At 36.1% G+C, this 1150380-nt stretch overlaps 6 protein-coding genes and 1 pseudogene across 19 annotated transcripts; 3 read left to right on the plus strand and 4 right to left on the minus strand.

The window, feature by feature from the left end:
* Nucleotides 1–17105: 17105 nt before the first annotated feature.
* Nucleotides 17106–615883, minus strand: OtopLa (proton channel otopetrin-like a). 11 transcript variants are annotated; one of them, XM_081752530.1, is made up of 16 exons: nucleotides 615672–615882; nucleotides 531671–531925; nucleotides 368654–368841; nucleotides 345665–345768; nucleotides 164027–164141; nucleotides 143109–143255; nucleotides 138269–138331; nucleotides 113738–113903; nucleotides 94835–94995; nucleotides 91101–91266; nucleotides 86568–86693; nucleotides 76131–76323; nucleotides 68636–68893; nucleotides 37557–37737; nucleotides 32548–32721; nucleotides 17106–20902 (listed from the first exon to the last, which is right to left on the minus strand). In XM_081752530.1, the coding sequence occupies exons 3-16, from the start codon at nucleotides 368816–368818 to the stop codon at nucleotides 20768–20770; spliced, it is 2154 nt and encodes a 717-aa protein (XP_081608656.1). In that variant the 5' UTR covers nucleotides 368819–368841; nucleotides 531671–531925; nucleotides 615672–615882; the 3' UTR covers nucleotides 17106–20767. The 11 variants fall into 11 exon arrangements, with proteins under 11 accessions (XP_081608656.1, XP_081608660.1, XP_081608659.1 ...); XM_081752534.1 differs by lacking the exon at nucleotides 531671–531925 and having other exon boundaries at nucleotides 76131–76320; nucleotides 86568–86669; nucleotides 615672–615883; XM_081752533.1 differs by lacking the exon at nucleotides 531671–531925 and having other exon boundaries at nucleotides 86568–86669.
* LOC145681114 (insulin-like growth factor 2 mRNA-binding protein 1) lies at nucleotides 105183–106893 on the plus strand. The gene has a single exon (XM_081752527.1). It carries the CDS (start codon nucleotides 105198–105200, stop codon nucleotides 106011–106013), a length of 816 nt encoding a protein of 271 aa, XP_081608653.1. The 5' UTR covers nucleotides 105183–105197; the 3' UTR covers nucleotides 106014–106893.
* On the plus strand, nucleotides 106325–108231 carry LOC145681115 (uncharacterized). The gene is made up of 2 exons (XM_081752528.1): nucleotides 106325–106891; nucleotides 107750–108231. The coding sequence occupies exons 1-2, from the start codon at nucleotides 106325–106327 to the stop codon at nucleotides 107945–107947; spliced, it is 765 nt and encodes a 254-aa protein (XP_081608654.1). The 3' UTR covers nucleotides 107948–108231.
* Nucleotides 478340–492367, minus strand: LOC145682275 (uncharacterized). The gene is made up of 2 exons (XM_081753854.1): nucleotides 489464–492367; nucleotides 478340–478735 (listed from the first exon to the last, which is right to left on the minus strand). Exons 1-2 carry the CDS (start codon nucleotides 492365–492367, stop codon nucleotides 478340–478342), a joined length of 3300 nt encoding a protein of 1099 aa, XP_081609980.1.
* Nucleotides 615884–682840: 66957 nt separating the features above from the next.
* LOC145681119 (proton channel OtopLc-like) lies at nucleotides 682841–1025324 on the minus strand. 4 transcript variants are annotated; one of them, XM_081752540.1, is made up of 9 exons: nucleotides 1024906–1025323; nucleotides 726232–726390; nucleotides 719488–719631; nucleotides 712099–712213; nucleotides 705946–706048; nucleotides 703302–703466; nucleotides 695581–695741; nucleotides 690608–690797; nucleotides 682841–688349 (listed from the first exon to the last, which is right to left on the minus strand). In XM_081752540.1, the coding sequence occupies exons 1-9, from the start codon at nucleotides 1025178–1025180 to the stop codon at nucleotides 687358–687360; spliced, it is 2304 nt and encodes a 767-aa protein (XP_081608666.1). In that variant the 5' UTR covers nucleotides 1025181–1025323; the 3' UTR covers nucleotides 682841–687357. The 4 variants fall into 4 exon arrangements, with proteins under 4 accessions (XP_081608666.1, XP_081608669.1, XP_081608667.1 ...); XM_081752543.1 differs by lacking the exon at nucleotides 1024906–1025323 and adding an exon at nucleotides 762726–762854; XM_081752541.1 differs by lacking the exon at nucleotides 726232–726390 and having other exon boundaries at nucleotides 1024906–1025324.
* A 73793-nt stretch (nucleotides 1025325–1099117) lies between these two features.
* LOC145681761 (uncharacterized) lies at nucleotides 1099118–1110137 on the plus strand. The gene is made up of 3 exons (XM_081753374.1): nucleotides 1099118–1099241; nucleotides 1101368–1101517; nucleotides 1106581–1110137. The coding sequence occupies exons 1-3, from the start codon at nucleotides 1099184–1099186 to the stop codon at nucleotides 1106862–1106864; spliced, it is 492 nt and encodes a 163-aa protein (XP_081609500.1). The 5' UTR covers nucleotides 1099118–1099183; the 3' UTR covers nucleotides 1106865–1110137.
* A 12660-nt stretch (nucleotides 1110138–1122797) lies between these two features.
* Nucleotides 1122798–1124174, minus strand: LOC145681762 (lysozyme C, milk isozyme pseudogene; annotated as a pseudogene).
* Nucleotides 1124175–1150380: the final 26206 nt, after the last annotated feature.

The following is a 1150380-nucleotide window of genomic DNA, read 5'->3' on the forward strand; positions in this document are numbered from 1 at the left end:
AAGTTCACGCGTTTGCTGCTTCTAGTATACAATCGCTTAGAAAAAGAAGCTTCAAATGCATTAAATGTGGGAGATGAATTTAGAACACCTAATTGGCGTATGCCTAGCACATCTTGTGCTCTTATGGTATCTGAAACAATATGTACCTAAAGGATGTACCTAGAAGATGACAGATATATGTCCCAAGTGATGATATAAAAACAAATGACCGTTAGAGTGCGAAAATGAGCCAGGTATATATAAGAAATTCATGTGGAACAATTAAAAATCCAATGATGTCTAAAATGGTCAAAGCTTACCTGCCAGTGCTGATGTGGAACGTAGTTTCTCAGAGTACAAACACATGTTAGGAAGTGATCGATCCCATCTTGTACACAAGAGTATAAAAGCACTGAGGACTGAAAAGTATAGCATTAGAATGTATGGAGGAAAAATTGAAAACCTACCTATTACAAAGCAATTAATAGATGCTATGCAGAATGCCTGGAGAGAGTATAAAGATTATTTAGAAGAGTGCAGATCCAAAAAGGTCACAGTGGCAAAGATTTCCAGAGAAGAAAGTGCGTTAAGAAATGCGAAACAAGAAGCTATATCAAAGGACGTTTCAAACAGTGAACGTCTCTAAAGAAATTAAATAAAATGGACGACACGGTACAGAAGGAGACGGAAGTAGCTACTAGACTGATGAAAGATTCTCAGATAAGATTATCTTCTGCGCTATCAGAAAAGGACATGGCTGAGGTCAATGTTGTCCAGACAATGATCCAGACGGCATCCTTGAAGATGAATGAACTACAGAAAATTTAAGACGAGCAGAACAAAGAGAAACGGAAGATGGCAAATAAGCATCTTCAGGCACTGAAGAAGATGAAAGTGTAACTGATACTTTTACTGTTGCATATATTTCCTTAGATGCACTAAGTTCTGTGTGCAATTGTGTATTTAGATACTTAACAAACCACCACACTCAGTAGTAAGTTTTAGATACTTAACAGAAAACCTCTTTGTATCATGTGTTTTGTGATTATTTTATAAATTTTGTATAAATTTTTACAACTTACGTATATTATTTGAAAAAAAAAGAAAGAATTAACATAGAAATGATAGGATCTTGCAAGTGATGAAATTATTCACATCTTGGGGATATATATACTTAGAAACACTGATTTTCTGATGCAGATCCTTTTTACACTTTCCTTATGGTCGTTGCTTAGTACTGGTGAGCTACGTGCAAAAACACTGACACTCATATAAAATTTTACAACGAGATAATTACCCATTTAGTTATATTTAAAGTAGAATATATGTTCATATAGCAATTGGTGTAATTTCCATGTGATTTTTTTTTATTTCTAACTATTGGATAATTGAAATGTTCCTATTTTACAGCTTCACGAAATCTCCTTCTAGTTTTTCGTCGTGATTTTCGATATTTTTTTCATTAGCATTGGAAAACCTGGAATACACAACCACTCACTAGGTTACACACAGGTTTGTTGCTTATCCAATACCAATTTGTATAGCCGCAAATAGAGAGAAATCATGTGTGTCATCTATCAGCACAGGATACAGCAAATCGTAGTTAGGTAGTTTGATAAAGATTATCTAGTTGTGTACGAATACTGCACAGTCAAGAAAATTTGCACGGTAGCACGGATTTTCTAGGATAGCAGTTTTCCCTCCGTTGCATGAGCAGCGCCAGAAAACCCGTCTGTAGCCAGAACCTACGTTTTTCTCTCTGTGTAGATTTAAGTATTTGTGTCCTTATCTTCTCCTTAACGTGTTACGGAATACCTGAGTTGTCGTTCGAAAGGCTTCCTTATTCACTTTCACGCAATTCTTTGTCCGGTACCGACGATGCGAGACATGTACCCTCATTATTCCCCACAATGAGTTGTCTGGTGTTGTGAGGTCCGGGCTTTGTGGGGGCAATTTCAATGAGGATAGAGAAGTTGAACGCTCAATTCAGTGGTCCGAACAATCCCAAATTGTTAATTAAGAAAATGCGCACCTGAAAAGCAAAATAGGATGGAGTCCAGTCCTGCTGTAGCCACACACGATTCATAATTCCTTTTTTTTTTTCTTTTGTACCTATGCAACATATACAAATAAGAATGCCCATTCATGTATTCGCCCAAAAAATATACAGCAGTTTAAATAAGTATATCATCCCGGCTTATATCATGTGTTTCGTTCAAACTCACGCACATAATGAGAGTTTTCCTTAGACAAGAAAACCACATTTTAGTTGTGTTAATTGTGATATTTCGCACGTTTATCTGATAGTAACACACCTGAACGAGACGCACCATTTGGAAATTGTGTCGACAGAGCACGACAGGCTGCAACATGCTGTCCTGTCATAGTTAAATGATTCACAAACATAGGTTTAAGCGCTTTCTTACCCAAATATGTTTTAATATTATCATGCATTGTTGGATGCGATATATTCGGTTCAGGTGCTCTTTTGCGAAGCAACCTAGTTGGAGACATCGCAGTTCACTGAGCGACGGCAGCATGTATTCCCTCACGCCTCTTCTTAGGTCCATCACACGGCATGTCTTTGACACATCCTGTAGCAACGAACTATCCACCCAATCAAGTAGCGTTGCTTTATGAGATGGGTCCTTACCAAAGGGATCTCTAAAGGCAGTTGTAATGTGTCATTGTCTGCTCTGTGTGTGGTCATTTGTGAACTCACACACATGCCAATAACTTTTTCTCAACTGTGCAAGTCCAACCACATCTCATCCATGACTTCATAACTGAAATATTCCATGTTAGCAAGAATCCAGACGTAACAGTAAGTGCTTAAAAGGAGAGATATCTAGCAGTGCTATCTGTGACCATGCAAGCAGCTTTATCAATATCGCAACTTAAATTATAATTGCATCATTCCTCAAACCTAAGGATGGAAGTACTTCCTGGATACTCTGTACACAAGGGTAGTTAACACTTACATTTGTCTGAAAATAATCAGTATAAATCTACATTCTAATATTATTCAGTGACATTATAGCGCATTACTGGCAAATGTGTTGTCACTATATTAAAATACGTAACAAGAAAATACACTTGATATTACAGTGAAACTTATTGTAATTTGTTGTTATTATTGATTACTATTATTTATTAATCATTACTTTTATTACCAATTGTTATTATTTGATACCATGTTTTGTATTACGCTATACTAAACTTTAACTGCAATATAAGTACTTTTGCCACCCAATAATTGAAGCCTGACTGAAAATCCTTGCGGTGAATCCGTAACATAATTAACTTTGTTCTAATATTGCAATACTTATAACGCATCATAATATCAAGGTTCTATAACATGCACTATTTTACTTTATTTACAGGTGCCGAATCTGAGCCATCAAATAGTACATCATTACCAAGGAAATATGAAAATGCAACTGTGCCACATTTTGAGTCATTGGTGAGGACGAAGGAGATCAAACCAACAAATCCTGTTCTAAAACCACGGAATGTTATCCGGAGAAGAGGATCTTCGAAATACAAAACTGGTTTTCGACTTCGGAGACATGATGGTCCAGGAATGTCGTCGTGGGTTCCTTTTGTCCCTGTATTGCCATCGAGTAGAACAACAAATTTTACAAATCCCAGTGGAAGTAGTTTAAGTGCATTGTCAAAATCCCAACAAACTTCTTCAACAAACGATACATTTAAACTTCCACCACCACCATTTTATCCAACTAAATGGCCCAATCACAGGTACGAGGATAAGGAACAATCCCCTATTGTGATCAATAACCAAGTTCTAACATCTCAGACTGATAAACCGCAACAAAGCAATACATTAAAGAATCACGTAGCACCACGCCAAATTTTGCCTCAGCATCAAATACCAGATGTGACACTACAGACCCAAATCCCAAACGACCAATCTCATCAACATAATTCATTCCAACCTCAAATACCGCACCAACTTTCAGATGTACTTACACCTCCAGCTAATGTGCCTCTTTCTCAACCGACTCTACCACCAGAAGCACCTCCTATATTTTTCACAACATCAGTACCACCTTTATCATTAACAACAGCAGCGCCACCTCTAATTCCAATAACTCCTGCAGCGCCACCAATATCTATTACATCAGCATTACCACCAGTATCTATTACATCAGCATTGCCGCCAATATCCATTACGTCAGCAGCACCAAAAATATCAATACCTACAGCAGCTGCACCACCTGTATCAGTCGCAACAGTAGTACCACCAATAGGGATTGGAGTAGGAATACCTTCAATACCGATTACGTCAGGAAGTCCACCATTAGCCATTTCTCCAATAAATCAAAAGCGTGTCATTCATCATCATCATCATCCAATCGTTGTTCCGGTTCAACCTGTACCAATTGCAACTCAAAAACCTCCAGTTATAATTGTACAAAGCCAACCCAAAAGAATAGAAGTTGTTCAATCTCATTCTAAGGTGCTTCAGAATAATAATCAACAGCAACATCATCAACATCAACAGATACAACAGCAACAAAACCAACAACATCATCAAATACATCAACCACAGCACCAACATCAACAAATACAACAGGAATCTCATCAAATACATCAGCAACAGCACCAACATCCTCAAATACACAAGCAACATCATCAACATGAACATTTCAATCATCACAACTTCAATCATAGTGTCCATGGACACGCACATGGACCAACTGCACGAGAACACACTGCGGAAGAATCGGCCATGTTCTTTTACAGAAATATGCTCCCGCTTCTAGCAAACAGACCCAACTTTCCTATCCGAAGAATACCCGTAGTGACAGTTCCAGTTCCAGTGCCAGTACCGGTCCCAGTGTTCAATCCGTTAAGAGCAAAGCTTGCATCAATGGCTCTTGCATCTGCTATGCAGCAGTCAGCTCTCCAATACGTTCCAATTCGCCCTGTTTTGATGCCTGCAATGTCATCAGTTCATGCTAACAAAGTCCCCATGGTACCAGTAATGATGTCCAGTTTATTTTCGCCGTATAGGGATCTTGATGTTCACGAATCATCTCAACAAAAATATTACGTATTGGCTCCAAATAAAGCTAGTGATGAAGACTTGGATTATTCTTCCACTGACAATGAAGAAATCTTAATTCGAACTAGTGCCACCAAAATGCCGATTGCACATACAAGACGCAAGAAGAAGAAAAACAAGAAAACAAAGAAGTCAATAGCTAGTTTATTAATCCTGGACGATGATGACAAAGACGAGGACTGATTACTTTGTTAAATATTTCAATTTACTTTTTATGTATTGAGAACAATTCAATTTCAATAAAAATGTTATCCATAATATTAATTATGTTCTTTAATATATCAGCATAAACATGATATATACTCGTATTCTCAAGCCATTGATTAAAAAATATATTTAATTTTATCAAGTCTTCTTAAGTAAAAGTTTAAGCTACGCTAACTCTCATTTTTTTGTATTTTAGAGAATACGGAAATTTATCAAGTTGATGGAAACACCTGGAGTTGCAAACACGCCAGGTTTCGGAGTCAGGAAGACTCGGCAGTTTCGGACTGTCGTTGTTGGTGTTTTAAGGAAAACACCATACTATGCGAGAAGCAGTAAAACTGCACTGTGCAATGAACTGAGCAGACAGTGATAGTATAAAATGGCGACGTTTCTGATTTCTAAAGAGAATAAACTGTTGACGTTTGGTTATGTAATGCGAGCGTGACGAAAGTTGCAAGTGAGTTTGCTGAGTCCAAGATGATGACAACCTGCTGAAGTTAACGTCAAAACTGCATCGGAGAAGAAGAACAGTAGTCGGAAGGAATCTATAAATAACAGGTCCCGTCGAGCGGTTGTCACTTAGAACTGTAGTGCAACTGCGGTGGAGCTAACAGAGGAACTCAATCAGTAAGACGGAGCTCCTCCGTGGCTAAGCGATAAGCGTACGCGCCTTTGGCGTGGAAGACCCGGGTTCGATTCCCGGCGGGAGCTCATGTGGTTCGGATTCCACGTTAATCAGTAGGTCCACGTCTCATATAGTCAATCAGTAAGGCTTACAGCCTGTGTTGATAGTCATACTCGGCTACGAGTTACCACTAACAGCACAAGATGTGCTAGGTATGTGCCATTGAGGTGTCCCAGCTACTTTTTAGGTACCCGACACTTGGCACATACGATATTCATGTGCTAAGTATGTACTTCAGCTACCTATAGTTTTAGGTACGTGTTACACCTAATTGATATTTGCAACTATGTACCACAAAATATAGCATTTATATACCTGGCTCAGTTTCGCACTCTAACGGTCATTTGATTTATTTTGTCACTTGGGACATATATCTGTCATGTTCTAGGTACGTCCTTTAGGTACATATTGTTTCAGATATTTTAACAGCACAAGATGTGCTAAGCATTCGCCATTTTGGTGTTCTAAATTCATCTCCCACATTTGATGCATTTGTTGCTTCTTTTTCTAAGCGATTGTGTTCTGGAAGCAATAAACGCATCAACTTTATCAAATGGCAACTGTCGCCGATCATTCAAAAGTGAATATGAAAGAACCATGAAATAAAGTCAATAGACATTTGTCAATTTATTATAAAATTAGTTGGCGAGCAGATTTTATCTGATCCCAAACGGTTGTAGTCGAATATATGCGGTTAAAGGAGCACTCTGATTAGCCGAATGCAAAAGATCTCAATAAGTTATCCCTCTACAAGCAACGTTCTCTTTATCGCCTCTGTGGCCAAGTCGGAAGAGCACGCGGTTAGTAATTCAAAGGTTGGTGTTTCGCACTCATCCTAGGATAGCACTGCATTTTCTTTTACTTACTTAAAGTATTGTTTAGATTCACCTTAATGTGAACACATTACGCATATAGGCGATTTAACATATTTTGGGGAAGTTATTTTTGGCTCATTAACGCTTACGGCATGGGGAACATACCTAGAACATACTAGGCACGTTCCCCCAGGTACATGTCAGGCATGTGCCTAAGGATGGATAAACTGTGACAAGTGGCTACCACTTGAGATCCATGTGATTTCTTTCTCAGAAGTATATAAGACACATACTGGACACATTCTCATGTACCTGAGGGAACATGATAGGCATATGCCTGCTATGTAATTGTGCTGTTAGGGACGTGACATAGAATACGAGGTCAGGTTGCAAGGGCGAAAACGCTGGAAAGGAATCATAAAGATTTAACAAGACGCAAATGTTGCGACGAACATTGAACATAAATTACTCATAAGTAGAAGCGTGTGATATGATCGGTTAAATCATCTTCACCTTACTTCAAATCATGGACTGTGTGTGTCGGACGCCCAAAGTAGCATATGATCCGCAGTCTCCACTCAACCGCGAAATAGGACTCTGTGATATTTTGGTTTTCAGTGGGTCATATAGTCGCGTTTACTAGTCTCTCCACTATCGCTATTTTAGGGGACATCCTATGATTCAGACGTTGTTTCCAAACAACAATATAATATTCGGGATGATAATTCGGATTCATACATCTTAAGCTGTTACGGTTTGGTTAGAGGAACATCAGGGTGAAATTGAGTATCTTCCCTGGCCATTCCAATCCCCTGGCCTGAACATAATTGAACATTTATGGATCCATTTTGAAGACACGATTCCGGAGCAGATTTCCATATTTATCCTCTCTCACGGAACTAAGTGATACTCTGCATACGGAACGGTGTAGTATTGCATTAATTACCATTCGCAACGTCAATGACCTCATTACACATCACGTTACAACTGTTCTGAGGGCGAAAGTGGTCCAAACGCCGTATTAATCTGATAAGTTGCATTATAAGGAATTTGGCTATGGGTATATAATTAGGAGTACTCACCAACTACCTCTATAAAAATTGTTTCGGATGTATAGCAGGATTCTGAAATTTGGATATTTGTATAGGGCACATATTAGTTCCTAAGTGAAGTCTTGACCTGACTACGACGGTAGGTCCCATAGTTTTTGAGCTATGGACCTTTAAAGTTCATTTTTTTATGTTATCGGCAGCCTGTAACTGGAAAAGGAAGTATTTGTGCACCCAGGTTGTTCTATACTTTTTGTCTTATCTTAGTGTCAGGAATTAGCTCCCAAATGTTGTTGGTGTTGTTTTGAAAAACCCTGTATATTCTGTACATTGTATGTTTATGAATGGTTTCTTTGACGAAAAAAAAAGACACTATAAATATTTTATAGAAGGAAAACATCTCTATTGTCATATAATGAAGTAAAGTTGTGCAAATTTCCAAGTACGAATGTGAGAAAAAATTACGATTTAAAAAATGCTTGCATTATATTTATGCAAAGCCGCAATAGTTGTCGTTTCATAAATCTTTTGCTTCAAATTGACGTAGTAGGCTATACAAACATAGCATGCGAATTTCATGGTTTGGTGAAGTCACGCAGGTAAACCTTTCACGCATAGGGTGAAAATGAAAGTGTTTACTACGTGGCTTGCTTTCCATGTCGTTAATTCTTTTCATTTCTTAAAAAAAAGGAGGATCTCAGAACAAGACTGCAAATTAAAACGACCAACATCATCTGGGCTTGTCTAAGATAATTAAAGTTTCAACTGCTGTTCAAAGCATGCCCAGAAGTTCATTTAAATTATTCAAACTTCACTTAAATTCTTCAAACTTCACTTCAATTCTTCAAACTTCATTTAAATTCTTCAAACTTCACTTAATTTTTTCAAATTTCATTTATATTCTTCAAACTTCATTCATATTTTTCAAACTTCATTTGTATTCTTCAAATTTCATTTAAATTCTTCAAACGTCATTTAAATTCTTCAAACTTCATTTAAATTCTTCAAACTTCACTTAAATTTTTCAAATTTCATTTATATTCTTCAAACTTTATTTATATTTTTCAAACTTCATTTATATTCTTCAAATTTCATTTAAATTCTTGGAACTTCACTTAAATTCTTCAAACTTTACTTAAATTCTTCAAACTTCGCACATAACATAAATAAAAATATTTTTAACGTTATGGTGCATCATCTTTACTGTCTACATAACATATTTACATGCGGAACTATTTCTATTTACGGTACTTTAAAATGAATTGCAATTTACTGATTTGATTTTACTTGCTACTTCTTCAAATATATTTTCCAGATACTTCCCTTACGTCATGAAAATTAAATTTTGTTATATCGTTTTAATATTTAATAATAAAATTTCATTTAAGTGATACTACGGTTGAACTTGGTTATAGCAAACATTGGTTTCTGAGACAGCTCTTCTGCTGTGTCAAATATTCAATGGGACTAAGTAATTCCTCATAAGGTAAGTGATTTTATAGCATGATTACCACAACATTCACAGATGCATCAAAGTTGTATGTAACGTATCTCTTTTCTTTCAGTTGAACGTTCCACGATTATGCCCTTTAGGCTAAGGGTGATGGTAATTAAAGCAAGCGAATGATAATGGAAGAATTGGTGAAATGAGAAGGAAACAAGAGTACCACAAGAAAACCCACGGACACAATGTTGTCCACCGCAAACTTATTTATCCGGGGATCAAACCAGGGACCCTGTGCACCAGCTGTAAGCACTCTATTACTGAGCCACGATGGCCCCTAAGGCGTTTATTCCGAAGTTGGCCGTCTACTTTCGACACGTTTTTTCGCTGTTATCTCCTTCCCACACTTTCTGCAATTTGTTATTAGGTTCATTAATCCGTGCTCTTCACAAACTTTTAAAAGATTTTGCTCGTTATCAACGTATTGCTTCATAAATGTTAAAACTGTTAGTTCATTGCCCTTGTACATTCGCCATGTTGATAACATAAATGCTCGTTTCTTTCTCACAATGCAACTGTTCGGTTAGATTGCGCCAAGTAGTTCCCTCCGCTCACCGTATAGTCCCATGTTTATAACCGCTTATATATAACAAATAAACAGATTTTTCGAGACTCTTATATATTATCAAGTACACAAACGATCACATTATCCATATCTTCCCTGTAAATTTTAAAAATTTGGTGGAAACGGACGCCCAACTTTGGAACTTGTATCTCTAATAAACGAGTGATAGAGTGGCCGAATACGTAACCATTTCCAACATTCGATGTCAGATACTGATATCATGTGTCACGATTACAAGACACTACTTCTTCTTCTTCTTCTTTTTTTTTTAAAGTTCCTTTGGTGTCGTTAAAAACAAAGTTAACAAGATGTCCTTTCTTAACTTGATGTGCCCTCTTTTCTGGTCCTTAAAACTGATCCGGGAGAAGTTGGAAAATGGAGTTTATATATCTATATCAGGGGCGTCATTTAGGGGGGACAGGGAGGGGCAATTGCCCCCTGAGTTTGAGATTTATATAAATTTTACCAATAGAATAGTAGTAAATCAGTGAAAAACGCTAAAATTTACTTATATCAAGGGGTCTTGCCCCCTCCAAGCAAAATTTGAAATGACGCTCCTGATATAGTATATATATAAACTATCTCGGCTTCAATGCCATCTGAGCTTCATAATGTAGATGAAGATGATTTCCAGATTTCATTTTGTATTTTTATTTGATTGCCGGGGATTGCTTCCATAATAATATTGAACTTGGACAACTTTATTCACAAATTTACACATAAAAATAACAGAAGGAATTTTAATGTGATTCTATTATGAAGTCATCTACCTACGTTATACAGGATGATTTTTTAAAACTCACGGATTTCATTTGGATCTAGAATTTGTAACTGAAGTCCGATTTTCATGTGGTTTGTGGCAAATGATCAAGGAAGGATGGAAGATTTATGGGATTATGTTTACTGGTTTAAAATCATCCGGAATAATATTGACCACGCCTCAAGAAAAACAGCAAGTACTCGCCAGTGTACCTTACAACTGGAGTGAGGTTTTGGAGCTTTGAAGCGAACTTGCAGAATACAAATTAAGTGTTAGTGAGAATACAAACTACGTGTTTGTGGTAACACCCATACATCCAGGGACGTAGTGTCCATTGAGGTTATAAGGCTTAGCCTATCCGTTTATTTATACATCAGCCTGAAATCTTGCTTTTGGACATTGATACAATTAATTTTATTAAAATGGATTTATTTTATGATGCGCTGTTTAAACATCACGCGAGAATAGATTGAAGCTTCTGCAAGAACGCATTGTAGGCTATGAGCCGCTAGCCTTCCGGTTTTCTCGTGTAATCTTCAGAATGGGGCGGTGACAATCGCCTTCCCGTCACCCTCAGCAGACGAAAACCATGAGCAATACACAAATTCAACACGATGCAACGAACGTGGGCGAATGTTGACGAAAGGCTAGCCTTCGGGTGTTGGGGAAACAAAAGCGACAAGACACGGTCTTGTAAGAAAGTGTAAAACAGAGAGACTATGAAAAATTTAGGAGCTCGCATTCAGTAACAAGTTCTGAGAAAGAGAAAAAGAGAGAGAGAGAGGGAGAGATTTAAAATCTTACTATGAATAGTACTAATACATTAGGGATCTAATTGCGTAGTGGTTTCCGCTATCGCAGCGTAAAATTTGCATTTTAGTTGGCGATAATTGACATAGCAATTATAAATGCTTGTTGCATTTTTTGCGTTGCGTTGCGACCCGCAAGTTTTGCGAAGGGCGGTATGAATGAGGCCTCAGATGAGATATAGTGTCTTTTGTTGTACTAGATTTTTCTGTTAAAAGTTCCTCTAAAACTAGCTTTTTCTATATATATATTAAAAAAAGCATAAATTGACTGTGAGCTGCAGCACTACTGTTTTCCATTAGTATGCTGATAGGTGTTGTTGTGGGTGAAGTTCTTAAGTGTGTCTATGATTTGGAGAATTTAATATTAAGATAGTCCTATATCCGTTTTTATTTGTTTCTTTGAAATAGTAATACAGTGTATGTGGGATGTGCGAATATCGTGTATATAAGGAAACCGTATATGTAAGGGAAATATGAAGCAGAACTACTCTTATACTTTTTCTTGCATTGTATGAAAAATCTATTGCATGAATTAGCATTTTTCTGTTAAACATTACAGCCAGGTCCGTAGTCAGAACACTAAGACGTGATCGTTTAAATAAGGGCGGTATAGTTTTTTTTTTTGGGGGGGGGGCGCAACTTGAATTCACTTTACACTCATATATACATACAACAAACAATTGCAAGTTTCAGGGGACTGGGCCCCTCCTAGCCACCCTCTAGCTACGAATCTAATTTCAGCCTACCTATTTCTAAACTTCACGCTACGTCACTGCATACATCACATGTTGAATAGCTGTAGCCGGTTTCTTGCGACAAACGACAAAGAGATTTCTTCCACAACACCCGCCTGTAAGATCCGATGCTTCCCTGTCTCACTCAGAAGCGATCCTATTTCTTCAAATTTATTCACTAGCGGCTATATTATATTTCTGTCTAGGACAGAACGTGTGATAAATTTGTTTCTAAATGCCCTTTGCGTAGCAACAACAGATTCCGTTCTTCAAAAACGTTCAACGATAAACTCATGCTGCTCCAGCGAGTGCACTTTTCTCTTTGTGTCCTGATCATACCCACACAGTAGCACATAACTGTTCGCACAATTTCCAACACAACGGCCCAGATTCTTGTTTCTTATTGGCCTTGGCGAGGTTGCCATCTATCGAAGAAAACTCACATCTGCATTCCGCACCGCAGCTCATTCCAATTGTAAGGTACACTGGCGAAAATTTGCTGTTTTTCTTGAGGCGTGGTCGATATTATCCCGGATGATCTTAAACTAGTAAACATAATCCCATAAATCTCCCATCCTTCTTTGATCATTTGCCACAAATCGCATGAAAATCGGACTTCAGATATAAATTTTAGACCCAAATGAAATCCGTGAGTTTTAAAAGAATCACCCTGTAGTTTAACGATTAAAATTATGAGATTAATAATACGTACTACAAAACGTACAAATTTGGTATGTTTAAATGAAAGGAGATGAAATATTACAGTTATAAATTCTATTGACCTGAAACACTAATTAACGTGCCCGCAATCCATATTGTAAAAGTTTAGTTGCCATTAAGAGGTTTTTCAGTATGCATATATGAACGATTTTCCAAAAATAGGAGGACCGCGGTGAATCAGTGGTAGAAAGTTCACCGCTGGTGCATGGGGTCCTTGGTTCGATCCCAGCTCGCATCAAGTGAACTTTGTGAACGACAAATACTGTGTGCGTGGGTTTTCTCGGAGTTCTCCCACTTTCTTAATTCCACCATTTCTTTCATTTCTCATCATCACCGTCTCCTTTAGCCTAGCCGGCATAACCATGGGACGTAAAGCTTAATACATTTCATTTTTATTTATTTATTTATGTATTTTTTTTTTCAAAAATAGGGAACTAATTGAGCTGATTTTCTGAGAAAAAAGTGTTTGAGAAAATATACATTTCTTATTTTGATGCATGTTCACATGGTAAGTGTATTTTGGTGATCAGTAGAGATCAAAAACCATTATTCATTCTTTTATATATATTGTGCATTCTTCGGGGCTGATTATACTTGGCATGGAGTTGGTAATCAATGGCATGGAAAAGGAACTAGTGGCATATAGTTGATCCTCAACATAGAACAATGAACTTCGAATACATATTCATGTTCAGAAGACTTACAAAACTTAAGAAAGGAAATTAAATGTGAAAAATTGATTAAACAATTAGTTTTGAAGCTGGGTCACTAATTTGAAAAAAACAAAAATGTGAATCACAACGATTATGTCTATCCCCACACTATATGTAAATAACAAATTTTATAAAAAGATGTTCTATGTGACGCTTTAAAAAAAATTCAAACTTTTTTTTTTTTTTTTTTTTGCATGACTGAAAAAGAAACTTCAGAAATTTCTTCATATTTCCACGATTGTTTAGTTTTCTGACGCTACAACTGGTCAAAATAGAAATTTTCTTATGACTAAGTTTTACTTTTTGGTTTGCAAGAGTTTATAAAAGGGATGTGTTTCAACCTTTTCCAGTCAGAGGCAGGGGCGGACCCAGGGGGAGCGATGGGGGAGATCCCCCCCATCAGAAGAGGAAATTTTCTTATTTTTTATATATATAAATAAAACCCATCCCAAAGTTTGGAGCCCTTAAAAGTAGCAGTATGACAACCCACCGCCCCCCCCCCAGAAGTCGGTCCTGGATCCGCCCCTGGTCAGAGGGCATTGTTTCTTCCAGTGCAACCGAAACTTTGGTCTAATCAGAAAGAAGATTTTACAAAAGGAGATTATTAATAATCCAGAGCCTTATCTAACTGCAATGGTGTTGCGGAGGGAAAATCGACCAATTTTGAAATTGTTGTGAAAGCAGACCGTTTGAAAGACTGGGATCCTTTTCTGAACAGTTTCTTTAAAAAAAAAAAAAAAAAAAAAACTCAAAAACGAATATTCCCTTTATTTTAATAAAATACTGTATGTTATCATCAAATCTTACACAATGGTGCGTTACTGTGTTCTAAAACTTATTTATTGGGATGGTGGTTTATTTATTGTTGATATATTCGTGGGATTAGAAATTTGGGAGCAACTGGATTGCGCACACTCTAGATCCAAAATTGCGCACAAATCTCTGTTGGTCTTTTTGAACACAAATTTTTGTCCAACTTTGCCACAAATAGCTTTAAAATCTGAGCGCAAACAAGGTTTTCCTTCAGACTATGATAGAAACAGAAATTAGAAATAAAATGAAAATTATATTGAGGCTTAATTAAATAGATTGATCAGTTAATACAAGTCAAGGTATCTCCAAAACCAAGTTTTCATATTTACAACCTACATGCTAAAATTTTCCTGGTTGCAATTTTAAGCCTACAATTTTCAGAAATTTAATCAATTCTCTTTGTCTCATATTCTGAATATGTATCACCTTTAAGCACCTCATACTGTTTCAGTATGAAGTTATGTCTCCTCAAATCTTTCTTTCTTTGTGTATTGACATCCCTTTTCGCAATTGATCTTAATTTAAATTTTGTTTCTGATTGTATTTACAACAAAGATGAAATCACTTGATAAATATCTGGACTCGGTGAATAGAATTGTTCATTGCAATGTTTATGAAATGTTTTCGCCCCATTCGTTATTCGAGGAGCTACTGAGGGTTCTTAAACCCATATTCTAGGTGGAAACTTGAATAAAACTAAGCAAACAATTATGATGACATTCTCAATATTATTATTATTAAAAATAATAATATGGTAGGCATACTTCCCACTATTAGCCAAGGACGATAATCTTAGCTTCTTGATTTGCAAATAGAAACTTTTCTCCATCATGACTGAATTCATCTTCTGTTTCAACAGTTTGCTCAACAACCTCTGTAATACTTCTCGAACGAACTGGTGTGTGTGTGTGTGTGTGTGTGTGTGTTTCGAATACAGTACATAGCTTCTTTACACTTCTTCATATCCTTATATGTTAATTTCTCTGCATTTTCTAAATTAGAGTTGTCAATGAAGTCACACAGATATACAAACATAACAAAAGAGAAAATATTTTCCATCTGACAACATTATTTAATTTTTTTGTGCGCAATCCTGTACATTATGACAACTTGTCAACGGCTTATCAGATAAAACTGATAAAACCGGAAAAGTGTGCGAGCATTTTCATTGCAGCCAGAGATTTTTGCAAAATAAGATCTACACTTTACTCCGAAGTGAATCAATTTAAAGTTAATGATGTTAAAAATTTGTATCGCTTTTTAAAGCGGGACGATATTGATTTTATCGAATAATTTCACAATCTTCGTAAGTTTCAATTTCAATGCATTTTGAGAAATAAAGATAAGTTTCTGAAACTTGAATATGGCTTTCAATTATCTGTTCTGTACTACAAAAGTGTTCTGCGTAGAAGAAGACACATGAACATACTGTACATTTGTATGTATTAATCATTAATATACAAGTATAATACATTGTTATTGAGAAATTACGTTTTGCAAAGGATATATCTTCTATGCGGTTCGTTGTCAAGCCAGTAATCTTTATTTTACTCACAACATACAGTATTATTGACAATTTTCGTTTTGCGTTTACTCGAAACATAGTTTTCTCCTAGGTACCATTTTTACCTGCTTCAATTACTGTCAACATCGGGAGAAAACTCAATTAACATATTTTACGGGCTATAAGACGCTACAGACTATGACACGCACCTTAATTTTTAAGCAATTTTAAAACAAAAGAATACCGTAACATTGTGCATCCCGCAAGCTTGTTAATCTCCGCAACTCAGGTTCGTCTCATCGGTGCACTGCTGCTGCCAGTTGAATCCAATGTTGCCAGATAAAGATAGGTTTCCCGTGGCATTGAATATGTGGCCATTTTTAAGACTGGCGGGAATTTAAAATCAAACACTAGATATTTTTATATTAATTTCGAGTATAAGGCGCACCTGAATTTTGGAGGCAATTTTTCGAAGTAAAAAGTGCGTCTTAGAGTGCGTAAAATACGGCTGCAACATTAAGCGTGTTGCTGAAGCGACATAAGAGTTCATCACCTCCCATGCGTCATTAACAATCTTTTGTCCGCTACGGCGGACGGAGGAAGGAAGAGATACATGGTGATTCAGCAATACAGCGTTGACAACATATGGCAGGAGAGACAACGTATTTTCTTAAATTTCGTCTTCTTTTAACTCTGCACCAAAAATGTACTCTTAAAATTAATTTATTTGTTTTCAGTGTTAAGTGTTTTCTCATAATTTTAAGAATAAATTTTAGGTACAGAGTTAAAAGTAGATGAAATATAAGATAATGTAGGAAATATTCACTTACCTCAAAACTAAGAAGAAAGCCTGAAGAAGTCCACAGGATAATAGGTGGATGAAATATACTTGGTTCATTGAAGATTAACGCTATTAAAGTAACAAAGCTTTCATTTTATTTCATGAAAGTATTTTCCATCATTACTATTCAAAACTAACAAATTGCACTGTATATTAAGAAAATTCTATTAAATTTAGCACCATCATCCAGTTTTCCGTACTAGTTCTTTTAATTAATTTTAGGAAAATAGACGTTAAATCTGGCAACAACGAAACCAATTTTGTTCTGCGCAGCTACCGAATTAAGTATTGGTATATAGTAAATAAAATTACTATGCATTTTATATGAATATTTTTATTTATTTTATTTATATATATATAATTTATTAGACATTTATTTTATTTCTCCACAAATATTTGAAACACTTTGTACAAAAGTAATCAAAGAAACTGGAAGTTCTAAAAATTTCATTTATAAAACATGAAAAAGGTTTATCATTTTATATCAAATTTGTGGTTGGTCATTTATTTGTTGTGCACAGGACAGAGGTAACATTCTAGTGGTTTAGAACACAAGATAAAGTACCAATTTTTGTTGTGCAATTTTTTTTTCTTTTCTTATTTTGTCCTGCCCTAAACATGATTCTTGACCCTTTTTTTTCTTCCAGTCCCTTTCAACAATGGTTGACCTATAACCTAGCAGACAGACATACACAACAACAATCATTTGCTTCACAATAATAATAATAATAATAATCATTTCTTTCTTTTATTGGTCACATTATGTAATTTTATATTTGAAGTTCTCAAATAATACTCTCTAAAAAGAAATGAAAAAAAAAAAATACAAGTTCGGACAAAATACTTTTTTTATATATATAAATACATTGTCTTCTCCAACTATACACTAGTAAATACAAATCTCTCTCAGAAGAAATTTTGCCTAATTTCTTTGGAGGGGAAGGGAAGGGGCAAAAAAAAGAAAAATAAAAAACAAGTGTTCTTCAGAGCAACACTGATATACAGATATAATAGCATTAAGTATCAAATATCTTTTCAGACATTCTTTGATTTCTTTCAGGCAGTATTATGTATATATATATAATATATATATATAATGGCAGCTGAGTCTATATGAAGAAAAGTTTTATTTAAACACTATAATATATCCATTTAAAGTACATTGACAAATTTACAGATTATTTTCTTTTAAAAACTATTTTGGTGTGCTTATTTTGGTCACTAGAGTTGGTACAAGCACACTTATTTCATTTTATAAAAGTTAAAAAATTATAAACTAAAATATACATATATAAATCAATAATATCTGCCATGTTGTCTTTTCTTCTATTGGAAAACTAACTAAGTTATAATGTATAGTGTATATGAAACCTTGTCCTAGGATGATAATGATAGGAAATGTACCAAAAAAAAAAAAAAAAAAAAAAAAATGATGTGATATACCGTACAATCATTGAAGAAAACGAATTTAAAATATTCGTTACGTAATTGACATCAAACTGAGATTCATTTAAAACTGTCTTTTCTACAATATCATTCTTTTTCAGACCCCTTGTACATTCTTTCCACAGCATTTTATCAATATGCTATCACAGAGATTTCGAAAGAAGAAACTCTTATCTTAGAAAATTTCTACAAATTGCAAGGGCTCTTAAAACTAGAAATAATTTTATACATAAATTTGTGCATGAATGTCTAGAAAACAAATCAAAACAGAAAAACAACACAATTTATTACGCTAAATACAAGAAAAAAAGATTCTGTGTCGTACTTCAGTCTTGGATATCACTTTCCTTAAAGCAAACATTAAAAATTTGTTTTGTAACCGTACTTAGCCATTTCGTTCTTGCTGTTGCAGCAAATATTTTGTATTAAATAATTTTGTGTGTTTTGAAAGCATTGATGTAACAGGTGCACGTAGTCAACAGAAGGTATATCATCTCTAACTGGTAGTGCTCAAAGGATGTGTCATCTGCATTTATGCTGATAGATTTTTGGTCCTATTGAAAACTCTAAAGTATTCTCTGAACTATGGTTATATTTTACCTATTATTGTAAGAACGAAATCATTTTTCTACATTCCCATATCTCCCCGACGAATTGTGATTAAAACTAGGTATGACTTTATGTAACAGAGTACTATTTTGAAAGTGAAATAAAAATCTAATAAAATTTTCCAATTGCTTTTTCAGATGCAGACAGATAAAAATAAATTTCCAAAGAAGATATTTTGTAATAATAACTCTCCCTCTTGACTAATAGATACGACACTAAAAACATCTTACAAATTCTATTGTAAATAAAATAACACTATCGCTTACACAAAACTGAAGTAGTTTTACTAGCAAAAATATTTACGACTCAAAATGAAAAAGAAAAAGAAAAAGAAAACTTGAAATCTAATTAAAAAAAAAAACAGTCAGTCTTAAAATTATCTACAAAACCAGAAGTAATCACAAAAATGAATTATATCTAAAAGAAGAGAAATCTGCCTTGCAGTTTACGATGTTCTGCTGAGTAAATGCTTTGTTTCTGTAAGATATATTTTTGCATTGAACAAATTGACATATACGTTCTTCAGAACAGCTACTTGATTTTGTAGCATTGCATCTGTATATCAGGCACAAATTATTCAGTTTGGCTTTTGGGCAAAATTTCAAAACAGTATTTTTTAAAGATTTTTTTTGCACACAGCACTCTGATTACTTACGTTTCCTTAAACACTGTCCATTGTACTAAAGAAGATAAAATTTGTAAGTATATTGTCACTAAAAAAAAGATATACAATATATAATATAGATAGCAAGATTTATATATGTATTTGTTGATATTTCTCCTTATGAAAAAATGCTGTACAATTTTTGGTCCTGGATGTTAAAAGTTCCTACAGCGTACCTAAACGCAATATCAACGTACAAAACTTGAACTTCAAAGACTATACATGGACAATTAGAAAAATCTCCAAATATTAAAATTATGCAAAATATATGTACAAATGAAGGTGACATAATGGTAACATACAATCTCGGTGACGTATCTTTATATACTTTTATAATATCATGTAACAGGTAATGGCACCAAAATAGCTTTCTACACATGTTGAGGTGCATACATTTGTTGGCTTTTGTGGGAGGTACTGAAACATACACGTATGATACACATTACACGTGACAATTTTCCTGCACACATGTTCACTGTATTTTAAATACTTACATATGTATATTTATTTTGTTTTATTGGGATGAAATGTGTATAGATATACTTATTTTAAAAGGTCAGCTTTAGAGATATAAAGTGAACATTTGTAGCAATCGGAACTATTTCTCTATTAAAAGTGAACACTGTACTGGTATGGTAATTCTTCTTTTAAAAAAAAATAATAGTAATTACATTTTATACGAGCTGAGTTTGAAAGACAATGGAAACGTTTTAGAAGCACAACCTATACAATTTATTCGGAACTTGAGCTCACATCATCAAATTTTCAACAGCTTTACATACATTGAAAGATAAAAGATTCAAACAATTTCCATCTTTTTATTATTATTATTAGTATTATTATTATATTCTGTTTTAAACAAAACTTTTGATAACATTCACTGAGTGTACTCACGACGCATGCAGGAATAATCAAGATTCTCTGAGTATTCTTTCTTTTACTGCTTTGCCAGTGGATTGACTTTCATTTGAGTATCCATTCAGTTCCAGCACCAACACATCAGCGCCTTGCTATTAACGTGTCTGAACTTACCTCATAGCATCCCAAAACTCTTCCACTGTACTTCGAGAGTGTAATGTGTCTTGTTTTAGTAAGTCATTGTTCACATGCAAAGCACCCTTTGTACGATGTTGTGAGAATTTTTTTTTTTTTGTCACATTAAAGCATTATAACAATATTTTTTAAATCTTGTTCGTTTTCTTTCCATTTATGGCTCAGGGCAGCAACATGCGTTCGGGAGCCAAGCAACTGGACATTGTCTTCATTCCAGTCGAGCCTTGTAGCTTGTTTTCCAAATCTCAGCAAATGTCACTGCAGAATGGAATCGGTGGAAGATGCAGAGAGGTAAGGTGACTCTCTGAACAATGGCCCAGGCCAAGAATCCATAGAGGTCAAGCTGCATAGAAGAAGCAAACTTTTTTTAACCACAATGTTGTAATTCTTTCTCTTTGCTTAGGTTCTGGTAAGTATCTTGGAAGATAACTTTTACCCTTATCTAATTCCAAACTCTATTAACTTAATTTATTACATCATTTGTAGTATAGTCGCTACAACCTTTGGTCGGCTGTAACGCCAAAAGTTTAGTGCAATCAGCAACAAAAGTTTACTCTTGCAAAAAAGACATTAAAGAAAATACATACTTTTTTTTTTTTTTTTTTTCTACCGTTAGAAGGTTCTTAAAGTATAGACAACTCGTTTACATGTTAAAAAAATTAACAGTAAATTTTTACCTATTTAAAATGGATCTTGTACTCTTTGAGATTCACTTCCTCAGTGTTGGAATGAGACTACATGGCTACGGAACATTACAGAATACTGGCATATGCCTCTATTTAGAATGTTGGTTCCTAGAGTAGATACTGTGTAAACAGATCATGGAGAATCGAAAATTAGATCAAGATGGATTAGAACTTATGGATTCTCGTATGTTCTCTCATGTAGTGGAATATCTTTTCTCTTATTATGTTTTCTTCTCTACAGACACGTCAAACGAATGGTGTATTTTAAAGTCTACTATAAACGAGAACAATTGCTGTAAATTTATTTTCAATTATAAAATGTCTTAACGACTGATAAAGTTTGTGGGAAAGGGCACAGATTTAGAATATGGAAGTACGTTTAGGATACTACGAATAAAATTAAGAAAACTTATTTCTAAAAGCGCCACATCTCTAAGAGATAAAGTAGAAACCAAATAATTAATGTAAGCGTCATTATCATGTAATCCACCTTAAGAAGCAATTATACACAATATAAACTCCCTAACATACAGATTGACAAACTGTCGGCACAAGGAAAACTGTCAAAGTATCCGATTTTTTAAAAGAAAAATCTTTTAGAATAATGTTAATTCTATTTGTACATTTACTTTTCTTATTTCCACTCTTGATAATAAAAGTGCACCATATTAATGTCTACAATATTACAAAAGAAGGTGGGGGGGGGGGAACTAGCTTTTGGAAATTTTCAATCCGGATCATCAGTATATAGGTCAGATCATTTTTATATTCCTATCAACTTAAAAAAAATAGGGTTCAGCATATATTCTAAACAACTGTTAAACAGTAATCCTGTTCTCTTATGCAATGTCATGATGCTTATATTATTGAATCAAAAATTTTCCAGAATTATTTAAGGTTAATATCTGATTATGAACAAGATGAGTACATTTGTTTTCTCTTTTTCTTTTTCTATATCTCTGTTTCCTAGTTTCATTAATTAGAAATATTTAAAGGGAAACGTAAATATTTCATTCACTCTAATGTTTGCCATTCTGAAATATTTCATCACTGTTTTCGCTTTGCATTTAGGTCCTTTTGAAGCTGAGGGACGAAGAGCAGCATAGTGTCAAAGATAATGCGCTCCCACCACAAATCGATTCGATCCGTTACACCAAGGGCGGGAACGCTATCTATCAGGAGAAAGCTTTTTGTTGCTGACTGTAAACTGCAAAGCTACGGTAAAAGACAACACTTATACAGATTAAGCTTAGGAAAAAAGATTATACAAGAACTATATACTACTATTACTACTGTTACTGCAATGCTTACATGGTGAGCAAGCATTGAACACACTAAACATAAGCGAAAAGAAACAAAAGCACAAACAAATTTTTAACGTTTTGATCAATGAATACATTTTAATGTTTCACAAAAGTCACTTTAAAAAAAAAAAAAAGAAGAAGAAGAAGAAGAAGAAACAAGTACTACATAAATTCACTGCCTGAATACGTCTACTGACTGTATTTTTAATTTCTTTCTTTTGTTTAATTCTAGTTTGAGTATTTTATTTCCAGGTCGCTATCTATTACACAGGGTGTTTCGCAATGTATACACATCATTCGACGAGAGCAATTCTAATTCGAAAAATACTCACTTACAGAATGGCCGCTAAGAATAAGTTGCAGCTCTTGGTCGTTTTATAACTAAAATTTTAAAGTACAATAAACATAAAGACGCGAGTATATTTATGGCAAGAATTTTTATCTTTGAATTATTATTATTATTATTATTTGCAATAAGTCCTCAAGGAACTATACAAAGTACTTATAGGATATTGTTTGCTTCCTTTTGTGCTTATATTTCTTCAATTCTTTTCTCTCTTCATACCAAACTATTCTGGTCTTTTCTTTCGGTTGCACCTTTTGGTCCACTTGTGATTTACTAATTTTAGAACTAAAGATTTTCCTGTTTTTGATGTCTTCTCGTGTGATTCCTGGTAACTTTAGATTGTTTCTGATTTCGCCAATCCATTCCATGGTGTATATCTCTGCTTTACTCCTATTTTCATAGAATTCAACTATTCGTTTTGTGAGCCTATCCGAATTCGTTCTTTTGATTTGTTCATAAAACTTTAATCTGCGTTTCCTAATACTACCATAGATGTACTGTTTGATTTCTTGTTTCCTCCTGATTGTGTGTTGTGAGTCTTTGAGTTTTGTGCCTAAGAGGTTTTTTTTTTTTTTTCGTGGTTTTCTATTCCTTTTTCTCAATGTTTTCCATGTCTGATTTTCTGTTCAAGATTCATGCTTCTGTATTATTATTATTATTATTATTATTATTATTATTATAGTTGTAATTAATTTACTTTCCTATGTAATTCACTCGTATGCTAATACTGGCAATGTAATATAACTCGGACTTAGCATACTGTATTCAACGGAAGTTCATTGCATTTATTTTCAGCACCACTTTGTAGATGGTTTATTAAGTTTTAAAAGTTCAGCTTCCTCCCATTTACGAATCTAAGATATTTTCTCTATCTGATTTAGCGGATTCCTGTTTTTGCGGGTTATTCCTAGTGTATGTCTCACTTTATATCATAATACAGACATAATACACACACCGGTGGGCCGTGGTGGCTCAGTGGTAGAGCGTTCACCTCTGGTGCATGAGGTCCCTGGTTCGATCTCAGCTCGATAAGTGAACTTTGTGTGTGGAGACAAACATTGTGTGCGTGGGTTTCTCGGGGTTCTTCCGCTTCCTCACGCTTTCTTCATTCCACCATTTTATTTATTTCTCACCATCACCGTCTCTTTTAGCCTCGCCGGCATAACCGTGGGACGTAAAACTTAAAAGATTTCATTTCAATATACACACTATAATTTTTCCCTTAAGACATTGATATTTTACTTTTAATATGAAATGCTCTTTCTAAATACATAACTAACTAACTAAAACTAACTAACTCTAAGGCCTATAGAACCCAGAGGTTCAAGGCCGTACTCACAAAATTCTCCATTGACTCCTGTCCTTAGCCAACTGGATCAAGTTTCTACTTTGTATTTCTGTGAGATCCATCTTAATATTGTCTTCCTATCTACACCTAGGTCTGCTAATGGTCGTTTTCCGATTGGATTTCCAATCAAAACTTTGAAAGCGTTCCTACTTTCTTCCATTCTGGCTGCATGACCTGCCTAGCTGAACCTCTTGGACTTGGTGACTAACAATGTTTGGTAAACGATATAAATTATGCAGTCCCCATTTCCGTTTCTCTTGAGTCCGAATATTCGTCTCAGGCTTTTATTCTCAAAAATTTTCAGCCTGCATTCTTTTCTTGGAGTAAGTCTAAATGCATAACCATTTTTGGGGGCTGTGGTGGCTCAGTGGTAGAGCGTTCACCTCTGGTGCTTGGGTTCTGGGTTCGATCCCAGCCCCCGCCAAGTAAACTTTGTGATGGACAAACACCGTGTACGTGGGTTTCCTCGTTGGGTTCTCCCGTTTCCTCCCACTTTCTTCATTCCACCATTTCATTCATTACTCATCATCACCGTCTCCTTTAGCCTAACCGGCATAACCGTGGGACGTAAAACTCAAAGATTTCATTTCATTCCTTTTTTTAAAAAAAATCATCTCAGGCAGAATAGGTATTCATTTCTTTCGTTCTGTACTTTAGCAATTCACATAGCTAGTCGCCTAGTCTTTCATCATGTTTATTCGTCTATGAATTTCTTCTCAGAAAAGCTTTGTGTGTGTTTACCTCTGAGGAAGAACGACATCGATTTCAACTAAAGTTGATATTAAAGCAATTGATAGCTCATTTGGAAAGCCTAAAAATTTAGTTAAAATGATCAAGACGAACATTCATCGACTTCAATCAAAATTAACATTAAAATCATTGATAGTCCTTTTGGAAGGTGCCAATTTAGTTGAAATGTCAAACTAATAGTCAAAACTCACAAGAACTTTTATTTCTCAGGAATGACTTGCTAAATTTTCATCAAAATTAGTTTAACGTTCGTAAATGATTTGCGTAAAACGATTTACCTGTTGTTATGTATGGTTGAGAAACAAGGTTACTGACTCTGAGGGAAGAACATATACTGAAACTATTTGAAAACAAGATCCTCAGATGAATAATTCAGATCCAAGAGAAACGGGAATGGGGAATAGCGGAAACTTCATAACGAGGAACTACGTAATATATACGATTTACCAAACACAGTTAGGGTCATCAAATCTAGGAGGCTGAGGTGGGCAGGTCATGTAGCCAGAATGGAAGAAAATAGGAACGCTTTCGAAGTCTTAACTGGAAGACCAATCGAAAAACGACCATTAGGAAGACCTAGACGCAGATGGAAGGACAATATTAAGATGGATCTCGCAGAAATAGGAATACAGAATAGAAACTGGATCCAGTTGGCTAAGGATAGAAGTCAGTGGAGAGCTTTTGTGAACGCGACATTGACCCTCCGGGTTCCATAGGCCATAGAGTTAGACAGATGGTTTATTTATGTGGTCTGCCAAAATTGATTAAGGTAAAGTTTCGATTTGACCAAGGCTCAATACTATAGTCGATATTAACAATAATTTTTGGCAATGGTTGCCAAAGTTGTATTAAAACTGACTGAAAACAGAGCATTTATCTGTGTTCCCAAATTTAATCGAGATCGTTCGAGATCAAAGGTCAGGAAAGAAATATCTCAAAACTGACCTGAAAATATAAACGACTATACTTAAGGTCTTTGATGCTTTAGTAAGGCACGAAAGCTAGGATTAGTCAACAAACAAGAAATCTATTCAAAGTTGAAAGGACAAAATAAAGGAATTGCTTGACTTACTTAAGCTAGTACATTAAAGACATTGATATCCTAATTGTGTAGATATATCGAAATTTATCATTTATTGGTCACACCCAATATCGAACAAACGAACTATTGATTGATTTGTGGACATAAAATCTTTCTTTGTGTATATATAGAAGTTACCATTATTTTGTAAGGACATTTTCTTACTTTAGTTATGTAAACATGTATAGTAGACTTAAAGGAACGAAGAATATAGAAATCAAGAAAGGACAGTATTCTAGCAATGACATATCGAAGTCTGGGAATTCGTATAATGTTTTATTCCTTCACATTCTATTATTTTTCTTCCGTACTATTTAAGGATTATCTTGTTATATAACTTATCTCAATGTTTCTTTTTATGGTAATAAATCAGAGAGATCTCCTTCCTGATAATTATCTAAGCTGTGTGACGTCAAGAGACTGGTGACACAAGGCTTTTCGTCAACATCATCATAACGCTGTAATGGATTGGTCTTTAAAATCGAGGGGACTCCGAAAGAAAGTTCAGTTAATCGGAATACGCGGTACAGTCAGTTTAGATTCCGTTAGTCGAGATTATTCATTCTATATGTCGAAGTAACCTCTAACACGATCAGTTAAACGAACGAAGGATAGCCAGAGAATTAACACACACTCGAGTCTGAGATATAGCCACTTTTAGGCTAAAACACAGACTCCAGGAATTCTGCACGCCAACGACGGAATAAGGAAAATTCTGGATCAGGAAGGAGATTGACGAGGAGCTCAGCTGCAGGATGGAGCGTCACCAGGTGCCCCTAAACCCTGTATTCGAATCATTGTAATCACCCACCCCTACCCCGCCTAACCTCTTTCTCTGTATATACTTTTAAGATTTTATCGTCTCCATTTAATTTCATCTTGTGACCTATTGCTACATGATGTCAGACAAGCGCCGCTCGAATTCACGGTACCTTTTTGAGATAGATCTCAACATTGTCTCTGTGGCATCGCAGCTATTCTGAGTTATATTTTCGGCGATAGCAATTGTAAAACTTGCATGATCTGCCTATTTATATAAACAGGAAATACATACATGTTAAAGTATAAACACTTATACACATAAAAAATACTAATAATGAATTACTATGTGTTTGTTCATAGAAGTAGCAATGGTTTTATGTTTTACGACATATTTTACGTTTAATATTTTTCGAAAACGGTAAAGTAACTTTATACTTAGGTAGTGATGCGTCTACGACATTTTAGTGTTTACGACTCAACACCTTTCTTCCATACGTTTTCCCGACATAACATTTAATATAGCTGACTGTAACAATCGGTCAGGCCTTTCTTTCTCTAATATTCCATTTTGTTTCTTTCCTGTTTAGTCTCCGTCGACGAGATTCTCGAGGCATGAAAACTAAGTATGTACATTTGATACATTTGGTTTATTTTGTTTTTAACAAAAATACAAGTATCTTATATTTTTATTTTTATATGGCCATGTTTGAACTCTTTTAAATATATAGCTAAATACATTTTTGCAAAATAAATGTATTTTGTACAAAAGAATCTATTGATAAATTTGTCGTGTAAACTGCGTGACACCCTGCATAAAAATACATAAAATATAATATTACTAGAACGTACATAATATTTATTAAGTATACGAAATCTAAGTCACTCAAAATCGTCATTATTATGAATATGAATAATTTTACTTTCGTTAATAAGTTATCTTCCAGTTACTTCCAGAACTTACCTTAAATACTAACACTGGGTAAGATCTCTATTTGCTGGTCTTCACGCCATCAAATGTACCAGTTGGGGCTTAAATACACTACACTATTTCTACATACTCAAAAGTACTACATATTACATATATTATATATTATACATATTATCTACATCACACTACAAATTAATTTTACTCAAATCAAAGATTATATGAGGATTTTAAACCCAAATCCCTCATGAATTTCCTGCACAAATTAGTTGTACTTCTTCCAAGACTTATGAATTTCATGTTTTACAAAACTTTCTTAAACTTAGCATGCTAACACACTCAGGAATTTTAATAATCACCGAACGTTTTACTTCAAATTCTAATTCCTGAAAAATCCTTAGGTTATCAAGTTTTCGGCCCCTGTCTGGAGCCTTGTTCACAGAGAATAAAATTAAAAAAAAAAAAAGTATGGGAAATAAAAGCATCAAGGAAATACATCACGTTCTGGATGCTTTGAAAGAATGAATAATCTTTCTGTTTCAGTTTTGGACCCATGTAAATTCCTGAGTCTATAATATTGTGTCATGCCACTGAATATTGTTCATTGCAGATTTAGCATTACACATACGAGAGCTGGAAAGAAATAAGTGGCAACACTGTTTTATCCCCGCGCAGGGATTTTTGTTCGAGCTGCTGTTGGCAACACATTTAGAAGGTGAGTGGAGCTATACAACGCGGGTGGCGGTGCTAGTGTAGGTGCTGCAGTGACAGTAGTGGAGTGTGTTGAAGGTAGGTTGTCAAATCACACCGCTCTAAAGGTGATGTTTTCCAAGGTAGAACAACGTGCATGGATAAAGATCGAAGTGGCTCGTGGAAAAAACGCCAGGGAATATCACTGTGGACTACGTGAAGCATGCTGTAATGACGCACTGCCGTATCGGACTGTGGCACGTTGAGTTGCAACGTTTTGTTCACGGCTGATGGTGTCCAACAGGAACCAGGTGTAGGTCGACATGGGGTCGAAAACCGAGTCACTGAATTGATTTGATCTTTGCTGCATGTGGACTGCCAGGAAATTGGCTAACAAGGTAGGAACATCCCACACTACACTGTTGAATGTGTTGCACAATGTCTTTGTTTACTTAAAAACTGCATCCCGCTGGGTACCGCACCACCTTACAACGTCCAAAAATGGCACAGATACGCCCTCAATAGTGATCATTAGGCAGGTTACAGACGGAAACGACACGTGTTTCAGGCCAGAATCATCACACTTGACGAAACATGGGCGCGTTCTTATAAGCCAGCAGTTAAGCGCCACTCAAATCAATGGTGCCACCTATCATCTCCCTGATCCAAGAAGCTGCGTCAGGAACCTGAGAATGTGAAGGTAATTCTGGTAGTGGTGTACGATGTACGTGGTGTCATATTACAGCACGCAGTTCCTCCGGACCAGACCGTAAATGCAGTGTACTACCCCATGTTTCTGGAACATCTTTGTCCTATAATTATTCTATCAAGCCTTGTTTCCATTTTGTACTATTACACAATAACACACTGAGCAATGCTACGTGATAATATGTATAAAAAAACACAATCACGTGTTTTTACATATTATCACATAGCCTTGCTCAATGTGTTATCTTTGTCCTGCGTTGCGCAGGAAACCCAACTGCATAAGGGATCCTATTGTTTTGCATGACAACACTTGTTGTAACAATGCAGTTGCTGTGAGGGAAGGTGTTTGCACGATAGAGGTGGGAGGTTCTAGAGCACCCACCCTATTCATTGGACATGAGTCCATGTGACTTTCATCTGTTCCCTAAGATGAAATAACCACTGCGAGGGATGCATTTCTGCACCAGAGATACCATACTTCGAGCTATAGGGCGCTTTCATGTAGACATCCACAAAGAGGGCACCGCTGCTGGTATCCTGCGACTTCCCCACATCTGGTAACTGATACAACATGCTGCAGAGGACTACGTTAAAGGCCTGTAGAAGTCTCATGATTGTACAATAAATGTTAACGAAAGATTTATATGTTACCACTTATTTCTTTCCAGCCCTCGTAACTTAAAAATAAAATCTGGCCAAAGTAAACAAATTAAACTTAATAACAAAGCAAACGAAATAAGAGCTTTTTTCTTAATTGTCTGTGCTCAAAAAGCCCCTTCTGGCATCGTACAAAGTAGTATATCGTGTGGCACAGTGCCAGAAATGTCACACAATAGCTAAGGAATTGATTTTGCCGGCAGCATTTGATATGATCTCACTTATGGTCTGTTGATAAATAACTGAAAAGTGTATCTGATACAACAATTAGTTCTAGAATACGTGTCCAGCAACTTAGGGGGAAGAAATCTGCAGTTCAAATAGATGAGCAACTGATAGTTACAGAGATGCGACCTTGATCAACTACATGAGATCCATTGCCGAAAATAATAAATTCTCTAAAGATCTTTTGTTTCGTGAAAACATCTCACTTGGATCAACAGCAACCGAATTGTTCGAGATTGTGGATAAGTTCATGGAAGAAAATCAACTGGACTGGACAAAATGTATAGGAATATGCATAAATAGTGTCCGCCGCTTCATGTGAGGATGTTACCAAGGATTATAAACTCTCATAAGTAGAGAAGACCTGAGGCACTCTGGACCAACTAGATTATACACAGAGTATCCCTTGCTCCAAGAATCTCAGTAGTGACTAAAACGATATACTGTCGATAATATAATAATAATAATAGTTGTGAACTACATGGAAAGTCAACCCAAAAACTCCTTTTTTTTTTTTTTTTTTCAAAAATGTGTGCTAATGTAAGAGCGGAACGTACTTCCCTCCTGTATTATTACAGGTGACGTTAGTTGTCTCGCGGCAATGTAATTTTCCGTGTTTTTGAATTGAGAGAGGAACTATACACGTATCTTGTAGATGAAAGTCATCCTAATGCTGAAAATTTCATCGACTGTGCATTTCTTTAGAGGTTGGCTCATCTTTCTGATACTTTTGAAAAACTAAATGTTTCGATTGTGTCTTTACAAGGAAATTAAACACATTCTGCAGTTGTCAGAAGCGTCAGGCTTCAAAAAGGAAGCTACTGCTTGGAAAGAGGATCATTGAAGACAGGAATATTGGTGACTGCTTTCTAACATTAAGCAAGTTGTTAGAAGAAACAAGTGTACAGCTAAATTAAGAATTAAATATGTGTTTACGGAGCACTTGACACACTTCAACCATACCAGAAGAAGAACAACTTACTAGTCTTTCTTTCTTCAAACAACACATTGGAAAGAAAATTTCTTTCCGCAGCGTTGTCTGAATTTGGAGTTCCGTAAATAACGAATATCTGGAATTGAGTAAGGAGGCCCTGCGAGTCCTCCTTCCTTTTTGTAAACTTCCTACTTGTGTGAAACTGGATTTTCAGCCATGGCAGTGATCGAGCCCAAATATAGGTCAAGAATAAATCTCTAGAAAGAGATGCGTCTTGCTATTTCGGAATATGTACCGAGATCCAATACATTGGGTGACTCCAAATAAGCTCATACATCCCATTGGCATTGCTGAATATTGAAATATACCGGTTTTTAATATTATTTGTTTTCTTTCTGCCTGTATTTCTAAATTTTAGCATGGATATTTTACTTATCACAAGGAATTGATACCGACTAATAATATTAAAAAGGAATAGAATGTAAATCTTCTGTATTAACAATACATATTTTTATGACGAATAATAAATGAAACAGCTTACCCTGGTGATTGCCTTTCGTTTAGGAACGCATGTATTTTTTGTTGGCATATTTCACTTTTGGCAAGGGAGACGTGTTCAGATTTTGACGGTTGAGGGACTCCCGACAGCAAAAAGTTTGAAAATACTTTGGTCATCATATATCCCGTTTGTATTTAGTACAGATAATTCATGTATTAACGACTCTAACCATGTTTTTCCTTTGAAAAAATTACTAAAGATTAAAATAATTAGTATTTTATAAATCTTGGTTCAACAGTCCTTAGGAAAGCAGATTCAACCAACTGGCTCGTGGTACTCATACCTTTGGGGTGATGTGTGGTCAGTACATCGATTTCTCTCGCTGTTAATGTTAAGACCTATGTACTGAAGTTGTTATTTCTTTCTTTGAAGTAGCTCCCCAGTTTTCCTCACAATGCTAGATAGACTCCGCAAGACTAAGAGTACGAATGGTACTTCATCTTTCTACTGACAAGATTCAGCACTGATTGACTTTGCTGATCTCATGAGAAGTGGTGTCCCAGTGAGGTAGTCATAGGCGGAGCTGGGGGGGCATAGGGGGCATTGCCCCCCCCCAACTTTTTGACAAAAAATAAAAATGCCACCTATAAGATCCTTCAATTCTCATCTGTATTTACCGTGCCTCCCAGCAGGCAAAAGGTCTGCCCCAAGGAGGCAATTTCTAACTCCGCCCATGGCGGTAGGACGTTGGCATAATTAGTGTTTTATTCACTTTTGGTTACATATAGTGGACTTTCAATATCATTTGTTGTTTAGATAATAAAATATGAGGAAGGAGAAGTGTACGTAACTAACATTAAAAAATATGGTACATCACTAATATTTAACCTTCTACACACAGGAAAATAAAATGTCCTTATCATAATTCTACTATAATTTATTAAATCAAACCACAAAGACTACCCTGCTACATTTTACTGCTAAACGGATAGTCTACGCTACACTAAACTGTATTTTGTTTCCTACACACTAGGGAAGAAAGAGGGCTTAAAGAAAGGTTCTTTGTAGCTCACCTGGACTGGATTTGCTTCCACTTTCTGTGTCTCAAATGTGTAAATCACCCACATAGTTAAGTTACAAATGAGCAAAAACGTAACTATTTGACGCCCAGGCTTGCTGCGGTCCTGTTCAGGGAGATGAACCCGACGACGAGAGACATCAGCGATAAACAACAACTGCAGCACCACCTACAGGAAAAAATAGGAATTCATTTTATCTATAAGGAAATAAAATAAAAATAAAATAAATAGAGTTGGTTTTGTTTGAGTTCAACATCCCTCTTCAGCTCCAAGGCTATCTGAGACCCATATCTATAGCTTAACATGAGATCTCAATCGTATGAGTCTCCACTGGGAAGTGAAATTGTGTATCCCACCACAAGAACGAAATAAATACATCCCAAAGACTACAAACTATGTGCACCACATGTACAAATGCACATCTACACATGTGTACGTGTCTCACACCTTCACTTGCACATGTATGAAGATTCGAACACCTGTAGAACTGTACGTGTGCTATACGTAAAACTGCACTCTGTATATGTGCAACATTCGTGCTACGCATGTGTACGTAAACAGACAGCTTCGTAAATGTGTAACACCCGTATTAATCCGCATGTACAGCCATCCACAAAAGTTCTTTTCGTTTCGAAAATTTTATTTTGGGGATGACAGTGATATAGCTGGAACGTACAGAAAATTACATTCTTTTTAATTTACTAAAACTATACTCAAATTGTCCTTCCCTTCTGAAGTAATTTACGAAACTAATTTTATCAAAATGAAAGAACTTTTATCGCTAACTGTACATGTGAACTGTTTTTGCACGAAATATGCATTCGTGCTGTACACGTATGTGCTGTGTGAGATAAAGTATATATCATTTTATTACAAATATCAAAAAAGTACCAACGTGCAAAATAATTTTCCTGATTTTCCAGAAAATATGCAAACTTCATCTCATATGCGAAAAGTTGACATACACTTTTCCTCAAATATACCCACAAGACTTTGAAGGACAGAAAGAACTTGTAGTATTACTTATTGCCTTATTTTATTTTTACTACATTGAGATACATCGATAAATTACACGTAATAATACCAATTATGTCCAATAATGTCCATCAATTTTACAACTAGATTGTAGCAGTAGCCAAACCAATCTAGAAAAAGGATAAGCTACAAGATGGTAGCCACGATATATATATCCATTTATGGATCGTGGTCAAAGCTCAGAAGAACAAGAGAAATGCTTCAAATGGGACGATACATGTAGTATAATATCTATATACAAGAAATGCATATAAAAGAAATTCTTCTTTCTTTAACCACAGTATCAATTTTATCACAGATATCTATCGAGGACAGGTTTCTCGAAAACCTTGAGTATTTTTTTTTTCTTTCACCCTTATGCAACACCAGGGTTTACGAAGGACGGAACCTACTATTCACATGAATTCCAAATCACCACTAGAGTTTGTTTCCTCTTCTTTCACTTAACATAAGCTTTCATACGATACTCAATTTGAACCCCTTTCTATTTCAACATTTTGAGTTTGACCCCTTCTGGGACCCTGCGAGAGACCCTGGAACATTTTTTTCTACTTTGAATCATTATACTTTTGAAATAATGACATATCCGTGTTTTTGTTTCTACACCTATTCCATCGTTTCAGATACATAGACAGTGGCCATAGACTTTGCAATAAAGATTGTGTTGATATTTTGACCCACAGCTATTTTGTACAGACCTATCGTAAAGAGTCGCGATTTGATTTATCTTCTTTCAGTTAACACCAACTTTCATACGATATTCAAGTTGACCCCCCTTTCCATTTAAAAATTTTCAGTTGGACCCCGTCTGGGACCCTGCGGGGGACCCTGAGACAATTTATTTTACTTTGATACGTTAAAACTTTTGAAATGATGAAATACATGTTTTTCTGTTTTCATATCTGTCTCACCGTTTCAGATTTTTCGGGGTTGCAACGGACTTTAAGACACGCTCAAAGGTGCTAATAAAAATGAGTAACGTACTGCCCTCAAGCTAAATGCTTGAAACCTCCTCAATTTTGGTAACCGGTTTTGATCTTACTTTGACCCAAGCTTTCAGGAAATATATACATCATCCCCACTTTGTGGGTTCAGGTTCAAGTACATCCCGTGTTAGTGAAGGAACGAATTCTTATGAATGTTGTAGTACTCAGTTGTGAATATAAGTTAAAAATAATTGGGCACAATTACGGATTATACGTTTCCACTTATTTTATTTATTTATTTTATTAAATTTTTGACATTGGTGTAGCGATTATATAGTTAAAGCTGTGAAGATGTCAGCCATACCGAGTTTTCCACTTCTTGATATAGAACAAGACAGATTACAATCTTGTTTAGAAAGATTTGAACACATGTGTATAGCAGCACAAATCTCGGAAAAGAGGAAATTTTCAACTTTGTTTATGGTCATGCGAACAGCTGCTTATGAAGAGGTATGTAGTTACTGGCCTGAGTCTCCAGCGAGTAAATCTTAAGGATATCAAAACAAAAAAAATCAATGAAAGAGCATCATGCTACAAAAAAATAATATCATTTCTGTGCGAAATCGATTCCACTCTAATAGGCAGAAAAAATTTCAATCTATTCCATCATTCGTCCTTGAACTCACAAAAAAAAAAAAAAAAAAAAAACCCTCAGCGATTTGTGACTTTACTTGCTGTTTGGAGGACATACTACGGGACCAGTTTGTTTTCGGGATTGACAACGAAGCAATCAGACGGAAATTTTATATACTTTAAACTTTACTTTTCAGAAATCAATCGAAATAACACAAACAATGGGTAACACAGAGAAGCCATTACAGATGTTTAAGTCATTCTCACAATCTGACTTCAATGCTAAGAAAACAATCAGCTATCAAATAAAATGGAGAATAAAAGACAACTTGCAGTAACATCAGCTACAAAAGCGACTGTGATAATTCGTTGTAAATTTTGCGGGGGACGCCATTGGAAAGGCTGTTGTCCAGCTTGAGGAAAACGATATATGAAGTGCAATCGAAGGAATCATTTTGCACGAGTTTGTCAATATGACAATTTTCCTTCATCCAAGAATCAACAATAGGCACCGGTTCCAATCATGGAGGCAATTCAGCAGAATTCTAATTTCGATCAACAACATACAGAGGAATGAAACACCATGGCAAAGTTGTTAACTTTAAATACGCTGTCTATGGAGGAAATATATAATGAAAAAGTAAACGAAGATGAAGTTGAAGATATTTCACCTGCCGGTGTTTTTGGAGAATTAGAAAGGACTAGACGCTTTTAATGTTTCATGTGGATAGCGGAAATGGTAGTTAAATCTGTAATTTTAGTAGAAATGATATTTGTTATTAACTCATTATGACTATGAAATAATTTATCAGATTGATGTGAAATTTGATTAGATTATTTTGGGTTGTCCAAGTAGCTTCTTGTTGTAATTAGAATTAGGTTCTAGATCTCCTATTATCTTAGTGTGCTGTATGAATTATTAATTGCTCACTAGAGGTCAAGTCTATTTTTGTAAAGGGGGAGAATGCTGGGAATAAGGCTGTAAGGTTACGGACATGTAATGTAACGGAATAATACCTATGCATTAAATGTGTTGCTAGGTTAGATTCAGTGAAAACAATCATGTTGGGATTAGGACACAATGGGACTCTTATGTTCTTTCGTGTAGTAGAATCTCTATCTACCACTATGTTGATACAGGCCCGTAGCCAGCCCAAAAATGTAGGGGGGGCTGAAGTTAGAGGGGCGATCCAACCATATGATAGTTCATCACCATATTATAGTTCTTTTGCAAGCCTACTGTAAAACTTTTAGGGGACCAACAAAAGTTATGGGGGGCGGCCCTCCTAGACCCCCCCCCCCAAATACGGGCCTCTGTTATGCTTATAAGAGGATTAATTACCTCCCAATTAGAACAGAAACCTTATTGTGGTATTTGAAAATAGAGAGTAATAAATACCTCTTAAGTAAATAGTGTGTTTATGTTTGGTTTGTACGGATGCTTATGCTTAAGCCTAACTCTGAGTGAAGGAACGTACTCTTATGAATGTGGAGGTACTCATTTGTAAATCTAAGTTAAGAATAATTGGGTACAGTTACAGATTATACGTTCCCATTCACTTTTGATTAAGTTTTTAACACATTCTCCTAATTATAAGCGGAGGATTTTATTCTCAAATACTTTCAGTCTACGTTCTTCCCTCAGAGTAAGTGACCATGTTTCATAACCATACAGCACAACAGTCATGATTATCGTTTTATATATCTTAAGTTTCAAATTCCTATTTTGAGGACAGTTTAGAGCCATTTCAATTAATATATTCATATATTTACTTACTCTCTTTCCGTCGGGAATCGAATACTGGTCTCCCACGCCAAAATCGCGTACGCTAACCGGTTGGCCACTAGAGAGCTCGAATGTCTCTATAATAATCCATGAAGATCGTAATATATATGTATAATGTTTGAAATATTAGGTTAGGTTGATTTTATGGGTAAGATACAGAATATTTATTTTATTTAAATAAGAAAGTAAGCATTTTAAGTGAGTCGTCCAGTTCTAAAATGGCTCTTGTCAATTTACAGAAAATCCCAGAAAACTGAGAGGAAAACTCTATGATCAATGCGTTTTATAAAACTGGAGATATTTGAGGAGGTTTTTCACATGAACACACTGAAGTATTCCCAGTTCTACAAAACCTGCAAATCCTATTCTTTCTTTAGACTTGATATCCTAACAATGTTTGGTAAACGGTAAAAATTATGCAGTTCTTCTTTACAAGGTCCACGTTTCATAAAGACGCTAAACTCAAAATCAAATCGAATCAAATGTAGAAACATTCATTTGTTTATCGTATTTTCATAATGAGTATTGCCATGAAGTAAGTTCTTAACTTGAGAACCAGTATATATTAACCAATCTGAGTTTTTAAATATTTCAACACAAATATTATGTACAAAGTCACTTACCTGAACGACAGATAGAATGCCGGTGATCATTACCAGAAGATTGGGTTCTTTTGTCAATGCAGCCAAGGCTCCTGATATAACACTGAACACAGCATATACGAAGAGACCAAATGCAGATACTCTCAACAATATGTCGTTCAAATCACTCTGTTCTTCTGAATGGAACTTGAGGCTTTGTACTCTGCAAACAAACAATCGAATAAATTAATTATTACAACATTATAGTTCTATATAATATGTAAAACGTTTTCAGCTGATAGATAATTTAACTCGCTCTATTTATTTATTTGTTAAAAAAAAAGTACCCAAATGTAAAAGAAATTCGAATTATCTTTTTAGCAAGGCCAGCCAACTTTAGTTTCTAGATCGAACACTAGATTATTATTATTATTATTATATTATATTATATTATTATTATTATTATTATTATTATTACAGGGTGTATACTAAAATCCCAAAATGCAATTTCGTGAACTTTTCTTTGCCAAATCATAAAATTTCAAAACATTCAAAAACTAATAATATTACATTATTCAAATTCTTTAGCACTTCTCTATGTTATTTCTACTTTCAAAGGCTGTTTCCTGGAGCGATAAAAACTTAGTGTCTTCTCACAGTTAAATAAACTGGTTAGATGCGTAGATGGTCTCGGCAATGATGCGAATTGCATCGCCACTGCTGAATGATGCCAGCTGGAGGACAATCTCAAGAGCGAATTTGGGTGCAAATTAGGCTGAATTTTCATGCATGTGATAGGACGTCCTTTGCTTGCGATTTGGTAGCGTCTAAAGCCGACCATACACATTTTTGGGGTTTAATTTTTTTTAAAGTTTTATAGAACAAAATTTTCCAGTCTCTACTAGTACAGATAAAAAATAATCTGACCCAAAAGCTAAATTTCGTAATTTTTTCTTGACTTTCATGACCGTTTTCTGATTTTGTGATTCTTTTTATGACTTTCGTGATCTTTTGTGACCGATAGACACTCCATCATATTATTATTATTATTATTATTATTATTATTATTATTATTATTATTATTATTATTATTATTATTATTATTATTATTATTATTATTATTATTTAAATTGCAAATATATCTTCAGTGATTTTTATATTAAGGGAGATGTACTACCATGAGCAAAATAAATGACGCGTCTCTTTATTTTGAAGTTTTTTGAAAATATCTCCGTTTTCTTTATATGTTCGAAATTTCGGAAGGTTTCCCCAGCAGGACAGGTTAATAACAAACCCGTTTTTAATATTTGTGTTAGATATTAGCTTAAAATATAGAAATTAGAAGCAAAAAACATTAAATCGACAGAAATCTCGAGAATTACCAACTCTGCTAAAGTGGGAAATTTTCAAGAACACGAGGGAATTCTGCATTTCAACACGAAGCAGCGACATCTATGTCATTGAGAGAAATGTGGATTAAATCTACAAACTAAACTTTTAACGAATATTTCTAGTATGTCTTATTTATGCATTATCTGCAAACTCCAAATATATGAATATATGCTAAGTATTAACATAAAGATAGAGCAAATAGTGGAAATTATCTATGGAAAAGGACGAATTGGTAGGACGATCGTAATGAAATATCGTCTTTACCGGAACAGGCTCAGTTCACGTAAAAAAAACAAATAGCTCAGTTAGTTAAAGCAACGAGTCTGTATGCTGAAGGTAGCGGGTTCGATCCCGTGGAAATGCCGTTATCATTTTTATCACTACACTACGGTTATTTTTTTTTATTTTTTTATTTGGGAAAGAATCAAATTGTAACGTATGTGTAAAACTCATGACGATACCAAAAAAAGAAAAAATGCTGTTGTCGCACTTGTATTAGCGTCCCTAATTTTGTTTGCAAACAGTTTCGTAATTATTTCCCCTGTGCTCACTGCTCACCATATGCTCGCTGGCGCATAACGAATGTTTCCCAGTAAATGTTAATTCTAATTTGGAGAATTTTATAAAGTTTCACAATATTTCTCACTAGATAGTCTTCTATCTACGTGTTTGGATATTTTGATAACAGATTTCCCTATTAAATGTTTAATTTTCCCTAGATGTTTAATTACGGAAAAGTTTTACAATGTATTTGTATTGAATTGAAATTGTTTTGAATTTACTACATAAGGTAAGTAGACCGAAGGAGGAGAACTCAAGTAATTGATATTCTACGTAAAAGCAACCTATTGTAGAATGATGATGCTTCTTACCTTCAGCACATAATCTTTACGTTAGAGAGTCAGACAGAGAAAAATCCTGGTTTTTCCTCCTCTATGACCACCCATCTTAAACCTCTACATATCATTGTTCGTCTCACAAAATTTCGGTGCTCCAAAAACATTCAAATAATAATAATAATAATAATAATAATAATAATAATAATAATAATAATAATAATAATAATAATAATAATAATAATCCTGAATATGCCATCCTTACATAATGTAGGATATCTTAGTTTCCTAGTTTAAATCTTAAATATCTTAGTTTAAAATGCTTTCTTTAGTACTTATTTGAGCAACCATGTAGGAGTTGGTACGACTTTTTATTTTGCCCCTCTCATTTCAGTAGCCTTCCAACAGAAAGTAATTTTTGATAAGCAGAACAGACAAAATTAATAAGAAATATATTTACAGCATCCTCTCCCCTTTCATGATTGGAATATCACGTAATATTTTTTTATTCTACGAAAGATGGCCCTGTGCGGTTAGGGGTAGGTAACTAAAAAAATACCTAATATATAGCACCCCTTGATTGTAATATTACCGCTTCTTTATTTGTACGAGGGAGCCCCTACACAATCAAGGGTGACAAAAAGAATAGGAAGAGCGTCTATTGATTCCAGTGGTGGATCCAGCACGAACTCCTGGGGGAGGGGAGGGGAAGTGAAACATTCTTTTGATGATGTGAAGCTGTCACAAATTACCACTTAACTAAACTAAACAATAGTGGGGGGAACCGGAACCCAGTCAGTTTAAATTGATGTAAAAGTTTAATTTTTGGCTTCATATTAAAGTTTTGGTTTCAAATGAGAATTTCAGTCCAAGTGGTCAATGATCAAATCTCGTGGGGCTCTTCAGTGTAGGCTAATACGGCCCCCTTATGAGAAAAGGCAAAATTATTAACATGTTTATAACTTTCGAATTTTTCGTCTATTTTAAAGAAATATTTTGCTTCGTATTAAAGTGTTGGTTCCAAATGACAAATTCAGTCCGAGTGGACAATGATCAAATCTAAGGGGGGGTCTTCAGTATAGGGGGCTACGGCTCCCTTATGGGAAAAGGCAAAAATATGAAAATGCTCATAGCTTCCGAATTTTCCGTCTATTTTAAAGAAATTATTGGCTTCATATTAAAGTCTTGGCTTCAAATGACAATTTCAGTCCGTGTGGACAATGATCAAATCTCGGAGGGCTCTTCGGTGTAGGGGTTTCGGCTTCTTTATGGGACAAGATTCACGTAGTTGATATTGCAAAATTGTTTTGTATATATAAGTGGAAACTTGGGGCCGCGGTGGCTCAGTGGTAGAGCGTTCACCTCTGGTGCTAGGGGTCTCGGGTTCAAACCCTGCTCCCGCCATGTGAACTTTGTGGTGGATAAACACCAGGTGCGTGGGTTTTCTCGGGGTTCTCCCGTTTCCTCCCACTTTTTTATTTCATTCATGACTCATTATCACCGTCTCCTTTAGCCTAACCGGCATAACCGTGGGACGTAAAACTCAAAATTTCATTTTCATTTCATAAGTGGAAACTTGCACCATTTGGTTAATTTTACCTCTTATGTTTTGCAGATTCATATTCCAAGCAATAGTTACTTCGCAGAGCTAAAAGAAGGCACTTACTAGTTTCATTAAAATGAAATGTCTTTTATGAGAGGAGCAGACGAACGAACAGGCACCCAAACGTTGGTTGAGTCGTACGGTTGAAACTCGTTAAGCTCGCTTCAAATTATTATTATTATTATTATTATTATTATTATTATTATTATTAATAATAATAATAATAATAATAATAATAATAATAATAATAATAATAATAATAATAAAGCATTGCAGGGACCTTTGGTGCAGGGGGTCCGTGGCTCGATTCCACTTCGTGCCAAGTGAAATTTGAGGTGGACAAATACCGTGTGCATGGGTATGTGTTTTCTTGAGATTTTCCATTTTCCTCCCACTTTCTTCATTTCACCATTTCATTCATCATCATTCTCCCTTAGCGTAGGTGCATAATCGACCAACGTTAAACTAGATATTGCAATTTCAATAATAATAATAATAATAATTAATTCAACTGAAAGGACTGTAATTTATGTGGACAGCAATTATCATAAATATGCAACCATTATAAAAACAATGCTTTGAGTAGAAAGATAATCCTTCCCAAGTGTTAACGAATGCGCACGAGATAAGACATGTCTCGAGAAAGAGACAAGACGCGCTTTGTGACATCCAAGATAATACGAGGCAAATGTTTTGGACACGAGATAGCTTGTAAAATGTCTCGTCTTGTCTGGAATGTCTCGAAAACAAAAGTCTAAGTTTTAAAATTATTTTTCAAGATCTATTCTCTCAGAAGTAGTTCTCTGCCTTAAAATTAATAACGACATTTGTGATTTAAAAAAAGATAAACAATGCCTAAAGTTAATAGTTAACTTTTCGAAAAGAAGCTTCATTAAGGGTGAACCTGAAAGATGTCCACAAACTTCGGGAGGTGATTCGTGACATCAAAAGAAGACAAATGGTCCTCTTGCAGTTTTCGAATTCAGCTTCGTTGTCGAGATACAGGGTTGCCAACTGGTCGTGTTTGAGAAACTCATTGGGAATAAATTCAAGTCCAAGAATAAACTACTACTCATATATTTTTCAGGTCAATTGACTTATACCATGTTGTAAGGTCAAATATTTATTTATGAAGTGTGTACAAAATTCGCCAGGGTCTTTTCTGAGAAAATCGTCGAGAAAAAGTCACCTCCAAGAATAAACTACCCCTCGTAAATTTTTCTAAAAGAAATATCTGATACTGCAATATAGGGTTGTTAATTAAATATTGATTAATGAAAAATAAACAAAATTGTTAAAACCATTTTTGAGAAAATAGCGTTTTTCGATTTTCGGCTGTTTGTAAACCACACTTATTTTAGGTGGTAGGAAAAAATGGAAAAGCTCCTGTAAGAATACTAAGTAAACCCTAAGTTTAAAATTTGGTGTAGATAAGTTGAACGGTATGGCCTCTAGGCGAGTGCATATAAAAGTGTGCCGAACGGACGGACCGGAAGGACGGGTGTCGAAAAGTCACATTTTCGGTATGTAGACGCCATGAAACATGTAAATCCGTTGAAATCTGAATTTGATATTATTTTCACAATCACTATATTTTCTTCTCTCTTTTGTCGCTCGAAAAAGAAAAGCCTGAGTTTACCACAAAAAGCTAAGGAGTTTCTCAAAAAATATTCAATTACAGGGCCACCGCACTAAACTTTTTCAATTCAATTTCTTAACTGTGTTAGGCCGCAGTTGTTACTGAAGTGTGTATTTGGATAATACGAATAAAATTATCGTATTATTCAAATACATCGAATGTCAGATTATCGAATAAAAAACTTAAATTGAAGAAAATCCATACTACAAAACTAACTCACACTTTGAGCACATTTTCATTAGACATATAATAGACCAATTAATGCAATCATTGTTTATGAAATATGAAAAAAATCAAATGAGTCACTTTGGGAAAGTCGTTCAAAAAAAACACGTCAGGAGTAACCTACCTCTTGTGAATTGTTTCGAACAATGAGTTAAGATATACTTTTGGTTATTAATGAAATATTTATTTGCAAAATTTGAACAAAATCGCCTGTCGTTCGAGAAAATTGTCGGGGAAAAAACCTTGACCCCAAAAATAAACTATCTGTTGTAATTGTTTTTCATAGAAATGACTTATACTAAAATATAGGGTTATTAATGAAATACTTATTTATGAATTATCAATAAAATTGTCCGAGTAATTTTTGAGAAAATCGTGAGGGAAAAATAACTCCCCGAATAAACTATCTCTTGAGGATTCTTTCAGGGTAAGCGAGTTATTCCATATTACTAGGTTTTTAATGAAATATTTATTTCTGAGTACGAACAAAATTGCTTGACTTATTTTTGAGAAAACCGTGGAGGAAAAACACCCACAAGAGTAAACTACCCCTCGCATATTTTTTCAGGACAAACGAGTTTTGCCATATTGTTCGGTTATTAACGAAATATTTATTTTTGAAACATGAATAAACTCTTTTGAGTCGTTTTTGAGAAAATCGCCCAGACAACACTCCACCAAGAATAAACTACCCCTCGCATTTTTTTAGGACAAACGAGTTATGCCATATTGATAAGTTATTAATGAAATATGAACGAAAACATTTGAGTCCATTTTGAGAAAATCACTGAGAAAAAACTCACCCCCTTAGTATAAACTACCCCTTGTAGATTTTTCTCAGATAAATGCCTTATACCACAAAATAGGGTTGCTAATTAAATATTGATTTATAAAAAAAGAAAGAAAACAAGATCGGTAGAGCCAGTTATGAGAAAATATCTTTTTTTTATTTTCATCGTACAGGAAACTACCCTTGTTTTCGGAGTAGGAGAGAAATAAAAAAAATATATAGGAAATACTATGAAAATCTTAAACTAAAATTTGGTGCAGATAAGTTAAACGGTATGGCTTCTAGGCGAGTGCACAGAAAAGTGTAGCGAACGGACGGACGAACTGATGGACATGTATCGAAAAATAACTTTTTCGGTGTTAGGGGCTATAATACGTGTAAATTCGTTGAAATCTCAAATTTGATTTTTTTTTCGAACACCATACTTTCTTCTCTCATTTGTCACTTCAAAGTAAAAGGAACTCAGAACTACAGATAAGAGACACCTACTTTTACACATAGACATTTATTGATTTAAAACTGTTTTAGTTTGTGTCATTTCACTTCCAATTGAAAGGTTTTACAATGATTAACGGCATACCAATGACGAGACGGAAGTTTTAAAGGAAGTAAATGCATTCAGAAGTCTAGACTGCATTACAGCCTGTTTTTATTTCTGCAATTGTTAACAGCTGTCCAAACGCTACATGAAATAATTTTTGGTTGACGTCATTGTATTACTATTTTAGTATTGTTCTCTTCAGACTTGGTTGAAGTTTTGTCTTAACGGTTATACATTTTTTCTTTCTTATTTCATCGTTACACACAAGAACAAAATGTTTTGGTGAGTGGATAGATTCGAACCTACGAACATTGAGTTTATATTCTTCCAACACTTTACCAATGGGCCAAGCTTTGTCTTCACGTTAACGCCCGGTTACAGGGTTTACTACGATTTAAATAAAATGGCTGGCTGTTATAATTCCCTGCTCACATATTTCGATAAATAATTTTCATTGCTTCGTAGATACACATTTTAGGAGAGTGAATTTTGGTGTATATAATAATTTCATGCCAGGTAAAAGCTAGATAAGTTTTGATAAAATGTTTCATATGTAGTTCTCAATAATATGCTTGCTGTTCGGAGTGAAGTTCCAAGGTTCAGCATTGCCTAGCAGTTTTTGCTATTAATATCCCTTCTAACAATATTGGCAGTGGACAAAGTTAGCCCGTGTTGAAGCTTTTTGCTCCTAATTTAGTTATTTTACTTATTTAAGGAATATATTGAAAATTGTCAGTAGGCACGTATGCAGTAATTTATTTCGGGAGAAGTCCGACTTCAATATTAGGATAAATTATAATAAAATTTAAAAGATAATCCTTAAATTTAGGCTAAATTTACAGAGAAGTTGGGATTTCAGAGGGGAGTACGGACCACCTGGACCCACCCCTAAATGCGTCCTTGTTTGTCAGTAACGTTTCCTCATTTTGAAACCCTCAAAAACTTTGGATATATAAAGGAAAACGAGTTATTTTAGATAAAATATCACTTCAGAAGACGCGACAGTTTTATTGCACATGGTGGTATCCCAAGTTCACAAGGGCAAGAATTCATTAATTTTGATTCTCTGTCATTGTGCTCTATCGAAAGATTAGGTTTGTAACATATTACTCCTACGAACAAGCATGACTCGCAGATGGGAATACTGAACACAACTCCAGAGAAATGCATGCTGAACTTACGTTTATAGCTACGCTTTGGTGATTTGCCCTCAAGGTCAATCGAGTGGTAATTCAGTTCCCTCTCTGTTCTTAAGCCATGTTCGTATTACTTCGAACAGTTTTGATAATGAAAAGCATGCCTCTTAATATAACAGACTTCTTTCGCGTAAGAAATCGAAACTCAGTTGGTCAGAGCAACTAGTCTGTAAGAATTAGGTTGTTAGTTAGTTAGGAGCCCAGTACGAGTAAGGGTTTTTATTACTATTGTTTTTATCTTTTTTATGTGAGGAAAAATCAAATTGTGACATCGCGATATCAAATGTATTTGATTAGGTAGCTTTGTCTTAGCTAAACTTTAAACATCAGTAACCGTCGAAATTATTTCACCAACTGATCACTTACTGAACATTTCAAACACGTCAAACCAGTGGCATAACATGAAGGTTAACCTCTCCTCCGCAGTCCTTAGTTATGCGTCCGTACTTTCAAGGGCGGACTAAGGGCCGGGCGACTGCCCGGGACGCCAGAGAAAGAGGGGCACCAAAACGAGCCTCAAAAAGTAAATTTTATAATGTGCTTTCTACTGACGTTTTTGGTTTATATTCTTGTAAAGTAGTGGCAATTATATGATCTTTTTCCATTTCACTATGGAAGAAGAGAGTTTCATAGTACTAAGGGGGCTGTATCGAAAAATTGAGAGATGGCATGTAGAATAAAGAAAGTTAAATAATAATAATAATAATAATAATAATAATAATAATAAATATGAATATCTTTGGAGAGCCGAAATTATGTGAGACGAACAATGATATGTAGAGGTTTAAGATGGGTGGTCATAGAGGAGGAAAAACCAGGATTTTTCTCTCTCTGACTCTCTAACGTTAAGATTATGTGCTGAAGGTAAGAAGCATCATCATTCTACAATAGGTTGCTTTTACGTAGAATATCTATTACTTGAGCTCCCCTCCTTCGGGCAACTTTGCTTATGTAGTAAATTCTAAACAATTTCAATTTAAGACAAATATTTATAGAGAAAATTAAACATTTAATAGGGAAATCTGTTATCAAAATATCCAAACACGTAGATAGAAGACTATGTAGTGAGAAACATTGTGAAACTATAAAATTCTCCAAATTAGAATTAACATTTACTGGAAAACATTCGTTATGCATCAGTGAGCACAGGGAAAATAATTACGAATCTGTTTGCAAACAAAAATTAGAGACACTAATGCAAATGCGACGATATTTTTTTTTCTTTTTTTCTTTTTTTTTCTTTTTTTTTTTTTTTGGTATCGTCATGAGTTTTACACATATGTTACAATTTGATTCTTTCCCAAATAAAAAATAAATAAAATAACCTTAGTGATAAAAATGACAACAGTACTTCCAAGGCATTCGAACCGTCTACCTTCGGTATACAAACTTGTTGCTTTACGTAACTGAGCTATTTGCTCTCTTACGTAAGCTGAACCTGTTCTACAGTAAAGACGATTTTTCATTACGATTGGGCTAACAATTCGTCTTTTTCCATAGGTAATTTCCACTATTTGCACTATCTATACGTTAATACTTAGCATAGATTCATATATTTGGAGTTCGCTGATAATGCATATAATAAGACATACTAGAAATATTTCGTTAAAATTTTCGTTTGTAGATCTAATCCACGCTTCTCTCAATGACATAGATGTCGCTGCTTCGTGTTGAACTGCAGAATTCCCTCGCGTTCTTGCAAATTTCCCACTTTAGCAGAGGTGGTAATTCTCGAGATTTCTGTCGATTTAATGTTTTTTGCTTCTAATTTCTTTATTTTAAGCTAATATCTAACATAAATATTAAAAACGGGTTTGTTATTAACCTGTCCTGCTGGGGAAACCTTCCGAAATTTCGAACATATAAAGAAAACGGAGATATTTTCAAAAAACTTCAAAATAAAGAGACGCGTCATTTATTTTGCTCATGGTAGTACCCGGTTAGAATCAAAACCTTCTTTAAAGTCTTTTTGCAAGTAGGCAATTTTTTTAAAAGTTTACATAACTTCCTCTTAACAACCTGTGAACTTCATGACTGAATGACGCGCGTAAAGTAGGGAAACCTCACAATGTATCTTCTAAAGTAAGGATTTTTTTTTTTTTTTTGATACAAACATATAATTTCCGTTCGCTTCTGTTCAGTTCCTGGTTCTTTCGTTCGCGGTGATAGCGAATCTAGATGGTTTTCAGATCCATAATATACAGCAAACTATATGGAGATCAGTGCAAAATAGAAAATAGTGACCGTCTGTAACCTGTGTCTAGTGAAGCAAATATGTTCAGTTAGTTGGCGAAACTGTTGCCAATATGACAGTGTCTGATGAAGCCAATATGTTCAGTTAGTTGGCGAAACTGTAGCCAATATGACAGTGTCTGATGAAGCCAATATGCTCAGTTAGTTGGCGAAACTGTAGCCAATATGACAGTGTCTGATGAAGCCAATATGTTCAGTTTGTTGGCGAAACTATCATACAGTTATTACTTTTTTAACGTAAATGTTGCTCTGTTCAGTGATTTCTTTTCATGGACCAGTTAGTTGAAGCAAAGAAGGAAGATGATACCTTGCATTCGCAAGTACATTACGAAAAAGCCGTAAGAGTAAAGTTTGAAGGATTTTCAAGAAATCATTCAGATTGTGAAAGCAATAATTTTCTTAGTTTATCAACCGATGATAAGTTAACCATATATGCTTTGTTCAATAATTCATGGTACACTACAACAAATAAAACATTCCATAGAAACATGACGAACAGTAGCATTTCTTACCAGAGACTATAATGAACGAAACGAAACCCAACTTTTGAGGCACTGCTAGCCCGTAGATTTTCGGATGTCTTCACAGTAACGCTCAGATCCCCAATAAAAGTTTAACAGTATTTGACTTGACAACCTTGTCCCAAAAACTTTTTTTTTTTATTTGGCATAGTACAAGCAGCTGTTAATAATGCCTTTCTGTGTTTTAATAGAGGTTTCTTGATAGGATGTGAAGATCTGAAGGAATTAAGGTTGACATACGATTCTTACACAACAGCAAGTTTCAAGAACATTGAAAACATCTCAAGAAAGCAACAAGAACTGACAAAAGAACAAGGAGCAAACAAAACTGAAAACAGCACAGAAGAAAGTCTAACAAGACAAGAAAGAACATGGGTACAGCGAATTCTAGGTGATTCGAATCCGAAGAATAGCGTGATAGTCTCTTAATTTTTATATACGTTTTGCTCAAAAGTACATTTTTTATGCTATGGTACCTTCTTTTCTGGTATATGCTTTATTTTATGAAATATGCTTTAGCAGTATTACTAAAGAAAACAATACGTCTTAAACTAAGATCAATATGTGCATTGAATATTTTAACTTGTGGCTGAAACACTGTTCTAAATGTACATGTTCCAACAGAAGACAAGATGGGCGATATAAAGCAGTTTTTACGAAAAAGTGGAACGAGTATTTGATCAACTCCTGCAGTACCATATGAAAATTCTATTAGGGAATTTCAATGCGAAGGTAGGGCAAAAACATAGGTTTTGAAACCGATTATAGGGAATGAAAGTCTGCACAAGAAAGTAATGACAACGGGATTAGACTTGTGAATGTTGCAACATCAAAAACCTTGTAATATGCCATTACAGTCTAATGATATTATGTTCTTAACAGGAGGGTGCTCGAAATTTTTTGCACCGACTGTATCTGACGTTTAACAAAAAATTTCTGGCTGTTCATATAATTCGTAATTTTGTTCGTTATTTTATTTCAAATTAACATGAAAAAACTAAAAAATTCATTAGGAATTATAGTTTTGGGAATCAATATCTTTATTTATATTTTAAATTAGTTATAAGTGTTGCATATGTATATGTAAATGGATTATTACAATTCTTACGGTGTCAGTGCTATCTGAAAATATAGATCCACTATTGGACGGAACTTTCCAGATCAAATAACCAATCTAAAAGTTGACAGAATTTTCAGGACCACCCTTCACCTCTCTTTTAGATACCTAGGTCCTTCTAAAATCTAGTTTGATCCAGATTTTACCAAATTTTATTCGTTTCAAAGTCCCACCGCCAAAATGCTTAGTTTTGATTGGCTGATAAACCCATGCTATGATATTAGGGCGCAATTATTCCATTCCATGCCTGAAATTGTGGTCGACGACATTAGTTTTTTTTGCTTCGTAAATGGACTGATTCCTGCAGTGGTAAACATCAAAATTCAGGTAATATTTGGATTTTATTAACATGAAAAGTCACTGGAAGTCTCAAGGAGCCATAAACTATTAAATTTTTCGAACAACACTGGTTTAAAAAACTGAGAATAGTAAGTGCAAGATACTGACGCCATGATTTCATCTGCCGATCGATATGGACAGGATTCAGAAGTATTGTGATTTCCGTTTTCTTCCTAAATCCGGTTCAGAAGATCAGTGTTTCCCCTTATATTTTCACCTCCAATTTTCCTGATAATTGAGGGTTACAAGACCTGTCCATATATAGATTTGTTTATGTAGGTAGCGAGTGATTTTTTTTTAAATTACATACATGGCGGTATTCAATTTTGTTGTAGTTAGGATAGTAACCATAATGCACTTGTAATTTTACAGTGAGGGCTCCTATCTGACTCCCAACTTGGGAGTACGGCTTCCAGCGGGATGAGTTGAACATTTAGTTTGTTTCCGGGTTCCTGCCCCTTCAGGGCAGGGGTCCTATTGTTAGCTAATACTTCGATATGTCCCCTCGGGGGCATTGATTAAACAGTTAAGAATGTGATTCAGTGAATACAGGGCCAGTTGGCCCTGTTCCTTTCTTCCCCTTTTCCTTTCGAGCCGATTTAACATGGTAAAATATGAATGTTTTCTGTATATATTTATTAGTATAACATGTATTAATGTAGTGTGTAGTATGAATGTGGCATGTATGTGTTCGTAATGTAGAAACATGTTCTAGTACTAGTAATTGTGGTAGTTAAGTGATGAAAGAGTGTGTGAGATAATTAAATATGGACAGTGTAGTATTTACTATGCGATATTTTTATTATTCCGTCATTAAGTGAACTCATACACAATATTCAAAAGTGAACGTAATATAGTATAATAATTCCGTGTACAAGGTCACATTCAGTTGTTCAAGGGTTGATTATATCGTCGCTAGCCCTAGTGTCAAAAGTCAGTACTAACCGCCATTCTTCTGTCGAGGTACTTAGTGATTTAGTTTTCATGAAATTGACCTTTCTTTCCGAAATAAAACCTAGAAGGTATAATTCACAGCCCATATGAATGTACAGTTAGGTCAAGTGACCCAAAATTAATATATTCTGAAAGTTTCAACATTCTGCATAGTCTAGAAATCGAAATATTTAAATAAATAAACTATACGTAAATCTTTAACAGAAGTCGGGCGATATGATGCTAGTTCTTCGCTTTGGAATTATATTAGATGTTCATTTTTCTTCGTGGCTGCAGCAGTTCATTGTTACTGCAAAATTTTATAAACATTAAATATTATCGCGGATAATTCTATTTTCAGTGAACATACGTAGGATTTTTTTTTCGTTCTTAATAAAGCTACCGAGTATTACATAGTATGGTGTGTGGGATGAAAGAGTCTTGGGTTCGAGTGAGGTTGTCGTGCGGTGATCGGAATGGGAAATGTTTGTAGTGACTATAGATTTTAAAGTGTTATGATGAAATGTGTAAATAGGCTGGGCGTAGATAGAGGAAACAGGGTGTTTGTAGAATATAGCGTCGTGGCAAATGAATATTAATGTGAATATGAATATAAAGTGTATGAATATTGTAGTAAATGAATATAGAATATAGGACACCCATATAGTTAAATGTATAGTAGCCCAGTGAATACTTCGCCGCGTGTTGATATATATATATATTGAATAGATACGTGTAGCTACAAACATCTCGGGTTCTGACCCCTGCACCATGATATCACGCAGACCGGAGGGCGATATATAGTCGGACTATGGTAATACTTTGTAGTTTAATGTGTTATAATAATAATCAACCATAGTAATACCATCTGATAGAAGGGGTAGCATCATATAATCGTTGACTAGACATATTGAATAATAAATTATGAAAAGACAATAGTAGTTATACAACAGGGCTGTAGTGAATCATATCTTCTGGTCGGAGTTTTAAAATAGAATATCCTGCTCCGTGAGATTTTTTTTTCCTTCACGTTACCTACTCGGGCTAGCTTACAATGTTCATGGAGGCGACAGCTCTGACAGGGTTACAGAATCAAAACAATTAATTATTGAAATTTATTATCGCGTACCCGGATGTCGACCCCTAGTCCCTTTAAGTATTTTCATTTCTTTTCTTAGTTTAATTAGACGAGGGAAATTAACGACATCCCAGACTGTGGCGTGTCTGCGCAGGGTAGCTATCGGTGATGTTTTGGTAATTGAAATCACCGATCCGAAATTCAGTTTATTTAATTTTTTTTTTATTTTGGCAAATCACTAATCAGGGATATCTTAGCTATTACTCTAGTTTCATTACTGTCCTAGAACCTCCTTAGTTCTTCTGAGGGGTCGAATGTTTTTTTTTTCTTACTTAGAGATTTCAAAACTGGGGACGCAGTTACCCGTCCCTTCCCCCTCTCCTTTTATCCTGCTGGTCTGGGCCGGATACGGGGATCGGATTTCAATCTTACAAGCAAATTCTTGTGGGATTGGGATCTGATGGACACAGAACTTGCATCCTTGGCAGCAGGAACTCCCTCTTAGTTTACGTATTTAAGTAAACCACCCTCTTTCGGCATATGTGAATATTTTGGCTATGAGTTGTTATATATTTAAATTCGATCACTCTTCTGTGTAGTGAGTAGTACTTTAATCTTTCTCCTTTCGTTGGCGCCGCTTTCTCTCTCTTGTCTCTTTCTTCCTTCTTACTTCGAGATTTATATTTTTTTTAAAATTTTCAACCTTCCCCCCCCCCGATTTTGAACTTGTCGCTTACGATTTATTTAACGTACAACTCTGATCTGAAATTACCAGCTGAGACGTTGCAAGACACGATTCATGGATAAAGTAGATAGTGATTGGGTCCTCCATCACATTTTGACCTATCGCCGAAATGAACAAAGACTTCGTAGTTGACGACACTTAAATTACGTTTTTTCACCGTCGTCCCTTTTAAGTTTTTTTTTAATCCATTGGTCACTTTCCTTTCTGTTTTGGTTTTCGATTACCTTGTAGTTGATCTGGGCCCAGAAATTGTATTTTAGGTTATCTAGTTATATCTTTAGAAATGCTCTGTGTTACGTGCCTGCCTTCCAAAGTTTTTTTTTTCCTCCATGATTTAAGCACGATTTGAATATATAAAAGTGAAAAATTTTATAGATGCGCGGTATCAGGTAGAAAAGCGATTTTCTTTTTCATATGTAATGTCGGAAGTCATTTGTTTTGGGACAATGTTTGCAACCTTGTAAAAAATTTTATTATTGGGGTGATTAATTTAAATGTGTGCGCATTTATTGAATATAAATATATATATATAGAGAGAGAGAAATGAATACGTCGAAATGTATATGTACTTAATATGTGAATATGATTTTAAAGTAAAAGTATAATATTAAATGTATTATGAATATATGTAAGAGCGCTCGTGTCTGTCCCCCTAAACGTGTATTGGTTGCTATAGTTTACTAGTAAGTTCTCCGACGAATGTAAGAATGTAGATTTTGTTAAGAATACCGCCGTGCACTCAAGTAATTTTCCTTTTCTGTTGAATAAATGTAAATGATACCTTATGTAATTATGTAATGGCATGTATTGGAAAGTAACGGCAGGTCTAAACGTAACTCACATCATAACGCATATTATCCTTGAACTACCAACCCAAAAACCATTGTGGAAAGTGCACCTTGAATCCTTCTCACCTTCATATGTATCCTGTGACTTGACCAGTTTTTTTTTTTTTTTTATCCTCAATTTGAACCTTTATACTCCGTACACCTGCGGGAGATCGTTTTTAAAAATCCGAATTATATACACATATATACGAAAGTGATCTAAAGGAAAGGTCTCATGACGTGTCCCAGTGTTGAATAAATAACTTAAAACTATCCAATTAATAAGTTTGGAAATGGACCGTCTAAGAGGAGAAACGTCCTCTAGCGATAGTGATTTTTCGAAATCCCTGGATGGGTATAAAGCGTCGCAGTGTGCGATTGCAGATATAAACTGTTAAAAGTTATAAACCAAGTATAGACGATGAATGGTTTTGTAAACCAATAGATATATATATATCTAGAGAGAGAGATATATATATAAACACGAACGAAGTTAAATGGAGCGAAATGTTCTGGACACTACGAGTAGTGCGTGATTTGTGATTTGAACGCTCAAAATTATTAATATTTTATTACCTAATGTGAGGTAGAGACTCATATAAGTTCTGATACACCAAAAAGTTTTTTTTTCTTTTCTTTCCTTTTTGTCAATTTTTTTTTTTTCAAGTGAAATAAGTGTCTTTTTGCGTATGTCGCAAATCATAATTTGTTTTAGCATGCCTAAGATATGATACATGTAAATAATTTTTTTTCTCTTTCTATTTGTCAAGATGATTGGACATATAAAAAATTACTAAAATATAACACTATGTACTCTATTGATATATAACCAAGAACTTGTGCTTTTAATATTTTCTTCATAATTATTTGTTTGTCTTTTCTTTTCACTATGGATGTAATAAATTATTTGTATCTTTGTAGTTAGTTGGTTTCCTTTAAACATATATACACTGTCCTGAGTGAGTGAGCGTGTGAATGCATGATAGATTTAATATAAGTAATTTTAGTGATATCATTTGTTGTATTAACATCTATAATATATGTGTTGTGTTTTAATATATGTGTTAAGGTAAATAACCTAGGTCATGAAGGACCGCTACTAATGGTTTGAATCGGCTCTAGGAGTGAAACAAAAATAGCAGGATGAGCCTAAATACGACATCTTTCTTCCAGGAAGTTGAAATTCTTATTGATACGATACATAAATTTATATTGAGTTTATAAGTCTGATTTTTTTTTTTTTTTTCCTCTTGGCTAATTCATATGTGTGGTCGATCCTAGAGAACAGAGTTCAGATGCTGGATGGTTATCAATCACCGGTTGGAATAACAGTACAAAGAATGATTTCATCTTTCTCGTTTCCAGGTCTAGGTCTGGGCAATCCCCCGGTCGTGGTGCCTGGAGCTAGGTCTGGGTGGTATAAGGGAACATGTGTCTATTCCGAAGCATTCCAAAATTGAGTAGTCATTAATAACATTTAGAATGATTCATCTTTCAACGACTTTCCCGACCTCTTACTATATTTCCGGAATTATCCAGTAATCTGTTTCTCATTAAAATACCCTATCTCTTTTCTTTCTTCTTTTCCTACCTCCTTCTTTTACCCTTCTACTTTCTTTTCTTTCTTTCCTATTTCTGAATGAAAGAAAACGGAGTCATGACAGAGTAGTCGCTATTTGCACGGTCAATAAGTTGTTTCGATGAGTTTTCTTCGGGAGTCCGATATGGAGTAATTAACGATAACAAGAAAGTTTATTGAAATTTACTGTATTGGAAAATAATCATGACTTCAATTAGTAGATGATGTTTCGTAAATCGTCCTCGTTAAAGAGAATTAATTTTAGCGACTTCTCTCCTCTACATTAGCTCTTTTCTTCGTTTACTTTCAATATTGGCTAACCGTGACAGGATCTGTTGCCCTGGAAACGGCGGTTTCTATGGCATCGGACTAACGTTTTTCTTTCAATATTGGCGACCGTTGACATCGGACAGTTACCATGGAAACAATTGTTTTCCCTGGTAACGAATCTGAAATTATTTATTAAACACTGTTTAGGATCGAGCACATATTGACTTGGCCACAAAAGGTGCATAATTAAAAAGTTATAGTGGGATTAAATAATTATAGTCATTGGCTGTTCTGCTATCTTTGTCTCTCTCTGTAGAAAGGGGGAAATGAAGGAATTTGCTAAAGTGACTTCTTAAATTTGAAAATGCTGGAAGTTGACCCAAGGAGGGAATTAGATAGGAGTCCCTTAATTTATGAATAGTACCTGATTAATAAGTATTGTTAGTTTATAAGGATATAATTGCATGTGTTTATATTGTGTCTTTTTATATGGAAACTATGGCAACTAATAGGGAAGTAGTATCACACGAGAACGCGGAAGTCTCATGTACACAATGTACTTTAGAAAGTAGTGAGAAAAGAGCTCGCGTCTCTCGTAGGCTAGTGAGGTGTCACGAATGTGGGCTGAAATGGATACATTTCAAATGTATTAATTTAGAGGATACTGCTAAAAATGCAGAAAAGGTCCGGGCTGGTGAAATAGTTAAATACTGCAAAGAATGTGAGGGGAAGCTCCACCAGTCGCGTGAACCCATGAGTTTATCCTCTGAGAGAGAAGAGGAACATCCCGATTCAGACGGTGAGCGAGGGTATAGTACCCCGAAGAACCGAGGCCAAATATCTCCAGTGGAGATATCTGACCTCGATGATGATGAAAGAGATGGGGATCCAAGTGGTGATAAAACCAAAGAAAAGCAAGGGAAGACTGTGTCATCTAATAATGACGCTCTCCTCCTTTCATTGCAACAAATGTTACAAAAAATAGATGAAAAAATAGATAATAATAGCCGAGAAATGAGACGCGAAATGAATGAAAATAGCCTGGAAATGAGACGCGAAATGAATGAAAATAGCCTGGAAATGAGACGCGAAATGAATAAGAATAGCCGGGAAATGAATGAAAAAATAGATGCCTCGAACCGAGAAACCGAATCTCGATTCGAAGTATTAACTCACAAAATAGACAATATATGTGTAGACTTCGTTTCCTCAATAAACAAATTGAGGGAGCAAACGTCTACTGAAATTGATTTGGTCAGATGCGAGGCTCAACAGTCCATAAAGCAACTTCAGCAGGAGACTGAAAGTAAATTAGATCATGTAAATTCTGAAATTGAACAAATGGATACTAAATTGTATAAAATCAACAATAAATTAGAAACACAGCAGGCCGAAATTGATAGTTTAAAGTCAACCTTGTCAGACCTATCATTGGAAACCAAACTGGAAGTAACTGACCAGAAAATTTCGAAAATTCAAAACGAGATAGCAAATATTCAAAAAGAAATGACAAAATCTAGTCGCGAAAAATCAGAGGTAACCTATCCTTTCCCCGGTAGCGATTCCTCAGAAATATTACCTGCTATAACAACTACCCGTGGCGCAGGAAAAGAAAATTTAACGTCAGTTGATGCACGGGATATTGCGACGCACTACCCCATGCATCGGTCAGAACCAAAGTCGTGGTTCAATTCCAATAGTGTGCCGAATCAGTCGAGTGTTGTGACGACTACGGTCACTAGCGTGAGTGCTCCCTCCTTACATGGAGGTATACAATCACATAGCGTGTTGCCGGGAAGAGGAGATGGGTGCCATTCTGAGTCGTTGTTCATGGGTGCGATTGGTCCGGGGATGGAGCCCAACATATTCAATACGACCAACAAAATCCCTTTCTCTTACATGGGTAATTATAATACCGCTACTACGTCGTCGGTGGTAAATCCGGTGACGACTCCGATTGTGCAGGATAATATGTTAATTCCCAGTAACTATTCCCCTGCTTATGTTAGTATGGGTTCCAAGGTTTCGCTGAGGGACATCGAACGTTTTCCCACTTTTGACGGGAATATTACCAATGGACAGCCTCGTGTTTTTCTGCGTAGATTGCAGCAGTGTTTAGAAATGTATCGGCTGACCGATAGAGAACGTTTACAAATAGTTGAAAAACTTTTAATTACAGCATCAGGCGCATGGTTTGCTTCTATTAAATATAGAATTCATACGTTTGATGATTTTCTGATCCTTTTTAAGGAAGAATACTGCAACGAACATATAGAGAGGCTTCAGAAACGCAACCTCCAATCTTTAAGATATGATCGGGCCAAGTATGGGTCCCTTTTGGACTATGCTTGGAAGATCATCGAACTGTACTATCAGATCGCGGAAAATCCATCGCAAGCCGAACTAGTAGACATCATAGTGAACGCTCTTCCACCAGATGAGTCGCGGGCTATTGCTTCTCACTTGTGCCAAACGGTGCGAGAAGTTACGTCACGCCTAGCTGCCCTGTGTGGGAAAGGAACTGGAGGCCCACCAAAGAGGTATTTCGCCCGACAAGCAAAAGTTGTGAAACCCGTGAAAAGCAAGGCAACGGCAAGTTGCCAAACGGACTTTCTGAGTTACACCCAAGCTGGATCTCGCTATCCGAGTGGGAGTGGCTCAGAAAGCAATCAATATAACGGTCGACGTCTGTTCCGTAACCGACCGATGTTTAACAATCGCCGGGGTTATCGCCCCTATGACCGCACAATGGGGGAATCGAACCCGAATAGGGACGATAATAGGAGGAACTTTAACGGGGCGTACCGGAGAAGAGAAAACGGTACTTGTCAAAACGGCAATGTTAACAATAACTGTGCAAGTAGATCTCAGAATTCTGCCCCTTCGCAAATACCAACTAATGGCGGAAATGGAATTCTAGCCACTCGAGGGATTGATAGTCGCGAGACCGCTGTCAAATCGACAAACTAATTCCGCAACTACCTGGTGAAATGAGGAAGGATAGTTATATGAGTTGTCTCTTTCAATATCTCAGCTGGAACTCCTGTCAGTTCTGTTCCTTTGCGAACATTTTGAGCAGAAAAATTATTGAAAAATTGCGCTGTATTACACAATCTAAAAGGTGAAAGTATCGGAACTCACAATTTCCAAAATCTTAAGCTTTTCAACTGTACTGAGGACAAAAAACGGGAACTTCTATCTCAATACCCAAAGTGAATGTTACACTGTCTCATTTGAGTGCATGAGTGTATGAGTGAGTAGTTAGTTTATTAGTATTAATACATGTTAATTCTATTCAACAAAATTTTGTTATTCAAACAAAATTTTTTTTAACGACGCCGGGGAACTGTAATATGCCATTACAGTCTAATGATATTATGTTCTTAACAGGAGGGTGCTCGAAATTTTTTGCACCGACTGTATCTGACGTTTAACAAAAAATTTCTGGCTGTTCATATAATTCGTAATTTTGTTCGTTATTTTATTTCAAATTAACATGAAAAAACTAAAAAATTCATTAGGAATTATAGTTTTGGGAATCAATATCTTTATTTATATTTTAAATTAGTTATAAGTGTTGCATATGTATATGTAAATGGATTATTACAATTCTTACGGTGTCAGTGCTATCTGAAAATATAGATCCACTATTGGACGGAACTTTCCAGATCAAATAACCAATCTAAAAGTTGACAGAATTTTCAGGACCACCCTTCACCTCTCTTTTAGATACCTAGGTCCTTCTAAAATCTAGTTTGATCCAGATTTTACCAAATTTTATTCGTTTCAAAGTCCCACCGCCAAAATGCTTAGTTTTGATTGGCTGATAAACCCATGCTATGATATTAGGGCGCAATTATTCCATTCCATGCCTGAAATTGTGGTCGACGACATTAGTTTTTTTTGCTTCGTAAATGGACTGATTCCTGCAGTGGTAAACATCAAAATTCAGGTAATATTTGGATTTTATTAACATGAAAAGTCACTGGAAGTCTCAAGGAGCCATAAACTATTAAATTTTTCGAACAACACTGGTTTAAAAAACTGAGAATAGTAAGTGCAAGATACTGACGCCATGATTTCATCTGCCGATCGATATGGACAGGATTCAGAAGTATTGTGATTTCCGTTTTCTTCCTAAATCCGGTTCAGAAGATCAGTGTTTCCCCTTATATTTTCACCTCCAATTTTCCTGATAATTGAGGGTTACAAGACCTGTCCATATATAGATTTGTTTATGTAGGTAGCGAGTGATTTTTTTTTAAATTACATACATGGCGGTATTCAATTTTGTTGTAGTTAGGATAGTAACCATAATGCACTTGTAATTTTACAGTGAGGGCTCCTATCTGACTCCCAACTTGGGAGTACGGCTTCCAGCGGGATGAGTTGAACATTTAGTTTGTTTCCGGGTTCCTGCCCCTTCAGGGCAGGGGTCCTATTGTTAGCTAATACTTCGATATGTCCCCTCGGGGGCATTGATTAAACAGTTAAGAATGTGATTCAGTGAATACAGGGCCAGTTGGCCCTGTTCCTTTCTTCCCCTTTTCCTTTCGAGCCGATTTAACATGGTAAAATATGAATGTTTTCTGTATATATTTATTAGTATAACATGTATTAATGTAGTGTGTAGTATGAATGTGGCATGTATGTGTTCGTAATGTAGAAACATGTTCTAGTACTAGTAATTGTGGTAGTTAAGTGATGAAAGAGTGTGTGAGATAATTAAATATGGACAGTGTAGTATTTACTATGCGATATTTTTATTATTCCGTCATTAAGTGAACTCATACACAATATTCAAAAGTGAACGTAATATAGTATAATAATTCCGTGTACAAGGTCACATTCAGTTGTTCAAGGGTTGATTATATCGTCGCTAGCCCTAGTGTCAAAAGTCAGTACTAACCGCCATTCTTCTGTCGAGGTACTTAGTGATTTAGTTTTCATGAAATTGACCTTTCTTTCCGAAATAAAACCTAGAAGGTATAATTCACAGCCCATATGAATGTACAGTTAGGTCAAGTGACCCAAAATTAATATATTCTGAAAGTTTCAACATTCTGCATAGTCTAGAAATCGAAATATTTAAATAAATAAACTATACGTAAATCTTTAACAGAAGTCGGGCGATATGATGCTAGTTCTTCGCTTTGGAATTATATTAGATGTTCATTTTTCTTCGTGGCTGCAGCAGTTCATTGTTACTGCAAAATTTTATAAACATTAAATATTATCGCGGATAATTCTATTTTCAGTGAACATACGTAGGATTTTTTTTTTCGTTCTTAATAAAGCTACCGAGTATTACATAGTATTGTGTGTGGGATGAAAGAGTCTTGGGTTCGAGTGAGGTTGTCGTGCGGTGATCGGAATGGGAAATGTTTGTAGTGACTATAGATTTTAAAGTGTTATGATGAAATGTGTAAATAGGCTGGGCGTAGATAGAGGAAACAGGGTGTTTGTAGAATATAGCGTCGTGGCAAATGAATATTAATGTGAATATGAATATAAAGTGTATGAATATTGTAGTAAATGAATATAGAATATAGGACACCCATATAGTTAAATGTATAGTAGCCCAGTGAATACTTGGCCGCGTGTTGATATATATATATATATATTGAATAGATACGTGTAGCTACAAACATCTCGGGTTCTGACCCCTGCACCATGATATCACGCGGACCGGAGGGCGATATATAGTCGGACTATGGTAATACTTTGTAGTTTAATGTGTTATAATAATAATCAACCATAGTAATACCATCTGATAGAAGGGGTAGCATCATATAATCGTTGACTAGACATATTGAATAATAAATTATGAAAAGACAATAGTAGTTATACAACAGGGCTGTAGTGAATCATATCTTCTGGTCGGAGTTTTAAAATAGAATATCCTGCTCCGTGAGATTTTTTTTTTCCTTCACGTTACCTACTCGGGCTAGCTTACAATGTTCATGGAGGCGACAGCTCTGACAGGGTTACAGAATCAAAACAATTAATTATTGAAATTTATTATCGCGTACCCGGATGTCGACCCCTAGTCCCTTTAAGTATTTTCATTTCTTTTCTTAGTTTAATTAGACGAGGGAAATTAACGACATCCCAGACTGTGGCGTGTCTGCGCAGGGTAGCTATCGGTGATGTTTTGGTAATTGAAATCACCGATCCGAAATTCAGTTTATTTAATTTTTTTTTTATTTTGGCAAATCACTAATCAGGGATATCTTAGCTATTACTCTAGTTTCATTACTGTCCTAGAACCTCCTTAGTTCTTCTGAGGGGTCGAATGTTTTTTTTTCTTACTTAGAGATTTCAAAACTGGGGACGCAGTTACCCGTCCCTTCCCCCTCTCCTTTTATCCTGCTGGTCTGGGCCGGATACGGGGATCGGATTTCAATCTTACAAGCAAATTCTTGTGGGATTGGGATCTGATGGACACAGAACTTGCATCCTTGGCAGCAGGAACTCCCTCTTAGTTTACGTATTTAAGTAAACCACCCTCTTTCGACATATGTGAATATTTTGGCTATGAGTTGTTATATATTTAAATTCGATCACTCTTCTGTGTAGTGAGTAGTACTTTAATCTTTCTCCTTTCGTTGGCGCCGCTTTCTCTCTCTTGTCTCTTTCTTCCTTCTTACTTCGAGATTTATATTTTTTTTTAAATTTTCAACCTTCCCCCCCCCCCGATTTTGAACTTGTCGCTTACGATTTATTTAACGTACAACTCTGATCTGAAATTACCAGCTGAGACGTTGCAAGACACGATTCATGGATAAAGTAGATAGTGATTGGGTCCTCCATCACATTTTGACCTATCGCCGAAATGAACAAAGACTTCGTAGTTGACGACACTTAAATTACGTTTTTTCACCGTCGTCCCTTTTAAGTTTTTTTTTAATCCATTGGTCACTTTCCTTTCTGTTTTGGTTTTCGATTACCTTGTAGTTGATCTGGGCCCAGAAATTGTATTTTAGGTTATCTAGTTATATCTTTAGAAATGCTCTGTGTTACGTGCCTGCCTTCCAAAGTTTTTTTTTTCCTCCATGATTTAAGCACAATTTGAATATATAAAAGTGAAAAATTTTATAGATGCGCGGTATCAGGTAGAAAAGCGATTTTCTTTTTCATATGTAATGTCGGAAGTCATTTGTTTTGGGACAATGTTTGCAACCTTGTAAAAAATTTTATTATTGGGGTGATTAATTTAAATGTGTGCGCATTTATTGAATATAAATATATATATATAGAGAGAGAGAAATGAATACGTCGAAATGTATATGTACTTAATATGTGAATATGATTTTAAAGTAAAAGTATAATATTAAATGTATTATGAATATATGTAAGAGCGCTCGTGTCTGTCCCCCTAAACGTGTATTGGTTGCTATAGTTTACTAGTAAGTTCTCCGACGAATGTAAGAATGTAGATTTTGTTAAGAATACCGCCGTGCACTCAAGTAATTTTCCTTTTCTGTTGAATAAATGTAAATGATACCTTATGTAATTATGTAATGGCATGTATTGGAAAGTAACGGCAGGTCTAAACGTAACTCACATCATAACGCATATTATCCTTGAACTACCAACCCAAAAACCATTGTGGAAAGTGCACCTTGAATCCTTCTCACCTTCATATGTATCCTGTGACTTGACCAGTTTTTTTTTTTTTTATCCTCAATTTGAACCTTTATACTCCGTACACCTGCGGGAGATCGTTTTTAAAAATCCGAATTATATACACATATATACGAAAGTGATCTAAAGGAAAGGTCTCATGACGTGTCCCAGTGTTGAATAAATAACTTAAAACTATCCAATTAATAAGTTTGGAAATGGACCGTCTAAGAGGAGAAACGTCCTCTAGCGATAGTGATTTTTCGAAATCCCTGGATGGGTATAAAGCGTCGCAGTGTGCGATTGCAGATATAAACTGTTAAAAGTTATAAACCAAGTATAGACGATGAATGGTTTTGTAAACCAATAGATATATATATATCTAGAGAGAGATATATATATATAAACACGAACGAAGTTAAATGGAGCGAAATGTTCTGGACACTACGAGTAGTGCGTGATTTGTGATTTGAACGCTCAAAATTATTAATATTTTATTACCTAATGTGAGGTAGAGACTCATATAAGTTCTGATACACCAAAAAGTTTTTTTTTCTTTTCTTTCCTTTTTGTCAATTTTTTTTTTTCAAGTGAAATAAGTGTCTTTTTGCGTATGTCGCAAATCATAATTTGTTTTAGCATGCCTAAGATATGATACATGTAAATAATTTTTTTTCTCTTTCTATTTGTCAAGATGATTGGACATATAAAAAATTACTAAAATATAACACTATGTACTCTATTGATATATAACCAAGAACTTGTGCTTTTAATATTTTCTTCATAATTATTTGTTTGTCTTTTCTTTTCACTATGGATGTAATAAATTATTTGTATCTTTGTAGTTAGTTGGTTTCCTTTAAACATATATACACTGTCCTGAGTGAGTGAGCGTGTGAATGCATGATAGATTTAATATAAGTAATTTTAGTGATATCATTTGTTGTATTAACATCTATAATATATGTGTTGTGTTTTAATATATGTGTTAAGGTAAATAACCTAGGTCATGAAGGACCGCTACTAATGGTTTGAATCGGCTCTAGGAGTGAAACAAAAATAGCAGGATGAGCCTAAATACGACATCTTTCTTCCAGGAAGTTGAAATTCTTATTGATACGATACATAAATTTATATTGAGTTTATAAGTCTGATTTTTTTTTTTTTTTTCCTCTTGGCTAATTCATATGTGTGGTCGATCCTAGAGAACAGAGTTCAGATGCTGGATGGTTATCAATCACCGGTTGGAATAACAGTACAAAGAATGATTTCATCTTTCTCGTTTCCAGGTCTAGGTCTGGGCAATCCCCCGGTCGTGGTGCCTGGAGCTAGGTCTGGGTGGTATAAGGGAACATGTGTCTATTCCGAAGCATTCCAAAATTGAGTAGTCATTAATAACATTTAGAATGATTCATCTTTCAACGACTTTCCCGACCTCTTACTATATTTCCGGAATTATCCAGTAATCTGTTTCTCATTAAAATACCCTATCTCTTTTCTTTCTTCTTTTCCTACCTCCTTCTTTTACCCTTCTACTTTCTTTTCTTTCTTTCCTATTTCTGAATGAAAGAAAACGGAGTCATGACAGAGTAGTCGCTATTTGCACGGTCAATAAGTTGTTTCGATGAGTTTTCTTCGGGAGTCCGATATGGAGTAATTAACGATAACAAGAAAGTTTATTGAAATTTACTGTATTGGAAAATAATCATGACTTCAATTAGTAGATGATGTTTCGTAAATCGTCCTCGTTAAAGAGAATTAATTTTAGCGACTTCTCTCCTCTACATTAGCTCTTTTCTTCGTTTACTTTCAATATTGGCTAACCGTGACAGGATCTGTTGCCCTGGAAACGGCGGTTTCTATGGCATCGGACTAACGTTTTCTTTCAACCTTATCGTGAACAGTACAAAATTCCCACATCGCGACATTCATGAATATACTTGGACCTCACCAGATGTAAAAACACATAATCAAACTGATCACCAAGAGAGAACAGTTTAGCATAATTGATGTTTCGCCGTTCAGAGGAGCTGACTGTAACACTGATCACTAGCAGGTAGCAGCGAAACTAAGAGAGAGATTATCGTTGAATAAAGAAAATATTTTACATGTGAAAACGGAGAAATTTAGTCTAAAAATATCAGAGGAGAGCCAGTCGAGGGGGGAATACCAGATTGAAATGTCGAATAGTGTTTTAGAAGGTTCGGAGTGCACTAGTGTTGAGGATACTTGGGTCGAAATTAGGGATAGCATTAAAATTTCAGCAAAAAAAAAAAAAAAAAAAGGCACGCGGAAATACATAGGAACAAACCATGGTTCGACTATGAATTTACTTAACTAGCAGAGCAGAGAAAACAGACATAAAATCCTGAGACGAATATTCGTACCCAAGAGGAACGGGAATGGGAATGACGGAAACTTCATGTAGCCAGAATAAAAGAAAGTAGGAACACTTTGGAAGTTTTAACTGAAAATCCAACCCGAAAATTAGGAAGACCTACGGGCAGATAGGAGAACAATATCGAGATGGATCTCGCAGAGATAGGAATCCAAAGTACAAACTGGATCCAGTTGGCTAAAGATAGAAGTCAGTGGAGAGCTTTTGTGAACGCGGCATTCAACCTCTGGGTGCCACAGGCCATAGAATTAGTTAGTTAATTAGTTAGTTATAAACTTCTGTGCCTCATTTCTAAACACATAGGCAATCATTTGCATTAGTATTCGTTCCAAATAACGACTATACTGATCTGACAAAGCCTACAATTTTGACACGAATTCCTTGAACTGTTTCAGAGAAAAAGTATAAATTTGCAGTTCCTTTTCATTGTGTATAATGCAGGTTGTATGAAACACAGTTAGAAGTCAAAATTAGCATCGTTGGTATATATTTCCAAAGTACCACACTTCTTGCTGTAATAATATCCGTGATTCGAACATTCTTGTTCCTCACGTACATATCCCCTTTAAATCTCCAGCATGATCGCACTCTTGCAACTATATGATTAATTTGCTCCCTTTCGTTGTCGCAAACCAGGGTTAAATTCCCAGTGACATGTACTTGGTCCAGATCAATCGTAAAATGTAATATGACAACTCACAAAGTCTTGAACATTTGATTCGAGATTCCATGTATAATTAATACAGACTTATTGCTAAAAATGAACTTCAAACAGCAGATAATGCTGATTTCCTTAAGTAAGATAAACAAAATATTCCCTTAACTACTAACTTAATTACTTAATAAACAAGATTCAATGGAATTCCGTTTTACAAGTATTAGAATAGTATTTACGTACTGCAGATTTGATTTTTTTCGATTCTATTAATTTTGTAGATTAACAAAGTAAGAAGAAAAACATTTCTAACAGCACATGACTCACAGAGTTGTTAATTTTCAATCTCAGAAGGAATATATTAATAGTAAATGATGCATCAAACAACAAAATATATTGTAGTGAATAAATATCTTGTATGTTGAGTAATGATAAGTATTAGTATACTAAAAGCGAAGCTCTAGTTTATTAAGTTATTGTTTTCATAATAAATAGATCCATTTAATACAATATTTTTCAGTATTCCTACATTGATATATTAATTATGTTTATTGTATAATCTGAACGCTAGATAATAAGGATTTTAATAAATAAGTTTATTCATCAAAAGTATTACTATAATATTAATGAATGTTATCCAGCGCATAGGTAGCCAGTGTATAGTTTCACGAACTAGGACCATACCAACTCACTTCCCATATAAACTCACAAACTCACTAGGACCATACAAACTTACGAGTCCAACCCCGTTCTCATTACTTTCCTTATGCAGACTTTCATTCCCTATAATCGGTTTCAAAACCTATGTTTTTGCCCTACCTTCGCATTGAAATTCCCTAATAGAATTTTCATATGGTACCGCAGGAGTTGATCAAATACCCGTTCCACTTTTTCGTAAAAACTGCTTTATATCGCCCATCTTGTCTTCTGTTGGAACATGTACATTTAGAACAGTGTTTCAGCCACAAGTTAAAATATTCAATGCACATAATGATCTTAGTTTAAGACGTATTTAGTAGTAATACTGCTAAAGTATATTTCATAAAATAAAGCATATACCAGAAAAGAAGGTACCATAGCATAAAAAATGTACTTTTGAGCAAAACGTATATAAAAATTAAGAGACTATCACGCTATTATTCGGATTCGAATCACCTAGAATTCGCTGTACCCATGTTCTTTCTTGTCTTGTTAGACTTTCTTCTGTGCTGTTTTCAGTTTTGTTTGCTCCTTGTTCTTTTGTCAGTTCTTGTTGCTCTCTTGAGATGTTTTCAATCAATGTTCTTGAAACTTGCTGTTGTGTAAGAATCGTATGTCAACCTTAATTCCTTCAGATCTTCACTTCCTATCAAGAAACCTTTATTAAAACACAGAAAGGCGTTATTAACAGCTGTTTGAGTTAGTATAACCGAACTCTAACTTTCCTCTTCTTATCCAGCTAACTTAACCTTCCCCGTTTCGAAGAATTAAACTTGGAACTCTCACATAAAAGGAGAAAACGCTAGTTATTCATCTACAAGGATTTATACAGATTACCTGGTTAATGGTATATTAGGTCTTTCAATCGTTATGGCACAGAGTAATTATAGCAGAAAAATGTCCCTCAATAAGTTACAGTAGTATATTGGGTCTTCCAATCGCTATGGTACAGAGTAAGTACAATAGAAAAATGTCCTTCCTTAATTTCTTCGTACAAAAGTTAAACGTGTACTGAGGTTGATTCATTTATATTGAGCAGAAGTCGATGTGCAACTCATCTCCATGAGATTACCACGAGGCAAGCAGCAGTGTCTCAATAGTCACGTAGTAGAGCAGTGTAGTCGAGCATAGTCTGGTGGTGCCAAAACTGAACAGATTCTGGGACGAGTTCATTGCAACACTTTGTGACGCTAAGTTCACGGTGTTGCAGAAATGTATTAAGTGCATAATGTTCATGTAGGCCGTGCCACTGTGAATCGTATTATTCGGAGATATGCGGCACAGAGTTCTGGCCCCTCCACACTAATGCGAGCAGCTAGAACCGTTTCCCAAAAAGGTTCATAATTGTGGACGGTTTCTCGTACAGGGTCAATGTGTCTCCGAAAGATGGAGCGAAATGTCACGCTGCGTACTATGAGAATCATGTCCTAACTGAAATGTATTAGCATGAAATCCCAGCATTGCACGGACAAGACTTAGGTTGAACTGCACTAAGTCAAAGCACAGCGAAAACATTGCTGGAATTCTATCGCCGTAAGGAACAAGAAATTCCTGTCAAGAGTCTAGGTGCAGGAAAGACTACTATGCTTTCAGACTCCTAAAGCGGCACTTGTCCCATCGTCGAGTCCGCACCATCAATGGTCTGTGGAAAGCCTGTAAAGAGGAACGGAATGCAATACCCCACGGTACAGCTACAACGCAGTTTCCTGCTATGGAAACTCCGATGCTGGGTAAACATTCAGTAGAGGTGGACACAACCAATGGTGAAAATATGGCATTTTTAAGATAAGTCGCACACTCAAATTCGGCTCAATGTAAGTGAATCAACCTCAGTAATGGCAGTAACTTTCCATTCTTACCTAATGAAGCCTATGAAAATGGCGATGATACTAAGCACCATGACAGCACAATGAGAGACGTCGGCCAAGTAAATGGCGAGTCGTCTAAGGTCTGGATGGCGAATGAGAACGAAAAACAGAATGAGACAAATGAGAGAGCCCACCAATAGCAGTAGTCCAAAGAATAATCCTTTGCTGGCTCCTACACAATCCACACGGCTATGGACATGATGAGACACAACGCTCAAGTGTTCGGTTACTTCCTCTTCGGTCACATATCTGGAAAGAAAAAGTGACAATTAGGTAGTACGTAGAAATAACATCTTAGTATACGTCTAATCAAATACTTAGTCATCTTACACTTGGTATATCTATAATCACGTACTTTGTCATCTTACATAGAAATAACACCTAGATAAATATATCTAATCAAATACTGTGTCATCTTACATATAAATAGCATCTTGGTATATCTATAATCATATACTTTTGTCATCTTACATAAAAATAACACCTTGGTATATCTCTAATCAAATACTTTTATCATCTTACATAGAAATAACACCTTAGAACACCTCTAATCAAAGTCTTAGACAAAAATATATAAGCAAACAAGTAAAAATTTCGAACTATGGAAATGCTGTTTTGATTTGGGATAAGTACTTCCTTCGTAGTTCACTCAACTCAACTTCAGGGTTTAGTTAACTTCAATCTTCAGCTTTGCAGTAATTTTACTCATCTTAACCTCAGTATTTCTAGCCTTCATCCAAACTCAATGCGCTGAAATTACTCACATGAATATCAGGTGTATAAGCTTAAGTCCGCCGTTTGCTCATAGATGGCGTTCGTGTGCGTTTGAAGCTACCATGGCATGCCATACCCAGGGGTGTAGCCATGGGGGGGCCCATCGGGGCCTGGCCCCCCCAAATGACTTCCTGGCCCCCCCAAATGACCAGCTTTTAAAACATCATTGTAAGATTACCTCGCTTCAGTCACTTGAAAATAACAAAGTTTGCATATAATTGATCATTTACGGTAAAACAGTATGGGAAAATACTATTTTACTATACCAATCGAAAAATTGTATGGTATTTCCTCCTTATACCAGTCGGAAAACAGTATGGTTTATTATTTTTTTTTACAGCAGATCACACAGTTTACTGCGATATATATCTGACACTTTGAAAACAAATGTTTCAAAAATTTACTGTAATTACTACCATAAAACAATGGTACTAAACTGATTTCTAAGTAGGCCTGCATTACATTTTTTATATGCTGTAACTAGTATTTAAAAAAAAAACATATTTATATCAGATGAAAAATTTGGTGAAAAACAACGTTTTTCGGTATGGATTTCAATTAATCGGTAATTTTCAATTATTTTTACATGTCACCATCCCCCTTAAGAGTAATAATGGGGACTGAATTTAGATTTAAACGGCATCAGAAGTGGTACTTTTCGTATCAGCCACTCCGAAAACTATGATTCAACATTAATATTGGTCATTTTCGATCATTTTTGTATATCTCCCCCTTCTCTTCAAAGTGCACATTCAAAGTAAAGCTATAAAAAACATTCCAGGCCCGAAACTCATCTACGTTGAAAAGTTAATCGAAATCAGTCGGGTGGCTCAAGAGTTGTTACAAATGTAGTAATTTCATTATATATATATATATATATATATATATATATATATATATATTACAGAGTGAATGGTAACTACGTGGACAAATTTGGGCGGGTGATAGTTCATCTAACAAGAAACAAAAAAAAAGTCGTAGTGAACATGGGAAATTCCGTCCCGTTTAGGACTGACAGAGTGTCGAAAGCAATACATCATAGAGAGTGCGGTTAAAAATGTCACTTAGAAAATCATACCTACTCTGTTGAAAAATGCATGTTTGGAAACACAGCTATGCGTGCGCACGGAATTCCCCAAAGGAACGGAGGGATTCCCGGATATGCTGTAAAGGAAAGAAGTGTCACATGTTGTTAATCCCGTGCGCACACGTAGCTGCGTTTTTAAATATGGATTTTTCAATAGAGTAGGTATGACTTTCTAAGTGACGTTTTTAACCGCACTCTCCACGATGTATTGTTTTTAAGCTGTTGGCCACTGAAGTACATGTTCCCATGCTTTCAACACTCTGTCATTCCTAAACGGAACGGAATTTCCCCCATGTTTACTAGGACATCTTTGCTTTTTTAAAGATATAATATCACCCGTCCAAGTTCGTCCACGTAGTTACCGTTCACCCTGTATATATAGATAGATAAATAAATAATTACATTATTTCGGAAAGTTTCGAACTATAGCCTATATAAATTGAATCATACAGAAGTTATTCGAAGACGCACTAGACACCAGCATGACTGGTGAAGAACTCTGTGTGTATCACAATACAATAAAACTCGGTTTTGCGGCTATCGCAGCATTGCATTTACGTCACACGATTTTCTGGAGTTAGTTATTAGTGATCGTAACCACCGCTTTAAAATTCCTTCGCGTTCCCACTTGTATCGCTATTTCTGAGAATATTATTTAAAACTTCTGATTCGAATCATTACCCACTCTTTCCTTCGAAGAAGTTTCTCATGTGAAACAGAAGAAACTTTTTTTTTCTTGAAACATTTTTTGACGGAACAATGCACGATTTGCAGACCTAAAGATATTAAAAACCTAATTCGTCGGATATTATTGTCGTACTACTTTATTATTATTATTTTTGGATTTGAATATTTCTGAAGAAATCGAGTTTATTCGCATTCTCGCACTTTTTTTTTTTTTTTTTTTTTTTTTTAAGAATTTGTATAGTGATAAACTGAAGTCCGAAGTGCAAAGAAGATGCTCGAAAGCTTGTTTACAAACGAGATGTCCCTGCTCCTTCACGTGCGCAGCCACTTCGAATCTGTGGTCGACGAGGAACAGAACTCTGCATCGTTAACACTGGCGAACTTCAAATGCACGAAGCACCCTGTATCTCGGAAGAAGAGGTCGATGTTATTTCTTTAAATCCTGTTTTAACTGCATCTTCCGCAGTACTTTCTTCTTGCCAATCACCAGTGACCTAAAATGATGGGTGCGACCTCCTTGGTTAATTAAACAACCTTATGGGGATAAAAGATTATTACGAGTCTACCATTTTCTAATACTTTGATTTGTTGGCGAAAAACGCTATAAATATATTCACAATAATATAAGCATTTTCTAATAAAAAGTTCTACCATTAAAAATAGTTTTTTATTGTAATAACCCTTAAAATAATCAAAATAATGAAAAAATAAAGATCAAAAAGTGTTACGTAACAAAGGGGTGGGGTTCGGCCTTGCGTTACGAAGTGTGACAAGCAGGAGGGTGGGGTAAAATTGGTCAAAAATAGCGTTACGTAATATGTGGACGGCCCCTAGAACAGGAAATAAGACATACAGTACTGGCACAATTATTATGGATTTTTGGAAAAAACATAATTTTTCTACAAAAACGACATTTAAGTAAACAAATAATAATGCAAATCAATTTTATTCACAAATAGTGAGTACGTCAATAGTAAACAACTATTTTAATATTTAGTTTGTTCACCCTTTGCATTAACAAGTGCTTTAACACGTCTGGGAGTTCCAGTGATCAACTTCCTGCACAATTCCCTGATTCTACCTGAATGAATACATACTTTGATAAGACGTTGTATGAGCTCTGCTTTGGTCGTTACGGGAACTTCATGTATTTCATCTTTCAATACAGACCATAAACTCTCAATCGGATTCATATCCGGGGAATTTCCAGGCCATGAGAGCACTTCTACACCATTTTCTTCAAACCAGGTCTTCACTGACCTTGCCGTATGACACGGGGCAGAGTCCTGTTGAAAAATCCAAGGTCTATCGTCAAACCAGTCCCTTGTTTGAGGTAGCAAACGTCTTTGTAGTACTTCTTTGTACTTATACTGGTCCATGGTGCCATCAACAATCTCCAAACGAATTGTTCCATGCACAGAAATGGATCCCCAGACCATGAGCTTCTGAGGGAATTTTACAGTCTTCTTTAACCATTCCGGTGTAAATTGCTCACCTGATCGCCTTCTTACAGTCTGCACACGGTCGTTAAGCACTGCAACGATAGACTCGTCACAGAACACAATCTGCAACAATATAGGCCACAAAATAAGGCGTTGAACAGCTGATGAAAGTGATGGGAGCAATTGAATAACGAGTAAGCTTAATGACGTGAAAGTCTGCAAGGCTTAAAATTGGAAGTTAAGTTTAATATTTTGCATAATTTTAATTATTTGTGTTATTAACGTTTTTACATGAATATTTTAAACTCTTTCCTTCTCCCCTTGCTCAGATGTCCAGTCAACGTGAGCCTCTGCCCAGGCCTTGCGAGCCTGTTTCATCTTATCAGTAAGGCGAGGCTTTTTTCTGGGACGATATGCTTTTAGTCCACCTTCCAATAGTCTCTTATTTACTGTTCTGCGAGCAATGGTAGTGCCCTCTGCTTCAAGTTAGTTGGAAATCATTCTGCAAGATGCTCTTCTGTTGTTAATTGCCATTTTAATTATTTTTCTGTCCATTCTCGGTGTTGTTTTCTTAGGTCTACCACATTTTCCAACCCTATTTGATGCCAAACTGTGGCCATATTCCAATTTCTTCTTGATATTACTGACGGTTTGAGTTGAAACTTTAAGTTTCTTCCCTATTTCTTTCTGTTTTAAGGTGGTTTCTTTCAATAAAACACTAATCTGTCCAACTTTGCGAGAACTCAAATCACGAACTTTGCCCATGTCTGCTCAATTGCATAAACACATTAGAAAATCTGGGAAAAAAAGTTGGTATTAAACTTGAATGCACAAGCACACAAAACTAAAGTGATAACATGCAAATGGCAGGCGGACAATGCAATAAACACACATTTCTCCACGGAAATGCCAGACTATTACTGAGCTCTGTCCAGAGAATGCAGTGATTGTGTCAGGGTTGTCAGACATTTTCTCTCTGTATTGCCAGACACTCCCGTATAAGACTGTAAAACCAACCTAAAATAACTAATAAATATTTGTTTGCTACTGGTGTGGTAAAGTAAATAAAATATTAGTTAATAAAATTGTTTGCAAGACATTTTTGCACAAAAGTTTTGTCTTTATCAAAAATCCATAATAATTGTGCCAGTACTGTAGATGTTAATAAAATAATTATGTTCTTTTAGTCACGAATAATAAATAATTATTTTTGTCAGGAAATCTTAAAGAAAATAAGTGAAATTTCAAAGAAAATTAGCCTTATGTAGATAGGTTCTGCGTACAAGGGCTTAAACTAGTTATGCAAAAGGTATATTCCGGGTTCGGTAAGGAATTTGGTCCGGGACAGTGATTGTTGGTTAAACATAATAAAACTACCTGGAATATAATTTATGCACAAAAAGCAAATAATAATAATAATAATAATAATAATAATAATAAGAAGAAGAAGAAGAAGAAGAAGAAGAAGAAGACGAAGAAGCTGGAAACCAAAATTTGCCGGTTTTTTCATGCCTCAAAAACACTAGCTGCAACATAATTTCTTTTGGCTTTGTAGCTGGACCCCCCTCAAAAACGACGGGCCCCCCCTACATAAACCTGCTGGCTACACCCCTGGCCATACCTGTTGTTTGTATGAGTTGGACATCTGGCAACACGAATCAGTGCACATCGTCAGTAAGAAATCGGCTGCCGAATCACATCGAAAGCTTGTGGAGGTCTATGGTGACAGTGCTGTGTCGGAAACAACGTGCCGAGATTGGGTTCGGCGGTTCAAAGACGACAATTTTGACCTAAGCGATAAGAAGCGTGAAAATCGGTCCCGGAAATTTAAAGATCATCAATTGCAGGCTCTTTTGAACGAGGACGATATCCAACTGGAAACAAAATGTTTGCCGAGCAGTTGAGTGTTACTCAAACAGCCATTTCCATGCGTCTATGTGCCATGGGAAAGGTTCAAAAGATCGGAAAATGGGTGCCGCAGGAATTGACCGATTGGCAGCTGAAGAGACGTCAAAACACATGCGAAATCTTGCTCGCAGACAAAAAGAAAGTCGTTTCTGTATCGGATTGCGACGAGCTATGAAAAGTGGTTATATTTCGGGAATCCTAACTAAACGTAAGAAATCATGGGTTGAACCCGGCTAATCCTCAACTTCTTCCTCGAGACCAAATCGCTTCGGACGCAAGACGATGCTGTGTGTTTAGTGGAATCAGCAGGGTATCGTCTACTTTGAGCTGTTCATACCTGGTGAAACTGTCAATGCCCACAGCTATAACCAACAACTGATCAAATTGCACCATGCTCTGTGTGAAAAAGGACGGAGTATCAACAAAGACTAGATAAGCTGATTTTTCTCCACGACAACGCCTCATCGCACATGTCAACAGTGGTCCAAAACTACTTGGAGATACTAAACTGGGAGGTGCTACCCCATCCCGTTTATTTGCCAGACCTGGCGCCTTCCAATTACCATCTGTTTGCGTCGATGTGCCTCGCTGAGCAGCACTTTGATTCGTATGCAGATGTCCGCAAATGGCTTGATGAGTGGTTTGCCTCGAAAGAGAAGGACTTTGTTTTGCGTGGTGTCCACAAATTGCTCGAGGTGGGCAAAATGTGTAGCTAGCGAGGGCAAGTACTTTGAATAAATTTCTTTTTGCTTTCTATGAACAAAACATGTAATTTTCTGACTACAAAACGGCGGATTTAAGCTTATACACCTAGTAATCACAGATAATAGTCTCGAAATATTGCAGAACGCGTCTAGAACTGAAATTTGGCATCTATAACGCCTTTGATTGAAATCTTGTAGCATTAATTTTGAATAAACATTTTCCATGTTATACAGGCATATATTTAAAAATTGATTTCTTCTCAGATTAGTAAAAAGACTATCTTAAATTGAAAAACCATTCAGAACCATGAAACACCAATCTCTACACAGCATGGTGAACGTTTGAGTATCCTATATAGTGTATTTACAGAACTTAAGTGTTTTTAATATTTGAAAAAAGGAAGAAAGGTAAAACAAAGTCTAAGAAGTACAATTTTCGATCCGATATAATTTCGAAACAGTTTTAAATTTCAAAGAAAGAGAAAATTCGGTATCATTACGCATTTTTAGTTAAAGAAAATGATACACCTTACCTATATTTGAGTTTGGTATCGTCTGAATTGTCTACCTGATAAATTTAAACCAAGCAAGTTACTTAAGACAGTTATTTTCAACGATTTTACAAGTCACATTTATGTTTGAAGTTTTTCAAGTTTCTCACGCAAATAAACTGTAAACTATCTACGTTTCATTAAAAATTAATAATACCTTATGCTTCGTCTTCACTACTCTGCTTTAAGACTGATTTCTCTAAAAGTGATAAAGAAAATATTAAAATATTCTTATATAATCCAGATAGTCTCCAGCTAAAATATACGTACTACCTGCCTTTGAATAAGTTAAGGATAAGTATTTATACAAGTAAAATTTAACCTGCAACTTACTTAGGGTTCCAACCGATGTGTGACCACATCACATAAACGACAGCGGCTCCAATAAGGCTGTATTCTATGATGAAAGGAAACAGGTATGGAGCTGAATCCTGAACAATGTTTCCCATGATATTGACTCGTCCACATGTATAATTGTTGGCTACAAGACCAGGAGCTCCAGTATCCAGAAATGAAGAGTTGCCTACTAATGAAAGCAAGAAAAATCCATTTTAATTCATTTCCAGATGGATTTTGCAACTTTTTCCTTTGGTATGGCAACCATGAGACAAAAAGAAAATAAATAAGAACTAGTCACAGCCACAAAAACAAAAGTAAATTTTAAAATCTCGATAACACAATTTAAAGTAAACTAGTTTTCTAATTTATGAAATCATGCAAGTAGTATTGCACAAAAATGTACAAAATTATCTGCACTATAAATATGACTTTGTATTGTGTTCTATAATAAACTAAATGTTGCCAATATAATTATTTAACTAAATACAACACATTTACCTTTTTATACTAAAAAGCTTTACATGAATCAAAATGTCACCAAGCTAAGTGACATAGTCATAACAATTATAAAGATGCAAATATGCATAAAGCTTTACAATTATTTAGTACAAGTAATTATCAAACTGTACATTGAAACATGTCGCGACAACACAAGGAAGCTATTGTAGTCTTTTATGTGTAACATCTTGCATATTTACAACTCAAGCTTATTAGTAAAAGCTGTCTTAAAAGCTTGTTGCAGAGCATATTTTCTTCAAACAAAAGCAAATAATGTTTTACAATTTAATATTAAAAAAAAAAAAAAAGCATTTTCAATACATCACTATTTCATTAGTTCAGAAAGTTACTGCTAAACTTAAAAGAAAGCATGCGTTTAGTAAGGTATACAAGCAATAACTGTATTTTTTAAATTGTAATAAATCGTCATAATCGCTAATCTGTGTAACATACGTTCATTTTAAACTTTCAACTACAAATTATGTAATACTTCAGAGTATTAAATGCTACTTTATTTAAGTTTTAAAAATTGAACCGAGAATGTTACATTTGAATGTTTGATTTAAGTTTGGTGAATAAAACATTTAATAAATTATGATTATTCAGTATTTCTTTCGTTTGGTGCTATAAGCATTATAATGATTTAAGTTTTACTGATAATTATATATTTATATACAATACCTGAGTTATAACAATCATGGTTTTGTGTTAAATTATACACAACATCATTTCTTAAAGGGTTTGTCACTAGCTCTTATCGTTCTATACAATTGTATATTAAATAAGTATTTAATAAGAAGTAAATTGAATAATTAATGAAAGCATTCGTTAGCATTTCACATAATAGTGTAATGATTAGACGTCAGATTTTTATGCAAATGAATATTTTGTTTGCGTATATGCATCTCTGGTAAACTTCGTAAACCAATAATACAGCTCAAATTTGAAGTTTTATAGTGCATATAAATGCACATTTCAAAGGTTAGAGCATATGTTAGTGCTTAAAAGCATATTCTATAAGTTTTTATTTCAGATGTATACTTATAACATGTAATAAATCCTGTTTTAGTTTGTATTTTCAATGCATTTACATGTCTGTGGCTTTATGCATGGGAGAATGGAAGAATGTCTAGTTTGTGGAAGACCAATAAAGTTAGCAACCGATCAAAAGAGACGCTTACAATTGCCAAGGTGTTAAGAGAAATCTGATAATGATAAAGGCATTGTAATATCGTTCGACATCAATTCAGAAACAACAAACGCGAGAAATGCTCCTCAGTGAATGCTTAGCTCTAGTTGATGAAGTTCGGCAGGAGCTCCAGTCAGTTCCTGGTAAATTCGGGCGCTCTGTGGAAAATAAATTGACAGATGTTATTGCCAGAAACTTCGACTACAAAACAGCTGAAACCATGGGAAAATATCTTCAAGATTAAATTTCAACTTGTCAGAAAATAAAGATACTAAATTTGCTCCTCTCTACAAATATTGCCAGTAACATCTAGTGATGTTAACAGTTCATCTTCTGGCCACAAATGTCACAAACTGACACCAAAAGATGATAAAGACAAGCACCCTGTGATATACCGTATGGTTAAGTACGGAAAGGAGTAAATCCTTAAAAACTTTTTTTTAAATAGTGGAAACGTGTAGAAAAGTGAGGCTTGTTCGTGTAAAGCAAATGTACTCTAAAATAGAAATGTGAAGAAAAATTAGAGATTCTCATATCACTGTGTTTATTTTAATATAAAAAAATCGAGTAGCTTTTAAAAAGTTAGGTGTATATAAACTGTAACTGTCACCAAAATAAATTCTGAAAGTTACCTTTCTGAAGTCCCTGAAAGGTGAGGTACACTTTTCATGTTATATTTTAACCACAAAACTTTGTCAGAACTTTGATGTATGTTTGAAAATGCTCTCTTTTATTGCATTATTTGTGCATATTAAGTGCATAAAAATCCGATGTCTAGTAGTGGTAGAAGTGGACGCATATCAACAGTTGAAAGGGCTCACTTTGATGCACCCATAAATGAAGAAAAATCAGATACGCTTTTGATGGTCGGCTTCCATCATTCTCAGTGCGTTGTAGAAAAACAAAGCCTAACGCTGCTTTATTGTTAACATGATGAAATTTCTTGCATTTGTAGAAAAGTGGCGAATATGTACAAAGAAGAGGAAATATAACTTGTTCTTTACAAGTATGTACTTTGGGTAAGTATAACTTTAGAATTTCTCAAATCGAAGATAATGATTCCATAATCAAGTAGTAACTTATAGCATCATGAAATAAAAGTGAACCAACTAATATTAGTATCAGGATAGTATGTTTATATCAGCAACTTTATTACATAAGCTTGCTTCAAATTTTGACGTGTGAAAAATATTAAGGTTATATATATAAAAGTTCTTTTATACAGAAAACTAAATATTACATGTTGCATACTCAAAAGATGTCCAACCCGCAAACATGTTCATATACGCTAGTAGTTGTAACTTACAAGATTTATTACGTAACTGTGAATTGACTTAAAGCATGTATTACTTAAGTCTGGAAGTACTTGTGCTTAATGAAGCAGTGGAAATTTTTACACAACGCACTGAGGATGAAAAAAAAAAAGATTGACTGAATGAAATATATTGGATCTTCAATCAGGGACCCAAAAATTTTTAAACGGCCCCTAAATCGAGTTTTCGTATTTTCTACGGAATAAGTATATTTAACTGAGTTAAGAGAGAGTTTGGGTTTGGCTACACTATATGTAGTTCTCCAGATATAAGGCGTACAAGAAAATTTTTGATTGAATGAAATATATTGGATCTTCGATCAGGAATCACAAAATTTTTGAACGGCCCCTGAATCGAGTTTTCGTATTTTCTACGGAATAAGCACATCATACTGAGTTAAGTGATAGTTTGGATTTGGCTACATTGAGTGTAGTTCTCCAGATATAAGGCGTACAAGAATTTTTTTTTTCATTGAAATATATTGGATCTTTTGATCCAAAAAAAAAATCGATTTCGATACGGTAAGCATCACCAGGTCAGTATTTTCAGCTTTTCGCCTAGTTTTGAAAAACAATCGGAGCAAGAAATCGAAACTAGTACCACAGTTCAAATTCAATTTGAATTTCACGCTAATTCTACTAAATAGTAAAAGCAAACAGTTTTTCCAAATTGATGAAAAGAAACTAACAAAATAGTATCATATCAAAAATCCATAAAAGTTACACGCCTTTTTGATAGTTTTTAAAATACTTTCTCTTTATAGATTGAAAGATACAGATTTAGTCAACGCATTAACAGCAACAAAAACTAATAAAAGTAATAAGCTAAAAATGATTGACTAGAAATGAATTGTATTTTTCTCTATTATAACAACTCCTTTTATAACATCAAAACAAAATTACCGCGTACATATTTCAATGTAAATCGGTTGTGATACCATACTACCAAACTTACTCTTTAATTCATAACAGTGCCTATAAAAAGTTTAAGTTCGTACAATGCAAGTCATTTTAAAAGAGAACTAGATTATTGAATGCAGTTTTAAAAATTTTCTCTCAATGAAACTCAAACAGAAATGAGATTATATCATGGGCGCCCGAAGGGGAGGGCAGAATGGGGCTCGGGCCCCCCTCTGGCTCTCGAAAATATATACGTAATATAGCAACCCACGTATATTAAATACCAGAAATACCAGATGTAATATAGCAACCATGGAGATGGGCCCCTCTCTAGAAAATTTTCTTCGGGCGTCCCTGGAATATAACAAAAGGATATATTGCCAAGAAAGGATATATATGAGGTATTCTGACAAAGAACATCCGATCACTGCATTAGTAAGAAGAGCCTACGATTGGATGAATTCCTAATTACGCTTTTTATTCTAATTTGAGGATGCTAAATCAAAAATAAATAAATAAATAAATAAATAAACTTATCCATCCATGGCATCACGAGAAAAATTACCTTAAATTTGAAGTACCGCTTATGTCAATAATAAAAGGGGATACGCTTGGATACATTTCTAATTACGCTTTTTATTCTAATTTGAGGATGCTAAATAAAAAAAACAAGTAAATTATCCATCCATGGCGTCACGAGAAAAATGACCTCAAATTTGGAGTTTTTGAAATATCCCTTAAGTTAATAGTAAAACTGCTCACGCTTTGATACATTTCTAATTATATCTTGCTTTTATGCTAATTATTTATACGTTTTATTAAGAAAAAATTGTCTGCATATGATTACCCTTCTCATGACACGATTTAAATTTCCTGATACATCCTTTCATAAGGTGATTTTTAAAACAGTTGAACGCTGTACCGCGCATGATGTTATTTAAACGGCTCTAACTCTATTATTTGTTAATATTTTTTAACGAAATAGAAAGCAAATGTTCAAAACCACTACGGGAATTATATTATATTGCATAGAAAGAAAGAATACTTTATTATTTATTTTAGAATTTAAAATGAATTTGAAATTTTTTCATCAAGAGAAAATATTTCTGATATCCAGTTGATGTAAACTTGATAAAACTGTTCTTTCTCATTAAAATGTTCGTTTTTTTGTGTGATTATGGCCCCGATCTCTTATATATTAGATTATGTTACAAATTAATGCATCTCTCGACGAAGTGGTATTAAAAGATACAACTTCATTTCCGGTATACATGGCTATGTGATACATATTTCCGTCGCTGTGAACTTCATTGTATAATTTCAGCCCAAAATATTTTATATTTTCTGGGGAAATACTGTCGAAACACAACACGGTCTCTCAAAGACACAATGACTCAATAACCAAGCTTTTTTAAATAGAACATTTTCAAATCTTTTTCAAATACAACAGCATTAACAGGTGACCTTGAACTTTTTATCAGCACTGTATATTAATAAATTTTAAAATATTTTTAACAAGGAAGTTTTTTCTAATTTACATGACAAATAATGTAGTATTAAGTGTTTCATAATTTAATTGACAATTTAAATTATTAATTTACAGAACAAGTATTAATTAAATTTTAAAAAATTAACTTGAAATGAACTTTCAATATTTTTTATTCATTTCGAAACGTAAATTCTTCACTCACCTAGTTTCTTGATTCCTGGTATAATTGAAAGAAAACCAAAATACTTGCACCACATGTACCTATTATAATACTATACATGTACAGAAAGAAAGTACGTTAAAACTATTGTGTTTTTATATAAATATGATAATATCTTAAAGAAAAACAAATACTTATTTTGCACTTAAAAGCATCGTTATTTATTCACTCGGAAAGCACAGTGCAAATTCACGAAACGAAACAAAGGTAACACAATTAATCATTCCTGAATACATGTATAGTTATCAAAAACACAATGAACTGTTAAATATTGTAACACAAAATTACATTTACTGTACAAATATCTTCTATCCCTTCATCACAAATGCACACATTGCTATATAAATTTATGAATATGGATACGATCAACGTTTGTAGTAAATAAGCATGCACGTTTAATAACATTAACCATGCAACGATGAAGTACTACATCTTACAATAATTAGTACTATCAGTTGTAATGGTTTTATTTTACACACACAAAAAAAGAGCTGCCACTCACTTCTGTATCATCTTAATCACCTTTTCATTTACACATTATGTACTCTCAAAATTATCAACATCTTTGGAAATGGAAAATTCAAATGCGAATAATATTTGTCGAATATTTTAGGTTAGATCTTTTTAGATGAAACTAATATCTCAAAAATCAAAAGGACATACATTGTTTTATGTTTTGCAATAATGCGTTTACTTTCTTACAGTTAAGATGGTTTTGCACAGGGTCAGCAAAATCGATATCCACCTCTTTTCTCAAAGATAACACTTTGACTATACATTTCTGAAAGTTAAAAAGGACGTAGCTTTTTCAAACAAACTCAATAGATTCTAGTTCCAAATTACGGTATGCATAAAAAACAAAGACTTTCAGACATTAGAAGTAATTTCAGAAATAGCATGTCCGTTTGACCATCCGTCTATCGACAAGTATTAGAGAAAAAAAAACTGTAGGAGTAACGAGAGTTTTTTAATAATTTATGTGGATTCAGTATTCTAAAAATAGACTCTAAATCTGTATCTATTCTTCTATTGAGACCGGAAATAGTAGATTCAGGTTACAGTATTCGCTAAGCTCACTTTTTCTTTAAAAAAAAAAAAAAAAAAAAAAAAAACAATAATTTCAAGAAAAATGAAGAACACTAAAACTTTAAAAAGAGACCCAGATAGCTTCTCCAAGATGCTATTATGTGAACTTTCGTACAGTGTTTAATTTGGGTGCCCAACAACTATGAAGTTGTAAGCTGTATATAAGATATATCACAACCGTAAAAAGGAGTTTTCAATAGTGGAGAACACCGACTTCAGGAATGAGAGGGTCTGTGGCTGTTCTGGGAAGCGGACTGAGTAGCGCAGTAGTTAACGCATCGGCACTCTATGTCGCGCTCTTTGTGTGCTAAACAATTCACGCCTACAGAGGATCTAATGAGTAAAAATTCAGTTGTTTCCTCCTATTATTAATACACAAGGTGTTACAAACATTTGTAATAATATTTTGGGAATAGATTTCTCATATCAAAATAAGAAAAAAATGCACCAGAGGTTGGAAGTGCATAGTTTGTAGTTGTAGGATGCCGAAAACATGAAAAAATGAACTTTAAGGATCCATAGTTCCACTACTATAGGATGGATCGTAGTCGGGTCAAGACATCACTGAAGAACTAGTATGTGAACTATCCAAATATACATCTTTCAGAACCTCCGGTACTTGCATAATTAGTTTTAGAGAGGCTGTTTGGGAGCACTTGATCACTCTCTACTTACCTTTCTAAAAATTGGTGTGCAAGTACTGGAGCATTCTTAAACATAAGTATTTGGATACTTCACATACCAGTTTCTCAGTGATGCCTTGACCTGACTACGATAGGTCTCATAGTAGTGGAGCTATGAACTTTTAAATTCACTTGTTTCACGTTTCCGGCACCGTATAACTCCGAAACTAACCACTTTTGAGCACAGATCCATATGAACTTTTTTTTTCTTATTTTGGTGTCAGGAATCTGTTTCCAAAATACTGAGACTGTAACACCCTGTATATACAAAGTGTATATGGATTCAGCGTCTTAAGAATAAGCTTTATCTCTAGTCTTACTTCTTTATTGAAAGCTTAGGAAGTAGCCCTGAACCCACACAGCCCCTTACGTGTATTATACGTACATATTAGGTAGATAGAGCTACTAATACGTACATATTAGGTAGATACGTAGATTTGTTACGTATAATATCTATATATTTAAAATCGGTGTCAGTCATTTCCCAAGGTATAGACAGTCATAAATAAAATATACGGATATTATTCGTAACAAATATACATTCATTAGATGGTGTGCATTTCAACTAGTTTGCGCATGCGTCAAGGTTGAGGCGCCAATGCTTGTTATAGCCTGTTGTTTGTCGTATTATTGCACTAAGTTCCTATCACATAAGAACAATAGATGGTAGCACTGCTACTCATGTAAATGTGGTCAGACAATTGGCAGGCTTACAAAACTATTCTCGTGACCAATTATAGAAAACATAACGCGTTATTCGTTACTTAATATGAATGCCGAATATAGATACTGCATAAAGCTTTGGTCATAGCATACAATTAAAAAAAATGCAAATTCTCCCTGTCAGTTACTAATTATTTCTAATATGCTCGTAAGACAATGTCGTTGGTGTTGAAATTGCATATAAATGATCTATAGTGGTAATCATTTTGTACGGTTTTAACTCTTTTTGTTGTGTACTACATTTTGATGGGATTTTCACCGTGCAAATGTTAACTTTTGCACTTGCACTATATTAAAAATGGAACAGAAACTGGGTAACTGACGATAAATCTGAACCTGTCACCTCCAAAACGTAGCGATAGCGCAAAATTTCTAACATATAAATTGCGTTGAAAATACAAACTATATATACCTATTTTATACGTATAATCACGAAGACGGACATCTAAACTACTAATATAATGTACGTAACTCATACCAAACCTATACAGATAATATACGTATACAACGGCTAGATGTTACGTACATTATACATATGATATACGTATATGTGCTGGGTGTGAAAGTTCTGTTTTCAACATTGAATCCTTGTGTTTTGAACGGGTATCGCAGTCTCACAACGTGAAACGAACTTTACTTGTGTGAAATATATATATATAGGTGCAGGGACGTACGGAAGGGGGGGGACACGGGGGTCCGGACCCCCCCCCCGAAATTTCGACTTTTTAAAAATTTAGCCTAATTTTAGGGGCAATTTTAGCAATTTTAATATAAAATAGCTTCATATTTAGTTTGAACCCCCCCCCGAAATAAATTCCTGGGTACGCTACTGTATAGGTGTATACTGCTAAATTGTAAAAGGTGACTGTACATATCATCATACCATTCTTTAACCATCACAGAAATCAAGTATCAATCTTACAAAAACAAAGCACTAGGAAGTCCCAAGCTCGAACGGCAAAATTATAATAACTTGTTTAGAGTTAAAAACTAGAATGCATATTATTCACTACAATTTCATTATGAATTAAGCCAATATTAATCTTCAGCGCATGATCGAATGGTAAATAATTAAGTTAAATTATTTATTTATTTAAACTGTAATTATGATAATTTACTTGAACTAACCTTGGCAAACGTCCGTCATACAGTAAATGCCGAAATTTTCAACTGAAGAAACCATTGTTGCAGACGTTTTTGTTTTGACACTTCGGTACCTGAACGATGGATGCTATGTGAAGTGGTAAATTCGCTGTTCACGTTTTAAGAAAAAGCCGCTAAGTAAAAAAGGAGTTCCATTTAAAATTTCAGCAGTTATTATATGACAGACTGAGAAAGATGAGAATTCCCAATGAAAATTTTAGTAATTGTAATATGAAAAACTGAGAATGATAACAGTTTTCACTGAAAATTTCGGCAATTTATATATGGCGGAAGTATACCAAGATTAATTCAAGTGAATAATTGTAATCATCCGTTGGTTTACCTACTTAAGTTCTGCCTACAATAGTTACACAAATTTTCATACCGATATTCTAATAAATAATATGTACAGAAAAATGACTGACTTTGATGATGTAGTTAAAATTAAAGTTTTATACCGTCATGACACTGTTAATAATTTGTATTTTTAGTGTTACTTTGTTAACTACAAGAATAAATATTTACGTCTAATGCATAACAGAAAAAAATCTGACCCAAAATATAAGGAATATAATGTTACTTACAAAAGTAAATACTTAAATCTGATAGGTAATGAGAGATTTTTTTTTCCTTTAAATTAGATTTAGATAAATATTGTATTGCTTACTTACTATATACAAATTTATTTTTATTTCTTTCGAAAAATATTTATCAATAAGGTCCTTAAAAAATAATTTCATAATGGAAAATTCCTCCAAAATTAAAATATGTGGATCAAATGTACCTGTGTATTACTACATATATTTCTCGTAGTTTTACAGTACTATTGGGACAAACAGGAAAAAAAAGCACTACATTTATTTATTTGAAGGAAGCTAATCAATAATTCTTAAGAAGGAAATTAGGAAAAGTCAAATACACTAAAAGGAAATAAAAAAATAATATCTGATACGAAGTAAATACAGTACTACAGTAACAAAACATAATTCAATGATCCACACGATACAAACTTGATTTCCTAAGTTTGTAAGAACTACACGGCAAAGAACTCCACTTGTTGTGAAGTGAGTAGCACCTCTCTAAACACAAAATGTCAAGGAAGAAAGGTATAAGAAAACCTCTATACAATGTCTAGGATTGACTCTACGTGATAGAGAGAAAGCATGCATATAAAAAGGCATCACCCACCCTGGGTGAGGTTTTGAGAATCTGGTTCCAAAAGCGGGACAGGGGTGGTGGTAGTAGAAGCTTCTGAAATTCCCATCCTCATACCAAGAAGGCGCATGCCCTCTACCGGTAGACCGGAAGAAATAGCTACAATTAGTGCAGAAACAAATCACTAGGGAGTCAGTGGATGAAAACAGGCTCCACCGATGTAGTTAACAGATATAGTTTTTTTCTTTTCTCTCTCTTTTATTCTTTGTTACTTTTTTTTCACAAATGGTTAGTTATAGTTGCACATTTTTGGATACAAGCAAGTGTTGGAATACTTTTCTATGAAATTTAATAAGTAATCAATCTTTTTACATTATATATATATATATATATATACCTAGGTATATAAAAAGTCGATTTAAAATTTTTCATTATCAGATCTCTTTTTATTACTCATGGAAGAATTACTGAATAATCTAAGTAAGAAGTACTTACAGTGGTAAAATAATTCTAGAATAAGCTTTTGTACAAGTAATTTGCTATTGGTGTTTTAAATAATGAAATGAAAGTGTAATTATAAAGTTAACTAATCATTTCTCCTCATAAGTTTTTTTTTTTTTTTTTTTTTTTGAAACACAAGAATTGTATTAACGGAACTGTATCACAGACTTTTTACCAGTAAGCAGAATCCCTTTTCTTATTTAAGTTTTAATTCTTTCGTAGTGAAAACTTGTACCAATGTTTATTGTACCATACAATAAATAAAAGTTAAATAAATGTAGAAGTCTACTACAAAAGAAAAAAAAATCAATTTTGTGACAAAAATCTCAAAACAAGAATCCAAATCTAAAAATATTCTATTTATCATTATTTAATAATAAATACGATAAGTTTTCAGTAAATTTATTCTGCTCACATAATTGGTTATTGTATTCTGAGGTAACATAATCAGAATTTTACTTTAGAGATTTAGACAAGTGCAATTCTATAATCTTTATGATTTTGTATCTCATATATGACCGTAAAATTCCATATATACTCTCTATCCCTCTTGGATTTTGTGGGGAAGTAAATAAAATAATTTGTTATAAAACATAAATATGCGTGCACCCTTAGGGCCGTTATCCATAAAACTTTTAACGTTAGTTTTATTTATGAAAGGTAAACGAAATCTTTACAGTTTTTCCTTTTTATTTATTTAAGAGACAACCTTTTTCTTTTTTTTTTTCATGGGAAAATATAAGTGTAATTCTTTCAAACAAAATTAAGTTTAAAATTTGTCCACTGCACTCTAAGCCTTGGCAGGAAGGAGCAATTAAACATTAATTAACCATTTTCTCTACAAGTAGGATGATTTTGTTGAAATTTATGCTCCCTTGAACTTACTAAAAAAAAAAAAAATCTTTAAGGTATTTTTGAAAAGGAAAAACATATAATTTTAATTGGTAATCGATTACAATAATGTATCGCAATGTAAAACACAACAAACCACGTTAATCTTTATATTGTACTGCCAAATAATGTAAAATTTACTTATTGTCTTATTACCCGGGCAACTTTTACCAATAATTATCGAACGAACATATTAGCAAAAATCAAAGTAAATGCTTACAGTACAATCCCACGGCTAAGTTTCAAACACTTTCATTTCATTGTTTTATGTCACAAGTAAAAAGAACAAAAGTATTATTCTGTTAGTCCGATTATCATTCAATTTTACTTTTACAAGGTGAGAGCCTGTAGTCAGCCACTGTTTCAACTGATATTCACTAGGGGTCTCCATTGATTTCTAAGTGTGGGAACATATATGATCGAAGAACTGACGAATACAAACAAGAACTCTGTAAAAAAAATTACTTGTATATACATTTTTAATATTAGGTTATTCTACTTTTTTTTTTTTTTTTTTTTTTTTTACTTGTTTCTCAACAAATACTAATTGGATTAAGAGCTACTATATATTACAACTTAAGCATTTTTTTTCAAGTTTTCATATGTACAAAGCACAACACAGCAAAAAGCAAGGGTATTTGACACTTAATATTTTGTCCGTACCTTATTAAAGCTTATGGAGCTTCATAACATTGCAGTTTATTTACATTACTAACAAAGCTATCGATTAATTCGAATCATTATTCAGACATTATTGTGTAAAAGACTTATGTACACGTAATAACTATATACGTTACAAAAACGCAAATATTCAAATATATTTGATACTGTCTTTAAACTTGATATTTATTAACAAAGTTAAGTATGTGCTAATTACACATCTTAAATAATGAATTTTATTATGCAGGGCTAGCATAAATGATTCATTTTGAAAAGGCTATAGTTTCAAAAGTATTACAAGTACGCACATGAAAGATATATATGGAGAGAACTACAAATCTCATCAAGTTCAGACACCTCTACAAATGTTCAATATGTGCTCCTTTGGTGACACGACACAAGTCCAAATGATACTCGAGCTCATTAAATATATTTTGTATCATAGTCCTGTCAATTGTCTGCACTGCAGTACTGATGCGTTCTTTGAGCTCGACTAAGGATTACGGTAGTGAGGCTACGTAAACAAGGTCCTTAACGTAGCCCCACAGGAAGAAGTCACAGGGCGCTAAAATCAGGAGATCTAAGAGGCAAGGTGCTTTTTCCTTTACACAAGCAACCAGTGTCCTTGAATTACCGATAGCACCGCAAAATGTTTTGTTTACATGGCGGCTCTTTTCCATACTCTCTTCTGAAAGTGCGTTGCACGGCTATAATAGACGAACATCTGACATATTCAAGCATACAAAAACTTTTTACTTGCTTTCCCTCCATTTTCGACAGGTACTAACCTCGTACTGCCACACTGCACACTGCCACACCCGATCGGAAAAATAATGGACTCGTGCTGCCACAGTACAAACTTAGTGAGTTTGTAGTTCTTTAGATCTATTTTGTAGACCTTTCATGTGTATACCTGTAATACTTTTGAAAATATAGCCTTTTCAAAACGAATAAATCATTTACGCTAACCCTGTATTTGATGAAATTCATTACTCATCGCAAAAAAAAAAAAAAAAAAAAAAAAAAAAAAAAAAAAAAATGAGTATCCATCGATACATATTTTACATAATGTATCGTAATGTAAAGTAGAGCAAAACATGTTAATCTTTTTATATTGTATTGCCAAATAATGTAAAATTTACTTACAGTATCTGAGCAACTTTTACCAACAATTACCAAACGAAGATATTATCAATACACTGAAGTTAAATACTTATGTAACTATAAATATGACTTTCTTTTCTCAAATAACATTTATACCAGTAAATATAATATGATCAGAGAATTTCTAACGACAATAATTTTGAAATTGCGAAAATAACATTTAAGAACATTTTTCTATAATGTTACGAAAACATGTATTTATGTGAATTATTCGAAATCACATTCAGAGCTATATATTCACTACGAGGTTACTGGGAGATTGTACTGTTTAAACGGAATATCCAATTCTGCATGTAATTCTTACTATCCAAGAATAACTATCTTTCCGTACAAGAACCATTATCAAATAATTAAGATGCTCGAAAAAAAGATGTAACTAATCTAAGAAGTGTCTTTGTGATGTGACTATGCCTGTAAGTGTCTTCTGAATTTTCTGCAAAGTCTATGAACTTAATTAGCAGGGAAAATTATGAGATAACGGTTTTTAAAAAAAAAACTGTCTAACGATAGAGACATATGATACATGGAAAAGTACTTCTACGTCCGTTATATTTCATACGAAAGTTTTGATACAGTTCTTCTATTTTGTTATCTACCATATTTGCCGGTGTATAATACACTTTTCCCTTTGAAAAGAAGAACAAAAATGGAATGTGTGTTCTATGCTGATACAGAGATTTTGATTATTTCAATTCCGATAAGAATTTCCGATTCCGTGCGATTTGGTAGGGAAGGTTTTCCTTGTTTCCTTATGATGCACAACAGCATTCCGGTTACGCACATTTCAGTGATTCAGAAAATTTTACCGTTTCATACTACCGATTCTCTTTATCTATAGCATTCCAGTTACACACATTTAAGTGATTCAGTAAAGTCTATATTTTCACACTATCGATTCTCTTTATCTACCATTTCATAGTGCGTATGCTTTACTTTGGACACACATGCGCTATTCCCAGACACTCTTGTAATTCTACGTTTAGTTAAGCATTGTTAACTCCGCATATATATTTCTTGCTAAAAATATCATATTGTAATTGAATTTAAAATCTTTATACTCTAAAGTCAAAATATTTCTTTCTTAGGATTTATCACAGAAAATGGCGTGTGTTTTATGCACCTGCAAATATGGTATTTACTATTGACTAGTATTTATAGAAGTACGAACGTGTATTGTTCCATATTAATGGTTAGACATAAAATAACATTTGTGAAATCTGGATTCATAAACCTAAGTTTTATATTACAAAGAATGAGTAAAGTTCTACGTTGTTAGTTGTGAAAATCGTATGATTCAGTTTTCTTTTCTTGTAACTATAATTAGTTTTCTCCAAATGACATATATCTTACCAAGAATCATGTAATCTTCTGATACACCATCCCCTCTCTTCAATCGATATGTGGTAATTTCTTTAAGGCTCTCCAGCACCAGAGTACGAATCCATACACACAGGTTGGTTGCTACAATGTGCATCAGTCCAAAGCGAGCTACTACCTTGAACTTGTGGATATTCAACTATAAGACAGAAGAAAATGTCTCTGTTATATATGGCAAAATGTACAACATTACTCCAGAATTTTAAATTTAAGCCTTGTTACCAAAAATTAAATGTTAAGATATAAGAGTTTCCGAGTAGTCAGGAGTGAGCTTAACAAACGGCTCCGGTATGCAATTTAGATTCAGTATGTGGACTGCGAAACTTTACAGGCAATACGACAATAAAGGTAAAAAAAAAAAAAATAAAATAAAAAATAAATAAATAAAATAAAAAATAAATAAATAAATAAATAAATAAATAAATAAAAATATTATCATGCAACTTATTAAGAGTGATCGGTGAAAGTTTATAGAAAAAGGGAAAGTATATGGTATTTATTGATCTAGAGATGTCTTTTGACCGCGTGAATTGGGAATTGTTGCTGGAAGTCCTAAAGAAAGGTGGGTTGGAATGCAAAGATCGAAGATGAACCAACAAGTAAATGTTAGAATAGGACAGGATATGACAGAAGGGAGTGCAACTGAAAGGAGAGTTCGACGGAGATGCTCTCTCTCGCCTACATTATTTAATACCTATCTAGAAGAGATCGTGAAAAAGGGCCTTCAAAATGAAGACAACCTTTCAGTAGGAGGTAGAATAATTAGGTGCATATGGTTTGTAGATGATGTGGCGCTTGTTGCAGAAGCTGAAGAGAAAATTAATAAGATGTTAGAAAGTTTGAGGAAGGGCTGTGAGAAAATAAATGTTAGAAAGACAAAAGCCACGGTGATTGGAACGAAGGGGTCGGTGTCAAATATAGAAGTAGGAGGGGAGAAGACACAACAGGAGACTAGTTTTCGATACCTGGGTAGTATTATTAGTAATGATAAGAGATATGAACGTGAAATAAAAGCAAGGATAGGAATGGCGAATGAAGCTTTCAGAAGGAAGAAAATACTTTTTTGTGGGACCTTGGATAAAGGGTTGAGAAAAAGACTTACAAAATGCTTCGTGTGGAGTGTTGGGCTGTATGAGTCAGAAACACTGACATTACGCAAAAATGATTATAAACGACTGGAAGGTTTCGAAATGTAGGTGTGCAGAAGAATCGAAAGAATTAGCTGGGTGGAGCGGAAAACGAATGAGAGTGTTAGAAATGATGGGAGAGAAAAGAACAATTTTAGATATTATTAAGAAGAGAAGCTGGTTGGGATATTGGCTAAGAAGGAACTGTGTCATGAGGGACGTACTAGAGGTTATGGTGGCAGGAAAGAGGAGGGTGCGAAGGATACTACAATTAATGAACGATATCAAAACAAAAAAATCGTAACGTGAAGACGAAGAGATTAGCGGAAGATCGTGGAACATGGAAGCTTCTCAGTTGAAGCACGTAACCTGCTAATAATGGCAGAATACCGATATCCAATATATTCTTTAAGAAAAAAAGAAAGGTATTCCAAAGTCTAAACATATTTATTTTCCTTACACGTTCAAAAATAGAATTCAGTACTTAATGAAAAATTTGAGCTTGATGATTTATACATAAGTCATCCTTCAATTGATAAAAATGCAGAAAGATATTATATCCTTTCTGTTAGTATAATTTTAATTTAATTTTACTTCTACAGTTGAGAGCCTGTAGTCAACCACTTTTTCAACTGATATTCACTAGGTGGGGGGGGGGGGGGGTAATCTTAAGCAGTAGTTATTCTGAAGGCAGACACGGATAGTCCAAGCACAACAGTGAATTATAATACAAGCCATATGGTCTTGTTGTGAGAACACCGACAGCAAGAGTGAAACGGTATATAGATGTTCACGGAATTGATTGGGTAGCGAAATGGTAAACACATAGGCACGGTATGCCAAAGGTCCTGGATTCGAGTCCCGTTCCAGTCATGCACTTTTTCACTCTATATATCATTGAATTCACACCTATAGAAGAATTGGTGTGTTAAAAATCAGTTGTTCCTTCCATACGTTATTGTAATGATAATACAACTGTAAGAGGTGTTCTAAAAGTGGACACTGGATTGTCCAAGCACAACAGGGAGTTGTGGTAGTACAAACCATGTGGTCTGAGTGGAGGAACACCGACAGCAAGAGTGAGAGGGAACGGACTGGGCAGCGTAATGGTTAACGTATCGGTATGGTACGTCGAAGGTCCGGGGTTCGAGTTCCAGTCCAGTCATGCACTTTTTCACACTATGTATCAAGTAACAGTCATTGTCAGGGATACTCCCACAGGATTTTACCAAGAACAGGTAAGAGACTGATTCCATGAGAGGGTGACCAACAAGCGAACACAATTGGGGAACACATACACACATTTTGATGCGTACATAGTATGTCTTGATATGTGCTTCCAAGAATATCCAAGGGAAGGCATACATTTCGAAAATCCAAGGGAAGGCAACTACCCCCTTGCCTGCCGCTGTGGGTGGCCACGTTTATTGTTCGGTGATAAATAAATCTATAAATAGATTTTTAAAAGAAGATGAAGTAATTCATAGCAATTTATATTAAATATATAAAATAATAAAAAGATATTGAGTAAAAGTAATGATAATGAGTGAGAAAATGCACAACTGGACCGGGACTCATATTACCTTTAATGTACCGTGCCGATACGTTAACCATCACGCTATCCAATCCGTTCCCTCAACAGTCATACATTTCCTCACTCTTGAAATCGGTGTTCATTCACTCAGATCAGATGGTTTGTACTACAACTTCCTGTTGTTCTTGGACAATCCTGTGCTCACTTTCTGAACACCTCTGACAGTTGTAATATACTTTATGTGAATGAACTCTGAGTGAATGAACATCGACTTCAAGAGTGAGGTAATGTATCCTTGTCCAGGAGCAGATTGGGTAGCATAATGGTTAATACACAACCATCAGAAGTGTTCAGGAAGTGGACACAGAATTGTCCCAGCACACGAAGAAGTTGTGGTGCTAATCATGTGATCTGAGTGAATGAACACCGACTTTATTACTTTCTTTTAAAATCATGTTATTCATCACAGGTATTCTACCATTATTGGCAAATCAGTTACTGCAAACTGAGAAACTCCCATGCATCACGGTTTTCAGCTAACCTCTTTGTCTTCACGTAACAACTTTCCATCCACTGCAACCTCTTTGGCCCTCCTCTCTTTTCTTCAGCCACTTAAATTCTGCCACGTCCTTCGTGATACAGTTCCTTCTAAACCATAGTCCCAATCACTTTTTCTACCTTAATTTAATTGTATGTAATATTGTTCTTTCCATCTTTACTATTCAAAATGATTTCTCCTTTCGTTTTCAGTTCGACTCAGCTAATTTTCTTCATTTCAGAAACCTCTAGGCTTTTGAAACTACCTTTTCTTAATGTCCATATGTATGTCCCATATAGTATAATATTCCACAGAAAACATTTTGAGTAATTTTCTAAACTCTTTATTCAAGGACAAAAGAGAGATTTTTTCTCTTAAATGCTTTATTTATAAAAGAATGTTTAAAAAAAATGTTTCAGAATGACTTCAAAATTAGAATTTATAATCTCACTCAATTACTGGAAATGACAGTTAAAAAACAACGAAAAACATCTTGAAATATATTTACCCGTGAGTTCATGAATATAAAGTACATCTGCATGAAGGTGAAGATCATTTGAAGAACTGGGTTTACTCCTCGAAGAATTTGATAGCAAGGTGATGTCAGAGGAATTTCAAAGAATGCACCAAATTCCAGTCCATTGTAAATCATGGTCCCCAAACCAAATGCTGGAAGAAAATAAAGTTAAGGAAATATAGTATTAACAATATAAAGTACAGGACAAAAATAAAAAACCAAAATCGTCATTAAAACTAATGATGATTTATTTATGTATTTATAAAGTAGAAAATAAATGCATACATTCAATTGACTGTGTAAGTCACTTACTATTCTTTCCTTTTTGATATTCAAATTTTTTTTCCTGAACTGAGTTCAGTTTTAGAAAAAAAGAACTCAGTTGAACCCAGATGTTTCATTATGTGTTTGTTTCAATGAGTAAACTGAATAAGAGAACAAAATTAAATTCCTTGATACTCATAGCTGGAAAAATTAATGAGACTTTCAACGGATTATAATTTTAAAAATAATGTACAGAAAAATAATTGAATAAATTTAAAATCAATATAAGGAAAAAAGAAACTTTTAAAAGATAAAATTAATAGATTACAAATAACATTAAAAGTGGTAATTTTTGCTATTATGCAACGGAAATTGTCTTTGAGTCCAGGGCTGGATTTACCATATGTGCAACACGTACAGTACATTTGCATCGGGCGGAAAGTTTCGAGGGGCGCCAAAATTTGTTATAACTATATTATTTAAAATAAATATTTCTTGTTGAAAACAGACTTCATGATGATGGTAGTTAAATTTAAGCTGACTATCTATTTGAATACTACATTCGTAAATCATGTTTTGGTCGCATTAGTTTAAGGTCACATGGGCAGTGCTAAACCAACCAAATGGTCAAACAAAGCCCAGCATGAATTGCTTGATTGTTCTAAAATACAAGAACTCAATTCACGAACAGTAGCGAATACCTATTCCATTTAGTTAGTTATTACATTTTTTTATATATAAAAACTAGTCTATTCTTTGTCATAAACAAGTTCCTTATTATTGAAGGTGGAAACAAGTTTTTTTTTAAAAAAAAAAATATAACAGATATAGAAGGAAAATCAAGAAATAAAGATAAAAAGAGTTAGTTGCACTTGAATTGCAAACTGATATATTGAAATTGAAGCTCGATATTAAATTCTATAAAAAGGAATACCATCTTTCCTTTGCATGTGTGTTTGCTTTATCTTTCACTAACATAGTAGATTATTATTTAAAGAAAAAAACAGAAACAACGAGATTGTATTTATGGTGTTTAGAGCTTTCTGAGTGCGAGTGCCTTTCCCCTACCCTTCGTTGTTCATGATGGAGTAGCATACTTAAAAACGTGGCTTTTAAGATTTGTTCTTTCTGGAGAAAGGGGGCGGTAAATGATGGCAAACATGGGATGGCGAATTGCTTAGGGTCACCCATGCTTGAGTGTAAAAGTTAAAGGACAAAATTAAGGATATAGGAAAACTAATCGATTATTATGAAAACTTACCGTTTTAAAACAAAACTCATAATTAATAAAACTAGAAGGAAAACGTCATAAACCTGACATAAAAATTCAAACAAATTGACATATTTTTAAATATACTTTTTTGTGTACCTGTTAGTTCTACGAGGAATATATAAAAGTTATACCAAACACTAGATATATTTAATAATCTTCAATAATGCTATTTTATCATTACAAAATCCATGAATGACCCAGACTTCAAGGCAAGAAGAGACCAGTCTGGGAACAAGGGCTTGCGTTAATTAACTTCTGTCGCGAACTACCCGTGAAGTTTCTGAAATAAGCCACAAAAAAGTCTCTGCAGAATATCCAGAACATAGTTCTCGAAAAAAAAAAAAATGAGGATTAAGTTCTTAAACACTACCAATTTTTCTAACGGTTATACATTAAAAATTAATTCCTGCCAAGTAAACGTTTAAAAAAATTAACTTATTAATGTAATTGTTAATTCTTAACAGATTAATTACAAGCCTGCTGATACTACAACCTATGAAGAGCTATGATTAATCAGATAACGTACGTTTGTTACGACTTTCAAAGTCATAATTTCTGCCTTTCTAGACCAAACTTCGCTAATTCAAGTATATTTTGCACTTTTTTTTTTCGTCGAAGATTAAAACATACGAATAACATTATTGAAGAGAAGAGTAGAAGAGTAAGTCAGGCTCTCTTGTGCCCCCTGAATTTTAAAACGGTAGGGCCTACACCTTAGCTTTCTTCATACAACAAATATCTTCAGAAATACTTCCAATATAATCAAAAGTCTTGACAGTATTTTAATGTGTAAATAGCAAATATTGTTACATGTGTGTTGTGTGGATGTTATTTTTCGACTATGATATATTTCGCTAACCTCTCTACTTGCTTATTCATGTAGTCCTATTGACCGGATTACTTACTAAACTGTTGTTTAAGTCATGTTTTTCCTCTTAGGTTCGGGATAAAGAATAACTTTAGCCAGTGGCGTAAGCAGAAGCTCATAAAAAGGGGAGTTTCAAGCTCCTAACAACATATAATTTCAGATGTTTCTATACATATCGTAATATGACAAATGCTTATTTTACATCATATCATGTTCAAGGGAGAAGTTGAAGTCCCGACTCCCCTAGCATACGCCACTGACTTCTGCACTTAAGGTCGAAATTAGGTAGATTAGTATACTTTTTTAAAATATTTTTTTTTACAATACTTATATAAAAGAGCAAATATTATTACCTGTATGGTATGTGAGGTGTGAGGATGTTATTTTTCTACTGTATTTCGCTAATCTCCCTCTTTGCTTATTCATATAGTCCTATTCTCCAGATTACTTCTTGAATCCCTGCTTATTCATGGTTTTCGTCTTCTGTTCGGAATAACTTCAGCATTTAAGTACTTGACATTTTTTCTTCTAAGAATTGATAAACTGAGGGAAGAAGGCATTACAATCTACTTAATTTTGATCTTAAGTGCTGAAGTGGTATACCTTTTTCCTTCTAAGAATTGATAAACTGAGGGAAGAAGGCATTACAATCTACTTAATTTTGATATTAAGTACTGAATTGGTATACCTTTTTCCTTCTAAGAATTGATAAACTGAGGGAAGAAGGCATTACAATCTACTTAATTTTGATCTGAAGTACTGAAGTGGTATACCTTTTTCCTTCTAAGAATTGATAAACTGAGGGAAGAAGGCATTACAATCTACTTAATTTTAATCTTAAGTACTGAAGTGGTATACCTTTTTCCTTCTAAGAATTGATAAACTGAGGGAAGAAGGCATTACAATCTACTTAATTTTGATCTTAAGTACTGAAGTGGTATACCTTTTTCCTTCTAAGAACTGATAAATTGAGGGAAGAAGGCATTACAATCTACTTAATTTTGATCTTAAGTACTGAAGTGGTATACCTTTTTCCTTCTAAGAACTGATAAACTGAGGGAAGAAGGCATTACAATCTACTTAATTTTGATCTTAAGTACTGAAGTGGTATACCTTTTTCCTTCTAAGAACTGATAAACTGAGGGAAGAAGGCATTACAATCTACTTAATTTTGATCTTAAGTACTGAAGTGGTATACCTTTTTCCTTCTAAGAATTGATAAAATGAGGGAAGAAGGCATTACAATCTACTTAATTTTGATCTTAAGTACTGAAGTGGTATACCTTTTTCCTTCTAAGAATTGATAAAATGAGGGAAGAAGGCATTACAATCTATTTAATTTTGATCTTAAGTACTGAAGTGGTATACCTTTTTCCTTCTAAGAATTGATAAACTGAGGGAAGAAGGCATTACAATCTACTTAATTTTGATCTTAAGTGCTGAAGTGTTATATCTTTTTCCTTCTAAGAATTGATAAACTGAGGGAAGAAGGCATTACAATCTACTTAATTTTGATCTTAAGTACTGAAGTTGTATACTTTTTCCTTCTAAGAATTGATAAAATGAGGGAAGAAGGCATTACAATCTACTTAATTTTGATCTTAAGTACTGAAGTGGTATACCTTTTTCCTTCTAAGAATTGATAAACTGAGGGAAGAAGGCATTACAATCTACTTAATTTTGATCTTAAGTAGTGAAGTGGTATACCTTTTTCCTTCTAAGAATTGATAAACTGAGGGAAGAAGGCATTACAATCTACTTAATTTTGATCTTAAGTACTGAAGTGGTATACCTTTTTCCTTCTAAGAATTGATAAACTGAGAGAAGAAGGCATTACAATCTACTTAATTTTGATCTGAAGTACTGAAGTGGTACCTTTTTCCTTCTAAGAATTGATAAACTGAGGGAAGAAGGCATTACAATCTACTTAATTTTGATCTTGAGTACTGAAGTGGTATACCTTTTTCCTTCTAAGAATTGATAAAATGAGGGAAGAAGGCATTATAATCTACTTAATTTTGATATTAAGTACTGAAGTGGTATACCTTTTTCCTTCTAAGAATTGATAAACTGAGGGAAGAAGGCATTACAATCTACTTAATTTTGATCTTAAGTACTGAAGTGGTATACCTTTTTCCTTCTAAGAATTGATAAAATGAGGGAAGAAGGCATTACAATCTACTTAATTTTGATCTTAAGTACTGAAGTGGTATAACTTTTTCCTTCTAAGAATTGATAAACTGAGGGAAGAAGGCATTACAATCTACTTAATTTTGATCTTAAGTAGTGAAGTGGTATACCTTTTTCCTTCTAAGAATTGATAAACTGAGGGAAGAAGGCATTACAATCTACTTAATTTTGATATTAAGTACTGAAGTGGTATACCTTTTTCCTTCTAAGAATTGATAAAATGAGGGAAGAAGGCATTACAATCTACTTAATTTTGATATTAAGTACTGAAGTGGTATTCCTTTTTCCTTCTAAGAATTGATAAACTGAGGGAAGAAGGCATTACAATCTACTTAATTTTGATCTTAAGTACTGAAGTGGTATACCTTTTTCCTTCTAAGAATTGATAAACTGAGGGAAGAAGGCATTACAATCTACTTAATTTTGATCTTAAGTACTGAAGTGGTATACCTTTTTCCTTCTAAGAATTGATAAACTGAGGGAAGAAGGCATTACAATCTACTTAATTTTGATCTTAAGTGCTGAAGTGGTATACCTGTTTTCCTTCTTCTAAGAATTGATAAACTGAGGGAAGAAGGCACACTAATCTACTTAATTTTGACTTTAAGTGCTGAAATTATCCTTTTTCAGGAACACAAAAGGAAATAGGCAGCGGTTCAAGAAGTAATCCGGAAAATATGATTATATGGGTAAGCAAACGCAAAGTTTGCAAAATATAGTAGAAAAATAACATCCCATGACTCACCATACAGGTAACAATATTTGTTCTTTTTAACTCGAAGATTAAAAGAAAAAAGAAAAAAAGTTTATTTTGAATTCAATGAGCTCAATTATTTCTGCGAATTCTACTGCGTGAAGTCGTAGTTACTATATGAGATTTTGTGTTCAAGACAATAATTCGAAGCATGAATTTACATGGGAATACATGAAATATTCAAGAAGCTACGCGAGAAAATTTTGAAATAAAACCTGGCAAGGTTTAACACTAGGAATTGGCGTAGTTAAAACTTTCATTGGGATGTCACAATGTGGAGAGAAAGACCACGCCCCGTCTAATCTTGGACTCTTCTGCTCCAGCGCGCCAAAGCGTGTTGCCTTGGAAACGATCGCCATCTTTATCCCAACTCCCATCTACAGGCGCAGCCATATTGATCCATTCCGGAAGTATACAACTGGGCGGGAAATGACGTATGGTCGTGTATCCAGAAAAAAAAAGAAAAACGTACGCATCTCAATCTCACGGGAACAAACAGGGACAATCGTGCAAGTTTGAATGAAAAAGAAGTCTTTATATTTGTCACAAAAGTCATAGAGAATACAAAGCAGAACAGATTTGCATATATTCTTTATGGATGTTCCAAATCTCAGTTGAGTCTATTTTCATAGATTTAAATATCTCAAGAGACCGACATCAACGTTGGTTATGCAGAATTTTCTTTGCAAGTGTTATTTGTCACACGTCACCTGCATTTTTTTTCTTTTTTGTTCTATTTTCACTCGAGCATGCACCTTTGTCATTTTAGTTTTAAATCGTTTTATAATATCCTATTTATTTATTTATTTATTTATTTATTTTAGCGTTGTTCATTAGTCAGTTTATGGCAGTGGTTCTCAATCTAATTCCTATCACGACCCCTATTTTATCACATCCTCTTGCCAGAGACCCCCTTATAATTTCTGATTTGTAATAAGCTTTAGTGGGACTTTTAACATACCTATTGCGGAGATCTCACGATATCCATCTATTTCTATAATAGTAGAATCCATTTCTTGTATATAGTGGATTCAGTAACTTCCTTAAAAGCGAACGGATTAAAACCAAATTTGGTCAATTCGTTCATATTACAAATATCGAATCCTATCCGTCATACTGTTTGAAAATGAATACCATTAGCCGGATTGGTTTTTCTTCCATAATAAACATTAAAACAAAGACAAAAAATTTCGTATCAGTTGAAAATAACTTGATCATGTGCGTTAGGAATACTGAACCGGACATTGCTGCACTAGTGAAATCACACCATACTTAGGTATCTCATTAGCTTTCAATTTTAATTGTATTTCAACATGCAGATTTTGTTGCATTTTTCAGCAGTGATAATTATTCGTATTTCTTTAGTGAGTTCCAGAGTCGTGATGCACAGAGTAACCTAAGTAAATTTAATTGTTTGTAATTTCAGTGACCTGCTAGCAGTCGTCTTTATAGGATCAATATTGGAGATGGGTGGGCTTGCATTTCTAGTAACAGAAAGTAAACTGAATGCAGGAATATCCATGATCCTTATTTTATTTTATTTTATTATTTTTATTTATTTATTTATTTATTTATTTATTTATTTTGACTGGAAGAGTGAGGTATACATGTGGAACAGTCTTGAAAATATTTCTCTCTATTTTTCGGCGTTGATGATTCATGAGTCCAAGCTTTCCATTTAAATTAAAATTGACCTTTAGAAAGGCTTGCTAAAACGTCCTTTTTTGAAATTCTTTTTTCCTAACATTACACTTTTTAAATCTGAGTATAAAAACTACTGTTATCGCAGATACTCTTTTACACTTCACATTCGGGGGGCGCGGTGGCTCAGTAGTAGAGCGTTCACCTACGGTGCTTGGGGTCTCTGGTTCGATCCCAGCTCGCACCGTGTAGACTTTGTGGTGGACAAACACCGTGCTCGTGAGTTTTCTCGGGGTTCTCCCGTTTCCTCCCACTTTCTTCATTCCACCGTTTCATTCATTTCTCATAATCACCATCTCCTTTAGCCTAACCGGCATAACCCTGGGACGTAAAACTCAAATATTTCATTTCATTTTTCATTTTACACTTCACATTTACTTCTTTACAGAATAGTGCTTGAGTTTGGTGAGATACTTTTGTGTATGACTGCCATCCTGACACTAAATTTAAGTTTATACTAAGTCTATACCTGGGAAATAAAGCAATCTTAATCCAACTAAGTTTGTTGATTGTGTCATAGATTTATGATTTTCGAAATGTTATTTTTGAAGTGTATTGACATCATAGTAATTTTTATTTATATTAATTTAAAAATATTGCATCCCGGCTGCAATTACGCCACAACTCTAATTTTGAAGTTGTGATATATATTAGCGTTTGGAAGTTTAAAAATGTTATTAAAAACCAGAGTTTACTGTATGATTCACAGAAACGTTCGCTTTTTCTCTATATATAAAGCAATTGTAGATGGCAACACATTTTTTACGTGTTAGTAGTTACCAAACTGAGCAGCCAAGTTCAAGGTCGTCACTTCAACAACTATTGGCTATACTAAGGAGCTTTTTTTTTTTTTTTTTTTTATGATAATTACATAAAATCGTGTAACAACCACAAGAAGAGATACTTCAAATCGACGGCGTCAACTTTCCAAAATGTATGTGGGTGCATATCAATGGCGGGGTGTTATGTTTCCAGAGGAGTCACAATTTTTTTTTTTTTATTATTATTATTTATTTATTTTCTTTTAGTTAAAATGAACACTGTCATAAAGAGCTGTGCTGTGATAAAATAAAATATACCGGTACTATAAGGATAAGTTGGAGCTGCCCTAGCTCAATCAGTAACACGACTTACTTAAACGCAAGAGAAAATGATTCAAACCCGGATACAAGGTTGAAGATAAGTTACTGAGATGAATATTCTCAACATATGTAATCGTAACATTAAGAGTATACTTCAAACAACTTACATGATGCACAATTATTGCAAGAGGCAATGGTATTATTAACACGTTGCTAAAAGAAAAAAACGCATCCATACAAATTATAATGAAAAAAATGCTTCATAAAAACAAATAATTTTAATGGTATTATAGAAAGAACTGTGCAAGGATTATGTTGCGAACATAAACTACAAAATGACTGACTTGAGTATGTTGCTTGATTGCCTTTGCACAAACACATTTGAAACAAACAATAATGTTTTAGAGGTTAGAAATTTTAACTTCCTTGTTAATGTTTTAATTGCTAATTATATTTTTCATATTGGAAAGTGAGAAATATTTTATTTTCTTTCTATCAAACTAAAAATCTTGTGGGTGCGCCGCATCCACAAAATTATTTGTGTCGGTGCTGGAGCCCCGGAGCAGCCACGTAGGCGGCGCACATGCCTCAAATATGACTTCCAAATACTAAAGAGTTTTCATGACTTAGAATAATAAAAGTAGGATACTGTTTTTATTATTATTATTATTATTATTATTATATTTATTTACATATTTTTATATGTTTGTGGCGTTATTGGAGCCGAGGTGAGATACAGTCAATTAACAATTTAAAACTCTTCTTACAATTGAACCAATCTATAAAGTCTGATGAAAACAAGTGAGAGAATATGCTGATGATGGAAATATAGGACATACTCAATCGTTGGTGTGCTCTGAAAATAATGTAAACGTGTAAACATATTTTATAAAAATAAAATAGCTTTTTCCGAAGAAGAACTATAAGATACAGAGACTTTGAATTAATCCTTATACATCGAGGAAGTTATTTTTTTTTTTTTTTTTTTTTCAAAGTAAAGGGAAGTTGAGATACTCAGTACTCTATAACTTTTCCACGCCATAAACTTTCCTGCTGTCAACTTAACTAATGAATAATAAAACCACGGAACTATTCACGAAACCAGATTTGTGGGGAAGCTTACCCGTATTATTTATTTCTATTTTAATAGGTAATAAAATGAAGAATTTCTTTGTGCCTTTACGTGACAAATTACTATAGTAGAATATATTTGTTTACTTGGTTCAGTGAATAAGCTATTTAGACAATTTATGAATGATTCGTGGAAAATGTCAAGAGTTCATCACGTGTTTGCGTCCATAATATGGTAATAATACTAACTATATGTTATACTCGCTTAGCTGAAAAAATCAAAAATCAAATTGACTAAAGTATCTAGGATAGGCATCACAGATTTTATCTTCCATCCGTACTGGGCACTCTCACATTTAAGTAATTATAATTTTGGAAAGTCAAAATAAGCTGAAATGCGACTGCGACTTCCAAACAGATGGTTCGACTACAGTAATTGTGTCAACTGTGAAATTTCTTCCTTGGCCTCCCCGTTCCCCGCATGCATATATATCAACCTGGGACTTCGTTATAATATACAAGTCGCCAATGATATATGATCTGCGAAAAGATACTGTATCAGCCGATCTCGACATGCTATAACATGTATGGTAGGAACTTTGACTACTGTAATGAAACCATGAACTGAGAATTTAAAAAATCATTTTTTCATAAAAATTATAATGGCAATTTGGTAGGTGAAGATGGAACTAAGTTTTCTGTAATATTTTAACTTTTGGATACATGCATTACATTATTTTTAAAACTCACAAGGACAGTACTTGTAATCAAAAAATCGTTGGAAGCAGAAGCAAAATAGTCAAGAATCACCTGTAGTCAAATAACATTGCTTGTCAGTAGTAATTAACAATTCGGATAAAATCACGAAAAAAATGAAAGCAAACCTCAGGGTAAATTAAAATTCAAAAATACTTATTTTTACATCATTAGAGAACAACAATATTTTGTCAGAAAATGTAATTAGGACTTTCCTAAGATTTTGTAAATTTTTATATTGGCTTTTGGCGAAGTTAAAAGGAAAAATAATTAAAGTAAACAAGGACAATAGTCCATATAAAATGACCAAGTTTGCAACTAAAAAATCATTCCGGATTCTGCATTCTGGGTCCTGTATCTAGAATCGCAATGGAACGGTCTATACAAAATTACAAATGCCGCAAGAAAGACCATTGTCCGGCCTAGACCAAGCGAAGTATGCAATAAGGGGCATGCCGGTCAATATCCCAGAACCACGAGTGGACCAAGTTGGAAATGGCTGGAGCTCAAATAACAAGATAGTGGTAGCAAACATTCCCACACACATAAGGTTCGAAGATCTTGAGCCACTCCTTGCACCATTTGGGTCAGTACAAAACTGTGAGAAGCTGAACTCTCGGGATGGCGCTACGCAAACTGTGCAAGTTAGTTACGAAACTCAGGAACAAGCACAACAGGCTGTAAATCAACTAAATGGTTATGAATTCGAAGGCAGTTCCTTAAAAGTAGAATTTGCAATGGACAGACGAAATAGAACTCGTGGATCTAGAACTGGCATGCCTTTCTCAGGGATCCCCGGCACCTCCCGCCAGACTGACTTTCCTCTGCGGATTTTGGTGCAGAGTGATATGGTTGGTGCCATAATTGGTCGGCAGGGAAGCACAATCCGTCAAATCACTCAACAAACTAGAGCACGTGTTGATGTCCATCGAAAAGACAACGTAGGTTCCCTAGAAAAGGCTATTACAATTTATGGTAATCCAGAAAATTGCAGTAATGCGTGTAAACGAATATTAGAAGTAATGCAGCAGGAAGCTAATAATACAAATAAAGGAGAAATAACGTTAAAGATCCTTGCTCACAATAACCTGATCGGACGAATAATCGGAAAAGGAGGAAACACAATAAAGCGAATAATGAACGACATAGATACCAAAATTACGGTTTCAAGTATCAGTGATATAAACAGCTGTAATGAAACCATGAACTGAGAATTTAAAAAGTCATTTTTTCATAAAAATTATAATGGCAATTTGGTAGGTGAAGATGGAACTAAGTTTTCTGTAATATTTTAACTTTTAGATACATGCATCACATTATTTTTAAAACTCACAAGGACAGTACTTGTAATCTAGAAATCGTTGGAAGCAGAAGCAAAATAGTCAAGAATCACCTGTAGTCAAATAATATTGCTTGTCAGTAGTAATTAACAATTCGGATAAAATCACGAAAAGTTAAAAAATAAATAAATAAATATAAAAAACTAATGCAATTTCTTTTGTCATTATGCAACTGCAAAGAAATGTCACTGCAGGAGGCCAGTTCCTTCTCCAGCACAATGCAGTCCACCAGCATGGGCACATCCTTCTTCGAGATGGTCCAGTTCCAGATGCTACGTCCAGCCTCTACAAGGGTCATCTTCCAGACGTTCCTGTACCAGCATTGGCCTGCCCGCTTCTGTTTCTCCAGCGTCTCTCACATGCAGATCCAGCCATCTTTCTCCAGAGCCAGAACACCTAATGGTCAACTAGTCCTTGCACTTATGCCGAGCTTCTACGTCAGCTGTTCCAGAATCACCACCACAACAGCCAGCATCTCCTCCCGTTCCTGTTTCACCACGGATACATCGTCACTTTCATCATTCAGCAGCACCTTGGCTCCAGTTGTTGTTGAAATGTTCCAGTGCCACAGCTACCCCATCATCATAAAGGTCCAGGGTTCGATTCCAGAACTCGGAAAACCAATCACCGCAGCTTTAGCTCGCCTCCAGTCCACACGACGGACACCGAGACGCCAAGCTGTTTTTCATCCGTCATCAAGGGTCCTTGGTTTGGCCAGGACATCGTTAATTCGCAGCTCCCAGCAAAAGGTGACGCCCAGATGCCACACCAAATGCGTAGCTGCTCATCATCCTTCACTACGGTCCCGAGTACATATCAAGAAGAGGACCATCTATAGGAACCTTCATCGGTTGCCTACTGTCAGTCGCAGCTCTCAGCGTCTGCATTTACAGAGGCCCAGTTGCAGTTCACATCATCTACCATTTCATTCAGTCTTCACTTCGATTTCTGTGGAGTGACTAGGGACATTCTTCGTTTATCAATGGCCACGATAAGGACAATTAGAAGACCCTGTTTTTCACCTCCCAGTGTTCTGAAGTGAGACCACAATCATTCAAGTGGACATTATGTTCACCCCCCAGTGTTTTTCACAGTGTTTAGTGTTTGTCAATTTATTCAATGTTTATTCGAACTGAGAATTTAAAAACTAATGACATACGCTAAAGGTACTGTTCAGGAATTTTTCTTCCAGTTGGTGGGGTAATGTAATGAAACCATGAACTGAGAATTTAAAAAATCATTTTTTCATAAAAATTATAATGGCAATTTGGTAGGTGAAGATGGAACTAAGTTTTCTGTAATATTTTAACTTTTGGATACATGCATTACATTATTTTTAAAACTCACAAGGACAGTACTTGTAATCAAAAAATCGTTGGAAGCAGAAGCAAAATAGTCAAGAATCACCTGTAGTCAAATAACATTGCTTGTCAGTAGTAATTAACAATTCGGATAAAATCACGAAAAAAATGAAAGCAAACCTCAGGGTAAATTAAAATTCAAAAATACTTATTTTTACATCATTAGAGAACAACAATATTTTGTCAGAAAATGTAATTAGGACTTTCCTAAGATTTTGTAAATTTTTATATTAGCTTTTGGCGAAGTTAAAAGGAAAAATAATTAAAGTAAACAAGGACAATAGTCCATATAAAATGACCAAGTTTGCAAGTAAAAAATCATTCTGCATTCTGCATTCTGGGTCCTGTATCCAGAATCGCAATGGAATGGTCTATACGAAAATACAAATGCCGCAAGAAAGACCATTGTCCGGTCAAGACCAAGCGAATTATGCAATGAGGTAAAGTATGACTACAGGGAATTTTAACTGTCTATTTTGCATGTGGCATGAAATTAGGAGGTCTCTGAAAGTGACAGGCAGATTTGAATGTTTAAATATTTAGCTTATTTCCGTTTGGTTAAGCATTGAGTAAAATTATAATGATCTGTTATACAATTAATCTGACATACTAATCTGATAATCTGTATTCAGTACTCTTGGATGTTCACTGTTAAATAATTTATATTGTTACAAAAATTTCCACTATACTACCATTGTAAGTCAGTTGTTTCATTAATAAAATGTTGTCATTTTATGACAATAAGAGATTGCAACCATTAGTTTAATTGCACTTTTAATTTGATTTAAGAATTTACTGTCCCGTTAGTTTATGATATGACAATTTATTTTGATTTTTATTTCTTTAATATTTTAATTTTTTGACTTATGGTACACTACAAACATACTGCATGTTGAGTGACAAAGAGGGTTATCTGGAACATCTTTGATGTGGTGAGACAACAATTTTTGAGTACCTTCTTCCATTGAAATCACTTTTATGTATTTGGCTGTCTCTAAACGTGTGTTATAAATGTTTCTATTCGGACGGGTCATTTGTAATAACTCTGTATATTGGGTTTTAGGAAGTAAAAGCTTATTTCAACTTGTATTTAAATTGAAAAAACCATACCTTTGAATTGGATTCAACTTCTTTAATACGAAAACCTAGTAAACCTATTCGCTTCTAATGCCACGTACTACATTCAATACTTGAACCTACTAAAAGAAATTCAACTGAATTAGAATCCAGCACAAAAAAAAAAAAAACTCATTATAATTGGAAATGGTTTCCCATTAGAATTTCACGTAACCATATCGAAAGGCTTTTCATCTATTCAAATAAACAGTAATTCAATGCCAAGGTTACGCATTTTCTTTTAGAAAACAGAATTTTTGAGCAGATATAGAAAAAAATCAACTTATATTGAAGTTCATTTGACAACTTGGAAATGTTCCAACAGGATTGTTCATGTTTCTTAAAAAAAAACCTCCATTTCTTGACATTTTCCTGCTGAGAAGATTCCCTTTTCTCTTTCTGTCTACCTACAACACCATCTCCTGAAACACAAATGAAGATATAAAAGAAACACGAAATTGCTTCTTTCCCGTGTCGATAAACCATAACGTAAACGTACGTCTTGTGCTTGGTCGAAGGTTAAGATTGCTGTTCAGCTCGCAACTCGGAGGAATTTACAAGGGAAATTCTCCCTTTTGTTTTTCGCAGTGATGGCGACAAAAACAACCAAGAACAAACATACCAAGAGGAAAAGTATTCGGAATAAAAAGCATTAAAATGAGAGAAAAAAAAAACAGGGGAGAAAATGGGGTAAAAGATAGTCAATAAAAAACAAAGCGTGTCCAATAAGAAGATAGACGAGAGTTTCAACAAAGATAATAATTTATAGAACATTTGTTTTTCGCAACTACAACAGAAAAGTTTAAAAACAATAACGGTGAAACTTTAAACAGGAAAAAAAAGTTACGAATTACAATGGATCAAGAGTTGGGTGAACAAACGTATTGATTTTCGCAGTTCAATACTGTTTTTCAAAAAGCTGTTCTGCGTGTTGCAAATACACCTAGAAAATCGAGAAATGTCCTTAAAAAAGAAAAAAAAAAAGTCCTGATTTAACTTATTATCAATACTGTCAACTTATTTGCAATACTTTTAATAAATAAGGAATGTAAATAAAGGAATATTTTGTTCTTTATTTACAACAATTCGAATCACAGGCACCCTTTCACTGAATGACCAACTGTTGTGATTTTCAACATTTCTCAAAATGTTATTGTTAGGAAAGGAAAACAATCAAAAACCCAAACAACAATCAACAATCATTGCCTGTTATGCTGTATGGTTGCGAAACATGGACGCTTACTCTGAGGGAAGAACGCAGACTCAAACTATTTGAGAATAAAATCCTAAGACGAATATTCGGACCCAAGAAGAAAGGGAATTGGGAATGGCAGAAATTTCATACCGAGGAACTGCATAATTTATACAGTTTACCAAATATTGTTAGGGTCATCAAGTCTAAAGGACAGGCCATGTAGTCAGAATGAAAGAAAGCAGGAACGCTTTCAAAGCTTTTAGTTTAAATCCAATCGGAAAACGACCATTAGGAAGACCTAAGCGCAGATGGGAGGATAATATTAAGATAGAACTTGCAGATATTGGAGCACAAAGTAGAAACTGGATCCAGTTCTGTCAAGACAGAAGTCAATGGAGAGCTTTTGTGAACGCGACATTGAACTTCCGAGTTTCATAACCCATACTGATAGTTAGTTAATTAGTTTGCAAGATAATGGATAAATAATCGTAAACCCTTTGACTACCATTTTTTTTTTAATGTGAACCTTCTTTTATATGTACGACTCCTTTAATGTTGGATATTCCTGACATCTATACAGAGTTTTGGAAACTAAACACAGTCTCCTGGTCACATCTGACCCGATGAGAGAACAACATGTATTTTTTTTTTTTTTTTTCAAAATTTTCTAAAAACAAATTCCCAACGATGTTTGAATTATTCGCATGGGACATATGTTTCTCGTTGGTAGTCAACGGGTTAAGGCGAACCGCATTTTTATGTTTCATTAAACTTTTATGCTTCAACATACTTAAAATTTGTTTTTCATTAAAGTGACTTCTTTATGTTACTCCACCAAATTGTTTTAAATTGTTTCATCAATCTTGTACTTGTCATTCATGAAAGTATTTGGAGTTGTGTTGAATTCCTTCAATATGTTTGTTGAGTATCTCTTTTTAAATAATAATTATTAACTTCAGGAAAACGTTAATTGATATAAGGACATGCATAGTGCCGACACAGTAATCTACCATTTACTAGTGTTCTACTTTTCGCTTGTCAGAATCCGGTCACCCTAATCAAAAAGTACATACAACATGCAGGGCCATGCCGTGGGGGGGGGGAGGGGCGAGCGAGGCGACGGGCCCGGGCGCCGAAGTAAGGGGGGCGAAAATTCAGGAGAAAGAGGAAAAAGATAGGAAAAATTACTTGGAATATGTGTATAGGGGCGCCGTTGTATACTCGCCCCGGGCGCTGATTTTCCACGGCACGGCACTGATAACATGTAAAAACTATGATGCCCTACTGCGGATTTTTTAAAGCAGATCTCTAAGTTCTTTATTTAAAACAGAATCAACCTCTCATTGTTTATTTTGTTACGACTGAAATTAATGTTTGACAAATTTGTATTATATAGTTTTGTTTTCAATAGCAATTTGAGAACTTTTTTTTTTTATTTCGAAAATTTGATTGTCTAAGCCCTAATTATAATGGACGATTACACTGGAAATCAAATGCTTGTTCATCATAATATTTTATATGCATAGTTAAGGTTCGTATGTATCCTGTATATACGGGATTGTCCCTTATTACGAGTTTGAGTCTTGGCGTCTCGACAAATTTTTACTGGAACACAGAATTGTCCCGTAATTAGACTTGCAAACTTTTGAAATGGAAATAGCGGACACCTTCCTGGAGTACGTATACTCTTAAGATTGTGACATCATCTCTGGTTGAAAATATAAACAACATGAAAGAGGTTACTTCACATAAAATTGAGCGATTCGGAGTTAGAATTTGCTAACTTTAGTTACTTTTGAAGCACTTATTAAACTATCGGCACATGTAATTTTTGTAGCGTACCATCACTAATACATCGTATTTAAAACAGAAAGGCAAATATAATTAGCAATATAATTAAGCTATGACATGCACAAAATATACTTAGAAATAAGTTGAACTAGTAAGAGTATACGTACTCCGTCCGGTTTTGAGATCGTACCGGACATTGGACAAGGAGGTCAAAAATTGAACTGTCCGGTAAAATACCGGACGGTTGGCAACCCTACCCGTAATCTGTGAACTTGTTTTTTGAGTGGGTCCAAAAAACTTGGCTATGAGCAAAAGATGAAAGCAGGCTATGAGCAGGTTTCCTTTATCTTCCCAATGTATTTTGTAAGGAGCGACAATGTTATAACAACTCAATCAAATTCAAGAGAGAAAAATTTAAAAATTTGTCCAAGTACCGGTACAAGTTGAATACACGAGTATATTAAGAGCATAATTTACACATTAAAAAAGTTTCTTTTACTCATTGTTTACAGCAATTCTACTCTTCAGAAATATGCTTTCAGCAATGAAACTCTCTCAGGAATGAAAGAAATAAGATATAAAGAAACTGCAAGGATTATTCTCTGATTTTATTGATTCGATTTCTTGCTGCACAAAAAGTTTCAATATTGAACTGCTGAATTTCAGTGAATTATTGTAATAATATTGTCGCCCCTTACAAAACACTGTGTATGTATGGAGTGTGGTGTTGCAAAGATATTGGACATGTATTCTAGAAGAAAAAACTGACTGCAAAGTTTCGAAATATTGTGTTATAGACAAATGTTAGAAGATTAAGAGGCCTTATCACTGCGAAATTAAAATACCGCTAATTTTACAATAATTATGTGATATTTTCAAATAGATAAAAGATAACTGAAATGTGAAACAAGAATGCCCTTGACAATATTATTTTACATGTGGTACCGTTATTACGAGTCACTTAGTAGCTTCCCGTTTGCAGCCACTTAGAAACGCGAAAATAAATTACGATTTTCAAAACGGCTGGAAATCGAAAGCAGATGAGTCGTGATAACGGTAAAATGATATTGTCTAGGGCGCTCTTGTTCTATATTTCAATTATCTTTTATCTATTTGAAGATATCACATAATTTCTATAAAATTAGCGGTATTTTAATTTCGCCGTGATGCGGCCTCTTAATGTTTGATAAGGTATCAAAGAAAGAAAATAAAGGAAAGAAAAGAAAAGATGAAGAGTATACTGAACAACATCTCAAAGGAAGAGAGAGCTCCATCGTGGCTAAGCGGTTAGCATAGGTGCCTTTGGCGTGGGAGACACGGGTTCAATTCCCGTCAGGAGCTCACGTGGTTCGGACTTCAGTTAAGCTGTAGGCCCACGACTCATATAGTGTCGCTGCTGAAAGCGACCCTAAACTCAAAATCAGTCAAAAAGAAAAAATAGAATGATTGGACACATTATGGAACATGAAGGCTATGGAAGAATGGCAGAAGGAAACATAAGCAAAGGTCAGGATTGAAATATACGGACAAAGTAATGAAGGATATAAGGAAGAAAACCTGTTTTTAAAAAAAATATACAACTTTGCCTCAGGATAGGGAAGTATAGAAAGCATCGACAAAACAGGCAACTCTGGCTCAGGATAAGGAAGAATGGAAAGCATCGACAAAATAGACAACTCTGGCTCAGGATAAGGAAGTATGGAAAGCATCGAAAAAACAGACAACTCTGGCTCAGGATAAGGAAGAATGGAAAGCATCGACAAAATAGACAACTCTGGTTCAGGATAAGAAAATATGGAAAGCATTGACAAAATAGAAACTCTGGCTCAGGATAAGGAAGAATGGAAAGCATCGACAAAATAGACAACTCTGGCTCAGGATAAGGAAGTATGGAAAGCATCGAAAAAACAGACAACTCTGGCTCAGGATAAGGAAATATGGAAAGCATTGACAAAATAGAAACTCTGGCTCAGGATAAGGAAGTATGGAAAACATCGACAAAATAGACAACTCTGGCTCAGGATAGGGAAGTACGGAAAACATCGACAAAACAGACAACTCTGGCTCAGTATGGAAAGTATTGAGAGATTGCTGATTCTAGAAGAACAACACAAATCAGAAATATGACTTACCAATGGCGCCAATTCGCAGGAAAAAACTGCCATGGCTCTGTTCATTCTCTGTAATTTTACTCTTCTTGGGCTTCACCTCTTTGGCAGTGAGTTTCTCTTGTGTTGGGCTTCCCCCATCATTCAGGTTCACATCTTTCCCCGTTTTTCGAATGTTTCGAAGAACGTTCTGAAATTCAAAATAGATTCATTAGGTTTTAGACAAAAAAAGAAAAAGACACTTGTCACACAAATAACAATAATATTAAATACTTTGCTGAATACCATGCAATAGTTTCAGAGTGGTGTTTGTCGATTCATGCGTTACATTATGAGCTGTGTTTTATAGGTTGACCCTTATATATGACCTATTACATATACTCTGGTTCATAAGTTTTGGGATTAAGGTACAATTTTTCTTTCTTTTTATACTGAAAATGGGAACAATTTGTCGCTAAACTCAGGAATATGTGATTCCAAGTTCTTTACGGTCCTTGCAAGTCTCTTCTAAATTATTGGTTAGAGACTTTTGGATTCTACGATTGGTATCAAATCTTGCCAGCACACACAAATCCCGATAGTATGGGTGTATAAGACTGCGACATTTTTTCCCATCAAAACTTGGCTAATCGTGAAAAAAAAAAATCACGACCAACTCATGTTTTAGCCATTGAACTGTGTGAGAATACACAGTATATTTTTTATCAATTTCATGCTTACATAGAGTTTTCGTGATAGTTCTAATAATTTTTTTGATGCATTCATTAGGTACACTTGCACTCTATTTTTATAATGTCCTATAAGATTCTTCTAATAGAACTGAACAAAAGACTGGCGAAAGTTCACAAGACTTCGTTGTTAAATTAAGCATACGAAGTGAATCCAAATTGACTAATGACCCAAAAACCTTTGCTTATGTGCACTCATAATGGCTCAATTTTCGAAAGCACAAAAAAAGCTAAATTCTAAATTTAAGCATTTGTCCCGATGTAAATTCTAAGAGCGCTTATAAATAGCAGAAGCAGTATTATTCTTGTATTCTTTATTCTGCTATTTAGTATTCTTCCGATTACTTCTTTCGCTTGATTTATCAAAGATAGTCTTTGTTCGTTTTTTATTTAAAATATTTGTTTCGTCGTTTTTGACTTCAGTAGTTCCTTCTCTCTCTCTCTCTCTCTCTCTCTCTCTCTCTCTGTAGTTATTCTTTTTTTGAAAAGAAAAAGATCAATCAGACGGCCGACTGGTCTGTTTCTATTATCTTCTTCTTCAATTTGTTACTCTGACAACTTCCATCTTCTTCATATAATATTCTCTAACTTAGTTCAATCCACTCTCTTAAGCTGAAGTTCTGTTATTCTTTCCCTTCATATCTTCTTTCTTGATTGTAGTTAAAATATGCTTCTTTCAGTATTTAACGTTTCTTAACTTGTTCATCTTTTACACATTTCTCATTATCTTACAATGGTTCGTATGACCTCGAATGTAGCAATCTTAATTTAACTCATTTTCCGAAGCCACACAATGATAAAATTTTGTACAGCGACATACGTCGAGCGGCAATACAATATTCAATTGTTGCTTTCTTTTATATTCTCGCTAACACTCTTGCTTTCGGTGCGAGCTGTCCCGGGTTCGATTCCCGATGGGGGCACCCGGTCGAAAAAGTGTAAAAAGCCTTTACAGGCCAGTCATCCTGAATGAGGTTTTCCTCATTTACACCAGACAAATGCCGGGGTGGTACCTAACTTATAGGTCCCAGGCCGATTCCTTCCTTCCCTTTCCCCGGATTGAGTGCTCGCCGAGGGACGTCATCCCTCAGAAATGACGGGCTAAATGGCTATAGATGCCGAAAGCCCAGAAATCTAAATCCTTTATATACTTCTATATATTTATTTGATTTTGAAGGTAAATCTTTTGTTTTATTTTCAAGATCAATATCACATTTTTCGTTATACAACCAGTGTTACTCGCTAGTGAAGCGGGATTATCTAGTACACATGGATTAACATTCGCAAGTTCGCATAATTTTTCAGATTTTTACGATTTTCTATAACGTTTGAAAAAAAAATAAAGTGTGTTTAAAAAAATATCAAGAACAGAAGCTGAGATGGCTAGGACATATAGAACGAAGAAACGATGATCATGTGGAAAAGAGAAGTGGAAAAATGGAAGTAACAGGAAAAAGAAGATGAGGAAGACCCAAGATGGGGAGGAAGACAAGATGCAAGATGATCTGTGGGAGAGGGAATGGAGAATGGAAGACACCCAGGATAAAATAGAATGAAAGAAAAGAATTAAAGACAGGAACGCCGACTCCATGTAAGCATAGGAAAAGGCAGAGACAAAGGATAAGAAGAAAAAGAACGTATGTATTCGCAGATATTCAACAGCCACCTCAACAATAACGCGCAGATTTCCTGTATTTGATAGAACTGTCCTACAGATGTCACTAGTGAAAATGTAACTATACAATTATGAATATGGGCGAATGTGAAAACAATCTTCACTCCTTTCATCCAGATTACATCAATTACCTAGTAGAAAGATCCCTCACTAATGCAGTAACCATAACGAAGACTTGATTTGAATTATAAGTCCGAGTTTTGATATATATACAGGAAATGCACTGTAACAGAACGCTATAAAGTAATGATTTTAAATCAATATTTTTACTCTTATTTCTTCTTCTCTAAATTTGTTTCTTCTGTCAATTCTTCCATGCTTGATTCATTTATTTATTTGTAATTCGCTTCTTAATTGCTTCTTCTCTATTTTTTCCTATTTTCCCTCTTCCTATCTTCTCTTTTGTGTTTGATTCATTCTTTAACTTCTCAATTTATTAAATAAACTTTTTGGATATCCTACAATGTAGTTTCCCATATTCCAGATTCTTCTCAATCTTTCTCAAAAATGTTCGGACAGTTAAATTCTGCAGAATAATATAGTTAGACCTCGATTACTCAATTATATATAGTTATCGAGTATATTACTCGATTATATTCTCGATTATATATAGTTATCGAGTATATTACTCAATTATATTCTCGATTATATATAGTTATCGAGTATATTACTCGATTATATTCTCGATTATATATAGTTATCGAGTATATTACTCGATTATATTTTCGATTATATATAGTTATCGGTTATATTACTCGATTATTCGATTACTCGATTATATATAGTTATCGATTATATTACTCGATTATTCGATTACTCGATTATATATAGTTAGACCTCGATTATTTGAACCTCGATAACTTGAATTTTAAAAGTTTCAAAATCATATTTTAAAATGTCTGTAACTCAAACTTTTGTATTTATATCCGAGAACCTGTACGAGTCGAAGTTTACCTGCATAATTCGAATTTCTGTTGATGTGACCTCGATAACTCAAAGGTATAGCTCTATGCTTTTACGTAATTGTCATTGTGGCTGGTCCTGTCATTGTTGCTAATGTGTAATGTTTAGTCATGTCTAGTATATTATTTTTACTATTCATCTCATTTAAGGAACCTTCACATTTTCGAGTTATACAGGTTGAATGAATAAAACTTCGAGTTATATGGAGGTCATATAGCCATTTTTCATGAGGAACACAGATCCTCGGTATCTCGAATTTTTGTTGTAACCACCTTGAGTACTCAAACTCGATAACTCGAAATTTTATCTATTCCCTATCTAATCCCACTATATATATATATATATATATATATATATATATATATATATATATATATATATATATATATATATATATATATATATATATATATATCCAATATGATTGGCTTTGTTCTTTAATTACTATTACATTTTTTCCATCTTGAGGTCAATTCTATGAAATTATTGATTCTTGGACATCATTTCCCAATATCCTATATGTATCTAGTTTCTCTGTGATTTTGGTAAAAGGAAAGAAAAAGAAAAAGAGAGAGAGAGAGAGAGAGAGAGGATTGCTACTGCTTATCCCTCGAAATTGCAATCTGGTGCCCTCCGATTGATCTTGATTTGTGAAGGCACCAAAGAACGAGAACTTTGGAGCCATGAAGCTAATAGAGTATCATTATCTTTGCGCAGCTGAGACAGAGTTTCCAGAGGATCACGCTAGAACTTCCACAAAACTTGGGAGACTGTGATTAGCGAAGCGGAAATTAACGAAAGAAATAAGTATTTAATTTTTTTTTTTAATTTTTCATATAAAGTTCGTTTATCGTTCGACTTGAGTTTGAAGCTCATTTATTTAAATTCGAATATATATATATATATATATATATATATATATATATATATATATATATATATATATATATATATATATATATATATATATAAAATGTTGAAAGTAATATAAAGCATAGAAATCTTCCTGTCGAAATTAGATTCTAAGATCCTCAATATTAGCTTTTGACCAAATCTGCGTATTGAAATTTGATTTCAGTTTATAAAAACCAAATTTTAGATGAATTTTTATCTTGCGGTAAGTACAATTCAACGATTGTGTTTAGTTATTTCGTCCTTTGTCTAAGAATGGAACTGTAATATATACATGTAACTTCCTCCTTGTTCACTCTGGATTTTTCTGACCAGAGTATACATTTCTTTATTAAAAATAAATTATTTCGTAACAGTTTCCATAACGTAACGTTGTCTTCATCAGACGTTAATATGTATGTTCATATTAATGTAGGTAATAGAAATATCATAATATTAAATTGTTGTTATTCATTGATGCTTATTATATGATTTTAAATTTGTATTATGTAACAATACGATCTTATTTTTTTATTGTTTGATATCACGTATGTAAGTAAGTAGGATGTAGAATTGGTTGGAAAGCTATTCCGTATGTTCGGATGAAATGTTACAATTTAAAGATGTTAAAATACCATTAAGTAATTGCTTGATTGCAAACATAGTTTTAGATATTGATACTCCACTTTCAATATTATTATTATTATTTTTCAGAAAATAATAATATTTCACTTCTCCAACAGAACAACAATCTCCACTGGGATTCTGAAGTTCAAGATTGCTCGTCCACATGGTCATTGTTGGTGGGCTCCGATTTACCCGACCTCAGTTTCAGGGCTAAACAATCCACATGGGAAGAACCTATCATACAATCAAATTTTTCATTTTTACTACAGTCTTCCGACAACCCAAAAGACAAGGCCAGACTAGACTGATCGCTGTATCGTCCATTGAGGCAGGTGCTTGGCTCAAAGCTCTGCCCTCACGTCCTCTAGGCCTTCACCTGAATGATGATTTTTTTAGAATAGCAATTGTGTTAAGACTGGGAGCAGATATTTGCGAACCCCATAAATGCCAAGCGTGCAAAATTCCTGTTGACAAAAAAGGACTACATGGTCTCTCCTGCATAAAAAGCACAGGTAGACATCCTCGACACTCGAGCTGCAACATCATTGTGAGAGCACTCATCTCCGCAGGTGTACCGGCAATAAGGGAGCCAAATGGCTGTAGTAGAAAAGATGGAAAAAGACCAGATGGGATGTCCTTAATTCCTTGGAAGAAAGGTAAAGCCTTAATTTGGGACTTCACATGCACAGACACTTTTGCACCTTCCAACCTTCCTTTCTCTTCAATCCAGGCGGGCAATGCAGCAGGTCGGAAAGAGATAGAGAAAAGAAGAAAATACAACAATCTTGTGGAAAAATATCAATTCGTACCAGTTGCAGTTGAATCCGGTGGCTCGTGGGGAAGGGAAGGCCTAAACTTCATAAAGGAAGTAGGAAAACGCATCACACAGTTATCCGGTGATGAAAGAGCAACCAGCTTCCTAATCCAAAGAATAAGCATGGCGGTGTAGAGAGCTAATGTAGCTTCAATACTAGGAACCATACCTCCTGGTAAAGCACTGGAGGAGATTTTCTTACTTTAAAAACAAGAGTAATGTGTCCATATTGTTGTATACTAATTATTTTTCATTGTTATTCATTATTGTTTCAACTGCAACAATGTAATTTTAATTTACAACTCATGTATTTGGATGAAAGATATTTACTGAATTGAGGATAAACTATGTTAAATTCAGAAAATTATATATTTTAATTTCACTAGTTCAGTATTTTATGTTACATTGTATTATTGTAAACAATATCAAGTAATTTTTGACATTATGGCCTTAGTATATGATGGAAATATACATAATAAATTTTGTTTTGGTTCAGTCATAGGTGTGCTTCTTCTTTTAATTACACAGCAAAATGAAAGCAACAGACTGAAGCCATAGGTGTGCAATCAAACCTATATCACAACCATTGCGGTCAACCTCATAACCATTATTAGCACGTTGGTAGATTATAATTTACGATCTTATTATAATTTACCGTTTCATTTATTTTTTTTTAATATTTATATTATAACTGTTTCTATCGATATATATATATATCTGTATATAATCACTATTATTATCATTTTCTCTTTCTTTTTTCTGATTCCCAAATATCAATTAATTTCCTAATTTCCGTGAATTTTTATTCTTCAATTATTTCTAATAACCTATCTCATAATTCATGAATTTGAATTCCATTTGTCCAATTCATTAATCTTCCACTTTTTTCTCTACGTCATCCTTATGTTGTTTTATTCTTTCTTTAAGATTTTTTTTTGTTTCTCCAACATATATCATGTTACATTTCTTACAATTCACTTCATACACTACTCCTTCATCATCTTCTTTTATGTCCCTCTTCTCATTTCTCATTCTCTTAATCACTTCTAGGATTCTTCTTCCTCCTTTTCTGTATGTGTTCACACTTCCATTTTCTTAATAAGTTCTTTAGTGTCTCTGTCTTTTCTCCAATGCTCTCTATTCCATGCCATTTTCTCTTCTCTTCCTTTGTCTCTTTTCTCTGTCTTTTCTTTCTGTCCTCTTTGATTCTACTTTTTATTTATAGTCTTTATGTTATAACCATTTTTCTCTAGAAGATTATGAAACTTTTCTAGGTCTTCTTTCTTTTTCTCTTCTTCACTATTTATATCTTCTATTTTATAGATATGTATTGGAGAAAAGGGAAAAAAAGCTTAAAGAAAGAATAAAACAACATAAAGATGACGTAAGACTTAAAAGAGAAAATAACGCGATATATAAACATATAAAAGAAACAGTATATGATATAAATTGGGAAGGTGTACAAAGTTTAGAAAAAGAGAATAGAACATTAATAAGAAAATGGAAAGAAGCGAGATGGATTAAGAGAGAAAAAAGAGAAAGATTAATGAATTGGACAAATGGAACATACATATTAACGTCTGAGGAAGACAACGTTACGTTATGGAAACTGTTACGAAATAATTTATTTTTAATAAAGAAATGCATACTCTGATCAGAAAAATAATTATTATTTATGTAATATACATCTTAAACTTTAGTGCCAATAATGATATTAATTCTTGACTTATGAAGTAACCAGAAGTTGTCCTCAAAGGCATTATGGTTGCTTATATGCAGTTTGCATCAACCGTTAGAATAGAAACAGCAGTATTACCATGGCAGTATAGGTCACTATTTTGACTTTGTAAACATTCTTCACGTTTCCTTTATTTCTTAATTATTTTTTTTTATTATTTTTATTTTCGAATTCAATGTAACTTAAGTGTAAAGCGTAAGATTTTTCAATAAATATATCCTGTCTAACTAATTAACTCTATGGCCTATGGAACCGGGAGGTTCAATGCCGCATTCACGAAAGCTCTCCATTGACTTCTATCCTTAGCCAACTGGATCCAGTTTCTACTTTGTATCCCTATTTCTGGTAAATCCATCTTAATACTGTCCTCCCATCTACGCTTAGGTCTTCCTAATATCGTTTCCTAATTGGACTTCCAGTTAAAACTTCGAAAGCGTTCCTATTTTTCCATTCTGTTTACTTGACCTGCCCACCTAATCTTCTAGACTTGATGACCCTTACAATATTTGGTAAACGGTATAAATCATGTAGTTCCTCGTTATGAAGTTTACGCCATTCCCAATTCTCATTCTTCTTGAGTCGGAATATTCGTCTCAGGAACTTGGTCTCAAATACTTTCACTCTGCGTTCTTGTCGCAATCAAGCAATCATGTTTCGCAACCATACAACACAAGCATGATTATCGTTTTATATATTTTAAGCTTCAAATTCCTCGACAGAATTCGCGACGACAAAAGATTCTGAACTGAATAATAGCATGAATTCCCTGCTTTCAGTCGACATTTAATTTCTTCGTGCATATAGTTTTGGTCTGTCAATATTGACTCTAGATTTTTGAAAGCACCCAATTTATCGAGAGTATTATTTGATATCTTAACGTATCCATAATTTGCAGTATTACGTTCCCGATGAACTTCCATGTATTTAGTTTTCTCTAAACCTGTGTGTTTCGACAAATGGTTCGGAGAGTGGACACTTACAAAATCAAACATTCGCCATCTGGAGAAATGCAACGAAAGCATGGAAATATGTAGCGAGTTCAGTGCACAAGTCAATTTGGACATATTTCTGAAACTTTTTTCAGAGCTTAAAAGATTCATGTCCAGATAATATAAATAACTCCAAGGTAATAAAAAAAATGGTCTTAGCTTTTCCATGTAAGTTACTTAAGAATCTTCATCCCGGCGAAATTAAAATACCGCTAATTTTACAGTAATTATGTGATATCTTCAAATAGATATAAGATAATTGAAATATAAAACAAGAGCGCTCTAGACAATATTATTTTGCGTGAGGTACCGTTATCACAAGTCACCTAGTGGCTTTCCGTTTTCAGCTGTTTAGAAACGCGAAAATAAATGCCGATTTTCAAAATGGCTCGAAATCGAAAGCAGATAGGTGAGTCGTGATAACGGTTTCTTCTGTAAAATAATATTGTCTAGGGTGCTCTTGTTCCACGTTTAGCTTATCTTTTATCTAGTTGAAGATATCACATAATTATTGTAAAATTAGCGGTATTTTAATTTTGCCGGGATGAAGACTCTTAAGCGTACCGTACAAATTTTAAGTGTGCCTAAAAAGTCATGAAATATTTGTTTTATTTTTTTTCATACAGATCGTAGCACATTCGGGAGTGTTGAGTTAGGTGGGCAAAACCCTCAGCATTGCAGCGCATCCTCGCTCAGTCTGCTCCAAGCATTGGTGGCGCCAGGATCGCTGAGTTAGTGCACCTCTGTTTTGAGACCACGTTATTGCGAATACTTTCGAATAACGTTGGGCGAACAAGTTCTGCACAAAATTCGATAAAAACGCTGCAAAAAAAAAAAAAAAAAAAAAAAACTCATGAACTATTGCAGGAAAGGGTCATCAGCGTGCGAGAAGACTTCGCCGCTACCTGGCTGCTGCATTACGACAATGCACCGTCACACATCTCTGCGCACCCTTGAGTTCCTGGTGAAGCATAAGGTAACAACGCTGCTGCAGACACCCTACAGTCCCGACCTCGCTTCAGCCGACTTTCTTTTGTTCTTCATTTTTCCCACAATTTTTACAATTAGATTTGATTTCCTTCTGTACTCCCCACTGAACGATCCATGTATGCTAGGGACCTTTGGCAAAGATAGGAAAAATAATTATATAGATCAGAAATATGTCATGTGGAACCGTTACTATTATGAAAATTAAAGGCATTGAAGCGGTGATGGGCGGACAAAAAATTACAGGTGGAGGGAATGGGTTATTTGCCAGAATTTCTGGAAAGAAAGATTTCGAAGAAAACCGAAGGACATTGAGGCTTATCAATTCTTTCCAACTGAATGTACGTAGAAAAAAAACTCAGGGTCGTAAAATTCGATGTGCAACTAAATCCAACAATTTCCCTGATTTTCACCATTTTGCTTTTATTTATTTACAAGGGCTGGATAAAAATAACGGCAACGTACATGGCTTCATGCACGCAAGAACATCTGCTACATTACTTCAATGAGATCGTCTCCTATCTCTATCACCTTCTACCACAAGTAAGGAAGGCGCAGTACACTGTTAGCGCGTCAAGCTTTAGACCGCCATATGGCATGGAAGATGGTTTACTTTGTGTCGTAGTGCTTCCCGTGAAGTGGTTCTTTCATTTCGGCGAAAAGATTGTCATAAAGTCCCTGAAAACATAGTTGTGCACTGTGCTCATGTGCCACTTCAATCTTGATACACCTCGCTTCCACTTTCCCCCTTTATTTTACGGCGCTGCTCCTTTTGACTAAATAACACACAGTCGTTATCACTCGCCATACTTCATCCCCTCACATTTTCTTATCAGTTGCGGAAATTTTGTAGTGCTAAGGCAGAGTCTTCTGACGTGATGACAATGTTGTCACTACTTTAAATCCAACCTATGTATTTTTGTTAAATTTTGCTATCCAGTGTTGCCATTGCTTTTAACCCAACCTATGTATTTTTGTTAAATTTTGCTATCCAGTGTTGCCACTACTTTTAATCCAACCTATGATTTTTTGTTAAATTTTGCTATCCAGTGTTGACATTACTTTTAACCCAACCGTATTTTTTGTTAAATTTGCTATCCAGTGTTGACATTACTTTTAACCCAACCTATGTATTTTTTGCTAAATTTTGCTATCCAGTGTTGCCACTACTTTTAATCCAACCTATGATTTTTTTGTTAAATTTTGCTATCCAGTGTTGCCACTACTTTTAATCCAACCTATGTAATTTTGTTAAATTTTGCTATTTAATTTCCTTAGATTAGGGAAAGTTCCCTCAATCTTTGAGCACTGCTCTTATCGTTGCGACACATAGGAATCATAAAACTCTATAGTAGCAGTAAAAACATTCCAGATATGTTGAATAGGGGTACATAATTAAAATTTGAATTAAAACCATTTCCGCGGCAATTCTTTCCTAGTACGATAATTAATTTGTTTTATTCTTCCTGCAACAACAAATACCATTTTTGACAGATCAGTTATGAATGAGATATTCCCTGCAACATTTGTTACATCAATATCATTATTAATGTAAACCTTCCTAAACAACTACAATGCATGCGTTATCAGATGAAAATCGTATCACTCTATCAACAATACATGGTAATAATTTAGATGAAAAATGATAAATTACTCTTAAATACATTCATCATGCATTGCATAAAATAAATATTAATCATACAAAGAACGACTGTGAAATTATAACGCACATAACAGATACATATATGTATGTGTTTCATGCCATGACAAACAAAAGCCTCTAAAACTTCTACAATCAATAACAGGATAAACAAAATTACAAAAGCATTTATGAAAACATACAGCTGCCAAGCAACTTACCTTTATATTTTCTGTTTTAAGAGGTTAAACACTACACATAATGAGGTACAAATTCGGTAACTTACATTTCTAGAAGCATTACTAGCATTTAACTATTTCTTGTTAGATGTTTTTCATAAGTGAAGACAACAGGGGAAAGTAAGTGGTATGCTAGTACCACTTGTATATATATATATATATATATATTAGCTATATGTAGGATGTTTCAAACAACACGACAACGTTTGGGAGGTGATTCCTGACACCAAGATAAGACGAAAAGTGTAGATCAACCTGGGTGCACAAATGCTTCCTTTCGGAGTTATAGGCTGCCGAAAACATGAAGAAATGAACTTTTAAAAGGCTATAGCTCCAATACTATAGGATCTAACGTAGTCGGATCAAGATTTCACTTAGGAACGAATATGTGCACTATCCAGAAATACATGTTTCAGAATCCTAAGGTACTCATGCAACAATTTTTATACAGGCAGTTTGAATACGTGCATATAATTTGAAGCAGTCACCAACTCTCTCTATAAAAATTGTTGCATGAGTACCTTAGGATTCTGAAACATGTATTTCTGGACAGTCCACATATTAGTTCCTAAGTGAAGTTTTGATCCGACTACGGTAGGTCCCATTGTATTGGAGCTATGGACCTTTATTTTATTTTATTTTATTTATTTATTTTTTTCATGCAGCCTGCAACTCTGAAAGGAAGTATTTGTGCACCCAAGTTGGTCTATACTTTCCGTCTTATCTTGGTGTCAGGAATCACTACCCAAACATTGTTGGTGTTGTTTCGAAACACCCTATATATATAGGGTGTTTCGAAACATCAACAATGTTTGGGAGGTGATTCCTGTTTGAGGGTGTTTTGAAACGTATTTCTGGATAGTGCACATATATATAGGTATGTGTGTGTGTGTGTTATATGATATATTGAGTGGAATCTAGATAAATATGGAATTATTGGACTCACAATTGGTAACAGGTATTGTTTGATTTGTTTAGAAAAGATTGCTAAGAAGAGCATGAATGGTTAGTAACAAGATATTGATTGGAGAGAGATTGATCAGAAAAGATTATGATAAAGATATAGCACGGTTTGGTGATTGGAGTAATATTGAGAGGTATAGCCATGTTAGTGTATTTGTGGATATTAACTGTGTTGTAGTAGGCACAGATTAAAAATAAAAGAGGTATAGAAGAATTCAGTTGTGTGTATTCCCAAGACTATTAACATTTACAGTTACTTATCGTCTTTTCGGGTGCAGAATAAAATCCGTTCAATACTACATAGACGTAGTGGCTTTGTAGTATTGGATTGCCCCCCCCCCCCCCTCAGAGCTTGCACCCCTACCAATAAAAATTTCTGACTGCGCGCCTGTTGAACTGTGTGGCATCTAGACGAGTGTACATACTAGTGGTGAGCACAAAAACCGATTTTTTTGGTTTTCGGTTTTTACAAAAACCGAAACAGGCTTTTGAAAATTTTCAAAAAAAAACGGTTTCGGTTTTCTCCAAAACCGTTTTCGGTTTTCTTCAAAACCGGTTCGTTTTTCACCGAAACCGGTTCGGTTTTCCACCGGACCCGGTTTCGGTTTCTTCAAAACCGGTTCCGGTTATTTCCAAAATTTGTTCTATTTCTGACCAGAATAGTGTTTCGCTGTTCTCCGGAAACCGAATCTGTTTCCACATAAATAGATTTATGTGTCTTCCGAAAGTTTTCCCCGAAACCAGTTTCGGTGAAAACCGAACCAGTTTTGAAGAAAACCGAAACCGGTTTTGGTGAAAAACCGAACCGGTTTTGGAGAAAACCGAAATGTCGGTTTTTCGGGTCTCGGTTTTGTCCGTCCCTAGTACATATATCACGACGAACGAACAGAGATATTCAAAAATCATTTTTTCGATATGTAGGAACCATGTAATATGTAAATTTATTGAAATCAGAATTCGTCTTTTTTTTTTCTTCAAGATCACCATAGTTTCTTCTCTCCTATCGTCGCTATCGAAAGAAAGTAAAAACGCTAAGAGATAACGAGAATAAAATTTTTCATATGTACAATATTCAGCGCCCCCAAAACGGATTCCATTACTTCTATCCTTCTGTTCAACCTGGAAATAGTCAAAAATCTACAGTTTTCAGCGCCCCCAAAACGGATTCCATTACTTCTATCCTTCTATTCAACCTGGAAGTAGTCCAAATCTACAGTTTTCAGCGCCCCCAAAACGGATTCCATTACTTCTAAGCTTCTATTCAACCTGGAAATAGTCCAAATCTACAGTTTTCAGCGCCCCCAAAACGGATTCCATTACTTCTATCCTTCTATTCAACCTGGAAATAGTCAAAATCTACAGTTTTCAGCGCCCCCAAAACGGATTCCTTTACTTCTATCCTTCTATTCAACCTGGAAATAGTCGAAATCTACAGTTCTCAGCGCCCCAAAACGGATTCCATTACTTCTATCCTTCTATTCAACCTGGAAATAGTCCAAATCTACAGTTTCCGTTTCCAACACTGACCGGCATAGAGTAAAAAATGGTAGTATACGTGTACTGAGAAATGTTTCTCTTGTAGCTTCAGCGTTCCAAGAATGTTTCTATCTCCTCACCTCATTACACTTAAAAAAAGAAAGAAAATAAAAAAGAAAGAAACCAGACCACGTGCACAAAAAAAAACATAATCCCTCATTTATTTTGCTTTTTGTACAAGTACCAGTATGCTTAAGGAAGATCTCCACAACTTTATACAATTTGTTTAAGTCGTTACGCGTATAATATTTTGCCTGTTACATGAGAGCCTATCAGAGTATAATGATAACGCGCTATTCACTAGTACAGTGGTTCTCAACCTTTTTTTGACCAACAACACACTTCCAGGACATCGCGACACACTTGTATGGTATTTTTTTTATCATAAATAATAATATAATAACATTTATTATTATAGTGAAACCAATTAATTTTTATAATTACTCTATATAACACTGAGAATTGTTGCTACCGCTGGAGACGTTGACTGGTACAGTCTATCTCGATTTTCATTAATTATTATTAAATTCTTCATGATTTTTTAATTCTAAAATTTTACAACACACCTTAGGGGGTCTGCCTGACACTCCAGTGTGTTGCAACACATCGGTTGAGAACCACTGCACTAGTGTGTCAAACCAGTATGTAAATTAGGTTATTGATATTGGGATATTGGGAATCAACTGGATACAACGGGCTACAGATGCAATAATTCAAAATGAGATATGACACCTCACCCCACACACGCACACTATCTGACGATAGTAATAAATAAGAAATATATATTAAGTCAGTAACTTAGAAATAATAAGTTAAATATAGGGTCTATATCGCCCGAGATTCCTTTATCTAATGTGTTTGGGTATAGGATCGAAAATATTTTACATTTTATAGTGACAATTATAACCAATAACTTAGTTAAGCTGGGCGACAGTGAAACCTAAAGAACATTATATATATATATATATATATATATATATATATATATATATATATATATATATATATATATATATATACAGGGTGTCTCAAAAGTCCCTTGACATAGGATTACTCTATTATTATCGGAGTTACAAAAAATGTAAGAGGGGAAACCGTCTTCAAATATGATGTTTTTAATCTAAAGTGAAGGATTTTTTTTTTTAATCGGACGAGTCGTTTGGGCTGTAAACTCTCTATGTCCCCAATGTTAAATGAAAATGCAACGTTGCCATTTACCTTGACCCACACCCTGTTTTTTTCTCTTACATTTTGTTGTAACTCTGATAATAAGAGTTACTCCTATGTCAGGGGACTTTTGAGACACCCTATATATATATTATGGTAGCTTCAGTAAACCTATAAATAAAGAAGTCGAAAGTGAATAGTTCACATTTCATTTCGGTATATTGCTTACAGATTAAAACTACATGAAATGACACACACACACAAAATTTGCATTTGACAATACAGTGAAACTATTTATTACTACATGGTTCGAGGGATCACAAGCATCCGCGACAGGTGTGGTTCAGTCAGATTCTTTGGGATATCAAAATGGGATTGAAGGTGAAATCCTCCTCATCTCCCTGGTAACTGTTACCCTCTGTCAAACTTAATTAACTGGAACATATTTTCGTAGTTTTGTGCTAATACAGTGTAACGCGGTGAACCATCTCTGTTTTACTGGCTCCTAATGCGTATATTTTGCGCTTATTAAGTATTCACAAAACGAATATCGCACTTTTGTGCAGCCTATAAATTTGCGTGTAGTGTGTTTAGAATTGTAAACAACTACTCTACCTTTAGGAGAAGTAAGAATCAATTTACGTAGATGCGAAGGGTGCGTGTTACTCAAGTTTTTAGAATACCATTTTTTATTTCAGTATAGATACGACAAAGTTTCACAACGAATAGAGAAAATCCTGGACGAACACTTTCTAAAAATGAGTTCCAATTATGCTCTTGATGAAATGTAGCACGGAAAATCAGATTCTAATTTTAGTAACACAGTTGCAATCATGAAGTATTCATAAAACATTTTTGTGTTATGAATTTCCCAATGGAGTGTGTAGAATTGTAAGCCATCTGTTCAGTATTTTTACATTTATGAGAGCAATAACCGTCTATTTAACAATGGAGATTAATCGATCCACAGAACAGAGAGAAAATATACTAGTACTGTGGTTGACACTATTTTTGTTATCGCAATAACAAGTTGACGTCAGAGGTGAATTAAATTCAATGATTTAATATTTTTAGACTTCCAAATTATGACCTGTATAACAAGTTTATAGAACGACCCTGTTTGTCCTGCCGTTTCAGCAAACCATTTCTTGATACGGTATTTCATACCATCTATAATTACGTGGGAATCTACTATTATAACCGGAAGTAGAAAATCATACAATTTCCGGTTTTAGTAGAGGGGCAAGAACAGAAGGATGCTATTCTTGGGATGCCCAATTCATCTATCTATCTATCTATCTATCTATCTATCTATCTATCTATCTATCTATCTATCTATCTATATCTATATCTATCTATATATATCTATATCTATATATATATATATATCTATATATATCTATATCTCTCTCTCTCTCTCTCTCTCTCTCTCTATATATATATATATATATATATATATATATATATATATATATATATATTAAATCAACTTCTCGCTTTCTCCTGTTGTTTTCGTTCTGCTAATTATCAACACGCTGGTGTTGCACAGAAAGGAGACGAGATGAGAAACAAGGTTTTCTGCTTCGTCTCGTAAATTTTGTAAGAATCTAGTCTCGTCTCTTTTCTCGAATAAGTCTCGTCTCAACTCTAATAACTCTTTCTTGTCTCGCATCGATTCTCGAATAACTCTCGTCTCGTTTGGATTTTTGAATAAGTTCTCCTTGTTTCGTCTCGTCTCATTTCTCGAATAATTCTTTCTTGTCTAGTCTCATCTAGATTCTCGATAACTCTCTCTCGCCTCGTTTCAATTCTCGAATAACTCTTTCTTGTCTCGTCTCGATTTCGAATTACTCCTCATCTCGTCTTGATTCTTGAATAACTCTTTCTCATTATGTCTCCATTCTCGAATAATTCTTTCTTGTCTAGTCTTATCTCGATTCTCGAATAACTCTTTCTTGTCTCGTCTCGATTCTCCAATAACTCTTTCTCGTCTCGATTCTCAAATAACTCTTGCTCGTGTGTCTTCGATTCTTGAATAACTCTTTCTTGTCTCGTCTTGATTATCGAATAACTCTTTCTCGTCTCGTTTCAATTCTTGAATAACTCTTTCTTTTCTCGTCTCGGTTGTCGAATAACTCTTTTTCGTCTCGATTCTTGAATAACTCTCTCTCGTCTCGTCTCCATTCTCGAATAATTCTTTTCTGTCTAGTCTTATCTCGATTTTCGAATTACTCTTTCTCATCTCATTTCAATTCTCAAATAACTCTTTCTTGTTTCATCTCGATTCTCGAATAACTTTCTCATCTCGATTCTCAAATAACTCTTTTTCGTGTGTCTTCGATTCTCGAATAACTCTTTCTTGTCTCGTCTCGATTCTTGAATAACTCTTTCTCGTCTCGATTCTTGAATAACTCTTTCTCGTCTCGATTCTCAAATAACTCTTTCTCCTGTGTACTCCATTCTCGAATAACTCTTTCTTGTCTCGTCTCGATTCTCGAATAACTCTTTCTTGTCTCGTCCTAATTCTTGAATAACTCTCGTATCATCACCATTGTCGAATAATTCTTTCTTGTCTAATCTTACCTCGATTCACGAATAACTCTTTCTTGTCTCGTCTCGTCTTGATTTTCAAATAACTCTTTCTCGTCTCATCTAAATTCTCGAAAAGCTTTTCTCATCTTCTTTTGTAAGTTCATATACAAAATTTATGAAGTGATTTTTTTTTGCTTAATTTCACCAAAAAAAAGTTATTATAATCCTTCCGTGTCCCGAGAGGTCAACGAAGAGTGAGATATAGAAACATTTAAACCATAACTATTATTAGAGTATAATATGTAATGACTTGCATATGTATAAATATTGATAAATGCTCTTCATCATGTTCCTACGATCACTTCATCAATGTATAGTGTTTATGCTATGAGCCAAGTAACACTAAAATAGTGTTTACAATCTAAGACTTGGAGAAACTATTGTTGTGCACGAGGTTCGATAAATATCTCGTCTCGTCTCAAAAATGAGACGAGAATTTTCATGTCGCTAATCTCGTCTCGAATTTTTGAAAAAGTACTTCTCGTCTCATTTTTCGAGACGAGACTATACATTTTTTGCTTCGTGGTCAGCACTGCAACAGATTGACAGTTGGACGACTACTACGTAGTTCTCTAAAACTATCTATGCACAGGGGCGCATCCATGGCGGTGGTCGACCGGGTCAAGACTTCCCCAAACTCGACAGACATTTCACACTTCTTTTTTAAAGGAAACTACTGTACAGGGTGGTCCAAAAGTAGGTATACAGTCTCATATTGATCGGCCCATGGCATTTTATATAATTTTACTTATTGTTATCCATACAAGTTTAGTTTATTTGTTTTTCATTTCTTTACATTGAACTTGGAATAGAATGAAACAAATAAACTCATCTTAGTAAACTAAAATGTCATATTTCATCAATACAGGGCTGTATACCTACTTTTGGGCCACTCTGTATAGTTGCTCTAGAAGATAAAAGGTTGATGTACATACTGTATATCTGTACTCTTTCTTTTCCTATAAAAACAATATTTAGTTTTATTGTTTCTGCTGAGAATATACGTGATGGTACTTTAAAATTATACGAGGGCCATTCGGAAAGTAATCTCGGGTTAATAAAGAAACACCGAAGTAAATACGAAGAATTTATTATATACATATGAAAACTACTTCTTTGCTCTAATTCTCAACATAGTTTCCATAAGCATTCAGCACTTATCATATACCTTAGAAATTCCATCAGCATAAAAATCTCCCGCCTTTGCCTTGAGCCAACCTATGACCGCATCTTTCCGCTCCTTATCATCACTAAAGCGGAAATTTGTGGAAATTCATCGGAAAGCTCCGAGATTATGAAACGTCGATTTTTACGAACTTTTCCATCAATTTTCTGAACCTGTTGATCAGTGACCACTGATGGCCAATGCCACTTCTCTCTTCGTCATGAATGTTGGTCCACTTTTAAATGAACGAACCCCTTCACAAACAACTCCTTCACTCATCCACACTTGATCCACACGATCGAGACTTCCTCAAACTGTGCCAACCTGTGACAAAGGCCCGATGAATAACTACTGCCGAATATTCAAAAGTTAGAAAACCTATAACAGTTCGCACCTCACACTTGGCGGGATTTTCGATTGCAGCACACATTTTAAGAGGCTACACAAGTGAAACTAGGACCAGACAATCTTCACTTCAATACAGTATAACACAGACTGATCTACCGCGCATGTCTGTGCAAAGGTGGAATCGCTGACCAGGGACGTACGCAGGGGGTGGGTCCTGGGGTCCGGACTCCCCCCCCCGAAATCCGGACTTTTTTGTAAATTTAGTCTGATTTTAGGGACAATTTTATAATTTTTAATATAATTTAGATTGAAATTGTGTTTGGACCCCCCGAAAAGCTTTGGACGCCTGCCGAAATAAATTCCTGCGTACGTCCCTGTCGCTGGCTCTACTACTTCACGCTCAGTGACCAATCGGAAGTTATTTTTCGAACGCGCCTCGTATATCGTTTTATCGAGTGAAGAATAATAATAGCTCAATACTACTTAGACAAAGTGACTATTACTGGTGAACCTCACAAACTTCGAACCCATCGACATTAATTTCTGAGTGCACACCTGCCATAGCATAATTTGGAATTCTAAAAGTACATAATAATCAGCTAATCTTCGGTAAATTACTACTATAGGAGACACTCTCTTAGAAAACAAATTTTAGTTATAAAAACATCAAAATCATTGCCAGTAATGCTTGTTGATTTGACCAAGTAATATGTGATTGCAATGAAGTACACCATTCAGAAATGAGAGAGTTGTGTTTGCGTGACAATGGAACATTTGAACAGAGCTCATTGGTTTTAGGTTATCGCTTCAAGTTGCTAGGAAATTCAATTGGCTGCTTGGCAAAATCGAATTCAACACGGAAATGGCTGTTTCATTTGATTACTCCGTTTCCGTACTCAACGGAAAAGACAGCTAACAAATCTAGATTGAAGAAAATACCGCGAAGGACTTCATTCATATGGGCTATATATAGATCGATTAGATGAATAAATCCTGACAAAGATGGAAATGGAAGATACACTTTCCGCAACGATAATAATAATAATAATAATAATAATAATAATAATAATAATAATAATAATAATAATAATAATAATAATAATAATAAGATTGACAGGTCTTAGAAAGAAACAAATTGTTATAGAGAAGAGGTGTTTTGTTTTGTTTGTGTAGTTTAGCATTCCTTTTCAGACGAAGGCTACATGAGACGTGGACCTACGTACAGTTTAAAGTGGAATCCGAAGTACCGTAACGCGTTCAAATTTCAATGTCCTCTCACCGGGAATCGAGCTCGGAACCACATACGCCGAAGGCAAGAGTCATGGCTACTAGACCAGCAGAAAATGACATAAATAATGTGACATGAATGATGTATTACGTTGTAAGATGTTTTCGACTCTAATATCTTTACTAAAACCGGAAGGTTACAAATACGATAGCACTTCCGGTTTCAACTGAGAAAATATCACGCTATATAGCCTACACTAAACTCTGCATATGATATACAGTTCTTATTGATGCGTAATAAAAAAATATGCAATCCTATTTAGGAAATCATCCGTATCCCTTTTTCACATAATATGAAGTGTTAACGTGAAATAAAAGCAAGGATAGGAATGGCGAAAGAAGCCTTTAGGAGGAAGAAAATACTGTTTTGTGGGACCTTGAATGAAGAGTTGAGAAAATGACTAATAAAATGCTTCGTGTAGAATATTGTACTGTATGGATCAGAGACATGGACATTACACGAAAGTGATTAAAAACGACGAATGGAAACTTTCGAAATGTAGGTGCTGAGAAGAATGGAGAAAATTAGCTGAGTCGGGCGGAAAATGAATGAGAGTGTGTTAGAAATGATGTGGGACGTTTTAGATATTATTAAGAGGCCTTATCACTGCGAAATTAAAATACCGCCAATTTTACAGTAATTATGCGATATCTTCAACTAGATAAGATATAATCAAAAAGTGAAACAAGAGCTCCCTAGACAATATTATTTTACACGAGATATTGTTATCACGACTTACTTATCTCCTTTCGATTTCCAGCCATTTCGAAAATCGGCATTTATTTTCGCGTTTCTAAATGGCTGCCAATCGAAAGCTACTAGAGGACTCGTGATAACGGTACTTCATGCAAAATAATATTGTCTAGCGCTCTCTTGTTCCAGATTTCGATTATCTTTTATTTACTTGAAGATATCACATAATTACTGTAAAATTAGCGGTATTTAATTTCGCAGTGATAAGACCTCTTAAGAAGAAGAAAAGAAACTGCATTAGAATTGGCTAAGAAGGAACTGTGTCATAAGGGACGCGCTACAGGATATGGTGGCAGGAAAAAGAGGTAGAAGGCGAAGGATACTACAGTTGATGAACGGTATTGAAACAGAAAAATCGTATGTGAAGAGAAAGAGCTTAGCAGAAGACCGTGGAGCATGGAAGATTCTCAGTTGCAGCAACAGACTTGCCAATAATAGCAGAATACCTATGATAATACTGATGATGGTTAATTACGTGTCGTAATCAGCAAGATAGCTATCTACCAACTGCGAGACCCGACTTCAACCCCCCCCTGAAAAATGGAACTATATTCTCGTTCTACCCTTCTTCGAATGTGGCCCAGGAGTTTTTTTTTTTTCGGCCTCTGTGAACCGGGTGCGTGAAGAAACTTGAGGCTAAAGCGACTGTAGCGAAATGCTAATTAAATCACCTCCCAATGAAGCGAAGTCAAGTAGATACAAAACCTAATGTCCACTTTGCAGTGTTGCCAACAGATGGGCTCAGAAAATACCTAAATATCGCACAGACTTTAGCCAAGAAGGGCTAACTTTTCTAAAATTGTAGCTAAAGTTATACGAGTATCTAACAGAATTTTATAATAAAGCAAGGGAAATATGACACCATTTTACTTTTAATTTACTGTAATATCGTTCCTGCACTGAGGCAAAAAGAAAAAAAAACTAATTTTTAGTCTAGAAAATCCAGAGAGGTCAAATTTATCAGAATTCTGAATCTGTATCTGTATAATATTTTCTGTGCCAGGCTACGTACAGGTATGCTGCTTAGCCAGGACCAATCTGTACAGTAGAAATAGAAGAAAATAATGTGTCTTCCTCGGCACGTGCAGAATACAGATAATCATGACTATAACTTTGATAAACGTTATCTGGTTTTGTACGGATATTACACCATTCCATTCTTATGTGCGATTTAGATGTTGCTTCTTGATTGGATATAAACATGCAGGGAAGAGAATTGAGTAGCAACACTTAGAAAAGTTTTACAAAACACTCGTACAAAGATAAGTACTATGTATGCAACATTTAGGCTGGCTGACATTGCTTCAGCGTAATCCCGACTTCCCAATGGCTTAGTGGCTAGTACACTTGTGCCTTCGGTGCTCGTGGTCCAAGGTTCAATTCCCCGTGTACGAGCAAAAGGATTAATTTCACATAATTCACTTTCATTAAGCATCTGTCTCCTTTAGACTAAACGTGAAACGTTAAACTTTAAAAAATAATAATTTGAGTTTCGAATGCAGAACAAAAAACCTGCACTAACCCAGATTGCAGTTCTCCTGCTGTAGCAGAAGCGGAACCAGGGGAGTCTGAATCTACGGATTTTTCCATCTAAATTCGCCCAGTTTTTCTCTCCGCGTGGTAGTCTCAAATCAAATACTTTCATCTTTAACCCGTACTTACAATTATTTACAACGCGCGTGGAGTCTCTGTTTCGATCCCAGTTCTTACCAAGTGGGCTTTGTTGTGAACAAAGACAGAGTGTGTGCGGTTTCCCCGGGTTCTCCCGTTTCCTCACATTTTCTTCATTCCAACGTTTATCATCAATCTTATCATTGCAATTTCCCTTCACCTCGGTGCATAATCATGGTATGTTAAACTCCAAGAAGGAAAGAAAAACTGTTTCATGTTTCCTTAAGTGTGCCTTCGGACGGCAGCTCCACGAATCGTACCGAATTCTCCCGATGCATAACACCTGAGACAAAACAGTTCTATGATTGATGTAGAGCAGACTTCTCTATAGATTCCTTGAAAGCAAGACCGTGTGGTGACAAGCAGTTTATACTGTGACAGTTGATGCACGAAATCTATGCACTCGCAAACTGTGCAGGTTGTGGTTCGGATCTCACATAAATAGATTCCGTCCTTTATTACCTTCGTGTTGAATAAGGGTATAACACATAAAACTCAAAAACAATCAAACTTTAAAAAAAAAACGTATCCTTGTTGCGTCAGTTCTGTATATCTTAAATTGTACTGAAAATAATTACTTTCAAGTAATATATAAAAGTATAATTTCCGTAGCGCTTAACTGGTTAGGAGATGACAAAGAAATTACATAATAAGCCAAGTGAATGTATTTACTGCGAAATATCGTTCTTAACTAACGAAAGGCTAATTTTAATAGCTACTAATTCTACTCCAATTCTAAGTGGTTTTTACTTCATTCTATCGCAAAGTAACCATACGAAACTTACTTTTTTTTAAAAAAAAAAAAAAGTGTAACTATCATTTTTTTTTAAATTTTACAATACTGTCTACAAAATCACTAAATCAAGCGTAATAAAATAACTAGCAGAAAGCTCGCGAAATATTTTCTTTTGTCAGTGCAGTACTTTAGTTGAAACTAACTTCTACATTTCGCAACTAAGTCATAAAATTGTCTTCGGTGGAAATTTCATGTTTTATTATTGATTGATTTTAAGAGGAAGCAGGAGGATACTGTTAGTATGGGCTAAGAACTTCCATTTAACATGGATCATAAACACTCTTTCTTTATACTGTACCGGGTGTATGAAAAGTCAGGGCCATTTTAAGAGTAAAGATACGGAAAATCGAAAAACAGAAAAACAATAAACACGTTACTAGAGACATCTGCCACCTCCATTTCCAACATTTAGCACAGCCACACTGTGTTCACTAGAGAGCGCACAAGTATATGTTCTGGTTCCTCAAAACCTCGGCTTCAACTAACGAAATGTTTACCTCGATTCCATCATCCACTCCCCAGTGTTGTCATAGTATGCATTAGTTATGAAACTACCCTCGTATAATTAATTACAATTTTACCCATCCATCGATACAGTTGTATTAAAGTATATGTAATTTACCTTGAATCATTGTACTATTAAAAAAAACTTCACAGACCCCAGATATATTGTACACCGTATAACTCCACAGCTCTTAGCCCATACGATACAATCCACTCTTGATCCCTCTTAAGAAGTGTACACTAGTCAATGTGTGTTAAGATAGCAATTGGCCATTTACAGATTTGAAACTTCTTTCGGTGTTAGTGATTTCAAAGCAAGGTAATGATCACCATGCATTATTTCAAATACAAAGAGAGAGCTGTGTTTTTGGTTGAGGCCTAGGAAATATAGAATTTCTTCTAGCAACAAGCACAAGCAGTGATTGCAGATCCTGATATTTTACTTTTTTTTCGGGGAGATACATATTTCCTTTATCTCTTACCTGTTCTGGATCTGTTTGAAGTTTTCTATCCATGTATTTGTGCTTGCGTGGATATGCCTCCTGCTGCGAAATCAAATAGGTTTATTCCACAGGCGACACATGTACACAGTTTGCCAGCAAAAAAGTTCATATTTTCCCCACCTTTTGTATCCTCTTTTGTCAACAAATTCGAAATGAATAGACCAATTCGAGAATTCGAGTACAATGTACTGACGAAGAATTCAAGTAATTATTATTTTCTTTTTAAAAAATCTTGATGTTAAAGTAGTATGAATAAATGTGTCGATAAGGAGTTCTGACGTTGAAGTGTATTTCAACTAAGTAGCCACGAGATGGAGCATGGATGAAAAAATAGTAGTTATAACTGTATGGTTATAAGTATTCATTTGTCAAAATGTATCCCAATAGAGAATCTAGGTAATGGAATTACAATTGACGAGATATACAGTAACAAACAGATGTTCAAATAGATTTACAAGCTTTGAAAAAGTTCGATCAAGTACTAGTATCTAGGTAACGAGATTACTCTTGATTAGGTATATCTAGGGACAAATGAGTATGGATTAAGTACTCATGTGTGTTGAAATGATTCTCATTGAAGTATCTTACTGTTAGTAACGAGATCTTTGATGAAAAATATGTAGGAGCAAATGGGTGTCATGAAGTATTCATGCACTGAATAAGTCTTAATCAAGTATCTAGGTAATAAAATTTCTCTTGAAGTATATCTAGGAACAACTGGATGTCTATGAAGTATTCATGTATGCTGAAATAAGTCTCAATGAAGTATCTAGGTAATACTATTTCTTTTTGACGAGTTTATCTAGGAACAAAGTGGTGTAGATGAAGTATGCATGTCTTGAAATGAGTCTCAATGAAGTATCTAGGTAATTTTCTTGATGAATTTATCTAGGAACAAAGTGGTGTCGATGAAGTATGCATGTGTTGAAATCAGTCTCAATGAAGTATCTAGGTATTTTTTGATGAATTTATCTAGGAACAAAGTGGTGTCGATGAAGTATGCATGTCTTGAAATGAGTCTCAATGAAGTATCTAGGTAATAGAATTTATCTTGATGAAGTATATCTGGGAACAATAGTTTTCCATGAAATATTCATGCACTGACATACGTCTCAGGTAATGGGATTACTCTTGATAAAGACTGTATGACAAAAGTCTTAATCAAGTACCTAGGTAATAAAATTTCTCTTGAAGTATATCTAGGAACAATTGAGTGTCTATGAAGTATTCATGTATACTGAAATCAGTCTGAATGAAGTATCTAGGTAATGGGATTTATCTTGATGAAATATATATAGGAATAATAGATTTCAATGTAGTATTCATGCATTGAAACAACTCTCGATCAAGTATCTAGGTAAAAATGGTAATTCTTGATAAAGTACATGTAGGAAGAAATTGCTGTCCATGAGTACTTATTTGTTGAAATAAGTCTCAGTCAAGTATCTAGGTAATGGAATTACTAGTGACAAGGTATATCTAGAAATAAATGAGTGTTGATGAAGTACTCATGTATGTTGAAATGAGTCTCTATGAAATATACAAGTAATGAGATTTCTCTTGATGAAGAATAAGTGTTCATGAAATATTCATGTGTTGATATTCCATGAAGAATGTATTTCATGAAAGGCATTTCTATAAATATATGATGATTCAATATTCATGTGGCAAAATGGGTTTAGAATAAATATACCCACGTGATCAAATATTTGTATCGAAGCATTCACGTGAAGCGTAGATAACAAAGTTTTCTTTAAGTTAACCAAAATTCGTATTCAAATTGGTGCCATTATTTCGAGATTTTTTGACATGTCGGTGGTGTATGAAGATTCTTGCTGCCGACTGTACTTTAGCATTACTATCTCTTTTTTTTTCTTCAGACGAAATAAATAAGAAGAAAACAAAATAAAACCCAAAACAAGATAACAAACAATGTTGCTGGCAGCCTTTGATAACATTAGAACATTAAATAAAAGTACAAATTGAAAATTAAATTCAAAGAAAGAACAAATATACATAGTTCTAGAGTGTGAGTCAACAAAATGCCTGAGTGATTAGAAACATCCGATAAACCTATAACATATTAGTAGTTAAAGGATTATTACGATACACATGCGCAAGAAATTGTACTATATTTTCCATTGCATATTGACACTACTATACGTAGATAGTAAGTTGAATAAGGAAAATGTAATTACACACTGTGTGTATTTTGAAATTTCATCTAACAAACGGTTTCTAAAGAGCCTGGTTCTTCGGTTATTTAGAAACACATAACTTCTATCTAACCATTTGATATAATTGATCTTATTGAAAATTTAAGCGGAAATCTTTTATCAGATGTTGCTGATGCCATAAACGTGGACTGCAATCTAAATACTGTTCATTTCAACTTTGGAACTATCTGTAGCTTGAATATAAATACATACTGACCAAAGCTTATTATTATTAATATACGTTACAGTTTTGGTAATATACTTTGATCAGATTTTAATTTAGTTAAATTACCTGTATATATGGATTCCGATATTTCCCAAGCCAAATTCCCATCTTGAAAAGGGTTCTAGAAATGTTCCACGAACGATGGATGTTCTGACTAAGAACTGAACCCATTTAACCTATTGTACTTTATACATGATAATACTGATTACTTGATCATTACGTTGGTTCGGGTGGAAAGTATTGAAGAATCAATGTGATATTTCCCTCGGTGAAATACCCTTGTCATAAGCTATCAAAGTATTGATGAAGAATCAATGTGATATTTCCCTCGATGAAATACCCTTGCCATAAGCTATCAAAGTATTGATGAAGAATCAATGTGATATTTCCCTCGATGAAATACCCTTGTCATAAGCTATCAAAGTATTTATGAAGAATAAATGTGATATTTCCCTCGATCAAATACCCTTGTCATAAGCTATCTTTCAAAAACTATCCATGAGATACAGTATCTTTCAATGAAGCATCCATACTATATAGAATTTCAATGAAGTAAACAAATGATAAAGTATCTTTCAATGATGTGTCCATGTGATAAGGAATCTTTCAATGATGTATCCAAGTGATAAAGTACTTTTCAATTATGTATCTAAGTGATAAAGTACTTTTCAATGAACTACTCATGTGATAAAAGTATCTTTGAGTGAATTCCTGATGACGATAAACTGTATGATGATGAAATATCCATACACGAAAATGAATCATCATGAAGCATCTACGTAATAATATTATTCTTGAGGAAGTATATCTAAGAAGAAATAGATGACCTACCTATCCATATGATATAAAATATCTTTCAACGATGCATTCAGGTGATAAATTTATATTTCAATGAAGTATTCATATGATTAAGTACTTTTCGCTAAACTACCCATGTGATAAAATATCTTTCAATGATGTACCCATGTAATAAAGTATTTTTCAATGAACTATTCATGTGATAAAGTATCTTTCAATTAATTATAAACTTACATAACTGTATGATGATGAAGTACCATTGTGCGAAAATGAGTCATCATGAAGAATTTATGTAATGCTATCCTTCAGGAAATATATCTAAGAACAAATTAATATCCTACGTACCCATGTGATAAAATGTCTTTCAACGATGCACTCGTGTGATAAATTTATCCTTCAATGAAGTATTCATGTGATAAAGTACTTTTCAATAAAGTACACATGTGATAAAGTATATTTCAATGAAGTATCCATGTGATAAAGTATCTTTCAATGAACTAGCTATGTAATAAAATATGTTTCAATAAAGTACCAATGCAATAAAATATCACTAGAAGAAGCACTCATGTAATGGAAGGTGTTTCGATATGTGTCATTTCACTAAGTAATTATTGATAAAGCATCTATGAAATGAAGATATCTCGATGTAATATTAATACTATAAAATATTTCTCGGTGAAGAATATATATACAAATAAATGACTGAAGGTGAAGAATTCGCGTAATGAATTATTTCTCGATGATGATAATGATATATGTTTCCAAGTATTCACAGTGAAAAATTTCTCGGTGAAGAGTATGAATTGGTGTGCATGTAATAGTGAAGCGTCCACGTGGTGAAATGTGAGTTAAAAATTATTAATATGAAAATTATCTCTTACTGATGTGTGTGTATGTGCCAGTGTAGCAGCAATATGAAAAAGTTTTTTGTTTAAGAAGCGATGTAATGAGATGTGTCTCGCTGGCATATTCGTATGGTGGCATTTGTATCAATGAAGTATACATGAAATAAACAATATCTACAGTATATGATCATCCATGTGATAACAAAATATTCACGTCTTTCAACAAATAAATAACATGAATAAATATATATCCATGAAGTACTTTTGTCATGGTATTTAGTTCGATGGTGTATCCAAGTGATGAAATATATTGTAATGAAGTATCTATTTGAAGAAATACCTGAATAGTGTTCATATGATGAAGTATGTAAATAAAGTATTTATATAATGAATTGTAAAAATAACAAAAGGACATAAAATAAGAGATTAGGGATGATCTACAAAGAATTGCTTCAGCGATCTTATTGCTCATTGATATTAACATCTTGTTTAGTAATATATGTTTCTAATCTCTCGAGTTGTTTTACTCACCCAGTTTCTTTTAAATAACAAAACTTTAATATATAACCAAAAAAAGAACATGCAGAACATGTAAAAAACATTTAAAGCACATCAAAGTGAACTAACATAATAATCGTTTCAACATTACCACTAAGAAATTCGACAAGATGATCAACCTTAAAAAGAAAGAAAGAAAAAAAGTAGTAAAAACATTTGAAGATTCTGGTACTTACCTGGAAAATGTTGGCTCTATTTCGAGCCCCTTGTGCGGCTTTCTTCTTCTTTTTCTTTTCTGTTTTTTGGTTATTTTCGCGAAGTAAATAGCAGAACACGTACAACAGGAACAAGATACTTGCTCCGTAGAGGTATGTGAAGAATCCCTGAAAATATACAAGAAAAGAATTCAATAACAATGTAGTCTACTCAAAAAAATAGTAACAGCAACATCGTACAAATTTAACGTTGCTAATTTCAGTTTAAAATTCTTATTGTGTGTAAAAATTTAATATGTGTTCGCTAATTTCTGTACAGTTTTTTTTTTTTTTAATGTAAATATTTCATAGTGCTCGCTAACTTCAATCGTAATAAAATTAGTTACGGAGATTTGGAGAACACTAGTAGAACTTTCAAGCTCCCCTTTCCTTCTTTAGGAGTCGAATCTCGGAAATTTCTGTCTAATATGCAATATGGGTATAAAGAGATTATTTCTGCAAAATTTAAATATTTTACTTTTAATAGTTTCAGAGATCTCATAACGAGTGAATCATTGAGCGAATTAATAAATTTAGTCTTATAGGTCTGAAGGTTAGATCAAGATCATTGGTGCTTGACTCAATTCCATTATTATTGGCTAGAAGCATTGTCGAATTTAAAGCACAATGTTTCTCAAATTTTCCAATCTTTCGGGGAAAAAGAAAAAAAATTCTGGAAGTTTTACACCAGTAGGTATTATATATCCTTGTTCTTACGATTCATGGCATGTTAATAATTTGACAAGAATTACTGTGCGTTTGACTGTGATTTGATATGTCTTAATTTCTAATAGTAAACAGTTACGCTGATAGGTATCGCCACCTACGCTGCCTTTCTGTCTGATATCAATAGATGTCACTAGCATGCAGATATTTTCCCGATTTAAAACTATTGCAATATCTCCTCATATTTGCAAACAACATCACGTGCTTCAGCACAAGGATCACCAAGCATCAGCCGACGGATACCATCTCCGATGAAATATAACGAGAACATGGAGAAATAAGAGGACACGAAATGTCACGAAGAGGAACCCTACAACCCCTCCACAGGCCCCGCCTCCAAAACTGGCTATAAAAGAGGACGTACAGAGGCAGGAGACATTAGTTACCAACAAACCACATCCTACCTACTTCTCCAATATGCTCTCAGCGGGAGAGACTCCCTAACGTAACCTCATATCAGCACTGCTTCGGACAAGAGGTTCGTTACCAATCTCCGCGATGCACTGGGCAAGAGATAGGTCTACTATTACACCTCTGCGCTGCTTCCGGCAAGAGGCCTTTTACCAATCTTCGCGCTGCATTTGGCAGAGGATATTATCCCACTTCTGCACTGGATTGGGCAAGAGGTTCCTAACCAACAACCATAAGACCTCCGCGCTGCTCTGGGTAGGAAGTGCAACTTACAGAGGAAAAACATTAGAGATATTACTTATTTTTAACTCCGTGTACAAAACTGATAGAAACTTCTATAATAAATAAGGTGAGTGAAAAACAGATGTGTCACTTCTCTACCACGTATTATTACACTATTATGACGACTTATTTGCAACATAAAAACTATACTGTTTCAATTGAATTATTTCAAGATAAGACAAGGGCTTTAAACCTATCTAGGTTTGATCATTACTATTTCTGTATTTTTATTATCTTAAACTGTATTGTTTCACTTTGGTTATTTCAAAATGGATAGTGACGATCAGTGGCGTATGTAGGGGGCTTCCGGGCTTAAGTCCCCCCCCCCGAAATCTTACTATAGTAAAGTATATGAAATATCTCGCAGATTTTTCACATTTTGAGGCAAAGTCCCCCCGAAAGTTAGCAAAGCCCCACCGAAACAAAATCGTAAATACGTCACTGGTGACGATACTGAACCATGAAAGTGCTTTACTATTTCCTATTAGGACAAGGATTGAAACCATTTTAAGATTTGACCATTAATATTTGTGCAATGTTAGTTGGTGAGTAAATTCGAAAGAAAAACAATGTTAAATGTAAGCAATTACAACTTTTAATTAAGCATGATTTTGAACCAAATAGTGTACAACGGGCCCGAAGGCTTGAGAGGAACTAACTAATTTTTAATAAAAGTCTTATAAGCAAATGTAATCGGTGAAGAGGTAACTCGAAAACGTGATTTTGATTCATAACAACCACCCATCTTTATTTAATCTGCTTCAGGTGCGGAACCACTTTTTTTTGGGGGGGAGAGGTCGAAAGGAAGGGGGGTCTAATACGTCTACGTAGTATTATACCTGTGTTATTCTGGACCCGAAAAGATGATAAGTAATTGTTAATTACTACTACCTATATTCTCAGAACATCCAATAGAACTAATTATTTTTATAAGGAAAGGAATGATACAGATGAGGTGTAAAATAAAATCTTTACACTACATTAACCATTTCTCTTTTAAATAAGTGTAGTTACTTGAAGAAACTGTACAAATGTTAGTCGGTTTGAGAGGGCGCAGTGGTTCAATGGTAGAGCGTTCACCTCCGGTACTTGGGGTCCCTGGTTCGATCCCAGCTCGCGCCGTGTGGACTTTGTGGACGACGAACACCGTGCTTGTGGGTTTTCTCGGGATTTTTCCGTTTCCTGCCACTTTCTTCATTCCACCATTTTATTCATTTCTCATCAGCACCGTCTCCTTTAGCCTAACCGGCATAACCGTGGAACGTAAAACTTTTCAGATTTCATTTCAAATGTTAGTCGGTTACAAAGTTATGAGAAGACTCTGGACCCGGTAAACCCCCTCCCCGTGAGTACGCCTCTGATCTGCTCTAGAAACCATAAAAATTTCATACCTGAATCCCTTATATTAAAGGATATTTATGAACGTCCTGAAAATGATGCATCTTTAAATGAATAGCACATTATAACGTTAAACTAGGTATTGTATTTTAAATCGCTGTCCTGTAAAATCTAGAAATCAAGATCGGCTCCTTCACCGACGTTGTGTTCCTACAAGGTGAATGAAATAACTAAGCAATCACTTTTAAATTATTTGGTTTTTGATTTCATTTCTTTCGTTATATTTCATGTTGTCTCTTTCATTATTTCTTTCTTTACATTTTGTATTCTCGTACACTTTTATTACGAACATCTTTCTTTATCGAGAACTCCTCACTATCAGAATGTCATCTATTTCCAAAGTTTATCTTCCGCAACTTTTTTTTTTCTTTTTAAATGACAAAGATCCATGTATCACTGAATCTCATTTTAACACCCATTCTGTTTGTCATTGTAATCCCTAACACTTATCCTCTATTCCCTCTTTATCCCTTCTGTCTACTGGAATCTTAGATTGTCTGGCTCCGTCGTGGGTCACCAAAGGGACCTTTCCCATAGAATTTATCGCTGAAAGCGAGTGCTGTGTAAATCACCAACTAGCTTAGGATATCAAATCGTAATGATAGTAGACTTAAAGATACAAGTTTCTTCTCCAAGAGAAGAAAGAAAGAAAGAAAAACTTTTGTTTTAAGAGAAGACTGCACTCAAAGAGCTAGGAAGGTCGTGAGAAAACAAGAGATAACAACAACAAACGTTTCCATTTCTACTTCTTAATTACTAAAAACCGAACTTTTTTATTCATTCACATCAAAATGTGTTCTTGCTATATTTCTTTAAGAGCCTGACATACTAAAAATAGTTCAAATTTTTTCTTTTGCTTGTTTATCATAACTGAAAGGAGATAATGAAATGCAACGTACGATAATCATAATGTTATTCCACAACAGAAAATATGAACTGGAGGGAATTTTCAGTGTTGCCATCCATAGAAATTTCAATGTTGCCATAATAACATTTCCCCCTAAATTTAAATTGAGGTAGCGACTAGAGGAACAACTCAACTGCATTTAATTACGTATCACGTTGTTTTGGAATTCTGTGAACTACTTTTTTTAAATAAATATTATTATTTAATTTTAATACATGCATATTAAAACTATTTTGTTTATTATAAAGTAAATACAACTATCATTTAAAAAGTAGTTCACTGAATACCAAAACAACATGATACGTAATCAAATGAAGTTGAGTTCGTTCCTGTAGTCGCTGCCATAACTTAGATTTTCGGGGAAATATTCTGAAAACACTATAATTTCTATGGATGGCAACACTGAAAATTGTTCATATTTTCTGCTGTTGAATAACATTATCTATGATTGTGGTAAGTAGCATTTCATTATCTCCTATCACTTATCAAAAACAAGCAAAAGAAAAATGGTAAATTTTGTATTATTTTTAGTATTTTAGGCTCTTAAGGGGCTTGAATAATTTGTTTCTGATTGATTTATAATGGGGACTATTTTATTAATTTCTTCTTTAAAATGAACGGGAAATACATATATTGTTTTGATTAGACTGGTTATTTCCATAGTTCTATTTAAATTTCTCTTTAATTCGAGTAAATTAAATTGCGTGACATAATTTTAATATGCATAATCTAATTTAATTTAAATAATATTAGATTGGTGTGAACGAAATATCTGCACCAAGTTCGTAATTTTCAAAGTCCAAGAGAATGAAAACAATATCTCATCATCAGCATGGATATTCTGCAATTATTGGCAGGTTACTTGCCGCAACTGAGAAGCTTCCATGCTCCACGACCTTCCACTAAGCTCTTTGTCTTCAAGTACAATTTTTCTGTTTTGATATCGCACTATTTGTAGTCTTCTTCGTCCCCTCCCTCTCTTTCCTGCCACCATACCCTCTAGCACGCCCCTCATAATATAGTTCCCCTTCTTAGCCAATGTCCCAAATAAGTTTCTTTCTCTTCCTAATAATATCTAGCTAATCAAAATAATTGTCGCCTGACCAGGATAACAGTACCAATTTGGGCTGGAGCGTCAGTGATGTGTTTACCGCAGTTACTGGTCGCTCGCGATGGCAGAGGAGAGAGGATTGTCTCACTGCTGCAATGTATCCAATCGTTTTCTAAAATTGCAGTTTAGAGCAGCGTTTCGCAACCTTTTTCAACTTGCGGCACACTACGGGTGTAACTTGAATTATCGCGGCACACTCATTATTATTATTATTTGCAAATATAAAATAGCATGGTAATTTTTTTTCTGTGATTGCTGATATTCTCGCAGAGATGAAAGCTCGATCACTGGTTTTCCCCTATGCTAATTCACTATGTTTATTTTTTTATTCTAGTTTTAAAATAGAAAACAATTGCAATGAAATATAGGACTCAGATTTTTAAAAATACGCTTTCTTTTTCGAAAACTGTATCCAACCTTTCACAAAGAACGAAGATCACTAAATAACGAACGAACAAACAAATGTCTTGTACTTTTAACTTTGCTGTTTTAACCAAAACCGGTGCATATTATTGCAATCACACAGCTTGCGGTCCGTCGAAACACAGCTGTTGAACAAAGTGCTGTTCTGTCATTTACGTGCGAATGAGTGTTCTACGAACGTTCACTTAACGCGTACCGTACAAACGCTTCCATTTCTCGGTGTTAGTATGACTCTCAATTGAAGCGTAACATAGTAGCTAACCGTGGAAATGTGTACGAGCCGAAATACTGTCTGCTACACAGTAATAAATGTAGAATAATATATTACAATTACAGTAATTTTTCCATGGTAGAAATTCATAGTAAAGTGAAATACAAAAATATACATTTTTCCCTATTTCTTCCAATTTGGTTGCTATAGAATTAATAATTTTGTTTCGATTTCCTCCCGGTACACCAGCAGTCCAGGCACACCGGTTGGGAAACGTTGGTTTAGAGAAATGTGCGATAGCTTGTAAATGTAAGTTTAAATCAAGTTAAGGTTAAAGTTAAAGCTTAAAAAAATATATACGGTACCTAAAAGTAAACTCATAACACTGATCTCGTTTCAGAACAACACGTGCAAAGTAATTCTCTATAGGAAGACATATTCAATAATCGTGTATTTAAGAACAGACAGTTCACTAGCCTGCTACATAACACCTATCCACTACAGACGTGTTCCAGCAAAGATTTTCTAAATATGAGTGCAAAGGTTGTAATTAGTTGGTTTCAGTGGTCGAAGTGAGACGGTATGCGGTGGTATGCCATACCGCCTCTGGTTTTTCAGTGATCAAGACATACAGTCACTGGAGAGTAGATGTTAAATATCTTTAATAAATACATTTTTATACATAGGAATTGAGAAATAAGTCTGTACGTAAAAAAATTTTACTTCTTACGTAGAAATACAGTAATTTCTAAGTTGACAACACCGACATTTTAATCTTTTTCCTATCTGTTATTTCTAAAATGAAGTGTCTTCAAAGAACTTCTTCTAGTTTATATCTTGATGTGCCATATTCAATTGTTTATTTCGTATGTATGTGTATTGTATGTCTTCTTGTCTTAGTTCATATAGGGTATTAAAAAAAGTGTCGAGTTTTTGAGCATGGCGGATTTAGGGGTTGTCTGCTGTGTAGGCGGATCTTCCGGGGGTTTCGAATACCTCTCATTCAAGTGGGGGATCCGGGAGTTTTCCCGCAGGAAATTGTTAATATAAAAACTCGGTTTCTGAGAATTTCCGTGTATAATTCTCTATAATACAACGTAAGGGAATATATATTTTTTTCAAGAAAGTTGTTGGCGAGAGATCAAGGTCTCACCATGTCCTCCCTGTAACTAAAAAGAAGCTCTCCCATGGTTTTAAATCATTATGTAAACAGAAATCTTTTAGGCAACATGCCCTCACTTATTTCACTGCAGTTAGATAGCCGGTGTGTAGAGTCAAAATCGTTATAAAACATACCCCCCCTGCCTTTTTTTCCACTTCGAACACTGGTTGGTTTTATTTATTTGTAACATGAATATACCCAACATATTTTTTACCTGTTTAGGAAAAAAAAATATCGTCATACTGTTCTATAAAGAAAATAATCAGACGCTTCACAAATTGTAATACACGCAAATTATTTACAAAATTACTATCTTAAACCAAAAATAGACTACTCCAAATCAAGGATGGAAATGAGGAGGAACGCGAGGGGATGACGTCTCCTTAGCACGATGAAATTGCCGAAAACAAGGAAGAATATCAGTAGTTGTTAACAAAAAATGGGAAACTTGGACGGTGATCTTGATCTTATTTGGTTATTGTTTATTCTATAACCAAAGCTGTCGCTTTAGTCGGCCATCCACGAAAGTTCGCTTGCGCTTACCCAGATCAGTCCATATCTATTAAATGATCATCACTGTAGTTCTGGAATTTCATTTCCATCCCTGCTCCAAACAACAGAACTAGGTACCCCTATTAGTCTCAACTACAGACATAAACGTTCAACTTAAAGAGGCCTCGAAGTACAGATATGTGAGATAAAAGGTGTATGAGTGCACAGTATTTAGCAGATACCTTACCTACAGCCAATGCTGAAAATGATATTCTTTCATTTCGGTACACACGGTTTTACCATGTTCTTAGCAAGCTTACGGAACACTGAAGTCGTAGGCCTATATTGCAGATGGCAATAGTGACGTAATTCGTCAACTCTTGTAAGGTATGTGAATTCTGCCTGTAAACTTTGTTTCAGATAACCCTACAAGAAGAGATCAGGACTATTGAGATCTGGGGATCTGGTAAGCCATAGTTCTTTAAAAATAATCCTATCGCCCAAAAAAAAAACATTTCCTCAATACAGAAGTGGTTGAATTCACTGTATGGAAAGTTAAAACATATTGTTGTAATCTCCCTCTCCTTGCTCTCTTCTCCTTCCTCATACGCATTCATTCACATCCATTCGCTACAAAGTATACATATAAGACAACAATGAACAACAATGAAACAAATAATAAAGTTTTAAACAAAATTGAGTAATGTTTTAATTGAGTTGACTTGATTTTGAGTTTAACGTCCCTTTCAGCAGCGAGGCTATATGAGACGAGACCTACTGATTAACATGGAATCCGAACCACATGAGCTCCCGCCGGGAATCGAACCTGGGTCTCCCACGCCAAAGGCGGTACCAATGTTTTAATTGAATGTATCTCGGAGCCAGCTTTAGTTTGAACGCACTGTATATACATAGGTAAGTATAGATCGGAATCTTTCAAATTTAACGTCCCACGATTATGCCCTTTATACTAAGGGAGACGGATTATGAAGGCAAATGAATGACGATGGAAGAATCGGTGGAATGAGAATGGGAGAGGAAACGGGAGTACCCAGAGGAAACTCACCGATACGATGTTGTCCACCACAAACTTACTTGGCCGGGGATTGAATCAGGGACTCCTATGCACCAGTGATAAGTGTTGTTCCACTGAGTCACCGTGCTCCCATACATACGTAAATGAATGCAATGTTAGGTTGAATTGTTTCTTTGTTCTTTTTATTTTCAAAGTAAGACAGTATGACAGTCAGAGTTGCTCCTTAAAAAAAAAAAAAAAAAAAAAAAAATGATGTTCTTTATTTAGAACCGGTAACCATAAGAAGTATTTCCTGAAATTATGAACATTACCCGTAAATGTTCATATTTATTAAACCACAGGTGCAAGTAAGAAATCACTAAACCATAAGAATTAATTAAACAGTGTTTGAGCTGAATTTACAATATTCTGATAGGTAATGAGCGCTTCCGGCACAGATATCATTCGTGCAAACATTTGAACTTTTCGTTATGCAAACAGAGCTCAAAAGTTAACCAACGAGTTACGTTCATATTTTTCATCTAACGTTCTTTTCCAAAAGCTTAAAATCGATTCCCATAGAAGCACGGACAGTTTTATCTTTTTTTTTCTTCTTTTCTCTTTTTCGTCCGCTGTTCCATTCAACCCGTTTCTAGCTAGACTCCAACAGTAGATGGTTCTGCTGAGGCAGAAACAGGGAAGAAAATTGCGTTCGTTCTTCATCGGTCCCTTTGTGCGTGAAATGCTACATCAGCAGACGGGATGACAAAAAAATGATTCAGTACGAACGAACGATACTAAAGGAAAATGAACCCAAAGACGCTCGACTGTGGGAGAAAAGGATGGACGTGAAATAATAACATTGATACTGTTTTTGACAACTGTTAATTACATAGTTTCTCAGTCAGCAATGCAACACGCAATGTCTATTTCATCTTGTTTCCCATTCAAGATTGCATGCACCGTACAAATACGTAAATGTATCAATTAAAGAGTCCCCACAACGGCTTACTTGTGCGAGCCGAATAGGGCGTTTAGAGCACAACGGAATCAAGTTCAGTTACCAACGTTGTGAGAAAGAGGGGCATCTTTCAGTTTAAGTTCCCACGAGTATGCCCTTTAGGCTAAGAGAGACGAGGATTAAGATAAGCGAATGATGATGGAGAATGTGAGAGGAAACGGGAGTGCCCCGAGAAAACTCACGGACACGATGTTGTCCACCACAAATTTACTTCACCAGACATCGAACCTGAGACCCCAAGCACCAGAGGTAAGGGCTCTAGCACAAAACCACCATGCCCCCTAGTATTTCATTTTTAAAGAGAAGCAAGTAACACTAAGTTAAGCAAAACAGTATAAGGCCTAAAAAACACAAAAGGTGGAAAAAGAAGTACAAAAAGTAACTTTTGAAGACAGAACTGTAATAGATAATGTTTATGTCAAACGCACAAAACTACCTTAACAGCACAATTACGTAGCAGGCATATGCCTATCGCGTTCCCTCAGGTATATGGGAATGTGCCCAGTATGTGCCTTATGTACCTATGAGAGGGAAATCACATGGATAGCAAGTGATAGTCACAGTCTATGTTCACCCCTAGGCACATGCCTGACATGTATCTGGGGAACCTGCCTAGTATGTTCTAGGCATGTTCTTGACAAAAGCGAATATCGTCCACAGCACTTTAGGTACACACCAGTCACGTACAGAGCATTGTTTGGGCTGTTTAGTACATGCTATTTATGTGCCTAGTATGTGCCTTATGTACCTCAAGTGCCTGAAAGGAATATACCTGGCCCTTGTAATTAACTGATCACATATGTATGAAAGATTCATCTTAATTTTTATTCATCAGTTATGTCATCTCTTTCTTCCAAATTCACTTCCCAAATTTGATGCATTTGTTGCTTCTAGTACACAATCGCTTAGAAGAAGGAAGTTAAATGAAATCTTTAAGGTTTCAGTCCCATGGTTATACTGGCTAGGTTAACGGAGACGGTGATGATGAGAAATGAATGAAATGGTTGAATGAATAAAGTGGGAGGAAACGGGAGAACCCCGAGAAAACCCACGCACACGGTGTTTGTCCACCACAAAGTGGTAGAAAATGAATATGGAAAAGACGAAAGTGATATTCATGTACAACAATATTCTAAGAAACTTTAACATAGAAGTTGAATTTTTTAGAATTTGGATACTTTCATAAACCTGAGCCAGAAGATATTCCCGGATCGTAAGATGAAAGAAGAAACTATAATTCAGTGTATTAATAAGGAACAATTTCAAATTCGAAAGTAAAATGACAATGTGTCTAAAGTGTAAAATTTGTTTTTTAACATGTGAATCGATGTAAATATCAGCAAAGTTGAAAGAGAGAAACGTATACACTACGAATCCCCCAACAAAAACAGGAAAAAAAAATAATAATAATAATAATTACATGGATCAGAAAGACGACAGGAATGTGACGAATACCATTACGAAAATAAGAATACTGAAGTAGCAATGGGTCAGACATATTGTTATAATTGGAGGACAAAAGCAATGCTTGACTGATACCAAGAAACAAGAAGAAAAATGAAATTGATATGAAATCTTTCAGTTTAACGTCCCGCGACTACGACCTTTTAGGTTGAGGGAGACGAATGATTAAGGCAAGTGAATGATGATAGAAGAATTGGTGGAATGAGAAATGGGAGGAAATGCGAGTATCCTGAGAGAACCCATGGACACGATGTTGTCCACCACAAGCTTACTATACTATGGTCAGACATACCACAAACACCATACACCAGAGGTGAGCCAGCGTATCCCCCCATAAGAAACAAAGAGGGACCTAGGCAACGGCGCCAAGCCCTGGGGGAACCAAGGGGGCCGGCTCCCCCGAAAGCTCATGTGGGCCCTCTGATTGTACTTGTAAATTTACAATATTTGGCATAATTTGAATGGAATTTGTCTTAAAATTCTTATATATTGTAAAACTTTGTGTAATTTCGTCTCATATAAGGAAGAGGTAGAGCAGTTAATAAAAAGAGTGTTTGGAATTGACTCCCACTACCAGTTTTTATTATAAAAATCCACTATATAAGAGTATTTGTACAAAATACTATACAATTTGTACTCTATTTTAAAGGATAAGTAAAAGGTAGTCTTTGACCGTAAGGTCGCAGACAGGATCTCCAACAGAGCCCCGAAGCAGGCAAAGTGGAGTGGAATTAGATTCCCAAAGCTCCGAAGCAAGCAGTGGGTAGGTTAGATGGCCAACAGAGCCCCGAAGCAGGCAAAGTGGCTGAGGTTTGGATTCCCAGACAGAGCCCCGAAGCAGACAAAGCCAGGAGAAAGGATAGGCGTAGTCCCGTAGCAGACTAGAGGCCCTGGGATAGATTACTCCTAAAGTCCCGAAGCAGACAGTAGGAGGGTCACCAGAAAACTGGTACTGAGCTGGATTCTTCTGCTCAATTTATAGCGTCCCTTGGGTGGCGGTGGCGCTTCTGCTTCGATTTTGTCTTCTGCTCCGTGGGAGGGACTAAACGTCGTCTGCAGGTGATTGCAGGTCCTCCTGGTGGAAGTTCCTCTTAATGAAACACGTGGTGGTGTTTATAAACACTTGAGGAGTGTATTTGTTTACAAACAACTTCACATGGGATATTACAATATGCTTTCTGCATCTGAATGCCCCTCTTCCCAAATTTACAGAGAAATCGGCGCCCTTGGACCAAGGATAAATTTCCATACAAGCTGCCGCGAATAATCACTGAAGAAAGTGGAAAAAGCTGCCGAAGATAGCTAGATAGTAGATAGATAGATAGTAGATAGATAGATAGTAGATAGATAGATAGTAGAGAAAAGAAGAATTGAAGAGACCTTCTATGTATGCGTTCGCGTGTGTAACTATCTCAATGGTTCTCAACCTTATTCCTATCACGACCCCTATTTTATCACATCCTCTTGCCAGCGATCCGCTTATAATTTCTGGTTTGTAATAAGCTTCTGTGGGATTTTTAATATAACTATTGCGGAGATCTCACGATATCTATCTATTTCTATAACAGTAGAATCCATTTCTTGTATGTAGTGGATACAGTGGCTTTCCTAAAAGTGAATGGATTAAAACCAAATTCGGTCAGTACATTCATATTACAAATATCGAATCCGATCCGTCACATTATTTCAAAATGAATACCATTGGCCGGATTGTTTTCTCTTTCATGGTAAACATTAAAACAAAGACAAGAAATCGCTTATCTGTTGAAAATTACTTGATCATATGTGTTACGAATATCGAACCGGACATTGCCGCACTACTGAAGTCACACCATGCTTAGGTATCTCATTAGCTTTCACTTTTAATTGTATTTCAATATGAAGTTTTGTTGCATTTGTATTTTTCTGGTATTTCAATATGCAGTTCTCATTAGTTTCATATTATACCTCTTTCATTTAAGTTGATTTTTAAGTAACTCTGCGCCTGTTGAAGATGTTTAGTAGTCCCCTTTTTTGTTGTTCTTAACAGTACGTATAAAATGAAAATATGCCTATCAGAACAAAATTCAAAATAATATTTAAGAATATTTTTCGCTATTAGATTCTAACTATATTTCTCTTCCGCTCTTCGCGACCCCTCTAGGGGCAGCGACACCCAAGTTGAGAGTCCCTGAATTGGCTAATGCTTGTTTTTGTTTATCATGTGCATGAATTTACGTAGGATTAGAAACGCATTACTGAGTGAAGTAACATAGTTTTCAGTTTAATATTGTGTAACACATATTAATGGTAGTGAAATGCGATGTTGATACAGTAAGTGATGGTTGTATGTGAAAGTTATCTTTGGAAAAGGATGCAGATGAAATTTACGGAACACCCTGCACCTATAGCGCTATTTATGGATGATTTGTACCCAATCATTTATACAAAATTGTGACCCAAGCCTTATTTACTTCCTTAAAAAATGAATGAAGATTATATGCCACTCTAATGTGCGATGATATTACACATAAATTCCCAGCGGACCCTGCGCGCGATGCACATTTCGTTTTTAATATTTCAGTAAATCAATAAAGCCACAATAATTAACTTGTTTACTACATTAAAACTAATATTTACCAATGAGCACATCATTTAACAAATATTACTACAGCAATTTTGAAAAAAGAGAACGTTCATTACCCATGAGCTAAATTGGGAAAGCAAAATCCACATTTGTCAATAAACGCCAATGCAATTTCAAGAGTAAACATATTCGCCTTTGAGGAGAGAAATTTAATTCAGTGATAATAATATTATTATTTAGAAATATGACACAGTAAATAGGATTCAAACACATCAGCTGCACTTTTTTGAATATTAAAAAAAAAAAAAAAAAAAAAAGTTCAGAATGCTTCAAGAGCATTGCCAGATCAAACTTAAAAAGAATTATTTTTTCTTATTAACTTCAACAGGATTTATACCAATTGTTCTATGTACTTTATTATTATACTCATTAAACAATTCTTGTAACATATCTATCCATTTGTAATTTCCTTGAGTATTAAACTTTTTCCACATGTTTTGTTTGAAGTTCTGTTAAAACGTTCTACGATATGTTATTTTACGAAGACAACAAACATTACACATATATTTAGCAGATATGCAAAATATTGTAACGTATAAAATAATTAGAAATATAAATTATGTTGTATTGATATTTTTTCACGATATGCATATTGTGTTCCGTAGAAACAAAGAAAGGTCCTAAAATTCTGAAAGCAATAACAATTAAAAAAAAAAAGTTGCTCGTGTTTAACATGTAAACAGATTTAAGAGATAATCAACATGTAAAACGGCTGTTTAAAGAATATGAAATTAATCATTATAGTGCTCAAACTTGAAAAATTCGCAAAATATCATCTCTCTATAACTTGCGGTTCCCAAGATATGGCTCCTTAAATCTCCCAAAATTCGAACTTTTTTCCCTAATATCTGGAGAACGGTGTCCAGTTGGAAAGCAGCCATCGGTTACTATCTGGTACCAAAATGTTCACCATCCTCTTAGGTATGGACCAACACTAATATCATCTCTCTATGACTTACGGTTCCCGAGATATGGCTCCTAAAATTCTCCTGAAATCGGAACTTTTTTGGCCAATATCTCGGGAATGGTAAGAGGGATGCAAAAAGTTTTCTTACTGTCTCAGATAGTTTTTGGTGCTCTATCGAATAGAGGGTTCAAAACTGAAGAATTCGCAAATAACAAACAGACATAGAGAATTCAGGGTGACGTGCAGTTTCTCATGCTGCAATTTCACACGGTGTTCACTATCGAGCAATTTCACACGGTCCTGTTTATCGGATTAATCATTTTGCAGGTGTCGTGCACTTTCACATGGCCCACCTGTCAATTACTTGATTCATCCTGAAAACGCTTTCACTATAGGAGGAGGGAGGACACAGAAGAAATGTCAACTAAGTAAGAACCGAGAAAGATCAAACACAAGTTAAATATACACGAACAATTGCAATTAATACTAGAGGAGGAAAGCTTAGGAGGTGTTTCACTTTTAGGAAAAGAATAATGAAAATAACAGGAAATTAAACTAATTAAGAACAAGAGAGAACAAAAGATAAACAAACAAATGTTATAGAAAAGGAGAGAAAATAATAACATAAACAATATGAAATTGAAATAAATAAGGAAAATAATAACAAAAATCATCGCAATTGAAACATGAAAACAACAAAAAAAAAAACAAAGAAAAGGAACAATCAATAATTGTAATCATTAGAAATAGAAGATAAAACAATCAGAAATTAAAATAAATAAATAATAAAATAAGCAGCACATCAAAGAATTCAGTCAGGAAGTTCAGAAAACGAACAAAGAAATGTGCCCGCCCAAAGCATACAAAAACGTTGTAATTTGTAAAACACTAAAAATTAGCTCCATACTCCAAGGCGGTTTGAAGATGAACCTTGTTGTTTTATTATTTTCCGAGTGAACAACACAACTTTAAGGTGGAACTTTCATACTTCTGTACCTCGTCAATTCATTTTGTACAATTCGTAGTTCATTATTCTCGCTTTTGGACATGGGCAGGAGCAGGTTCGAGCGAGTTTCTTTTAATTCGACTCGACTCCTAACAGACATCTTTGAGCTCGACTCGAGAACTCGGTTCGAAAAATTTACTCAACTCGACCCGAATGCAGGTCAAGTTTCGAGTCGAGTTGTGCCAAATCCTGTGTGCAGTTTCAAGCACTCCTTTCAAGTATTCAACATAGACAATAAATTATTATCAATGAAATCACTACTGCTACAACTTATTATTATTATTATTATTATTATTATTATTATTATTATTATTATTATTATTATTATTATTATTATTATTATTATTATTATTATTATTATTATTATTATTATAACACATATAAACAGGAAAGACAGGAGGTTTATATCTGAATACCAAAACTAGTTGACTGCAGATCTCGTGAAGTCTACGAGGCAAGGACATCGTTCGCGAATTTCTTGGTTTGAGTTCCGGAGGAGCAAGTATTCGGTCTCGAGCCAAAAATTGTTAAAAGTTACAGAGGTCGGGCAAACATGTTCAAAACTGCTCGGTCCGGGTTTAGGGTTGCCAACGGCTCGAGCGGCTCCGGTCACAGCTCATTCACTATCGAGCCGAACTGAGAAGTTAGCCGAGCTTACAACTCATCCAACCGAGCTGGCTCGAGCCCTCAGTTCAGTTGAGCCGAACCCAGTCGATGGCCCACGTGAGCCGCACCGAGCGGATGGACTCGTTTCAATCCAGCCTGCTCAAACCATCGGCTGAATTGAGCCGAGCCGATGGTTCATCCCAACTGAGTCAACTCGAGTTGTTCACTCAGGTGAACCGAGGAGAGCCGGTTGAGCTATCCGGCTTAAATATCGCTATCCGGGTTGAACTTCTGCTTGGGCTCAACAATTCGACCGTGTAGATCTCAGCTTTGATGGTAAGAACTACAGTATATACTTATATTGGTGCTCACAACATTTGAGGCTGTCTCTATGTAAAAATTTATTGTAGTCTCGTTATCGCGACGAGACGAGTTGCGCAAGTGTCCTCTCTCGTGAGCAACACTGAAAGTATTCGACATTACTGATTTAAGTCTCATAGTTTCATTTCCAGTCTAATCAGGTCATGATTTCAAAACGAGTTAAAATGAGCTGAGCGAGCGAGCTATTTATCAAACTCGACTCGAAGAAATTACCTTTGACTCAACTCGACTTGAATTCGAGTCGAGCTTTAGCTTGACTCGTGCCCATTCCTTAAGCTCAGCTTCTCAAGCATTTATTTCAAGTCCACGCCATTTCCTAGTTTCTCAAGGACTAATTGCAATCTATGGTCAATATGGATGTAAGCTGATTTTCTTCGCTTCTCCGGATTGCAATATTTAAGCCCTGTTTCGCAACAGCATGAAAACTAGACATCGCATCTGTGTTTAGTACACTCGCAAGCTTCAAGATACGTCGTGTACTCTTAGATATACTGGTTTAACTTATCATCACGCCGACCCTCCACTGGATTGCTTGTTCTGTGTCTTTGGCCATTGCAGTTCTATATTTCTCTGAATGTTTGGAATGTCCATCTATTATTCAATGAAATAATCGTTTAACTCGCCGATTTTCTGGCCAAACGGACTGTCCTCCATGACGGTGAGCCAACCTTCATCGATCCTGCTTGATATTAATGCTAAGGCACTACACATACGAACATGATGGCGTACACCTTCATTGTGGAGGCATTCTTCGGCGAGACCTATACTATGAACCTTCCGACGGATGCTCTGGTTGAAATGGTAATGGCAGCCAGAAACCTGTGAATTAGAAAACACCACAAGCAATGCATTGGTTGCAGCAAGCTCAAAATCCACTTTCAGCACTCGAGATTCGTTCTGGCCAGACCAAATTTTAAGAAATGTAAACAGTTCCTTGTATATTCGCTCTATTTTATCTGGCATCAATGTATACGCGACTGTTATAACCAATGTCTTATCATGTGTGGTTCCTACATATCTGCATGTAGGGTGTACAATTGGTAAAAATACTTGAAGCTAGTATTAATTCAATTGTTCGTATTTATTTTAACTTGTGTTTGCTCTGTTTCTGTTCTTACTTAGTTGACATTTGTTCTATCCTCCCACCCCCTACAGTGAAAGCGGTTTCAGGATGAATCACATGATTGACAGGTGGACCGTGTGAAAATGCACCACACCTGCAGAATGATTAATCCGATAAGGAAGACAGTGCGAAATTACTCGATAGTGAGCACCGTGTGAAACTGCACCGTGCGAAATTGCACGGAATCGAATTCAGTAACGATTTTTTTTTAAAAGTTCATTGAAAAAGATTTTTGCAGTAATATCGTAAACAAAGAAAATATATATACAGGATGTCCAAATGTCCCTGTTAAGTTGGGACCGTAAAGCACATTGGTGATGCGATTAATACCATATTGACATTTGCCGTCCTAAATTCGGTTTTACATGCAAATTCCATTGCTAGAGATTATAAGGCGAAACGAGAAAAGGTGAACAGTGCAGGAATTCCTTCTGTTCCGAGAAAGTTCTGAAACTACTGGCATTACTGCAGACATGATACATAATCTCCTTCGTCACAGGCAACCTTGTATTTATACATGATCAATTGATTCCAAACAATCCTATGCAATATACTTTCAAAGAATCCTTCCATTACTTTTTCTTTTTTTTTTTTTTTTTTTTTTTGAGTATGTGTGTGTGTGATTAAGTATAACTTTGTTCCTGTGAATTGCAGTAGGGCGTCGAAAATCCGAATTCGTCAGCCATGATGGTAGGATTCGTGGGTCAAAATTTTTATGGTGGGACAAAGTTCGCCAGTCCACCACTGCCCTGTGATCATTAATTCTAAGTTTTGAATTCCAATTCATTACATTTTACCTTCTTTTCCAATGAAACTTCTTTCCAGTCTCTCAGTATCCTTCTGTTGAACATTTTAATTGCATTTATATTTGCTCAAAAGTGCTACCAATAAGTGAAAGTTATTGTAAGGCGAAAGGGGAATTCCCGTTTTGCCTTACGATAACAAATCATTAAGTACCAACTTTTGATTGACGTCTCCTGTGAATAAGAATCATAAGGCAAAACGGGAAAAGTCAAACAGTGAAGACACGAACAGAAGGTGAGGGAGTTTTGAATATCACATTCTTTTCTGATGAGGCATGGTTTCATTTCTGTGGCTTTGTGAACATCCAGAATACAAGATTTTGGACTAAATATAACCGTAAGTGTTTCACGAACAATCTCTTCATGATCCGAAGGTTTGGTGACAAGATACAAGTAAACGGCAGAGTTCCTTCCAACTGCATATGCTGTGGAGTCAGAGTTTTATGCTCCCATTCTTAGCAAATAAGACGGAAAGAACACGGAGTACTGTAGACGGAAATCTGGTGTTGATAAAAAGACAATCGTGAGAGCCAAATGATATCCACTCTTTTGTATATACACTGCTCGCCGATATATGATACACTGCTCATTTTTCTGTATCACATCCCTCTGCCCTCTTTATGTCTATCGTTTCTCCGACAGAAAAAAAAACGTGCTCCTACGTTACATAATCGGCCAATTGGAAATTATTGAAACAGAGGAATAGTGGCGGAGATGGAACGTTTAATACATATCAAGAAAATATTTCTCGCTATTTCTAACCGTTTCCTCTCTCCCTTTTTTTGTGTATGTCCGTCCGTCTGTCTGTCTGACTGTCTCTCTCTTGCAAACACACACTGTGTCTCTCAATATCTCTCCATCTGTTTCTGTCTGTTTGTGTGTCCGTCTCTCTTTCTCTCTCTCTCTCTGTCTCTCTCTTTTTCTCTTTCTTTCTCTGTCTGTCTCTCTCCCTCTTTCTTTCTCTGTTTGTTTATCAGTCTCTCGCTATCTTTCTCTATGAGAGTTTATGTTCACAACAGAATTTGTAAAATTTAACACTTCCGGGTTGAATCAGTGGAAAAAGGACGAGGATAAAGATCTATTTTCGGGACGCTGAATCTACAGCAAAAAGGACAATTTCTCGCTATATCTTACTGTTTTATATCCTGAAACTTATCGGACGTCAGGAACGCACCCACAGAGGATAGATCCACCGCGTCTGGACGCCTCCCTCCCAAACTTGGTAACTCAACATATAATTGATCACTTTCTTAATAAAACTATACTTGTCTAGCAGAGAAATGATTGATATAGCATAATGATTGATATAGCATAATGATTGATATAGCATAAAGATTGATATAGCATAATGATTGATACAGCATAAAGATTGATATAGCATAATGATTGATATAGCATAAAGATTGATATAGCATAAAGATTGATATAGCATAATGATTGATATAGCATAATGATTGATACAGCATAAAGATTGATATAGCATAATGACTGATATAGCATAAAGATTTTGGTCTTACATTTCATCTATATTTTTTTCTTTTCCTATAAAAACAATCTAGTTCTATCATTTTTGGTGAGAATATAAGTGGTAATACTTGACAATTATTTATTGTCTTTCGGATGTAGAATAGCACCGGTTCAACACCATAGATGTGGTGTCTTGTAATATCGGAATCCCCCCCCCCAAATTTTGGACCCCCCAATAAAAAATTTTGGGTGCATGCCTGTCAGATATACATGTATATTGTAAAGCTCTGCTTAGGTAGAGTAAATTACACTCGAAGGTTGTCTTCTTCCACTACCAAATTTTAGTACAAAATCTTCCTTTTATAAACGGTATGATACAAAATCACTATAATGTGAAAACAGTCGTCTAATAACTGGGTAAAGAAAGGTATCCCAAACCACGAGCAGCCTAAGGAAGGATCTGAAACTAAGTGGAGTGCATTTAGGATCCTCAATGCTCCACACAGGCAGATACGGGTTAGAAAGCCACAAAGAACGCAAGCTCGGTGCCTGACGTTAAGAGTCTTCATCCCGGCGAAATTAAAATACCGCTAATTTTACAGTAATTATGTGATATCTTCAAATAGATAAAAGATAATTGAAATATGGAACAAGAGCGCCCTAGACAATATTATTTTGCGTGAGGTACCGTTATCACAAGTCACCTAGCGGCTTTCCGTTTTCAGCTGTTTAGAAACGCGAAAATAAATGCCGATTTTCAAAATGGCTAGAAATCGAAAGCAGATAAGTGAGTCGTGATAACGGTTTCTCATGTAAAATAATATTGTCTAGGGCGCTCTTGTTCCACATTTCGATTATCTTTTATCTATTTGAAGATATCACATAATTACTATAAAATTAGCGGTATTTTAATTTCGCCAGGATGAAGACTCTTAAGGAATCCCACAGAATTCTGAGCAAACTAAGTGGGCACGATAAGAGGCTTAGAGCTCCGAGCAAGCTAAAGGGTTTGAGTTAGGTTCTTCTCAGAGCTCTAGGCAAGCTAAGCGAGTGGATTTGACTAGCCAGAGACTAATGCCAAGTATGGAGGTTATCCTGGTTTTATAGCCGTGATAGTGTGGCGGTGGCGCTCCTGTCGTTTGTCACTGTAGTGGTTCGTACTAGGACACACATGGTGTTGTTTATAAACACAAACAGGTGTTGATTGATTGTAAACAGGGTCACGTGCGGGATATTACAATCTAGTCCTTCTAGTCCTTCAATATGATTTCCCATGCTTACCAGTAGTTTGAACTTAGAAAACATGTCTATCTAGAAGTTAAACCACCCTAGTGCTATACAGAAGAAGCGTGACTTACCTCGTAATAATGAAGAGGCACGTTGTGGGTTACGACCTCCGATATGACATAGGCTATGCAGATTACTACTAGCAGTTTCGCGTAGATAAAACTCATAATAATGAACAACGACGTCCTGAAAAGAGAACAAAAGAAATCATAAACAAAGGAACGAAACATCACCAACAAAATTTTCAAAAAATTTACATTTAATTTCATTTAATTTATTTTTTAATTTGTAAATTTAAGAAAGAGAAACGTCATATGAAATCTAGGCATACGTTTCATATTTTCACATACTTTGTTCATCTTCAACCAACTCCATCGATTGGTATAGGTCTCATCAGTGGCGTATTTAGGATTTTGTTTCGGAGTGGGCTACGCACAACACGGGGAAACAGGGAGCCAATTGCCCACCTGAGTTTCAGAATTAAATATATATTTTAATTTATGCTTAAATTGAAGTTTTAATGGCAACAATTGCAGACTGGTCAATCTTATGCGATGTGAAACACTAAAAATTAGCAGTGAAGCCAAATAATATAGCAGAATCTCTATGAAATTTGTTTCTCCGATAACTAGAAGCAATCTTAGTAACGTAATACTGTCATCCGTGCACATGAATGTATAAAGCGGCCCATACACGTACACACTTGCATGACCAACATGCATGAAATATTTGTTTCATCATGCACGTAGATTTTTTTTTTTTTTTTTGCCCACACACGCACCAACATGCTGTCCGACTTACTAGAAGTAGTATGAGAAATGTGGAGGACGGGGACCGAGAAGAGTCGAATGGCAAGAGAATATGATTGCTACCAACAAGTAGTAACCATCGAGGTCTGTTAATTCTACATGTCTGTACACAGAATTAACTTCTGTGGAGATGACTCATCAGGTTCTTCATCACTGCTATGTTCATATAGGTTGCTTGTGTTCAGTGGTGTAATTAGGGGGGCTTCCGGGCTAAAGCCCCCCAAATCTTACTTACTAAAGTAAAGTATATGGAATATCTTGCAGAATGTTCACATTTTCAGGCAAAGCCCCCCCCCCCGAAAATTAGCAAAGCCCTCCCCCCGAAACAAAATCGTAAATACGCCACTGCTTGTGTTTATACGTGTTTCTTCCTGATCATCGTAGTACCACACGGGTGTAGCCGCGGGGGGAGTGCGTCGGGGCCAGTACCCCCCAAATGATCAGCTTTTAAAACATCATCGTAAGATTACCTCACTCCAGTCATTTAAAAATGAAAAAAGTTTACATATAATTAATAATTTACGGTAATCCAGGCATGTGCAAGTTGGAACAGGGAGTGGACCAACCACAAAGAACTTAGTGGCGTCGAGGGCCCTACGAGACAATGTACAACATTTTCACAAGAATCGAATAGCCATATTCAACTTAAAAAATCGTTCGTCGTACGCTAATAACATAGGAACTTAAAAACTATTATAAAACGGTAACCAAAATATTTGATTTACTAAAGAAAAGCAGAAAAAAGCTATTTATTTACCATTTTACTAAAACAATTGACCAGTCTGTCAATGTTCGGTGGTACACTCTACACTGGATGTTCCAACGCCGAGGATATTTTCGAGGGGGACTAAAGAGCTCAGTGGGCCGGTGGCGATCCGAGGGCTGGTTGTTGCCTAAGGGTGGTTTAATGAATTATTATTTCTCATCTTTGTTCTAGTGCAGTCATTTCCAACTGACTGATCTATGGCGTAGGAGGTTGGTTTTATAATCTAAGAAAAGTAGAGAGGTATATAGTTTATAGAAAGAAAGGCGAGGGGAAGGGCGCCGATTTCTCTGTAAATTTGGGGGGGGGGAGCATTCAAATGCAGAAGGTATATATAAGAGGATTTTAAGACATATTGCATTCACATTATACCAAATATTGTATATTCATAAATACAATAGGAGCCCACATGAGCTTTGAGGGCCCCGGGCCCCCCAGGATCGGCGCCCTTGGCGAGGGGATGAAATAGGATAGCAAGTATTGGCAGTGTTACGTACAGTATCACAGATCCATGAGAAGTATACCTGGGAAAACCATTCATTATGCTACCGATATTCTTATTTGCACTGGCAACATTGTCGCTTACCAACATCACATTTCCTGCCCACTTGCTTCTCTCAAACGGAGCAGAAAGCAGCAAACTATGACGTAACAGATAATTTAGTTGGAAATGATTGGTCCAGTGACTAGCGTTTGAGCTTTTATTGATAATGATGGGCACAAAAACAGGTTTTTATGGTTTTTAACCTTTAGACACCCCCTGACGCAACTGCTTCCGTCAAGGTTTTAAACATTAATAGCTCAGGCGTTAATTAAGTTAGGAAGATAATTTTTGTATCAATGTATTCCTGAAGGATGAAGCTTTCCGTCGATATGCATTTTATGTATGTGGGGTGGGGGTACCACGGCGGAGGGGGGAATAAAGTTTTTGTTTTTCCGTTTTTTTCGTCAGGTTTTTCTGGATATTCCCCTCCGTTGGAGGTACACTCCTAAAAGTTGGTATGCGGAGCAGTGAAATAGTCCATTACATGATAATACCCAGTACGTGTACTTGTTGCTTATATGGGGAAGAAGGAAGAGGGCAAAGTTGGCCAATTTTTTTGAGTCTCAGTTGTTTGACGCAAATTTCATTTATTTTCTTTCGTCATGCATTTCTTCTTCTTCTTCTTCTTCTTCTTCTTCTTCAACGAATACGGCGAAAATGGCCCAAATGTTACCTCGTTGCTATCTGTGTTCCATAAACTTTCCAATGATGTATCAATTATGATTCTGTGATAATTAGGCGGGTCACCAAGATCCCCAACGTGAGAGCCTACGATTTCGTTCAAATCACTGATGGGCGTTCAGGTATGTACGCAGGATTTTATTTCGGGAGGGGTCTAAAGCGTTTCGGGGCGTCCAAATACAATTTGAAGCTACATTATATGAAAATTTCTAAAATTGCCTCTAAAAGTAGACTACATTTACAAAAAATAAAAGGTTGGGATTTCGGGAGGGGTCCGGACCCCAGGAACCACCCCCTGCGTACGCCCCTGGGCGTAGTAGAAAGATTAAAGCAGTTTGGCTTTCTGCCATAACCGGACTCGTTTTATTATTATTATTATTATTATTATTTAAAAAAGTAGCGGTTAGAATGAAAAATCGAATTGCTTTTGAAGGAAACTGGAATATCAGTTTTCGGTTTTTCAACAAAACCAGTTACCAGTTTTTATTTAAAGAAAAAGGAAAAAGAAAAAACATTTTGACCATCCATACTGCATGAGGGCCCCGAGTTCGATTCTCAGTAGGAGAGTATACCTATAGCGTAGCGAACGCACCACAGGACTTTCAAATCTCACTTTAAAACTGTAGATTCCATTGTATTTTGTCTCGCTGTTGACGAAGTAAATACAAATCAATTAACAAATAACTTAAGTTTTACGTGGTATATGTGTCTTGACCCGATGTACGCAAGTATTAATCGTAGTTAACTTTCCTTCTTTATGGTCCGTGCTTTAAAGTCTGCAGATTTTTTTTCCTGACTCGGAGGAAAATCAACTAGGGATACTGTAACAAAAGTAATTAACTCTTTGTATGTAAGGTGATGAAAATACATGGAGAGAAGTGTCCCCAGGAGTGTATACTTTCGTCATTCACCGTTATGTTTGATGTAAAGGCTAGCTTACTGATGGCTGTAATCCGAGTAGCCGGAAACTCTCTGCTCGCTCTTTCCTCACTCAGGAAAATGTCCAAATATTTGCAGAGGCACAAACACACACACACAAAGCAACGTAAAGTGTCGCTTCAACAGGAAAAAAAGTCTACGTGTCTGTTTACATGTTGCCTGTCTTGCAATAAGGTGCTAATTTTATACTGGCAACTTTTACATCATGTAAGCTATATAATATAATATAATAGTCAACCATTGTCAATCCACTGCTGGATGAAGGTCTCCCCAACTTTCAGTTACAGCCACCTATCTTGGGCAACTGGCATCCACGTTACACCACAGTGCTTCTTGATTTCGTTATACCACCTATTAGGAAGTTTGCTTTCGTAAAGGGTATCCCATAAGGAAAGCAACTTTTAAAATTCCCGCCATTTCTGTTCTAGTAAGTTGGCAGCACTGAACGTTACACGATTATCATCTGTTGTCTTTCAAGTTAGTAGTCACGGAACGCCGAGTAGCACACGATCGTCATCTGTTTTCTGTGCGGATAGGATTGGAGCGCTTTACGTCGGAACAGCGTGTTGTTATAATGAAAACTTATTACAAGAGTGAAGCGCTCCATTTCTACTCGCACAGAAAACAGATGACGATCATGCGCTATTCGGCGTTCCGTGACTACTAACCATAAAGACAACAGATGATAATCGTGTAACATTCAGTGCTGCCAACTTACTAGAACAGAAATGGCGGGAATTTTAAAAGTTGCATTCTTTATGGGATACCCTTTCTATCATTCTTTTTTCAATATTTCCACCCTACTGATACTTCAATGCCATTATTTTCCTGGTAGTATCCGTACACGTCGTAATAATAAATAACTCTATATAATTATATGATACATATACAGGGTGTTTCAAAAGAACACTGACAACGTTTGAGAGGTGATTCCTGACACCAAGATAAGACGAATAGTATAGACCAACCTTGGTGCACAAATGCTTCCTTTCGGAGTTACAGACTACCGAAAACATGAAAAAATGAATTTTAAAGGTTCATAGCTCCAATACTATGGGATCTACCGTAATCGTACCAAGGCTTCACTTAGGAATTAATATGTGCGCTATCCCAAAACACTTGTTTCCGAATCCTAAGGTACGTACGCAACATGTTTTATAGAGGGAGTTTGGCTACGGACATATAATTTGAAATACTTCCCTACTACCTCTATAAAAATTATTGCGGAGGTACCGCAGAATTCTGAAACATGGATATTTGGATAGGGCACATAATAGTTCCTAATTGAAGCCTTGATCCGACTACGGTAGGTCCCATAGTTTTGGAACTATAGACCTTTAAAGTTCGTTTTTTCATGTTTTGGCAGCCTATAACTCCGAAAGGAAGCATTTGTGCACCCAGGTTGGTCTGTACTTTTTGTCTTATCTTGGTGTCAGGAATCACCTCCCAAACGTTGTCGGTGTTGTTTTGAAAAACCCTGTATATATTATATCAAGTGAGTAAGTTATTTTGAGTGTTGGTTATTTGAAGTTTACCGTTTCTTCTGAACAGCAAGGCTATATGAGACGTAGGTCTACACTTTACGATGGAATCCGAACCACGATGGTGGGCAGGGCCGGATTAAGGGGAGGTTTAGGGGGGGCTATTGCCCCAGGTCTCCAGGTGCAAATGGCCCTCCAACTCTGATCAAAATCTCAACTGGCTATCTAAAAAGAATCACGAAGATACAATCATCATCATCATCATCATCATCATCATAAAATAAAATACAACCAAAAATATAATACATTCCCTTAAGAGTCTTCATCCCGGCGAAATTAAAATACCGCTAATTATGTGATATCTTCAAATAGATAAAAGATAATCGAAATGTGGAACAAGAGCACTTTAGACAATATTATTTTACATGAGAAACCGTTATCACGACTCACTTATCTGCTTTCGATTTCGAGCCATTTTGAAAATCGGCATTTATTTTCGCGTTTCTAAACAGCTGAAAACGGAAAGCCACTAGGTGACTTGTGATAACGGCACTTCACGCAAAATAATATTGTCTAGGGCGCTCTTGTTCCACATTTCAATTATCTTTTATCTATTTGAAGATATCACATAATTACTGTAAAATTAGCGGTATTTTAATTTCGCCGGGATGAACACTCTTAACTTTCATAGTGTACTTTCACAGAAATGTATTAGGTGAAGTCAGCAGGGGCGATATATTTTTGCTAGTCCCGAGCCTCCAGATGGGTTAATCCAGCCTTAATGGTGTGTGTACGGTAGCTTAGAGGTATAACATTCACCTCTGGTGTATGGAGTCCTTGGTTCGATCCCTGGCCACGTAAGCTTATGGTGAACAACATCGTGTCCGTGCATTTTTCTCTGGGTAGTACCGCTTACTGCCGCATTTTCATTTCACAAATTCTTCCATCATCATTTACTTTGCCTTAATCATCGTCACACTTAACCTAAATGGCACAATCGTGGGATGTTAAACTGAAAGATTATTTTTTTTTCAAACTATTGTAATGCTTATAATGTTCTCCCTCCGGGAATCGAGCCTGGGAACCTTCACATCATCATGTATTCTACTCACTGGCGTCTCTGGCATGTAAAATTTGGGGGGGACATCGAAGAAAGTGGTTAAAAAGGCGCTACCTAGCCAATTTATTATTATCTTCGATTCCATTTGTTACCTTTCTGCTTACCTTCACGGATCACCTAAGGTATATCAAGAACTCTGATATTTCTATAATCGTTCCACAGCCCGAATAATATATTCCAAATAAATATGATTATTATTATTATTTATTTATTTGTTTGTTATTCTGTCGTTAGTAAATAAATTAAATTAGAATGAAATATTGAATATTTTGTACTTCAAAATATTGGGAGGGGGACGCGACCCCCTCGTCCCCCCGCCAGAGACGCCTATGGTTCTACTTACTAAACCAACGGGGGTAGCTAGAGAAGCTATGTGATAGGTACGGTGATATCTTTATGGCTATCCACGTGACAGAATTTTCGTGACGAAATATAATACGAAACAACTCTTCGGACAAAAATAAAAAGATACATTTTTGAGACGAGATATTTCTTCATTTTCGTGATGAAATATGAGACGGAAGAGTCTCATAATTTGTCTCGTAGGCATTTCTGATAACGTTAACCTTCATTGTACGTACACTACTTAGTAAAAATCCTACTTCTATAGAAATCGTATCGACGGATTTCATGTGCTCCGTGTACCGTTTATTCTATCCCAAGTATTTCACTACGGCTGTATCTGTGAATGTAAAGGACATGTGCTTTTCTCTTTCCCATAGAACATAAACAGAGGATTCACATCACGTTCCCAGACCCACATATTAAACGTCACTCTAAACGGAGCAGACAGAACGCGTTTCAATTTGTATGCATCAACCATACACAGTTAAGGTCCTTGCGCGGATATTGTGTTTAGATTGCAACCACAAGTTTCCATTCCACACATTTTAAATTAGGTGTTCTTGCTGTTGTGAAATACCATAAGAACAGTATCTGTTCCTCACTCTTAGTACTACACAACTTACATACTGAAAGTCATTTAATATGATTCTTTTTTAAAAGCCGTGAAATCGTAAATTTTCTGAGGGTCAAAAAGTATACGTCAATATGCATTATATAGTCTAACCTAAATATCGACGCCCTTTTTCCTCATTAACTGCCAATTTATCCAGCCACAATATAGGCAGATGCAATACTGAAGTTTAGAGAATCTGATGGTTGAAGTTTAGAGAATCTGATTTTTTTTTTTTTTTTTAAAGCGTGTTTATTAGCAAGGGCGCCGATTTCTCTGTAAATTTGGGAGGGCCCATTCAGGGGCAGAAGGTATATATATGAGGATTTTAAAGACAAATTGCATTCAGATTATGCCAAATATTGTATATTCATAAATATAATAGGGGGCCCCCACGGCCCCCCAGGATCGGCGCCCTTGTCCCTTAGCATGTTCATCTCATAGTTGAGAGATATCGGTTACGAATTTCGAATGTGGAGATACTGAGTCACGATTTCCGAATATTTCTATATTCTTCTATGCAAAAGTTGAAAAAAATGAAATTTTTAAGTTTAACATTCCACAATTATGCTCGTGCGGCTAAGGAAGACGGATGATTAAGGCAAGTGATTGATGATGGAAGAATTGGTGGAATGAGAATGTGGAAGGAACGGGAGGACTCCCCCCCCAAAAAAAAACCACAGACACGATGCTGTCCACCAGAAACTTACTTGGACGGGGACAGAACTAGGGACACCACGCACCAGAGTTATGCTCTTAACCACTGAGCTGCCGTGCCTTCTGCAAAAGTTGAGATTTACATAACGTTTTCTTGATTCACAAGCTCGGTCTATCTAGAACTTCGATAATAAATTTGTCTTCTTTCACTCTGTATTTTCCCGCTTACGTGGTTCAACATTTTTTATAATTCGCGTCCGCATTGCTCGATCCCAAACATAATCCTCTAGTAACCCCTTTTATTCTAGGTTCGTAGTCACGTAATCAGTCCATCTTCTTTTTAGTCTTCCTATTTTACCTTCTACTTCCATCTTACCCACTCTCTTGCCAACAAAATCATCAACCAATTTCTTCTCTTAGCACTGTAATCTTCTTTCGGTGGATAAATATTCTATTAGCACTGTAATCTTCTTGAAAATGAAATGAAATCTTTGAGTTTTATGTCCCACGGTTATGCCGGTTAGGCTAAAGGAGACGGTGATGATGAGTAATGAATGAAATGGTGGAATGAAGAAAGTAGGAGGAAACAGGAGAACCCCGAGAAAAACCACGCACACGGTGTTTGTCCACCACAAAGTTCACTTGGCGGGGGCTGGGATCGAACCCGGGATCCCAAGAACCAGAGGCGAACGCTCTACCACTGAGCCACCGCAGCCCCTGTAATCTTTTTCCGGTGGATAAATGTTCTATCATGTTAAATGAACTTCTTAAGAAAGGGAAGATCTTTTTCGGTCCACTTGAAAAGTAGCATGTTTTTTCGTGGCTAAATAGCTGAGGAACATATTTTCTGTTGTAAGGTCAGGGTTCGATTTCCTGTGGTTGTGCTTGGCTCGTATATAAACCAGAATAATACTGCTTTAAGTAGAAGGTATCGTATAATATAACAACTGTGCTGAAAACGAAAATTACATTCCAACTAACTAAAAATTTATTTTCGAATCAAACTTGGCACAGAGCACTACACCCGCTATACGAGTTATAATGTTACTCAAATACTTGCAATTTTGAAACTGGCAAACGTTCTCAATGAAGAGAAAAAAATGATATCTCAGATCTCGAAATGGTATGGCCGGCCAAACGGCTTTCTGTTGATTGATGTATGGTCATCAAATCGGCTACGATAGCCCTCGCTTTCCGACCGAAAATTGCGGTAATTTCCTAATTCGATTAATTTTGTTGTTTTCATGTGCCTTGTGAGCAGCATAGCCGTCTAGTAGATCTACAATTTAAAGTAGTAATTAAACATCTGTACTAGGTTGGATGTGCTTCCACCGCGAAAAAATCGGGGCCTTGTGTACGAAATACGCATGCACTAGCAATTAAACCAGCAAGGATGATCTTAATTCAAATATTCAAGTTCTCTTCCAACTGCTTTTTGATCTTAAGAGACCTAATCACTGCGAAATTAAAATGCCGCTAATTTTACAGTAATTATGTAATATCTTCAAATAGATGAAAGATAATCAAAATGTGGAACAAGAGCGCCCTAGACAATATTTTGCATGAGGTACCGTTATCACGAGTCACCTAGTAACTTTCCGTTTGCAGCAATTTAGAAACGCGAAAATAAATGCCGATTATCTAAATGGCTGGAAATCGAAAACAGAAACGTGAGTCGTGATAAAGATATCTCATGTAAAATAATATTGTCTAGGGAGCTCATATGCCACATTTTAATTATCTATTATCTATTTGAAGATATCACATAATTACTGTAAAATTAGCGGTATTTTAATTTCGCCGTGATGGGGCCTCTTAACACCAAAAATCCTATCCTCTCATTATGCGAGTCTGTAATAGACAACACCAAATCCATTGGTCTTCCAGTTGGTTTTTGTTACGTTCCCTTCCACACTCACATTCTACCAATATTTAATAATCATTCAAACTTTCATTAGTCATTTGTCTTCTTAAGTCTACAAGGCATATGAGTGGGACGTAAAATCAGAAAGTAATTGAGAACAGAATCCTGAGGCAAATATTCGGACGGGAATGGGGAATGGCGAAAACTTCATAACGAGGCACTGCATAATTTATACTGTTTACCTAGCATTGTTGGAAAAACTGTAAAAACTTCCTCAGATCAGCCAACCTGAGTGAGGTTTCCCTCATTCACTCCAGACAAATGCCGGGATGGTATCCAACATATAGATCCCGAGCCGCTTCCTTCCTTCCCTTTACTCGAATAGTATGATCACCGAGGGACATCATCCCTCATGCTTGACGGGCTAACATGGTCAAGAATGCCAAAAGCCCGGATTCTAAATCCTAACATTGTTGGAGTCATTAAATCTAAGAGGTTCAGTTGAGCTGTTCATGCAGCCAGAATGGAAGAAAATAGGAACGTTTTCAATCGCAAATGAGGGAACAATATTAATTGCAACTCGCATAAATAAGAACACAAAGTAGAAACTGGATCCAATTGATTAAAGACAGAAGTCAATGGAGAGATTTCCGGCACGCGGCACTGGAACTCCGGGTGCTATAGGCCATAGACTTAGATAGTTAGTTACCTGATCGATCTCGGTCATATTTTCTATATGGATGAGGTTCGGCCCTGGAATGTTTTTTATCATTTTACTTTGATGGTGCAACTTAGGGGAGAGGGGGTATATATATATATATATATATATATATATATATATATATATATACAAATGATCGAAAATGACCGATATCTTAGAGCGCTTCAGTAATATGCATAGTATAAACTGACTGACTAACTGAACATATTACTTTTTCTTATTTTAACCCTTTCTGGATCTTGGGTTTTTGGGGTATTTTTTTTTAGACTTTCAGTTAAGCAGCTACTGCATCGTCGTTATTTATCCTAGGACCATGGTTTATACTTCATTCTCTTCAGAATAGAGCAGGCTTTCAAATGGTACCACTTATATGTCCATACCATATACCAGGAGAGGGAAAAAGTGAGGTTAAAGGGAAATTTTCGGAGGAAAAACATTTTTTTTCATACTTTGGGCCCCTCTGGAACGGCCCTGTGTGAACGTAGAGATCTCAAAAAAAAAAAATCTGACAAATACGACTCGGTTGACTGAATGTGTGTGCCAAATTTCAAGCTTCTATCTTGAATAGTAAAGGCGGGACGCAATGTACCATGAAACACCCGTATAGTACAAATTGTACCATAAGATCCCGAAAAGGTTGATCCAGCGAAGCGTATAATTGACACTAGTTTCATATAAAAGTTAGTTGAATATGATGTGAAACATTATGTGGTAACTGAATACCAAAAGTATGAGTTACTCTATACATAGCATTAGAGCCAGAAACTTAAGTAACTTACAACTTTGTTACCAAGATGACAACAGATAGTTTAATGTAACCCTTATGAAGGAATTTCTAACATCGCTTCGCTTGACTCATCTTCAATGTTGCTGATGCTGAGTTATCTTCAGACTCTAAGCTTCTGTAAGGAACGACAAAGTAACTTCCAGAGGATGACACGAGCGCATGACGTGTCACGAATAAAAAAAAAAGAAAAGAAAAGAAACAAAAAATGAACCTCTTAAGATTATAATGTAAGTTTTCTTACTTGTGACAAGCATCTGCTCAAGCTATTAGCTACAATGTCACTTCCTCCAGATCCCTTCCTTCAAGCTACATAATCTTCTCCCTCCGTTAAAAACAGCTACACTTTGTTTTGCTTTACTCAATCCCTAAGAGTTTCTACAGAAATTCCCTCTGAAGTGGAGCGAAAAATTCCCGTTCTCTGAAGAAAATTCCCATCCAGTTTCGATGTCAAAAAAGCCTCACAGTTTTCACAATATAAACCTTAAACTGTTGAGACATTGGCAGTATTTTTTTGCTGAAAATAGGGATGGACTTTTTCGAAAAACTTGTTTCCCGATTTTCGGAAAATTCATTTTTTTTATTTTTTCGACAAAAATTTTCGTTTCTTTTTATTTTTATTGTTCTAAAACCTTTTAGTTTAAAAAAAAATGTGTTTCGTAAAAAATTCGTTTTTGGAAAAGAAAATTTTCGTTTTCATTTTCGAAAAACTCATTTTTCGATATAGTATTTCTGAAAACAAAAGGTGGTCATTCCTATCACACACACAGAAAAAAATTATAGTTTGAAAAGCACAGGGTAATGAGTTCAAAAGAAAACAAACGCAACATAAAGAGTCATTCGGGGTAGGGGTATTTGTTTTTATACTTTCGTCCGTTTGTCTGACTGCTCTTGTACCCTTGTAGTAAAATCAAATTGGTAGCAATCTACTATAATTTCTGGCTTCAATTTTTGACCTCCGTAAAGCTAAAACGGTAATAAAGATACTAAAAAGTACTTTTTGGATCATGAATTAGCATCTCAGGAATAGATTCAACACCAATCCTTAATTTTTAAAATTAAAACCGGAAGTTGTAGAAATCTACTGGTTACGGATGTGCACGAGACAAGATTTGTGGTTGTCTCGTCTCGAAAATAGTAGAACCTCACGACCTTCTACACCCGAAAGCTGGAATGTTAGCGGTACTTTACGTAATAATGATGTTCTAACATGGTTCTTTAATGGATGTTGTCAGACGGTTTGGTAGGTCATTAGGGGTTGATGACATGGATTTGGAAAGTTGTTATATTTCTGTTTTTAGTTGTGCTGACATGGAAAGGTCATGTACTCTTTTTCGAGTGTGCATACGTGTCTGTAGAGACTTTATACTGGGTATTTTTAAAAATAATAATAATGGAAATTTGAATTTGTTCGATTTGAATTAAAGCTGGTGATACGTCATTCTGTATCACGTACTTTCGTAGTAGTGATTAAATTAATATTTGAGTCCCACCTGTTAGGCTAAAGGAGATGGTGATTATTTTATTTGTTAAAAATAAGAAGTTCAGAACACTTATAATGTGTGATACGCACTGGGATCGAACCCGGGACCTTTAGCATCAGAGATGAATGCTGCATTGCACGGGGATTGAATATGGTACCCTTAGCACAAGAGATGAATGCTGTATTGTACGGAGATTGAACATGGGACCCTTAGTAACAGTGGTGAATGCTGCATTGTACTGTGAATAAACCTGGTACCCTTAACACCAGAAATGAATGTTGTATTTTATGGGAATTGAATATGGGACCCTTAGCAACAGAGGTGAATGTTGTATTTTATGGGAATTGAATATGGGACCCTTAACACCAGAAATGAACGTTGCATTGTACGGGGATTGAATATGGGACCCTTAGTAACAGTGGTGAATGCTGCATTGTACTGTGAATAAACCTGGTACCCTTAACACCAGAAATGAACGTTGCATTGTACGGGGATTGAATATGGGACCCTTAGTAACAGTGGTGAATGCTGCATTGTACTGTGAATAAACCTGGTACCCTTAACACCAGAAATGAACGTTGCATTGTACGGGGATTGAATATGGGACCCTTAGCAACAGTGGTGAATGCTGTATTGTACTGAAAATGAGCCTGGTACCCTTAGCACAAGAGATGAATGTTGCATTGTACGGGGAATGAATATGGGACCCTTAGCACCAGAGATGAATGCTGTATTGTACGGGGACTGAACCCGGGACTCCCCCAAACACCAATGGTGAATGCTGTATTGTACTGAGAATTATTGCAATTCTCACATGTAAATTGGCGAGAAAAAAAAAACATGGGAAATACGAAATGTGTGTATGATTGAATGCTTTATTTATTTTGTTAATATTCATTATTTTTATTCCTTATAGTTAACTTCGTGTTTACAGCCAAGTTTGAAATACGGAGCGAGTGAATTGTTCTTCCGTCTCTGAGAGAAGGCTGTCTTAGAATGAATAGAGTTTTATTTTTGTAAAATGCCATTATTTCCGGGTCGTTGCCTTACACGATTTCTCCAGGCATCCGTTAGAACTATGGCTTGTGACACGCATGTATAGAGTGTCATTGCATTTTCTAATTTTATTTCCGCTTGTACTGGAATAACCTTAGACACTTTCTCCCTTGTTTGTTGGAACTTTGACTGATGACATACTGAAATATTTTTCCATTAACGATGATTGTCACTGCGATACCTATCTGCAGTGATGAAGAAGACAGACAGAAATTTCATGTTTCTTCCTCTTTAGAAGATGTATTTTTGTGGCAATATCTGATTTTGGCAGAATATCTAATATCTGATGAACATGTAAGCATTTTCCTTAATTAGATGAAAACCGTACATTGCCTGTCCTGAATGTTGATCGATCGATACCCTGTCTGAATGAGATTTCTCCAGCGGTTGACGAACTTGAAAATAAGAAATTTTTAGATGTCTTACCGTAACACTGAATAAACGATGTTAGCGGATATGATGACCTTATTTATTTATTTATAATTAATGAAATCGGGCTGAAAACCCGATGAAAACATGATGCTTGGGGGAGGGACATAATGAAATCCTTATATATATATATAGTATTGAAATAAAGTTTGTTATTATTGTTTTTACACCGTTTCATAGTGTGTGTGTGTGTTGATTTTTTTTGTGTGTTGAACTTTTTTGTGACTGATTTAACAGAACGAACTCTGATTTTTTAAGGTGAGAACTTTTTTAAATGACATGTATTATTCACTTGATTATAATAATGAGTTTTTGAATAATTATTGAAAAACTACACGATTTGCTTCTGAGAAACATTATCCGGGAAATAAACCTACGACCATTTTGTAATCATGCAAGAGGATAAGCTTTGCGATATACTGAAAACGCTTGAAATGTAATTGCGATTTTCGATTACTAAAGTTATTATTATTATTATTATTATTATTATTATTATTATTATTATTTACGGATCGTATCTTTTTTATTATTTCGTATGCTAAAGCATACTCCTAAGAACACTTGCAGTGTGATTATTTTATTCGTTCGTGTTATTTTATTTCATTCATTCTTTCGCGTAGCAAATTCAACTTATTTATTGGATTGTATGCGAAGCAAGCTCAGAACACTTGTAGTGCGATTATTTTATTCGTTCGTGTTATTTTATTTTATTGGTTCATTTGCGTAGCAAATTAAACTTATTTATTGGATTGTATGCTAAGCAAGCGCAGAACATATTAAAAATGTGAACCTACAAATAAAAGACGGACCATTTACTTGTAGAGTTTTATTTGCTTAATTATAGGATGCTTAATTACAATATGTTTGATTCATTTGTTACGATTTTTTTTTAACTGTTATACCGAGCACTTTAAATCAGTTATACCTAATATATATATATATATATGCACGTTGTACAGATGGGACTTGAACTGTTTAAGTAAGCTCATTTGCCAATAGATGGCATACTACTACGCTTTGGTAACACAACTGATAATCTTTTTAGGAACGCAAATGTTTGAACTAAGACTAGTATTTGCAGAAAGAAATGTTTTAGTCTTGGGGGGAGCGCTTTTCCCCAACATTATCGTGTTTTAATAGTAAATATTACTGAATGTTAGTTATTTTGCGTGGGATGTACCCACATAGCGCAAACAATAGCTTTAATGTCAAGAAAGAAAATTTACGGAAACCCCTAAATACATTGGTTATTGAACACTGTCTTTTGACTTGAAAACCTGTTGTATATTCGCAAAGCAAAAGGAAAATTACGTAGCTATAACTGATGGGACCCATTAGTTATAGGCGATCCTAGATTTTAGCAGTATTATCTTATAGCAAAAAGAGAATTATGTACGACTATTTGTAGTATATTTTTACAAGTAACGGGGGCCCTTTCCCCATAGTTATGGGTTCCTCTAGATTTTAGCAGTATTGTATTATAATGAAGCGAATTGAAAATGATGTCCCTCCAACTAAGTGGCTTTTGCCTCCCAGATAGAGCCCATGTCCCTCAACGAGCGGCTTTTGCCTGTCATATAGATTGCCTAAATTTACCAGTATTATAGCAAAAGAGAATTACGTACGACTATTTGTAGTATATTTTTACAAGTAACGGGGGGGCCCTTCCCCTCTTAGTTATGGGTTCCTCTAGATTTAAACAGTATTGTATTACAAGGAAATTATGTAGTCCTATTTGCAGTATAACTGGCGGGTCCCAGTCACAGGATTACTTAGAAATTTTTGAGTCCCACGGTTATGACGGTTAGGTTAAAGGAGACGGTGATTATTTTATTTGTCGAACAATATGTGAGAGAATAAAAGATATTCTCCTAATAAATTAGTCGGAGCAACTTATTTTACGGATCGATTTCTATTAATTTAACCTCTCGTAATGAATTACTCGAACACTTATAGTGTGAACCTACAAATAATTTCGAAAATATTTTAAAAATTGCGAACTTGCAAAATAAATCGTTTGCTGTGCAAACTCGTTGTTAAAAATAAGGTGTTTGAACTAAATATGGGAGCTAAAATAAGCTCTTAAAAGTATATAGGAAGTGGGAGGAAACGGGAAAACCACCGAGAAATTTTCATATGTACGATATTTGTCCACCACAATTTATAAAAAAAATAAATCCAAACAATGTTTGTCATGAAAATGTTGAAATATTTGGTATTGAACCCGGGACCCCCAAACACCAAAGGTGAACGCTCTACCACCGAGCCACCGCGGCCCCCAGGTTTACTTAGATTTTAACAATATATTACATTATAGCAAAAGGAAAATTACGTAGCTATAACTGGCGGGGCCCATTAGTTATAGGTGATCCTAGATTTTAGCAGTATTATATTATAGCAAAAAAGAGAATTATGTGGAGCTGTTTTTACCGGTTCCCCATTAGTTAGTTCTTACAATTGTGGGTTTTTCTGAATAGGTAATAACATAATGATGATGATAATTATGTTCAACTGAAGGGTCATATGTGTTGGTGGGCCCCCCTTAGGGATTTGTAATATAATGAACGTTTGGTGGTTTACTGATAGAAGAAGAATCAACTATGCCCTCACAAATTATGTTTTATTAACAGAACACAACTGCGAGAAGGGTACTTATTTAATGCTATCAGTAGTATTTAATGGCTAAAAAAGAAATATATATCATACTGTACCTTTTAAAATATAAATATATATTCAGGACTAATAATAAATACGTCAACACGGCACACGGCTTATACTAAACTAAAGTTAATTTAAAAGTTCTCCGACAGATGTCATTGTTAGTGGTGGGAGGGGGAGAACACTTGATAGAACATGATATAACATGTATTTGATGTGTACGCTTATCATTTTTTCTTACGTCGGCGTGCGTTAAAGATCACAGAGAAAGCTTTCCTGATTATTTAACCTATTTTAATAGTATTAAATAAAGTATACAGGATTACCAGTATATTTATTGAGACCTGTTTTATTACAGATATTGAAGCTGTGCTAAGCGTTGTGGTGCTAGCAATTAATTAAAAAGTACCGACTATCCCAGCTGAGATTTCTTCTTTTTCTTTTTTGTGGATTGTGAACGGAGAACTAAGCCTTGAAACGTATGTATTTCTTATGGTTATTATTATGATTTTTTTTTAAAAAAAGAAAGAAATTATATGGTTTTTAATTGTACTTGCCTTGTATTTAACCAATATTAATGAACAAAGAGAGACTCTTTCTCTCTCTCTCTCTCTCTCTCTCTGTGTGTGTGTGTGTGTGTGGATATTTTTAATAGAATAGTTTATAATTTAATATAGGTGAATATATTTACTGATTTTTTCATAAAGTAACTTGATTGATTTCTATTTACATATCAATGATTAACTAAAGATGATTATTTTTTCTTTTATATGATATTATTATGTGAGCGTTGCTTAAAACATGTATTTATTTGATCTTTTTTTTTATTAAAGTGGTGTTGATTACTCAAAATAGTTTTTTCTTTGTTTTTTTTAGATGGATTTCTTCTGCCCAACTGAAGAATTTAACATGATTGATGAGATCTACCTGCAAGAGGTTTTGCGCGGTCTCAACGAGTACACTAGGGTTTTTAGTACGTGGAAAGCCATCATGGAATTAAGCAGACTTGGCCATAGGGGAACCGTGAGATGCGAAGCCTTATTGCGGACCCTTCGTGTCTTTGAAGGTAATGATATACTACTTGTCCAGCACTGTGTAAGCAGTGCTGACGTATTGGATTTGTTTGTGTACGGTTTTTTCCGTAGTAAAGAATCATATGAATTGGCTCTAGATAAAGTTATGTATTTATTAGCTTGTGGGGAAGGTCAGGTAGATAGGATAAATGATACAGAGTTATCTGAGTTTTTTGATTTTGGCTCGCGATTTGTTTTGGAACCATGCTTAATCCCATCTGAAAATAATAATAATGCCATAGTCATGACCCCTCAAGAAACACATAACTTGAGTTCTAATAATTTATATTTGTTATCAAATGAAGATTTAGCTTTCCTAAATGATAAAGCAGATGGGATTGGCAATCTAAATTCCGTTGAATTACCAATTGAAGAAGAAATGAGGAGATTGGTTGAAAATGCGGACAATGCTGTGGTTATACCCACGCAACAGGTCCAGGGAGAAAATCCTGTATACAATACAACTCAATATTGTGTACAGGATAATCATGACTATGGGAACCAATTGATTTTTTCTCCTCAGCCTGGACTGTCATCTGCTAGTGTCCCACCAATGGTTGGACATGGCAACATAAATAAGAATAGTGCAAGTAGTACTACTGGTAGTCATAATAGTGGTAGTACAAGTGGTAGTAGTAGTGATAATAATAATGGCGGGGATAATCAAAGAAATAGTAATTTCGAAGTTGTAAGACAAAGCAGACAAAGGTTTCGTAAGTTTCATCTTACGGGCCATGAAATTGTCGTTAGACCTGTGGGTGATGAAAGGAATATTAATAACCCAGAGGCCTATATCGAAAGTTTAATTGATTTTGCGTTGGAACATGTGATCTCCAATGCACGCCCCATGGACTACATTGGTTTATACGTTGAAAGTAGTAATAGTACTAATAACAAACCAGTGTATGTGCCGTTTAGAAGAAAGGACAATTTCACTGCTAGAACAGTCCTCACTTCAATCGAACGAGTACTAAATTCGAATGAAGTGTTCCTTTTAGGGGAAGAAGTATTGTTTCGATTCCATATAGCTGAGAATTTGCACGGACAAGGAAGACCTAAGGCAATGAGTGCTGTCCAAAAATACTGCAAATACCAAGATTACTTGGAAAAGCGATTAATTCGCATTGAAAATAAGAATATGTACTGCCTCCCCATGGCCATAATATATGAAATAACAAAACATACCGCAAGTAGTCAAGTTTTATGTAATTTAAAAACAAGAGACTATAATAATTGGATTTTTAAAGCAGAAGTTCTCTGCGAAATGGCAGGAGTTAACGTTCAAAGTAAGCAAGGTTGTGACATCTCTGATCTGGACCTCTTTCAAGCATATTTGAAAGGGGAATATCAAATTGTTGTTTATGAGGAGGTTGAAAAGAATAATCGGGAATATATAGTACTTTACCCAGGAGAACACGCAGAAAATAAGATTTTTATCCTATATCAAAGAGGTAACACTATTGGTCATTTTGAACCCATTCGTAATATTACAAGTTTTCTCAAGGCACGGAAGTATTGTTATTATTGTTTGGAAGGTTATGATGAAAGGTCACGTGCACACAAGTGTAAAACTCGTTGTACTTTTTGCGAACATACTCACGAACGGGACTATACTGCAAACAGGATTAAATGTAATGCATGCAATAGAGAGTTTGCTGAGGGTATTTGTTTTGACAGCCATCTGACATGTAATAAAGCGGCTAAATCCGTATGTGATAATGTAAAGCTCTGCATCGATTGTGGTATCATCTTTGATAAGAGGGGGCGAAAATCTGAACACATGTGTGGTGAACATTTTTGTTCAACATGCCGCGCGTATGTTGATACAAATCATACATGTTTTGTTCAGAAACAGCAACCTGTTCATACGAAAAGGTTTATGTACATCACCTATGATGTAGAGACGATGTTGAAGGCGCCGAATGAGCGCGGTGAAAGGGAACATGAAGTTGTACTGGTGTGTTGTCATCATGTATGTCACGTCTGTATACGAAAAGGTATTGATGAGCCTTGTAAAACGTGCGGTGACAATATTGGAAATCGTTCGTTTTCTTTTAAGACAATGACGGATTTTATTAACCACGTGTTAGTAGAACGTCCTGTCTTTCAGAAAATCCTGTCGATCGCTCATAATGCATCCAGATATGATGGTCTCTTCTGTCTTAGAACTCTAATAGATGACCAGCATATTGTACCTAGTGTTCTTATTCAGGGTCAAAAGATTTTTAATATTAACATAGGTAACCGTATCTTTTTTCGCGACTTTTTCCTCTATATTGGTGCTAAATTATCCAAATTACCGAAAACGTTAGGCCTTAGTCAAAATTTAAAGAAAGGAGATTTCCCATATTTGTTTAATACTGAAGAGAATCAAAATTATGTCGGTCCCTACCCTCCGCTTAAGTACTATGACCCTGAGGGACGAAGCACAGAAGAAAGAAAACAATTGGAAGCCTGGCACCAAGAACGTGCGGAAAGTGGCGAGGAGTTTAACCTGCAGAAGGATATGTTGGCTTATTGTAAAAATGATGTTAGAATTCTAACAGAAGCGGTCATCAAATTTAGCGATATTATTGAAGAGAAAACGGAGGGTTTGCAATGTTTCATAACATCATCAACCATTGCAAGTCTTGCAATGCGTACATATCGTACCTTGCACTTACCGGAAAATACTATTCCTATCATTCCCGCGTTGGGATTTCATCATAAGACCAAGTATAGTACAAAAGCTATGCAATGGCTTATGTATATGGAAGACCAATTAGGGATAGAAATCCAGCATGCTAGGAGAGGTGGGGAAAAGTATATTGGTAGGTACAAGGTCGATGGATGGCACGAAGGACTCAACGCTGCCTTCGAGTATTACGGATGTTTTTTCCATGCCTGCCGCCATTGTTTTCCCTTTAACCGTGACGCGGTTTTGCACGATGCACAAGACTCGTACAATACGATGGAAAAACGATATGAGCAAACCATGCGCCGCCGTAAGTACCTGAAAAGTATAGGTGTAAACCTATATGAAATATGGGAATGTTCTTGGGATAATAAGATAAAGACGGACAAGGAAGTGCAAAAGTTTGTTAAAGAACGTTGTACTAATCTACCTGATTTTCTTATTCCTAAGAACTGTTACAACGGTGGTCGCACGGAGGTCTTTCGTTCTTACGTCAATTGTACGAGTGATGAGCGTATATCTTATGCCGATGTAACTAGCCTTTACCCATGGGTAATGGCACGTAAACCTATGCCGGTTAAATCACCTAAGATTCACACGGGACCGGACTTTCCAGATGTGGAAAGTATTCACGGTGTAGTCAAATGCACAATTGTCCCTGCAAAGGACCTCTATTTTCCGATCTTACCATACGTTGCGGGAGGTCGATTACTTTTCGGCCTTTGCCGCACATGTATGGAAGAAGAAAACACTAATGAATGTACTCATAGTGATGCTGAGTGTGCTCTCACAGGAACATTTTGCACTCCAGAGTTACACCTTGCTCTTAAAAAAGGTTACAAAATAATCGATATACATGAGATATGGGAATTTGAACTCTTAGATCCTGAAGAGGGGAATTCAGGTGGACTGTTCGGGAGCTATGTGAATTCCTTCCTTCAGATGAAACAGGAAGCCTCTGGTTTTCCTGCTTACTGTACCACTGAAGAAGACAAACATAAATATATCGAAGAATATTATGCCCATGAAGGCATACGATTAAATTATGATAATATTAGGACGAACCCTGGATTGAGGCAATGTGCAAAACTATACCTCAATTCATTGTATGGAAAGTGGGGGCAGCGCACAGATATGTTACAGAGTATAATTGTTAGTGATGAGGTTACATTTCTTAGGTATTTAACTACGGCAAGGTATGAAATTCAAAGTGTGGTACCAATTGATGATGACCATCTCATTGTCACATACAGAGACATTGAAAACGAAAACGTACCGTTAGCGTTTTCTAATGTGATACTAGCCGCATTTATTACTTCGTGGGCTAGACTTAGACTTTACGAACTACTGACGACTGTAGGACCTGACAGAGCAATTTACTGTGACACTGACAGTATCATGTATCTACAGAAAAAAGATGAGGAACCCTTGTTACCGCTCGGAAACTATTTGGGAGATCTTACAAATGAAATTCCTGAAGGTTGGGAATTTACAACCTTTATAGGTCTTGGCTGTAAAAACTACGCAATGCGGCTAACAAATGCCCAAGGGGATGTTCGCGATATATTCAAAATTAGGGGGATAACACTAAACGATAGAACCTCTCAAAAAATTAACTTTGAGAGTTTCTATAAATTAGTGTCTGGACAATTAGAGTCCACAGTAATAGAAAACCCAAACAGTATCGTTCGTAGACCAGGGTTCCGTATCTTTAGCTGTAGAGAAACAAAGACACACCGTGAGGTCAACAAAAAACGAAAACGTATTGACGAACCTGACGTAACTGACGATGAACCAGTACAAAAACGTGCAAGTGTACCTTACGGTTATAGACCCACGAATGAATGAATGTGAGTTGTATGAATGTCTCTTTTTTTAAACCGGCTCGTATGCACAGCATAACCGTTCTTAAAAATATTTAATTTATTCCTAATTTATTTTAATTTATTCATAATTTATTTTAATTTCATATACCAGTAATTTTTTTTCATTTCAAGCTTTAATTTTATATCCCAGTGATTTTTTTCATTTCAAGCTTTAATCTTATATCCCAGTGATTTTTTTCATTTCAAGCTTTAATCTTATATCCCAGTGATTTTTTTCATTTCAAGCTTTAATCTTATATCCCAGTGATTTTTTTTTATCCGTTTCATTAGTATGTATACTCCGAACAATCAACGATTGTGAAAATATTAAAATTCACATGTTCGAAAATATGTGAATGTATGAGTGTGAGTGTGTATATAAAGCAGTCTCTATTGTATGCATTCATTTGATTACAAGATGTTAAAGTTTCAACATCCCTCTACTATTTTAATTGCTGGTCCTTCAAGGGCTGGTAAAACTTGTTTTGTAAATCGGTTACTTAATGAATGTGATAAAATGTTTAGTATAAAATTTAATGATATTGTTTGGTGTTACGGCGCAGTAATACCAAAATTAGATGCAAATGCAAAAATACGTTTTGTAGAGGGGATACCTGACATGAATAATTTTGAAATTAAAGAAAATTCATTATTAATACTTGATGATTTAATGTCGGAAACTAATGGCGATGTTGCTAATTTATTTACAAAGTATGCACATCATAAAAAGTTAACTGTAATATTTATTATTCAAAATTTATTTTCAAAAGGAAAACATGCACGTGATATTAGTTTAAATGCACATTATATTATAGTATTTAAAAATCCACGTGATAAATTACAAATACAATATTTAGCAAGGCAGATTATGCCTCGGTATAGTAAAGAAGTCGTGAGTGTGTTCGAAGAAGTAACACGGGAGCCTCACACTTATTTATTATTTGACTTGACACAAAAAACAAACGATGCATTGCGAATACGTACAAATATTTTTCCGAATGAAATAATGCATGTGTACGCTAACGTAAAAGACATGCATACAGAAATTTTTGTTTAGTCTACATCAAGATGTTGAAGGTGAAACAACACTACAGCACGCTCCGTGCTCTGTGCAAATGCAAAAATGCAAAACGAAAACAAATTTTACAAAATGCTTCAGGGGATTTAATAAGAACAATATCTCAAGTAGCTAAAAACACAATAAAAGGAAACATTCCTTTAAATTCTCGTCAGAAGCAACGTTTACGTAGACATAAAAAGATCTTACGTGCTCTATCTCAGCAGCGTACTGCATTGAATAAAAAGAAGAAGTTGTTATTACAAAAAGGTGGTGCGCTTTTACCGTTAATCTTGGGACCACTTCTTGCAGCAGTAGGAAGTAGTATTTTCAGTCGTTAAATATGTCAGAATTACGTAAAATGATTTTAGTTCCTGAAAATGCTGTACATGAAATTCAATCAAATCTTAAATCCATAGATTCACATCAGTCACGTTTAGATGAAGAAATGAATAATATCTTAAAACGCCGTGATCTTAGTGTACAACAAAAGTGGAAATTATATCAACAAGCTTTGCATCGTTATTTACAGTATACATCTTCTTCTTCTTCACATAAGCCTATTACTTTACCTATCATTCAAGAAGAAGAAGAAAAAGAAAAATTATCATCAAGTTCCAAACAAGATAGCAATACTTCTATTTTACCATTTGTATCAGACATTTTACAATCAGTACCGAAAACACTTCGTAGGAAAACAGATCTATTATTAAAACAGTTGACAAGTTCTGATAAAATTCAGTGGGATAAGTCTGGCATTGTACGTATTCAAGGAAAAACAATACCAGGTTCAAATATTATAGATTTAGTAAATGATGTTGTTCGTACAAGGAAATATTCAAGAAATCCTTTAGGTATTCATGAATTTAAAAATTTATTAGAAGATCTTAATGTTCCTAAAGAATTTATTGGTACACCTATTAGCACACCAGCATCAAAAGTAAATAGTAGTAGTAGTAGTAGTAGTAGACAACGTATTCGTAAAGTAAAAAAATCTACTAGTCCTGCAGTAGTTGCTAATTTATTTAAACAGTGGAAAGAATATAGTATGTAAAAATGACAAAATTATCAAAAATATATTATGATTATTCAAATCCTGATTCTTTATCAAGTATACAAACATTACAACGCAAAACAAAGTTATCTAAAAAGAAAATTAAAAATTGGTTAGCTTCTCAAGATGCTTATACATTACATGCACCAGCTCGTAAAGTTTTTGAACGTAAAAAGTATTATGTTAGTGCACCAAATGAAACATTACAAATGGATTTAGCAGATATGCAAAATATTGCAAAGTATAATAATAATTATAAATATATATTATGTTGTATTGATATTTTTTCACGTTACGCATATTGTGTTCCGTTAAAAACAAAGAAAGGTCCTGAAATGGTAAAAGCAATAACAAAAATTTTTAAAAATTTCAAGTTACCCGTGTTTAACGTACAAACAGATTTAGGCGGTGAATTTTATAATCGTCATGTAAAACAATTGTTTAAAGAATATGAAATTAATCATTATAGTGTTCATTCTGAAATTAAATGCGCGTTAGCAGAACGTTTTATACGCACATTAAAAGAAAGATTGTATCGTTATTTTACTGCAAAGAATACTTATCGTTATATTAATGTATTAGATCAAATTGTAAAAAATTATAATCATTCATACCATTCAAGTATTAAAATGGCACCTGCACAAGTAAATGATTCCAATGTGAATCAAGTGTGGAAAACATTATACGGAAATAAAAATAATAAAAAGAATATAACATGTAAATTTAATGAGGGTGATTATGTACGTGTTAGTAAGTATAAACATGTATTAGAAAAAGGATATTTACCTAAATGGTCACAAGAAATATTTATTGTTGACAAATGTATTAAGGCAGATCCTGTCACTTACAAATTAAAAGATTGGAACGGTGAAGAAATTAAAGGAATATTTTATGCACAAGAATTACAAAAAGTAATTATAAATTCAAAGAAAACATATCTCATTGAAAAAGTATTAAAACGTAAAAAAGGGTGGATGTATGTAAAATGGTTGGGATATCCATCAAGTATGAATTCGTGGATTAGATCAGATTCTATTCAGTCTGCAAAATGAATTCGAACTTTACACATGACTTTTACGTTACTCTTCCTTCAAATGCAAGTAGCAATCTTTTTGAGAATAATACTACATCATCATTTCGAGTTAAATTGGCACAACCTATTGATTTAAGTGATGGGGAATGGGGTGTTGCATTAACACAAATTAATATTCCGTGGAGTTTTTACAATGTTGGTGAAAATGAGAAAATTATAATTACTAGTGTTATCGATGATAAAGTTGAACGCTACCATGTTCCAATAACACCGGGATATTATTCATCAATTGAATCAATTCTACAATTAATTCCTGAAAATGTTCGTATGTTACACTATTTACAAAATAAAAATCAAGTTGTTATTAAACATTCTTTAAAATTAGAAGATCAATGTATGATTGGTGTTACACCAGGTTTACAACAGCTTTTTGGATTTATTAATGAAAATACGCTTGATGTTAAAAATGTTATATACACAAAAGTTAAAAATGTTGATTTAATATTAGCACGTGGAAAATTTCCATGTGATTTAGATTATAATATTCCCAATACAATTAATGTTTGCATTGATATTGTAAAACAACAACAAAATATAGGTCCATTAGTTCGAAAACTTAGTGTATATAATGTACAACACGGTCATGTAAAATCTTTTGTATTTCACACACCACATTATGTTAAAGTTGAAAAGAAATATTTTGATACAATAGAAGTAAACTTAAAAGATGAACACGGGTTAAAATTACCATTTCGTTTTGGAACTTCAAACCTAACACTTCACTTTAAACGAAAATGATTTCTGAAAGTATTGATGATAGTTTTTACATTACATTAGTTTCAAATGCTAGTGCTGATGTATATCCTACAAATAGTCCAACACATTTTATTAATCAATTAAAAAATAATATTCGTTTATCAGAATCCGATTGGTATGTAGGATTAAGTGAAGTACATATTCCATTAACATGTTATAATGTTACCGCGGGTGAAAACGTTATATGGTACAAATTTAAAAATGCAGAACCTATGAAAAGTAAAATTCTTGTTGGATATTATCCATCCATTCATCATTTACTAGAAGAATTAAACGCAATATCGAGTTTTATAAGATTTAGTTTTTCAAATGTTGTACATGTTGAATGTGATGAACATGTAGAATCAGTTACATTGTCGCCTACATTAGCTTTACAATTAGGTTTTTCTGAAAAATCAGATCTTGTAAAAGAATCTCACGGATTCAAACAACCATACATAGATATCGGATATCCACATCAAATTTTTATTTATACAGATATTATACTATATCAATTTTTAGGTGATACAAAAGCACCATTATTACGTATAGCAACAATCTCTGATATAAATATGGAAAAGTTCAAACAATTACATTTGAAGATATTCATTATATGCCACTTGCAAAATTTTGTTTTAATACAATTGAAATACTATTAAAAGATCATGCAGGACGAAATTTGCCATTTCGTTCTGGGACACTGACCGTAACACTACATTTTAAACGCTCTCCGGCTCTTCTAAATAATAATAATAATAATAAAAAAATGAGAGCAAGACGTGTTACTTATCATCGTGGGCGCGGAATACCATATTTTTCAGGACCTGTATATCAAAGGGGATATGGTATAGGTAGTTTCTTTAAAGGATTATTTCGTTTTGCTTTACCATTTCTTAAACAAGGTGCAAAAACTGTAGGACGTCAAGCATTACAAACCGGTATGCAAGTTGCGGGTGATGTATTAGAAAATCGACCATTTAAAGAATCGGTTCGTGCACGTGTAAAAGAAGCTGGTAATAGTTTAAAGACAAAAGCAATTAATAAAGTTGGGCAGTTGCTAACTGGTAACGGCAAGAGACGGTCACGCAAGAGGAAAGCTCCTGCAATTGTAAAGTTTGGACCACCAACAAAACGTAAACATATACAGGACATCTTTTCATAATGGCGTTCCTAAATTCAAATAGTTTTGAATGTTGTACCAATGAATTTGATTTCTTTTCTATACCAATGACACAAACAGCTATTGAAGCAACTACAAATGCTGAATATCGTCCTATTTCCACATTAACCTCAGAAGGACCTATTGAATTTGTTATTCCGGGAGAAACAGGTGAATTTATTCATCCTGCATATCTATATCTTTATGTACGTTGTAAAATTACTAAAGCTGATGGTACAACTTTAGCTGACGATGATGTTGTCGCACCCGTAAATAATTTCTTACATTCTTTATTTAGTCAAATTGATATTTCGTTAAATGATAAATTAATTAGTTCTTCATCAGGATCTTATCCTTATCGTGCATACATTGAAACATTATTAAATTATTCTCATGATGCTTCTCAAACACATTTAGCATGTGCCATGTGGCATAAAGATACTGCAAAAAATTTTAATAAATTAGATAATACAAATGCTGGTTTTCAAAAACGTGCTAATATGGTGAAAAATAGTAAATCTTTTGAAATGTATGGACGTCTTCATACGGATATTGTAAGTTTAGATCGTATGCTTCCTAACAAAGTAAGTTTGCGTGTAAAACTACATCGTAGTAAAGATAATTTTTGCTTAATGTCTGCTGAAAATACAAGTTATAAAGTTGCACTTGAGGAAATTATTCTTCATGTACATCGTATTGATGTAGCTGCAGATTTAGCTATGCAATTAAATACACGAATGGGTTCGGAAACAGCCAAGTTACCTCTGACGAGAGTGGAAACAAGATCTTATACTATACCTGCACAAGTAAAGTCCTACAGCCTTGATAATCTTTTCCTGGGTAATGTTCCTAAAGGCCTGATTATTGGTTTCATCTCCTGAATTTCGAAACTTTAACGTTAACAAACTGCAATTACAAGTCGGTTCAAAATCATTTCCTCCCAACCCCCTCACACCTGATTTTAATAATAATTTATACCTTCTAAGTTACTATACTTTGATTTCAGGTACTGGTATATATTATCAAAATTATTCACATACTGTTACTCTTGATGAGTATCCAAACGGATATGCTCTGTATGCATTTATTCTATCTCCAACAGGAACTTTAGATGATAACACGTGGGATGTAGTACGCGATTCCCCTGTAAATTTAAAAGTATCATTTTCAGAAACTTTAACTGAACCTGTTACATGCATTGTGTACGCAGAATTCGATTCTTTAGCACAAGTAGACAAAGACAGAAATATTTATACTGATAACACCTTCTAATTTATTTAGTTGAGTACAATGCGGCTTGTTGTTCACTTCTCGGCGTATCATGATAACGAAGATAAATCCTGACGTTCCCTTTTTTCAAAATTGGGTTTTTAAACCACCATTTCCTTTAAATAACTTATCTGAGCCAATCATAAGCACAAACAAATATCTAGGTGAGAATGTGTATGGCATTACCTGGCACGAAGGGGATGTAGAATATTCACATCTTAAGGAAATTCTTCAAACATATTGTTCAAATACTACAACCATATACACATACGGAATAAATAGAAAGTGTTTTCTTCAAGAAATTCTTCAAAGAGAAGTTACAAATTTGGAAGAAATAAACTGTCCAAAGTATACTGCATTAAGTTTTCACGTTCATCGGTGTGCACATAATAAGCATCGTTTCGGACAATATAGATGTACTGTTCATGAAGCATTACTGTATAGTGAATATGTGAAAGTGTATGATTATGTGTTACATGTGAATAACAGTGATAATTACATACCTACTACAATTAAAAATAATCTTTATCATGTATAGTGATGAATTATTAAAAGTGTTACTAACTGATAAAGTGACTGGTGCAAGTGTTACTGGAATTTACCCTATTGACAAACTTCCTGTAACGGTAAAACCTCCTGCAGCACTTGTGATTAATCTTGATACATCTGATTCTGCTGGTTCCCACTGGGTTGCAGTGTACATCAATAAGAAAAAACATGGATACTACTTTGATAGTCTTGCTATGGACATTCCCAAGGAAATAAAAAACTTTCTGTCGAAAAATACTAAAATGTACTTTACAAATATTCAACAATATCAACATGATAATTCTGTGTTATGTGGTTATTTTGTCTTATATTTTCTGCATCATATTATTCGCACTCAATCATTTGAAAAGTGTTTAAAATTGTTTAACAAGAAAATTTTGAAAAAGAATGATGCTATTGTTTATAAACATGTAAACAAATTTTTAAAAAGAAAACACAAATAATTTTTTTATTTTTTTTATTTATTTATTTATTTTTTTTTAAATTTACATTTTTTAATTTACAATAAATTTTTTTTAAACTTACACCCATGCATTTTATTTACAATTCCTCATTACAATCTTGATAATGCATTAGTTAATGCTGTTGATCTTTCATATTTCCACCAATAATTCAACTGTTGTGCATTACGATATGCACATCCTGATTTCTTTACAATACTTGTGTGAAAAGAACAATAATCATTAAATGTATTTCCACATAATTCATTTAATGAAGGACAATGTTTTGTTTCTAAATCAATGACATTATCTAATGCAAATATTCTTTTAATCCAAAGAGATTTCTCTAAACCTTTACAATAAAAGGTTGAATTCTTTGCGCATAATTGATATACAAGGTTTCGTATACATGATACAGTATATCCAGTTTTGCTATTCCATTTCAATCCATGCAAATTTAATGTTAACCAGTCAATTTGTTTTTGACATCCTAGTGATAATAAATTATATTCAACTGGTGATTTTACCAAGCAATGGAAATTTACTGTATCATCGCATGCAGTTAAACAAAACTCACGAATAATAAATTCGTTATCAGACATTTTAAAACCTTGAATATCAATAATATACTGATTTACACATGGTGAAATTTCATTTGTATGAAAAATAAAAAACGGAATTATCTGTCCAACAAATTCTGTATTTTGTAAAAGATCACAAGTTTTATGCATAAAGCATCGAAATGAGATTTCACTATGTTCTTGTTCAAACACTTCAAAGAGTTCACTAAGAGTTTTGTCAAGAGATAAATACTTCACTGCAAATGATCCAGTATTATGAAAATGTCTACATTCATGAGGAAGATGTAACTTGCATTCCACGCATTCCATTGGATTATTGTTGTGTAAGTATACTTTTATAGTTTTTAATACACAGTTCACATTAATGTTTTCACCATTACATAACACACATGAAACACTAGCACTATTCGAATACATTTTTTCAATCTGAAATATTCGCTTTCCGTTTGTCTTTTCTTATGAAGATCTCTAGTAATTCCGGTAAATAGTCTGTATCACTTAATAATTCCACATAGGCGTCATAAAATTTTTCTCTTGTTAATAGTCCGATAATATGCGTGTTTGCGTACAAATAAAACACATCATCTTCAACACTAGGACTTGCTATAATACTCCAAGCACGGATTTCCAATAATTCTGGACGCGTCGTCATACAATCATGATCAAAATCATGATTAGATCCTGTCGTACAACCCTCACATATTAGTGTCTCATTAAAATTCCATTTTTCAATAGCCTTCTTTATACATTCACGATCCACTTTTTCACTATTACAAGAACAATCTAAAGCCCAAAATCGTGATGTTCTTGATAATACAATTGGAGATGCTGGCGGTGTTGGTGAAACTGTTAGCGCTGGTGAATCTATTGCATCAAAATCAAATTCTTCATCTGACGATGATTCGTATATTTCTGTTTCAGCATCAGATATTGCTTCAATATTGCTATTGCAAAGATCCTTCTTCTCATACGACTGCATGATGTATCTTTATATATTTTGTCTCTTATAACCTGTATTTAAAGTATTTTCATAACCGCAAGGTAATCACGTGTTCGGCATTCCCAACCTTAAAGTTATTTTTATTAGTTTGTCCCCAATTTGTAATGCTTATCTCCCACGTCCGCAATCTTCCTTTTGTTCACCTACCGCGGCGCCAAAGTTATTTCTATTAGTCTGGCGGTATTCTGTAATGGTTACCAAACGTGTCAGCAATCTTCCTTTGTATTAAAATTCAAGTTTTAGCAACGCCGTGCAAGCACACATCATCACTCCTACCCAACCGGGTTTCCAAAAGCGCGGGAAAAGTTCAGTTCATGTCTTAAATTCATCAGCAAAAGACGTACGAAAACCACGCTCTGTATATGTACCATCATAGTGTATCATACCGTACACGAGGTTTTACCACGCTCACCGAGTATATTCACACAGTGTTCGAGTAATAATTACAAAAGAATAAAAAATACGATTCAACAAATTAAAAAAAGTCCCGCATGAATAAATATTTCCCTCCCATCATACAGTATTCAGCTCCAATAATAAGGGTCCCGAGTTCGATCCCCGTACAATACAGCATTCATCTCTTGTGCTAAGGGTACCAGGCTCATTTTCAGTACAATACATTGTTCACCAATAGTGTTAAGGGTCCCGGGTTCGATCCCAGTGCGTATCACACATTATAAGTGTTCTGAGCTTCTTATTTTTAACAAATAAAATAATCACCATCTCCTTTAGCCTAACAGGTGGGACTCAAATATTAATTTAATCACTACTACGAAAGTACGTGATACAGAATGACGTATCACCAGCTTTAATTCAAATCGAACAAATTCAAATTTCCATTATTATTATTTTTAAAAATACCCAGTATAAAGTCTCTACAGACACGTATACACACTCGAAAAAGAGTACATGATCTTTCCATGTCAGCACAACTAAAAACAGAAATATAACAACTTTCCAAATCCATGTCATCAACCCCTAATGACCTACCAAACCGTCTGACAACATCCATTAAAGAACCATGTTAGAACATCATTATTACGTAAAGTACCGCTAACATTCCAGCTTTCGGGTGTAGAAGGTCGTCAGGTTCTACTGAAAATGTGCTGTAAAAGTGATGTCTCGACTTGAAAACTATATATTTTTCTATTGGCAGAGCCGTGTCTCGACTCAAATTTTGTCAGGAAAATCCTGTCTCGACTCGTCTCGTGCGCATCCCTACTACTGGTTTCAAAATAGGGTAAGGTCTGAAGTAGGACCTATCTTTGGGACGCTAAATTTCTATTTTAAAAAATCTCACTGTCTGTCACAGGTTTTGTTATGTTGTCTATCGGCAGATGGGCGTACATATTCGTTCTATAAGACCTTCCATACTTATTAGTGATGATGCCAGATTTAATTTCTTAAGGGGCAGTAAGCAGAAGCACTGTAGTCGAGGGTACGCTCGGTGCCGTTAGAGTATACTTGCTGCTTCAGGGAGTGCAGTATTTTTATTTTATTTATATTTGTTAACTTGTTTGTTTAATTGGGTCATGACACCAATGATAAAATATCATATTTTCTCCTTTCCTTATCCTGTTCTTAGCCGATGTTCAAGCATCATGTGAATTTTTTTTTTTTTTTTTTTTTTTTTTTTACTATTCTGCGATCACAAAAGAGATTAGGTAAACAGGATTAGAATTTGGTGCCTTTTTCAGCATCGAGCTACGTGACACCTCTACCTACAGTTTGACGTGGAATCCGAACTACGTGAGTTTCCGCGGGGAATCGAACTCCCGCGCCGAAGACGCAAACGCTAACCATATAGTCATGGGAAAAGATCACAAAAAAGAGAGAAGAAAGGAGATGAAGTGAAAAGAAAAATGGAAAGATTATGTGTACTCTTTCTTTGTACAAGTTTGTGTTGTTTTGATCAGTGAAAAACAGTAGGAAAGATTTGTTCTTCTGTTGTTTTGATCAGTAGGAAAGCTTTGTTCTTCTGTTGTTTTGATCAGTAGGAAAGCTTTGTTCTTCTGTTGTTTTGATCAGTAGGAAAGCTTTGTACTTCTGTTGTTTTGATCAGTAGGAAAGCTTTGTTGTTCTGTTGTTTTGATCAGTAGGAAAGCTTTGTTGTTCTGTTGTTTTGATCAGTAGGAAAGCTTTGTTGTTCTGTTGTTTTGATCAGTAGGAAAGCTTTGTTCTTCTGTTGTTTTGATCAGTAGGAAAGCTTTGTTCTTCTGTTGTTTTGATCAGTAGGAAAGCTTTGTCTTTTTCGTTTTTATAAAAAGTTTCGTGTTTCAAAAAAAATCGTTTTTTGAAAAGAAAAGTTTCGTTTTTCATTTTTGAAAAATTCATATTTCTTGTGATAATCATATTTCCGTTGTATTCCTCAGCAAAACATTCTTAATTCCTTCTGGTACATCGAAAGCAGGGGCGGATCCAGGACCGACTTCCTGGGGGGCGGTGGTTTGTCATACGCTACTTTTAAGGGCTCCAAACTCTGGGAGTTGTTTTATTTATATATATAAAATAAGAAAGTTTCCTCTTCTGAGGGGGCGATCGCCCCGATCGCCCCCCTTGCATCCGCCCCTGATTGGAAGCGATTTCTTCTGTCCCTTCTCGCAGTGGGTTGCTCTCCTTCTGCGTCCTTACACTCATTTATGTTATTAATTGAGTGTTTTTTCTAAGGAGTATAGTCAAGAAAATAGCATAAAATGCTATTAGACTATACGTAAAACAGTATCGCTGCCTTTATAGTTTAAGGGAATTATTAAGACATCCATTTTACATTATCGTTTTGAAAATGTCACAAAAATGCATATACTCTGTGAAAATTTTAGGACTACAGCACTAAGCAGAGACACTGGGGGGGAGCTACTTTTTTTAATCCCAAAAATAGTCGTTTTATGTTACTTCACGTGGCCCCGCACGGCGTAGTTGCTAAGGCTCTCGTCTTCGGTAGGAGCGGTCCCGGTTGCAATTTTGTGTGGGTACACTTGGTCGAAAAAAAGTGTAAAAGCTGAATCAGGGTTTTCTTATTCACACCAGGTAAATGTCGGGATGGTAACTAACATATAGGTCCCAGGCCGCTTCCTTCCTTTCCTTTTCCCGGATAGTGTGATCGCCGGAAGACATCATCTCTCGTACGTGATTGGCTCACATGGCCATAGACGCCGAAAAGATCAGAAATCTAATTCCTAATCCTATATTACTTCACCTAGATTTTAATACAATATGTGTCGTATGGCCAGACGATGCCATCGGGAGAAGCCCAACCCTTTACCCCCCCCCCTGTAGCATTGTCACTAATGCTGATACATAACCCAGCTTGGAAATCTAATATACGTGTCTAATAGACAGAACGTGGCTCAGATATAAAGCGTTTACCTCTAAAACGAGATCTTTCGCTCCAGCACGTTTGAGTTGAGCAGTACATTACGTCCGTGGGTTTTGAATACCATTTTCTCATTTCCTCCAAACTGTTCAAATTACAATCTAAAATAAATAAATATTATTATGATATGATGACCTATAAATTGAAAAGTAGAATACTGTGTGTGTTTGTAGCAAAACTAATTTCTCTTCGTAAACTTTGAATGAAAAGTATTGTATTTAAATTGAATGAAAAGTAATTTCTAGTTTTATATCCGACGCTTATACTTCTCAGGCTAAATCAGGCAAATGATTCATGAATTTCAATGATAGTGAAAGCATTGGTGGAATGAGAATGTGTGAGGAAATGAGAAAGTTGAGAGAAAAATACCTACGAACACGATGTTCTCCACCATACACTCAGATGGGCGGAGATCAAACCAGGGATCCATCATATCAAAGGTGAACTCGTTTCCCTTGAGCCACTGTGCCCTCTAAAACCTTGTAATTCATCTATGCAAACAACTTGCTTGAGTACGTTTTTAACATTCATATTAATATATTTTAAAGAAGGCAGTTACATTGCAAATACAGTGTTTTACTTCTGTAACTCTTGAAAAATTCAATTTCTTTTATTGCGACAGCTTACATAGGTCTACGAACGCAAACAAGAAGTCATCACACCGAAAAAAAAAAAACTGTAGGTGGCGTACTTAAAAAGATAGGTTACATGCGTAATTCCTGTAGTTTTTGGACTTAACGTACAGCAGACTTATAACTGAAAACGCATGTTTTATAATACTTTCTGTATAAGCGTTCCATCTATACGTACTTTCCGTATGAAACAATGTGGGCGGTCAGGATCTCACATACAAATGGACGTATATAACATAGAGCTGACGAAGGCAACGTAAGTATATGCATGTGATATACGGAAAACTGCTACATGTCAGACATTCTGCAACGGCATGATGTAACATCTATGGGCAGTGCCTATATAGCATACGGATAACGCATGCTCCGTACTGATTTCTATAGTAAGCAAGAGGATACCGTACATTTGTACAATATACCGCTGTCCGGAGAACGGATTTTTCTCTGTGCAGTATGGAGATTGAGTACAACTTACAATAGGTTAACAAAATACACAATAGATTTGAATATCAATGTTAACAGCGTAAGTCAATTCAAGACAGTTCTTTGTAATGTAATAAAAAATAATTGTAGATGAAAGAACATTAATGATATTCCAACCACATTATAACTATAAGTGTATTATAATATGAATGTATGAATGTGTTATAGTTGCTTAATACATGTAACGGACACTGTAATTGGGTTATGTAGCCCGTTGTGTCTAGAAATAAATAAATAAATAAATAAATAAATTAGTTGAGGAATGTTAATTTAAAAGATATTTTGAGAACTCGCAGGAAGAAACCTCCTTTTCTTAAGCTTCTTTGGTATCTTTCTGATATATTATTATGATTATTATTATTCAGAAAATTCCCTCGTCTCCAAAACAGGAGGGAAAATTCCCTTCAAATACCACTATTTTCCCTGTGCTCCACTGGAGTAGACGCTATTGATTCCAGGCTGCACCCTCCACGAGCTTCGTTGCCAGCTAACATTACCCTCCCCCTTCCTCCCATCTCCAGCAACAGAACACGGGTTGTTCCCAAAACCACCAGAGCTCTGGGCCACACGATGCTCCAGCATTAGAAGCCGACAAATGAAAAAGCTAAAAGCATTTATAAAAAACACCTCCTAGAAGCAATTCCGATGCATCTTTTCTCGTAAGCGTAACTTCTCATATTATTAAGTAAACAAATGCTAAGCATTGGTTAATGTTTATTTAAGAGATTGCGGGTTGCATCATTTAAGGCTATTTATATACCATACAAAGTAAACAGATTTCATAAAGTTGATCGAAGATTATAGGATTTGCTAACATTGATAACTTGTATCGGAAACTGCCTGTTGGAAGTTTATGGCATAAAAGCATTAACTCAAATACTTAACGATCAAATTGCATTTTTTTTTTCTGAAAACAATCATTCGATTCTCGGATAGAGTTCATGAACAGTGAGGAATGCCATGGCCACACTCTCCTATGTATATTAGCCAGTGGCGGATCCAGGAGAGGGCGATCGCCCCTCCCAGAAGAGGAAACTTTCTTATTATATATACGCCCCCTCCTAGAAGAGGAAACTTTCTTATTATATATATAAAACCCATCCCAGAGTTTGGACCTCTTAAAGATAGCTCTAAGTAGCAGTATTCCAACCCACCGCCCCCCCCAGAAGTCCGTCCTGGATCCGCCCCTGACATTAGCACATTAAAAATATATAAAATTAAGGTGCTGCTTATATACACGAGAGGTAAGAAATGTAATCCGGAAAAATAGCCAAATTTACTTGATACATGTGTGCTGTGACTCATAAGATATTTTGTGTGGCGTATTGTGCTCTGGTGGGTATCATTTTGCACATCACGCAAAAGCGATGGAAAAAGAGACGGTTGGCATCGGAAATGTGCGTCCGAAGAGTGGAGAGAACTTGTTGGAATCGAATGAAAAAGGAATGGAAGAAGTGTTAGAAAGAGGGGAGAAAATAACTTTAGATGTTTATTAAAAGTAGAAAAAAAAATTGGGTCTCTCGTTGAAAAAAAAAATGAAATAAAATATTTCAGTTTAACGTTCTACGATTATGTCCTTTAGGCTAAGAGACACAGATGTTTAAGCCAAGTGAATAATCATGGAAGAACTGGTGGAATGCCATTACAAGCTTGCTTGCTCGAGGATCGAACCAAGGACACCACACACCAGAGGAAAGTGACCTACCACTTTAAAAAAAAAAAATCTTCCTGACTTATTTTTCTATTTCCACCACTGCTCAGGACTACTAGACTTGACGGGGACACAAACACAGAAACATCGAGGTCAGTTAAAATTCCGCCTTTGCTACTACAGAGGAACTCGAACCCCCAATGGGTTTCACTTCATGATCATCAGCCTAACGCCTAAGACCGCTCGGCTACATCCATCGGCTACCACTGAGCTACCGATTGGTCAGTTTGATGCTGTTACTTCCTTTCACTTTCAACAGAATTTTCGCCTAACAAGACTGTACTAAAGCTAAAGTAATATGATCCCACACAGGTTTGGTGTTCTTATTTCATTATTATTATTATTATTATTATTATTATTATTATTATTATTATTATTATTATTATTATTATTATTATTGAAATGAAATGAAATCTTTGAGTTTTATGCCACGGTTATGCCGGTTAGGCTAAAGGAGACGGTGATGATGAGTAATGAATGAAATGGTGGAATGAAGAAAGTGGGAGGAAACGGGAGAGCTCCGAGAAAATCCACGAACACGGTGTTTGTCCACCACAAAGTTCACTTGGCGAGGGCTGCGATCGAACCCGGGACCCCAAGCACCAGAGGTGAACGCTCTACCACTGAGCCACCGCGGCCCCTCTATTATTATTATTATTATTATTATTATTATTATTATTATTATTATTATTATTACTATTGAAATAAAGTGAGGAAAAGGAGTCAAAAAGGTTTTAAAAAGTGCAAAAAAAAAAAAAAAAGATGATGATTACATTAAGAAAAGGTGCTTGCATTGAAAAAAAGGGAAAAAGATGCAAACAAACCACAGGAGTATGTATTTAAAGTTTTCTTTCCACGACAAACTAATTTGGTCTTTTAATAGTGAAAAAATATATATTAAAGTACAGCACCTAAAATTCCCAGGTCTAATTATAATGTATAATTATTACAAACAATTATGTTCATTAGTAATAAACATAATAGTCACAACTTGTTTTACTAAAGCACACAATACTATCTAACTTGTTTTGCAATGTCCAAAATGTAATTAAAAACTGAATACATATTAATACATTTTCTAAAGGGAGATGAGATACAATGTTTTTCACTTTTTTGAAAAAACAAAAAATATAATGTACTGTTTCAAACTTGAATATACAGTAGATACTTATTAATAACAACGAACGCGGACGGGCTCCGAATTTAGTGCACCCCCGAGACATAGCTTCCTGGTTCGAATCTGCATAATGACCTGCGGTGCTTGGCAGCGGAAGCCCACAAATCACACAGGATTGATTTATGGCGGGAAAGGCTACAGAAGCAAACACAGCCGGTGCGGACTTCGATTACCTAACGATAAAAGGACAATTTTGACAAGTCACGAATGGAAACACAAAAGACAAAAATAACGCAAATGTTAATTTTGTGATGAACTTATTACGAGAGAAAGTTTATATAAATGTTTTTTTGCTTTTTTTTTTTTTTTTTTTTTGCTTTTTTTTCGCTAAGTCGTGAGACACGTCTAGTTGAAGAAAGAGATTTATATCTACAGATTTAGCCATAGTTAATTCATCGCTGGATGAAGGTCTTTTCTACTCTTTTCCATAGTCATCTATCTGGAGCTACTCTTTCCACAGTCATCTATCTGGAGCTACTCTTTTCCACAGTCATCTATCTGGAGCTACTCTTTCCACAGTCATCTATCTGGAGCTACTCTTTCCACAGTCATCTATCTGCAGCTACTCTTTCCACAGTCATCTATCTGGAGCTACTCTTTTCCACAGTCATCTATCTGCAGCTACTCTTTCCACAGTCATCTATCTGGAGCTACTCTTTTCCACAGTCATCTATCTGCAGCTACTCTTTTCCACAGTCATCTATCTGGAGCTACTCTTTCCACAGTCATCTATCTGGAGCTACTCTTTCCACAGTCATCTATCTGCAGCTACTCTTTCCACAGTCATCTATCTGGAGCTACTCTTTTCCACAGTCATCTATCTGCAGCTACTCTTTCCACAGTCATCTATCTGGAGCTACTCTTTTCCACAGTCATCTATCTGCAGCTACTCTTTCCACAGTCATCTATCTGGAGCAACTCTTTTCCACAGTCATCTATCTGGAGCTACTCTTTCCACAGTCATCTATGTGGAGCTACTCTTTCCACAGTCATCTATGTGGAGCTACTCTTTTCCACAGTCATCTATCTGGAGCTATTCTTTCCACAGTCTTCTATCTGGAGCTACTCTTTTCCACAGTCATCTATCTGGAGCTACTCTTTTCCACAGTCATCCATCTGGAGCAATCCACCATATCCAAAAATCATAATAAAACTTACTGATGCGCTCAAAAATATAATACCACCCTTACGAAAACAAGATTTTCGACTGTTAGAGTTTTATTTTTTATTTATTGAAAAAAAAAATAATTACATATTATCAAAGAACAAGTCATTTTACATAACAAAAACATTGTTTTGAATTAGGTTTGATGGAATCCCGGACTTAAAGCTTTTGAACTGTTTACTTTTGGATAATTTACCAAAAATGAACATGAAGTCTTGTCTTCTTAGATGCATTCATACGTTTATTTTGAACAAATAATATTCAATTCCTCTTTTAAAAAGTATGACAGAAACAAAAATCAGCTTGGCTTCTATGAAAATTTTCTTTTGTTCAAGTAATGTCGTGATAACAGAGATTTTATACCTCTGGAAAATCTGTAAAAATACACGTTTCCACTAATTTTCTTGTTTTGCATATTTTTTCATGTTTTTCGCGCTTTGTTAATATTTTGTGGGCCCAACGTTTGCGTTGTACAGCGCTCTTACACGTTCTGGTATTGACCGTACCAAATTCCTGAAAAGGTCCTTTTTGGTCCTGAAGCTTTCTCAAATTTCAGCAATCGCTAATTTTACAGAAATTATGTGATATCTTCAAATAGATAAAAGATAATCGAAAAGTGGATCAAGACCTCCCTAGACGATGTTATTTAGCATGAGGTAGCGTTATCACGAATCACCTAGTAGCTTTGCGTTTGCAGTTATTTAGAAACGCGAAAATAAATGCCGATTTTCTAAATGGCTGGAAATCGAAAGCAGATAAGTGAGTCTTGATAACGGTATCTCGCGCAAAATAATATTGTCTAAGGTGGTCTTGTTCCACTTTTCGATTATCTTTTTTCTATTTGAAGATATCATGTAATTACTATAAAATTAGCGGTATTTTAATTTCGCAGTGATGAGGCCTCTTAAGTCCATCACGTATGTGGGATGACGTTCATCGGCGAACACACTATCTGGGGAAGGGGAAGGAGAAAGGAAGAAAGAAATGGGAGAGGAAGAGGCCTGACATCTGTATGTTGGGTACTATCCCGTGAAACCGTTGACTTAGCATTTACAAATCATTGTGTCACTTGCAAAAGAAATACTCAGATGGAGAACCTATCGATGCCGTAACAGCAAATATTTAATAATAATATAAATAATTAAAATAGGAAAAGAAAATAAATAAATGTAAATAAAGAATAAAGAATATATCTCCCAAATGATAGACTACATTTCATATGACTATGGAAAAGAATTATGATTTGGAATCTATCCGGTTTTTACGTTTCATTATCGATGGTTGTTGCTATGGCCCTCAAATATAAGTAAAAGTTCCTTCGACGAGTATAAATGAATATTCTTCCCTGGACCACTACCCTTTTTCCAATGTGGGCTCAAGATGTATGTAATAGTTATCAAGATGAATGTCACAAAGTGGTAATATCGAAATAATTTAAAATTTCGGACTAATTTAGAATTTCGAATGAGTAATAGTATAGCCGGAATCTACTCATGGCTGAGAAAATACGCATGGGCGCCAACCATGTATCAGCTTTCCTGTTATGCTGATTCTCTACGTGTAAATTACATATGCATATTTGTCACACACTGAAGAAGCGTAGTAGTCCATAAGACTGGGGAAGAAAGAAAGTAAGTAGCTAACGAACACAACACTGAATCACCCAATAACTAAACATGATCAACTGTAAAGAAGTGTCACGCAACGGAATTCTCGCTTGATTTTCATAGGAACACAATATGGAAATAAGTTCTTCCAGGTTCTTGCCAAGGACAGCATTCCCCCATCCCATGGAGACTTCAATCCATTTATACTGATTTAATCTATACCCATTTATCGTAGCATCATAAGACCTAAATATAAAGTTTACTGTATTTTAATATTATGATTTAAATTCGTATAGTTTATAGTAAACAACAACAACAATAATAATACCGGGTTCAGAGTAGGATTATTTTAATGGTCGTAGATTGTCGTGATATAATTTAACATATGCTTACATAGAACGTCATATGTCCACGCAACAAACCTGAACATAGTTTTCCAATGTTTTCTCAAAACTTCCTTGGATTTTCTTTTTAGGTACAACTTTTGTATATACATTTTCAGTAGCATTCGTAATAAATATCAAGCACAGTTTCATTGTTTACAGTTAGTTAATATTTACTTTGATCTATATTTAAATCACAAGATTACACACACTGTACATGCAACTAACACATATCCATGCAAGTTATAAATATTTAACCTAAGAAAAATAGTAATTGGTGCCTATGAGGAGTTTCAATTACAACTACATATAAGAAATAGCTAATTATTTTTTCATTTCTTTTTTTTTAAAAATTGTAAATAGCTCGTGGACTCCCTAGGGTCCCTCCGTGAGCTACAGATATATACTGGAATACACCTGTTCGCAATATGCTTATTCTTGTATACCTGTATGTATAAACAATCTAATATATTATTTAACTTATGACAGGTGCATTAATTCCCAGTTTAGCCAGCTAGTATCAGTTCCTGAAGGGAACATTATATCAGGCTACACTTACATTCAAACCGAACAAACGTTATGATGATGTACATGACGATGAAATACATTTATGGACATGATAACATACTAAATTACTATTAAAACACAAGAAACCAGAAACTCCCTATATGCACCAATCACCAACATGCACACATTCACTCACTCAGATATACATGCACAATCAATTGCAGAAATTTAAACTAACCTACTAAGTGTTGGCATGCCAATGTACTAGAATAATAATTCGGAAACTGTGCTGAAACTAGGTCAATCTATACCATGATATTTAATATTTTTGCTTGTTGCCCAATGCTTACTTGAATCTTCAAATTTCAATTTTGAATTAGCAGCCGAAGCTTGTGAGGGGAGACAGGGAGACATAAAATTCTCAAATTACTGAAATTTAAAGGCTACATCATGGTTAATAACGCTGAATTTAATTGCACATAATATTAGGGAGTAAATCTACGTAATGCCCAAACTAATGGCTAAGCTGCCCATGGCAGTGTACTCAAAGTTTAGCTACGAGCCATACTTTGCTTTCTATTTCACTTTCGAAATTATACAAGCACCGGGATTAGTCAGTACTTATTACGGTTCAGTAACACTTATTATTCTAGTTGTTACCTTATATCAGTTGTATCTGGAAAGTAAATCTTGATTTTTACCCAAATTGTTAACTGGCTTATAAATAAAGGACACGCCCCCTTCATTCAAACTTCATCAAAGTACCTCGAATACATCCGCGTTCTCCTGAGCAACACATGATGACTATTTTCATGTCAAAATAGTCCCATGGTCCACTCAAGATTTTTCAATGGTTTCTATTTGCAAAAAGGTATTAAATTACGTAACAATTAATTTAGACGATTTACACAAATTTTTGTAGATATTAGCCCAAAACAATTTTATTCTGTTTCATATGCATGCAAACAAATTTTTACCTACGCTGTAATCTTTATGACGCTTCAACCTTGGCATTACATTTTAAAGCAACCAACAGATGCCGACACACGCACGATTTAAACAGAATAGTTGCGATATTTGCTGCATATCAATAAATGATTAAATGCTTACACTAGATTTAATGAAAATTTTGTAACAATCGATCAGTTATTGCTCCAAAAATAATATTTAATCTGCACTTTGTCCTATTCCTGTTAATAATCTCACAAAACGAGTACCTAATATTGTTTGATTTCTTTAAAATTTAACAAAATACAAATGTGTTTGTCTTCATTCTTTTCGAACTCTTATTTTCTGTTGTTGAGATTGCAGCCCCGTGAATATTATTTATGAATTTATCATTATGTCATTAATTTGCCCCCTGTCCATTTTAAATTCTAAATATACTCTTTCATAATAATTCTAATGTGCAGCTTCATGTAGAGTATGGTAATTTAGTTATTATTGGTCTAAATATATATTAAACGCATTATATTTTCATAACCGCAATTGAAAATACTAATTACAATGGTTACCTGAATGGCATAATCTACTTTTGAAAGGTACCATTTAAACACAGACTGGTACAAGTATAGAATGAACGCTCCACTTAAATGCATTTGAAACTGTAATTTGAAATTACTGTTTCAATTTCCCCCCAGCTGGTAAAAAAAATATTTCGAGAGAATATTTTTTTTATTTAGCCTTTTTATGCTTTTTAACAGATTTTAAGTTCCTTCGCTTCACATGACTTTCCCTTACTCCTTGATCAACCCTCATAGTTTAAAATTAATTTAAATTTTCACAAGATTTAAAGAATCATTCTGTATCGTTTAGTTACTGTTGTTCTTGTTCCACTTAGTGCCAAATTGAACTTTATGTTATTTTTGTTAATCATATTTCTAATGGAATTTGTTATTTATTCATTTTTTTTATTATAGCAGTAGTTAGCACAACAGTGATTATGTTTTATGAATGATGAATACACATATATATAAAGATTCAATACAATGACAAAAAATCAAATAGCTTGAGCAACCATGCTCATTAAACCACTGCAGGATCCTATCAACTGCAGGCTAAAGTGAAATTTCTAAGAATACCCGCGAAAGTTAGGAAATTAATATTCTAACTTCACTTATTCACTTATTAATTAATAATTATTACACTAGTAATGAAAAATTGGTAAGAATGAAATAATCACTGCGCACTTCTATTATGAAGCAAAATGAACAGCAACTATTAAATACCGTATACAATGTTACAGACAATAATATAGTCCAGAAAGTTATTTGTATCTCACACTCTATGTATATATTTTAAAATTAAATAACGGAAGACAATAAGCATTGTTGAATACACTTTAACAAAAGTTACTCAAATTGCAAGGGAAAACAACGAAGCAATGCAAGAAAGGAACCAAAATTTAACACATTTGTTATTCTTCCTCTTCCGGATAATCTTTTAAAAGAGCCTTTCTTTTCTTTTCACTGCAATTGAACAGTTTAATATTTGAGAAATTTTGTGCTCGAACCTCTCTTCCTATTAAGTCTTTTAATTCTACGTTATTTTTATTAATCTTTGTGATAATATACGGGCCGAGGTATGTCAACATATACTTGTGCGTTAAGCGTTTGGAAGCGTCCGACAATGGATGCGTTTTTACCATAACTAAATTTCCACGTTCCAAAACAATCTCTGATGGGGACTTGCCTTGTGCCTTTCTGTTATTTCTGTTTCCTAATTTGGGGACAACCTCGATATAACGTTTGTCGTTTTTAATATCTCTTAGTTCATCTAGCCACGGGAAGTTATCTTTGTGTTGCTCTGCAGCGGAATAAGAGATGAAAAGCTCTGCAGGTGTTTTCCCAAGTGCACTATGGTAACTATAATTTAAAAGATCTTGCGTTGGTTTCACCACATCCTTCCATTTAGCGTGGTTGTTATTGCAACATAACCTTATAATTCTATTCAATTCTCGGTGAGTTCTCTCCAATATCCCATTCGCTTTTGGGTTGTAGGGCGTTGTAGTGACGTGTATTATTTTATGTGCCTCACAGTATTTACGCCAGAGACTAGACAAAAATTGGGGACCTTTGTCCGAGAGTATAAATTTCGGGTACGGGAACGTATAAAAATAATTCTTTTCCAGTACGCGAATTATTTCTTTCGTAGCTGACGTTCGAAGCGGGAAGTAACATACAAAACGACTATATACGTCTATTACTGACAAAATGAAATAAAATCCATAGCTGCATGGCAGCATACCCACAATATCCACACAAATCTTTTGGTGTGGCTTGTCAGCTTCTATTTTATAGGTTTCCCGTTTTACAATCCGATTTGAATATTTTGTCTTTGCACAAATTTCACAATCGCTTATAAAATCTTTGAAGCTTTTTCTCTGGTTCTTCCAATAAAATAATTGTTTGGCAAATTTCACACATTTGTCCACCCCGAAATGCCCTTTATTGTGTATGATAGTTACAAACTTTTGTACCAAAGTTTGAGGCAACACCAAAACCCAATGTTCATCCTGAGAGTTCCGGACGAATAGAATGTCATCAACTACTTTAATATTATTACCTGCATTATTCGCTAATTTCTGTTTTAGCTGATTGCAGAGTTCATCATTACCTTGCTCTCTCAGTGTTTCTTCTCTATCTAACGGGAAATCATCTGCACTGGTTACAAAATAAATACATTTTTCACCAGCGTCACTGGTATCATTAGGAACATTACGACTTAATATGTCGGCAATACTATTGTCAGTTCCTTTAATGTGGACAAATGTTATGTCAAATCTTTGCAGCTTCAATAACAATCTGGTTGTCCTCGGATCCAAATTCTGTAACGTGAACGCATAGGTAACAGCGTTATTATCACAGTGAACAACTATTTTTCGCCCTAAGATGTAGTAGTCAAAATATTCACACAAATAAACTACCGCCAACAACTCCATTTGGAAAATGGAGTACGAAAATTCGTAGGGTTTTAGACGCCTACCGGCATATCCTATCACACGGATCTCTTCCGGAGTATCCCCGTACTGCGCTAAATATCCTGCTATAGCCCCAACCGACATAGCAGCGTCTGAGAAGATATGGAAGTCTTTTTTTGAAGTCCGGCTGGCTTAATGCCGGTGGACTACTGAGCATTTCTTTCAATTGATGGAAAAGCTCAATGTGTTGATGTTCCATTTTGAATTTACGATCCTTCTTCAGGAGGTCATAGAGAGGACCTGTCAGGCTGGAGAAGTGAGGGATGAACTTTTTCCTCCACGCTAAAATTCCTAAGAAGGAACGAAGTCTCTTCTTAGTTGTTGGAATTTGGAATTGTCGGATGGCTTGGTTATGCTTGGGGTTAGCTTTAATCTCTAATCCATTGACAATATGCCCAAGAAATAAAATTTCAGATTGCACAAACTGGCACTTCTTGAAATTTAAGGAAAAGTTGGCACTCTGAAATATTTTGAAGACTGTTTCTAAATGCTGAAAATGATCCTCGATTGAGTTACTAAAACACATAAGATCATCTAGGTATACTATTACGAAATTCCTAGTCTCGAGCCCAAAATACGAATTCATAACATTCTGAAATACTGCCGGAGATGATTTTAATCCCATCGGGAGTTTTAATAGCACATATTGGCGTCCTAAATAAACAAAACTTGTGCATGATACTGAATCTTCATGCAACTTTACACCGTAATATCCCATAGTTGCATCAACTGAAGAAAATACTTTACTATGGGATATGCGGGTTAAGATTTCATTTATAGGCTCTACTTGAATACGGGGAGTGATGACCTTTTGGTTCAACAACCGTAGGTCGATTACTGGACGTACCCCTCCCGAAGCTTTTCTAACACAATGGATTGGATTTCTATAAGGGCTTGGTTGTTCTCTTGCAATTCCCAGTTTGATCCACTTGTCAATTTCTTTTTCAAACTCAGCCTGCATCGATTGAGGGATGGGATATAATTTCCCTACTACCGGATTATTATCAGTAAGTTGGATCTTATATGGTTCACACTTTATTTCACGAGGATATTCACAAAAGAGATGCCGGTACTTTAACAGTAGTTTCAACAGTTGATCACTAATATTACTATCTAAGTCGTTCCTGTCTTCAATATAATTTCTAATCTCTTCTTCGGAGATAGGATTATAATCACTTGTCCCCAGATCTTCTATTGATTTTTTATATTCACCGGAAACTTCATCTTTGATTTGGATTAACAAAACACTTGGATAATTAATATCTAGGGAAACCTTGTCACCGTAATTATTCCTCAAATAGAGTTTTCTATTTTCACCATCAAGGTGAACTCCAAATTTAGCGAAAAATGGTGAACCTAAAAGAAAATCTGATTTCATATCTTTGATTACGAATACTGGAACATCAAATAGGTTTCCCTGTATATTAATCGTCAGTGTTTGCATTCCCTTAATGACAAACCTATCTTGACCTGCAAAAGCACTTAGACTCAAATTAGGAACAGGCTTCAATTTTGCCGAGGGATGATAGTCTTGTATTCGCTTCCAAACGTTATAATTTAGCAAAGAAATTTCTGCTCCCGTGTCCAAGATTACACGAATGGGAATTCCACCCACCTCACAAACAACTGATGGTGAGGGATAGGATTCAAAATTTCTATCTTCGTATTCGGGATCCTCTTTTAGCACGAAATATGTACGGAATTTCAAAGGGTATTCCAAATTAGAGTTGACCGAAATAAATTCTTTAACTACTGTTTCCGAATCGTTTTCATCTATTTCTTGTGGGGAGAGAGGTTCACCGGTGCAATCGTCGATATCCCCACTTACGGACGACTGCACCGCGAGTTTTCCGAACCCTGGCTCTGATTTGCTTCTGTGCTAGCAGAACCCTGACTAGGGCCAGTAGAACTAGCTACCACAGGAGAAGGGTTATTGGTAGAAGAAGAATAACTCTGGCTGGTTTGATTATGCCATGGAGGCATACCAGGGTAACCGTAGCTGAAATACGGTAAAGGCATACCGAATCTCGGGTACATAGGAGGAATAGGTAACCCATTATACAGGGGCATAGGCATCCTAAAATCATTGTTATTTGCACTATTCTTAGCCGAATTAAAATTTTGATTATTTGCCACATTGGAATTTTGCCTAAATCTATTTCCATTTCGGTTATTATTAAATCTCTTATTACCATTATTGTTACCGTTGCGGCTGTTAAAATATTTACGGTTATTTCCCCTACAAATATCGCTACTATTTTGAGTGTTATTTACGCTACTATTATTTCGCGTAGTTTTAGTCTCTTCATATTTTCGTTCCTCCTGATTGTCCCTATTCTTGAAAGAATTCGGTGGAACTACATTATTAGTTTTACTCTGCGTAATTTGTTCTGCTTTTGCCTGACGGATAGCGAGTTTTCTGTTACTACCATTTCGATTGCTAGATGTTTCTAGCCGATCACCAGGCTTGCAATCAACCTTGGCGAGTCTCAGCGTGAGATCTCTGACGGTAGTGATCGGTCCTAGTTTAAGTATGCGGCTTTCCTCCGCTGGTAGACATTCCATTATAAGATCTACGAGCTCCTGCTCACATGGGTTAGAGACTGTGGAATGGTATTTTTCGGTAACAAACCAGGCAAAGTCTACCAGAGACGGAAATCTCAATTTATCGTATTTCAAACCATACAATGCTCTTTTCTGAACTTCTTCAAGATGGGAGGATATGTATTGGCGCCTGAAACGACGAACAAATTCATTGAAAGTTTTAACCTTATGTGAAATATTACGGTACCACGATCTAGCGGATCCATCGAGACACCGTCTTGCTATATAAAGCCTATCTCGCTCGTTTAGATCATATAACTCCATTGTCTCAGTGAGGTCCTCCAGAAATATCCGTGCTGTCCCCTGGGACAGAACGCCACTGAAACGGGGAAAATCACGCAGATCGCGGAAGTACGAACCCCGACGATGCTTTCTATGATCGAACGAGACTGACTTTTTCCCATGCCACTTCCTATCTTGGTGTGAGGTATCAGACTCCTCACTGCACGAGCTACTCGATGTTGCGGTAACCGTACTACTGCCATTTGCACTTGTTTCATTGCGGGCAAACTTAAGTCTCTTTCTCCCGTGGTGTACTCTATTGCCCTTCTCTTCATCCGAAAATCTCAATCTTTTCCGCCGACTGACTGGGGTTGAGTGCCTAACACCCTCATTTGTACGCCTGTTACTATGGTGAGAGTGGGTATGGGCTTTACTACTTGTTTCTGAATCATTACCTCGATCGGAATCATCCCAGTTCTTAGTTACACTCTGATCAATTGCACTTGTGGTTGGAGTATTCTCGCAAGCAATTGCTTGCGTCAATCCTTCAACAACAGCATGCATTTGATTTACGTTTTCCCGAATGTAGGCAATATTTCTTGCCTCGGTATTGCAGATTTCCTGCACACCAGTAAGCTTTTGTGCGAATTCTTCAGTGTTCTTCGAAACTAGATCTCCCTGTTTGTCTAATCTCACACTGAGAGAATCGCACTTCTGTGTAATATCTTGTAGTTTTCTTTCTAAATCTGTATCAGTTTCCTTCAGTTTCCGAATTTCACCTTCCAATTGACCCATTACTTTACTAGTCTCTCCGTTTACATAAATCTTAACCGTGTCTACCTCAACAGATAAATTTTCCATTCCCTCATTTATCTTAGCAATGTCCTTAGCAAATTTATCATCAAGGTTATCTACTCTTTCGTTAACCTCACCTAGCCCATGTTCACATCTCTGTTCTACACTAACCAATTTTTCAGTCAATATGTTAATATCTGATTTCAACTTGTCTTGCAATTCATTAATATTAACTATAACGTAACGTTCAATCTTTTCTACCTTGTCACATTGTTTTTGCAATCTGATTGAGAAATCATTTTTCAACGTTTCTACGTCTTGCCGAATATTTGTTTCTAACTGTCCTAATTTACTGTCTTGTTCTGTAAACTTAACATTTAACTTATATTCTATGTTATCTGAATTTTCCTTAAGTTTTTCTTCTAACTGTTCGGAAAACTTAGCATTTAACTTATGTTCTAAATTTTCTGAATTTTCTTTAAGTTTTTCTTCCAATTTACACTCTAGGTGACAACTAACAGTATTCGAAAATTTTTCCCATGCTTCTTGCTGTTTGGCCATCATATCAGCCATTAGCTTTATGAGTGCCTCATTCCCCGTCGATAACTCTTCTTGAGCAACAGGCACAGTTACCATTGCACTCCCGGCACCTGTTGCCGCAGATGTCGTGGCAGTCAAGTCAACACTGTCACCCATTCTTGTACTATCAAGGGTTACCAAAGGTGAACTACCAATATTATTACTACTTGCAGCACCAAACTGAAAATTCGCTGCACCCCTATTCTCACTATTTTCCAAACTGTCACCGCCATTGAACTTGTGTTTGCAATCAGGACAGCTCCATGGCTGTGTATCCTGTCTTAATACTCTTATTTGTGTGCGAGTTAGATTCAAACAGCTCACATGATACCATCGAGAGCAGGAACCACAGTTCACTGACTCGGCATGCTGTTCGTCACATTTCACTTCACAACATGCGTGAATCTCAGCTTCACGTCCACTTTCTTTTATAAAGTTAACCAGCATATTCGACTTTTTAACCACTGACTCATGCATACACTACCATGTACAGCCAGCCATCAGCCAGACACGCAGCCTTCTCCCCTACAACTATTCACATAAAACAGTATGATGTTTACTTATGTAGCCATTAAATTATTAATAGTCTCCCTTCTCCATTATTTCAGTAATCAAATTATTGTCTCCATGTGATAGACGAAGTACTGTACCAAAACATCATAAAAGAAAATAAACGATAAATAAACAAATGCAAGAAAAGAAACTAAACAAATAATATACAACTTTTTTTTTCTTTTTTTTTAAAGTTAGGCAAATGAAACAACAATCAGAAGATTCATTAAATTAAAGAAATCCTGTGACTGAGTCGCCATTGAAACCGTTGACTTAGCATTTACAAATCATTGTGTCACTTGCAAAAGAAATACTCAGGTGGAGAACCTATCGATGCCGTAACAGCAAATATTTAATAATAATATAAATAATTAAAATAGGAAAAGAAAATAAATAAATGTAAATAAAGAATAAAGAATATATCTCCCAAATGATAGACTACATTTCATATGACTATGGAAAAGAATTATGATTTGGAATCGATCCGGTTTTTACGTTTCATTATCGATGGTTGTTGCTATGGCCCTCAAATATAAGTAAAAGTTCCTTCGACGAGTATAAATGAATATTCTTCCCTGGACCACTACCCTTTTTCCAATGTGGGCTCAAGATGTATGTACTAGTTATCAAGATGAATGTCACAAAGTGGTAATATCGAAATAATTTAAAATTTCGGACTAATTTAGAATTTCGAATGAGTAATAGTATAGCCGGAATCTACTCATGGCTGAGAAAATACGCATGGGCGCCAACCATGTATCAGCTTTCCTGTTATGCTGATTCTCTACGTGTAAATTACATATGCATATTTGTCACACACTGAAGAAGCGTAGTAGTCCATAAGACTGGGGAAGAAAGAAAGTAAGTAGCTAACGAACACAACACTGAATCACCCAATAACTAAACATGATCAACTGTAAAGAAGTGTCACGCAACGGAATTCTCGCTTGATTTTCATAGGAACACAATATGGAAATAAGTTCTTCCAGGTTCTTGCCAAGGACAGCATTCCCCCATCCCATGGAGACTTCAATCCATTTATACTGATTTAATCTATACCCATTTATCGTAGCATCATAAGACCTAAATATAAAGTTTACTGTATTTTAATATTATGATTTAAATTCGTATAGTTTATAGTAAACAACAACAACAATAATAATACCGGGTTCAGAGTAGGATTATTTTAATGGTCGTAGATTGTCGTGATATAATTTAACATATGCTTACATAGAACGTCATATGTCCACGCAACAAACCTGAACATAGTTTTCCAATGTTTTCTCAAAACTTCCTTGGATTTTCTTTTTAGGTACAACTTTTGTATATACATTTTCAGTAGCATTCGTAATAAATATCAAGCACAGTTTCATTGTTTACAGTTAGTTAATATTTACTTTGATCTATATTTAAATCACAAGATTACACACACTGTACATGCAACTAACACATATCCATGCAAGTTATAAATATTTAACCTAAGAAAAATAGTAATTGGTGCCTATGAGGAGTTTCAATTACAACTACATATAAGAAATAGCTAATTATTTTTTCATTTCTTTTTTTTTAAAAATTGTAAATAGCTCGTGGACTCCCTAGGGTCCCTCCGTGAGCTACAGATATATACTGGAATACACCTGTTCGCAATATGCTTATTCTTGTATACCTGTATGTATAAACAATCTAATATATTATTTAACTTATGACAGGTGCATTAATTCCCAGTTTAGCCAGCTAGTATCAGTTCCTGAAGGGAACATTATATCAGGCTACACTTACATTCAAACCGAACAAACGTTATGATGATGTACATGACGATGAAATACATTTATGGACATGATAACATACTAAATTACTATTAAAACACAAGAAACCAGAAACTCCCTATATGCACCAATCACCAACATGCACACATTCACTCACTCAGATATACATGCACAATCAATTGCAGAAATTTAAACTAACCTACTAAGTGTTGGCATGCCAATGTACTAGAATAATAATTCGGAAACTGTGCTGAAACTAGGTCAATCTATACCATGATATTTAATATTTTTGCTTGTTGCCCAATGCTTACTTGAATCTTCAAATTTCAATTTTGAATTAGCAGCCGAAGCTTGTGAGGGGAGACAGGGAGACATAAAATTCTCAAATTACTGAAATTTAAAGGCTACATCATGGTTAATAACGCTGAATTTAATTGCACATAATATTAGGGAGTAAATCTACGTAATGCCCAAACTAATGGCTAAGCTGCCCATGGCAGTGTACTCAAAGTTTAGCTACGAGCCATACTTTGCTTTCTATTTCACTTTCGAAATTATACAAGCACCGGGATTAGTCAGTACTTATTACGGTTCAGTAACACTTATTATTCTAGTTGTTACCTTATATCAGTTGTATCTGGAAAGTAAATCTTGATTTTTACCCAAATTGTTAACTGGCTTATAAATAAAGGACACGCCCCCTTCATTCAAACTTCATCAAAGTACCTCGAATACATCCGCGTTCTCCTGAGCAACACATGATGACTATTTTCATGTCAAAATAGTCCCATGGTCCACTCAAGATTTTTCAATGGTTTCTATTTGCAAAAAGGTATTAAATTACGTAACAATTAATTTAGACGATTTACACAAATTTTTGTAGATATTAGCCCAAAACAATTTTATTCTGTTTCATATGCATGCAAACAAATTTTTACCTACGCTGTAATCTTTATGACGCTTCAACCTTGGCATTACATTTTAAAGCAACCAACAGATGCCGACACACGCACGATTTAAACAGAATAGTTGCGATATTTGCTGCATATCAATAAATGATTAAATGCTTACACTAGATTTAATGAAAATTTTGTAACAATCGATCAGTTATTGCTCCAAAAATAATATTTAATCTGCACTTTGTCCTATTCCTGTTAATAATCTCACAAAACGAGTACCTAATATTGTTTGATTTCTTTAAAATTTAACAAAATACAAATGTGTTTGTCTTCATTCTTTTCGAACTCTTATTTTCTGTTGTTGAGATTGCAGCCCCGTGAATATTATTTATGAATTTATCATTATGTCATTAATTTGCCCCCTGTCCATTTTAAATTCTAAATATACTCTTTCATAATAATTCTAATGTGCAGCTTCATGTAGAGTATGGTAATTTAGTTATTATTGGCCTAAATGTATATTAAACGCATTATATTTTCATAACCGCAATTGAAAATACTAATTACAATGGTTACCTGAATGGCATAATCTACTTTTGAAAGGTACCATTTAAACACAGACTGGTACAAGTATAGAATGAACGCTCCACTTAAATGCATTTGAAACTGTAATTTGAAATTACTGTTTCACCCGGCATCCGCTTAGTGTGAATGAAAAAAAAAACAACAGAAAAAGTTCAATCATGATGGCTAGCATGAAAAAGTTGTTACACCTTTTCGACTGAGTTTGCTACCGGAAATCGAACCCGAGACCATTTATCAATCACAGATTATGATTTTTTTCATCCCGCCTCATAATACTTGCTGAATCAACATAAATTATTAATAGGGCTAAGTATTAAGGGAATTTTGAAAATATATAATTGTTTTTTTTAAATAAATTATTTGTCTCGACCAAAGTTTTTTTCTTCTTTCTTTGGTCCTCTCTTCAAAAATTGCCTATCACTGATCTATAATATGAGGAAGTTGTGTTTAAGATGAAGCAATGTAGTAAAGAAAAGCCTCTCTGTGATGCGAAAGATGGCAACACAGCAATCGATATTACACGTAGATTTGAAATGTTTACTAATTTGAAATATATATATATATATATATATATATATATATATATATATATATATATATATATATATATATATATATATATATATATATATATATATATATATATATATATATTGAGTTCGCGTTAAAATATTAAATAATACTTTTGATAAAGTGAATACTTTCAAATATTTAGGATCAATATTAACAGACGAAAATCATATTCACGAAGAAATTAAATGTCGACTAAAAGCAGGGAATTCGTGTTACTATTCGGTTCAAAATCTCTTGTCGTCGCGAATTCTGTCGAGGAATTTGAAGCTTAAAATATATAAAACGATAATCATGCCTGTTGTTCTGTATGGTTGCGAAACATGGTCGCTTACTCTGAGGGAAGAACATAGACTGAAAGTATTTGAGAACAGGATCCTGAGAAGAATATTCGGACCCAAGAGGAACGAGAATGGGGAATGGCGGAAGCTTCATAACGAGGAACTACATAGTTTATACGGTTTACCAAACATTGTTAGGGTCGTCAAGTCTAGGAGGCTTAGGGGGGCAGGTCATGTAGCTAGAATGGAAGAGAGTAGAAACGCTTTCAAAGTCTTGACTGGTAGACCCATAGGAAAACGACCATTAGGAAGACCTAGGCGCAGATGGGAGGATAATATTAAGATGGATCTCGCAGAGATAGGAATACAAAGTAGAAACTGGATCCAATTAGCTAAGAATAGAAGTCAGTGGAGAGCTTTTGTGAACGCGGCACTGAACCTCCGGGTTCCATAGGCCATAGAGTTAGTTAGTTAGTTATATATTAAGTTCGTAACACTGTTGATCTAGAGTGGAGGAATATGTCAAAGAAATTCCCCCTATCAATATTTATATTGTACGAAAACTTCAGTGATTTTTATCAATTAGTTGAAATGTTAACAAGGATATTTCAAGATACATAATCCGCCCTCTATAGAAAAAGCGTATCCCGTCTAGATGTCTGCTGAGCTCGCGGGCCAGACTCGGGCTTACAAAGCATATACCATCTCGGGCCCAGGCCGTGCTCGGGCTGTAAATTTTTAAATATACGACCATATTTCTCGTGCCATTTTGGGCATAACTTGTAAATATACTGCAGAACGATATTTATTGGACCGTTCTTTCTGGAGAATTTTTAAAGCACAACTGCAAAATTAAACCTCTAACTGCTGTGAATAAAAATACAATTTTGTGCTAATAATTAAATTGCTGTAATTCGGGCTCATTTGATTGTGACACGAGCTCGGACCTAAGTGCTAAACCATATTTCGGACTCGGGTCGGGCCTCACATTATAAATTCACGGATCGGACCGGGCTTGTGCTAAAATTTCCGGCCCTTGCAGACCCCTAGTCCCGACTACTCAGTTAATTGGTAAGTATACAGAGTGTTCTGGTAATAAACTAACAAACTTGGTATGCGTGTTCAGGACCTTGATTTAAGAAAGAGGTTTATTTGTGATTTAGGCTTGTAATGCTTAATTAAGGGAATGAGGTCAATTTAAGTTAATCAGTGGAATTGATCATCGGATGGCTATAAGGTTGGCTACACTGAATAAACAAATAGATAAATTTGCATACCTGCCTAGGACTTTAGTATAGTATAAAACTGACTTTGGTCCGAAACACATAATTATTAAGACGGGGTCTATGTAACGTAATTAGTGGAATTGTTGGTAGGATGGCTACACTGAATAAACAATCGACTAATCTGCATACCTGTTCAGGGCTTCAGTATAAGATAAAAGCTTATCTGCGACTTAGGTCGGAAGTACCTAATTTCGGAAATGGACTCAATTTAAGGTAACCACCGTAGGACAAATCCCTCTAATTATCTTAAATTGACCCCACTTCCATTTCCGAAATAAGTCTCATATAAATCTTTCTCTTCTATTGAAGTCCTAAACTCATATGCGAAGTTTGTCGGTTTATTCCCCGAACACCCTGTATATATCTACTAACTAACTGCATTGCCGGGATATATATACAGGGTGGACCATGCATTTTGAAACACCCTTGTATTTTCTCAAGTAATTGATATAATTCGTTGAAATTCTGTACAATGAAATACCATGGTATGGGAAAATTCTTTGAATACTCTTCTGCAATACTACCAGACCAACAGTGTTACGAACCCAGCATAAAGTTATATTTTTTCAACTACGTCAAATTATTACGTACCTTAAATCTACATCTTAAACGAAAAGTTACAGTAGACCCTATCACAATTATTACGTATATTGCTCTCAATCGGGTCGGGTAGGGTCAGATAGGGTCGGGTCAATCGGATCAGCTCGGGTCGGGTCACTCGGGTCAGTCAATTCGGATCACGGATCGGGTCGGTCTTCAACCCGACCCGACCCGTTGAGAGCACTACGTGTTTAATGCTAAAACTAAGGACGCTACAGTATTACCAACATTCAAAATTTAAAGGCCTCTACAAGAGTAATAATGCAATATGAGACGAATGGAGAAACGCACACTCAAAGTACCTTAATGTTCAATACCATGATGTTAAAATGACGTATTTTAAACTAATAGGAGCAAAGTTACAAGGGCTGAAAATTGGACTTCTATCAAAAAGCTTTATTCGAAAATCTTCTTGGATAAATAGCGTCTTTAGAATGAATCAAACTTCCGAATGATATCATTCATCTATAAAAACGATTCACTTAGTGGCGTACGCAAGGAGGGTTTCGGGGTTCAACCCCCCTATTGAGCAACCATATTTTTTTTTAAAAAAATGCAATATTTCAGTTTAATGCCCCAGAATTAAGCTCTTTTAGGCTCAGGGAGATGGCGAGTAAGATAAGTGAATGACGATGGAAAAATTGGTGGAATGAGAAAGTGGGAGGAAACGAAAGTACCCCGAGAAAATCCACGGACACGATGTTGTCCACCACAAACTTAGTTGGCAGGGGATCGGACCAAGGACCCCAAAGCAGAACAGCTAAGCACTCTACCACTGAGTCATCATGCTCCCTATACTAATACCAAGAAATATATACGAAACTCACGCTTGTTCTGAAAGAAAACGAAATTAAATCCTTGAAGCCCCATCTTGATGAAATTCTGCGTACGCCACTGGATTTTTTACTTTGGGAAACTGTTCCCAAACTTTCCTAGAGGTTTATTTTTAAGTTTGGGCACCTCTAATGGGGACCAGATTCAGTTAGCTACACGAAAGGTTAAGGGCCGATCCTGGGGACTGGGGTAGCGCAAGTACTGGAAATGCTCATGTGGGCCAGTTGTATTTTATGAATATCTATTTTATATGTATTTTTTATTGTTATACTGTATATTTTTTATGAATATATGGCATAATTTGAATTCAATTTGTCTTAAAAATCCTCATATCTGCATGCCTTCTTAGACCCTTATCTGCAACCAAACACACATCTGAATGTCCCCCCCCCCCCCCGCAAAGTTACAGAGAAATCGACGCCCTTTCGAAAGGTACGTCGAAAACTTCGGTTGGACAAATCTTGTCGCTCGTGCCGTTTTGATGGTTAAAACTGTAAGGTGAGGGCAAAATCGAAATTAAAGTTTAAATTCTAGGAGGTGAAGTGTCCCATCTTGCTTCCACATAGCACCGCCCGTGATGCTCAGCAAGTCATCTTTATAATGATCTGATTGAATGTTAACATCGTGTTTTCCCGCTTTCTGTGTGTGGCAAGAAAGAAGAATGGTGTGCAGTGAAACATATTAGAAAAACAATTTTGTTGTAAAACTTGTGTTTCAAATTGTTACTTCATAACGCTCTAATTTACTTGGTTCTTAATTTTGTTCCTTGCTCTTGGTTCTTTTATTATTAAATCCAGCAACAAAAAGAAAGAAAAAGGAACAAAGACGCGTTACTCGCCTACTGTGCAGATGAGCGTCATATAATATAATTTCCTCCTCAGCAAATCTATTCAGGACTCGCTTCCCGTCTTCATCTTCTGTCTCTGGAATTGTTCTCATCCGTCTCCACCGCATCCTCCTCAAACTACTGCTTAAGCAATTAGTTCCTTCCCTTTTGGTCAATTCGCTCTGATTGTTAATCCTCATTCAGTTTTAGAAACGACTGTTCCCACCACCATTTACGTCTTTTTTTTATTTCTTTTTTAATAGTAAATGAAATGTTTTATTCATTTGTTTCAAAATGGTACAGCAAGAGACAAATTATAGATTTTTTTTTTTTAACGTTTCATATAACACCTGTGTCCGTTTTTCATTACCTGCACTAAAAGTGTTTCTTAATGATATTTTTATTTGAGATTTCTCTGTCTTTCTCTAACAATTATCACATAGATAAAACAAAGATATTAAAATTGTAATTTATCTCTGTCCTAGAATTTGTTTCTTAATTGGATTATACAGTGAACGAAACGGATTATATTTCCAGCTTTGTTTTAAAGGTAAAATTTTAAATATTTCTTTCTTTCTTTGTTAAATTTAATAATAATAATAATAATAATAATAATAATAATAATAAAGATATGGAATATAAAACTGTTCCCAAGACCTGTGGTATTAAACTACTTATTTTCTCTAACGATAATTTCCATTCAAGCGTGTACCTCGAGATTTAAGCTACCCCTTAAGGGTCTTCACTACAGCGACATTAAACTACCGCTAGGTCAATTGAGGTAAAGGTATCACATGCAAAATCGTATTGTCTAGTTCACTACGTTTCTACTTTTCGAATATTTTTATTTGTTTTGAAGATATTACAGAAAAACTCTAAAATTAGCGTTAGTTTAATTACGCTCTAGTGAAGACCCTTAATTCAAATTATAAGTGGTATTCAACATTTCATTCCGCGTACCCGTAACGATACTTTCCATTCAAGCGTGTATCCCAGATGTAAGCTATCCTTAATTCAAATTATAGGTCAGTGTTATTCAATGTTTTCATTTCGCGTACTCCTAATAATACTTTTCCATTTAGTCGTGTACCCCCAGATTTAAACTATCTGCAGTTCAAATTATAAGGCAGTCGTATTCAACCTTTTCATTCCGCGTACCCCTACCGATACGTTTCCAATCAAGCGTGTACCTCCAGCTTTAGACAATCTTTAATTCAAATTATAGGTAAATAGTATTCAACCTTTTCACACCGCGTGTCCCTAACGATACTTTTCCATTCAACAATGTATCCCTAGATTTAAGCTATCCTTAATTCAAATTATAAGTCATTGATATTAATCTTTTAATTTTGCGTACCATTAACGATACGTTTCCATTCAAGCATGTGCTTTTAGATTTCAGTTATCCTTAATTCAAATTATAGGTTAGTGGTATTCAACCTTTTCATTCCGCGTACCCATAACGATACTTTCAATAGTAGCCCCAGGTTTCTGCTATCCTTAATTCAAGTTATACGTAATGGCGTTTAAATTTAAATATAGAATTTATTACTTATTTATTAAATAACGTAGTTTTACTATAAATTGGAGCATCATGGAAATTTCATAGAACTATGACAGAGTGGGTACGGAGTACTAGGTGTAAGCACCCATCATTGCTCGGGTCTTAATTCAGAACCTGGATAGAAAAAGGAGGATGTCGTTAATAAATCCCCCCTATAACTATTCTATTCTCTGGGCGTTTATCCTATGATGTTATGTAACCCAGCATTGCAAGGAGAAAATTTTGGTTGCATACAGGCAAGGCGTTCATAGAATAAACAGAAAAGAAACTTAACTTTTGACTAGTCCCTGAGTCGAAAATTTGAAAAACCGGCTTCGTACTCGATAAGATTTGGTGAAGATCTGCCTATGTACAAAATCTGGTGACTGAGTGACTCTTTTCTATGTGAATAGCTTATGACGGACATAGGAAGACAAATATACACAGACTCACACACATTATTATTATTATTATTTAAAATAATGTATTATTTATAAAATTTTAAGTATTCCTGAGATGTTATTTTGTGGCCTAGATTGAATACCATTCCAATAAATTATTAAAAATATATATACCATGTCCTATATACAGTGTGTCCGGAAGAAAACATGATAAGAAATTTGAATAATTCGAGAACCAATAGCGATAGGATCTTCCGGTTTTGTTTTTCGAAGAGATAAGAATAGCATTTTATATCCAGCAGAAATAATTCACTTAACTCATCTTAGTAGACCTCTACGTGTGCCCCTTTTGTTGCTCAGCAAAGATCAAGGTGGTACTGAACCTCCCTTTAGGGGTTGTCCAAGATTTGAGGTGTCATGGATCCACAAGCATCAATATTTCTTTGTCTTAGATCATCCAAATCTTAAACTTGTGTCTGGTACACAAACATCTATACGTACACCCAAAGAAAAAGTTCAGGAGTCAAGACGTGCAATCTCGGGGGCCATTGAATGGGACCTTCCCTTCTATTCCAATTGAAGTGAACGGAGCTTTTCCCCCATTTTCTTTCTTCTTCAATATAGAGCCATTTTCCAGAAATTATTTGTGCCATCTAACAATGTAACGACGGTCTGGTAGTTCCTGCCCGTATTGTTGTCTAAAACGTGTCTATACGGTTACAGGGGACCAAAAACCGTACTTGAATTCTGCGAACCAAAAACGGCACTCCATTTTCTGACGGGCAGTAAACGACGTCATTTTATTCAGAGTAATGCGCATGTATGTAGCCTTGTTGCGTTCAATCGTCCACTGGGCGTAAAATTAAATTCTTTCTTCTTTCCGGAAAACAAAACTGGACGACTCTGTCACTTTTGATTCTCGAGTTACTCTATTTCCGATAATAACATTGCCAATTTTTAAGAAGTTTTGTTTAACAAAATTCCTTTACACATTTATGCTATCCGCGTGTCCGTCCGTCCGGAAGATTAAATTTCTCAAGAACTATTTGACGTTGATGGAGTTCGTATTTAAAATAGAAGTGGTTCTGACGTTGATCACTATAAAGTTAAAACGGTAACAGATAACGAAAAACTGTTGATAAAACGCCCCGTAAATATACAGGGTGTGGCACGTAAAACTGTCCCGTCGTAATATTCTGGTATATTGTGTTTTTGGCAACACTTAAATAATCTATCTTCCTACCAAGAGATGGCGTGTCGAGGTCGGGTCGACTTACGTGACCTGCAGCAGGACGGTGCAACATGCCACACATCAGCTGCATCATTGTCCCTTGTGCATGAGATGTTTACACCAGAGAGGACAATCAGCAAAGGCTTGTGGCCTCCTCGGTCACCAGACTTGTCCACGTGTGACTTTTACTTATGGGGACTGTTAAAGGGAAGAGTATACGAAACAAATCCACACACAATTGAGGAACTCAAGACCAGGATCCAGGATGTCACCAATAGCATTACAACACAAGAACTGACAAGGGTATTTGGTCTAGGAATTAATTCGTGCGGTTGGACAAGAGATGGCGCAACGAACGGAGCGTCCCACAGTTCCGTGTATCCACACATGTGTTGCAAACCCCTGTCATCGCGTATCGTTCGTAGTATAGGGCAGTGGATTAAAGCGTCAACAACACCAGTTTGTAGTTAAGTGAACATGGCGCAATTTGTGCCTGATAAAGTGTTTTTGCGGGGTGTCCTGCTGCATTACTTTAACATGCAGAAAAGTGCGACTGAAAGTCATCGTATTTTGGTGGAAGTGTATGGTGACCATGCTCTAGCTGAGCGAACGTGTCAGAAGTGGTTTGCACGGTTTAGAAGTGGTGATTTCGGCTTGGCAGACCAAGAGCGAACTGGACAGCCAAAAAAATTTCAAGACGAAGAATTGACAGCATTGCTCGAGCAGGATTCGTGTCAAACGCAGGAACAACTTGCAGCAGCATTAGGCGTTGATCAAACAACAGTCTCCAAACGCTTGAAAGCCATGGGAATGATTCAAAAGATGTCACATTGGGTTCCACATGAATTGAAAGACAGAGACGTTGAAAGACGAAAAACCATTTGCGAATTGCTGCTTCAACGACAGAGCAGAAAGGGGTTTCTGCATCGAATTATTACGGGTGATGAGAAGTGGATCCATTACGAGAACCCTAAACGAAAAAAGGCCTGGGTGAAACCAGGTGAACCAGGTCCATCACAACCAAAACGAGATATTCACTGTGCAAAGGTTATGCTGTGCATATAGTGGGATATGAAAGGTGTGGTGTACTATGAGCTGCTGCAACCGGGTGAAACTATGAATGGAGAACGTTATCGACGACAATTAATGCGTTTGAAGCAAGCTCTGGCCAGAACACGACCAGAATGGGAGAACAGACATGATAAACTTATTGTTCAACATGATAACGCTCGCCCACATGTCGCAAAACCGGTCAAAACCTATTTAGAAAATGTCGGATGGGAAGTTTTACCCCACCCGCCGTATTCACCAGACGTTGCTCCTTCGGACTACTACTTGTTCGATTGCATGAACAACGATTTGATTGGACAGCGGTTTACTTCTTCAGAAGATATCGAAACATGGGTCTCTGACTGGATCGCTTCCAAGGATGAGGACTTCTTTCGCCACGGAATCCGTACATTGCCTGACAGATGGGCGAAAATGGTGGCTAGCGATGGACAATATTTTTCTTAAGGTATTTATGTATTTTGTGTTTGTACTACAGCTTCAATGTGTGCGTACCAACCGCACGAATTAATTTTTAGACCAAATATATATGAATCTCCTCAATCGTGCTCACATGTATGTTGAAGTGGGCGGAGGACACTTTCAGCACCTGCTGTGAAGGTGAGTAGTCATATTCAATACATTACATTTCATTTATGTGTTGTAGTTAATCATATTCAATACATTACGTTTCATTTATGTGTTGTAGTTAATCATATTCAATATATTACATTTCATTTTATGTGTTCACTGTACGGGCCGGTTTTACGTGCCGCACCCTGTATAATCGGAATCGGAAGGCACCACCTGGCAACCAGGGTAACATCACCTGAAAGCCATGTAGAGAACAGCCAACTCGAGCTAATGGAGGGTAGAAATTGGATCGGTGCTGCGCGCGTGGGGATCTCGATTGATTTGTATCTTTGAATCCCGTCATTTGTCTACGTTGAGCCCCTACTGGCTTCTTTCTACACCTATAGATATACCACATTGACTTGACACCTAGTCTTCCGTTCCAAGCGCTGCCATCGGCTGAAGGAATTCCACTCCCATGGCTGCAAGACTCTCTTGCTTAACAACAGCTGAACCCTTATTCGCTCAATGTGTGGGTGTTTCGAGAGTGAGAGTTTAGTTCGCATTTTTGCCACGGATCAAGACATTTTGGCAGCATCATAGTATTCTGTTCAGTCTGCAGTCCGCAACTCATAACCATTTCAGCTTCAAAGAGTACGAGTCGTAGGCCCCACATAGTTGCCCACGCCATTCTATCGTACCTTACAAAAGCGTCACGAGCGCCGCCGGCAACATCGCCTGCTGGTGACACGCAGTTTAGTCATGTTATTTCTGTGGACTTTCCGCCGTCACCAACTCACACAATTTGAAAGTCTTGAAAGTGTTTCAGTGCTATCTCCCAGTGTGAGTGCTATATCCTTTGCAGTCAGTCACTCTCTTCGAATCAATCGAGATCCCCACGCGCTCACCACCGGTCCTCCTACTACCCTCAATCAGCTCGAACCCAACCTGGCTCCCAAGTTTCGTTGTCCTGGTTGCCAGGTGGTACCTTCCGATCGAAAAGTGATAGAAACCCAGTATAACTTCTTTCAATGTTGATCTCGATCTTAAAATAAATACTATCTTCTCTCTTAACTCTCTATTAAAACCGGAAGTGGCAGAAATTAACCACGTCCGGTTTTAACGTTGATCGCAACAGACTAGTAGGTAGTGAAAAGCAGTTTTCTGCAATCAATTTAGCGTCCCAGCAACATATTCTATCTCAACCCTATTCTCGCTACTAAAACCGGAAGTAGAAATCTGTTATCATTTCTGGTTTCAATATTACGCCAAGAAATATTACGTCATTTAAACCAAACTCCTTCACGTGATGTACATGTGAGACTTGCTTGTTTGGTAAAAAAAAAAAAAAGTAATTAATATTGCTTTAGTTAGTAAATTTGCAACAATACGGATGTCCACCCATTTGTCGGCTGGTTTTCTTCCCTCATATACTTCACAAATAACATCAAAGAAGATTATTCAATTAACTTAGTTGTTGCATGACATGTGCTCAAAATAACTTAATCCTGCAATTATCCAATTATGTTCTCTATTCCCACTTCCTAGTCTATTTTTACAGCCTTTTATTATGCTCTATTTGGATAAAGGGCCATGGCAAGGAGTTCAGTAATTGGAAGATCTTAATGGACGTAAAATATAAAAGAATGCAAAAAGATTTTTTTGCCAAATATCTTCTCTTATTTTTACATGGAGACAATATAGAATCTCAAGTTAATGTATTCTGGAGGCAACTTGACTAATTTAGCCGAGTTATTTGCTGAATAATCTACGAAATTAAAAAAAAAATATATATATATATATATTTTATATATGACGACAATATACTGTTAGTTTGTACTAATCTCGTAACTCGGCATATATTACACACACACACACACAAATGAAATGAAATCTTTGAGTTTTACGTCCCACGGTCATGCCGGTTAGGCTAAAGGAGACGGTGATGATGAGTAATGAATGAAATGGTGGAATGAAGAAAGTGGGAGGAAACGGGAGAACCCCGAGAAAACCCACGCACACGGTATTTGTCCACCACAAAGTTCACTTGGCGGGGGCTGGGATCGAACCCGGGACCCCAAGCACCAGAGGTGTACGCTCTACCACTGAGCCACCGCGGTCCCACACATACACATATATATACATACATATATATACATACATATATGTATATATATATATATATATATAGTGGCGGATCCAGGATATGATCAAGGGAGGGGCTAAACCATAATTTGCCGTTTTATCCAGTGAAAACAGAATTGAAGCCCATTTTATCCAGTGTAAACCTGAGCACTAAGGGGGGGGGGGGCTATAGCCCCGTAGCCCCACTTGGATCCGCCCTTGTATATTATATATATATATATATAGGGTGTTTCAGATAAAACGTCCAGTGCTTATAAATCCGAAACGGCTGACAATAAAGAGATGAAACAAAAACTGAGATAGGAAAATGGCATAGGGCACATCACATGGTGTTGGTATGGTGACCCCCAGGGCCCTCCTTCAAGGGGGCGTAGGAGCCAACTTCAAATTTTCAAATAGGAACACGTATTGAATCATACCTCATTCAATAGTACTTGAAAAACGAAACAACTTTTGTAGGGAACAATTTTCGATTTGGGCCACCGTTTTTAAATGGCCGCAAAAAGTGGGTCCTATACCAGATAAAACGTCCAGTGCTTATAAATCCGAAATGGCTGAGAATAAAAAGATGAAACAAAAACTGAGATAGGAAAATGGCATAGGGCACATCACATGGTGTTGTTGTGGAGACCTCCAGAGCCCTCCTTCAAGGGGGCCCAGGGGCCAACTTCAAATTTTCAAATAGGAACACGTATTGAATCATACCTCATTCAATAGTACTTGAAAAACGAAACAACTTTTGTAGGAAACAATTTCCGATTTGGGCCACCGTTTTCATAACGTCTGCAAAAAGTGGGTCCTGTATCAGATAAAACGTCCAGTGCTTATAGGTCTAAATCAGAAACGGCTGAGGATAGAGAGATGAAACAAAAACTGAGATAGAAACGATGATAACGCATATCAAGTGGTGTTGTTGTGGTGACCCTCAAGAAACTCCGTGAAGGGGACCCAGGTGCCAACTTCAAACTGATACAGGACTTTTTGCGGCCATTTTGAAAACGGTGGCCCAAATCGAAAATTGTTTCCTACAAAAATTGTTTCGTATTTCAAGGACTATTGAATGAGGTATGATTCAATATATGTTTCCATTTGAAAATTTGAAGTTGGCCCCTGAGCCCCCTTGAAGGAGGGCCCTGTGGGTCACCATGACAAGAGCATGTGATGCGCCCTATGACATTTTCCTATCTCACTTTTTGTTTCATCTTTTTATTCTCAGCCATTTCGGATTTATAAGCACTGGACGTTTTATCTGATATAGGACCCACTTTTTGCGGCCATTTAAAAACGGTGGCCCAAATCGAAAATTGTTTCCTACAAAAGTTGTTTCGTTTTTCAAGTACTATTGAATGAGGTATGATTAAATACATGTTCCTATTTGAAAATTTGAAGTTGGCCCCTGGGCCCCCTTGAAGGAGGGCCCTGGGGGTCACCACAACAACACCATGTGATGCGCCCTATGACATTTTCCTATCTCACTTTTTGTTTCATCTTTTTATTCTCAGCCGTTTCGGATTTATAAGCACTGGACGATTTATCTGAAACACCCTGTATATATACAGGGTGACCGCGTGACTATGTTACAAAATTTAAGGGATGATTCCTGACACGGAAACAAGAAAAAAAGTTCAAATAAACTTTTGTCCAACGTACATAATTTCGGAGCTACAAGGTGCCGAAAGTGTGGGAAACTGACATTCAAAGCTCTATAGCACGACTATGGTGAATGATAGAGCTAATGCGGCATGGTCAAATCAAAGACACCGAAGCTGCTGTATTCAAAAATGCTTAGGTCGAGATCGTGCAATTCGTGCACAAGGGATTCCCCAAAGGAGCGTAGGGATTCCCGGATAATCTGTCAAGAAAGATGGGTCGAAAAGGATACGGATGAATAGCTGTCCCAACTGCTAGCAATAATGCGTCTGTACTAAGTCGATATCTCGCACAAGCACAAAATGGCGAACAGTTTTATAGTGCCATGTGTGGTTGCATAACGCGCACTAAATAAGAATGGGAAACATGAAAGGAAAATGTGAATAATTTAGTACAAATGTTAAATATATGATATTACACTGTCCTATCATTGAACATACGCATTTAATAAAAGGCAATAGTCATGAAACGTTCTAAAATGTTGTAAAAGGATCACACTATTAGTCTTTCTTCCATGTATTGTTGTCATTGAAAACAAATAAACAAAACTGAGCGAAACAACCATAATGCAAAAGAGGTTGTTTCCTAAAAACAAAAGTCACAAGAATGGGAATAATGTCTTCAATCAACATTTTACAGCAGGATTGAATGCAGCCAAGAACATCATCAATTACCTGTAAACGAGACAAATCTCCCAATTATCCTACAATAGGTGATGGACATGGCGTCCCTCTACTTCAACACAGGCGTTACAGCGTCGCAGTAAGATCTGACGCATCCGCTGTAACAACCCAGGATCTGTTCTTATAGTATCACAGACAGCGAGTATTCGTGCTAAGTTCTTCTCCGTTGTCTATAGACGTTTCATAGACAAGTGTTTTGACATGACCCCACAAGAAAAAATTAAGTGGATGCAAATCTGGGGAACGTGCATGCCAATTAGAAGGACCGCCTCTTCCAATCCATCTGTCATGAAACGTTTGATTCAAATACTCTCGAGCACTAGCTGAAAAGTGGGCTGGGGCGCCATCATGTTGAAACCACATCCGTTGACGAACACCGAGAGGGACATCCTCTAATAACTCTGGAAGTATGTCTCGCAGGAATCTCGTATACACTGGTGCAGTTAATCGTGGTGGTAGTAAATATGGACCTATTATCTGATCACTGATAATACCCGCCCACATATTTATGGCGAATCGGTCTTGGTGGCCCCTTTCCACAATTGCATAAGGATTTTCGTCTGCCCATACATGACTATTGTGACTATTAAATATCCCGTCTTTCGTAAAACAAGCTTCGTCTGTGAAAATCAGGTAGGAAGCAAACTGTGGATCAATTACAGAGCGTTGGAGAAACCACTCTCAAAACCGAACGCGAGGTTGAAAGTCAGTTGGACGTAAGGCCTGAACCCTCTGCGGGTGATAGGGGTGTAACTGTTGCTCGTGTACTACTTTCCAAACAGTATCTTGTGCTACTCCCCTTTCACGTGCTACTTTCCGGGTACTTACTGTTGGGTCTTGGGTGAAACGGTCAAGCACTTGTTCTTCAAAGTTCGGAGTACTTGTGGTTCTTCGTCTTCCTTGGTCGTAGTATTGAGGTTGTAAATTCCCCGTGTCTCGTAAGCGTTGAAAAAGTCTGGCAAACATAGTATGGGCTGGATGTCTTCTTTCTGGATACTTCAGTCGATATAACCTATTAGCTTGTCGACTGTTGCCATTTGCTTGACCGTATACAAATATCATGTGCGCAAGTTCTGCTATCGAATACTCCATTTGATCTCACATTCGAACAAGCAAAGCACAAACTGCACTAAGGAACTCGTACGCTACGAACAAAACCACATGAAGAATGACCTTCCACCTTCCACAACACCTTCTAGTAGGGTTGTCTTTTACTTTCCTTACCTTCGATTGTTTTCTACGACAGAAGGAAGAACAAATGCTTGTGATCGAACCTGCAAACTGTGGTGTACTTCAGGTGATAGCACCGTCTGTGAAAACAAAATATCTTCTAAACGATAACAATACGACATGTTAAGCATTCTAGACAAAATCTCGGAATTAGTCCTTCAAAACATCGGAAGCAGCGACTAAAACAAACGTCCTGATAAATTGTTTTTCCTTGTTCTTTTTCAATGTTCGGGTAACGCACATTACGGCTAATGATAAGAAACGGATATTTTACTGTTGTTCTCTGGCAGTGGTCAAATTAACATGGGATGGCGGAAAAATCCCCCTCTCGTAAAAAGTATCCTCGGCTCGTATCATCAAATGAAATAAAGTTTCTGCCTGGAAGAAAGCACCCATATACCCCGGTTTTTCCCCTTAGTTTTACTTGCTTTCAATGACAAAACTACATGAAAGAAAACAATGATAGTGTGATGTTTGTACAACATTTTAGTACGTTTCATGATTATTCCCTTCATTAAACGCGTCTGTACGTACAATGAACAGGATAGTGTACTATCATGTATTTACCATTTGTACTAAATTATTCACATTTTCCTTCCATATTTTCCCCACTCTTATTTAGTGCGCGTTATGCAACCACATATGGCACGTATAAAAGTGTTCGCCATTTTGTGCTTGTGCGAGATATCGACTTAGTACAGACGCATTATTGCTAGCTGTTGGGACAGCTATTCATCCGTATCCTTTTCGACCCATCTTTCTTGACAGATTATCCGGGAATCCCTACGCTCCTTTGGGGAATCCCTTGTGCACGAATTGCACGATCTCGACCTAAGCATTTTTGAATACAGCAGCTTCGGTGTCTTTGACGTGACCATGCCGCATTAGCTCTATCATTCACCATAGTCGAGCTATAGAGCTTTGAATGTCAGTTTCCCACGCTTTCGGCACCTTGTAGCTCCGAAATTATGTACGTTGGACAAAAGTTTATTTGAACTTTTTTCCTTGTTTCCGTGTCAGGAATCATCCCTTAAATTTTGTAACATAGTCACGCGGTCACCCTGTATATATTTGAAACACAAAGATGAACATTGTAGGTATCAAATTTAACAGTGATATTTTGAAGTTTGAAAACCGACAAGAAATAGTCAGAGTATTTTTTTTTAACAGTAAGGATATTTTGTTTTATCTGAACTCGGAATGTAATCACAGAAAAATACATACAGGGTGTCCCAAAAGTAGGTATACATTCCCATACTGATAGACTCATGACATTTTTTATATTATTTATCCATACAGATAATAATTTAGTTTCTTTATTTGTTTGTTCTTAATGTTCTTGTAATTACGCCTTAAGCTTGGAGCACACTGAAGCAAGTAAACACATTAACTTAGTAAACTTAAATGTCATACTTGATCAATTCAGAGCCGTATATCTACTTTCGGGCCATCCTATATATATACACACACCGTCTTCCATGCATGCCCGTAGCCAGCCCAAAAATGTAGGGGGACCCCGGCTGAAGTTAGGGGGGCCCGATCCAAACATATGATAGTTCATCACCGTATTATAGTTCATTTGCAAGCCTACCGTGAAAATTTTAGGAGGGCCAGAAAAAATTTAGGGGGGGGCGGCCCCCTAGATCCCCCTGGATACGGGCATGCTTCCATGATCGAAAATCTTTCGGCAGCATCCTCAACTGGCAACCACTCCTCATTATATACTAATTAATTAAAAATGTTTTAAAGTGAAAAGCTTAATGATTTGCATAGCTCGTTTTCTGAGCCAAAAAAGGCAAAATTAACCTTTATATTCGACTCTGTTTTTTTTTTTTTTTTTTTTAATTCATCGTCAATAGGAAATTACTTGATGATCTGTGTCTTGTATCAATATTACATATGTTATGAACTATAAAACAACAGAGGCAGTAAAAGACAATAGGGACGTACTATTGTAGGTTTTCTTATCATAGGGTAGTGGTCTACTTGCAAAATCCTTATTTATTATTTTGCAAGATAACCACATACAAAAAATAAGTCTGTTATATTTTTATTCATTGGAACGTTGCAAATACATGAAAATATTGACAGAGTTTGCAACACTGTTCAAAGTTATGTAAGTGCAAGAACTTATAACTGTTGTATTATTAAGGAACAAAGGTAAGATATCAATCGTTAAAAGAAGTACCAATATTTTTTTATATCTCCGGAATGCATTGATATGTCAAATTGCTGTAAACGGATTATGAACGTCTATTAAACATCCACGTTACTGCATGTGATACTTAGCATAGGAGGTTTTTCGAAATAAAGCCATGTCATAAAAGTTAAATTTTCAATCTCTTGTAATTTTGTGTCGAGTTGGATTAAAATGTCCCGTCGAATGTTCTATGAGACGTGGAACTACGTGTAATCTAAGATCCAAACCACATGAGCTCCCGCCGGGAAACGAACCCGAGACTCACCGTCTTGTAAGTTTGCTCCTATTCGTTTGAAATACGTCATATTATGATCATACTATTCGAGACTAAGGAAGTTTGGATGTGCGTTGCCCTATCCTTCTCACATGCCTCGTTACTATTGCAAAGACCTTCAACATTAGAATGTTTGCGATACTGTAACGTTCTAGGTTTTATAGTTATAATAAACGTGGTACTGTAAGTTTCCAGAATATAATAAATGTGGTATTGTAAGTTTCCAGGATATAATAAATGTAGTATTGTAAATTTCAATGATATAGTAAATGTGGTATTGTAAGTTTCCATGATATAATAAACGTGGTATTGTAAGTTTCCATGATATAAATGATGTATTGTAAGTTTCCAAGATATAATAAATGTAGTATTGCAGGTTACTATGATATAATAAATGTGGTATTATAATTTTCCAGGATATAATAAACGTGGTATGCCTATTGTAAGTTTCCTGTAAATTTCAATGATATAGTAAATGTGGTATTGTAAGTTTCAATGATATAATAAATGTAGTATTGTAAGTTTCCAAGATATAATAAATGTGGTACTGTAAGTTTCCATGATATAATAAATGTGGTACTCTACGTTTCCATGATACAATAAATGTGCTATTGCACGTTTCCATGATATAATAAATGTGGTCGTGTAAATTTCCAAGATATAATAAGCTGATGCAGTGCCATTGGAAAGAAACAAAACTCTATGATGGGTTGACATCACTGTTAATTTCGTGGTATTACAGTTTTGTATTGTAGACGAATTCAATGTTTCTAATGTTACGACGAGGAACAATTTAGAAACAAGTAACAGTGTCACATGTACACCACATGAAGGAGTTTAGTTTGTATGACGTGATATTTTATCAATTAATATTGAAACCGGCAATAGAAGTATATTTCTATCATTTTCAGTATTAGTAAAGATACTAGCACGGAGATGGAGTATATTCTTGGGATTGCAGAACGTTACGCCGTCCCCGTACCTATCTTTGCTCATTGTAATTTCTAGGAGATGGAGGAACGCCACATATATTTTCTAGAAGTGGGGGAACGACGTTGTTTCGCGTTCCCCCACTTTTACCCCTGTTCGGAGAATATAAACAAGAACAAACACAATAGGCTATAAACTTAACAATACATGTTTTCACATCTTACGGTAAATATATAAATAAACAACCTGTTTCCGTAGAATAAAAATATTATTGGCAACGAATGACATATTTCTGAGCATCACAAAAATTAGTATTTTCTCATTTTTCTCGGAAACTACGCATGAGAATGTACCTTCAGACATCTCATTCTACTTAGATTGATGTTATCTATCGATTGAAATATGTCTTACATTTTAAAGAAAATTAAAGTGTAAGACTTAATCATAGTTTAGGGCTATACCTCAATAAACATACCGTATGTTATTGTCTTGCTAAGGCCATAATGAAAACCTTAGAAAGAATATTATAACGTATAGTATAGAAGCGGTACACGGGGTTTTCTCTCACCTTTTTTTTAATTATAAAAGTTTTTATACAGTTTATACACTGAATTACAAATAAGTAATGCCTCTTAATAATACTTTCTCTATAACTTGGACCCACAGCAGCGCAGTAGTAGGTCCGGCACTATGGCTTATTGGCCCCTGCCTCAGAACCTATGGTCCCTGCCCAGAATCAATGAAATAGGAGTACCTAGGACCAATCCTCTAAAGTTTGGTAGGGATACCTTGGCCCACGCTCTAAATTTTGGCAGAGGTACCTACCACCACCCCTTAAATTCTGGAAATTGCCAAATTTAAAAATTAGGTGTCGTAGCATAAGACCGGGCTATGTATTTATATTTTGGAGTCTACCTCGTTATATTAAAAAGTTGGTAAAAATGTAAATGTCGGCGGTTTTGAGGCTTTATTACCTTATATGATTTTATGGACGTGTACAGGAGTCCACTTTCTTTCATGGGACATGTGTACATTAATGTATCCTTCTTAAAATTTGGGAGGGGTACCTAGGACTACCCCTTAAATTTGGGAATTGTCAAAAAAAACAGAGTTGGTGTATACCATTATAAATTTGGGTGGTCCTGGTCGTTACTTTCTATGGGTACAAAATTGATTGTTCATCATACTATTATTTACACAGTACTACTTTCACTCCCTGTGTATTAAAAATCCAAACCGGGAAGAAATCTGAAATCATCATTGCCTTCACTATGCTTGATAACTTAATAGCAATCGCTTTTACGTCATATTTTAGATTTCATCTCAGAAAATGAAACGGTATTTCAGAGTCCATATCCACTTAAACAATGTACTAGCGAGTTTATGATATCCAGCTTTCAAAGTCATATGCAGGAAATAATAATAATAATATAAATTAATAAATAAAATAGATTTGTTACGAACTAGAGTGAGTATTAAGAGCCTCACATACTAAAAATAATACAAAATTTACCATTTTTATTTTGCTTGTTTTTCATAAATGAAAGGAGATAATGAAATGCAACTTACCACAATCATTCATAATGTTATTCTACAACAAGAAATATGAATTTAAAGAATTATAAGTGTTGCCATCCATACAAGTTACAGTGTTGTCAGAATAACATTTCCCCCAAAATCTAAGTTAAGGTAGAGATTAGAGGAACAAACTTAACTGCATTTGATTACGTATCATGTTGTTTTTGGAATACAGTGAACTACTCTTCAAGTAACATTAATATTTAATTTTAATAACTGTATGTTAAAACTATTTTGTGTATTACAAACTAAATACGACTATTATTTACAAAGTAGTTCACAGGATTCCAAGACAACATGATACATAATCAAATACAGTTAAGTTTGTTCGTCTAGTCTCTGCTTTAACTTAGATTTTGGGGACAATGTTATTCTGTCAATACTGTAATTTCTATGGATGGCAACACTGAAAATTCTTGAGGTTCATATTTTCTGTTGTAGAATAACATTATCTATGATTGTAGTAAGTTGCATTTCATTATCTCCCTTCACTTAAGCAAAAGAAACATGATAAATTCTGTATTATTTTTAGTATTTAGGCTCTTATACCTAATATACAAAATACAAACGAATGATAAACTAGCTTTGCGAATATTGTAGTAGTTACTGCGATTATCATCCAAGAAAAAACCTGGAGAGGAGACTGTCTCTCCCTGGGCAACTACGCAAGTTACGCCTATTCTACACAATATAGGCTACCTTTATTAGCAAGGGCACCGATTTCTCTGTAAATTGGGGAAGGGGGCATTTAGATGCAAAAGGTATATATATGAGGATTTTAAGACAAAATACATTCAAATTATGCCAAATATTGTATATTCATAAATACAATAGGGGACCCACAAAATCTTTGGGGGATCCCGGCCCCCCCCTCAGGATCGGCGCCCTTGTACCTTGTTCTTTCGTTTTTCAGCTAAAATGCTAGAATTAAAAAAATGTTACATGATATCCCCTCTCAATCTTTTCTAAACTAAACCATTTGTTCCCCTTCCTCAACATCTAGTTTATTTACCTTTTGACAGGCAGTTCCTTCTTGGCTTCAACTTCAGCTTCCATCTCCTTATTGGTGACATTATTCTTCTCTGGAGTGACATCACTTCCTCCGTGAGCTCTGGACACCGGAAGCGTCGCCATGTCCGATTCCTTCCCTCGTTCCAATTCTACTGTTGCCACTTTAACCTCCCCGCCCCCGACCATGGTGATGATGTCGCAGAACACAGGAAAGCAGGAGGGTGCTGTGTGGACTGCACCCCACGCTCTGGGTGCGCGACACTACACACACACACACACACTCTTTCAATGTCAGTTATCTCTGTACTCGGTCAACAACACTCGGCTGCTTGCTTTAGTTGCTAGCTTCTTTCTCTACAAAGAAGTTGGCGGGCATTAATTTTGCCTCATGGCACGCTTGAATTTCGCGAAAACAAAATACTGCTGCTTAGCGCACAAATTCACACAACTCATCTAACAAGGGCTATTCAGTGGAAAACGACCCTGCAAAAACTCATCTGTTATTTTTATCTACGATCTTTTGTCTTCTATTGTTTGTGAATTCTATTCTCTGTTAGTACGCGTTGCTTACAACATTGCATTGCATCCACACCAAATTACTCTATATATCTTCAGTGTTGCCAAATATTTATAAAAATAACCAAAATGGATTATTTTTCGAAGTACGTAAATATTAACGAGAGAAGTGGAAAAATTTGAAACTTGTCTGGTTAAAGTTTAATCACTTTAAGTTTGCAGTCTTCAGCGCAAGAACTGAAAACGGATGATACAATGCTAATTGTATTTCAAACTTGCATATAAGCACGTCGATTTCCCGGGTAGTGTCAAATGACTGTATATAGAATATAGACCCGGATCTATTATTAGGGTTGGATGAAAGAGCCAGTGAAGGCTATAATTGCCAGTATAATGGCTTGATTTATAGTCGATAAAAGTTATTTTTAGCGTCATTGATCTTCATCTGCATAATAATGTATAATATGAAAATCAAGCCGCAATATTGTTTTCCCTTTCAATGGAAGAGGTTATCTATCCATTTAAAAAGAAAATTATTAAAATTTACGTTTCGTAGTCGGGATGGTTGCCGACGGGTCGTAAAGTATTGCGGTTGCGCTGTCGATTTTCTGAGGCTTTTTTCTCAGTCAAAAACAAAGTGAAAAATCAAAATTCTTGTTTGCAATCAAGAGTTTAGAACTTCAAAATTATTGTTTTGCAATTAAGAGTTTAGAACTTCAAAATTATTGTTTTGCAATTAAGAGTTTAGAACTTCAAAATTATTGTTTTGTAATCAAGAGTTTAGAACTTCAAAATTATTGTTTTGCAATCAAGAGTTTAGAACTTCAAAATTATTGTTTTGCAATCAAGAGTTTAGAACTTCAAAATTATTGTTTTGTAATCAAGAGTTTAGAACTTCAAAATTATTGTTTTGCAATCAAGAGTTTAGAACTTCAAAATTATTGATTTGCAATCAAGAGTTTAGAACTTCAAAATTATTGTTTAAAACTTCAATCCCATGGCAAGTCATTGTCAACTCTGTTACTACTTTTATTTGTAAGAAAAGGATTTACCGTTTGTGTCTCAATCATTCCTGATGGAAAAAAAAATGAAGTATCTAATAAAGTAAAGGTCAACCTCGTCCCTCTTTCAGAAGATACTATGAAGGTCCAAGGGCTGCATATGGAGGTAAGGCTTTGTATGTCTTTGATCTCGGCCCTTATAGAGGTAATCCAGTGATCACTACGCTCTTCCTACTTTACATAAGGTTGGGCAAAAGAGAAATGTCTCTCGCATCTACCGGCTATCGAACCCGGACCGCCCAGGTGATAGGTAGACACCGTACCGATTATGCTGTCACGACCTTTTTAAACAAACTATCTGGAGAATTTTATTAATAAACTAGCAGAACTAGAAGACTTAGCTCTGATAAGGGCTGTCTCGAAGGGTGGTGCCCATTTTCCTTTATTAAACAGATGCCCATAAAAATATTTTAAACGTGTTACATATCATAAACAAATTTGAAAATTTGGAAAGAAGAAGAAAATACTGAATTTGGAGCAATAATACCCAGAGCCAAAATGGCTTTCCTCTTTTACGTTGAAAAAGAATAATGATATGGAACAGGGCCGTAAGTTGTAAGGGGCAGGAGGGGCAACTGTAACACATTTAAGCTTCCCGCCGTTCGAGGGGGACCCACTTCAATACAAAACATTCTTACTCCATATGGTATGATACGAACTTGAATGTATAAATGAAGCATGGAATACGTTCGCCACATACCAAATATACAAATGAAACAAAACTCTCATGAGTGAAGCAAAAATTTGATTTTGGCCCATTCCAAGCAAAATTTAGGGCCCTCAGAATTAAAATATATTTCTAAAAGCTTTGTGTCAAATATTGTCTTGTGAATTTATCAAGGCTTTAAATTGTGAAATGAAATAAATTTTTTAGTTTTACGGCCCACGGAGTTTGTTCACCATAAAGTCCACACGGCACGAGCTGGGATCGAACCAGGGACCCCAAGCACCAGAGGTGAACGCCCTACCACTGAGCCACCGCGCTCCCCAGGCTTTAAATTGTGTCAAATATTGTCCCCTCATGGAATTTAACTTCTGAAGCATGGAATGACTTAATCAGGCAATTCCAAAATAAATAAATAAATAAAATAATTTAAACTGCTGCTGCCCCATCATTATCTGAACAAAAGATATTTTCCTAAGATGAAGCATAAATATAATCCGTGCAAACAGTAGCGTACGCAGGAATTTATTTCGGGGGAGGGTCCAAACTCAATATGAGGGTATTTCATATTAAAATTTCTACAGTTGTTCCTAAAATTAGGCTAAATTTACAAAATTGTCGAAATTTCAGGGGAGAACCCCTGCGTACGTCCCTGCGAGCAAAACTTCAATGGAAAAGCAAGGACCTTTGAAGTACTAAAGTGCCTATTAAGCTTTTAAATTGTAGAAGGACCAAATTTCATATTTCATGCCATTTCTTTTCCTGAGGGACCCGAATATTAACGTCTGTCCTTACAGGAAAAGATTAAAGTTACGGCGTTGATATGGAGTTAGACTTGAAAATTTCCGGAACATAAGTTTCTCCATCATATAGTTTTCTGCTGAACCAGGGGCGGATCTAGAAAGTTAAAACTGGGAGTGAGGCAGCCAGAACCCAGACTATGACAGGTATGTTATAGGTTTACCATTTTTCATGGTTCCTGCAAAAGTTTCCAAACTAACTCTTTCCTTATGTATATCATGACTAGGTTGGACGTTGGCATTGTGGACCTCAAATATTGTTTTACATATTGCATAACAGAAAACTGCAACTGAAACTATCAAAAATTTTAGAATAAAGGATAAAGGGTAACGTTTAGTATAAACTTTCAAAAATATATATAATAGCTTCAACTATCTTTGTCATAGACAGTGGCGTATTTACGGGGGGCTTCCGGGCTTAAGCCCCCCCGAAATCTTACTTACTATAGTAAAGTATATGAAATATCTTGCAGAATTTTCACATTTTCAGGCAACCCCCCCTAAACAAAATCGTAAATACGCCACCGGTCATAGTAAACAGGAGCCTAGGCCCCCCGACCCTGAGCTGGATCGCCACTGTGCTGAGCACAGGATTCGTTACACTGTAATAGTTAGACTGGTCAACAGTGAAAATGCTTCGGAGATAAAAGTAATCAATTCTTACTAATTTTAGGGTGCTAATAACAAATATGAAATTAGTTTTTGAAGATTGGTTCGGGTTTCAAAGAAATACGTTATCCTTGGATGTACGTGCTCCGGTGGGCAAATTAAGGGTTCGTGACAACATGAGTTATCTGCTTTATTTCAATGAGCTTCCATTGTTTAACAGTTTGCTATCCCCAGGGACATATGCAGGAGGGGGGTCCTGCAGGTCTTGACCCTTCGAAATTCCGACTTTTTTTTTTTTTTTTTTTTGTAAATTTAGTCTAATTTCTAAATTTCTAATAAGAGAATGACATATGAACCACGATACTCGGATAAACAAAAAATTCAAGAATCTAAAAGTGTCAACTCTACATAACACATATTTCTGTCGATTACACTTAAACTCGAACCAATTCGGCATTTTTATTGTCATTTTTGTATTAAGCATCCTTATTTGCACAAGAAAATGTAACTTTCTTTTCCGAAGCATGAAAAAAGTTATAATTTGTTGTCCAGTGTTATTAGTACTATACATTTGGCAACAATGACACTAGCGTGCATTACTAAGGATTTTATTTGCTGATTGATATATACAGCCAATTTTCTTTCGATGATAGCATAATGTGTACGAGTGCGACAATCCAGTCTTTTTCTCTCTTTTGTTATTAGCACACCCGTGTCTCTTCCCTACTTCCTTTCCATTTCTCTGTGTGCATATGTGTTAACTAACTGGTCGTAGAAAAGGCACATAAAATGCATGCAACGACTCACATGAAACCATGTAGATTGCTTTCGAACACGCTCCACGCTCATACAGTACGGTCTTATGTGTACACAGAGTGATACCGCATCACACACACATCAGTGACTTGGTAATACGTACCACAAGAAATGACTCTCGAGGTAATTACCAAAACGACATCATCTATTAAGATGTTCTCCCTTCTTCGCTAAAATGGTTTCAAGTCCCGTTTGGCTTGACTTCAAAACGTCTTACAATGCTTTTATTTACAGTGGCGTAGTCATAGGGGATCAAGGAGATCGAGCCACACTACTGAGATTAAGACTCTTACCGAAGTTTTTTCTTTCTTTTTTTTAAATTTTAGTGAATGACAAAGGAAACTTGGAACATAAAAGCAGTATGAAGTGATCTAAATAGCATCCGCAAAATACTAACGGTTCAAAGGTGTGGATTTGTATGGCAGACAATCGAAAACGTTGAGACGTCTGTTCAAATACTTTTAAGGTTGGTGTAAAGGGACAAGCATTGGCGCTAGATGTCCCTACAGTCTCGTATCTCTCACATGTATTTTTTACCTTTCACGAAAATTTACAATTTCTCTTACAAATTTCAACCTAGAGACAAATTTTTAGAGAAGGAACTTCACAATCTATGCAAGGGAACAATCCATGCCGATCTTTTTATTTAGAATTTTCTTTATTGTTGAAATGGCTTGAATGTTGAAATGGATATCCAAATCTTTAACAATGTAACTGTTTCAACAATGAAGAAAATTCTAAATATAAAATCGGCACGGATTGTTCCCTTGGATAGATTATGAAGTTCCTTCTCTAAAAATTTGAAGTCTCTAGGCTGAAATTTATAAAAGAAATTGTAAATTTTCGTAAAAGGTAAAAAATACATGGGAGAGATACGAAGACTGTAGTGACATCTATCGGCAAAACTTGTCCCTTTACATTAATCTTAAGATTATCATAAATGTTAAATTGAATAGGAAGAATTATAAATTTTGAGATGTTGAATTATGAAGTTCCTTCTCTAAAAAAATTTGAAGTCTCTAGGTTGAAATTTATAAGAGAAATTGTGAGTTTTCGTGAAAAGTAAAAAAAATATATGAGAGAGATACGAAGACTGTAATGACATCTAGCGGCGAAACTTGTCCCTTTAAACTAACCTTAATGATAGTTTATACATGTACTGACTTTCATCTCCATAATATGAAGAACTTCTGAGGTACTATATATTGGAATAAATTTTCTCCTCTTTGCCCTCCTTCCTTCCCCTTAGAGTACACATTTAAAAATCTAAATAGCCAAGTGCTCTTCGATGTACTGTAGTTTGTTTCTTGAACCAGAGTGCAGTTCGTATATAAAGAATGGTTTTTCTATGTGTGGTCTACGCTAGTGCATAAGTCATCATCCGAGGGTTCATGCGAAAAACAACCCCAATATTTAAATGGCGTACCAGAACCCCTCATTTTAAACAATTGACAGTCGTTTGTCAACTCCACGTGGACTCTTGGTTGCCACAGTTATACCGCTAATTTTACAGTAATTATGTGATATCTTCAAATAGATAAAAGATAATCGAAATGTGGAACAAGAGCGCCCTAGACAATATTATCTTAGGTGAGATACTGTTATCACGTCTCATTTATCTGCTTTCGATTTCCAGCCATTTTGAAAATCGGCATATAATTTCGCGTTTCAATAAGGCTGAAAACGGAAAGACACTGGGTGACTTGTGATAACGGTACCTCACGCAAAATAATATTGTCTATGGCGCTCTTGTTCCACATTTCAATTATCTTTTATCTGCTTGAAGATATCACATAATTACTGTAAAATTTGCGCTATTTTAATTTCGCCGGGTAGTGCTCGATTTCCCGTTTTCCCAAACCAGCTTCCTTGTTTTACATTGCCTGGCATCTGTTTCGTATTAGTCATAGTACTGGGAAGAAAGAACAGGCATAGTGGGTATTGCAACCCCGCTCAAAATAGAGAACGAAGGGAGGAAGGGATACTTTTGTAAAATTCAGCATGAGAACTTGAAAATCATTTGCCGAACTGCACTTATCTTGAGTAAACACACCATAGAATTACACCATGTCAGTACTGCGGATTTGTATACAGGACAAAGATTCAGCTTCAAATTAAGAAAATTAAATTGTATGATATGAATTGTACAAACCGAGCCCTAATCACTGGTCTAATTGGCTAGCGTACGCGCCTTTAGTGTGCGCAGTTCCAGGTTCAATTCCTGGTATGAGGATATTGAATGCATTGCGATAGTGCAGATTCTACCTTCAAGTATAGATCCACGTCTCATATAGCTTCGCTGCCGAAACAGGACGCGAAACTTCACAACACCAACAATAAGGATCATATAAGATCGCTGTTCAACATTCTTCAGTGATTGGGCACACCTGATTGATATCTATGGATATGCGGGCGCCATCTGATAATTTCACCAGCTTAACCGGAGCAACAAATAATAATAATAATAATAATAATAATAACAATAATAATAATAATAATAATAATAATAATAATAATAATAATAATGTAATGAACTTATTCGCTTAACCTTACGTTATCATCATCAAAAAATATAGAGGGTGTTAGAAAAATGTTCACAATATATTTTGGAAATAGATTCCCCACATCAAAATAAAACTTCATGGTCGGAAGTGCACAGTTTTGTAGTAATAGGGTGCCAAAAACGTGAAAAAAAAAAAAAGAACTTTAAAGGTCCATAGTTCCACTACTATAGGACCGATCGTAGTCGGGTCAAGACATCACTCAGAGACTGGTATGTGAACTATCCAAATATCCAACTTTCAGAACCTCCGGTAATTGCACAATCGTTTTTAGAGAGGTTGTTTAGGAGTACTTGATCTCCCTGTATCTACCTCTAAAAATTGGTACAAGTACTGGAACATTCTTAAACATGGATATTTGGATAGTTCACATACCAGTTTTTTCAGTGATGACATGACCCGACTAAGGTAGATCCCACAGTAATGGAACTATGGACCTTTAAAATTCACTTATTTTACGTCTTCGGTATCCTATAACTCCGAAACTTCCACTTTTGAGCACAGGTTCATATAAACTTTTTTTTTTTTAATGTGAGGAATGGGCTGATGGGCTCCTGTTCCCAAAATACTGAGACACATTTTTGTAACACTCATGAGAGAGAATTTGCATTAGAATCAGATACAGACACGTAAGTCAGTACTTGATTGCGAAAGAATTTTGCTTTTTGAGATGATTTTAGTTCTACTGAACCAATATTGATTTACTAATACTTGTCACAAGGTACAAAAAATACTGATAAAATTACTTGAACTTAGAAATTACTGAGGAAACTATTTAACTTAGATATGCAAGAACATATTTTCTTGAAATATAGATAATGTCAAAAAAAGTTAAACTAACTTCGGAGGGCGCCAGGAATGTATGTCATGAGCACTACATGGACTTAGGTGCTATAAGTTATCTGAGTACTTCAAATGTATTTTTTTTTTTTTTTACGCTTTTCGTATTGTGTTTAACGTACAGTAGAACACTCCTCACAAAGCATTTTATGAGGTTTTTTTCTCAATTCTTTATTGAAGGTCCCACAAAATAGACTTTTCTTCTTCCTAAAGGCTTCTTTCACCACCCTATCTTCTATTTCACGTTCGCAGTTCATGGACGCTACGCAGAAATGATGAAAAACGACTGGAAGCTATCGAAATGTGGGTATGGAGAAGAAAGGAGAGAATTAACTGGGTCGAGAGGAAAACGAATGAGAAAGTGGTAGAAATGGCGGGGAAGAAAAGAGTAATTTTTGATGTTGTTGAAAAAAGGAAGAGAAATTGGTTCAGACATTGGCTAACTAAGAAGAAACTGTATTATGAGGGACGTCCTAGAGAGTATGGTGCCAGGAAAAAGAAGGTGGGGGCAGAGGCTACAATTGATGAACGGTATAAAGACGAAGAGGTCAGCTGAGCATCGTGCTATATGGAACCTTCTCTGCTGTAGCAAGCGACTTGCCAATAAATGCAGAATACCTATGATGATGGTGGTGATGATTTGTATTTTGAATGATCTGTATTTTGATGTAGATTAGAAACAACAAAATAGTCAACAAGAGGGTTCGATATTTTGTTTGGATTTATAGCAAACCGTAGTGGAAGACGCTGGTTCGAAATATTTATTTGTTTCCTTTTCGTTTCATCCGAAAACTCTTCTACTAAGCAAAGACATCCTTAGCAGACGCCTTGCTGACAAGAGGAGGGAATAAGAAGGCAGAGAGGAAAGAGGGGGGAAGGAGCCTGTTGAAGAAGTGGTGAAAAACAGAACAGTCCGTCCATTGTTTATCTTCGAAGGAGAGGGTTAAGTGTAGACACACACTTCTTATCTGACAGCAAAATAAACTGAAGACTAGAATTGCATCGCACTGGATCAATTGGAATCTGTAGTGTCATCACTCGAGCCTTTATAACTTGATGCACACCAAAGAAAGAAAAATGATAAGATACTCCAAAACTCAACTGTTTAGTAATCATATTGTGTTTGGAGTTATAATCAAAAGATTCTATGTAAGGTTCTCTTTATTTGAAAAAGAAAACTGTGCACCACTTGAAACAGAGGTTATCCACTATATACATATGAAGATTTCTTTCAACAACAAATGAATCGCCCTTTTGTTTAATGTTTGGTTCACTGGCCACCAAAGACGGTTTACCAATGAAAGAAATCTTAATTTTAGAACATTACACTCACACACACACACACACAAACAAACAAAAACGGAAGTGTAAAATGTCAATTAATTTTTTGCGATATGTTACCGTTAAGGTGGATCACCACCCGGAAGTCAGTACATATTTTAGCTCATTTCCTTAACTACTGCGCAATGAAACGTTACACATTATAAATATTGTACTATAGAATAAAGTTAAGTTTCAGCTACAACACAAGACACTAATTCGTTAGGTTGTGTCTTCTGATATCGAAAAAGGTAACAAATAAAATAAAATATTTGATTCGTTTTACAATGAGCACACAAGATGGCACTTGCTGTTAGATCTTACTAGAAGTACTCAACTTTATGAAATGATTATTTGAATGTGTAAAGTACTTTAAAGTAACGATCTTATTACAAAATGTACATATTGCTTGACCGTTTTTCGTGTTATGTTTCACATTTTATTTAATTATTAATTTATATTTAAGGAAATAGATTTTGAGAAGAAACTTGCGCAGAACGCCATAATGCGTTGTTGCCAAATTTGTACGTTTACTTCCTGGATTCTAGCATTGCAGTTCGAGAAGCGGGACTTAGCTGTGAATTGCAGTAAGGGTCGAAAACTAATTTCTCCAGTAAGTAAATATTCTGGTACCAGTAAATACTCGACACTACAACGCCGCACCATTCAAACAGTGTTTAACACAGCAACGAGAACACCTACCTAGTGATCCACCTTAATAAATTAGTGTATATGTTTTATCTATCTCATAAAAAATTTAATTAATTTACTTTTGTGAGAATCAGTGCCAACTTCAACCGGAAGGAATATATTTTAATAAAACATTTTCAACATTTCTCAACCATTTAGTATTTAGTTTAGTTGGACTGGAACATACCAGAACGTCGTTCCTCGAAACATGTGTCTTAGATATTTTGCAATTCAATAACAAACTGGCTCGTTGATCGTGTGCGTTATAGATGTTCCGGTAGTTTAATTTTTAGCTGAATCAATGTATTTTTGTAAAAACTAAAATAATATTTTACTAAATGTTAACGTACTAAAACGTACAGTGTGGACTTGAGCCGCTCCACGCCATCTGTTAGCGACTGACGGAACTACATGCAACCTAGCGACGAACGCCTGGTCAATGTGACGCGTCGCTCGACGTACCTGGAGCTTTATAGACTTAATGGCCGCCATGTTTTTTATTCACGTGACTCCCCAGTTTGCCTCACGACACTAAGTGGACGACGAAAATTGGGGAAGGGCTGGCCGAGAATCGAACCCGGGACCACGTGGACAAGAATCCAACGCTCTAACCACTGGACTACGTACTACGATCATATTAATTAACTGGTTGTAGTGTCTAGTGTAACTGCACCGGGAGAGCACATGATCCCTATATGTTACTTAACAGACTTTAGATTTCTGGTACGATTAAAGTACCATGTGCTTGTCGAGAATAATAAGAGGGAAATTGACTGAAGATGCTCATAAAATTTATTTCTGCACAAAAAGGTCTGATCAGAGCCGGATTAAGGGGGCTTAGGGTGGGTTGTAGCCCCCGGACCTCGAGGTGTAGAGGGGCCTCTACTCTTATCAAAATCTCAACTGGCTATCTAAAAAAAAAAAAAAAAAAAAAAAAAAAGAATCAAGATACAACCATCATCATAAAATAAAATATGATCAAAAATATGAAACATATCCCCTTAACTTTTCTACTGTACTTTCACAGTTTCCCGGCGGGAGCTCATGTGGTTCGGATTCCACGTTAATCAGTAGGTCCACGTCTCATATAGCCTCGCTGCTGAACGGGACGTAAAACTCAACATCAATCAATCAATGTACTTTCACAGAAAAATATTAGACGAAGTCAGTAGGGGCCCCATATTTTTTTTTCAGCTCTGGGCCTCCAGATAGGTTAATCCTCCTGGTTCTGATTAATATGGAACAACGTACCTAAGACTCAGCTCAATATTCATCTTCTGTCCCTTAAATAAGAGTTTAGAAAAAGACTCATAAAGTGATTCGTGTGGAGTATTGTACTGTATGGGGCAGAGACATGAACATTATGCAAAAATTATATTTTTTTTTTAAATGGAAGTTTTCGAAATGTGGATGTAGAGAAGAAACATTGTTTTTTTAAAAAAGAGAAACTGGTTGGGACATTGGCGAAGAAGAAACTGTATCATGAGCAGGAGCGGATTAAGGGCAGAGCCAATCCCTTTCTTTAATACTAAAATATAGCAATCAACTTATTTCATTATACGCTTCAGATCCATGCTAATTTCTTTACCTCGTTCGCTGCGCTCATGGTATCGCTCGAGTTCAAGTCTTCTACCACCAGCGTCTTCACGATACTTATTTTGTGAGGGAGTGGACTATTTTGGGTCTCTATTACAAAACCAAATTACTAGCTTGTGGTGACAATTCCTTTCAAATATCTCTTGTCTTTCCTACTGTACTTTCACAGTTTCCCGGCGGGAGCTCATGTGGTTCGGATTCCACGTTAATCAATAGGTCCACGTCTCATATAGCCTCGCTGCTGAACGGGACGTAAAACTCAACATCAATCAATCAATGTACTTTCACAGAAAAATATTAGACGAAGTCAGAAGAGCAAATCTAGGAGGTTTTCCAAACGTCCTTAAGATTAAAACGTTCCTATTCAAATCAATTTGGGCTCTCTGAGATACAACACAGTTCTCGGTGTTTCGATAAGCCTATAAGACTGTGGAAAGCAGCAAAGAAAATTCATGTCCTGGAATTATTCGTAACGTAGGGCCTTTAAATAGTCGGCCCCAAAAGCCTTAATCCGCCCCTGATCATGAGAAACGTTCTAGAGGGTATGGTGACAGAGAAGAAAGCGAGGTGGCGAAGAGGCTTACAATTGATGGACAAGATCAAAACAAAAAAAAAAAAAAAAAAAAAAAAAAATCGCACATGAAGACCAAGAGGTTAGCGGAAGACCATGGAGCATGGAAGCTTTTTTTCAGATGCGGCAAGTGACCTGCCAATAATGGCAGAATACCTATGATGATGATGATGATGACACCGTGGGGACTGAGCGAGTACTTTTACTTTCAGACAGTGAATGTACAAAATTCATGAAATAGGATTGATGATACGGAGGTCTCATCTCTGGTGTGAGGGGCACCTGATTCGATGACATACCAAGTTCGTGGAGGACAATATTCATTGGTTTTCTTGGAGTTCTCCCCTTTCCTCCCATATACCCATTCCACCAATTCTCTTATTATCATTCATTTCTGATAATCATTTGTCTTCTTAAGCCAGGGACGCGAAACCCACAGATTTAATTTCATTTCAAACGCTCTAAAATTTCAAATGGTTAATAATGTAAATAAATCATGTCCTGGCAAGCTTCACTCATGCACTAGGCTGAAGTCAATAAACTTACAATAGCTTCATTAAAATTATGTATATTAATTCAGAGAAAAATAAAATAAAGTTTTTCTACGTCCGAGAAAGCTAACAAATGCATATGAAACATGGTTCCCGAAATTTCGATGAGAAAATCTTACTTTATTATGCGGAGAAAATATATATGGACAGGGGAAAATATAAGTGATTATTAGAGGAAAGTGCATGGGATCTGGCGCCATTGACAATTTCTAGCGAAGAGGAGCTCAGATGGTTGCTATGGATACAGCCGGGTAAAAGAAAAGCCGCCTGAGACAAGGAACCAAGCTGACAAATGGACTATTGCTCTGTCTTGCATTTTGTTTTACACAATGACTATGATTAATAAGTTAATTGAAAAGCAGATTAGCAAACAATCAAATTAGTACTCTAACATCTAATTAAAGCATTGCGAAGGAATTCAGTCTGGTTTACAATTTTCTACAATGTGTTTCAACAAAATTGCACACAAAAAGTTTTTAAGAAATCTGTTATGTATTAGAGAGGTTGTTCACCGAAAACCAACAATCATCATCAATCATAAATATTCCTCAATCATTATTGGTAGGCCACTTGCCATGAAACTTACATACACCATGGTCCTTAGCTAATCTCTTTTGTCTTAGTGCAGCCATTTTCTATTTTAATTCCGTCCCTTATAGCTTCTTTCACCTCTCCCTCTTTTATCTTCCACCATACATCCTACCACATCTTCACGATACAATTCCTTCTCAGCTAATGTCTCAACGAGTTTCTCTTCCTATTTGCTATTACATCTAACATTACTCTTTTCTCTGCAACTATTCCCAACACTTACACATTCCAATACTTCCTCTACACTGTTTTTTTTTTTTTTTTTTTTTTTAATTCACTGAATTCTACAGTTTACCCAACCAATCCGACAGAAATATAAACACAGTAGCTTCTACGACAGTTAAAAACCGCCGTTTTCTTTAGTGAAACTCAAACCCACGATCCAAAGCTGAACGCCCGAGATCACTCTGATATATTGCCATTGACACTGAGGCACTGTATCAATCACATCAGTGCTAGAGTTACTTGAGTTCTAATATAACTCTTCAAGCTGGGCTCATGGGTGCTGTGCGTGTCATTGGTACACATCGATTCCTGAAAGGAAAACCTTGAAATTTGAACGCATTACGTTTGTTCGGATTCCACCTTAACTATTACGTGCATATCTCACATAGCTTCGATGCTGAAGGTACATATCCTTTATCATAGGCAACCAACATTTCTTTGGTACTATGTTGGTTGCAGAGAAGCTAGGGATTGATATTAGGTAGCCAACGTTAAAAGTAACCGTTATCCGTATATAGTCAATCCGTGATGTTAACGGATTGATTTCATTAATGAACTCGGCCGAAGCGCCGTAGATGTATATTGCAAAAAAAAAAAAAAAAAAAAAAAAAATCGAATACTCCCTTTCGTTATTTATCATGGCGAGTAAATCTCATAAATCGAAGTGTCTTTGGACCATTGGACCCTTTCAAACTTTCGACCCCTGCCAAGAAAAAAAAAATGGTGCGCGTCTGGTGGAGGGCCTATACTAACAAAAAGTGGGTATTGTAATATAGAACAGAAGAAAATTATTTGAGGGACCTATATTGTTGAAGAGAGAGATAAAGAGAGAACAGCAGTGACGTAGTCATAAAGAGGTTACCCATTTGCTGGGAGGCTCGGGTTCGAATATCGATGGAGCGACCATTTTCTCATATTCTACCCTCGTTGTGACGCGCTTCTGAGTGTACCACGCCTTTAAAAAAGTAAGTGCCTGGGACAATCTGGAGGTAATGGAGACCGAATAATTGTGTTCATTACATCACCCCCTGTACATCGGAGTCATAGAAAAGTAGACATTTCACCCCACCCCAGCTTTTGAGTCACCTATAGCTGTTCAGAGAGGGGGCAGTCGTAGTATGGTTCTATATTTTAAATTATTAGGAGCCCACAAGTGGGACAAATCGTTCGTTACTCCACCTAGTAACTATTCAACGAAAGCGATTTCTGTTATCTTGGCCGAGCTCGCTAATGGAATCAATCCGTTAAATACCTTCACGGATACGAGTGACTAACCATAGACTATTCCGTTTAAAATCTAACATTTAGCAGCTTATATGCAACCTGCAGAGCAGCAAAGAAAAGTTGGTTGCCTATGATACAAGGATACTAGCTTTACATAATACAATTATCTCGGCTGAGTTCGATAATAGAGTCAATCCATTAATACCTTGACGAGCAACGGTGACTTTAACTATGGTTATCCATATCCCATACATGAATGATGTAAGTTACGTGTGATTCTCTTTACTGTCTTAACTAAAGTGTGTTGATGAGTGTACTAATCACAAACATCATACATTGAGTGTTGGAATAAAAAGCAGAATTACATTATTTGAGGTAGCTATACCACTGCAAAGGAACCATACGAATAAGTATTAGAAATAAGAAATAAGAAAGTTATTGGAAAGAACGTCAATCTGATATTTGTGAACCGGGAAGAGAAATGTTTGATTAAGATAAAAGGCTACAGCCTGATAACTTACATTCACACAGAGAATACAGTATCGCTATTGTACGTAAAGGAGCGCAATGTAAAGTATACGAAATTGAGAGGTTAAGTTTTCTTTTTTAGAAAATGGAATCTTTCACTTTTACGTTCGACGATAATACTGTGTAGTCTAAAGTAGACGAATGACTAGTGGCGTATTTAGGGGGGGGCTTCCGGGCTTAAGCCCCCCGAAATCTTACTATAGTCAAGTATATCAAATATTTTGCAGAATTTTCACATTTTCAGGCAAAGCCCCCCCCAAATGTTAGCAAAGCCCCTCCCGAAACAAAATCCTAAATACGCCACTGCGAATGACTAATGAATGTAACTGATTATGCAGGGGCGGATCCAGCCCGGGGCTTAGGCCCCCTATTTTTCTGAGTAATAAAAATAATTTAAGCTCTTATTTATATATTCTTAAAATTTATAGTAAACTTATGATATACAGTACTATCATACTCTGGGTTCTGGCTGGTTCGACAGTTTTTTTTACCTTCTAGATCCACCACTGTGATTTTGAAATAATTGGTGGAATGATCATGTGGAGGGAAGTGGGGAAACCTCGAGAAAGCCAAATGGGCATGATATTGTCCTCGATCACAAGCTCACATGCCCTGTCATCGAATCAAGGACTCGTCGCAGCAAAGCTGAATGCTCTACCGCTGAGCTACCGTGCACCTTCTTCTGAAAAAGTCTTTTAAACTGATTTCAGCCTAAGAATTTCAATATTCTACAGTTGATATTCATTTTTTTCAACCTTGTTTTTTGGTGCATGGGTCCCTTGTTTTATTTCATAAAGAGCAAAAATCTTGTATTTCTTGTTGTCAATTAAGAATTAGGGATGGCCAGAACCGGTTCCCGGTAGAACTGGTTTTCGGGTCTAAACGGAGCCGGTTCTAGAAGATCCGGTTCCGGAACCGGTTCTTCGGATCCAGGTCTGGACCCATGTTTCGGATCCAGGTCTGGAACCGGTTCCTAAGATCCGGTTCTGGAACCAGGTTTTCAGATCCAGATCCGGAACCGGCTCCAGAACCGGTTCCGAAAACCGGATCTCCGAGAACCGGATCTTTGTGTGGCCATCCCTATTAAGAATGAGGATTTGATCATGTTTCGATGTAATGGCCGTCTAGAAATGTTTGATGACGCTACTGTTTCCGGTATTGGCTTTACATTGCCTCCGAGATTCCATTAATTATTCAACTCTTGAACAACTGACTGATTTTCCGCTTAACGGCCCTTTTCAGAGCACAGGCTATGTAGGATCTGGACCTACAGGAAGTGACCCCGCGTAGCGTAGTCGCTAATACTCTCACCTTTGGTGGAAGCGGTCCAGAGTTCAACTCCCGGTGAGGACACTCGGTCGAAAAAGTGTAAAAGCTTTTCAGACCAGTCATCCTGACAGGTTTTGGTCATTCCTTTCTTTCTCCTCAATTCCCAGGCACTGGGCAGGGTGGCTCAGTGATAAGGCACATACCTTTGGTGCATGGGTCCCTGATTCGGTCTCAGCCAAGTAAGTTTGTGACGGATAACGTCGTATCAGTGGGTTTTCTAGGAGTGCTCCCTTTTCCTCCCACATTCTCGTCCCACAAATTTTTCTGTCATTATTCACTTGCCTTAAACATGGGTCTCATTTAGCCTAACAGGCATAATCGTGGGACGTTAAACTGAAAGATTTTTCTAATTCCTACGGTAGTTTGACTGCCGAGGGACGTCATCCCTTCTCATACGTGACGGGTTAGCATGTCCATAGATGTCGAAAGCCCAGAAATCTAATTCCTAATCCTAATCCTAGTGATGGGCTAACATGGCTATAGATGTCGAAAGCCCAGAAATCTAATTCCTAATCCTAATCCTAATGACGGGCTAACATGGCCATAGATGCCGAAAGCCCAAAAATCTAATTCTTAATCCTAATCCTAGTGATGGCGTAACATGGTCATAGATGCCGAAAGCCCAGAAATCTAATTCCTAATCCTAATGACGGGCTAACATGGCTATAGATGTCGAAAGCCCAAAAATCTAATTCCTAATCCTAATCCTAATGACGGGCTAACATGGCCATAGATGCCGAAAGCCCAGAAATCTAATTCCTAATCCTAATCCAAGTGACAGGCTAACATGGTCATAGCTGCCGAAAGCCCAGAAATCTAATTCCTAATCCTAATTCCAGTGACAGGCTAACATGGTCATAGCTCCGAAAGCCCAGAAATCTAATTCCTAATCCTAATCCTAGTGAGGGGTTAACATGGCCATAGATGCCGAAAGCCCAGAAATCTAATTCCTAATCCTAGTCCTAGTGAGGGGGCTAACATGGCCATAGATGCCAAAAGCCCAGAAATCTAATTTCTAATCCTAATCCAAGTAACGGGCTAACATGGCTATAGATGCCGAAAGCCCAGAAATTTAATTCCTAATCCTAATCCTAGTAACGGGCTAACATGGCCATAGATGCCGAAAGCCCAGAAATCTAATTCCTAATCCTAATGAGTGGTCCTACAGCCACTCAACCTGAGCCTTCCTCTTTCACGATCAAGGTTGCTCAATTCTTCCCATGCAATCTAAAATCACTATTAATTGTAGTATACCCGGCTAACTCAAATGGTGAAATAATAGTTCTGGAACATAAAGTTAAAAAAGAAAAATGTGAGGAGGATTATGAATATTCTTAAGAAACCCCCTCCTCAATGACGTGTACGATGGGAAGTTTCGCGATTAAACCTTCCTTAAGCAAGATATTATGGAAAATAAACATTTACTATCAGTGGCGTATTTAGGGGGGGATTCCGGGCTTAAGCCCCCCCCCCCGGATGCAGAATTTTCACATTTTCAGGGAAAGCCTCCCCCCTGAAACAAAATCGTAAATACGCCACTGCTTACTATACTGTATTAATTTTGCATATAAACACCTGAGACCATATGCAGTTGGAAGCTTAATTTTTTTTTCCTCTTGACGAATTTCTGCGTATGCCACTGTGTGAAACAGCTTAATTTTCCCCCTTAATTAAATCAACCATTAATAAGTAAAACCTCTGGGATGTAGAGCAACCAAAATCCGATAAATTTTAGTTAACTATCGTAAAAGTCACGTAACAAAAGAAAAAGTACTTATGATATCCATACAAAAAAGAAAGAAAGAGAAAGGAAACTCTTTTCTAAGATTAAGGCTCATTCTTTCAACTTCGTAAATCATAGTTCGTTATTTTGCTATAAGTGCGATATGGCGGAAGGCTTTTTTTTTTGGAGGGGGAGGGGGGATCTAGTAGCAGCCCCAGAGATTTCACTAATGAAACGCAAAGTTAAAAACTTCACAAGCGCACAAATAAGAAAAAAGAAATTAGCTAGCCCTGCTGCTCTAGTGACTAGCGCGCGCACCTTTGGTGTACGGAGTCCATGGTTCAATTCCCAGTGATAGAGCCTTGAAATTAAAACGTGTTACGGTGGTCCTAGGGTAAATAGAGATGTCTCAGGAAATTTTTTACCTGAGATCATGGTGTTTTGCGGTAATTTGGGGCATTGTGGGAATTCTTGAGGAAATTTCTCCAGCCCTTAGTATTCAAAGTAGAAACTTGAAATTTGGCATACACATTCAGTATACCAAGTAATATGTATCAGATTATTTTGAGATCTCTACGTTCACACAGGGCCGTTCCAGAGGGTCCCAAAGTGTGAAAAAAATCCCCCGAAATTTTTCTTTTGACATCATTTTTCCCTCTCCTGGTATATGGTATGAGCATGCAAATGGTACCATTTGAAAGCCAGCTCCATTCTGAAGAGCATGAGGTATGAACCATGATCCTAGGATAAATAGTGACGATGCAGTAGCTGCTTGACTGAAAGTCTTAAAAAATACCCCAAAAAAATCGGATCCCGTAAGGGTTAAACTGTAGGTCCATGTCTCAAATAGCCTTAGTGCTGTAACGGGATGCAAAACCTCAAACAGCTAATAAAATTTCTTCATTCTTACTACAAGAACCGTTGCAACAAACAAGGTCTAAACTGTTTGTGTGTTTCTTGTGGCTGAGTGAGCGCTTACCCCCGGCGCGTGGGGTCCAAAGTTCGATCCCCGACCAAGTAAATTTGTGGTGGACAACATCGTGTCGGTAAGTTTTCTAGAAGTACTCATGTTGCCTCCTGCACTCTCATTCTACCAATTCATCCATCATCATTCACTCGTCTAGATCACCCGTCTCCCTTAGTCTAACGAGCATAATGTCAAATTTTTCGTGAAATTTATGTATCAAAACGTATTACTGTTTTCTCTTATCCCAATATATGATTTTGCTGCTTATTTCTTCCCTTGAGTACTACAGTACTTATTAAGAACCGTTCAATGTTTTAGTTTACATAATTTAACTATTATAATTTTTAATTTACATGTATGTATTACGGGTAGTTTGAATGGGATTTCTCGGGTTCTCCCACAGCCTTGTGGGTAAAGCGTTCACTTTGTATGCACATGGTCACATGTTCATATCCAGCTTCGTGCACAATAATTCGGTAACAAACCCGAATACACGTTTAAATCCCACTTGAATAGTAGGTTTTGATCTTTTATGACCTCGATGCTACACAAGGATGCGAAACAATAAATTAAACGAATCAAAGGTAGTACCAGGACTCTACAAAGGTGACACTCACTTAAAGTGAAAAGGGTCATCAATTCGAGTCCCGGATAGAAACCGTGGTGGCTCAGTGGTAGAGCGTTCACCTCTGCTGCATGGGGTCCTTGGTTCTATCCCAGCTCGTGCCAAGTGAGCCTTGTGATGGACAAACATCGTGTGCGTGTGTTTTCTCGAAGTTTTTTCCGTTTCCTCCCACTTTCTTCATTCCACCATTTCATTCATTTCTCATCAGCACCGTCTCCTTTAGTCTAGCCGGCATAAGCGTGGGACGTAAAACTTTAAAAATTTCATTTTTTCGAGTCCCGGATAAGGTCATGTCCGTAGGTTTCTTTAGAGTTCTCCGTTATCTTGTCGTTTTGTTTCTCCTACACAATCTTTCATATTCGTTTACTTACATTTATCTTATTTAGCCTACACGGTGCAACTGTGAGCAGTATTCAAATTAAACTTCCGGGCGAGAGGGGGTTGCTTATATAATGTCAATATATATACAAGAGGAAAATATTTATCTCAGGCACGTATATTATGTTATTCTATGATACGAACCGGGTAGGGGTATATTAAGCTCATTTCAGGACACGTACGTATCCTTAGTATAGTAAATCTTTATTTTTTTTCCATACCGTAATATTTTGTTGAAGAAAGGTTAAAAAAATTAAAACCTCCCGTCCCCTTGCAGACGCCATTGGGTGCTGGCTGGACCCCACTGTTTATCTCTTTTACGTAACATAAATCAAAAGCTCCAGTCCCGGGATTTAATCCTGACTGGGGTACAGCAATTTCTTCTTCAACACAAGAGGTAATATTCCCCAGCTTCCAAGTCTGGAATTAGGACGTGTATAAGGCTGTTTACAGGCTACTTTTTTCAAAAGAACATGCCAATCTAATGTTGTGTTTATAGAATTAAATGTGGTATAGCTTAGTATTAAAAAATTTGACTACGCAGCACGTAAAGGATGCTACTATTATAGAAACCAATTCTCTATAACACATAAGATAATTATGATTTATGAAATATATTCCTTCATCTAAGGTTCAAGAATAACTGATATAAAAATCGAGCACACAAGATACTCTAAAGAAAAATATATCACCATGGTTATGAATCACAGACACTAACACCATTCTTCACTAAAATTTCGTAAACCAATTGATTTGCGATAATTTAAAAAGCTGAATAACTCGAATTACACTCGTATAACAGAATAGTTAAAAGCGCAGGATATGTTTTTTCTGTACATGAATCGAGAGCTGAAGTACTGATCACCTGAAGCGCGAGCGAGCACTACAACATAATCACAACGCGCCTTTTTGTTGAACTGTTTTGTTGTGTTTCCGAGAGCTAAGCAGCAGCTTTTGTTTTGCTAGTGCAACGAACGAAGAGAAGACGAAGAAACTTCCAACCTTCTTTGCGTACGAAGACGAGGGATGCTGTTGAAATTGGAGACCGCTTCCTGTGGCACAGGACTTCACTACGAAGACTGCCAAACTCTTTCATGACCGCCCGACCCGGGCTCAGTGTTTCCAACTCGCCACGGTAAAAAGTACCTATGCGTTGATTACGTTTCTTCCTGTAGCTATCATCACAACCACGAACTACCCACCCTTTCCCCCGCTCATCTCTCTGTCCTGACGGCTTCTGGAACACGTGTGTTATATGATACTACTTGATCGATATGTTGAATGGCTGCACGTGACAGTATATAATGCTTTGTGAGATGAATTGTATGGGAGATGTGGTAAAAAATCCGCGGTTATAGGATTCGTAGACCAACCAGCATCTTTTATCTCATTTTTCAATAGAGTAAAGTCTGCTTTCTCACGTATACAAATGCAAAAAAAAAAAAAAAAAAGCTGTCTGTGCTTTATATACACTCATTAGCGGGGCGGCGATTAGGGGGGCAAGAGAGGGCAGTTGCCCTCCATTTTTTTGAAGTGTCCCCTTAATGTATATAGTTTCATTTGGAAATGTAAAGTTTTTATGTGTATTACTGATTCATAGAAAAAAATGGTGCCATATAATATTTGCTGTTGCGTGAGTACGTATTGGTTACTTGTCTTCCCGTGAAGTTAAGAAAGATACAGGAATTGCGTTTTAATTGCAATTCAAAGCAATTAATATTGCAATTGCTTATTTTTATAAATGTTGTAGTATATGCTGTTAGTATTTACTATCTTTCATTTTCTAAGGGTAATAGCATACATTTAATGGCATGTGTGGAATTAAAAATATAAGTTGCTCATTAGTCCCCAGTTTCAAAATAACTTCTACAAAGCAAGTCTCATTATTCATTACTATAATTAATATTATCCTTTCTATTTATTTGCTTTGCATATTTATTATTAAATAATTCGATCACACAATTTTCCGGACAGAATTTTAAGATATTCATGAGCAAGAAATAAAATCTCTTCTTACGCTTTCGTTGCTTTAGAGTACAATGAGCTAGTATCTGCTTGCGTTGCTCTTGTCAATTTACTTAATAAAATATGAAATACGATATAAGGTATTTTAACTGAAAAAGATAGTATCCTATTAGTTATACAAACTTTCGGCAAACAAAGTGTTAGAAACAACCTGGAAAACTAACATTGATATACAAATATTCAGATCATGTCTTGCTCCCCCCACTTTTAATGTCCAATTGCCGCCACTGCTCATTAGAATACATTCTCATGTATATGTGGATCAGAGGCGTCATTTACGGGTCAGTGACAATTGTATATAATATACTAATAAAAAAGTATAATTTTCTTTATACCGATGTAGAGTTTGCATTCCCTCTTCCAAAGAAAAGACACTACTGGTGTGAATGTGGGAAAAATTTGTCGGAAGAGAAACAGTTTTTCATACATAGCCTCTAAATCATATATATTTTATGTCTCACCTGGATAGTTTACGCGGTTTTTTTTTTTAAAGGTTATTCACAGACGGAGAAAATGAACAACACTGGTAGATTAATTATTCAGACAGCTTTAGAGAGACGATAAGAGAGAAAGTAGTATGCTAGTTGTGTAGTCGTGAGCAGGAAAAATTGGATTTTCAACGAATTTATACGTTTTATTACAACTATGCATATGCTGAAAAAGCTACTTCTTTTATATCTGTTCGGCTGTCTGTCCTTTCCAATATACGTATGTACAGTCGCCTAGAGATTTTACCATTTAACATACCTGAGGGGCCGCGGTGGCTCAGTGGTAGAGCGTTCACCTCTGGTGCTTGGGGTCCCGGTTCGATCCCAGCCCCCGCCAAATTAACTTTGTGGTGGACAAACACCGTGTGCGTGGGTTTTCTCGGGGTTCTCCCGTTTCCTCCACTTTCTTCATTCCACCATTTTATTCATTACTCATCATCACTGTCTCCTTTAGCCTAACCGGCATAAGCGTGGGACGTAAAACTCAAAGATTTCATTTCATTTTTTTTCAATACCCGAAGTACAGTTTAAACTCAAGGTTTTTTAAATAAAATTTTCAAGCAGTGTTTTTGGAATTTTCATCCAACCTTCAAAAATAAGAGTAATATACTACTTGAGCACCAAATTTCACTCAGACCTGGTAAACAGTTACCGAGAAATAAAGTACCAAATGCAAGGCGAGCCGAGCCACCAAATATATCGATTTCTATTCCTTAAAATATGGACTGCCTGCCAACAAAATTCTGTTCAGGTCCGTCCAGTAGTTACCGAGAAATAAAGTACCACATACAAGGCTAGCCGAGACGAGCTGAGCATGTCAATGGCCGGCTAGGCCACCAAATATAGCAATTTTTATTCCCTAGACAGTGTTCTATATGCCCCCCCCCCCCACCAAAAAAAAATGGTTCTCATCCGGTCTGTAGTTAAGCGAGAAATAAAGCACACATAAGGTAAGCCAAATCGAGCCATACTTGTCCTTGGTCGAACCCGATTACCAAATATAGCAATTTTGACCCAATTGACTATGTGCTATTTACCCACCAAATTTGATTTGGATTCGTCCAATAGTTATTGAAAAATAAAGTATTAAATACAAAGCGAGTCGATCCTGTTCCTAGCCCAGCCCAGCCATCAAATGTAGCAATTTTTATTGCATTGACCATGGCCAATTTGGCTACCAAATTTGGCTCAGATCTGGTCAGTAGTAATCGAGAAATAAAGTACCACATACAAGACGAGTCAAACCTGAAAGTCTCATAAAAATGATGTTTCGTCTCGAAAAGCATATATGTTTCTATTGGAAAAGCTCTGTCTCGTTCTGTATCTCGTCTCGAAAATTCTGTCTTGTCTCATCTCATGCGCAACCTTAACTCCTATTTGTTATAATTACCAATGTGAAATACTGGATTTGCCAGGTTGTAGCTACGTAAAAGGTATCCAGTTAGCATTACTTCATAGTTGAGGAAAGGGAGTTACGTGCTGTGGTTATCTTTAACCAGAACAAAATATCTACTGTATGTACACAGAAGAAATGGGAAAATGTTTACTTTCAAGCATTTTTCATGTTGCGAAAATTTCATTTTTAATGTTAGTTTCACATCATGATTTGGCGGTTTTATAATTTTCCATTAAACTGTACGGAATAGTTTTCCGGTGATTATTCCACCGTGAAGTGTGCAGTTCCTAATCTGACCACTCCAATATCCTTCTCAAGTATCCCTAAAAAATATTAGATTTAATTGAATCGTTTCAACTTTATAGAAGGAATTATTCTTTCGATGATTATTCCTCCGTTACGTGTGTGGCTTCAAACTTGACACCCCTTTGCCTTTCTCTCATTAGTCAGTATTCCCGTACAAAATTAAGCGATGTTTGATTGAGCCCTGCAAATGTCATGCCTGCAGAACAATTTTACGAGAGTTGGGAAAGTAGGAATGCGCACGAGACAAGATTTGTGGCTGTCTCGTCTCGAAAATGCGCTGTAAAAGTGATGTCTCGACTCGAAAAATGTATATTTCTTTATTGGAAGAGCCGTGACTCGACTCGAATTTTGTCAGGAAAATCCTGTCTAGACTCGTCTCGTGCGCATCCCTATGGGTAAGAATGGAGCAATAGTAGCAAACGCTCATTTCGCAACAACTAAGGCAAACACTATTTAACAAAACCTGAGAAAAATATTTGATAATTTCTTACGTCTAGCCCCTTTAGTAATATAATTACTGGCAAAGTTATGTCTCACTTTCTACACGAGAACACTCAGGCCTGGATTACCGCCTAGCTGAATATTTGCCTGCACTTTCCTTGTAAAGTGTTTCAGAATTAATTTATTTATTGCACTAGAAATTTCCCATGTGAAGAAATAATTTATAGATTATAATATCCCTTTTCTTTATCAAGTAGTCTTGCGTGTGAACATGTATAGAACAATGAGAATTTGTATAGGGTCATTTAGGGAGATACCGACACTCAAGAGATTTCGACACTTTTAAGGTTTTGGCAAAGCTAGTGATCACACACGCACGCGAGAAGAAACATTCAGTACGTGGAAGGTTAAGTGTCGGTTCTCAGTGACAAATTGCATACGCAGAGAAGTTAATTTTGCCTGTTGCAACGGATGAAGAAGTCTCTGAAAATAGGTACATAACGCTCTATTTAAGAAAAAATATCCATGTTATAAGTTTCAGTAAATCAAAAACAAGGTATAGCGGTAATATATGTTGATGAAGAAAGGCAAAGGATTGGTACCGTATAATGATAGATTACACCTTCTGTATGCATGTGTCAGACACACACATTGCTTGTTACAGTGACAATTTGTGCCAGCTTTTGTTAATCAATGCATTTAGGGGATAAATCGACAGTGACTTTAGGGAGCTTTTGACATGTAGTTCCTTTGTTAAAAGGAAAGTCATTAGACGGAAGGACGCCGTCTCGTTCATCTTAGTGTATACATCATAAGTTTAAGTTACATAATAAACACGCTTTCTCACCTTCTGGGTCATTTAGTCCGGTATAAGTCTAATGGCAAAGTACCTTTGGTTTTAGATTAGTACAGTACATGTATCAAAGATCCTGATATATATTAAAGAAAGCCTCTAATGCTTCCAGTACACAGTACTCAAATTTGTCAATCCTTAATGTATCTTTCTTCCGCAGTTTGAAAAACAATTTCAACTTATCTTACTACAACTTTGTTCGTAGGAACCCTGGTGAAATGTTGTGAAAGAAGACTACGAGAAAGTCAGTTTCAGTTGAAAGAAATCAGCCTCTGTTGGATTCTTCGCATATGGATTCCGAAAATGATTGCGTTACATTGTGATTTTCAATTATTGATTATTGTAGTTAGCAAATACAGAAAGCAATATGTTAGAAAACAGATGCAAAATAAAGTTCGTCTTTAACAAGCTTACATTGTTTCAGTGTTCCTCTTGTATTTCAACTCAGGTTGTAATGAATAGCAGCAAAGTTTGCAAATAAGCCATACATAGATAGTAGCAACCTTAGGTCTAGTATTTCACCGTGTTTTATGTTTCTTATACTCCAAAGATGTGAAGGTTTTCATTGTTTATATAGTGTCGACATCTCCCATAGTAAGTGTCGATTTCTCCCGCAAGATCTCCAAAAGCCACTAAGCCACAGCAGTCCGTTTATGTATTCTTGTAATTTGAAATACTACATTTCAGAAGATGATTTTGTGTTTCCTAGCTAGAGCAAGGATTACTGTAGATATATATATAAAACCTTTTGCAGAATTAAATTGTCATAACTTTCAGAGTAGTATCGACTTGTTTCTTGTGTCGAAATGTCCCTAAATGATCCTAGTCGCTAGTACTATCCATGAGACGAGAAAAGACTAGAAATAAGATTATCTCGTTTCGTTCCGTAGAAGTTTGTAGAAATCTTTTCACGCTTCTCAAAAAAAAAAAAAAAAAAAATCTGGTTTTGTTTTGTAGGTTTATATACAAAATTAACGCCTTGATTTTTTCTTAATTTCATATAGAAGTTATCACAGGGGCGTAAATAAGGGCCCCGCAGACCCCGCATTGCGGGGGACCCAAGCCATTATGGGGCCCCCAAATCCTGAAGTTGGACGTGGAGAAGGGGCCCCACTCGACGCTGTCTGCGGGGGAGGGGGTCTCCAAGCCTTTAATTACGCCACTGAGTTATCATAATCCTTCTGCGTCACGAGAAGTCCTCGAAAGTTGTTATATAATAATACTTAAACCATATTTATTATTGAGGTGTATTGTGTAATGACTTATATACAGTACTATTTAACATTGGTAAATTGTCTTCATTATGTCCATACGATCATATTATCAATTTATAGTTTATGCTATGAATCGTGTATCAGTAAAACCGTGTTCGAGATCGAAGATTTGGGTGGACTTGTGTTTCTACAAGACTCGACAAATTTCTCGTCTCCTTTTTGAGACGCAAACCGAGACGACACAAGAAATTTCTAGTATGGCAGGAAACATTAGCAGTCGTGACTGAGTGCTGGGTTTAAAAAAGAACAATTTTATCATTGCTACGTAGAAGAGTTTAAAAATCTCGAAACAAAATATTTAAAAAAAATCGTCGTATATTAAAATAATAGCACCTTCAAAAGCGATAAGTAGAAATATATTCGAAATGAGATTACACAATTTTCTTTTTTTTTTCTGGGGAGAGGGAGCAGTTCATTGGCGTCTCTGGCATGTAAAATCTGGGGGGGGGGACATCAAAGGAAATGATCTAACTGCTAGTATCTCAGTGGCATTTTAGATTGTGTCACTTCAAAATATTGGGGGGGACGCGTCCCCCCCGTCCCCCCCGCCAGAGACGCCCATGGAGCAGTTTCAGAAGTATAATCTAGGGAGCAAAGGTTTGTTCTTCCGGCACTGAGGACATTATCTATTAGATTATCCACACAGATGCTGAGGAATCAATATCCAAAGTTATGTGCTGAACTCGTGTTTAAACACTAGAGCGCTTATGTTTGGTGCGTGGGACAGCTGGTTCGATTCCAAGCAAAGTAAGTTTCTGGTGGAAAACATCGTGTTGTTTGGTTTTCTCAAGGTACTCCCGTTTCCTCCCACTTTCTCATTCCACCAATTCTTCCATCATCATTCCGTTGTCATAATCATAGTCTCCTTTAGTATAAAGGGCATAATCGTGGGAGCTTAAACTGAAATATTTCATTTCATTTTTTTCGAAAAGTAGAAATATATTCGAAATTAGATTACACAATTTCTTTCTTTGGGGAGGAAGGGGAGAAAGTGGTTTCAGAAGTATAATCTAGGGCGCAAGGATGTGTTAAGTCAGTTCTGAGGACAATATCTATTAGATCTAGACCACGTAGATGCCAAGGAATCAAGATCGAAAGTTATGCACTGAACTCGTGTTTAAACACATCAAAAACATAAACGCAACTTTCGGTAACATATAAGCACTATAAGTGAATGTGTTAAGAAGAAATAAACTCTAAAAAAACATTAAAAAGGATCATGTACTAGAAGTTTCAAATTCGTCCGGTAGATGTCACCCACTGCAGGATGCTTACTGGCGCCATAAAACGGTGAAACCCATAACCTTTGTTTATATAGGGTCTAGTAATAATGGGATATAAATATTAGGAATGGCCAGAACCGGTTCTAGAAGATCCGGTTCCAGATCAGGGTTTTCGAATCCAGGTCTGGAATCGGTTCCTAAGATCCGGTTCTAGAACCGAGTTTTCGGATCCAGGTCTGGAACCGGTTCCTAAGATCCGGTTCTGGAACCGGTTCTGAAAACCGGATCTCCAAGAACCGATTTCTCGAGGAACCGGAACTTTGTGGGCATCCCTAATGAACAGTTGAAGTCGCCGTTACCAGTGAAGATGTTAACGGATTGGCTCTATTAACGATCTTGACCGAAATAATCACTCTAGCTATCTATTGCAAGAAACTGAATTGAAAATTTTGCTTTCGTTCAAGAGTTACTTGTGGACTAAAGGATGGACATAATTCGCCGTTAACCGTTAAGATATTAATGGATTAACTCTATTAATGAACTCGGAAGTATAATCACTCTAGCTATTTATTGAAGAATTCACTTCTGTTTAAGAGTTATCGTTTGAAGTAGAGGACAGACGGATGGAGGTACTAACTGTACACTATAGAATGTTCGGAAAGTCTCTATACACCTGATTCGTACATATTCAAGGTCAGTTGAATTTAGGAATCACAACAAACACTTCAAGGTCATCTGGCCGGCTAGATTGCACAGAGAAACTCCACGCAAGGCGGTAACAAAGCAGTGTTGCAAACTTTCGCATAAAACATTTCTCTTTGTGGTTTTGAACACGTCACGAATCAGTTGTATACAGACTTTCCGAATACCCTAGATTATAAGTCCCACTTGCATGACCTTAATAATTTATCATAATGCTTATGTGAAATAAGTACATAAAAAAGCAAAAGTAAGGTTGCCTCTCTTTCGGGACGACCATGAAGCTCTAAGGGCTATTTACGGATCTTCATTGACTTTGACACTTATGGAGTTGACTTCCCCAGGTTGCTCCAGGTATCCTTCAAAGGGACTGGGTGACCTCACAGCCGAAATGGAACGACGGGGTAGAAACCAGGACGCCCAGGTGGTAGGCAGACGGCTTACTGACCTCCCTACCGCTGTCCTCGAAATAAATAGAACTAATGAGAAATAATAATAAAACTGTCCTTAATGAAATACTTCAAAACAAATAGAGGACCTAAATATCGATAAAGTATATGTAATATCGAATTATAGCTGAATTCATAGTTATTGATGGTTGGTTATAAGTTTGACGTCTCTTTCAACACCAAAGCTATATCAAACGTGGACCCACAGCGTAACGTGTGATCCAAACTACATGTGTTTCCATCGGAAATCGAAACCCTGTTTCCCTCACTAAAGGTGTACGCTCACCATACAGCCACGAGAAGCTTGTAACCACATTCATGTAGAAACTAGATATCACCACAGGACAGTATTTTTAACACATTCGCCGCCACCCTACGCTTGCTCCTGAGACCAAAGAAAATTTTCTGCCCCCATATTTGAGGAGTGTATTTCCAAAACATGTTAACCCCATTTGGTAGAATTCTTCAGAAAGAGCAAAAAACTATAGGTTTTTACATTCAAATACTATTGCAAGTGATATTTCAAACAAAATTTACCACAGAAAATAATGTGGTTTGACAAAACAACAACAATAATAATAATAATAATAATAATAATAATAATAATAATAATAATAATAATAATAATAATAATAATAATAATAATAATAATAATAATGATTACAAAATTTAATGTAAGAGGTATCATAATATACTCTTCCATATTCAATTCAAAATCGAACATTTTTGGATTTAGCATGTTTTGGAAATATACTTCTCATTTCTTTGTAGCACTTATGTATAAGGAAAAAAAACGTTAAAAAATGTTACAAAACACACAACATTATAGTTTTATATTGGCAGTCAATATGTCTCAGGTTTTAGTACTAATAGCGTCGTAAAGAGAAAAAAAAACTTATTGCGCTATGGCATCAAGACTACTTTCAATACAGACTTCTCTTAAATTTATCTGTCGTGCACACTTTCTTTTTAACGTTTACCATACTTCAACTACGATTTGTTTATTATACAATATACATGGAAATTTCAAGCTTTTGGTCCGGGTCGCTGTGTCTTGCGTAAATGCAGGCCTGATATTACTAATTCTATTTTCTTTATTTGATTTTTTAAATATATTGACTGTATTGCCATGTCCTCTGATATTGGAAGCATCCCTTATTTGTAAATAAAAGCACGTGTTTCGGCACAAAAAGCAGCAGACGAATACCGTCACACTGATGGAACACGAAGAGGACACGAAAAGATACGAGGAGGACCCCTGTAACCCCTCCTCAGGCTGCAGCTTCAAAGACTAACTATAAAAATGTACACCTCGAGACAGAAGACATCAGTTGTTAACTGATCATATCTTATCTCACTCTCCAAGCTGCAACGGGCAGAAGAGACTTTTCTAACCTTATCTTTGGGCTGCAACGGGCAAGAGGTATCCTCACCTATCTCCGAACTGCAACGGGCAGAAGACTAACCCCACTTGTGAGGTGCAACGGGCAAGAGGTACTCTCAACTATCTCCGAGCTGCAACGGGCACAAGATATTAATCCTACCTCTGAGCTGAAACGGGCAAGAGGTTCCTTTGGAACCAGTTGCAACGGGCAAGGTCGTTTTAAGCTCAAACTTCCAAGCTGCAACGGGCAGGAGGTTCAATTATAGAGGAAAGTATTTCTTCAGAGATTTACTTATTTGTAATCTTGTGCAGAAACTGAATACACACATTTTATTGTAAAAAGGTGAGGGAAAACCCTTGTACCGTTACTCTATCAAATATTACAATACTGAAATATTAATCCAAGGTCAGAGAGAAGCTAGATGAACAATGGTTGTTGCAGAATTGACCTACAGATGGCGTTAATATAGACACAAAACAATAACGGTTCCCAATTGGGGTTGTGAACTGCGGAAAAGTACATATTCTTCAAAGCCTAGCTGTTCCAATATTCTTATAAGTATAATAAAATATATAACCAGAATTTTCTCAGGATAATACTATGTATTTCAAAAGTATAGCGGATTTTACAGTGCTGCCATCTATACTACAATTCATTAATTGTTGAATCCTGCACATTAGAGTGCAAATATGATTTGTGCCTCTGGTTATCTGTGCTAGAATAAAGTTAAAAGAGAAACCTGAATTTTTCCTTTTAAAGTTCTCTCTTCTTTATATACATTAAGTGCGCGCAAAATCCCTAGTCAGCCAGAAAAAAAAAAGAATATCTCACTTTTTCTTGGGTTTTATACACTTGAGAAAATTTATTTATATTCTCCTGCCAGAAGTTCCTGGAGAGAAAAGAATTTTAAACAAGAATTCTGATTCATGTTTTCTTTATCTTCTGTGAGGAAAAGAGAAAAAGCTCTTCCTTGTTCTATACAACTTGAACTTCCTCTGCTGAATTGCATTGGTTGCCAAGGCACTTGTCTCTCCATCTTATTTACGTCTAACTGGCAGAATGAATAAGACCATCCATCCAACGGCGGAAAAAAATAAGAATAAAGAACAACTCAATTACTTTCACTGTAAGACAAAAATAATTTAAGTTAAGTCATCAAACTTATTGTTTTCATATGAACTAGAAATTGTTGCCAGTTAGCATTTATAACAATGTATGGAATGTATAGAAAATTTGGAATGTATAGAAACAAAATTTGGAATGTATAGACACTATAACTTTATATTTGTAAAATAAAGTTATAATTTGCTTAGGGTAGGTTTTCTCAAGCCATATCATATCACGATCCCCTCTGATAACATCCTCTTGCTAGCGATTCTCATAAGTTATTTCTGATTTGTGCCATAAGCTTTTTGATTATTGGTGCCTATTGTTTCTTAAGCCTAGTGAAATTGCACTGGCCTGAGGTTACACACTAGCCTTCTATAAGCATTGATTATCGCTGCGTATCTCCTCTGAAACCTAGTGAAATCACACAAGGCACAAGTTTTACATTAGCCTTCCTTAAGAACTGATTATTGCTATTTATCTCTTCTAAAACCTAGTAAAATCACACAAGGCACAAGTTTCACATTAGCCTTCCATAAGAACTGATTATTGCCGCGTATCTCTTCTGAAACCTAGTGAAATCACACAAGGCACAAGTTTTACATTAGCCTTCCATAAGAACTGATTATTGCTGCTTATCTCTTCTAAAACCTAGTGAAATCACACAAGACACAAGTTTCACATTAGCCTTACATAAGAACCGATTACTGTCGCGTATCTCTTCTAAAACCTAGTGAAATCACACAAGGCACAAGTTTTACATTATCCTTCCATAAGAACTGATTATTGCTGCTTACCTCTTCTAAAACCTAGTGAAATCACTCAAGGCACAAGTTTCACATTAGCCTTCCGTAAGAACTAATTATTGCTGTTTATCTCTTCTGAATCCTAGTGAAATCACACTAAAACTCAGGTTTGAGATTAGCCTTCTATAAGCAATGGTTATTGCTGTCTATCGTCTCTGAAGTCTAGTGAAATCGTACCATGCCCAGGAACCAAATGTGGCCAAAATATGACAATCTCTCGAATTTTTGATTGGTCTAACGCCTCCACGTGACCGAGTAGTTGCCAGTGGATGTGACTGTGCAATTTTAGACATTAGTCTGAGGATTTTAAGGTAAAAAAAAAAAATATGGTGGGCTCGAGTCCCATTTCGGAAATGGATGTTCTTAATTATCCAGAATATATAAGGAAACCGATAGAACGAGAAAATAAGTAAATCATGAGACTAAGAAAACTGAGTATTAAAAGGAAGAGAGGCAAGGTGGCTCAGTGGTAGAGCCTTTACCTCTAGAGTGTGGGGTCGTTGGTTCGACCGGCAGCTAAGTAAGTTTGTGGTGGATAACATCGTGTCCCTGAGTATTTTCTGGGTGCTCCAGTTTCCTCCTACATTCTAATTTTACAAATTCTTTCATCATCATTCATTGGCTTTAATTATCCGTCTACCTTAGCCTAACGGGCATAATTGTGGGACGTTAAATATTTTAAAAACAAGAGCGAGATAAGAAAAATATCAGAATATCTTCATCTAAAATTGAAGCTAGGAATTTTAATTTTTTTCATTTCATTTTGAGTTTAGCGTTCTGTTCAGCAGCGAGGCTATTTGAGACGTGGACCTGCAGCTTAACCTGAGGTCCGAACCACATGAACTGCCAGGAATTGAATCCTGGTCTCTCACATCAAAGGCGCTTACCTAACCGCTTAACCACGAGAGAGCTCGAATCTAAGAATTCATGCATCAAAGAATGTATAGGCCTAGACAAAGATGCCCATCCCAAGGTACTTGTCCTATTACTGAAACACCTTCTACATTGCATCATCCATTAAACATTAAAAAGAAAAAAATGCAACTGTTGTGATCGGATTATCTTAGGCGGCTACTAAAAAGATGATAGATGGACCAGACGCCCACTTTGACATCATTATCTGATGTAATCTTTAATCCGATTTCAACTATTATTCTTTCATTTTCTGAACGTCAGACTCGGAAGAAGCAATCTAAGAACCAGAAATTGGTTTCAATTCTTAAAATTGGCTTTGGATATACTATATATAATAATTAAAACTTGTTGTCGGTTATTTGTTTTACATTAGTATCTTTTCCCTTACATTTTTTCCACGAAATTTTTTTTTTTTTTTTTACATATACTGTTGTCTTCCTCACTTTTCAAAGGAAAGAAGTCAATGAGTGTTTCTTGACCCACATTTTTAAAGGTATAATAACCGATTTTTTATGTCAGTTGCATACCTTTCATCAAGCACAGAAAGTTTTAGACCAGTAGCTATCTTAATTGTCATTTGCAAAAAATTATGAACATATTATATATAATTGAGTACTAAACCACGTAATCCTTGTCTCTCAAAATATAAACATGGGTTCTTGAAAAAAAAAAACAGACCCACTTCTACAAATCATTTATTTATTTTATTATTTTTATTTATTTATTTATTTATTTTTGCAAAGGAACTAGACAGAGGAGACCAAGTTGATGTGATATATACAGATTTGTAGAAAGCTTTCGACTTACAAGCTAGTTGACATGCTATTTTACTGAGGAACTTAGCATTTATGAGTTTCTCTGAAATATCCTTAACAATTTTGACTTCCTACTTACGTAATCGTAAACAATCTGTAGTTTACAAAAGCTTTATTTCTGGAAACTGAAATATAGTACCAGACGTTCCACAAGGCTACAACTTTGGACCTTTACTATTCCTTGTAATTATTAATGGTATAACTGGAAATATTGACGATTCTCATACGTTATTATTTGCAGATAATCTGAAACTACATGCTCGAATAAAGCCAATTAGTGACTGCATACAATTGCAAATGGATTTACAAAGTGTGAAGACATGGTGTAACATCGATACATTTACGTCAGAATAAAAGTTGTGACTATTTTATTGATGGGATAAATCTTCATATATACTAAATGATTAAGGATTTAGGACTAATATTTGACTCAAAGCTGTCATTAACTCGTATTGAAAACATCATGAGTAGTGTGTACAAAAATCTTGGCTTCACTTATTATTGTAGTAAGAAATTTCATAGTCAATCGACCTCAACTAGAATATTCTTGTGGGAGCACAGTGACAGTGGTACAGCGCTAAACACTGGTGCGTGAGGTCCCTGATTCGATCCTGGGCCAGCTAAGTTTGTGGTAGACAACATCGTGTCTCTGGGTTTTCTCGGACACTTCCGTTTCCTCCCACATTTCATTCCGCCAGTTCTTCCATCACTTGTCTTAATCATCCGTCTCCTTTAGACTAATTCGTGGGATGTTAAACTGAAATATTTAAGGTTAGTTTAAAGTGACATGTTTTGCCGATAGATGTCACTACAGTCTTCGTATATATATATATATATATATATATATATATATATATATATATATATATCATGTATATTTTTCCCTTTCACGAAAATTCACGATTTTTCTTACAAATTTCAACCTAGAGATTTCGAAATTTTCGAGAAGGAACTTCATAACTTATAAAAGGGAACAATCTGTGCCAATTTTTTATTTAGAATTTTCTTCATTGTTGAAATGCCTTGTTTGTTGAAAGGGATATCCAAACCTTTAACAATATAACTCTTTCAACAATGAAGAAGATTCAAAATAAGAAATCGACACGGATTGTTGCCTTCGATAGGTTATGAAGTTCCTTCTCCAAAAATTTGAAGTCTCTAGGCTGAAATTTGTAAGAGAAATTGTAAATTTTTGTGAAAGGTAACAAAATACATGAGAGAGATACGAAGACTGTAGTGACATCTATTGCCAAAACTTGTCCCTTTACACCAACCTTAATTTATTTTACAGAATATGCTTCCGTTATTTAGAACACAAATACTGAAAATATTGCAAAACGATAGAAAGTGTTCAGTGCAAGTTTTTAAAATTATTAACGTACAAGAAACCACATCTATATCCTGGATACATAATATCACACGTAGAACTAACAAGTAATTGCAATATTTTATCATTGAAAGAAAGAAAAATTCTCCAGGACTTAGTATATCTTCGTAAAATCGTAAACAATAATATCGATTGTATTGAGTTAAATTCCAATATAGTATTGTATGTTCCAACATCCAAAACTACAATTAGCAATAACAATATATTTTATTGCATGCACTGACATGCTACATATATCTATATGGCGAATAAGTGCTTACTACAATAATATAAAATCAATAGATCGAGATATTGATATATTTGAAATGAGTAAAAATTATTTTAGAAGAAGTGTATGCAAAGTGATGATTGGAGTCCAGTAAATAAATTAATACTGCATGTAAAAGTAAGTGCATGTAAAATTTTCCTTGTATGGACTATTATAAGGTCAGAAACATGGACATTGCGCAAGAATGATGAAAAACGACAGGAAGTTTTCGAAATGTGGGTGTGGAGAAAAATGGAGAGAATTAGCTTGGTCGAGCGAAATGAGAGTGTGTTAGAAATGGTGAGGGAGAAAAGAGCAATTTTAGATAGTATTAAGAAGAGGAAGAGAAATTGATTAGGACATTGGCAAAGAAGGAAATGTATCATGGGGGACGTACTACAGGGTATGGTGACAGCAAAGAGAGGGAAGGGGTGAAGGATACTACAACTTATGAATGATATCAAAACACAAAAATCGTACGTGAAGACGAAGAGGTTAGTGTAAGACCGTAGCGCATAGAAGCTTCTCAGCTGCGGCAAATGACCTGCCAAAAATGCAAAATACCTATTATTATTATTATTATTATTATTATTATTATTATTATTATTATTATTATTATTATTATTATTATTATTATTATATTAATCTTCATTATATGTATCGCTGTAGTTTGGAGTTAATCCAGTTGTGTTATAGCAAAATTGATATAAAGCTCAGAATATAAATCCTGCAAAAAAAAGTTTTATTAAGTAACTCTCAGAACTTTTAAAATTTTAGCTGTTGATTGGAATAAACTTTTGGTAATTTGTAAAATGCATAATGCCTTCCGTCCAGAATATTAAAGAATATGAAACTAAGAAGCTATGAAGGTCCAAAGATTCCTTAAATTGTCTATCACCCACAAATGTTCGTTTTTAGTCCAGCGCTCCTTTAGAAACGAGAACTACCCACGTTGAGAAGCACTGTTACAAGATTCTGTATAAAACTCCCAAGGACTCTCTAATTTTTTGCGACACCTTTTAGACGAAAGCCCTCTTCTGCTTGAATCGGTTCATTTACTATTCGTCCCTGAACACCCTATATATGTATCGCTGATCTAAACTGGTGGAAGATTTAGTGCTGTCTGCTCCATATACATTTCAATATGTCCGTATGTATGAGTCTTATTTCGTGTAGAGACCGAGGGAGAGTTCAGATATTCAAAGGCTGAGAATGAACACAAGAAGGCAGAAGAGAATCTTCACAAGTAGAGATAAAAAGAAAATGAAATCCCAAAGAAAACGACCTTACGAGCTCTGTGTGTGTGATGTATCGGATTCTACGGTTTTCTCTTTCTTTACCCTTTCCTTTGAGTTTTTTTTTTTTTTTCCTAAACCTCCGAAGACCTTATTCACTTCGGGGATTCTATCTTCTCTTCCATTCGCTCTGGACTTTGTCTTTCTCTCTCCAGTTTATGTGATAAAAAAAAGTCCCTAGTTTAAAAACTAGGTATTCACTTAGGGATATAAAACCGGGAACTGATGAACTGATTTCCGTATATATCTAGTGTGTGTGAAGGAAATATACGAACTATTCAGAAATCTTGAGAAAGTGTATGGTTCGGCTAAAACATATAAGCTGTGTACTTTACAAAATGTTGAAAGAATTTGTAATTATCAAGAAGATGGTAAAGTTTGTGAAGGAGTGTCTCGCTAAAATAAGCATGAATGAATATGCAAACAGGAAGAAAACTCTCTGGTTCTTAATGAGTTTAAATCCTGAAGCAACGGGACGCGCTTTATTGCCATTTCTTTTCTTTTTCTTTCTTTTTTTTTTCCTGTAATAATTTCATTTTAAAACACGTGATTAAGAAATTCAAAGACAGTAATAACAGAAGATTTGCACTGACTGAGTTGAACTATTGCTAATATACAGGGTTCGGCATACTCTTTTTGAATTGGGTTCACCTCTGGTGCTTGGGGTCCCGGGTTCGATCCCAGCCCCCGCCAAGTAAACTTTCTGCTGGACAAACACCGTATGCGTGGGTTTTCTCGGGGTTCTCCCGTTTCCTCCCACTTTCTTCATTCCACCATTTCATTCATTACTCATCATCACCATCTCCTTTAGCCTAACCGGCATAACCGTGGGACATAAAGACTCAAATATTTCATTTCATTTCATTTTTTTTTTTTTTTTTGAGTTGGCCACCGTGTACGCTGAATGCGCAGATGGCGCTTGAATCATCTATTCTTGAGTAGCACTAGCTATGCCACTTTAGTTGTGAAGATGGCGTGAAGTGCTGAACAAAGATACTGGAACTCATTAGGATGGCGCTCACGAGTTCGGAACTCACGCTCACTCGACCTCACACACGAGTTCCCAATCAAGATGTGAGCGTAAGGTCGAGTGAACGTGATGTCTGATTGATGTCAGTGCGAAGTAGAATGAGCGAGATGGCGATGTCTGGTTGATATTGTCAGTGAGAAATCGAATGAGCGTAATGTCTGATTGATGTTGTCAGTGTAAAGTTGAATGAACGTAATGTCTGATTGGTTTCGTGCGAAGTCCAATGAGCGTGATGTCTGATCGATGTTCTAAATATGAAGTCGAATGAGTATGACGTCTGATCGATGTTCTAAATATGAAGTCAAATGAGCATGATGTCTGACTAAAGTTATAAGAGTGAAGTCGAATGAGCGTGATGTCTGATCGATGTTGTAAATTTGAAGTCGAATGAGAGTGATGTCTGACTAATAAGTGCGAAGTCAAGTGAGCGTGATGTCAGACTGATATCAGTGTGAAGTCAAATGAGTGTGATGTCTGATTGGTGTAAGCGTGATGTCAGGAGAGCATAATGACAAAATGATGTGACGTGTTTGTAAGATTGAGTAACTGTGATGTTGGATTGATTTGAAAGTGATGTTGAGTCAGCACACATGTTACTATTGAATAGCTAAATATTTAATATTCAACTTACAGTAACAGACTGTAGAATTTCATTTGATATATCACCCTATTTGCTTCAACACTCAATGATACTAGTCCTAATTTAACTTCTTACGGTTCTGCCGTTTAGGCAGACCTCCCGTAAGACTGATAAATTAAGTCATATAAAGTATTATGCTCTATGAAGCAAAAAAATGGACAGTACGCGAAAACAATGAAAAAAGCCTAGAGTCTTTCAAGTTGTAGATGTAAAGAAGAACGGAGAATATTAACTGGATCGAACGGAAAATGGTTGAGGCATGTTAGAAATAGAGAAGAGAAAAAATAGATTTGAAAACAAAAGGAGAAAGGGGTTTGAATATTTGCTGAGAAAGAAATACATCATAAGGGACGATATAGAAGATATGAGCTCTCTCATGGCTACGTGGATAGCGTACGCGCCTTTTATGTGGGAGACTCGAATTCGATCCGTGGCAGGAGTTCGTGTTGTTTAGATCTCATGTTAAGCTGTAGATTTATGTGTCATACAGCTTCGCTGCTGAAACGGGTACTAAACTCTGAAATAGAAGATATGGTAGAAGGAGAAAGAGGGAGGAGCGTCGCAACATTAACACAAAGAGATTAATTGATGATAGTTAAAGTAAGGAAGTTTCTCAATTTGCGGCACACGACTTGCCAATAATGCCCAAATACTAAGGGCGTAGGATGCATGGAAGGGTGGAATCGCCGCTTCCCATGAGTAAATAGTAGTGCAGTACAGCTCCTCTAAGCAAAAACCCACTCTACGCCACTGAAAAGTATCATAATAATTTTTGTTTGTGATCTTTGATTATTTTACATAAACATTATGTTACTAGTTAAAATATTCTTTACTTAATAACGATAATAAGAAAAACAAGTAGCAGTGAAACATGTACAACACGTGAAAAAGTTTGGTTTGCATGGCGTGATATTTTCTCAATATTGAAACCGAAAATGGTACTGGATTTCTATCACTTCCGGTTTTAATAGAGAGAAGGATGGAGATTAAATGTATTACAATACTCATTCATATTTACAAACGACACTACCTGCTCCTCAACAAAAATCACCAAGCAACCGACCGATGCCGTCTCCGAAGAAATACGAAGAGGACACGATGAGTCACGAAGAGGACCCCTTCAACCCCTTTGCAGGTTTCGCCTCCTGAACAAGCTATAAAAGAGCATGTCAACAGGCAAAAGACATCAGTTCCAGCTGATCACTTCTACCTTTCTCTCCAAGCTGCTCTGGGCAGGAGAGACTCCGTAACCTTACCTCTGTTCTGCTACAGGCAAGAGGTTCCTATCTAATCTCCGCGCTGCGTTCACTGAGATGAGCAGTGACACTTCCGATGCCGTTTAAATCACAATTCGAAGCTTTATATCCAAAATGAAACGTACTCTCCCCGTGCGAAGATTATTATTATTATTAGTCTGTTACTATAATAATAATAACTGCAAAATTCTGTTACTCTTTGTTTCGATGGTATAAACGATAATTCTTAAGTATTTCTTATGTAAATATGTAATTATTATTGTTCCAGGTGTCTGAGTGTTAGTACGCGTGCTTCTTATGTAAAATCCCGGGTTCGAAACCGAACGAAAGCATTGTAGCTCGTGTCTCATTATGGTGAAGTATTCGTTTGCTTAATATTCTGATTTCGTTGCTTGTAATTCCTGTTATTTAAAAGGGGAAAAATAATAAGATGTTATGATGGTATTAACTTAAGTTCCTTTTCTCAAAATGCATAAGTTAAATTCCCATTAATTACAGAATTGGGTTGTAAAATAATTAAATTAAATGGTGAAAGAAAGTGTTTTAATTACGCCTTTGCTTGTTTGTTGGTGGTAGAACGATATGTTTGAGTTGGTTATACCAGTTCTCAAGTTTGAGAAAATGTATTTTCTCCCTTACATAGATATAAATAGGCGTAATATCTCTTGTGTGGTCGTTTTGGAATCTCGGCTCTTATCTCCTTCGGGTTTCCCCCAATTTCAACTTTTCTCCTTTTCCCTAACCAAAAGATGAACTGAACTCCCTGTACGTGCCTGGAATTTCTCTCTCCAGCATTTTCCAGCTCCAGAGACGGTTCTAAACAATTCTCATCTTACACTTCATCACTAACCCTGTTTCTGCTTACCTTTCGCCCATTTCTACTTCTTTCGAACTTTCTATATTTTTTCTCCTTCTTTCTTCATACCTTCTCACATTTTAGTTCTTTTTCTTTTCTTTTCAGTTTTTTTTTTTTTTAAATAATATACCAGACAGCTGAACCCGGCCACGTAAGAGCCAATAGCGTTGCGATATAAAGTCACATGTCAGCATCGTAGAGTAGCAGCGTTACCATAACAGGACTAAATTCTCTAAAACTTCCTTTAGAAAGGAGAGTGATTGGATACACATTTACGTCATACCTGACAATTCAAAGTGCCATACGCACTATATTTCTTCTTTGTAGGTGAAATATACAAAAGGCAATATTAAAATAAACAAGACAGATAATGCTAGAAAGTATGTAATAATGTGGTCAGGGTTTTGAAGTCGTTATTTTCAGCTGAAAGATAAAAATAAAACACAATGAAGTTGTCACTTCATATTATTGAACGGAAAATAGGAAGGTAAAATAAAATTTGCACCGTTTTTCCTTGTTTGTAGGTAAAAACTAAAAGGTAATATTAAAAAGAGTTGATTAGATATTCAGTTTAGCGTCTCTTCCAGTAGAAAGTCTACATGAGACGTGAACCTACAGCTTAATGTGGAATTCGAACCACATGAGCTCCCGCCAGAAATTGAACTCTGGTCTCCCACGCCAAAGGTGCGTATGCTACCCGCTTATCCATGATGAAAGAGCTCAATAATATGTAATAGTGTGGTAAAGAGTTAGAGTTGCTCCCGAAATGAGACGAGGCGACGCTTTGAGACCCCCTTCAATTCTTGTCTCAAAGGTAACCATAGTAAGAGTTTAGGAAACGATATTTTCAACTGAAAAAAACTTACGATCAAATTGTTATATCAAATTATTGACATGGAAATAGAGAAGTGAAGTACTGCATTGTACTGTACTGTGTTAGATTGTATTGTATTGATAGATAAAAAAAAAAAAAATACGTGGATCAGAAAGATGGCAGAAGTAACGGATATTAATATAAAGATAAAGCCATGGAAGATGAAGAGGATCGGACATAGTGCAAGGAGAAAATGATAATCAGTGATCAAAAGCAATACTTCACTGAATACCAAGATACAAAAAGTTTGGTTGTGATTGCGTTACTGTGGTTATTTCCTAGTGAATATCCTCATAGGCGAGACGAAATCAAGAATATATTGCGGTGTAGCGTTGCAGAGAAATGCTCAATACAGATCATCATCATCATCATCATCATAGGTATTCTGCCATTATTGGCAAGTCTCTTGCTGCAACTGAGATGAAAAAGATGAAGAGAAACAGTTCGGGTTCAGGAGAGGTAAGAGCACAAGAGATACTATTGGACTATATAAGGGTGATCCGTGAAAGGTTTATAGAAAACCGGAAAGAGGTGTATGGTGCATTTATTGATCTAGAAAATGCTTGTTTTACGCTGTGAATTGGAAATTGCTGTTGACAGTTCAGAAGAAGGTTGGATTGAAATGGAAAGGTCGAAACTCATAAGAAACTTATATATGAATCAGAAAGTAAGTGTTGGAATAGGGGAGGAAATGAAAGAGAAGAGTGCACTTGGAAGAGAAGTTTCACAGGGATGCTGTCTAGAGGAGATAGTGAAAAAGAGCCAACATAATGAAGACGACATTTCGGTAGGGGGTAGAATGACCAGATGTATACGGTTTGCTGATGATATGGCACTATAGATGGTTATGTAAAAAAAAAAAAATGTACAGACGTTCATCCTGCAGTCGATTGACAATAGTTGACTTTGAAAGAAGAAATGGTGATAAGTGTGCAACTCAGAGAAGAAGCGACCTAGGTAATATCCTGATAAGAGTCAGTGTGACGAAGTCACGAATTGGTGAAGTCTCCCCCAGCATTCAATTGAGAACCAAGAATACATTCCTAGGATGCTCTTTGATGCGATTAAGGATAAATACTTCAAAATGCAACGTAAACAGGATTGAGAATCTGAACTGAATTGGTTTCCCGTAATATGCAAGCTAGCGCTCTTTTGTCTCTGCGACGATGAAGTTCCGGATTCCTTAAGGCGTAGAAACTTAAAATTAGGTTATACTTACCTACCCAGAATAACTGTCTTTTTTTTTAATTTTCTTTTTTATTAATGCTAGTTCAGTATCATCCCTTTCTTCTTATTTTTTCCCCCTCATGAATAAGACAGGAAATCACTTCTTGAAAAAAGTTATTTCCACCATTTTACTGTCCCGATGATTCCTTGTTACTCTGTGGCTATTTCTGAGTTGTTTCATCCTTCCACGAAATCGATCTCCGTTGTTGTGTGATAGCTTTTAGATAGCCGGGTGCTAGGGTTGTCAGTTTCCCCACTCACGTTGATTAGATAGAGTGTTACATCCATAACAACATTAAGGGGGGGTGGAGGCAGAGGTAGCTGAAATTACTATTGTGACCAGAATAGAATATCTCCAGTGAGTTCCAGGAGTCACAACAATTGATTTCCTCTGGCGAGATTGGCAAATATACGTGAGTGCCATTTTGCGGAAGAAGCTATTGAATCTCGGCGGTAATTTATAACTACTTAAGAAGAGGGATACACAATTGATCTTGAATTTGTTAATTATGAACAGTTTCGTTTTGAACTACTTGTCTTGCCTGAATATTCTATCCAAATTTAGCTTCTAGCTCACGTATTAAGTCTCTTCATCCCGGCGAAATTAAAATACCGCTAATTTTACAGTAATTATGTGATATCTTCAAATAGATAAAAGATAATTGAAACATGGAACAACAGCGCCCTAGACAATATTATTTTGCGTGAGGTACCGTTATCACAAGTCACCTAGTGGCTTTGCGTTTTTAGCTGTTTAGAAACGCGAAAATTAATGCCGATTTTCAAAATGGCTCGAAATCGAAAGCAGATAAGTGAGTCGTGATAACGGTTTCTCATGTAAAGTAATATTGTCTAGGGCGCTCTTGTTCCACATTTCGATTATATTTTATCTACTTGAAGATATCACATAATTACTGTAAAATTAGCAGTATTTTAATTTCGCCGGGATGAAGACACAATATTTTAACTACAGAACATCTAGATGGAAAATAGTTGTTTCAAGAGCAATGTATTGACTCTAAATAGTTTAGAGAACTGTCCTACAGATGACATTAGGATAAAAGCAAAAGAATAAGCTCAACTTAGTTGGTACACAGTTTTGAAAATGTATGTGTGGAGAAGAATAGATTTAATTTTCAGTTTAGCGATTCTTTCAGCAGCAAGACTACATGAGACGTGGATTTACAGCTTAACGTGAAATCCAGACCAATGAGATTCAGCCAGGAATTGTACCCGGGTCTCCCACGCCAAAGGCACGTGCGCTAACTGCTTAGCTACGAGGACATACGGGAGAAGAACGGAGAGAATTAGCTGAGCGAAAAACGAATGGATCAGGTGTCAGAAATAGTTAGAGAGAAAATAAGAATTTTAGATGTAATTGAAACAAGGAAGAAAAACTGGTTGGAACAATGAATAAGAAGAAACTGTATCATGAAGGACATGATAGAAGATAACAGGGAAGAAAAAGAGGGAGAGGCGAAAGGGATTGCAGTTGATAGATGATGATAAAACAGAAAACCACTACATAAAAACGAGGAAATTAGTTGATGACTGTGGAGCATGAGAGCTTCTCAATGGCGCCAAGTGTCTTCCCAACAATGAGAGAATACCTATGATGACGAATACCTATGATTGCAAAATTTAGAGTAGTATTATCATGTTTCTTGTCTCATCTCAAATTAAAAAAAAAAAAAAAAAAAATCACTTCTTATCCCATTTGTAACAGTAAGTGGGAGTAGTTCAGTACGATTGTTGGTCTTTTTAAGGGGAATCTGTTTGTTCTAAACTAAAGTTCTGAACAAATGAGCGGTTCGGGGCAAGACAATAGTGACATGTTCTAACTTTCGAGTTCAACACGTTGGCACATAACAAACAAGCCTCACCTGCCATCTGCAGTTACATTTCTGAAATTAAACTACCTACATGTTGTTCTGTGGTTCGATCCCAACCCGTTCCACCGAATAGTTACCCACTTTCATCGGAAGTGACGCTAACCATTGTTTTTTTCCCGTGCAGCTCAAATGTAGAAGTAGTGATTTCATTTTCAGTTGTGTTCACGCTTTCAAGAAAGGATTAAAAAAAAAAAAAAAAAAAAAAACCTTGATAGACTAGTTGTGACTTATAAACACGAACATTTTAATAGAATCAAAGATGCAGCTTATACGTGCATGCGACTTTTAGACACGAGAATACAGTATTACTACTAGTAAACTGATAACACAGTCTTTTTTTTTGGGGGGGGGGTCAAAAGATCCACTATATTTCAGGCAAAAATTTTTGAAATTTTCTTGTAGGCCTTATATCTGGAGAACTACATACAGTGTAGCTAAACCAAAACTATCACTTAACTCTATGATGTAGTTATTCTGAAGAAAAAAAAAAACTCGATTTAGGGCCCGTTCAAATATTTTGTGGTCCTTGAACCAAAAACTAATTATTGGCCAAGATCGCAATCTCTTGATCCATTTTTTTTTTTTTTTTTTTTTTGATCATTCCTAAAATTCTTCTTATTCACGTATTCTACTTTTACTGCCTGTTACATACAGAAATTTATAATATCAGGTAACCTAAAAGTATTGTCACATTTAAGCAAGAGATGGCGTTAGTGTCCCAAATCTCAGGATATATGAGTCGCAGCGGGTCAGACTTAACGTCATTTGACAGCTGACAGTTGAAGCTAGCAGATGTGCAAATAGAGCTTGAATTGTTGTAGACAACGTCAGACAGTTGAAGCTAGCAGAGGTGCAAATAGGGTTTGAATTGTTATAGTCGAACGTAAGATACTGTGAAGTGAATATGAGTGAACTTCCCACAAAACTGCACTACATTTTACAATTTTATTTCGATAAAGACGAAAATGCTGTGCAGTTTCATGAAAAAAAAAATGTGCTGCTTAAGGACAAGATACGGTATCAAGATTAACAGCTAAAAGATACTTCAGTCGATTCTGTTCTGGAAATTTCGATATCGAAGATGTTGCTCACAGTGGGCAAGCAATCAGAGCAAAACTGCATAGTATTCTGGCAGAAGTCGAGTAAGTGCAACTGTAAGCATTTGTTAAAAAGTGTTTAAACCATTTAGAGAAAGTTGGCTACTAAAAAAACTCGACGTTTGTGTCATATATTCTGATTCAAAAACATATCCTCGATCAAATATCTTCCTTCAAAACTTGGCTGAAACGTAATAAACTCGAACCATTTCTGAAGCGGTTGATCACGAACGATGAAAAGTAGATAACTTACGACAACAATGTGCTGCTTGGAGCGAAGAGAAGCTCAACAATGTGTGTAATAGCCCACAGGAATATTATGCTGTGCGTTTCGTGAAATTGGAAGGACATCGTCCATCACGACCTGTTGCCATCACGCAGGACAGAACGATAGACTCGGGCCTATACTGTTGACAATTAGTGAATAACTAAGCAAGTCGACAGAAACGGCCGCAACTGGTCAACTACGCTAACAACGCTAGACTGCATGTATCGAGTAACTTAGCAAATCGACAGAAACAGCCGGAACTGGTCAACTACGCTAACAACGCTAGATTGCATATATCGAGTAACTTAGCAAATCGACAGAAACGACCGCAACTCGTCAACTACGCTAACAACGCTAGACTGAATACATCGAATAACTTAGCAAATCGATAGAAAAGGCCGCAACTGGTCAACTACGCTAACAACGCTAAACTGTATACATCGAGTAACTTAGCAAACCCACAGAAACGGCCGCAACTGGTCAACTACGCTAACAACGCTAGACTGAATACATAGAATAACTTAGCAAATCGACAGAAAAGGCCGCAACTGGTCAACTACGCTAACAACGCTAAACTGTATGCATCGAGTAATTTAGCAAACCCACAGGAACGGCCGCAACTGGTCAACTACGCTAGCAACGCTAGACTGAATACATAGAATAACTTAGCAAACCCACAGAAACGGCCGCAACTGGTGAACTACGCTAACAACACTAGACTGCATGCATCTTCAAAAACCCGTTAGAAATACACAGAACTTGGCTGGAAGGTTAACCACGTACGGCCAGCACCTGACATCATCAGACTTTATATTTTATTTCAGTCTCTCCATAACTCTATGACTGGTATTTAGTTTCTAAAGAGACATACCATCTTCTTAACTTTAACTTACTTTTTAGTCAACTTGTCTAGTAGACTTTAGACAGCCTGATACTTTATTTTTTTTTTTTTAATGTAAACCTAAAATTAGTTTATTTCTAATTCACAGTCTAACAATATGAAGTGTAAGTGACAGAACATTAAGGTAGTCACACTTTCAAGAAAATTAACATTTTTTTTTCTCTTATAAAATCCATTTAAAAAAGAGAACAATTCACATTTCGCAAAGTGTTCGTAAACTATTTACAACGTTTGCGTAAAGAATGGTTTATTCTTTCTTTTTTTGGGGGGGGGGGGAGGGGAGGAGGGGACTGTTGTTTCCACATAGGTATTATAATATCATTCCGGGGGCCGCGGTGGCTCAGTGGTAGAGCGTTCACCTCTGGTTCTAGGGGTATCGGGTTCAAACCCTGCTCCCGCCAAGTGAACTTCGTGGTGGACAAACACCGTGTGCGTGGGTTTTCTCGGGGTTCTCCCGTTTCCTCCCACTTTCTTCATTCCACCATTTCATTCATTACTCATTATCACCGTCTCCTTTAGCCTAACCGGCATAACCGTGGGACGTAAAACCCAAAATTTCATTTCATTTCATTATAATATCATTCCATTTAACCAACTTAACAGAGAATTTCTTACAAAAGCATATCATACTTTTTCAGCTTTTCTTTTAAAGTGTAAAATAGGAGCAAACAGCCACACCTAATAATATCTCAATACATATTGTTTATTGCATTCTACAAAAGATATACAGTACTTAAGAGCCTGATATACTAAAAGTAATACAAAATTTACCATTTTTCTTTTGCTTGTTTTCCATAAGTGAAAGGGGATAACGAAATGCGACTTACCACAATCATAGATAATGCTATTCTACAATAGAAAATATGAATCTGAAGAACTTTCAGCGTTGCCATCCATAGAAATTACAGTGTTTCCAGAATATTTCCCCGAAAATCTAAGTTAAAACCGCGACTAGAGGAACGAACTCAACTGCATTTGATTACGTAGCATGTTGTCTTGGAATCCTGTGAACTTCTTTTTAAATAATAATTATATTTAGTTTGTAATAAACAAAATAGTTTTAACATACACATATTAAAATGAAATAATAATGCTATGTATAAAGTGTTCACAGGATACGAAAACAAGATGATACGTAATCAAATGTAGTTGAGTTCGTTCCTCTAGTCGCTGCCTTAACTTAGATTTTAGGGGAAAATGTTATTCTGGCAACACTGAAAATTCTTCAAATTCATATTTTATGTTGTAGAATAACATTATCTATGATCGTAGTAAGTAACATTTCATTATCTCCTTTCACTTATGAGAAACAAGCAAGAGAAAAATGGTAAATTTTGTATTATTTTTAGTATGTCAGGCTCTTAACGTAGCATACTGTCTATACACAGTACGAACATAGGAAATCCCTATCATATTATTTCTCGGAATATTGGAATATCACTGTAACAATACATCCTAGTATTGCAATCTACAATGATTAACGCCTGAAGCACTGATGTAATTGGAATTTATAAACGGATGCAACATTGCATTTATATCTATTTACAACAGTCTGTCTAAAATAAATAATTTCTTCCTACTATCTTCTGTATTTAAACACGAGCTCTTAACATAAAGGCTTTATAATGGTATTTTAGGCTTGTAATTAAGCCGTTAAAAATTTACGATTAAACTAATAAATTAAAATTGGGTTAATCTTTAATTTAATTAATTAAATTTTGCAGGAGTTGAGTTTTAACTAATGCAAAAATTTTAATTAAAAATAATTACAAAATTTTAATCATTTTGTATTTAATTAAAAATACATGATTAAAAAATAATAGAAGTTTTTTCTTCATCTAAAATCATATGATATGGGTATTCTGTACGATTTTTTTTGTCTTTGAGTGACTTTATTTCAAAAACTTCACGAGCAGTTAAAACTGAATTAACGGAGAACTCTTTTCCTAAAGCAGCCCCAAATTGTTTTGAAGGTTGGAATATGCAAGGGTGCCCACAAGGGGGGGGGGCTATGACGCAAACCGCGTCATTGAAATATTTGGGGGGGTTAAAAATCTATATAAATATGTTTGAAGGGGTGTAAAAATTAATCGAAAAGACTGTTTTTTTTTTTTACATGGAAGAACACCTACGGATAGACAATTGAGGGGGGTGCGTCATGGACATGAGGGGGGGGGCACCACTGGAATATGGACTCATACAAAATGTAAGAATTGCTTTCTTTGTAGAATAAAGAAGGACTACAACTCATTAGTGGATTTTTTACGCTGAATAGTGTATGTCCAGCTCAAGAGCTCCAATTACCATTCATTGTTTCTGGATTTCTAGACTGAAGTCCGTTATATTCTCAATTCAAGAACCAGGAGTGGCAAGGTGGCTCTGGTCTTGTGTATAGGGTCCCTGGTTCGATCTCCGGTCACATAAGTTTGTGGTAGACAACTTCGTGTCCGTGGATTTTGTCGGGATATTCCCGTTTCCTCCCATATTCTCATTCCACTAATTCTTCCATCATCATTTATTTGCCTTACTCATCGTCTCCTTTAGCCTAAAGAACAAAATTGTGGGACGTTAATGGTTTTCACTACAGCGAAATTAAACTACCGCCAATTTTAGAGTTTTTCTGTAATATCTTCAAAACAACCAAAAATATTCGAAAAGCAGAAACGTAGTGAACTAGACAGTACGATTTTGCATGTGATAACCGTTTTCACAACTCATCTATCTGCTTTCGATTTGCAACTATAGATAGATTCAGCATTTTTTTTTGTGGGTTCTGTAAATAGCGGCATACCAAAAGCAGACAGGTGAATTGTGGTAAAGGTATCACATGCTAAATAGTATTGTCTAGTTCACTACGTTTCTGCTTTTCGAATATTTTTTATTTGTTTTAAAGATATTACAGAAAACCTCTCTAAAATTAGCGGTAGTTTAATTTCGCTGTAGTGAAGACCTTAAAGGGAAATATTTCATTTAATTTCAATTTTCAATTCAAGAAGCTCCGAGTTGCCTCACGATGATCGATAGTCAACAAAAAAATGTGATCTTTTTTTTAATTATTATTATTATTAAGAATTAAACCTGAGACCCTGCACAAAGCCGCTAGTCATCTTGAAAGAATATTTTTCTAAAGGAACATTTTTCATAAATGCCCAAAGTCCTTAAATCATGTCCAAATCTAAAGTGAACATAATAAAAATCTGGAAAGCTGCAGCAATTTGACGATGCTTTAGTTGCACAATCAAATTAGAGCAGTATTAGGTAATAATTTGTTTATTGTTTGAGAGGAAGGGGTGTGCAGACAGTTGTGCTTCCTTTTCCGTAAGGTAGATAACCGTAAGGTGTGATAACTAGAGATTTATTATTGGGTGCTCACATAAAGAGACCATGATGCAGAATGCCATGGGATACCAGGAACCATAAAAGTTCACAGGGAGGCCAAAAAAATTAAGAATTAAACTTGGTTACCATAATTTATATGGTAACATAGTGTAAAAAATCCAGCCGGTAATCTAACCGGAAGGAGGAGGGAGTACTATTGAAAATTTGTAGAATGAGATATTTACTTTCGTAGGACATATAAACGAAGAATTTAGGGGCATGCGTCACGAGCCTTGTAGAGGAGGCTAGATACCGCAAGGTAGACAAATACCTACAAAAGGGCAAGGGAAAAATATTTTTTTTTAAAAAAAGAAGAAGTTTCATTCCCATCAGAAATGGATGAACCATATTCCTTTTCCATAGCCAATGACGTAATGTACAAACGAGATTCTGAATGATGTACTAAAACTAACATCACAAGTTTCTCTTCAACGGAAACTGTTAAAATGGTTCAAAGAAGCCTCTTATTTAGCCAGGCTTATTCAGCTGGTCCCTAAGGGAAGCCCGCGGTGCATTTTCCCTTCTTTTCTTTTCTTTTCTTTTTCTTTTTTTTTAATTCCTTGCCTTTTATCCAAATTTTTGGTAAAAGCTCGCAAGATCAACTTTCTGCTCTGCAGAGAGAACTGCACGTAGCACCACCAAGCGGCAACTCGCTGAACTGCCACGTGCGGGATTTTTTGGGTCCAGCAGAAGAGGGCGTGGCTGTTGCATCTCTTAGCAACCGTAGGAGCTTGATGTCGCGTTGCGTAGCAACACGTTTCCCGGGCTTGCGATCTCGATATTGATCTGGCATTGAGAGAAAACGAGAAAAGCCTATTAGTTGTATGTGCGTTATGTGTGTGTGTTCTATACTTATAACTACCTCAAAATTTATAATTTCCCTTCCCCTCACCCTTTCTTTTTATGTTCAAGTTAACGAACTAGCTGCTTTCTATGCTAATCGGTTCATTAGACAAAAATCGCTTAAACACATTAATACTGTCAATGACAGTAAATTTCTGAAGGTAACTAGACGTATTTTTCCTACTGATTTATTCGTTATTGGTAGTGCATTTTAAAAAATGGTTTATTACAGTTGGAAATATTTTTCTGTATACAATATTCAACATTAATCAAATAAATTTCACCGCCTGCACTTCGGTTTCCCTTGAGCAAGTTGATTAAGTGAACCGGAAAAAAAAGTATTACGTACTATTTAACCAGCCTGATACTTTGTTCACTTATTTAAGTACAACAAATTGTATGTCCATTAGGGGTGCACCCACGGGGGGATCCAACGTGTTCAGACCCCTTCCAAAAAAATATTCCGAACTCGACATAAAATTCTACTTGCTTAACGAGGAAATGATTGATGTAACATAAAAAATTGATCTTACATTTTATCTGTACTCTTTTTCTAGTGTTGTAAGGGAAACACCATGGCTCACTGGTAGAGTGCTTACCTCTGGTGTGCGAGGTCCATGGTTCAATGCCCGGTCAAGTAAGTTTGTGGTGGACAACATCCTCTCCGTGGGGGTTTTCTCGGGATTACTCTCGTTTCCTCCCACAGTCTCATTCCATCAATTCATCCATTATCATTCACTTGCCTTAATCATCCGTTTCCCTTAGCTCAACGGGTATAATCGTAGGGTGTTAAATTGAAAGATTTCATTTCATTTAAAAAGAGTTTTTTTTTGTCGTGTTGTCTTGTAAATGAAAATAGAACGTTTATGCCCTGATTTTTTTTTTTTTTTTTAAATTTCATCTGTAAGTTAGAATCGTTCCGCGTCAGGAGAAGTCCTCGATGAGTATAAAATATTTAAGCCATATTTGTACTATGTTGTGTAAATTGGACTATGTTCTGTAATGACTTGCAGGGGTGCCCACAGAGGGGGGGCTATGACGCAAAGTGGGTCATTGAAATATTTGGGGGGGGGTAAAAATCTATATAAATATGTTTGAGGGGTGTAAAAATTAATCGAAAAGAAAATTTTTTCATGGAAGAACACCTACGGATAGACAATTGGGAGGGGGTGCGTTATGGACATAAGGGGAGGTGGGCACCACTGATGACTTGTGTATCTTTAAACGTTGATAAATGCTCCTCCGTATGCTCGTATAATAGCTTTATCAATTTATACTCTTTATCATGTAACATTAAAATGTGGAATCATGTATCATAAATCATAATAAATGGACGATTAACCATGTTATTGGAATGTGTTATGTAATGGTTTGCATATCTTTAAAACGTCGACACCGTAGCCGAAACGATGTAATAACCTTTTCAGGTCAACCAACATGAGGGAGGTTTTCCTGGATTTTCCTCATTCACACCAGCCGATTGTTGGGATGGTACCCAACATACAGGTACCAGGCCTTCCTATCCCTTTCTCCGGATAGTGTGTTCGCCGAGAGACGTCATTCCTCGAGAGTGACAGGCTTAAGAGTCTTCATCCCGGCGAAATTAAAATACCGCTAATTTTACAGTAATTATGTGATATCTTCAAATAGATAAAACATAATTGAAATATGGAACAAGAGCGCCCTAGACAATATTATTTTGCGTGAGGTACCGTTATCACAAGTCACCTAGTAACTTTCCGTTTTCAGCTGTTTAGAAACGCGAAAATAAATTCCGATTTTCAAAATGGCTCGAAATCGAAAGCAGATAAGTGAGTCGTGATAACGGTTTCTCATGTAAAATAATATTGTCTAGGGCGCTCTTGTTCCACATTTCGATTATCTTTTATCTATTTGAAGGTATCACATAATTTCTGTAAAATTAGCGGTATTTTAATTTCGCCGGGATGAAGACACTTAAGGGCATACTCATATATGCAGGTAATGTTCAAAAATATGTATTATAATCTAACTTTCAACACATTAATGTATATTGAAGACTTTTAAAATTACAAATAAAAAGGAAAAGGCTGAAGTTTCATAAACAAATTCACTTTCAACAAAGTGAAATTTAAAAATGAAAGTAAAAATGATAAAATACAAAAACAAAATAAGACACTTATACAGGTGAAAAGCCAAAACCAGGGGTTTTTAAACTAAACAAATAGTAAACAAAGGATCAGTTTTTTGGTCAGTCATTTTAGCAGTCAGTCAGTCAGTCATTTTGACAGTCGCTCCGTCAGTCATTTTGGCAGTCACTCGGTCAATCATTTTGGCAGTCAGTCGGTCAGTCATTTTGACAGTCGGCCCGTCAGTCATTTTGGCAGTCACTCGGTCAATCATTTTGGCAGTCAGTCGGTCAGTCATTTTGACAGTCGGTCCGTCAGTCATTTTGGCTCATTTTGGTAGTCAGTCGGTCAGTCATTTTGACAGTCGGTCCGTCAGTCATTTTGGCAGTCACTCGGTCAATCATTTTGGCAGTCAGTTGGTCAGTCATTTTGACAATCAGTAGGTCAGTCATTTTGACAGTCGGTCCATCAGTTATTTTGGCAGTCAGTCGGTCAGTCATTTTGGCAGTCAGTTGGTCAGTCATTTTGGCAGTCGGTTGGTCAGTCATTTCGGCAGTCAGTTGGTCAGTCATTTTGGCAGTCGGTTGGTCAGTCATTTCGGTAGTCAGTTGGTCAGTCATTTTGGCAGTTAGTTGGTCAGTCATTTTGGTAGTCGGTCCGTCAGTTATTTTGGCAGTCAGTCGGTCAGTCATTTTGACAGTCAGTTGGTCAGTCAGAACAGCGTAGTTAGTCGACCACTAGAATTGGAACCTGGTCAGGATGGACCTCAGCCTATGCAATCAATTTATCCTGTAAGTACTTTCATTAATTATGCTAAAGAGGCGACACATGAGAAGTTCAGTGCATAGAGGTCTTCCTCTATGACAGGCTTAATTTGTTATAAATTATAATTCCTATAATTATTATTATGTAACCTTCAATTCTATGTAACCTTCAATTCTATGTAACTTATTTCAATCATAATCAAAATGCATCTGAATTAGTATTTGTTCATTTTAACCGAGGACACTAGAACCGTTCAATAAATCTATGCACATCTAATTATAACAAATAATAAGCAATATCCTATAATCATTATTCAAATTAGTAACAAATCTCTTTATTTTAAAGGTACGAAACCTCAGCCTTTTCCTTTTTATTTTTAATTTTAAAAGTTTTTAATACACATTGATGTGTTGAAGGTATAGTAGACGCTCTACAGTAGGATTTCTGAAATCGCTGAAAAACATATTCCGTTATCTTTAATTAGGAGCTAAAACACGGACTCTTACACCTCTAACTTAATCGAATTCTTACATTGGCCCCTTTTCCTCTTTACGGGAGAAATGTTCGCAAACGCCGAAACAAAGTTTCACTTATTTTAAAGGACGAGTTTATATTATATACTGTGGGACTCTATTCTTGCGGAAAGTTGAATCTCCCCTTACTTCCCCACCCTCAGAATACGTTTTTGAAAAATCTTTTCTTATCTCTTGTTTCAAACACAAAATGAATGTGTCCAAATTTTTACGTTTCTAGCTGTAGTAATGAGAATTGGGGATTTCAAGATTGGAGGGCAGATCATTAACAAGAATGGGTATGGCAGATGATACGGTTATTATAGTTAGAACCGAAAAAGGGCTACAGGAGATGATTGACAAAATAGTTGACACTGGGAAACTATATGGAATGGAAATCAACATCGAAAAATCAGAAGTCGTTGGCGTGAGAGACATGGGTTCGGTTCCCAGCTGGAAGTTCATATGCTTCGGATTCCACGTTAATAAATAGGTCCCGTCTCATATAGCATCGCTGCTGAAAGGTTCGTTAAAATGAAAATCAACTCAAAGCAAATCGGAAATCATTTGAATATTCCGTGGAAACGAGCTCTTACGGGTCAGAGTAGAAGAAAGAGAATTTGAAGAGGTCGATCATTTCAAATATCTGGGAAGTATTTTGTCGAGAGATGCTTACTGTACCAAAGAGATCGATGCCATAGCCAAAGAAGCATTCAACAACGAAATATCACTCTTAACTAGCAGGCTTAATATTGGAGTAAAGAAGAGGTTGGTTAAGTGCTATACAGGGTGGCCCAAAAGTAGGTATACACCCTTGCATTGATAAAGTATAACATTCTAGCTTATAGGTTTATTTGCTTCGGCTGGTCCGAGCTTAAGATATAAGTAAAAACACATTAAGAACAAATAATAAAGAAACTAAGTCTACCTGAAGGATAACAATAATAAACTATATAAAAAGCAGTGAGTGATTAGTACGGGACTGTATATCTAGTTTTGGGCCACCCTGTATATGAAGTATTGGACTGTATGGCTCAGAGACTTGGACATTAAGGAAGTTAGAGGAGAAATATTTTGAGATTTTCGAAATGTAGTGTTAGAGGAAAATGGAGAAAATAAAACGTACAGAGAGAGTAACAAATAAAGATGTTTTGAAACGGATAGGAGAGAAGAGAACGCTTCTAGACAGCATCCTTTCTAGAAAGGCCAACTGGATTGAACACATCTTGTGAAGAAATTGTCTTCTTCATACTACCATAGAAAGAAAGATGGGAGGAAAGTGAGGAAGAGGGAGAAGAAGAACACAAGTGATCAAGTGCATGTTCCTAAAAAAAAAAAATGATCAAATTATAAACTCCGTTTTCTGTTCAATGTAACGCACCGTCACTCTAGTTTGGTGGTCTTGTTTCTTGGATCGCATCAATGAAAGACATTCGTAACAGCACAGAAATAAAAATTAAACGAAACAGAAAGAGATATGAAGGGGTTTCTACAAGACCCTTAAAGTTGAAGAAGAACACAGCAAGTCTTCTCTGCTGTAACCTCGGGGGACCTTGTTTACTGGTCGTTAATTTGTTTTGGGACCTATGTGATAAACAAGCCGTTGTCAGTATAGTACAGTGTAGGGTACAATGTTTTCCGTATATATACATTGAAAAAACTTAGCGATTTCAGTTTATAGTTGTACGTTAAAATATTTTTATATAACGATATACTGGATATTTTTATTTTATTTTTCCTTCTTCCTTTCCTCCTCCTCGTCATTCAAAGTTTCGAACTATTTCCAGTAATGTCAGTTTCTCAGCATACAGTTAGATACCCTTTAAGTCAGACACTCTATATAATGTTATTATTTATTTGTTTACCAACGCCAGAAGAACCCTGGGGCCGCGGTGGCACAGTGGTAAAGCCTTTACCTCTAGTGCATGAGGTTCTTGATTCAACGCCAGCTGGTGTCAAGTGAGCTTTGTGGTGGACAAACACCGTGTAAGTGCGTTTTCTCGGGGTTTTCCCGTTTCCTTCAATTTTCTTCATTCCATCAGTTCATTCATTTTTCTCATCATCACCATCTCCTTTAGTGTAGCCGGCATAACCGTGGGACTTAACCGGCGTAAAACTTAAAAATTTCATTTCATTTTCATTTACCAAAATATCCCTGGTACTCGTTTGCTGTGATGTAAACCCAAATCTTATGTTTCAACTTTCATGTTTATACATACCACTACTAGAGATCCGAGAGTATTGTAATAAGACAGAATAAGGTTGAAAGACAGTATTAACTCATTTCCAGATGTGCTAGCTCATGACTGTTGATTATGTCATTGGTAGAGATGTGAGAGTTTTGCATGTGACACAACTCAGAATACGGATGCAAGAAAGCAATAACCCACTTCCAGTCGCAAAAGAAAATAGTACATTATCAATAAATCTGCCAGATACTATTAGTAAAGATATGACAGTTTTTGCACGTCATTAACAAATTGTATACAGTAGTAAGATAGTATTAATTCGTTTTCAACAGCGAATGTAGATAACCCATCACCGGTGATTCTGTCGCTGGAAGAATATTGCGAGAGATTTGCACTTGATACAAGGAAAGCAAGAATACGATTGCAATACAGTATTAATTCATTTCTGGTTGCGAATGGAGATAGTCCATTATCGGTGATTTTGTCACTAGATATGCAACATGTTAAAGAAGTGAAAAAAAAAAGAAAAAAGAAAGAAAGAAAGAAAAAAGAAAGAAAGAAAAAGAAACAGAATCTTTCAGTTTAACGTCCCGCGATTATGCCCTTTAAGGGTGGCAATGATTAGAACAAATGAATGATGACGGAAGGATGGGTGGAATGAGGAAGTGTGAGGAAACGGGAGTACCCACCCAAGAAAACCCACGGACATGATGTTGTCCACCACAAACTTATTTCGCTGAGGATCAAACCAGGGACCCCACACACCAGAGGCAAGTACCACTGAGTTTCCGTGTCCCCCTGAACAAGTCCAAATACAGCTCAAGACAGTATAAACTCATTTCCAGTTCGATGGAGTATCGATTTGTAAGTAACATCTCTGTGATTTCTTTTAGTGGCTTCGTTACGAAGAAATAGCATTTACATTACCTGGTCAGGTAGTCCAATACCAAATATCTTGTCATTGTTAGTTAAACTTTGAATCACGTACACCGGAGCCGTGAAAGAAGATAAGTAGGCTACTCACGGAGAACCTAATTTCATGAAAACACTTCATTAATCATGTTCACAAATGAAGAGAACATGTCGACTCAACGATAGAGAGTTCATTTCTGGTGGAAAGGACTAAAGCCTGTGACAAACATCTTGGCATTTCAGCCGAACGAATAAAACGTAAGCCCTGGCGCGACGTTGCCAAGTGGTAAAGGGGTGTGGCTATAGCAAAGTAGACAAAACAACAGCGCGATCAGGTGACAGGGGATCGACGTGGATGTGTACAATATAAACGTGACAATACCGCTGACTTCTCATTTGCTAACAGCATTTAAAGGGAACTTGGAGCGCCGCCTTCAAATGCCAAGATGTTTGTCATGCCGTTTTGTTCGATCCAGGCCACGCGCTTCTGGAATATAACATGATGTAGTTATTTCCTAGCTCATTCCACAAATTCTTCTAGTCAATTTTTCTCTTTCGTCATTCTGCTTCTTTAGCATAAAAAGCATTACCACGGAATATTAAGGCTGCAGACTACTAAATATTTTTGAAAAACTAATAATTTTTCTTTTGCCCGTTTCTCGTAAGTGGAAAGAGGTAGTAAAATGTAACTTACCGCAATAATAGATAATGTTATTCTACACCTGAAAATACAAATCGCAAGAATTTTCAGTGTTGCCATCCATAGAAATTACAGTGTGACCAGAATTTGAATTACTCAAAAATCTAGGTAAAGGCAGCGACTAGAAAAGTGAATTCAACGGTAATTGATGACTTATCATGCTGTCTATCCTTCTTGTTTACTACTTTTTAAATAATGTTTCTATTTATTTTGTAATGACTTATTTATTTTGTAAGAATTTATGTAAGGTTTATAAAATAAATAGAAATATTATTTAATAAATAGTAAACAAGAAGGATAGACAGTATGATAAGTCATCAATTACCGTTGAGTTTATTTTTCTAGTCACTGCCTTTACCTAGATTTTTGAGTAATTCAAATTCTGGTCACACTGTTATTTCTATGGATGGTAACACTGAAAATTCTTTCGATTCGTATTTTCGGGTGTAGAATAGCATTATCTATTATTGTGGTAAGTTACATTTTACTACCTCTTTCCAGTTACGAAAAACGGGCAAAAGAAAAATTATTAGTTTTTCAAAAATATTTAGTAGTCTGCCCCCTTAATGATTGACCTCACTTTGGTTTGGCGCGCAATTTTTTTTTAAAAGTGAAATATAAATCTTACATGCAAAATCAGTGGCTCTCAACCTCGCTTAGCTAGCGCCCAATTTGTAAAGCATGTCTACATTATCATCCATCAACCCGGAAGAAAACGTATTTGGAGAAGTACATGCGTTAGTGATCCGAGCACGTTGGAAAAGCGTTCTGTGGAACTTGGAATTGCAAAAACCACAATGTGGCTCCACGTGAAAATGGATTTAGGCCTGCACCCATTCCGGCCAATGGCCATTAATGAACTAGGCGAGGATAACTTGAACTACTCGACAGGAAGCATGCAGGAATTTGTTGGAGTTCTTTCCCACCAATCCTGCTCGGAAATGCGTTCTTTTCTCTGAAGAACGTGCTTTTTATCGGTCTTCTCGGAATAGGAACGTCTTCATATGGGCAAAGGAAAACTATTTTTATGAAGAAATTGAGAACAATCCTTCGCACTTCATGCTTGGGTGGGAATGACTGAACAATATATCTTTAGTCCACACTTTTTTGAGGGAAGGTTCTGTGATCCAGGTTACTTATCTGGAGATGTTTAACTCACTGACTTCTTCCACAGCTGCATAATCTGGACATCAACAACACGGTTGTTTACTAACACTATGGAGCTCCCGCCCACTTCTCACTTGCTGTTCGTGAACACCCGCACGCACTTATTCATCAGCCCTTATCCTTGGCCGCCTCGAAATCCGGACCTTACGACACCAGACAATACCCTGCGAGGTATCATCAAATCGCACGCCAGAAAGAAGCGGTGCGTGGACAATGATGCTCTACGGGCCAGCTTGTGATGCTGCAGCGGGGACGCGGCAGAAGTCCTAAACGGCATTAGACCTAAAATGCACAAGTCCTAAAAATTATTTCGCGGCACAAGTCCTAAATGGCAGAAGTCCTAAAGTGCAGAAGTCCTAAAATGCAGAAGTCCTAAAGTGCAGAAGTCCTAAAAGGCAGAAGTCCTAAAAGGCAGAAGTCCTAAAAATCATACCGAGGCAGAAGTCCTAAAGTGCAGAAGTCCTAAAATGCAGAAGTCCTAAAAATCTCTTGTGGCGCTACCATCGCGTCCGTAAGAAGAATACTGTCAATCTGTTAGTCAAGTTTTAGATATACTGTTTCATATTACAGAGCCTTAGTTCTTACAAGTTATTTGTATAAATACATATTCTATCGTTCTGAAATAATAAATAAATAAATAAATAAATAAATAAATAAATGAAGCCTATTGTCCTTTCTTACTCTTTCCATGATATATTTCTATGTTGACAAAATTTTAACTTTCTACCAAATGTGATTTCCAGATCTTTCATAATGTCTGTTTTTCTCTATTTCCACACCATTGACTTCATATTAGTAACATAATATTGTGTTTTAGTTATGTACGTCATAAATTTTGCTTTCCTTGTGTTGTTTTGAAGTAAATTATTTTTACACATATATTTCTTGTATAGAAGTCTTTCTGTAGCAAATAATTGTCATATTCGTAATTAACTACTCCTGGGATACGGCTGTTTCGGTGTAGGACGTTTTGGTGCAGGGCGTTTCAGTGTACGGATTGCTCGGTGTAAGGACGTTTAGGTGTGAGGCTTGTTCGGTGTAAAAGTTCTAATGTTTACACCGAAACGTCCACTCTTCAAAATGAAAATGATTCGTTAGGGAGAAATAAATTCACGAAGTAGAATATATAAATTAATAAATAAAATAAAAATTAAATGTTTCTGTAATTGGCAAGGGTTACTTATTTATAGTGAGTCCCCTCGCTTCACTCTATGTCAGAACTTCTTATATCCTCAAATGTTATAATTATTAATTGATTGGGAAAACGTTTTACGGTAATGATATATAGTAAAAAAGTGTGTGATGCATAAACATTGTGTACACCACACACACCTTATTACGGCAATAACTGTGCACAAATCGCAAAATGCTGCACAATCTTTGAAATAAAATTTTCAAACACAGATGTTTTTTCTTCCAATAACCGCTTTTATATCATGCATACGCAATAAGATTAGCAAATCTAGGAAAAGAAAACTGATTATGAATCAGTGATGAGATCTTAATTATATTATTACGGAGATGTAAATTCATGTTATAGTTGTAGAGAAGGACAGTGTCAGAAAAATGTCTCAAGAAAATTTTTAACGGCCTAAAGAACACAAGAGGCTGAATCCTACCAGTTGTTCCTGCAGAAATTGTTTCTATTATGAGTTACTCTTTTGTTCTTAAAATAGGTCAAAGTTGAATTGTGACCACTCCACGAAACTAATAACAGAATGGACTTTGCATTAGACGCTTGAAGAAAAATCTCTTGGAACCATGATCTCACAAGACTTGATGTTAATTTTTCCGGATTTGATGTTTTTACAAGGACATCTTCAAATATAAAGAGGTTGTGTTGGACTATAAGACCAAATGTTCCATTGTTTTCCTACAAAACAATTAAAAGTGGTGATAACAAAACACTATTTGCAGAAATTGAAGGCTGTATGATGTAGCTACGAGTCATGGAATTTACTGACTGTACCACCCTTTCTACTGTTTGTGTCCCTGTAAACACTAGAGTACGTCCCGTCTGCATTTAAAAATTAAACCTATTGATCAGAGTTATAAATATTTAATTTTCCAATATGTGTTGCTTCACATTCGCGACAAGTGCATTGGCATTGGCTTCTAGCTTTTTGGCTATAGATTTAATCAAACGTTCTGTTAAAATAAGTACAAAAAGGGGTTTCAAATCAGTCTGCACCTTCTCTCAGTAGCCCCTGCCAATTATAATTGTTCTTGGCTAAATGCAGAACATTTCAAACCAGAAGACTTTGTAATTGTAATCATCATATTGGATCCGCCAATTTGAATTTTGTAATTTCAACGTCAGGTTCTGAATCACCTGTCCTAAAACCTCCTTGACATTAAGTTGGTCGTATCATTTAATCTTCTATTTTAATGATTGCTTTCTGTTTATGCTTGGAGGCCACCTCTAACGTTCAAAGAGTGGTTTCTACCCTTAAAACCGCACCATTGCCAAAAATAAAATTAAAAAAAAAAGTGACGATTATTTTTTGATATTCTACAAGTATGCAAAGTTTCATTCAAATCAGTAAATTACACTTCCATAAGTCTCGTTGTTAGTGCTGTTCAAATGGAAAAAATAAGTTAATTGGCGGATATGAAGTCAGAACAAAGAAAAAATACGCCGGTGTTACGAAGAGACTGAACAACGTTTGTGAAAATTACAAATCTGACGATGTGATTACAGTCTTAAAAGGAATTGTGTACAATTTTAGATTCTTAGTTAAGTGATTCTATGTAATTATATTTTTTTCAACAAAATTCCTTTGAGTTGAGATGAGTTGATTCTGAGTTTAACGTCCCGTTCAGGAGTGAGGCTATATGAGACGTCCACATACTGATTAACGTGGAATCTTTATGTGTACAGTTGGTATTTAATGTTCACTCGTGAAATGTCTAGTGAGCTTTTGTCCTAATTAAGTAAACTTTGGTGGATTTTTGTCCTACTCTTAATAAAATACGCTCCGCACAGTATATATTGCAATTCTGAATGTTTGCTTGGTTTCAGAAGTCTGGTAAAATATGCTTTTTAAACATTTTTTTATTATTTATTTATTTTTGTTTTAGGAATTTGTCTTGGGATTCTCGTATCTCCATTCGAAAGAAACGAATTTCTTAACAAATTATGTAATTAATTCTTAGAATGAAATAGGTTGTATTATGTAATTCGTGTATAAGTGCAGAACAGATAGTGATAATAACGATCTTAGTAGTACAAATATAGCTGTTACTGTTGGAATTAGATACGTTCGTAACATTATTGCCAACTAGTTGCTGCATCGTCCCAATTTCGTGTAGTGGTGGCGAATTTCAGAACTAAAGCAAGTGAATGATAAAGGCACAAGTCCTAAACGGCAGAAGTCCTAAAAGGCACAAGTCCTAAAGTGCAGAAGTCCTAAAATGCAGAAGTCCTAAAGTGCAGAAGTCCTAAAGTGCAGAAGTCCTAAAATGCAGAAGTCCTAAAGTGCAGAAGTCCTAAAATGCAGAAGTCCTAAAGTGCAGAAGTCCTAAAATTTAGGTCTAGTGCCCATATTTTTAGGACTTCTGCATTTTAGGACTTCTGCACTTTAGGACTTCTGGATGTCACCCGCTGCAGCTACTAAAGCGAATGAGTAGAAGGACATGGAGGCGTCTCAATTTGTGCAGGGATAATGGAAGTCCACATACGGATATTTTTATACAAATAACTGCAAAAATTATTAATTTAACGACGAAATAAGTGCAGTTCTAAAGGAAGTTTTTGGTCACCCTGTATAAATACATATATAAAATTTTATCGATATCATTTACCTCAAGAACCGCCACTGGTTGGATATAAGTTCAATGACTAACTCGTTGCCAACCGCTTTACGATTCCGGAGTTTTATCTTATACTGAAGATGTGATATTTCAGATGAAGCTAATTTTGAAATATATTAAGAATCAGACAATATACCGCCCCTATCATCATTTTGCTTTTTGAAATAGCTTATCTTAGGTTTTCAAGACGCATTATTCATTAGAAAATTAATACAGCCTGCCTTTTATATAAGCAATTCATTTAAAAACCCTTTTGTCTGCGATGCCTGCTGCTTTTAATCTTTCGCCAGACGATCTCACTTATTTGTCGGTTCCCTTTCATTGTATGAAATAATTTGATTGGCGTAAATCCAGTTTCATCTCCCCTTAGAACGCTAATTGGATTGCGCATCCAATTCAACTAGAATCAATGTTGTCAACTTACAACAAGAAACACTAACTCAATCACAATAACAATGAAACGGAAAAGAAAGAGAAAAAAAACTATGTAGTCAGGTTAAGTATCTCTCGGACCTGTAATTCATCCTGATAAGTTACTCTTCTTAAAAAGCGCTTGAATATAATAATAATAATAATAATAATAATAATAATAATAATAATAATAATAATAATAATAATAATAATAATAATAGACGTCCTTATCGGGTATGAAACGATAGCAAATTAAAAGCAACTGTGATTTAGTTGGATCGGAACGCTGTTCCAGAAAATATTTCTCTTAAGATATTCTTCAGTTCAGTGCCGCGGGAGATTCCTTTCAATATGCAGATTTTTCCGAAACTTCCCTAATTAAAATTACTAATATCACAGTGTTGTCTCGCATTCAAATGTTTTTAAGTGTTGTTCCAAGATCATCCCGACTATATCTGGAAATGCCCGAGAATACTCGGGTGTTTAATTTTAACGAAAATATAAAATCCGAGTATACTCGTGTTAATTTCTATTTATCCGTGTGTTATACCCGTTTACACAGCGATTATACTCGTTTAACTATGTTTCTGCTACATAGTGCTGTTGAAGTTGTTGTTTATGTGTCTTCCCGGTAGATGTCACTGTAATTTTCTACTCAGCAATCCAGTTTGTTTTCAACTGTAGCGAAAGTTGTGATAAAGCAGATTCTGATGTATGTTTTCTTTCATGTTTCTTGACGGTATTCCTCTTGTAAATGAAATGAAATCTTTAAGTTTTACGTCCCACGCTTATGCCGGTTAGGCTAAAGGAAACGGTGATAATGAGAAATGAATGAAATGGCGGAATGAAGAAAGTGGGAGGAAACGGGAAAATCCCGAGAAAACCCACGCACACGGTATTTGTTCATAACAAAGCTCACTTGGCGCGAGCTAGGATCGAACCAAGGACCCCATGCACCAGAGCTGAACGCTCTGCCACTGAGCCACCGAGCTTTGTGTTTATTTTGAAAATTCAAATGCATTTCCTTGCTTATTTTAACAAGTTCTATACGTAATAATGGTCCCTTTGAGACCACAAGTATACTCGGGATTTTACTTTAAGGGCTTTTCAGATGCATGAATCTCATTGTTCACCATTTATAATGTACTTAAGTGATTATTTGAATTGAGTAATAAAACATACATTAAAATACAAATAACTTTCTGTTTAAAATTTATATAAGAGATTAATCAAAAATAAAACAAAGACTCGAGTTCGATTCTCAACTTGAGCTCCTGTGGTTCGGTTTCTATGCTAAACTCTAGGTCCACGTCTTATATAGCCTCGTTGTTGCACGGGGCGCTAAACCTAAATTTAATCTAATACAAAAAATAAAGAAATTAAATTAAATTAAAATTTTAATGTGACGTCCCTCATATTTGTATTAAGACCTTTATGCTAAAGGAAGTGGACAATTAATGAAATCGCTTGATTATGAAGTAAAATGAAAATTAAGCAAGAAGGGGGATGAGCTTCTAGAAAACCCAGGAACTCGATGCTAGGCAGTACAAACTCACATGACCTGTGACCTCACTAGAGGTAGATAGCCTATCACTGAGATGTTGAACATTCGCTACTACCTTATTCGAAAATTCACACCGATGCACCTGTGTTGGATCCAAATCATATGTATTCATGATCACAAATGACGGTCCTGCGAAAAAATTCCCCCGATGCTACGAAATCCCCCCCCCTCCTTCCTGGATCATATCTCCGATAGAATTTAACATGGATAACCAGTATTTTTTACAGTAGTACGTTTCAACCCTCTTGAATTAAAAATCTTCCCGAGGAAAAACTTTTGGAATCACCACTGACCATACATGTCAGTATCAGGAATTGAGCCAGCGTTCAGGAGCAGATTAAGGGTTTTGGGGCCCTGGTGCCGACTATTTAAAGAGGGCCCTACGTTACGAATAAATCCAGGGTATAAAATTTTCTTTGCTGCCTTCCACAGTTTCATAGGCTTATCGAAACACCGAGAACTATGCTGTAATATTTTAATGTGCTCCAAGTTTAGTTTAATTATATTCCTTATAAACAGTTAAATGCTCATATACTGCAGTGTAACACATAAATGCTAAATACAAGTCAAATGGTCACCAGTCCGTGTAAAAACAATAATAGAGTAACGAAGATGAGGGAAACCTCCTAGATTCGCTCTAAGTAATGACAGAGATATTTGAAAGGAATTGTCACCACAAGCTGATAATTTGGTTTGTAATAAAGGCTCAAAATAGCTCCTTCCGTCATAAAATAAGTATCATGAAGACGCTGCTGGAAGAGCACTTAACTCTAGTGATACCATGAGCGTAGCAAGAGGGAAAAAATTAGCATGGGTCTGAAGCCTATAATATAATAAGTTGATTGTTATATTTTAGTATTAAAGAGAGGAACTTTTGGATGCCCCCTAAGCCTGGGGCCCTGGAGCCTGGGCTCCATTGGCTCCGCCCTTAATCCGCTCCTGCCAGCGTTTATCGCATTACGAGGTATCTCAAAAGCAAAAAAGAAATAAGCTGAACGTATCACTATCGAAGGAGCGAACTGTATTTTGAATCGTAGCTATAATATTCACAGATTTGTTGATAACAGACCAACTCTCGTTGCCATGGTAACGATAGCAATAATAATATATTTATAGGCTGCAACGATGTGAAAGATAGCAACAATTTGTTGTGCTTAAATAAAAATATTTTTTTGTCTTGAATACGGAGAGAGTGTAAAATTGTGATAGTTGGCACCACTAGTAATGTAAGCACTCAAACCACTACTATTTGAAGATGAACACGCTACCTGCCATGTGCTGCCATCTCTGCGACATTCCTCTAACTACGACTGCAGGTAGGATAGAACTGCTGCCAAGGCAACCAGCAGTTCCAGAGAGAGAGAGAGAAAGGCGCATACGAGTGGACACGTGCTCCCAGTTAAAATGTTTCCGTTGCTATAGCAACAGTGAACGCATGTATGTTATGTTTGTCTATATGAGTAACATCTCTAAATGAGCTCTGCGGTGTTGCCTAACTACGTTGCATCAAGGGGTATAACCATAAAACCGCTCCAGTTCTAGGGGTTGATTTTACGGTTAATAAGAAGAGAAATCTACGGAAAATATTAGTAGCATTAGATCTATAATTATTGTTTGAGGGAACTTCTTATATGCTGTAACAAAAGCTCAAAGATGTGTTAAAATCTCCGGTATATAATCTTAAACAAACCAAAATAATCCTCCTATTTTTGATTGGACAAGGAGCTGGAGATTGACTTTGATTTTGAAATCTATACGAAATGAAATTTTTCAGTTTAACGTCTCACGTTTTAGGCTAAGGAAGACAGATGATTAAGAGGCCTCATTCCGGCGAAATTAAAATACCGCTAATTTTACAGTAATTATGTGATATCTTCAAATAGATAAAAGATAATCGAAATGTGGAACAAGTGCGCCATTGACAATCTCATTTTACATGAGATACCGCTATCATGAGTCACTTATCTGATTTCGATTTTCAGCCATTTAGAAACGCGAAAATAAATGCCGATTTTCTAAATGGCTGGAAATCGAAAGCAGATAAGCGAGTCATGATAACGGTATCTCATGTAAAATGATATTGTCTAGCAAGCTCTTGTTCGACATTTCAATTATCTTTTATCTATTTGAAGATATCGCATAATTACTGTAAAATTAGCGGTATTTTAATTTCGCCGGGATGAGGCCTCTTAAGGCAATTCAATGATGATGGAAGAATTAGTGGGATGAGAGTGTAGGAGGAATCGGGGCACCCCAAGGAAACCCTTGGACACGATGTTGTCCAACACAAACTTACCTAGCCGGGGATTGAACCAGGGACCCCACACACCTGAGGTAAACTCTACCACTTGAAATTTGTATGATGAAAAAGGCGTTGAAACGTAAAGACACAATTCGTTTCACAGTGCTAAAGCCACGATCGGCCTCCAAATCTATGGGTATTCAATGCTAAAACCGGAACTGAAAAACGAACCACTTCCGGTATCAATACAGGAGGTAAGAGTAAAGATGGATCCTATTCTTGGAACTTTAAACATATACCAAGAAACAATTTCGCGCTCTACCGAAACTCAATATTGAAACTGGAAGTTGATAATCTGTCAACTTCCAGATTTAATTATTACAGAAAATTAGAACGGCCTTGGAATCTAATCTTGGGAGATGCTGAGTTCATACCCAAATAACATTCCTTGCTATTTCTTAGCGTTTTTGCTCTCATACCCAGTGGTCGAAATGAGACGGCATGGTCGAAGTGAGACGGCAGTATGCCATACCACCTCTGGTTTTTTAAGTGATGAAGGCATACCGCCTCTGGTTTTTAAGTGATCAAGACATATCGTCACGGGAGAGTAGAGGGAAAATACCATTAGTAAATCCATTTTAAACACTAATTGACGAATAGCTTTGCACGTAAAAAGAGTTTATTTTTTATGTAGAAATAATTTCTAAGCTGGCAACATCGACATCTTTTTTCTTACCTTTTTTTTTTTCAAAAAATGTGGTGTCTTCAAAGAAGTTCATCTAGTTTATATTTTTTGATGTGCCATATTGAATTGTTTCTTTCGTATGTATCTCTCTCTCTGTGTGTGTGTGTGTGTGTCTTCTTGTCTTAATTCATATAAATCGTGTTTTGAGCATGAGCAGATTTAGGGGATGTCTGATGTGGGAGCGATTCTACCAGGGGTTTGGAATACCCTTCAGTCGAATAGGGGTGTCCGGGAGCTTTCCCGTTGGAAATTGTTAAGGTTGGTTTAAAGGGACAAGTTTTGCCCATAGATGGCACTACAGTCTTCGTATATCTCCCATGTATATTTTATCTTTCACGAAAATTCACGATTTCTCTTACAAATTTCAACCTACAGACTTCAAATGTTTAGAAAAGGAACTTCATAATCTATCGAAGGCAATAATCCGTGCCGATATTTTATTTAGAATTTTCTTCATTGTTGAAATGGCTTGATTGTTGAAATGGACATCCAAACCTTTAACAATCGAACTGTTTCAACAATGAAGGAAATTCTAAATAAAAAATCGGCAGGGACTGTTCTCTTTAATCGGTTATGAAGTTCCTTCTCTAAAAATTTGAAGTCGGTAGGTTGAAATTTATAAAAGAAATAATAAATTTTCAGGAAAAGTAAAAAATGTATGGGAGAGATACAAAGACTGTAGTGCCATCTATGGGCAAAACTTGTCCCTTTAAACCAATCTTAATATAAAAACTCGATTTTTAGCATTTTCGTGTATAATTCTCTGTAATACAACAGAAGGGGATTTTTTTTTTTTTTTTTAGAAAGTTGTTAGCGAGGAATCAAAGTGGCGAGGAATCAAGACTCCCCCCCCCCGTAACTAACAGAAGCTCTTCACTGGTTTTCAGTCATTATAGAAATAGAAATGCAATATTTTAGGCAACATACCCTCATTGTAATTCAACATTTAGATAGCCTGTATGTCGAGTCAAAATCGTAATAAAACATACCACCTCTGCTGTTTTTCTACTTCAAACACTGCTCATACCTGTCCGACAATAAACGTACAATGATATTTCATTAGTGTATAGTGGCGAGAAAAGCTTCATGGAAATATACTCAGCATGGGGGGGGGGAGAAGTGGTGAAAAATATTAATAAAGATTAGTTATAAATGTTACCTTTACTCATTTCCAAATTGACTTTCTTCTCAAAACTTAAAAAAAAAAAAAAAAAAAAAAACGAAAAGGAAAAGGAAAGGAAACGGATGATTCTAGAGTGGTTTAAACATTCTGTCCCCGTATGCAGTAAAAATTATCGAAATGAACTTGGTTTGATTAGATTTCATTTTATTTCAAGAGTTTATCCAGGTGAATCGTGAAGCTTTCTCGTCCTACCACCGAATACAAACATTTATATTTCAATGAAAAGAACATTTTCACAAGTAAACTGAACACATAACAAGTATTTGTTTATTCTTCCTCTTGTAGATAGTTCTAAAAAGGGCAAAATGGAAAGTGTACATCATCAAACAAATTATTTTCCTTCCGTGGACGATCTTGGAAGTCTAAAATGTATAACAATAATACTGTTATTCTATATTTTTGATTCCAGGGTGCGAAATCATAGCAGTTGATGTGCTGGAGCGTAGTGTTGTAAACGGCTCGAGCGTCACGGCTCAGTCACCGAGCCGAGCCAACAGCTCACCTAACCGAGCGGCGCCGATGGCTCACCCCAACCGAGCCGGCTCAAGCCGATGGCTCACCTGAGCCGAGCCGAACTAAATCGATGGCTCATCGCAACCGAGCCGGCTCGAGCCGATAGCTTACCTGAGCCGAGCCGAACAGAGCCAATGGCTCACCTGAGCCGAGTCGATGACTCAGGTGAATTGAGCCGAGCCGAACCGGTTGATATCACTACTGGGGCGGGGGGAACAGGAGTGTGAAGAAAAACTTCACATTGGAATGTTTTGACATAGAGAATTCAACACCTCCTTGCCATATTTCTTAATCCGCTGAACTTTCCACTTCAATATCACCGTTCTCTTTTCTCTTTCCAGTTCTTCTATTGTTTCCCACTCTATTTCATATACGAAAAATGGTACAATGTAAAGACTGAAGAACGCTGCAACAGAACACTAAATAATACGGACAAGATCGTGAAAGAAGACGTGAGAAAGAAAATGGTAAATAATGGAAAGAAGGAAAGTTTCACGAAATTGATGAATAAGGGAGCAGATTACCACAGATGGGTTTCCAAACACGCCGGAATAAGAAATTAAACTTAGACTAGTGATGGACTGTAGAAATATTATTTTTTTTTTAACCGTTAGAAGAACAGTTAAAGAGGACTGCAGAAGAAATAAAAAAAAGTACAAGAAAGTAGACGCGTGAAAAACACATTAGAGGTTAAGAGTATGCAAGAACTGGCAGATAGAAAAGAAAAAAAAAACAGTTTTGATCAATGTAGATGTGAAGGTAATGTTTCCTAGCATTGAGAGAGAGTATGTCTTAAAGTCAGAGGAAGAGGAAATGAAAGAGAAAGTGAGAGAGAGAGAGAGTGAAAGTGAAAAAAGCAGAAAGTGATAAACCCACTAAAGTTAATTTGGAAGAATAGTATATATACCATTGGTGAAAAAGTGGTAAAAATAAAAGAAGGGCTAGGCATAGGGTCGAGATTGAGTCCAGTACTTGCGAAATTCGTAATGAATAAAAGACAACAAAAAGTGAAAGAAACAGAACAGAATCTTATAATGTTTTGTAGATGTGTATATGATTGTCTGGGAATATGGAAAGGGCTAGGATACTACTGCAAAAATTTATTACGAGAACTGATGAGGACGAAAAAGGAATAAAGTTAAAACAGAAATAGAAGAGGAGAATAAGATAAATTTTATGGATATGACTATATAGAAAGATGGGAGAAAGTTAAAGGTAAGGTGATACAAGGAGTGTTCTGCGGGGATATATTGTCATAAAGTAGTGACGTAGGGACCACAAGGCACTTTATAAGTAACAAGAGAAGAAGGATAAAAATGAGTAAACGCATTTGCAACCTACTTTAAATCAGTGTATACAGACGGAGCACCACTGCTAGTTGAAACAGATGATTCGACATTAGTTGAAATGTATGAAAAAATTGATATGTTGCAAATAGCGGTAACAGAAGTGGACGAGATTCGAATGGCAATCAGAAAACTAAAATCAAAGTGTTCGATAGGTATCGATGATGTACCATCATATGTAATAAAAGGTTATGAAGAGAGTTTCTTATTACCTTTACACATGCTATTTAACCTAATACTCCAAACCAGCACGTTTCCAGCAAAATGGAAACTTACAAAAGTTTGCCCTATTCCTAAAAATAATGACAGCAAAGAAATTCAAAATTATAGGCCGGTTTGTATTCTAAACTCATTTGCAAAGATATTTGAAAGCATAATTTATAAGCGCATTGAAAATCACATTAAACCAGTAATATCGGATTATCAACATGGATTCGTTCCTGGCAGATCCACCGTAACAAATCTCGCTGTCTTCACTGACCATCTAGTTGATACATTGGAGAGTAATAATCAAATAGATGTAGTTTATACAGATATTGCGAAAGCATTTGATAAGGTAAACCACACGTTGTTAGTGAATAAACTTAAATTTCTCAACTTTTCTGATCAGTTAATTGCTCTTATGAACTCATATTTGATGGACAGAAAACAATATGTGGTTTATAAATCCTGTAGATCATTTGAATATATTCAATTTTCTGGAGTCCCACAAGGATCTAATTTAGGGCCGTTACTTTTTATAATATTCATTAATGACCTTCCTAATTGTATTAAAACATCACATAAACTACTCTATGCAGACGATTTAAAATTATATAGAAGAATTACAACAGCACAGGACTGTGTCAGTTTGCAGGAGGATCTAGACAGAGTAAATGAATGGTGCAAGAACAACTTGTTAAATATAAATTCAGATAAATGCAAAACCGTGTCCTTCACTAAGAAACGGGATGTTGTTAAATTTCGATATAAGATAGATGGTAAAGAATTAAAGGGGGAACAAATTATCAAAGATTTGGGTGTAATATATGATAACAAACTATCGTTTGAGCATCATATAAATCAAATTGTAAATGACGCAAACAAAAATCTTGGATTTATTTTGAGAATGGGAAGGGAATTTAATAAGTCGAATGTTTTACTGAAATTATATTTTTCATTTGTTAGATCAAAATTAGAATATGCGTCTATTATATGGAACCCCCACACGAAGAAAGACTCTATTAGAATAGAAAGAGTTCAAAATAAATTTCTGCGGTTTCTGGTGTACAAGAGAACAGGCATCTTCCCCACATATGAAAATAGTACTTCTCTTAATGAAAATTTTAACACAATGTCTCTCAATCACAGAAGAGTGTTAAATGACATGATATTCTTGTACAAAATATTAAATAACAAATTAAATAGTAAGGATTTGGTCTCTGCCTTTCATCTCAGGGTACCCAATGGAAACATACGTGTGAGCAATGGAAATTTCTTTTATTCTAAGAAATCTCGAACAAATGCAACAACACAGTCACCAACGTGGAGGATGGGTGCAGTCTACAACAAACTGAGTAAATGTAAAAAAGTTCTGGATATACACAGTATGAGTCAGAATAGATTTCGCAAATATATTATAGATATTCTATGTAACTCTGGTATGAACACTGTAATTGGGTAGAATAACCTGTTGTGTTCTTCGTCTTAAATAAATAAATAAATAAATAGTTGCGACAAAAGAAGGAAAAAGGGCATGGAAGTATGACCAAATGATAATAGAAAACGGATACAAGAGATAGGACTTAAGAAAAGAGAGAAGAGACAGAAAGGAAGAAAAAGGAGAAAGAAGAGGAAGAAAAAGGAGAAAGAGGAGGAAGAAAGAAAAAATGTTTCGAAATTAATAGATTAAGTGACAAAACAGAGACTCTTAACACTTTGCTGAAGTAAGGAGAAGTTAAAGCACATAGAAAAGGAGGAAGCAGGATATTGCGAATAGAAAGAGGAACGAAAACGCAATAAAGACAGATAAGGAAGAACTAATAATGAGAATAAATTGTACAGAATGGAATATGAAATACACAGGAGAAATAGGAAAAAGACTGGAAGAAATAATAAGGCAATACGAACGCGACGTTAGATTAAGAAAAAGAGAATAATGCGATACATATGCACGCCAAACGGAGGCCGCGGTGGCTCAGTAATAAAGCGTTCACCTCTGGTGCATGGGGTTCTTGGTTCGGTCCCATCTTGCGCCAAGTGACCTTTGTGGTGGACAAACATCGTGTGCGTGGGTTTTCTCGGGGTTCTCCCATTTCCTCCGTTTCTTCATTCCACCATTTCTTTCATTTCTTATCATCACCATCTCCTTTAGCCTAGCCGGCATAACCGTTGGACGTAAAACTTAAAGATTTCATTTCATACGCACGCCAAAGAAACAGGACATGAAATAGATTGTGAAAAAATGTCGGAGAGAGAAAAGAGATGTGTTATAGAGAATGGTGTGCTGGACCGAAAGGAAAAGGAATGAAGACATGCTAAAGGAAGCTAATGAAGGACGACAGATCATGAAGATAATAGGAAAAAGGAGAAGCAACATGCTTGGCCATCTTATTCGGCACTCCGATTGGATCACCGTGTTGATAGAGGGAAAAGCAGAAGGGAAACCCGGAAGAGAAGGATCAAGGATAGAATAACTAGATGCAGTTATGAACAAGATACCTTATCAAGGTATAAAATAGCTCTTCCAAGGGAGAGAAAATTTTTTAAACTTCCATGCTGCCCACCAACTTATGGTTAAGATGAGAAAGAAAAAGACTGGGTATGTACTTCAGTGCTTATGAAAATTCAGCTTTTAAATAGAGAAATAGGCAATTTCTATAATATACAATTAGACGATTCTTTATGTAGTAAATGCCCAACGCAAGGATTTGCTTAAGTTGGAGGCGTGAAACCGACAAGTAATTTTCTCTCATTAAAAGTAATTGAAACGTAATTTGAAAATTTCGCTTCTAAGGGAAAAACAGGGCCAATTTCTACACAAAAAAATCAAACTTCCGGTTTTATCAAACCTTATTCTTTCTAGTATATAAACACTTCAGCTAGTAACTATAACCTATTTCCTAGAAATAACTATGAGAACTTTATTGGCAACAATGTTCTTTAGCATACATTATCAATAGCTGTTTCATATTCAGTGTAAGTAAGTAATTGGTTTAGAAACACGACAAGGATGAGGATATACTTCGTGCAGGGCCGGATTAAGATGGGGGCTTAGGGGACTGTAGCCCCGGGCTTTCAGGTAAATAGGGTACTCCACTCTGATCAAAATTTCAACTGGCTGTCTAAAAAGAAAAGAAAAGAAATGAAATTTTTGAGTTTTACGTCCCACGTTCATGCCGGTTAGGCTAAAAGAGACGGTGATGGTGAGTAATGAATGAAATGGTGGAATGAAGAAAGTGGGAGGAAACGGGAGAACCCTAAGGAAACCCACGCACATGGTGTTTGTCCACCACAAAGTTTACTTGGTGGGGAGCTGGGATCGAACCCGGGACCCCAAGAACCAGAGGTGAACGCTCTACCACTGAGCTACCGCGGCCCCCATGTTTAAAAAGAATCATATAAGATACAATCATCATAAGATAAAATATGACCAAAAAATATTAAACAAATTTCTTCATTTGTTACATTTATCGTCTTAATAAATTAGCATAAATCAGTATTAAAAAAGATCGAATATATTGCATGAGAATCGCGATTCATATTTTCTCGTTGAATAGAAGTGTTCTGCAGTCTCATGTAATTATAGAATATCCAGTCCCAAACCAGCAGAAAAATTCAGTCACTGCGTAGATGCACAATAGGTTATGGTCCTTTTATGGCAATAAGTTCCGTCTGTTTGTAAACTCTGTATGCCTGAAGTCGGGTAATATTTTTGACCACAATAATAGGCGGTTTACTTCAAATACATTTGTGCGGAGACCAGTTCTGTTGATTTCCAAGATGTGATAGAGGACTTCACTAGGTCGAAAGCAGGGAAAATACATTTTTGATGTACTCATTTTTTTTTATTTATTACATTTCTATAATAGGGTGATTGTGTGTGTGTGTGTTTTTTATGCATTTATGAAGTTCCATTAGATATAATATCATCTAATTCATGACATGATTGATTTCGTAGAACTACGTGTATTCCCTTCACTTTCCTAGTGTATTTTCACAGAAATGTATTAGGCGAAGTCAGCAGGGCTACATACTTTTCTAGCCCCGGGCCTCCAGATCCGTTAATCCGGCCCTGACTTTGTGTAATGAAAATAACATAACTAACCAAACTGGAAAAATACATACATGAAATAAATTAATATTATGATAATTATTATTACTACTTTATTTTAAATGTAACATTTCTATTACATATTGGCAAGGCTAAGTTAATGATTTTTGTTAACCCTCGCAGGACCAAGGGGGGGTTACAAAGTGCCACTGTTTCGAAATTAAACATTTTAGTCCTGAATATATGTGACCTCATACTCAATAATTTTATTTTGTGTCAACAAGTTTATAAAATATTTATTTCCACTTGACAAAACTTTCTCTTCTGTTTCCTTTGTGAACAATAACAGTTCAAAAATGTTATCTCAAAATGTGCTGAGGGCTTGGTCCTGCGAGGGTTAAATTAGATTAAGCTTAGTTATGTGATTCGATTAGGATTGATTAGGGGGTTAGATTAAACTTCACACGTTTCCTTCTACCAGAGGTATTATCCACAGCGAATGCACAATACCTTTAGAAAGGAATATGATCTGCATAATCGAAGCACAGTTCGGTAGTTCTCATTTTACCTGAATAGGTATCGGAATGAAATTCGATGTCAATAAACTCTACAATCTATGGAAAGTTAGTGTATAATGTTAATTTTAACCATAAAATAAACGTGTGATTATTCCATCTCCATGCTTTACTAGTAATATACAAAGTGTATACGCTTATTTATATGAATTTTAACTTAGACATTTCTCTTTGAAGTCTTGTAAACACGCAAAAATATGTTGTTACAATTCCGGTTTTCCTGAGGAACTGGAACTTGAAATCACGTCACCGTTCGGAACCGGAACTAAAATCGGAACGTAAATATACGTTACGTTGAGCTTGTAGGTACGGGATGCGAAGGGGCTAGTATTAGGGGTTGCCAAGGAAACCTGAATGAAAATGGTCATCAATATTTGAACTGTGTACACACGCTGTCGCTTTCGCATAAATCACTAAGTAAATACAGAAACTCAAAATATCTCATATGACATATGGTAGTCTCTGATGATTTGTGGTTTATTCTATGACAATGTTTTAAAATTAAAACAAATTTGATTCTTTTTTTTATTTTTATTTCAAAGAGAACTATTTTGTTCTCGCCTGTCATAAACACATAAAACTAATTAACAGTTATTTTTTCATTTAGTTCATTTCATTTATATTTCAAATGTTAAATATTCATTATTTTAATCCTTACGGTTTTCAATATAAAGGAATATCAGTACATCTATATAACATATATACATACATACATTATTTTAATAGCTTATTTGAAAATAATAAAAACCGGGAATTTACATATGTGACTATGAAATTGAATTCAATAAATCATAAATTATGTTCATTACAAATTCACTTCTTATCAAAATATACTACTTTCAGTTTTCATTGAAATATGCATAATGACAAACGTTAGTTCGAAAAACGGAGCTGAGTCACAGCCACTGGGTATCAGATTGAAATTCTGACCGGTTCCAGTCCTTTCAAACCTTAAAAGTGTTCAGTATCTGTGCCATGTTAATATATTTTAGTCCATTGATTTATAACTTACTTTTCTATTTTCTTTGGAATGAACAGGAAGTTTAATGACGTAATTTTACCTATTTTTTCTTCCAAGTTTAGCTCCTTGCTTTTGCAAAATATCTATATATTAAAATGCTAGGTTTATATATTTGTGGACGTTTATATATTTGTGGCCAATCCTTTCGACAGTGAATTCTCGAGAACCATAGCTTCTAGAAAGATGCCGTTTTCATTGATCGATTGCAAATTTTGTGTACATTGTTCAGTTCTAATTGGATATTTCAAAATCATGACCCTTATTTCTTTATTACATTTTTAGTGGTACACTGGAAGTGTTGAAATTTTACAAGATAAAGCATCATATCCTACAAGTTATACTTTCCAACACTACATAGTTTTATATAGGGGTTGTATACTTCTTAGGCGTTTGTTTCATGGTCAAATCATAATGAAAAACAAAGGATATCCATTTCTCTAGTCTAAAATGAATCTTTATTGTTTAGAGTGTTTTCCCCAATGAACATCATATATCATTATAATTAATTGTGTGTGTAATATATTTGCTTATTCTTCAGAGAAAGAAGAAAGAAAACAATGGTCATACATGAATTAGAAACTCCAATAGGAAGTGGGCACAAATCTTGCAAACGGTATGAGACATTGAAAAAAAATACACGAAAAAGTCTCCTCTTTATGGTATCCTTTGCCGATTTTTTAAAATCAAGACGTTTTTCACTTGTGTCTCTAAAGGGACATGTCAGATGTTGTGAGGTATGACAAGGAGATTCATGCTCATATGTGAATGATGCGCTGTGTAGAGATTGCAGGTTCAGTTAGTATTATGTAAAAATGTAATATTACTTAAAAAACATTTAAATATTAAGTATTAAAAATATATTAAAGTATTCCAGTTTATTTAAAAGAAAACGAAAATTATTCCCCAGGATAGCTCAGTGGTAGAGCGCATGGCGTCCCTGGTTCGACCCCCAACCAAGTAAGTTTGTGGTGGACAACATCGTGTCCGTAGGTATTTTCTTGGGGTATACTCCCGTTTCCTCCCACATTCTCATTCCACATCAATTCTTCCAGCATCATTCACTTGCCGTCGCTCCTTAGCCTAAAAAGCATAAACGCGGGACGTTAAACTGTCAGATTTTATTTCAAAATTGGCATACTTTATAAGGGTTAAAAAAAATGATTTTCTCGAAAAGTACACGTGAAGATTTATATGTTACATGAAATTTTGCCTTGAATATGTTATTTTCTTTTGCTGAATCCCATATATTGTTTCATATATGTTTCATGTTTGTACAGTAATTAGTGAAACAAAAGTTTTAATTGTTAGCCATAATTTAGGGCTATATAGGCCATACTGTGTAATGTCTCCTTACCAGTATCATAATGAAAACTTGAATAGTATACACTTGTTTCAGTTGCATTTATTTATTTCAGAAAACAACAGGCAAATACCTAATTACAGTTTCCCATCATAGTATAAAATACACATATGATAACGTAATAATACGATAGCAAAATACTTTAAAATACATATAGCACGATATTCAGTTCATTTATTTAGAATAAAATTCTGTCTATAACTAAAAAGGTATAGGTGCCTTTGTCACATCTTATTATACAATAAACATATTTTTCTGACAAGCGATACATCCAATGCATTAGTGAGAGATGGAATATGCCATTGTGGGGTCTCGTTGCTCTATATGCGACGTGGAGTTTGATTTCCGACAATAAATATTCTGAATCTACTGTACTATGAGTTATTTTACTTAAGAAAGATAAAATGAAATGAGTTCTCCTACTTTCAAATGATTGTAATCCATATTTGCTTCGAAGATCTTCGTACTTCTCAAATTTCGGATATATTCCTGTTTCTTTAGTGCACAAATTTATTTTGAATATTTTGATTTTGTTTATATATTTCTTACTATTAGAACCAGGGGTAAAAGTGAGGGGGAGCGCAGGGGGACGCCGTCCACCACCTCCAAAAAATATTATGGCGTTCTCCCAGTTCCTAAAAAATTACAATGGGCAACGACAGGCGGGGAACGGCGTGACGTCATGCCGTTACCTACCGTCCCCCTACCTTTTCAGATCCACTTTAACCCCTGATTAGAACCCTATATTATCGCTGCATATTCCACCTCAGACTTGACTAATTGGGGCCGCGGTGGCTCAGTGGTAGAGCGTTCACCTCTGGTGCTTGGGGTCCCGGGTTCGATCCCAGCCCCCACCAAGTGAACTTTGTGCTGGACAAACACCGTGTGCGTGGGTTTTCTCGGGGTTCTCCCGTTTCCTCCCACTTTCTTCATTCATTACACATCATCATCGTCTCCTTTAGCCTAACCGACATAAAAGTGGGACGTAAAACTCACAGATTTCAATATTTCAGACTTGACATACGCAATGTATAGTGTTTTGAGGACATTGGTGTAAGAAAAATCACTTCCCAATCTTATCACAAAGCCAAAGTTCCTAAAGGCATCACCACTACTCTTTTGGCATGAATATCGAATGATAGGTTTGACTGTAGAGTGACTCCAAGATCAGTTATATAATCCACTCTCTCAATTGGCGTTTGACTAATAGTGTACGCATTACGTACATAGTTCGTTTTCCTGGTGTATGATACTACTTTGCATTTTTTTTTTTTTTTAAATATTTTGTAGCATCTTGTTTGGTTCACACCATTGGAAAATAGAATTCATGTCGCTTTTCAAAGAAACAGCGTCTAATAACGTGGAGATACTGTGATAGATTTTTAGATCGTCAGCAAACAATAGTTTGTGGGAGGAGGTTATTACAGGTGATAAATCGTAAATAAATACTATAAATAATAGAGGTCCTAAGTTCGATCCCTGAGGCACACCAGAGTCTACGACATATTCCTTAGTCAAAATATTCATGTATCGAACGCGGTGTTTTTTCGCTGCCAAAGATAGGACACTGTAAGTTGTTGAAGGTTTTGTGAGAAATTGAATGTCACGAGTTTGCTGAGAGGTACACATCATGATTAACAGATGGCGTGGTTATCGTACAAAGTCAATTTTTTGAATTACAACTCCATTTTGTTGTCAACTACGCATGAGGTTTTTCATTTATCCATATCATTTTGTTTGGCCGAGTAAGATCTATAGGTAGATATAGGAACATCTCTAAATTACTATCTAACGATGTAGAATATTCTACAATAACAATTTGCCTCTTCCCCAAGGCAATACATTACTGTAGTATTATTAGAAAACGCAAGTTATGCGAATTTTGTAGATGCCGGTAACAGTCTCCTTCGAAATATGTGAAAGGAATGACATTTGAGAAACCATTTAATGAAACAGAAGCCTGTACCCCACTACGTGAATCATGTATCGAATTCTAATGATTTATACGAACAATACATCCTGTTATTTCCACACAGAAGGGTTGTATACAGGCATTGCAACTTAACAGTCCATTTAGAATTCAGATCATACGGAGCGAGAACTGCAAAACTGAAGCAAATTGCCTCCATTTCACCAGCGGCCATGGCTATGAATTGATCTAGTGTCGCAGTGGGACAGTAAGTTACCCAGTTGTGTTTCTAAATGGAATTCTTGAAGTAACAAAGTTCTGTTGAAGAGGGAGCTAAGAATACACATTTTTTGTTCAATAGCCTTCAAAATAAATTCTATAACCTTACAAACATTTAACCGGAAAAAAATGTACAAAAACGATACGTGTACACTTCTGTTCATAAATACCCAGAAACCTTTTCAGAAACTAAGTTCCAAAAAGTGAGCCTAGTCCATCACAATTCCCGTAGATCTGTAGAGAGGAAATTGCATTTTCCCTCAGTTCTTTATATAGACACTAGCTGCAAGACGTACACCCTTATGCGCTTTCCTACTTTAGCTCATAATACCATACAGCCTGCAACCTTTCTACACATAAAACGCTCCTTAAGAAACTGAAATACTAAAAATAATACAAAATTTACTATTTTTCTTTTGCCCGCTTTCATAAGTGAAAGGAGATAATGAAATGCAACTTACCACAATCATAGATAATGTTATTTTACAACAGAAAGTATGAACCTGAAGAATTTCCAGTGTTGCCATCCATAGAAATTACACTGTTGCCAGAGTAACATTCCCCCAAAAAACCTACGTTAAGGCAGCGACTAGAGGAACGAACTCAGTAGATAATTTTCAAAGAAGTAGTTTAACCAATCAGAGAGCGAGACGAGGCATTTCCGAGTCGAGACAATGCTGTTTATTGATTAATGAAAGGGATGTTTGCTATTTATGAGTGTTTTTTATGTTATTTATTGAGTGAAAATATGTGTTCAATGACAATTTATGGCTGTGAAAGTTAAAATTCGTAGAAAATACAATTTGACTGAAGGTTATCTTGAAAAATAAAACTTTATTGTTGTTTTTGATACGTTCTTTCATCATTTATTATTGCCAATATGTGAAACGATGTTGGAAAAAATCCTTGACACCTGAATTCTTAGAAATTACAATTTGCTCAAGGTTTTTGAGAGTTGATGCAAGGCCAAGTAAAGCTTTATTATTGGCTATATACGAATTCTTTGATGAATTCTTTAAAGATTTATCTATCTTTGTTGGAGGATATACTTGTGATTCTGTGTAGGTATTTATGACCGTCCTTCACCCGAAAGGAGCCGTGAAAAAAATTAGGATTGACCGTTAGATACAACCATCAGATTTAATTACAGAGTGGCCTTCACATAGATACCAGAGTACCCCTCAAAAAGATTTTTGGAACACAATTGTGCAATTTAGTTAGTGTTAAAAAAGAAACTGTTAGGGATTATTGTATACTTTTTAGAGAGCTTTGTGAAGATTGCATCCTAGGAATGTGAATGTCCTTCAAGAAATTTTTTACTCCCTTACAGAAAAAAAGAGAAAATAAAACCCAAAGTTGACATTGAACTTGGAAAAGCTTTATGTATTGTTCCCCTTTTACGTAACAGTTAGGTTGTTACATGAATTTGTTTTCCTCAAGTTTTTGTAAAGATTGTATTGAAACGAAACATTCATTCTTTTAATGGTTAAGACCGCTGGAAAAAGAAAGAGAGGCGCCGGATCCCATATTGAACGCAAAGGTGGAAGGGCGGGGGGACTGAGTTGCCCAAACTTGTTTTGGCGGGAAGACCTGTTTATAAAATTGGTAAGAAGAGAAACGAACATTTTATTATTGAACAAGTATTCCGTTCAGAGTTGATCTCTGTTTCTTTGAGTTGGTGATTCTTGGCTGATTGATATTATTTGTGTGATATTACTCGTTGTGATTGTTTTTGTATGAAACATTGCTGGTGATATATTCATTACGCCTGTGATTAGTTCATCATTAAGGTAAGAATATTTATTATTTTTATGCATTTGAAATGTGGACATAGGGAGGGAATCAGTTCTCTTAGCAGACATATCTTTGAATCAACGAGTATTTGTTTATATGTTTTAGAGGGAACAATACTTGATTGTACGGGTGGAGACACGGGTTTGATACCAGAGGGAACTCATATGATATCCTTGATGTTTAATGGAATGAAATTGCTATGACTTGGAAATCGTTTGAAGTAAATGGTAGTGGATATAATGAATGCAAAAACAAAATGAAGTTGATCAGTTTAACGTCCCACAATTATGTCAGTTAGACTAACATATTAGATTAGATTAGATTATAAATTGCAGTTAATGAAAGCGGGATGAATTCCGAGAAAAATTAGACATAATGTTGTTCAACATAACTTTGTACTAACAGAAATTGAACCCGGGACCAGAGTAAACGTTTTATCACTGACTTACCGTACCACTTTTAGCAGTAGTAAACACACTTATCAATTGTAGGTATTGGTGTTTGAACTCTTGTATTGGAAATATAAATGATAGAATCATATCTTAACAGATTTTTTCAATGTAAATACGGACTTCTATAAGAGTAAAGTACTATTATGAGACGAATATATGTTTGAATTTTTGGGTTATTACAATCCATTGAGATGTGAAAAGTATTTGGAAATGATAAAAGATTAAAAAATGGAATTAATTATGTTAATTTTATTCATTTTATGCTAAAATATACGTGAATTACAAGCATTTTTGTGTTCCTATAGACCAGGCTCTTCTAACCATATAGAAGGTATACTTTCTCTTTTGAGAGACTCAGGTAATCCTCTAAGTTTGTGAATGAAATAGGTATAAGGGTTTGTTTACGTCCATAGAAAAAGAAGAAGAAAATAGTAGCAAAACTCGTGAATGAACCAGTCCTCCCTTTCCCCCCTAGAACATCCTTTTCCGGGCTACGAAACTATCAATGAATGAGACAAGTCTAACTGCTTTGGGTAACATACTTGTTTTTGTTAACATTTTTTTTCTTTTTCCTTCCTGGCCGGAATTCCCTTGAATGACAAGTGATGTTTTTATGACGGTCGGCCGTAAAAGGGAAGACTTTTCTGTTTTGACTGAATAAAATGGAAACAGTATTCATTCATTCATTGGAATCTTTTTTATTTTTTAAAAAATTAGGCTAGAAAGATTAAATATTCATGAAAGAGATAGGATAAAATGGTCTATACGCATTTTAGGGGCGTAGAAAGACATTTTTACGGTGGGGTGACTGGTATATTTGTATCTTACATACATGTAAATGATATTTACTAGTTTTACGTCGCAAGAATACACATGTTGAGCTATTTTATCGTAGTTTTTTTTTATGATGAGTGAAATGGTGGAATGAGAAACGGGAGGAGAACGATATCAAGACAAGTTTGTAGCATATTTTGTATGAACTTTTGATATGAATCCATTATTTGAGGGTATTTGATTACGTTTTTGGTTTATGATCATATATATTGTTTGTATATGTGTATATATCTATATATGTACGTGCCCACAACTGTTTATATGTATATATGTTTATATGTAGGCATCTATTTACAAGTATATCTGCCTGTTGCTTGTTTGTGCGTTGATAGACATCCGTTTCTTTGTTTCTCTTTCTCTCACTCTCTCTTTCTTTCTTTTCATGTTTGTATGTATGTGTGTGGCTGTTTGTGTGTGTGTGTGTGTGTGTGTGTGTGTGTGTGTGTGTGTGTGTGTGTGTGTGTGTGTGTGTATGTATGTATGTGTCTCATGCTGCATTATCATGCTTGTACAAATGCATGCCTTTGTAGGTCTTGGTAGACTTCCCTTTGTGTTTCCTGCTGTAGTATTGTGGCTTTGCCTATGTATGAGGTATGTGTGGTGCGGCATTGCCGTGCATGTACATAGGTTACCTCTGTAGGCCTTGGTAGCCTTCCGTTTTGTGTTTCCTGATGTATTATTGAGACAATCTGTGTGTAGGTGATGTGTGTGGTGGAGCATTGCCGTGCATGTACATAGGTTTGCCTCTGTAGGTCTTGGTAGGCTTCCCTTTGTGTTTCCTGCTGTAGTATTGTGGCTTTGCCTATGTATGAGGTATGTGTGGTGCGGCATTGCCGTGCATGTACATAGGTTGCCTCTGTTTGCCTTGCTAGGCTTTTGTTTTGTGTTTGATGTTGTATTATTGAGACATTCCGTGTGTAGGTGATGTGTGTGGTGGAGCTTTGCCGTGCATGTACATAGGTTTACCTCTGTAGGCATTGGTAGGTTTCCCTTTGTGTTTCCTGCCGTATTATTGCTGTTTGCTTATGTATGTGATGTGTGTGGTGGAGCATTGTCATGCATGTACATAGGTTTGCCTCTGTAGGCCTTGGTAGGCTTCCGTTTTGTGTTTCCTGATGTATTATTGCTGTTTTCCCTATGTATGTGATGTGTGTGGTGGAGCATTGCCTCTGTAGGCCTTGGTAGGATTCCCTTTTGTGTTTGCTGCTGTATTATTGATGTTTTGCCTATGTAGGTGATGTGTGTGGTGGAGCATTGCCGTGCATGTACATAGGTTTGCCTCTGTAGGTTTTGGTAGGCTTCTGTTTTGTGTTTCATGCCGTATTATTGCTACTTGCCTATGTATGTGTGTACATATGCGTGTTTGTATGTGTGTTTGCACATTGTAGCTTTCCGTATGTATGACTTTGTATGATGTGCTGCGTTGTATGCATCTATATGTATGTGTGGATGTGTATTGTAGCTTTTTGTATGTATGACTTTGTATGATGTGCTGCGTTGTATGCATCTGTATGTATGTGTGGATGTGTATTGTAGCTTTTTGTATGTATGACTTTGTACGATTGTGGTGTTGCACTGTTTTGTGTCATGCATTGGTACACATGATTTTATATATGATATTGTCTTGTTTGTATTATACCTATACACAATTTCAATTTTAATATCATTTGAATATAAAAAACACTTTGTCACTTACCTAATGGCTTTTGCATAAACATATTTGCTTGCACAAGTAGGAAACTGTCTTAGATGTGAATACGTAATCATTAATATCCGGTTGCGGCAACGCGGGTGGCCGGTAGCGGAAAACGCGGCGCGGCGCGGGCTACGCGAACGGACCCCGACGCGAATGCGAAGACAAACATTATATTGTAACGTGTGCGGATAGGTACGTGTTACGCGAAGATCAGTAATGCTTAGACAACATATGGTATCTATACACACCGCTCCCGTACGCAAGAGATCCATAGTAGTTTTTTATATAGGTACGATATGTAATATTTGTTGTTTTTGTACGCAACACATTCAGTAAATGATAATACAGGCTAGATTTGTGTAAGTCACTATTCAGGTGTACGTGTACATTTTCCCGCCAAGCACAAATTTGATCATTTTTTTGCGCGAAGGTTACCAGTACGTGACATGCTTGCGCAGTAGGTGCATTACATGATAGCTAGTAGTCAATGATAAGATGACCGTGTACATTTCCCGCCATGCACAAAATTGTTTATTTTTCTGCGCGACGGCTACCAGTGCATGATATGGATGCGCAGTAGATACATTACATGTTAGCTAGTAGCCAATGTTAATATGCCCAAGTATATTTTCCCCCCACGCACAAATTATAGTATTCTTTATGCGCAAAAGCTAAATATGATTAAGTTAGATGTGCAAAAGATATAGTTACGTATTATGCAGTACTAAGAAAAGAGTGCTAACAGAGTTGAGTGCAAACTACAAACTTTTACGGGAACTTATAATAAAATGTTGGAAGTATCTATCATGATAGCCGAAATGTTAAATTTCCTTTGTTAAGATTAGAACATTGTTTTTCCAATGTCCTGGCGTCCCTATGTTGATTTTCACTGTACTGTTTAAATATTCTTATTCCTAATGTCCAAACGGACATGTTCACTTTTCCCTTTTATTCATTTTATGTTTTTCCAATGTCCTGGCGTCCCTATGGTGATTTTCACTATACTGTTTAAATATTCTTATTTGTAATGTCCAGACGGACATGTTCACTTTTCTCTTTTCTTCATTTTATGTTTTTCCAATGTCCTGGCGTCCCTATGGTGATTTTTACTATACTGTTTAAATATTCTTATTTGTAATGTCCAGACGGACATGTTCACTTTTCTCTTTTCTTCATTTTATGTTTTTCCAATGTCCTGGCGTCCCTATGTTGATTTTCACTGTACTGTTTAAATATTCTTATTCCTAATGTCCAAACGGACATGTTCACTTTTCCCTTTTATTCATTTTATGTTTTTCCAATGTCCTGGCGTCCCTATGGTGATTTTCACTATACTGTTTAAATATTCTTATTTGTAATGTCCAGACGGACATGTTCACTTTTCTCTTTTCTTCATTTTATGTTTTTCCAATGTCCTGGCGTCCCTATGTTGATTTTCACTATACTGTTTAAATATTCTTATTCCTAATGTCCAAACGGACATGTTCACTTTTCCCTTTTATTCATTTTATGTTTTTCCAATGTCCTGGCGTCCCTATGGTGATTTTCACTATACTGTTTAAATATTTTTATTTGTAATGTCCAGACGGACATGTTCACTTTTCTCTTTTCTTCATTTTATGTTTTTCCAATGTCCTGGCGTCCCTATGGTGATTTTTACTATACTGTTTAAATATTCTTATTTGTAATGTCCAGACGGACATGTTCACTTTTCTCTTTTCTTCATTTTATGTTTTTCCAATGTCCTGGCGTCCCTATGTTGATTTTCACTGTACTGTTTAAATATTCTTATTCCTAATGTCCAAACGGACATGTTCACTTTTCCCTTTTATTCATTTTATGTTTTTCCAATGTCCTGGCGTCCCTATGGTGATTTTCACTATACTGTTTAAATATTCTTATTCTTGATGTCCAGGCGGACATGTTCACTTTTATCTTTTCATCATTTTTGTTCTTTTCTAACTTTTGGAGTTTCTATAATGATTTCAACATATTATTTTAATATTTTCACTAACATTCAAGAAAGATGTCTATGTAATGCAACCCTTATAATTACACCGTAGGATACATGACTTTCATTTCCCCTCCCACAACTTATTTACTCTCTCGTTTCCTTTAGAAACTTGTTCTTATTTAAATTCTCCTAATAAATTAGTCGGAACACTTTGTGTGAACTGATGAATAATTGTTTTCCTTTCCCACTCAGTCGGCATTCCTTTGATATTCCCTCCCACTCAGTTGGCATGGCTTTGATTTCCTCTCCCACTCAGGCGGCTTAACTTTGAATTCCCCTCCCACTCAGTCGGCATTTCTTTGATTTCCTCTCCCACTGTAGGCGGCACTCCTTTGATTTCCTCTCCTACTGTAGGCGGCATGGCTTTGATTTCCTCCCCTTTCATATCTTTTACCTAACGTTTGCAGTGCAAGCTCCAAGAAAAATTGCAAAACATGTTGAAACTTGTTTTCTAACACTTTATATTTGTGTGACGTCATACTTTGTATTGTATATATACCGTATTGTAGTACAATTATAATCATTTGAATGCTGACGAGGATACCTGCATGACGTAATTTATTACATCTTCAAATTTAAATTTATTGTATATTATCAGTCAAGATAAAAATTGAACATAAGAAGAAATTATTGTGTTAAGGAAAACAAAACAAGACAAACAAATAGATATATTGAAGTTCCATTGACTGTATTAACAGACATACAGAAACATCAAATTATTATTATTATTATATTTATATTAAGAAGAAACTCAATTCCTGATTACAGATGGAGTTCTTCAACTTGGAGTTTAACGTCGTCGATGAAACCCTCTTCCAGGAAGAGTTGAAGGGGTTGGATAATGCTGAAAGAGTCCTGGCGGCTTGGCAGAAAATTGTGCAATTACAAAAGGATGGTCATAGAGGGAGTGAAAGGTGTGAGTATTTGCTTTCATTATTACATCAGTATTTTGCTTCTGATGAACACACAGTTTTGAATACATGTCTTTCCTCTGCAGATGTGTTAGATCTTTTTTCTGCAGGATTTTTCAGAGGGGAGAACATGTATCATTTAGCGCACGAGAGGTTTATTCATTATTTTAATAGGGGAGAAGGACAACTTGATAGAGTAAATGATAGAGAGGTATCTGAATTTTATCAGTATGGCTCGCGTTTTGTTTTGGCCCAACGTAATGTTCTAGCATCATCATGTAATAATTCCATAGTCAATAGCCCTCAAGGAAATTCAAACTTGGGTAATATGATAGATGAAAGAATGATTGTTGATGATGCTGAACAACAAGAATATAATCAAAATTCCGTTGATAATAATGATGATTATATGGAGATACTGGGAAAGTTTTTAGAAGAAGAGTTGGGTATCGATGCAGTTTCATCTGCTCAAATAACCCAAGGGACAACTCCTGTAAACAATGTTCATCCAGATGTGCAATGTTCACGGGATACTATTGGCTATGGATCAGTATCTCCACAAGCAGGACCATCTCACGGAAATGTGTCGCATAGGCGCGACCAAGTTGGTCACAAACAATTTAAAAAATCAGATGATGGTAACTTCGAAATCGTAAGAGACAGCACAAAAGATTTCACGAATTTTAATCTTCGTGGAAGAGAAATCGCTGTTCGTCCAACCGGTGAAAACAATATTGAAAATCCGGAAGGATATATTAAGAAATTAGTTACCTTTGCGTTAGACGAGGTTCTCGCTGACGCCCGAGCAGAGGATTACGTTGGTCTCTGTATCGATAGCTCGAACAGTAGAAACAAAAAACCAGCGTATATTCCTTGGAGAAGAAAGAGCGATTTAAGTGCTGAAGTCATTTTAACTTCATTGGAAAATATACTAAATTCCAATGAAGAATTTTTGCTCGGAAAGGAACTCCAATTTCGATTTCATATAGTTAAAAACGTAAGCGGGCAAGGTATTAGGAATGATTGTAATGCCGCCCGTTACGAAGACATGGAAAAAGTGCTTCACCGTCACATTGTCTATATTAACGGCTCTGATATGCTCTGTCTGCCAAAGAGTATTGTCTGGTATTTGGAGAAATATGAAGGAAGTAAATTTACAGTGTATAATTTGAAAAAAGATAATGATAAACTTTGGAAAAGTAAAGCAGAGCGACTTTGTAGTGATGCAAATGTTAATGTTAAAGCAAAGAATGGTTGCGATCTAAGCGATGTTGATACCTTTCAGAAATATTTTTCAGGGAAGTATCAAATTGTTGTTTATATAAGAGATGAATCCGTTAATGAGCGTAAATATAAGGTACTTGTCCCTGGAACTCCTGCACCGAAACAAATGTATATTTATTATGAAAGAGGTAATACAGTTGGCCATTTCGCACCAATTAAGTGCATTACATCGTTTTTACAAAATAGAAAGTACTGCACTAAATGTTTGGAAGCATACAATGAACAAATACGTAAACACAAGTGTGAATTGCGGTGTTCGGATTGTAAAAAGCAGCATTACCAAAACCCCACATTAAGAAAAATCAAGTGTGATGCATGTAATAGAAAGTTTCCTGAGGGTGAATGTTTTAATAATCATTTGGCACGTAATAAAGCTGGCTTTAGTGAGTGTCATTATGTAAAGGTTTGTCCCGATTGTGATCGTATGACTGACAGTAGACTTCGAAAAGTTGCACATAAGTGTGGTGAACATTTTTGTGCCACGTGTAAGGTTCACGTTGAACCTAATCATCAATGCTTTGTGCAAAAATTGAAGCCTACACATATCAAAAGGTTTATGTACATTGCATATGATATAGAAACGATGTTAATGCCGGAAAATGAGAATGGTGAAAGGAAACATGAAGTCGCCCTGATTTGTAGCAGACATACATGTTCACACTGTATAAGTAAATCTCTGGATGATCCCTGCAACTTTTGCGGTGATAAAAATGGAAATCGATCGTTTTCTTTTAAAACAATGGATGACTTCATTAAACACGTGTTAATGGCGCGTCCAGTGTTTCAACGCATAGTAATTTTGGCTCATAATTCTGGGCGTTTTGATGGTATCTTCTGCTTAAGAAATCTAATTGAGAAGCAATATATTATTCCTGATGTTCTGATACAGGGTCAAAAAATATTTTGTATGAATATTGCAAATAGATTCTTCTTCCGTGACACTTATTTGTTCATTGGTTGCAAATTAAGTAAACTACCGAAAACGTTAGGTCTATCTGGAAATTTGAAAAAGGGAGATTTCCCATATTTATTTAACACTTTGGAAAATCAAAATTATGTAGGTCCGGTTCCCGCTATTGAATATTTTGATCCTGATTCGCGATCCACGGAAGAGAGACAACAATTAATCGCCTGGCACCAAGAACGTGCTGCAAGTGGCGAGGAGTATGATCTCCAAAAGGAAATGTTGGCTTACTGTGAAAATGATGTTAGAATTCTTACAGAAGCTATCATCAAATTTAGTAACATCATAGAAGAGAAGACGAATGGTCTCCAATGTTTTATTGCTTGTTCCACGGTTGCAGGGTTAAGTATGAAAACGTACCGTACTCTGTACTTACCGGAGAATACCATTGCTGTAATTCCACCAAAGGGATTTCAACATAATGAGCGACAAAGTGCAAAAGCACTCTTGTGGTTAAAATATGTTGAGCATCAAGTTGGTAGGAATATCCAGTACTGTGGTACTGGTCCGGAGGTACGCTTCGGTAAATACAGGGTTGATGGATATGATCCAAGTACAAAAACAGTGTATGAATTTTATGGATGCAATTTCCACGGGTGTGTTTCATGTATTCCTTATAACCGTGATGAAATTATTCACGGCTCTCAGGATCCTTGCGATACGTATGCAAGACGGTACGAACAAACCATGAGACGCCGAGAATACATTCAAAATCTTGGTGTAAAGTTACATGAGATCTGGGAATGTACTTGGGACAATAAGGTGAAGACAGATAAAGATTTACAAAAGTTCATTAAAGAACATTGTACTCATCTAGCGGATCCTATTGTTCCAAGAATGGCATATCAAGGTGGACGTACTGAAGTCTTCAGATCATACGTTAATTGCAAGGATAATGAGACCATTCAATATTATGATATTACATCTCTGTATCCATGGGTAATGGCACGTAGACCAATGCCGATTGGAATGCCTAAGATTCACAGGGGGCCGGATTTTCCAGAAGTGGAAAATACTCATGGCTTAGTGAAATGCACCATTATGCCTCCTAAAAACATGTATTTTCCTATTCTCCCATATGTGGCAGGTGGACGCTTACTTTTTGGCTTGTGCCGGACATGTATGGAAGAAGAGGGAAATGAAGTTGTAGGGGAATGTACACATGAGGGAATGCAGCGTGCAATAACAAGTACATTTTGTACTCCAGAGCTACACCTTGCTCTTAAAAAAGGTTATAAGATCATCGATATTCACGAAATTTGGGAGTTCGAACTCATGGACCCAGAAGAAGGGAATTCAGGTGGTCTGTTCGGGAATTACGTGAACTCCTTTCTTCAAATGAAACAGGAAGCCTCAGGTTTTCCTGCTTCTTGCAAAACCGAAGAAGACAAAAAGAAATACATCGATGAATATTATGCCCATGAAGGCATTAAATTAAATTATGATAATATAAGGAAGAACCCGGGATTGCGCGCTACAGCGAAATTATACCTTAATTCGCTGTATGGGAAATGGGGTCAACGCCCGGACACGATGAAGTGTACAATCCTCAACAACTCAGAAGAGTTTCTTAGATACCTTTCATCGGCAAGATATGAAGTTCATTCAGTGATTCCAGTCGGTGATAGGCATTTACTAATGAACTACAAGGACTTGGAAAATGATAACACCCCGTTAGGATTTTCCAATGTCGTCTTGGCAGCATTTATTACTTCGTGGGCCAGACTTAAACTTTATGACCTTTTGACTGCTGTAGGACCTGAACGAGCACTTTACTGTGATACGGACAGTATTATGTTTTTACAACGGAAAGATGAGGAACCCGTGTTACAGTTGGGTAATTATCTTGGGGATTTAACAGATGAAGTAGATGAAGGGTGGGAATTTATCACTCTGATTGCTCTTGGCCCCAAAAATTATTGTATGCGGCTTAGAAATGCTGCAGGGGAATTTCGGCACATTTACAAAATTCGGGGGATAACACTGAACCATAGAACCTCTGAAAAAATTAATTTTGAGAGCTTCTATGCGTTAGTGCGAGAAGAAATTGATTCTGTAATAATAGAAAATCCTACAAGTATTATCCGCAAACGTGGGTTCCAAATCTTTTCAAGACGTGAGACCAAAACACACCGTATGGTTAACAAAAAACGTAAACGTATTGATGACGAAGACGATATTCTTTTACATGACGTACAAAAGACTAGGACATTACCATACGGTTACCAAGAGACTTAACGTTTGACCCACGAACGCCAAATGCATATCTTTGACGGTTCGCTTCATATTGAAGCTCGTTGTGAAATAATTGCTATGCAAACTCTTTGTTAAAATTCATATTGAAACTCTATTTATTTATTTATTTATTTATTTATTTATTTATTTATTGACTCTTATTGATTGTGATTATATTAAGAACATGCTTTAATATTCTAGTCATTTTAAATATTCTAGTCATTTTAAATAGTTAGTCATTTTTAATATTCTAGTCATTTTAAATAGTTAGTCATTTTAAATAGTCTAGTCATTTTTAATTTTGTTGAGTGAGAGTGTGTATGCGAATGTATAAAAAGGTGAGCTTTCTATTCCATGCATTCATTTGATAACGAGATGTTAAAGTTTAATCATCCCTCTACGATTTTAATTGCTGGTCCTTCAAGGGCTGGTAAAACTTGTTTTGTAAATCGATTACTTAACGAACGTGAACATATGTTTACTACAACATTTCGTGAAATTGTATGGTGTTACGGTGCAGTAATACCACACTTGGATTCTCATGCAAATATTCGTTTCGTAGAGGGAATTCCAGATATGAATACTTTTCACATTGAAGAAAATTCATTATTAATATTAGATGATTTAATGTCTGAAACCAATGGTGATGTCGCAAATTTATTTACAAAATATGCACATCATAAAAAATTAACTGTAATATTTATAGTACAAAATTTGTTTCCAAAAGGAAAATATGCACGTGATATTAGTTTAAATGCACATTATATTATAGTATTTAAAAATCCACGTGATAAATTACAAATTCAATATTTAGCTAGACAAATCATGCCACGACAAAGTAAACATATCGTTGATGTATTTGATGAAGTTACACGTTCACCTCATACTTATTTATTATTTGATTTAACACAGAAAACAAATGATGCATTAAGAATTCGTACAAACATATTTCCCGATGAAACAATGTACGTGTACACAAGCGTAAAAGACGATGAAATCATAGTGTATGTTTAGTTGTTATCAAGATGTTGAAGGTGAAACAACACTTTAGCACACTCCGTGCTCTGTGTAAATGCAAAGCGGCAAAACGTAAACATATTTTGAAAAATGCGTCAGGTGATTTAATACGAACCATTTCACAAGTTGCTAAAAATACAATAAAAGGGAACATTCCTTTAAATTCTCGTCAGAAGCAACGATTACGTAGACATAAAAAGATCTTGCGAGTTCTTTCTCAACAACGAACAGCATTAAACAAGAAAAGGAAGATATTACTTCAGAAAGGCGGTGCGTTCTTACCAATGTTACTAGGTCCAATTCTAGGAGCTGTAGCAAGTAGTATTTTTGGAAGATAAAAATCATGTCAGGCTTACGTAAAATGATTTTAGTTCCTGAGAATGCAATGCATCAATTTCAATCAAATGCTAAGTCTATAGATACACATCAATCGCGATTAGATGAAGAAATGAGTAATATTTTACAACGTCGTGATCTTAGTGTTGAAGAAAAATGGAAAATGTACCAGCAAGCATTACATCAATATTTACAATATTCATCTACACAAAAACCTGTTACATTACCTATTGTTGAAAAAGAAATTCAAGGATCAACATCATCTGAAGAAAAGAATCATTCTATTTTACCCGTTGTATCGGACATTTTACAATCAGTACCGAAAACACATCGAAGGAAAACAGATCTATTAATTAAGCAATTAATAAATTCGAATAAAATAGATTGGGATCAATCAGGAACAGTAAAGATACATGGAAAACAAATTCCAGGTTCAAATATTATAGATTTAGTGAATGATGTTGTTCGTATGCGAAAATATTCAAGACAACCAGTAGGAATTCAAGAGTTTAAAATTTTGTTAGAAGAACTTAATGTTCCTAAAGAATTTATTTCTACTCCTGTGAGTACACCAAAAGTTATTAGTAGTAAAATTCGTAAAACAGATTTTTTAAAAGGTTGGAAAGAATATAAAATGTAATAAAAAATGACAAAGTTATCAAAAATATATTATGATTATTCAAATCCTGCTTCTTTATCTAGTATTAAAACATTGCAACGTAAAACTAAATTATCACAAAAGAAAATAAAAAAATGGTTAGCATCACAAGATGCGTATACATTGCATGCACCAGCACGAAAAGTTTTCGAGCGAAAGAAATATTATGTTAGTGCACCGAATGAAACATTACAAATGGATTTAGCAGATATGCAAAATATTGCTAAGTATAATAATAATTATAAATATATTTTATGTTGTATTGATATTTTCTCACGGTATGCGTATTGCGTTCCATTAAAAACAAAAAAGGGTCCTGAAATGGTTAAAGCAATCACAAAAATTTTTAAACAGTTAAAATTACCCGTGTTTCATGTACAAACAGATTTAGGCGGTGAATTTTATAATCAACATGTAAAACGTTTATTTCAAGAAAATGAAATTAATCATTATAGCGTGCATTCGGAAATTAAATGTGCATTAGCAGAACGTTTTATACGAACATTAAAAGAAAGATTGTATCGATACTTTACAGCAAAGAATACCTATCGTTATATTGATGTTCTCGATAAAATTGTACATAACTATAATCATACGTATCACAGAAGTATTAAAATGGCACCTGCAGAAGTAAATGATTCTAACATTAATCAAGTATGGAACACGTTATATGGAACATCAACCGCGAAAAAGAAATTAACATGTAAATTTCATCCGGGTGATTATGTACGTGTCAGTAAATATAAACACAAGTTAGAAAAAGGATATTTACCAAAATGGTCGCAAGAAATATTTGTTGTAGATCGATGTATTAAATCAAATCCAGTAACTTATAAATTAAAAGATTGGAATGGTGATGAAATTAAAGGAATATTTTATGCACAAGAATTACAAAAAGTAATAATTAATTCAAATAAAAATTATTTAATTGAAAAAGTACTTAAACGAAAAAAGGGATGGATTTATGTAAAGTGGTTAGGATATCCGTCAAGTATGAATTCATGGATTAAAGCAAAATCTGTTCAGTCTTCAACATGAATTCAACATTTAAACACGACTTTTACGTTACTCTTCCTTCAAACGCAAGTAGTAAACTTTTTGATAATACAACAGCATCGTATAGAGTAAAACTTGCACAACCTATTGATTTAAGGGATGGTGAATGGGGTGTTGCATTAACACAAATCAATATTCCTTGGAGTTTTTATAATGTAGGTGAAAACGAAAAAATTACCATAAATACTGTAATTGATGGTAAACATGAACGTCACGAAATTAATATCATACCAGGATATTATTCTTCTATAAAAAGTATTTTAGATATGTTACCTGAAAATGTACGTATGATAAGATATCATAAAAATAAAAATCAAGTATTTATATCACATATTTTAAAATCATCCGATCAATGTATGATTGGTATTACAAAAGGATTACAACACATTTTAGGTTTTATTAATGAACATTCAACAGATTTTTCTCCTGTTGTATACTTAAAACCACCAAACACACAAGAAAGAATACTACCACGTGGAAAATTCCCGTGCAATTTAGATTATAATATTCCAACTGAAGTAAATGTTTGTGTTGATGTTGTAAAGCAACAACAAGACATTGGACCTTTACTTCGAAAACTGAATGTTTATGATGAAGAGCATGCACGCATCAAATGTTTTCTATTTCACACACCACACTATGTTAAAGTAGAGAAAAAGTATTTTGACACGATAGAAGTAAACTTAAAAGATGAACACGGGCAAAAACTACCATTTCAATTTGGAACTTCAAACTTAACACTACACTTTAAGCAAAAATGATTTCTGATAGTATTGATGATAGTTTTTACATTACACTCGTTTCAAATGCTAGTACTGATGTATATCCAAAAAATAGTCCGTCACATTTTATTAATCAATTAAATAATACTATTCGCTTATCTGAATCCGATTGGTGTGTTGGTTTAAGTGAAATACACATTCCGCTAACATGTCATAATGTTATCGATGGTGAAAATGTTGTTTGGTTTACATTAAAAGATGGGGAACCTCAGAAAAGTAAAATTACACCGGGATATTATTCAACCGTGTACCATTTAATCGAAGAATTAAATAAAGTTTCCAAATTCATAAGATTTAATGTGTCAAATACAGTATTCGTAGAATGTGATCAACGTGTTAAATCACTTACATTGTCACCAACATTGTCTTTACAATTAGGATTTCCTGAAAATAAAGATCTTGTTTTACATAAACGTGGATTTAAACAACCTTACGTTGATATTGGTTATCCACATCAAATTTTTGTGTATAGTGATATTGTACAATATCAATATTTAGGTGATACCAAGGCACCATTATTACGTATTGCAACAATTTGCAATGTGAAATACGGAAAAGTGCAAACAATTACATTTCAAGATATTCATTATTTACCAGTTTCAAAATTTTGTTTTAACAATATCGAAGTACTACTAAAGGACCATGCAGGGCGAAATTTGCCATTTCGTTCTGGGACATTGACGGTAACACTTCATTTTAAACGCGCTGCTCCTAAATAAAAGAAATGAAATCTAGACGTATATGTTATCAACGTGGTCGTGGAATACCTTATTTTTCAGGACCAGTTTATCAACGTGGACATGGTATCGGTAGTTTCTTTAAAGGTTTAGCACGTATTGCATTACCATTCCTTAAACAAGGTGCCAAAGCATTAGGTCGCCAAGCATTACAAACAGGTATACAAGTTGCAGGCGATGTATTAGAAAATCGTCCAATAAAAGAATCCGTTCGCGCACGTGTAAAAGAGGCTGGTGAAACATTAAAGACAAAAGCTGTTAATAAAGTTGGTCAGTTACTATCTGGTAGCGGTAAGAGACGGCCACGAAAACGTAAAGCTCCTGTAATACGAATTGGACCACCAATCAAACGTAAACGTTCTCGTACTGTTAAACGTAAAACAAAAAGAAGGAAGACTAAAGATATATTTTCATAATGGCTTTACTTAATTCAAATAGCCATGAGTGTTGTACTTCAGAATTTGACTTATTTTCCGTTCCAATGACACAAACTGCGATAGAAGCAACCTCTCATGTGGAATATCGTCCTATTTCTACACTAACTTCAGAAGGACCTATTGAATTTGTTATTCCTGGTGAAACAGGTGAATTTATTCATCCTGCTTATCTTTATCTTTATGTACGTTGTAAAATTACAAAATCAAATGGCAATAATTTAGATGCAAACGATGTAGTTGCACCAGTAAATAACTTTTTACATTCATTATTTAGTCAAGTTGATATTTCATTAAATGATAAATTAATTAGTTCATCATCTGGATCTTATCCTTATCGCGCATATATTGAAACCTTGTTAAATTATTCAAATGATGCTTCGCAAACACATCTTACATCTTCTTTATGGTACAAAGATACCGCAAAACAATTTAATTCATTAGATGAAACAAATACAGGGTTTAATAAACGTGCTGCTTTTGTTAAGAATAGTACACCATTTGAAATGTATGGACGTATTCATGTTGATATTGCAAGTTTAGGTCGTGTGCTTCCAAACAAAGTTGGTCTTCGTATTAAATTACACCGAACAAAAGATATGTTTTGTTTAATGCATGCTCCAAATACATCTTATAAAGTAGTGCTTCAAGAAGTTACGATGTATGCACGACGTGTTGACACATCTGCACATGTTGGTATGGAAATAAATTCAGGTATGGTGCATGAAACGGCCAAATTACCTCTTACAAGAGTTGAAACTCGATCATATACAATACCTCAGCAAGTAAATTCATACAATCTTGATAATCTGTTCCTTGGAAATGTACCTAAAGCAATCGTTATCGGATTTGTCTCTAACGCAGCCTTTAATGGGAAATCAGAAATTAATCCTTTTGAATTCCAAAACTTTAACGTTAACAAGTTGCAACTACAAGTTGGTTCAAAATCATTTCCTCCCAACCCCCTCACCCCTGATTTTTCAAATAATTTATACGTTCTAAGTTACCAGACTCTGTTCTCCGGTACAGGAATATTTTATAAAGATGATGGCCATACTGTTACCTATGATGAATATCCGCATGGATACACTCTTTATGCATTTATTCTATCCCCTACTGCTACATTGGATGATACTACGTGGGATGTTGTGCGCGATGCTCCCGTTAATTTAAAAGTATCATTCAAAGAGTCATTAACACAACCAATCACTTGTATTTTGTATGCTCAATTTGACTCACTCATACAAATAGATAAAGATAGAAATGTATATAGTGATAATTCATTTTAAATTTAAATCAGTTGAGTAGCATGAGGGTTGTTGTTCACTTCTCCGCTTACCGTGGAGAGGATGACGATGAACTTATTGTTAAAGAGTTAGCAATAGCTAATCCAGATATACCATTCATACAAAGCTGGATATTTAAACCTCCGTGCGCTAATACTGAACTGTGTGAAACAATAATAGAAGCAAACAAATACTTGTGTGATAATTTTTATGGAATCCAATGGCATGAAGGAGATGTCGAATACTCACACCTTAAAGAAATTCTTCGCAAATATTGTACAAATATTTCATCTGTTTACACTTTCGGCAAAGCTCGTCAGGACTTTCTGCAGGAAATTCTTCAACGTGATATTATCAATCTCGAGGATTTGGACTGTCCACGGTACACATCTCTAGGATTTCATGTGTCAAAGTGTGCACATTATAATCATCGCTTTGGACATTACAAGTGCAGTGTGCATGAAGCTTTATTATACAGTGAATATGTAAAAGTGTATGACTATGTTTTGTTTGTGAACAATACCAGTGATAAATATATTCCTACTCCGTTAAAGAAATAAACAAAAATCATGTATACAGATGAAATTTTAAAAGTGCTTCTCAGTGATAAACAAACTGGATCATATGTGAATGGAATTTATTCCATTGATACAATTCCACAAACAGTGCAAACTCCTGTTGGACTAATCATTAATCTTGATACATCAGATTCCACAGGAAGTCATTGGGTTGGACTATACATAAACAAAAATCATGAAGGATTTTATTTCGATAGTTTACGAATGCCTGTGCCAAAAGAAATTCATTCATTCTTATGTAAAAATAGTAAAGTTTATTATGTAAATAGTCAACCATACCAAGACGAAGAATCTGTGCTGTGTGGATATTTCGTGTTATTTTTCATGTATCATATAGTACGCAATAATTCATTTGAAAAAACTTTAAGTTTATTTCATAAGACAAAATTAAAAAAGAATGATAAAATTGTATATAACCACGTAAATAAATTTTTAAAAAGAAAACAAAATATTTATCTGAAATAATAATTTTATTGTTTGTATATATTATGTACATAAATATATAAAAATCAAAAAAAAAGATTTTTTTAAAAAATAAAAGTTTCAAATTTTACTTCTTGTGTTTCATTTCACAAACATAAAAATATATAAAAAAGTAAAGTTACATCATTGAAAATGTGTTAGTTAATGCTGTTGATCGTTGGAACTTCCACCAAAAATTAAGTTGTTGGGCATTTCGATATGCACAACCTGATTTTTTCTCAAGTTGTATATTTTGTTCATGAAAAGAACAATATTCATTCATAACATTTGCACATAATTCATTTAATGGTGGGCATTGTTTTGATTCAAGATCAATAACATTATCTAACAAAAATAATTTCTTAATCCAAATGGATTTCTCTGCACCTTTACAATAAAAGGTAGCATCTTGCAAACATAATTGATATACAAGGTTACGTATATGTGATACAGTATATCCGTTTTTATTATTCCAAGTTAGTCCATGTAAGTTTGATGTTAACCAATCAACTTGTTTCTGACATCCTAAAGATAATTGATTGTATTCAATCGGAGATTTTACTAAACAATGGAAATTTACTGTATCATCACATGCAATTAAACAAAATTCACGAATAATAAATTCATTATTTGAAATCTTAAAACCTTGTATGTCGATAATGTATTCATTAACACATGGTGAAATTTCATGTTTACGATTCAACAAAAACGGAATTATTTGTCCTACAAATTCCATGTTGTTTAAACATTCTCGCGTTTTTCGTATAAAGTTTATACTTGAGATTTCACTATGATGTTCTTCAAACACTTCAAACAAATCAATAAGAGTTATTTCATTGGATAAATGCTGTACAGCAAAAGTTCCAGTATCATGAAGAAGCAAACACCGGTGTTGAAGATTCAACGTGCATTGTTCACAGGAAATAATATTTAAACGTAAGTATACATTTATAGTTTTTAAAATACACAGTTCGCTAATATTATTGTCACTACAAGATACACAAATATAATCACCACCACCACTAATATGAGAATACATGTTTTTAACACTGTCACTTCAGTTTGCATACACACACGCACAATCACTTTGCAAAGCCTTTCTTTTTGTCTTTGCTTTTAAAAATTTTAACTAACTCACTCAAAAAATTAGGATCCTTTTCTTCAATTAAGTCAAAAAAGGTTTCATAAAAGAGTTCTTGTGTAAATATGCCGATAATATGCGTTCTCGCATATATATAAAATAAGTCCTCTACTTCAACATCCAGCAAAGATTTCAAGGCGCGATCTTCTAGTTCCTCTGGACTCAAAAACAAACAGTCATGCCCCATTTGATTAGCCAATGCTTCTGCGCATCCACCACAAATTAATATTCTATCAGTGTCCCAATTAAGAATTGCATCTATTACACAATCACGATCCACTTTCTGACTGGAACATGTACAGTTAAAACTCCAAAATCTGGAACTGGATCGGCTTAACAGTGAAGGTGATGCAGGTGGCGTTGGCGACACCGTTGGAGATGGTGTCTCTGGTTCCTCCAATTCGCCTTCTTCATCCGAAGATGATGAATAAATTTCATCATCCGAAGATGATATATAAACTACTTCAATAGAGTCCGGGGAATCCTGCCTGTTGTCGGTCTTTAACTTCTTAGTTCCCGCAGGAGGCGATGATAATGTCTCCTCGTCGTCGAGTTCGCTAAAAACTAACTTGCGAACGGGAGCCATAGCGTAATACATAAAACACTCTCCTGAAACTCTGTATTTAAGCGTTTACGTCACAACAAAATGGCGTCCTAACAACATCAAGTTCATACAAGTCTCCCTATCACGTGATCATTAAAAATCTTGGATTTTTTCCCATGCGTACGTGACTAATCAAGGTCGAACTACTTCTCTAAATACAATAGAAAACTTTTAACGCGCACCTGTGTTCTACCTCTCCCCCAAACAATATACGCTTTTCTTAGAAATTCCAAAACATCTATTGTATACAAATATTGTCAAGGACAAGCGACATTCCTGTCCACAATAAAAACTTTTAACGCACACCTGTGTTCTACCTCTTCCCCCCAAACAAACAAAAGCTTTTCTTCGAAATTCCAAAACAAACCTCTGCGTACGTGACTAATCAAGGTCAAACTACTTTTCTGTCACAATAGAAAATGTTATAAACAATATACGCTTCTCTCACCCCCACCCACCACATTCTTCAACTACTTCTCTGTCAACAATAATCGTTTAAAAGATTACATGTACACACATCTGCGACATCCATTGTTCCCACCTGCGTACGTAAACCCTCAAGGATAAACCACATTCCTCTTAACAAAAGACCTATTGCCAACACTCACCCTAATTTGCATAACAAAGAACTACTTCTTTGAAAATTATCTACTGAACTCAACTCATTTGATTACGTATCATGTCGTCTTGGAATTCTGTGAACTACTTTTTAAATAACATTATTATTTAATTTTAATAACTGTATGTTAAAACTATTTTGTTTATTATTTACGAAATACAACTATTATTTAAAAAAGTAGTTTACAGGATTACAAGGCAACATGATACATAATCAAATGCAGTTTGAGTTCGTTCCTCTAGTCGCTGTCTTAACTCAGATTTTGGTGGAAATCTTATTCTGGCAACACTGAAAATTCTTCAGGTTCATATCTATGTAGAATAACATTATGGGTGTGCTAAGTTGCATTTCAGTATCTCCATTTACTTATGAATAAACAAGCAAAAGAAAAATGGTAAATTTCGTATTATTTTTAGTATGTTAGGATCTTAAAACTTGCAAATATATCTGGCCAGAGAAAAGGTATTGTCTTTACGGCCTGTCAATGCTCGGATGAGAATGGAACTCTTGTTAAATAATATATATACATATGGACGGTAGCCGAGCGTGTTGAGGCACTCAATCTTCCTAAAGAATTTGTAAACCTTGAAGAATGAGGATTCGAAAGTTGTTCTCATATGCTTTTTAAATTTATTTTTTTAAAGATGAAGATATGATGAAAAAGTTAAAAGTGTAATATATTTGTTATACATGTAAATTCCAAATTTAATGCTTTGGTGTTAAAATTGGTGTTTATTTCCTATATTCTATTTTTTTACACTATTCAAATGACACTGCTATTTGATTTTTTAAAATAACTGAAGAAACCATCAAAATATTTTAAAAATAGCACTTGATATTAGCTATAAGATTCGTTCAATCTTACCTTATGAAATTCTATAATATGTTATTTACATAACCTATACCTATTTGAGATTCTCAACTATAATGCGTGATAAGCAAAATTAGCGATTCAATTTAATTTTATTTATTTATTTTTACTAATGCTGAACCTAAGACGACCGTCCTGAAGGCCACAGTTTGAAAAACGCTAACATTGACAACAGATTATATAGTTACAGTTAAAAATATCTTGTTGTTCAAGTGTTATGTTTCCAAGTTTGACTGAAACAAACTTCTGGATAACAACGAAATAAAGCGATATTACAAGGGACGATGAGAAACTAAGATTAGAAGACTGATATTTCTGGTGTTTCGACTGTTATAGAGGAATGAAGAATGTGCGATAATTTTAATACATGGAGTTGGCAACTGTGCAGAGTTTCAGGCACGTACGGGGCTAGTTGTATGTAAACACAAATGGCTACACATTCGGAAAACTGGTCTCACAAAGAAGTCCGCTCAGCTATTTGATTTCTGTGGGCGAAATATGTAACAATTGCGCGAAGTAATCAGGAGGAAACGACCAGAACTTCTCACCGAGGGGTGTCGTCTTCCTTCACGACAACGCGCGCCCGCATACACCCCAGAAAATCCCCAGAAAATAAAAAAAAAAAATTTGAACGGATAATGCACTAGATGTTGTATTAGTACATATATCTGTGTGATTTGAGATCCTTTGGTGAATTACTGACTGAAATATCGTGGCCAGCATTTTTAACAATGGGGTGCTTACAACAATGGAAATAGTTAGAAAATCAAAATTTTGCACGGATAATGCACTAGAACTTGTACTAGTACATACGTCTGCGTTATTTGACATCCATTGATGAATTAGTGACTGAGATATCGTGTTCCGCGTTTTCAACAATGAATGGTTGTAACAATAGAAATAATGACTAAATCAAAATTTTGCATAGATAATGCACTAGATAATGTTGAGCTACGATAATGTTCCAAGTTTGGTTTTATTATTCCTTTAAATAAAGTAGTTATTGTGTTTCAATTCTTTTTTATTATTATTATTATTTTTTAATATACTTCTATTGGCCGAGGGTTGCGCCATCTGATGGCTCAGCTTCAAACTACTTAGAGGTAGGGAAGAACCTTGTTGTTGGGACATCATCGACTACCCTCCTTACAGTCCGGGCCTCAATTTAAGCGACTTTCACCTCTTCCGAAACTTAAAGGAGCGCCTAGAAGACCATTTCTTCGCTTCAAACGAGGAGGTGAAACACTTCGTGACAATATGGCTGAACACGCAGGACAGGATTTTTAGCAGGAGGGAATCTTCATACTCATTCCACGATGCGACAAGTGCCTCAACCAATACGGACAGTATGTCGAAAAATAACCTAATGTAGTATGTATGTACTATCTGTTGGCTGTGCTGGTTGTATGAAACATATACACGTTTCACTGCAGACTTTGTAACCTTAGTTTCGGATCACCCTATGCACCGTTTTCGATAGATTATAAGATTATTACTTATAACAGATTATTATAGTCTGTTAGTGCTTTCCCATTCGTGAATTTTATTTGAAGAATTTTGTAATCGATTTTCCATTTTATGAATTTCAATAGGAATGACTCGCATTGCTTTTGTTATTCTGGACTATTATTCTGTGTGATTCTTATCGGTATTCCATTATTTCTGTCAATCAGAGTTATCACTTTTCCATTATCGCTTTTTAATAGAAGTAACTCCTTCATCCTTGTTAATTCAGGGTGTTTACTAAAATTCCAAACTGAAATTTCATGACTTTCTCGTGATCTTTTCTTTCCCAAATCATAAAATGTAGTAACATTCCTACGAGCGAATTTCGGTGCGAATTTGGCCGAATTTTCATGCATGCGGTAGGAGAGTGCTTTACGTGCGATTTGGTAGGTCTAAAGCCGGCCATGTACTTCTTTTTTTGGTGGTGAATTTTGACGTTTTATGGAACAAAATTTTCCGTCTATACTTATATTTGTGGAGATTTTTTTTAAAAAAAATCATGACCCAAAAGCTAAATTTGGTGATTTTTCTTGAATTTCGTGACTGTTTTCTGATTTCGTGACGTTTTTATGACTTACGTGACCGATAGACACCTTGTAATTGTGAATTTTGCTTGAAATAACTTTTTACCGTTTTTCATTAGCGAATATTAAAGGAAATTACATTCTTAAATATTTTCTATAATGACATTGCTAGGGCTATATAATTCAGACAGTATTGTAAGATTAAATTCGTAATTCTGCCAAAGTATCACTGTTAAATTACATCGGTTGAACTGTAATTTAACGATGTTGCATTGGCAGCGTGATTTGCCAGTGACTCCCAAGATCAATCTCACCAGACTACAGAAAAAAAGCCACATTACACAGATAAGATTTCGATATTTATAAATTTTCAATAGTACTCACTTAGCATTCTTCGGAAAATACCCCATCGAGTAATCGCACGACGTCTGGTAGGTGACAGGCCGATGGGCAGGCGAAGTGTGGGACCCATAGCCGTCAGGATTGAGCTATAGGAAAGAGAAAAATACATTTATAAATTAACATTTCTTAAATCGACCTGTAATAAAGCAAGTTAGAAGAAGTAAATACATCTTCGAGGACTATTTATGGAAAAGAAATAATATCTAAAACACTTAACAAGTACAAAGATATAGCTAAATGTATAGCAAAAAAATTAGCATCAAATGTGAGTATCAACAGTATCAACACTCAGGATTGCCATATTGAACGTATATAATAGCATGCACTTGGCATCTGTCATTTTCATAGAGAAAGATCTTCCTTCTCATTAGAGAGATATTGATATCTACGAGGCTGTTTCTAAAAGTGTCTTGCCTGACACTGAAACAGAGTTGCCAACCTCAGAGAACAAAATTACCGATTTTTGCCTTTAAAATTATCGTATATTACAAACAAATTATCGCATTTCATTATGCACGTGTAATAATAATAATAATAATAATAATAATAATAATAATAATAATAATAATAATAATAATAATAATAATAATCTTATCTAGTAAACTTCAGTTTCGAACTCCAAATCGGCATCACTTCCTTATCATTTTTTAAAGTACTTATTAACACCATTCTGAACAATAACAATGTTTCCATCCCCTCGTAAAAGTAATTGACTTTAAAGAATGGATGAAGGGTTGTCATTTGCCATTTCTCAAATTGTTATTGATTTATTTTAGTAGGAATAAGTGTTAAAAATCTCCGCGTGTGTGTGTTTTATAATTATTTAATGCACATCTACAATTTATTTGCATATTCAAAAACTGCAAAAAAAAAGTTTGCGTTCTAAAATTATCATATATTCACCTATTATCGCTTAGGCATTATTCTTTATATCATTATTTCTTAAATTATCGTGTATCACGATAAATTATTGTATGGTTGGCAAATATGCACTGAAATATCGCGTTATTGGTAATAAGTTGTTTATGGCATATATTGCCTGCTATGGGAGAAATAATGTATTAAACGGCGTGCCAAACATCTTGGCATTTGAAGGCGACGCTCCAAGTTCCCTTTAAATCCTGCTAGCAAATGAGAGGCTAGCGGTATTGTCACGTTTATTTTGTACACATTCACTTCTATCCCCTGATCGCGCTATAGTTTGTCTGCATAACCATAGCCACACCCCTTTACCACTTGACAACGTCGCGCCAGAGCTTGCGTTTTATTCGTTTAGCTGAAATGCCAAGATGTTTGTCATAGGCTTTAGTTTCAACCGTCTAGTTGCAGTCATTAGAGAAAAATGAAATGAAATCTTTAAGCTTAACGTCCCACGGTTATGCCGGTTAGGCTAAAGGAGACGGTGAGAATGAGAAATGAGTGAAATGGTGGAATGAAGAAAGTGGGAGAACCCCGAGAAAACCCACAAGCACGGTTTTTGTCCACCACAAAGTCCAGACGGCGCGAGCTGGGATCGAACCAGGGACTCCAAGCACCGGAGGTGAACGCTCTACCACTGAGCCACCGCGCCCCCCTTGCAGTCATTAGAATCAGTTGCTATCGCATAGTGTACGACAATACTACAATCTACATATTCTTGTTGCCAAGGCTGCAGTAAAAGACAGTGCCTTCAAGGAGATTTAAACTTCCAATAACCCAGTGGCAGGCCCGTATCCAGGGGGGTCTAGGAGGGCCGCCCCCCTAAATTTTTGCTGGCCCCCTAAAAGTTTTACAGTAGGCTTGCAAAAGAACTATAATATGGTGATGAACTATAATAATGGTTGGATCGGCCCCCCCTAACTTCAGCCGGGCCCCCCTACATTTTTGGGCCGATATTTCAATATCAGGCCGGAATTTTTTTGAAGTACCCTCGTATAAAGTCTAGCAAACTTTAACATTAACAAGGTAGGGCTATTATTTTAATATTTTAATATTATTTTTTTCTTTACATGTTGCTAGAATATCTTATTCTTACTGTTTCTTAATGTATAGTCGATAGTTAAAGTGGATGTCTTCATTATGCTAGGATGACATACACATTAGTGTAAACGTATCACTTTATCCTAGCGTTTAAAAGGGCAGTGGCGGAGCGTTTCAAAGAGCAGTGGCGGATATAGAAGGCAAAAACTGGGGGAAGGACAGCCAGAACCCAGAGTATGATAGATACATGATGAGTTCACTATAACCTTTCATAAAATATATAAATATTAACTTAAAATCTTTTTTGACACTCAGAAAATGGGTGGCTTAGGACCCCCGTCCTCGGGCTAGATACGCCACTGTAAAAGAACTGGAAATTTTTAAATATTTTACAGCTAAAATAATTTTAATACGAAAAAAATAGTTTAGTGAGTTTACAACCATATTTTCAACTATGTTTCAAGATATATTTTGTTTTATCTTTGAAATACGCGTAAATTTGCAAGAATAATTGTTTCCGTAACAGATTTATATATACTGAATTAGCATCCACTTTTTAAAAATATAAATTTAATGTATTTTTTCCCCTTTCAAAAGCTATATTCTCCCGGTTGTTTAGTATGGTACGGTTTGATTTGAGTTTAGCCTCTCTTTCAGCAGCAAGGCTATTCGAGACGTGTAATTCGAACTGCATGAGCTCTGACTGGGAATCAAATCCGGAGTTCCTGCATCAAGAGCGCGTATGCGAACTATATAACCATAAGGGAACTCATATTATTTTAGTCGTACGTAGAAAATCTTAATATTTGGAATTTAAAAAACTATCTCATGTTACTAGATCTTGTTTGGTTCAACTCCTGCAATATTTTCTACCTAGGTATTATAACAGTTTTGCCTACTATCTACTATAATTAAATAATAAAGTAATCGCTAATCAAAGCAGACTAATTTTATTGTAAAACTAATATTTTGAGACAGATAGTGTCTGATGAAGCCACGTTTTTGGCTGAAGACAGGGATATTCAAGTTCGTGCTTTTCAAAGAACTCTACTATGTTTTATAGCATAAAATTGTCTAATAGTTAGATCAGATTAAATTAAGCAATAACAGTGCCGTAGCGTGAGGGGGGGCGAGCGGGGCGACGGTTCCGGATGCCGAAGTAAGTGGCCGCAAAATTTCGGGAGGAAAAAGAAAAGAAGGAAAGAAAAAAAGAAGAAAAATTACTTGGAATATTTTAGATCAACAGTAGTATTTTTCAATTAATATTTAATTTGACCAGGGTTAGAAAATGCATGTGCAGACATATATAAAATAGAAGGAAACAAAGTAATAAAAAAAAATGTTCAAAATCATGGAAAAACAGGGTTTATGTTTGAAAATTTTCTTACGCTTTGCTCCAATCATGGTGGCGCTTCACGGCTGGTCTGTCGACCTCACTCATATGTATGGAAGCGCCGTCCTATACTCTCGCCCCGGGCACTTATTTTCCACGGCACGGTATTAAATGCTAGATTCACCTCTTGAAAGAATTCTGTACTGTCTTCGAGCACAGAATTGTTTCAGATTAGGTAAATGCTGAATTCATGTCTTGGAAGAACTATGTAGGGCTATTGCCTTCGAGCACAATATTGAAAAATGGAATGAAATCTTTGAGTTTTACGTCCCACGGTTATGCCGGTTAGGCTAAAAGAGACGGTGATGATGAGTAATGAATGAAATGGTGGAATGAAGAAAGTGGGAGGAAACGGGAGAACCTCGAGAAAACCCACGCACACGGTGTTTGTCCACCACAAAGTTCACTTGGCGGGGGAGCACAATATTATCTAATAATCGAATCAGATTAGGGAGAATGCTGGATTCACTTTTTGAAAGAACTCTGTATTGCATTCGAGAGTAAAATTGTCAATAATGGGATCAGATTAGGGTAAATGTCGGATTCACCTCTTAGAAGAACACTAACTGCCTTCGGGAGCCGCGATGAATCAGTGGTAGAGTGCTCACCTCTGGTGCATGGGATCCTTGGTTTGACCCCAGCTTGCATCAGGTGAGCTTTGTGGTGGACAAACACCGTGTGCGTGGGTTTTATCCGGGTTCTCCCGTTTCCTCCCACTTAGTTTCCTCCCACATTTTCCTTTTCGTAATTGGTGTGAATTTAAGAACAAAAAGAAAACTTGCAGAATAAGAAAAAAATCCGGGGAAAATCAACCTCAGAACAAAACCTACATTCCTAGCATTCCAATTGTCGGAAAATTTGAGAAATGTTGATATCCTGCGGCTCTCAGCTAACCTTTACATTTTGATGTATAAGTCACCGATTTTTATACCGCTCATCAACTCCATTTTTTTCTGGCAACTCTGTAAGAAACTAGATTCCGAAAAAAAAAATTTAAGTGTACGTATACATGATCTTATGAAAATATAATCAATACGAAAATGTTGATAGCTAGCTCATTCTTAGAAAGGAAATGTATATTAAACTAGTACTTCTTTTTTATCAATAAAATTACTTGAAGCCACCACCAAGTTTATTAGCGTTTTGCGTGATCAGAATTGTTTTCGCGTGATGATATCAAGAGCTTCGCTTCTATGGAAAAGGCAAACATCAATTCAGCTGAATTCCTAATCGAATTTCCTTCAATGATAGCTCTTTCTTTAAGCACATAGAAATTGCTTTAAAGAAGGTCGCAAAAAGTATAGAAACCAATTATATTTCTTTACAAAAAAAATTTTAAAAAGTTACAATAATAAATTAAAGAGTACGTTCGGTGCCCGTTGTGCCTACTTCCCGTTATGCCTACAGGCCCTCCAGCACTTTGTAGAAAATATTTTTAATGATCTTATCTGTAGGCAGAACGGTAATTCCCGTTGTGCCTACTTCCCGTTCTGCCTACTCTTTCGAGACGGGGAATTCTGTGCAGGGAGGGATCTTTTCTAGGGATTTTTTCTTTAGTAATTCTAATAGATTCTGTAAGAAGAATAACTATTCCTTTAAATTTCATCATATATTTTAAATGTTATCTTACTTGCTCTTCTCAGAAAAAATGACTAGATATAGTTTTGTTATTAGCAGCGTTATTCACGTCTACTTTAGTAGAGATGTGTTTTTTTAATACTTACAGAGAAATGGAAAATTAATTGATTCAGTTACAAGAAAATAAACTTATTTCGGTCTAATATCAAGTCATTTCACAACAAAATTTTATTCAGTTTTCCAGTAGTTCATCTCCAACATTCTAAGTTGGGTCTTAGTCTCCTACATTAAAATTACTTTTTCGGCATCACCTTATCAGCTGATTTGTCTTCTATACGTGATTCTATACTATATGCCATAATATCATACATACTTCTATTTTCATATTTATATTGTCAATGTAAATAGCAGGAATACAAAATACAAATATCATAATTGAATGTTTTTGTAGAGTTTCAACTCAAATCAAAAGGTCAGATAATCGGGGAGGGAAAGGGATTTATAAGATTTTGTTTCAGTTTGGTACTCTTGAAGGTGATTGGCTACTGTGAAGCAGTGATTAGTATTTCATATATAGGCCTACTCATTCGGTCATTTTAGTCCTTTATGTTTTTCCATTAGTTTCGTTTGTCATTGTTGTATTGCCTATGTGTTCTACAATTGTGAGCTCAGAAGTGTCTGGATATGAAATGGTGCATAGTGTCTTTAATGGAGTGTGGTAAGCGTAATTATTATTCTCATTCCATAAAAAATCATTTCTGAGATCTGCATGCCAATACGAAATTTTAATCTGCTCATACCAGAGATCTGAAATTAACTCTATACTAGTGTAATGATTACAAAACTGAATACTTATAAATTTACCGTGTTACTAACAACAAACAACAGACGTTATCCTTAACGTTATCTACGACAGACGTTAACATGCAACTTCCAATCGTTGTTGAATGTCTATTGTCAAGCTTTGATTTGTTTTATGTAATTAATGTTTCTCTCTTTTCCAGAGATATATGGAACCAATGTGATAATGTTGAGGGAAGAACAAATAATGTTGTAGAGGGCTGGCACTCTAAATTAAACAGAAAACTTACAAGAGAACATCCAAATATTTTTACATTTGTACAGCTGTTGCAGCAAGAACAGAGTGAGAATGAAGCTTGTATGCTGATGTTGGAGGTAGGAAAAAAGCCGAAGGAACCAAAGCTGAAATATAAGCGAATTGAACAAAAAATAAAATCATTGAAGGCACGTCTGGAATCACATGTAATAGACTTGGTGGCTTACACAGATGCAGTTGCATACTGTTTGCATTTAGAACAGTGATGGTGAGATGTTTTAAATATATTGGCTATATTAACGATATATGGTATTAACATTGACGATATGTAGTATTTACATTGACAATATAAGTATATGTAACATTGCATGTAGTATAGAATCGTGTTAGAAGACAAATTACCTGTTAAGGTAATGCCAAAGAAGGAGCAGTGATGTAAAAGACAAAGGCTCTTTTTTTTCAAAAGGGCCGCCTTATGCATCCTCTTGCATTGTTTGTTTAATGTATGGCCGAACATGTCTTGAGGATGTGAATTGTGGCACTTTTTAGTACTGCAAGCCTTAGTATGCTGGAGATAAACTACTGGAAAACCGATTAAAATTCGGTTGTGCAATGAATTGATATTAGCCCGAAGTAAGTCTGTTTCGTGTTCGTTTCAGATACAATGTCAAACGGGTTACTGGCAACTGAATCAATCAATTCGAGGAAAGAGATATGATGGAGACAAACACTCTTTTTAAAGGCCGCCTTATGCATCCTCTTGCGTTGTTTGTTTAATAGTTGGCCAGACATGTCTTGGGGATGTGAACTGTGGCATTTTTTAGTACTGCAAGTCTTAGCATGCTGGAGGTAAACTACTGGAAACCCAAATAAAATTTTGTTCTGAAATTGCTTGATATTAGATCTTTTTTTTTTTTTTTTTTTTTTTTTTTTTTTTTTTTTTAATGTTTGTTTCACATACAATGTCTAACATTCTTGCAACTGAGTCAACCAATTTTCCATGTATGATGAAACTTGTAGAGGTGGTGGTTGTTTTTACAGAAGCTTTTAGAAATACTAAAGAAATATTCCCTACAAAAATTCCTCCCTGCACATAATTCCCCGTCTCGAAAGAGTAGGCACAACGGGAAGTAGGCACAACGGGAATTACCGTTCTGCCTAGAGATAAGATAATTAAAAATATTTTCTTTAAAGTGCTGGAGGGTCTGTAGGCAGAACGGGAAGTAGGCACAACGGGAATGAACCACTTTCAACTAAAGTATAATTTCAGCAATGCTATTCCCCGTATAGCATTGCTGAAATTATACTTTAGTTGAAAGTAACTAGTTGTAATCCATAAATTACGTGTATTGCTTGAGAAATAATTATATAGTAAATATTTATTTATTTATTTATTTGTTTTACTGTCTCTTCAAGACAATTTTTTGGTATGAGCGGTCCTGGCTTCGATTCCCAGTGGAAACACTGGGTTTCTCAGGCCAGCCATCCCAAGTGAAGTTTTTCTGGATTTTCCTAATTCATATCAAGCAAATGCCGGGATGGTAACTAACATATAGGTTCCAGTCCGCTTCCTTCCTCCTCCAATCCTTTCTTCCTTCCCCCTCCCGGAATAGTGTGATCGCCGAGGGCTGTCATCCCTCATATCTGACGGGATAACATGGCCATAGATGCCGAAAGCCCAGAAATGTAATTCCTAATTCTAATCCTAGTGACGGGCTAATATGGTCACAGATGCCGAAAGCCCAGAAATCTATTTCCTAATCCTAATCCTAGTGACGGGCTAATATGGCCATAGATGCCGAAAGCCCAGAAATCTAATTCCTAATCCTAATCCTAGTGACGGGCTAACATGGCCATAGATGTCTAAAGCCCAGAAATCTAATTCCTAATCCTAATCCTAGTGACGGGCTAACATGGTCATAGATGCCGAAAGCACAGAAATCTAATTCCTAATCCTAATCAAGTCAAATTCTCACTGCTTATAATGTTGTCTCAGTAAAAATTTGTCTAAGTTTATACATAACCTCCCACTTAAATGATTATGCCAGATCTGCTGAGAGAACTGCCCGTTACTAATATAATTTGAAATTGTATGAGAATCAACTTGCTTGACATTATATAAGAAACTATGATAGCTCGAATTAATTGTAGTTTAAAATTTGTGAGAAACATGTATAGTTGTAATTTGAATTCGTATTGGAATTAATTGTGAAACATTTTGTGACAACGTGGCTGAACACGCAAGGACAGGATTGTTACCATGAGGGAATCTTCAAACTCATCTCACGATGCGACAAGTATCTCAAACGATATGAAGATTATGTCGAAAAATAACCTAATGTATTGATTGTATTTACTGTATTGATTGTATGAAATAATATATACACGTTCCACTGCAGATTGTGTAACCTTACTTTCCGATCACTCCTTGTAGAAAGAAACATAATTGTACATAGACAAGGAAAGACAGATAATAAGAATATATAATAAGTTCAAAGAAACAAATATCAATGTATAATACATGAACTTTAGAGAATATTTTACAAATATTGTATCAAGCGAAGCTATTTGTACAGCTAAAGCTTTAAAAGATATCATGCGAAATGCGCAAAATTAAAATATAAAAGTATGACTTAATTTATTGTAGAAAAAAGCTAACAATATGACTTAATTTACTGTAGAAAATAGCTAAAAATATGACTTAATTTTTCGTAGAAAAAACTAACAATATGACTTAATTTATTGTAGAAAAAAGCTAACAATATGACTTAATTTTTAGTAGAAAAAACTAACAATATGACTTAATTTATCATAGAAAAAAGCTAATATGATAAATACACCAAATATAATTTGTGCCTAACGAATAATTTTTACATCATAGAACAATTTTGAAAGCTGATATTTCTTAGAAAGCAGAACACGAATAACAAAAGTCTAAATAAATGAATGTATTTAGTTCAAAAGGAGCTAAGTGATAACTCTAAAAATTTTGGATATTAAAAAAAAAAAAAAGACTACTTGTATTCGCTGTGTGATTATACGACAAACGCTATTTTTGAACGTTGCTATAAACTACAAGGAAACAGATTGATACTTAAGACTTCTTAGGTATGGAATTCCGCTAACATATATTCATAACTCATTAAAAAGTGTACTTACTAAAAAAAAAAAAAAAAGCACTTAACTCTTTTAGAACTAAATACATTCAAACTAAAAATAAAAAAGCTGAATATTTCCTATTGTTAGAATGTATTGGCACAAACTTGAACATTGGTATCATTTTCGCATTAAACTTGATGATGGAAGGTATTTATTTCACACAATACGAGAGAGGGCCACGACTAAGACCATTAGGGAATCCTAAACTTGCTCTGACGTCTGAGTATTCCGGTCAATTGACAAAAAATACGGAATACTCATCGGGACGATACACTTCTCACAATGCAAGTGGTCAATTCCACGTAGTAAGTAGCGAAGTATAAGATGTATTACTGCAGATTATGTTAACAAATTACCAAACATGCTGCCACAATACTACTTATAAACCAGCTTAGAAAGAATCAGATTGTAAAATTTAAAATTTTGCATAGATATATACATAGATAGATGTATAATATGAAATTCGACCGGCAGCCTAGAATCATCTCTGCAATTAAGTCTGATGTCAATTCCTCAAAAGACGCTTAGTTCAATGTACCCTGGTTCTTGCAAACCAATGCAGAAGAAAATAGATGGGAAATCGAACCAAGGGAGAAAATAAAGAAGAAAATAGCTGGAAAATCGAACCAAGGGGGGGGGGAAATGAAGCAGAAAATAGCTGGGAAGTCAAACTGAAGGAGAAAAATAGCTGGAAAATCGAATCAAGAGAGAGAATGAAGGAGAAGATAGTTGGAAAATCGAAAGAAGGGAGAAAATGAAGGAGAAAATAGTTGGGAAATCGAACCAAGAGAGAAAATGAAGACGAAAATAGCTGGGAAATCGAACCAAGGGGGAAAATGAAGCAGAAAATAGCTGGGAAGTCGAACCAAGGAATAAAAGTAAGAAAAAAAATCTGAGAAAACGAAGCAAGGGATAAAATGAAGGAGGACATAGCTGGAAAATCGAAGCCAAAGGAGAAAATGGAGAAAATAGCTGGGAAATCGAACCAAGAGAGAAAGTTCTTGCTGCAAAGCAGCAGCAACCAATGAGGTAAGCATGGCTACTGTATTCTGACAACACTCGTTTCCCTGAATATCAACATGACCAGACATCCAAGAGACAACGATAATTTGAATCACATGAGGTCTTACCAGAAATCGAACCTGGGCCTCCCACACCAAAGATGCGTACGTAATCACATATAACCAGGAGAACTCTTAAGTATAACAAAGAGCTGCACGATGAGAAATCTCAAAGTGATAAATCAAACCAGGGTTTGTTAAAAATTCACGGTAAATAGAAAAAACAGTGCGTGACAGAATGAAAGATATGGGGGACAACCACACTAAACTTCTTTATTGCTATTTCTTATATTAAATCCCGTCATGCTGCAGCTATAACATAATTATTTACATACGAATGAAATATTAACAAGATCGCCTGAGATGTTTTTGCGAATATTGTACGAAAGAAGATATCCCCAAGAGTAAACTGCCCCTTCTGGATTTTTGTTCCAAGAAATAAAACATACTATTAAAAAATCTTTCAGTTTAACGTCCCCACGATTATGCCCCTTAAGCTAAGGGAGATGGATGGTCAAGGCAAGCAAATGATGGAAGAATTGGTAGAATGAAAGTGCGCGAGGAAACGAGAGTACCCCGAGAAAATGCACGGACATGATATCGTCCAATACAAACTTACTTGGCCGGAATCGAATTAAGGACCACACGCACCAGAGGTAAGGGCTCTACCACACTGAGAAAAATCCGTTCTCTGGACAGCGGTATATTGTATATACAAATATATGGAATCCTCTAGCTTACTACAAAAATCAGTACGAAGCATACGTTATCCATATGCTACATATGCACTGCCCTTAGATGTTACATCATGCCGTTGTAGGATGTCTGATATCTGACTTCCTTATATTACATACATATATGTATGTTACCTTCGTCAGCTATATGTTATGTACGTCCATTTGTATGTGAGATCCTGACCGCCTATGTTGTTACATACGGAAAGTACGTACAGATGGGACACTTATACAGAAAGTATTATAATACATGCGTTTCCAGTTACACGTTCAGTGTAAGTTAAGTCCAAAAACTACAGGATTTACAAATGTAACATACGATTTTACGTACGCCACATACATTTTTTTCTCAGTGCACTTTGCCATTGTGCCCCCTTCCAAAACATACTATATTATAGGGTTATAGAGTAAATATTGATTTAGGAATCAAAATTCAAAGATATGTTTCCGAAATATTCCCTAATTCCAAAATTTAATTTTTACTCTCTAGTAAATTATTTTTATTTTGGAAGCTAACAAAAAAATTAAAAAACTAAAGAATCTTATAAAAATATTAAAATTTGATTTAAATGAAATCTTTGAGTTTTACGTCCCACGTTTATGCCGGCTAGGCTAAAGGAGACGGTGATGATGAGAAATGAAGGAAACAATGGAATGGAGAAAGTAGGAGGAAAAGGCAGAACTCCGAGAAAACCTACGCATACGGTGTTTGTCCACCACAAATTTTACTTGGCTGGGATTGAAAAAAGGACCTCATGCACCAAAGGTGAATGCTCTACCACTGAGCCACTAAAATTTGATTTGTATACGTTGAACGGTATAGGAAAGCAAGCATACATACCTCGGTACACAGAGGCCGACAACCAAAAAATTTAATGAAATCTGGAATTTCGGTTTATTTTTTGATGGTTACTATAATTTCTTCTCTTCTATCGTCACTGGAAACTAAAAATTGATCCGCAACATTTTTTTTCTTGCTTTTTCTTTCTCAAACACTAAATTACAGGCTCAATAACATCCTGTATTTTTGTGTACTGATGTTTGATGAAGACAGAAACCTCAATGCTATGTGAGTTTCAAAGGATAAAGAATTTTTTAAAAAAAAATAGTGGTAGAAAACTTGGAATCATTTTATATAAAGACCTACAGAGAAGGGAAGAAAGGAAAATACAAAGGAAACTAAAGAAAAAGGAAATCCTGGACTGGAATTTTCATTCTTTTTTTGGAGGAACGCAAGAAGATGGAAATCCGAAACTTTCCGAGTTTTGAATCAATATAAGGCACTCACACAGACACAAACTCTAAAAGAAGAGGAAAATTATCAAGAGAGAGACGTCTTTTTGTATAAAAGTTGCCGAAAGAAGAACAATCACACAGAACAAAGAGGTAGTGACACGATCCTGACAGGAATACTCATCACGGAATAACAGTACTTTTATACGTAATATTTAGATAGCAGATACATCTATTTACATAGTACCGGTATGTTTCATGGTTATTTCGAGATACAACTAATAATAGTCATTATCATCAAAGGTATTCTGCCATTATTGGCAGGTCATTTCACGCAACTGAGAAGTTTCCATGTTCCACAGTCTTCCGCTTAACTTTTCCTTTTCACATATGATTTTCCTCTGTTATTATTGTCTTTCAATTGTAGCCTCCTTCGTCCCCTCCTTCTTTTCTCTGCCACCAGAGTTCTAACACGTACTTCATGATACAGTTCCTTCTTAGCCAATGTCCCAACCAGTTTCTCTTCCTCGTCTCAATAACATCTAAATTGTTCTTTTCTCTCCTATTATTTCTAAAACACTATCATTAGTTTCCCGCTCGAACCAAGTAATTCTCTAAATTCTTCTTCACACTTACATTTCGAAAACTTCCAGTCTCTTTTTTTAATCGTTTTTGTGTAATGTTCATGTTTTTGACCCACACGAAGCGTTTTATGAGTCCTTTTCTCAACTCTGTGTTCAAACCTCACAAACCAGACTTCTCTTCCTCCTAAACGCTTCTTTCGCCATTCCTATTCTTGCTTTTATTTCACCTTCACACTTCATATCATTAGGTATATTATTTTCATTTTATGATAAATCCAAACTGCAATCCAGAATGCAATTGTCAATTTTGTAAAATTTATACTACGGAGGTATCAATATGTATTTAGCTCAAAGAAAAATCAAAGTTACAATGTCGAATTACCCTTAAGAGTCCCTAATACTGCGAAATTAAAATACCGCTAATTTTACAGTAATTATGTGATATCTTCAAATAGATAAAATATAATCGAAAAGTGGATCAAGACCTCCCTTGACGATGTTATTTTGCATGAGGTACCGTTATCACGAGTCACCTAGTAGCTTTCCGTTTGCAGTTACTTAGAAACGCGAAAATAAATGCCGATTTTCTAAATGGCTGGAAATCGAAAGCAGATAAATGAGTCGTAATAACGGTATCTCACGCAAAATAATATTGTCTAGGGAGATCTTGTTCCTCTTTTCGATTATCTTTTATCAATTTGAAGATATCACATAATTACTGTAAAATTAGTGGTATTTTAATTTCGCAGAGATGAGGCCTCTTAAAGGAAGTGAAAACAGATGATGCAACTTTTTTGTCAACAAAAAATTTGAGTTTATTAATCCCTTTGTTATCTTACAATGGAAATTACATTCAATTTTAATCTTTGATGATGAAGAAGAAGAAGAAGAAGAACAACAACAACAACAACAAAAACGTTAATTTTTAAAATCATAATGGCCTGAGATACGCTTTTGAAAATCTGCTTTCACCTCTCTCTCCTATCAGGTGAGATAGATGACGCAGTAAGGAAAATGATTAGAAAAAAGTACTCTCACCCGGGGGAATAGAACCAGGAACCATGCGCAAAGAAAATATGCGCGCTATTTTTTTTTTAACTCATACATTATTATTATTTACGTTTTTCAGGATGCCGGACTTGACAAGGACATGAACACATAACACTGAGGACAGATACAAATCTGACCATGCAATACAGAGGGATTCGAACTTCTAGTCTCGTAATTAGTTTCGCCTCATGATCGTCATCCTACCGCCTCAGCCTCCTGATCACATCACATCAACCGTTCCTTCATGAAAGGGCACTGTACATATATATATATATATATATATATATATATATATATATATATATATATATATATATATATATTTAATCGTATACTGTATTACAAATTCAGGGTCCACACCGATCATTAGTTCATTTTACAAATCTTCTTTACGTACACACTCATTGTATACATGGACACTCATGTCCAAAATTATTGTCGCATGTCTATAAATATGTTTTTGTAGGAATATAATTTGATACCGAATTCGCCCGGTATTTCTTATAATGTTAATATGTGTATAATCAGCAAAGACATGTATGTGGCAAATTTCATGTCAAAAGAGCAGAAAATAAGAACAATAAAACGAAAATAAAACTTTCTTGTCCATTTAGCAATATTTTGTTTTACTCATTCTAATTTTCTTATTTATACTTCTTTTCCTATGAAATTTCCCATAAATATACTTTTCCAGATTATACATATAATATCAGTATTACAAGTACCCTGAAAAATCATTATCAAATCATATTCTTACAAGAAGACAGTTATAGATATGCGACAATCATTGTGGACATGAGCGTACATGCATAATAGATTAGGAATCCTTGGACGGGGAAAATATGGTTGTTTTTCACATTATACATAGACCTGGTAATTTGTAAATCGTGACTTTTAAAGCCTAGAAAAGACAAGGAATTTGTGCTCGCCAAGCAAGTGAGGACTCTGAAATTACAAGCATTAACAAAAGTAGGAAGAACATGTAATGACTGGCGGGGATGGCACGAAACTATGTGCTCTAGTACAAAGGTGCTCGAACTCATGAGGTCGGTGCTCATGAGTTCGGAACTCACGTTCATTCGACCTCATTTTTACCAAGTTAGCGTGAGGTTGAGTGAGCGCGAGTTCCAAATCATGATGTGAATGTGAGAACGAGTGAGTATGGTGTTGGTTTGATAATCTGAGCGTAGGTCAAGTGAGCATGATATTGAAATGATTATGTGAGTGTGAGGTCGAGTGAGCGTGATGTCGAAATGATTATGTGAGTGTGAGGTCGAGTGAGCGTGATGTCGAAATAATTATGTGAGTGTGACGACGAGTGAGCGTGATATCGAAATAATTATGTGAGTGTGAGGTCGAGTGAGTGTAATGTCGAAATTATGATGTAAGCGTGAGACTGAGTGAGCGCGAGTTTCAAATCATGACGTGAGCGTGATATCGAAAAAAGCTGTGAATGTGAGGTCGAGCGAGTGTGATGTCGAAATGATTATGTGAGTGTGGGGTCGAGTGAGCATGATGTCGAAATGATTATGTGAGTGTGAGGTCGAGTGAGCGTGATGTCAAAATGATTATGTGAGTGTGAAGTCGAGTGAGCGTGATGTCGAAATGAGGATGTAAGTATAAGCTTTAGTGACCGTGATGTCGAAAGGATGTTGTAAGCGTGAGTTTGAGTGAGCGCGAGTTCCAAATCATGACGTGAGCGTGATATCGAAAAAAGCTGTGAATGTGAGGTCGAGCGAGTGTGATGTCGAGATGATGCTGTGAGCTTGAAGTCGAGTAAGTGTGATCTTGGGTCGACGATAAGTGTGAGTTCGAGATCGAAATGTTGTTGTTAGTGTGAGTTTGAATGAGGAGTTCAAAATGGGCACCTTTGATCTAGTATCTTTTTCAATTACTATGCGGTATATTTTTAAAAACGGGTCGAGCGTATATCTACCAAAACTTTTAGTATTACATCACTTGTTATTTTCGTTTAAACTGATGGACTAGTAAACTTAACAATATTATAACAAGCGAACTTATAATACTAATAATACTAATAATAATAATAATAATAATAATAATAATAATAATAATAATAATAATAATAATAATAATCATCATCATCATCATCATCAAAGTACAATACAAAAACCTGTGTTCTTCTGTATCAATGCCTTTTGATGAAATTTAAGTCTTTTATTTTGCAGACAGCTAAAAACATTGAAAAGGAAGTATCACAAGTACTTTGTGATTTTATTCATTTTTTTCCTTTTGAAATAATGACTGTTTGCTATAAAAGAAGAAGTAAAAAATGTATTAATGTATCCATTATATGAACCAGATATAACACCAGACTGAAAGTAGATGCATTCGATAGGTGATTAAAACAGTCTTGATTCAACTGTATCACTAATGCACATAATACTGTTTTCGTTATTTCAGTTTCGAAAGAAGAGTTTATTCAACTGGTTTTACTAGTGTTACTTTAAGCTGTGTGTGTTGTAAACTAAATGTCGAAATCGATTTGAGCCTGCTAATCACCATTACAGCGAGCTAACGTCCCATTAACCAAGAAATAAAACTTCTCACCTGCAATGGGAGAACATGCAAATTACATTGTCCATTTACAAATAAACAGGTGGTTTCACAAAAAAAAAAAAAAAAAAAAGCTATACAAGTTCAAAGTTTTTTCGTGTTTTTTTTCTTTCTTGTATCATTTGCATGACTATTAAGGCTGTTTTAAAATTCGTTTCCAATACTCTCTTTAACAAGATAATGCATGGACAGTGTTTTTCAACAGTTCTAAACGTACCTACACTCAATTCTGCATTAGCATTCAGATGGATGTAATGCATATTCAAGAAAACTACCATAATATGCAGGTATTACTGAGTTCTTTAACCTTTTGAAAATTGCGAAATGGTGTTGAGCTTATTTTTAATGCTAAGTTCAACGACGCATCCATGGACTAGGGTTTCAACCTTCAAACCTAATGTACTGTATTTTCGATCTGATGCTGAAATAGATAGGAGAGAAAATAATACTTTTTTCTTTTTCTTTTTTTCTTTTTTTTTTTTTAATCACAAACTGTAGCTATATAGGTAGATAAAATCTTACACTAGGAAAAACATATATTCTTTGTTTTTTGTATAGGATAAAGCAAAGAAGTAACGCTCATACTAATGATAAAAGTGACCACAATTGGATAAATTTATAATAGCGCTTTTATATTGATTTCAGAACATTGAATTCAAAGGAACTACGAGAAAAATGACCTCAAATTTGGGATATAAATGGATATAAATGAATATAAATATCCCGAATTTCACGTCATTTTTCTCGTGCTACATGGCCAGATATGTTTCAAAATAGTCATGAAATCGATATAAAAGCGCAATTATAAATCTATCCAGTTGTGAGCATTTTTGGCATTAGTATAAGCTTTATTTACTTCCTTGCTCTTTCTATACAGAAAACAAAGAAACTGTGGATGTTTTTCCTAGTCTTCAAACAAGTATTAAAAGTACAATTAGAAATGTATTCAAGCGTGGTATTATTACTATTAACATGAGCGGTGGTGCTTTCCCTACTGATTAGTCCAATGCTTTAGTCAAATGGGGACAATAGTACAAGTACAGTGTGTATGTAGTTGTAAAATACATCTGCCAGTGACGTAACTAGGGGGGCAAACGGGGATTGTGCCTAGGGCGCCGGATTGGGAGGGCGCAAAGTTGGGCAAATATTTAAGGGAGCGTTTTGGTTTGGTTGGTCAAGGGGGCGCTAAGTCGAGTTCTTGCCCCAAGCGACAACTAGTGTATTTACGTAACTGACAACTGCAATACAATAGCATAATACTGCAGTTGTACAATAGTGAAAGAAATCAAAGTATAGTGTATATGTAGTTGTTCTGCTCAAAGGTAAGTTGTAGCCCAATTGTCTAGCAGAGCTAAGTTAGTCCACGACACTAGTCAGGCAGAGGTAGAATAGCTAGTTTCTTTTTCCTGTGATCTAAATGTTCATTAAGAAATTAGAGATGAGTTTTGCCTCATTCCGTCTCTTGAGCAACTGCAAACATAACAAACAAAGTAAACATACTGCCGATTATCCGCACTTATACCGATGAAAACGAAAATGGAAACCCGTATGATCCATATTGCATTAAAACTACACACTTTTCGCACTTCTACGGTAAACTTAAATTAATTTACATGTTTATGTCTCATAAAGAACAAAAGAAATACTTTTTTAAAAAAAAATATCAAATGACTTAAAATATCTTTAGAAAACATCTTTTAAAAGAGTCAGGTAGAATTAATAAGTTGTACTTAGATATAGAACATGCTGATATGAATGAAGTCGTTCCAAAATGACAGCCAGAGAACCTAGCAAAAGAAGCACATCCGACAAATAGAAAATACTGATCAACAGATCAGAAATAGTAATTTCGTAAATTAAGCTTTTCTTCTTAACAGTATCAATACTTTTAGAAATATATCAACAGACAGCAATAATTCTTAAGCGAAAACAATTAGCACCGTAGAATATAAATAAACACAAATATTCAACACACAAAAACATCGATCTAATAAACAATTTTACAACAGCAAAATAAATAAATAATTTATCATTAACAAAGAATCATTTTATAGTACGTTCTTTCTATTATTATTAATAGCAAATTATACGTTCATTTTTCCCGCTATTGAAAGCAACACAACAGAATCTACACGGTCAAAATTGGTACTAAGAACGAGATAAATTAGAAGAGAAAATTAGAATAAAATGAACGTGGGAAATAACATATATGCCATTCTAAAACAATAGTATTTATAAGGTATTAATATCTTTCTCTGCACTGTGGAGTAATTAGGAACTAATACGATTTATATAAGCAAAAACAGAACAAACTACATAGCTCTGACAAGAATGAGATAGATTGGAGGAAATCACGAAGAAAACATGGACGTGGGAAATAAACATATATCCAATTCTAAAACAACAATATTTATGAGTCTCTAACTGGTGGCAAGTAATAATATATTTGTATATTGTGAATTAGTTGTGAATTAGGATTTCTATCTATCAAAACAGAAGAATCTATACAGCTACGATTGATAAGAACGAGATAAATTAGAAGAGATAATGAACTCAAAATTGACGTGGGAAATAACATTAATATATGCCATTCTGAAACAACAGAATTTATGAGTTTCTAACAGTAACAAGTAAATAATATCTTTATATATTGTGAACTAATTTTGAACTAATACGATTTCTATTTTTAAAAGCAGAAGAATCTACAGTGCTACGATTGATAAGAGTGAGGTAAATTGGAAGAGATAACGAAGATATAGTGGAATGGGAAATCGACCCCTATGCCATTAAAAAAAAAAGTATTTATGCCTTTCTAGCACTAGCAAATAATATCTTTGTATATTATGAAGTAACCATGAACCACTACAAAGACAGGATAATCTACGCACTCATAGTTGGTGCTAAGACGAGATAAATTGAAAGATATTATTAATGAACATGGTAAATAAAAATATATGTTAAAACAATAGTATTTATGATGCTTTAATGGTAGCTACAAATACCTATATATATTATGAACTAATACGATTTATATCTACTACAAAAGAAGGGAAATCTACACAGCCATAATTGATGATAAGAACGAGATAAATTGGTAGAGGCATTGAAGATAATGCAGTTGTGGGAAATAAAATAATAATATATGCCGGTCTGAAAGGCCAGTATTTCTGAGGCTCTAATGGTGATTAGGAATACCTTCTTATATTGTGAGCTAATTATGAACTAATACGATTTCTACCTACAAGAACACAGTTCAGAATCTCTATAGACATACTTGTTAATAAGAAGAGATTATGAAGATACAAAGGATGTGGAAAATCAACATACAAGCCATTCAGAAAGGACAGTATTTATAAGACTCTGATAGTAGCTGCCATTCACAAAGGACAGTATTCATGAGACTCGAAAAGTAGCTGCCATTCACAAAGGACAGTATTTATGAGGTTCTGATAGTAGCTGTCATTCACAAAGGACAGTATTTATGAGGCTCTAATGGTAGCTACAAATACCTTTGTATATTGTGAACTAATTATGAACTAATACGTTTTTTGTCAACAAAAAAGGCCAATCTACATGGTCATAATTGATATTACGAACGAGATAAATTGGAAGAGATTACAATGGCAAAGTAAACTTAATACGTTAACATAATATGGTCCGTATTATTCTAAAAGAACAGTGTTTATAAGGCTCTAATGATACAAGGGAATAATTATGTACGAATACATTGTGAATTAATAGGGTTTCTATCTACAAACTGATAATTATAGTTGTTTTTTTTTTTCTATTTACGAAATCTTCAAGCTCCTAAAGCATTCCGAAAATCCAGCACATATGGAATTACATGGACACAAAATGTATATCGCTGGGAACATGTTTATATGCCTAAACAGATAGAAGGTGATCCTAAACAACGAAGAGAAAAGTCGCTACTACGAAGTCACATGAAATAATTTGATTGCTGACCACTTTCAATATTTCTTACTTTCATCCTAATTAGTTACTTATTTCCCTTGTAAATACATCTCAGAATTATCGTAATTTTTTATTATTTTAATTTTTTTTTTAAAGTGGAATAAATGAAAGTGATGGTTGAAATGCGAAGGCGGAGAGGAAAATGATATTATCTAAAAGAAAAATAATTTAAAAGCATGGATATTATATTCTTAGTCCCAAATTCACTCCATTAAACCAATACATCTTTTAAAAATACAGGGTGACCACAAAGTCTCGTTACCCCTTGATAAATGCTAATGTAAATTTCCCCGTTACTCCTTGATAAATGCTAATGAAGTTTTCCTGTTACCTCTTTATAACTGCTAATGTAGGGTCTAAGGTTTTCCATTGCTTCAGATTGTGTGAACGATGATTGATACTTCCGGTATCCAGATTTGCCCACACCACTTGCCTGGCCACCACAAAGCCCAGACTTCACCACCTGTGATAATGTTCTATGGGAGTTCATAAAGGGCATCGTTGCACAAAACCGTTATGATACCACTGCCGAACTGACAGAAGCTGTGAAACAGGCTTTCGCTCAAGTTTCACCTGCAATACTCTGCAAAATGTCGCACAGAACCTGACAGCGTATTATACTTTGTCATGAGAATGATGATCGACAGACTGATCCTTTGGACACTTAATGTTTTCTATCTCAATACAACTTCTCGACAGTATTGTTGTTTATGTCATTCAGTTCTTTCCATGTAGTTATTTACGTACGTTTAGTGGTTTGTTACTTATTTTCAGGAATAACAGAACTTTGTGGCCACCCTGTATCTGAATAAGAGTCTTCATCCCGGCGAAATTAAAATACTGGTAATTTTACATTAATTATGTGATATCTTCAAATAGATAAAAGATAATCGAAATGTGGAATAAGAGCGCCCTAGACAATATCATTTTACAGGAGAAACTGTTATCACGACTCACTTATCTGCTTTCGATTTCGAGCCATTTTGAAAATCGGAATTTATTTTCGCGTTTTCTAAACAGCTAAAAAAAAACATAAAGCCACTAGGTGACTTGTGATAACGATACCTCACGCAAAATAATATTGTCTAGGGCGCTCTTGTTCCATATTTCAATTATCTTTTATCTATTTGAAGATATCAGATAATTACTGTAAAATTAGCGGTATTTTAATTTCGCCGGTTTGAAGACTCTTAATAACCGAGTATGATTTTTACTGAGTAACTGCGTTACGGATCACAGTGGGTTGTGGTAATAAATTTAACCTACAAGTCACTGACTGACATTCAAAATATGACTCGCCTGAATTCCCTGATTCACATTCAATTTTGACCTACTTGACCTCACTGACCTATATTTAAAATCTGCCCCACCTGAGCACACTGACCCCCTTCATATTTGTCCCGAAATGTTCCGTATCTCCGATATTCACAGAATACAGATTTCTCTCACTTGGTATAGGCAAAGTTAAGATAACTGTCTACTGCCCATTGCTCATGCCCCTTCTCTCCATGCAGCACCTAAGGGAACCTGTTATCCAACCAGTGGGGTAGAATTTTTCCATAATTGAATGGCAGAGCATATAAACAGCGATCAGAAAATATTTCCGCTATTGTTTTCAGTCATTGTGTATTAACAAACCACAAGATTGCTATACAGTCCCCCATTGTGATGTAGTAATTTACCTTTCTATCATTTTGAATAGTTCTTTTTTATTTTTATTTTTTTAATAATGGAAATGAAGAATTTACTAGTGATGGGTGCAAATACCGGTTCGATTTTCGTTGTTTTTTTTTTCTAGTAGTTTTTTTCTCTGTAAATATGAAAACAGGACCGAACAATACTGGTTCGTATAAAATGTGATAAAATGTGAACTACAACCAGGACTGCTTACCTATCGACATGAGGGGCTTGAAACAAAAGTTTGCGGAGCGAACAATGTAGGTGAGAATTCCATATTCACCATGAATAAATTATGGCTTTGGCTTTTTCACGTCGATGGTAATGATATACCAGTGTGAGTGAACTTCGAGACAACGAATACCTAGGTAACAAACAATCCTAAGATATCTTACAAAGTGATGGTTCACCACTTCTAAATATTTTGAATTGCAAAAATGAAATAGCAAAAGTGAAGTTGTAACTTTTCATTAGCTCTTTCCTACTATGGCGCGAGGCGTGGGGCTATTGCCCCGCTTGCCCCATTCAAGGTACGGCTCTTGATTAAAATTACAGTAAGGGATTGTAGCTACCTGCGCCATCTTACGGACAATTCCAGAACTTCGTAGTAGCGTTCTCTCTCTTTCCAAAGAACGAGTTTGCTTTCTAACAGAAAACTGTACTGGAACATAGGAAAACATATGGACAATTCTTTCAAGTTTTCCACAACAGGTAAAGAAAAGTTATCCAACGATAAACCAATGAATAGCAACATCAATTCAAATGCTGGATATAATATAAAGAAGCAAATACGTATGTACATAAGAGATAATACAATAATAGCACGAGCGAAGGAACAAATGATTTGAATGAATGAATGAATAAAATGGTATTCATTCAGCAGGCATTCAACTTTGGAGGGAGCATGCATCACGACGGCGCGTGACGCCCCCACCTTGACGACAGTTCCCACGGCCGATTCTTGTACCTCAAGAACCTCCTTCTCCATGGCGTCCAAGGGATCGGCGGCCGTATTCACCTCCGGATTAGACGAACTGGAATCCCGCGTGTGTCGCAGCAATCGCTCTTTCATCTCCTGTAGATACGGACAGCGCTGCATTCCGCCTCTCCGCTACCGTTTGCCTGCAACGACAACGAAACATTGCATTATTATTATTATTATTATTATTATTATTATTATTATTATTATTATTATTATTATTATTATTATAGTAGTAGTAGTAGTAGTAGTAATAGTGTGAATTAGGTTATTGATATTGGGGTGGGGTAAAATGACCTAAAACAGTACACGGAAGTTAGGAAGTAAAGTAATTCAAAATGACGATATATAGACAAATATAATTATCTGGCAACACTCACAAAAAGAAATTTATAAATCAATATATTTACCAGCGATAACTACGTAAATTAGCTATATATTTAAATGTAACGCCGTAACATGGAATTTTAACTCGGCGGGGGGGGGGGGGGGCATTAATATTTTTCCCTAGAAAAAAATATTAAGTTGAGCACCTTATTAAAATATGAAATTTGGGCTCCCGTAAAATTTAGAACCCTAATAAATATTTCATTATTTCTAGCGTGTTCTAGGCCCATTTCATGTTTACAAGTTAATTTGAGGGGACAATCTTTGACATCTCAAAACTTTTATAACAACAGATTCTATTTCTGCGGATCCTAATAATAGAAAATTTACTGAAATTAGTCCAGACTATATTTTTGCTTTATATATATATATATATATATATATATATATATATATATATATATATATATATATATATTTTTTTTTTTTTTTTTTTTTTTAAAGGAATGTGATGAACATGTTCCATGCTTCATTTATACAAGGTGACCCAATACAAACATCCCACATTTTAAAGGTTAATAAAGCAAAACTTATTGGAGATAGTCACTTGTTTAGTCAAAAATATAAAATGGTATTGGAAAAAAATGTAAATATTGTTGTTCTATTGTGTGTTGAAATTACATAGCAACTGCAATACAATTATTGTAAAACAGGGACGGATCCAGGGGGAGCGATCGCTCCCCAGAAGAGGAAACTTTCTTATTATATATATGTATAACCCATCCCAAAGTTTGTAGCCCTTAAAAGTAGCAGTATGACAACCCACCGTCCCCCCGGAAGTTGGTCCTGGATCCGCCCCTGATTGTAAATAAGACCCAAGAAATATCTACATTCACGTTTTATAATGTCTTTTGGAACAATGTTTCAAAATGTGTTTATTTAGTGTTTGTGTTTTTGCATCGTTATGTAACGCCAAGGTAATGAAGGACGAAAGGTACTGGGGCACTATGAAACGACACATTTCTCGTCTTGTCTCGTCTTAGTAAAGAGACGAGAGTCGAGATTGTAAGAATTTTTACATTCTGAACGAACGGAGAAACATGATAAGTGAATTCTGGACGAGACAATTTTAAGAGCCTCGTAAGTAAACAATCATTACCCTAAATATTAGATCTCAAACACTGTCTTAGTATTAGACGATCCGTAGTATAAAAACTACAAATTGATAAAGTAATTACACGAACATAATGAAGACAATTTATCTACTTTTAAAGCTACATATTTCATAACATAACATTCTTCAAATAATAAACATGGCTTAGATGTTGTTGTATTACACCTTTCGTGGAGCTTTCGTGACACGTAGTGCCGGATTTACGTATAAGCTAAACAAGCTATAGCTTAAGGCGACAGACTACTAAATATTTTTGAAAAACTAATAATTTTTCTTTTGCCCGTTTTTAGTAAGTAGAAAGAGGTAATAAAATGTAACTTGCTATAATAATAGATAATGTTATTCTACACCCGAAAATACAAATCGGAAGAATTTCCAGTGTTGCCATCCATAGAAATTACAGAGTGACCAGAATTTGAATTACTCAAAAATCTAGGTTAAGGCAGGGACTAGAAAAATGAACTCAACGGTAATTGATGACTTATCATGCTGTCTATGTTCCTTGTTTACTACTTTTTAAATAATATTTCTATTTATTTTATAAAACTTACATACATTATTATAAAATAAATAAGTTATTACTAAATAAACAGAAATATTATTTAAAAAGTAGTAAACAAGAAACATAGACAGCATGATACGTCATCAATTACCGTTGAGTTCATTTTTCTAGTCGCTGCCTTAACCTAGATTTTTAAGTAATTCAAATTCTGGTCACATTATAATTTCTATGGATGGCAACATTGAAAATTCTTCCGATTCGTATTTTTGGGTGTAGAATAACATGATCTATTATTGTGGTAAGTTACATTTTATTACCTCTTTCTACTTACGAAAAACGGGCAAAAGAAAAATTATTAGTTTTTCAAAAATATTCAGTAGTCTGCCCCCTTAAGGACCCACTCGGTTGGAGGTCCAAAAAATTTAAAGAAAAAACTCGTTGTAATTTAATTTCCAAATAACGTGGAAAAGCAAATAAGATAAAACGCACATAAAACATTTTTTTTGTATTGTTATGTACTAGGCTTTTATGAAGCAAGAAATAGGGCTCTATTTCTCAGCTCCGCTTGTAATGGGGTCCCTGTTATCCAGCCCCGCTTATAATGGAGCCCCTGTTTCCCAGCCATGCTTTTCATTTAGATATCAATTATGTTCATAAATTAGCATATATTTAAACCTAAAACACGGCGACATTTCGTCGTTGAAGCCTGACATATAAAGGGCCCATAAAGCTTGACGTATAAAGGGCCCCATCAAATCTAAATCCGGCACTCTTGACACGTAAGAATTCTGATAATACTGAATGAAATGGCGTCTACTCAGCGTTGTGAGGCAAACTGGGGAATCACGTGAATAAAAGACGTGACGGCCGGCCACTAGTCTAGAACGCTCCTAGCGCGCTGAGTACGTATTCGTCGCTAGGTCAGACGTAGTTCAGTCAATCGCTAACAGATGGCATTGGAGCGGCTCAACCCCAAAAAAGGTTGTCATGCCAAGTGCTTTTGGTTTGGTTTGGTTTACTAAATGAAATTTCGAAAAAAAAATCAAGCTTTAAATCTCTCTACACAAGTAATCCTGTGTGAGTAATCAACGCCCAGGCCAAACCCTTAACGTAGAAACTGGAACGATTTGTGACGTAAGATACCACAAAGAAAAAAATTGGAAATTCGATGAGAAGAGGGAGGAGAATAGGAATGGCAATGATTGTAATACGAATGACCATATCTAGGATTTTCTGAAAGTTAGAAAACTGAAAATCGGAATATGAACTTCTCATTTAAAAAATAATTACATACGTACGTGTTTCAGCGCTTTTCTTTTAAATATTTGACCAAGAAGGGAAGAAAAGGAGGAGGAAATGAAAAAGGGTATGGATTACAGTATTATAATAAGATGTTCATATCACGGAATCTTTTAGGGTTAAGAACATGAAATTCGGCATTTGGACTTCAAATTTTAGGCGAATTAGATGCCTATTCCAGTGTTTTTTCTTTCTTTCTTTCTTTCTTTTTTTCTTTTTCTTTTTTTTTTTTGTAGTCGGCCTTCTAGAAAGAAAAGTGAAAAAAAAAAGAAGTGGAGATTATAATTATTATAATAACCGTCCAAACTTGGTATTTCTTAAAAGTAAAGTGATTTTTTTCAGTTTTACGTCCCATAATTATGTCTTTTAGACAAATTGTAATGAATATTAAAGCAAGTGGACGATGATGCGCGCTGCGGAATAAAAAGTTGGTGGAATAAGAATGTGGGAGAAAAACGAGAGTACCCGAGAAAACCCTCAGACAGGATGTTGTCCACCACAAACTTACCGGTACTTGGCCACGGTTCGAACCACGGACCCCACGCACCAGATGTAAGCAGTACCTCTCGTTCCTCCTTATCTCTTATATTGATATTTTGGCTTCTTATTTAAAAAATGAAACGAATTTTGAGTTTTACGTCCCACGGTTATGCCGGTTAGGCTAAAGGAGACTGTGATTATGATAAATGAATGATATGATGGAATGAAGAAAGTGGGAGGAAAGGGGAGAACACCGAGGAAACCAACGCACACGGTGCTTGTCCAGCACATGGTTCACTTGGCGGGAGCAGGGTTTGAACCCGGGACCCCATGCACCATAAGTGAACGCTCTACCACCGAGCCAACGCCACCCCCAACTTCTCATTTGAAATAATAAAACGTGTGTTTCAGAGTTTTCTTTTTATATTTGACCCAGAAGCAAGGATGTTATAAAATAGAGGATCTGCCCATAAAAGAAAATCGTGAAGCCATACGTCACAGCTTTGCCACACCTACTCTGCCCACTCCGCACCACTAAGATTGCAATGTTTTGAGCCAACAAACATGACAGAAACGAGAGTGGCCAATCAGACGTGCCGGCTCAGACGATGCTCGGTTGTTTTTCGCCTTCATTGAGTTCATATGATGAAGATACACATGGGCAGATCCTCTATTTTATAACGTCCTTGCCCAGAAGGGAAGAAAATGGTGTGGACTGTAAAAGGGGTTGGGTTACAATTATTGTAAGATTCACATACCTTGTATATTTTATCGCTAGATACATGCAATTTGGTATAGAACTTTCTATTGATAATAATTTAACACGAGTTTTAGCGTTTTAAAAAAATATTTATGCTAGGAGGAAAGAAAAGAGGTGCGAAATGGAGCTGCTGGCATTTGTGACTGTAATGGACGCCATCTTCTTGATATTCTATTCCGTAAGTAAGTTTGTAACTGTGAGGTAATTAATGGCAAGATATGTCCTCTCAACAGGCATCTTTCTGTTTTCTTAAACGCCCCCTGTCCCCAATCTTTGAAATTGGGGAGTCGGTGGTGCGCCATCCTGTATAATATTAATACACAACGACAAGAATGGGGATAGAAAATGGAAATCAGTGGGCCAGGTTCTACGGTTAAAGATTCCATCCCAGCATTTTCCTGGTAGAACTTCAGGGAAAAACCGAAAACCTCAGTTAGAGTGATCGCCCTCTGAATTCAAACACCATTACACAACAACAAGAACGCTATCTATTAGCTTAATGCATGAAATGTACTGTTATACTTTTGAACACTAAATACTACAGAAAATAGTCATACAAAAGTATAAATTAGTTACGGATTGTTAGCGATGGTACCTATCTATTGAAGCATTGAAATACTTGTACTACAGCATCAATGTTCGGCTTGTACAGCATAATCAAAGGATATTGTTCTGTTTGTTATTCGGTTGGTATTTTGTGCGTATGTTATACAAAGAGCTACGGCAGAATGTAATTTCTTTTTGAAGCAAAAGAAATACTGTTTGTTCCGATACAAGGTTGAATGCGCTTTCCATCGGAATGTCTGTGTGTCACATCCTATTCAGAGGACACAAACTGCTACAAAAGCATAATTGAATGTCTTGTATAGACTATTTTTTTGTCCAAGGATATAGGATAAAACAGTTATGAATTGTGAAGCAAATAAAAAGATACAATGTGAATTACTTTTTTAAATGCCACTCTCCTAGAAGTTATGCAACACAACAGCTACAATTGTATATAAGCTGCATATCTTTCAAAAATCATGAGATTTTAATAAGTCAATAATAGAGAAATGCCCTACGAATTATATTATTGTCATATACATACAGCTGTGTTACGTATATACAAGAATTCTGACAAACTCATCAATACCCAAGCCAAACTGCTTCAGCTCGAAAGTTGAATTTTGATAATGTATAGGATTGGCGACGTAAGGTACCACTAAGGAAGGATTCTTGGAAATCCGACGGGGAAAAATGGGGTAGCACTTATAGTAAAATGTTCATATCTCAGAATCTCTGAAGGATAGAGCCATGAACTTTGGTATATGCATTTCTTAATTAAAATAGTTAGACATGTGCTTCACCGTTTTTAAAAATATTTCCGCTAGAAGGAAAGCAAAATCGGGGGGGAAAAGGTGAGGTTACAACTGTTATAACAGGATAATCATATTTCAAAGTCCTTTACGGTTAGAGACACAGACACGGAATACGGTATTTAGATTTTCCATTTAAAATAATTAAATACATGTTTCATAGTTTTTTTTTTATTTCCTGGAAGAAAAGGGGTGGGGTTATAGTTATAACAATAAGATGGCCGTATCTCTAAATTCTTTAAGATTAGTCACATGAAATTTGGTATTTAGGCTTTTAATTTAAAATATTTAAATACGTGTTTTAGAGTTTTTTGTTTCCCTTAAAGGAGAAAAAGGTGGAGGTTATAACTGTTATAAAAAGATTGACATATCTTAAAATCCCTTAAAATTAAAGACATGTTAGAAATATGAGAGGTGTGAGGCCGTAGGCCGAGCAAATGTGGGGATCTGTGGGCGAAGTTCGTAGGTAGCCGAAAGCTAGGTTTATACAGGGTGTTTCAAAACAACACCGATAACGTTTATAAGGTGATTCCTCACACCAAGGTAAGACGAAAACTATAGAGCAACCTGGGTACACAAATGCTTCCTTTTGAAGTTACAGGCTGCCGAAAACATGAAAAAATTAACTTTAAACGTTCATAGCTCCAAAACTATGGGATCTACCGTAGTCGGGTCAAGACTTCACTTAGGAACTAATATGTGCACTATACAAAAATGAATGTTTCCGAGTCCTGTGGTACACACGCAACAATTTTTATAGAAGGAGCTTGGCTACGGGCATCTCATTTGAAGTACTCACCAACTACCTCCATAAAAATTGTTGCGGAAGTGCCACAGGATTCTGAAACATGGATGTTTGGATAGGGCACTTACTAGTTCCTTAGTGACGTCTTGACTCGACCACGGTAGGTCCCATAGATTTGGACCTATGGACCTTTAAAATTCATTTTTTTTTTCATGTTTTCGGCAGCCTATAACTCCGAAAGGAAGCATTTATGCACCAAGGTTGGTCTATACTTTTCGTCTTATTTTGTGTCGAGAATCACCTCCCAAACGTTGTCGGTGTTGTTCTGAAACATCCTGTATATTCATACATGCAATAAACACAAAAATTGTCATATATGGGACATCATTAATTATCAATAAAAGAAAAAACGCATTTCGTAGAAATGTTAAACACTATAAATACTGAAAAGGGTACACTCCATTCAATGGTGTAAAAGAGTGAACTGAAATATTTAGTATTAGGGTTATTCCTTTTAGGCTAAAGGAGAGTGGTTAATAACGGTTAATAATTCTGAAAAGAATTGAAGAAATGAGAATTCGACTGGAAACAAAAGAACCTGAGGACATCTACGGACATGATGCTGTTCAGAACAAATTAACGCGGCCTGGGATAGAATTAGAAACCTCTTGCACCAGAGATAAGACACCATCAAAATAACTGTTAATCGTATGCGCCGACATAAAACGAACTCACTCGCCATTCCGCTCAACATTAGTGGAACCTATGAGAATACAGGGTGTCTACTGAAATTCCAAAATGAAATTTCGTGACTTTTTCGTGACCTTTTCTTTACCAAATTATAAAATTTCCTAACATTTTTAAGAGCGAATTCGGGTGCGAATTAGGCCGAATTTTCATTCATGTGATAGAAACGTAGTTTGCTTGCGATTTGGTAGCGTCTAAAGCCGACCATAGACATTTTTGGTGGTGAACTTTGACGTTTTATAGAACAAAATTTTCCAATATGTACTTACATTTGAACAATTAAAAAAAAAAAATCGTGACCCAAAAGCTAAATTTCGTGACTTTTTCGTGACTTTCGTGACCGATAGACACCCTGGAATATATTAAATTAGCATCTCCAAAAATTAGAAAAGTTCTGTTATCCTACCACAATCAGAGGCATCGGACCTTCCGAACGAGTTGTCATAAATACGAACACTTGGACACAGGGGCAGGGCTCTGGACCCAGCTGAAATCCAGACTTTTCTGTAAATTTAGTCTGATTTGTGGGGTGATTTTACGCATTTTAATAAAATTTATCATCATATTGAATTTTGACCCCCCTCCCCTCTCAAAATAAATTTCTGCGTATGTCTCTGTTTGGACATGACCAATGAACTTCGTACAGCATGTGTCAAGAGGTACGGAAAGAACTCGTGGGGGGCACGGTGGCTCAGTGGTAGAGCCCTACTTCTAGTGTGTGAGGTCTTTGGTTCGATCCCGGCAAAGTAAGTTTGTTGTGGACAACATTGTGTCCGTGGGTTTTCTTGAGTAATCTCATTTCCTTCCACATTCTCATTCCACCAACTCATCTATCATCATTCACTTCCTTCAATCATCTGTCTCCGATAGCGTGTAGGGCATAGTCGTGGGACGTTAAACTCAAAGATTACGTTGCAATTCAAATATTTCTACGATAACGTGTGAGCCGAGGTCAGTGAAATGCAAGAGGCTTTACACGCTCTAAATCTAAAGAATAACTGATGAGAATCGTCCATTTCAAAGGACCCGTAACAAATCCATATCAAAAAACTAAAATACAATTTTGAAAAAAGCTGGATAAGATAAGTGATTCAAACCACGTGAATACCCATCGAAAATTGGATACGAAGTAATAGTGATATTTGGATATAATGAAAATAAATGTCAGGTTTCATACGGAGAGAGAGGAATTGAAGAAGCGTTCTGCTAAGTTATCTGATATCGAGTTCTGGTACAATCACGAACATTAATAAATGGAGCCATAAGAAATAATGGTTTCAGCCTCCATTTATTAATGTTCGTGACTGTACAAACTTCTAGAGGAGACAAGTTGTGGAGTGAGTGGAGAAAAGGAGATACATTAAAAAAAGCTTTAAGTTTTATGTCCCACGGTTATACCGGCTAGGCTAAAGGAGACGATGATGAGGAGAAATGAGTGAAATGATGGAATAAAGAAAATGGAAGGAAACGGTTGAACCCAGAGAAAACGCACACACATGGTGTTCGTCCACCACAAAACTCACTTGGCGCGAGCTGGGATCGAACCAAGGACTCCATGTACCAGATGTGAACGCTCTACCACTGTGGCACCGCGGCCCCCATGAGATGCCCGAAGTATAAAAGCAGATAGGTTAAGTTTTCGTTTTCAGGAATATACCTAGCAGGATGTTGAAAGTGTGAAGTTGATATTTTGATGCTGTAACGAAAAGTAATGGCAATACAATGCGCGCGGTGGTTCAGCTGTAGGGCGTTCATCTCTGGTGAATGGGGTCCTTGGTTCGATCCCAGCTCGCGCCAAATGAGCTTTGAGGTGGACAAACATAGTGTGCGTGGGTTTTCTCGAGGTTCTCCCGTTTCCTTCCACTTTCTTCATTCCACCGTTTCATTCATTTCTGAACATCACCGTCTTCTATAGCCTAGCCGGCATAATTGTGGGACGTGTAAACTTCAAGATTAAAGAAAGTAATGGTAATAATATTATATTTCCAAACTATGCTACACATAAGCGTCAGAAACAATTAAATACAATGCACATATTGTTGTCGGAGATAGGCAAAAGTATTCAAAATTTAAAAAGAATAGAATCGATAGAAATACGTAAAAGTTTAATTGCGAAATTTGAAATATGTTGAACAAAATTTTCAACAATAATACTAATAAAAACAACAAACCTGCTGCTTGAGCAACCTCTAACAAATAACATTCGAAGTTCCCATCAACAAGGATATCTTGTTTCCACACAGAAGGGAAAATCAAATAAGATTTGCCATCGCACAAAGCAAACAAACAATCGACCACTTCACGATCTCCCGAAGAATCAATCACTCGAGCGTCGGCGTTCACAAACAACTAAGTAAGCGACCCACATGAAAAGCCCTGAAGAACATCAGCAAGAAGGTTGTCTCACGCCGGAAGTAGAGCAATCAAGAGGTTTAATTCGTGTCAAAAATTCACATCCGTTTCTTGTAGCTCTTCTACGATCTTGCAGAAAGGACCTAACATATTACTTATAGGAGTTTCCATGACAACCGAAACTAAGTTAGTCTCTCGCTGAAATTCACTTTTTACTTTTTTTTTTTCACAAGAGGGTGGAACGATTTTTCATACTATACAGAGTTTAAAAGTGTAAATTGGAAACATACTGAAGTTATCGCTTGGTCTAATTTTGTTCCATAGACCTAAGATTCAAACTTTCCTTAATTACAATTACACGTATTGTATTGGTATTGTAGGCTATGTGTACTTCTGACGATGATTTGTGTTTGTTTATGTTAAACAAAAGCATCGTTCTTCGGATATGTTGAACAATATGCAACCTGCAATACAGTTGTGTGGTTTGGGTTGTCTAACTAAATGAAGTTTTGAGATTATTAATCTATTAAAATGTTCTAATAGCAATAAAAAACGTTTTCTCTTTTATTTGCTAGCCGAAGGCTAGCTCCCTTGCGAGGGTTACGCCCTCTATCCGGGTTGAGAGGTGAAATGATTGGGTCAGAAAGGATATTGGAGCTGGTCTAGGGGATATGTAGGAAAACTGGAACATCATTTATATAGATATCACTCTATTGTATTTCATCTTAATTTCATTATATTATGGTATCCACTTGGGCATTATGATCTTGTGATCATAATCATTGGGGCAGGGAGAGATTATGGTAAGGTGCTCTTGACAGGACAAACACAAACAAGTTGTTAAAAACACGAATGCTGGTTATCTTCTTCTCCAGGGGCTACTCTGGACAGTGATAAAGACGAGTGAAGCCCTGTTAGTAGGATGAGTTTACAGTGCAACATATGTGGGCGAAACATGATGGGGAAGATTGTCGGAAGAGTAGGCAGAAGCGACAAAATGATCGAGGTGGTCAGGTGGAAGAGTTTTCAGATAAAGGGAGAAGAGCAGAGATAGAAGGTAAGTGACGAAGTTATATCCCAGATCCTAGTGACGGCCGATGTCCATTGTGTCCGAAGTAGAAGATGTCTTTGCTGAAATCGGGTGGTAATGAATTTGAACCATAATTTTTCTATGTGATGAAGTATGGTAGGAAAAGTTATGTGGTCATACAACTCGTGCGTTGGACTCGGAAGCTTGATTCGGTAAGCTAAGCGAAAAGCATGGCGTTCGAGTACTTTCAATTTGTCATAGAAAAAAGGAAAAACACTAATCCAGAAGTGGCAAAACCAATCATTTCCGGATTAAATATTGGATCTGTAGGTCAAAAATTTTCTTATAGACGCTGGAATTGGGAAAATAAATCATTTCTGATCTCAATATTGGATCTGTAAGTTAAAAAAAAAAAAAATCCTTTTATTGACCCTGCAAGTGGCGAAATCAATCATTTCTTGTTTCAATATTGGATCTGTAGGAGAAAAATCCTCTTATTGACACCGGAACTACCAAAATTTATTATTTCCGGATTAAATATTGAGTCCGTAGGGAAAAACAGCCAGAAATTGTTTGGTTGATATAGAATAAATGTCTTAAGAATATGTCCTATCTACGTCCTGTTCTGAAACCAAAGTTGAGTGATTTGAATTTATTTTTAGTTTTCACGTCCCTTTCAGTAGCGAGACGTGGACCTATAGCTTAACGTGGAATTCGAACCACATGAGCTTCCGTCGGGAATCGAGCCCGAGTCTCCCAAGGCCACAGGCGCGTATGCTACCCGCTTAGCCACGATGAAGTTCTTAAATCGGAAAAGATTGAGATTTGTCACTTCCGGTCATATTACTGGCCGAAATCTGCCACTTTCGGTTTCGGTATTGTACCCTATAGTTTCATATTGAGAAAATAATCTAGCTTTTTAAATAGTATTTCTTTCTTTTCTCAGAATTAAAAAAAAAAAGAGAGAAGAAAATGTTTTAAGAAAAGAAATACGAAAAAGTAAAAGACCTGGGTGAAACAATGCTCAAGAATAGACCAAAGCATAAACAGGAAGCTGTGGTTGCTTCGCTTTCGAATGTAAACCTTTTTGTTGCGTACGTCGAGAGCACGCAACGTGTTTAATGAACACGGCCATTATGCGGTAGATCTGCAGCCAGTGTACGAATGTTTTATATTTAGATGTTTCTTGTTCTAATTTTGGTTTTTTCTTGCACCTCAAAGAAATAGTTTTAATCGTTGTGCACACGCCGAGCTTTCCCTAGAAACAAAATAAACTTTTCTTACTCCTTTCAGAAACACAACTGGATTATGAAAGATTACCTTTATTACCTTTAAATCATCCAAAAAATGTGAAATCGTTTTACGATTTCCCAGTGCTTGTCTCTGGTTGGACAAAATTTTAGTCGTACCTCAGACCACAAATTCATGGTGGGCAATATTGCGTCGTTTATTATTATTATTATTATTATTATTATTATTATTATTATTATTATTATTATTATTATTATTATTATTATTATTATTATTATTATAGCTCTTTTATATATTCGGTTCGTGGTTCGGATTCCACGTTTATCATTAGGTCCAAGTCTCATATAGCCTCGCTGTTGAACGGGACATTAAACTCAAAATCAACTCAACTCTTTTATATATTCGGGGGACATGGTGGCTCAGTGGCAAAATGCTTCCCTCCGGTTAGTGGGGTCTCTGGTTCGACCCTCGTCAAGTAAGTTTGTGCTTGACAACATTGTGTCCGTGGGTTTTCCCGGAGTAGTCACGTTTTCTCCTACATTCTTCCATTATCATTCACTTGCCTTAATCATCCATGTCTCTTAGCCTAAAGACCATAATCGTGTGACTTTAAACTGAAATATTTGATTTCCTTTCGAGTCTAAAGTAGACTTTCCCAACCTATGGCCCGCTGATTTCTGTGAGAAGCTCCAAACGGATTGCACAATTGTCGGGACACTTGAGCACACTAACCTTATTTCTTGAAACAGGTAGGAAGAAAATTCGAGAGAATCAAAACTGGTAAATGTTATTTTAAAAATATTAATAATTAATGTTACATTTTGGCCGGATATGTTGAATGAAATGGGTTCTAGGCGCGTATTGGGCCGAACAGACAGACAAATGCTCAAAATTTACTTTTTCGGCATAAGTCATGAAACGTATAAATATAGGGCCGACCTTAGGCAATTTACAGCCCTTTCTCCAGAAAGAATAAATCTTAAAATCCACGATATTAAGTATGCTACCCCATCATAAACAACGAAGGGGAGGGAAAGTGCACTTGCACTCAGAAAGGCCTAAACACTACAAATAAAATCACGTTGTGAATGTTTACTTTAAAAAATAATCTATTATGTTAGTGAAAGATAAAGCAAACACACCTGCAGAGGAAACATTGTAATCCTGTTTATAGAATTCAATATCGAGCTTCAATCTCAATATATCAGTTTGCAATTCCAGTGCAACTAGCTCTTTTATCTTTATTTCTTGATTTTCCTTCTACATCTGTTAAAATAATAAAAAAAAAACTTGTTTTCACTTTCAATGATAAGGAACTTGTTTCTGACAAAGACAAGACTAGTTTTCATATCAAAACTGTGATAACTAACTAAATGGAACAGGCGTTCGCTACTGTTCGAGAATTTAGTTCTTGTATTTAGTTCTTGTAGCTTACCGGAATTCATGCTAGGATTTGTTTGATCATTTGCCTTAGCACTGTTCATTTGACCTAAACATGATTCATGAGTGTAAAATTGAAATAGAAGGTTAGCTTAATAAATTTAACTACCATCATCATGAAATCTGTTTCATGATATAGTTAAATGATATAGTTATGGCAGATTTTGCCGCCCCTGTACAAATGTACGTGTTGCATATACCGTAGAGCCGGCCTTGTATATATATAATCTCCATTCCTCATGGTGTGCGTGGGTTTTCTCGGGGTTCTCCCGTTTCCTACCACTTTCTTCATTCCATTTCATTCATCTCTCATCATCACCGTCTCCTTTAGCCTAACCGGCATAACCGTTGAACGTAAAACTCAAATTTCATTTCATTTTTTTCATTTTCAATTTCCATTCCTGTTGTTATACAAAAATTTAAAAAAAAAAATGTTTTCTGCCAACCCTGACCGTGTCCAATAACAGTTATTGATGCAAGGGAAGCATTGTATTGTCTCGTGCCAGTGTTTCCCCAATTTTCCTTTCTCGTTCATCCACATGCTAGCGACTGTAATAACAGGTAGTTTTGTTCATTGAATATCGCGTGTGACTCCCACTTCTCTCTCTCGCAATATCGAACAGCAGTTTGCAATTTCTGCATCTAAGCCCCGAGCGCACGCGACGCTCAGCTACTATACGAAGCCTCTAGGCACATTCACCTCTGGCACGTGATCCGCCCTGCACATAGGGGTCAACAGCCGCAGGGAAGGGAAGGGGATGTAAACAAACAGCGTTACCTCAGAATGTAACATGTTCCATTTTACTACTGAACTAATAAAATTGCTTTGCTCTTCTTCGGAACAAAGGTAGTTTCTTCGTGGTTCATTTGAGGATAATATTTGAAAAAAGGAAAATGAAGGAAACAATTTTCTTAAAGTTTCTGGGGTTGGTACTGAATCCTTTGACACGACACATTTCCCATGTTACTTTTTTCTTTCTTAAGAGTCTTCATCCCGGCGAAATTAAAATACCGCTAATTTTACAGTAATTATGTGATATCTTCAAATAGATAAAAAAAAAAAGATAATTGAAATATGGAACAAGAGCGCCCTAGACAATATTATTTTGCGTGAGGTACCGTTATCACAAATCACCTAGTGGCTTTCCGTTTTCAGCTGTTTAGAAACGCGAAAATAAATGCCGATTTTCAAAATGGCTCGAAATCGAAAGCAGATAAGTGAGTCGTGATAACGGTTTCTCATGTAAAATAATATTGTCTAGGGCGCTCTTGTTCCACATTTCGATTACCTTTCATCTATCTGAAGATATCACATAATTACTGTAAAATTAGCGGTATGTTAATTTCGCCGAGATGAAGACTCTTAAGACGAAATGCTACTTTTCCCATAAACCAGATGGTATAATCAAGCAAAAATGAACTGAAAAGAATTCTTTTTAAGTTTTACGTCCCTCGGATACGGTGTGTAGGGTAAAAGAAACGATGATGATGGGAAATGAAGGAAAAGATGGAATGAAGAAAGTGGGAGGAAACAGGAGAATCCCGAGAAAACCCACGCACATAGTGTTTGTCCAGCACAAAGTTCACTTGGGGCGAACTGGGATCGAACCAAAGACATCATGCGCCACAAGTGAACGCTCCACTACTGAGCCACCGTGGCCCTAGGTATGATCAAGCCTAGTGATCAAATGGTGGCCCGGGGCCGGGAGGCGGCGATGGGAGTATCATACGGCCCACAATTAAAAACTAAAACGTATGACTTTAAAAAAGAAAAAAAAAACTACATGCACGACAGGAAAGGTGTAACTGGCCATTATAATTAGAGAGAAGAAACCCAATTTGGAGAAAATTCGACATTTCGGTCTTCTTCAAAAACCGATCCGATTTTTCATCGAAACCATTTAATTTAAAAGAAAATGAAATGAAAATTGTCAGTTCCACGATTATGTCTTTTTAGACTGCGAAAGACGGATGATTGATGATGGAAAAAATTGGTGGAATGAGAATGTGGGAAGAGGAGCACCCCGGAAAAAACCCATGGACACGATGTTATCCACCATAAGCTTACTTGGCAAGGAATCGAACCAGTGTCCCTATGCACCGGAGGTCAACCCTCTACCACTGAACCACCAAGCCTTTTTCTTCAAAAGAGTTCAGCGTTGTTACTGAAACCAGTGTAAGTTTTGGCGAATCCGACATCTGTACTTGTTCTTTTAGTACTCATTACGAACCAGGAGAACGAAGAAGCAAAATGTTTGGATAGAAAACTGAACTGGTTTTAAAATCGAAGCCGGTTAGATATAAAACCGAACTGGTTTTGAAAAAAAAACAGTTTATTTGAGTTTTCAAAAAAAATCAGCTCGGTTTCTGTTTTTTTAAAACGAAAAATCTGTTTTTTGTGCCTATCACCAGTGGCGTCATTTCACATTTTGCAAGAGAAGGAGTAAAATCCTCCGCCGGCATAAAAATTTCACGTTTTTTATTACTACATTAGTATACAATCGATTAAAAAGTAGGAACCTCAAAAACTCAAGGGTGCAATTGCTCCCTTGCCCTCCCCAAATGACGCCCCTAGCCACCACTAATCATAATATACTTGAATCGAAACTTATTTTTTAAGTGCAGAAAGTATTTTCTTTGGTCATTTAGTTACCAAACTCATTCTGCATGATAAGGCCGTTGGTATTAGGCCGATTTTTTAAAAAGAAAATTCTTAGTTCAATAGACTTACTTTTAAATATTTATCGTTTAGTCCCTAATTGACCCAGCACGTGAAAAAAGAAACAGGATACCAGAATACACTGAGAAAAATCCGTTATTCGGACAGTAGTATATTGTACAGTCAGAAACAATATTAAGTATACGGTAAAGCTATAAGAAATGATAGCTCCAACCTGTACTTAATGTTGTTTCTAACTGTACAAATATACAGAATCCTCATGTTTACTATAGAAATCATTACGGAGCATACCTTATCTATATGCTACTTACGTGCTGCTCTTTTTCCCTACTTACATGTTACATCATGACGTTGCAGGATGTCCGACATCTAACAGTCTTCCGGATATTACTAACGAATACGTATCTTACATGCGTCAGCTATATGTTACATACGTCCATCTGTATGTGACATCCTGACGGCCTATATTCAGTTCTTACGTTCGAATGGAAAGTACGTTTACTCAAAGTACGTATAAAATATAATTTTTCAGTTACACGTTTGCTGTACGTTAAGTCCAAAAAACCACAGGACTTACACATGTAACATACGTTTTTACGTACACCACATTCGATTTTTTTTCTCAGTGTAAAACAAAGATTTCGGAAATGCACAACTTAACGAAAATTAGGTGGAAAGAAGGCAAGGAGAATAAAATATCATCCAGAAGTTTATTTCTTATTTTCAGTGGTAGAGCGTTCCTATCTGGTGAATAGAGTCCTGGGTTCGATCCCAGCTCGCCCCAACTGAACTTTCTGGTAGACAAACACCGTGCTCGTGGGTTTTCTCGGGGGTTTCCCATTTCCTTTATTCCACCATTTCATTCATTTCTCATCAGCACCATCCCCTTTAGCTTAGCCGGCATAACCGTGGGGACGTAAAACTTTAAAGATTTCATTTCACTTCATTTTTTTTTTTTTTTTTTTACTTTGTTCTAGCACGCAGACAAATTGGTCAACACTGTTCTATGTTATTAGGTTGGGTATCGCAATCGCCGTATTGCAGGTTCGAACCCCGCTCAGAGTATGGATGTTACGTATTGTCTTATAACTACTCATTTCAATCATTTCTTCGTGTTCCTTTAGCCTAGTCTGGAGGGCAGAGTCACGAGAAGTAAAGCTCAAAAATGAATTAACTTTATTCACAAGTATTTAATATTTTCAAATAATAAAATCTAAGTACAAAGTGGTCTCGAAATCTTTGAGTTTTACGTCCCACGATTATGCCGGTTAGGCTAAAGGAGACGGTGAAGATGAGTAATGAATGAAATGGTGGAATGAAGAAAGTGGGAGGAAACGAGAGAACCCCGAGAAAACCCACGCACACGGTGTTTGTCCACCACAAAGTTCACTTGACGGGGGCTGGGATCGAACCCGAGGCCCCAAGCACCAGAGGTCAAAGTGATTTCGAATCAGCACTGAACCATTCTATTATAAAATAAAATAATGCTTGATTGAATAGTATTGCCTACACATATGCAGAATGAAAATATATTTGCAGTAACTTGATTCATTTTAGAGTTAAAACGACAACCTAGATTCAAAGTTGTGTGAGAATATCGAAGTTGCCATCAGGTTTATGATCAAGTTCCAGTTAGCATTGAAGTATGTGAAATTTCTGTTGCAGCTCTAACAAACATAAAAATAACACAATAAAAATATTGTATTTAATAGAAAGAATATACAAAATTACTTTATCATTTTCTTAATGATATTACTATAATAATAATAAATATAAAATAAATAAATAATATATGCAGTAGTTAGTAGTAGTCATTTTCATTAGTAATGTGGCAGTAAAATGGGCCTGAAATTGAATGTTTTCAATGAATAAGAGTAAGAGCCCTCGCTCCTAGTGCAAAGGATTCTCGGATCGATTGAAGGCCATTTGATTAGGATTAGGAATTAGATTTCTGGGTTTTCGGCATCTATGACCCAGAAATGGAGTGGGTCACTGGGTCGTGGGTCACGATCGATGGTCAGTCAGTAGGTCGTAGGTCAAGTTTTTATCCATCACTGACCCATCACGTATGAGGGATGACGTCCCTCGCCGATCACACTGTCCGAGGAAAGCGAAGGAAGAAAGGATTGGGGAAGGAAGGAAACGGCCTATATGTTAGGTACCATCCCGGCATTTGTTTGGTGTGAATGAGGAAAATCCAGGAAAACCTCAATCAGGATGGCCGACCTGAAAAAATTTAATACTTTTTCGACCCAATGTTCCCACTAGAGTTTCCCACTGGCCAGTATTTCACCGACCTGGCCGCAAAACTTGCTGTTATTTTGATTTAAGGCCGGTAACCGGTACAAACTTCTTACCAGCCTTTTATGACCGGTATTTTAACATCTGCAATCGAGAATAAAACATCGAACATCGAAATTCTTCAACAGTGTCTTTACAAATACAAAATTCCGTTGTTATTATACATTAAGCGATATCTTTTTTCAACCTATAGCAAGTTTTTTTCGTGAAAATTATCAACAATAGAAACAGAAATATATAGTTTGTCATAATTATGCGGCATAAATTAATATAGCGATAAATAGTCCATTTCCTTCCCATGGATGAGTCCGAACAGAGATACTTCACCCTTAGGCCTATATCATAGGAAATTTTGAAGAGGTGCCGAAAATTTTATTTTTCAGAGTTGACAGCCCTAGTTCCCACCGGGAATCGAACGCGGGATCGCTCGCACCAAACAGGAGAGCGTTAGCGACTACGCTAAGCGAGGATAATTGTGTTTGTGATTGATAATATTTGGTCTAGGAATTAATTCGTGCGGTTGGACAAGAGATGGCGCAATGAACGGAGCGTCCCACAGTTCCGTGTATCCACACATGTGTTGCAAACCCCTGTCATCGCGTATCGTTCGTAGTATAGGGCAGTGGATTAAAACGTCAACAACACCAGTTTGTAGTTAAGTGAACATGGCGCAATTTGTGCCTGATAAAGTGTTTTGCGGGGTGTCCTGCTGCATTACTTTAACATGCAGAAAAGTGCGACTGAAAGTCATCGTATTTTGGTGGAAGTGTATGGTGACCATGCTCTAGCTGAGCGAACGTGTCAGAAGTGGTTTGCACGGTTTAGAAGTGGTGATTTCGGCTTGGCAGACCAAGAGTGAGCTGGACAGCCAAAAAAATTTCAAGACGAAGAATTGACAGCATTGCTCGAGCAGGATTCGTGTCAAACGCAGGAACAACTTGCAGCAGCATTAGGCGTTGATCAAACAACAGTCTCCAAACGCTTGAAAGCCATGGGAATGATTCAAAAGATGTCACATTGGGTTCCACATGAATTGAAAGACAGAGACGTTGAAAGACGAAAAACCATTTGCGAATTACTGCTTCAACGACAGAGCAGAAAGGGGTTTCTGCATCGAATTATTACGGATGATGAGAAGTGGATCCATTACGAGAACCCTAAACGAAAAAAGGCCTGGGTGAAACCAGGTGAACCAGGTCCATCACAACCAAAACGAGATATTCACTGTGCAAAGGTTATGCTGTGCATATGGTGGGATATGAAAGGTGTGGTGTACTATGAGCTGCTGCAACCGGGTGAAACTATGAATGGAGAACGTTATCGACGACAATTAATGCGTTTGAAGCAAGCTCTGGCCAGAACACGACCAGAATGGGAGAACAGACATGATAAACTTATTGTTCAACATAACGCTCGCCCACATGTCGCAAAACCGGTCAAAACCTATTTAGAAAATGTCGGATGGGAAGTTTTACCCCACCCGCCGTATTCACCAGACGTTGCTCCTTCGGACTACTACTTGTTCGATTGCATGAACAACGATTTGATTGGACAGCGGTTTACTTCTTCAGAAGATATCGAAACATGGGTCTCTGACTGGATCGCTTCCAAGGATGAGGACTTCTTTCGTCACGGAATCCGTACATTGCCTGACAGATGGGCGAACGTGGTGGCTAGCGATGGACAATATTTTTCTTAAGGTATTTATGTATTTTGTGTTTGTACTACAGCTTCAATGTGTGCGTACCAACCGCACGAATTAATTCCTAGACCAAATATTAGGATTGTGTTTTTTCTCGATGTTCTCCCGTCTCTTTTCTTCTTTTTTATTAATTCCTTGCCAGTAATTCATTCCTGTTTCTGTTTTACGTGTCTGTTTTAGCTTTCAGAACGTAACTGAGAAACGTTGAACCCAGTTACTTTACTTCATTTTCTCGAATAAAAGAATACATGAATTAATTATTTATTTATAAGAAATTAAATAAATTGGAATCTAATATCCCATCACCATGCCTAAAAGTGAAATGATAAAGATTATGATGGTGCGGTATCCTCGTAACATGTAACCTACCATGCGATATCTATCGCAACATGTGACTTATCGTGTCGTACCTATCGCAACTGGTAACCTGCCGTGTGATATCTACCGCAACAGGGACCTATGATATCTACTGCAACAGGTAATCTATCGCAAAAAGGTTGCCTGCCATGTCATAACTATTGCAACAGATGACCTATCGTGTCATATCTATTAAAACCGTGATCTACCCTATAATTACCGTTGGTTACGAGTATCAATAACCTAATTTAATTCGTGGATTAGTGTAAACCCACTCCCTCCGTTTTTGTCATGCATTCGTGGGAAAAATTTTGATTACCTTAGGGATATGTCCGTTCTTCGAATGGGAAGAATAATGTTTACAGAAAATATTTCGAATGTAAATTTGAACTCCCTTTCCTCCATCTAGGATACTTACATTTTAATCAAAGTGAAATTATAAAAATTTAAGATTGATTCAAGTCAATGTTCAAAAATTCATTTCAAAATTGAGCATTTCATGAATTCGAAATTGGAAATTAAAATATTATACATAAATGATTGTGGAAATTTTCAAGATACCACCTACAGAAATTTATTGATTTGATTTGATTTCATTTTCAGTTTAACGTCCCTTTCAGCAGCGAGGCTGTACGAGATGTGGTCATAAAGTTTAAAGTGGGATCCAAACTACATGAGCTCCCGCCGGGAGTCGAACGCCGGGATCTCCCACGCCAAAGATGCGTACCCTAACTGTAAAAATTTATGAAAAGACTGACGTAACTTGGGCGTCAATGAGAAAGAAATTTCTCGAATAGTCTTATGGTTGTTACTGGCTTTTTTGATACATAGAGGGAAACTCAAGATTCGTAAGATAAAAAAAAAAAAAAAAAAAAAAAAAAAAATTCTATATCAATTCTGTTTGCCAATGCTGACAAGGACGTGTCTCATCATCAGTTTACACGGACGAAATACCATCAATGTATGGCAAAAACGGCTTTCGTGCACTAGAAAAAAACTTCAAGTCACACGGCCAGAACATCGCTAGCCTACTATCGACGAATGGCAGCTACAACTGATATCTATGCTATTTCATTAAAAGTTTAGATATGGTAGTATCATGGATTACACTGTGCTTTTCGACATCTAAAACGACATTTTTCGTCACGTCTATTTCGCATGATAAATGGCCTCTGAAAAGCTTGTAAGCAGGAGTGGGTCCTGGTATAGCTACAACAAAGTCAGTTACAGTGAAAATTGTGATGTACAATGATCCATACTGGTGGCCATCACAATGAGTAAAATCGATGACAATAGAATGGAATCTCTTAGGTAAGCAAAAACCATCAATTTGTTTGGATGTAAATTGATCAGCTTCCGTACGAATGGTTGCACTTTTCTCAACTCCTATTTCAACAGTCTAAGAATTTAGGGATTTTGGATTCTAGATTTCTGGGCTTTCGGCATCTATGGCCATTTAGCCCGTCACTAGGATTAGGATTAGGAATTAGATTTATGGGCTTTCGGCACCTATGGCCATGTTAGCCCTTCACTAGGATTAGGATTAGGAATTAGATTTATGGGCTTTCGGCATCTATGGCCATTTAGCCCGTCACTAGGATTAGGATTAGGAATTAGAATTATGGGCTTTCAGCATCTATGGCCATGTTAGCCCGGCACTAGAATTAGGATTAGGAATTAGATTTCGGGCTTTCGGCATCTATGGCCATGTTAGTCCGTCACTAGGATTAGGATTAGGAATTAGATTTCTGGGTTTTCGGCATCTATGGTCATTTAGCCCGTCACTAGGATTAGGATTAGGAATTAGATTTCTCGGTTTTCGGCATCTATGGTCATTTAGCCCGTCACTAGGATTAGGATTAGGAATTAGATTTCTGGGCTTTCGGCATCTATGGCCATGTTAGTCCGTCACTAGGATTAGGATTAGGAATTAGATTTCTGGGCTTTCGGCATCTATAGCCATTTAGCCCGTCACTAGGATTAGGATTAGGAATTAGATTTCTGGGCTTTCGGCATCTATGGCCATGTTAGTCCGTCACTAGGATTAGGATTAGGAATTAGATTTCTGGGCTTTCGGCATCTATGGCCATTTAGCCCGTCACTAGGATTAGGATTAGGAATTAGATTTCTGGGCTTTCGGCATCTATGGTCATTTAGCCCGTCACTAGGATTAGGATTAGGAATTAGATTTCTGGGCTTTCGGCATCTATGGCCATGTTAGTCCGTCACTAGGATTAGGATTAGGAATTAGATTTCTCGGTTTTCGGCATCTATGGTCATTTAGCCCGTCACTAGGATTAGGATTAGGAATTAGATTTCTGGGCTTTCGGCATCTATGGCCATGTTAGTCCGTCACTAGGATTAGGATTAGGAATTAGATTTCTGGGCTTTCGGCATCTATAGCCATTTAGCCCGTCACTAGGATTAGGATTAGGAATTAGATTTCTGGGCTTTCGGCATCTATAGCCATTTAGCCCGTCACTAGGATTAGGATTAGGAATTAGATTTCTGGGCTTTCGGCATCTATGGCCATGTTAGTCCGTCACTAGGATTAGGATTAGGAATTAGATTTCTCGGTTTTCGGCATCTATGGTCATTTAGCCCGTCACTAGGATTAGGATTAGGAATTAGATTTCTGGGCTTTCGGCATCTATGGCCATGTTAGTCCGTCACTAGGATTAGGATTAGGAATTAGATTTCTCGGTTTTCGGCATCTATGGTCATTTAGCCCGTCACTAGGATTAGGATTAGGAATTAGATTTCTCGGTTTTCGGCATCTATGGTCATTTAGCCCGTCACTAGGATTAGGATTAGGAATTAGATTTCTGGGCTTTCGGCATCTATGGCCATGTTAGTCCGTCACTAGGATTAGGATTAGGAATTAGATTTCTGGGCTTTCGGCATCTATAGCCATTTAGCCCGTCACTAGGATTAGGATTAGGAATTAGATTTCTGGGCTTTCGGCATCTATGGCCATGTTAGTCCGTCACTAGGATTAGGATTAGGAATTAGATTTCTGGGCTTTCGGCATCTATGGCCATTTAGCCCGTCACTAGGATTAGGATTAGGAATTAGATTTCTGGGCTTTCGGCATCTATGGTCATTTAGCCCGTCACTAGGATTAGGATTAGGAATTAGATTTCTGGGCTTTCGGCATCTATGGCCATGTTAGTCCGTCACTAGGATTAGGATTAGGAATTAGATTTCTCGGTTTTCGGCATCTATGGTCATTTAGCCCGTCACTAGGATTAGGATTAGGAATTAGATTTCTGGGCTTTCGGCATCTATGGCCATGTTAGTCCGTCACTAGGATTAGGATTAGGAATTAGATTTCTGGGCTTTCGGCATCTATGGCCATTTAGCCCGTCACTAGGATTAGGATTAGGAATTAGATTTCTGGGCTTTCGGCATCTATGGTCATTTAGCCCGTCACTAGGATTAGGATTAGGAATTAGATTTCTGGGCTTTCGGCATCTATGGCCATGTTAGTCCGTCACTAGGATTAGGATTAGGAATTAGATTTCTCGGTTTTCGGCATCTATGGTCATTTAGCCCGTCACTAGGATTAGGATTAGGAATTAGATTTCTGGGCTTTCGGCATCTATGGCCATGTTAGTCCGTCACTAGGATTAGGATTAGGAATTAGATTTCTGGGCTTTCGGCATCTATAGCCATTTAGCCCGTCACTAGGATTAGGATTAGGAATTAGATTTCTGGGCTTTCGGCATCTATAGCCATTTAGCCCGTCACTAGGATTAGGATTAGGAATTAGATTTCTGGGCTTTCGGCATCTATGGCCATGTTAGTCCGTCACTAGGATTAGGATTAGGAATTAGATTTCTCGGTTTTCGGCATCTATGGTCATTTAGCCCGTCACTAGGATTAGGATTAGGAATTAGATTTCTGGGCTTTCGGCATCTATGGCCATGTTAGTCCGTCACTAGGATTAGGATTAGGAATTAGATTTCTCGGTTTTCGGCATCTATGGTCATTTAGCCCGTCACTAGGATTAGGATTAGGAATTAGATTTCTGGGCTTTCGGCATCTATGGCCATGTTAGTCCGTCACTAGGATTAGGATTAGGAATTAGATTTCTGGGCTTTCGGCATCTATGGTCATTTAGCCCGTCACTAGGATTAGGATTAGGAATTAGATTTCTGGGCTTTCGGCATCTATGGCCATGTTAGTCCGTCACTAGGATTAGGATTAGGAATTAGATTTCTCGGTTTTCGGCATCTATGGTCATTTAGCCCGTCACTAGGATTAGGATTAGGAATTAGATTTCTGGGCTTTCGGCATCTATGGCCATGTTAGTCCGTCACTAGGATTAGGATTAGGAATTAGATTTCTCGGTTTTCGGCATCTATGGTCATTTAGCCCGTCACTAGGATTAGGATTAGGAATTAGATTTCTGGGCTTTCGGCATCTATGGCCATGTTAGTCCGTCACTAGGATTAGGATTAGGAATTAGATTTCTCGGTTTTCGGCATCTATGGTCATTTAGCCCGTCACTAGGATTAGGATTAGGAATTAGATTTCTGGGCTTTCGGCATCTATGGCCATGTTAGTCCGTCACTAGGATTAGGATTAGGAATTAGATTTCTGGGCTTTCGGCATCTATGGTCATTTAGCCCGTCACTAGGATTAGGATTAGGAATTAGATTTCTGGGCTTTCGGCATCTATGGCCATGTTAGTCCGTCACTAGGATTAGGATTAGGAATTAGATTTCTCGGTTTTCGGCATCTATGGTCATTTAGCCCGTCACTAGGATTAGGATTAGGAATTAGATTTCTGGGCTTTCGGCATCTATGGCCATGTTAGTCCGTCACTAGGATTAGGATTAGGAATTAGATTTCTCGGTTTTCGGCATCTATGGTCATTTAGCCCGTCACTAGGATTAGGATTAGGAATTAGATTTCTGGGCTTTCGGCATCTATGGCCATGTTAGTCCGTCACTAGGATTAGGATTAGGAATTAGATTTCTCGGTTTTCGGCATCTATGGTCATTTAGCCCGTCACTAGGATTAGGATTAGGAATTAGATTTCTGGGCTTTCGGCATCTATGGCCATGTTAGTCCGTCACTAGGATTAGGATTAGGAATTAGATTTCTGGGCTTTCGGCATTTATGGTCATTTAGCCCGTCACTAGGATTAGGATTAGGAATTAGATTTCTGGGCTTTCGGCATCTATGGCCATGTTAGTCCGTCACTAGGATTAGGATTAGGAATTAGATTTCTCGGTTTTCGGCATCTATGGTCATTTAGCCCGTCACTAGGATTAGGATTAGGAATTAGATTTCTGGGCTTTCGGCATCTATGGCCATGTTAGTCCGTCACTAGGATTAGGATTAGGAATTAGATTTCTGGGCTTTCGGCATCTATAGCCATTTAGCCCGTCACTAGGATTAGGATTAGGAATTAGATTTCTGGGCTTTCGGCATCTATAGCCATGTTAGCCCGTCACTTGGATTAGGATTAGAAATTAGATTTCTGGGCTTTTGGCATCTATGGCCATGTTAGCCCCCTCACTAGGACTAGGATTAGGAATTAGATTTCTGGGCTTTCGGCATCTATGGCCATGTTAGCCCCTCACTAGGATTAGGATTAGGAATTAGATTTCTGGGCTTTCGGCATCTATGGTCATTTAGCCCGTCACTAGGATTAGGATTAGGAATTAGATTTCTGGGCTTTCGGCATCTATGGTCATTTAGCCCGTCACTAGGATTAGGATTAGGAATTAGATTTCTGGGCTTTCGGCATCTATGGTCATTTAGCCCGTCACTAGGATTAGGATTAGGAATTAGATTTCTGGGCTTTCGGCATCTATGGTCATTTAGCCCGTCACTAGGATTAGGATTAGGAATTAGATTTCTGGGCTTTCGGCATCTATGGTCATTTAGCCCGTCACTAGGATTAGGATTAGGAATTAGATTTCTGGGCTTTCGGCATCTATGGTCATTTAGCCCGTCACGTACAGCAATGACGTCCCTCGGCGATTATACCATACGAGGGAAGAGAAAGAAGAAAGGATTGGGGAAAGAAGGAAGCGGGCTGGGGCCTGCATGTTAGGTACCATCCCGGCATTTGCCTGGTGTGAATGAGAAAAACCCAAGAAAACCTCATTCAGGATGACTGCCCTGAAAAAGCTTTCTACACTTTTTCGATCGAGTACCCCCACCAGGACTGCTCGCAAGCCTTAAGAATTTCCACTGATCACTATTGAGTTTTTTTTAACATCATATTTAATTATGCAAAGATTGTTAAGGAAGTCAATTTGACACTTTTAAAAGAAAGTGGAAAAGAAAAAAACATTCTTTGTATTGTTTCTAACCTGGTGACGCCACAAAAGGAAGACAAGAAAGACCGACTGGAAGTTTTAAGTTTGCATGTATGAACAATCTGTCAGCGATCACGCACCATTTTTATTTTTAAAAGAAAAAGATCCCTTAACAATTGGAAAAAGATTTTTTTTTTCTTTTAAAGAAGAAGTATTCTTTCCAAACCTTGCCAAGAAATAAGAAGAGGAAGGGAATCGAAAGAAGGAAAGAAAAACAGGAGAAAGAAGAATAAGAGAAGGAGTTATTTCCTTTTCGTGTTTGAGTTGGAAACAGACACTTAAAAAGTCAAGAGGCGAAAGAAGATATATTATTATCGGAAATTGGACTCTTTTCACTTCTTCAGATTGTATGTCAAACTAAACTTTTCTATTCTCTCTCTCTCTCTCTCAATTTTTTTTTTTTTTTTTTGAAAGGAAGTTGTTATCTTCAGAGTTTTAAGCTATAAAGTTATGCCAAATATGTTTTATTATAGACTAGCTGAATATACCCATTCTTCGCATGGGGGTTGGTATTTAGAAGTCAACGCCTGTGGGAGTATCACCATTCATATCAACGACCGCGAAAACTATGAATCTGACACTAATATCTGTCATTTTGGACTATTTTTACGTCTCAGTATCCCCCCACCCGCTGATCCCCGGCCCGCACTCAATGGTAGCTGAATTTGAAAGTCGTCGCTAATGAAAATGTCACCATTGATCTCAGCGACCGTGAAAACTATGAATTCGACACTAATATCGGTCATTTTCTACTACTCTTACATGTCCTGGTAAACGCCCCCCTGAGAACCCCCTGACTCGAATTTTGAAAAATAAAAAACACTTCGCCTTGGTCTGGGGCCTGGACCAAGGTATCCGTGACCAAAATTTGGTAACTCTTGGTCAATTTGTCTGGTCCCCAGCCCGGTGCCGGCCAACGCTCCCCGGAGACCCCCCTCTGGTTCGAAATTTTAAAAAAACGCTTCATCTTGATCTGGGGTCTGGACCAATGTACCCATGACCAAATTTTGGTAACTCTCGATCCACTCGTCTGGTCCCCAGGCCGCACACAGACAGACAGACAAACACAGAAACAAACTCTTTATTTTATTTATATTAGATTCTTACGAATATTTCTCAAATTTGGAGGGAAAATAAATTCTGCAATATTAATTAGCATATGCCAGGAGGAAAATAACCAAACATGATGCCTGGCTTGAACCAAACATGATGCATGGCTTGTATTTACACATGAGCCATAGGAATCCGGGCGCAGGGTGGCAAATTTCCAAGAGGGAGCATATTTTTAAAAATCGAGATTGAAGTACGATGTTTTTTTTTTAAAAAAAAAAAAAGCTGTTCATAAGAGGGAAAGTAAAGGGATATATATATCATAGGTATTCTGCCTTTATTGGCAGGTCACTTGCCGCAGCTGAGAAGCTTCTATGCTCCACGGTCCTCCGCTAACCTCTTCGTCTTCGCGTATGATCTTTCTGTTTTTATATCATCCATTAATTGTAGTCTCCTTCGCTCCCTCCCTCTCTTTCCCGCCACCCTACCCTCTAGGACGTCCCTCATGATACAATCTCTTCTTAGGCAATGTCCCAACCAGTTTCTCTTCCTCTTCCTAATAATATGTAAAAGTGTTCTTTTCTCACCCACCATTTCTAACACTCTCGTTCGTTTTCCGCTCGACCCAACTAATTCTTTCCATTCTTCTCCACACCCACATTTTGAAGGCTTCCAGTCGATTTTCATCACCTTTACGTAATGTCCACGTTTCCGCCCCATACAGTACAAGACTCCACACAAAGCATTTTATGAGTCTTTTTCTCAACTCTTTATTCAAGGTCCCAGAAAACAGACTTTTCTTCCTCCTAAAAGCTTCTTTCGCCATTCCTATCCTTGCTTTTATTTCACGTTCGCACTTCATGTCATTACTAAGAATACTACCCAGATATCGAAAACTATTCACTTGTTCCATTTGCTCCCCTCCTACTTTTATATTTGACACAGACCCCTTCGTTCCAATCACCATGGCTTTTGTCTTTCTAACATTTATTTTCATCCCATATTCTTCAAAGCCCTTTCTCATTTTTTCTAACATTTTATTGATTTTATTTATTTATTTAAAACAGAGAAACTAAAGGGAGATCTATATTGAAAACAGAGAAAGAGCGTGGGTGGATAAGTATAGTTAAATGGCCCCAGATGAATCTTGGGACGACAAGTAGGTAGGTATATACAGGGTGGCGCACGAAATGATCCACAATTTGTTTTTCTTTTATCGTTTCAGTGGAACAAGAAATCGCAATGTACACTTTTACAGCAGTGGCAGTACAGTTTGGAGAAACAGTTGAAGAAGAAATTGACACCTAACTCACCCTGGCGCCGCTAGAGGGCTAGTTTTTAAGATGGATGACAAGAACGGACTGACCACAGAGCAGCGCTCAACAATCGTGCTTTTGTTCCATGAATCAAAAAGTGTTATTGTTGCTCAAAGACGGTTTCGAGAGAGGTTTAATACCCGATGGGCTTCCTCCAACAAAACCATCCACAGACTGCATGAAAACTTTCAGAGAGAAGGAACAATATTGGAGCCGAAGCGTCCTGTGTGTTTGCCTCAGAATATTGAAGCTATTTGAGTTGCAATGCAGAGAAGTCCCGGAAAGTTGACAAGAAAGGCAACAGTGCAACTTGGCATATCAAGACGTTCGGTTCAACGAATTCTGAAGAGTGACCTCCATTTTATCCAAACAAGATGACCGTTGTGCAACGACTCAGAAATGATCACAAGCAGCAGAGATTAGTGTTCGCGCAATGGACAGAGGGTAAGCAACGAATCTTTCCCAATGTTTGGTTTTCTGACGAAGCGCATTTCCATTTGGACGGAGTGGTCAACAAACAAAATGTACGTTTTTGGCAAATGAAAATCCACGGTTGATTCATGAAAATCAACACCACGCTCCCAGGATTACAGTGTGGGTTGCAATTTCCAGCCGTGGACTGATTGGGCCATTCGTCTACGAAGAAACAGTAAATAGTGAGCGGTACTTGATTATGCTCGGAATAACTTTGTCTCGCAGTTGCTTGCTACTGCTTTGCGCATCAACACGCAGTGGTTCATGCAAGATGGAGCCAAACCGCAGATTGCGAATGTTGTCTTGGATTTCTTACACGAAATTTTTCACATGCGCGTTATTTCTGATCGGTTTGCAGACCGGTTTCATGCTGGACAATCTTGGCCACTCTTAGTCCTGATCTTAACCCATGTGATTACTTTCTGTGGGGTATTTGAAGGAAAAGATTTTTACGAAACATCCCAACAATTTGGAAGAGCTCAGACGACTTCTTGTTCAGGTTTGCAATGAAATTGATGAAATCATGTGTCGTCGAGTAGTGAATAACCTCAGTGTTCAATTAAATGCAGTTCAGATCAACAATGGCGGCCTCATTGAACATGTTTTGAATTAGAACATTTCTCCACAGTACACTCTTTCTTGTGACGTGCATTTCTTTCTGTTCTGATTGTGAATAAAGTTTTTATTTGAAAAGAAAATGGTGGATCATTTCGTGCGCCGCCCTGTAGGCATATAGAAAATACACTCATGCTCAAAAATTAAGGATAATTGCAGAATATGGTACTATACAATGTGGCACTACACAAAATTGGCGTTAATAGCATAGGCACATAGTGAACACAACATACGAACAAACGAAACATATCGGTACCACGGTATTGGTGATTTCCACGGTATCCACAGTATCCACGGTATTGGTGATAAGTTAAGAAAAACATGTGCTACACAACGCCACTGTTTCCTGCGCATGTACCCCGACATCAATATGGGATATGATCACCATGCACACGTACACAGGTCGCACAACGGGTTGGCATACTCTGGATCAGGTTGTCGAGCAGCTTCTGGGGTATAGCCTCCCATTCTTGCACCAGTGACTGTCGGAGTTCCTGAAGTGTCCTAGGGGTTTCAAGACGTGCAGTGATACGTCGACCGAGAGCATCCCAGACATGCTCGATGGGGTGTAGGTCTGGAGAACAGGCAGGCCACTCCATTCGCCTGATATCTTCTGTTACACGGTACTCCTCCACGATGGGAACTCGGTGGGGCCGTGCGTTATCATCCATCAGGAGGAAGGTGGGATCCACTGCACCCCTGAAAAGGCGCACATACTGATGCAAAATGACGTCCCGATACACCTGAGCTGTTACAGTTCCTCTGTCAAAGACATGCAGGGGTAAACCATTCATAATCCCACCCCACACCATCAAACCACTACCTCCGTACAGGTCCATTTCAAGGACATTATGGGGTTGGTATCTGGTTCCTGGTTCACGCCGGATGATAACCCGGCGAGAATCACTGTTCAGACTATAGCTGGACTCGTCCGTGAACATAACCTGGGACCACTGTTCCATTGACCATGTACTGTGTTCTTGAAACCAGGCCTTACGGGCTCTCCTGTGAACAGGGGTCAGTGAAATGCAAGTCGTCTGTAGACTGTGTGTCGGGAGACAACTGTTCCAGTGGCTGTGGCAAGGTCCCGAGCAAGGCTACCTGCTGTACTCCGTGGCCGTCTGCGGGCACTGATGGTGAGATATCAGTCATCTTGTGGAGTTGTACACTGTGGACGTCCCGTACTGTTGCGCCTGGACACGTTTCCTGTCGGCTGGAATCGTTGCCATACTCTTGAGATCACATTTTGTGGTACACGGAGGGCTCGTGCTACGACCTGCTGTGTTTGACCAGCCTCCAGTCGCCCTATTATTCTACCCCTCATAACGTCATCAATATGTATTCTTTGAGCAATTTTCAACACACAGTCACCATTAGCACGTCTGACAACATCTGCACAATTACACGCTGCACCGTAGTCTGACATGCACCAACACACCTCTGCGTATTTGGACTGCTGCCAGCACCACCGTGCGACGACCGCACCGCATGCACCACACCGAATGGTCAAATGTACCGAATGATCCTACCCCGAGGTGATTTCTAACCGAAAACCGCCCACCAGAGCGTTGTTTCACCATGTATCCGCATTATCCTTAATTTACGAGCACGAGTGTATATACTTATATACCATTCATTCACGTAGCAAATATGCTAAAGCTACATCAATAGCTGTTCTTTTGTAATTGCCCCCCTTTTAGGTGTGGTATGGTTGGTTTGGGCTAATTTTGCCCATGGCATACCTACGATACAATTTTGGAAAATATATATGTGATTGTAGGGTTAAAGCGGCACCTAAAATTATTTTTTCATAATTGTGCTCGCAGACCGTCATAGGTCAAAAGGGGCTCAAAATATTGAATCCAATTTTTTTGAGGGGAGAAAATGGTCGGAGGGAGCTGTTAATTCTTTCAGACAAAGCTCTTGTACACACCTCCAAGTTTGAATAAAATCAATCGAGCCATGCTTAAGAAATAAATTAATCTCCCTTTTTCGATTCTGCACCATTTCTCATGAATCAATGAGAGTTGAGGTTTGAAACGTTAAGGATTAATGTATCTAGATGGTACCTATAAACCATCCACTTGCAGTCCAAAGATTCATCTGGGGCCATTTCACTATATACTATGTGATCAAAAGTATGCGGACACCTGGCTGAAAATGACTTACAAGTTCGTGGCGCCCTCCATCGGTACTGCTGGAATTCAATATAGTGTTGGTCCACCCTTAGCCTTGATGACAGCTTCCACTCTCGCAGACACAATTTCAATCAGGTGCTGGAAGGTTTCTTGGGGAATGACAGCCCATTCTTCACAGAGTGCTGAACTAAGGAGAGGTATCGATGTTCTATACGATTACAGGGATGTTATGATCGTGTAACCACTCCGCCACAGGCCGTGCAGTATGAACAGATGCTCGATCGTGTTGTAAGATCAATCGCCATCCCCGAATTGCTCTTCAACAGTGGGAAGCAGGAAGGTGCTTAAAACATCAATGGCCTGTAGGCCTGCGCTGTAAGAGTGCCACGCAAAACAACAAGGGGTGCAAGCCCCCTCCAAGAAAAACACGACCACACCATAACACCACCACCTCCGAATTTTACTATTGGCACTACATACGCTAACAGATGACGTTCACCGGGCATTCGCCATACCCACACCCTGCCATAGGAGCGCCACATTGTGTACCGTGATTCGTCACTCCACACAACGTTTTTCCACTGTTCAATCGTCCAATGTTGACGCTCCTTACACCAAGCGAGGCGTCGTTTGGCATTTACCTGCGTGATGTGTGGCTTATGAGCAGCCGCTCGACCATGAAATTCAAGTTTTCTCACCTCACGCCTAACTGTCATAGTACTTGGAGTGGATTCTGATGCTGTTTGGAATTTCTGTGTTATGGTCTGGATAGATGTCTGTCTATTACACTTTACGACCCTCTTCAACCGTCGGCTATCTCTGTCAGTCAACAGACGAGGTCGGCCTGTACGCTTTTGTGCTGTACGTGTCCTTTCACGTTTCAGTTTCACTGTCATATCAGGCACAGTGAACCTAGGGATGTTTAGGAGTGTGGAAATCTCCCGTACATACTTCTGACACAAGTGACACCCAATCACCTGACCACGTTCGAAGTCCGTGGTTTCCGCGGAGCGCCCCATTCTGCTTTCTCAGTATGTCTAATGACTACTGAGGTCCCTGATAATGAGTACCTGGCAGTAGGTGGCAGCACAATGCACCTAATATGAAAAACGTATGTTTTGGGGGGTGTCCAGATACTTTTGATCACATAGTGTACTTATTCACCCATGCCCTTTAAGGGATATTATATTGAAAACAGAGAAATTTAAGGGAGATCCATATTGAAAACAGAGAAATTTAAGGGAGACCTATTGAAAATAGAGAAATTTAAGGAAAGTCTATATTGGTACAATATAGGTACAATGCCAGACTGCGACCGTGTTTTATCGTTACGAGAACACCTATTACTGATGTTCTGAAGAAATTGAGCCTACTGCTTATTGGCTACCAGCGTAATTTGTGCACTTTGATCTGTACGTCCCGCCCCGTTGCTGGTGACTCAATATTAGCGGACGTATTGTATAGGCTATTGCTCATTGGTTATCAGTGTAATCCGTGCACTTGGATCTGTACGTCCCGCCCGTTGCTAGTACTCAAAGTTAGCGGATGTATCATATTGTTTACTCTTATAATGAATACAAACAAATAAGAGGAGGAGAAGGGCAAACTCTGTTGGGACTGGAAGAGTAAAATATCTAAGTACTGGTCAGTATACAGGGTAGCCCAAAAGTAGGTATACACCTCTACATTGATCAAATATAACATTGCAGCTTATGAATTTAATTGCCACGGTTGTTCCGAGCTTAAGATTGAAGTAAAAAGGCTTTAAGAACAAGTAATAAATAAACTAACTCTGTCTGATGGATAACAATAAGAAATTATATAAAAAGCAATGAGTTGATCAATACCGGCCTGTATACCTACTTTTGGGTCACCCTGTATATTAATTGATATATCTCATTGAGCTGAACAAAATAGGAATGAGTGGAAATCCTTATGTGCAATATTCGAGAAAATAAAGAAAACTAGTTTTTTTAAAAAATTTTATTGTATTTCTTATAGACACAAATATGAATTCATACTGTAGAGTATTGACGCTATCTTTTAGATGAAACTAATATTAAAGTAGTTTCTTTCAGTCTAACGTTCAACGTTTATGTCCATTAGGGTGCGAGGGACGATGATTAAAGCGAGTGAATTATGACGGAAAAATTAGTGGAATGATAAAGTGGGAGAAAACGGAAGTATTCCAAAAAAAGTTGTGGACACGATATTGTCCACCACAAACTTACTTCCCGGGAATCGAAATACGAACTCCACACACCAGAGTTTAACTCTCTACCACTAAGCCAGCGTACTCTCATATTGAAGTATTTAAATATACCTTTATTAACAGTAGTGACGTAATGGATTTGGAAAATCTCCGGCAGAATAAAAACCTAATCTTAAGTGAATCAAGTTTCACAGCTTGATGGAGGCCATAAAGTGTGCCACCCCTTTACATTGCGAAGTCTGCGGAGCCGCCACTGCTTATTAAGGTTTCCATTATGACACTAAGCAAAATTATTGTACACAATATGGTCAATGAGATATAGTACAAAATTATGGTTATGTTTAAAACGTTAATTTTAGTTTAAACACAGGGTGAGCACAAAGTCGTTTTCTCCAAAAAAAAAAATCTTCACATTCTATTGGGAAAAGCGACTTTGTGTCCACACTGTACAATGTTAATCACATGAGATATAACAATCGATAGACGACATCAAGCTTAACAAAACATGCTTGGTCCGAAATTCTCGTGAGTAGTTTTCGAAGAATTTGAGGAAAATTAATTTTTATGCCGCTAAAAAAGTACGTCGTTCATTGCCAGTAGCAAATAATAGTTTTTATTCCGCTGAAATACATTCTTTACTTACTTATGCTACACATTAAGTATTAGTATTGTACACATTAAATAATAGATTTGTATCTATGATAGACTGCCTTTTCTTAACGGTGACGCGCACACTACTTTCAAATACAATTTATAATAATAATAATAATAATAATAATAATAATAATAATAATAATAATAATAATAATATATTGTCTGTCTGTCATCAGCTTTCCGCATAAACAGAAATCACCTAGAACTACTAAATTTTGTAAACAGATACATCTTCACCAAATCTAATCACGTACAGTACTCTTCATTTCAATTTTCCTCTCCAAAATCGGGGGGATTACCCGGGGTAAATAATTTATGAGCTATCTAGCCGTTTCTCAGAACGCCTTGTCTGTATGCAACCAACAAATACATGATTGTTCTGCGGACTTACATATCATGAGAGGATCAAGTTATTCGTCTTCGTATTTCCTTTCATTTGATTTTTTGTTATTAAAAAAGTCGGTATTAGAAGGACAGTATAGATATATCGTACACGATCGACAAAACTTATCCGATTTTGACCAAATTTGATATGGTCATAGACCTTTACGAGGTAGTACACACATGAAACGTTTATGGTGTACAGGCCTTTGCTTCCTGAGTTATTAGACATCGAACTAGAGATGTGGACTAATTGAGTCCAAACGCCCCACAGTCTTCCGCTAGCCTCTTCGTCTTTACATTGCTGTTTTGATATAGTCGATTAATTGTAGTCTCCTTCTCCCTCTCCCTGTTTCTGCTTCCACCGTACTCTTAGCACGTCCCACATGATACAGTTCCCTCTTAACCAATGGCTTAACCAGCTTCTCTTTCTCTTCTCCATAATATCTAAAACTATTCTTTTCTTCCCCACCTCTTTCTAACACGCTCTTACTCGTCTTCCCCTTAACCCAACTAATTCTCTCCGTTCTTCTTTACACCCACATTTCGAAAGCTTCCAGTCGATTTTAATCATTTTTGCGTAATGTTCATGTTTTTTTACCCTATACAATACAATACTACACACGAAGCATGTCTTTTTCTCAACTCTTCATTCAAGTTGCCACAAAATAGACTTTTCTTTCCTCCTAAAGACTTCTTTCGCCATTCCTATTCTTGCTTTTATTTCACCTTTGCACTTCATATCACCGCTAATAATAGTACACAGATATGGAAAACTTGTCATCTGTTCTATTTGCTTACCTTCCTATTTCAATATTTGACACCTTCGTCTATAAATATTTCAAATTTCATCAAATGTAGACCATTAGTTCCCGAGTTATTAAATACCAAATTTCGAGCTTGGACTTAATAAATCTCTAACGGGAAACAAGTGCAGTGTGAATTTATAATCAAGGTTTGCTGAAAGATCAATGAAGGACGATTTTTTTTTCCGATACGTGGAAAATTACTAGTTTATTTCACTTATATCTTTACTTTCAGGCACTTTTTTTTAAATAAACTTTATTCTTCCCGTGCAAAGTACGGGCATTTCAGCTAGTTTAATAATATGATAATTTGTAGTTCTTAAATGTCCGTATAGATACTAAATGAATCTTATTATCAGAGCACTCGAGAAAAAGTTCTGGGGCCACAATTTGAAGAAAATTCTAGGTAAATTTCATTTTAGATTCCATTTCGTTATCTTTCTTTCAGCAATGTGATAATAATGAGACCTGGTCTCTATATAACATTTAACACAAAATACTTTTTAAAAAAAAGCCATGGTGATTGGAACGAAGTGGTTGGTGTCAAATATAGAAGTAGGAGGTGGGAAAGTAGAATAGATGACTAGTTTTGATACCTGGATAATACTATTTGTGATTATATGAAGTGTGAACGTGAAATAAAAGCAAGAATAGAAATGGCAAAAGAAGCCTTTAGGAGGAAAAAAAAATACTATTTTGTGGGACCTTCATAAAGAATTGAGAAAGACTCATGAAATGCTTCATGTGGAGTATTGTAGTGTATGGATCAGAAACATGGACATTATGCAAAAATGATGAAAATGACTCGAATCTTCCGAAATGTGAGCGTGGAGAAGAATGGAGAGAATTAGCTGGGTAGAGCCGAAAACGAATGAGCGAGCGTTAGAAACGATGGGAGAGAAAAAAACAGTTTTAGATATTATTGAAAAGATTAAAAGAAACTGGTTGGAACATTGACTAACAAGGAACTGTATCATGAAAAATGTGATAGAGGATATCGAGGCTAAGGATGCGCACGAGACAAGATTTGAGGCTGTGTCGTCTCGAAACTGTGCTATAAAAGTGATACCTCGACTCGAAGAACGTATATTTTTCTATTGGAAGAGCTGTGTCTCGACCCGAATTTTGTCAGGAAAATTCTGTCTCGACTCGACTCGTGCGCATCCCTAATCGTGGCAGGAAAGAGAAGGAGGAGCCGAAGGAGACTACAATTAATTGACGGTATCAAAACAGAAAAGTCCTACGTGAAGAAGAAGAGGCTAGCAGAAGACCGTGGAGCATGGAAACTTTTCTGTTTCCGCAAGTGACCTGCTAATAATGGTAGAATATCTATGATAATGGTGACTAATATTAACGTATGTATTCACATAAGAAGGGTAACGAATCTGAATCTCTTCCACTTCCACTAAAAGACAAAATGCTAATCATTCAGCCAATAAAAGTATCTTTTCCGTATTGCAATATTTTTATTAGGGCACTTTTCTGTTTATTAGGTCAAATCTTGCAACTTAAATTTCACGATCTTTATTACAATGTTTTTATTATAGGCTACTTCTTTGTTTGTTTGTCAGAGTCAAATCTTGCAATTGAAAGTTTCTAGAGCTTTCAGACTAATTAGGGTTGATTTGATTTCATATTTAGTTTAGTGTCCCTTCCAGTAGTGAGGCTATATGAGACATGGACCTACAGGTTAACGTGGAATCCGAACCACGTGAGCTCCTTCCGGGAATCGAACCCGGATCTCCCACGCAAATTGCATGTACGTTAACCGTTTAGTCACGAGGGAGTTTTATACTAATTAGGAGTTTGAAATCGTGTTCAGACAAGATACTCGATGACGATAAAAATATTTCCAAATAATTCTTGTTGTTGCTAATAGTTTTACTGTAAAATTAATTATTTTGAATTAATTACCTAGCCTCTTCTGCTTATAGAACCCCGACCTTCACAGAGGATTAATTTGTTTTCAGAAACTAGGAGTTTTGTAGCCTTTACATCAACAAATTTGAGCATTTCCAAGGAGTTTGACAAGTACGTTTATTAACAGTTATAATAATGTTATTCAGTGATCATCCGAAACTTTTTGTGGCAGCATTAACGAAATAGGAACTACTGTTTCACACAATGCAATTAGAAATATCATTCTTTCGTCAAATCATTAAGATCGTACAACAGATAACTAGAATATATGAATTCATTTAATTATATAGTAAAAAGGTATTATAACATATTAATTTAATTATATAGTAGAACTAGAACTGAATCTCAATTATAGTAGAACTACTAATCCAAAACTGAATCTGAAATCATAATATAAAAATAGTAATATTAGAAACCTTTTTAGAAACAATGCTCTTTTATAAATGCACTAAAAAGGAGATATTTTTGAGGCAAAATTAAGAAATCAGACTAAAATAAAAGCATCGGGCACAATTTATTATAATTAGGCGAGTCACTTCCCTAATATCCAGAAAAACTTTAGCTCTTAACCTATGCGAAAGCTCCTAATGGTTTTAGTCTTATTGCCATTTCTTCGATATGCATAAAAACTTTAGCCCTCAATCTTAAGAAAAGCGTCCAATGGTTTTAATCTTACTGCCATTTCTTAGCCCTCAAATGTACGAAAATATCCCAATGCTTTGAGTCTTATTGTTATTATCATTTCTTCAATATACATAAAATCTTTAGCCTTCAACCTTAAGAAAAGCGTCCAATGCTTTTAGTCTTACTACCATTTCTTAGCCCTCAAATGTACGAAAATATCCCAATGCTTTGAGTCTTATTGTTATTATCATTTCTTCAATATACATAAAATCTTTAGCCTTCAACCTTAAGAAAAGCGTCCAATGCTTTTAGTCTTACTACCATTTCTTAGCCCTCAAATGTACGAAAATATCCCAATGCTTTGAGTCTTATTATCATTTCTTCAATATACATAAAATCTTTAGCCTTCAACCTTAAGAAAAGCGTCCAATGCTTTTAGTCTTACTACCATTTCTTAGCCCTCAAATGTACGAAAATATCCCAATGCTTTGAGTCTTATTATCATTTCTTCAATACACATAAAATATTTAGCCTTCAACCTTAAGAAAAGCGTCCAATGCTTTTAGTCTTACTACCATTTCTTAGCCCTCAAATGTACGAAAATATCCCAATGCTTTGAGTCTTATTATCATTTCTTCAATACACATAAAATATTTAGCCTTCAACCTTAAGAAAAGCGTCCAATGCTTTTAGTCTTACTACCATTTCTTAGCCCTCAAATGTACGAAAATATCCCAATGCTTTGAGTCTTATTATCATTTCTTCAATATACATAAAATCTTTAGCCTTCAACCTTAAGAAAAGCGTCCAATGCTTTTAGTCTTACTACCATTTCTTAGCCCTCAAATGTACGAAAATATCCCAATGCTTTGAGTCTTATTATCATTTCTTCAATATACATAAAATCTTTAGCCTTCAACCTTAAGAAAAGCGTCCAATGCTTTTAGTCTTACTACCATTTCTTAGCCCTCAAATGTACGAAAATATCCCAATGCTTTGAGTCTTATTATCATTTCTTCAATATACATAAAATCTTTAGCCCTCAACCTTAAGAAAAGCGTCCAATGCTTTTAGTCTTACTACCATTTCTTAGCCCTCAAATGTACGAAAATATCCCAATGCTTTGAGTCTTATTGTTATTATCATTTCTTCAATATACATAAAAACTTTAGCCTTCAACCTTAAGAAAAGCGTCCAATGATTTTAGTCTAACTACCATTTCTTAGCCCTCAAATGTACGAAAATATCCCGTGCTTTGAGTCTTATTATCATTTCTTCAATATACATAAAATCTTTAGCCTTCAACCTTAAGAAAAGCGTCCAATGCTTTTAGTCTTACTACCATTTCTTAGCCCTCAAATGTACGAAAATATCCCAATGCTTTGAGTCTTATTGTTATTATCATTTCTTCAATATACATAAAATCTTTAGCCTTCAACCTTAAGAAAAGCGTCCAATGCTTTTAGTCTTACTACCATTTCTTAGCCCTCAAATGTACGAAAATATCCCAATGCTTTGAGTCTTATTGTTATTATCATTTCTTCAATATACATAAAATCTTTAGCCTTCAACCTTAAGAAAAGCGTCCAATGCTTTTAGTCTTACTACCATTTCTTAGCCCTCAAATGTACGAAAATATCCCAATGCTTTGAGTCTTATTATCATTTCTTCAATATACATAAAATCTTTAGCCTTCAACCTTAAGAAAAGCGTCCAATGCTTTTAGTCTTACTACCATTTCTTAGCCCTCAAATGTACGAAAATATCCCAATGCTTTGAGTCTTATTATCATTTCTTCAATATACATAAAATCTTTAGCCTTCAACCTTAAGAAAAGCGTCCAATGCTTTTAGTCTTACTACCATTTCTTAGCCCTCAAATGTACGAAAATATCCCAATGCTTTGAGTCTTATTATCATTTCTTCAATACACATAAAATATTTAGCCTTCAACCTTAAGAAAAGCGTCCAATGCTTTTAGTCTTACTACCATTTCTTAGCCCTCAAATGTACGAAAATATCCCAATGCTTTGAGTCTTATTATCATTTCTTCAATACACATAAAATATTTAGCCTTCAACCTTAAGAAAAGCGTCCAATGCTTTTAGTCTTACTACCATTTCTTAGCCCTCAAATGTACGAAAATATCCCAATGCTTTGAGTCTTATTGTTATTATCATTTCTTCAATAAAATCTTTAGCCCTCAAGCTTAAGGAAAACATCCAGTACTTTTGGTATTAGTCTTCTTTCTTCATTTTATTCCAGGAAAAAGTACTCTACTGTTTAATTCATTTTATGAAACCAATGGTTTTAAAAGGTTTATTTTGTTTTATTATAATTATTATTTTTACAGTTATCATTAATATAGAAACGTCAAAACTTCAGATCAGAAAATATTTATGTTGGTTTGAGTTATAAAGAGCCGGGACAGAAATGTATTATCTTTTAAGTTGGGCCATTATTATTATTATTATTATTATTATTATTATTATTATTATTATTATTGTTATTGTTATATGTGGAACTATGTTCTTAGTTTTAGCTCTGAGATTCTCAAACTTTCCAAACGTGAGACCCCGCTATGAAGAATATTAAATTTGAAGTAACTTTGAAAACTAAATTAATTAACAAAAAGAAGAAAACATTACTTTTAAAAGGAAATTATTCCAAGTAACTCATTTCCAAACGCATCAGTTGTTATCGGGAAGTCACTACCTCCGAACTAGAAAACAAAAGTTCAATTTTGGTAATGATTAATGGAAACCTTCAGAAATGCTTTCATAATTAGTACTGCTTTTCTGTTTGCATAATTAATATAGGATATTTGCACTAAACGTTTCCCAATTTCAATCATTTTATGCATAAGCTCAGTAATACGCATGCATAGTATGCATTCATGATACATAATGCTTAATGGAATAGTTGATAACAAATCTGCTTCGAATTGTCATGTTGCTGTTTAAACAATGAAGTTTATATTCATTGTATATTTTAACATTAAACTTAGTGTTAACCACGAGACGAGATTTGGAGCTATCTCGTCTCGGAAAGTAAACGTTTTTATAGGGAGAGCTCTACCTCGTTTTATATTTTGTCAGGAAAACTTTCTCATCTCATGGGAGACATTATTTAAACACTACTTTCAATCATTTTTCAACGATTAAAACGAAATATCAATGCGTTTTATTAAAGTATTTGCGCTGCCTGAGGAAATATTCATTAAACAGCTTTTCTAATATTAATATCCTTTTGCTAATCGTTTGATATGAGCCTCAAACATATCACAAAATATTACAAGCTTTATTTTTCCTTTTCTTACAAAAATATTTTTCAAGAGAAAATGAGGAAAACACTCGAATATTCATGTTAAACTTTTGAAGGAAACAAAATACATGGTGAAACCTGTCATGGAACTGTCACTTCTTGTGTAAGCCACTTGTTGCTATGCAGAAACTTTTTGGCGTCTGACGTTCGTACAGCTTCTCTCTAAAGCGTCTGTCTAAAAGTTCTTTGTTCTTCCGTCATCGTCAACCAAGCGCATCCTTCTTTACTATTGTCTTTGGAGAACTAAAGATAGTGTACTCCACTCTACTCGACGACGCTCAATTGTCACAGTTGTATCAGCAACTTTATTAAGTTCTACCTGAAACGACACAGCAGCACGTATTCACTGTTAAAATGTATGCCTGTGGGATAGAAACGTTAACCAGCGATTTTCGATATAATCTATCCACAAAAAAGTGTTGACTAGTACAATAATTTGCTGAGGATTACAGCAAAAATTCGTTTCACGTTAATATTTTTCGTTTTCCTCTTCGTTCTTCTTTATTTTTCCTTTAAAAATGTCATGGACAATATACGTCGTACGAATTGAGCCAATTTTATCCGATCTAGAACAAACTTGTCTTGATGGTAGAGCTTAGGCTGGTATACAAACATATAGACCTCAACCTTAGAAAAAGCGCCCAATCATTTTAGTTTTACTGAACATTTCTTTTATATTTATATAACTTCAGCCCTGAACCTTACGAAAAGCGCCCAATACTTTTAATGTTACTGTCATTACTTCTATATTTATATAACTTCAGTCCTGAACCTTAGGAAAAATGCCCAATCCTTTTAATCTTACTGACATTTCTACATTTATGTAACTTTAGACCTGAACCTTAGGAAAAACGCCCAATCCTTTTAATCTTACTGACATTTCTTCATTTATATAACTTTAGTCCTGAGCCTTAGGAGAAATGCCCAATCCTTTTAATCTTGCTGACATTTCTACATTTATATAATTTTAGACCTGAACTTTAGGAAAAGCGCCCAATCCTTTTAGTCTTATTGGCATTTCTTCCATATTTTTATAACTTTATATAACTTTAGCTCTGAACCTTAGAAAAAGCGCCCAATCATTTTAATGTTACCGACATTTCTTCCACGACATTTCTACATTTATATAACTTTAGATCTGAACTTTAGGAAAAGCGCCCAATCCTTTTTCTTACTGACTTTTCTTTTATATTTACATAACTTCAGCCCTGAACCTTAGGAAAAACGCCCAATCCTTTTAATCTTACTGACATTTCTTCATTTATATAACTTTAGTCCTGAACCTTAGGAAAAATGCCCAATCCTTTTAATCTTACTGACATTTCTACATTTATATAACTTTAGACCTGAACCTTACGAAAAACGCCCAATCTTTTTAGTCTTATTGCCATTTCTTCATTTGGCTGCACCAAAAGAAGTACTAATGAAATGCAACTTACCACAATCATATATAATGTTATTCTACAACAGAAAATAAAAACCTGAAGAATTTTCAGTATTGCCATCCATAGAAATTACAGTGTTGCCAGAATATTTTCCCTGAAAGCCAAGTTATGACAGCGACTATAAGAACGAACTCAACTACATTTGTTTACGTAATACATTTTATAAAACCAATGGTTTTAAAAGGTTTATTTATTTATTTTTGCAGTTATCGTTAATGTAGAATTATCAAAACTTCAGATTCAGAAAATTCTAACGTTGGTTACAGTTATAAAGAGCGGGGCAAAGACTGTTGTTATGCATCCCACACAACACATCGTGGTTGTATAACATTAGAAAGTTCGTAGTATCATGACAAATCAAGACAAATGTCAAATATATATATATATATATATATATATATATATATGTGTGTGTGTGTGTGTGTGTGTGTGTGTATGTACGTATATATATATTGAAGTAAGAATAATCTAAATTTCGTTACATTTAGTACTGTTCCAGAGGTACCTTTATTGTATGTTATTCACGTGCCCAATCCTTTATAAGCTATAATATGTTCCTGAAGATGAACATAATGTTGGTGGTGATTACAATCACGGCTATTATTACTTATTTCTTTCTTATTCATGCATTTCGTCAGGAGAAGCGTTTCAAAATTCATGATGAAATACGTGCAAACACCACGGGCAGATTCGGTAGTTTAATAAATTCATAGAAATCTATTCAAAATTTTTCCTTGGTGAAACGGTATGTGGTTCGGATCCTACGTTAAGATGTGTCTACGTCTCATACAGACTCCACGTAAGGCACGGTGGCTCAGTGGCCGAGTGCTTGCCTTTGCTGCGTAATGTCCCTGGTTCGATCCCCGTCCAAGTTAGTTTGTGGTGGACAACATCGTGTGTGGGGGTTTTCTTGGGGTACTCCCGTTTCCTCCCACTTTATCATTTCACCAATTCTTCCATCATCATTTGCTTGCCCTAATCATCCGTCTCCCTTATCCTAAATGATATAATCATGGGACGTTAAACTCAAAAGATATACCTCATTATTTAAGGGAATAATAAACTCCAAACCACCAGTACCACCGCTGCGGGGGGATGGTGGCATATCAGTAGAAAATCCAACAGACAAAGGGCCTTTTGGTAGACCAAGAAGAAGATAAAAGATAGTATAAATATAAAGGATAAAAAGATAATTGGATTCAGTGGTGGATTTATGTGTTTTAGAGATAGCAACCTGTGCAAACAACCTCCATAAACACAAACTTCATTCACAACCATTTGCTATTGTGTATAAACATTGTTACCAACAGACGATGGAAGGAGAACACCAGAAAATCACGAAGTTCGTTCGGAAGGAAACCGAAGATGGACGACTCTCTCCTCACGTACCGCCCCTTGAGAGATCACCCATAAAAGAGGAACACACGTGGACAGAAGCACCAGTTATCAACTGATTATTAACCTACCAACACCTCTCTCCGGGGTCGCATTGGGGTATAGAGATATCCTTCTAAACCTTATCTCTGGAGGCTGCATTGGGCGAAAGAGATATCCTATAACTACCTTCCTCCTGCGGCTGTATGAAGTTACGAAGGAATCCTATCTCTCGAGGTCGCAATGAACGAAGGGGATCCAAAGACGATTGTACTTATATCTCCGAAGCCAGTACTGGTGCTGAGGATTCTTTATAACCTGAGAAACACACAGAAACTTCGTAAATTATTATGGAGATGTATTTTTATAAATAAATAGGTGAAGGACTTAAATCCCGGACTGTTTTATTACACTCTACCGAAAATATTGAAATATTGAACCTCATTAAATTAACTATCTACCATTATGCCCTTTACGCTAAAGGCTATACAGACCTATCATTCTATGATTCACGAAAGAGAATGAAAATGAAAAGGTGGAATGGGAATGTGGGAGCAAATGGAAGACTCCACGGGCACGATGTTATCCACCACAAACTTACATGGCGTGGAATCGAAAGAGAAACCCTTGCAACAGAGGTGAGCACTGTTTTACTGAGCAACCATGTTCCCTTACACCATAGAGTTAAGAGCCTGACATAATAATACAAAATTTACCGTTTTTCTTTTGCTTGTTTTTAATAAGTGAAAGGAGATAATGAAATGCAACTTACCACAATCATAGATAAGTTATTCTACAACAGAAAATATGAACCTGAAGAATTTTCAGTGTTGCCATCCATAGAAATTACAGTGTTGCCAGAATAACATTTCCCCCGAAATCTAAGTTAAGGCAGCGACTAGAGGAACGAACTCAACTGCATTTGATTACGTATCATGTTGTTTTTGTATCCTATGAGCTACTTTTTAAATAATAGTTGTATTTAATTTGTAATAAACAAAATAGTTTTAACATACAGTTATTAAAATTAAATAATAATGTTATTTCAAAACTAGTTCACAGGATACCAAAACAGCATGATATGTAATTAAATGCAGTTGAGTTCTTTCGTCTGGTGGCTGCCTTAACTTAGATTTTTGGGGGAAATGTTATTCTGGCAACACTGTAATTTCTATGGATGGTAACACTGAAAATTCTTCAGGTTCATATTTTCTGTTATAGAATAACATTATGTATGATTGTGGTGAGTTCCATTTGATTATCTTCTTTCACTTATGAAAGACAAGGTAAAGAAAATGGTGAATTTTGTATTATTTTTAGTATGTCAGGCTCTTAAGAGGACATGGTAGCTTAATAAACTACTATATACTATAAATTCTTATTTTACTTCAAATTGGATTAATTATTATCCTTGGGCAGTCTTAATATTTATCTCATTTATCGAACCTTAAAGTTCTCCGTGATTCATCATGGTTTCATGTGGACAAAACCAAAATAAAACAGCCAAAAAATATTAATAGCTATTGAGCTCTCGTAAAGCAAATTGGTTCATGTTATATCGCATAGTTGTTATCCTCTTAAAAGATCGAACCCGAGTTCCGCTAAGAGAGTGTCCAACGACCTCTTAATAACAGCAGTAAATTCTCTAAGAGGGAACGGTTCATTTTAACGACCCAAGACTGGCACCATTCCTAGCATACCAAATTCCCACAAAGAGCTATCATAAAACTCTTCTGTTGTCAGCAAAAAAGCTACTTCATATTTGCAAATAATTCGGCTTTAATGAAGATTATGGAGTTGGAAAGTACTCTTTTGCATTAAAATGAAAAAGAACAAAGCCACGTACTTATCTTTTTCTTATTCCACATAGTACTGGTTGATTTACAAAGGCATTGCAAAATACAGGTTGTTCTTATTTCGTTTCTAACAGTGGTGGTACTTAAGAAAACAATACAAAATTTCTTTCATGACCCATTGGCCTTATAAATAACATAAACTGAATAAAACATTATAATATTGGGTACAGTTTAACGAGTGACATCATTTAAATCAGTGGTTCCCAACCCTCTTTATCTCGCGCCTCTGTAACAAACCTTGCATATTTCACGCCTCCCCCATCCTTTATTCTTTTTGCTCTTTGGTCATAAGCGGTTTTTGGCTGTCTCCTTATGCGACTTTATATACAGCTTCGCATTCTCAAATCTTCAATAATAATAATAATAATAATAATAATAATAATAATAATAATAATAATAATAATAATAATAATAATAATAATAATAATAATAATAATACACTACAAACTATGAATCAGATAAACAAAAACATAGCAAATGGAATTCAAAAGAACTCCACTGAACCTTTAAGAATTATTTAGAGTACATTAAATACAGATAAAGGGCAATCAACTGCCTGGCTTCAGAAAACTGGACTCTTCATTCTGAAACAGGGGGCGCGGTGGCTCAGTGGTAGAGCGTTCACCTCCGGTGCTTGGGGTCTCTGGTTCAATCCCAGCTCGCGCCGTGCGGACTTTGTGGTGGACAAACACCGTGCTCGTGGGTTTTCTCGGGTTTCTCCCGTTTCCTCCTACATTCTTTATTCCACCATTTCATTCATTTCTCATCTTCACTGTTTCCTTTAGCCTAACCGGCATAATCGTGGACGTAAAACTCAAAGATTTTATTTCATTTTTCATTATTTTCTTTTCTGAAACAGTAGGATTTACGATGGTATACAATACAAGACCAGGTGATACGAACCCGAAACTTCTGTAAATACATATTGAATAAGAAATATCAGATTAAAAGTGCAGAAAATGCGGAGACAGATCAGAAACAACTGAACACATCACAGGCTCATGCCGTATAATGGCTAGACACAATGTTGCAAAAAAATCATTCATCGGTTTTTGGCACATAACATGGAACTAATCACCGATACCACGCCATACTACAAATACCAGCCAAGCCAAGTACTTGAAAATGATAAACTCTATTGGGATCAAGAAATCAGAACGGATGTAACGATACCTGCAAACAGACCCGACATCACTATTATCAATAAAATGGACCAAGAAGTAGCCCTATACAAGTAGCAGTACCATTGACTCATTACATATATACAACATTCAATACGAAAATAAGCAAATATAAAGACTTGGCTGACGAAATCAAAAAGTTATGGAAATGTCAGAAAATTACAGCAAGATCAATCATTATCTCAAATACAACAATTGTCCCTAAAAGTACTGTCACACAACTTGAACAGATAAAGAAAATACATCTAACAAATCTACAAAAAGCAGTTATACTAGACGCCTGTCATATGGTAAGAAGAATTCTTCAAATAATCTGCACTTGCCACAGACGGCCGTCAAATTATTAAGGGGAAACCGGTTTAAACCGAAATAAAGCAATAATAATAATAATAATAATAATAATAATAATAATAATAATAATAACCTAATCTCACGAGTTTGTATTTGTTTCCAGCAAGATTTCTGCGTACTATTATAGTGCATTATTATTATTATTATTATTATTATTATTATTATTATTATTATTATTATTATTATTATTATTATTATATTATTATTATTATTATTATTATTATATAATTATATTAAACGGTACCTGTGATAGTTTGGGTTTGGCTACACTATATATAGTTCTCCAGATATAAGGCCTACAAGAAAAATTTTGATTGAAACATATTGGATCTTTTGATCCAAAAAAAACGTAATTTAGTATACCTCCTTGGCTCTTTGAAAATGAGTTATGAATTTTTAAATGTCACTTTTAATTTTTCTTATTACAGTACTTTCAAACTCACCGACAGCTCTTACAACAATTAAAAAATAATGTAATTGTTAACAAACACTTAAACACGAAGAATTATGGGTAGTGTTGAAAGACATTTATTTTCGGTACTGTTGGTGACAATATACTAAAACCCTACATTACTTAGTTTGAGGCAGGGGTGGATCCAGGGGGCGATCGGGGTGTTTGCTCCCCCCTCCTCAGAAGAGGAAGCTTTCTTATTTTATATATAAATAAAACCCATCCCAGAGTTTGGAGCTCTTAAAAGTAGTTCTAAGTAGCAGTATTGCAACCCAACGAGCCCCCAGAAATTCGTCCTGGATCCGCCTGGTTTGAGATTACTTGTAGACTCTGGTGAATATCGAAAACTTCGTTTGCTACTATAAAAAAATAGTTATGTACTGTATTTACAACAGAGAGCAGATTATCATCATCAAAAAGTAATTAATTAATCACCTTTCGAGGTTTGTCTCCATAATTGGCACAATCCTGTAAGGAATTGTATTTAGCATTTAGAAAAAATACATATCGATTTCACATACAGTATTTGTCCGCAAAGTAGAATGAAATATTTCCCCTCTCATTCAGTCCAATTTTTAACTACAAGTGGTTCTATTATGGACACAGTTACGTTGCGTGATATTGCTTGTTATATAAAGTAGCGTGGTGGTTTTATTTATTTCATTGACCCAAAAATAGAAAATTTCAAGGTCGCTTTTCTTTATACGCGATACAACTCGCTTTGTGTAGGGTATGGAGTTGAAACCAAGCTACAGATGGATTTAAAGAATTACATGATACAAAGAAAAAACACGTGAATTCTGATGTCAGTCTCACCAAATTGTGTTAATATACTCGTTGTTTCAACATTTTCTGTAATCAAGAGGATTCATTTCCCTATTTACTGTCGAAGGCACTGTGCTTATAGTGTTAGAGCCAGGGTTTGAAAAAACCCGGGTATTTTTGAAAAAACCCAACCCACCTGGGCCCATGTGGGTTTTTCGGGTATTTTCGGGTTTTATTGGGTTTTTTCGGGTTTAATTGGTTTTTTTCGAAATATTTCAATCTCTTTGGGGTAAAAATGTTAAAATATGATTTACATTTTATGAGTGTCATTGTCACAACTTGCAACAACTTTCTATTCACTGCTGTTTTGAAAAAAATGCCGCCATTTTGAAATTTTATACTGGATCGCCGACAAAATCTATACAGCAAATTTAGGAGGTCTTGTGCTTCTACCCTCAAAATATCAACTTAAAAAGTCCGAAAATTGCACCTTGTAGCATGGATACCCGCTATTTTGAAAAATGGCCGCCATTTTGAAATTTTATGCCGCCAAAATATATACAGCTAATATAGTCTCTCGTGCTTCTACTTTGAAAATTTCAACTTGAAAGACCTAAAATTGCGCTTTGTAGCGTGGATATCAGCAGCGGCGCAAATTTTTCTTCAACATTGGGGAGACGGGTAAGACGTTATATATATATATATATGCGATGTACAAAATATTTATGAAGGCGAAAAACAATGCTGGGGAGTTTTACCCATGTCGGTCCCGGCGTCCTCCACAGGGGACATAAAATATGACGACATTATTATTGCTTTATAACTTTAAAATCCGACTGGCAACATTGAAAACTGTTTACAAGGGATGATCCAAATATGATCATTCCCTTTAAACAGTTTTCAATGTTGCCTGTCTGATTTTAAAGTTGTAAAGTAATAATAATATCGTCATATTTTATGTCCCCTGTGTGGGACTCCGGGACAACTTGGGCAGGGGAGCAGAGTTGTCTTCAACATTGGGAGGCGGTCAGATTTGAGGCTTATTCTGGGAGGTATCAATTTCATCTCACTTTCCTTTGTGACAGTTGGACACAAATCATCACATTTCTTCCTAAGACACATTTCCAATCGGATTATTGAGGGGGACAGTTCCAAGATTGTAAGAGATATGTCCCCATCATCCCCCCGGAATTTTCGCCAGTGGATATCAGCTATTTAAAAAAAGCGCGCCATTTTGTAATTTTACGTTGGTATGCTGCCAAAATTTAAACAGAAAATTTAGAGTCTCTCTGGCTTGTATCCTGAAAATTTAAAAGACCGAAAGTTGAACACTGTGTAGTAAAGGCAGACAAACGAACAAATGTAGAACAATATTTTCATCCTAGGAGCCTCAGTGATGTTCGCCAAATATGAATACCAAATAGCTATATTAATTTAAAACAAAGACATAATTAATCAAAATGTCTTAAATATTTTTCAACGTAAAATAAATGGTCTTATTGTTGAAGTTCACTTTCGATGCTTTGTGCATTCAATTATGGGAATTACCCGAGCAGTTGTTGCAAGATCATTCTTTTCCGAAAATTAATTTAAAACAATTAAAGATAGGCCTATAATTAATATTTTATAAAGTAAATGTTTCAAAATGTCTAAAATGAAATGAAATATCTTCCAGCGTAAAATAAATAGTTTTATTGTTGAAGTATTCACTTTCGATGCTTTGTGGGTTCAATTGCGGGAATTTCCCGAACACTTCTTTCACGACGGGTTTTCACTGAAAATGCAGCTTGGTTTACTGTACATCGAAACTTCCATTAATACTGAAGTTCGAATGCAGCACTTGAAATAGTAAGTGTTACGTAGTCTTCGGAGCTCCGAGCATTAAGCTTCTTAATTTTGACAAGAATGTTTACGTTATTGCTAGTGTTGATTCTACAGAATGCTTATTTGAAGGCTAGCAACAAATGACTGAACTTAACTGTTGTTGTTGGAAATCCAAATTTTACTGAATACTTTTGTTACCATCAAAGGTAAGAAATAATATTAATAGTTTTACTAATGTATTTACATATTTACTGTTAGTACCGGCACCTATGACCTTAAACCCGTCAACGAATGAGGGATAACGTCCCTCGCTGGTGCCGAGTCAGGAAACACACTATTCATGGAAAATATTTTCTAAAACATACAATCGCTCACTTTACTTCAAATAGGCTATAAGCATAATCCACACATTAATTTGTTCTACAATTATCTCAAGCTAAGGTGAGGGTTTTATTTATTTATTTATTTATTTATTTATTTATTTATTTATTCATTCATTCATTCAGTGCATTTAGAGCTTTATAAAGGTCTTATGTTGAATAATGTTGTCTATCTTAACATGAAAGCATATAATTCGCCCAAAGAATGTTTAAAATCTGATAAAAATAACTTTCAATGTGATCACCTTAGTTGTACCAATAATACACTAACAAAAAAGTCAAAAACCCAGGTGGGTTTTAAGATGGGTTTTTTCAGGTGGGTCCAACCCGAAAAAACCCGGTGGGTTTTTTCGGGCTGGGCCCACTTGGGCAAACCCTGGTTAGAACGCTTACCTCTGGTGCGTGGGAAATCTCGTTTGATCCCCGGGCAAGTAAATTTGTGATGAACAACATTGTGTCCGTGGGTTTTCTCGGGATATTCCCGTTTTCTCACACATTCTCATTCCATAAATTATTCCATCATCGTTCACTAGCCTGTATCATTCGCCTCCCTTAGCCCAAAGAATGTACGCGTGGGACGTTAAACAGGAAGATTTTCATTTTTTAAAGATAGCATTTGAATTTATTACTACCGAAGTGGAAAATTCTACCGTCACGACTTCCAAAAGTCAAGTACAAAAATTTACACAATGAGACGATAAAATTTGAGACGAGACAAGATAGAATCCTTCGATAATCAGGACGAGACTTTTCCTTGTCTTGTTTCGTATCGTATTCAAGACTAATTTTAGACTTCCACACTATGTTATGCATATATAAGACAATCTTATAGAACGACTATGCAGGCCCGTATCCACGGGGGGGCTAGGGGGGCCGGCCCCCCTCTAAACTTTGGCTGACCCCCTAAAAGTTTCGCGGTAGGCTTGTAAATGAACTATAATATGGTGATGAAGTATAATATGATTGGGTCGGGCCCCCCTAACGTCTACCGCCGCCCCCCTAAATTTTTGGGCTGGCTACAGGCCTGCGACTATGTCCTAGTTTGTCTGCCAGCAGGTATGCACATGGCGAGAAATGGTTTTCTGGTATGAATTCAGCGTCTCAAGAACAAGTTTCATCTCTATCAGGGGCGGATCCAGGACCGACTTCTGGGGGGGGCGGTGGGTTGAGATAGGTTTTATTTATATATATAAAACAAGAAAGTTTCCTCTTCTGGAGGGGGGCGATCGCCCCCCTGGATCCGCCTCTGCCCTCTATTGTACCCGGTAGTACTGTACCACTAAGCCACCATGCTTCACGTATCATCTATGCATATATGTTAAGTATGTGCACAAAAGATTGTGCTTCAGGACGCAAAACAATCCTGAAAATGTTTTTTGTAATTCGTCTCTGGCGCTTCCGCCAATCTTTCACTCCTATGTTATTGTTCTTTCAGATACCAGCGAACTATTAGTCACATACTGACGTGTCGTAAACTGGATTTGGTCTGTAAAACAAAAGAAAATAGGCATCTCGCACGTTCTAAATGAGCTCGTGGGTGGGCAGCACGAGTGGAATGCATAGCTTTTACAACACAAAAAAACTAAATAACTTGAAAAACGTAGACCCTTGACGTTTGGGGTTGCTCTAAACATTATATCAAAGTAGACCAAGACGTGATGAAACAAATGCTGATGTTTTCTCTGATGCTGCATGTCACATGTAGTACGCATACGTAAATTTTCCTTCATCTACTGCTATTGGCGGATGTTTACACCAACTGGAAGAACAGCGGCAAAATCAATAAATTTCATCCATCTACAACTTGACAACCAAATTACTTATTCCATAACAGGAAGGGACATCCTCCTGTGTTTGTCTGTTCTTTTACGCATGGCCTATTTCTGTACGCTTTTACATAAATGACATTCCATTAGAGTAGATGTGATCGGGGGAAACAATAATAAGAGCTCATACGAAGAAAACAAGAGAGTTTCGATTGGCGAAAAATTGATCCTCAAAAATATGGTAAATACGTAAACCGGTATGGACGAATCACTTGTCGTGGTAATGGTATTATTTGGTTCAATTTATGTGCGCGCCATTATTTCAGTTTGTGCTTTTGATAACAAATGTAATTTTATTTATTTATTTATAAATAATTCAGATACAGATCGATGTCCATATTACACGGAAGCAATGTCAAAAAGTATGTGCATGTATCACCGTTAGTAGTGGACAAATAGAAAAAAATACAATCTGTTACTTAAGGGTCTTCACTACAGCGAAATTAAACTACCGCTTATTTTAGAGGTTTTTCTGTAATATCTTCAAAACAAATAGAAATATTCGAAAAGCAGAAACGTAGTGAACTAGACAATACGATTTCGCATGTGATACCTTTACCACAATTCACCTATCTGTTTTTGGTATGCCGCTATTTACAAAACTCGCAAAAAAAAAAAAAAAAAATGCTAAATCTATCTACAGTTGCAAATTGAAAGTAGATAGATGAGTTGTGATAACGGTATCAGATAAAAAAATCGTATTGTCTAGTTCACTACGTTTCTCCTTTTTGAATATTTTTATTTGTTTTGAAGATATTACAGAAAACCTCAAAAATTAGCGGTAGTTTAATTTCGCTGTAGTGAAGACCCTGAACGTGTTTATATATATGTGTGAACACTGTTAAGGGTGTTCACATATTGTCACAAAACTTTGCGTATGTATTGAAAAGCTCAAGAAGTTTTTTGCGTTGCAGGTTGGTTTCTGATTTCTGTCACGAGAGCGTGGCAGTGAACATTTAGTCAAGATGGCGACAGACGCAGAGAAAGCGTATGTTGTGCTCGAGTTTCATTCACATCAGTCTGTCCTAAATGCAACAACACTTTCGAACAAAGTTCAACGAAGATCAACCAAATGCGAAGTTTATTCGGGGATGGTATGCATGGTTTACAGCTTCAGGATGCCTCTGTAAGAGAAAATCAAGTGGTCGGCCTACAGTGACTGAAGAAATAGTCATGGTGGATTTGGTAATTAGTAATTTCTATTATGGCCTCCATACTCTCCAGACCTAACCCCATGCAATTTTTCTGTGTGCCAATGTACTTGGCAGTTGGGGCATCTTTGTAAGTGTCGTTGTCCTGTTAGGACAGACTGATGTGAAACTTCTGCGCCTATAGCCATCTTGAATAAATTCTCACTGCTGCGCTCTCGTGGCAGAAATCAGACGTCAACCTGCAATTCACACACACACACACACACACATTTTTGAGCTTTCCAATATGTCTGCAAAGTTTTGTGACAATATATTCAATAATAAAGCTACAGTGAATTTATGAAATTAAATCAATAATTTGTAATCATTATTGTTGATACGAACGACATACTCTTTAGTACCATTAAAGTTCGTTTTACACAAATACGGCGCATACTCTCAAGGATATCATCAACTTCATCTCGATGTATGTCTCATCCTTGCATAATAATACAGAGTAAACAAATAGTAGTGTTACATGTACACCACGTGAAAGAGTTTGGTTTGTATTTCGTGATTGAAACCGGAAGCGGTAGAAGATTTCTACTCTTTTGATTTTAATAGACTGAAATAGTGTGACGTCACATCCTTTTCGTTGCCATGGTGATCACCATTTTATTTTCTATACAAACACGAGCGAAGGCTGAGAAATAACGCATAAATGATGATATGTTATGTATTTGATTGTAAGCATTAATGTAATTGAGCAGAAATGGAACAAGCAATATCCTAGAATTCTTTACTAAAGAGTTTCGATATCCTGTAGGCAACATAAAATTCTTAATCGTAAACGTAAAATTACTAAGGCAAAATAAATGAGCAAATATGATTCGATCAGAACACACAATTGTAATATTACATGATACAGACAAATCAACACGATCTTTACATAAGGTTTGTTCCCCTTCTGTGCAATACATCGAGGCATTTATATTAACAAATAATGGATACAAACTTACCTCAACTTCAGTACTTTATGTTTGCCTCCACTCTGCCTTTTAAATATTTAAATTCACCATCATACATTACGGAAGACACGTGATTTGATTCAAGAGCATTTTTGCCTTTTTCCACCAAATTCACTTCGTTCTCAAAGTATTTAAAAATTCTAAATAATTTCACAGCCATTGTTTACTCAACAACTCATTTACACACTCACGTTTATATAGAAAACAAAATGACGATCATCATGGTAACGGAGAGGAAATGACGTCACCACTATTCCAGTCTATAGACATATTGGAGTGGAAACGGAAAATGCTATTGGAATGCTTACTTGATTGCAGAAAACTGTTCCTTGCTATCTATTACCGTCTTTACTCTATAACAAGCAACGTTAAAACCGGAAGTGGTTAACTTCTGCCCCTTCTAATTTTAGTATCGTGTTAAGGATGAAAATAAAATTATTCTCGGGGTGCCTAATCAATTGTAAAAAAAACTCGCTATCTGTTACCGTCTTTGTTCTATACTGATCAACGTATATAAATACCGGAAATGGGCTATTTCTACCACTTGCGGTTTTGGTATCGCCTCCATCAACGAACTCGATGGTTACGCTGGCCCAATAATTCCCAAATTGTCTACTTGACGACCACGTTAATAAACGCTGCGAACTTCACGTCTCTCTCCTTCCCATGGAAAAGACAAAGTGTCACATACATATAGTGTATAGGAAGTTTGCTACAGCTAAATGGCTATGATAAATGCTCCTTTATTCATAATTTTAAAGTTTATTTCTGTCAGTAGCTAGCGCCTTCTTGCTCGGTCTTCATGACCCCAGAGGGACGCGCCTCCCGGTTGGGATTCACTGCCCTAGATATATGAAACAAAAATCAGGACACGTAGAATAGAATAAAACTTAAGATATCTAATTTATGTTTTACGCACATTCCAGTGAAACGTCACTTCATGGAGAAAGGGAGAAAGGAAAATGACAAATGGCCTCCAAGTATAATCCGCATTAGAGACTGCAGCATTAGAGTCAGCATTAGAGACTGACCATAATTGACATAGATCTAGAGATGCAAAAAAGCCGGCTTTTTTGAATCGATGGTTTTTTTCACATAAAAAGCCGGCTTTTTTGGTGAAAAAACGAGAATTTTGGAAATTTTGGCTTTTTTCATTTTCATGATTTTTCTATCCAAATAGCTTTCTTATAGTATATTCTATAGTTAGATAAGAATTCTATGACCTAAATGCCATATTTAGCTCTGTAATTCACCATCAAGATGGATGGAGCACATGTTTTACGAATTAAAGCTAACATGAAGAATGTAGTATTTGAGGGCAATTTTACTGGCTATTTAACTTTATTTTAACTTTTGAGTTATCGACATTTTTTTTCTTCTCTAGATCATTTTAGTTTGTCATCTGTGTTTCATTTCTAAGAGCTTAGTACTCTAGCTTCTAGCACAAAAGATAAACTTACGTTTTGCTATATATCCGTCAAAGCATACGTTTTTCAATATGTCCGTGAAACCGTACTTCCACATTTCTGTTATACTGTAGTTGTGCAATGATTTAGCAATAATTTTCCAGATACATCCTTGAATACCAATTTATACAAATAATCAGTAGCGGATTTAGAAAACTACTTTGGGAGGGGTTTCTCTGATTGTTTCGTTTTCTAAAAACTCCTAATTTTATTTGGGAGGTGCTTGAAGTTTATGAGTAAAGGCATAACTAATATTTCGTTTCGTTTATATGTTTAGCAATAATCTTCCGATACAACCTTGAAGATCATTTTATACTGAGAATCAGTGGCGAGTTTAGAAAAGTATTTTGGGAGGGGTTTTCTTACTACTAATGTTTAGTTTTTCTAAACATTCGTAATTTTTATTTGACGGGAGCTTAAAGTTTATGAGTAAAGGCATAACTAATAGATATTTCGTTCATTTTAGACATTCCGCAACTTTGGGGAACAGGCTTCAGTCCGAAAGACCGACCCCCCTAACCTTCGCAAAACCGTCACTGCTGGTAATTAGTAATAATAACGATTTAAAAAAAAAATAAGAAAGGAAGTCGGCCAACTCCTACACTCCCAGTCGGCCAGTACACGAACTATTTCTACATTCACAGATGGAATGAAGGAAAGCTTTGTCAGAATGGTCAAATGCTGGGTTGAATCCCGGACTTCCCGATAGAAGCGCAAAAGCCAACCACTCAGTCATGTCGGTTTTGTATTTAGCTTAACTTAAATATATTCCGTAGTCCTTTTTCCGGGGGGGGGGGGAGAGTTCCGTAATGATATGTTAAATCCCTCTTGTTAAAAATTCAGAAAACTTGAGGACTGGTAAACCGTCATGGTGGTCAAGGGCGCCCATGTTGTGGTTTCCAAGGGGGGGCAAGTATAAGCGACGTTTCAAAAATTGTTTCAAATTTTGCTGTAACTAGTGTAAAAATTCTATTGGATTTTCGATATTCTGAAGTACATTTTCCTCTAGGGGCGAGCGCCCCCCTTCTTGCCCCCTGATGGGCGCCCCTGATGGAGGTTATAAAAAACTTAACTGTAGAATTTCAAGAATATACAGAACCGAAAGTTCCAGATGTGCAGCCTTTAATTGTATCATATAAATCTAAGTATTTCTCTTATGTTTTATTTTAATTTTATTTTGTTTCAAAAAGAGGGTATGGAATATTTTGAAGTAAAAATACTACATACAATTTTGCTAGTTATTTGTATATTTTTTAAAAAGAAGATTTTACTTTTAGGGTTGACTCGTTTACACCAGCTTTTTTTTTTAAAAAAATAACTGGTTTAAACCAAAAAGTAAATAAAAATAATAAAAATGCGAATCGTGTGAACTTCATGGTAACGTTTCCACATGTCAAACCATTTGCATTAGTCTTATTTCCTTTTCACCTTTTAATCAAGGTGTCCCATGTTCAACTCTCGGTCGAACCACAACCCTTCTTTCATGTGTAAACCAAGTAGCGGTTCGGATGTCACTTTAAGCGAAAGTCTTCTCCTTGATAACCTCGGTATTACGTAAGGATGTTAAGCCTAAACATACGAAACGAAACCAAATTATATATTTCTGCATGTCTATTGTTTTATAAATAAGCCAAGATTGATTAAATATATTGATTGAAATTGGTAAAATTTATCGATTGCCTACGCAGCTTCCAACATTAGCTTGGATTGGACTTTCAATGATATCTACATACTAAATTTGTAATTTAATACCTCAATTTTAGCGTACTGATTATAATACGTTGACCTTTAAATTTTACATGGAAAGCAATAACAGGATTTTCCCGTTACTGTTTTACATTTAAAATAATGACGGAATTTTCCCGATGGCTAGGGCGGGAGTTTCTCAATTTAAGAAATTTACTGACCGGACTTCTTTAAGCTTATGGGACCTCTTCCAGCATAACCCCGTTGTTGTATAATAACAGCAAGGCGAAACAAACTTATTTCTGTGAATATGTAATATAAATACATAAAGCAAAATATCTAAATCCAAAAACCTGGTTTAAACCCCAAAAAAGCCTGGTTTAAACTGCCCCCCCCCCAAAAAAAAAAACAGGTTTTTGGCATTTTCAGAAATAACCATGGTTCTTGCCAACTCTGATTACTTTTGTATATAGGAGGTTAAATGTTTTTTATTATGTACATTGGTTAATCCTTTGGAATTCATAATGTAAAAATGTTGAAGTAAAATTGTTTAAAATATCTTTTCAAAATTCATGGTTTATTTTCGAGGTTTTATATTATTATCGGCATCAACCACTAATTATATGACTTTTTGTGTTATAGAGAAGCGAAACAAAGTCTGCTTTATCAATTTAAAGCAGAATTTTGAAAAAAGCCCAAAATTTCCCAAGCAGAAAAAAACGAGTTTTTTTCAAAAAAGCCGGGTTTTTTCCGAGCCCTTGCATCTCTACATAGATCTATCGTTTCCAACCGCCAATAAATGACATAGAATAATATAATGCAGTCATTTTCAAATCGCCAATGAATGACGTAGGAGAATCTAGTGCAGTCATTTCCATCTGGCCAATGTATGAGGTAGGTGAATCTAGTGCACTGATTTCCAACTTGCCAGTGAACGACGTAGGATAATCTAATGCAGTCATTTCCAACTCGCCAATGAATGTCATAGGATAATCCTGCGCAGTCATTTCCTACTCACGAAAATACGACGTAGGATAATCTAGTGCAGTCATTTCCAACTTGCCTATGTATGAGTTAAAATAATCTAGTGCAGTCATTTCTAAGTCGCCAATGGATAATATACTGAACTCATTTCCAACTCACCAAAATACGACGGAAGATAATCTAGTACAGCCATTTCCAACTCGTCAATGTAATGAATGACGTAGGATAATCTAGTGCTGCCATTTCCAACTCACCAGAATACGACGGAAGATAATCTAGTACAGCCATTTCCAACTCACTAAAATAAGACTTAAGGTAATCTAGTACAGTCAAATTCAACTTGCCAATAGATGACTCAGGATAATCTAGGGCAGTCATTTCCAACTCACCAAATTACGGCGTAGGATAGTCTAGTGCAGTCATTTCCAACTTGGCGAGGTATGAGGTAGGATAATCTAGTGCAGTCATTCCCAACTTGCCTATGAAAGACGTAGCATAATGTAATGCAGTTGTTTCTAATTCACCAAAATACGACGCAAGATAATGCACTGCAGTCATTTCCAACTGGCAGATGATATAGCGTAAGAGCGGGCTTTTACAATCAGAATCACGAAAGAGAAAACAGTTTAAGCAAAGAAAGGGAGGGAATGGAATAAAAACAAGTGTTGTCAGTGTACGATTAGTCATGACTTCACGAATAATGTTTCTCTAAAGTTATCCGCTACAACGTGTTTGCCTGCCAACACTGTCTTCTGTCAACGTCAGGTTTGTTGTCATTTCCTTGCTCTTTCTCTCTATGTAGTTTACTGGGAATACAAGCAGCAGACTGTGATGTCGCAGAACATCCAGTTATAGAGCGCAAAAGTTTCAAGTTTATGGAAAGTGACGTACTAGTGATTTTAAAATATTATGTTGATGAATATTAACTAAAGCCTGTGATAAACATCTTGGCATTTCAGCTACACGAATAAAACGCAAGCTCTGACGCGACGTTGCCAAATGGTAAAGGGGTATGGCTATGACTTGGCTAAGCAGACGAACTACAGCGCGATCAGGTGGCAGGAATAGACTGAAGTGAATGTGTACAAAATTAACGTGGCAATACCGCTGGCCTCTCATTTGCTAGGGAACTTGGAGCGCCGCCTTCAAATGCCAAGATGTTTGTCACGCCGTTTAGTAGCTGTCAGTACCTGTTGTTAATTCAGAATATTGTTGAAGTCATCTTCCTACAGCCATTCAGTTATCCCGTTTTCATCCACTGCTGTTATGAAAGCAAGCATAATATTGTATTGTGTGTGTGTGTGTGTAATGTTGATTGCATATAGACACATTATTATTATTATTATTATTATTATTATAAAGCGTGGTCCATCAGATCAGAGTTAAAACTATACAGGGTGTTTCAAAACACAACCGACAACGTTTAGGAGATCCATACTGACACCAAGATAAGACAAAAAGAATACACCAACTTAGGTGCACAAATGCTTCCTTTCGGAGTTATAGCCTGCTGAAAATATGAAAAATTGAACTTTAAATGTCTATAGTTCCAAAACTATAGGGTGGCCCAAAAGTAGGTATATACCCCTGCATTGATCAAGTATAATATTCTAGCTTATAGGTTTATTCCCTTCGGCTGTTCCGAGCTTAAGATATAAGTAAAAAGACATTAAGAACAAATGATAAAGATATTATGGATAACAATAAGAAATTATATAAAATGCAGTGAGCTGATCAGTACGGGACTGTGTACCCGCTTTGGGGCCATCCTGTATGGGAACTACCGTAGTCGGGTCAAGACTTCACTTAGGAACTAATACGTACCCTATCCAAAAATACATATTTCAGAATCCTAAGGTACTCAGGGTAACAATTTCTGTAGAGGGAGTTCGGCTACGGGATATTTTGAACTACTCACCAACTACCTTTAAAAAAAAAAGTTGCGGGATTATCACAGGATTCTGAAACATGGATTTTTGGATAGGGTACCTATTAGTTCCTAAGTGAAGTCTTGACCCGACTACGGTAAGTGCCACTGTTTTTGAGCTATGGACCTATAAAATTCATTTTTTCATGTTTACGGCAGCCTATAACTCCGAAAGGAAGCATTTGTGCACCCAAGTTGGTCTATACTTTTTGTCTTATCTTGGTGTCAGGAATCATCTCCCAAACGCTGTCGGTGCACGAAACGTTTTGAAACACCCTGTATATCTGTTTCACCTGACATACTGACATACTCTATTTTCGTGTATCAAAGCTGAGTTTGAAGGACTTTATGCCGTCTTCTAAAAGTAATTACGAGTTTTAATAGTATACTAGTTTTATAATAATAGTTTTACTTACTCTTAACAACACCATACTGATGTATAACTATTATCCTTTTAAGGGAAGAGGAATTTCTTACCTGGAAATGAAAGAGAAAAATAATTATTAAACATTTCATTAAAGCGGAATGATTACGAGAACATATTACATGTGACAAAAATAAAACAAAAATTATATTAAATCTTAAGTTTAACGTCTCACGATTATGTTCTTTAGGCGAAAAGAGACGGATGATTAAGGTAATTAAATGATGATGGAAGAATTGGTGGAATGGGAGTGTGGGAGGAAACGGAGTTTTCCACCACAAACTTATTGGCCGGAGATCGAAAAAGGGACCGCATGCACGAGAGGTATGTGCTCAATCACTGAGCCCCCGTACCCCCATACATGTGGCAGTAAGTACTTATGAGGTATCTCATAGCTATAAGAAATGGTCATCATTTGCATTTTTTTTTTCTTTAGGGAAAGCGGTGAAGAGCGTTTTTCTTTTCTCACGTGCAATGGCCATGTCCTTTAGGGTAAAGAAGACGCACAGGTAATGAAAGTGAAGGATCATACCAAATGTGGCAGAATCAGAATGCAGGAGGAAATGGGAGAAACCCAAGAAAACCAACGATGACGCCTACCAAAAATCCACACGACCTGGGATCGAATGAGGGACACTTGTACCAGACATAAACACCCTGCCACCGAGCCACAGTGCCTTCAGGGTATTATTATTATTATTATTATTATTATTATTATTATTATTATTATTATTATTATTATTATTATTATTATTATTTGGACCTTGTGTTAAGCATATATAACACAATTTAATATATTCTAGGCACTGGAAAGGCATTTTAAATTTTAAATAAACAATAGAACATCAGTTTGCATGTTTATGTAATTTATTAATTTATTTCTCTCGTTCGAAACTTTGATTTCCTGGTACCCTCTCCGTAAACCCTACACACTTTACACCCTTCTCCTCCCTATGACAAAGACCAAATGTCAAACATGTAATGCCTATGAATTTTGCTTGACCGAAATTGTGAATAACCATTACACGTGATGCCTCTTCATAATTTAACAGTTTATTTCTGTCAGTGGCTTCTGGCCCGTTGCTCAGTCTTCACGTCCTTCAGGTTGTGAAACACTGATTTCTGTTATAAACAACTAAAGCCTGTGGCAAACACCTTGGCATTTCAGCTAAACGAATAAAACTCAAGCTCTGACGCGACGTTGCCAAGTGGTAATGGGGTGTGGCTATGGCTAAGCAGACAAACTACAGCGCGATCAGGTGGCAGGGGATAGACATGGACATGTACAAAGTAAACGTGGCAATACCGCTGGCCTCTCATTTGCTAGCAGCATTTAAAGGGAACTTGGAGCGCCGCCTTCAAATGCCAAGATGTTTGTCACGCCGATTAGCTACAGGCTGAGAAGCATATTTAAACTGGGATTGCTGAACAATTCAATAGGAATTGGGTAGAAAAGAACTGGGGCAGGACCTTATATATATATATATATATATATATATATATATATATATATAAGTAGCATAATGGTATTCGCCTGGTGGTATTGAAGAGGAAAAAATTGGACAAATCTCAATTAAGAGGGAAGACCACCAGATTTATGTTTGCTTCACCGAGTGCTATCAAAAGTCCAACACCTGGACAGTCGGTCAATTTCGGTAAAACAGGAAGTCTTGTTTCACCGACAATTAGTTAAAAGAATTTGTATTCAAAAGGAGATTTTAACAACGTTTTATGTTTTTCTTTCGTTTTTTTTTTTTTTTTTTTTTTTTTTTTTTTAGATTGATTTGTACAATGCTGCCAATTTCCATCCAATAACATTGAGCTAGAGACTAAAAGAAAGTTCTATAGGGCTATTATTTTTGAAGGTACCACTCGAACGTTCATCTGATGAAACAGAAAAAAAAACAATGGCGTATTTTGTAATCTGATGAATGTTAGGCAAATAAAAACCTATCACGATGTAGCCTATACATTGTAAGATGTGTCAACAAACATTAAAAAGTTTTTAGCTGAATTAGCTTGTTCATTATTTCCAGTGGCGTATTTGCGATTTTGTTTCGGAAGGGGGGGGGGCTTTGCCTGAAAATGTGAAAATTCTGCAAGATATTTCATATACTTTACTATAGTAAGTAAGATTTCGGGGGGCTTAAGCCCAAAAGCCCTCCCCTAAATACGCCACTGATTATTTCTCTTCCACATATTCTTAGCAATGTCTGTACGGTGTTTTGATTTTTTCTTTTAGCGTTGGTTAAACTATAATAACCATCCTGTATATTTAGAAAAATGTGACAATTACTTTAGAATCACCCTGTTCTTCGCCTTTGTACGAGAGGTTACGCATAGGACAGAAAACCTCATTGACACTGGATTTTGTTCCTTGCCAAGACTTGGCCGCAGCTACCATTCTTCTTGTCATTGTAAATCATTGTAAGTAAAACCGTCTTCCTTTGGCGTTCGGATACATCTTCCTCTCCCCTTCGTCTCTGAATCCTTTTATCTCAAAAGAACGCTCCTTGCAGGGCCAGCATGTGCTCCTACGTATGGGAGCGTGAGTGTATGCCGTAGACAGCCTGGCGCCTATTGACGTCATAGAAGTAAAATCGATGTTGAAGCGGGGGTATCTTGGTTCCATCACTCTCACGCGCTATCATCTTGTTTTCGACACTCAGACGAGAGCGAGCGAGAGAGACGAAGCACATTCTTTTACGGTCGCTTACGTACGGCCTCTTTTGCAGCAAGATGGCTGCAGACCTCATTTTTTGGTTTCAAACCTCTTTGCGGCAAGGGAAGAGATAAAAATGTGATGAATGGTTGGATAGATGTGGTATTGAAAAGAAAATTGATAATGATTCTGTTTGGAAAAGCAGAACATCAAAAAGGAAGAAAGAAGAAATGCAACTTACATCAGGATAAACGTCAATGTTATACTGCAGACAGTTCAATCTCAATTTTATTTTTTCCCCTCACAGTAGTAAGTAAGGTTGAACGTCACTCGTTACCACTAAAGGGCACTAAGTGAGCCTCAGTGAGGACAGTTTGAAGAAAATCGGAAGAAAATTAATTGGCGTGTACCGTACAAGTGATAACATCTGTAATGGGCCTTTAATTACACACTTAGTACGTAGTAAGTCTATAACTACTCCTCATCTATTCCTTTATTTCAGCTTTCAATTTCCAGTTTGCTATAGACCTTTTTACCCAAAGGAGGAAAGAACTGGCCGCCCTATCCCTTCGTTACTGCGCGGTGGCTCAGTGGTAGAGCGTTCACCTCCGGTACTTAGGGTCCCTGGTTCGATCCCAGCTCGCGCCGTGTGGACTTTGTGGTGGACAAACACCGTGCTCGTGGGTTTTCTCGGGGTTCTCCCGATTCCTCCCACTTTCTTCATTCCACCATTTCACTCATCTCTCATTATCACCGTCTCCTTTAGCCTAACCGGCATAACCGTGGGATGTAAAATTTAAAGATTTCATTTCATTTTCATTTGAGCCGACTACGGTAGGTTCCATAGTTTTGCAGCTATGGACCTTTAAAGTTCATTTTTTCATATTTTCGGCAGCGCGTAACTCCGAAGGAAGCATTTGTGCACCCAGGTTGGTCTATACTTTTTGTCTTATCTTGGTGTCAGGAATAACCTCCCAAACGTTGTCGGTGTTGTTTAGAAACACTATGTATATATTTGATTCGTTGTTGCAAATGCAAATATATATCCCGTATTGCACTTTTCTTCGTGGCCAAATGGATTATTAACGAGTCCATGGTTCGATTCTCGGTAGGAGTTTTTGTTCCGACTATATACCCGAGTAGTTGTTCGAGTACCTTAATCTTGAAGGGTCTTCACTACAGCGAAATTAAACTACCGCTAATTTTAGAGTGTTTCTGTAATATTTTCAAAGGAAATAAAAATATTCGAAAACCAGAAACGTAGTGAACTAGACAATACGATTTTCCATGTGCTACCGTTATCACAACTCATCTATCTGCTTTCGATTTGCAACTGTAGATAGATTTAGCATTTTTTTGCGGGTTCTGTAAATAGCGGCATACCAAAAGCAGATAAGTGAATTGTGGTAAAGGTATCACATGGAAAATCGAATTGTATAGTTCACTACGTTTCTGCTTTTCGAATATTTTTATTTGCTTTGAAGATATTACGGAAAAAACTATAAAATTAGAGGTAGTTTAATTTCGCTGTAGTGAAGACACTTAAGCAGTAAGTTACACATTATATAGCCTCAGTGTTGAATAGGGGAGTTAAACTTCATTCAATTATATACAATACAGTTTATTCTTCGTAGCATTTCCCATGTTTTTTTTCTAAAATGAAAAAGTAAAACAAATGGATTGACGCAGAAAAACAAACCCAATATTTCCCGATTATGAGCTTTTACGACATTACTATGTTTACCGTCTTTACTAACAGTGATGAATTCAAGGGGAGGCTCGGGAGGAGGGCGGAATTCCTCCCGGAACTAAGTAATTTCCCTCGAGGCATATCGCCGATAATATTCAACATCAATTACCAATATTTTCAGAGTGCTCTTTTCACATCCTCTGTATTGACCCCCCCCCCCGGTACAAATAATCTGAGTTCATCCATGTTTGTTACGGTTGGTACATGGGGGCACGTTGATTCATGATTGAGCCGCAGGGCGTTTATTTAACTTTCCTCTAATTTTCTCTATTCGCGTCCCTATTAAAAAATACCTTCCAGTTTAACGTCCCACGATTATGCCTGTTTTAGGCTAAGGGAGACGGATGATTAAGGTTATTTTAAAGAGACAAGTTTTGCCGATAGATGTCGCTACAGTCTTCATATCTCTCCCATGTATTTTTTACCTTTCACGAAAATTCACAATTTCTTTTACAAATTTCAACCTACCCCGACTTCCCGACTTCAAATTTTTAGAAAAGGAACGTCAATACTCCATGCCGAGTTTTTATTTAGAATTTTCTTCATTGTTGAAATAGCTTGATTGTTGAAATGGATATCCAAATCTTGACCAATGGAACTGTTTCAACAGTGAAGAAAATTCTAAATAAAAAATCGGCACGGATTGTTCCCTTTCATAGGTTATGAAGTTCCTTCTTTGAAAAATTGAAGTCTGTAGGTTGAAATTTATAAAAGAAATTGTAAATTTTCGTGAAAGGTAAAAAATACATGGGAGAGATACGAAGACTGTACTGACATCTATCGGCAAAACTTGTCCCTTTACACTAACCTTAAGGCAAGTGAATGATGATGAAATATTCGGTGGAATGTGAATGTAGGAGGAAACGAGAGTACCCTAACAAAACCTACGGACACGATATTGTCCGCCACAAAATTACTTGGGTGGGGATCGAACCGAGGAACCCACGCACTAGAGGTAAAAGCGCTCTACCGAGCCTCCACGCGTCCGTCTCAAGTCTGGTGGTCAAGAAAAGTGCAAGAAAGAGACACTACAGTCAGAAAAGAGTTTCTTTTAAAAAAACTAGCAGAATGTTTACTTCTATTCGAGAACTTCGAAGTGAACTGTGGTCCGTGGGCTTTTAGGGGGTCTTCATTTCCTCCCACATTATCATTTTACATCTTTTCATTCATAATAATTCATCAGTACCCATTAGCCTACAATACATAACCGTGAAACGTATTTATTATTATTATTATCTTTTTTACGGTACGGTAGCTGTTTGTGCATTTTGTAAGTATGTGAAAAACGTGTTAGTTTCTGTAGTGAAACATAATGTAAAGAAATTACGATGAAAGTGTAACTAACGACCAACTCCGCATAGAAATAATGAAAATCATTACGGTAATCTTCATTAAGGCAAGTGTTGGGCGTTTTGTTTATGTATACGGCAATGCTTTCGTGCGCCATCAAGTTGTCATCCCATATATCACGAAGCAAATTTGCAAGACACTAAATAAGCAAATAAACGTTTGTATGTATCGCGCTAGAGCAACACGACTGCCGGAAGTATGCTTCTGCTACATGACATTGCAGTCAATAAATAGTACCCTATGGCCGTTGACCTTTCGGACCAACAAAAACTGTTGTGTGTCCATCCAGACAGTGGCGTAGCAAGAAAAACCATCATAGGGAGGGCTCATATATATATATATATATATATATATATATATATATATATATATATATATATATATATATATATATATATATATATATATATATATATATATATATATATATATATATATATATATATATATCGAAAATTAGGTGCCTTTCTCTGTTGATAAGGAAGAATTTTGCGGACGTATATCAGGTTAGTCCCTAGTATTCAGCTTATTATTATTATTATTATTATTATTACTATTATTAAGTATTCTGCCTTTCGGCAGGTCCTGGGACTAATGAGGATTTTTCTTCTTCAATTTTAGATTTCTTCCACTTTTCTCGATCTTCAGCTTCGTCTTTTAACTCCAAATATTTTCTATCTTTCAAATCATCGATCAACTGTGTTTTTCTTCTTCCTATTCGTCGCTTCCCTTTCATCTTTCCTTCTTTGGCGGTGTGAAGAAGACAATTTCTTCGCAAGGTGTGTCCAATCCAGTTGGCCTTTCTACGAAGAATGGTGGCTAGAAGTGTCCTCTTCTCTCCTATCCGTTTTAAAACATCTTCGTTTGTTGCTCTCTCTCTGCCTATTTTATCTTCTCCATCTTCCTCCAACATCACATTTCGAAGCTCTCTAAATATTTCTTCTCTAACTTCCGTAATGCCCAAGTCTCTGAAACATACAGTCCAATGCTCCATATATAGCACTTGACCAGCTTCTTCTTAAGTCCAGCATTGAGCCTGCTAGTTAAGAGCGATCTTTTCTTGTTGAATGCTTCTTTAGTATTCAGTTTAATTGTTAGTAATTTACAGGGTGTTCCATAAAAAACGCATCTTTTGAGTGTATAAATAACATAGAAATTTAATGATGAAATTAAGTAGTTTACATAGTTTATATTTACAAATTTTTGCAGTGTACGCAACCTGTGATTATGCATGAAATGTGATATCTCTCAAATGCCCTCCACGACTTTGCAGGCACACTCTCGATCTTTCGATGATATTTCTCATAACCTTTCGGCATAGGCGAACTTCTAGTTTTCAAATTAGAATCTGAATCTCGGCCTTAAGTTCTGGAAGTGATCGTGGTTGGATGGTGTACACATGAGATTTCAAATACCCCCACAGAAAGATGTTAAATCAGAAGATCTGGTTGGCCAATTCATGTCACCATTGCAAGAAATCACTCGACCAGGGAAACTCTCTCGTAACAAATCCATTCAGTTCCTACCCGTACAGTAAAAAACAGATGATCTGTGACTACTATCACAAGGACAACAGACAAAACTTGTGTAATGTTCAGTGTTGCCAACTACTAGAACAGAAGGCTCAGTGATAGAGCATCCAACTCTGGTGCATGGGATCCTTGGTTCAGTCCCAGCTCACGCCAGGTGAGCTTTGTGGTGGACAAACACCGTATGGGTGGGTTTCTCGGGGTTATCCCCTTTCCTCCCACTTTCTTCATTCCACCATTTCATTCATTTCTCATCATCACCGTCTCCTTTAGCTTAGCCGGCATAAGTGTGAGACGTAAAACTTAAGGATTTCCTTTCCCTTTTTTCCCCCTAGAACAGAAATGGTGAACATTTCAAAAATTGCGTTTAGTATGAGACATCCTTTATAACCAAACTAAACTGAAATAGACACTTATGTGGAAATTTTTTATTTGTTCCTTGTACAGGTTGTTTTTCTTTCTTTTTTCTTTCAGTTCCCTCACAAAACACGAAGTAATAAATGAAACTTAACGTCCCACAATAAGATGAAAAACGTCAAGAAAATGAACAATAAATGGAAGTAATGATAGATTGAAGAAAGTGGACAGAAACGGAAAAATGGGACTACAGAGGGGGCTTAAGCTGCTTTAGGAGCCCTGGTGTGCCTACACCACTGTGTCGAAAGGAAATGGCTGTTTTTCTGTTTTCATTCTGGTTAGTAACTGGAAGTTTCCTTCCTTCCCATGATCGATTCTTTTCAATCCTTTCATTCCGAGTACGTATTCCTTTCGTATCTGAGAGTTTCCCTTTCGTTCTCCAGTTTGATCTTTTCTTCATCCCAAGTTGTAACCCTTTCTCCAGTGGAATATCCCATTGACCCAGAAATAACCTCCATCTTTACACATCAAGACTGAAAGAAAACCACAAACTCCGATTAGAAATCAATCCCCTTAGTAATTTTTTCTTTTGCGTTGTACATCATTCTTTTAAATCACATCTATATCCTTTATTCTGTAGTAATTATTGATCATGTTCTATTTTATATATTTATTTAGCTTGGACAATCATATGAACACCGTATCAAAGACAGAAATGAAAACCTTTATTAAAAACACTGTATTTTAAAAAGATAAGAGTGATGATCAAAATACTGTAGATCACCTAGCAAAAGAGATGCAAGAATTTTGTTGCTTAAAAAGTAATTTCGAACTGGCCATTGCATGACGTATTGAGCATACTTCTGTGATCAGAGTAACGACAGAGAGAGCTGATAAGAGCAAAGAAGTGAAAGGAATGAGGTTGGCGAAAGGACAAAGTGTCTTGGCAGTGTACGAGTAGTCATGGATCCACAAGCAGCATACCAGCAAAACCACCGACTACGTCATCGATGTTCTTCCTTGCCTATTACTTCTGTTTCTTTCATCAATGACAGGATTTCTGTATACTCCTTCTTCTCTCTGTGTGGTTTACTGAGAGTGGGAGCAATGAACTGTCATGTCACAGAGGGTCCAGGTGGAAATGAGTAAATTACGTCATCCATGTTCTTGGTTTCTTATGTCATTACTGCCCTTATCAAGGTCAAATTTAATATCTGCTCTTTGAACATTCCATGTGATTTACTTAGAATAGGAGCACGAATCTGTGACGTCACAGAGAATCCATTTTGATTTGGTTAGTCTGAACCTTTGTCACTTCTTTTTTTTTTTTCTAATTTGCAACATGAATATCTTTCTCATTTATGCTCAATTTCAGCCATCCTCTATTTATGTGTGAAACACTGAGAAGGCAAAATGAAAAATAAATAAAAGAAGTGTCACAGGCGGACACCGTATGAATGATGACGGAAACGAAAGCGAGTAGGTAACTAAGCTATGTGCTATGCTGTGCTGTGCGTGTGGTGAGTCGATCACGTTGGATTGGATCCAAGTCATCGCCGTTTAGTATGGGAGGTCACGAACTTCTCAGGCGGAAATAAAAGTGAAAAAAAAGAAAATGGGAAAAACTAAAGCTGTCTGGTTTCGCAGCCTGAACATTAAAAAAAGTAAAAAGGAAGAAAGAAATAAAAGGGAAAAGGGAAAAGATAGAAAAGGCCAAGCGAAACGAAGGAGTTAAGGGAACTGGGCTGCATTGGAACGGAACCTTTTACTTCACTTAATGAAATATACAGGGTGTTCCGCCAAGTGCTCACATAACCAATAATAATCTCAAACAATATAAATGGGTCTAGAAGAGACTTCTTCCTCCCGACACTCAAAATTTCTTCCCCGAAGACTTTTTGTAAGGATTGTGGTTTAGCAAAACTACTTTAGATACGTAATTAGTCTGTTTGTCCGTACAGAAGACAAAAACAAACCTCAACTATTATTTTGATGGACAACAATCAATTTTGGCTACGATCACAAGTTAGGAATCAAAATCAAACCGGAAGTGGTAGACATAAAACACTTCTGCCTTTTAAGATTGACCACTATAAAGCAAAAACGGTAACAAATAGTCCGAAGTGGTTTCCTTGCAATTGATTAAGCACCTCGATTTTCTTTCCATCCTTGGCACACTACTAAAACCGGAAGTGATATCCACTACAACTTCCGGTTTCAATTTCGATCTACGTAGAGCAAAAATGAGCAAAAAGATATCGAGAAGCCGCTTTTTTAAAGAATCAATTTAGCGTTCTAAGAATATGTACTATCTTTTCTATGCAAACCGGAAGTGTCAGGAACTTTGAAAATAAGTATATATATATCTTCGGTTTATAAAGTTGATCGCTATAGAGTAAAGATGGTAATAGATGAGAAAAACTGGTTTTCTGCAGCCAATTTAGCATCTCAAGGATATATTCCATGTCTACCCTAATCTCTCTACTAAAACCGGAAGTGGTATATAAATCTAATACCATATACCATTTCTGGTTTCAATATTAATTGAGAAGATATCACACCATACAAACTAAAGTCCTTTACATGGCATACGTGTGACCAGAGGTGACCACTTTGACCTAACCTCACTCAACCTCACGCTCACAAACTCATTTCGACTTCACGCTTACTCACCGGTCTGACCTCACACTCACACAACCTCACGCTCACACCACCAGTCCGACCTCATGCTCACTCAACCTCACACTCACATTGCCAGCCTGACCTCATGCTCACATCACCAGTCTGACCTCACGCTCACTTCGTGAGGTTGAGGTCGAGTGAGCGTGAGTTCCGAACTCGTGAGCGCCGACCTCATGAGTTTGGACACCTTTGCGTGCGACAAGTACTTGTTTAAGTTACTCTGTCTATTCACAACATTTCGTCTTGAATTAAAGGTAAAAGGTCCAATATCATAAATTGCTTCTTGAAAGAATTATTATTATTATTATTATTATTATTATTATTATTATTATTATTATTATTATTACATATTTTTATTCTTACGAACTATGCAATGAAAATATATGAGCCTTTGACCGTTCATCCATCTGTCGATTGAGTTATCAAAACAATATTCTTATCTATCTATAGGAAACGGAAGTTGTGATCTATCAATCCTGGATCTAGTGTTGAATCTCCATAGATCAAACACTAAGGAAAACTGAGAGATAATTTTTAAGTGTTGATTCAGCGTCCCCAAAACAGATTTCATCTCTGCCACTATCCCTTTATTGAAAACCGGAAATGTTATATTTAGTTCTTCCGGTTTGAATAGTGCACTGATATAGGAAGGAAATCTAGGATGGTTTAACAATGTGAAATGGAACTCGTTTATTCTCGTATCACGTTTCTATCGGGTAGACTAATGTAATATGTTTAGTATAATCTCTATGATGCTGTTATAAGTATATAAAGGGATTGGACAACACAAGTGGAACAACTGGTTTGACAACTTATTTGTGAGTTAGTAAAAGTGGAACAACTGATTTAACAACCTATTTATGTATTAGTAAAATTGAAAAACTTGTTTGACAACCTATTTATGTATTAATAAAAGTGGAACAATTGGTTTGATAACCTGTTTATCTGTTAGCACAGCGTTTCCCAACCGGTGTGCCGCGAATGGACCGCTGGTGTGCCGCGAGAAAATCGAAACAAAATTATCAATTCTATAGCAACCAAATTGCAAGACATAGGAAAAATGTATATTTTATATTTCACATTACTATGAATTTCTACCATGAAAAAAATTACTGTAATTGTAATATATTATTCTACATCTATTACTGTGTAGCAGACAGTATTTCGGCTCGTACACATTTCCACGGTTAGTTGCTATATTACGTTTCAATTGAGTTACTAACACCGAGAAATGGAAGCACTTGTACGGTACGCGTCAAGTGAATGTTCGTAGAACACTCATTCGCACATGAATGATAGAACAACACTTTGTTCAACAGCTGTGTTTTGACTTCGATGCATTGCAAGCTGTGTGATTGCAATAATATGCAATAATGTATAATAATTGCAGTAATAATGGTTAAAACAGTAAAGATAAAAGTACAAGAGATTTGTTTGTTTGTTCGTTATTTAGTGATCTCCGTTCTTAGTGAAAGGTTGCATACAGTTTTCGAAAAAGAAAGCGTATTTTTAAAAAATCTGAGTCCTATATTTCATTGCAATTGTTTTCTATTATACAATTAGAAGAAAAAATAAGCATAATGAATTAGCATAGGGGAAAACTAGTGATCGAGCTTTCATCTCTGTGAGAAGATAGTCAGTAATCACCGAAAAAAAAATACCATAGTATTTTATATTTGCAAATAATAATAATATCTAAGAGTGTGCCGGGAGAATTCAAGTTACACCCGTAGTGTGTCGCAAGTTGAAAAAGGTTGGGGAACGCTGTGTTAGCATTATATCGGTTCTCCTCCACGTTAATCAGTAGGTCCATGTCTCCTATAGCCTAGCTGCTGAACGGGACGTTAAACTTAAAATCAACTCAACTCCTTTGAGGACCTATATAGCAGCTATTTATAACAGAATATACAAAAAAGCCTTACACGGTGATCAAGAGTATCTCTAGCACAAGGATAGGTTAACTTTTATTTTAGGAGAGAGCCAAAGAAAATAGTAAACACTTCAGGCGGGTCAATATAATGTATTGAAAGCAACAGTGGTACATATAACAAAATTCTTGTAATACTAAACCCCTGTTAACGATTGATGTTTCTCATAATGTAGTTCGGTTCAAACTGGAATGAAGTAATTCTCAGAATGTTCGTCTGTCAATATGTTTCTAATACAGCTCTTTTCAAGGAACCCTATTCTTTTCATTTGCATTATTAGGAATCAAGTCGTGAGCCGCACAGAAACTTTCAAGAGGTTGGACTTCGCCCGCGGGCTGTAGTTTGCCCAATAGTAGCCATCTACAATGTAACGCTAATAGGAATAAAAGTTCCACAACTAGGTTTTTGGAAGAAATCAGGACAAATCTACCTATAAACTTGATCGGATTATTGAGAAAACTATTGAAAAGTTTATCACTTTCATCTTGTTACATCGCTCGGACTACTTACTTGGAAAAAGTACAATGAATAAACGTTTGTTTGATACTGGATGAGAAAATGTTTATAATCATTACATAGGCCTATCTACTTGCATAAGCTATCAATTGAGATTACATTTCTGTAAGAGTAAATAAAATCTCATAGTCACAACATCACTTCCACATCACGCTCACCTGACAGGTCTCCACAACCGGTTAACCATCGGTTTCAGCGTTGATCGTCATAGAGCGAAAACAGAATACATAGCGACAAGTAGATTCTTGTAATGGATTCAGCGTCTAAAGAACCGGTTAACCATCGGTTTCAACGTTGATGGTCATAGAGCGAAAACAGAAACACATAGCGACAAGTAGATTCTTGTAATGGATTCAGCGTCTAAAGAACCAGTTAACCATCGGTTTCAACGTTGATCGTCATAGAGCGAAAACAGAAACACATAGCGACAAGTAGATTCTTGTAATGGATTCAGCGTCTAAAGAACCAGTTAACCATCGGTTTCAACGTTGATCGTCATAGAGCGAAAACAGAAACACATAGCGAGAAGTAGATTCTTGTAATGGATTCAGCGTCTAAAGAACCGGTTAACCATCGGTTTCAACGTTGATCGTCATAGAGCGAAAACAGAAACACATAGCGAGAAGTAGATTCTTGTAATGGATTCAGCGTCTAAAGAACCAGTTAACCATCGGTTTCAACGTTGATCGTCATAGAGCGAAAACAGAAACACATAGCGACAAGTAGATTCTTGTAATGGATTCAGCGTCTAAAGAACCAGTTAACCATCGGTTTCAACGTTGATCGTCATAGAGCGAAAACAGAAACACATAGCGAGAAGTAGATTCTTGTAATGGATTCAGCGTCTAAAGAACCGGTTAACCATCGGTTTCAACGTTGATCGTCATAGAGCGAAAACAGAAACACATAGCGAGAAGTAGATTCTTGTAATGGATTCAGCGTCTAAAGAACCAGTTAACCATCGGTTTCAACGTTGATCGTCATAGAGCGAAAACAGAAACACATAGCGAGAAGTAGATTCTTGTAATGGATTCAGCGTCTAAAGAACCGGCTAACCATCGATTTCAGCGTTGATCGTCATAGAGCGAAAACAGAAACACATAGCGAGAAGTAGATTCTTGTAATGGATTCAGCGTCTAAAGAACCAGTTAACCATCGGTTTCAACGTTGATCGTCATAGAGCGAAAACAGAAACACATAGCGAGAAGTAGATTCTTGTAATGGATTCAGCGTCTAAAGAACCGGTTAACCATCGGTTTCAACGTTGATCGTCATAGAGCGAAAACAGAAACACATAGCGAGAAGTAGATTCTTGTAATGGATTCAGCGTCTAAAGAACCGGTTAACCATCGGTTTCAACGTTGATCGTCATAGAGCGAAAACAGAAACACATAGCGAGAAGTAGATTCTTGTAATGGATTCAGCGTCTAAAGAACCGGTTAACCATCGGTTTCAACGTTGATCGTCATAGAGCGAAAACAGAAACACATAGCGACAAGTAGATTCTTGTAATGGATTCAGCGTCTAAAGAACCGGTTAACCATCGATTTCAGCGTTGATCGTCATAGAGCGAAAACAGAAACACATAGCGAGAAGTAGATTCTTGTAATGGATTCAGCGTCTAAAGAACCAGTTAACCATCGGTTTCAACGTTGATCGTCATAGAGCGAAAACAGAAACACATAGCGACAAGTAGATTCTTGTAATGGATTCAGCGTCTAAAGAACCGGTTAACCATCGATTTCAGCGTTGATCGTCATAGAGCGAAAACAGAAACACATAGCGAGAAGTAGATTCTTGTAATGGATTCAGCGTCTAAAGAACCAGTTAACCATCGGTTTCAACGTTGATCGTCATAGAGCGAAAACAGAAACACATAGCGAGAAGTAGATTCTTGTAATGGATTCAGCGTCTAAAGAACCGGTTAACCATCGGTTTCAACGTTGATCGTCATAGAGCGAGAACAGAAACACATAGCGAGAAGTAGATTCTTGTAATGGATTCAGCGTCTAAAGAACCAGTTAACCATCGGTTTCAACGTTGATCGTCATAGAGCGAAAACAGAAACACATAGCGAGAAGTAGATTCTTGTAATGGATTCAGCGTCTAAAGAACCGGTTAACCATCGATTTCAGCGTTGATCGTCATAGAGCGAAAACAGAAACACATAGCGAGAAGTAGATTCTTGTAATGGATTCAGCGTCTAAAGAACCAGTTAACCATCGGTTTCAACGTTGATCGTCATAGAGCGAAAACAGAAACACATAGCGAGAAGTAGATTCTTGTAATGGATTCAGCGTCTAAAGAACCGGTTAACCATCGATTTCAGCGTTGATCGTCATAGAGCGAAAACAGAAACACATAGCGAGAAGTAGATTCTTGTAATGGATTCAGCGTCTAAAGAACCAGTTAACCATCGGTTTCAACGTTGATCGTCATAGAGCGAAAACAGAAACACATAGCGAGAAGTAGATTCTTGTAATGGATTCAGCGTCTAAAGAACCGGTTAACCATCGGTTTCAACGTTGATCGTCATAGAGCGAAAACAGAAACACATAGCGAGAAGTAGATTCTTGTAATGGATTCAGCGTCTAAAGAACCAGTTAACCATCGGTTTCAACGTTGATCGTCATAGAGCGAAAACAGAAACACATAGCGACAAGTAGATTCTTGTAATGGATTCAGCGTCTAAAGAACCGGTTAACCATCGATTTCAGCGTTGATCGTCATAGAGCGAAAACAGAAACACATAGCGAGAAGTAGATTCTTGTAATGGATTCAGCGTCTAAAGAACCGGTTAACCATCGGTTTCAACGTTGATCGTCATAGAGCGAAAACAGAAACACATAGCGACAAGTAGATTCTTGTAATGGATTCAGCGTCTAAAGAACCAGTTAACCATCGGTTTCAACGTTGATCGTCATAGAGCGAAAACAGAAACACATAGCGAGAAGTAGATTCTTGTAATGGATTCAGCGTCTAAAGAACCAGTTAACCATCGGTTTCAACGTTGATCGTCATAGAGCGAAAACAGAAACACATAGCGAGAAGTAGATTCTTGTAATGGATTCAGCGTCTAAAGAACCGGTTAACCATCGATTTCAGCGTTGATCGTCATAGAGCGAAAACAGAAACACATAGCGAGAAGTAGATTCTTGTAATGGATTCAGCGTCTAAAGAACCGGTTAACCATCGGTTTCAACGTTGATCGTCATAGAGCGAAAACAGAAACACATAGCGAGAAGTAGATTCTTGTAATGGATTCAGCGTCTAAAGAACCGGTTAACCATCGGTTTCAACGTTGATCGTCATAGAGCGAAAACAGAAACACATAGCGAGAAGTAGATTCTTGTAATGGATTCAGCGTCTAAAGAACCAGTTAACCATCGGTTTCAACGTTGATCGTCATAGAGCGAAAACAGAAACACATAGCGACAAGTAGATTCTTGTAATGGATTCAGCGTCTAAAGAACCGGTTAACCATCGATTTCAGCGTTGATCGTCATAGAGCGAAAACAGAAACACATAGCGAGAAGTAGATTCTTGTAATGGATTCAGCGTCTAAAGAACCAGTTAACCATCGGTTTCAACGTTGATCGTCATAGAGCGAAAACAGAAACACATAGCGACAAGTAGATTCTTGTAATGGATTCAGCGTCTAAAGAACCAGTTAACCATCGGTTTCAACGTTGATCGTCATAGAGCGAAAACAGAAACACATAGCGACAAGTAGATTCTTGTAATGGATTCAGCGTCTAAAGAACCGGTTAACCATCGATTTCAGCGTTGATCGTCATAGAGCGAAAACAGAAACACATAGCGAGAAGTAGATTCTTGTAATGGATTCAGCGTCTAAAGAACCAGTTAACCATCGGTTTCAACGTTGATCGTCATAGAGCGAAAACAGAAACACATAGCGACAAGTAGATTCTTGTAATGGATTCCGTCTAAAGAACCAGTTAACCATCGGTTTCAACGTTGATCGTCATAGAGCGAAAACAGAAACACATAGCGAGAAGTAGATTCTTGTAATTGATTCAGCGTCTAAAGAACCGGTTAACCATCGATTTCAGCGTTGATCGTCATAGAGCGAAAACAGAAACACATAGCGAGAAGTAGATTCTTGTAATGGATTCAGCGTCTAAAGAACCGGTTAACCATCGGTTTCAACGTTGATCGTCATAGAGCGAAAACAGAAACACATAGCGAGAAGTAGATTCTTGTAATGGATTCAGCGTCTAAAGAACCGGTTAACCATCGGTTTCAACGTTGATCGTCATAGAGCGAAAACAGAAACACATAGCGAGAAGTAGATTCTTGTAATGGATTCAGCGTCTAAAGAACCAGTTAACCATCGGTTTCAACGTTGATCGTCATAGAGCGAAAACAGAAACACATAGCGACAAGTAGATTCTTGTAATGGATTCAGCGTCTAAAGAACCAGTTAACCATCGGTTTCAACGTTGATCGTCATAGAGCGAAAACAGAAACACATAGCGAGAAGAGGATTCTTGCAATGGATTCAGTGTCCCCAGAACCGGTTCCATCTCCACTCTTATTGGGCTGCTGAACCCGAAAGTTGTAGAAATTCACTACTTCCGGTTCCAATACTGATTATCATAGAGAAATAACGGTAAGAGGTAACAAGAGAGCTCTATGGTACGGAGTCAACATGTCGAAAATTAAATTTCATCTCTATCCTTAAGCATCCAATCAAACCGGAAGTGGCAGAAATCAATGGTTCCGGTTTTAACACTAATCACCGTAGAGAAAAATCGGTAATAAATAGATAACTAGTAGTTGTTTTCTGTATCAATTTATTGTCGCAACATATTCCATGTCATTTCCGGGGCCGCGGTGGCTCAGTGGTAGAGCGTTCACCTCTGGTGCTTGGGGTCCCGGGTTCGATCCCAGCCCCCGCCAAGTGAGCTTTGTGGTGGACAAACAGCGTGTGCGTGGGTTTTCTCGGGGTTCTCCCGTTTCCTCCCACTTTCTTCATTCCACCCTTTTCACTCATCTCTCATCATCACCGTCTCCTTTAGCCTAACCGCCTTTAGCCTAATCGGCATAACCGTGGGACGTAAAACTAAAGATTTCATTTCCATGTCATTTCTACGTCACGCTCAGTTCATGAAGTTGAGGTTAGATAAGGGTTAGTTTCGAACTCATGACGATCAGGGATTCGGTCATCTTTGGTACGAAGTATCAAAGATTTAATTTGAGAGTAGCATTTGGATAACATTAGCAAGTTAAAAAAAAAAATAAAAGATTTTCTCGTCTGCTGGAAACATACCAGACGTCTTTTCTTTCTTTTTTCGTTTTGAAAAGAGAACAGTGCCAAGCGACATACGCATACGTTCTCGCACATGCATAGTGTGCTTTCTTGCCTGAGTGCCTCAGTGGAAGTCCCTAATTTCAACACGTGGAAGAACCAGAAGAATCTAACTTCACGGCATTCCATTTCGCTTACTACATTTGATTGTTTTCTTTAGGTTCAAACGAAAAGCAAGAACGCATTTGTGGGTAGGCACATTAGACAAGATGTGTTTCACACTTAAGGGGAAAAAAAGTTTAAAATATTTCAATGGTATTACTTTTTTTTTTAATTTCCAAACTGTGCTATGCATAAGTTCTGAAACTCTTATAAAACAGCTATCTTCGTCTGTCGACAAGTTCAAAGCCAATAAGGGTAAGAAGGGCAAGAATTTTTTTTTTTTTTTTAAATTTGAATTCAATGTCCCAAGAATAATTTTCATTTCCTCCTTTAGTCTTCTATTCAAGCTGAAAGTAGTAGAAATTAACTATTTTTGGTTTCAGCTTGTCATAGAACAAAAATAGAAACATATAGAAGAAGTGGTTTCTAGCAATGGATTCAGTGTCTCCAGAATCGGTTAATCGTTGCCGGTTTAGCATTGATTATCATAGAGCAAAAACGGAAGACATAGCGAAAAGTGGTTTCATGCAATGAACTCAACGCTTCCAAAACCGATTAACCATTGTTGGATTCAGCATTGATTGTCAGAGAGCGAAAACAGAAACATATAGAGAGAAGTGGTTTCTTACAACGGATTCAGCGTTTCCAGAACCGATTAGCCATTGTTGGTTTTAGCGTTGATCGTCATAGAGCGAAAACAGAAACACATAGAGAGAATTGGTTTATTGTAACGGATTCAACATTTCCAGAATTGATTAACCATTGTTGGTTTCAGCGTTGATTGTCATAGAGCGAAAACAGAAACATATAAAGAGAAGTGGTTTCTTACAACGGATTCAGCGTTTCCAGAACCGATTAGTCATTGTTGGTTTTAGCGTTGATCGTCATAGAGCGAAAACAGAAAAACATAGAGAGAAGTGGTTTCTTGTAACGGATTCAACATTTCCAGAACCGATTAACCATTGTTGGTTTCAGCGTTGATTGTCAGAGAGCGAAAACAGAAACATATAGCGAGAAGTGGTTTCTCGCAACGGATTCAACGTTTCCAAAACCGACTACCGGTAACCATTGTTGGTTTCAGCATTGATCGTCAGAGAGCGAAAACAGAAACATATAGAGAGAAGTGGTTTCTTACAACGGATTCAGCGTTTCCAGAACCGATTAGTCATTGTTGGTTTTAGCGTTGATCGTCACAAAGCGAAAACAGAAACATATAGAGAGAAGTGGTTTCTAGTAACGGATTCAACATTTCCAGAACCGATTAACCATTGTTGGTTTCAGCGTTGATTGTCAGAGAGCGAAAACAGAAACATATAGAGGGAAGTGGTTTCTTACAACGGATTCAGCGTTTCCAGAACCGATTAGTCATTGTTGCTTTCAGCATTGATCGTCATGGAGCGAAAACAGAAAAACATAGAGAGAAGTGGTTTCTTGTAACGGATTCAACATTTCCAGAACCGATTAACCATTGTTGGTTTCAGCGTTGATTGTCAGAGAGCGAAAACAGAAACATATAGCGAGAAGTGGTTTCTCGCAACGGATTCAACGTTTCCAAAACCGACTACCGGTAACCATTGTTCGTTTCAGCATTGATCGTCAGAGAGCGAAAACAGAAACATATAGAGAGAAGTGGTTTCTTACAACGGATTCAGCGTTTCCAGAACCGATTAGTCATTGTTGGTTTTAGCGTTGATCGTCACAAAGCGAAAACAGAAACATATAGAGAGAAGTGGTTTCTAGTAACGGATTCAACATTTCCAGAACCGATTAACCATTGTTGGTTTCAGCGTTGATTGTCAGAGAGCGAAAACAGAAACATATAGAGGGAAGTGGTTTCTTACAACGGATTCAGCGTTTCCAGAACCGATTAGCCATTGTTGGTTTTAGCGTTGATCGTCATAGAGCGAAAACAGAAACACATAGAGAGAATTGGTTTCTTGTAACGGATTCAACATTTCCAGAATCGATTAACCATTGTTGGTTTCAGCGTTGATTGTCAGAGAGCGAAAACAGAAACATATAGAGGGAAGTGGTTTCTTACAACGGATTCAGCGTTTCCAGAACCGATTAGCCATTGTTGGTTTTAGCGTTGATCGTCATAGAGCGAAAACAGAAAAACATGGAGAGAAGTGGTTTCTTGCAACGGATTCAACATTTCCAGAACCGATTAACCATTTTTGGTTTCAGCGTTGATTGTCAGAGTGCGAAAACAGAAACATATAGAGAGAATTGGTTTCTTACAACGGATTCAGCGTTTCCAGAACCGATTAGTCATTGTTGGTTTTAGCGTTGATCGTCATAGAGCGAAAACAGAAACACATAGAGAGAATTGGTTTCTTGTAACGGATTCAACATTTCCAGAATCGATTAACCATTGTTGGTTTCAGCGTTGATTGTCATAGAGCGAAAACAGAAACACATAGAGAGAATTGGTTTCTTGTAACGGATTCAACATTTCCAGAATCGATTAACCATTGATGGTTTCAGCATTGATCGTCAGATAGCGAAAACAGAAACATATAGAGAGAAGTGGTTTCTTACAACGGATTCAGCGTTTCCAGAACCGATTAGCCATTGTTTGTTTTAGCGTTGCTCGTCATAGAGCGAAAACAGAAACACACAGAGAGAATTGGTTTCTTGTAACGGATTCAACATTTCCAGAATCGATTAACCATTGTTGGTTTCAGCGTTGATTGTCAGAGAGCGAAAACAGAAACATATAGAGAGAAGTGGTTTCTTACAACGGATTCAGCGTTTCCAGAACCGATTAGTCATTGTTGGTTTTAGCGTTGATCGTCACAAAGCGAAAACAGAAACACATAGAGAGAAGTGGTTTCTAGTAACGGATTCAACATTTCCAGAACCGATTAACCATTGTTGGTTTCAGCGTTGATTGTCAGAGAGCGAAAACAGAAACATATAAAGAGAAGTGGTTTCTTACAACGGATTCAGCGTTTCCAGAACCGATTAGTCATTGTTGGTTTTAGCGTTGATCGTCATAGAGCGAAAACAGAAAAACATAGAGAGAAGTGGTTTCTTGTAACGGATTCAACATTTCCAGAACCGATTAACCATTGTTGGTTTCAGCGTTGATTGTCAGAGAGCGAAAACAGAAACATATAGCGAGAAGTGGTTTCTTGCAACGGATTCAACGTTTCCAAAACCGACTACCGGTAACCATTGTTGGTTTCAGCATTGATCGTCACAGAGCGAAAACAGAAACATATAGAGAGAAGTGGTTACTTGCAACGGATTCAACGTTTCCAAAACCGACTAACCATTGTTGGTTTCAGCATTGATTGTCAGAGAGCGAAAACAGAAACATATAGAGAGAAGTGGTTTCTTACAACGGATTCAGCGTTTCCAGAACCGATTAGTCATTGTTGGTTTTAGCGTTGATCGTCACAAAGCGAAAAAAGAAACACATAGAGAGAAGTGGTTTCTTTCAACCGATTCAGCGTTTCCAGAACCGACTACCGGTAACCATTGTTGGTTTCAGCATTGATCGTCAGAGAGCGAAAACAGAAACATATAGAGAGAAGTGGTTACTTGCAACGGATTCAACGTTTCCAAAGCCGACTACCGGTAACCATTGTTGGTTTCAGCATTGATCGTCAGAGAGCGAAAACAGAAACATATAGAGAGAAGTGGTTACTTGCAACGGATTCAACGTTTCCAAAACCGACTAACCATTGTTGGTTTCAGCATTGATTGTCAGAGAGCGAAAACAGAAACATATAGAGAGAAGTGTTACTTGCAACGGATTCAACGTTTCCAAAACCGACTACCGGTAACCATTGCCGGTTTCAGCATTGATCGTCGAGAGCGAAAACAGAAACATATAGAGAGAAGTGGTTTCTTACAACGGATTCAGCGTTTCCAGAACTCATTAGTCATTGTTGGTTTTAGCGTTGATCGTCATAGAGCGAAAACAGAAAAACATAGAGAGAAGTGGTTTCTTGCAACGGATTCAACATTTCCAGAACCGACTACCGGTAACCATTGTTGGTTTCAGCATTGATCGTCAGAGAGCGAAAAAAACATATAGAGAGAAGTGGTTACCTGCAACGGATTCAACGTTTCCAGAATCGATTAACCATTGTTGGTTTCAGCATTGATTGTCAGAGAGCGAAAACAGAAACATATAGAGAAAAGTGGTTTCTTGCAACGGATTCAGCGTTTCCAGAACCGATTAGTCATTGTTGGTTTCAGCATTGATTGTCAGAGAGCGAAAACAGAAACACATAGAGAGAAGTGGTTTCTTACAACGGATTCAGCGTTTCCAGAACTCATTAGTCATTGTTGGTTTTAGCGTTGATCGTCATAGAGCGAAAACAGAAAAATATAGAGAGAAGTGGTTTCTTGCAACGGATTCAACATTTCCAGAACCGACTACCGGTAACCATTGTTGGTTTCAGCATTGATCGTCAGAGAGCGAAAAAAACATATAGAGAGAAGTGGTTACCTGCAACGGATTCAACGTTTCCAGAATCGATTAACCATTGTTGGTTTCAGCATTGATTGTCAGAGAGCGAAAACAGAAACATATAGGGAAAAGTGGTTTCTTGCAACGGATTCAGCGTTTCCAGAACCGATTAGTCATTGTTGGTTTCAGCATTGATTGTCAGAGAGCGAAAACAGAAACATATAGAGAGAAGTGGTTTCTTACAACGGATTCAGCGTTTCCAGAACCGATTAGTCATTGTTGGTTTCAGCATTGATCGTCAGAGAGCGAAAACAGAAACATATAGAGAGAAGTGGTTTCTTTCAACCGATTCAGCGTTTCCAGAACCGACTACCGCTAACCATTGTTGGTTTCAGCATTGATCGTCAGAGAGCGAAAACAGAAACATATAGAGAGAAGTGGTTACTTGCAACGGATTCAACGTTTCCAAAGCCGACTACCGGTAACCATTGTTGGTTTCAGCATTGATCGTCAGAGAGCGAAAACAGAAACATATAGAGAGAAGTGGTTACTTGCAACGGATTCAACGTTTCCAAAACCGACTAACCATTGTTGGTTTCAGCATTGATTGTCAGAGAGCGAAAACAGAAACATATAGAGAGAAGTGTTACTTGCACCGGATTCAACGTTTCCAAAACCGACTACCGGTAACCATTGCCGGTTTCAGCATTGATCGTCGAGAGCGAAAACAGAAACATATAGAGAGAAGTGGTTACTTGCAACGGATTCAACATTTCCAGAATCGATTAACCATTGTTGGTTTCAGCATTGATCGTCAGAGAGCGAAAACAGAAACATATAAAGAGGAGTGGTTTCTTACAACGGATTCAGCGTTTCCAGAACCGATTAGCCATTGTTGGTTTTAGCGTTGATCGTCATAGAGCGAAAACAGAAACACATAGAGAGAAGTGGGTTCTTGCAACGGATTCAGCGTTTCCAGAACCGATTTGTCATTGTTGGTTTTAGCGTTGATCGTCATAGAGCGAAAACAGAAACACATAGAGAGAAGTGGTTTCTTGTAACGGATTCAACATTTCCAGAACCGATTAGTCATTGTTGGTTTCAGCATTGATCGTCATAGAGCGAAAACAGAAACACATAGGGAGAAGTGGTTTCTTGCAACGGATTCAACATTTCCAGAACCGATTAACCATTGTTGGTTTCAGCATTGATCGTCAGAGAGCGGAAACAGAAACATATAGAGAGAAGTGGTTTCTTACAACGGATTCAGCGTTTCCAGAACCGACTACCGATAACCATTGTTGGTTTCAGCGTTGTTCGTCAGAGAGCGAAAACAGAAACATATAGAGAGAAGTGGTTTCTTACAACGGATTCAGCGTTTCCAGAACCGACTACCGATAACCATTGTTGGTTTCAGCATTGATCGTCAGAGAGCGAAAACAGAAACATATAGAGAGAAGTGTTACTTGCAACGGATTCAACGTTTCCAAAACCGACTACCGGTAACCATTGCTGGTTTCAGCATTGATCGTCAGAGAGCGAAAACAGAAACATATAGAGAGAAGTGGTTACTTGCAACGGATTCAACGTTTCCAGAATCGATTAACCATTGTTGGTTTCAGCATTGATTGTCAGAGAGCGAAAACAGAAACACATAGAGAGAAGTGGTTTCTTGCAACGGATTCAGCGTTTCCAGAACCGATTAGTCATTGTTGGTTTCAGCATTGATCGTCATAGAGCGAAAACAGAAACACATAGAGAGAAGTGGTTTCTTGCAACGGATTCAACATTTCCAGAATCGATTAACCATTGTTGGTTTCAGCATTGATCGTCAGAGAGCGAAAACAGAAACATATAGAGAGAAGTGGTTTCTTAGAACGGATTCAGCGTTTCCAGAACCGACTACCGGTAACCATTGTTGGTTTCAGCATTGATCGTCAGAGAGCGAAAACAGAAACATATAGAGAGAAGTGGTTACTTGCAACGGATTCAACGTTTCCAAAACCGACTACCGGTAACCATTGTTGGTTTCAGCATTGATCGTCAGAGAGCGAAAACAGAAACATATAGAGAGAAGTGGTTACTTGCAACGGATTCAACGTTTCCAAAACCGACTACCGGTAACCATTGTTGGTTTCAGCATTGATTGTCAGAGAGCGAAAACAGAAACATATAGAGAGAAGTGGTTTCTTACAACGGATTCAGCGTTTCCAGAACCGATTAGTCATTGTTGGTTTTAGCGTTGATCGTCATAGAGCGAAAACAGAAACACATAGAGAGAAGTGGTTTCTTGCAACGGATTCAACATTTCCAGAATCGATTAACCATTGTTGGTTTCAGCGTTGATGGTCAGAGAGCGAAAACAGAAACATATAGAGAGAAGTGGTTTCTTACAACGGATTCAACGTTTCCAAAACCGAGTACCGGTAACCATTGTTGGTTTCAGCATTGATCGTCATAGAGCGAAAACAGAAACATATAGAGAGAAGTGGTTTCTTACAACGGATTCAGTGTTTCCAGAACCGATTAGTCATTGTTGGTTTTAGCGTTGATCGTAATAGAACGAAAACAGAAACACATAGCGAGAAATGGCTTCTTGGAATTGATTCAGCATCTTCAGAACCGGTTCTATCTCCATGCTTTTTCGGCTACTGAAACCGGAAGTGGTAGAAATTCACTGCTTTCGGTTCCAATAATGCTCATCGTGGAGAGTTAACGGTAGGAGGTAACAAGTAATAGCTCTGTGATATGGATTCAGAATCTGATATGGATTCAGAATGTCAAGAAGTAAGTTTAATCAATATCTTTAAGCATATAATCAAACCGGAAGTGATATTAATCTATTATTTCTGATTTTAACATTAATTTCCATAAAGAAAAAAGAACAGTAATAGTAACAGTAACTAGTACAGTAGTAGTTTCTTTGAAATGAAAATCGAACGAAAAATAAAATCTTTTAGTTTAACGAAACACAATTATGCCCTTTAGGCCAAGAGAGACGATTATTAAGGCAAGTGAATGATGGTCAAATAATTGGTGGAATGAGAAATTGGGAGGAAAGGAGAGTACCCCGAGAAAACTTACGGACACAATGTTGTCCACCACAAACTTCCGGAAATTGAACCTCAGTCCCCACGCACCAGAAGTAAGCGCTCTATCGCTGAGCCACAGTGCTGTAGTAATTATCTGTATTAATTCATTGTAGTAACAGTTTCCGTGTCGTCACTTGTTCTATTACTGCAGCCGGAATTAATGGAAACGGAGTTGAGTTGAGTTGATTTTAGTTTAGCGTCTCTTTCAGCAGCGAGGCTATATGAGACGTGGACTTACTGATTAACGTGGAATTCGAACCACATGAGCTCCCGCCGGGAATCGAACCCGGGTCTCCCACGCCAAAGGCGCGTACGCTAACCGCTTAGGAATTAGTGGAAACGGACCCAATTTCTGGTTTAAATACTTATTACTAAAGAGCAACTGTGACATATATTAAAAAACTATTTTTGATGTAGGTTTAGTGTCTCATAAAGGTATGTTCCATCTTCGATCTTTTTCTCTGTTGCAAGCGGAAGTAATAGAGTAATTACTTCCGGTTTCGATAAGGTATCACCATAGCTTGGGAGACTTTCATAGTTTCACCGTGTGAAACGAAAGCTGCTTGTTTCAGACTTCCAAAATATGCTAACCAGAGCTATGGAAAGTCCTATACAGAAAGATTAGCTTCGACAAAGTCAGGTGAGATTGCGCAGAAGGTAAGTTCGCGTGGGGGCCAGATAGGGGGAAAAAATGGATAATGAGTTGTAACGAACGGAGAATCAGTAACTTTGTAAATCAAGGCCTAAATTAAATTCATGTGTATCGATATAAGCTGTTCGGTTGCATGAATAGTGCAAAGCAAGTGCGTACATTTTTCCAAACATTCGGTATAAATTCATAAGAAGGTTGTGGTGTTAAGTAACCAAAAAGTGATGTGTATTTGTGTTAGTTCATTGTCTGAACTAGTGTTGTACGTAATTTATTGCCAATCTGGAGAACTCCACCCAAACTATGAGAGTTCGTTAACCTTTACTCAAATACTACAGTTCGCGCAATCATGAAATAGGAGAGATCGCGCATGCGGGATAAGTAATATATTGCTTGTGAATGTCATACTAGAGAAAGTAATGATAAACAATAACTATCAGTGTTCTCTGTAGGTATATCAGACCCATAGCTAGGGGATAGATAGGAGTGTTAAGCCCCCTGTGACTTCTTCAACCACCTGAAATTTTCAGTTGTTTGTTGCAGTCTACCCTCTATGCATGTGGGAAGAACTCAAGTCAGCGCTCTAAAAATAATTTAGCCCTCCCTGACCTGATGCTTTGGCTAAGGATTTGGATATCCCATAAGCAACGATCTATTTCAAGATTGTTATTTTCGTAATACAGTTTACGTTTTCATGATGCCGATATTAAGTAATATATCATGCAGTAGTATATAAATGTTCGCTGTCAGTTATGTTATATTTTATATTTCCTTCATCATACCAAAATGTTTCTGCAGTATCAGCACAGTGTGCCATCTGTCCTTCCTTTGTAGGAGAGACCATGAAGAACAGGAGTTTTGAAAAACGGACTCCACTAAGAGCACAATCACCTCCAACAATGATTCCGGGTCTAGTATCGTGCACGAGATATCCAACTACTATTTTCTTCATCATACCAGGCTATTTCTGTAGTATCACCATCGTGCGCGATCTCCCCTAACCCAGTAGGAGATGGTGAAAAATAGGAGTTTTGAAAAACGGCTTTCACTAAGAGCACAATCACTTCCAACAATAACTGTGGTTCTGGTATCATGCACAAAATATCCAACTACTATTTTTCTCATCATAGCAGGTAGAGACCTGCACGGGCCGGGCTTGGGCAGGCCGACTCTGTGGGCTTGGGCGGGCCGACACTGTTTTTTCCTTTGGGCCGGGCCGGGCTTGTGCTGGCCGACACTGATTTCTCTTCAGGTCGGGCCGGGCTGGGGCCGATCAATTGCAATTCTTTAATAATTATTGACTTTCGTTAAATGATAATTGGAATAAAGCCAAACGTTGAAGAAGTGTGTCCGTGAAAAATGTTACAAAGAATGCAATAACTATTTATGAGTTTGTGTTGCTTACCGGCTCCACTTTCACTATAGAGGATTGCAGGCATTATGCGGTCGGAATGTTTTGTCTGTCGCTAAACAATATTACCATCTACTACTATTTCACTTTATGCTAAAAATCAATTAAGTTAAATTTTTGTTACAGGGAATGGAGTTTTTAGTCTTCGATGACAGGGAAAGTTCTAGGAGGAGGCAATGGTACCATTTGGAAGGCAAGCGTCAGGTTGTGAACCAAAGTTTAGAAAATGTTTCTGAGGGTTAGGTCAAATTTAGTACTAAATTTTCAGAAAGATTCGGGCTCGAGCTAATTTTTCAAAAAAATTATCGGGCCGGGGTCGGACCAAAAACTTTTAAAATTTATCGGGCTTGGGCCAAGAATTTTGAAAAACTTATCGGGCCGGGCCGGGCTCGGGCCGAAAATCTTCAAAACTTTTCGGGCCCGGGCTGGGCCGGGCTTAGGTACGTTCGGGCTGGATTGGGCTCGAGTCGAAAAATTCGGCCCGTGCAGGTCTCTAATAGCAGGCTATTTTTGTAGTATCACCGTTGTGCTCGCTCTCCCGTAACCCTGTAGGAGAGATCGTGAAAAATAGGGGCTTTGAAAAACAGCCTCAACTAAGAATACAATCACTTCCAACAATGACTACAGATCTGGTATCGTGCACAAGATATCCAACTACACTCTGCATCACTCTTTACAGTATTACTTCAATATTGGCTATTTTATGCAAGTTTATTGAATTGTGTGCGAACTATAATTGATTTACGGTATTTGTCCCAATGTATACTTGAACACTCCTGCACGAACCTGTAGATGTAGAACTGGTATTCTAATAAGTAATAACAGTTCTAACTTAAAATGTTTTGAATGGATTTCTCTCTTGTTATGTTACAAGTACTAATTTTACATTTTAAAAACATTTCAACACATAACAAAGTTTTACCTCCACAAAAGAATAACTTAACACCACTTATATAGCAAAATAGCAAAGCATTTGTATTCTTATTATTGGATTGACCTTTCCAAAGGAAGGATGCCCAATTTTATTTTTCGTGAGCAATAATTTGAGAAGACAAATTATAGGAAAGGTTGTCTCATTGTTACCAGAACGAGACACAAAGAACGAACAAAACGTCATGAATAGCAAATTAATGGTTGATAGTGCGTTTTACGTTCATCTTCAAGTTATGACACTTATTGTATACAATCATGCTAAGTCTCTGCACTGTAATCTTAGCCAATCGATGCTCACGACTACTTCAACACTTTCAAAAGGGGAAAAAGGGGAAATTCAGCCGCTAGACACGTTTCGGTTAAAAATACTTTCTTTGGTTGTTGTTGTTATATCGTACTTTTAAAATCGCATTTGATTATTAAATGGCGGGATTCAGTAGCGACGTTATGGTATGAGACGTAAACCTACGGTTTAAAGGTTGAATCCGAACTACATGAATTTCCACATGAATCGAACCCAGGTCTCCCCTCCCAAAGGCGCGTATGCTGAATATATAGCCAGGAATGAGTTTAACTATTAAATAAACCTTTAAAACTATATATATATATATCATTACTAGTATTCAGCCATCATTGGCAGGTCACTTGTCGCAACTGAGAAACTTCCATGTTCCACGGTCTTCCTGTAACCTCTTGGTCTTCACGTACGATTTTTCTGTTTTGATATCGTACATTAATTGTACTCTCTTTCACCCCTTCCCTCTCTTTCCTGCCACCATATCCTGTAGTACGTCCCTCATGATACAGTTCCTTCTTAGCCAATGTCCCAACCAGTTTCTCTTCCTCTTCTTAATAATATCTAAAATTGTTCTTTTCTCCCACATTATTTCTAACACTGTTTCATTCGTTTTCCACTTAACCTAGCTAATTCTCTCCATTCTTTTCCACACCCGTATTTCGAAAATTTCCAGTCGTTGCTCATCATTTTTGCGTAATGTCCATATTTCTGATCCATACAGTACAATATTCCACACGCGAGGCATTTTATCAGTTTTTTTTCTCAACTCTCTATTCAAGGTCCCACAAAACAGTATTTTCTTCCTCCTAAAGGCTTCTTTCGCCATTCCTATCCTTGCTTTTATTTCACATTCACATTTCATATCGTAACTAATTATATTACCCAGGTATCGAAAACTAGCCACCTGTTCTATTTTCTCCCCTCTTATTTCTATATTTGACTATATATATATATATATATATATATATATATAGAGAGAGAGAGAGAGAGAGAGAGATAAAATACCAATAAAAGACATCTCTTATTTAAGTGGTACCGTATCGGAATTTGGTATACAAAATCTTAGAATCCAAGCGAAAATTAAGATGACAAAATGTTGTGAATGGGTTTGAATATTTGATTCAAATTAACTGATTGAACATATATTGATTAACTATTACATATAATCGATAATTAATAATCAATAGAACTGATGTGTGGAAAACGTTTATAAATTTTATTTTTTATTTTTTATAAACAACGTGGATTGTTCATGGACAATGGTATTTCGTTTGGAAGAAATTGAAAAAAAAAAGTTTTAAATTCAATTAACATCGCTAAGGAATGCTCCAGACGCGACGATTGTAATTTAACATTGAACTCAAATTAAACTAGGAAAAGAAATACAACCCAAGAACACTAACCTCCTTTCTTTGTTTTTGTCATTTGTTCAACGAACTTAATTTTTTTTTTCAATTTTGAGCCCTCCATTCGAAAGAGAATCAAAATCTGTCTCAGAAAGTGATGAATTTTTTGCGTCACTCCTACCGTTCCCGAGATATTGACCAAAAAATAGCCATTTCCGGAGATTTAAGGAACCATATCTCGGGAACCGTAAGTTATAGAGAGATAATATTGGTGTTGATCAATACCTAAGGGGATAGGGAACATTTTGGAACCAAATAGTAACCGGTAGCCACTGTCCAACTTGCCACTGGTTTGGCTAGTGGCCTCCAATTAATATCGGCACCAAAATATTTACCATCCTCTTAGGTAATGATTAACACCAATATCATATCTCTCTGTGACTTACCGTTTCCGAGATGTTGACCAAAAAATAGCTCCGATTTTGGGAGATTTAAGGAGCAATATCTCGGTAACCGTAAGTCATAGAGACATCATATTGGTGTTGATCAATATCTAAGAGGGTGTTGATCAATATCCGAGAGAATGGTGAGCATTGTGGTACCAAATAGTAACCGGTGGCCACTGGCTAACTGGCCACCGTTCCTCAGATATTGGCCAAAACGTTTGATTTTCGGGAGATTTAAGGAGCCATATCTCGGGAACCGTAAGTCATATAGAGATGATATTTTGCGAATTTTTCCGAAAAAGAGAAGGTGCGATACAAAGATTTATTTTTACATTTTTTTTAAAAATACAGAGCCTAACTTAAATTATTATTATTATTATTATTATTATTTGTTATTGCCATATGCATGTCAAAGTACGTTCAATGAAACTAAGTTGGCGTGCCTTACTTCAAAACGTTAAAAAATTAGCAAAGCTATTTATTTAACTAGCTTTACATCACAATCATAATATATTCTTTACAAAAATCCCACTTACATTTGAATCTAAGCGTTTTTAAAGTTGTGTTCCACGGTTCTTGTTAAGAAAGTTTTTCAATAGGAAACCTCTGAATGTCAGTTTCAATGGACACAGTCATCCTAAACAAAATCTATGTCACGCTCCATTGTTTCAGAACAAGAGAGTGAATTACAACCAATTGCAGTCATCTTTCGACTTCCGGCTTTGAAGGCGAAACCGCCCTCCGACTGCCCTTCACAGCTAACGCAAGCCAAACCTATGGGGGTCTGGCTTCAAAAACGGAAGACCAATTAACTAGCTAAATATTTTGCTTTCTTCATGTCTTTCTGTGTTCTTTTTTTTTATTATTCATTTTCTTTTTTAAAAAAGTCATATGGTTTTAAGCTTCATCCAAAGCAGCTTGCGTTCCCCATTCAATTACCTTCATTGGTAAAAGACCAGACAGGGTTAAATATAACATACCTTTTAATTTGTTCGATGACAGCTAGAAGGGTGCTGATAAAATGTTCTCTACTTTCTTTTTTCATTTAGAAGATAAATAAACCAGTGACAGATAGTGATTCACAGATGAAGAAAAAAACGTTTAAAACATTTTCGTGAGTAGAACTTTCATTTTAAATACAGGGTGTTCCACTGTGGTTGTCACGGGAGAAGCTGGAAATTTACTCCCGGAGCCACTAACGGTCCAGAAGAGTTGTGTAGAGGGGCTGGATCACCTTCTGGATATCAAACGTAGGCTCTAAATATAGAGCTTTACATGAAAACAGAATAAAGTAATAAATAATATAGTCTTCCTGTACTACAAATAAAACTAACTACTCACAGACATGACAGCCTTTCGAGGGCCTCAGCCCGCTCCAACGCCATCTGTTAGCAACCGGCGGAACTATGTTCAGTCTAGCGATAAACATCTATTCAAGTGTTGCATCGCCATGCCTCTAGCACTCATATCAGAAGCTTTCCGAACCTAGTGACCGTTATGCGTTTAACTCACGTGACTCCCCAGTTTACCTCACGACACTTGGTGGACGCCGAAAATTCAGTCGCATAGACCGGAATCGAACCTAGGATCACGCGGACGTGAGTGAAAAGCTCTAACCATTGGGCTACAGAGCCCTCTATATACAACAAATTATATACATGATTTGTTGTATTTTTGTACTAACTTATATATCTCCACAATTGGAAAGAAGAAACAGAACGCAGGTATTTGTAGGCACTCTATCAAAATATATTACTTAGGAAAGGGGCATGTAACGCAAGACGAACTGAGGTTATAACAGAAAAGACAACCTTTGGAGGAGGCGGTCACCCCCACCCTCATCCTGTGAATACGCCACTGGTCTGAGTGTCCAAATACAGCTAAACATAACGTTGCTTCTTTTCGAAGGTGTCTGCCAGAACCTGAAGTGTCACCGTCTGGATGTTCTCCCGTAACACATACAGTATGCGTGGGTTGTTCATGTAGAGTAGACACGCTCTTTTTATATCGATGACCCCCACAGAAAGAAGTCAGCTGAATCAGATTTGGTCCATAAGTTTTCATGAAGTCACTCTTGTTTGGAAGGAATCATACGATTTTAGCTATATCTACGCTACAGACTGTCGGTATATCTTCGCTACAACTTTTTTTTTTTTTTTTCAGTTTTGACGCCAATTTCACAATGACTAACATTCCGTTAAAAGGTAAGAAGTACGTATACTTCAAATACTGTATTCACAACAGCAAATGAATATATCGAGGCTATCTTTGAAGGGGATATCCATTTATTAGACGACTACGAGTTAGTACCTGTATCTTTCTGATGTTATCAATCTTTTTCTTAAATTTTGTCGGGGGCAAGGTGGCTTAGTGGTAAGTGGGGTCCCTGGTTCAAACCCGGGCCATGTAAGTTTGTGGTTGACAACATCGTGTCCGTGGGTTTTCTCGGGGCGCTCCCGTTACCTACCACATTCTCATTCCACCATTATTCCATTATTCACTTCCTTTAGCCATCGTCTCCCTTAGCCTAATGGGCAACGATAATTGTGGGACGTTAAACTGAAAGATTTCATGTCATTTTTAAATTTTGTCGACGTATTGCAAATTCTGGTTGATTTAGAGTGAGTTGGGATGTGTTATGTCCGTATGCGAGACGAAGGTTATGAAGGACGGTAACTACTATTAACGTGGACTCTGGGGATTGAGCCGAGCTTCCTCGTGGCTATCTGGATAGCGTACGTGTCTTTGATCCAGGAGACCTGAATTCGATTCTCGCCGGCAGCTCATGTGGTTCGGATTCCACGTAAAGCTTTAGATCCACGTCTCATATAGCCTCGCTGCTGAAAGGGACACTAAACTTAAATCAAAACAAAGCTAAATCTGGGGCTTGAATCCAGCACAATTGGCGGCTATGCTAACCATCATGAAGATCAAAATTCGTACAATATGAGCCATTCCCATCGCACTATCTCGCCTCCAAGAGAGCTTATTACAGGACCATGTCACTGGTTAATTTGGAATTTAACGCTCGTTTTCAATACCGATGCTATTTTAGATGTGAACCTGTAGCTTAACATGGGATCCTAACCACATAAGCCTCTCCGGGTTTCTTGCATCGATGACGAATATCCTAATCCTATAATCACGTGAAAGCTCACAAATCATTAGAAGTATATTCATTCCTCTACCACTTTCAATTAGTGTCTCTACCTTTTTCAATTAGTTTTGTACTTACACTCTAAGTACATTCACTTTAAGTACTTTAAGTACATACACTTTAAGTACTCGAAATACTCCCGTCGAAGTACTGAATGTTTTAATTGAAGTACAAGCGCCCATTTGCAATAGAACTCTATTTATTATGATTTTTTTTTTACCACTACTTTAGGAACAATTATTGACGAGTTCTCAAAGAAGGAAGTTTACTCCGCGGCGCATCCGCAAAGGGTGAGTATAAAAGGCAGGTATGTACGCAGGAATTTATTTCGGGAGGGGTCTAAAGCGTTTCGGGGGGTCAAAATACAGTTTGAGGCTAAATTATATGAAAATTTCTAAAATTACCCCTAAAAGTAGACTACATTTACAAACATGTCGGGATTTCGGGGGGTGGGGGTCCGGACATTTCCGCACCGAGTGACTATCACCACGATAATTGGCGATCTACAATTAGTCAGTGTATTAATTTTCATAAATATCTAGCTGTCATGGTTCGCATATGTCACCTTGTTAGAGTAACTAAAGTGTATGTACAGTACTTAGAGTATTTAAAGCGAATGTACTTAGAGTGTAAGTACGAAACTAATTGAAAAAGGTAGAGCCACTAATTGAAAGTGCTAGAATTCTACTGAGCTCGTATTTGAGAAGGTTTGAAATAAATTTAAGTCACTCTTGGTTCTCCCAAAAATTTACAACAAAGACAAGTATTGATCAACTAAGATCATTGTTAGTTTTATTAGTTCCCTACTAAACGTGACATTATCGAAAACATGCAATTTGGAGAAAGGGATTGATGAAAACTTCTGCTAAAATAATTCGTTAATTGGACTTTTGCTTAAGAGACTGCTTAGGAAGCCTAAATGTTTAATTTTAAAAAATTCGTTTCCAATAAGGAAGGTTCTTTCTGGAAATTCGACGTTGGGGGAAGGAGAATAGGGTTTGCAAGAATTATAATAGCATGTACATATCTTAGAATCCCTTAAGGTTACAGACGCGAAATGTAGTTTTCACACCTTTCATTTAAACTAATTAAACACTTGTATCAACGTTTTTTTTTTTTTTTAGATGTCTAACTCAGAATGGAATAAATGAAATGAAATATTTCAGTTTAATTACGTCCTTTACGCTAAGGGAGACTTATGATTAAAGCAAGTGAATGATGATGGAATGATTGGTGGAATGAGAAAATGAGAGGAAGCTGGAGTACCTCGAGAAAACCCACGGACACCATGTTGTCCACTTCAAGCTTACTTGGCCGTGTATTGAACCAGGAATCCCTGTACTAGAGGCAAGCGTTCCACCACTGAGTCAAGGTCATCAACTCCCGACAACATATTTAAGCAGGACAATGCCCGGTAACATTCATCTCGGAATGTGCAAACGTTCCTTGAGGAAAGGTGAGTACCGCATTTTCCTTGGCCTGCACGATCACCTGATATTTTGTCTACCGAAAATGTGTAAACATATCATTGTTGACACCTTGTTCATGGACCTCCTGTAGACAGTGTCGACATGTTGTTAACTCGTAGGCAAGCAACGTGGTAAACGATTCTTTAGGAATATATCCAATGCCTGTTTCATTTAATGCCACTATGTATAGTTTACACACAAACAAAACCAACATTTTACCTCAAGGACCAAGATTTACACGTGTCATTATTCAAGGGAAGAACAATTCAATCCTTTTGTGCCTCAATAAGTGGCTAATCCTCCTCAACTCTGACAATTTCTACTCATTAATCATTAGCGCGTAGCTACTAATACCCTTTCTTGATAGCTTTACTGTCGATAAGAAAAAGTTGGTTTAGTTTGTAATTCTACTATATAGAGGCTCTGATTCAAGCACGTGTAGGCTTCACACGTTTCTGATTTTTATCAAGATTAGTGATGCCGTGCACTTTTGAAATTATAACCATTTCTGTGAATCTGTGGTATAAATTTCATTTTACTAGCACATCTTTCTTTCTACCTTTTATGTGTCTTTTCTAGTATTTATCACAAACAGCAGCGTATTATGTAATTATGTCCAACGTAGTTCCGTGCAAAGCATGCTAGAAATGCACGGAAGTATGCGATACACGTGTACAGAAGTTAGTGTACACACGCCATGTGTTTTCAGACAGTGTTATTTAAGTGCGGAGTTAAAAGAAATCATATTAAACTGTTGCCAATGATACATAGTTGGCACATGGGTACCAACTTAAGAATATCTTTTCAGCAGACACAATTCATTTCACTGACAATAGATGACGCTAGTTTCTGTCGTGCACGTCATAGAGATTCCATTCAGTGTCTAGAAATGTAGATTTCGGTTGCTGACTCGTGCTGTGTTTTGCAAAATAGAAACTGTTTGATAAATGTGTGTTATAGATGTCAAGTGAAGTCTTTTGTATCTATTTTTAGTGTTTGTTGCCAACACAAAACCACGCACGATTAAGTATGTGTGTCATCACAGTCAGTGCACACCAGGTCTCTTCTTATTTACCAAAACGTAAACTAAATAAAAGGGACCTTAAGGCTGAAACAATGTCCTTGTGTTCTCAGGTCGATTGTTTTTCGAATTCTGTCGTGTGTGGCGGTGAAGCGTCTATTATTAGCAAACGCTGCTCCATAGGGAGAACCAATCTCCATGGTTACCAGTAAAAGAGAAAGGAAAGAGAGCATCCGAGTATCCAACTCGTTTCGTTTCTTTCTCTGACTCTCGCATCTCTCTTCCAGAAGAACAATGTTGCCAAGTCGTGATTTGTCTTCCACGTGGAGACTTGAAATCGAAAATATACTGTGTCAGCCACGAGTTTATTCCTCCTATTTCTTTTTATTTATACTTCATGGTAAATTTGTTGTGTTGTTACCCGAGAGATCCAAACAAGCCAGCTCGGCTCTCGGAATCATTTTGCTACGAGCATGGCCACCCAAAGGTGCGGCAAAGGAGGGGGAAGTCAATTCTTCCCTCCTGGAATTTTAAGCAGATTCAGATCTTCGAAATACGTGTCAAACATATTATTATGTTTCCATGCTGATACACTAAATTACTAAATTCAGAGTGTTTCAAAACAATATCGACAATGTTTGGGAGGTGATTTCTGACTCCAGGATAAGATAAAAACCAACCTGGGTGTGCAGAAATCCGTTATTTCGGAGTTATAGGCTGCAGAAAACATTTAAAAAAATAAAATAAAATAAACTTTAAAGGTCCATAGCTCCAAAACTATAGGACCTACTTTAGTTGGATCAAGACTTCACTTAGAAACTAGTATGTGCCCTATCCAAATATCCAAGTTTCAGAATCCTGCGATACTTCTGCAACAATTGCTATAGATGTAGTTCGTGAGTACTTCAAATTATATGGCCGTAGTCAAATTTCCTCTATAAAAATTATTGCATAAGTACCTTAGGATTCCGAAACATGTATTCTTGGATAGCGCACATATTAGTTCCTATGTGAAGTCTTGACCCGACTTTGGTAGGTCCCATAGTTTTGGAGTTATGGACCTTGAAAGTTCATTTCTCATGTTTTCGGCAGCCTATAACTCCGAAAGGAAGCATTTGTGCATCCAGGTTGGTCTATACATTTTGTCTTATCTTGGTGTCAGGAATCACATCACAAACATTGTTGGTGTTGTTTTGAAACACCCTCTATATTTACATTAAATACTATAGCCTAGTATTTAATGTGCTTAAGAAACTTATGCAATGTGCGTAAACAATTGTTGCTTGGTTGATTGGATTGGATTGTAGCACTCATTTCAGCACTGAGGCTATATGAGATATGGGACTATAGACTAACGTAGGCCCATCCAAAAGGCAAGATCCAAATCCGGATTCGCGCCCCGAAGACAAGTACTCTAGCCATACAACCACGAAGAGCTCCCGTATAAAAGTGCTGTTTTATACCAAATATTATGTTACTCGTGCATCAGAGTATGTATATGTGCGTATCCCAATTGCCTTGTTTGTCGGTTTCTTGCTCCCCTTAAGAGAAATCCTGCGGGCGTCCCTGGCCTCGAACTCAATAAATGAACGCAAACCTATGTACACGCGAGTCTTATATGAGGATAGCGAGCCAGGGCTCGAATGAGAGCGAGCCCCAATAAGGCTCGTGAACGCAAGCTGAACCAGTGTGCACCCCACTGGAGCGAACCCCTAGTGAGGGTGAGCCCAGTAAAGTTAATATGTATGAGATCGAGCTATTGTGAACCTAATCAAGTTTAGTGAGCGAGAGGCACATTGAGCATGGTGAGTGATTTAGCGTGAGCATCAGGTGAGATTGGTGAGCGAGAAACCCATTGAAGATGGTGAGTCTGAGCTAGCGTGAGCGTCATTGAGATTAGTGAGCGACAGCCCATTGAGCATGCTAGTCTGAGCTATCGTGAGTCTTATTAAGATTAGTGAGCGAGAGCCAGATTGAGAATGGTGAGGCTGAGCTAGCGTGAGCACCATTGAGATTAATGAGCGAGAAACCCATTGAGGAGGATGGTAAGTCTGAGCTAGCGTGAGTCTCATTGAGATAGTGAGCAAAAGCCCCATTCAGGGTAGTGAATCTGAGCTGTTGTGAGCCTCACTGAGATTAGTGAGCGAGAGCCTGATTGAGAATGGTGAGTCTGAGCTAGCGTGAGCATCATTGAGATTAGTGAACGAGAGCCTCATTCAGAATGGTCAGTCTAAGTTAGTCATCTTAATTGAGATCAGTGAGTGAAAGCCTCATTGGAGATAGTGAGCATGTCTCCGAGAAAATCCATAACTACACGGCGACCAGTACGGACCATATTCAACTTTCTGAAATTTCAAGTTCTTTGTTTCGATTTTTAAAAAAAAAAGTTTAAAAATAAGAAGTAAACTGGAAGTTAGTCCACTCAACAATTCTTTCAGCCCTCCTGTCAGTATTATTACTATAGGCTTGGTATTCAAGTATCATGGTTATGCTGCACGGCTAAGGGATACGATGATGATAATAATGAACGAAATAGAGGAATGAGCAAAGTGTGGAGAAATAGGACAGCCCAAGAAAATACATACATGATGTTTTCTCACCACAAAGTTCATTGGCAGGAGCTGGGATCCAATCACGAACAGCAACGCAACTAAAGTTCATTCAACGAACCTTCTGATCCTGATGTAAACATTGCAGAATTGTATTACTCCGCCAGTCACCGGATGATTGGCTATCGGTCAGCGCTTCTTTCGAGAAGCACGTGCTTGTACCCTGTCGATGTTTTACTTATTCCCCGCACGTGACCATATTGTTAACTGTGATTCGCGCTAAAGTTGGGTCAAAACCACTTTCAATGCATGCGTATTCTCTTTTATTGCATTAATTCAATTTAGTTCTTAGATAAAGTGTTGTTTCTGTTGTCTAATTCTAAGGAATTCTGGTAATGAGCCTTATAAGCAAGAACTATTTTCTTCTACCGCACGGGTGTTCTAAGGCTCTCTAACCAATAAAATCAAACAATCACCACGTGTTTTTGTTTACATGAGGTACTGAACATTCCTTGAATGAACTTTAGGCTAGCTGTCGCCCGGGGAAAGAACTCACCTTAACGCCCCCTTTGACCAACCAAACCAAAATGCTCCCCGACTACACGTGATATTGGCATTAGGAATGGCCACAAAGATCCGGTTTTCAGAACCGGTTCCAGACCTGGATCCGAAGAACTGGTTCCAGATCTGGATCCGAAAAACCGGTTCCAGACCTGGATCCGAAAAATCTGTTCCAGACCTGGATCCGAAAAACTGGTTCCGGAACCGGATTTTCTAGAACCGGATCCGTTCAGACCCGAAAACCGATTCCACCAGGAACCGGTTGTTGCCATCCCTAATTGGCATACGCAGTAATTCTCCTGTTCCATTTTTTCTTCAAGTAGTAAAACTTGATTTCAAAATTGCAGTACATAACTTAATTTTTAGTACAAGATAAAACACCAAACTAATTAGTATTTGATAGCCAAATAATCTGAGAGTAGCATGCTTAGTGTATTCTTATAGTCTTATCATAATAACTACAAATCACAATGTTTTTGGAATATTATCGGGATGTGCATATGTGTAGAATGAAACAACAGTCTGTTGCTTAAGAATAGAATATTTAATTATAGCAAACAGTCAAACTGTTGTCTCGAGTATTATACTCGGACATTTTGCAATTTTCGTAAATCGATGTATGTTAAATGAAAACACAAAAAGCTGGAACTAAAATTTAACTTTGCGGGTTCTTTTGGTTGCAAAGTTTTTACAATGTCCTTAAAAGATAGCTTTGAAGCTATCTTACGCTCTATGGATAAGATCGTAAGGGTAGTGAGTCGTTGTTGTACTGTTAAGTTTCTGAGCTACATTTTTTATCTTTAATTTGCTAAAACTCCTTTCCTTGCCTTATAGTAAAAATAAATATTTGCCCAGTTTTGCGCCCCCCAATCTGGCGTCCGGAGCAAAAGTCCCGTTTTTCTCCCCCTTAGTTATATCACTGATCACGGACACCCCTCGCCAGAGATTAGCTCTCTTCCATTGAACCACTGCGGAATTTCTGTTTGTTATAAACTTTAATGACTTGTGTATTAACTACAAATTTCTGAGCTAAGTTGGCAACCCTGTAACAACCCCTGAAATATAAAGAAATAAAGAAAAAAACACTTTTGATGCTCGATTTTCACCTACCTGTGTGACGTGTGAGTGGTTTTAATTTTTGGTTGGTGAGCAACCCAGTTATATAAAGAACATCTCCATCCGCCCTCAACCTCCCCCTTCCTTTGTTCCTACAGTCCTCAGCACATCACAGCGACTCCCCATGTGTTTAATAAACGAATGATTGCTTTACTGAATACCATGCTAGCAGCCTGGAGAATTACTCAATCTTGCATGAACTTTTTTTCAACGCTCCCTTTTGATCTTCTTTGCTTACGAAACTTTGACAAATTAGGTCTCAGATTATTTTTTCTTCTTTTTCTAAGTATGTATAGCTCGTCTCCCTCCTCCCCATCCACACCACATATGCTGCATGTGAGTAGAATCATGTGTGTACGTATAGTAAACAGTTCCTACTTAAAAAAATGGCAGCATGTGCTTTTAGAATTACTACAATCAAACCATTATGTTGGGACCGTTCTTCCATGTAGCCGAATGGATAGTCAGCTCGTATGCTGTTGATTCCTAGTTCGATTCGAGATAGAGTTGTAACGTCCCTTCTATATACATGAAAAATATACGCGAACATCATGAGCATGGTAAATCCCGTGACCAAAGCCCTAATACATCTCTTGGGGGTATTTGGAGACCCGCAATCAATGAGTTGGTTCTAGTGCGAGAGGGTATTTGTGGGGCTCCACGAACAGCTAGCTATTTTCAAGATGTAACACTTGAAGCTTGATATGCATTAGAATCAAATCTTGATGGGATCTGTTTTAGAATCAAGGCTTGGGATATGTTTTAGAATCAAGGCTTGATGCGATATGTTTTAAAATCAAAGCTTGATGGGATGTGTTTTAAAATCAAGGCTTGATGGGATATGTTTTAAAATCAAAGCTTGATGGGATATGTTTTAAAATCAAGGCTTGATGGGATATGCTTTAGAACCAACACTTGATAGGATACATTTTAGAATCAAGGTTTGATGGGATATGTTTTAGAATCAAGGCTTGATGGATGTTTTAGAATCAAGGTTTGATGGGATATGTTTTAGAATCAAGGCTTGATAAATATGTTTTACAATCAAGACTGGATGGGATACGTTTCAGAATAACAGCTTGATGAGATATACTGTATTTTAGAATCAAAGCTTGATGGGGATGGGATATATTTTAGAATCAAGCCTTGATGGGATAGGTTTTAAAATCAAGGCATGATGGGCTATGTTTTAAAATCAAGGCTTGATAGGATATGTTTTAAAATTAAGGCTTGATGGGATATGTTTTCGAATCAAGGTTTGATGATATATATATATTAGAATCAAGGCTTGATGGATATGTTTTAAAATCAAGACTGGATGGGATACGTTTTAGAATCACAGCTTGATGGGATATACTGTATTTTAGAATCAAGGCTTGATGAATATGTTTTAGAATCAAGACTGGATGGGATACGTTTTAGAATCACAGCTTGATGGGATATACTGTATTTTAGAATCAAAGTTTGATGGGGATGGGATATATTTTAGAATCAAGGCTTGATGGGCATGGGATACATTTTAGAATCAAGGTTTGATGGGATACGTTTTAGAATCAAGGCTTGATGGATATGTTTTACAATCAAGGCTTGATGGGATATGTTTTAAAATCAAGGCTTGATGGGATATGTTTTAAAATCAAGGCTTGATGGGATATGTTTTAAAATCAAGGCTTGATGGGATATGTTTTAAAATCAAGGCTTGATGGGATGTGTTTTAAAATCAAGGCTTGATGGGATATGTTTTAGAACCAACACTTGATAGGATACATTTTAGAATCAAGGTTTGATGAGATATGATTTAGAATCAAGGCTTGATGGATTTGTTTTAGAATCAAGATTTGATGGGATATGTTTTAGAATCAAGGCTTGATGGATATGTTTTACAATCAAGACTGGATGGGATACGTTTCAGAATAACAGCTTGATGGGATATATTGTATTTTAGAATCATAGCTTGATGGGAATGGGATATATTTTAGAATCAAGGCTTGATGGGATATATTTTAGAATCAAGGCTTGATGCGATATCTTTTAAAATCAAGGCATGATGGGCTATGTTTTAAAATCAAGGCTTGATGGGCTATGTTTTAAAATCAAGGCTTAATGGGATATGTTTTAGAATCAAGGTTTGATGGGATATGTTTTAGAATCAAGGCTTGATGGATATGTTTTAGAATCAAGACTGGATGGGATACGTTTTAGAATCATAGCTTGATGGGATAGAATCAAAGCTTGATGAGGATGGGATATATTTTAGAATCAAGGCTTGATGGGATATGTTTTAAAATCAAGGCTTGATGGGATATGTTTTTAGAACCAACACTTGGTAGGATACATTTTAGAATCAAGGTTTGATGGGATATGTTTTAGAATCAAGGCTTGATGGATATGTTTTAAAATCAAGGCTTGATGGGATAAGTTTTAAAATCAAGGCTTGATGGGATATGTTTTAGAATCAAGGTTTGATGGGATATGTTTTAGAATCAAGGCTTGATGCGATATGTTTTAAAATCAAGGCTTGATGCGATATGTTTTAAAATCAAGGCTTGATGCGATATGTTTTTAGAACCAACACTTGGTAGGATACATTTTAGAATCAAGGTTTGACGGATTATGTTTTAGAATCAAGGCTTGATGGATATGTTTTAAAATCAAGGCTTGATGGGATATGTTTTAGAATCAAGGCTTGGTGAGATAGGTTTTAGTGTCAGTTTGACTTTATATTTGGCGTGTTTTTGAGCCTATTATTGTTGGTCATAACTGACATACTGTTTACTGACATATCTACGAGGAAATTAAACGTCGACTGAAAGCAGCGATGTTTTGTTATTCAGCTAAAATATTTTCTCTTCGCGAATCTTTTCGAAGAATTTCAAGCTTAAAATATATAAAACTATAATCATACCTATTGTACTGTAAGATTGCGAATGATGGTCGCTTACTTTAACGGAAGAACACTATTTGAAACTATTTGAAAATAAAACCCTAAGGCGAATATTCAGACCCAAGACAGATGGGAATCGGGAATGGTGGAAACTTCATAACGAGGAAATTCATAATTTATATGGTTTACCTAACATCGTTAGAGTCATTAAGTCTGGAAGACTCAGGTGGGCAGGTCATTGAGCCAGAATGAAAATAGAAACGCTCTCAAAATTTAACTGGAAATCGAATAGAAAAACACCATTAGGAGAACCTAAGCGCAGGTAGGAAGACAATATTATGATAGATCTCGCAGAAATAGGAATACAAAGTACTTATAGAAGCTGGATTCAGTTGGCTAAGGATAGAAGTCAATGGAGAGCTTCTGTGAATGTGGCATTGAAACTCCGGGCTCTATAGGTCATAGGGTGAGTTAGTTATTTAATTCTTTGTGTACTGATTTAACATAATTTTCTTTAGGTACAGAACAGATGGTAGTCTCTGAGTGTGAGGTTGGGGCTGTATGGTGGATGTTCAAGGATGTCCCATTGAAATAGGTATAAGAAACTGCTTGGTAACGGTTGTTGAATGGAGCCGGGATTTGTCATGAATAAAGCGGGTTCTACATGACATACCGCTGTGTTTGATTTGAAGTGCACCGTGAAGATGCTTTAAAGTTTGTCAGTACGTTTTAGCATTAATCGTTCTTTCAGGAGGCATGAATTCTACCAATAGGAAGCTGTGGTGATTCAAGAAAATCTTTGCCATCAGCTTCCGGAATGAAAATGTGGTTCTAAACTAATTTATTTTTGGAGAATGGGTATGGCGCCACTGAAGCGACTGTTATTTGGAATGAGGTGAATGGTGAAAAACCCATGTCTCCTCACTTGTCACAATGGTGTCCAGAATGCATCCCCCTCTTCTCCGTAGCGAGTAAGAAAGTCTCCAGTGAGTATTTCGTTAGTTAGTTTTTTGTTCCCAAATCAATTGGTGAGGGAGTCAGCACACACACACAACCTCATATATATATATATATATATATATGTGTGTGTGTGTGTGTGTGTGTGTGTGTGTGTGTGTGTGTGTGTGTCAGAAAACATTACAACAATTCTCTAGTTGTCACTCGTCTTATCCGCACACCTCTGCTTCCATGCGATGGAAGGTCAGTAATCACAGGAGGCCTCCCGCTCATCTCTTTACCTCGAGTATCACACCGACTTTTTGCTTAGGCACGGCACCACTTCAGCAGATTTCACCGATTCATTACGTTCCCGCTCACAGACTATTTTTGATTAATCGATGGATCTACGATAGACGCTTTCATTTTTCCTGCAAAATCTTGAAGACACTGCGCATTTCACATCAGGCTGGATTCGGGATTCGGCTGTCCTTTCCAACGCGTGCTCCACGCACGATTGACTTTCAGCACAGCGCTGACGAAATTACTTCCAATTCTTTTCGTATGGATCAAGGTTACTTACTACCTGTGCACCGCTAACGTGTAAATGCGTTTTTATCTTTACTTTCCTAATAACCCTCGTATTCTGCAGTTTAAAATTTTCGGGAAACACTGAATTGTACACTATAATTATTATTATTTTTTAAAGTTTTTTTATTAATATCCTTTTTGTTTGCGTGGTCCCAGATTTGATTCTAATTGGGTATATCTGCCTCGGATACAAACCTGAATAGTGGTTCGGATTCCACTTTTAACTGTAAGGTCCCGTCTCATACAGTATACACTTGATGGTGTAAAGCGAAGTTGAATTAATAATATTATTATTATTATTAGAATTTGAACAAATGAAATGCTCTATCTTTAATAGTATCTAACGGCAACATAAATTTTACATTTATTATTTAAATTTAGATCTTTACACAGAAAGGTTAAAGGACAAAACGATTAAAGTTCTTTTTATTTTTAAACTGAATACAAAAAACCTTGAACAGATTATCTAAATAAACTGCAACTAGCGCAATAAATTAGCAACCTAATTAAGTCAGTATGTATATGCAATATTCATTTATCGATTGTTGAAGGAATACAGTAGTAAAGACATGAACTTCGAGCCAACTTCACATTTAGCTACAAAATTACACACACGCATACTACTAAACAAGTATATAAATGTAGATTCCTACAGCACAACACTTTAAGATCTATGATATATAGGCCTATACAAATTGTTCCTTCATCTTTATCAGATGAATAGTTAATTATTTCAAATTTATCAGTAACAATGGCCAGCTTCTGTTGGCTAATTTGTCTTTCTTTCTTTTCATTTAAAGTTTGTGGTGGACAACATCGAGGCCGTGGGTTTTCTCGGGATACTCTCTTTTTTCTCCCACTTTCTCATTCCACCAATTCTGCCATCATTATTCACTTGCTTTAATAATCGCCTCCTTTAGCCTAAACGGCATAACGTGGGACGTTAAAATAAAAGATTTCATTTCATTTATGTTTTTCTTTTAAGACTTCCACTCCAACTATTCTATGAATTAGTGCACAAAGTCCGTCTGTCTGTCTAGTAATAGGTGTCAGAACAAAAAAACGGTAAGAAAAAGAAAGAAACATTTTGTTCATATGAATTCAACACCTGAAAAATAGGCTACAACCCTGTCCTCGAATCTCTTAACTGGTTATGCTGACACGTCAGGCGGTAGCCGAAGCGAAGTGGATTTGAGGCGTGCAAACGTCACGTCGTACCTCAGTTCTCAACAGAATAGTTACTTAATTTTGAAAGTAACGCTCATTTTGTACACTTAAAATTTACGTGCACTGGAGGGAGACTTAAAAACGCACTGCTGGAACGTTAACAAGCGACGGAAGCAACCACTTGACGGGTTAAAACTCTATATAAAAAACAATTATAGTAAAATATGCTTTTTCAGATTTCAAGATTAGATTCTCACAAAGCAACAAGCGTGCGATAAAGTGAGAAATGTTATATATAGTAATTTATGTAGTATACAGGGTTTGTATAAGTAGTGAGACCAAATTCGGGAAACAAAATGTATTGAAGATATTACCAAAAATCATTAAAATAATTCAAACTAGGACTCCTGGTTGTCGACACTCTTTTGCCATCGAGTTTTCCACGCTTGGAAGGAGCCCTGGAATTTCTTTTCCGGAATGTCCTTCAAGTAGCACGTCGAAGCCACTTTGACCTCTGTTATGGTTCTCTGAGGGTAATCTACACTGGAAAAGCGGTTGCGATGCCACTCCGGGACAGGTAGTCATTGACCACGAAGCTTGATGCATTGTCATAATGCAGCTTTCAATGAGCAGCAATATCTGGCCTCACTCGGTTGACTGTTGCTTTCAATCTTTTTAGCAATGCCACGTAGAAAGCACTCGTGACGGTCTGTCGCTCAGGTACAAATTCGTGGTGTACCGCACCATTGGTGTCGAAGGAGATAATGAGCATGGCCTTCGACCTGTTTATTCGAGCTTTTTTTTTTTTTTTTTTTTTTTTTTGCGAGGGGATGCTGCTGAGTCCCATTCGGCACTTTGTCTCTAGGTTGTACTCAAACATCCACATTTCGTCGCCAGTTTTCACATTGTTTCAACAAAGGATCTGTTTCAACGTGCTGCAAAAGAACTTCCCAAACAAGCACTCGGTTTTGCATTTGGTCGTCTGTCAGGACTCTCGGAATGAGCTTTATGCAGATTTTTCTCATCTGCAATTCCTCGGTAATTATGGTATGCAGTCAATTTATCAATTCCTACGCGGTTTTCGATCATTCGAACACCTAACTGTCGGTCTGAGTTCAACATATCACACACACTCTGCACATTGTCCTCGGTTCTGCTCGTGGACGGACGTCCAGCGCGGGGTTTGTCTTCCACACTCTCTCGGCCGTCTTTAAAGTATTTGTGCCATCCCCAAAAGCAGATTTTGATAGGTTTCAACTCCTGAACACTTGCTAGATCATGACCAATATTTCTGAGTTCCCCACAGAATTTAGTGGCGTAGCGCTGTTCAATAGAGTTACATTTTTACCTTCGTCCAAGCCTATAGACAGGGATACACTTAAACCTCGATACGAACCGCACGAAAGGAGACTGAAGCTAAGTGCATTTTGAACCTATCTTTCCCCTGTATTGAATTTAGGTGGAGTGAGCGCGCTGCGACGCATAGTCGCGTCAGATACAAATTGTTCTCATATTTTATTTATTTATTTTTATACAGATAAATACAGATTCTGTACATAGTAAGACACTTTTAATTGATTTCGTCTTCCTTGGTCTACAGGACTGGGGCATAAAACTGATATATTTCATCTCACTTTCATTATGATTTGATTGCGTTGGAAGTAAGTTGAATCGAAATGGAATAACAATTCATTTTCTCAAAAGAGAGCTTTGTTTCTAGTAATTTAGATAAAGGCTTACTTTTTCCAATCTTGAAATGTATATTTTACTTACTGTACGTTTTAGCTTTTAAAATGTTTTCTGACACTCCCTTTAACTTAAATATCAACCATCTCAATGTAAAAATCTGAAAATATTGTTCTACTCAACTTCTTCAGTTTCCAACTAGAATAGTTCAAGCGGCGAATGCATGAGACCGAGGCGGTTGCAATGTTTGTCTCAGGTTTGTATCCCACTCAGGACATGGATGTTAGGCATTGTCTCAGTACCACCATTCGCCATTCGTTTCAGTAGAATTCAGTTCTCATTGTCTCCTTTAGTCTAAAAGACAAAAATGAAATGAAATGAAATCTGAGTTTAACGTGCCAAGATTATGCCCTTTTAGACTAAGGTAGATGTTGATTAAGGCCAAAAAAAAAAAAAAAAAAAAAAAAAAAAAAAATGAAATCTTTGAGTTTTACATCCCACGGTTATGCTGGTGAAGCTAAAGGAGACGGTGATGATGAGTAATGAATGAAATAGTGGAATGAAGAAAGGGAGAGGAAACGGGAGAACCCCGAGGAAACCCACGCACACGGTGTTTGTCCATCACAAAGTTCACTTGGCGGGGGCTGAGATCGAACCCAGGACCCCAAGCACCAGAGGTGAACGCTCTACCACTGAGCCACCGCGGCCCCCTTGATTAAGGCAAGTGAATGATGATGGAAGAAATTGTGGAATGAGAGTGTTGGAGGAAACGGGAGTACTGTGAAAAAGACCCATGGACACGACGTTGTCTACCACAAACTTACTTGGTCGGGGATCGAACCAGAGACCCCATACACTAGAGATAAGCGCTCTACCAGGAGCCATCTTGCTCCTCAGACAAAAATATGAATTGTAAATTATACGAAAAATTAAATAAAAAATACATATATACGAGGATAAGTAAAAAAATATACACAATTTTGACCTAAGTCTTCTTACATGTTAACACTGATTTCTGTCCTCGTGTATTTTATTGTTATGTTGTTGTGGTCATGCTATGAAAGTTTGATTCTAATTCCTCCATTTGTCTTCCTTTTGTTGCAGATAGATCGCGGCCGCTCCATTAGATGTTTGCACCAACGAGGAACAACGTGCAAGATCCGGTTTTTATGATCAAGTGTATCAGGGGCCGCAATTCGTCAAAGACTTTCGTTACAATATGAAAACAGTATCTTGTCGCTAGGAAGTGTCTACAAATGGATTGAAAAATTCAAAAATGGTCGCACAAGTGTTAAAGGAGCCGAACGACCACAAAATGACAACAACATTGAGCGTGTATGTGACATGATTCTGTTAGACAGACGAGTGACTGTTGATGAAGTGTCACATCGTCTGGGAATTAGCCATGGTTCCTGATACACCTTCTGACCACAAAAACCGGATCACTACTCGTTGTTCCTTTTTGGTTCAAACTTGTAATGGAGCGGCCATGATCTATCTGCAACGAAAGGAAGACAAATGGAGGAATTAAGATCAAACTTTCACAGCATGATCACAATAGCATAAAAATAAAATAAATGAGGATAGAGGTCAGTATGAACAATGTAAGAAGAGATAAAAATAAAATAAATGAGGATAGAGGTCAGTATGAATAATGTAAGAAGAGATAAAAATAAAATAAATGAGGATAGAGGTCAGCATGAACAATGTAAGAAAAATTATGTCAACATTGCAGATAAATTTTGACCTACCCTCGTATTTTATTTCCATACTAAGAAATCATTATGTTTTCTTATTTTTATCCTCTTAAAGTTTCTTACGATTTCAAAAACATCATAAATTAATACAAAAATCTAATTAACAGACTCTCCTATTAAAGAAGTCCTCTTCATTGGCCAATAACTATAACGATGTAACACGCGAAAACTGTTTCTTTTGGGGGAGTCCAAGAAACGACAGCTCAAAAATTATGCGCTGGCTAAAATACGAGCCTCGTATAATTGCCAATTCTGTTGAAATTGTTATGTAATATTTGTTTTTATAACCGCATACATTTCTCGGAAATCCCTTGTCCAGAGTCGGGTGATGTGTTTCTTGTCTTGCTGAACTCTCTATATGCAGAATGGCTTGAGTTATTCCAGAACACTGCGAAAAGTCTGAAGCCCAAAATAACATCTGTTGATCATGATGTCATCGCGCGTATTTGGTTCTATGTATTACCTACGGTTCATCGTCAAAAGAGTTTCTTAGAATTAGTGGGAAAACAGTAAGTTATTTGAACTGGAGACAAAGAAGCTAACATAACTCGACAACGGTGCTAAGACCATTTCAACCTGTGAATCAATTACCAGAATCTCCTTTGGCCATAACTACAAGCAGTGCTGTAATCCTAAACTTTTTACAGGATATACGCTGTTTGCTGAACATCTATGATTGGTATAAAAAAAGCTATACGACAATAGAGATAGCATTTTTTTTAAATGAACTAGCTGCCTGAACCTGCGCTCTCTACACAGCACATCATTCACATATGAGCATGATTCTTCTTGTCATTCCTTGTCATGTCTCTTTACAGACACAAGTGAGAGACATCTTGATAAAAATCGGCTAGGGGTAAAGGGAAATTTTTTTTATTATTATTTTTTCAATATCCCGCACCGTTTGCAAGGTTCGAGCCAACTTCCGGTTGGAGTTTCTAATTCATGTATGATCAGTACTTTCTTTCTTCTTGCATGCAATACGTAATAACCAAATACATTACACATAAAATTAATTATAATGTCAGTGATATACGTATTGTGTTCACTGAAAAAAAAAGCAATAAATATTCATCTCAGACTGGAGAAATGGTTATCCTTTGTTTTTCATTATCATTTGGCCATGAAACAAACGCCGGAGAGATATACTAACCCTATATACAAATGTGTGATGTTGAAATGTATAACCCATACAATATGATGTTTTTATTTTTAAATATACAACCATATTTCTCGGGCCTTTTCGGGCCTAACTTTGTAAGTATGCCGTTCAACGATATTTATTGGACTATTCTTTCTGTATAACTTTTCAAGCATAACTACTAAATTAAACCTCTAATTGCTGTAAACAAAAATACAATTTTGCATTAATTATTAAGTTTCTGTAATTCGGGCTTATTTCGGGCTCATTTGACTATCACATGAGCTCGGGCCGGACTCGTGCCTAAATACTAAAACATATTTCGGACTCGGGTCCGGCCTCACATTATGAATTCACGGACCGGACCGGGCCCGGGCTAAAAATTCCGGCCCGGCAGACCTCTAGTGTGTGGTGGCGTCTGTCGCATAGAGAATCGGAAAGAAAGTTTCGGCGTCCATTGTTAGAACAAAAGTTGCTACCGAAAGAACAGTAGATGAAAAACGTAAGGTTCTGCGTTAAGTATTTTTAGCTCATGTTGAACCATATTTTTGTTGTTCATTAAGATAACCAGTGTGAAATAATTGAAGCAATTCAGTGACGCCTTGTCTTTCTCGTTAGATACTCACAGCTGAACGTTATTCGAAAGGTTATGTCTTGTAAACCGATCTTGAATTGTCTTGTAAACAGGATTGTTTATAGAAAGGTCCCATAAAGTGGATCCCTAGAAAACATTTGTTTCTCTTGTGAAACAAAAATAATTTCATTTTAAAAAATAATTCATTTTGTACAATTTTGGTCAGTTGTATCAGTTGTTTTCATGGATTTGTAATTAAATACGTCAGAACTTAACGTTATCCTTTATTAGAAAAAAAAAACATTTTTCTCTTTCTAATAAAAGTGGATCGATTTTACTACAAATAAAAACATTTTCGCACTAGATGCTAAATAACAAATGGATAACGTATTTAATTTCATATTCCCTCCTTCCCCCCATTGATAGTTCTGGTGGACTAATAAGATCAGTGGTCAGAAGTTCATGGTGCTCGAGGAAGACTGTGTTGATGATCAAGGAAAAAAGACATTCCTTTGTGGAAAGTGCTTTGCTTCAGAAAAACTTTAGAATGATCCAATGCAGCTCGTGTATCACGTGGTTCAATGATGACTGTATTGGTGTCAGAGAAAAAAATACATTCCTTTCTGAACAGTGCTTTGTTTCAGAAACACTTAAAACAAATTCTTGTAGATACTGGGAAACGTCATTATAGATTAAGCTACTTATTACACTTTGATTTCCATTTATTATTCATTTAGATTTTTTTTCGTGTATTTGTGCTGTTCGAAATGGGTTCTGATCCACTTAGCAGGAAATATGATCCACTTTAGAAGACTAACTGCTTAATATCTAGTTTTCGTACATGTTCCATGTTTTGTTTATTATAGATTCATGTTTCATTGGAAACAAACAAAACTTCTGTTTTCAATAAATAATATACCTTTCTTTATGAGTGTGAAATTTTCTTACTTGTATTGTTTCCTTTCGCGTCGCGGTTTTTTTCTCTTGAAAGTGATCCGGTTTTGAGGACTTGACTATACGATTCCCGAGAACTCACTGTCAAAAGGATTGGCCACAAACATATAAACTTTTCTTGACCACAAACATATGAACCTAGCATTTTCACACATAGATATAGAACATGTGTATTATTAACTCCATTAAAATACAAAGTCTGCGATACTATTTATAATCTGAAAGCATTTTATGCTATCTTCTTGATGATGCCCCTTAGATAAATCACTCCATTAATAACGTAACTAGAGCTCCTTCGTGGCTAAGCAGTTAGCGTACGTGCCTTTCGCGTGGGAGACCTGTGTTCAATTCATGGAGAGAGCTTATGTGGTTCAGACCAAACGTTAAGCTGTGGGCCCATGTCTCATATAGCCTTGCTGCTGAACGGGACGATAAACTAAAAATCAAATCAAATAACGTAACATAAATGGATGTAGGTACGCACATGGAATCAGCTCTCTTATTGATATTCACTGATAAAGAGAATAAAAACTTGGGCAGACACAAGACTAGTGTGAGTTTTCCATGTTTTCTTACTCTTCCCTCCCTCTCTTTCTCTATCTCCTTTGTGACTATGCGGTTAGTGTATGCGTTTTCAGTGCGGGTGACCCGGGCTCGATTCTCAGTAGCGGATCATGTGCTTCGAATTAGGATTGGGAATTAGAATTCTGGGCATTCGGCAATTATAGCCATGTTAACCCTTCACGTATGAGGGATGACGTCTCTCGGCGATCACACTATCCGAGGAAACGGAAGAAAGAGAGCAGTGGAGAAGGAAGGAGGCGGCCTGGAACCTATGTGTTAGATACCGTCCCGGCATTTGTCTGGTGTAAGTGATGAAAATCTCACTCAGGATGGCTGCCTGAAAAGGTTTTACACTGTTTAGACCGAGCATTCTCAATGGGAATTGAACCCAGGACCGCTCGCACCAAAGACGGGACGTTTAGCGGAGCCATAGTATTTAAAGTGGAATTACAACTATTCGGCTTTATATCCCAGGCAAATACCCTTACCAGGAATTGAATGCTAGAACCACGCACACAGAGAGTAGGCTACTAGATCACGAAGAAGCTAGCTATGTAACTTGAGGAAGACGTATTACAGGAACTTCGGACCAGTCTTCGACAGCATTTATAGGAGAATGGAAAATTTTCAGGAGTGACTCACCTTGATTTTCAGGAGAACGTTAGAGATTTGACCAGGCCCGGAACAAACTTTTAGCCTACAACGTATTCAGGACTTCGAATTTGTGAGGGACCCTTCTTCTGTCCAAAACGTCTTCACTTCACTTTGTGAACGTCTTTGTTCACCTTTTTTTTTTTTCGAATGTTTCTTTTTATGGCTTTTTATTTGTACGTAATTTTAGTTAATTTATCCCATTTAGATCTAATGTGTTCAGGTATTTATTTTACATTTTACAAAAATAAATTAGCTTATTTTTAGGTGTAAAAAATAAGATAGTAAAAACAAGTTGAATTCTCGTTTAATGTTTTGAAACTGGGAAACACATTTTTAAAATAAAGATGTATATACTTCATGTAATCCATTTCGATATTATTCTGTGTTGTTCCGATTCATCTGACTTTTGGGAGCTTTTTTGTGTCCAGTAGTACGCATAGATGTCCATATTGCATGCAAAATACCCCCTAATATCATCCCCAATAATCCTGATAGATCTGATTCTGCAAGCTAATTACTGTATATTGAGAAGTTTCCGTAGATGTCCACATTGCATGTAATTTTAACATGAAAAATTTAAATGTGTAAAAAAAAATACTTACGAGAGTATATCTTACTTTTCAAACATTGACAAATGTCAGGAAAGTCTGAAATTCGGACACGTCAAAACAAAAGTGGGTCACTTTAGTGGGAATGCTATTGTACATTTTCTTTTTTTTTTAAGTTAGAAAGACCTTCAGTTTTTTCCCACTGTTCTACTCATGTCAGTATCATTCAACGATGGAAGTCCTCACATGCATCTTATCTATGAAGGGAAAAGGAAAATGATTAGGAAAAAGAAAATTGAGAAACTAAAAACTATTATTAACATGCCGGAAATCTGTTATTTCTGACCATTTTGGCTAAGTAGAAGGCTTTGAACAATACAACACTTCGGATACAAGTTTGCCACGACATATTTTATATTTTCCAACCAGCTTGTTCTGCTTACATTAGACATTTTTCTTTTGCTTCCTACGTTGTTCTCTTCAATATTTTTTTTTTTTAAATTTTATTATTGTATCAAAATATGTGATACAGTTAATTTATTCATAATTATTATATTTCACTTCAGTTATTTCAAATTACTTCAGAGTTGTGGACCCCACACCTTTAAGTTTTGGTATCTGTATAGTAGTAATAGGTGGTACTATTACCAAGAATTGAATTACAAACTTTTATTTACTTTATAAGCAAACAACATACAGTACATTCATACAAAGTGATCCATAGCATTATTTATATCTTCTATGATGTTAGTAGTGCCACGGACCCTTAGGTGTCTGCGAACCACCAGTTGGGAAAGACTCAGGTGCACACTCAGAAATTTTTGTTGGAAGGGAGACGTCCAATATTACAAACCACTACGTCTATGTGGTATTGAACGGGTATTATTGTGTACCCGAAAAGAACTAACTAACTAACTCTATGGCCTATGGAACACGGAGGTTTAATGCCGCGTTCATAAAATCTCTCCACTGACTTCTATCCTTAGCTAACTGCATCCAGTTTCTACTTTGTATTCCTGTCTCTGCGAGATCCATCTTAATATTGTCCTCCCACCTGCACCTAGGTCTTCCTAATGGTCGTTTTCCGATGGGTCTTCCAGTCAAGACTTTGAAAGCGTTTCTACTTTCTTCCATTCTAGCTACATGACCCGCCCACCTAGCCTCCTAGACTTGACGACCCTAACAATGTTGGGTAAACCGTATAAATTATGTAGTTTCTCGTTATGAAGTTTCCGCCATTCCCCATTCTCCGTTCCTCTTGGGTCCGAATATTCGTCTCAGGATCTTGTTCTCAAATACTTTCAGTCTATGTTTCTCTCTCAGACTAAGCGACCATGTTTCGCAACCATACAGAACAACAGACATGATTAGACCCCCTATCGTTTTGTATATCGTACCCGAAAAGACGGTAAGTAATGGTAAAATACTTCCACTTGTATTTTCAGAAAAAAAAAAAAACACATGATAAAACTAGATTGCTTTTTATAAGAGAAAGAGTACAGATGAAGTGTAAGATCAAATTTTCATGCTACATCGATCATTTCCCTGTTAAACAACTATAGTTTTCTTAAGACAGTGTACGAATGTATATTGATTAGGAAGTTTTGGGGGAAGGTCTGGACCCGGTAGACAGCTCTGTGTGGGTGGGCATCTGGCCAGAATACTCGTTTGATTTGATTTTTAGTTTAGTGTTCCTTTCAGCAGCCAGGCTATATGAGATGAGGACCTGCAGCTTAATGTGGAATCTCAACCACATGAGCTCACGCCGGGAATCGAACCCGGGTCTCCCACGTTAAAGACGCGTAGGCTAACCACACGAAGGAGCTCTGCCATATTACTCGTATGTAAGTTTATGTGTGAAATCGGGCTTCTGGTTTACAGAACTAACGGCCACGTGCGTCAGAAGATTCGAACACTGTTGCTATATCAACTCCTTTCAGCTTCAATAAAAATATAAAAGTGGAGATGGATTTTTTTTAGAGCGAAAACCGATGTCATAAAATATTTTTTTCGATCCCTCTCGCCGTTATTCCTTTGTAAGGATTGAACAATATTTCTGGATTCAATAGAAAAATAAGGACGAAAATGAAAGAGATCGAATGCATATCAAGAAACCGTTTCTTGCATCTCTTGCTCCTTTTTGCTGCATCGATCCAACATTAAAACAGGAAATGCCGGATTTCTACACTTTCATGTCCAATATAGAAATAAAGGATGAGATACAATTTAATTTTGGAGCGTTTAATCCGTTACAGGTAACCATTTTCCTCCATCTAATCGTGTTTGTTCGGATACCTGTTGATAAACAGAAGAACGAAGAAAATAGTTCCATAGTTTTCCTGTATTAATGCATAACTAACGTTAACTTATTTCTTATCTCGCAAATGAGACGAGAATTATATTTTTTTTAATTCGAGACGAGACAGGAAAATTTCACGAGACTTGTGGACAACACTACTTCACCCAAAATTTAAATATCAAACACTGCTTTAATTTTACGTGATTCATAGTATAAAAATTATGTTTGATAAAATGGTTTTATGAACACAAAGAAGGGCACTTATCAACGTTAAAGATATGCAAGCAATTACACAACATACTCCAATTATAATTATGGAGGAAACGCTTCTTAACGCGAAAGGATTCTGAAAACTTCTAGATGAAATGAAGAAAACAAAATCAGGGTATAAATTTGATATGTACCGTGTTTACTCGCATAATAGTCGCACTTTTGTATTGATTTGTTAATGCGAAAATCCAAGTGCGACTATTACGCGAGGAAAGCTGCCATTCTATTATCGATCAAAACAATTTCGAATTTTGATACATACAGCATTGCCTCAATATAAAAAAAAATAAAATATAGCCTACATACGGTAAAATATCAAAACTTGTAACTTACCGATTCGTTGGAGACAAAAAAAAAAAAAAAAGAAAAAACCTTCTTAGCATTGGCACAAAAGAACGATATATTTACATAATCAGGAAACAAAAATCCCGTAGACTGCGACTTTTTGTGAGGGAAAATTTCTTTGCCGAATGTTTTTACTTCAAACTTAAGGTGTGACTATTATGCGAGGGCGACTATTACGCGAGAAAACACGGTATATATATATATATACAAAGTGAGACTAGAAACGCTTTTCAGTATTAAGGCGAGATCAGAAAGAATTATTCGATAATCGAGACGAGATTTCTATACAATTTCCGAGACAACACGACAAAATCTTGTTTCCTAGCTTATGAGCAACAGTATGCAGAACACAGTTTGAAAATCTAAAATGATATTTGCTTTATGCAAATATCAGCTGAAAGAGAAGTGATATTAAATAAAAAATGTGACCAGCTTTCCCTTTAGCACCTTCTTTCAATTAAATGCAGCCGAAGATTTCAGGTTTTGCCACGACTACAAACACAAGAAACAGTTTTCATGAATTTACATGGAATTTTCAAAATGGGCCTTAGAATGTTGAGTGCCAATAACTAGAGATTGTTCTCTATTTCAAGTAGAATTTCATTTACCATAATTTAAGCTGTAGATGTTATTTTTGTAAACAATCAAACTATATGTGTAGAGTATTTGAAAACAACACTGACAACGTCTGGGAGGTGATTCCTGACACCAAGATAAGACAAAAAACATAGACCAACCTGGGCGCACACAAACGATTCCTTTCGGAGTTATAGGCTGCCGAAAACATGAAAACATAAACTTTAAAACTTCGTAGCTCCAATACTATGAGTCCGACAGTAGTCGAATCAAGACCACTTAGGAACTAGTAGCCTATGTGCCGTATTCAAATATCCATGTTTCAGAATCATGTCGTACTTCCGCAACAATTTTTATAGACGTAGTTGGCGAGTACTTCAAATACCCGTAGCCACATTCCCTCTATAAAAATGGTTGCATGAGTACATTAGAATTCTGGAACATGGATTTTTGAATACCGCACCGCACATATTAGTTCCTAAGTGAAATCTTGACCCAACTATGGTACGTCCCATAGTTTTGGAGCTATGGTCCTTTAAACTTCAATTTTTCGTGTTTTCGGCAGCCTATAACTCCGAAAGGAAGCATTTGTCTACCCAGGTTGGTCTATACTTTTCGTCTTTTCTTACTTACTTACTTACTGGTCGGCGCTACAGCCCTTGAAGGGCCTTGGCCTCCCTAACCACTCTCCTCCATTCTTCTCGATTCTCTGCCTTTCTTCTCCAGCCTCTAATTCCTAATTTCTTTACATCCTCTTCTATGTCGTCTATCCATCTTATCCTGGGCCTGCCTCTTCTCTTTCGACCGTCTGGTTTCCCTACAAACACTTTCTTAGCAGTTCTACTTTCCTGCATGCGCTGTACATGTCCTGCCCATCTTAGTCTTCCTTGTTTGATTCGTGCTATTATATTTGGTTGGTCGTATAGTTCCTGCAATTCTAAATTCGTTCTTATGCGCCATGCATTATTCTCCCTTATTGGTCCATATATTTTTCTCAGGACTTTTCTTTCCCATCTCGCTAGCCATTCCTCCTCTCTCGTATTTATTACCCAACTTTCCGAACCATACATAACTATTGGTTTTAATATGGTATTGTACAGACTTAACTCTGTTTTTCTGCTGACGTTTCTAGATTTGAATACATTCTGTAATGCATAATAGCACTTATTTCCGTTTCTTATTCTTTCCTGTATCTCCTCTGCTGTTTTATTGTCTTCGGTGATTGTCGTGCCCAGGTACCTAAACTTTCTTGTTCGTTCTATTGTATGGTCATCCATATTTAATTCTCCTTCCTGATTGGTCCTTTTGGAATCCTCGAGTTTCATATATTTTGTTTTGTTTACATTTATTTCTAGACCTATTTCCCTTGCTTTATTTTTCATTACTTTGTAATTCTCTTCTAGTGTGTGTGTGTTCCGTGCTAGTATTGCTATATCGTCTGCATATGCTAGAATTTGAGCCATTCTATTTAAAATGGTTCCTCCTGGGTTAATAGGGAGCTGTCGTATTACTTTTTCCAGCGCTATGTTAAAAAGTATTGTTGAAATTACATCGCCTTGTCTTAATCCCCTCTTAACTTCAAATTCTTCAGTCAAGTCTTGTTCTATTCTTACTTTACATTTTGTAGATTTTAAGGTCATTTTGGTTAGACTGACTAGTTTCTTTGGAATTCCAAATTCTTCCATTATTTCGAATATCTTATTTCTGTACAGACTGTCATATGCTTGCTTAAAGTCTACATACATCTGGTACAATGGCTTGTCATACTCGTAGAATTTCTCTAGTATTTGACGTAATGTGAATATTTGATCAGTTGTTGATCGTTGATTTCTGAATCCTGCCTGATAATCTCCTATTATGTTTTCACCCCAGTGTTCTAGTCTTGTCGCTAGTATCTTGCTAAATACTTTATATGCTACATTTAATAAAGTTATTCCTCTATAGTTTCCACAGTCTGCCTTATCTCCTTTCTTATGTATGGGGTGTATTATCCCCATATACCACCCCTCAGGCATTTTCTCTTTTTCCCACACCTCCGTTATTAACTCATGCAATGTTCTTGCGACAACTTCCCCACCTCCCTTCAGTAGTTCTGCTTCTATTCCATCTTCTCCCGGCGTTTTGTTATTTTTTAACCTTAGTATTTCCTTTTGTACCTCTTCCAGTGATGGGGGTATGGCTTCTTCTAAGTTTTCCTGAGGCGACTTTTCTTTACTTATTTCTCCCTTTTCTTTCAGTTCTTCCCTTTCTCCATTTAACAGTTCGCCGAAGTATTCTTTCCACCTGTCTAATGCCTTCTTTTTGTCTCCTATTAGGTTACCTCGCTTATCTTTGTAGAACACTGCTCTTGGCTGGAATCCTTTCTTTATTTCCCTTGTTTTTGCATAAAAGTTTCTGATTTCCTTTCTCTCGTTCATTCTCTCTAACTCTTCTATCCTTTTCTTCTCATATTCTCTCTTCTTCCTTCTACATAGTTTGCTTGCTATTGTTCTTTTCTTCGTGTATTCGTTAACTGTTTGTCTTGTCCGCCTCTGTATCATTCTTATTCTTGTTTCGTTTCTTTCTTTAATCGCTGCTTCACATTCTTCATCAAACCATTCCGCTCTCTTCTCCTGTTTCTTCTTTCCTAAGGTTTCTTCAGCTACGTTGTTGATGCTGCATTTCAGCATGTTCCATTTTATATCTAAGCTACTTTCTTTCCAATTTTCCCTTTCTATATCTAACTGTTCCTCTAACTTTCTCTTATATTTATCCAGCAATCCTTTATCTTTCATTCCTTGTATGTTGTGTCTTTCCTGCCTTTCTCCTTTTATGTTTTTCATTGTATCTATTTTTTGTCTATATGTAGCCCTAACTAGGAAGTGATCCGTATCCCCATCTGCTCCTCTACAGCTGCTTACTTTCATTATGTCTGATGCATGTCGTTTATCTATTATGATGTGGTCTATTTGGCTCTTTGTGTTTCCATCCGGAGAAGTCCATGTTTCTTTATGTATATCTTTCCTAGGTTGCCAAGTGCTTTTTACGATCATGTTCTTCTCACTGGCAAAATCTATTAATCTCTGTCCATTATCATTGCTGTTTTCATGTAGACTTTCCTTTCCTACCGTGCTTCTGTAAATCTCTTCTTTACCTACTTGCGCATTTAGGTCTCCTAGTATTATTTTAATATCATGCCTTTGAACTTTGCTTATTTCTTCTTCTAATTTCGTATAGAATTCTTCTTTTTCGTCCGTACTTGCTTCTTCTGTTGGCGCGTACACACTGAATATTGTGGTATTGAAAAATTTTCCTCTTATTCTTAGACTGCACATTCTGTCGTTGATTGGTGAGAATTTAATGACTTGTGGTTGAAGCGACTTTTGTAACAAAAACCCTGTGCCTTTGGTGTTCGTGTTTCCTCCCCTGTACATTAGTATATGATTCCCGGTTCTAATTATTCCATTTTCTTGCCATCGTACATCCTGTAATGCAGTTATGTTCACTCTGTATTTATCCAGCTCTTCTCTTATTACTTTTAGTTTTCCGGGTTTGTTTAAGGTTCTAATGTTCCATGTGGCTAGTATTATATCCTTTTTCCTTCTCATTATCCTTTTCCTCTTCCTCTGCCGTTCCGATTCCAAATTTCCATTCCAATTCCGAGGCTGGGTTAGGGTATCCGCAACAATATTCTTTTTACGAGGTAAAGTTGTTAGCCTTACGCTCAACCCCCAACCTGGAGGACCAGGATTTTCTGTCAGGGTTTTCTCCCTTAGCCGTATTGTCCGCTACTGTTTATTCGTCAGGTCAATCCTGCTTATTTCGCAGCTAACCCCCATATCTGAGGGCCTTTCCACTATCCGCAACCCGTGGACACGCATGTTCGCATCCGGCATGCGTGGACCTTTTTGGTCCCGGGTTTCGTCTTTTCTAGGTGTCAGGAATCACCTCTCAAACGTTGTCATTGTTGTTTTGAAACATCCTGTGTATATATATTACAATTTATGATAATTTGTTATTTAGATGTTATGACAGAGGCAGAAGATCCTCTACTCCGGGTCACAATCATTTTCAGCGATCTCTACCAACCCAAATACCTGACATGTTTCTAACAGGAGGTATTTGAAATAAACTGATAAGGATCTGAAGAATTTCTTTCCTTTAAAAAAAAAAAAAAAAAAAAAAAAGTTAATAGAATATACAAAAAAGATGTGAAAAACATCTATTTTAGTAAATGTTTCATTTTTTACTTGTATCCTAAGGGACAACGTGAGTGAAATATCACTTTCATTCCTGCCTGAATGAGCATCACTTTTGTCTCAAATCTTCTGTAAAGAGGGACCAGCCTATGCGTGGGACTCATCCTCAGCCTTGCCCTGTACTTTCTTTGAAGTCAGTACTCTTTTTTAGGTAGAACACATATTCAGCTTCAACGAAGTAAAACGCCTTCGCCCACCACCAGCCTCCATGACACGTAGTTTCCGCTTTTCACGTAGGTATGGAAATGCTATTGTAGGTAGCGTCAACAGTTATTCATCTCATCCACGCCTTACTCTAACAGTCTCCATTACCTTCACTAATTTCATCTGGACTTTTAATATGCCTGAACACGTGTAACATCCTTAGAGTCACAAAATTAAGAATTACTCTATCGGATTTCCAAGCTGTAATATGCATAGGTATAGGTTGCCTTACACAATAGCTATGCCCTTCCATCCCTCTGTCAACAAGTACCAGACTTAAAGCGACAAGACAGAGAAATTCATTTTACATCTATTCAGCGTCCCAGAATAGGTTTCAGCACGGGCGTCTCTGCCGGGGGAACGAGGGGGACGCGTCCCCCCAATATTAGGAAGTACAAAATATTCAATATTTTATTCTAATTTAATTTATTTACTAACGACAGAATATCATATAAATAATAATAATTATATTTAGGCTGTGAAACGATTGTAATCGAAAAATGAAATGAAATGAAATCTTTGAGTTTTACGTCCCACGATTATGCCGGTGAGACTAAAGGAGACGGTGATAATGAGTAATGAATGAAATGGTGGAATGAAGAAAGTGGGAGGAAACGGGAGAACCCCGAGGAAACCCACGCACACCATGTTTGTCCACCACAAAGTTCACTTGGTGGGGGCTGGGATCACCAGAGATGAACGCTCTACCACTGAGCCACCGCGGCTCCTACGATTGTAATCGAGTTCTTGATATACCTTAGAGGCTTCGGTGAAGGTAAGCAGAAAGGTAACAATAGAATCGAAGTTAATAAACAGGTTGGGCTAGGTAGTACCATTTTAAATCACTTTCTTTGATGCCCCCCCCCCCAAAAAAAAATTTTTACATGCAGAGACGCCAGTGGGTTCCACATCTGCTATTTCCCACCTGTTGAAATCAAATGTGGTAGATCTATCACCCCGATATCTGTACATAGAAGTAGTGTTGTCCACGAGACGAGATGACACTATTATGTCGTCCTGTCTCGTAAATTTTATAAAACAATCGACTCGTTGTAATTCGCGAAAAGTTTTTCTAGTCTCGTGTTCTAAATAATGATATCCCATACAATGCCGGATTTCCCAATAGGCCCGGGCCTATGGGTGCAAGCTCCCAGGGGGCGCACGGCCGAGAGAAAAAAAATTAAAAAATATCTAGAAATAAAAATAAATAGCCATAACTTAACATATTTTTTTGAATTGATTAAAAAAAATCAGGCTAATAAAGCATTCTGATTTTGAAGTTTTTGTGTCACGTTATGAAAATACTTCATGTAAGCTGTGTTTCTGAAATTAAAACTATTTTATAATGTATTACAGAGCTTTTTTTAATTTATTTTCCCAAATGGCTAAATTGAACAAAACCAAAGTTATTCACCAATCTTTTGTTAATACATTAACGGTGTTTTGTTAAGCCCAGAACCAAGTAAATTCCTCAAAAAAACTTGCAATGACAAAATTGCATCGTGGAGTGGTGTTTAAGCAATGAACATATAGGCCTGATATATTTTTTTAATAAAGGTTTTTAGGAAAGTAACTTTAACAAGACATGGGGCGGAAAAAATTATTGGGCCTAGGGGCGCCAAAATGCTAAATCCGGCCCTGATCCCATAAAGAATGCAACTTTTGAAATGCCAGCCATTTCTGTTCCAGTAAGTTTGCTGTGATGGTCTACGTCTTCCTAATGGTCGTTTTCCGATTTAATTTCCAGTTTAAACTTTGAAAACGTTCCTACTTTCTTTCATTCTGGCTACATGACTGCCTACATTAAGCTCCTAGACTTGATGATCCTAATAAGGTTCGGTAAACGGTATAAACTATAGAGTTCCTCGTTATGAAGTTTCCGCCATTCCCCATTCCTGTTGCTCTTGGGTACGAATATTCGTCTCAGGATCTTGATCTCAAATACTTTCAGTCTGTGTTCTTTCCTCAGAGTGAGCAACCATACAGGACAATAGGTAAGTTATGATTAACGTTTTCTCGCGAATCCTGACGAGAAATTTAAGGCTTAAAACATATAAAACGATAATAATAATAATAATAATAATAATAATAATAATAATAATAATAATAATAAACTATGCTAAAATATAGTAAACAGGATCACGTGATGCCATATCGTTTTACTGCAGGTATAACCATTTTTTTCTCATATCTGGTGCGAGAGATGTAACTAGAGAGGGTCAAGTGTCCCTGGAATATCAGTGAACCACAGGTAGACTAATGTTGTTTCAAAACTTACAATTAACAAGTCACGCTGCCTCAGCAAAATATCGTAGTAATGCTAATATTACTTGGTCGAATAATAAGATTATGTGAATTTGCCATGGACAATATTGTGTCCTTGGATTTTCTCTGGATTCTCCCGTTTCCTCCCACGTTCTCATTCCACTAATTTTTACATTGCCATTCGTTTTCATTAATTATGAATCTCCTTTACGTAGCGTCGAGTAAATTCAGTAGGTGTGTAATGAAACATTCTGCATGCGAATGTTACTGAAAGTTTTGTTGTGGAAGAACGTTCAAATACACACACATATTCGACATTTTAACATGAAACACTTATTTGCTTTTCCGCCTAGCGACCTTTTTCGACATACGGACAACAAAACGATGTCCACTGGGAAGGTTATGTCTTCAGTATGCAAAAGACGTTTTCTCGCACATGAAGTATTTTCTTTGGCGGAAAAATAGCCCATTGTTGACTCCTTGTATTTCCATTACACCTTGTAATAGAACTGCATACCTTCTCTTGCTGACCTAAAAAAAGAGGATCTTTGTAAGCATATTCGTCCCTGTAGGCATTTGGTTGCTTCTCAAGTACAATTTTCCGCTTCTATTGACGACAGGACAAAATGTACTCTTACGAAATATGGCCATAAATGATTTCAGTAGGTTTCTAGAAGTACTTACAGTTATGTAATTCATTTATGCTTATTTAAATTTGTTAGCTGGTATTTATAGATTCCTACATTACCATATTACAGTTTCTCTGCCTAACATCGTATACATTTTACCAATGAGAGCAAGTTTTGATTTAGGAAGTGCGATATTATTAGCATGCGACGAAAGAACAAAATATGTGCAAGAATATAACATCATTGAACTAAACGAAGTGATATGGGACACCCATAGATCGTCATGCATAGTTTTCGACAAAATTGGGATTTTTTTTTTTTTTTTTTTTTTTTAACTAACAAGCAGCACTCTCAGGTGCATACCAGGCAGGAACACACCTACAGGGTGTACAATCAAGGACGCCGATTTCTCTATAACTTTGGAGAGCCCATTCAGATGTGTGTTTGGTTGCAGACAAGGATCTAAGAAGGCATATATGAAGATTTTAAGACAAATTGAATTCAAATTATGCCAAATATTGTATATTTATAAAAGAAAATACATGCAACAATAAAAATACAATTTCTAAAAATACATGGGGACCGGGCTCCCCAGGATCGGCGCTCTTGTGTTCACCAGGCCCACCCCCCAAAATTTTCTAACTCAATATACATTTGTACATTTTCTCAGTAAGTAATTGTAAAATACTTTCATCTATATTTTCAGAAAAAAATGATAGAGCTAGATTGTTTTCATAAGAGGAAGGGTAGAAATGAAGTGTAACATCAAATTTTGATGCTACACCAATCTCATATTTAAAAAAATATTATTATTATTATTATTATTACCCCCTGATATTCTTTCCTTTATTCTAATGTAACTTGTGTATTGATCTGTATTCATTAAAAGAAAAACAATTAAGTGTAAAAAAAATACAAACAATATAATGTTTTTGTGGCTAGAACGTATTAATGGCATGTATATTAATTTTAATGGGAAAACTAATTTCGGTTTACCAACAGTGTTACGGAACGATTAAGTTCGTAGCCCTTGGACCCTCTTAATTTTGATTATTCTCTCTAAAAAAATATTGTCTCATGTTCTAAAAAAAATGTGTTTTAGAATTTCTGTAGCTTCGCGCTGAATTGAATCACTGAACCAAAGAACAAATTTCTTATTAAATTACCTTAGTTTTTTTTTTTTTTTTTTTTTAATAGAGTTCCATTTATTATGTTTCAGTTTATGAACGCTGCATATTATGAGAGGAAGGATGAAGATTTTAAGCACTACAAAGTGACTAAAAGTATGAACTGGACTCTTAATTATGGTTTATAAATAAACGTTGGAAGCTCAAAGCAGAAATCAATATTGCAATGAAAAGTTTCATTTTATAGAGTTTGGAGAGTACCTGTAATGGATCTGCGGTATAAAAAATCAATGTTCTAATAAGTCGTTAAAAACTTTGATTTTCATAGCAATATTTATGGAATTAGCTAGAATATGTATTCAAATCCTTTCCTTTTTTTTTTTTTTTATTGTAAGTGGTTTCAAACAATACTTTCTGGTAAGACCAGGGGGTAAAAGTGAGGGGGAACGCGAAGGGACGCCGTCCCCCGCCTCGAAAAAAATATGTACTGCGTCCTCCCAGTTCGTAAAAAAAAAAAAAAAAAAAACAATGGGCAAAGATAGGCAGAGGAAACGGCCTGACGTCATGCCTACCGTCCCCCTATCTCTTCAGATCAACTTTTACTCATGGATAAGACTAATAAATTATACCTTTATCATATTCTACAGTAAAGGCTACTAGTAATTAAGGACCAAACAGCATTTCAAATATACGGTTCCACGTTTATGATAACGAAAATCTGAGAAATAATAATAAAAATAATGTTTTCCTCAAGACGTTACAGAGGGGACACAAATGATATTATTGAAATATCAGTTGAAAACTTCAATAAAATAAAAATTAAGAAAAAATTTATTATCTACACAAGAACAACACATAATAATCAAACATCATGTCACTGCGTGGGTCAATGATAGAGCGCTTACCTCTGGTGCATAAAGTCCCTGGTTCGATCTCAGCTCGCGCCAAATGGGCTTTATGGTGGACAGACATCGTGTGCGTGAGTTTCATCCAGGTTCTTCCGTTTTCTTCTACTGTCGTCATTATCATCTTATTTAGCATAATTGTAAGAATTTAAACGTAAAATAACATAATCCGGTAGAGCTTCCCCGCTGATCTAATAACTGACCGAGCACCTTTGATGCACAGGGTTCCGGGTTCGATTCCCGGTAGGCGAGCATTGAACGCATTAAGGTGGTTCGGATTCCGCCTCAAATGGCCTCGGTGGTGCAAAGGGGCACTAGACTTGAATCACCGAACAAAAATACCCAGTAAGAAATAGGGATAAGCATCCCTAAGAAAAGACACAAAACAGAAGAACTGCTGCGATTGACTGATTCAATGGTTTTTATTTACGTTCCAAGCACTGGCGGATCTTCGCGGAGGGCGATTGGTGCAACCACTCTCCTACCAAAGGCTACCTTTTTTCTTCTAAGTTCATTTGGTTCTGTAATATAGGGTCCCCCTCCCTTACCATTACAGTAGTACAGATGGTGACGTCAATGCAAGACTTTATACCGACTAATATTCCAATACTTTATTCTGTTTTGATGTAAAATTCCGCATTTCGAGCCTACCCTCATCTTTCCAGAGGTGAATCACTCCCTCCAAATGACACTTCTAAAAATCCGCTAGTGGTCCGAATGTAGATATAGGATGAGATTTATAGTGTGTTCGATTTTCTCTCACCGGGAACTGAATCAGGGGCCTTGTACACAAAAGTACAGGTATTACAGTTAACTAGTGTACTAGATCAGCAAGGAGAGCAAGAACTCCATGAAAGCCCATGAACTGAATGTGGTCAACGACAACTAGTACAAGATCTTCGCCTTACAGATGAACAATTTGGAATGGATTCATTGTGTCCCTGAAATCTGGAATGCGATTTGAAGATTTGGATCATTATCATATAATAAAATATTATACATTTAAAGATTCTGATTTTTCCGAACCTTCCTTTATAGCCAATATTTACTGTCTGGCCGTGGGATCGTCCGGGAGACAAAATCTTAAGAACTATGTGATGGATCATCATCAATTTTGACCAGGCTGTAGACAGTCAAAGGTTAGGAATCCAGTTCGTTGACGTAGTTGATCCCTTTAGCTGATCCCAAGGTGTAGACAATCAAGAATCAATTCTTCATGTATTCCTATCAGAGTGATTATAGATATCACCTTTGCTTAATGGGTTACTAGCAGTGCTGTTGAAATTAGCGGGTTAGTATAAATCCTCAGGATGCAAAATACTAATGTCCGTGGAATACAATGCTAAACTAAACTAACCTATATTCAAATACTCGTTGAGAGGGCCGCGGTGGCTCAGTGGTAAAGTGATCACCTCTGGTGCTTCGGGTCCCGGGTACAAACCCTGCTCCCGCCAAGTAAAATTTGTGGTGGACAAACACCGTGTGCGTGGGTTTTCTCGGGGTTCTCCCGTTTCCTCCCACTTTCTTCATTCCACATTTCATTCATCTCTCATCATCACCGTCTGTTTTAGCCTAACCGGCGTAACCATGAGACATACAACTCAAAAATTTCATTTCATTTCATTTCAAATACTTATTGATCTTAATAAAATTTTTGAGTTAGGGATGAAAAGTGAAGCAGAAATGCAAAAATTGAAATTACAATTTTCACATTGTGTACACTGTAATAAACCAAACTCCTTCCCGTGGTGTGTATCACTGAGATACTGCAACCTGTTTCTTTAAAGCTTGAAGTACTGCGAGTATAACCTAAGTGACTTATGCTGAACATTACACAGTATGATATGGTCTATTATTGACGCTTTGCAATAGTTGAGAAAAGTTATTGTGGTATACTGTAGCCGCAGCGGTACTCAAATCACACAGTTTCTTGTGCTGTTAGCTAGAAAAACAGAATTGTCATACTTCTTTTTTTTATTTTAATATTGCCAAATAAAAGTGAAAGTGTCAATAATGTATTCAGAATTTATTAGCTTTAACATTACTCTGCACACAGTTCCAATAAGTTGAACAAGGAGAAAATTAATACAAGAAAAATAAATAAATAAATAAAACGAAAACATTGACTTATGTCTTGTTGCGGTTGAATAGTGAGAATATACAATATGTAAGACGGGGATCTAAACACCTTGAGGGACACATGAGCTTCTGGCGGAAATTAAGCCTAATACTTCTTAAAGTGAAAAATTATAACAATTTAAAATATTGTTTTAAAGGTAATTACAAATTATTATAATGTAAGATATAAGTACAGCACTAATGTCTGGCAATAGATGTTTTAAGAGCACTTGTGTTTACCTCCTTGCGGAAATTTACTTTCTGGACGCTGTTTGTACCTCTTGAACTATTTGGTTCTTTGGTAATATAAGAATTCCAAGTAAAATGTGAAAGTCTGAAAATAATGGAACTGAAGTTATTCAACTCTTGTATAAGTGGTACCCCTAATTGTCCATTCTTGTATACATGATACTCTTAATTTCCAATTCTTGAATATGTAATGCCTCTAATTCTCAATTATTTTGAATGTAGTATCTCTAATTGTCAATTCTTGTATACATTGTACCCCTAATTGTCAATTTTTTATATGTGGAATCCCTAATCGTCAATTCTTTTATATGTTGTATCCCTAATTGTCAATTCTTGTATACATTGTACCCCTAATTGTCAATTCTTGTATACATTGTACCCCTAATTGTCAATTCTTGTATACATTGTACCCCTAATTGTCAATTCTTTATATATGGAATCCCTAATCGTCAATTCTTTTATATATTGTATCCCTAATTGTCAATTCTTGTATACATTGTACCCCTAATTGTCAATTCTTGAATACATTGTACCCCTAATTGTCAATTCTTTATATGTTTAATTCCTAATCATCAATCGTTTTATATGTAATACCATACATTGTACCCCAATTGTCAATTCTTTATATGTGGAATTCCTAATCGTCAATCGTTTTATATGCAATACACCTAACTGTCAATTCTTGTATACATTGTACCGAATTGTCAATTCTTTATATGTTGAATTCTTAATCGTCAATCGTTTTATATGTAATACCCCTAATTGTCAATTTTTGAATACATTGTACCCCTAAGTATCAATTCTTTTATATTTGGTATCCCAATTGCAAATCCATTCTCTTCCCTGCAGTTTGCTAATTTCCAGCTGTACATACATATATTTGGTAAAGCACAAAGGTAACGAACTGGCCTCCTTACTCCTGCACTACTAATTTAGGGATCTATTAGCAGCAGCTGGCTAGAAATACTGTATTTACATATCAAACAGTTGGCTAGAATTACTGTATTCACTTTGATGGATAGCTACCTTTATAGTAGGGATGGCCAAAATTTTCCGGAATCCGGATTCCGGAAATTTTGTTTTCCGGAATCGGAAAATTTACTTTCCGGAATTCGGAAAAATTCCGGAATTCGGAAAAATTCCGGAATTCAGAAAAATTCCGGAATTCGGAAAAATTCCGGAATTCAGAAAAATTCCGGATTTCGGAAAAAAATCCGGAATTCAGAAAAATTCCGGATTTCGGAAAAAAATCCGGAATTCAGAAAAAATCCGGATTTCGGAAAAAATCCGGAATTCAGAAAAATTCCGGATTTCGGAAAAATTCCGGAATTCAGAAAAATTCCGGAATTCAGAAAAAATCCGGAATTCGGAAAAAATCCGGATTTCGGAAAAATTCCGACATTCGGAAAAAATCCGGAATTTAGAAAAAATCGGAATTTTTCCGAGATCAGGAATTTTTCCGATTTTACTTTCCGGATTCCGGAAAGTAAAAATTCTGGAATTGGCCATCCTTAGCTAGTAGCTGTTAAAAGAGAAACACAATAATGAATAGGCTATATATAGGCCTACTGTATTAATTTCTTGTAGTTGTATATGTCTTTATCATTTATGTAGACAATTGCTACTGCAGTTATTTACTACTTTATGAGAAAGGTCTTATTTTCACACACAAAAAAGTCGCCGGTATGTCTCAAACATTATCGCGTTCCCACCTGCAGCTGCTCCAAAGCACTGCAAACTACTTTTTAACCAGGCGAAAGGCAGTGAAGGAAAATAAATCTCAACAAATATTCTAATAACATTCGCTTATTGTCAACATACCTACAGTGAGCGCAGAAAGTGTTCGTACACCGTGCATACTTTATATTGAAAACAGCTAGCATGAGAACGGGAGGTGGAAAATATAACCAGAATTAAGACTACACATTCATACATTTTATTTCTATATACAAGAGAAAGGCCAAACAAACACAATCACTGTTTTGTTCAGAAGAAAAGAGAGAATTCCTTTTTTGTAAACGCAAAAAGTCACCGTACACTTATGCTTGAATTAATGCGTATAAAGTATATTACGTTATTTAATATTTTGTGGGATTACCCTGTGCGTTAATGATTGTCTGTAGTCTTCGTGGCATTGATTTCACCTGTAGTAGTTCGTAGTTCTGTAGCTTCGGGACTGATTATGTCCCATTCTTCTTGAATAGCTTTTCTTAGGCCTTCTTTAGTAGACAAGCTGTGCCTTCTGATTCTTGTCTCCAGAACATATCATAGATGTTCTATGGGGTTCATGTCTAGGGATTGGGGAGGTGTGCGAAGCTGTTTCAAGGTATTATAGAGTCAGGGGCGGATCCAGAGGGGGGTGATCGGGGCGATCGCCCCCCCACAACAGGAAACTCTTATTTTATATATAAATAAACCCATCCATAACAAGTTTGGAGCTCTTAAAAGTAGCAGTATTACCGCCGACCGCCCCCCCCCCCCCGAGAAGTCCGTCCTGGATCCGCCCCTGGCAAACCTTGCAGACAGGCCTCGTTCAACAGTACAAACAATAATTGCGATATATAATGTTTCTATCACTGTGCGAAACCATAAAAAAAAATAATAAAAAAATAATAATAAAAAGGGAAAGAAAAAAAGGTTACAAAAAGTAGTGCTGTGCAATTGGCAACGGATCTGGAAACACGCGGTGTTAAAGTATCAGCCAGTACAGTGCGGAATATTTGCAGGGTATCATGGTCGGATAGCCAGGAAAATGTTCTGGGTGAACAAGACAAATCTTATAAAGAGACTAAAGTTTGAAAAAGAGTATAAAGATAAGGGATCAGGCTTCTTTCTGGAATAGGGTCATATTTTCGGACGAAAGTAAATTTAATTTTATCGAGTCCAATGGGAGGCGTATGGTATGGCGCAAGGTGAATACAGAGATGAATCCTCAAAATCTCGTCCCCAAAGTAAGACACGGAGGAGGGTCCGTGCTCGTCTGGGGTTGTATGAGTGCCTCAGGAGTGGGTCGTCTCCACCTTATCGATGGAGTGATGATCCACAAAGTGTATATTAACATATTAAAGGAATATCTCCATACTAGTGCGCAGAAGATGGTTCTTGAAAACAATTTATTGTTCAGCAAGACAACGACTCCAAACATACAGCGGAAAATACTCGATTGTGGCTACTCTATACAGGGGCGGATCCAGGACGGACTTCTGGGGAAGGGGCGGTCGGCAGTAATACTGCTACTTTTAAGAGCTCCAAACTTGTTATGGATGGGTTTATTTATATATAAAATAAGAAAGTTTCCTCTTGTGGGGGGGGGGCGATGGCCCCGATCGCCCCCCTCTGGATCTGCCCCTGAGGTTTGCTATCTTTCTCAAAGACTTACCCTTCTTATGCACTTTAATAATTACTTTTCTTGTCTCCTCATTTGTTTCTGTTCGGTTGCTTCCCATTTCGACAGCCCACCGTGCAGTTTTTTCACTCCTATTCACAACTAAACTCATTCTGTTACTCGTCATGCTATACAGAGGTGTATACTCAGGTGAATACTAGTGAACCCCAGTTGTGGTATCTTTGTTTCGTATTCGTACGTCAGGTGTACGATCACTTTTTGCGTCTACTCTATACATTTTCTACGGAATTTATTTACTTTCTGACCATTAAACTTGTCTTTGTGGTTCTTTATTGATATATTCATAAAGCTTAGTTTTCATTATTCATATTGTGTGTGTTATTACACTTGTTAAATTTTCTGTTTCTTTTTCGCAGGCATTCTCGTTTCAATAGCATAGGTGTGCGAACACTTTCTGCGCTCACTGTATGTACAGTAAATACAAATTTATAATTTTTGACTTTCCGAAGTATACAATGTAATTGTTCAATAATTAACATAAGCAGGCATTCATTAATTTATATTAATATAATAATTAATAAAACTAATAAGCGGGTGATTGATGACTCAGTGGTAGAGTTTTCATCTATGGTATTCTAACCCAGGACATGTGGGTTTTCGATGGCTAATTTTGTGTTCGAAAATTTTCCCGGTGGTACTCTTGGTTCCCTTTCTTATATTTGTTCCATCATCACTCAATAACGAATTTAGTTTATCAAAACTCTATAGCCATATATTCATTCTGTCCGTCAGTGAAACAAACAGTCTCAAGAACTATCTGATGGATTAAAAATCAATTTTGGCCATGATGTACAGAGTCAATAGTTAAGAATCGAGTTCCCTGATGAATGTAATATTCAAACCGGAAGCGGTACAAATCAACCATTTCCGGTTTTAACGTTAATCATTATATAGTAAATATGGTAATAGATAGCGAGAAGCGGTTTTCAGTAATCGACATATATAACATTCATGTAGATAGAATGTTACCCAGTTTGTGCATCTGCTGAAAATAATGAGCTTAGGTATTTAGAGAGCATTTTCCGCTTTAGAAAATGTGTGCTTGGTAAAGAATGTAGAGAATTAGCTGAGTCAGGCACGTAGCTAGAATATGGTAATAGGAAGGGGGGGGGTCTGTCACGAAATACTGTGGTTATTTACCAGGGGCTCAATCATTCTAAACTATTTTATTGGCAACATATATTGGTTCGTTTAGCCAAGATTTCTAATGGGGGCATGATATGAAATACTGTGGTTACACACCAGAGGCTCGATCAATCTAAATACTGACAACATACCCATATTGATTGGTTAGGACAATAAAATGAGGATATATTAGTAAGTATTTTAATAAGAAGCTATGAAGAAATCTCGAGTAAAAGAATATTAAAAAAAGTATTGAAAAAGATATCGTCTTCCGAGGTCATTCGAACGGTGTCGAGAATTTTGCGTCTGGGAAATTTGCGCCCTACCTCAAGAACAGGGAAAATTGCGCCTGCGATGTACCTCTACCGGGAAGTTTGAGCCCTGCGAAATAAAAGAACCTATTGGAGCTTACGCATTTCCTCGGAGGGGCTGACATTACAACATAAACAATCCTCCCCCCACAACTATGCCATTTGTGATTTATTTTTATTATGGCTATATAAGGGGAGAATAAACTTCAATATAAGCCAAAAGAACACAACGGATCAACGCAATCACTGCTTCTTCCAGAGATGATTTTGGGGGAACACTGGCCCCCCCAGAGCTCTCAGAGTGCCCCCTCGGAGGAGACCAAAATAATACGTCTATAATATAATAATAAATAGAATAGTACCAGCAGTGACCCCCCTCCGGAATACTAAATGTGCCCCCCGGAACATTTTTCCTGAAAGAACGACTGGACGCAATTGTGTGTTTGAAGTGTAATTCCAGCAAGTAAACACACTGTACATAGTTTTCTTGATAATATTACTGAACTGATTTTACATTCACTTTACATTTTCTTTTCTATATTTTGTGTCCTGAAAAGCCAAACAACTCGCAAGGATTGTGAACAGAGATATCTGGGTAGAGCCAAACAGCCTTTTGTAGATTAAATTATACTCTTTGATTATATTAATAAATAATTATATATCAGTCATTTATACGTTTATTGTAAATTTTGTAGTATAATGAAAAATTGTATTTGTATGGATTGCCCTTTAGTGAACTAAAATTGTATTTTTTTCATTTGTTCGGAATATTATAACGGATGGAGTAACTCACTGAGACGATGAGAGGCAAGCCTAGTTCAAGTGCGAGTGGAAGTTACCGGTACTTTACACAATACAATAATAAGTTGAATTGTAGGGCGCTAACATCCCAGTGCAAATATATAGCCGGCGCATTTTCCCCTCTTTTTGGGGTAGGGCGCAAACATCCCAGTGCAAATATATTGCGAGCGCATTTTTTCCTATTTTTGTGGTAGGGCGCAAATTTCCCGGGCGCAAAATTCTCGCATTCAAGGAAAATATAATGTCCGTGAAGTTGACAAGCCACTTATGTCAGACTCCAATTTCGACTTTAAACGTCGGTAGTGCTACGTTAGTGTTCGACAGTGACGCAAATCGTTAGTACTCCAACTGCATGCCAACACGCCCACTTCTAAGAATCATCTCAAAAATGAGGTTAACCGTTAGAGCAAGTAAGTGCTCATTGATGCCATTAACATTAACGTTAATACCTCCATCGTACGGCCCTTTGAGTAATAATAACACCACGTTTTTTGCTAGTCTCAATGCGTCCCTATATTCTCGCGAACATTCTGACGTGCCCAAGTTAGTTACTTTTTTTTGGGGGGGGGACTATTGTTTATCTGTTATTGTTTATTGTTTATTGCTAATCTGCAGAGTAGTCCTTACATTAATATGCCATTGTCCTTGATAATCATTGCGTATTTACAAGCAATTTGTTATTACTGTTAGAAGATATCAAAAAACAACAGATAAAATCTACTAATTAACGGTTCATGTTTTTCTTTTACAGTACATAAACGATTAATAATAATAATAATAATAATAATAATAATAATAATAATAATAATAATAATAATAATAATAATAATAATAATAATAATAATAATAATATTCAGCATAAAAGTTATCAATTGCATCACACTGGCAACAAGCGACGCATATTTTAACTTCATAAAAAATCGTTTCTCACGATTTTCTGGAAAACTACGTATGATAACATCTTCATTATGTCAAGTTGTTTATCTCAGTGTGATATATGTCTTACCTCTGGACAATATCACAGTAAAACAAAAATTAAATATTAGGAGTACATCGTACTTTTGGACTACATCTCATTAACCATGGGAAGATTGAGTAGTGTATACTTTACGATGTAAGTTTCAGCTTAACTTGCATCATACATTCTTAGGATTACAAAAAGGAAATTTGTTCGTTTGCATTTGAACAAAATTCTTAGGATTACAAAAAGAAAAAAATATTTTTTCCGAATTCCGGAATTTTTCCGAAATCCGGATTTTTTCCGAATTCCGGAATTTTTCCGAATTCCGGATTTTTTCCGAATTCCGGAATTTTTCCGAAATCCGGAATTTTTCCGAATTCCGGAATTTTTCCGAAATCCGGAATTTTTCTAAATTCCGGAATTTTTCCGAAATCCGGAATTTTTCCGAATTCCGAAATTTTTCTGAATTCCGGATATTTTCCGAAATCCGGAATTTTTCCGAATTCCGGATTTTTTCCGAAATCCGGAATTTTTCCGAATTCCGGAATTTTTCCGATTTTACTTTCCGGATTCCGGAAAGTAAAAATTCCGGAATTGGCCATCCCTACTTTATAGTATTTCCTTTCAAAAATAACTTTAATAATACATATTGGAAAAAGGCGGGAAAATCTAATTGCAGCATCCATGAGAATTCAACCCTGACCTCCTGCATACTATGTGAATATTCTACCACTGCAGTTTCCACCACCAGTAATACATTTATTTCTTCGGTAATCTGGATATCGGAATTCCGAGTACCTGTCAGTCCATTAAGCAGATTGGTTTGTTACACCATACACACTCGGCTGATGAACTACATAAACACAGAAAAAAAATTAAATATGTTTAAAAAATTCAAATTAATTCAGAGATAGATCAAGACTGTTCGATAAATATGAGTGTTTTTTAGTCTTTTTTTAAAGGAGGTAATTCTAGGTGTTGTCACTGGAAGGAAATTGTATATGAACGTTTAACATGTAAATGAAATAGAAAAAGCTGAACAAATAATGACCCATTTGAAACATTTCCTTTTTTTCTTTCTTCAGTATTGAAACAATGAAAATATTTTGTAACAGCTTGTGACGTCAACAAGTGATGGATTAATCGATCAATATTTTTTTGTTCTCTGTTAACAACAGAAACCACCAACTAGATGTTTACTAACACGTCTCCATATATAACACATAAGCTACCTGCCTATAGAAATGCATAGCTGTGAATACCGAAGCAGGGGGGAGGGGCCAATGTTTACAAACACAAGGTTTGCCGCGGTTCCTTCGAAGCACTTACAGTTCGCCACAGTGACCCAGTTTCAAATCTACCCAGGTAGGGAAGAAACGATGTTTACGTGAAATAATACATACAACTCACCTTGCAAAACGGAAGAGCGAGAAATATTCAGGAGCTGGTTTAGCGGAAGTGGTCACCACGCGAAATGTCCATGGTCACGCATGGTTGTTGTAACACGCAAAGACGCCGTTACCATATGTGTTCGAAGGAGGCACTTGAAAAAAACTCACGAATCTCACCTTGCAAGCAGACGCAACTTTTTAACACCAGTTCCCTACGAATCACGCTTCTACGCCACTGTCTTTGGTAGGTTAGGCCTAAGGGGGTGACGGCAGACGACGACACTCGCCGAGCATCAACGAACACGGACGAAACAGCCTGGGAGAAGAGACCTGGATGCAGGATTGCCACTCACACACATGTTATCGCTTTCTCCAATACGATATTGCAAACGATGAAGGGCTTGTTTTGTCTCCCCACTTTTCTTTAGGATCCTTCGGATCTCCAATACTATCGATATTAGAAACCCCACTTATCTTCCAGGGATTTTTCCGAGATTTTTTTAAACGTTCGACCGACAATAAGAGAAAAGAAAGTATGGTAATTGTGAAATATATCAAATTAGAAATTTCAATGGCTTTATACATTATATAGCCCCTGCATACATAGACATTTTTTGGACGTCTGCCCTCTGTTTATCCGAGCTCCCTCATGGCTAAGCGGTTAGCGTAAGCGCCTTTGGCATGGGAGACCCGGGTTCGATTCTCGGCGGGAGCTCATGTGGTTCGGATTCCACGTTAATCAGTAGGTCCACGTCTCACATAGCCTCGCTGCTGAAAGGAACGCTAAACTAAAATCAGCTCAAACAATTCAACCCGTCTGTTCCGTTCTGACGTACATACTTTCACTTAGAAGCAATATATGTCTACGTATTTTATAAGACCCTCAGGGTGTGGGAGCTCTATTTTCTTTGTACTCCTGGGGCCGCGGTGGCTCATTGGTAGATCGTTCACCTCTGGTGCATGGGGTTCCTGGTTGGGGGCAACTGGATTGCGCACACTATATATCCCGAAATGCGCACAAATCTCTATTGGCCTTGCTGAACACAGATTTTTGTCCAACGTTGCCACAATGGTAGATTTAAAATCTGTGCGCAAAGAAGGTTTTCCTTCAGACTAGGATAGAAACAGAAATTAGAAATAAAATTCATATTATATTGAGGATTAACTAAATATAATTTGATCAGTAGACACAAGAAGTCGTGATACCTCAAAATTTACAATCCAAATGTTAAAATTTTCTTGTCTCATACTCTGAACATATATCACCTTTAAGCATTTCATACTGTTTCAATATGAAGTTATGTTTCTTTAAATCTTCCTTTCGTTGTGTATTGGTATCTCCTTTCGCAATTGATCTTAATTTCAATTTTGTTTCTGATTGATTCTTCAACAAAGATGAAATGACCTGATAAATATCTGGACCCAGTGAATAGAATTATTCATTGTAAGGTTTATGAAATGCTTCCTCCCTATTTGTCGTTCGAGGAGCTACTGAGGGTTATGAAGCCCATATTGTAGGTGGAAATCTAAATAAAACGAAGCAAACAATTATGATAACATTCTCAATGTTAATAATAATAATAATAGTAATATAGTATACGTACTTCCCACTACTAGCCAAGTTTTATGGAAAAATTGATAATTGAAAATCAAAGTGAATAATTTTCTCCATTGTCGTAAAGCTTTGCTTTGGTAAGTTTATTAAGATCTGTCGTTAACGTCTGTTTTTCCCCGGTCAAATAATAGGATACTTGTTACAATAAAATAAGCGATACAATAAACTTAGATTACAATACTATTAATATAATACAACGATGTCAGTAAACCACTTCCTCATTTAAATTACACTTCATTCCAATATAATCCTTCCAAATTACATGATTTACGTATTTACAATATGGTATATGTCAATATATGTTAAATCGCCTTCCTAAATCTAGTTAGAATATGTAATTAGTTAGAAACAGTATTATGTAGCTACCTGCTAGTTTTATTACATACACTACGACTATGTACAGTAAATGCTATCATTGTTCCTACCTAATGTCACTCACACAAGTTAAGGCGATAATCTTGGCTTCTTCATTTATGAACAAACTTTTCTCCATAATAACTAAACTCAACTTCTCTTTCAATTATTTACTGAGCAGCCTCTGTAATATTTCTCGGACGAACTGGTGTTTTTTTTTTTTTTTTCTTTTTCGAATGCAGTCTATAGCTTCTCTATCCTTATGTGTTAATTCCTCTGTATTTTCTAAATTAGCTCAGTTCCGACCCTTGGTTCGGGTATTCCGCTGCTTTTCTTAAAGATTTACATAACAGAAGAGAAAATATTTTCCATCTGACAACATTGCTTAATTTTTCTGTGCGCAATCCTGTACATTATGACAGCTTGTCAATGGCTTATCAGATAAAAACTGATAAAACCGGAAAAGTGTGCGCAATTTCATTGCAGCCTCCTGGTTCGATTCCAGTTCGCGCCAAGTGAACCTTGTGGTTGTCAAACACCATGTCCGTGGGTTTTCTCGGAGTTGTCCCGTTTCCTCCCACTTTCTTCATTTCACCACTTCATTCATTTCTGATCATCACCGTCTTCTTTAGCCTTGGCGGCATAAGCGTGGGACGTAAAACTCAAAGATCTAATTTCATTTCATTTCTTTGTACTCCTAAAAGTTGGGTAAATTTACTGGGGTATTTTTTAAAATTGCATTCATCGACAATAGCTCTAATGATTTAGTTTATATTTCATAAATTAATATTTTACTAACAACTTAATCACATGGCATAAATAATTTTTCTAGGAAAATCCAGAAAGCTTTCAGTTTAACGTCCCACGTTCTATGCTATAGAGGTTAATGCAGACGAACGATTAAGGCAAGTGAATGATGACGCAAGAATTGGTGGAATGAGAATGTGGGACGATTAAGGCAATTTAATGACGATGGAATAATTGGTGGAATGATAATGTGGGACGATTAAGGCAAGTTAATGACGATGGAAGAATTGGCGGAATGAGAATGTAAGACGATTAAGGCAAGTTAATGACGATGGAAGAATTGGTGGAATGATAATGTGGGACGATTAAGGCAATTTAATGACGATGGAATAATTGGTGGAATGATAATGTGGGACGATTAAGGCAAGTTAATGACGATGGAAGAATTGGCGGAATGATAATGTAAGACGATTAAGGCAATTTAATGACGATGGAAGAATTGGTGGAATGAGAATGTGGGACGATTAAGGCAATTTAATGACGATGGAAGAATTGGTGGAATGATAATGTGGGACGATTAAGGCAAGTTAATGACGATGGAAGAATTGGCGGAATGAGAATGTAAGACGATTAAGGCAAGTTAATGACGATGGAAGAATTGGTGGAATGAGAATGTGGGACGATTAAGGCAATTTAATGACGATGGAAGAATTGGTGGAATGATAATGTGGGACGATTAAGGCAATTTAATGACGATGAAAGAATTCGTGGAATGAGAATGTGGGACCAAACGGGAGTACTCATTGAAAACCCACAGACAATGTCCACCACAAACTTACTTGGCCGGGAATTGAACCATGGACAACCTGGACGCAGAGGTAAGCGCTCTACCACTGAACCACCGTGCCTCCCAAAACGTTGTAAGAGAGGGGGTAAAAGAAGATTGTACCTTGTCGGTATCTGGAAGTGTTCATAAAAGGCAGAGTGCTCTCCCATAACAATACAGATATTTTTACCAGGCCAGAAAAATTTGTCCGTATTTTTGAGATATCCGCTCCTGAGAGGGGTCCGCTAAGAAATGTTTTACAAAATAATCTTTTACTCTACTATTATTATATTTTTTAAAAAAATGTACAATCTAAATGCTAGGTCACTCACCATTTTATCATGTTAAGATGCTGACTTGTTGTATAATAATTCTCTTACCTGCAAAGAAGAAAAAAAACGTAATTTTAAAAATACTGTTTTTCTTAACGTGACAATATATCTTATTAATACTAAAAGACTGAAATAATCTTATCATATAATTCACAACTTTCCAGTGGCGAATACAGAAAAGTTGTTTGGAGGAAGGCAACCATCTTCTGATCAATTAATGTAGATTTGAAATATAAAGTATTACATCAAATAAGAATAAAATAGTGCAATAATTCTGGATCTTAGAACTCAAAAGGCCGAAGTCCAAAAAAGGAAGCCTTGAGTAAACGGCATTGAAAGTTGGAGCTCAAAATTCTAGAGTTTTATCCTGATGCCCCATTAATTTATTTTGTTTCCATAATAATGAAATAGAACATTGGTTCTTAATGCACTTAGAAAGAGCACAATTTTCAGATTTACGATATACACATATTTTTTACGATTTACGATATGCATAGCTCAAAACTGACATTCTTGGACATTGGCCCTTTTAGTTCTAAGATCCAGAATGTATATACAGGGTGCCTCAAAAGGTCCATGACATAGGATAACACTGATATTATCAGAGTTACAACAAAATGTAAGAGAAGAAACCGTCTCTAAATATGATGTTCTTAATCTAAAGTGAAGGATTTTTTTTTTAATCGGACGAGGCGTTTGAGCTGTACATTCTGTATGTGCCCAATGTTAAATGAAAATGCAACGTTGCCATTGACCGGGACCCACAATATAAGTGAATGAAGTTACTGTCTTTTACGCTAACGTGTCAATGGCCAGCCCCCATTTACCATCTTACAAAATTTATCCACTTCCCGGTAAATGGCAACGTTCCATTTTCATTTAACATTGCCCCTGCCAAGTGAACTTTGTGGTGGACAAACACCGTGTGCGTGGGTTTTCTCGGGGTTCTCCCGTTTCCTCTCACTTTCTTCATTCCACCATTTCATTCATTACTCATCATCCCCGTCTCCTTTAGCCTAACCGGCATAATCGTGGGACGTAAAACTCAAAGATTTCATTTCATTTTTTTCATTTAACATTGGGGCCATAAAGAGTATACAGCCGAACCGGCTCCTCCTATTAGAAAAAGAAACTTTTTTTTTTTTAAGATTCAAAACATCATATTTGAAGACAGTTTCCCCTCTTACATTTTGTTGTAATTATGATCGATACAGAATTACCATATGTCAAGGGACTTTTGAGATACCCTGTATAGGTCTATAAAAAATATGGGCTTTGGGAGCAATCTTATAGGACCTCCCCGTGGATCCGCCAGTGCAACTTGCTTTTATTTCAGACAAATCTATAAAAGCATGTTCTTTTACAAATAATATTCCACACAACATTTCAACGAAGACGAACAGATGAGACTAGTATACCAGATGATGCTGCCAGAAAACATCTCTTGAAATGTAGAATAGTAGATTTTTTCTTTTTTTCTCTCTCTCTCTCTCTCTCTTTCTTCCTTTCTCCCTTTCTTAAATGACGATCTACTTTATGTCTCTCTGAGCTATTACTACCATTAAAAGATAAAATTAGAATCCTATTGGACTATTACCAATTGGCACAAGAGCATAGTGCATGGTTCAAGTGCCTCAAAGACAGTGTATATTGTTTACCAATAGCTGGAGGACAACAACATTCTAGTTTCATTAGTGTTTAATCCTTAAATATATAACAGACCCACTCAGCATGTCGTTTTCTTGTTGGTGTTCAGTTTGTACCCAGTGAAAGATTTAGAATTTTGCCGACTCAAATGAACAAAAAAAAAAAAAAAAAATGCCACTTGATGTTACATTCATGTTTATTAAGATCACCCTAGTAGGTGGGACTTACAGAATGTGCATTGGTAATCGGACTTCTTCACTCCAGGCATGTATTCACAAATTTACTTCTGGACGGTCCACAGGATTTGGAGAGAGTTATAATTCAATATGAACATAAATTATAAATATGTATGATCGTTCCTTAAATTAGACTAACTTTACAGAAAAGTTGGGATTTCGGGGCGAATCCGGATCCTCTACGCCCACAACCCAAGTGTACATCTGTGTTTCATATGATAACTCTTGAACAAAAGTGTTTTTTTTTTCTTCCAATAGATAGCTAGAGCGATTATCTCGGTCAGTTCGTTAATGGAGTGAATTCATTAATATTTTCATGAATAACGCTGACTCTTACGTTAATTCACATGATAACTCTTGAACGAAAGCGAATTTTTATTTTTTTTCAATAGATAGCTAGAGCGATTATCTCGGTCAGTTCGTTAATGGAGTGAATCCATTAATATTTTCATGAATAACGGTGTCTCTTACGTTAATTCACATGATAACTCTTCAACGAAAGCGAATTTTTATCTTTTTCAATAGATAGCTAGAGCGATTGTCTCGGTCAGTTCGTTAATGGAGTGAATCCATTAATATTTTCATGAATAATGCTGACTCTTACGTTAATTCACATGATAACTCTTGAACGAAAGCGAATTTTTATTTTTTTTCAATAGATAGCTAGAGCGATTATCTCGGTCAGTTCGTTAATGGAGTGAATCCATTAATATTTTCATGAATAACGGTGTCTCTTACGTTAATTCACATGATAACTCTTGAACGAAATCGAATTTTTTTTCAATAGATAACTGGAGCGATTGTCTCGATCAGTTCGTTAATGGAGTGAATTCATTAATATTTTCATGAATAACGCTGACTCTTACGTTAATTTACATGATAGCTCTTGAACAAAAGCGAATTTTGTTTCTTTCCTCCCAATACATAACTAAAGAGACTATCTCGGTCAGTTCGTTATTGGAGTGAATCCGTTAGCATTTTCATAAGTACATAAGTAATGATGATTTTAACGGTGATTGTTCATGTTATGCTTTCTACTTTTGTAACAAAGCTGTATAATGCAGAATGCTATAAACTACACATCACATAAATTTGCTTTTGGAGAGAGCATATGTATTGTGGTCCGTAGAACATTCTGACTATTAAAAGTGAATCACACTTGAAAAAAATTGTTGGTTTGGATTTGAATAGAGTACATTAGATTAGGTTAGATTAGATTAGATTGGGTTAGAATAGATTTTCTAAGATTGTATTGGATTAGGAATTATAATTCCGGGCTGTCGGCAACTAAGACCATTTAGCCCGTCACGTATATGAGGGACGTCCCTCGGCGAGCGCACTATCCGATGAAAGGAAAGGAATAAAGGATTGGGGAAGGAAGGAAGCGGCCTGCGACCTATAAGTTGAGTACCATCCCGGCATTTGCCTGGTGTGAATGAGGGAAACCCAGGAAAAACCTCACTCAAGATGGCTGGCCTGAAACAGATGTTACACTTTTTTCAACTGAGTGTCCCCACCGGAAATCGAACCCAGGACCGCTCGCACCAAAGGGGAAAGCGTTAGCGACGTGAGGCCACTGGATTGGATTAAATTAGACTAAATTAAACTGGATTTTCATTTTAGCGTCCCTTTCAGTAGCGAGGCTATCTGAGACGTAGACCTACAGTTTAACGTGGGTTTCAAACCACATGAGCTCCCGTTGGGAATCGAACCCAGATCTCCTACGCCAAAAGCGCATACGCTAACCGCTTAGTCACAAGAGAGCTTGAAAAAGTTTGAGAAACACGGCCAGTTCCTTACATTTTGCAGAACCACGAGATGAATGTTGGAATATTTCTATTAAAGGTCTTTATTTTTGTAATCCTTTTCCCACTACATAATGAATTTCTCAAATGCTAGAAAGCGGCAATTCGCAATTTTAAAAGAAAAGATTAGAAAGGTATTTTTTTTTAAGAAGTATATTTTCTATTTGCGTTAGAAATCTTCCTTTAGACAGCAATAAAAATACCTGCAGGGTGTGTATCTCTATTCAGATGCAAAACATTATATTTGTTAAGACTGCAGAGTTATTCACAACCAAGTGACAGAACGACGTATTCAATGGTCACGTATGTCCTCGATGGGCTATTACCTTCTGTTACGACATTTACGGCCTTTCTCTCGCCTTGTTCTCTTAATTAAGTATACGAAATAAAATAAACATCTCCAATGTGGCTGTTAACATGATGTTTTACAGTACTTACGAAAATGCATTCCAGGTTGCCATATATATTCACCGACAATAAATTCAACAAACAGATTTGTTGTTATCAGCGAATGAGTAAAATTCGTAAATATGTTTGGAGTAACCGACAATAATAATTGTTTTGTGGTTATTACTTTTTTTTTAGAGTGATAATATCCGCATAGTGATATAGAAATTTTTATATTACAATATTATTTGATTTTTTTATTGGGATGTTACAGAATTAAAGGCAAAAATTTCGGAATGATATTCTAACATGGGTAGAGAAGGGGGCGCGGTGGCTCAGTGGTAGAGCGTTCATCTCTCGAGCGACAGGTACATGGTTCGATCCCGGACCAATATGAAGTCGTGGCTTTCTCATGGATCTGTTTCCTTCCACATTTTCATTCCTTCAATTCCTTCATAATCAGGAGTAAACTGACAGCGTTCGAAGTGGAAATACAGCAGAAACGGTATGTTTTATTACGATTTTGACTCGACATACCGGTTATCTAATGTTGAAATACAGTGAGGGCATGTTGCCTAAAAGATTGCATTTCTATTTACATAATGACTCAAAACGATTGGAGGGCCGTGGTGGCTCAGTGGTAGAGCGTTCACCTCTTGTGCTTGGGGTCCCTGGTTTGATTCCAGCCCCTGCCAAATGAACTTTGTGGTGGACAAACACCGTGTGCGTGGGTTTCCTCGGGGTTATCCAGTTTCCTCCCACTTTCTTCATTCCACCGTTTCATTCATTATTTCATCATCCCCGTATCCTTTAGCCTAACCGGCATAAACGTGGGACGTAAAATTCAAAAATTTCATTTCATTTCATTTCAAAACGATTGGAGAGGTTCTGTATAGTTACAGACATGGAAAGACATTGATCCCCCATCAACAACTTTCTGATTTTTTTTTTTTTTTTTTAATATCCCTTATGTTGTATTATGCAGAATTATACACAAAAATGCTCAAAAACCGAATTTAATATTAACAAATTCCCATGAGAAATCTCCCGGACCCCTAACTCGATTGAGGGATAATCGAAATCCCCGGAAGATCCGTCCTCCATAGCAGACAATCCTTAAACCCGTCCATGCTCAAAACACGACATTTATATGCATTAAGGCAAGACGACACACACATATATAAGAAAGAAAATTCAATATGGCACATTAAGATATAAACTAGAGGAATTTCTTTAAAGACATTTCATTTTAAAAACAAGAGGTAGAAATATGATGACAAAAATGTCTAGGTTGTCAACTTGGAAATTATTTCTACATAAAAAATAAAATCTTTTTACGAGCAAAGCTATTTGTTAATTACTGTGTATAAAAGTAGATTTATTAAATGTATGTAGCACCTACTCTACAGTGACGGTATGTATTGATCACTGAACAACCAGAGGCGGTAAGGCATACCACGGCATACCGTCTCACGTCGACCACTGAAACTGATTCCATAAAAATGGCGGTAGCACAGACATTGGGAGGAAAAATGAAATGAAATAAAATCTTTTGAGTTTTACGCCCCACGGTTATGCCGCCTAGGCTAAAGAAGGCAACAGGGGTGGATCCAGGAGAGGAAACTTTCTTATTTTATACACAGAGAAAAATCCGTTCTCCGGACAGCGGTATATTGTACAAATATACGGTATCCTCTTGCTTACTATAGAAATCAGTACGGAGCATACGTTATCCGTATGCTACATAGGCACTGCCCTTAAATGTTACATCATGCCGTTGCAGGATGTCTGACATCTAACAGTTTTCCGTATATCACATGCATATACCTATGTTACCTTCGTCTTAGACCCAGTGATTGTATCGAGGAGTCCATAGTTTGGAAGAAGCGTATATAGAACGTTTTGGTTCGTATCCTAAGAGGGTAGAGGGGGCTTCAAAGGGAAAGAAGTGGTTTAAAATTTATGTAAAAAAAAGAAAAAAATCTCACGAATTCGTCGCGTGTTAGGAAGATGAAATTCGGTTTGTAAACTCATTTCTAAATAGAAGTTTACATACATATATGACTCACAATATGGAAGAACGTACTCTCCAGGAGAAGGGGGTAGAAAGAGAGTAAAATGTAAAACTAATCGAAAATGATATTATAGTGTCGAATCGATAGTTTTCGGGGTTGCTGAGATGAATAGTGACACCTTCGATGTCGTCTAAGTTCAACTCCCATAAGCATAAGCTGGAGATGAGAAAGGGTAAAACAAAAATAAGAAATAAAATGCCCAAAATGACCGAGATTAGTGTCAAATCTATAGTTTTCGAGGTCACTAACTGATTACTGACAGCCCCGATGACACTTAAACCTAAGAACAGTCAAGAACGTGTATGTCAGCTGGCCTGAAAATTGACAGAGGCAACGCCCTTGACGTTGCTCGTGTTCATTTATTTTAGTTCCTCGTGATTATTTATTTTAGTCAATTCTTTACTTTCGGCAGGGGCAACGCTTAAGGCGTTATTTGTCATACTATTTTTCCCCATGCAACACCAAGTATTTCAGCTAATTTTTATATATAAAATATACACAGTTAGGTAGCAGTTGTCTTCTAGGGACTATAATATCTATTTGTCTGGCTCCTACCCCTAAAGATCTGTCCGGCATGAGAAGTCCTCTGATAGCGAAGCTATCTCCGGCGTAGCTCTTGGGAACATTGGAGCACCCCCCTCTTCTCGCCCCGATAAGAAAAGATAGAGAAGGAAGAATATGTCGATGAAAATGAATCAGGACATCAATTTTGCAGTGCAAATTTGACAATGCTTTGGAGAAAATGCAACATGGTAAAGCCCTAGGAACAGACCAAACACCAAGGGAGGTGATTAAGAATCTCGGAATAGCAACAAGAAAAAAAGTATTTAATCTTATTAATGAAATGTACATCTCGGGAAAAATACCAAGAGACTTCGAGAAAAGCATATTGGTACCTATCCCAAAGAGAAAAGGCGCACAGAAATGCGAAAAACACAGAATGTTAAATTGTGCTTTCCCATGCGTCAAAAATACTGTGAAAAACTATCGCACAACTATTAGAAGGGAAATCGAAAAACGGCTATCGGAGGACCAGTTTGGATTCAGGAGAAAAAGGGGAACAAGGGAAGCAATACTGAGTCTACGGTTGATCATGGAATAGCACATCATAATAAACAAACCAATTGTGATAGCATTTGTAGATGCAGAAAAAGCTTTTGACAATGTAGATTGGAATATCATGCTCAGAGCGCTGAAGAATCTGAAGGTGGATTACAGAGACAGAAGAATAATATACCAACTTTACAGGAACCAGACGGCTGTTATAGGAAGAGATCAGAAGGAAGCAAGGATAAATAAAGGAGTAAGGCAAGGATATAGACTTTCACCTCTCTTGTTTAATGCCTATATAGAAGAGGTTGTGAAAGAATTCTTTGATAAAAACGAGAAAGGCGTAAAAGTAATGGTCAGGATTTCAGCACAATAAGGTTTGCTGATGACGTGGCATTGATAGCGGACAACGAAAAGGACTTGCAACAAGCAGTTTCAAACTTGAACGACCAACTGGATAAAACATGCAAAATGAATATAAATAAGAAGGAAACCAAAGTGATAAAGTGCACAAGGGCAGAACAGGAAGGGGCAAAGGTATGGCTAAAGGGAGAGAAAATAAAAAATGTTAAGATATTTAGGAAAACTCCTCGGACGGGAGAAGTGAAAAAGACCTAAGTTCCAGAATAGCGCAGGCTAAATAGGAAGTCAATAAGGAAAAGAGGACTGCTAACATCAAGAAATGTGTCGTTGGACGTTCGATTGATTTTGAGTTTTACGTCCCGTTCAGCAGCGAGGCTATATGAGACGTGGACCCACTGATCAACGTGGAATCCGAACCACATGAGCTCCCGCCAGGAATCGAACCCAGTCTCCCGCGCCAAAGGCGCGTACGCTAACCGCTTAGCCACGGAGGAGCTCGTTGGACGTTCGAAAACGATTTGTTAAGACCCTGGCATGGAGCGTGGCGCTGGTACGGATCAGAGACGTGGACATTGAGAAAACCTGAAATATCCAAGCTGGAAGCATTTGAAATATGGTGTCGGCGCAGAATGCTGCGCATATCATGGACCAAAAGGAAAAGGAATGAAGACGTACTAAAGGAAGCTAATGAAGGACGACAGATCATGAAGATAATAGGAAAAAGAAGAAACAGCATGCTTATCCATCTTATTCGGAACTCCAATTGGATTACCGTGCTGATAGAGGGAAAAGCAAAAGGAAAACCAGGAAGAGGAAGACCAAAGATAGAACATCTAGATGCAGTTACGAAAAAGAGGCCTTATCAAACTATAAGACAGCTCTCCCAAAAGAGAGAAAAGTTTTAAAATTTCCATGTTGCCCAGCAACCTATGGGTGAGGTAAAAAAGAAGATTATAGCAGTTGTAAATACTGATCTTCATTTTCTCTTGACGGTGACGCACATTATTCTAACAATGACACACACATATTATATATATATATATATATATATATATATATATATATATATATATATATATATATATATATATATATATATATATATATATATATATATATATATATACTTCTAAGAGTAACACAAATATACTATATGTAAATACATACCTTGCTAAATAAAATAAAGGCACTTCACTAAATATAGAATTTCGTAGTGTAACCACACTGACAGGTATGTAGCGAAGCTAACAATGTCTATACAAAAAAATTCGAAAAAGTTATTATACCCGTAAAAGTTAAACGTCGAAATATATGTTTCAGAGTTTTGATAAAATCACAGAATTGCAAGGCCTGTTTGAGAGCACCCAAAAGCGTCTCGTGCTTTATGAATATTGCGTCTCTTTCCTACATAATTCGAAGATGGAATGGTTGATATAGGATGGAAATGGATTATAAATATCTTAAGGGAGAACGAAAGTGTGATGTCATAAATGAAAATAATAATAAAAAGATTAACCCTCATACGCAATCTGTTGTGTCAACTTATTGATGCTTGTTCTTTAAATGACGAAAAGGAGATGTCATTAGCTTTTGTTCAGAGCAAGTCAAACTCTGACATCCAAATACAATGTAAACTTTTTAATTTACTTCTCCCATGCAAATTTACTAATTTAAGTAAAAAATAGAACCATTATTGTGTTTGAATGACGTTGCGTCTTCACGTGCCTGGCAACCCTGTTGGGCGTTGATTCTCTTGTGAGTATTATTGTCTGTTGCTTGAAAAGTCGTGGGCAATTATTATCAGCCAACAATGTAACGCACGAGCAACGAAAAAAAAAAAAGTGAAGTTTTTCGGGGAGAATAAAAAAAAATTAAATTATTTTCTATTCAAAAGTATTGTGCATCTACCTACCTGCTGTACGATAACCGTTTTTCGTATTTTCCTATTCTTCCCACACAAAAGTGAAAAAAAGATCATTCACAACTGACTATATCCTGGTTAACCAATGGTGTAACGTTTTAAAAACAAAAACATTTTTCAAGTGACGTTAGTATTTTATTAATAATGACTAGTTTTTTTAAAAACTAGTATTCTTTTAATTAAATATAAAATAGGCAATTTGTTTCCATACAGGGAAAAGAAATTCAAACTAAAATAACGTGTTTTCTTCAAGGCAGACAAAGAAATTTAATTTCTAACAATAATAACAATAATTGGCATTGGAAGACTAACTTTTGTTTTATTAAACTAAAGCCTTTGGTCCTGCATCAGTGTTCATAGGTAGAGGGAAATTTGCATAATCTAGGGAAATTTCGTAGTTAACAAAAAGGGAAAAAGGGATTTTTTGATAAAACGTGAAAATCCCGGGAAATTCTCGCGCTGACTGAATGATAAATATAAATGCTTTAAACTTTTCTTTGTTCTTCAAAAATAAACCAACACAATAGTAACAGTATGTGAGTGTGTGTGTGTATGTGTTCAAAGTAACATAATCTGCACTCATTGCTGGCTGAATGTATTTGTGTGTAATTTTTTTTAATGAAAATGAAATCTTTCCTTTACGTCCCACGGTTATGCCGGCTAAGGAGACGGTGATGATGAGAAATGAATGAAATTGTAGAATGAACAAAGTGGGAGGAAACGGGAGAACCCTGAGAAAACACACGCACAGGGTGTTTGTCCACCAGAAAGCTCACTTGGCGCGAGCTGGGATCGAACCAAGGCCCCCATGCTCCAGAGGTGAACGCTCTACCACTGAGTCACCGTGGCCCCAGTGTATTTAAAAAAAAAAGCGAAGTAAAAAGTGAAAAGAAAGAAATGTGGTTGACACTTCCTATAGTCAAATTAATCTTATCACCTTATTTCTGTCATAGGAATTGGACATTGAACACAGGAATATTTGATAAGAAAAAGGAAAAATTTTGTGTCAGTAAAGGAAATTTTCTTAAAGAAACGTACGAATACTGTCCTGAAATGTTCGAAGGGCTATGGATGACCAGAAGGCCTTTGCTGAAAGTTATGTAGTCAGCATTTCTCTGTGATTTTTCTTTTTATGATTACATTTCCTTCTTTATTATTATTATTATTATTATTATTATTATTATTATTATTATTATTATTATTTTGTTTTCTGCATAACATGAAATAATGTACTTTAATTTATGTAAGACTTCTGTAAGTAGGAATTTATCACTATTGAAGTTCGAAGATAAATAAATAAACAAATATCTAAGGTTATGCATTTTCAAAATATGAAATCGTAACATGTTTGTGAAACCTTCCTACTGAATGATAGAAACCTAAGAACACATGGTAATTATTCGCAATTTGCTTAAGGTTGAAAGTTTAGCTACATAGCAAGGCTTCAGGTGGACCGGGAGGCACCAAATTTCGTTCCTCCACATCTATATTCTGTCGGAACTAAGTGTCTGTGCGACATTAGCCTCTTAGTAGCATTTGAATATTTCTTTTACTTTATTATTATTATTATTATTATTATTATTATTATTATTATTATTATTATTATTATTATTATTATTACATTTTGGGGTTATTTATTAAACTACAATTAATAACAGATATTTAAATAAATTGTGAACTTTTGCTCTTTATTGTCCTACATTATTGACTGCATTCCGATAAATTAATACGGTAAGCGTTAAAACTATTTTCTCAAGCCATTTTAACCACTATATAAGGAGGAACGGGCTTTCAGACCGGTAGAATGTCAGATTGTTGTATCTCCAATCTTAACAGTCAACTAGCGCTTTCCATTCTTTAATACAGGGGTCATTCTTGCCCATTGGCGCTGGAAAGAAGCTTCTATATCTTACATTTTTTTTATCAGGGGCGGTTCTCTCATGTATGCAAGGAGCCCGCATACTTAACATTAATATTTCTTTAATTCATTTTATTTCAAGTGATTTTCAAAATTGTCGCCTGGAGAAACTTATTTTCGGACTCTCCCCCCCGGTATTTACCATATTAAGATTTTTGTACCAAAATCATTCTTGTTCTGAAATACATCATATGAAATTGAGTGAGCGCTTAAAGACACTCTTGAAGAAATTTTGCGTACGCGACTGATTGTTGGCAGTGTCTATTATTTTCGAACGATGAGAATATGTGGAAGAATGAAGGATATAATTATATGAATAAAGTACACGAGGCAAAAAAAAAAAAAAGAACAATCTTTCTCAATGTCATCTGCAAGCTGTAATTATTTGAAAAGAAGAAGAACTTGGAAACTCCAGGATTGACTTTATGCATGATGAACAAAAGAAAATAAGCGATCAGCAACACCAGACAAATACGGAGGAATTTGTTTCAGTAGGAATCGAAATATTTTTTGAGGGGGGTCCAAATTCAATACGAAATACATTATATTAAAATTTTAAAAAATCGCCCCTAGATTTGCAGAAAAGTAGGGATTTCCGGGGAAGGCTGGATCCCCAGAACCTATCCCTACTGTACGTCCCTGGGTAACACAGTAAGCGTGTTCATAAACAGAGATACATCATGCAACGTTTATGTTTTGAAACTAATGCTGGTAGTTTATATAAAATTACAAGATTTGTTAATCGCTGTAGAAAATTGTAAGAATCCTTAGCAATCGAAACTAATGGAAAGACGAGGCAATCGATAGGTCTTGTAAAATTATATAACATATCTGAGTTAACTAAAAATTGCAATGTTTCGGATATGACTATTGTTTATTGCAAAGATGATATGAGACGTGTGTAGAGCAGACAAAACAAAACTTAAATTTCCCAATCTACATATGGAATAAAAGATTCACTTATGAGATCAGATAGATAGTGCAGTGTACAGAAAAAGGAAATACATATATATGCGAGTATTAATATATTATGCATGAAGAAATCTTAAAAATTCACGATTCAGTGCGCAGGATACGCATTCTTGTCTCGGTAGAGATCATAAAGATGCTCGGACTTTCGTCGTATCTAAGAATACGATATCATCCAGCAGATGGAGCGATGAAGGGGACAGAAAATTGTTGACGTCAGGCGAATCTCTTACAACCCTCTATCGTCGTTCGACACATAACCACCTTCATATAAATTTATGTCTTGTTTTAGTGTTTATTAATAAAACATCTTTTCAAAAACAATTTGATTCAACCAAGGGACTGGGAACAATGCAAGCATATTTGCATTTCGCCTGAAGGATCCAAAACTGGATTGTGATTAGCTATCCTTGATATGAACGTTGATACAGATGATGTATTTTTCTAATTAATTGCAATAAAGAGGTGTGTAAGGGAGATATTGTTGAAGGTTTACTAAAGAGTTTGGTTTACCAAAAAAATTCCTTCTTATCCGTCTGACGTCCAACCAGGGTCGAGAGGAAAACTGGGGAGTCACGTGAATAAAAGTCGTGACGCTCAGCAGGTCTAGAAAGCTCCTTGTACACCTGCTAGAGACTAGGGATGGCCACATTTTCCGGAAAACAGAAGGTGGAAAATTTTCCGGAAAACGGAAGACGGAAGATTTTCCGGAAAACGGAAGACGGAAGATTTTCCGGAAAATCGGAAGACGGAAAATTTTCCGGAAAAACGGAAAATGTGATTTCCGGAAACCGGAAAACTCTTTTTCCGGAAATGACCATTCCTACTAGAGAGAGGGCGACGAAGCGTGCTGACCATGCGTTCGTTGCTAGGTTGGACGTAATTCAGGCGGTCGCTAACAGATGGCGTTGGAGCGGCTCAGGTCTACAAGAGGGCCATTACGTCAAGTCGTTTAGATTTTGTCCGTCCGGGAGACAAGATTTCAAGAAGTGGTTGAAGGATCACCATCAATTTTGACCAGGATGTACAGAGTCAAAGATTAAGAACCGAGTTAATTAATGGAGGTGTTCCATCCAGTTAATTCAAAGATATGAAAAATCAAAAATCGGTTCCCCATGTACCCTTAGCGACAGTAATTATGGAGACCAGCCCTACTCGATAGACTACCCGCAGTGCTGTTGAGATTAGCGGGTTAGTATTTGATACAACTCTGATGAAATACTTCCTCGTTTGAACGAACTAAAAGGGGGGCCAAGAGTGGTCCGACATTTGTAATAGCAAAAATCCACAATTACATTACGAAAGAAACAGTAATAAAAAGGTATTGTCCTTTTTGTCAAACATATTATCCAATCTGACTATAAAATACCTTCATTGTAGATGTACACTAGAATACAGCTAATTCAAATTTTTAGTTAAAAATCAGGACTTTCAAACTGAATCGACTAGTACACATTTTGACCATTGCTTCCAAAGTTAAATTTAACATGATGATAGGTATTCTGCCATAGTTGGTAGGTCACTTGCCGTAGCTGAAAAGCTTGATTGATTCACGGTCTTCACTAACCTCTTCGTCTTCACGTATTTTGATAACGTCCATCAGCCGTAGCCTCCTTCACTCTCTCCTTCTTTTTCCTGCCACCATACCCTCCAGTACGTTCCTCATGATACGGTTTCTTCTTATCCAATGCTCCAACCAGTTTACCTTCCTCTTTTCAGTTATAATATCTAACATCTTTTAACAATAACATCTAAAATTGTTATTTTCCTCCCTCACCATTTCTAGCACACTCTCGATTTATTTTCTCCTCGACACAGCCAATTATCTCCATTATTCTCCACACCCACATTTCGAAACCTTTTAGTCGTTTTTCATAATTTTTGCGTAATGTCCATGTTTCTGACCCATGCAGAACAATACTCCACACGAAGCATTATATGAGTCTTCTTCTTTACCATTTATTCAAGGACTCTGTCCGCTAAATTGAGGTCCGTAAAATCGTGGGATCAGTGTATTAGGTATATAAAAGAAAATTCCGAATTAAAATTTGACATATTTTCGTTTTGATGTCACCCCCTTCTCTGTCTTGTCGGGGGCAGAATGGCTATTGAGTAGAAACAAAAAAGAAAAGAAGAAAAGAAAAATATATGAGTATAACGTTTATTTTTTTTATATAAAAATAATACTTTTTAGTGTGTGTAGCGGTAGGGGTGAACCCACGCTGGGGATCCACGGATCCGGACCTCTTCCCCCGTGGAAAAACCAAAACTTCCTAACTCGACATAAAGCTGTACACTTTCTTAAAACTAACTAGTTTAGCAGATGAATGACTGATCTAGCACAAATATTTGATATTACATCACATTTGTACACTTTGTTTTCTTTTAAAAGAATGCTATTATTTTTCTCTGACAAGGTGAGATTATACCTGGCAGTATTTAACAATTACTTACCGTCTATTCATATGCAGTATAAACAGGGGCGTCATTGAGGAGCGTAGGGGCAATTTCACCCCCCTGAGTTTGAAAAATAGATACTATTTATAATTTTATTTATTTATTTATTGAACAAATTCCCAGATACACCATAATTTTGCCATTTTATACAGGAAAATGTTAACAAGCAGGAAAAAAAGAAAAAGTGAAAAAAAATAAATATCAACAATACCAATAATGTCAACAAAGAGTGCAAAAGTAATATTATTTGGCCAGCGTGCGTTTCATTGTTCTGTCAAACATCCGGTAACTTGAAAAAAATGTCCACATCAGTTGTTAGATGAGTATAATATTTCGGTATTCTGTAGGAAAGAGACCTCAGTGTAATTGCCAACCTGGGGCGGGCAAGATGGATATTCCGGGTTTTGCGGGAGGAGACACGTAAGGATAGTTCTTGAAGTAAGGTTTCGGATCTTAAGCTCCCATTAAACTATCTTATGAAACAATTTCAGGTCAGACCAAAGGCGTCGATTTCTATGTAAATTTGGGGTTGGCCCATTCAGATGCAGAAAGCATATATGAGGATTTTAAAACAAATTTCATTCAAATTATGCCAAATATTGTAAATTTACAAATACAGTAAGGGGGCCGACATGAGCTTTGGGGGGCCCTTTGCCCCTCCGGGATCGGCGCCCTTGAGTCAGACTTATTTCTGTGTACTTACGAAAAAAATAACGTGATATCTTATGTCGGTGGTTAATCTTGCCCCCCCTCCCCTTGGTAAAACCTACAATGATGCTAAGTGTTACACCGGTTCAATACTACATTGATGTATTGTCATATAGTATTGACCCCCAAACGTTAGACCCCTCACCGTGCCTGTACAGTGGCACATTCTTTGAGAAATACTGACCTCTTGGAAAACCCAGTCCTGGTCTACCCTTTGTGACAAACAATTTATTAAAACAAATATAAAGATAAGCAAATTCATACTTCCAAACAAATGACGAGCTTAATTATATACTGCATTTATCTCCACTATTTTTCTTAACACAGTCTAATATGATAGAGGCAAATGAATAGAGGAGAATTATTATGATTTTCCCCTACAAGCAATATCTTACCAACAACGAATAAACAAACATCTGAGACGCTTCGGCCATAAATCAAAGGTTGTATAATGACAGAGAAGCCATCTGGCGGATAAGAGTTTTATCACTGTATCTAGAATACTTGATGTTTATACCATGTGCATTCTTCTTCAATGTCGCTTTTCAACTTGATTCACATTTGTTTATGTTCATTCATGACATGTGATGTGCTTTTTTTTTTTTTTTTATCTCGCTCTGAACTGAGTAACTTAAATACTTGTGATCACGAAAAAGATACGGCAAATGTGATATTTGTTATTATTTGTCATTACTTGGATATTTAAAAGAACTTTCCACATGTGATAAGTTCAAAAACCACACACAGTACTACACATGATAAATAAAAATACAGCAATATATTAATTACAATCTACTTAATTATTTATTTACTTTAAGAACTTGTAAAAAGAAGAAAAAAGAAAGCGATCTTCTTAACATACCACAACAGTGATACTCAACTAGTGTTTCTTTGTGCAACGGGAGCAAACTAGATTGACTGCAAAATATGATAAATCGGGGACGCGGTGGCTTATGTGGTAGTATGGGGTCCCTGGTACGATATATCCGGCCAAGTAAGTTTGTGGTAAACAACATTGTGAGCGTTTCTCAGGATACTCCCGTTTCTTTACACATTCTCATTGCACCAATTTTTCTCTTTACACATTCTCATTCCACCAATTTTTCTATCTGTACACATTCTCATTCCACCATTTTTTCTATCTTTACACATTCTCATTCCACCAATTTTTCTATCTTTACACATTCTCATTCCACCAGTTTTTTTTAATCTTTACACATTCTCATTTCACCAATTTTTCTATCTTTACACATTCTCATTCCACCAGTTTTTTATCTTTACACATTCTCATTTCACCAATTTTTTATCTTTACACATTCTCATTCCACCAATTTTTCTATCTTTACACATTCTCATTCCACCAATTTTTTTTATCTTTACACATTCTCATTCCACCAGTTTTTTATCTTTACACATTCTCATTCCACCAATTTTTTTATCTTTACACATTCTCATTCCACCAGTTTTTTTATCTCTACACATTCTCATTCCACCAATTTTTCTATCTTTACACATTCTCATTCCACCAATTTTTCTATCTTTACACATTCTCATTCCACCAATTTTTCTATCTTTACACATTTTCATTCCATCAATTTTTCTATCTTTACACATTCTCATTCCACCAATTTTCTCACTTTACACATTCTCATTTCATCAACTTTTCTATCATCATTTACTTGCCTTAATCATCCGTCTCCCTTAGAGTAAAAGAGCATAATCGAGGGACGTTAAACTGAAAGATTTCATTTTATACTGTATGTTAAATCACAGGTCAAAGGCTTCTGCTTTACTCTCCAAATCATTTTCTATTACAATTATATTATTACGTTACTTTTGTTTGTTTGTTTGTTAGAGTCGAACATGCAACTTAAAAATGACATATTTTATTACGAAGCTTTTATTACTCAACATATTTGTCTGTTCGAATCAACCCTTGGAACTTAAATTTCACGCATTTTATTACAATGCTTTTACTGTAAGCTACGTAATATATTTGTCTGTTAGAGTCAAATATTCCAACTAGATTTCATGCATTTGATTACAAAGCTTTTATTACGTTAGGTATTTGTTTGTCTGCTATAGTCGAATTTTAGAACTTAAATTTTACGTATTGGGTATAACGCATTTCAACGGGACACATTTTATCATATCTTTCAATCTTCAATAACAGAGCAAAAAATCTTCCCTGTGCTCGCTATTTTATTATAACACTTTATTTTTATTGCGCTACAAATACTTTTGTCTGTTCGAGTCAAATCTTGTAACTTAAAATGCACACACATCCTCATCAACTAGAGTTCTAAAATACGTATTGTACAGACACGTAAACCCGATGACAACACGAGATTTTATACAGAATTTTTGTTGTAACTGTAATTTTTGTTTTATTGTAAAACTAGCTGAATATACCCATTCTTCGCATGGGGACTGTATTTGGAAGTCAACGCCTGTGGGAATATCACCATTCATTTCAGCGGCCGCGAAAACTGTGGATTTGACACTACTATCGGTCATGTTGCATTACTTTTACATGTCTCGGTATCCCCCCAGCAATCCCAGGCCCGCAGCCTAATAGGGTAAATTTGGGAGTTAATGCTATCGGAGTTCCACTATTGATCTCAGCGACAGCGAAAACTATGAATTCGACACTAATATCGGTCATTTTCTATTACTTTTACATGTCACGGTAAACGCCCCCCTGAGACCCCCTGGTTCGCTATTTGAAAAAAAATGCTTCGTCTTGATCTGGGGCCTGGACCAAGGTAACCATGACCAAATTTTGGTAATTCTCGGTCCACTCATCTGGTCCCCAGGCCGTACACAGACAGACAGACTGACAAAGACACAAACAAACTCTATTTTATTTATATTAGAAGATTAGAAGATAATTAGATAATAATTAAATTTTCAGAAAAAATATACTTATATTGTGTGTGTATATGTAGACAACCTAGGTTAATTTAGGACTACTTCAGAAATGGTAGAGTGGATCCATACTGGTTCGAGACCTTGATGTAGCGCTTTTAACGGAGAAGTTAGGAACTATTTCTTCTACAACTGCTCTTTCACAAGTTCAAACCCAACGTTTCACCCAAACTATGACTAGATAATATGGGCCTGGGTATTTATATATTTTCCAAATAATAATAATAATAATAATAATAATAATAATAATAATAATAATAATAATAATAATAATAATAATAATAATAATAATAATAATAAATGAACTACTGTAAGTATTGTAAAATATTCTTACAAAGTAAAGTAACTAAACTCAGAGATTGAAATCATTTAATATTATCAAGTTACGAAAGTTAGCTAAAGGAAAGTAGTAATATACAGGGTGTAACAAAAAGGTACGGCAAAATTTCAGGAATGGATTCCTTATGGGTAGACAAGCAAAAAACTTCATATGACCTTATGTCAGGAAATGAATCATTACAGAGTTACGATCATTGAGCCGTCTGATATTGTAACAGGGTTTAACAGGGTGTATATATATTGTATGCTATTAAATAAAGAGTGAAAGATATTTAATAACTATATAAAACTTTACAGATATACCCATTTTACAAACTAACCATATTCATAAATAACACAGTTTGGAAGTCTAATAGCTAATGGGGAATGAAAACCTATAACATTTTAATCTGTAGAATTCTAGCACTCTTTTTTTAAATTACTAGACCAGATTAAAAATATGAATTCTAAGAAAAAAAAATAAGTAATGTATTAATCACATACCTACATATTTTTCATTCGCAATACAGTACGAAATTTGGGGCCGCAGTAGCTCAGTGTTAGAGTGTTCACCTTTGGTGCATAGGGTCCTTGGTTCGATCCCAGCTCGCGCCAAGTGAGTTTTGTGATGTACAAATACCATGGGCGTGGGGTTTCTCGGAGTTCTCCCGTTTCCCTCCACCTTTTCAATTCCACCACCATTTCATTCATTTCTCATCATCACCATCTCCTTTAGTCTAGCCGGTATAACCGTGAGACCTAAAATTTAAAAATTTGCAGTATGAAATTTTAATTGTAAATAGAGAAAATAAAAGAAAATGTATTGATATTTGAAGATTAAGCAAGAGTTTATACCAGCATATCTAAACAAAACCTTGGAAAAAAATAATAGTAATAATACCCTACAAACGGAAGGTAAATGTGATAATATGTGTATTAAAGTGCAACGATCCAATTTACCGCGAGAAATTTCATTTGCAAACAAGGGAAGAACCTGTAGATATTTCTACTAGCATGAGTTTCCAACTCAAAGCTCTAGGATTACGCATCCTAATACAACATTGATTTAGCTCTAGCAGCTTCATTGACCCCAATGGCGGTGAATTAAAAAAAAAAAAATACACACACACACAGAGCGAGAGCGAGAGAGAGAGAGAGCATAGAGCATGTAGCAGTGGCTAGGCAAATGATGGCAAGTGAAATTTACTGTGGATCATTGCCAGGAAATATTGATAAAATTATGAACCGCTGAGCAGATATTTTCCGCGGTTGTAATCCCCAGTTTCCGCACCGCACCAGAGAAATGGATCTAAGTTGTCCCTGTATGCAGAGGAAGGAAAGTTTTCAGTTACTGTAATTTTTATTGTTGTAGTTCCTTTGCTTTCAGTACAGATGTATATATGTACCAGTTAAACCAATCGTTCCGTTCCGTATTTAAACATATTCAGCATAACACACATCATTTCTGGTAAATTAAATCCATATCTTAAGGGGCCTGCAACCAGCGGGGGCTAGGGGGGCCTGGCCATTTCTAAAACTTCCCGTGGCCCCTTCAAACATCAATACAAAATGCTATTATTAATACAAAAAAATACAATTTAGGTATTTGTAAAGAGACTTTTTATAACTTGCCCCCATAACATACGTATTCATGGCTCCCCAAACCTCTGTGGCTGGTTTCGGGCCTGACCCTAGTTACATTATCGCGAAATACTGGCAATAACTTTGTCATAATATCACTGTGAAAATACTGCAGGAAAACTATTTCAAAATCACAATGCTTCACTATTATTATTATTATTATTATTGTTTTAGACTTCGTAGCAATTCTACGCATAAGTATTAGAAGAGTTATAAAACGACTTTATTGGTCGTCCACTTGCCATTCGACAGGAACAAGAGTTAAAACGGGAGAGAGAAAAGGAGTTTTTTAAAACAAAATTTTAAACATGGATTCTGGTTTGCAAGAATAGGTTCCACCTCTCCCTCTATCTCTCAACTGAAAACAGATGGGACACAATTCTACTCACTTCCACTTTCAATATAGTTTTCATAGAGCAAATACGGTATTTGTAAATATCGAAAAAAAAGTTTTTAAATATGAATCCAGCGACTGAACTTCATCCTTTCAAGAATGACGCTAGTTACTCCGTATTATTATTCTGTCCATCTATCGGGGGGCGCTTGGGGTCCCTGGTTCGATCCCAGCTTGCGCCGTGTGGACTTTCTGGGTGGACAAGCACCGTGCTTGTGGGTGTTCTCGGGGTTCTCCCGTTTCCTCCCACTTTCTTCATTCCACCATTTCATTCATTTCTCATCTTCACCGTCTCCTTTAGCCTAACCGGCATAATCGTGGGACGTAAAACTCAAAAATTTCATTTCATTTTAATTTTCTGTCCGTCTATCCATTACTCTTCAAGATAACTCTTAAACAACAGATTTTTTTTTAATGTGTCGTTTGTTATAGATAGCTAGAGCGATTTTACCTCGGCTAAGTTCGTAAAATGGAGTAAATCTGTTGACATCTTCATGGGTAGCGGCGAATTTAACGCTCGCTATACCTATTCCGTTTAAAAACTATAACATCCTAGCTTTTATGCAACCTGCACAGTAGCAAATAAATTCTGGTTGCCTATAATAAAAGGATATGTAACTTTTCTTAATCCTAGATAAAATCGTATCCTTAGCAAAGTGTATTTCTCTATTAAAACAGAAAGTGTGCTGAAGTTTGTGGTGTAGTCCTACAATCAGTGTAGTCCTAAGTGGTAGAGCGCTCACTTCTGGTTTCAAGAGTCAGTGGTTGGTTCTATTGGTGAGACCATGTGAGTTCCTGGTGCGTAACATCGTGTGCGTGTTCGTGGGTTTTCTCGCGATACTGTAATTTTCTCTCGCATTGTTAGTCCATCAACGATGTTCCCTATGAGATTAGACAGACGAGAAATCAGGGTTTCTCACCTCGTCTGGTAAATTCTTTTTAGATGTATCATATCTTTTCTTGAACAATTCTTTCACGTCTGATTTTGTAAATTTATTTCAAAGAACATTATCACCACAAACATACACACACTTCAACTGACGATAAATATCAACGTCACAACGTCCAGCAGCAGTGAGGAATTTTACAATTACCCGTTGCTCTTCAACCGAAAATTTCATGTCCCCGGACAGTATTAGAAACACGTCTTACTCGTTCAGGTACTGTGACTCAACTACTGCCACCTAGTAAACAAAACCTGCACTGCTAAGAGTCGAAGGATGGAGGTTTCTGTCACCGCAGTTGATTTTGTGAAATGACAAATAATGTAGACTTCAGCACAAAGCGGCACGTACTTTTGATATGCATCTCGTATATTGTATAATGACGTACGTATCTGTAAGAACTGATAATTGATGTTCATTGTGTTCGTGCAATTACTTTATCAACGTATAGCTTTTTATATATATAAAATCAATCATGAACATTAAAACAAATTTTGGGTGCACGGTGGCTCAGTGCTACAGCGCTTACCTCTGGTCCGTGGGGTCCCCCTGGTTCGATCCCCGGCCACGTAAGCTTATGGTGGACAACATCGTGTGTGTAGGTTTTCTCGGTGCACTCCCGTTTCCTCCCACTTTCTCATTCCACCAATTCTTTCATCATCATTCACTTAATAATCGTCTCCCTTAGCGAAAAGGGCATAATGGTGGTCGTTACACTGAAAGATTTAATTTCATTAAAAAAAAAATTAAGATTAAGGTGAATCACCACCCGGATGTCAGTACATATTTTAGCTCATTCCCTTAACCACTACGGAATGAAACGTTACATATTATAAATATGGTACTATAAGATAGAGTTACGTTTCAGCTACAACACAAGACACTGATTCATTTGATTATGTCTTCTGATATCGAAAAAGGTAACAAATAGAAGAAATATTTGGTTCGTTTTACAATGAACACACAAGATGGCACTTGCTGTAGATCTTACTAGTAGTGCTCAATTTTATGAAATGTTTATTTGAATGTGTAAAGTACTTTAAAAGTAACGATCTTATTACGAAATAGATATATTGTTTGACCTGTTTTCGTGTTATGTTTCACATTTTATTTAAATATTAATTTATATTTAAGAAAATCGATTTTGAGAAGAAACTTACGCAAAACGCCATAATGCGTTGTTGCCAAATTTGTACACTTAATTCCTGGATTCTAGCATTGCAGTTCGAGAAGCGGAACTCAGCTGTGAATTGCAGTAAGGGTCGAAAACTAATTTCTCCAGTAAGTATCCACGCAGAATTCCATGATTATTTCCTTTATTATCTGGCACCAGTAAAAACACAACACTGCCTGGCAACGCCGCACTATTCAAGCAGTGTTTTGCATAGCACCGAGAACATTTAGTGATCCACCTTAATATTTGGGAGAAGTAGTGTTGCACACGGGATTCGAAAAATTGTCTCGTCTCGTCTCCTAACGATTCTCGCCTCGATTTCCAAAACGAGAATTGAGACGAGACTATCATTTAGTGAGCAACATTATCCATCAATTATTTTATAACCATTCTCTTTCATCGGTCACTTTTGGTGTGTACATGGAATAAACGTGGAACGTTAAATTATGGTTTTGTACTTTTTCATTCACCAAAAAAAAAAAAAAAAAAAAAAAATCAAAAAGGGAAACAATGTCGTGTTACGGAACTATAGCTACATATAACGGACTGAGGTGATCAATATCAATGTAATGTTCTATCACAGGCGGTAGTAGTTACAAGTCCGTGTTAGAAGCCCATTTGAGGTCCAGTTATATCTTTCCAGCTGAGAGGATCGGGCTTCTCGCATGCCCATTACAACAATCTCAACTCTGAACGACAATCCCCGTGTGAACTGTTGGCCATCTCATGGCCTTCACTCACGCTGGATACGCTACGGCTACAGACAGTCAGTCACTAATGGTGTGTGTGGGGGGGGGGGTTGGGGATGGAGGGGAAATAACAATGCTTTTTTTCTTGCTCTCCTATAAAAGTTCGCTTCTCGCTGGATTCTCTCCTCTCAATGACCTTGGCTTCTCAAGATTCTGTTCCCAAATCTCACTCAACGCCACAATATTCCCAACCCATGCAACATTCCACTAAATTGTTAGGAATTACAAGTTTAACGGAATTTTTTGCTTTCAAGCCACATCTTGGTGATCGTCGAAAAAAAAAAAACAATCAAATTCGTAATTTCAACGCCTTTACACGTTTCATAGCTCATATACGCCGGAAAAGTTAATTTTTGGATGTCAATCGGTCTGTCTATCTGTTCGTCGCAATGATTGTACAGCGGGGAACACTTCTAAATGGTACAGCCATATGGAGATTTACGGCTAAGGTGTACCATTTAGAAGTGTCCCCCGCTGTACATTTGTCTAGAGGCCATGTCGTCCTAACACTTCTGAACCAAAGTTTAAAGATTTTACACGAGGTTTTTGTTTTAATTTTATCTTATCTCTCAATCTAAAGGTACTTTGCTGGGAAGGGTGTAAAAATTGAAAATTGCTATTTTCTCGAGAACATTCCCAACGATTTTGTTTATATCTCATAAATCAATATCTTATTATTAACTCTGTAATATGATTAAGGCATTTCTCTGAGGAATGTCCATAACAAGTAGTTTGTTCTTTGAGGTAATTTTTTTTCAGATGATTTTCTCAAGAAAGAAAGATAATTATTTATATTTTGTGTTTACAATTGTTTATTTATTAGAAGTTATTCACATCCAAATTAGCAATGTTCAAATATTTTTGGACGTTAAACTATGATCTATATGAGTTATATATATACGTGTATATATATATATATATATATATATATATATATATATATATATATATATATATATATATATATATATATATATATATATATATATATATATATATATATATATAAAAGGCCAACCACGACTGTTCCGTAGGGTTGTCCAAATACAATAGGATAAATCAGCATAAGAGAGAATAGAGCTGAATTAACTTAGGGTTTCCTGAAATGTTGGGATAACCCTGGGAAAAACTCGAGGTTGGCCTTTTTTCGATATAATTAGTTGTTAATTTTACTTACGTGTTACTAAATATGGAAGTTAGCATCACACCTTAGTCAAGATCTTAATACAACGCTAAAAACTACGCTGCATAAGGCCCAATATATTTTACTGAATATTTACGTAATCACAAGGTATGATCAAAAAGAATGGTGAATGTAGTACAGTAACTTCTATTGATGTTGTATCAATTTCAACTAAAGCCTGTGACAAACATCTTGGCATTTCAGCTAAACGAATAAAACGCAAGCTCTGACGCGACGTTACCAAATGGTAAAGGGGTGTGGCTATGGCTAAGCAGACAAACTACAGCGCGATCAGGTGGCAGGGGATAGACATGGACATGTACAAAATAAACGTGGCAATACCGCTGACCTCTCATTTGCTAGCAGCATTTAAACTTTAAAGGGAACTTGGAAGCGCCGCCTTCAAATGCCAAGATGTTTGTCACGCCGTTTAGTAAGCCCGGTAGCCTAAACCTTCGGTACAGTCAGTGTGGAGTCTGAATGACTTATGACATGTTAGTTGGCTTTCAGAGGCACAAGAGTGAGGACGTGTTAAAAGTGACTGTCGCGCGCCAACATTAAGTTTTGTTCTAAGCTGAAAAACAGTGCAAAGAAGCTCATTAAGTGTCAATATCAGTGTATGGCGATGAAACGGTGACATTAGAGATTATTTATAAATGTTATGAGCGATTCAAAAGCGGCAAAGAGTCGGTTGAAAACGAGTAAAAATCGAGACTTCATTCGGTGTCAAAAACAGATGAAAACATGCAAAAGGTGGCACAATGATTTGCTGAAACAGGCGAATGACTATTGAAGAGCTTTCTGAAGAACTAAACATTTCGTATGGGTCCGTGAAAAGCATTTTAATTGCCGATTAAGTGAGAAATGGCTTCCTTCTTCGCCACGAAAACGCGCCGTGCCACATTTTGCTTTTGATACGCAAGCTTTTGGTCGCAAATATATACTGTCTGTCCACATTCACTGTCCTCTCCAGAAATAGCACTATACGGTTCCTGACTCTTCCCCAAAATTAAAACCGTGCTTAAAAGGAAACGTTTTTGACATCATTCCTGACATCATTATTTCTTTGTTTCTGATAAAATTATTCACCGTATTTTTTTTTATCACACCTCGCATGAAAGTTACAATAGAGTGTTAACACTTGTTTCATACTTAGTATATTTTGGAAATTCGCAATAAACAGAAACTACCAACTCCTATACATACATATCAAATATTATAAATTAATTATCATCTCTGTTCGGATTGTGTCAAATTTGCCTTTCATTTTTCAGCATATCGTAATTTCATCGATAATTTCGCTGAATATCAACATTGATTTTATATATTTATTTATTGTTCCTTTTTTAAAATGTAGGTTTTATATTGTGTATTGATTCATACATACACGCAACGATTTGTGAGTTTAAATACCATTTTCGTTTAACATTCATAATGCCGATTTTTCAGTTGTCTTTTAACGTCCTTTCTTTTGTTCAGAAGATTAGTGCTCATAACTTTCTGAGTTAATTTTACGGGTCATTTCTTCCGAAACATTTTTTTCTTTCTTTCTTTCTTTATTCAAGACTAACAGGTTTTCAAAACATCAGTCACGCCTTGAAAAATCGCGTTTGGAAGTTGTATTCTCTTCATCTTAACAGTTCTTAATGAAGTTTTGTGTGATGCTTTAACAGCAACAATAGTTGATGTTAATAAGCTGAACTCGTAATTGTTTATAGCTTCGCGTTGCTGTGGTAGGCAAAAGTGTTAGAATAAAATCATCCACTCACATCAATATACTGGGACATGGTACAGTCACCAACAAAAATACCCGGACCCCAAGTAATGGAATTATAACAATCAGGGGTCCCGGGACTTATGTGGGTGACTGTACTTCAGGTTTAGATGGTCCAGGTTGCAGGCCCTAGGGGTGGCGAAAGGAGGTTCACGTTACAATAAAATATACTGCCTTAGCTCTTTCCTGTACGGCAAACATCCTATCCTACCTTACCATCCCAGCACACATCCTAGAGTTGGGATGTTTTCATCTTCTTCGGTAGAGCTTTAACACAGGGATGCAAATAACCACTCGCTTACTCGCCCGGAGCGAGTAGTTCGTCGATACGGGCGAGTTTTCAATATCACTATTAAAATACCGAAGGTAAGTAAATGATTTCTATCGTAGGATGTGAGCTAGTAGCTTTTTCCTTGGGCTGGTAAAATTTTGTTGCTTATTTGCACCCCTGCTTTAACAGCTTCTAGCGATTGTTCTGATAAAAGTCGTTATCGCTGCCTTCAAACGGGTTTGCCTTCTCTGTCGAAGTGGAAAAAAATCGTTACTTTCAAAAGGGATTGCATCATCCCTGGTTCGAATCGCAGCAAGTGTAAATTTAGTTTTAGACAATATCATGTCCGTGGGTTTTCTCAGGATTTTCTCGTTTCCTCCCAGGTTCTCGTTCTTCCATTTCTATCATAATCAAATATTTTCAATAATCATCCATCTCCTTTAATCTAAATGAAAGGTTAAACTAGAAATATCACTTCATTCCATTTTTGAACTGAGAAAGTAACCAAACGTTAAAGCACACACACACAATGGAGTCTTTAATCTAAAAGGCACAGACGTGAGAGGTTAAACTTGAAATGTCACTTCATTCCATTTTTGAATTGAGAAAGTAACCAAACGTTAAAGTACGCACACACAATGGAGTCTTTAATCTAAAAGGCACAGACGTAAGAGGTTAAACTAGAAATATCACTTCATTCCATTTTTGAATTGAGAAAGTAACCAAACGTTAAAGCACGCACACACAATGGAGCCTTTAATCTAAAAGGCACAGACGTGAGAGGTTAAACTAGAAATATCACTTCTTTCCATTTTTGAATTGAGAAAGTAACCAAACGTTAAAGCAAGTACACACAATGAAGCCTTTAATCTAAAAGGCACAGACGTGAGAGGTTAAACTAGAAATATCACTTCTTTCCATTTTTGAATTGAGAAAGTAACCAAACGTTAAAGCAAGTACACACAATGAAGCCTTTAATCTAAAAGGCACAGACGTGAGAGGTTAAACTAGAAATATCACTTCTTTCCATTTTTGAATTGAGAAAGTAACCAAACGTTAAAGCAAGTACACACAATGAAGCCTTTAATCTAAAAGGCACAGACGTGAGAGGTTAAACTAGAAATATCACTTCATTCCATTTTTGAATTGAGAAAGTAACCAAACGTTAAAGCAAGTACACACAATGAAGCCTTTAATCTAAAAGGCACAGACGTGAGAGGTTAAACTAGAAATATCACTTCATTCCATTTTGAACTGAGAAAGTAACCAAACGTTAAAGCACACACACACAATGGAGTCTTTAATCTAAAAGGCACAGACGTGAGAGGTTAAACTAGAAATATCACTTCTTTCCATTTTTGAATTGAGAAAGTAACCAAACGTTAAAGCAAGTACATATAATGGAGTCCTTAATCTAAAAGGCACAAACGTGAGAGATTAAACTAGAAATATCACTTCATTCCATTTTTGAATTGAGAAAGTAACCAAACGTTAAAGCAAGCACACACAATGGAGCCTTTAATCTAAAAGGCACAGACGTGAGAGGTTAAACTAGAAATATCACTTCATTCCATTTTTGAATTGAGAAAGTGACCAAACGTTAAAGCAAGCACACACAATGGAGTCTTAAATCTAAAAGGCACAGACGTGAGAGGTTAAACTAGAAATATCACTTCATTCCATTTTGAATTGAGAAAGTAACCAAACGTTAAAGCAAGTACACACAATGGAGTCTTTGATCTAAAAGGCACAGACGTGAGATGTTAAACCAGAAATATAACTTAATTTCGTTTTTGAATTGAAAAGTAACAAACGTTAAAATAAGCAGACACAATCGTGCAAAACAGTACAAAGATAGCAAATTACTGAGATCGGTATTGGCTCAGTTCAAGAGTGCGCAGGAGAGATGTTGAGGCTGTCTCGTTTCGAAAATATTTCGTGAAAATAATGTTTTGTCTCAAACTGTTTGTATTGGAAGAATTCTGCTTCAGCACAAAATTTTGTCTCGTCTCATCTCGTGCGTAATATTAGATCAGTTTTCGAAATTTTACTTCCTGATCCGTTTGCCGCTTTTAACTGGAGAACCAAATTCAAACTCTCCACATTGATAACGATCAATTAATGAAAATATTTATAATTAAATAATGCCAGTGTAATCGTACCATTGAGGAATGTTGATCCAAAATTTCTTAACTTAGGTAATATTCTAATTTGCACAACATTAAAAAAAAAAAAATGTGGAAATTTATCAGTGAGCAATTGCTAATTAAGTTTACAGTAATCACGCTAGGTGGCATAAATGTATATTTAGTACCCTGCCATCTAGCGTAAAAAATGGAAAGTGTGTGAAGTGGTCACCTTCCGTTAAAAGGCAGCAGGTGCCTCAGTGGTAGAGCGCTCACCTCTTGTGAAAGAGGTCCCCGGTTCGACCTCACGTTAAGCGAGTTTGTATTGGATAACATTGTCTCCACAGGATTTAATGATCTTTCTCGGTTCCTATATCCGCCAATTACTTCATAAGTCACTTTCATGAATTATTCGTCTCCTGTCTCCAGGGCATAATTATGGGACGTTAAACTAGATATTTCATTTCATTTGATTTGAGTAACCTTTAAGGTTTAAATAAAATGCAATGAAAAAAATCAATTTAACGTCCCACGACTATGTCCCTTAGGCTAAGGGAGACGGATGATCAAAGCAAACGAATAATGATGGAAGAATTGGTGGAATGAGAATGTGCAAGTATCCTGAGAAAACCAACGGACACAATGTTATCCACCACAAACTTAGTTGGCAGGGATCCAACCACGAATCTCCTACACCAGAGGTAAGTGCTGTATCACTGAGCTACCGAGCTCCCCTTTTAAGGTTTAAGTAGAGTTATTGGATGCAGAGACGTATACCATCGAAAGAAAAAAAATATTTTTTGCTATCAATGGCATGATTTCACTATGGCCCAATCCTTTCAGATTTTATTATTATTATTATTATTATTATTATTATTATTATTATTATTATTATTATTTATTTTGTAACAAAATAACTTATGCAATTCATTGCATCGACCTTGCTTCGCTAAATTTTGTAGTTTCGTAGACTTGGAATACAAATGCAATCAAATTTAAAAAATGAAAATGAAACGAATTATTTCAGTTTACCGTCCCATGATTATGCCCTGTAGTCTAAGGGAGACGATGATTAAAGCATGAGAATGACGATGAACGAATTAGTGGGATGAGAAAGTGGGAGGAAACGAGAGTACCCCCGAGAAAACCCCACAGACATGAGGTTGCCCACCACAAACTTACTTGTCCTGGAATCGAACTAGGGACCCCATGTACCAGAGGTAAGCGCTCAACCACTGAGCCACCGTGCCCCCTGCAATTAACCCTTTTTTTTGGCAATGTATCCTTTGGGATACATAATGTTTTTGAATATTTTTGGTTACTTTATGACTACTTATTCTTGGCAATGTATCCTATGGGATACATTACGTCACAGCCTTGTCTAAATAAAACATGTAACTAAACTGTATGATTATGTCTTATTTTACAACTATTTGACACGGGAAAAGCACGCAGTATTTTTCTGAGCAACGCAAGTCTTCTTGACAAGAAAAGGGTTAAATTAATTTCACAGATATTGATTTTCGATAAAATTCATGCCTTTATATATATTTCTTTTTAAAACAATAAGTGAATTTTTGAATGTGTTATATTCTCAAATACAATAGAACCAAAAAAAGAATACTACTACAATCAAAATAAATAGAACTATTTCAAGTTAACAGTTAGCAACACTGAGAAAGCAACAGGTAGTGCAGCCTCTACTGTTTTAAGAAAAGAAAAAAAAATTAAAACCTATTGTCTGCCAATAAAGTAATATAATAGCGACCGAACCACTAGCAAAAATTCGCTGATTGGTTTCTGAAGAAAAATTAAATTCCCACAAAGCTATTTATATGCAATTCACACGATTCTTCTCCGGTTTTACGTAGGAGTACGCCAGCGGGAAGAGAGATGTAAAAACCATGTATGTCGATCTTTTTTAAGCATGAGGTGTTCATAAAACTACGGATTGTTCTTTTTTAATGTAAGATAGCCGCTCTATGAGAGTAACATAACTTAAAAAGCTTGATACGAAAGTAAGAAGGGATAAGATCCACACCACATGAATACTCCACTTGTCCGTCATCATTCTCATGACATTTGTACTTCACCTTATTCATTCGTGTTATATTGTACACGTGAGAATCAAAAGCACCCGTTATTGATCTGCATCCTGGGATTGAGCAGAATAAATCTTAGGTTTCAAAATATCCAATATGAGAAAGCTTATGAGGTTGAGATCAATGAGTCATGTAGACCAACTATCACCTCACTACAATTGGTTCAAGTCTTTATAACTATTTTGGATAATCGAATCTTTCAATACAAAATGTAATAGAGTGTAAAATGACACGAAAATATAGTAACTTTACAATGAAGCACTGTCAAGCAAACTGCTATAAACTCTTTATTAAACTAAAATGATAAGAATACTGCTAGGTTCCACATGCGTTTCCAACACCCCGTACTGGCTTTAAACACATTTCAGACGACAGCCACGAAGAAGACGTCGTCAACCATCGACAACAATCGCCAAATAACGAAGATCAACGAAGACAGCCGAAATTTCAGAATAAAACGAGACGGAACACCGCAGAAGGCATCAATCTCCACCGATTGATCATATACCACTCTCTAAGACGCCAGGTCATTCAATGACTCCTTTATCCCCCTCTCTAAGACGCCTGGTCGTTTGTTAGGTACCTACCTACACCTTGGCCACAAGTGCCTTGGTTCCTACCACCCTAAGACGCGTGGTCATTGGGTTCCTAAAAATTCACCAGCAATCACTAAGTTATTTTGAGGAACTTATATTTTATCTGTAATATTTACTATTATAGTATACTATTGAGGAAACTTTTATAATAATAAGGTGATGGGGAAAGTCCAAACTCCCGTGTACCATCTTCTTGCTCTACCCTAAAAGAGAGAATCTCTACAATACAAAGGAAACTGCGCATAAAACATTTAAAACGATGAATCTACATATCTTGAAAATGAAATGAAATCTTTGAGTTTTACGTCCCATGGTTATGCCGGTTAGGCTAAAAGAGACGGTGATTATGAGAAATGAATGAAATGGTGGGATGAAGAAAGTGGGAGGAAACAGGAGAACCCCGAGAAAACCCACGCACACTGTGTTTATCCACCACAAAGCTCACTTGACGGGAGCAGGGTTTGAATCCGGGCCCCTATGCACCAGAGGTGAACGCTCTACCACTGAGCCACCATGACCCTCTTACATATCTTGTATTGTTATTGATTTGAATTTTGATATACACCATATTAGTCATATTAGAGTCTAATTTAACCGAAGTTTCATTTCGGAATGTTTGTCAACAATTTTGATGTCTCTGCTGGTTTAATGCTAGCCCCTGTGTATTTAGTATACGTCCACCTCTTATATAGCCACGGTAGAAGAATTCTAATAACTATTAGATGAAATTAGGAAAAAAATAAAAGTACCCTTGTATAAATTTTGTACATAAATTTACAAAACGAGACGAGACAATAAAAGCTTTTATGAGAATCGAGGCGAGACAATAAAAGCTTTTATGAGAATCGAGACGAGACAAGAAAACCTTACTTCTCGTCTCGTCTCATGAGAAACATTAGTGTTAGTGCTAAATTATTGACCTTAATGCCGATAAGCCCCGAGAGCCTCGAATTTCTTAGTGGCGTACAAGCCTTGGAACAGGAGACCCGAGTTTAATTCCCGGTGAAAACTCATATGGTTCGGATCCAACATTAAGCTGTAGGTCCCACGTCTCATATAGCCTAGGTGATGAACTTGACGCTAAACTCCAAATCATTCACATACCCACCGAGAGTCAATTCGTGAATTTGGACATGTTTGCTACTTAGTAAGCCTAAAAGTAATAACATATTATATTTTACTCCTTCCTGCTTCTATTTTTGATACAAACTAACATTCCAAATTCCAATCAGGTCTTCTATTAATGATTCTTAATGAAATAACTAGTTTTACAAAATGCAAATATGAAATTTTGGTTGAAGTGACTCTTTCGAAGTTAATTTTCAACGAACTTAAAAACTTCGTTACTGAATTGTCTATGTCTGTCTCTCTCTGTGTGATTGTATATAAATTTTTAAATTTTTCAATTTTGAGCCTTCTATTTGATACAGCATCAAAAACTATCTACAGAAGTGATGGAATTTTTCACGTCACTTTTACCGTTCCCGAGATATTGACCAAAAAAGTTCGAATTTCGGGAGATTTTAGAAGCGATATCTCGGGACCAGTAAGTCATAGAGAAATTATATTGGTGTTGATCAATGCCTAAGAGAATGGTGAACATTTTGGTACCAAATAGTAACCGGTAACCATTGGTCAAATGGCGACCGTTCCCCAGATATTGGCCCAAAAAGTTCGGATTTCGGGAGATTTAAGGAGCCATATTTCGGGAACCATAAGTCATAGAGAGATGATATTTGGCGAATTTTTCAATTTTGAGTCCTCCATTTTGAGCATGTGTCTCCGTACAACAGCATATCGTAGAACGTTTTAACATAACTCTTAAACGAAACATGTGGAGAAAATTTAGTACTCAAGGAAATTAGTTATATTACACGAATTGTTTAATGAGTAAATAATAAAGTACATAGAAAAATCGGTATAAAACCTGTAAAAGTTAATAAGAAAAATTAATTCTTTTTAAGTTCGTTCTGGTTCTTTCTGTCTTAGCCATACCGACTAAAATTACAGACGCCTTTTTCTCTAAAAGGGCGTGACATTCCGTTTTTTTAAATTACAGTTTCCATTGACCAAGCTTTTCTGTTGTTGGTCACCACCTGAGCTTTGAAAAGCTTAAAACGAGTCAATGTTTGCACGTGCCGTGAGAGCTTAGTGAGATTTCAAAAAGAGAAGACGCGAAAATTACCAAACGTTATTCAAACATTTTGTTAACAGGCTTCTAAAGTGTTCTTCAAACAAGCGGAACACGCTCTCCACAACGTTAAAAAGAAATTATGGTATGTTAACCGACAAATAACGTATATATATATATATATATAAGAGAAAGAAAAAGAAAAAGAAAGAATTACCTCTCTCTCTCTTCTTTTCTCTCTTTCTTTTCATTAGAAGAAAACAAGGAGGAGACCAGAGAGACGAGAGAGAGAGAGAGAGAAAGTTTGGAAAAGAAAAGCGGTATGGAGAAAGAATTTATCTTTCTTTTCCTTTTATCTTCCTTTCTTTGTGTTCTTTTGGCCCTCCCTCCTCTCTCTCTCTCTGTCTCAAGAGGGAAACAGGGAGAAATCTCTTTCGCCCCTCCATCTTTTCTTGTGATAGAAAGAGAGAGTACGAAGAAGAACCTTAATTTTTATTTCTTTCTTTTCCCTGTCTGTCTTTCTTCCTTTCGATCTTTTTTCTTGAGAAGAAAAGAAAGAAAGAAAGAAACTCTCTCCTTTTTCGTTGTCATTTCTTTTCTTTTTGACCTAGAAAGAGACAGAGATAGAGATAGAGCAACCCCCCTCTCTCTCTAAAATAAAGAAAAAAGAAAAAGAAAAGGAATGATTTTTCTTTTTTCTTCGTTTCCCTCTTCTTCTCCTTAAAGGTGACAGGAATCTTTTTTACCCCACTTTTCTCCCTGTCTTTGTAGCCTCTCTTTCTTTTTTCTTTTATCTTATTCTCCTTCTTTTCTCTTCTTTCTTTTTTGCCCTCCACCTCTATCTCCTTCTGTTTCAAGAGAGAGACAGAGACAAATCTCCTTCATCCTCTCCCTTTTTTCCTGAGAGAGAGAAAAAAAACAACCTTACTTTCTTTTTCTTTCTTTCTTTTCCATTTTCTCTTTCTTTTTTTCTTTCGTTCTTTCTTTCTTGAGGAGAAAAGAAAGAAACTGTCTCTCCTTCCTTTTCTTTTACATTTCATTTCTTTTCTTTTTTCTTTTTGACCTAGAAAGAGAGAGAGAGAGAAAGAGAAACCTCTTTTTCTCTAAAAGAAAGAAACAAAGAAAACGAAAGGAAAATTATTTTTCTTTTCTTTCTTCGTTTTCCTCTCCTCCTCCTTAAAGGTGAGAGGAATCCATTTTACCCCACGTTTCTCTCTCTCTTTCCTTTGTCTGCCCCTCTTGTTAACTCTGCAGTAGAGAGAGACTGAGAGAGAGAGAGAGAGAGCATCTCTCTTTCTTCTTCTTCTTCTTCTTCTTCTTCTTCTTCTAAAGAGATAGCTCTTTCTTTTGACCCCTTGCAAAAATCTAATATATTACATTCTTTTCTACTTCTTGAACTATGCTCAAATGAGAAGACAGAGCTAGACATAGCGTCCAGTGTCATAATGAGGAGTGAGGTGTCTTTGCGGGTCGAATCCACTAGAGTAAGAGAGAACAGTGTTTATATTTCCTTTTGACAAACAAATGAATTTTTCCTTCTAATTTTCTCTCCCATTACTAAATATAAGTCCTAGCTTCGTTAGTAAGTACGATATATCGTTAAATTTATATATATATCTCCACTATTATGTCTTTTTTTTTTCTTTTAGAACACTATAGATCTGTAATGAATGAAGTTACATGTTTGCTTTCAATGGCATAATGTGGTATGGTACTTGCCATTTCATAAAGTATAAGCATGATGTAGACAATGTCCACTTTATGCATTACAACGCTTCTCCCTTTTTGCATTCATTTCACAGGAATGGCTTGACAACGCTTTTCCAGGTTTTGTTATATTGGACGGCAGGAAAAGGTTAAGTGGACACCTCGAAATCCAGACTTTACTCATTGGATTTCTATCTCTGGGAGTAGCTACTTAAAGAAGGAAGAGTATGCCAGAAAACTGCGTGATATGAACACTTTGGAAGCACTGATTAGGGAGGAATGTGCATCCGTGGCAAGTGATATTTTGAAACGGTCTATCACGAACGTTGAACTCCGCCTACAACCGTGTGTTAACAATGCTGGTGACCACGTTAAAGTATGAAATGACAAGGACTATAGTACATTATATAATGGAAATCAACCATTTAACTTCATAAATGGCAGATCTATAGTGTACTAAAACTAGGAACATAATAGTGGATCACCCTGTATAAAGAGAAGTATTAACTGACTGACTGAGCGACGTCTAGAGCAGACTGCTTAAAGAAGGAACTTGGAATTTAAGATAGGAGCTATGTAAGATTTATGATATGTAAGATGCCACTAGAAAAAAAAAACTTTCGGTGTAGAAGGGGAGGAAATGAAAGGTTGCAGCTATTATAGTAATATGTCCATATCTCTCAATTCTTTGAAATTAGAAGCATAAAATTTACTACTTACAACTTTCCACTTGAAATAATTAAATATGTAATTCAGCTTTTTCTTTTCTTTTCTTTTCTTTTCTATCTTTCTTTCTTTCTTTCTTTCTTTCTTTCTTTCTTTCTTTCTTTCTTTCTTTCTTTTTCTTTCTTTTTCTTTCTTTCTTTCTTTTCTCTCTTTCTTTCTTTCTTTCTTTCTTTTCTTTTCTTTCTTTCTTTCTTTCCTTCTTTTCTCTCTTTCTTTTTCTTTCTTTTCTTCTTTTCTTTCTTTCTGTTCTTTTTTCTTTTTCTTTCTTTCTTTCTTTTCTTTTTTTGTTTAGTCAAGATGAGGATAAAATGTGGTTACAAGTTTTCACTAAGATGCCCCTACACGAAAATTTCGTGCACATTTCGAATTCAGATTAATTCTACAGGGTGTTACAAAAAATGTGTCACAATTTTTGAGAGTAGATTCCTCATATCAATATAAGAAAGAAAAAAAAAGTTCATATGGACCTGTGCTCAAAAGTGGATAGTTTCGGAGTTATAGGGTTGCCAAAAATGTGAAACGAGTGTACTTTAAAAGGTCATATCTCCAGTACTATGGGACCTATCGTAATGGGGTCAAGACATCACTGAGGAACTGGTATGTAAAACTATCCAAATATCCATGTTTAAGAATGTTTCAATACTTGCACACCAATTTTTGAGAGAGGTACGTGGAAAGTGATCAAATACTCCCAAACAGCCTCTCTAAAAATAATTGCACAAACGCCGGAGGTCCTGAAAGATGAATATTTGGTTTGTTCACATACTAGTTCCCCTGTGATGTCTTAACCCGACACCTATAGCAGTGGAGCTATGGAAGTTCATTTTTTTTCACGTTTTCGGCTCCCCATAACTACGAAACTATGCAGTTCCGACCACAGGTTCATATGAACTTTTTTTCTTATTTTAATGTGAGGAATCTATTCTCAAAATATTGAAACAAATTTCTGTAACACCCTGTATATGAAAGACGCAGAAGGGGGAACGTAAAATATTGTGGACAGTAGCATTTACTAGTTTTACTACTTAATTTGATCTAGAAATGATACAGAGACCAGTTTGACTTTTATAAAAACCGTAGAAATGGAATATCTATATATAATACCATCCTTCTATGACTCCAATTATACAAATAAACATGGACAAAGACATGCATACTCATATACAGCGTGTCTCAAAAGTCCCTTGACATAGAGTTACTCTGTTATTATCAGAGTTACAACAATATGTGAGAGGAGAAACCGTCTCCAAATATGATGTTTTCAATCTAAAGTGAAGTTTTTCTTTTTTTTTTTTTTTAATCACACGAGCCGTTTTGGCTGTACACTCTATATGCGCCCAATGCATTGTTCCCATTTACTTGGACTTACAACATAAAGTGTATAGGGGCATGTTTGAAATGAGGGCTGGCCATCGACACGGCTTAAAAGACAGTAACATCATTCACTTATGTTGTGGGTTCAGGTAAATGGTAACGTTGCATTTTCATTTATCATTGGGTCCATAAAGAATGTACAGCCCAAACGGCTCGTCCAATAAAAAAAAATCCTTCATTTTAGATTGAAAACGTCATATTTGGAGAAGGTTTCCCTTCTTACATATTGTTGTAACTCTGATAATAATACAGTTACCGTATGTCTGGGGACATTTGAGACACCCTGTATAGTATACAAGAAAAAGAAAAGGAAGGTCTTCTTTTTCTCTTTCTTGATTAGAGAGTGAGCGAGAAAGAGAAAGGGAGAGAGCTTCTTTCCTTTATATCTCTTCTTCTTTTTTCCTTCTTTTCATTTCTTCTTTCTTCCTCTCTCTCTCTCGTCTCCTTCGCTCTATCCCTCCTTTTATTACTTTCTCTCTCTCAGGGAAAGGAAGGTGCATGGAAAGAAAGAGTCCTTTCCCAAAAAAAGAAAGAAAGAGATTAAAAAAAAGAATGAATCTGCGTATTCATGTTATATATATATATATATATATATATATATATATATATATATATATATATATATATATATTTGAAATCACATTATTACCGCATGAGATAATTTCCTACATAAACCACCCAACACTATTGCCATCTATCGGATATGGAGCAAACTCAGTTCTCATTCCGTTGAGTTGCGGATTTCTACTATAGCCTTCATAAATTATAAATTTTCATGAAGAAATGCACATGTAACAAAGCAGAAAAGGAAAAATCTTAAAACAGGGGTAAATAATTAATTAATAAACTGAAATATCAGTGGAAAGTATTGTGCTGAGTCTCGCAGAAAACAAACATAATTTCTACTTCAGAAAGATAAGAAAAGGAAATGAAATGAAAATGAAACATTTAGTTTTATCTTTCACGATTATGCACTGAGGCTAAGGGAGACGGGGACGATGGGAAAGGAAGGACAGAAGAGTACCCCGAAAAAATCCACGCACGCGGTGTTTGTCCACCACAAAGTTCACTTGCCGCGTGCTGGGATCGAACTAAGGACACCATGCACCACAGGTGAATGTTCTACCACTGAGCCTCCGAGGCCTCTATATTTTCAAGAGATTCATTTCCGTACGAAGCTTTTTTTTTTTCGATTTTCGACTCGTGGGGTGATTAGGGAAGTCAATAAACGATTTTTTATTTCTTTCTTCTTTTCTTTTCTTTCTTTCTTTTTTCTTTCTTTTCTTTTTCTTTTTCTTTTTTTTTTTGGGAATTTCGATTGGCCGTTTCGCTGAAAAGGTGCCTTGTGTTAGCGGTAGTCAGCTCAGAAAATTTGGATTTTTTGGGTCAACCCCTTCCTTTGCCTCATGAGACAAATGTTTTTATATTTGCGGCTATGCAACCCGCGCGACACTACGAAGAAAAATGTGTTGCATAGCTAAAACCTTTACTTCTTTTTTACAGTGAAGCATTCTGAGGCTGCAAACAAAACGGAAGAGAGAAGTGAGATGCGATATTGTCCCTATGTGCTTAAAAATGGCGATCTTTTAGAAGCTAAACTGTCTTTTTATGTTTCATTTGATGTTTTTCATATACACAAAGCGTGAAATATATGTTGCCAACCTTACATTGCAGATTGTTTCACGTATATCGTGAACAATTTCTTTTAGACCCATTTATATTATAAAGAAAATTTTAATTAAGAGCTCTGATATCAAGTAATTTTGAAAACGGCTGTACAATAAATGAAAATATACATTTACTTACAACATTGTACACGGCAATAATAGTACGTAAAGCACTGTTTTATAAGAAGTCGGAAACATCATAATTTTGTACACAGTCTAGTAACAATCAGCAATACCTTTTGGACATTTGCCGAGCCGTTTCAGAAGGTTTGTGTCCGTCAGACCTTCTGAAGAAAAATCCTGGACCAATTGTCATGTCCCGATGGTTGACGACTACTTCTCGCATTCTTTAATTAATATTAGTACCGAAAATTCCGAAGAAGCACTTCGTTGGCTTCACAGTATGTTACCAAAATAGTTTGGTTTGAAATAAAGCGAAATTCTCACCAAGGGGACGCGACACTTGTGGCTACTCGCTCAATATGCATCCACTCTTCGAGAAGAATTAAGAAGAATCGTGTATACTGTGATTAGTTCCAACGCTTACTTTGACCATCTTGGAAAACTTGTTGTTGGCAATGATCACAGACAGGAGCCAAGACATCCGAATTTCAGGATGGAGAAGAAGAAGAAATGTCAGCAGAAAAAGAGATCAAGTCTACGTAAATTCGTTGTTTCGAAAGTAAACTTAGACGCAATGAAATGATCGATGAAGTTTCTTCGAGCCAGATAGAAAAAAAAAAATATATTAGAACGACGACTACAGCTTCTGAGGAAATTCGATGTATTCTGTGCCATACGCAAGCGGTGGAAAGAATGATAAAAGTAGTTACAGAAGCGTCAGCGTCAGTCTATGGAGTGGATCGAAGAGATGGATTTATCAGGGCAAAATTAGTCTCGAAAGAAATGAAAAAGTTTGACTTCAAGAAGGACTATCAACACATGAGCCAAAAAACGGAAGCAATTGTGTGGGCCTGTGGAACTCGATTTGCAGCTACCTCCTCGTGATGGATTCTGAGGAGTTTCGGAGTGTATGTGTCGAAATGACCTAAGAGCCGAAAGGGAAAGTTTATCAACAATTTTTCTCTTTATTTATACTTATAATGTGTTTTGAAAACATCAATACAATTTCTTCGTCTAGGACATAGGAACCACACTGCATTTTACTTTCCTCTTGCGTTTTATTTTCAGCCTCAGAATGCTTCGGTGTAAAAAAAGAACCAAAGTTCGAGGCAAAGGAAGAGGTTGACCAAACAAATTCAAATTTTCTGTCTGGACTACCACTAGCACGAGGCAACTTTTCGGCAATCCGGTGAATCGAAATTAAAATCTTCGTGTTGTCGTGCGGGTTGCATAGCGGCAGATATAAAAATATTTAAGTCCCATGAGGCAAAGGAAGGGGTTGACCAAAAAAAATCCAAATTTTCTGTGTTGACTACCACTTACACAAGTCAACTTTTCAGCAACGCGACCAATCGAAATCTCTCCCCCCCCCCCAAAAAAAAAATCGGCCCACCGTAACGTATAAGGGATCTGCAGTAAACCTATAACGGCTGTGAGATAGGCAACCCACATTATTCTACTGTGTTACAGGTTTCTGGTTTCAGAACTGATAGGGGAAATGCCGAAAGCATTGCACTTCATTATATATTTCACGTATTCCTTTAGTTTCAAAGATTTAGCGTGCACACTATATTTTCCGTGTACGGACATTTTTGAGGACATTTACGCGAAGAACTGACATTTCTATTAGCGTTCAATACTAGTACTTTTATCAAACAAATGTTTTCTTTTACATTCTGAAACCGCGGCAAACCTTCAAATTATCTGAATTCAGTACTGGAACTGAAAATTGTAGATCTATCATTTTTGGTTTCAGTAGAGGCATTGTGATGCTTATTCTACAGCGTGTATCAAAAGTCCGAGAGCATGGAACAACTATATTATGAGTAAAGATACGAAAACATGGAAAGAGAAGAAATTTGTTGGAAACCTGTGGTTTTTAATCTAAACTTTCAACAAGGATGGCTTTTTCGAAAAATTTGTTTTTCGATTTTCGGGAATTTCCTTTTTTTTTCGAAAAATTTTCCGATTTTCGAAATTTTATGTTTCTCGAAAAAGTTTTCGTTTTCTGTTTCTCGAAAAAATTTCATTTTCCATTTTCCGAAAATTTTACGCTTTTCGAAAAAAATTCGTTTTCGGAAAAAAAAAATTGGAAAGGTAATTTTCGAAAAAAAAAAGTGGCCATCTCTACTTTTCAATCGCACCAGCAATTTGGGCTCCATGGTGGTAAAGTGTGCTACGTTAAGTATATAAATGTAATGTCTCTAGTTCAGCAGGCTTTTCGAACGGAACGTACAAGCACTCAAAAAATAAAAAATAAAAAGGAAAAGAGGATATTGCCATATAACGTTACCTAGAACACTTGGAATCAGTTTATCTACTTTTTCATTTAACTGGCAACGCTGCTTTTTCATTTAACATAAGGCATCTTACTACTGTGAGGCCTAGTTATTTTTGTTCTACGGGTATCAATATTAAAACCGGAAATCGTAGTCTCTTTGTACCACTTCTTGCTTCAATAGAAGGATAACAGTAAGATGGAATCTATTTCTCGGACCCTGGCTTCATAAAAATAGTTTTTCTTATACCTATTAAAGTTTATGCTGAATGGAATCATATTTACCAGAAGTAGATCTCCTACTTCCTGATTTAGTAACCTTGCTGTAAGTTGTTAGCCCTAAGCCTTTGGGAATTACAAACATTAATCCCAGGGTGGAACAAGAGTCTAAAGTCTTTCCAGCCTTAGAACAAAGTAGACGTAAACAAAGCGAAATGTAATACTCCGCAGCTCACACGTGCTTCAGGAGCGAGAGACGCGAACAGCAAGATCGTCTGCTTGCTTACTGTCGTCGCATAATTTCCAAAGTGTAAGGCTATAGTTGGTTGGTAAATAATTAACGCATTGACACTCTGCTATGTTGGAAATATGTATTTGACTTAAATTCTAATATAAACGTGATTGCCTCTGTTCCTGTTGTCCTTCTTTTATGCTTTTTTTTTTTTTTAACACGAGACGAAAATGGATTATTGTCACACATTATCGCCATGAAACTCTGCATTCTACAATAATTTTAAATGAATTGGGTAGGCGCGCGAACGCATACGCATGCGCAGTATATACTATATGTCCAAATACGGTTGAGGTTGAAATAAAGCTACATCTGTTGTTAAATATTATATATATTACGTTTATTATTACAAAATTCAGAATAAATTCAGATATCTTTATTTGAATTTATTATTTTAGTAAGGATTATATTGCGGTAGGATACTAGTGCAGTGAGACCAACAACCAATCACTAGTTATCGACCCACTGGTAGTCAGGTGGGTTTGTTTACATCTACTTTTTTCTAAGGCTGGAAAGAGTCTAAATTTCGATAATGAATATGTTTGAAAGTAGTTTCCCGTATGGTGCAGCCGTGGCAAAAATGTTTCAAGGTCAATGTGTATTCTTTATGGTTATTGCCTGAAGGAAATTTATTTTCCCGACGCACCTCGTATCTGAAACAAACTTGTTTAGACGTTAATTTGAGGTAAATGCAGTTGATTATACTTATACTTAAGAGTCACCAGCATCAATGAAAGACGCTTTTCCTCTTCCAAATCAGGAAACGCACTAGTTCGTTATTTACAACGAAGTGAGAATTGACACTATGAGACAAAAATCTTCTACTACACATGTAACATGGGGACTTCTGGACACAGTCCAAAGCAAGATTTCGGGTTGTAATTAAAGAAAATTCCGGTGCTGTAAATCGTGGAGTTTAAGAACTATGTCTATGGCCTATCTCTGAAGTTGGTCTTTCTCTCTCTAAACGAGAAGGAGGAATGGATGCCGATAGATTTATCTATTGACGCTTTTCAAAACTGACTCGAGGAGTTTCGCACGAAGCTTGGAAAGGGATCCCAAGACAGCTATTCATAAACGTTACCCCTTTCATTGGACTCTTCCCTTCCCCTACGATTAAAGAAAGAAAAAAACTCAGGAGGATATAGGCAGCAAGGCGTATCACATCACGAATGTTTCTTCTTCACCCTTTTCTCCGCTCATTGCGATTCCTAACTCTCTCCTTGTTTTCTTCTTTCATTGATCTCAGATATTTCCATTTCACACACATACACACACTCACATTATTTCACTCAGCCAGCGTTGCCATCTGTGTTTACACACAGCTCACCGGGAAAAAAATTCTCGCTTCAGTGTATACGTATTATCAGTCGCCATTGTAACGATTACTGATAGGTAGTGATGTCAACCGGCTCGGTTCACTTGAGCAAACAGCTCGAGCCGGCTCAACTGGAATGAGCCATAGGTTCGGTTCGGTTCGGCTTAGGTTAGCCATCGGTTCGAGCCGGCTCGGGTGAGATAAGCCATCGGCTCGACTCAACTGAGCAGACTGCTCGAGCCAGATCGGTTTAGCTCGGATCAGGTGAGCCATAAGCTCGAGCCGGCTCGGTTACGACGAGCATCGGCTCGGTTCGACTCAGCTCAGATGAACCATCGGCTCAAGCCGGCTCGGGTGAGATGAGCCACCGGCTTGGTTCGGCTCGGCTCAGTTCAGGTGAGCTATTGGCTCGAGCGGCTGGAGCCGTTGACAACACTACTGATAGGTCGTGAATCTACCTTCACGCTCGATCATGTTGAGTACGTACGATGAACTTAACGATAAGTTGTTTAACGTAGTAGAAATAATTGTAATTTGACAAATAATCCCAAGCCAAGTGAGTTTCTGGTGGATAACATCGGACATGTAAGTTTTCTGGAGGTTCTTCCGTTTCCTCCCACAATGTCATTCCAACAATTATTTCATAATTATGAAATTTCAATTATCATGCGATTCCTTTACTCTAAGCAGCATAACTGGCGGATGTAAACAGATGCATCATTTGAGGAGGAAACACATGCTTTTTAATAAATTGAATAGGGTCTACTGATATTTCTAATGAAAAATGTGACTCTTGTGTCGATGAACAATCTTGCTCACCCTCACCTCCGCCTTTGGCAAAACCTGAAATGATACTGTAGTTTTATTTAATTGGTTACGTCCTACGTCAGCAGCAAGGCTATATAAAGGTCGCTACAGAGAGAGAATTTTTCCTTTTCTAGTTGGACTGTTCAGGCCGATTTGATCGAAATGAAATTCGATTCTGGATAACTGTGTAGTTTTAAGTGTATAGGTCCGTCTGGAGCGTTGTGAGGAGCGTTGTCAGCAGTTCACTATACATGTTCCCGAAATCCGGAGAGGAATAGCTGTACAATTATTCAAAATCAAATTTCGCTTCCATCAAATACCTGAACATTACTACTACAAGAGGAAAAACTGTGCAGTTTCACCTACACACGTTCTGGAAATCTGGAGATGAATAACTGCATAGTTATTCCTCTCTGGATTTCCTGAATGTGTGGGGGCAAGATATTTTCCAGCGAATTTAGACATCCTCAAATGAATAACTGTACAGTTATTAATCTCCGGATTTCCGAAACGTGTGTGGCGACCTTAAGGCGAGACCTAGAGTCGAAAAAGGGATCTGAACCACTGTATAGTGCTTTCGATACGGTACTCTTCTACCGGAAATCGAACCCGGAACCTTGTGAATTACAAACGCTCCAGTCACAAGACAGCTAATAGGGAATACTTGACACTGAAGTCACATATTTCTATAAGTGTGTAAAGAGTTAAGGATACGTGTATTATACCGTCCATTTCTTTATTTTATAGTCCTTTGATTTGTGTGGGAAATACACTTTTCCTTCAAATTATGTGTAATTTTAATTACGCGGTTTTATTTATTTTCTTACTCAAATCTATTTAAATGTCCCTTATTTCGTGATAATTCAATTTTGTTAAATATAAATAGTCAATAATCAAATTTAAGTAATATTAAGTTTATAAACAATAAAAATTAGTTTTAAAAAAGAGAGACATTTAACTAAACGAGAAGGGTGAGATCAGCAAGATCAAATCTTAAAATTCCAGTTAATATAGAAGAAAACGAAAAAAAAATGATTCTCCATACAACCAAACGAGATATAATAATAATAATAATAATAATAATAATAATAATAATAATAATAATAATAATAATAATAATAATAAAGATCCGTAGGTGCTCAACACCGTTAACTATTACCTGTTCCGCCTTACCTCTAAACTGCGATAAACAAACCCACGTGTAACTAAAGCACGCTGATTCGCTGCTTCCCTACCGACGATTGTACTCTTCCGCGAAATAGTCCCCGCTCTTAACATGAAGCAACCGTACGGAATTATGACATTCTTATAAATGACAAAAAAGACATATACTTTTGGATTACCTAATCATATTGGATATGCTTAATAATGTAATCAAAATATTAACATTTAAATATGTTCAGTGATTACGGCGCTATTTCAACTCTGCAGGTGCGATCTACTTTTTCTGTTGCAAGCACTCCTCGTGACAAGGATTACACGTGCACAATTTGCTCCTCCCCGTATGAGAGTGGGAGTGATGCCATCACTAGCCAATCATGTTTTCGAACAGCGGAAGGATACAAATATTAGTGTTTATCTCCTTTTAGAAATAAGGTTCAAGAGATAATAGTATTAAGGATTTCGAAATACATTCCTTCTAGGCACTTTCAATCTTAAAATAAGACTACTGTGCTAAAGTTGTCTGTCGAATACGCACGCGGTTCCAACTTCGCCGGTCCAACAACCAGTAACTTTTATCCCATTTAAAAGATAACTTTTTGGAAGTGACCCTCCTCTATTGTGTTCCTCCAGGAAAACAAAAATTAAAACGGCGTTTCTTTCAGAGTTACGATTTCATATTTTATCCCCTTGACTTTTGTTATACGCGGAAAGTGGAAGATATTTTCGCTTCTTTTCTTCCTCTTATTATTTCAATTTGTTCTTGTGTCAGAGTCAAGAGAAGGGGTATGAGAGAAAGAGAGAGAAGAAAATAAGAAATGTAGGGAACGTCTGCAGATAACGTTATAATTAAGTTACCGGAACGGCCGAAGCTCCACCTTCGTCACTTCCGGTTGCATAACAAACGAAGAGCATCCAACAATGAAACAAGGCAGAGGAAGAGCAATTTAAGAGATAGTCTGTCTTTTGCAGGCTGGAATTCTCTTTTTATTCTTTTTCCCTTTTTTTGGAAACTAGGGAAAGAATTTACAAAGTGAGGTGAGCATTGATTTTAGATACAATTAGGATAGTTTATGTATCGTAATTATAGTGGCGAAGTCAGGATGGTTTAGGGAGTTCGAGACTCTCTAAGTCTAAAAGATAATAACGTAGAACATCTAAAGTTTGGAAGATGTGAACTAAGTTTCCTTGCAAGCTGTACTCTTCCTCAAAACTCTGTCTAAGGTAGTAGCAGTGGCGTATTTAGGAGGTTATCGGGCTCAATCCCACCCCCGAAATAAATTTGCTACTTTTTCACATTCTACGTATAACAATAATCCTTCTTACCATTTCAAACAATTTCATTAAATTTCCATTTTCTTATGCTCTTTGAAAATGGGAAGTCAAAGGAATTCTTTGAAATGGTAAAAAAGGATTATTGTTGTATATGGCTAAGTGGTTAGCGTACGCGCCTTTGGCGTGGTAGACCCGGGTTCGATTCCCCGGCGGGAGCTCATGTGGTTCGGATTCTACGTTAATCAGTAGGTCCCGTCTCATATAGCCTCGCTGCTGAAAGGGACGTTAAACTCAAACTCAACCCAACTTAACTCTTATGCTCTTTGTTAAGAAATAATATTGTATTTGTCAAATTTCATTCCATGTAAGAACTGCGTTCTTTTTTCTTTCCTCCGTCCATTCTACTCTTCTGTTTCTTTTTCTTAGTTGTTACTTTCTTTCGTTTTTGCCATCATACTTTCGACCGTTGTTAGTTGTGATTCAAGTCGGCCGTCGTCAATAACACCAAACCTAAGAGGAGCTGATAGGCGAAACTGGAGTTCCACACGAACTTGCACGGATATCAACATAACGGGACTTTAGTTATAATAGCAAAGGAATATTTACATCGTTAGTTATAAAGAAAGGTAAATGTCTGAATTAAAGAAAATCAGGATGGGGAATAAATAGCCCGGGAAATTAGGTACGCGAAGAGGATGCTTCCTTTTCCTTCTATGAATAGAATAAAAGGTTAGATTCACTGCTAAATTTTTGTGTGTATCATATGACATAAGATTCACCAGTATGCAATTCTTGCCATTAAAACTTCAATTTATGCATAAATTAACTGAGATGGACAATTTCTCCCACCCCTGCTTCGCCGTGTTGTGCATAGCACTCCCTGAAATAGAATCCTAAATACGCCATTGGGTACTAGTAATTACTGTGAAGTTATAAATTGCAGCAGGTAGGAGTAGTGTTATCACTAATCGAGACGAAACAGAATTTTCATGACATGATACGAGACGAGACACAGCTCTTCCAGTAGAAACAAATATACTTTTACGAGACGAGAAAACACTTTTATTCACCCTTTCGAGACAAGAAAGCCCTAAACAGAGTGTATAACATAGCTGTGAGATTTCATGTTTAAACTAGGATTTCAAACAGCGCCTTTGAGATATGTGTATTAGAATAAATGAAAATAAAATCCTATTTCTATTTTTATTTCCCAAAGTTAACTGCTTTAAGCTAATCATTATCATCATCATAATCATCATTATAGGTCGTTTGCCTGTGATGATGATGATGATGATTAGGTCACTCTTCGCAACTGAGAAGCTTCCTGCTCCACAGTCTTTTTGCTAACCTCCTCGTCTTCACGTACGATTTTTGTATTAAGATTATCCATTAATTGTAGTCTCCTTAATCCCCTCCCAAAGGTGAACGCAACTCTACTGAGCCAATGTAACCTATACAGGGTGTTACAAAAAATGTGGCAAATATTTTGGGAATAAATTGCTCACATCAAAACAAGAAAAAAAGTTCATATGGACCTGTGCTCAAAAGTGGATAGTTTCCGAGTTATAGGGTGCCGAAGACGTGAAACAAGTGAACTTTAAAAGTTCATAGCTCCACTACTATGAGACATGTCCTAGTCGGGTCAAGACATCACAAAGGAACTGGTATGTGAACTATACAAATACCCATGTTTAAGAATGATCCCGTATTTGCACACCAATTTTCAGAGAGGTAGGTGGAGAGTGATCAAGTACTCCCAAACAGTCTCTCAAAATGATTGTGCAACTGCCAGAGCTTCTGAAAGATTAATGTTTTGATAGTTCAGATACTAGTTCCTCAGTGATGTATTGGACCTGAGTACGATCTTCAAAGTTCACTTTTTCGCTTTCGGCACTATGCACTTCCGTCCACATATCTATACGAACTTTCTTTTATTTTGATGTGAAGAATCTATTTCCAAAACATTGTGACAAATAGTTGTAACACCCTGTATATACATTTGAATATATAACATGGTTATTAGCGTGAAGCCATTTTGTATTGAAATCAAATCTCAATTAAATACGGTGGCAAAAGTCAGTCTGGGTCATATTTGAAATAATAATTAAAGAATAATTTGTCTTGAGATTGAAGTAGGACTCATGCCTTTAATCAGGATAGCGAACACTATGTTTGAATTAAGAATCTGTCGATTGCAAGGCAAAAATGTTAACCGTTCTTTTACGCATACTTGGTACACTCAATATGTGATCATTTTTCTTCCCTAATCGCATAAAGCTTATTCGCACAACCATACATCATTCGAAAAACCAGGTAATCAATTCAACAAACTATTCGATTTGAAGTTGAAATTGCTGTATCCTAGGGGTAAAAATTAGGGGGGAACGCGGGGGACGCCATCCCCTCACCTCCAAAAAATATGTACGGCGTCCCCCCAGTTCCTAAAAAAATTACAATGGACAAAGATAGGAAGGGGGACGGCTTGGCGCCATGCCGCTACCTACCGTCTCCTTACCTTTTCAGATCCACTTTTACCTCTCCTGTATCCTAAATTTTATAAAGATACGGAGCTACAATTTAATGTAACTGGATCTCCTATATACTGTACAACACCTACTCCAGTTTTGATATAAACGCGAATACATATTTTGTTCATTTCAGAAACAAAACGCAAAATAGCGTTTCCGCCTCTGGTGCACGGGAGATCCAGGAATACCAGTAGGAGATCAATGAACGCATTATGTTGGGTCTAAGGCCTGTGACAAACATCTTGGCATTTCAGCTAAACGAATAAAACGCAAGCTCTGACGCGACGTTGCCGAGTGTTAAAGGGGTGTGGCTAAGCAGACAAACTACAGTGCGATCAGGTGGCAGGGAACAGACCTGGATGTGTACAAAATAAACGTGGCAATACCGCTGGCTCTCATTTGCTAGCACCATTTAAAGGGAACTTGGAGCGCCGCCTTCAAATGCAAAGTTGTTTGTCAAGCTGTTTAATTCCACTTGAACCGTAGGTCCATGTATTATGTAGCTTCGGTGTCGAAAACAAAAGACACAAAACTTCAATAAATAAGTAAATAAATAAATAAATAAATAAATAAATAAATACAAAAACACCGCAATATCACAGTGTGGGTGGTTAAGATTAGGTTTTGAGTCTGTGGCTTCTAATTGAAAGATTGGTTTGTATTTGCGTCGGTTGTCTACAACAATTTAGGAGATAAGATCTATAGTTTAAAATTAAATCTAAACCACTGCAATATGTTCGATCCCTCCGCACTGGGAATTGAATCCAAGACCTAATGCACCAAGGCACACGTACTAGCCATTGAACTAGAGAAGAGAACTTGTCTCTTCTGACGAAACACGTAAAGATTTTGATTTCATTTGATTTTATTTTGGCATCCCTTTCAGCTGCGAGGCTATATGAGACGCAGACCTTCAGCTTAACGTGAGGATTCGAACTACATGAGCTCCGCCGCGAATTGAACCTGGGTCCCCACGCCAAAAGCGCGTACTCTAACCGCTTAGCCACGAAGAGGCTCAAAACACGAAAAGAGAAATTGCATTATACGTAATGTTGCACACGATATGAGTTCGTCTCGATTGTCTTCTCGAACACGAGACGAGAAGTCAATTTTTAAATTCCAGACGAGATGAAACCATTATAATTCTCATTTCTTTCTTGAGATGAGGAAAGAAATTTAAGATATGCCGCATTGACTTGACACCTAGTCTTCCATTCCTAGCGCTGCTATCGGCTGAAAGAATTCCACTCTGTTTGGTGTAGACGACTGCAAGGTTCTCTCGCTTGGCAACAGCTGAACCCTTATTGCCTCAACGCGAGGGTGTGAGCTTCAGTTCACATTTTTGCCACGGCTCAAGACATTTTGGCAGCACTATAGTTGACCCAAGTCTTAGATCGCATTGTTTCAGTGTTACATAACTGATAATATAAAAACTATAAATTGATAAAGTGGTTGTACGAACACAATAAAGAACAGTTATCAATAATTAAACACAAGCCATTATACAATATACACCAATAATAAAGATGGACTATATGTTGTTATATCATCACACTCTTCATGCTCTTCTCGTGACACGGAAGTGTTATGATAACTTTTAGATGAAATTAAGAAAAAACGATAGCATAGAGTTTGTACATAAATTTAGAAAACGAGACAAGACGAAGAAGAATTCACTGAGAATCGAGACGAGACAAATAAGATTTCATTGAGAATCGAGACAAGACGAACAAGATTTTATTGAAAATCAAGACGAGATGAAGAAGAATTCATTAAAAATCGAGATGAGACGAAGAAGAAATTATTGAAAATTAGGAAGAGACGAAGAAGACTTCATTAAGAACTGAGACTAGACGAATAAGATTTCATCGAGAAGCGAGACGAGACGAACTAGATTTCATAAGAGAAGCGAGACGAGACAAAGAATTCATCGAGAATCGAACGAGACGAAGAAGAATTCATTAAGAATCGAAACGAGACGAAGAATTCATTGAAAATCGAGACGTGATGAACAAGATTTCATTGAGAATCGAGACTAGACGAACAAGATTTCATCGAAAAGCGAGACGAGACGTACAAGATTTCATCGAAAAGCGAGACGAGATTAACAAGATTTCATTGAGAAGCGAGACAAGATGAACAAAATGTCATTAAGAATTGAGACGAGACAAAAAAGATTTCATTGAGAACCAAGACGAGACGAACAAGATTTCATAAGAGAAGCGAGACGAGACGAATAATAATTCATTGAGAATCGAGAGGAGACGAAGAAAAATTCATTAAGAATCGAAACGAGACAAAGAAGATTTCATTGAGAAGCGAGACGAGGCGAACAATATTTCATTGAGAATCGAAACGAGACGAACAAGATTGCATTGAGAATAGAGACTAGACGAAAAAGATTTCATTGAGAAGCGAGACGAGATGAACTAGATTTCATAAGAGAAGAGAGACGAGACAAAGAATTCATCGAGAATCGAACGAGACGAAGAAGAATTCATTAAGAATCGAGACGAGACGAAGAATTCATTGAAAATCGAGACGAGATGAACAAGATTTCATTATGAATCGAGACGAGACGAACAAGACTGCATGGAAAAGCGAGACGAGATGAACAAGATTTCATGGAAAAGCGAGACAAGAAGAACAAGATTTCCTTGAGAATCGTGACGATATGAACAAGATTTCATTGAGAAGCTAGACGAGACGAACAGGATTGCATGGAAAAGCGAGACGAGATGAACAAACGTGTTGCGACACACTGGTGTGTCATACAGTCCCTTAAGAGGCCTCATCCTGGCAAAATTAAAATACCGCTAATTTTACAGTAATTATGTGATATCTTCAAATAAATAAAAGATACTTGAAATGTGGAACAAGAGCGCCCTAGACAATATTATTTTGCGTGAGGTACCGTTATCACAAGTCACCTAGTGGCATTCCGTTATCAGCCTTTTAAAAACGCGAAAATAAATGCCGATTTTCAAAATGTCTCGAAATCGAAAGCAGGTAAGTGAGTGATGATAACGGTATCTCATGTAAAATGATATTGTCTAGGGAGGTCTTGTTCCACTTTTCGATTATGTTTAAGCTATTTGAAGATATCACATAATTACTGTAAAATTAGCGGTATTTTAATTTTGCCGGGATGAAGCCTCTTAAGATATGTCGCGAAATTTTAGAATTTAAAGATCATGATGAATTTTAAATTTTAATTATGAATTTAATAATAATTAGTTAAAATCGAGGCAGACTGTACTAACCAACACCTCCAGCAATAGCAATAATGCTGTGTTAGATAGTCTCATTATAAAAACTAATAGGTTTCACTATTATAATAGATATTATTATCTATATATAAAACTGCTACGTTTATATGTTTGTGGACGTTTGTATGTTTGTGGCCAGTTCTTTTGATTATGATATTTTGGAAACTACAAGCTCTAGAAAGATGACGTTTTCACTGATCGATTGCGAATTTTGTGTAAATTGTTCAGTTCTAATTGAATATTTTAAAACGATGACCGTTATTTTTTAAATACATTTTTTAGGGGCACACTGGAGGTATTCAAAAATTAAAAAGCATCATATCCTACAAGTTATACATTCCAACACCACACATTTATATACGGGATTAGTATACAGTATACCTCCGGCGTTTGTTTCAAATGATAATGAAAAACGAAGGATAACCATCCCTCCAGTCTAAGATGAATCTTTATTGCTTGTAGTGTTTTGCCCAATGAACATTATATATCACTGACATTATAATTAATTGTGTTTGTAATGTATTTGCTTATTACATACTGCATGCAAGAAAAAAACACTGATCATACATGAATTAGAAACTGCAACCTGAAGTAGGCTCAAACCTTGCAAACGGTGCGAGATACTGAAAAAATCTCCCATTTATGATACTCCTTGCCAATTTCTATCAAGACGTCCTTCACTTATATCTGTAAAGGGACATGTTGGTCTACATATGTTGTGAGGAATGGCAAGGAGATTCATGCTCATATATAAATGATGCGTTGTGTAGAGAGTGCAGGTTCAGCTAGCTATTTATAATAAAAAATATCAAACAAGTGAATGTTCTGAATGTTCAGTGAAGTGTGTCGCCAGTCAAAAAAGGGTTGAGAACCACTGCTCTAAGCTGTAGGCGATTAGATAACAACAATCTTGAGTTTAAGTTTGGATTCCTATGTGCTATAACGAATTTCAAGTTTTCGTTAACCGGAGATTTTCTATATGAATATGACTGATGACTCTGATACTATGTTGGCGTGGGTCCGAATTTGGTCGAAAATTTCCTTTCTAGCTGCGTACGTATAAATGATGATGTTTCGAAAACACATATACTGATAATTATAATTTTGTTAGTTTTGATATTATGATAACTCAAAATATGACACGAATCTATTTTCAGAGAAGCATTGAAAACTTTAATCTATTGGAGAATAAACTATTAATAATGATGGTTATCTTCAGGTTATAAAGAATTGAATATTAATCACAGTTATAAAATTATTATCTATCTATCCATCTCTCTCTCTCTCTCTCTATATATATATATATATATATATATATATATATATATATATATATATATATATATATATATATATATATATATATATATATATAACTATTTTTTTTTTAAATCTAAGAATACATAGATTATCTGTAGCTATCATATTTGTTCCAAAATAAACATCGGACAAATAAACAATATCATATATAATAAAGATTTTTAATATTAATAGTTCAAAAAATTAGTATGTTTATTATTGTATAAAGGGAAATTGTTGGAGGTGGCAATACTGAGGTGCTTTGTTTGATCCATTACATTTTCCGCTTTTTGCAACAGAAGATTGCAATATTGCAAGTGCGTGACTACTTAGATAAAAAGAAAAAAAACACTGGAAGTGCGTGCGTCAACAAGAACTGGCAACCACGCAACGCATTGCAGCTGATCAATACAGAAACGCACAAAAGGATGTGGCAACGCAGGATAGGGGCGTGGTATTCGCATTTTAACCCCGATTGGGGGTAAAAATCGTGTTTTGGAGGGTGGGAGCGCATAAAGACAGACTTCAAAGAGAGTAAGGGAGACAACCTGAATCACGTGACAGTGTGTGCGGATTGCCAAGCAATCTTGATGCCAAGTAGAAAAGAAAGGCTAAATTCGGCTGTATGCATATTGCATAACTTTCAGGCGGAGGTACAGGTCGGTGCTCGGATTGCGTGATATCCCATAAAAACTTTCTTATTTTTCTTTTTGTCTTCAGGAGCCAAAGTACGTATGTAGCAAATATAAACAAATATATACATACACTCTGGATACACAACGAAACAAAGACCGTTCTCATAGGATGTATGTTTGTATACATATATATCTCTCTATGTGATCTGACATCCCATGCCGTTCCCGCCCATCTGCCCATGCAAAACGTGTTCTTCGATTTTTATTTTTTTTATTTCTTTTAAAGTAACAAATTAAAGCTTGTCATGCAATATAGTACGCCTGCATCTTAGAAATAAAAGCATGCAGTAAAAATATGCAATACGGGTACAAGACAGAAAATAATCTTAAGAGCTTGGTTATGCACACATGCTTTCCGAGCACGATACGGGGATAGGTTGCCAGTGGGACTTCACGTGGTTCGGATGCTGTGGGCCCGTGTCTCATATATCCGAGGTGCTAAAAAATGGGACACATTTTAAACTAATGAACCAAACAATGTTTAGAGTTTACTACATACAAAAATTGTTTCGATATCCTTATCAGTAGAGCAACCCACATTATGCTTTATATTTTGTTTAATTATGCTTTATTTTTTCCAAATTTTGCTTTATTATGCTTTATTGTTAATTTCAATCATTGTTGTTCATTAATCGTGTATAATGTATAACATTAACTATACATTAAATATTCTAAATATCTTGATCTATTTATTAATGTTTTATGAAACCAGTTTCTTTCATATTTAATAAACTCTCTACTTAATGCAGTGTAAAGAGATATGCTTTATTCGAGTCAGTTTTTTCTATCACTTGTGTGCATCTTAAAGGTGCATATATACAGAAAGGGAAAGTAAAAGATGCCACCAAAAAGTACAGAAAGTGCTCAAGTTCAAGAGGTACACATAACAATAATATAATGTGGAGTTCTTGTGTACTATTCATTACTGGCGGAAAGTTTTCTTCTTGTTGTCCTTTTTTCTTTCTCCACATCAGAAGATTACACCGAAAAGTTTACAGAAATAAAAATAAGCCTTACATTGTTGCATTGTAAATATTGGTTTTACAATGCAACAATGCTTTTGCATTGTAACAATGCTCAATACTTTTGCATTGTAAATATTGGTTTTAAAAAATATTAATACAGTATGTCAAATTTGTAGTTAAACGGAATTTTCCAAGAATTGTGCTATATATTTTAAATTATGCTTTATGCTTTATGTTCTAAAATTATGCTTTGTTATGCTTCTAAAATTAGGTTTTCTAGACCCTTAGACAACCACAACAATGTTCAAGGTGCAAACCATATACGTAAATTGCTGTTAAGTTTGTTATGCTATTAGGTTGCCCTACTTGCCCACGTCATGAGACGAGAAGTAAGTTTTGTCTCGCCTCGTCTTAAAATATTCCTCATACCATTTTGTAAATTTACGTACAAAATTTATTTTCTAAATTTTGTTCGTAATTTGATTTTTCGAAATTATCGGAACCTTTCCACGTCAGAAGAGGTCTCCGCAAGATCTGATATAACAACATTCAAATCATATCTATATAATTAGAGTGTATTGTGTATCTTTAAAAGTTGATAAATGCTCTTCGTTATGTTCACACAATTACCTTATCAGTTTATAGTTTTTGATACTATGAATCTTATAACGCTAAAACACTGTCTGAAATCTAAAGTTTGGGTGACGCAGTGTTGTCTATGCGGGTCAAGAAACATTTCATCTCCTGGACAACTTTATTGTTGAAAGAACTAGTTTCAGACCTAATATTCATGAAATGGGGTTAATCTATGATTTTAAGGTTAAAATGATAACTACTGTATTCATGGAATGGGGTTAATCTATGATTTTAAGGTTAAAATGACAACTATTCATGGAACGGGATTAATCTATGATTTTAAGGTTAAAATGACAACTATTCATGGAACGGGATTAATCTATGATTTTAAGGTTAAAATGACAACTATTCATGGAACGGGGTTAATCTATGATTTTAAGGTTAAAATGACAACTATTCATGGAACGGGATTAATCTATGATTTTAAGGTTAAAATGACAACTATTCATGGAACGGGATTAATCTATGATTTTAAGGTTAAAATGACAACTATTCATGGAACGGGATTAATCTATGATTTTAAGGTTAAAATGACAACTATTCATGGAACGGGGTTAATCTATGATTTTAAGGTTAAAATGATAACTATTCATGCAATGGGGTTAATCTATGATTTTAAGGTTAAAATGACAACTATTCATGGAATGGGGTTAATCTATGATTTTAAGGTTAAAATGATAACTATTCATGAAATGGGGTTAATCTATGATTTTAAGGTTAAAATGACTAATATTCATGAAATGGGGTTAATCTACGATTTTAACGTTAAAATGACAATTTAACCACACTGAGAAAGAAAAAATATCTGGCGTACGTAAAAATATAGGTTATACGTGTAAATCCTGTGGTTTTTGGACTTAACGTACAGGAAACGTATAAATGAAAAAAGTATATTTTATGCGTACTTTCCGTATATGTTCCCAAAAAACGTATTTTCCGTACGAACGAACGAACTGTATATAGGTGGTCCGAATCTCACATACAGATGGACGTATGTAACGTATAGTTGACGTATGTAACATACGTATACATATGTAATACACGGAAGACTATTAGATGTCAGACATGCTGCAACAGTATGATGTAACATCTAAGGGCAGTGTGTATGAATAACGTATGCTCCGTACTGATTTCTGTAGTATACATAAGGATTTCGTATATTTGTACAAAATACCGCTGTCCGGATAACGGATTTTTCTCAGTGCATGTACTGGCTGTGGAATAATTAATTTAACAACAAATTTGATGAAAAAGCTGATGTCCTTAAAAATAGTTAGATGAAATTCAAGTGCAGGAATTTCCGGGATAATAACCAAAGAGTTACACGTGTTTCGAACATTTAATCTCAGGACTTGCAGGGCGAAGAACACTGTTGGACTTTGACATTCCTTTTCAGGGTCGTGGCTTTATAAGACAGGGCCTAGTCATTAAAATGGGAACTGAGTCACTACTCGTGTTTGTATCCAAGCCGAGTACACCCACTAGTATTGAACCCAGGACTAAGTATACAGAAGGCAAACGCATTAGCCACGAAAGGCGCACTTACGATGAATAGGGAATCCAGCTAGTTAAAATAAAAATTCTTGATAATTAGTGTGTTATTATTGCTTTGTTACGTGATTAGAAGCGGAGAAACGCCAATTGCAACAGCGTCTGTTAATAAAAAGAGCAAATTATTCGCTATTACAAGCAACAGAGTTTTCAAGATTACGATTTTTATTCTTGCGTTACTGCCTCTCAACATGCAATGTTCCATGAGTGTATGGCTTTCATTCTCTCTGGCATTGGAAGGAACGCTTTTTTCTCTCTCTCTCTATGTGTTACCTTGACATTACATGACCTACGAAGAGTAATATTTTTACACATACGCAAACCAAAAGAATAAATAAAATACAATTTTAAACGTAAACAGAAAATTTTAACTGTAAATTCTATGAATTTCACAAACAAACGACCTTGCTAGTTCTCGAATGATCCGAAAGAATGAGGAAATCGTAAACATGATTATTTCTTTTAATGCGATGTGATGCGCTTCATACATTATAATAAAGCATAACGTGGTTCCTACTTAGATAAATTTTCAGCACTGTAAAATTCTTATTTTTAACATTTCTTTCAATGTACTTCATTGCATCCAAATCTTGTCTTTGGAATACGTGATTTCAGGTTCGAGTCTCACTATTAATGTAGATAACTCAGGGTTTTTACTTTCTCTATATCATGCGCTTGTGCTGAATAATGGTAAACGCCTAAAATCTTATGCAACCAAGTTTACATACACGTTGACCATACTTAAATATTTTTTGCATAAAACTAATGAAATAATGTTGCAATATATAGACCGTTTCTATTTGGAATGTATAAGGCGAAGTAATCGGGGAGCTACTTCAATTAAGAAGTAGTAAATCCTGGTCTGGATAGCGAGAAATTACAGCAATGTAGAATTGCCTCACATTAATTCAGTTTCACTATCGTCCATGAGGCTCATGCTCACTAATTTTAATTAAGATCACCCTAACTCAGGCTCACTATAGTCAGTGAGACCCACACTCATCAATCTGAATAAAGCTCACGCTAACTCAGGCTCACTGTAGTCAATGAGATCCACTCTCACTATTCTTAATGAAGCTCACGCTGACTCAGGCTATGAGACTCATGCACCCTAATCTCGATAAAGCTCACGCTAACTCAGCTCACTGTAGTCAATGAGATCCACTCTCACCAATCTAAATGAAGCTCACGCAAACTCAGGCTATGAGACTCATGCACCCTAATCTCGATAAAGCTCACGCTAACTCAGCTCACTGTAGTCAATGAGATCCACTCTCACCAATCTAAATGAAGCTCACGCTGACTCAGGCTATGAGACTCATGCACCCTAATCTCAATAAAGCTCACGCTAACTCAAACTCACAGTACTCAATGAGATCCACTCTCACCAATCTTAATGAAGCTCACACTGACTCAGGCTATGAGACTCATGCACCCTAATCTCAATAAACCTCACGCTAACTCAGCTCACTGTAGTCAATGAGATCCACTCTCACCAATCTAAATGAAGCTCACGCTCACTCAGGCTATGAGACTCATGCACCCTAATCTCGGTAAAGCTCACGCTAACTCAGCTCACTGTAGTCAATGAGATCCACTCTCACCAATCTAAATGAAGCTCACGCTCACTCAGGCTATGAGACTCATGCACCCTAATCTCAATAAAGCTCACGCTAACTCAAACTCACTGTACTCAATGAGATCCTCTCTCACCAATCTTAATGAAGCTCACGCTCACTCAGGCTATGAGACTCATGCACCCTAATCTCGATAAAGCTCACGCTCACTCAGGCTATGAGACTCATGCACCCTAATCTCAATAAAGCTCACGCTAACTCAAACTCACTGTACTCAATGAGATCCACTCTCACCAATCTTAATGAAGCTCACGCTGACTCAGGCTATGAGACTCATGCACCCTAATCTAAATAAAGCTCACGCTAACTCAGCTCACTGTAGTCAATGAGATAAACTCTCACCAATCTAAATGAAGCTCACGCTGACTCAGGCTATGAGACTCATGCGCCCTAATCTCGATAAAGCTCACGCTAACTCAGCTCACTGTAGTCAATGAGATCCACTCTCACCAATCTAAATGAAGCTCACGCTCACTCAGGCTATGAGACTCATGCACCCTAATCTCAATAAAGCTCACGCTAACTCAGCTCACTGTAGTCAATGAGATCCACTCTCACTAATCTTAATGAAGCTCACACTGACTCAGGCTATGAGACTCATGCACCCTAATCTCAATAAAGCTCACGCTAACTCAAACTCACTGTACTCAATGAGATCCACTCTCACCAATCTTAATGAAGCTAACGCTGACTCAGGCTATGAGACTCATGCACCCTAATCTCAATAAAGCTCACGCTAACTCAGCTCACTGTAGTCAACGAGATCCACTCTCACTAATCTTAATGAAGCTCACACTGACTCAGGCTATGAGACTCATGCACTCTAATCTCAATAAAGCTCACGCTAACTCAAACTCACTGTACTCAATGAGATCCTCTCTCACCAATCTTAATGAAGCTCACGCTGACTCAGGCTATGAGACTCATGCACCCTAATCTCAATAAAGCTCACGCTAACTCAGCTCACTGTAGTCAATGAGATCCACTCTCACTAATCTTAATTAAGCTCACACTGACTCAGGCTATGAGACTCATGCACCCTAATCTCAATAAAGCTCACGCTAACTCAAACTCACTGTACTCAATGAGATCCTCTCTCACCAATCTTAATGAAGCTCACGCTGACTCAGGCTATGAGACTCATGCACCCTAATCTCAATAAAGCTCACGCTAACTCAAACTCACAGTACTCAATGAGATCCACTCTCACTAATCTTAATGAAGCTCACACTGACTCAGGCTATGAGACTCATGCACCCTAATCTCAATAAAGCTCACGCTAACTCAAACTCACTGTACTCAATGAGATCCACTCTCACTAATCTTAATGAAGCTCACACTGACTCAGGCTATGAGACTCATGCACTCTAATCTCAATAAAGCTCACGCTAACTCAAACTCACTGTACTCAATGAGATCCACTCTCACCAATCTTAATGAAGCTCACACTGACTCAGGCTATGAGACTCATGCACCCTAATCTCAATAAAGCTCACGCTAACTCAGCTCACTGTACTCAATGAGATCCACTCTCACTAATCTTAATGAAGCTCACGCTGACTCAGGCTATGAGACTCATGCACCCTAATCTCAATAAAGCTCACGCTAACTCAAACTCACTGTACTCAATGAGATCCACTCTCACCAATCTTAATGAAGCTCACGCTGACTCAGGCTATGAGACTCATGCACCCTAATCTCAATAAAGCTCACGCTAACTCAGCTCACTGTACTCAATGAGATCCACTCTCACCAATCTAAATGAAGCTCACGCTGACTCAGGCTATGAGACTCATGCACCCTAATCTCAATAAAGCTCACGCTGACTCAAACTCACTGTAGTCAATGAGATCCACTCTCACTAATCTTAATGAAGCTCACACTGACTCAGGCTATGAGACTCATGGACCCTAATCTCAATAAACCTCACGCTGACTCAAACTCACTGTACTCAATGAGATCCACTCTCACCAATCTTAATGAAGCTCACGCTGACTCAGGCTATGAGACTCATGCACCCTAATCTCAATAAAGCTCACGCTAACTCAGCTCACTGTAGTCAATGAGATCCACTCTCACTAATCTTAACGAAGCTCACACTGACTCAGGCTATGAGACTCATGCACCCTAATCTCAATAAAGCTCACGCTAACTCAAACTCACTGTACTCAATGAGATCCACTCTCACCAATCTTAATGAAGCTCACGCTGACTCAGGCTATGAGACTCATGCACCCTAATCTCAATAAAGCTCACGCTAACTCAGCTCACTGTAGTCAATGAGATCCACTCTCACCAATCTTAATGAAGCCCACGCTGACTCAGTCTTATTATACGACTAGTCAATGAGACTCATGCCCCCTATTCTCAATAAAGCTCACGCTAACTCTGGCTCATTGTAGTCAATGAGATCCACTCTAACTAATCGTAAAGAAGCTCACGCTGACTCAGGCTTATTATAGTCAATAACACGCACACTAATCTAAATAAAACTCATGCTAACTCAGGCACACTATAGTCAATGAGACTTAGGCTCACTAATCTTAATGAAGTACATGCTAATTCAAGCTCAGTAATGTTAATGAAGCTCACATTTCCTAATCTTAACGAAGCTCACGCTTACTCAGGCTCACTACCGTCAATAGAGCTTACGCCTCCTAATCTTAGTGAAGCTCATGCTGACTCCACTCCTCCACTAATTTTGGTGGAGAATGATATATTTGAAAGGAATAGCAATTTTGATGGGAAATTATATATTTGAGGGAAAGAATAGTAATTTGGGGGAAGAATGATATATTTGAGGGAAGAATAATAAGTTTGGTGGAGAATGATATATTTGAAGATAAGAATGGCAATTTTGGTGGAAAATGATATATTTAAGGGAAGAACAGTAATTAGGGAGACACACTTAAGTGGAAAAATAGGAATTTTGGTGCAGAATTATATATTTGAAGGAAAGAATAGTAACTTTGACGGAGAATTACATATTTAAGGGAAAAAATTGGTAATTTTGGTGAAGAATGGTATATATTTCAGGGGGAAAATAGAATTTTGGTGGAGAATGATGTATTTGAGGAGGAAGAAAGTAATTTTGGTGGAGAATGATATATTTGAAGGGAAGAATAGTAATTTTGGTGGAGAATGATATATTTGAAGGGAAGAATAGCAATTTTGATGAAGAATGACATATTTGAAGGGAAGAATAATAATTTTGGCGGAGAACGACATATTTGAAGGGAAGAATAGTAATTTTAGTGCAGAATTATATATTTGAAGGAAAGAATAGTAACTTTGATGGAGAACGACATATTTAAGGGAAAAATAGTAATTTTGGTGAAGAATGGTATATATTTGAGGGGAAGAATAGAATTTTGGTGAAGAATGATATATTTGAGGAGGAAGAAAGTAATTTTGGTGGAGAATGACATATTTGAAGGAAAGAATGGTAATTTTGGTGGAGAATGATATATTTGAAGGGAAGAATAGTAATTTTGGTGGAGAATGACATATTTGAAGGGAAGAATAGTAATTTTGGTGCAGAATTATGTATTTGAAGGGAAGAATAGTAATTTTGATGGAGAATAACATATTTGAAGGGAAGAATAGTAATTTTGGTGGAGAACGACATATATGAAGGAAAGAATAGTAATTTTGGTGCAGAATTATATATTTGAAGGGAAGATTAGTAATTTTGGTGGAGAATGATATATTTGAAGGAATGAATAGTAATTTTGGTGGAGAATGATATATTTGAAGGGAAGAACGATAATTGTGGAGGTTCACCTAAGCCCTTGAGGGGAATTAATGGACACTCCTGTCGCACTCAATAACATTATTGGTCTTACGTTCGCTCAGGCACTAGCTTGCCATCCATCTATGTGGCTTGAGCTGAATAATGAAACTTAAGCCCGATTTCAAATGTTGAATACTTATATTTAGCAACAATAGCAACAAAAGATTCCAGGTTATTATATAATTGTAATATTGCGTCATTGTCTTACATACTTTGTAAGTAAATAAATAGTATTGTACATGAGAAAATCTCAAGGACATCAAATTATAAATATTGTATAGTACACACGCTATTATAAAAATAATATCAATTGTTACTTTCTTCCATTTCTTCAATAGTATTTACTCATCTACGAAAATGCTGCATGGGAAACGGATGAAAATACATGTTACGAGAACACACTGAAACGAAAAGTATGCTAAAGCTCCATTAAATTTATTGAAGCAGTAAATTACACTTTACAGGGAGTTTTCTGTGCCTACTTCCACGCAAATGAAGATAAATATCACAAGGTAGAAAACTCAGATAAGCTACCAGATACGGAATCGCGACAATGACACTAGTAATTAACAATTCATAAAAAATAAATAATTGGATATTGAGGAACTATCTAACTAGCCATTAACAATTTATAGAAAATAAATTATTTGAAAATGTATGCTTGTAAAGTAGACTATAAATGCTTTTATGTTTTGAAAGAAGAATTTTGACTTGCTTTTAGTGTGTATCAAGCTCGCTCCACCTGAAAACATGCCTCTCGTAAAATAACTTGCTGGCCGTGGTACACTGTTGGTTGGACATTACCGTCTAAACCAGTCACTTCTTATTAATTGCTCTGTGGCGTAATACTGCGATGCTCCTCTTCTTAGTAAGCTACATGGAGAGGTGAAGGGGCTGGCGTTGAGAAAGAGTATCAGTGACATGCGAGTAATAACATCGGTAGCTTAATCCAGGGTTCTCCACGCATAATACTCATAGAACCCTGTCAATAACGATGGCTCTTCGTATCCCACATCATAGATTTTTTTAGGTTAAAAATATAAGATTTTCTTTTGAGGTTAACATATTTTTTTTTGGATAACTTTGAAAAAATATTGATGACATTAAAACTTCACATACTTGAGATATGAGAGTCTATATAGAACCTAGAATATTGTTGTTTAAATTATGCCAAATATATATCCCTATCACATGTTGAAAGATTTTTGGTTTAACCTCAAAAAATATTGGTGATGTTAAAACTTCAGGTATATAAAGCTTAAGAGTATTGTTGTTTGGCGTGAGTTTAACCTCAAATATAAGATTGCTTAAACCTCAAAAAATGATGATGTTACAACATCAGATACTTGACGTATGAAAGGTTATATAAAGCCTAAAGTATTATTGTTTTACATTAAATATAAGATTGGTTAAACCTAAAAAAAATTGGTGAGGTTAAAACCTCACATACTTGCTTCAACTACCAGTATAGATTCATGTGCAAGTGTAAATGTCGCATGATCCTCCTTAGTGTCTTTATTAGCGTTTACTCCTTGCTATTTCATCCACTCTACTCCTTTTCTCTAGTATTTCTCTCTGATATTTCTCTAATTATAAACGCCTGCTCCTCCGTCAAACATCGGACACCTGGAATTAACCGAACTGAAAATGAAATCTGAATTATGTCTATTAGGCTAAGGGAAATGGATGATTAAGGCAAGTGAATGATAATGGAAGAATTGGTGGATTGAGAATGAATATTTAATTTCATTTTTCTTTTAATTTATTAATGTTCACCACACTTACATCAAAAATATCTTTAATAGAATCTTCTGACATCTTGAATTTAGATTTTTTTTTTAAACGATTATTGCTATGTTTCAACAAATACAAGTGATTCCAAGGTAATTAATCGCAGATGATCATGCTCTATGGGAAATCACGGCCTGTGTATGGGTAAGTCCAGTAAACAACGTATGAGTGTCCCCTCTGACCTCCTACTGTCCGCTCCATTCACTCCAACGAACGATGATGGTTATTTACTCAGTACGAAAACGTCACTTGCAATACTGCAGTGGTCGTTTTAAACAACTGCGACACACAGCATAGCGACGTGTGAACAGCTCAGTATTTATTTGCAGCAAAAAAAAAAAAAAAAAAAAAAATCCCAAATAGACAATGGACAACTTTACACAGTCGGCAAGAACAAGTTTCGATAATAAATATTATTATTTATCTCATTATTCATACTTACTTGGGACAAATATTATCTGCAGTTGTCACGCACAGATGAATCGTTAATGTTATTGTTGTGGCATCAAAAGCTCCTGGATTCGAATCCCAAAAATGTTGATTGATTGATTGATTTGGGGCTTAACGTCCCGTTTAGCAGCGAGGCTATATGAGACGTGGGCCTACTGATTAACGTGGAATCCGAACCACATGAGCTCCCGCCGGGAATTGAACCCTGGTCTCCCGCGCCTCCCAAAAATGTGCCACTCTGATCAGAAATCTGCAACCTCAGAGCTCACATAAACTAAACAAAATTGAAATGAAAATGAAATGAAATCTTTTCAATTAAACGTCCCCATTTTAATTGTCCTTTAGGCTAATGGAGACTATGATTAAGGGAAGTGAATGATAATGGAAGAGTCGGTGGAATGTAAATACGAGAGGAAACGGGAGTACCCCCCCCCCCAAAAAAAAAAACATGGCCACGATATTGTTCAGCACCAACTTACTTAGCCGGGGCTCCCATTACATTAGAAGTATTCACATTATCAGTAAGCCACTATGCCCCCGTTTAAACAAAATTGAGACAGTCATGTAACGAATATAAGTATCATTTACATTAAAAAAAAAAAAAAAAAAAAAAAAAAGATCACACTGGCCAGCCACATACAAAAGAGAAAGCACTATAGGGTCTAACGAAAAATGAAAGAGAGCTAAACGTGCCAAAAAAAAAGTAAGGGAACCCTGTCTTCTCCTTTATTTCCGTTCATTTACATAAGTTCTTTCGAGATTTTTTTTCAGGTTTTAGAACACTGGGCCTAATTGTGTAATTTTAAATCCAACGGTACACCTACGGGCGGATCCAGGGGGCCATCGGGGCGATCCCCCCAAAATAGATTTTTTTTTAATTTTAAAAATAAAACCTATTCTAAGAACTTTCACCTTTGTATTATAAATGTAAAATAAAACCTTAAATAGGTAGGCCTTACTTTTTTTCTGAATAAGTTAGTTCTGCAGAAGAGCTACTTCTCCTTTTATAAATTTGTTTCATCTTTTTTTTTTTTTTTTTTTTGAATACACCCTTACCTTGATTTGACTTCGAATGATCGCCCCCAAATATTCAGCCTGGCCCCGCCCCTGGGCACGCCTTTAAAAATGCAAATCATTTGTACATATCTAATGGCAAGACAACATTAGATTTTTTTCCATTTACATGAAATAGTATGGAGATCTAAATATATCCACCAAAATCCATTGAATCATCATTCGTTACAAACACAAATACAATAACATTCTATTAATTTATGCAAAAATAAAACATGATTTAAGAGCACTGCGAAATTAAAATACCGCTAATTTTACAGTAATTATGTGATATCTTCAAATAGATAGAAGATAATCGAAATGTGGAACAAAAGCGCGCTAGACAATATTATTTTGCATGAAGTACAGTTATCACGAGTCACCTAGTAGCTTTCCGTTTGCAGACATACAGACACACGAAAATAAATGCCGATTTTCTAAATGGCTTTAAATCGAAAGCAGATAAGATAAGCGAGTCGTGATAACGGTATCTCATGTAAAATAATGTTGTCTAGCGAGCTCTTGTTCCACATTTCCATTATCTTTAATCTACTTAAAGATATCACTTAATTACTCTAAAATTAGCGGTATTTTAATTTCGCCGTGATGGAGCCTCTTAAAAGCAGGCACAAAATTCAAGGAGTATTTCACATGAAAGTAAAGGTAAAGTGGTGTCTTAAAAAAACATTTTTAGAGTTTTCGTGATTTTAGTGGCATATTTTTACCTTCGTTTATGTGTCAGTAACCACGATTTACGTAGTTGTTTCCAGAAGACAAGACAAGAAAACCGTAATAAAAAAATAAGACACTTCCGTGACACAAATTACATATATTGCATGTAAATAATGATAGCTGAAATGACATCGGATTTCCATAACATGTATATAATTTAGTGTTCAAGGGGTAACATTTACAGTAAGATTATGTATAACTTTCAGGTATGTTTCTTTCTTCTTTTCTTTTCTCTTTTAAGTATGGCTGACAAAAATTTGCTTCCATGTTAGGTTTCGTACATGAAATACCGCATTATGTTAGTTTAATGTTATGTGTGGGACAAAAGTATGTTAAAATAGCTGACACATTTATTTCTTTACACGATTTTTATGAGAAGTTGATACAAATATTGGGGAGTTCCCTTGTGGCTAAGCGATTAGCGTATGTATCTTTGGCGTGGAAGATCCGGGTTCGATTTCCAATGAGAGCTCACGTGGTTCAGATTCCACGTTAATCAGTACGTCCACGTTTCATATAGCCTCGCTGCTGAACGGGAAATTAAACTCAAACTCAGCTCAACTCTGCAAATATTGAAATATACAGTCAATTTAGAAGTTCACCTACATACGAAATTCGCTCATTTACAAATATAGAGTTCAAATTCTTGACTGTTTTTCCGCAAAATTTTCTTCTCCAAATTTCTTGAAAAAAAAAACCCTCAAGAATTTGGTCCGAAAGTTGAAAATAAAAATAGCTTAGCGATTCAGATAAAAAATATTTTCTGTATTTAGGTATTTCTAGCACTTCTGATACATCATTAAAAAAAATAATAATAATAATGTCCCACGATTATTTTCCAAGGCTAAGGGAGGCATAGATTACGTATGACAATGAAGGAAATGATGAATATATAAATAAGAAAGCGAGAAAGAATGAGAAAATCCCCCCCCCCCAAAATAAAACTCACGGACATGGTTTTCGTCCACCACAAAGTCCACTTGGTTCGAGCTGGGATCGAACCAAGTATTCCAAGCACCAGGGATGACCGCTTTAAACTGAGCCACTCCGGCCCTCTGATACAACACTGTTTTGTTTTAATTAACGTATCGGTACGTTACTAGCTTATTAGGTTATAAATGCTTATATTAAAATGTATGGAGAGTTAAATCAAAGGTTGCCAAATATATTATACAGGTGTATTTCGCAGTAGGACTTACACGATAGTACTGTTAGTTACGTCCATTCGTTCGTTCCATATACCACAAGATAACTCTTATAAACGAAGGCAAATTTCTGAATTCTTACATTAATAGGTAGTCAAATCGATTATTTCCCCCGAGTTCGTTAATGGGGTAAATCCGTTTACATCTTCACGGCTAACGGTGACTTGAATGTACTGTGTCGTTTACAATGCATGTCATCCCCTACCCAATATGCAACCTAAACAACAGAAAAGTGTTGTTGGTTGCCTATGATAAAAGGATATGTATCACACATCTTCACGGATAGCGGTGTTTTGAACGTACTGTATCGTTTAAATTTCATGACAGTCCCTAGCTTTTATGTAACCTGTACAGCAGCAAAGTGTAGTTGATTCCCTACGATAAAACGATATATAACTTACGTCTTCACGGATAGATGGCTTGAACGTACTAAATTGTTTAAATTCATTATCCCTAGCTTTATGAAACCTGCACAGGAGCAAAGTGTTGTTGGTTGCATATGGTAACAAGATATGCAGTTTATATCATGAATAACGGTGGCTTGAACTGCATCGTTTAAAATTGATGACATTCTCTAGCTTTTATGTAACCTGTACAGCAGCAAAGTGTTGTTGGTTGCCTATGATAAAGGGTATGTAGATTTTTATTACAAAAAAATACGTTTATTAGACCGTAGTTTCGCGTAATTTTCTGTCGCTCTAGGTCTGTAACTGCCGTCTAATCAAAGTTAAATTTGAATTTGGTCAAAATTTGACAAAAATTACTAATTCCCATTTAGAACAGTGGCTCAGATGTAGAGCGCTTACCTCTGGTGGGTGGGGTCTCTAGTACAATCCCAGGTCAAGTAAGTTTCTGGTGGACAATATTGTGTCTGGAGCTTTCTCGAAATATTCCCGTATCCTCCCACTTTCTCATTCCACCAATTCTTCTATTATTATTCACTTACAGTAATCATCGTCTCTCCTAGCCCAAAGGCAAAATCGTCCGACGTTAAACTAAAAGATTTTACATACCATTTCGTTTCCTAACTACATATGAACTGTTTCTTACAAGTGCAGGAAGAATCCATTTGTTTTCAAAGACAAACCCAGCTGACTTCGTATGTTTTCCCCAATACGAGAAGAAAAGAGACCTGGGACTCTTTTATTCTCCCTTGTTGTCTGGCATTACTCCCAATTCCGCAGCAGTGAGAGATGGGTCAAAAACACTCGTACACAGAACAGATCGTTGTGCAGTTATCCTAGGCCCCCCAAAAAACCTTACTGCAGTAGAAGAACGCGAAGTAGCATTTGGCTTGCGGAAATAGAGATATGACGTAAACCTTTTGTAGCGGCTAGTTACGTGGAATCTAAATAAACATCCTGGCAAAGACAATCGAAAACAAAATAAATTGTAATCAACGGGGAGACCGATGAAAACATTCGATAGACAATAGCCAAGACCATGTTCACTTTCAAAGAAGAAAGGGTAAAATTAGATTTTTTTTTTTAAAGCGTGAAAAAAGTTATTTTGACGGGAGTGATAAAGAAACCAACGAAGGCTTGAAGACACTTAAATATGAACGAACGAGTAAGAATAAAGTTGAAGAAGAAATGAAAGATGAAAGTATAACATGAATGAGACTTTGACAGGGATATCATCTTTCACCAGTGTAACTCATTATTTCTTCTGAACAACGGAGCACCCACGGGGGATCTGGCAGTTCCGGACCCCTTCTCCAAACTTAGTAACTCGATATACAATTGTACACTTTCTTAACAAAACTATATTTGTTTAACGGAGAAACGATTGACGTAGCCTGAAGATGTTGAGCTTATACTTCATTTGTACTTTTTCTTTCTTTTGCTCATGGTAGAGTGCTCACCAATGGTGCGTGGGGTCCCTGGTTCGATCCCCGGCCACGTAAGTTTATGGTGGACTACATCGTGCACAGCAAAAAATGAGGTGTTGAAATAACACAAAATGACTACCACTTTAGCGTGTTACTTGTGTGTCAATTCAACACCAGCCTTTTTTTTTTTTTTTTTTTTGTTAAGGTTACAGGGTTAGGGATTGGTACTATCAACTTTATTCATCTATTTTCATTTCAAAAGGTATGCTGGTAGAGTGTCTCCTAACCCTAGCCATTAGAGGGTTACGCCCTCTCTTTGGCACAGAATTGACGACACTGGTGGGTTTTAGCATATAAGATGGTCTAAGTGCAGTTTTATAAACGAATAGTGCTGAAAGTAACAATAAACAAAACAATAAGTGAGTGAATAAATTTAAATGTGCAGATAAGTAAACAAAATACATATATAATTATAGAATTGGTGCAGGTAGAAAACAGAATGGAGCTTTGGCATGAAAGCAGTGCGTTGAATTATGAAATAAACATGATAGTATAAAATGAAATGCAGTGCGTACACGCCACAATCACAAACATAGTGTTAGATACACGAATGCATGTTAGTTCTTCTGTCTCGGGGCGACTCGAGACTGATGGAAACACGGGGAAAGCCCAAAGTTAGTAGTGAATTGAGACATAGTGCTAAAATGGAAACAAATGATGAAGATGATCTGGTATAAGATATATATGAAATATGTCGTGGTCTTCAGCTGTAGGATGTATAGATTTTAGGTATAGCGTGAGGAGAACGTTTAACGGTGTATGCAGATATTTATGCGGTGCATCAGTTTCAGCATCAGCTTGTAAAGTATCTAGGAGTAATGGGTGCGAGACCGGTAGGCGAGAGAGTATATGTTTCAAACGGAGGTCTGCAAGATGTTGAATAAGGTGAGGAAAGTTGATGTGTTCGTATGTCATGAAGTTCGGGTATGGTAATTTTATGCGGTACGCAAGTCTAATAGCATGGCGTTCTAGTATCGATAATCGGTCGTAAAACTTTGTTGGAGCATTGCACCAGGCAATATGGCCAAATGTTAAAATGGGCCTGAGGAACATTTTGTATGTGTTGATTAAGAGAGGTGCGTTTAAACCCCAAGAAGTTCCTGTTAGATGCCGTAGAAGATTGAGCCGCAGAGTGGCCTTTTGTGTTATTTTCTCTAAGTGAGCTTTCCAATTTAATTTAGAGTCGAAAACAACCCCGAGATATGTAGCTGTAGGTGTTGGTCGATGTGGATGGCCTTGTAGAAATATATTAAGGTTGCGAGGGTTTCGTTGAACCTTGGAGCGGCGTTTAGGAGGTAGAAATACCAGTGCTTGTGTTTTGGCGGCATTTAAAGTTAGTCGCCAAGTGGTGCACCATTGCATAAAATTATTTAGAGTTGATTGCAAGGTTATGTTGATCTGTTGCATGGTCTTGCCCAGAGCTAAGAATGCCGTATCATCTGCATATTGAAATAAGTACACATTCTGTGTAGGTTGTGGTATATCGGAGGCGTACAATATATAGAGAAGTGGGCTGAGTGCAGAACCCTGTGGAACTCCGGAGTATGAAAAAATAGGACGGGAGATGGCAGATCCTATGTAAACATATCCGATTCTATTAGTTAAGAAGGTATATATAAAACGTAAGTAACTGATCGGAAGGTTAAGTTTCTGCAACTTTCGTATGAGCCCATAGTGCCAAACTTTGTCAAATGCTTTTTCCAGATCCATTAAGACGAGACATGATGGGAGACCTTTGTTATATTGATTGGTGATAATTGTCGAAAGACGAAGTAACTGGTCATTAATAGAAAATGAGGGTCGAAAGCCTGCTTGATGTGTAGGTAATAAGTTATGTTCTTGGATATATATATGAAGCCTTTGTACCAGGACTTTTTCGAACAGTTTACTAAAGACTGATGTGAGCTGGATAGGGCGATAAGACGTTACATCATGTGCCGGTTTATGAGGTTTGAGAAACATGCAGATTTTGGATACTTTCCAATCGACAGGATAAAAGCCGGTACGGAGAATAAAGTTGAATATTGCAACAAGTAACGTAAGCAAAGAAAGCGGAGCCTCTTTCAGTAGTCGGTAGGAAATATGATCAATGCCTGGTGCAGTATTGCGTTTCTTATGGAGAGCACGTTGAAGTTCGTGAGTAGTGATTGGTGATGTAAGAGGGGCTTCCTCATCGATTGTGTGTAAAAGTGACGGCTGTAGAGCAGGAATAGTAGCCAAATCTATACGGTTACGTGAATGAGGAGATACTTCAGGTGTAAAAACTGTCTGCAATTGCGTTGCAAAAGCGTTGGCCTTATCTAGGTCAGTAAACAGAGAAGCACGATTGTCCAAAAGTGGATACGAAATTTTAGTATTTCTGCCTGTGAGTCTATGGAAAGATTTCCAATACCGGCTTGGAGATGCTTCATCGTTTAATTTATTACAGGCGCTGATCCAGCTTCGACGTTTATATGCTATGAGATAATTAGTTACTGTGCGATGCCATTGCCGGTGATGGCGATGGTTTGTATTCTCGGAAATGCTGGCGTGATTTTTGTACTAAAAACAGATATTGAGGAGGCAATTTAGGTTTAGAAGGATAAAATTTCTCCTCAGGGATGGTTTGTTGAGCACTGGTATGTAAGATGTTTGTAATCTGGTTGACTGTGCAATACATTTCGTCTTCATTAGTTGGTGGATGAAGGATTGAGACCTGGGTATGTATGAACTGTCTAAATTGAGGCCAGTCGGCTTTATCATAACGGGGAATAAAATGAGGTTGTAACTGCTTTACAGAGGAACGACCCTTGTTAATGGACAGTTTAATCGGACAATGATCACTTCCGAATGTATCGAGAATCTGCAATTCACAGTCATTTACAAACGATAAAGAAGTTATTACCACATCTGGAGTTGTTTGACTGGCTGGTCGAGTGGGACCAGGAAGGTTGTGAATATAAAGTTGTAAGGTGGTTGAAATAAATTCCGTAAATCGTTCTCTTTCCCTGGCACTTCTGCTATGAATGTTTACGTCGGCCATGATAATTATGTTTTTAAAATTACGGGCTATATAATCGAAAAAAAGAAAATGGTATTGGATGCCCAGGGGGGATATATATAGTGGCTACATTTACTGTGAGAGAAGGATAGTATATAGAGTAGAAGAGATGTTCAGGTAGCTGTGCAAATGCCGGAGGATTATATTGCCGAAAAGGAAGTTTTGGAGAAAAGCCAATCAGTACTCCTCCTTGAGCGCGCGCATGTGCATTATGGTAATCGCATCGATGAATTTGATACCCTGAAAGTCGCGCAGTAATGGTTGGTTTTAAAGCTGTTTCATTGAGAGCTACAATATCAACTCTCTCTTCTAGCAGTAGAGGCTCTAGAAGTACTTTGTGTTGATGAAAAGATCGAATATTTACAAAGAGTAAAGTCAAAGCCATTATGTATACTGCCATGTTGGTTTCAGACTGCTGTTTCTAGAGGTGCGATGTGGAAGTGGACAAAATTGCCTGAATATGTAGCTGTAAAGTTTAAGTTGAACAAAGATTTAGCTGTTGAAATGGCAACCCGAAGAATGTGCTCGCGTTGGAATGGAAAAACATTTTGGAGTACTATGGTGATGTAACGAAGGAGATCTTCGACAGTGAGAGGCTGAGCGAGAGACTGAGTAGGTGGTGTGGATTTGTCAAAGCTTTGTACCGGTACTGTGAGTTCTGGACGTTCAGGTTGAGCTTGTGGTTTACCCTTACAGCGATAACTGTAAGTTGGATGATTTTCGTTACACGCAGAGCAAGTTGGTGGTTGCTGCTGATTTTTACAAGACTTGGTTTCATGAGGTCCACTACAGTACCCGCATTTAGATGTGTTTGGACATTGGTGTGTAAAGTGAGAATTATAGGTTTGACATTTCTCACACCGGATTGGTAGGGGCCCTGTTGTCTTGGAAGGTTCAACACGATGGAGTTTCTTATAGATAGGAGCTCCATGTGATAATAGATAATCTAACGAAGTTTGATTTTGAGATAGAACGCGCACCATGTATGTGGGGCCATTGTTATTTTTAATGCGAATGCACTTGTTAACGTCGATTCCCTCTTGTTTGAGTTCCTCAAGAACCTCGTCATCGCTTATTTCGGGTATCACTCCTCTGATAACGACAGAAAACATGGGTGGTTTTCGAGGAGGTGGTGGTTGTTTGATTTTCCTATCAGTTTGTTTTGTTAATTTCGCAGTTTTACCAAAGATCTCATAAGATGCCTTATTTCGGAGTGTTGTACCGAAATTCGGGTCCTTAGAACGAATGATAAATCCATTCCGAGTTTTAACAATAGTTTCCATGCTGGCTCGTGGTAAGTACTTGATGATTTGTAGAAACACCATCTTAGGATGGGTGTATTTTGTATCGAAATCAGTAAGTAGAAATGAAAAGATTGGTTCTTTGGTGTTGTATAAATTAGAAGAAGAAGCGGTAGCAGTGTCCATTGCAGAGTCCAAGTTGGTAGTCAGAACAGGAGACCGAGATCTATCGCGAGGCCGTTTACTGGAGTGTGCGAGTCACCAGAATCAGTACGATCTCTGGGTCTAGTTATTCGTAAACTGGTTTGACTACCCCATGAGAGGTGCCTGGTACGACCGGAGCGAGACACATTGTCACGGTCTACTGTAGCAGAGCCAGGAGCCGGTGGCCCCACATACGGGGGTAGGTTCTTGTGCATTGGTCCAAGGACCAGCACTATCTGTCCGTGTGATTTAACTACAGTGAGAAATGAAGTGAAGTGAAGTGAAGTGAAGTGAAGTGAAAAGAAGAACGACGAATGATAATGATGAAATCCCAAAAATACAAGCGACCCTCCGAAAGTGTCAACTTTCGTCAATCCCCTAAATAGCGTATGTCTGTGGTGCTCACAAGTGCGTATGCTACACCTGATCCTCGCTAACAGATTAACAGCTATAAGAGAGGCTAGGTTCTGCTCAAAGGTAAAGATGAAACACCAGCCACATCGCCTTCAGAGCATATCAGAAATACCTCCTTACTTGCTGTAAGTATTTGCATTGTTTTTTATTGTTTGGTATGAGTAAACCTTTGCGAAATATATTTCGCATTTATGGCAAGTTAACTAATAACATTCTATGTTTTTCTCTAATCGGTCACAATAATATTGTTGTAAACATGTGAATCATCTGACAACAGTTACACAGATAACAGTGCTTCCATCTATTTTCTTTATCTGTTATTCTTGTGTCTTAGCACGTATGAACAGAAGATGGCAGAACTGTTGCCTATGTAACTGTTCTCAAATGATTCACAGGTTTACAACAATATTATTAGGACTGATTACAGAAAACATAGAACATCATTCGTTACTTGGAATAAGTGCCAAATATATATTTTGCAAAGCTTTGCTAATATTGAACGATAAATACCAATGCAAATTCTCTCAGGTAGTGAGGAGTTATTTCTGACATGCTCGGAAGGCGATGTGTTTGGCGCTGAAGTAACACACAAGTAATACACTAAAGCGGTAGTTGTTAACATGCCGATAATTTCATGGGTTACTGCTCCTAAATGTTATTTATGTAGTTTTATCTACTTTTAATGTTAGGATTATTTTTTAGGCCTAACAACACCTAAACTTTATCCCATATAAATAATACGTACCAAATAATTTTAACACCAATTAACAAATACCAGAATGCGCTTTAATACCTCCCACATGAACTGAGATAAATTACAATGCATATATAAATTTTAAATATAAGAACCAATACATATTATAATGTTGCAAAATCTATCAAAAACAATATAATATAGAATAGTCTATATAATTCTTTTTCTTCTTTTAACAATAAAATTTTATATTGTCATGAGCTGGCACCTATTATTGCAATATATTCCAACATCTTCCCCCGGTCTTCTCAAAATAACATAAACCATTTAATTCTTCCTTGGACAAAATCGAAAGTCAACTTTTTCACTACTTCTCTTCTTATTTAGCAATCACCTTACCATGCTAATAATTCTGAGTACAAAGCCTTATCAGAGAACTAAGCTCCTTCTAACTTCTGTGCACACAGCTTCTCTTGAACACTAAGTTCCTTGTAAACTTCTGAGCATCTAACTCCTATTGAGCACTAAGCTCCCTTAAAACAACTGAGCACTAAGCTCCTTTTGAGCACTAAAGTCTCTTAAAGTAATTGAGCACTAAGCTCCTTTTTCAGCACTAAGCTTCCTTTGAACGTCTGAGCACACAGCTTTTTTAATCATCTGAGCACACAGCTTCTTTCTGAACACCTAGCTCTCATTTTTTCTAAGCACAAAGCTTTGATATCTACACATGATTCGGATATGATCTTTCTCCTTATGCATCTGGTCGATCTGAATTTTCTTCTGCAGTTAAACTTACTTGCTTTATCCAACTTCATAGCAATTCTCGTGAGCCGATTCCCAAAAGTTATAAGAATGAAACAGGTCCGTCTCAAGCAGGACTGCGCCAATGTTAACATGTCGATAATTTTATGGATTACTGCTCCTAAATGTTATTTATGTAGTTTTATCTACTTTTAATGTTAGGATTATTTTTTAGGCCTAACAACACCTAAACTTTATCCCATAAAAATAATACGTACCAATAATTTTAACACCAATTAACAAATACCAGAATGCGCTTTAATACCTCCCACATGAACTGAGATAAATTACAATGCATATATAAATTTTAAATATAAGAACCAATACATATTATAATGTTGCAAAATCTATCAAAAACAATATAATATAGAATAGTCTATATAATTCTTTTTCTTCTTTTAACAATAAAATTTTATATTGTCATGAGCTGGCACCTATTATTGCAATATATTCCAACATCTTTCCCCCACAAAGCTCGCTTTAATCAGAGCACAAAGCTCCAAATGAGCACATACCTCCGACATCTGCATAGGATGAACGATTCTTCAGATACTACCTTTGGCAATATTTAGTCGAACTAAACTTTACTTATGATTTTATCTGGGAGTCGTCGATCTTTTCCAAGACTGCGCCATTTGTTAGGTTGTAAATTAATTCAATAGGCAAAGGTATTAACTTTTTATACTCTTACTAATAATCACCAATGATGTCAAAACAACTTCCAAACCACTTCAACCATTTACTGTATCTGTGTATCACTGGATACATTAATGCATACAAATCCACCCATTAAGGTTCAGAAATAGACTTGAGCAACTAACATCGAAAACTATACAATCAACTCAGCCACTTTTGGCTCATATCAAATCTACTCATAATCTCAACCACTTAAGGTTTGTAACAAAACCTAATTACCACTTCAGCCAGCTTTCTGTCCTCCATCCCTTCCTCGATATCTTCTAGATCTGCCTTCCTTATTTAAGTTTTTGCTACTGACTCCTCCATTTTCTGTCCTAATAAACCTCCCTACGACATAGTCTGCTGCTATGTTTGAGTTTGGTGAACCATTTTCTGTTGTTTGCTTGTGTTCTTGAACGTCTTCAGCCGATTGTAAAAACATTGTCCCTATATTTAAAACCTGATTAGCGTCATCCACTCTTTTCGATTCTAAAACTTCTGTACTAATATAAGCTTTTTTAGTATTTTCCCTTCTTGACTTGCTGTTACTTCCTACGAAGTCTTCCCCTTTCAAATATTTCCTTTCTGTCCTTAGTGGGTGGATTTGTATACATTAATGTATCCAGTGATACACAGATACAGTAAATGTATACAAATCCACCCACTAAGGTTCAGAAATAGACTTGAGCAACTAACATCGAAAACTATACAATCAACTCAGCCACTTTTGGCTCATATCAAATTTATTCATAATCTCAACCACTTAAGGTTTATAACAAACCTAATTACCACTTCAGCCACTTCTGGCTCATCTCAGACATCAACTCAATTACATACCGTATATAAACAATCACATAATTACGCTCTTCATTTTCCTTACCTAATTACGTTCTTCTTTTGTTTACACTATCTATGTACTAACTTTTAACACTTTTCACTCCTAACATCTTTCTGGGTATCACGTAAAAACGAACTGCACCCGCTGACTCCCAACAGTAGTCATTTTGTGTTATTTCAACGCCTCATTTTTTACAGTGTGCCCATGGGTTTTCTAGGGCTACTCCTGTTTCTTGCCACTTTCTCATTCCCTCAATTATTCCATGAACACTCACTTGCTTTATTCACCCGTCTCCCTTAGCCTAAAGGGCATAATCGTGGAACATTAAACTAAAACATTCCATTTCATTTCATTTTTCTTTCTTTCTTTACAAAGCAATCTAGTTCTATCATTTTAACTTAGAATATAGGTGCCTATATTCGGCAATTGCTTATACTTTTTTTCTGAATACACAGGTGTTTGGACGAACACATGGACAGACAGGATAATATATAAAGAAGCTTGGACGGACACATGTACAAACAGGATAATACATAAAGAAGCTTGGACGGACACATGGACAGACAGGGTAAATATATAAAGGAGTTTGGACGGACACATGGACAGACAGGATAATATATAAAGAAGCTTGGATGGACACATGGACAGACAGGGTAAATATATAAAGGAGTTTGGACGGATACATGGATAGACAGGGTAAATATATAAAGGAATTTGGACGGACACATGGACAGACAGGATAAATAAAGAAGCTTGGACGGACACATGGACAGACAGGGTAAATATATAAAGAAGTTTGGACGGATACATGGACAGACAGGGTAAATATATAAAGGAGTTTGGACGGACACATGGACAGACAGGATAAATAAAGAAGCTTGGATGGACACATGGACAGACAGGGTAAATATATAAAGAAGTTTGGACGGATACATGGACAGACAGGGTAAATATATAAAGGAGTTTGAACGGACACATGGACAGACAGGATAATATATAAAGAAGCTTGGACGAACACATGGACAGACAGGGTAAATATATAAAGGAGTTTGGACGGACACATGGACAGACAGGATAATATATAAAGAAGCTTGGACGGACACATGGACAGACAGGGTAAATATATAAAGGAGTTTGGACGGATACATGGATAGACAGTGTAAATATATAAAGGAATTTGGACGGACACATGGACAGACAGGATAAATAAAGAAGCTTGGACGGACACGTGGACAGACAGGGTAAATATATAAAGAAGTTTGGACGGATACATGGACAGACAGGGTAAATATATAAAGGAGTTTGGACGGACACATGGACAAACAGGATAAATAAAGAAGCTTGGATAGACACATGGACAGACAGGGTAAATATATAAAGAAGTTTGGACGGATACATGGACAGACAGGGTAAATATATAAAGGAGTTTGGACGGACACGTGGACAGACAGGATAATATATAAAGAAGCTTGGACGAACACATGGACAGACAGGGTAAATATATAAAGGAGTTTGGGCAGACAGTGTAAATATATAAAGGAGTTAGACGGTCACATAGACAGACAGGTAAATATGTAAAGCCGTTTAGGTTGGGTAAATCAAATTCCTTAAAAAATCAAAGGATGAAGCCAAAGTGTTAGCGAAACTTGGATGTAATTTTTTACGTGAATATATTGTTTTGCTCAGCGAATAGTTTGTTTGTGCTTAAAAAATCAACATTTGTCCATGTCCATAACAAAACTCACGTTCGCAAACTTGTACTTATTTAACGGAACTACGCATAAAAGAAAACTATGAATAAAATACTGTGAAGAGAAGCTATGATGGTTTTCCTATTTATATACCTATACTTAAGACTACACACTAACGTTTTAATTCTTATGTTGTCTGGCAACACTAGGGATGATGAAGCTTCAAATCCAGATTATACTGATAATAAAGTTATTAGAGCGAGTTCTAGAACTTGAAATGCAACTTGAAGGCAAGAATTAAAGACAAAAAACGGAACAAAGGATATGCATTAAATACTGTTCACGATAGAAAATAAAGGAACATTATACATATAACAGTAACTCCTGATCCAGATTTGTAATGTTCGCAAGAAAATAAGAAGCATTAGATCCGAACGTTTTTAATATGTCCTGAAAATAACATGACAGTTACTTCCCAATAGTGCACACCTGTGTATCACGGACAGATTGGTTTAACCCGACCAAACAGTACTATTAGGGGACAGAATCATTCTTTTACGGACAGTCTCAGATAGAGACACGAATAATATTCTTCCACCCCCCGCAACGTTTTAGCAACCTTTTCATAACATACAGGAATTATTCTCAGCTCACACGTGTTTAGTACATAAAACGTTATTCGGGGATAAAGAACATTAGACAGAAAATCCTTTTTCCATAAGATATCTTTTTCATTAAGTCAACCACATAACAGTTTCAAGTTGAACTTGAAAATTCTACTTTTCTCTGTCCACTTTTTCTCTGGTGGGAATTTTGAAAAAAAAAAAAAACTTTTGAATAAAAACTACCGAGGAGAATCTGTCGTAATGTCGAATAATTCTATGCAGAACTTCTACCCTTCTCTGACATTTTACTTCTTTTCCCGATGGGGCTTACATCTTCCTTGCAACAACTTCAAAAATATAAAGAAACAAATATGGTTAGTTGCACGATAAAATTTCAAATAGCAATATTTCCCCTTTCATCCTGTTTTTAAAATCTTCCCAGTAATTGAAGTATCAACGTTATTTTATATTTGCATTTATAACTAATGTAAGGATGCACACGAGACGAGACGAGACAGAATTTTCCTGACAAAATTCGAGTCGAGACACAGCTCTTCCAATAGAGAAATATACATTTTTTGAGTCGAAACATCACTTTTACAGAATATTTTCGAGACGAGACAGCCTCAAATCTTGTTTCGGGCGCATCCCTAAATTAGTGTATTCACTGTATATTTGCTGTATACAATTACGGAATAAGCTCTAAGTAATCTCAACTTGTGTAAATTCTCTGTTGCAGATACCCTACATTCACGAATAAATAATCATGTCCTCTCTGTGTCCATTATTCAAAGATCTTGCTGTACACATGATCCAAAATAACATATAGTCTTCCACATCAAAACAATAAATCGAACTACGAGATTTAGTCATAAGCAATGCTTAACGTACGCATAGGATCATCGCTCGCGACGTTCGAATTTCACGCTCAATCGATCTTTTAACCTCACGAAGTAAGCGTCAGGTAGAGTGAGTGGGATGTTGAAATGATATTGTGGGCGATAGGTTGAGTGGTGTGATGTTGAAATGATACTGTGAGCGATAAATTGAGTGAGTGTGGTGTTGAAAGATATTGTGAGCGATAGGTTGAGTGTGATATTGAAATGATATTGTGAGCGATAAATTGAGTGAATGTGGTGTTGAAAGATATTGTGAGCGATAGGTTGAGTGTGATATTGAAATGATATTGTGAGCGATAAATTGAGTGAGTGTGATGTTGAAATGATATTGTAAACGTTGAAAGAATGTGACGTTGAAATGATATTGTGAGCAATAGGTTGAGTAAATGTGACGTTGAAATAATGCTATAATCATGAGAATGAGTGACTGTGATGTTGAAATTATGTCATGATCATGAGGTTGCGTAAGTGTAATGCAGAAATGATGTTATGATCATGAGGTTGAGTAAGTGTGATGTTGAAATGATATTGTGAGTTTTAGGTTGAACGATTGTGATGTTGAAATGATATTATGATCGAGAGACGCAGTAAGCGTGATAACGAAATGATGTTATGATTGTGATGTTTGATTGATCGTGAGGCTGAGTGAAGTAAGGTCATGTTTTTAACGAAACGATCAGCTGTGTGTTTATATGTCATGCCCATCTTTAAAAGGTGCCTTTAGGGACAAGTATCAGTCAATTTCAGAGTGATAAGAATAGAGACGGGACATATTATTTGGACACAGAAGAAGAAGAAGAAATTATCGCTATTTCTCACTGTTTTTTATTAATGGATATTTAAAAGTGAAACTGAAAGTTGTTCATTATGCTACTTCCGATTTTAATAGTAGATAAAGGTGGATATGAAACATATACTTGGGACGCTGGATCTACATCATATAAACATTTCGCGTTATATCTTGCCGTTTTTATTAAGATACTTGTCAACAGACAGAGTATTTCAATAATACCATGTCTGACATCACTTGGACGTGTAAAAAGCTACATTGATATCACCCTAAATCTAAAAACTTAGCTTCAAGTAATTATAATTAATAAATATCGACCAACTGACGTCAATATGACTAAGCTGTAAGAAAAGGAAGAAGAAAATCTTACGCATGAAACGCACGCACGCACTCAACATACGCTTTCGGTCACGACATTTTAAGCTTTGAATCCCAACTGACCATCGCCATTGTTGAGAATTCCCTTTTCAGCAAGCAACAGATTTTCGTGGTAAAAAATTCAAAAAGGAAGTTAAGAGAGGCCGCGTGCATCCAATTCTTTCCTCTTTCAACGAGACAGGTTCATTTCTGATGCTAGCTAAACAGACGAAAGGGGGAATAGACGCTGAATCACTGCGCATGACAAAAGACGGTAATTAGGTGGCGTTGACGCTTGTTGTGCGTGCTTCAAAAACAGGTGTAGCAATCTTCTTTTTTAGTCATTCCTACCCCACCCCTACCTTACCTTATATATTTTTTCCTTTTTACAATAAGTTATCCCTAACAATTACTCACTATGTTTACAAACAATTCCTGTGAGTAACTTGGTTTGCATATATTAAGATCCCTTAATTTTTAAGGCTAATATCACCCGTAACAAAAATAAAACTCACGCATTTATACTGCAAGTTTGTCTCGTGCATTCTGCAATATTATCGTGTGCAGATTAAGAGTCTTCATCCCGGCGAAATTAAAACACCGCTAATTTTACAGTAATTATGTGATATCTTCAAGTAGATAAAAGATAATTGAAATGTGGAACAAGAGCGCCCTAGACAATATTATTTTACATGAGAAACCGTTATCACGACTCACTTATCTGCTTTCGATTTCGAGCCATTTTGAAAATCGGCATTTATTTTCGCGTTTCTAAACAGCTGAAAACAGAAAGCCGCTAGGTGACTTGTGATAACGGTACCTCACGCAAAATAATATTGTCTAGGGCGCTCTTGTTCCACATTTCAATTATATTTTATCTATTTGAAGATATCACATAATTACTGTAAATTAGTGGTATTTTAATTTCGCCGGGATGAAGACTCTTAAGAGCCAGACATACTAAAAAATAGTACAAAATTTACCATTTTTCTTCTGCTCGTTTTCATAAGTGAAAAGAGATAATGAAATACAACTTACTACAATCATAGATAATGTTATTCTACAACAGAAGATATGAACCTCAGGAATTTTCAGTGTTGTCATCCATAGAAATTACAATGTTGCCAGAATAAGATTTTCCCCAAAATCTAAGTTAAGGTAGCGACTAGAGGAACAAACTCAATTGCATTTGATTACGTATCATGCAGGAACGTCATTTAGGGGGGGGAGGCAGGAGGGGGTAATTACCCACCCAAGAGTTTGAGGAATACATATACTTTAATCAGTTGCCTACTAATATACTAGTACAAAATGCGAAAGTCTTACGTCGGTGGTGCTCTTGCCCTGGTATCATGTTCTCTTGGAATCCTGTGAACTAATTTTTAAATAATAGTTGTATTTAGTTTGTATTAAACAAAATAGTTTTAACATACAGTTATTAAAATTAAATCATAATACCTTTTTAATTAAATCTATGATTGTGGCAAGTTGCATTTCATTATCTCCTTTCATTTACGACTTGCATTTCATTATCTCCTTTCATTTACGACTTGCATTTCATTATCTCCTTTCATTTACGACTTGCATTTCATTATCTCCTTTCATTTACGACTTGCATTTCATTATCTCCTTTCATTTACGACTTGCATTTCATTATCTCCTTTCACTTACGACTTGCATTTCATTATCTCCTTTCATTTATGACTTGCATTTCATTATCTCCTTTCATTTACGACTTGCTTTTCTTTATCTCCTTTCATTTACGACTTGCATTTCATTATCTCCTTTCATTTACGACTTGCATTTCATTATCTCCTTTCATTTACGAAAAACAAGCAAAATAAAAATTGTAAATTTTAAATACCACTCATTTTAGCTTTGGAACTTCCTGTATACAGTAAAAGACAAATTCTGACCGAAGCATATATTAACTAATAAATAATAGCGTTACAGTTTCGGCAAATTAACTTTGCCTTCATCAGACACATTATATGATAATGTGTCTGATGAAGGCAAAGTTAATTTGCCGAAACTGTAACGCTATTATTTATTAGTTAATATACGCTTTGGTCAGAATTTGTCTTTTATTTGTAAATTTTGTGTTATTTTTAGTAAGTCAAGCTCTTAAGAATGAGTGCACCATAAAGAAACTCTTACATTTTTTTCTTTCTTTTAACGTGTCTTAATGCCGTTATATGTTGAATTTTATCGGTGCATTTAGAATTTTATCATCTTGTTGCGCTCTCTGCATGCAGTTTAACAAGAGCAGTGCATATAGATAATGACTATATTCATATTGTTATGCTCTACTCGACGTTTTATGACTTAAGAACTTCGACTCTATTGACGATTTTGCCCTCCCGCTGGTCTAGTGGTTAGTTCGCACACCTTTGGTGCACGGACTCCCGAGTTCGGTTCCCAGTGGAAACTCTTAAAATTTGGAAACATTACGGTGGTTCAGATTCCACTTTAAAAGTGTACGTCCACGCCTCATATATATATTCTCGGTGGTGAAATCCGATCTTTTCAATTGGCGATTTTCCACTTTTACTAGGTATGATTGTAGTACGTACCGGAAAATGAAGGATCCTAGGTGAGAGGCAGCGAGGGGAGGTAGGCGAATAGAACCCAGGGTTAGAGTGCTAGGGGAAACGTTCTTCATAGTCAATGTGATGTGACTTTCGAAAGTTCACGGATGCAAATAAGCAACAAAATTTTACTAGCTCAAGAAAAAAAAAGCTACTTGCCCACATTTTACATTCCAATCGTGATTATTATAGTCTTTACTGTTTAATAACTCGCCCGCACCGATGAACCACTCGCCCCGGACGAGTGGGAGAGTGCTTATTTGCATCCCTGGATTAGCGAGTATCAAAAAGAGTTAGGGTACCGAAGATATTCGGGCAAGTACTACTTGAAGTCAATGTGACTTTACCTTTTAAGGTATTCGAGAGTATGCATTGTGTAATTGCTCTCTTGCTCCCATCAATTGTATCCTCCAGCATCCATCCATCAATTGTAGCCTTCTTCTTCCCCTTTCTCTTTTTCCTGCTACCACGCCCTCTAATTTTTGCGTGATGTCTATGTTTCTGCCCTATAAAATATAACACTCCACACGAAGTATTTTACGAGTCTTTTTCTCTACTCTTTATTTAAGATTTCAGAACGCGGACTTTTCTTCCTCCTAAAGGCTTCTTTCGCCATTCCTATCCTTTCTTTTATTTCACGTTCACACTTAACATCATCACTAATACATGTTACGTTATTAGTGATATATCATAAGGGAACTCAATATTCGTTTCTAATATACACATGTATAATACAGACGATTAAACAGGGTGTCCATAAAGTCCGTTGCCACCCCGTATATCTTCGAATCAGCTGTGAATATGGGAAAACGCAAAAACATGTCCGTCATTATTGTGAGGGGCATGAATTTTGAGCTATAAAAGATCCATCTCAGACACCCCCATATAAGGGTAAGAGGGACCAACTTCAAAATTTCAAATAGGAAAGGGGTTGAGTAATATATCGTCGGAAAACTCTCAACAAGAGAAATATTTTGCCGAAAGTTTCGAGTCGCTTTGTTAATCGTATCCAAAATGGCGGGGGTTCACATCTCGTGTCCATAAAGTCCGTTGTCACCCTGTATATCTGCACGACTGCGAATATGAGAAAACGCAAAAACACGTCGGTCATTATTTCAAGGGGTTGCAATTGTGCGTTTTTAGAAGTTTCACCCTAGACCCCTCCCCCAAATAGGGGTACGGGGTTAAACTTAAACATTTCAAATGGCAAAGGGGTCCGGTAATTTGAACAGGTTCGGCACAAGACCTTCTGCTGTAAGTTCTAAATTTGCTAGGTTTCCGACATTTAAATCGGAAGGTGAAATCAAATTTCGGAGTGAAGGCCTTTCATGACTTTCAGATACCTATGACTTGTAAATGTGGTCCTTCCACGTTTTTGCGATTTGTAGACAGGGTGCAAGTATGGTAAATACGTTTGCAAAACAAGAAAATGATGAGTTATTGTGTGGAGAGTTTGGGTATGTTCACGTTGCCCCTAGTTTGGGAAACGGAGGCCAACTTTGCTGTTATACTGTATTGCCATGAGAGTAAGGGTTTACGAAATGGTTATGTCACAAGTGGGAATAAAGAGACATCATTACCGGGGTGTAGAGAAGTTTACAACCGTACCCCTATTTGGAAGTCTGGGGTAGAACTTTTATAGCACAAAATTGTAACCCCTTAAAATAATGATTTGCGTGTTTTTTTGCGTTTTGCCATATTCGCAGTCGTTTCGCAGATATACAAAGTGGGAACGGACTTTATGGACAACCTGTATACGAAGAAACAGCGTTTGTGGTTACTTTTGAAATAATACGATACGGTTATGAGGATGTCATTTTTTTTTCTTTTTTCTTCACGGTCTAGGATTTTTATCATTGGAATCAAAGAAATATGTTAGGCATTTGTAATAACGTTCTCCGTCCATTTGTACTCATTATTATGCGATGGTCGAAATATGTGGAATGTCCAGTGAAATATGAGGACAAAAATGCCCGCAGCATTATGAAAAATTCGGCTTCTCTCTGAGTTAGTAGAAGAACAAAAGCAATTTAATTTCCTCTACGTTTATTTATTTCTTTTATTAAACAAAAATGGGAAACGCGATGGCTCAATGGTAGGGTGCTTTACTTACTGCTGGTGCGTGGGGTCTCTGGTTCAATACCCAGTCAAGTAAATATGTGGTTACAATTCCCGTTTGCTCCCAGATTCTCATTCCACCAATTCTTCCGTCATCATTCACTTGTCTTAATCATCCGTCTGTTTTCCTTAGCCTAACAGGCATAATCGAGGGACGTTAAACTAAAATATTTCATTTCAAAATTGATTTCATTATAAAAAAAAAATAAAAATACGAATATCCGAATTAACTTTGTGTCCCAAAAGACAGTAATCAGTCTATTCTTTTGAACTAATTATCGCATTTACTTTAGAAATACAGTACCTTTTAGTCTTAATTATTATGGAGAATTTACAAAGGAACTAACATAATGCTATGTCAGTTTCTGGTTGTAGAGAGGAACTCATACATGGTTTCTTTTAAAACTAAATGATGTTAAGTTCTCCCTCTTAGTACTATTGGCTAGGTGACGAAAAATATCTCGTCTCGTCTCCAAAACGTGACGACAAGTACACTGAGAAAAATCTGTTCTCCGGACAGCGGTATATTGTACAAATATACGGAATCCTCTTGCTTACCACAGAAATCAATATGGAGCATACATCATCCATATGCTACATATGCATTGCCTTTAGATTACATCATGCCGTTGCAGGATGTCTGACATCTTACAGTTTTCCTTATATTACATACATATATGTATGTTATCTTCGTCAGCTATATGTTATATACGTCCATTTGTATGTGATATCTTGACAGCCTATATTGTTTCATACGGAAAGTACGTATAGATGGAACACTTATACAGAAAGTATCATAAAACATGCGTTTTCAGTTATACGTCTGCTGTACATTAAGTCCAAAACCTACAGGAATTACGCATGTAACCTACCTTTTTAAGTACGCCACCTATATTTTTTCCTTAGTGTACCTTTTCAAATTCGCAACGCTAGTTTACCCAAGCTTTAGATTTCACGCATTGTTCTAGTTGGAGCTTAGTGGGACAGCTGTCGTCTCTGGCGTATGGGGTCCCTGGTTCGATCTCAGCTTCCGCAAATAGGACTTTGTGGTGGAGAAATATCATGTACGCGAATTTCCTCGTGGTTCTCTTGTTTCCTCCTACTTTCATAATTCTACCATGATCATCAATCTCATCATCAGTGTCTTCCTTAGCCTCGGTTGATAATTCTGGGACGTTAAATTTAAAATTTCAAAAACTGCTCTAGTGTTCCATGATTCATAGCATACACACAGAGCCCGAAGGACAAGGTATGGCATACAAAATATATGTCAAACCTGTCCATAATAGGGCACACACATATGTCGTAATGATGCTAAACACACTGCCAACAACGTGAATAATACTGTCATTAAACACACTGCAAGAAGACGCTAGAAATATTAATTTTAGTGGAAATAATGCTAGTTTAGTCACTAGACAACATTTAAAAGGTGCTAAATTTCCATTCTAACAGTATAAATGAACCAACTGGTTTTGATAAAAATATCCTTAAAAATTTCTAGATAAGCGACAAAGTGCTACATTGGTAACACTGATAACAAGAGACAAACGACAACCGCCTCACGTTTCCGCGCATGTGTATAAATTTTTAACGTACAATTACATCATCTCAAACATTGCCCCAATGATCAAAACATAACATACTAATCCGTCAAAACTAATGAAAACAAGGCAGTAGATCATTTTGACATGCTATACTTCCTCACATTTTTTTTATGTTCATGGCGGACATATCGGTAATGTCAAAAAACGACATATTTCCTTATGTGCACCATTAGAAGGCAATTCATTTGTACACATTAAAGTATGCATTTTTGTGTCGTTTTGAGTCGTTTCGCGCTCTGTGTGTAAAATCTTTAAATTGAGAAAGCGATTGTACAAACATAACGAAGCGTATTTATAAACGTTTAAAGAACGCACTTGACAATGATCTGTTCATACAATGGGATTCGGTAACTTGGGGCTACGTTCTCCATGTGGGAGATAAGCTTGTCTTATAACGCTAAAGCACCATCACTGCATATTACCAAACATATTTCAAGAATTTCTACGATAGTTTATAGTTTCTCGTTTACGATGTATTACCAGATTCTACATGTATATGCTGCAACTTTAATTTTTGCTTCTAATTTCAGAAGTAAAAATATTCGTGTATACAAGCCGTAACTAGCCTAAAAGCATATTTAAATCTTAGTCGCGTAAAAATAAAAGAAAATGAAAACAGAACATGGTTCAAGCACAGACAGGTTCTTAAGAGAACCCACAACCGTATTAATTGCTCTTATTTAATTGTGTGGCAGGTATCATTAACCTAACAGACGACAACTCATGCCCTCCCCGTTGATATAACAGCTTGCGCTTGTATCTTTGGTTCAAATGACCCCAAGGCCAGGTTCGATTCCCGTCGGGAAAGCTTTGAACACATTACGTTGGTCAGGGTTCCACCTTAAACTGTACATCCACGTCTCATATAGCCTCAATAAACTTAAACTTAAATAAACAAACAAATGATTTATGCTTCAAAAATTAAGTGCTATTGTGTTACCAAATGGACATATTTCTCTCGCATGCATAACCCGCGATCTTAGTTTCTGATATTATTTGAAAAGTGCTGTTTATATACGTGACAACAGTATATTTTTAGACCATTTTCAACGGAGTTTTCGCAGAAGCCTCTTCGTACACCATGGTCTATGAGAGCCTTTATCTCCGCCACTGGAACAGCGTAAGATGTGATTCAATTTTTAAAAAAGAAGTCCCGCCTATTTGTGCATAAGCTTCCAGTTGCGAATCACATGGAAATCCAGTTGCGAATTGAATTGTATGTCAATACCGAACATGTGCCAAAGAGCGAGATTCTACTAGACATCCACTATTTTTAAAGTTGTCAATAGTAAATGCGACGATGTATTTATCGTCGTTCTGTGTTGTCATGGCAGTTATTGCCAAAGAAGAAAGAGAATCACAAGCGCATACACACTGGTGAAACATATCCCACACATCAGCCTCCCAGTTCGCTGGCAGTCACAATACACCCCCCAAGGGAGCTCAGCCAGACACAAGGGGAGAGAAACGAATCGCATAACAGCAGGGGCATGTAAAGCTTCGAGGTAAATGTGACACATTCATATCAATGATTTAAGGGTAAGAGGTATTGATTTTCGGCTACCACCACAAAATGGAAGCTGATATATGGCGACTAATAATGGCACAATTCAAGATTTCAATCCCCAGCAGAAAAAATACGAGGTTACTAGAATTTTTGTTTGCTTTAGAAGAACATAATAAAATTCAAATAAGAATATAACTAAATTCAATGATGTTTCGTTTGTTTTACTTTACAATCTCCCTTAATCTCACACTTTTTAAACAATATCGCTCATCTTAAACTTTTACCTCACAATCCTTCTCAATCTCACAATTTTACCTGAAAATCTCTCAATGTTACATTTTCACCTCACAAACTCTCTTTAATCTCACACATTTACCTAATAATCTTACGTATCTTCCTCAACCTCACACTTTTCAACAATATCTCTCATCTCGAACTTTTACCTCACAATCCTTCTCAATCTCTCAATTTTAGCTAAGAATTCAATCTCACACTTACCTTACAAACTCTCTCTTAATCTCACACATTTATCTCATAATCGCCCTTAATCTAACACACTTACCTCACAATCTCCCTTAATCTCACATATTTCTCTATCTCACACTTTTACCTCACATTTTTTTCAATATCATGCTTTTATCTTAGAATCTTTCTCAATGTGACAGCTTTAAACTCTCTCTCTTACCTCAAATTTTACCTCCTAATCTCTCTCAATTTCCCAATCTCACTTTTTCATCTCACAATCCCTCTCAATCTCCGTCAATTTTGAATTTTTACTTCACAATCTTTGTTAATCCTACACTTTTACCTCACAACCTCCCTCAATCCTACACTTTTACCTCCCAACCTCATTCAATCCTATACTTTTACCTCACAATCTCCCTTGATCCTACTCTTTCACCTTACAATTTCCCTCAATCCTACACTTTTACCTCATAATCTCCCTTAATCCTATACTTTTACATCATAATCTCCGTCAATTCTATATTTTCACCTCACAATCTCTCTCATTCGAATACTCTTACCTTACCACGTCTCTCCCACTTTTAACTCACCATCTTCCTCAATCTCACAATTTTATCTCACAATCTCTCTAAATCTGATGCTTTTACCTCATTATCCCTTTCGATCTTCTCACACTTTTACATCATTATCCCTCTCAATCTCGATCCAAGGCCATGTTAATTCGTAATAAACAATACTGTGTCTGTTCTCTTGGATTTTCACGTTTTCTCCCTAACGTTAATTAATAATAACACTCTTAGATCAACTTTGATCGATAATAACTAGAATTCAATTCCCAGGCGTTCTCATTCCACCACGTTTTGCATTATCGATCATATCCATTAGTCACTCGTCTCCTCTAACCTAAAGTGCATAAGCTTGTAATGTTAAATTAATCATTCCATTATATTATTTTCAAAAACAATAGGGACTGTATACTGATAATTCGATTATAGTCTCAACACGGAAATACGATCAGACATGAAACATATTCCTGGAATACTGAATCCAAATCAAGGAACCGGTTTTACTATTAACCGTTTTTGCTCTGTAGGGGTCAACACTGAAACCGGTGGTGATAGCAGATTTTTTCAATTTTCGGTTTAAATGTGACGTTAGCAGCTGAAATAGGATATATTACAAAATCCCTGAATTCATACCAAAGCGTTGCTTCCCTCTACCTATAACCGCTTTCGCTCTAAAGTCTGATTCACACATAAGGTATTGTGTCCATGCCGTTCCCCTGCCATGCTCCGTCCGTGCCATGGCCGTGACCATTTATACCCATCATGCCGTGCCTCTCCTGTTTTATACACCACTTCCTAAGATAGACTTCAAGTAGGAAAACTTCGTGTTGCTTCGTGTGTTCCGAAGAAAGCCGAAGGATCGCAGCCGACGAGCCACGACCAGGCCGGTTTCTCTTTAAAGCGACCTCTCGGGGCACGACATAGGAATGATACGTTATGCGTAAATAAAAAAAAAAGAAGAAGAAGAACTAATGAATTTTCAATGGCAAAGTCTGAAAAGAAACTTCAGCTGGGATGGCTAATATTCTTGGGATCCTGAATCCACGTCTAGAAACCATTTCTCGCTATTTATCACTATAGTTTCGTTCTCTCTCTCGGCGGGAGCTCATGTGCTTCAGATTCAATTTAAAGCTTAGGGCCATGTCTCATATAGCCTCGCTGCTGAAAGGAACACTAAATTAAAATCAAATCATTTTTTTCTCTATGGAAAATAATACTGAAACCGGAAGCTGTAGTAAAGTAGTATCAGGCGAGATGACTGATATTCTTGAGGTCCAGAATCTATGTCTAGAAACCATTTCTCGCTATTTAACACTGCTTTTTTTCTCTCTCAGCGGAAGTTGATATGCTTTGGATTTCACGTGTCTACGAATCATATATAATCGCTGTTGAAAGGAACGTTAACTAAAAATCAAATTAAATCTTTCTCTCTCTCTCTCTATGGAAAATAATATTGAGACCGGAAGTTCTAGTAGAATAGTATGAGCTAAGATGACTGATATTCTTGAGATCCTGAATCCACATCTAGACACAATTTCTTGCTTCCAATCATTGCTTTTACTTTCTTTCTTTCTCTCGGTGGGAGCTCATATAGTTCGGACTCCACTTTAAGCTGTAGGTTCACGTCCCATATAGCTTCGCTGCTGATAGGGACGCTAAATTAAAAATCAAATCTTCCTCTCTCGTTTTCTCTCTATGGAAAATAATATTCAGACCGGAAGTTATAGTATTTGGTCTAGGAATTAATTCGTGCGGGTGGACAAGAGATGGCGCAACGAACGGAGCGTACCACAGTTCCGTGTATCCACACATGTGTTGCAAACCCCTGTCATCGCGTATCGTTCGTAGTATAGGGCAGTGGATTAAAGCGTCAACAACACCAGTTTGTAGTTAAGTGAACATGGCGCAATTTGTGCCTGATAAAGTGTTTTTGCGGGGTGTCCTGCTGCATTACTTTAACATGCATAAAAGTGCGACTGAAAGTCATCGTATTTTGGTGGAAGTGTATGGTGACCATGCTCTAGCTGAGCGAACGTGTCAGAAGTGGTTTGCACGGTTTAGAAGTGGTGATTTCGGCTTGGCAGACCAAGAGCGAGCTGGACAGCCAAAAAAATTCAAGACGAAGAATTGACAACATTGCTCGAGCAGGATTCGTGTCAAACGCAGGAACAACTTGCAGCAGCATTAGGCGTTGATCAAACAACAGTCTCCAAACGCTTGAAAGCCATGGGAATGATTCAAAAGATGTCACATTGGGTTCCACATGAATTGAAAGACAGAGACGTTGAAAGACGAAAAACCATTTGCGAATTGCTGCTTCAACGACAGAGCAGAAAGGGGTTTCTGCATCGAATTATTACGGGTGATGAGAAGTGGATCCATTACGAGAACCCTAAACGAAAAAAGGCCTGGGTGAAACCAGGTGAACCAGGTCCATCACAACCGAAACGAGATATTCACTGTGCAAAGGTTATGCTGTGCATATGGTGGGATATGAAAGGTGTGGTGTACTATGAGCTGCTGCAACCGGGTGAAACTATGAATGGAGAACGTTATCGACGACAATTAATGCGTTTGAAGCAAGCTCTGGCCAGAACACGACCAGAATGGGAGAACAGACATGATAAACTTATTGTTCAACATGATAACGCTCGCCCACATGTCGCAAAACCGGTCAAAACCTATTTAGAAAATGTCGCTTGGGAAGTTTTACCCCACCCGCCGTATTCACCAGACGTTGCTCCTTCGGACTACTACTTGTTCGATTGCATGAACAACGATTTGATTGGACAGCGGTTTACTTCTTCAGAAGATATCGAAACATGGGTCTCTGACTGGATCGCTTCCAAGGATGAGGACTTCTTTCGCCACGGAATCCGTACATTGCCTGACAGATGGGCGAAAGTGGTGGCTAGCGATGAACAATATTTTTCTTAAGGTATTTATGTATTTTGTGTTTGTACTACAACTTCAATGTGTGCGTACCAACAGCACGAATTAATTCCTAGACCAAATAGAATAATATGAGCTCAGATTACTGATATTCTTGAGATCCTGAATGTATTTCTAAAAACCATTTCTCGCTGCCCATCACAGTTTTTCATTTTCTCTCTGCCGGCGGAAGCTCATGTGTTTCGAATTATACGTTAAACTGTAACTCTACGTCTCATATAGCCTTGCTACTGAAAGGGACGCTAAACTAAAAAACAAATCAAATTTTTCTCTCGCTTTCTTTCTATGGAAAACAATATTGAAACCGGAAGTTCTAGTAGAATAGTATGAGCTGAGATTACTGATATTCTTGAGATCCTGAATCCACGTCTAGACACAATTTCTTGCTTCATATCATCGCTTTTTCTTTCTTTCTCTCTCTCGGTGGGAGCTCATATAGTTCGGATTCCACGTTAAGCTGTAGGTTCACGTCTCATATAGCCTCGCTGCTGATGGGGATGCTAAATTAAAAATCAAATCTTCCTCTCTCGTTTTCTCTCTATGAAAAATAATATTGAGACCGGAAGTTCTAGTAGAATAATATGAGCTCAGATTACTGATATTCTTGAGATCCTGAATGTATTTCTAGAAACCATTTCTCGCTGCCTATCACAGTTTTTCATTTTCTCTTTGTCGGCGGAAGCTCATGTGTTTCGAATTATACATTAAACTATAACTCTACGTCTCATATAGCCTCGCTAGTGAAAGGGACGCTAAACTAAAAACCAAATCAAATATTTCTCTCTATGGAAAATAGTATTGAGACCGGAAGTTCTAGTAGAATAGTATGAGCTAAGATGACTGATATTCTTGAGATCCTGAATCCACGTCTAGACAATTTCTTGCTTCCTATCACCGCTTTTTCTTTCTTTCTTTCTCTCAGCTGGAGCTCATATAGTTCGGATTCCACTTTAAGAGTCTTCATCCCGGAGAAATTAAAATACCGCTAATTTTACAGTAATTATGTGATATCTTCAAATAGGTAAAAGATAATCGAAATGTGGAACAAGAGCGCCCTAGACAATATTATTTTACATGAGAAACCGTTATCACGACTCACTTATCTGCTTTCAATTTCGAGCCATTTTGAAAATCGGCATTTATTTTCGCGTTTCTAAACAGCTGAAAACGGAAAGCCGCTAGGTGACTTGTGATAACGATACCTCACGCAAAATATTGTATAGGGCGCTCTTGTTCCATATTTCAATTATCTTTTATCTATTTAAAGATACCACATAATTACTGTAAAATTAGCGGTATTTTAATTTCGCCGGGATGAAGACTTAAGCTGTAGGTCCACGTCTCATATAGCCTCGCTGCTAATAGGAACGCTAAACTAAAAAATAAAATATTTCTTTCTCTCTCTTTTCTTCTATGGAAAATAATATTGGAAGTAGCAGCTGATTTCTACTACTTCTGGTTTTAGTAGAACCGTATCAGAAAACTACCTTCTCGGTATTCTTACCGTTTCCTGACTGATACCTCTTTGCTGAAAGGCAGATACTGTCGTTCTCTAAGACTCATGCATAGAGTTCGTAAGTTTAAGAATACTAAGGAGTAGTAGGCTAGCAAACCTTCAGTAAACTTTCAAAAGGCAACTCAGCTCTAAGTTTTCATTAAGAAAAGCTTAAAGACCTGTTGTAAAGTTGTAAAGTAACAAGTAAATCACGAGTAAAACGTTTTTTACACTAACAGTTTCAGGTGTTGTGAAAATACTATTTTAATTACAAGCATGGGAACTTCCGCAACGATCTTTGAAGGACAAACTCTAATAATTTCTTTCTTTCTTTCTTTTCCTTTTTTTTTTTTTTTTTTTTTTTTTGACGTTTGAAAGAGAGAAAGAAAGAGCAATTATTCCTCTTTGTGTTAAAAAAAGCTGTTTTTTTTTTCTTTACATGTATAATGAAACATACGTTTCTGTATAATTCTCTTAGGCAAGACGTCTGAACGTTTCAAAATGATAATTTACGCATCTATACATAAACAAATGTGAGTAAATTCTTTATTCATTTCACATTCTGGGGAATGAATGTGAATACTTTGTTAGTGAGTTAAGGAAAACAGTCTTTTTTTAATTGATGCTGTAATGTACTTATTAAAAAAATGTAATAATTTCTTTTAAAAAAACCTTGTAAAAGGATTCGTTTATTTCTATCCACAGATAATTCAGATGCACAAAGCTATTTGGAAATTGTCGTGTAGTTTTTTAAGTATTTGAGAGAATTGTTTTACAAATGGCATAAGTGTGAAGCTAACGATGCTTTTCAAGTAGTCTTATTCTTAACTTTTGATTTTGTAACAAATATTTCTTTTAAATACAGGGTGTCCCGCAAGTAGTGACACTTCTTGTTAAGTGCGGTAGGTTAGGCTGTATGATTAATGTTGCTGTTTGTTTGTTTCTTGTTTTGTTTATGTTTTGTGTTGTGTGTTTGTGTAATGGTGTTTTTTTTCCTTTTTCAGTTGGGAACACGATAAGATGGCGGCTCGCCTGACGCTCGAGAAACGTATCCAATGCGTTTGCCTATTTTCTGATACACACAACGTTACGGAAGTCCAGCGACGAATGAAGGAGCTGTACAGTGATCCCTCCCGACTTCTTCCTATGGGGACATTTGAAGTACAAGATATATGCAAGACCCATAAACAGTGTTGCGGAATTGACAGCGCGAAACAGCAAGGAATTCAACAACGTTTCTATTCAGATCTGCCGAGATGCGTGCACAAATGTGTGTCTCCGAATGCAGGGATGCATCGATGTTAATGGCCGCCAGGTGGACTTCCAAATGGAGATTAAAGATCAGACACTGTAAAGCACGTGACTTTTACATCATTCCTCTGTACCTACAATTTTATTTCATGCCATTCTTGTTTGTTTCTAATAAAAATGCACTGATCACTCAAAAGGTGAGTTACTACTTCTGGTACACCTTGCATTCGAACAATTAAATGTTTCAAATTAAATAAATTTGACAGTCAGTAATTTTAATAAGTGAATGTCATTTCTTTACTTTTACACTAACAACCTGTGTGGCAGACTATTGAAGCTTGTACAACTGTTGCTTACCTAGGCTTTTATTATATTGTCTAAATTCAGTGTATAAGACATCGACTTTAACGGTAGATGCCGAAATAGTAGTATCGGCCACTGAAACGAGACGAGAAAGAGGTGTTCGAATAGAGAAAGAATCACTTTTTGATACAAAAAAGCATTTTGACGACACTCTTTCGAGATGAGATAATCCAAATCGTGTCTCGTAGACAACATTACAAAATAGTATTAGGTCATAAAAGCTAAAGGTTTAGAGGTACAATATCTCCCTCATAGCAAAATGGTAGTGTTCTTGCGATCAGTACGGACGGTCACGGCGTAAATACTTCTATGTGGTAGGTTCAATGCACAAGGGAATCAAGTCGACTCTTTGAACATTTTTTTATGCACTTAAGAGGCCTCATCCCGGCGAAAATTAAAATACCGCTTATTTTACAGTAATTATTTTGTATCTTTAAATACATAAAAGATAATCGAAATGTGGAACAAGAGCGCCCTTGACAATATTATTTTACATGAGATACCGTCATCACCACTCGCTTATCTGCTTTCAATTTCCAGCCATTTAGAAAATCGGCATTTATTTTCGCGTTTCTAAATGGCTGGAAATCGAAAGCAGATAAGTGAGTCTTGATAACGGTATCTCATGTAAAATGATATTGTCTAGGGCGCTCTTGTTCCACATTTCAATTATCTTTTATCTATTTGAAGATATCACACAATTACTGTAAAATTAACGGCATTTTAATTTCGCCGGGATGAAGCCTCTTAAGAGTACTAAGCTGTCTCTTTCGATCACAATTTTGACAATTGGACTTGATTCCATTGTGCTCTGACTATATTATTTGGATTCTATATTAAGCGTAGGTCTACGTTTCATTATACCCTCACGGAAGGTACTAAATGAAATTGTTTATTGGTTTGCAGCTTAGTGTTTCTTTTCAGTATATATGAGATGAGAATCTACAGCTTAACGTGGAATCCGGACATAATCTCAAACCGGGAACCGAATTTAAGCCTTCTCTACCGAAGGCGCGCAAGCTGACCACAGAACCACAAGGGAGCTCTAAATGAAATTACATTTGCTGAAAATTGCTTAATTCTTTTATGATTTTTTTTAAAAATTACTGTGGTTATTTTCTTTGACGCAAGTGTTCATAGTAAAGTAAGGTCGTGGTGATTTTTAACTTTAACACTGATAGGCGAAAAAGTAAAGTAAGGTCGTGGTGATTTTTAACTTTAACGCTGATAGGCGAAAAAGTAAAGTAAGGTCGTGGTGATTTTTAACTTTAACACTGATAGGCGAAAACGTAAGTTAGGACCTTTTATTAAAGATACTACTCTGACATTCGCCTGTTCAAACCGAAAGAAAGCCTTAAAAAACTCCAATGAAATGAAATGAAATGAAATCTTCCAGTTTAACGTCTCACGATTGTACTCTCTAGGCCAATGGGGACGATGATTATAGCGACTGAATGATTATGGAAAAAATTGGTGGAATGATAAAATAGGAGGAAATGGGAGTACCTCGAAAAAACCACGAGCACGATTTTTTTTATCCACCACAAAATTACTTGGCCAGGGATCGAATCAGGGACCCCACGTACTACAGGTAAGCGCTCTATCACTGAGCCACTGTGCCCCTGAGCTTCAGTTAAGAATACCTTATCCATAGATTCTTTTGCCTCTTCTCATTTCTTAGCTTATTTTTCTACCAAATCTTGTTATATTACCTCCCAAACATAGATTTTTTAAGCCTTCCCCGCTGGACTCGTAGCTAGCGTCTCGTATGTTTTCGTGCACGTGGTCCTGGGTTTGATATCCGGTGCGAGAGCACACAAATTTAATTTCACAATCATTCATATTCATTAATCGTCCGTCTCCTTTAGCCTAAAAGGCATAAACGTGGGACGTTAAACTAAACATTTCATTTCAGTTTTCATAGATTCTTGAGGTCTGAATGTTGGGACTTGCAATGACTCGCGTATCTATAGGAGAGCGCGCATTGTATTTCTCTGTATATATAAAGAATCTGAGCGCCACATAATATTACCTAGGCGTACTCATACCAGACGTAGAAAGAATACTAACAAGGAGAAGGCAGACTTTGGTAAGTGAATTTCAGGGCCATTTTTTGCGAGGTTGTAGTGCACATTTAAAGAGTCGATATTACACATTGGGAGAGCGCAATGGGCAAAAATAACGAAGAAAAACCGTCTTAAAGTTATCTACTCGCCGCATATTTCGTACGACGCACACACTTGCCAAGTGGCGGCGTAGCAGAGTGAGAAGGATCTGCGATTGAAGTGCAAAGGGACTCGGGTTCGATTCCCGTTCGAGCCGAACTTTTTTTTTGTTTCTTGCTTCAACCAATAAAGTAGCCATTTGTAAGTATAAGTAAAATATTAATTCACCATATGTTTATAATGAATTAAAACAATAGAAATTTCCAATCACTTGTAAAATCTTTCAATGTTCCATGTTGACTAGGAACAAAATTTAATCTCTTCCGTAAATATTATTGCTACCGCTGTCATTGTGTAAAAAATGTTCTTGAAGCTTCGTGTCTACATTTGTTGACAGTGTGCGAATTACAAGGGGGATGAGGGGAAATATCCTTTGGTTATAGCAACATCCAGTGTTAGCAAAGGAAATTTCCCCCATCTCCTTTGTAATTCGCACACTGTCAACATACGTAGACACGAAGAGTCAAGAATATTTATTACACAACGACTGTCGTAACATAATATAACTCGTGATATCAGTATATTTACGTAATAGATTAAATTCTCTTGCTAGAACATTGAAAAATTTTACAAATGATTTGAAAATTTCTATTGTTTTATTCATAATAAACATGTGGTGAATTAATATTTTATTTATAGTTACAAATGGCTACTTTATTGGTTGAAGCAAAAACAAAACAGATTGACCCGAACGAGAATCGAACCCGCGACCCTTTGCATACGAGTCGCACACATTCCTCACTCTGCCACGCTATCACTTCATAAATTTGCGCGTTGTACGGTATATGTGGCGAGTTCAAAACTTTTTGAAGACGGTTTTTCTCCGTTATTTTTGCCCATTACGCTCTTCCAGTTTGTAATATTGTCCTTAAATGTGCACCACGACCTCACAAAAAATGTCCCCGAAGTTCACTTACCCAAGTCTGCCTTCTCCTTGTAAGACAGGAGGGCTGAGATAATTTCTTGTTTTAATGGGGGAGGGGCGCTAACTTGAATTTACCTTACATTCACACTTATCTATCAATAAAATGAACGTTCTTAGTCTAAGGTCCTACGTTTACGCCCTTTAGGCTAAAGGAGACGCATTATAAAGGGAAGTGATTAATTAAATTTTGTGTTCTACCATCGGGATCGAACCCGGGGCCACGTGCACCAAAGATTCAGTATTATACTATTATCAATTATATAGTTACATCAAGGTGTTGATTCTAATCAGAAAAGCAGAATATGCATTTAAGTAAAATAGTTGGATGAACGTGATGGAGGGAAAATGCTCAAACTGTTGTAATAATTATGAAATGGGATCTTTTAGTTTAACCTCCTATGATTATATCCTTTAGGCTAAGTGACACGGAAGATCACGACAAGTGAATGATAATGGAAAATTTTGTGAAATGAGAATGTTGGAGGAAACGGGAGTACTCCGAGAAAACCAACGAACACGACCTCAACCTTATTTTTCCGGAGATCGAACCAGGGACTCCACGCATTAGAGGTAAGCACCCTACCATTAAGTCATCGTGCTCCCTTGTAATAATTGAAGCGCTTGGAGGATAAAGGTGTTATGTTACATTTTTTTGAAACGTTGCATTCTGGCGGTTCGTGCACGTGTTATATGTTAATCATGCTACATAACAGATTATTTAATGAGTCCTCGTCTGGATGCAGATATTTTGAAAGGATGAAGGCGGTATGTTAAGGGACAAAATTGTGAAAGTCGATTTTCCCGTCGTAATTCAATTTGTTACATAACACCTTTATCCTCCAAGTGCTTAAAAAAAAACAATGTGTCCTTCCCTTACCCACAAATGGCGAATCCTAGCGCTCCACTGAGTAAAAGGACCTAATTCCAATAAAGATAATCGATTAGGCGCACTAAACAGTTTTTGTTGGGAAGGGGGTTTAATACTACAAACCACGTCGTCTATGTAGTATTAAACGGATATTATTTTGCACCCGAATAGACGAAAAGTAATATTGTAAAATACTTCCATCTATATTTTCACAAAGAAATGCTAGAACTAGATTGTAAAATACTTCCATCTATATTTTCACAAAGAAATGCTAGAACTAGATTGTAAAATACTTCCATCTATATTTTCACAAAGAAATGCTAGAACTAGATTGTAAAATACTTCCATCTATATTTTCACAAAGAAATGCTAGAACTAGATTGTAAAATACTTCCATCTATATTTTCACAAAGAAATGCTAGAACTAGATTGTAAAATACTTCCATCTATATTTTCACAAAGAAATGCTAGAACTAGATTGTAATATACTTCCATCTATATTTTCACAAAGAAATGATAGAACTAGATTGTTTTTATAAGAGAAAGAGTACAGATGAAATGTAAGATAAAATTTTCAAATTACATCAATCATTTCCCTGTTAAACAAATTTTGTTTTATTGAGAAAGTGTAAAAATGAAGGTTGCGTTACGAAGTTTTGGGGAGTACCTGGACCCGGTAGACCTCCCTGTGGCTGCGCCTCTGTAATCAATAGTTGATAAACCTTCTGAATCAGAACTCCAAAACGCGTATACCAAGTACCGCATGAAATTTAATGCAATTATATATAAGAAATTAAAACTAATTTTTCCATTGTGTAAATACTATGTGGTTCAAATCCTGCTTTCAACAGGAGATTTATGGTGAATGTAATCTTAGTGTTAAAAGACAAGTGCATTAAACTCTATGCAAACGAACTTGGCGTTTCGATTGTTATTACATCATCATCAGAAATGATTATACAAAAAGTAAAGAACAGGAAGAAACACAATTGACAAGAAAATGGCAAGAAAGAAAAAATACAAGTTGTTTATATCGGTTTGACTTTGTATGCGATATAAATTTATGGTTTTAACTTGGGATCAAAACTAGATGAATCCCCACCTCTCTGCCCAAGTAACGATCCTTAGAATCGATGAGTATAATACTTATTGTTCACTAACTTTTTGAAAGTGATTTCTACATTTCTCTCAAAGCCAAACCTTGACTAAATTTTAGTTTCATTATAGGACTCTAGGAGGCAGTAGCATCACCCGCATCTCCACCCTGATTAAAATGCAGTAAGTGTTACAAGTATTTCAAATCAAAATATCTTATCCGAGTATCGAACTGGGCGTTTCCAAGATTCATTAATACAAGAGCAAAGTTGTTACTGATGATATTTTCCACCAGTCAATACATTTTGAAACTTCTTTCTAACATTTTCTTTTACTCACATTAAAAAGGCAGAGAGGGAATCTTAATTTTAAATTTATATGCAAACAAAATGTCAAGAATTTGAGATTTCTTCAAGCTGTTTCGGCAATAGTCATAGAATGAGATGAATTAAACAAATGTCAAAACTTTACTGTAAGACGGAGAAACAGAAAGCGAAAAAAGTGCTTTTAGTTTGAAGGTCAGTCAGGCTTGCTGCCAAACAAAGCCACCTGTTTCATCGGCAAAGAGGTGCATCTCCAAACTACAGACAAGTTTGTCTGTTTTTTTGTTGTTCTTAAATAATTAAACAAAATCAGTGTTGGCGGCTAACTTCGTGTTGCAATTCCTAGAAAATAAAATAATATTCTATCTAGTTACTTACCTAAACAAAATGGGCGCCATGCTTCACGGAGAACACATGAAAGAGCAGAGATGAATTTGGTTTTTTTGAGCCGAAAAAGAACAAGCACTTTTCGAAGAAGGGAAGAATACAAATTTCCAAACGCCCGCGCCAGTCAACTGTTTTCGTTGCTGCGACCACGAGTTTAAGCGAGCGAGCGAGGGCTACGACTTCTACAAAGAACACAACCAATGACGGGAGGAGGGGAGAGGAAACAAATCGTGTTGTCCTGGCAACAGGCCGTTCGCGTCGCTTCGCTTTCAATTCACAGTGCTGCCACCTTACAAGCTAAACAGAAACTAGATCAACTGTGGGAATCTTTGAGCCAGGATCGAATTTTCAACAATGCTACGGCGCAAGCGAAGCAGAAAGTGCGTGCAAAAGGCGGAGGAAGTGCAGAAATATTCGATATACGTGTTTGTGGTGTTAAAATTCAAATAATTCTACATTTTAAAAGGTTATAATTCTTTGAATACTTGTTATTTTTTTTTTTTTTTTTTTAGAAAAAATGTTCAAACAGTACTCGAAAAGGTGAATCATTACCAATATTCCTGTAAGGATCAATTAATCGAAAAGTATAGAATAATTGGAATAACTATCTTCAGCAGGACCGTACCGTGGGGGGGAGGGGGCGAAAAATTTGAGAGAAAAGAGGAAAAAAAGATAGGAAAAATTGCTTGGAATATATGTATGGGTGCGCCGTCTTATACTCTCGCCCCGGGCGCTGATTTTAACGGCACGGTCCTGATCTTCAGTGACGTATTTAGGGAGCTATCGGGCTCAAACCCTCCCTACAAATAAATTTGTTAGTTTTTCGCATTCCACGTACTTTCTTTCGTTTTTCCTATCATAATTTCGACCGTTGTTAGTTGTAATTCAAGTTGGCCGTCGTCAGTAACATCAAAACTAAGAGGAGCTGATAAGCGAAACTGGAGTTCCACACCAACTTGCACAGATATCAACATAACGGGACTTTAGTTGTTATAGCAAAGGAATATTTACATCGTTTAGTTATAAAGAAAGGTAAATGTTTGAATTAAAGAAAATCAAGAGGAGAGAAAGTAACCCAGGAAATTAGATAGGCCAAGAGGATGCTTCCTTTTTCTTCTATGAATAGAATAAAAGGTTAGATTCACTGCTAAACTCTTGTGTGTATCATATCACATAAGATTCAACAGTCTACAAATTCTTGCCATTAAAACTGCCATTAAAATTCAGCTTCAACTTGCCTCAACATTTTCTTTTAGGGTAAAAACGTACACAGATAAAACTGAATATTTCCAATTTTTTCTAAAATTAAATCATTTAAGTTGAAATGAGATAACAAATATTCAACGTGTGTTTGCAGGAGCGTCATTTGAGATCAGTGTTTCTTCCAGACATATTTTTTTTGGGGGGCACTGCCCCTCTGAAGCTCTGAGAGTGCCCCCCGGAGGAGAGCAAAATAATACTTCTATAATATAATAATAAATAGAACAGTACAACAGTGTTTTCCGGAATACTACTTGTGCCCCCCCGGAGCATTTTTTTCTGAGAACAACTGTTTGAGATTTGGCTGGGAGGGGGTAAGATACTCCAACGACGTATTAGTTTCACATTTTTTCCTAGTATATTAGTAGACAATCGATTAAAATGTATTTAATTCTGAAACTGAGGTGGGTAATTGCCACCCTCTGCTTCCCCGTGTTGTGCATAGCCGCCCTCCCGTAACAAAATCCTAAATATGCCACTATCTTAATAACGAACTGTCCAAATAACTAATCGTTATTCAAATAATCATTAAACTATTCGAATATCTACCAAGTAATATATAAATGTTCAGAAAATTATTTCAATAACATATAATTGTTGGATTAATTACTACTAGCAAGTCCGCACGTCCTACGCAAGCGAAAGGACACTATTGTTGTCTAAATGATTGAATATGATACAAAATTTAAAATATTTATGTATGTTGAAAATTTCATCGAGATCAGTTGGGTGGTTTAAGAGTTATTAAGTTTTATTTATTTTTATATAGCTCACCCTCCCCTCCTCCTACCCTAAATTCTACTGTCAAAGGGATATGATAAAAACCACCCCAGATCCGAACCTCATCTCTGCTGTTCATTTGATTAAGATCGGTTCGGTGGTTTAAGCTTGATGAAATCACAAAGATAGTTACTTCAATTTTTAGTTTCTACATATACAGGGTGGCCCAACAGTAGATATACAGCCCTGTATTGATCAAGTATATCATTCTAGTTTATGAATTTATTTGCTTCAACTGTTCCAGGCTTAAGTTATAAGTAAAAAGACGTTAAGAACAAACAATAAGGAAACTGGGTCTATCTGTTTGATAACAATAAGAAATGATACGAAAAACACGGGTTGGAACTGTATACCTACTTTTGGGCCACCCTGTATGTCCCCCTTCCCTCCCCTACATTGTGCCGTCAAAGTAAAATGATTAAAACATCCCAGATCCGAACTTTATCTATGTTGAAAGTTTGATCGAGATCGGTCGGGTGGTTTAAGAGTTATTAAGTTTTATTTATTTTCATATATTTACCCTCCTCCTTTCCCCTCCCCTAAGTTCTACCATCAAAATGAAATAATAAAAAAAACTCCCGGGTTCGAACTTCATCTAAGTTGAAAATTTGATTGAGATCGATCGGGTGGTTCAATAATTCTTAACTCAAGAACATGGTCACTTTTATTTTTATATTTATTGATTTTTGTATATCTCCCCCTCCTCCCCATTCTCTACATTGTTCCGTCAAATCGAAACGGTAAAATTCATCCCAGGCACGAACGTCATCTATGTTGAAAATGCGATCGAGATTGGTTGTTTGGTTCAAGAGTTATTAAGTTTTATTTATTTTTCTATAATTCCCCCTCTTCCGCCTCCCCTAAGTTCTACCGTCAAAGTGAATAGCTAAAAACACTCCCAGGCCAGAACTGCATCTACTTCAAAAATTTGATCGAGATCGGTCGGGTGGTTCAAGAGATTAAGAGTCACAAACATAGTCACTTTCTATTTGGATCTGAAGTTGTTTTTTTTTTTTTTTTTTGTTGTTGTTGTTGTTGTTGTTCACAGACACCGCTATTAATATATAGATAATAATGAGTCATGTTTGAAAATTTATTAAAATAACTGTATGATTAATTAATCAAATAAAAGTAAATGTTTGAATAAATATTCAAATTACAAACAATTGTTCACATAATAATTGAAATTACCGTTCGATTAATTCATCAAATAACTAATAACTATTCAAGTAAATGCTCAAATAATAAATAGTAGTTGAAATAGTAAATAGTAGCTGAAATAATAAATAGTAGTTAAAATAATAATAAATAGTAGTTGAAATAATAATAAATAGTAGTTGAAATAATAAATAGTAGCTGAAATAATAAATAGTAGTTGAAATAATAAATAGTAGTTGAAATAATAAATAGTAGTTAAAATAATAATAATAGTAGTTAAAATAATAATAGTAGTAGTTGAAATAATAAATAGTAGTTGAAATAATAATAATAAATAGTAGTTGAAATAATAAATAGTAGTTGAAATAATATTAAATAGTAGTTGAAATAATAAATAGTAGTTGAAATAATATTAAATAGTAGTTGAAATAATAAATAGTAGTTGAAATAATAATAAATAGTAGTTGAAATAATAATGTAACCATCGCACTATGTAGGTATTTTTCGTAATGCTGATCATCAAGGGGTGTTATTTTGTACCCACCTGTTAAGATTAAATATATCTCGCAAAACTGAATAGTACACGGGATAAGACTAACAATTATTTATTATACCGCCATCTAGAAGTGACATTTCTAAATGTCAGTCACATCTCTTACCAATACCAACAGGGGAAGGGGTGAGGTTTGTGCTCACCAACTTAAAATACTAATGTATGATGTACACTAACGTGAAACTGTCAGAAAAATCTACAGCGACTGAAGTGAACTGTACATGAGATAAAACTAACCGCCAAATTCAGAAAAGATGGGATACAGCTATTTATATACTGCCACCTAAGAGTGACACTTCTAAATGTCAGCCACATCTCCTAGCAACAGAGGAGGGTGGGTACTTCGTGTCCACCAACTGAATATAGCAAATTTATGAGACACGCTAACGTTCAATTTGCACCACCATAAGGTATACCCTTTAGCTAAACATGTTGAAGAGTAATTACAAAGAACATACTGTAGTGAGCACAAAGACCCCCCTCCCTTCCGTTGGTATTGCGAGATTTAATTCTTCAATTAAGTATTCAATCATTATTTAATTTCTCGACTAGTTATTCAAATATCACGTAACCGTTCCATTAATTAAACAAATTAAAAAGTAAATGCACAAATAACTATTCAACTAATTAAGTAATTGCACCAACTAATTAAGTATTAGAATAATGGTTTGACTAAATCATCAAATTTCTACAAATGTCTGAATAAATATCCCCCCCCCCAAAAAAAAACAAATAATAATTATTCAAATCATATTTCAAGTAATGATTAATTTTCCAAAAATTATTTAATATCGAAGAAATATTCAAAAGCGAATTATCTTTTTTTAAAAAATAATTAAACAATTAACTAGAAATAACTGGTATTGATTAATCACTTAAAGAATGGTTAGTTGTTCACGTAACGACCAGCTACCCGAATAATTACTCAAATAACTAATAAAACTAACGAATAATTATTGGATTTTTGGTTCAAATAACGAATAATAGTTGCAATAATTATTGCGATTATCCAATTAGTACGCAAATAATGAACAGTTGTTACAATAATTACACAAATGTATAAATTAGAAATGTATGCAAATGGGTAATTGTGTAATAGATATTTGAATAACGTAAGGAAAATTAAACTATCATCACTTGAAGAATAGAGTATAATTATGTCATTTGCTTTTAACTCTGGTGATACTATTGATCTAGATACAAGTGAAATACGATAGTCGTTCAATAAGTCTTTAGAAAATCCTAAAGATGATACTCGCAGTATCGAAAAAGATTTGCTTTTAGTAATCGTCATTCCTCGCTAGACTATTGGTAAAGTTTTAACTATATCCATCTCGTGATTTCATTGTCATAGTTGATTGAAGAAACACACTTGTGTTTATTTAGAAAAATGGAAGCAAATGAGTTTTGTGCGGCTTAATGATGAGAAATGAATGAAATGGTGCAATGAAGAAAGTAGGAGGAAACGGGAAAACCCCAAGAAAACCTACGCACACGGTCTCTATCCATCAAAAAAGCTCACATCGTGCAAGCTGTTATCGAAGCAGGGACACCAGCACCAAAGGTGAACGCTCTACCACTGAGTCGGTACTTGTGCAAGACTCTTGCGCAAAAGTCTTGGTCTTGGTGTTGGTCTTGCAGGTATGATCGTGGTCTTGCACCCCTTGGTCTTGGTCTTGCATGCAAGACTCTTGCAAAAACTGCAAGACCAAGACTCTTGCGCTCATCACTAATGCGGCTATTAAATTCTTCTATTTCAAAATTTCACAATGAAAGAAATCAAACCCAAATTGGATAAAATTCATGGCACATCTGCTCCTGTAGTTGCGATTTTTACAGTTGGGTAAATGAGTTTAAACGTGGCCGTGATCAACATCGTTCGGGACGTTCCGTGGACGTGACTTCCTCCGGAATCATTTACAAAATCCACCACATAGTTTTGAGTGATCGACGAATCAAAGTGCGCGAAATAGTTGAGGCCACAAGGATATCACAAGGTACAATATTTTCAATGTTGAACAAAAAATTGGGTTTGAAAACAATCTCGGCACAATGAGTGCCGCGTTTGCTCTCAGTGGTGAATAAACACAATCCTGTGATTGAATTTCTGCGTCGATACATAACAATGGACGAGACATGTAGGCCTGGGCTGAATTAACCCATCTAGAGGCCCGGGGCTGAATTCACCTAATAAATTTCTGTGAAAGTACAGTAGGAAAGTTAAGAGTCTTCATCCCGGCGAAATTAAAATACCGCTAATTTTACAGTAATTATGTGATATCTTTAAATAGATGAAAGATAATTGAAATATGGAACAAGAGCGCCCTAGACAATATTATTTTGGGTGAGGTACCGTTATCACAAGTCTCCTAGTGGCTTTCCGTTTTCAGCCGTTTAGAAACGCGAAAATAAATGCCGATTTTCAAAATTGCACGAAATCGAAAGCAGATAAGTGAGTCGTGATAACGGTTTCTCATGTAAAATAATATTGTCTACGGTGCACTTGTTCCACATTTCGATTATCTTTTATCTATTTGAAGATATCACATAATTACTGTAAAATCAGCGGTATTTTAATTTCGCTGGGATGAAGACTCTTAAGGAAATATGTCATTTTTGGTCATATTTTATTTTATGATGATGGCTGTAGCTTTATTATTCTTTTTATATAGCCAGTTGAGTTTTTGACCAGAGTGGAGGCCCCTATCCACTCGGAGGACAGGGGCTATAGCCCCCTTAAGCCGCTCCCTTAATCAGGCCTTGCTATTACACTCTAGAAACAAATGAGCAGTCGAAACAGTAGGTTTTTTAAAGGCGATCCAGTTCCGAAGAAGGCAAAGACGTTAAAATCGGCCTACAAGCTGATGGCCACAGTTTTTTGGGGATGCACGCAGAATCATCTACATCGATTACCTGGAAAAAGGACAAACGATAAATGGAGAGTATTATGCAACTTTATTGCACCAGTTAAGAAAAGAAATAAAAAAAAACGTCCTCATTTGGCAAAGAAAAAAAAAACAAATTCTGTTCCATCAAGGTAAGTTTCGATGGCGAAAATCATGGAATTAAAATTAGAATTATTAAAACATTCACCGTATTCACCAGATTTGGCCCCCAGTGATTGTTTTATAATTTCCAAACTTGAAAAAATAGCTCGGCGGAAAACGATTCACGTCTAAGGAGATCATTGCCCAAGCAGATGCCTATTTTGAGGACCTTCCCAAATTCTACTTCTGGACAGCTTATAAAAGTTGGAGAAACGCTGGAAAAAAATGTGTTGAGCTAAAAGGAAATTACATTGAATTTTAAAAAAAAACTACACAAAATGATTTGTTTTTCATCTTTTTCTAAAGACTTATTAAACGACCCTCGTACTTACCGTCGTAAAAACATCATTCTTCATTAGATTTCTTTCTTTTTCTTTTTCTTTTTTTTTCTTTTTTTTTCTTTTTTTTTTTGTCTGATCGCCATGCTCATTGATAAGGGCAAACAATAATATAAGTTTGAATTCCACTTTATACCGGTGGAATGACATTGCGCAAATTTTTCTAAGGATTAGATCGTTGATAAATCTTTGTAATCTATGTCTTATTAACGAGGAGCAGAAAGTGCTGAAATTTCGCAAATTTCCACCGCGACGTTGCCAACAACAGTATTCAGGAAATTGTGTTAAATTTTGCACCTATGTAAAATGTATTGCATTCTAATATTTAGAAAGCAATATATATATATATATATATATATATATATATATATATATATATATATATATATATATATATATATATATATATATATATATACAGAACATTTCACGTTAACAGTTTGAATCCTTGGAATTTAAATCCTACAGTTTTTAAAAATGTCATACGTGCCTTCTCATGGTTTATCTGTGAATTCTTAAATTTAGCAGATTTCCTCACGGAAATCTCGATTTTTTGATGCAAATGCAAATATAAGTATAATTTATACAAAGGTGAAAGGACAGTTACTAAGATACGTGGTAGACACACCTGAAATTTGTAAAGAAATGCTTGTTTCTGATTGGCCGAAACTGGAAAATGTAAACAGATCCTTATCTCTGTTTAGTCGAACGCCTGTCCACGATATTTAAAGGGAACTTCTAGAAATATTTGTATGAGCGGCTTGCGCGTACATAATGGTATGTCACATTTTCTATATTTTGAGTAAACTGGAACAGATGGTTGATCATTCCCTTTGCAATTCAATTCAATGGCATATCAATCAACGCTAAACTAACACATATCAGTCAAACCTTCCCTGTCATCTGCAGAAACGTTTCCGAAATTAATCTACCTGCATACTCTCCTGTGGTTCGATCATAACCCATTCCACCTAATAAGTCAATTTCATCTCAAGTGGCACTTACCATCATGTTTCCCCGAGCCGTCCATATTTTATGTTTATTTTATGTAAGTTCGTTTTCCTTACCGTTTTCCAATAACTATTTTCTTACAGTTGTAATCTTATAGGCAATCTTACAGTTAGACATGATACAGAAAATTATTGACTGCGACATATTCCCCCGTCCTCCTCTCTAACGACTCCCGTGCACAGATATAATCAGGGGCGGATCCAGGACCGACTTCTGGGGGGGGGGCGGTGGGTTGTCATACTGCTACTTTTAAGGGTTCCAAACTTTGGGATGGGTTTTATTTATATATATAAAATAAGAAAGTTTCTTCTTCTGAGGGGGGGTGCTATCGCCCCGATCACCCGCCCCCTGGATCCGCCCCTGGATATAATAGCACGTGACAATAGCAAAACGGTCAAAATCCTATTGCCATTCATTACTTCGTATTTTCTTCCTTAAAAAAACGCATTTTGGTGACTATTTTTATTAGTCAAAATGCTTATGAAAATGATGGCAACTTGCACATAAATATTTTGCGCAATTTCCAGTTTTGTTCCCTGCTTATTAAAGCTTTAACTGTTTCAACACATAAGGAAGTGAAAGTTTGCGCAATTTCAGTGCACCCCTTTACACTATCTCCTCTACTTTTCATTTCACTTCTCATGAATGACAATTTCCACTCTCATTCTTGAAGAAAGACATTTCCGATTCACAGAAAAAAAAGTAGTCTCTCGATTTTAAGAAAGTATTTTTTGAGAGTGTTGAAAAAATGTTTATTGTATTTATTTACCTCAGGTTTTGGTTGATTAGTGACGTAAGCACTGAAGCTATTTATTGAGAGAAAGCTTAATAAGAACATCAACTTCGAAGCTATTTTCACCACTTCGATTGATTGATTGATTGATTTGAGAGAAGATTTAATTATATCAGCATTGACAGTATTAGTCCTTTTGAAACATGCTCGTGTACTGTATGATCACGAAATATTAGCTTTACAAAACAACATGTAAAACGACTTAAAGTGGTTCGAAATGTGGCTGTGAAGAAGAATGAAGAATAGTGACTAGACAGAACGAAAAATTAATGTAGCAAATAGCAATAATAGAGACATTTGAAAACAGTTGAAGCAGCTAGGCAGTATTGATACATTATTTGGGTACAAACTGTATTTATACGGGCGTGATTGAAGTTTGACACACGTCCTCCCCCTCCAAAAAAAAGAAAGAAGAGAATGAACAATGCGTAATTGGCTTGATGTTACTGAAAAGGATAATTCTTACATCGAACGCGAAAAGATCAGCAGTTGCCTGAAGTATATGAAATAATAATAATAATGGTGTCAAAAATTTTCTCAGTCTTTGGACTGGTTTGTGTATTTTTATTTTCAAATCGCAAACTTCAAATACGAAATGACTCCCCAATCAAGAGATCCAAAAGTCATAAGGATCTTAGAGTGACCTTTAACACAACACTAACTTTCACAGAACATATAAACACTACAAGTAAGCAAGCAATTGATGCGCCTTCTAGCACTTGTGTAAAATGATTAAGAGAAATACTGAACTTTTTTTTTTTTTTTTTTTTTTTTTTAGAAATGTTTAATAAGGCAACAGTTTCTCCAAAAATAGAATACTGTTCATCTATCTGGACAATTGCAGCTCCTACAAATCTATCCAGGCTAAATACAGTTCTAAACTTTTTTTTTCTAGCGATAGCACGGTTTCAGAGTACCTCAGACACGTGAGATGACAAAACTCAAACTTTTACAAATACTACACATTCAACTATCTGACACTCGCCATAAAATCAGTAACTCAAATGTCTCTTCAAATTTAAACGCGACCAATCAGGTTCGGAATACTTCTCTCAATACTTTTTGACAAACTCTTAATACACATCTTTCCCATATATTTCGACCTAGACCAGAGGTGGGGAATCTGCAACCTTCAGAGTCATAAAGTGAAGCCTCCTAGGCTTGTTGTAAAAATGCTAAATGATATAAGCTAAATGATGATTATTTAGGATTTTCACAACAGGCTCAGGAGGCCACACTTCATGACTGTGAAAGCCGCATGCAAGTTTTCCACCCCTGACCTAGGCTATCAATAGATCTAGCTCCTCTGTTCTACAGGGCTTCCTAATTTATATAACGAAATATCACATACATTTGCTAGATCTATTTAATTCTGAAGCTGCATATAACTGCAGAAGAAACCATTTTAATGGATGAACTTTAGTTCGCGCTATAGTTAACTACTCCTGTTGCTTTAGATGTTGTTATTGCATTAACAGCTTACCCGGTATGCTATTGTTAATACGACGATCTGTTAGATATTCAAGTGTAAACTGGTGTTCAACTGCATCCGGAATTAAGTTAAAATAAAATAAATGTAAAAAAATGTTTTGACATATTTTAAAGAAAATAAATTATTTTATTGAATGTTTGATAAACTCTTGTTATTCTTGTTTCAGGGTTCGATTCTCGGTGGGTACAGAAGTTTCACAGCCAATTTCAGAGTCTACATAGTCAGCAATAACAGGCCAGGTAGGAGCAGATACGTTTATTACATATAAACCAACTAAAACCTATCTGTCCGGCCGTAATCCTTTGAGGTGTGTAAAACAGGGAGGTTATTTACTCATTCTCTTATTTATTGTTATAAAAGAAGGCATACAGACTTCCTCGCTGGCCTAGTGCACCAAAGGTAGTGAGGGTTAAGATGATACTGGGTTCGATTCCCGGAGGGAAAATATTAAAATTTGAAAATATTAGTTTGGTTCGACTTCCACGTTGAACTGTAGGTCCACGTTTCATATAGTTTCGTTGCTGAAAAAGGACATTGAACTTTAAAAAAGTAAACAAAAAACGCATAAAAAGTTGTTGCCAAACTCGATATTAAATTTATTAAAGTTTCCTGTCAATTGCAGATTTTACATGTTCCAATGTTATTCACAATATGCTAAAGATTTCAGTCTCTGTTAATTAATTGTATGGTATTCAGGGAGAGGAACCGAAGCTTAATTCTGACCACGTTACTTCATATGAGTGTCGAAATATACGTAACTTTATAGGGTGAAACCTTACCTGCTATTTAGTAGTTATTCGTACCTTAGCTTACTATAATAGTGAGGTATATGACATAATACCCAACCTACAACTAAAGAGCAAATTCTTACAAACTATACTCGCATCAAAATAAGAAACGAATTTACATTTGCAGAGTCATGTGTTGCCCTGATTTCGCGTCGTAATTATTCCGCTTGCGTCCGCTGTGCTCTCTCCACTTCCATTGACAAGCGATTTTGAACATGTGTTACAAGACAGCAAACGTTATGATGTTGTTGTCCTTTCTACATAAATCTTCACTTGTAACTTACCACCACAACATTTATGATTTCCACCTCTCTCGGTTACCCCCTTGGCTTAGTTTCTTTTCTCAACACAAATTTCTCCGTGGGATGAATTTGTTTCTAATTTTAATTCGAGTATAGTAAGTAAATGATTGTGGTAAAAATATTCTTAATTGATTTTTACTAGCAAAACTTTATTTTAGTTACACGTTGCATTTACGTCATACCTAATGACTTCCCATTGCTTTCCGGCGGGAGCTCATGTGGTTCGGATTCCACGTTAATCAGTAGGTCCACGTCTCATATAGCCTTGCTGCTGAACGGGACGCTAAACTAAAATCAACTCATTCCCATTGCTTTCTTTCCTTTGGCTCAAACTAACATTATAACAGGTTTGTTCTTTGTATTTTGCTTCCAAATAACATTGAGAGAATTTCCTTCACAAAAATTTGACTGCGCTCAAACCCTAACTTTAATTGCTTATAGCTCGGGAACCAAAGGCCTGTACACAATGATATTCCATATATGCTTTTGTTAAGTTTAGTCAAGACAAGATCTATCTCCTGCTTAGTCAAGACAAAATCTATCACCTGCTGAATTCAATCAAGACAAGATCTATCGCCTGTTCAGTTTAGTCAAGACAAGATCTATCGTCTGCTAAGTTTAGTCAAGACAGGATCTATCGGCTGCTAAGTTTAGTCAAGACAAGATCTATCACTTGTTAAGTTTAGTCAAGACAAGATCTATCGTCTGCTAAGTTAAGCAAGACAGGATCTATCGTCTGCTAAGTTTAGTCAAGACAGGATCTATTGCCTGCTAAGTTCAATCAAGACAAGATCCATCACTTGTTAAGTTTAGTCAAGACAAGATCTATCGTCTGCTAAGTTTAGTCAAGACCAGATGAATTCCATCCATTGAGTACAAATGTGTGCCACATATATACCTGTATTTTATTTTTTTATTTTAGATAAATCAAACGAAGGGTGAAAGTGTATTTTTAATGTTAGCGTCCAGAAAAGGAAAGGCAAGCAATGTACACAACACATTATTTTCATGGTTTAAATGAATGTGTAATTTCTTTCTTGTGCCTAAGCTACCCACGCACCAAACTTCACTGACAATATCCTCCGATTTATTGTCGTGCGTTGAAGTAAAAACAGCAGATGGTGATTTTTTTCAAAAAAGGACTCTTACTTGGAGGCTATATGACTCATGATAGTGATCGTTTCCCAATTTTCTCTCATATATTATTCCGAAACTGCGAAACATTTGAAAGATGAGTCCGTAGGGAAATAAATATTTAAGTTAACTCTCATTACTCAAGCTTCTAATTTAAGCTAAGATAGAGGGGTTGCCAATATGACAATATACGTTGATTACAGTGCTAATGGAATAGAGTGTATTGGTCTAGAACACCACAAGGAAGTATGTTAATTCGGTTTCCGTCACACATATTTGCTTGTGGTTAGTGCAGAGACTCTACATGCAGAAGAACATCGTAAATCAATCAAATGAAGTTTGACGGCCAGACAGAGGATTTACAGAAAGTTTTCTATCTTTACTGGCATCAATAGATCATTTTACGCTTTTCCTTCTGATAGTTACGGGGGATTCCGATCCTGCTTTTAAGAGTTCAGTCTCACTACCAGTGGCGGCTCTTGAAGAAATCAGATTAGTAAAAATTTAGATTTTTCGCTATAAAATGAAAGAATAAAGTTTATATAATATACAGGGTGGTCCAAAAGTAGGTATACAGCCCTGCATTTGATCAAGTATAACATTCTAGTTTATGGATTTATTTGCTTCGATAGTTCCGGGCTTAAATTATAAGTAAAAAGACGTTAAGAACAAATAATAAATAAATAGTTCTACCTGTTTGATAACAATAAGAAATGATATAAAATACAGTGAGCTGATTGATACGACACTGTATACCTACAACCCAACCTTTTGGGCCACCTTTTCTTTTCTTCGCAAATAACAGTTCCTATATAAAGTATTTTGGAAACTAAGGAAATACAGTTTTTTAAAAACCACTGTCTAAACTACAGGGAAAAAATTGGCAATTCCATCATGTTTTTTGTTTCACTACGTTAGGGTAAGTTGGCTAAAACCTGCCTCCGAGCAGAGGAGACTGATATAGACATAGAAACATGTTGAGGACATAGATTGCCTGAAGCTAGTCTATACATATTTTTGCCTGACTTCAAAAACAGGGGGTGATTCTAAAGTCAAGTTCATGTGTATATTCTGGGTATACGCATTCATAACTTCGACATCGACACACCAATTTTCATGATACATTTTTTCTTTGAAAGAGTCTACCTTCCCGGTGCTTCTATATACATTTCTTTAGGACCTTATGGAAATCTGTGAAGCTAGATTATATATCACCGTAACGGATGCTGGAAGCAAACTAATATGCCTATAGGCAACCATATATTCTTTAGCGTGATTGTGGTTGCCTAATAGTGCAGGGGATGTAATACAAAGTTTCAGAACACTTTCATAGTACATTATACTGTCTCTGTTGTTTGTAACATTTTAATCAAGTGGGTTACCCTTGAGTCAGTTAAGATTTTTTTAAAAAGCTTTATAATTATTTTCTATTCGACACACACATGTTAAATAAATTAGAAATAAAAATGTGTAAAATAAAATAAATTTTCTTTGTATTGTATGTTTGTGAAAGTTGGATCCTACCATGTAGGGATGAATACAGACTTATACGATTTGAATATAAAATATTTCATAATAAAATACGTTGCAACAGAACATAAACTATCTCGTGAATGAAAAAAAAAATCACTTAACACGAAAATAGATAATGTTGCGGCAGTGCCCTCAGAACGAATTTCTCAACATTGTTTTAATACCGTATTCTAGCCTAACTGTGTGATTTGTTCACTTATTCATTAAATAGTACTGTTTAATACTTTGATACTAGTAAGTAGTTTTTCCTGATTATGAAAAAAAAATCATCCGTTGATTTCTGCAAACTTATATATGAACCAACAAATAAATGTTATAATAGCGGAAGAAACGAGAGAGAAGTCGCAGTTGAAAGAGGAGTTCATCAGGATGTTTTCTCCCGCCCACTCATTTAATATCTATCTACAACAGATAATGAAGAAGAACGCACATAATGAATATGGTATTTCAGTAGAAGGTAGAACGATTAGGTGTATACAGTCTGCAGAAAATACAGCGCTTGTTCAGGAACCTGAAGATGTAATCGGTTAGATATTACAAAACTTGAGAAAGGGTTGCGAAGAATATGGGATAAAATGAACGTTAGAGAGATAAATTAAAAGCCATTGTAATTGGAACAAAGAGCTCAGTGTGAAATATAGAAGTAGGAGAGAGAAACCAAGTAATTCGTTATGAATACTTAGATAGTACACCATGTTTCGAAAAGAATATACGTATTACGAAGAATTATTTTGTCCAAACTATCGATCGCTGCGTCTCATCTCAGCTATTGGAGAAACGAATACATAGTCTAGTTTATATTTATAGCCGCTAGATGTCAGTTGTCTTCTGCTTTGCTTGGTAACCGTCATATGTTTAAAATGGATACTCCGCAGCAGAAATCATTTTGTGTTCTCGAGTTTGCGAAGTGCAATTCCGTGATTACAGTGCAAAGACGTTTCAGGCTGAGGTACCAAATCGATCCTCCGAATGGGTGGAACATTCGCAGATGGTATCGACAGTTTGTAGATACAGGATGTGTATGTAAGGGAAAGAGTCCTGGCCGCCCTCGTGTCCCTGAAGAAAATGTTGCACGAATTGAAACTGCTTCCCAACGTAGTCCTTCAAAATCAACTCGTCGTGCCAGTCGTGAGTTACAAGTGCTGACAACAACAATTTGGCTGTTTTGAGACGTCGATTGGTTATGAAGCTGTACATGTTACAACTGTTACAAGCTCTGCGTCCTGATGACAAACGCAAACGTGTGGCATTTTGTAACGAGATTCTGACCCTATTGACAATGATGAAACTTTTGCACAACGCATCGTGTTCAGTGATAAAGCGACTTTCCGTGTTAGTGGTCAGGTAAACAAACAAAATGTTCGAATTTGGAGCCTACAGAACCCACATGCAGTCATTGAACAAGTACGAGATTCGCCCAAAGTCAATGTGTTTTTTTGCGATATCCCGATCATCTGTTTACGGCCCATTCTTCTTTAATGGAAACACGGTTAACAGTCAGCGGTATCTCGCTATGTTACAAAACTGGTTGTTTTCGATTCTGCACGAAGACAACCTCATTTTTTTACAAGACGGGACATCCCCTCACTGGAGTCGCCAAGTGCGTGAATATCTGAATGAAGCTCTACCGAATCGTTGGATTGGTCGTCAAGAAGCTGGCGACTTAGTATGTCTCAGCTGGCCTCCACGGTCAGCGGATTTAGCACCGTGTGACCTCTTCCTATGGGGTTTCGTAAAAGACAACGTTTATATACCACCACTCCCACAGAACGTGGAAGAGTTGAAGAACCGGATCCGTACTGCCATAACATTAGTGACGCAGGACATGCTTGCCCGAGTATGGGAGGAATTTGATTATCGATGTGATATTGTTCGTGTCGCTGATGGAGGACATATTGACCATCTGTAATTTGAACTTGAGAGGTTCGTAAATATGTATGTAAAATTTCATATTCGTATGTCTAAAACTTTAATAAATATATGCATTCGAAATACGTATTTTCTTTTTGAAACAGGGTGTATAATTAATATTGATATAAAGTGCCAATGTGAAATAAAAGCAAGGATAGGAATAGCGAAAGAAGCATTTAGGAGGACGGAAAGTGTATTATCTGGGTCCTCGAACGAATAATTTAGGAAAAAGACTAATGAAATGCTACTTGTGGAATGTACTAAATGGAGTAGAAGCATGGACATTACTTAAACGACGAAAAAAAAACTGAATTCTTCTACAACGTGGGTGTAGAGAAGAATAAAGAGAACGAAAAGTGAATGAGAAGGTCTAAGAATTAGTGGAGAAAATTATGATTTGGAATTGAAATTCTGGTTTTTTGGTATATATATATATTAGCCCGTCACGTGTGAGGGATGACGTCCCTTGGTGATCATGTTACACGGGAAATTAGGGAGGAAGGAAATGTCCTGAGACCAGTATGAGAGGTTCACCCAGGATTGTAATCGTGGGGAGAAAAGAACGATTTAAGATCTAATTGAAAAGAGGAGAAGAAATTGGTTGGGTTATTGACTGAGAAGAACTCATCATGAAGGCAGGGTGGAAGAAAAACAAGGAGAAGAAAAAAATTGCAGTTATTGAATGGTGTCAAAACAGAAAATTGCTGTAAAGACGAAGAGGTTAGCTGAACACTGCGGTGCATGGAATCTTCTCAGCTGCGAGAAGTGACCTGCCAATAATGGCAGAATACCTATGATGACGATTATTGTTAAAAGTGTACAATGCACTTACTTAGTATGTAAGAAGTTGATGTTTAACCTGAAACAAACATTTCACAGGTTTATTCCATATATTTGACCCCTAATTTTAAAATAGTAAGTAGGATTTTTATTTTTTGGCATATCCAAATGCAAATTTAGTGGCCTATAATTCGGGTCCCAAAATTCTTCGTAAAGATATTATATATATATATATATATATATATATATATATATATATATATATATATATATTCCAGTACAGTATCCGGAGGTGGGGAGTTTCCACCGATTGTACACATTGGTATATATACACTACTTCTCAAAAGTTTCCGAACACCTCGGATTTTTGTAAGCATTTACTGTGGTGCTATTATTTTGGCACGAGAACTTTACCACCTTGCATCAGATGTACGCCTGCCTAAAGCATAGAATTTGAAGACAGTTAAATTGAGATCTGAGAGGTATTGTAGATGATACGTCAGTTTATAATTCTTAAAATTGAAACCAAAAAAGACAATTTGATACATCTATATAGTGCATAATATAAACAACAGTATGGAAGGTGAAGCAATATATTAGTTTTGTTTGGAAAGTGTAGACATAGACCGCCTTATGCAGAGTCGTTTTGACGTCTAATTAGCATTATACTAAAGGACTGACTACTGCAAGAAACATATGTTAATCAAACTCGTTAGTATGACACTAATGATGCATCATTTTGACTCTGCATAGGGCCCAAAGGGTCAATGTAGTAACAAATGGAAAAGAAAGTAGTTTTACAAATTTTGGAGTTATCTATACCTTATAGATATGGTAGCTTTTTAAAAAATGTTAAAAAACGTCATTCTTTGAAAAATGTTTACGACGGTCAATATACTATACGTGGGTTGCTATATATATTTCTGGCCTAGGCAACACTAAGTGTTGCCAGGTGCAATCTGACATTTCCATTGGAAAGTTTGACATTTTGTAGCATAAATGTACTCAGAACTTTTTGACTTACGACAATTTTTTTTTCTTTTACAGGTACTTGAAGAAATCAACTTGGCAAAAAAATGGAATTAACTCGTGAACATTTTCGTGCGATCATTTTTCACAACTTTCGACGTGGATTATCACGACAAGAGTGCATCGATGAACTTAAATCTTTGTATGGCGACGAAGCACCATCCTATAGCACTGTGAAAAACTGGTACAACGAATTCAATCGTGGCCGACGCTCGCTCAAAGACGAATTCCGTGAAGGTCGTCCAAAAACAGCCGTTGTGCCAGAAAACATCGATGCCGTACGTGAACTGATAATGCAAGACCGTCATGTGACTTACCGTGAGATAGAGGCATGCCTAGGCATTTCTTCCACCAGCATACATTCGATATTGCATGAACACCTGGCCGTAAAAAAGGTTTGTTCTCGTTGGATCCCGCACAATTTGACAATCGCTCAAAAGAAAGCTCGTGTGGATTGGTGTAAAGAAATGCTGAAAAAATACGATCGCGGTGCTTCAAAAGACGTTTATAAGATCGTCACAGGTGACGAATCATGGATCTATGCGTATGAGCCCGAAACAAAACAGCAATCGACCGTGTGGGTCTTCCAAGACGAGCCAAATCCAACGAAAGTTGTTCGTGGAAGAAGCACTTCGAAGCAAATGGTCGCCTGTTTCTTCGGCATAACTGGTCATGTGGCGACTGTTCCGCTTGAGCAACGTAGGACGGTCAATTCTGAGTGGTACACCACCATTTGTTTGCCTGAAGTCTTCGGAGAAATTCGAAAAATGAACAAGAGAAGACGAATCATTGTGCACCATGACAATGCGAGCTCTCACACATCGGCTCAAACCAGCGCATTTTTGACCGGCCAAAACGTCGAAGTGATGGGTCATCCGCCGTACAGCCCTGACTTGGCACCCAATGACTTCTTTTTATTCCCACACATCAAGAAAAAAATGCGTGGTCAACGATTTTCGTCGCCAGAAAATGCTGTTGAAGCATTCAAAAACCATGTTTTGGAGGTGTCTCAATCGGAGTGGAAAAAGTGCTTCGAAAATTGGTTTGAGCGCATGCAAAAGTGTATAAATCTTGATGGAGAATATTTTGAAAAACAATAAAACCATTTTCGTTGATAAATATTCGTATTTTCATTATTAGGCCAGAAATATATATAGCAGCCCTCGTACGTCTTTCTCTGCTTAACTGTCGCTCAGTGGAAAAGTATATGTAATGCTCGTCGTTACAATTTCAAAGAGCAACAATGAAACATACGAAACCAAGTTGAAAGCAGAAAACCACTTGTTGCTACTTATTACTGTTTTTATACTGTTGCGACCAGCGTTAATACCGGAAGTGGTTGATTTCTACCACTTCCGGTCTTAGTAAAGAGATTAGAGTGAAGATGAAATAAGTTTTTGAGACGCTTAATACAATGCAGTAAATCATTTGTTTCTACATATAACTATTCTCATACTATGCCGATGAACGTTAAAACCGGAAGTGGTTAATTTCTGCCACTTCCGTTGAAAGAGAGATAAGGGAGAAGATGGTACCTATTTTTAGAACGTTAAATTTATTCAAAAAGAAAAAAAACGCCTCTCACCATTTCATATCTTTTTTTGATGTGTGTAGATCAATATTTAAACAGGAAATTGTTGTAATTTCTATCACTTCCGGTTGTAGTTGAGACTTAAGAGGCCTCATCCCGGCGAAATTAAAATACCGCTAATTTTACAGTAATTATGTGATATCTTCAAATAGATAAAAGATAATCGAAATGTGGAACAAGAGCTCCCTAGACAATCTTATTTTACATGAGAAACCGTTATCACGACTTACTTATCTGCTTTCGATTTCGAGCCATTTTGAAAATCGGCATTTATTTTCGCGTTTCTAAACAACTGAAAACGGAAAGCCACTAGGTGACTTGTGATAACGGTACCTCGCGCAAAATAATATTGTCTAGGGCGCTCTTGTTCCATATTTCAATTATCTTTTATCTATTTGAAGATATCACATAATTACTGTAAAATTAGCGGTATTTTAATTTCGGCGGGATGAAGACTCTTAAGAATGGATATGAAATGAATTCTTGGGAGCCTTAGACTCGATTGCTCGAATTAGGAGCACGCTGGCTTAGTGGTAGAGTGCTTACTTAGAGTACGTGAGGTCCCTGATTCGATCCGTGGCCCAAGTAAGTTTGTTGTGGACAACATCGTACCCGTGGGTTTTCTCAGGGTACTCCCGTTTCCTCCCACATTCTAATTTCACTCCATTCTTCCATCATCATTCACTTGCCTCAATCATCCGTCTCCCTCAGCGTAAAGGACATAAACGTGGGACGTTAAACTGGAAGATTTTATTTCGATTTTAGATTGCAGGAAATATCTCCTCACGAACCGTAACTATTGTTTCTTTATATACAGAGTGGCCCAAAAGTAGGTAGGTATACAGACCTGTATCTATTAGGTATGTCATTTTAATTGATTAAGATAATGAATTTATTTGCTACGGTTTGTACCGAGACTAAAGTATAAGTGAAAATAAATTATGAACAGATAAGAAAGAAACTAAGTCAATACCTGTATCAATAACAATAAGTAAATGATATAAAATGTCATCAGTACGGGACTGTACACTTACTTTTGGGCCACTCTGTATACGAGCCATGAAACATAAAACTAGAAATGGTTGACTTGTATCGCTTCCGGGTTGAATATTTCCTCCACCAAGGAACTCGATAACTAACTTTTTTATCCTGTACAACCTGGCCACAATTGATGGAAGTTCTTGAGATTACTTGTCTCCCGGACGGACAAACAAGGTTTTCTTTAAACCAAACTGCTTTAAAATTATTGAAAATGCTGTCAAGAAGGGTTTTATTAGTAATTTACATTTAGAAAAAAAAATCAAATAAAAGTAACCAGAACGCTGAAAATTTGCGTGGAATTAGCCACTCTGAAGCTTTCTCCCCTTGTTCAATCGCTCGCAGCTAGACTCCTGCAAGCGGGCGTGCCATCTAGAGGCTGACGGACGAAATATTACTACGCGGGCAGAGTTGTGTGAAGTTACTCCACTCCGCTCCACTCCACTCTGTCGTCCCGTGATTTTTACGAGCGGATGAGTGAGGTGAACAAACGGATCGTAAGGAAGACGTATCTTTGCAGGATGTAAACAGTACCATTTACCTATTTCAAGCATGCATCGCGACTAGCCTCTTGAGTGTGTTTACTTTGATTATTAAGGAAATGCATATTTCGTTTGTATATACGTAAATTCATCTCTCTTAAACTGGTCAGAGATTGCTACGAATACTAATAATGATCGATTTTAGGGTTTAGATTTTTGGGCTGTCAGCATCTATGACCATTTAGCCCTTCACATTTGAGAGATGACGTCCCTCGGCGAGCACACTATCCGGGGAAATGGAAGGAGGAAAGAATTGGGGGAGGAAGGAAACGGCCTGGAACCTATAAGTGACGTGCCACTCTAGCATTTGCCTGGTGTGAATGAGGAAACCCCAGAAAAACCTCATTCAGGGTGGCTGGCCTGAAAAGGCGTTTCATACTTTTTCGACCGAGTGCCGCCACCGGGAATCGAACCCGGGATCAAAGGTGAGATCGTTGGCGACTACGCTACGCGGGGCCACTCTAAAAAAGGATCGAATTTAAACGTGTGTATTATTACATATAAATATAATATAACTACATAGCAACTTGACCTGATTTTCAAACTGAAACCGTTATACTCTACATGATGTGATCAGGTTTCAATTTGTCTTTTTGTTATATCCCCGCCCCAAACGTTGATATAGTATTGGTTAGTTACATTTACTAGTATATATTAAAAAAAAAAAAAAAGACAATTTAAAACCACATGTAGTAATACACGAAATTAATTAGTGTCACGTGCAAATGAATTAAGGAACAGCTTCTAATATACCGTAATTTGCCTTGAAATTTGACGCAAATATAAATTACAAATGAAGGCTTAATTAATTTACCTTACAATTTACATATATTTTTTGAGAAAATGTGTTTTGTGTAAGAGCTCTTTCTTATGCATAACATAATCATAAATGTCTGATTAGAAATGAAGAAAATGTGTTCTCATTCCGAGCACCTTTTATAATATTTCCACATCATAAAAACGATTTTTCCATTAAAATGAATTGAAATCTTTAGTTCAACGGCCCACGATTATGAACTTTATTCTAAGGGAGACATTGATTAAGGCAAATACTTGATGATGGAAGAAGTGATGGAATGAGAAAGTGGGAGGAAACGGGAGTATCTCGAGAAAATCCGCGGACACGATGTTGTTCACCACAAATTTTCTTGTCCGAGTGTCAAACCAGGGACCTCACGCACCGGTGGTAAGTGTTCTACCATTGAGCTACTGTGTTTCCTGATTTTTCCTTTACTCCAGTACATATTCATTAGACTAAAGATGCGCTCAATATAAGCATTTGTTCATGGAACACATAAAGAAAACTCCAGATGTTATCATTAATGTTGTGTTGGTCCTTGCACCTTTGAAATATTCAAGTTTTTCGAAGGGAGTGGCCAATTTTTAAAACCGAGCACATTTTACATGTCCCGGAAAAGGTTCTCGGTATACCGGGATAACTAGCGGAAAACCGGGAGTGTCCTGATAAATCTGGAACGTCTGTTCAGCCTAGAGATTCTGCTTGATTGTTGTCCTGGAAGGCAGGTTTTAGCCCACTCATGGGCGGCGATTAGGGGGGGCAAAGGAGGGCAGTTGCCCCCACACTTTTTTGAAGTGACCAATTAATATATATCATTTGGAAATCTAAAGTTATTGTATGTAATACTGGTTCATAGAAAAAATGAGACCATATATTATTTGCCGTTACGTGAGTACGTATTGGTTGTCTTCCCTTGGAGTTATGAAAGCTGCACAAATTACGTTTTAATTGCCACGGAAAATTGCCCAAAATTAACCTATTTAAGCTCCACAATTCCAGCGTACTTTCATTTCTTCTTACAAGGGCTCGATATGTTAATCAGCTGCTTTGAAACTAATTGAGATAACATTTCGAAAAAAGAAAGAAAAAAAGGAAAAGCTTTTCACAATTTATTCTTTAATTGCACAAAAATTGACAGTTCCTGAAATGTCTTTTCTTCTTTCTAATAGTAGGGAATATTGATTAAAAAGAGAATAACAGGAAACAACTTCTATCTTTTGTATTGTTTTGCAGTGTAATATACTAGTGAAGTGATGTGCTTACGGGTGTACGAGTGTATATACAACTAAATTTAGTGAATTCAACATAATTCTAGATTCTAGGATTATTTTGTATAATTGGAGTGTGGAGTAATTCTAAGATTGTTGAGTTTTGATGTATCCCAAGAAAGTGAAAACTGAACCTAATGGCAATGAACATGTTTCGGGAAGCTGCAAATGTATTTCTTTAAATGTCGGAGCATATGCTTGTAGTATTCACTGTCTTTCTAAGATCAATAACATACATCTAACAGCATGTGTAAAATTAAAAATATAAGATGTTCATTAATCCCCAGTTTCAATATAACTTTTGCAAAACAAGGCTCATTATTCATTATTATGATTAATATTATCCTTTATATTTACTTGTTTTGCAAATTTGTTATTAAATAATTAGATCATACAATTTTCCAGACAGAATTTTAAGATGTTCATGAGCAACGGATCAAATTTCTTCTTACACCTTCGTTGTATAAGAGTACAAAGGGCTAGTATCTACTTGCGTTTCTCTTGTGAATTTACTTAATAAAATATGAAATACGATATACAGTCTTTTAACTGAAGAAGATAGTATCCTATTAGTTATACAACCTTTCGTCAAACGAAGTGTTAGCATCAACCAGGAAAACCAACATTGATATACAAATATTCAGATCATGTCTTGCCCCCCCCTCCACTTTTAACGTCCAATCGCCGCCACTGAGCCCACTTATCCTAATTAGGTATCTGTGGCTGTTAAGACAATAGGAAAGGGGTAGGTTGACCAATTTTATGCCTATGATTCGAAGAGGAGTTTGGCAAATTATATATTTCAATCTTGCAGTAGAGGAACAGGTTGTTGTTGGAGGTGCAGAGTTTCAGCATCCGCTATCTACGGCGGTAGTTGTAGGTAAACGCAAATGGCTACCCGTTTGGAAAACTGGTCTCGCGAACAAGTCTACTCAGTTATTCGATTTCTGTGGGCGAAACATGTAACCGCGGCTGGAATTCACCGGCAGAGGTAGTGCTTTGCCGAGAGACTGTAGTGTCTCGTCTGCATGTCACAGAATGGTGTCGAAAGTTTGGGACTGGTAGAGAAAACGACGTCACCGAATAGGAGAGTAGTGGCCGACCACCACACGGTTGAAGCAGTTTCGCTTGGACTTCATCGATTACCCTCTGTACAGCCCGGATCTCGCACAAGCGAGTTTCACCTGTTCCTGGACTTGAAGGAGCACCTAGAAGGCCGTCACTTCGCATCAGACAATTAGGTGAAACACTTCTTATCAATGTGACTGAACCCGCAAAGACAGGATTTTTACCAGGAGAGACTCTTCAAACTCATCCTACGATGTGACAAGTGTCTCAACTACTATAGAGATTATGTCGAAAAATAATCTAATGCATGTATTATCTGCTGGCTGTATTGATTGTATGATATGATATCATATATACGTTTTACTGCACGCTTTGTAACCTTACTTTTTGAGCATTCCTCGTATATGAGATTTTTAACGAAATTCCTTAACTTGTTTTTGTGAAAATTGTTTAAAAAACCTCAATCACCAAGAATAAACTTCCGCTTGTAGGTATTTTCATGTGATACGTTTTTGAATTGAGAGACTTTTGTACAAGGGGGACAATTAAAAGAAAATAAGGGGGGCTCTGTTCTAGATTGCAATAGAGCAGCAGGAATCTGTCGCAACAAATGTCGCGACTTGTTATTTTCTGGTCGGTTGCAATAACCAACATATTGCCATTTTTTTCCCTAAGTAACATTGAAAAGCATTTGTATGCGTTTGTATCTAATTTCCAAGTTTTTATTGAACTTCGACTTTATTTGAGAACGCAGTTTGTTAATTACAACAGTTAGATTGGGCAAAAGAAGAAACTAATTTTCTCTTTAAAAATCTGCTTCTAAGGCTATTATTTTCGAGGAAATTAAACAGAAAAAAGCAAATATTTCAATGCATGTATACAGATATTCTTCGGGTCGCGCATATATATTTTAGAGGGGGCTTAGCCCCCCACCCCCCTTGAACAAGCCTGAATTCAACACTACTGAGAGATTAAACAATATAATATAAGAAAAATGCTCAGAAATAAATTAATAAACGAAATTGTGAATGCAATAATAGAATGGATTATTTCATAGCCATAGAAATTCAATCTATGCTAGATTTGTCTATTATTTATTAGTTTGGCGAGATGACATATTGAATTCATTTATTACTAGTTAAATTAATCTATAATTACTAGTTAGGTCAACGTCTAATTAATATATTTTTTAAAAAACTGTAATGATCAAGTGCTTTTATGTTTTACGAAACCAAATGGAACTGAAGACTGCGTGGAGGACCGAGATTATAAGCTGAAAGGTAAGTAGCATAGAACATGAATTATAATATATTTTGTGTTTTGATGTTTTTTGTAAATATACCGTATTCTCGCGGTATAAAATTACACTTATAAATTTACTCTTTGTCTATAATTCCGAAATGCAGAGCTGTAGTCGAGGGTACACGGCGGTTACACGCCGTATACACTCTGCTTAATCCTAATTATAATAATTATTAGTATACCTTCTGCTTCGAACCATATATTTTTTTTTCTACCTTCGTTTCATTTATATTTATATAATCGGGCCATGACTCCAATGATAAACTGATTGTATCATCTTTTCAACCAACTTAATGTCATTACTGAATTCTCTATGTCTGTGTCTGTCATTTCCACTTTTTTCAAATTTTGAGTCCTCCATTCGACAGAGCATCAAAAACTATCTGAGAACGTGATGGAATATTTCGTGTCACTCTTGTCTTTCCCGAGATGTTGGCCCAAAAAAAAAAAAAAAAAAAAAAAAAAGTGCCGGTTTTGGAAGATTTAAGGAACCATATCTCGGGAACCGTAAGTCATAAGAGAGATGGTTTTGACGTTGATGAATACCTAAGGTGATGGTGATCATTTTGGTACCAAATAGTAACCGGTGACCACTGGCAAGTAACTTCTGGAGAAGACTTTATCAAGGTTAGTGTCAGGTCTTGTATTTTATCGAACGTTTTCATTGTTACTATTGTTACTAAAGATATGCCACATTGAATTGATCCCTAGTCTTCCGTAGCAAGCGCTGCTATCGGCTGAAGGAATTCCACTCGCTTTATCTCGCTTAGCAACAGCTGAACCCTTATTGGCTCAACGCGTGGGTGTGTGAGGGTGTGAGCTTTAGTTCGCATTTTTGCCACGGCTCAAGACATTTTTTCAGCACAATAGCTACTATTGTTTGCATGTAAAACAAACAAACAAAAAAAATGTTAGTTTTAGGATCAGCTGGATAGATCGATGCAAAATGGTTAAGGAAATCCAAGCGTTTCGCAGGTCGATGGCTGTGATATTTTATTTGTCTTAAAACCTTGTTCTCTGCTAAAGAGAACCAAACTTGTTCGATATTTTTAAACTAAGTTACGAATATTTTCAATATCACACCAATGGTAATACGTACCTTTGATCACTACAGAACCTTTAATTGAAAAAATATATCTTAATGATTTTATGGAGTAACATTTGGGCACAATTTTCTTACTTCTGGCACATCTGGTGCGATTTTTTTTTCTGTTCCTTCTTGGAGTGAGTTGGTTTTACCTACACCGTTATTTAAGTAAGGAATGTCATCAAGAAAATGGCATGAAATGCTTTTATAAAGGTAACAAAGAAAGTTCTGTCGCTTTTTGTTGAGGTCTGTGTTCAATTGTTCCTCACACCGTGAGTTAAATATGAATGGAGATAAGACGAAGGTCAGTTGTTGGTGTGGGTATATTCAAAATACTACCTGGTTGTGACAGTTCAGTTATATCGTGAACTTGAGTAAGGACAGAGTGAACATGGGACCTCCACAGAGCGTCATAAGAGCGTGTATGCTGTACGAGTTCAAACTGAGGTCTAGCACTACTGCAGCGATGTGGAAGATATGCCAGGCGTTTGGTGAGGGTGTCGTGACTACGCGGACAGTGCAAAGGTGATTAAACAAGTTTAAGGACGGTGACAGAACACTCGAAGAGGCACTACGTGCCAGAAGAAAAGCACATATACAAAATTAAGATCTTCAGGCAATAATTGAAGCGAACAGTAGCCAAACATGTGAGGAACTGAGACTAGAATTCAGTGTGAGTGGAGGAACCATTCGACAACACCTCCATCAACTTGGGAAGGAGTACAAGTTGGGTCGATGGGTCCCACATAATTTGACTCCGGGCCAGGAGCCAACGCGAGTATTGTTTCTTTGCTGTCTCGTCTCAGGGAGGAGCCATTTCTGGGCAGGTTGTTGACATATGATGAGAAGTGGGTCCTGTACGAAGCTTCACGACGCCGTCATCATTGGTTAGCATCCCAAGTACCGATTCCAAAACAGCCGACACCAGCACCGCACCAGAAGAAGGTCCTCCTGTGTGTTTGGTGGACTGCTCGCGGCGTCCCGCTTCGGGAACTGCTACCAGCTGGTCAGAGCATCAATGGAACTAATGTCCTGTCAGCAGTTGAGCCATGTTCAAGAAAAACTCAAAACTCTGGAGCCAGCACTTCTGGATTGCAAAGGGGTCCTCTTACTACAGGACAACGCTAAGCCCCACGTGGCTAGGATGACCCAGGACATCATTCTTCGCCTTGGATTGGAAACACTATTGCATCCGCCATACTCCCCGGACATTGCACCGTCCGATTACCACTTGTTCCATTCCTTAGGAAATTACGTTAGAGGACGCCAGTTCAAATCCCTAGTAGAGGTGCAAAATACCTTCTTCGCTTCACGATCCATCAAGTCCTACCGCGATAGAATCCATGGCCTTACAGAACGTTAGCAGAAGGTTAATTGCTTTGAATTGCAATTAAAACATAATTCCTGTACCTTTCTTAACTCCATGGGAAGACAAATAACCAATACTCACGCAACAGCGAATATTATATGGATAGTAATATATACAACAAATTTACAGATCCAAATGAAACTATATATTGTATATTAAGGGGTACCTTCAAATCAAAGTGGAAGAGCAACTTCCCCCTCTTGCCCCGCCTAATCACCGCCCGTGTCTGCAGGCCATAGCACTTAAGAATGTGCTACTTTTTGATTTTTATATATGAAATCACAAATTATTAGTTTCGCATAATACAATAAAAAGTATGTGTTTGGGATTCTATTCACAATGAACAATAGTTTTACTAAAACTAACATCTCCTTGAAAATCAGAAAAGTCGCCCATTTAATGCTATAACCGCCTGCCCAGTTCATTGCACACTGCAATTCTACTGCAGCTAACGTAGTATGGAGTTTTCCCTAACACACTACCCACCGCCAAAAGTCAGAAACTGCGATTGCCACCCAATCATTGCCAACTCAGACATAGACATTTTTCGTTTTTTTTTTTTGGGGGGGGGCTATAAATAGTTCAAATCCTCTACATTTGGAGCACAACCTCTCTACTTTATAGTCTTCACATCTGGCAACACTGAACAGTGGTTCTCAATATGGGCGTTAACGCCTCCCAGAAAAATACTAATCTAAAGCGAGAACTATGCATTGAGAATCGCGTTTGCCATTTTGAGCTTCATTCCCCTTAGGATCTGTTTGTCTCGATTGCAATAAATGCAGCAAAACCCACGTCAAGAGTTCTTTCGTTTTACTTTGTACTTCGCTCAGCAACGAGTTTTTCGAGTGGGATATTGTCTCTACATACAATCCTCTTGGGGGCACACGCCCTTTTACTCACATGAGTTGTTATCAATGGCTTTAGCTCGCTGTCTACATAACAGAATTCATGCTCACTCAGATTCTCGCCTCTTTGTTGAGCCTAAAGCCAATTATGTGCGAGAGCATAGCACGCGATTTGTCGGACAATTTTGCTCCGCACTAATACTACACTAGCCCAAGTAGAGTATTCCCCAAGTCATGCTAGTCAGCCGCCATAATAGAGTCAGCCTATTATAGGCTTTAGCATCAACAGTCCTTAAATGAAGACTCCAGGTGAGGTGGAGAACCAAGATATTTAAAAGAATTAACTGCTTTTAGGTGTGTGTCGCGAACTATTAAGGTAAGGTAATTCGATTTTGTCTGAATTTTACTGCGTTTCTTGGGAGGCAGAATAAACAATATTTATGTTTTGTTGGGATTGATCTTTAACCACCATTGTTTGTGCCAGTTGGCCAAGCAGTTTATAGCGGATTGGAGGGAACAATTGATTTGTTGGACTGTTCTTACCTAACGCATATTGAAAGTCGTATCGTCCGCATATTGAAAAAGTTGTATGTTACCTGGAAATGGCAGTAAATCTGGAATATAGGAATGAAAAAGAAGGGAATCCTGGGGCACTCCAGAATGTAGAAAGATAGAATGGGAGAGCGAATTATTGTTAGATATGTAGGCCAATCTGCAAGAGAAAAAGATAAAAATAAATCGAATATAGACTAGATTAGGATTTAAATTTAACAGTTTAGCGATGGGGGCTTTACTTCTCGATACCATACTTTATCGAACGCTTTTTCAAGATCAAACAGTATTAAGCAGGATGGTTTGAAATTGTTGTATGATCGGTTATGATTAAGAGTCTTAGCAGTTGGGAATTGATACAATAGGATGAAAACCTGCTTCATGATTAGAAAGGATTTTTCTTTTTCTTTCAGAAAGATGATACAAAATATATCAGCAATGGTTTCTTGTGAATTTGTCAAAACTTGGACCATTCAAATTGCATCATATACGCTTTTGATGTGTAAATGTTCGAGAATAGAGTGTCCGTCCGTTTTAAGTTCCTCGCTGACTTCGTCGTCACTGATAATTGATTCGACTCTATGTATGACTACTGATAAAGCTGGTTGTCATCGTGGAGGAGGCTACTTTTGATATGCTTGTTTGTTAGTTTTTTAAAGCTGATGTTTTTGCCAAAAAATCTCGAAAGATTATTTATTACAATTAGTAATGCGAGGATGGGATCCGATGATTTGATTATGATCCCATTACGAGTTTTAGTGGTCTGAGTGACTTATGCTCGAGCAAAGTATTTGGTGAGTTGAAGAAAGATTTGCTTTTAGTTTTGAAACTTAATATCCTAGTTAATGAGCAAATAAGTAAACACACTCGGTTTCCAAATGTTCACTAGGAAAGGAAATTGCTCTTTGTCCCTAGATTGTACTTTCATTTGGTAGACGTTGATTGTATAGGTTGTGATTACTACTGCTTTCTTTGACGGTCGCAACTTTTGTTTACGAGTGTTACGTGTTGGAGCGAGGAGTTGGAAGTGAAGTCGAACACCTGTTCGGAAAACCTTGCTATGTTATCAGTTCTTATTAATAGCACCAGATGAACCAGAAGTTCGTGTTGATTGTACCGTATTAATGTACGTAGAATTTCAAAAGTGTATTACCACCTGCAAATCTGCCTTTCCTGCAATAGTAGGCAACCCAAAAAACTGAGTCGTTCGGGTGGTTGAGAATTAGAAAGGCGTTGAACCAAACCTCAATTTTGTTACAAATATAGCAGTGTGGCAAACTGCAAATAAGAGAATAACATAAATTGTTAAGAATGACGACTTTCTTTATCGTGAGGGCAATGGATGACATAAAAAGTTACAAAATGTTCTTACTTAAGCAGTCCAAGCAAGAAGAATGGTAAGAAATAGATATCAGAAGAAAGCAGTTTTTCTAATTTTTCCAAAAAAATCTCGTAAAAAAAGAAGAAGGTACATAATGTAAAGGCTTAATAAAAAGCACAAAACATCCACAGGAAACGGAAAACGAGACGAACACAGAATAAGGGACAAGTGGCGTAGCAGACTTGCAGCCCTGACATGTAAGATAAACAGATGAGATCCTAGTTGTAAACCCAATTGTTATAATGATATTGTTATTATTAATTCTCGTTTCCTTATCAAAATCTCTGATTCTGACTAAAAGCATGTCTGCATATAGTGGTTACGTACGCACCTTTTGCCAATAAGCGGACCCAAAGGCGAAAAGGGATGGTAACCTCCGAGAGAGAGGACCAAAAACCTTTCTTAACATAAATTCTAAGTCAGAATCCAAAGTACTTGCTTTTGACAGGCGCTTTTTTGTTTCTTTTTCTCTGGAACAGAAAAATTCTTGAAGATAAGAAGTTCCAGCATGTAATATTGCAAATTTGTAAGTTGATTTATTTACTTTTCAATTGGTGGTCACAAAGTAATTGTCATTAGAAGACATTATTGCAAAAATTAAGTTTTATTTCTTCATTCATCGCGTCTTAAGACCCCCTACACCTCACCCAGAATATCGATATCAAAAATTTAGGATGTTGATATATCGATATCGATATATTTGCGATATCGAATGTTGATATATATCAATATTGATATCGACGATATCGATATATCGACATATCGCACAGGCCTAGATCCGAGAAATGATGTAATAATAATAATACGAATATATAGAAGATGCTTGAAACATTCATTAAGTCACTTTCAAAATGAATACGAAACTTGGTGGTTAAATAAAATACTCAACTTCCAGTAGAACTGTAGATGTCCGAGACACATCTAGGATAATATCAAACGTTTAACACAATGTTTTGTTTCCGAGTGGATCGGTTTCAAATTTGTAGTGTTCATTGGACTTACTGATCCGAAATATATTCTAATAAACCTAATAGGTAGGTCACACCTTTCATTCCAGACTAATAATGAAAACTAAACAGAAAGAAAGAAGGAAAAGAAAAGAAAAAGAAAGAAAAATGAATGAGTGCTACTTATCTGCTAAATTTCTATCAAAAACACTCTATATTAAAAGTCCAAACTGTATCACCATGAAAAGTTTCAAATGTTCAAAAGGAAAATACGATGTTCCTTTTAGATATAGCAGACTTTGCATGTTTTAAATTTCAATAAACCAAATTGAATTATAGGATGGAAACAAATTTTTTGTCAAACTAATAGAAATAAAATCTTGTTTTGAAATAACCAAAGAGGGGCCATTTTCCAATCATCTCCGAAGATTTATCTGTTCCGAACAGCCAGTGTCGATTTCAACTATTGTGGATATAACATTGTAATTTGCACTGTTGCAGTCATTATTTTATGCGAAAAAAAACTATATTACCTGGCGGGAAATCGGAAATCTTGCACGATAACCACTACTCCACCGATTGCTCTATCCAAACTTTGTTTAACAAATTATGTAGTTTTTTTCTGAGAATGATAACACGAAAAGTGTATACTGTAGATCAATGAAGTGTTTTGAATGTCCTGGTAATTTCCTTGCTCTTTCCCAACTATCATTCGTAAATCGTCTCTATCATGATACGGACGTTTGCTTCCACATTCTAAAGGATTGCTCATCTAGTGTGAGAAGTCGATTCTTCACGTTCACTTAGTTAAAAAACAACTTCGGCGTGAAAAGGATTTGAACCTACATTTGATAACTGTACTACGGTACCCCTACACTATCATGTAACATGAAACTCTATATTAGTAACTTCGGCTTTAGAACGAACCGGCTTCTTCCTCTAAGATTATTTACACCAAAATGTATCGTGATGGACGTAAGTCATTGACCAGGTAATGGCGACTGGTTAGGAACGAAATACAGCGTATGAGAACTAAATATGTCATCTGAAGTTTGGTGTGGAGAAAAAACTAAATTGTGAGATGCCAAAGATTATAGACTTATATCACCATAAAACAAATACGAAACACGGATTGAAACGAAGAAAAATTACGTATAACTTTATAAGCAGAGCCAAAAATACATAACGTAAACACAATAAAGACGAATTGCTTACCTCATAGTAATCGTGGTTCAGTGGTGCCCAAGTTCGATTCCCAGTGGGAGAGCTTTTGGAATTTTAACTTCCCTCGATGTTTCGGTGTTTGTGTCCCTGTCGTGCTAGGTTAATAGAAAAACGAGTAAAACAAGCAAACTAGTGAAACAAGTAAAAACCTAGTAATAAGAAGTTGAGCAAGTTAATGAGGCACGTTCGGTGAATCAGTTAACGTTTTTGAAAAAAAGTGGTCAAGGAGTCTGGCCAGTAATCTGGAGGCCCTCGGATCGGATCCACATCGGGAAGTATTTGTTGTTTACTTTATGATTTTTGGTTTTGGATTGAATGGTGATGGCACACGTTTCTTATCTTCAGATATTTGAATACTCGGATGTTTCAATACTTGAACTATTAAATCTTCGGTAATTAAAGTAATAAGAATAAACTAATAATAATAATAATAATAATAATAATAATAATAATAATAATAATAATAATAATAATAATAATAATAATAATAATATCGTAGAAGATTAGAAGATAGGAGCTTATTATCGCTCAGATCATACCATTGTTAGCAGAAACATGACCTTTGACAATAATATTTCGGTTTTGTTTCATTTTGCCAGCAACAAGAGGAATTTCTCATTTCGTTTCTGAAACAAAAAAATAGAGACGAGAATTAACATTTAAATTCGAGATTGGATAAGGCTAACTCAAATTATCGTCTCTTTTTGAAGATGAGAATGGAGACGAGACGAAAATTATCGTAAACATTTCTCGTCTTATCTCGATTCTCGAAATATTGAATGTCTATTCTTTAAGTGAGAATTGTTCTGTACACTGAGTCTTCTTCAATATTTTGTTAGTTCGTATTTCGGTGCTCATCGAATTATGGTATGTGAAGGTATTTTTGTAGCAAAGCTTTTATAATTAACTTTGCATATCCTGAAAGTTATTTTATTATAAGCCTTACTATTCTGTAGTATTCAGTTATTTTTATTACGGCTATTTTCCTTAAAACATACAGTAGAATACTTTCTACATGAAACTTTAGTGGAACGCTTTGGTTTAAAATTTGGATAGTTGCAGAGGTGTGTCTTCAAGGTACGAACCTCCGTTCCCGAAATCCCGACTTTTCTTTAAGTTGTGCCTAATTTCAGGACAACTTAAAAACTGTTTATATTATTATTATTATTATTATTATTATTATTATTATTATTATTTTTATTATTATTATTATTATTATTATTATTATTATTATAACTGAAGATTTGAGACCTCAATATTACGTCCTATTTCAATGCAAATAAGCATACTGAAGTTGTTAGGATAAAGGAAAAGAAATTGTTTTTGAACCTATCCGAGGATGAGTTGCATTATAAGAGATACTTTGGAAGGATTAGTGTCACGAAGGAAAAAAGTGGGAATAAGGTGTCATCTGCTGGACAATATGAGATGAGGTAACATCAGATGTCATGACAAACTAAGTAGGATTTTTCTTCATCACAAAACATAGTTGCATCCTTTCCTTGGGTAAAAGACTGGATTATGTATACGTTATATCGATATTTTAACATAATATACATTCAAATATAAGAAATCATAGTTCCTATTTACAAATTTTGGTTGATCGATATCTGGAATGTGTTGGAAATGGCGAACGAAAAATATTATTATTTCTAGTAATAATGAAAGAAATTAGAAACAATTCCACAATTGCTACGAAAAATAACATTTCAGAGTTAGTCTGGATAATTTGAATTACTCTTGTCTCGTCTCGAATGTAAAATATTGATTCTGGTCTCAATTTTGTTTGTTTTCTTTTAGAAACGAGATGAGAAATTCCTCTTGTCGCTGGCAACAGTAAATAAAACCGAAATATTATTGCCAAACTTCACGTTTCTGGTTATAATGGTATGACCTGAGCGATAATAAGCTTCTAACTTTTAATCTTCTACAAGATAATTATTATTAGTTTATTATTATTACTATTATTATTTCTGCAGACTTGATAGTTCAAGTATTGAAACATCCGAGTATTCAAATATTTGAAGATAGAAAAAATGTGCCGTCGCCGATCAATCGTCACCAAAAGTAATAAAGTAAAAAATTAGTTCCCGATGTGGATCCGATCCGAGGACTTTTAGATTACTGCCTAGGCGCCTTGACCACTGAACCATGATCACTATCTGGTAAGCGATTCGCCTTTACTGTGTTAACGTTAGATATCTTTGCCTCCGCTTACCAAGTTATACGTCATTTTTCTTTATTTCAAAACATGTTTCGCATTTGTTTTACGATAAGTCAATACTCTTTGGCATAGTTTATATTAATGACTTGAGTTGTTCTTAAGTCTTTGGTTCACAATTCAGTTTCTTCTCCACACTAAACTACAGATATGACAGATTTAATTCTCGTACTCTGCATTTGGTTCCTAACCAGTCGCCATTACCTAGTCAAGGACTTATGTCCGGCAGGATGAAGGTAAATTCATTTATTCGAGGAACTGGAGAAAAATTAGTGTCCAGCAATAAATTAAATACCATACAATCCAGGAAAATTACAGAAATAATAACATATGCAGTTATTTCGCCGTGCAAGTTCAAAAGTAGACGAATAATGTTAATAATAATAATAATAAATATTCACCTTAACAGTATAGTTGTCAATTATTATTATCATCATTTGCCTACTTTTAAACTTCCACGGCGAAATTACTACATAATATGTTATTATCTCTGTAATTTTTCCTCGATTGAATGTTATTTCGCTTATTGGTGGGCAATAATTTGTCTCTATGTCGTTGAATAAATGAATTTTGTTGTGCATTTTGGTGTAAATGACCGTACAAGAAGAAGGTTCGTTCCTAAGCTGAAGTTAGTAATATTTGGGGTTTAGTTTCACGTGGCATGATAGTGTAGGGCAATCGTAGCGGACTTACAAGCAGTACAGTTATCAAATGTAGGTTCAATTTTTTTCACACCGAAATTGTTTTTTAACCACGTTATTTTGAAGAATCGACTTCTCAAGCTAGACGAGCAATCATTAAGTATGTGGAAGCAAACGCTTGTATCATGATAGAGACGATTTACGAATGTTAGCTGGGAAAGGGCAAGGAAATTACCAGGACATTCGAAACACTTCATTGATCTGCAGTATACACTTTCCGTGTTACCATTCTCAGAAAAAAAACACTACACCATTTGTTAAACCAGTGGTGCCCACCCCCCCTTATGTCCATGACGCACCCCCCCCAATTGTCTATCCGTAGGTGTTCTTCCATGAAAAAAATCTTCTTTTCGATTAATTTTACCCCCCCCATCAAACATATTTATATAGATTTTTAACCCCCCCCCAAATATTTCAATGACGCAGTTTGCGTCATAGCCCCCCCTTGTGGGCACCCCTGGTTAAACCTAGTTACTAAGTCTGCTACCTTTAAAAAGAACATCAAATTTTTCTTTTGCACATTTGGAACTTTTCATTATGATACGGTTTGGATTTTTAACATAATGTGTTTCTGATAGAAATTTAGCGGTAAAGTGGCATTCATGTATTTTTCTTTCTTCATTTTTCGTTTCTTTTCCTTCCTTCCTTCTTTCTTTGTTTCTTTTTGTTTAGTTTGCATTAGTTTGTGGAATGCAAGGTATGATCTACACTACCTACTAGGTTTATTAGGATATATTTCGAATCAGTACGTCCAATGATCACTACCAAAGCATGTGTTAATCGTTCGCCATTATCCTAGATGTGTCTCGGACATCTACAGTTCTACTGGATGTTGAGTATTTTATTTGACCACCAAGTTTCATATTCATTTGCAAAAGTGACCTAATGAAGTTTCAAGTATCCTCTATATATTCGTATTATTATTATTATTATTATTATTATTATTATTATTATTATTATTATTATTATTATTATTATTATTATTATTATTATTATTATTATTATTGCATCATATCTCGGATCTAGACCGGTGCGATATGTCGATATGTCGATATCATCGATATCGATATTGATATATATCAACATTCTATATCGCAAATATATCGACATCGATATATCAACGTCCTAAATTTTCGATATCGATGATCGGGGATGAGGTATGGTGGTCCCTAAGACTTCGATGGATGAAAAAATAAAACTTATTTTTTTTACAATAATGTCTTCTAATGACAATTTCTTTATGACCACCAATTGTAATGTAAATAAATCGACTTGCAAGTTTGCAATATTATATACTGCAAATTACTAGCCGCAAGAACTTTTCTGTTTCCGAAAAAAAGAAACAAAAAAGCGCCTGTGAAAAGCAAGTGCTTCGAGCTTTGACCTAGAATTTATGTTAAGAAACTTTTTTTTGTCCCTCTCTACCTCGGAGATTTCCATCTCTTTTCGCTTTTGGGACCACTCATTGACGAAAATTGCACAAATGACCGCTATATGCGCACACGCTCTTAGACAGAGTCAGAAAATTTGAAAAGAAAACGAGTTTTTAATAATAACAATAATTATTGTTAGTTGTTAATGTTATGATTATTATTATTGTTATAACAATTGGGCTTACAACTAGGGTCCTATCTCTTTATCTTGCATTGGAGATCCGCAAGTCTGCTACGACACTGGTGTCCCTTATTTGTGTTTGTCTCTCTTTCCGTTTCGTGTGGATGTTTGGTTTTGTGCTCTTAGGCATTTATATTAGGACTACATTATGTAACCTTTTTCGTTTTTTCACGGGATTTTTTTCTTTTGGAAAAAGGAGAGAAACTTCTTTTCTCTGATATCTATTTCTTACCATTCGTCTTGTTGAACTGCTTATGTAAGAACATTTTGTAACTTTTTATGTTATCCATTGCCCTCACGACAATAAAATCGTTCTTCTTAACAATTTATTTTAATCTCTTATTTTTCAGTTTGCCAGATTGCTATATTTGTAACAAAATTAAGGTTTGGTCCAACGCCTTTCTAATTCTCAAGCACACCAACGACCCTGTGTTTTGGGTTGCCTACTATTGCAGGAAAGGCAGAATTGCAGTTGATAATGCATTTTTGGAGTCGTGTATACATTTTTGTCGAGATCCTCGATAAATCAATGAAATAGATGATTGACATGTACTCAATGAAGACTTGAAAAGAGGTGATGCAATAGCTAAAAATATATAGCCTCATATTGGCTGAAACCTTCTACCTCGCTGCACCACTATACCTGCAACTATGATTACCTAGTTGCGTCCACAACTCAGGATCGATCAAAACCTAGGCTCGATACATCGGTATCTCAGCCAGAAAATTGAGAGCCATTTGTAAGTATGAAACATTCTTTTTGCTGGTGGTGGTTAGCATCCACCAAAAAGGTTCGCCCTTTATTTGAGAAGTGTAGTTAAGAAGATACTAGAGGTGCAAGCGGACTGTGATTGGGCAAAGAGATTCATTTTATTACTTTACTAGCAGCGTTCACCCCGCTTCGCTGCGGTCACCCCGGAACGCAATAAACTTTGTTACTTAGATAATTTTTACTTTTTCGCTTTCAAGTGATATGATAAAAACCATAGTAGATTGCAGTAAATGTTAACATTATATCGCCTGTCATTTATGTTAACCCGCCGAGTGACACGGTCATGCGGGTTGCATATAAATACGTTTATTTTTACCTATGATGAACTAACAAAGGATTTGTACGTTATGGACACTTGAATGGTCAATTATCTCAAGACACTGGTAATTAAAAATTAAAGTCATATGATAAAAACCATCTAGGGTCCAAATCCTAATAACCCCCCAAAAATAAAAGAAATTGGTTCAGCCGTATTAGCGTGATGAGGGAACAAAGGATTTGTGCGTTCTCTTTTATATATATAGATCTGAAGATATCTTGGCGTGAGATGTGGGAGCACCAATTAAGTTTTATAGCATTTGTTGTTGGACAATGAGCTGTTAAAGAAAATGTTGATAAGTAACAATTACTAAAAGGGAAAAGTTGCAAACACATAAACAGTATGTATATTAATATATAAAAGAACTTGAAACAATACAAAATTATGAACACTAACAATAACTAAACTAATACATAAATAGGATAATAGAATAATAAGTGCATTTAGATAAATACGAGTAAAGAAGTGCTGTGAAAGCATCAAAATGTAAATGAATATTCAAAATATGATTATCCAAATGTGCTAGTGAAATATAGGCATATTGTAATGGACGACTACTTTCATGCTCATGATAATGAATGCAGTGCACATCACACCATAACATGATGAAATAAGTGAGACGAATGCTGTAGATGTCTACACAGGTTCAGGCCGAACTCTGGCCTACAGAGCATAGATCACTTCGGGCTCGGGCCGGGCTTGGCCCGTAAATTTTTAAATACACAACCATATTTTTCGGGCCTTTTCGGGCCTAACTTTGTAATTATACTATACAACGATATTTATTGGACCGTTTTTTCTTCAGAACTTTTAAAGCACAACTACAAAATTAAACCTCTAATTGCTGTAAGAAAAAAATACAATTTTGCGTTAATTATTAAGTTTCTGCAATTCGGGATTATTTCGGATTCATTTGATTATCGCACATGCTCGGACTGGACTCGGGCCTAAAGGCTAGTCCATATTTCGGACTCGGTTCGGGATTCGTATTATAAATTCACGGGCCACCCCAGGCTCGGGTTCAAAATTCCGATCCATGCAGATCTCTAGAATTCGGGTTAGTCTTCTGTCTTGCGGCGGCTCAAGACTGATGGAAAACGTGGAGAAGCCCTTATTAGTGTTGTGGGAGGTAATGGTAAAATATGAGGAATATCATGATGAATGAGCTGCCGTCGGGAAAATCTTGCATGATTATCATCTGGACGTTGTCGAGCATAAATGGAGAGGAGGATGCTGTAAGGTGTATGGCAGCGGAACTGAGAGTCTTCTTCTAAGTCTATGAAAATTGTATCGAAAAATATATCTTTATATGAATGAAAACAGTTAGCTATATATTTTTAACGTATGTGAGCAATGTGCTGGACAAGAGGAGGAAAGTCGATCTTATAATAAAGGTCATTATTAGGATAAGATAATTTGATGCGGAAAGCGAGTCTAATAGCATGACGTTTGAAAATTTCTAATCTATTATAAAACTTATGGGGAGCAAAGCACCAGGCTATATGACCAAAAGTGAGGATACTGCGCGTGAAAACTTTATAAGTATTCAGTAATAATTTGGAGTTCAAACCCTAGTTTTGACGCACAAGGGAGCGTAAAAGCTGCAATCATATTTTTTTTTTTTTTTTTTTTGCTTTCTCAGTAAGTTTCTGGAATGGGCTGTCCACCGCACTTATCATCGAAAATTATATCTGAATAGGTAACAGTTTTAGTCTACGATAAATCTTACTGCGACGGTTGTGTGGTAAAATTACTAGCATCTGCGTTTTATCTTCGTTAACAGTGAGTCTCTATTTATCACACCATCGAAGAAATTCTGTAATTCAGGGATGCAAATAAGCAACAAAATGTTACTAGCCCCAGAAAAAACTACTAGTTCACATTCCACAACGGATATCATTTACTTACCTTCGGTATGATATTAAATACTCGCCTGCACAGATGAACCACTCGCCGGCAAGTGGTTATTTGCATCCCTGCTGTAATTGTAGCCTGTAAGTGGACATTAATTTGCTGGATTGTTTCACCAAGAGTGAGAAAAGCTTTATCATCTGCACACTGGAACAAATGTTAAGTGCTGGAGATTGTAAATCTGATGCATAGAGAATGTAAAGAAGTGGTGATAAGCTTGAACCCTGTGGTACGCCGGTGAGTGGGAATATCGAATGTGATAACGACCCGTTGATATTCACATATTTAAAACAATTCAGTATAAAAGAATATATAACTCGAAGGATACTTTATAAAATAAGCCATAATGCCAAATGAGGTCAAACGCCTTCTCGAGGTAAGACGACACAACATTTGGGATTACCTAAAAATGGCCTGTAGTGCTTTTAGAGCGAGTTTCGTTTCTTTGACGGGTTTAGATAAAATAATAGAAATAATAAGTAATTCCACATTTAAAAAAAATCCTCCATATCCGAAGAAACATATCTACTTATTATTACACGTTGAAATATAATATACACAACATCTTAAAATTCGTACTATAAACCAGAAAATAACTAGTCCACTCGTACCAACACTGGAGTACCTAAACACGAAGACAGTACTACATATAACAAAATAGCACTGTTAACTTTTTTTTACCTTATAAGCATTAACGATCAAATTAGAGTCTTAACATAGCACTATAGTGACCGCGACGCCTCGTGAAGCCTGGGGTCTGCACCAATCGTAGTACTGCTTTCACGTCAAGTGTGATGCATCGGAAGAAATGGGTACGGTTCGTGGCGCTACCTCCCGAACTCACACTTGAGCAAAAGTGAAACAACAGAAGTGCACCAACAATATTGCCGAACTCACACTTGAGAGAAAGTGAAACAGCAGAAGTGCACCAACAATATTGTCGAACTCACACTTGAGAGAAAGTGAAACAGCATAAGTGCACCAACAATATTGCCGAACTCACACTTGAGAGAAAGTGAAACAGCAGAAGTGCACCAACAATATTGCCGAACTCACACTTGAGAGAAAGTGAAACAGCAGAAGTGCACCAACAATATTGCCGAACTCACACTTGAGAGAAAGTGAAACAGCAGAAGTGCACCAACAATATTGCCGAACTCACACTTGAGAGAAAGTGAAACAGCAGAAGTGCACCAACAATATTGCCGAACTTAGTGAGATGGGGAAAGAGCTGTGAAAAACAGCACTTAAAGGACTATAGCAAGAACACTAACAGTTACTTGAATTAAATTGTGACAACAATAATAACAAAAAATGTAAAACAACGATAAAAACAATAACAGCGGAAATAAGCAAAACGAAACTTAGCGGCAATCCAACAACACTGTACTCTCAAGAAATGTTCTCTTTATAACGCGAGAGACTCCACTGGGAAAATTTCGTACAAGGAGGTTGACGATTGGGACACACCCTTGCATTTTATTGGATGCCGAAATTAGTAGATTTAGACTGCTAAACTTCACGACTCCGTGCGATCACTGTAATTACTGATAAAAATTGGACTTTCTACTGGTATGGTACTCGGACTGCCATGTAAATTAGATTCGCAAACGTTCTATACTTCCTTTTGTACACAAAGGCAACTTTTGCGGACACAAACGTTGCACTTACGATTGTGGCCATTTTGGCCACACTGTAAAAAATAAAACAGCATTTAAATCCTTTTAGTACAGATGTTGAGGGGAAAATATATCAAGTGTGTGTTTGTAAAGTGTGCTTTGCGTGTCCAAAAGCGTTCATTCTCCGAAACCAGCATCTAGTATGATATATATTTAAAACACTTCTCGGCAAAGAGTTCGAAAACAAAGTGATGACATACATTTTGCACATTTTGTACATACGTCAGGGACATACTTGGACATAGATCTACAAGGGGTGAATATGTGTCATCTGAAGGTGTCCAAACAGTGTTGGTAATGTCTACAATGTCCTACTGTGTCTAAAACTAGTTTCTGTATTTGTTGCAGAGTAGATACGCCAATATACCGTACTCCCTTTTGTGTACAAACACTGCACTTACGATTGAGGCTATTTTGGCGTAAATCGGCGGCGGTAGAGGGCTGGCGGTTAAACTAGATGCGCCAATATGCCACACTTCCAATATGTGCACAAACGATGTACTTATGGTTGAGGTTATATTGGCGCAAAACGGCGTTGATAGAGAGCTGGCGGTTAAACTAGATAAGTCAATATGACACTCTTTTGTGCAAAAGCGATGCACTTACAATTGAGGCTATTTTGGCGTAAATCGGCGGCGGAAGAGGGCTGGCGCCTCTAGGTACATCAATATGCCACACTTTCTTTGGTGCACAAACGATGCACTTATGATTGAGGTTATTTTAGTGTAAATCAATGGTGATAGAGGGCTGGTGCTTAAACTAGTTAAGTAAATATGCCACACTTCCTTTCGTGCACAAACGATGTACTTACGATTGAGGGTATTTTGGCGCGAATCGGCGGCGGTAGAGGGCTGGTGCCTAAACTAGAATGGCAAATATGACACACTTCATTTTTTATTCACAAACGAAAATTTTGCGTATACAAACATGAACAAACAATTGAGACTATTTCACTGGCGTCTCTGACATGTAAAATTTGGGGGGGGGGGGCATCAAAGAAAATGATTTAAATGGTACTACCTAGCCCAACCTATTTATTAACTTTGATTCCATTTGTCACCTTTCTGCTTACCTTCACGGACCCCCTAAGGTATATCAAGAACTCGAGTACAATCGTATCACAGCTTGAATATTATGTTCCAAATAAATATAATAATTATTATTTATATGATATTGTGTCGTTAGTAAATAAATTAAATTAGAATAATATATTGAATATTTTGTATTTCGAAATATTGGGGGGGGGCGCGTCTCCGTCGTCTCCCCGCCAGATACGCCCGTGGACTATTTTGATTCCTTTGCATCTGAGGTGAGGGAAAGTAACTGTCTAAACGGATGTATAGAATTCCCTTGTTCACTGTTTTTCGCTTCGTTTTTCTTTATTATCTTTTTCCATCGATTCTTCACTCTATTCGTATGACTCCTCAGCTCGTTGCCCTTTATGCGTTAAGAGCCCAGCTTTCACATCAGATGAAAAACTGTGGTAAGCAAAAGTAAACATTGTAAATCACTAGGCGTAAGTTTAAAAATAAACTTCATTTTTAACGTACCTTTGCATCGATTGTCAAGGAAAGGAGAAAGTATTTCGAACAGGATCTTGACTATTTCAAGCTGCTATTCAGCACACTAGAACGTTCAGCACAATATAAACTGGTCAGAGAAATAAATGTTTGCACGTGTAGGTCTACCTGAAAAAAAAAAAAAAAAAAAAAGATGTGTTGATCTCTTTTGGCAGAAAGTCGCAAATCAATGCAAGAAGGTCACTTATGATTCCTAAAGGAAGGGGAAAAAAAGTATTTTGCAAATGGGTTAACTTTATTCCGTTGTAATAAGAACTACAAATATTGAATATTAACTTCCTCTGCATACGACGCCTTGTTAATTTTTAAGTGCATCTAATTGGCTAATCATGAGCGAGAAGTGACGCCGACGACTTAACTCGTGTTTGTTCTTCTTAACAAATATTTGTTAAAAAGAGTTCAAATGCATTCATATGACCAACTCTGATCTCTTAAGCAAGATTTATTCGAATAGAAACTTCCTTCTTCACAAACAGCGATAAACGACTAATATTTATTGGTTTCTGTAGTGTGCAGTTTATTTTTAGCTGATTTGAGATTATGTAGAGGGCCATTCTCACGAAAAAAGGATGTTTTAGTGTGAAACGTAAACGATAAATAATTTATAGTACAAACACTAAATTAAACATACTCAACAAAGACGTTCAAGCACCCGCTTCTTATAGCATGATATCCGTTCTTTCAAATCGTCATTCAAAGGCGTAGGCGGAAATTTTCGTATGATTGTGTACGAAGATAATAATTAGCCTAACTCCTTCGTGGACAGTGGGGAAAATTCTTCCCACTAAAGGAGGCTAGATACGCTCTTATTTGTTCAATTGGGAAGAGTTATTACCAGTACAAGCTTGAGACTTTCTATTAGAGGAAATCTGAATAACTTCCACAAACTATAGGTACTATAACATGTAAAAAGTTCTATTATTTCTGAACAGATGTCATATAGTTGCTCTCCTCATTGGTCTTGTCCCTGATGCGTGTTTCGGCGTCCCTAGTTCGATCCCTGTTGGGAGAGCATCAACCGCGTTACACTGGTTCAGATTCCACTTTAAACCATAGATCCCGTCCTACATATACTTTCACTGCTGGCAAAAGATCAATTTCTTTACATGGGCGCCATCTGGAAGACAGTTCTATGAAATACATGCATCCTGTATATCCTTGTCTACTGGCTGTTGTACATCTGTTTTTCCTGTGACTTAAAGTAACATTTCCTGCACTGTAACGTCTTAAAATTACTATCAAAACTCTCTTATTATACGGAAGCTGAATATGATTTTTTACTTGGCATTTGAGTATCTTAGAAATTATTTTAGCTCATACTCATTTATCAGATTTACCGAAGTGTTGTTAATGCTGTTAAAACAGGATTTATCTCTGATATCTCCTCGTGGCGTTTCGTCAATAGCTTTAACAAGATAAGTCAGTAGCGTTAAGCAAGAAAGAATCTCCACTAAGAAAGAGAAAAGGATGTCTTTTCATCACCGAGAAGAACGAAAGAGAGGAAAATAATGAAAAGAAAGCAATGAATTTATTTTTGTCGTTGGATAACAAAAAGCTACCAGATGCTTTCACAAATTAAACAGTGTTGCCAACTGCAGAGATCTTCACGCTTAGCAATGGTTCTTTCATGAGAGCACACTTACTTCACTTGATATCATTAAATAAGGCTGGCGAGGGGAAGTTTATGTGGGGGTTATAGGTAATTGAAAAGTCTTAGAAGAGAAGTTAAACTGACTTTTCAAGATTAGCATTAGGGATTAGATTTCTGGGCTTTCGGCATATATGGCCAAGTTAGCCCGTCACTAGGATTAGGATTAGGAATTAGATTTCTGCACTTTCGGTATCTATTGCCATGTTAGCCCGTCACTAGGATTATGATTAGGAATTAGATTTCTGCGCTTTCGGTATCCATTACCATGTTAGCCCGTCACTAGGATTAGGATTAGGAACTAGATTTCTGGGCTTTCAGCATCTATGGCCATGTTTGCCAGACACTAGAATTAGGATTAGAAATTAGATTTCTGGGCTTTCAGCATCTATGGCCATGTTAGCCCGTCACTAGGATTAGGATTAGGAATTAGATTTCTCGGCTTTCAGCATCTATGGCCATGTTAGCCCGTCATTAGGATTAGGATTAGGAAGTAGATTTCTCGGCTTTCAGCATTTATGGCCATGTTAGCCCGTCACTAGGACTAGGATTAGGAATTAGATTTCTGGGTTTTCGGCATCTATGGCCATGTTAGCTCGTCACTAGGATTAGGATTAGGAATTAGATTTCTGGGTTTTCGGCATCTATGGCCATGTTAGCCCGTCACTAGGATTAGGATTAGGAATTAGATTTCTGCGCTTTCGGTATCTATTACCATGTTAGCCCGTCACTAGGATTAGGATTAGGAATTAGATTTCTGCGCTTTCGGCATCTATGACCATTTAGCCCGTCACTAGGATTAGGATTAGGAATTAGATTTCTGAGCTTTCGGCATCTATCGTCATATTAATCCACCAAGTATGAGGATAACGTCCCGCGGCGATCACAGTATCCGAGGAATTCGGGAGGAAACAAAGGAACGGAAAAAGATGGAGGCGGCCTGGGATCATTATCCCTTTCGGGATCCTGGGTTTTTGGGGTATTTTTTAGACTTTCAGTTAAGCAGTTACTGCATCGTCAATATTTATCCTAGGATCATGGTTCATACCTCATTCTCTTCAGAATGGAGCTGGCTTTCAAATGGTATTACTTGCATGCTCATACTATATACCAGGAGCGGGAAAAATTATGTCAAAGGGGAAATTTCGGAGGGATTTTTTTCATACTTTGGGCCCCTCTGGAACGGCCCTGTGTGAACGTAGACATCTAAAAAAATCTGATAAATAGTACTTTGTATACTGAATGTGTGTGCCAAATCTTGTATACTGAATGTGTGTTCTATCTTGAATACTAAGGGCGGGAAAAATTTTATCAAGAATTCCCACAATGCCCCAAATTACCGCAAAACACTATGATCTCAGGGAAGAAATTTCCTGAGACATCCCTAATTACCCTAGGGTCATGTTTCGCCCATCATTCTCTTCAGAATAGAACTGTCTTTCAGGCGGTACCATTCACATGTCTCCATCATGTATCTAAGGTGGGAAATTCCCGAAGAAAGGTATTTTTTGGTCGAAATATCGCTTTTTTCAACTTTTAGCCCCTCTGGACCCCCTGTTTTAACGCATAAATCTGAAAAAAATTGATAAATACTACTAGGTATTCTGAAGTTCCTTTTCTAAAAATTTGAAGTTTGTAAGTTGAAATTTGTAAGAGAAATCGTGAATTTCTCTCGATTCGAGAGAAAAACAGTGTTAATCTGGTAGTCTGAAATTGAATTTTAACACAGGGAGTGTTAAATTAACACCAAAATGGTGTTAGTTCCACGGCTTTGACCTTGAATTATGACACAGATTGTGTGTTGAAATAATAAGAAAATAATGTTGAAGTAACACAGGGACTGTGTAATATTGATACTTAACATGGTGTAATATTTCCACAAAATAATTAACACATTACACACCGTGTTACTTTCTTCCTGTTGGTGCAACACCGCCACAAGTAACACTCAACACTTTTCTCCACACTACCGACCCTGATATGGTGTCGAATCAACACCGCTCAACTCCAGTGAAAGACGTAACACTCCCCTGTGTTAAACGCCAACATTGTGGTGTCTGTGTTGAACTAACACCGCATAGTGGTAGTCACGCTGGAACCACTGCTCTGTGTTAAAATTGAGTTGAATTAACACAATCATTTTTTACTGTGTAACCTTTCGAAACGCATGTCCCGCAATAACATACGTTTATTAGATTTCACAGAATAAAATTCTGATATTGGGTCCATCATTTTGACTTCCCTGTATACACTAATTTTCATATCTTGAACAGTAACCCAATTTTATATATATATATATATATATATATATATATATATATAGGACTCAGCAGGGCCGTGCTGTGGAAAATCAGCGCCCGGGGCGAGAGTATACGACGGCGCCCCCATACATATATTCCAAGCATATTTCCTATCTTTTTTTCTTTTTCCTCCCGAATTTTTCGCCCCCTTACTTCGGCGCCCGGGACCGTCGCCCCGCTCGCCCCTCCACGGCACGGCCCTGGAACTCAGCTCTGGTTGTTTGCCTGGATACCAAATTGAATGTCTGAGAAAAATGACAAGATTTAAAATGGTTAACAAAAATGGTCTACCTCAGAATTCATTAATTTGGGGGGAAGCAGCTATATTCACTCCACTCTCAAATGGTTGCTAACATCAATAGAAAAAAAAAAAAGTTGCATTCATTTTGGGACATCTTTTATGACGTTCCTTGCCATTCTGACGCAATTGATAGCAGTCGTTCTTTCAGAAAAAATGTTACAGGGCACACTTAGTATTCCGAGGGGGCGCTGCTGGTACTATTCTATTTATTATTATATTATAGACATTATTTTGATCTCCTCCGGGGGGCACTCTCAGAGCTCCGGGGGGGGGGCAGTGCTCCCAAAAAATATGTCTGGAAGAAACACTGGCTGATAGTTTTTTGTTTTGCTTGAGTAGACGATTTATTTATTTATTTATTTATTTATTTATTTATTTATTTATTTATTTATTTACTGTATATGAAATATACCCTCCTGACACCCCGCGTAGAGCCGGCTCTACAAAAATTACGACATTTGCCCGTTCATTTCTGTGGATATCTCGAGCTTTGCTGAGTTGAAACCTTTTGTAGGGTAATTTCTACACTTCAATTTTTGCTTCGACATACAAATAATAGCAGCAGAGCCTTATGTTGTGCAGTTAAGATTCTTCCTGCTTCATGTAGACGATTTCCTTTGGGAGTCAGGAGGATACACACTGTTAGACCCTAAGTAGCATTTGCTATTGTGGTTTCATTGTTCTCAACAGTGACACACATATTTTTAACAGTGACATGACTCACGTATTCCAACAGAGACATATTTTTAACAGTGACATGATTCACGCATTCCTAATAGTGACATGACTCACGTATTCCTAATTAACACACATAATATTAACAGTTACATAACTCACGTATTCCTAACAATGACACATACTTTTAACAGTGACATGACTCACGTATTTCTAACACTGACACACATACGTTTAACAAGGACAGGACTCCGTATTCGTAACACATATGCATATACTACTTACGTAAATAGATCTACAATTAGCTGCATGTATAGAGAAAGCCAGCTGTATAGCTGTAATTATTGCCAATTCCCAGAAGAGATTTAGAACAAAAAATAGTTAATGACTAGAGTAGTTAGGTTTCGAAAAAGAAAGAAAATGTAACTCATATGGTTCCTACAATCCAAGAAAGCCATATATATTAACTGTCGGCTCAGTCGTATATTTTCAACAGTCGTATATTTTTCTTTCTTGTGGGAGAAAGAAGTTCGGCCCGGTTTTTTTATTATCTCCGTCTGCTAGCGTTCTTGTTGTTGTATGACAACGATTTTCCAACCCTGATAAACTACAAATGTCGTTTCCAAGCTGTCTACACAAGTCGTGAGATGAATCAAGAAAATAGGGGAAACATTTTGCTCTAACTAGTTGACTTCGTTTGGTCTCGTAACAGGCGTTCTCGTCTTTCTTTATATTTATTAACTTCTCAATTTAGTTGTTAGAACTCGACGAAAAGCAAAATAAATATCTTGTTGTTCCACTTCTAACACAGAACCAGACATTCTCAAGGAATTTCGTTGGTGAATCCGTAGTCCGGAGTTCGTACTCTGCCCTTTTCAAGATTTATACTTGTTCCATAAAATCTGAATTACTATAACATAGGAGCACACCCACGGGGGGGGGAGGAGGGGGCGAACCACCTAAAACCTCCTAACTCAAACCTCCTACTTTTGTACACTTTTTCAATCAAACCATACTTGTTAAGCAGAGAAATAATTGGTGTAGCATGAACATTTGATCTTACATTTCATTTGTACTCTTTATCTTATAAATAGAATCTGGTTCCATTTTTTTTTTTCTGGAAAATGTAGGTAGAAGTATTTTACACTTATCGTCTTTTTGGATGCAGAATAATACCCGTTAACATTACGTATGCTTAGTTGCCTGTAATATTGGACCCCTACCGGTACCAACAAAAATTTCTCAGTGCGCGCCAGGCCCATATCACGGGGAGGCATGGGGAGCCGGGGCTCTCTAAATTTTTATCGGTCCCCTAAAATTTTCACAGTAGGCTTGCAAATGAACTATAATATGGTGATGAACTATAATACGGTTGGATCACGCCCCTCTAACTTCTACCGCCCTCTACATTTTTGGTCTGGTTATAAGCCTGCTGCGCTCCTGCTATAACATATTGGTTATCAATGTTTCATGTAATGCCAGTTAAACAACAGCTATTCAAACAATGAGGAACAGATTTCCTGTCTTTATAGAAGTGCCGCTTAGGTACCACTAGTGTAGTTAATCACTGCAGAATAATGACTATTCAAGTCAGCCACTTTCTATGATCTGTGGACGACTGCTGTTAAAGTTCAAATAAATTACTATTGGAACATTCAAATAATGGATTATTTTTTTTAAAAAAGAAGAAAATGTCTGAGTAACGGTTTTGCTGTTCTTCTAATTTTGAGTAACTTTTAATATCTCCGTATCAACTACTGCCTCAATTTGATGTATTTCTGCAATGATAAGCTGGGATCGAACTCCCGGGTTCGATCCCAGCCCCCGCCAAGTGAACTTTGTGGTGGACAAACACCATGTGCGTGGGTTTCCTCGGGGTTCTCCCGTTTCCTCCCACTGTCTTCATTCCACCATTTCATTCATTACTCATCATCACCGTCTCCTTTAGCCTAACTGGATATAACCGTGGGACGCAAAATTCAAAGATGCGCAAGATTTTCAGGGACGCAAGATTTTCTAGTTATTGCCGCCTCCCCTCCCCCCCCCCAAAAAAAAAACTTGCAACTCGATGTAAATGCACATGTTACACATACCGTAAACCATAAAGTGATTGGCACCCAGATAATAATTGACACTTTTCCAGTTAATATTCAAATAATAAGAAAACAAATGTTTTTTGAATGTATTCATTAACGGATGACAGCACTAGTCAATTCTTTTTATATTCTGTAAAATTTCTTTCCTGCTATTTGTGTATTAGAGTGAAGTGGTGGATATATTTTCCTAAAATTAAATGTGGTCTTATTTCTTATGAATTTGTTAAGGATGTTTAAAGAATATTTACCATCATTTTGAGTTGTTAAATGTTACTTATGTTATGGTTTATTGCCACTGCAGGTCAGGAACTATCAAAATGTGTTTTCCCTTCAAGCAATCTTGTAATCCATATCTTCATTGTTGAAAAAATGGGGGTGCCAATCACTGAATGAAAAAGTATGTATCTAGATAGTAATTAGCATACCCCTACCAATTACTATCAAATTAATGTTTTGTATATGGTTATGATATAAGGCTTTTAAAAGCTTTCAATTAGGGAAAATACAAATGTACTAAATTTTCGTGTTCCTACGTTAACTCTTTGTAGTTAATGGCACCCCTGCCAATTACTGTATATTGTGGTGCCAATCGCTGTAATTCAAAAATAATCAAATTGAAAAAAGTTGATAACTTGAACTCTTAGTTTCAATCGCGTGAATCAGAAGTCATGACATATTAGTATAGTGTTATATAACACTAGACCAAGCGCCAGAATCTCATTGTGAGATAATTAAGTCTAAAGTTTTTAAAGTGAATCGCATATAAATAAAGTGGTGCTTGTTTTTAAAACTATTTGTAGGCAAATGCTGCTAAGAATTGGTAGTGATTTTTATTTCCATGACTTCCCAAATAGAGTAAGCCATAAAAAAGAAATTCTAAGAAGTGGCGTTTGCCTATTGATGCAAAACACGGTCCGTTTTTGTTGTTTTTTCAATTGAATCATTGAGTTTGGAAACCTGTCATCCCCATCGAAATAAGTCTTTCCAGGATATGGCATGTTTTCAAACTAAAGAAAAATTTCAATGCTTAATATTTTCTACAACCACTGGGAGGAGATGATTTGTTTTCAGCCTAAATGGTGTTCCCACATCAGTTGAGCTGGAACGTACAAGAATCTCGATTTTGTTAAAAAGTGGAGATGATTGGTCTTCGAACTCATCGATTCAATTTATATTTAAGGCGGCAAGTTGTGGTAATGTTAATTTTTATATCTTGTACTGAAGTAGTTGCTGTTGGTTAGAGACCTAGCCCAATATTGCAATATGCCATGAATTCGAACTCTTAAATATTATAAGCAAATTCTTGAAGATGCTCTCCAAGCAGTTTCAGAAAGCATGGGAATCAAAACAGCTTCAAAGATGTACGGTACACCAAGATCTACACTGTAATTCCGTTAAAAAATCCTAATTGCAGAGTACAAGGAGTGTTCTAGCTGAAAAGGGTTCCAAAACGCCTATCAAGTTAATGCTAAAGATTCAATAACAGCAATGTTTACATTTAACGCTAACGGTGATACAACTCCATCAATGATAGTGTACCCTTATGTTCATATTCCAAAAGATGTGGCAAAGTCTGTTTCAAAGGGGTGTTGGACATAGTAACAACGGTTAGATGAAAGGTGAGGTATTCTACGAATACGTTGCTAATGTGTTGTACAAACAACAAAATGTTCCCAACCATTTATTTTGTTGATGGACATAAGACGCATCTAACGTACCAGTTGAGTCCGCTATGATGTGAGTTACAAATAGAACTCATTGCTTTGTATTCAAATGCAACTCGAGCACTTCAAACAAAATATATGTTGCAGCATTTCGACCAATAAAGAAGGGGTGGAGAAAAGTGATTCGAAATTGGAGGCATAGCCATCTCGATGAAATGTGAATAAGCTGAATTTTGTTTTTCTTCTTAAAGAAGTAGTAGATAATTATATTTCCCAATCAACTAATAAAAATGGCTTTCCCTCCTTTGGCTTGTTTCCCTTTGACCCAAATAGTATGGACTATAATAAATGCGTTAGGAACACATCTACGTCCTCACCAATTTTTGCTGAACATTCTTGTGTGGAAACAAACGAAGCTATTGTCTTAACAGCTGAGCAGTTCTCAGACATTGTAAGAGTAGATGTATTGCAATAGTTGGAAAACACTAAAGTGGAGAAGGATTCGGAAAAGAAAATGAAATGAAATGAAATTTTGAGTTTTACGTCCCACGGTTATGCCGGTTAGGCTAAAGGAGACGGTGATAATGAGTAATGAATGAAATGGTGGAATGAAGAAAGTGGGAGGAAACGGGAGAACCCCGAGAAAACCCACGCACACGGTGTTTGTCCACCACAAAGTTCACTTGGCGGGAGCAGGGTTTGAACCCGAGACCCCTAGCACCAGAGGTGAACGCTCTACCACTGAGCCACCGCGGCCCCAAGGATTCGGAAAAGAATCGTAGTGTGGAAACGTCAACCTTATATAGTTTGTGGAGACATTTCAAAACATCTACACAAAGCAGTAACCCAGATTCATTAGGAAAAGGAATTAATCCAAATGTTCTTCGACATTCTCTATAGAACGTCCCACTCTTAGATTGCAGTACAAAGTAAATGGAGCGCGCTGTTGCCACATTTCTTCCGCCGTATGTTTTCTTTCGAAGAAAGAACAAGAAAGACAGAAAGAGTGATGAGTCTGTAAATAAATCCTTCTTAAATTCATATATTTTCTACTCTTTTGTCATTCCAATCGCGCAAATTCATTTAGAACGGCGAATTGGAGGGTACGAAATAACAGTCTAACAATTGTGTTAGAATTTTTTTTTTAATGATGGTTTATAAATCGTTGTAATAAAATTTTGATGGAAGCAATACGAAATCGAGAGAACATATGAAACGAATAGAAAACATATGATTGAAATAAATGGCAGGCTAAACAGTTCCACACACAAATTTCCTGTACCAATTGTGCGGCAAACTATGGAATAGCAATGGGTAAGATACTGCTACTGAATTTGGATAAGAGTGGAAACTGGAGTAGGGTGATAGTGATAAGTGACGAGAAAATGTGACGTACGAGAACGCTCATTCGTCTGTGTAAGCAAAATATCCGCTAATCCAATTCCGTTTGTCAAACAAGTTACATCATAAAGTATATTGTGAAGGCAGTTTCTCCCCACTTCCGATGTTTTAAGACTGTATCATGAAGGACGTGCTAGAGGGTATGGTGGCAGGAAAAAGAGGGAGGGGATGAAAAGAGACTACAATTATTGGACGATATCAAAATAGAAAAATCATACGTGAAGACGAAGAGGTTAACCAAAGACCGTGGATCGTGGAAGCTTCTCAGTTGCAGCAAGTGGCCTGCCAATAAAATATGATGATGATGATTATGACAAATGCAATGGTGAATAGGAACTGAACCTCCCTAGTTTCTATACTCACTTCTGACACCTCTATCAGTCTGGAAACAGAAGAAGAATGAAAAGAAACCCCATAACGCGCAAGTTGTGACTTTAAATCACGTATAGTGACAGCCAACAAGATACAGATCGTTGGGCGAGGAAACAAAACCAAACAGAATTATCAAACCTTGCTTCCTAAAGAAGCATGGGGGGAGGAGAATAAAGAGGCCTTTCATTCTGCTTTGTGAGCTCATAAAGTTATTTGTTATGAACGCTTTTGTCATTTTCATATGTATATTCAAAGTAAATAAGAGAAGTGGAATTGCAAACGAAACCAAATTTTATTGTCAAAATTGTCAGCATCTGAAACAGCATTAAGGACTACTATAAATGAATCAATTACAAAACTAATAACTTTTTATCACCAGGAATGAGGAGACTTATTATTAATAGATATTGGTCATAGATATATGTATGTATGTATTATGTATGTATGTATGTATGTATGTATGTATGAATGTGTGTGTGTGTGTGTGTGTGTGTGTGTGTGTGTGTGTGTGCAACTCAAGGAAAACGAGCGAAGTAAGTAGTGGAACGTAAGATTGAGTGGAGTTGACGCAATGTTTATCGTAGGTGAGGTCCAGGATTCGATTTTGCGAATATGGTTCCCTTAAGCAGTAGATTCGTGCTCGCATACCGTCAACAGTAAACACTCATCATTATAACACAATATTCTACATCAGTAACTTTAAAACAAACATTATAAGGAAAATATCATCGGCAAGATTTATCACTGCTTTTCTTCTGGTCAGATGCGCGCGCTTTGGAAAGTTGATACTTAACACTAAAAGTCATAAAACCTAAATAAAGAAAGATATTGACCTGCGAATTGTTTTAAAAATAATTTCAATCTTTTCTCAATATTTTTCTCGCTTTGCACCCCCCATCTAACATGAAAAATAAAAAAGTTTCTCACTAGTCAACTTTTTAGACACTGCATTGGAATAGTATATGCACTTTCTCTTACATTTTATTTTTTATTTTAAAATTCAAAAAGTTTTTTTTGAATGCAAACTTTTCCAACATTGGCACCAAATATGGTATTAATAGCTGTATAAGTTTCATCGTTGTATCTCTTAGAGTTCCGAACTTATGACGTGATATATTTAACGCAACGTTAGAATTTGCCATTAGCAAGATTTCACTCTTTCAATTTATTTCAATACTTGAAAATTCTTCTTGATGTGAGAAAAACAAATTATTTGATAGAGAATACAATGTTCTACAATAATTTATTCATACCTAGTAAAAGAAACTATTTCTAAAATTCAGGCTAAGTTTGGCAACAATGGGCATAAGGAAAAGCATTGCCATTTACTCCTGTACTGCAATCTAAGGATGGGACGCTCTATAGTAGAGGACCCGTCAGTCAATTAAACAGGAGAAAGATCAGGGGCCGCCATATACGAACAAGAAGCAAACGTAAATACTCGTGATTAAAATAACTCCAACAAAGTTAGACCATCATTATTTCCTGGGATTGCAATTGTAGGGACATTTGAGAATGAAGTCAGTGCATTGGGTTCAGAAAGTGCTGAGATGAGTAAAGGCTTAAGCAGATAGTTGAAAACTGGCAATTTAAATTATGCGTCATTTGATCATCTATCTGTATTGGCCAGAGACACCTAAGCGCAAGGGGAAACGCCATATAGAGCGCCTACCATTTGTTGTCACCTCAGAGAAATACCAAGAATTGATAAGAGAGAAGGAAACCCGGTAGAAGCAAATTGAAGAAGAAAAAGCTAAGCGGAAAAAAACGAGACAAGAATCCATGGCAGAAAAGGAAAGGAAAATGCCAACAAAAAATAGGATATAAAGATTGTACAGCCAGAAATGAATCGAAAAATTGTACAACCAGAGAGGAACCAGAAATAGATGAGAGTAGGGCCAGAACCGGAAGCATTTCTCCTCAGAATTCAAAACAGGAGCAACCTGTAAAGAGAAATTTGCTCGGTGCCCAAATGAATGTGAGCAAGGGCGCCCATCAGGGGGGGTACAAGGTGGGGCGATTGCCCCCCTAGAGGAAATTGTACTTCAGAATATCGAAAATCCAATAATATTTTTTACATTACTTACAGCAAAATATGAAACTATTTTTGAAACGTCGCTTATACTTGCCCCCCCTTGGAAACCACAACATGGGCGCCCCACATGAGTGTGAGTTGAATGTGAGTAACAGCTTCAATAAATCATGTCGAAAATGTGCACTACCATTAAACGCTTACAACATGATAACGCGTTCTTTGTGTACAAATAGTTTTAATTTATATTGCATTCCTAGAGATAACAAGATTCATATTCCAGAAGACCTGCAAGATGATGATTTTGTGTGCCCTATTTGCTACGTTCTGGACGATGATAGCGAAGATATAGATATACCAGATTATGATGATAGTGAGTAATATCAGTCTCTGCAATACAAATCGTGCGACTTTTGTTTCTCGTTTCCTTCTTTCATATTTAAAGATTTATTAGGCTAGATTTAAAAAAAAAAAAAAAAAACATTAGCCGTTTTACCTGAATTTAAATGTTATTGTTGTAGAACGTTGTAAACAATTTTAAGTGATTTCTTGTAATTGTTTTTCAAAGAGTGACCTGATAGTATTATATTTCGGCACATAATGTAAAACTATGTTGTCCTTTATAAATAAGTAAAAAAAAAAAAAAAAAAAATTGAGTTGAGGATTAATAACAGTGCCAATCACTATAGAAATAAGTGCTAATTACTGTATTTTCAGTGCCAATCACTATAGTTTTATACTTATGTTCACTATAAGCTCTACAAACATTTTCTTCTTCTGAAATACGTAAACAATACACGTTCTTCGAAATTAATATGAATTAATGTATATTTAGAGAAAAAAAATCAAGAGAATATATTTAAAAAGATGAAAGATGTAGACGTCTATCTTTTAAAAAATCCTTAAAGTGCCAATCACTGTATGGTTTACCCTACGGAAGAGCTAGTCCTGGAAATCAAACTATGTTCTATTGTAGTTTCATTTTGTATTCCTCAAATATTAACTCGACTCTTTTATAAGATTCTTTGCATTCGAAGTAGCGTATTAAAAATCAGATCATGACTATATTTCCATGTATCTATACTTTTTTTTTTTCAGTTCATTGAGCCGGCAGGGAAATAAAAGCGACAATAAAATTGCAAACACGACTTCAGCTCGATTTTTCCACATCGCTTCAGAGCCATCTATTAAAGAACTACTGAACTATTATGAGCACATGAAAGCAAGGCAAAGTACACTCTTCCATGTAGTTTGATCTCCACCCGTAAGATGGTGCTGATCAAAGAGGAAGAAGGGCTGAATAACAACAAACCAAGGGGGGTATTTTCCCCTTCTGTATACTGAGGGGAGAGACAGCATTATTCGTGAGTCACGTGGCCTGCGTTTCGTCAGATCAATATACGCACCCCCTTTGAGAGCAAGGTTGCCACGTTTCAGAGTTCGTGTGGTGGAAGAACGAACAAACTTAAGGAAGTTAAAATTTACTTTACACACTGGCTCCCTCTATCCTGATCGCCCTCAGTAAACACGCACATCTGGAGCAGTTTAAGCTTCCGTGTTTCTGACAGTATTCAAACACGCAATTCAAAAACTCCTCCATCAAGAAAGGGAAATATTGGACACAAATATTAATTAAAAAGAACGTGATGATGTCGCCAGATATATCACTAATGATTTACTAATACTTACATTTTTTTAAAAAAAAAGTGTCCAGACGTAAATAGGCTAAACTTCTCAATTTACAATTTATTTGTGTCTCTCATTTATTCTTAGTTATTCATATATTTCATAATTTAATATTTTTGTATCTTACCTACATTAAAGTACGACCTCATTGAACCAAAAATTTGAATTCATGGTGCTCTATGTTGGTCGATTGAATGAAAAAATAAATATTTTTATTTATCTACTAACGCCAATTACCTGCTTCGCAGGATTAAAAAGATAACAAAAATTAGTAATACGTTCCGTTAGCCAGTAACTTTTTACTATTGCTGAAACGATCCCTGATATCAGTCATTTTCGATTATTTATATCTATCTCTATATCAATCAATCAATCAATCAATCAATCAATTTATCTATCTATCTATCTATCTATCTATCTATCTATCTATCTATCTATCTATATATATACCCCTCTCCGAAGTTGCGGGGCTGAATTTCGATTTAAAAGGCATCGGAAGTGTCACTGTTCATCTCAGCGAACCCCACAAACTATGGATTCGACACTAATATCGGTCATTTTCGATCATATCTCCCTCCCTTAAGTTTCATCGTCAAAGTGAAATTATGAAAAAAAAAATCCCAGGGCCGAGCTTCATCTATGTTGAAAATTTGATTGAGATCACTCGGGTGACTCAAGAGTTGTCACAAACATAGTCAGTTACATTTTTATTTATATAGATTTACAGTATTATATTCTTAGTACTTCCATGCAGCACATGGGTATTGCGCGTTGTCCTGGGTTTGACTCCTGATGATCTAGTATAACGAGCTAATTTAATCGAGAGGTACTGAATTCCGATCTAAAAAACAAAGAAAAAAGACAGAGAGATAGATCTACTGACCACATATCATCCGTTTGGTTGATTATAGAACATTTCCAGCTGAAACGCCAAGAAGTTACTCTAAAGGCGAAATATATGTTCACTCAATTTTCTCATCCACATGTACTCTTACACTGAGAAAAAAATGTATGTGGCGTAAGTAAAATCGTATGTTACATGTGTAAATCCTGTAGTTTTTGGACTTAACGTACATCAAACGTATAACTGAAAACGCATGTTTTATAATACTTTCTATATAAGTGTTCTATCTATACGTACTTTCCGTATGGAAATATAGGCGGTCAGGATCTCACATACAAATGGACGTATATAACATATAGCTGACGAAGGTAACATAAGTATGTGCATGTGATATACGGAAAACTCTTAAATGTCAGACATCCTGCAACGACATGATGTAACATCTAAGGGCAGTGCCTATGTAGCATACGGATAACGTATGCTCCGTTCTGATTTCTGTAATAAGCAAGAGGATTCCGTATATTTGTAAAATATATCGCTGTCCGGAGAACGGATATTTCTCAGTGTGCTTCCCCATAATATGAAATACAGGAATAGAGAAAGCACTAAAGAAAAATACGATAAATTATATTCATATTATGAATATATAGCAAACATAAATTTGAGATGCTACAAAAGTGTAGATACAAAAGTGTAGATATGCCGATATATAGATCGATCGATATTTTCAAATATCGATATTGAAAATGTTTCCTATCGAAAGTGTTATTTCAGTATATTTGGTTATTTCGATATAAGATCGATGGATCGATGTTTTCAAATATCAATATCAAAAATTTTTCTGGTTGATAAAACGTTATTTGAATATATTTCGATGTAAGGATCAAGTTTTAATATTTTGTCGATATTTATTTTCGATTCCAAATCTGGGTATCGCACACCCCTACTCGTTACCTCCTCTCGACATATCGGGCACTTTGGAATATAGTAGAGGTTACACGTTTTCATAATGAAGTCCAAGTTCTAAGTAGAAATGTTTTCTAGTTATATCGTTGCCCCCTTTTTCATTATCACAAGTACTGTTGTCTCTGAAGATTTTTTTCTCTCCTCCAGTTTATTGAACCTTTTCTCATGTTTGTGCTCGATTCAGGTAAATTTTCAGTTGTCCTTCATACTCATATAGTTAAAGATTTCTAATCATCACCATAATTATTATCATGCCATAAGCTGAGAATTGAGAATTTTTCTTGTATTTGGTTCTTTTCAAGCCCTTTGCTTTCGTCTAAAGTGCTGCTCTTTTCAATGTAGTTAATCTTATTCTTCCCTTTCCATTTTTACTTGTTATCATCCTAGTAACAAGAAAGCTTACGGCCAGTTGGCTTTTGGCTTTCTATGCTTGCACTTGAAACGCATGCTTTCATACAATTTGCCTTTTGCTGTACTTGCAAGCGATGCTTTAGAATCTTCGCAGAGCGTTATAGCATCACTGGCCGTTCATTGGCTATTCACTTGACTTGACTTGTTAAACGCTTGCGTCAAGCTTGAATGGAACACTGCCTGCAAGGTTGTCCCCATGTAACTTCGTTACTGGAATCCAGCTTCCGGCATGCTTGCACTCTTTGCAGCCTAACGGGTATAATCATAGGACGTTAAACTGAAAGATTTCATTTCCTTTCATATTTAAGATTTCTACGTTATTCAATGCTAAATAATTAGATAAATTAAAATTCTTAATAAAATTATCAAAAACGAGTCAAAACTGCTGTTTCAGTGTACAACATGAACTTCAAAATTTTATTTAAAAAATGAAATCATTAAGGTTTACGTTCCACGGTTATGCTGGCTACGCTAAAGGAGACGGTGGTGATGAGAAATGAATGAAATGGTGAAATGAAGAAAGTGGGAGGAAACGGGAGAACCCCAGAAAACCCATGCATATGATGTTTGTCCACCACAAAGCTCACTTGGCATGAGTTGGGATCGAACCAAGGACCTCATGCACCAGAGGTGAACGCTCTACCACTGAGCCACCGCGCCCACCAAAAATTTATCAAGTGAGAGAAAATTATTATTATTATTATTATTATTATTATTATTATTATTATTATTATTATTATTATTATTATTATTATTATTATAATCGAAGATCTGAAATGGCAGAAGGACACGAAAACAAAAAGTACGTATGGTCAACGAACGGGAAGAAGGGAATAAAGTATGCAGGGTTTACGAAGGCGCGGGGAGAAGTGAACAATGTTACGAACCAATGTTCTGACGGACGACATTCGTGAATTGTCCGTGTCAAGATCCCAGGTCCTTTACATAATGATTCTGAAACGCAAACATCTGACAATAACTTCAAACCAGTTTCGACACAGAAATTTACTTTACGTGGGTACATCCATTGGCCACATTGTTTTGATAAACTACTTAAAAAAAAAAAAGAAAGAAAGAAAGATCCATAATCCGTAATTAAGTGCTCAAATTGTTTTTCTGAATACACCAGACATATCTGCGAGTCAAATTACATCAAATGAAATATTGCATTCATAATATAAAGTGTGTAATTATACTCCATTGTATCCCCCTTTCCAAAAGCGAAACTCGAAACTAGTTTTAATTTTAATTCTATGAGGTAATTAGAATCTGTTTATTGCAGTTAAATATCGTCATTATGATTGAAAATTTTCCATTAGCGATACAAGAGGATAATTATGTAATTTTGTTTCCAGCACTGACGAATCTTTTTCTTTCCCCTCCTCTTGAAATGATGTCTACCAGTTGTATTTAAAATACGCAGTCAAATATACTGTATCTTATTCCCGAATATCTCATACAACTCCCTTATGGTTATAAGGTTAATAATTTCAGTTTTGACTCCCACGGCTATATTGGTTAGTCTAAAGGAGACGGTGATGATGAGAAATGAATGAAACGGTGGAATGAAGAAAGTGGAACGAAACGGGAGAACCCCGGAGAAAACATACAAACATGGTGTTTGTCCACAACAAAGCCCACTTGGTGCGAGCTGGGATCAAACCAGGGACCCTACGCACAAGAGGTGAACGCTCTACCACTAAAGCTAGGTTGCTATGATGCAAGAATCTTGTGGCTATCATTCAAAAAATCTTGCAACCACCATCTTTCTATTTAATGTTTACACAGTACAACTTCTGAAAGCAAGAAAGATATTTCCACTCATGCAGCACTGCACTCTAGTGGACAAATAATGAAACTGCTCATTAAAAAGGGTATTTTGGCACGGTTCCCCTCCCGGTCTAAAAGAATCCGTCGTTTCGGAAGCGGCGAAACTGTTTTTCTTTCTGTATGTCAGTGGGAGGGCGATAGCAGGTGGTTAGCAAGACGACCCAGAAATTTGTACGTGGTTTGACTCCTTGCAAGGTGAAAAAATTTTTGCATGTTCCTTTCAAGACCATGTTTACATGGAGAAATATTGTAGAATTGCAAGATTTTTTAAATGGCAGCTACAACATTCTTGCAGCATGGCAACCCAGCTTAAGCCACCGTGTCTCCCTATATGGTTGGCGTACGTGCTTCCGGCACAAGAGTCCCGGACTAGGTTCCCGCATGGATCAGTGGTTCAGGTCTCATGTTAAGCTGCAGAATCATGTAACATATAGCCTCGATGCTGAAAAGGATGCTAAACACCAAATCCATCGAATGAGTGTTTCAGTGGTAATCATATCTGAAGCGCAGGGTCATTAGTTCGGTACCATATGACGCTATATGGAGCAGGGAGTTGACCCTGTTTTTATATTAAGTTGTAAGGAAATATGATACATTTGGGATACATGATGGCCCCTTGAAAATTATTTATATAGTTAAATGGACTTTTAAATCATGTTAAAGAAACATATAGAAGTTAAAAATTAGGAATTTACATTCTCAATTTCAGGAAAAGCAATCCTTGAAAGTTGACGAAACATATAGAAGTTAAAAATAAGGAATTTAAATTCTCAATTTCTGATAAGTGTAATTCTTCGAAGTTGCAATTGAAATACAAAATTGATTATTACAAATTATTCATACTATAGCGTTAAATGTACTTTTAAATCCCATTGAAACAATATACAGAAGTGAAGGATGAGGAATTTGCATTCTCAAATCCCCAATCACCTTTTATTATAAAAATTCCTCCTATGTACGGTAATAATAATATTTACAGTCTCAAATATTTTAGGGTCTTAGATAATAGTAGTTTGTTGGGGACTGTGCTCCTAGGGGGAAAGAATCCAAGGTTTCTGTGGGCAAGGAGGTATCCCTCAAGAGACCAAACGTCCTAAGAGAAGAGGATAAAACTCAAGAGAGTGATGGGGTGTTTGTGAGGACCACGCATCCAAGAAAAGGAGTTTTCAGACACCAGGCATCCTAGAGAGTGATAAGGATATCGCGAGAAACAGGCGTCCTACAGAGTGATGGGATGTTTGTGAGGACCACGCATCCAAGAAAAGGAACTTTCAGACACCAGGCATCCTAGAGAGTGGAGGTGATGACCAATCAGTGGAGATTGATGCCTTCTATGGTGCAGTGGTTTGTTTTATCCAGAAATGTTGCTTACTTTATTAATCTTCGTGGTTGTTGTCTGAAGTTGTTTACAGCCAGCTGTGTAGAATCTTGCAATATTTATACCCGTTTTGTTTCTAAAAATAAAGGTGCTAGTACTCTAGACCTCAGGTTCATAATGGTTAAAAAGTTGCATACCTTTCAGGATATTTTAAATAATAATAATAATAATAATAATAATAATAATAATAATAATAATAATAATAATAATAATAATAATAATAATAATAATAATAATAATAATGTCCAGTAGAATTATTACTTTATCTACCTCACGAATTCCATTCTCAATTTCCATCTCTCGCGGCCATTGAACTTCAGCAACAAGCAAATTTGTTGGAATTATTTCGTTGTGTGAGGTCAGTTTTTTCAGAAAAAAAAAATCAGAGCCTTCATGGTTTATATTGCCGTCTGCAAAAAGGAATGAAAAAAGAGAGACGCAATGACTTGCCAGCGAGCGAGAGACAGAAGGGTCCAAATATTTCTAGTCTCTCAATACAATTAACTGGCTTCAAGAAGGAAGAAAGATTCGGAACTCTTTCAATTAAAAAAAAATGAAAACGAAAACAATAAAAACCCTTATTTTCAATAAAACTATGTATGATATTTAGTATTGGATATTTTCGAAGTTTCTCGTCAACGTCTTTTAAGACAGAAGAGGAAATATTCCGTTCTCATTAAAAAGGTGCCGGTATGCCGTGCCGTTGTGTAACGCCAGAAAACTATACAAAATTTATATAATAATTTTTTATATAAAATTATATAAAGTTATATATATTTAACGTCACGCCTTTTAGTATAAATGAGACTGTTAATTAATGAAATAATCGTGAAATGAGAATGTTCGATTAAATTGAAAAACCCCTTAAAAGACTCACAGAACCGATGTTGTGCATCAGAAACTCACTTGACCTGACATAGAATCAGGGGTCCCAAGCATCTGAGATGATCATTCTACCACTAAACCACTATGCTCCATTGACGAAAATTGTAAGTTAATTGTAGTTTTGTTATGAATAGAATAGGACTGAAGAGCTAGAAGTATGTTATATTAAAACTATAGTACCATTCACTAAATTCAGATAAAATATTGAACTATTTTGAATATCCCTTGTAATATGCATATTTTTGTTTAAAGGCTATAAATAAACAACCATTTTTTTTAAGTTTTATCTAAAAAATTTATTTAAACTTTCTTCAGTCATATGAATACATGCATTACAGTACTTTTTTTAATCATCTTATATCTTAAATGTAATGAACAGAAATGGTGTAAATGACAATGTTATGTATGAATTTCTACAATTATATACACATATGTATACATAGAAATGAGACATTGAGCAAAAGGCATATAATAATAATAATATATTTATAATATACATATAATATGAAAACAAGTATAAAGAGTACTTTTTTGTTGTTAAAGAAGTATTACAAATAAAGTCATTCTGATGACAAACACCAGAACTACATCACATATAGGATCTTAATACAATATAATATATTATATATTACAAACTATTTACAGAAATATACAAACAGATACACACCTCTCTTTTCAATTTGTCCTACTGAATTGCTTTCTATACTTACATGTTCAACAGAAGTGACAATTTTATTTTATTATATATATATATATATTGTTTCAGTGATTTGATGCGAAATCACTATTTCGTAGTCAGTATGATGAAATTACTTTAAACGTATATATAAAAATAATTTAACTCACTACTATATTTATTTTGTTTAAGTATAAAAACAACCTTTAAAATTTTATTCGGTGCTTTATTATATATCTTTTCTAATAAAACACGCACGTTTTAAAAGCAAAATGTAACTTTTTACTAACTCTTTATGAGATTGAAATGTTAATCTCATCATTAATCATAATCTCATGATTAATTTATCTTTAATCAGTCAGCCTTTACTAAGTCTACTTCAGTCAAGAATTCAAATCCCCGCACATGTTAATTAAGTACGTACTATCAACTGCTTTCATTAAACCTATCAAGAACGCAACCTATCGCAAGGTATATAGAAAATAATTTTAAGTAATATATTCCACAAAGATTATACAGTAACAGGATAATTAAATAAGAGTGATATGTACAAAATATACTGCATGCTCTTAAAGCTAGGTTGCCATACTGCAAGAATCTTGTAACTATCATTTAAAAAAATCTTGCAACCCAACAATAGTTCTCCATGTAAACATAGTCTTGAACGGGACATGCAACATTTTTTTTTTCATCTTGTAACGAGTCAAACCATGTGCAACTTTCTGGTTCATCTTGCTTGCTATCTGCTATCGCCCTCCCTTTGACAAAGAAAGACAGTTTCGCCTCTTCCGAAACGACGACTTTTTTGCACGGGGAGGGGAAGCGCGCCAAAATACACGTTTTTAATGAGGAGGTTCACTATTTTTTCCACTAGAGTGCAGAGCTGCAATGAGTGGAAATATCTTTCTTGCTTTCAGAAAGTTGTAATGTGTAAACAGTAAATAGAAAGATGGGGGTTGCAAGATTTTCTAATGACAGCTACAAGATTCTTGCAGCATGCCAACCTAGCTTAAAGCAGATATTCTATCGATAGTCCCATTGGAAACCTCTTATTAGCCTCGACCAATTTATCATAATTAAAACAATGAAACTGCAATCAATCTTTTCGGAATATAGCTCTGAAGTTACACGGTTAATAGTGGAAATAAATTTTGGTTCATATTTCTCAAACAAAATTTTATCTAGTATAATCCTGGCTTTTCAACAATCGCATGGATGAAACATTGTCAGATACACAGAAACAAACAAACAAGACGAAATGTTTTTATTAAAATGTTTCAATTCATTTCAACTGGCAGCCATATTGGTGCAAATACAGCAGGAATTGTTTCAATATTGGTTCACAAACAATCTTTACTTTTGTTTCAAAAAAGGAATGTATCTTCGAAAACTGTATTTTGAGATAAAAGCCATCATCAAATGTTCTATATTATTATAAGGAATTTAGGCATTATAGCTGGGCACAATGTGGTAAAACATGATACAAAGAAGGTGGATAAAGATTGGCCTTCTTTCGCATAAAAAAGTCATAAAAAGTAAAGCTCGAACATTAATTGTTACAGCTATGTGAGATGTATATGAAACATGTTGTTGTAACTCACATAGAAAACTTGCAAACAAAGTATACTTTTAGACGGTCAGTTTAGACGTTTTGTCGAACTTGAAAGAACAATTTTAATGAGGTACTTCATAAACAATTATACTTCTTGTTCTCGAGCAGACTAGAATTAATAAGCTGACTAACATGCATTCGTGCAGTATGATTCATGAAGCATCTTACCTAAAATTCGAAAAAATCGTCTAAACTCACAGAATATCAAAAACAATCCTTTGTTTGTGGAGTTCTTTATGTGACTTACCAATATTTCACATATGCATCTTACAAAGATGTAACGTTTAAAGTAAAAGCTTCATATTCATATGATATGCTGGCTTTTATAAATACTTTTACTTTTTATAACTATTATAGGCGAGAAAAGTTAGATCTTTACCCACCTTGTTTGCTTTACTTCACGCTAATTTCATCTGCTGCATTTACCTACGGTCAGACAATCTTCCGAAAACATAGACATTGGGTAGACACGTTTATCAAATTTTCTGAACTACTATTAATTAATTTTGTTTTTTGATAGTTTCAAAACCTATCACTACTACGCAATAATGCACAAATGTAATCCTGTTACAAAGGTAATGTTCATTATTGTTAAAACAAACGTCGTTCTTCGAATCTGTTATATGCAAGCCAATTTAAATTAGTTTAACTTAGGTGGTAGTAAATTTGCAACATATATATTTTTTCTTTCATGGATTAAATTCAATTAAATTTTTGATCACGATCTTCAGAATGCAAAATTCATATTCAATACGAAGTTTTTTTTTTTTTACAATAATAATATATAACAAACTAGAAAATGTTAACATGAAATATGACACAGATTGTAAGTGATTCAGAATAATATATGTTCATATTCCTATAAAGGCAACGACGAAGTTGATGTAAGTATACCTTTCAATCGCATGTAGAAAACACTATGAACCTTACTGAAATATATCCAATATCCTCATTACAGTGTTTATCATAAGGTAAATATAGAATCTATTTTCTTCACGAAAGATATACAAACTAATTGATAGTTTTCATCTTGTAAATATTAAAAAATAAATATAGTTAAACCATTGTGATATGAGTGAAAATTCAGTGTATATCACTGTTGACATTTTATATTCATATTTTGTCCTGTGCTGTCTTTTAGTAACGTTCATAGTTAAAGATAACAAGCAGTATTACTTAGTATTGTGGTCTTCTCCGTGTATATACCATTTTGACTATATAAAATGGAATACAACTAAAAATCACAATAAGGTTTTTGAATGATGTAAAGTTAATGTATATTTGTTATTTATAAAGATATTACATTATGTTTTATCAAAACAAATATAATTGTTTACTATAATTACATATATATATATATCCAAAAAAGCAATCTTTAATTCGTAGCAAACTATTTGTAAACATGTACAACCAGAGTCAAAGTTAAACATAATGATACAGTATATACAAATAGGGATTATTTAATCTAATAGTTTCTAATTAAACTTGAAAAAAAAAATGGCTCAAAAATCCCTGGTCAACTACTGTTTATATGGATACCAAAAGTAATCTTTTCCATTTATACGATGAAAGAGATCAATTTTACAATGAGTTTTCGTTATTGATAAAAAATATCTATAAATTTGCAGTACATGATAACGAATTATTTACTGTGAAAAACAGTGATTCGAAATGATACCAGAAACTTATATTACAAGTATTTCTTGAAATTATAGCAAACTTTACACAATTGAAATGTCATCTTTTTGTTTCATTATATGCAATAGTTACTGATATTTTGTTACAGATGAAATAAGTAAATAATCAGAAATAATAATAAAATGTTCTTATTAATATCTAAAAACTTCAAAATATAAATTACTACGGTGTAAAATCATCATTATACTATAATTAAATCCCATGTAGTTAGTTTTACGATGTTGACATTTACTTGTGTATTAGATAAGATTGTCCTTGATTTACAGAAAGCATACATTTTCATATAACTATCTTTTATATAAAGTAAAGTGAGATTCTTTCGTATTGCAAAGTAAAATGGTTCACTTTAAAATCGAATTTGATGTTTTTAATTAAGTAACTCATGTGTCCATGCAAGAATTTCTTGTCAGTTCAAATTATATGAATATATTAGCATACAAAAGTTTACAATAAAGAAATATATATTTTTTCTACCGTCGAGTATAACTTTCTATTCTACTCGCAAAATACAAAATTGGTTTTTCTTTCTTCCTACTTAATAATGGTCCAGAATTTTGTACTCTTTATGCCTCACAAACAAAGCTATTTATCTAAATTAATTTTCATAACTTTTTCCCCCTCCAAAAAATGTAAATTTTATAATCTTATTGTCCAAGTTTCAGTAAGCACTTAGTATGTTTGTAATTATTTTTTAAAAACTCTAGACCTAACACATTAAAATGAAGATTTACAAAATATATTTATTTTACTTTTCGTAAGTATCTCTTCCTCTAATAGGAGTTTCATTCTTTCGACTAAAACTTCTAAACTTTACTTCGATTTTGTATCGAAATTTTACATCTCATGGTCCCAGGCTTTGCCTTTTATATAGTATTACTAAAAGTTAATTAATTCAAAGATTTACACAAAACATTGCTCGTGATTGCTTAGTGAAACAATACTATTTTTTAAATGTTTTTTTTCATACTCATAAACTTCCATCTACTCTGTTTGCTTCCCTTTTTGCTATTGTCATTTCTAACTTTCTACACAAAAAAAAAACTTCGATATTACTTAAAAATTTCTCAATGTAACAACATTTGAGAAATCACAGCAAATATGTAATATAATCTTATGAGGTCCCAAATATCGAGTATTAATATACTAAGAATTAACTAAAAAGTTTGGTCGATATTTTTATCAAACTTTACTAAAGCTACTGTACTATCTTAACATTTTCACCGAATCTTTTTTATCGTATTTCTACTGAATGTGAAAGATATTTGCTCTGTCCTTATTCTCATGTAATCTTACGACAGTCTGTATATTGATTTCACCATATTAACTTTTCTTAAACTGCATATGACTTTGCTTTCAACGTAAGGTAAGGTTAAGATTTATGTGGGCTATACTAGTTGCATTTGCTTTATATTAGGCCAAGTACAGAATGCCTAATACGTATAAATTATAGTAGTCCGTTATTTTAATTAACACAATAGAAATACTAGCAAAATTTATATATTATCTTGATTGTTAATGTTATTAACGACATTATGTTCCTCTTGATAGTATGTTTCATTGCTCTCTGTGAGAAAGGTATTTTGAACTCTACTTTGATTACAGAAGAGGAAGAAATTTTTTTGAATAAACAACTAATGTATGAAGTAGGAAAAAATTGAACTAATTTGAGAGAACCTATGTAGCTTTAGTTCTTTACAAGTTCTCATTGTGCTTCCAAATATTCAACATGAAAGCTTACACTTTACCTAGGCAGAAGTATTTGTGCCTAATTTTATATTTAAAAAAAAAAACCTCCTATATTGAGCAATCTATTAGAGTATTATTTGAAACTGAAAATAGTTCAATAATACTCCCTATGTTAGTATGTAGTATCGCGAAGACAAAATGAAAGGTTATTGATTTAAAAACGTAGTGTAATATGAGACACATAAATCTAGGAATAAAGACGTAGTGATGCAAGTTTACTCACTCAGTTCAAAACATGCCATGTGGCTTAACAAAACCTTTTCAGGCTACAAGTCCTCTTTTCTAAACAAGTTGAACTTGAACGCCATCATTACTAAGCTAAACTATGAGTTACTTCCCAACAATCTTTATTGAATACATCCTTAACGCTCAACTAAGTTCTGGAAGTAGTCCACTAAATAATTAGTTGAAACATAGCAAAAAGGGTTACACACACCAGTAGAAAGTATAATATTTGGCAACACCAAGCATTTTACCTCACAAACTGCCTACCAAAATATTTGATTTATATCGATAAATGTAAAACTATTTTGTACTCTAACCTAAATGATTAGGAATGTCTTGTACAGTACAAGGAAGATATGTTAGGGGAATGTTTTTCTGGCAGATATGTTGCGGAAGACCTAATAAAGTCGGCTACATCAAAGTATATTTTCACCTGAGCATATCCCTGGTAGTAAATATTACTATTTCAAACTATTTGAATAGCATTTGTCTAAAAAAGGAAATATACTAAGGTTGTTGTTCTTGACAAAACAAAACCAAAATATTATGTATATTGCAGAGAAGGCAGTGAGTATTCAGAACTTCCGGACACCAAGACCAGTTAATAATTCTTATTATGTTTTCCTGAAGAAGGAAAGGCAATTTTTATACACTGCAATACTATCCACAAGCGTTATAGCAACAGTAGAAGCACATCTTTATACAATGCTACTAGAAAACAAATGAAGAAGCAAACCTCTTATTTCTTGGATATGTTTGAACCACATTTTAAATAGCATATGGACAATAAGTAGGAAGATTTTTTTGTTTTTTATGTTTTATGATTTTGTACATTTTACAATACTTTTTTTTTGTTTGATTTTTCTCAGATATTTTCTTTCACATTTAATATTTATACAGTATTTTGTACATATTAGTTAATGTATTATTTGTTATATTTATATTCATAGAGGTAACAACGCATGATGTTACCCAAAATATCAGCAAACTCTTCCTTTCTTCACGATATGCATACGTGTACCATTAGTTCTTGTATTTACGACAAGAAATGTACCATATCCTCTTTTAGTTTAATATCTTTGAGAAATATCAACGTAAAAGCAATGTGTTGTAGAGTAGTTTCTAGTCTCTTAATAATTCACTCCTTTTTCACGACATGATAAGAGGTGCATGTCATATACTAAAATAGCACCATTGTTTGATATAATGTGTAGCTCTTCCACATCAAATACATACAAGTTACACTAGGTAGAACCTAAAGTTTGCAATGCAGACACAATCTTTCAGCGAAAACGACGACGAAACTGAAAACTGACTAGCTTCGAAGCAACTTGTTCTGAAATATCCTGCAGCCTCTAACGCTGAGGAGAAACGATCACAGTGGCGCTCACGGAATCGCTTGTGAGTCATCCACCGCCCCGAGCAGAGGACCCTGTCCATGTCCAATCTTCACTACGATGAATATGTTATTTAGAATATGCGCACCACGTCGACGCGGTTCAGTCGTTCCTACATGTACGTTGGCTTCATTTTGTAAGCACGCTTCCAGATCTCACACAGACAGACTGTTGAATGGAAACGGTAGAAGATGGCCAATGGCATGCTGACATGGGTGATGATGGTCCATGCCCACAGTCCGTAGAAATGGAGCTGAATCGGATGAGAATCAGCGCGACTCTTTTCTAAAGTGTTTATAGCCCACATGGCAAGATTCGTGACTAATAAGAAGGTGACAAGCTCTCGTCCTGGTTTTTTCCTCATCTGCTCCGCCGTACAGCAACTGCGTCTCGAAGCGTCTAGAACAAAGATGGTTTGACATGTGGTTTGAACCAGAGAAGCCAATGCAGTGATGAGAACTAGTACCGTGTTCTTTTCAATGGTGAAATGACCTCCAATGATGGTAAAAGTGCTGTAAATGAACATTCCTGTCTGTGCAACTATCAGCAATATATTATCCAGCTCCAAATTTCTTCGCCCATCATATTTGAGGACTCGAATCTGGAAGAAGCCAACCATAACGGCAAACGTTGTCATTGTGTACAGAGCCAATTCACATATGTTTACCTCCATAACGGCCAAACTGACATACTCTGGCTTGCTGATAAGAACAAAGAACAGAATCAAACTGATGATAGTGAGAACAAGAACCAGTATTCCAACAAAGAGACCTTTGTGTGCACGAGCGCAATCCACAGAATAGTGATGCGGAGAACGTTTGGTGCTGATATGCGTCTTTCCTCGAGTAGCTCCTTGTCCCTCCAAGCGGCTGATGTTCTTCCACATAACGTATAATATGGCAGCGCATATCAGACTGTACTCAATGGTGCAAGGGAAAAGGAAAGGGCTAGCGTCTTGCACGAGGGAACCCATTATGTTTGTTCTGCGACATTGGTAAATATGATGCGGACCTTGGAAAAGACCTCTGGCTACACGGTGGTGGTCTCCATCTGTTGGCGGAGACAGTGTTGTAGTGGTACTAGTAGTAGCAGTAAGCTTCATAGCTGCAAGAACAAGAAAATTTATCTGGTTTAGTTGGCAATAGTGAAGTGCATTTGTTTATCAGAACTTCTATTTGCGACCTAAATTGCATTTGTGAAGTCATTAACACAAGCGAACCCCTGATAATGTTTGATCAGATGGCTCGCTTTACACGCACATGGCCATAGGTTCGAGTTACATGGTTAATATAACGTAAACATATATTTGGACCCATCTTTAATAGTACGAAGTATTCTTTATAAACTGGCTTTTGCATAATGACATAAAATTCTTCCTATTTATTTGTTTGTTAAAGTTTTGATTCCCTTTCACCATCGAAGCTAAATGAGACGTGGATCTACAGCTTTAGGTGGAATAGAAACCACTCTAATGCGTACAATTATCTTCCATCGAGAATCGAACCTAGGACCACATGTGTCAAAGACTTGTGCTTGCCACTACACATCGAATACGGCTTGTAAAGATTAATACTACTATTTTATTACTATTATTATTATTATTATTATTATTATTATTATTATTATTATTATTAATAATAAATATTCTGATGATATTGCGCAAGAATAGGTATGACCAGCCAGAGGACTTTTAGATACATAGTGCGTAGTAAGCACATCTGCTCCCATCGCCGCTGTTTTTTTGCGTGCTAGACCAGATTTTGCTACCTCTTAATATACAAAGCTTTCAAATTCGTCACGAAGCTGGGTCATAACTGAACTATCACTACTAATAGTATTACCAATCCTATTGCTACCACTACTACTTCTATTCATAATAATAGTTAATATTTCATTCGACATTTTTCTCTGATTTAATTTTGTTTGATGAATTGACTAAAGTTCTTATTTCAATTTGTTCAATTCATGACAAATTATACTTGCATTATTGTTGCAGAATTACTATAGTAACATGTTATTTTTTAAAATGTAACAACACATTGTGAGTTTTTGTTTCTCAGATGTTTCGTTTCCTTTCTTTGTAATTCATTTTGTAACAAATAGTTCATACCATTAATAATAACGAGACCTTCTAGACTTTTACAAAAAATTAACTTAACCTTCTAGACTTTTACGAAAAATTAACTTTTTTAACTTCATAAATTCATTCTTAATGTAATGAACTTTTTTTTCACATTTATGTTTGTAACATTTGTTCTGAAAGCTGCTTTATTAATATACATTCATTAGTGGATAAACATTCGATGCTAACATTAATGTATAAAAAGGTTCTAAGTCTATGTAAAAGTCTATAATGTTATTTGTGATTTTCTCACCAGCTTTACACAAGTGAGGCATTTGAAGCTTAAAATGCATATAAAACGATAATCATGCCTGTTGTTCTGTATGGTTGCGAAACATGGTCGCTTACTCTGAAGGGAAGAACGTAGACTGAAAGTATTTGAGAACAAGATCCTGACACGAATATTCGGACCCAAGAGATACGGGAATGAGGGATGACGGAGACTTCGTAACGACGAACTACATAATTTTATACCAAACATTGTTAGGGTCATCAAATCTAGGAGGCTCAGGTGGGCAAGTCATGCAGCCAGAATGGAAGAAAGTAGGAACGCTTTCAAAGTCTTAACTGAAAGACCAATCGGAAAACGACCATTAGGAAGACCTAGCCGCAGATGGGATGACAATATTAAGATGGATCTAGCAGAAATAGGAATACAAAGTAGAAACTGGATCCAGTTGGCTAAGGATAGAAGTTACTGGAGAGCTTTTGTGAACGCGGCATTAAACCTTCCATAAGCCATAGAGTTAGTTTCCACAAGTGCTCAAAAAAGGTGTGTAGCTGGATTAGTATATAAATCATACTCAGGATTCAGTATAAAATTGTTGTTATACTTGAGTTCCTTGTTTGTTTTACATTTAAGATAACTACTCAGAAACAAGATACTAGACCCTAATATTTATCTCTCTTTCAGTGGCGTAGCAAGAAAGTTCAGCCGCTGCAGCCTACTTTACTGTTTTGAACACGTTAAATTATGATAGATATAAAAAAAAATACACCTCTTGCGGTCCAACAAACGTAAGTCCTGGCGAAATGTGACAGCAACTGAATGGAATAAAGTATTAAAATTATATTACATAATCCCAGATGAGTAGCTTTGAGGAATTTTGTAGTTATAAATGCAGCATTAAAATTAGTTCTCTTTGCCTTAATTCTATGATCATTACTTTCCTTTCAGAAGTGTATAGTCAAGGAAAACAAGAAAAAAGGAAAGAAAACAAATAGTTAAATTAAAACTTACAGACTCCATGATGCGAAGACTTATGTCCACCCGTAGGGAAGCCTAGGGTATTGTTCTCTGCATGGAAGAAGGTAAGGATCTCGTGTTTTGTTTCCTGTACCAACACATTCAGCCACACAGACAGGTTGGTTCCAATCATATGCATTAGTCCGAAGCGAGCGAGAATTTTGTACTTGTAAACTTTCATTTGCTGAAATAGAATATATCCAAATTGGTTTAGAATAACTGAAAATTCACAAGAGAGTCAAAAAAATTATTTCCTAACATTTTATTTAAGGTCACTATTACAAGCAGGACCGTCGCTTGGGCGGGGCGACCGGGGGGGGGGGGAAGCGCCGGGACGACAATTCAACAAAATTCAAGGAATTCAGATTATGTTATTATCTAGTAGTACAGAATAAACTCTTGTTTTTCATAGCCCCCTGGGGGGCGCCTGGGAATTTTTCGCCCCGGGCGCTGACAACGCACGCGACGGCCCTGATTACAAGTGCACTGAGGGGACACCGTATTCTAGTGGTTAAAGCATTGGACTCACGTTCGTGTGGTCCCGCATCCGATTCCCGGCCGGTGTTTCCCAATTGTCGACGTCCACCCAGCGTCATGAGGCAAATTGGGTAGTCACGTGAACAAAAGACCTCTCTAAAGCTCCTGATACGCCTGTGAGAGACAGGGCTTCGCAATTCGTTGATCATGTGTTCGTCGTTAGGCTAGAGGTAGTTCAAATGGTTACTAACAGATGGCGTTGGAGAGACAGACCCATAAGGGTTGTCATGCCACTGGCTAGTTTAGATTATTGCAAGTCTAGTCGACCGACTGCTTTAAAATTTAATAAATAACGAAAGACCATGAACGAAATGTAAAATATTTAGAAAGTAGTCACATAGTAATTATGAATGATAGGGAAATTTTAGGAACTAAATGATAAAAGTGGCCAGAAACGGTATGGAGAATTTAGAAAGTAAGCTATAAAGCAATCAGAAATGATACTGTGAATTTAGAGAGTAAACTATAAAGTGGGAAAAATAGTAAGGAAAGTTTAGATAATAAACCTAGAGTATCAAGAAAACTTACGGACAATTTAGAAAGTAAGCCATACAATGGCCAGGAACGGCATTGAGAATATAGAAAGTAAGCTACCAAGTGAGCAGGAATGACGGATATTTTAGAAACTAAGTCATAAAAGTAACCAGGAACTATTTGGAAGTGACCGCAGACAATATGAAAAATTTAGAAGGTAAGCTACACAGATGCCAGGAAAGACATTGAAAATTTAGAAAATAACCCATAAAAATAGCAAAGAAACTGTATGGAAAATTTGGAAAGTAAGTCATAAACGTCAATGAAAAATACAGAAAATTTAAAAAGAAACCTACTTAATAACCATGAACAATATAGAAAAATAATATGTAAAAAACAAAGTAATCAGTCAAAAAAGTAAGTTATAATATTTTTAAATGTGTTATTAAATGTTGCTGGGTCATTTCTTATACGAAGCCCGAAACATAAAGATGCAACTAATGTCATCATCATTAAATTGTCCGCAAATTTCTTCACTAAATAAAATAGGTGACTATATTTCTTTATTATAGAGACCACAATTATTTTATTCTCAGGAATGTTACCCTCATTCGCAATTCAATTTATGAGGGGGAAGGGTGATAATTCTATTCACGTGAGACCAAACCAGAGTGAGGGAGACAGTGGTGTATGCAAGGGGGCTTCCAGGGTTTTAACTTTCCCTTGAGCAAGATATTGTGCAAAAAATAAATATTTATCACGTACAAAAACAAGTTTAAATTATATGAGCTTGGGAGCTTGAACCTCTCTCGATGAAGTTCTGTGTACGCCACTGGAGGGATACAATACTATTTGAGGATAAGCGAAGGTATGGGTAACAATACTAGTTACAGAATGAGAGCTAAGTTGTTACGTAACTAGGAGAGTAAGAGCGAGGGGGGGAAATATTGGCTTATAGGCTATGATAAGTGAGGATGAAGAAAATGGCCATCTCTTACGTGAAAATGTTTGAAACCAACATTAATTCATTCAACAACATAACAACTAAACTGTCCACTTTCTAAAATGATCACTAAAATCAAACTAAACCACTGACATGACAGTCTTTCGCGGGATATGAATCTGCTTCGTCATCTTGCGGAGCAACGCTCAGTCTTACGACGAACACATGGTTAGGGCATGTCAGGACATATCAGGGCATCCCCCTGACTCTAACACTAGTATCAGGAACTTTCTAGACCTTGTGGTCGTCCGTATTTATGTGACTCCCCAGTTTGCTTCACGACGCTCAGTGGACGCAGAAAATTGGGGAACTCCAGCCGGGAATCGAATCCGGAACGTAAGTTCAACACCATAACCATTAGAATACGGACTACTCATACAAAAATCGTCAAACTATTATTTATTATGGTGTTACAAGAATTCTATGTAGAAAAGAGGATATTGGAGACATTACATATATCGTAATATAAACATTGCAATCTAACACTCTAGTGTAAGTGTAAGCTAATTTTATAATCTAGTGTAAGCTAATTTTCTAATACTAATTATAACACAGATAGGAAATATCTTTTATTATTTGTTCCACAAATATACAACTACCACTCTCTAAACTACAAATTTATCAGTAAAAATAGAATAGAATTTGCTGGACTGGGGACAAACACTGACCTTTACAGACTCCTTGCAGCGTGCGGAGAAAGATAAATGTTAAAGAATTTTTAAGCTTGTTTACATAAATACTTCGTCACCATAGTACAAGTCACAAAATGAAACACACACACAATCATAAGATAATTAATATGTTAGTCATTAAATTGTTTTGATAGATCTATTCGCCAATAGTCTGTTAATATCAATCTAATTCTAACGTAGCCGAATTCGAACAATGTCGATTCTCAACGCATGCTATTAAAACGTCGAATACGACTGTATTTGGCAATCTACATCAAATTGTATTCGGATGCAACCGAATACGACTGTATTTGGCAATCCATATCACATTGCATTCTGATGTCGAGTGGTTTCGGTATGATTAACTTGTGGTTAAAATTAACCATTCGACATTCGAACAATAATAAGTTATTTGAATAATCATTCCAAGTATTATTTTTTATTTCAATAAATATTTGAACGGTTATTTGGTGTTTAAAGCTTATTCAAACAAATTATTCGTTCCATCATAATTATCCAATTGCTAATTTGAGCAGTTGTTTCGATAACAAATTTGCTCAAATGTGAAGAATATATAAAAATAAAGAAGCAAACAAGGTCATATGTAACTTTTAAAACTCCTTTTCCTATGTTTAACAGTTGTCGAACTACGTTGTATTGGGTTGAATTATCATACTTCATATTTCAAGAGAGACACGATATTCTATTTCTATTTCGTAATGGAATTTATTACTACAATAATCTATTTTATATGCTAATTGTCTAATTTTCTTTGTTATTTATACAACCAATTTCTCCATTCGAAAGCTTCATCCTGGTATTTAAAACAACTCTTTTACAGTCATTATCTTATAATGAATATCATTTTTGTTTTATTTTTTAAAAATAATTATAAGTATAGTTATAAACGAATACTATTCCATTTATGAATAGTATGGTTTCCACAATAATTCTGCTTCATTATCATGCTTATTAACAATGGTTATAACTTCCTCCACAAACAATTTTGTCTTTAATTTGTGACAATTCGGACGAATACGAAGATTGCACATTTAAATACTTGTAAATGTTTTGTGAATACTTTTATGCAAGTACACATATGCCCGAATTATAATGATGACTAATAAATAATTGTTTTCGTTGGTGATAATTTTTTGTACTACAGAAAACTAAACAAAAAGAAAAGAAAATAGGTTCTGTAGTGATTATTACTTAATCTAGATTAATTTAATCAACTTGCCGTGATCATATGTTATAAAGGAATTGCTTAAATACAATTTGTTGAAGTGAAATCCAAAGGGATCTACACCTAACAAGGAATTATTTATTTATTCAACAGTAATTAAAAATTATTGTTCGTTTCACGAGATATGTTTTTAAAGTACGTACCGCTTTGAAATTCGGTCGCTGTATTGCTGCGATCGGCATCCTGCGCATGCGCGCTGTGTACCTACATCTTTGGCAAGCCTCAGACGGCATTACGAAAACATTTGGCCATAGTTAAAATGCCTCTGCCGATTGAGAATCACGCCGATTGTGAAATAACGCGCTGTGATTCGCGTTCTTAGTGCTAAAAGCATGAAAACGTCTGAAATTCTTTGCCAGATTAGTAAAGTGTATAGAGAAAACATTATGAGCGATAACAGATAACGACAAAATTGTAAATCATCTGTTTTCTTTCACTTTTTTTGTCAACTTTCTGCACCAAGTTTTCAGCGATGACAGAAAGTCGCCTACTTCGTTCCTCATCATAAACATTCGCGTTCTATCTTTAAAAGCTGTAGCAAATTTCCGTACAGTTCCACCGCTCATAATGTTTTCTCTATACACTTCACTAATCTAGCGGCGATTTTCAGCCACTTTCACACTTTTAGCACTAAGAAAACAAATCACAGCGCATATTTCACAGTCGACAGGCTTCTCAATCGGCAGAGACATTTCAACTACTCACAAACTAACGTAAACATGGTGGAATGTTTTCGTAATAGTGTTTATAACTTTCCAACAGGAGTGTAGCCACATAGCACACATCATGCGCGGGATGCCGACCGCAGCGCTTTAGCGGCCAAATTTCAAAACGACATTTACTTTAAAAACACACCTCGTAGAACGAATACCTTGCATAATACTAAATATGTGCTACATACACATTTGCACTTAGACGACTAGAATTTATCGAAAAAAAAAGGATCATTAATATTGAATATCAATATGTTAAGACACCAATATAAAACCAATCAAGAATATTTAAAATATAACAAGATGGTGCGTAATGTACTTACTTCATTGTTCAGAAAGATGAAGTACATTTGTATAAAAATGAAGGCCATTCGTGTGGCAGGTGTAAGAGCCACTAACACATTATGGCATTGCGTGTCTCTCTCAAGTTCAAAGTACTGACCAAACTCCAGACCCGAGTAGATCATGCTTCCAATGCCAAATGCTAGAACAAAGGAAGAAAAAAAATATTTGTAATATACATTTAAGAATATAATTCTTGTTTTCCAAAAAGAATGTTATATTACGTGCTAAGTGGCAAAACATGATTTAAAGCTACGAGGTTATATGGCCGATATTTCTGGAGTTTCGTCTGTTATAGAGGAATTTGAAGTGTGCAGTAATTGTAATAGATGGAGTTGGCAACTGTGCAGAGTTTCAGCCATCCACCACCTATGGCGTTAGTTGTACGTAAATACAAATGGAGACTCGTTTGAAAAACTGGTCTCGCGAAGAAATCCGCCAGCGTTGCCAACCTGTACGATAATTATCGAATCATACGATAATTATGACCCCTCTACGATGTACGATAGCTGCTGTACGATAATAGGAAAGCATACGATAATTTACTGACTCTTGGTAAAAAGCAAAAACAATTCTGGAGGTTTGAAATTCCAATTTCGAAAGAAATTTTATTCATTGCATGAAAAAGAATATGAATTTGGAACATACGAGTATGTGACAAAATTACTCAAGGCGTCTCGAGAAGGTAAATAATCCAAGCAAATTAAAGTTAATCGGGTAGTAATTCAAATATTTTTATGTTACACTGTTAACTACATTGTACATTTATCGTACTTCAAAACCACAAAACCATTTCATCTGTTTACATAGTTCATTATTACTACGTAATTGCTTGATTGGATTATTGCAGTTTAACATAATTTTGAACAACTATTCTGTGTGAGATGGAACGTACTGTAAAACTGATCCAAAGCACTACTAGTATTTGTATTGCAAACACATGATTCTACCTGTAATCAAACCGAGGGCCACGTTTGTATTTACATAGGAAAACGATCAAAAGGAGGGAATTTTACCTACCTAATGCATTTGAGAGAAGTTTTCCCAAGTAAATACATAAAGTCTTGAAGGAAAATTAGATTTTGTTTTCGATAGAGTGGTGAAGAATTAAGCTCCAATCTTGTTTCTTATGTAGATTGTTAATTATAGTTTTAGCTGCAAACGTTCATGTTAGTTTCCTAATAATAATAATAATAATAATAATAATAATAATAATAATAATAATAATAATAATAATAATAAAGCTTGATATTGAGACTGAAAACAAAAGATACGATAATTTTACGACAAAAACGATAATTTTAAGTGTTACGTACGATCATATGTTCTCATCAGGTTGGCAACGCTGAAATCCGCTCAGTTATTCGATTTCTGTGGGCCGCACGAAACAAGTAACCGCGGCTGAAATTCTCCGGCAGCAGATAGAGGTTTACGGAAAGACTTAATATCTCGTCGGCATGTCGCAGAGTAGTGTCGAAAGTTTGCAGGTGGTAGAGAAAACGTTACCTACAAGGAGCGCAAGTGGCCGACCCAGCATGGCATCAACAGATTTGAACACAGCTCGCGTGGAGGAGCTCATTCAGGGCAACCAAGAGGATCATGTTGTGGCATCTGATAGCTGAATTGGGAATATCATTCGGAAGCACCTAGGAGATCGTCGCTTCGCTTCAGGTGAGGAGGTGAAATACTGCGTGACACTGTGCCTGAACACTCAAGGACAGAATTTTTACCAGGAGGGAATCTTTAAACTTATCCCACGATGCGAGAAGTTCCTCAACCGATGTGGAGGCTATGTCGAAAAATAACCTAATGTATGTACTATCTGTTGCTGTATTGGTTGTATGAAATAATATATACATGTTTCACTGCAGGCTTTGTAACCTTACTTTTTGATTATCCCTCGTATTTACATCGTTGAGCTTCTATCGAAGAAAAAATATTATCTTCAATGTATTTGATTGATAAAATGAAGCTACAATGGCTCAGTGATAGAGTGCTCACCTATGGTTCGTGGGATCCATGGTTGGATCCCAACTCGAGCCAAGTAGGCTTTGAAGTGCATAAACACCATGTGCATGAATTTTCTCGAGGTTCTTCCTCGTACTTTCGTCATTCCACCATATCATTCACCTCATAATCACTGTTTCCTCTAGCCTCGGTTGCATAAACGTGGGACGTTAAACTAAAACAAGAGTTAAAAAAATTACGAATATGGTTAATTAGAAGAAACATTGTGGACATGATTAATTGGTTAAAGAACTGTGAACTTGATTGATAAATGTAGAATGGAGAACAGTTTATTGGTACAAGAACTATGAACATGACAAATTGGAGAAAGACCTATAAATATTGTAAATTGAAAGGAAAACATCATTAATTGGTGGAAGAACTATTGACATTTATTGCAAGAAATATAAACGTAATAAATTGGAGGAAGAACCATGAACATTGACATTGGTGAATTGGTAGAAGAACTATGAACTCAAGCAACTGTGGAAGAACATTATTAATTAGAGGAGAGATTATGAACATGATTATTTAGTGGAAATAAGACGAACATGTTTACTTGGAGGAAGAGTTATGAATGATTGATTGTAGGATGAACTATGAACATATTCATTTAGAGAATTTTTTTTGACAATTCATAGTACATGTTAAGTAAAATATAGTAATGTATTTATGTAATTTTTATTGCAGTGAATATTAAGATTCTTCTTAGGACCATGATTATAAGAATCTTTCAAGTATCTTTAGTAATAACAAGAGAAAGACAAGTCAATATATATAAAAGAAATACACAGTGCTATGTTCGAGTAAATACGTTCGGCTTGACCTTTATGATTTGGTTATTATCGGACACAAACTAAACTCCACCGTCTTTGTTGACCCTTATCAACAGAAAAAAAAATCCCTGACAACTGATTTGTTATCAGTTATGGACTATGGAACACTTTATCGTAAATTCTCTTCCGACATCAACAACACTTCACTATAAAACTTGTGTAAATAGTAAAGCTGGTATTAGAAGCTGGGCATAAGATCATAAGCACTCAGCTTTAGTTCAGTGTTATGTTCACATTTGTTACCTCAATTAACCATGTTGATTCTTCTTTCTCCGATTGATCATGTTCATAGTTCCTCCTCCCATTAAGCATGTTCATAGGTCTTTCTTCAATTAAACGTTTTCAACTAAACATGTTCTGTCCTTCCAATATTTTCCTTCAACTAAACATGTTTATAGTTTTTTTTCCTTCACAAAATTAAGCACATTCATAGTTTTTTTCAATCAAACATGATCACAGTTCTTCCAGTTAAACATGTTTATAGTTCTTCCTTCAATTAAACATGTTGATAGTTTTCCTCTAATTATGCATCCTCATAATTCTTCCTTCAACTACACATGTCTTCAGTTTAGCCTTCAATTAAACACGTTCATAGTTTTTCCTTCAACTAAACACGTTTATAGTTTTTTCCTTCAATTAAGCATATTTATAGTTCTTGCTCATTAAACATGTTCACAGTTCTTCCAATTAAGCAGGTCTATAGTTCTTCGTTCAATTAAACATGTTGATAATTTTCCTCCAATTACGCATCCTCATAATTCTTCCTTCAACTACACATGTCTACAGTTTAGACTTCAATTAAACATGTTCATAGTTTTTCCTTCAACTAAACACGTTTATAGTTTTTTTCCTTCAATTAAGCATATTCATAGTTCTTACTCAATTAAACATGTTCATAGTTTTTCCTTCAACTAAACACGTTTATAGTTTTTTCCTTCAATTAAGCATATTCATAGTTCTTACTCAATTAAACATGTTCATAGTTTTTCCTTCAACTAAACACGTTTATAGTTTTTTCCTTCAATTAAGCATATTCAAAGTTCTTACTCAATTAAACATGTTCATAGTTTTTCCAATTAAGCAGGTTTATAATTCTTCCTTCAATTAAACATGTTGATAGTTTTCCTCCAATTATGCATCCTCATAATTCTTCCTTCAACTAAACATGTCCACAGTTTATCCTTCAATAAAACATGTGGATAGTTCCTTCCTCAATAACATATGTTCATTTTTCCATCTCCATAGCTCTGCGTCCAATCAAGCATGTTCAGCTTTTGTTCACAGTGGATAAATTATGTTCAATGTTCCCCTTCAACAATTAATTATTTCTACAGTCATCAACAGATTTGTTTTATTTACTATATGGCTCATAAAATTTGTGAAAATTACTCAGTGTAATTTTTGATGCATCAGATAAAGAAGTATTAATATATTATGACACAAATTATGCTTTAACTTGAAACTCATTTCGTGTGTCTTTCAGATTTGAAAAAATGATCTATAAGTATCTGTCGCTATGCATCACCGGAAAACAAACGCATAATATCTTTCAGTTAGTATGTTTCGAGCAAATTCTGTAATCAGTATTTCACTCTTTCTACTGACTCAATTTGCTTTAAATTTAACGTCCAGTTATAACTTCCATTGTAATACAATATGCAATTCACTTCTTTAAATGCATGCTATGTTCGATGATGTTACAATATTTCATTATTTCTAAAAAATGTAGCATTGTATTTATGTTCGATGGCAATACAATATTTCATTGATTTTTTTAAATGTAGCGTGCGTATTCATGTTTGATGACAATACAATATTTCATCAATTTCTTTAAATGTAGCATGTGTATTTATGTTCGATGTCAGTACAATATTTCATCAATTTCTTTTAAGTGTGGCATGCTTATTTATGCTCGTTGACAATATAATATTTCATCAATTTCTTTAAATGTAGCAGCACACATTCTTCATCGATGATAATATAATATTTCATCAATTTTAAACTAAGTTTTGTGCATTAACTATGTAAATATTAAAATTTCAACAGCAAAATCCATTATTACTATTATTATTATTATTGATTGTAAAATGAAATGAAATCTTTGAGTTTTACGTCCCACGGTTATGCCGGTTAGGCTAAAGGAGACGGTGATAATGAGAGATGAGTGAAATGGTGGAATGAAGAAAGTGGGAGGAAACGGGAGAACCCCGAGAAAACCCACGAGCACGGTGTTTGTCCACCACAAAGTTCACTTGGCGGGGGCTGGGATCGAACCCGGGACTCCAAGCACCAGAGGTGAACGCTCTACCACTGAGCCACCGCGCCCCCTATTATTATTGATTGTCATTATTGATACCAATCATTGTTATTTTAGTGGTGTGTAATTCTAAAAAATTGTCGGTATTCTTTGCTGATAAATCTAGAAAAAGACACAAGGAAAATGCTCTGTAGAATGCTAGGGAATACGAAAAACATTGTAACCCAAGTATAATGGAACGTCAACCATATCTCGAGGCACACACACTTCCCTCGTGTTTAGTACACGCATATTCAACATCACAGGGTATAATTATGTTTAGCAAAATGGGTACTGATCATGCAATCAACAAGAGCTGAAGGCTGAAAAGAGAGCCAAGTAAGTCCAAACATGTTGGATACTGCCTTTTGTAGACACACACATGCCGCCATAAGAAAAATATCAAAATCGGTGTTTAAATTCTTTGCTTAAAAAAATCATGATGCTTTGGAAGCTGGATTAATGGTTGGTAATCGTCTTGATCTCAGACTAAGCTTCTCATTGCTCAATTCTTGGAAGTTTACAGCCTGTTCCAAGTGATCTTTATTTTCGCATCTAACTACGTTACTATTGTGTTAAATAAGACATCTTGGCGTTTAAAGATCACCAAAGTAAAGTTATTCTACACCCATGTATTTATGTCAACGCCCTAACCGCGCTGGGAATATACCGCTTCTCGTGAAATCAGCGAAGTTAAGCAGTGTCGGGGCTGGCCAGAGGAAAGATGGGTGATCGTTTGTATTCAGTAGTTTGTGTTGACATTGCAGTATCCATCTAGTGTCGTAAGGACAAATTGGGAGCTACTTTACATAGAGAAAGTCAGTATTAACGGTATGAGGAGGCGATGTGCTGACCACACATTACCCCCAAAAGCATGCCTGCCACAAGCTAGCTGGTAATCCTTGCCCCCTCCTCCACGGGCTATACGTCAAGAGTTTAGTTTACACCTATATAATTATTAAAACTTAAGTTACATATTAAAACAAAATTGCTGTTGGATCTTAAAAAAATAAGGAACATGCCAAGAACGAGGAAAGGTCGATATATAGCCTGGTAACTCTGCGATGTATTGAACATAATAACAATCATCTTCCTATATATTTAAAAATGAATGTTCGTGACTGTACAACTTGCAAGAGGCATTAGCGATTGAGTAGGATTTGTTTGTTAGTATTTTACAAAGTAGAACAATCATTTCAAACGCTACATACACCTGTATAAGTACATTCTCAGCTGCACAATTACTGGTAATCAAGTGGGGACAGTTCGAATGATTTTGACGAACGATAAATCTATGTAGCGAATGATTCTCTGTTCTAACATGTCTACATGAAGTTGAATTAGGTAAATTCTGTACACTGTGGGTGTTATATATAGCTACATATTTCTCTGTATTCGAATAATATATTTCCACTAACCTCATTGCATCTAGATTTCTGTGGCATGCACCACGGGTGTTAAACAAGTATTTAAGTATGTAATCTATCTTGTAATGCAATATTTTTTTGCATTAAAAAAATAAGTTTTAAATTTGCGAGATACCAAGCGTCTAACGTTCCAGCAATTTGCGTTAGCAGTTAGTAACGTCTAATCTTACCAACTAAATAATAATTTTAAAAAAGCACGTTGTGATTATTAAATGATGGTTAACATCTAGTGGTTTTCCTACTTCCTAAAAGAAAAAAACTGAATAATAAACAAAAACAATGGATTATTAAAGACCGTTTAATGATAATTGAGTATCAGTCTAACGTCCCTTTCAGCGTGGTTATATGAGACGTAAACTTAACAACTTAACATGGAATCCGAACATGAGCTCTCTCCAGGAATCGAACCAGGATCTCCCACGCGTAAGCTAACCACTTAGTCACGATGAAGCTCAAACGACAATTGAAATAACTGTAGAATTCTTATTGTACCTGTCAATTGACGGCATAAATCAAGTAACGAAATTTTGAGTGATTTTAAAAAAAAGTTAATTAATTAATTTATTTATTAGGATCACACTAGAAGGACAATAAAGTTGTATTATTAGTTCGTACAGCCGCACGTCCGTTACTCCACAAAATTACTTGAATGAAAGCGAATTTTTAAATTTTGTTTCTTGGAATAGACGGCTTGGATTAGTCAAGTTCGTTAATCAAGTCAATCCGTTAACATTTACACGGGTAACGGTGCCTATTCATATCTAGTTTACAATCTGCATTCCCTAGCTTCTATGCAACCTGCATAGTAGCAAAAGAATGTTGGTTGCCCATATAAAAGGATATTTAGCTTTTATTACTGCAAAATGCTCCTTCGAATATTCCATACGTGGAACCATGGTACGCTCTTTACTGTATTCATCAGAGTTTATTTATTTACTTATTACTAATAAGCCTTTATTTCAGTGCGAAAAGTTTGCATTTTATATATTATCTTTGTAGATTAGGAAAGTAGAAGCACAATTTGCAGGAACAATTGCTAAGGAAGGGAAAATCATCCACCCGCCTCCCTAACTATGGCACCAGTGATGACGTATATAATTCAATTTAGATAGTGGAAAAGTGAAGTGATGACTTACCAACGGCACCCATTCGTAGGTAGAAGCTTCCATAATGGAACTGTCTAATTGGCCCCCTTTTCGGACTTCTGTAATTGCATTCAGTTCCTGTACTCAGTTCCGTATCTGTGTGATTCCGTGTGCCACTCTCTGATTCGGTCGATACAGACGTTCCTCTTCCACGCTCTATGGAAAGAACACAGAAGAAAATTAAAAAAAAAGACATGATTATCTAAAAACTAAAATCTAAAATGAAGATTCTTCATCATGCTTATAAGAAGAAAATTCGTTATTAGAAGATTCCCTGTGTTCTGTCTCCCCCCTTAACGATTCAATTAAGGAAAGACTCAGGAGTTGTGATTTTAATTACTCTCGAAGGAAGAGATTATTTTAATTTAGTTCTATTATAAGGTTATGGAGATAACGTATTTTAAATGTAGACTATTTTGCATATCGTAGGGAAGTAATTTCACCATTAAATCCAATTTCTTTCTACACTTGTCAGCGGAATGGCGTCTCAAGTCCTTATAGTACTAGGAAATTCTATACCATTTAGAGCTTAACTGGAAAATAATTGCCCAAAGATGACACATATGAGGCTCGCATACCAATCGGAAGGGTAACAGTCCTCACGACCATACAACAAATACAGTCCTCATGACCAAACAACATATACAGTCCTCGCGGTCACACAACATGTACGATACTCACAGTCACACAACACGTACAGTCCTCACAGTCACACAACACATACAAACCTCACAGTCACACAACACGTACAGTCCTCACAGTCACACAACACATACAAACCTCACAGTCACATACACGTAGAGTCCTCACAGTTACACAATACATACAAACCTCACAGTTACACACACGTACAGTCCTCACAGTTACATAGCACATACAGACCTCACAGTCACACACACGTACAGTCCTCACAGTCACACAACACATACAGTCTTCACTGCCACACAACATACAGTCTTCACAGTCACACAACACGTACAGTCCTCGCGGTCACGTAAAGACCTAATTATTTTGATTGCTGGAATTTATGTTTCTACTGTAACACAAAAAGATTATTTTGATTATAAAAAAAATACTTAATTATAAAAAAAATACTTAATACTATTAATAATTTTTGGCAATATTATTTTTTCATTCACACTAATACCGTAAAAGTAAATAAAATAGGATTTAAAAAATGTATTATGAAACAGTACAAGAAAATTTGTTGTCATTATCCAAAAACACTTATATAAGCATTTGTAAAAGCATCAAATTTGTTTTCACCTTGCTTTTTTTTTTTTTCAAGCTAAAGTTCCTATTATATCATCCTACTGAATGTCTTGGAGAGCGTATACTCTGGCTTTAATCATTTTTAGTATTTTATTATTAGAAGTAGTAGTATTCAACTTATGCAAAAAAAAATTCGTGTTTTAAATTTTCGTCCAACATGCGCCCCTGAGAACGTTGTGCTCCTAGATTTGGATCTAGTGGTAAATCTGGCCCCCACTTAATAGTTACCTGCATAAAACAGGACAAGTCAAAATGATGGACCCGATTTCAGAAATTTATTTTGTGAAATTTTATACGTTATTGTGAGACATGTGCTAAGGAAGGTAAACTGTCAAAGTTTTCTTCAAACATATCACAAGCGTTCTGTGTGAGTACCTTGCGGAACACGGTACACATCAAAGCCGATCCTGCCAAACCTTTTTTTTTTTTTTTTTTTTTTTAGCGTAATGTGGCTGATATAAACAATGGCTGCTGTGACGCGGGCACGCAGGTCATACGATGTTGTTGGAAGTGGTGGTACGTAAACGCGTGCCTTTGCAAAACCCCTCATGAAGGAAACACATGAAGGCAAGTCGGGGGGTCGAGGTGGCCAACAAAGGAAAGATTGATCCTCCGGAGATGCACGAAATCGAACACCATTTTCCTTAAGAGGCCTCATCCCAGCAAAATTAAAATAGCGCTAATTTCACAGTATAATTATGTGATATCTTCAAATAGATAAAAAGATAATTGAAATGTGGAAGAAGAGCGCCCTAGATAATATTATTTTGCGTGAGGTACCGTTATCACCAGTCACCTAGTGGCTTTCAGTTTCCAGCCGTTTAGAAACGCGAAAATAAATGCCGATTTTCAAAATGGCTCGGAATCGAAAGCAGATAAGTTAATCGTGATAACGGGTGTTCCCTGTAAAATTATACTGTCTAGGGCGCTCTTGTTCCACATTTCGATTATCTTTTATCTATTAGAAGAAAACATATAATTACTGTAAGATTAGCGGTATGTTAATTTCGCTGGGATGAGGCCTCTTAACTGCTCGCTGCTGACTCTAAGCGGTAGAAAGGGAAACACTGCATGGAAACTAAGCTTTGAAAGTTAACTTTTCGAAGCGCATGTCTCACACTAACACATGATAATTAAATTCCGCAGAATAAATTTCTGAAATCTGGTCCATCAATTTGACTTGAGCTGTACTTGTAACATTCAAAAGTAGGTATAAATTTGTCATTTACAAGGAACGTTTCATTGTGTAGCGTACAGAGAAGCATCTGCGTATTACGTTCCTGAATTTTACTCTCTATTCAACCAAATAAACTGTATTAACACAAGTAAAACATTCATAAGTTTAAAGAAGTCAAATACTTACTGAAAGAGTTGAAAACGGAGTACGTGGCTCTTTCTCGAAGCAACGTCGCATACATGTACAAAAGAAAGATCATGCTGCCACCATACAAATAGAGGTAGAAACCCTGTATGAAAGAGAACGTTCTATTATTAGAACCTACATACTTTAATTAAAAACGTGCAAACGTTTATGTTTTATATCATGTAATTCAAATGCGTTTCAGTCGCAAGATAGAATATTCTGTTCCATTCCATCCTAATTATAGAAGATTATACTATTTCATTACTGAGTGGAAGAATCTTAAACGTATTAGTATTATGGTGGTTTGGTGGTGAAAAGGAACCACCAACTACAATTAAAAATCCACTTATACACTCTGATACTGTCTAAAACGTATTGACCGAACAGAAAACGGCATATTTAATTCCTTTTTGTTTACTCTTCAAAATGAAGGGCAAACGAGTCTCTCTAATCCCTAGAAAAAATACAACTTAAGTTCTATTTGTCTAGTGTACGTAGCTATGTTTAAACATGCATCCCCTCCCCCTACAACACTTCCTTTATCAAAAATTAATCGACTAGTGAAAGTAATTGCATAATTGGTTCCAACATATTCAAAAACAAGAATTTGTCGGAGGAAAACCACGTTTACACGCGACTAAACATAAGGAACAGAACCAGAATATCAGAATCCAGAATGCCAACATGGAAACAGAAACAACAGCATTCCCTCAATGTTTGTTGGAATCATTTGATCGATCTTCTGATTAATAATTTATATAACGTATATTCGAGTCACGAAACCACACAGCTTCAATTTAGATATTCATTGTTGTATAACTAATGCACACCAATCAGAAAAGCAACTTTAATTAAACTCTTCTGAATCACAAAATGAATTTAATGCTCTGAATCCATTAATTAGTTATTAAACGTAAATACTTGTTTTATTGGTATTAAACGTAAATTTATTCACTGTTGATAACACACTGCGATCAATAACTACCCACAAAATCTAACACCCTTTGTTTTGTAATTTAAACAGTGCTTCAATCGCAAAAATAATCCTCTTTGAGGAGGTATAATAATGTCATTTAATTCATATTATGATTCAATCTCAAAAGTATAAAATGAATATGAGTGTCTTAAAAGTTATACCTTGTGTAAATTTCATAGCACAAGGTATATTCTCGAAATAAGGTTTGCTATGTAATGGAAAGTTTAAAATCTTATGTTTGAAATCCTTAGGTCCATCATTAACTTCCAAACATTGTTACAACAAATCTTCTGAACTCGAGAATTCCGTGTTACTCTCCTCATCCGGAATGCTGCAAATCACGTTACTTATATTGTGCATGATCATGCAGATCAGTTGGTTTCTGTGTATACACTGCGTCTTGACGTTCCTCCACAACCAGTAATGACATGGTGTAAGATCTGGAGAGCCTGCAGGCCAAGTTGCAGGTCTCTTGCGGGCAGTCCACTTGACCTCAATGTGCTCATCAAGGAACTGTTGAACTTCAAGGACAAGTAAAGGCCTCTGGTGTGAAGTCTCTGGTTCGATCCCAGTTTTCGCCAAGTGGGGTTTTGTGGTGCACAAACACCATGTGCGTAGTTTTTACGAGGTTCTGCAATTTCTTCCTGCTCTCATTACTTCATCAGTATCATAAATCTCATGACTACCGTCTATCTTAGCCTCAGTGCATAACTGTGCAACGTTAAACAATAGAAAGAACAAGATTCAAAGTTTCGTCTGTGTTAAAAAAAAGAACTTCGTTTTTCTTTCAATATACCATTTGATTTAAAAGTTCTAAGATATTAAGCTTCCTGCAGAAGTTTTAAGATACCTATAAATTATTATATTTTCCTTTGAATATCGGCGTCTGAGATTCAACACCGCGTAAGTAACATTTCACCAACTTTACAGAAGAGACAAAAAACTGTTTAAAACCTAGCTTCAACCTCATTATAAGCGGTATTACTTTGAGGAATTAACAGAGTCGTTCGTCGTGAAATAGGCGTACTACTTAACCAGATTATGCGCCATCGTATACTGATTCTAATGGTATCAAAAACTCAAATTCGCTAAAATTGGAGATACGCAGTGTTGAATCTCAGACGATGATATTCTTCGTATAATATTAATACCTCAACCATAAAATCTTGAAAAATAAATTATTGTAGTTCTATTTTGGGATATTTTTTTGTTTCATAATTCATGGTGAACTGAAATACAAAACTAAAAAGTTTATGAGGATTTGCTTTGTCATATTATTTATTAAAATTCCTATTAAGAGAATCCTTAGTTATATACATAGCCACAAGTTTGTAATTTAATGACATTTCTTGACTCGTTATTTTGTTGCCCTTCCTCTCATGCTGGTCTAGTAGCTAGTACGCGAGTCTTTAGTGCATAGCAGTATGGTCTTTTGGATTTTCCATTAAATGTCTCATATAACCTCAGAGCTGAAAAGAGGCGCTAAACTTAACACTAACATTCAAAACATTATTTCGTTTTAACAAATTTACAAGAACAAAACGTTTCGACCAGTGTTTAAAGTCGTCTTCAGCGTAAATGGTGAATTTGATACGTACAGAAGACCTCGAAATTGCAGGGGAAAAGCAAGTAATATTTATTTATCTGGTATTGTCCTTATCCCTCAATTTTCTTCAGCTCGTCACATCATGATACTTTCACAACATAAGCGGATACAGCAAATGGTAGAATAAATACCATCTTATGATCACACCCCATTTGCCAAAGAAAATTTCTTCCTTTACTTCCCCCTTTTCAAAGCGTAACAAAGGCAGTAAAAAAAATCCCCTACGATCTATAAATTAGACGAATTACATTATGCAATTCCCATCGAGGAAGTAAGAAATGTGTTTTTCTTTTCGTTCTTGCTCCGCAGGCGATTTGCTTTCTCAGAGAGATCAAGCGTTTTCGTGAATGGTAGAGTTAGAGTAGAGGGTGAACCATCGGAAACTAAAAGTTTGGTTGTTCTCCCTTCTGCTTTTCTTAAACGGAAACACTTTCTGTTGTTGAAAGCAAAGAAAAAAATAGGAGGCAACGAAAAGAAACATAAAAGCGTCTTGATGTGTGAAAAACAAGGAATGAAATGTGTGGGGAAAAAAAGTTTGTTCCATCTTCTTCAGCTTTTAAAACTTTCTGGAGTATCTCCATCTTGTATGGCCTCTCGTCAAAAAACAAACAAGATGAGTTGATATTTAAAAAATAAAATGGATACTTAGAGAGTGATAGATTAATGAGTACCAGCAATTTGAGGATTAGTACCTTAGATCAGGATAAGAGAAAAAGTATAGCGTTTTTGCGACCATCTAATTCCATTATCAAGGAAATTCCTGTTTAAGAGCGTTAGATACGACTATTGATGGGATAGATCTTCTTCTTATCTCTAAAATAATACTCTGTCCCCAGAGCCGGATCCAGAATTTTCTGAGGGCGGTGCACCAATAATTACCAATAGGCCTACATTTGAATTAAATTTGAATTCTTTTAATGCCTTTAGGTATCTGTGATGTGACTGAGGAATACTATTTTGCTTAGTGAATCCTTTTCCTTCAACCTTCAGAAAATCGACTTAAACTATTGCTTTTGCAAAATTTCACTTTCTTTTAAGTCCTAAACGGAAACATGACGGCAGAAGGTTTCGGAAAAGTGTTGCTATTTTCATCCTAACTTCTCATTTTAGATAGTATATATTTACAACGAAGGAAGGGTTGAGGGGTGCATGTGCTCCGGTGCACCCCCTAAATCTGGCACTGCCTATCCCTTTTAAAAAGCTTTCGACAGGGTCAATTGGACGAAACTTATGTAAATACTTAAAGAAATTGTGGTCAACTTGAGAGACCGACGACTCATTTGCAACCTGTACATAGGGCAACGAGTCGAGTTGCGCTTGAACGAAGGAGAAACCAATAGTATGGAAAGACAAGTCAGACAAGAATGTAGTATCTCGCCCCAATTGTTCAACATTTACAGCGACCTGTTCTCTGCATCCAGATCTTGTGCTTATATACCACACCCGTTCTTAATGGAACAATCTATTATGTGTCCATATACCATGTTCGTTTCTAAAGAGTTTAGGGCCGGCTATTAAATCTTTCTTCAGATAGAGAAAAAGTGGATGCCCTAAAACCTATCCAAGACTATGACTGGGTATTGAATGATTCAATTGACAAATTCAACGCTAATGATGTTTACAAGTCACTCCCGTTCTCTGCGTCCAGATCTTGTGTTTATGTACCACACCCGTCCTTTATGGAACGATCTATTATGTGTTTACATGTCATACCCGTCTCGAAAGGATTAAGAATTTGTAAATACCATTTAAATGACATCAGTTATTCTCGAAAGGGATTGAACTGGTTGATTTGATTTCACTAATTATGAATTCACCTGAATCAGATTCATATACTATAGAGTTAATCACTCAAAGAAAAGAAAGTTCTTCTAAAGTTCGGTATTTTAATATCTACTTTGTGAAAAGAATGTAAAAGCAAATTTTAGGTATTAAAATAACGAACTGGAGACAAAAATCTTGATTCACCCTATATGTATATTTATCCATCTCAAGATCTATAATGAGTAGAATCGAATCAAATTCAATTTATCTGTTGCATATGGTGGAAAATGACGCGTCTATCTTATGAGTATTTTTGCTTATAAGCAACTGAATGGTCGCGAAAGATGCTTAATCTAAGAAAAATTATCTACGAATATGTTGATCGTACTTTTGAAAGAATAGACTTTCGAAAGAATAAATCACTGAAGTTTAGAATTATGTACTTGCATTGCTACCAGCCGTAGAATTGGATTCCCACATGCTGCGTTTCGTCTGCATTCTTCCAGATAGGATCTACCATTAAATGTTATTTGATGTTAGCTCCAGATAGTGTTTTCGTTAAATTTGAGCTTCGAACTGCAAATAACCTCTACCAAATAAGGGGAAGAAATACAGTTATCGGGAAAGAGTGACATTCCCATACATTTTACCGAATTCCAATGAAATTTCCTTTTACTTTCCTCGGATTAGAAATTTTATTACAAAAATTTCCGTATGCTATGGGAAAAGGTTCATCAATCTAGGAATTTTTTTATAAAATTTCCGTATGCTATGGGAAAAATTCATCATTCTAGGAATTTTATTACAAAATATTTGTATGCTACGGGGAAAAAAATCATCAATCTACCATAACTGTACCAAAGCGAAGATTTAATTTACGTTTTATACTTTAAATTCAAAATACATCAGAATGAGACAGTAGCGCACCGCTTAGGTTAGTTTTTAAATTTAACCTCTAACAAATAACTGCAAATAACCTCTAACCTCTAACAAATAACTGCAAATAACCTCTAACAAATAAGGGGAAGAAATACAGTTATCGGGAAAGAGTGACATTCCCATACATTTTACCGAATTCCAATGAAATTTCCTTTTACTTTCCTCGCATTAGAAATTTTATTACAAAAATTTCCGTATGCTATGGGAAAAGGTTCATCAATCTAGGAATTTTTTTATAAAATTTCCGTATGCTATGGGAAAAATTCATCATTCTAGGAATTTTATTACAAAATATTTGTATGCTACGGGGAAAAAAATCATCAATCTACCATAACTGTACCAAAGCGAAGATTTAATTTACGTTTTATACTTTAAATTCAAAATACATCAGAATGAGACAGTAGCGCACCGCTTAGGTTAGTTTTTAAATTTAACCTCTAACAAATAACTGCAAATAACCTCTAACCTCTAACAAATAACTGCAAATAACCTCTAACAAATAAGGGGAAGAAATACAGTTATCGGGAAAGAGTGACATTCCCATACATTTTACCGAATTCCAATGAAATTTCCTTTTACTTTCCTCGCATTAGAAATTTTATTACAAAAATTTCCGTATGCTATGGGAAAAGGTTCATCAATCTAGGAATTTTTTTTTATAAAATTTCCGTATGCTATGGGAAAAATTCATCATTCTAGGAATTTTATTACAAAATATTTGTATGCTACGGGGAAAAAAATCATCAATCTACCATAACTGTACCAAAGCGAAGATTTAATTTACGTTTTATACTTTAAATTCAAAATACATCAGAATCAGACAGTAGCGCACCGCTTAGGTTAGTTTTTAAATTTAACTTTTTCTTACCTCATAGTACGAGGGAGGAATATACGTGGAGATAACTTCTGCCATTGGGAAGGCAATGCCCATGACAACCAGTAACTTTCCATACAGCGCTGAAAGCGTTGTCGTAAGAGCATCTCTGAAATACATAAAGAAAAGGACAAATAAAGGAAACTGTTCTTTTTTTTTTTTTTAATGGATTTCGTTCTAGATCGTTAACGACATTCTGCCGGAACATCCAACTAACTTAACTTCTTTTAAAAATATATATATATATGGTTGCTGCTACGACTGTTACAAGAAGGAATTCACTGAACGAATGAATGTTCAATATGTTGCTGAAATAAATAGCATTTTTTTCCTGCTTCTTTCGTATGTCGTCGCATCCCTTCAACCATTTCTCTCAGTAGAAGAGCAATAAGTTCTTGTTGAGTTCCCAAAACGCAATTTTCAAAAGCACCGAATATCTTTTTTTCAGATTTTTAACTACAGTAATTCTTTAGCTCATTGCAAAATAACCAAAAAAGAAGTTTATTGCTTTTTGTCAGAATAAATCAGTTAAAGGAACTGATTACAAAGTGTGATATTCATAGCTGTGAATGATGATAAGGCCTATACATAACTTATTTGTAAATAGCTTGTTTCAGTTACTATGCGTATTAGTTCGTATACTATTGTGAAAGGCAACTAGCTGTCAAGATACAGAGCTCAAAAATAGTTTCAATGCTAGTAACATAGACGTAGACAAAAATTTTCATATATGTGTACAAAGTTAATTAAATCAGCATAAATTTTCGAATAGGATTGTACAAAGGTAATTAAAGCAGCATAACTTTTCATATGGATGTGTACAAAGGTAATTAAAGCAGCATAACTTTTTATATGAGTGTGCACAAAGGTAATCAAACAATATTTTTTCATGTGGATATGCACAAAGGTAATTAAATAAGCATAACTTTTCATATGGATGTGCACAAAAGTAATTAAACCAGCATAACTTTTCATATGGGTGTGTACAAAGGTAATTAAAGCAGCATAACTTTTTATGTGAGTGTGCACAAAGGTAACCAAAACAGCCTAACTTTTCACGTGGGTGTGCACAAAAATAATTAGAGAAGAACTTTTAATGGATGTGTATAAAGATAATTAAAGCAGCATAATGTTTATATAGGTGTGCACAAAGGTAATTAAACCATTTTTTTTCATATGGATGTGCACAAAAGTTACTAATCCATAATCTTTCACGTGGATGGTCATAAAACAGAACTTTCCATATGAATGTGTGCAAAGGTAATTAAGGCATAACTTTTCTAATAAGTGTCCAAAAAGACAATAAAGGTTCATTTTATTGGATATTAACTATCAAAGATCAGATAAAATGTTATGTCAATGAATTGAAGAACTACTGATAACAAAATGTTAGAACGCATGACAATTGAAGAAAACAAGAAGAAGCCATTTTGTTACGATGAACACAGTCATACACCGTAGCTACGCCTATTTTTAGCAAATCTACATTATAAGTAAACACTGCATATATTTAACATTTTAACAGATTAACGTTTGTTCTCTTGTCTTGTTTTGTAAATCCGTGTACAAACTTTATGTCCTGATTGTTTTTCTTAATTTCATATGGACGTTATGAAAGTCCTTGAACGTCACGAGAAATCCACGTAGGATGTGACATAAACAATATTTAAATTATTTATTATTAAAGTCAATTGTGTAATAACTTGCGTACCTTTAAATGTTGCTTAATGCTGGGTACAATCACTTTGTTAATTTATAATTTTCTACTATGAATCATGCAGTGGCGTATTTACGATTTTGTTTCGGGTGGGGCTTTGCTAAGTTTCGGGGGAGCTTTGCCAGAAAATGTGAAAATTCTGCAAAATATTCCATATACTTTACTATAGTAAGAAAGATTTCGAGGCGGCTTAAGCCCGGAAGCCCCCCCCCCTAAATACGCCACTGGAATCATGTAACACTAGAACAGTGCTTAGACTTGGGTGAACTAGTCAGTGTTTCTTCCAGACATGTTTTTTTGGGGGGACTGCTCCCTCCGGAGGTCTGAGAGTGCCCCCCGGAAGAGACCAAAATAATACGTCTATAATATAATAATAAATAGAATAGCACCAGCAGTGCCCCCTCCCCGGAACATTTTTCCTGAAAGAAACACTGGAACTAGTGTTGCCCAAGAAGCTTGAAAAAAACTTTTCACCTCATAAGCAACAGTTTTCGACAGGACTTGAAAAATCCCGATCGTTAGGTCGCCATGGCGACTGAAAATACGAAACTGACTACTTTTAACAATAGTATTCTCAACTTTTATCTGACACTAGTTCTGATTAATATGTGCTGGAACGCATTATAAACAAGTGATCACAAATTCTCGTTTAAAGTTCTAAGTTTCTACTTGACCTTGAAACTTAACATGCATGACCCATCCACAAGTATTTTTGATACATCCAGAAAAGTGGGCAGCAGGCATTTCAGTGCTCAAACTACAAGACATGTATATGCACACAAAAATCACAGAATGCTGCTTTCTACTCTTAAGAGTCCCTATCACTGCGAAATTAAAATACCGCTAATTTTACAATAATTATGTGATATCTTCAAATAGATAAAAAAAATAATAATCGAAAAGTGGATCAAGACCTCCCTAGACGATGTTATTTTGCATGAAGTACCATTATCATGAGTCACCTAGTAGCTTTCCGTATGCAGTTATTTAGAAACGCCGATTTACTAAATCGCTGGAAATTGAAAGCAGATAAATGAGTCTTGATAACGGTATCTCACGCAAAATAATATTGTTTAGGGAGGTCTTGTTCCAGTTTTCGATTATCTTTTATCTATTTGAAGATATCACATAATTACTGTAAAATTAGCGGTATTTTAATTTCGCAGTGATGAGGCCTCTTAAAACTTCACTTATTTTGCTTTCAATTGCTGTTGTCTTTAAGGGATAGCCTGTACGCTAAAGTACGCTTGTAGTTTTTTATATCAGAAATTATAATTCAAGGTCAGAACACGTAGGTTCATGTATAAAACTGAATTTGTATTTTTATGGCACCTGTTTTTAAGTATTGGCATCCAGGTCAGATGAAAGTTTTTCGAGCTCTGGCGTAGGACAGTGACATTGTGATCCATTTATTTATTTCCTAGCATAATACCCGTTCTTCGCACGGGGAGAATACGTTTCATTTTGGACATAAAGGGTTGAATTTCAATTGAAACGGCACCGAAAGTGTCATTGTTCGTCTCAGCGACCCCGAAAACTATGGATTCGACACTAATATTGGTCATTTTCGATTATATATATATATATATATATATATATATATATATATATATATATATATAATCTCTTCCCTTAAGTTGCACCTTCAAAGTGAAATGATAAAAACCATCCCAGGCCCTAACCTAATCTATGTTGAAAATTTGATCGAGATCGGTCGCATGGTTCAAGAAGCACAAACATAGTGACTTTCATTTATATATAAACTTTATATATAGATTATAATTTAAAGCCAAAAGACGTAGGTTCATACATCAAATTGAATTTGTACTATTGTGGTACCTGGTTTTCAGCTGGCGCCTAGGTGAGAATTTTTTTTCGAACCTTTGCGTACGACATTGGCTTCATGATTCGTTCATTTCTTTTTTGCAGAAAAATCAGACGAAAGATGATCTGTCATAAGAAAATTTAAACATTCTCAACTTAGACTCTTAAGCTAATTTATAATAGGCCATCTTAATATAACAGGCAAGAAGTAGTACAAGGTCGAAGTCTATCTTGCTTTCCTATCGAGTGCTTTAGTTCACTACTAGACTGGGCGAAAAATATGAGAATAAACACAGGAGAAAACAAGTTTAGATCAGATTAAATAAAGACTTATAAAAAACACGTTTGTTTCATATTAGTTGGCAATTCTGCTCGGTGAAATTGACAGGTCTAGCAGATGGTTCTGCGTACGAACGCTACAGATGAACTCCCAGTACAACAACCATGGGGAATCGGAATGGTAATGGAGAACTGATCATGGTCTTGTGTGCACAGTTTCGATTTCTAATAAAACAAGGATCAGATACCAGCAAAATGTATCTTGTAGTTGATAGCAAAAAAAAAAGTAACGCATTCGGAATCCTTAACGTTGGCAAGCAGTGTTGAGTCAGAATTGCTGAGAATTGATCGAGTAGCAGCTAACGGTAAAAAGAAGAAAAGCAGTGGCGGATCTACCCCTGGACCAAGGGGGAGTTAGGCCCTCCAGTTTTTTGAGTGACGAAAGTAACTGAAGCTATTATTTATATAGTTTGGAAGTTTAAGATAAGATAAAGATAAACATAAAGATAAAGATAAAGATAAAGAAACTTCATAAATCTTGTGGGCAACACTAGTTTATCCAGATCTTATATCTCAAACTGTTTTAGTGTTCATGATTCATTGCATAAAACTAAATCAAATCAAGCCACTTGGTGTGACAGCCCTTTGTGAGTCTAAGCCACTCAAATGCCATCTGTTAGTGACCGGTTGAATTACGCCCGGCCTAGCGAGTACTACGTATGCGATTAGTGCATTACGTCGTCCTGTCTGTAACAGGCGAATGAAAAGCTTTCTAGATCTAGTGGTCGTCACGTCTTTTCACGTGACTCCCCAGTTTGCCTCACAAGTGGACAGCGAAAATGGAATTTTGGATAACATCTTGTCCGTGGGTTGTTCCTCGGAGTACTCCCGTTTCCTCCCCCATCACATTCCACCCATTCTTCTATCATTCACTTGCCTTAAACATCGTCTCACTTAGCCCAAAGAACATAAACGTGGGACGTTAAACTCAAAGATATCATTTCATTTTTTATGTTGGTAGATAGTCTACCTCCCCCCCCCCTTAGCAAAATCTGAAATCACGCTACTGCTTGGGGACAAAAGGTAGTTTTCCTAAAAGTCATATGGAGTACAACGAGACTTAATATCTTGCATTAATTACAGTAATTTAATATAATCAAGGGCGCCAATCCTGGGGGGGCCGGGCCCCCCAAAGTTCATGTTGGCCCCCCTATTGTATTTATGAATATACAATATTTGGCATAATTTGAATGCAATTTGTCTTAAAATCCTCATATATATACCTTCTGCATCTGAATGCCCCCCTTCCCAAATTTACAGAGAAATCGGCGCCCTTCAATATAATGCTTCATTTTAACAGTTAATAGCGTTGTAAATTACTTATTAAATTAAATTTATATTTATACTCTTCCCAGTACATTTCTGATCAAATTTTGAAATATGTGCTTTCAGTAATTGACAATTAAAAAATTTACTTCCTGTGGCTGCTGTAGCATTACGTTTCTTAGACCTCTTTACTTCACATTGCATACATTACAACGGACGCAACTGTTGAAACTTCTAGAGATATAACATGAATCAAACGATGCGATTTATGTTTATTGAAGCGCAACGTGCCCGCAGTTTAGGATGTAGTAAACTTCAAATTTTAACCTTAATGTTTTTACAAGGTTCTTCAGGAGGATTTTTCAAATTTTCTTCCTACCCCCAAAAATAAGGGTAGTTTAATGCTGAGTGCAAAACATTCCGAATTTTTCGAGAACTTCACTAATAATTTTGTTTATATTTCAGAAATCAATAGTTCATTAACAACTCTCCAGTAGAGATGGCCACAAAGTTTCGGTTTCGGCAGAACCGGTTCTTGAAAACCCGGTTCCAGAACCGGATCTTGGGAACCGGTTCCAGACCTGGATCCGAAGAACCAGTTCCAGACTTGGTTCCGAAAAACCGGTTCCGGAACCGGATCTTCTGGAACCGGATCTGTTCAGAGCCAAAAATCGGTTCCGCCAGGAACCGGTTCTGGCCATCCCTACTCTCCAGAAGGGTAGTTTATTCTAGGAATAAGTTATTTTCGGAATTTCTTCTACAAAACAACTAAGGAATCTTACACATATATCATAAATAGTTCAGTAACAACTGCAAAGATGATGTGATTGTTTAATGGAGTGGCCCACACCTTCTTGTTTTATATTTTGTTTCTCATTATAACCAACTAATCAACATGCTTTGGTTTGGTATAGTACGATAATCAAAGTATGGCACAATATTTTCGATGTTGAATCATGTTAATGACATTCATGCAACCGACATGGTTCATTAATTAAACTATTTCGTACCTGAGGTATTCACAAACCCGTGTTGAGTAGAGGTCTGCAAGGGCAGGAATTATTAGCCCGGGTTCGCCCCGGTCCGTAGATTTATAATATGAGGCCCGTCCCGAGTCCGAAATGTTTTAGTATTTAGACCCGAGATCGACCCGAGGTCGTGTGATAATCAAATGAGCCCAAAATAAGCCCGAATTACAGAAACTTTATAATTTACGCAAAATTTTTATTTTGCAGCAATTAAAAGTTTAATTTAGTCCAAAAACTATCTCGTAAGAAGCACACTCCTTTGAAATCCAAGGGATGTTCCGTGGATATTTCCGTTATCCTTAAAGTTTCTACTTTGAATCTGCGTGATTATTTTCATTATTCTTGAAGTTTCTACTATGAGTCTTGATATATATTTCCATTATCTTCCAAGTTATTACTACGAGTTTGAGCGAATATTTCCATTATCCCTGAAGTTTCCACTACAAGACTGAATAGATATTTTCATTACCCTTAAATTTTCTACTACGAGTCCGAATGGATATTTTCATTATCCGTAAAGTTTCTACTAGGAGTCTTAGTGGATATTTTCATTATCCTTAAACTTTCTACTACGAATCTGAGTAGATGGTTTCATTATCCTTAAAGTTTCTATTATGAGTCTGCGTGGATATCTCCATTATACTTAAAGTTTCTCCTACGAGTCTGAATGGATATTTTCATTATCCGTAAAGTTTCTACTAGGAGTCTCAGTGGATATTTTCATTATCCTTAAAGTTTCTACTACGAAACTAAGTGGAAATTTCCATTATCCATAAAGTTATTACTGCAAACCTCAATGACACTGAATAGATACGATACTTGTAGAGGACATCCTTTGGACATATATGTATGTCAAAAGAGATAGCTTGAGCTACAAAACGGAAACATTCTTCAGCTTTAGAATGGAGTTCAGGTTTTAAAATCATGGACTAGGCTTTAAAATTAGTCCTCGAACTTCTGTCGGATCAATTAATGTTTTCGCCTTTGATGCGAGAAACTAGGTTCAGTTTCGGGTAGAAAAGTAAATGTGGGACTTTTACACATTGTAGCTTCTAATTTCGTACAATCTTTGCGCGAAAAAACTGACATAAAATTTTATTACCTTCATTAAATTATATTATATTCAGCCTCTGTACTTTTTTCTTCAATTGTAAAAATAAAGAATGACTGAAAATTGAGTGAAAAATTTTTAAAAAAATATATACTTACGTTCCAAGTCTCCTCCAATCTTCAGGTCTTTGGTTCTCAAATCGACTGGGTCGCCGTTTGATTCCGGGAACCCCAGGCAGTGAATGTGAACGTTGTGCATGGGCCTGATATATAACAGGTGGAAGCAAGGCCGGCGGCGAAAAGCTGAAAGTATACAAACAGGGTATGGATAAGTTTTCAACAAATTCAAGTATAAGGTATCTAGATGAGAGAAGCGAAATAAGCTACTAATATATATAAAATCAAAATATTTATGACTGCTGTAAAGAACCTGCTTACGAATTATATTAAAATTAACCAAACATTTTAAATTATGTTAGGAGTTAATTTATATTCATGCTCAAGTGTAAATCTTCCTAGTCTGATAGGTGCTGGATTTGATCGCAGATAACCAGATGGAACAACGCTGCTTGGACTGCTGTGTATAGGCTTTAAGTATTTTATAGAATTGCCGTACAGATGGCGTTAGTGGAAAAGTAAAGGAATGGCGTCTGCTAATTAGAACATTGGATTTAAAAGATTATCATGGAAAGCTGAATTGTTTCAACAATTTAAAACTTTTTTGATAATAATATTCTTTGAGAACATTAGCGCCATCTCTACAAAAATTATATCAAATAGTCGGAAAGTGTACATTATTGTCCAAGTACCAATATGTGTGTGGTTTATCTGTGACTTCACTCAAATAAGAATCCGAGCTTACGCGCACATGGCTTGCTTCGAAAAAAAGTTAAAAAGAAGTGAGTACTTATGACCTTAAAAACCAAGTAAATGTGACCAATTAATATAAACTAAAATCAGTTTTATTAACTCATTTTCCTTTAGATCAAGAAAGAAGGGACTATTGTTCTTTGGATATAATGAAAGATGTATTTCAGCAAAGCAAAGTTTGGATTTTTCACTAACATTATTCATTTTACTGTAATTAAATGAAAATCTGTATTAATTACAGTTTACTGTAATTAAATCAGCACTGTTGAATATTCCGTCTTTGCTTTTCCCCATTAATCTTAATGAGGAATTATTTTTCTATTTTCTTTGAAATGTACTGCAATTAAATGTCACTTACTTCGTAAAAACTAAATAATATTATTATTTAATTATAATGTTTAATTATCAATTTTAATTGAAGTAAGTAATTTAACTAAATAATTGAAGTAATTTATCTATGATTCAAATTTATTTTGAAAAGGCTAGGGATGTTTAAGTAGATAAATCAAAGCAGCCCAGAAATTAAACATCGTCGTCCTGTGATTAACATGTTTTCCGTTTTGCCAACGACGCTGATATCCCTGGTGCCATCGAGACTGGTTCTGTAGCCAACCGCAGATGCTCTTCACTCATGGTATCACAATCTACTGACGCGCTAAGACGCTTCTGTGAACTGGTGAGGGAATACTAGTGTGGCTAATGCGCAATAATGTTTTATATCTCTCTTTTATTTCCTATACGTTCATATATTCCATCCAATTATATGAACAAACACATACTTTGATTTGGACAACTCATTTAGTAAACCATACAGCTACTAGTGACGTTTCACTAACATCACAGCTCTGATTCATTACAAATAAATTGTTGGCTGTGACACAACACTGAAAAACACCCTTCTTATAACACATTTAGCGGCAATTCCGCCCCATGGGTCCTACAGTTACCTTTGTTAACAAACCACATACGTCCATAGGATCTAGCCCCTACATGCTTACTTTGTTTCGTTACTTCCTTAGGAGGCCCTTACCGGTTAGCATACGCGCCTTTAGCGTAGGAGGCCCGGGTTCGATTCCTGGCAGGAATTCATGTGTTTCAGATCTAACGTTAAGAGGCCCCATCACGGAGAAATTAAAATACCGCTAATTTTACAAGTAATTATGTGATATTTTCAAATAGATAATATATAATCGAAAAGTGGAACAAGACCTCCCTAGACAATATTATTTCACATAAGATACAGTTATCGTGACTCACTTATCTGCTTTCGATTTCCAGCCATTTACAAAATCGACATTTATTTTCGCGTTTCTAAATGGCTGCAAACGGAAAGCTACTAGGTGACTCGTGATAACGGTACCTGATGCAAAATAATATTGCCTAGGGATCTCTTGTTCCACTTTCGATTATCTTTTATCTATTTTGAAGATATCATATAATTACTGTAAAATTAGCGGTATTTTAATTTCGCAGTGATTAGACTTCTTAAGCTATACGTATATCCACATTTCATGTAGCCCTCGCTGCTGAAAGGAACGCTAAACTAAAATCAAGTCAACTCAACCTTAGGAGGCCGTTGGTGCGATCTTGGTGAGACTTTTCCATTAGAAGAGATCGGCGTGACCCCTCCAAAAGCTTTTGTAGTAACGGTAAAGTAATATTGCATTTTAAACTCTTTTTATCTGTAGAATTATTATAACAACTCCAAACAAAAAAGCTACAAAATTCACCACGGCGCTAAACGTAACAACAAAAAATAAATGAACTGTTCATCAACCACACCTGCAAGTTACCGAGATATCATTGTTCTAAATACTTAAAGATACGTTCTACATTTAAGATATTTGCTTTTATATGCAACACTGGTAATAACTCTGTGCTTTTAGACGAAATTTACACCATTACAATCACAGAACGAAACATTATAAGAAGGAAAGGATCTAACTATATCATTTGAAGTAAGGATTCTACAAGTTCACGTTTTCAAGAAATAGGTTAACTACATACGTTACATAATATAATACGAATAACAAAATCTACAGTACATGTTCAATTACGTGTAAATACACAGGTAAGTTTTCTATTAGGTAAAATAGATAGTTGCTATGACATGGTTTTAAAAGTTGAACGCTCACACCAGCTACAAATGCTATATACAGTAAATATCCACAGTAACATATGATAAGTAGATACTTTCACATATTGCATATTGTCAACTCTACATAAATCTCAATAAGAACAAATTAAAATCAATGCCACTACTATATTAATTATGCTTTTACTTTACTATATAAAATTCATGTAGCATTTTTGACGAATCATGCTTGAAAATAAATATGATATTAATACTGTGGTATACTCAAAGCAATATTAAAATAAATATCAATGTAAAAATAGAAGATCACATTATTTTAAATTACGATAAACATACGCATAGAACATATGCAAATAGTAAATATTCTTCGTCATTTAAATATATGTACACTCATGTCCAAAATGATTGTCGCATATCTATAATTGTCTTCTTGTAAGAATATAATATGATAATGATTTTGCTGGGTACTTTTAATACTGATACTATGTGTGTAATCGGAAAATGTATATTTGTGGTAAATTTCATAGGAAAAGAATTATAAATACGAAAATTAGTGTGAGTAAAACAAAATGTTGCTAAATGGATAAGAAAGTTTTATTTTCGTTTCATTGTTCTTATTTACTGCTCTTCTTCCAAATACATGTCTTTGCCGATTATACACATAGTAACATTATAAGAAATACCGGGCGAATTCGTTATCAAATGATATTCCTACAACAACATATTTATAGACATGCGACAATAATTTTGGACATGAGTGTACCTATATTACTATTTGAAAGGAAGCTAAATGACTATGTACCATACGTCTAAATAAAGACGCACACTATAATGATGTTTATAAAGTAGAATTCTGTTTGCGCATTCTTCTTATTTTATTAGTGTCCTAAGAAAATGTGATATGATAAAATGTATTATGATACATCTCTAATGAAAAAAAATATGGTTAATATTTAATAAAGACTGTTAATTACATAAACTGATATTAAGCTATTATTATAAGGGTTTGTTAGATATTTTTCATGTAGGATATTTTTTACTTAGGCACACTACGATAAATTATGTTAGTGCTATTAAGAAAGTAATTGATTATTTCACGTAAACACGTGCCTAGTTTAGTGTTATTAAGAAAGTAATTGATTATTTCACGTAAACACGTGCCTAGTTTAGTGCTATTAAGAAAGTAATTGATTATTTCACGTAAACATGTGCCTAATTTAGTGCTATTAAGAAAGTAATTGATTATTTCACGTAAACATGTGCCTAGTTTAGTGCTATTAAGAAAGTAATTGATTATTTCACGTAAACTTGTGCCTAGTTTAGTGCTATTAAGAAAGTAATTGATTATTTCACGTAAACATGTGCCTATTAAAAAAATAAAGATTTTTATTTTACATAAAAATTAAAAATATGGTATTTAATATTGAGAAGTATAAAAGTGTAAGAGCTATTGTAATAGAAATATAAGTGATATCGTGGATAACATTTTCTTTAATTTAAGTAAAAGATTAACTGCTAATTAAAATAGATGACCAGTTTTCTAAATTTAGATTATAAGTTTAATACTGTATTATGAATTAAGAATTAATACTAATATTAAATTTGATAAAAACACGCATTTTCTATCTAATAAAATATAATTAGTATCATAATGAATTACTACCAAGAATGTTATAAAATAGAGGATGTGCCCACTACAAAATCTTGAAGCCATACGTCACAGTTTCGCCATAGCCCAATTTGTTCACTCAACCCGATATGATCGCAATGTTTTGAGCTAACATTAATGGCGGAAAAGGAGAGTAGCCAATCAGACATGTCGATGCTCGGTTGTGGGCAGATCCTCTATTTTATAACATGCTTGATTACTAAGTTAAAAGAAAACAAGCAATTAATACTCATTGTTACTGTGTATTTCTTTTATTTTAGGGACCTGCGAATTTCGTAATATCAACGAAAATAAGAAAGACACAATGAGTTTTTTAATTGATGTGTTCTTAATTAATAAATTAATCTGAATATTGACTCGCATTAGAAAGGTGGTGTGTTCTGGATTATATCAGTATTCAGCATAAATTTACTGTCCAACGTAAGTGTATAAAAGCAGAAATGATTAAAATTTAATTTTATAGTGTGTAAATGCAATTAAATTCAATAGAATTTCAGCATTATATTATAAAATTATCGAGTACGTACTATATTAAATAATTTAATTATTTTATTTTTCCGCTTCAATTTCTGATTTGTAATAATATTAAGAATAACAACGTAATTTCAGAAATATATTCATATTTATTATTATTTAATTAATTAATTAATTAATTAATTAATTAATTATTTTTTGAAATTTTAAACAGGATTTTCATAAAGGAAACGACGGAACTCGCACTGCGGAAGAAAGTAAAAAATTTACATCTTAGATCCTAATTTTTACAAGAAACGAAAAAAAGTTCTCAAAAATTCATTTTTTAGTAGTTATTTCGTCCGGGAAATCCTGATACAAGAGATTAATATTATACATTTTCCAAGATACATTTTGTAGTTACCATCACGTTAATTCAATAAAACAGTACCATGTTAAAAGCTACGAATATTTATTGGACTTTTTGTGTCTGCTACATACCGAAAATTATGATTGTATATGCTTTTACGGAAGCATTTATCCTGACTACTTAATATTAAATCTGAGGTAATGCATTTCCATAACAATCGACAAGGAGTGTATAAAACCAAAGTATCGCTTAAATTGATTGTGTTAAAGTGTATGAACTGAAACAGAGGTCTAAAAAAATATCAAAATAGATAGAATGTCTTCAAGCCTTAACAGTATTGAGTGTTTACGTTACTTTTTTTTAAAGCCCATTGATTTATATGGGGGATTACGTTATTTGTTTTCTTTGAAATTAACTGAAATTGATTGGTTCGATTTAACTGATTTCTTGTTCAAATTATTTAAATGTCTCGTATTTCACGAAAATTAAGTTTTGTGATACACAGGGTGTTTCAAAACAACACCGGAAACGTTTGGGAAGTGACTCCTGGCACCAAGGTGAGACAAAAAGTATAGACCAACCTAGGTGCTGAAATCCGTCATTTCGGAGTTATAATCTGTCAAAAAATGAGGGGAAAAATAAACTTTAAAGGTCTATAGTTCCAATACTATGGGATCTACCGTAATCGGGTCAAGACTTCACTTAGAAACTATTATGTGCCCTATCCAAAGTCCAATGTTTTGGAATAATGCAGTACTTCTGATGCAATTTTTATAGAGATAGTTGGTGAGTACTTCAAATTATATGCCCGTATCCAAACTCCCTCTATAAAATTTTTTGCGTGAGTACCGCAGGATTCTGAAACATGCATTTTTGGATGGCGCACATGTTAGTTCCCAATTGAAGTCTTGGCCCAACTACGGTAGGTCCCATAGTATTGGAACTATAGACTTTAAAGTTCATTTTTTCATGTTTTCGACAGACTATAAGTCCGAAATGACGGATTTCTGCACCCAGGTTGGTCTATACTTTTTGTCTTGTCTTGGTGTCAGGAATCACCTCCCAAACGTTGTCGGTGTTGTTTCGAAACACCTAGTGTAATGCAAATTAAATTTGAAAAAATAAGGGATATTTAACTCGACTTTAAAATAAATTTAAAAATCAAGTAATTAAAACTCCAGCTAATTTCAGAGAAAACAGAAAAAGAATTCGCCATATAAGTCAATGGTTCTAAAATAAAAGTAACTCAGGTTCTCAATGCCGTTAGTAAATAGTAGCAACAAATATATAGTGTATTTGATCTAGAAAAACGTTTCTGCAACTACGTTGAACATAAGTGAATACTACTTTGGACAAACATACAAACAAAGGAAATGTTATAAAGAAATGCTACGCATTCACTGAAAATTTTTTTCTGTTCTATATTTTGTTTTCATGCTGTCTTACCCCTGAGTAGATCCACGCCGTGCGGCGGCGCCGTTTGGCACTTGTCTTGAGGGTGATGATTGACGAGAAGGCGTCAACGTCTCAGGGCTCACAATGACGGCGCTGGGGCTGGCGGGCGATGGCAGCAGAAGTGTCTCCGTGGGTTGAAGTCCAACCCAGCTGGAACAACGAACCAGGGACCAATCAACCAACTGGCCACGCCAGAACTATCACACTTAAAATTTGTCAGCACAAAATGTCTTTTTCAATCCACAAGATACTAAGTAATAAAAATCATTTACTAGAAAATTGCATATTCTTAACGCGAAATCACTTTTGACTTGCGGTACAATCTAACAGGCTTGAAGTTGTTCTATTTTGATTGTTGTTGAAGGTTGGTAGGTACGAAACGAAGCCATTAAGAGATGCATTGTATAGCAATTCCATGGTTCAACAACAATTAAAATACAACAATGGGTTAAGAATATATAGAAGCGAAAACTGTTCTAGTTAAAAGTATTGTACTGGTATCGAGAACCGCAAATTTCACAATAAAAATAGTTGGATAGGAAAATAAAGCCATATTTTGTTTAATGTAGAGACTTCTGTCTCGAACAAAACTTTACAGAATGTCCACTAAGTACTTCTTGCATCGGATTTTCTGTTCTTGTTCGATTCCGCTGTTTTCTTCAGACATATTTCTGTCTGCTACCTGTTTCAAATCTATTCCTGACCTCATGTCTCACGTAAATCGCTAATACGTTCAATATATCTAATGTAAACGAAAAATTAAAAAAAAAGGCAGCATACTATCAGCTATAGAAAAATATGTCCATATGTAATAATAAATCAAGCAAGAGGAGATCTCACCATAATTTCTGATGGGACAGGGATAAAAGTGAGGAGGAACGCAGGAGAACACCGTCACTCCACTTGCAGAAAATATCTTTGGCGTTCCACCACTTTCTAAGAAAATTACAATGGGCAAAGATAGGCACGGGGGAAGGCGTGAAATCATGCTTCCTACTACCTTTTCAGATCCACTTTTACCCCTGAATGGGACGGCTGGCTAAGATGTACAGAGGAGGCTGAATACCGCACCGTGGTCGGAACAGGTAAAGTTCGTGAAGGAGGTCAATTATTGACTTGAGATAGAAGTTTGATTGTACTAAGATATTATGAAATGGAGCTAGTGTGCGAATTAGAATATTGATCTTGGGGGGAACGAAATAAGGCCCTACAAAATACAGCGTTCTGATGGCGCAATACTTTAAAAAATGAGACAATGATGCGCCCCTCCTCAACGCACACACAAATATGATTATCTAGCAACAGTAATAAACAAAAAAAAAGTCAATAAATTTAGCAACAATAACTAAATATACTATACTGTATATTGCCTGAGATTCCTGCAGCTAGCTTCCTGAATATGTTTCAGAATAGGATTGAAAGTATCTTACATTGTGTATATAACACATAAGACGTTTTCGATTCCCGTACCTAATCTTTCTAAATGTGTTTCAGAATAGGATTAAAAGTATCTTACGTGTACATTGTGTATATAACACATAAGACGTTTTCGATTCCTGCACTTAACCTTTCTAAATGTGTTTCAGAATAGGATTGAAAGTATTTTACATTGTGTATAAAACACATAAGACGTTTTCGATTCCCGTACCTAATCTTTCTAAATGTGTTTCAGAATAAGATTGAAAGTATCTTACGTGTACATTGTGTATATAACACATAAGACGTTTTCGATTCCTGCACTTAACCTTTTTAAATGTGTTTCAGAAAAGGATTGAAAGTATCTTAGATTGTGTATATAACACATAAGACGTTTTCGATTCCTGCACTTAAGCTTTCTGAATGTGTTTCAGAATAGGATTGAATGTATCTTACATTGTATGTGGAACTGACAACTATAGGCACAGTAGTTAAGCTGGGACGGTGAAAGCAGGGGGAAAGAATCTGTATATTGTGGTAGCTATAATTAGAAACTAAGAAGAAGCCAAGAGAGAATATTTTAGTTTACACCTTTCAATTCTGAATACTTCAACTAGATTAAAATTACATTACACGGTAAAAACCCGGTGGAATTGGATAACTACTAAACATGTCTTTTTGGGAGGAGTAAGTTTCTTTAAGGGATGAAAACGTGACTTAGGAGGGTAATTTCCATCTCCCTCGGTAATTCGCACACTAGATGATGTGAACAAATTTGAAAGAATAACTTCAACTTTTAGGTAAAGTTCGGAGAGAATTATTCTTAGAAAGCGAAAGGCTGCCCGGTTCTGTTTTACGATTTTGGAGATAATACTTTTTAGTGAACCCAATGCCCCATATGTGAATCAGTGACGACAGTGAAGAGGCAAGGGACCTGGCGCCCCTTGATGGCTCTACCAGTCCCCGAATTCCCCCTAAACATGTTGTACTGTAAAGTAAGTCAAGAAGTATAAACATTAATTTTTGATATAAAAGAAAATAGTTGCCCAGCTACAAAATTCTCTGTCCCTCCACGCCAAGAAATTTAAGCTAACATCGTCACTGTTGTAAGCCGATTTTGTTTCATTATTTCAGACTTCCAAGCTATGTTCTTCATAATTAGAGGAAGTTCGTCTGCTCGACAGTCTACCGACAGATATCAAAATCAAGAAAGTAGAAGAAGGGATTCCAACTCTGCCTCCATATCAATATTAAAACCAGAAGTGAAGATATCCGGTATCTTATTTCCATAGTACAAAAGGAAGACGTATTTCGTTTGATGACGTAACGCATTAACACTCTTGGTTTAGTTCACTTTTGTATTCAAAGAAAGTGAATTCTTGTTTATCATTCTGCCAATGCAACTCATAATGCAAACGCCAAATGAGAATGGAACTCTCTAACACTGACTTGCATTTCAGACATCAATCAATATCGCAGCTCCTCGAAGACGCAGATTGCGAAAAGTGAGTGAGAAAAGAGAATATTTGCACGCGCCATTTCTTCAGCTCAAGAGACAGATAATGACAGACAATGGGTTCGTGTCATTACGCCATCTACCCAGCCAGCTGGTCTTGCTTCCCAGGTGTTTTCTATGTCTCTCTCCCTCACACACACACTCTCTCTGTCTCCACTAGATGTGACCATTTGTTTCTAACGCCTTTGCTTCCTTCCGCCATATCATTAATTAGCTTTCAGCTACACGTGTCGTGCATTCTGGTATTGTGTCAAGGATTTATTTAAACAAATTTCCGCTGTCTACAATTTCTAGGCTGAATGCGTATAAATCTTATCCAGCCTTGTTCTCTTTTATGCAACGGTATGTAGATAAGATGACCCCTTTTTATAACGTACAAGGTGATAAGAAGATTAACTAATTAATATCTATCATCAAAATAACATTAAATTATATAAATTTAACATTAATTTCCTCTCGTTTATCTCGGATTATTTATGATTCCATTTAAAACAAAAGCATCTAACGGGTTTAAGAATCAGTGGAAATCATCGGAATGATGGGTACTTCTTTACACTATGGGACAGCGAAAGTTGACTCCAAAAGAGGACAACGAATCCGTGATACTATATATATATATATATATATATATATATATATATATATATATATATATATACTAGCAGCGTTCACCTCGCTTCGCTGCGGTCACCCCGGAACGCAATAAACTTTGTTACTTAGATAATTTTTACTTTTTCGCTTTCAAGTGATATGATAAAAACCATAGAAGATTGCAGTAAATCTTAACATTATATCGCCTGTCATTTATGTTAACCCGCCCCGCTTCGCTGCGGTCATCCCGGTGCTGGCATATTGTAAAAGTGTCTGTAAAAATAAGCAAATCAATTTAAAAATTTTAAACAGAAGATTCAAGCTATTTTCCGCTGTATATCGCCTGTCATTTATGTTAACCCGCCGAGTGACACGGTCATGCGGGTTGCATATAAATACGTTTATTTTTACCTATGATGAACTAATAACAAAGGATTTGTACGTTATGGACACTTGAATGGTCAATTATCTCAAGACACTGGTAATTAAAAATTAAAGTGATATGATAAAAACCATCTAGGGTCCAAATCCTAATAACCCCCCAAAAATGAAAGAAATTGGTTCAGCCGTATTAGCGTGATGAGCGGACAAAGGATTTACTGTTAAGATTTACTGCAATCTTCTATGGTTTTTATCATATCACTTGAAAGCGAAAAAGTAAAAATTATCTAAGTAACAAAGTTTATTGCGTTCCGGGGTGACCGCAGCGAAGCGGGGTGAACGCTGTCATATCACTTTAATTTTTAATTACCAGTGTCTTGAGATAATTGACCATTCAAGTGTGCATAACGTACAAATCCTTTGTTATTAGTTCATCATAGGTAAAAATAAACGTATTTATATGCAACCCGCATGACCGTGTCACTCGGCGGGTTAACATAAATGACAGGCGATATACAGCGGAAAATAGCTTGAATCTTCTGTTTAAAATTTTTTAATTGATTTGCTTATTTTTACAGACACTTTTACAATATGCCAGCACCGGGATGACCGCAGCGAAGCGGGGCGGGTTAACATAAATGACAGGCGATATAATGTTAAGATTTACTGCAATCTTCTATGGTTTTTATCATATCACTTGAAAGCGAAAAAGTAAAAATTATCTAAGTAACAAAGTTTATTGCGTTCCGGGGTGACCGCAGCGAAGCGGGGTGAACGCTGCTAGTACAATATATAACGTTTGGTAACACATACGCTTTTTCAGCATTTTGTAAAAAAAAGTTATATTCAACATTTTGTAACAAAAATAATTAAGCATTTTGTAAAAATAAATATTCAGTATTTAGTAAGTTAAATCAGCATTTTGTAAAAATGTAAAAAGTTGTGATGAGCATTTTGTAAACAAAAAAAAAAGTTATACACAGATTTTAGGAAAAGTTATATTCAGAATTTTGTAACAGGTTATATACATAATATTGTGAAAAGATATTTACTCAGTATTTTCTTAAAAATTATCTTCATCATTTTGTAAAAAGGAATATTGAACATTTTTTTTAAATTAAGCATTTTATAAAAAGTTATATTTTAATATATAAATACAAGATGTTCTAAAATTATCTGTATAGTTCTGAAAAAAAAATATAAACGAAGTAAGTCCTAAAATTTATTGCTAATGAAAGTTTTTTTTTTTTTTTTTTTTTTTTTTTTTACTTACGAGTATGTCTTATAAAATTGTGATTGCTGCTTCTCACAAAAAGAGAAATCTGTGGAGTGGTTCATAATAAATAAAAGACATTTCGATAAACGTTTTTCTGTGGGCTTGCTAAAGGTATCTTGAATACTGGAATTACAAAACAAACTATCTTTTCTTTTCCACAGTAAAACTGTCGAAAGGGAAATAGAGGCCCTATATGATTTGTCAATGAGTAGAGTACTACTACCGTTACAAAGAGTTATTATCACCAAAAAGCGTAATAGAAACTGATCTATTTTTGACTAGAACAATGTTACTTCTAGGTTTTTACCCTTCTAGTATAAAGTTTTGGTTTTGTTTGTGTGCAAACTATACTTCACAAAAATACCACACAATTACGGTCTTTAGAGCAATGCCTAAGTTCTTCCCGATAGTATAGTGGTTTGTTCGCATGCACATGATGCACGGGGGCCCAGGTTCGATGGGAACTCACGTGGTTTGTAACCCATCTTAAACTGTAAGTTCACGTCTCATATAGTCTCAGTGGTGAAAGGGACACTAAACTCCCAACCAATCAACAACTCCTGAGGAAATACCCGAAAGACAGGAAATTGAAAACACTTTTCAAGCTTTCTATCGTACTTAATCGACATTTGGAATTTGCTCTTCACCATACACGTACCCGTACCATACTTCACCCCCCTTCCATGGTTTTACTAGAGCTCTCTCGTGGCTATATAGTTAACTTCGGGGCGAGAAACCTGAGTTCGATTCCCTTTGTGAGCTTATGTGGTTGGATTCACGCGTTAAATTGTAGATCCATGACTCGTATAGCCTCTGTACTGAAAGGGACGTAAAATTTCAAACCAATAACAACAGCAATACAAGGTGGAGGCACGGTGGCTCAGTGATAAAGCGCTCACCTCTGGTGCGTGGGGTCCGTGGTTCGACCTCCAGTCAAGTAAGTTTCTGGTGGACAACATTGTGCCCGTGGGTTTTCTCGGACTACTCCTGTTTCCTCCCACTTTCTTATTCCTCCTATTCCTCAATCATCATTCGTTTGCCTTAATCATCCGTCTCCCATAGCTTAAAGGGTATAATCGTGGGACGTTAAACTGAAATATTTATTGAAACAATACAATACAATGTTTTAGTGTAATTGATACTAAAAACATTAAATGTGCACCTACAATAAGCCGAACAGAATAATTTAAATAATGCAAAGCAATGAGTAAGTATACTGATACCTTTAAGCTTTCTAACGTAATCTATTTCTATATTCACATTTCGGTAGAAACTTTAACGGTATAACAATGGACTATTATCATCCAATAGATTAGCTTGTATTACACTTACCGTTATTTAACAACGAAAAAATGACAGCGTTTTTGACGATAATGAGTAGTGTTTTAACTACAGAATACAAGTAATTTGATGGAAAAAGCCAACGCTAGTTTCTTGTAGTCTCGAAAATTCTATTTATGTCGTTGTGATGTAATCTTTATAACAAGCCGTATTTATTGTGACAAAGATTACAATAAAATACTTCCTATATTTTCTTTACGCAATTCTGATAGATAATGGGTTCTGTATACATTGTACTTTGAGACTAGTATGTCACCCTTCTCATGTTCACAAGTTCTTATGTCTAACGCTTCTTTGTTATTTTTTTGTTCTTTTGTATCTCTAAGAGTGTGTGAATTGATCTTGTTTTATGTAGTTCAAATACTAGTTAAGTTGTAGGTAAACGGAATGATACGAAAATAAACCATAAACTTTTGATAAGGACAGTATTTCTTAAGCAGTTAAGAATGAAGTGTCACTCTTTCTAAAACTGATTTTTGCTAAAAACAAAACAAATGCTTTTGTTTACTAGAGCCTTAGCAGAAAGAAAACTTTCGGCCAGTTGGTGCGTGCTTGGCTTTTGGCTTTCTACGCTTGCACTTAAAACGCATGCTTTCATACAATCTGCCTTTTGTTGTGCTTGGAAGCGATGCTTTAGACTCTTCGCAGAGCGTCATAGCATCACTGGCCGTTCATTGGCTATTCACTTGACTTGACTTGTAAAACGCTTGCATCAAGCTTGAATGGAACAATGAATGCGAGGTTACTCCTATGTAACTTCGTTACTGAAATCCAGCTTGTGGCATGCTTGCATGTTTCCCAATCAACCTGGATGCAAGCTTGGCCGACTTGCAATTCAAGCTTACAGCAAGCGATTTCCAAGTTGCCTCTGTTACTAGGGATGCAATTCTGCGTTCATACTCGTCATGTAAAATGTATATGCATTGAAATGATACATTAGAATGATACATATCGATCTTGTGTTGTCAGTTCAGTGCGATCATTGTTCTTGGCTGTCGTCTTTAAGATTTGTGACCTCCAACATCGCTAGACTTGACGTCAGTGGTTTCTTTTCTGTCGGACTGCCTCAAGGATACACAACCCACTTACTATCCTAGACTTGCAGACAAACCTCACAGCCAGAGTAAACCAGCTAAGGGAGTAAAGAAAATCACGCGATTTCATGTATGGGATATTCGGAGGGACATTTTGATTTCTTGAAAAAAAAAAGTCTATTAGTACGAAAAACACTCTCTATATATATAATTGCACACAGACAAAACAAATGACTTAAAAGACATGTCAAATGTTTTGAGAAAACACTGAAAACAAATGCTTTCAACTGTCTTGCTGTTACCTCAACGTTCAACTCTAGAATCGTACATGTAAGCATTCTGAACCAATTTAGCTCTCCCGGCTGGTGTAGTGTTAGTACGTGTGTGCCTTTAGTGCATGGTTCCGGGTTCGGCTTCCACTTTAAAGTATAGGTCTACATCTGATGCAGCTTCGGTGCTGAAAAGAGACGGTGGATTTCATACAAACAACAATCTAACGCAACTTGAGAAGTTTTTGGTTCAGCATTTCTCAAGAACACGGATTTTTTTTTTTAAATCTAGATATTATAAAATTTGTTTGGGGGCGGAGGTTATGTTGATAATTGTCGACCGGAACACAAAGTAAGGGCAAAATTCTTTCGTTCTTACATCCCAATAACTGATAAAGCATATTTCTCATAGTCAATTTTTGAAGAAACAACCGTCAAAAGTACATTTTTAACCACGTCTGAAAGCTTTACGTTTTAAAATGTATATGCGGTGATGCAAATTCTTTTGACGATAAACTGGAGATTAACCAATTCTCAGTTAAAATTTGGTTTACAGAAATTTTCAAGAAAAGAAAACAAATTTTGTGAAATGTGTTAGCACAGATTGAAGAGCTCGATTTCCTGCTAAATGAGTATACGATGGAAAATATTGTGTCCGTTTGTTTATTAGAGGGAAGAGACTGCACTCTAGTGCCTACAGCGTTGGACTATTGTCCGCGTGGTTCTCGAGTTCGATTCCCGGCCGGTGCTTCCCAATTTTCGGCTTCCACCCAGTGTCATGAGGCAAACTGGGGAGTCATGTGAATAAAAGATATAATGGCTACTAGGTCTAGAAAGCTGCTGATACACCTGGTCGCTAACAGATGGCGCTGGAGCGACTCCGACCCACAAAGGGCTGTCACGCGAAGTGGTTTGGTTTGATGTGTTTACTAGAGAATTTCTCTTACTTTCATGCCACAAATTCCAACACAATCATTCACCTTTCTTTACTTTAGTCTAAAGGACATAATAGTAGGACGTGAAGCTATAATAATTTCTTAAGGATAAATTACGTAAACAGTATTTAACGATATGTTAATTTTAACAACTTACTATAGAGGCAGTCAAAGTTAGAGAAATACATTTGTGGCACAAAGTATTAAAGATTCAACCATACAGAATGTGTTCTTGTGGTGAATATCATGTTAAAAAGATGTTAATACTTCATTCTACGCACGTTTTTCATTCAACCAATGCCCGTAATAAATTGTAACAAACAATGTAGCTATGAAATGAAAATGAAAAGAAATCTTTGAGTTTTACGTCCCACGGTTATGCCGGTTAGGCTAAAGGAGACGGTAATTATGAGAAATGAATGAAATGAAGTGAAATCTTTGAGTTTTACGTCCCACGGTTATGCCGGTTAGGCTAAAGGAGACGGTGAGTAATGAATGAAAATGGTGGAATGAAGAAAGTGGGAGGAAACGGGAGAACCCCGAGAAAACCCACGCACACGGTGTTTGTCCACCACAAAGTTCACTTGGCGGGGGCTGAGATCGAACCCGGGACCCCTAGCACCAGAGGTGAACGCTCTACCACTGAGCCACCGCGGCCCCAATGTAGACCTAATTAATAATTATTAATGTAATAAATAATTTATTACTTCGGAAAATCAGAAATAACATAATGTCGATATTGTTCTCCACAGGGGTAAAAGTGAGGGGGAACGCACGGGAACATCATTACTCCACTTCCAAAAAATATATATGCCGTCCCCAACTTCCTAAAAGATTTTACAATAGGCAAAGATAGGGACGGAGGACGGCGTTACTGCATGCATTCCCCTACCTTTTCAGGTCCACTTTTAGCCCTGGTTCTCCACAAAGCATGCATTATATTTCGTAATGGGAATGTGCATAATTAATTAGACTTAAAATTCTAATTTTATGCCGGCACTCCAATGGTTCCGTCGCGGTACACCGCTTGATAATGCTTAGCTACTTTTGACCAAAACACACAATACGATTAATATCGCTGCCGAATACAGCGTAACTGCCTGCTGGAAACTAAGTAAACCGTATTTTCATAATAAAATATTTTCTTCCGTATCATTGATGCCACTTTTCACCATTAATTTCAATTGTGTGAGTGCAGAAATGTCTGCGATTACGCTTTGAAGGATTTTAGATTGAGACGTAAATGTTTTAACAAAAGAATATCTCCCGACAAGTGTACGAGAAACAGCAAACAATGTTCATAGCAAGTAGCCTTTTGCCTTTATCGAGTACAATAATCTTTTCTTATGTACATAAGAACAAGGCCTGCTATCTCTTATATACTAAAGGGAGCGTACGAAAGGACAGCCTATTTAAACAGTATCAAGAACATCTTAAGACAACCGTGAGCGTTGACAAAGCGACGGTATTTGCTTCCGGTAAATATCCTAACATATATGCCCCTGATAGCAACGGTATACCTTTATGAGCAGGGTGGAAACATATATAAATGATTTTATTATTGTACAGATGGAATAATGGATGAAAAGTTGCTCCGAGATCCATCCATAGGTTTGTTAATACTTTGACATTATTCTCCTGACAAATGTCAGTCTGTGCATTTTCGAAACAATTGGTTCCCAAACTATGCTCCGCGGAGAATCTCGAACTATGCTCCACCAAAAAAAAAAAAAATCCACATTGTAATCGACGAAGTAATGAGAATATCAACGTCGAAGCCAGAAGAAGTAAAATCTTCATATCTGTACCGCAAGACGGCGCTACTATAGGTAGTAAACTAAGTTGTCCAGAGTTACAGTTGCTGTTTTCTTCCAAAATAGGAGCTGTTATATATCCTAACAACAATGAATAAATGTGCGTGGCATCTGTACGTCAATATCTATAAAATGAATATCTATTTGAATGTATTCATTGTATCCTAAAGCTACAACACTTCTGATAGCGATTGTATAAAAATAAAATCCATTTCAGGTGGTGATTATATTCAAGTATATTTACTGGTATTATATCATACATATAAAGAATTATGAACAGAAAGTCGTATCCTCCCTTTCTAGAACGGAGTTGGTTACACTTTAATCCAGAATAATTTCTAATTACCTCTTGATATTGAGTCAACACTTTAAAATGCTGGGTACGTTTTACAAAATGCTGAATGTGACTATTTTTTATTTATTTATTTATTACAAAATGCTGAATATAACTTTTTTACAACATGCTAAATGTAACTTTTTTTACAAAATGCTGAATATAAGTTTTTGCAAAACATACAAGATAGGGTAGTACTATAATGTGTTTTATGTTCTCATATTAAGCCAGCAGTACTTCCGACAGAATTTCATAAAAAGAAAAAAATCTATTGGCTCATGGTCCCGGCATCACTCTTTACGCGCTAGTATTTTGGTTACACATGAATAGAGCAACTGTACTTATCAAATATGAGTAAATGGACAGAAAGCGACTAACTGATAGAAGTGGACAGTTGTGAATAAACATCGTATGAGTGAGCTTTCTTAGAATAATTACGTTTTATCCCACGGAATCACGTTTGCAATCACTATATCTTGTTTTCAAGTTTCGCGTTCCTTTTCAACACTAAATATATACAGTATATACATAAGACGAGGGTGTAGAGCTTAACATGGGATCCCAACCACATAAGTCTCCACCAGAAATCGAATACGGATCTACAACACTGAACGTGGCGGCAGTGATAACCCTTTAACCACGAGGAAAATCATCGTATATACTTTATTGCTATCAAATAGTAAACTTCAGAACTCCACAAACTTGAATTCAAAGATTATATTTGGATATTATTAAATGGGATTCCTTCCTTTCATGGTCTCATCAGACAAATAACTAAATATTGCTTCAAAACTATATGTCCCTAATGTTTGTATTTTGTGGATAATTTTCCGTGATTTATTGTTATTAATAGAAAGTAGTTTAATTCCATACAAAAAATCTTTCTTATGCAACTCTCACTGAGTTCTGCTGGCTTGATATGAAAACATAACACACATTACAGTATTAATTATATTAAATATTTTGCTAAATCTCATATTAAGTTTAAAAAAAAAGTTACATTCAGCATTTTGTAAAATGCTGCATTGAGCACTTTGGAAGGAAAAGATGTATTCTCTATTTTGTTATAACAAGCATTTTGTAAAGTTTACTCCAGCATTTTATAATAGCTATATTGAGCATGATGTAAGAGATTGTATTCAGCATTTTATATAAGGTTGGCAGCAGTTATATTCAACATTCATACAGAGATCAAATCCCTTAGTGCACTTCCTAATGCCATCGACGTATTTTTTAATCTTGTAGGAATACACTACTCGTTTCTTCAGTGTTAAAAAAAGTTATATTCAGCATTTTGTAAAGTTAAACTCAGCATTTTATAAGCAGCTGTATTGAGCATTATGTAAAACATTGTATTCAGCATTTTATATAAGATTATCAGCAGTTATATTCAAAATTCATACAGAGGTCAAATAACTATAGTACACTTCCCAATGCCAGCAACGTTTTGTTATCTTGTAGGAATACAGTACTCGTTACTTCAGTATTAAAAAAAAGTTATATTCAGCATTTTGTAAAGTTAAATTAAGCATTTTATAAAAAGCTGTATTAAGTATTAATGTAAACGTTGTATTCAGCATTTTATATAAAGTTGTCAGCAGTTATATTCAATAATCATACACAGGTAAGATAACTAAATAGTACATTGAATTAATAAAATATTAATTGCTTTCCCACAGAGTACTTCTTAATGCCACGCGACTTCTTGTTATCTTGTAGAAATACACTCCTCGTCTCTAACTACCTCTTACATTAGGATTGTTTGTCCCTTTACTTCAAGGTCAGGGGACAATTAGGAATGCACATCTGAATGACAAAGCACTCGGCCTTCTAATGGACACAAGATCAGATAAAGACAACCAAATGTGATAAGAACAAAGACGTTGCCTGTTTTGTCAACAAAATGGTCAAGTTAATTGCGCAATTAATTCACATTTTTATCTCTTCTATTTGTTTTAAATTCCACGAAATCAAATAGAAAATGTGTTTAGGTGAACTATTTAATACGTATATTCACAAATGTAGAATGCCCAGTAACTTATCAAAGGGAAATACTGTAACATTGAAACATCCAGTTGTCAACAAAGGAGTGTTCTTGTTGCTATACACAGTAGAGTACAGATAATTAGAACAAAGTGTAAAATAGGCTTGTTGCATAGTCATTGTAGAGACCAGTGGCGGATCTAGAAGGTAAAAACTGAGGGAGAGCCAGAACTCACACTATTATAGGTATATCATGAGTTTACTATAAACTTTTAAAAATATATAAATAATAGCTTTAATTATCACTCAGAAACTGGTGAGGTCTAGGACCCCTCGGCTCCGCCACTGGTAGAGACTTCTCGTTAAATTACAGCCAGACACTGGCAATCAAGTTCACATTGCTAAATAGTTAAATTACGGTGAAATGCAGTATGAAGAATATAGTCAACATTTAAATAAAACGCACAGGCCACCGTATACTCTCTTGGCGGGGTTTTCTATTACAGCACACATTTTGAGACGCTATAAAAGTGGAACTAGTGCTCAGAACACCTTCATTCTAGCACGGCTAGATGCAGACTGATCTATCGCGCACGTCTATACAAAGATGGCAACGCTGCCCCCACTACTTAACGCATAGTGACCAATCGGAGGTTACTTTCTGAACGCGCCTCGTATATTCAATTATAATTGCCTCTGAAGAAAAGAAAACGCTGAAGAAACGCAACGAGGAGTTGAAAGTCATTTAACAGAGAAGAAAAATGTTATATGAATAAGAAACATAAGACATTCTTGTATTGTGAACTCAGAGAGCAAAAACTTCTGGTAACACAATGGTTAAAGTGTGAAGTGTGTCTTTCAAAAATCTGACAGATCAGACTTGGAAATTCACAGAATACAACCAAGATTGCTTCTCTCTACCACTGTAGTCTCTGGAGTGTAAATGTCTCCCCCTCTTCTGACTTGCAAATTATTTACAATCCTGAATACTACAACGAGATTAAGTTAAATCTCTGGGAGCCTAGCAGACGAAGAGAAAGTTATCTCTAAATGACTCAGCTCGTTAAAGTAAGTTAACAGAAATTAAAGAAGGCGAGATGATAATGGGGAAGAAAAACGGATACTAATTAAGCCTTAGCGAAACCGACTCGCCTATCGCAGTAGCGTAATCGCGAGGATCATAAATTTTCATTACAATCCAAAAACAAAAAATCAGTCGTCAGATTTTGCTCAGCATTTTTCGTAGTTTTTCGCACTAATTTCAATACAATTGGGACACGAAAGAGTTCTTCGTTGGGGCAACTAATATTCTACAATATATAATAATCAATCACTAGTAATCTACTGTTGGACGAAGTACTTTTCAATTCTTCTTCGAAACATTTTTGTCTTGGGTATATTGAGAACGTTTCATAGGTTTCTTCTTGTCTCTTGATATCCAATTATTATCGCTTGATATTATGCCCTTTAGGCTACGGAAAACGATTATGAAAACAAGTGAATGATAATGGAAGAATTGGTGAAATGAGGAAGTGGGAGGAAACGGGGGTATCCCGACAAAACCCACGGACACAGGGTTATCCACCACAAACTTACTTGGCCGGGGATCGAAACACGAACACCACACGCCAGAAGTAAGCGTTCTACCACTGAGCCACCGTTTAGAATCTGAATTGTCAAGAATGTGAGGCATGGGCAAGGGCGCCGATTCTGGGGGAGCCTGGTGGCCCGGGTCCCCCAAAGCTGATGTGGGGCCCCCTATTGTATTTATGAATATACAATATTTGGCATGATTTGAATGCAATTTGTCTTAAAATCCTCATATATATACCTTCTGCATCTGAATGGACTTCCAAAAATTACAGAGAAATCGGCGCCCCTAGGCATGGGAGTCCGAAGAGGAACAGGGGAACGCCCCCTCGGCTCACGAAAATGTATACGTAATATAGCAAACCACGTATATTAAATACCAGAGATACCAGACATAATATAGGAACCATGGAGATGGCTCTCCCTAGAAAATTTTCTTCGGGCGCCCCTGGTAAAAGAAGTCAGGATTTCTTATATCCTCGTAGAATAGGAGGACGTGTCGGTGAAATGAAGCCATAATTACTAAGTTCTTGCACATGCGGTAACCCTAATCTTTTTTAATTTATCTCCTTCATTGCCAATTTCTAGGTATCATTTTCAACACGAGAGAACAGCAAATGACCCTGTCTGCTATGTCCATTACGTCATCAAAATGAATTAGAACCCTGACTTAAATCAGAACAATCGCATAACAATGTGTTCCTATTTTGTTTGAAATCAAGACAGATAATATTGTCTATATATGGTGATATATGATACCTTATCTTTACAGTTTTTTTTAAAAAAATGTTCTTACAATCTCACGTAAAACACTGATTTTGCACGTGATTGTGTATAAAATTGCATTGGTCTTCCAAACTGACACTAAGTGACAATTGTGTTGAAGCATAAAGCAGGAAACAATGTTCTTGGTTTCAAACATCAGATTTAGCTTCTTTAAGTACTTGGTTCGCACAACAAGCAGGTAAAAGCGTGGTTTTAAGAAAAACTAGTTTTTCAAGATCCTGATTGACTCACTACTCCCGTACCATAGGCAACCCACATAACACAAGAATCTCGCGGGCTTGCATAATACTGAACATGTTCTTTTGTTATGGGTTAGGAAGCTTATCAACGAAAGTTTCAACTAAGGAAATGTCATTCTAGGCGCATGTTTTTAGAAAGCATTATCTCACTTGCTTCTTTCAATAAGAATCCAAATGTTTGTAAAGAAAACAAAAGAAAACAAAGATTAAGTGAACATTCTGGAGAAATTAGTTTACCAAGTTGGGCTAATATTCTCATTTATTCAGCTACAAAAGATACGGTACGTAAATTTATAAGTTGACTTGGAATCGTGTTTAGAGTATCGTTGTCAGCCAGTATTATAATCAAGAATTTCTCGATTTTTTCCAAGTCGTTAATTAAATGATATAATAACGTCTACGATGTTAAAGTTGGACAATTTATTAATGCTAAATTGCTGATTTGTTTTGAACAGTATTCCAAATCAACTTTTTATACACCCCTAGTATCTCCATTTTACCAAATAGAAGAAACGTTGTTGAATCGTCTTTGAAAAAAAAAACACGCTGCACCGTGACAAACGAATTTTTTACAGAAATTCGAGGACATAGAACGCCTTTTGAAAATGAAATGAAATCTTTCAGTTTAATGTCCCACGACTATGCCTGTTAGATTAAGGGAGACGGATGATTTTTCTTTCTAAACTTCCTTTTTCTAGTACAGTTCAGGACTACTAAACTCGACTGCCACACGAACACAGAAACATCGAGGACAGTTAAAATTCCAAAGACTCTCCCGCCGGGAATTGAAAGGGGGCACGTGCTAGTCATTTGACCAGCAGGGATGGTTTGATTAAGGCAAATGAATGATGATGGAAGAAATGGTGGAATAAGAATGTGGAAGAAACAGGAGTATTCCAATAAAATCCATGGACACGATGTTGTCCACGACAAACTTACTTGGTCGGGGATTGAACCAGGAACCTCGAGCAGCAGAGGTAAGTATTCTACCACTGAACCACCATGCCCTAGAACTCCGTCTCTGGATCTGTCGCCATTGAAAGACCAAAAGAAGCAAATGAGCATTAATGGAGCAATGCCGCGCCCAGAATATAAAAAAGCACCCTGGTGACAACTATTCATAACTTACAAACTTAATCTTTTCAAATGATGAGTGACTCATTCCGTGAAGTTGGCCTTTGAAATTGGCTCATTTTTTGAATAGCTCTGTCATTCATACGAAAATAGCATTAAAATATCAGTATCATTGCAGTTTTTGTATTGGTAGGAGGGAACAAACCCCTAGACGTCAGTAGATTATCAGGATTTTCATTGATATATTATTATCTTATGCATTAAAATGTATACAAATGTCAAACTCAGGGGATGGGGACAACTGCCCCTCCCTGGTGCCCCAAACGACGCCCTTGAATTAAAGCGACGCAATAACTATAAATTCTATAATAAGGTTAGTGGTTAACGGGAGAAAAGTTAAAAGACAAGGCTTAAACCAAATGATAGATCTCATTCAGCTAAACCAAATATTGTGAGAGTAAATCGTCATGCGTAGTTTGCGACAAAATCAGGAAAGAACGATTTTTTGGTAAACTTGAAAATGAATGGTTTACGATAATCCCGCTATTTATTAAAATGAAACTGATTCCAAAGTATACACTAATCATGCTATTTATTAAAATGAAACTGATTCCAAAGTATACACTAATCATGTTATTTATTAAAATGAAACTGATTCCGAAGCATACATTAATCATGCTATTTATTGATATGAAACTGTTTCCAAAGTATACACTAATCATGCTATTTATTAAAATGAAACTGATTCCAAAGTATACACTAATCATGCTATTTATTAATATGAAACTGGTTCCAAAGTATACACTAATCATGCTATTTATTAAAATGAAACTGATTCTCAAGTATACACTAATCATGTTGTTTATTAAAATGAAACTAATTCCAAAGTATACACTAATCATGGTATTTATTAAAATGAAACTGATTCCGAAGTATACACTAATCATGCTATTTATTAATATGAAACTGGTACCAAAGTATACACTAATCATGCTATTTATTAATATGAAACTGGTTCCAAAGTATACACTAATCATGCTATTTATTAAAATGAAACTGATTCCAAATTATACACTAATCTTGCTATTTATTAAAATGAAACTGATTCCAAAGTATACACTAATCATGCTATTTATTAAAATGAAACTGATTCCAAAGTATACACTAGTCATACTATTTATTGAAATGAAATTGATTCTAAAGTATACACTAATCATGCTATTTATTAAAATGAGACTGATTCCAAAGTATACACTAATCATGCTATTTATTAAAATGAAACTGATTCTAAACTATACACTAATCATGCCATCTATTAAAATGAAACTAACATATGACGTTGTGTCAATCGATAGCACAGATCGAGCTGACAAACTGACATACTTTAGGATAAATTCTCATGCGTAGTTTTTTTAGAAAATTCAAAGATCTAATTTATAAGTTTATCAATCTGACGTAGTTGAAGTAGTTTTTATTCTGCCGGAAAAGATTTATTAATCTATTTATGTACTGCATTTATTGTTGTTCAAATTATCCTAGCTGTGATACACCTACTACTTCTAACAAGAACACACACACGTACTATTCGTAAACAAATTCGAAGGACAGCAGCACGAAAATACAGTTTCCTGGAAACCAATGTCTCAATGAAACAAACGTCTGCCGTTACAGAAACGAGAAATAAGTTGGAAACAAACGGTCATTTGTAGGTTTCAGGTGTAGATGCACGTAACTTTATGACAATTTGTAGACGCTTTTATTTTCTTCTCAAAAGATGTTATGATCTCTGCAGACATAAAATGTTTTTTTGTTGTTCTTTTCTTTTCCTAACTTTTCGTTTTCATTTCCGTTTCAAGCACCCATTTTTACGACATTCAGTTTTATGTAAGTCCAAAGGAATGAAGATTCTCTTTTTTCAGTATAAACGTTGCCACAGCTCTTAAATGATGGAATATTCATACCAACAAAGAAATACGAACCTACCACTTTATATTTTCTAAATGTTTGAAGAAACTGAAATTATACTTCACCAGTACATTATAATTGCATAATACAATGTATTACTAGCGTATATATATATCATATAGAAAAATCAGAAGATGAGACATAATACTAAGCATCGCAGAACGACATATATGCGCAGATGAGATATATCAATCATCGCAGAGACATATATGCGCAAATAAAACATATATCAATCATCGCAGAGATATATATGCGCAAATAAAACATATATCAATCATCGCAGAGACATATATGCGCAAATGAGACACATATCAATCATTGTAAAGACATGCATGCGCAAGTAAGACATATATCAATCATCGCAGAGACATATAAGCGCAAATGAAATATATATCAATCATCGCAGAGACATATATGCGCAAATGAGACACACATCAATCATTGAAAAGACATGTATGCGCAAGTGAGACATATATCAATCATCGCAGAGAGACTTATGCGCAAATGAGACATATCAATCATCACAGAGACATATATGCGCAAATGAAACATATATCAATCATCGCAGAGACATATATGCGCAAATGAAACATATATCAATCATCGCAGAGACATATATGCGCAAATAAAACATATATCAATCATCGCAGAGACATATATGCGCAAATAAAACATATATCAATCATCGCAGAGCGCTCACGGTGGCTCAGTGGTAGACTGCGTACCTCTGGTGCGTAACTTCCCTAGTTCGATTTCCGGAAAAGTAAGTTTGTGATGGACAACATTGTATCCATGGGTTTTTCTGGGTACTACCATTTCCTTCCAAATTCTCATTCCACCAATTATCCCATCATCATTCACTTGCCTTAATCACTAGCACTTAACAAACTGACATGCTTTAAGGGTAAGCTAGGATGCGTAATTTCTGAGAAAATGGACAAACTTTTATGACTAAAACTTGTATCGTCCGTTCCGAATAATAACCGATAGTTCTGCTACAAGGGCGTACTGACAGGGTCTGAACTTCCCCCCCCAAAAAAATTTAACATATATTTCTATACTTTCTGAATAAAACTATACTTGTTTAACAGGGAAAAGATTGATATAACATGAAAATTTGATCTTATACTTCATTTGTACTCTTTCCCTTACAATAACAATCTATTTCTATCATTTTTGCCCTCAAAATACAGGTGAAAGTATTTTTACAATTGCCTATTGTTATTTTGGGTGCAGAATAATACCCGTTCTATACTACATAGACGTAGTTGCTTTTAGTATTGAAGCCCTCCAAACAAATATTTCTGGGTGCGGGTCTGTCCTGCTGGCACAGATTATTTCCATATTTATGTATTGGATATGTAAAAAAAAAAAAAAAAAAAAAAAAAAAAGCTGTTAAATATCAGATAATGTCTTTTCCTGTCACATACACATTCCTCAAAACTTACGACCATACTACGAGTAGTAATTGCATAATCAGAATCTGCATTCTAATTTCCCCTTATCACACCATAGTAGTAAATATGTCCATTCGTATATCACTTTCGAATAGTGTGTCGCCTTTTCAATTAGTTTTTGTACTTACACTCTAAGTACTCTAAGTACTCTTATTGAAGTAACAACTATTTTAATTATTCTAAGTAGTTTTGATGTTACATATGAACAAAGGGCAATACATTAAGTATGTATAATAATACTAAGTACAGGTAATGAGTGTAAATACAAAAACTAATTATTTTCAATGTTACATACGCAAAAAAGGCAGCAATGGAGTAATGAGAGTACAGTTCGGTACAGCACAATCATAAGCGTGTGTAATTACATGTCAGTAATTGTTCCTAAAGTACCGGTAGAAAAAAGTCGTAATAAATAAAGTTCAATTACAATTAAACCCTCGTACTTCAATTAAAACATTCATTTCTTCAACGAAAGTACTAAGGGTAATTACTATAGTCATTACTTCAACACGAGTACTTAGAGTGTTTATACTTAGGGTACTTAGAGTGTAAGTACAAAAACTAATTAAAAAAGGCGACGACACACTAATTGAAGGTGGTATACGAATCGACATATTTACTACTCACCATTGGTTCTGTTGCCTCGGTACACTGTTTAAACATTAGGGTCTCGTCATATAAAGACTCTCTGTTGTCACTGGATCCTAAATATATATATAATCAATTTAATTACATACCTCACAAATATCTATTTATAAGCTCACCTTAGTACCTCTCGTCTGATGAGAACCTCTCTCAACGTCAGCGTAGACGTCGCTTCTGTACTCACGCTCATCTTTGTATCAACTTACCGCCCTCGCTAACTTCGTCAACACTAACGGTGAATAAAACGGAGTTGAGCTCCAACTACATTCTTTACGTCATATCTCTTTTATTGCGTTTTTTCAGTAGCTAAGTATGAATAGAATTTTGCTTTCAAGTGGAAAGAAAAGACAGTAAAGGAGAGAGAGAGAGAAAGAATATTCATACAAAGTTAATAATAAGAATCTAAATTAATTTTTGCCTTTTTTGTTTCTTTTTAAGGAAGCTCAATTTTTAGAACTACAAATTGCAAAAAAAGAGTTTTCCTCCATTGAAATTTGTGTTATATGATACCAAACTGTCATATTTAATCATATCTGATTTCAGTCTCGAATGCTATTATAAATGAATACGACAGACATGTACCTATTTTCATTATTTAAAAAGAAGTAATAAAAAACGGGAGAAACAAAACACATATTAATTGTTTTCTCTCGATCGATGACCAAACGTAGATTACAAAGATGCGCGTCCTCCGTGTGTGAAAAAAGAAGAAGAAGAAAAGGAAATATTTCATTAAAAACTGAATGTATACAGATTGTTTTTATTTCAACTTGTAGTACGTATATCCTATGTTGATCAAAGATGGTGTTCCACTATTAAAACTTTTTAACGTATCTTTCCACGCAAGAAGGAGTGCATATTGGTTGTACGATCTGTCTGTTATGATCACTGACTCGCTATTATTAGCCGAGGATAATAAGCTTCAGCCGGTCTATTAATTTTTACGTTTATATGAGAGAGGAAGAGTAACTTATTTTTAAAGGAATATACTTATTTCATAAAAAACCCTCCCGGATTAGGCTGTTTCTGCCATAATTGACTGTTTCGTCAATCCACTTAGGTAACTATGGATAGTTTACCCTTTGGGCGTTCCCGCCTTATACTCAGTGACGTAAGTAGAGGCGCAAAACTGGGTAAATATTTACTATAAGGTAAGGAAAGGAGTTTTAGCAAACTAAAGATCATAAAAAGTACCTTAGAAGCTTAACAGGACAACAACGAATCACCAACCTAACGAGTATACCCATAGAGCATAAGTTAGCTTCAAAGCTATCTTTTAAGGACATTGTAAAAACTTTTGCAGCCAAAAGAACCGGCGAAGTTAAATTTGAGTTCCAGCTTTTCGTGTTTTCGTTTAACTTACATCGATTTAAGAGATTTGTAAAATGTCTGAGTACAATACCCGAGACAACAGCTTGAGCGTTTGTCATAATTAAATATTTTGTTCTAAAGCAACAGACTATTGATTCATTCTACACATATGCACATTCAGATATAATTACAAAAAAACATTGTGATTTGCAGTTATTATGATAAGAATGTAAAAATATGTCAAACATATAGGGCCGTGCCGTGGAAAATCAGCGCCCGGGGCGAGAGTATACGAAAGCGCCCCCATACATATATTCCAAGCAATTTTTCCTATCTTTTTTCCCTTTTTTCTCCCGAATTTTTCGCCCCTTACTTCGGCGCCCGGGGCCGTCGCCCCGCTGGCCCCCCACGGTACGGCCCTGCAAACATACTACTCTCATATTTATTTGGCAATCGAATACTAACAAGGGCGCCCATCAGGGGGGCAAGGTGGGGCGCTCGCCACCCTAAGAGAAAATCGTACTTGGGAATATCGAAAGCCCAATAGAATTTTTACATTAGTTATAGCAAAATTTGAAACTATATTTGAAACCTCGCTTATATTTGCCCCCCTTGGAAACCACAACATGGGCGCCCCTGAATACTAATTAGTTTGGTGTTTTATCTTGTTCTAAAAATTTAATCATATACTGCAATTTTGAAATGTAGCTTTACCACTTGAAGAAAAAATGGAATAGGAGAATTAGTGTGTGAGCCAATATCAGATTTAGTCGGAGGGTGTTTCGGTTTGGTTGGTCAGTGAGGGGAGCGCTAAGGTGATTCTTGCCCTAGGCGACAACTATAGTGCTGCCAAAATGTCTTGAGCCGTGGCAAAAATGCGAACTAAAGCTCACCCTCGACACACCCACGCGTTAAGCCAATAAGGGTTTAGCTGTTGCTAAGCGGGAGAGAATTAGCGAAAGGGAGTGAAATTCCTTTAGACGACAGCAGCGCTCGGAACGGAAGACTAGGTGTTAACTCAATGTGGTATATCTATAGTCTAGTTGTATCGTTGCTTATACTGTAGGACATCAAACCTCTGAAATATGGACTTCGCCAAATTTTCGCAAACAAATTCACTAACGGCTATTGTATACTTATAATTAAATTGTGTTGTATCTTTTAATTGTAGAAAGCCAAAATAAATGAAGGGTAATTTTTTCCACAATCAAGAGATGATTTATTTATTAATTCACATCTAGTGTGCTAGTTATTTTTCCTGAGGCAGTAGCCTTTATGCTGACGTCCCCATTAAATCTCAATATATCAAGTAATTCTGAGGCAATAATTGTTATCTACGCCCCCAATAAACCTCAATATATCAAGTAATTCTGAGGCAATAATTGTTATCTACGCCCCCAATAAACCTCAATCTATCAAGTAATTCTGAGGCAATAATTGTTATCTACGTCCCCATTAAACCTCAATCTATCAAGTAATTCTGAGGCAATAATTGTTATCCACGTCCCCATTAAACCTCAATCTATCAAGTAATTCTGAGGCAATAATTGTTATCTACGTCCCCATTAAACCTCAATCTATCAAGTAATTCTGAGGCAATAATTGTTATCTATGTCCCCATTAAACCTCAATCTATCAAGTAATTCTGAGGCAATAATTGTTATCTACGTCCCCATTAAAACTCAATCTATCAAATAATTCTGAGGTAATAATTGATATCTAAGTTACTCCTGCTTTATTCCTTGCTATTACATACACATATTTAAACTTATTCACATCCTACACATTGTTACTATTGACTATTATGTCCTATTATTCGCATTTTTTTTAAATGATTTTTCACGAGTTTGCTTTACCCTTACATGTATTTCATCTATCTGTCCGTCTGTCCATTCGTGCGGGAGACAAAAAATATCTCAAGATCTACTTGATGGATCATAATCAATTTTGTACAGGATATAGAGGGGTCAAAAGTTAGGAATTCGAGTTCATTTATAGAGCTGATACTAAAACCGGAAGTGGTAGAAATCAACCGTTTCCGGTTTCAACGTTGATCACTATATAGCAAGAATAGTAATAGATAACGAGAAGCTGTTTTCTTCAACCATTTAAGCGTCCGAAGAACATATTTCGCGTTCATTCTTAACTCTTTACTAGAACCGGAAGTAGTAGAAATCCAACACAACTTCCGGTTTTAACGTTTAGAAAATATCACACCATCAGTAAATCTTAAATATAAGGGCAGGGGGAAATACAGAGAATTGTTGATGGGCAGATGACAGCAGGAAAACTTCCATTGTTGACCCGACAAATAATTTAAACTTTAATTTTCATTGTGTACAGGTAATAAACCAAACTTCTTCACGTGGTGTACACGTGACACTACTAGTTTTTGAATTGTAATAATAGTACTACTTTGTTGTTGCGTATAATATGACGGGTCTGAAGTAGCACACTAAATAAATTCAAGACAAACATAAGTTTTCTTCAATCTAATATCGTACAATGAAAGGAAATACACAGGATACCAGTTGGCTGTTTCCGATGTTTGTATTAGAAAAAAAGATTCGCTGCATCGAAGGTGAAAACGATGAGAGAGATAAATACAATATTGTTTTTTTTCAATAGATCTGACCTATTTTTTAGAGTATGAAGTTCAAGTGAAGAAAGTTGTGGGGAAAAAACGAGAAACCGATGCTTTACTGTTAACCACGTGTACGTAAGTAGTAAGAGAATGCCACAAATCATCAAGGTAGAGTTACTAACAATATCAATTCTTTTGCAGAACCTTGGAAATATTTATTTAAGCTTGCATAGATATTTGAGAGCATTGAAAAAAAAATAATTATTAATTTAACGTCCAAAACACATTTCTTTTAGGTTAAGGAAACGAGCGATTAATGAATATGAATGATTATGAAAAGAATAGCGAATGGTAATGTGGGAGGAAACACGAGGTCCTTGAGAAAACCTAGGAACATTATGTTATCCGCCAAAAATTCACATGGTCTGGGATCAGGGTTGGCAAAAACCATGGTTTTTATTGAAAAAAACAAAAAAAAAACTTTTTTCGTTTAAACCTGTTTTTCTTGTTTAAACCAGTTTTTTTTATTTAAATAATTTGCTCTATGTATTTATATCACATATGGACAGAAATAAGTTTGTTTCACCTTGGTGTTATTATGCAACAACCGGGTTATGCTGGAAGGGGTCTACCCTAAGCTTAAAGCGGAGTCCAAACATTTCTCGATTTACATCCGAAACAAATTGTCCTCCATTTGAACTCGAAACCGGAACTAATTTGCCACAAGTGCGATACGTCTGTCGACACACTCATGAAGGATTCCTGATGACTCAATACGTTGTACTGGCCTTTACATACTTTTAATATAATTTGTCTAATTGTCAAGAGTCATTTGAGAAGGACATAGAGATAAACAGTTGCACAAGTGAAACCATTATACAGAATTACATATGGACAATTTCAAAATACTGCAGAGTGCAGAAGAACTAACGAATTATTTGAGTCCACTTTGGCTCTGACTCATTTATACATAAATAGATACCAAAAATACTTTTGATTTCAGTAAATGCCTCTCGTGGGGTTTGTATGCCCCCGCCAAAAAAGTACGGTATTGCAATGTATTTTATCAATAGTAAACATTACTAAAACGAAACAGTATTTAGAATTTTTCTTTGATTGCAATTGCATAACAATAATAACAAGCTATTTAAAAAATCACAAAAGAAACATTCATAAATTTATATATGTAAAAAAAGAAAGTTGCTTTTGCAGTATAATCTCTGAGTAATGGATGGGAATTTAGGTCTGAATATAATACGAATAACATGCGGGACTGACACGTGATAACCCACGAATGTGTGTTCATCAAAATTTTACGAACACATAATTTTACGATCATTTTTCGTTTTTTGGTTTGAACCAGTTGTTTTTTTTTTTTTTTTTTAAAAAAAACAGCTGGTTTAAACCACCTTGGTTTAAACCAGCCAACCGTGTCTGGGATACAAGCAGAAACCTCGCGCACCAGAGGTGAGCCTGTAATACTGAGCCAACGTGCGTTCTTCCGTTCGTTAGAATGTAATGACCCTTTGCAGCACAAGGGCTAAATGAAATGGAACTCACTGCCTGAAGTCGGGTTCCAAGTCAAATACACCCAACGGGGTTTGAGTGCGTGATAAAATGCACAGAAAACGCGTTAGTCACTCAGACACAGCCCAGACAGTTCGTGAACAAAACCTTATTCAAATTGTCGAGATATACAATATTTAAAGTTAATAATAATAATAATAATAATAATAATAATAATAATAATAATAATAATAATAATAATAATAATAATAAAGTTTCGTTCCATATTTTGAAATTATGCTAGGCTCCCAAAGATTTCATGTCATTTCATTTTTCACTCGAAATTTTAATACCGAGCTAGTATATGCTACTGGTTAGCGATCTTGCTTCCGAGTCGGGAGGTTCCGGGCTAAAAATCCGTTCGGCAGCCATCTTGACTGAAGATCTTCCAAATTTTCCGTCAGTTCCACTAGGCAAACGCCGCGATGACACTTTTGAATGTATTTCCTTTACCTCCTTCCCTTTTAATTATTGTAAATTTTGTAGATTGTTAATAATTCCTGAGTAAACTGATTTCGTATGATGTTTCTGGACGTTTTGTTAAATAAACAAGGAGTAGTGTCAGGTGTATACCAAGTGAAAAAGTTTGGCTTTTATGGCATTATATTTTCTCAATTAATTTAGAAACCGGAAATAGTAGTATATTTCTACATCTTCCGGTTTTATGAAATGAAATGAAATCTTTCAGTTTAGCGTCTCACGATATGTCCTTTAGGCTAAGGGAGACAATGATTAATGCAAATGAATGATGGTGGAAGAATTGGTGGAATGAGAGTGTAGAAGGAAACAAGAGTACTCCAAGAAAACACACTGACACAATGTTTTCCACCACAAACTTACTTCGCTGGAGATCGAACAAGGGACCCTATACACTAGAGGTAAGCATCCTACCACTGAGCCATCGTGCCCCCTCTTCCAGTTTTAGTAGATACATCAGAATCAAGGGCGCCGATCCGGGGGGGGCCTAGGGAACACGGGGCCCCCCAAAGCTGATGCGGGCCCCCTATTGTATTTATGAATATACAATATTTGGCATAATTTGAGTGCAATTTGTCTTAAAATCTTCATATATATACCTTCTGCATCTGAATGGGCCCCCCAAATTTACAGAGAAATCGGCGCCCTTGATCAGAGTGGAAACATAATATATTTTTGGAACGCTTAATTGGTTGTAGAAAACTGCTCCTCCCTGTCTATTACCGTTTTTACTCTATATTGATCAAAATTAAAACCGGAAGTGGTTGATTTTTGCCACTAATGATTTAAATAGAAGATTAAGAGCGATGATGGTACCTATTCTTAGAGCGTTAAATGGATTTCAAGAAACCGCTTCCCCTGACTCTTGTTGTTTTTGTGGGGGAGCACGGTGGCTTAGTGGTCCAGTGCTTACTTCTGACACATGGAGTCCCAGGCTCGATTCGCGGCCAACTAAATTTGTGGTGGACAACATCGTATCCGTGTGTTTTCTCGCGGTTCTCCCGTTTCGTCCCACTTTCTCATTCCACCAGTTCTTCCATCATCATTCACTTGCTTTAATATTAATCTCCTTTAGTCTAAAAGACATAATCGTGGGACGTTAAACTGAACGATTTAACTTTTTGTCATTCCGATGTAAACGAATATAGAAACCCGAAGGTTTTATATATATATATATATATATATATATATATATATATATATATATATATATATATATATATATATATATATATATATATATATTTACTTCCAGCTTTAACTGAGAGTTTAGGATGGAGATAAAATGTATTTTAGAATGTATTTTAGAGACACTTATTATATTCAAATACAGGAAAAAATACTTCTCTGTATTTATTATCATTTTTTGCTCTATAACCAACGTTAAAATCGGAAATGGTTGGTTTCCACCACTTATGGTTTTAATACCACCATCATCAACGAACTCTTTGACCCCCTTCGTCTTGGCTAAAATTGATGGTAATCCTTCAAGTAGTTCTTGAGATATTTTCTTTCTGGTGAATCGACAGACAGGGTAAATATATAAAGGAGTTTGGACAGACACATGGACAGACAGGGTAAATATATAAAGGAGTTTGGACACACAAATGGACAGACAAGGTAAATATATAAAGGAGTTTGGACAGATAGGTTAAATATATAAAGAAGCTTGTACACACAAATGGACAGACAAAATAAATATATAAAGAAGTTTGGACAGACACATGTGCAGGCAGGGTAAATATATAAAGGGGTTTAGACGGACGCATAGACAGACAGAGTAAATATATAGAGGGGTTTGGACGGACACATAGGCAAACAGAGTAAATGTATATAAAGGATTTTGGACGGACACATGGAGAGGCAGGGTAAATATATAAGAGAGTTTGAACGGATACACGGACAGACAAGATAAATATATAAAGAAGTTTTGGACGGTCACATGAACAGACAGGTAAATATATAAAGACGTTTGGGTACACTAAACTCCGTAAAATACCCGAGGTTTATAACTCAAAAAGGCCGATTTCCCTACTGTTAATAGCTTCTTAAGTTAATATGTTTACTTTTAACTTCACACGTTCCTTGAAGGCCAACTGATATAAAGTCTTCTTATGCATATGTGTACATATGCGGCACATATATGCTCTCAATGAGGAAGATCCAACTAATAGAAGCAATGTGCAAACAAATAATAAGGGGGAAAGAAAAAGGAAGGAAAACGTTGATGCGGAGAATCGTCTGTTGCTTCTGCAAAGCAAGGTGAATCAAGGTGAGAGTGCTGATGGGTGAAAAATTACCATTGATATGATTGCGTAACTTCCGTTTCATATGAACAACACACTTCACAGTTTGGTATAAACATCAATTATACTATTAAATTCACGATATCTTTTGAATGTATTATTACCTAATGACATTCATATTGTTCTGTAACATTAACACACCAGAAAGTAAGAAAATAATTGACAGTTTTTAACATAACATTACGAGGCATCGTTTTAATGTAATAATGCACTTTTAACTAGGGATGGGCCGATTCCGATTCTTTATTCTTCGATACCTTCGATAGCGGCGGTATCGAGGAATCGTTAATTCTCGATTCTTTGCGCTACCGGGTTCGATACCGATTCTGTTCGATTCCGACGAAAAACTAGTGAGAACTCTCAAAACCTGTATTTTTATGATGTTTTGTTACGAAAACACTGTTCAAATGCTTGTTTTTCTTAACATAAATTTGAAATACAATCCAAACTTTTAGTTCTTAAGACTTTTCAAGACATAATACCGGTACTTTTCTTTTCATTCTAATTCCATATTTGCAGGTTTTGAACATTTCAGTTTCAATTTTTCATTGTTTTGAAAGAGTTTTTATTCATTTGCAATAGGCTAATAAAATGTTTTTGAATTCAAATATGTTTTTATTACTTGTTTTACCCAGAATCGTGCCTGGAATCGAGAATCGTGAGTAAAATTTCAGAATTGGAATCGGAATCGAGAAATTCTGGAATCGGCCGATCCCTACTTTCAACGATATAGAATAAATACAAAGAGTGAATATCTCTTTTAAATACAATATTACAACCTCTACTGAGTTGCTTGTTTCAAATTATCGTCATTTATTTGTCAAACTTATTACGGAAGGCTCATTACTACCCTCTGTAGCATATCTTAATAATGTTTACTGTATAAGAGTAAATCCACTGGCTCACTCATCAACAGATCTCCGAAGCTACGCTAGGTGTAGACTGTAGAGTCTTGAAATTTTGCAACTCTGATCTCCTAAACTACGTATTAAATCTAAAACTTGGAAATGTTGTATAAATGTTTTCCCTGAATACTAGGCTGTAGTTGAGACAGTATTTTGAAGAATGCAACCCATAAGAGGGTACGAGGGCTTTGAATAACTTGCTGTCATTTTTCAGGTCTCCGAAGCTACCCGAGGTAGAAAGTAAAACATTTTCTAGAAATATCCTCTTCGCATCTCAACAGGTGCGTACCCAGAAACTTTTGTTGAGAGGGGTCCAAACTTTGGGGAAGGGGATGGGGCGGAGTTCAATACAACAAGCCACTGCGTCTACGTAATATTGAATAGGTATTATACTGTACCCGATAAGTAACTGAACATATTTCCACCTATATTTTCAGAAAGAATGATAGAACTAAATTGTTTTTATAAGAGAAAGAGTACAGATGGAACGTAAGATCAAATTTTCATGCTACATTAATCATTTCCCTGATAAATTTTGAGGGGGTCCGGAATGCCCCCTGTGGGTGCCCCCCTGCATTTCAGGCTCTGGATTAGACGGAATTTTGCGAAATGTCGCCGTTAAGAATGGAATGGAACGGCGGTTATTTTTTTCTTTCGTCCAGCAAATTTAAGATACTATTGAATGCAGAATCGTGAAACTGTGTATGTTATTCTCTCACACTTTGCGAAATGCAAAACTATCATATTAGGGAACGAGTTAACATTGTGGCTGAATGGTAGAGCTCAATTCTATTGAGGTAGCTCCTTGGTTCGATCTCTAGCTATGTGAATTTATAATAGACAAGTTCATATTTATGAGTTTCCTCGAGATTCTCCTGCTTCCTATTACATTCTCATTCCACCGAATAATGACTAACTTTCGTTATATATATATATAAACTCTTCAGACCTAAAGGCGAATTTTGGTAGCTGGTGCTACGCTGACGCTAAGAAATCTCCAGGTCTGAATGGCATCTCACCTAACCTTGAACGAATCGTATCAGTGATTAAGTAACACTTCGTCAATATTCATAAAATTGATTGAGTTCATGTATAGAAATGTTAAAAAGTGAAAGATCCTTTAAAGAATCTGAAAATTTTCATGGCTCAGACAATTTTCAGTACGATGTAGGAACAAGTGGAACAATTTTTCATGAATCGAAAAATTGTCTGTCCTACACTCAAATCTTTATCTGCACTTAATTAAAAGAATACATTGCTCCAATTAATCGGAAAGTACCTAACCTACTGGCACTCTTTGAGTTGGAATATTGCCCTCGTCTATGGTCTAGTGCAGTAGTTCTCAAACATGTGTCGCGACGCATTTGGTGTCACAAAATTTTGGAATTTAGAAATCATGAAGCATTGAATTATTGGTCAAAATCAATTTCGAGACAAATTGTACCAGTAAACGTCTTCAGCAGAAGCAACAATGGTCAATACTACGTAAGAGTCACTTCTTTATAGAAACATATTTCTGTATTATATCGTTATATTTTATATTATGACTAGCAGAATACCCATACTTTGCACGGGGAGAATACGTTTCATTTTGGACATATAGGGCTAAATTTGGATTTAAACTACGTACATCGGAAGTGTCACTTCCTCTCAAAGACCCCGAAATTTATGGATTCAACACTAGTATCGGCCATTTTCGATGATGAATTTGGATATAAACGGCATTGGAAGTGTGTCACTGTTCACCTGAGGGACCTAAAAACTATGGACTCGACACTACCATCGGTCATTTTCAATAATTTTCATGTATCTTCCCTTCCCTCTCCCAAGTTGCGGAGTTGAATTTGAATTTAAACTTCATCGGAAGTGTCACTCTTCATCTCAGCGACCCCGAAAACTATGGATTCGACACTAATACCAGTCATTTTTGATCATTTTATGTATCTTATCTCCCCTCTCCCAAGTTGCGGGATTGAATTTGGATTTAAACTGCATCGGAAGTGTCACTGTTCATCTCAGCGACCCCGAAAACTATGAAATCGACACTAATATCGATCATTGTCTATCACGTTTACATATCTCCCCTCCTCTTCCCTAAGTTGCACTGTCAAAGTGAAATAATAAAAACAATACCAGGTTCAAACTTCATCTATGTTGAAAATTTGATCGAGATCGGTCGGGTGGTTCAACAGTTATTAAGTCACAAACTAGTCACTTTCATTTTTATTTGCATAGATTAATAATTAAGAAAAGAAAGATTCGGAATGTAAGTGGGCGCTCCAAGTGTGTCGTTAGACAAAAAAAAAAAGTTGAAAACAACTCTAGTGAGCAGCGTGTGCCCCTTATGAGCACGAACTTCCAGATTCGATTTTCTGCGTAAGAGTATCTAACGCATATAACTTACTTAGAAACCACTTTAAGCTATAGGTCTCGCCCTATACAGCCTCACTGCTGACAAAGCACAAATCAATCAATCAGTTAATTGGAATATTTCTTAATAGCGCAAATATGAAATCTAAAGCGGACGCTTTATGTTACGTTGAAGAATAATTTTATGACGTCACCACAGAAAGTTTGCCAGTGATTCGTTGTAGTTTGAAATAAAATGAAATGAAATCTTTGAGTTTTACGTTCCACGGTTATGCCGGGTAGGCTAAAGGAGACGGTGATTATGAGAAATGAATGCAATGGTGCAATGAAGAAAGTAGGAGAAAACGGGAGAACCCCGAGCAAACCCACGCACACGGTGTTTGTCCACCACAAAGTTCACTTGGCGCGAGCTGGGATCAAGCCAAGGACCCCATGCACAAGAGGTGAACGTTCTACCACTGAGCCACTACGACCGCCTCGTTGTAGTTTGATTGAGTCGTACAGCGTAACAAAATAAACCTAGTTCATCTTTCACATTTGAGTGATATTACAATGAAATACTGATAGTGTATGTTGATATAACATCAATGTTCGAATTACACTTGAAATCTTTCAGTTTAACTGCCAACAGTTGTACCCTTTAGGCTAAGGGACACGGATGATTAAGGCTATTGAATGATGACGCAAAAATCGGTGGAATGAGAATGTGGGAGGAAACGAGAATACATCAAGAAAATCCACAGACCGGTTGTTCACCACAAACTACCTTGGCCGGGGGTCGAACCAGGCACCCCACACATAAGAGGTAAGCAGTGTACCACTGAGCCACCGTGCCCCGCTGCAACTATAATTCAACAGAAACAGTAGGAGTATTGTTTTGTTATAGTAATAAGTAATTGCCATTAAAATATCAATCAGCAACCATTAATAAGAAGTAATCAGTGCAAACCAAAGGCGCATGCGCTAACCACTTCGAGTATCAAACGAAAAAAAAAATGTATGTTATAGTATCTCGTAAACAGGAAGAACATGCGAAACATGTAGCTGTCTATATCTCATAAGATATTATTTTATTTATTTATTTATTTATTTATTTTTATTTTATTTATTTATTATTTTTTTGCAAAAATTCGAAGCTGCCATTTAATACAAATTGTTATCACATTCATACCATCGCAAAAAGAAAAAAAGTGCATAAGATCGGTATGCCTATAAAAACAGCAGATTTCTGAAACAAGTTTTTTTTTTTTTTTTGTTGTTGTTGAAAGTCTGTATGAGACTGGACCTACCGTTAAAGATGAAACCTGAATGTTACGTTCAACATTCTCCCAGCAAGAATCGAACACACGACCACCTGCATCAAAGGAACGCGCGCAATACTTACTAGACTAGTGAAGTGGGCCCACTCAACTGGGCGATATATAATAAGTCCATTGACTCCCTGTAATAATCATTTTTGTCATTCTCGATTGAAGTCCGTTAGCATGCAATTGACATGGCCCATTAATTGTATCACGATGCTGGATTGACGTTATGTTCCGCTGTGCTTTCACCGGAAATACAATCTGGGACACTTGCAACCAAAGTCCCGTAAGTTAAATTTTCGAATAGACATGAGGTCGTAGTTCAATTTAGTAACAAACTAAATCTCTCTGCAGATAGTAAACTTTACAACATTACCGAAGACACTTATTGCTTCATCATATCTGCCGAAATAATTAACAACTTGTAATAGAAATAGTACCACAATACTTGGAGAGCTTTAAACGTAATGAAGAAAAGGTATATAATATTCATTACACTCAATATTCTGTTACAGATTAAAACGTAATATCTAAATGTGCATCCTAACACTTGTGATTCGAGTGACACATCGGCCTTGCTTATGCATTGGTATATATATAGTAAAAACCAAGTTATGTGTAATAAATTTTGTTTGATCAATCGATCAAGAAGCATATTTAGTTTACGAAAAATGTTTGCTCAACCTTCTTTTGCTGATTCGTGTACGTATTTGTCGAAGTTAAAACAATCAAGAGAATCTGTTGTGACACTGGCACACGTGTAATTGACAGTAAAATTCTGGTTGATATCTCTAGGTAATATATCCAATTTTCACTGTGAAGATTTTACTATTCGGACCTCAATTAAACTAAACTATCGGTTCTAACTTAGCATCCGCATTGAAAATGAAACAATATATTGAGAATTGAACGTACTAAGAATTGAAAGATTGAGATCTTTAGCTTTTACGTTCTACGTTTAGGCCGGTTAGGCTAAAGGAGGCGGTGATGATGAGAAATGAATGAAATGGTGGAATGAAGAAAGTCGGAGGAAACGGGAGAGCCCCGAGAAAACCCACGAGCACGGTGTTTATCCACCATAAAGTCCACACGGCGGTACTAAGAATTGAGCTAAGAAACATATATATATATATATATATATATATATATATATATATATATATATATATATATATATATATATATATATATGAAATAATGGAGTGAAATTTGTAGTTTAACGTCTCACGTTTAGTATTCTTTAGGCTAAAGGAGGAGATGAATGAATATTGAAAGTGAATTATTTTGAAATTAAATATTTTGTGATCTTCCACCGAGAATCGAACTCGGGTCCACGTGCACCAAAGACATTTGTTTAATAATATTAAAAACTATAACATCTTTAATGGCTGCAAAATAATCGGATGGAGGCTATCTAATTTTTATTTCAGTGTAAAAGAAAAAGCTATTATGTGTCAATTACTATATTTTAATTTTATTATTCGTAAATTCAGGAATATATCATCAGTATATATTTTCTCTTTAATTCTGGATGTGTAATTTGTATGCATGTAACCAACAAAATATGGCAAATGAAATGAAATGGATTTAATATGAGAATTGAAGACGCAAGAATATGTTGAGAATTCATTTTATATATCAATTGATCATAGAATTGACTTGAATAATAAATTTTCCCCATTCTTGCACAAAAATAAAAGTTATATGGCGCCAATGTTGGAGCATTTACAGCCAACTAAACTATTATCCAGTGACACCATTAATGGAGTCACTACTGGATGAAATTCTGTGCCCACCAGGTAAAGAACAGAGGACCATGTGAGCCAAAACCAGTGTTTCTATTAAGGGTCTTCAGTACAGTGAAATTAAACTATCGCTAATTTTAGAGTTTTTCTGTAATATCTTCAAAACAAATAAAAAATACTCGAAAAGCAGAAACGTAGTGAACTAGATAATACGATTTTGCATGTAATACCGTCTGCTTTCGACTCACAACTCATCTATCTGCTTTCGGTTTGTAACTGTAGAAGGATTTAGCATTTTTTGCGGGTTTTGTAAATAGCGGGATACTAAAAGCGGATAGGTGAATTGTGGTAAAGGTATCACATGCAAAATCGTATTGTCTAGTTCACTACGTTTCTACTTTTCGAATATTTTTTATTTGTTTTGAAGATATTACAGAAAAACTCTAAACTTAGCGGTAGTTTAATTTCGCTGTAGTGAAGACCCTTAATCATAGTTTCGGGATGACTTCTCTCCCACCCCTCACCCGAAGTTCACTAACAGCCCCACCATAACCTAAAATGCTATGACTTTGTCACTCTTGTGCATAGCACATGTTCTTTAGCACGTAATATGAGTGTGGATGTCTTTCCTTCGGGCAACCGTGTTAAAGTCCCCATTTGCGAATTTTCAATATTTTTAAATATATATAGTGTTCCATTGCAGCCTCTTCATATTTTGGTTTGGTCATTTGACCAACTTTCCTTTTTTTTTTAAAAAAAAAAAAGCCTGCTCTAAATTTCTCATAGTGCAAGGAAGCTAGAACTAGTATTTTACAATATTTTATAAAACTAGTAGGCTACACGGACTAAGTCATAGAACTGCACGAAGTAGTTCATAGAAGTAGTAGGCTATACAAGGTAGTTCATAGAACTAGTAGGCTACATGGACTAGTTCATAGAGCTAGTAGGTTACAGTTGATAGTTTATAGAACTAGTAGGGTATATGGACTAGTTCATAGAACCAGTAGGCTTCACGGACAATTGAAAGGTTTGTTGTTTTATAATAAATGATGAGTTGAATTGTTAATAGGCACCTTGATTATAGTTATCCATAAGAAAATAGCTACCGACCATTAAAAAGGAATAATACACGTGCTACTTTTGGTAAAATATCATTACGAAGTTGTTTGTCCTTTGAGGTGCAGATTATTCTAAGTTAATCATCTTTAAATCAATATGGCATTACTACTATAGTCAATTAAAAATCGAATGAAGATTGAAAAGACACTAACCTGTCGGTAGTTTCTCGGATAAGCATCACTAGATCGCTTGCGTGCTGAGTATGACGGTAACTGATGATCAACTGACCGTACACTTCAATGACAGTCTTCACGGCTTCCTAGATAGACGCACCTGATTACGTCACGCGACAACTAACAACAACTACGTAAATAGCACCTTGATATCTATCTCAAAAGGTAGTTATGGTTGTTAGGAAAACAACAGTATTTATAAAAGATGAGAAGAAGGTGTAACAGCTTGCTACGAGCGGATTGGTTGTGTTATAATTAAGTAACTGTTGACTTTGGTACTTCCAACTGGTATATCCCGAAATAGATCCACATGTAAGTCAAATAACCTATATCTTGCTATCTATCGCAGAAACTCGTACAAATTGATGTTTGTAAAAAGTAATTAGCTTTACCACTGGTTAGCTGACCGGTGTTGGCTAGAAGAGTTTCTCAATCCTCATATTGCGGTGGGGTACCAAATCACTGTTCAATCTTTTATCTTTCTTAATTTGATCCAATCTTGATCAAACTTGATGGTCGGTTGAAGTTGAAGTCAAATTTTCGAGGGAAAAAAACCCTCAATTGCGATTTTCAACAAAAGTATATACATGGAACAAACCTGCTATTGAAAGTTAAATCGAGACATACGAAAGTAACCAATAAGATGGTTGATTAGCTGTTGTTACCTTCTTACAATAAAGATATGATTTTTTTACAACAAAAAATCAAGAGCTATTTTTTCCGTAGAGGTCCCTCGTGGCTAAGCGGTTAGCATACGCGCCTTTGGCGTGGGAGACCCGGCTTCGATTCCCGGCGGGAGCTCATGTGGTTCGGATTCCACGTTAATCAGCAGGTCCACGGCTCATATAGCCTCGCTGCTGAAAGGGACGATAAACTAAAATCAACTCAACTCAACTCAACGATTTTTTCCGCAGTAGGGAAAGTTATTGCGTAGTTTCGATCAAATTATTAACATTTTCCTTTACAATGTGAAATGTTTCGACAAAAAGGGGAAAAAAAGACAAACAGTGAGATTCGAACACGAAACTTCCTACTCTTCAATGTAATAGCAATTACAATATCATCGTAAGGGAATAAAGAATTCATAAAAAAACAACGGATCATTGTCAAAAGTGTCCAAGCTTGCACACACTTTTAACCTTACTTTTTAAATACTAATTTGAGGATATTGAATCTAAAGGAACTATTTTAAAACATGTCCGTCCATCGAGTCACGACAAAAATTATCCCAAAGTTAGGATCTTTGAGGTATTGTTTATGCCAATATTAAAAATGCCCATTCTTCGATATACTTCTATTTTTTAATACTGATTTGATGACGTCGTTTCAGTATAAGATAGAATGATAAGGTGTATACGGTTTACAGATGCTATGGCCCTTGTTACAGAATCTGAAAAGAAAATCAATAAAATGTTAGAAAAATGAGAAAGGGCTTTGAAGAATATGGGATGAAAATAAATAGAAGAGCTATCGTGATTGGAGTGAAGGGGTTGGTGTCATATATAGAAATAGGAGGAGAGAAAATAGAACAGGTGACTATATAGTTTTCGATACCTGAGTAGTATTGTTAGTAATGATATGATGTGCAAATGTGAAATAAAAGCAAAGATAGAAATGGCGAAAGAAGCCTTTAGGAGGAAGAAAATGTTGTTTTGTGGAACTTCTAATAAAGATCTGAGGGGAAAAAACCTTCATAAAACGCTGAATGTAGAGTATTGTGTTGTATGGGTCAGAAACTTGGACAGTATGCAAAAGTGATGAAAATTGACCGGAAGTTTTCAAAATGTGGGTATGGAGAAAAATGAAGAGAATTAGTTGGGTCCAGGGAAAAGCGAATGAAAGGGTGTTAGAAATGATGTGGGAGAAAAGAACAATTTTAAATATTATTAAGAAGAGAAAGAGAAACTGATTAGGACATTGGCTAAGAAAGAACTGTATCATGAGGAACGTGATAGAGAGTAGAAATAAAAGAGGGAGAGGGCGAAGGAGACTACAATTAATGCATGATATCAAAACAGAAAAACCGTACGTAAAGACGAAGAGGTTAGCGGAAGACGGAGCATGAAGCTTTCTCAGTTGTGGCAATATTGGCAGAATACCTATAATGATAATGAGGAAGACGCTGAATCAAATGAAATTATTTTTATTCAGACGAATCCATGGGATTTCTAGAAAAAATTATCTCAAATTTGGGATATACATATAAGTATAAAAGTCAAGTTTGAGATAAGTTTTCTCGTGCCTCTATGAACAGATGGGTTTAAAAACAATTTTACTGGATTTCGGATTCTCTAATTAATATAAAAAGAACAGTTACAAATGTATCGTTCATAGACACTTTTTGTATTAGTACAAGCGCTATACTTCAAGATCCTAAATTTATGGTCATTTTCCTCGCGACTTAATGCGAGGATAAGTTTAAAAATAGTTTCATTGGTTTCAGCATTCTCGAATTAGTGAAAAGCGCAACTAAAAATTTATCCAAGCGAGGGTACTTTTTATCTGTGGCATGATCGTTACTTTTTTAAATTTTTACTGGTGTGACTTCCTTCAAGAGATCCCACTGAAACTGAAACAGGACATAGCAATTTGCAGAAAAAGTGAAATAAAGAAAGAAAAGAAAAGAAAAGAAAGAAAAGAAAAGAAAAGAAAGAAAGAAATTATTGTACTTCTTAGATTTTTTTTTTCAAATCACGTACCAGTGTAACGCCTTCAAAAAGCTTGTAAACTTATACGAGGGGCACACCCAAAAATTAATTTCAATCGGTTCTGTCGTTTCCTAGTGATACAATCACACACAAGATCAATTCCATTTTTAATATATTAGATTATGACACGCAGTATTTGATACGTGGATTTAGGATATACACAGTATATTGTTTTGCAACACGAGTAAGTGAAGGATATGTTATCTCTATCTAGAAAGTAAAGGAAAAGTTACACAAATGATAACATTTTTTTCCTTAAGAAAAAAATAATAAACGCCAGGGAAGATCCCGTAAGAATAGAACGAAAATCTACGATAAAATAGTTTTATCCTAGAGACAAACACTTGAAATCAAAGGATCTTTATAGAAAATATGACGAAATTTAGAAAATATGCATGCGTCAGAAGATAGCGTTCAAGATAGTTTTAGAACAATTATAAACTGAAGACGTGGATAGTGAAATTAATCCGTCCTTCATGATGTTCAAAGAGGAAGTCAGAGCCTTATTAACAAATAAAAATAAAGAAACCTGCTAATTTGTTGTTTTGTTAGTATTTTAATTACGGCTACATCGTAAACTGGCTATGATAACCCTGTAGTCTGAAACATTTGATTGACCCCATACGACAGGTTAGTCATGAGTTTGAAACCTACATAGAACATGCGTATATTTAACTGTTGTTCAATAGTGAATCAGGAAAGAAACAAGGGCGCATCTACCAGGTCCGAACACTCTCCAAAACTTCGTCACTCAACATTAGGGTGCATCGAATTTCCACTTTTTTTGAAATCAGCTTACCCTTAGTGATATTTTTTTGCGAAATGGCCTATATATAACGTGTAAAAAATTGCAAGTCGATTGGTCAATATCTTTAGGTGCCACCAACGGCCAAAAGTTTTAAAATTTTGTTAAAAATTAAATGTTATTTTAAAAAATGTAAAATATCTAGTTTTATGAAATATGGTTATCCTATGTGGTTTTGTTTCTGTAAAAGGTCAATATTTTACGTGAAAAAAAAATCAGCTTGATGAGTCAAGTCATTCAGGTGCCACCTGTGGCTTAAAATATGGACGAATGTGTCCCTACTTTTTCATTTTTTAAATTAAGTTGCATTGTTTGTGATTCATTTGGATCGTTAATTAGATAAGAAAGATTTTGTTTTACATCTGCAGCTATTTGTTTATTTCCAAACGTTAATGATGGAAATAACCCAGAACTCACCATGAGGAGGTGGCTGTAGTTCGAGTTCTGCCCACCCGTATATACTAATGTTGCATATGGTAGTGCAAGTCATATTGTTACTCTTTTACCTCAAACTGTTTTTCTTTTCTTTTTTGTATTACATTCTGGTATGTTTTTTCTTGATTGTAGTGTTGATAGGACAAATCTATGTCGTGCTTCTTGCCCACATACCGTTGATGCCGCTTCTGTCCCCAACTTCACCATTCTTTCTACCGCGCGAGTGTGAAAGGGTAAGGATGTAATATATTCATTAGCCATTGGAGCCGTCTTTACATTTTCTCATAGCTTCTGCACACTCAAGTGTTTTGTCAGTGGTGGCTCCGTCAGCGTCATGTTGACCAATTAATCATATCAACATAGTTTGTCGCTTCTAAGTTGATTTCAGGGATGACGAATTCTAGTACCGGTACGCGATCACCAGATTGAGTCGTTTGTCTTGCTTTTAGGACTCGCCCCCAGCCGAGCTCTCGACGTTAGCATCTTGGTCAGTCAACACTGATAGAAGTAGGTTCTCAGGATGACCGTACCACGCATTTCTACGGACACTGGATCAATTATTTTCCTGTATTTCGCTTCCATGTGGTGAGAAGTCGTGATGAGTTGCCACAAATGACGAGCTTCTTCTGCACACGATTTTTTACGGATCACAGCAAACCAGAGTGGCGTGTAGACCATCATGATGTACTGGACGATGGTTTTAAGTTCATTCGTGGGTTCTTTTGTTCCTACGCACAAACGTAAGACTCTATTTGCTGTAATTACCCATCTGACTTGATGAATTTTACCAGGCTTCATGTGAGCTAACTCAATGGGCCATTCTCCTGAAGAAACCGCTTGGCAGATATTCAGCATATATTTTTGATCCGTGTTTAATGAATCCTCAGTGAAGCTTAGATCCCAGTTGAGGAACGGGCTGAAAAATTTGGAGTGACAACTCTTCGCAGATTGGAAGTGCTGATCCTATCGGTCCTTTAAATGTATTTGGTCCAGTAGATTTGCCGTCTATAAATTCAATCAAATGTCGAAATGGGAGCTCATTCGTGTGTATGATGATTAATTGGTAATATGATTAATTGGTCAACATGACGCTGACGGAGCCACCACTGACAAAACACTTGAGTGTGCAGAAGCTATGAGAAAATGTAAAGACGGCTCCAATGGCTAATGAATATATTACATCCTTACCCTTTCACACTCGCGCGGTAGAAAGAATGGTGAAGTTGGGGACAGAAGCGGCATCAACGGTATGTGGGCAAGAAGCACGACATAGATTTGTCCTATCAACACTACAATCAAGAAAAAACATACCAGAATGTAATACAAAAAAGAAAAGAAAAACAGTTTGAGGTAAAAGAGTAACAATATGACTTGCACTACCATATGCAACATTAGTATATACGGGTGGGCGGAACTCGAACTACAGCCACCTCCTCATGGTGAGTTCTGGGTTATTTCCATCATTAACGTTTGGAAATAAGCAAATAGCTGCAGATGTAAAACAAAACCTTTCTTATCTAATTAACGATCCAGATGAATCACAAACAATGCAACTTAATTTAAAAAATGAAAAAGTAGGGACACATTCGTCCATATTTTAAGCCACAGGTGGCACCTGAATGACTTGACTCATCAAGCTGAATTTTTTTTTTCACGTAAAATATTGACCTTTTACAGAAACAAAACCACATAGGATAACCATATTTCATAAAACTAGATATTTTACATTTTTTAAAATAACATTTAATTTTTAACAAAATTTTAAAACTTTTGGTCGTTGGTGGCACCTAAAGATATTGACCAATCGACTTGCAATTTTTTACACGTTATATGGAGGCCATTTCGCAAAAAAAAATATCACTAAGGGTAAGCTGATTTCAAAAAAAGTGGAAATTCGATGCACCCTACTCAACATACACTTGTACAGTCACGAACATCAATAAATGGAGACTGAAGCCATTATTTCTTATGGCTCCAACCTCCATTTATTAATGTTTGTGACTGTACACTTTCTTAATGAAACTGTATTTGTTTAGCAGAGAAATACTAGATATGGACTAAAGATTTGAGCTTATTCATCAGCCGTACTGTTTCTTTTCTGCTAAAAACAATCTAATTTTTGTCATTTTTCATGCAAATATAGATTTCAGTATATATTTTTTTTTCGGCTGTAGAATAACACCCGTTCAATATTACATAAATATATTGTCTAGTATTATTGGACTTCCCCAAATTTTGGAGCCCCCAAACCTTGAACCATTCCCAACAAATATTTCTGGGTACGCGCCTGAAAAGATTATGCAGTTTCAGTAAGAAAGATAAAAGAAGTAGTGAAAATAATTAAATGTGGTAACTGAAGATCTATAAATTCTGGGTTGCAATAAAGAAATGAGATCAAAAATAGAGCCTATTCCTCGAACGTTGAATCCATATCAGAAAGCCATTACGCGCTATCCCTTAATATTTTCGCTCTATCGAAATCACTATTGAAACCGGAAGTAGTAGTAAATTTCTAGCACTTCCGGTTTTAGCAAAAAGATGCGGGTGAAGGTGTTATCTCTTCTTTAAACAATGAATCGATTCCAGAAAACTACTTGTCTCTATCTCTTTCTGTCTTTGTTCTATGGCATGGACGACATGCAGCAAAGTTGCTAGCTACTAGTCCAGCAGGGAGGGTTGTATTACAATTATGTTCTTTAGGCTAAAGGAAACGTATGGTTAATGAAAGTGAATGATTACACTGAGAAAATAAATTGTAGGTGGCGTACTTAAAAAGATGCGTAACATGCGTAAATCCTGTAGTTTTTGGACTTAACGTACAGCAGAAATATTACTGAAAACGAAGTTTTATAATACTTTCTGTATAAGTATTCCATCTATACATACTTTCCGTATGAAACAATATAGGCGTTCAGGATCTCACATACAAATGGACGTATATAACATATAGCTGACGAAGGTAACATAAGTGTATGCATGTGATATACGGAGAAGTGTTAGATGTCAGACATCCTGCAACGGCATGATGTAACATTTAAGGGCAGTGCCTTCGTAGCATACAAATAACGTATACTCCGTACTGATTTCTATAGCAAGCAAGAAGATACCGTATATTTGTACAATATACCGCTGTCCGGAGAACGGATTTTTCTTTGTGTATGAAAGGGATTCATGGAGTGGGAAGAGTGTGGGAGAAAAGGAAAATCCCGGAGAAAATCTACAAACACGGTGTTGTCCACCGCACACTCAACGGCATGGGATCAAACCGAGGACCCTTCGCATCAAAGGTGAGCACTCTATTACTTTTTTTTTATCGCTCTAACTGGGACATTTATCCGCATGGTCTTCCAAATACTCTTATTGATTTTTTTGCTTAAAAGAGACACGAACACAGAAGTTTCGAGATAGTTAGAAACGCACTTACGCTACTACAGAAAGACTCGAACCCCACGATCGTGAGACAAACACCAAACCACCAACCATCGAGCCACTATTCTTCATATGATTAATATTGTCATATCACAACCTAATGTGCACAAGACTCCACTTACATCGTATTTTCATCTGTATGAGTACGTAATATTTACTGCTTTTGTTTGCTTATTCTAAATAAATAAATAAATCGTACACTATTATTATTTACAACTTTAAAACAGAAAATTTATTATCAGGAAACAGACAATCTGTCCACTTATAATTTCCAGTACACAAAGTTGCATTAAGTTATAAACGGACATACATAATATAAAAATGTAAATTAAATGACAAACCAAAGAACATAAAATAAATTAGACATGCAAAACATTAAAAGAAATATCCTCAACCTGCCATAGATAAAAAGTTAACCGACATATACAAAATGATGTACAAAGAGTCAATGCATTACATAATATACGAAATTCCAGGCAACACTGTGCTGTGCAAAGTGATATAATTGAACCTTCATATAAGAGTACTTGATGGTTCATATTTCGTACATATTTCTAATGAGAAAAAAAATGCTTAGAGCAAAATCTGGGAGATACACGCAGAAATCGGCGCAACGGCGGCAGGCTCAGGAATTAGATTTCTGAGCTTTCGGTATCTATGGCCATCGAACTGCCCAGGGAATTGGAGAGGAAGCAAGGGGCTTGGGATCATTATGATAGGTACCACCCCGGAATTGGCCTCGTGTGAATGAAGGAAACCTCACTCAAGATGGCTGACCTGAAAAAGCTGTTACACTTGTTCAACGGAATATCCCAAATCGGGAACCGAACCCAGGACTACTTGCACCAAAGGCAAGAGCGAGCCACTTCCACTTCTTTGATTTGCTATAAACTACATATCAGTAGCGGATCCTGTTCGGTCGTAAAATGAAATGAAACGAGATATTTCAGTTTAACGTCGAACGATTACGCCCTTTAGGTTAAGAGAGACGGATGATTAAAGGAAGTTAATGATTATGGAAGAATTGGTGGAATGAGAATGTGGGGGGAAAGGAAGTACTCCGTGAAAACCCACGGATACGGTGTTGTCTACAACGAATTTTGTTTAGCCGGAGATCGAACCAAGGACACCACCAGAGGTAAGTGCTCTACCTCTGAACCACCGTGCCCCCTCTCCAGTAGGGTCATTTAAGGGAAAGATTGCTTCTAGACTATTAATATAGGCTTGAAACAAGGGCGCCCATCAGGACGGCAAGGTGGGGCGCTCGCCCCCCCTCCCCCTAGAAAAAATTGTACTTCAGAATATCGAAAATCCAATAGAATTTTTACATTAGTTACAGCAAGATTTGAAAGTATTTTTGAAACGTCATTTATACTTGCCCCCCTTGGAAACCACAACATGAGCGCCCTTGGCTTGAAATGAGAAGTTTTAGAGAATCAGAATAACGTAGTGCAATATTGCATACATAGGCCTATAGAAAGTAGGCTTTAAGCGGGAGAGCTGTACTCCCACAGCCCTCCTAGTGAATCCATCAATGCTATGTATATCAGAACTTTCTTCCCTTGAATGAAACAAGTAGCAACGTTTCAGTAAACACCGCGTGAAGGATTTTGTTTAGTCACAGTGTAACACAATGTGAAAATTGAAGTTTGATTTTTTTTTTAACAGCTCAATAGTGTAAGTCTCCTGCTGTCGTCTGGGGAGGAGTCACAGTAGGTGAGTGATAGAGCGCTTGTCTCCAGTGGGAGTCCCTGATTCGATTCCCGGACAAGCAAGTTTCTGGAGGACAACATCGCGAGTCCGTCGGTTTACTCGGAGTACTTTCGTTTCCTCACGCTTTTTCATTCCACCATTATTCCATCATCATTCACTTGCCTTAAATCATTCTTTTCCCTTAGCCTAACACTCATGATCCAGAGACATTAAACTGGAAAAAAAAAAAGATTTTAACAAATCTCCCCATTTCTCCCTGCCCATTCATTCGCAAGATACACACAGAGATGTATTTCTGCATTTGGGTTCTAAAATCTAACGCGTAATGATGATTTTTCACTTTCATTCATCTTCAATAGAGAAAAAAAAAATGTTTTGAACAAACTCAACAAAAAAACACAATCAACAATGGGAGATCGTCGTTACATAAGAACGAAGAAGAGATTATTGAACCCGACATGAGAACAACAGAGAAATATGTATTTTATGAAAATAAATAAAACGTCTGAAGCACTCATCACCGTGGTATTGACAGAGAAGTAATAAACAATAAATCCACGCTTTGTGATCTCAAGCAACAGTGGAGTGGGGAAAAAAAGTTTGTAATCAGGAAGCAACTCTCGAGACCTATATTCCCGACAACATTTGGAAGATTCTTTTCTCTCTCTCTCTCTCTCTCTCTCTTTCTCTCTCTCTCTCTCTCTCTCTCTCTCTCTCTCTCTGTAAGTGTTGAGATTAAAGTACCATATTTCTCAGTCGCAATAAACTACATATCTACAGTATATAAGATATTCCTTCCTTTGATTGAAATAAGTAGGAATGTCGCGGCAAAAACCATGTGAAGGTCTTCCGTTTACCACAGTGCACGTACGCAATGTCAAAATTCAAGTTTATTATTATGATTTAACTGCTCAACAGTGGAATTTTCCAGTTGTCATCTGCTTGTCAACAATGCTCCGTATTTCTTCCTGCCCATCATTCTCCAAGCAAAAGCTACGCTGTGCTTGAAAGGAAACTGGAGGTGGCTGTATAAATTTGTACAAGTTTAAATTGCACATCACCTCCAGTTTCTTCTAAATAATGCATTTGCCCTCATCTTCCATTCCCCACTCAAAAACTTTAGTATACTGCCTCCAGTTTCCTTTCAACAATGCATTCCCCCTCTTGCTCATTCTCCACTCAAAAACTTTAGTATTCCTCCTCCAATTTCTTCTCAGCAATGCATTTGCCCTCATCTTCTATTCCCCACTCAAAAACTTTAGTACACTGCCTCCAGTTTCCTCTCAACAATGCATTCCCCCTCTTGCTCATTCCGCACTCAAAAACTTTAGTATTCCGCCTCCAGTTTCCTCTCAACAATGCATTTGCCCTCGTCTTCCATTTCAAACTCAAAAACTTTAGTATTCCGCCTCCAGTTACCTCTCAATGATGCATTTGCCCTAATCTTCCATTCCCCACTCAAAAACTTTAGTATTCCGCTTCCAATTTGCTCTCAACAACGCATTCCCTCTCTTGCTCCATTCCCCACTCAAGAACTTTAGTATTCCGCCTCCAGTTCCCTCTCAACGATGCATTTGCCCTCATCTTCCATTCCCCACTCAAAAACTTTAGTATTCCGCTTCCAATTTGCTCTCAACAACGCATTCCCTCTCTTGCTCCATTCCCCATACAAGAACTTTAGTATTCCTCTCCAATTTGCTCTCAACAACGCATTTCCCCCTCTCCCTCCATTCCCCACTCAAAGGCTTTAGTGTTACCATGGCAACCTACTTTTGTTATATTTAGTATTTACTAATAGCGTAATATTTTCTCAATTAATATTGAACCGGAAGTGGTAGAATTGTACTACTTCCAGTTTCACTAGAGAAATTAGAGTGGAGACGGTATATATATATTCTTGAGACGCTTAATTAATTACAAAAAAACAAAAAAAACAGCTTCTTGCTGTTTATTTATCGTCTTTACTTTATAGCGATCAACATTAAAACCGGAAGTCGTTGATTTCTGTCTCTTCCGGTTTGAACAGAAAATTAACAGAGAAGATAGCACCTATTCTTAGAACTCTAAATCGAGTGGGTGTGGAGAAGAATGGAGAGAATTAGGTAGGTCGAGTGGAAACGAATGAGAGGGTGTTAGAAATGGTGGGGAGAAAAGAACAATTTTAGATGTCATTGAGAAGAGGAAGAGAAACTGATTGGGACTATAGGTAAGAAAAAGCCGTAATATTAGGGACGTGCTAGAGGGTATGGTGGAAGGAAAGACAGGGAAAGGATGAAGGAGGCTATTACAATTGATGGACGATATCAAAAGAAAAAAGTCGTACGTGAAGAGGAAGAGGTTAGCGAAAGACTGTGGAGCATGGAAGCTTCTCAGTTGCGGAAAGTGACCTGCCAATAATGGCAGAATAATTCTAATGCTGATGCTGATGATGATGATGTATATCAAACCAATGTTGCATTTTTCGCGGCATATTGAGTTGAGTTGAGTTGATTTTGAGTTAACCAGTAGTTAGCATTGCTAAAATTGCCTTAGTTTAAGGGGGAAAATGTGATAACTAGGAATAGAATCGAACGGGCTGAAATTGAGAATAGTTCTAACAGTAAGTAATAAAGAAGTGTATTGGACGATACCTAGAACGTTTCATTCAGTTGTTCTAATTCTTTTTACTCCTTCTGGTAAGACTTAAAAAATACATTTTTGGCTAGTTTGGATAACATCTATAACATTTCATTCTTTTGTCCTAATTCACTCTACAGATTCTGGTAAGACATAAAACTACATTTTAGGCTAGTTTTGGGATTATATTCAAATATTTTTTTCTTCTAAAATTGTAGGAAAAAATTAAAGTTACAGTTTACACACACACGTGCGAGCTATATATCACTATCACAATTTCTGAACTTTTTTCCGGCGTTATTTATGTTAAAAGAAATGCTTTAATTTTGCAATCAATGTAGGAGGTACTTGATTGCTTCATTTAATTGCTATATTTGATTTGATATCTAAAACGATTTATTAATAATGACTTAGATTTAAACAATTATGGTCGTAAAAATTATCTGTACGTTTTTATATCGTTATAATACAGTGATTAATCAATCATGCCGATTCACTATAGAAGTAAGATTCGATGTCAATTTCTACGTGATTGATAATAATGTTCACTCAAACAATGCATTCGGAATACTCTCTTACATTGTTGATAGCAGATAATAATAATCTGGTTTAATCGTTGTAACAGTATTCTCACAGTGCAGGTATAAACTTAGACACGAATAACTGGATTTATTAGCGTATTAGGTTAACCTACTTTAACAGACTTTGGATAAAGTGTCATATTTCTCTTTATGTTGCTGAGTTAAACTTACAACTTCGAAGTTCTGGTATCCCAAAAATCTCAAATTTCTATAGCTACTAATAACTAGATAATAATAAATACATTTATTTTATGATATCGATTTTTAAAAACATATGCCTAGGTGCGTTATACTCTTACAGGAATAATATTTTGAATACACTACGGAATGGTGGATGGTAGCTTCTCAATATTCCAAAAATCGAAGTTAAGGAGTGGAGTAGTACAAAACCAGCGCCCGCGGCGAGGGTATACGACGGCACCCCCGTACATATGAGTGAGTTCGACAGACCAGCCGCTAAGCGCCACAATGAAGATTTTTTTTTTTTAATAAACCCTGCCTTTCCTTGATTTCGAGCACTTTTTTAAAAATTACTTTTCCCCCCATTTTATATATGTGGCAATGCGGCATGGCACTTCAGTGGTGTGAAAATAAATTGTATTTTTCATGAATGTATTTAATATGGATCTCTGCTCTGAAGATTTAACACTTTTTTGCACAACAAAATGCTGTTACTGATAGCAACGAGAAATAAGCTCTAACGTCATTGCAGAATTTTCCAGGAGGGGGGACATTTCAGAATTCTTGAGTACAGCTTTCTTCTTAAGGGAAGCATAAGGGAAGAAAGCTTACCCCATATGTGATTTCTTGAATACATGTTTCTTCTTAAGAAAAGCATAAGGAAAGGAAGTTTACCTAATGTATTAATTCTCGAATACAGATTTCTTTTTAAAGAAGGCTTAAGGGAAAAGAGCTTACCTAATGTATTAATTCTTGAATATAGCTTTCTTTTTAAGGAAACCATAAGGGAAGAAAGCTTACCTTATATATTATTTCTTGAATCAGCTTTCTTCTTAAGGGAAGATAGCTTACCTAATGTACTAGTTCTTGGATATAGCTTTTTTTTTATTAAGGGAAGAAAATTTACCTAATGTATTAATTCTTGAATATAACTTTCTTCTTAAGGAATCCATAAGGGAAGAAAGCTTACCTCATATATTATTTCTTGGATCAACTTTCTTCTTAAGGGAAGATAGCTTACCTAATGTACTAGCTCTTGGATATAGCTTTCTTCTTAAGGGAAGAAAATTTACCTAATGTATTAATTCTTGAATATAACTTTCTTCTTAAGGAATCCATAAGGGAAGAAAGCTTACCTCATATATTATTTCTTGAATCAACTTTCTTCTTAAGGGAAGATAGCTTACCTAATGTACTAGTTCTTGGATATAGCTTTCTTTTTAAGAGAAGAAAATTTACCTAATGTATTAATTCTTGAATATAACTTTCTTCTTAAGGAATCCATAAGGGAAGAAAGCTTACCTCATATATTATTTCTTGGATCAACTTTCTTCTTAAGGGAAGATAGCTTACCTAATGTACTAGTTCTTGGATATAGCTTTCTTCTTAAGGGAAAAAAATTACCTAATGTATTAATTCTTGAATATAACTTTCTTCTTAAGGAACCCATAAGGGAAGAAAGCTTACCTCATATTATTTCTTGAATCAACTTTCTTCTTAAGGGAAGATAGCTTACCTAATGTACTAGTTCTTGGATATAGCTTTCTTCTTAAGGGAAGAAAATTTACCTAATGTATTAATTCTTGAATATAACTTTCTTCTTAAGGAATCCATAAGGGAAGAAAGCTTACCTCATATATTATTTCTTGAATCAACTTTCTTCTTAAGGGAAGATAGCTTACCTAATGTACTAGTTCTTGGATATAGCTTTCTTCTTAAGGGAAGAAAATTTACCTAATGTATTAATTCTTGAATATAACTTTCTTCTTAAGGAATCCATAAGGGAAGAAAGCTTACCTCATATATTATTTCTTGAATCAACTTTCTTCTTAAGAGAAGATAGCTTACCTAATGTACTAGTTCTTGGATATAGCTTTCTTCTTAAGAGAAGAAAATTTACCTAATGTATTAATTCTTGAATATAACTTTCTTCTTCAGGAAACTTTACTAATGAACCAATTCTTGCATACATGTTTTTTTTTTCTTAAGGAGTCGTAAGGAAAAATATCTTACTTAACGTACTAAATTTTGATATAGCTTTCCTTTTAAGGGAAGCATAAAGGAAGAAAGCTTCCCTAATGTATTAATTCTTGAATGAAGCTTTTTTCTTAAGGGAAGCATAAGGGAAGAAATGTTACTTAATGTACTAAATCTTGAATACATTTTTCTGAAGATGTATAAAGGTTTCTTCGTAAAGGAAGCTTAAAGGGTAGAACATTTTATCGCATATACTAATCCTTGAATACAGGTTTGTAAAACTTTATAAAGCTTTCTTTTTAAGGGAAGTAAGCTTATATAATGTACTAATTCTTGAATACACTTTTCTGAAGCTTGAATACAGCGTTCTGAATTTTTATGAAGCTTTCTTGCTTAAGGGTCTTCACTACAGCGAAATTAAACTACCGCTAATTTTAGAGTTTTTCTGTAATATCTTTGAAACAAATAAAAATATTCGAAAAGCAGAAACGTAGTGAACTAGACAATACGATTTTGCATCTGATACAATAATCACAACTCATCTATCTGCTTTCGATTTGCAACTGTAAATAGATTTAGTATTTTTTTGCGGATTCTGTAAACAGTGGCATACCAAGAGCAGATAGGTGAATTGTAGTAAAGGTATCACATGCAAAATCGTATTGTCTAGTTCACTACGTTTCTGCTTTTCGAATATTTTTATTTGTTTTGAAGATATTACAGAAAAACTCTAAAATTAGCGGTAATTTAATTTCGCTGTAGTGAAGACCCTTAACTTAAAAAATTAAAGTTTAAATATATACTACTGTGACCATTCACATGCCGCCACTGAATCACATAGTATTAACACAGTATAGTAAGTATTTATTATGCAGTAAACATTTATAGCATAATTAGACTATGTCTACTAGTTCTTGTTGACCTTCAAACTAAATATTTTGCCGCCATTTTGCAAGGTTACAACAGTCACGAATCACAGTAGACATCTATCTCTGCTAGTTTCACCTTATCACTTTTTTTATCTTCTTTAACCTTATCTGAAGATTATGAACCCTCTTCACTCCTCGTGCTATTGAGACCACCATAGTTTGTAATTGAAGTCAAGGAACTGAAGAGAAACGGAATATCTTTTGCGTCGCATTTCAATTATATTATTTATTGACGATTTTTTTTTCTCTCTCTCTCCCCTCAACATATTGATTACACATGATAAAATGTTTCAGATAAAAGACCATTTAATGATTACAACATGATATAACCAAGTGAAGCACAATTTTTTGTATGCTCCCGAGCTCTCCACTCAAGTGTACAGAATCACAATTGCGAATTTTGAAGTGTGTGTAATAAGGAAACAGTGTTAAATGACATGCGAATAAAAAAAAAAAATAATAATCTTTCAATAGAGCTTTTTCAAAGAAAGTTCAAAGATTAATGGTTTCATTAGTTTTTATCGTAAACTTGTTTAAACCTGTATTAGTTACTGCACAATATTTGCAAATATGTGCAAACACATTTATGGAATAAGGTTGTTATTTTTTCTTTTCAGTTTGAAACAATTGCAAGGTTAATTCTTTGAATGTGCTCTAATGACCCCCAGAAAGTAAATCAGAAAAGTAGAAAAACAAGAAAGAAAACAAGTAGAAGTATCACGTATATACGAGGGCATGATATTTTCTTAATTAATATTGAAACCGGAAGTGGTATTAGATTTCTATTACTTCCGGTTTTCATAGAGAAATTAGAGCGGAAATGGAATATATTCTTGGGCCGCATAATTGATTTCAGAAAACCATTTCTTGCTATTCATGTATTATCTTTACTCTACAGCGATCAACGTTAAAACCGGAAGTGGATAATTTATAATACTTCTGGTTTGAATAGAGGATTAAAAGGGATGATGGTACCTATTTTTAAAACGCTTGCGCTTATTCGCTAGGGGCGTACACCGTTCATATATACTACCCACCTCCCCTCTCGAAGCTCTTCTCTCAAAAATGGACGAGTCAACTGTGTGGGTGGGATCACGGACCACGGGCATATGGCCTTCTTAACCATTGGCAGTGTCGACCATATTATTTGTCTACACCGCTGATTTTTTTTCTTTATCCACATCGAAACCCACCCCTTGCACTGTTCCAAGTTCACGCCACTGTTGCACTCCACTGTCCCAAGTAATAACAATAATAATATTTGGAAGTCATATCTTCCTGTCATAATATTACAATTATAGAGATATGACTTGTTAACCGTCCTACGTGTATCGTTGGAGCTGCTGCCTCTGTAGTTTTAGAGCCTTTGGCAACAGCGACGTCACTACACCCACGTGCTCTCTCTCGAGCTGTCACAAGCCAGCTTTCGTTAACTGCACTGTAATTGTACTAATCATATATTATGACTGTTTGAATATAAAACTAGAACATATGCACTGAATCTGAATTCGTAAACACGATAAACAACTGAATGGTACTATCAACACAATAATATTAAATATGAACTTTGTATCTCAAAATTAAGATAATAGACATAAGCGAAAATTACACATGATTAAGGAGAAACAGAGTATACGAATGGCTATTAAAATAAAATAAATCAGTTTATTTTTAATAAAGAACATCTTTAAATGTCAATTATTGAAATTTATCTGAAAAAAATTATCACCTTTTCGTGATTTTCTTTAATATTATCACTCAGTAAAAGGATTTCAATTGTTTAAAGATAATGCCTATCAAGAAATAAGACACGTAAAACAAGATAACGCTTAAATTTACAATATCTAACCCATTATGGGTATCAAGTGTATGAATATTCAATTATTTTTTCACTTAGTTATTACTTAATTTGCTATAATACTCTTTTGAAACCGGAGCTCGTATATGCAAATAGTACTTAGATACTCTAATCTAAACCAGATAAATCCTGATTTGAAGGTCAAATTGGTCAGCACTTTTTTTTCTGTAAAATATAATACGGTATATATATGTTGATAAAAAGAAAAAGATTTTCCCCAAAAGATATAGACAGAAGTCCTTTGAAACTGATTTTCAAGTTGTAAACCCGTAATTTAGTATGCATTTGTTATCAACCGAAAGTTCAGGGTTTGGTCCCGACCTAAGGTCGGATTTACCATGTTTTAAAAGTAAACTAGGGTTCGTTTATTATAGAGAACAATAGTAAATGTGAGAACTTGTTGCGAATTAGTGCTTTTTCATAGGTATCCAGATATCCATCGAGTTGCAACACTGCTTACGAATCATTGTTTTTAATTGAAGCATTTACACGGAGCCACTGCAGTTGATGCCACTAAAACAGTGAATGCCACTGTTTTCTCTCGCGCATCTCCTATCTGACATTGTCATTCGCGAAGACGCATTGTCTTAAAAGGGAGCTTTCACACTGAGACACTGCAGTATCCGCCACCATTCAGGGTTGCCAATGTAAAAGGGAATAAACTTACTTGAATTACTGATTAAGAACGAAAAATCACAGTTGTTTATGGTTTTACCTTAGTTTACGCCACATACTGAAATTCTCGACTGTACTAAAACAACTGTAGACTATTCCTATATTTTGAGTTACAATGCAGTATCATCTCTCTGATTAACGCGGTTCTATAGGGTGGTAGAAAAATAAAAGAGGAGGTAAGATACCAGGAAAAGATTGTTGCCTGCTTCTATATATTATTTCTAAATTACTTTTATAACACTGGTCTTTCTGTAAAGCGCCCCTAGGAGCTAACCAGTCGTCTATTAGATTCTGTTACTTATATATTAATTATCCCTATTTGCTAAGGGAAACATTTAATGATCTATGTTTGGGGCTTATTATTATTATTATTATTATTATTATTATTATTATTATTATTATTATTATTATTATTATTATTATTATTATTATTATTCAATCACTAAGAAAAGAAAGAAAGAACGGATATATGATATTGTAAAATCAAACACATGTCGATTGGTTTCCTCGTTGGCAAGTGGTTAGCACTTCGTTGCCTGTCAAGGAGGCCGGATTTCTAGATTTCTTCTTTTTGAACAGCAAGAGAAATAGTATTTTCTTACTTTAGCATCCATTTCTGAATAAATTGGAGTGGAGTGACATTAGGTGGTAGAAATTGATTACCAAAATATCAACAAAAGTATACTTGTTTAACAACACCCACTATATATCACGCTTCTCGCTACATATTACCGTTTTTACTGTATAGCAATCAACGTTAAAATCGGATTTGTTTGTTTGTTTGTTTGTTTGTTTTTGACGCTTCCCGCTTAAACATGGGTTAACAGAGAACGTGATATCTGCTATTAGAATGTTAAATTAATTTTATAAAACTCTTTTCGGTATGTCTTATCGTTTATGCTCTATATAGATAAAAACTGAAATTGGAGAAGAAGTGGAATTATATCTCTTCCGCTTTCAGTAGAGAGTGAAGGATGAAAAATGAAATGTATATTAGCGACGCTTAATCGACTGTAGCAAATAGCTTCTCGCTATCTATTACCGTTTTTTAACCTTATAGTGGTCAATGTAGGCGCATACCCAGAATTTTTTGTTGGAAGGGGTCCAATAGTACAAGCGATACATCTATGAAGTATTGAACGGGTATTACTCTGCAGCCGAAAAGACGATAAGTAATTGTAAAATACTTTCACCTATATTTTCAGCAAGTAATAGTAGAACTAAATTGTTTTTATAAGAGAAAGAGTACAGATGAAGTGTAAGATAACATTTTCACGCTGGATCAATCATTTGCCTGTTAAACAAGTATAGTTTAACTAAGAAAGTGTACAAATCAGGCCCGTATCCATGGGGGGTCTACGGGGGCCGCCCCCCTAAATTTTTGTTCGCTCCCCAAAAATTTTCACGATAGGTTTGCAAATGAACTATAATATAGTGATAAACTATAATATGGTTGGATCAGCCCCCGTAACTTCTACTGCCCTCCCCCTACATTTTTGGGCTGGCTACCGGTCTGATACAAATGTATGTTGAATTAGGAAGTTTTGGAAGGGGTCCAGATCCGGTGGGCCCCAAGGACAATGTAGAAACCAGCAATGGTTGATTTCTATCACTTACAGTTTAATATCGTCTTCTTCGATGAAATAGCTTCCTAACCTTTGACCTTGTACATTCTGGCCAAAATTGATGGCGAACCTAGAAATAGTTCTTGAGATATTGCCTCCCGGACAGACGGACACACGGACACCAGGGTAAATATGACACATAAAACCAGGGTAAAGGAGTTTTGGAAAACCAAACCCTTTAAAAATATTCCCAAGCAGTTACAGAAGAATAAGTTAAATCATAATAATTATTGTTTAAAATGATGTTTATAGAGTTGTTTTGAAAATGTTTGAAATTTCATTGTAATCATTAAAAAAAAATCCTAACATTAAGACTAGTGACAAGAGAAGAAACATCGGATTAACTCTGTCCGAAAAGAAATACTAGAAAGAAATACCGGGAAGAAATAATGAGGCTTATTCTTAAGTCTCTCTATTAGAAAGAGAAAGCTTCATTAGCAGAGACTTTCTTTTCAACACAAGCTGTTTTTTTCTACCCGCATCATTAGTTGAATGCTCCTTATTGACTTAGCTTGTAGCATATATATATATTATTCTCTATTTTTATGTTTACCTCGCAACAAGCAAGCTGATTCAACTATAATTACAATAGGCAGACCGCTCCAGAGGCTATTTGCGGACAGCCTTTATTTTTACTAATTATCCGCTTCGCTACGTTAAAATAAGAAAAAGTACTAATATGTTCTATTAGTCAGCCACTTTTTTTTTACTACAGTGAAACCTCTGAATAACGGACACCAATGGGACATGAATTTTTGTCCGTTACTGAGAGGTATCCGTTACAGAGAGGTTCCAGAAATTTAATTTCTCACACGATAATTATATGTAATAATACATAGTAAATATATTATGTATGAGAGTAAATACGTAAAATTCAATATGAAAATACTCTCGTACGTATTTGACTTACTGGGAGGAATGAAGGAGAAATTAATTTATGTTAAATAATATTATTGCTCGGGAATGAGTACAATATTCGTATATTGTAAAAGTTACATGGGAGGCGAAAGCGGAAGGGAAAGCGTTTTTCATTTACTGAAAATATTCAGAACCTTTTCAAAAGATGGAACTAACTAACCGAACAAACTCTTTTGTTTAGCGAAAAAGGCATGCTTTTTTCCTCTACAAGGGTAATAAAACTCATTAGCAAGTGTTCTCTGACAATCTTCAGTACGATTACAAAAGAAACATGTGTAAGGGGAGAGGGTATTTGTGAACTAGCACGATATCTTTATTGGCAGAATGGATGAAAAAGCAAATTATTTGGAGTGCATATGTTTATTGACTGCCATATCACAAAGAATATCCTAGGAAGCCGGGAAAACTCCAACCCAGACTTGCTCCAGTATCATAAAACAAAAATGTGGTTGGAAGAAACGTTGCTCATTACAAACACTGTTTTATTATATATGAAATTGTCTTGAAAAATGCAAGGCCCAGAGGAAAAAGGACTAAATTTGTTAGGGAAGGGAAGATCTTTCGCATAGAATTCTTGGCCATACGACTGACCTTGCATGAGTGTTATTGCTTATTGAAAGTTTTCTAGGATTTCCACCAGAAACCAGGTTTATTGCGGGCAGGAAAAATATTCAAGTTCAGCTTGAAGCTGTTCTGTTTGATGGTTCGCCAGGTCTAGACTCATGATAGATACACTTATGGGGAAAACACTTTTCTGCCTACTGTAATATATCGCAGAAAGAATATAATTCCTGTCCGTTATGAAGAGGTTATTGAAACGTTTGGGGAAAAAGAGAACTGTCCGCGTCCGTATCTGAGAGTGTCCGTAAAAGGGAGAGTTTTGTTCCGTAAGAGAACATATATTTCTGCCGGGACAAAAAAATCTGTCCGTATTATAGAGGTGTCCGTTATTGAGAGGTGTCCGTTAAGGGAGGTTTCACTGTATTACTCAAGTGATCTCTGATATCGGTTATTTTCTATCATTTTTATATCTCTCCTCCCCTCCCCCAGTTGTGGGCTGAATTTGGATTTTAAACGTCATCGGAAGTGTCACTATTCAGCTCAGCGACCCCAAAAACTATGGATTCGACATTAATATCGGTCATTTTAGATACTTTTTATGTCTCACTCTCCACTTTTCCTAAGTAGCACCGTCAAAGTGAAGTAATAAAAACCATCACTAACCTGAACCTCATCTATATTGAAACTTTGATCGAGATCGCTCAGGTGGTTCAAGAGTTACAAAGTCACAAACATAGTCGTTTTCATTTTTATTTATACAAATACTCGTACAATATAATTCCTGTGTACAAAAAGATCAATTATGGATAGTGTATCAGCCTTTGGCGTGGTAAATCCCGGTTTTGATTCCTGGCGTGAGCTCATATGGTTTGGATTCAACGTTACGCTGTAGGACCATGTCTCATATAGCCTCGCTGCTGAACGGGATACTAAGCTCAAATCTAATTAACTAATCCTGTGTACAGAGCTCCTTCGTGGCTAAGAGGTTGGCGTACGTGCCTTTGGCGTGGGAAACCCGGGTTCGTTTCCTGGTGGAGCTCATGTGGTTCGGAGTCCACGTTAATCAGTAGGTCCGCCTCATATAGCCTCGCTGCTGAAAGGGACGTTAAATTCAATTCAATAATCCTGCGTTCAGGACACGAAGTATATGAAAGAGAATTTAACACACAAATGTGCTTCAATTGATTCATTTTGTTGTATAAAACAAATCATTCAGGGGTATAAAAGTAAAACCTGCTAAATTCACTTTCCAATTTTGTCAGGAAACGAAACAAAATTGATTCCCTTATGTTTCAGAATTGTTGAACAATTTTTTTTTTTTTTTTTTTTTTGTGCTCAATTTCACTAATCTTCATTAAGTAGTGACCACTAAACAAGGAAAAAAAACTGTTCAACATTTCTGAAACGTAAGGAAGTCACTTTTGTTTTGTCTCCTGATAAAATTGAAACATGGATTTAGCAGATTTTTCCTTCTATACCCCTGAATTGTGCTGGATATACACTAAGAAATAACTAACTGAAATAAATATGTATTAGCTGGAGCAGTGGCGGAGATAACGCCTTCGGAAAAATGAATGTTTATCAACTGGAGCAGTGGCGGAGATAACACCTTCGGAAAAATTAATCTCTATCAACTGGAACAGTGGCGGAGATAAGGTCTTCGGAAACCCTATAGCGTAATCTAAATAACTGAAATAATACGGTACGAAAATGCTATTGGACCGATTAAGATATGAACTAAATATTGCGTAAGGGAAAGTCTACAGCTTCGTATATGATAATTACTTCTCTCTGCGCATTACAATCTCCTCAAGACTGGAAAAATAAAATTGAATCTTCTCGTTTTGTACGTCCTACAGCTATGCTTTTTTTACGTCAGAAGGTAGATGAGTAATGTAAGAATTATGAAAGAAGTGACGGTTTGAAAGAGTGGGAGGAAAAGGGAGAATCCCGAAAAAACCCACAGACACGATGTTGTCCACCACAAACTGACATGGCCTGAAATCAAACCAAAGGCCTTTTGTATCAATGTCTTTGAAATGCTATTGAAATAAAGCACAGAAGGAACGACAAAGCTTTCGTTTATTTAATTACAGGTAGACTGTTTAAGATAATGATATTATTAATCATTGCGTCACGAGTTACTATTTTAATGCGATATACGGTATCTATATTAAGAAAAGTACTAAATTACTGCAATATTTTGGTACTAAAATATTATCGAAATTCATTCATCAATGCTTTGACATGCTTATCTAAAGAAGTGGTCTGTTGAAAGAGAAAGTACGGAGGAACCTCGTGTATTTTTGTTTTTGATTTCTTCTCTTCTTGAACTTTGCAACAAGGAAACACTTTTACGAGTCGTGTTTAAGTCTCATGTAAAGAACAAAGAAGAATGAGGTGTGATAAGACAAACACCGCGAGAGGCGCCAGATATGAAGTACGTTAGAAAGAAAGGCACATCAGTAGAATTGTTTATTGAACTTCGGATATTTACATGCATAGAATACTGTGTATTATATATATATATATATCTTACAATTCTATTTTCTCTTTGAAGTGAGCATATCAGTAAGTTGACACAATCAACAGACTCTCAATATTTAAGCACAATTTTCATCAACACAGTCAAAATGACTGGCATGACAGCCTGTTTACAAGTTTGTGAATTCGTAGATCGCCTGATTTCTTAGAACTAGATTTCTTTCTCCGGTGGTACCTTAAAGGTTCAGCTATACAAAATGAAACACAATATTTATTTTTTAAAAAATCTGTTATTTACTTGAAACTTTCTTCACTTCTCTATATAATCACCTCCTACATTTAAGGTTGGTTTAAAGGGACAAGTTTTGCCAATAGATGGCACTATAGTCTTGGTATCTCTCCCGTGTATTTTTTATTTTTCACAAAAATTCACGATTTCTTTCGCAAATTTCAATCTACAGACTTCAAATTTTTAGAAACGGAACTTCATAATCTATCGAAGGTAATAATCCGTGCCGATTTTTTTATTTAGCATTTTCTTCATTGTTGAAATAGCTTGATTGTTGAAATGGATATCCAAACCTTTAACAATGGAACTGTTTCAAAAATGAAGAAAATTCTAAATAAAAAAAATCGGCACGGATTGTTCCCTTCAATAGGTTATGAAGTTCATTCTCTAAAAATTTGAAGTCTCTACGTTGAAATTTATAAAAGAAATTGTAAATTTTCGTGAAAGGTAAAAAAATACATGGGAGAGATACGAAGACTGTACGGACATCTATCGGGAAAACTTGTCCCTTTAAACTAACCTTAAACATTTGTCGTATCTGGTCACGAGCTTCAGAATTTCCATGTTATACTCTTCTGGCACCAGTTCATTAAGTTAGATTAAGCTAGATTTAGTTTAGGGTACTGCATTAAAAAAAAAAAAAAAGATCCTTGCTATAGGCCGGACCTTGCTCCTTGCGATTTCCACCTTTTCCCTAAACTAAATAAGTTTCTGGGCGGTAAACGTTTTGGAAGTGATAAAGAATTGGAGAATGCAGTGACTACATGGATTAATAAACTTTCAGCAGAAGAGTATAACACGGGACCAGAACTTCGTCCCTCGTGACCAAATACGACAAATGTTTAAATATAGAAGGTGATTATGTAAAGAAGTGAAGCTTCAAGTATGTAACAGAATTGTTTTCTCCAATAAATATTCTGTTTTTTTTTTGTTTTTTTTTATAACTAAACTACCTTTATTTTCTGGATGACTCTTGTGTAAATGAAGCAATCGAAGAAACTATTGTTGCTTATTCATCAAGAGCTAAGGAAAACACTGAGGATGGTGGAAAAAACATCTATAAAAGAAAGAGAGAAATTGGTAGTCGTTAGAACTTCCACCGACTGGATCATTGAAAATGTTAGCACACCATCAGATGTTCGATGGGTATACGTAGGCTTTGATAAAAGCTATCCGATCTCTCTTCCTCTGTTCATCAAAAAGGACTGGTGTTGATTGTGAAGGTGCACACATGGAGATGCAGACACAAAGAGGCAGTTCCTACGTCAAAAGCTCTTCGGTCTCGCCGCAGCGTTGGTTGATGGATAAGGACTTCCATTATCACCTTTCAATACCATAGATTACTAACTGGAACATGTAATGGAAAGGGCATGATGTAGATATTTGATGAACAATGCAGGAAGTTATTCCATAACAATGAAAGAACTTTTTTAACAACGAAAGAGGTTGAATACCTTTGTTGTCAACCTATAACTGCCAAGAGAATGAAGGACTCTCCGCTGTATTTGACATAACTCAACAAGCAGCATTGAATTTAGTTACATTCAGATTCACATAAGTTCCTGAATCCAGTTTATACATTGTAAGAACACTGAAATTGCAATTGTACACTCAGCAACAAACGTTCTTTCCGTCTGATTAAATTAGTTTCGTAAATAACTTCAGAATGGAAGGCAGGGGCGGATCCAGCGGGGGCGATTGCTCCCCGTTCTTATTTTATATATATATATATATATATATATAAAACCCATCTCAAAGTTTGGAGCAATTAAAAGTAGCAGTATGACAACCCACCGCCCCCCCAGAAGTCGGTCCTGGATCCGCCCCTGATGGAACGACAATTTGAAAAATGAAATGAAATGAAAACTTTCGAGTTTTACGTCCCACGTTTATGCCAGTGAGGCTAAAGGAGACCGGAAGGACAATTTGAGTACAGTTTCCAGTAAAATAAAAAAAATGTAATTTTCTGTACTCGGTGAAAAGGTGTATGTTCCACCGTTAGTCCCAAAATAAACTTTACTAAACGGAAATAACTTTTGTCGCTCACTGTACTATCAATAATAAAGTAATTGTTTCAATCTTAATTATTCGTATAAACATACTTATCAAATAGTTAGCATTAAAATATTTTGAAGTCTAAACAGGTAGCAGTGTCGCGTGAACACCACGTCAAGGAGCATGGTTTGTATATAGGAGATCTAGTGGACATTTCTACCATTTCTGGTTTTAATAGAGAGATTAGAGTGAAAATGGAATATACTTTTGCAACGCTTAATTATTGCTAAAATAAGCTTTTCGCTATATATTACCGTTTTAGGTCTATTTTATAGCAAACAATATTAAAACCGGAAGTGATTAATTTCTGCCACTTCCGGTTAAAAAAGAGGGTTAAGAGAGAAGATGGTGCCTATTCTTAGAATGCTAAATCGATTCCAGAATAAAAGCTCTTCTCGCTCTCTCTTATCGTTTTTGCTCTACGTAGATCAATATGGATTAGGGATGGCCACATTTTCCGGAAAAACAGAAAACGGAAAATATTTTTTCCGGAAACCGGAAAATTGAAAACGGAAAATTTTCCAGAAAACGGAAGACGGAAAATTTTCCGGAAAAACGAAAGACGGAAAATTTTCCGGAAAAACGGAAGACGAAAAATTTTCCGGAAAAACGGAAGACGGAAAATTTTCCGGAAAAACGGAAGACGGAAAATTTTCCGGAAAATCGAAAGACGGAAAATTTTCCGGAAAAACGGAAAATGTGATTTCCGGACACCGGAAAACTTTTTCCGGAAATGGCCATTCCTAATATGGATACCGGAAGATGTAGTGGATATATATTACTTCCAGTTTAGTAAGGAGTTACGGATGGAGATTAAATGCAATGTTGGGGTGCTTTATCGATTGCAGGAAACTTGCTGTCGTTATCTATAACCATTTTTGCTCTATAGTAATCAACGTTAAAACCAGAATTAGTTCATTTCTATTACTTCCAATAATACCTCCATCAACAAATTCTATTTCTAACTTAATGGTGATCCATTAAGGATTTCTTTAAAAAAAAAACATCGTGCCTCTCGGACGGACAACACTGTTAAAAAAAAAAAACAATGATTTTAATTTGGTTAGCTAAAAGCTTGCGTATAGAGATATCTTGATGTTAGAATTTTCAGTGTAATTTAACCAAATGGTAGTATTTAGCACTATAATTTAGCTGAAGAAGAATCTAACCTGCTTGATACTTCGGTATAGGAAATAGCAAAAGAAAATTTTTTTCACAAGGTGACTCAAACTTCACTGTTTAGTAGTACAGCTTCAGTTTAGTAATTCTCAGTAGTTTTAAAGGCATCATATGTTGCCAAAAATAACTTTTTAACATTGAAAATATATAAAATATACAGTACAGTATTTTTTAAAAAAAAGTTTACTTGGGTTTAACGAATTTGCTTCAATCGAAACACAACCGGTTGCATCAAATTCGATTAAACGGAACTCTAGTGTATATTGAAGAGTAGATGCATGTCATTACATTTTGTAAATTTGTTCTTTTTAGTTTAATAATGGTTTATCTTATCAAACCCAGACTATGGAGTTTTTTTTTTTTTCGCAGCAAATGGAAGTTGAGGAAATAATAAAAACAAAGAAAAAAATCCTGTGCAGGAGAAACCCCTGATCGTCAACAAACCCGCAAAACACAGTGATTTCTTGGGTTGCATATCAAGAAGGCGTCGAAGCTTACAACGTACAGATAATTATTTTTTATGCTCTTTTACACCCTTTAAGCCACCAAGTTTTAACTAAGAACTGCAAAAGTTTCTATTATTAAATACGTAAATGATGTGAATGATCCGGAGGTTCAATGCTGCGTTCACAAAAGATCTCCATTAACTTCTGTCCTTAGCCAACTAAATCTAGTTTCTATTTTGTATTGCTATTTCTGCGAGATCCATCTTAATATTATCCTCTAATCCGCGCCTTGAGCCTCCTAGACTTGATGATCCCTACAATGTTCCGTAAACGGTATAAATTATGCAGTTCCTCGTTATGAAGTTTCCGCCATTCCCCGTTCCCGTTTCTCCTGGGTCCGAATATTCGTCTCAGGATTTCATTCTCAATTTCCGTTTTTTCCCTCAGAGTAAGCAAACATGTTTCGCAACCATACAGCAAAACATGTGTGATTATCGATATTTTAAGTAGGCCTAAACGTCCGTACATGCATAATTTTCGGCGTCCACCCAGCGTCATGAGACATAGGTAGTCATATGAATAAAAGATGAGACGATCACTAAGTCTAGAATGCGCCTGTTAAGAGACAGGACGACACAGCGTGCTGACGACATGTTTATTGCCGGAGTTGACGTAATTCAGCCGCTCGTTAACAGATGGTGTTGGAGCGACTCAGGCCAATAAAGGGCTGTCATGCCAGTGGTTAGTTATTATTTAATTACTATGAACAACATGGCGTTATATTGCTAGTTTTTTTTTAATAACTGCACTGATTTTAAACTATACTGAATTTTTTGGTACTTCCTTATAGAGACGTGCAAGGGCCGAATTTTTCGGCCCGAACCCAATCCAGCCCGGCTGTACGTAGGCCCGGCCCAGCCCGGGCCCAGAAAGTTTTGGAGATTTTCGGTCCGAGCCCGGCCCGGCCCGACAAGTTTTTCAAAATTCTTGGCTCAAGCCCGGCCCGGGCCCGATAAATTTTCGAAGTTTCATTTAGTAACATTTTTCACGGGCACACTTCTTCAACGTTTGCCTATATTCTAATTGTCGTTTAACGAAAGTCAATAATTATTAAATAATTGCAATTAATCGGCCCTAGCCCGGCCCGAACTGAAGAGAAATCAGTGTCGGCCCGGCCAAAGAAATAATAGAGTCGGCCCGCCCAAACCCGGTCTCTACTTCCTTATAAAAGAATTGCTTAATTTTACTCCTATTTCGATGCGTTTAAACCACACACCAAACTATGCAGAAATCTTTTTTTTTTTTTTTTTGTCTCTCAATCTGGACTCCGGGTTACCTCTATCTTTATTTGTGTAGGAACAAACTTAAAAAAAAATGTTTTTACTTTTAACACTCATTCTTCGATTAATTGAACACTCGAACTAAATTTTACTGTAATATGAAAAGCAAAAATGGACAAAATGTTTCACAAACAAGCAGAACTATACTGGAGCGGTTGGGGAGAATGTTTAGAATGTGTGCTTAGAGTAGTGGTTTCGAATTTCTTTTGACTGGCACACACCGCCCACCAAGCTCGAGAGAATTAAAATCACACAGATATCCATTTTAACTGTCGATTACTGCATAATACAAGGCACTGATTCAGCATGATGACTGAAGCCATTTCCGTGGCATATAGTGTGTAATAGATAGAATTCGAAAGGCAATATACAGCAGCGATTGCGATTATATATATATATATATATATACTGGAGAGACACTACCCACGATAAATGCCGAACCCAAGGGTCTCAAAATTGATTTTTAACTTTTTATTAAAAACTTCATGATAGAAAATAAAATGTGTCATAGCAGTCTAGACCAGTGGTTCTCAACCGATGTGTCGGGACACACTGGTGTGTCACGCAGTCCCGTAAAGTGTGTCGCAAAATTTTAGAATTTAAAAATCATGAAGAATTTAATAATAATTAAGTTACAATCGAGACAGACTGTACCAGTCAACACTTCACAGCGGTAACAATAATGCTCGGTGCTATATAGAGTTATTATAAAAACTAATTGGTTTCACTATATTATTATTATTATTATTATTATTATTATTATTATTAGTAGTAGTAGTAGTAGTAGTAGTAGTAGTAGTAGTAGTAGTAGTAGTAGTAGTGGTAGTAGTAGTAGTAGTAGTAGTAGTAGTAGTAGTAGTAGTAGTAGTAGTAGTAGTAGTAGTATATTAAAATATCAAACAAGTGTATCGGTGCCTGAATATTCAGTAAAGTGTGTCGTCAGTCAGAAAAGGTTGAGAACCACTGGTCTAGATTAGAGGCGGGTAATCTGTGGCCTTGAGAGTCGTAATATACAGCCTTCTGCGCTTGTCGTAGAGACCTGCACGGTCCGAATTTTTCAGCCCGAGCCCAATCCAGCCCGAATGTACCTAGGCCCGGCCCCCGAAAAGTTTTGGATATTTTCGGTCCGAGCCTGGCCCGATAAGTTTTTAAAATTCTTGGCCCAAGCCCGGCCCGGGCCCGATAAATTTTAAAAGATTTTGACCCGACCTCGACAAATTTTAAAAGTTTTAATTTGCCCCGACCCCGGCCCGATAATTTTTTTTTAAAAAATTAGCTCGAGCCCCAATCTTTCTTAAAATTTAGTATTAAACTTGACCTAATCCTCAGAAACATTTTCTAAACTCTGGTTCACAACCTGACGCTTGCCTCCCGAATGGTACCATTGCCTCCTAGAACTTTGCCTGTCATCGAGAGAACAAAAACTCCATTTCCTGTAACAAAAATCAAACTTAATTGATTTTTAGCATAAAGTGAAGATGGCAATATTGTTTAGCGACAGTCAAAACTTTCCCACCCCTTCTTGTCATATTTTGGGTTCAGTGAAGGTCAAGGTCAGAGCTCAATTTACCGCATAATGCCTGCAATCCTCTATAGTGAAAGAGGAGCCGCTAAGCAATACAAACTGTAAACAGCTATTGCATTCTTTGTAACATTTTTCATGGGCACACTTCAACGTTTGGCTTTATTCCAATTATCGTTTAACGCAAGTCAATAATTATTAATTAATTGCAATTAATCGGCCGCAGCCCGGCCCGACCTGAAGAGAAATCAGTATCGGCCCGCCCAAGCCCGGCCCGTGCAGGTCTCTAGCCTGTCGTGAAAAATTCTATATATAAAGCATCAGATATAGAACAAATCAAAAATACTTTTACAACTCAAATCACAGACGTGTACCTTGAAGACCAATTGAAGCTGAAAAACTCCATGATAGAACTTGATAGCCTGATATTCTCTCAACAGAAACTATCTTAGAGAAGTCATTAGGTGAGCGAAAGTATATGAATGATATTTTTTTTACTTTATCTTTTTAATACGTTATAGTGTTCTGCATTTTCATGTAAATTATTAATGTAATTCATAACTATAAAATTAGTCTATTCAAAACTATCATATGCAGCCTTGACAAAGCTCAATGTGACCTTAAAAACAAAAAAGGTTCCCCACCCCCAGTTCCACCGACTTCTAGGCCTCCTATGTGACCTAAAAATTATTTCTAAATTCTAAAAATTTTGTGTCACGTCTCATGAAGCTGTGTGACACACCAATGTGTAGCGATACACCTGTTGGAAATCGTTGGCTTATGGGTACTATCCAAATGCAACACACTAATGTGTAGCAATACTCCTGTTGGAAATGGCTGGCCTAGAGTACTATCCAAATACGACACGAATGTGTAGCGATACATCTGTTGGGAATCGCTAGCCTAGAATACTACCCGTAAAACTGTCCACTGTTGTGAGAATGAACAACAACGTAATTGACTTCAAGCGGTTTCTGGGAACAGAATTTCCGTTCCCACTTGAGTCTTTTGGGATATTTCAAAGAATACAGGATAACCTATTATGAACACTTTCCGTATAAAATAAACAAAATTAGTGAAATAAAATTTAAAAAATAAAAATACATATAAGAAACTCCTGAAGAAAAGAAAAATCGTAAAGCGAAGGTGAGGGTGTATTCCCAGTGATCCACCTTGTGTTTAAGATAAGATATCAGTCTTCTATTGTTACTGACCGAAAAAAAAAAGAAAATATTAGAATCAATGTTGTTTTTAAGTAGAATAAATATAATATCTTATCAGTACTCTTTTAATCTCAATGAAATATATAGTCTTTGGCAATAATTGTAAACACGTGCACTCCAAAGCTTAAACACAGCGAACATTATTTGACATCAGAAATAAATTTACACATTTCCAACATTTGCTAGATGATAGCAAAATATTCGTGCTTCTGAGCATTGATCAGGATGTGGGAGAATTCAACTGGGGTCAGTTAGCATCAGTTTCCTTATTGTTTTCTTGACATAAAATTAACAACATTCGAAATATTGCTGATGAAAACCTTTCAACTTTACGTACCAGAGTTATGCTAGCTAGGATAAAGAATGATAAGAAATGAATAAAATGGTGGAATAATGAAGAAAGTGGGAGAACCCCAGAGAAAACCCACACATACGGGTGTTTGTCCACCACAAATTTCACTTGGCGCGAGCTGGAATCGAACCAGGGACCTCACGCACCAGAGGTGAACGCTCTACCACTGAACCACCGCGGCCCCTATATTGCTGATGAGTATGCCTTTTTCACAACGGAGAGATACCAATGGAAAGGTGACATCAGAAAGGAAGCCGGAAACGAATCACATTTAAACAATCTTATCTCGACATTCATCTGGTGAGAGACAAGAAAAACTATGGAATTACACAGTTAGGATGGGTTACTGCAGAGATTGTGTCCGAGATTTTCAGTTTTAGAAAGCAGCAAGTTAGACGTGCAATTTTGACTATGTTCCTCATCCGTTCAGAGTTACACAACGTACAAAATTCTTAACGAACCTTGTTATCGAAATATGGCTATTATTTTAAATTTTCTTTGTTAAGAATGCATGCTTCCAGTATTGCTCTTATTGGTTGAATTTCAAATCAGTAAGGAGCACGAGGGTAAATTTACTCTCCTATATATAGTTCAACGTCCCGTGATTGTGTCCATTACAAGGGCGCCCATTCAGATGCAGAAAGCATATATGATAATTTTAAGACAAATTGTATTCAAATTATGCCTAATATTGCAAATTTACAAATTAAATGAGGAGGCCGACATGAGCTTTGGGGGCCCCGGGCCCCCTCGGCCCCCCAGGATCGGCGCCCTTTGCCCGTTAAGCTAAGGGGGACGGATGATTAACACAAGTGAAAGATGATGGAAGGATTAGTGGTATGATAGTATGGGAGGAGACGGTAGTACCCTGAGAAAACCCACGGACACGATGTTGTCTACCACAAACTTACTTATCCGGGGATCGAACAGGAGACTCCAAGCACCAGACGTAAGCGCTCTACCACTGAACCACCATGCCTCCCTAAACTTTCCTAAACAAAGCAGATTTTCTAATAGACATGTATATTCTTTTTGCCTCTTCATGATTGGGATTCAAATCTGTCAAAGATAAGGAGTAAATTTCCACTACCAACCACACATTAAGAAAATGTTTCAATTTAGTTTCAGCATTTAAAAAAAAAAAAAAACAATAAATATGACTTTGTACGTATTTTCTTTGAACCTTAAGAATTAGCCCTCTTGCTTGAAGACAAAAGGGTGAATTCCCCAAATTTGAAAAACAGAATTTCTGGAAGAACAAGAAGTATATCCTTCGCTCTCTTCTGTGCGAGGTAGCACTAGACTATGTTAAAATATCTCGTTTAAAACTTGATTGTTTTGATAACCAAATAGCTAACAGGGGTATTTTTTCCGCACGTAAACCCGAGTTCGATTCCTGAATCGAAGGACTGTTTGATTCGGATACAAACCCGATCACTTTCAACATTAGGTCCTGTCTCTCATGTCACCTCAATGATGAAATGGAATATTAAGCTCCAATCGCTTTTTAATCAATCCGCTTCATACTTTACTAATTTGGAATATGAGTACCTTATACAACCTAGATTAGTCGCATGCTGGAGTAGAACGCAACTCGTATCCTATGATCCTTATGAGTATCATTGAGCCCTCGAGAACTACGAGATGATAAACAAGAATGTACTGAAATTAAGAAGTTGATGCAATGATTCTTGGAGCAATGGTAGAACAATGAGCCTGTTATTGTCTATAATATATTCAGCAAGTCAGTCTTCTATTTTGGCTATCAACTGGTTGACTATTTGTTACACTCAACGTCGATTTGAAATGTAATCACTAAACGAGACACAGCAATCAAATTTTAACTCCGACTCCGAGAGATCTCCACGAAAACTTATGAAAATGAAAATGAAATCTTTAAGTTCTCGTCCCACGGTGATACCGGCTAGGCTAAAGGAGACAGTGACGATGAAAAATGAAGGAAATGGTGAAGTGAAGGAAGTGCAAGGAAACGAGAGAACTTCGAGAAAACCCACATAGGCTATACGGTATTTGTCCACCACGAAGTTTACTTGGCACGAGATTAGATCGAACCAAGGACCCCACGCATCAGAGGTGAACGCTCTACCACTGAGCCACTGTGGCCCCTGATAGAAAAAGGCTTCATACGTCTGTCGTTCTATATCAGTAATGATATTTCAGATTTTGACATTGAGAACAAAATAGTTCATAAGAGTTTTACATATTTCCTTAGTACACAATTTCTTTTTTTTTAAAAAAAAAAAAAAAAAGCGCATGTTTCTCAAATTAAAGGGGAGCAATTATCCTCCAGAAATGACCCTTGGTTCTGTTCTTCGAACTGATTTCTGTGTGGCGTAAGATATTTCGTTAGATACAGGAAAGTGAAACTAATGCGCCATCAATCTGAAACTCAATCACTACTTATACAGAGACATACATCAAAATAATTTGTCATGTTGAAAGAGAACCAAATGACAGATTGGAAATTAGCTGTCTACTGGTGTAAGTAAGAAACTAGTTGAGTTGCTAAAAGGTTGAAAAGTAGCTTCTGATGGTCTCAGAGATGACAAGTATGGGTCTCTTGAACAAAGGCTTTTGAGGATATTTTCCCCACGCGCCCATGTCTAAAGGCGGGACATCGCGAACTTGGAGCAAGTATTAACCAGAATAGTGGGCTTGTTATCCTACCAGCCCAATAGTATACACTTTTTCTACAAAACTGGGTAAAGACATGTTATGTTCTCAAATCATTGACTTCGGAAAAAAAAATTACCAAGTTTAATGACGTGTTTCTAACGTATAGGAAGCATAATTCTTTGCTTTCTTGAACTGGCAACTGTTTTCAAATTGGACAATTTGATTGAATGTTAGTAACAAAAGAGAGAGAAAGGTATGATTTTGTGAATGACTATACATTCGATATAAATTACTATGAAAAGCTCCAAGAGTTATTAGACTTTTGTACAGCTTCCTGTTTCATGTTCATGAATATGAAATACTTATTTTAAAACATTGAATGTTCAGTTAAAGAAATTGAAAATCTAATACCCCATAACTAAATATCCTGTAGTAAATTTAATTTTAACTGTGGAAACATTTCAAATTGGACAATTTGTTCGAATGTTACTAACAAGACAGCGTGAAACGTATATGTTTTTGCTAATGACTATACATTCGAAGTAAAGTACTATGACAAATCCTAAAGGTTATTGGACTTTTGTATGGCTTCCTGTTTCACGTTCATGAACATGGAAACAATTAGTTTTAAACACAACATTTTCAGTTAAAGAAATTGCAAATTTAATAATCAATTGAATGTTCCATATAGACCCTACATAAACTAAATATTCTGTAGTAAATTTAATTTTAATTTGCAGAAGTAATTTCAAATTGGACAATTTGGTAGAATGTTACTAACAAAAGAGCGTAAAAATTATGTTTTTTCGATGTAAAATACTACAGAAATTGCGAATTTAATTCCTAAATGAATATTTCGTACATAACTAAATATCCCGTAGTAAACTTAATTTTACTTTGCGGAAACAATTTCAATAAATCAGTAATAATAGGATTTCTAGTTTCAAGATAATTAACAAAATAATAATAATAAAAAGATAAAGTATATGATCCTCTCTATAGTATTTCCTGGAAACACTTGCACTGTATGAATTGATCTGACGAAACGCATGTGCTTGTTTAACTAAATTAGTAACTGTAGAAAAGAACAATATTAACATATGGCGGAATGTTAAATGATGAGTAGTGTAAGATATAATTGACAAACAGTTTTCGTATCTATAGCTTACGTATGATCTTGTAAAGTGCAATATTACTTGAAAGAAGGATCTCTTTTTATTTTGATAATATTGACGATTATCAAAACATCATGTTGAATATATAATAGAAATAATTGAAGTTTGACCATCGAAAGATTTGATATCATTTTACTACAAGTGATTTGTAATTAAGTGTCATAATAATGTGACGTTGATTGTGATAATATAATTAATATACGCAATCTGTGCCTTGATAAGAAACAAATAGATTTTTCTTCGAAAAACAATAATTAATAAATGTTTTAAAGTGAGTTAGGGCTTTAGACTTATGTTAGTTTCTTTTTCCTCCATGCAATTTTACAATTGCATTCAAGTGACGGAAATAGATTTTGTCACGTGAATAAATTAAAAGGAAATTTCATATCTTTTTTTTTCTTTCTTTCTTCAACTATGCGCCTTTTAGATGATATTCGTCACACCAGTGTATGAACGGTTGCGTTGTCTAAGGTAACACAAATTCATTTTGCAATCGCACACGTCATATCAATCAGGTAATGAACTAATAAATAGAAAAGTTTAATTGCAGCTGATGTACCCATAGACCCTTATCCACATGTTTCATTAAATACGGTAAGTGCTGATAATCTGGAGAGAGAGAGAGAGAGAAACAGTATTTCGTTTTAAGAAATATTAATAATGAAAAATATCATGCACGGATTATCTAACGTAAATTTCTAATTGTGTAAATATATAAAGCATGTGCTTTTAGTTTAAGCACTAATCTTATTAGAAAAAAATTAGAATAAGAAATGTTTTATTTTGTACGTGCTGAAGCGTCAACACCCATTGAAAAAAAAAGTTAAAAGCCTTCTCCTATGTCCTTTTAGGCCATTATGCATCGTAAAGTTAAAACTGTATTCATTAGATAGTATTAAATCTAAATTACAAGTTCTGGGAAGAAATATAAAAATAAGAAGAGACAAGAAAATCAGCGGCCCTTATAAGAGACAGAACAGACGTTTTAAGTCTCATTACTTCGTGGAGAATGAAAGAAGATGCAGAAAAGAAACTTATATGTAGCCAGCATTGAGTTAAGAGCCTTGTAGAAGAAGAACCACAGCGTTCTGGAACCACTTGTTACGGAAGTAATTTAGTTTTGAAATTTTACTTAGCTCCAAAGGAGAAGAAGGAACGAGGAACCCGCACAGCATCAGGGAGTTCCTAGCACAACCAGCTGGCATCGCGCCAAACTAAACCTCCTTCGCTAAAGCTTTTCATTGATCCAATTCGTTGCAACGCCTAACTGAATTATATCGTGAATGGATATTGCTGTTACAGCCTACAATTCAAGATGGCAGGCAGCATCCTTATTTATTTAGTGGTTTAGACTATCCCATAAAGCTGGAAGTAAGCCATTATTTGATTTTAATCTTGCTCGTGGAATCATTGCTGTATTAACAAACAATAAAACGGGGTTTATGATTAAATATAGCCCGGTACACGTTGTCGAAATTAGTCATAAAATTATATTCTTGTTGAGAACTTCTTAACCCTTTCAGTTAGTTGAGTCTAAAATGGTAGGCAGTATCTTACTCACGACTATTTGAACGTGTTATTTTTTTTTTTAACTGTAGCTTATTTGATACCTCGTTACAGGTTTCTAAATAAACAAAAGACTTACTTAAAATAATGAGAAAACCAGAGCAGAGCCGAAAAGGTGTAGCGACTCAATCCATAATGAATTATAAATAATAACCTTAAATGCACGACGCTCTGTATTACATTATTCTAGAGTAAGTAATTACTCTGATAAATAATCAAGCTGCTAGAATTGATATGTGGTAAACTAACATTACATGCAGTACTCTAACAGTGTAATGTCCCATGGTAAAGCATTATTACACGCAATACTCTAACAATGTCATATTGTATAGTAAATCATCATTATATACAGTATTCTAATAGAGTAAACAAGTGAAATCTTTGAGTTTACCGTCCCACGATTATATCATTTAGGCTAAAGGAGACGATGATTAAAGCCAGTGAATAATGATGGAAGAATTGGTGAAATGAGAATGTGGAAGGAAATAAGAGGACCCCCAGAAAACACATGGACACGATGTTGTCCAACACTTACTTACTTGGCCGGGGACAGAACCAGGGACTCCCCGCACCAGAGGTAGGCGCTCTACCAGTAAGCCACCGTGCCCCCTCTAATAGAGTTGAGTAGAATAGTAAATCATCGTTACATGTAGTACCCTAATAGTGTAATATCGCACAGTAAATCATCACTACATGCAGTACTCTTAACAGTCTAACGTTACATGGTAAATCGCCATTACATGCAGTACTCTTAATAGTCTAACGTTGCATGCTAAATCGTCATTACATGCAGTACTCTTAACAGTCTAACGTTACATGGTAAATCGCCATTACATGCAATACCCTAATAGAGTCAAGTCGCACGGTAAATCATAATTACATCATTACATGTAAGTACTCTTAACAATGTAACGCAGTACAATAAATCATCGTTACATTCAGTGCTCTAACAATGTCACGCAGATATTCTCCACCAGAATACTTTTAATGTTACGACATTAGAACAGACGGTGACTGGGCGAAAGGTGACCAAAACAAAAATACACTTTATGTGTAATCCCGAATACGCTACTCAAGAACTTCTGAGCTATAGTTTTCTGTCTTCGTTCCTGCTCTCAACCTTACAACAAAGCCTTATGATTTGAGGAAAAGTTCCGTATTTTTAATTAGTTAAACAGCTTTTATTATCACATTTCATGATTAATAATTCTGTTTGACAATAACTTAGTCAGGGGTTTGCGACCAAGCACAATAAGTGGCTAGAACCCTAGGTTTAACCCTCGGTCTACTCATGGATATCCGGTATATTTGATAAGTAATTTTAAAATATTCTAATATTTTTTTTTCAGATAGGTAGGCCTACTGCATAAGATTAAGTGAAGGTCATAACAATTATTACTGTACAACGTTTAGGAAGATGTCATAGTTACTATACAAGAATTAGCCAGACGTCAACTTTGGAATTATTACTTTCATTTTATTTCTTTTTTAAGAAAGATTTCTTTGTAGAAGTTCCAAAGGTAATGTTTGTGAAAGTTCCAAAAGTAATGTTAAAAGAACGTTTACTTGGAAATCAACGTTTGATTGGATTTCAGCATTAAGGCTACACGAGACATGGGTGCACAGTTAAAAGTGGGATAGAAAGAGTGATGACTCTCTTAAGGAAAGCCGCATCAGTAAAAAAAATAAATTTTATGGCGAAAAAATGAGAGAAGAAAGCTCGCATGTAGTAATTCTTCAACCATTATACAGTTTTCTAACGCTATATGAAGTGTTCTCCCTTTAACCTGAAACGATACAATTTCAGTAAAGATAACATAACCATAATCACTATCAGCATAGGTATTCTGCCATTATTTGTAGGTTGCTTGCAGCAACTGAGAAGTTTTGATGCTTGACGGTCTTCCGCTAACCTCTTCGTCTTCACGTACGATTTTCCTGTTTTGATACCATACATTAGTTGTAGTATCCTTCGTCCCCTCCCTCTCTTTCCTGCCACCATACCCTCTAGCATGTCCCTCATGATACAGTTCCTTGTTAGCCAATGTCCCAACGAGTTTCCCTTCCTCTTCTTAACAATATCTAAACTTATTATTTTCTCTGCCACCATTTTTAACACTCTCTCATTCGTTTTCCGCTCTACCCATCAAATTCTCTCAATTCTTCTGCACACCCACATTTCAAAAGCTTCCAGTCGTTTTTCATCATTTTTGCGTCATGTTCATGTTTCTGTCCCATACAGTACAATACTCCACACGAAGCATTTTATGACTCTCTTTCTCAACTCTTTATTCAAGTTGCCACAAAATAGACTTTCCTTTCTCCCAAAGGCTTCTTTCGCCATTCCTATCCTTGCTTTTATTTCACGTTCACACTTCATATCATCACTAATAATACCAGCCAGGTATCGAAAACTAGTCATCTGTTCTAGTCGCCCCCGTTCTACTTCTATATTTGACACCGACCTATTCGTTCCAATCGCCATAGATAACGTAAAGGTAAGGCATAATCATTCCTAATTATGTAGCTTTAGGAATCGGACAAATACCAGCACCAAAACGATGTGTATAAACGAGAAGTAGTTTAGAATATTGTAAAAATAAATTGATAAGTATATTGTGTGCGAATAAATTGTACTGTTGCTACATCTGCCGGCAGTTGGAGGAATTATTAACACAAAGAAACTAAGTTTGCAGCAAATTTCCTTCTTTCCCGCGCGCATTTTTTTTCTTTCTTGTCGCTTGCACTAGAAAGAAGAGAACTGATTGCATTAGTTCCAATACACCGAAGGCAATTTCCTTCCCCTCCCCTCTTACAAATGAAAGATCTTATTTCTCCTAATTTGTCTCTTCTCGCGTCTTCGTTTCCTTTCGCTTGATTCGTCGGCGCTTAGCTGCTGTTTTAATGAAAAAGGGTCGAACAGATCGGATCTCAAGATCACGGGCTTTCCAAGTTACTCGCCATTAGAATCACAGCCGCCCTAACAGAGCGCGCTTTTGATCTATGTATAGTTCATTTCAAAACATGACGTCCTCAGCACCAGGAGACATTCGTAGAACTCACCTGCCGTCTATTCTTTCACTGGTGGATCTAGAAGGTAAAAACTGGGGGGATTGATAGGTATGTCATGACGTTACAATTTATTATGGGTCTTGCAGAAGTTTCCAACTTAAGTCTCTCCCAATGGATTATGGTTAGGTTGGATGTTGACATTATGGACCTCAAAGGGCCGTAGTAGTTCAGTAGTAGAGCGTTCCCTTCTGATGCTTGGGGTCTCTGGTTCGATCCTAGATCGCGCCAAGTGGACATTGTGGTGGAGTAACACCGTGTGCGTGGGTTTTCTCGGGGTTCTCCCGTTTTATCCCACCATTTTATTCATTACTCATCATCACCGTCTCCTTTAACCTTTCCGTCACAACCCTGGGACGTAAACCTTACATTTCATTTCATTTTCATTTTATGGACCTCAAGTATTGTTTTACGGACTGGATAACAAAAAAAAAAAAAAACTACAACTAAAACTATTTAATATTTCAAACAGTTTCGAATAAAGAATACTTACTATAAACTTTAAATAAACTTTAAACTATAAACTTTAAATAAGAACGCTTACTATAAACTTTTAAAAATATATGCATAATGGTTTAAATTATTTTTGTCTCTCAAAAAGACTAGGGGGGCTTAGACCCCCGGGCCCAGGCTAAATCCGCCCACTCATTTACTTTACATTGAATAAAGTAGGAAAATTCGAAGAGCGACTCTTAGTTGAAGATCCACTAATGTCTCACAGGTATATCCCCAATGGGAATATAGCTTCCTTCAAAAGAAGGTATCTAACGAGGACTTTATGTTTCTTTGAAATAGGCTATATGGTCTGAAATAGGCTATATTGTCTGAAATAGGCTATATTGAGTTGAGTTGATTTTAGTTTAGCGTCCCTTTCAGCAGCGAGGCTATATGAGACGTGGACCTACTGATTAACGTCGAATCCGAACCACATGAGCTCCCGCCGGGAATCGAACCCGGGTCTCCCGCGACAAAGGCGCGTACGCTAACCGCTTAGCCACGAGGGAGCTCAAATAGGCTATATTGTCAAGAGTCCTGAATAATATAGTGAGTAACGAATTCAGGCAATAGACCAAGCATGCCTATGTATACCTAGGCATTTGTCTTGAGTGATACATCCGAATGGACGATAACTTTTAAGCTAGTAGTGGTTCATAACTTTCTATCAGTGGTAGCAACCCGTGTAAAACATCCCATTTTGTGAGTTTTTTTAAAGAATAATAACTGAAGCAATTAACAGTATCGTATATATTGGATTTTTCATATGTGTACTTCATTAACAGCAACAAAAATCTCTGTGGATGGGAAGTGGATCAATGAGTTCTCAATAATCCTGAGATCAATGCCAATTATAAAATTTCGTTACTGGGAAATGCATGCATAGTAGTGCAGAAGTAATTTGTGAAAAACCTTCCAAGACCCTTCCGAAAATCGTGCTTTGCTATTAAAACGAAAGAAAATAGTTAACCGATAAAAGCAAAATACACCATGAGAAACAAACAAATTTCAAAATGTTTCACACAAAATGATCGGAGAGCAAAGTTCTTATAGTATCGTTACACTGAGAAAAATCCGTTCTCCGGACAACGGTGTATTGTACAAATATACGGAATCCTCTTGCTTACCACAGAAATCAGTATGGAGCATACGTTATTGATATGCTACATAAGCACTGCCCTTAGATGTTACATCATGCCGTTGCAGGATGTCTGATATCTAACAGTCTCTCTTATATTGCATACATATATGTATATTACCATCGTCAGCTATATGTTTTATACGTCCATTTGTATGTGAGATCCTGACCGCCTATATTGCTTCATACGGAAAGTACATACAGATGTAACACTGATACAGAAAGTATTATAAACCATGCATTTTCAGTTATATGTTCGCTGTATGTTAAGTCCAAAAACTACAGGATTTACAAATGTAACATACGATTTTACGTTCGCCACATACAATTTATTTTCTCAGTATACGTTCATTAGAAGTGTTTACAATATCAAAGAATAGAATCTTGGACGTAAGTGATTATCAAAGTATATAAACCCTAGAAGTGTTTGGATCCTACTTTAACGTCCCGTCTCACTAGTCTTGGTTCGTCCTGAGTACGGACTCTAAATTACAAAAGAAAACAAATAATAAATCAAACTCCAGTTATGTTCTAGCCCTCCTTCGTATTCTAGCAGTTAAATCGCATGTGTTAGGAACATACTATTGCTCACGAGGCGAGACGAGAAAAAAATAAATTTATCTCATCTCATCTCGTAAATTTCGTAGGGAGGATGTGGATTAAGTGGAAGAGCGCTTATCTCTGGTTTGTGGGGTCTGTGGTTCGATTCCCAGTCAAATAAGATTGTGTTGGACAACATCGTGTCCGCGAGTCTTCTCGGAATACTCCCTTTTCCTCCCGCATTCTCATTCCACTAATTCTTCCATTATCATCATTTACTTGCCTTAATCATTCGTCTCTCTCAGCCGAAAAGGGCTAAGCGTGGGACGTTAAACTGAAAGATTTCATTTCACTTTCATTTTTCGTAAATTTTGTAGAAGGGCCGTCTCCTCTCAATTATCAAAATCAGATTACGAGGGGGTCCACGAAGCATGTGATATAACATTTATTGTTGGAGAATATTGTGTAATGAGTTGCATAACTTTAAAAATTGATAAATACTCTTCTTGTATTCGTGCAATCAATTTATCAATTAATAGTTATTATACTATGAATCATGTACACTCATGTCCAAAATTATTGTCGCATGTCTATATATATGTTGTTGTAGGAATATAATTTGATAATGAATTCGCCCGGTATTTCTTATAATGTTAGTATGTGTATAATCGGCAAAGACATGTATGTGGAAAATTTCATGTCAAAAGAGCAGTAAATAAGAACTATTAAATGAAAATAAAACTTTCTTGTCCATTTAGAAACATTTTATCTTTTACTCATTCTAATTTTCGTATTTATAATTCATTTCCTATGAAATTTACCTACAAATATACATTTCCCGATTATACACCTAGTATCAGTATTAAAAGTACCCTGCAAAATCATTATCAAATTATATTCTTACAAGAAGACAGTTATAGATATGCGACAATAATTTTGGACATGAGTGTACCAACTAGAACAGTGTTTCAGATTCTATGACTTCGGTTAACTAGTCTTGCGCACGAGATTGGTAAAAATTTCTCGTGTCGAAAATGAGACAAGAATTGTAATATGAAACTCATCTCGTCTCAAACGTACTTCTCGTCCCCACTTTTTCGTCTTATTTCAGAGACAAGAATTATCTCGTCTCGTAAGTAACAATACGTGAGATCTCTTAATAGCATAGAGATTATCCTTAACAGAAACACATTAACCAAACAATATGTTCAGGTGCTTGAAATAGCTCGCAACATGACAGGACTTAACGATATAGAAAAAGAAATCAAACACCTGTTGTCAGATGCATAAGAAGTCACAAAACGAGGAAATATTTGAGATCCGAACCAAATGAACTCGGTAATTGAACCCAAGTCTCCTAAGTCGAAGGAGCGTATATTTACTATATAACACTGATAAAACTCTTAGAGATACATAGAAAAAAGTATGTGGTGTACGTAAAAAGGAGGTTACATACGTAAATCCTGTAGTTTTATGGACTTAAGAGTCTTCATCCCGGCGAAATTAAAATACCGCCAATTTTACAGTAATTATGTGATATCTTCAAATAGATAATAGATAATTGAAATATGTAACAAGAGCGCCATAGACAATATTATTTTGCGTGAGGTACCGTTATCACAAGTCACCTAGTGGATTTATGTTTTCAGCTGTTTAGAAACGCGAAAATAAATGCCGATTTTCAAAATGGCTTGAAATCGAAAGTAGATAAGTGAGTCGTGATAACGGTTTCTCATGTGAAGTAATATTGTCTAGGGCGCACTTGTTCCACGTTTCGATTATCTTTTATCTATTTGAAGATATCACATAATTACTGTAAAATTAGCGGTATTTTAATTTCGCCGGGATGAGGCCTCTTAAGATAAGACAATATGTAACATCCTGCAGAAAACGTATGTTTTACAATATTTTCCGTATAAGTATTCTATCCATATGTACTTTTCATATGACAGGAAGAACGGTATATGGGGGTCAGGGTCTCACATACAGATGGATATATATATATATATATATATATATATATATATATATATATATATAAACATACGGAGGACTGTTAGATGTCAGACATCCTGGGGGAAATGATGTATGGTAACATATAAACTGGAAAAAAGCAATACGTATGTAGTATATAAATAACGTATGTGTCGTACAGATTTCTGTAGTAAACATATCGATTCCTTATATTTGTACAATATACCGCTGTCTGGATAACGGATTTTTCTCAGTGTAGAGTCTTGGATGTGAGTGGTTATTTAGGAATACAAATCCCAGGTTTCATTTCTAGTGAGAGAAAATCGAACTCATTACTGTGATTAAATTCTCACTGTAACTTATAGATATTACTCCATATAATCTAGCTGCTTCCAAAGGACGTAAATGTCAATCAAGTCGAATCGGTTTTTGACGTAATATCTTTCTTTTTTATATATATAAAAAAAGTTCCGAAATTGCCTTACTAAATTATAGAAGTTATTTCGCTTCAGGAATTATAAGGTAACTGCATGTATATACGCCAGTGCAGCTAAATGCGCTAAGTGTTCAGTGTTGGGACGTTTCCGACGAAATCCGCTAAAATGCGCCTCCAATATGTGCCACGGTCTTGGACAAGTCCGATTTGAAGAATACTCCGGGAGACAGCGGTGAAACCGCCAGGCCGTGCAGTGTTGTTTGCTTCGGGAAGGTTCCGTGGAAGGACGTTATTATTTCAATTAAGGTAAGAATCCGCTATTAGTACCGTGCTAACTCAAAACATTGTCGATTATTTACAGCAATGTACGCTTTATTTCATGCCAATCTAGGAACACTTTGTTTCGTAAGTGTAACTTCAGTATTTGTGGTTCCATGGCTATTAAATCAATACCAAGTATTATGCAGCGAAATAGGCCAGGGCTTTTGTGGGACTGATGCAGAAGACAAAGATGTTTTCATTTCTCCTACACGTTGTATGTAATATCGGTGCAATGTTTTTAAGTCACAGTACAGTGACACTGTTTATCTATCTTCTTATTCACTAAAACTTTTCAGCTTGGAACTTCATTCAACTTTGGAGATTATCGTTTTCACATTTTATCTTTTTATCTTCACCTTGCACTTTGGTTATTCTATTTTTTTTGATTTAGTCATGTTGTATAGTAATATTTGAGTTCGTATAATACAAACGATGTAAGCAGTTGCAAGATTTATTACTGGTTTTCAGTAGTATCCTAGACTTGGCGTAATTACCTGCACGTGTTGGTAAATATGCCACTTTGTAACACTTTTTTTTACCTTGGGTACAAAATAGATGTGAGTGGCATTATTGCTAGTGTTGCCACGAGACGATACATTTCTCGTGTTTCGTCTCGTCTCGTCTCGTAAACGAGACGAGACACGAGACGGGACAGAACCCTTTTAGACGAGACACGAGACGAGACAGACTACTTGTCCCGTCTCGAAAACGAGACGAGACACGAGACGAGACGGGACGTCTCGTGAAATGTCTCGTCTCGTCTCGTGTCTCGAAAATCAAAACGCTGGCGGGAATGGCCAAGATTGAAATTGCCAGTGGTCATATAGATTGCAAAAGGAAAATCCCCTTTGTGAGAAAACATGTTGAAAAGCCTTCATAGAAAAGTGTCCTGTCTATTGAATGAAACAATCGTGATACATGAGCTTCCAGGAGTATCATGCTTAATAACTTGTCCCCAATTCCCCTTGCTGTAAACTGAGGAATTCTCTTTTTTTTATTTCTGGCTGGAATGATGACAAACAAAATCAAAGACAGGCAAGATTTTTACAAGGTCAAGAAACCGAACTACCAGCACCATCTATTCAATTTGAAAACTGGGTAAGGTCTACACTCATTACAGGCTGTAGTTGAAAGTTCTGGCTGAGATGGTGTAAGATAACAGACCACACTTGTCTTTATTCTCTGGTGGCGGTATTCTTTTTGCTATATGAACCGAAAACGGCAATTGAAGTATGTCATCTTGCAACTAAAATTTTGTCTTCTCTCTCTCTCTCTCTCTCTCTCTCACACACACACACACACACACTCATACACATAAAACATACTTTTACCATTTTACCAATCGCTCGCTTATTATACAGCAGTCGTGTTGTAAAATTCACCTCTTCGTTTGGAGGCGAAGGACAAAGAAAGCAAAGATATTATCGACAAACCCTTCAAATTGTTTGCTTTCAGCAAATTTATGATACTAACAATAACACTTTAGGTGAAGATGTTTTACAGGGGGACCTTCGTTTTGTTACGCGGAAATGTTTGATCTGACCAGAGTGCGAAATTGTCCTCTGCTTCCATGTTGAGAGGAGGGGAATACTTCCCTTTCCTAGTGAATAATAATCATTAGGACCTGAATTATCTTCAGAAATTGTTTCTTACAGGCATATAAAATCTTCCGAACTTGATAAGTTTAAAGAACATTTGGTATAATATTCATGGAACTCCGTTGAAAGCAGAAAATATCATGAGAATGATCAAAATTCGAACATTGGAGAACATAATTAACAGAAAAGAAATAGGATACCCAAACCATATTTTTAAACCTGCTATAAAATGTATATCCTATATTTTTACTAATTCCTTACTCCCATGAAAGTATCCTGGGGAGGATATTCTCTCTATTTTTTTCAGACTAAAATCCTTTTATCCCGTACGATTTCGCCCCCTGACACAATACGAAAAAACAAATGCTGTTAAAATCCATACACATGACCCTTCCAGGACTCAACCCGGGGCCTTCAAACCATGGTCTATCGCCGCAGACCGCTCGGCTTGGTATGAAGAGGTACGTTGTATGATTGCGAATAGATCACGACAATATAAGAAACTTTAATCCAAAATGGCGAACCAAAAATCAACTCTTTTTTAGCCACTAGCTAATCTGGGTGTACTGTCATGAGTTTGTTACAGAAACGGGGCAACCACCACATAGTAGCACACACCCCGCGGTTATGGGAACAGATTTGAACCATGGAGGTGAAGACTAGCCCCAAGCATTCTTTCGTCCGATGTCTCGTTCAGCTCCCATTACTATGGCACTTTAAGTAGAGCTTACTGTGCAGTAACATATAAAATTTCAATCAAATACTTTCCATTACTCAATAAAATTATTTGGTTCCGAGCTATTTTTTTTAAATGCAACAAATCTAAATATGCTAAAATGGAAAGTAGTTTTTGGATTGTTATGGGTTAACACTGTGAAACCTAAAGGCTGGAATATATGAAATCAAAGTGTACACACATATCTATCTCTCTATTTATCTATATATCTTTCCATCTCTCTCTCTCTCTCTCTCTCTCTCTCTCTCTCTCTCTCTCTCTCTCTATATATATATATATATATATATATATATATATATATATATATATATATATATATATATATATATATAGACACTATAAAGCAAGTGGGCTGATAGTATACGATAGTGTTGGGGATAGTGTCACCTTTACATCGAACTTTCCTTGTCGTGTAAACATTATTTGACATTAGTGTCTTCATCTTCGACGTACCTATGAGCAATTTACTGTATATTCGTGTATTGAAACTGGTGAAACAAATTTCAATGTTACAGAATGGTAAAAAAAAAAAAAAAAATGTCTCAGACAACTAACAGTAGAGATATATTATCTCGTAAACTATATGTCCTTGCCTTGTGAGCTTATTTGAATTTATTTTTAAGACCTTTAGGCAACTTTGGCCGAATGGATGATGATGGGGAAATTAGTGGAATGAAGAAAGTGGTAGGATACTAGGCAACTTCGAGAAAACACAGATTCGAAAAATGAAATGAAATGAAATGAAATCTTTGAGTTCTACGTCCCACGATTATGCCGATTAGGCTAAAGGAGACAATGATGCTGAGTAATGAATGAAATGGTGGAATGAAGAAAGTGGGAAGAAACGGGAGAACCCCTAGAAGACCCACGCACACGGTGTTTGTCCACCACAAAGTTGACTTGGCGGGGCTGGGATCGAACCCGAGACCCCAAGCACCAGAGGTGAACGCTCTACCACTGAGCCACCGCGGTCCCCACACACATTCAATGTTTGTCCATCACAAAGCTGACATGGCACTAACCGAGATCGAACCGACTACCACATACACTAGAGGTAAAGGCTTCACGGTGTAGCTACCGTGACATTTCTTGTCTTGTGTGGTCTGGGTAATACTTGTAACTTAGTTGTATCTTGATTAGCATAGTGCAGTCTGCTACATTTTACTTTCGTTCCCATGGTATGCTGCTATATTTTTTACGAGACAAGACGAGACAAAACGAGACAAACGAGACGAGACGAGACGGGACGGGACAGAGCCTCTCGAGACGAGACACGAGACGGGACGAGCACATTTTTTCGTGACGAGACACGAGACGGGACATGCTTTGCACGAGACGAGACGAGACAGCCTGAAGTCTCGTCTCGTCTCGTCTCGTGGCAACACTAATTATTGCCACATTTTTTTCTACACGCGGAAAAAGCTACTCTGCAACGTACATGTCTTGTTCTTTGTGTTTCATGAAAATTAAGGCCATAAAAAAATCCAACACACTTAACTTGGCGTATTTACCTGCACCTACCTCTTATTATTCATAGACTATGACTACTATCCTATGTTCTCAATGTTGTTGAACACTTGAGCCGCCTTTATATTTTTCGAATATTTGTTATTCGAACAATCATTCGAATAAATTTCTGTGTTGATATTCGAATATTCGTTTCCGATATTCGAACAATTATTCGAGTAATTATTCGTTATTCGAGAAAATGTTCCAATAATTATTCCTTATTCGAATAATCGTTTAAATCATAATTCCTTTCAGATAATTATCCATTATTCGAATAACCATTCATTATTCGAATAATAACTTGAATAATTATTCGTTAGTAGAAAAATGTTCAAGTAATCCTTCGAAAAATTCTTCGTTATTCTTATAATCCTACAATAATTATTTGTTATTCTAATAATCGTGTCAATAATTAATCATTAGCCGAATAATCGTTCATATAATTATTCGCTACTCAAATAATCGCTTGAATAATTACTCGTTATTAGAATAATTAATTGTTCAAGTAATCATTCGCATAAATATTTGTTATTCAGATAACCATACGAAAAATTACTCGTTATCCTAATAATGGAACCAATAATTATTCGAACAGCTAATTTTGCTGAATTATTTGAGTAATAAGAATTCTGTGAGTTTGAAATGAAATCTGTGAGTTTTACGTCCCACGGTTATGCCGGTTAGGCTAAAGGAGACGGTGATGAGAAATGAGTGAAATGGTGAAATGAATATAGTGGGAGGAAAGGGAGAACCCCGAGAAAACCCACGAGCACGGTGTTTGTAAACCACAAAGTTCACTTAGCGGGAGCAGAGTTTGAACCCGGGACCCCATGCACCAGAGGTGAACGCTCTACCACTGAGCCACCGCGGCCCCTAATAAGAATTCTATCTGTACTAGAAAAAACTGTATAAAAATATTACACAAAACAAAACAACATTGCTTGTCTATTATGGAATGCAGCTACTAGATTTCTCCAGAATAATCCATGTAGCCTGCATCAGTAAAATTATGTTTTTTTTTCTTAAAATAAAAGTTTTCTTTAAATAAAATAAACGAAAGTTTTCCTGTTACTTACTATTCAGGTGACATGTCCTCTTGTTGTTGGATCCAATGAGGAAAAAAAAATCTGAATGTTTATCTGTTGTCCACTTATGCAGAGTTTGTTTACCTGTTGTTGTTCGCCTCCCGTTAATAGCATAGAGATTATCCTTAACAGAAACACATTAACCAAACAATATGTTCAGGTGCTTGAAATAGCTCGCAGCATGACTGGACTTAAACGATATATATATAAAAAATAAAATCAAAACACGTGTTGCCAGATGGCATAGGAAGTAGCTTGGTCACAAAACGAGGAAGTATTTGGCGTTGGGTCGCCAGATCCATAGATAGGGTACGATTAAGGATGCAACATATTGGCATTTCTTCTGTTTGTTCCTTGGTTTGTTTGTTTGTTGTTTGAAGATTAGCTCCGTTTCCAGCACAAAGGCTAAATAAGGCGGAAACCTACAAAATCTTTAAGTTTAACGTCCCACGGTTATGCCGGTTAGCCTAAAGGAGACGGTGATAATGAGAAATGAGTGAAATGGTGGAGTGAATATAGTGGGAGGAAACGGGAGAACCCCAAGAAAACCCACGAGCACGGTGTTTGTCCACCACAAAGTCCACACGGCGCGAGCGGGAACTTACAGTTTTAAGGTGGAATACTAATCGCGGTATGTGTTCAATAGTTTCTCACCCAGTGGCGGATCAAGAAGGTAAAATCGGGGGGAGTGCAGAGAAAAACTTAGACATGAAAGGTATGTCATGAGTTTATAATTTTTTATGGGTCCTGCAAAAGTTTCCAACTTCACTCTCACCCGATGAATATTACGACTGGGTTCAACGTTGACATTAAGAACCTGAAGTATTGTTTTAGGGTACACATTGCATAACAGTAAAACTGCAACTGAAACCATATTCCACATTTCAAATATTTTCCAATAAAAGGCAACGCTTAGTATAGACTTTCAAAAGCGTATAGACAATAGTTTCAATTATTTTTGTCGCTCAAAAAAGCTAGGAAAGCCTAGGACCCCCGACCCCGAGCTAGATACACCACTGTTCTCACTCGAAATCAAACCCAGGACTAGTAAAACTAAATGAAAATTATAGCGTCATGTCCCATAGTTATGTCCTTTATGCTAAAGAGATAGATAACTAATGAAGGGGAATGGTAAGCAAGTAAGAATGTAGGAGGAAACAGAAGAACCCCGAGAAAACTCACGAAAATGATGTTGTCCACCACCTGGCACTAGTGTTTCCCGTGAGACATGAAATTTGTCATCTCGTCTCGACAACAAGACGAGAAACACGATTTTAAATTCGAGACGAGACAAGTAACACGATATGAAATGAAATATTTAAGTTTTACGTCCCACCGTTACGCCGGTTAGGCCAAAGGAGATGGTGATGATGAGAGATGAGTGAAATTATGGAATGAAGAAAGTGGGAGGAAACGGGAGAACCCCGAGAAAACCCACGAGCACGGTGTTTGTCCACCGCAAAGTCCACACGGCGCGAGCTGGGATCGAACTAGGGACCCCAAGCACCGGAGGTGAACGCTCTACTCCTGAGCCACCGCGCCCCCTCAAGTAACACGATAATTCTCGTCTCGTTTTCATGAGGAGACGGAAAATTTCATGAGTTTCGTGACCTAAATCTTAGAAACCAAACACTATCTTAGTGTTCCATGATTCATCGTACAAATACTATAAACTGGTAAAATGATTGTATTAACGCAATGAAGAGCAATAATTAAAGAAAATAAAAATTAGCGCCTATGCTTAGGTAGTATTATTTATGATAACATAAAATAAGAAATGAAAAAGAAACATCAATAGGTACGACGAAAGAAGCATTTAGGAAGGAGAAAAGTCCTTGAGTAAAGAGCTAAAAGAGTTGAGTTGATTTTAGTTTAGCGTCCCGTTTAGCAGCGAGGCTATATGAGACGTGGACCTACTGATTAACGTGGAATCCGAACCACATGAGCTCCCGCCGGGAAGAGCTAAAAGAGAAACTCTTAAAACGTTCCTTGTGGAGTGTTGTACTCCGTAGGGGAGAAAGATGAACATTGCACAAAAAGGAAGGGAAAAGAGTATAGGATTTTGAAATGTAAGTGTGGAGAAAAATGGATTTTTGATTTTGTTTTTTTAGTTTAGAGTACCTTACAGCAGTGAGGCTATATGAGACGTGGATCTACAGCTTAATGTTGAATCCGACCCCTATAAGCTCCAGCCGGGTGGTAAAAGATAGAGAAATTAGCTGAGAGTCAAAAGAAAAATGAATGAGAAAGTGTTACAAAAAGTAGGGATGAAAAGCATAACATTAGCTGTAATTGAAAAGAGGAAGTGAGACTGATTGGGACATTGGGTGGAAAAAAACGCTGCATGAGGGACGTGACATGAGGTACAGTGGCAGGAAAAAACGGGAGAGGATGAAAAGGGGACTACATACAGTTGATGGATGATATTAAATCAGAAATTGCTCTGTGAAAACAACGAAATTGACTGAAGATTATGGTGCGTGCAAAACTAATCAGTGTATGACAAGTAACCAGCTAGTAATGACAGAATAATTACATTGATTATGATGATGATGACCGTTCTCACTATATATCGAAGGTGTTCATTATAATTTTAAAGGTGGTACAACAATCGTGAGATTACGAAACTCGGTGACACGATTTCATCATTCTTCATTAGCATAAAAACGAAAGTAGAAAGCGTTGCTATTTGTCGTTCGGTTTTAAAAAGGTGCAAAATATTGATACACAGTAAAGTCGATGAAAACTGCACGAAAATGTTCCTGTGCACAGAGCCACCGTTTTAAAAGGCTGCTACTGAACAGTGCGGACTCCAGCTTCTTTCCCATCCATCCTCTGAAGTATATGTATCCATCACTAGCAGAATGCCAGTTCTTTGCACGGGGAAAACTCGTTTCATTTTGGACATTAGAGCACCAAAACTGTCACCAATCAACTTAGGGACCCCAAAAACTATTGATTCGAGACTAATAATGGTCATTTTGAATTATTTTTATATGTCACCGTCCCGCTTAGGAACACTATAGTTTAAATAATATAGTTATCACAAATTTGGGGGCTGAATGGGAGCTGAATTTTGATTTAAACGGCATCGGACGTGTCACTGGTCGTCTCAGCGACCCCGAAAACCATGGATTCGACACTAATATCGCTCATTTTCGATCATTTATATATATAGCAACGTTAAAAAATAATAGAAACAATCCCAGGCTCGAATCTCATCTACGTTAAAAATTCGATCGAGATTGGTCGGATGGTTCAAGAGTTAAGTCACAAAAATAGTATATATAGTCACTTTCATTTATATATACAAACTACACAATATATATATATATTACACAATTGTATATATAAATTACACAATGATATCTAACAAATCAACAGAGTATGTATTGTCTCTTACAAGATCTTAATCTGCCTTAGAAAAGAAATTAATCCTTCAATCCCTGGTGGAGCCATTTTAAGCCCTTCTCGCTAGTCTAATGGCTAGCACGAAAGTCTTTGGTGCATGTGGTCTCGGGCTCCATTACTCCAGGGAGAGCGTTAAAATTTGAAAGTATTACGGTGGTTCGGAGGTTTATGTCCACGTCTCATATAGCCTGGGTGCTGAAAATAGGTGCTAATCATGTACAAAAAATAAACAAATAAATTACTATTTTAAATAATAGGTGCAGTGTTTATACATCCTTGGTACTGGAAATGACCTAACTAATTAATCAATCAGAAGTTAACTTTATACCGCCCCATGCAATGGTATAATTTACCACTCTGTTTCACCAGAAAGATCAAAAAATTTAAAAGCCACGATTTTAAGTAGGCTACTCAGGGGTGTCATTTAGGGGGGCAGGGGGCCAATTGCCCCCCTGAGTTTGAAATCTATATAGATTTTATCAACAGAATAGTAGAAATTTAGTGAAAAACGCGAAATTTTGCTTATATGAAGGGGTCTTGCCCCTCCCAAGCAAAATCTGAAATGACGCTCCTGATGCTACCCCATCATGAGCATCGAAGGGGAGATAAAGTGAACTAGCACTCAGAAAGAGCTAAGCATTCCAAATACAATCTTGTTGTGTCTGTTCTTTTCTTCTTTAAATAATAGTCTATTATGTTAGTGAAAGATAAAGCAAACACACCTGCAGAGGAAATATGGTTGTTCCTTTTTACAAAATTCAATATCGAGCTTTAATTTCAATATATCAGTTTGCCATTCCAGTGCAACTAGCTCTTTTATCTTTATTTCTTGATCTTTCTTCTACCTTTCTTAAAACATTGAAGAAACTTATTTCCACCTTTAATAATGAGGACTGGTTTCTGACAAAGATAAGACTAGTTTTCATATCGAAACTGTGATAACTAACTAAATGGAACAGATGTTCGTTACTGTTTGAGAATTGAGTTCAAGCAATTCATGTTGAAATTCGTTTGACCATTTGCTTTAACACCCACCATGTGATTTTAAACAAATGCGACCTAAATAATGATTTATGAATGTAGTATTCAAATAGGTCAGTTTAGTAAATTTAACTACCATCATCATGAAGTCTGCTTTCAACAAGAAATATTTATTTTAAATAATATAGTTATAACAAATTTTGACGCCCCTCGAAACTTGGCGCCCGTGCAAACATACGTGCCGCACATACACTAGAGCCCTGGAGGGTGCAATGGTTATTTTAAAATAATGATATTTAAGAAACAGTATCCAACAAATTTATTGTTCTGGGAGCTCACGTATTTCGGATTCCACGTTAAACTGTAGGTCCACGTTTCATATAGCCTCGCTCCTGAAAGGGACGTTAAAATCAAATCAAATTTACTGTTCCTTCTGGAAGTGTTATTAATTACGGTTTCTCGTCAAATTGTAAGCTTCAGTACATTGTCCCTACCCGTAAAATAAAAAGAGTTCTGTTGTTTAATACTTAACAAAACAAGCGGGGTCCTGTAGGCAAAGGTGCCGAACCTGGGAGGCCGGGGGCCCGGGCCCCTCCAATGCTCGTATGCGCCCCAATTATATTTATGAATATACAACATTTGGCATAATTTGAAAGCAATTGGCCTTAAAATCCTCATATATAGAGGAACTGTACCAAACCCGGGCCCGGGTCCATAAAGCGGGCCCCCTCAATTGCTGCTCCGGGTATTGGCGTATAATGCTAGAAATAAGCTGAATTGTAGTTTACCGTTACTGTTGCATGCAGCGCTAGTTCCTGTGTTGATCAGTTAATCCTTTGTTCTGCAATCAACATCTGACGAGTTTTCATACAGTGGAAAGTTTTGAAGCTCCGACGAGCAAGCATTATTTTCCATAGTTAGTAAAGAGGTAAGTGAGCCAACTATTTATTTATTTAATCTTAATGGTAAGAGGTATGTTCGATGTAATTAGCTAGTAATTTAGACGTAGGAGTGACAAATTATATGCAGCGAAAGTAAAAACATGTATGGTCGTAAAGTGGGCCCCCTTGTCAATCCTAAAGCGAGCCCCTACTATGTTGTTCAAAAGTAAAAAATATGTTTCATACCAAATTCTCATAATTCGTGCAATTTATTTACAATTTTCAAGAGGACCAAAATGGCCAAAATAAAGCCGAAACTAATAACACAATATCGTGGCGAGGGCATGGTAGTGTCAAGTCATTATCAAGATCCTATAATCCAGGAAAGTAAAAGACACAGCTAAAGGTGAAGGGAAGAGCCAAGGAAGACGATTCTGATTGTGGCTCAATCTCTGATATAAGGAAGCATCAACAGTATTCTCAACTTCAAACGTTCCACCTGGGAAAACATCGTCCACGGATGACGATGCCACACGCATGTCCTGCACTGAAAATTTTTCGAGTGATACGAGAATTGAACTCTGGGTCCATTGTATCATGTGCTCTTAGTGGGCCCATGGAGATTGTGAGGAGACTGACAAAGTCAATTATATTTGTGACTTTTGCCAGCAGAAATCTTAACTTCATGAAACATTTCATTTATCACGTTTAATTTGGAAGTTTCGGTTCTGAAGTTTGAGGATTTTTTTTCAGATGCTGAATAAGGAGGTTGGAGAAAGAAAGAGGTTTAGATTTATTTCTACCAGTAGAATATTGGATATTTCAGTTTTGAAAGTTTCAGTCTTCAAGTTTAGTCTATATGAAAGATTGTTCTGGAGTTTAAAAAGAAAAAAAAGACATTTTGATTTGCTATTTCCGTCAGTAAAATGTGGAATATTTAAGTTTAGATATTTTCAGTTTATAAGTTTAATCTATTTGAAAGGTTGTGCTGGAGTTAAGAAAAAGACTTTCATATTGCATTTGGGCAACTAGAATGTGGAATATTTAAGTTTTAAGTTCAATTTTAATGTGTTCTTTACTTTTCGAAATTTGTTTCAATTTCTTCCAATAAAGTCTTTTAAACATTCATATTTCATTTTATTTCAATCCCCAGTGTTTACAATGTTGTTTTTAGCTTAAATACGTAACTCATTTAAAGTAATACAGGTTTTCGCTTTGGGTAATTCATCTAAATTTAGAGGGGCCCGGTTTTGGAACAGTTTTTTCGAATGCCGAAAATGCAGTCCATATGAAAATCCATTTTTTCTCAACCCATTTTTTCCTTGATTGCGATGGGAAGAAACAAGCAAAGCAATTACATATCATATTATTCTCAGCCTGGATAGCATTTTTTTCTGATCGATATTTTCTTAGATATATGGAAAAAACAAAATGGGGGCCCACTTTTGGTACAGTTCCTCTATATATATATATATATATATATATATATATATATATATATATATATATATATATATATATATATATATATATATACCTTCTGCATCTGAATGCCCCCTCCCTCCCAAAATTTACAGAGAAATCGGCGCCCTTGCCTGTAGGGTGATGTGATATTTGGTGATACTGCTGCAACTATAAGAACCCATTTATTTTCGATTTTTATATGTGCCCTGTATCCTTTTGGGATATCTACTACATAATTAGATCAATGATACATTCGTTAAAAAAGTGCAAAAAAAAAATAAAATAAAATAAAAATAAAAATAAGTTGAGAAAATAAAATAATACTTGGGGTCCCTAGAAGACCCCAGCTTGGTAAACAACGTTGACGATTTAGGCTTGGTGCGTTAAAGGTTAATTGAGAATACATCTTTTACAGCTATAAAACAGCTCTATTGAGATATATGTGAAATACATGTCTGTATATCTATTTTCAGTTTCATAATGGACTATCCAGTTTTTCAACACCATATTAATGTTCAATGACTGACCTCCAGAACTTAATATTGAAAACAGCTTTAAGGCAATACTTAAATGGTTTGCTTCACTACCATCACGAAAATGTTGTACTGTTTATCCCAGTTATCTTATGTGTCAGCCCCGAAAAGAAAATAATTTATTCTTACGAAATATTGTAATAATGCCTTAGAGATGTAATTTATCACCAGTGTTATATCACGTTTCAAAAGGAAATTTGACACAAGCTTATCCCTTCAGACTCACATATTGCTATGGTTACCAGCGGATTAAAAAAAAAAAGAAAATAAAAGCAAAGAAAAAGAAAAATTCCTTTGAAATGTCCAAGAGTTTATTTTCCTTTTGGAGAATATTGGACATCTTCAGAAATCGCCATGGTAACTTGTGTTATACCTTAGCAGAGAAAGATACATACATGCGCAGCGTTGTGTGTTGTTTCACCCAAATTTTACGCTTTAGTAGAGGTTTATGGAACACTATTTTAAGCTAAAATGATATTTCAGGAAATGTTTTGAAGTATATTCTTTTGGCAAAGCGGAGAGATTTTAGCTCAATCGTAATCGATCGTGGATTGATCAAATTAATGTTCCTTTGTAGCCTCGCGTAGTGTAGTCGCTAACACTCTTTCTTTTGGTGCGAGCGGTCCCGGGTTAGATTTCCGGTGGGGACACTTCGTCGTAAAAATGTAACAACTTTTCAGGCCAACCAGCCATCGTTTTCTCGCGTTTTCCCCATTCATAGTAGGCCAATCCCGAGATGGTATTTAACATATAGGTTCCAGACCGCTTCCTTCTAAATTCTCCAGGTAGTGTGATCGCTGAGTGACATCATCCCTCATGCGTGACGTGCTAACATCTTCACAAATGCCGAAACCCTAGAAATCTAATTCATAATCCTAACAAATGTACCTTTCTATAACTGCGTATTGCCTCTATTTATTTATTTATTTATTTATTCGTGGGTTATCTGATCAAGTATGTATATATCTGATAAGTGATTAAGTAGGCATATCTGATAAATGATTAAGTAAGCATATCTGATAAGGGATCAAGTAGACATATCTAATTAGGGATTAAGTAGACTCATTTGATAAAGGATCAAGTAGGCATATCTGATAAGGGATCAAGTAGGCATATCTGACAAGGGATCAAGTAAGTATATCTGATAATGGATCAAGCAGGCATATCTGACGAGGGAACAAGCTGATAAGGGATGAAGAAGGTATATTTGATGATAAGGAATCAAATAGGTATGTCTAAAAAGGATTCAAGTAGGCATATCTGATAAGAGATCAAGTAGTACATCTGGTAAGAGATTATGAGGTATACTGATAAGGGATGAAGAAGGTATATCTAATAGGGGATAAAATAGGTATAAATGGCAAGGAATTAAGAACGGATATCTGATAAGGAATGATGTAGATAGATCTGATGAATTAGTCTCAGAAGCGACAGTCCTATTAGCGACAGGAACTGTTATCTGTCCTATGAGCGACCGATTCATTTACAATGAGATAATGGAAGATGATATGATTCCATCTCGTAAAATATGGTTGCTTCTGGCGTTATTAGCGCCCTAACAACCTTGGTATGAAATATGTACGTGCCAGTGATACTGTTCGTCAAATATATTTTTCCTCTACTGTAAGTGCAAATAAAACTTATTTTAATTTTGAGTTAGATTTAACATAAAACATATCAAATAACTTAACGAGGCAACAGGGATATTTCCATGAAAAGTATATTCCTATGTAATTATTGAAAATCCAGTTATAATATTCCCTTTCTTCAAAAGCTCTGTTTTCTGTACTTAATTTGATTCAAATCTAATTACTCACTATGCACAGTAATATATTTTATTTTGAAAAACTTAAACGTTTAACAGTTTCGCAAACTATCTACTTTTTAGACTTCCTAAGACTCTATGAATAAAATGAAAAAAAAAAAGTCAATGATAAAAGACAGCTTTTGATATCCCTTACATCTGATTGGCTATTCTCAACCAATCCCACCAATTACAATGCAGTTCACTCTAAACAATCCAAAAGGTAAACAAACTCTTTAAACTACCTTCCTCCCTATTGTAAGCTACTAAAACGTAAACTAATTGCTTAATTTTTCTTCCTCCCTTGTTTTAACTTATACATAAGAGCTTGTGTAGCAATCTGAAATAATCCCTTATTACTAGACGAACTGTTAAGTCCTGCAAGAGATTTGTAACTTGTGTAATAATTTCTTCGAATACACCGTGTTTTAGATTTCTTTGATATCCTCAAGTGATGAACACCTTTTCTCCATGTGCGCCCTATGGGAAGGTAGGGGTCGCCCCACTGGCTCACAAAAATGTATACGTAATATAGCAAAGCACGTATATTAAATACCAGATATACCAGACGTGATACAGCAATCATGGAGATGCCCCTCCCTAGAAAATTTTCTTCGGGCGCCCGTACCTCTTTCTGATTTCTTTCTTATGCCATAAACATATTCAATCTAAACTTATGCTCCGTATCATTTTAACAAGAAATTTTTAATTATATTAGAATCATAGACAAAGGCGGAGCTACTCTAGATGTATTTAGTTAGTTTTCCCCTTGATAGAGTCAATGTATTCATAGAAATTAATTCAAAAATATAATATTAGGAAAAACGTATAAAAGATTGTTAATATAATGAGAGCATTCTCACGTATTAAATTCAGGTAGAGCGAAATTTTTCATAGTACATTTTGTTAGGTTCTAAATTACATTAGCATGAAACAACTTAAAGAAAAGAGAACCTTATCTTCTTCCATTATCTTAGTATGAACGAATCGGTGACTCATAGAGCAGTTAACAGATCGAATCGGTCGCTCATAGGACAGTTAACAGTTCCTGTCGCTAATAGGACTGTCGCAAGTGGGAAGAAATAGTTAAATCTGATAAGGCATCAAGTAGGTATATCTGATAAAGGATCAACCAGGCATATCTGATAAAAGATCAAGTAGGTATATCTGATAAGGGATCAAGTAGGTATATCCCACGATTATGCCTGCTAGGCTAAGGGGGATGGACGATTTAGCAAGAGAATGGAAGAATTGGTTAAATGGAAAATGGGAAGGAAACGGGATTACCTACAGACATGACGTTGTCCATCACAAATTTACTTTGCCGGAGATCGAACCAAGAGTCCTGTGTACCAGAACTAAGCACTTCACCACTAAGCCACTTTGCCTCCCTCATAAGAGGCTAAAAAAAAAATCTTAAGCTGTCTCAGCGATGCCGAAAACTATGGATTAAACACTGATGTTTGTCGTTTTTCGATTATTTTTAGATGTCATCCCTCATATTTTCTCCCCTTTTTTTGCCGAAAATTAGCTAGAAACTTAGGCAGGATTCATTCATGTACAGTCACCAACCAAAGTTCTTTCTGTTTGATAATAGTTTCGTGAATAACTTCACAATGGAAGTATGGGTGGAGTTAGGAATTATCTGCTAGGGGGCAGACCTTTTGGTCGCTCAGAGGTGGAATACGTCCTAGACGAATGTGGAGTTAATATGATTTTTTAAAATATTTTTTGTCAAAAAATGGGGGCAATGCTCCCCCATGCCACCCCCATAGCTCCACCCATGGATGGAAGGACAATTTGAGAACAGTTTTCAGTAAATTAAAAAAGAATATAAATTTCTGTATATTCCAGCCATACCACCGTCATTACCAAAATAAATTTTACCAAACGGAAATAACTTTTGTCGCTGACTGTATCAAAAATTACATAGCACGTCCAGAAAGTAAGTTCCGTTTCAATTTATCTCCGCTGCAGCGCTGCGATCTCAGTTCCGCACATGCGCGGTAGACGCTCTGTATCAAGGAGAAGAAACGTGCGCCATTTGGAGATCGCTGTCAGTCACGTACGCTTTGTTGTGCTTGTTTACAATGTCAGTGTTGATTGAAAATCCCGCCGCTTGTGAAATCAGAGCGGTGATTCGTTTTCTGAATGCGAGGAAAGTGAAACCAAGTGAAATTTATCGCCAAATTTGCGATGTTTACGGACAAAATACGATGAGTGATTCAATGGTGAGAAGATGGGTCCGACAATTCAATGAAGGACGTAGTGACGTGCACGATGAAGAACGAAGTGGGCGTCCATCTTTGGTTACAGAAGAACTGGTTCACGCGATTGATGACAAGATGCAGGAAAACCGCAGGTTTACAATTAGACTTTCATCTGTTCTTACATCTCAAGTCTTTCCTTGGCGGTCAACACTTCAACAATGACGACGAGCTGAAAGAAACTGTTTCCAACTGGTTGAAGACACAGGCGGCAAACTTCTATGAAGAAGGTATACAAAACCTTGTGCCACGCTATGACAAATGCCTGCAAAATTTCGGCAGTTATGTGGAAAAGTAGTTTAAGAGTTGTAGAATTTTGTGCAATAAATAATTTTTCTGTATCTGTACACAATTTAATTTTATTACCAAACGGAACTTACTTTCTGGACGTGCCTCGTATTAAATTGGCGCAGCGGTCTATAGGAGTTAGCCGTCAAACATAGTTATATTCACTTTCATTTACGGGACTTATAATGATACTGAATCCTGTTCGGAACACAAGTATTCCAACACAAGCCAAAATTCCCATATTTCGCATTATAAATAAACATTTTGCCACAAAGACAAATTACTCTTTTTCATACAATGAATGTTACCGCAAAATAAAGACGAATAAACTAGCACTACCAAGAAAATTATACACTTATTTTCGAAGTCAAGTAGTGGTGTTATATCCATTTTCATGCTTTCGAACATCATTTGTAGTGGACACACGACTCAAGCTAATTTGTATGCGTTCAGTGTTGCGATGCATTTACTGGATACCTTATCTTTATTGAGTTTGGTTCTTCTCCTTTGCTCTGGACCTTCTCCAGCCCAAATGCTGATTAAGTTAATCCACCCTATCGTTCTCTAAACAACCCCCTACAAGATAAGAAATACGGTACTTCTGCCTTCTATGGGGAGATACAGGAAACAATATCTTTAGGCAACAGTATCCACGCGAAGATACATTTTTTTTAAATTTCCCTGAAACAACATAATGACATTTTATACGTTTTATACAACATTATTAACATTTACCGAAAAAATATTCAAGGACGAGAGATATACCAATTCATTGATTTTAATGTGTTGAATAAAATGGTATGCGTGGATGCAAAACCTCATGCGTAGTTGCTGAGAATTAGGGTGGAAGTGTACAAGAACCATACCACCTATTACGGTGAAACTAATCTTAAAAAACAATATGAAGCTCTTCATTATAACACTAGCAAAATAACAATACATGATGTGTTTAATGAGAGATTGCCTAAAATTATAATTAACTATGGTTAATAAAATATAGCCTAATATTATCATTAAGTATGGTTAATGAGATATAGCCTAAAATTTAAGTATGGTTAATGACATATAGCCTAAAATTATCATTAAGTATGGTTAATTAGCTATAGCCTAGAATTATCGTTAAATATGGTTGATGAGATATAGCCTAAAATTATCATTACGTATGGTTAATGAGATATAGTTTAAATTATCATTAAGTATGGTTGATGAGATATAACCTAAAATTATCATTAAGTAGGGTTAATGAGAAATAGTCTAAAATTATGATTAAATATGGTTAATGAGATATTGCCTAAACTTCTCATTAAGTATAGTTAATGAGATATAGCTTAAAATTATCATCAAGTATGGTTGATGATATATAGCCTAAAATTACTATAAAGTATGGTGACTGAGATATAGCCTAAAATTATCATTAAGTATGGTTAATGAAAAATAGTCTAAAATTATCATTAAGTATGGTTAATGAGATATAATCTGAAATTATCATTAAGTATGGTTAATAACATATAATCGGAAATTATCATTTAGTATGTTAGTGAGATATAGCCTCTGATTACAAGTTGAGGTAGGTATTTTTGTGAAATAATAAAAGAAAAGAAGAATCTATTATTAAATTTCTTTCTTAATTTAGAGCTCCCTCGTGGCTAAGCGGTTAGCGTACGCGCCTTTGGCGCGGGAGACTCGGGTTCGATTCCCGGCGGGAGCTCATGTGGTTCGGATTCCACGTTAATCAGTAGGTCCACGTCTCATATAGCCTCGCTGCTGAAAGGGACGCTAAACTAAAATCAACTCAACTCAACTCTTTCTTAATTTCAAATAGGACAGGTATTTCCTATTTGTATGGAGTAATAAAGCTAAAAGAATAGCCTATTATTACTCTTGACATTTTTAAATCTATGTACTGAGAACTTTACGTTTTGAGAACTTTAAGGATACGCTATTATTACTCTTGGCATTTTTAAATCTACGTACATAGGTTTTGAGAACTTTAAGGATATGCTATAATATTATTACTCTTGACATTTTAAAATCTACGTACATAGGTTTTGAGAACTTTAAGGATATGCTATTATTACTCTTGACATTTTAAAATCTACGTACATAGGTTTTGAGGACTTTAAGGATATGCTAATATTACTACTTCAAATATAAGCTTGGGTAGTTTTTCATTAAATCATAAGAAATAAAAGAATATGCTATTATTAATCAGATTAGAAGTTTAGATAGTTCTTTTGTGTGACATAATAAAAGATAAAAGAATAAACTATAGTCATTATTGATATTTTAATCTAAATACTTAGGTTGTTTTCGGTTGTCATAAGAAATAAAATTAAATGCTATTATTATTATTATTATTATTATTATTATTATTATTATTATTATTATTATTATTATTATTATTATTATTATTATTATTATTATTTATATAAATTCAGATAGTCTTCTATGAAATTTGTAAAAATAAAATATTTCTCTCCCATAAAATTCAAATAATTTGTATGTGTGTGTGTGTGAAAACATAAAGATGAAAGCAGAAATTGTTATTACTTTATTGTTTTAAATTAGATATATAAGGACTCAAATTAAATTAGTACAAGCTTTATTTACTATTAAAGCAGTATAAAAATATTATATTGTATTTTAATTTCTTAATGGGGCACGGTGGCTCAGTGGTAGAGCGTTTACCACTGGTACGTGAAGTCCCTGGTTCGATCTCCCGGCTTGTGGTGGACAACATCGTGTCCGTGGGTTTTCTCAAGGCACACACACACATTCTTCCACATACTCACCCCATAAATTCTTACATCAGCATTCGCTTGCCTTGATCATCCGTCTCCCTTAGCCTAACAGGAATAATCGTGGGACGTTAAACTGAAAGATTTCATTTCACTTTGTTAATTTCTTAGGTTAAAACAATTCACGCCAGAGAAGTGAAAGATCAACACACTACGAAGAAGGTTTATTGTAGAAGATAATATTAAAATAAAATTAGATATAAATGCAATACTGGAATGAATAAAGTGGGAGGAAACGGGAGAACCCGGAGAAAACCCACGCACGCGATGTTTGTCCACCACAAAGTCCCACTTGAGGCGAGCTGGGATGCAAACAAGGACCCCATGCACCAGAGGTGAACGCTCAACCACTGAGCCATCGCGGCCCCGTGGGGAAATTATTAAGCAAATACTTCCATGACAGAAACATTTGACTCATAAGAGGACAAAACATTTCCGTCACAAGATTACTTTGAGACGGCTGATGGTCAACATACATAAACGCACATGTATATATGGCATTTGCATAAGAAGAGCATTGAATCTTTTGTATGCGTTGACCTGTTAAGTCTGATGTAAGAGGAAACTGAAAGTCCAGCTTATTTCCTTCTGTCCTCTGTGTCATTATCTATACACGTAAACAATGTTAAGTTTTGATGTTTAAAAGAAATTTACATGTGTAATCTTGTTACGAAGCCATTAAACAGTCTCTAAAATTCAAAATGTTTTACATTTATCGTTGGGCTGTTCATGGATCTTAATACATTTACAATAAGGAAAGAAGGTAGTTCAACGCGAGGAATCATTGATTTGATCTTAGGCAGGGACGTACCCATGGGGGATTTCACCGGGTCCGGTGAAGGAGTAAGACTATTGATGGTGATTTCACTGTCAAGACAAAAAAATTTAGCGATAGAACACCATCTATATATCAATGGTGATAAGTACTGAAATTTAACTAAGTAAGAATTCCAGTAACATGTTTTCCAAGTGTTTTGTATAATTTGGCGTCCCGCTATATCAGTGGTTGTCAACCTTTCTAGGCTGACGACACACCTTACTGAAAGCCCACAACATAGCAACCATCTTATGACTTTCTAAAAAATAATAATAACAATAAAAATAGGGTAAGATTGATTGATTGATTTTTAGTTTAGCGTCCTTTTCAGCAGCGAGGCTAAATGAGACGTGAACCTACTGATTAACGTGGAATCCGAACCATATGAGCTCCCGCCGGGAACCGAACCCGGGTCTCCAACGCCAAAGGCGCGTACGCTAACCGCTTAGTCACGAGGGAGCTCAAAATAGGGAAGACAGTACGTTTATATAAAATTTAGTGATTCTATGTAATACAGAATATTGTTGCCGCTAGCGACGTTGACTGGTACAGTCTATCTCAAAATTGTTTCAACTTATTAACTGCTTAATAATTTTTGAATTCTGAAAACTTGCGACAAACTTGTTGGGGACTACTTCGCTATCTAATGGGTCCTTCTTTAGGTGTAATTCGGGATGCTGACTTCTTTTCAATTCGACATATTCCGCATAAATCGGAACAGGTGGCAACCCCAACTCAGGAATATCAATTTGTTCAGCCCCAGCGGCGGAACCACGGGGGATCCACTGGGTCCGGGCTCCCTTCCCAAGACTTCCTAACTCAATATATATTTGTGCACTTTCTCAATAAAACTATACTTGTTTAACACAGCGATGCCAACCTGAAACATTATGAAATCCCATGTCGAGAGGCAAAAAATCCCATTTTACGTTTGAATTTCCCATGTCATACTAATTAAAAGTATGCTATAATATTAAAAAATAAACTCCTCTGTCTTAGTTACTTTTTACAATAAATAAGCCGTAAATTTCAATCTTCTCGAAAAATTCCATATATGCTGTTTTTTTTTTTTTTTTTTTTTTTTTTTTTATCCCTTTCCAAGAAAACAAGGTCAAAACCTTCCACGATATGGGATTTTTCACACAGGTTGGCATCATTGGTTTAACACACTGTAGAAAATGAGGTGTTGAAACAACACAAAATGACTATCATTTTAGCGTGTTACTTGTATGTTAATTCAGCACCAAGCACATCGCCTTCCGAGCATATCAGAAAGAACTCGTTAGTACCTGAGAGCATTTGCATTGGTATTTATCGTTTAATATGAGCAAAGTTTTGCGAAATATCTTTAGCACTTATGCCAAGTAACGAATAATGTTTTATGTTTTCTGTGATCGGTCACAATAATGTTGTTGTAAACTTGTGAACTGTCTGAGTTTTTCTACTCCACACATTATATTGTTTTGCGTAATAAGTTCTATCGTTTTGTTAAATATATTCCATCTTTAAACATTTTTTCATTAAACGTTAATATTGTAAAATGTAATACTAGTAATAATAATAATAATAATAATAATAATAATAATAATAATAATAATAATAATAATAATAATAATAATAATAACCTTTTAAAGTCTTTGCAAACTTATGTAATATCTTCAAAATGGATTAAAGGATATAATCTCTGATACTCATTATTCTATATCATAGAATAACTAAAGCTGAATAGAACTAAAGCTCTTAAGGTAGTTTTACTGAAAAGCGTATGCGATGTTCCATTTAGATCTGAACGTGCTGTAGCATTGGATGATTTACTTAGCTCCTTTTATCCTCAAAAATTAACAGGATATTTCTCACTCGAGAGCAGCACCGAGACTTATCATAACATGATTAGTTTTGTCCCGTTAAAGAATTACGAGATTATATAATGTTAAATTACCGTATTTTGATTCATCTTTTCATACTAAATTCGTTTATTTCAAATTATATTTTAAATCTCATCCAATTTCAAGTTTTCATTCGGTCTGTCCGTAACCAATAGTGCAAGGAAGCAGTGAACAGAATGGATACTTATGTCTTCTCTCTAATTTCAAAGGACGATGCCACACTTGTCTTGCCTCTAAAATAAAAATTAAATATTCAATATCAAAAATAAATTGATAAAGTTTGTGGGGAAGGGTGAATTGTCTGTATTTTTGATACTTGTTCTCTCCAAGCCTTCAACTTACTGCATGTTGTAGATCAGTGGTTCTCAACCTTTCGGAGCCTTGGGTTCCCTTGAGTGAATGCAGTTGTCCTGAGTGACCCCTTCATCTTTACCTTGAACGTAAGATTTGAATAAACAGCCTTAGAACTAGAAAAAGGCTTCAATTTTTAAAATAATTCATAAAAATCCATCAATCGCCCCTAAACAGCTTATCGCTCCCAATTGCCCCTGTTTGTTCTAGCGCTCCCTCTGGAAACGAGAAAGCCCCCTGAGGAGCATTAACGCCCACGTTGAGAACCCCTGCTTTTCAGATTAAAATCATTAATTAACAATTGTAGTTGTTTACATTTAATTGGTTTTAAGTTTGCCCAACTAATTTGCGATTACTTAAATATTAATCCTCAAAACTAAATGCGGTTATGTCCTGTTAGAAGTAGTATGGTTCATATGGGTTGGCGATAAACCTTTGTTAAATATTGCACTATCTTATAACACAGACTGCATTCCAATGATATTCTCTTACACATCGACAAATACTTCTCCCAAATAAATTCGCTTCCTGTCTTCTTACAATGTAAAGAAGATAGATCATTGATAGAAGAATTGAATGTTCCTTTCTGCACTGTAATGTTTCCTCGTAGCTATATGATTAGCACAAGCACATTTGGTGGGAGGAGACACGGGTTCGATTCCCGGTGTAAGCTCGTGGTTTGGATCTACCTTTCATATAGCCTCAGCGTTGAACGTGATGTTAAACTCCAAATCAACTAACCATCTTCATACTAAATCCTATTTATTACTTGCAAAATACTGTAAAACAAATACGAGTGGTGTACCTGTTTCCTTGAGAACTTTTGTCCTGGGTTCTATTCCCGGAGGGGACACTCGATCGAAAAAGTGTAGCCTGAGTGAGGTTTCCCTTATTCACACCAGGCAAATACCGGGGTGGTACCTAACATATAGGTTCCAGGCCGCATCCTTCCTTCCCCAATCCTTTTTTCCTCTCCTTTTCTCGAATAGTGTGATCGCCGAGGAAGGTCATCCCTCATACGTGACGAGCTAACATGGCCATAGATGCCGAAAACCCAGAAATCTAATTCCTAATCCTAATCCTAGTGACGGACTAACATGGTCATAGATGCCGAAAGCCCAGAAATCTAATTCCTAATCCTAATCCTAGTGACGGGCTAACATGGCCATAGATGCCGAAACCCCAGAAATCTAATTCCTAATCCTAATCCTAGTGACGGGCTAACATGAACATAGATGCCGGAAGCCCAGAAATCTAATTCCTAATCCTAATCCTAGTGACGGGCTAGCATGGCCATAGCTGCGAAAGCCCAGACATCTAATTCCTAATCTTTGAAAACCTTTAACTAATAGGTGTCCACCATAGAATTTACATAAAATATGGATAGTTTTTTTTTCGGTTTCACAAGTTGTGTAAGATAGATAAATATCCAATAAAAGTTTTATTGTCTTGCTACAGTTGATTGTTGAAGTTTAACGTCCCTTTTCAGCAGCAAGACTATACGAGACGTGGGCCTACAGTTTTAACGTGGAATCTGAAGCACTCGAATGCATTTAAACTACCCTCTCAGAGGAGATCGAATCCAGGAACCCGTGCACCAAAGACGCGAACGTCTAGTCACTAGATCAGTAAGAGAGGGTGTTGGTTTTGCTGTATTATTCACTGAACTAATATAAGAAGTTGTGTGGATCTGTTTACTTACAGAACATGCCGATCTCAAAAAATGTGATGTTATCATTTACTTCAAGGTGTATATACGCACCTTGACATACGCAGCACCTGAACAGCAAAAACAGTTTCACTTAATAAATAACACCATAATTTTCAAAATGTATGAAAATAGAAATTGATTTGTTCAAAAGATTTTCGAGGACAAAGCCGCCGGTACGAATTCATATCCCAAAGGTCACTGTCATTTGAGTCGTTAACACTAGTCACGAAGGACACTTTTCCAATGTCACGTAAGAACATGGCGGGAAAATATGGGTCTTTATCAAACTTTTTGTTTGTTTGTTTGTTTGTTCCGTGGATTTGTCACTCTTCGTTCGTGATCGTAAACAAAATTCGTCAGCTAGACACATCATATTAGGACGACTAAGCACCAAATGCTAATCAAGAATGGAATGATTGAACTCACAACAGCATTAGATAACTTATGATGATACATGTTGTTAACAAAGAACTACCACACAACATCAAATGCTCTATATACGAAGAAACGCCAATCAGGAGGCATAACACTGCAAACTAACTCAAAGAATGTATCACTTTTCACTTCTTCGGTCGAAAACACATCATGAAGTACAACTTCACAAAATGTCATATTAGAAAATCACGAAAAAAAAAAAAGTCTTGGATACACACAAAAGTCGAAGGTCATAAGTGTTACCTTGAAGTTGTAGAATGTCCCTGTAAGAAAATGCGACTGTTAAAGTTTACAACTGTGTAGATTATAGAGAAGACCCCGGTCTATTAAGACACACTTTATAGGACTATTAAGTACGTTTTTTTCTGTTGTTTAAAATGCCACTTACCGCACATGCAGAGTCGTTGTGGTCATGATTACTTCGGTTTAGTTAAGATGCCAAGCTGTCACAAAGTCCCCCTTAACACGCCCAGAATCAAGTCTCCTCCACCTGATAAGCTTAGCCTAACAGCTGTGCAGGATGGAAGCACTTGGCTCGGTTATTTACAGCGTCCGTGAAGGCCTTCGGAGGGAACTTGCTAATTGTCCGCTTGTGTAGATGAGAAATATTCCGTATTTACCCACACTCATCGAATGTTTCACTTTGATCTCGTTATACAACTTTTTCTTTCTTGTTTCTTTCTCAATCATCGTGTCAAATGCATAGACGTAAGTACGAATATTACTGCAAATTTAATTCTTCTCGCTTGCAAATTGCGAAACTGCACATCTCTGGATAACAATGCATTTTTTAAAATTCTTCATGTATTTTTTCCATGCTTTAGCTAGCAAGTTGGATATGTAACTATACGCAACTATGTTTGTGAAGGTTCAGTTTCCTTGACATTATAAAATGTCAGAGTGCTTTATATTGGATGAATATGAATTGACTATCGATGTAATGAATTCGTAATTACTCAGTTCTTGTAAACGTATTGTCCCTAATGCTGACCTCTCATAGCTCCTCTATCCAAGCTTTTTTGAACTACAAGAAAAAGAACTGGTCATCCTACCCCTGTTGTATTATCTTAGATATATTGAACGTGTCCTAGATAGTATCTTCATGTTAGATATTGTATTTTTACCAGAATACACAGTAAAAAAAAAATCAACAAAATTGTCGCGATCGCATTCAACAATTAGGACTGTTCACTTAATTTTGCAACGTAATTTGCTTAAACGATCTTCATATACTATAAGAGAAGCCTGCGGTGGCTCAGTGATTGAACGCTCATCTCTGATGTATTGGGTCCCTTATTCGATCCTAGCCCACGTGAAGTGGCCTTTGTAGTGGACAAACACAATGTGCGTGGGTTTGAGCAGAGTTCTACTGTTTTCTCTTTCTTCATTTCTCCATTATCATCCATTATATTATCACACTCTCCCTTAGCGTCGGTGCACAATCGTGGGACGTTAAATTCATATATATATATATATACAGGGCCGGATCCAGGATACTCTGAGGCGGGTGCACCAATAATTACCAGTATCTTTGAATTAAATTTGAGTTTTTTTTTTTTTTAAATGCATTTAGGCATCTGTGATGTGAATGAGGAATTCCTTTGGAAATGCTGTGTCTGTTCTCGATTAATTCTTTTCCTTCAACCTTCAGAAAATTGACTTAAACTACAGAATGTGTTGATTTTGCAAAACTCACTGCTAGCTTCTCACTTTAGGTAATGTATATTTACAACGAAGGGGGGATGCACGTGCACCTTTGCACCCCCTAAATCCGGCCATATATATAGTAGTAGAGCTATGGGCCTTTAAACTTTTTTTTCACGTTTTTGGCACCCTATAACTACGTAACTATGCACTTCCGATCACAGGTCCATATGAACTTTTTTTCTTATTTTGATGTGGGAAATCTATTCCCAAAATATTGTGACAATATTTTATAACACCCTGTATATATGAAGGACCGGAGGGAAGAGCGTCATTTTGTAACTTTTGAGTAAAGTGGGAAAGAAATGTCAACAATCCCATCCAATGCAGCGCAATGAAACATACTAAACAAGATCCACCTACCGTATGCAGGTACAATTCGGAACTTAAACTACCTACATATTGTTCTGTGGTCCCATCCAAACCAATTTCACCTAATAACTCAATTTCACAGAAAGTGGCGCTTACCATTGTCTTCCCTGGAGCTTCTCAAGAAGTTTCTAAGTAAAAGCTAATTTACATAACGCAGGTAGTTAGTATCCAAGTTGAATGAGTGATTGGCTTCCAGCGATTGAAATGGGAGACTGCCGAAAGCAATTTGAATGAAGCCAGACTCGAAGGCAAACGACATGGAAAACGGAATTGCATTATCTTCTGTCCCATGAATTCCAAAGATGCACTATACCTCCATAAATCCGATTTGGTACAAAGCAAATACCGTAACTTTTCAATTCTACCATATAATCCTCAAAACTTGGTTTTTTAGTCTTCATTTCAACGAATCGACATGGTTCAAAAATCTATCGATTATCTACGAATGAGTGGTTAATAGTAATTTAGCTTTGCATTCGAAACATCCCAGACTCGAATCCTACTTATGGCTATCCATACAGAGGTTTGTCCTCACGGCAAATTATTGGAGAAGTTCCTTCAACTTATATGAGATTTCTTCCAGCATTTCCCCTTACCCTAAGTTTATTCTTTTCAGTTTATTTTATTTTACATTTTTCAGAAAATAGCTGCATAGGTATAGTAAACATACAGGGTGTTTCAAAACAACACCGACAACGTTTGGGAGGCGATTCCTGATACCAAGATCAGACCAAAAGTATGGACCAACCTGGGTACACAAATGCTTCCTTTCGGAGTTGCTGCCGAAAATGTGAAAAAATGAACTTTAAAGATCCGTAGATCCAAAACTATGGGACTTACCGTAGTCGGGTCAAGACTTCACTTAGGAACTAATATGTGCCCTATCCAAAAATCCATGTTTCAGAATCCTAAGGTACTCACGCAACAATTTTTATAAAGGGAGTTTGGCTACAGGTATATAATGTGAAGTACTCACCAACTGCCTTTATAAAAATTGTTGTGGAAATACCGCAGGATTCTGAAACTTGGTTCTTTAGAGTTGTGAAACTTGGTTATTTGGATAGGGCACATATTATTGAAGTCGTAGCCCGACAATGGTAGATCCCATAGTATTGGAGGTATGCGCCTTTAAAGTAATTTTTTTCATGTTCTCGGCAGCCTATAACTCCGAAAGGAAGTTTGTGCATCCAGGTTGGTCTATATCTTTTGTTTTACCTTAATGTTAGGAATCACCTCCCAAACGTTGTTGATGTTTTAAAACACCCTGTATATGTATAAATATTTCTGGCTATGTCTTTTGTCTTTGCTCGTCTATAAAGATTTACTATTGACAGTCGACTTGGCAGATTTCTTTTGGTTTGAGGACAAAGGCTGAGATGGAACTTATTTCGAGACTCCATACTAGAATCTATAAGAAAAAAACATGGTTCGCTGATTCTCTCTACCCCCTTTTTATGAAGATGCAGTAATGAAACCGGAAATGGTCTAACACTTCCGGTTTTAAAAGGAATAGGAGTGGAGATGGGATCAATTCTCAGAAAGCTTAATCAATACACTAAACAAGTATTACTGTCATGTGTACACCACGTGAAAGAGCTTGGTTTCTATAGCATTGATATTTTCTCAATTATAATTGAAACCGGAAGTTGTAGTAGGTTTCTACTATTTCCTGATTAGTAGAAATGCTGGCTCAGGGATAGAGTGCTTACATCTGATGCGTGGAGTCCCTAGTTAGATCCCCGGCCAAGAAATTTTGTGGTGGACAACATTGCGTACGTAGGTTTTCTCGGGATATCCCATTTCCTCCCACTTTCTCATTCCACTAGTACTTCCATCATCATTCACTTGCTTTAATTATCGTCTTCCTTAGTTTAAAGGGGATAATCGTGGGATTCATTGTTTCCCTTAGTCTAAAGGGCATAATCGTGGGATTCATCATCTCCCTTAGTCTAAAGGGTATAATCGTGGTATTCATGTCTCCCTTAGTCTAAAGGGTATAAGCGTGGGAATCATTGTTTCCCTTAGTCTAAAGGGTATAAGCGTGGGATTCATCGTCTCCCTTAGTCTAAAGGATATAATCGTGGGATTCATCGTCTCCCTTAGTCTAAAGGGTATAATCGTGGGATTCATTGTCTCCCTTAGTCTAAAGGGCATAATCGTGGGATTCATTGTCTCCCTTGGTCTAAAGGGCATAATCGTGGGATTCATTGTCTCCCTTAGTCTAAAGGGCATAATCGTGGGATTCATCGTCTCCCTTAGTCTAAAGGGCATAATCGTAGGATTCATCGTCTCCCTTAGTCTAAAGGGCATAATCGTGGGATTCATTGTCTCCCTTAGTCTAAAGGGCATAATCGTGGGATTCATTGTCTCCCTTAGTCTAAAGGGCATAATCGTGGGATTCATCGTCTCCCTTAGTCTAAAGGGCATAATCGTGGGATTCATTGTCTCCCTTAGTCTAAAGGGCATAATAGTGGGATTCATTGTCTCCCTTAGTCTAAAGGGCATAATCGTGGGATTCATCGTCTCCCTTAGTCTAAAGGGCATAATCGTGGGATTCATTGTCTCCCTTAGTCTAAAGGGCATAATCGTGGGATTCATCCTAAAGCGCATAATCGTGGGATTCATCGTCTCCCTTACTCTAAGGGGTATAAGCCTGGGATTCATCGTCCCCTTTAGTCTAAAGGGCATAATCGTGGGATTCATCGTCTCCCTTAGTCTAAGGGGTATAAGCCTGAGATTCATCGTCCCCTTTAGTCTAAAGGGCATAAGCGTGGGATCTGTCGTCTCCCTTAGTCTAAAGGGTACAATCGTGGGATTCATCATCTCCCTTAGTTTAAAAAGCATAATCTTGGGATATTAAACTGAAAGATTTCATTTCATTTTATGGAGATGCTACGGAGGAGATGAAATATATTCTTAGTCGTTCTATTGATTGCAGAAAACCGTTTGTCATAATCTACATGTATTACTATTTTTACTCTATAGCGACCAACGATGAAACCGGAAGTGGTTGATTCCCGTCATTTTTTGGTTTAAATATAGCGTTAAGAGAGAAGATGGTACGTATTCGTGTTAGAGTGCTAAATCAATTTCAAAATTCCACTTCTCGCAATATCATCTTTTTTTGTTCTACGTAGATCAATATGGAACCGGAAGTTGTATTGGATTTCTATAAGTTCAAAGTTTAGTTCAACGTTTAAGGATGGAGATGAAATGTATTCCTTCGTCGTTTAATCAATAGCAGAAAACCGTTTCTCGCTATCTACTACTTTTTTGCTCTGTAGTGATGGACATTAAAACCGGAAACATTTCCTTTCCACTACTTTCAGTTTGAATATCCATCAAAGTGTTACATTCCTAACATTTGTTCTTCCACATCCTAACCTAAAATTGATGATAATTCAACACGTATTATTGAGATGTTTTGCCTCTCGAACGGACACACACACAATTGTTGCCTCCCTAATGGACGAATTCAAGGAAAGAAAATGTTTTGGTTAACTAAACACCTTAAAAATCACTTCCGATCGAACAGACACACATTTTTGAATCCCTAATGGACAAATGCACAGACAGAAGAAGTTTTGGTTAACTTAACACCTTAAAAATCTCTCCCGACAGAACAGACACACATTTTTGAATCCCGATGGACGAATTCAAGGAAAGAAAATGTTTTGGTTAACTAAACACCTTAAAAGTCACTTCCGACCGGACAGACACACATTTTTTACCTCCCGAATAGACGAATGCATGGACAAGTAAGTTTTGGTTAACTAAACACCTTAAAAATCAGTTCCGACTGGACAAACACATATTTTTTAGCTCCCGAATGGACGAATGCACGGACAAATAAGTTTTGGTTAACTAAACACCTTAAAAATCAGTTCCGACTGGACAGATATATTTTTTGCCTCCGAATGGACGAATGCACAGACAAATAAGTTTTGGTTAACTAAACACCTTAAAAATCAGTTCCGAGTGGACAAACACACATTTTTTGCCTCCCGAATGGACGAATACATGGACATATAAGTTTTGGTTAACTAAACACCTTAAAAATCATTTCGAATCGGACAGATACCTCTATACATTCTCTGCCTCCCGAATGGACAGAAAATGTTTTGGTTAACTAAACACCTTAAAAATTACCTCTGACCGGACAGGCACTCATTTTTTGCCTCCCGAATGAAAAAATCAGTTCTCGATATCTCTGTCATTTAATTCTTTGTGGAGATCAAATATCCAAACAAAATATGGTTCAATGTACGATTTGAATAGAAGAATAATGGAGAAGCGAGACGTCTATTCATAGGACACTGAATCTGTGTCTGAAAACAATTTCTAGCTAGACGTACCTAGATACATCTTGCAATTCTATTGTATAGTGATTTTGTATTGAAACCGGAAATGAATAAATATCACTCTCCGGTTTTGAATAAAGGAATAATTGAAGAGAAAAAAAAGTATTCTGGGGACGCTATGTCCATATAGGAAACAATATCATACTATACAGGGCATTCGGAAACAACATAAGGCAACTTTTGGAAACTATCTCTTACATGAAAATATGGAAAGAATTATAGGTGTAGACCAACATGGATGCAAAAATACATTTCGGAGTTATAGTCTGACGGTCGGAATGATCAAATACAGGGTCATAATTTGGGCTTCTTTTTTTCTAAGATAATTAGGGTTAAGCATTATATTCACGGATTTCGGTATCAACACCCATTTCTGCTCGTCACGTATGAAGAATGACGACCCTCGCCGAGCACACTACACGAGGGAAGAAGAAAAACGAATGGGGAAAGAAGTAGCCTGGGACCTTTATGTGAAGTACCATCCGGCGTTTGTCTAATGTGACTAAGGAAAACCCAGGAAAAACCTCATAACTCGAGAATGAAATGTCAGATCCATAAGAAAAGGCACTTTTCCGGACAAATGGAAAGAAAGTTTAGTGTGTCCAGTACCAAAGTCTGGAAATAAAAACGAAATACAAAACTTCAGACCTATAGCTTTGCCAAAATTATTGAGAGTACTTTATATGCACGAATTCTGAATCACGTAAAACCAGCTATATCCATACATCAACATTTTTTTTTAACGCAATAGATCTACTCAACAAACCTAGCAGTTGTAACAAATTTTATAGCAACGGAGTTAGACAAAGGCGGCCAGGTAGACGTTATTTACACCGACTTCAGTAAGGCATTCGATGTCGTGGATCATGATGTTTTAGTGGCGAAATTAGCAAGCCTAAACTTTACAAAGTTGGTAATTGAATATATTGGGTCATATTTATGCAATCGGACACAATCTGTTCTATACAAGGGTCATATCACTGAAAAGTTTGCTACTCTAACTGGGGTTCCTCAAGGATCTCATCTGGGTCCTCTGTTCTTTCTCCTACTTATTAATGATAGTTCGCTTTTTATTGAAAACTCTGAGATTCCCCTATTCGCTAATGATCTCAAATTATATTCTAGAATTAATTCAACTGAAGACTGCATACAACTACAACAAGACCTACAGCGAGTTCAAACATGGTACGATGACAACAAATTAATAATAAATGTATCTAAGTGTAAATCCCTCTCTTTTACGAGAAAAAGAAATCCCATCACCTTTGACTATACACTGAAAGAAACCAAACTGTCTAGGCCAAGTACTGTTAAAGATTTAGGTGTTATTTTTGATCCTGAATTAAATTTCAATCAACACATAAATATGATAACAAACAGCGCATATAGAAACTTAGGTTTAATGTACAGAATAGGGCAAGACTTTTTCAGTGAGACAACACTGGCAACATTTTTTTTTTACATATGTTAGATCAAAATTAGAATATTGTTCTACTATATGGACTCCCAATAATAAAAAATACTCTCAAGAAATAGAAAGCATTCAAACGAAATTCTTGAAAATGCTTACATAAAAAAAAAAAAAACAGTTTTTATCCCAAATATTTTTCCTACAATGATCTAGTAAACAATATTAATTTTCAAACTTTAGAAAAAAGAAGATAGATGTTAGACTTGTTATTCTTATACAAGTTATTAAATAATAAGATTGATTGTATGGAGTTGGTCTCGAAAATATCACTGTGGATTCCCACTTCCAAAACCAGAGTAGAGAATACAGGGACATTTTATTGTGCGAAAGCCAGAAGCAATATATTATTTAAATCCCTTATGTGAAGGATGTGTACGTTATGTAATGACATTGTAAATAAGTTTGATAAAGTGGATGTATTTAGTTTATCAGAAAACAGGTTCCGATCATATTTAAAACAAGAATTTTTTTATAGAAATAATTAAGAATTTTATGTATATAACATTTACTGTATGTACACAAGACTATAATTGGGCACTAAGCCTGCTATGTTGTATATTAAATAAATAAATAAATAAATACAGATCAAGGTCGGGTAAAAGAACATAATGCTTATTTTAAGGTTGACCCATTCCAGGACAAATATTTGACGACGGACCTGTGCATACTAATTTATCTGGCGTGCCTTAAGAACCGAGGAACATATCTATAAGACAGATTTGTAAGATATGTATATGTATATGTATATACGTATAGCCACATTTCTAAATACATTTCTAAACATTACATAATGACTTATGCCACATTCTACTAAAAAAATGACGTTCAGGGTCATACTTAAGATGATAGAAAACGTTAACCTTTAACGCTGATCTTTATAGATTACTAGCGTTGATTACCCACTTCGCTGTGTTGGAATAAAAAGTTTAAATGCACAACTTCTTTATATATATCTCTTCTCTCCCAGGTTGCGGGGATGCATTTGGATTTAAACGGCATCGGAAGTGTCACTGTTCATCTCAGCGACTCCAAAAATTATGGTTGGGCCGCGGTGGCTCAGTGGTAGAGCGTTCATCTCTGCCGCATGGGGTTCCTGTTTCGATCCCAGATCGCGCCAAGTGCACTTTGTGGTGGACAAATTCCGTGTGCTTGGGTGTTCTCTGCGTTCTCCCGTTTCCTCCCACTTTCTACATTCTACCATTTCATTCATTTCTCTTCATCACCGTCTCCTTTAGCCTAGCCGGCATAACTATGGGACGTAAAACTTAAGGATTTCATTTTATTTCCCGAAAACTATGGATCATTTTTGATCATTTTTAAATCTCTTCCCTCCTCTAAATTGCACCGTTAAAGTGATATGATAAAAAAAACATCCCAGGTCATAATCTCATCTATGTTGAAAATTTGATCGAGATGGGTGGGTGGTTCTATAGTTTTATTTATTTTTATATCTCCCCTTTCCTCCCCTTCCCTAAATTATACTGTCAAAGTGAAATAATAAAAAAAAACCTCCTCAGGCCCGAACTTCATCTATGCTAAAAATTCGATTGAGATCGGTCGGGTGGTTCAAGAGTTATTAGGTTACAAATATAGTCACTTTCATTTTGATATATCTAGAACATAGACTATTGGTAATATATATCAAGAAGCAGTTTTCTCTGTAATAAAATAGGCGCCCCAAGAATATATTTCACTTCCACTGTAATCTCTCTACTAAAAACCCGAAGTGGTTACATAATTTTACCACTTCCTGTTTCAATATTAATTGAGAACATATCACGCAGACAAATCAAACTCCACATGCTGTACACTGGCACTTCTACATATATTTTTCTTCCTTTCTTTTAAAACTGGACTACAGAATACGTCGGTACTCCAGTTTCTTATACAAGACAACCAAAAAAGATCTTGCCGTTCAAGAGCAATGATAAGCAAAGAGCAATACAGTGGACGATATGTACCTTTAGGTTTAGAAGTAAACTCTATCTGTATACAATACTTTTTTTTGCTAACGTTCCCTCAACTACACAATAATCAGGTGATAAAACTCGGTGGTCGCTAAGTGCAACTGTGAGTACATTACGTAGATCTCCCTCATTTACAAGGATCTCCCACAGAGGTGGTTGTCGAGGGAATGAAACAGGGGGTAATATGTTGGCCCAAGGTCCAGTGAATATGTTGCATGACACAGTGTCTCTCAGCGAAGTTACTGAAGGTTCTTCCGGGACCTTCTTGCCATATGTGGCTTGGCATTGTTGTGCAGGAACAGCACATCCTTGCGATACACCAACTCCGGCTCTTTCTGTCGCAGTGCACGGTGCACCCTTTGCAACTACTGAGAGTAGAGGTCTGACCAGATGGAAGGAGCTCATAATGCATTACTTGCCGACAATACCTCTATAAAGAGAGCATAACCTTTCGTGGGTGCAGAGGTGGTCTTGAGGTCCGAGGAACAGGGTCAGGACGAGCTAAGACTGCTGTGTGTGCGCATGTGACTGTATTACTGAAGGTCGATGATTAGGCTAACTCCTAATAGCCTTCCTCCCTATGAATGCATGATTAATGGGACGTCAAAAAAGACATTAACTTTTTTGATTACCTTGTATAACTGTTTCTTAAAATTTGCATCATTATCCCACTCTATAGGGACACGAAAGCATCGAGAGCTAACATTAACGTTCATGTTCTTCAATAGGACTCGAACCTACGATAGGACCGCGGTGGCTTGGTTGTAAAGCGTTCACCTTTGGTGCATTTGGTCCTTGGTTAAGTGAGCATTGTGTGTTACATGGGTTTTCTCTGAGTTCTCCCGTTTCCTTCTACTTTCTTCATTTTATTCATTTATCATCATCCCCTTCTCCTTTAGCCTAGCCGGCATTACCGAGGGGCGTAAAACTTCAAGATTTCATGTCATTTTTCATTTTCAAACCCACGATAAGTTTCGTCTATGGTTATCGGCAACCACTGAGCCTAATATTGTTTATTAGCTGATTGAAGGTCACGTGGGGATATACACAACATGGAATGCAATTCTCAGAAAAGAGAAAAAATATCAAGTGACATCAGAGCAAACACAATTAATTAGTAAACTACATTTTCTCACTTTATTTAAAAAAGCAACGAAAACAAGTAAGCGAATTGCTACTAAAACAGTGAAAACCAAACATTGACACTAGCAGTGCGAAAATATTTTGCTCCTCACGTGCAAGTGCGTATCAGGTACATGAAGGCCATTTCTTTATTAAAATAAACACAAATGCATCCGCATCTGAATATTATTAGATTATATAACTTTCAGAAGAAGGAAAAGGAATTCACTAAACCTGATAGCAACAAAGCCTATTATTATTTCATTCTCTTGACTGCAATGATCTCTAAAATAGTGTGTTGATCATTCGTTTAAAGTTAAACATTGTCTCTATTTTGTTTAATGGTCAATGGCTCTTCTCTTTTCCTCAACAAACGCATGGCATTCGTTGCATATTCAGTAAAATTTGCACTTCTACAAGTTGATTCTTGCATGTCACGTCACACGAAAAGATGAAAATGTATTTACACTGCAGTCACAGCACAAAGAACACTAGTAGTACAACGAATATAAAATGAAAATATGCGGAATTTCCTCATTTGTAAAGACGTAGCGCATTTACTTCGCGATGTCCTGGTTTCGATTCCCGGTGGGAATACTTGGATACATCTTTGCCCATACTGGGCAGGTGCTCTCATTATTAGAGATTGGGCATAAAAACTGATCTTTTTAAATGGTTTGCGGTTAAAAAAAGACGAAACCGGGTTTGAAAAACGTTTTTTTTTTTATTAAAATAGAAGTTTCGGTATTCCATCAAACCGTTTCGGTCTTCTATTAAAATAGAAGTTTCGGTTTGCCGTTAAAATAGAAGTTTCGGTTTTGCATTAAAACAGAAGTTTCGGTTTTCCATAAAACCGGTTCAATTTTCTGTTAAAATAGAAGTTTCGGTTTTCCATTAAACCGGTTCGTTTTTCTATTAAGATAGAAATGTCAGTTTTCCATTAAACTGGTTCGTTTTTTTTTTTATTATTAAAATAGAAGTTTCGATTTTCCATTAAACCCGTTCGATTTTCTATTAAGACAGAAGTTCCGATTTTCCATTAAACTAGTTCGGTTTCCTGTTAAAATAGAAGTTTCATTTTTCCATTAAACCGGTTCGGATTTTTATTAAAATAGAAGTTTCGATTTCCCAATAAACAAGTTCGGTTTTCTATTAAAATAGAATTTTCGGTTTTCTAATAAACCAATTTAGTTTTCTATCAAAAACATTTTGTTTTTTAATTGACTTGTTTCGAAATGAAGACGAACAGATGCCGGCTTCGACGAAAATCCAGTAAAACCCAAACCTGTCTTAGAGAAAATAGATAACGTTTTTGATGGAAAACCGAACTGGTTTTTGAAGATAATCGGAACCTGTTTCGGTGAAAACCCAGGCTCATTTTTTAAGTTAATCGAAACTGGTTTCGATGAAATACCGAATCAATTTTGAATGTAACTGAAGCCAGTTTCGGTGAAAGCTATACTAGTAATAGGGGAAACTCTTTTAGTGGGAGGGCTATTGGCGTCTCCAGCCGTAGCGTTTGAAGACAAGCTTACATTCCTCTTTTGGTATCAGAAGACGTCTCGATATCACGGTATATCGAACCCCACATTAAGACGACAATTCGACAGTCTAAATTCCTGAGAAAATCCACAAACCAGCAGGGCTACAGTCCCTGTCCTGCCTACCTTAAATTAAGGCTGAGGTACCACCGTTACCAATGACTTATGCAACCTGTCTATTTGGGACTGGAACAAACTTATCCTTCCCCTGGAGAATGTTCTTTCCTATTCAACTTCATTCTACAAGGAAGAGGAAGAGGAAGACATGGAAGGAGGCCATAGAGTAAGTTTTACGTAATTTTACCGCAATCCAAAAATGCTTCTGACAAGTAAACCTTACGTTTGGGTGAATCGAGTTGCTGACTGAGACACATATGAGAAAGTAGTACCAATTGTGGTCAGTATTTCAGCGAAGTTATAGATGCGAAGCTCCAGGGGTTTAGGAGATATAGCTACCAGAACATCACATGGAAGTACAGAATAGTCTTCATACAGTTGGAGGTAAAAGCTCTGTAAGACCTCTTGTAACGACAAAAGGTGAATAAAAAATATATGGGTACATATTAGGACTAGGGGGAAGTCATATAGTAAGGGTATACCTGACGGCGGCCATCTTAAAATCCGCCATTTTGAATTAAGGTTAAGTTTTTAAAATAGGAATAGGGTCATGTGATACATGATTTAAGACGCAAATTTAATCAGAAGAACAATGGTGACGTTAATTTTGATTTACGCGCAATTGGTAAAAAGTTACAGGGAATTTAAATATTGTTGCAGCATATGTATTAGTCCTTTACCCCACCTTGTAAATTTTGTGTTTATGATAATAATTAAATAAAAAGCAGGTGGATAAATATTAGGTCTATGGTAAGAGTTGCCTTGATGGCGGCCATCTTCAAACCCGCCATTTTGAATCAGACAAAAGTTTTAAACAAAACGCATAACATTGACACCTTATTAAAAGCAAATTTTACCATAAATCCAACGGTATAACAATTTTTGCTTTATCATTAACCAGCATTTGTTAGCGCATAAACAAGTTGCTAATTTAAGGAAAAATTACCAAAGTGGAATTGAGTTATAATTGAACTTGGGTCTTTCTTCCAGAAAAATCCTCAATTAGTACAATCAATATGTAGTTCAGAAAAGAGTGCATGACTTGCACAAAAGCTCTGCTCACAGTGAGCATACCTGACAAAGGCAATCGAGTTACACACATTTGTCGTTAACATTTCCGTCAAAGCAGTAGTTGTAAGGAGCGATCCATTTAATTTTGTGCTGGTTAATGATAAAGCAAAAATAGTTATGCCGTTGGACTTCTGGTAAAAATTGCTATTAATAAGGTGTCAATGTTATGCGTTTTGTTTAAAACTTTTGTCTGATTCAAAATGGTGGATTTGAAGATGGCCGCCATCAAGGCAACTCTTACCATAGACCTAATATTTATCCACCTGCTATTTATTTAATTATTATCATTAACACAAAATTTACAAGGTGTGGTAAAGGACTAATACATATGCTGCAACAATATTTAATTTCCCTGTAACTTTTTACCAATTGCGCGTAAATCAAAATTAACGTCACCATTGTTCTTCTAATTAAATTTGCGTCTTAAATCATGTATCACATGACCTTATTCCTATTTTAAAAACTTAACCTTAATTCAAAATGGCGGATTTCAAGATGGCCGCCGTCAGGTATACCCTTACTAAATGACTTCTCCCTAGTCCTAATACGTACCCATATATTTGTTATTCACCTTTTGTCGTCACAAGAGGTCTTACAGAGCTTTTACCTCCAACTGTATGAAGACTATTCTGTACTTCCATGTGATGTTCTGGTAGCTATATCTCCTAAACCCCTGGAGCTTCGCACCTATAACTTCACTGAAATACTGACCACAATTAGTACTACTTTCTCATATGTGTCTCAGTCAGCAACTCGATTCACCCAAACGTAAGGTTTACTTGTGAGAGCTCCGATTCTTACAGATTGAAACACTGTAGAGTATTAACCCAAGAATATTAGACAACTAAAAAACCATTAGGTTCCAAGAAAGTTACGTGGAACTTGCACCAATCGGTGGCATTGCCAACTACTAGTCTAATACTTCACAAGCGACGAGTCTGAAATTGAAAAGTTCTTGTAATTTCTGTTTCTCGAAACTTTTACAAGAACGTGTGAACAAGATAGATGTTTTCATTAGTCACGTATCAAATTTACAGGTTAGCCGAAAAATATGTAGAAAGTCAAGTACTATATGGAATGCTGTCAGTTTGGCTATTTTCTGTAGTGGTAGTTAATTAGTTCGAAAATAATGGGAACAGAATTGAAAATAAATATTTTGAATGTGATAAGAGATTCAAAAGGTACAGAAAGATAAAGTAAATGAATGGACAAAAATATTGCAGGCGTGCCAGCCCCGTGGACTCGTTGGAGCACACAAAGATAATTAATATGTTCGGGACATACATTAGCATAACATAACTAAACATATTATCAAACCAAGCAAACCACTTGGCGTAACGGTCCATTTGTGAGCCTAAGCATGCTCAGCGCCAAGCAAATCACTTGGCGTAACGGTCCATTTGTGAGCCTAAGCATGCTCAGCGCCAAACAAATCACTTGGCGTAACGGTCCATTTGTGAGCCTAAGCATGCTCAGCGCCAAGCAAATCACTTGGCGTAACGGTCCATTTGTGAGCCTAAGCATGCTCAGCGCCAAGCAAATCACTTGGCGTAACGGTCCATTGGTGAGCCTAAGCATGCTCAGCGCCAAGCAAATCACTTGGCGTAATGGTTCATTTGTGAGCCTAAGCATGCTCAGCGCCAAGCAAATCACTTGGCGTAACGGTCCATTTGTGAGCCTAAGCATGCTCAGCGCCAAGCAAATCACTTGGCGTAACGGTCCATTTGTGAGCCTAAGCATGCTCAGCGCCAAGCAAATCACTTGGCGTAACGGTCCATTTGTGAGCCTAAGCATGCTCAGCGCCAAGCAAATCACTTGGCGTAACGGTCCACTGGTGAGTCTAAGCATGCTCAGCGCCAAGCAAATCACTTGGCGTAATGGTCCATTTGTGAGCCTAAGCATGCTCAGCGCCAAGCAAATCACTTGGCGTAACGGTCCATTTGTGAGCCTAAGCATGCTCAGCGCCAAGCAAATCACTTGGCGTAACGGTCCATTTGTGAGCCTAAGCATGCTCAGCGCCAAGCAAATCACTTGGCGTAACGGTCCATTGGTGAGCCTAAGCATGCTCAGCGCCAAGCAAATCACTTGGCGTAACGGTCCATTTGTGAGCCTAAGCCTGCACAGCGCCATCTGCTAGCCGCCGACTGAACTACAATCAACCTAGCGGCGAGCACGTGAGGTCAGCGCGCTGAGACGTTCTGTCCCTAACAGGAGCATCAGGAGCTTTCTAGACATAGTGGTCGTCACGTCTTTTATTCACTTGACTCCCCAGTTTGCCTCACAACGCTGAGTGGAGGCCGCAAATTCGGAAGCACCGGCCGGGAATCGAACACGGGACCACGCGAAAACGAGTCCAATGCTCTTACCACTAGACCACCAGATTAGACTATGCAATCCCCCCAATTAAACCTATATTAATAATAAAGATTAACACTTATCTGGCATACACTATATACAGTAGTTTATCATAGCGTGCAAATAATATCCAGGGAGTTTCAAAACAAGGATTTGGGGAAGTAATTTGATTACAATCTAAGTAGATTAGTTAATATATTATATACAGGGTGTTTCAGAACAACTCCGTCTACGTTTCGGAGGTGATTCCTCACACCAAGATAAGACAAAAAAAAATATAGACCAACCTGGATGCACAAATGCTGCCGAAAACATGAAAAAATATACTTTAAAGGTCCATAGTTCCAAAACTACGGGACCTAACCGTAGACGGGTCATGATTTCACTTAGGAACTAATATGTGCACTATCCAAAAATACATGTTTCAAAATCCTAAGGTACTTACTCAACAACTTTTGTAGAGGCAGTTTGGCTACGGGCATATAATTCGAAGTACTCACCAACTACCTCTATAAAAATTGTTGTAGAAGTACCGCAGGATTTTGGAACATGGATATACGGATAGGATACATACTAGTTCCTAAATAAAGTCTTGACCCAACTATGGTAGGTCCCATAGTATTGGAGTTATGGACGTTTAAAATTCATTTTTTTTTTTATGTTTTCGGCAGCCTACAACTCCGAAAGGAAACATTTGTGCACCCAGGTTGGCGTATGCTTTTTGTCTTATCTTGGTATCAGGAATCACCTCCCAAATGTTGTCGGAGTTGTTCTGAAACACCCTGTATATAATATTTTAACTAATCTACTTAGATTGTAATCAAATTACTTCTCCAAATCAAAGACCATATAGTAAAACACACACAAAAAGGTAGGGGTAGTAGAGTATGCCACAAAAAATCTTTTTTTTTTTTTTAACTGTAATAGAACGTAAAGTTGCCAATTGGAAAGACCAAAAAGGAGTAGAAAATGAAATAAAATCGGTTTAAATCTTCGGTTCGCGCCTGTGCTTTAAAGTTTGGCAAAACGTGGAAAAATTCAGATTTTTTGCGATAATTTATAACATTTTTAAATTAACATCTTCCCGAAAGTAGGCCAAATAGCTCAAATTCTTACGTATCAGAACCACAGAAAATAATGTATAAAAATTATTTAAATTCATTAACATCTTCCGGTTCGCGCATTGCCTTCAAAGTTTATGAAAGTTTTAATCAAAATTTACAAATAAATGTAGATTAAGTTCAAGGTAAAAAAAATAAATAAATAAATACTAACAACTGAACTTTTTTTTTGTTTTCTTTATTGAATACATATTTAAATGTTTACAAACAAAGTACGTACTTTAAACCATTCGTAATATTTAAAAACATATTTTTTATTGACAAAATATTCACACAAAACTGTTTTATGAAACGAAATTTGTTTCTTTGATAGTAAGTTTTCTCAATACCCTATTACACAAGGAGAGAGAAATCATGTATTTATCTATACATTTTCTATCAAATGCACTTTGGCTTGTCTATTTTATTCTGTGATTGTTTTTGTTTTATTTCAAAGCTAGAAGGCAAAGGTTATGTCTATTTACTTATGACATGGCTAAAGAAAATAGAATTATACTATCGTGTGGTTATTATGCACTGTGACTTTTCGTTTGCATAAGTTTTGTCAAATTGTACTACAATGATTTTAAATAAATCTTTACCATTTTCGTAACTTATAACTGTCAAATAAAGAGCATATTTCTTAATATTATAATCAGAGATGTAAATTTTCCGGAAAATTTTGAAACAGAAAATTTTCCGATTCATAAAACATACTCCACTTATTCCTACATTGTTGTTTAAGCCGTAAAATTTATTTCTTATAAATATTGTCTAAAAGAAGTTTTATGAAGTAAAAATCGAACGATTTTTCATACATCTATCTGCAAAAATGTTTCAAAACCTTTAATGTATTCTTCCCTCAAAATTCACCTTTGATCTCGCAATGTAATATATCGTTAATTTAATACGCGTAAGACGATGTTTTCTCATAGCCTTAAACACAATAAAATCAAATTATTCTTATTATTTTCTGTTACAAAAATAATTTTTCTAAGGAACTGGAACTTTTATGTAGTTACTTCATTACATAGGCAGGCGTATATGTGAAGAAATAGTGAAATTTTCTGCTTTTGAAATAACTGATAAATTCAAAAAGGTTTCTTTTCGCTTTCATGTTACCGTACATTTTAAACAATGGGATGGGATAACTTACCAACTCGAAATATTAGAAAATTTTCCGGTTCCCGAAAGTTAATTAGAAAATTATAATTTGTTGCTGTCTAACTTTCCTCTACAGGAATTCAATTTTATCGCTCAATTTTATGTGCAGTTAAATGTAGTGGAACATTTTCCACCTAACATCATTACATGTAATATCCAAACTTGTACGGGTTATGAGAAGTTTTTCAACTTGTCTCTACATCATAATGAAAATTTTCCAATCCATGAAAATTACTTTCACTTGTTTCTACAGAGAAATAAATCTTTCCAATTCATAAAAAGTTATTTTAGTTTTTGCTTCAAAATGACGAAAATTTTCATACTTATAAAAAAAATTTCAATTTTACCATACACGACAGAAAATTTTTCGATTCATGAAAAATTGTTTCACTTGTTCCAACATAGTACGGAAATTTTCTGAGCCATGAAAATTTTCAGATTCTTTAAACTATCTTCCAGTTTTTAACATTTCTATACATGAAGTCAATCAATTTTATGGTTAATGAGGAATTGTTACTTCATCACTTATATTTGTTTAGAACGGAAAATTTTCCAGAAAAATATAGGGGAAAATTTTCTGAAATGGAAAATTTTCCCCGAAAATTTTCTACTTCACACCACTAATTATTATAATAAAAAATGAACGCATTCAAGTTTATTTGCGAACCCTTTGCTTCAATTTCAGCAAAATTTATTTTGCCTATCTTGCTCTTTTAGCTCTCTATTATTAGACCCTACTTAAATACTGAATGTTGATTACATGCAGGGTGTTTCAAAACAACACCGACAAAGTTTGGGAGGTAATTTTTGACACCAAGATAAGACAAAAAGTATAGATCAACCTGGGTCCACAAATGCTTCCTTTCGGAATTATAGGCTGCCAAAAACATGAAAAAATGAACTTTAAAGGTCCATAGCTCCAAAACTATGGGACCTACGTTAGTCGGGTCAAGACTTTACTTAGGAACTAATACGTGCTCTATCGAAAAATACATGTTTCAGAATCCTAGGGTACTCACACAACAATTTTTGTACAGGCAGTTTGGTTACAGGCATGTAATCTGAAGTACTTACTAACTACTTCTCTAAAAATTGTTGCGGAAGTACTGCTGGATTCTGAAGCATGTATTTTTGGATAGAGCACATATTAGTTCCTTAGTAAAGTCTTGACCCGACTACGGTAGGCCCCATAGTTTTGGAGCTATGGACGTTTAAAGTTCATTTTTGCGTGTTTTCAGCAGCCTATAACTCCGAAAGGAGGCATTTGTGCACCCAGGTTGATCCTTACTTTTTGTCTTATCTTGTGTCAGGAATCACCTCCCAAACATTGTCGGTGATGTTTTGAAAAACCATAAGGGATCGTGGGAGGGGGGGGGGCATGGTGTCTCAGTGGTAGAGCACTTGCCTCTGGTGCGTGGGGTCCCTTGTTCGATCCCCGGTCAAGTAAGTTTGTGGTGGACAACATCGTGTCCATGGGTTTTCTCGGGGATGATCGCGTTTCTACCCACAATCAATCCACCAATTCTTCCATCTTCATTCACTTGCCTTAGTCTTATGTCTCTCTAAAAGAAAAGAAAGCGACTTTAACTTCTTTCACCTTTCTTTTATAAAAACAAGAAAAAAGAAAAGAGAGACTTCTCTCTTCTCCTTTTCTTCTTCTTCTTCTTCCTTCCTTTCTTTCGTCTAATGAAAGGAAGGGAAGAGAGAGAGAGAGAGAGAGAGAGGAAGCGAGAGAGAGAGAGTCTTTTTCTTTTTTTCTTGAGACAGAATATTTTTCTTTTTTCTTCCTTTCTTTCCTTACTTCTATAAAAAAAGAAAAGAAGAAAGAAAAAGGGAAGGAAAAGAAGAACAGATGAGAGAGAAGAGGAAAGAAAGAGAAAACAAAAAGAAAAGAAATATAAAACTTTTTGGCAAAGAAATGATTTTATTATGTTATTTTCTTCTTTATTCTTTCTTCCTCTTCTCTTCTTTCTTTCCCCCCTTCTTCTTCTTCTTCTTCTTCTTCTTCTGAGTTTTGCAAAATTAAAAAGAAAAGAAAAGGAAAGAGCACGGAAGAAGAAGATTCAATAAAAAAACTCAAAAATGAGAGAAAAAGAAAGAGATAGTTTTTGTTTTTATTTTTTCTCTCTCTCTTCTTTCTAAGGAAAAACAAGTTTTCTACTTTTTCTTCTTTTTCAAGAGAGTCTTACGGGAGGTACGTAACATATAGTCTTATACATAGATTACATATAATTTAAATTAGACATATTTAATTAAAAATTGTATATTAAATGATATAAGACCTATGTGATTTAAATTATCTCAGTTTCCTTTTAATGGTATCTATTACATATTATATGATTTCAATCTTCACTCACTAGGAAGACATGTTACATTCTTGCAGAAAAAAGGACCGCTGCTACATTTGTGCCCTATTAGCTGCCCCACCCGTTGGTTTAGTGGTGCCCTCCCCGCTGGTCTAGTGGCTAGCACGTGTAGGGGCCTCGGAGTTCGATTCCCGGTTGGAGAACCTTTGTGATTTTAAATGTCCTCAATGTTTCTGTATTCGTGTTTCTGTCGTTCTAGGTTAACGAGTTAAGCGGGTAAAACAAGTAAAAACCTAGTATCAAGTAGTTAAGCAAGTTAATGAGGCACGTTTGGGGACGGGGAATCAATTAACTAGCGTGTGTGGTTGTGGTTCACGTGGTCCTGAGTTCAATTCTCATGGAAGAGCACAAAAATAATTTCACAATCATTCACTTTCGTTTCTAATCCGTTTCTTTTATCCTAAAAGTCATGATCACGGAACTTCAAATATATATATACTGCATAAATTTTTTAGTATATTTTGCTTTGGAGAAGTAGCAACCCTTGGAAAAAAAAAAACTTGTTATCATATGGATTAACATGGCTGTTAATGATTCCCTGTAACAGCCTGTAAAATGTATTAAATGAAAATATTTAATGTTTAATATTCCATCTACTCAATCGAAAGTGGTAAATAATTTGTTTCTTCGGAGTGTTACAAAATATTGTAAAATTTTACAACAATGTACTGATGAAATTGCTCTAAATAGTTTATTTGTGGAAGCACTTAAAAAAAAAAAAGATGCTCTACAAACAGCTATCAGGTACTAGTTTCGAGTTAGTTTTACTGCCTAGTTTTTAAATTGTGAATGTCCATTTCCCTGTGTATTTTCCATGTTTTTATAGGGTCTAAATAACCTAATACCACTTATATTTTTTTTTTAAATAAATCACAAGATGAGATATACAGTTTTAAATTCAAGGATAAGAAGCATGACAATTCTGATCTCATTTTAGAGACGAGACGAGGAATTTCACGAGGAACACTAGAGGGTTACATGATTCAAATTGATCAAGTAATTGTACGAATACAATGAAGAGAATTTATCATTGTTTGAAGATTAACGCAGTCATTATACAATATACTACAATAATAAATACAAGGTCCTTCGTGGCTAAGTGTTTAGCGCACGCACCTTTGGGGTGGGAGGCCCAGGTTCGATGCCCAGCTGGAACTCATATGATTCGGATCCCACGTTACGTTATAAGTCTACGTCTCATATCGCCTCGCTGTTAGAAGGGACGCTAAAACCAAATCAGATCAGAATCAAATCCAACAATAAACATGAGTTAGATAGAACATTGTTAGAATATTCAAATCTAGAAGGCTCAGTTGAGCAGGTCATGTAGCCAGAATGGAAGAAAGAAGGAGCACTTTCAACGTTTTAGCTGGAAATCGAATCGGAAAACGACCATTTGGAAGACCTAGACGCGAATGGGAGGAACAATATTAAGATGTATTTAGCAGAAATAGGAATACAAAGTAGAAACTGGATGCAGTTGGCTGAGTCAATGGAGATATTTTGTGAATGCAGTTCCATAGGCCATAGAGGTAGTTAGTTAATAATAAATATGACCAATGGCGTATTTTGGGGGGAGGCTTCCGGGCTTAATCCCCCCCGAAATATTACTTACTATAATAAAGTACAGTATATGAAATATCTTGCAGAATTTTCACATTTTCAGGCAAAGACCCCCCCGGAAAGTTAGCAAAGCCCTCCCCGAAACAAAATTGTAAATGCGCCACTGAATATGGCTTAAATGTTATTATATCATACCCATCGTGTACCTCTTGTGATGCGGAAGAATTTTGATAACTTGTAGATGAAATTGAGAAAATAATCAGGGCATAAATTGTGTAAATAAATTTACAGAACGAGACAAGATCTTTTCTAGAATCCAGACGAGATGATAAATACAGAAGGTTGTAGATAGCATTAATATTAAACTTTTATATGAATAATCATAGGAATTTTATCTAAAAATTGCTCCATTTTGTTAAAAAAAAATTCCCTAGCTCTTCATTCCAATTAATTGTAGTAAAGGTTATGATGATAGGTAATGGGAAATAAGAGTAGATAGATATTTCATGACTTTGATGGCAATTAAACTGCATGGGAGCTCTCCGTAACCAGACCAAGCTGCTCTCAAGGCCTTGTTGACGCATGAATTATTGGATGTAGTGGTGAAGAAACAAGACTCGTGACCCATACATAAAAGATCAACAGCGTCGCGTTCCTCAATGTGACTTTCTAGACGAACCATTGCGCACTGCTTCAGGGACGTTCACCAACGAAATTTTCCTTTCGAAATTCCCCTTCCCTCGCCTCACCGCGACTCTCGTTACAGAAGATTCACCAAAAAAATAGAGAAATAATAAAAAAAAAAACTTAAGATTTATTTGATTCTACCATCGGATGGAACATTTATCCAACGGTCAGTTTGATCATCCAGAAACTAAAGGGCAACCAAGAATCCTATGGAGAATCACTTGTTTCTGCAGTGTAACAACCGGGGGAGTCTTTTCAGAACTCCAAGTACATATGTAAGTTATTGCAATTGTTACCTTTTTTATATACATTTATATTTGTAGTATGGTTAAAATAAAGTTATCAGGAAGTATTTAATATACACCTATATACAATATATAATATATATATACGGTCCCTGAAAACAAAATTTTAAACGTAAACTGTTGTCCGTTTTCTGCTACCCGTCCGTTTGTTTGTTACGCTGATCACTTTTGAATGGTGAAGAAAAACGGACTTTAGATTAGAAACTTCAGTTTTCTGTATTTCTCCCTCCCTCCCCAAATAGGCCTATAAGATTCAAAATTCAAGTTCGGTAGTCCCAGTTTCGGTTGGTTGGTTTTTGAAGGTTAGTCCCTTTTCAGCAATGAGGTTAAAAGGCGCGTACACTAACCATATAAGTCGTGCGAGAAATTTATTTGACAGTTCAAGATCTCGTCAGTGAACCAAAATTGATGTGACAATATTGCCAAACCAAAATTTCAGAGGGACCTGCACATTAAAAATAAACCGTATTAAACGTTGAAAAAAAAAGCTCTGACACAATATATTTAGATGTATTAAAGTACATTTCCTATTATGCCTATACGTATTTAATTTATCGAACGTTACTGCCAAACCGTCAATCGCGAGTCACTAGTAGCTCGCGTCAACGCTTCGGTTTGCTAAGTTTGATTCTTCCGCTGAGCTGAACCATCTTTATTTCTCTCTCTCTCTCTCTCTCTCTCTCTCTCTCTCTCTATATATATATATATATATATATATATATATATATATATATGTGTGTGTGTGTGTGTGTGTGTTTTACGAAAGTTATTAGTTCTTTTGGTTGGTAGCTCACAGAAGGATTTAAAAAGGGGACGGTAGCTCAGAAGCTTCGTAAGTTTAGCAACCACTGCTCTACAGTGAGCAGGGGAGCACTCACAGGGGCCCCATCAGGTCTGTACTCCAAAACTTCCTAGCTGAACATATATTTGTACACTTTCTCACTTAATTAACAGATAAAGTATTGATGGTGCACGAAAATTTGATCTTACACTTCATCTGTACTCTTTCTCTAATGAAAACACTACCACTGTAGTTCTATTCTGAAAATCTAAGTGGAAGTACTTGTATTTTAGAATTATTTATCGTGTTTTCGGGTGCAGATTAATATTCGTTCAATACTTCATAGACGTAGTGTCTTGCAGTATTATATCCCCCTCCCTAGAGCTTAAACCCTTACCAACAAAAATTTCTGGTTGCGGCTCCTGACAGCGAGCTACGCTAACTTTATCAACTAATAGTAACCAATCAACTATACATATTCAAAACGTCAAGTAGGTTAGTTGAGTAGAGCTTAGAATACCTTTTCGGTATTGTGACTATAAAGACAGTAATATCAAATTTCAAGGATCTCTCCCACCGGGAATCAAATCTGAGATTCCATACACCAAAAGCAGCACCATGCTACCTACTAAACCAGCTGGGAAAGTGCCAAGTAGGGCTCTTTGTGAGACAGGACATCCTAGAGACAGAGACCTTTCAATAGGAACAGGAGACAAGACATGCTAGAGACAGAGACCTTTCAATAGGAACAGAAGACAAAATATGCTAGAGACAGAGACCTTTCAATAGGAACAGGAGACAAGATATGGTACAGACAGAGACCTTTCAATAGGAACAGGTGAAATCTGCACGTTGTTGTATAATTGTTGTAAGATGATTGATTGGCAAACCAATACCATTCAGATGTTTCTATGATTTCTTTAATTTTTTAAGAGCTCCTTTGTCTTTTTCTCGAACTATCATGTCACCATTTATTTTATCTCTGCGAATCATATCACCTGCAAATCTTGTACTTGGTTCGAAAATGCGTTTGTTATATTCGTACCTGCACTAATCGTACTAGTCCAATGAAACTTGGTAAATATACAGCATAGTATTTCAAATGTCTGCAGCTACGTAAACTTGGGGCTCCAATAAGAGCACCCAAATTTTATTATCCAGTACAGATTACTTAAAATTCACCATGAAATTACACTGATTTTTCATGACTTTTCAACATATTGCAATTTCATATTCTATATCTGTTCGAAGACTATTCTATCTTCAACTGATATTCTATTAACTGATATTCAATTAAACTTGGCACATATATAGCCTATGATAGGGTATTTCAACCTAGAATCCCTAGAGAAGCGCGAGAGGAATACATGGGTGTCACGAAAGGAGGTGAAAGGATAAATGTAATTAGGATCTATTAGCGGAAGATACGTGTTTATTTTTTTATTATTTTGACAGACAAATTTTTATTTCAAACTTGTTCTCAATCTGTTATTCCTGTTCCTATATTAGGCTTACAGGCATATATAACTGTAAGTGATAAGCAGCAATGGTTAAAAAAAGAAGCTTATTGGAAACCGAAATTAACTTATAGGAGCCGCTAGAAAAAGGATGTGTTCAAAGAGGGATCGTGATAGGAGAAAGCCTGACCTAGGGTAATTATTATCTTTCGAGGTACCTTCCATGCAGTTACCTAACCCTGGGGCCCAAATTAAGAGAAAAATGTTTTTCGGGAAAATTTCCTGAAATTTTACCAAATTTATGGACCGTGACATATGCGTGTAGTGCGCCCCGAAAGAGTAATTTATTATAAAGACAATGAATCAGAAACCATTAAGCTAAGGTACTCGAGCACTAGCAACATTTTGCTAAATATAAGTCTATAATTTATTTTGTAAGTCCTGATTTTAAAAGGGTTAATGTTGCCATCCTTAGATATGTTCTATCCCATATAGATTTAGATATTTACTTCTAATTCCATACGTTCAACATTAACCCTGGATTTTCTTGTGAAGTTGTTCAACATCACTTCTTTCTTCTATATATTCAATTTCAACTTCTCCATATAGGTATTTACTGTATAGGTTTTCATCCTACGAACTTATTCGTTTCATATTAAGCATGGGCATACTCATAAGAACTCAGGTAAATTAGTAAAGAAGGATCTTCTTTGATAGTACTGACTAACTTTAGCTAATAATTCCAGGGAGAAAGAAGCGATAGATATTCAAGAAAAATGCACCAATATTCACAGGATAAAGTTATGCTATGGTTTAAAAAAATTGTTCATTAGCATTTACGTATTCTGTTTGTTGAAGTTTAGCGTCCATCTCAGCGTCCAGGCTATATAGACATGAACCTACAGTTTAATGTGAATCCAAACCATCGTAATCCGTTCAATACTCCCCACTGGAAATCGAACCAGGAGCCCCACGCATAGAAAAACAAGCGCACTCGCCACTATTGTTTTCTTTTCGAATTTGCCGCAACCGAGACAGCCATTATTGTATTCCTTTCGAATTTGCCCCAACCGAGACAGCCATTATTGTTTCCTTTTCGAATTCGTCCCAACCCAAACAGCCACTATTATTTTCTTTCCAAATTTGCCCCGCCCGAGACAGCCATTATTGTTTTCTTTTCGAATTCGTCCCGCCCGAGACAGCCACTATTATTTTCTTTTCCAATTCGCCCCAACCGAGACAGCCATTATTGTTTTCTTTTCGAATTCGCCCCAACCGAGACAGTCACTATTATTTTCTTTTCCGATTCGCCGCAACCGAGACAGCCACTCTTGTTTCTTTTTGAATTCGTGCCAACCGAGACAGCCACTATTATCTTCCTATTGGTTGATTGATTGACTTTTTTGAGTTTAACGTCCCGTTCAGCAGCGAGGCTATATGAGACGTGGACCTACTGATTAACGTGGAATCCAAACCACACGAGCTTCCACCGGGAATCGAACCCGGTCTTCTACGCCAAAGGCGCGTACGCTTACCGCTTAGCCACGAAGAAGCTCGATCTTCCTTTTGGATTCGTTCCAATCGAGACTTTTGTCTCCAGGTTTTTTTTTTTTTAATTAATTGTATTCAATATTCTACTTAAACCACTACGACAAGGATAGTTCAAAATACCCATGCTCTTCAGTGGGAATTCAATATACGATGAATTGCATCTCATAGACCCAGGTTCGTAGTTAGGTGATGGCCAAGGGGCTCAGCCCTACCTATAACAAGCTTCATTACTTCGCTGAAAATTTTAGTTCTTTGTTGGTATGTATGTAGAAAATAAAGACGTGGTTAGTTCTTCGAAAAATGATCTGAAGCCTTTTTCCACCCCATCTCAGCATTCTAGCTATGAGCCTAACAAGACCTAATTTAAATTAGAATCTGAACCACAACAGTGTGTTTGATCTCCTTCTACTGGGGCTCGAACCCGGGACCCCGTACACTAAAGTCACACGTTTAACTACTAGCTTAGGGAAGTAGCGCACCCAGAAATTTTTGATACGAGGGGTCCAATATTACAAGCCACTACGTTTATGTAGTATTGAACAGATATTATTCTGCGCCCAAAAAGACGATACGTAACTGTAAAGTACTTTCATCTACGTTTATTTATAGGGCAAAAATGATAAAACTAGGTTGTTTTTATAGGAAAAGAAAGAATATAGATTAAATGTAAGATCAAAATCTTTATGCTATATCAATAATTTGCTATATCAATCTTTATGTTATATCAATCTTTATGCTATATCAATCAATTCTCTGCTAAACAAGTATAGTTTTATTAAGAACGTGTACAAATTTATGTGGAATTCAGTGGTGGATCCAGCGGGGAGCCATCGCCCCCTCCCCAGAAGAGGAAACTTTCTTATTTTATATATATAAATAAAACCCATCCCAGAGTTTGAAGCTCTGAAAAGTAGCTCTAAGTAGCAATATGACAACTCACCGCCCCCCAAGAAGTCGGTCCTAGATCCGCCCCTGGTGGAGTTAGAAAGTTTTTTTTTCAGGCAGGGAGAGTCGAACCCGGTGGCTCAACTGCGTAGGGCACATAACATTGTGTTTCTCTGAATACCTTGTCCTTCACTTTCCTCTAGAGCAATGGTTCTCAAACTTGTTGTTACCGCGACCCACATTAAATATTAAAATGTGTTCTGTGACCCACCTACGTTTATTCAAATACACATTGTCGTTCTACGTAATTGTGGTTTATTTCAAACCAATTACATTCTGTAATTCATATTTCTAGTTTTTTTTTTTTTTCATAGAAAGATAAAACAGAGCTAACACGCAGTGCTTTACTTCGTGAGAGATTTTGACTTCTCCATTCTCTTTCCCCCTAACCCAGCATCTCTACTGACTGTAGAACAGGGCAAGGTTCTGAGTAACCACTTAACTCTTCACCTCATTAACAAACACTTCCAATTTTCATTTTCTGAATGGTACTTACTTTACAATATATGTTTCTGCATCAAAATAAAATTTTCATAATTAAAAGGAAAAACTTCGCGCGACCCACCAAAAAAACGGCCCGCGATCCACACTTTGAGAAACACTGCTCTAGAGAAGAATTGAAAGATTCATCTCCTATATTGGGAAAAGTCTATTATAAAATAATTTAAACCCGCTCGTTCTGTGCGTAAAATTACCTTGTGAGAAACATTCATTTTCCATACTCAATGTTTAATTGCTTCTTTTATTTCAGGGGTTTAGTACACTGCAATTAACAACTTGTTAGAACCTCATTCATATCGTTAATTACTATTTGGTTTATCCATTAGCAACAATGAACTGTTGACTCGGATACTTAGCACCAACACTCTCTATGTCTCATTTAATTTGTTTTGTTAACTCATAAACGAGAGTTACGCCACGAAAAGAGAGAAACTCGTTATATTGTATTCCTTTTACAGGAAGTTTAATCTTTTATCTGAATCGATAACCCATTGTGTCTTTGAGTTTCTATCAAGGAACTCCGTGTTGAAAGTTCCGTGTGACAGGGGCCTTCCATATTGGCCGGACATGCTTGAAACTTCTCCTTTGACGCGTGATCGATGCACCTGGGCTCGCCAGCTGCACTGCAAACATTTTATAGACTAGAAGATCATTAAATTAAATTCGAAGACTCGCCTTTGGCCGTGACAAGCATGTAGGCGAGGTTGAAAGGAATGCCGTCGTAATGAAATCTGCAACAAATTTTAATTGGCAGAGCAAATATACATACCACCTTCTCAACATACAAACAACAGAGCTTGCTAGTGTGACCAAGATTTTTATAGAAAACATATCTCATGAAACCACTACTTGCATTTAAAACACTAAATCTCATTGTCACTATGGATAACAAAGGACTAAGACAGGTCAAGTGACTTTCGGTTAGATGGTGTGTTGTTAGTTCATCATCGACATTTCTGGTTTATAGATCGTAATTCGATACTTTTTAATTAGTGATTCATGCAGCGAACCGCAACTGTCCTATATCATGTCGTATTCTGTTTGCCAAGTTTTATTTCTTCAAGGAATTATTTGACTCTTTTCGATGAAAGTTGGTATTAATGGCCTATTCAGGGAGTAACTACATTTAACACAATTATCATGACACGTATTCTTCCGTCATTACTAGGCCATTTCCACAAATTGGAAAGTTTCCGTACACTTTTCTCTCGCATAATCTCTTCGTTTTGAAACGGCAGTAATTCGTTCTGTTATTTAATGTCATCTTATTGACGTCGCTGTTACTCTTGCCTTTTTCCCCTTACATGTATATGTATAAGACTGCCTAGACAACATCATATTTCCCATTAAATATTGTATACATCAAACTAAATATTAAACGTGTACGATACTCTCGTCTCGAGTTCGATAAGAGACTAGAAGTACTTTAAAAAAAATCGAAATCAAATGAAATCTTTGAGTTTTACGTCCCACGATTATGCCGGCTAGGCTAAAGGAGACGGTGATGATGAGAAATGAATGAAAATGGTGGAATGAATGGTGGAATAGTTTTCATGGTCCTGTTAACCTAGGGATACTATACGTCCCCTTTGATGGAAGGGCACAGACAGCTGCTTCAACTACAAGGTTCGTTATATGTATATATACACCTAGATATCTATCTTAAATAACTGATAATATTAATGTTATTTTAAAGTCCATTCACAGCTGGATATCTAGTGTTCAAAGAAACACAGTCCATCCAGACGTAAGCATAAAGGAAGGAAAATACTTCCGTAATTGACATTGCAAAAGTTTAGTTTGGCATTAAGACATTATCGAGTAATATCAACCCTTTTGTAAATCTAAAAATGGCCTTTTTTTATAAAGTATATCTCATATGGTAAGATTAAGTATGCCGACTCTCTTGGAAGCGAAACAGTATGCTAGGGGACTAGCTATAAAATAAAGATCGAGCTTGAATGATGATCAGTGCATCAGTCAGCATCAGATTCTGGGCATAGTTCGATGTCCATGTTAGTAATAAGTCAGTCTTTTACAATAAATATAAGAATGCAAAACAGGAAACTCAGGAAACACACGATGTAAAAGTATGATCATGTCTTACAATAGCATCATTTCTAGTGTCCACAGGCGTCTCGGTTTATCCGGCACAGTCCTGGATTTACATCATCTGTCCTCCCCTCCCCCCAAAAGACGCTTTTATTAGTAAACGATACTCAATTGATAGGAATAACCTATTCCCTGCCACTCATCTTTGGTAAGTTTTGACTTATATTTAATTAAATCTGATAGATTACATAATATAGGGCAATTCGAAAAAAGACCTCCGATTATGCATGTACGACAAATGGCCAGAAAGAGCGACGTCAGTCCTGTAACGCGGTGTCTAGTTATACCAATTGAAAATGAACGTTTCCGATAGGAAAAAAAAAAATCGCTAAGTGTGAAGTGCGTGCGGTAATACGATTTCTGAGTGCGACAAAGCTTTCAGCAGCTGCAAATCATCGCGAACTGTGTACTGTTTACGGACCAAATGTGATGAGTGAAGGTGTCGTACGGGAATGTTTCGCATCTTTTTTTAAGACGGACGAACTAACGGGCATGATGCGGCAAGAAGTGAGCTTCTATCTGTAATCAACAATGAACTCGTGCAGCAAATTGATTGACAAAACTGTCCATGAAGTCCGCGAGTTCACGATATCTGAACTTTGGATATGGCTTTATTCCCAGGCGGGAGATTTTTTTTTTTTTTTCAGAAAGAATTTCAAACCTTGTAAAACGTTATAACAAGTGTTTCAATTTGAACGGTGAATATATTGAAAAGTAATGTAATGAACTTTTTTAATGAGTATAATAAAAGTTCTGTATTTGCGAGTATGTCATTGATAACTAAACGGCGTTTTTTTTTTTTTTTTTTTTTTTTTTATTGTCCAAATTTGTATATTGTGAGTTTTCATAGTCTTCTGGGTTTTCAGCCGAGAGATATGAGAACCCTAGTCATTTCTGGTTTTGCTTTCGGGGGAGGGGCAAAATTATCCAGGCGTTATAAGTAGTGACATTTTACATTAATACTTTACTAAAAATATAAAATGAATACCGTTTTATATCTTTACAACGGATTTGCGCGACAATCATATGGACCTTTACTTGTGAGAAGGGAGAGGGAATTCAACTAAATGACACCCTTGCCTGTTTAGCGGGCAAAATGTAAAAATGGTCCTGGCTTGAGCTAATTTGGTTTTGCTTCGAAATTCCCCCTGAATTTTAACTCAAATCATTTGCTATTATAACCTGAAACATGCCAATTAATCTCTGTACGTGATTTTATTCTGAGTTAATAATCACGATGACGCTGGTAAACATGGAAAGAGAAACTAATAATAGATTTGGATAGAGTTTGTGTAGGAGAGAAAGGTCGTTTCACTTTTATCCAAATGGATCTGCCAATTTACAAAACCACTTAGTAAGTCAATTGTTGATATCCTATTGTTACGTATCTATTTTTTTCTTTCTTTCTTGCAGCGTCACCATGTTTATTGTTGCCATTAAAAACATGGCAAACGCAATAAATTAGCACAATTTGCCATCCATCAGAGGAGTTGTTAAGTTGAACTCATGTTCCGCATTCATCGCGCTGTTAATTAACGGTTCGATCTGGAAGATAAAAGTGTTAAACGGTTGCTTACGGCAGCACATCATAGATACAATAAAACCATCACCAAGAGCTCGGAAAATAAAAGTCAATGAAATTTATCCAGAAGCATTACAAGGCTAAAGATAACAGTGAGAATGTATTTCACTTTTGCTCATTAAGAGTCTTCATCCCGGCGAAGTTAAAATACCGCTAATTTTACAGTAATTATGTGATATCTTCAAATAAATAAAAGATAATCGAAATGTAGAACAAGAGCGCCCTAGACAATATTATTTTACATGAGAAACCGTTATCACGACTCACTTATCTGCTTTCGATTTCGAGCCATTTTGAAAATCGGCATTTATTTTTGCGTTTCTAAACAGCTGAAAATGGAAAGTCACTAGGCGACTTGTGATAACGGTACCTCACGCAAAATAATATTGTCAAGGGCGCTCTTGTTCCATATTTCAATTATCTTTTATCTATTTGAAGATATCACATAATTACTGTAGAATTAGCGGTATTTTAAATTCGCCGGGATGAAGACTCTTGAAGTAATAAGTTTGATTACTCATATACAGGGTAAACACAAAGCCGAGATTAATTGCTGTATCGCTGGACCAATTTTAGGAAATTTACCGGGTGAATTAGAGAATTTATTTTGGTTTGTGAGAAAGAGTGAGTGAAACTAAAGTGAGGAGAATAGTTGAAGTTAAGAAGGTGGTTGTTGATTGTTTTGATGCTGTAAACGGCACTGTATGTGGAGGCGGAAGGGACTATTTGGCGGAGATGTACACTTGTTATAATTCAGTGGCGGGAAAGGCAACGTAAAAATAGCGCGTGTATGTCAAGGTTGTGACATACAAAAACAACGAGCGTCAGTTGTTGAAATTGTGTGAATCACACAATCTACTGAACAAGCGAATAGTTTGTCCTAAGTGTTGAAACAAATTGAAACTACACAAAAGAAGAGGAACATGTTTATTTTTGGTGTGGAAAAAGGGTACATGACATTTACTTAGTTTAACCTAACCTAACCCAATCTATCTAATATAATTTAGTATATTTTTAGTACTTTTTTTCAAGATTTTCATGTTATCCGGTAATACAGCAGAAATCCCCAAAGCTGGTTTCCCCAAAAACAACTAAAGGGACTTTATATTGGGGAAAGCGACTTTGTGCCCACCCTGTAAAGCTCATAAATAATCAAATATTAAAAATACTAAAAATAAATTTCGTTACTACTTGTTGATGGTGCTTCATTCGTTTATTTGATCATATAGAGCAGTGGTTCTCAACCTTTTCGAGTCTAGCGCCGTCTTGGGTGAATGCGATTGTTGTGAGTGACCCCTGTCATCTTAACCCAATCCACCATGCATAAGGTTGAACGTAGGACTTGGACGGAACAGTCTAAGAACCAGGAAAAAAGCTTCAATCCTTAAGATCAACATCTAAAATGTAGAGAAATTTTATTTTTAGAAGTTGTCTTACATTAACAATCCTTTTCTCCTGAAAAACACATGTTAACTTTTTAAGATCTCCTTGGCCCTTCAGGCTCACTAAATAGTCCTTCCCCCAATCGACCCTTTTTTGTTCCAGGCCCCTTGTAGTGTGCTGGAACCGAGAACTGAGTGAAAGCTTTTCTTTAATTAAATGCTTTGTGTTTCAAATTAAATAAGAAGGGACCCAACGGCTTCTCCAGGCTCTGAATCAGAATCTTACTTGTTGTGACTACCTAGTACAGGTTGACACGAATTTTTCGCACTAATATACATATTTTTAAAAGCGTTATTTATAGCTATAACGGCTGTGCCCTCCTAAAGTTAACCTGCGCCGAAGAATATATTATACAAAAGAGCTTGAAAAATCTTGCTTGCAAGTATTCGCCAGCCAAAAAAAATCTACTAGCTAGACCATTTTGCAGTCATAGTGTTTCTATAAATAAACAAAAATCATTTTGCGACACAGTAAATATATTAATACATTTTTTATTTTGTTTATTGGCACGTGTCTTACATATAATAAAAAAGAGTGTAATCTGTTAGGCTTATTTATTCTTGAATTCACGTTTTTTATTGATCGGACTTTACTCACCTACTCACCACTGGCAAGCAGGCGAATGGATTTTGCAAGGCCTGCATAAAACACGACTTTTGATATTTCACTAATAGAGAAAAACTACTGTTCCAAGATCATAGAAAAATAACAATTTTGTTTTATGAAAAGAACGCTATGTTTGCATTATGATTTCAGAAACGAATGAAATACGGTATAATTTTAACTAAGAAACAAACACTTAGTTGTTTCAGTGTGACGTTATCCAATGTAACCGCAGCCTGCATCGTCGGCCGACGATGAATCGTGTGCATAATCGACAGCGACACGGTGGATGCCTGATGGGACCAAGCAATAGTTGAGTTGGTTTTGAGTTTAACGTCCCTTTCAGAAGCGAGGCTATATGAGACGGGACCTACTGATTAACGTGGGATCCGAACCACATGAGCTCAGCCGGGAATCAAACACGGGTCTCCCACGCCAAAGGCGCGGACACTAACCGCTTAGCCATGGAGGGGCTGACGACCACTCAAGAGGGACTTTAAGATTGTAAGGTTAATATATGTATATGTCCGTTACTCCACAGGATAACACTCGAACGAGTTTGTTAATGCAGTCAATTCGTAAACGTAAAAAATTGTTATACTGACTTTAACGATGGCCGTTACTGCTCACGATAACTCTTCAATCAAAGCGAATTTTAGATCGATTTTCTTGGCTCAGCTCGTTAATGGAATCAATCCATTAACATCATTATGGGAACGGTGGCTATCCGCAAGTTCATTAACACAGCCAATCCGTTAACATCATTGCGTGGGTAAAGGTGGTTATCCATAAGTTCGTTAACACAGTCAATCCGTTAATATATTCACGGGTAAAGGTGGTTATTCATAAGTTCGTTAATACAGTCAATCCGTTAACATTCACGAGTAACGGTGGCTATCCATAAGTTCGTTAATACATGTCAATCCTTTATCATCTTCACGAGTAACGGTGGCTATTCATAAGTTCATTAATACAGTAAATCCGTTAACATATTCACGAGTAACGGGGTCTATCCATAAGTTCGTTAATGGAGTCAATCCGTTAACATTCACGAGTAACGGTGGCTATCCATAAGTTCGTTAATGGAGTCAATCCGTTAACATTCACGACTAACGGTGGCTATCCATAAGTTCGTTAATACAGTCAATCCGTTAACATTCACGAGTAACGGTGGCTATCCATAAGTTCTTAATACAATCAATCCGTTAACATATTCACGAGTACCGGTAACGGTGACTATCCATAAGTTTCTTAATGTAGTCAATCCGTTAACATTATTGCTAACGGTGACTATCCGTAAGTTCTTACTGAAGTCAAAACGTTAACACCTTCACGGGTAACGGTGGCTATCCATATCCCATTTTCTACTATTGAAACAAATGTGTTTAATGCTAGAAGTTACATATCGCGTCGTTAGGTGGCACACAACACCCTCCACCGGCTGACATCTACCAAACGAAATTGAGACTTTTAGAAATAGAAATGAATGTACGTTTTGTGGAAGGATATAGGCATAGGCAATTGTCGAAAATTCAATGCATGAAAAGTGGTAAGCGAGATCAAAATTCGTTATTATGTTTCATTTGAAGCCATGGAAGTATGGGCACGTAATTTGGTATGTATTTTGTTTATATATATATGCAATACCTTTATAGGGTTGTCATATTTCAAAAATGAAAATCCGGAACGATATTAAATTACGAGAATCTTTGAATGCTTACAATGAAAAGAAGTGTTATATACTAATTTACTTTCTTCCATTAGATAGAGTTGTTCAAGTCATTTTAGTAGACCTTCTCTTTCCTAGTTAAGCAAACGTAAGCAGATGATTTACTCCCTTCTCCTTCGTAAGCAATTTTATTTTTTTAATTTCTCAGGATCTGTTGTATTTCGTGGCATTCAAAATCTGTTCTAGGCTAAAACAATATATTTTCTTCTTGAATGGCTAGCGGAAAATTACCATAAATATCAGTCACACAGTAGCGTATTTACAATTTTGTTTCGGGAGATGGATCGGCTTCGCTAATTTTAGTCCTGGAAATTGAAAATTCTGCAAGATATTTCATTTACTTTAATATAGTAAAAAAAATTTCGGGGAGGGGCTTAAGCCCGAAAGCCCCCTCTTAAATACGCTACTACAGTCACGGATTAAAATATTTCAGAAGCAAGATGCAGATTAAAACAGAGTACTAAAGATAACAATAATATTGAGCAGTAAAACCTTTTGTCCCTGGCCCAATGAAACGAATGCTTCGTTCAATATCAGAGTAGTTAAGTCATGAACTTAATTAAATCCATAATCCATGTTTTATGCATTAAAGTTTTTTTTGTCAACTTTCGAATTGCCATAGTCAGAAATTGAAGGGAATAATTACATACCTAATCTTGCAAAAAAAAAAAAAAAAAAAAAAAAGCAAATTATACTATTCCCTTCTTTTCTTCTTCGCTGAAATTCGGGACATTTAAGAGTCCCGAGAAATATTCTCGGGACAAAGGGAAGCAGATCTCAATTCCGTGACGGTCTCGGATTTTGCGGGACAAATGACAACCCTATACTTTTATTATGTAACTTTTCTGTTTGCTTGTTTGTTTGTTAGGTAACGCTTGCAGCTTAAATTTAACACTCTTCCATACAAACTAGAACTCTGAGATTTTGTACAGATGTATAAACCTGGCGATAATAACAATATTTTCACATTACTTTCGCTCAAGTTTAACGTGTTACTCTAATATTTATGGGGGCGCGGTGGCTCAGTGGTAGAGCGGTTCACCAGTGGTGTCCCTGGTTCGATCCCAGCTAGCGCCGTGTGAACTTTGTGGTGGAAAAACATCGTGCTCGTGGGTTTTCTCGGGGTTCTCCCGTTTCCTCCCACTTTCTTCATTTCATTCATTTCTCATAATCACCGTCTCCTTTAGCCTAACCGGCATAAGCATGGGACGTAAAACTGAAAGATTTAATTTATTTTTTTCTTAATATTTATGTATATGTATCCCAGTACATCAGTTAATTAAATATTATTTCAATAGGTGGAAATATAGTTCAGCACTGGTTTTAGACCTTTATGTGGCGCATTTAACGGAAAAATTAGGAACTATTTCTTCGACAAATCAGAACTTAGGAGTGAAGAACTGATTCCAGAATATGAACAAAAACTGAAAATTAAAACAATAAAACAAAACAAAAAAAATTTAACAGCAATGCTTTTATCAAAGGAGCTATAAAAGAAAAATATTCTTCTCTTTGAGTAAAATAAACAAATTTGACTAACCAGGGATAAGTCCAAAGTTTAACCTTGAATCTGGCAATAACCTATATATTTACTGAAAGGGTATGTCGAGCAAGTTCCAAAACAGGTTTCAATTCCTTGCCCGGGACAGACCCCACCCCTTTAGGGTCGGAAATATATAGAAATACTTGATCTATGTGTCCTATACATATCAAAGTTATTCGCATGACTTGCAGATTAAGAATATAGTATGCACTAACCAATTATATCCTATATTAATAAATAAAACTAAAAATTCATTATTTCACTGTAAATATTCTGTATTAGTGGACCTATAAACTTGAGGAAAACATATTCATAATATCCAGTCAACAACAAGTCATTCTGTATCACAACTAATGTAACTCATTGTTATAGCTAGATGTGACACATTCGATATATTTCAATTTCTATATTTTGTAAGATTTCACCTATATACATTGTCAGATCAGTACGTTCATTATATGTTCGTCAACAGCTCATGTAGACGAGTTATTTGATAGGTCAGATGGTACAAAAACGTTCAATAGATTTTGAGTTACTAATTAGGTGAAAACTAGTCGTGATGGTAATTCTAGCTCATTTACTCGATCCGAACAGCTCTTTCTTTGTAGCTACAGAGACCCGATTGGTCACCCTTCACGGTTTAAGAGGCCTTATCCCGGCGAAATTAAAATACCGCTAATTTTACAGTAATTATGTGATATCTTCAAATAGATAAAAGATAATCGAAAAGTGGAACAAGAGTGCCCTAGACAATATCATTTTACATGAGATACGGTAATTACGGCTCACTTATCTGTTTTCGGTTCCGAGCCATTTTGAAAACCGACATTTATTTTCGCGTTTCTAAACGGTTGAAAACGGAAAGCCACTAGGTGACTTGTGATATCGATTTCTCATGTAAAATAATATTGTCTAGGGCGCTCTTGTTCCACATTTCGATTATCTTTTATCTATTTGAAGATATCACATAATTACTGTAAAATTAGCGGTATTTTAATTTCGCCAGGATGAGGCCTCTCCACGACAAGGCTTCGGTAATGAGAGGAGAGAAGACTCTGGGTGGATGTTGTTTACCGGAGCTTGGCTTTAGTTTTTGACTATGTGTGAGACTCATGTAACTCACACGTCACGGTTCTTGCAAGATTGGGACTGCCAGGACTTGGCCTTTTGGTTTCAAGGTGTGAGGGCCACGTAACTCACACTGTCTCACGGTGACCTATGGTGTGATAGTGAGGTTCACTAATATAGGATATTTAGAGTGAAATAATCATTTTTGGCTTTATTACCTTGATATAGGATATAATTGGTAGTGCCTACTAGTCACGCGGAGTACTTTGATACATACGATATATACGTCAAGTTGTTTTATATATTTCCAACTCTGAAGGGGTTGGGTCACTTCCGAGCGAGGAAATTTAAAACTGTTTTGGAACTTGCTTTACAAACCCTTTTAGGAAATATATAGGTTTTCCCTAGATACAAGGTTCAACTTTAGAGTCGTCCCTGGTAAGTCTAAAAGCGTTAGGCACGATTTAAAGTGGCGTCCCTAATATTCGTAAGATCTTTAGTCCTCAAACGTAGGACGGGTATCTAATGCTTTTAGCCTTTGTCCCATTTCTTCACTTAAAGAATATATATATATATATATAATTTTCTTCCTAGTGCAATTTAGACATGGATTTCTTTTACTGTTATCATTTGTATCCACAGAATAGAAATATGCCATTCCCTTGAATAAATTTGATATAGATAAAGAAACGAAAAAGGTTTCTTACTTGTAAAATTTCGCCATCCAAAACCTATTTTATGGTTTGGATTTTTCTTTCTTTTCTTTCTTTCTTCTCTCTTTGTTTTTTTTTTTTGGGGGGGGGGAGAGTTCTTATAACATTAAATTTCAAGAACACCACCCACAAAGAGAGAGGAGAGATTTTAATATTAAATTATTGTGTAGTTCTTTTAAATTGTTGGGCACAAAAAACACGAAATTTGACATTATGAGAGCTTTATGTTTTTCAAGGATAACGAGTGCGTCATTTGCTTAATCGAAATCAATATGGCGGACGTAGAGAAGGAGAAAGAAAATATCTTCTGTAGTAGCACACAGGAGTTTCTCCTAGTTTCAATACAAAATTTTAGTAGACATCTGAAACATTATCACATTAAATAGATAGCAGAAAACAAAAAATTTACCAATACAATCTCTTGATACTGAAATGATAAAAAACTGAAGATAAGTTCTCTTTAAAAAAAAAGTTGTGAAAACTTCTCTGACAGGTGTCTCCACCTATCGGAAAGTCTTAGAGGCACCTGAAGATAAATTTACCTTTTAAGTTAACAATTCATGATGTCAACGAACATAATCTGGCCCAAGCTGGTTCATTTAGTCAAGGTCTTTTGAGAGTTTACCACTGCATTTTATGACTCTCGGAAGCTCTATTTGATGTTGCATATTTGATCGAAAGAATACTACAGCCTAGCACACTCGATAGAAAATAAATAGAGAAAAGAAAAAAAATGAGGTAAAATATATTCCTATGATGTGCTTCCCAAACTTATTTTAATGGAGGAATGTATTAATAGAAATGAAGCATGTTCGCAAGTCGCAAATCATGACAAGTCATATTGATTTGTCCTCTTGAAAAGTATTCTCAGTGTTTTAACACAAAGTTAAATTAACTTCAAGAGTCCAAGATGGCGTCATGCGCACCTAATGTAAGCTCTAAGCATCAAATTTTATTACGGTGGCTTCATTTTAGAGATAGGCAATTGCCTCTATATTTCGTTTCATTAAGGGTCTTCACTACAGCGAAATTAAACTACCGCTAATTTTTGGGTTTTTCTGTAATATCTTGAAAACAAATAAAAATATTCGAAAAGCAGAAACGTAGTGAACTAGACAATACGATATTGCATGCGATACAGTTATCACAACTCATCTATCTGCTTTCAATTTGCAACTATAGATAGATTTAGCATTTTTTGCGGCTCTGTAAATAGCGGCATACCAAAAGCAGATAGGTGAATTATGGTAAAGATATCACATGGAAAATTGTATTGTCTAGTTCACTACGTTTCTGCTTTTCGAATATTTTTATTTGTTTTGAAGATATTACAGAAAAACTCAAAAATTAGCGGTAGTTTAATTTCGCTGAAGTGAAGACCCTTAATTGTATAGTTTTAGGTACAGCACGCTGGATATATTACAGTGAAACATTTAACAACAGTAACAGGTAACAAAGAAAATAGTATAACAACATATTATAGAACTAATCACAGTACTCATCATAATATAGGCCTCTATAGTACTTAAGTCTTTGAACAGTATTTAAGTGCTTACCATAAGTCTACATAATCTATGTAAAAGGATAAATCCACTAATTCAATTATCTTAAAGTCTCTTAGTTTAATGTCTCATAATTATGTCCTTTAGGCTAAGGGAGGCAAACGATTAAGGCAAGTGAATGATAATCAAGGAATTGGCGGAATGAGAATGTATGAGGAAACGGGAGTACCCCCGAGAAAACACACGGTCACGGTGTCATCCACCACAAACTTGTCCGGAGATCGAACCACGGTCCCCACGAACCAGAGGTAAGCGCTCTACCACCGAGTCACGTGACCCTATGATTCCATCAACAAATCTCCCAAGTGACTAGGCGTATAGTCATGAGAATTTGTAAAAATGTTCATCCTGTACTCTAGGATATATATATATACAGGGTGGTAGGTAACTCCACCGACAAACTTTGGGAAGCGATTCCTTATACAAAATGAAAGGAAAAAGTTCTAATGAACATGGGCCGAAAAATGCCTCCTTTCAGAGTTATGATCCATTGAAAATTCGAAACATCATATTTCAAAACTCCCTAACTTAGAAACTATAGGACCTATCCCAAGCGGTTTAAGGAATTACACAGAAACCAGTATGTTCTCTATCTAAATATCCATGTTTTATCATCTTCCGTTATCGGTGAAAGGAACTGTGGAAAGGAAGTTGAAGTATACGGATACTCCTTTAAGTACTAATGGTGCGTTCGTTTCGCTGGTACCGGTGAATTCTGAAACATGGATATTTAGATAGAGCGTATACCAGTTCCTGTGTAATTCCTTAAACCGCTTGGGATAGGCCCAGCGGATAGTTTCTAAGCCAGGACATTTTGAAACGTGATATTTCGAATTTTCGGTAGTTCATAACTCTGAAAGGAGACGTTTTTCGACCCATCTTCATTAGGACTTTTTCCTTTCATTTCGTATAAGGAACTGCCTCCAAAGTTTTTCGGTGGAGTTTCCTACCTCCCTGTATATATATATATATATATATATATATATATATATATATATATATATATATATATATATATATATCGTACTAAAGACAAGACGAGAAAAGCAGTATTTTCTTGAATTCGAGACAAGACGTGGAACTTCACGAGCCTCGTTGGCAATACTAATTTAAAGAAGTCTTAGATATTAAACACTGTTTTACTGTTACATAAAATTTAGTATTCATAATGTGCAAACGTTAAATTGATAAAGTAATTGGACAAATATAATGAAGAGCTTCGTGGACTTCCCGTGAACCGGAAGGATTCTGATAGCTTGTAGATAAAATTAACATAAAAAAGGTATAAGTTTTCTACATAAATTTATTAAACGAGACGAGATGACAAAAAGGTTTCGAGACGAGATGAGACTTGTACAAAATTTACAAGACGAGACGAGACAACCTTACTTCTAATCTCGTCTCATGAACAGTACTACCCGAAATAAATATCTTAAAGGCTCCATCACGGTGAAATTAAAATACCGTAAATTTTACAGTAATTCTGTGATATCTTCGAAACGATAAACAGATAATCGAAAAAATGGAACAAAAGCTCGCTAAACAATATTACTTTACATGAGATACCGTTATCAAGACTCAGTTATCTGCTTTCGATTTCCAGCGATTTTGAAAATCGCCATTTATTTTTGCGTTTCTCTAAATGGCTGCAAACAGAAAGCTAATAGGTGAGTCGTGATAACGGTATCTCATGCAAAATAATATTGATTAGCACGGTCTTGTTCCACATTTCGATTATCTTTTATCTATTTGAAGATATCACATAATTACTGTAAAATTAACGGTATTTTTAATTTCATGGTGATTAAGCTTCTTAAATAGTGCACATAGTAGCATGAAAAGAAAGTACAGTATCGGGTTGGAATATTGTGTTTAAAGAACGAGAGAAATGTAAAAGTGCGGGAATATAAGACCACCAATCAAAATAATGTATTCCATTGTCAGAAAACGATACAATTACAGAATTAGTGTATTAAGGTTTTAGAATAACTTTTTTTTTTTTTTTTTGGAAGAGAAAAAAAACTAAAATATCCTTTTAAAACCGAATGCCCAATTCCCACGCTTCCACGAATGTTTTCTTCTCATCTGTGTCTCAGAGTAGCTGTTGTGCTACGCCACCACGATCCAAAGGGGTCGTTTCTCACGCACCCTCCAGTCCCTCGAGAAACAGGGTTCTAAGGGTAAAAAAAAAAAATACATATAAAAAAATATCTCCAGGGCTAGGAAGGAAGGAAGTTACAAGACGAGGAAGAAAGAAAGAGTAAGCAGATGAAAGGGAAAAGAGAGGAGGAGGATGAAGAAATTTAAGGGAAAAAGAAGAGAAAAAGAGCGAAAAGAAAGCGAAGCAACAGATCTTTATGGATTGGAGTCTTCTATCAACTTTCTGGAAAAAGGAAAAGAGAAACCGACCGAAACTTTTTTTTAAAGAAAAAATGAAAGAAAAAAGAAACAGAAAAAACTAGTGTTGCCAAATGATCTTTCAGAAGATTTGTCATCCTTTTTTGTATCATTATCTTATTTTAACCCTTTTAAAACTATTAATTCTTTCTTAAATTAGCGCGGACAGGATTTCTAAGAACTCCGTGGATTAACCCTTTCACATCTTTGATTTTTGAAGTTTTTTTTTTATTTTATTTGTACAAGCAGATTGTGTGTCGCTGTCACGCGAAAGGAAACAACAACACATAGAAACTATTACTTTCACTTCTTTTACGTAAATTATATAGTACATAGAAGCTTGAGTATGTTAAGACACCACACATTCCGCTTAGTGGCATTTCCTGGGCAACGTTGCTCTGGCCTGTAGAGCGATCCTCACAGTGAAAATCTCGGCCCACAGAAAAGCTATAAGTGTGACTGCCGGTAGCAGTGGGCAATGGCGAATATCAGTAGAGTAAAAGGAAAATAAAATGCATTCCTAACTGGTGAAAGGCAACAGGAAACAACCACCGTATCTAGACCTATCCCAAGAACACGCAGCTTGAGTAGGCGAATTTTGAAACTTGATTTTTGCTTCCCCCAAAATCCGGGGAGCTGACTGCATTTGCATTACGGGATTCTTACTTTTTTTTCTAACCATTTGCCGTAATTCAGTTTTAAAGTTTCAAGTTTGTGATTTTTCGTTTCATACTAGTATAATTTGCTTTTATCAATTTTCGAACTGTTTTGATAGCAGAGCTCACGAGACGAGTCGAGACAGGATTTTCCTGACAAAATTCGAGTCGAGACACGGCTCTTCCAATAGAGAAATATACATTTTTCGAGTCGAGACATCACTTTTACAGCACATTTTCGAGACGAGACAGCCACAAATCTTGTCTCGTGCGCATCCCTAATTATAAAGAAGAAACGTCATATTAATCGGCAGTCACAAGCCATACTTTTGGTAATAAAACATTTTTAAAAAATACTTTAAAGTTTAATTCACACATAATGTACCATTCCCATGCCGTCCCGTGGACCACGAAGCTTCTTTCAGACTTTTACATTGAAAATTCATTACGTTGTCTTTTTCTAATTTACACATGATGTGCCGTGCCGTGCCTGTGCTGTTTCCATGCTGTGCCCCGACAGGCTGTCTTGAAGAGAAACCAGCCCGGACGTGGCTCGTCGGCTGCTATCCCTCGGCTTTCTTCGGAGCATACGAAGCGACACGAAGTTTTACTCCTTGCAATCCATCTTGAGAAATGATATAGAAAGCAGCAGCGGTACGGCACGGCATGCATGGTATGTGTAATGGTAGGGATGCGCACGAGTCGAGACATGTCTCGAATCTCGACTCGACTCGACTCGAATTCGAGTCGAGATTCGAGTCGAGACACACTTTGTAAAATTCGAGACGAGTCGAGACAAACGTGTTTCTCGACTCGAATTTTCGAGTCGAGACACGAGTCGAGTCGAGACAGCTCATAAAAATCTCGACTCGACTCGAATGTCTCGAAAATTTTTCTAAAACTTTTAATATTATTATGAAGAAATTATTCATTCAGGAACAGCCTTGAAACCAATTCCAGCATTTATTACTTTAGAAAGGTACAGAACGCATAAATTTAATAGTTAATCTTCCGAGATCAAGATTTAATTTTCAGCTCAATTCAGTTAATTAAAACTAGTAATTAATGTCGTGATATTTGATTGTACTTCAAATATAATAATAATAATAATAATAATAATAATAATAATAATAATAATAATAATAATAATAATAATAATTGATTATCTAGTTTGTATAAAACTATTATCCGTAGCCTATATCTAGTCTGTATAAGAACATTGCAATAAAGTGAACATCATAAATTCTCTGAATGAGCAATTGGCAGCCTATAGTAATTTAGCATAGTTATAACTATTGTGTTTTTATTTCCATGAACGCCATAGGGCTACATAACTTCTGGACAGGGCCGGATTTAGGGGGTGCAAAAGGTGCACGCTACCCCCCTTTGTTGTAAATATACCTATCTAAAATGAGAAGCTAGCAGTGAAAATACCGCGACACTGGTGTGTCGTGAATGGGCCACTGGTGTACCGCGAGGATATCAAAACAAAATTATTAATTCTATAGCAATCAAATTGCAAAACGTAGGGGAAAATGTATATTTGTATTGCACATTACTATGAACCTCTACTATGAATCTACAATTTTAAGTTTCATGCCGTGTTACTTTTCTGTACATTTCTAATGTTGAAAAAAGTATTTGTTATTGTTATGACCATTATTGCTTCTTTATCGTTACAGACTATTTCGTAACTTGAAAATTTAAAATATCATTCAATCCTTTCGATAAATTATTCACATTTGTGTTTTAAAAGTAAAATAGATTTATTTGTTCGTTCGTTATTTAATGATCTTCATTCTTAGTAAAAAGTTGGATACAGTTTTCGAAAGAGTAAGCGTATTTTTAATAACCTGAGTCCAACATTTCATTGCAGTTATTTTCTCCTTTTAAATTAGAATGAAAAATAAGCATAGTGATTTACCACGAGGAAAACCCAGTGATCGAGCTTTCTTCTCTGTGCGAAAGTGTGCCGCGAGAATCCATGTTACACCCGTAGTGTGCTGCAAGTTGAAAAAGGTTGGGAAACGCTGGTTTAGAGGAAAGAATAATTGGTACACTCCCTGCTCTCTCTCTGCCTAGTATATTTTCTTTATTTTATTGTCTCCGAAACACCATTCCAGACAAATGCTTTTCGGTAGAAAAGCTAGAAACAAACCATCCCGCTCTTGGACAAAGTGGGCAACATGCGGTAGTCAGGTCAATGAACCTGCTTTGGAAATTTTCGTGCAATTTAGGTTACTGAGAGGGTGTAGTTTCTTCAACTATGCCGCCTTCTACTATGGCTCGTGCCATAAATAAGTCATCGTCTGATCGTATGGGAAACACCGCTAGTTGTCCTTGCCTGACATCTGTTTCATACGTATTCATATTAGCCAACAGCGATAAAGAGCGCGCATACCCTGGGGTGCGCGGGAGCATACTTGAGGGAGCCTCTACAAGGTACGCTCAGCAAGGCACCTTTTACTTGTCATTTATAATTTTAATGCATTTTGAAAGCGTTTCTACACAGCTTATAATTAATTCTAACAGTTTCACAGAATAAAACCAGTTGAGAATGTTCCATGAGCATTGCCAGAACGAACTTAAAAAGAATGGAGATATGGAGCGGGAAGGAAAACTGTCATTGTTCCTACCTCGCAAAAATTAGTAATTAGTAAAATATTATCTCTCTATGACTTACAGTTCTCGAGATATGTCTGCTTAAATATCTAGAAATTTGAACTTTTTGGCCAGTATTTGGAGAACGGTGGCCAGTTGCCCAGTAGACAGTTAATCAGTGGACACTGGTTATTATTTGGTATTAAAATGTTCACCACCCTCTTAGGTATTGATCAACACCAATATGATCTCTCTACAACTTACGGCTCCCAAGCTATTGCTCCTTAAATATCTAGAAATTGGCCATTTTTGGCCAACATCACGGGAACGGAAAGTCATAGAGAGATGATATTGGTGTTAATCAATACCTAAGAGAAAGGTAAACAATTTGGTACCGATATTAATTAGTGGCCACTGGCCATTGGCCAAACCAGTGGCCAGTTGAACAGTGGCCACCGGTTACTATTTGGTACCAAAAAGTTTACCATCTTCTTAGGTATTGATCAACAACAATGTCATCTCTCTACAACTTATGGTCCCTGAGCAATGGCTCCTTAAATAGCTAGAAATTGGCCATGTTTTTGGCCAATATCACGGGAACGGTAAGTCATAGAGAGATGATATTAGTGTTAGTCAATACCTAAGAGGATGGTATGCATTTTAGTACCCATATTAATTGGTGACCACTATACAACTGGCCATTGCCCAAACTAGTGGCTAATTGGCCAGTGTTAATCGGTTACTATTTGGTACCAAAATGTTCACCATCCTCTTAGGTAATGAACAACATCAATGTGATCTCTCTGTGACTTATGGTTCCCGAGATATGGCTCCTTAAATCTCTGGAAGTCGGCTATTTTTTGGCCAATATCTTGGGAACGGTAAGAGTGACGCGAAAAATTTAATCACTTTTTCTGATAGTTTTTGAAGCTCTATCAAATACACGGTTCAAAATTGAAAAATCGCAAATAACAGACAGACAGACACACAGACATAAAGAATTCAGTATCGAACTTTTTAAGTTCGTTGATAATGAAGTAATAATTAAAATCAAATAATGAGGAATGACTGTGAACATGAATGTCAGGTTCCTCTTTGCGATTTTCCAAAGATTTTATTTTCCAGTGTAACATTTGAATATTATTATGTTAGTCTATAATGCCATATTTTCGATATCGTGTATCTTAGACTAGAATTACAGTGTATTACAATAAATTATCGTATTTACCAGAAATATCTTCCAAGAAAATAATTCGAGATATAACAACTTGTTATTTGAAGAAGATAGTTGCTTACAGACAAGGGAGTGGCTCCACTGAGATCCGAACGAGACAATTGTGTTCGCATTGGATATGTTATAACTAGACGAATCCCGAAGTTACACGTGTCACCGGGCGGGATATCGTGAGTTACAACATATTCAACGAACTTAAAAAGTTCGTTACTGAATTCTCTATGTCTGTGTGTCTATCTGTCCGTCTGTCTGTTATTTGCAATTTTTTCAATTTTGTACACTGCATTAGATAGAGCATCAAAAACTATCAGACAAAATTGTTAAATTTTTCGCGTCAATCTAAGCGTTCGCAAGATAGTGGCCAAAAAATGACCGATTTACAGAAATTTAAGTAGCCATATATCGGGAACCGTAAGTCATAGAGAGATCATATTGGTGTTGATCAATATCTAAAAGGATGGTAAACATTTTGGTACCAAATAGGAACCAGTAGTCACTGTCCAACTGGCCAGTAGTTTGGCCAATGGCCAGTTGGCCAGTGGCCACCAATTAATATCAGGACAAAAATGTTGAACATTCGATTAGGGATTGATTACCACCAATATCATATCTCTATGGCTTACCGTTCCCGTGATATTGGCCAAAAACATGGCCAATTTCTACATATTTAAAAAACCATAGCTAGGAAATTACCTGCTAGAATATTTTGAACCGAGTCATTTGTTCGGAAACGATTGGGTAAATGGAAAACTCGGTGAACATGTATCCCATCATTTTCAAGGTCACACTTTTTTGGGGTAAAAACTTTTTACTAAAAAGTTTGCCCCAGGGTTCCCCGCAGGGCCCCAGACGGGATCCAACTAAAAATTTTCAAATGGCAAGGGGGGTTAAGTAGCACATCGTTTGAAATCTGTTGTAAAATGACGGAAAATGGAGCAAGTCTCGACTCTCTACGACAACCCTATGCAAAATGGCGGCGGGTCAAAATGAAAACAAAAACTTAATTGAAAAGTCCACGCCACCCGTATAAATCGAAAATGGTGAGACAAATGTAAAAACAAGAAAGGACGTGTGGCATTACGAGCTAAAGAGAATTTCACAGTAAATATCAAGCTCAAGCTCGAATTAGTGAGAAACTTGACTAGTGTGATCCTCATTGAGATTAGCGAACGTGAGCTCCATTGAGGATAGAGAGCATGAGCCCGAGTGAGTCACGGTTGCAAAATTACCAATTTTACTTCTTTCTTTCTTTCTTTCTTTTCTTTTCTTTTTTTTCCTACTCCAATGCGTAAGGTTTATGAACAGCAGAAGTGCTTGCTAGAAAGACCTTAATTAGCATTGCTTGAATTATCCATAGACTAGGAACTGCTTAGATATCTAATGCAACTTACGTTCGCATTTTAACAATTCAGGTTGTAATTAAAACCTTGAATACTGAGCAGATGAGCACGCAGAATGTTTTGTTGGGGTGTATTTCTAATACGCAATTAATTCTTCATAAACAAATACAACTCTATAGTATCTGAAGCGGCTTGAGTTGGATTGAATGAAAACGTGATCATGTATTCGAACTGCGCAATGTATTGTTAATTATCATGAACTGGAACAATTAGAAAAAAAATGGAAGCGCGACTGATGAGCACCAAACATCAAAATTTCAAAAGGCATGGTCAAAGCTCACACCTCAAAGACCAGAAAAAAAGATTGAACCATCAACTAACCGTTGTCTTGTCCAAGTCAGTTGCTTCTCTTCATTGTGAAATTTCCTGCAAGTTAATCAGAATGTTGAAAATTTCCTACATTTTAAATTTATTTAGTATGTACTGATCAGTCAGAACATTATGATTACCAACCTACTATCGATATAATTTCCGTCCAGGCGATATCTGTGTCACCTGCCGACGAATGCCTGCTAGTCATTCACGCGTACGGTGCATGTAGTATCAGTGAGAGTGCTGGCCGTGTGTAGAATGGGGAAGGCGCGCGATCTGAGTTTGACCGAGGGCAGGTTGTAATGGCCCACAGACTCGGCAGGAGAATTTCGGAAACTGCAGGACTTGTCGGATGTTCGAGGAGTGCTGTGGTGAGTGTCTTCAACAAGTCGCGAAACCAAGGGAAAACGACGTCCAAACGTCGAGGGGTTGGGCGCTCCCACCTCATTACAGATGTCGGACGTCATAGGCTGGGCAGACTGGTAAAACAAGACAGGCAGCGAACTGTGGCAGAGCTAACATCATACTTTATTACTGGGCAAAGTACAAGTGCGTTTGAACAGACAGTGCACCGAACACCCCTAACGATGGGCCTCCGAAGCCCATGTCCCATCTGTGTGCGAATGTTAACACCACGACATCGGCAACTACGACTGAAATGAACACATGACCATCGTCATTAAACCTTGGCACAGTGGCAGAGCGTTGCATTGTCTGATGAATCCCGATACCTTCTTCACCATGACGATGGGAGGGTGCGAATCCGTCGTGTTTCAAGAGAACAGTTCTTTGACACCTGTACTGCGGGACGGAGACAAGCTGGCGGTGGCTTAATTATGCTCCGGAAAACATTCACGTGAGCATCCATGTGTCTAGTGAAGCTCGAGCAAGGCACCATGACGGCCAAGGCGTATCACACACTGCTTGCAGACGACGACCATGTTTCCCAACGGGAGTGGCATTTTTCGAAAAGATAATGCACCATATCACAAGGCCAGGATTGTGATGGAGTGGTTCGAGGAACACAGAGGCAAGTTCCAAGTGATGTGCTGGCCGCCCAACTCGCCTGATCTGACCTAATCGAACACAAATGGGATGTGATTGAACATGACTTCAGAGCGCATCGCCCCTCCCCGGAATTTACGGGAATTAGATGACCTGTGTGCAAGAGCGCCGATCCTGGGGGGCCGAGGGGGCTCCCCCAAAGCTCATGTGAGCCCCCGCATTGTATTTATGAATATACAGTATTTGGCATAATTTGAATACAATTTGAATTAAAATCCTCATATATATGCCTTCTGCATCTGAATGCCCCCCCCCCCCACATTTACAGAAAACTCGGCGCCCTTGCCTATGTGTACCAATCAACTCTCTCCAGTGACCTTTCAAGGATCATTGCGTCCATGCCAAAACACGTCGCCATTGTTATCCGTGCCAAAGTTGGACACACTGACAATAAGGTAGGTAGTCATAATATTCTGGCTGATGTGTGCGTATATTTTAACTCGTATATTTTGTCTCGACTCGAATTTCGAGACGTCTCGACTCGAATTCGAGTCGCGAGTCGAGACAGAGACTGTCGAGTCGAGACACGAGTCGAGACAGAAACATATTTTCGAGTCGAGACACGAGTCGAGACAACATTTTCTCGAGACGAGTCGAGACAGGCTTAAATCTCGACTCGACTCGACTCGAATGCATCCCTATGTAATGGTCGCGGCCATGGTAGAATGGTCGCGGCCATGGTACAGACGGAGCATGGCAGCGGAACGGCATGGGCGCGGTACCCTATGTATGAATCAGCCTATATAATTTCATCTTATACATCTTATACCTTCATTATGTATTGTTCTATCCGGAGAAAAGTCACAACTCAAAATTAAATTTACTTTTAAATTTATTAAAGTACCAATACTCAAAGTTACGAAATGTATTATGATGAAGACATTCACATATTCCAAGCACAAAAACTACATTCTGGCGCATGGAAACAGGAAATTTTGAAGTAACGCAATTTGCACGAATAAACACAGGCAATAATCTTTTATTCACGAAAGTGCATGTATATAGTATGCCATTTATATTCTTAAAGATGACATTCGGAAAGATGTGCTCCCTTTCGGCGTTCAAATTCTGATAGCCTGTTATGGAAACTCTGGAATTCTCGGTGTAGCATACCTCGGGAGAATGACAGCGATTTCGTCTTCAATCTTCTGTTTCAGTTCATGGATAGTTGCAGGACGTGTGCACCCATGTTGTAATTGCGTGAGCAGGTGGGACACGTCCATGACGTCTTAGCTGGTAATGCTATCGAAATACCCTTTGTGCAACAGTCATACTATCACCCTGCTTGTAAAACACCCTCACAACGATAGCACATTCCGCACCACTCCAATGGTGCATGATTACTAAATGGCAACGCGTTCACACGCATCAATTCCGATCTTCCGAACAACTACTGGCACTACAGTGTTGCCAACTCTAACGTTCAAAATTTCCCACTTCCCTGCGCCACCCTGTATATGAAAACTAGAAGTTAAAAATTAATATTCACTTCTTTACAGTGTCTTATTTTCAATGCAAAAATTTAAATCGCTCTCCTGGAAAGTTGATATTGATTTGTGTCTCTTTTCTATCGATTCAGTGATATAACATCCAGCAACACCTATAGGGGTGGATAGGGGGGAAGCAAATGACGGACACTCAAGCGGAGTTGCGAATGTCTACACTAGGGATGGCTAATCCGGAAAGTAAAATCTGAAAAATACGGAATTCGGAAAAATTCCGGATCTCAGAAGAATTCCAGAATTCGGAAAAATCCAGAATTTATAAAATTCCAAATTCCGGGAAAATTCCTGTATTTAGAAAGTTCCGGAATTCAGAAAAATCCGGATTTCGGAAAATTTTGGCTATTCTCAGTCTACACCTTAATACAGACAATACTTCATGCAAAAACAATTATTACTGACACGATTGAATAACTTCTTTAAGTACAATAAATGTATTTAATACTGTAGTGGATGAGCAAGCAAATCTAATATGTTCTTGACATTATTTCGAAGAATCGAAATTACTTTCGAGAATCCAGAGGGAGGCACAATTCCCACTGTTGCCCCCATTGCAGGCGCCCATAGTAGCACCCTTGTGATTAAAAAATAAACAAATGGAAGTTGAAAATGTAATTTAATTAGCCTCAAAACTTTCACGTGCATGCTAAAATAGTTTTCAATAATGGCAAATTTTGAAAGTTTTTTTTTTTTTTATTTATTCCTATTATCTTTCTACGTAATATATCTTTCAACATGTAGAATTTCTTCTTTTCACCATTTTCCAATCACATAGTGAATGGATTTTCTTTAAGAGAGAGGGAGAGTCTGTAATATATAGAAGAACGGTTGTCAGACGAAATAATTTTTCAAGCGTGTCTATCTATATAGACGAAAGATGTTCGAAATTCGATATCGAAAACCAATACCATTGTCATACGTTCAGCTAACCACGAATGTGGGTGGAACATTTTTCATCACTCGATTGCATTCTTTAACAAGAAGAGGGGAAAATGCATCTTCTCACACGAACTATATATTTTACTTTCTTATTTCTGCTTTTTATATAAACATTAGGTTCTTAAGTTAATGTTTTTACTGTATTCAACATCACAAATAACCAACTGATTTGAATAAAATAACTAACATTGAATTAATCTGGTTAATTCGTCATAGCAGCGTCGCTTCAGATTTTGGTAGAGGGGGGCAAGATTATTCACTCATATAAGAATTTCACACTTTTTATTAGAATATTGAAATATATGTGGCGTTTGATTAAAATATATGTATTTCTCAAACTCAGGGCGGTAATTACTCTCTCCCAAAATGACACCCCTGATTCGTCATCTTTAACTTTGTACAGGGTGGCTAGAAAATCCCTATACATCTGCACTTATTTCATCCCTTTATTAATAATACTTAATAATACTTAAAGTTATTTGTTCAAGTACGTCCGTATGTGTACTTTCATTAGCCCTGCACAGGATGGTACGTCACTGTTTATCTTAACATCTTATATTGTTACACGCATTTAGTTTGGCTGTGGAGCTCCTTCGTGGCTAACCGGTTGGTATACGCGCCTTTGGCGTGGGTGAACAAGGTTCAATTTCCGGCAGAGGCTCATGTGGTTTGGATTCCATGTTAAGATATAGGTTCACATCTTATATAGCCTCGCTGCTGAAAGGGATGCTAAACTGAAAATCAAGTCCAGTCAAATAAAATAGTTCGGCTGCAAATAGATTTTCTGGCCACATTGAATAATAACGGAGCATGTGCCCCGTTTGCTTTTTAGTCCATTGAATAATATGAACATTTCTCTGCTTTTTTAATAAAGTGAAATTTTAATGGTTTAATTTATTTACTGATATCTTTTCCAAATTTGTTTAAAGTATTCGTTACTTCATGAAAACTAACTTTTGTTATACGAGTATATCATTAATATTTAACTAGCCGAACCTGCTCTCTCTACACAGCGCGTCATTCACATATGAGCATGAATCTCCTTGCTATTCCTCACATCTATACACCTCAATTTACACACAGAAGTAAAAGAAATCTTGATAAAAAATCAGCAAGGGGTATCACAAAGGGGAGATTTTTAAAAAATATTTCGCACCGTTTGCAAGATTTGAGCCTACATCCGGTTGGAGTTTCTAATTCATGTATGACCAGTGTTTTGTTTCTTCTTGCTAAGCAAATACATTACATATACAATTAATTATAATGTCAGTTTTATGTATGGTGTTCATTGGGCAAAACACTCAAAAAATAAAGATTTATCTTAGACTCGAGAAATGGTTATCCTTCCTTTTTCATTATTATTTGGCCATGAAACAAACGCCTGAGACATATACAACCCCAATATACAACAATGTGGTGTTGAAATGTATAAAGCATTGGATATGATGCTTTAATTTTTTTTTTTTTAATTTCAACGCTTCCAGTGTACCCTAAAAAAATGTAATAAAGAAATAATGGCTATGTTTTTTTAAAAAATATTCAATTAGAACTTGCCAATCTACGCAAAATTTCCAATCGATCAGTGAAAACGTCATCTTTCTAGAGCCTGTAGTTTTCGAGATCTCATTGTCGAAAGGATTGACCACAAACATAGTAGTTGGATTGTCAAGATATTTACAATCCAACTACAAAACAATCTACTTAAAACTCAAGATGTCTTATGAAAATGCTTAATAGGAAAACAATATACAAATAAACTCATTTTATTTAAATCAGTTATACAATCTACTTTCAATATTCTTCGCTCGTTTAGCAATATTTATTTACACGGCTCCTTTTGCCAAAATCACGTTTGTCAGTTTAGTCTGATGAAAACTTAGCTGATTCTTCTTCTTGCGTCGTGTGTAATTGTTAGCGCCAGATTTACATATTTATAAGTCCTAGACCAAAACACAATTCTGTTCCCTAGCCTCTCAAAAAGATTGTTTATAATTCTTTTTAATTTATGTAATGTCTTGCTGGAGAAAATGTCACTCATGTTCCCTGTGCTTGTAAATGTAGAAGCACTCGAAGCAATCTTACGTTTGCTTGCTTTTTGATGTTTTAGTGTGTTCAAGTTTGCACCAGGTGCAATGGAAAAAGTAGCACTGCAAATTTTCCGATCAATTTCATAGTTGAATTGCGTTACTTTCAGAAATGGGCTTCTTCAAATTCGATGAAAACATACACTTCAGGTTAGGCATTCTTCTCTTGATACAAAATTGTAACACTTACTTGTAATGCACTATCAACGACAGCTCAGCTCGATCACTTTATCAAAAATTGCAGATCCCATTGACTACTAACGAACAATTGCAACTCTGCGCTGCAAGTCTATTGGGTTGCTCGCTATGAAATCGGAAAGGGTGGTATGATAACTTCCTCGAAGCTGTTACTGTACATGATAATGTTCATTCACTAATTACAGGATTCGCAGCCAATGTTTGAATTTTTGATATTTCACTTTTCGAATAAGCTGATATTGATAGCAGAAAGGGGAAGGGATTAAAATACGGGACATTTGCCTGTCCCGACTAAATTTACGGGGACGCGGGACACTCGGTCCCGAAATCGAGACAGTCCCGTTTTTTACGGGACGTATGGCAGGCTTAGATATGCCCAACTATGTCGCAATAGTACTTTAAGCATTTGGGTAAAGTCGGAACCCTATCATTAACATAATAATTGTTCAATTATAGCAGCAGCTCATAGGATACATGAATATTCGTACTCAGCTTATTATTTATCGGCGTGCTTTAATATGGTAAAAGCAACTCACGGAATATAACAGGTGGAATAATGTCGGTACATGATCGCATATATTGTCTGCATAAGCTATTATCTTTATGTAATTTGTATTTGCGCATCTGGCTAACTATCTGATCAGTCAAATGTGATCAAAGGTCGTGTATGCGTAAACAAAATTGTTTTAAAGTCTCTTCAAGGTGGATTATCCGATAGTAAACAAATTAGATTTATTATTGTTTTCAATACATACATATACTTGAGCAAGGTGACAGGTTCATGTTGACTGTCAGAACAAATGATGCAACAAAACATCGTAGTTCAATTTGAGAAGCATGGAGATGAATTAATGCATTGTAGTTCACAGGAAACCAATTTATCCTGCTGAGATATAAAACAGAGAAGTCATTACAGGTGTTTTACGGCCTTTGCCACCTTCCGCTAAGTTTGAGACATAATTTAATAAAGTTTAGTACACTAACGTAGTAATATACAGATGAAAAACGTCAAACTTTACTTATATCAATGAAAAATTTTGCCTTTCCTCGAGTAAAATTTGAAAGCTGAGATTTTTTACTAAAATGCTCGTATTTCGTAGAAACAATCACCGACAATCGTAAGAAACCAATCAGAAAATCCACATCGAATTTCTGCAAATGAAAAAACATAGAACCAGTGTATTTTCGAGGTAGATCGGCAGCCAGCTCAGCGTGATAATATCTACCACCACCTCCTTTCCGTGCCAAACTAAAAAGAGTGTGTAGCTCATCTCACTTGCTCTGAATGTAGCACTTGCTTTATTTTTTGCATTATCTTTACTTCCGCATCATAAGTAAGCCACGTCGCCCTGTTCCGAATAGGCGACTCACTTTACTTTTACATTATTATTACTTCCGCATAGTGCGTAGGTCACCTCGGCCTGCTCCGAAAAGAGGACTTGCTTCACTTTTACATGATTCGTACTTCCGTATCATGTGCAGGCCATTTCAGCCTGCTCCGAATGGGGAAAATCGTTTTGCTTTTACATTATTCTTACTTCTGCATCATGCGTAGACCACCTCAGCCTGCTCCAAATGGGGGACTCGCTTTACTTTTACATTATTTTTACTTCTCCATCGTGCGTGGGCCACCTCGGCCTGCTCTGAATGGAAGACTCGCTTTACTTTAACATTATTCTTTCTTCCGCGTCGTACGTAGGCCACCTCTGCCTGCTCCGAACGGGGAATTAGCTTTACTTTTACTTCTGCATCGTGCGTATGCCACTTCGACCTGATCCGAATTGGGGATCCGCTTTACTTTTACATTATTCAAATTTTATTTCTTTTAGTGAAACTCATCTTACAATTCCTATTTAATCTATGGCGCCAATCGGCTGTGTTCTGAAGACTATCGCCCCACTGATTATTTGGCATATTCTTATAAGCTTATTCCAAAATACCCAGACCTGAGATCCTGTTAGGATTGACTAAAAACACCAGTTAGGTTTAGAAAGGTAACCGGAGTTTTCGTGACAGTGTTCTAATTCTTATTCGTGAGATTGAAATAGTTAACGTGCTCTGAAGCTTCAGTTTTTTTTTCTTTTAAATTTTCCTGTCATATGGTAATAGACTATAGTCGGCATTTTTTAAAAATGTATTTTCTTGTTACATATTTCATATTTTGTTATTTATTGATTTAGCCGTTTAGCGATCTTAAAACTTTTATAATTTCTTTTGGTTTATTTTTAGTCCCTTGTTTTTCTAGAATTTCTGTTTGAAATTCACTTTTTTTAGAAGTTTTATTTTGAATTGTTAATGCACAGCATGTCAGTGATCAGTGCCGTCGTGACGGTGTCAAATGGCGAGGCTGCTGTTTTCCCTATTTCACCGTAATTAATTAATCTTAAATAACTATTTCCTCTACAAGCTTATTTAATTCATTTCAAATCATTCATTAATTTTTGTTAATTCGTTTTTAAGAGTATTCATCTCGGCGAAATTAAAATACCGCTAATTTTACATTAATTATGTGATATCTTCAAATAGATAAAAGATAATCGAAATGTGGAACAAGAGCGCCCTAGACAATATCATTTTACATGAGAAACCGTTATCACGACTCACTTCTATGCTTTCGATTTCGAGCCATTTTGAAAATCGGCATTTATTTTTGCATTTCTAAACAGCTGAAAACATAAAGCCAATAGGTGACTTGTGATAACGGTACCTCACGCAAAATAATATTGTCTAGGGCGCTCTTGTTAAATATTTCAGTTATCTTTTCTCTATTTGAAGATATCACATAATTAATGTAAAATTAGCGGTATTTTAATTTCGCCGAGATGAATACTCTTAAAAACGAATTAACAAAAATTAATGAATGATTTGAAATGAATTAAATAAGCTTGTAGAGGAAATAGTTATTTAAGATTAATTAATTACGGTGAAATAGGGAAATTAATTACTGTAAAATTAGCGGTATTTTAATTTCGCCGGGATGAAGACTCTTAAGAACATCTAACAGTCATTCAGTCTACGCATGGTGGCTCAGTGGTAGAGCGTTCGCCTCTGATGCGTGGGTCTATCCAGCTCGCGCCAAGTGAACTTTGTGGTGAACATACAGCATGTGTGTGGGTTTTCTCGGATTCTTCCGTTTCTCCCACTTTCTTCATTCCACCATTTCAGTCATTTCTCATCACCACCGTCTCCTTTAGCCTATCCGGCATAGTCGTGGGACGTAAAACTTAAAGAGTTCATTCTTTTATTCAGTCTACGAGGGAAATTGCGCTCAAATCATTAACACTCAATAAGAACAATAAAAACACTAATATACAAATTGGAGAAAAAAGTATCCAGATCTTATATCTGAAAATACCATCACAACATTAGTTTGGAGGAACCGATCTGAACTGGAGGGACATTCGGTTGTACAGGCAATTTCAATCAGTGTTACGATCCATCAGAGTCAAATCTAGGATCTTTCAAGGATGCATAAGAACGCTAACTATTAGGCAATGCCTCGTATACTCAACCGAGTGGTCGGCTACCGAATTCAGATGCAATATCTCTTAACTACAGTACACAGAACGCTAGTCATTACCCTATGTCCGCTCACACTCAAATCAGGGTGGCTGGTAACTTGGTTTAACCCAGCATCTCTCAATTGCAAAGAGCGCTAGCCATTAGCCTATTACCACTCTTACTCAATCAGAATAACCGGTCACTGGGTTCAAACCTAGAATCACCCAATTGCGGAGAACAATGGTACCTATTATCCGATGTCCGCTCACACTCAAACAAGATTGTAGGTCATAGGTTTCAAAACCGGTATCTCTCAATTGCGTAGAAAACGTCATAGCTATACGCCTATGTCCTTAACAATTTTTTTTCAATTAGAAAAAATCCCTAATATTTTGGACGGTATTACTTCAAATTCATTAGGGGCCGCGGTGGCTCAGTGGTAGAGTGTTCACCTCTGGCGCTTGGGGTCCCGGATTCGATCCCAGCCCCCTCCAAGTGAACTTTGTGATGGACAAACACCGTGTGCGTGGGTTTTCTTGGGGTTCTCCCGTTTCCTCCCACTTTCTTCATTCCACCATTTCCTTCATTACTCATCATCACCGTCTCCTTTAGCCTAACCGGCATAATCGTGGGACGTAAAACTCAAAGATTTCATTCCATTTTTCAAATTCATTAATAAAACTGAACCAAAGTTAGGAATATTTACTAATATTTAGGAATGAAATGACCTCTGGTTTCAGAAAGCTTGTCTGTTTGGAGGAACAACTGTGAAAATGAAATCTTTCAGTTTTACGTCCCACGTTTATGCAAGGAGACCGGTGATGATGAGGAATGAATGAAATGTTGGAATGAATAAAAAGTGGGAAGAAACGGGAGAACCCCGAGAAAACAAACACACACGGTGTTTATTACACCACAAAGTTCACTTTGTGTGAACGGGAATCGAACCAGGGGCCCCACGCACCAGAGGTGAACGCTCTACCACTGAGCCATCGCGGATCTACTAAGGATCAAATGTACTTGCATGCATTTGTTATATGAGTAAGTTAGGCTAAACGACAAAGGTAGAAAAGATATATATGTCTCCATGACTGAAACGTAAACAGGGAACGTTAAGATTTCATTTAATTTAAAACAAACTTCTTTCAATCTTTATGTTTTGGATGAAACTGTACTATGGTATATTTCCGACATCAACTCGTTCACACAGATTCCAATTTAAAATAAATCCGTTTATAAATAATTTCGTAAATAAAATATTCATACAGTATATCATTGATGCATGATTTAGCTATCTAAATAGTAAATTTTGTTTATTTCTTTTGGGATTAACGACGTTCCATTTCTATCTAAGCTATCTAGCGAAGATTATTTGAATACGTCGTCTGAAGCTGTAAGATATGCCAGGTTTGTTTACACTTCTCTGACACATTCTAAACTTATCTTGTCACAAGGAACAAAAAAGCATAGGAATACTATTCTATTGCTGGAACAAACGATTCCTTTTTATTACAGGGGTTAAAAAGGGTGGAAGGCAAACAAAGACTTCTTATTCTGGCAGATGCCTTTCGTTGCCACCTTCTGAATGTAATGTTGCGTTACAAATTAGATGAATTGTGAACCCGTTGGTTGCATTGTATTAAACTTTTTTTTTTTCAAGTTTAAAAATGAAAATGAAGTTAAATTTTTAAGCTTTACATCTCACGTTTATGCCGACTAGGCTAAAGTAGACGGTGATACTGAGAAATGAATGAAATGGTGGAATGAAGAAAGTGGGAGGAAACGAGAGAACCCAGGCGCGCAGTGTTTGCCCACCACAATTCTCACTTGGCACGAGCTGGAATCGAACCAAGGATACCATGCACCAGAGGTGAATGCTCTATCACTAAGCCACCGTGGCCCCCCTTTTTTTTAAAGTTTGAATACATAGTAAAAGTTGAAATCACGTAAACTTGGAAAGAGAAATGAAGCAAATGAATTTCGTTTCCCATTGACAAACTAAGTGGATTTCCAAACCATTAGATCGATTATTTGGTTGTATTTGAGTTTAGTGTCCCGTTCAGCAGCGAGGCTATATGAATCGTGGATTTATAGCTTAACGTGATATAAACTCCCGCCGGGAATCGAACCCGGGTCTCTCTGGTGCTTGGGGTCCCGGGTTCGATCTCAGTCCCCGCCAAGTGAACTTTGTGGTGGACAAACACCGTGTGCGTGGATTTTCTCGGGGTTCTCCCGTTTTCACCCACTTCCTTCATTCCACCATTTCATTCATTACTCACCATCACCGTCTCCTTTAGCCTAACCGGCATAACCGTGGGACGTAAAACTCAAAGATTTCATTTCGAACCCGGGCCTCCCACACTAAAGGCACGTACGCTAACCGCTTAGCCACGAAGGAGCTTTATTATTATTACTGGTAGTACTAGCAACAGCAGCAGCAGCAGTAATATTTTATGTTTTTATTGTTATTATTTGTTGAACCGCTATATGAGCGCTTGTCAGTACCGCTATATGAGATATGGATTACTACACAACAAAAAATGAGGTGTTGAAACAACACAAAATGATTACCACTATAGCGTGTTACTTGTGTATCAATTCAACATTAAGATTGGTAATGATGATATTCCTACTCTCAACCATTAGAGGGTTACGCCCTCTTTTTGGCATAGATGTCGGTGGATTAACATTGATTGTTAATACTGTGAGATGGTCAAAGTGTAGTTATATAAACATGAGCAAAAGTGAGCATACAAAACTAGGTATACTGATAAATAATAATAATAATAACAATAACAATAATAACAAATCAAAAGTAGAATAAATGTGTGCAAAAATATATATGTATACGAGGTACTAAGGTATTAATATGATAGAAAACAAAATGTATCATTAAAGTAATAGAATTTAGAGCAATGATGATGAGGTATGAGATGAAGTGCAAAGGCGACACAAACATAGTTGTATTAGCAAGACAAATGCAGTTTCAACATCAAGCTTTTTTTAATTTTTTTAGTTAGCCAACGGCTAGCACCCTGTTAGAGAGTTACGCCCTCTTTTAGGTAAGGGAAATTGGAACAATTATTGGATCAAGGATAATGGTTGGTCTAAGGGGTGTTATGAAGTAGAAAATCTTTATTTATTTAAACATATCAACAAAAAGAGGACTTAAGGCCATTTTCGGCCTTAACATATTGGATGGAACAGGAAAAGAAAACAAAGAAACAAACAAACAAAATAAATACAATATACGCTCTGATACACAGAATCAGGAAATTACACAATATACATATTGAGAAAGAAACAAAGTATTATTCATATTATGAAGCAAGGGTGATCGATGAAAGGAAAGTAATGATGATGTGAAAATGATGTTAGCGACATATGTTTATATAAAAAACAAAGGCTACGATATAGGTATAAGTCTTGTGATTATGGAGATGAGGAATGAGATGAGGTGCAAATCACGCCACAACACGCAGGTTATGTAAGAACACAGATGAAACCATCTTCTTGCCTAGGGGCTACTCTAGGCTATAATGGAGACAGAGGGAAGCCCATGTTAGTTAAAGGGAATGTCACTATGCACTATATGATGGGAAGATGAGAGGGTGATGAAGGTGAGTATGAAAATCGTCAAGTAGAGTAAGATCAGGATGATTCGGTGGAAGTGTGTAACAGTACAGTGTGAATAATAGTGACAGGGTGTGTGCATAAAGCGAGAAGGTGCGGGGTGTATTGCTGAATAATGCATCGTATCCAACAAAAGAGGATGATGATCTTGGTAACGTCGAGTGATATAATTTACCCGGAGTTTCTCGATGTGGTACTGTAAGGTAGGAAATGTAATGAGACGGTATAGGTATTGTGTAGGACTGGGTAATTTAATCCGGTAAGCAATTCGGAAGGCATGTCTTTCAAGTATGAGTAGTTTCTGGTAAAAACTGTCTGGAGCAGATACCCAAGCTGTATGGCCATGTGTAAGGGTCGGACGCAAGAAGGCTTTGTAAGTATTGAGTACAGTGGCAGGTTTTAAGCCTCAGGTTGTGCCAGTTAAACGCTTCAGAAGATTTAGGCGATTGTAGGCTTTACTAGTAATCGTAGTAAGGTGTTTCTTCCACGTAAGATGCCGATCGAAAGTTACACCTAGGTATGTTGCTATATTACTGGCTTGTATTGGAACGTCGTCTACCTAAAGTGTTAAGCGGTTTGGATTACGGCGTACTTTGGTTGACTTTTTAGGCGGTAGGAAGACGATGGCCTGAGTTTTAGAGGCGTTAATTAATAAATGCCGTTTTTTGCACCACTGATAGAAATTATCTATGGCTGTTTGTTAAAGTGAATTGATTTCCTGGACTGTATTACAAAGGGCAAGGAATGCAGTGTCATCAGCGTACTGAAACATGTGCAGTTTGTCTGGAAGTTGAGGCATATCCGTAACAAAGAGAAGATATAAAAGAGGCGATAACGCAGAACCTTGAGGGACACCAGAAAGTATAAAGATCGGATGTGATAGATGATCGTTTATGGAAACGTATGCAAGACGGCCAGTCAGAAAGTTGAAAATAAATCTGATACAAGGGATTGGAATATGAAGACGCATAAGTTTGTAAATGAGTGCTAGATGCCAGACTTTGTCAAATGCTTTTTCTAAATCGAATAGTACCAGACAAGAGGGTTTGACACTATTATAATGTATGGTGATCAGATTCGTAAGTCGAAGAAGTTGGTCGTTGATGGAGAAAGCAGGTCTGAAGCCGGCTTGATATACCGGAAGAATGTGATGATGAGCAAGGTATGTATGGAGTCGTTTGACCAGTATCCGTTCGAGGATTTTGCTAAATGTGGAGGTATGCTGAATTGGACGGTATGATGAAACATCATCTAACGGTTTGTTCGGTTTAGGAAACATAAGTGTTTTCGAAGTTTTCCAGGGTGTTGGAAAATATCCAGTGCTAAGAATGAACATATAAATGGTTATTAAAAGAGTCAGTAGTGATAACGGGCATTCTTTGATATGGCGGTAAGTGATCTTATCAAAACCGGGTGCAGAATTACGTTTTCGGTTGACAACAGCTCTGAGTTCATCGATTGTAATTGGTGAAGTTAGCGGAGTGTCAGGTAAAAGGGAATGGTATGTGTTAGGTTGTAAAACGGAAGAATTCACATTAACTTTTTCGGCAGGATGGGAAGAATCATCGGAAGGTAGAGATGTGAAGATGCGTTGGAGATTGTTTGCAAAAGCATTTGCTTTGTCTACGTCCCCTTGTGCTGGTGAGTTATCGATTAAAATAGGATATGGAGTCCTTGTATATTTGCCGCATAGAGCATTGAAATGTTTCCAGTACTTTGAAGGATGATTAGTATCTGAAAGTTTATTACATGTTTTAATCCAACATCTAAGTTTATAAGCACGAATATAATTGCGAACTGTGCGTTGTAACTGTTTATGATGGCGAAGGGCATCTGGATTATGCGTGCGAGTATATTCACGATATATCTGTCGAGAACGTGTTACCATGGTGAGATAGTTTGGCGGCAAAGTGGGCTGATATGGGCAGGAGGTACTTGTAGGTATGAAACGTGTACTAGCTTCTTGGATTGCGACAGTTATAGTGTCTATTGCAGTGTAAAGCTCGTCTTCCGTTGTAGGTTCTGTGAGGTGACCTGTGTTGGTAGAAAGATATGATCTGTAGTTCTTCCAGTTTGCTTTATCAAAACGAAGGCTGGTGGAGAGAATTGGTTGCGCTTGAGTTGTGTTAGAGCTGTGAGTGTTAATGGTAAGTTTTACTGGCACATGATCACTACCAAGTGGGTCTAAAATTTTGACAAGACTATGGGAGACTAGAGTTGTTGATAAAATGACTATGTCCGGCGTTGTATTTGAAATGGACCTAGTATGTTTCGGTAGATCTTGTATGATACTGGTCGTGTGGGTGGTAAGGAAATTTTTGAAGTTAGTTCTTTCGTGATCGGGCCGGCTATGCATATTAAAATCGGCCATAATGATGTAGTGATTGAATGAGTTGGATATAAATTGAACAAACGCTGTTGGTAATGGGTGACCAGGACGAATGTAAATAGTTGCGACGGTGATGGTGATGTTTCGAAAATATAGAGAAGTAAGGACGTATTCTGGTAGATGAAGAGTATTGCAAATATGTCGTCGATGCGGAATTTTATGGAGGAAGCCAACGGCCGTACCACCATGAGCGCGTTGGGCAAGTAATTTGCAATCCTCACGTAGTAAGGTATATCCAGGGACATGAAAAACCATTGATGGCGTTAAGAACGTTTCGTTCAACAGAAAGGCTGTAACGTGTTCTTCAAGGAGCAACGTTTCAAAGAGAACTTTGTTTTGACGAAATGAACGGATATTAAGAAACAGGAACACTAGAGCCATGAGAATGAGAATCTGGCAATGAGGTGTGAAAATGGACGGTGTTCCCACAATAAGTGGCAGTAAAGTTAACATGGAATGTGGACTTTGCAGCTTGAATGATTTGCTGGAGAATGTGAGGTCGTTTGAATGGTTGGATGTTCTGCATAGCCAGAGTGAAGAAGGTCAGAAGCTGGTCAATGGTTATCGGAGCGTCTGTAGAATGATGATGTGTGATAGGTTGTTCTGGTGTACGAAGAGGTACTACCAATTCAGGATGGTCCCGTTGTGGATCTGGTTTGCCCTTGCATTTATAGCTATAAGCAGGATGTTGCTCCTGGCAAGTGGGACAAGTCGGAGGAGACTTTAGGTTTGTGCAGGCACGGGTAGAATGTGGGCCGGAGCAATAACCACACTTGTGCGCGTTCCGACATTCGGAAGTTGAATGTTTGTTATATTGCTGGCATTTTTCGCAGCGCACGGGCAAGGGTGGTGGTGAACGTGATGGTTCCACTCGATGCTTATGTTGATAGATGACAGCACCATTTGCTAGCAAATCGTCGATGGTTGCTTGGTGTGATGTCAACACCCGAACCATTCTTGATCCTAATGGCCTTTGTGATGGTGTGCCCTTCGTATTTTAGTTCTTCTAGCACTTCTTCATCGGTATTTGAGGGATCTACCCCTCTAATAACAACGGAAAGTAATGGTGTGCGTCTAGGTGGAGGCATCTGCTTACGGCGAGTGTCTTGAAGTGAGCTTAATTGCGCGTTTTTACCAAAAATGTCAATAGGCACTTTGTTTCTGACGGTTTGGAATAGTGCTTGATCAGTAGTCTTCAGTATGATACCACTGCGGGTATGGACGATCTCGGAGATGGCCGCGCGTGGTAAGTACTTTCGAAGTTGAAGTGCAACAAATTTGGAATTTGAAAACTTGCTGTCAAAATTGGTTAGAAGCATAGAATGAATAGCTTGCTGTGGAGTACGTTTAGAGTTCTCGTCTGAAGAATCGGCAATGACCATTTCATCTGAGTCTGAATCGGAGTGCAGATGTTGTTTTTTTGATGGAGGCGAAGTGCTGAGGCGGGCGGCATAGCTTTCTTTCTCTGGAGGTGACCGAGAACGAACAGAGCCAGTAGAGACAATAGAACCTACAGATGTCTGTGAAGTTCGCCGCTGGCGTCTATGTGTAGCTCCAGAGTCCTTCCGTGGTTCTGCCTTTCCGGCCCGAACGGATGGCCCGGCTACGACGCGCGGGAGACTAGAATGACGACCTTTTCTCTTTAAACCAGATGTCTTGCCTGAGTCCGCCATCGTAATATCCAAATCGGTGGGCAAAAGCCCAGGAGGTATGAGCAGAGAGTGCCAGATGTAGATGATAATGAAGTAATGTATGACAAAGGTTTGACTACCCGTTCGGATAGTAGTCAAGGTGGAGTAGAATCCCCTACCAAATCTGTAGCACTGCACACCCTTGGCTTGATCAGCCTGGACTACAGTGCTCGAAGAAATGGCGTGGAGAAGCAGCCAGGATGAGGAACGGGAAGGAATTCAAAAAAACAGCTGTTCTGACGTCTGGTACGTCACAGCTGGTGTTAATCGATTTATTGAACAATCGATCAGAAGTGATGTGAACATCAAGCACATCGCCTGCAGAGCATATCAGAAATACCTCGTTATTGGCTGTGAGTATTTGCATTGTTTTTTTTATTGTTTGGTGTGAGCAAAGCTTTGCGAAATATATTTCGTATTTATGGCAAGTAACTAATAACATTATATGTTTTCTGTAATCGGTCGCAATAATATCGTTGTAAACCTGTGAATCATCTAACAACAGTTACACAGGTAGCGGTGCTTCCATCTATTTTCTTTATCTGTTATTCTTGTGTCTTAGCACGTATGAACAGAAGATGGCAGAAGTGTTGCCTATGTAACTGCTGTCAGACGATTCACAGGTTTACAATAATATTATTGTGATTGATTACAGAAAACATAGAACATTATTTGTTACTTGGCATAAGTGCCAAATATATTTCGCAAAGCTTTGCTCATATTAAACGGTAGATATCAATGCAAATTCTCTCAGGTAGTGACGAGTTATTTCCGATATGCTCGGAAGGCGATGTGCTTTGTGCTGAATTAACACACAAGTAACACACTATAGTGGTAGTGATTTTGTGTTGTTTCAACAACTCATTTTTTCCAGTGTAGTTTGAATTAAAGTCCGTACAACATCGTAACACGTTTAAATTTAAATTCTCTCTTGTCGGGAATTCAGTCTCATGCATCAAGGGCATATTCGCTAGCTACTAGACCACTGGGAAGGATTTGTAGTATTATAATAGCATTAGTAGTAGTAGTAGTAGTAGTAATGAGATAAATTAACAGTAATGGTAATATGATCTAGAATGATTTACATTGCATGACCAATCTGATTGTCATAAAAATAGTCTACATATTCAAAGAAGAAGAAACGTAAGATTAAGTTATGTTGTTTGATCTCTGTATATTTTTTAGTCAGGTGATAAGAGATAATAGACATTTAACCAAGATAAATTAATAACTGATGAAGGTGATTGAACGTTATCAGCTTATGGCTTTCGAGAAAAATCACTGCTAGTCGAGTAAAGCTAACTCTTATCAACGAATGTCATTCAAACAATTAATGTCAGAAACTTAATTTATGTCTAACTGACAAAGTCTTTTTTTTTAATTATTATTATTATACATTATTTGTAAATCGACCGGAGAGTGTTCATTATGTTTGTACAGTCCGCAGCAAAAAAAAACTGCAACATGAGCATATAAGTTTATTCTGAAACGACAAAGTCCTTTGCTCTACAATAAGTGTGCAGGGGAGAACGCCGAGGTCTCTCCTGGCGTCATTCGTACCACTTAGACGTTATATTGACTCCCTGCGCTGTTAGTCGTAGTTTCACAATAAACTTACATGCTCATGTTGCAGGTTTTTTGCTGCGGACTGTACCATTCTCTAAACGTTCCATTACTTTTCTTTGATTTTTTAACATGTTGTTTCTTTTGCGGATGTCATTCAGGTCACTGATGTTCAACCACACATCTCAGGTTTTCCGTATAGTAAACTCCCGTACTGGGTTTAAGTCCGTTGGCCATGGTATTCAATCTTCCAATCCAATATCTGGATCAGGGTTGACAATTTTAGTGTTTTTTTTAAATAACTCTGATGGTTTTTGCTATTTGATGACAAAATGTTTCACCTACTAATTCCAAATTATTTCACGCAGCACTAAATATTATATGAGACTTCAGATTGAGATGTCCAAGGTTGCTGCATTGCTTGGTTTGGGAAGTAAATGTATATGCGTCTATATCGATATCTGATTTATTTTAACCCGTCAACGCCCAATGTTACCTACAGGTGAAACTACTTTAAAGACGTCTTCTTGTTCACCAATCGTCCACCAGAGGGTTCTAGTGAACCACAGTAGCACCAGCTACTTACGTATATATGTTGCATCACCACACAAAAAAGTTTCGAAGTTGACGTACTGTACCAGGAAGAAGACGCCTTTCAAGCAGTGTCACCTGTAGATGGCACTGGGCGTTGACGGGTTAATGTCATTTTCAGCACCGAAACTGTACAAGACCGGTCATGATAAATGGAGTTACAGTTATGAGATCTTCGAGAAAAATACATCTTATTTATCTAGAAATATGCAGGGGGCAACGTAGACATAATGACAGATCACTATAATCATTCTAAAATAGGTCCCATTTATGTATAATAGAACCCACCGACGAGTTTTTATTTCTTTAACAATGAACTTTCGAGATCGTTAAGTTACATATTTAATGTCAAATAATTACAATATACTTGAAAAAGCAACCAACACAATGGCTAAGCTCACCAACTTAAACACCGAGGCATTATTTGTTAGTTACAAACTAATGTGCGACAAAAATATGTTATACTTTTAATTGAAGAGTTAACTGCAAAAGATCCGAAAATTTTCAAGGAATAATGAAGACGTTTCTGCATATGCACGCCCATATTTCAACTGCTTGTACAGGCTGAATGGTCTTGTATCGGAAATATTATTGTAGCATAGAACTACGTGTTTCGTTGCATGTTGTGCTGTATGGTTGTGAAACATGGTCGCTTATTCTGAGGAAAGAACGTAGACTGAAAGTATTTGAGAACAAAATCCTGAGTATTCGGACCCAAGAGGAAACGGAATGGGGAATGGCGGAAACTTGATAACGAGGAACTACATAATTTGTACGGTTTACAAAACATTGTTAGGGTCATCAAGTCTAGGAGGATCAGCTGAGAAGATCATGTAGCCAGAATGGAAGAAGTAGAAACACTTTCAAAGTTTTAACTGGAAATCAAATCGGAAAACGGCCTTAGGAATACCTAAGCGCAGGTGAGAAGACAATATTAAGATAGATCTCTCAGAAATAAGAATAGAAAATAGAAACTGGATGCAGTTGGCTAAGGATAGAAGTCAGTGGAAAGCTTTTGTGAACGTGGCATTGAATCTCTGAGTTCCATAGGCCATAGAGTTAGTTATTAGGTGTTCCGTGGTTTATAACTAGGTCTTTGGTGGCTAGCTCAGTATTGTCTTTGCGTGACTTTCTAGTTTCCGTTATTTAATTGAAGGGGAGGAAAGTAGTTTTTAGGTCGGTTCTGAAGAGAGACGATGTTTAGCTTTGCCAGCATATCCTCTCCAATATTCAAATCTCCTCGACCAACGCTGGAACTACTTTGTACAGTTTAGGTTCACTTCCTAAATTACATTTTTTTTTTAAAACAAAATAACTTCCATTGAAAACTCATTCGTATCACCATCAATCAATCGAAATTTAATTTAATTACCTGTCACACTAGACAATTTTTCGGCATCATTACGTTGAAATTACTCATCGGAAGGAAAATACAGCATATGAGCTGGAAACGCAAACACGGGATGAAATAAACGATTTCAAATTTATTTAAATGGAAGCAAGTGTTTGTTTTCATACTGCTAGTAAAAATTACGATACCCACGGAAACAGTATTTGTGGAAATTAAAAGAGGTATTAATCATTAAGTTTGGTTGGATTTTTGACGGATACCTCCTTATGCAACGAATTCAGTATTTATCAGTTTGGGGCTTGTTCTCTCTGCAGATACTTGAGTCAACAAGAGAAAACTAACGAATGATCATATCCCTCTCGAGACAAAGGGGTGTATCTCATTTTCTTAACTTTTGCAGAAGACAAATTTAAACCTTTTGTCATTATTTATTCTTTCGTCTTCTTTTAAAATTTAGTTTGATATCCTTTGCGTCAGGTATGTACTGTACCTTACGAAATCAAATTAAATTTTGACAGAATGCGATAAAGTAAACTTATGATAACATCTTTAAAGTTGTCTCCTGTAGAATGTTACTAGATCTCATAAATAACACCGAATTACCTATGCGAAAGAAAAAGCGGTGAATATGGGGATAGTGTAACGTCGTATCCCGCCCCCTCCCAAATGCCTGTAACTGAACAGAAGCATTGTCATATAATATGAAGTGTCACGAGTCACAAACTAGAATTGGCGAACCATCATATGCATGCAGCTAAACCAATTCTACAATCCTCGAAACTAACAAATCACCTTTACAAATAAATTCTATTGTGCTTTTGATATCCGAATAAAATACTTAATTATGCGGGCAGAGTAGTTCAGTGATAAAACGCTTGCATCTGGTGTGTAGAATCTTTGGTTCGATCCCCGTCCAAGCAAGTTTGTGGTGAACAACATCATATTCGTAGCTTTTCTCTGGCCTTTTCTCTCGTTTTCTTTCACCATTTCTTCCATCATCATCCACTTGCCTTAATCATCGTCTCCCTTAGCCAAAAGAGCATAATTATGGGACGTTGAAGTGGAAGTATTTCATTTCATTTTATTTTCACTACTAGAAGTTTTAATTTCATGTGGTACATGTCAATCACTGCAGGGTGTTTCCTGCCATCTAACGGCGAAATTTGTAACTTCTACTACCTTTGTCTCAACAGTAGAAAATGGGATATGGATAGCTACTGTTAAAGTCACCGTTATAAGTTAAGATCAGCCAATATAATCACTCTAGCTATCTATTGCAAGAAAATAGAATTCAAAAACTCCCTTTCGTTCAAGAGTTATCAGTGTGGATTAACGGTCGGACCTAAGTCATCGTTACCCGTTAAAATGTTAACGGATTGACTTCGTTAATGGACCTGACTGAAATAATCACTCTATTTATCTATTGCGATAAAATAATTCAAACATTTTTCTTGCGTTCAAGAATTATCAGTTTGGATTAACGGTCGGACCTAAGTTATCGTTACCCGTTAAAATGTTAAAGGATTGACTTCGTTAACGAACTTGACTGAGATAATCGCCCTAGTTATCTATTGTGATAAAAGAAGTCAAAAATGCACTTTCGTTCAAGAGTTATCGAGGGGACTAACGGTCGTATCCGTTACCCGTTAAAATGTTAACGGATTGACTTCGTTAACGAACTTGGCTGAGATAATCGTCCTAGTTATCTACTGCAATAAAAGAAGTCAAAAATTTGCTTTCGTTCAAGAGTTATCGAGTTGACTAACGGTCGTATCTAAGTCATCGTTACCCGTTAAAATGTTAACGGATTGACTTCGATACCGAACTTGGCCGAGATAATCGCCCTAGTTATCTATTGCGATAAAAGAAGTTAAAAATTCGCTTTCGTTCAAGAGTTATCGAGTGGACTAACGGTCGTATCTAAGTCATCGTTACCCGTTAACATGTTAACGGATTGACTTCGTTAACAAACTTGGCTGAGATAATCGCTCTAGTTATCTATTGAAAAAATTAAAAAAATGCTTTCGTTCAGGAGTTATCGTTAAGGCGTATTAGCATTACAAGATTATAAACCCCACTTGCGTTTTTATAATAACACAAACCACGTTAGAGCGAAACCTGCGTCTTTGAAAACCATGTGAAGCAAGGTATTCGTATACTTGAATAGATAACGGCGCCATCTTGACATTGCTGAAAGAAACAGAAGACTGTTAGCTTCCTCCACCTGTTGTCAAAGAAAATGAGCAGTAGCAAGGCTTCACACTGGAAGTTCTTCTGATGCTAGATACTTATGCTTAGGGTATTCGATTACAGACCTACCAAGGGAGGGAATACAAGGGGATACTCTTCCCCCTTTGATATCTCAAAGCTGAAATGACAAAGTATTTATTGAAGTGGAAATCTGTAATATTTGACTATTAACAGATCAAATCACAACTTTATCAAATCCCTGCTTACAAAACCTGTTCCATAAAAAAAAAAAAAAAAGGCTGATTTCTCATCAGTCTATTTCGTATCACATAACAGATGTTTTAGAATCGTACGGCAGATTTGCAGGTTTCTTCATACAAGCAATGGCTGTCCAAGTTTATGTTTGTTTTTCGGATATTTTGCTTTGCATTCTAACAGAATTTATTTCTATGTAAATTATGATCTTCAGTATGTAATAGTTAACGGAAGATTAAACAGGCAATCTTATCTCTTTTTTATATGCCTACTGGGGTGCCCATTCTCCAAAGGCCCATTATACACCTCTCAAAAATCTTTCAGTTTAAGTTCCACTCCCGTTAGGCTAAGGGAGACGGATTATTAAGGCAAGTAAATGATAATGGAAGAATTGGTGGAATGCTAATGTGAGAGGACATGGGAGAAGAGAACTGTGCAGATAATTTTCATAAACAGATTTTTAGTGAATTTCTTATAAAACAAATATAAGTATCAGTGTATTAACATAGAATAAGGGCGTTTATAGTGACATAATTTCTCGACGACGTATACGTTTTATCAATGGAAATACGCGTACTTTTTTAAAAAAAGTTCTACATATTCCAAGTGAATGCTCTGTGATATCACAGTTCCCTGCTCCTCTTCTCAGTAAGCCACACGGAGAAAGAAGGGAACAGGCAAAAAAACCTGTCGTTGGCAAAGAAGAAACAGCAGTGACAAACAAACAAAAGCACCAATATAATGCTCGATTGTTTATCAGGCACACTGTTTGAGATACGTGACAACATGTATATTGCTAACACGTGTTTATTCCACTTCCTATAACTACCCCCTTCCCTCCTTCTCTCTACTTTTCTCAGATTGTAAAGCCACGCTTCTACGTCACACATCGACCAATTGTGAACGATTACCCTACGTCAAGAGTTCGTGGTTTAACTTCTTACGTACTCTCAAGGTAATAAAATACAATACTTTGAATATCGAAGTAAATAATTCGTTACGACTTTATCAAATTAAATATAATACATAATTTCATTATGATTTGGTTTGCTTGAACCAGATACTTTTTGGTCAAAAATTCACATATGAAAACCCGGCCGCACAGAACAAAGACAATAGTGCCAGAGAACGTGTATATTCAATTGTCTAGTTATCTCCCGGAAATGGAAATTCTTGAAAACTATTTTGCGGAACAATCCCAGAACAATTCTTGGAAATCAAAATATTCTCCCATGATAAGCACACCTCACTAAAATCCAAGAAAACTCCCGTGAATATTTACATCACCCTTACATTTTCTATTACCAGTTTGAGTGGATATTTCCATTATCTTCGAAGTTTTCACTACGAGTCACACTGAATATCTCCATTATCTTTAAAGTTTCTAATACGAGTCTGGGTGAATATCTCCATTATTCTTATAGTCTCCATTATTCTTATAGTTTCTATAGTTACTATGAGCCTGAGTACATATTTTCATTATCTTTAAAGTTTCTACCATAAGTCTGAGTGGATATTACCATTACCTTTAAAGTTTCTATTACGAGTCTGAGTACATATTTCCAATATCTTTAAAGTTTCTACTACGAATCGGAGTTCATATTTTCATTATCTTTAAAGTTTCTACTACGAGTCTGAGTTCATATTTATATTATCTTTAAAGTTTCTACTACGAGTCTGAGTGCATATTTCCGTGAAACAGGTACTTGTATAAGATCTTTGAAATATTCAAAGGACGTCGTGCACTCATATTGTGGTACGTAGGCGTTTTTGGTAAAAGGAATATTAACAAAGTTTAGAATATTGTCATGAACTATTAAAAAGAAACAGTGTAGGGACTGAAAATAGAATGTATACTCTATATATACCTCACACTTACTAGTTTCCACACAATAAATCTTTGCACACTGCTCACTCTTATTCTAATAAGAAAAATAAAAATATACGTTCCTAAATAAACTTCAATGTACTCACTTAAACATTAGTGCGCTATTCATCTGCCTCGAGACATGGTTGTTTGGTCTTACCTAAAATAAAGAACAAAAATATTATCAGAAACATTTAAAGTTTTCAATCAATTTTCTAGACAAAATTACCCTGCTCTGCACCATGTTCCATTATCTGTTCATTAATTTAATAAGGAAGCATTTTTCCCTTTCTTTCGTTAATTTGAATGCAAATTCTAAGTTCCGTGTCCACTAATTTGTTTTGCATAATTATTCAAATGTCCAGTTCCTCTTGAAATTGAATTTAGTTTGCTAATTGTATACTGTTCTTACTAGCTTAGGATCTCTCGCTAACTAAGAACATACATACATACATACAAAAGCAATTTCATTCCCATCCGGAGATGGGCGGGCCACAGAAGGTTACGCCTTCTCTCTGGCCAGAGGTCTGAGTGATTGTAGAGTGAAGAAAAGAGAGATGGAAATCAGGGCAAGTACGAGTTTGGAGGAGAGATTCAGCCTTAATGGGCTGTATGATTGTTAGTTATTCTGGCATAGCAAAAGACGACAAAATGCAGTGGACAAGTGAGCAGCCAGAAGAATGAGGTTTAAGTAGGGTATATGTGCGGATGGTCTATATATATGCGTCGAGTTGGATTATAGTCCGCCGTTTGAGCCCCTCTTTCATAGATCGCCAGCAGATGATCGACCGGTGGGTAGATGCGACGAGGAAAGGTAGGTGTCTGATCTAAAAGGTCTGCAATGATCGGATGAGCATTTGTAATGTGGTGGATGATATATCGGGTTCGGAGACGATAAATGTGAGTAAGGAGAAACGGCATTGTCGTTTGTTTATAGACTAGGGCGGTTGGTGTTCGGGGTGGCAGTGAAAAGGCTATTCGGATGGCTCGGCGTTCTAAGATCTGGAGGCGGTCATAGTAATATTGATTGGCAGAGAGCCAGGCGAGATGGCCGTACGTGATTGCGGGGCGAACAAATACTTTATATGTATAAAGTAGAAGGGTGGAATTTAAGCCCCATGTGGTACCCTTTAAACGGCTCAGCAAGTACAGTCGTTTACGGATGTTTTGCTCCACAAGTCGTAATTGATGTCGCCAGGTTAAGTGGCTATCAAAATGTACGCCGAGGTATTTAATACTATTGCTAAGAGGTATAGGTGAGCCCATGACGGTGATATGTAAACGGTCCGGATTCCTAGAGTGACAGTATTTATGTTTTTTAGGCCCGAAGAGCGTCAGTTGCGTTTTAGCTGGATTTATCTTGAGTTTCCATTTGAGGCACCAGGCGAGCAGATTGTCTATTGCAAGTTGTAGCTGTGTTGTTATGCGATCCACGGACGATCCCAGGGCAAGATAGGCCGTGTCATCAGCATATTGAAAGGCATGTATCGGTGAAGGTGGGAGAGGCATGTCAGAAACATATAGGATATATAAGAGGGGGGATAAAACGGACCCCTGTGGTACTCCAGCCTGTAAAGGAAAGGCAGTAGATTGTGCGTTATTGATCTGGATGAAGGCTCGCCTATGAGATAAAAAATTTGAAATTAGGCGCACATATGGAAGAGGTAAAAGTTTTTGAAGTTTATAAATCAATCCTTCATGCCATACCGTATCAAATGCCCGTTCAATGTCAAAGGATATCAGGACCGCTGGAAGATGTTTATTATAGTGATTGGCGATCAGTGAAGAGAGTTTAAGTAGCTGATCGGAGGTGGCAAAAAATGGTCTGAAGCCGGCCTGCGTGACTGGAAGGAGGTTATGTTGTTCTATGAATGTATGAAGCCGTTTCACTATGATCCGCTCAAATGTCTTACTGAGTACTGTGGTTAGGCTGATTGGTCTATAGGATGTGACCTCTGTGGGATTCTTCCCCGGTTTGAGAAAAACAATGATTTTGGCTAATTTCCAGGTGGAAGGAAAAAAGCCCGTGCTGAGAATGGCAGTGTAGAGTAGTGCTAGCAATCGATGAAAGAGAGGCGGCGCGCGTGATAGCTGGCGGTAGGTTATTGAGTCCACCCCCGGTGAGGTGTTGCGCCTGTTTGAGAGAACGGAATGAATGTCTTCAGCAGTGATGGGTTGTATGAGATTAGTGCGGACTGTAGGCTGAGGTGCGAAGGTCGGTTCCAAAAGAGGCTGATGTGGAGTACCTGCTGCGGTGATTCGATGGTGACTAGGATGAGCGAAAACGGGATCCATATGTGGTTGAAAGACTGTTTGAAAATGGTCGGCGAAGGTTTGTGCAATATCTGCATCAGACGTTGGAGCTATATTATTGATGAGAAGTGGATATTCCGGTCTATTGGATTGAAAAGTAAGGCGTTTGAAGAGGGCCCAGAATTTCGTTGGGTTTTGTTCGTTGCGGAGGTTGTTGCAGGAAGCGCGCCACGTAAGACGTTTTTTGGCGATGATATAAGAGTGGACCATGCGCTGTAATTGTTTATGTAAATGGAAAAAATGGTGGTCCTTGGTGCGTCTGTATTCTGTAAGGTAACCCTGGGAGCGGACTAAAAGCGTACGAGCGTATGGAGAGAGAGGGGGCCTGGACTGATGTGTTGCTGCTTTAGGAACTGAATGGTCTGTGCCCTGAATTATAGCGTCGGTGAGCGTTTCAGTGAGTTGAGTGATGGCGTCTGGAGTAGTAAGATCGGTGGATGTATCAGCGAGCTTCTCCGTTATAAAGGTGTTATATTTTTGCCAGTCTGTCCGATGGAAGTTGTATTTAGTATTCGGTATATGGGGAACGGCACCACGGCTAGGACGATTGATGGTTAGTAGGACCGGCAGATGGTCGCTCCCGATGGTCCCCAGGACGTCGACAGTTGATATTGTGACCAGATTGTGAGACACAAGGACTACATCAGGCGTAGTGTCTGTAAGCGGTCGAGTGGCGTGCGGTATGGGCATGAAGGACGCGTGTGTTGTCAAGAGAAAGTCCTCAAAGCGTTGCTTTTGTTCTGTGGTGCGTGATGAATAATTAAGATCTGCCAGGAGTACGTATGTATTAAAATGTGTGTCCAGGTAGGTAAGAAAGCGGTAGGGTAGTGGTTGAGTCGACCGGACGTAAATGGTGGCGATAGTGATAATTTTGTTGGCGAAGTAGACTGTGGCAATGACGCTCTCCGGGTACAAGGCAGGATGAACAGGCGTGACATGTCGATATGGTAGGAAAGATCGAACGGCCAGCGCAGCGCCACCCCGAGCAACTGGTTGCGGAAAATCTGAACGTAACATATGATAGTGGGGGAAATAGTAAGGTTCTGTGCGTTTGAGAAATGTTTCATTTAGTAGTATACAGTCCGCTTGGTGAGCTGTAGCCAGTGTCTCCAGTAGAACCCGATTCTTTGGTAGTGAGCGGATGTTGCAATACAGCAAGCGGATCGGTCGGCTGGCATTCATTCCTGGATTCATGATGGCAGATCTGAATGAAAGTGGAAGTACGTTGATAAGCCAGAGTAAGTAGCAGCCATGTGGAGATGAAAAATATCCATGGCGGCTTTAGTGGCGTGGGTGAGTATGGCTTCCCGCTGGTATGGGAAGGTATTCTGGAGTACCAGTGTAACAAATTGAAGTATATTCTCTACCGTTGGGGGCGGTAAGAGAGAGGTTTGTGTGCCAGTTGATATTTGAGTAGCCGGATGAAGGCGGAGAGGTACGACTGTTTCTGGCTTATCAGGGAGCGGTTGTGGCTTCTTCGGGCAGCGGTATGAATACGTTGGGTGGGGACCATCGCACGTGTTACAGGTTGCCGGCTGTTGTAGATTCGGGCAGCTCTTCATCTTGTGGGACCCCTTGCAATGTGGGCACACTGTGGGTAATGTACATTTATTAGTGGGATGAGTGTTGTAGGACAGACAATTCTCACACCGCAACGGAACTGGTGGCGGAGTGCGAGATGGTTCCACACGATGGTGGTAACGATAGATATATACTCCGTTGCGGAGGATATTGTCGATGAGATTCTGGTCGTCAGTGAGTATGCGCACCATGTATGTTGGCCCATTTGCGTTTTGAATCCTGATAGCCCGCTTTGGATGTAGCCCCTCCTCCTTTAGTTCCTCCAAGATGTCCTGCTCCGTGAGTGTGGGATCAACACCACGAATCACGGCCGACAGGAGAGCAGTACGTCGAGGTGGTGGTGATGTCTTCGAGGTTGTAGGCGTTAAGAGTTGGATTTTGGCGTCTGGCCCAAACATTGCCGGTCCTACTTTATTGATCAGTTGTTGATACAGCTTATCGTTAGTTGTTTTGAGAATAATGCCGTTTTGGGTTCTGACAAGTTGTTTCAAATCTAGCCTAGTGCAGTAGCGCATAAGCTGCTGGTAGAACGATTTTATGGTTGCGTAAGCTGGGCTGAGATTTGTGAACAAAATGTTGAAAATAGTTGGAGTGGATGGATTGGTGACACCAATGTCCATAAGATTTTCGAAAGAGGTAGCTGGCGTAACTGCAGGAGAGGTGGTAGTAGACGCACCGGGGGTAGGCTTAGGTGGACTCAACAATGCTTCGGTGTAGGAGAGTTTAGCAGGAGAACGGGAACGATCTCTATCACGAGGGGGCGAGCCCTCGGAGGATTGAGACGTGCTAGAAGCTTTCGCGCGCTTTTGTGTCCGTGGAGCATCTCGCCTTGGTTCTCGCGGGGGTCCCATAACAGTGGACGGAAGGCCTTGATGTTTGCCTTTGGCTGATGAAAAGTCCGGGGTCTTTGGCATTGCGTCGGTTGATAGTGACGTCAGAAAGGCAAAGCCTTTCGTCGGTCAGGAGCCACCGGAAAGGATGAGACAAAAGGATGAAGCGATGAATAGATAATGCAGGTATTCCGAGAGGAAAGAATGTGGTGCAACACAAACACCGGAGTGTTGTGCGTACCCGGCTAGAATTAGTAAGATGCCTGACGTTTCGCAAAACACTAAGTGCTGCGACCCGTGCAGGGTATAAGTGGACTGTCAAACCAGAGTTAGTAATCAGCAAGCCCTAACTATCTTGTGCGGCTCGGACCCGAAGGCCGATGTCGATTGGAAGAATCCTCCGCACAAGAGAACAACGAACTAAACTAACGAACAATTAGCCTAATATTAATCGCACGACTTATAGACTTTCGACTATAGTCGCCAGGTGAGTATCAACTAAGAACAAACAACAAATTCTTATGACCGTGCATCGAAGATATTTTATCTGTGAGCAACCATTAACAATCAGTCATTGGAAATCTGCTAAGAAAATCATTTAAATAATAATAAATGTAATAATAATAATTTTTAAGATTTCTCTTTAAACACTGTGGACAACCGTTTTACTAAACACAAATAAACATCTGTTGTCACTTTCCAGTGTTAGCCAATTAAAAACAAATATTTCTTGATATCTGTTAAGATTTAAATTCAGTACTGATTAATATTTTGTATTAGAAAGTATGTCTATTTGATTCACCTGTGATTGACTTTGAGTTCTTGAGTAAAACGAAAGTTACTAATATATTCATGTTGAGGGAAAAAGCCACAGAAGTGACGAAGGGAAAATCTCCATGGGGACAATAGCCACGGATTCATCCTAATGATACAAATTAATTTACTTTTAAAGTTAAAGGTGATCAGCCTCTAACTTAAGGGATGTAAGGACATACACGAAAGGCAATAATTACGAGACAATTTGTCCTGGTAAGAGAGAAGAGAAAAAACAAAGAAACATGAAATACAACAGGAAGAGAAAGGAGTAGTGTATAGAATTAATTGGAAAGGATGTAACATGAAGTGTGGAAGAGATAGAGAAGAAGTTAAACAAAGGAATAAAACAACAAAATGACTTAAGTTGAAAAAGAGAAACCAAATAGTTTCCAATCATGTAAGGCAAACAAGACATGAAATAAATTGACAAGATATTAAGAAAGAGAAAAAGAAGAAGTGTTAAAATGAAGTGAAAACAGAAATAATGAATAAAGAAAAAAGAGAAGTAGATTATAAATTGGATTTATAATTCACATCAATGAAATAACGCATTAGAACAAATAGAAAAGAAAGAGAAAAATTGAAGTATGGAAAAAGAAAGGATGAAAATATGAGTTTATTGATAGGTTATAAAATGAAATCTTTGAGTTTAACGTCCCACGACTATACCTGTTAGGCTAAATGAGACGATGATAAAAGCAAGTGAATGACGATGGAGGAATTAGTGAAATGATAAAGTGGGAGGAGACAGGAGTACCCCGACAAAACCCACAAGCACGATGTTGTCCACCACAGACTTCCATGCCCGGGGATCGAACCAGTGACCCCATGTAAAAGAGGTAAGCGCACTACTACTTTGATAGTGCCCCTTTGATAGATGATAGTTTAGGTGAGTGATTGATGTAACAGTCAGGGTCGTAGCTAAGGGGTGGGTTCTGGAGGTCCGAACCTCCCCCAAAATACTGACTTTTTTTTGTAAATTTAGTATAATTTTAGAGCCCATTTTTATAAATATTAATATAATTTATCATTATTTGAATTTGAGCCCCTCCCGAAATAAATTTCTGCCTACGTGCCTAGTAACAGATGTTGCATACACTGAGAAAAAATTGTAGGTGGCGTACGTAAAAACGTATCTTACATGTGTAAATCCTATAGTTTTTGGACTTAACGTACAGCAAACATATAATTGAAAACGCATGTTTTATAATACCTTCTGTATCAGTGTTCCATCTGTACTTATTTTCCGTATGAAACAATATAAGCGGTCAGGATCTCACAATACAAATAGACGTATATAACATATAGCTGGCGAAGTAACATACATATATGTATGTAATATAAGGAAGACTATTAGATATCAGACATACTGTAACGGCATGACGTAACATCTAAGGGCAGTGCGTATGTAGCATATGGATAACGTATGCTCCGTACTGATTTATGTAGTAAACAAGAGGACTCCGTATATTTGTACAGTATACCGCTGTAAGGAGAACGGATTTTTTCAGTGTAAATACAAGATTATTAGAGATAGAGATAGGTATAGTGCCTCAGTGGTAGAGCGGTCACTTTTGCTACAAGGGATCCATGGTTCGATTTCAAGTCATGTGAGTTTGTGGTGGACAACATCGTATCAGCGGGTTTTCTCGGGGTTCTCCCGTTTCCTCTCACAGTGTCATTCCACTACTTATTTCATAATGATTCATAATCATACGTCTCCTTTAGCCTAAAGACCATAAAAACGTGGGAAGTTATATTAAATATTTAATTTCTCTTTTTATTCTTCATTCTTTTACGGCCAGGTTACTTTTGGTTTAAAGGGACAAGTTTTGCCGATAGATGGCACTACAGTCTTCGTATCTCTCCCATGTATTTTTTTATCTTTCACGAAAATTCACGATTTGTCTTACAAATTTCAACCTAGAGACTTCAAATTTTTAGAAAAGGAACTTCATAATCTATCGAAGGCAATAATCCATGCCGATATTTTATTTAGAATTATCTTCATTCTTGAAATGACTTGATTGTTGAAATGGATATCAAAACCTTTAACAATGGAACTGTTTCAACAATGAAGAAAATTCTAAATAAAAAATCGGCACGCATTGTTCCCTTTAATAGGTTTAGAAGTTCCTTCTCTAAAAATTTGAAGTCTCTAGATTGAAATTTATAAAAGAAATTGTAAATTTTCGTGAAAGGTAAAAAATACATGGACAGGATATGAGGACTGTAGTGACATCTATCGACAAAACTTGTCGCTTTACACTAATCTTAAGTGCATCAGATGCGGCCATTGATAGAATTTTCTTCTTCTCTGTGAATATCCTTTAAGATAGAGGTGATCTCAGCAAGTTTGGGAAATGGGAAAACCTGAATAGAAAGAAAAAAAAAAACGAATTGATAATTAGGAAGAGCGACAGCATTGTATAGAACAACTGAGTGATATAATAATGGCTACATAATCCAGTACTCATTTGCTCATAGTGGAGCACCTCTGCTCAGTGGTAGAGCGCTTACGTCTGGTGCGTGGGGTTCCTGGTTCGATCTCGGCCAAGTACGTTGGTGGACAACATCATGTCTGGGTACCCCCGTTTCCTTCTACTTTCTCATTCCACCAATTTTCTTATCATCATTTACTTGCTTTAATCATCGTCTCCTTTAGCCTAAAAGGGCATAATCGTGGGACGTTAAACTGAAAAGTCCATTTCATTTCATTCATTTACACACAGTAGCGTACGCAGGAATTTATTTCGGGAGGGATCCAAACTCAATATGAGGGTACTTTTCTATTAAAATTCCTAAAGTTCACCCTAAAATTAGGTTAAATTTACACAAAAGTTGAAATTTCGCAAGGGGGGGGGGTCCGGATCCCCAGGACCCACCCTCTGCGTACACATATCACTTACTATTCTAATATCTTACAATCAAGAACTCTGAAGTGTGCACTTTAAAATAAACTTCAATAACTTGAAATATTTAATCGTGTCTAATGAAACTAATATTTTATTGTTAAGTAATTTGGCTTAATCACTTTAGAATAAGTAATTTGGCTTTACTTTATTCATACTTAAAGCACAAGTAATTTGGCTTAATCACTTTAAGTAATTTGACTTCACTTTATTCATACTTAAAGCACAAGTAATTTGGCTTCACTTTATTCATACTTAAAGCACAAGTAATTTGGCTTCACTTTATTCATACTTAAAGCACAAGTAATTTGGTTTCACTTTATTCATACTTAAAGCACAAGTAATTTGGCTTCACTTTATTCATACTTAAAGCACAAGTAATTTGGCTTCACTTTATTCATACTTAAAGCACAAGTAATTTGGCTTCACTTTATTCATACTTAAAGCACAAACTATTTTATAAATTTTAAATATGGTCCGCCTACTATAGCGTGATACTTAAAATTAAACGCTGTTTGTCTATCTATGGTAAATATAGATGACATGCATGTACTGAAAGATTATGCTATAGTACGTAGCTGAATTTAACTAACTCTATGATGGCCCATGGAACCCAGATGTTCCATGCCACGTACGCGAAAGCTCTCCATTGACTTTTGTCCTTGGCCAATTGGATCCAGTTCTACTTTGTATCCCTATTTCTGCAAGACTCATTCGCGCCTAATTGTCGTTTTCCGATTGGACTTTCAGTTAAAATTTTTAAAGCATTCCTACCTTCTTTCATTCTGACTACATAACCGCCTACCTGAGTCTCCTAGACTTGATGACCCTAACAATGTTTGCTGAACAGTATAAGTTAAGCATTTCCCCATTATGCAGTTTGCGCCAATCTCCATTCCTGTTACTCTTGGATTCGAATATTCGCCTCAGGATTTTATTCTCAAATACTTCTAGTCTGCGATCTTCCATCAGAGTAAGCGATCATGTTTCGCAACCACACACAACAACAGGCATGATTATCGTTTTATAGATTTTAAGCTCCATATTCCTCGACAGAATTTGAATTGAATACGCAAATTCTCTGCTTTCAGTCGACATTTAACTTCTTCGTGGATATGGTCTTGGCCCGTTAATATTGATTCTAGGTATTTGAAAGTACCTACTTTGTTGAAAGTATTATTTTATATTTTGAACAAATGAAATCAAATGAAATGAAATCTTTGTTTTACGTCCCACGGTTATGCCGGCTAGGCTAAAGAAGACGGTGATGATGAGAAATAAATGAAATAGTGGAATGAAGAAAGTGGGAGGAAACTGGAGTACTCCGAGGAAACCCATGCACACGGTGTTTGTCTACTACAAAGCTAACTTTTTCGCGAGCTGGAAACGAACCGAGAACCCCATATATGAGAGGTGATCGCTCTACTACTGACCCAACGCAGCCCCTTGATATTTTGACGTATTCATAAATCACAGTGTTACGATCCCAGTGAATTTAAACAAATATAATAGAATACAGAATTGTGTGGGGGTCTGTGTCAAAATAAAATCCCAAGAGCGAGATGAATGAACAACCTTCTTTCTTTTTTTTTCTTTTTCCATTTTTCTTGGTCAGTTACAAGCAAGAGATGTCGGCAGTGGCGTATTTACGATTTTGTTTCGGGGAGGGCTTTACTAACTTTTGGGGGAACTTTGCCTGAAAATGTGAAAATTCTGCAAAATATTTCATATACTTTACTATAGTAAGTAAGATTTCGAGGGGGCTTAAGCCCGGAATCCCCCCTAAATACGCCATTGGGTGCGGGAAGGGCATTATTCAATTGTCAAAGAAAATGGGACCGCTATAAGTGGGTGAAAAATAAAATTAAAATTTACCTCAAACAGTCAGGAAACAGAAGGGACAAAACAGTACATAAAACACTCGTAAAGTAAAAACGCATAAATACTAGCTAGTCCTCTGCTAAAGAACAAGACAGAGAGTAACGTAAAATATGTAAGAGGCAGCAAAAATCGTGAGATGTGGACATTTTCTAGTTTCCGTGCACAGTGAAAACAAGGTAGAAGGCGAAGGTAAAAAGTTTATTCATTCGTTTATTCAAAGAGTGTGGTTTTTCAATGGTTGCGTGGCTGTTCTGCTCCAGGAACGAGCCAACTCTCACTTCTAGGGGAGACTCAACGTAAACTACTTCTAAAAAAGAAAGATTTATGTATTCTTCGAGGTTAAAAGTTCAACTGTTTGAGAAACAAGACGTTCCTGGTTTTAAATGTTCTTTTATTTTATTTTCTCATGACATAGGGAAGGGAAAGCCTTCTACAGAAGGAAATAAGCAATTAAAATATTCAGAATCTGTCTACGAAGTTAAAGAGAATGATACATTTTCACAAGTTGAATGTCATCATTTCTAAGTTAATTGTTTCAGATTAATCTATCCTTAATGTAATAATAGTTTTCCAACTATAGCTCAGGTTGCATACTTAAATCCGTATGTTAATTAATGATTGAATCATGTTATTCCTTCCTAGTGATAGGTAAGGAAAGACTGATCTTTCTTTGTTGGGTAAAGAAAGGTTGTTCTTTCTTTGTTGGGTAAAGAAAGATTGTTCTTACTTTTTTGAGTAAAGAAAGGTTGTTTTTTCTTTGTTGTGTAAAGAAAGGTTGTTCCTTCTTTGTTCGGTAAAGAAAGGTTGTTCCTTCTTTGTTCGGTAAAGAAAGGTTGTTCCTTCTTTGTTCGGTAAAAAAAGGTTATTCTTAGTTTGTGGACAAAGAAAGATTGTTCTTATTTTGTTGTGTAAACAAAGGTTCTTTCTTTGTTGAATAAAGAAAGGCTGTTCTTATTTTGTTGGGCAACGAAAGGTTGTTCTTTCTTTGTTGGATAAAGATAACTTGTTTTTTTTCTTTGTTGGGTAAAAAGAAATTGTTCTTTATTTGTTGGGTAAAGAAAAATTGTTTTTTCTTTGTTGGGTAAAGAAAACTGGTTTCTTCTTTGTTGGGTAAAAAGAGGTTATTCTTACTTTGTTGGGTAAAAAGAGGTTATTCTTACTTTGTTGGATAAAGAAAAGCTGTTCTTTCTTTATTGGGTAAAAAAAGGTTTTATTTTACTTTGTTGGGCAAAGAAAGGTTGTTCTTTCTTTGTTGGATAAAGATAACTTGTTTTTTCTTTGTTGGGTAACAAAAGGTTGTTCTGTCTTTGTTGAGTAAAGAAAACTCGTTTTTCCTTTGTTGGGCAAAAAGAGGTTATTCTTACTTTGTTGGATAAAGAAAAGCTGTTCTTTCTTTATTGGGTAAAGAAGGTTGTTTTTACTTTGTTGGGCAAACAAAGTTGTTCTTATTTTGTTGGATAAAGAAATGTTGTTTTTGCTTTGCTGGAAAGAAAGGTTGTTCTTTCTTTGTTGGATAAACAAAACTTGTTCTTTCTTTGTTTGGTAAAGAAACCTTGCTTTTTGTTTGTTGGGTAAAAAAGGTTGTTCTTTCTTTGTTGAGTAAAGAAAAGTGGTTTTCACTTTGTTGTGTAAAGAAAGGTTACTCTAAAATGCCAGCATAAGTTGTTTCTTGTTAGTTTGTTGACGTTCTATTGTATCCTTTTTAGCACCGAGACCATATGAGACGTGAACCTGTAGGTGAAAATGGAATTTCAACTGCTGCGGACTATGATGTTTTCAAATTTCAAGGCTCTTCCACCAGTAATCGAGACCGGGATCACGTGCCCAAAGAGTATGCGCCCTAAACCACCGGGAAGAGTTAAGTGTGTACAACACAGTAAAGATGAAATGGTAAGAAAAATAGTTGTTACCCAAGTAACACATTTTGATTATTCATTGTAGTTTGTAGAATGATTGTGTAGAGCTGATAGGTGTTGACATATTAATTATAATAAATAGATTGCAACGGAAGCTTTTGAGTTCTACGAGAGGGAAGTTGTATCAGTAAAAATTAAAATTTTATTGTTGCGTGCTTAAGAAATAAAACAGCTAATACAGGATGGACAGAAAATCCTTTTACACTTGTGGAACTGCATTGTGTTCCTTGCAATTCCAAGTTCTGCAGAACGCTTTGTAGTCAACTTGTAAGGTGATCACATCTCCACACACCGATAGGATAAAAGTGTGATTTCGCCGATGGTTAAATTATCATTTATCGCAACCACAATATTAACATTGTTAATATGAAACAAATTCAAACTAGGAGAATAATTAAAGATTGTGAACTGTAAATTACGAGCTTCTGCTTCTCTTTACAACGACAATATAAGTATTCGGAAACTAAGTGTGTACTTGTGTCCTACTCTACTCTGTACTTTTTCATGTGTTTCAATAAATTTTATCAGGAACTGATTACAGTCTTTGGAATTACAACATGAAACTTCTCAACTGATGGTAAGTGTTAATATCGTTGTACGTTCACATATGATTCCGTAACGCATAGATCAAATCCGTAATGCGAAATATATAATGGTCACTCATATTTTGTAGGCTGGCCTAGTTTATAGGAAGTCACTGTCCTACCTTTAGTTTAGGTATGTAACTAAACTACTGGATAAAGAATAGTAGAAAAGTTAAAAGAAAACTAACCAACTTCAAAAAGCACACTAAAACCAACTCCAACAAAAGCGCTAAAAGAATAAAATAATTCAATACTATTATCTATGTCAAATTTTTAAGCCTGTGTCAAACCAAGCAAATTAACGCAATTATCATTTAAATTAATTTTATAATTATGTACAGACTAATTTTCAAATTTGTTGAAGTAAAAAGAATATAGTCATTCTATAAGGCTTCTCATAATTAGACATAACAGAGCTTGGAAATTTAATAAACTAAGAGAGTCGTTCTATAAAACCCTCCATAATTATGCGTATCACAGTTTGGAAATTTAATGAACTAGGAAAGAGAGACATTCTATAAAACCTTCCATAATCATGCATAGCATAGGTTGGAAATTTAATAAACTAGGAAAGAGGGAATCATTCTATAAAACCTTCCATAATTATGTGTAGCATAGTTTGGAAAGTAGAAAAAGAAGTGTCATTTTATAAAACCTTCCATAATTATGCGTAACATAGTTTGGAAACTAGGAAAAAGAGACACATTCTATAAAACCTTCCATAATCATGCATAGCATAGGTTGGAAATTTAATAAACTAGGAAAGAGGGAATCATTCTATAAAGCCTTCCATAATTATGCGTTGCATAGTTTGGAAATTTAATAAACTAGGAAAGAGAGAGAGATATTCTATAAAACCTTCCATAATTATGTGTAGCGTAATTTGGGAATTTAATAAACTAGGAAAGACAGAGAAATTCTATAAAACCTTCCATAATTATGCGTAGCATAGTTTGGAAATTTAATAAACTAGGAAGAACAGAATTATTCAGTAAGATTTCCCTCGTTTATGCATAGCATAGTTTGGAAATTTAATGAATAGGAAAGGCATAGCTGTTCTTTTAGTTTTTCTATACTTGTGGATAGAATAGTTTAGAAATTTAATATACTAAGAGGGACAAAGCTGTTCTACAGGACTTACACAGCATAGTTTGTAAGTCTAAAGATGATGAAACGTGGCAGTGGTTCCTTAGTATTTTATCACAGTGTTATATTCATAAGTTTTATTACTGTTAATGTTGAAATATATTGATTTGGGAAATGGGAAAGTTAGAGACGAGACTGACATCTTGCGGAGAGAAAAAGAATGAGAGAGGATAGCGAAGAGACTACTTCCTCAGCTCATGACAATTGCCTTTCGGCAGGACGTATTCTTCTGTCGAAACGTCATTTACGACATGCCGTGTTGTAGAGGATTCAGTCAGCTAAATTTAGCTTCATCTTTCAACTCTCCCTTGAAACACAAACTACTAACAGTGATGGAAATAGGGGGTAGTAGGTGGGGTGGAAGTGAAAAGCAGCCCTCTTTGTTTAGTATCTATACGTATGTCTCTCTCTCTCTCTCTCTCTTACACCCCCAGATCCCGATAAACAAAATAAAAAAAAACTTCCACCCACTTACGTTCTAGCACATCGAGTCTAGTTTCCAGAGTGCTCGTTTTATCTGCATACGAGGGAGTAATGAGGCACAAATACCTTTAGTCACGGCCTTTTCCCATACTCCTTTGTTCACATATATATACATATCGCCACAATACGTATGTATAAAAATGTATGTATTCGGAACGAAAGATACAAAGATAAAAGATTAACTAAAATGACAAAGCATGGACGAGAGGGAAACGCCACTTTAACCTGGTTATTACATTCATGATTATGTCCCTTAACAACTGACATTAAAACACAAAAAATTAGCAAATAAAAGGCTTCACTAAGAGCTCATTTTCCCGCTTTGTTTTTAAGTATGGCAATTATTTGAATATGAATGAGGGAATAAAAAAAAGTACAGTGTAGTATATTCAGAAAAACTTTTAATTGCTCATTAGTGTTCATTCATTTTTATTACAAATACTAAGTTTACTAGATTGCAAATCTTAAAGTTACTCATTTATATAATGCCTTTGACTTGAACAAATATCGATTCCCAAACAACAGTTAGAATTGAGATATCTAAAAGAAAGTATAAAGAAAAAAGTATTTGATAACCGCTAAAAATCAAATAATAATAATAATAATAATAATAATAATAATAATAATAATAATAATAATAATAATAATAATAAAGAAATCTATGGGAAAAAATAGAGAATAATTTTCAGAAAGTGCTAAAAGATGATCTTGTTATCAATAAAAGTTTTTGAAGTCTGTGCCAAGCTAAACAAAGTAATTGCCTAGTATAAAAATAGGGTTTTAATGATAATTTTATTAGACATTAATTTGTTTGATTTGGGACAGACTTCAAGAAATTTTATTGATAATAGCATCTTGTTTTAGGGCTTTTATGAGTTATTTTCTGGTTTTAGCGCTTTATAAATTATGTCCTGCATTTTAGCGCTTTTAAAAACTCGGTTAATAAGTTTCTGAAAACTTTGTTTTATTTCTTTACTTCAGTAGTTTAGGTACGTACCTAAACTAAAAGTAGGACACTTAACTTCCTATAAAATGGATTGGCATACACTTCACGGAATTATATGTGACACATATGGTATTAATATTGTCAGCCGTTGATAACCGCTAAAAATCACATAATAATAATAAGAAAAGCTATGGAAATAATAGAAAACAAATTTCAATAAGCGTTAAAAGAAGATCCTGTTATCAATAAAAATTTTTGAAGTCTGTGCCAAGCCAAACAAATTAATTGATTAGTATAACAATATACCTTTAATGATAACTTTATTAGAAATTAATTTGTTTGGTTTGGGACAGACTTCAAGAAATTTTATTGATAATAGCATCTTGTTTTAGGGCTTTTATGAGTTATTTTCTGGTTTTAGCGCTTTATAAATTATGTCCTCCATTTTAGCGCTTTTTGAAACTCGGTTAATAAGTTTCTGAAAACTTTGTTTTATTTCTTTACTTCAGTAGTTTAGGTACGTACCTAAACTAAAAGTAGGACACTTAACTTCCTATAAAATGGATTGGCATACACTTCACGGAATTATATGTGACACATATGGTATTAATATTGTCAGCCGTTGATAACCGCTAAAAATCACATAATAATAATAAGAAAAGCTATGGAAATAATAGAAAACAAATTTCAATAAGCGTTAAAAGAAGATCCTGTTATCAATAAAAATTTTTGAAGTCTGTGCCAAGCCAAACAAATTAATTGATTAGTATAACAATATACCTTTAATGATAACTTTATTAGAAATTAATTTGTTTGGTTTGGGACAGACTTCAAGAAATTTTATTGATAATAGCATCTTGTTTTAGGGCTTTTATGAGTTATTTTCTGGTTTTAGCGCTTTATAAATTATGTCCTCCATTTTAGCGCTTTTTGAAACTCGGTTAATAAGTTTCTGAAAACTTTGTTTTATTTCTTTACTTCAGTAGTTTAGGTACGTACCTAAACTAAAAGTAGGACATTTAACTTCCTATAAAATGGATTGGCATACACTTCACGGAATTGTATGTGACACATATGGTATTAATATTGTCAGCCGTTGATAATCGCTGAAAATCAAATAATAATAATAATAATAATAATAATAATAATAATAATAATAATAATAATAATAAAAAGCAAAAAAGAAAAGAAATTTCAATAAGCGCTAAAAGAAGATCCTGTTATCAATAAAAATTTTTGAAGTCTGTGCCAAGCCAAACAAATTAATTGGCTAGTATAACAATATACCTTTAATGGTAATTTTATTAGAAATTAATTTGTTTGGTTTGAGACAGACTTCAAGAAATTTTATTGATAATCGTATCTATTTTATTGATAGTATATATGTAGTTGCAATATTGAATGTCAAGGTAATATAATACACCCATCCAGTGATGATTTCAGGGGATGGCTTTCTTCACGAAGCTACGAAATCACCCCTTTCCGTGTCATAGTCTGTGATATGGTAACCGTAATACGATTTTGGCTGCTTCTAGGCAACCGGAAAGGGTACATGAGACCTAGACTCGTGTGATGAAAACAAAAATTACTGGCCCCGAGTAGCACAGTCGTAAACGCTCTTTTCTTTGGGTTCGATTCCCGTTAGGAACACTCGGTCGAAAAAGTGTAAAAATATTTTTCAAACCAGCTATCTTCAGTGAGATTTACCTGGGTTTCCCTGATTCATGCCAGTCAAATGCCGGGATGGAACCTAAATAATGGTCCCCGGTCACTTCCTTCCTTTCCAATTCCTTTGTTTCTCTCCAGCTTCTCGGGCAGTATGTTCAACGAGGGACGTCATCCCTCATACGTAACGGGCTAAAATGCGGGAAGTCTAGAAATGTAATTCCTAATCGTAATCTGAACAAAAATCGCAGCCGTCATTATGAAGGAAAGCATATGTTTATTGAACAAGATAACTTTTACGGGAGTCATTATGGAACATATACACACACACACACACACATATATATATATATATATATATATATATATATATATATATATATATATATATATATATATATATATATATATATATATATATATAAAGCTCGTTTAAAGTCTCTCCAATATAATAATAACAATAAATCTTTTTAGATGGAATGTCATAGATATTAAAATATGGGAATAAGGTACAATTTCAAACAATTTTTGTTTTAATCTCCAGCTAAGGACTTAGTTTTCAAATAGATTAATATTCTGGACGTTCTACTTTGATGTCCAAACAGAAATTATAAAGGAAGAAAATCCAAATCATTTTATAGAAAGACTTTACTGATATACTACAAACGTCTTGAACATCTGACGTATTTTTGTTTCTACGAAAGCTTTATAACTGGTGAGAATTTTCTTTTGATCATGATATTATCTTTTTTAGAGATTAATTTCCAAATTATCAGAAGGCACATCGTTAAGAGACGCAGGAAACAAGAAAGAAATTACTTTTCTAAAAAAAAAAAAATGACACAAATACATATGAAAAAAACAAAATGAGAGATGTAACTCAGAAGAAGGCGCCTTGGGAACAAAATATCCTGGAAACGCCAACGGAACTACTGAGATTGCAGAATCGATCCCTTTCTCCCTGACTTGCCGCCACCCGCATAACACGACACTCCCATCCCAGCTAGCAACGAGTTACGCAGAAAGTGGGGGAGAGGAAGAAAAAACAAAATCACCACCAACAAATAAAGTTGTTTTTAAAAAAAATAAAAAAGAGAGTACATTCAACGGGTATAGAGTTACGTACGAATTTTAGGTACGCGCCACTGGTTTAACAATTCACAAATTCCCACCCGATTTGCTCGTTGTGGGAACGAAAATGTCGTTGTGCACGATTAGGGACGCATCCACCAGACCACACACACCTACCTCCCCCTCATACCCCCTACCACAAACAAACGAACCACCTCTCACCCAGGTTGACGAAGTAATATTTGTGTGCGTGTGTGTGTGTGTGTAGTCGTCACCCATGTTCAGTGGGGCGTCGAGCCGAAACCATTTGCATGCTGATTGCCTCGTTATGCTGGAAGATCAGCGGCGTCTTGTTCTGTGTGTCTGATGTTAGTACTATACCTCTATCGTGTTGTGGGTTGGATACAAACACATTCTCATTTTTTTAAAAAAAATCACACAGTATAAATAAATGTGTGTATTTTTCATTTACCTCAATTAACAACCCATGTTAATCTCTTTTAACTACGAGCGAAGCGTTCGTCACAAAACAGTTAATCCGAGCACAAACCAATTTCAGCTTAACTCGACCATATTTACAAATCCGATTCTGAAACAAAACGAAGTACAATACAGAATGTGGACACGTTATTAAAAAAAAATATATATATATATATATATAACAGAAACAGAATTAACTAACTAATGCTATAGATTGAGGTAGTGTTTCTCAACCTTTTCTGACTGATGGCACACTTTACTGAACGACATGGAGATGATTTAGAGATGTTGCTGTTGAGTGGTACAGTCTGTCTGTAGCACGAAATAGGAGCCTGTAGCACGAAATGAAATGAAATTTTTACCCCACGTTTATGACATTTAGGCTAACGGAGAGAGATGAACTGTTGGAAGTGAATGTTTACATAGGGTGTTACAAGAAATTGTCAAAATACTGGGAATATATTCCTAACACCAAAATAAGAAAAAAAAAGTTCATAATGACCTGTGGTCGGAAGTGGATAGTTTCGGAGTTATAGACTGCCGAAAACGTGAAAAAAAATGAGCTTTAAAGGTCCACAGTTCAACTACTATAGGACCGATCATAATCGGGTCAAGACATCACTGAGGAACTAGTATGTGAACTATCCAAATATCCATCTTCCAGAACCTCCGATACTTTCACAATTATTTTTAGAGCAGTTATTTGGGAGTACTTGATCACTCTCCACCTACCTCTTTAAAAATTGGTGTGCAAGTACTGGAGCATTCTTAAACATGGATATTTGGATAGTTCACATAACAGTTCCTCAGTGATGTCTTGACCCGACTACGACAGGTCCCATAGTAGTGGAGCTTAGAGACCTGCACGGGCCGGACTTGGGCGGGCCGACTCTATTATTTCTTTGGGCCGGCCCGGGCTTAGGCGGGCCGACACTGGTTTCTCTTCAGGTCGCGCCGGGCTGGGGTCGATTAATTGCAATTCTTTAATAATTACTGACTTTTGTTAAACGATAATTAGAATAAAGGCAAACGTTGAAGAAGTGTGCCCGTGAAAAATGTTACAAAATGAAACTTCGAAAATTTATCGGGCCCGGGACGGGCTTGGGCCAAGAATTTTAAAAAAAACTTATCGGGGCGGGCCGGGCCGGGCTCGGGCCGAAAATCTCCAAAACTTTTCGGGCCCGGGCTGGGCCGGGCCTATGTACATTCAGGCTGGATTGGGCTCGGGCCGAAAAATTCGGCCCGTGCAGGTCTCTGATGGAGCTATGAACTTTTAAAGTTCACTTGTTTTACGTTTTCGGCACCCTATAACTCCGAAACTATCCATTTTGAGCACAGGTTTATATAAACTTTTTTTCTTATTTTCATGTGAGGAATCTGATCCCAAAAATATTCTGACACACTTTTGTAACACCCTGTACAATAATTGGTAGAATGAGAATGTAGAAGGAAACGGTAGCACTCCAAAAACACTCCGAAAAACTCACGGACACGATGCTGTCTATCAAAAACTTCCGTGGCTGGGAATCGAACTAGAAACCCCCTTGTATCAGAGGTGAGCACGCTACCATTGGGCAACCTGCCCCTACAAATAAAATGTGCCACATATAATCTTGACTTATGGGTTTACTAGATAGTAGAAAATTTATATTTAAATTTTGAAATTTCGTGACATCGTCTAAGAGGTTGCGTGACAAACAAATAGGAATACCCTGGCTTACGAAAAAGAAAGGTTCACTGCTACAGAAACAAAACGTTTAAATTAGATTCTACCCATGTATACACTAAGATGGGATTGTTATACTCCCGAAATACCTGTTTTATATTCTTGTTCCACTTCTTTGTGGCATCCTATTTTTCCACACTGATCCTGTGGCTATAACCTGTGTGCTTTTGGTACACGTGATCCTGGCTTCGATTCTAGGTGGGAAAATCTTGAAATTTGAACCCTCGGATTTCATCCCATATAGCCTCAGTGCTGAACTTCAATGACCTAACAAACAATCTTCTTGACCTTCCCAAAGATCTCTTTCGAAAAGGCTTCCCGGCTATGAATCTACACGTCCCAGGTGTGTTTCCTACCGCTTATTTTAGACGTCTTGAATGTCTCTGCGATATTCAGTGACCTATAGTTATTTTGTGACTTTCCAAATACACTCGTTCCGTATCTCAAATTATTTTTCTCTAAACTTTTTTCTTTCGAAAGTCCTCAAACACGTGGTGTACGCAAATTTTCGTCAACGAGGCAATGGTGACAATATGGTTACATTTGAGCCCCTTTCTGATCTTTGGGAAGAGCCAGAGATCCACTGGTGCTAAATCCGGTGAGTAGGGAGGCTGGTAGAGGAGAATGCTCGCTTCTGCGAGCCGTTTTGCTACCCTAGCAGACAGCCAAACCAACGCGATGGCTGAACTTTGAAACATACTGGAACAGGACTTTCAGCGTTGTTTCCAGCAATCAATGGGAGGAGCGGTGGAACAAGGATGTGTTTTCAAGGAGCCTATTTTAAAGGCGATTAAGTAAATGTGTTCTCAAGGAGCCTATTTTGAAGACGATTAAGTGAATGTGTTCTCAAGAAGCCTATTTTGAAGGCGATTAAGTGAATGTGTTCTCAAGGAACCTATTTTGAAGGCAATTAAGTGAATGTGTTGTCAAGGAGCCTATTTTGAAGGCAATTAAGTAAATATGTTCTCAAGGACCCTATTTTGAAGGCGATTAAGTAAATGTGTTCTCAAGGAGCCTATTTTGAAGGCGATTAAGTGAATGTATTCTCATGGAACTTATTTCGAAGGCGACTAAGTGAATGTGTACCTATATTGTAATAATAAATAGTTACAATGAAATTCCGGGAACTTTTTGATAGCTTCTCATATATATATATATATTATTGTATTAAATGTTTAGTTTTCCGTATCTTGTTCAAACGAGGCTTAGACCTGAAATCCCCTTTGCGTGTGCCACTGTCTCAAACTATATTTTTATCTGCGTATCAGCGACCAACTTCTACATCCACACAATACTTGAATAGGATTATACTTTGTCATACAAATTTAACGTCCCATGAATGCTTATTAGTGGGTATGAAGGATTAGCCCCTTGCGTTCCAGTTGTCATTTTTCTATGTGCGTGGTGTAATACTGGTTTCATTTACTGTTAAAAAACTGTCTAGACCGTTATATAGGGCATAGTTATTGTGTGCGCGTGAGGAGAGCATTCACATCACTGATAAAAACAGTTATTTGCATTGTGGAACATTTGGATTGAAAAAGGAAATTCTGGTGTTCTGAAGGGATTTTATGCTGCTTCAGGTTGGCAACACTGACCGGAGATCAAAAACAAAGTATTTTCTTTCTCTTCTTCCTGATCTCGAAGTTGCTAATTGTCGTTAAAACAAACACATGTGTGTTGTAGTTGAATGTTTCCTTAGGCCTGTCATCTACTGATACAACATTTTTTCTTTTCTGTCAGTAAGGTGCTGTCACCTAAGGAGAAATAGTAGAACTAAGTCTTGCCTTGTATCCACTAACAAAGTTCAGCATCTCCAGGATTAATACGGCCCTTAATAACGGATACGTTTTCATAACATCCACATGGATGTCATTGGTATTTTGCTCCGGAGTGTTTTATGACATCCCCAGGGATGTCACTGGTATGTTGCTCCGGAGTATTTTATGACATCTCCATGTATATCACTGGTATTTTGCAACGTCATCCCCACGGGTGTCACTGGTATTTTGCTACGGAGTGCTTTATGACACCCCCATGGATGTCACTGGTATTTTGCAACGGAGTATTTTATGACATCCCCACGGATTTCACTGGTATTTTGCAACGGAGTATTTTATGACATCCCACGGATGTCACTGGTATTTTGCTACGGAGTGCTTTATGACATCCCCATGGATGTCACTGGTATTTTGCTACGGAACATTTTATGACATTCCCATGGATGTCACTGGTATTTTGGAACGGAGTATTTTATGACATCCCCATGGATGTCACTGGTATTTTGCTACGGAGTATTTTATGACATCCCCATGGATGTCATTGGTATTTTGCAACGGAGTATTTTATGACATCCCCACGGATGTCACTGGTATTTTGCTACGGAGTGTTTTATGACATCCCCACGGATGTCACTGGTATTTTGCTACGGAGTGCTTTATGACATATCCATGGATGTCACTGGTATTTTGCTACGGAACATTTTATAACATTCCCATGGATGTCACTGGTATTTTGGAACGGAGTATTGTATGACATCCCCACGGATGTCACTGGTATTTTGCAACGGAGTATTTTATGATATTCACATGGATGTCACTGGTATTTTGCTACAGAGTATTTTATGACATCCCCATGGATGGCACTGATATTTTGCAACGGAGTATTTTATGACATCCCCACGGGTGTCACTGGTATTTTGCTACGGAGTGCTTTATGACACCGCCATGGATGTCACTGGTATTTTGCAACGGAGTATTTTATGACATCCCCATGGATTTCACTGGTATTTTGCAACGGAGTATTTTATGACATCCCCACGGATGTCACTGGCATTTTGCTACGGAGTATTTTATGACATCCCCATGGATGTCATTGGTATTTTGCAACGGAGTATCTTATGACATCCCACGGATGTCACTGTTATTTTGCTACGGAGTGTTTTATGACATCCCCACGGATGTCACTGGTATTTTGCTACGGAGTGCTTTATGACATCCCCATGGATGTCACTGGTATTTTGCTACGGAACATTTTATGACATTCCCATGGATGTCACTGGTATTTTGGAACGGAGTATTTTATGACATCCCCACGGATGTCACTGGTATTTTGCAACGGAGTATTTTATGACATTCACATGGATATTACTGGTATTTTGCTACAGAGTATTTTATGACATCCCCATGGATGGCACTGGTATTTTGCAACGGAGTATTTTATGACATCCCCACGGGTGTCACTGGTATTTTGCTACGGAGTATTTTATGACATTCACATAGATGTTACTGGTATGCAAGGGGTTAATGGAAGAATTGGAAGAATGATAATGCAAAAGGAAACGGGGGAAGTGCAAGAAAACCAACAACGCTATGTTGTCTACCACAATCTAACTAACAGGCTGGGACCGAATCATGATCACTAACATCAGAGATAACCGCTTTTCCAGTGAACCACTGTTCCGCACAATGTTTTCATATTTTTTTTCTTTTAATTTCTTCTGTATGACTTGCGATGATTAAATATTTTACACCGAGCATAACTGCAGAAAATTAAATATTGAAATTGTTAAATACCTTCGCAATATTTGGTTCTTAGTTCAATTGCGATTGTTTTCACTTTTCTTTTCTCCTTACTTTTTTTTTAAGGAAAGGAATTTTAATTTTTTGTTGATACTGGTTTCTCCTCCAATTCTAGCTAAATGTTCGTTACTTTTTTTCAAAACAAATTTCCATTACATATAAATTTGGATAGCAGGGAACTTCGTCCCCAGACAACCGCATTTGATCAGCCTAGAGCTTCTTACTTCATATTTTAGTTTTTACTTCCGCTCTTCGCACGGCAAGAATATGTTTATGGCATTGTTGGCGAAAAAGAGGAACTTTTTCCCCCCTCTTTAGAATACGCACTTCGACCAAAGTGAAATAACCAAACTCATGTCAGCCCAAGTGTTAACCATGTTCAAAAATTCACTTCAAGTGGTCCACCCGTTTTCCCCTAATGTTGAGACTGACTACCTCGAGGTCATTTTTATATATTGAGGGGAAAAAATAGAAATTGTGACGCTTCTCTCATTAAAAGTAAAATTCCCGGAAACGCTGTGGCATATTCCCACTTTTTTGAATAAGGAGTTTATACACCAATTTTCATGTCGTGAAGATAAATTTAATCTTAAGGGAATTATTTTAAATAAAACGTCTACTAAGCTTAAAGAGTTTCGAGATATGGTCGTCCTGTTATAACAATTGTAATCCCACTCTTTTTCTTCCCGCCTTGTTTTCATTCTTTCTAGAGGAAATATTAAAATTCGATGAAACACTTTCCTGATTATTTTAAAAGCGAACTCCATATACCAAATTTCTATAAATTCAAGGAAAACATCCTATTCCTGATATATCAGTCCTCCTCCTTTTCCATATGTTCATCTTTATCCTCACCCTTAAAATCAGAAAAAAAAATATTGACAACACAAGAACATGTGACAACATTCTTACTATTTTGAGTGCTTCCAGTGTAGTTGGTTGGTTGTACCTTGAATGGAGCTTAACTTTCCTGTTTGACTTGAAGATCGGAATTGGTAAATTTCCATAACTTCCGGTTTGACTTGAGAGTTAACGGAGTAGATGAAAATATATTAGGACGCTGAATCGACTAAAAATAAAAACGGTTCTTCATATCCTTTAATGTTTTTGCTCTGATACTTGTAGACAGATAGACAGACTGACATAGCATTTCCGATACTATGCATCCCGGTATATATATATATACCGGGTGCACCATTTATAATGTCCCACCTTTATAACAGAGGAACTAAGAGAGAGAGAGAAGCGAAACTTTGCACAAAGCAACTACAGGAAGGGGGACATCTATCCGTGTATTGGGTAACATCACTAGGTGAACAGTGTTGCCAACCCAATATAAAGTTATGATTTTTTTAAATGGAATGGCCTAAATTTAATACCATAATTCGAATCAGCAATGAAAACAAAGACGAAAGAGATGACACTCGCAGATCAGTGTTGCATACTTTTTGAGAAATATTGTAAAACATATGTCAAATTTAAATGCCTTTAACACACACAAGCAATGAAGTAGTAACTATTTGTGCACATTAAATTAAATACTGGGAAGAACTCTTTAAAATTACTTCAAGTTTAGAAGGATCAGTTAAACAGTGTTGCCACAACAGAAGAGAGAAAAATTGAGTTTGGAAATAGTGCAATAACTTGGAAAAGGTCCCTAGTACATTATGGTTTTAAATGCATAGAGGACGTCAGTATGTCATAAGGAGCATTGTTACGTTTATTTGAGATCGATAAGTCAAGTACTTACCAAGTTATTCGGTACTCTGTAAAAGCTGAGAATTTTGTGCTGTACAAGATGGTAACGCTGTTTCAAAATTCCCTTTTTTTCCCTCTGCGTTGGAGAAATATTAAAATACTAATCTGTGACACAAGTTATATTCTGTGACATGCTGAATTAAAGCATTTTTTTTTTAAATAAGGAAACAATATATTTTCTGTTTCGTGAATTTTGTAATGTATGTTACAAATAATTGTTTCTTGATCACCATAAACATATATTTCTTTAAATTAATTTATTTCTCCTGAATATAAGTTGGAAAAGACAATAAAACGTAGATATTAATAGTTGTAAAATTTGAATTGAAAATACATAGGTTAAGTTCTGTTAAATGGTACCAAAATTTTTCAGATCATCCAATATTTATACGTACTGACCAATTTTAGGGGACCATATGCAACTTATTTTGTATTTCATTCACCACGAAATTAACTACAAATAATGTATAAATTGTTTTTAAGAAGTGAGTTGCATTTATGGATTCGTAGGTGCCGATTCCCTTATGAGGACCCAAACGTTATGAGTAAAAGTACAGCACGTAGAAATATGCCATAAAAGCTATAGTGGAACAAACACTAAACAGCCCCTGTTAGATGTCCATTAAAAACAAGAAATGTATCTGATCGGAAACGGAGAACCTGGTGGGTCCATAAACGGTTGGATCCGTAGTGAGTTGACGAGTAAACGAATAGAATGTAAAAAAAAATCAAATCTATGCTGGATGACCACAAAAAACAAGGAAGTATTTAACCAAGTCAGGGCAGGGCCAAAGTAGTGGAAAATCAAGATGTCTATAGGGACCAGGCGCGTTAGCAGAGGTGGGTATGCTTGTAAATAAAATAGTATAAACATACTGTGTAAAGAATATTCCATAGTTCTTCTGCAAATTATATACGGCATCATATTCCTTAGCGCAGCGTAACTTTCTGTATAACGTCCCACGTATATGCCATTTAGGCTAAGGGAGACAATGATTAAGGCAAGTTTGAACCAGAACTGAAGTTTCAGTCGTCACATTAAAAGAGTTCAGACTCTTCACGCCCGAAGAAATTCTGCTAGCAACAGTCAAACGTTTAACTCACGATGATCTTCGCGTATGACACGAATGGAGAGATGGCTACAATAGAGTGACATAGGGGACGTGAAATGAAATGAAATTTGTGAGTTTTACGTCCCACGGTTATGCCGGTTAGACTAAAGGAGACGGTGATGATGAGTAATGAATGAAATGGTGGAATGAAGAAAGTGGGAGGAAACGGAAGAACCCCGAGAAAACCCACGCAACGGTGTTTGTCCACCACAAAGTTCACTTGGCGGGGGCTGGGATCGAACCCGGGACCCCAAGCACCAGAGGTGAACGCTCTACCACTGAGCCACCGCGGCCCCCGACATACGGGACGTCTATACCAGGCGTATACCAAGCTGTTTCTGCAAAATGTTTTACGCCCGAAAATTATTGAAAGAAATCCCGACATGCTTGCAGCTGGTGTATTCTGAACGATAATGCAAGACCGCATACTGCTCTACAAGTATGGGTGGGAAATACTTTCCTTCCCAATATAGTCCTGATTTGAGCCCACCAGACTTTGAATTGTTTCCCAAATTAAAAGAACCACTCTGTGGAAAACGTTTTGATTCGATTGACGAAGCTTTCAGTGAGGTGACCCGAGTGATCAGACACCTCAACAATTAAGGTGCCCTATCCAGAATACAGAATTTGCCAAATGTTGGGAAGCTGTCATAAACAAGTATGAAGATTATATTGAACGCCTGTAAAGATATTTTGTACAATAAATTATTAACTTGCATAACATCTTTCAGTGTGCAGAACTTTCGAAGTGACTGTCGTACAATATATTGCAAAAAATTTTCCGAACAGTTGCTAGGACATAACGTTGTACGTAGCGGTACATCTAAATACTGATTGCAAACATTAGAAGCTATTGGTACCATAACAAATAACAGTCTATGTGCCACGCTAAATAACAGTATATTAGTCTAATTTCGTAATTATGTTCGCAAAATTTGCGAATTACAAACGAACGCAGAAACAATGAAAAAAACTGAAATGAAATCTTTAAGTTTTACGTCCCAGAGTTATGCCGGTTAGGCTAAAGGAGACGGCGATGATGAGAGATGAGTGAAATGAAGAAAGTGGGAGGAAACGGAAGAACCCCGATAAAACCCACGAGCACGGTGTTTGTCCACCACAAAGTTCACTTGGTGGGGGCTGGGATCGAACCCAGGACCCCAAGCACCAGAGGTGAACGCTCTACCACTGAGCCACCGCGTCCCCCGCAGAAACAATGCAATAATAATTATAATTGCATACCGATAATCGAAAAAAAGCCATATTTTACATTTCGGTAACACAATCCACTACAGAATGAAGCCGTATAAAACATTTTAAGACATTCAGTAATTACGACCTAGCAATTGTGTATGTGAGAGAAAACTTGAACCAATGATTTTTGTGATATTAATGCAAAATTCACAAATTTTTACGTTTGCTGCAGTATCATAGAAGGAGTTTACTAAATGTATACTAAACTAAGCTAACCAAAGGCAACCTACGTATCCTAACTCATATTTTATGTTCAAGGACAAAAAGAAAGAAAAAAACACCTAACTAAAATTTTAGTGAATCCCATCAGCACTATATTACAAACATATCACGCATTGTTGTGCGTGAGCCAGTGCATAGTACATTGCGTCAGTCTTATTACTTGCTAGTACTTGCATTTGATCAATTTATTTACCTTTGAATTTATAGTAAATATGGTGCTTTTTTACTTTTGACGCAACAAATTCTGGAAGATTTACAGGTAAAATTCCGTACTTTGCATGAAAAGACATAAAGAACAATTTTCTGCAAGCGATAGAGTTAAATACAAAGTAATACACCTGTATTTTATGTTTACAAGTGTAGATTACTATAGTTCGCGTTCCTCGAATTGGCGTGTGGCATCAGCCAACAAGATCGCAGTGCGCTGTTACTATACCTTCAGGGAGGAACCTATTCATTCATAATTGTCCACAAATACGAACAAAATTAATTATAAATGATTTGATTCCTCCCTGAAGGATTAGTAACAGTGCACTGAGAGTTTATTGGTAGATGCCACACGCCAATTCGGGTGGCGCGGAGTATAGTGTAAAATTCTTAGGAGTAATTTACTACGGATAAAATAAGTGAGTGCATATAAATGATGATTGTATTAGAAACTATTTTCCACCGGTGCTGTATTTGTGCACAGTGTACAGAAGTTGTATTTTATGTTTACAAGTGGAACGCTACAAGTATGAAACCGTGACAAGTATTATTGAAACTCATATCATTACCAAAATCCACTTATTTCACTATCCTTATTTTTGCATATAGCAACCTTCGCTGACGCACCTGCTCCCTTCGGACGCACCCCCTCTCTAGAGATCGTGCCCTTCAGTTTCGCCCTGCCGTGACTCGGTTAGATAGCATTCGTGCTTTTTAGTGGTCTACTAGCACAGATTGTTTCTTGTTTTTTGCAATACAGTTTTTATGCATACATCCGGACGCCGTATTTACACGCAAATCCTAGAAGAATTTTAATTTTTCAACAATTGATTATGATGGTTACCTTGAAATTTAACTATTCTATTTGACATGTTTATATGTCGGCCAGCGCAAATCATTTAGTAAACAATAAGAAGAAATTTGTGAAAGAATTGTAATTTTTGAACAATTATTTCGAGTTGTGCGGCAAAAGTAAAGCTGCACGAGAAATATTCCTAAAAATGTACTTAAAACATTATGTCGAGCTTCACATGAAAGGCAGTAGCGCGTTTCAAACTTATTATATGATTTGTAACTATACATTCAATAAATGAGCTGACAAATACAAAAGATAACGTGCAGTTTGAAAAGTTGGCGGCAAAGTAGAAATTTAAAAAATACATGAATTTTATGGTACATATAATTAGGTATTTCCAGAAAAAAATGCCTATTTCATTGGTTCATATAGGCTACAAGTCATACAGCTAACCTTTGTAGAGATTTATAATATGGTAGCAAAATAATAATAAATAAAAAAAATACTCAATTAGGGCCAATGATTTTAAAATTTTAAGTTCCTAAGTGAGAGTTCATCTGTACAAAGTATACCACACAAAGAAATTTGTTTCGTGACCTGATGGGTAATGCCAAAGACTTGGGGAACTATTCCGATATGGATTACGTCAACGCAAAGCGATATTTAACATTTTGTAAGTGATCATCGGCATAGCAGTTATAATGACTTCTTGCATTTTTTGTATGAACAATTTCTTGAACAATGCTTCCGAATGATCCCCTTAGACCTGCAAACGAGGGAAGTAAGTAATTATCTTGATTACACCACTTGGCTACATCCAACAGCTACAATATAGTCAAAGAAATTGTGCTCGCAAATCATCCTTTGTATTGCTTCAATTGGAACACTCTTACTTATTTCATTCATTCCTGTTTAAAAAAGAAATAGTAACAAGTCGGTAATATTTACAGATAATATTGAATTGTTTCGATATTACTCCCCTAAAGTTGCACGAGAATAAGTATATTCACTGCACGAAATAGCTAGTAGGTAGGTCTCGTAAACGTATTTCTACCATCTTGTTAAAATTTGAATTGGTATTACTAACTCAAGAACAATTTATATCCACATTACGTTTAATTAGTCCCTTCAAGGACTCAAATGGGTTTCATTTCATTTTATGTCCATTGATTAATGTTTTATTTCATTTTAATAATTTCTTCACGATTTCTCCAACGCTTATGGAATAAGGGAATTTTGAAACAGCGTTACCATCTTGTACAGCACAAAATTCTCAGCTTTTACAGAGTACCGAATAACTTGGTAAGTACTTGACTTATCGATCTCAAATAAACGTAACAATGCTCCTTATGACATACTGACTTCCTCTATGCATTTAAAACCATAATGTACTAGGGACCTTTTCCAAGTTATTGCACTATTTCCAAACTCAATTTTTCTCTCTTCTGTTGTGGCAACACTGTTTAACTGATCCTTCTAAACTTGAAGTAATTTTAAAGAGTTCTTTCCAGTATTTAATTTAATGTGCACAAATAGTTACTACTTCATTGCTTGTGTATGTTAAAGGCATTTAAATTTGACATATGTTTTACAATATTTCTCAAAAAGTATGCAACACTGATCTGCGAGTGTCATCTCTTTCGTCTTTGTTTTCATTGCTGATTCGAATTATGGTATTAAATTTAGGCCATTCCATTTAAAAAATCATAACTTTATATTGGGTTGGCAACACTGTTCACCTAGTGATGTTACCCAATACACGGATAGATGTCCCCCTTCCTGTAGTTGCTTTGTGCAAAGTTTCGCTTCTCTCTCTCTCTTAGTTCCTCTGTTATAAAGGTGGGACATTATAAATGGTGCACCCGGTATATATATATATATATATATATATATATATATATATATATATATATATATATATATATATATATATAGATATATATATATATATATATATATATATATATATATATATATATATATATATATATATATATATAGATAGATAGATAGATAGATAGATAGATAGATAGATAGATAGATAGATTTTAAAGTTTAATTCACACAATGTGCCATTCCCATGCCGTCCCGTCCAGTGGACCACGAAGCTTCTTTCAGACTTTTACATTGAACATTCATTATGTTGTCTTTTTCTAATTTACTTTACACATGACGTGCCGCGCCGTGCCTGTGCTGTTTCCATGCTGTGCCCCGACAGGCTGTCTTGAAGAGAAATCAGCCCGGTCGTGGCTCATCGGCTGCTATCCTTCGGCTTTCTTCGGAGCACACGAAGCGAAACGAAGTTTTCCGTTTTCCTTCTTGCAATCAATTTTGGGAAATGATATAGAAAGCAGCAGCGGCACGGCACGGCATGCATGGTATGTGTGACTGGTCGCGGCCATGGTATAGACGGAGTGTACCGGAATGGCGGGGAACACTATATCTCAGCAGTAGAGCCCTTATCTCTGGTGCGTGAGGTCCCTGTTCGATTCTGAGCCAAGTTTATGGTGGATAACATCGTATCCCTGAGTTTTCGCGGAGTTCTCCCTTTCCTCCCACGTTCTCATTCCCCTAATTGTTCCATTATCATTCACCTGTCTTAATCATTTGTCTCCCTTAGCCTAAAAGACATAATCATAGAATGTTAGACTGCCACTAATTCTTCCATTATCATTCATCTGTCTTTATCATTTATCTCCCATAGCCTAAAAGACATAATCATAGAATGTTAGACTGCCACTAATTCTTCCATTATCATTCATCTGTCTTAATCATTTGTCTCCCTTAGCCTAAAAGACATAATCATCGAATGTTAGACTGAAAGATTTTTAAAACTCGACAAGTGTTACATATTAATATCTGAAACATAATTATCGTTGCAATAGTAGAGTAAGTTTAGGTATTATGGAATACCATTTTTGTTTCGCTTGTAACTCAGTTAAGAATTGTACATTGAAACAAAAAGGAAAACAAATATACACCTTACATATTTGGCTTTATTTATGCGTATCTTGATAAAGAAATTTCAGTATACGGGTGGGCAAAACTTATAATTTGTAAAGAAACCACTTTGGAGGGTAATATGAAATAGTCGGGTAATATGGAATACAAATGCTTTATAGAAAAGAAATGAGTTTTCTGTTGATCATACAATGAATACAGTGACAATATACAAAAATTCTGAATGCCAAGTCATAACTGAATGTGATTACTTGCAAAAGTCACAAATATAAACTGTGCTTCAGGATCGGCACAGTCATTGTGTACTCACATTAAACACGATGAACGCTGGACCCAAGCTCACCCCTTATATCATCAGAAAATTTGCTGTAATAAAAACTACGCTTAGCATTGTTATCATTATAAATGTATGTTTAATTGCCCAATGACGATAGATATTTTTGTAATAGGAATACCATACGGAATACGGAATACCACATTTTTCTTGCAGGTATTCCATATTGCCCTCCACGCCAACTTTGAAACGAAAGAGCTGTTAAACGCATTCAAAGGTGCATAGGATAATGGCGCTTATCAAACTACCACTCTGTATATCCAACGTCATAGTAAACAAAGAATTGTTGTTCTATTACATTTCAATAGGAAAATACAGGTTATAAAAAATTACCTGTAAAAGTTTTCAGGAAGAAGAAATCAGATTTTCATGTCTACCAACACAACGAATGTCATAATAAGAAGGGGACTGATTGCAGAGCATCATGGGAACGTCAGTTAGTAGTTTCTTTCCTCTCCGCTTGGAAGCAACACATCACAGGTGAGATAATGAGGTATTCCATATTACCCGACTATTCCATAATACCCGAACTTCCTCTATGTTTATAGGTTTTGATGCTCGAGATTTTCGATAAATAAATTGTAATTGAGTTCTCAATATTTAAGATTTGTGGCGGTTATAGAGCCTGATATTGATTTATAATGTGCCACATTATTTATATTCACTGAGAAAAGCTACCAGTAATATTAGTTGCTAAACATTAAAAAAAAAAAAAAAAAAAAAGAGTTTATTTTACAAACGGTTAACCAATTTCTTGATACCAGATAAGTAAATACAAAATGTTATTAACATTAAGAAATTCCAAAACTCTACACAAAATTTAGTTTTTTAAAAAAATAATCATGATATTGTCCTATAAGAGGAACGCTTCAATTCGTGAAAGACAGTGGCGTATTTGGGGGGCTATCGGGCTCAAGCTTTTCCCGAAATAAATTTGTTAGTTTTTCGCATTCCACGTGCTACAATAATCCTTCTTACCATTTCTAAGAATGTCATTGACTTTCCATTTTCTTATGCTCCTTGTTTAGAAATAATGCTGTACTTGTCAAATTTTATTCTACGTAAGAACTGTGTTCTTTTTTCTGTCTTTTGCCCATTCTACTCTCTTTTTTCTTAGTTATTACTTTCTTTCGTTTCTCCTATCATACTTTCGACCGTCATTAGTTGTGATTCAAGTCGGCCGTCGTCAGTAACACAAAAACTAAGAGGAGCTGATAAGCGAAACTGGTGTTCCACACTAACTTGCACAAATATCAACATAACGGGACTTTAGTTATTATAGCAAAGGAATATTAACATCGTTTAGTTATAAAGAAATATAAATGTTTGAATCAAAGAAAATCAAGAGCGGGTAATAAGTAGCCCGGGAAATTAGGTAGGCCTAGAGGATACTTTCTTTTTCTTCTATGGATAGAATAAAAGCTTAGATTCACTGCTAAATTTTTGTATCATGTCGCATAAAATTCACCAATCTGCAATTCTTGCCATTAAAACTAATAAGAATAGTTCAGCTTCAATTTGTCTTAACATTTTCTTTCATGTAAAAAAGTACACAGATAAAATTGAACATTTCCATTAAAAAAAAAAAATCAGTTAAGTTGAAATAAGATTATAAATATTCAAGGTGTGTTTGCAGGATCGTCATTTCAGATTTGCCGGGGAAGGGGGGTGTATAGGATCCTTCACCGACATACGAATTTCACGTTTTTTCCTACTATACTAGTAGACAATTGATTAAAATATATTTAATTCTCAAACTCAGGTAGACAATTGTCCTCCCCTGTTTCCCCAATGACGACCTTGTGTGTTTGGGTTTTAAAGGATGAAAAGGAAAAATATACGTGTTTATTCACATGTTGTGCATAGCCCCCTCGAAACAAAATCCCAAATACGCCACTGCTGAAGGGTAACACAATATTAGGAACATCTTAGGTAATAATGTAAATGTCTTTCTGGCAGAAATACAGAAAACAAAAGAAAGAGAGAGAGCGAGAGCAAACAAGCTGTGGGACATTTTTATTTTCACCTCTCCTTTATTACCGTTCACTGGAGGTGTTGACGCGGGTAATCGAATGGATGTATTTCTTCTCGTTGTCCATGGGTAACTTAATTTGAGATCTGAAATAAAGTTTTCTCTCTCTCTCTCTCTCTCTTTTGTTTTCCCTTTTTCTTTTCACTGATGTGAAGATTCTCTTTCCATTCCACTCCCTGACTCCTCCAACAGGCATACATACACACACACACACACACCCAGCGTCGGTTCGATGTAATCATTCTCCAATGAAACTCACGTCAGACACGTATTGTGTATTCTGCACTTGTACTCTTATTGGCTCGACTAGCTATGAGGGAAGGAGACTGACTGTCTCTTGTATATCATTAGTATTGCTGATGTTTCACATTTTTTGGTATGGAAGCTGAAAAGATGACAAAAATTCTTGACTTATATTAAAACGGCTGGAGTGTTCTGAAATGAAATAAAACTTCTACACAGCATAAAAATTAGGTATTAAAACAATACGAAGTGATGATCATTATAATGTGCTATTTGTGTATTGTTTACACACCGAGGACATCGCCTTCCGAGCGTATCATAAATAGTTACTAAGAATTTGCATTGTTTCTATTGTTTACTATAAGCAAAGTTTCACGCAGTATATTTGGCACTGTAATCGGTCATGAAAATAGTTTTGTAGACCTATGAATTGTCTCACAACATTTACATCAATAGAAGTGCTGCCATCTGTTGTTCTTATGTGTTAAAAACTTAGTGCAATAACACGTTGGGCATTATTTTTTAGGGCAATAACATCAAATAACGAACAATGTTTTTCTAAATTTGGTATTGGGATTTGATATAAACGCCAATGCTCATACCAAACAATAAAACCCAATGCAAATTCTCCCTGCCAGTTACTAGTTAATTCTGATATGCTCGAAATGCAATGTTCTTGCTGTTGAATTAACACACAAGTAACATGCTATACTGGTAGTCATTTTGTGTTAATTTACACTTCGTTTTTTGCTGTATAGTTTTACGATCAACAATTATGCTCTGTATGATAAAAGAAGACGGATAAATAATAGAGTAATTTTGCCCAGGAGAACTTTCTCGTCTTGTCCCGATTCTTGTTTCCCAAAAGAGTCGAAAAGAGAACTGTTTTTTCTTAAATTTGAGACGAGACGATAAACATGACATTTATCGTCTCGTTTTCGAGACAAGACGAGAAATTTCACAAGTCTGGTGTGTAACACTAAAGATATACCATATTGACTTGACACCTAGTCTTCCATTCCAGGCGCTGCTATCGACTGAAGGAATTCCATTCTCTGTCTCTAAGGCTCTCTTGCTTAGAAACAGCTGAACCCTTATTGGCTCAACGCGAGGGTGTGAGCTTTAGTTCACATTTTTGCCACGGCTCAAGACATTTTGGCAGCACTATAGTTCAGACAAGTCTTAGGTTTCAGATACTTTTTTTATTGTTGCATGATTCATAATATAACGACTCTAAATTGTGAATTGATTATAGTAACACAATGAGGAGCATTTATCAATATTTAAAAATGTGCAAGTCATTAAACGATATACTCTAGTAATAAATAAAGTTGACTTGTTGTTCTATCACACCCTCTGTGAACCTCTTGTGACATGATAGGATTCTGATAACTTTTACAAGGACCGTTTGGATACTAACCTCCGTTTGGTTAGAAAAAAGAAACACCGAAGTAAATAAGAATGTATTATATAAATCTGAAAACTACATCTTCGCTTTATTTTTCGACATACTTGTCATAAACATTCAAGCACTTATCATATCTGTGCACTAGCTTAGAAATTCCATCAGCATACAAATGTACCACCTGTACCTTGAGCCACAATACTTCCTATAGCCTAACCTCTGTGTCACTATGTCATGTAACACAGTCCTGGAAATCTGTGGAAATTTATCAGAATGCTCCGAGATTGTGAAACGTCGATTTTTATGAACTTCTTCATCAATTTTCTGAGCGAGTTCATCAGTGACCACTGATGGCCTGCCACTCCTCTGTTCGTCATAAATGTTTGTTCGACTACTTGTTCATTCACGTTGTTTCATCGTGAACGAACTCAATTCACGATCAACCCCTTCACTCAATATATTGGATCCATACACTGCATCAAGTTCCCGATGAATACCTACTGCCGAATGTTGTTTTGCCGTAAAATATATAACAGCTCGTACCTTCGCACTTGGTGGGGTTTTCTATTGCAGCCCATACTTTGAGACGCTAGAAACGTAGAACTAGTGATCAGACAACCTGTATTTTATCACGTCTGGATGCAGACTGATCTACCGCGTAAGTCTGTGCAAAGATGATAGCGCTGTCTCCAATACTTTACATACAGCGACCAATCAGAAGTTACTTTCCGAACGCGCCTCGTAGATTAAATTAAGAAAAAATATGCACATAAATTTACAAAAACGGTGAGAAAATTTTCGAGACGAGGCACGAAAAGCTTTCATAGAAACGAAACGAGACGAGACTTCTGCAATATTAATGGCATAAGATAAGAAAATCTTGTGGGCAACACTAATAATTAATGAAAGTAAACGAATATGATATAATAGATGGAATGAGGATGTGGGAGGCAATAAGAAAATCTCAAGAAATCACACGAATACAATGTTGTTCACCACAAACTCAATTGGCATGAGATCGAACCAGAGATCCGTAACTCACGAGGTAAGCGCTTTACCACTGAGCCACAGTGCCCCATTATAGGTGGACTAAAATAATAAACATATTATAGTATTATTTTTTATATAATTTGGCAGACTTTTAAGACAACACTGGTCTACGACAACGGATAATTTAGTCATTTTCAACTAAATTTACAAGACTTTGTGGTGGACAAACACCGTTGCGTGGGTTTTCTTCGGGTTTCTCCGGTTTTCTACCACTTTCTTCATTCTGTCATTTAATTCATTTTTTCATCATCACTGTCTCCTTTAGCCTAGCCGGCATCATCGTAAATCGTGGGACGTAAAACTTCAAGATTTCATTTCATTTATAAATTTAAAAGAGAGGGCATGGTGACTTACTGGTAGAGCGCTTATTTCTAGTGTGTGGGGCCCTTGGTTCGATCCCTGGCTAAGTATTTTTTTGTAGTGGGCAACATGGTGGGTTTCCTTGGGGTACTCCTGTTTCCTTCTACAATCTCATTCCACCAATGATTCCATAATCATTAACTTGGCTTAATTGTCTGTCTCCCTTAGCCTAAAGGATATAATCGTGTGATGTTAAACTGACAGGTTTAATTCATTTTCTGCTTTTCTTCTTCTTACTAGCGAATATTAGTTCTTTAGACTACTAACTTACGCAGTAGAGAAACGAATTTCAGAGCACTTCAAAGACAGGTAAATGTGACAAACAAAGTACATATTCCGCTATAGAAACTTGTCCCCTATAAAATAGTCGCAATATAGACAGATACGTACTTGAGGTCTTCTACTTTAAAAAAAGCAAACTCTGGCATATGGCGGTCTCTCTCCTCTTTAGGAATTCTTTGTTGAGGAAAACATGCATAACATTGGGTTATACTGTTCTCCGTGACATCTTCCAGGAAATAATATGGACAACAAATAAAAAACACGACTCGGAAAAGCAAAACGTCTCCAGAAAGATAAATGATGTAGCTGTCAGGTCCCTCCATAGTGTACACGTGACCAAAACAACAGACGAACAGAAAGAGAGAGAGCACCCACGCCAAAGAATACGAAATGCGTTCTTTTTATGTTAAGTGGCTACCGATACAGGAGAATTTTATTCGTGTTGTGGAAAGGCTTTCCAGCAGAAAGAAGATGGTTTGGTCATATAAAACAACAACAACAACAACAACAAATAAATAAACCACGGACCATGCCACGTGCCTCCCAAAGAGTGTAAAGAGAAGCATATACAGGGAATCTATCATTTCCTTAAAAGACGCAACACATTTTTTCTTATTACTATGGCAGAAAGAGAAGGTCGTTAACTCTACCGATACAAAATGTTTCAAAGGAATGCGAACCACTCTTTGTTCGCTTGTCTTAGTTGTAAACGCTCACCTAACATCCATATGCACGTTTGGTGTAGGCGATAACGCGCTGGGGGCACTGTGGCTCTGTGGTAGAGTGCTTACCTCTGATGCATGGGGTTCTTGGTTCGATACCCGGCCAATTAAGTTTGTGGTGGACAACATCGTGTCCGTGGGTTTTCTCGGTGTATTCCGTTTCCTCCCACTTTTTCATTCCACCAATTCTTGCATCGTCATTCACTCGTCTTAATCATCCGCCTCCCTTAGCCCAAAGAGCATAATCATGGGACGATAAACTGAATTTGAGATACCGTGATTGATTTCATGTAATGTTACATCGAATAGTTATTTATTAGAGTATTGAGAGTATTGTTTAGCCGATTTGATAATAATATTTCTATAACCGTGGTTTCTAATTAAGTAAGCACTGATCTAGATTAACCATAATCGCCAGAGTTAACAGTGCAAAGCACAGTTTACAGATTTTGGCTGAAGTAGGAATTTGGAAAATGCAAGTGAGTGATAATAGAAGAAATGTGGAATAGGGATATGAGAGGAATCGAGAGAATCCCGAGAAAACCCAAAGAACCATGTTATCCAATATGGTCTGGAATTTCATATTGAAAGCAAATGTTCTACCACTGACCCACTATACCCCTTGTGCAAAAGTGAGGTTCAGGCTTAGGGAAATAGGTTGAGATGAGGTTTCAAGAGGTTAAAGTGTAGATAAATCTAGGAAAAATATATCCTCCTCGAATCATCAAAAGTAGATCGGTTTCATTTGATGCATGCTCTCTGTTCTTATCCAGTTCAGTGATATAGGCTACCTATGATTAAAGAAGTCTCATCAAATATCAAGAATATGATTGTTTGTATAGCTATGCTACGACTCAAGTTCAGAAATTGGGTAGATTGCAGTTACCTCAGCGGTGTTGATCCCTCTCAAGTGCTTCATTCCAATTCACCTGAAATTTACAATTCTTTCTTGCTTGCATACCCCCAAAGTAAAAGGTGTCTCACAAAGAGCGCAACTTTTGAAATGCCCGCCATTTCTGTTCTAGTAAGTTGGTAGCACTGAACATCACACGATTTTCATCTGTTATCTTTGTGGTTAATGGTCACAGAGCGCTCAAGATGTTCGCAAATTCCGTGGAGCTCATGCGCTATTCCGCACTCTGTGACCACTAACCGCAAAGACGACAGATAAAAATCGTATAACGTTCAGTGCTGCCAACTTAGTAGAACAGAAATTTCAGAAGTTGCCTTCCTTATCGGACACCCTTTAGAAGAAACCGACGTTGGTTATAATAAAATCAAGATAACTTCTTCTATGGACTACGTTCTATTCAATATGAAACTTTTTTCTAACCGAACCAGTCTATATCCGCTTACACTTTCCGCCACAATTTTTTCCTTGCAATCAAAGAAAGTTCATTCTTTGCTAGCCAATTACGTCTTTTAAAACTTTACTCACGCTAAGTTGCCCTTCATAATTTGAGTTTCTAAACGCATTACTACGGTATAATTAAAAGTTCGATTGTGTCATTTTCAAAGAAAAATTACATCCATCCTCAAAGAAATCTCATGGGAGCAACCTGAAATCTAAAATTGGGCTCTGGACACCCCTGGTTTAGTTTACCCGACCAAAAATGTTGGATAAAGTTAGAAATTTGTTTTGATTTACAACTTTACTGAGGTGATCTGCAGTGCACTCAGCAACTCTTGGATAAAGTAACTTTTCATTTCGTATAAGGATACACTTCGTAGAATGAGAATAGTATAGCTAAGCCAACTGGAGTGCAAATGCGTATGAAGTGACGTAATTTTACGATTATTATAATATATAGTGGCAACAACGTTTGTATTGGCCAGAAATATAATAATTACAATGTTAAAATAAAGAAGAAAAATAATCACTTGCCATGGATAACTGTAGTAATTATTATGTTATCTAGGACAATGGTACTCAGCCTTCGAGTCTAGTGCTTCCTTGGGTAAACGTAATTATCCTGAGTGCCCCCCCCCCCCCCGCCCATAATCTCAATCGAATCCACCCATGAACAAGGCTGAACGTAAGACTTGGACAAGCCCAGTCTGTTCTTGACGTTTTGGTATCCGAAGTTTCGAGCCTGAGCTCTTGCTTTCCATGTGAAGTGTGGAATGGGTTGACTTGTGTGTGCCACGGTATTCCTTGCGGTTTTGGCATTCTTTTACGCTACTCTTGTCGGTGGGGGTATGGTTCCAATTGCAGCTTTGGCCAGGTTATCTTAAGTTCTGGCCCTGTGCTAGAATTTGAGTTGACTTGTGTCGTCACACATCATTAAGAAGAAGTAGGTCCAACTCTTCGCGGATCTGGGTAATATTTGTGTCCAGAGTATGCCCTGTAATAGCTCGGACGACTCGATTCTGGATGATCTGGAAGCGACGGTGGTGACATGTTGCTGCATGTTCCCACGCTGGATGTGCAGGGAGTAAAAGGGGTCTGCTGCACATGATGTGCACCTTCTTTCAGGTCTTCATCAGAAAGTTGGTTTCTAAACCAGAAAAGGATTTCAATTCTTAAAACTAGTCTTGAAGAGTCCACATTACTATTTGTAAAAATAAATAAATAAATAAATAAAATAAATCTAAGATTTTGATAATTTGTAAAATGCATAGTTAATGGCTTTCGTTCAAATAATAAGAATCAAGTACAGGTCACAAAAATGTCAAAGGAACCCCAATCACCCTTCTTTTGTTCTATCGCCCCCTTTGGATATGAAAAAGCCCCTGGGGGGCGTTAACTTCCACATTAAGAACCACTTATCTAGGCTATAGATGCAATATATAAGTGGGAACGGAATTAGTTTGTTGATATATTGTATGTCCCGTACGATTTAAACAAGGAATAAAAATATTGAATATATTAAGAATCAGGGTTGCGCGATTGTAAGTTAAACATTATTATAATACTTCTATTACATGTTAAGGAAACAGGCTACAGCGTCAAGTAATCTAACTTAATCTCTTATATTTCTCCTCAATTAAGCAACTAGCAGTGTCACGTGTACAGCATGTGAAAAACTTTGGTTAGAATGCCGTAGTATTATCTCAACTAATATTGAAACCGAAAGTGACTTCCACCACTTTCGGTTTTAGTTGACAGAGTAGGAAAGAGATTGAATATATTCATGGTTCTTTTAACTGAGTGCAGAAAATAGCTTCTCGCTACCTATTTCCCCTCGTACTCAATAGAGATCAACGTTAAAACCGGAAATGGTTAATCTCTAGCACTTCCAATGGATGGATCAACTCCGTCTTCGAATTGGATCTCTAACGTTCGACTTTCTACATCTTGGTCAAAGTGAATGGTGGTCCATGATTTTTCGTCTGCCGGACGGACATATGCCCAGACAGGGTTATCAATTACATTGTCCAGGTATATTGGGGTAGTTATTCAAATAGACTGAAACAAATCTGAATTCCAATACAGCCATTACTTTCCAAAATTAGTGGATAATGTCAGCCTCACTCGCGTAAACCATGAATTTTCGGTCTTCGTGCTTTACCCTATCACATGCAAATAATAATAATAATAATAATAATAATAATAATAATAATAATAATAATAATATAAACGCTCCTAGACATAGTAAAGAGGATCAGATATCCAGAGTTGCATATCCTTTATCATAGGCAACCAACAACACTTTGCTGCTGTACAGGTTACATAAAAGCTAAGGGATCGTAAAATTTTAAACGCTGTACACCTTGAAGCCTCCGTTATTCGTCAAGGTATAAGCTACTTATCTTTTTATCATAGGCAACCAATAACATCTTACTGATGTACAGGTTACATACAAGCTAGGAGATGTCGTGAATTTTAAATGATATATATGTTCAAGGCACCATTATCTGTAAAGATCTAAACTATTCTTTTATCATACACAGCCAACAACACTTTGCTGCTGTACAGGTTACATAAAAACTAGGATATTTCATGGATCTTAAACGATATAGTACGTTGAATCCACCGTTATCCGTGAAGGTGTAACCTATATATCCTTTTATCAAAGGTAACCAACAAAACTATGCTACTATGCAGGTTACATAAAAGCTAGGGGATGTCATGAATTTTAAATATTACTGTACGCTGAAGCCACCGTCAGCCGTGAAGATCTTTAACTGATTCGCTTTCTCTTAAATTCGGTTTCGCTTAAGAGTTATCGTATGGAGTAACGCACAAACGGACGGATATACTGACAGCATAATTGTATAGGTCTCAGTGCGTGACCCTAATACAGTGAAACCTGTCTTTAGCGGAATCGAGCGGGACTTGCAAAAATTTCCGTTAAAGTCAGGTTTCCGCTTAGTGGAGGTAGACCTTTTCTTTCTTTCTTTCTTTTTAATACATGCTTATAAAGGGGAATACTGAGAAAATATATTGCTTTACATACATTGTTCGATTACAGTACTTCTTTCTTCTACGAATAAATGCACAAAAAAATTAAAATGAATACAAAAAATACTATGCACACGTTTTCTTTATTTTTCTAATAGCCAAGCAGAGTTTTCTGTGTACATTGCTGCTTGGCTGCTTGACTTTCCGTATACACTTTAGCCTGAGAAATTATACTAAGTGAATCAGAATCATTTTTCCGTAAGGCAAATTTTTTGCAGTTCCTTTAAACTTCTGAGAACATCTTGATATGTATTTATTCTACACTCTTCTTCGAACTCGGTATCGTATTCCTCTTCTTCCTTTATCTCGTTTTCTTCTTTCCGACATTCCTTATGATTCTTGATTAAGTTGCGGGGATTAAGTACAATTTGTGGGGGTGAATATGAGTAGTGGTTGGGGAAGGTCAACACTGTCCAGAAATATTTAATAAAAGAACGAACATTTTATCGCAAACAGTGTAATGTATATGTCTCACAGAATGTCTAAACATCTAAACGCTGTAGTCCAGAACACAGAGTTTTCCGTTAAATGTTTATTTTTCTTTCCGTTGTCCGCGTAACACAGTTTCCGCTTAATGAAGGGACTTTTACACATTTTGTTCTCCAAAATTCATGGGGCCGTGAAATATTTCCGTTTAAGACAGTTTTCCGTTTAATAAAGGGTCCGTTGAAGACAGGTTTTACTGTATATGCTTTTAAAGAAGTGGCGTATCAAAAGAAACAAATAGCTGTGGACCGTAGAGAATGAAAGATATTCTGTTTCTTGTCAAGCAACAGATCAGGTGTGAAAAGAATACTTACGACGGATTGGTGTGTAAGAAGAAAAGTAGCTCTTTTACATTACGTATTTTCAGTCTTAAACTTTCAGTAGTGTTTAATCTGCCACGTAAATCTAATATTAGTGTTTGCTACTGTAAATGATTTGAAGTCGTTACACATTGTACAGGGGTTAATTGGCGGTATAACTTCCTTTCTCTTGTTGTTCTCTGTCATGTGAAAATAAAAGAGTCATGTTTAATCTCAAGGTCAATTCCAGTATGCAACCAGCGTACATATTTATATAATAATTCAAACTCCTGTGTAACTACTTAAAATATAAAACATATTCCTTGTGACAGTACGCAATACATGAATAACATTTTCCCTTTCAAACAATAGGAGATAAGAAAGTGTGCAAATAATAAAAATACGCAAATTGGGGATGTGTATGGGGTACCCAGCTCCCTAAATGGAATTTCTGTTGGATGAACACTGTGTGTGAGTTTTCTTGGGATTTTCCCGTTTCCTTCTACTTTCTTAAATTCACCATCTCATCACCATCATCTCACTTAATCATTAAGCAAACAAACAAACAAATTTGAGATGTCAAACGAATATACGCGTCCATAACACCTACATGCCAAAACAAAATAACTTTTGGATGTTTCTCCGTTCATCCGAATTTATTATGTAAACTCGTCTGCAAGTCATACAATTCAACATACTGAAACGGAAATTTTAAACTTATAAGATTCTCACGAGACAATATTCGAATTTTTTCCCTATCCTCCAAAATAAGAGTAGTTTACTGAAAGGTGGAAGTAAAAAAATTGCAATTTTCTCAAAAACGGCTCTTAACGATTATACTTCATTAACAGCACTATAATAAGTATAAGTCATTTTAAAGGAAGGATGTAGAGGGCTGTACTTTACTCTTGGGGGTAAATTCTATTCGGACAATTTTAAAACAAAACAAAACAAAACAAAACAAAACAAAATAAAATAAAATAAAATAAAATAAAATAAAATAAAATAAAATAAAATAAAATAAAATAAAATAAATAAATAAATAAATAAATAAATAAATAAATAAATTAAATAAATAAATAAATAAATAAATAAATAAATAAATAAATAAAGAAAGAAAGAAAGAAAGAAAGAAAGAAAGACTTGCGCGATATTGTACATTTTTAATATACATAAATATTTCATTATCAATTTTACAATGCTGCACAAGTCATTTCTCCTGAAAATATCCACACAGAGCAGATTACTCTTGAAGATTTTTTTTCTCGTAAGATTTTTTTTTTCGAAAATGACAGGTAATATTGTTTATGCTTCACAAATATATAGTGCAATAATAACTGAAGTTTGACAATATAATTTAAGAAATGGGAGCGCAAGAAACTTTTATTGATTATATTGACACATATATCATATTTTCGTTAAAACTATGAATTTGTGGAGGAGGTAGTGAAAAAGCTGAAAGCTTAGGGACAGGTAAAAAAATATTACATTTTAATCCGATAGCAACTAAAATATTAGCTAAAAGATATGTAATAATACAAGAATCGGTATTTTCAATGAAGGACGCACCCTGAAGGAAGGTAGCTATGTGAAGTCACAACCATCCAGGAAGTTTTCGAGGGAAAGAGGTCATCAAGACGGGAGAATTTAGCGGATACGTCATAGACTTTGGAAGGAAGGGGCACTGCTAATTTATGTACTGAAGACTGAAAATGGTTCACAAGACATTTGATAGACTACAAAGTCCAGTATTTTCGTGCTGTACGCTATTTCTCATACATCAAAAATGCTTCGTTTCCTTAATTTATGTTTTCAACTGTGAATATCAACGCAGTTCTTTGGCTATTTTGTAGTTTTGATCTTGATCAAACATATCTCTACAGTCAAAGTTTAACATGGTAAAAGAGGTAATGATGCCTCCGTCATAGTAGAACCGTACAAGATATGTTGGAATACAGAGAACAACAAAATTGTCCGAGAACTTTCTTCTTGCTCCTCTTTTTAAATCACGTTTCAGCAATTTTTTAAATTATGGTTCACATTACGTTTATTACACATTTTTAGGATCTATGAATTGTATTTCTGGGCATTCGACATCTATAGCCATTTCTTCCTACCCATGTCGGGTGGTCCACTTCTCCTCTTGGAAGTTGTTATAAAAGATATTTCACTCAGGATTATCGAATGTCGGACAAAGATTCAATCAAGAACAATCTTTTGTCGCACTGTAATCTGTATTTTATTCAGAAACATACGCGCCGACTACGTGGGTGCTCCGGCACTCACACAAATACTTTTGTGGGTGCGCCACACCCATAAGATTTTTAGATTGGACCCGGGTTTGAACCCGTTTCTCTTATGTTTAAGTAGGGTGACCAGATTTTTTTTAATCCAAAAGAGTATATCAAAAAAAAAAAAAAAGACAGTAAGTATGAAGACAAGATGAATTACAGTATTTTATCCAGTGTGCATGCAAATGAGTTAAATACTTAAAACGGTTTTACTCACCATCATTCATACTTCTGCGACGATCTTGCTTTCTTGAGTAAGTTAATGTCATCCTTTATTGCCAGTCTGAACTCTTCACAGGTCATGCTAACATTGAACTTCACTTTCATCACTTGTTCCAGTGTCGACACTGTGAGTTGACTTTTTTCCTCGCTCCAGTAAGTGTTAATAGCACTGAAGAGCCTCTCACAATCAACATTAGTGCCCGGTAAAGTAAACAAGAATTGCACGAGTGGCACAATCACTTTTAAATTTGACCCAGCCCGCACTAAATCTTTGTACACTATTTTCTATTTGCCCATCATTGTCTCTCTTTTCTCTCCCCATTGTTCAAGGTGTTCCTTAACACATCTGGATATTGCACAGTACGTGTCAAAAATATCATTATCACTGAATTCCAACGAACGGTCTACATGTTTTACCTGCTCATAGAAATATGCGAACGACTCCTGAAATTCTTCATAGGTAACTGATGTGTCAAGTAGTAAATGTTTCATCTTGTTTACTTCTCCGAAAAAACGTTGTGACCACATCTCTAAGTATGTTATCACTTCAAAGTAAAACCTTCTTGACACTGAGTAGGCATATTCCTCTTTTATATTCCCTTCTTTTACAAGTTTCGTAAGTAAATTTCTAGCAGAAAACGGAAAAAAGTTTTGTTCAATTCTATCTTTGTATTTCCTCAGAAGTTCAAAATATTCAACAGAAACTTCAGTCGCTGTTATATCCTCCCTCTCAATTTTTGTAATTGTTTCAATGAACAAGATTAGCTGAGCATGCAGGAAATACAGCCACAACTCACTTGTTTCATCTCGAAAGAAATTGGTTATAGCTATTGGAGCATTTTCATCACTCAAAAAGTATTCCTTAAGTGGTTCATACTGACGTATAATTTTTTCTACACACGGAAGCAGAGACAAGAATCTCGTCTTTGAGTGATACAAAAGACCCTCATAATGACAGCCAATGAACTCACAAAAGTTTTTCAAATTTTCTGTCCTTACAGTAAAAATTCTGAAATGATTGTATATTTTAAAAACCAAATTCTCAACATCGATCGGTATTACTCTCGAACACGCCACAGAAATTCCATTGTGAAGAATATGAGCCCCACACCCGATAGGCAAAACATTTTTCTTCAACCTGCACTCTAGTTCGCTATGCACATTTCCTGTTGTTTTATTTTTTATGCTTCCAAAATTTACTGGTGCATTATCAGCTACAAAACCGATGACCTTATTTTCCAAACAAAACTGACGTAATGTACCCATTAATACGTTCGACACAGTTTCCGAGGTTTCATTTGATATGCTATGAATTTTTAGAAGACATGTTTTTACATTAATATCAGTATCTACTTCACAGTACCGCACTAAAACAGGCATGAGTTTGGTTGCTTTACGATTGGAAGCATCACAAGCAACAACAACGAAAGGAACCTTTTTAACACTATTACTTAAAATATTTTCTGACCACACTCCCACCACATTTGTTAACAAAGCCTCCGTTTTCGTTCTCGCACATGCAAATTTTTTATTCACTGTTGATTTCAAAAGTTTGCTAGTGCAGTCCATGCTTCTAAAAGAGTGGTTATGTTTAACATTATGGTATGACCACACAAGTTCTAGTCGAATTAAATCTAGCTCTTCTGAAGATTCTGTGGTGAAAAAACTATCCAACTTACCTGCTTCGGAAGTTGATGAGCATTCAGTGTGCGACTTAGATTTTATATGTTGTTGTATATCGTATTTTCCTTTATTTTTTATAGAGAACTCCTTCTTACATACCGTGCACCATGCTTTGTAAACATCGTTACTGCGAGCCCTTTTAATGCAAGGATAGCTTTTTCAAACGCTTGATTATATTGACATTTTCCTCGCGACATTGTTAATAAAATAAATCCTTCCAATCCTCGATAATATAATTAATTGAGTGTACGTACGCACGTTAATTAGAATAATAATCACTGTGCGATTCTCACTACCAAGAACTGACTCCCTTTGAAGGGAAAACAAAACTCCGTGCCATGAACTGCAGGAATACCAGATATAAATTCCGAAAATATAAATCATTCCAGGTACTCAATCAATTTACTTAATAATTTAATAATTAAAACGTTGAAAGTTTGGATAAATCTATCACTTTATTTTTGCCGTCTTTACTATAGTTTTAGTACTAACTTATAAAAAAAGTTTAGTTATTCATATTATTATTTTTTTCTTTTGCAAGAAGAAAATCTGGCAACCCTACAATGCAACGAGGACGAGAAACGCAGCACAGAGCAGCGGGTCTGTTACTACTAAGTACTAAACAGTGTTGTCAACGTCCAAGTTTTTACAGGAAAAAAATGCGATTTTCGATGGGAAAATGCATTAAACGTTAAATGAAATTGAAAATACCACAAAAGAGTATAATTCTATATTTTTGGGAGGAAAAAAGAGTATAGAGTATATGAACCTCGAAAAGAGTATAATACTCTTAAAAAGAGTATGTCTGGTCACCCTAGTTTAAGTCAGCCGTGAAACCGACCGAGCTAAGGCAGCTCCAACTTATCCTTATAGTACCGGTATATTTTACTTTGTCACAATACAGCCCTTTATGACAGTGTTTATAAAAGATTTTAACTAAAAATAATTCAATGAAAATCGAGATTTATCTAAAAACATATAGGCTAACACATCCCGCCATTGATACGCACCCACATAAATTTTGGAAAATCAGCGCCGTTGTTCAGAAATGACTTCCTAGATTCAAGTCAGCAGTTTTCTGCTATTGAACCCAGTGGCAGTGCATTAAAGAATGTGGAATCCAGACAAGGTGTCATAGTCAGGACAGAGCAATATACTCATAGAAAATACAGTAAAACTCCAATAGATCGTTCTCTCCAAGTATGATACAAACAATACATCACACAATATATATTATTAATTGGTTTCAAAGTAGTTCCATTGAATTCAGAATCCTCGAATTAGGACATTCTTATTTTGCTCACAATACTGACAGAAGATCTGGATTAAATTGTGGCGATTTAGTAAGGAAAGAACAACTTATATATACTAAGTATATATTTAAAATCTGTTTTCTAGAAATTGTTGAGCGGATAATGAAAAAAAAAAACATTATCAATTTTCATCTTTTGCTACAGTTATTTGAATATACCTGCAAACGAAAAAAACATTTTCTATGCTAATATTATTTGAATTAATTGCATTTTATTTATTTTGGCGCGCAAACGAGGCGTCTCAGGCGTCCACCAGCATATAAGTTTCTTTCTTACCGTGACACAAACCATCCGAAACGTAATTTTTTAGATATTCCGCATGTCGATTCTTTTCAAAATTGTTAACCAAAAATTATTTATTATCAGTTTTATTGATAATCATTTTCAGGTAACAATTTTTTATAAAATTGGCGAATTACTAATACATCTATTTAAGAGAGAAGAATTGAGATTGTCTCGTCTCGATTTATTTATTTATTTATACATATTTCTGGGCATTATCGGGATCTATGGTCTTCTGTATCAGACATAACATCCCTCGGTGAGAGCACACTATCTAGGAAGAGGAAGAAAAAATGAATGGAAAGGGACGGGAGGAAATAGCCTGGGACGTGTATGGTAATTACCATGCGGGTATTTGCCTGGTGTGAATGAGGGAAAACCTCAGGATGACTGGGATGTTGTAAAAGCTGTTACACTTTTTCAACAGAGTGCCCCCACCAGAAATCGAACCCTGGACCCTGGACTCTCGCACGTAAGGAGAGAGCATTAGCGACCTGTCTCGTCTCGAAAATTGCCATAAAGTGACATATCTCAACACGGAAAGTGCATCTGTTTCTATTAAAATATATCTGTCTCGTCTCATATTTCATCACGAAAATCCTGTCTCGTCTCGTGAGGAGCCCTAATTATTAAACTGAAGATTTATGAAATCACGATTCACGAACTACGAAGTTCGTAATCTATGACTTGTAGCATACGATAACCACATCGCCTGTCGAGATGAAACTAATACTGAAGTATATCCTTATAGGCTACAATAACCACACTGCCTGTCAAGAAGAAACTAATATTGAAGTATATTCTTATAGGCTACGATAACCACACGCCTATCAAGATGAAGTTAATACTGAAACACATCCTTATAGGATACGATAACCGCATTGCTTATCAAGATGAAACCAATTATGAAGTATATTCTTATAGGCTACGATAACCACACGCCTATCAAGATGAAGTTAATACTGAAACACATCCTTATAGGATACGATAACCGCATTGCTTATCAAGATGAAACCAATTATGAAGTATATTCTTATAGGCTACGATAACCACACGCCTATCAAGATGAAGTTAATACTGAAACACATCCTTATAGGATACGATAACCGCATTGCTTATCAAGATGAAACCAATTATGAAGTATATTCTTATAGGCTACGATAACCACACGCCTATCAAGATGAAGTTAATACTGAAACACATCCTTATAGGATACGATAACTGTATTGCTTATCAAGATGAAACCAATTATGAAGTATATTCTTATAGGCTACGATAACCACACGCCTATCAAGATGAAGTTAATACTGAAGCACATCCTTATAGGATACGATAACCACACTGCTTATCAAGATGAAACTAATATTGAAGTATATTCTTATAGGCTACGATAACCATACGCCTATCAAGATGAATTTAATACTGAAGCACATCCTTATAGGATACGATAACCACACTGCTTATCAAGATGAAAGTAATACTAAACTATGTCTTAGGTATATAGGTTACGAGTACCACACCGCCTATCAAGATGAAACTAATACTGAAGTATATCCTTAAAGGCTATAATAATGACACCACCTGTCAAAATGAAATAATACTGAAGTATATCCTTATATACTATGATAACAACACCGCCTATCAAGATGAAAGTAACACTGAAGTATGTCTTTATAGGCTACGATAACTACACCGCCTTTCAAGATGAAACTAATATTGAAGTATATCTTTACAGGCCTATCAAGATGAAACTAACACTAAAATATAGCATTATATGAAATGATAACCACACGGCTTGTCAAGATGAAATTAATACTGAATTATATCCTTATACCATATTATGATAATGACATGGAATGCGAACGTGAAACAAAAGCAAGGATAGGAATGGCGAAAGAAGCCTTTAGGAGGAAGAAAAGTCTGTTTTGTGGAACCTTGAATGAAGAGTTGAGAAAAAGACTCATAAAATGCTTCGTGTGGAGTGTTGTACTTTATGGGGCGGAAACGTAGACATTACGTAAAAGTGATGAAAAACGACTGGAAGCCTTCGAAATGTGGGTGTGGAGAAGAATTAGTTGGGTCGAGCGGAAAACGAATGAGAGAGTGTTAGAAATGGTGGGGAAGAAGATAACGCTTTTAGATATTGTTAAGAAGAGCAAGAGAAACTGGTTGCGAGATTGCCTACGAAGAAATTGTATCATGAGGGACGACCTAGAGGGTATGGTGACGGGAAAGAGAGGGAGGAGGTGAAGGAGACTACAATTAATGGATGATATAAAAACAGAAAGATCATACGTGAAGACGAAAAGGTTAGCGGAGGACCGTGGAGCATGCAACTTTCTCAGCTGCTGCAAGTGACTTGCCAATAAGGGCAGAATACCTATGATGATGATGATGATGATATGTTATGATAACCGCACCGCCTTTCAAGATTAAACTGTTGCTGAACCATATCTTATGGGCTACGATAACCACACTATCTATCAAAATGAAACTAATACTAAAATACATCCTGAAGCAAATTATCACTGTTTTCGAAAGCATACTAGAGCTCCCTTGTGGCCACACTTCTTTACAGAAAATTTCGTCCATGGGGAAGCAAAATCAAATTGTGAGGGGCTACTGTGGGATTCTACTTACTAAAGGACGTGTCGTACACAAGAGACACATATAATCGCCATTTAATTTATCTTAGCTCCGGTCGGGAGGGGGCAGTTGACTATATCCAGGGAACAAAGCCACCTAGGAAGTATGTCCTGAGAAAAGTTCGTTACCCGGACAGCGGTATATTGTACACAGCGGTACGGTATAATTGTGTTTACTACAGAAATCTGAACAGAGCGTATGTTATTCATATGCTACATAGGTACAGCCTTTTTTCCGCTTAGATGTTACATCAATTCGCTGCAGGATGTCTGACATTTATCAGTCTTCCGTATATTACATACATATACGTATGGTACATACGTCAGTTATATGTTAAATACATCTATCTGTATGTGAGATCTTTACCACTTATACACAATTCTTTCTCTCATTCGGAAAGTGTGTATAGATGAAACACTTATACGGATACACAATTCTTTCTCTCATTCGGAAAGTGTGTATAGATGGAACACTTATACGGATACACAATTCTTTCTCTCATTCGGAAAGTGTGTATAGATGGAACTCTTATACGGATACAATCTATCCATATTATGAAAATTATCTAACATTAATAGACAACTTCTGTATCCCTACACTTGAGCAAAGGCGAAATGTGACAGATTTGATTTTTCTCCATAAAATAGTACAAAACGAATTTAATTGTACGGATCTCATATCAACATTAAATTTTCATGTCCCGACACTTAAAACTCGTGCTAATAACTCTGGTCTGTTTTATTGCAAAAAAGCAAGGACCAACGTATTATTGAAATCACCAATTTGGAGAATGTGTTCTACTTACAACAAAATATATATCAAACACAAAGAAATTGACATCTGCAATATGAACTCTATGTTTAAGAAAACTATTATAAATGTATTATGTAATACACCAACACTATAATTGGGCTTATGCCTGTTGTGTTGATGCAAATAAATAAATAAACAATTCTTTCTCTCATTCGGAAAGTGTGTATAGATGGAACACTTATATGGATGCACAATTCTTTCTCTCATTCGGAAAGTGTGTATAGATGGAACATTTATATGGATACACAATTCTTTCTCTCATTCGGAAAGTGTGTATAGATGGAACACTTATATGGATACACAATTCTGTCTCTCATTCGGAAAATGTGTATAGATGGAACACTTATATGGATACACAATTCTTTCTCTCTTTCGGAAAGTGTGTATAGATGGAACACTTATATGGATACACAATTCTTTTCTCATTCGGAAAATGTGTATAGGTGGAACACTTATACGGATACACAATTCTTTCTCTCATTCGGAAAGTGTGTATAGATGGAACACTTATATGGATACACAATTCTTTCTCTCTTTCGGAAAGTGTGTATAGATGGAACACTTATATGGATACACAATTCTTTCTCTCATTCGGAAAGTGTGTACAGATGGAACACTTATACGGAAAGTGTTATAAAACATTATGTTTTCAGTTATATGTTTACTGTACGATGTTACATATAGTCGTACTTAAGTCCAAAAACTACATGATTTACACATGTAACCTACGTTTTTACATACGCCACATACATTTCTTTTATCTGTGTGCCTGAAAGAGACACTATTCGTTGTTCGATGGTTATCATACATATTTTTGGTGCGGCAGACTCAGGTTCGATTCCCACAGAGAGCTGATATGGTTCGAATCTCAGGTAAAACTGTAAGTCGTCAAACTACAACCAACCTAGAAATCTTCAAGTTTAGTAACTAGAACAGCTAAAAGTACCCTGCAACCTATAGAAATCTAGAAATTAAGCATAATAATAATAATAATACATTACTTTACAAATTGTAAAATCAAGTATGATACCTACAAGATATAACAAGCTAGTGTATTGATCTACATCCCCTTGTTCTCCAAACGTGCTGTTAAAAGAGTTAAATGTAAGGTATTGATCATTCTGGCTTTTGAAAAAAAAAAAGCCATTCTAGCATTTTTGTCCAAATGAACCAGGAAGGAAAAGATTGGTAAAGGGGGAGAGATAGAAGCGGCATGTGAGGGAAAGACCACAATCCCCAGCGATATTTCAACTCAAAATCCCAGGAGATAATCCCGCGGGGATAGCGATTTCTCTTTCATTCTCGACTAGAATTCCACATTTCTGTGTCTTTGAGTGAATTCTGCCACATACCACAATCGGCAACTTTACGTAAATATATAACTTTTACACCAAATAGACAGCATTCTCCTACCTTCTTCTACTGTCGTTCGTAACATAATTACTCCATATATCACTGGCAATTGAAAAAAATACCGACCAACAGTTATTTTAGGAACAGTTGAGAAGAATGATAGCTTCATTCGAAATATCTATTAGCATAATGTCTGACATTCAATGAAATGAATGCATTTGTACCCGATAGAATTACTACGATAGTTGAGATTGTCTTGTATCGGAAAAGTCTCGTAAAAGTGGAATATCTCTTTCTATTACAAAATATTCCTTTTAGTCTCATTTCATGGTCAACTTTAGTGCCCGCAGAATATTTTCTTTCCAGCTGGTAGCAAAATACCTCCAAAGAAAGGCAAAGATGCTACAGTGGTTCATAACCTTGTCTATCTGGCGTCCCCCTTTGTAAATTCTGCACACTTTATGCTGCCTTCGTAAAGTTATCCTTCCACTCGGGTTGTTGGTTATATGCGCTTTTTCTGTCATAGACCCTTTCTGGGATTTCAGATGCAGCATTAAATCCTCAAATTTTAATAATAATAATAATAATAATAATAATAATAATAATAATAATAATAATAATAATAATAATAATAATAATAATATTTTCACCTAAACTTTTACAAACCGTTGTAATGCAATAATAAATTTTACCAGCTTTGTTTTTAATAAAAGCACAATTCTTACTCAATAGTTACTTCGTACTTTGTGGTGTATTTAATTTAACGCTACTTTGGTACACTAGTAATGTTTGTAGTATATTTCTGTCAGTAGCTGATGACTCCCTTCCTCACGCTTCCCAGGGGGACGCACCTCAGATTGAGAACCACTATTCATAAGAATATAGTTTTGTAGTACATAATCTGGCTCAAAAATCTGTTTATAAGGTGAAAATCACGAAATATATTGAAAATTTGTTTTAACTTTAATACATCATTATACTCATTAAAGAAGAAATAAATCTTTACGTCATGAGATCACATGTTCAAAAAAAAAAAAACAAGCAGTAGAGTCACGTGTACACTACGTGAAGGAAATGAAGTGAAAGCTTTCAGTTTAACATCCCACGATTATACCCTTTTGGCCAAGGGAGACGATGATTAAGGCAAGTGAATGATGATGGAAGAATTGATGGAATGAGAAAGTGGGAGGAAACGGGAGTACCAGAAGAAAACCCACGGATACGATGTTGTCCACCACAATCTTACTTGGCCAGGAATGGAAGCAAGGACCCCACGCACCAGCGGTAAGCGCTCTACTACTGAAGCACTGTGCCCTCCACCATGAACGAGTTTGATTTGTATGGCGTGATTGACATTTCCGAAATTAATATTGAAACCGGAAGTGGTTGTAGATGTTTACCCTTCCGGTGTTAGTACAGAGATTAGAATGGAGATTGAATATATTGTTGGAATACTTCATCGATTGCAAAAACAAAATCGCGTGTCACTATCTATCACCTTTTTGTTTTACAGCGATCAACGTTAAAACTGGAAATGGTTGCCTTCTCCCACTTCCGGTTTGAATAGAGGATTAAGAGAGAAGATGGTATCTATTGTTAGAACACTACATTAATTAAGAGAAAAGTTTCTCTCTATCTCTTATTGTGCTCTATCTAGATTAATACTAAAAACGAAAGTTGTAGTGGATGACTGTCACTTCCAGTTTTAGCCGAGAGTTATGGAGACCGTATGCATAAAGACCGTCTCCGTAAAGATGGAGACGAAAAGTATTCCCAGAACTGTTAATCGTATTGCAGAATACCGTTCCTTGCTACCTGTTACCGTTTTGGCTCTGTAGCAATCAACGTTAAAGCTGGAAATGGTTAATTTCTACTACTTTTGGTGTAATTATCACCTCCAATCAACGAACTTGAATCCTAATTTTTGACCCTCCACAACCTGGTCAAAATTGATGGTGATTCATCAAATAGTACTTGAAATGTTCGCTTGAACTGAGAGTAGTCCTTAAAATTGTCACCAGCTTTACCTTTATCCCTCTATTGAAACCACAAACGGTAGTTCTGATTTTAATATTGGATTTCTATAGTTCTGCTTTTAATATTATTAGTTGTACTTTTAATGGTTCTGCTTTTAATATTATTTCTGCTTTTAATGGTATAAGCTCTTATTTTAATATTAGCTTTCTATAGTTCTGCTTGCATGGTAGCTCTCCTTGTATTGGTATTAGTTCTGCTTTTAATATTGGATTTTTGTAATGCTGCTTTTAATATTATTAGTTCTGCTTTTAATATTAGTTCTGCTTGTAATGATATTAGTTCTGCTTTTAATATTGGATTTCTATAGTTCTGCTATTAATATTAGATCTGCTTGTAATGATATTAGTTCTGCTTTTAATATTGGATTTCTATAGTTCTGCTTTTAATATTATTAGTTGTACTTTTAGTGGTTCTGCTTTTAATATTGGATTTCTATAGTTCTGCTGTTAATATTAGTTCTACTTTTAATATTATTAGTTCTGCTTTTAATATTGGATTTCTATAGTTCAGCTTTTAATATTATTAGTTATACTTTTAATAGAAGGAGTTTGGCTTCAGGCATATAATTTGAAGTACTCATCAAATACCTCTATTAAAATTGTTGCGGGAGTACCACAGGATTTTGAAAGTTGGATATTTGGATAGGGCACAGTAAGTGAAGTTTTGAGCCGACTACGATAGGTCCCATAGTATAGGAGCTTTAAATTTCAAATCTTTATGTTTTCGGCAGCCTATAACTCCGAAAGGAAGTATTTGGGCACCCAAGTTAGTCTATAATTTTTGTCTTACCTTGTTGTCAAAAATCACCTGCCAAACGTTGTCGGTGTTGTTTTGAAACATCCTATATAGTTCTGCTTTTAATATTAGTTCTGCTTGTAATTATATTAATTCTGCTTTTAATATTTGATTTCTATAGTTCTGCTCTTAGTATTACTACACAGAGAAAAAATATGTGGCGTACGTAAAAACGTAGGTTGCATGTGTAAATCCTGTAGTTTTTGGACTTAACATACAGCAAACGTATAACTGAAAAATAATATTTTATGCGTACTTTCCGTACGAACCAAAGAACTGTCACGATCTCACATACAGATGGACGTGTGTAACATACACCTGACGTATATATGTATGTAATATACGGAGGACTGTTAAATGTCATACATCCTGCCACGGCATGATGTGACATCTAAGTGGGAGAAGTATGTAGCATATGGATAACGTATGCTCCGTACTGATTTCCGTAGTAAACACAAGGATTTCGTATATTTGTGCAATATACCCCTGTTCGGATAAGGAATGTTTCTCATTGTAGTTCTGCTTTTAATATTGGATTTCTATAGTTCTGCTTTTAATATTATTAGTTCTGCTTTTAATATTAGTTCTGCTTTTAATATTATTAGTTCTCTTTTTAATATTAGTTCTGCTTTTATATTATTAGTTCTGCTTTTAATATTAGTTCTGCTTTTAATATTAGTTCTGCTTTTAATATTATTAGTTCTGTTTTTAATATTATTAGTTCTGTTTTTAATATTAGTTCTGCTTTTAATATTATTAGTTCTGCTTTTAATATTATTAGTTCTGCTTTTAATATTATTAGTTCTGCTTTTAATATTAGTTCTGCTTTTAATATTAGTTCTGCTTTTAATATTAGTTCTGCTTTTAATATTATTAGTTCTGCTTTTAATATTAGTTTTGCTTTTAATATTAGTTCTGCTTTTAATATTAGTTCTGCTTTTAATATTATTAGTTCTGCTTTTAATATTGGATTTCTATAGTTCTGCTTTTAACGGTATTAGTTCTGATTTTAATATTGGATTTCTATAATTTGGAAGACTGCCGTAGCGTTACAATTACAAATGAAACTCACTTTACTAGTTTACATAATGTATATGTAAAGAGATGAAAGACTATATAATTCTATTAGTAACGTCTACGTAACCTTTTTTAATTGTGTCCTTAAGATAACAGACAATGCGAGGTAATCTGTTGAAAATTGATTCTGAGAAATGTTACTTAGAAAGAAATAGTTGTTTTCATCTATTGTACTGTACACTAAAGTCAAAGGATATCTTCTTTTCTTTCTTTTTAAAATAGAAAAAAGTTAACAAAGTAATTGCTGACAATCTTGTTGTTCATCCAAGAATATTAGTTTTCCTTTCTCCTACAAAATATATTATCCTAAATAGATAGTAAACTTTAATTTAATTTAATGAGAAATCCCTCTAATACTCATATCCAGGCAAAAAAAAAGAAGTATAAAGAATAAGAAATAGGTTTTTGTTTCTTATTGTTACTAGTGTAGGATGATTAATGTAATCTCTTATCTATTAGAACGTGAATAGATAAGCATTTCTGCACTAATAGATATTATAAACAGTTTCCCATCCTCTCAAGTATGATAAGAAACAGTTTATTGGACAGAATACGTATAAAACTGAACTGTCGTTTCAGTCTACATAGGAATATACCGGGAAACAAGGACTTCAGTTGTATTATCATCCATTTTCACTTATCATTGTTACTTACGGGTTTCGAGACTAGAGTTCATGGGACCTTAATCCAAGTAAGATTCCAATTGTCTCACGGTTAACAATGGTGGCTGGCCCATCACTAGTAAAAGAGTTCAGAACTGTCCGCATATACTACCAAAGATATGTGTTCTAATCATTTGTACAGCAGAATACTATTATTACTACTTCTACAAATAATTATATATATATTGGATGTTTTAAGTATGGCACCCACAAACTAGAGCACTATTTTAAAAGTCAAAATAAAGCGAAAAATATATAAAATTGTAAGTAATTGGAATCAGTAGGAAGCCTATACATGAGCGCCCTTTATACTATTGTAAGTCTAGATTTCGAACATAAAATAGATTTATATTCCGTGTAGTTCGAATAACAGTTTATTTTTCCGTTTGCTATTTCATGAAGAAACTAAATGAAATGAAATGAAATTTTTGAGTTTTACGTCCCACGCATATGTCGGCTAGGCTAAAGGAGATAGTGATGATGAGCAATGAATGAAATGGTGGTATGAAGAAAGTGGGAGGAAACGGGAAAACCCAAAGAAAACCCACGCACACGGTGTTTGTCCACCACAAAATTCACTTGGCGGGAGCAGGGTTTGAGCCCGAGACCCCATGCACCAGAGGTGAACGCTCTACCACTGAGCCACCGCGGCCCCATAAGAAACTAAATATCAGCTCTTTTTCAACGAGTATAGTACACGAGTTTATGTTGAGTGTCCTCATGATAGTTAACGAACAATGGCTACGAATAAGTTGTCGAGCTATGTGTAGATACCGCAGTGATCATGGCAGACGTTTGCCCGCTGTGTAGCTTGGAAAGATGTGTGCCACAAGCGATAGACCAAGTAGGCGAACAGTATTCCACTACAGGGGAAATCAGGACCTTGTACTAGATAGTTAGTACTTTCAAATTCTGAATTTTTGTAAATCTGTAGAACATGTCTAGCATTCGCTTAGATTTTTTTTTTTTTTTTTTTTTTTTTTTTTTTGTAACAGTACCAATCTGTTTACTGAAAGTATCATAAGTCTATCATCAAAGATAACACAAAGATCATTATACGCCTACACACTTTGAATAATTATACAACCAATACTATAGACTTGTTTAATACGTTTTTTTCTTGAGAGAAATTGTAGGAGAAGTGCATTTATTACGATTTAACTTCAAATGTAAAGTTTCAAATACTGATGGAAAATGCACGATTTTGAGTTTTGTCGGCTTCGACCAGTGCAGTAGACCCTACATACACAATACAAATGCCCCAGTTATGCTCATTGGCGTAATTTGGATATTTTACTAGAAGAGCATGCAAGGGCGCCAATCCTGGGGGGCCGAGGGGGCCCGGGCCCCCAAAGCTCATGTGGTCCCCCTCATTGTGTTTGGAAATTTACAATATTTGGCATAATTTGAATGCAATTTGTCCTAAAATCCTCATATATGCTCTCTGCATCTGAATGGGCCCCCCAAATTTACAGAGAAATCGGTGCCCTGGGGAGCATAGCCCCCTTACTTCTGAGAATTGAAAGAACCTTATCTCTGGTCCAATGGTACTCTAGGGGGCCACCAGTGCTCTAGGGAAGCCGACAACCTTGGGTCTCTTCTAGTTACGCGGGACGCCTATGGTTTTGCTTTTTATCATAATATACTTCCCTTTTCAACTCAGCGTTGCCAACTTACTACTAATTATACCGATGTCTCAACTGTCGTAGGAGTGAAAATATGATGTTCCCAACTAAGAAAAGTATAATCACTAGATAACATTCCACAATGATAAAAACATAGAGATACAATTATATACAATAAAAAAGTAAGGATGATAACATGTTAACACATTAGCGATACGTTTGAATAAAAAGAATATTGTGACGAAAGAAAAGGCTAACAAAGGATATCATTAAATTATTAACATATACTGGACCATAAGGGAGATGTTTGAATTAAGATATAGCGCAAGAAAATCAATTATATTGGTAACCAAACATTTTTCTGTTTAACACATCAAAAAGTCAAAGCATGAAGTAATTCTGGGACTCTTACCACAGAATTGTTTCCTTTTCAGTTTAGCCTCCAATAGTTATGCTTCTGAGAAACAAAACAAAAAAAAGAAAAGAAAAGAAAAGAAAAGAAAGAAAGAAAAAAAGCGTAGGTGCATGATTGTCAAAGAACTTGCAAGTGCTGCAACATAATACGAGGGGCAATCTATTATATAAAAGAGAACGCACAAATCCTTTGTTAGCTCATCACGCTAATACGGCTGAACCAATTTCTTTCATTTTTGGGGGGTTATTAGGATTTGGACCCTAGATGGTTTTTATCATATCACTTTAATTTTTAATTACCAGTGTCTTGAGATAATTGACCATTCAAGTGTCCATAACGTACAAATCCTTTGTTAGTTCATCATAGGTATAAAAATAAACGTATTTATATGCAACCCGCATGACCGTGTCACTCGGCGGGTTAACATAAATGACAGGCGCTATAATGTTAACATTTACTGCAATTTGAAAGCGAAAAAGTAAAAATTATCTAAGTAACAAAGTTTATTGCGTTCCGGGGTGACCGCAGCGAAGCGGGGCGGGTTAACATAAATGACAGGCGATATAATGTTAACATTTACTGCAATCTTCTATGGTTTTTATCATTCTTCTATGGTTTTTATCATATCACTTGAAAGCGAAAAAGTAAAAATTATCTAAGTAACAAAGTTTATTGCGTTCCGGGGTGACCGCAGCGAAGCGGGGTGAACGCTGCTAGTATTTTATAGTTCTTCTATGTCTTTCATCTACACTGAGAAAAAATCCGTTCTCCGGACAGCGGTATATTGTACAAATATATGGAATCCTTATGTTTACTACAGAAATCAGTACGGGGCATACGTTATCCATATGCTACATACTTTCCCCGCTTAGATGTTACATCATGCCGTTACAGGATGTATGACATCTAACAGTCTTCCGTATATTACGGACATATACGTATGATACATATGTCAGCTATATGTTACATACGTCCATCTGTATGTGAGATCCTGACCGCATATATATCGTTCTTTTGTTCGTACGGAAAGTACGTTTATTCAGAACACTTATACGGAAAGTACGTTTATTCGGAACACTTATACGGAAAGTACGTTTATTTAGAACACTTATACGGAAAGTACGTTTATTCGGAACACTTATACGGAAAGTACGTTTATTCAGAACACTTATACGGAAAGTACGTTTATTCGGAACACTTATACGGAAAGTACGTTTATTCAGAACACTTATACGGAAAGTACGTTTATTCGGAACACTTATACGGAAAGTACGTTTATTCAGAACACTTATACGGAAAGTACGTTTATTCGGAACACTTATACGGAAAGTACGTTTATTCAGAACACTTATACGGAAAGTACGTTTATTCGGAACACTTATACGGAAAGTACGTTTATTCAGAACACTTATACGGAAAGTACGTTTATTCGGAACACTTATACGGAAAGTACGTTTATTCAGAACACTTATACGGAAAGTACGTTTATTCGGAACACTTATACGGAAAGTACGTTTATTCAGAACACTTATACGGAAAGTACGTTTATTCGGAACACTTATACGGAAAGTACGTTTATTCAGAACACTTATACGGAAAGTACGTTTATTCGGAACACTTATACGGAAAGTACGTTTATTCAGAACACTTATACGGAAAGTACGTTTATTCGGAACACTTATACGGAAAGTACATATAAAATATACTTTATCAGTTATACGTTTGCTGTACGTTAAGTCCAAAAACTACAGGATTTACACATGTAACCTACGATTTCACGTACGCCACATACGTTCTTTTTTCTTTTTAGCCTGAACTCGCCTTTAGAATTGCCTTTAGCCTTTTTAGAATTAGCCTGAACTCGAAGTTTCTCACGAATTTGAACATCTCGTATAGGCCTAGTCAACTATCTAGTCCCGTCTCCTTCATATCTAGGACGAGTATTAAATATTCAGTAGATGGTTCAGTACATATCTCGCCAATGGGTATCCTATTGCCCTTCTTCGGATGGTTTAATTGTAACGTTTTTTTGGAAATTTGAAGCAAGAGACCATTTAAGGTTTCTATGGTCGCTTTTTACCTGAATAGTCTGACTGTTATAACGCACAACGATGGTGTAACTCTGGAGGAAGAATGAATGGACACTAATCTAACACAGTAGCGTACGCAGGAATTTATTTCGGGAGGGGTCCAAACTCAATATGAGGGTATTTTATTGAGGCTATTCCCAAAATTGTTCCCAAAATTAGGCTAAATTTACACAAAAGTTGAAATTTCGGGGGGGGGGTCCGAATCTCCAGGACCCACTCCGTGCCTTAACGCTATGATGGTCTAAAACTAAAAATTTGTTGGACAGTGGTAGTTGACATCTGAGGGTTGAAGGATGGAATTTGTGACAACAGCAGTCAGCATATTTTACCTTTTGAAACGTTGATGAATATTGCGCATGTAGTCAACCAACCAACCACTTCTGTCATTCTTTCATTCCGTATAGACTATACGTATATATATATATATACAAAGAGAACATCATCTCCATTTAATATAATGCCGTGATATCAACGAATGGTTGAGGAAAGGATACTCATGTAGCCCTTATCTCTTTTCCTTTTCAGCGTCTTTTGTGATGGCGCGACGATGAAGGGGTGGAGGTTGGAGATTAATCCGTAAAAGTGCGTACTGGTTGAACACGTGTGTATGTGTAGGAGAGGGTCGGCGAGAATTCTGCTGCTCTAGCTTCTTCGCTTTCGGAAGGAAAATCGAACGTAGGGAGAACTTGAATGCGAGGGAGAGACAAGAAGAAGTTTTTTTTATTCGGAAAGTGAAGAGCGACCAAAGAGCGGGATTTGGAGAGATCTCCAGGAATCCAAGAACCGAACAAGAAATATAATAGTAGAATTTTTTTATTTATTTATTTATTTATTTTTTACCTTTTCTCCAGGCAGAACAAGAACAAAATAGTGACGAAAATCCTACTTTTCCTATTTTATGTTGTTACTCATTTTGTTGAGAAACAACACAAAATAAAATATTATAGGATACATCTATATCCTGGGTAGTATTCCTACTTCAAGCGCAAGGAATTTAACCTATTTTTGCATGAAGAAATATGAACAGGACGAATAGATCTGAAACGACTTTAGGAAAAATATCTCTGTTTAGTGTTGAGTAACATAGAAAAAAACTTCCAAATCCGTAACCATGTCTCAAATCAGATTTAATAAATATTTATATAAATTTTAATATACTGTATATAACATGCATTAAAAAGGCTATTTATAGGATCTATACGGTTAATACTAAGTGCAATGTACGTTCCTCGCACGGGATGAATAGACTTCTGGAAGATGTTTGAACCCTTTTCTCATTCCTAAGGCCGATAGGGGCTGAACTTGAACTTAAACAAGATTGGTAATGACACTATTCATTTCAGTGACCCGAAAACGATGAATCAACAGTAATATCGGTGGTATTGAATCTTTCTTACACATCCCTTTAAATCTCGTAAGAGTGGTATGGATGCCATTATCCAGGGGCGCATCCATGTGTAATCCAGTAGGTCTAAACCTTCCACCTCCAAAATTTAATAACTCGACGTACATTTGTACAGTTTCTTAGTAAAACTATACTAGCTTAACAGGGAAATGACTGATATAGCATGAAAATTGGATCTTACATTTCATCTGTACTCTTTCACTTATAAAAACAATGTAGTTCTATCATTTTTTTCCTGAAAATGTAGGTGGAAGTATTTTACAATTACTTACTCTCTTTCCGGCTGTAAAATAATAATCATTCAATACTGGATAAACATGGTAGTATTGTAGTAGTATTGTGGTTTGTAGTAGTGAACCCCAACCCCAAAGCTTTGACCTCTCCCAACAAAAATTTCTGAGTGTACGCTTGTCTTACTCCCTGCACTAGGCGTTCCTGGGTTATGCTGGAACATAACGCACACATCCATCCATATTTTATATATATATATATATATATATATATATATATATATATATATATATATATATATACAGGCGCGGATCCAAAGGAGTCTATAGGGGCTATAACCCTCCTTGACGCTCAGGTATACACTGGATAAAATGGGTTTCAATCCTGCTTTACACTGGATAAAGCTGCAAACTATGGTTTAGCCCCTCCCTTGATCATATCCTGGATCCGCCACTGTGTAGAATATAAATCAAGATTATATATACCAAGTTTCATTTTGCTAATCTTCCTAAGTTGACCGGATCGTGACACTTAGTAATTTTTCGCATAAATTTTGACTCTCGCTCTTCCCTTAGGGTACACATTTTAATTAAAGTAACACGATAAAAATCTAAGTTAAACCATGGCCTACTTGTGTACCAAAACCCATCAAAATTGGTGCAACGAATCCAGGAAGTTGCCGGACAAACGTCGTTTCATTCATTCATCTAGGTATAGGACCCATATAAAGTAAATGAATCCCGAACTAAAGCCCGAGTAGGAAAATTCTTGTCCATGAGCTTTCATATCGAGAATGGCCTGAAACAAGGAATGCGATGTCGTCATTATTATTTAAGTTTGTTCTGGAGCACGATATAAGGAAAATCAAAGATAACAAGCAAGGTCTAAAGATGAATGGTATTCACCAGGCTAAGGCGTATGCTAATTATGTAAATATAATAGGGGATGATAGGAGAACAATAGAAAAAAATGCAAAGGTCTTATTACACGCTTGCAGGGACATGGGTTGAGAAGTAAATTGCAGAGAAAACTAAATATATGGAAGTTCATCGGGATAGTAATACTGCATATTATGGATGCGTTAAAATATCAAATAATACTTTCGATAAAGTGGATACTTTCAAATATCTAGGATCAATATTAACAAACCAAAACCGTATTCACGAAGAAATTGTCGACTAAAAGCAGTGAATTCGTGTTATTGTTCAGGTGAAAATCTTTTCTCGTTGCGAATCCTATCGAGGAATTTGAAGCTTAAAATATACAAAACGATAATTAGGGTGACCAGATTTTCTTAAATCCAAAAGAGTATATCAAAAAAACAAACAAAAAAAAAAACAGTAAGTATGAAGACAAGATGAATTACAGTATTTTATCCAATGCGCATGCAAATGAGTTAAATACTTAAAACAGTTTTACTCACCATCATTCATACTTCTGCAACGATCTTGCTTTCTTGAGTAAGTTAATATCATCCTTTATTGCCAGTCTGAACTCTTCACAGGCCATGCTTACATTGAACTTCACTTTCATCACTTGTTCCAGTGTCGACACTGTGAGTTGACTTTTTTCTTCGTTCCAGTAAGTGTTAATAGCACTGAAGAGCCTCTCACAATCAACATTAGTGCCCGGTAAAGTAAACAAGAATTGCACGAGTGGCACCATCACTTTTAAATTTGACCCAGCCCGCACTAAATCTTTGTACACTATATTCCATTTGCCCTTCATTGTCTTTCTTTTCTCTCCCCATTGTTTAAGGTGTTCTTTAACACATCTGGATATTGTAGAGTACGTGCCAAAAATATCATTATCACTGAATTCCAACGAACTGTCTACATGTTTTACCTGCTCATAGACATATGCAAACGACTCCTGAAATTCTTCATAGGTAACTGGTGTGTCAAGCAGTAAATGTTTCATCTTGTTTATTTCTCCGAAAAAACGTTGTGACCACATCTCTAAGTATGTTATTACTTCAAAGTAAAACCTTCTTGACACTGAGTAGGCATATTCCTTTTTTATATTTCCTTCTTTTACAAGTTTCGAAAGTAAATTTCTAGCAGAAAACGGAAAAAAGTTTTGTTCAATTTTATCTTTGTATTTCCTCAGAAGTTCAAAATATTCAACTTTAGTCACTGTTATATCCTCTTTCTCAATTTTTGTAATTGTTTCAATGAACAAGATTAGCTGAGCATGCAGGAAATACAGCCACAACTCACTTGTTTCGTCTCGAAAGAAATTGAGTTGAGTTGATTTTAGTTTAGCGTCCCTTTCAGCAGCGAGGCTATATGAGACGTGGACCTACTGATTAACGTGGAATCCGAACCACATGAGCTCCCGCCGGGAATCGAACCCGGGTCTCCCACGCCTCGAAAGAAATTGACTATAGCTATTGGAGCATTTTCATCACTCAAAAAGTACCCCTTAAGTGGTTCATACTGACGTACAATTTTTTCTACACATGGAAGCAGAGACAAGAATCTCGTCCTTGAGTGATACAAAAGACCCGCATAATGACAGCCAATGAACTCACAAAAGTTTTTCAAATTTTCTGTCCTTACAGTAAAAATACTGAAATGGTTGTATATTTTAAAAACCAAATTCTCAACATGGATCGGTATTACTCTCGAACACGCCACAGAAATTTCATTGTGAAAGATATGAGCCCCACACCCGATAGGCAAAACACTTTTCTTCAACCTGCACTCTAGTTCGCTATGCACGTTTCCTGTTGTTTTATTTTTTATGCTTCCAAAATTTACTGGTGCATTATCAGCTACAAAACCGATTACCTTATTTTCCAAACAAAACTGACGTAATGTACCCATTAATACGTTCGACACAGTTTCCGAGGTTTCATTTGATATGCTATGAATTTTTAGAAGACATGTTTTTACATTAATATCAGTATCTACTTCACAGTACCGCACTTAAACAGGCATGAGTTTGGTTGCTTTACGATTGGAAGCATCACAAGCAACAACACACTATTACTTAAAATATTTTCTGACCACACTCCCACCACATTTGTTAACAAAGCCTCTGTTTTCGTTCTCGCACATCCAAATTTTTTATTCACTGTTGATTTCAAAAGTTTGCTAGTGCAATCCATGCTTCTAAAAGAGGGGTTATGTTTAACACTATGGTATGACCACACAAGTTCTAGTCGAATTAAATCTAGCTCTTCTGAAGATTCTGTGGTGAAAAAACTATCCAACTTACCTGCTTCGGAAGTTGATGAGCATTCAGTGTGCGAGTTAGATTTTATATGTTGCTCTATATCATATTTCCCTTTATTTATTTATTTATTTATTTATTTTTCATAGAGAACTCCTTCTTACATACCGTGCACCATGCTTTGTAAACATCGTTACTGCGGGCCCTTTTAATGCAAGGATAGCTTAATTCAAACGCTTGATTATACTGACATTTTCTTCGCAACATTGTTAAAATAAATCCTTCCAATCCTCGAATAATATAATTGATTGAGTGTACGTACGCACGTTAATTAGAATAATAATCATTGCGCGATTCCGACTACCAAGAACTGACTCACTTTGAAGGGAAAACAAACCCCGTGCCATGAACTGTAGGAATACCAGATATAGTTTCCGAAAATATAAATCATTCCAGGTGCTCAATTTAATTAACAGTTTAATAATTAAAACGTTGAAAGTTTGGATAAATCTATCACTTCAATTTTGCCGTCTTTACTATAGTTTTAGTACTAACTAATAAAAACAGTTTAGTTATATTATTATTTGTTGCTTTTGCAAAAAGAAAATCTGGCAACCCTACAATACAACGAGGACGAGAAACGCAGCGTTGAAAACGTCCAAGTTTTTACAGGAAAAAAAAATACGATTTTCAATGGGAAAATGCATTAAACGTTAAATGAAATTGAAAATACCACAAAAGAGTATAATTCGATATTTTTGGGAAGAAAAAAAGAGTATAGAGTATATGAACCTCGAAAAGAGTATAATACTCTTAAAAAGAGTATGTCTGGTCACCCTACGATAATCATGCCTGTTGTTCTGTATGGTTGCTAAACATGGTTGCTTACTCTGAGAGAAGAATGAAGACAGAAAGTATTTGAGAACAAGATCTTGAGATGAATATTCGGACAAAAGAGGAATGGGAATGGGAAATGGTGGAAACTTTATAACGGAGGAATCACGTAATTTATATATTGATAAAGAGATTTACGAATGTAATGAAGAACATTTATGAACATTTAAAGAAACGCAAGTCATTACAAAACTCTTAATAACTCTACATTATACTCTAAATAACAAAAATGGTTTAGATGATCTTGTATCTCAACCTTAGTGAACTTCTCGTAAAGCGAAAGCATTCTGATAACTTTTAGGTGAAATAAAGAAAAAAAATAGGCGTAAATTTTGTACAAACATTTAGAAAACGAGATGAGAAATTTTTCGGAACAAAACAGAAAAGCTTTGTCGAGAATCGAGGCGAGATGTGTACGAATTCTTTCAAAACTGAGACAAAACTCGGCTCGGCTCGTAAGTGATACTAATTTTAAACTTCAAACTTATGTACGTGTAAAGACATACTTTTTAACTATTGTTCCTCTATCTCAAATATACGTAGATTAATCGAGCAATATTTTTCCAGTACGACACCTTCGCGCAAATCACTCCAATAACCAACCCTCAATTAAAGTTGTAGCACAGTTTTATAAGACATGACATTCAATATGCATGTGGCTACTAAGACAATATATCTATCCTTTTTTTCCTGTTCTTAAAGATAGAAATGTATCAAAAATCAAACGATAAGGGCGGTCTTAAACGTGTATTTGATTTCCTTCTATCTGTCGGTAGAAGAGAAATATAGAGGGCGCTAGAGTCCACAGGGTAAGATAACCTTACCGACCGAACCTTCTCCGTCAGAAGGGAGAAAAGGATGAGGTCAACCTTTGCTTATAGAAATACACTTCGCTCTCTCAACTCCGAAAAGATTAAGGGAAACTTGTCAGACTGGTGCTATACAAATATGGCATTGTTTTACATCATGCATCCGATAAGAAATTCCATAAAAGAATGATATAGAGATCTGTATTAAATTAATGTGGCTTCAGCGGTTCTATCGTTAAAAAGGAAGATCTTGCGCTACAGATGATCTTTCACAACCGAAGAATTATAGCCAACATCGAAAATTTCGTTTTTTATGGACTTCCGCACTATGTATAATTAATAGAAGTCTTACAGAATGGTTGTGCCCGTCCGTCTGTCTGTCGACAGGTATCAGAGTAGAAACTGTAATAGAAACCGAGAAACGATTTCCTAATGTAGGTTCAGCATCCAAAGAACACGAAGCGTCACCATCTTTATGTCTTTATTCAAACCTGAAGTTGTATAAATATACCATTTCTGGTTTCTAAATAATCGCAATAAACCAGAAACGGTAAAAGATACAGGGAAACGCAGGTTACAAATTAATTGCAATAAAGCAGAAACGGTAGAAGATAAAGGAAGACACAGGTTTCTAACTAATCGCAATACAACAGAAACGGTAGAAGATAGAGGGAAACACGTGTTTCAAATTAATCGCATTACAGCAGAAACGGTAGAGGATAAAGGAAAACACGTGTTTCAAATTAATCGCGTTAATGCAGAAACGGTAGAAGATAAAGGAAAAGACAGGTTTTTAATTAATAGCAATAAAGATAAAGGAAGACACAGGTTTCTAACTAATCGCAATACAGCAGAAACAGTACAAGATAAAGGAAAACACATGTTTCAAATTAATCGCGTTAAAGCAGAAACGGCAGAAGATAAAGGAAAACACATGTTTTAAGTTAATCGGAATAAAGCAGAAATGGTAGAAGAGAGAAGGAAATGGTTTTACTTTCGAGTGACGATTGGGGAGAAGAAAATATGATGATTGTGAAAAAAAATCAAATTTCAAATTTCAACGTATTTACACATTTAATGTTCCCCACCTGCCGAAAAATGGATTTTTTCGAAGTCTGTCCATCTGTTCGTCCCGATGCAAACACGTTAACACCCCTAGAGGTCGTGTCATTTTGTATTGAGACCAAATTTTAAACTTAAGTTTTCAAGATTATCTAAGGGGAGGGGCTTTGAATTTCTTTCTCTAGCCCGAAACATACATGTAAAGCTAGTGTAATGAATGAAAATGAAATATGTGATTTTCCCGAAAAATGCCTGTAATAATCACGATTGCGAAAACAAACACCAATAATGTTTTTGATATGGACTTTGCATTCTAAGGATACTGCAATACTGACGTGGGGACCTATTGACACGGGGCTCTTTTGACTTGGGTCCTTTTGACCGGGGTCCTTTTAACCCACGCCTTTCTGTCCGGGCCCTTCTGACATGACACCCCTGCATATATGGAATGAAAAGAAAAATTCCCTAAAATATGCGGCAACCAGGCAATCAACAAGGTAAGGTGGGTTGCTTATGACAAAGGGGTTAAAAGTGTTTATAGCTTGCTTTCTCCAAATGGTTTCTTTAGGACTTTTTGAAGATCGATATTTAGGACAGTGGTTCTCAACCCAAGTGTTGCGACAGACTGATGTGTCGCGCAGTCCCATAAGGTGTGTTGCGAAATTTTAGAATTTAAAAATCATAAAGAATTTAATACTAATAGTTAAAATCGAGACAGACTGTACTAGTCAACAGGTCCAGCAGTAGCAATAATGTTCAATGCTATTTATAAAAATGAAATGAAGTATTTCAATTTTACGACCCACTGATATGCTGGCTAGGCTAAAGTAAGTCTGGCTAGGCTAAAGTAAGTCTGGCTAGGCTAAAGTAAGTCTGGCTAGGCTAGGAGAGAGTAATGATGAGAAATGAAATGAAATATTTCAATTTTACGACCCACTGATATGCTGGCTAGGCTAAAGTAAGTCTGGCTAGGCTAAAGTAAGTCTGGCTAGGCTAAAGTAAGTCTGGCTAGGCTAAAGTAAGTCTGGCTAGGCTAGGAGAGAGTAATGATCAGAAATGAAATGAAATATTTCAATTTTACGACCCACTGATATGCTGGCTAGGCTAAAGTAAGTCTGGCTAGGCTAAAGTAAGTCTGGCTAGGCTAAAGTAAGTCTGGCTAGGCTAGGAGAGAGCAATGATGAGAAATGAAATGAAATATTTCAATTTTACGACCCACTGATATGCTGGCTAGGCTAAAGTAAGTCTGGCTAGGCTAAAGTAAGTCTGGCTAGGCTAGGAGAGAGTAATGATGAGAAATGAAATGAAATATTTCAATTTTCCGACCCACTGATATGCTGGCTACGCTAAAGTAAGTCTGGCTAGGCTAAAGTAAGTCTGGCTAGGCTAAAGTAAGTCTGGCTAGGCTAAAGTAAGTCTGGCTAGGCTAGGAGAGAGTAATGATGAGAAATGAAATGAAATATTTCAATTTTACGACCCACTGATATGCTGGTTAGGCTAAAGTAAGTCTGGCTAGGCTAAAGTAAGTCTGGCTAGGCTAAAGTAAGTCTGGCTAGGCTAGGAGAGAGTAATGATGAGAAATGAAATGAAATATTTCAATTTTACGACCCACTGATATGCTGGCTAGGCTAAAGTAAGTTTGGCTAGGCTAAAGTAAGTCTGGCTAGGCTAAAGTAAGTCTGGCTAGGCTAAAATAAGTCTGGCTAGGCTAAAGTAAGTCTGGCTAGGCTAGGAGAGAGTAATGATGAGAAATAAATGGAATATTGGAATAAAGAAAGTGGGAGGAAACGAGAAAACCTCGAGAAAACCCACGCACACGATTTTTGTCCACCACAAAGTTGACTTGGGGCAAACTGGCAACCAACCAGAGACCACATGCATCAGAGGTGAACGCTCTACAACTGAGCCACCGCACAGTGCTATATAGAGTCATTATAAAAATTAATTGGTTTCACAATTATTATTATTATTATTATTATTATTATTATTATTATTATTATTATTATTATTATTATTATTATTATTATTATTATTTATAATAAAATATCAAACAAGTGTGTCGCGGTGTCCTGAATATTCGGTAAAGTGTGCCGCCGGTCAGAAAAGGTTGAAGACCACTGATTTAGAACATTATTGATGTCAAGGGTTGCCACCTCCCGTGAACAAAATTATCGGATCTCCATGCAATAAAAACCGGACAACCCTGGACGTAAAACGAACTTAAATTCAAAATTGTGAAATTAAACAATGAAAAAAAATCACACTTTTGTAAAACATTTATACTTAATTTTGCATGTAAAGCTCAAAAAATTATAGGCAATAAGAATTACTAATACGCATACTTCAAGTATGTTCAAGTTTTATTTTTATGATAGGTTTTAAATTTAAAATCATATTTCTGGTTTCTTCCAGTAACAATGAGCAGTTTAGATTTAATTTTCACATATTCTATGAATTTAGCGCAAACCATTGCATACTTGATTTTCACACAGAGTTCAGAAACTTTAGTTCATATTATTTCTAGCTTTTGTCTATGAAGCATTCATCATTTTGAAAATTTATTCTGGGAACTTGTTACTAACTGGAACTGAAATCAGAGCTTGAAGTACGAAGGTTGAAATCTCCTCAAGTAGCAAGAAACCTTTCGGCCACTTGACGCGTGTTTGGCTTTTGGCTTTCTATGCTTGCACTTGAAACAAATGCTTTCATACAATCTGCCTCTTGTTGTACTTGTAAGCAATGCTTTAGACTCTTCGCAGAGCGTCATACCATCACTGGCCGTTCATTGGCTATTGACTTGACTTGTTAAACGCTTGCGTTAAGCTTGAATGGAACACTGAATGCAAGGTTGGCCCCATGTAACTTCATGACTGGAATCCAGCTTGCGGCATGCTTGCACGCTTTCCAATCAAGCTGGATGCAAGCTTGACCGACTTGCAATTCAAGCTTACAGCAAGCAGCTTGCAAGTTGTTTCTGCTACTAGGGTCGTAGATCTAGTATATTTTGAGCACTAGTGCTTCCAGAGAAAAAAAATTCACTACTGATAATGAAGTATTAATATGTAGTTGAACTAATTTTAAATTAATGTATTCTACATACATGCTATCATCATTAAACATGATGTTGAGAAGAATATGCGAGAAAAAAAAAACTTGACATTAAATGTTCCGTTTAAACACGTAATCAAACACCGGGCAATTTCCTCAAGTACTTGATGTCGGTGGAAAACTGCACAGACGGCAACCCTAGCATTATCATGAATCCTTAAATGCCGGTTTTGCTTGAATTTGCTAGAATACCATCTACTTTTTCTGCAATTGATCGCCAATTGCGAGAAGCATCTTTCACATAGCATCTTTCACATCTTTCACATCGAAATCAAACACAACTTTAAAATTACAGACTTCAACAATGCACTAAAAAGCAGAAAATAAAAAAAAAACTTTTTAAAAATAAAAATAACATACTTCAAAACCACATTGAAAAGCAGAAAATAAAAACTTTTGAAAAATATGAATCGACTTCCAGAAAAGCACAAAAAGCAGAAAATAATAATAAAAAAGCATTTAAAAAAGCAAAAATACAATTAAGTATTTAAAAGTAGAAAATAATTTATTATTATCTATAATTTTTAAGCAGAAAATAATAAAAACATTAAAAAAGCAAAAAAATATAATAAAGTGCTTAAAAGTAGAAAATAATTTATTGTTATCTATGATTTTTTAAAACCAAAAAAGCAGAAAATAATAAAAGCATTAAAAAGGCTAAAAATCAAAATAATGTGCTTAAAAAGAGAGAAAATAATATTTTATTATTATCATCTGTGATTTTTTAAAGTCATGCCAAGTCAAACATTAAATGCTTCATAAAATTACCATCGAAACAATTCTACATTAGACATTAATTTGCTCGGCTTTGCATGATCAAATAATTTCTACAGATAATAATAATAAATTATTTTCTGCTTTTAAGAGCTTTATTATTATTATTATTATTATTATTATTATTATTATTATTATTATTATTATTATTATTATTATTATTATTATTATCTACATTTAAGCGCTTTTATTATTTTCCCCTTCTTAGTGTTTCTTTCCGAAGTCTGTTTAGATTTTAAAAAGGAGTATTTTTTTTTTAAATTTTATATATGCATTCAGCATCCCAAGATGTGTTTCACTTCCGCATATATATCTGTGTGAAACCGAAATTGGTAGAAATCAACTACTACTTCTGGTATCAGTATTGATAGCTATACAGCAGAAATTTGACATAGATAAACAGAGGATTTTTTTTTTTTAAAAAAATATGGATTCAGCATTCCAAATACATTCAATCTTTGCGCTTATCCTGGATACGTATAGATTACTTTATTTTATTTTTTTTAAATAATCACCAAATTCAGCTCAAAGGTCATTTTATACTGGATATCTAACAACAACAATAACAATGGAAATCGGCCAGGGCTTTTTAGTAAGTACCATTCCGGCATTTGCCTGATAGGACTGAGGAAAATCCTGGAAAACTACAGTCAGGGTGATGGGCAGCGGTAATCGAACCCACGACCTCCTGAATGCGAAGCCAATGCTCCACCGCTTGAGCTACTTCACTCAGTTTGAAAATCTACCTTATCTTAAGCATGTAAAATAAAACTGACTAGTGATTTTTGGTCAATTTGTCATCCCCTAAGAAAGTAGTTCCCATCCTGGAGGGCGAGAAGAAGAACCAGGAGGTGCAGGCTATCAATAGAAGTGAACTGCATTCATAATTACAAATATGGCGAATATTGTAACAAAGTAGCGTTAAATTAAGTACCGTACAAGCATAAAATATGAGTAATTATTGAGTAAGAACTGTGATTCTATTGAAAACAAAGTTGACAAAAAGAAATACTGCAGTACCATGGTACGTAGAAATTACGCTGGAAATAAATATGAATTGGTGAGGATTATTATTACTACAGAAAGTTCAATGCTATATGTGAAATCGCAAAACAAGTCAGAACAACGAGCAGCAAGGAGGGGAGGCGTGCACCCAGATATCCCTATTCCCTGTTGGGAGGGAAATGAAATGAAATCCTTAATTGTAACGTCCCACAATTATACCCTTTAGGCTAAAGAAGACAATGATTTAAGCAAGAGAATTATGATGGAAGAATTAGTGAAACAAGATAGCCGCAGGAAACAGGAGTATCCCGGGAAAACCCACGGGCATGATGTTGTCGACCACAAACTTACTTGGCCGGGATCGAATCATGGAACCCACGCACCAGAGATAAGCGCTCTATCACTGAACCACTGTGTCCCCCTTTTTATTGGAAGAGATCCAAGCTTTGGAAGAAGAAGACCAATACTACAAACCACTACGTCTATGTAATATTGAAAAGGTATTTTTCTGCACTCGAAAAGACGATAAGTAATTGTAAAATACTTCCACCTATATTTTCAAAAAATGATATAACTAGATTGATGTTATAAGAGGAAGAGTACAGATGAAATGTAAAATAAAATTTTCATGCTACATCAATCATTTCCCTGTTAAACAAGTATATTTTTATTGAAAAAGTGCACAAATGTATGTTAGGAAGCTTTTTGTGAGCCCGGATCCTTTTGTAGACCCCCGGAGGTGCACCCCTGGCGTGAAGAATGCAAGGCTCACGGAGGGGGACGTGAATTACAGAGGGCTCATGAAGGAGGCCGCTAGGTAAACAAGGTTGGAAACCATAGCCCTAAGACTTAGGCTATTTGAGAAAGCGTTACCTCCTGTAACGAACGCGTCTATTCAGTAATTTTACTTTCATCAGAGTTGTAAATCATACTGTGAGCCAGTCAGGGTTTCCCCGATCTTTTTGGCAGGTCCAGGTGTGTAATAGCAGAGTTCCAATACTCTGCACAAACTATCTTCCAAGAAGCTGTTGCTTGCTACAATCCCTTTGCCTGGCAACGCGTCTTTCTTTCTTTTTTTTTTTTTTTCTTCCTTTTGAAATGTTTTAAACAGCAGGCAGTCTATTGTTCCGAAATGCACCAAATACGCTCGAGCTGACGTTTTCTCCGCGTTTTATTGCTTTCGCGTTTGTGATTAGCCATCTACATTTAAATACACGGTCAGCGTATTCCAAGCGTACGCATGAGCAATAAATACGCTTTGCGATCGCCTCAAATAGCCGGGTACTAAAGCAAAATATAATTATACAAAATAATGTACAACCATCTTGTACGTCAAATAACTTGGACAGATTTGCTTACATATTTAGCGAGGACAAAGAATGAATGAAACAAGTTTGTTTCGCTAAAGGCTTATACGCATTTTATGTGTGTGTTTCAGCAATTTGTATGTATCTAACAAACTTCCGCCATGAACAAATGTCATTATTACGTAATGGAAAGGCATATCACGTACGCACATTACCGACTAAACAACACTGTCAATATAATTATTTATCTTTGTATTTAATCTTTATTCGATGTCCAAAATCATATTAAAATCCATTCTCAGAGTCATTATTCGTCTTATATTCATTTTAATGTATATAACACCATTGCAAGGTACATACTAATATAAAACTTTGATTGTGTGTATTCTTATTTAATCGACAGAAGTTTATTTATAAAGAACACCTGATATGTTAAATGTTATTAAGCTTCAGTCGCTAGGCACTGATTGATAAGACTTCCACACAATGAAAGTAATTTGACAAATGAGAACTTCGCTTCCAAAACTAACTTGTTCAACCTGAGAAGTTGAAGATAACTTTGTCCAATTAGTGTTGTTTGCCATCACGTGCAACCAAGAAAATGTCCACGTGATGTCTACACACCTCAGACTTTACTAGTTAAAAATGGCGACAAAATATTGTGTCTACATTTCAAAAGAAAAAAAAAAGACGGGAAGAAGAGAAACTTGCTAATTACTTCAGAAGTAGGAATATAGTTATACAACATCTTTTCGAATGTAAAAAGTGCAAGTAAGAAATGATTTTACAAAAATACTTTTTTATTCATTTTGTGTTCTGAAAAAAGTACATACTAAAGCATATTCCTGAAAACTATGAATCTTATATTTTTATATAAGTCGTAAGATATCGTGACAATCTATAATGTAAAAATACTAGAATAATAGTAGAAATCAATTCTAAATACTAATGCAGAAATACTATGAAGTAGGAATGCTAGAATCATAGTAGAAGTGAATTCTAAGTACTAATGCTGATATCTCTAATTTATCATGATTTTATGGTATATACAGTTGTAAAGTATTTGAATTTGAGAAGTGTTACACTGGTATTAGAATATTAGTAGTTTTAAGAAATTAGATCCTGGTTTCAAAACATTAATTAAAAGATATTTAAAATTTCAGTTAAAGAGTGAATGACAGTTCTAGGTTCTTATCTCTCATCAACCATGGCATATACTGTCGTAATACTAATGACAGGGATATTTCAATTCATTCTCGTTCGAAAATTTTGTTCCTCGAAGAAGGTCTTTCTTTAATTTCAAGATTGCTTTGTGTTCAGTCTGAGCTGTAAGATAGGTGCTGAATGTCTTCGGAGCCACAGTCTTTCTCTGAAGCCTGGCAACATCAGCTGTGTGAACTGGAGCACAGTCGTTCAGTATATGAACACCGGGATTTCTCAGCTTTGTCACAGCAATTCATTCAAATGACTGCCTTCAACGAATTGACACAGGGCCAAAATCCATTCACCATCTTTCATCCTCACTGATAATTTTCAACATTACTACCAGACTAAAACAATTATTAATAACGTTACTTAGTGATATAGGTGACTGGGACCTAGTTCTGCATCTGAAGATATAAAACTTCAATTGACGTTTTAAAAGAAGAGACCTCTCATCGATTCAAGGATCTTATAAAATAGAAGATCTGCCCTTACAACAAAATCTTGAAGCCATACGTCACAGTTTCGCCACCCCTACTCTGCCCACTCCGCCCAATAGGATCGCAATGTGTTGAGCCAACAATCATGGCGGAAAGGAAAGTAGCCAATCAGACGATGCAAGAAACGAGAGTAGCCAATCAGACGTGCCGATGCTCGGTTGTTTTTTGACTTCACCGATTTAATAGGATGAAGATACATATGGGCAGATCCTCTATTTATAACATCCTTGCATCGATTGATATATATTTCATCTTGAAACTGGTATATAATTTCTTCAATAGATGTCGCTATATGTCATGAACGGTTTAGTACCAGAGATGTAATATTTCAATGCGAGACCGAAAACCTGTGAAAGTACCTCGTACATATAAACAACTGCATACGAAGATATTAAGGTTGGTGTAAAGAAACAAGTTTGGCCACTAGATGTCACTACAGTCTTCGTATTTCTCTCATGTATGTTTTTACCTTTCACAAAAATTTACAATTTCTCTTTAAAATTTCAACCTAGAGACTAAAATTTTAGAGAAGGAACTTCATAACCTATAGAAAGCATCAATACATGCCGATTTTTTACTTAGAATTTTCTTCATTGTTGAAACAGTTACATTGTTAACGGTTTGAATATCCATTTCAACAATGTAGAAAATTCTAAATAAAAAATCGGCACAATTATTGTTGCCTTCAATAGGTTATGAAGTTCCTTCTCTAAAAATTTAAAGTATGTAGGTTGAAATTTGTAAGAGAACTCGAGAATTTTCGTGAAAGGTAAAAAATACATGAGAGAGAGAGATACGAAGACTGTAGTGACATCTATCGGCAAAGCTTGTCCCGTTAACCAACCTTAAGCAAAATGTATGCCATACGAAAATCAAATAAAAGAGTATCCAGTAGATAAAGCAATATTTTTAAAAAGCATGAGCAGTGCCGGTCTGGCTAGGTCGGCTGCTCGGCGATCGCCGAGGGCCTGAGAGCCTTTGGGAGGGCCCGGACGCATAGGGAAATAAATATTTAAAACTTAAAAAAACTTAATTATCAGGTGTTTAGAATGCAAAAACAGAATTAACTACTGATAATTTTAAAACACAACAACATAGTTTAATGTAATGCTTGAAAACCATTTAAAAATCAGCCCAGTACCAGATTTACACATAACAAGCTATAGCTTAAGGCGCCACTCTTGTAGGGGCCTCCAAAATATTAAACAAGTAAGTTGAATATAATTACATTTTTTCCTATCTAACTTAAATTTTCAGTTTACAGTTTATACGGTATCTTCTCTAATAACATTACCTATATACAGTACCGAAAACTATTTATCAGTTATACTATTTCCCTTCGGACTTTATAGTTGCTGCACTTTCCTTTGTGACAATTTTTGTAGATTTATTGTTCCTTTCTTTTCGTATTTTTCACAGGTTTTCTTAAAATTCTCTAACATTAACATTGTATTAATTCCCGACAAAAACGAGTGAAATAGTTTACTAAACATTTTTTTTTAAATGCAACGTCTTATAGATATTACACTTTTTATTGGTAGACAAGGGCTTGCTTGCAGGGGCAATGAAGAAGCGTCATTCTCTCTCGAAATCGAGGGAAATTATGGCAATTTTCTCGAATTAGTCTTACTTATTGCGGAATACGATGCCATATTGCGAACCCATGTAAATCAGTGTATTGAGAATAATAAGAAAAAAGAGCTGCTGATTTGAAAAGAAAAAAAAGAAGGGGAAAAGAGATTGACACAAGTTGGAAGAGGATCTCTAATTACTTTCCTGTCTAAAGCTTCCATAAATAAGATAATAAGAGTAATAGGATCCTTGGCGCAAAATATGATTATTAAATATTTAAAAGACAGCATAACATATAGTGTCATGATAGATATTACCCAAGATATAGCAGTGATGGACCAAGTAGCCGTTTGTTTTCGTTATGTTGTACAGGGTAAAATCTATGAAAGACTTCTTGTTTTAACTATAGCAGAAGATACCTCTGGTGAAGCACTATTTGAACAATTACAATCATCACTTGAAAAGTTAAATATACCTCTTTCAAATATAGTTGCATGCTCTTTTGATGGGGCCAGTAATATGAAAGGGTGCTACAATGGTCTTCAAGCACATTTGAAGAAGGTAAACCCAGAAATCATATAGCCCACACTCATTGCATGGGACACGTTCTCAATTTAGTTATAGCAGATTCTACTGTAAAGTGCCTCCAAGCAGAACATTTATTCGGGCTTATGGAAGAATCCGCTTGCTTTTTAAGCAATTCATAGAAGAGAATGATCGTGTGGGAGAAATTTACAAAGAAACATCATTCTGGGTGGGCAAGCTACATCGATTAAAAAGAAAAAAAATAGGTGCTATTAGGTGGTCGCAGTGCCGGTCTGGAGCAATCACGGGCCCTCGGCTAAAGTTGGTTGTGGGCCCCCTGATCGAGAAACTTTTCACACCGTATCTTCGGTACTTACAACAATGATTAAAGGTTTGTTTATGAAAAAAAATGTTTCTGAAATATTTTAAATCTATCTATGTTACAATAAATGACAAGGTAAAACATACTTAAGCAATATAACGTAGATACAAATAATGATATACGTTTCTGCGTCAGTTCAGCATCGTACTATATGATGTAATGAGGCTATGAGTGAAATAAAGAGAACTGTGTTGATATGAAAGAGCATGCAACCATATTTGAAAGAGGTATATTTAACTTTTCAAGTGATGATTGTAATTGTTCAAATAGTGCTTCACCAGAGGTATCTTCTGCTATAGTTAAAACAAAAAGTCTTTCATAGATTTTACCCTGTACAACATAACGAAAACAAAACGGCTACTTGGTCCATCACTGCTATATCTTGAGTAATATCTATCATGACACTATATATTATGCTGTCTTTTAAATATTTAATAATCATATTTTGCGCCAAGGATCCTATTACTCTTATTATCTTATTTATGAAAGCTTTAGACAGGAAAGTAATTAGAGATCCTCTTCCAACTTGTGTCAATCTCTTTTCCCCTTCTTTTTTTTCTTTTCAAATCAGCAGCTCTTTTTTTCTTATTATTCTCAATACACTGATTTACATGGGTTCGCAATATGGCATCGTATTCCGCAATAAGTAAGACTAATTCGAGAAAATTGCCATAATTTCCCTCGATTTCGAGAGAGAATGACGCTTCTTCATTGCCCCTGCAAGCAAGCCCTTGTCTACCAATAAAAAGTGTAATATCTATAAGACGTTGCATTTAAAAAAAAATGTTTAGTAAACTATTTCACTCGTTTTTGTCGGGAATTAATACAATGTTAATGTTAGAGAATTTTAAGAAAACCTGTGAAAAATACGAAAAGAAAGGAACAATAAATCTACAAAAATTGTCACAAAGGAAAGTGCAGCAACTATAAAGTCCGAAGGGAAATAGTATAACTGATAAATAGTTTTCGGTACTGTATATAGGTAATGTTATTAGAGAAGATACCGTATAAACTGTAAACTGAAAATTTAAGTTAGATAGGAAAAAATGTAATTATATTCAACTTACTTGTTTAATATTTTGGAGGCCCCTACAAGAGTGGCGCCTTAAGCTATAGCTTGTTATGTGTAAATCTGGTACTGGGCTGATTTTTAAATGGTTTTCAAGCATTACATTAAACTATGTTGTTGTGTTTTAAAATTATCAGTAGTTAATTCTGTTTTTGCATTCTAAACACCTGATAATTAAGTTTTTTTAAGTTTTAAATATTTATTTCCCTATGCGTCCGGGCCCTCCCAAAGGCTCTCGGGCCCTCGGCGATCGCCGAGCAGCCGACCTAGCCAGACCGGCGCTGGGTGGTCGAGCAAGCACAAAGCTCTATCATCCATAATAGATTTACATTATGATAATGTTCAATCTTCTAAATTCGTTACATTATTGTCAGTATTGTTAGATAAGTATGTCAACAGGCAATTTCGATTGCAAAACAAAATTTACAGTGCATTCCCTTCTAAGACAGTGGTGCAAATTCGAAAATTTGTTTCTAGCTGTAGTCATGCTAGACATATTTTCAGTTACTTCTCCTGTGTCTATCTTTCTCCAAAGGAAGTCTTTAGACTATGCAAAGGCCTGGCAGTCGGTAGATGCATTATTAAACTTAATTAGAAGAAAAAGAAGTGACAAAAATTTTAAAGATTGCATGGCAAATGTAAATCCCTGGTTAAAGACATCAAAGGTTATTTTAGGAATGGGGAAATTGATATATAAGGTGATTTTCCAGAAAAAAGAATTCTCAAGGTGTGAAGAAAATGCCTTGTGAACAAGTTTCTGACGAGGCTAGAAATTTGTCACATGACCAGAAATACAAAGCACTATACTTTAACATTCTCGATTGTGCAAGTAAAAGTATAGAAGAACGATTTGTACCCAATAAGACTCTACTGCTTCATTGTTCCTGGTCAGACCCAAAAAGGTACGAGGATATAGTTGCAGTTGAGGTAGATTTTCCAGATGATTGCTTGCAAACTGTTTCTCAATTAGCAAACGTGAATATGAGTTGTTGTTAGAAATGAAACAGTTTGTAAGCCAGTATCGTAATTTGAGTGCAGATTTTAGTGACAAGTCTGAAGAACCAGAAGAGAAAGAAGTGTGTAAATTTGTGAGAATTACAAGTAATGACGTGATAGTGATTCAGATGAAAGTGCGACATCTGAAGAAGAATCTGAAGATAAAAAGTCTGAAACTCAATGTGGTACTAAAGGGAAATGTTTCAGATGTCTCTCATGTGCATTTCCCATTCTCTATGAACTATCGTAACGGTCTGTATTATTTAGTAATTTATATACTGTGTTTAAATATATGATGACCATTCCATCCACTCAGGGGACTTGTGAACGAGTTTTTTCGAAATTGAAAATTGTAAAAAACAGACTCAGATATTCTTTAAGCGAGAACTTACTATCTCCTTTAATGTTGATGAATGTTGAGAGAGGCTTGTTTATAAATTTGGACAAAAATAGTCATTGATGAAATTGCGGTGACAAGAGAAGTTTTGAAAGAAAATTATTTATTGATATGTTCCTGATACTTTGTAATTCCTATGTGTGTCTGAGTCAGTTTCAATTTTACAATTATGTGCTTTATGATATTGTAATCATTTATTAGTAGTCATCAATAATTTGCCTGTTTGTATTAATATAAAACTAGAATAAGCTTCACTTTGTTAGTGCATACCAATATTTTCGTCTTTTTACAATTATGTGGTCATATAAGTGTTGTAATACACGTTAAATATTTGTAATTAGTTCTCATAGAATAAAAAAATTGTTTATAACTATATGGGTTTCACATAATTTTGCCATATCAACACAGTTCTCTTTATTTCACTCATAGCCTCATTACATCATATAGTACGATGCTGAACTGACGCAGAAACCTATATCATTATTTGTATCTACGTTATATTGCTTAAGTATGTTTTACCTTGTCATTTATTGTAACATAGATAGATTTAAAATATTTCAGAAACATTTTTTTTTCATAAACAAACCTTTAATCATTGTTGTAAGTACCGAAGATACGCTGTGAAACGTTTCTCGATCAGGGGGCCCACAACCAACTTTAGCCGAGGGCCCGTGGTTGCTCCAGACCGGCACTGAGCATGAGCAAAGAATGGGCATGTTGATCTAGCTCTTTTGTTCTGTTATAAAAATTATAGTGTTCTTTGACCCAAATACCTAAATCAAATAATATAGAAAACAGCTTTATTTTCAAAAATTTAACTCTTCCATCCAACTTTTTGTTTTCAGTATTCTGACATTTTCAGTCCGTAAATTAACAAGCAGCATTATCACGTGTACCACGGTGTGATTTTTTTTTCAGTTAATGTTGAAACCGGAAGTGGTAAGAAATTTCTATGACTTACCATTTCTTTAATAGAGATATTAGAGAGGAGATGGGAATATATTCTTGGGACGCTTAATTGATTGCAAAAAGCCGCTTGTCCCTGTATGCAGTATTTATAGATTTTACTTTATAGAGATCAACATTAAAACAGGATGTGGTTTATTTATGCCAACTTTGGTTTGAATAAAGGGTTAAGAGGGAATGTGGCACCTATTCTGGGGACCAGGCCCGTATCCAGGGGGGCTAGGGAGGCCAGGCCCCCCCTAAATTTTTGCTGCCCCCCTAAAATTTTCACGGTAGGCTTGCAAATGAACTATAATATGGTGTTGAACTATCATATGGCTGGATCGGGCCTCCTAACTTCAGGCGCGCATCCCCCTACAATTTTGGGCTGGCTACGGGCCTGCTGGGGGCGCTAAATAGATTCCAAAAGAACCACTTCTCGCTATCTGTTATCGTTTTTTGCTTTATGTAAATCAATATTAAAACCGGAAGTTCTGGTGGGTTTTTATCATTTCCAGTTTTAGTAAAGACTTAAATGCAATGAAGTAAAAAAATTTCAGTTTAACCTCCCACGATTATCTCCGTTAGGATAAAGGAAAAGATGATTAAGGGAATGATGATGGAAGAATTCCACCACAAACTTGCTTGACTGGGAATCGAACCAGCGACCAACCTTAAGCACCGCTCTACCTTTGAGTCATCGTGACCCAGTAGACTTAAACATAAAGACGAAATGTATTCTTGGAACAGTTAATCATTTGCAGAAAACCGCTTCGGTTTTTGCTTTATAGTGAGCAACATTTGAACCGGAAACTGTTGATTTTTACCTCTTCCAGTGAATTGATTACCTCCATTAAGAACTCGATTCCTAAATTTTTTATCCTCTACATCCTGGCGAAAATTGATGGAGATTCATAAAATAGTTCTTGGGATTTTGTATCTCCCAGAAAAATACACGGACTGACAGAGGAAATATATAAAGGAATTTAGATTTTCACATGGACAGACAGGGTAAATATATAAAGAAATTTAGATTTTCACATGGACAGACAGGGTAAATATATAAAGAAATTTAGATTTTCACATGGACAGAGAGGGTAAATATATAAAGGAATTTAGATTTACACATGGACAGAGAGGGTAAATATATAAAGGAATTTAGATTTACGCATGGACAGAGAGGGTAAATATATAAAGGAATTTAGATTTACACATGGACAGAGAGGGTAAATATATAAAGGAATTTAGATTTACACATGGACAGAGAGGGTAAATATATAAAGGAATTTAGATTTACACATGGACAGAGAGGGTAAATATATAAAGGAATTTAGATTTACACATGGACAGAGAGGGTAAATATATAAAGGAATTTAGATTTACACATGGACAGAGAGGGTAAATATATAAAGGAATTTAGATTTACACATGGACAGAGAGGGTAAATATATAAAGGAATTTAGATTTACACATGGACAGACAGGGTAAATATATAAAGGAATTAAAATTTACACATGGACAGAGAGGGTAAATATATAAAGGAATTTAGATTTACACATGGACAGAGAGGGTAAGTGTATAAAGGAATTTAGATTTTCACATGGACAGAGAGGGTAAATATATAAAGGAATTTAGATTTTCACATGGATAGACAGGGTAAATATATAAAGGAATTAAAATTTACACATGGACAGAGAGGGTAAATATATAAAGGAATTTAGATTTACACATGGACAGAGAGGGTAAATATATAAAGGAATTTAGATTTTCACATGGATAGACAGGGTAAATATATAAAGGAATTAAAATTTACACATGGACAGAGAGGGTAAATATATAAAGGAATTTAGATTTGCACATGGACAGAGAGGGTAAATATATAAAGAAATTTAGATTTTCACATGGACAGACAGGGTAAATATATAAAGGAATTTAGATTTACACATGGACAGACAGGGTAAATATATAAAGGAATTAAAATTTACACATGGACAGAGAGGGTAAATATATAAAGGAATTTAGATTTACACATGGACAGAGAGGGTAAGTGTATAAAGGAATTTAGATTTTCACATGGACAGAGAGGGTAAATATATAAAGGAATTTAGATTTTCACATGGATAGACAGGGTAAATATATAAAGGAATTAAAATTTACACATGGACAGAGAGGGTAAATATATAAAGGAATTTAGATTTACACATGGACAGAGAGGGTAAATATATAAAGGAATTTAGATTTTCACATGGATAGACAGGGTAAATATATAAAGGAATTAAAATTTACACATGGACAGAGAGGGTAAATATATAAAGGAATTTAGATTTGCACATGGACAGAGAGGGTAAATATATAAAGAAATTTAGATTTTCACATGGACAGACAGGGTAAATATATAAAGAAATTTAGATTTTCACATGGACAGAGAGGGTAAATATATAAAGGAATTTAGATTTACACATGGACAGAGAGGGTAAATATATAAAGGAATTTAGATTTACGCATGGACAGAGAGGGTAAATATATAAAGGAATTTAGATTTACACATGGACAGAGAGGGTAAATATATAAAGGAATTTAGATTTACACATGGACAGAGAGGGTAAGTGTATAAAGGAATTTAGATTTACACATGGACAGAGAGGGTAAATATATAAAGAAATTTAGATTTTCACATGGATAGACAGGGTAAATATATAAAGGAATTAAAATTTACACATGGACAGAGAGGGTAAATATATAAAGAAATTAAGATTTACACATGGACAGAGAGGGTAAATATATAAAGGAATTTAGATTTACACATGGACAGAGAGGGTAAATATATAAAGGAATTTAGATTTACACATGGACAGAGAGGGTAAATATATAAAGGAATTTAGATTTACACATGGACAGAGAGGGTAAATATATAAAGGAATTTAGATTTACACATGGACAGAGAGGGTAAATATATAAAGGAATTTAGATTTACACATGGACAGAGAGGGTAAATATATAAAGAAATTTAGATTTACACATGGACAGAGAGGGTAAATATATAAAGGAATTTAGATTTACAGATGGACAGAGAGGGTAAATATATAAAGGAATTTAGATTTACACATGGACAGAGAGGGTAAATATATAAAGAAATTTAGATTTACACATGGACAGAGAGGGTAAATATATAAAGGAATTTAGATTTACACATGGACAGAGAGGGTAAATATATAAAGGAATTAAAATTTACACATGGACAGAGAGGGTAAATATATAAAGGAATTTATATTTACACATGGACAGACAGGGTAAATATATAAAGAAATTTAGATTTACACATGGACAGAGAGGGTAAATATATAAAGGAATTTAGATTTACACATGGACAGAGAGGGTAAATATATAAAGGAATTTAGATTTACACATGGACAGAGAGGGTAAATATATAAAGGAATTTAGATTTACGCATGGACAGACAGGGTAAATATATAAAGGAGTTTGGATGGACACAAGGACAGAGAGAATAAATATATAAAGGAGTTTGGACAAACACATGTATAGACAGGGTAAATATATAAAGGAGTTTGGACGGACACATGGACAGACAGGGTAAATATATAAAGGAATTTAGACTTTCACATGGACAGACAGGGTAAATATATAAAGAAATTTAGATTTACACATGGACAGAGAGGGTAAATATATAAAGGAATTTAGATTTACACATGGACAGAGAGGGTAAATATATAAAGGAGTTTGGATGGACACATGGACAGACAGGGTAAATATATAAAGGAATTTATATTTACACATGGACAGACAGGGTAAATATATAAAGAAATTTAGATTTACACATGGACAGACAGGGTAAATATATAAAGGAATTTAGATTTACACATGGACAGAGAGGGTAAATATATAAAGGAATTTTGATTTACATATGGACAGAGAGGGTAAATATATAAAGGAGTTTGGATGGACACAAGGACACAGAGAATAAATATATAAAGGAGTTTGGACAAACACATGTATAGACAGGGTAAATATATAAAGAAGTTTGGACGGACACATAGAAAAATAGGGTAAATACCTAGGTATATCAACGAGCTTGAACGGGCACATGGACAGACGGGGCAAATATATAAAGGAGTTGAGACAGACACATGAAGAGAGCGGGTGAACACACAAAGGAGTTTAGAAAGAGACATGGACAGACAGGATAAAGATGTAAAGGAATTTGGTCGAACACATGGACAGACAGGGTAAATATATACAGGAGTTTGGACGGACACATGGAGAGATGAGGTACATATATAAATAATTTTTTAGTAAACCAAACTTCTTAATTAGAGTTACTGACGCGGTAGATTTAAGAAATAGGGCACAGACCATTTTCTCACTGTTACTAAGTAAACCTCCGTAAATTGCAAAAGATAAAAATATACTTAGAACACATAGCATTACTTAGTCAAAGGAAGTAAGTTATACTTTAAGATGATACAAAATAATACGTAAGGTCAATATAAACGTATAAAATATGGAAATTTACTAGAACTTGTACTTTCTCTCACTTAAAGGAAGGTCGAAATTACACTCGAACAAGGTTAACAGAAGATAAGATTACATTTCGCAGAATTTCTAGGACAATGGATACATGTGTTTTGTTGTGTGCGTAGAACTTCTAATTGTCAATGACCATCAAATTCTTCTGGCTAGATTAAGAGAACGGTGATCAAGCATAAAATTGTTTTACTCAGTAATACGTAGTATTTGAAATGCCATTCAGAATGATGGGCGCTGAAACGCGAACGACTTACAATCTAATTATTAATTTATTTTCGATAATATACGAGGGGCATCCTGAAAATAAATAAACGTTTTGGGATGAAAAACAAAAGACAAATGATATGCACAAAAGATTAATAGTACAGAAACTGCATACTTTAATCTATTTTTCAACCGCACGTTGTCGTGTGTTCGATTCCTTGTAGGAGAGCACTGAATCCATTACAGTGGTTCAGATTCCATCTTAAACTGTAGCTCCAAGTGTCATATAGTCTCGGTGCTGAAAAGGGAACTAAACTTAAATAGATAAATAAAATCTATTTTTCAACTCTGCCACACACATTCAAGGACTTACCATATTGTGATACCATTTTTTTCTATACCGTTATTGTTCCCTACCGTTATGTGGTTGAGGGATGTTGTGCGCAAGAAGAAGCTTGAATTGTGGAAAAACCAAACTTGGATGGTGCATCGTGCCAATGCGTCTACTCACGTTTTGCTCCTCATCCGCAGTTATCTGGCAAAACACCAGACTCTCGTTGTAACTATTCATCCTATTCTCCGGACCTAGCCCCAAAGACTTTTTTTTCTGTTTCCCAAACTTAAATTAATTTTGAAAGAACGTCGTTCCTAAACCATACAGGAGATTCATCACAATGCGACAAGAGACCTGCACGCCATTCCAGGACGCTTTCCAAAAATGGAGGAAACACTGGGAATGGTGTGTTGCCAGTAGAGGGAGCTACTTTGAGGAGGACAGCGCTTAAAATGTTGTGAAATGAGTAATTCAGATTTTATAGCAAAAGTTCGGTTTTTGGAACACGCCTCGTATTCTAAAATTTAAAACAAACAGTTGCACAATAAATCAATAGTTAAATACTGACGGATAACGCTTTCATTCTTTAATTATATACTTCATATTTTTTTTTTAAAAAAAATCTAAAACTTTATGTTGAAGTAATATAGGATATAACAACCTCTGAATGGGTATAACAACAAATGAGCTCTCTTGAAAATTACCAAAATAACAATATTAATTCATTTCTGAGGTTCCCAAAATTTCGTTATACTAGTACTTGACTGTAATACCTAAAGAAAAGAAAACGAAGTCTGAATTAAGAGTGCAGCTAATGAAACTTCCTGCACGGCCAAGTTCCTCTAAATTGGCAGAAGTTCACACTAGTGATGAGCAAATGCAAGACCAACACCAAGACCCGGGTGGTCTTGGTCTTGGTCTTGGTCTTGCACATGCGGTCTTGGTCTTGGTCTTGCACTGGAACCCTCGGTCTTGGTCTTGGTCTTGGTCTTGCACACCTAGTCTTGGTCTTGGTCTTGGTCTTGCACACCCAGTCTTGGTCTTGCTTGCAAGAGTCTTGCAAGTTTTGCTTTTAAGAAATCTATGATTTTCATAAGTAAATTTTCCTCTGGATATAAGGGATAATAAATCCTACATTGCATCAATAGTGAGGGAAATACAATGTATATTTCTAAATGTAATATATTTTACCTTCGTGATGTTACTGTACAACATAGGCGATGATCTTAACTTTTTTTTTTCAATGGGTGATCACGCTTCACTGCTTATAAGATAAATCACAACATTTCGTAATATTTCTATATGTTTTAACAGATCCAATACTCCACTGGTTCCCAAACTGGGGAGGCTACCCCTGACAGTGAGACGCATGAAAGAAAACCAAGACGGCACAGATTACTGAAATACCATAAATTGCAAAATTATTTTTACACTCTAAAGGCGTCAGATTCTTTTCTTTCCAACCACGATTAGCTCATCTTTGTATTGAACAAACTCCCACTATTGAAATTTTGTTTTACTGATTCTAATATGTAGTGTATGGGGCAGAAACAAGGACATTACGCAAAAACGATGAAACAATTAGACTTTCGAAATGTGGGCATGGAGAAAAAAGGAGAGAATCAGCTGGGTTGAACGGAAAACGAATAAGGTGTTAGAAATAGTAACAGTCGGAAGAAAAGAAGAATTTTAGATGCAATTAAGAGGAGGACATTGGCTGAGGAGGAACTGTATTATGAGGGATGTGCTAGAGGGAGGGGGCGAAGGAGATAGTAGTTGAAGAAAGATATTAAGACAGAACATTGCTACGTTAAGACGAGGAGACTAGCTGAGGACCACAGTCATCGAAGCTTCTCAGCTGCAGCAAGAGACCTGCCAATAATAGCAGAATAGCTATTATTATGACGATGATAATATGTTTTGCAATATTGACAAAAAAAAAAAAAAAAAAAAAAAAAAAAAGAGAGACAAAAATTAAAATAATAATAATTAAACCTCTTAATATTTTAGAATATGAAATGAAATTAAATTTGTGAGTTTTACGTCCCACGATTATGCCGGCTAGGCGAAAGGAGACGGGGATGATGAAAAATGAATAAAAATGGTGGAAAGAAGAATGTGGGAGGAAATGGAAGAACCCCAAGGAAACCCACGCACACGGTGTTTGTCCACCACGAAGTTCACTTGGCGGGGGCTGGGATCGAACGCGGGACCCCAAACACCAGAGCTGAACGCTCTACCACTGAGCCACCGCAGCCCCAATATTTTAGAATAATTTGAGTGAAAACTGAAAACGACTCAACTGTTTATGTCTTTTTGTGTAAACTCAATTTATATAAATACTTTTGACTTATACTGTATTAGAAATACATAATAACGGTATCAAACGTCAAACTATTTGAAATAAGTATGAAATCACTCTCAGTTGTGAATATAGATTATTTATTGTTATATAATGTTATATCATTGAATCCTAGATATGTCGTATACTTAAAGGGGCTATAAGTTATATTGATAAACAATTATTCAACGTATAAGTATCCGCCCATGAAATCAAACTTGCGGTCACATGCGCTAAGTTTTTGTCAATGTCATGAAAATGTTATTTCAATATTAATTTTATAAGTACACATTAAAAATTTCCAATGGATGCTTGAACCTCAGAGCCAAGGCCATACCCATGTAGTCGGCACCTATGGTGTACGGAATTGCCGATGTTCAATACTACATTTCTTTAGTTTGGGAAGAAGAACACCACTAATATGTTTTGAAATGAAATGAAATATCTACTTTAATGTCCCACGATTATTACACTGAGGCTAAGGGAAACAGTGATGATGAAAAATGGTGGAATGAAAAAAGTACGAAGAAACGGGAAAACCCACGCACAGGGTGTTTGTTCACCAAAGAAGCTCACATAGCGCAAGCTGCGATCGAACCAGGGCCCCATGTACCAGAGGTGAACGCTCTGCCACTGAGCTACCGTGTCCGTAACATGCTCTAGTTTATTTTTGCTTATCCACTTCTTATGGACACAACTATTCTTCGTATGATTTCCCAAAATCCAATCATGGGCCGTCGTGAATGATCAAATGATGACTAAAGTAAATCAGACATTGAAGTTATTATAGCTTGTAACGATTCATAGAATTATGCTGACGGTCGTCTCGTGAACAACCGATTCAAAAAACGACATACTGTAGCTATACGTTACAGGAGCAGATCGACTCACATGGGTTGCATAAACTACTGGGAACACATTCACTCCAGTGGTATTTTTACTGGAGCCTAGAAGTTCACGTGAAAGATGTAATGATTTTTCCCCTTCCTTTTTACATTCTATAAAAAATCAAGTAGTACCATACTTGTGCAAGACTCTTGCGCAAGAGTCTTGGTCTTGGTCTTGGTCTTGCAGGTATGGTCTTGCTCTTGGTCTTGGTCTTGCACCCCTTGGTCTTGGTCTTGGTCTTGCATCGGGATGCCTGGTCTTGGTCTTGGTCTTGGTCTTGGTCTTGCATGCAAGACTCTTGCAAAAACTGCAAGACCAAGACTCTTGCGCTCATCACTAGTTCACACAAAAGGAGCAATACCCTTTCCTCCCGCTGTGGCTATGTCCCAGTGACAGGAATTCTCACTGAGCACAAAACGGGAATTCAAATGGAATCTCACACTTGGAAGTTAAGTTTCAAGACCTGTCGGTTAATATAGTCTATTATTTCTTACAGGAGTACGGTAAGATTATAAAACAAACAGCCACATGCAACTTCAAACACTTTTAGAGAATTGCACAAAGATTCATAAAATTTCACTTATTGTTATTTTTGTTTTAAATAAGGTTGCCAAAATTTATCCACTGTAAATAAAGGACGCAATTTGTCAAACAAACAAAGCAGATTTATATACTGTACTTAAGTTATTTGGCTTTTAAATATATATATTAAACTTATTGCAAGTGTGCACCCAGAATTTTTTGCTGAGAGGGATCCAAAATTGTTTTTTCTGGAGAAGTCCAATACGTCTCGTAGTGTTAACATATGTTATTCTGTACCCGAAAAATCGATAAATAATTGATAATTACTACCACCTATATTCACAAAAAAATATGATAAAAATATTTTTTTGCATATACATATTTTATACTAGATTTTTTTTAAATATATACATATCTTTGCAGAAACAAATTATTACTTTTTAAGCACAAAATTCTGCTATATAAGCTTGAGGAATATAGCTATTTAGGTAACATAAAATATACTGTTCAAAATTGGAAACTTTCGAATCGAATGCCACAAGGAACAGTCCTAGGGCCAATTACATTTTAAATATTTTAAATATATGAAAATGGTTGATTCTTCGTCTAGTAGCAATTGCGAGACTTTGGTGAGAGGAGGGTGGTTAGAGGAGGAAGATTTCTTCCAGTGCCTTTCCCGGTGGAAGCGTTCCTAGCATCGCTGCTACGTTCCCTCTTTGCACAGCCATACTTAATCTTTGTATAAGAAAGGCTGAACCAACTTCTTTGATAAAGTTTACTCGTTCATGACCCCAGGACCCACAAATTTCAATGGCGATGGTGACGAAGTGGTATTTGTCCAAGAGGTTGTTATATTTTCGTCTCTTATATATTCTCTACGAGTTGCGACCATCCTAGCTTTTGTGGAAGAAGTAGGAAGATTAGAGGGGGGCTAGAGTATCGGCACAAGTAGAAATAAATTATTTTTATAAGGAAAGGAAGAGTACAGACGAAGAGAAAAAACAAACCTTTAGGCTATATAAATCATTTCTCCGTTAAACACGTATAATCGAAAACTCGCTGTAAAAAACAATGTCAGTGCCAAAAAGAAAAAGTTACTGTAACAGTAGAGACAAAAGATAGTAAATTGTGCCCAAGCGTCAAAATAATAGAAAATATTATTGCTTAGAAATATAACCTAGCATATAACTAAGTGTGAAAATCTCACTAAGGCATAAGCGTATTAAAAAAAAAAAAAAAAAAAAGTGAAACAACTTCAAGGTGGCAATTACATTGTTTTCTATAGCAAGTCTTCAATTATGTTAAGAAATTGTACAAATGTTAGTCCAGTCACGAAGTTTTTTGGGGGGGAAGGTCCGGACCCGGAGGAACCCCCCGCTTGTGGGTGCACCCCTGATTTACCGTATACTATGGCTATATTCTATATAAAAAAAGAAACATTAGAAATCGACATCACGCATGAAATAATAGCTTTTCTGTTATTTAATATTGGAAGTGTTTCACATCTGCACCATACATTATAAAAAAAAACTTGAATGCTAGAAACCGCTGAGAAATGTGGGTATCTTACTTTCTCTTTCTCGAGAATTGATTTCAGAATTCGAGTTCGAGAGCTTAATTTACTACTTCCGGTTTCAAAAGGAATAAAGGCAAAGGTGGAATATATTCTTAAAATACTGAGTTGAAATCAAAAACAATTCTCGCTTTTACGGTGGTTGCTTTTCAACACAATTTTTTAAGTAATCTCGCTGGGTCTTACGTTTTTCTTCTGACGCTATCATCAAACGGACGGATAGAGTTGTGCTATAGGGCTTCTCATACTTACACAGAGCTAAATTGCAGCATAGGAATCAGTATAATAAAAGCAACCTTTAATTTCCATTAATTATAGAAGTACACATCAAAATAACTCTAGTTTTTTGGGATAGAGGTTTTTCCCTCATACAAATCAGGATTTTTAAAGTGGAGGCTTTTCCCATATAAAAATCAGGCTTTTTAGAGTGAAAGCTTTTCCCTTATAAATACCAGGCTTTTTGTGATGGAGGTTTTCCTTCATAAAAACTAGGCTTTGTGGTGGAGGTTTCCCTCCATAAAAACCAGGCTTTTCGGGTGGAAGTTTTTCCCTCACAAAACCAGTCTCTTTGGAATGGAGGTTTCTCCGTCATAAACACCAGCTTTTTGAAAAAAAAAAAAGGAATTTTCACTTTTTCTTCACCTTTTATTGTTTATGTACCACTTTTGTTTCTTTGTAGTGGATGTTACAATTAAAAAAATGTCCGTGTACAACATCTAGTACTTCTGAACCCTATGTTCAACCTGGCGCTGGCTGTTTTAATTGGTTTTCAAACTGGCATTGCAGTTGTTCTCTGGAAGTGTGAGTTATGCAACTCACAAAACGCAAGTGTCATTTTGGTTGCCTGATCAATTCATTAAGTACCTGAAAGTTATACATTTATATATAACTTTCAGGTACTTAATGAATACTGTATATATATACTGTATATAGGTTGTTTCAAAAACAAGACCGACAACGTTTGGGAGGTGATTCCTGACACCAAGATAAGACAAAATAAATAAAGACCAATCTGGATGCAGAAATCCGTTATTTCGGAGTTATAGGCTGCCGAAAATATGAAAAAATGAACTTAAAAGCAATACTATGGGACCTAACTTAGTCGGGGCAAGACTTGACTTAGGAATTAGTATGTGCCATATCCAAATATCCATGTTTCAGAATCCTGAGGTACTTCCGCAACAATTTTTATAGAGATGACTACTTCAAATTATATGCCCTTAGCCAAACTTCCTCTATAAAAATTGTTGCGTGAGTACCTTAGGATTCTGAAACATGGATATTTGGATGTGGCACATACTAATTCCTAAGTCAAGTCTTGCCCCGACTAAGTTAGGTCCCATAGTATTGCTTTTAAGTTCATTTTTTCATATTTTCGGCAGCCTATAACTCCGAAATAACGGATTTCTGCATCCAGATTGGTCTTTATTTATTTTGTCTTATCTTGGTGTCAGGAATCACCTCCCAAACGTTGTCGGTCTTGTTTTGAAACAACCTATATATATTTTTATAGAGATGACTCCGCAACAATTTTTATAGAGATGACTACTTCAAATTATATGCCCTTAGCCAAACTTCCTCTATAATAATTGTTGCGTGAGTACCGTACGATTCTGAAAGATGGATATTTGGATATGCACATTCTAGTTCCTAAGTGAAATCTTGACCCGACTACTGTACTGGAGCTATGGACTTTTAAAGCTCATTTTTTCATGTTTACGGCAGCCTATAAATCCGAAAGGAAGCATTTACTCAGCCAGGTTCGTCTATACGTTTTGTCTTACCTTGGTTTCAGGAATCACCTCCCAAGCGTTTTTTTTTTTTTTTTTTTTTTTTTTTTTTTTTTTTTTTTTTTTACTGGTTGTCTAAATTGAATCTGTCAGCCCAGAACATTTACAAACCCATTTTTGTTTTGGTATAAAATCTTGTTCTCCAGTCGGAGAACATTATATCCTGAGCTTCAGAAAGTTCATTTTATAAAATTAAAGTCCTAAACGGCTATTTTGGGTCTAATATTAGTTTAATATCGTTATTTACAGAATTCCTTTTTTCTGCACTGTTATATCATATCAAGAATTTTGAAGAATGGATAGCGTTTTAGACGTTGTTCCCCTCGAAGCAGCCACAATTGTTTACTATATAGTTTCAATGAATGTTAGTTTGTTCATAAATTCAAAACAATAATTTTGTTCCAGAAAATCTACTACACCTTCAGAACTCTTATTGCTAACGCTATCAAAATTTTCACTGAAACATTTTTATGCCATTGAACGCTAATCTAGTAGCTCAATAACATTTCGTTGGAATTAGAAAACCAATAATATTTTTCTTTCCTCTTGAATGAACGATTTTTTCTTAAGATTTTCTCTTTAGAAAGCAGCAATTAATCGTTTCGTGTGTGTAAGTGTGTGTGTGTGTGTGTGTGTGTGTGTGTGTGTGTGTGTGTGTGTTATAATAGAGAAATAGCTCAAGTGGTAGAGCGGTGGCTTCGCATTCAGGAAGTCATGGGTTCGATTCCCGCTGCCGACCACCCTGACTGAGGTTTACCAGGATTTTCCTCACTCCAACCAGTCAAATACCTGGATGGTACCTACTAAAGAAGCCCTGGCCGATACTTTCCCAAATACTTTCCATTGTTGTTGTTGTTGTTAGATATCCAGTATACAAATGGCCTCTGAGCTGTATCTGGTGATTGTTAAATAAATAAACAATATTTTTTTATTTTTATATGTATTGTTTTACGTAGTTTTTATGAATATATAATATTTTGTATAATTTGAATTCAATTTGTCGTAAAATTCTCATATATGCCTTCTTAGATCCTTGTCTGCAACCAAACACATCTGAATGTCCCTCCCCCTCCCAAGTTACAGAGAAATCGGCACCCTTGCTGTTGTCTTCCACTAAAAATTAAATTCGTTAGAACAACTCAAAATTTTCCAAAACAGCCGCGAAAAGAGCTTCCTATTCTTTATTTTTTAAAAAAGCTGGATTTTTTAGAACCTTTGCATTTCTAATTAGAATACTTAAATTAACTGCTTTGTAGGAATTCTAGGTCACGAATAACTAGAAGTCAATCAGATCCTATTTACAGCTATAGGTCCACACGTCTCAGATGCGAAGTCTACAGTTTCGTAGCAAAAAAAGGGACACTAAACTGAATAGGAAATAGAATTACCGACCATTAGTTAAACAGAAAATAATCTTCTGGGTAGTAATAGATTTTGTAGCAAAGGTTTTTCTATTTACAAAGACGATAGGAATATCTCTAAACAAATATATAAAACAAATCATTTGTATACCAAGCGACTTACAAAGGCAGGGAATACGGTGCTTTAACAGAGGGGAAATATAAACAAGATAATGTAAATCTACTTTCATATTTCGGCTCTATTGTAGTTTGTGGCAAACATGGTTCCATTCGTTCATTTCACGCTTCTTTATAGATTCTACAATTGTTCCTGTTCCGGTTATCACATGTATTTCCTTATAGTTCGTTCATTTGCTTGTAATCTGCTAAATGCTACAAAGTTGTTGTTCCAAATTATATTAGAGTGATATTTAATAGTAAGTATTTATTAATGCTTCTTCAGCAACATATAAAATAAATGGTTATTACATTTGCTGGTTCTAGCAAATTTAGTTTGTGTTAAACTCTTTTGGTATGATGGAAGCAACCATAAAGGACTGAAGTATCAGAAAGTAACTTTCGACACGATCAAAATACCTAACATAGGAATAAGTTTATTGGTGAAATTGGATATTCCAATAAAGAGATTTGTGAAATTCTGTCAAAATTTACACATTTGAGGTTGAATTTCTGCTTTGATAATGGTATTTTAAGAATAAGAATAATGTAATGTGTGGTAAAGAAGTGAACAGGATTTTATTCCTCACCTTATTTTCTATTATAAAAGTCTTTATACAGTTTATACACTGAATTACAAATAAGAAATGTCTCTAGAGTCCTTTGTCTAGAAGCTGGACTCTAGGAGCTCAACAAAATGCTATATATGAGTATGAAAGCTCAAGCGTAATTTTGGAGGAAATCGAGGAGAACGAATTTACTTGTAAATCTAATAATTGGTGCCACTACCAATACAGTCACCAGCATCCCCCCTCCCCTTGATTGCTACGTGGTATAACTCAATTATGTCGTATCTAACACATTTGCTGGTATCACAAACGCTTGGACAGATGCAACCCAACATACACTTAACAATTCTACCAACCCAAGACGGTTGGCTTGGGCAGGACTGAAACACGCTCTTGCTGTAGATTGAGAACAATTTCTCAATTTTACGGTAAGTCTCTATTGTTCTGAGCGTATTCTCCAATGAGTGTCGTATATAAATGATATAATTACTTCTGTTTCATTTGATTTGATTTTGAGTTTAGTGTCCCTTTCAGCAGTGAGGTTATATGAGACGTGGGCCTATTGATAACGTAAAATCCGAACCACATGTGCTCCCGCCGGAAATCGAACCCGGGTCCCCCACGTCAAAGGCATGTATGCTAACCGCTTAGCCACGAGAGAACTCAATGCCTTCAGTGTGTAATGTATTATTTCCTTACAAGCTAAATGCAAGTGGAGAGAAAAGGCACTAATCATACATACGATCTATGTGAGTTAGGAAATTGTTGAAATATACTGAAAATATCAAATCTGGAACAACTAAAGGGAATAAGTTTGTAAGTCTTTATTTTATTCATTGACCTACTCTAATTCTCCACCACTTCCATCATTCTAATATCTCTTTCCTTCTTTACAGAATAAAATCTTGTTTATCACACTGACTAGGGATGATTCCATATCGGGACCAAGTACCTGGGGAAAACATATATATCGTCTGAAAGCTCTTGCTATGAGAAGTACGAAACCGTTCTCAAATTATGGGCAAACCCGCAACTTGACCCTATTAGGGGCCGGTTTGTTGATGTTTGTGACCCTATGTATGGCATATTTGACAGAATAAAAATGAATGTTACGCATAAGCGCCTGAAGTCATCATGTTCCTTTTTGGCTCATTGCTAGAACGTGACTCGAGCAAGTGTTTGATAATATAATATTACTTTGCACCCTGACATACCCATTTGGTTAGTGTTGCCAACGAACTATAAATGCAATGTGGTAGATGGTTTCTGTACCACTGGATGTATATAACACTGACAACCTAGAATGATTGGGAGGCGGTAACACTCAACGCCTTTTCGATATAGTGTCGTATGATGTTTCTGCCAAGCTTGGTGTATAAACGTCTCATTGTACGGAACCTGCTTTACAACTTCTCATTTTGCAATTGATTAGCAACACTGACAAACTGGGGTACTTGGGAGAGGAATATGTCCACAGTATATTTTCTCTAATGACTAATGATGTTCATCCCACGTTTCATGGATTTACATACACTGGTACAGAAACCATCTATCACATTGTATTTATAGTTCGTTGGCAACACTGATCAAATGGGTATGTCTGGGCAAAGTAATATTATCAAACACTTGCTCGAGTCACATTCTAGCAATGAGCCAGAAAGGAACATGATGGCTTCAGGCGCTTATGCGCTGTCGAATATGCCATACATAGGGTCACAAACACCAACAAACCGGCCCCTTACAGGGTCAAGCTGCGGGTTTGCCCATAATTTGAGAACGGTTTCGTACTTCTCATAGCAAGAGCTTTCAGACGATATATAGGTTTTCCCCAGGTACTTGGTCCCGATATGGAATCATCCCTAGTGAGTATGTGTTGAAATTCAAGCATGTTAAAAAGTTCCTTATGCCGGGATTCCAACAAGGGTCTCCTCGATAGAAATTCTAATACGGTAACCATTTATCTATGCCAACCAGTTACTTGATATTACACAAAAACTGTTAGATAGTTTAAAAAAAAAACTTCTACGTAAGTCTAAACAAAATACTATGGCCCGTATAAGGAGACGATCATTAATTTAGTTACTTAATTTTCATCACAAAGTGTAATTGTTTAGGTGATAGTCACTGCGATTTTAAGACTATATTATTATGTATTATTATTATTATTATTATTATTATTATTATTATTATTATTATTATTATTATTATTATTATTATTATTATTATTACTAACGATCATTTCAACCCCATCATTACACATATTCGACCTTTGTGGCGTAGAAGAAAATGTGACTTGTATGGAAAATACGTTTTCACATTGCAACAGATGTAACTTCCATTTATTGGTAGCAGTCAGTCGTACCTGACTGTAAACAAAACCGAAAAAACAACAAAACCGACGCAGGTTGACTAAATTTTGCGTCGTGGAAAAGAGATCCATGATGTCTGTTTCCTACAGGTGTCGCTACTTCCACTTGACTCTGCAGCTGTAGAGCAGTGGTTGTGTTGCTCTTGTGTAATCTCGACATGGGCCTAAAATGACGGAGGACACGAAAACAAAATCACAATGGACTCAGTGGACACATCTGACCTTGCCAAGGCCTGACAAGGCTCGCGAAGACTCGGAAATGTTTTCCAAAATCAAAGGAACGTTGATTGTGTTTTTCGATTGCCATGCCAGTGTCCATCATGACTATGTACAGGAAGAAGGTACAAGTACAAGGACTTGCCTATAATTATTTTCCGTCTACATGACGCTTAGTAGTAGTAGTAGTAGTAGTAGTAGTAATAGAAGTAGTAGTAGTAGTAGTAGTAGTAATGGTAGTAGTAATGGTAGTAGTAGTAGTAGTCGTAGTAGTAGTAGTGGTAGTAGTAGTAGTAGTAGTAGTGGTGGTGGTGGTGGTAGTAGTAGTAGTAGTAGTAGTACTGGTGGTGGTGGTAGTAGTAGTAGTAGTACTGGTGGTGGTAGTAGTAGTAGTAGTAGTAGTGGTAGTAGTAGTAGTGGTGGTGGTGGTAGTAGTAGTAGTAGTAGTAGTAGCTGTTGCTGTTGTTATATGTTGTAGGTTTTCATGTATTGATTACAAGGAACTCAGGTTTATTCTTTTTTTCTGGTTCGACAGAATCCTGGTTCGAAATTTGAAAAGTATTTTTTAAAAAAGAAATTCGTTTTATCTTCTCAAATCCAGACTGGATTGAAATAACTTCTCTAAAGTTGCTATGAAGAATAAAAAAAGAAAAATCCCAAAAGGGAAAAGAATATTCAATTTAATGTAATCCGGTGTTCCGATGACGTAAATGCTGCAAGAAATCAGGCTTTTTTTTAGAATGAGATGATTTGTCTATACTTTTCCCCAGTGGCTTCCTGTCACTAATTTGACCCGGAAAAGCGGAAATGACAATTATCAAGATTTTTGACAATTTTTTTGCAGCTCTATTTCTGTTTGTGTAGGAGAGGAGGAAATAATGTCTATAAAAATAATGTTACAACCGGATAATACTTTTTAATATAGAAGTCGAACTTCACAATTTAATTTATGTTTCTAGTTTATTATGAACTGAGATGTTCATATATTTCCTATTAACACAGTAACATTATTATTTAAATATGGTATAATAAATAAGATTCATTTTTAACGTGCTTGTTTTAATTATCTATTAAATCTTCATGCATCATATAACTATAATATAAAATTCAACTTGTCTCTTCCCAAAAAGAAATTCTCGCTACGTTAATTGTCGCTGGGCTCGTCTCGGGTGATAGAACGTGCGATAAGACGCATTTCGGATGATACATACCTGATAGGATGTTTCTATCATGTACATACATGATAGAATATGTGATAAGGCGCTTTCAGGAATGATAGAGTAGCCTATATGATAGGGCGCATCTAGGATGATAAAGTTCTATGGGGCTAGGACATGTTTCGGACGACATAATACGTGATATGACGCGTCTAGAGCGATAGAGTACGTTATACAGGAGTAGCCAAACTTTTGATTCAGTGATCTATCTCATACACTGTGAAAATCTTCGACAATCTATCACCGCCTGTTTGCTAATGTCGTACCATTAGTTTAAGTCATTAACAATATACTTAAAATATTTTTTAAAACATTTACACAAACATAATTAGTAAAAATATGCATTTTATCACTAACATTTTATTTTAAACTTGAAAAGTGACATTGCATTCTTTCTGAGAGTTGACAAAAATATAACATGTAGTTGGCAAGCACAAACAAAGACAAAATTTTAACTATTCATCGGTCAAACATGTTCTATATTTTCACTTGATGATTTTCGTTCGAGAGAAGGCTGCTATGAATACTTTGTAGATGTATGAATACTTTTTTCCGCTAACTGTATATTGTTTGAGGTAATTACCTTTATACAATAAGCAGGAGAGAACGAAACACAGAAAAGTCTCCATTCAACCACCCTATTGTGGAGATAAAAGGCCCTCCAACCACCCACACCTTATTCCCTTATGTTATTTTCACAAGTGGAAGTAGCAATGCCACAAAAATATTAGGAGGTTTCGTTAAAATGTAGGAAATATAGGAGTTTATAGGAAGAGACGCAAATATATAGGAAATATAGGAGCATTGGGAAGCCTGCGATAAGGTAAGCGATAGGGGCATTTTACACGATAGGGCGCATTTCGATCAATAGGGTAAGTGAAAGGGACGTTTTAGACGATAAGATATTCGATAGAATGCGGTCCTAAGTTTGTAATCTATCGTCCCAAATATACTGAATAATCTTTCACATAACCAGAATTTCGTTCTGGATGGGGCAAGTGCAATTTTTCTTTATACTTAAGTTATGCACTTGCGCTGATAAACTATTAGGATAAACATTTTCTTAAAATTTCAAGTCTGTTTAAGTCTTTGAAATTATACTTAAACTAGCCTCAATTACCTGCTGCGCTGCGTTAAAATAAGAAAAAAATAGTAATATATTCCGTTAGTCACTCTTTACTACTACTGAAGCGCTCTTTGATATTGGTCTTTTTCGGGTAGTTTTATATAGCCTATATCCCCCTTCCCGAAGTTGCAGGGATCAATTTGAATTTAAACGGCATCGGAAGTGACGCTGTTCATGTCACCGACCCACCCCCTCCCAAAAAAAAAACTATTGATCCATCACGAATATTCGTCATTTTTATCATTTTTATATATCTCGCCCTTCCCTCCCGTAAGTTGTACCGTCAAAGTGAAATGATAAAAACCATCCCAGGCCCGAACCTCATCTAATGTTGAAAATTTGATCGAGATCGGTCGGGTGGTTCAAGAGTTATTACGTCACAAACATATCACTTTCATTTTTATTTATATAGATTAGCTGAACCTGCGCTCTCTACACAGCGCATCATTCGCATATGAGCATAAATCTCCTTCTCATTCCTCACAACATCTGTACATGTCCCTTTACAGACACAATTGAAAGACGTATTGATTTAAAAAAAAAAAAAAAGCTAAGGGTATCATAAAGAGACTTTTTTCGATTATTTTTTCTCAATATCTCGCACCGTTTGCAAGATTTGAGCCTACTTCCGGTTGAAGTTTCTAATTCATGTATGACCAGTGTTTTCTTTATTCTTGCATGCAGTATGTAATAAGACAATACATTACATACACAATTAATTATAATGTCAGTTATATATGGTGTTCATTGGGCAAAACACTCCAAAAATAAAGGTTCATCTTAGACTGGGGAAGTGGTTATTTTTCCTCTTTCATTATTATTTGGCCGTGAAACAAACGCCTGAGACATAAACAACCCTATATACAACAATGTTGTGTTGGGATGTATAATGCATAGGATATGATGCTTTCATTTTTTTTTTAATTTCAACACTTCCAATGTACCCGTAAAAATGTAATAAAGAAATAGTGGCCATATTTTTTTTTAAATATTCAATTAGAACTGGACAATCTACATGAAATTTGCAATCGATCAGTGAAAACGTCGTCTCTGTAGAGCTTGTAGTTTCTGAGATCTCATTGTCGAAAGGATTGACCACAAACATATAAACGTTCACAACATATAGTTTAAAAGAATCCGGAAGATGGCAGCACAATTAACCTGCATTGATCTTAGAGATGGCTTATTAAAATACAACGGCTTTGAACAATAATTTTGAAACATAAACTTTATGAAAATGATGTATTTAACTAATTTATTTAAAGTACACATACTTAAAATATTATATTTGTCTCTGTTAAACGTGAAATCACACATAACCGTAAATGAAAGATTTGATAGGTTGGAGCTTAGTCGCTTTTAATTGCTATTGTAGCATTTTAATAGATAGATAATACTGTAATTATAACAGAATTACAAAAATATACAAAACGATCTGAAAATTTATTTGGCTTTTCTATTAAATAAAAACAACAAAAGAATGAAGCCTTATGAAAAGTGATGGTCGCCGGCGATTGCCAAGTTAAATGGCTCCTTAAACTGGTCCTATGCGTGTCACCTAAGACATAAATTGTATATAAATACATAGAGAAATTAAACATATTTTAAATGCATGAATAATTTATGCAAAAATGTGTGAAATTAGTATGTTCTGAGAAGACAAACGTAACATCAGTGTTTACTTTTGTAAAGAGTTGGACGAATAAGTGTTGTAGCTCACTGTAAATCTTTCTCAAATCGTGAAATCAAAATATGATACCGCCACCTTCATTTCTTGTTCTACGTCGTTTTTGGTCGATCTTTTATCAGTAAATATAGGATTGAACTCAAAAATAACGTGGGCTACACATAACTACACAGGCGTACAAGAGCGCCCATGTTGTGGTTTCCAAGGGGAGGCAAGTATTAGCGACGTTTCAAAAATAGTTTCAAATTTTGCTGTAACTAATGTAAAAATTCTATTGGATTTTCGATATTCTGAAGTACAATTTCCTCTAGGGAGGATGAGCGCCCTTGCAGGCGTAATTAGTAGGTGGCCAGGCTCTCCCTAGAACACTCTTGGCTTCCCGAGAATACTGATGAATCACAGATTGAAACTGTGATTGTTGAAAGATTCTTTCAATACCCTAGTTAACAGCTGAGTAATATTTCAGTGAAACCTTTCAAATGTTCCGCGGCTACCTTGCAAGTCACTCAGGGCCCACCATGGTCGCGCGGCGCACAGTTTGAGAAACCCTGCTGTAGTAACATTTCTTTAAGAAAACAAACATTAACATCTACCATTCTTTTCAAAATTTAATGTTACCTAAAAATGTATATATATATATATATATATATATTGCATGTGCATATACTTTCCTTCGTAATAATTAATAGGTGTCATGAAATTGCTGTGCTTAAAAGGATTCTACATAACTGACTTTCATGTTTTGGTCTTTTATCAAAGAGAGCGAGTATCATACTCAGTACGTTCAGAAGAAACAGGGCGGGAAGTTTGTGGAAATCTCCGGCAGCCAAGCCATTCCACTCCTGCTGGCCATAAATGTTGTCTGCGTTCATTCAGGAACCATTAAAGATTGTACAGCGTTTTGTTCTTGCTTTCAGTTCTATGCAGATATAACAGCCCATATGGAAGTATTTAAAGGAATATATGGGTCTTAAAAATGCAGGATGTTAACTGCTGTTACACATGTCAGTGACGAATTTTTTAAAAAGAATTTTTTAAGAAGAAGATTAAGAGGCAGTGTTCAAATTAAAACTTCTTCACAAAGGTTTGACGAGGAGAAATCAATACAGAGGCAGCGCTAGATGTTTTTCTTCTGGGTGGGAAAGATAGACCATCAGGTATTTGGAGGGATCAAAATATGCTCAATAATAATTCTTTAACCCTTTGGGACCTGGTGGTAACCCCCCCCCTAAAAATATATTTCTCCCTTCAAGCTCTATCATTGTCCAGTGTGATTGCACCATTTTCAATGAAAAGTTATGTCCGGGAAAATAATCTCTTGGACGGAACCTTCACCCCAAAACCCGCCTGTAGATACCCCTGTAGTCAAATTCGCATCAAACGATATGGTACTTATTTACTGTATAGAGCAGTGGTTCTGAACCGTGTGGCGCGACACTGGTGTGTCACCCAGTCCCCTAAGGTGTATCGCGAAATTTTAGAATTTAAAAATCATGAAGAATTTAATAATAATCAGTTAAAATCGAGACTGACTGTACCAGTCAATATTCAGCGAAGCAATAATGCTCAGTGTTATATAGAGTCATTATAAAAACTAATTGGTTTCAACATTGTAATAATAATAATAATAATATCAAACCAGCGTGTCGCGATGTCCTGGAGGTTCAGTAAAGTGTGTCGCCAGTCAGAAAAGGTTGAGAACCACTGGTATAGTATATTCACTCAATAAAAGTGTAGTTCAGCAAATTTCTTTCAAGTTCACATGCTGATTTTTACAACAGCATATATATATATATATATATATTAAACAACAATTTTCTAACTAGCCGAAAGGACAGCGTTTGGAACTGTGGCAGCCAAGGGCGCCCATGTTGTGGTTTCCAAGGGGGGGGCAAGTATATGCGCCATTTCAAATGTAGTCTCAAATTTTGCGGTAACTATTGTAAAAAAAATGTATTGGGTTTTCGATCTTCCGAAGTACAATTTCCTCTAGAGGGGGGGCGAGCGCCCCACCTTGCTTCCCCCCCTGATGGGCGCCCTTGGTGGCAGCTAAGATTCTACGTGGAGTTGACAAGCGACTGTCAATTGTTTGAAATGAAGGTTCTGGTTGGCCATTTAGTTATTGGGGATATTTTTCCACAAATTCCCACAGACATATTTATGGCACTAGTCACCACACGTAGAAGGCAGCATTCTTTATATACAAACTGCACTTCGGTTGGAGAAACGAATTATATCTTATACTTGGGTTCTGGTTGTCCATTTAGTTATTGAGGATATTTTCCCACAAGTTCCCACAGACGATGACATATTTATGGCACTAACCACCACACGTAGAAGGCAGCATTCTTTATATACGAAACTACACTTCGGTTGGAGAAACGAACTATATCTTATGCTTGACTTACGGGACAGCCTGTATCACAATATCCACTTTTATAGAAAGAAGTAATCGATGTATCCATTTGCCTGAGTGTAATTTATGATAGCCTCAAATATATTTTTGAAAAAGAATAAAAAAAAGTAATCTTAAAATTTTACGATCTTCCGCTTGCTGTATTTCAAAGTTGAATTCGGTTATTCATTGATATGGCAGAATTACAAAGACTGCTGTCTTCCGGAGGAGAAAAAGTGGAGAAACAAAGCAAAAAACCGTTGTTGATGACACTTTTATTACGCATGCGCGGTTACTTATGGATTACATACATACTTCCTCTGTTTTATTCACAACCGCATTGTTTCTTTCAGGAAAAAATGCGGGAATTCAAGTTTCATGATGCGTGGAGAACTGAGGGAGAAATTGTGGATATATATATTTCATATTTTTTTCTTTCTTTTGTTTTTCAGAGGTGCGTCATTATCCCTAATCCTAGATATTAGAGTGATATACTCACAACAATTTCATTTATTTATTTTTTTAAAATACAAATAAATTTTTAATATTAGCATATTGTAGTTCATTTCAAAATTTGTGTATTCTCTTGTATATCTATACCTTGTACACTCTTTTTAAAGTTAGTATATCTATGCTTTCAATGTAAAATTTATCTTATTCATTTATTACATATTCTTCTTAAGTGCTGTATATTTATACTTCGTATATTCTTTCTACGCTTGTGTTGTTTAACATCCCACAATTACGTACTGAGGGTAAAGGAGTCGGTGATGATATGGATGATGATGGAATGAAGAACGTGGCAGAAAACAGGAGACCTCTGAGAAAACTCACGCATACGGTACCTGTCCCCACAAAGTTCACTTGGCGCTAGCTGGAATCGAAACAAGGACCCATGCACCAGACTTGAGCGCTTGCCGCTGCGCCATCCGGCACCCTTCACCTTATATATTCTTTTATATCTTCTCATATTTGTTAAACTTTGCATATATATATTTTTTAAAAATCCTATGTCTATACTACGTATATATTATTTAAACTTCGTATATCTGTACTTTCTACAGCTTTATAAACTTTGTACGCCTATACTTATTATATTCTTTTAAAACTTCGTACGTCTATACTTTGTATATTCTTTTAAGACTTCGTACGTCTATACTTTGTATATTCTATATGAACTTTGTATATCTAGCTCCTCCGTGGCTAAGCGGTTAGCGTACGCGCCTTTGGCGTGGGAGACCCGGGTCCGATTCCCGACGGGAGCTCATGTGGTTCGGATTCCACGTTAATCAGTAGGTCCACGTCTCATATAGCCTCGCTGCTGTACGGGACGTTAAACTCAAAATCAACTCAACTCAACTTTGTATACGTACTCTTTGTACAATTATTTCAAACTTTGTGCATGTATTCTTTGTATGTTCATTTTAAACTTGGTACGTTTATACTTTGTATATTTTTTAATCTTTGTATGTATTTTCCATTTTACACTTTCTATATTTATACTCTCTACTTCTTGAAATTCTGTATTTTTATAGTTTGTATTTTCTTTTAAAACTTTGTATATTCTACATAAACTTTGTATACGTAGGCCTACTTTTTATACAATTATTTCAAACTTTATACATGTATTCTTTGTATAATTTTGTATTTTTATATTTTGTATATACTTTTTAAACTGTGCATATTTGTTATTTAAATATTATTTGTAAACTTTGTACATCTTTACGTTGTATATTCTTTTTAAACTTTGAATATTTATCTAGTGTATTATGCGAGGCATGGTGGGTCCGTGGTAGAGCATTTATATCTTACCGAGGAACTCCTGATTCATCTCACGGCCAGCTGGGTTTATGATGAACACCATTGTGTCCATCGGTTTTCTCGAGATTGTCCGGTTTCTACCCACATTTTAATTCTACCAGTTATTTCATAACCATTCACTTTCTTTAGTCTTTAGGACATAAGCGAGAGACGTAAAATCAAAAACTTCATTTCATTTATGACACGGGTGGTTCAAATGTCTTGCCACCACTTGTAATAGTATTGGAAATTGAATAAGTTGCAATTCTGTGCATTTTGTAGCAGTTGTGTTCTTTAACGAACTCCTCACTTTCTATTTCAGAAGGCTGATACGAGTTCCTACAGTTCAGAAGAGAGACTGATTGCAAATGTATGGACCCATAAGCGTGTGCGTTCTGGGCAAAAAACATGGAGAATGTGCGATGTGACTTCACGATTCGGAAGCCCAGCCCCGCTGGAAACAAAGATGCTCCGTAGGGAACATAAACTGTTTCTGAGAGGATCAATGAAGGCCAAATCGAGGACAGGACAAGCTTCCGCACAAACAGACACGCGTACGGAGGTGGAAACATCTGTGCAACGATAATTCAATCACTGCAGAAACGGTCTTCCGAGTTAGATGTTCAAAAAGCCAAAATGTTCGGACACATGAAAAAGGATCTTCAATTGAAATCATCTAAGCCAAAATTTGTCAACAAACTAAGTGATAATGACATGGATAAAATGTGTATGGCATGTGGAAGTTGTATGATATGACTCAGAGAATCCCGTAAACTGTTTTCTTCTGATGAACGTGTAATTTATTGAAGTGGACTGCTAAGGAATATTTATCTCTGGAACGAAGAAAATGTGCACTAATACGGAGAACTAAAACCCAAAGACTATGTGATAATCTGGCCTACAACATCTAGTAACCACTTGAAACTGCATGTTTCTTTTACGGTCCTGTTAACCACCACTTGTACCTCATCATGTTGAGAAAGTGGCTTGCTTCACTCCTCTAGGCTGAATGTCAATCTGAATGATTGTTGGTTTCAATATGATGGTGCACCACCTCACTATGGTATCGCTGTCAGAAAATACTTGATTGAATTAAGTTTTTCGCAATAAATGATAAGATGAGGATCAGAACAACTTTCAATCTCTCTCGATTAGTCTCCCAGAAATCAAGTAAGTCTACACTTTGTATTTTATATTTAAACTTTGTACATTTACACGTTGTATTTCTTTTGTATATTTAAACTTTGTATATCTGTCTGAAACTTTAAATATCTATGCTTTGTATTTTCTTTACATATACTTTTATATTCATTTTAAACTTTGTATATCCATACTTAATATTTTCTTTTTAAACTTTGCATGTTCGTCTTAAACTTTGTACATCTATCAGAGGCAGCGGCATGGTTGTGCAACCGTCTATTTTTTAATCTCAAAAAAAGCTTTTGAAGTCTTCGAGTCGTACTGAGTTAAAACAAACTCTAAGCAGAAGATAATTTTGGTCTCTTTTTAAAAATCGTAGGAAAAAGATCTGAAACAAAGAGGGCAATTTACGTTAACTGTTGCATCAGCACTGCAACTATATCCAGTAACATTGAAGACATAGCAAGCTCTTAACATGGGAAATTACATTTATATCTACGTACCTGCTGACATGTATTGTTGACAAGTGGTTGTAGTCGCTTGTCAACCATGAGCAGTCTATTTTCGTGCCCTTGATTCACGGGGTCTCGGATTCAATTTCCACTGGAAGAGCATTAGAAAATTGAACATATTACAGCGGTTCGGATTCCACCTGTAGTTCCACGTCTCACATAGCCTCAGTGCTGTAAAGGAACAGTAAACTCCGATCCTATCAACCAAGAACTCTACCTCTTTTCACATTTATCCATTTAGCAATATTTGGCTCAACATTTTTTATAACTTCTGACTAAATAATGGAAGTGTGGGGGAAAATCGGAGAAAGAGGCAGATTGGTTTTCAAATGTGTGCATATTTTTTTAGTATAATTTACTTGTAAGGAAAAAATAGATAAAGAAATAAGTTGATTTTTCAGTAGTGTGATTCTAATCAAAAAGTGCAATAGAGACTTTAAGAAAAATTTCATATGACCCACAAGCAATAATGATTACATATTATTTCTTACGCAAGGGGGGATTTCAATACGCAAGGAGTTAAAGTAATACTGTAAAAATACTTGTCTTTATTGAGCATAATCGGAGATTGACATTGGGGAGGAAGTTTTGTAGCTCTGTGGAGGAAATCTCCTCCCACCATCGGGGCCATTCCCTGAAATCATCATTGCTATAAGTATGTTTAAAAATCATAGAGTAATACTTTAACATTTTCTCGTAAATTAGATCAGTTGGTCTGAATCAAATTCATTCTCTTACCGACGTTATACGTTGATATTACCGACATTGTTAAGGAATATAAAGAAAAACGTGCACTCTTGAACTAAATGATATGTTTTAAAAAATTTGTTTAGAAGCTTTGCAGTCTGTGTCTAGCCGTCACTTGTCTATTACTGTAACAAAATCTCCATTTTTAAAATTAAGGAATAAAGCTTCATTTGTCATCCGCATGTGAAGAATTGAACCTAAACTAATAATAATATCTTGTCTTGAGTAGTTACGGAATACTCATCCGTGAATCCGTGCGTCAGTAAGAACGCTAGAGGGGGCAAAGGGGAGGACACCTCCCAAACATGTTGTATTGTACTGTAGACAGAGTAATATCAAACTATTATTTTCGGTACACAAAAAGAAAAATAGCTGTCCCAAAATTTCTCTGGCTCTCCGCCTCCTCTTAAGAAATTAAAACTGGCGTCGCCACTGCGTACAATCACAATTAATTCTCAGAAATTTAATTTTCACTTAGTTAAGATTTGCAGTAAAATCTGGATCAGAATTGATGAAATATCCTAGTGATATAAGTGATTGTACACGATGCAAAGCTCTGAGCTCCTTCGTGGCTAAGCGGTTAGCATACGCGCCTTTGGCGCGGGAGGCCCGAGTTCGATTCCCGGCGGGAGCTCATGTGGTTTGGGTTCCACGTTAATCAGTAGGTCCACGTCTCATATAGCCTCGCTGCTGAACGGGACGTAAAACTCAAAAATCAATCAATCAATCAACGATGCAAAGCTATAAAAAATTGGGTCCCCAGCAGTGGCGGTTCTTGAGGGAAGTCACTTCAGTAAATAATTAAACTTTATTGTTAGTAGCTAAAGGAAAAAAGCTTCATACAGCTTCAGAAGATTGTATATAAAAATTAGAAAATTAGGTAAACCTTAGCTTGTAGCGATATTATTTTCTTAATGTTTTGACTTCCGCCAAGAGCCGCCACCGGTCTCTAGAAAAACTGATTGCAAAACAGATACAAAACAAAGAAGTCTCTAGAAACAATGGTTGCAAAACTATGCACAAAACAAAGAAGTCTCTAGCAAAATTCATTGCAAAACTAGGCACAAAACAAAGAAGTCTGTAGCAAAATTCATTGCAAAACTAGACACAAAACAAAGAAGTATCTAGCATAATTGATTTCAAAACTAGGCACAAAACAAAATTGATTGTAAAATTAGGCACAAAACAAAGAAGTCTCTAGCAAAACTGATTGCAAAATTAGGCACAAAACAAAGAAGTCTCTAGCAAAATTGATTGCAAAACTAGGTACAAAACAAAGAAATCTAGGAAAATTGACTGCAAAACTAGGCATAAAACAAAGAAGTCTCTAGCAAAACTATTTCGAAAATTAAGCACAAAAGAAAGAATTCTCTAGCAAAATTTATTGCAAAACTATACACAAAACAAAGAAAGCAAATGCAACAATGTGAGTTTTCTTTCACAATATGAAGCTACAGTAGACTTCCAAATTATAGGGATTGAAACTGGAAGTGATAGATTTATAATTTCCAGTTTTAATAGGGGAATAAGAGCGGAGGTGGAATCCTAATACCACATTTTGAAAACATCCTCTCTGTTACTCTTTTTTTTTATCTATGGGAATTTGGTATTAAAAACAGAAGTGCTAAAATGTACCACTTCCGGTTTCAAAAGCAGTATAACAGGGTGTCTACTAAGTTTCATTTTCGAAATTCCAATATATTCAGTATAACTATCAGAAAAAATTCTGTACCCAATACAATGATTTTTTAAAAGTTTTTTTTTAAAGGAATAATCACTCTTGATGAATTGAAGTTTGTAATTGTTTTACCATCAAAAGAATATTTTATTTTAATAAATTTAGTTAACCTTGATTTTTTTGTTGATTTTTTTGAAATACAATGATATTTCAACATTTTTTAAAGGGCCTTCCAACTCCCCTCACAGCCCTCCACTCCACCCATTGCTTTAAATGTTAATTACAAATTGTATACAACTCTTGCTTTGGAAAAATTTACAATCTCAATGGGTACAAAATTGTTTCTAAGACTATTAAAACAATTACAAAAAGAAGTATTGTTGACAAATTGGTAGTTTCATGATTTTTCCAGCATATGAATCAAAATACCAATATCTTTCCAGTATCAAAATTAAATTCCAGTATAATTCAAGTATTTCCAGTATTTCCACTATCAGTAGACAGTAGTATATAAATAACAAGCAGCGGTGTCACGTGTATACCATGTAAACGAGTTTCGTGTCTATGGTATGATACTTTCGCAATTAATATTGAAACCGGAAGCGGTACTAGATTTCTATTACTTCCTGTTTTAGTAGTGAGATTCGAGAGGAAATGGAATATATTCTTGGGAGGCTTAATTGACTGCAGAATATCGTTTCTTGCTGTCTATTACTGTACCGATTAACGTTAAAACCGGATGTGATTGATTTCTGCCACTTCTGGCTTGAATAGAGTGTTAAGAGAGATTATGGTCGAGTCTTCATCCCGGCGAAATTAAAATACCGCTAATTTTACAGTAATTATGTGATATCTTTAAATAGATAAAAGATAATCGAAATGTGAAACAAGAGCGCCCTAGACAATATTATTTTACATGAGAAACCGTTATCATGACTCATTTATCTGCTTTCGATTTCGAGCCATTTTGAAAATCGGCATTTATTTTCGCGTTTCTAAACAGCTGAAAACGGAAAGCCACTAGATGACTTGTGATAACGGTACCCCACGCAAAATAATATTGTCTAGGGCGCTCTTGTTCCATATTTCAATTATCTTTTATCTATTTGAAGATATCACATAATTACTGTAAAAATTAGCGGTATTTTAATTTCGCCGGGATGAAGACTCTTAAGAGAGAGCTATTTTTCTGAACACTAAATCTTTTCCAAGAAAATCGCTTCTCCCTATCTCATTGTTTTCGCTCTATGTAGATCAACATTGAAACCAGAAGTTCTAGTTGTCATTTTCGGTTTTAGTAGAAAATTAAGAATGGAGATTAAATGAATCTTTGGATGTATAATCGGTTGAAGGAAACCGTGTCACGCTATCTATTACCGTTTTTACTTTATAGTGATCTAAAGCTGGAAATGGTTGATTTCTACCATTTCTGGTTTGAATATCACTTAAATCAACGATCTTAATCCCTAACTTTTGATCCTGTACATCCTAAACAAAATTGAAGGCGATCCATCAAGTAGTTCTTTAGATTTTTTTGTTCCCTGGACAGATAGTGAAAATATATATATAAAGGAGTTTGGACGGGCACATCGACAGATAGGGTAAATATATAAGGGAGTTTGGACAGACAGGATAAATATATAAGGTAGTTTGGACGGACGCATAGGCAGACATGGTAAATACATAAAGGAGTTTGGACGGATACATGGACAGACAGGGTAAACATATAAAGGAGTTCGGACAGATATGGACAGACAGACAGGGTAAATATATAAAAGAGTTCATGCAGATACGTGGACAGACAGGGTAAATACATAAAGGAGTTTGGACGGATACATGGACAGGCAGGGTAAACATATAAAGAAGTTCGGACAGATACATGGACAGACAGACAGGGTAAATATATAAAAGAGTTCAGGCAGATACGTAGACAGACAGGGTAAATACATAAAGGAGTTTGGATGGATACATGGACAGACAGGGTAAATATATAAAGGAGTTGGACGGACACATGGACAGACATGGTAAATACATAAAGGAGTTTGGACGGATACATGGACAGGCAGGGTAAACATATAAAGAAGTTCGGACAGATACATGGACAGACAGACAGGGTAAATATATAAAGGAGTTTGGACGGATACATTGACAGACAGGGTAAACATATAAAGGAGTTCGGACAGATACATGGACAGACAGACAGGGTAAATATATAAAAGAGTTCAGGCAGATACGTGGACAGACAGGGTAAATACATAAAGGAGTTTGGATGGATACATGGACAGACAGGGTAAATATATAAAGGAGTTGGACGGACACATGGACAGACATGGTAAATACATAAAGGAGTTTGGACGGATACATGGACAGGCAGGGTAAACATATAAAGAAGTTCGGACAGATACATGGACAGACAGACAGGGTAAATATATAAAGGAGTTTGGACGGATACATGGACAGACAGGGTAAACATATAAAGGAGTTCGGACAGATACATGGACAGACAGACAGGGTAAATATATAAAAGAGTTCAGGCAGATACGTGGACAGACAGGGTAAATATATAAAGGAGTTCAGGCAGATACGTGGACAGACAGGGTAAATACATAAAGGAGTTTGGATGGACACATGGACAGACAGGGTAAATATATAAAGGAGTTTGGACGGATACATGGACAGACAGGGTAAATATATAAAGGAGTTGGACGGACACATGGACAGACAGGGTAAATACATAAAGGAGTTTGGACGGATACATGGACAGACAGGGTAAACATATAAAGGAGTTGGGACAGATACATGGACAGACAGGGTAAATATATAATTGTTTTGACAAGCAATTGACCTTGAACGAAAGATAAGAGCTATTATTTATTCAATAGTCATCGAAGAATATTTCTTACTTCTTAAGTATGTATTTCCTGAATCTTGGAAAATCTCAAATAAATAAATAAACAGGGAATAGGCCTTAAAAATAATTAAATGTGGAAATTACATTAATAATAACAACGTAAAATGAAATGTTTCTATTAAATTAGAGAGAGCTCCTTCGTTGCTATGCGGTTAGCGTACGCGCCTTTGTCGTGGGAGACCCAGGTTCGAGTCCCAGCGGAAGCTCATGTGGTTCGGATTCCAGGTTAATCAGTAGGTCCACGTTTCATATAGCCTCGCTGCTGAAAGGGAAGTTAAAATCAAAATCAACTCAACTCTATTGAATTAAAAGTTGAGAAGACAATGTGAAATGTTTATTCAAGGATTTCGTTATTATTTTTTTAAAAAAAGAACTTTCTCAATGTATAAGAGAGATGAAAACCTATATGAGGGGAGGCAGATTTTGCCTCAAGTTTTCAGATAATAATAATAATAATAATAATAATAATAATAATAATAATAATAATAATAATAATAATAATAAGAAGAAGAAGAAGAAGAAGAAGAAGAAGGAGGAGGAGGAGGAGGAGGAGGAGAAGAATAGTGTAGCTGTACCATTGACTCATAAACATACATACAACATTCAGTACGAAAATAAGCAAATATAAAGACCTGGCGAACGAAATCAGAAAGACATGGAAATGTCAGAAAGTTACAGTAAGACCAACCATTATCTCAGCTACAGCAATTGCCCTTAAAAGTACTGTGTCGCAACTGGAACAGATAAATGCAAAACATCTCGTAACAAACCTACAAAAACCAGTAATACTAGATAATAGGACACCTGTCATATGGTCAAGAAGTTCTTTGGAGAAGAAGTCTTCAAATAATCTGTACTTGCCAGAGATTATGTTGAATCCGGTTTAAACCGAGATATAGCAGTAATAATAATAATAATAATACATTGTAGTTTCAATTTAATTAGGAGTTGCAGAAACAAGGTAGCATATTCATCTAAACATTTCATAAAGTAAAAATAAAATAAAATGAAGGAAAGAAATATGAATTTTCTCAACGTGTAAGAGACGATAAATTAAGAAATTAAGTATGGATTAATTTCTAAACAACACAGCAGATTATAACAGCCTATTGATAATAATAGTAATTATAACAGTAATCTGGTATGTGCCATATGTTCTTGCCTATTCGAAGTAATTTGTTTTGTTTGTACTATTAACAACTGTTGAGACTTTTTGTTTAGATATAATAAGCTGTCATAAATATAGTTAAAAGAACAAAGAAAATAATTTATTTTTGTGTTGATAGATTCCTTGGAAACAACATCAACTGGGCATCTGATTTCTGTATTCAACCCCCGTACCCCACCCATCAGATCGCACACCTCTAATGATGAAAACAAACGGAGCAGTGAACGAATCAGTCACGTGCTACTGTGATGTCACGTGGATCAGTTGTTTGTGTTTCGTGTGGTAATGTAATGTAACGTAACCTACCTGTTCCTTTCCTTGCGCGGCGTTTCCACATCCTCCTCACTTTCCTCATCTTCTTCGGAGTGATGCGTTGAGGCCGCAGCGACGGTTGTGGTCCCGCTGGGGCCCGCGTCATCGGGTCCTGTGCCCACAGCAGCCCCCGATGCAGTCACCTCTTCAATATCCGAATCTATTCCTTGGTCGAAGTCCATGTAAAATGAATCTCTAGAATCACTCGAACCTCGTCGAAGCTTCAAGCTCAGGTCGGCAGAGCTGTTGTCTCCGTCCGACTCCGCCATGCCACGCCGTTTCCACCATCAAGATCACCACATACACTCTCTCTCCAAACCGTGTTTCACAGCCCCTTCCTACCTCGAGTTCCTTCCGCACGGCTGGCGGCTGCTACGGTTCGGTTGTGTGGGAGAGAGGGCGTCACGTGGGACGCCAACCGCCAACGACATCTGTTGGACAAGGCGGGAACCAGTTTCAACTCAAGCTTTGATGTTGTCAATGTTGTCATCTCGTCTCCGAGTCAGAACGCGTGGTGGCGCTGAGAGCCTGTTCGCTCTTCTTTTTCTTTTTACTCTCTTCCAGCTTGAAACACTGTTTAATTTAATTGAAATTGAAGTTACATCTCTTGATAGTGTTTGCTATGTGTGTCTATAGCAGAGTTTCTGAAACTTGAAACTGATGTATTGGCTACATAACCTCTGCCAGTTCATTTTTGCTCAAACAGGGATACTTTGCCAGTAATTTCAAGAGAAGTAAATTTTATCAACACTTTTTGAAATATTAAGACTATTGTGGGTAATTTGGATAAGGGCGTATCGACCTATTTCCGGTAATATGAGATAAACATATTTTCTTTAAGTTTGAGCATGTCCGCATGTGTGTTAAGGTAATATCTATCTCTGCTCCGTAGCGAACTCGTCTGTCTCCAAAAATATTGTGTGAATATGTTGATTAATTGGATAACGGCGTTTGTTTTTCTGCTCTCCTGAAAAAATTGAAGAATTGCTAGTTTCGCCCTTATCCAAATTAACCCCTAATAGTAGAAAGGTATTATGTTATGCATGATAAAAACAACTTTTCTTTCTTTTTTTTCTATAAATTAGAGGTTCTTATCGCCTAACCCTGTATCAATTTTGTTCTTAAAGATCAGAAATATTTCACAAAATTTTTAGAACATTTTTTTAAATCGGGGAAGGGTAACTGAACCCCAAGCGGTCAAGAATGTGGAAGAGCCTCATAGAAATAAAGAGCATATTAGCGTCACTCACCTGCTTCTCTAGCTTAAAATAAGAAAAAAAATAATAAAATATTCCGTTTGTCAGTCACTTTTTACTGTTACTAAAGCGCTTTCTGATATTGGTCATTTTCGATCATTTTTATGTATCTCCCCCTCTCCCTTCCCCAAGTTGGGGGCTGAATTTGGATTTAAACGACATCGGAAGTGTCACTGTTCATCTCAACGACCCCGGAAACTATGCATTCGACACTAATATCGATTTTCGATTATTTTAAAATAATTTTCGATTATTTTTAAATATCTTCCCCTATCCTAAGCTGCACCATCAAAGTGAAATGGTAAAACCCATTCCAGGTTCGAACCTCATCTATATTGAAGATTTGATTGAGATTGTTAGGACGGTGTAAGAGTTATTAAGTCACAAGCATAGTCACCTTCTTTTCTATTTATATAGTTAATCAAAATCCAATATTTTTTTACTATTATGGAATTATCGTGAGTATCGAAGCTATAGTGGAAAATATTTTCCTACATAGCAAGACTGAGGACAAAAAATTCATTTGCTCATCCTATACTGACTTTAAACCCAAATAATGGGGATGTTTGCGAAATTTCGGAAAAATATATGCCATATTCCATCAAAATCCAACACACACACACACACACACAAATATATATATATATATATATATATATATATATATATATATATATATATATATATATATATATATATATATATATATATATATATATATGGCCGGATCAAGGATTGTCAGAGGGGGCTGCACCAATATCTATTAAAATAACCAATCACACTGAAACTCTTCAAAGTGACATGTGATAATATTCTTTACCCCTGACAACACTGCTGCATAGAACGGAAGAAAGTATTTTAAAGAGGGTAGTAAGTGTTATGCAGGAAGAAAACTGTTTTTCTCTCCTCCTAGCTTCTGTTTTCTTCCCTATTTGACAAATGTTTATAGTGTTTTACTTGGTGAATGCTTTTCATTCAACCTTTAAAAACTATTGCTTTTGCAAAGCTCTGCTTTCTTTTAAGCCCCAAATGGAAACATGATTGCAGAAAGTTTCGGAAAGTATTGCTATTTTCACTGCTAGCTTCTCATCTTAGATAGTGTATTTTTACAACGAAGAGGGGTGCACGTACACCTTTTCACCCCCCTAAATCCGGCCCTATATATATATATATATATATATATATATATATATATATATATATATATATATATATATATATATATATATATATATATATATATATATATATATATATATATATGAAAATTATCTTAGAATATATAGGTATATACTAAAGGTGTAACCATGCGAAGGAGAAATGGGTCCCGAAACAATTTCCTGTCCACCAAATGGAGTTCTTCTCTGTTATTCAGGGGTGCCCACAAGGGGGGGCTATGACGCAAACTGCGTCATTGAAATATTTGGGGGGGGTTAAAATCTATATAAATATGGTTGATGAGGGGGGGGTAAAATTAATCGAAAAGAAGATTTTTTCATGGGAGAACATCTACGGATAGACAATTGGGGGGGTGCGTCATAGACATAAGGGGGGTGGGCACCACTGTGTTATTTGTTTATTAGACTTGTTTAGAACTACCTATACATTATAAATCATATTAACACATTAAAATAATTTTTAAAAAACAAAACAAATTAACCATCCACTTTGATCCTTTAATTTCCCTAAGTAGATGCACACAGCTACGAATTTTCTGCTGTACTAGTGCATATGTCTAAGTTTGATCTCATTTTTTATTCGAGTTATTTTTTCTTTATCATTTATACTTATATAAACACAGTCAAACAAATGAAATTTCATAAACAATTTTTATTTTGGTGCGAGGGGTCCCGAGTTCGATTCCAGGCGGGGACACTCAATCGAAAAATGTAAAAGCTTTATCGGGTCAGCCAGTCTGAGTGAGGTTTTCCTGGCTTTTCCACATTCACACCAGGCAAATGCCGGGATGGTACCTAACATATATGTTCCAGGCCGCTTCCTTCCTCCCCCAATCCTTTCTTCCTTACCGTTCCTGGGATAGTATGATTACTGAAGGACGTCATCCCTCATACGAGACTTGTTAACATGGCCACAGATGTCGAAAGTCCGAATTCCTCATTCCTGATTCCCGAATTTTTGTTTCGTTATAAATAGTATATTAGTACATTTCCCACAATCTACAGTTTAATTATAACTTCACGCGCTGTCAGGCCCGTATGCAGGGGGGGCGGGCCCCCTAAAATTTTCACGGTAGGCTTGCAAATGAACTATAATATGGTTATGAACATTTTTTTTTTTTTTTTTTTTTTACATTCGCTCAGTCGCGTTACTCTTAGTCGGTTACCTAGAGCATTCGAAAACCGACGAGTTATCATCATTGCGAATGATTTCTATACTAGTTTTTTTTTTATTTCCATAAGTGAAAAAGGAAAAAAAATAGGAAAATTTGGGAGGGAAAGGATAGGGAAGGAAAAGAGACCAAAAAAGAGAAAATTTACAAATACGAAAAAAAAAAGCTATAAAAAATTAACAAATGAGTTTGAATCTAGATTGCTTGTTTATTGTGTATTTCTGTGTGTGTGTTTGGTATCTGTGTTCTCTGGGTATTTATGTTTTTATGTTTTTACCTATTGGCTTCTTCTTGTTTCTTGCAGGTTTTCCCTGTATGTTTAGGTTTTTTCACCCATATGTTTTATATACATATATATACACATATATGTATACACACACACACACACACACACACACATATATATATATATATATATATATATATATATATATATATATATATATATATATATATATATATATATATATATATATATATATATATATTAAATATATTTCTTTGGTTTCACCTATTTCTTTCACTGCACTAATGGTTTTCACCTGTGTTTCCACACTAACACTTGTGCACCAAAACTAATATTCTTAACACTACACTACACTGTATGCTTTTGCTGTCACTAACACTAATAATCACTCACACTTATTTTTCACCTATATGACTTTCTATTTATATATATATATTTAACTTCACCTTGCACCACACGAATTTCTGGCTTAACTTAAGCATTTAGTTTTTCAGCCTGTATGTTTTTCCATTTATTGTTTACTTTCACTCTTCCACATACTAAAAATTTATCTTTTCGTTTAACTCTAATACTGTATTCATTATTTATTTATTTATTTTAACCGCTCATTTTGCGTTCCTTGGTATCTTGGCTGGTTCTTATAGACTGGGTCCGGGGTCCACTCGGAGCACTTAGTGTGGACCCCGGTCCGTTGTATCCCAGTGCTATCCTCACCAACTTCACCTGGCGCCCGAAACGGTAAATGCGGTGTTTTCCATTATGTCCTTTCTTGCCATTACCCTATTCCCTCCCGTGAACCCACCACCACTCTCTACTTCACGCACTCTTCTTCACACACTCTTGCACCGGAATTCCTCTTCCAGTCCCTAGGCTGGAGGTGCATCCATTCATTCACTTTGTTCCCGGTGGGAGACACGGATTTCCTGTGTTTCCTCTCCTGAAGTCTTTTCTCCGGTCCAGGAACAAGTCTCACATTCGTTCATTTTCTTTCATTCATCACTTTAATTCTCTCCATTGTTTAAATTTCTTTTGTACATATTTTTTCTTATATCTGAGTATTCATTAGTTATTTTTTTCAATTTCTCACAATCTTCCTTACTAGTTAATATTTCTTGTAAAGTCTTGTTTCGAATATCCCTTCTTAGTATTACGTCATCTTCCATTGTTGGGCACCACATAATGTGGTGTTCTGGTGTGCCAATTTCTCCACATTCACAGCTTGGTGTTCGTTTGGATTTTATTTTATACAAGTAATCTTCATACGGTCCATGTCCTGTTAGGAAATGAATTATTCCGTAAGTGGGATTTAAATATTTTATTTGTAGTCTATCTTTTATGTTTGGAAATATCTGATGTACTCTGTGAGCTCCTTCATACCGTTGCCAATCTTCATTCCAAATTGCTATCATATGATCTTCAATTTCTTTTTCGGTATTTAGTTCTTTATCAAATGTATTCCTGATTTTGTCTAGATTTCCTTTTCTTAACCAATAGTTCGCTGCCCTCTGCAGAGCTACAATATTCATGGGTTTTACTCCTAATATTATACTTAATGAGCTATGTGATGTTAATGAAAAAGCTCCACTTAATCTTATTAGTATGTTTCTTTGTGGTCTATTTAATCTATTCTTATATGTTTTATTTTCTAATGTTCTCCCAATCCAAACACTTGATGCATATGTTATTGCAGCTGCTAAAATGGTTTCTTGGTACAAATTTATTATTTTCAATGGTAGTTTGTACTTTTGTTTCTAGCTATCGTAATTAATTTCTAGCTATGCTGTTCCTTCTAGTTGTTATATATTTAAAATGTGCATCAAAATTTAGTTTTTCATCTAATATTATTCCCAGTTATCTTATCTTTTGTTCTCTTTTTATGTTTATATTATTTAGCTTTATTATTGGGTTTCGTTGTAACTTTGTTCCAAAAATTAGGTATTTAGTTTTGCTCGTTGATAGTTTTAATTTACTGGCTTTGCTCCATTTGTCTAATTGTTCTATTATTTTTGCAGTTTTAATTTCTAATTCTCTTCTGCTATTTCCACTTGTTGTTATTGCAATATCGTCGGCAAATGCAACGACTATGTCCACTTCCTGCATCTTGTTTAATACTTCCAAGCATGGTTGTAGCTCAATGTCCCATAAAGTTGGTCCCAGGATAGAACCTTGTGGGCAACCTTTCTCGGTCTCAATTTCTATGTCTCCTTCTTCGTTCGGTATTATGATTTTCCTGTTTAATAAGTAATTTCTTATTAAGTTTATTATGTATTTAGGCAAATTTAATTTTCTGATATTTTCCAGAAGAGAGGGAAACCAAAGATTGTCAAAAGCTCCTTCAATATCTATAAAGAGTGCTAAGACATATTTTCGTTCGTACCTTTTTTCCTTTATATTATCTACTAACTATTTATAGCGTCTTCTGTTGATTTTCCAGTTCTAAACCCATATTGTAATTGATCGTCCTTAACGTCTCTATATTTTTGTAATCTTTAGTCCATGTATTCCTGGTGCTTTTTTGTTTTTAAGTTTCTTCATTATCTTTTCCATCTCTTCATTTGTTACCAGATCTTCTTCAGGTACAGTATCAATGGTTTCCTCCATCATTTTGTTTCTTAACTTGATGTTACTTTCCGTATCTGTCTCCTTTATATCCTTTGGGAAGAACTTATTTGATAATGCCGTTAATGTTTCCTCTCTGTTCGTAGTTAGCATTCCATCAGGTTTTTTAACTGTGCTCAATATTAGAGGGTTGACTTTTTGTGTAATTAGTTTGTAGGGTGTTCCCCATGGGTCTACTTCTATATTCTTTTTTTAGGAATAAATCCCAACTTTTCTTTTTTGCCTCTAATAGTTCTTCTTTGTATTCCCTTTTAGCAATTCTGTATTTTTCCAATCTCCTTTCCTTCAGAATGGGATGAAGTGTTGATTGGTAGCTTTTTCTTGCTGATGTTGCTATTCGTTTCAACCTCTGGAGTTTGGGGTTCCAAAAGTCTTCGTATTTCTTAATTTCTTTATTTGTCGGGGTAGCATCTTTTAGTGCTTCTTTGGTTACTAACTCTATTTGCTGTATTATTTGTGTAATATTACTATCTTCTTCTAATTGGGGTAACTTTAAATTATCTTTAAACTTATTTCAGTTTGTTTTCTTTATATTATATGTCTCTGCTACTTTGGTTGTTTGGTTTGCCTGAATCTCTATGGTGATAATTTCGTGATCACTTAGCGTGTTACTGTCTCCCAGATGCCAATTTGTTACTCTGTTTGCTAACTCAGTGGTTGCACATGATACATCTATGTGTGATTTTCCTCTGTTTCCTATAAAGGTTGGTCTATTTCCCACGTTTAAGATTTGCAGTCCATTTTGAATAATTAAATCTTCTACTAAGTCACCCTTGTCATCGTTTTCTTGTGCTCCCCACATTGTCAACTTTGCATTTGTGTCTGCCAACAGCAGAATACTATTATTACCTCTTTGTCCTATTATGTCCTGTATTTTGTTTACAAAATCTTGAGTTGGTAGGCGGTATTGAAAGTACGCATTAATTATCCAAAATTTATTTTTTTCCATTTAATTTCCACTGTTGTTATCCAATTATCTGCATACTGAGTTAGCTTCAGTATTTCAATTTCCTTATTCATGATTAGTCACAGCTTTTGGCTCTTCTCCTCCATAGATGATCCTACTTCCCACAGGAAAGGTTGTTAATTTGCTATTTAGAAGATATGGCTCCTGTATTGCCACAATATCTATTCTTTTTATTTCCGCTAATCTTCTTAATTCCATTGTTACCACCTTGCTACCCTGTGCGTTATTTTCCATTATTTTTAATGTTGGATAGTTTTCATCCATATCTCGTAAAAACGTAAGCATCCGCACCTGATTTCGTAGGGTCATAATATACTCTACCGTGTGCTCTAACTAGTTGTTTATAAACATTTTCTAAGGATCAGTATATTCCTCGTCTTTCAAAAACTTGGTCCACCAGATCTAGAAGTTCAAATCCATTTGCTGGTAAATTATAGATTCTTAGCTCAATTCTATCTGTCTCTTCCAGAGTTGGATAAGTTATTGATCTACCATTTACATGCAAATCTCTTACTATTTGCCTGAGTGCTGTAGCCAATATTTGTTTTTCTTCTAGTTTTGCTAGTCTATATATCTGATTTATTTCTTCATATAGCTGTTGATTTGTTCCCTGCATTTTACTTTTATTTTCGTCTTCTAGCTTTTCTACAGTGTCTTCGCTTACACACGTTGTACTAGATATTGTGTTCTCTTGTATTTGCTCCTTTCTTTCTTCCTGTACTGGGAAGAGATATTTTTCTTCTCCATGTACAAAGGAAGTATAAATATTTGGTACCTCTTCCATGCACTTATAATCTTCTTTAAAAGTCTTTTTACTGTTCCTTTTCCTGTTTTCTAGCAGTGTTGCTAGTTCACCCTTTTTTGTAATACTATCATTAATTTTTCTCCTATTTGGTTCAATTTGGATTTTGGAGTCTTCTATATTTTTCCCTGTTTCTCTATTTATAAATCTGTGCATTTCAGTTTGTGTTATCGAGTTTATTTTGATGTTTTTCTCTATTTCTATATTTATAATTTCCGTTTGCGTCGCTTGATCGGATTTAAGTATTTGTTGTTTCTGTTTTCTTTCAATAAATTGTTCTAATCTTAATTTGTCCCTTCTTCTTTTACTTGGACTCTTTTTCTTTTCCTTGTTTGTAGTTTTTTCACTCTCCATAGTTGAATTTTGAGATTATTCTCTCTCGTGCTACCTTGTATGAATCACATTCTTCGGTCTGAGGGTTCTCACAATTTTTGTGACGTAATTTGCAAGGTACGCAGATTTTTTTCCCCTTCTCATCACACTCTTCACTTTTGTGTCTTAGATCGCCACAGTATCGACATCTTGATTTCTCTTTATTATCACAATACTTTGTTACATGTCCGAATTCTTGGCAGATGAAGCATTGTGGTACTACCAGGAAGCTTTTGATGCGATGTGCTTCATAATCAATGTACACTTTTTCTTTCTGTACTAAGATTTTTCTTATTTTTGGTTTTACTTCTATGACGAGATGGCATCTTTTTTGTTGTTTTTTGCCAACTCTAAATCTGGCTTTTATCTTTTTTGCCTCTTCCATGTCTTCTTGCTCGAAATTTTGCTCAATAAGAGCTTGTATAAGCTCCTCATCTTTTAAGTCAGAAGGTATACCATAAATTATCATCATTGGATTTCGTCTTTTGGTTTCTTCGCATTGGAAGTTTCTTTTAATTTCATCTTTAGCCATAATCTTTTTGATGTCGTCTTTTGTTGCTGTTTCTATTACTACTCTGTCCCTGGTTGTCCTTAGTCCTGTAATCTTTAGTTTTTTTTCGTGGGTCAATTGTACCTGCTAATCTCTCAGCTGTCTGTCTGGTTGTTTCTCCTTGATTTGGTTTTATTATCAGTGCTGGTTTGGTTTTGGCTGTTACTTCTTGGATTGTTAGTTCCCTCTCTGTGGGCCTTCTTCTTTTGATGAACTATAATATTTTTGGATCGGGCCCCCCTAACTTCAGCCGGCCCCCTAAATTTTTGGGCTGGCTACCGGCCTGCGCGCTGTCAAGACGCGTTTCAATAAAGTAACATATTGGTAATATAAAAATCATCATAAAAGTGAACGTGAGAAACGTGAAATTTGAACAGAAAATTTATTTTATCATAAAAGTAAAGAATAAGGAAGGATTTTTTTTTTTTTTTTTGAAAATTCAAACCCTAAGAGGACTAAGGAGTATATTTTTGGGAGGGCCAAGAATAGTGTATCTCACGAATTCCTGAAGTGAAAAAGAAGAAATTCGACACACTAACTACCCATTAAAAATATCTGAACATGCGTTTTAGAATTTTTGAAAATTCTACACCTAAAGAAGGAAAGGGGGCAATTTTATTATTATATTCCATTTTCGCACTATTTAATCAAAAAATATCCCATGTAAGAATTCACCTAAGTTTGAGGTGTGAAGTTTGGTACTTAAACTCCGAACTAAAAAGAAAATAATACTATTTTAACGTTTTCGAAAATTCCATATCTAAGCGGGGCAATTTCTATAATATCAAAATTCCTAAAGTTTTTATTTAAAATATGAAATAACGAGAGAATTTACTTAAGTTGAAGGTGTGAAATTTGGTATATAAACCCCTAATTAATAATAAGGAGAGTACATATTTCAGCGATTTTGAAAATTTATTTAGTAAGGAAGAAAAGGGGGACAATTTCTATAATACTATTTTCGATGTTATTATTTAGAAAATGTTGAATGTTGTTTTATACGAGCAATAATATTAAAATTTCGGTTTCACATTTATCCCGCCCCCCTTTCCGATGAGAATTTGCAGGCTACACCGCTGATATGTATTAATGCAAGGAATTAAGTCTACCTCTATTCTTCACTGATTTTAACTCCATGCAGTGGAAAAAATTTTGATGCCTGAATTAAAATATACGCTAGATTCCATCAAAGTTAGAATAATTGTGATAAAAATTACCCAGATAAGTAATTATTATAATATTTAAGTAATGAAACTTAGACAGTAAAGGGAAATTTATCCCTTTTCACCTGTTTATTCATGACCGGTCACAGTCATACCGTCTGAAAGGCCGTTCCATTCTGAAGAGAACGACGGTCGAATTATTATTCTAGGGTAATTAGGGCCGTCTCAGTGAATTTTTATCCAAATATATTTCTGTATAGGGTAAAAGTGGGGCATGGTAGGGAAATTTTTTCTGGCGGACCTATTTTTTCACGTAGAAGATTGAAATTTTTCACAAACATTCAGTCCACCGAGTAGTATTTACCAGAAGTTTTTTTTCGATTTCTGCGTAAAAACAGGGGGGTCCAGAGGGGCAAAAGTTGAAAAAAGGGAAATTTTGCCCAAAAAATCCCTTTTTTCAGGAATTTCCCGCCTTAGATACATGATGAAGACATGTGAATGGTACCGCCTGAAAGACAGTTCTATTCTAAAGAGAATGATTGGCGGATTATAGTCCTAGGGTAATTAGGGATGTCTCAGGAATTTTTTTCCCTGAGATCATAGTGTTTTATGGTGATTTGGGGCATTGTGGGAATTTTTGATAAAAATTCTCCCGCCCTTACTATTCAAGATAGAAACTTGAAATTTGGCACACACATTCAGTATACCAAGTACTAGATTTTTTTAGATGGCTACGATCACACAGGGGGGTCCAGGGATGCCAAAGTTCGAGAAAAAAAATTTTACCTCCGAAATTTTTACTTTGACATTTTTTCCCGCTTCTGGTATATGATATGAGCATGCAAGTGGTACCATTTGAAATCCAGCTCTATTCTGAAAAGAATGAGGTATGAACCATGATCCTAGGATAAATAGTGACGATGCAGTAGCAGCTTGACTGAAAGTCTCAAAAATAGCCCAAAAAGCCAAGAGCTCCTAAGGGTTAAGACCTTTACGTATAAGAGATGACGTGTCTCTCGAAGAACGGGGAAGGAAGGAAGCGGCCTGGAGCCTGAGTGTTAGGTGTCATCCCGACAATTGCCTGGTGTGAATGAGAAAAATCCACGAAAAATCTCATTCAGGATGGCTGATAACAGAAAGTTGTTAAACCTTCTCGACCGAGTGTCCCCACCGGGAATCCAATCGCAACCAATGGTGTTAAGTTCTCCGGTAAGAATTTATGCTGGAAAATTGCTTTGTCTCTGTATGCAAATTTACAACATAAAGTGGATTTTACTTTCTTTACTCTTTTATCCTTGATGGATTGCAATTTCTCCTGTTTCTTGATGAAAAGTCTATATGGTTATTTCAGAAAATTGGACGAAGCATCATAGTCTTATTAAAATTGGATAAGTTTTACTAGAGCTTTGTAGAAGAGATAGACACACAAATGCCGGTTGAGTCGAATTGTAGCGATGTTGTGTATTGTAGAAACGAGCAGAAATTTAATCTTCCCTCTTAGAAGTTTCAACACCCAAACTATGGTAGCGATGTTCTGCATTGTAAATCTTCTTCTCACAAATTTCAACTCCAAACTACAGGAGAAAGTATCTAATCTTCAGTTGTTGTTGTTGTTGTTGTTGTTTTTTTTTTTTGTTTTTTTTTTACTAAAATGTGAATATGTTTACGAAATTTTTCAGAGAACTCATTTTATTTTAAAGCTAGGGACGATAATTCATCGCCTTATTCCTTATTAGTATCAAACCCAAGCAGTAAGGATCACTGAGAAACCTCAGAAATAATATAAATCCATAAAATTGTCCAGGCAGCAGCAAAACTAACTCCCCCTCCCCTGTCTGCTATAACTCCATTAAGTGGAGTGATCCATCACAAACGCCTGGACAGATGCAACCCTATCCAAACCTAACATCTCAACAAGCAGATGACAGTTGGTAAGCCTGTGGAGCATTGAAACAACAGATTTTACTGTGCAAAAATGAAATCTTTAACTTTCAAGTCCCACTATTAGGCCTATGCCTTTGAGGCTAAGGTAGACGATGATTAATTCAGGTGAATGATGATGGAATAATTGGTGGAATGAGAAAGTGGAAGGAAGCGGGAGTACCCCGAGAAAACCCCACAAACACGATGTTATCTACCACAAATTTACTTGGCAGGGGATGGAACCAGGGACCCTATGCACCAGAGATAAGCGCTCTATCCCTGAACCATCGTGCCTCCAGCTTTTATCGTGCAGTTAATGCACGGAGAAATTTCTCCATTTTAAGATTTATCTCTATTCTTTGAAGCGTGAGGAAAGAAAAAAGGACACTGATCATACACGAGTTAAAATATGGTTGAAATTAACTGAAAATATTAAATCTGGAACAATTAAAGGAAATAAGTTTTGTAAACCTTTCTCTCCATTCACTGATCAACTCTAATTCCCTATCATTATCGTCATTCGAAATTTTTCCTTCTCCATAAAAGAAAATCTATCGTAGCAAACTGTTCAGACTTAAGGGAATTCGAACGCAGGCCGGCTGGGTAGAATCCAATATAGTAACCACCAATGGCGGATCCAGGCTATGATCAAGGGAGAGGCTAAACCATAGTTTGCCGCTTTATCCTGTGTAAAACAGGATTGAAGTCCATTTTATCCAGGGTATACCTAAGGGTCAAGGGGGGGGCTATAGCTCCAATAGCCCGCTCCCCTTGGATCCGCCCTTGGTAACCACTTACCTACGCCAACCATTTACTTTATATTGCACAAAAACTGTTAGCTTGTTGAAAACCTTTCATGTAAGACTAATTCAGACAATAAGGCCTGTATGTAGAGACGATTATCACTTGAGTTGCCTTTTCTTTTTCAACCCAAAAACAAATCAAATAGAGCTTCCTCAATGAGGAAAATATCTCGAAACGTTCCTCAGGTTGACGCTAAGGTTTCAATATTGGTCTCGCAACCTAGGAAGAAGAAAAGATAGCAGACGTTATTTTGGAATTCCTAAAGTCGTATCAACACATGCAGGAATATAAGTCAGATTTCGAAATATTTTAAAGTAAAATATACTTAGTATATGTATCTTCTACGTAACCAGTAGTTTAATTTGTCAAGTTTACGTGAAGGACTTGAAGAGCACTGTTATCATACGAAATTCCCAAATGGCAGACCCAGTTTCGAGTCCCATCGTGTCAATTAATTATCACCATTAAATTTTATTGTTTAGGTGGTGGTTATTGTAATTATATTATTATTATTATTATTATTATTATTATTATTATTATTATTATTATTATTATTATTATTATTATTATTATTATTATTACTAACAATCATTTCAACTCCCAACATTTCACGGATTCAAACTGTTTTATATTAGGTATTGTGGCATAAAATAAAATGTGACTTGTGAATAAACTAAGTTTATACGTTGCAAGACCTGTAACTGTTAATTATTCGATTTAAACTCAGTCGTATCTGATTGTAAAGTAAACTTAGCATGAGGCAGAACAGTACTTTACGCAAAAGTCAAAATAGTGGCGCAGGCACGAGGGGGCACGGGGCAAGAGCTCCCCGCTACTCAAGATAAGTAATTTATAACTACCTTTATTAGATCATTATTTTTTGAAAATATAGAAAATATTTTAAACATTTATATATTTTCTTAGTATATAAAAAATGTTAAATAAATTATGATTCTTAGTTAATATATAGAGAAATAAAAATATTATTGTAAGCAGGGCCGTCGCCCGGGGCGAGAATATACGACGGCGCCCCCATACATATATTCCAAGCAATTTTTCCTATCTTTTTTCCTTTTTTCTCCCGAATTTTCCGCCACGCTTACTTCGGCGCCCGGGGCTGTCGCCCCGCTCGCCTACCCCCACGGTACGGCCCTGATTGTAAGTATATGTTAACTTCCCCTCTGTCATCGTCTTGTAATTTATAAGCTGTAAAATAAGCTTGCTAGTGAGTGTGCAGGTACAGCTACTGAATAATTTGTATCAATAAGAATAATAAGAGTAGTTTTGCTATGATATAAATTCTGAAATCTAGAGAATTTTCCATCTAAAAACAGTTAGAGTAATTGCCTTCATTTTGTCGTCCAAAACGCAGTGAAAAAGAAAAAAAGAAAAAAAACAGAAAACATGCTTGCCATCTCAGAGGAGAGCCGCATCCAGATCTGAACAGAGGCTGGAAACATTTCTGTGCATCGGGTGGAAGGGTAGAAATAATGTCATTGACAAAGGTTAATCCCAATTTAAAATTGGTTTTAAATAGTCTGAAAATAGAATTAGATAACCCCCTCCGAAGATTAGATATAATTCAAAGTTGTAGGTACCAATGGACATAAATAATTATGTTAAGGCACGCAATTGGACTCACACAACAGTAAAAGCTTAAAATAAGTCTTAAAAACTTCAAATTTAGTTTAGTAATCGATAAGAAATTTTAACTCATCATTCATACAATAAAGGCTATTCAAAAACATTATTATCAAGATAATCAGTGCGGCCAAGTTGCTATGAACTTTTTATTTTTAAATAGCACTATGTCATTTTATTACGTACACAAGAGGACTGCATAGTGATGAACAAAAATATATATGTCAAATGCATAACGGTGTTGCAAACTTTAAAGAGTTGTTTGAGAAAGTTTATTGCTACAGTTTTGAAGCAAATTTCACAAATAATGATTTGTGATGAAAGTAGTTCCAAAGAAGGTTATACTAGCCTTAATTCAAAAAAAAAAAAGTGTACACTGACTCAACTGTGATGACAGAATATAACATTATTTTTCGATTAATTTGTGAAGAATATTCCGAAAGGAATAATTTCAAAACTAATACAACACATCTCTCGCATTAAACAATTTCAACCGCACAAAGCATGAATATCACAGTGAATTAAATAAAATAATAATCGAAGAATACTCAGGCCAGGAAGAGAGAGTGAAGTGAAAATCATTAAACTAAATTGCTTTTGTCAGTTCTCGGTGTGGTCAGGTGGTTAGTGTGCCGAATTCTCACGCAGCAGATTAGGGTTCAAATGTTGCCTACACCGACGTTTCTTTCAGGTCTGCCATTGTCATTCAGGGATAATATATTGTCATTCAGGGCAAATAGTAGAAAACTTCGTAGGCATGCGAGATATTGTCAATTGCTAAGATCAATAATGTAGAATTAATGGCTTTTCTACCTTGTTATATGTAAGTAGCGATCTCCAATTTAAATATTCCTGTAGAGGACTTTGCTAACTTCCAGTCCCAATAATAGGTAGGATGACAAAACAGTGTTGTCAGAATATAAAATTATATTTAGTAAGTTTGTAAAGGATTCCATATCTAGTTCACTCCGATCAAGGATCAAAGCTAGATCAACATGTCGCCTAAAATTACTCTGATAGTTTGAACACCACAACATATTATATACATATTTTTGTTCATCGTTATCTCGTCATCCTTCTTGCGTATCTAAAGTAAATATTCGGACACATCGTAAGAAAGGGACTTAAGAGGCCTCATCACTGCGAAATTAAACTACCGCTAATTTTACAGTAATTATGTGATATCTTCAAATAGATAAAAGATAATCGAAAAGTGGAACAAGAGCTCGCTAGACAATATTATTTTGCGTGAGATACCGTTATCACGACTCACTTATCTACTTTCGATTTCCAGCCATTTAGAAAATCGGCATTTATTTTCGCGTTTCTAAATAACTGCAAACGGAAAGCTACTAAGTGACTCGTGATAACTGTACCTCATGCAAAATAACATCGTCTAGGGAGGTCTTGATCCACTTTTTGATTATGTTTTATCTATTTGAAGATATCACATAATTACTGTAAATTTAGCGGTATTTTAATTTCGCAGTGATAGGGACTCTTAAGTAACTAAAGATTTAATTTCATCCGGAAAAGTAACTAACGCATTGATTGGTGTTTGAATTACGGTATGCTTTCAAGAATTCCTGTAGCAATAGAGGACACAAAAGTGTCTTCTTTTTGATTCATGGACTGAGTAATAGAATGAAGAGATTAGGGAATACGTCCTAGACTTTAATATACAAAAACTGGAACTTTGAGAGTTCCATTACTACCATACAGCTATTAGATATGAGTTTTAACCCGTCAACGCCCAATGTCACCTACAGGTGTCACTACTTTAAAGACGTCTTCTTGTTCACCAATCGTCCACCAGGGGGTCCTAGTGAACCACAGTAGCACCAGCTTATGTTGCATCACCACACAAAAAAGTTTCGAAGTTGACGTACTGTACCAGGAAGAAGACGCCTTTCAAGCAGTGTCACCTGTAGGTGACACTGGACGTTGACGTGTTAATGCGATTTCAAATGTATTGAAGCGCATTACCTACTACGTTGCCATCAATGAAATGCCGTATAAAGAGTATCAGTGTGAAATAAAGTTGTTACTTTGGTTTACGTTGAGTCTTCTCCTATATTTCATTCACTTACCCGTATGATCCAGGCTTCTCACGAGATTCACATCCGAATGAATCTAGAATAATCAATTACTTCACTATTTGGCACCTATATAGCGTTTCTAGATATAGTTAACTTTGTCACTTGAACACACTTATGTATAGCTTTTGCTGTGAAAATGTACTTTGTTTTGTACCCTTTTGAAAAATTCAGATACATTATGCTTTTGCTTACGTATCGACGTAGCAAAGCTATTACTTTAATTTAGCATTATTTGTTAGATATTAGCATTTCACGATATCTCGCATGACTAAGTTTTCAACTGTTCTCCAATATTTTTCTCGAATGGCAAAATCAAGTGTTAAAAAAAGAGTTGGTATGGATTATGTTAAATACCAAAACCATAATTATATAGTTTATTATCTAATAATTTACTATTTACAAAAATCTTTTTAAAATATATCAATGTATATTTTTAAGAATAAAATATATCAATGCGAAATATAGATTAGAGCATTTTTCCAAATCACTTGACACCCAAGATCCATTTGGTTTTTTGCCATACCAGATAGATCATACGTAGTGAAGACAGATAATAGACTTCTGCATTTCCAAGTATAATACAACATATACCAATACGATTTCTGATCTTTTCAAATATTCCATACGAGGTAATATATCTAGTAAGCATACCTATGTTTTCTTAAATTTTGTTCTTGTCAATTTTTAAAAAGGAAAAAATAAATAAAATGTAATAATTTGCAATAATAATATTTCACAACTTCGGAGTTCCAAGAAATTTTGGAGATGATTTGAGCCTTCTAGCTGCAGACATGCAACTAACCAGTAACATAGCTTGGAGACATATACCTGCTCCCGTAAAAATGTAGATTGACTCTTTCCATGTGTAAAGTTTATAAAAAATAAAAATAGGAGAATATATATATATATATATACATATACATTTATATATATATATATATATATATATATATATATATATATATATATATATTAGGGTGGGCCGAAAAAACTCTTTTTTTATTTCGAAGTTGTAATAGCGCGGAAAAGTTGCGAATTATATAGACAAAGAAAAATAAAAAAATCAAAATCGGTTGACATTTTCCGGTCGCGCATAGACTCTAAAGTTTGACAAAATATGAAGAAAAATCATTTTTGCGATTATTTTTTTAAATTTTTGAATTAAATGTTTTCGTAATGTAATAGTTTTTAACGTCTTCAAATAGAGCCTAAAACCATTGTATCTTAATTTGGTTTAGATCAGTTGATATCTTCCGGTCGCGCATAGGGCCTAAAATTTGTCAAAATATTGAAAATGTTACATTTTTACGAGTTTTTTAAAAATATCTTTAATATACTGTTTTTAAACATAATACTTAGAGTATTTTTATTTTTGAACATAAGAACATTGTGATTTATTAAGATGCGAATAAATTAACAACTTCCCATTGCGCAATGATCCCAATGCTATAGAAAAACAGTACCTAAAAAAGGGAGTCCTGTGACATGATGGGTGATAACAGTAACAACGTGCATGGTACTTTTTGACTTGCTCTATATTTAAAAAGCTTAAATATTTATTAAGCTCATTCAAAAAGGTTTCGTAGAATTATTAAGGAAGAGCATTACTCGCTGATTCAAGAACCCGGCTCACTGTACGCTGGCCACGTTACTCCAAATTCTGGAAGCTCTGAAGATATTGTCAAGTCTGTAATTTCTTACCTGTCTGAGCGTGGTATTTCTCTTGAAAATCTAATTGTCATCGGATGTGATGGTACTGCTGTGAATACAGGTTGGAAAACTGATCTGGTTCGCCGAGTTGAACTTCATTTGAGGAAACCTGTACAATGGGCAATTTGCCTACTTCATTTTAATGAGTTACCATTCCGCCACATGTTTGAGCACCTGGATGGGCCTAGTTGTTCTAAAGGGCCAATCGGTGAAAAGTTCGTAGGCTGCCAAAAACTTACGGTGGTTAATATTAGTAACACAAAAGACAATTGAAAAGACTCGTGAAGAGGGTTTATAGCAACATAGAATATTATAAATCCAATTATCATAATGTTACGATACTATACGTCGGAGGTCAATGGTTTGATTCCAACTCAGACTTTTGAATTTACGTCATCTACTTCGCTGGATTATTTTTATTTTTTAGCTTATGATCTGAATAGAAAATAAACTAACGTCAAATCAAAGTATAATAAATATCCAAATTAAATTTCTCTTTTCCTTTGCAGGTAAGTGAAAGGAAAACTCCTCGTCCAGGATCTATATAACAGACAGTGAGAGTGTGTGCGTGATACAGTGCCGTGAGTGCATGATACAGTAATATGTGAAACATTAGTGAATTCTTTTTTTTACTTTTAGCTCATTAGTAATACATGTAGGTAAGAATAGCTGTAAGAGCTCTAATAACCTTCATATATACACCACTAACCACTTTTTTTTTAAGTCCGCACTGGAAAATAAGCAAACATATTATTTTCATATAATTCAGGTTCTCTTTATCAAAAATACACAGCACAATACGATCGAAATCTTGCAAATTAGCTTCCAGAACATCTCGAATCGTGGATAAAGCAATCTTCATTGCCTGAAACTTATCAAAATTGAATTTCCCAGTCCCCAAATTAGGGAACGCTATCGTCCGACAATTATTCTCCAAAGCGCGTTGTAGACAATTAGTGTAACATAGCCATAAAATTCTCTTATTATTATCTCTTGGCGCGCAAGTGAATAACACATATTCCGCTGATAAATTAAAAGCCGAAGAGATCTTAGCTTCACCAGGTTTTAACGAACCTAGCTTTTTACAAACTGCAGCTAGTTCCTTCCCTGCCCCTCTGTGAATTGCTCCGTCAACTCCAGACAAGGGAGTAAGGGTCTCATTCGCTGCATTAACCACGATGTCACACTTCAGATCTGCAATATTACCATAGTATACACTCACTTTGCTGTTAATGTCCTCATTATAACTATATAATGGCTCCTTGTATGCGAATTTCTGAGACAAATCCATTAAAGTTGGAAGCTCCAACACATCCACAACTCGCTGAATTTCCACGGGATCACTCAGTGCAGTGGTGAAAGTTAGCTGGTTAAACTCTGCATTATGTTCAGAACAATCTTTGTCAACATTTATCACTTGCATGTCACGTATTTCTTCTTCCTCTTCCTCGCCTGTCATCGGTTCTGGGGTTACATCCGGGTAATACGGTTTAAGTCTAGTAATGGCAATCGACTCAATTTTTTCTCTTCCCTTTGAAGTTTTGTACTTCACAAAATAAGCATTTTCATAATCTTTTCGTACAATAACAGCATGTCCAAAAAATAATCCTGAAAATGCTTTGGCATTACCTCTCCGTCTTGAAGGGTCAAAGATCCATACACGCTGTCCTTCCGTGAACTGTACGGATCTATGATGTTTATTGTAAGATCTCTCTGAAGTACGAAATCGATTAAAAAGTTTATCCTGAGCCTGTTCTCTAATATCAACAAGAGTGGCTAGACGCTCTTGATTCACACTGTGTATACACGGTCCATTAATGATAGCCTGGTGTTCTAAATAAGGATCCACTCCGTGTAACAGTTCAAATGGACTAAATGACGTGGAATGGTTCACAGTGATATTATGGGCAAAAGTGACGGCTGGTACGTGATCCACCCAACTACCATGATTGTTAGGATCCACTTTCCTCTTCAATAGTGCTTCAATATGGCGGACAGAAGTCTCAACAAGACCATTGGTCTGGTGAAAGTAAGGATTAACAAAGTTCATTCTAATATCTAAAATATTACATAGTTCTTGAAACAAAGAACTAGTAAACGCCGTAGATCTATCTAAAATCACTTCTTTGAACAGACCAAAGCGTAAAATTACATGATTGTACAAAAAATCTGCCAAAGCAGTGGCTGTCTGTTCACCCAACGGACCCGTTACTACATAACGAGTATTGTAGTCTATTGCGATTGCTAAATATTTCTGTCGCAGAATATTGGCATCAGAATACCTCCCAGCTACATCAATACCAATACGAAAGAAAGGAGGCACGCTAGGCATAGTTTGTAAGACACATGGAGGCGAACCCGGTACCTTTTTGAAACGTTGGCACACCTGGCAGCTTTTACATCGCTCGATGACGAACATTTTCATGTATGGAAAATATACTGAATTTAACAACAAATTATATGTTTTTGTGAATCCTGAATGTGAACTACCCAAAGAAGAACTATGAGCTGACTGAAACACTTTCTCTCGTAAGGAGGCAGGAATCGCTACCAACAACTGTGTACCAGTTGGACGTCTATGTTTTCGGTACAACAAACCATCCTTCATCTCATATCGCATTGCCTGTCGTTCAATATCGTAATTTTGCGGTATTTTCCCTTCTAAAAAGAGAATAATATCCTTGTAACAGGTATCCTTCCTCTGTTCTTCCTTTAGCTTATCGTCTTCTTCTATAGTAAAGACCCGGGGATCTTCTAGATTTTTCTGTTCATCCGCCTCGTCTCTTGTGCAATCTACATGGCGACTAATACTGTCTACAAGACTATTGGAAGCACCCGAAATATGAGAAATAGTGTAACTATAGGTCTCCAACTCCGCAAGAATTCGAGAAAATTTAGCCACATTCTTAGTTTGATGTAAAAAAACGAGCGATCGACAATCTGTACGCAAATAAAAGTGACGTCCTAATAAAAAATATCTAAAGCGTCTTAGCGTAAAAATCAACGCTGCAAGTTCCAAATGAAATAGGTGATATGATTTCTCGTGTGGCCCTACAGCACGAGAACAGTAAGCTATTGGAACCAAAGGAGCATCTTTTTCATCACTTTCAGGTTGCAGGACTGCCCCAGCTAAACCGCGTATCGAGGCGTCCGTGACGACGTACACGTCCCTTTCTGGATGAAATTTCATAAGAGTAGGCGCAGACAAGATCACTTCTTTGAGCTTCTCAAAAGCTTGTTGTTGTTCACTCGTCCATTTGTACGGAACATTTTTTTCTTTTCAAGAGACGCTGTAACGGCTCCGCTATAGACGAAAAGTTGGCAACATGATTTCTAACAAATGAACACAACCCTAAAAAAACTTTTCAATTGTTTTTGTGCTCTTGGACGTCTATAATTCTGAATCGATTCAGTAATACGTTCAGAAATAGAAATACCACGCTTAGAAACGCGGTGACCTAATATTTCCAATGAAAAATGGCCTAATTTGGTTTTTTCAGGAGATATTTTCAAACCTCTACGTCTTAATCGTTCAAATAGTTCACGTGTTGTATTAAAATGAAATGAAATCTTTGAGTTTTACGTCCCACGGTTATGCCGGTTAGGCTAAAGGAAACGGTGATGATGAGTGATGAATGAAATGGTGGAATGAAGAAAGTGGGAGGAAACGGGAGAACCCCGAGAAAACCCACGCACACGGTGTTTGTCCACCACAAAGTTCACTTTGCGGGGGCTGGGATCGAACCCGGGAGCCCAAGCACCAGAGATGAACGCTCTACCACTGAGCCACCGCAGCCCACGTGTTGTATTAATAATACCATCTATCGTATCGTCTGACCACAAAATATCATCAAGATAATAGAATACTTTATTTTCGTCTAATCCTTCCAGTGTTAGTTTCATTAAATCATTTAACGCCGCTGGAGAAGTAACTCCTCCCATAGGAATGGAAGTGAAACAGTATTGTTTAAGTCCAGGAACTGAAAAAGCAGTTACTAATTGGCTTTTTTCAGACAAAGGCACTTGGAAGAATCCCTGCGAGAGATCTGTTGTACAAATAAGGTTTTTACCACTAGAACGCACTAATATGTCCTGAATTGGTGGTACAGGAAAATTAATAGGCCTTATCGTAGCATTCGTAAATCTCATATCTGCCACGAACCTCCAAGATCCATTTTTCTTCTTAACTAATATGATGGGATTATTGTAGCTACTATGACAAGGACGAATGACGTTTTGTTTAAGTAACTGTTCAACTTGCTTTGAACAGCATCCCGAAGATGGAACGGGATGGGAAACTGACGGATATATACTGGGTCTTCATCTTTTAGCTGAAATTCGTGAACATAGTCCCGTGCCTTTGAAAAATCGTCCGGGGACCAACTAAACACATCTCTGTACTCCGTAACTAAATCATAAAATCGTTGTCTGTCATGTTCAGAGAGTTCAGGGTTCACATCCACCCTGGTACAATCAAATTTATCAGATTGAGTCTTTTGAAGACCAGTATCTTCTGTAACATTACTACAAAAATGTTCCTCCCTATTCAGAACAGCATGCCCTAAAACTTTATTCTTCCATAGCAAAAATTGCTTGTCAGTAGGATTCGAAACCCAAATATGTGAATTTACGCTGTCAACTGCAGTATCTCTTAATAAAACATGTACAGCACCACTACGAACTTATTAGGTACCAAATAATCTCTATTTCCCAATAAATCAAAACATTTCTTCACTTTAACACATGTTCGCGAACGTGGTGGCTACCAAACAGACGAAAAAACCTTATACACAGGAGATACGAGCGTTGCAAATTCGTTAGACACAGAATTAACTGTATTGTCGGTGAGCAGAGTAAATTTAGGAATCCTACCAAACCGCGTAACTTCCAAACATAAATCATGTAAGTTTAAATTTGCCTTATGTGCTAATAAAAAATCCTGCCCCAATAGGGGTGGGTGGGAATACGCTGAAATAACCCGAAAAGGATGACAAAAAACTTGAGATCCAAGCTTGAATCGAACCAAAGCTATCTTGTTAACAGACAAAGTATTCCCTGTCACGCCTTTCAAAAAACTATGCGTTGCTTGAACTTTAGCAAATCGCGGGACCATAGCCTGCCCAATACAAGACACCTGAGACCCAGAATCCAATAATAAAGGACTCTCTTTCCCATTGATAGTAACATTAACCTCAGGAAGCGCACGATCATTCTGAATAGGGACTTTAAGACGTTGAAGAGCTGATGGCCCTGCGTCATCAACTCTATTGATCAGTTTAAATTACTTCTACAGTGGGTGGCAATATGGTTTTCTTTTCCACATTTATGACAAATAATAGGACCCCTCTGCTGTGTCCTATTCCCTGCATTGTTATTCTGACCACCCCGGGAATGATTTTGCTGAAACCGTTGGCCATTGCTCCGTCTATTATAATTACGTCCATAATTGTTATTACTATTGTTGTTATTAGTATTACGTCTCGAAAACGAACGTTGATCATCTGTCCTCTTATTTTCTGCTTGCAAAGACAATTGCGTTAATTGCTTTTGTATAGCAGCCAGCTGATCTTTAACCTGATCAGTTTCCTGTGCATTCGTAGCTTGAGAGGGCAAAGTCCGTATTACAGCCTGGGAAAGCTGACTTTGCGGAACAGAAGCCGATTGAACTTGAGTATTCTCAGGCGGATTACATTGCATTAACTGAGAATTTGCTAATAACGGATTTTTCTTAATCAGCTTTTCAATTGCTTTTCTTTCCAACAACACGCTGCCTTCTCCTCATCCAACAAATCTTGCACTAAAGCTTCAACAGTAACATATTGTTTTTTTTATTGCCAATCTCATATACTCCGGAGATAATCCATCGATTATTAACTGCACTTGCTTAGCTAGTGGCGCGTCCTTATCGTTACGTAAAATTAAATTACGCTTGGCGTAAACGTATGATAGAATACTCTCTCCCTTATTTTGTTCTCGCATCCGCATTTCCTGTTCTCGCATCCGCAAGTTGAGGCAAAAGCGCGTCCTTGAAAGCAGCTGTTAACTTCTGTTTAAACTGCTCGTATGACAACTCCGGAAAATCTACTTGTTTTGACGTAGTGTCAAACCAATAGGCTGCTGACCCCTTTAAAAGCGAACCCAGAATCCATTTTTTCTTTACGTCTGTCCAATTATTTACCTGAGCCAATACTTCAAATTGATCGATATAGCGAACAATATCATCGCCCATACGTCCAAAAAATGGTTCTGGTTCTGGCCAAAGGATATGACTCAAAATACCAATATTATCCTGATTTCCCCCAACAGCCATGTCTACAGTAAACTCAAACCTGTCAGAATCTAATGAAGAAACAGTGTCAATACTCGAAAGCGAATGCGTAAACTGAAATTGCTTTTTAATCTTATCAAAACATTGTCGCGTAAAATGTATGCGACCCGGAGATGATGTAATAATCGGCTCAAAAAATTCAGTAGCATCTAAATCATCACAAAAATCAGATAAAAACACATTATCCTCAGCAAAGTAACGCAACATATAAAAATAATCTCCAAATAAATGTAGTCAGAACAAAAAAGTGAAAACGCCAATTTTTTTAACCCAGCTGCACAGGTACTACAGAGATCAAACCTAAAGCATCTCCATCATGAAACATGGCTAAATAGTAGTTATGTTTAGCTTGATTTCATCTATCCCTTTGGTCATTATGAGACCGATAGATGTCTAGATTTTGGGTATCTTCTCCACCACCAGCAACGTACGCTGGAATATGAAAGTAAATTTCATCTGAAAGATAACTCTACAACTAAAGCATGTGGGAAATGTAGCTCATGGTACTTAGAAATCATAACTCATACTCAAATTTGCTTTTAAAAGTGCAGCAGATAAGGAAAGGAAAATTAAGTATAAGAGTAATTAGTCTGGCGTAGTCACTTATTGTTTCGACGAAATAAACTGTACCTTCTTCAAAGATAGTAACTCCATTCTTCTCCTCTCCCTCTCGCTGGCTCGTTGCTGTCCTTACAACTCCAAACGAAGTACCCTGAGAAACACTCATCATCCAGTTTTGTTTCCCGGACTGAGGCCTCAAACCACACCTCCTGATTTCCTCAATACCAAATATGGTCACTCCATAACTCACATCCTCCTAACACCGTGTTCGTAACGTCACATGAGTCAAAATGTTTGAGAGTCGAAGACCTCACACGCTGGGGACTTCACCTCCAAATCCTGAATTGTACTTTCTGAGGAATTCCAAGTGCGAAGCTAAACCTCAGCGAAAAGTAGAAAATACAAAATACACACTTAATAATCGTTGACGTAGTTACCAGACAATAACTTTTAGTTGAGGCAATCCAATGAGTCAGCTAGAGAAGAGCTAACTGGGCGCTCGAAATATTTACAAATAAGTTGAATGTGAGCAATGTCCTCAAACGCAGACTAGTGACACTGCCAAGAAATAGAGACGTAGCCAGACACAAGTAGAAAGTTGATAAGTTGCACAAAGGTAGGAAAACAAACAAGGGTAGTGACTTTATATGAGGTTAAAGGAATCTGCTATTGCATTTATCTTTTAATAAAACACAAAGGTATACAAAAATGCTTCTAAGAAGCTTGAGACTACATAATTGAACTTTCCGAGGAAAGAAAAAAATAAAAATAATCCAGCGAAGTAGATAACGTAAATCCAAAAGTCTGTCGTTGGAATCGAACCAGGGACCTCCGACGTATAGTATCGTAACATTATGATAATTGGATTTATAATATTCTATGTTGCCATAAACCCTCTTCAAGAACATAACTGTTAATCTTAGCTTTGAAAATGTTAAATAAGGAGTTTTATTGCTATCACTAGCTTGCATTAGGAATGATCGGGTTTATTTTAACGCTTAACTTTTACATCTCTTCTGATTTACGAATATTTAAATCGCGATTATCCCCTTAAGGTCAATTAGTGATATTTTAAATCATTTCAAACCAACTTTATATATAGTTAGTCTTGTTATATGGGAATAATTGAGACCAGATGCAGTCTACAGGCTAAGTCCAAAAGAATCTTAGCCGACCTCCTGATAAACCACGTCTTTCAGCAAGCCGATACCCATATGAGGAAATCTTCGTTTCAGTGTGAAAGCTTCCATAAGAACCAGCACTCTAATCAGTGAAATGTGTTTTGCTATTTTTTATTCAATGTGAAAGTACCTAACTTTATTGCTAAAAAAGAAAAGGCATTTATTTCAAACAAGTCGCCATTACAGTTTTCGTATTTGAACACAACACTCATGAAAAGTCATGTTAAAGCGCGACTTGCCCCTGAAAAGGAATATTTATCTGTTTTTAGTTTCTCGTGTTGCCCAAAGTACATGCGGAATTAATGCAAGTGCCTTCCGCTCGCATTACCTAGGTACAAACGGCTACGATCTTGGTACTAGCACTTATTACGGTTTCCAGATCTCAAATATTTATCTTTCAGCCTGATTCTATATTTGAATCCGAAATTTCAAATCTAGATAAGGGGAACCAAAATTCATAGTTTATTCTCGGTGTTCATATTGTGATTTACTAAACAATTATTAAATCTAATTGTAAGGTATACATTTGATATTTTGAGCAGATTGAGCAAGATAAATATACGTAAAAACTAGTCAATACTTGTTTTAACTGTTTATGTTTTCTTAACTGTCAATGACATAGGTATATTGAGGAATTTTAAATATTCGAGTTTTGTATTCCGGTTTCAAATATAAATATGTGTGTATTTCATCTCGGTCCTGCAACCGGGTGGACCTAGATTCGACATTCGAACTCATCCGGATCAAAGCAGATTATTTTTTAGTAAGGCAAACATTTGATCTTTAGTGTCGAATGAAGGAGACAAATAGACTCTTCAATATTCGTCTTAATTTTCTGTTTTCTTTTTCACTGTCAGGACTTCGTGAAGTTACTTTCGGCGAATTTTTGATATTCAAGTTTATTATAATTTGGGTGGGATGTGGGTTTGGATAAGAATCAAGATCTGAGATCCGAGATCCGGATCCAGATCCGAGATCCGGATCCAGATCCGAGATCCGAATCCAGATCCGAGATTCGAGATCCAGATCCGAAATCCGAGATCCAGATCCGAGATCCGGATCCAGATCCGAAATCCGTGATCCGGATTCAGATCCGAGATTCGGATCCGGCCATCCCTACTTTAAAGGTCCATAGCTCCAAAACTATGGGACTTACCGTAGTCGGATCAAGACTTCACTTAGGAACTAGTATATGTCCTATCCAAATACCCAAGTTTCAGAATCCTAGGGTAGTCACGCAACAATTTTTATAGAGGCAGTTGTTGAGTATTTCAAATTATATGCCCGTAGCCAAACTCCATCGATAAAAATTGTTGCGTAAGTACCTTACAAGTAAGGGACCACATGGTTGTCGCGCAAATCAGATGCAGACATACTCCATCTGATTGAGCATGAAAAGATATGGAGAACACAGAAATTTAAGGTGCTAAGGGCCATAGGGGGCGGAGCGAGGAAAGAGGAAACATTGAATGTCGGCAAAATTGGAGAAAGTCAGGAATGACGGGAAAAGTTAATTTCGTGCAAACAGGGAAAGAAAGTCAAGCAAAAGAAAGAAACTAAACATAACAAGGGCATCAAGGACGAAGAAAGATCATAATCAGGGTTGCCATCCGGACCGCAGTGTTGCCAGCGCTGCATAACATTGATATGGAAGGTATAGCACAATATAGCAATTCATGCATAAGGAAAAATATTAGTAACACGAAAGACAATTGAAAAGACTCTGTACATGTGCGTAAAAAGGTTTAACGATAGTCGTGAGTGAATAATGTACATGAGGGAGGACAAATATAGACATGAAAGTGAAGGGGGTACACATGATAACACAGAAACGAAAGTGTTTGGGAGCATCGTTCCATGATGATGATGATGATCGGTGTTCTGCCCGAAGGCAGGTTTTGACCTGAAGGTCCCTAGGCTGGATGAACCCATGGTGGTTTGGTATTGCCTTCCATGGGATGGTAATGACGTATAAAGAATGGGAGCTACAGTTTAACGAGGAATCCGAACCTTTTGTGTTCGATCCGGGAATTGCAAATATTCCTGTAAGAAGTTTTGTGGTAAGGATCTTCAGGGTAAGGATCGTGTTTTGCTTTTGGTTGACTCCTGGACCCCAAACAAGGATGACATTCTTTACAACATAACAGTTCCTAATGGTGTTCAATTCTACAAAAAGCTGATTCCTCCGAAATGTACAGGCCTTATACAACCTGCTGATGTGTTCTTCTTTCGTCCATTCAAAAACATGGTGAAGTTCATCACAGATACGTTAGTGTTCTCCAGTATTAACGTGTGGCAACGTGAGAACTTTCTCCGCCTTCAGTCATTTGTTCATTACCAGTTTTCCTCTAGGTGATTCCAAAAGATGATACGCTTTGCGTTTTGCAAATGTGGCTACTCCAATGAACATCCTGGACAGTTTGAAACAACTTCCGCATATTGCTTTGAAAAAGGACTCACAGAGGAACGCTGCAGAGACGCGTGTGACCAGCTTGCTTTCATCCGCTGTGCTCACTGCGAGAAATGTTTGTGTGTGTTGACCACGCATTCATTCGTGATCTAACGTCAACTGCAATTAAACTACAAATGGTGCGTACTGTTCTCTATTTTTCTCCATTTATATATTCACTCACGACTACGTTAAACCTTTTTACGCGCGTGTACAGAGTCTTTTCAATTGTGTTTTGTGTTACTAATATTTTTCCTTGTGCATGAATTGCTATACTGTGCTATATCTTCCATATCAATGTTATGCAGCGCTGGCAACACTGCGGTCCGGATGGCAACCCTGATTATGATCTTTCTTCGTCCTTGATGCACTTGTTATGTTTAGTTTCTTTCTTTTGCTTGACTTTCTTTCCCTATTTGCACGAAATTAACTTTTCCCGTCATTCCTGACTTTCCCCAATTTTGCCGACATTCAATGTTTCCTCTTTTCTTGCTCCGCTCCCTATGGCCCTTAGCACCTTAAATTTCTGTGTTCTCCATATCTTTTCATGATCAATCAGATGGCGTATGTCTGCATCTGATTTGCGCGACAACCATATGGTCCCTTACTTGTTAGGATTCTGAAACATGTATTTTTGGATAGGTCACTTATTAGTTCCCACGTAAAGTCTTGACCCGACTACAGTAAGTCCCATAGTTTTGAGCTATGGACCTTTAAAGTTCTTTTTTCTTCATGTTTTCGGCAGCCTATAACTCCGAAAGAAAGCATTTGTGCACCCAAGTTGGTCTATATTTTTTGTCTTAGGGATCACCTCCCAAACGTTGTCGGCGTTGTTTCGAAACACCCTGTGTGTATAAGAGAGAGGTGGATAAGAGTTTGCAGCGTCTAGAAGTGCGTGACCGTGTTTCTGGGGATTGGTAGCACTGATCGAGATATCGAATGCATCACGTGATTGAGTGAGTCCCACCGGTTGTATGGAAATGTATTGAAATTGGTCGACAGAAGGCACAGAAGAAAAGAAGGTAAAGAATTGTTTTGCGTACATTTGATTTAAGTTTATGATTTTGGAACGTAAGCTTTCTTTCTTTGTAGAATAGTAATTACACCAGGGTTGCAATGTCACAAATAGCTGTAATGTTTATTGTTAGTGCCAACACTTTGTTACGGAAGCAGCATAACATGGACTGTCACGCAGGGACGATTTCAGGAAGCAAGTGGGGTGCGGATAAGAATGCGCATGCACGAGATGGGTAAGAGTCCACATGCGTACTTTTTCTTACCACTCAATATGTTTCAGAGTAAAAACTTGACTGTAATATTAAAAGTGACCAATTTCTGTTTTATATTTTTGAACTTACGTGGAATGAGCTAGATATTACAAGTACTAAATTAGGGGGAGGAGGTAAGGGTGCCGATTTCTCTGTAAATTTAGGGGGGGGCATTTAGTTGCAAAAGATATATATATGAGGATTTTAAGACAAATTGCACTTAAATTATGCCAAATATTGAATATTCATAAAGACAATAGGGAGCCCTCTGAGCTGTGCGGAAGGGCCGGGCCCCCCAGGATCGGTGCCCTTGGGAGGATGTTATGACATTTAAAACTCTGCTGCTTTATTGTTGGTTATCATCTTTGAGTTTTAAGATAATTAATAAGCTATGTAATTTTGTTCCAGGTACTAGAGAATGGGGAAGTATAAAAGAAAAACAGGACAGAAGCTTGTATCTAGCCAAAAACTATTGGAAGAGGCACGTCGAAGAATAGAACAAGGAGAGTCGAAGAGAAAAGTCGCGAGAGATATTGGCACTAAAGAAAGCACTCTAAGGAAGAGATTGAAAGCTCTAAGTTGAAAATGAAAATACTTGATAACATCTCTGAAAATTAACTTACATACGAGGGTAAATCAAAGGTTATCCGCACTCTCGTTTCTGTAACGTAGTACAAAATAGCACTTTTTCCATCTGTTCACAATTTTGTGTATCTCATTGGTCGGACATTCATGAATGCAACACTTCCTGCACTCCTGTAGCATAACTACAAGGGTACCACATTGCAGCATGAAAGCGCAGAAGCCAGTGTGGCCAACGTAAAGACAATATGGGGAAAGTGCCGATATTTTTAGTTTTATGCTCGTATAAGTCAATGTTCTCACTCCTTATTCTCTACCCATGTAAGTGTAGTATGAAATCCGAACTCTCGACCTTATTTTAAACATTCTATGATCAGTAAAACGTATTTCAACTAAACGTTGGTAAGACATACAGGGTGTAACAAACCTCAGAGAAAAACCTTTGGGAGGCCAGTTCTCACATCGAAACGGGAAGAAAGTTCCTCTGACAAGTTTTTGAAATGTGCATAATTACATCCTAAAGATACCTTGAAACTCATTTATTTACATTCAAACCACTGCTGTGATGGATCAAGTATTTATGATGTTTTGAAGATTTGGATTCTATCTTAAGATAAATTGTTGTGATCCAAGCATTACAGCAAATCGTGACCAAATTTTTGGCTACAACGGTTTTGCTGGAGACGGAGTCAGATGTCTCCGAAGCGCCTTAAACACTCGTCTCTGAAATAATAGTTAAATGCCCACGAATGAATTTTAAGTTTACTAAACCAGTGATATATATTACACAGAAGAATCGTAAAAATAATATGCCTTAAAGTATATTAGATGATATAGAATAATACTTTCAAAACTTGCGAATATTAATAATTTCAAATAGCACGCTCACAACGTCATGCCTATACGTCGTATGAAACTTGTAAAAAAGGCAGTTATAATTACTAAGAGTAAATTGAAATATAAATGTTGAATATCTATTGTAATGTTTAGAACCAATTGTAATTATGTTCAGTTTCTGCAATATTATTTCTACAGTTTTCATAAGATAAAAGTACAAGACAAGTGAATTTCAATTAATTTCTTATATTTTGTGTTTTCACCTATTCTTCCTCTGTTTAGGTTTACATTAAACGTAATGTATTTTCTGTTCTGTGTCGTTACAGGATACTGTTCCGAAATCCTTGGGAAGATTCCACAATGTGTTTGATACGGAAATGGAGAAAGAATTACCGACGTATATTCGACAAGTGGATGAAAGTTTTTATGGCTTAACTCGCAGACAACTTATGAATTTAGCTTATGAATTCGCGGAAAGAAATGGTATTCATTCCAGATTCAACGCTACTAAGAAGAGAGCAGGAAAAGACTGGCTGCTGGGTTTCTGTTATCGCCAGTTAAAAGGGCGATAATTATATTACGTTGGGAATTCAGATATTCAAGATTAACAGAAGTTCCAACACTGACAAGGATGAATGTCCGAGAAGTTAAAGGGAAGCGAGGGAATAATATATGGCCAAAAAGCATATTAAAGAATAGTAGTAAAAGAATCTTATGGTATACGTATCATCCTTTAGTATCGAGTGAAAATACGTGTGTTTACGAAACTACAAATAGTAAACTTTATAAATCTAATGTTTATTAACCGAATGCCGAGGAAGAAAGGTGGAGTTTGAATAATTAAGATACGTATTGTTCCTTAAGAAAGTGCAACATAGTGATAGATAAAAATAAAAAAAAAATCCGATAGTATAATAATCATCCGTTGTTATAAATGAATGATAAGTGTTTAAATATTAAGTGAAAGTTCTGTGTGTTAAACATTTCCATTAACAGTGTGGAAATGATTATGTATATGGTTATTTTTGCCTATGGTAGTAATCATCGACTTATACCGTCGTATCACAGATTACATAGCCTAACGGCAAGATTGGTAACTACATGGAAAAACAAGTGTATCAAGTTTGTCGCGCTTGCAGCGACATCTACTCTCGCTGGCAGGATAATGTAACTACTCACCAGCAGTGTAACTATCCACCTAAAGAATTCACCAATATGAGCAGTAGATCCATAGGCATAGACTAGTTTCTAACATTAGCAGTGTATCCATACAGCACCTTGACGTAGTTTATAAATAATATTTGCCATTAAATTCAAAATGCAAATATGATGTCCTTCTAGTAGTCCTAATTTCCTATCTTTATTCATTCGATTATTTTAATCGAAGGTCATATTAATAAGAGTTGAAATGTGGTTATTGTGTACTATATTCGTATAATTTTATCTATTTAGAAATTGGAGACACTCTTTTTTCACTCTATGCTTTAAGTACGAATTCAATAAAATTCAAAGAGAAAAAATGCTAGACTTGTCTGGCAATCTAACCTTTCCTCTACTCTTATAATGCCGGTGAGCTATCATACAGTTTCAGTTCCTCTCCCATTGGCTCTGCGCTGTACTGAACATTGAATTAGGGTTAATCTGGACAGTATACTAGTACAATAAGCTATAGACCGGAATACGACCTCTTGTACTCTCACATTTTCGTTGTTCTAATTTTATTGATTTTGTACCTACAAAAGATACAGTGAAAGAAAAATCAAACCTTTTCCCCCAATTTCTTAATAAATAAAGTTATACATATACGCAATAAACACAATTAAAATATAATACTAACACGCTTTCGATCGGAATCATATAGTAAAGCTAAAAAATTCCAAATTAAGGCTGCTAGAAGGTAAATATAGCTATTTAACTTTAATTAATATTAGGTAACTATTAATGCTATAGTTCTAAATATATACATTTATTAAAATTTCATTTGAAATTCTCTTATATCTTGTTTGATTGCATTGTATTGCTCTTCTTGCGGATAATACAGGTGTCTTTACCAGCGGCGCAAATCTGTCTTCAATATTGGGTGGGTAAGGCGGGAAAGGCCGTTCCCATATTTTTTTTTTCTAAACGATGTCCAAAATATTTATGAAGTTGAAAACAATGCTGTGGAGGATCAGGGGAGCAGATTTGTCTTCAACATTGGGAGGCCGGCAGATTTGAGGCTGATTCTGGGGAGACATCAATTTCATTGCACTTCCCTTTGTGGCAAATGGACACAAATCATCACATTTCTCACCGAAAAACACATTTCAAATCAGATTATTGGGGGATAGTCGCCCTTTAGTTCCAAGATTCGAGGGGACATGTCTCCCTCATTCCCCCGGGATTTGCGCCAGTGGTCGTTGCATTTCCAGCTCGCAGGACCGTTTATTTACTTTAAATTTCTCTGTTTTCTTAAAAAGTAATCGTTGTAGATTTTTTCTTATCCTCTCTCTCTCCCTAAGTGAGAAATCAATAAATTTCCTAACAAAGCTTGGTAAAACATGTTAATTGTGTTGAAAACCTTACCGAGAAGCGTGATGGTAAAGCGTTCACATCTAGTGCATGGGTCTCTGGTTCGATTCCAGTTCGCGCCAAGTTAACTTTGTAGTGGGCAAACATCGCGTGCATGAATGTTCTCAGAGTTCTCCCGTTTCCTCACCATTATCACCCATCTAATCATGATTGCATGCCTTGGCGCACAGTGGATGATTAAAAAAAAAAACTTACCTGAATTTCAGTCTCACCTAAAACAGTCACTCCTTTCTTGCTGTTCCATAACTAAAAGGTTGACATTTCTGCCAGAATAAATTAAAATAACATTCAACTTGCGAAAATCTACATAGATGTAATAATTACTTTTACGTTGGTTTGGAATTCGCAAATTCTGTGAACATTATTACGCAATGAAGCTCCTGAGCCCGTAGTGAGGACAAATTGACGATTGTAAATAAGAATCATAATTACTGCAGTTCCTTTTATTTAACATTAGTACCATGCACTTATTACATAATAACAATGCAACTTAAAAGAGCAGTCTTAATTTTACTATTTCCGCCTTATTCTTTTATTTTTCATTCTACAATTTACAGATACAAACACTTTATAATATTGTCTACGTTTTCCACATCCAGTTAAGTACTGATTTCAATGTGGAAATAAGATTGCAATACAAATACAAATCCCATTAAATAGGATACAAATCTGTACATTCCACAAACAAATGTGTATACTCAAATATTTATAAGACGTATAGCGTACAAAATACTACACACTTTTTAACTCAGTAAACGATAGAAAATCATGGAAATAAACATGAAGGAAGGCAAACCATCAATTTCCATTAGAGGCAACTGTAACAAAAATGTATAAACCAATAATTACTTTTTGTTCACAATTTTTTGTATAAGGATGAGTCATAAGTCTAGCAATATTCTGGTACACAGTCAGATTAACATTCAAAGTAGGCCTATAGCTTCTCGAGTTAACTATCTGGAGCTACCTTCTTGCTAGTTCCTGGTTTCCACGTCGATAGTCCGGAATAGCTAAATAAGAATATCATTCATATGAGGTAAAGCCCATTAAGTCTTATGCTTAGTTTTGTGAGCAGTAACAAACAGAATACATGCACCTATCCACACAAACTTGTATAATGGTAGAAATAGTCTTGTAATCTAACGATAAATGATTAATATGTGTTACAGATATCAAACATAAAATAAATAATTTGGCAATAATTAATTTTTGCATAATAATGACCGCTTCTGTCCTACAGGCCGTATAGATACTCACGTCTTCTATTTATGATTAAGGGACTGTGAAGTAGGAGGAGACAACCGATTTCATTCTATCTCACACATAGCGTAGTTGAATCGGAAACACTGGTTCAAATCCTGAAGAGTGTAGTGACTGCAAGCATTAATACTGACATTCACATTGTTGTCACTATATATGATACAAGGACGTGAAGACTTAAAAGCTCCTAGAAGTAACAACAGAACAGTTATGGTTCTTGTTTCCTTCACGTGAGGGAGAACCAAAAAATAAAGTATTTATGCCTCATCACATTCTCTCAAATGCAGAAATAAGAGCTATGACGTTTATTCCACCCAATTAATGTTCAGGTTTCTGTATAAGCTTAATGTTTCTGTTCACTTCTGATACCTGTCAAAATAAAGTGTTAATAAAAATAAATGAGATAAAAAAAGAGAATGAGATATATATGTATTTAAATTACTTCGCGGGATTCGATTATGGCAGCCTGTCTTATTTCTAATATCATTATAATCTTGAAATATAAGATTAGCCAATATTCGCTATTTTTATTTTAACACATCACACAAAATAACTCTATTCGAGATTATGAGGGTGTTTAACCACTTTTGACTCATTCTACTGAACTTAGTATTGACAGAAAGTAATTAAGGACATTCATATCTACTTATGTATGTTATGAGGCGCGTCTCTTAATTATCCATATAGCCCAAACACATCTGTTATAGACTTTAATAACTAGTTCAAAGTGAACATACAACTGGTGTTGAAAGGTGTTTGTATCAGCAATTCACTCATTATGTCATTCAAATTACACTGGTTGGCATGAAAATCCTCCCACGAGGGTGAAAGGGTGTACCGGATAGATTTCGAAAAATGAAATCTTTGAGTTTTACGTCCCACGGTTATGCCGGTTAGGCTAAAGGAGACGGTGATTATGAGAAATGAATGAAATGGTGGAATGAAGAAAGTGGGAGGAAACGGGAGAACCCCGAGAAAACCCACGCACACGGTGTTTGTCCACCACAAAGTTCACTTGGCGGGAGCAGGGTTTGAACCCGGGACCCCATGCACCAGAGGTGAACGCTCTACCACTGAGCCACCGCGGCCCCGGATAGATTTCGAGACGCTGATTACGAATATCTCATCGAGAAAGCTCCAGCACGTAAGTTTTTTTTTTTTTTTTTTGGGCGGGGTGTTGTTTCCATAATTGACAGGAAAATCGTATTTTTCGTATTTAATATGTGTTTTCCGTGTTTGGAGTGCACAATTCTGAATTTTTAAGAGGGTGAAAGGGTGTACTAGATAGATTTCGAAACGCTGATTACGAATGTCTCATCGAGAAAGTTCCAGCACGTAAGGTTTTTTTCTGGCGGGGTGCTGTTTCCATAATTGACAGAAAAATTATATTTTTCGTATTTAATATGTGTTTTCCGTGTTTGGAGTGCATAATTCTGAATTTTTATCTTAATACAAGAACTGTTACTAGGCTACATCCCAGGAACATTCTTTTCTCTAGCTCACGAACCCCCGGAAACGTACCCCCTCCCCTTGGGTTGTATAGATTTATTGTCGTTCCACACTGCATACACTAAAACCTAGGCGTTATTGACGGAGAAAGGTTTCGTAATCAACTTGCGATCATTCGTCGGCTCCCTTTTGTTTAGACGACAGACAGATTGTTCAAAAAGGGCGCCAAGACATACACCACATTGTCGCGTGAAACAAATATTTCAGTTTCGAGTTGATCGTCGTGTTAGAAGGTGGTGTTACGCTGTGTCTGTTTATACCGTAGGCGAAAAATATTTCTGCGTGAAATATTGACGTTTGTGTTAAACGAACATGCCGAGAACTTTCAACAATTCGACAGATTCATTCTGCTACACATGTGCGGAAGTGATTTTCAAGGGACAAAATAGGCCATTATCACCGTTCCTGAAGACAACCGACCATTTGTACTTCGTGTGTATAATCGGCGATTAGGATCGCGTTTGGGTTCCGAAATAAAGTTGTAACTCGTGTGCGCGTACTCTCACAGGATGGTTGAAAGGGTTTGGGTACAAAACCTCGCCTCCCAAAACCTCGCGGTCCAAAATCTCGCCGGGCTGAAACCTCGCGGAACAAAACCTCGCCATCCGAAACCTCGCGGGCGAAAATCTCGCCGGGCCAAAACCTCGCCTTGCCAAAACCTCGTGCCCCAAAATATCGCTATACCCAAAATCTCGCCTGACCAAAACCTCGTTGTAATGATCTCGCGACACAGAATCTCACCTGGTCTAAATTAAGCGAGACCTAGTGTCGCCTGGGAAGAAATGTCGTCAGGATAAAATCTCTTCACGACGATTTCTTCAATGTAGAATGTTCTATATATTACTATATGTATATATTTAGTAATAACACATAATTACATTAAAATAATGACAAGAAAAATTCTAATGCATGCTTTGAAAATCTATATATATAAAAATTAAATGACTATGTTTGTTACATTATACCTCTTGAGCCATCCTACCGATCTCAATCAAATTTTCAACATAGATGAGGTTCGAGCCTATGATGTCTTTCATAATTTCACTCTGTCGGCACAACAAAAGGGAGGGGGAGTGGGATATATATACAGAGCCGTAGCTAGAGATTTCGGCGCCCGGGGCGAAGTAGAATTCGGCACCCTTACTCTCACCACACCAAGCTCTTCCTTCCTTTTTTTCATTTTACTTATAAGAAAAGCAGCAGATATTGTTATACTACACTGAATTTTTATTAAGCTGCAGGCGAGATTTTAGCCCACGAGATTTTGGCGGCGAGGTTTTGGCCCGGCGAGATTTTGGGCGGATAGGTTTTTGTAACGCGAGGTTTTGGCCCGGCGAGATTTTGTGGGAAAATATTCTCATTTGTGGGAATATTCAAGCCTAAGATGAAGTGTAAAATCATAATCTTTTACATTTAAAACAATATTGTGTGATATGCAATATGGCGGAATTCAAGATGCCTTCCATGTTGACCACACTCCAAATCAGTGCAGTTTTTGCGATAATACTAATTGTATGTAACATTTATTTTTCCTCCATCCACATGTCGTTATTATTGTTCTGTCCCAATACTTTTCACTAACCCTGTATATAAATCCACATATGTCTTCTCACAGCAAAATTAATCTAATCTTTTGCACAGAATATTTTTATACTATACTTTGATCCAGGGGTAAAATTGGAATTCTAGAACTATGTGGAAAGTCAACAATAGATAAAGTTTGATTGAGCTATGTCACGAGAAAACCAACTCCGAAATACGGGAGTGCAAGCAAACTTTTATGGAGAACGACTTAAGCGATAGTGGTTGTTGCAGAACAATCCACAAGCAACAAAACTAATATCACCATTCAAATTTCCTATTTGTTACTAATAACCACAGATATTTTTCCTTCTTTTCACAAACACTTCAACTTATTAAAAGGACACTATCCCCTTATGCATGGCTGATCTCCACTCTTGCTTTGATCGCAAACTTTTTACCCGTGGAACCGTATTTACCGGGCCCTTTTGACCCGGGGCCTTTCTGACTTGTGCCTTTTTGATGCGGGGCCGTTTTGACTCTGGCCTTTTTGTCGCGGGACCCTTTCGACCATGGCCCAGTTGACACATGATCGTTCTTACTCGTGCCCTTTGGCAGCGGGGCCACTTTTGACCCAGGCCAGTTTGACGCAGTTACCTTTTGACGCAGCGCCCTTATAACTCGGACCCTTTCGTCACAGAGACCTTTTTACCTGGGCCCTTTCGACGCGTGGCTGGTTTTACTCGCGCCCTTTTGTAGCAGGTCCCCTTTTGACACGGACACGTTTGACGCAGGACCCTTTTGAATCGGACCCTTTTGTCGTAGAACTCTTTGGACCCGGGTCCTTTTGATGAGGGACGTTTTGATTTGGCCACTTTTGACTCGGTCCTTTTGTTGTGGAGACCTTTTGAAAAGGGCACTTTTGACGCGGGGCCGTTTGACTCGGGCCCTTTTGTAGTTAGGTCCCTTTTGACCGGGGCCCGTTTGACGCAGTTTCTTTTTGACTAGGGCCCATTTGTCGCGGAACAATTTTGACTCGCGCCCTTTTGATGAGTGGAGCGGTGTAAAGTAAAATATTTTTAAACAATTGATATTTGCATGAGATACCGTTATCACAACAATCGACAACTGGTACTTCAGTACAAAGAGAGCGTTACACAAACGTACAGTCTTAAGATACTTTTTAACAGGTATATGAATTGTCCACTTCAAAATTGATTATCCTTAATTTAATTGTCCTTTTCTCAAACCAAAGGCCGTCAGGGGGGAGGACTGATTATATCAGACGTGAACTGATAGTTCTTGAATCCGAACAACCAGGAATCTGACCCAGAACTGCTAGCAGTGCAATAAAAGTGCGTTCGCTAGCTACTATTCCAGCTCGTGAGCTGAAGATCTTTTTCAGTTTAATGTTGCATAATTATCCATGAAGGATAAAAGAGACAGTGAATGATAGTGGAATGACAAAACGGGAGATCACCGAGAAAAGCCATAAGCATGATGTTTGTCCACTGCAAAGTCCTTTTGGCTCGGCTGTATCGAGCCAAATACCCCATGCGCCACAGGTGAGAGATCTACTACTGAACCACCCATGCCCCGAAACAAGTTATTGTATATGATATTACAGAATCACATTTTAACATTACCGTCGCAAAGAAACTTTTACAAAATCAATTTAAATCAAAAATACCTACACGAACTCATGTGGATTTTGTTTTCCGAAGCCTGATGAATACTGTGTGTTTTAAAAACAAAATTCGTTTCAAATTAATTAAGTAGTAGTTATATTTCTTCATTAAGTTGCTTGAACGAGTGGACTAGCTGGAAACATGCAAAGCGATCCCTAACAAATAACACGAAAACTTAGGACTCCTAAGTCAGAGAACGTGCGTTATTTTACTATATATTGTTTAAAATACATACGTTTATCTAACCTAATTTGTAAGCATTACTTCTATCTGTACTTGTTTAGCACACTTTTTTTTTTTTCAAATCAACTTTTTGCATTTCACGTAACCTCCAATAGTACCAAGCTAATGAAACAATTCTCTCACTTCTTGACAGTACTGTCATATAACCATTATAGGTACCGGTATTATATTCCATGTGGTCTTTCAGTTCTAGGTCACACTTTAAGATAAAAAACGCTCAAACAGAGAGAAACAGAACGCATTCTGTCGTAGGGAATGACTTTTGATTGCTGAAATTCTTCGGTTCCCCTTTACCTTACAGGTATGACATATGCGTAAATTATATATAAGGAGTGTTCAAAAACAAATGAGCTGAAGGCTGTAATGTTCACGCCGGTGACAGAATGATAATATTATTGCGTGTATAACAAATAGGTGTTCCGACAAAAGAGCGGAAGTTCACAACCCGCGGCTAGAATCACGTGTGCAAGACACGCAGTGACGGAAATACGCTAGTTGTCGCCCGGGGCAAGAACTCGCCTTAGATCCTCCCTGACCAATCAAACCAAACCACTGCCCCAAATGTTTGCCCAATTTTGCGACCTCCCAATCCGGCGAACGGGGCATATAAATAGTATATTACCTCTAATTTCCATATGCTAATTTGCAACACTCCAGCAATACGATTGCTTCTAGACAATATGTGTCATTTTGCCCAGAAAATGCATTTGCAACAATAATAATTGTGCTGCTAATTCAAACTTGACGTTATAAAATGCAACTTCTCAAGGTACAAACAGTACAGTTTAATCAAACGCAGGGTATATATGTAATTACTTTTTATATGCCTTCTTCACTGGTCAAATGGCTCACATGCACACCTTTAGTGCAAATGTTCCTCGGTTCGGCTTGCGGTAGAAGTACATTAAATGAGTTGATTTTCTGCTTAACGTCCCGTGCAGCAGCGAGGCTACATGAGACGTTGACATATTGATTAATGTAGATGCATATTGATTAATGTAGATCCAAACCCCATTAGCTCCCGCCGGAAATCTAATCCTAGTCTTCCAGGAAGTACATTGAAATATAAACGAATTACGATGGTCCAAATTCCACCTTAAATTGAAGGTCTGAACCTCATATAGTTTCAGTACTGAAAGGGATAGTAAAGTCTAATTCAACTAAACGAAGATTTTAGATTGGTTCACTTATTCTTAATCTGTACATGAAGGTGTAACAGGACTCATTTTGTAGTTCCACAGCTTTCTTTGGTTAAATTTACAAAAGTTCAGTCAGCCACATATACGTGTATCTTTGCTACTTAGTTACTTTGTTAAACACACAGAACCTAAATCCAACAAAATTTGCATATTAGATAAAAGTTAGTAAAACTATTATTTGTGAATATTGATATTCGAACACTGAAACTTTTAACTATTTACGCTATAATGTTATAATATAATGTAACAAACCTATTTTCTGGAAAATACTGAAACATGTAGCAGCACTTCTTTCCAATGGGTAATGACACAGCCGCAATGAAGTCATCCTTACTGCTTTAAAGAATGTCATAGACATATTACAACAACATATTATAAAATAAGCGGATATTTAATTATGATTGGAAAGAAATTGTAAACACGATGAAGCAAGACGGCTCAAGATGTACAAATATTACTTTTGACCAAAAGTCGTATCTTGGAATCGGTTCTTATCAGAAAAAGATACACATTCTTAAACAAGTGAGTATTAGCACGCGAGACGGAGCGACACTATCGACAATCCGACGATCGCTCTCGCAGTGAAAATTATGAACTAAACAGTGTACTTCCGGATTCCATTTGACTGACATGGGCCTGGTCGTATGGCTATGTCAATTAATATACAGATGAAAGTCTCAGAATGTGAAAATCACCCATCAGGAAGAGGTAAGCTTTGTGTTGTTGTTTGGCAGTCTGTGTAATACTACAATTAACAAATATATAATTCTGAATCCCACAAAATCTTATAAAGCCTTTATTAAGTGTGATGGTTGTATCAGTTAATAAATAATATAAAGATTATCACGTTATATTATATCATTCGTAATAGACATATAATAAGGTATATCTTCATGTTTTTCAATTGAGATTCCAGTGAACGCGTAATGACCTACTGCTAATCGAGACAAAATATTTGATAGTGTGAGCCAAAAGGTAAATAACTAATCATAATAGGTTACATATACTGTCCCATAAATAGTTGGCCACACTGTAAGAGGCAAAATCTACCCTTACGGACACCGGAGCAATGTAGTACTTCCAGAGCTGTTGGATCCAACGAAGCCCAATGCAAAAGGATCTTTGTTAACCTAAAGAGGTGCTACAAAGACCTAAAGTTTCCACCAAATAGAATTTTTAATGTTGATGAAACGGGTATTTCAACTGTTCGTAACAAATTGCCTAAAATGTATTCGAGTAAGGGTAAAGCCCAGTAAGCAAAGTCACATCTGCAGAGCGCGGTGAATTAGTGACATCCGTATGTTGTGTTAGTGCTTCGGGAATCTATATCCTTCCTGGGTTAATATTTCCCCATAAAAGAATGAAGCTAGAATTGTCCTTTGGCGCCCCAACTTGAACTTTACAAATGGTGTTTGATAAAGGGCAAATGACAAATGAGTTGTTTATAACGTGGCTCGAACATTTTGCTAATTACATCAAGCCATCCCCAGACGACCCAGTTCTCATTTTAGATAATCATGTCTCTCATTGTTCTCCTGGTGCAGTACTGTTTTATCCAGTTCACTATATTACTCTTCTGTCGATTCCACCTCATGAGAGTCATAAAATGCAGTCACTGGACAAAGAATTTTTCAGTTCATTGAAGAATGCTTATGAGCAAGAAGTTGACAAGTGGCTAACATCAATTCTAGAGAAGGGTTTACAGTAATGCACGTTGCAAGCCTTTTCAACGCTGCGTATACAAGACTGGAAAATGTTCAAAAAGCAGAAAATGCTTTCTCAGCAACTGTCATCTACCTTTTCAATACTGATATATTTTTTCGATGAAGGCTTCTCCTCATCAGAGGTAACAAAAATGAGGTCACAGATGATGATAACGCTACTGGATGCGAGAATGTTTCACTTGTTCAGACTACAGATAATCATACCAATGTGACTGATGAAGTAATTCAATCATCTCAGACCAGCATCGTCAAATTTGCTCTGCATCGTCAAATTCTCCACAGCCTTCAACGTCTGCCAACACTAACAGCTCCTCAAAGTTCATTTGCACCAAAGTGTCTCCGTGTCAAAGTTCCTTCTTAGCCAATGTCCCAACCACTTTCTCTTTCTCTTTTTAATAACATCTAAAATTATTCTTTTCTCCTTCACCATTTCTAAGACCCTCTTATTCGTTTTCCGCTCGACACAGCTGATTCTCTCTTTTTTTCTCCACACTCACATTTCGAAAGCTTCAGGTTGTTTTTCATCACTTTTGCGTAAAGTCCATGCTTCTGTCCCATACAGTATAATACTCCACACGAAGTATTTTCTGAGTCTTTTCTTCAACTCTATTCAAGGTCTCACAGTATAGATTTTTCATCCTCCTAAAGGCTTATTTAGCCGTTGCTACTGTTGATTTTATTTCACATTCACACTTTATATCTTCACTAGTAATACTACCCAGGTATCGAAAAATAGTCACTATTTTTTTTTTCCTTCTACTTCTATATTTAACACTGATCGCTTCGTTCCAGGCACCATGGCTTTTGTCTTGCTCACATTTATTTTCATCCCATATTCTTCACAGCCCTTCTCTCTTCAGATTCCACAAGAAGCGGCATATCATCGGCAAATCGAATACACCTAATCATTTTACCTCCTATTGAAGTGCCGTCTTCATTATGTAGGCTTTTTGCTACTATCTCTTCTAGATAGATATTAAATATTATTAAATCAGAATGGTTCCTTCTCAACTTTTTCATTTATTCTTCCATATAACCTTCTGCTCGGAATTCGAAGCAAAATTTTTGCTGCATGAGATATGAGACTAATAGTTCTATAAACCTCACATCTCTTTGTGTTCGATTTCTTAGCCATCAGTGTTATGATCATCTTCAGGCAGTGGTCGAAGTGAGACGGTATGCGGTGGTATGCCATAGCGCCTCTGGTTTTTCAGTTATGAGGGCATACCGTCCCTAGTTTCTCAATGATCAAGACAATATTTAAATAGCTGGTATGTTGAGTCAAAATCATAATAAAACATACCGCCTCTGCTCTTTTCCCACTTTGTACATTGTCTTCAGGAAATCTGTTCACCATTCCCCTGTTTCATATATTTCATTCCATAATCGGAACAGTTCTTTCTCTATCTACGACAGAAGTGTACAGAGAAAAAAAAATTGAAACAGACAGTTGCATCTACCCTAAATAAAACTAAAGAACTTTCTAAAACAGTAAGAAGTGGAGACTGAAAAAAAAAACATTTAAAAAAACATCCTAAGAGAGGGAGTAGGAGGTCATGCGGGGGACTTTCTATTACAAATAAGCGAAAACGTAATCTACTTAAGTTCTTGAAAATCCCTGTTTTAAGGGGTAAAAGATAGCATTTTGTATGTACGAATGATGAAAGCAACGTTGTCTCTTGTTTGTGATCGTATCACGGGAAAACGGCTAAGTAGCTTGAAATGAATTTTTGAACATATTACCTACCTCCAGCTAGCATTTATCATGTCACTTTAATTCAAGAACGTATTAGAATTCTACTTGGAATATTAACTTCCAATTTCCCGTATTGCTACATTTGACATTTCTTCATTATACTTCATTATAATAAATCCATTTTTTTTTTTTTAATTATCGTTTATCGACGGACATGCCTACATTTGTTATACTCTAAAAGGAAAAATAAACTAATAATACACTTCACATTCTGTAGATGGAATGTAGCTTTCCACGTTTTCAAAATTTAAGTTTAGAAATAGAATGAAAATAAGTTGTATTTTTATACGACTTCAAGAATAAGAAGGTGTGTTTATATTTCACATGGATTTTACTCCTTGTTTCCTCATAAGTTCTGCTATATAAGTGGCAAAGAACGGGACAACCACTAAATTGTTCAGCTGTAGTGTTTCTTCATAGCACACAACCTGAAGGTACCCCAGAGTTGATCAATTTCACCCCCATCAACGGAGCTAAGATAAATTAACACGTTGACCGCCATGTGCATCACCGATCATTCACAGTGAGTGTACTTTGAGGAGCCATGTGCATCATATGTGATTCACAGGTTTTGCATCCTTGTTTTTGAAGCCATGTGAATCACCGGTGATGCACAGGCACGTAAGTTTTAAATGGTGAAGTATATTGTCCGGCCTCAGAAAACTGTTCGGTATTGTTGGCTTCCGGCTTCTGTTTATTTTTTTTTTTTTCAGAAATTATTTGATCATTATGGTACATATTTTCGTCCAATTAAACTGGCCCCACGGTGCAATTTACCCGATTTCGCTCTGGCAGTCAACATGTTAAACTGAGGTTACATGTCACTGTTGTGTGACATACGTCCTTTGCTAAGTGCTGTTCCACTGCAGTCCCTTCACACTTTAATTTTGTCCTCTGACCGCGCCTAGAAGGGGAGAAATATTTTATAACATACTGAACTCAGAATGTGAGAAAATACCTTTGTCATAAGTTATTTATTTTTTTATTTTAAACTATTAGACTAAAGAACCTGTTTCTAAACACATTAGAAGAATATTGCATGTTTATTACGCGTATTTACATATATTATCAGAATTTCAGCGGATGTTGATAAAAAAGAATAATCCTTAAAAAAGTACTGCTGCTATCGAGTAATTATACTTCTTTTATCAAAAATTCGTACCCGTTCACTTTTCGTCAACTTTTATATTTTAAATTCTAGGAAGACCTTTGTCAAAATGAACAGAGTGAATAATAAACCTGATAGTTAGAATTAATAGAAGTTTTTTTTTTTTTTTTTTTTTTTTTAACAAAACACGATCTATATTATTGTACTTTATAAAAGTAAAAGTGGCTTACTCATGGACCTTCAGGCCATATTACTATGCTTAGAAACGAAAAACTTATACAGAAAACTTCTTCCCTCACAAAAGCAAGGAATAAGAAATAACTTTTTGAACTATGTATCCGAAGGAAGGGCCAACATTCTTGCCAAGAATGGAGTATTAAATGAATCCTGAACTTAGAGAGATGGAACTCGGAATATAAATTTCTCATTATGAATAACTTTCAACGTTTCCGCAAATATAAGTCTTACAAGGGAAAAAATCTCTTGTCGCGAATTCTGTCGAGGAATTTGAAGCTTAAAATATATAAAACGATAATCATGCCTGTGGTTCTGTATGGTTGCGAAACATGGTCACTTACTCTGAGGGAAGAACATAGACTAAAAGTATTTGAGAACAAGATCGTGAGACGAATATTCGGACCTAAGAGGAACGGGAATGGGGAATGGCGGAAACTTCATAACGAGAAATTACATAATTTATGTGGGCGGGTCATGTAGCTAGAATGGAAGAAAGTAGAAACGCTTTCAAAGTGTTGACTGGAAGACCAATCGGAAAATGACCATTAGGAAGACCTAAGCGCAGATGGGAGGACAATATTAAGATGGATCTCGCAGAGATTGGAATACAAAGTAGAAACTGGTTGCAGTTAGCTAAGGATAGAAGTCAGTGGAGAGCTTTTGTGAACGCGGCATTGAACCTCCGGGTTCCATAGGCCATAGAGTTAGTTAGTTAGTTAGTTATAAAGGAAAAGGAAAGAATTGATTTCAAAAATATTGATATTTGCGACTATTTAATCAGAAGATTCGTTTAAGTTAAAGTGTGAAATTTGGTATATAAAATCCCAATGTGAAGATTCGTTTAAGTTAAAGATGTGAAATTTGGTATATAAAATTTCCATTATATGAACGAAATCGTGTTGCAATGTTTACGAAAATTTTACTTCTAAAGTGGAACTATCAACACGGCTTTGTACGAGATAGATCAACATCCACGAACCTGGCCATCATTACTAACTACATCTCAACGGAGATTGATAAAGATAATCAGGTGGATGTAATCTATACTGACTTTTCTAAAGCCTTCGACCTAGTGGATCATGACATTTTACTAGCCAAACTAAACTCTTTCCACTTTTCTCAAGAGTACAAACAGTTAATATCTTCCTACTTAAGTAACTGTAGGCAATCAGTTGTTTATAAAGGGTGCATCTCTGAAAAGTTCAATGCTCTGTCAGGAGTTCCCCAGGGATCAAATCTCAGACCGCTTTTGTTTCTCTTAGCAGTGAATGATTTGCCGACTAGAATTAAACATGCTAACTGTCTTCTATTTGCTGACGACCTCAAAATATATATTAAGGTAGATTCAATTGATGATTGCGAGAAAGTACAACAAGACTTAACTAACATTATGGAATGGTGTAATAAAAATAAATTTAAAATGAATGTAAATAAATGTAACTTCCTACGTTTTACACGTAAGAGTAGTTATGTAGACTATACTTATTCGATTGATGGGACAAAATTAAGCTCTCCCAAGTATATCAAAGATCTTGGAATTTTCTTTGATCAAAATTTAACATTTAAGCATCATATGGAAACAGTAACGAGCGAGGCTTATAGAAACGTTGGTTTTATCATGAGGCTAGGTAAAGAGTTTCATAAGGATTTAACTTTAATGAAATTGTACTTCACTTACGTTCGGTCAAAATTAGAATATGCTACTGTTGTGTGGACACCAAATATGCAAAAATACTGTGATATGATTGAGGGAATACAGAAAAAATTCCTAAGACTTCTAACATACAGGAAAACTGGGCTTTGCCCAAAATATGAATCTTACAGAGAGTTACTGGAAAACTATCAACTACCCACTTTATACGAAAGAAGAAGATATAATGATCTAATATTTTTATATAAATTAATACATGATAAGATTGACTCTATTGAGCTGCGTTCGTTGCTTTGTTTCCAAGTCCCATCAACCAGAACGAGGATAGGAAACACATCTACGTTTTATCAAAGAAAGGCAAGAACAAATATCCTTCGGAAATCTCCTATATGGAGGATAAACACTTTCCACAATGAGGTCGAAAGACTTCAATATTGATTTATTTAGCATGTCGGAAAGTGTGTACAAAAGAACAATTAAACAGGCATGTTTTGAAAACGGCATATAAAGAGCACATATGCTAAAGACAATATGAATGTGTATTTTTAAATTGTCTATTTTGTAATGTGTATTTCTTTTAATTATTTGTGTATCTCACTGTTTTGTATTATTATGTATTTCGTTGTCAAAGACAACACAATAATTGGGCCTAGAGCCTGTTGTGTTGTGCTTGAACTAAAATAAAATAAAATAAAATAAAATAAGAGGGATTTTGTAACGTATATTGAAACCACCATTTAAAATGTAACGATTAATTTATATTATACATATATTTTACGTTACATTCCAACCCACAGTCAGTGTAATTCTTAAAATATATAAAAACGATCAAATCACATTAAAACAGGCACGACAAATTATATCACTATTACCTTTATTCCCCAAACTCTATAAGTTATATTTTTCTTTTTCGGTTGTCATGGCAACGTTTAAATTAACGACTATCTGCTGTTATGATAATTATAAATGCAGATTACACCTATAAAATCAACATATATTTCAACTATTAAGATTAAATCTTATTTTTTTCTTTCTATTTAGAATCAACAACATATATATTCTTTTCTTCTTCTTCTTTTACACGACAGATTGTATATTTTTATGCATCGTTGCCCAAAACCAAGATATAAAAATAGAAGAAATTATAAAATATATATACAATATCGTTGTAATTTCTACAGAGAGAAAGAGGGAGGGAATATTAAAAATTCTGAGTTTATATTCGTTAAATCTTATTCTTCGAAAAAATGCATTTATGCTGCTAAGACTATATATAATAAACTTGACATAGCCTGTCACGAGAAAGACAAGACGACAATTAGAAGAATCATCTAAGAAGCTTTCATAATAATCTATTGTTGTAAACTCTTAATCATATTAATTACTAACTTTATTGCTTAATTTGTACGTTCTGATAAATGACTCCGCCAGTATTTCATATAAAGACAATGTAGTAAAGATTCAATTGAATAGTAAGGTTCTTTCTTTTTTTTTTTTTTTAAGTTACTCATACCATCTCTAGAGACCTATAGGGAGAATAGTTTCACTAGGTGCCAATAGTTCAATGAATATAGCATCGACTAATTCCTCTTGGTTTTGGATAACCTAATCTAATACGTTAATCGATTAAAATTGCAACATTTTAAAAATAGTAAAATAGAATACAATGAATCTGCAGTTTTATGTCCCATAGTTATGCCTTGTACGCTACAGGAAACGCATGATTAATGAAAGTGAGTGACTATCAAAAAAAAAAAAAAAAAAAAAAAAAAAATGGTGGAATAATGATGTGGGTGGAAATAGAAATAACCCTAGAAAATCCATGGACATGATGGTGTCTACTAAACCCTCACATAACCTGAGATAGAATTAGAGACCCCTCAAAGTAGAAGTAAGCGATTGTAGCACTGAGTTACTGTGGATCCTTCCTGAAATAGTAGTGACATTATTATGTCTAACAGTTTTTTAAGTGCATAATAGAAACTTTCACTAAATCGTTCATCATATAGGAAGAGGAAAAAGTCGGAAAAAAAATTAACACATTAATTGCCATAGGAGTTGAATTTAAAATTCATTACTTTGAAACTCAGGTCCTCGTGAACCAAATATAACTTACACACGTATCGTTATTCTGAGAACGGCTTCGTATACAGGAGACTGCTGTAACATTTATGTAATCTGATGGCTGGCTCCTGGATAAATTTCTGAAGTTGGATTACTCACGAACATACAATAATAAACAAATAACAGTCTCACATGTACACTACGTGAAGGAATTTGGTTTGTATCACGTGATATTTTCTCAATTAACATTAAACTAGACCGTTCTAGTAGATAGACAAGGATAGAGGTAGGATATATTCACGGGAAGCTTAACTGATTGCAGGGAGGCTCTCGATATCTATTACCGTTGTTTCCACTCTATAATGAAAACGGGAAGTGGTTGATTTTTGCCACTTTCAGTTTGAATACAGATTTAAGAGAAGATGGTATCAATTCTTAAAATGTAAAATCGATTTAAAGAAAGCTTCTCACTATCTCTTATAATTTTTACTCTATGTACACTCATCTCCAAAATGATCGTCGCATATCTATTACTGTCTTCTTGTAAGAATATAATTTGATAGTGATTTTGCAGGGTACTTTTAATATTGACACTATGTGTATAATCGGGAAATGTACATTTGTGGTAAATTTCATAGGAAAAGAATTATAAATACGAAAATTAGAATGAGTAAAACAAAATGTTGCTAAATGGACAAGAAAGTTTTATTTTCGTTTTATTGTTCTTATTTACTGCTCTTTTGGTATGAAATTTGCCACATGCATGTCTTTGCCGATTGTACACATACTAACATTACAAGAAATACCAGGCGAATTCGTTATCAAATTATATTCCTACAAGAACAAATGTATAGACATGCGACAATAATTTTGGACATGAGTGTACATCAATATTGAAATCAGAAGTTTTGCTGTTTTCTGTCACTTCTGGTTTTAGTAGACTTTTAAGAATAGAACTGAAATGTATTCTTGGGACGTTTAATAGATTGAAGAGAACCGATTGTCGCAATCTATTATTGCTTTTGTTCTGTAGTATTTAACGTTAAAATCTCCACTTTCAGTTTGAACATCCCCTCCATCAAAAAACTTGGTTCCTAAACTTTTGATCATGTATACACTGGGTCAAATTAGATGGAGATCCATCAAGTAATTCTTGATATTATTTGTCTTCCGAACAGAGAGGATAAATACTCGTATACAAAATAGTTTTGTTAAACCGAAATCCTTAAAAATTGCAATTTTTATTGAAATAGCAACGTTGTTTTGTTCTCGAAGTTCTTAATCAATTTTCGTAATAAAATACCGTGGTCCCCACTATTTTTTTCTTGAGTGACAGTCAATTTGTTAAAGAAAATAAAGTTACTGTGAAGCAACCAAATAGACGCCATCTTGAAATTTAATCATGTTGTAATGTTGAAAGATTGATAGAATAAAGATTGTTCCTAGGAAGGACAATAAAGCTAATGAGACAGTTTATTGGTAAGAGTACTGGAGAATGAAGAACTCAGGAGAGAAATTTATTTGTGAGTAATTATATAAGAAAACGAATAAAAATAATCATTTGTTTTTTCTCTTATTATTTTGTCTTTTATTCATTTTTTCCACAGATCTTCTTTGTTAACACTTTTATATTTTTGTGTTTTCTTTTTAAACTTTTCATACATAATTATACAAAAATTTCTTTTCTAATTTTTAGTATTTTTATATTCAGTGTTCTCACTGATTACTCCATCCATTAGTTTTATAACTTTAAATATTACAACAGTATCACGTGATTGCATGCGAAGATTACACCAACTTCGATAATTTTCATTTACTTTTTCTCTCTTTTTTTTTAAATTTTTCTTTCTTTTTTCCTAATGTTGCATTTCCGTATCTGATGAAATATTTACCGAAAGTACTTACATTGAAATTTTTATTGTTATGTGATTATGTTATACACAACATTCCTGGATGATTTGGAGCCTTCAAGTAGTGTAAGAAAAGTGACAGTGAGAGCGACACTCAGGAGGTCAAAATGAGTGAAGGAGCTCATATTTGCTTCAGTGATTCAGATCCCATTTTGAATTGTAGGTTGCGTCTAATATATCCTCGCTGCTGACAAAAGACGTAAATAATCAGTTGGTCTACGAAACCTGATAAATCTCACTGTTCATTCTGCAGGTTGTCAGAAAAGTAACGTTTATAATTCATACGTATTAGCTACTTTTATGTCCCTACCAGGGCCGGCGCTAGAAGTTTTGCCGGCCTGGGCTGTACTTTTATATGCCGCCCCTTTATTGTTTTCTTTCTTAAAATTTGCCGCCCCCTGTATTGTTTTGTTTTTCAAATTTTGACGCCCAACAGACTTGCCGCCCTGGGCGGTGGCACGGCTCGACCCCCCGTCGCGCCGGCCCTGGTCCCTACAAGTATATTGAGATATTTTCCTACATTCTTATTAATAGTCATCCTACATTCTTATAATAGTCATCTTACATTCTTATTAATAGTCATAATTTATTTAGAATCTAGGTTATTTGCTTGACTAAACTTCTATATTTCGTCCTTGGTAAGTAAATTCTATACTTCTGTACAGTCTATACTTTTGTAAATCTAAGTCTATATCCTTATGTTGGTAAGTCTATTTATTATTGATAGTGCTCTTGTACGTGTTGCATAAGACACTATCTGTTAGCTTTGTGTATATTTTTGTATGGAATTTGTCTTTCCTCTTGTTTATTGCACGGTGGCTCAGTGATAGAGCGCTTACCTCTGATGCGTAGGTTCACTGGTTCGATCCCCGGTCAAATAAATTTGTGATGGACAACATCGTGTCCATGGGTTTTCTCGGCGTACTCCTGTTTCCTCCCACATTATCAGTCCACCAATTTTTCATCATCATTCACTTGCCTTAATTATCAATCCCCCTTAACCTAAAGGCCATAATCGTGGGGCGTTAAACTGAGAGATTTCTTTTCATTTTTGTCCTGTATATTGATAAATACAAAGAAATGAATTGGGTTATTTGTTTCTTTTTTAGCAACTGCCTTAATTGTTTTAGAATATCATTTATATGAAATATACTGTATAAAATATTTCATTGTTGCAAGCAAACAAAACACAATGAATTAAATAAATTAAACTTTTGATGTACAATCGTTTATTAATTCTCTTCAGCTGACGTTTCCAAGGCGACTATTTACTGCCTCTAAAATAGAGTTATCATAAAATACATTATTACTGTATGATTATTCTGGCATAAATTTTAATTGCGAGATAGTTAGAATTAAAGTTTTCATTATCTAACAATTAAAATATGGTTACAACCTTACATAAATTTAGAATATTGAATATTTATTGAAGTGAACATAACAAAGCTTCTACCATTCGACTCGATCGACATATGTGCGTCCATCTTTCTGTCTGTTCCAAGATAATTAAAACTAATCTGATTTTAATTAAACTTGGTACATGTCTTCCTCCAACTTGCAGAAATATCCCCATTGTTTGGAGGTTGCAATCCATTAAGAACAAGGGGACAAAATCCACCCTCATATTGTAAGTTTGAATACACAATCAATTCAATTTTTCAATATACACAACGTAAAAATTATTCCATTATCATAAAACATATTGTATAGTTTTTTTTTTTCTTTAGACTATTCCAATCATCTGCACAGCTTGGGGTTAAAATCTTCCAAGAATGAAAGAATTAAGTAGTGTCTTTAAAGTAGTGGAAAGAATAAAGTAGTGGAAACTTAGTTCGTAAGGAAACAATCATGTATCTTTAGAATAAATTACTTATTGCATTATTTTTCTTGATCTTTTTCTTGTCAGTGGTAACTTTAATTAGTACATTTTTTAATACCATGTGAAATTCCAGCTAGCATTGCAAGGGGGTCCGCAGATCCCTTTCCGAATGAACAGTGTTATCGAAAAGTTTGAGAACCATTGTTCTAGAAGATAGAGACTTCCTCGTATGGCTTGTAATTGAAATTAGTGAGATCGAAGAAGGAGACTAGCTCGCTTCAACAGAGCACAACATTAATAGTTTAAACTAATTTCCCGTTCCCCATAATAAGCAGTGGCGGCCGGTGGATTGTGCTTTCGGGTGTTGCAGTACGAACGATTGGAGGCAGAAGATATAAAGTGGACTCATTGACTAATCAGCATAACTTTAATTAAATAAAATTCTGTTTTTAAAAAATAAAAAATGCAGAACATTTTATCCGATTAATCACCTTAATAAATTAGTAAGTTCATTCTCCTCTCTTTGATTGAAGCAAATCTGTCGAATACATGCTGGTTGAACTCTAGTATTCTTATTGTCAGGTCTTTTTCGATGGAAAACATAACCAATGGTGATAACCTTTCTTGGGACATTCCATTTCTTGAAAGTGTCAATTCTTTTTGATGTGACAAGAAAAACTTTTCTTCTTTTACTGACGCCATAGGTACAGTTAATATTAATTTCAGGTTTGTAGATTCGCTAAATATTTTTTCTAGATTATTATGAACAATTCATTCTAGCAAACTCAGTCCCTGACAGTGATCCGAATTCCTCTTCAGTGTAGACTGAAGAGAGTACGTAGCAGAGATTAATGTTATAAAAAAATGTACATTGAACACGCTTTATTCATAATTTATCTAGGAAAATTTAGATTAGATTGTGGAAATGTATCTAGTGCGTACAAGATTACTACCATAAGATGTCCTGTAAATTTAAACCTTTTTTTTTTTTTTTCGAACATTCTCCTGAATTGCACTTTGCTTGTTTTGTCTAAGCCTTAATTGTAAGTTTTTCCTCAGCTGAAAGCTGGGAAATTTTTTTGTAAGTTATTTACAGAAGTCATGGTATGCAATTCATTCAGAATTTGTAGGTTATGTAGAGAATTAAAGCACACACAATAAAATTAAATCTAATAATTAATAACCAAAACAGCTGATACAAAAGAGATACTGGTATATGAATTGCGAATGTCACATATTCATACATAGGGCTGTTAACTGGCCGGCTTTTTATTGGTCTGGCCGGAAAAATTGCTGTTATTTTGATTAAAGCCGGTGACGGGTACAAACTTCTCACCAGCCCCTTTATAACCTTTTTTTTTTTTTTTTTAAATTTGTATCTAGTTCGAAGTATAGATATTGAAAAGTAGCTGTCATTCTGTAAACTCAAAACTGTTACATTTCACCATCTATCAACGATTAATATATTTTGTTCACCTGTTTAATAAATTTTAGAGAGATGACAGGGACTGTATCAGGGAAAATTTGAAATTTACTTTCAAGAAATTTTATACATTTATTAAGAGTAGAAAAGGACTTCTTAAAGCAATTTCCTATAGTTGAAGTAGAGACTATATGTTTAAAGAATGAATTTCATTTTCCAAATCCAAAATTGTCACGTAAAGATTATTATAGTTTTGTTCATCTGTTTCGATAATTTTAAAGAAATGGTAGTTACTGGTAAATACAATAAATTGATCAATGCCGATTGATAATTTCAGTTTCTCATTTATAGCACAATGTATCTATTAAGCTTATTAGTGAATGTTCTAAGGACATACAGAATATATGTGTTAATGCACGTTTGTTCACGATAGTACATTTCCTTTCCATGGATAGGTCCGAACAGAGATACTTCACGCTTAGACCTATATCATAGAGAATTTTGAGGAAGTGCCGTTTTTTTTCTTTCTTATTTTACAGAGTTGGCAACCCTATTCATATATCAACGCACACACACACACACACACATGTGCGTAAAAGAAAAAAAAACTACATTTCAATCATCCGTCTTGGTTGTTACGCAATGCACGATGAATACAATTTACTTCCACATGAGGCGAAACAATGTTTATCAATGTCATAGTTCTGGAAAGCAACCTTGAAACCCGCCAGATATATGAACATGTTAGCGGGGAGGGGTCCAAAGTATTTGAGGAAGGTCCAATACGTCTACGTAATAACGAACATGTCTTATACTGTACCCGAAAAGATAAGTAATTCTTAATTGCTGTCACCTACATTTTTAGAAAAAATGATAGAACGATTATTTCTATAAGAAAAAGAGTACATGATGAGGCGTAAAATAAAATGTTTAGCTTACATCAATCAATCATTTCTCTGTTAAACAAGTATAGTTCGTTAGGAAAATCTACAAATGTTAGTCAAGTTTCGAAATTTTTGGGAGATCCGGACCCGGTGGACCCCCTCGTGGCTACGCCCCTGAGCATTGCTAACTAGTCCCAAATTCAATGTAGCGTTCCCCGCCATACAGTTTTATCAAGAGTATAACATACTTATTTTATAAAAGAAATATGTTTATACTAAAATACTATCCACAGAGGGGGGATTCTATATATTGACTTATTAATATTTGATTGACAAATTACTGTAGAAGAAACCTTCATTATCTATATAAGCTAAGAATTAACTTGTAAATGCGGATCTACTTTTATTTGTTTTCTGCTCTACTGCATATTTTCTTTCTTATTTTGTAATTCTGCTATCACTTTTTTTTTTTAATTGTCATTATATTGATTTGCTTCAGTATAAGTACTGTAATTTAAAAATATGACTGCATAAAAACAAATTTCATTTGTTAATTGCTAGTGAAATAAAATTCAGAAAGCTTATTTAGCGCGAAAAAACTTCTCATTCACTGGAAACCGTGCTATGTTGCAGAAGCACTACAACGACCAGACCCTTTAACTTCTGAGATAGGGGAAAGGAGACTTAACATTCGCTCCAATTCCCGCGCTGAAGGAATCTGGTCGTTGTATGTTAGCTGCAACACAATATAATTTAGAGACTCTGTGACGGATTATTTTTCGCTTTTTAAAATGAATTAACGAAACGGACAGTTACAGAAGTAAAAAAAATATGTTATTTAAAGTATATATGGGAGTATAAGAAAATATTTTTTCTGTCCTTTACTACTATTGCTAATAATATTGTTTTCTTGAAATACTTTGGTCGTTGCGCAACGCTGCAACACTAACATTAGCCGCCACTAATAATAAGTTGTCCTAAATTTCACTTGATTTCAAACCTTTTTCTCTGTTCACGATACTACGACATTGCTTCATTTCTATTGCTTCTCTTGTTAACTTTTTACATCTTTCAGTGGTTCTGTTAATCACTGACGTATTTTCAAGCAAAATTCCATATTTCTCTTCCATTTTTCCTCTGATTGATTTAGTTTGACATATTCTGATACATGTACTTCACATCTGGCTTTAATTTACCTAACAGTCATTTGAATGTTAAGTCAGTTTTAAAAGGAAATTCAACAAATACCTGGAATGTCAAATTGTTCTGTTTTTTTCTCGAACCATTGTGTTAGTCTGACCTTTAAAGATGGCATATGATTTTTTTTTTCGTATTCTATATTTATTTAATACACGACTTATTACGTTGGTGTTATTAAATGAAGGATAGCATTCCTAGAACTAACTGAAAAAGCCAAGGAATTGGGTCTGACAGTAAATGAAAGCTAAACAAAGCTATTAGTAATAGTTAAAAATACAGTAGTTGAAAGAAAAATAGGAAGAAAAAAAAACAATATAGTTTCCAGGTGGTAGATGACTTCACATACTTAGGGATAATATAATCGTCACTAAACGATCAAACTCAAGATATCAAACACAGAATCACAGCAGCAAACAGAGCTTATTTCGCCTTACTTCCCTTGGTTCGAAGCAGAGGCATAACTAGAACAACCAAAACAAGAATTTACAAGACATCAATCAGGCAAGTGGCAACATATGGATACGAATATTAGCTACTCCGGAAACAAGATAAACAACTAATAGGAAATGAGTTAAAGCAGAAAGGCTATTACTCGCTGCAAAAAATATGTAGCAGAATTTTCTTCCACATGCAACATGTAGCGCTTTCGGAAGATGCAACCTCCTTCTTCAGCTTGTGGTAGACTTCAAAAAGGATTTAAAAAAAAAACATAAAAACATGAAGGAAAGTTAAAAAATTGTTAAAAGGTTAGGATATGTATAAAACAAATCATCTGTCAAACATTAAAACACATGGGAATAGAAACTCATTGACATTGTACACTGCTTTTCACTGTTTTCTTTTTTTGCTTTCCAAATGGTGAAAGTATGTAGTGAAAAGATTACTCCAAATAATATTTATTTCTCCTCTATCCAGGTTAAGTGAGGGCTTTTCTTTTCTTTTCTTTTTTTTTTTTGTGTGTGTGTGTGTGTGAACATAATATGATTCTTTCATTTTTCGTTCCGTTGCTGTTTTTGCTTTCTCAATTAAACATGATTCCACGATATGATAGTTATAATCTCTAAGATGCGTTGCTAGACCGGATAACTGTTGCGGATTCCGAGATTTCGAGGTACGAACGTGCTCAGTTATTCTAGTACAAATGTTCCTTTTTGTTTCACCTATATATATATTATCAGACTGACTGAAGAAATTGTGATTGTTTCTTCGGCATCTTCTTCTTTTCTTCTTTCTTCTTGTGTTTGGTTTTTCCTGTATGTTTATGGCTTTTCCCTATATGTTTTTCTCTTCTTTTTTTCTCTTCTGTGCGGTATTTTATGCCTCCTTGGTTTTTCACCTGAAAAAGTGTTTCACTAACACTATAATTTCACTAATACACTAATTTCACTAATATTTTCACTTACATCTTTCGCTATCACTAATACTTTCCAAGATACAAGATTGAAATTTTGCACACGTATTGTGTATATAACAGTGTACTCTTTTTAAAAAATTCTGATCCCTACGTGAACCCAGGCCTGGGCCAGAGGGTCGCAAAAATTTGCTGTATAATACGGACAAGCGAGTAATACCGGTGGACAGTATCCTCAATCCTGAAAAAAAAAAAAAAAAAAACTAGGTATGAACCATGGTCCTACGATAAATAGTAAGAAAGCAATAGCTGTTTACGTGAACGTCTAAAATTTACCTCAAAAAGTGGAAATCCTGAAAGGGTTAATTCTGAAATACTGATCAAGAATTTTTTTAAGCAAAGATCAAAAAGTGAAATATATGCTTACTATAACAGTCTTACGTCTTTTATTGAGTTTTCAGCATTTTTTAAAAAAATGATATTTCCGTAGAGTGAAGAATTTCAGGTAACTTTTAGATGAATAACTGTTGAAGAAAAAAATAATCATTCTTTTATTAATCTGAGCCTACGATTCTGTCGCTTGAATTTAGTCAATTTTGTCTGAATTTTCCTTTGGATTTGTCCTCTTGAATTTTATCCTGCATTCGTAATAATCTATTTGGTAATTCTAACAGAGGTGTAAGAAGAATAATTATTTCTTCAAGTTTCATTAAAAATTTTAGATCTTATTCTTCTTGTTCTTCTTGGGAAAATGACGTTACTTTGGTAAAGATGAATGTGATTTTTTTTTAAATATCTATGGGCTAATGGAAAATTGATTGACTCAGTTGCAAGAAAGCCGTTTGACATTGTAACTGAAACGAACATAAAATAAATTTAATTCGGTATAATATCAAATTATTTCACATCAAGATTGTAACAAAAGAGACACTGAGCAAAGCTTAAAACCCACTTTATTTAAATTATAATTGGTAACGGTTTCGGATATCTAACATATCCTTCTTCAGACACTATATAGATAGTGTCTGAAGAAGGATATGTTAGATATCCGAAACCGTTACAAATTATAATTTAAATAAAGTGGGTTTTAAGCTTTGGTCAATGTCTCTTTTGTTAAAATAATCAATCCAAAGCCATGAATAGTGTTACTATCAAGATTTTATTCACTTTTTCAATAGTTCATTTCTAACATGCTAAAAATCGCACTACGTAAAAGGTGCCACAATTCACATCCTCAAGACACGTTTGGCCATATATTAAGTAAACAATGCAAGAGGATGTATAAGGCGACTCTTAAGATGTTAGTGTTCTACATCGCAACTTCTTTTTCGGCATCTTCTTATCAGCTGATTTGTCTTATATACATAATTCTATACTATATGCAATAGTATCATATATACTTCTATTTTCATATTTGTATTGTTAATGTAAATAGCAGCAATACAAAATATCAATATCAATATTGAAATACTTTTTTTTTTTTTTATGTTAATCAAATCAAAAAGTCAGATAATCAGGGATAAGAGCCGTCTTACCCATCCTTTTGCATTGTTTGCTTAATATATGGCCAAACATGTCTTACGTACTGCGAGCAGTGGCGGTTTTAGTAGGTAGGAACTGGCCTACCCCAAAATTTTGAAAAATATATTAAAGATACAATAAAGAGTAAATATATTTTCTACTTTTTATATTAATGGTAAATAATTATTTAATAAACAGCATAAACCACTACTATAAAATAATTTCCTATTGTTATTAATCAATGACATGTGCATATATATCCATACGCGAGAAGGCGGGCCTACCCATAATAAAAATCCTAAAGCCGCCCCTGACTGCGAGCCTTAGCATGTTGGAGGTGAACTATTGGAAAGCTGAATACAATTTTGTTGTGAAATGACTTTATACTAGACCGAAGTAAGTTTGTTTTCCCTTCGTTTCAGCTGCAATGTCAAACGGCTTTCTTGCAACTGAGTCAATCAATGTTCCATTTCTCTGCAGGTAGATTTGTCCTTAAATCACATTCATTTTTACTGAAACAGATGTGACTAACACTGTTAATAGAACTGTATGTAGTCATTTTTCCGAGAAGAACAAGTAGAATAACATCTAAAATTTATGATGAAACTTAAAGAAATAGTTATTCTTCTTACAGAATCCGTTACTATTACTAAAGAAAAAATCTATTGAAGAAATCCCTCCCTGGACAGAATTCCTTGTCTCGAAAGATTAGGCAGAACGGGAATTCCCATTCTGCCTAAAGATAAGATCATTTAAAATATTTTCTACAAACTGCTGGAAGACCATTAGGCAGAACGGGAAGATACCATTAAACATCTTGCTATTTTGTTTTTTAAAAGATTTTGAATTCTTGTTTTTAAGAGCCAATATAATAAAACAACAAACAGCAACAACAAACATCAACAAAACAACAAGATAAATTTTCAAGCAAAGCACACAACGCAAGAATGATTGGAAATCAACCTTTACACGTATGTGATCGTCACAACAACGTTTGATCAATCGATTGCCAACGATTTCATCTCGACGTCACACCAAGTATGAGAAAGTCGACTCTAATTGGCTCTGGCTGAGAAAGAAATCAAATGCAAAAGTTTGTTGCATCAACAAAGTTTAGTTCGTAATAATAATAATAATAATAATAATAATAATAATAATAATAATAATAATAATAATAATAATAATAATAATAATAATAATAATAATAGAAAGATCATAATAGTAAAAGACTTTAATGCAAGATTGCACCCACCAGATTTCTTGAACACCCCCTAAGTTCAAAATTCTGGACAAATCACTGGATACTGTGTGTATGGTAATTTATGTTAGGACCTAACTAACCGGCTAAACTCATTTGTTTAGCGAAAAAAGGCATGCTTTTTCCTCTACAAGGGTAAGAAAACTCATTAGCAAGTGTCCTCTGAGAATCCCCAGTATGGTATAGGTCCGATTAGTTGCTGTTGGTTAATGGCTCTCCTATAATTCCTGATGAAATCAAAACAAAATTGAAAATCCATGATCCAGCCTTACCAATCATATATGGGCTTCCAAAAATACATAAACCTAATGTTCAATTAAGACCAATAATAGCTGGTTTCCATCCTATATATTTACTTTCAAAATGGCTGTATGATAAACTCGTATCATATAATATTCCAGTTAGATACACGGTTAAAAACAGTTTGGAGCTGAAAATATGCTTGAATTCCTTTGTTGCTGCAAATTCCATCCATTTGGCATCTTTTGATGTTGTGGAAATGTATCCATCAATATCAGTAAACCTGGCTCTACAGGCAGTGGAAATGGCTTTACTTAAACTAAAAGTGAACCCATACGAAATCCAATTAATCTCTTGACTAATAGTCTTTTGTCTAAGGAACAATTTCTTCAGTATATATATGAAAGCCCATATAGTAATAAATGAGGAATTAGATTAGTTGTCCAAACTTGCAGTAGAAAATTAAACCAATGTAAATATAAAGCTTCCTTTCTACAACTTTTAATATCTAATAAAAGATCATTTAAACTTTTTAACTCAGCAATTGAAAGCACGCAACAGAGAAGGTCCTGAGAAATTCTATTGGGAAACCTCAAATAGAACGGAAAACTTGGAAAGACACAAATACTTGGTCTCGATCTAAAATAATCATACTTTATAGAATATTATTTCACACTGCTTTAACTTCTGCAAAACTAAATCTCATCAAAACAAGAGTCTCAAATTATTGTTGATGCAACAAAAGAAATTAGAGCTTTGGATCATATTGTATTTCTGTGTGAATTTTGTGATGATAGAAGATTGGAATTAGTTAAAACACTTATAAAATACCGGTATATGCACACTATGCCATCAAGTATGAAAACATTTTTAACTCCAAAATATTTGCAACTTATTAAAAAATCTGGAACAATTTATACAGAATAATAACTTAGATTTATTAAAAGATTCCAATTATAAGTATCCCCTGTATAAGTACTTTGAAAAACATTTAAAAAATACCGACGAATAAAAATCATATATTCACTCACTGTGGAAAATATAATAATAAATAATATAGCGCAAGTGTTTAAAGTATTGTTAATAATGCTACATATTTTACATTGGTCAATGTCAAACATATTGTCAACATATGCAACCAGTAATAAAACTTCAAGGCATGGTAACATTGGCTCTAAAGACAGCACTGAAGAAGGCATCTCGGAAGAGATCGAAATGAATGAACGAATAGTGGCTTTGACAGATGACCCTTATACGTTTTATCTAAAGTTATGAAGCATACTGATGATAAATGCGGTTGTGTACCATAGTATTATGATGGTCGCTAGTGCATGTTTGTCAGGATTTTGCAGTGGTCATCATGAAAGTACATAGTTGAGGGAAATCTACAATATTTGAATACATGGTGCCGATAGAGCTCTTGAATGTACATGTAGTGTAGGGGAAAGTGAGGTACAGTGAGACAATTTTTTTTCCGCAGGTATTAACTCTTGCATTATACAAGATATTAAAATGAAACAAAAACAGAACAGAAGATTGGAGTTTAGGCTATCATATAATATTGGTTATTTTGGTTTAATGTTAAACACCTCTGGTTTACTTACTCATAAACCAACTATGATAATTTGTCTCACTGTACCCCACTATTGGGATACAGTGAGACATACACATACTTAAATGTTTGGATCTCTATTACCAAGTTCAATGCACATCCAAAAGATGAAAATCAACAGAAAATCAGTTTGATGTCATTTGCGTTTACATTTGCAATATCCTGGACAATGGAAAAATAAATTTTTCGTACATTTTCCTACTTTTTCGCAGAAAGTTAACTATATAGTTATTGTTATCACTATCCAGTTTCAGAACCTTCCCAATATAATAAACGTTCTTTTTACAGTGAAATTCTACCAGAACATAATCATCTATATTTACGTTTCCATTGTAGTCTTCAAAATCATCTGGATCAATTTCGGGTAATAATTCAATTTCTTCATCTAAAGAGGACAATTAGACCAATTCTTTCTCTTCATCTGGATCGATTTCATAGTCAAAAAGGCATCTTTTTTCCTGTTGTACTTGTTTCCTCTTTGTTGTTTTCTAGATTTTTCTTTTCTCAGCCATTTTTTTTTCCTCTGGAATGTCTGTTCCTATTAAACTTCTCCCTTTCCCTCTCTTAAATTGTTCTTCTTAATCTTCTTTGGACTTCGGATAAGGACGACATTCTTCTGGAGTAACTACTTTTGAAGATACTAAGTTATGTTGTGTCAAATTGGTTTGATTACAGTCTTCAGATTCAGTTTGCTCTGTCCTCCTGTTGGAAGTTGTTTGTTCATTGCTTACACTTGAGGCACCGATTCCTTTTGTACTCGTCTCCATTGTTACCTAACCAGAAAGAATCGTCATCTGGAAAAGCGCATCTATCGAAATGGTAAATACCAGTTTTTAGGAACGCTGTCACTATATTTCCAATAGTCATACCCTTTTGATAACCAATGCCAATGACCAATGCCTTTTGATAATCTTATAAATGGACAAAACTTAGACCAGAATGTTGCATCATCCAAAAATCTACCGCATAACTGTAAAATGTTTGAAATGACTTAAAAACTTCAACATCCAACGATGAGATGTGTGTGTGTGTGTGTGTGAGGGGGCGGAGGTAATGACAGTTACTCCAGCAGCTTTGGCTAATTCCAACCCTTCCAGAGATAAGCAGATAAGCTAAAACTGCAAAATATCTTAAATAGACATTCATCTAACTTTCAATTAGACCTATAGTTAAACGACAATATGACTAGGCCAACTAAATGAGTTGTAGAACTTACAAATGCAATTAATAATCAAATAAAGGTTGTACGAAAGCTACCAATATTTATAAACACAAATCAACTCCAAATTAAAATAATTGATACAATAAGAATTCAGAAAAGAAGTATATTATCAGCAAACAACAATTGGGGTACAGTGAGACACATCTCTATTTTGTTTGACAGTAGCGTCTCACTGTACCCCAATATCATATTATCAATGTCAATCGTATTTTCTTGGGATCACAAAAAAGTTTAACTATTAACAATATTGTGATAAATATCTACAAATAACAAAACATCTCATGCTCTAAAATTAATCTCCAATCATTTGATTTAGTTTGATTTCTTAAGGCATAAAAGAAATACAATAAATAAATAAATAAATAAATAAATAAATAAAATAAATAAATATTTTGCTTATCAGTAAATCACTACACTCTTTCACAGCTTGTATCCTTCGCGCCAGCCATTTGCCTACTAAGGTGACAGAGGAAGGTCAACAGACTCATATCTATACATCTATCGTTTTCAACTCCTTGCAAACAAATAATCAAGAAAAGTTCTTGTCTCACTGTACCACACTTTCTCCTACTGCTCTCATTGATGGCTTCACAACTGTGGCATATATATATATATATAGTTAAAGCTTATTGACACATGTTAAAGAAGCGACGCTAGAATCAAATGTACTGCTTTTCTGTCCATCAAACTGCTGCTATCCTTCATGTTACGTTGATCTGAGGATTGTGATATTAACAATTCTGACTAGTTACCAGTATTCCATCCATGTCATCACAAAGAGGTTACATCTCATGTTCATATTGCAACAGATCATAACCACAGAACTTGGCAACGGGTCCAGATAACAATTTTAATCTATTTGGAACTGCCTCGATTTGCGTTGGTAATGCCAATAGGTGTGAAACAGCAAAATCAAGGGCCGATTATAGTATCTTCAATTCAACTCCTATTTGACAGTATTCGGACCCAAGAGGAACGAGAATGGGGAATGGCGGAAGCTTCATAACGAGGAACTACATAGTTTATACGGTTTACCCAACATTGTTAGGGTCGTCAAGTCTAGGAGCCTTAGGTGGGCAGGTCATGTAGCTAGAATGGAAGAAAGTAGAAACGTTTTCAAAGTCTTGACTGGTAGACCCATAGGAAAACGACCATTAGGAAGACCTAGGCGCAGATGGGAGGATAATATTAAGATGGATCTCGCAGAGATAGGAATACAAAGTAGAAACTGGATCCAATTAGCTAAGGATAGAAGTCAGTGGAGAGCTTTTGTGAACGCGGCACTGAACCTCCGGGTTCCATAGGCCATAGAGTTAGTTAGTTAGTTAGTTATTTGACAGTATACCTATGGTCCTTGTAATAATCGATACCGTTAGTGAACAATTAAACATGAAGTAATATACGCATATTTGTAATGATTAACAGCAAGCATAAGGAAAAAAGCAAACAGCACACAAAATTGCAATGTCGCTCAGACTTGATTGGTAGCGACAAAGTTTCCGAGGACTCTTTTCTAGTCAACTTCTTGTAAGAACTATCTTCTTCTCCTCCAAGTTCTTGCTTACTTGACATCACGTCCATTGTATTTAGTTTGGTCGGACGAGATGACTTAACTCTCTCTCAGATTAAATCTGTCGGCTTAATTAAATGGTATAAAATATAGGTTAAATTAAGGTAGGTTAAGTTTGGGTAGGATAGGGTATGGTACAAGGAAATAAATTAGTAATTAGGAGGTAAATTAGGTATTGACTGATAGAACGTAGGGGATTCATGTTTCAATATAACTAAAATACTCACCTATTTGCATTCCTTAAGGAAGAATAATAAACTTTCCCATATTTCGGTTACATATATGAGAAACCTTTAACAAGGGCCAATTAGGCTTAATACAGTATATGTTGTTGTATATTGAGATCTTCACATGTTGCTGCTTCATCAGAGGTCATGTCAAATTAGTATAGAAAGTAACATATTTTTAGTTTGAAGAATTTCCCTTTCTATGTAAAGAATAATCTAAACAATTGACTTCGTCTAAATTGATTGTGTGTGTAGAGTGTAGTTCCACATATTTTACTTACAAAAGATGTTACTTTTATTTTTCAGACTAATGCAGAAGAATTATTATTTCCTCCACTAATCTTGATGTAACTTTCCGTCTAACTAAAACCACCAATATAGACTCCGACTGCCGCCCATTGATACCACCTTTTGTTTCCAAAATGATAGTAATCCCTGATTATACAGTTACACATAATTATACAAAACAGAAATTGCGGAGGAACAACTTTCTAGTGTACTGAAATTACGATGTGATATACCTAAATCAATATTGACCTTATAAAACTGTATATTTGCAATCAGATTTTGTATAGAAATACGAGAAAATTTCAGAGAAACAAAGAAAGTATGTATAATTATATACTATTTAATTTTTGTGGATGAAAGTTGAGATAATAGTATCCCACTCTCAGTTGAGATTCCCTTTTTAGTATTAAGTTCTGGTTTTCTTGTCATAACGAAATAGGCTTTCTCATTATTTAATGTAAAATCATTATATAAAGTGGTCCCATATTCCACATCCTCGCGCTGTTAATGATTAACACTTTTCTCTTCTATATGTTATATTTCATTCATCATATTTTTTAAAATCTTTTTTAAAAGTGTTTCCTATATACAATAATTTCATACATTATATATATTGTATAACTTTCTACTATAGTGCATAATGATATTTTAGTTATTGTTTTTTATCTTCTTTATTTTCTACATATTTTTATCTTCTTTATCAATTCTTCAAATCTTTTATCTTCTATATCATGTATTTACTTTTTGTCTTTCATAACCTCAATTGAGGCATTACATTATTAGGAGCTCTTCTAGATCCCAGTCACCTACGTCAGTCTTTCTCAACTGGTAGCCCAGGCACCTCTAAGGGTCCGTGAGACAAATTCAGAAAGTTCGTTGCATTATTTACGTAGCTGACACACACTCACACTCACTCTATGGCCTATGGAACCTGGAGGTTCAATGCCGCGTTCACAAAAGCTCACCATTAACTTCTGTCCTTAGTCAACTGGATCTAGTTTCTACTTCGTATTCCTATTTCCGCGAGATCCATCTTAATATTGTTCTCCCATCTGCGCCTACGTCTTCCTAATGGTCGTTTTCCGATTGGATTTCCAGTTAAGACTTTGACAGCGTTCCTACTTTCTTCCATTCTGGCTACATGATCTGACATAAATAGCAGTGTAATCATTTAGTTATTTCATTCGGACTTTGTAGCCAAAACAATTTTGCCCGTTTTCTCTTCTCCGCTAGTTGAATGTATTCCTAGTCGAACCATAGCTTGTTCCTACGTATTTCCGCGTGTTCCAATATTTTTTCTTTTGCTAAAATATTAATGCTATCTTTAATTTCAATCCAAGTATCCTCAACACTAGGGCATTCCGAATTCTCTAAAGTTGAGAATCTATTCGAAACTTCAATCTGATATTCCACTCTTATCTGGTTCTCTTCTAATTTCTTTAAACGGACATTGAGACATTGAATATTTCCTTAATTCAATGATAGTTTCTCTCTTATTATCGCTACTATCAGCTAGTGATTAGTATCACAGTCAGCTTCTCTAAACGACCGAACGTCAGTTATGCTAGACTGTCTACTTCTATCTACTAGAACGTGATCAATTTTATTACGTGTTCTTCCGTCTGATCAGGTCCAAGTATATTTGTGAACGTTGCGGTGTGGGAATTCTGTATTCTTCATGATAAAATTTTTGGAGGTTGTGAAGTTTACGAATCTAACACCGTTGTCATTACTTTTTTATGCAGACTTTCGTTAACTATAATCGGTTTGAAAATATCCTCTCGTCCTACCTTCGCATTGAAATCCCCTAATAGAATTTTCAAATGGTATCGCGGAAGTTGGTCAAATACCTGTTCCACTTGTAACTCTCCAGTTACAGTGTATGTAGTGTTATTTTTTTAAAAAATTCTGGCCCAAATAATTTTAAACCTCACTGTATAATAATAGAAGGTATGAGTGTGTTTTACGGTATAAGTTTTTACTTACATCCTGAATCCGTTTTTGTCTTCGTTTAAATAAAATTATAAGGAGCATTCATTTAATTCGTACTCATCCCTGAAATGTATGGAACCTGAAGCGAAACGTGAAACGACGCTTATACCAGCTTGTAGCGGGTTCTTTAAAGGCTCAATAGATGGTGGCACGGTGGTTATTGCGTGAACGGGAGAAGGAAGGTGGAGCTGCAAAGAGGGACAGTTGTAAGTCAGCGTCGTTCAAATGCACAGTAGTGTGTTCTCAATCGAAAAACAAACAAGCTGATTCGCGGAAAAGGGAGGCCGATAAAGTGGAGCAGCGTGCTGTTATACGGTTTCTTACCGCCGAAGGTGTCGGCGCACGGGCAATGCACAAACGAATGGTGGGTGTTTACGGGCAGCACACACACATTGTCACCGCCAGCAATCATCAAATGGTGCAAGAGTTTGCAGAGGGTCGAAAGACGCTTAAAGAGGACATTCGTCCGGGCAGCTCGTAGTTGCGATGCCACAGATTACTACGCGAGTGGACTAGATCATATGGCAGAATCGGAGAACTACGGTGAAGGAGGTGTCGACGGAAGTGGCTATCAGTGTCGGATTGGCCCAGTCCATAATCAGCCACAAGCTTCATTTTCGCAAAGTCTGTGCCCAATGGGTGCCCCACAGCCTTACGGACGCTTACAAATCGGAAAGAATGGAGGCGTGCCAGTCACAAGTGGTCAGATTCGAAGCTGAAGCTGAGGCATTCCTGGAGAAAATCATCACAGGGGACGAAATGTGGTGCCATCACTACGTTCCGGAAAGCAAACGCCGAAGTTCGCAGTGGCATCACCCCACCTCTCCCCCTCCAAAGAAGTCCAAATTAATTCGAACCTCAGCGGGAAAGGTCATGGCTTCCGTGTTCTTCGATATTCGAGGGCTACTGCACACAGAATTTTTGGAACACGGACAGACAGTGAACGCCACCCGGTCCGAAGAGACGTTACACAATCTCCGCAAGTCCATCAAGTGAAAACATGCAGGGAAACTGTCGGCGGGTGTGCTTTTGCTTCATGACAATGCACGGCCGCATAGGCCAGCGTAACGCAGGGGACTTTGAGGAAGTTTAAGTGGGAGGTTCTCCGTCACCCTCCCTACAGCTCCGACTTCTCCCCTTGCGATTTTTACATGTTTGGAGAACTGAAAAATAATTCTAAGTAAGCACCATTTCAATTCGGACGATGAGATCATACAGGAGGTGACGTCGTGGCTTCGCCTTCTTCCAGAAAAGCATTCAGCGGCTCGTGTCACGGTGGACAAACTGCTTTGCCATCAGAGGTGATTACTTTTAAGATAGGTGGACAAATTCCCATATTTGTACAGGGTGGCTACATGCTCCTTATAATTTAGAAGTTTCAGAAAAATTGAGTGTGTAGGTTTTCGGGAAATAATTTCTTCTGTTTATATATTATTTTTCTCCGCAATTTTTCGTGTATGGGCATCTCATATGGATAATTATAAAATATATATATTATTATTTCGATGTAATTCATATGTTAGTGCTTAGATAGAATTTTCTGAATTTTCCACCAATAAGAAATCTGGTAAGACACTTCTCGCTGAGATACCCATACCTTGTCAAAATCTGGTTTTATCCAGTTTTTCTTTATTTTTTTTATTCGTTTTGTAATCCCGCCACGCGAAATTTCTGTGTTGTGATTGGAAACTACATGCAACCTTAGTGATTTGGCGCGTCTCTACAATGTATTTATTCAAGAGCAGTAGTGGAGTCAACATCACTCATCGCCGCTGTATAAAATTTCACCAATTGCGCAGGAAAAGCTACCATACACCAGGTAATATTAGTTTAAATTATGATATAAACTACATAGAAACTTATGGAGTCCTGAACTATTGGAATTTTACCTGTCACGCTTCGTGAATGCTCGCGGAATACAATCATGTTTACGAAGCAAGATCAGAGGAGCTGATAGAAAATTGAATGCGCTAGATGTAGGAAGTGCTCCGAAATATTGTAAGATGTTTGCGGTGCAAGTGCATTACCATACCGTACAGTAGCAAGGTGGATCAAAGCCTTTAATGAATTGAATTGAAAAAGGCTTTATTCAAGCGGGCGAGGTTCAGCATATTGCTGTTCTACCATCTAACCCTTGTCAAGGAAGTACATTGTGTTATACAAAAAACATACAATCAATTGAGTACAAAAGATACGGTTACATACAAGAAAAATACAGGTATACAGTAAGATGATAAAAAAATAAAAGAAAAGAGAAAAGTGGTACATTTAACAAAACACACACACGCACAAGTACAAGTGAAGAAAGAAAAAAAGCATACAAATACAAACATGAAAACAAACACATACCAATCAATAACATAGAGACAAAATAAGCTGTGCTTGTGATTCACAATGCAGGGAGGAGGGTGATGAAATATTTTTATAATGCATGATTATTTAATAAAGAATATGTACAAAGTCAAGTCTGATTTCATTTACGTGGTTCAAGTGATAGAATACAAATCATGGGTACCTGAACTTAAATTTTGTTGGCTGAGTAAATAAATTTTTAATAGTTTCTTGAAAGAATTAAATGTGTTAGCTTCTTTTACTACATTTGATAGAGCATTCCATGACCTTGGTGCTAATACTGAAAATGCCGCAGTGGTTTGCTTGAGTCTATGGTGTGGAATATCAAACGTATTCCTTTTGCGTGTTAAGTGAGTGTGAATAGTTGACCTAGCAGTGAGTTTCTTGTATAAATACGCGGGACGTGTTGTTTTAAGAATTTTATAAATGAGAGAGCAATAATGCAAATGTCGTCTTCTGGACATTGTCAGCATGCTATTGCTGTTCAGAATAAGCAAAATATGATTGAATTTTCATATGTTGTAACAGAAGCGGATGCATGAATTTTGTACCTTTTGGATCAGAATGGCATTGCTTTTTGTTAGAAGCGGGCCATACACAACATCACAATAATCAAACAAAGACAGTATCAGCGTTTGTGTCAGGAGTAGCTTGGTATCTTTGGACGGACGGCAAAATGTTACAGACATGCCTCACGTCGGCCATCCTCCTGTAAGTGAAGAAGATGTGCAGAACGTGAACGCGTTAGTGCTAGCGAATCGGAACGCCACGATTCGTCAATTGGCCAACGCTACAGGACTAGCGTATTCGACTGTGTTGAAAATTCTGAACAAGAACCTGAGATTGCGTAAAATCGCCTCAAGGTGGATCTGACTGAACAACACAAGTAACTGTGATATGATGCCGCTCGAACACACTTGGAGTGGTATCAACCTGAAGGCGAGGCCTTCTTACATGGGTCATTAATGTTGATGAAACCTGGGCCAGAGCGTATGAACCACAGCTAAAACTGCAATCAAACGAGTGGCATCATCCCGGGTCGCCGAGAAAAACAAGAGTTCGGAATACCCCAACCAATGTGAAAGCTATGCTCATCATTGCATACGACTGGGATGGTGTAATCATAAACCATTCTGTTCCCCAAGGACACATGGTTAGTGAAGAGTACTACTGCAATTTTTTGCAAAACAATCTGCGAACAGCTGTAGGACAAAAACGACGTCACTTACTGACGAACCCACTATTTAGTCTGCATGACAATGCAAGGGCACATTCAGCAGGTGCGGTCAGTGACTTGTTGCATCGTTGAGGCTGGGAAATTCTGTATCGCCCCCGTATTCTCCAGATTTAAGTCCCTGCAACTACGATCTCTTCTCGAAGATGAAGGAACCACTTCGTGGGACGCGCTTCCGTACAGTTGATCTCCAGGCGACCGATCGCTCCATCCGCACTATCCATATATATATATATATATATATATATATATATATATATATATATATATATATTGAATTCGAGGAACTGTGGATCGTGGTACTTATCAGCGTAAAGGAAGTCATACATACGCATTCCAAAAATGCACATTTCATTAATGTTCAATGGGTGGACAGAGTATTCCCTACAGGGTGAAATTCCCAGACATGTCATCAACAAAATTTTGAGATATGCTCTGACTTTATGATTAGTCCATAGTAAGCTAAAGATATGTCTTGATAGCAGTGAACACGAAATTCTTTGGCGCGATGTCTGAAGTGTTAAGGATCGTCAGCAACACGGTCTCTCGTACTAGGGAAAACGCATGCTGCGATGTTTTCTTTCACGCTTATAAGTGAAGAAAACGTGAAATATACCGTGACGAAATACATCGTATCACACGTTATTCTGAGCACAAAAAAAACATGGAGCTGCCGGTTCCTAACATTTCCGATTTCCCTCCGAAGCATTGGATGTCCATTGTTGTCAAGGCTTACATCCTACCTAGTTTGGACCCTCTTGAAATCAGTGTATATCTGAAATCTCTATTGAGAGATATCTGACACGTAAAGGGTCCAAATGGATGAATCGAGTTGCGGGATGAGATATAGTGTGCCTGATAGTGGATGTGAAAATATGTATATCTGCAAAGTTGTAGCGGCTAGGCGCCATAAGAGACGGAGGGGGAGGGAGTGAAAGTTGGTGGGAGAAGGCCTATACTGTTATTGAAATACATCAAATAAACTGTTGAATCGTGAAAATGGAGAAAGTCAAGCAACACAAATGGTGGTAGTTTCACATATTGGCAAAAGAAGAATGGATAGAGTAGATCACGAACCTCCACCGCCATCTTGAAATCCGCCATTTTAAGTCTGTAATATTTTTTGAAATGGAAAGATAGTCATGTGATTATCAATTAGAGCCAGCATGTTCTCAAAAAGTCAAATATGAACTTATGTGATCGTTATTTGTACTTATTTGGAAGATTTGTACTTATTTGTTATCAAATTTCACTGTTTTCTTAGCTTGTAGATATGTTTAACTTACATGTGTTTCGTAATAATCCAAACTTTCAACATACGGGTATCGGTCTCATAGATTTTCATAAATAACTATAAAAATGATCCTAAATCTTCAAAATAAGTACAAATATATAATCCTTTTTTTAAGCATGTAGGGCCACGAAACGTGTAAATCTGTTGAAATATAGAAATTATTATTATTATTATTATTATTATTATTATTATTATTATTATTATTATTATTATTATTATTATTATTATTATTATTATTATTATTATTATTATTAGAGAGCACCATACTTCCTTCTCTCCTATCGTCCCTTGAAAATAAACATTTTAGAGAAATTTCCTTTTCGAATACATTTTCTCCTTAATCTTTTCATTGTGTCTTTTAATTAGAAATCATAACAAAAGAAAGGAAAAGATTGCATTAACTTTTGATCTGCATAAATACCTTTGTCATGTATTTATTACTTATCTTTACAGATTTGCGTCATCCTAATCACAAAGCCTTTACAGATGTCTTTCTATTTTTCATATCTTATCAAGTTCCCTTTCAATCAATTATCATGAGATAAGCAAATATCTTTAGTGAAGCTGGAAGAAAAGAACATATAGTCATTTCCTCCCATACTCGTGAAAGAGAATTTGGTTTTAATAGTTGAAAAATGAAGTCGTTAATAATAGCAAGTTATAGTATGTTCTTTTTGATTTATGGATGTTTTGGTAAGTAAAGAACTATTCCTTGTTTTAATTTTCTGATTGCTTGAACATTTGCAGTGTTGTTCTGGATTTGGCATTTCAAATATTTCTATTGCAGCAACTAAATATAATACTTACACGTATATACGTACGTTTGTCTTTTATAAATAATATACGTATAGTAAAGCTTATTTACTCAACATTAAAATAATGGATGCAATTCTACAATGTTCTTGATATTAAATGAAAAAGTGTTAAGTTTATACATAAGGCCAGTGGCGTATTTAGAGGGGGGCTTCCGGGCTTAAGCTCCCCTCGAAATCTTACTTACTATGGTAAAGTATATGAAATATATTGCAGAATTTTCACATTTTCAGGCAAAGCCCCCCTCCCCGAAAGTTAGCAAAGCCCTCCCCGAAACAAAATCGTAAATACGCCACTGTATAAGGCAAATGTTTTAATTTAAGAGCACAACATATCTTTTGAAATAAGCATCTGACGAAAAAATGTTCGACATCGCGGGGAGGGAGGGCGAGAGGCAACTTTAAAAACTTAAATGGAGACTCCCCCTTTTAAAAAATGTAAATTCGGATTTTACGAGAAAAAAATAAGCAAATTTTATTGGAAACATTTTCCTCGATTCGTTATACATGGCGCTGAAATCAGTAAAATTTAGTTTCAACAGTAAAATTTAGCTTTAATTGGGAATCACCATATTTAGTTGCAGAATAAACCTGCTATGAACAGTACACATCTTTTGCCTTAATCGTTTTCTAAACTCGTGATAGATGCCCACACTACGTGTAAATTTCTCGTATTTCCTATTCGAACAAAATAATTTAAATTTTGTTAACTTCCTCATGTTCATTACCTACAAAACGTTATGGCAGGTAATCTACTTTTTTCTCCGATCTTGGATGGTAAATGGCTAATTCAAAGAAATACTTGTGATAGCCACAGTGTCTCTTTCGTAAAAGCCGTCCTACTTGTGGATTTACAAACTGTTATTGTTTCATTTTACCAATGAGTGTTGACCAAGAAGCTGAGAACAAAACAAGGAATCTCGTTACTTTTTCTTTCCTTTTACACTTTACAACATGAATTCAAGATGATTTATTATGAATTTACTGTTAAGTTTCATAGGAAAAGAATAAAGTTTTGAACACGAGACGGAAACAAACAGCATTCATAGTTCAATAAGTTTATCTAGACTGAGCTACCATATAAACAGCAAACCACAGTACCACCGTCTCCTGTATTTTTGGAAATTTACCATATAATGGATAAACTTTCTTCCTTGGGTTAATTGACTTTTTCAAAGATAACAACAGCAAAAGATCTTCTGAAAGGCTTCTGAAAGAAATACTATTGGCATTTTACATTTGTGCAACTAACTGCGCGCCCAGAATTAGGCCTATGTTCGACTAAAAGATGTATCTCTTATTTTACATTTAGTAAAATAAGAGATCCACCTGCCCACTTCAACAAAGGACTCTCTGCTGCCCTGCCTTTTACAGACTCTCACCTAACACACTTCTAGCAGCTGCCAGATGATGCATATGGATCCTCAGTGTTACCACGTTACACATTTTATATATTGCAAATTGCAGGTTTCTCAATTATTTTTATCGTAAGGATGGACTAAGCAAAACCCAAAAATGAAGTGCACACAGTATATTAAAGCAAACCACGCGGCACTATAGCCTGGTAAGATAGGGAATACTAGCCGGCTTTCATATGCTGCTGATGCCTTAAGACTGATGTGTGGCCAGCACGTCGGCCCCTCTTGCCGTTAATGTCAGGTTTCTTGCTTAAAGTCCGTTAACTTTTTTAAAGGTAACAATCGATTTGTCCTAACGGCGTTGAGATAACGCTGCACTACTGAAATCACCCGATTTTCACAGTTACCCATTCAAATACTGACCAGATCTAATTCTGGATGATTTGGATGATCTTACAGGAAACAATGTACCAGTGTGGTTAGGAAATGATGTAACTGTCCACACTGCAAGTACTTTTCTTTGCCTTCTGAAAATTGAATGCGGACTTTACACGAACTGTACGGTATTGGAAACCATTAAAATAATGTACTAACAAACCTTTGTATATTTCTTATGTTTAATTAATAGAGTTATATATATTTATTCCAGGTCTACGGTGTTATAGCTGTAATTTTGCTGCAGGAGGTGATACAACATGCCTTACAGATCCTGGTAAAGTCATTACTGGTTCGCCAATTACAACCTGCCGAAATCAAAAATACTGCTACGTCATAAGAATCGACTACACAGAAACTGGAGGTACGTAAAACCAAACGACCAAATATCATCATTATTACTGATAATAGTCTTGTAGCAGGTTGTTTTGCGCAAATTGAAAAGTTCCTGTGCATTACAGTCACTGATTTGTTCTCTTTGTTTTGACACAGAGACCAGGAATTAACCACTTTAATACTATTCGTCAATTGGAATAGTTTTCTTCTTCTTTTTCACAAGAGAGAGATAACCATACTTACCTTACTGGATTATAGCAAAGCATTCCAGTCAGTAAACCATGACATTTTGCTACAGAAACTTGTACAAAAATTTCGTTTCTCTACTTCAGCTGCTAAGTGGGTCCAAAATTACTTATGCGACCGAAAACAGTATGTGGTGGTTGCCAACTTAGTTTCTGGTCAGCGTGACCTTCCTTGTGGGGTTCCTCAAGGTAGTGTTTTAGGGCCTCTTCTTTTCTGCCTTTATATTAATGACTTAGCACAATCTCTAAAACACTGTAAGTATCACATGTATGCGGACGATGTTCAATTGTATCTATCTTCTTCACCAAAGCAAATAGATACTTGTATAACAAAGATGAAAGAAGACTTGAGTAATTTGGCTAAATGGTCAGCAAATAATTGTTTGATTATAAATCCAGTCAAATCAAAGTCAATTTTAATTACTTCCAAACGTGCAACGACGTTAATAGATGCTTCACTTGTTCCCAATATAACTTTAGAAGGCGTAAATATTCCCTTCTCTTCCTCTGTGAAAAATCTTGGCGTCATACTTAACAAATATTTAACTTGGTCCGATCAAATTAACGCATCATGCAAGAAGGCTTTTGGAATTCTTCATTCTCTCAGCAAATTAAAAAAACTTTTTACCAACACAGTTGAAAAAAACTCTTGTTCAAACCCTAGTGGTACCACATTTGGAGTACTGTGACACCGCCTTAACTGACGCTGATATACATTTACAAAAGCGTTTGCAGCGAGTACAAAATGCTTGTATACGTTTTATTTTTAACTTAAAATTCTCAAATCATGTTACGCCATTCTTTGAAAAGCTGCAATGGCTGAAGATGCAGCAACGGCGAAAATTGCACTCGTTGGTACTGCTGTATAAAACACTTACTTTTACAGAACCTTCCTATCTTCTAAAACATCTTAATTTTTTAAGCGATTTCCATGAGAGGGACACAAGATCACGTTTTAATAGCCAACTTGCAATTCCTATTCATAGATCAACTTATTCCTCCAAATCATTTATAATTTCGACGTGTCGTGATTGGAATACTTTGCCAACCTCGGTACGTGAGTCAAAATCTTTAGCATCTTTTAAAAGAGCAGTTTATAATTTATTGTTATCGCAGCAGGGTTGAATGGACACAGAGACAGAAGAGCCAATAGAGAAGCCTGTCATAAAGATATGAAACCCAATACTTATTACATATTATAACATGTATGTACTTTCGTGTAGCAGTATATTATATTTGTGTGTGTGTTTGTGTGTGTGTGTGTGTGTGTGTGTGTGTTCAAGTGACAGTCTGTTTCTTGTGTTTTTTTTTACTTTCTAACTTTTTTTTCTTTTGCTATTGTTAGCTATATCCTTTGATTTTTCAATTTTGTGTCATGTTTAGGTGGTAGATAAGGCTACATATAGCCTTAACCTCGACATGTAAAATGAGTCAAAATAAATAAATAAATAAATAACGATGCCTCAAGCGCGGCTTTCGCCTTACTTTGCTTAGTTGTTAGTGTTGTCTGCGAGACGACGAATAAGGTATCGCGTCTCGTAATATTTTTAGTACTATAGTCGCGGTTCTCAAAGAATTTATTCTCGTCTCTTCTCGATTTTCGGAAAGCTCTTCTCATCTCGTCTCATTTTGTAAATGTGTGTATAACAGTAATGCCTTGATTTTTTTTAAAATTTCATCTAGAAGTTATAATCCTTACACATCACGAAAGGTCCACGAAAGTTGTTATATAATACTTACGCGATATTTATTATTATAGTATATTATGTAACGATTTGCTTATATTTAAACGTTAATAAATATTCTTCATTATGTTAGTAAAATCACTTTATCAGTTTATAGTTTTTATGCTATGAATTATGTAATACTGAAACAGGGTTTGAGATTTAATATTTGAGTGAACTAGTGTTGGTCACGAAACTAGAGAAATTTCTCGTCTCGTCCCGATTCTCGTCTCGAAAACTGCGAGAGTTGCCATTTCTCGTCTAGTCTCGATTCTGTCTCGAAAACGATTAGAATTGTCATATTTCTCGTCTCATCTCGATTCTCGTCTCATAAACGACGAGAATTGTTATATTTCTTGTCTCGTCTCGATTCTCGTCTCAAAAACGATTATAATTGTCATATTTCTCATCTCGATTCTCATCTCGAAAACGACTAGAATTGTTGTTTCTCGTCTCGTATCCGATTCATACATAGCGACGTCGAATATATCTATATACCCAATTTCAGATCCATAGCTTTTTTAAATTTGTGTCCGCCATGTTGGATCCGCCATTTTGATTTGTAAACATTTGATGTGAGATTCGTATTCAGCTACCTTTTAAACCTATGTATACAATGTCTCAAAACAATTATATCATAACTTCTTATTTTGTCCACGTTTTCTGGTATTTCGAAGCGTGTTTTGTTCTGATCTTTAAATGTTCGCCACGTCTCCTACAGTCCTCATTCAAGGGAGATATTTCACATGTGATATGTACTCGGTGTGACCTTTCCAACGATATATAACACATGCAGATCCCCGCGTACCACTTCTAGTACTTCCATCGTCAGCCAGAGGTTTAAAAGCCTCGTAACCAATATCAGCTTTTAAAATAAAAAGAAGCAAAATCTGTTCAGGAATATTCAAGTTTGCTGCGTGCAATATATTTAAAAGAACGTACATCCGCAACAACAGCATCAACATCATTAATTCCAAATATAGCACAGAGTTCTTTACATTCATTCTCACTGAGCTGTAAAACTGTATCAAAGTTTTGAAAATTCTAAAGAAAAAATTAAATATTCCACTTGAATACAAATAACGAAAGATATTTCGGAGTTATTTTAGTTTTGGGTTCTTTCTAGAAGTAGCAACTTGAATTCCCTTCAACCAACAATTAAGACAATGGGGGGAAAATGTAAGTAACATTGTGTCACAGTTGCGTTTGTATCGGTGAACAAATTTGCTGCTACCTCTTTCTCCCTCTTTCCCTTTCTAAAAACTCGACAACAATACGATAAGGTTGTTTCATCATGGAATTTCAAATTCATATGAATAAATCTAGTATATCGGTATAGAATTTTTGCTTCTAAAACTGCCGGTATGAAAATTAATGGAATAACCCTTGGCCATGGTCCTTCTCTCAAATGGTGATCTACACATACTATTGAGTTCAGGATGAGATACTAGAGCCAGTATCTCAACGTGTTCGTGGTATCTTAATAAGTAAAAGAAAGGAAGTGTCATTCCGTATTTCTTGGACGAGCCTACCACAGAGCTATTTCTCCCAAGCGGCTATGTCTTAAAAGATAGACAGTCTCTGGTAGTGTACAGCCGTACCACTACCGTAATTAAAGGAAGTCCCGTATTGCTTGGACGATTCTTCCGGGAGGGGAATGACATATTCCTCTCTGCACGGGGACTGAACGTGACTGGGGAAATGTGCCTATCTAAGGTAATTTGACAACGGTTTCTGATCACAGTAAAAGGGAGGAAGCTCTGCAGCATAAGCTGCTGGCCTTAAACTTAAACAGGGACTTAAAACATACCATTGGATCCAGGATGAGATATGGAGAGGATCCCGATATGTACACGGTACCTATACGCGGAAGGTGGTGCTTATTGAACGTTAGAGGTAGGCAGGGCTGGAAGGAACAAACTCCTTCTGGCATGCTCGGGGCTTGCGGATTGGGGGTTGGACTCTGCCGGGCAGTGGTCAAACCGTGGGATTCGGTAGCTTGTGTGAGCTTATCCAAGGAATCTGGGCAAAGGGAAGCATGGGCGGGAGGTGAGCTTGCCTTATAACTATCAAGCAGCATGCCTAGGAGTATGGCAGATCTTGACTCTTTAGCAACGTCACCTCCACCGGTAGCTAATAGTAGTCACTCAGGACTTCGGTCTGGCCGTGCACTAGGTGTATCCCACTCCCTTAGAGAATAAGGGTTAAATCTCAATTGCGAATCACGGTTGAGGGACATACCTTGAAGGTGCACATCGTGCACAAGGACAATTCATCGAATTATGAAGAACCACGGGCTGGGTGCATCTAAAGCGGAAGCGGTCCATTAATCAGGTCAAACGGCCACAGTTCATCACAAGAGGAGGTCGAAATCTGGCATTAGACCATTTCCATCCATTATATATTTCCAGTAATATATAGTAGAAGTACGTACCTCTGGTGTGTAGGGTCTCTGGTTCAATCCCCACCCAAGTATGTTTGTGCTGGACGTCATTCTGTCCACAGGTATTCTCGGGATACTCCCGCTTCTCCCCACATTCTCATTCACCTATTCTTGTATGATCATTCACTTCTCTTAATCATCCGTCTCTCTTAGCCTAAGAGGCATAAACTGATAGATAAAGACTTCAAAAGTACAAAAATTGCTTATTATTTATATCATTGGTGAAATTGCTACAAAATTGTAACAATTAAATCGTTTTGACTTACATGATAAAAAGTACGAGAAAGAACAATAAGGAAAAGTTTGAAAATCTTTTATTGGTGGTACAATGTAGTTTCAAATACCGTAGTATTTCAGACTACAAGACATTCACACTTTCACCATTAAATATCAGGAAAAGAATGCTATTTTCTATGTGCGATCCTGAATAAGTTTTTCTCATAACTGACCACCATTCTCAAAGGATAACTGTGAGACACCCATGTAACACCCCAAACTAGACTCGAGTTCCGTCTAGTTGTATTAAAGCGGTACCACGAGTCCTCATTGGGCTTACCGAAAGTGTTAATCTCCATATAGTAATTTGGAAGTTTGCCTAGGCTTCTTGGTTTCAAAATTAGAAATTTCCTTTTGACGTTACCATGTAAGGCTAATCAATGCTTCTCATTTTCTATTCCAGAAATCTCATCTTTTGGCCGTGGATGTATTGCTGAAGATGTTTCTGGAATCGTACCTAGTCCCGAACTTACAACCTATACGACAACATGCACCACGGACCTATGCAACGACGGAGACCCTAAAGAGGATGAGGATGGAACAGGAGGCGGGAATGGAGATGGTGACAATTCTGGACCTATAATCGTCCCTAGTAAGGATGGTGCAATTGTAGTTTCTCTGTCAGCTGGTTCAGTTGTCTTAGCGTTTGCTACTCATATATTCCTTGTATATGTTCTGAGTAACTAAGGACATGCTTCTTGAGGTATTGATCACAACGTGACATTATGCTGACCATTGTTAGAGTACCCAGAAGACGAACTGTGCCCTCTAGTTTGTTGTGGGTTCTTGTATACCTAGTTGAAGCCAGTATCTATTACTGTGTTTTTGTTAAATTGAATTTTGAATATTGTTAAATTTACAAGGACTGGATAAAAAAGTAATGGCAACATTGTTACAATTCGTATCTGATTTTGTACACAGAAAACTGTTACATTCCTTCAATGTAATCTCCCTCATTCTCTATCACCTTCTGCCATAGGTGAAAGGCGTCGTACACCGTCAGCGCGTCAATCTTTGTTGTCCCACAGAGATCGCCATACAGCATGGATGACAGCTTCTCTTATGTCGTAGAGCTTCCCGCGAAGTAGTTCCTTAATTTTAGCGAAAAGGTCGTTACGGAAGTCCTTAAAACATTGAGTGTACCACTCCAATCTTGATCTACACATGTTATTCATTTTTCTGAAAGTTAATTTTATGGCGCATCCACTCTCCTTCTTTATTTTACGGCACTGCTGCTGACGGAATAACATACAGTCGTTATCATTCGGCAGCATATTTTAAATCACGCTCGAACCTAGCCATAGGAACTAAATAAACGGTTCTGATTGGTTGGAGTTATCCGTTTCTTGTCACGTAGCATAGCCAGATGCTGTCGGCCCTCGTAACTGAGCGTGCTAGTTATAAAAATCGCTTTTGGCGTGGATTCAAACCTGGTCCAAAGAAAGTTTTTTTTATAATGTTTAAATTTTCATAACACTTTTTTTTTTAAGTAAGATGAAAAGAATACTCATTTTCCCTTTATGTAATATATAATGCATAAATTGTTTTTTCTCCACCATTTACCTAGAGATTTCTAATAACCCTTATAAACAATGACGTTATAAACCAAGTTGAGAGGGAGAAGTGGAGTCCTCGCGAAGATAGGGATTGTAGGGGGTAGTTGGGAGCAGGGCCGTGCCGTGGGGGGGGCGAGCGGGGCGACGGCCCCGGGCGCCGAAGTAAGGGGGGCGAAAAATTCGGGAGAAAAAGGAAAAAGATAGGAAAAATTGCTTGGAATATATGTATGGGGGCGCCGTCGTATACTCTCGCCCCGGGCGCTGATTTTCCACGGCACGGCCCTAGTTGGCAGATAGAGAGGGGGAGGTGCCGGGCACCAGGATGGGAAAGACTGCGCACAACTTTATTGATAAAAGAAAGTTATTTACTTACGTCACGAAACATCTGAGCGAGCGTCAGTGAACGAACGGGATTAGAAGCCCCGCAGGGCTCGTTTTGTTCCATCTTGACCCCCATGCTAATACGTCATACTCAGGTAGTGCAACTTCGATGTAAATCTAACCTCGCCTGCTTCCTTATGACCAACTTAAAACAGTTGCCTAGGGTCAAGGATGTTATAAAATAGACGATCTGCCTAATAACAAAATCGTGAAGCCATACGTCACAGTTTCGCCATACCCACTCTGCCCGCTCGGCGCCACTAACATCGCAATGTTTCGAGCCAACAATCATGGCGGAAACGAGAGTAGCCAATCAGACGTCCAGCTCAGATGATGCTCGGCTGTTTTTTCGGCTTCACTGAGTTTATAGGATGAAGATACGTATGGGCAGATCCTCTATTTTATAACATCCTTGGCTAGAGTAGTGCGTGAAAAAATGATACTCGGCACACTTTATCCAGTGATGCCAACCTGAAACGTTACAAAATCCCATCTCGAGAGGTAGAAACTCCCATTTTGCTTTTGAATTCCCCACGCTCTACAAAATTTCCCGAACTTATAAACCATAAAAAGTGAAGCTACTGTGACAGTCACTTTCTTCAATATATGAGTGAATTCAGATCTTCTAAGTTAATCAAACAGTTTATAAATAAGTAATTAAAAGACAAAGAACTTAAAATGTTGTCGAAAACAAGTACCTTTTGTTATTAGAAATTAGTATTTGTATCAAGCATTTGTGTCGTAATCTTCTATGGAACGTAACAAAATTAGATAAGACAACCTTCGTTCTCTAGAAATTTCGTTTGGAATGTTTTGGAAGATGGATGTTTCCAGTGTAGTATTTTTTTTAAAATACCAGAGTTATTAATAAGTTACACGGTACTGACAATTATTATTATTATTATTATTATTATTATTATTATTATTATTATTATTATTATTATTATTATTATCAAGTCACTGTATAAATTACTTCCACATTAAAATGCATTTTACAATAGCAAAATTTGACGGTTAGCACTGATTTCCAGCTCATAGAGAAGTTTATTGGCATCGATGAAGTAAATGTATGAAAAATCCCATAGATGTTGGCAAATTCTACGAAAATTCCCTTTATCCCTTTTGGAGAAATTAACGTTTAAAAAGTCCACCAAAATGGGATTTTCCCCATGGGTTGGCATCACTGATCTTCATTGCAACGCATTCCTTTATCTGTTACAGAACCCAAATTGCCAACCCCAGAGAACAAAATTATCCATTTTCATCTTTAAAATTATCGTATATTACAAAACAAACTATCGTATATTCGTTATGCACGTAATAATTGTAAAAACAGGTATAATACTACTAATAATAGCAATATTATATAATAAACTTATCTAGTAATATTCAGTTTCGAACCAGGAGCGTTATTTCAGATTTTGCTTGGGAAGGGGGGGGGCAAGACCCCATGATATAAGTAAAATTTCGCGTTTTACACTGACTTACTACTATTCTATTGATAAAATCTATATAAATCTCAAACTGGGGGCAAGGCAATTGCCTCTCCCTGCCCCCCTAAATGACGCCCCTTGTTTCGAACTCAAAAATCAGCATCGCTGTCCTCCCAATCTTTTTTATTATTATTAACACTATTCTGAACAACATTTCCTCCCCCTCGTAAACGAAATTAAATTTAAAGAATGGATGTAGGGTTGCCGTGCCGTTTGCTAATTTTCAAATCATTATTGATTTATTTTAGCAGGAATCACTTTTGAAAACCTCACTCTGTGTATGTGTGTGCGTTTTGTAGTTATTTAATGTACATCTACAATTTATTTTCAAATTCAAAAATTACAAAAAAGTATGCGTTCTAAAATTATGGTGAATTCGCCTCTTATCTCAAAGGCATTATCGTATATAGCATCAAAGTTTAAATTAGCGTGTATCACGATCAATTATCGTATGGTTTGGCAAGCTTCTAGGAAGCTCCTGTTTGAGACACAGCCCTCTGACTCAGGCGCGGATCCAGGACGGACTTTTGGGGGGGGGCGGTGGGTTGTAATGCTGATATTTAGAGCTACTTTTAAGATCTCCAAATTCTGGGATGGGTTTTTATTTATATATATGAAATAAGAAAGTTTTCTCTTCTGGGGGGGGGGCGATTGCCCCGATCACCCCCCTGGATCCGCCCCTGCTCTGACGTGATAATTGTGTTGCCATTACTTTTTATCCCACCTATGTAGTTGATTTTTCGTGTCTTATATTTATATACTTCAGGGTTCCGTGACACCCTATTTCTGTATTGCTGTTTTTTTTATTATATGATGTTATGTAATAAATATTTATTTTAAAAAAAGTTTCTATTGATCACTTGAACCCAACTTTGAAAGAAATGAATGAGATAGTTTTGAAGACCTAAGTGAAGTTGAAGATTACGTCAAAACTGAAGACTTAGTCCATCGAAATTTAGATCAGAATGAATACAATATTCCCTACTTATATTTCTCTAAAATAAAGGCCTACCTGCGTAGTGTCAATAATTGTGTTTTACTAACGATCTTAGTCAGGGATGCAAATAAGCAACAAACTTTTACTAGCCCAAGAAATAAAGCTACTAGTCCACATTCCACAATAGAAATCATTTACTTAGCTTCGGAATGATATTAAATACTCGCCCACACCGTTGAACCACTCTCCCCGGGCGAGTGGGCAAGTGGTTATTTGCATCCCTGATCTTAGTACTTTCCTCATCTCGAAACGTCATGTTAGAATTGATTTTTTTTAAAGGGTTCTGTTGAAGGATCTTGCACAAACCTTATGGAAATTGGATTTCGATGGAATTGCTTGAAATTGTGATGTTGTACATATTGTGATCCTGAGAAAGACTCAATGGACACAACCACCAATCACTAACCGTTTGGTCACTACAGGTCCACTGTTTTGAAAACAATCGAAGATAAACGATATTCTGGATTTCGGATAAAAAATAACTGAAACCGTGATATGTTGTAGATCACGGTTTCAAGCAATTCCACTGAAATCAAATTTCCATAAGGATTGTGCGAGATCCTTTAGAAAAAAATATGAAGTAAATGGTTAAGAGTCCCTCAGCATCTATCTGTGTCCACGAGACGAAAGGAAAAGAGGGTTTTCTTGTTTTGTTTTATAAATTTATGCATATTCTGAATTTCTTTCTTATTTTAATTTAGAGGTTATTAGAACCATTCCGCGTCATCGTAGCTCTACGAAGGGTGTTATTATAGCAATATTTAACTCTTATTTATTAGCAAACAAGAAGAAAGAGAACGTTAACATGGTGAAATCCAGGAAAAGTGTCAGACTTAGTTATGCTGTTTTCCTTCTATCTTATATTGACAGCAATCAATAAACCTAAATTTTCTTCGGTTCCCTTCGTTTTTTTAAAAAAAGAAGTTAGCAAGTGACCCATTTTTCCAAAATCGGTGGCATGAACTTTTATTAGAGTTCCTATATATTTAGAAAAAAAAAAATACGAGACGCTTTCGGTTTGAATAATACGGGCACTTTTCCATTACAATTACATGATGTAATAAAGAGTCATTTAGTCCAAAGGTTTTCTATGAGACGTATTGAATAATAATAAAAGTAATTTCGTCTCGTAGCACTTCAGTGTCATAAGAAGTAAATCGTGCTTAGTTATTACTAGAGAGCGGATTTTAAGGTGCAGCACCTTTTCTAAAAATGTAGTTGTTATAACAACCAAACTTCAAAGTATATAATTTGGGCATAAAACGAACTAAAATGAACGCACTTTGTTGCATATTTTTCGTGAATATTGCATTTTTTTTTTTTTTTTTTTTGCAAGATTAATAAAATTTCCCTTTTTATAGTCCTTTTAACCTTCAACACTTTTATTGTCCCTTTTTTTTTTCTTTAATGGAGAACAATATGTTTTATTTTCAATCTGGTTTACACATGATATTCCATAAAATTATACACAATCTTGACGGATTTGTTAGGGAAAAATTTAAATTTAAATTTGAATTTGCGAAACAATCCGGACGTAGAATGTTGAATGTTGTACAAGTTTCAGATTAAATAAAACAATTTTGCAATTTATGTCAAATTTTTAGAGCCAAGATTTTAAAAAATATTTGCTGGTGTTATGAATGAAGAATATTCATCTAACTGTTTACTATAGCACTTAATAAAGATATCCTATTATCACTTTTTTTTTGCACCTTTTTGAATGATTTTTCAGCCCCTTTTATTCCCTTTTTCCTACCATATTTTTGCACCTTAAAATCCGATATCTAGTTATTACTGTGTCCACTTAGTGGCAATATTCTCACAACATAACAGTATTGCCAATTGGTATGACACTTTTACGACGATAGCAATCGATTTCTCAGTAATTATTATTATTATTATTATTATTATTATTATTATTATTATTATTATTATTATTATTATTATTATTATTATTATTATTTTAATTGAAGAATCAGAGCGTTCAACAGAAATTACGGGACAAATCTGCATCAGAAGAATTTTGTCGGGATATCGAGATACATCCTTGCTATAAGGGACAATCCCGTAAAATACAGGACGTATAGGCTACGGACCCTTATTTTAATGTCATTTTTTTAAAAAAAAAATAGTTCTAAGTATCGTTTGTAAAGGAAGCAAATAAGTATAATAAATGTGTAAACTTGAGTGTGTTCACCTGAAGAGGAGCCAAAGGTAGTTTATGTCTTGCTTCTGGAAGATATTTATTTAGAAGTTTCGGTAAAGAACTAAACATATTGCTACTCCTAAAAAAAATGTCCATCTTATATAAATTTCAATTTCACTTTTTATATTGCTTTCAGGCAGTGGTGCTATTCAGCCGGTTCGCTATAACCAGTTGTTAAAATATTTCGAGTTCACAGAACCGTTTGTTATATCCAGACATATCAATAAATTTATACAGTTATGCTCAGGAACCAGGGGCGGATCCAGGACGGACTTTGGGAGGGCGGTGGGTTGTTATACTGCTACTTAGAACTACTTTTAATACCTCCAAACTCTTAGATGGGCTTTATTTATATATAAAATAAGGAAATTTCCTCTTTCCAGGGGCGGATCCAGGGGAAATCACCTCCCCTGGATCCACCCTGGCAGGAAGAGTAAATTTTAGTTTAAATGTCTTTGTTTTTAGAAACTCTTATAGCTACAGGGTTAAACCTATATTTCAAAACAAGGTATAAGCGTTTATTACTTAATCTCAAATGCTCAGATATGAAAAATGAGAATTGGGATCACATGAGTGTAGTGGTGAGAGTTATTTATATTACACGCATGTATACAAACGCATGTATACAATTACACTAGTTAACAAAGGTTTTGTTACATAAAAGGAAATACCTGTTCTTAAAGGAGCTTTTTGCGCTGAATTCGAATATGCACTCGGTTTTTCTCCATCACGTACGATTTTCCCGTAACAGAGGGATTTTCGGGAAAATCCCTCAAAAATTTCCCTTTTCGTTTATTTTACATCCCAAGATCTTGTCCCCTTGCATATACTAACATAGAAATTATACCTAAGTATACTTTGATTCATATTTAACAACCCCTCCAAGTTTCGTAATAATTGCTTTATTCTTTCTAGAGAAATAAATATGTTTGTATGTATACTGTGTGTACTGTTTATTGCACCTTATAGTAATGCTTTCAGATCTCTTAAGTTGAGGTAAAACGTTTTGCTTTATTACCACAAACACATATATAAAATATAATACAATATAATTTACAAGTGTGACAATTTACAATAAACAATAATACAAATGTACCAAAAGGTCATGAAAAGACAATCAAAACTATCACAATATATGAAACTTCCATTGGGTTACAAAAACGTACACTACTTCCTTCTTTTGTAAGAAATGTTGCATTCTCTAACAAGACCCCAACAATAGTCCCCCATCATTGAAGGATCCCATCGTCCCTGGTACCTTTTCTCCATTGCCCTTATATCTTGGTGGAATCTTTCCCCCTGTTCGTCGCTGAGAGCACCTAGGTTAGCAGGAAAGAAGCTGAGGTGGGAGTGTAAAAAGTGGATTTTTAAAGACATCCTACAACCCAACTCTTTGTATTTCTGTATCATGTCCTGTACGATTTCTGTGTAACTCTCAGCTTTGTTATTGCCCAGAAAGTTGCGCACAACACACTTAAATGCTGTCCAGGCAGCTAGCTCAGCACTGTTTAATTTGCTGTCAAAGCTATCATCAAGCATTAATTTCCTAATTTGGGGACCAATAAAACTCCCGCTGAAATCTTAGCATCACTCAGGTTAGGGAACTTATCTCGCAAATACTTGAAACCTTCACCAGATGTGTCCATGGCTTTGACAAAGTTTTTCATAAGTCCTAACTTGATATGAAGTGGCGGTAGTAATATCTTATTAGGATCTACCATAGGAGCGTATTTGACGTTGCATTCTCCAGGAACGTAATTCACTCTAGGTTCCCATTCCTTCACTTCATAATGTTTGTCATCAGCTCGGCTATCCCATAAACATAAAAAACATTGGTACTTCGTGTAACCGCACTGCAGTCCTAATAAAATACCAACTACCTTGAGATCACAACATATTTGCCAACAATGGTCCTTGTAATTTATAAGATTTAGCAAAGTTGACATGGTGTCATAGGATTCCTTAATCTTCACTGAGTGCGCAAGTGGTATAGAAGGTTTTTTATTTCCATTATGTAAAAGGACAGCTTTAAAGCTGACCTTTGACGCGTCGATAAATAACCTCCATTCTTCTGGAACGTAAGGAATTCCTAGCTCCGCCATCAACCCATTTATATCCGTACATACGCACACATTATCTTGCATTGAGAAATAGCTTGAAAATTGAACATGCCTTTTCCTGTACACTGATATGTTCGTTTCTGCATCCAATAAGTTCCACTGCTGGAGCCTTGATTCCAGAAGTTCCGCCTCTTGTTTTGTCAGGTGCAAATCACGGACTAGGTCATTAAGTTCACATTGCCGGATGAAATGTGGCTCGCGAACACAGTCAGGGATGAACGTTGGATCCTTGGATGTACATGTTGGTGTCGATGGTTCATCAAGGTCATGATCATCATCAGAGTCTTTTGGCCATATCTCTTCCCAGTTGGTAGGGGGCTCGGGAAGTGGAAGTTCATCCCCGTGCGGAATAGGTCTAATTGCGGATTTAACGTTAGGATAACTTATTGTGTATTTGCTTTTTTTTAGAATGTCCCTTAACTACTGTGAGACAAAAATAACAATCATCCAGATGGTTGGTGGGTTCTCTCCACACCATTGGTACAGCAAATTTCATGAACCTCCGTTTCCCTTTGGCCCATGCAAGTAAAGTGACGTAGCACGACGCACAAATTATGTTGGGTGCCCAAGTTTTGTCCTGATCTCCCACACGACATCCGAAATATATATAATATGCTAGTTTCACCGATGGCGTAATGGATCTACACTGTCCTTTAACTACAAACTGGCCACACACATAACAAAAACTATTTGGTGAGTTAACACACGAACGCCGTCCTCTTGACGCCATTGTACTGATCACAAACTAAACTTCTGGTCTTAGTTGGGTATAATGCCGTTAAGATCAAACATGAAAGCACTCTTAGCAGCAAAGACAACTTTGAAAGTGAAGTAGTGTTAAACCACACGTCAATATAAAAATGTACAAAACTCCCTCACCAGGTGTCAAGAACACAAGAAAGAAAGAAATGCGCGGGGGGAGGGGGGAAACGATACCGTAGTGGAAAATTCAGACTGCATTAGTTCATTGTTGTCAACAATGAGTCTGTATTCCATTCTTTCTTTCTTTTGCATTCTGTTACATTTGATAACAAATATTGATAACCATTTCATGAACAAAACGAAAAAACTTGGAGAATTGTATATATATGTATTAAGATATACATATACTGTACGTTTAAAAAAATATACGTTGGAAGTACATTCTATTTTTATACACGTTTCTAATTTACAGAGAGCAATACAAGTGTGTTGTTGACTATTGTAAATATTCATTTTTATGTCTGTGTTTGTAGTAATAAAGCAAATCTTTTTTACCTCAACTCAGGAGATCTGAAAGCATTACTATCAGGTGCAATAAACAGTGCACACAGTATACATACAAATATATTTATTTCTCTAGAAAGAACAAAGCGATTTTTACGAAACTTTTAGGGTTTATTAAATATAAATCAAGGTATACTTAGGTATAATTTCTATGTTACTATATGTAAGGGGACAGGAGCTAGGGGAATAAAATATCTGAAAAAGGGAAATTTTTGAGGGAATTTCCCGAAAATCCCTCTGTTACGGGAAAACTGTACGTGATGGAGAGAAACCGAGTGCATATTCGAATTCAGCGCAGAAAGTTCCTTTAAGATCAGGTGATTTTTCTCATGTAAGAAACAAAAAGTTTAAATTTGTTAACTAGTGTTATCAATAATTGTTGATCCATTGCTTGATTAAGGTCTTTCGAATACTTTTTGATAACTATATATCTTGGACAATTCCTTTCCAAGATATTTGCAGTGCTACCTAATTTCGTCACATCACCTTATACTGTTATGTAGATTTCCTACTGGTCACTTGTGGTATCTAGTAAAAAAAAAGAAAAAAGAAAAAAAAAGATTTTCTCTACCTTGTACTGTTCGTTTTACTCTTTCTTTCAAAAATACCAAAACAGAAAAAAAAAAAGATTTCGATTACGACATGATAATTAGGCTTGTAGACACAATTAACCTCAAATAAATTGCAAAAGAAACATTTGATTTTGGTATCTTGTGTAATTTAAGCGAGCGTTAGCGAAAGCTTTTATCATTTGACTCGACTGGGATTTCTGTATCCGACCGTCTATCTGGTGTTGGTTCCACGAAACTCTGGTAAAACTTACCAGACTTTAATGAAACTTGGTATGTGTCTTCCTTCCATTTCCAGGTATAACCATATTGTTTGCAGTTCCAATCCATCAAAAACAATGTAAAATCCTCGCATGTTGCAATTTCACAAATATACATGTTTAGATTGATACTTAGCAAAAGTTTGTAGTACCATAAAATAGTGAAATTGAAGATGCTGCGGTTGATCTGTGAGTTCGTTTATGAATGTTTCCAGTGAAGTAAATATGATTGCATAAGTTATATCGCAATTGATTTTTACTGATATCATAAAAGTAATAAAATATTACGTCGAGTGCTTATGTTTTCATTAGCACTAAATCAGTTCGGCGTGCTCGAATATTACCAGGTTATCTAAAAAAATATTGAGCTTTTGGGGGGTCAAAATTGAGAATACATTAGTAGAGATTAGAAATTAACGTCATGAAACCACGTGTGAGCCATATGGTTCGATTACATTCTGTCATTTTCTGTTGATTACCTTCTGTTCGATTTCTGATTGTCGACACACCACTAAACCCTAACGACATACTTAATTTTTTCCAAGTATATTAATAATATAAATTATACTGGTGTATAAATATAACTTTCTATGTAGTGGGGAGCATTGTTGTTGCCGCTGGAGGAGTTGACTAATACAGTTTGTCTTGAAATTAGTTTTAAATAATAGACTGAAATAGTGTGACGTCACATCTGTCTCATTGCCATGGTGATCGTAGTTTTATTTTCTAAACAACATGGCCTTAGAACCTAAGTACAAAGCGAAAACAGTGATGTGTTAACTCCGGATTGCAAATATTGGAGTACCAGAAACACTTGTACATGTTTAAAAAAGTTCCAATGAGTTGAGTTGTTTTTGAGTTTAACGTCCCTTTCAGCAGCAATGCTATATGAGACGTGAACCTACTGATTAACGTGGAATCCGAACCACATGAGCTCCAGCCGGGAATAGAACCCTGGTCTCCCACGCCAAAGGCGCGTACGCTAACCGCTTAGCCACCAAGAAGCTCTAAAAGTTCCAATGAATGAAATTACGAAAACATAGAAAAAGCATAGTGTTAGGTAAATAATATGTTAAAATGTGTCAAGCGTTAAAAGTGAAATGTTTCCCCTGATATGGCAGATTTTGTATACATTTGGAGTTTTACGTTAAGTGTCAAAATATATTTAGCTTATTTATTATCGGATATTAGATTTAATAATTCTGGAAAATCTTTATTTAGTGCCATCAGTATCACACGATAAATTCCAAACGTGTAGGTCTACAGAATTCGTGTTTACAACTTATGCCAAACCATGCATAATTGGATGTTTATAAGGTAATATCAGATGCATGTTAACCGATCAGAAATTGGTCCAGATTAAAAATTTTCAGAACCTATATGGTTACAAACTTCGTTCTTTTTATTATTATTTCCTTATTTTGTAGCCACTGTAATTGCACTCATATTTTAAAGGGTGGGCGTAAAATATCTAACTGCGCCAATATAATTAACATTATTTTCAAAGTAAACAATTATTTTTCCTTACAGACAAATCGTATATTTGTTCTATTTTCATTGTGCCGACAGTTCGTCAGTCTATACCTTAGAGCAGTGATTCTCAAAGTGGGTTCCGCGGACCCCTGGGGGTACGCGGGACCTAGTAAGGGGGTCCGCGACTCCTAAAAATTGAAACATGTTGTAATAAAATGGAACTCTCAGCTGTTATACAAGAAGTATTTTTAAGATTACGAAACTGCAATACGAGTATATAACAATAACTATTCATCATTTCCAGTGCTGAAGGATTTCATTGATTCTTCAGGTGACAAACTCTGCTGAAATGCACAAAACACTCGTAGGACACTTGAGAGCATTAGCTGCAAGTTTTCGAAAATATTTCCCTATCCCACAACCTAGAATGGTTGGATTGAAAATCTTTTCACTAATCTAGAAATCCATGATATACTCGATATGAATCTCTCTAACACAGAACAAAACCAACTATTGAAACTATCTTGCGGCACTTCATTGAAAAACGTTTTCAAACAAAATGAACTTTGTAGCTTTTGGTTGTGTGCGCGTTGTGAGTATGAAAAGTTGTCTAAGAAGGCATTGCAACATTTGATGCCATTCCCTTCCACTCACTTATGTGAGCAGATCTTTTCTGCTCTTTGCAGTATTAAAACTTTAAAGTGAAATCGTCTTAATGTGGAATCGGACCTAAGATTGATGGTGACAAAACTTATTCCAGATTTCAATGCAATTATGAAGAAAAACAAAGAATTTCATTCCTCATTAGTGACCCCAGATTTAACAGCATTGTTTAAAATGGGGATTTCCTTTAACAAAAAAAAAAAAAAGACTGATTTTCAGTCTTGAAAGTTAGGCCTACTGTATTTTCAGTTGAAATTTCGTTCATTAGGAAACAATCATGTATCTTTAGAATAAATTACCTATTGCATTATTTAAAAAAAAATCTTTTTTCTTATCAGTGGTAATCCTAATTAGTATTTTTTTTAAATATCATGTGAAATTTCAGATAGCATTGCAAGGGGGTCCGCAGATCACTTTGCGAGTGAACAGGAGATCCGCGTTATCGGAAAGTTTGAGAACCACTGCCTTAGAGTTTTTATATTACGTATAGTTACTTTTGTTCATGATCCATGCAATTTCTCTTATCAGATTATCTAGAGATGTGGCCCCTGTAGAAAAAGGTTCCTTATATGTTTCTTCGTTAATTACTAGATTTCACTCGTAAATTTTCTAAATAGTGGACCCAAATTCTTAATCTGTATCTTTTCCTGCTAACTTTACTTTGTCCTCAAAATATTCTAAAATTATCATTAAATGTGTGTTCTTATTAACAGTATACTTCATAATATTCCTATCGCTTCATGCGTTTGTTTAGAAAAAAAAAAAAACATGGCGATCACCATGGTAACGAAGAGGAAATGACGACATCACTATTTCAGTCTATCATTAAATGCTTCTTGATATGTAAATGTAAAGGTTCACGACACACCCTATGGGACTGCATAACACACCGGTTGGGAACCACTGCATAATTTGTCACTATAGAATGTATGTGGTTTCTATTTTTTTTAAGAAAAAAAGTTGTGACACGTGGTTTTCACAATCCTCTTTCGAAACTAACTTAACACCATTCACGGAGTTCATTAGAGACCGAAACAAAATGATATCCTGATGGTACTAGGTCTGGCCTATACAGTAGATGAACTAAAATCTCCCAGGCAAATCTCTCATTTCATCCTCAAAGAACTTACGTCATATTTCAGTGGAATATATATATATATATATATATATATATATATATATATATATATATATATATATATATATATATATATATATATATATATATATATATATATATATTCCACAATAGCTTTCCCAAAATAACATCATTCGAGTTTGGTGAAATATGATATGACTTTTTTTTTAAGATTTCTAATTGTCATTACTGATGAAGCTGAAATGATTCAACAAACAGGAAGTTAATTCCGTATTCCCTTTTCTCTTCCCGTCCTTCGATTGTAAAAAAAAAATATATATATATATATTTGGATAAGAATTTCATAAAAGCACTTTGGTTTTATGAAACATAATGTGTGTTTGATTTGAGATTACAGACTTACCTGATGAATTGAAACGGAAATTGTTTCCTTTTAACGTCCCATAATTATACCCTTTAGACTGAGGGAGACGATGATTAAGGCAAGTGAATGATGATGGAAGAATTGGTGGAATGAGAATATGGGAGGAAACGGGAATACTCCGAGATAACACACCGACATGATCTTGTTCACTACAAACTTATTTGACCTGGAATCGAAACAGGGACTCCACGCACTAGACGTAAGCACTTAACCACTGAGTTGAGTTGATTTTAAGTTTTACGTCCCTTTCAGCAGCAAAGGAGCTCCGCCTTACCACTGAGCCACCGTACCACCCGTTGAAATTATTGAGGGAAGAGAGGGAGAATTGCCTGCTTCATCAAAGCACTGCATAACTAGTAAAAGCTTAAAGATAAAGTAAACTGAAGGCATATTACTTATATCATCAATACGTCTTTAAAAAAACAATATCAGTTAAAAAAGATTATCTCTAACTAACTAACTCTATGGTCTATGGAACCCGGAGGTTCAATGCAGCGTTCACAAAAGCTCTCCACTGATTTCTATCCTTAGCCAACTGGATAAAGTTTCTACTCTGTATTCCTATTTTTGCGAGATCCATCTTAATATTGTCCTCCCATCTGCGCTTAGGTCTTCCTAATGGTCGTTTTTCGATTGGTCATCGAGTTACGACTTTTAAAGCATTTCTACTTTCTTCCATACTAGCTACATGACCCGCCCACCTAATCCTCCTAGACTTGATGACCCTAACAGTGTTGGGTAAACCCTATAAATTATGTAGTTCCTCGTTATGAAGTTTCCGCTATTTCCCATTCCCGTTCCTTTTGGGTCCGAATATTACTCTCAGTATCTTATTCTCAAACAGTTTCAGTCTATGTTCTTTCCTCAGAGTAAGCGACCATGTTTCGCAACCATACAGAACAACAGGCATGATTATCGTTTTATATATTTTAAGCTTCAAATTCCTCGACAGAATTCGCGACGACAAGAGATTTTGAACTGAATAATAACACGAATCCCCTGCCTTTAGTCGATATTTTTGAAAGTATACACTTTATCAAAAGTATTATTTGATATTTTAACGCATCTATAATTTGCCGTGTTACGATCCCGACGAACTTCCATGTATTTAGTTTTCTCTGCATTTACTTCTAAACCCCTGTCTCTAAAAGACATGGGTTTAATAAGATCTCTGCATTTCTTTCTATTGTTCTCATATCATCCCCTATTAAATTTACATCATCAGCGTACACCATAACCTGGTGAATATTATTCAACTCTAGGTCCTGGTTGCTATCTTTAATTTTTCTTATAGCGTATTTCAGAACAAAGTTGAATAATAATGGCGACAACGCATCTCCTTGTTTCAGGCCATTCTCGACGTAAAAGTTCGTGGCAAAAATTTTCCTACCCGGACTTTACTTTGGGATTCATTTAAATATGCCTTAATTGATGTAATTAGCTTTTTCGGTATTCCAAATTCTGTAAGAACGTTGAACAATGTTTCTCTCCTAACAGAGTCGTAAGTCTTTCTAAAAATCAATAAATAGTTGATGTACCGGGGTATTGTATTCCCACGTCTTTTCGAGTATTTGTCGAATGATAAATTTTTGGTCGATAGTTGATCGATTTCGTCTAAATCCGCACTGATAATCTCCAATAATTTTATGTGCGTATGGGGTCAATCTTGGTAATAGAACATTTGAAAGGATTTTATAGGATGTTGACAGAAGAGAAATGGTTCGATAATTATTGTCACGTTTGTCGCCTTTCTTGTGAATTGGAACAATGATTGATTCTTTACACTCTTGTGGCAATTCTTCCTTGTTCCAGATAAGGAGAATGAATCTGTGTATCTTCTTCCACAATTTTTCTCCCAGTTAAAAAATAAATAAATAAATAAATAAATTAGAGAAACTTACTAAAATTGCAAAACACAAATTAGATCTATGGAATTTAACATCAAAACAAGATATATTAAATGCAAACTAATTTCATGAATGTGAAAAAGTCATATTAAATATGTTGTTTGGAAATTTCGTTTCGATTACTTTGATCGAGAACTTTTTCTTATATAGAACACTATATATTTCAATCCTTTTTTTTAAAAAAAAAAATACAAATTCAAACACTAAAAAAAATATAATAAAATAAAATAAAAGCTTAGTTGAATTTTAAGGTTACGGTTTCGTGTTAAGATATGTAAATGATGGTTATTTTGTAACATACGTTGATGTTGTAATAGCACGTTACATCGTTACGGATTCATATTAAGATGTAACAAGCATAATAACATTTTCTTCCTTGTTAACGAGAGGAAACTGTCATATCCACATGAGTTCTTTTAACCTTTCAAGTTCGCTCATTAAAATTCTTCTCATCTTTCATAAACACTCACCTTTTTGTCCTTAAAATATTACGTCTTATTTACAACGTACTATTCTCTGATTTTTTTTTTCTTTAGCATCACAAAAGAATGAACACAAACACACTCATAAAATAATTGTTAGTTGCAATAAACATGGGCACCCGAAGTGGGGCAGGGGCCCCTGTCCGCTGACACACGAAAATGTATACATAATATAGCAAACAACATATATTAAATACCACACGTAATGCAGCAACCATGGAGATGGGCCCGTTAGAAAAATTCTTCGGGCGCCCCTGGCAATGAAATATTGATAAGTCATGTTTAGCACTGATGTAGTCATAAATTCAAAATTTTGGATCTATGATGACGAAAACACACAATTCACTTGTTTGAGGAGTTGATGTTCTTGAAGTAATTGTAGGATAATATATAAATTACTCTTGTATAAAATTTTCTGTTGAAATTATATAAAAAAATAAACTCGTCCTTTCACATGAAATGGGTAATATCAATTTAGCACTTCACAATTTATGGCGTTGCATTACTAATTTCTCACACTTCACATTAGGCCACAGAGTTATCGTCTGTCCTGTCTGCAGATTCTGTAGTTGTTGATTCTTTATCACAACCCTCAACGAATTTTGAAGTATCGCCACTGCAATGAGGATAATACACTGCCCAGGCTGTGAACCCGTTTCCTGTAAGACGTTCATGTTCTCGATAAATACGGCGAATACATTTCACGTCATCTGTGATATCATCGTCCTCAAGCTCACTGCAATGAACACCACAAGCGTAACCAGACCCTGGCGGTGAACACCAATATTTGTCACTAATCTGAAAGAGTCCGTGGTCTTTACTTCCATCCCCGCTCATCATACCAACAGCCGAAGTATTGTAGTTGGATTCGTGCCAAGCGATGCAGACCCAGGTGGAAATCTGATCTTCAGGCAGGCCGTGCACATCTCGGAGTTCGCGTCCGAGTTCACAACGTTCATAGACTTTGGCCAATACACCGCCAACAACCAGAAGAACGGTAGAAAGGAATTGTATCAGCGACATTTTGTCATTCACGGATGCTACTGCTAGAAAGAGGCGAGATTTTTTATACCTCTCATTAGTAGAAAGTCACTGACCTAGAATAGAACCCGATCCATCGGCCCAGAAACACTGACCTAACAAACGAAAGGCAACCCCCGCAGATAAACTCGGAAGTGGCCACAAAACAACTTGTCAAACTGGCACGTGACTATTAGGCTACAAGCATAGTACACAGCTTCTTGTTCTCACTTGTCAAGGACTGAGCGAGTAATGTGTAGCTCAAGGCCATAAATTTCATGCAATTCCTCTCAATTTCTGACGAGTCAATTAAAAATCATTGCATGGCAAGTTAAGTGTTTGGCTGGCTGCGTTCTTTTCCCAGCCGCTACAACGACACTTTTATTTATGTGTGAAAGATTTTAAACGACTTTGTTAACTCTCCGTGTATTTATTTATGTATTCCTTTCACATAGGCCTAAATGCTATGCAAGCTTAATTTAATCATGTAAAATGAAGACAAAGTATATTAAAATAACCACAACGAGTTGTTGCAAGTCTAAAAAGCAAGTTTTTTTTTTCTCATTGATTTGTGGTATGTACGGTACATGACGCGTCACAACATATCAGGGGTGTAGCCAAGGGGGGGCCCATCGGGGCCCGGCCCCCCCAAATGGTTTCCTGGCCCCCCCAAATGACCAACTTTTAAAACATCATAGTAAAATTATCTCGCTTCATTCATTTAAAAGTAACAAAGTTTATTGACAATTAATAATTTATGGCAAAATAGTATGGAGAAATATTGTTTTTCCATACCGATCGAAAAATAGTATAGTATCTCTTCCTTATACCGATCGAAAAATAGGATACTTTTTTGGGACAGCAGATTACACAATTTACTGCGATTTATATTTGACAGTTTGAAGACAAACGTTTTAAGAAGGTACTACAAATACAGCCATAAAACAAAGGTACTAAACTGATTTGTAAGTACAGTATATTTTATATGCTTTAACAAGTGTTTTAAAAGACATAGAGGATGGAAAATTTGGTGAGAAACAATGCTTTTATTCAATTTGGATTTCATTCGCTCTCTTTTATTTCTACTCAGTGTAATAAAAATAATTCTGTTTTGTTTTAGTCACGAATAATAAATAAATATTTTTGTCAGGAAACCATAAAGAAATTAAGTGAAATTTCAAAGAAAATCAATCTTGTGTAGACAGGTTCTGTATACAAGGTCTTAAATTTAAATATAAAGGTAACAAAGAAAAGTTTTGTTGCTTTTTCACCCACTACCTTCGAACATCGATATGTCACCTAACCTGGAAGATCAAAAATAGTCCCATCAGCATCGACGACCTTCTGAAAACGTTCTGGAAGGCCATGCAATCCATCGCGGTAGAACTTGGTGGGCCGTGAAACGAAGAAAGTATGAGGTGCATTTTGGACTTTTACTAGGGATTTGAACTGGCGTCCTCTAAGGCGATTCTCCAAAGAATGGAACAGGTGATAATCGGACAGTGCGATACCCGGGGAATATAGTGGTTGCAATATTGTTTCCCATCCAAGGCGGAAAATGGTGTCCTGAGTCATCCTAGCCACGTGGGACTTAGCGTTGTCCCGTAAACGAGGACCCATTTGCAATTTAGAAGTGATGGCTCCAGAGTTTTGAGTTTTTGTTGAGCACAGCTCAACTGCTGACAATACACAGTTGAACTGATACTCTGACCAGCTGGTATCAGTTCCCGATGCACGATGCACCAAACACACAGAAGGACCTTCTTCTGGTACAATGCTGGTTTCTGCTGTTTTGAAATCGGTTCATGGGATGCTAACCAATGATGACGGCGCCGTGGAGCTTCGTATAGGACACACTTTTTATCATATGTCAACGGCCTGTCCAGAAATGGCTCCGAAACAGTAAATAAACACAGGTGACTGCCGCGTTGCCTTCTGGCCCGTAGTCAAAATATGAGAGACCCATCGACCCAACTTGTAGTGTTTCACAAGTTGATGGATGTGCTTCTGAATGGTTTCTCCACATACTGAATTGTAGTCCCAGTTCCTCTTTGTATATGTGTTGGTCTTCTGGCACGTGGTGTTTCGGGTGTTTCGTCACCGTCCTTAAACTTGTTAAACCACCGCTGCACTGTCTGCGTTGTCACGACACCCTCACCAAAGGCATGGCATATCTTCTGTCCCGCTACAGCGGCGTTTGACCTCCATTTGAACTCGTTCAGCACACATGCTCTTATGACGCTTTGTGGATGTCCCATGTTCCCTCTGTCTTTACGCAAGTTCACGATGTGTCTGAATTGCCACAACCAGGTAGTATGTTGGATATACCCACACCAACAACTGACGTTCGCCTCATCTCCACTTGCATTCAACTCACAGTGTGAGGTCCAATTGAACACAGACCTCCACGAAAAGGGACAGAACTTTCTTGGTTACCTTTATAGTTATGCACAAAAGTAGAGCGTTTGGTCCCGGGCAGCAGGGAGTAATCTACACCCCCCTAACACCCCTCCAAATTTCTTTACACACCCCCCTAGATGGAAAAGGAATACTCCCAAAATTCAATTGTATCAATCAGTATCATATAGGTTATTTATTACATCAAGTTTAAGAAAAAGGTTTAGCCTTTAGGAAAGAAGGCAATATTCTAATTTATTTATTTCACTTCAAAATACCAAGCGACCTCGTTCTCATGTACGGCTTCGAGAACCACATGACATTGTTTCGGGTGGTGTTTCGATTGAAACAATTGACAAAACTGACCGTTGATACCTATCCTCCTGGGCTCCGTGGTCGTTTCCGAGAAAAGAGATTGATGAACAGATGCAGATGACTGAAATTGGCAACGTCTTGAGCGGTCATTCACCTACCTCCTCCTCAATAAGGAAAATGTGACAATATAGTAATAAGCCTATACCAGATTCAGTTGGTAAGTGCTACTCTGCAACATGCTCGCAACCAGAGAAGGACTAGGGAGGGCCTGGGCCTCCCTAAATTTTTCATGTCCCCTCCAGACTTCAATACAAAATGCACAATTTAGATATTTGTAAGAGAATTTTTAATGAATTGGCCCCTCCTAACATATTCGTGCCCCCCCAAGCTCTGTGGCTGGTTTCAAGCCTGGTGTGTCAACGGACGGACGTTAGGAGGGTGTAGTCAAAACGTTTTTAGAAATGAAGAGATCGATCGAAGTAAGAATTATATATATTTTAGACTGAGTCTAGTGTTATGCAGGAACGCATTTGGCGCTAGCTTAATTTTTTGTAAAGTATATTTTTATTCACGTAAATTTATTGAGCGGAACAGGGCTCATAACGAGTCACTTGTTTTAAAACTAAAATTTACTTTTTTTTCAAATTGGTCACTAAAAGTTACTTTTTTTTCAAATTTGTCATTAAAAGTTCTTTTTTTGAGAGGTAAAGTGAGTTTTTCGTGTGATTTATGTTTTGCATTGGCAGTTTTCTAAGAAAAATATAAAAACAAATGGAAAAAGGCAGAAATTTGTTACTCAACTTCCAGAACTTCAGAACTTGCTGCCACATGTGAAACAGTCAGCTTTATTCTCACTTCAGCTTTTATTCTTTCAGAAGCACAGTGGATGGTTGGTGGATACTTAAGCTCTCAAGGTGGGGTTGAGAACCCTTCTGTGTCTATTCTTTCTTCTATCATAGTAGTCTTTTAGTTTTCTCTTGTAATAGTTAGCGCTCTGCTCATCGTTATGTGTGTGTGTGTTTGTGTGGTTCATCATGTTCGTCTTGTGTTATGCTTCTTGTATGTTCTTCTTAAGAGTAGGTGATGTATTTGAATATTTCATGGCTTTGAGAACTCTCAATGCTAAGTTAAATATAATGTCTGGGATGAAGAAATTCGGAAATAGGCCAGAACTGGTTCTACTTACTCAGAAGCTTCTTACATCTGGTAAGTCTGCTTACCGTAACTACAAAGCATACTTAGAAAACCTAAGAAAAGAGGAAGCTCAAAAAGAAGAACTAAAGATGAAACAAAACAACAAACAAAGAGAGAGGTGATGGAGAAATTGACAAAGGAAAAAGGGGCATGATAAAATTTTGGTCACTTTTTCGTGTGCTTTTCGCCATTTGTGGTCACTTTTCAACTATTTACAAGAGACCAGACCACTATGAGCCCTGGGATTATTAAAATTAGGGTATATTAAAGAAGACAAAACAGAAAGATACAAAATATTTGTAAATCGAAAAACTGGATTTCTGGAAAACAACTAAATCAATGAATAATTTTCTTATGAAAGATATTCAGAGCGAATAACGTAGCCAGGAAGGGGTAGGAACGGAGATTAAGAGATCAAATAATATTACAAGAATTAACGTTAACAACAGGGTTAGAATATTAAAATAATGAAATTGGAACTATGTACAGTATTAATTACTAAACGAATGTGATTTCAGCACGGGACGAGGAATTTTTTTACCAATTAATATTTTGGGAAAAAAATCACCCACTAAAACTAATAAATTGAAATACTATGAGAATTTTGCAAAATAATTACAATAATTCGTATGTAATCAATTTACAAGTAATTACTGAGTAAAATAGTGGAGGTTAATTCCTAATACAGTGAAACCTCTCTTATCGTGCATCTCTCAATAGTGGACATCTTCATAAGAGGACAAACATTCTTATTCTTCCATGCCATAAATATGTGTGGTGTGGTGTTATGAGAGGGAACCCTTCCTTTTAGGGACACCTCTCATTTACGGACAAATAATCGGTTCCACCGATGTCTTTTTTGAGAGGTTTCACTGTATTACTTAGTTTAATAATAATAATAAAAGCTCAAATGTGTGAACTTACTTTATTGAACCTACCACTGCGAAGAGCTGATATTATTATTATTATTATTATTATTATTATTATTATTATTATTATTATTATTATTATTATTATTATTATTAGTAGTAGTAGTAGTAGTAGTAGTAGTAGTAGTAGTAGTAGTAGTACTAGTAGTAGTAGTAGTAGTATTGCATTAGTTGTGTTTGTGTTTTCTTGTTTGAGTTTGTTTAAAAATTATATCACTATTCTGAGAGCACCCCCCGTTTTAATTTGAACACCCCCTCAAGTAAAAATTTCTGGCGTACTTACTGCCGGGCAGTAGTTCTTGATTAAGCATAATGAAAACTATATTGAATATAATTTATGGATAATAATAACATTAATAATAATAATAATAATAATAATAATAATAATAATAATAATAATAATAATAATAATAATAATAATAATAATAATAATAGGAAGAAGAAGAAGAAGCTAAAATAGTGTTTTTAGTCTTCCAGAAGGAAACCAACATTTTCCTTTCTTTCAGGCCTCAAAAACACTAGCAGCGACACATTTTTTTTTTTTGGCTTTGTACATTGTAGCTGCCCCCCCCTCAAAAACGACGGGGCCCCCTTACACAAACCTGCTGGCTACACCCCTGCAACATATTAATGATACCAGGGCCGATGTGCAACACGTGCATTTGCAAGGGGCGACAAAATCTGTCTAACTATATTGTTTAAAATAAATATTTCACTCTTTGGTTATGAGAGTGAATAAACTTCCGAGCGCAATTATTTACGACTGTTTGCCGAAGTTTTCGGGGTTGTGAGGGGAGCAAGAAATACACTGGAAAACTATTTTTTTTTCAAGAAGAAAGAAAAAGTATATTTATATATCGAACACACATTTCATATATTAGGTACAAATTATACACACACACACACACATATATATATATATATATATATATAGTTTTCTGTTAGATTTCTAACTACCAATTCAAGTACATTATTTTTCCTTATTATCAACTGGAAAGTGGCAAAGATGGATAAACATTGGAGATCTTCTGTAAAAAAAAAAATGATCTTTAGGCATTTATTGCTCTGGCTGGAATGGGATAGGAGCAGTCGGCTAGGGCCCTTGCTATGGTACCATCCAGAAGTTCGCCTGGAAAAACAGAAACCTTGGGAAAATCTCAGGTAGAGTGGTTATCATTGCGTTCGAATCCCGTTTTTCAGCAGTCCGCATTACAAATCCGAAGTTCCATACTTGAGCCATTGTACAATACGAAGCAAAAAACCTGCAACATGAAAGTTTAAGTTCATTGTGAAACTACGCCTAACAACATAGGCAACCAACCTAACGTCTTTGTGGCACTGATCACGCCAGGATAACCTTCGGCTTCGTCCCCCTGCACACTTCGTTTGGAGCAAGAAATGCACTGACCACGTGACTACAAACCACAAATTTCTCACAAGATGGAGTAATAGATTGAGGTTCTTCTCATTTCTCTTCTCATTTTACATCCTCAGTTTTAAAGAGAGAGAAAGAGAAAGAGGTCAACGTGATAAAAACGAAATAAAGAGGAATATGCGAAATATAGAGGAAAAGAAAACGTGCGCATATATTGACAAATAACACATGCACTTCAAAGGAGACCCCCACAAATTTTGTTATGAACCATATGTAATAACTGTGAGAATCAGCAAACGACAAATACATAATTACACACAGTAAGTGTTATATAACACATATTTATTTAAACAAATAAAAATGCTCGCAGAAAGCTGAAAATGTCTTTAAAATCTCAACCATAACTGAAAGAAGAGATTACTTCTCTATTGTTTTTCTTCGTAGCATCCATCTACATGGAGAAATGAGAAAGAGAGAACATCTTAAGAGATTCGCACGTATACAACATCGGAAACTGCTAAATGGAAAAAAATTACAGTCTTTGGATGGGATTCGAACGCAGAACCATAGCATTAGAAATCCCACACTCTACCGATGTAGCTAGTCTGACACTAATTCCGCTCTCCTCCATCATTACCTATGAAAGATGGAATGGAGACTGCAGGAAAGTACGTCTAACATGTCCATGACAGACCGCCTGTAACCTATGTCTAATTGGTACTTTAAAAAGCTAGCTATACACGTGCATAGAAAAGTAAAAGCAAATGAGTAGTTAGTACAGATCACTTTGTCTGTCTCACTCTATCTCTGACTATAGAAATCGAGGAAGAAGAAAAAAGTATAGAGGTGAGAACACAGGAAGAACAAGCAAAAATAAAAGTTGCAGGAAACTGAATATCAAGGAGAGAGAGAGAGAGAGAGAGAGAGAGAGAGAGAGAGAGAGAGAGAGAAATAGAGGGAACGGAGCAAATGATTTAATATACATCCGAAAAGAAGGTTCATAACTGTGCTATACATTTAATGTATTGAATACTCTGTTTCTTCTAAATTGCTTACTAGTTGACAAATATTAATTTGTAAAAACGTAGCAAATGCCCGCGTTGTCTTGTTTTCTTACTGTTTCAGTAATAGTGAAAAATGTGGTTTATGCAAAATAATAAATTACTACTTTTCCCACAACAACCATGTAGTTGTTGTTGATGATTTTGAGTTTAACGTCCGTTCAGCAGCGAGGCTATATGAGACGTGGACCTACTTATTAACGTGGAATCCGAACCATATGAGCTGCTGCCGGGAATCGAAGCAACCATGTAGTGTTGGTAAGAAATTTCGAAGCAAAAGAAAAAACTGATCAGCAAAATACATAAAACGATAGTCGTGCAAAGTATTACTTAAAGAGAATTTATTGTAAAATCAATACATCCATGTGGCGGTATACAATCGCAAAGTGATTAGAAAACTTAATATTAAACTGTCGATCACATCGTTTTACTTATTTGAATTCAATGTCGTATAGGTTCGGTTTTAGCTCTAGATGTCAGCGTTCTCACTTCGATTCTTCACTTGTTGGAAATATGCACTAATCAAAATTATAAAAGTATATGAAATTTAATTAGCTAAAAGAAGAGAATAACATATAAATCCAGATTAGAGTACAGTATTACAGTAAACATGTGTATTTTGTTTAGGGTTTGCCAGTCATAGCTTATAGGAATTATAGAAAAAAACGTTCGTTGTGAAAGCACAAGAAAAAAAAATAGACACAAACCTCAGGAGGGTTTGAACACGAGAAGGCGGAGGTAGTAGACCACTCTACTAAACCGCTCGGCTATATCTTAATTCTCTAGTACGTCTTGATAAATATAGTCTAGAGTATTTGCACTTTACTTGTTTCTGTTTTGTTGTTTGTCATATAATGTATACGAGTGGCGAATAATAGAATAGAACTGTTTTAGATGAGTATGAACAAATTTCCCGGATAAGTCGTAATCTTATATGTATCTAAATTGCACAAATAAATCAGATTAAATCTGTAAAGTGCTTCGGGGGTTTTGATGGAAGTAAACTGTTTCATAGTTACGAGTTTGTGTTTATTCTCACCACTCGATGGAAGTTATGTTCTTGAAAGATAGTAACTGCTACTATATTCTAATGTATTGGATTTTAAAACATTGGAAAATATTTTGTTACTAACAGTGAGTGAGTATTTTTGCGTGCAAGAACAGTTGATTACAGGCACATCTACTTCTTCTGCGCATGCCTTTCATAGTACGACGTCATGTATAGCAATATTGTGCATTATCCTATATTCAAAGACGTTCTAGTACTTTTACTTTGCTGTGTAAGAATGACGCAATATGATCGTTCTGTACGTGAGAGTGTTATCGCTCTTATTGAACATGCGGGATTGAGTGTTCCTGAAGCAGGCGCTCGGTTAGGCGTGCATCGTGCAACAGCTTTCAGGTGGTGGAAAAAATATGAGGAAACTGCAAGTCTAACTCGAAAATCTGGAAGTGGTCGGCCACGAGTGTCCTCACCGACACAAGACCAACAATTAGTTGATCAATGCTGTCGACAGCCTTTCATGTGTGTCCGACAACTGCAGCAGTCTACCGCCTTTCCAGGGGATGTAAGTACAGTCCGACGGCGACTTCGGGCCGCAGGCTTAAGGTCCTTCCGGGCTGCTGTTAAGGAGAGATTGACAGAAGATCACAAAGTCGATAGACTGGCGTTTGCAAAGCTAAATATTGCTCGTCACTGGGACACTGTTGTCTTTACAGATGAGAAAATATTTTCCACTGGAAACTTTGGGCCGACACGTGTGTATCGCCCATCTGGAAGACGATTTGATCCACAATATATGGCCCGTTCAGCGCGAATGGGTCATGTGACGATTCACTGTTGGGGGTGGATATGCAAGGCTGCAGGTGGAGGTGGTATCCATCGAATTACAGGCCGACTTAATGGTCAAAAATATGTTGATCTTCTCGACTTTATGCTCCCTGAAATAAAAGCACATGTTGGTGACGACATACTCCAGCTACAACAGGACCATAGTTCCGTACATGATTCAGCTGTGGTTCAATCATGGATCCAGAGGCAACCTGATCTCGAGCTAGTCGAATGGGTACCTCGAGGTGCTGATTTCAATCCCATTGAAAACATGTGGGCTGCTGTTGTCAGAATACTTCGTGAACGTTGGTCGGACAACCCACCGCGAACAGCTGAAACTTTATGGGAGCAAGTTGAAGAAGCTTGGGGACTTTGTTGCACTCCACGTTTCATCGCTCGCCTTGTTAATTCAATGGTTCGGCGATTAGAAGCCGTAAGGGAAGTCAATGGCGAATATACCCGATATTAAATATAATACCTTCTACACCCTTCCCAGCCCTTTTCAGGGCTACTTAATTGCAACCAAATATATGAATATGTACGCGTGCTTTCCTGGATATCGCTGCAATACTTTCACTATTAGAATCTGTTGATAACGTTAGGATTGATCGGGACGTATCCTTCGTGGAGTAGTGGTTAGAAGACTAACTTTCCATTCAGCAGACTCGTGTTCGAAACTCAGTCCTATACCTTATTTTTTTTTTCAGTATGTATTTTTGTTATATGGATTAATACACTCCACAACATACAATGACAATTACGATAATATGTTTAGGATTCAAGTATGGAGTTATGTCAATAGTTTGATAATTGTAATAAGGTAAATCGGCTGACAGTAATCTATGAAAATTCTTCTTTATGATATTGTTGGCGTTTATATATGTGGATATGAACCTTTATTTCGTTTATTTAATTTATATTACTATTCCGGGAATGCAATAGTTCTTCAAGAGTTAATATGTAATAATGGACAACAAGTATTCATACTTATATATATGGTGCGTGTTCGAGTGTAATAAATCTTTCACAAAGAGCACTTTCTTTTTGTTTGGGCTAACAATCTTTTGAACAAAAGAGACACTGACCAAAGCTTAAAACCCACTTTATTTTAAATTATAATTTGTAACTGTTTCGGATATCTAGCATATCCTTCTTCAGACACTATCGAAAATCTTATAATTTAAAATAAAGTGGGTTTTAAGCTTTGGGCAGTGTCTCTTTTGTTAAAATAATCAATCCAAAGCCATGAATAGTCTTAAAATCTTTTGAAGATTTTAGAAAGATGACATCATTGAATGAGTCCATTCCCGAAACATATGGAAGAAATCATGCTAGTAGAGAACATATTTCGTTTCTGGACAAATGCCTTTGTTTGTATCGCAATTTTATGCATTGTCAAAATCATTTAAATAATGCTTTCCACTACTAGAGTACTAGGCTTATAATTATTATGCAACTATTTACTGACTTTCATCAATATGATTTTAGTCTATATATACAGGTAAGATTGTAGTATTTTCTGGGGGTTCTCCCATTTCGTCCCACTGTTTTCATTCCAACATTTAAATCATTTCTCATCATCATCGTCTCCTTTAGCCTAATCGGCATAATTATGGGACGTATAACTTAAAGGTTTCACTTCATTTGTCTTGTATTTTACATAAAAAATGAAGGACCGATAAAGAAAAACACGACCGGAGTATGATTTGAACCCATGATTTTAACAGTAAACATTCCACTGATTAGCACTGTAAAACAATTGACTATGCATGGCACTCACTCTTGTTTCACTATGACCAACGAGTGAATGTATCACGAATAAAATATACTCAAGTTTGACTTAACTAGCGTTTGTTTGAAGTTTTACGTCCCTTTTCATCAGCAAGGCTATGTAGAAACGAGACATACAACAGAACTAGTCGCTAGAATGTGTGTTCTGAACTTTTTCTCTTTTTGTATATACCCAGCTGTGTTATTATTAAGAAGTCAGCAAGAATGTACTTCAAACTCAACTGCATTAACAATATTGTATTCAGAAATAAAGATAATCTTATGAGTAACCTTTCAGTTACATGAATTTCGGTTCCTGCAAGTCCAACCTCTCAGAATACACTGTCAAACATAACTTTCTTACAAGGCTGTATATACTCATTATTATAAATTAACGAGAATTGTTACAGTTTTCGGAAGTATATCACTTCCTTCTTCAGACTACTACTCCAACAGAAAGCATATAACATTTTTCAAGAAAGTTATGTTTAATTTGTGTTTAAGATGGACACAAGGCCTTTTTATAGAAAAATACACTGTCGTATTATTTGATACAAGATTTTGATACAAGATATGGACAAAACTCAATTCTCAAACCCTAACCATATTAACGTGATTGCCATTGTATGTTGTGGAGTGTATTAATCCATATAACAAAAATACATACTGAAAAAATAGGGTATAGGACTGAGTTTCGAACACGAGTCTGCTGAATGGAAAGTTAGTTTTCTAACCACAACTCCACGAAGGATACGTCCGGATCAATCCTAACGTTATCAACAGATTCTAATAGTGAAAGTATTGCAGCGATATCCAGGAAAGCACGCGTACATATTCATATATTTGGTTGCAATTAAGTAGCCCTGAAAAGGGCTGGGAAGGGTGTAGAAGGTATTATATTTAATATCGGGTATATTCGCCATTGACTTCCCTTACGGCTTCTAACCGCCGAACCATTGAATTAACAAGGCGAGCGATGAAACGTGGAGTGCAACAAAGTCCCCAAGCTTCTTTAACTTGCTCCCATAAAGTTTCAGCTGTTCGCGGTGGATTGTCCGACCAACGTTCACGAAGTACTCTGACAACAGCAGCCCACATGTTTTCAATGGGATTCAAATCAGCACCTCGAGGTACCCATTCGAATAGCTCGAGATCAGAAAGTCGAGAAGATCAACATATTTTTGACCATTAAGTCGGCCTGTAATTCGATGGATACCACCTCCACCTGCAGCCTTGCATATCCACCCCCAACAGTGAATCGTCACATGACCCATTCGCGCTGAACGGGCCATATATTGTGGATCAAATCGTCTTCCAGATGGGCGATACACACGTGTCGGCCCAAAGTTTCCAGTGGAAAATATTTTCTCATCTGTAAAGACAACAGTGTCCCAGTGACGAGCAATATTTAGCTCTGCAAACGCCAGTCTATCGACTTTGTGATCTTCTGTCAATCTCTCCTTAACAGCAGCCCGGAAGGACCTTAAGCCTGCGGCCCGAAGTCGCCGTCGGACTGTACTTACATCCCCTGGAAAGGCGGTAGACTGCTGCAGTTGTCGGGCACACATGAAAGGCTGTCGACAGCATTAATCAACTAATTGTTGGTCTTGTGTCGGTGAGGACACTCGTGGCCGACCACTTCCAGATTTTCGAGTTAGACTTCCAGTTTCCTCATATTTTTTCCACCACCTGAAAGCTGTTGCACGATGCACGCCTAATCGAGCACCTGCTTCAGGAACACTCAATCCCGCATGTTCAATAAGAGCAATAACACTCTCACGTACAGAACGATCATATTGCGTCATTCTTACACAGCAAAGTAAAAGTACTAGAACGTCTTTGAATATAGGATAATGCACAATATTGCTATACATGACGTCGTACTATGAAAGGCATGCGCAGAAGAAGTAGATGTGCCTGTAATCAACTGTTCTTGCACGCAAAAATACTCACTCACTGTTAGTAACAAAATATTTTCCAATGTTTTAAAATCCAATACATTAGAATATAGTAGCAGTTACTATCTTTCAAGAACATAACTTCCATCGAGTGGTGAGAATAAACACAAACTCGTAACTATGAAACAGTTTACTTCCATCAAAACCCCCGAAGCACTTTACAGATTTAATCTGATTTATTTGTGCAATTTAGATACATATAAGATTACGACTTATCCGGGAAATTTGTTCATACTCATCTAAAACAGTTCTATTCTATTATTCGCCACTCGTATACATTATATGACAAACAACAAAACAGAAACAAGTAAAGTGCAAATACTCTAGACTATATTTATCAAGACGTACTAGAGAATTAAGATATAGTCATCAGTTCGCGTTGAGACACGGGGCGCATAACATCGCCTCTCTGTCCGTGCTGTACTATTGTATCTGCTTTGTTTTGTCGAATAGTGCAGTTTGATTTTTTTTTTTATTTCTGTGACTTAGTGATTTGGTGAAGTGTGTATTACAAGTCCTTTGTTTCACTTGTGAGCAACAACATTTATATATATATATATATATTCTGTAGTTGACGTGTAACGTCGAGTGTAAGCAATATGAGTTGTATGAGGTCTAATACGCTCCGAATTAATTTCGTAACTGTGCGTCAAAAGCCTACGTCTATTCATATTCATGAATGGATTCGAAGTGTTTTCAAGTTAACAATTGATCAAGTGTTAAGTATAGAACTGGACTTTATTCGTAAACTTTTGTACATTAAACTAGTTAGTAAAGTGCTATGTGAACGTATTCTTTCTGGTACCAACGGCACCGTGACTTATACCAATACTGATGGAGATCATGTGTTACCCATTGATTTGGCAGACAACTCTGTTGTTGTTGTAAAAGTCTCTTTATGTCCAATGGAACTTAGTGATACCCAGTTAAGTCGTGTACTCTCCCAGTATGGGGATATTCAGAATATTGCTGATGAACAGTACTCTACTGATCATATTTATCTCACCCGCACGGGTCGCAAACTCGTCAAAATGACTGTTAAACGTAACATTCCATCCTTTGTTACTGTTTGTGGTTTACGTCTTTTTGTCAGTTACGCCGGTCAAATCCAGACCTGCGCGGTCTGTAACTCTCAGGACCATTTTGTACAGGATTGTCCTAAGAAGAGAACTCCACCTTTACCCAGGTCTACTTCTGTGTCTCCAGGTGTCCGCATGCCGTGCAACCTTCCAGTGGAAACATCAGCTCCCGATACCGGTTGTTACAGTGCATTTCCTGTTCTACAGAAGGATACCCACATACCCGCGTCGTCCCCGATTTTGCCACTTGCAAGTGCTGCATCTAGTGTTCCCGACATTCATCCCGTCCACCCTTCCATTGCTGACAGATCACCTAGTATGGAAGTGACACCTACTCCCGATGCTGACGAGACAGGTGTTCCATCTCCAGTTCCTGTGACTGACCAGCCACTTCTACTAAACTCTGAGGTAGGTGATAGAAATACAATAGAGGGGCACAGTGCTACCCCTTCAAGCGTTCCTCTCGCAGTTGGCTCCATTGACACCACTGGTTTTGAAGATGCTACTAGTGATACCATAAGTGATTCCGATCTGAGTGTAGCATCCTGCGAAAAGCGCAAGTTAACTCAACTTCAGTTTAACAGTAGTGCAGTGTCTAAAAATTCTAAAGGTAACCGCAGTGATGAAACAACAAGTGGTCACAATGTTAGGAAAACACGAGCTTCGACCAAAAAGTTGAAATCTGTTGTTCAATCAGACGGCGAATAGTGCATTGCCCATCTTTGGTATCAATAATTTATATTGTTTATATATTTCCTCCTTGTTTCTACTTTACACATGTTCTTGTTCCCGCATTGCTTTACTTTCATGTATTTACTTTGTATATTTTTTGTAATGTTTAGTTTTCGTTTTGCCACAGTCAATTTAAATCGTCTTACTTCTCCGGTCAAATTACACGCACTACGAGATTTTATATATCAGGAAGAAGTTGATATTCTGTTTGCTCAAGAGGTGGCAGTACCCGATTTTCCAGACATCCCTAATTATTCATGTGTTTCACGCTTCACTGAAAATGGTTTAGGAACTGCTATTCTATACCGCAGTGATATTGACTTTCAAGCGCTTCTCCAAATGCCTACTGAACGTATCACCTTAGGAACACTAGAAAATATACGCCTGTGTACAGCATATGCTCCAAGCGGTTCGAATCATGCACGAGAGCGCAATAGTTTCTTTAATACTGAGCTTGCTCAAGCGTTACATAATGGTTCTTCTCCTTGTATATTAGCCGGAGATTTTAATGCTGTTTTGGCACCAATAGATATGACCCCAAATTATACCTTCTCAGCCAGTCTGTCCAATTTAATTGACACCTATGATCTAGTCGATGTGTGGCGACACTTATTTCCAACCACGCCTGGCCATACTTTCTTTACAGGGACGAGTTCCTCAAGATTGGATAAATTCTATATCAGTCGCACTCTTATACATCAGGTTCAACACATGGCTGTGGTCCCAGTCTGTTTTAGTGATCATCATGCTGTACTCATGACCATCAAACTACCAGCCCAAAAATTTCTCAAACGTAGCCCATTGTGGTACTTTAATACGTCAATTTTACGTGAGCCCGAATATGAAGCTCTGATACATGCTGAATGGAAAGGCCTCCTTCATGTGAAACAACGCTACAAAGGTTCTCTCATGCAATTTTGGGAAAACCGTGTTAAACGAACTTTTTGCTCTGTGACCAAACAATATTGTCGAACTAGAAACGCCGATCATTATCAGCAATATCACTACTATACTGGTCTATTGCGAGATTACATGATAGAACAACAACGCGGGGGTCAAGTCCGACCTCAAATTCAGCAGATCAAAGCTCATTTATTAACGCTGCATAAACGACGTATGCAAGGTTTTATGATTCGTAGCAAAACACGTCAATATGATGACACTGAACAGGCAAGTATCCACCAAATACGCAAGGAGCGCACAAGGGGCAAACAAAAATTGATTTCTAAAATTAAGGGTGAAGATGGCCGTGTGTATGAGGGCGTAAACGTCATGACTTGTTTTCTTGATTATTATAAACAATTATATGCTCAACCTCCTACTAGTTGTACTGATTCTTCTATATTAGAGTATATTCCCTCTGTTTTAACGGATGATGATCGAGAGTGTCTATCGGGTCCGTTCACAATAGACGAGGTCAAACAGTCCATCCGATTAGGCAAACTAGGAAAGTCCACAGGTATTGATTCTCTACCACTAGAATTCTATGTTACATTTATAGATATTTTAGCTCCTTTTCTCACCGACCTTTTTAATGAATACCGCACACATTTTGTTTTAGGCCAGTCTCTCAGAACGGGCATTACTGTTTTGGTCCCCAAACATTCATCAGCATCTAGTGTTACACATTTCAGGCCACTAAGTCTCTTGTGCACGGACCTAAAACTATTAACTCGTTGTCTGACGATCAGAATGAAAACATACCTTGAAAAGCTGTTAAGTCCTTGCCAATACGGTCTTGGCCACAATAATCCTATTTATAAGGCCTTATCCAATCTCAGAGATTTTATTTCCTTTCATGAGTCCGCCGATCCTTCTTCGGTAGCTATTTTATCCACCGATTACTCCAAGGCCTTTGACAGAATTAATCACAATTATCTCTTCCAAGTTTTAGCTAAATATGGATTTGGTGACCTTTTCATTTCTCTTATCAAAGGAATATATACGAAACGAATTACCAGGTTAAAGCTAAATGGAGGTTTAAGTGCTCCCATCTCTGTTTGTAATGGTATTCTACAAGGGGACACAATGTCTAGTATTTTATTTAGTTTATCTTTAGCGCCTCTTGTATATGCGGCACACCGCCTACTCCCTGGTGTTCCTGTGTATAACAAAAGTCTAGCAGTGCAATCATACATTGATGACACACACTATATATTACGCAATGACGCAGATCTGGAATGTATACAGAAGTTACTAAACCTTTATCAACACGCCTCAGGCGCGCAACTTAATAAAGCAAAAACAAAAATATTGTGTTTACATGAACAATATCAGTCTCTGTATAGTAGAACGTTTGACACTGTTCCATCAATCAAAATACTTGGTATTGTATGGTATCCTACTTTACAACAAACTATCACGAAAACATATGAAGTCATAGCCTCTAAGATCCGAAGTCTTTTAATAACGCATAAATCACGTAATCTTAGTCTTTTCAGTAGAAATTTGTTTCTTAAAACTACTGTGTTTAGCTTACTATGGCATTCTGCACAGATTTTCCCGTTACCAAAGCCTATCTATAAGTCTTTAAACAGTCAGGCGTTGTTTTTTCTCTGGCATAATAAAACTTTAAGAGTAGGTCAACAACAACTACTTTTGCCTGCAGCAAAAGGAGGAATAGAGTTCATGGATATTGGAATTCAGTCACGTGCTCTGCTTGTGCAAAGAAGTTGTCGTATGGTTTGTTCCCACCCCGATTCGATTACTGCTACGGTTTTCAATGTCTGTTTTCAGTGTATTGACCTTGTGCTTCCGATTCCTATCTTTCCTTGGGCGATTAAATTCCCTCACCTTCGCGATGTAGTACTTGATATGCTGTATGCAATAGTCGCACGACAGCAGATCGAAATTAGGTCAGTCAAAGAAATATACTGGCACTATCAGAGCACGTGGGTATCTGTTACGCCACACGTCATGCTTCACGTGCCATGCAAAAACTGGAGTAACATCTGGAAAAACATAACTGCCAAGTTTTTAACTCACAAACAGAAAGAAATGTGGTATTTTATTGTTAATAATGTATATGAAACGTCTGCTAGGCTCTTTAATCTAGGAATCACCTCTACAAATGTATGCTATTATTGTAATCAGATAGACACTCTTGAACATCGATTCCATAACTGTTTTGACATACCACCCATTTGGCAGGCTTTTAGCACTATACTTAGTAGAATATGTCGTACCTCACAAACTGTTTTTAGCGTACATAATGTAATATTATTTCCAGATTTTCATTACTTTCCTAGCTATAAACATAATGCTGTGCTCTGGTTTACTGTACAAACTATCATGTTTATTCTTGTAACAGCACGACCATTGTGTCTTGAAATGTATGAGATGTATTTAACATACCAGGCTATGAAGCTCTCTCCTGTATGTAAAAGAAAGTATTTTGCCAACTACTTATCTGCAATAGCTCCCACACTTTTTTATGATGTAACCCACAAACAAAAATGAACTAAACCGGTAAGTGTTTTTTTTTCTTGAATAATGTTTTTATCTTGAATAATATTTTACACTTTCAGTGAGGCTGTGAATAGTAAATATCCTTGTATGTTTCTCTGTATTTCGATGGAAATAAAGTTATTAAAAAAAAAAAAAAAAAGACCATAGGTAAAAAAAAAAAAAGATATAGCCGAGCGGTTTAGTAGAGTGGTCTACTACCTCCGCCTTCTCGTGTTCAAACCCTCCTGAGGTTTGTGTCTATTTTTTTTTCTTGTGCTTTCACAACGAACGTTTTTTTCTATAATTCCTATAAGCTATGACTGGCAAACCCTAAACAAAATACACATGTTTATTGTAATACTGTACTCTAATCTGGATTTATATGTTATTCTCTTCTTTTAGCTAATTAAATTTCATATACTTTTATAATTTTGATTAGTGCATATTTCCAACAAGTGAAGAATCGAAGTGAGAACGCTGACATCTAGAGCTAAAACCGAACCTATACGACATTGAATTCAAATAAGTAAAACGATGTGATCGACAGTTTAATATTAAGTTTTCTAATCACTTTGCGATTGTATACCGCCACATGGATGTATTGATTTTACAATAAATTCTCTTTAAGTAATACTTTGCACGACTATCGTTTTATGTATTTTGTTGATCAGTTTTTTCTTTTGCTTCGAAATTTCTTACCAACACTACATGGTTGCTTCGATTCCCGGCAGCAGCTCATATGGTTCGGATTCCACGTTAATAAGTAGGTCCACGTCTCATATAGCCTCGCTGCTGAACGGACGTTAAACTCAAAATCATCAACAACAACTACATGGTTGTTGTGGGAAAAGTAGTAATTTATTATTTTGCATAAACCACATTTTTCACTATTACTGAAACAGTAAGAAAACAAGACAACGCGGGCATTTGCTACGTTTTTACAAATTAATATTTGTCAACTAGTAAGCAATTTAGAAGAAACAGAGTATTCAATACATTAAATGTATAGCACAGTTATGAACCTTCTTTTCGGATGTATATTAAATCATTTGCTCCGTTCCCTCTATTTTTCTCTCTGTCTCTATGTCTCTCTCTCTCTCTCTCTCTCTCTCTCTCTCCTTGATATTCAGTTTCCTGCAACTTTTATTTTTGCTTGTTCTTCCTGTGTTCTCACCTCTATACTTTTTTCTTCTTCCTCGATTTCTATAGTCAGAGATAAAGTGAGACAGACAAAGTGATCTGTACTAACTACTCATTTGCTTTTACTTTTCTATGCACGTGTATAGCTAGCTTTTTTAAGTACCAATTAGACATAGGTTATAGGCGGTCTGTCATGGACATGTTAGACGTACTTTCCTGCAGTCTCCATTCCATCTTTCATAGGTAATGATGGAGGAGAACGGAATTAGTGTCAGACTAGCTACATCGGTAGAGTGTGGGATTTCTAATGCTATGGTTCTGTGTTCGAATCCCATCCAAAGACTGTAATTTTTTCCATTTAGCAGTTTCCGATGTTGTATACGTGCGAATCTCTTAAGATGTTCTCTCTTTCTCATTTCTCCATGTAGATGGATGCTACGAAGAAAAACAATAGAGAAGTAATCTCTTCTTTCAGTTATGGTTGAGATTTTAAAGACATTTTCAGCTTTCTGCGAGCATTTTTATTTGTTTAAATAAATATGTGTTATATAACACTTACTGTGTGTAATTATGTATTTGTCGTTTGCTGATTCTCACAGTTATTACATATGGTTCATAACAAAATTTGTGGGGGTCTCCTTTGAAGTGCATGTGTCATTTGTCAATATATGCGCACGTTTTCTTTTCCTTTATATATCGCATATTCCTCTTTATTTCGTTTTTATCACGTTGACCTCTTTCTCTTTCTCTCTCTTTAAAACTGAGGATGTAAAATGAGAAGAGAAATGAGAAGAACCTCAATCTATTACTCCATCTTGTGAGAAATTTGTGGTTTGTAGTCACGTGGTCAGTGCATTTCTTGCTCCAAACGAAGTGTGCAGGGGGACGAAGCCGAAGGTTATCCTGGCGTGATCAGTGCCACAAAGACGTTAGGTTGGTTGCCTATGTTGTTAGGCGTAGTTTCACAATGAACTTAAACTTTCATGTTGCAGGTTTTTTGCTTCGTATTGTACCATGGGGATGTGTACATCGGTGTGCTGGGTGATGTCAAAGACCAAATCAAACTTGCTGATATCGAAATAATCGACCTACAGATTGTCAATATTAACTCATTAGTTTGATATTCGAAAGGCCCGGTGTTTATATCTTGGACACGAGACTGCCCTCTTTATTCAGATTTTCCTTGGTTTAAGAAGCAAGTACTGGTATGATGTGTAAAATGAAACAAGGATTACATCAAGAATATTATAAAATAGAGGATCTGCCCACACGTATCTTCAACATATGAACTCAATGAAGCCAAAAAACAACCGAGTATCATCTGAGCAGTCACGTCTGATTGGCTACTCTCCTTTCCGCCATGATTGTTGGCTCGAAACATTGCGATTTTAGTGGCGTGGAGTGGGCAGAGTAGGTGTAGCTAAGCTGTGACGTATGGCTTCACGATTTTCTTGTATGAGCAGATCCTCTATTTTATAACATCCTCGAATTACATACTTTCTCTGTTATAGTGGTGTAGGCATGCCAACTTAAGCGGGGGCCAAAAATTAACGTGAGGGGTCTTATTGAAATACAAGTCTGACTCTCAAAAAACTCTTTCCATCTCCTTGTGCTTATTAGAGGAAGCAAATAATGTCTGATTTCCAACTAACTTACTATCTTCCCTTCGAATGTTAGGCAGTGAAGCAGCTTAGTGTAAATCTCCTTTCCCACTACAAACCAGTGGTGTGCGTCTACGCGTAAAAATCGATAGTCTACATTTACATGTATACAATTGATAGACTATTTTCGGCATAGATGTGTATTTTGTGATTTGTGAAGCTTTGGACATAGAAATTCAAAATTAAACATGCTCGAAAAGTAAACGAAATGTTTGGAGACCTTAATTTTAAGCTAATGAAAGAACTCGGAAAATACAGGGTTATTACAAATGATTCATTAGGTTTTAAAGCAGGGGCGGATCCAGGACCGACTTCTGGGGGGGCGGTGGGTTGTCATATAAAATAAAAAAGTTTCCTCTTCTGGGGGGGGGGTAATCGCCCCGATCGCCCCCCTGGATCCGCCCCTGTTTTAAAGTCTTATAACTTCAAATATTTAATGCCCACCTATTTGTACTATTAACCAATCGAAACAGCATACTTTAAAGTTTTGTCTATGTCATTACAGTTTCCGTTGTGACTCACCAGATGGCAGGGTGATAACAGTTTGTAAAATGGCGAATAATATTCAACAGAAAGCATTTTGTGTGATGAAATATGTGAAGACAGAATCCGTCACCAAAGTGTAGCGTGCGTTCCGAAAACAGTACAACATCCCAGCCGCCAACCCACCAAAGCATTTTGAGATGGTATCGACAGTTTAAGGCAGGGGTGCCCACAAGGGGGGGGCTATGACGCAAACTGCGTCATTGAAATATTTGGGGGGGTTAAAATTTATATAAATATGTTTGATGAGGGGGGGGGTAAAATTAATCGAAAAGAAGATTTTTTCATGGAAGAACACTTACGGATAGACAATTGGGGGGGTGCGTCATAGACATAAGGGGGGTGGGCACCACTGGTTTAAGGTCACAGGCTGCATCTGTAACGCTCCGGGCGATCACCTATCTCGGAGCAAACGGTGGAGAGCTGGTGGAAAGTGTATGAGCTGAGCTTGACTACCGCATAGATGTGTGTTGTGTAACACGAGGAGAGCACGTAGAACATTTGTAATGACGTGTAAGAAACTTGAAAATCATTATTTTGTATGTAATACTTTGTGAAATACATGAATCATTTGTAATAATCCTGTATTATGCTATACATTTTACAATTATTACAAAAATAAATTAACCAACACAGCGGCTACTAGACTTAAGGCACATAAGTAAGAACCGTTGTTATTTTTATTATACTTATTAAAATTTTACTTTATTTTGTGACTAATGAAAAGTTGTACCTCAAGAGGGCAAGGATGCACTGCAAAAAATACAGAAACTACTTTTAGACACAGCAGGACACTGTACACATTACCGACACTCTTTGAACCCCTCCAGATGACACATATTCACCCCTTGTAAATACTGTGTTGCCCAAGCATGTACCAGATGTATGTACAAAATGTGCAAAATGTATGCCATCACTTTGTTTTCGAATGTTTGCTGAGAAGAAGCGTTTTAAATACTGTATGTCATACTAGATACTATTTTCGGAGAATGAACGCTTTTGGACATTTGAAGCACATTTTATAAACACATACTTAATGTATTTTCACCACAAAATCTGTACTAAATGTGTTTAAATGCCGTTTTAATTTTTACAGTGTGTAATGTATATAAATGGTCCACCATACGTATAATATTACGAATCCTATTATTTCTTAAGTACAAGGACTGAAGTGCTATAAAAGCAGTGAATTATCCAGTATTATGAACTTAGCGGGGTGTTCAAAATATCTGGGGGGGTGCAATCTTGCACTAAGGTCGTATACTATTATCATGTTTTTAATTAGTTTTTTTTTTCCTTCACAAAACTTGAAAATTCGTTGATGCAACGAACAATTGCATTGGATTTCCTTCCTCAACCAGAGCCAATTAGCGTTGGCTTTCTCATGTTTGATATGACGTCGAGATGAAATCGTTGGCAATAGATTGATCAAACGTTGTGACGATTGCAGCCGTGAAAAAAAAAATATTTCTGTTCAGTCTTGTGTTGTGTGCTTTGCTTGAAAATTTAACTTGTTGAAAGTATGTTGTTTTATTCTATTGGCACTTAAAAACAAAAATTCAAAATCTTTTAAAAGCCAAAATAGCAAGATTTTTAATGATGTCTTCCCTTTCTGTGTAAAGCCACTCCAGCACTTTGTAGAAAATATTTTAAATGATCTTTAGGCAGAACGGTAATTCCCGTTCTGCCTAATCTATCGAGACGAGGAATTCTGTCCAGGGAGAAATTTCTTGAAGAGAATTTTTCTTTAGTAATTGTAACAGATTCTGTAAGATCATAAATATTAGGTGTTATTCTACTGTTCTTCTCGGAAAAATGACTAGATACAGTTCTGTTATTAACAGTGTTATTCACATCTATTTCAGTAAAAATGAATGTGATTTAAAAAAAAAAAAAAGCTACCTACAGAGAAATGAAAAATTGATTAACTCATTTGCAAGAAAGTCGTTTGATATTGTAGCTGAAACGAAGATAAAACAAACTTACTTCGGTCTAGTATCAAGTCATTTCACAACAAAATTTAATTCAGTTTTCGACTAGTTCACCTCGAACATGCTAAGGCTCACATTCAGGGGCGGCTTTAGGAGTTTAATTTTGGGTAGCCCCGCTCCCTCGCGTATGAATACATATGCACATTTGATTGATTAATGACAATAGGAAGTTGGTTTTACAGTAGTGGTTGATGCTGTTTATTAAATAATTATTTACCATTAATATAAAAAGTGGAAAATATATTTACTCTTTATTGTATCTTTTAGTGTTTATACATTTTTCAAAATTTTTGGGTAGGCCCGTGCGTACCAGCTAAAACAGCTACTGCTCGCAGTACGTAAAAGGTGCACATCCTCACATTTCACATCCTCACATTTCACATCCTCACATTTCACATCCTCACAGTTCACATCCTCAAGACACGTTTGGCCATATATCTATTAAGCAAATAATTCAAAGGATGTTTAAGACGGCCCTTATTCCGATTATTTGACCTTTTGATTTGATTGAAACTACAAAAAACATGCAAAGCATTTCAATATTGATATTGATATTTTGTATTGCTGCTATTTACGTTGACTATATATATATATATATATATATATATATATATATATATATATATATATATATATATATAAGCAGTGGCGTATTTAGGGGGGCTTCCGGTCTTAAGCCCCCCCCCCGAAATCTTACTTACTATAGTAAAGTATATGAAATATCTTGCAGAATTTTCATATTTTCAGGCAAAGCCCCCCCGAAAGTTAGCAAAGCCCCTCCCGAAACAAAATCGTAAATACGCCACTGTATATAAGTATATGATACTATTGCATACAATATAGAATTCTGTATATAAGGCAAATCAGCTGATAAGGTGATGCCGAAAAACGAGTTGTGGTGTAGAACACTATTCTTAACAGTCGCCTTATGCATCTACTTGCATTGTTTACTTATGGCCAAAAGTGTTTTGAGGATGTGAACTGTGACACCTTTTGTGTACTGCGACTCTTAGTATGTTAGAGATGAATTACTGAAAAGTGATAAAATCTTGATATGAAATAATTTGATATTATACCGAATTAAGTTTATTTTATGTTCGTTTCAGTTTTAATGTCAAACGGCTTTCTTGCAACTGAGTTAACAATATTCCACTCGCCCGCAGTTATTTTTTTTTTTTAAATCACATTCATCTTTACCAAAGTAGATGTGAATAACACTGCTGATAAAGAACTGTATCCTTGTCATTTTTTCGAGAACAAGAAGAATAACATCTAAAATTTATAATGAAACTCGAGAAATTCTTCTTACAGCCTCTGTAAGAATTACCAAACAGATTATTACGAATGTAGGACAAAATTCAAGTGGACAAACCCCAAGGAAAATTCAGACAAAACGGACTAAATTCAACCGACAGAATCATAGGCGCAGATTAATAAAAGAATGATTTTTTTTTATTCAACTGTTATTCATCTAAAATGTTATCTGAAATTCTTCACTTTACAGAAATAACATTTTTTTAAGAAGTGCTGAAAACCCAACAAAAGACGTAAGTATATATATTTCACATTTTGATCTTTGCTATAAAAAAAAAAATCTTGATCAGTTCTTCAGAACTAAATATTTATACATTACTCAAAATGAAAAACTGCTATATGCTACCACACAAGAACGAATTTTTAAAAATTCAAATAGCATCACAGTTGCTTTTCATAATTAAAATGATGGTATTACGGTAATATGTTAAACGTATTTCAAATATATTAAAGGTATAATAAATAGGAATACCCAGAACTTTTCATATGGGTATGTGAGAAAGTAATTAAAGCTAATCTGCCTTTTTGTTATAACATTTTTACGTTTTATTGAGTTTTCAGTGTTTTAAAAGAAGAGAAAGTTATTTTAGTTGAAAAAGTACAGATAACACTTTAGAATATAGTGCTATGACAATTGAAGGGAAAAAATAATCATATAGGGTGTTCACTGGTACATCCCATATATACTCCTGTGATTTTGTCACATGGATTTTGTTCTCGTCAGAATTTTCCTTGCATTTTGACAGCTTGGATTAGTTCCCGCCCTCGTTACTAAAGCCATACTACAGCCATTTTATACATGAGTTCCAATCTGCATACAAACACGCTAGGAGTCAAGCTTTTCTGTGCTGCGTTTCTCTAAAAAAAAATAAATAAATAAATAAAAAAAAAATCCTGGCATAGAATTCCCTTCTCCAAAGATTGGGCAGCCTAAAGATAAGGTCATTTAAAACATTTTCTACAAAGTCCTGGGGGCCTTTAGGCAGAATGAGAATAAATCTTTTTAATATTGCACCCCTATAGTTGGGTGGGTGGGGGGTAAGGAATTTATTTCTGGGGGTATCCGAAAATTTTAGGGAGGCGCCTGGGGGAAGGGTTAGGGGAGTGTAGATAAATCACTATGTGAAAGCCATTAGTCACATATAATTTAAATTACCGTTTATAAAAGAAATTAACTTTATCTCATCTGAATAGAAGCCGTATATGGAAGCTGTCTCGTTGCCCTTGTAAATAAGATCATATCTCTTTTTAAGTTATTCGAAAATCATACAAATAATAAAGAGGGAAGATTTTACCAGAAATTAGGAAACTAAAAAGTAAAAAGTAAAACCTGTTGCTTCAAGTATTTTTCATGTTAGCAAAATACATTGTATACCTATGCTGCAAACATGTTACAGCAAATAAGATTACTAGCATCAGACGAAGAAATACTTTTTAAATTATATTTTCCGGTTTTCGCTAATATTTCCGAACAAATTATTTTTTTTACTAATGGGTTCAAAATTTTTGGAAATTTTACCGACCTCGATAAAATTTTCACATAAATGAGG

Source organism: Thermobia domestica, chromosome 3 (genome assembly GCF_964235325.1).
Source record: "Thermobia domestica chromosome 3, izTheDome1.hap1.1, whole genome shotgun sequence".
NCBI lineage: Eukaryota > Metazoa > Arthropoda > Insecta > Zygentoma > Lepismatidae > Thermobia > Thermobia domestica.

Bases quoted from the DNA above. Each gene is read 5' to 3' on its own strand.
- LOC145681761 (XM_081753374.1), top strand. From the start codon at position 1,099,184: ATGAAGTCGTTAATAATAGCAAGTTATAGTATGTTCTTTTTGATTTAT. The intron at 1,099,242-1,101,367 runs GTAAGTAAAGAA...TATTTATTCCAG, and splicing joins TTTGATTTATGGATGTTTTG to GTCTACGGTGTTATAGCTGT. The intron at 1,101,518-1,106,580 runs GTACGTAAAACC...TTTCTATTCCAG, and splicing joins CGACTACACAGAAACTGGAG to AAATCTCATCTTTTGGCCGT.
- LOC145681119 (XM_081752540.1), bottom strand. From the start codon at position 1,025,180: ATGGCGGAGTCGGACGGAGACAACAGCTCTGCCGACCTGAGCTTGAAG. The intron at 726,391-1,024,905 runs GTAGGTTACGTT...TCGTTGTTCCAG, and splicing joins CCGCGCAAGGAAAGGAACAG to CTGGGTTGGACTTCAACCCA. The intron at 703,467-705,945 runs GTAAGTATTTGA...TTCTTTCCATAG, and splicing joins CTCCGTTTTCAACTCTTTCA to AGCGTGGAAGAGGAACGTCT.
- LOC145681115 (XM_081752528.1), top strand. From the start codon at position 106,325: ATGTCACTGCAGGAGGCCAGTTCCTTCTCCAGCACAATGCAGTCCACC. The intron at 106,892-107,749 runs GTGACGCCCAGA...CTTTTGGCGAAG, and splicing joins TTCGCAGCTCCCAGCAAAAG to TTAAAAGGAAAAATAATTAA.
- LOC145681114 (XM_081752527.1), top strand. From the start codon at position 105,198: ATGCCGCAAGAAAGACCATTGTCCGGCCTAGACCAAGCGAAGTATGCA.
- LOC145682275 (XM_081753854.1), bottom strand. From the start codon at position 492,367: ATGAGAAGGAAAAAGGATATAATACTAGCCACATGGAACATTAGAACC. The intron at 478,736-489,463 runs GTTAGGGAGGCC...TCTATTGAACAG, and splicing joins GAGAAGAATGGAGGAGAGTG to CGCTACGCCACTAAATTCTG.
- OtopLa (XM_081752530.1), bottom strand. From the start codon at position 368,818: ATGCAGCGCTGTCCGTATCTACAGGAGATGAAAGAGCGATTGCTGCGA. The intron at 76,324-86,567 runs GTGGGTGATGCC...TGCTTTCATTAG, and splicing joins TTCTCAAAACCTCACCCAGG to TAGGCAACTCTTCATTTCTG. The intron at 32,722-37,556 runs GTAAGTGACTTT...TTTTTCCTGTAG, and splicing joins GCATTCTATCTGTCGTTCAG to GTGGTGCTGCAGTTGTTGTT.